Below are 991,743 nucleotides of genomic sequence, written 5' to 3' on the forward strand. Positions count from 1 at the left end.
TTTGCCAATGTGTTTAGTTTCCTTCTACAATCTGTAAGCAGTATACTGTGCCAGGAGTGTTTCCATATGACTTTGTTTAAATGCAACAGGCAAGGATTTCTTAGGATAATATCTTTTATTGTACCAACTGCAAAGCTGGGATATAGTTAGAAAACAGTTAGAAGAGCGGGGAGAGAAATTCCCAGGGGTAGCAGATAAACAATTAGCAGAAGAAAAGCTGATTACTAGGAGATCAAGGCCAAACAAAAGGGAGGACAGTCTTTCTCACCTTTCTTGTGTGGGAAGAATTCAGGAATTTGGTAGGTCAGAATATTCCATAAAATCAATATCAATCAATATACAAGATGCTTAACTGCACAGAAGCATAGTCTACACATGTGCACACTTACTGCACAGTAAAAAACTTAATTGCAAGTAAATTTGCTACCTGCAAATGCAAATGCAGGTAGCAAATATACTTGTGATTAGTTACTAAGCAGTTATGCATGTGTAAATGTGACCCAGGAGCAAGTTTATCTTGCCACTTGGGGGCTGGCATCAGGCTAGCCCCAGTGCTCCAGGCCAGGAGCCTCTCCTGCCCCAGGGCTGGGCTGCCTCTATGGCAGCCACTGCCTTGGGCTTTAAAAATCTGCAGGCATTTTGAGCCCTGGGGCACATCAGCAGGCAGCCTGAGGCCACTCCAGGCCCCTGTGTCCCCCTGGGCAGGCTGCAGGACAGCTACCCTAGCCTGCCTGCACCCTGGTGCTGCTGTCTGGCACCTTCGTACCGTGTGGCTGCCAGGCCCGTGCCATCCAGGCATGCAGGATGCTGTAAGCTCTGACCGGGCCTGCTAGACCCTAGGCTCAGCTGCAGGCAGCTTCTAGCTGCTAGGTCCAGCTCCACCTGCCCACAGCACACCCCCAGCAGCAAACCCTGAGATAGCAAGTGCAGCAGGGCATTGCCTCTGGCGTGTGACAGCCAGGCCCTTGCACTGGGTGCTGCAGGCAGCTGTCCAGCCCTTGCTGCGCAGAGGCAGCCACTTGGGAGCCCAGAGCATCATTCTCATCTGTGGCCAAAATATATCATATTTGGGGAAATATATGTGTAGCAACCATGGTTAGGGGGTTTATATTTTAAGGATTACTTTGATGTTATTAACATTACTTTTAAAAACTGGCTTCTTACCCATATCACCCCCAACTTCAAATTAATTTCAACAAAGACAGTTTTTAAAAAAAAAACCCCAAAAACAGATTAATGTTATTCCTGTGAAGTTATTCAAATATTTTATGGAATAAGTAAAGGTTCTGTGACACATCCTGTAGGAGTGGTGGGGGGTGGGGGGTGCTTTAGTTAGAGTGGCTCTCAGAGCCACTCAACTAAAGTGCCCAGAGCATTTTGTGTATCACAGCACTGTGATAGTTGCTGTGTACAGATATAGATAAGTGCCAATCCTCTTTCTCTGAAAGCTTATATTTTTTTTTCCTTTTTAGTATCCTAAATAATTTCTACCACTCCTCAGTATTGATACCTATCACATTTTGGAAGACTTATCATAGCCCTCATAGTCATTAATCAATTAGCCAAGCTACAATTTCCATACTTCATCTTCCTTCATGAGCCAGTCCTTTCAGCTTGCTCACATTTTTTATTTCTCTTTTCTGAACTCCCACCAATCAACATGGGAACAAGAGCTATAGTGCAACAATTTCCAAGATCCAGTTATTTATCTGGTACAGGCAGTACTGAATGACTTTTAAACAAGCAAACGTAATAAAAAATGTATTTGTGTGCACATAAGAACACCTTTATCAATTCTTACATATTGATGCGTTTAAAATAGGTAGGACTTTAAATAACTTTCACATGCACTCTAAAAAATTAAACTAAACAACTTTAGGTATTCAGTTCCACTTGACAAAACATATTGTAAATTAACTGGTAGGTAGCACCACAGATGTAGCCAAGAATATGGTCATTTAAGTTATTAATATCTGTGTTTGCTCATAGATTATCTGTACAGATTTCCAAGTACGTTTAGAGATCTTGACTTGCACAGGAGAAAGTATTTGTGAGGAAGGGGCTCTCTTCTCATAAGTTCTGTACAAGAATGTGTACTTTTCAGATTGTCCAGGAAATAAAGCTAAAGTTAAAATTTGCAAGGCAGTGAAAAGGATTTAGGCAGATAATTTCAATGGAAGATATGTAGCTAGATTTTGAAAATCACTGCTTTGCTTTGTCCAGTTTTGCTAAGAGGTGATCATGGGATACCAGATGAAAGACTTTTTTAAAGTCAAGATATATGACATCAATCTCTTTTCCCTTGTCCAGGTGATAGGTCACCTGGTAATAAAAGGAAATAAGATTGGTCAAGCAAGACCTACCTGCAGCAACCTATGCTGGCTATCCCTCAGGATGTTGCCATTGGCCAGTCTGTCAAGAATGGTCTGTTTGATAATCTTTTCTAATACCTTCCCCAGGATAGAGATCAGGCTGATGGGCCTGTAGTTTGCTAGATCCAAGTTCTTCTTTTTCTTGAAGACAGGCACCACATTGGCCTTCTTCCAATCTTTGGGCACTTCACCAGAGCACCAGGAATTCTCAAAGATCTGTGCCAGGGGCTGGGCTATGATGCTTGCCAGCTCCTTGAGTACCCTGGGGAGTAAACTGTCAGGGCTGGCTGACTTGAAGGTATCCAGCCTCTCAAGGTGTTCCTTCACAAGGTCAGTGTTGGTAGAAGGTAAGGAATCTCCCCTCACCTGGGCATTCCCATCCCATAATGGGCAGAGACAGCTCTTGGGACTAGTGAAAAACTGATGCAAAGTACCCATTTAGCAAGTTGGCTTTTTCCTGGGTGTTGGTTGTCACTTGTCCCATCTGGTTTAGCAGGGGTCCAATGTTGCCCTTGCTTTTCCTCCAGCTCCCCACATAACTAAAAAAGGAATTTTTATTTTCCTTGATATTTGTAGCTAGTTGGAGTTCAGTTGCAGCCTTGGCTTTCCTGGTTTGCTCCTTGCAGGTCTGGACCAGTGCAGAATATTCCTCTTTGGAGGTAGATCCACTCCTCCATCCCTTATAGACAATTCTTTTTAGGCACATGAGGTCTCCTAGTTCCCTGCATAGCCCAGGGGGCTGCTGTGCCCTTTTTCTGCCTTTCCCTGAGACAGAATAGAATTAGCTTGTGCATCCAGAATCGCTCCCTTGAAGAGCAACCATTCTTCCTGAACTCCTCTCCCCTTTGTGTTGCAGTTCCTTAGCGCCTCACTGACAAGCCTCCTGAGCTTGTCAGTTCAGCTTTCCTGAAGTCGAGGACTTGCCGGCTTTACAGCCGAAGGTGAAGATGATCAGCTCATAGTGACTGTCACCCAGCTTCCCTTCGATTGTTAGGTCACTGATTAGGTCATTCCTAGTTGCCAGTATCAGACTGAGCAGCGCTTTACCTCTCGTCAGCCTGTAGACTTCTTGCATCAGACAGAACTCATCCATGTATGTTAGGAAGCTTTGTGACCATTTGATTTGGTTGAGTGCTCTTCCCATGAGACGTCTGGGTAACTGAAGTCTCCCATGACAACCATGCACCAGGAGCATGCAGCTTCAGCCAATTCCCTGTCGAACTCCTGGTCAAGCTCTTGATTCTGGGTGAGAGGTCTGTAGTAGACTCCCACCATTGTGTCCCCTGTGCCATGTTCCTCATGGATTTTAACCCAGGGGGTCTCCAGTTGTCCACCCTGGGCATCAGTGTTGCCTTGCAGGGACTTCCTTGACATAGAGAGCTACACCCCCACCCCTTTTATCCACTCCATCTCTTCTGTGCAGGATATAGCCATGAATACCTGTGGTCCATTCATGGGTGGAGTCCCACAAGGTCTCCATTATCCCTATGACATCATAATTATTTGTGTTAAGCAGGAGGACAAGTTCCTCCTGTTTATTCCCCAAGCTCCTGGCATTTTTGTACAGGTATGCAGGTGTCCCCTTGGGGACCCTTGCCTTGCCTACAGATCATTCCAGGGCTGGGGAAGGGGTGGGCTCCCTTAAATGCCTTGGCCTGCTGGCTTTGTAAAGGTTGCTCAGCAGGCCAACAGTGGCAGTAGTCCCCCTTTCCCCCAGCAGGCTTAGCTTAAAGCCCAGTGGAGCAGGTCAGCCAGTCTGGCTGAGAAAAGCCTCCTCCCCAGTGGAAAGAGGTGGAGGCCATCCCTTCCCAGCAGCTTGCTGCCTCTCTCGCCAAAGAGCAGACTATGGTCATGGAAGCTGAAGCCTTCACGATGACACCAGCACCACAGTCTTTGGTTCACTACCTCGATCCTCCTCTTCCTCCTCAGCCCATAGCCCAAAACCAGGAGGATCAAGTAAAACACCACCTGCACCACCATCTGTGCCCCACTCCCAAATCTCTGTAGTACTTCATGACCCGACTGGGATTGCTCCAAGCCATGTCATTTGTGCCCACATGAATAAGGAGCATAGGGTAGTGGTCAGTGGGCTGGAGGAGCTCAGGGATCCTCTCCATGATGTCTCAGATATGGGCTCCCAGGAAGCAGCAGACTTCCTGGGCTAAAGGGTCAGGGTGGCAGATTGCCCCCTCAGTGCCCCTCAGGATGGAGTCTCCCATGACAAACACTTTGTGTTTTGTCCTCGGGAGACTGGGGGCAGTATCTACAGTTGAGCCTGTGTTGCCTATGGGATCAGGCAGCTTAGCAGGCTCTGCCGGGGCTGCAAGAGGTTCATACCTATTGCAAAGCTCCAGCAGGGTGCGGACCTTGACCACCTTGCTCCATCCCCTTGGCTGGACAGAATGGGAGGTCCCTGAGTCCTCCCTTGTCCTGTTAGGAGACCTTGGTCTACCCTCCACCTCCAGGGGGTGAAGGGCCTGGCAGTAGGAATCTGTCTCCTGCTTACCATCCCTGATAGCACGCTCCTCCAGGTGGCATGCCAGAGACCACAAAAGGGAGCAAACCTCACAAGGGGCACTGAGGGGGCAATCTGCCACCCTGACCCTTTAGCCCAGGAAGTCTGCTGCTTCCTGGGAGCCCATATCTGAGACATCATGGAGAGGGTCCCTGAGCTTGGGTGGCCATGCTTCCAGACCCCAGAGCCTGAAAAAGTTTCAGGCAGCCCCTGTAGCCAAGAGCCAGAAGCTCCATCTGCATGGAGCCCAGGACCATGGTCTCCATCTCGGTGGAGGCCTCTGAGGTGCCAGAGGGGGAAGCTGCAGACCTCGAGGGGACCTGAGGGGTGCAGCGCATGCCCATCTGCATGGTGCCACTGGGAGGCCAGCTGTGACCATGCAGGAGGACTGCCTTCCCTAGGGCACACTGGCAGGGCCTCAGGCCCTCCCGCTGGCCATCCTGCACAAACTTCCGTGCTAACTCATGCGCCGGGCAGACAAGTGCACCTGTTTGCATGGCCTGTTCATGAGGCTCTGGTCATGTGGCTCCCTGGGGGCCTGGGCAATGTAGGAGCTGGGGTGGGGTAGGGTGAGACCCTCCTTGGCTCCACTCAGCCGCCTCCCCTCTGTTGTCTGGGGTTAACCCCCTCCCAGCACAGGCCCCACTTACCTCTGGCTGTTCTGGGAGTTGGCAGGGTGCTCCTCAGCTGCTGGGGGTTGCAGGGGGGGGCAGGGTTTGGGGAGCAGGGGTGCAGCAGGCTTGTACCCATGCATCTCTCACCGCTCCTGGAGCCTGACTGGTTTTTTTTGCTTTGGTGGGCCCTTTTAAATTGCGCGCATGCACAGTCAGCCTGATGCCAGAATTACACTGCTCCTGGGCTAGGGGAGACCCTACCAGGGATTTAGGGGACCTTGCCCCACCAGAGAGGGACTGGTACCCTCTCCCCCTCATCTACTTTCTCCCTGGGGGGCTGGGTGAAGTAGGAGCCAGAGTGGGGTGAGACCCTCCTCAGCTCCAGTCAGCTACCTCCTCTCCACTGCTTGCAGTTAACCTCCTCCCACTATGGGCCCCGCTTACCTCCAGCTGTGCTGGAGGTTGGTGGGGTGCTCTGCAGCTGCTGGGGGTCACTGAGAGGGCTTCCAGAAGTGGGGGGTGCAACAGGCTTGCACCCACACATCTCTCTCTGCTCCCAGAGCCAGACTTCTGACAAGCAGCAACTTCATCCCTTTAAACATGCAGGTATGTGCAGTTGGAAGTACTTCTGGAAGTCATCAAGCTTCAGTAATTAGAAGACATAACTACAAAGTGGGGATTGATTCCATGACTTATTTCCCAAGTCTAATGATATATACAGTGCTTACCTAATTTTGATTTAAATTCATTTTGCGATCACCAGTAAAATGTTTGGCAGGGCTTCTTTGAAATGACCTCTCATCCCAACAAGCATAGAGCCACTGAAGTGCCATTAATAAGAACAGAAGTCAAGAGGAAACACTGCAATTTTATTTTGCTCAGATACAACTCCTAAATGTGGTTTTTTTCCTTACAATGTAGGGAATCCATCAATTTTTAATTTAAGAGCTCATTATACATTTGTGCCTCAATACTTTCATAGGAGTACACACTGCATTGATGAGATGGAGTTTGATTCTCAGGTCAGAAATGGCACTTGCAGTTTTATAGTCACAGTGGAGATTTTCACTTAAGGCTGGATTCTTACATCTTTACTTATGGGTGTTATTTATTTCTAAGCTTTTTTATGGCACCTATCAGCACACAACCATCAAACCACACTAACATTAATGAACTGTGCTTCAGCAAGGGGTATGGAAGTGTTGCCGGCACAAGGTGCCCGAGGGAGGCAACAATTGGGTTCGTTGCCCGGTGTGCGTCGCACCAAATAAACAGACTGGGGGGAGAAGCAGACAGAGTTTATTTGAGCTCAAGTAAAAGGCACAGGGAGACTGTATGGTCTCAATTCCTGCGGGCTTAACACTGCAACAGTGAAATTTTATACCCTGGTCAGTTTCCCAGTGATTTTCCACCAGCTGGCCCCCCTCTTCCTCCCTTTTCCCTCCTCCCTTCTCTCTCCGAGTGGTGCCCTTGCATTCCACAGATAACAGTTTTAGCTCGCCTGTTTTCCAGAAGGACAGGAGATTACAGGTGCCATAGAAAGGGTTACAAAGTTTGGGCAAGGGGGGGTCCTGGCTCGTCTGAGCCCAGAGCAGGACTTCCTTGACGCTCGTGGTCTTCCATCCCTCTGAGTTACCTGGGGTTATGCCCAGTGACACCAACAACTCCCCGCTTTGAGAATACTCAACAAAGTTTTGGCTGAGTTTTCTCATATTCTGAAGATAAAATGTGATTGAGTGGTTGAGGATTGGGATCTTCAATGCAGGGGTATAGTGAAGCGCTCGGGGAGGGGGATGCACAGACTTTGTGCAGGAGGGCATTACAGCACGCAAATAAGAGGAGGGTAATTAAACACAACACAACACCGGTGACCAGGAGGTGAAATATGCCCATTCCTAGGCCTCTGGGGTTGGGCAACCAGCTTCAGAGAGAATCAAAAACAGTGGGTTCACGTTCCTGACTTTTCCACTGCTCAAAAGCCTGTTCAGCCGAGAAAATGTGTTTGTTAATATCTTGGGAATTTTCTGGGATATAAGTACAACATTCGTTCCCAATTAGAGCACATACCCCCCCCAGATGCTAAAACATAATCTAGAGCCTGACGGTTCTGAAGAGATAATAAACGAAGTTGATAAATCTCGGAGTTAAGGCTCTTTTCAATAGTTAAAGTGTCATTGGCAAATTTTGAAAGAAATGCAGAAAGTTGACGATACAGCTTGGCTAACTGGCCCACTCCATACGCCGGGAGAAAGATCATGCCAAGTCTGTCTCGTGATGAATCCAGTTCTTGTGTCCATCGACCTTTGCCACTGTGTGGGAAACTAGTAGGACAGTGTGAGGTCCTCTCCACTTCTCTTGGAGGGGCTCATCCTTCCAGGTACGAATGAGCACGGAATTCCCCGGCTGTAACGAGTGGACTGGAGCATCCAGCGGAAGAGGCTGCAAGTCTTTAGTGTACCTATGGAGAGAAGAAAGAACAGCAGACAGAGAGCACATATACCATGACAAAATATTACATCCTATTTCCCACTCCCCTGCTAGAACCGGCATCCCGTTCATAGGCCATGCCCTTCCAAACATAATTTTAAAGGGGCTAAGCCCTAATCTTCCCTTGGGGAGGGCACGGATACGAAGCAGAACAAGGGGCAAAGCACTGGGCCATCGCAGAGAGGCCTCCTGGCAGATCTTTGATAGATGACGCTTGAGGGTCTGATTTGTACGAGTACTGGGGATCCGGGAGCTCCCCCACTGATGGAATGAGGGCATGCATGTGGATGTCAGCAGGTTTCGGTGTCCTCAGGGTGGCAGCATTTTTAGCTTCTCTGTCTGCCCGGGCGTTACCCCTGGCTACGTCTTGATCCTCTTTCTGATGCGCCTTACAGTGCATTACTGCCACTGCTGAGGGAAGTTGAACAGCTTCCAGGAGTCGGAGAATTTGGGGTCCATACTTCACTGGGGAGCCTTGGGCTGCAGCAGTCCCCTTTGTTTCCATAGGCCAGCATGGGCATGCAGTACTCCAAAAGTATACCTAGAATCGGTATAGATGTTGACCCATTTCCCTTTTGACAGTTCTAGTGCCCGGGTCAGGGCTACCAGTTCAGCAAGTTGAGCAGATGTTCCGGCGGGCAAACCCTTGGCCTCAACAACATCATAGAGCGTCACAACAGCATAACCTGCCCTTCTTTGCCCTTCTACAACAATGCTACTGCCATCAGTGTACCACTCACAATCAGCATTCAGAAGTGGCTGATCCTGTAGGTCTGCACAGCTGGAGTACTGTGCATCTGTGATGTCTAAACAATCACGCTCTTGTTCTTCCATTTCAGGTAAGACAGTAGCCGGGTTAAGGGAGGGGCAGGGCTGCAGAGTCACTTCAGGTTCTCCAGAAGCTTAGCTTGGTACCGAGCCACCCAAGCCTGGGTGAGCCAGAGACCCCCCTTCGCGTCTAGCAGAGCCTGGACCATATGAGGGGTATACACCTGCACAACTCCTCCCAGCATTAACTTTTCAGCTTCCTCAAGTACTAGGGCAGTTGCCGCAACTGCTCGTAAACATGCTGGCCATCCCTTGGCAACTGGATCAAGCTGTTTGGAGAAATAAGCAATGGGACGTTTCCACGCCCCCAACAATTGAGTAAGCACTCCCAGAGCCATCCCTTTTCGTTCATGCACATACAATTGGAAAGGTTTAGAAAGGTCCGGTAAACCTAGGGCGGGGGCTTCCATTAGTTTCCTTTTCAGTATTTTAAATGCCTTGTCAGCTTCTGAAGTCCAATAAAAGGGGTCATGGTCCGCCCCTTTTACACAGTCATGTAGTGGTTTTGCCCATAGTCCAAATTCAGGGATCCATATTCTGCAAAAACCTGCCATGCCAAGAAACGCCCTGAGCTGCTTATGGTTGCTTGGGGTGGGAACCTGGCATATAGCCTCCTTTCGCTTGCTTGAAAGCTGGCGCTCCCCCTGTCTTATGTGAAATCCCAGGTATCATACTTTGGGGAGAGCAATTTGAACTTTATTTCGAGCCACCCGATATTCTCAAAGTCCAATAAAGTTCAGGAGGCTTACAGTGGCGTTAAGGCAAGAGATTAAATCTATGGCAGCAATTAATAAATCATCCACATATTGTAACAAGAGAACTTCATGCTCATTATTCCACTCCTCCAAGTCTTTAGCTAAGAACTGGCCGAAAAGGGTAGGAGAGTTCTTAAATCCCTGGGCTAATACTGTCCAACAAAGTTGTTTCTTAACCCTTTTTTTGTCCTCCCATTCAAAAGAGAATATCTCCTGGGGGGCGGGGGTCAACTGGAATCGTAAAGAAAGCGTCTTTCAAATCAAGAACTGAGAGATGAGTATACTGCCCCCCTATGGAGGCCAGCAAGGTATACAGGTTTGGGACGAGGGGATGAATAGTTTTAACCAGTTCGTTAACCACCCTTAGGTCCTGCACCAGTCGATATGTGCCATCAGACTTTAGTACAGGCAAGATAGGAGTGTTCCAGGCTGACTGATACTCTCGCAGTATGCCGTACTTTGAGGCTAGCATTTCACCTTGTCCGGATCCCTCCTGGGGTCGACGACTTGCGGCAACAACTGACGCCCAGCGCGCACCGGTGGTTTCATTGGGGGCCTTGGTAGAGACAAGGTTTGATCGACCCTGGAGGGCACAACGGTGCAACGCACTCTAATAGTGGAGAAGCGATTGTGGGCGACGGTGTGAAACCGGTCCCTCGGACAAGGTAGGATAAGCTCAGCAGTCTGAGCATTGCCTGTTAAGACCTGGGGACGCCCAGTGTCTCCCTGTAGGACCTGGGGACGCCCAATGTCTCCCTGGAGTATCCCAGGGGGCAATGCGAGGGTTATTTCATCCTGGGTAAAATGCAGTGATGCACCTAATTGACAAAGCAGGTCTCGTCCTAGCAGGGGTGTTGGGCAATCTGGAAGGTAGACCAATTTGTGAGAAAGAGCCCAGTCTCTCAGAGCACATTCTGCAGGAGCATACACTGGGCACTGAGTCCTTTTTTCCCGTGGCACTCACCACGGTGAGAGAGCCCACTACGGGAAGTTGAAGAGGTTGATTTACAGCGGTCCATGCTGCCCCGGAGTCTACCAAAAAATCAATTTCTGAATTCCCCACCCGCATTTTTACTTGGGGTTCCGGGGGTGGGGTGGTCCATTTCCCCTGACACCCCTACTCCTCTCCTTCCACTGCCATTACAGGAGTACAGTCTCTCCCTTTCTCTGGGCATTCATTCTTCCAGTGTCCCTCTTGCTGGCATAAGGCACACTGGTTCCGTCCCAGGCGTCTTTCTTGTGGGCCAGGGCGCCCACAACCCCTTATACCTCTGCCTCTCCCACCTTCTTGTGGCCTTTCTCTGACTCCAGCCTGTACTGCTGCTACTAGCATTCTAACTTGTCTCTTGTCCTTTTCTCCTTCTCTGAGAGTATACGCCCTGTTTGCAGTCTCCAGGATTTGTGCTACAGACATATCCATTAAGTCTTCCTTTTTTTTGTAAGAGGTAAGACGGGTATGATCCACAGGGTTGTTAGGGTCCCATCTAGGGTCTGCTAGGGGAACCACATCTGCCGGACCACGAACATTGACGGGATCCCTTTCATGCCTCTGCTGTGCTTCCTCCCTTGCTTTGGAAATAACTTGATTCCACTCTACTTCAGATAATAAGGTTCGCATAAGGATATTACAGTTGTCCCAATCAGGCTTATGACTAGCTAAACATCCCTCAAAGACAGAGATAAGCTTACTCAGGCTAGTTGAAAATTCTCCAGCCTGTGCCTTAAAAGCCGCCAGGTCCACCGGGTTAAAAGGTACATGGGTGTATACTTGCATGGTATGGGCTGCACGCCCATCTGCCCCAGGCCAGGCTATTACAGTTTCAGTAAGTAAAGGGTAAAATCGCACTGAGGGAGAAATCTCTGGAACCGGGGGCATCTGATCTTTATATGGTGGAGATGTTAAAGCCGAAGGGGACACCGACTCTAGCATTACAGTGGTTGGGGGGGGAATGCTGAGACTCAACACTGACAACTACTGATCCTGTCGGAGTCAAATTACACTTCTGCAAAATATCTGTCTTATTTCATAAAGCCATAAACAATTGTGCATACAAATGTTCATTCCACTTACCCATCCGCTGACAAAACAGGAGTAATTGGAGGATTGTATTGTAGTTAATTGACCCTTCTGGAGGCCACCTTTCCTGATCCTCCAGTTGATATTGAGGCCATTTCACTGTACAGAACCTTTTAAGATTATTTTTAGTCATTAAATCTGACTTAAACAGTTTCCAATTAGTTAGAATGCATTCTAAGGGTGTACACCGTGCCCTGCCAACCATACTCTGTCCCTGCCCATACTCCAGGGAGACATTGGGCGTCCACAGGTCCTACAGGGAGACACTGGGCGTCCCCAGGTCTTAACAGGCAATGCTCAGACTGCTGAGCTTATCCTACCTTGTCCGAGGGACCGGTTTCACACCGTCGCCCACAATCGCTTCTCCACTATTAGAGTGCGTTGCACCGTTGTGCCCTCCAGGGTCGATCAAACCTTGTCTCTACCAAGGCCCCCAATGAAACCACCGGTGCGCGCTGGGCGTCAGTTGTTGCCGCAAGTCGTCGACCCCAGGAGGGATCCGGACAAGGTGAAATGCTAGCCTCAAGCCCCACGTTGGGTGCCAAAAACTGTTGCCGGCACAAAGTGCCCAAGGGAGGCAACAATTGGGTTCGTTGCGCGGTGTGTGTCTCGCCAAATAAACACACTGGGGGGAGAAGCAGACAGAGCTTATTTGAGCTCAAGTAAAAGGCACAGGGAGACTGTATGGTCTCAATTCCTGCGGGCTTAACACTGCAACAGTGGAATTTTATACCCTGGTCAGTTTCCCAATGATTTTCCACCAGCTGGCCCCCCTCTTCCTTCCCTTTCCCTCCTCCCTTCTCTCTCCGAGCGGTGCCCTTGCCTTCCACAGATAACAGTTTTAGCTCGCCTGTTTTCCAGAAGGACAGGAGATTACAGGCGCCATAGAAAGGGTTACAAAGTTTGGGCAAGGGGGGGTCCTGGCTCGTCTGAGCCCAGAGCAGCAGGACTTCCTCAACGCTCATGGTCTTCCATCCCTCTGAGTTACCTGGGGTTATGCCCAGTGACACCAACAGAAGCATTGGAGCTCCCATTTTACACTAGAGAAACTGTGGCCAAGAGTAGTTAAATAATTTGCCCAAACAAACATTGGATATCACTGAGAGATCCTGGATTAGAACTCAGTATAAATTTCTGTAAAGTACCTTAATTACAAAATTAGCTTTACTACCTATGGCAAGGTTGCAATGAGAGACAGATAGTCAGTGTGCATTGAATCATTAAGGCAAAGATTCAGGAATTACAGCAAGGTAAATCAGAGAGGAGATTTACCACCAGCTGCTCCATGGTAAGTATCCATGTGCATGTTTTTACTCGATGGTTAGTAAAAATTAACTCATGGCAACATATCCCATAAAATGCAACTAAGGTACTGTGAGGCCCCTGCTACGCATTACATATCTTATCCAATTAACTGGTTAATTATGCAGTAAATGTAGACCAGCCACAAATGCAAACTAAGGCCAGCTACAAGTGCAAAGTAATTATCACACAATTAATTAATCACACAAAAAAATTTAGACCAGCCATATGGGAAAAGTAATTATTACATGATTAAAATGACTATCCAACTATAAAAAGAGCCAACCAGCTATCAAGTTAGTGCTTGAGAATGTGTAACTACTCTGTAGCTGGTTTATATCCAGCTTTAATTATAAACATGTATCAGGGACCAAGTTAGCTTCCATTTACCAGAGGGGAGGACTGTATCCACAGACAGTTTCCTCCAACCAGAAGACAGTGCTGTAAAGTCCTTATTCTTTTTTACCTTGAAGTAACTTCTTCATTCACCCCTGCCCTTAGTTATAAATATATTACACTAGTGCTGTGTTAGCAAAGATTATCTCCATACCATCAAAATAAATATTTGGTTGTATCTACTATGTTTACACTGTGAATTGGATGTATTATATCACTTAGCTTGGTTAATGGTGGAGGGATCTGGGGGCTTACTCAGACTGATGAAGTCTATGTCACTTCATCTTTACTGTACTGTTACCCTAACTAGTTAGATTAATGCTAGTTTAGGTGCATCTAACCACACTTTCTACCTACAGGTAAACCTCTATAACTTTATGTTATTGACCAGCTTTGAAGTTTCTACTAAGATAACTGCAATACAGGAAGCTTTTGCCTGAGGAAGGATTGGAACTGATAGACAGATGCTAAATTTAATCAAATGAATGCTAACAAAGGAGGGCATCACTCTTTTTACCATACAGAGAAAAAAGATTGGTACTTCTAAATTTGAATGGACCAGAATTCTCAGGTGGAGATATTTGTACTGACCTAACTCTACTGACCTAACTCTACAGATATTTGTACTGACCTAACATTACAGGTGTGCTGTATTTTTTATGTGGTGCCTCTTAGCTCATATAAAGTAACCCTATGTGAATAGTACTGTGGCTGTTACCTTCCTATAAATCTGGAGACTGAGGTAATGCTGAGAGGATGGATGTTATGTAGAAAAAATGAAAAATAAAAGCATATTAACTTGGTTTTCCTCTGCAAAACAGATATTTTGTACAAATAGTTCTGTTCCTGTACAAATCTCATGCAAAGTATGATTTCAAGAAACAGAGTTGATAAAGGTTGCAAAACAATGCAACAAAAGAATGTAGTAAAACAAGTAATAAGTCATAAATTAAATCTTAAAGAGGGAATGAAATATTTTACTTTCCCATTCAGGATAAGTACAGACATTTGGAGAGATTAAATTGGGTTCAAAATGACAGCCTGTCTTAAAATTAGCTTGTCCAGGTGCTGACCTTACACTTACAGACCCAGTCTCAGTGACCAGCAATCAGTCTAAACCTGTAACTGTACAGAAGTTCCATGCACACAAACTCATCTAAAATTACAGAATGTGATTTAAGACAAATTTGGATCTATGTAGCATCAGACTTATTCAATTTAGGACAAACCGGTACATGGAACTTCTGCCCACTTCCCCTGCACAGACCCAGGGCTGGGAAAACAGCCAACAGTCCCAGCCTTGAGGCTACTCTTTTTCACTCCTTCTTCCCCCTCTCCCCTGCACTTGTCATTTTTGCTTCCCTGGCCCCTTGCTCTCCCCCACCCCAGCCAGCCCTCTCAACTCCCATCCCACAAGCTACTCTGGGTGCAACCACTTTCATAAGTGTTTGCAGCTGCTGTAGCCAAGCAAGCAAGTCCCAATGATGGGAGGTGTAGGAGTGATGGGGATGTAGATTCACTGGGTGTGGGATACCCCACCCCATTCCATCTCACCATATCCCACCCCACCCCACCCATGGGTTGCACCTCTCCCCCACCTCACCTGAAGGTTGCACCTTCTCCCCACCCCACCCACAGGTCCTGTCTGCCCCTCCACCCCATCCATAGGGTTGTGCCTCCCCCCTCACCCCACCAGTGGGTTGTGTCTCCCCCACCTACCTAAATTGGAGGGTACTGGGCTGGACCAGTCTACAGTGAAGTGGGTGGACAACTGGCTGCCAGAAAGTTGTAACTGATGGAATGGCCTCATCCTGGAGGGCCATTTTCAGTGGTGTCCTCTGGGGACCTGTGCCTGGACTGGTGCTCTTTAACATATTTATTAATGACTTGGATGAGGGGGTGGAAAGCTCAGTGATTAAGTTTGTGGATGATATAAGCAGTGGGGAAATGCGGACACATAAGACTATGGGGTCCAGATCCAGGATGACCTTGAGATGCTGGTTTTATGGGTGGAATGGAATCAGATGAGGTTTAACAGGGAGAAGTGCAGGGTTCTTTATCCGGGCAGGGAGAACCGTCACCATAACTACATGATGGGTGATGGTACACTGGCTGGCACAACATCTGAACGGGGCCTAGGGGTCAAAATCAACTGGGAGATGAACATAAGTTAACAGTACGATGAGGATGCCAGCAGGGCAAGCAGAACTCTGGTGTGCATTAGCCGATGTGTTGCCAATAGATCCAGGGAGGTGCTTCTCCCTCTCCATTTGTCATTGGTGAGGCCACAGCCAGAGTACTATGTCCAGTTCTGGGAACCGTACTTCAGGAAGGATGTGGATAAGCTCGAGAGGGTACAAAGGAGAGCCACCCATATGATTAGGGGCCTGAGGAGAGACTCTGGGAACTGGGTCAGTTAAGTTTGAGTAAGAGAAGACTGAGAGATGACTTGATAGCCACCTATAAGTATATCAGGGGTGAGCATTAAGATCTAGGGAAGCAACTCTTCAGGAAGGCACCTCAAGGGAGGATGAGGACCAATGGACACAAGCTAATAGAGAGAAAGTTTAGGCTGGACGTAAGAAAAAACATTTTTTTAATAAGGGTTACTAGAATTTGGAACACACTCCCAGCAGAGGTGGTGCAGTTGCCATCCTTGGAAGTTTTCAAGATGAGGCTGGATAAGCACCTTGTTGAGCATATTTGAGCCTAATAACTTCCTGCCCATGGTAGGGGACCAGACTTGATGATCTTGCAGGTCCCTTCTGGTCCTTTGATTCCATAATTCTGTGATACCCATTGTGGGTTGTGCCTCCCTCCTACCCCACCCACAGGCAAAGACTGACCCCCGTACCCCACCCATAGGTCATGCCTCCTTCCTACCCCAACTGCAGGTTGTCCCTGCCCCCCCACCCCATGCTTGTCCCTCCCTACCCCACCCATAGGTTCTGCCTGTACCCCATCCCCCCGGTGGATCCCTGATCCCCTCCACCTTTTGGACCCCAAACACCCCCAATTAGCACCCCCCGTCCTAACTTATCTAATATCAGACAGCCATTTTGAGTTGACTTAACCTCTCCCTAATGCCCCCAAATGTCTGTATTAGCCTAAGTCACCTCAAATATTCCAAAGTTAAAGCACTAGCTATAAGGATAAATCCAGGGACACCAACAATGTTGTGATAAGTCATCCATTATTTTAATTGAATTTAGGCTATACTGGACATTTTCTGCAAAAAAAACAGATGTGCTAGCTGGTTCCAAATTATGAAACTGTAGCTTCAAAATGCCTTCCTCCCTACACTAAGCAGGTTTAAAAGTAATATTAATGTTTCTATGCTGCATGTAACTCAGCTACTTTTTCCCTGAAAACTACAAAGATCATGTGAAAAATATTCTTCAAGACTTTCAGCCCAGAAACTGGTCTTGGAAAATATAATATATTATCTGCACAGTGAGCTGTGAATAACTATTTAGAAATTAAGGTAGGTCCTGCATTAGTACACAGGCTGGCATGGCAGCTGTCAAAGAGCACAAAAAATGTACTGTGCTAAAGGAAAAAGAGCTCTTCACCTTTTTTTGGTGGCTTGATTTCTAAGCACTAACAAGGCACAGCTACATGAGTTGTTTACTGTGGAGGTACTTAATTAGCTCTGCAGTAAAATCTTAGCATCTACACATGCAGCTCTTTTAGGTCACAGTAAATTAATAAACACTGCCATAAGTTAGTACTTGTAAACACAAGTACTATCCTGCTTCAGCGTTATTTAGTGCTCAGAACAGTCGTTAGCTAAAATACAGATGAATATAGAAAAGTAGTAGAAATGAATAAACATAGTGACTCTTGAAGAAAAGATATTTAAAGACAGTAGATATTTACAGTACCTCTGACATTAGTCAAACCAAGCTAATAATTCTCCTAGGTTCCTATTACTCTGTTATATTATTACTAAACCCCTTTTCTTTCTTGGCTTTCTCTCATTCCATTTATTTCAACTGATTTTTCTTCTCTGCTACAAATAAATGTTACCCAGCAGTTCAAAAATAATGTTTCTAGGGTCTCCTATTTAATAAACACCTATAAATTCACACTGTTTAGTCAGATACTTTTCTGATATGACAATATAGCCTTTTAGGATGGCATTAGACTGTTGCCTATGGAATGCAAATACAGAAGATCTAAACATGTTTTCTAGACATGTAGAGATGAAATACAATCATCCCCCTTCCCTTCAGGCAACCAGCATCTGGCCACCACAGACCCAGGTGCATGAGCAGAGCCTATGGGTGCCTGGGCCATGCCCCCTACAATGAGGGAATTAATCCCCCGCCTTCCACCCAGGCTACCAGTGTCTGGCCGAGCCCCTGCTCCTGCCACTGGAGCAGCGAGGGGGGTAGGGAGCTGGGGATGCTTGGCAAGGGCTGCCGGCCCCCTGCCAGGCAGACCCAGCTGCACTCCAGAGGAGGGTTTCACACCCCCACCCTGTTCTCAGTCAGCCTAAGCAGTGATAGCACTCTGACAAGGGAGGAGAGGGGCAGGGCCAACCCCGCTCATCTGGAACAGGCAGCCCAGCCCAGAGCTGCAAAGCATGCTGCGATGCTGAGGGACCGTAAATTAACTTAAACCAGGAAGGGGTCTGGGACAGAAGTTCCATAAACCAGTTTGACATAAATCAATTAAGAAATAATTTTTAAATCTTGAACAGAGTTTAACCTTTCATAATTGTCTTTTTTTCTGCTGGATGTGTCCATGTGTATGCACCACTTAGTGTCTGAGTGGGAGTAAAGCACCCTGCAGGGAGCATTCTCTCATTCCTTCATAGCCCTCTCTCTCCACCAGCCATGTGCTGGAGCTGTTGCATCTCATTGCCTGCCTATAGTACTGCTGGGTTGCAGGTAGTCATACAGTAGTACTTATTTGGGGGTCTGGGGGAAGAAAGGCTGGGCCAGTGAAGATAAGCCTAGGGAGGAGTGAGGAGCTTGATTCAGGGTGTGGTGATGGGCATCAGGGCGAAGGGTGAGTAGGGAACCCCTGCTGTGGAGGAAGCATGATGTAAAACCATTGCTGTAGTCAACCAAGGTTGCCAACCCAAGACATTATTTTTTTATTGATAATCTTCAAAATTTTTACTGGCAATCAAACTTCTTTACTATGGTTGGTGTTAAACCCCTAATATTGAATTTAGCCCTTGCCCAAGGCCTGGCAGAAGGGTTACATTTACATTATGTAAAACATATATCAGTAAAGAAGTTTGGTTGTCAGTAAAAATAATTGCCTTATGTTGGCAACCCCTAGTTAGTCTGCTAGGTTATGGGATCTAATCAATAATTTAATTTTCTCACTCAAGCCCAATATACACTCAAATTTCTTTATGCTCCAAAAGGTATGTTCAATGTTTAAGCATGGTACTGAAAACCCTGGAGGTACTCTCTGACCTGCCAGTGATTTGCTGTTTTGTTTTTGGCATATCACAGCACTTCTCTTGTTTGGATACTTACAAAAAAAATGATAATATAAATTTTTATGAAGCAATCTGAACTCCATAGCTGAAAAGTCTTAGATAGATAGTAAGTTTCATTATCCATAATTTGTCCAAGAAGGAAAATTTGACTAGAATTAAGATGACAACAGCTCATGCCACTATTAGCTCTCTAGGCCTTGGTATCTAAAAAAAAAAAACTTTTTGCAATGACCTACAGGTAGAAGATTAAAGCAAAAAGAAGTAATAATTTAAGCAGCTCCACTTAAGAAATTAAATTTTCATTCAGCTGAACAGTATATATAAAGTGCAAATGTTGTAAGTCTATTTATCAGACTGGTCAGAATTATTCCATACAGGGTGCTCTATGCTGAGATGATTGCATGTGATCCTCATGTGGAAAATATTCTGAATAAGTTCTGTACTTTACTTCCATACTCTGTAGAGAGAATGCAAGTAAGTTTAAATCTTCAAAGCATATTTTGCTGATTAGCAAAGGATTAGCAAAAAGCAAGAAAAGGATAATGCAATGAGTCTGCACTACTGCTTTGTTAAAAGAGATTAGAGAGGGCCTTTAATCAGACTTCCGTGGCCACATAGCCCTGAACTTCAGCAATGTCTTCACTCTGAATCTGGATTTAGATGGTTTCACCCCCAGCAGCTCAGGAAGGACAAAAATCCCCCATGCACATTACCAAAGACCATTGAAACCTATAGGAATTCAACCCTCAAATGAGGGTTCATACTATCGCTCCCCCTTGGTAACAATAGCTTAGTAGAGTAGCACTTGTAGCTGCCCTATCCCCGCAACATTTTAATTTGAAACCATCTTGAACTCCTGCTTGCTTATGTGCTTTTTCTGCAAGTTGAATGCTTTATGAGATCCTTGCTTCTAGAAATTATTAGTTTACAGAAAATATGATTTGGTGGATGAACTCACTATTCCTTTTATTTTTATAGAGCACCAAACAAGCAGAAGATTGTATAAATAAAGGCACTTAAAATCCCAGCAGTTTCTCAAATCTCAAAAAATAATCTTTCATATGAATGTTATAATGTAGAAGAAATTAAATTTTCATTCAACTGAACAGTATATAGAAAGCGTATGTGTTGTAAGTCTATTTATCCGACTAGTCAGAACATGACTAGTAATAAACTCAGAGAATAGATTTTCATTATTAAAGTCTGATGAAAAAGTACCTCTTAACCTGTTGTGTGCTATTTTCCTATGAATAGCAATGGTATATTTTCATTTTGTTATTGCTCACCATATTCCCCATCTTTAAAGAAAAGAAGGGATTGGTATTGAAGAGGCATTGTTGAAAATCAGAGTGGATGGAAAAGGGAAAAAAAAAGATTTATGTTTTTTAAAAAGCCTACAAACAATGACAATTTCATGCAATTCTTTATTAGTAACGCAGACTGGCATATGAACATCTCAACCATGTTCTTCAATTAGTCCCATCTTTACATATTCCCATGTAGATGAGGTTCACAAGAGGGGATTTACATCTTTTGTTAGGGGACATTCTACTACCTCCTTTCAGTATCCAAACTGTAAAGGTTCCCAAATGGATTATTGCAGCCTTGTTACTACTTTCTTGGAGCAAAGGTATTCAGAATTAGATCTCTGCAGTCATGTCCAGATGAGACAACATGTGCCTCTTGCCATTTCTCAAAGCCAGGGAGGGAAAGGCACTAAGCCATGCCACAGAAGTATAGGAGTGGAAATGGGGCTTTTGACCCACCTCCCCCAGACTCAGGAGGCACCAGTCAGCCCTGATGGCAAGAGTTATACTGGGAACAAAAAAATGTTCCCCAAGCTGCATATTTGCAGCACTGTTTCAAAATGTGATACCTGGATATCCAAGTATCAAATTTTGACTATTTTGTTCTAATTCTGGAAGAACATGGATTTTGTGGTATTTTAAAGAGTGAATGTGGGAATTTTTTTTAATCAGAGATTTTGCAGTTTTTCAACTGCAACACCAGGGAACACCAGGATTCCTGCTAGTCTGGCAGGTGGCAGGAGCCAGCCAGAGGAGCCTGCTCAGGGCTGGCATCCAGGACCCAGCTGGAGGTAGTTAATGTCCTGGCCATTTGGGGCCAGGAGGAAATGCTTTGGCACTTCAAAGCAAGCCACCACACTGAGAACATCTGGGCAATAGCTGCCCAGATGGCAGGGCAGTGGCACACATGGCAATAGTGCCACACAAAAGCCAACTGTGCAGCCACAGCACACTAGCAGCTGGCTCAGAGGTGCATCTGCTATGGCCATGTGATCCCTGTCCAGGTCTGGCAGGTATGCAGGCTTGGGGCCACATGCTGTCACAGGTGGCAGCAGCTCATAGCCAGGCAGCAGCCCCAACTGCCAGATTTCTGCAGTGGCACAAGAAGTAGTGTCCCCAGTTACCAATTGGCTGGGCCCCAGAAGCTCCTGTCTATTTGAGTCATTTAATTAACATGGGCCCTAAGGCCCACCCAACTAACTAGCAGCCCCTACTGTATAGGGCCAATGGGTGAATGACAACAAAATTCTGGGGACAAAAAAGGCAAAAAACAGGACAGAAGTGACGTGAGGGTCAAAGGGTCAAAATGTGAAAATGAGTGCTCCTGAGGGGAACACCAAGCAGAGCGCCCCCGAGTCATGTCCACTGGTCTACAAAGACATCTAAGGAGCTGGTGGATGCTGCCCAGTGGTGCTCCACCCAGAAACATGTGGACCAGTGAGAGGAATGTGGCCCCACTGTCCTTAGGCACTTTCCTGGCCAGAGCCTCTTTCTTGGTCATGTACAGGGCCCACTTGGCCAGGGTCAGGAGGAGGTTGACCAAGAGGTCCTGGGACTTGGTGGGGCTGTGGATGGGGTGTCTAAAAATAAAAAGGTGGGGGATAAAGTTCATCCAGAACCTCAGGAGGAGGCTCCAGAGCTGGAGGTGGAGGGGCTGCAGCCTAGTACACCCCAGAAGCTCCTGTTTATTTGTATCATCCAGTTTACCATCAGGCCTAAGGCCCGCTCACTGTATGAGGCCAATGGCTGAATGACACAACTACATTCTTGCAACAACAAAGGCAAAAAACAAGACAGAAATGACATGAGGGTTAAAGGGTCAAAACATGAAAATGAGTGCTCTTCAGGAGGACACCGAGCAGCGCCCTCTGGGCTGCACCCAGCAGTCTTCAAAGGCATTCAAAGAGTCAGTAGATTGCCACCCAGTGGTGCTCCACTCAGAGGCCTGTGTGGACCAGTAAAAGGAAAGTGGCCCTGCAGTCTCCAAGAACCTTCCCAGACAGAGTCTTCTTCCTGGTCATATACAGGGCCCACTTGGTCAGAACCAGGATGACGTTGACCAGGAGGTCCCAGAATTTGGTGGGGCCACAGATGGGGTGTCCAAAAATTAAAAGGTGGGGGGTAAAGTTCATCCAGAACCTCAGGAGGAGGTGGGACACAAGGGCGGCATGATGGACAGTGTGGTACATGACCATGTAGAGGTGGTAGCGATGGACAGTGGAAAAGCGTTTTGGTCTGATATCCTCCAGCCAGCTCAGGCAATGGAGTGGTGAGTGCCATGAAGCCAGGTGAGGCACTGGCCCACGACAAACTCTGGTGGGTTGGAGGACACTGGGAGACAGGGACCACCACTGTGCAGGACCTAGTCAAAGGCAAGGGTGTCAAGAGTTAGAGCAGATTTCACCTCCTGGACCAGATGGTATGTTGCATGTGTCGTGGGTAGACCCATGCACCAGGCCAACACAGTGGCTTCCACCCACTCCTGCCTATCATAGTCCAGGAGGTATCCAACATGGGTGACATGAACCACAAGCAACTGGGGCGCCTCTGCCATTGGCACCTCCAGCTGGGAGTTCCAGAGGAGGGGCTTGATAAGCAGGTTGGCACCCTGGGTGACTGTTGTAGGGGACCTGGAGGCAGAGACCAGGCTCCAGGCCCAGAGGAGGTCCTGGTAGATATCTGTCAGCCCTTGTAGGTCCTGCAGGGAGAAGCCCCACAGGCTGAGGAGCTGCCAGTCATATTGGAGTCCCCAGAAGTAGCGGAGGAAAGCATGGCCCAGGTGGCCCCATGCTGCATGGCCACCAACACCATATAGCAGTTGCTGCAGGGCCTGATGGCGGAATGCCAGGACCTGGCTGTGCAGGCAAACCAGACCCTGGTTGCCCTTCAGCAAGGGGAGGCTCAGGACCTCTGCAGTGACCCAGTGCAATCATGGCCAGAAAAACTCCTGTGCCCATCTCTGGAGTCCTGCCAGGACCTCAGGGGACACAGGCAGGGTGTGTAAGCAGTTCCAGAGCATGGACAGGGCCAGCACTAGCACCAGCACACTCCCACACAGGGAGAGACATTTCAGGAGCTCTCCCCATGCCTGGAGCCACTCCAGCACACTTGTCTCCAATGGGTGCCAGTTCTCCGGCAAGGAGGGATCTGTGGGGGACAGGTAGACCCCCAAGTAGAGCAGCGAGCCCGCACTCCAGTGGATCCTGCAGAGCACAGGTGGGAGAGAGCCCACCTGCCACCCATCACCCACCAGCAGGCCAAAGCTCTTGACCCAGTTGACCTGGGCAGAGGAAGCTGCCGAGTACAATGCCTGGCAGGCCTCCATCTGCGCCAGGTAGCCTGAGTCCTGGACCATTAGGAGTACATTGTCAGGATACACTGACAGGACCAGCCTCATCAGCAGCTCCCGGAGCATCAACCCGGTCACTCACCTCCGCAGGAGAATGAGGAAGGGTTCCAGGGCCAGAGCATACAGCTGGCCTGACGGTGGGCATCCTTGACACACCCCTCTCCTGGATGGGATGGGCTCTGTCAGGGTCCAGCTGAGCTTGACCAAACACTCTGCAGAGGTGTACAGCATCTGCAGAGCCTGCACAAAGTGGGGCCCAAAGCGTGCCTGTGAGGTACCCATGATCCACTCTGTCAAACGCCTTCTCCTGGTCCAGGGATTGGAGGGCAAAAGACAGGCCCTCCTGGCATGCTAGCTCCAGGAGGTCCCGCACCAAGTACAGGTTGTCAAAGATGGAACGTCTGAGCACTGTATACATCTGGTCAGGATGAATCAAGTCCATCAGCACAGACCACAGGCTCAGTGAGATGGCTTTTGCTGCCACCTTGTAGTCTGTGCAGAGGAGGGACATGGTACACCAGTTCCTCAGGTTGTGGGGATCCCCCTTCTTTGGCAGGAGGTTCAGCATGGCCCTCCAACATGACAGGGGGAGTTCCCCACTTCCCTCAGATTCAGCCCAAACTGCGGCAACGTCCAAGCCTAGGACATCCCAGAAAGCCTGGTAGAACTCCGTGGTCAGCCTGTTGATGCCCGGCACCTTGTTGCCAGGCATCAGGCACAGAGCAGCCAAAAACTAAGTTAGAGTGAGAAGAGCTTCCAGCCAGTCCCAGTTGCCCACGCTGACCTCCCACAGGGTCTGACAGGCTTTGGCATTAGTCAGATCCAGGGAGAAGAGCTCTTCATAGAAGGCCCGCACACACTGGCGCATCTCTCCTGAATCCATGAGGGGGGTGCCGTCACCTACCAGAAAGCAGGTGATATATGTTTTGCACCCCCACCTCCTCTCCAGGGCATAGAAGAAGTGGGAGCTGCAGTCCATCTGCTGAAGGAGCTGGATGCATGAGCAGACAAATGTACCACAGGCACAAAGCTCTTCCCTCTGCTCCTGACACTCCACAGAGGGACAGGTTGGTTGGGTTGGTGGCCAGACACCTCTCCAGCTCTAGCACTTCCCGCTCGATCTGCTCCTGGACCACCTCCCTCTGTGAAGCATGCCCCAAGTGCAGCTGTGCAAAAAAGCCAGATGCACACTTTCCCCACATCCCATCATCTCTGAGCCAAGGGGAAACCTGCCCGTTGCTCCCTCCAGGCCAGCCAGAACTCCCAGAAGGCCTCCCGGAAGCTCACATTCTCCAGAAGACTGTCATTGACATGCCAGTAGGCTGACCTTGGATGCCCAAGCCCTAATGTGGCCTGGGCCTAGACAAGGTGGTGATAACTGAAAGGGGCTGGCTGGAAGCCAGAGGAGTGGGCTGAGGCAAAGTGCAGCAAAGAGATATAAACCCACTCCAACCAGGAGTGGCATGCCTGCTTCTCCCCCACCCTCACATTGGTGAAGGCAAAGGGGTCAGTCGGATGACAGGCATGCCAGATGTCCACCAGGGAGTAGTCTGTCAGGATCTCCCTGAGGACACCCATGACGGTCTGGTTCCACTCCCTGTCTAACCAGTCTCATGCGTCTAGGGTGACGTTGAAGTACAGCCACTCACGAGGGCTGAGGGTGCTATGTGTGGCTGCCTGGTGGAAAAAAATATGCCAACTCTGGGTCCCTCACAGGGGTGTACACATTCAAAATGTTCAGGACCAGCCCCCTGCACCTGGACCCAGAGGTGCAGCAGGTGGCCTGGCACCACCTCCGTGTCCTGGAGAACCTCTGGCTGTAGGCCTGGGGAGAACAGGGTGCAAGAGGAGGTGCAGGGTGCAGAAGAACCTCTGCAAGAGGTGGCCAAGAGGTGACTATAAAAGACCCCACACCCCACTCCAGTCATCAATTAGCTTACTGGCTGGAGTCATCAGGGTCTCCTGCAAGAATACCACAGGGTACCCCCACTCCTGAAGGAAGGAGAGCACCCGGCACCTCCGGAGACCTTTCCTGCAGCCATGGATGTTTAGGGTCATGATCTTAAATGATCTCATAGCGTGGGGGTGGAGTAGATGATTCAGCAGGGGCCTCATGCATCTGAACACCCGGTGTGGGGCCTGCTGGTTCACATTGCACCCTCCCATATGTATAGAGGGCATCTATGAAGCTGTGGGCCCACTTACAGATCTAGGCATTGCAGATTTTGAGCTCCTTGCCTTTCCCCACCTGTGCCCTTGCAGTGGCAAGGACTCTGTCAAAATCTCCCCAGTGGTCCAAGGCTAGCTGTACCTTGCTGATGGATGGGGGGGTGTAGTCATGGTCAAGAAATGCAAGTAGCTCATCCCTGGGGACTGCTGGGACTGAGAGGTCTGCAGGCTCTATGGAGCCTGCAGGTTTTTGGGCATCCACCTCCTGGTCCTGGGGCTCAGTGGGCTCCTTAGGCACCATCTGAACCCACAGTCCACTAAGACCCCAGACTCTGGTTGGGATTGGGAGAGCTCTGCAACACCTTGGGACAGGGGTAGGGGTAAAGCTTTTTCACAAGATGATGGGGTAAATCTGGATCCCTGGGGGGGTCTGTTCAAAGTCCCCAACAAGATTGACCTGTTGATTAGGGGACCGCACTGTGACCCCCTCTGGTGCAGGATTATGGGGCAGGCTGGAAGTAAGGTTTTTCTGGAAGGGGGGAGGGAAGAGACCCACCAGGCACCAGGATGGCTTCAGCATCTACCTTGGGGTGCTAGGAAAGGGGGCCTCCTCCCTCAGGACTTACTGGGGTGAATGCCAGGGCCTCTGTATCACCCAGTTCATCAGAGGGAGAAGGCTCCACTGTTGGGCCTTCCTTTGGGTAGGCTTCAGCCTCAGCACTCACCGTTTCAGCGGCTAGGCCCTGGTCAGCAGAATGAGGGGCTTCCTCCATGGGCTCCTGTTCAGGACTATCTAGCAGCCCCAAAACCTTCTCCATGGGGATCACCCATTTGATCTTTCCCATGGGCAGGGTGTCAGGTGCAGCTGGGGAGGCCCCTGGAGGCTGGGCCGCTCCTTCCCCCCATGTGGTAGTCCTCTTGGGAGGAGAGGAGTCCTCCATGTCAGACGGCTCCAGCTGCACCTGGACCTTCCTCTTGCCTTTATGCCCAGAGGGGACCTGCACCCACTCAGCCATGGGGTAGTCCTCAGGTGGACCGGCTCCAATAGGAGAAGGTTGGGTTGGGGGCAGTAAGGCAGCCATGATGGGGGCATAACAAGAGGCAGGTGGGCCATGCTCCCTTTCCCCCCCAGTTGCTGCTGCCCTCCCCAGGACTCCAAACTTGGTTGGGGGCAGGGTCCCTTGAGCTCATGGCGGGGTTTTGTAGTTGTGGCTGGGGTGCCAGGGGGAGGGGTGCCAGTGGTAAGTGCACCCCTTTTGCCAGTAGGACCCACAGATGTCCTCCCCACCTGGCCCATGGGGCACTCATGATGCAAGTGCCCCAAGGCATGGCATGGCACTGGAAGCAACACAGGTCCCCCAGCGTATAAAAAATCCTCAGCAGAAGCCCCTCATAAGGAATTGCCAGGCACCCCTCAGCCTCCAGCCATGCTCCTGCCACCAGCTGGATAATAACCTGGTGATGGAAATAGTGCATGTGGCGGAGGCCAGGGTCTTCATAGTTTCATAGTTGGTAGGGTCGGAAGGGACCTCAGCAGATCATCAAGTCTGATCCCCTGCCATGGCACGAAAGAGTACTGGGGTCAAACGACCCCAGCAAGGTGATTATCAAGCCTTGTCTTAAAGACCCCCAAGGTAGGAGCCAGCACCACTTCTCTTTGAAGTTGGTTCCAGATCCTAGCTGCCCTGACAGTGAAGTAGCGCCTCCTGATGTCTAATCTGAATTTACCCACTGCCAGCTTGTGACCTTTATTTCTAGTCACTCCTGGTAGTGCTTGGGGGAACAGGGACTCCCACAATGCCTGCTGGTCCCCTCTGACTAGTTTGTAAAAGGCTACTAGATCCCCCCTCAGCCTTCTCTTCTGGAGGCTGAACAGGTTCAGGTCCCATAGCCTCTCCTTGTAGGGCCTGCCCTGCTGCCTCTGATTATGCTACATCCCAGTAAGAGGGCTACCACCAGGGAGATAACTCTCCCCAGGGTTTGAAGCTAGGAGGAGCATGGCCCAATTGGGGATATAGGGAGAGACAGAACTGAGGACTACCCTGGTCCCCAGCTCTTCTAAAGGCTTGAGTTGGATGTATTTGCCCTCCACCACAGGCCCCCTCTCCACCACCTTTTGTGCAGTGGGCTCCACAGCAAGGAAAAAGACCCCTATGCCATGAAAGCGGGAGGCCACCACAATCTTGGGGGCCCCCACTAACTGAGCCAGGGCCTGCACCCAGTTCTCAAAGTGCAGGTTCTCCCACTTGGGCAGTTGGCATTTCACCATGTGCCTATGGGTGAGTGCTGGGAAGCGGGCCCCACTGCCCAAGCGGAAAGGGCTGGTCGTGGAGGGTCCAGGCCCCTTGGCTTCAGGTCTCCCCACAGCTTCCTGTGCATAGCAGAGGTAATGCCTTGCTCAACTTGGTGCTGGCCAGAGGGGATGACCTGGTGGGGGACCAGCAGATTCAACGTGATCACCAAATGATAAAATTCACTATCCAGAGAAGGGTGGACACTATACCTAGCAGGACACAGGTGCTAAACTTTAAAAAGGCTGACTTTAATAGGCTCAGGGGATTGGGTAGCAGGGTACTAGAAGCCAAGAGCCTACATGCTTTGGGGGGTCATTCCTCAAGGATACCATTCTTTGGGCTCAGAGTGAGACAATCCCATGGCAGAGAAAAGGAGGCAAAGGGGCCAGGAAGCCCCTTTGGCTAACAAAGGTCATCCAGGATATCTTAAGAGCAAAAAAAGTAGCATACAGGAAGTGAAAGCAGGGGGTAGCTAGCAAGGAGGAGTAACACTTCCTTGGCCCACACCTGCAGGGAGTCAGTCAGGAAGGCCAAGGCAGCTCTAGAACTCAAGCTAGCGGCAGGGATTAAGAACAATAAAAAGTATTTCTTTAGGTACATTGGGAGCAAAAAGAGGGTGCAGGGTAGCATAGGATCGCTACAGGACAGGTGGGGACTTGGACAAGGAATAGCAGGGACAAGGAAGAGCTCTTCAATGAGTTTTTTGTCCCTGTCTTCTTAAACGGGAACCTAGATGAACCCTCAATATGCATGACAGACACCAACAAGGGGAACATCAGCTGACCAACAGTCAGTGCTGACATGGTAAAAGGACACTTGGAGGGACTGAATGTGTTCAACTCACTGGGACTGGAGGGCCTCCACCCACAGGTAATGAAGGAATCAGCAAGTGTCATAGCTGAACCACTGGCAAAGATATATGAGCACTCGTGGTTCTCGGGTCAGGTCCCTGAGGATTGGAAGAGGGCCAATTTCATCCCAATCTTTAAGAAGCGGAGGAAGGAGGATCTGGGGAACTATAGACTGGTCAGCCTTACCTCTATCCCAGGGAAAATCCTTGAAAAAATTATCAAGGAACACATCTGTGGGAGCTCACTGGCTAATGTGATATGGAGGGGTAACCAACAAGGGTTTATAGCAGGCAGGTCCTGCCTGACTAACCTAGTTTCTTTTTACAACAAGGCCACCAAATGTTTAGATTCAGGAGTCAAGGTGGATGTTATCTATCTGGACTTCAAGAAGGCCTTTGACATGGTATCCCATACCATCCTGATTAATAAACTGAGGAGATTTGCCTTGGATGATTATATGGTAGAATAGGTAGCAAACTGGCTCAGGGGTCACACTCAGAGGGTGGTGGTGGATGGATCAGTGTCACCTTGGAAAGATGTGTGCAGTGGAGTCCCTCAGGGGTCAGTTCTGGGGCCAGTGCTGTTCAACATCTTCATCGGTGATCTGGATGAGAGGGTGAGAAGTACCCCATCCAAATTCGTGGATGACATAAAAGTATGGGGTGAAGCTAACACCCTGGAGAGGAGGAACCAGATACAGACTGACATCGACAGGTTGGGGAAGTGGGCAGAGACCAACAGGATGCAATTCAATAAGGACAAGTGCAAGGTGCTGCATCTAGGGAGAAAAAACTGCCATCATACCTATAGGCTGGGGGGTGACCTTCTCAGCACCACTGAGGTAGAAAGAGATCTTGGAGTCACTGTAGACTCCAGGATGAATATGAGCCATCAATGTGATTAAGTAGTTGGCAGAGCCAATAGCACCTTGTCATGTATCCATAGGTGCTTCACAAACAGGTCCAGGGAGGTGATTCTCCCTCTCTAGGTGGCACTGGTAAGGCTGCAGCTGAGGTACTGTGTCCATTTCTGGACACCACAGTTCAAGTGAGATGCAGACAACCTGGAGAGGATCCAAAGAAGAGCCACTCCTTTGATTGGAAGCCTGCAGGGAAGGCCCTACGAGGAAAGGCTAAGGGACCTTAAGCTCTCCAGCCTCTCCAAGAGAAGGCTGAGAGGGAACCTTGTGGCAGCATACAAATTCATAAGGGGAGAGCAAAACAAAATAGGTGATGATCTATTTACCAGGGCGGCCCCTGGAACAACAAGGAACAATGGCCATAAGCTATTAGAGAGTAGATTTAGATTAGACATTAGAAAAATGTTCTTCATGGTCAGGGTTGGCAGGATCTGGAATGGGCTTCCAAGGAAGGTGGTGCTTGCCCCATCCTTGGGGGGTCTTCAAGAGGAGACTGGATAGGCACCTGGCTGGGAACACATGACCCCAGGTTTGGTGACCCTTTTCTTGCTGCCAGGGGCAGGGGTTTGGACTAGATGGCCCACTGAGGTCCTTTCTGATCCTAGCTGTGGTTTCCCCCCCACCCTTGGCGGGGCCATTTTGATGGGGCCGGGGCCGGGGCCAGGGTCAGGGCCAGGCTGAGTGGATGTGCTGACTGGTGTGGTGCACCTGGTCCTCTCAGGCACAGATGGTATAGGCTTGGGAGCAGGGCCTTTGCCCTTCCCATCCTTAGCTGTGGAGGAGGCTGAAGAAGAGCCCTTCCCACTGCCCTTGCCCTTGGTCCCTGATGATGGGAGACGCAACTTGGGAACCTGTCCGAGTGGGGGCAGGGGAGATCCCTGACCCTCTTGGCTCCCTACCAGAGTCCCACCTGCCCCTGAAGCAGAGGTTTCAGGCTTCTTTACCCCTGGAGGAGGTTGGCCAGACTCTGCCACTGGGGTGGAGGCTGCAGGGCATGCATCCCCTTGGGGGCTTGGCTGGGATCTGCCCCTATAGTGGGGGCTGAAGGAAGCTCTGTGGAGGCATCTGCCCCCACCCCCACCAGAAGGTTCCTGCACTGCCATTGTTTCACATGAGGGCAGGGAAGACAATAAAGAAAAACAAAATATCCTGTGGGGCTGGTGAATCTAGTAGGGGCAGGCTGGGGTTGTGGGGGAGAAGCAGAGTAGGGAGGAAGGGGGATAAATCTCACTGAGCTACAGCCCCACAGGAAAAAAACAGGATGCTTTGAGAATGTGGGGGAGGGGGAACACACACACACACACACACACACACACACACACACACACACCGGGCTGGGAAAACTCGAGCTGGCTTGCTCAGCCACAAAACAAACACCAGGACAGGGGGAGTGGACCACAGGACTTACCACACAAGGGCAAGAACACACAGGGAAAGCTGCTGAGGCAGATGTAAAAGATGGCAGGAACAGTGGAGGGGCTTTGTTTGTTGAAGATCTGTCCAGAAGCCCATGAGGCCTCCAGCCAGGCACTCAGCAGCAGAGCAGTAGGCAGGAAGACAAAGCAGGATCAGATGTAGTGAGGTAGCTGTGGGGGAGGGCAGAAGCAGTCAGCCAATTAGGGAGTAATCCAGTGCAGGTGTGGTATCGGGTGGTGCAGCAGGGAATCTCTCTCTCTCCTGAGACGGTGCAGCAGCAGAACAACAGCATCAGCAACAGCAGCAGTGATGGTAGGAGCTGTCCAGTTCAGCCACTCAGGGTGTGCTTTTGGTGAAAGTGGAGGTGAAGGTGTGGCCTGGCCTGCCAAGGCAGCTGGAGCAGGCAAGGTACCTTTAAGCTCCGGCACCGATGGTGGGGGAGGGGTCACAGGCAGTGCTGACTCCCTCCCCAGGCTGTCCCCTGAACACGGCTGGGCAGCGGGCTGGGCAACAGGCTGGAACTGGGGTGCAGAAGCTGGGGTGTGGTACAATGCAGTGGGCCCTTCCCTGAGGGGGGGGGCAGCAGAGGACTCCCCGTGATGTGGGACAGCAACAGCAGCAGCAGCCCAAGGCAGGAAGGTGTGTGGCCAACTTACTCCAAGAGTACTGAGAACAAGCCAGCAGCTAGAGGCAGGAAAAGACCTGGCCATCTTCTCCCCAGAAACTCCTGAGACCAAGCTTGCAGCAACCAGCAACAGCAGAAGTAGCCTGGGACAGGAAGGGGTATGGCCAACTTCCTCCAGAGGCTCCTCCCCCAGGAGCTCCTCTCTATTTGTCCATCTGATTACCATGGGCAAGGCCCACCTGGCAAACTAGTAGCCTCTTTTAACTGGGGCTAATGGATGAATGAAACAACTATATTCTTGCAACAACTAATAAAAAAAACAGGATAAGAGTGTTGTGTGGGTTAAAGGGTCAAAACATGAAAATAAGTGCACTTGAGGGGGACACCAAGCAGAGCCCCCTAGGTTGCACTCACCAGTCATCAAAGGCATCCAAGGAGCTGGTGGACACCACCCACTGGTGCCCTCTCCAGAAACGTGCACGGACAAGGGACCCCAGAAGCTCCTGAGAGCAAGTAGCCCTGAGCTACTTGCCAGAGCAGATTTGTATACTGATGGGGCCAGCACAGGGCAAGTTTTTATACTGCTGGGGTGAGCGCAAGTGCTGGCCCCGGGCTCTAGCTCCCCCTGGCTGAAAATCTGGGAAGAGCTGGGCAGGATTATTTGGCCCCAAGTGGCACAACTTGCCCCACACAAAAGTGTATGCACATGAACTGAGGCAAAAATCCCTGGCTCAAATTTGTGCCACTCCTATTTGAGCTGCTGCAAGCATATGTGCCTGCATGTGTGGATGCACCCTGTAGGTGCATCTACATGAGACAATAATTTGGCAATAGCCTAATAATACTGCACAGTAGTATGCAGGAGAAAAACTGTGCTAATAGATTACTGTGCAGTAATATTAAGCTACTGCACAGTTAGCATCACTAAAAAGTTGGTTATCCAAGTACTAAACTTAATGTGCAGTAACTACGGTATATTAATGAATGTGTAGACACACCCTGTGTTGACTGGCCAGTATACTAACTCTGTGATCAGAAGACTTTGGGGGCTCATAATTCTGAAAATTATGAGATGATACAAAATGATTTATAAATCTGCATACTCCACTATCCTAGAAGCCTCCAGTGTTTTTCCAAATTTTGTTTACAGTTAAGGATTACATTTTTTAAAAGCCAGTTTATAAGAAATTCAGAGTTCTGAGGTTAAGTACACTGGAATGAAGTAATCACTAGGTATCAGATGCAGAAAAAAGGAAAGTCACAGATTCCATAAATTCCCTTGCATTCACTTTTTTTTCTTCCATACTGGAACATGGACCAGTAAATTCTATTTTACCTCAGCACACTGGTGAGAGGGTGATGAAACCTCTTCCACTGATGGCTAAGCTGCCATAGGTTAGCTTCCACTTATTGTGGGGCAAGTGTATGAACAAAGACAGTAGCCACGAAGCAGCTATAAACTTCAGCAACAAACAGTAAACCAAGGGGCAAACCTAGGCTCATCATTAGCAGAATGCAATATACACTAGAATGAGTGTTGTTTCATTATGTAAGATGGCCTGAATCTGGAAGAGCCAAACAGGAGATGGAAGAGCAGAGGGACAAACCAAGGGCTTCTTGGGATAAAGTACCTTCCGCAACCGCCCTGTACTTATCTACATATCCCACTCCAGCCAAATAGAATTGACAAGATTTGGATTTTACACCTACCAAAAGATCTACAAGAGGTAGAAAGAAAAGCTTCCATCCCATTGCCATTTCTTATTGAATACAAACATGTCCTTCTTTCTCCTTCACTGTTGTCTGAAAGACCAAAGATTAGTGATTTTTTTTTTCAGTGACCTCCTCCCCTCATCTTCAGGTACCTTCAGGTAAGAGAATGTTCAAAGGAAGTAACATATTTTACTATTACAGCTGGTCCGAGGCTGAAACCAAGTATTTTATTCCACGTAGTGGCATTACTATAATACAGCAGCAGAAAAGAAGTCTGACAGTTCAGCCCTAGGGTATATTTTCCCAAAGAAAAGAGACTTTAGTAGAAAAGTCCCCCAAGCCATAATGTCATATTTCTTTTATTCTTCTTCTTGATTATATATTCTGTACTGTGTATGATATGGCATTCCTATTTGGCGTATCCCTACTTAAGAGAATTATACTGAGAATTTAATGCACCTTGGAGAATTCACCTGGGCAGAGAAACACATCAAATAGTTTTAGCGAATGCACAGCATACTTTTGATGTGATGTTTTTCTATGCAGAACATGGATGACTGTTTTCCTTCTTTATTAAATTAGTTTATAGTTAAGATATTTACTGAACTGATTTTTGTCTAGCATTGTGTCCATCTCCTAAATTATTTTAATTAGCTGATGTGGCAGCAAATATGAAATGGTGCCATAAATACAGATTCCATAGCCACAAGCCATTGGCAAAATGACAAATAATAAATACTACTTGCTAACCTAAATCATTTGACGTAAAAACAACTTCTACCTTAAAATATATCATGTGTTTCCAAAATGACAATCATAATTAGGATTGCCTAACCCTTTCAATTTTTAATTGCTTAGAACTTTCCCAGCTTCAATGGATTAGCCAAAAAATTTCCATGCTAAATACTGTCTGCTTGAGGCTTTGGGAGTTGGGGGTTAAGTCAATAAAATCAATCTAGCTATTTCTGAGAACAAATATTAGGTAAGCTATAAGGTGGAATGGAGGCAAGCATCTTCCAACCCATCACCATGATCATATATCTATAGCCCAAATTTTTTACATTAACTGAAGTTATTGAAACTTATCCAGCCCTCTGACCAATACCCCTATTCATCCACCCTGATGATATTGATAGCAAGATCCCAAGCAGATAAGAAACAATAGCAAGGCCCTAGGAATGAGGAAAAATATGACAAAAGGGACAAGCAGCATTCTTGTCAGTTATTTTCAGTTAAGGGTAAGGGCCTAGAGTGAAGGTAACATGCATCCTGCAGATGGACAGCATTGCTGAATAGAGAGCAAAATAAGGGTGTAGGCTTCCTCAAATCTAAGACAGAATTATCCAAAAGAAGACTGCAAGGTAGAGATGGAGTTCATCTGATGAAAGGAAAGAACATCATAGGACAGAGTCTTGCCAACTGGATGAGAGGGCTTTAAAATTAAGTTTGGTCCAATGGCAAAAGCCCAGAGGTGAGTAAAATGGAACTATGACCAGGGCTTTGAATTCCAGGCAGAGATGAGAAGTGAATCTGTTGCAAATCTTTTGATAAAGATAAAAAAGATGGAAATACAAGGGGAGAAAAAACAGGAGGAACATCATGGTAGGAATCTATTATAAACAACCAAAAAAGGAGTGGAAGGTGGATGGGGTAATTTTTTTCCCCACAGTTAACAGAAGCATCTAAACAATGGCATCTAATAAGAATTGTGAGAATTGTGAAAGAGCACTTTAACTACTCATACATCTGTTGGACAGGCAATATAGCAGGATGCCTGTGTGTTGGGGAAAAAAATTCTGTTTCAGAAGGTGGAGGAAGTAAGTACGGGTACAGCTATTTTGAATTTCACTCTGACTAATAAAAAGAAACTGATTAAGATTTGGGAGGCAGAAAGTGATTTGAGTTAAAAAGTAGGGGTGCACCAATAGAGATTTTTGGGGCCGATACCGATAGTCAATATTTAAGTAGGCATATCAGCCAACACTGATCCAATATCCAATACAGCTGCCTCCAGATGGTAATTCCGGTGGGATGGAAGGGGAAGGGGTATGTGTGGGGAGCAGATCAATACCTCCCATGGTGAGGGAAGGGATAGGGGCAGGCGCTGCTCAACTGGGAGGGAGGGCACAGGACAGAGGTGCAACTCGTGGGGTGGGGCCAGCTCCCACTCTGCTTGCACCTTGGGGGGGGCAGTACCCCCAGATCTGCACAGTTTAGGGTAAGCTGCAGCTGTGGAGTGGAGCCAGAGCCAGTGCAGCTCAGGGCTTGTCTTGCTGGGGGTTGGGCTTGGAACCAACTCCAGTGCCGCTGGGAGGAGGCTACAGCCACCCCAAAGCAGACCTGGCTTTTCCTGGTCCGTGGATGGAGGCAAGGCATTCAGCCAGGGCTGCACCGGGTGGTTGCATGGGGCTGGGAGTGGAGCTGCGATGAAATATGGGGTGGCTGTAGCCTCCTCCCAGTGCTGTTGGAGCCCACTCCAAGCCCAGCCCCCAGCAATGATAGCCCTGCATAGTGCCCACTCTACCTCCATCCTGCAGCTGCAGCCCATGCCACACCACACAGATCTAGGGACACATGCCCCCCCCTCCCAGCATGCAAGTAGAGGCAGGAGCTACCCCCACTCTACAAGCTGCACCTTTGTCCCCAGCCCCCTCACCCTGGCTGGGCAGCACCTGCCCCTGTCCCCTCCCTCACTGCAGGGGGTATTGATCTACCCTCCCATGACCCTTCCCTCCCTCCTACCTTTCTGACTTCCCAGCTGGAGGCAGCTCTGCCAAATTAATTGGACCCATTGGGCCAATATCCAATATAGACAATTTTCTTTATATCGGTACTGATCCAATATCAGATTATTGTATTCATAGATTTCATAGACATTAGGGCTGGAAGGGACCTCGGGAGATCATCGAGTCCAGCCCCTTGCCCAAAGGGCAGGAAGTCAGCTGGGGTCATAGGATCCCAGCAAGATAAGCATCCAATTTACTTTTGAAGTTGTTCGATGTAGGTGCTTGAACCACCTCCACTGGCAGACTGTTCCAGACCTTGGGGGCTCGGACAGTAAAGAAATTCTTCCTTATGTCCAGCCTGAAACGGTCTTGCAGGAGTTTGTGACCGTTCAACCTCGTCATCCCTTGGGGCGCTCTGGTGAACAGACGTTCCCCCAGATCCTGGTGGTCACCCCTGATAAACTTATAGGTGGCCATCAGATCACCCCTGAGCCTGCGCTTTTCCAGGCTAAGGAGTCCCATGTCTCTCAGCCTGTCATCGTAAGATCTGTTTTCCTGACCTCTGATCATGCGCGTGGCTCTCCTCTGGACTCTCTCAAGTTTCTCCACATCCTTTTTGAATTGTGGAGCCCAAAACTGGACGCAGTACTCCAGCTGCGGCCTCACCAAGGCCGAGTACAAGGGGAGAATGACGTCCCGGGATTTGGCCGAGAAGCATCTATGGATGCAAGCCAGCGTTTTGGTCGCTTTACTAGCTACAGCATCATATTGGTGCACCTCTATTGAAAAGTTATTTCATAATGATAGAATGCATTATTCTAATGACAGGGAAGAGAAAGTGCAGTAAAATGATGATAAAGGACAACAAAAAAGCAGACCAACAAATTCAGTAAATTAGCAATTAAAGTCCCATTACAAAGGGTTGTAAGGGGGAGAGGGGAGAAGAGTTGAAGAAAAATGGCAGTTTCTAAAAGATACAGTATTAAGGGCAAAACAGCAATTATTTTGGTGCAAACCAAGATATGAAGTGACAACTATGGCATTATCATGAACTCTTTAATGACCTGAAAATAAAAAGGAGTATAGAAAACTGGTAAGATGCACTCTGCTTATAAAAAGTATAAAAGAATAGCTTAAACAATAAGGTCAATATTAGAAAGGCAAAAATACCAAATGAGTTGTTAGAAGGGATATAAAAGCCAATTTGCAAAAGTTCTATAAAGATATTAGAAACAGGAGAGACAAAGAGGAAGAAAAGTACCAGTCCGTTACTTAATGAGGAAGATAAGCAAACAACACATGATACAGAGATAGCTGAAATATTAAATGACTTTTTTGTGCTTCAGTCTTTAGAAAAGATCAGTTATAACTACAGACACAACACAATTGATACTAACAATAAGAAAACAGGTTAAAGAATATTTAGATAAGGCAGTAGGGCCTACGATATTTTAAGTACTAATGAAAACCACCTCTGAGCCACTAGCAATTTATTTTAGAGAATTCCTGGAGGAAAAGTGAGGTCCCAGAGGAATGGAAAAGGGTAAACATAGTATTCCTGTTTAAAAAGGAGAAAAAGGAGAATGTCAAAAATTACAGATCCATCAGCCTAAATCTGATACTCCAGGGTAAAGAAAAGAGAAAAAGAAAGAAAGAAAAGAAAAAAAACAGTTTGCAAGCACGGGTTAAATAAGGTGATCAGAAATAGCTAACATGAATTTGTCAAAAATGAGGCATGTCATGACTAATTACTTGTTGTATTAAGTAGAAGGCTGTATTAAGTGAATTGTCAAAGAGATTTGTCCTGGGTTCAAAAGTATTCAATATTTTGACTGACTTGAATGAATGAAATAAAGAAAATGCTTGTAAAATCTGTAAGTAAGGATGATGCAAGCACTTTGGAGTGCAGAATTAAAATTCAAAATTATTTTGACAAATTGATTAGATCAACAAGATGTAATTCAATAAAGGGAAATGCAAACCAGTACTCTTAGGAAGGAAAGTTCAAATGCACAAATACAAAATGAGAGGTAACTTGCTAAGCCAAAAGGAATCTGGGCAGTAGGGGTGAGCACTAGGGCTGTGCGAAGCTTGGGGTGGTGATTCAATTCGGAGGAGATTCAGCCCAATTCGGTGGCTGTATCTCCAAATATGAACTGAATCAGGGGACCAATTAAAAGGTCCAAATCAATTCAAAGCTCTCTGAAACTTCGGAAATGATTTGGAGACCTCTGATGATTCGGACAGGTCCTGGTGGCTGCAGCAGGGTGCTGCAGCTAGACTGAGAGCTGGTAAGTAGGGGTGGGGGAGGGGGTCATGGGGGAGGGGGAAGAGGACCATGGGGGGACTCCTTCCAGGCCCCATCCCTGCCTGATCCCCCAGCTCCCCCCCCCACCTGCTCCGGCTCCTGGTGCTTTAAAAAAAGCCCCACTCAGCGGGTGCTGCCGGGTGTGGGGTGATCCCTGCTGCCTCCTGCTGCCCCATACTGCATTGGGGGCTCTGCATGAGTCCCCCAGCCCCCCTTGCTCCCCCAGCCTCCCTCATGGGTGCCCTGCTTGGGCCAGCTCCGGTGCTTTAAGAAAAAAAACTGAGAAAAGTCCCAGGACTCACCACTCCTGCAGCAGCCTTGGGGCTTCAGGAGGCTTGTGCAGAGCCCCCCCCCCCCCCACACACATGTAGTGGGGGCAGTGGGAGTCATCCCCCTGCCAACAGGAACAGTGAGTCTAGGGGGGTTTCAGGCAGGCAGGGCAGCTATTGCTAGGCTGGGAGAGCAGGCGGGGGATGGGCCTGGGCAGGAGCCAAATCTCCAAATCAGATTCAGCCAAGTTGATTCAGGACAGTGATCTGAATCACCAAATGGAATCACTGTGCCCCGAATTGGCTGAATCCAAATCCAGAGTGAATACTAGCCGCTTTGCACAGGCCTAATAGGCACCAGCCTGAGAGCTGATTTAAGTGATGTTAAAGTGGAACCCCCCAAGGAGCCCACACCATCAGCATGTGGCAGTAGAAGCCTGCACCACAGCAGCCCCCATCTAAATAGGTATGCGCTTGGCGCTCCCTACTCCAACATCAAAATGCCAAAATTCAGAGTTATGTCTCTGGATTACAAAATTTGTATGCATTTAAGTTATGTCACTGCAAAAAGGCAAGTCTCATTCAATAATCATCTCCCTGATAATCCAAAAGTCATAATTATTTTGTCTGCTCAGCACAAGGATCACTAGTAAAATGTTTGCTTTTTTTCCCCTTCTACCCACCTGTTTCCAGAAGGAATAAAGCATTACTAGCAAGTTACTTAGGTAGCTGGAGTAAATGAACTTTGCAGTTGCAGGTCTGAAGGTCCCAACTCTGATTATGACCCAAGTGTAGGGCAGGGAAAACAGAGGGTTAATATTGTGCCACCTGATGAAATTTGTTTTTAAATTAGATTTTTAAATCAAGGGAAAGTACATTCTTTTGAAAAGTAATGTTAGAAAAATATTAGATTTGCAAAAGCCAGAACTCAAATGTCAGGAAATTCTAAAATTAAGGATGTTTGCACATGGTCATTAGATACAGCCTTCAGTTGCACAACATACTATATTTTTATCCCTACACAGTCCTCTTGCTTCTTAATGCAGATTTTTCTTCTTTTTTTAATTATTTGCCATATTTAATTGTATTTGCCTCCACTACCTGGGAAATGTTGGCCCTGGATTTATGACTGAGATACCTTGTTCTGGGGGGACCCAAACCTTCAGACCGAGCATGGCATCTTCCTTTTGATAATAGGCAAATTTTATTGATACACAGTGAAAGCAGATAAGAATAATGGAGGCAAGACAAACAAAATAATCCCTCCCTCCTAATTCTATATCTACCAGTCCTAGGGTTGTCACAGAGGGATGGTACAGCTGGCCAGTATGTGAGTTTCACCCTGTGGTTCTTTATTGAATGTCAGATATCAGCAGCCTGGAGGTCAAGGGCCAGACAGGTTAGTACTGTGCCTTCTGTCCATGGTGGCCTCAGGTTCCCCACTTGGGAACCCTTTTCTGCTCTGAAAACCCTCCTTTTGTATTCTTTTTCCTCCTGGTGACTCTTCGTTCCTAGGCATCATTGATTGATTTCCCTGTGGTCATCATACTTTCCACATTCTCTTCTGTCAGCCCATTCCTTTGTTTCCCCAAACCATCACATGCATACATTTTAATTTAGTCATTTACCAGCATCTTAATTTAGGCATGCCACGGCCTCCTAACTTGGTCCATCCACCAAAAGCGGAAATCCCAGGGATTCTGCAGCTGGTCACTGTGACCTGGCTCCAATGCAGCAAACCTGTATCATGTTATGGTTACCTTGTTCATGTTTTTAATTTCCCAGCCTGTTTGTCTGCTGGCTTCAGGCAGTGGGCCTTCCAGGAAACTTTAGCACATACAGGCTTTTAGAAACCAGTTAATCCTTGTTCTTCCTCTAGACCATTGTTCTAATGTAATAGTTACTTTACCTACAAGCCAATTCCCGAAAGCAAATCTCTAAATATCATTTTCTAGCCATCAGGGAAAGGGATAGACCCTTCCTCTGTTTTCACGTAGGACCTAGCTTAATGGAGCTCAATCCTGGTTCCAATTTCTTGCCCCCTACTGCAAATACAGTAAACACAGAACAAACACACTAACTGGGACTCGCTCCTCCCATCCCACCTCCTCCCCTACCCCATGAAGTTATGAAAACCTGAGGTTAATTTGTAACTAACACGAATGGAACTATTGTTATGGCTTCATAGTCGTGTAGCCATTCAAAGATAGCAAAACCATTGCAAATATGACCCCACTTCATTCAGGGCTAAATTCACAGAGACTTAGCTCATATGGACAGCTAGAGAAACTTACAGATTTAACCAGAGGCATAATAGGACAGTTCTGTGCTGTGATCACCTTGGCAACAGCAGCATACAGGCTATACCAGATGTCAGCAGCATTGGTGCAACCAGCCACCAGCTGTAGTAGGGGCTATTTTTGCCCTCACACTTCCTGCAAAGGTAGCTTTCAGAGCTGCTGTTCTGGCCACCCATAACTCAAAGGGTTATGCCACTGGACTTAACAGTTACAGCAGAACAGCTGATGCTAATTTCTAAGCAGGAACTCCTCTTCCCTTTTGAAGAGTTTAATAGTTACTTCTGTGCATTGTCAGAGATTGCATATTGAGGTGCTTTATAAATAAAGGGATGTAGAGAGGTATCTATTCAAGATCTCACTTTGATCAAAAAGGTGCAAAAGCTCTTTGAAAAACTTTAAGAGAAGAAAAACAACCACCTCTACAGAAACAATATGTGGCAATAGGCAAACGGATAAGAATGTGGTTGTTCAGCATTCTATTGTAATATATCTGCTATTGAGCTGCATGTGCTCTGTATTGTAAATGGCTGTAATCCAGTATGTAATTATTAGAAAAAGCAATAGATAAATGGACAGGGTAGCCTGATAATATGGGAAACCATTTTCTCATAATGGCTCGTATTTCCTTTCTCCTTCACATGCCCAATAACACTGACAGGAGTAAAGGAAATAAAGTTTATTCATTTTTATCTAACTTTTCATTGGAGTTTTTCAGTAATAAGGGGAGAAACATTATACTGTACCTATCATTGGTAGTTATCCTGCTATTCTTTATAGCCATGTTACATCTTGTTCCAAATTGTAATGTATTATGAAATACATGAAAATGTATCACCATATATTTTACAAATAACTTATCTTAGGCGATGGTGTTGCTACAGTGACATAGCATCAGGGGGCATGAACCATGATGCCGCTGCTACTGTACAGCTTGTTGCTACTGAACAGTTGGGGTGGAAATGACCCATGCAGCTCCACGACTGTGCAGTATCAGCAGTTACTGTGCAGTCATTTAGTACTTGTTAAAGCAAGTACTGTATAACTGTGCAACTGTGCAGTAACAACTACACAGTCAGGCACACATGTAAATGCGCCCAGTGTATATAACTTCTCATTTGGAACATCTCTTACTGGTAGTGTGGATGTCATCCGTATACATATCATCTCTCTCACTTAAAATACAGAGGTATAGTCTTGATAGTTTTGAAGTGATGTGTTTGTGATGGTCCAGGAAATATGCAAAAAAACAGAATTTTTGTGGTTGGTATTTTTTGGACCAACTACATCTTTCCCAATCAGCTTGTCTAATAAAAATATATCACCCACAAAACTCCTCGTCTCTCAGAGATATAGTTTGCTATTTAGATAAGTGCAGGCACCAAATTAACATGATGGGGAATAAGAAGTTAGGAGAAAATAGTGTCAGATTGTTGGAAAATAAGAGGAGCTTGGCTAACAAGTCTCTTTACAGAGTTAGCTACCTTTTTTAAAACTCTGCCTACAGTCCTTTGCTTAATTGTTCTGTCATGTATCCTTTCTTTTTATACAGGGGCTTCAAGAGGACTAGGAATTGTTATGTGCTCTTATTATTATCTCTTTTTCAAGTCTAAGGCTGCTCCTTGCCTCAGTAGATGTTAACATTTCTTTCTGTATGTTTCTTCACTAATACAGTAGACTGTGTCTTGTATAAGGAGCAAAGTTTAACAGGTTTTGAAAACTAATATATCATTACCAAGTGTGGCAATGTTAAAACATTGATCAGCTCAAGAAGGATTTTGCTAGAAGACTTTGGATGGCTCTTTGGAATAATTTCCTGAGAAAGGAGACAAGTTAGCTTTTGTAAGATCACAACTCACTGGTGCATCTATATTTAGGCGAACACTTAAGCAACTGCATAACTTAAGCATATGACTAACATTCCATTGATTGCACTGGGACCAGATCACTTGCTCAGTTGATTTAGTGAATATTTTTAAATGCTTTGCTGAACTGGACATTCACTGCATCTCCATAATCCTCCAAAACTCAGAGTTTTCTTAACAAAATTGGAAAAGTCCACTTTCCTATTTTCTAAAAAAAATACAGAAAATATTTTAGGGTTTGGGGGTTTTTTAATTTCTAGTTTTTCTGGACTTTACAGGTAAACAAGGAGCAAAAAGAAAACCCATTCATTTTTTTTTTGTTTGAGAAGACTCTTCCCCTGCAACACTACAGAAAAATACAAGATCTGATTTTCTTTTCATCTACCTGATGGCAATAGTCCTTATTACCAAGGAGAATGGCTGCAAAGCCAATCTGACAGAAATGTGGGAATTTACAGCAATCTCATTGTAAGATTCAATCCCTAAAAGGAACCTTGGTTGATAGTTTTAAAGAGTAAAATGTCAATACAGTGAAGCAGAAAGCATTAGCACACTGAACTTTCTTTAATCCTTTTACTAAAGGAAGGGTTAAAAAATGATCTTAAATTAAATAGCCAAACCTTAATTTTAGTTACTGTAATCAAAAGGAAAATCTGTAGATGTCTTCAGATAAGAGCATTTGTTAAGTCTATAATTTGTATCAACTATTCATCCTGAAACAAATTCCTACTGTTATGAACAAAGAAGATAGTAAGATATTGAAGAAAGTAGGATAATACAGACAGCCAAAGACAGGAGGAATTCTTGACCACTTTAAGTGGAATTATTAATTACAACTTTAACCATGTCTTATTTATTTCTGTATTGAGAGTAATGTTTATCTGTACTAGATAACATATTTAGTAAGGGAAATTCTAATAAATTCCTGGTCTTTCAGGACTACTAAAGATACACATGTAGTGCTTAGTAACATGCCAAGAGGATTCGCTGGTGATGTTTGAATTGGAATGAAGGAAACCAGAAGAGGAATGGACCACTTGGGCACAGTGAAAAGACTGGAAGATCTATACTTAAATTACATGTTAATTTAATTTGTATTCTTATATATTGAAGCATTCAAAAGACTGACTGTCAAAAGAATTATTTGTGTAAAACTTCAATAAATATAATAGGCAAATAAATTATTATAGTTATGTTCCTTAGATTGATATGATATTTGTCTTTCTAAGTTTTCGGCTTCTTTAAGGCTCTCTGGGGACCTCCAGATGAGTGTGCAGATGTAGTTTGTGGCACTGCAGGCCTGTCTGCGGCACTGCAAACTGCATGCAATGCATATGCAGATGTTTGCCATGCTGCTAATTTGCGGTGTGGCAGGCTTTTTGGTACTGGGAGATCCCAGTGTCAAAAAACCTGAGCCAAATAAAAGCGGGGTGGTGTACATGGCAGCATGTGCCACCAGAAGCCAGAACCTGGCTGGCCAGAGCCAAGCTCCAGCTGCCAGTCAGGCTCCATGTGCCTGGATCACCACCGCTACAGCTCCAGGAGGCCCCCAGGTAAGGCTGTGGGGGCCAGCCCAGATGCTGGCCCCAGCCTCTCCTACCCAACCTAGGGCAACTTGCTGGGCACCAGAGTACGCATACATGCGTGTTCCCTGGGGACCAGTAGCAGTGGCTCAACTATGGGTCGCTGCTATTTGTCCCCAGAGAAATACACATGCACGTTCATCTGGATGTGCCTTCTGGATTCTGAATCCTTTTCATGTATTAGAACTATTAAAAAGAATAATAAATTGCTATTTCTAAAAAGATCTTTCTCAGTAAAATCTGCTTTAAATTTGTCTGACTTGTGTTATAAGGAAATAGTAAAGGGTACATGAACAGAACAGATATTATTTTTGGATTATTATACTGCTGTATATATTATCGAATTACCTTAAAAAATATTGAAACATTAAGCTGAAGTGCTGAGGGTTTCATAGTTTTAAACACTATTAAATGACACTTGGTACTCTTTTGACACTAATGCGGGCTCCTTCCAAGTAGCTCCAAATATATATATCAGTGGGTGCATCTACACAAGATGCATTAATGGACATTAGCTTAATTTAATGCACATTACAGGCATGCATCTACACATGTGCGTCCTTACTATGAATTAAAAATGGCTGATTGCACTTAATTTTGATACCTGCAAATGCAGGGCCAGCACCTGCTCCTCGCTGCTTCTCACCCCCAGCAGTGTCTCCTTGCAGGTGCTGTGGTGAAGTGCCTCTGTAGTGCAGCTCCCAGACCCTGGCCACACCCCTGTCCTGAGTGCTACTGACAGCCGTTCAGGGCCAGCTACACAGGGGCAGCTGCATGGGGACCCAGAGAGCTGGCTCATCCTCCTCCCTGTTGAGCCTGCATATGCCCAACCCAACTGCCCAGGCCTCCAACTGGACATGGGAGAAGGTACACAACCTTGTGGCTCTCTGGGGCTATGTCAGCATGCACAGGCAGTTTGCATGAGGTGGGCACTCGAACGCCCACATTTATGAGGCCCTGTCCTGTGGGATACAGGAGCAAGGTTACTTCTGGTTGGCACAGCAGTGCTAGTAAAGGTCAAGGCCTTGCAGGCACAATAGATGGCCATGACCAACTTCAGTCATCAGTCTGGTCATGCCCAAAAGTCTATGGCCTTTATGTGGGAGCTGACCTGCATTTTGGTACCCTGGGAGCCAGGCTGCACCCCTGTGAATGGCACCAGCAGGGGCAGCCTGCCCGAGCCCCCACCCTGCCCTGATGCTTCTAGTGACATGTCACCAAGAGGAGGGGACCTCAGGCCTTCAGCTCCATGCCACACCCTCCTCCCCAGCTGCTGCACCCACTGGCAGCTTGGGGAGCTCTGTCCAGCAGCTGCCTCACCCTTGGCACACCACCAAACCCTGCCACAAGGAGGGGCCAGCAATCAGACTACCAGCTTCTACCTATGGTGGACCCTGGCTGGGAGCTGGCCTGCCACATACTGTAGGCCACAGACACCAGGTGCAGCCGGTCACTCTCATCAACAGGGAGGCCCATGCTCAGCCACCAGCCCCACCAGTCTTGGACACATGGTAAATCCTGCACTGGGGGAGGGCCCCCCCCAGTCCTGGGCCCCGCCCCTGCCCGCACTCCCCATGCTCCGTGTTCTCACCCACCGCAGCATGCAGATAGTTAGAACACAGTTCAACTCTTTATTCAGAAGCCTGTGTGCCCACAGCTGAGCAGACACAGGCCCCCCACACACCAAGGAAGGAGTTTATGTTGGCAACAATATCCTCTTCAACAGCAGGGGGGGAAGATGTGTAACACTGCCACAGGCAGCCTTCAAGGTGATAGTGGAGGTTGCAGGGCAGCTCAAGCTTGCCCCCCATGCCATCATAGCTCAGGGTCCTGAAGCAGGGGATCAGGTGCGTCCGGGGCACCAGGAGAATCAACAGCAGGAGAGTGTAATGGTTTAGGCACCCCCCCTGCTTCAACAAACAGTTCATGTGCCACCTGGGGCACATGCAGCAGGGGCATACTCTGGGCAAAGCAGCAGTGTGGGTGGGTGCTGGCCCCATGGCATGTCCCCAGAAAGTCCCCCTACAGGGAGGGCTAGGGCATGGCCAGCCCCTAGACCCAGTTGTCCAGGAGCCTGAGTATTATGGGCTGGGTGGCAGCAAGGCAGAGAGGCTGGCCTGCAGGGAGTGGTAGGGGAGTGGGGTCTGGAGCCATAGCAACAGGTACTGCCAGGAGCCTGGCCTGGCCTGCCCGCAGAAGGGAGGCAGCCAGCACTCAGCAGCCTACCAACCCCAGGGGAGCACACAGAAATGGGGGGGCTCAGGTGGCAGATGCCTGGGCCCAGGCCTGCCTAGCCTTCTTACCATGGTCCCTGGGCACCTGTGCACAGCCGACCCCTAAGCTGAGACTGGGCAGTGCATGACCCCGGTGCAGGGCATCTCATCTCTAAAATGTTACAAACCCTCATAAAATGCTATCTCTTGCCTCTGTAGGGCCAACATCTGGATGTGTAGGTGAGGCCACCAATCCCAGCAGGGATGCAGGCTCTGGATTGCTGCCACCCACTGCTGGAGCTGCTTGGATGCACCAGCTGCACACTAGGGACTGGACCCTTCTGCTCTAGTGGCTGGTTGTGGTGGCAGTGGAGGAGAGGGAGGCATCGGAGCAGGTGTAGGAAGTACAGGAGTAGGCCTTCTGTGTGGAGAACATCACCCAGGCAGAGATGCAGGAGCAGGGGCAGCATGACCATTGGGCCTGAATGGAGGCCCTGGAGCAGGACTGTCAGGAGCAGCTCTGGCAGCAAGAGGACACCGACCACCAAGCTATGGACATCCTCCTGGCTCTGGTGGCCACGTATGTCCCCTACTGTCCCACAGGGCCCCTGGATCCTGCCTGCCACCCTGAAGTAGGCCTCTACCTGGGCCAGCACCGTGGCCAGCAAAAATTGGGGCACTGGTCATCGCTGGCTGGGGCCAGGCTGGAGCAGCAGAGTGATTGGCATTGCTAGCAGGGGCAGGGGCAGCCCGGGCATGGGGAGGCAGGGTAAGCAAGGAGGGAGCTGGCGCGTGCTGTCCCTGCACTGGGCACATGGCTCCTGGGGATGGAAGGGGCTGGCCAGGAATCAGTTTCCAAGATGGCTGCCAAGTGCTGGCAGCTGGGTCTGGCTTCAGCATGGCTGCCACATTTCGGCAGCCCCCAGTGGCCACAGGGGCACATGTTCTAAGACCCTGTGCATGTAGACACCTGCCAAAAATCACTTAATCTGCATTAGCTTAATGTGCATTAAATTTAGTCATGCTTTTTTGCATATGTAGATATGCTCGGTAACACATTTTGGCTAGGTAGAGCTGTTATACATAATCCATAGTAAGTAATCATAATTTTTACCAAACTTGTAACCATACAGAAGTTCAGGGCACATAGTCCAGACTAAAAATAGTGGAGCCCAGAATCTAAGTTCTGGATCAATGTGGTATCAGACTTATTTTAATAAAGTTAGTCTGGAGCCTCAAACTTCTGTACCAGATGCCCTATCAAATCAAGTTAGTTTGCTGTCCTTGGCATCTCAGGCTCCTTTGCTGGTCCCCACTGACCCCTCCCTCCCAAGGAGGCATGCTGGAACTTGGCTTGTGCTCAGCTGCTCTGGCTGAAAGCCCAACTAGCCCTGACCCTAGGCTCTCACAGAGCAGACTCAGCACAGTGCCTGACAATTATGGGAGGGGGAGAGGGGGGAAGAAGTTCTTGCCCATCCCCTGCAGCCAGTGCTCCCTGGGTCTGCACCTGCTCATTGGGGACCATGGGAGTCCCTGGGCTCCCCTTGTCCCTCATGAGTGAGTGCAGACCTAGAGAGCATAACTGGGTTGCTGCATCCACTGCTTGTCTGCAGCTGACATGCCTGTGCCTGTCTGAGGACTGGCAGAGGGAGAGGGGCATGTGCCTGGCAGCCAATCAGAGGTAGCCTGGCCAATGGACTGTGCTCAACAATGCAGAAGCACCTCCCCCGCCACAATGGGCTGGCCTTGGCCAATGCAGATAGCCTGTGTTCTGTTTATTATTAAACCAAAGTAGTCTGCTTAAAGAAACCCACATAAGTTAGCTCCTTGGGCTTTTTGAACGTCTGAACTTCAGTATATACTATGATTAACCCACTTTACTCAGAAATATACAGCATGCAAATTAATGCAATCCAGGAATCTTAACCCAAATGCTAATACTTGATTCCTACAGAACAACTCCTAGATCAATGGAGTGAATTTTTTCAAAAAGGAAAAGTTCCTCGCACAGGAAGTTAAGATCACAGAACTACAAGCATAACAATTAACAATATATCATGAGTTCTTTGCACTCCTAAAGCATCACAGATAACAACCTGGCTTGTGCTACAATAATTACATATCACATCCATGGTTGTTGCCCCTAGTAATAGTACAAACCCCTCTAACTCACTCCAAACCATTTCCCAATGTTTGTTCTTCATGGTTACACAGATTGGCTGGTAAAAAGTAAATATCAGCCATTTACAATATAACCAGAGGCACATTTTGTATAAATATTGTGACTGAATTGGGCATGTATTTACTAAGCCAAATTTCCTGTTACTACAGGATGGAGATGTAAAAACAAAGATAAAATAAAAATCAATGCAAACTTTATGGTGCACGCATAAACCTATTGAGAACATAAAAATATTGATGCTTGCTTGCACTTTTCTATTGCTTAAATGGTTCTGTGTTTAAATCTCAACCTGCAAGCACTGAAAAGGCAAGTCCTTTTTCAGAACCAAGCTATCTGAAGCAGTGTTACTTCATACCTCTTACTGCCATCTTGAAATTTCACTAATAATGGAACAAGGAGCTCAGCCTCTCAATAAGAGCCCTGTGATAATTTATCCTCAAGGTATTGTCTCTGCCATGCAAGAACCGTGTTCCTAAAGTCAGAGTTCTCATAAAATTTGGAGTGTGAAAGGTAGGCTTCCAACTTCTTCCTTGAATGTTGTCAGTTTCCACTTAAAAATGTTTTAATATAAGAGTTCAAAAATATTTTATAGATGAACTGCAATTACTAAAAAAAAATATCAGCATCAAGAAGCATGGAGAGCATTCAGCAATGTCTTATATACCACCTGTAATGGTGGAAATTAGGATTTGTAGCACATCATTGTCTCAGTCATAGCACATCAGTGCCTGTGGCAGTACTGTGTACTGGAAGTGATAAAACATACTTGTGAAACAGCATTCCAAGCATGGCTGAATACAACAGTAGCCAGATGTGGCACATCATTTATATTTTATATCATCATCCAAAGGTATGCCTAGCCCTCTACTAATCATTGAGTCCCAAATGATCCAATAAGTAATGTCAATGGCTATTTCAAGGATTTGTCTCTAAAACTGTCTTATCAGGTAATAGCAATAATTTGTTGTTTGTCAAAATCCATTGTTTAGCTCCACTGAAGTCTGTACAGCCATGAAGATTCCATGCCCATCAAGGATCTGGTCCATTGTTTTTATATTCTCTGCCAGTGAAAGATTTGCTTTTCTACATAATGGCTAATGTTAATCTCCTCTGAGCTTGAGTGCACTGCTACTTCTACTGACATATGGGTAAACTTTGCATCTGAAATCCATCTTTGATTTAATATAGAGCTTCTATTTCCCTTATTCATTTAAATATGTTTTTGTGCTTAGCTTGGCTTGAAGATTTAAGGAATCATGGTTTAGCAGCCAAATGCAAACACAGAACAGATATGCTTTCCCATACATAGATTCATAAATTGTAAGGCTGGAAGAAACCTGGGAAGATCATCGGGTACAGCCCCCTGCAGCAAGCAGAAAAGACAGCTGGGGTCAGGTAAACCCAGCAAGGTGGCTGTCTAGTCCCCTCTTGAAGATTTCCAGGGTAGGTGATTGTACCACCTCTGCAGGGAGCTTATTCCACAGTCTGGACACCCTGACTGTGAAGAAGTTTTTCCTAAAGTTGAGTCTGAATTGGTCTTCCAGGAGTTTGTAGCCATTACTTCTAGTTTTCCCCTTGGGTGCCCTTGTAAACAGTTGCTCACTGAGCCCTTGATGTACTCGCTAGTGCAGTGGTAAGCTGCTACCAAGTCCCCTCTCAGCCTTCTTTTCTTCAGGCTGAAGAGTCCCAGATCACTCAGCCTTTCCTCATATGGCTTGCTGTGTAAGATTCTGATTATACAGGTAGCTCTTCTTTGAACTCTCTGACGCTTATCCATATCCTTGTTAGTGTGGTGCCCAGAACTGGATGTAGTACTCCAGCTTCAGTCTCACCAGTGCTGATTAGAATGGCAGAATCACCTCCTTGGTTTTTCTGGAGATGCATTTATTGATGTATGCCAGAGTATTATTTGCCATACTGGCTACAGCATTGCACTACTGGCTCATATTCACACTGTGGTCTATTACCCCCAGGTCCCTTTTGTTCATGGTGCTAGTCAGTTTGGTGCCACCAAGCCTGTAGGTGTGTTGGGGGTTGTTCATCCTGAGGTGGAACACTTTACATTTCTCGATTTTGAACTTCATCAGATTCCAATCTGCTCAACTTGCTAGTTTGTCTAGGTCTGCCTGTATCTGTAGCCTATCTTCAAGCATGACCACACTTCCCCATAACTTGGTGTCATCCGCAAACTTGGCCAGTGAGCTCTTCACCCCTATATCCAAATCATTATTAAAGATGTTGAAAAGTACAGGACCAAGCACTGACTCCTGCAGAACAGCATGGCCCACTTCTCGCCAGGATGACACAAATCCATTCACTAAAACTCTCTGGGTCTTATTCTGCAGCCAGTTTCTCACCCACCAGAGTTAAGCCCACAATCCTTCAATTTTTTTGTGAGGACATTGAGGGATACTGGATCAAAGGCCTTTTGGAAGTCTAGGTATACAATGTCAACCTGCTTTCTCATGTCCAGGTAACAAGTTACCTGGTCCTAGAAGGAAATAAAGTTGGTATGGTAGGACCTGCCCACAACAAAGCCATACTGGCAGTCATTCAGAATCTTACCTTCTGCAAGCTTATTGCAGATAGACTCCTTGATGGACTTCTCTAGGATTTTCCATAGGATGGAAGTTGATTGGCCTATAGTTACCCAGGTCCTCCCTCCTGCCCTTCTTGTAGATGGGCAAAACACTGACCCTCTCCTAGTCCTCAGGGACTTCTCCAGAGTGCCACGAGTTGTGGAAGAGTTTCAGCAACTGAATAAGATTGCATTCATCCGAATAAGTAAAAGTGATATTTTTTTACATTAAGAGGGGTAACATTAAGAGGGGTGTAACAGGGAACACTAGCCCTGTCACCAGAAGATAGGTGCTCCCCTTTAAGGCCAGAACTTTCTGGGCACGGAATGCTGGTAAGGAGGGGGCTAAATACTGAGCCTGGCCAGCTAGTCAGCTGACTGGAAGGGGCAGGACAGGACTATAAAAACTCTAGGGAGAGTGGCAGTAAGAGCCAGCAGCTTAAGGGGAAGGAGTGCATCCCAGAGATCCATGGAGAGGCCTGGTGAGTGGTCCAAAGGCTGAATGAGGGGACTACAGAAGCCCTGAGAGACAGCAGGCACCCCAGAAGCCAATGGTGGGGAGCCAAAGCACAAATCTGGCATAAACATAAGCTGGCATGCGGCTTTCTTTGATCACATTTTTTTTCTTGGGGGCAGTAATTTGCCCACGGATGGGACTGTCCATATTTCTTTTGGTTATTGAATAATACTGGTGGTTTGGGTGAAGTTATTAGGGGAAAAAGGAGTCCTCATTTGGGGGCCCGCTACAGAATGAGGACCCTGGTGCCAGCAAGGGTGTGGCTTTTTGGAGGCACATAGGCCCCAGCACCAGTGGGGGCACAGGATTTTTGGTACTCATTCAGGTTCCTCATTCTGTAGCATGGATCTGAGGGCACAACAACAGATATGGGAACTACTGTGCCCAGTAATCCAAGGTCTGCAGGAGCAAACAGAGAGGCAACAGACATTGTTAGAAAGAAAGGTGAGAGACATACAGATAAAATGAGCTACCCATGAGGGAGTTTGTGGATATGGCACCAGGGTTCACTTCGGGCCAGGAGGGGAACAGCCTGCATTAATGATGGATGTGAGGCTTGAAGGACAAAAGATACATGCTATGCTGGATTTGGCCTCCTTGCACACAATGGTGCAGAGAGATGCTTTATCCAGAAACGAGAGGGGAGCTGCAGATCAGACAACCATGCAGTGCTTGTGTGGGGAAGCCCAAAGGCAAGACAGAGTGTGGGTTACTCTACAAGTGGGTGAGAAAACACGCCATATGTTGATGCTGGGATGTGACTGGCCGGAGCTTCTGACAGTCATAGCCCAGGTATATAGCTCAAGAAGGGTGAGAAAAACCAGAAGCGGCCCGAAAACATTACCCCATTAGGACTAGGGGGAAAGACTTGGAAAAGAAGTCAGAGGCAGGAGAAGACTCCAGTGGGAGACCCCTAGAAGCAGGGAAAAGAAGATGTAAGATACAGCAGTCCAAAGGAGTACTTGAGGATGATCTTATGGTGGAGGCATTCACCAGTGAGACTGACCAACCTCCATCAGATGAAGAAATAGAACAGGAGATGGATGTTGCGCATTTGTGGGAGGATGAGCATTTCCAATTGGAGCAGAGCTGAAAGGAAGAGCTTCAGTAGGCATTCCAGGAACACCTAGCTCAGCAAAATGGGGAGGTACTATGTCCAGAGCTGATGAAGATCACGTCATGATTCCAGGTAAGGAACGATCTCCTATATCGGGTCAAACGTGAAAGAAATGGGAGGCACAAGAACGGCAAACAACCCATTATAATCGAGAGGCTCGGGAAAGGAAGTTTGAATTGGGAGACTGCATATTGGTTCTCTTTACAGGAAAGTAAATTACTGGCGCAATGGCAGGGCCCTTATGAAATAGTACACCAAGTAGGGCCTGTGGATTATGAAGTACATCAGCCAGACAGGCAAAAGAAAAAACAAGTGTACCATGTTAACATGCTGAAGCCATGGCAAGAATGAGAAGGCCTTTATTTGGCCCTGCAACTGGATGAACTGGAGCTGGGACCCTCCCTGAGGAAGGGGGGTGGGAAAAGTGAAGTGGAGGTGGCCCCATGACTCTCAGAAGAGCAAAGGCAGCAGGCAATAGAACTTGAGAGAGCATGGAGATGTCTTCCAGGAGGTTCCTGGAGAAGCTTGGGGCATGATGCACCAAGTAAGAACTCCTCCAGGCCAGATGATCTGCAAAAACTGGAGGCAAATCCCACAACATCTTCAAGGGCAGATAAAAGAGGAGCTCAAGATGATGTTAGAGAAAGGTATAATACAAGAGTCCCAAAGTGATTGGCGCAGTCCCCTTGTGGCAGTGCTGAAGCCAGATGGGAAAATTAGACTCTGTATTGATTTCAGAAAAGTAAATGGGGTGGCTTAGTTTGATGCATACCCAATGCCAAGGGTGGACGAAATGGTGGAGAACACTGAACAAGCCAACTATATCTCCACACTGGACCTCACAAAAGGCTACTGGCAGGTCCCCTTAGCACCAGAAGACTGGGAAAAGACAGCCTTTGCCACATCATGGGGCCTATTCCAGTTTCACTGTATGCCCTTCGGATTACACGGAGCTGCTGCAACGTTTCAGTGGCTAATGGGCAAAGTTTTAGCCCCTCACAGGGTTTATGCCACAGTGTATATAGATGACATTATTGTGTATAAGGCAGACTGGTTGGGGCATTTAACAGCACTGCAAGCAGTATTGCAGGACTTAAGGGAGGCAGCGTTAACTGCCATCCCGAAGAAATGCACCATTGGGAAAGAAGAAACACAGTACTATAACTGTTTTATATTTTTTTTCTCTTTTCTGTATAACTGCCGCACGGCACTCTCACATTTATGTAACCTTGAAGCCTTCACTGTTAACCAAAACAAGTGCCTGGTACTATTCTCTGCTGGCAGTAGGCCACACACCTGTACTCTGTAAATTTTACTTCTTATCTAAAAAATGTCAGTTTTGCAGAAACAAAACTTATGTAGAGAATCTGCCTAGTAACTATTATGTAAAAGAAATTATCCTATCCCTGTATGCTTAGCTTATATCATAGTTAGTGTCATAGAGGCAGTCCAACCAACATCTATAAAGAGGCAAAGAAGCAGGAAACAGCAGAGACGACAACTGGAAAACTCTGTAGGCCTGATCACCCCGCAGACCGGTTCTCAGCCTCCCCGCCTGGGCGTATCCCAGCGAAGACAAAGGCCTCGAAAACCCAACAATTGACAACGACTCACCGTGTTACAGTTTTGTACTCTACATCCCATTTATGAGCTGTTGACCAGTTCTGGGACTTAAGGAGCCGGCAGCCGCACCTAGCATTAGACTAGCTCCAGTGTTACAACGCAAGGGCTGGCTCTGGAACCCATGAACCAATAGACCCCCTTTTGTATCCAGCATACTGTAACCGAAGAAACATCGAAGACTCCACTTCTCAACTGCCTCTCATCGTAGCTTAGACAGCATACCTCTACGCTCTCTGTACTTGTATTTACTGCAACTTCGTTCCAGCCGGCCTCCCCTCTTATTCGTAAGAGGGTGAGGCCAGGTGAGTGAATAAAACCTTTTTGTTTTACCTTATATCTACTCTGTAATAACTTCTACTACTAACATCCCATCTCAATGACCCGTTGACCAGTTCTGGGACTTAAGGAGTCGGCAGCCGCACCTAGCATTGGACTGGTTCCAGTGTTAGAATGCAAGGGCTGGCTCTGGAACCTCGTGAACCAACGGATATCCTATAGACTTATTACAAAGAAAACTAACAACTTACTCTAAGTCGTCTACTTGTGTCAACTCAGCGAACCTCGAGGGCGGCTATAAACCTACCTCCTATCCCGCCCCACAAGCCGCGTGCTCACACAGCTTCGTAAAGCCCACGGCTCCCCTAAGCGGTGCCAGAACCACTAGCCTGGCATTCCGCAACAAGTACCTGGGATTTCAGGTGGGAAGTGGTAAAGTACAACCTCTGCTGGATAAAGAAGAGGCACTAAGGAAGTATCAAATACTGTGAACAAAGAAACAAGTGAGGCCCTTCTTGGGACTGGCAAATTATTATAGAAAATTCATTCCTCACTTTGCAGATCTAGTGGTGTCTTTGACTGAGATGGTAAGGGCTGCAGCTCCAGCCAAAGTGAGATGGACACCGGAGGCAGAAACAGCATTCCAAAAGGTGAAGGATGCACTTTGTATACAGCCACTGCTATATACACCAGATTTAAATAAACCCTTTTCAGTATTGACAGACACATCAAACTGGGCCATTGGTGCGGTGGTAGTCCACATGGTGGAAGGAGAAGAACATCTGATAACCTACGTAAGTAGAAAGTTGCACTCACCTGAAAGGAATTATGCTAGGATCAAGAAAGAATGTTTGGTGATCAAATGGGCCATATAAATGCTCTGTTATTATGTTAGGTCGGAAGTTTACGTTAATCACGGACCATACCCTATTGACATAACTACAGAGCATGAAGACAGATAACGCTAGGCTGATGAGATGGGCTCTCAGTCTTCAGCCATACTACTTTGTGGTGGAGCATCGGCCAGGGGCCAAGAATGTAAGCGCAGACTTCCTATCTTGACAATACGCAGAAGAAGAGGGTGCAGAGGGGAAGGAAAGACCCCAGACAAAAGCAAAGAGAAGAGGATGTGTAACAGGGAATATGCAAACATATTCTTTTAACTCAGCCTTGAGTGATAAAGGTGACTCTATGGTGGGGTTCCAGTTATTTTATTTTCATTTTCCAAGGCATTTTGCAAGAATAATCATTTCAGGTAGCATTTCAGTATGAGATTCTGGAAGGGGGAAGAACAGATAATAGAGATTATTTTAAATGCATTAACCAAAGCTCACAATGGAATCAGGAGGGAAAGGGCAAAAGAAAAGAGCAAAAAGATTATATTGATTTATAGCAATTTCAGTCATAGCATTATAATTCTTGCTGTAACAGCACTTTCCTTTTACATGACTATCAAAGTTTCATAACTCAGCTGTCACATATCTTCTACAATGAACCTTTTAATACAGAAGCTAGATCTTTGCTATTTGAAGGAATTAGTGAAGGAAAAATGTATGTAATAATATTTCTTTAGTAAGATCATCATGTCAGTCTAACTTAAGTCATTTTCTTAAAACAGGATTGAAGAATGGATATAATTGAAAAAAATGTTTTAGAAATTTAAACAAAACTTCTCTACCCCTCCTTTTAGCCACTCAAAAAAGTTAGACAAGCCCAGTTATTTCACGTCACTTCAAGGGAAGTTTTACTTTTCTAGTAGCCTTTAAATCTGACCTCTAACGGATAAAGAGAGGCTGTGATATCCATCTGGTTCCTTTCTGAAGCACCTTACTCTATCTGGAAAAAAATGTTACAGGCTGGAAAAGTTAACTATGTTGGATCAGTCATGGGTTGGCAATTGCTAATGGTAAATACTACAATCAATAGCCTTACTTGACCCACTGATATTGTATCCCCACCCTTGCAGTAGGTAGTTACCGACAGTCTGAGGTCATCAGTGTCTAGATTATAGCCTACTTGTAACATCATCAGAAACATTTAATTCTGTTCAATATAGCCACCAGCAACCTTTTCATAAATTAATACAACAGATTTCTGGTGCTCTTTCTTACTTTTGAGATAATTTTACATACCTAGATTGTGTTTCTCTGAAATTATTTTCTTGCAAGTCATAGAAGATAATTGTCAAACAAGAAATATTTATAACTGCATAATTGAAAATTATATTTGAACTTATTAAGATTTGAACATTCTAATTAAACATTAACCTGGATATTAGTCGATATGTTTGTGCTTTAGCTCAAATGAATAGCCATCTTAAACTTATTAAAAGCCAGTTATTGTCGGATTTCATTAATACAGATGCCCTTCGAATCAGTGGCCCATATCTGTATCTTATTTTTAGAGCTTTATAGTGAGTGGGCTATTTTTGTTATACAGCAGCTGTTTATAGCAAAATAGTTGTGTTTTGTACCTTAGAGAATACAGCCATGGGGCTAACAGAAGGGCAAGTTTGACAAAGCCTAGAGGACATATAAATTGGTATAACTCATACTTTCTTCCGGTATCAATAATATAAGATTTCCTGCAGCACGTTTTTTTCAACTGAGAGGGTATGTCTACACTACAAAAGGATCGCACTAGAGAGTGCCATGGTGAACTATGCCAACTGGTGAGTGTAGACTCTCCCTCAAAACAGCGGTAATGTGATCACTCCAGTGCACTGGGAGTGCACCAATAAGCTCTCCTAAGAAAGTAGCTTATGTGGCATGTGGCAGGTGACACACTAAGATAACTGTGCTACATCTAACATGCTAGCATGCTTCATGAGTGTGACTGATTCTGAGCACATGTACACCACTTGCTATATAGTTTTTCATGGTGTAGCTATGCCCAGGATAACAGTCAGACTCAGAAATCATATAAAAGTTTTGCTTTGATTCTTGAAGTCATCTACTATTCTACTGACATTGAAGGGGCACTAAGCTGATATAACTTACAAATCAGCAAATCTGAGGCAGGTATGAAGAAGATGCATGTTAAAATGGCCCTCACCCTATTCAACACCCTCTTCTGGGTAGATTGGGCCTAGGTATCCCTAAAGAAGCTTGTGCAAGAAGGAAAGATAAAATAATGCTAGAGGGGTCTAATATCTACTTCATAGCAGGAGAAAAACATAGGCAACTTTCTTTGAAGGATATTCCTTATTAACAAGGTTCATTTTCTTTGCACTGTTTTCTCTTCTATACTCTGCATTCATGCCACTGGGCCACAGACAGTTTTGTATTGCAGGATTCTGTCATATTCATAATTTCAAAATCATAAAAACTTTCTGTACCCTCATAAAGAACTTTAAACCTAAAACTAACAGGCTAACAGCAAATCAAACCTGCTGAAATGTTTCTAACCTGGCAGCACAATCTATATTACACAAGTTATGCACAGCAGCTCTCATGGCACATGCTCCACATCAAGTTCTCTACAAGCAGACATCAGGATAACAGTGCGATTCTAAATTCAAGACCAGAAGTGAGAAATGTCTAACCTTTATGTGACTTCCCCATTGACAAAGTGCAAACAAAATTCCACTACTCCTCCTGTTAAAGGAAATGTGCTCACTGAAATAGAGCTGTAAGAGCACAGGCAAGATATTTAAGCATAAATATATTAGTGCTAAAAATAACTTTATCAAGAGGAGCTTTATAAGATGCTTCCTAGAAGAAATCGGGATAAAGGATATTCAGGGTAAGTTTACTAAATGAGCACGGAAATATATATATGATTTCCTTAAATAGTTTTAGCCAAATTTAGAGAAAATTAGGATGAAGTGGAGGGAAGGGTATAATAGAGTAGTTCTCAACCAGGGTGTCATAGGTATCACTCTGGGGTGCCTTGAAATCCTTTTAAGGCAGCTGTGGGGTGGCACACAATGTTAGCACTGTTAAGTGTGCAAACATCATTCACAAAATAACCCAGATATTTCCAAAAGGAAACCATATTGCCAAAAACATGCTGACCTCATCTTTGGATTCTTTGCAACAGAAGAATTGCTCTATAATTTTTCTGTAATGAAAAAATGAGTGAAAATTAAGAACTGGCATCGTCTAAGGGTGCTTTGAGTCATGCGGGAGATGCCTTGAAGCTAACAAGAGACGCTTGAGTCTAGAAAAGGTTGGGAACTACGTGTGTAGGATATGTCTCTGGGTGCAAAATTGGCAACCAGTAAGGCTGTGTGAAATGGCACCATTCCATTTAGACTTCCATTTTGATGGAACAGTGTTTCATTTCAAGTTTCATTTAGTTTCAAAACCACTGTTCCATTTTATTTCATTGAAACTGTTTTGCTGTTTCAATACGGTTTCTACGCTTTGCCCATAGGCTATAATGGGGAAGCACAAAACTGCCTTTAACTTTGTCACCCCTTGCTTGATTCAGATGAAACTTGAAGTATGGTAGCCTCTGCTGAGGCCACAAAGCCTGCCAAGTTTCAAGGAGATAAGTACAGGGGGTTCTAGGAAACTGCAGCTCAGGCTGCTGACAAACAAAGCTTGTGTCATGGGTGACACTGTATGTGTGTTATGATGCAACCTCACTGGAGCTAGGGCCTCTACAAGACATGACAGTGTGCACCAATGAAGTCTCCTCCTCCCCTACAGCCTCAGCTTAGTCCCCCACTTTAAATGACAACAGGTAATAATTTAGTAAGCAGCACAGTAGCACTAGCAGCATCTCAGGCAGCCAAACTGCCACAGTGTCTTTCTTTCCTTTCCTGCAGGAGATTCTTCTCCAGCAGCTGCCAGAGAACTCTCCCTGCCAGCCCCAGGCCTGGGGCTTAGATGTGCCCAGGGCCCTGCATCCTTCTGGCCAGGTGCTATGGGTGTTCATCTAAGGACATGGCACTGGCAGACAAGGTCCTTTGAGTCAACCTAGTATCTTTTAGTAGAACAACTGAACAGTTAGAGAAAGCCGGGACAGTAAATGGTTGTGTTTTGATTTTATGGAAAGGGATTTTCCTTGATTGTCTGATGGGGCTAAGCAGCTTATGATTAATGAAGATAGGAGTTTTATAAAAGAACTGAATGGTAGAAATAGAGGTGTTGTTTTGGATATATAAATGATGTGTTATTTGTGGTGTTTGATGGTTCGTGTTGTGTTTTTTATGTTTATATGTTTATCATTTTTTTTAAAAAAATAGAATAATTAGAGGAATATATCTTAGCAAGCTTTTGGGTTGAAAATCCTTTCATCAGGCTGAGGAAGCACCTGCAGTTGGTCTGTGTGTGTTGTGCCTGAATGGAAGGATTAGTAAAGAAACCAGAGGCTGATATGCAATGCAGGTAAGAAAGCCAGTCAGTGAAAATGGAAATGGAGGCATCGGGCGGGGAGGGACAGGCTGGGGAGGGTGCGGGAAAGAGGATGTAGCAGCACAGGTAAAAGTTCAGAGGCACCTAGGGAGTCAGATGTCCGGCAGGTTGTAGTGTGTCAGAATTCCAATGTCTATATTGAGGCCATGAGTTTCTGTACCTACTACCTAGGAGGCTGAAGTGAAGTTCATAGGCCAAGCTCTGAAAAGTGGTTTGTAAATTCAAACAAGCACCAAACCTTACTAACCTAACCTCATCACCAGAACTGAAGGAAACTTGCAACAGCTCAAAACATAAAACCTGCCGACAATCTCCAGTACCCCCACAAACTGCACGCCAGAATCTATTAAAAACAAGAATAACCAACTACGTGTAGGGGCACATTCCTCATAAAAAACCCACTCTGTCTCCAGTATCTCAGGTCTGATCAAGAAAGGGAATTTACAAACCACCTTGAGCAGCTGGGCCTATGAACTTCACTTCATCAGCCTCCTAGGTACAGAAGCTCATGGACTCAATATAGACAGTGGAATTCTGACACACTACAAACTGCTGGACATCTGACTCCGCAGGAGATAAGCAGGGACATGTTCTTCCCCTGCTGGCTGGTGATGCAGTGAGTGCCCCCTCCAGCTATGAGAGTGGGGCATTAAATGGTTTTGTGGCACTTGGTCCATCTGCACCTGGGGCTTGGGGAAACCCAGCAGTGGAAGGTTCACTTTGGGGACCAGCTGCTCCACCAAACCAGGACTCAAGGAGGTGTGGTGGGGTGTCAGCAGTGCTGAACACCCTCTCACTTGGAACACTGGTTGGTGGACAGGATGGGTGTTCCCGGGCAACTGTAGCCAGATCCAGCCACATCTGGCTGCTGCTTGCCCAGTAGGCCAAGGGGTCACAGCCCAGCGGTTCCACATCCTCGATGAGATAGCCAGCCACCAAGGCCTGAGAGCTACCTGCCTGATGGTGGGGACTGCTGCCCCACCATAGAAGCCCTGCCCTTGGCCCACACTGGCAGCACCTGTGGTGGAAGAGGAGATGGGCTGGTGGATGGCATGCTGGCATGGGACACTGGAGCCCTTTTCCACATCCCCCCACCTTAAACGTTCTGCCTCCCCAACTCCCTTCACTAGTATCTCTGTCAACTGATCCAGGCTTTGGCTGCCACACATGCTCCCCTTCACCCTCGGGTCTCACATGGCAGCAACCATATGGACCATATTAGACCACAAGGGATAAAGCCATTTCCTGATGCCCTCCTTCAGCCACCTGACCAGTGCCTGCATGCCTGGTGACAATGGCTTGCCCCACCCAGGAACACTGATCCCCTGGAAGCTCTCCATTTGGCTCTGAAATTCCCTCACTACAGGCATTATCTGGCTAAGGAGGGCATCACCAGTACTGAGGGTCTCAGTGGCCTCAAGGAAGGGCTTGAGGACCACCAAGATCTGGGAGATGGTATCCCACTTAACTCTGTTCAGGGGGATACTGATCCCAATCTCCACAAGCAAGGCCATGTCATAGATGGCCATCTGTTGCTCTACCAGCCTCTCAAGCATCAGGTATGTGGAGTTCTAGTGAATCTCCACAACCTGCATGATTTTGTGCTGTGGGTTGTTCAGCTCTGTTTGTTTGTCATGCAGCATCTTGCCCCACTTGGTGCTCTGGTGGAAGTAGCCTGCTACCTTCCTGTATTTGGAAATGAGCTTACTGGTGGTGCTGGTGCCATCACTGGCAGCCCTGTCCTCCTCCAAAGCATCCCTGACAAGGAGGTAGAACTTGTGTGCCACACAGAGGATGCCAATGAAGTTGGCATCACGCACCACCTTGACCATATTGGCCCCATTGTTGGAGACCATGAACCCAGGATGGAGCTCACCCTGCACCAAGTGGCCCCCAGAATCTCTGTTGCCATGTGGGAGTCATCTATCACCTTGGCTTGAAAGAGAGCCCACTGACGCTCTGACTGGTTGCACCAGTGCCCTGTGAGGGAGAGGTAGATGTAATCTCCACCCTGGCTACTCCAGATGTCCAAGGTGAAATGTAAAGCCACCTGCAGACCTATTTCGCACAGCTCTTCCCTCAAGTACTCCCTGCATGCCTCATATAGGGAGGGCAACACTGTCCTGCTGAAAGTGGTAAGTGTTGGCACTTGGTAGGGTGAGGCCACAAGCACCATGAGCCGCCTAAACCCTGGCCACTTAACTAAGGAGAAGGGCTAGCCATTGACAGCAAGTGTCTCCCCAGTTCTCTGGGTGATCTTGCTCACCCTTGCAATGTGCTCCCCTTTCTGCCCACCTTTCCCCTAGTGTTGCAGGGTGGGCTGCCTCTGCTTTGTGGGGATTGGAGCTTTAAAGCAAGACGGGGACTTCCCTTTGGGCATGCCCCTGCTGGTGCCAGGCTGAGGAGCAAGAGCAAGGGGCGATGGCTGCAGAGATGCATCAGCATTCTGTGAGGGAGAGAAAGAGACAGCAGGCCTCGGGGCTCCCAGCTGGGGCAGAGGGCCGCTGGTCACAGGCCCGCAGGCCGAAGGCGATAGGCAGAAGTCCACCTTTCTCAGGTGTGTGGAGAAGGGAGCGGACGGTACTCCCGTGGCCGGCATAAAGGAGAGGCCGGGGCCGATAAGCGGGGGCACCGCTGCAAAACCGGAAGAGGACTACGGAGGCGATGGAGCCGGCCGGAGTACACTGCCGAGGATGCGAGCAGCGCTAAGTTGCGGTAGGAACCTCTGGAAAAGGGGTAAGCTCCAGCAGGGTTTTTGAGCCCCACTGGCTGGCCCTGGCAAGGCATCGGACTGTTTTGTTTACTGGCCGGGAGCAGATAGGACCCAGCTGAAGCCGAGTACCGTACAGACCCTGATAGAAAGGCACTTGTAGGAGCTACGGTGTCCCCAGTCACCAACAGGGGCGCAGCAGCCACAGTAGGTGCCAACTGTGAAAAGGGGGATTGATCAAGCCCTCAAGAGGGACCCCTTGAGAGCTGAAGAGGGGATTCGACCCCACTGAAGGCAAGGTGATATTGGAGGATGACTGTAGGAGGCTGAAGCAGCGGTTCCAGTCAAAGGAGGCCCTTGGCCAGAATATTTGTGTTGATCTCTATACTTTCTTTTGTGGACAGTCTGTGTGACCTACAGATACGTGGCTAGACCTGATAGGCAGCCACCACCCGGTGGAACAGACAAGGGTGTAGGGGTGGAGGAGCCCTCAGGAACGCAGGACCCGTGGGACATCGAGGAGTCTCATAATTGGACGGCACGCACCGGACATATGAACTATCTCCATTAACATCAAAGTCATGGCACGCGAGGCAGGCGCGTGTGACACCCCCAACCAATGGTGAGCAGGCCCTCGGCAACCAGTAGGTGGCCCTGGTGCGGGGAGATGGTACTGACTACCCCGACACATTCCCATAGTTCTCATGTGTTTTGTTCCCTTGCCCTGGTTTGTTTTGGCTCAGCACAGCAGGCAGATGGTGTATGTGGGATCATCTGCCAGCTCAAAATGATCCCAGACCACACTACCTGCTCACTTCTGGGGTGCAAGTACATGTGTGGATGCTCCTGCACTTTCCCCCTCCTCAGCAGTTACTGACACAACACTGGGAGGAGTGGACTCAGCTGAGCCACTTGCTTCCACCTCTATGTCAACCTTTTCCAAAGTGCCTTCTGGGGAAGGAGACCTGGCTCCAAGGGAAACTTGAGGGTTGTATGGCACAGACTCAAATGATTCTCCCCTCCTTCACAAGAATTTCTCTTGCTAGGGCACTGAGATCCAGATCCAAATCCAGCTCCAGCTCTTCCTCTGGCACTGGAAGGCTCAGCATGGGAAGTGAAATGGGGATGGAGTACACTGTCATGCTGCTGCTTGTTGTTGTCATGGTGGTGGGGTGGGGGGCATTATGGCTGGTGCTCATGGAGAGGATGTAGTCTCAGGCACAGGCAGTGGCACTGCTCCCCTCTCCTTCCTGCTTGTGGAAGCCTCATCCCTTGTACCTGGAGGAAAGAGGCTGCATCTCAGTTTGGGGGTGGGGGGGAACTTACACCTCTCCCTCTACCCCCTCTTCCACTCCTCCCAGAAGGCTTGCCACCACCTGCCTTTCCACTATGCTTCATGGTGTACTCATAATGTCTTGCTTTTATAATAATATATCAATTTATTCATGTTCCTATATAAGCTTGATAATGTGTGTGTGGTGCAAAGTAGAAATCTCTAAAAAGAAATATGAATAAATTAATATGTCTTTCCCCCAAATAAATTCAGTAATGTGTGTGTGATGCAAACTGCAAAGTATAAGCGTATATAAAAAATATAAATATATCTCTTCCTATATAAATTCTATAATGTATGTATGCTGCAAGCTTTAAATGTATAGAAGTAAAATAAAAATGTATTTCCTTTCCTATATAAATTAAATTCTATAATAGTATCCTATCCAATATAATTATAAAATTGAAAAGAATAAATCCATTAATATAATAATAAAATAAAAGTAAAATCAAAGAAAGGTATTCTGGAATTCCTCTTGCCAGTCTAGGCTAGGCTAGCAAATAGGAAATCCTTCAGAACAGTGGTACTAGCCTTCATTGTCTAATGCTTCTGAACTGCTGGGAGATAGCTCAGTAACTGTCAGACCTCAAGGCAGAAAGCAGGGCAGTTCAAACAATGCTGCCTTTTATGTTGTTTTTCCATCCCTCCCCCAGAGCACTGGGATTCAAAGGGACCTCAGGGAAGGATAACAGTCACTGGCCAGCTACACAGTCAATATGACAGGAGTCCTTCCCCTACCTTCGCCCCTGCTCCCCCTCCATCTCCTTACTTTGTTTCCCTGCAGGCAGGCCCAGCTTCAGCTTTGAAACTCAAAAAAATTTAAAACTTTCTAAACATTTCAACTGTCCTCGTTTCATTGCGAGGCTGTTTCAAAGCCCTTTGTTTCATTTTGATTTTGCCGTTTCAAGTTTGAAACAAGTTGAAACAGCATTCAAACAAAGTAGCTTGTGAAATTTTGCAGAGCCCTAGCAACCAGATGTAGAAAAGTGGAAGAGTACAGTTCACAGCATCTATACTTGGCACCAGTAAAGCACATCTAAACTGGCAGTGGCAGGATACATTGTCAATAGGAACTTGGTGTTTGCTATGAAGAAGTGACAAAAATATGCCAGTAAACCAGCCAGCAAACAGCCTGCATATACTCTTGAATTCCCTTATCCGTATCACTCCCCATACTATTATTCCCATGCCCAAGTTAGTAGTCCATCCATTCTCCTTGTCATAAGTGACTGTAGAAGAGTAAGGGCAGGGGGAGGAGGAAAATCTATGCTTGCTCCCTTCCCCTTAGTATCTGGAAGTCAAGCAATCCCAACAGTAAAAGGGCAGGCAGGCCACAGGAGTGGTTGAAACAGGGCAACTGCAGAGCCTGCTCAGAGGCAGCAAACAGAAGCAGCCCCCTAAACAGGTCTGTGAGCATAGGAAGAAGTAAACCCTTACCTGTAGTACGCTCTCAAGTGGAGGGGAGAAGTATTCTGGTGGGGAAAGTCTACGTTGGAGAGGGCCCCAGGAGGACACAGAGATGGTCCAGCCCCCTTTAGGTTCCCACCAGGGAACACAACCCCTGGGAAGGGAAAGCCCTATCTGGAAACACTAAGATGGGGCTGGAACATCCCAGGCTGTTTATAACCTCGGGGGAGTAGTCACTTGATGTTAACTCAGACCAGGTGTCTCTCCTCAATACAGGACAGATGAGCTATAGCTGGGGACTAGAAACCAGCACTGATAGGTTGTGAGTACAGGGTGGAGAGCCCAGAAGGACACAACCAGTAATGAGAGGGGAAACTCTGCACTGGAGAGCAATGAAAGCCAGGGGTGAGGAATACTCCTGCCATTTTTTTGTTCCTAATGGACTGAAGAGGCTTCCTGGGAGTCATACATGAAGGTACTGAGACCTGTTCCTAGCTGTGACATCTTTAAACAGCAGGAGCCTGTACTTAAGCTTGAAGGAGTGTGGTAGGGGTACTGGGGTTGGAGGAGCCCCCTGTAAGACCTGTAAGGCTCTGTTACAGGCTATAACTGATTATTTAGGATTATTGGACACAGCCTTGAAGGCAGAACCAATTTTTCCTTCTTGGGGAGAAAATTCTCCAATTATTACCATTATGTCATGGCAGGCGAGTGCCTTGAGGAGGTAGCACACCCCTTAGGGGTGTGCAGTGCTGATCGAGCTATATACAAAGGAACCCATCCACAGTGATCTATTATAAGCACTTCATAAAACTAAAGACATCAAATAGCAGGAGACCTGGGGTACATACAATATTTGTGTTTAGAAGTCAACGGAAGCATCTGGGACTTGTGAAAGTCAGGCTGCTTGTGTAGATGCCTAGTTGTGCATGAAGACTATGACTTTAGGCCCTCATTTAATAATAACAAAATTAGCTTCCTTACTAAGCTCTCTTAGGAAAAAAAAAACATGTCAGAAAAGAAATCGTGGAAGAAAATGTTAAATATCTACGCCTCAGTCAACCTACATACTTGACAACAACTACAAAATAAAAATTAACTTATTACATTTTCTTACTTTCAACATATATTTCACACTGCCATTTCATCAATGTTCTTCAATCAGCATATGAACCATTGGCAAGACTAAGGATTATTTTATAAAATGGATTCCTTCCTGCTCTTCCCACAAAGTTCTGCCAGCCATGAGGGTTAATAGTTTGCTTTCTTTCTCTCCTCCCTACTCACAATAACTTAACTACATCTTTGAGAGAAAATAAAACCCAAAAGCCAACAATATTGCATCAAAATGACTTAAGGAGAGGTTCTGAATTTTGTAGTTTGTTATTCCCAACTGAATGAAGTCCATGACAAGGAAATTAAATAGTATAAAATATTTGCTTGGTGTGCAAGTCTAACAGAGAAAACAAATTACATAGATCCCTTCATATGATTTAGTACTTCCTGTCCATACTGAATCTATATTCGGTTCACTGTTATTCTGTGGTATCTTTAGGGCTAAGTACAGACAATCAAAAAGCCTGAAGCTGAACTGATTCAATCTTTACAGGTTAGTCTAACTTGTATAGATTGAACTGATAAGCAAATGAACAGACACTCACTTTTGATTCAGAAAATACAGCCACATGCCTGCAGTGGCTCAGGCCAGAAGCTGGGGGGAGGGGGGGGTGCTAGAACATGTCTCCCTTCTCAGCTGTAACAGACAGATTAGGCCACAGGTAGCTCACCCACCCTGTGAAGGGGATTTGTGGGGAGGAGCAAAGCATCCTGGGATGCTGTGGGACTGTGAGAACTTGAATCTGGAGGGGATCTGGGACAGAAGTTCAATAAACCAATTTAACTTAAATCATTTGAATCTGATACTACATCCAGATTTATCTTAAACTGGCTTGAACCATTTTGAAAGCAGTTTATGTATACTGAACTTCTGTTGCATTACAGACTTGAACTAGTTTCTAATGACTTATATTGGTTTATGAATAATTTCTGTCCCTAGCCCAGGAGATGATTAAAAACAATACCTATTGTTTCATTGCTGAGGAAGAAATTACTCGGTGGATCTTATAAAATAAGAGACCTAGCTTAACAAATACATTACAGGAAACCTTCACTATTCACGGGTTCAGCATTCACAGTTTCAAAAATTCACGAATGCCAATCCTGCATTTTAAATACAATTTATGCACTTACAGAGCTTCTCAGGAGCTCTGCACTTGCTGCTGCCAGGCTCCCCCCACCACCACCACCACTGGGCTCCTGCCATTGCCACTGGGCTCCCACCTTCACCACCAGAGCTGTGCCCTGCCCCCCCCCCAGCCACCAGGGCACTGTGTTCATGAACCCAGTACTTTATTTGCAGATTTTGCCATTCGCAGGGGATACACGAATGTATCCCCTGTGAATGGCAAGGGTCACCTGTATATGTGTATTTTTGAAAAGAAAACACTTCTGTAAATCAAACTCTTCCCACTCCCTGCCCCCTACACAAGAAAATGAAGAAACAAAAGAGTGGGGGAGCAAAATTCTATTTATGTAAGTTTCATTAATATACATATTAAAATGCACTGAAAACAAAGGAGTGTTGCTTGCTAATCCATGTAATGCTGCTGCAGTATCTCATGCAGCAAGGAAGCATTTTAAATTCATTATACCTCAAAGCACAGACAAAATAGTCAAAAGTGGTTGAAAACTGGATTGGGTAGTACTCATTTAGAAGAGCCCAGTCAAGTCCTCCTCCAGTCAATGAGCTAATTATAAGCCTCATTTTGGTTTGGTTGGTTGGATATACTGATGGAGAAAGGTAACTTCTACCAGTTTAGGAAACTGAAATTTCTGTTTGTTGCCACCAAATGTGCCTACTAATGAGACCTTAAGATGCTGATCCAATTGTTTTGAATGGCATGGAACTTCTACCTGAGGAGCCATCTTGCACATCAATAGTTCAGTGACTTGGTTCTGGAGGCTTTGTTAGTTTTCAGCAGTCCAGCCATAAATATACTGGTATTTTCCATTTACAAAGACAAAAAAATAAAGGATGAATCTGGTGATCTAATAGCCTTTCTCACAAACTGTCAGGAACAAGAGCCAAGATGTAAGAAGAGAAGCAACAATTTCAACTGATGCTGTATCAGCAGTGGGGGGGGGAAGAGGGGGACAAGTAATGGCAACGTTGACCCCTCCCAGTGCCTCTTGCCCTACTGCTACCGTCACCATTGGTGCTGCTGTCTCCACTGCATGCCCTGTTACCATGTCTGGCCTACAAGGAGCCCTACACTCTAGATCTAGCCTAGGGGTGAAGTATGTTTGACAACCCTGCCCTAATGCATTCTTAAATTACTAAATAGTTCCCCCAAAAGCATTTTGATTATAGTACCCAAATGAGATCTTCACCCCACAAAATTAAAGTATCTCTAGTGTTATGGATTTACAAACAAATACAAAGTACAATTCTCTTCCCCAATAAGTTTTCAGCTTAAGTTATGAGTCTAATATGAATTACTAATAAAACTGTTCCACTAGTTCATTATTGTGAGAGACCCAGAACATATAATAAATGTAAAGTTCATAATTAAATGAATCCATGGGGCTGGAGGTCTCAGCCAGATGGTTTTATGAGTGTGTAGGTGGCACTACAACCCTCTCCTGGTTTGCTGGTTTGTGTTCCCAGCTCCTCCAGCCCTCTTAAACTGTTTTAACCCATCAAACCCAGATACATAAAATGATTTTCTTACTCCTAAAAATGAGTGGTTAAGAATGTAGCTGACTCAGCTCAGGTCTCAGTAGCATCAAATTAAAAGCCTTTTAGAGAACAAGGAGATTTTAAATCAGGAAAGAATATGTCTTATGAGAAACCATTTCCTCCCTGACTTATAAATCGCTACAGTCTCCTACACCTATTACTTAAAGCTTAATGAGCAACAGTTAAAAAAAAAGTTTAAAAGTGGAATGCATTGAAAATTGGAAATGTGTTTATATATCCAAAATGCAGGTACTTGCTTTCTGTTCTTGTCATATTTTCAATTTAACCTGAACACCCACATTTTGAAGGACGTGAAGTTAAAAGTTCCTGTCAGACATATTCCAAAAGCAGAGCCAAGTAACACAATTTAGATCCAAATCTGTATCAGAATAAAGTTCTCCATAAGCTTGCAGGTAGTCACAGTAAAGTGAACTTTTCTTTACAGTCAACATATCCTCTTACATATTTCACACAAAACAAGTTTGTTTATAATATATGATTGTGTGTGGTTATTAATAAATGCAATATTTGTTAAATAACAGAGACTGTACATGATTATAAGTTACAAGTGCAATTGCTAATTTTCAAATCTAGGTGGAAGGAAAAGTGAATGTTACAAATGAAATTCAAATGAGCAGGCAAGTCCTTTGCTTTCCTTCAAACACTTGAAGCCATTGCTTTAGGGACCAGAAATGATAGAAGAAAACATAATACAGCACATATTTTCATACCATTTATGGAAGGCAGCCTTCATTTTTTCTGGCCCCAAGTTTTGCCCACTTGCTGGAAGAATTCTTTTCTTAAAACTGAAAAATAAATGCTCACAGCAAAAAAATATATAATTTTTTTTGCAGGGGAGAAACTATTGTTGGCAGCATCATTGTTTTGCTGGGGTTGAAAAAACAAAATAAAAGCAAACAAAATCTTTTCATCTACCTTGAGCCAATGTAAGAATTTATGAAGTGCTCTGAATAAAGGTTAATGCGTTCACCGGGTTCTACAGTGAAAGGGAGGTATTGGTTTATTTTTATTTATCAGTCTGACAGAAATAATGTTTTTGAAATACAGCATTCTGTAGCTACACTGTTTTTTTTACTTTTGAAAACTACAAACAGAAGATTGAAAATGAAATAATAAGACATTACACTTCATAAAAGTGAAAAAGGAAAGAAAGTGTTTGCAAGTCAGATACTTCCTCAAAGATATCTTATTTTTTTCTTTTAAGTATGAATTCCCAACATTAACCATTTTGGGTTTCAAACTGAGGCTTAGCTGAGTGGTGGTGAACCCAAGTGGATCGCATCCAGACAAGCACGCATGTGCCTCTTGCCCCGCCTCAAAACCCTTTCAGGCGGGGCAAGAAGCAAATGTGGGAATGAAAAAATGTTCCTCGCACTACAAATTTGCAGCACAGGGAGAAAATTAGACCCCTGGATATCCAGGGGTAAGAAAAAAAAAAAAATGAAGTTTAAGAAAGCAGAGCAGACAACCAGAGGCTGGGTACTCCACAGAGACGCTCTGCCTGCCACAGCATCTCTGTGGTTGGTGCCTCAACCTGGTGCTGAAACACGCGGCCAGTCAGGCCATGCGTTCAGCACCAGGGCTCCAGTGCCAGTGAGTAAGGGGTCGGGGGGGCTGGAGGAGGGGGGAGGGGACCAAGGGGGGGACCATCACCAGCCCTGCCCACTCCCCCAGCCCCCGACGCTTATCCTGTTCTAGCAGCGCAGGGTCCTAGGGGTGGCCGTGATCTCTCCTAGCACCCCCTACCGTGCCAAGTCAGTGTTAAAGCACCCTCACCATCTCACCCGCCATGCCTTTGATGTTAACAATGTTTAAGGGAGGCTGCCCTTAGTCCTCTCTGCCACGGTGCCCTGATGTAGCTCAGTCTTAGTTCTATCTTGGATGACTCGGTGCACCCCAGGCTTATAGGCTATGCGTGGCTCCAACCACACCTGTACCATGCCCCAAGCCTCGCAGATGTACCGGTCGCTTTCCCTTTCCATGCCCCAGTGGTGCTCGCTGGCTTGTCTCGCAACTGCCCGCTCTGGGGCTTCTCGCACTTAGGGCTCAGGTGGTCTCAGCCTTACCTGGCCCCTGCCAATCCTCTGCTCCCCTTCTCATGGCTGGGGCCAGTGCACCCCTGAATGTTGTGCCCTCTCTGGCACCAGGGTCCCCATGCTACCATGGAGCCCCTGAGGCCTTCTCCAACCCCCAATAGCCTGACCTGGTCCTCTGGTGTAACAACAATAACAAACAATAACACAAGCCCCTGGGCTATAACCCAAAGTTAAACCTCCTGGCTAAACATTCTCCAGACCACACTACATCTCTCCCCCATGTAACCAGCGGCATATACATCCAGGCCTTTTTTCTCTTTCCTACATTCAGGGCCAAGCTCTTTCCTCAGTCAAGCAGTACTCCTTTTTTCTGGCTGCCAGTTGAGAGACAGAGAGAAGGAGAGCTCACAGCTTCCAGTCTGTCTTATAGTAGTCCGCCCTCCCCTTCCGGTCAGCCAACTCTCCAGGTGTGGACCCTCAGCTCATTCTGGTTGCCCCTAGCAACCAGCACCTAGGCTACTACTCTGGCTTTCCAAGTAGCAGGCACCTTAGTGCCCTGCTACACACCTCCCCCCCTTAAGTTTCAAACTCACCAAGCTGAGTCTTCAGTCTTATCCACGGTACCTTCCATTGCAGATCTTTCAGGCCCGGGTTCTCGTTCTTTGATCGTCTCAACTTGTAGTGGCGGAGGTTTTAAAGCACCTCCTACCTGCCTTTTACGCAAGGTGCACCATGTGGGATTTTCTGGGATTTGCCAGATCTTAACATGAGCTACTCCAACTTTCTCCTCAACGATGCTTCTCAGCCTCCACCATGTGACCTGCCTAGGGATGTTGTTTACGTAGACGAGGTCTTTTCTCAGGCTGGGATCCCCTTCCGGCTGGTCATACCCTCCTCTTTATCTCATGTCCCCAGGTTCAATTTATTTTGCTGAGCTCAATTGATTCCCCTTTTTCCAGACCTACTTTGGGCTCTGATTACCCTCGGCATCAGGCTATTTACACCTCATCCTGGCTAATTAAGCAGTAGGTCTCACTTTCTGAGGAAACTTGTTCCTCCTTCCTTGTCGCCTCTACATCTCCCAAGTCTACCCCCAATAGTTGCCCCTGACTGGACCCTGTGCTTCCTCCCTTAACTTGCAGTAGAGACAATTCCCTTAGCTGTTGCCTTAGCTGGCTCATCTCGTTCATGTAACGACTCTGCCACTGGTTCCATTTCTGGTCCCAGTATTCTAGGAGAGCAGCAGGGTCTCTTTTTGTAAGATCCCCGGTTTCTCCTCTATGGGACTACCCTCCCTGATACTTCTCCCCAGTTGCCCTGCCCAACTTCCTCTTTAGGACCTTCTGGACTCCTGACACTGGGAAACTCCTCTGGCCATTCTTTCACTGCTCTTAGTGCTATTTCTTTAGCCAGGCTGTCTTCCTGGCAGGTTTCAAGGGACTGGACTTGTCCCACCAGCTGTTCTTTTCCTCTCTCTGCCCTCTGTAGCTGGTTATGCAACTCATTGTTTTCTCACGAATCCTCTGAGCCTTGGTCTCTGGGGAACTTTGCTGGCTCTGGATGGTGCAGCAGCCTAGCCTAGGTAACTTCTAGGAGAATCTCTACTCCCTTCAAAGCCTCCCTCTAGCTCTTCTACTTTTAACTCTTGGTATTGCCCCTGGTGTTCTGATTTGGCGGCCACCACATATTCCGTTAGTTGATTCCCCAGTACCTCTAACCTTCCCTGCATTGTATTCACAGTGGTTATGGTTTGAGGTCTCTGTTCTGCTTCTACATGGTTCATTACCTTCTCTTCTGGCCTCTCAACCCTCCCCACATCTCGTATCTTTGTAGCCATCTGGCTATTTGCCTCTTGTAGTATCTTATTTTCAGCTTCCAACCCCTGGATCTCTCTCCGTCTCGTCCATACTTGAATCTGTAATTGTTCTTTTCTTGTGTTCATCTCTACTTCCTTAGCCTGGCTATCTTCCAGGAGGATTTTAAGGGATTGTACTTGCTCCTCAAGTTGTTTTTTTTTTCTCCTCCACATCCTGTAACTGGGTTCACAGCTGAGTATTCTCACTCTCCCTGGCTCTTAGATTCTTTTCCAGGGACAGCCTCTGGTCCCCCCATGTCTTATACTTGGCTATATAGGCTTTCATCTTTTCCAACTCCTGTCGAAACCTTTTATCTGTTTCTATTGCCGGAGTATGGCTCTCCCTTATCCTATCTTTCATTTCCTACACTCAGTCCTCTGTCTGTACTTTCATAGCTGTTGCTACTTCCAGCTCCCATTCTAACTGGACTATCTCTTCTTCCAGTTCCTCTCTCTTTCTTTGTTCGGCAAAGTTGCTGGGTCTCTGACCTCCCCTGTTTCTTGCTTGCATGGCCCTTATCTTGGTCCAACCCCTCCCAGGTCGGCCTCAGTCTTGCTCCCGAGATTCCTGGCCTTGACCATATTGGCTCCATTATTGGTGACCCAGAACCCACAGGTGAACTTGCCCTGCCCAGTGAGCCACCCATGCACCATGTGGTTCCTGGCCACCATGATCTGTGTTGCTATGTGGGACTCATCCTTCATCTCAGCTTGAAGGAGAGCCCACCGATGCCCTGACTGATTGCACCAGTGCCCTGTGAGGATGAGGTAGGTATGATCTCCACCCTGGCTACTCCAGTTGTCCAAAGTGAAGTGTAGGGCCACCTGTGGACATGTCTTGTGCAGCTCCTCCCACAAGTACTCCCTGCATGCGTCATACAGGGATGGCACCACTGTCCTGCTGAAGGTGGTACATGCGGGCACTTGGTATGATGAGACAATGAGCAGCATGAGCTGTCTGAACCCTGGTTGCTCAACTAAGGAGAAGGGCTTGCCATTGACAGCAAGCATCTCTACAATGGTCTGGTGATCTCGCTCAGCTTTGCAATGTGTCCCTCTTTCTGTCCACCTTTTCCCCACGTGGCCTGCCTCTGTTTTGTGGGGGATGGAGGCTTTGAAGCAAGAGGGGGACTTCTTTTTGGGCATGCTGCCACTGGTGCCAGGCTGAGGAGGAGCAAGGGCAAGGGTTTGGTGCCTACAGAGATGCATCAGCATCCCTGTGGTGCTCCTGTGTTTTCTTGCCTTGCCCCAGCTGGTTTTGGCTTGGTAATGCAGGCAGATAGCATATGTGGGATCATCTGCCAGCTCAGAATGATCCCAGACCACACTACCCACTCACTTCTGGGGTGCAGGTACATGTGCAGATACTGCCATTTCTCCCTCCTGAGCAGGCAAAGGCACAGCAACAGGAGGAGCAGACTCAGGTGAACCACTTGACTCCACACCCTCTACCTCAACCTCCTCCAAAGTGCCTTCTGGGTAAGGAGACCTGGCTCTAAGGGAAACTTGAGGGGTGTGGAGCACAAACTCAGATAATTCCCTTCTATCCCCAGAATTTCCCTTGCTAGGGCACTGAGATCCAAATCCAGATCCAGCTCCAGCTCTTCCTCTGGCACTGTAAGGCTCAGCAAGGCAAGTGAAATGGGGGTGGAGGAAAATGTCATGCTTGTGCTGCTGCTTGTTGTCATGGTGGTGGGGGGGGCATTATGGCTGCTGGTCCTAGGGGGGAAGCAGACTAAGGCACAGACAATGGCACTGCTCCCCTCTCCTTGCTGCCTGTATAACTGGAAGCCTCATGCCTGCTTGTTATAGGAAAGAGGCTACATCTCAGTTTGTGGGGGAGGAGGGAGGAACTTACATCTCTCCCTTTACCCCCTTTCCAGCCCTCCCTGAAGGCTTGCCAGCTGCCTTTCCAGCATGCTTCATGGTGTCTTTCATAGTGTCCTGCCTTGGTGTGCCGGACAATCTGTATGTTCTTCTGTAATGTAATCTGATTTATGCAATATATGTATATAATTGTGTATGTATGTGTATTTATATTGCGTATGTATGTATATGTATTATAAATAAAATATATAAATGTATGTATGTGTCCCTGTATAAATTCTATATTATAATATGCAACCTAATTATGCTGTGCTTCACTGCACAGTGAATAGGATGCACACTGTGAGAGAAAGCATGTATTTATTTTCTGGGGGGAAAGAATCAAAATAGACTAACAAAAAGAAAAAGAGGATTTTGGGGGAGGAATAAATTGAAAGAAATGAATGAATTTAATAATAAAATAGAAGAGTATAGAAAGCAAAAGGTATTGATGAATCCCCACTCGCTAGGCTAGCAAAAAGGAAGTGAATGATAGCCTTTGCTGTCAGACGCTGCTGAGCTGTTAGAAGACACGGATCAGTAACTGACCCCAAGGCAGACAGTATCTCAGTTCAAACAATGCTGCTTTTTATGCTGTTTTTCCCTTCCTCCCCCAGAGCACTGGGATTGGAAAGGACCTCAGGGAAGGATCACAGTTACTGGCCAGCTACATAATCAGTATCATAGCAGTCCTTCCACCTTCTTCCCCCTCCCTCCCCTTATTTTCTGTTTCCCTGAAAACAAGCTCAGCTTCAGCTTTGAAACTCAAAATGTTTCAAATTTTTTAAAATGTTTCAACTACCCTTGTTTCATTTCGAGGCTGTTTCGAAGCCTTTTTTTTTGTTTCTTTTTGTTTTGGCGAAATTCTGCACAGCCCTAGTAAATATAGTTCCTTCCTGCAAACATCTGTGTTGCTATTTGAAGTTAGAGGAAAAAAAAAACATTAATAATAAACAAATGTTCTCTAAACCACCTGAAAAACAAGTCACTGACCTCTGCCATGTAAAACTTCACAGGTCACTCCAAATTACAAGTATCATTTGCCAGACAAAGGACCTATGAAATGTTTACAAAGAGAAAGGCATCAAATGGAATCAATGACAGTTTCTCAGCCCCAAAATGCAGTTGTTACTACATTCACAACTGCAACTTACACCTTTTATTCATCACGTCCCATTTTGGCCCATTAGCCTTCACCAAGTAAAACTGATATAAATGCCAAAGAACTAAGAGAAATGCAAAAGCTGAAAAAACAATGAACAGAGAAAAAGTAAGTAGACATGTGTTGAAGCAAGCTATTGCCCTACACTTACTTAACTTTCTTAAACCATCAGACTATTTGAGCTTCCTATCATCCATTCTTTCAACTTCATATCATGTAAACATAGCTTCATGATGCAAGTGCAGCTAATGCTCTTGCCTTTTTTTGTCCCAGATACATCTCTTAAGTAGATGGAGTAGCTTTGCTCTCTTTGCATGAATTAGATTCTGGATTTTTCTATTGGCCCCAGGGACTTGTATTCAAAATAACTCCTTACTGTGTCCTATACACAAAGATATTCTCTCTTGAGAAATCAATCCTTCACCACACAGGAAAGTAGTAGAAAGCCCTGTGTATTGGGAGTGATTACTGCATATTCTTATATACATCATACGCTTTCTCACCACCCCCTCCCAAAGAAAAAATCAGGCCTCCAAAATCAGGGTGCATGTATTAAGCAGGGAAGTTGATTTCTATGTCCAGAATAGAAGCCCCATGCTGTAATTACTGGTCCAAAACCAACTGCCCAGCAGCAACAATGGCACTTCTTTTCAATTGAGGGAGTAGATTGACTTAATGGTTCATTGTTTTCACTCTACAAGTGTGAACTAATTTTCTCTCCTTTTTAATATTTTTGATGTTTTACTAATCAAGAAAACCTTTCTTCTGGCAATGTTTCTTTCTGCTAGCTACTCCTTGTCTCTCCTCTCCTATTTCACAGACTTGCAAACATTTTAGTTCTGTGCCTGCTCTGTGCAGCCATAACTCCAAAAAAAATCCCCCCCCCAACTTCATTATGCCTTCCCAAAACAATGTGCCTATTTTATTCTGTGATGCACTATGTCAGGATATATTATATTAAAACAAATCCCAGCAAAGCACTAGCATACTACAAATCAATATAGAAGAGGGACTAACAAAAACATGTACGGCTGATATCTTTTCTTGGATGTATTGTACATTTGATAGGAACACAGACATGCTTTTAAGTGTCTCTGTATCCTTCCTGAGACATAGGGAAGGGTACAGTGGTACCTCAAACTTTGTCTATGTCTTTACCAACTATATAATTGGTCCAATAAAAGGCATCCCCCACAAAAATCCTTACCCCTCACATTTTTCCTAACTACAACATCACCCCAAAACAGAAGAGAGAGAACATTATAGGGAACAGGAAAATAACACAAGGAGAAATGGTTTAAAGCTGACTAATAATAAAATTGATTCTCCATCTCCTTGTATTCTCAAACTCATCCAAACCGCATTTCCCTTTCAGATGTTGTTACCTGTCAGCTCCATGTTCTTGGGGAACCCTGACACAGGACACAGACTGTCTGACTCACAAAGAATCGCCCCCACCCCCCACCTAAACAGAAACTGATTAAGATGCAGTGAGAGACTCACCTAAAACCCTCCAGATAAGGGTGACAAAAGTGACACAACTGCCATAGGTCTCATTTGCATCGGAGATGGGAACAGATGACCATTCATTTACATGAGAGATGGAGAACAGAAAGCCTGAGGCAGAGACTGCAGTGAATTCTGGGATCAGCGAAGCAGGGGAGCACTGCATGATGGGGAAGCTGTGCTCCAAATGCTAATCAAGCCCCACACCCAGCTCAGCATTTATCAGACCAGTTCTAATCTGGATTTACAAAGGACTTTTCCTTCCCCCCCACCCACACACCTCTAAGCAAAAGTAAGTTTACTAGGCATCTCGGGCCGTACATTCCCCAGTCCCACTATGGGAAGCCTATGTAAACTTAATTGGCTAAAACTCGGTTGCCCGGTTAGGGAATGCTGAGGCAATAGACTGAGTCTGAGGGGGTATGGGCAACATTTGAACAATGGTACTGGGTTCATCACAGAGTCCAGCCCGTTGGAGCCCTGTTCACAAGTGTTGTCACACTTTTCCGGAGACGACTGGTGGAAGTCCTCTCCGCAACAGGTTATGAACACTCCAATAATTGCCTTAAGTCTGTTAAAAGACTATAGTAAGATCTGGAAAAGTCATGCTATGCTGAGGCTTGTTCACAGCAAGTAAAAATCCAAAACCCTGATGCTGCAATCTATTGTTTCTGAAGACACCAGGAGATAGCCCATCAAGTTTATGTGCTATCCATAGGAATGTCAAGCTGGCTCCCAAGTAAGTGTTACCTGAGTATCAATCAAGCTCCTGAGAAGTTCCACCCAGATAACCCCTTGTCAATAGAAAAGACAATTTGATTTACACTATTGAGAATGCTTGAAAGAAGCTGAACTGGGGGTATAAAAATTTGTAAAAGCAGAAGCAGCAGTGTGTGTGCTGACACCACCCGCTTTCTTCTGGAGAGGCTGCAGGAGGAAGATCATCTCCCTTCAAGGATCGTACTGAGAACTTTGACCTGTCAGCTTTGCAACCCAAGTGCCTTGGACTGGTGAGATCCCAGCTCTCTCTCTCCTTTTTTTCTTCTCTCTCTCTAAGCATAGATTTCTGAACTTGAACTGTATTAGTTAAGCTTGAGCTAAGTTTCCCCAAATACTTAGTGAAACCAGGGTATACTGTGACTGTTTGTGTTTGTTTTTCCTTTGCATGTCTATTACTACTAGTGTCAATATATATTTCATCTACTTAGCAATAAATAACTTTTATAGTCAAACTGGTGGTAATTGGGTATATTTTTCCTTCTTTACTTCTCTTTCCCCACTTGCTCTGCAGCAACGCCCCTTTTACCTAAGCTAAAGATCCCTGTGAAGCCCAGAAATACTGTGGGGTCTGCTCATCAAGAGGCTAAAAGATTGGGACGTGCTGAGTTTGAAACACATAAGGGGATCAGCTTGTACAGACTGATTGACCCAGTTTGGCTCAGATGTGCCCTAATGAACTGAATGCTGGCCCATGAGGGTGTCATCTGGACACCCAGCCAGATTCAGAGGTATTCTGTTTACCTGTGTGCTTGTGTCTGACTGTAGTTTATTGTTGCTCTGATGAACTGATTCTTGGCATATGAGGGTGTCAGCCTGTCCATGCTGATCAACCCGGCCAGGTCAGGCGTGTCACGTTAATCTGTGTGTGTTTGTGTGTATGACTGATTTGGGGACTGGAGGAACCCAGCCCCACTGAACTGAGTCCTGCAAGATAGCTCCATTGGGGGTGAGGGCTTGCAGAAGGGAGAGATACAGCTCTGTATAGTAACACCAGTAACACAAGCAGCACATTGATAGAATTACCAAGACCCTAGCCCTAATAAATGAGCACACCCCAAAGTAGCGGGCAAATCTGGTAACAATGGTGTGGTGAAGTTTTTGTGTCTTGAGATGGAGTATTGCAGCCCTGTAGCACTATCCAACTTAAGTCACCTTGCTTTGTCTTCACCCCTGGAATAACCTACCCCTTACCTTACATGCTTAACTAGCAGGGTGGGACTGTGCAACTCTGGATAGTCATGAGTTCACTAAATTGCTTATTGATCACCCAGTAAAGCAGTCTTCTTAATTGGCCCCCCTCTGGGTTTCAAGTTTATTCTGTACCCCTTTTCTGACTTTGACTATGCTGGAAATGGGGCCCAAGGTCTCTTGTAATAATCTTATTTTGGGTCTTTTGACAAGCCTGTAGGTCAATTGTATTTCACTGGCTCACAAGCAACAATTCCAAGCAAGTAACATCTGGCAGGAATTTCTCTCCTTGATAACATGGGTCATAGCAGCAGAGTTCTGCATTTAATTTTTCAAAATTTTCTGTGGCCATGAGAAACATCAAGAAACTCATTAGCAACATGTTCCCTACTAGCTGTGGGTTGGAAATCCCTGCCTCAGTGATTCAAACCAGAAACTTAAGTAGATTCTCTTTTATTCAGTGTCAAGAATTCAAAAGTGTGGCATAATCAGCAAGAAAGCATGCCTACCTTTCAAAATGAAAATACTAGAACTTGAAAGTTACACCATCTTAGCAGCAATAGTGAATTTTATTTCTTTCCTACAGTATCAAAATTGTTCAGCAGGGTATAGCATTTTTATTCATTTAAATTCGTATTTGCAATGACACCCAATATTGTGGTGTTCAACTTTCAAGGTCAAGTTATACCAATGGTCAGAAAAATAGAATTTAAGAAACGAACTACAGGCAATTTATACCAAGGCAACTCAAATCAAAAAATGACAACATGGTATAAACAGTACTTTGCAAGCAGCTTATATTTGAATAGGTTAAGGGCTTTTCAACCCATCACAAAAATAACCCACATCAGTCTTTATGTTAAAAGAATATAGAAACAAGTTCTACACCAGGCTTCTTGGCATAATTCCTTATTGATAAAGGTTATTTAACTTCCCAGTTCAGACCCTTAACTTAATGGGATAAAAAAGATTACAGCCCCCATTTCTATTTGTCTGTTCTATACCACTACATACATCTACCATTTCTAAGTCAGTGGATTTTTGCAACACTACATAAATATTGACCTTAAAGAATACAAGTTCTGTTGTTATTTTACAGCAGACAAGGTATTATCTTTTTGTGAAGGTGAAGTTGGGGCTGGATTTAGTTCTGACATCTCATATTGGTCATGGGGTAATTTTACCCCCATTTGAGCTTTGGACTTTTTCTCCCATCTTAACTTTACACCCTCCATGTTTTGGCTCTGGTTCTGATCTTAGTTGTGCAAAAGCAAATCAACAATTTACAATATTGCAATGGTGCAAAACTGCCAGGAGATCAGAATTAGTTCTTGTGTCCTATTACCTGAATTACAGGTAAATGGGCAGGTTGGCTACTGAAAAAAGGTACAAGAGACAAGACTTACAATCCAACCTTTTATTGTTTACAACCTAAAACAAAAAAAGCAAACAGTTATCTCAAAGTTTATCTGGCTACTCATGACAGCATAAAGTAGATTCTTACCTGTATTGGCTGGAGAGACTCAAAAGGAAGGAGGCAGGTGGAACAGACTGCAGCAAGCCTTCTTGAATTTGCTGAATTCTCCAAATTTCCCTTCAGCCTATACCCTTTATTTATAGGTAGCTTATTCTAATAATCTAATAAATGTTCTCTGACTGGTTTTAATTTTTTTTCACTGAACCTTCTGCAACTGGACTGAACTAGATCTCTTGTGACTTTACAAGGTGTTAATTAGCTGGGATTTATGTTCCTGTGAAAGATACATTTCTGGGGGGAAGGATACATTCTCTTTCCCTTTGCCATTGTGGAATGCTGTTCAACACTGTCCTGTTTCTTCTTCACCTTAGTTTGCAGTCTTCACTGATCAGGCTGCTTAGTTTTTTACAACTGATTTTGGGGAGCTGGTGGTGCATGGCCTCAGCCCTTACAGACCTGATGTCTTAACAGAAGATGACTTCAGGATGGGGAATTGACGCTATCACAGCTGCTCTCCTGTGTCATCTTTGCTCACCTGACATTAGGGCTATGCAAAACAGCACCATTTCATTTTGAATTCATTTTGCCATTTTGAAGGGACAGTGGTTTTTTTCCCCCTTTGTTTCAAAGCACTGTTCCATTTTGTTTTGTCAAAACTGTTTTACTGTTCAATGCTGTTTCAACATTTCATCCACAGGCTATAATTGGCAATCATGAAAATGCCTATAATCTTGTCATTTATTTCCTGATTTAAATGAAAGCAGTGGGGGTGGTAGCCCGTGCTGAGGCCACAAAGCTTGTCAAGTTTCAAGGTGATAGGTGCAGGGGTTTCTGGGAAATTGGACCTCATACTGCTGACAAGCAACACTCATAACCTGTGTGACTTCGTGTGTGTGTTAAGGTGGTGTGGGGTGAAACAGAAGGCATGGTAGCCCCTGATGAGGTCCTGAGGCATGCCAAGTTTCAAAGGGATAGCTACAGGGGTTTCTGGGAAACTGCACCTCAAGGTGCTGACACACAAAACTCATGATGTGTGACTTTTTATGCTGTTTTTCTGTCCCTCCCCCAGAGCACTGAGATCTGAAGGGACCTCAGGGAAGGATCACAGTCACCGGCAAGCTACACATGTCAATATCAGAAGATTATATATCTATGAAGCAGACCATCTAGAACTTTGTAAAGGGGATATAGGAGTAGTGTCTGGTGCTACAGGGGTAGCTGCACACCTGCTCTGCCCCCGCCCCCCCACCCGGGATCTGCATGGGAGATCATGTCATGGGAGAACCATCCAGGGACTTTTTTTATGTTCCTGAATCACATAAGTATCCCTGCCCTCTGTTCCCCTCCATGCTCAGTGGCACATCTCCTCTCCTCCCCTCCCCCCATTCCCCCACCCATGACTGCTTCTGCTCCAGCTGCTCTGGAGGTGGGGGAGATGAGAGTTGCTCCCAGTGGGTAGCTTGGGGATCTAGGCTCAGCCACGGGCAGCATCAATGGCAGTGGCAGCAGCAGTGGAAGGGGTTCCCCACCTTCTGCCTGCTCCTGGGCTAGCAGGAAACACCCAGGGAGACTGGGCAGGAAACTGTCCACTGCTGCCACTTTCCAGGGCCAGATCCAGCATTTTTTAAAGGGTGGACAGGGTACAGGAGCATTGACCAGCACTGCAGGGATATTCTAACACCCAGCTCCCAGCCTCCTTGCTCCCATTGGTAGGAAGACTATGCTTCAGGAGCAGCAGCCAGGATCTTTTTTCAAGTCCCCCAATCAGGTAATAATTTCTCCTCCCCCTCCATGCATATCTCCTCCCCTTCTATTCCCCCCTTGCCATCTGGTTGCTGCTGCTGCCCTTCAGGTGGGGGGCTGGACTCGATGATCTTCCAAGGTCCCTTCCAGCCCTAATGTCTATGAAATCTATGAAATCAGAGAAGTCTTTCCCCCTTCTTCCCCCTCCCTTTCCTTAATTTCTGCTTAGCTGCAAGCAAACCTGGCTTTGAAATTCGAAACGTTTCAAGTGCCCTTGTTTAGTTTTGAAGCTGTGTCAAAGCCTTTCATCTCATTTTGATTTCACAGTTTGAGCTTGAAACATGTCAAAACAGCTTCAGAACAAAACACCTGTTGACATTTCACACAGCCCTACCTGCCATATCTTTGATCTTTTAAATTGGGAACTGGTTATGGTGGGTGATAGGTCCAGGGCTATCAGAGCAATTTCTTCATGGGGCTCCACGTCCCCCACACTCCACCCTTACCACATCCTAGGTGTTATGTACTTTTTTCTTTTGAGGAAATGCCCCCTCCCCCACCTCCTTTTGACACTTATAGCAGCCCTTCTTGCGATGCTGAGGTCCTGGTCAGGCCCTTCTAATTGATCCATTAGAAGCCAATCAGTGGGGTAACCTATTGTTGGTCTGTCATCTGTTAAGGGTTCATGCCCCCCATCCCTTTAGACTAACATCCTTCTATAGTAGGGCAGGTTAAATTCATTCAATCACTTCACTAGTCATTTCTGAGGTGCATCAACTTAAGTCCCTTCCCACACGGAGGGTTGACACCCTGTATCAGAAAAATCAACTTAAGTCCTCATCTTCCTTCTGGGTTGATTCCCACCCTATCAATTTACTTTAACAGTCCCAAAGTGTAAAAAAAAAAATCAATGTAATAAAGATGGAAAGATCATGGAAAAAATCATCAAGGGAACCATTAACAACAGGCTAACACTTGAGAGACAGCCAACATGGCTTTGTTGTGGGTAGGTCTTGTCTGACTGTTCTAGCGGCCAGCAGAGGGTTCAGGATTGAGAGTATGGTCGGGAGTAAAAAGGTAAGAAAGGTTTATTGACTTAACAAAACACACAACTACATATAATATAATAAGGAAGCAATGACAGACAATAATAATTCACATTGGCAACTTACTGGCAGTCCCCTCTGATGCCTGATATATGACAAGTTCCTCTTCTACAAAGCTCAGCAAAGTCAGCGTCCCCGATCAGCGCTGTCCGAGGGGTACCAGGAAGAACCCTGGTATTCAGTCTTTAGGCTCCTCAAGATTCACTGGCTTACCAAATCTAGGTCAGCAGCTAATTTTAAATCAGTAGCTACTCTCGCTGCTGGATCTTCCTTTTAATAATTTCCAGATGTGCTAGCTAATTTATAACTCCTGAGTTATGCTGATAACTTCCAGCCATTCAGATTCTTTCACTACAGCTCTTCTTAGGCCAATAGCAGTACAAGGCTTTGCATTCTTCTGATAAGGTTAATTTTAACTATGCCACAAGACCTACTACTACTTTTACAAGGCCTTGTTAAATTTATTAGGCCTCCCTACATACAAGACTTCATTACAAGAAACACTTGGATGCCTAACTTGCTGGGATCATTGGATCCCAGCTGACTTCCTGCCCCTTGGGCAGGGGGCTGGACCAGATGATCTTGCAACATCCCTTCCAGCCCTAATGTCTATGAAATCTAAGAACAAATACAACTTCTGCCAGCAGGCTTGATTGTCCCACTCATGGCAGGTTTGTGATCCTGAGCTGCATACCACCTATCTCCTTGGGAACCTACTACAATCCACGGCTTCAATCTTCTCCCGGTGTGCTGCCCCCAGCATTTTGTCAGTAGTCAGTAGTCCTGGATCAAGTTGGTGGGACTACATGTGCCTGTTGCCATTTGCCCTTTTGCCACAATTGGCTGCAGGCTGGCACAGGCAGAAGAGTCCTCTGGCAACTCTTCTGCTGGGACGTAGCAGTCTCTCCCCAGCTACCCTTCTCTGGAGCTGGAAAGAATGCTCCAGACTTCCTCTCCACCAATCTGGATGGGGCACTCACTGAGAAAATGCAGCGGAGTGCTCCAAACTCCAGCTGTGCTCCTCTCCCCTTCTGAAGTAAGTGAGGGGCAATTAACTGATTATCATCCCCAGGACCTTCTCCATTCCCAGAGGCTTTCCTTTCACACTTATCTAAACATCTCAGAGATATCTATTATAAAATTATGTCTAATACATATAGTTACATCACTACATCTAATAATTTTAAGTTATGGTATAATATTTAGGATTATTTAATTTAAGGTCTTCCTTTATAATGTCTCCGTTCAGGCCTTGAGCTACATTTAATTGGATCTCCTTACTGGTTTAACTTGGGCATGATGATTTTTTTCCTTTACTTTGCTGACCAAGGTTGTCATGTCTGTACAGGTTCATTCAACAGGTTCATTCAGAAATAGGTTTTGGGGGCTTCTGTTTAGCCAGACTTATGCAGCTTGACCTAGGCCCCTTGAAAATGGCCATGCCTGGCAATTGTTCTACTATGATCTTCAGTGAACTCAGACACATAATAAAATGTCCAGAAAAGTTATCAAGTTGCATGCTTTAACATCAATAATTTTTCAAGATATGGCAGGGTGGCATCTTAGAGACTAATTTGTTCAGAGAGACATGCAATTTTGTAGGCAACAACCTACTTTGTCAGACTGCATGTTTCTCAAAGAATTCTGAATTTTCATGATACCCCTAAAGCTCATAATAGATATCCTTTTGAAATTCCTTTAATAAGGCAGTTATTTAAATTTCAAGTGTGGCTTCAGAACAATTTTTAGCCCAAGTTTAAAATGTTTTATTCAGATGATTTTTTTTGATAAAATGGGGCTTACAGAAAGAGAGGTTAATCATGCTTTGAAAATACATGCAATGCTTTCTTGCTACTTTTTGTCCAAATAAATGGCTTGCCATTGAAACTTCATATAAGAAATTTTTGAGAAATCTGGTTGAGAACTGCACATTAATGATTATGGGATAAGAAAACTGATTTATTGGAAATTTACTCACTGGTGAAATAGGATCATCAGAATGACCTGTAAGACACCAGTAGTCTTCTTTGAGGAGGCATCAGATGTGACCTAAGTATTACTTCATTTTTTCTCTAATTTTTAAGAAGCAATTTTTTTCTGGACCATTCCATTATGGAAAGAGCCTGCAAGGCATAAATTCTTCTCCAGATATGTTTGTCACAGTGATTTTTCTGATGGGAAAAAATTGGAAAAATACAAAGCCCAACTACCAACCCTACCAGTTATGTCCTTGCCTAATATATATTTTAATTACTACTACTATTCACAGTGGTATCTAGGCTGCAACATAACAAGCGGTGGGCAGGCAGGACACCAGCTCTGGGACAAATTTAGTGGGGTACCAAAGTTCTAGTCCCCTGGGATTCCATTCTGTACTAAGAGCAACAGCAATCAGGTGCAGGGACATCATGTGTCAGCTGTGGCAACAGAATCTGGAGCAGGCAGACCCTGCTGCAGTAGCAGAAACGAGGGACTCTAAGTCCCATGGGCAGGTAAGGCTCTTGCCCTCCCCCTCCTTCCAGCACTCAGGACACTCCTCTTCCCCTCACTCCTGCCTGCTCTCTGGCATGATTTTGCACAGGATACAAACTTCAGTTATAAGGGGATGGGCATAAGTTACTACTACTACTGGTAGCTGTAATCTGTTGCATCTGCCATACAAAATTAGGGATGAAAATGCCAAAAGAGAAATTGAAGAGAATTATTCTCTGCTTCTTTAGCATCAGGATTTTTGTTATTATTAGCCACTGATACATGAAATAGACTGCCCTCAGGCAGCGTGGGCTATTAAAACAGAACGCATCCCTGCTTTCAGCATTGATATCCACTTTTCCAAATTGTTGATCAGTTGATATCAATTTACCAGCTAATCAGTTCATTTTCTTTTCTGCATTCTAAGATTGATTTTCTAGTTTAACTTCCAGAGTCTGTACTAGGAGCCAAACACTATCAAGTTTACCATCCGTATTTATTTCAGTTAGGTGCTTTCAGCTCAGTGAAAGATAATATGGTACATCTTGAAAAGCTCCTCACTCAACATGTTTACCCAAACTCTGTCCAGGTCATTTGAACCTCTACTGCATAAAAACATTTCCTGGACTCATTAGATCATCCCTCTCCACATTGTGTTTCAGGGGAGGAAAAGTCCTGTTTGAGAGGCCATGTGGTCTTGGGCAGAATGCTGGAGGGAGACTCAGGAGGCCTAAGGTATATCTAGATTTTGCTATGGGCCCAATGTATGATGCTGGAAAATTCTTGTCATCTCTCAGCCTCTGTTTCCTTTTCTACTCTTTGTTTATAGTCACTTTCTATAAATGTTTACAGTCCCCAGCACAATAAAGACAGGTCTCAGCAGGGAACCCTGGCTCTTACAGTATTAAGGGAAATAAGAGTAAATATGGCAGTTTATTAAAAAAAAATCAAAAGAAATTAAATATATCAAAGTACTTAAGTACTAAGCACTTAAAAAAGAAAAAATCAGGAATGAAGAAAATGTCAGCCTATCCAGGCCCCAAAATGAAAAACTATAATCTACTTCCAGCAATGCACGGGTAACCGTGCCATTTCTCATTCAAACTCCACAAGGCCCAGAGCATTGTTAAAATCCTTATTCTCTTCTTTTGCACAAATGCCCTTTATCACCTCTAGTTAAAGTCTCCCATGGGAATATGTATTGTAAGGTAAGCAGGGCATAGAAAAAACATTTCTGGGTGAAATTTGGCTCCCATTTCAGAAAGAGTAACTTCCTGCCGATTACAATGTAACCAGAGTTTCACACTATGTACCTCCAAACACATAGTCTAGGGACAAACATTCAAAAAGCTGGAGCCTGAATTGATTCAATCTTTGCAAGTTCATCTAACCTGCAGAGATTCAACTGATATGCCAGTGGACAGACATCCACTTTTGACTCTAGAAATACAGGCACATGCCCATGGTGGCTCATTCCAGAAGCCACTAGAGCAAGTCTTTGTAGGTGCTAGAGCAAGTCATCATCTGTAGAGAAACTAAGTCGAGGGAAGGGGCATGACCAGGCCCCAGCAGGCCTCACTGTGGTTGGAGAAGGGCTTAAACGCTCACACTGGCCTGCAGGGACCCCAGCCAAGTATACCTGAGAGAGAGGGAGGAAGCAACCCCTGTCAGGGGTCCCCAGCTTCCCCCCGCCCCGGCTCACTCACTGGCTGGTAGCAGGAGCAGGGGCAAAGATAGACCCTGGTAGCCTGAGGGGAAGTGGGGGTTTAATCCCCCTATTGCAGGGGGGCAGTCTAGGCACCAACAGGCTCTGCTCATGCACCCAGGGCCATGAACTCAGGGCTGCGGGAACCAGATGCCAGTAGCCTGAGGGGGAAGAGGGGGCTTTAATCCCCACAGTACAGACAGCAACAGCATAGGCACCAACATGCACCCTGGTTCAAGTCCCTCTGAGGAGCAGCCAGTTGGCTGTGGGGAGGAGGGATGTGACCTGGCTGTGGGGAATGGGGGAGTCCAACTCACCACTGCCTCTCACTGTGGGAGTGTGGCCTGGTCTGGGGTGGCCCTAGTGGGTACTGTCCCCACCTCCTGTCTCCCACTTCCAGTCCTGCATGCTACAGTTTGCAGGGTGGTTGGATCACAGCTTACCATCCTTTGCCTCTCTCAGCAGCAGCAGCAGTAGAGTAAACCATCATGGTAGGCACTGGTGAGGCACCTGCTGTCTGCTCACAGCAGTCCCAGGTGCTCAGGCCAGGCTGGACCAGCCTGCAGGGGTCTTTTTCCTTCCCCACCACTGGCCACATCCACAGCTCACAGCAGCTTGCCCAAATAACCCAGTGTTGTCATGAGCAGGTGACGGGGGAAAGGTGCCTGACCTTTGCTCAACTCCTGGCTTTAGGCCCCAGCCAGGATGTGCCCAGCACAGGGGTGGGAAGCCTACAGCAGGGCACAACCCTCTCACCGCCGACTCCCTCCTTAACTGGCCCACTGGCTAAGCAAGGGGAACACCTGGGAGATAGGCCCAGCTCCCAGCTGAAGCAAAGAAATAAAGTCCCCACTGCAGGTTTTCCCTACGACTGGGAGCCATGCTTAGCCATGCCCCCTGCCCCCTGCTCAGACAGCAGGCCAGCTGAGGAGGGAGTTGTCAGGGTGGGGAGGAAGTGGCCCCCAGTGTGGGTTTGTAACCCCTTGTGCTAGGCACAGCCTGGCTGGAGTAGAAAGCTGGGCAGGGGGCCTGTTTTTCCCTGTACTCTCTCCTCAGCTGGCCTGCCAGCCAAGAAGGGCATGTGGCCAGGTGATGGGCAGAGCTCCTGGCTGCAGAGAGGCCTGCAGTGTGGGTTTTACTCCCCTGCCTGAGCTAGGAGCTCAGCAGATCACCTGGCCACACCCCCTGCTCAGCCAGCAGGCCAGCTGAGGAGAGAGTGGGGGGGGGGTGGAGAAATGCCCTTGCCCTTTGCTTTGGACCCTAGTCAGCCTGTGTCCAGGATAGGGAGTGGGAAGCCCACAATGGGGGCCACTTTCTCCCCCACAATCTCTTCTCAGCTAGCTTCCAGCTGAGCAGGGGGCATGGATGGGTGATTGGCCTGGCTCCCAGCTCAAGCAGGTGATTAAATGACAGACTGTGCTCAAGCAGGTTGGGCACAGTCTGGCTGAAGTCCAAAGCAAGGCAGAGGGCCATTTTCCCCTCCACCCTCTCCTCAGCTGGCCTGCTGGCTATGCAGAGAGCATGGCTGAGTGATTAGCCTGGCTCCTAGCAGTCTGGAAGCCTGCAATGAGTGCTTTACTCCCCTACCTGAGCCAGGCCAATCAACTGACCATGCTCCCTGCTCAGCCTGTAGGCCAACTGAGGAGGTAGTGGTGGGGAGGGCCACACCCAGCTTGGCTTTGGACCCCAGCCAGTCTGTGCTCAGCACAGTGCATGGGAAGCCCACAGTAGGGGCCACTTCCCCCCCACACTCCCTCAGCTGGCCTGTCAGCTGGAAAGGGGGCATGGCCAGGTGATAACCCCGGCTCCCAGCTCAGGTGAGGACTGTGGGCTTCCCAGCAGCCAGTAGTCAGGAAGATCACCCTGTCATATGCTCTCCCTGGCCAGCAGGCTGGCAGAGAAAGGAGTGCAGAGGAAAAATGGCAGCCTCCTCCCCCTCCCTCTCCCACCGCCAATACAGACCCTTACTGCATCCCAGGACTGGCAGAGTGAGCATGGCCTCTGGTGCCACCATTTTGCTGGATCTGGCCTTGGAGGGGGATGCGGGTCACAGAATCAGGACTGCCTGGAACCTCCTGGGCAGACCTGTAGCTTGGCACCTCATCCCTGCCCCTGCTGGGGATCCGGGCCTGCCCTGAGCTCCCTGCAGGTGCTGGGTGAGTCCTCCCACCCCTGCATGGCCAGTACCAGCCTCCAATGCCCATCAGCACTGCCTGACACAGCCTATGCAGCTCCTGGCCCACTGCCCAGCAGGCTTTGGCAGGGCTACAGCACAGCTGACACTGGAGGAGAGAGGGGACTCACATCCCAGGCTGCAGCTCACCTGCCCCAGACTGTACTGCAGTGTGGGGCTCCCCAGGGAGTGCAGCCCACACCCCAGCAGGTCCTGTGGGAAAGCTCAGGAGGGAGTTTGTGTGTGGGGGAGGAAATGCCCACCCTGTGCCCAGTGGGGATGGGAGGAAGCCAGCATTGGGGGCTTTACTCTCCACCCCAACTGGAAGCTGGGTCAATTCCATGGCAGAGGAGGAGGTGAGGCAGGGAGATCCACCCCACTGCTGGGGATGGAAAAGTCCCTGCTGGCAGCTGGGGGTGGGGCCAGCCCTGCTCTGTTGGAGCAGAGAGTACATCTCAGGGCTGAAAAGCATGCTGGAATGCTGGGGGACTCTGATTTAACTTCAACCAGGAAAGGGTCTGGAACAGAAGTTCCATCAACCAGTTTGAGCCAGATCAGTTAAGTCTGATAGTACATTCAACCAGGTTCATCTTAAATCAGTTTTGGCCATTTTGAAACTGGTTTATGTGCACTGTACTTAAGTTCTGTTACAGGTTTAAACTAATTCCTGACCACTTAAACCAATTTGTGTGTAACTTCTGTCCCTAGCCATAAGATAAGTAACTTTTAGCATACCAAGGATCAGAACCCAAATGATTACCGATGAAGGCCCTTGACTCATACCATACACTTCAGTCAATCTAATCCGTGCAGAAATCCAAGAAAAATGAAATGCATGACTTTTACTGACATACATGGCAAGCACATGCAAAGTGCATAATGAATCAATACATTGCACAGACATTATTATATTCACATATTTGGAAAAAACTTACTGACAACAGCAAAATAAGCAAAGGAAAGTGAATCTGATATAAACATTTATTCATTTTTATAAAAAGAATTTATTTCCACAAAACAGCAGTCCTTCATTTCCAGTCTAAAATAATTTATGCAAAAATAGTGTCTTGGTTCAGCTGAATGGCATCTGGGAATATAAACTTCTAAAATTAATCTTAAACCTACGTTGGATTTTATTTTTATTTTTAATAAAACATTGTTTCATGGCCTTCTGAGAGATTTTATGCTTTATAACCCTTAATTTAAAAGAGATCATGCTTCTATTTGAACAATAATTGCCAATGTTTCAGTTCATCACTTCACCTTCATTTAACTGTCTTAATAACTAATAATGTTAATTCAACTGGGGTTTTTTTAAACTAATTTCTCCTCCATTAAGCTTTTTGTTTTCAGCAGAGAGTTAGGTAGGATTGTTATTCCCATTTAAGCAAGGTTTCAAACTCACCTAAGTAGCACATATTGTCATTACCTTCTCCACCAAGTGTGAAAGAAAATGTTTATTTTGATTTCTCTTTACAAAAGAGCTCTTTAGTTTGGGGCTTTAAATGACATATTTTCTTATGATTTTTCCAGTAATGAAGCACATCTTCATTTTTCCGTTTTCATTTCCCCAGGCTACTCCTTTATAATCTCTGGTAGCCTAATTTAATGTATTAATATTTTAATAGGCTTGGAAGTATAGAGTTAACTACAAAAAATACATTAAACTCTAGGTAGTTTGAATGGAATGTTCATTCCCAAACTGGGATTGCTCAGTATGCCATATTTTAATCTCAATATCATGCATATCAGTTCTGGCATAAAGGTTATCAAAATCTGACCAACCTCATAGTATTGGTTAAAACAGAAGGAAAGGCTGCATTTGATGGAATCAAGTGAGTAATGGTACAAATACTTGGAGTTTATTGCATATTATTTGACTATTCTACGACATTACTACATTTTATATTTTCAACTACAGGTGATGCAGTAAGTCAAAAAAAGGCAACTCATGCTGGAGGGCACATATTTACATGAGCAGTACTATGAAGTCAGAGGTACTACTCATGAGAATGTGTTTCAGAGAAAGAAGAGTCCATAGGGGTTTCCCAAATTAGCCCCAAAGAAGAAATGCGATACAGATAGCATATAACCTGATTACTCCATCTTCCTGAAAGTTGTCAGGGATCAATTTGTAATCATGTACAAGTCCTCAACATGTCCAAGGACACTCTCATGCCCTGCCCACATATATTCTCCAAGAGAACACCCTCTAAACAGCCTCATCACTGCATTTCTGAGTTTGGTGGGTGTTAGTGGGAGAAGGGTTCTCAGGAGCATCCTTCCAGGACATGTTAGAATCACAGTGCAGATTTACCCTTGCAGACACATGGGATTATGAGGGAGTTATCTGGAAACATTGAATTTTAGGTCACAACTTCTTTCCCACCAATAAACAATTCTTCAAATAAATGGCAAAACAGCTATCAAAGTACAACTGACTTGGTAAGTAAGTGCACTTTTTTACAAGCCATAGCTAGTAGTGTACAGGTTAATACAGAACAAGTTTAAGTGTAGAGCTCATTGCCACTGGATGTTGTGGAAGCTGACAATTTAGCCACAATCAAAAGAGGATTGGACAAATTCTTGGAGAAAATGTGCATGAGTAGCTATTGAGCATGGGTGTTAGGGATACAGCCTCTGAATCAGAACTTCATAGATATTAAATGTTGAGGGCTGCAAGTGGAAAAGGAGCAGTGGAAAAAAACCCTGGTCATACCCAATTCAACATCAGGGGTGTGTGAAGCGGGCCCTATTAGATTCAGATTCAGCTTCGGCCCAAATCAGAGACAGTGATTCGATTAATTGATTTGGATCACTGTCCCTGATTCAATTCGGTCAAATCTGAAGATTTGATGCTGATTCAGAGAATCAGCAATTTGGACACAGACACAGCTTTCTACACACCTTGAGGTACCAGGTGCAGCTTGTGAACGCTGTGATGGTGGGGTGGATGGAGTGTCCCACAGTGTCCCTCCATGTGCTTGGCTGGGGAGCATGCTGGGAGGCCCTCCTGAACCCTCCCAGCTCAGCATTCAGTCACGGGAGGACCCCAGGTGGCCCTCCAGACGCAGGAGACACCAGTCACTGATCCAAGGAGGTGCAGGGGATCCCCTGCATGCTCTCCAGCAGACCTGGAAGTAGACCAGAAGTGCTTCTGGTCCACGTCCGGGTTTGCTCCCAAGCACACTGGGGAGCTCCCCACACTCCTGTGGCACCCTCCATGTGCCTTATCATCACAGCATTCATGAGCCACCTGCTACCTAAAGGCATGTAGAAAAAACATTTAAAGCTGTATCTATGTCCAAATTGCCGAATCTCTCCAAATTGACTCAGAGGGTTCTGATTCGATTCAGAGAGATTAAAGGGTCCTTTGATTCAATTCAGAGATTCGGCCACTGAATTGGGCCAAATCTCTGCCAAATTGAATTAGGGACTGAAGCCCTATTCAGCATATTCTTTAGGCATCCACTCTCTTCCACTGTGTGACACAGGATTCTGGGCAAGACGGATGTAGGTCTGACTCAGTAAATGTCAGTTCTTAAGTTCTTATATAATGACCTTTTCGCCAGATGCCAATGGCAGCAACAAGAGCTTACTCTAAAACAAACACACCTCTAGCTTTTTATACACAGCCTTTTAGAAACTAGAAATAAAAAATTCCTTTGTTACTTTTTGGCTTTTCCTTTACTTAGAGTCCCTTTGAACATAGAACCATTGTAACAAAAAACCCAGTTTTTCTTTTTATTTATTTTAAAATGCATTCCCTCCCCTTCCCCAACCATTTCTGACTTTTTCTCTCCCTCTCTATTCCCTATAGATAAGTATAAGTAAGCTAAGATGTAGGATAAGCTTTAACATTTTATTTTAGGTAGTAAGTTTTATTTTGTTTGTTATGTTTGTATTGATTTTTTTTTTACTGCTTTTATATTATGTGATTACTGTTTTAGGCCTATATATGTAAGTTAGCCTAAGTCATGTCAAGTTTCCATCTTGTAATGTCAAGCCTTCATCTTATCCCCATGCCCGGTTGTGTAACCTATGACTTACACCTACCCCTCCTATATAATGTGGTTCCTGAGTGAATGGGAATGAATGAAGGTGCTTGAGAGACAATGGCACTAAGTCTAAAAATAGCTCCCTCTGAATGACCAAACCATCAACACTAATACCTGGACCAATGACCCAGCCCTTAAAACCACCCTCAGCATTCAAGAAACAAAAGATGAGGCAACCCCCCATTGTGCCAAGCTGCACATGCTCAGTAAGAACACCTGGAACCCTCTGGAACAGGACTGACATTGCCTGGACAGGCCCTCCCCATAGGGGAGATCAGAGGTAGTCTGCCCCATAAAAAGGGGTAGTGAAGACTGACTCTTTGGGATACCCTATCCATCTGGACCAGCACCATGCCACACCATCTAGCTACTCAGAGGCCCTGCTGGTGACCCCCCCTGTGGACACCTACTGGACAAAGACCCCTTTCCAGCCTGGATAGGTAGCTATCACCCCACCACCCCTTCTTCAACCAAGGACTTGGACTGTGCTTCTCTTCCCTACCTGGACTCCAACCCTGCCACTGAATGCTTGTGCTGCCATTGTGAGTGCTTGTGTGTGCTGAGGGGAGAACCAATAACTTCATGGGGCTGTGTAGTGTGTTGTCTGTGTAATAAAACTGTTATTTGGACCTCTAAGTTGGGTTTTGCTTTACTATGGTTTGGCCCTGCTCCAGTCTCTGCTCCTCGCCCCTCTAACTTCTCTCTCATTTCTCCCTCTCCTGTTTCTGGCTCACTGCCACCTCCAACACCTGTCCTGAGCTCCTCTCTGCCTCCAAACCCCCTGTTTCTTTGCCAGTATCTTATCCCCACTGCCTTTTCCTTTTCCTCTGAGCAACCAGGTTTCTGCCCCAGTTTCTTTCCTGGCTGTCTCCTCCTTGCTACCACTTATATGGCCCTCCCCCCAATATCTCAGGTGTCTGCCTTAGTTTTCAGCTCCAAGCTCCCAGGTTTCTGTCTCTCTCTCTTTCCTTGCTGTCTCCTCCTTGCCATCAGGCTTTTTTTTTTTTCTTTCCCATGCACCAGTGACCTTGAGTAACCCTGGGGCCACTTGATCTTAGGTAAACCCAAGCCTCAGTTTCTCAGCCAGCTTCTCTCTAGCCCACCAGTTCTAATCCTGATTCTGGCAACTTTCACTCCCTACACTTTAACTCTCTCTCTCACCTTAACCTTCCCCCAAGTATCCCAAGCACACACATATACATTATACCATCCAAGTTAGGAATTTACCTGTTTGTATGTGTAGATAGGTTTTTTGCGTGTGAACTGGTGAGTGTGTGTATATATATTGTATATATGTGTATTGTGTGCATGATATACAAATTAGTAATCTGTGTATGTGTACTGAATGTGCGGGAATGAACAACTGATTTTTGTCTAACTTTTGGGGTGTATAGTGTATGTGCTTGAATTGATGATAGGTATGCATGTGCCTAGGCTGGATTGGATGTGTATGTGCCTGAGCTGGTAATATATGTGTGTGTGTGTGTGTGTGTGTGTGTATAAGTGCAATTGTCACACCCTCCTGTCTAACAGTGCAATATTGAGATCCTGAGTTGGCCTGACTCCACAGGGCAACACCATAAATATCCATTTATCTGGAGAAAAGTGATACATATATAGGTTTTAAATAGCTATTTTGATATCAGAACATGAACATCAGGATCAATTGGCCAACTTCTTGAGGCCCAGAACTCTTAACCCTACCATAAAGCCTCCCAATTTATAACCCCGCTTAGCGATGCAGGTATACTCAGCAATGGGTAGTGTAAACCAGAGGGGTTAGTGGGAGTGAGGCTCAGTTATCCTTTGTAGTTGTTTACAGAATTTGGATAAGGCTAAGGGTTTGCAGGAATTAATATTCCTTTAAAAGGGACTGGAAAAAATAGTGAGAGGGGAGACCTCAGCTCAAGTGGGAGAAAAATATGCCCCTGATGTAAAACTTGAGAAGAGGTGGCAAGCCCAAGGAGGTAGTCCTGCAAGTTCCTATTCTGCAACAAGAACAAGAACACTGGAGATCTAGAAAGGGCTATAAATTCAAACGTAAGGATGGGAAGAAAATATTATAGTTGACTTGTATTTGTTTTTATGGAGTGGTATTAAGCATGCTGGACTGAAAAGGAGCTTCTGAGTCAAATCCAGTTTTCTGCAACAGCAGGCTTCATGTTAGATAATCCCTTTCATAAACTTATCAAAGTCCATTTTAAAAATTTTTGTTTTAAAAGATTTTGCTACCACTGCTCCTATTGAAGTTTTGTTCCAGATGCTCACTCCTCTGATGATTTAGAAACCTTCTAACTTTCAACCCACAATTAGTCATAAAGTGTTACTATTTATTATTCTTTTATCAACATTTAATTTTGAGATTATATAAATTCTCTCTTTGCCTGGTATTTATCAAATGAAATCATAACCTTTTGTTCATTTAAAATTTGGTAAAGAAATCTGTCAGTAATTGCAGAAGTATTTGGGATCTATCATTATTAACAGCATTTCTTTTCTAATTTGAGAAGTTAAAATCTGCCACTGTGAAATCATTATTGAAGAAATTCGCTTTTTAATGACCTTACTGAAATCTCTATCCTTATCCAGACTCCCAATATCACCTCAGTAGAAATTCCTTTACCAAATTTCTCCAAAGTGAGTTGGATTGACCCAGATTCTGCTTTTATCCATAGTATCCATACTACCCATGGGATTGAATGCATGCTTCACAAAGTTGTGGATGACACCAAGTTGGGTGGAGTTGCAGACACACAAGAGGGTTGGTGGCAGAATGACCGAATGACCTGGCAGAATGACATGGTTACACTGGAGAAATGGTCCACAATCAGATAAAATCCAACAAGAACAAGTGCAAAGTGCAAAACTTTGCTTTGTCAAATACATTTCCAGATATTCTACTCCTGGATATAAGATGGGAAACCAAAAGGAGAACCTAACATCTCTGTTCCTTGAGACAGAGCTCCTGATCTCTAAAACAGAGCCTCTTCCCTTTTCTCTGACCTGGAGTAATTCCACCATCCAAAACCTCTCATTTGTAGTATCAGGATAATTTACTCAGAACTGGGTATAACTATGACAAAGCTTATGCCTTTCATAAATTCAGTAATCTATTATCACTCATGCAACTAAAACAAATACCAGCTAAAGCAACATAAACTCATGGAATTATGGATAAGCAACATTATAATTTATGCAAATATCCCAAGCTGACTTTTCTTTTTTACCTCTACAGAGGGAACACAACATCCTTTTCCTGTAAGTCTTTTGGCCCTAGATCTCACATTTGTAACAATTAACACACAGAACACATCCAGACGAGCCCACACATGCCCCTTGTGGTGCCTCAAAGGTGCAAGAGGCACACTGGGAACAAAAAAAACACCATTCCCTGTGCTACATATTTGCAGTACCAACTCTAAATTTGATACCTGGAAATCCAGGCATCAAAAAATAACCCTGCTTTTTTCCTATGGGTAAGGCACAGTCCAACTGGACTGTGCCCTGAGCCAAACCAGGGATGGATCCTCCAGGAACATTTGGTATCTGACCAGAGCATCTCTATAGTGTTTCTGTTGCCCCAGCACACAACCTTTGTGTGCAGGGCAAGCAGAAGCAGGGCAAAGCAGTGGCAGAACCCAGCCCTGGGAGCTGTCCCCAGTAAGCAGGGATGGGGGCACTGCGTGGTTTCTGGTGGGGATTGTGGGTGTGCATGGGTTTGTGGGGAGTGGTAGAGGAGGAGGGGGAGAGTGATCCATGCCCTGCTACCTACTAGCTAACATGTGCTCTGCAGGCTGTTTTCACAGTTTCACTCTTGGGGGTAGGAAGGTAACACCCTTGGGGTGGGAGAAAGAATTGGCTTTGTGCCAGAACCACCCCCTGGGCAGGAGAGTTCAGGGGGTGAAAAGTTTGTCCACACAGAATAGGAGGGTGGGAGAGAGGACACTGCATCCTGGGATGCTGGAGGATTGCAACTAAGGCAGCTCATCTGTGCGGAATGGCCACACCCTAATGGAACAAGAGCTGGGTAACACAGATTAGAAATAAACCGGCCCTGGAGTGCTGTAACTTGTAAATGTATTCATTTATTATCCAGCTACTGTCTATCCAAATGCAGGGCAACAAGTATTCCTTTTTTTTGTGTCTGTCCAGGGTTTACAAGATAACACATGGAGTTCTCACACATGGGGTTAATGTGCATATGTTATAAAGCTAGCTATTTAGTTATCTGGTAATGAATACATTGTAATATAACCATGAAATTGCACTAATTATCGAAGAATGTTTGCCATAGAAACTCACTATTTATAATCAAACCTATTTCAAGGACGGTTCCACTTTTGTGGATGTTGAAATATTTATAAATGGTGCTTTCTTGCTATCACAAGTTGGGAATTAGCTTTGGCTAATAACAAAGTTCTCAGCTGGAGGTTGTATGGACTGGTGCCAAATCATTTGTATCAACTTGAGAATTAGTTCAGGGTTGGGCAATAACAGCTTGAGATGGAAATGAAGATGGAATGGCAGAGCAGTCTAAATGCCTTCATCTGTCTAACTTGCCATCAAGTTGACTGAATTCTAGAAACTGGTTAATAGTATCATGTTGTGCATATAAATGTCAGCAGGGAGGGTTGGTCAAAATCACATGTGAACTGTTAGTAGAGGACAGAGTGTTCTGATCACTGTCTGATTCTCCCGATAACAACAGAAGAAACATTCTCCACAATTTATTTCTGCTATCGTGAGACCACTGTTATTGCACCATATGCTTTTTAAGCAAAGTTTCTTGATAGGAGGCTGTTCCTATTGAAGGTTTACTGCTGACACTTTCTTCAGCACTGGTTCTGTTACCATAGCTTTAACTATTCAGCATTACAAAAAGTCCAGGCTCTGGCTTTTGAAGAAAAGAGCTGGTTGGGTACTCAGCCCCTTGGATTTAAGGCTCTTTATTTGACTTATCTTACTAGAATGTTTGTATTACCGCAGCATATTGTGAACAATAAAACATACATGGAAAAACAATTTTCATCAGAAGCAACCCTAGAATTGGTTGCCTAGCTACAGTATTTGCTAAGGAAAAGTCCCTGGCATAAATGAGAGCTATCCCATTTTATTCCTTATTGTGATCCACTAAAAGAAAGATCACTAGATTGCTTGAAATAAATGCACAGAAAAATTATATTAAAAGACCCTATGTTGTTGTAAGTGTTTGAATGACTATGCATCTTTAAGAAAAGAACTGTTATGCATCAAAAGAAGTTTCCATGAAAAGTACATTCTTATTAAAGCTACTGGGAATTATTATCAATATATTTTTTACACTATAATCATCTCTAATGTTTCTGCATGCTTTGCAGCTGAGTACAAATGAGAATTAGACTTCCAAATGTGCTCTAAAATTGTAAATGAAATAAAACCTGTGGCCCTGATTCTAAGATCCTTCTTTCTTATTCTAGAGCATAGAGGTTGAAACAGTTTAAAATAAATGTTGCACTTCTTAATTCCACATTGTTGGGCACCATAATAGACAGTCAAGTAAATTAAATCAAGGTGATTTGGTCTTTCGTCCAAATATCTCAGGTTCCATCAGGAACTAAAAAAGGCCCATTTCCATGAGTATCAGCATCTTCTTTACAGCCTAGCCATACTCCTTGTGACTGCTCATGAATGCCCCCTTTTCAGGTCTCTCTCTGAGCCACTCAGCTTGCATAAGAACATAAGAAATATAGTTTACCCGCTGTGATAATAGTTCCATCTTGTGCAGTCTTTGGACATACAGGGGCAGAAAGTAGATGCTGAGGGGATGGTTGAAGAAGACATACCCAGCATTTTCCATACTCTGCTCCTCTCCCATTGCAGCTTCCAGCATCAAGAAATTTAGGAAGTTCTGATTCAGAGGCTGTACCTATAACTACCACATTCAATATCTACTGATGAAAATTTTCTTCAAGAATTGGTCCAACCCACTTTCAAAACGAATTAAGCTGCCACACTCCACAAGATCTTCTGGCAATGAGTTCCACAGCTTAACTCCAAGCTGTGGAAAGGAACTGTCTTTTGTTCATTTTTAGGGTAGAACCTAAGGGCTTTTATACACAGAATCCGCAAAATCCACAAAATATGCAAAATTGCAATTTTGGTAGGTCCCGAGTCACCAGAAGGCTCCATTTAGTTCTGGTTTTTTGTCTGGAATTCCTCTGCCTGATGGGCCATTACTCTCAGATCCGTTCCTATTGTGGAACTGTAGGAAAGTTCTCAACTGTAGGCAGACAATGCCCCCAGGTGCCCATCTCACCAGTGGCCTCTTTTTCTGCTTCTGAATAGCAATTGCGCTGACCCTAGAACTCAATGGCAAGTGACAATTAGCAGCTCCACCCTCATTCCCTGGATAAACCATATCCACCATAAAGATCTACATACATAATTCATACATTGATAAAAATAGCATAAATGGATATGGTATAACATAGGCTTTCCAATAGATATGGAATAGGTTCCAATATGGTATAACAATAGGCTTTCCACAGGTCTTTCCATAGGCTTTCCATGAGACCACACATGCCATATCAGTAAAATAAAACACAAGAAAACAATTATGGTATGCCCAGGACCCCAAAACATAACAGGGTCCATGACATACCCAGTATTAGATTCTAAAGTCAACTTTCTGTATATTAGGTTTGGAATATTAGGATCATTCACTGTTCTAGTCTCTCCACATAGAGCCAGTAAACAATGAGGAAGACAATTCTTTAAAAACACTTTTTATGAGTTTCTATATTCCTTTACATTTCCCCTCTTACTACATATTTTAATTATATAGTAACCTGACTTGGATAATTATCTGTTTGGCTAAATTTATTCTTCAAAGAGGGAGGGAAGAATGATTTATAGTTAAAAATGAGTGCAGTACCTGTAGAAAGAAAGAAATATTAAGCCATTAGCAACAGCCCACAGTAAATATGTCAAGCATACAAATTATTGGCTGAACTGGTCTAAAATTTCAATGAGTAGTTAATTTTTGCTCACTTCCTTCCTTATTTTGTCAGCACAATTTAAAAACATCTTGTTGCCCTGCTTCGAACACCAGCCACCCTAAATCATATACTCTCATTATCTTGTTTAAATTTTCCTTGAACTTCCCTAGAAAAATGCAGACTGATATAGCATTTCCTTTTCAACACTTAGTGTTGTTCAGCAAGGCAGAAGAGACAGAAGTACAGGTGGGTGCAGCATCTATTAACAATAAAATAATTGGAATGCTGAAACTCATGAATTAGCACTTTTCAAATTCAGCTCCAATTGGATGATTATGATTTTTCTTACATAATACAAACCCTAAACACTGCAATTCATTACATGTACATGAAGAAACTCCTTTTTTCTTCTGCTAGTTCTTTTTTTGCCATTGAGTCCTAAATTTTAAAAAATATGCCTTAATAGGTTAGTGAAAAAGGGTGTAATTGCTATTTACAAAATCAGATAATTTGACCAACAAAAATGGGAATGAAGGCAGTGGGAGCTATGGCTGCTAAAAGAATTACATTCCTCACACACTTGCTTAAGTTATGACTGAGATTCATCCTGGCAAGGAATCAGCAAAAAACACATGCACCTCTTGAAGTTCCATTTCCATATTTAAACTGTGTAGAGGACTAGTTTTCTCAATGGGGGTGAATTTCACTAAAACACTATTACATATTCATAATATCTATTGTTCCTTATCACCCCTACTGAAAGTCTTTTTTTGCTTTTATTGTTTTCAGAATATCTCCATTCAACTAAGTATCTATCTTTCTGATTATTTTTCTTCTGCAAGAGACTGCATTGATCCAATCTAAATCTCATGGGTTGGAGGGTTTTTTCTGGCTCAGATTTCCAGCCTTCCTGAATCTCTTTATTTCATCAGTATTTTCACTTCCCTCCTAACATAAGGCCAGGTTGAGGCTTACTTCTGTACATATGAGCAGTACAGAGGGAAGGAGTAAGGATACAAGAGAAAATGTTCACGTAGTGTCAGCCACAACTGAAGTCACTGCACTTCCTGATAAGAAAAGTACAACTGAGGGGCACTGACATACATGCAGCTACCCAGTCTAACTCATGGTACTTCACAGAAAGTTAGACCAACCCTTCAGACCCAACAGATGTTGGCCGTTTTGTTGGAAGGGTGAGGGAACTTTGGAACCAATCCAGCCAAGAAGCTGCATGTCTGTGAAGTTCATAGGCTTGTCTGTGAAAATTGTTTTGTAAATTCAAACAAGCACCAAACTTTGCTAGCATCAGCACCAGAAGCAAACTTCCTAAAACCCAAAACACACTGAATGCCATACCATGACAAGAAATACAAAACCTGCCAACGTATCTCCAGTATGCCCACAACACAACCATCACCATTCCTGGATCTTAAAGCTGCACCACGTAAGTAACCAGCAGCACACCTATAAGATGGGAAACTCCCTTCTTGAGAGCATGGAGGCAGAAAGGGATCTTGGAGTCATTATTGACTCCAAGATGAACATGGGCCGACAATGCGAGGTCATGGTTGGCAGGGCTAACCGGACCTTGTTGTGCATCCACAGGCGCATCTCTAGCAGTGCCAAGGAGGTGATCCTCCCCCTTTATGCAACACTGGTCAGGCCACAGCTGGAGTACTGTGTCTAGTTCTGTGCGCCCCACTTCAGGAAGGATGTGGACAACATTGAGAGGGTCCAGAGGAAGGCAACCCACATGATCTGGGGACTACAGGGCAGACCCTACAATGAGAGACTGCGGGACCTGAACCTGTTCAGCCTTCACAAGAGAAGGCTGAGGGGGGACCTGGTGACAGTCTATAAACTCACTAGGGGGGACCAGAAGGGTTTGGGAGAGACCTTGTTTCCCTTAGCACTCCCTGGCATAACAAGGAATAATGGCCACAAGTTGTTGGAGAGTAGATTTAGATTAGACATCCGTAAGAACTACTTCCCAGTTAGGGTGGCTAGGATCTGGAACCAACTTCCAAGGGAAGTGGTGCTGGCTCCTACCCTGGGGGTCTTTACAAGGAGGCTTGATGCCTACCTAGCTGGGATCATTTGAGCCCAGTTTTTTCTCCTGCCCTGGCAGGGCGTCAGACTTGAAGATCTATAAGGTCCCTTCCAACCCAACTTCTATGATTCTATGATCTCCAGAAATGTTATATATCTCATCCAGTGCCCCAAATGTGTAGGAAAATATGTAGGAGAGACCAAACAACAACTGTGCATCAGAATGAATGCACACCAGAAATCTATTAAAGACAAGAACATCCAATTGCCAGTGGGGGCACATTTCTCACAAGAAAACCACTCTCTCTCCAATCTCTCAGTCCTGATTCTCAGAGGGAATTTACAAAACACTTTTCAGATGAGCCTATAACCTTCACTTCATAAACCCCCTAGATACAAAAACTCATGGACTCAATATAGACATTGCATTTATGACACACTATACCCTGCCTTACAGGTGACTCCCCAGGTACCTCTCCATTTTTACCTACTACTTCCCCTTTCTCCACCCCCTCCCCCAGCCTGTCTCTCACCCCCTGATGCCTCAATTTACATTTTCACTGACTGGTTTTCTTGCACACATACCAGCCTCTGGCTTCTTTACTATTCATTCCATCCAGAAAGAGCACACACCCACTGCAAATACTTCCTCATCCTGACAAAAAGTTTTTAAACCCAAAAGCTTGCAAAGATATATTTCTCCAACTATTTAGTTAGTCTAATAAAAGATGTCAGATTGACCCAAAAAAACCTTGTCTGCCTTGTGTGTGTTAACGCAGAGTGGGATGAATGCAGCAGGGATGGTAGTCTGCAACAGAGAGCCTTCCCAGTGCCGGTTAGATCTTGGCCCACCCACCTGTTTCTGGGCTAACCACCCACGCCCCTCTTTCCTGCCACGCCTGGATGGAAAAGTAATTCAGATGTTACCTAGGTGGGAGGCTGCCCTTCTAGGCCCTGATTTCTAGGGGTGGCATCGATTCCACAGTTCTGTACCTCCCCTACACTGCAGCCGATGCCTCGCAGATTGCATCTTTCACCCCCTCCAGCTGTGGTCCCCTCTCTGAGACCTTTGGCTCCCCCTTAGGTCCTGGCCTCACCTTCAGACCAGTCAGAATCCTGAGCCTCTTGCTCTGGGCATGCCTCATAGTGGGTGGGATCTTGGCCCCAGCACCAAACAGTCAAGATTACCTCAGGTCAGATCCAAGGTACCTGCTTGTTCTCCCCTCACAACTTCACTGCAACCAGTAAGCCTCAGGCCTCTTAAAGATATTACAGGTCTGAGCTTTCCCCAGCCAGGACTGTACATGCATGTGGTGACTGGAGGTTATCAGTACTGCCACCTGCCTTTCACCAGGGAGGTTCACAGTCCTGGGATTTCCTGGGGCTTCTGCAGCACCAGCAGTCCCACCAGGCCTCCTTACCCTGGCAGGGTGCAATTTTAGGTCATGCTCAGTACCTGGGGCCTCCTCCTTCCCCATAGCCTCAGTCCATACCTCCAAGTTCTTCCTGGCACAGTAGCTCAGCAGGGCAACATTCTTCCCCTGCTGGCTGGTGGTAAACTAAACTGCTCCAGCTCTGAGAGTGGGACATTAAATGATTCTGAAAGTAAATTTAAAAAGCAAATAGGTGTGGAGTGAGAAGGGTGGCACTCACTGTGTCTGCATATGGAGCCTGGGGAACCCCAGCAGTAGGAGGTTCACCATCAGGAACATCTGCTGCTCCATCAAACCAGGATCCAAGGAGGTGAGGTATGATGTCACTACATCCCCAGCAATGCTGAACACAGTCTTGCTCAGAACGCTGGTCAGTGGACAAGACAGGTGTTCCTGGGCAACCGTGGCCAGATCCTGCCACACTTAGCTGCAGGTTGTTCAATAGGTCAAGGGGTCATAGTGCAGTGGCTCCACATCCTTGGTGATACAGGTAGCCACTGAGGCCTCCATACTACTTGCTGTATGGTAGGATCTGCTGCCCTGGTCCCTGACTCTGTTTACTAGCACCTCTGTCCACTAGCAACTCTGATCGAAGGCTTACTAGCAACTCTGATCAAAGGTTTTGCTGCTGCAGATGTTCCCTTTCACCCTCAGGTCACATATGCCCACCAGCACGTGGACCATATTGGACCATAATGGATCCATCCATTTTTGTTGCCCTCCTTCAGCTGCTTCACCAATGCCTGCACCTCTGGTGAAAACGGCTTGCCCCAGACAGGAACATTGATCCCCTGGAACTTTTCCATTTGGGTCTCAAGCTCCTTCACTACAGGGATCACCTGACTAAAAAGGGCATCACCAGCACTGAGCCTCTTGATGGCCTTGAGGAACAGCTTGAGGATGACCAAGATCTGGGAGATTCAATCCCATTCCATTTCGTTAAGGGGGCCACTGATCCCAGTGTACCCAACCAAGGCCATCTCACGGATGGCCTTCTGTTGCTCAACCAGCCTTTTGAGCATGAGGTATGTGGGGTTCTACCGAGTCTCCACATCCTGCATGATTTTGTGCTGAGGGATGCTCCTCTGTGCCTGTTTGTTCAGCAGCAGCTTGCCCCCCTTGATGCTCCAGTGGAAGTAGCCCAACACCTTCCTGCATTTTGAAATGAGCTGACTGGTAGTGGTAGTGACAGTGCCATCACCAGAAGCTTTGTCTCACTCCAAGGAGTCCCTGACTATGAGGTGGATCTTGTGTGCCAGACAGTGGATGCCAACAAATTTGGCATCAAGCATCACATTCACCATATTAGTCCCATTGTCAGTGACCACAAACTCATGGGTTGGCTCACCCAGTCCAACAAGTCACCCCTGCATCATGCAGCTCTTGGCCACCATGATCTGCCTTGCTGTGTGGGACTCATCCATCACCTCTGCTTGATGCCCACCAATGCCCTGACCGATCACACCAGTGCCCTGTGAGGGAGAGATAGGCATGATCTCCACCCCAGCTGCTCCACATTGCTGAGGTGAAGTGCAAAGCTACTTGTAGACCTGCCTTGCATGATTCCTCCCTCAGGTACTCCCTGTATGCATCATAGAGGAAGGCACCGCCTTCCTGCTAAAGGTGGTGTGCACGGGCACTCAATACGATGGGGCCATGAGAGCCATGAGCCACCTGAACCCTAGCTACTCAACTAAGAAGAAGGGCCAGCCATCCAAGGCAAGCATCTCCCCACTACTCTGGGTGACCTTGCTCGCCTATGGAACACGCCCCCCGATTTTGTCTTCACCTTTCCCCCACTGGTCCAGGGTGGCCTGCCTCTGCTTTTTGGGGAAGGGGCCTTTGGAGTGAGAGGCAGACTTCTTTTTGCCCACGTTCCAACTGGTGCCAGGCTGAGGAGGAACAAGGGCAAGGGGGTTGTGCCTCCTGAGATGCAGCAGCATTGTCATGGTAGTGAAGTGTTTCACTTTCTTGCCCCAACTGATCTACTTTCAGCAGTATTGGCAAGTAGCATACCTGAGATCATCTGCCACCTCAGAATGATCCCACACTACACTACCCCACTGCTTCTGGGTTGAGCATGGGAATCCTGCTTTATCTCCCTCCTCACCAGGCACAGGCACAACAACAGGAGGAGCTGAGCCACCTGCCTCCATATCTTCCTCTGAAGTGCCTTCCAGAAGAGACCTGCCTCTAGGGGAACGCTGAGGGGTATGGAGCACAACCTCAGATTTCCCCTCCTTCACCAGAATTTCCTTAGCTATGGCACTCAGCTCCTCTGCTTCCAGATCTAGCTCCTCCTCTAGCACTGGAAGGCTGATGCTGGGAATTGAAATTCAGGTGGAGACTATCGCACTGGTGCTAGTGGTTATTACTGGTGTTAGTGGAGGTGGTGCAGGTGCTCCCAACTCCTTGCTCCCACTAGCAGGAGAAGACTTTCCAGCATACATCATAATGTTTGGTGTGCTGCCAAATGTGCGTGTGTTTGTAATATGTGTTGTGTTTTCCTGCACAGTGATGACAATCAGGGAAAACATAGAAGAGACTAGATACCAAGAAACTAGATAGCAACTCAGAGCCTTTAAAATTCTGTTGGTCCAAGAGGTACAGCTCACAAAAGGCACAGATAACTTCACACACAGCCTTATATGTTGTTTCTATGTCCCTCCCCCAGAGCACTGTGACTGGAAGAGAACTCAGGGAAAGATCACAGTCACTGGCCAGCTACAGATGTCAATATAAGAGCAGTCTTTCCCCTCCTCTTTCCCCTCCCTCTTCTCAGTTTCTGTTTCCTGCAAGCCTGCCTTCTGAATCTCTATTTTTTTCCAAAACTTTTCTGAATCAATTCAGATGCTTCTGATTCAATTTGGACCTTTTAATGGGTCTCCTGATTCAATTCAGATTCAGACATTCAGTCACTGAATCAGGCTAAATCTCCCCCAAATCGAATAGACTACCAAAGCTTTGCACAGCCCCACTGTCTGTACAATTGGATGAGAGAGAGCTCGCACTGGGGTTTGCCCAGTCTGTGCTGTAGTGGGGGTGGGTGGATTGGAGTCCCTCCAAAGTTGTGGGCTCCAATCCATCTCCCCACCCCCCAGCACAGGTTGGGAAAATGTCACCCTGACCTCCCTCCCCTCCTTTCTCCTCCCCCCACCCTGCCTCCCATCATGCAGACAGCCCTGGGAGCAGGGCTGGGATAGGCTGCATCAGCCCAGTCATCCAAGTAGACAGAGGTTAATGAAGCCACTCTGCTTTGGAGATTCTTTATTTGAACCCTCATATAATGAAGGTTAATTTGTTGTGTAAATGGGAACTCTTAAAGTGCTCTGCAGCCATACACTTCTGTTAGGGCATGACTGTAAAGTGATTTCAAGGGGCCTACTGCACAACAAATGTAATTTATCTCTGTGTCCTGAGGGTAAATGTCTACAACCTGACTTCCAAGCTATCTCCCAGGCTGAAAGCTTCAGCCTTGCAGCCCCCCCATAAGCCAGCTAACTCAGAAGTGTTATGGTGATTACATTCCACACTGTCTCTGGGAGCCATTATGCTTCCTAGAGTAGCCTTTAACACATTGCCCTCTTCTTTTATGAACCCTTCTTACAACTTGTTAATGGAAGGCTGAAGCTAACAGTGGTCCCCAGTGTGCCCCTGTGGGCACCCTTCCCAATTCAGTACACTGCCTTTATGCTTTTGCTTTGAGTTTGTCTCCATCCTATTGGGAATTAATTTTTTAAGTAGAGTTAAAAATTTATGTAGCCTTGTAATACTGATTATTGCTCCTTCCTGTCAAAATTGAAAACTCTGTTGTGTAAAATGTGAACACCAGAGACTAAGAAATATGAATTTTGTAGGAGGGAAGATAGTGGAACCTTCCATAGCTCCTTCCTCTCCACTCCAGCCCATAAAATCTGCACCCCCTCCTCAATGTACATTCTGTTCCATCAAGCCTCTGAATCCTAACCCTCTCACTCATTAATGCAACATTATTCATCTTCCCTCCTTCTTACAGAACCTACAATACAGTGTCATCATACAATATTCCTCATCATACAACATACCATGGCTTCTTTATCACCACACTTAGAAACTGCAAGAATTTGCGGGCAGAGCACTTTCTTCATCTTAGTGCACCACAGATGTTAGAACAATATCAGAACTAAACAAATACTATACCTGCTCCTCTGAAGCTTCTTGTCTCCCCTGGCTTCATCTCCTTCCCATGCTGCTTCTGTCCCTCCTCTCCCACTTACCTTTGTTCCAGCACCAACAGGCTCAGTCTTCACTGCGCAATGGAGCACAGCCCCAACCCAGCCCTGTAGCAGTGGTGCCAGCTCTGTGCCACTGCTAAAGGGGCAGGCTGGGGCTGTTCTCTGTTCCCCAGGCTGTATGGGGGGAGGGGGAGCAGGGAGGAAAACAGTTTTCTAGTGCTAGAGCAAAGGTAAGGAGGGAGGGACAGGCAGGGGGTAAAAGCTGTGTGGTGAGGGGAGATAGGGAAAAGAGATGTGGGGACTTAAGGCTGCAGGGAGTAGGCAGCAGGGCATAAGCTGTCTTTCCTACTGTCTGCCCCCCTACTGCCTGTCCCCCACTCCTGCCTCCATAATGCTTCTCCCTCTTCTGTTCCTCCATTGCCTGTCCCCCCTGCACTGTCTGCCCCGTTACTGCCCCTCTCATTCCCAGTCCCCCCGGTAACTGCCAGCAGCGGGAAGGGGAATTTAAGACAAACCTCTAATATTTTGATTCTAAACATGGAAAATTAAAACAAATTTATACATTCTCCATGTATATAATCTAATTATTTGGGGGATAAATTAAGCTTGTCATGGATTTGGGTAAATACAGTGATAAACCACAGTAAATCATCCTATTCTTGTGGTCCCACTTTATAACAGGTCAGATTTTGAGCACCATCAGCTAGAGCCTTCATTATCTATTATTCTACAGAACATAGTTCAGGCTGGGTAAAGATTCCTGTGGACGGAAAAAGAATCATTTACAGAACTCCACCATCCTACCCCTGTACCGCCTACATCCTGAAACAGAAGACACAGTAGACTGTATTATTGATGTACTGCTAGGAAAAGAGGCCTTCAAAGATCTTCAAAATTCCTTCAAAGCATGTTCTCTCAAGTTACAGATTTTATAAGACTCATATTTAGTGGCTCCAGATAAGGTTACTGTGTACCTGGCACAAACCCAGCTGTCCAGCCCTTTAATAAAAGCAGTGGACAATTATTTTCCTAATTGCTGCTTCTGTATATCATTGATTCTTCTGGATAACAGGGATGAAAATATGCCAGTATGGAAAAGACTTGGTGTAGTGACAACAATAATGTGGTAATGTGACAACAATAAAGCACATATTTTATTGTTCCAGTGCAGAAGGCTTGCAGATTTTTCTATGTAAGCTACTACTTTAGCTATACATACAACATAAAGAAAAACAGCTGCATGCCAAGTGAGCCTGTTGTACTGGAAAATAAAAGGAGTTGCCTGTATAGAAGGGTATTGCATTAATTTTTTCAGGTCTATCTATACTTATTCTGTCATGGGATGGTGTCCCCAGGGATGGCCGTGATGCCCCTAGGGCTCTGTGACCATGCCAGTCTTGCCCAATGAGCACCCTTTTCCTCATCTGCCACGTCTTGCTGGTAATTATAATATAGGGAGGTTGTCATCGAGTTTGTGTTTGGACACAGTCCGGATGGACCCCACCAAACCCTGTGGGTTCTCGGACCTCTTTTTGGGTCCCGCTCAAAATGGATGCCTCATGGGACACCCTCAGCCTTATGGGCTAGATGCATGGCTCCAAAACCACCCCTTTAACATGCCTGATGCCTCACAGATGGTATTTAAACATTGCCTCTTTGGGGCCTTGCTATAGCTTGGCCTTCTGTCATCACCGGGCTCTCTGCAGCCCTGTCTCAGCACCCACACTAGCACTAGACTCTTTGCAGCCCCTTTGTCACCATGACCCTGGCACTGGGGTCTGCTAACCCCCTTTGTCACTGCGCCCCCTGGCGCTGGGGTCCCCACACTGTAGTGGGCCCCCCCAATGGGGCCTCTTCCTCCCCCAATAGCCTCAGCCCAATCCACCAGTTTATAAACAGCAACCAAAAATATGGGCTACAACATAATCCAAGCAGTTCAGGGTACATTCTGACCCTTTAAAAGAGTCAAACTTCCCCCCAGCACTAAGTGCCTTGTAGGCCAGGGTACCTGGTGAGGTCCTGGAGCCCCTTAATCCTACCAGAAGCAGAACAGGCAGTCAAGCATCTCCAGTTAGCTTCCTCTATGACAGCTCCTTCCCCCTGGGCTGCTGACAGAGATCTAAGCTACTAGTCCCAGCCCTGGGGTTTATGTGCACCCAGGGCCCTGCCTCTTCTGGCTGGAGGTGCAGGCTAATTTCCTCATTAGCCTGCTGCCACAGTAACCTGCACCTGTGGGGTTCCTGCCTGACTGCTAGGACCCTCTCCCTAGGCAGATTCTGCCCTTAAAGGAGCAGGCACCTTAGTACCCTGCAACATATTCCTTTAAGATCTTTATGTTTGCAAACATCAGGCATCTTGCTGTGTTATAAAACTGATCTATTACAGCTGTTGGTTAATTTACTTAAATACCAAGTTTCATGCATTTTAAATTGAACAACTAGTGAGGGAACCAAAAGAAAAACACTCAACATATTTATGTGCAGAGCAGGATTTTAACTTTGTTAAAGGCCCACTAGTCTAGAGAATAAGTAATCTTAGTAAATTCTACAAATGGATATTGCCTGATCATTATCTTTGCAGAATGTCCAGCAAGAGAAAGCAAAGTATCCCTGGGGATAAGAGAGCTTTACATAAATATTGGATAATACCCTTCCTCAGAAAGAACTGTAATACTGCACTGTCAAAAGATTTTTGCTTACTAAACAGCAAAAGAGTTTATCAGACTTGTTTCTTTCCATATTTTAGAACTGCAGAAGTTCAAACAGTTTAATTTTAGTTTAATTTTCAAAAAATCAAAGAGAAACTAAGGTCTACATGTAAAGATTTCTGAATAAACAGTAGATGCGGCTACGTGTTTATTAATGCACAGTGGTTATTATACATTTAATTTAGTACTTGTATAATCATGTGCTAAATAAATATGCAGTAACTGTTGTTACTTTTAGGTGATGCTACTAAGCAGTTGCCTAATAATACTGTGCAGTTGTGTAATAGCACAGTTTGTACTGTGAAAAGCTAGTGCACAATATTATTAGGCTACTGAGCTGTTAACGTCTCATGTAGATACACTCATTGTCATTTTAATTTGTGACTTTCTTAATCTCACTGTGATAGGGGGCTGTCTTAAGGCTAGTCCATATGTTGGCCCACCCACCTGTCTAAAGCAGTCCACCCACCTGACTCAGCTGCCACGATTTTGTTAGACCTGAAGAGTTGTTTCTAGGTGGGAGGCCAAGGGCATAACACACAGCTCCCACCTCCCCTTTACCATGTCCCACCCCTCACAGATGGCATCACTATATGGCTATGGCCCAACGCCGGGCCCCACTATATTGCCATCCGATGTTTGGACCCCAAACTGGATCCCTCTTATTCAGGTGGCCTAACCTTCACTATCATCCTGGACTGCAAAACTCTCTAGGTCCCTTTCCCCTCTTGATAGTGCCCTCCCCTGGGACCTTTGGCCTCACAGCCCCTAGTCTTACCTCTAGGCCAGTTGGGACTCCAGGCCTCCAGCTTCTGGCTGTCCCTCATGGTGGGCATCCTTGCCCTTTGAACATCATGGTTCTGGCCCCAGTGTGGGCCAGTCAAAGTTCTCTGGATAGGCTCTCGAGCAGCTAGCCCTCTCTCCCATATGGGTCTGCCTTCTCAGGCCCCTCCAAACATTGCCTCTGCTCTTTGAGCTTGTTGGCCACATTAGTTACTCTCTGAACCCCTCCTGGGCCCACTGTTCTGCCCTACTTAGCCTCTACTCTACCCTTCACCAGGATCACTATTCCGCCACTTCACTGGAGCTCCTGGACCTGATGCCCCTTGGGCCTCAGGTCTCTGATGACATGCCTGGACCCCTAGCCTCTCCCCTCTCTGGGATTACCCACTAGGTCATGGGGGCTGAGGCTATACAGCACTCCATCCTCACCTTTCTCTAGGGAGCCACAGATGTGGCATTTCCTGGAGACTGCCTTACCAAAGGCAGCCCCACAACACCATTGAACCCCAGCAGGGTGTAGTTTCAGGTCATGCCCCAGTACCAGGAACCTCCTCCATCCCCACAGTTCTTACCCTGGCCTCCAGGTGTTCTGGGAACAGCAAGTCTCCAGCTGGGTAACATTCATCCTTCAGCTCCCTGCAGCAACTGCCAGCTCTGGTCCTCAGGCCCTGGACTTATACCCAGGGTGCCCTTTTGCAGCCATGTGACCACCTAATTAGTCCTACCCACACCTGCCAGATCCTCCACAGCTTTCTCAAACCTCTTAAAGTGGTAAGCACAACCTGTGCTCTGCCACACACACAAAATATTGTGTTTTCAAGGAAATCAAAGTCACTGGGAAAGAAATAGAGACCATTTCCCCAAGTTTATGGCTTATAAACAAAACCATCTAAAAATCTGTTCTTCAGAAAATTTACATAAGCAAAAGAAAATTACCAATCTCTGTGGGAGTTGTCAATTAGAGAAAATGCAAACATAGACTTCATGTCATCTTGGCCTGTGGAACTTCATCAGCATTCATACATCAGGATCAGGCCATATAGGACTGGCAAGTCCTATTTTCACACTTGCAATCTGATTTTAATCTCAGGTTTTAATGAATTTAAATAATATGCAACATTGTCTACCCATCCTAAAGTTGGAAAATCATTTGAGTCAGTTTGCCTATCTACTGCCAGTGAAAGCCTGCCTCAGTCATTTTGAGTCATACAAGCAAAAAACATTAGTGAATATTTGAGATGAAAATGGGACTGACATCTTTCCCTCACAAAACCAAAACTCGCTTTTTCCTTTGGGAAAATTTGCAAAATTGAATTTCAAATTCAATATTAATTAGCTCAGATTTTATTCTGTTATTCTTTATTAAGATACTGAGAGCCCTGAGCTCCCACTAAAAGCATCAGAGTATGTTCTTGAAGAGGAGGAATATCAAGTGAACCAATGAGCTGTATGTATCATCCCTCCTCTATACCAGCACAGTTATGAAGATTATTACAGAGAAGAATAGCAGATAAGTAAACTAAATACAATAAAATTTTAAAAGTACTGTGGGCCAGATTTCAATGCCTGATCAAACTGATTAGTGGTGTACTTGAAGGGCATGTCTACACATGTGCCTTAATGTGCAGTAGCCTATTTTACTGTTCATTACAGTGTCACATAAAAAAATGCAATTATGCTAATGCTCACTAAAATAGGCTATTGTGCATAAGCATCACTTAAAAACTGTGAGCATTCATTACTGAACATGAAGGCAGCCTAATGCACATTTCTTTAGCACCTCATATTGAAGGGCACTTTATGTGTTGGGGGGTGGCACTTTAATTAAAGGAGCACTGAGAGCTGCTCTAATTAAAGCGCCACAGAGTCACATGAATCAGTGTCTCAACATTTAAAAATGGTGGTGGGGACATTTGTTCAATGAGCTTTAGTTCAAGCACCCCCACGACCATTTTTAAGCATGGGGATGCTGATACACAAGATGTAGAAGGATGCCGGAGTGTGGTAATTACCATGATTTAGCAGACTCAATTAATTAAGTCTGCTTTGTAACACTGGAATTATAGCATGTTGGAACAGCCTTCCTGCTCATGTACAGGCATCCAGAGGTACTAAATGTAATTCCCATTAGAAAAAGCACCTTAATGCACATGTAGATGAGCCTGAAAAGTAGTTCGGTTGACTTCATTTGGACTACATAATGTCATAGATTTCATAGATATTAGGGCTAGAAGGGACCTTGGAAGATCATCAAGTCCAGACATTAGGGGCAGGAAGTCAGCTGAGGTCATAGGATCCCAGCAACATAAGCATCCAAATTTCTCTTGAATGTGTTCAATGTAGGTGCTTGAACAACCTCCGATGGCAGGCTGTTTCAGACCTTGGAGGCTCGGACAGTACAGAAATTCTTCCTTATGTCCAGCCTGGAATGGTCTTGCAGGAGTTTATAACTGTTTGAACTCATCATCTCTTGGGGCACTCTGGTGAACAAACGTTCCCCCAGATCCTGGTGGTCACCCCTGATAAACTTATAGGTGGCCATCAGATCACCCCTGAACCTGTGCTTTTCCAGGCTAAAGAGCCCCATGGCTCTCAGCCTGTCATCGTAAGGTTTGTTTTCCTGACTTCTGATCATGCCTGTGATTCTTTTCTGGACTCTCTCAAGCTTTTCCACATCCTTTCTGAATTGTTGAGCCCAAAACTGGATGCATTACTCCAGCTGCGGCCTCACCAAGGCCGAGTACAAGGGGAGAATGACATCCTGGCATTTGCTTGAGAAGCATCCATGGTTGTAAGGCAGTATTTTGCTCACTTTACTAGGTGCAGCATTGCATTGCAGGCTCATGTTCATCTTGTGGTCAATCATGACCCCCAAGTCTCTTTCTTCTGTAGTGCTAGCCAGCGTAGCACTGCCAAGCCTATAAGGATGCTGCAGGATTTTCCTCCCAAGGTGGAGAACCTTGCATTTTTCAGTGTTAAACAACATGAGGTTCTCATCAGCCCATTTTCTGAGCCTGTCCAGGTCAGCCTGGATCACCCTCCTGTCTTCAGGTGTGGATGTTTTGCCTCAGAGTTTGGTATCATTGGTTGAACTTGGCCAGTCTGCTTCTGACTCCAATGCCCACATCATTAATGAAGATGTTGAACAATGTGGATCCAAGGACAAAGCTCTGGGGGGACCCCACTGGTCACAGGGCACCACGATGAGTGACTGCCATCAATTACCACCCTCTGGGTCCGACCACGGAGCCAATTTTCCAGCCAGCGGATCGTGGTGGACCCAAGGTCACAGTTGGCCCGTTTTGCGAAGAGGTGATTATGGGATACCAAATCTAAGGCTTTTTTGAAGTCAAAATATATAACATCAATCTCTTCTCCCTTGTCCAGGTGATAGGTCACCTGGTCATAAAAGGAAATGAGATTGGTCAAACAAGACCTACCCGCAACAAACCCATGCTAACTGTCCCTCAGGATGTTGGTGTCAGCCAGTCCATTAAGGATGGCCTCTTTAATAAACCTTTCTAAGACCTTCCCTGGGATAGAGGTCAGGCTGATATGGAAGGTAACACTACATTGCAATGAGATGTAAGAGGAATTTTTTTGCCAAAAGTATTTTTATGATGGTTTTTGTGTGCTAAGTTTCACACTTCCCATCCAAAAATGAAAAAAAAAACATGATTGGTTAGTAAGAACAAGTGTTATATACTAATTATTAATTCACAATCTAATATCACAGGGCTGGAATATATTTGATTGCACAACTTTGGGGGGGGTTGAGATTTTTTTTCTCCTTTGGGGTTCATTAATTTTAAGAAAGAAGGTGTTCAGCAATATAGATCAGTTCCTGGAGCCTCTATAACAGCTACTCAAGCAAAACTTGTTTTTCCTAAGTGGTGTGTTGCTCACTCAAGGAATATCTGAGTAAGACCTGAAAGATCTGACCTCTGTTTTTTTATTATTAGTTGGAGATTAGAGACATTTTATATTTAAAAAATGTTGGTTCATTCAAGACAACATGCACAGCTTCTGTTTCATAAAAATATGCTGAGGATTGGACACTAGACTTTTTGTTTGAACATCATAGAAAAATCAGAGTTGAAGCTTAAATGAAATTTATGTTGTGAACTTCACATCAGCAAAAATTAAGAGGCAGTTTAATTTAAAAGACCACAGCTGAAATGAAGGTAAATTTCTCATGCACACCAGCAGTCCCATTTTTCCTCACATTCCTTATGATTCATGCAGACATAAAATCATTCAGTTCAGTATGGCAACCTCAATTAATTTGCCTGCAAAAAAGCTGGTTGGATTTATTTATACATTTATGGCGCTGTTCTCAAAACAATTACATGCCATTCAAGTATTTTCATACAGAATGTTCTCAACTACAGAAAATAAAAATTGGAAATTGTTGACCTTCTTACAAAATATACAAGGAATACTTAATAATCTATTATGTTATGAATCAATGTGATCCACAGAGGGCTCTTTACACAATATTTTGCCATTTAGCAACATGTAGTCAGACTATGGAGACAGGAGGGCTGCCACTTTATGGTCAAGTCTGATGGTATAGTTGGGTTCTCAGGTTCTTCTTCATCAATTCAGCCTTAGGTGTTTTGACTGTTTGTACTTAGCCTAAAAGTTTGGAGAGTCAGGTCAGATTAGAAAAGATTATAAAAGCACCCAAAAGATTGGTTGTTTATCTCAGGTTTAAATGACTCATCTAAGGTCTTTGATAACTCCACTTCCTATAATTCCTCTGCCTTTAAAACAATACTTGCTGCTTCAGCTTAGCTCACAAAGTAGCCTGGAGTAAAGAAGTCCTCAGCTTCCTGTAGGAGTCCTAAGACTGAGAAAATTCCAGTGCTTCTTGTTTCATTCTTCAGCAAGAATCTTAAAGGAAAACCTGATGATATCCATTAAAAAACAACAGTACACTTATGACTAGCCCCATAGCTTGAAACAGGGTGAGGCTTCCCAGGTAGGCACTCTGCAAAATGTGCAGCATGACTGGTTCTGTTATTTTCAAAATATTCTGTGAACCCAGCTTTTTTGGCTTGGAAAAAACCAAAAGGAATCTGCAATAGGCTAAGGTCTCAACATGAAACATCGACAACTAAATGTTGCCAAAATAAAACTTGTTACAAAATCTTATTTTTTTCCTTTGACACTGTACCTAATTTTTTTCTGAAAAAAGGAGAGTTCGACAGTATTCAAGTTCTCTGTTACAGAAGTCCTGATTTCTGTAGGAGGCTTTTATCCACTGCACCAAGAACACTTATAGAAACAATTTTCCAGGAAAATCTGAGAAAACTTGTTTTTTCAATTCACACACAGTAAGCAATAAGAATCTATCATAGAGGGAAAATTACATTATGTTTTACACAGCTGTAAAACTAGAAAAAAATCCAGGTGTGACAATGGCATAGTTGTATTGTTTGGTTGTTATGTATTGAAAGGGTTTCTTTGAATGGGTTTTGTTCTGGCAGGGAAAGAGCTTTTTGTATCCCTGAATATACCTTACAGAGAGTTTCTATCCTCATGGCCTGGGCCAACTTGAAGTGCTGTAACACCAGGGAATATGAAACATTCAAACAAGAAATACCATACAAAATAGAATTTTAACACATTTGATTAAATCCAGACAGTGGCACTGCATAGGAGGTGCATAGGGGTGCATGTGGGAGAGCCAGTGCCCCCCCTGCAAGTGCCAGCCAGAACAAAGCAGTGGATGAAGTATCTGCGGTGCTCCCAGAAGTAGCTGTGGCCACTTCCGGGAGCTCTACGGCCGCTTTCAGGTGAATGTGATCGGCTGCAGGGGATCCTGCCCTCCCAGTCGGTGAGACTGGCCATGGGGGGATGCCCCCTAGTCTCTGACTGGTTACTGGGGGGGGCATGTGACCCCCTAACTCAGATGATACCAGTCGCCCATGAATCCAGATGAACTAATATGGACCCACAGATTAAAAGAATATCTTATAAATGATCAACCAAGATCAATATTTTTTCCTAGGTAAGCATTACTACTGCACTTCTATCAAAAAATATCTTTAGCTATGATTTTGCAACCTTCATTATCACGATCAAGCAACTCAAAGACTCTATTCTGGTCCTGAAAACTATGATTCTATTGTGATCCTGCACCCATGCACACCTATGCTTAATGTTACACACATAAATAGCCCCATTAACCTAAATGAGATAGCTTGTGTGAAAGTTAAACCCCCACATACCTGTTTGAAGAATTAGCAACCAGCCATGTAATAAGAGCAAGAAACAGCTCATAGCACTGTTGTTTATAGCAAACTTTTTTTGAAACGTGTATTTGTCCCTCACTTTCTCTCGATGCATAAATTACATTTCTTAGTGATATAAATTCCCAAACCATACCAGACGTATTGCATTATATAAAGCTTTGCTATGACAGAACAGCAAAGGAAAAGCGTAAATTATAGTCAAGGCTAGGTACAGACAGTAAAATACTACATACTATATTTGGCATAATACAGATTTTATTGATAAACCAAGAATTGTACTACTCATAGACTGCTCCAGAATTTGCTAAAAGGAAAGCTAATTCCGTTTCAACTTAGAAGAAATTATTTTTTCATTAGTGGAAAAGCAGTGATGGAGGGACTAATTATCACACAAGTGGTCCATCCAGCAAGCTGAACATGAATTTGAAATTTTACCTTCTATCTCTAACAAAATAACTCATTGCCTGAGCCAGATTACCTATTAAGAAATGTTTCTATGGTGGGAATTGTATTTCTTTTATTACCTGAGCTATCTTCCTTGCAATGTGAATGAAATTTCAGTTCCAGCACAGAGTACCCAACTGGATATGTATAAAGCAGTGGCACTTCTAATGTTTTCCTAAATAGCTAAAGTTTAAACGTGCTGTGCAAACTGGCATTCCCAGATCAGGGAATCCTTTTGGCATCTTCGGGTCCTGGTAAGAACACTGCCTCTCTCTTTTCATTTTAGAACAGTGAGCCTGGTTCAATTCTTTGAACAAAAATGTTTTAAGATCTGACTTCAAGAAAGAGCACAAGGTTGTGGATCCCAAGTGAATAGAAAACCTTAGGCCTTAGAAAGTGGTGGCATATCAGGCACAACCCTGTGTCAAATGTTCCCTATTGGCCGGAAGTTCTGTGGTAACTTTAGTCAGCTCCCTGATCAATATGCTCCTTGTTGAAACTCCTAACTATGCTCTGTATAGGAAACATAGGCACCTAAAAGTGATGCTGGTTTCCCAAACCTTGAGGTAAGAAGGTTGACATTGCCTTTGTAGATCTAACCTTTAGTTGTTTCAGAACATGTAGATTTTAAAAAATATATAAATAGAAGGTCTTCATTGTATTTGATCCAGCCATTTAATTTATGTTTTAATACAAATAATTTAAGTAGGTAAATTGATGAAAGAACAAATTTTGCTATTCATTTTCATACTGAAAAACAACCACCACAGATTTTTCAAAAGGAAACAAGGCTTCCATTTGTTTCCCTTTAGTCCCAAAGCTCATTTTCATATTGAGTTTTTGTCATTAGTTCATGGTAAATTAAAAACATGCCAGATGCCTTACTGTGGGAAATTTATGCAGTATAACAACTGAGGCAATATTTTTTGCAATGTTGTTTATATGAATGCAATTAAGATATAAATACAACATTTAAGAAATGAACTGAAATATGATGTGGAATAGAGGTCAAAGTTTGTTTTGCAGTATAGATGGTTGCTGAAATGTTACAAAACAGCAGTCTTTTGTAACAGATAAGGAAAACACAATCTTGCCATATAATACTAAAAGAAAAGTTATGTGTGTCACATGGTTCATTCTATTAAGATGGGCTATCGTTTATAAGATGGACTGCAGCATAAAGATTAAATTAAACTGGTTTTTTCCCTTATTTTTCATTTGCATTTCTCATTTACAAATCCTTCACTTCTTCAGTCTCAGCATTGCTGCAGTAAAAGAAGCCAGCACTGCTGTTTATTTCTGCCTGCTTTAATTTTCTTCTGATAGATTTTCAATGCAGCTCCATTTTTCTGCAAGTGAAAACAAATTACCCCACACATTCCTCATCCTTTCTTCTTGCCATAGCATTGATCATAGTGAAGGCAACACATTTTCTTAATGTTATTTTTGTGAAACCCATTGAGCAACAATGACACCAATTTGTTCACAGTGATGCGGTGAGAACGGCAACACTAATGGTTTGCACTGTGGACACTATTAAATAGGCACCAAATATCAAAACAGAAGGGAGACTTCTGTAATTGTTTTACAAGATTTGGATTCCATTATCCTTCCATTGAAGTCAAAGGTAAAAATCCTACTGTATTTGAATGGTGGAGGATCTAGCCTTTATAAAACCTGTTGAGCTGGGGATAAGCCACTCTTAAGACCCACCCTGTTTCCCCTTCAGTCCAGCAGGCAGGCTACGAGGAATTAGATTTCCATGCTTACAAGCTGCATGGGATAAGTTGACAACCTGAGACTGCATATATGAAACTGATATGAATCATGTCAACTTCTGGCAAAAACTTTGCAATGGTCCATCAGAAATACCATGTTTTGTCTTTTCCATGATGGAATGTTGCAGGATTTAAGCTTTGTAAAAATGTTTGAGTGGTTTGACAAAGAAAAAGATTTTTTGAATATTCAAATATTTTCAAATACTAGTTTTTTTGGTTTGGTTTTGGAAAGTGTCAGAAGGAGTTTCAGAATAGAAAGAGCATCAAAATATAAGTCACTTATGGTGAAACGCTTTCTTGAAGTGCTGCCTATAGCTACTAATTTTTAGGATTCACCTGATCTTTATTGTTTCATAGTTGGCTCCCCTTGACAAAGAATATTTTTTCACCGGCTCTCACGTTCTTCATTCTGGGTACTGAAATATGCTATGTCCTACAGGAATTAAGCTGTTTCAGTGACTCAGGAAAGCCCATAATAATTTTCCACTACTTTTTAATGCTATTTTTCATTTCCTTATGTTTCAAACAATGACAGGGAAATGGTCAGAGAAAGTTTAGGGAGGGGAACATGTCATTTTCCTGTCCCAAGGGTTTTGTGGTTCTGAAAAGCTTTCTAATATATCATTTCAGTGGCTTATGCACAGAAATCTATGTCAATAAAACCAAAATCATGATCAGTTTACACAGCATTATGAAAGAAGAAAAAACTATTGATTTTCAGTGGTATAATTCAAAACATAAATACATTCCTTCTCTCATCTAAACATGTTTAAATAAATACAGACAAAGTATTTAAACAAAAACAACTTTATTTCTTTTTAGCTCAGATGATAGACAAACACAACAGGCCTGATTTTCCACTGGCTTGTATACTCAGTCCTTTACTCCCTGGAACAATAATTGAAGTCTGTGTTAAAACCTACTATCAGAAGGACAGATTTTACACCAGCTTTCTTCTCACTTTGTCAAATGATGGAAATAACTGTATAATATCAAGGGTGTCCAGAATCAAACTCAAGGTCTGTTACAGTGGAAAAAACTGCTAGCCTGATAATTCTTTAGACTACATCAGTTTCACATTAAGAGAAAGCCTTTTACTTTAAATACAATTACATCCAAAAACTACATTAAAATAGTCGCTATTAAGGTCGAATGGCCATGCAGTCACAAAAATGAACTACCAGAATTAAAATTACCTCCATAAACCTATTTCAGCTCTCTTCTGTGTTTCCATTATGATGCAGCCTTTACCGCTATGATGAAGTACCAGACGTATTTTCTCTACAGGACCTGCCTTATTCACTACACAGGGTGGATGATGATGAAGTAATGACTTGCTACTAAACATTTTGTTCTGGGGCCTTCAAATAGTTTCATAGTTTCATAGTTTCTAGGGTCGGAAGGGACCTGAGCAGATCATCTAGTCCAACCCCCTGCCATGGCAGGAAAGAATACTGGGGTCAAATGACCCCAGCAAAATGTTCATCTAACCTCCTCTTAAAGACCCCCAGGGTAGGAGCCTGCACCACTTCTCTTGCAAGTTGGTTCCAGACCCTAGCCGCCCTGACCGTGAAGTAGCGCCTCCTGATATCTAACCTAAACCTACCCTCTGCCAGCTTGTGACTGTTATTCCTGGTCACTCCTGGTAGTGCTTGGGGGAACAGTGACTCCCCCAATGCCTGCTGATCCCCCCGACTAGTTTATAACAGGCCACAAGATCCCCCCTCAGCTTTCTCTTCTGACGGCTGAACAGGTTCAGGTCCCATAGCCTCTCCTCATAGGGCCTGCCCTGTTGTCCCCTGATCATACGAGTGGCCCTCCTCTGGACCCTCTCCATGCTGTCGACATCCCTCTTGAAGTGTGGCACCCAGAACTGGACGCAATACTCCAGCTGTGGCCTGACCAGTGCCGCATAGAGGGGGAGGATCACCTCCTTGGACCTGCTCAAGATGCATCTGTAGATGCATGCCAAGGTGCTGTTGACCTTCCTTACTGCCTCTCCACACTGCCGGCCCATGTTCATCTTGGAGTCAATGATGACCCCAAGATCCCTTTCCGCCTCCATGCTGATAAGAGGGGAGTTCCCCAACCTGTAGGTATGGTGCTGGTTGTTCCTCCCGAGGTGCATCATCTTGGACTTGTCTGTGTTGAAACCCATCCTATTCTCATCCGCCCACCCTTGTAACCTGTCTAGGTCTGATTGTAGCCTGTGGCAGCCTTCCAATGTACCCACGTCCCCCCACACCTTAGTGTCATCAGCAAATTTGAACAGGGTGCTTTTTACCCCCTCATCCAAATCGCTGATGAAGATGTTGAACAGTGCTGGCCCGAGGACCGAGCCCTGCGGAAACCCACTGACAACGTCCTTCCAGGTTGAGAAGGACCCATCTACTACCATCCTCTGGGTGCGGCCCACCAGCCAGTTGGCGACCCATTTGACTGTGTGGGTATCTACACCACAGCCTCCCAGTTTCTTAATGAGAACGGGGTGAGAGACAGTGTCAAAAGCCTTCCGGAAGTCCAGGAAGACTATATCTGCTGCTACCCCTGCGTCTAATGATCTGGTGATCTGATCGTAAAAGGCCACCAGGTTGGTCTGACAGGACCTGCCACTGATGAACCCATGTTGGTTGCCCCTAAGCATGCAGTCTCCTGCTGGCCCCTCCTGGATGTGTGCCAGCATAATTTTCTCGAACAGCTTGCCTAGGATCGAGGTGAGACTAACCGGCCTATAGTTTCCCGGGTCCTCCTTCCTGCCTTTTTTGAAGATGGGGACCACGTTGCAAATACTGCTCTGAAGAAGAAAAATACTGAATTTTTCCTGCATGTTTCTATGATGCATAGCATCTGCCTTTCAGATGAACTCTGAGAAAAGTCAAACATCCATCCAAACCTAAAGGCCCATCTAGTTTGTGTGTTTAAGGCATATCAGATTCTGTAGTCAACAGCATACAACAGACAGATGTGTCTGGCTACCTTTGAATTCCCAACCAAAATGGCAAGGTAACCATTTCAAATGGAGCTGATTGGGGATTGGCTTCAGCATGAGTCTGGAGCAAAGCTCAGACTCGCATCTCTGGACCAATAGCAAGACCTATTAACAGCTCTGCCAACAGAGCTTTTGTTCAAATAGTCCCACATCTGAGTTCCTGCAGCTCCTCATTTCTTCTCCTTTCAAGCCAACTTTATTTCAAGTTGGGGAGGTGAGGCATCAAATCTGAGGCAAACATCTGACATGGAAAATTTCAGCCCTAATGTTTAATGTTATAAACAACTGTAAATAGGCTAATTGAATTGGACAGCTTTAAAAATAGGTAGTGCTACAATTATAGACATTCAGGCTGGAAGGGACCCTGGAGGATCATCGAGTCCAGGCACCTGCCCAGGAACAGGAATTCAGCAGGGATCACAGGATCCCAGCAAGATTAACATCCAAAAGTGTCTTGAAGGCGTTCAAAGTGGGTGCTTGAACCGTCTTCGGCGGCAGTCTATTCCAAACCTTGGGGGCTCCGACAGAAAAGAAGTTCTTCCTTATGTCCAGCCAATTCTCAAATATGCTCCTAGGCTAAATACAAATGTTCAAAAAACCTGAGGTAGATTTGCACTAACTCTTGTGGCTTTTTCTAAGCACCCTAGATTAGTTTGGGAGCAAACAGAACTCTTGTTTGCCCTTGCGGGGGGAAAGAAATGGAGGTGGCCAAAGCCAGCAGACAGAGGGTACTTGAGCAAGCTTTCAGAAAATGCTGAGCCCAGCTGAGCCATAGAGCAGCTCACCCCCCACCAGCTTCTGGCTGTCAGCAGTGGCTGGGAGAGGTGGAGGAATGGAGCACTCCATCTATGTTAGCCATGGCCATGTGGCTGTCCACTGGGTGGAAAACTGGGAGTGGGGGAGAGGAGTGGAGCTCCCCACTACCCCCAGCCCCAGCTTACTGTCTCAGGTCTGGAGAGGGTCCAGGATGGGTCTATGTGACAGGAACTCTGCTCCCCACCCCCCTGGCCCTGGTTCCAAGTGCAATGGAAAGTTGTGTGGGTCTAAGCCACAGCTTCTGTCGGCAGCTGTCAGCAGCAGCTGGGCAGGGGAAAGGGAGAGATATGGAGTCCTCTAGGACACAACTCCCCTCTTTCACAGATTTCATAGACATTAGGGCTGGAAGGGACCTTGGAAGATCATTGAATCCAGACCCCTGTCCAAGGGACAGAAAGTCAGCTGGGGTCATAGGATCCCAGCAAGATAAGCATCCAAATTTCTCTTGAAGGTGGATGGAAGCCAGCATTTTTCTTGCTTTACTAGCTGCAGCATCACATTGCAGGCTCATGTTCATCTTGTGGTCAATCATGGCGCCCAAGTCCTTTTCATCCATTGTGCTAGCCAGCGTAGCACTGCCAAGCCTATAAGGATGCTGCAGGTTTTTCCTTCCAAGGTGGAAAACCCTGCATTTTTCAGTGTTAAACACCATCAGGTTCTCATCCACCCATTTTCTGAGCCTGTCAAGGTCAGTCTGGATCACCCTCCTGTCCTCAGGTATGGATGCTTTACCCCAGAGTTTGGTATCACCGGCTAATTTGGCCAGTCTGCTTCTGACTCCAATGTCCACATCATTAATGAAGAGGCTGAACAATATAGATCCAAGGACAGAGCCTTGGGGGATGCAACTGGTCACAGGGCACCATGATGATTGACTTCCATCAACTACCACCCTCTGGGTCTGACCACAGAGCCAGTTCCCCAGCCAGAGGATCATGGTGGACCCAAGGCCACAGTTGGTCTGTTCTGTGAAGAGGTGATTATGGGATACCAGACTGAAGGCTTTTTTGAAGTCAAGATATATACATCAATCTCCTCTCCGTTGTCCAGGTGATAGGTCACCTAGTCATAAAAGGAAATGAGATTGGTCAAGCAAGACCTATCCACAACAAACCCATGCTGGGTATCCCTCAGGATATTGCTGTCAGCTAGTCTGTTAAGGATGGGCTCTCTGATAATCTTTTCCAAGACCTTGCCCAAGATAGAGGTTAGGCTGATGGGCCTGTAGTTTGCCAGATCCACTTTCCTCCCTTTTTTGAAGATAGGCACCACATTGGCCTTCTTCTAATCTTTGGGCTCTTCACCAGAGCACCAGGAGTTCTCAAAGCTCTGTGCCAAGGGCTGGGCTATGATGCTTGCCAGCTCCTTGAGTACCCTGGGGTGTAGATTGTCAGGGCCAGCTGACTTGAAGGTATCCAGCCTCTCAAGGTGTTTCTTCACGAGGTCAGCATTGATGGAGGGCAGGGAATCTCCCTCACCTGGGCCTCCCTGTCCTGTAATGGGCATGGGTGTCCTGTGGGACTGATGAAAGACCGACGCAAAATACCCATTTAATAGGTTGGCTTTTTTCTGGGTGTCAGTTGTCACTTGTTCCATCTGGTTTAGCAGGGGTCCAATGTTGCCCTTGCTTTTCCTCTGGCTCCCCACATATCTGAAAAAGGACTTTTTATTGTCCTTGATACTTGTAGCTAGTTGGAGTTCTGTCACAGCCTTGGCTTTCCTTGTTCGCTCCCTGCAGGACTGGATCAGTGTGGAATATTCCTCCTTGAAGGTGGATCCTGTTCTCCATCCTTTGTAGGCCTTTATTTTTAGCTGCAGGAGGTCTGCTAGTTTCCTGGAGAGCCAAGGGGGTACTGTGCCTTTTTGCTGCCTTTCCTCCAAGACGGAATAGCCTGAGCTTGTGCATCAAGGATTGCTTGCCTGAGGAGCAACCACTCTTCCTGAACTCCCTCCTCTTAGGGTCATGGTCCCTTAGGGCCTCACTGACAAGCCTCCTGAGCTTGTCAAAGTTGGCTTTCCTGAAGCCAAGGACTTTCATGTTGCTGACTGACTTGCCAGCTTTACGGCGAATGGTGAAGGTGATCAGCTCATAGTCACTCTCACCCAGCTTCCCATTGATCACTAGGTCACCAATTAGGTCATCCCCAGGTGCCAGTACCAGGTTGAGCAGCACTTTACCTCTCGTTGGCCCGTAGACTTCCTGAGTCAGATAGAGGTCATCCATGCACAAGAGGAAGCTTTGTGACTGCTCAGATTTAGCCAAGTGCTCTTCCCACAAGATGTCTGGGTAGTTGAAGTCTTCCATGACAACCATGGACCGGGAGCATGCGGCTTTAGCCAATTCCCTGGAGAACTCCTGGTCAAGCTCTTGACTTTGGGTGGGAGGTCTGTAGTCGACTCCCACCATTGTGTCCCCTGTGCTGTCTTCCCCATGGATTTTAAACCAGAGGGTCTCCAGTTGTCCACCCTGGTCACCAATATCAGCTTTCAGAGATGCTTCTGACTCATATTTGGGGAAGGGCCATGCCAGGGCTGCTCAGCAGGGGCTCCACTGCTCCTTCTGGCCCACCCAGCCACTGCTGACAGCTGCAGACAGGAGTCATGTTTCAGATCCTCATGGCTCTCCACTGCACTAGGAACTGGGAGGACAGAGGTGTGGAACTGGAACCAAGCCAGCAAGTTTAGGGGGAGCCCATGTAGTGCTTGGGGGGGCTCCATTTCCCCCACCTAAGTTCCTGGCCAACTGGACAGCTGCATGGATCCAAGCTACAGCTCCTGGAGAGGGAAATGGAGCCCCTTCTGTGTGCCTTCCTCCCATTCTCTTGGCTCAGGGCTGGGATGGCATGGTGGTGGGCTGCTTGACCTCCTGCCTGCTGGAAGGGGAGGGAAGGGCTGTGAACAGAAGCCACATTTGGCCAGGCAGTAAAGAAGTGGGGAAGTCCCTGCCACACACACCCCCAGCTATGCTGGCTGGGGGGGGCAGGATGGGGGAAGGGACCTCCACTCCTACCCCCTTACTGGCCTGACTAAAAGATACAGACAGGACATAGGACTGGGGAGCATAGGCTTTGCTACCTCAGCTCTGTGATGATGCCTCAGCTCTGTGACAGCTCGTGACCAAGGCTGTCCCTCTGCTCAGCTGAAGCAGAGAAGCATGGGCTGAGACTAGTCCAACTGTCTTGCAAGGGAGGGGTTAGTGGGGGAGCTGGTAAGGTTCCTGGTGTGCTGGGTGATTGAGACTTTACTTGAATCAGGACAGGACCTGGGACAGAAATTTGATAAACAGGTGTAACCTAAACTGATTAAATCTGATACTACATCCATCCAGGTCTATCTTAGACTGGGTTCTGCCATTTTTAATCTGCTCTATGGGCACTGAACTTCTGGACTGCTATGGGTTTAGATTGGTTTTTCAGTCACTTATACCAGTTTGTATGTAATTTTTGTACGTAGCCCTAATTTATTACAGTGTATGTAGAATCAGAAATAGGAACTTTGGAGAAATCTGTCAAAGGCATCTTAAGCACCTAAGGAATTTGTACACATGATTGGGGGGTGGGAAGGGAGGGGGCACTTTGATTAGAGTGGCTCTCAGAGCCAGTTTAATTAAAGTGCCCACAGCACCACATGTAGTTGGTTCACCACTTTTCTTGGGCAGAGCCCTTTAAGACCAGAATTTTCTGGGCACAGCCTACTGGCAAGGTAGAGGTTAAAATTTGATCCTAGCTGGCTATTCAGGTGACCAGAAGGGGGCAGACCAGAACTATAAAAACCCTGGGCTTGGCAGCAATTAGAGGCAGTGGCTGAAAGGGAAGGGGGTTGTGTGTGAGAACTCCACAGAAAGGCTTAGCTGGCAGTCTGGCTGCTGTGAGACGGCAACTCTTGATGACTCTCAGAGAAGCAGCAACAGCGCCACAGGGAGAAGCATCACAGATGGCGGGGAAGCAGAAGCACCAAGCCACAAAGAAATGTAAGATTGCATGCTGCTTCTTTAAGGAGTTTTTTTTTGGTGGTTATAACTCATGGACTTACTGTTTATATATATTTGTTTATTGAGACAGGTGGTTTGTGGTCAAGGCTATAGGGGAGGAGGAGGCCTCATTAGTGCCTTGGGCGCAGTCATAAAAGGCCAAGTGGATCTAGTGCACCAGTGGGTGCAGGTGTGTGCTTTTGGGCTGTGCCAATGGGATTGCCTTGAACTTGCAGCCCACTGGCTGCGAGGCTGGTGGACAGGCCTCTAGGTTGGAGAGCCTGGGCTCCATATGGGAAGTAAAAGGAGGGTCACAAGCCCCCAGGATTAAGGAGCTAGAGCCTCAGAGTCAAACCCTATCTGGTGGGTTTAGACTGGTTGCCTAGCTAGAGAAAGACAGGGAGAAAGGCCCATGGTGGCTGAGAACCCCAACATGGGGAAGACAATAGGCAGTCTCCTGCTTGTAAGAACATCTGTATAATATTTACATCAAGACTGGCAGGCGAGTAAAAGTGGAATACAAGAAGCATTAAGGGACTTCAAGAGTGCCCCTCATAGGCCGCAGATAGCAAACACAAAAAACAAAAAAAAATGCCGCTGGGGAGGGCAACATGTTACACTCCCTATATGGGGTAAGCAGAGTGAATCCTAAATATGCCTGCTTAGTCATGATTGCAGCTGGTGAGATGCACAGCTGTCTCTTTTCCAAGTACAAAATGACCATCATACAATAACCAGCTCCTTTTAGATACATGACAAAGGGCCTCCACTAGTCACTGGTACAGCCTCCCATCACCACTCATGCATCACTGTAGGATTTACTATTGAAGAAAAATGGCTGCACAGACTTTGTTTTAATGCTGATGCACAATGACATCCCCACAATCACATAATTCTTCATGGGAAGAAAACCTTAATCTGGTGGCAAGGAAAGCCTAAAGGACTGGAAGTTTCTAGTCCACTGAAGCCATCTTGCAGTCATGGGGTGGATGTAGATGAAACGGGGGCCCTAAATTGAAATGGTGGGTTTTAAAAAACAATGCTTCAATTTAGGGCCAATTAAACTCCCATGCTGTGCACACACTGATTTACTGGTGGGGATGGGATGGCAAGCTGCCAGCAGGCAAAGCGGTCCCTGGGCTGTCTGGATGGAGGGCTGGTGCTTCCCTCCATGGCAGCAGTGGGCCCCCCACGTGGCACTTGTCCACAGGCATCCAGCTTGGGTGGTCCCAGGGGGCACCATAGGCACAGAGCAAAGCACTGGGCCTCTTTGCAGCTTAGGCAGGCTCCGGGGGTGGGGGGTGGGGGGGTGTATGCAGAGATCAGGTTCACCACTTTTCCTGGGCAGAGCCTAATTTCCCAGGCTGCTGCCAGGCTGCCTGCAATGTTTTCTGCAGAGCCCCTGAGCTGCACAGAACCCAGTGCTTCACTCTGTGACTGTAGGGGCAGCAAACGAAAACTCCTCGAAGGCTTTTTAGTTTGCTGCGCCCCAAATCATTTAAGGTGCATTATGCCACCAAATTTCCTACAGCAGCTGGAATTTGTGCACAATATACCACTGAGGCATGCAAACACTGACACAATTAAAGCAGTGCAAAAGCATTTAGCCTGCTTTAACGTGTCATGCACATACGCCTCTCGTTTCATCTACAAATGGCCATAGTGAAGTATTCCTTCTGCATCCTCCTGCTCTGCCAGTGAAGACTTTTATTTTTAGCTTTAGATTGTTAATAGTATGGAAATCTTGCTCTTAACCTTACCACCATGGATGACCCTACTAGGAGTACAAAACTCCAGACGGCATCACTCTCAAGGTCATTGGTAAGGCTCTATCCAAATCGAAGCACTAGATGTGCAATTTTGCTGGCCACCATTTGCGTGGGCTTATTGAGGCAACCCTTCCCCCAACACTGATTGGCCAAGGGGTCCCAGAGGCCCTGCCTCTCACCACTGATTGGTAGAGAGGGATGCTCTTTCATGTGGCCTCACCCCTCACTACTGATTGGCGGAGGGGGGCAGGGCTGTACGAAAGGGAGCCTTCTCAGCCAATCAGCAGCAGCTCAAGCTCAGATGGCTAACCACATCATCTATGAATGTCCTTATGGCCCTCCTTTGGGCACCCAAGTTTTATTGACATTGACCATTCTGCCTGCTGCTGGCTTTCTGACCCTCATGGTTCCAACATATGCATGTGGTGACACTTGCTTCAGCAGCAGCAGCAGCAACAGAAGAGGGAGCAGCCACAATCTTTGCTGTTTCCCTTCATGCTGATGAATCCCCCAGAGATTCCATGCAAAACCGTAGAAACTGCCATTTTTTGCAGTTTCCATGAAAATTGCAAAATTGCTATTTGAGTAGGTCCCTAGCCTTTGGTAGCTCACAAGCCTCCCTACCATGTCAAACCTGCAATACTTGAGAAATAAAGATAATGTAAAAGTTATCAAGAATACATTTTGATTTTCAGAAATCAAAGCTGAGTATGCAACAGTGGCAGTTTAAAAAGGATCTCTTTTCACTCATGAATTGTAATAACTTGATATAGGTTTCATGATGCAATTCTGCCCTCCCCAATACAAGCTTTCAAATGTTATTGTTTAAAATGTAAGAGAGATGATCAATACAGAAGGATTTCTAAATGATCTGTGAACAATTAATGCCTTGTCTTTTTAAAGTGAAGGAATGTGAATAAAAACTTTAAGGAATGTGTGGACTGAGATTATTACAGATGATATGAATGAATGAGTTATTAAGAGTATAGCTTCCCATTAATCCACGCATACATAAATGTTATCAATGTTAATAAATCTCCATACACAAAAACATTAAAAGGAGAATCTGCTGTTATATTGTCAGAAGGAGTGATTAAAAGAAAAGCATTTACAGTATTAGAAATATAAATTCTAAGGACTATAATGCTTTTTTTCTCAACAGTTATACTGCCTAGGAAATGCTTATTCAAATTCAAAAAACATTTGAATAAAACACTGAGTAGTTTAAAATATGTTTGCTAGTCCCCTGGGAAACTGCAGACATACAACACTTGAAATCCATGCTGTTCAGATGTATAGAATCTGGAGAACATTCACAACATACCTTCTCTAAATACACTGAGTGCTATCAACAAAGGAATAGCTCCAAAAGGTATTCTTTCTCTGTTACAGCTGGACATACTAGAGAATTGTTCCCCACATCGTACTGCTAAATACCTATGAAACTGATGTTTAATGTTGTATATTGACAAGAATTTACTATTTACCAGAAAAAGGTGGGGGGGTTTCTCCTGCTGAAGAACTCTCCAGAAGTGTGTTACAGATCATGTTCCTCTTAATGAGAGAGAGATTCTCTTAGCTGCGTGCCTTTGTTTCCCCTTTCCATTATCCTACAAGTCTTTTGTTGATAAAACTGTTCAAATACACTCTTTTAGAGATGGTATTCTCTGAGGAAATGATACGATGTGTTAGCAAGATATCCCCAAGTTATGTTTCAGCCTGACACAAGTTTTGAGCATTATAGTAAAGTATCTGGGTGAAATTCCATGGCATGTGATCACATGAGATGATCTAATGTCCCCTCCTGGCCTTAAACTCTGAATGCTCATAGACAGCATTACTTAATTAGCTAAATGTGTTGTTTTGAAAGAGCATATTTGCTTATAGTGTTGGGTCTTTGGGGTGGTTATGGTTTGCTGTGCTACAAACCTACTAGCTATCTGCAGGGGAAAGATGTTCGAGTGAACTAACAGTCTAATTCAGAATAATGAATTCAATGCCCAAAGTAGACAATGTTCAGGAGGTATCAACTCTGAAGGAAGAATACTGCAAAAATGTTCCAGGAATCCAATTTAATAGAAAACCACTGTTGTAAGGATAAGTGGACAATGTTAAACATACCTTTCAGAGGTATTTACTAGTATTATGAGAGAACTAGGAATATCCTACAACATTATGTCAGAATATAACAGCCTATATCTAGATATAGGCTGACTTAACTTGGCTATCTGTATCTTCTAAATACTCTTCAGAGCTCTAGTGTATATGCTGAGTCCAAAGGATTGCTGCAGAAAATCAGATGAAAAATAGGACCCTGGTATCAGGTAGAGTAGTCTCAAGCATCAGTTCCCAAATTTTTGTTTCATAGGTTGTTATTGAAGCCAATGAGGATTGACTGACTTGAGAAGTTATGTTTTATATAGGAAACTAGCTGGTACCTCAAGTGTTTGTCAATTTAACCAGTCTCTTGACTGCCTATTGCCTATTGCTAATGCATGGATTAAGAAAAGCATCAAAATTCATGGTCAATGGGAATCATCCAATTGACTTTGACATGGATTACACCAGGCCAGTAATGCAAAATCATCAATGTATATTCTTGAATGGCTTACTCTGCAATTAATTTTACATTTCATTTTCTTTAATAGGTTCTTTTAACTGTAGGTGCTTAGGGATTTTGGAGAAGGGTGGAGCCTTCTATCCGGACATAACCTCTGTATAAAACTTCCCTCAGAATCCATTTAATGCAAAGCCCTTTTTGTAAATTGATTGGGTTTTTTATTGTCAGTGGTTTCCTTGATATCTTTGACTGACTATACTGGACCTTCACATGTAATATACACTCTTAAGACCCCTTACAACCTCCTACTCAGCCCCCATATAGAGGGACTATAGAGTGGTAAGATACAGTAGAAATCAGAGACTATGTAGGGTAGCACATCCCCTGCAGAGATACAAGTTTGCAAAGTACATAGAGGCTCAGCAAACAGCTGTGTTGACCCCTGAGGCATTTCAGCTGGTCCTGACAGCTTTTATTTCAAAGACAGCCACTTCTCTGATTACACAGGACCACTGATGAGCTCCAGCTGATTGGGAAAGTAGTGCCCTTTGAAGTATAGCCACAGCAAGGAGATGAATGACTCATTCTTATTTTGGGTACTGCTAGGAAGTAAGTGGGTTCTGAACCACCTGCAAGTGAATGATCCAGGGTCTCCTGTATTTCTTAGGGTGATCGACTCTGGTATCAAAATGGCAGAAATCTCCAAAAAATAGGAAAAAAAATCTTTAAGGAAGGAGCAGATAAATGGTATGAATTTTTATTATAAGGAATTCATCCCAAGGAAGGTGCTTTCTCAGACCTATGCCTTATTATTTGCAATGAGGTCTTTGACAACGGGCCTTTTCCTCTTCCAACATTACATACAAGTTCAATGAAGAATCTCTGTGATAGAAATGGTTTCCCAAGGAAATAGATCAGCGGTTCCCAACCCCAGGTCGTGACCCAAATGAGGGTTGTAGGGGCAATGCCATCAGCACCACACAGAAAAGACAAGTCATGCCACATGCTCCCCTGCCCCTGGGCCCCCACCACTGCACTCCACTCCCAGGAGCGGGACCCGGGAAAAAAAGGCTTGGAACCACTGAAACAGATCAAGACATATCAACATTTTCTTTTTTTATTTTAACTTAGAACAGAAAACTGAAAGAGGAAGTGCACGTATGAAAGGCAAAAGCATATGAAAATAACTTTTTATAGATACAAAAGCACTTTGCCTCTCATGAGATGAGATAAGAAATGGCTGGATTAACTATCAAGCACAGATTTATAGGTCAATTATTTATTTTATAGGTCATTTATTTAATCACAAAATGTGATTCTGAGACAACAAAGTTCAATATTAAAAGGTTAGATGACATTTCCCTATGTTCAATGGGTTTTTCTGATTTTCCTGTCATGTTGCAAAGCTGAGAGCAACTCACATTCTATATTTCTGGCTCTATTTTCCTCTATTTCTTATCAACAGATAGAAGCCAGGTCTATCCATCAAACATTATTTGAATCTTACATTCTCCTTCCACACTACTTTTCAACTGCCTTTTTTTTCTGCCCTCAGGCAAATTCATGACTTCTGTTATAAAAAAAGATAGATGAGCATATCAAAGAATCACAGACAAACCCTTGATTCCTGAAATACCATTTCCCAGGGTAATAAAACACTTTTTAATTATAGGCAAACTTGGTCAAACTAGGATAAAAAGAGCAAGAAGCTTATAACAGTTAAAAAAAGATGCACATAGAAGTCCAGCAAGAAGGTGGGAGTTACCCAGTTTATTGTAGCAAGGGTATATAGTATATATGTGTATACCTGGTGCCAGGAGACAAGAGATACATTTTCTCAAGGGTAGGTTAGTGGAACTGAAACAGCTAAGTGGGGCAGAGTGGCTCATGGATGAGACTTTCAAGGACATTGGGCACATCTACATGTGCAATTCATCATGATTAAATTTGTTGAACATTAGCTTAATGTGCAGTAACTGATTTTCGGCAGGTCTCTACACGTGCAGGGAACTGACACTGCTGTCAGTGCCATTTCCCTCCAGTCCTGCCATGTTCCCCTATGACCACTGAGGGGAGGGCCAGCCTCTGGCCCCAGCTGCCAGCATTTGGCAGCCATGTTGAAGTCAGAGCCAGCTGCCAGCAATTGGCAGCCATCTTTAAACAGAGCCCTGCACTGTGCAGTCTGGGCAGATACTTCCTCTGCAAGAGAAGCAGTGTGGCATGGGCAGAGGCAACATGCAGCCACTCTGCTCCTGCCCCTGCTGCACTCTTGGCCATGGCTGTCCAAGCCCCTGGTCCTGGCACCCAGGAACTGGGTCCCCAGATCCTACTGACTGCCGCAGTTGTCCTGCTGGCCCGTCACCATCACCAGTGCCTGGCTCAGAGCCACCTCACTCTGCCCAGCTCCCCCACCTGCAGTAACCACCTGCACGATGACTGCTACATGCCCTCCCAGGGTCCCCACCACTGCGCAGGTGTTGCTGCTAGCCATGATGACCAGAGACTCCAGGACACCACCACCAGGGCCACTGTCACCCTCCTGTCCTTCCAGTCCCACTGCCTCTGGGCCTGCCACACCAGCTGGGAATGGTGGCAGCACATTGTACAACATGACCATGATGACAAGCCACGGGTTGACACCTTCAGGATGACCCAGGTCACCTTTGATGATCTGCTGCACTATCTATGGCCCTACCTGAGATGCCAAGACACTGAGATGCACCAGGACCTCCCCACCAACACCCACTTGGCCCTGATGCTGGTCAAGTTGGCCACTCCCACACCTGCAATATGTAGAACACCTGTTTGGAATGGACAAGGCCACCACTAAGGAGACCATCCTAGAGGTGTGTGGCACCCTCCAGGACATACTGTGGACACGGTCCTCCACATCTGCAACCCCCAGGCAGTGGCCTCAGGGTTCCAAGCACTGAGGTTTCCTCAGTGTATAGGAGCCCTGGATGGGACACCTGCCAGCCCCACTCATGCTGGCCCTCCTATAGCTGCAGGGGGTTCCACTCAATGGTTCTCCAGGTGGTTGTCGACCATCAGGGCACTTTCACTCATGTCAGTGATGGCTGGGTGGGCTGCACACATGATGTGTGTCTTCCAGAACTTGGGACTGGGTGCACACATGGAGAGTGGGCACTTTGCAATGGGAGTGGAGGATGTGCAGCTGGCACTGTCATCATCCCACCCCTCCTCATTGGGAACTCAGCCTACCTGCTACTGTCATGGCCGATGAGGCCCTATACCAGGCACCTTGACCTCCATCAGGCCCATTTTAACGGGCGCCTCCGGCAAACCCACACTTTCGTCAAGTACACCTTCAACTGCCTCAAAGGCTGCTGGTGGTCCCGCATAGCTCACCTCGAGGTGGCCAAGAGAAACCTCCCCTGGGTCACTGTCACAGCATGCATGCTGCACAATGTTTGCAAGGCCAGGGAACAGGTGTTCAGGGAGGCCTAGGCAGAGGAGGTGCATTGGGCAGAGGTGCCCTGGCAATGGGAGCTGCAGTGAGAGCACCAGTGACAGGTCCCTTCTGGTGAGGTCCCAGGCAAGCCACGCACCCACCAGCACATGCCAAGGCACCAAGTGCAGGAAGCCCTAGTGCAACACCTCTTAGGGCACTCCCTCCTCTAACCCACCTGCCCCACTGCCCACAAACAGCCCACCCCCTGCCAACCCTTAACTCCACTCTCAGGACATGCACATGGCTGAAAGAAAAAGTTTTATTCCCCTCACAACCCCCCACCCCCATTGCTCCACCCCCAACACCCAGAACTCTTTAAGAGAAGGCTTTAAGGGGGCCTTTAAGAGGAGGCTTGGGGGTCTTTAAGAGGAGGCTATATGTACACCTTGCTTAGGTTGTTTGACCCCAGTACTCTTTCCTGCCATGGCAGGGGGTTGGACTCGATGATCTGCTCAGGTCCCTTTTGACCCTAGAAATTATGAAACTATGAAACTCCTTCTCCCTTCCTCCTCAAGAAACAGAGCCCCTCCACCACCCTCCAATAATAAAAACCCCACTTCCCAATGTGCAAGCTATATACAAGAGTCTCAGACTTTTATTGCCCAGAAGTAGAGGACTGTGGGGTGAGGGTGCCTAGGGGGCAGAGCCTGGGGGCAGGCGGCCAGCACCCCAGCTTTGGCACATTCCCCCATTGGTCTGGGGACTGTGGTGACCACAGTAGATGGAAGGCTTATCCTCAGGCGATGGCGATCGGTGGTGCTCCAGGGTGGGCATCTCCCCATCTGGCTGCCCAAGGGCAGGGTCAGTGTCCCTTTGTGGTGCTATGCCTGGCATCTCTGGGGCCTCAGGCATGTGGCCTTGGGGCAAGTGGTAGAGCTAGACTCAAGCGGGTGGGCAGGGGACCTGGGGTGGTGGCTAGCTGCCAGGAGGCCTGCAGGGAATGGGGGCTGGGCAGTGGGTGACATACACATGACTACCAGGCCCAAGAAGGTGTCCAGGACTCAATGGTTGTTGTCTATGGCCTCCACTGCCCAGCACTCAATTATAATCTGCTCATGCAGAAGCTGCAGACATTCCTGCTCCAGGGCCAGGAACTTGGCCCAGAACGCCTCCTCCCAGGCAACATTCTCCACCTGCCAGGCCTGTGCCCATGTCTTCCACTTCTTGGCCATCTCCACCAGCTGCTGGAGCAGGAGGGTCCAATTTTGCATGCACCACTGGTGCAGTCAGTGCATGTGGCAGGCTCCAGTGCTGGGTGGAGGTGACCTGGAACCTGCATCCCCACTGGGGCTGGTGGGCTTTCCCCCAGGTCCAGATGTTGGCTCTGCAGAGGCAAGAGACAGAAGCCTTTTGTGAGAATTTTCAACATTTCAGAGTAAAGATGCACCAGTGGCTGTGTGCCACCCAGGCTCAGACTAGGGGTTGGCCTTGCATGGGTATGCAGGGACCATTGTAAGTCAGACTGGGCAGGCCTGGGCCCAGGTGACCACCAGCCTAGTCCCCCATCCCTGTTTCATCTCCTGGGACTGGTGGGCTGCTGGCTACAGACAGCCTGCCTCCCACACCATGTCCTGTTCCCAAGGTGGGACAGGTCAGGCTCCTGGAAACACCTGCTACCATGGCTGTAGACCCCACTCCCTGCCCCATCCCCCTTGCAGGTCAACTGCTCTACTGCACTGCCATCCAGCCCATGATGTCCAGGCTTGGGGCACACGGGGCTCCCAGACAACTAGGACAAAGGTCTTGCTGCACCCTTGCTCTCCCCACTGGGAGGTGTCCTGTGGCTGGCTTCCCCTTGTGCTGCCACTAAACCCTGAGAATTTCCCTGCTTCATTTGCCCTGGGTAGTGCATGATGAGCTGTCTGTGCAGGATGATGGGTGCCTGAGGCATTACGCCCTGCTGCTGCTGATCCCCCTGGTGCCCCAAACACACCTGCACTCCTGGCTTGAGACCCTAAGCAATAGTGGCAGGGGGGCAATCCTAGGCCACCCCAAAACCTCCACCACCACCTGGAATGTTACATATGGCAGCGCTACACATCCCTGGCCCCTGCTGCTAAGAAGAACATCACCGCCGGCATTGACACCCAGTGGAGGCGACATGGGCTGCTCAATAAAGTTTTGAACTGTGTCCCACCTGTCTGCACAACGTGGGAGGAACCTAGGGCCAGGGGACTGTGGGCAGTGACTGGGGCTGGGAGGGACCTACCCCCAGTGCAGGACATGGCCAGGGCTGGTGAGACTGCTGATGCCTGGCAGTGACATGACCAGCTGCTCCTTGTGATGGGGTCTGTGGCTGTGAAACTGTTGAGGCAGCCACTGTACAGGGCTCTCCAAGCTGCTAGTGGATGCAGCAGCCAAGGAGGTGGCCGGGGTGGGGCCCTGAACACCTGAGAACTCCTCCTCCAGTCACCAGTATGGCCAGGTTGGGGTGGGGGCTCAGGCAGTCTGCCCCTGTTGGTGAGCACTGCAGGAGTCAGGCTTAGGTCCCAGGGCACCAAAATCCCGGTCAGCTCCCATATAAAAGGCATGGTCTTGGGAGCATGATCAGACCAACTATTATGTTCAGTGACAACCACCCATTGTGCCCATAAGGTTGGCACTGCCACAGCATCCTGGAGTTCCCTTGCTCCCGTATGCCATATGACAGGGCCTCATAAATGTGGTTTTTTGAGTGTGCACCCCACATGAGCTGACTCTGGACCTCCACATCACCTCAGAGCCCCATGAGGTCATCAGTTTCCTCCTGGGTTCAGTTGGGGGCCCAGATAGAAGACCCAGTCATACAGGTGGGAAGGACCAGGCCTCAACAGGAAGGATGATAATCACATCATGTTCTGTGCTCAGTGTCTGGGCCCTTGTGCAGCTTTCCCAGTGTGGCCAGCTCTGGATAGAGTCCAGCAGCAATCAGGACAGGGGCACAGCCAGAGACTGGGAGCTGTGAAGCAGAGGCAATGCACCACAGCACCTGCCAACACAGAAAAGACTGCTGAGGGTGAGCAGCAGGGATCAGGTGCTGGCCCTGCTGCCAGGGTCAGCCAGGTAGCAGCCCTGGAGAGATCTCAGGACTCGGCAGGGGTTGCAGCGGGCTTCAGCCTTTTGCAACACTCACTTGTGGCAAAGCAGCAGTTCTGGCTAGGGATCAGGACTAACAGAGGGAAACACAGGCTTGCCGTGTTCCTGGTCAGAAAACAAGCTCTCTCAGGCTGCCTGTGCAGTGTGCCCCAGGACACAAAATGACTACAGGATTTTATAGCCTGCAGCTAAGGGCTGTCAGAGTGGCAGCCCAGCCCCATAGGAAGGAGAAGCTCCCAACCAGGAGCGAGTTAGTGCTGGGCTGTGTCTACATGTATGTTACTGTGCATTAACTAATCATGACTAAATTTGATACTTGCATTTGCAGATATCAACGTTAATTGCAATTAACCTAGTTTACTGCACAGTAAGGATGCACAAATGTAGACACACACCTGTACTGTCCTGACCTTTCCATCTGATAATAGGCAAATTCGTTGACACACAGTGATAACAAAAAAGAAACAATAGAAGCAATCAAACAGTTCTATATATCTACCAATTCTAGGGCTGTCATCAGAGTCAAGAAACATCTGGCCAGGATGCAGCCTTCACTCTCTTTCAGATGTCAGATGTCAGCAGCCTGGAGGTGGGATGCTGAGGCTCACAGCCCCCACTCTGGAGGGGTTGGATGAGATGGGCTGGTGGTGTGCCCTTTGTCCATGGTGGCCTCAGGGACCCCTCTCAGGCAGGAGGACAGGGAACCCAGGTAAGATCCTTTGTTACTCTCAAGTCTCTGATTTTGTATAATACAATGCAGTTATCTACAGTTATACGTCCAACTCCCCTACTATTCTCTTCAAGACAATGTAGAATCTAAATCATGTTCCACTTTAGGATTGCATCATCCTGACCTATGGGCTCTTCCACAACTCTCAACTTTTCCCCACTCTAAGCCAGAGACAGAAATTACATGTGTTGTACAATCAGGCCCCTGGAAGTGCTCTACAGCCATGTCCAAACGGAAGTGCATGGCTTTAGAATTCTTTGATTCCATGACAAATTAACCCTCATTAGATGAGGTTTCAGGTTTTAGACAGGTTACATGGGTGGGCGGATAAGAATAGGATGGGTTTCAACACAGACAAGTGCCAGGTGATGCACCTCAGGAGGAACAACTGGCACCATACCTACAGGTTAGGGAACTCCCCTCTTGTCAGCACAGAGGTGGAAAGGGATCTTGGGGTCATCGTTGACTCCAAGATGAACATGGGCTGGCAGTGTGGGGAGGCAGTTAGGAAGGCCAACCGCACCTTGTCATGCATCCACACAGGTGATCCTCCCCTTCTATGCGGCACCAGTCAGGCTGCAGTTGGAGTACTGCGTCCAGTTCTGGGTGCCACACTTCAAGAGGGATGTCGACAGCATGGAGAGGGTCCAGAGAAGGGCCACTCATATGATCATGGGACAACAGGGCAGGCCCTATGAGGACAGGCTACGGGACCTGAACCTATTCAGCCGTCAAAAGAGAAGGCCAAGGGGGGATCTTGTGGCCTGTTATAAACTAGCCAGGGGGGATCATCAGGCATTGGGGGAGTCACTGTTCCCCCGAGCACCACCAGGAGTGACCAGGAATAACGGTCACAAGCTGGCAGAGGGTAGGTTTAGGTTAGATATCAGGAGGCGCTACTTCACAGTCAGGGTGGCTAGGGTCTGGAACCAACTTGCAAGAGAAGTGGTGCAGGCTCCTACCCTGGGGGTGTTTAAGAGGAGGTTAGATGAACATCTTGCTGGGGTTGTTTGACCCCAGTATTCTTTCCTGCCATGGCAGGGGGTCAGACTAGATGATGTGCTCAGGTCCCTTCCGACCCTAGAAACTATGAAACTAACTATGAAACTATGAAGGCGCTCCAAAGCAGAGTGCCTTCATTACCATCCATCTGCTCTGTTGGATTTAGGACCCAGGTGCCTTGTTCCAGGGGGATGAAGGGGAAGTAACAGGCAGCTAAGAGAGGACAAACTTTATAAGTGCTTCTATACAAATCTCAAAAACCTAAAAAGGAAGAAAGGTGAACTAGAACACCTTGTATGAAATGGCGATTTCAACATAACAGGCATCTCAGAAACTCAGTGGAAGTGTAACCCTCTCGAGGTCTTGTCTAAAAAGAGGAGACAAAGTCCCTCTTTGTTTGCCTACCATGATTTGATGATATACAAAATAAAGTTATACTAAGAAGGAGGCTTCCAATAATGGGAAGTACTAGTTATCCTAAATGTAAGTTTCTCCCCTTTGATGTGTTGTCTGAAGCTCCACATCCCCTACACCTCTTCCACATGCCAACCGGATCATAATTCAAGTGGTATTTTGGCTGAACAATATCTAATAATGTGGCTTGCCACCCTCTGTATTAGGGCAAACCCAGGTACCTCAATCTGACCAATGCATAGTCAATGTCAATTCAGTTAAATAAAATTAAATCATCACTATGTATGCACACTTTGCCTTGGCATAGGGCTTTTAGTACACCCAAAAAGGAAGAAACAAGTTACACCAGGGCAAATAAATTTGTCATCACACACCATCAGCTAGCTGGCACTTCGTGAGATTCTGACTCACATGTCCCTTCTTGATGATCCTCCAGTCATCCTCCATTTGCTGGATCTGTAAGATTCCAGACTCTTCTTAGTGTCCCTGCCTAGCTCAACAACCTACCTGTGGTTGGGCAAAAGCCTGTACACAAAAGTTCTCAGAGCAGCCTCCACACTGCTCCCCTTGCTCAGCAGCTGCCTGCCAATTTAAATCTGCCGCTCCATGACCTAAAGGTAAGTCCTCTCTCTCAGTAGCCCTTTCCAGGCTAATTCGTCCCACAGCAGGGGCCATGTTAAAATGCATGCTGTCTTGTACGGTGGGGGCACAATGTACGAGTCACCTTAACTGGCGACAGGAGGGATGATAATCAGTGGAATATTATTTTAACAGGTTACAAACTATTAGTGGTGTGCAAAGCAGTTCTATTTGATTCAGTTTCAGTTCAGCCCAAATCAGGGACAGCTATTCAATTCATTAATTTGGATCACTGTCCCTGATTCTATTTGGCTGAATCCAAATCTGAAGATTTGATGCTGATTCAGAGAATCAGCGATTTGGACACAGACACATCTTTAAAAGTTTTTTCTACGTACCTTGAGGTAGCGGGCATGGCTCATGATCACTGCAATGCTGGGATGTGTGGACTGTCCCACAGGAGTGTACTTCTGGTCCACTTCTGGGTCTGCTGCTGAGCATTTTGGGGAGCCCCCTATGCTTCTATGGAACACTCCATGCACCCCAGCATCACAGTACTCATGAGCCCTTGCTATCTAGAGACATGTAGAAAAAACATTTAAAGCTGTGTCTTATGCCTGAATCTTTCCAAATCTCTTTGAACCGATTTGGAGGGTTTTGATTTGATTCGGAGAGATTAAAGGGTCCACTGATTTGATTCAGATTTGGAGATTCAGCCACTGAATTGGGCCAAATCTCTACCAAATTCAGTCAGGGACCAAAGCTTTACACAGCCCTACAAACTATATAGGAATGACAGAGTAAGATGTGCAAGTCAGAGAGTAGCACTGAATGTTAAGGATAGTATAGAGAGTAATATTAAGAAAACAAACAAACAAAAAACCCCACTTATTTGAAAAGAAAACCACAGAATCTTTGTGGATAGATTTCTGTACTTGAATAAAAAGATGTAGTCTAGGATTGTACCACTGACCAATGATCAAGAAGGTGAAGATGATTATGAAATGTTCAGGGACATTAGAGAAATTGCTAAAATGAGGCAAACAATAATGCTGGGAGACTTCAACTACCCTCACATGGAATGGATAAACAACTCATCAGGGCAAGATGTGGAAATAAAATTTCTGGATGTGATAAATGACTGCTTTCTAGAACAGCTCATCTTGAAACCCGCAAAAGGAAAAACAATTCTAGATCTAATTCTGAATAAAACACAGGACCTGATTCAAGAAGTATATATTGGTAAACCATTCTGTAATAGTAACCATAACACAAATCACATTCAATACTCTAGTGGGAGAAAGAAAGCCCAAAAAAAAAAAAAGTCCACTACACCAATATATAACTTTAGGAAGGAAATTACACAAAAATGAGTAAGTTAGCTAGAAGTTTAAAAATGTAAAAAAGTCTATAGGCAGCTTAGAAGGTGTTTAAAAATACCATATTAGAGGCTCAGGAAAAATACATACCACAAATCAAAAAAGGTTACCAACCAGATCAATGGTTTAATAGCAGAGTTAAGAAAGCCATTCAAGGAAAAAAGGGCATTTTTCAAAAAAATGGAAATGAGGAAAACAGAGAAACCCACAAATTGGCAGGTTGTAACACATCAGTGTCCCAGAGGTGGCCAAGATGCCCCCTAGTGGCTCTGTGACTGCGCCCCACTGTAAGGCACCTTCATGTCTCACCTGCCACACTTTGATGAAAATATAAATGAGTAGGGAGGCTGCCCACAGGCATTTGCGTGGCCTCAGTCCAAATGGACCCTGATGGTCTCTGTCTGCACCCAGGCCTCTCGCTGGACTTCACTAGTCCTTAGGCCCCTTGCTGGACGTCACTCTGTAACTGCGCCACTGAAGGGCAACTCAAGCCTTAAGAGCTAATTGCATGGCTCCAAATTCTCCCCTTTATTATGCCCCCATGCCTCACGCATGTTACTGCAACACCTGTGTGGGGCTTTGGCCTCCCCAGCCTCTGCCCCTTTAATATAGCCAGGCCTTCTAGCCTGGGCCCACTGAATTGGACCTGGCTTTTAGGCTCTAGCTCTGTTTGTCCCTTCTGTCACCAGGCCCCAAGCCCCTGTCTGGCTGTGTCCCTCTCAGGTGCCAAGCCCCTGGCCATCTGCTCCTTGCACTCTCTTCTCACTATGGGCTCAATAAGGGCTCAAGGTGATTGTGTGCTCCTTGGGCAATAATGGGACCTCCTGCCACCCCTAGAGTCCCAATCCTAAACCGCCAGTACATATGATAAATAAATGCATAAGCCCCCAGGCTATAACAGAACAGCAACAGAAAAAGCAACCCTCTGTTCCTTTAAGATGGCAAACCTATTTTCCCTTGGGCTGGCATACCTCCCAGCCTGGCTCCTTGTGAGCTCCCTAAGGCTTGTTGTTTCCACAGGCAGCAAAGCAATCAGACCAGCGTCTCTGCTAGGCAGAAGCTCCTAACCCTGCAGTGAGCAGGGCTAGACTGGCTTGCCAGCCAAAACCCCAGGCTTATGTACTCCCAGAGCTCTGCCTACTTCTGGTCAGATGACTGCCTGGGGTGGCTGCTAATTGCCTTGTTAGCCCCGTTGTTCCCTACCTAGCCTGTAGAGCTTCCTGAATGGACTACTTTCAACTTGAAGTAACAGAAAGCCCCAGGCTGTCTGTTACACAGGTCAAGTGTAAAACTGAAAATTTTAGATGTGTCTAAGAAAAAGATGTTAAATATAATAATAAAAACTAAAATACATTAGAAGCAGGAAGCCAGCCAGAGAAGTGGAGAGACAATTACATGACCAAAGTGTAAAGGTACATGAAAAAATTACAAGGCCATAGCAGAGAAGCAAAACAAATTTTTTGCACTGGTTTTTACTGCAGAAGACACTAGGGAAATTCCCATAACAGCTCAATCCTTTCTATTAAATTAATCTCAAGCACATGATCACATTCAAGGGACAACAGATGAAGTTTTAGAAGAGATCAATAAAACAAAGCAACCCTGGAGACTAATAAGCCTGTGTGGTACTGGGGGACACCACCACCATAGACGGAAGGACCAAGGCCCCCCACAGCTCAGGGGCTGCTCAGACCGCCAGCAGTTAACCCATTGGCTGTGGACAGGCTCCACTAGAAAAAAAAAATCATGCAACCCTCGCTTATTCTGTCTTCAGCAAGCACCTACTCAAGGGAGAAGTGATGAGGAACCCAATTCTTTTTCAGTGGAGCCTGCCCACCTCTCCTGCAGCCAGGGGGTGAGCTGCAGGTGATCAGAATGGCCTCTGAGATACAGAGAGCCCTAGTCCTTCCCTCCACATTGGCAACACCCCCCAAGTCCACCCAGGCATGCTTCTAGAGAGCCAGGTGCTGCCCCAGCTCAGAGGCAGCACCTGGACCAATCCAACTCTTCCCTTACCCCAAGCTGGGGCAGCACCTGGTCTACTAGCAGCTCACCTGAGCAGCCCTGGAGGACACTGCTACCATGGAGGGAAGGACCAGGGCCCTGCACAGCCCAGTAGGGCTGTGCAAAGCTTCGACTTAATAGTCGATTTGACAAATATTCGACATATTCAACCTTGAAAAGTGAAAGTCAAGTTGAATAGCAGCTGGTCAAATAGCTGTCAAATCGAATACTGGAAGTCGAATATTAACAGCGCAAGTCAAATATTAACAGCACGGGTCGAATATTCAACAAGGGTTGAATATTCAACTTGCCTATACTGGATTCCCTGTGCGGGGGACGGAAAAAGGAAAGTAAGGGCAGGGAGGGGGAGAGGGGGAAGGAGAGTGCACTCATCGGGCTTCCATCATCCGGTCACATGCCGCGCAGCTTTGGATGTATAGGGTTGTCCGTCGATCCGTCCCTGTGGTCCTGTTAAGGAGATGTCCCTCCCCTGGGTAGTCTCTGCCCCAATCTCGCCTGCCATGACTTTGTATCTTACTCCAGTGGTGGGGTCCGACTACTGGGGTTCTTGAGTGTCTGGGACCTTTGAGCAGTGATCTTCCATGAGGCTCCACCTCCCCTATACCTCGCCCTGATACCCAGCCTCGACAAGTTGCTGATGTCTTGCTGCCAGACCTCCAACTGTTGGTGTCCTATGGGCCCCCTGGACCCACTCTGTACTCTACCCACAGGGTCTCACGACCATCTAGCTTCCCTTGGGACTACACCCCCTTTTGATTGAGCCAACACTGGGACTCTCTATACTATACCTCACAACCCCTCCAAAAGTGGGAAACAGAAAGACAACAAAAAAAACCCAATATCAATACCAGAGTGGCTCATGGGCTATATAGGATGAGGTCAACTGGCCTCTTACTCCCTGACCTCCAGGTCCACTCTACACCAATAGGCCCCGGCCCCTAAAGCTCCTGACTGGCCCTGCCCTGGGTATGCACTAGCCTGCCTGCTACCACATTCTCCCCTCCATTCTTCGCCCAGTCTGTGGGTTTGCCGGACCCTCGGTGGTCCCTCTAGTCACGTCTTCCCCACGTCCCCCGTTGGGCTGAAGCCGGTCTTCTGCAGCCCCACTGCTTAGGATCTTGTCTCTCCTTGAGCCTCCCTGAGCCCACACTGGTCCAACCTGGCAAGACATCTCTAGCTCTGCTGATGTCCCCGGCTCTTTGGGCTACCTCTTGTCATCTCTCTCCTCCTGCTCCCTTTGATCTCCCCACCCAAATTCTCTGTCCGTGTGTGGTGCGTCCTCCTCTCCTCTCTCTGTGCCATTGCCAGCGTCTTCCCCCACAATGGACTCTTAAGCACTCTTCAGCCCAGTGAGAGGCAGTCCTGTCTCCTCTTACCCCCAGTAGGCATTCCGGGGATGCATTCCCCGCTGGCGACCTTCTGGGTCTCTCCCCCACTCTCTTTCTCATGGCTCTGTTTATATTCCCCCTCCGGCTCCTGCTGCTCCTATCCTCAGCTGGCCACAGCTTTAAAAAAACATGGCTAACAAGCCACGTTGTTCCCACTGCCATTTCCGGCTTCACCACAGCTCCAGCTACAAGTAAGGGATTTTCTGTTTTCTTGTCTCTTCTCTCGCCTTCCCTGGCACGTTCCAGACCCCAGGGTTCCCCCTGGCCCCTTGGGGTCTGTCTCTTGATTCCTCCCTGTGACAGAGTGCTTTCATGACTGACATGTGTGGCTGGCCAGTGACCTGTCAGCATTCTCTGAGGTCACTTCCAATCCCAGTGCTCTGGGGAAGGGCCAGAGAAAATGCATAAAAGGCAGCAGTTTTTCAGCTGCCCTGCTTTCTGCTTTGGGGTCAGTTTTTGAGCTGCTAGTGTTCTTCAGCACCTCTGCATCAGACCACAATGGCAGGTCACCCAGACCATTCGGGAGATGCTTGCTCTGAATGGCCAGCCCTTCACCTTTGTTGAGCGGCCAGGGTTCAGGCGGCTCCTGGCACTGCTGGCTCCATCATACCAGGTGCCTGCATGCACCACATTCAGCAGGACAGTGGTGCCTTCCCTATACAAAGCATGCAGGGAGCACTTGAGGGAGGAGCTGCACCAGGCAGGTCCACAGGTGACCGTACACTTCACCTTGGACATCTGGAGCAGCCAGGGTGGAGATCATGCATACCTATCCCTTACAGGGCATTGGTGAGGCCAGTCAGACCATCAGTGGGCTCTCCTTCACGCCAAGGTGATGAATGAGTCCCACACAGCAGCAGAGATAAGGGGGGCCATGAACCGCATGGTGCAGGGGTGGCTGGGTGTTGGGCAGGCTGAGCTCACCAGCGGCTTCATGGTCACCGACAATGGGGCCAATATGGTCAAGGCAATCCTTGATGCCAACTTTGCTGGTATTCACTGTGTGGCACACAATTTACATCTGATTGTGAGGGATGCCTTGGAGGGGGACAGGGCTGCTGGTGATGGCACCAGCAACACCAGCAGGCTCATTTCCAGATGCAGAAAGGTGGCAGGCTACTTCCACTGGAGCATCAAGGCGGGGGGCAAGACGCTGCAGGACAAACAAGCAGAGCTAAATGTCCCACAGCACAGAATCATCCAGGATGTGGAGACTTGGTGGAGCTCCACATACCTGATGATCGAAAGGCTGGTGGAGCAACAGAAGGCCATCCATGAGCTGGTCTTGCTTGGGGAGATTGGGATCAGCGGCCCCCTGACCAAAGCTCAGTGGGATGTCATCTCCCATATCTTGCTTATCCTCAAGCCCTTCCTCGAGGCCACTGAGACTCTCAGTGCTGCTGATGCCTTCCTCAGCCAGGTGGTCCCCATAGTGAAGGAGCTCTGCAGCCAAATGGAGAGCTTCCTGGGGGCTGATGTTCCTGGCTGGGGCAGGCCACTTTCACCAGATGTACAGGCTCTGGTAAGGTGGCTGAAGGAGGGCCTTAGGAAAAGTCTTGAACCCTTGGGGTCCAACACAGTGCATATGCTGGCCACCATCTGTGACAGCGAGACACTGAGTCACTGCAGGGAGGTACTTATTAAGAAAGTGATGGAGGCGGAATGGCGGAGGTGGGGGGAAGTGGAACAGGGGGAACTGTCACTGCCTGAACCCAGCCCGCCATCCACAAGCCAGTCTTCCCCTCCACCACAGGTGCTGCCAATATGGGTTAAGTCCGTGACAAACATTAGGGGGTCCAGACCCCCCAGACCCCAGGATCAGGCAGACAGCCCTCACACTGTGGTGTCTGCCTATCTTGCCGAGCCTGTGGAGCCCCTGGACTGTGACCCCTTGGCCTACTGGGCAACCTGCAGCCCAATGTGGCTGGATCTGGCCACAGTTACCCAGGAATACCTGTCTTGTCCACCGACCAGTACGTCAAGCTAGAGGGTGTTCAGCATGGCTGCAGATATTGTCACACCCCACCGCACCTGCTTGGATCCTGGTTTGGTGGAGCAGCTGGTGTTCCTCAAGGTGAACCTCCCACTGCTGGGCTTCCCCAAGCACCATGTGCAGACAGAGTGAATGCCACCTCCTCACTCCATCTGTATCACGAGTTTTGTCTGTCAGCAGCCTGAGGTGCAGTTTCCCCCAAACCCCTGCACCTATCATTGTGAAAGTTGGCAAGCTTTGTGGGCTCCTCAGGGGCTAGCAAGCCTGCAGTATTGAGCTCCCTGTGGCCTTCCACACAGAAGTTCTAGGAGGTTTTCTCTCAAGAATTTGGAGTGCTGTTTCTCTGAACTCCCTGAATCTATCTTTTTTAAACTTGGCATGCTTTGTGGGATCCTCTGCAGCTATCATTTCTGCAAGTTTCATTGAGATCAGACAAGAAATGCCGAAGTTATAGCCTGCTTCAACCTTCCCCATTATAGCCTATGGGGAAGTCAAAGCAGCTTGAATATTCGACTGAGCTTCGACCTCCAGTCAAAGTGGACCCATTTTGACTTGAAGTAGGTGGCAAATTGAAGCGGGACCTGGCCCACCGGCAGCTCACCCCCCACCCCTCAGCCATTGGAGAGGGAGGCAGACTCTGTGGAAAAAAGAAAAGGATCAGGCCCCTCACTGCTTCTGCCTTCAGCAGGCACCTGCTGAAGGAAGAAGCGGCAAGGGGCCCAATCCTTTTTTTCTGTACAGCCCCCCTGCCCCCATAGACCCACTCCCAATGCCACCGCCACTGCCTGGCCCAAGCACAGCCCAGCTTAACACCCCTACCATGAAGAGACCAGTGCTGCCCTGGCCCCAGCCCACATCTCCAGCCCTCTCTGCCCTGCAGGCAGTTCCAGGGACATATGCCCCCCATGCCGTCCTGGGGTGCATGCCTCCCTGTCCCCATGCTCCCTGGATGAGCCACTTGTGGCTTTGTGCCATGCCCCACCCTGGCTGTGCAAAGCCTATCTCTGCCCCAACCCAACTCCTTCCCTCATTGCTGCTGCAGCCACCTGTGCTGCCTCATGTTTGGGGGGGCACATGTCCCCCCGATTTGTACATGGGACAGTGGCAGCTGTTGTTGTGGGCTGTGCTTTGCACCCCAATCCTCACTGCAGCTGGCCCGGGAGCGGCCCAACACCACATGCATCCCTCCACTGGGCTGAGCCACATCTGCAAATGGCCAGCTGCAGTGAGGCTTGAGGCACAGTGGGCAGCAGCAGTCACCTCAGCCACCCCTGCCCTGCACAGAGATGGGGGGAGCACGTGCACCCCAGGCCTCTGCTTATCCCACAATTTGGTTCAGCTGGGGCCTCACAACCCCCCAGTCCCTGCTCGTGCCTATGCCCCTCTCCCTCCTTCACTGCTGGGGCCTCAATCTTCCCCACCCCCCCATCCCTTTCCTGTCCCCACTCCCCTTCCCCCACAGACTTACCTGCTGGCGGGGTGCTCCCAAATAATTTTTCTCCCTCCACCTCTATCTGCCCCCGCACTTCCCTCCCCACAGACTCACCTGCTGGACAGGCGGGTGTGAGGGGGATGACATAGGGTAGTTCCTGGGTTGCTTTTTAATTCAAAAGGTGATATCCTGCTTTAAAAGGTTGGAGACCACTGCTCTATAGTATCTAATCCACTGTCAGAGGAAATAGTGGGCTCTGCCACAGTCAGAGATGGACCATTGATCTGACCAAGTACGGCACTTCTTATGTTTTAACTAAACATTTTGTTTTCTCTAATATATATTTCTAATTTGAAATGGTAAATAACTATCTATCGGTGTCTCCAAATAAAAGGAAACATAAATCTGTCAGTTGTAGGCTACAGTTAGAAGTTTTATTCGTACTATTATTTATTGCTTAAATGAGATTTTTTTTCCAAGGAAAAGTCTATGGTAAGATTCCTGTTACAGAATTTGTTTTTAAGTACAAGCAGCAATTAAGTAACATATAATTTGCTATCTCCTTTAAGCTATCAAGCAAAAAGAAAATATTCAAAATGTGAGTCATTTCAACTGCACTTGCAGACTACCTACTTGAACTTTTTACCAAGTTATATTTTCATGTCAGGTTAGGTTTGGATTTTTAGCCCAATCTGCTTTATAATCTAGTTACAAAACCTGCTAACATCTCCTAGCAGTTGTATTCTATATTCTTGAGGCCAAGTCTTCCTTAAGAAAATCATTAGGAGAGTTTGTTTTCCTACAGATTCCAGAACACATTCTCCTTCCATCAGTATGAACAGAGAACAAAGACTGTACTATAAAACATAGCAACCACCCAAATTTCAACCATATTCTTGGCCTAGCCCCAGACTTTAACTTTTTAAAGAAAAGAACCACTCTACCAAGAGACAGGGGATGAAAGAAAACTGAATTCTTTGTAGTGCAGCAGTGCAGTTAATAGGAAGTAAAGCATTATATTTTTCTAGCACAAATGACAGCTTTGGCATGTTTACTTACAACACTCATTATAATAAAAATGCATTCAGTTATAATGGAATCTTGGATCTTCAGTGCACAAGAAGCAGTTCCAAATATGCACATGCAAAAAGTTTCTTTTCTGCAAGCATCACTAGAGCTCATTTTTAAGTATATGTACATGTGTAAGCCCATACCAATGAAGCTTTCAAAGTCTACTGTCATCTGCAAATTGGGAACAACCATCGAGCTAGGAAAGAATGAAAGGCCATATCAAATCATTTAGGAAAAGACACATAATTCCTGTGGCAACATGCCCCTTTCCTCTGGTTAGATGCCTCTCCATTGAGCTTCTAGGGGTTCTTGGAGGCCTGGCCTGGGGATGTGCATCTATGCATCAAACTCACAGGTAAACTAGATAAAAACTTTCATCCTACCCTTATGCAATAGGATCTTCATTCTCCTGATCAACCTTGTGGCCCCTTTCTGCACAGCTTCCAGTTTCATTTCATCATTCCTAAATACTGGCAATTTTACTTGTACATATAATTCTAGATAATACCATATAAATGTCCTGTTCAATGGCATTAATATTTCCATCTCTACTTGAAATTCTCTATCTCATCAGCAGGGATCCTGGTTTTCTCTGTTTAAAAAAAGTACAGATTCTCTTATAAACCCCCCCAAATCCACAAATGAAATACCACTGTATATATAGGTATCAACTGAACACAGTGTTTTATTGATATACAAAATGTTTAAGCAGTTTGGAAGCATGCCAGTGCCTCAATCACTATAATAAAATAAATTATAAATACCTATAAATGTTGGTATTTGATTTTGGGTGTTTTATCATAGAAAATCAGAGCTTCTGCTGCCCCCTTCACTCACCAGGATACAGGTCCAGGCTCCTCACTCCCAAACCACACCCCCACAGCCCTGTGGATGCCCCTCATTCCCCTGTACCTACTGGTGTCCCTCACTCCCAAACCACAGCCCCCCAGCCCTGCTGGTGCCCCCTTACTCCCCACCCAGAGGCCTCCGGCCCTGCTGGTGACCCACATCCCCCATCCACAGCCCCTTGCCCCGGCTCCCACTCAGAGGAGGCAGCCCGAGCAGGGAACAGAGTGTGGAGCCCAGCTCCCTCTCTCCTGTAGGCAACACAGCTGAAGCAGAGCCCATGTGGGGGATGGGCTCAGGCCCCCCACCCTGCTGCCATCCTCTAGGGCCTCCATGGCTCAGCGGGAGGGACCCGGTGCAGCTGGGCAGAGTGAGGCTGAGCAGGGAAGTTCCTTGCCACTGCGAGCCCTGTGTTGCCCTGGTGAGGTACCCCTTCCCCACCTGGCACCAATGAGGGGCACAACTCTGCACCATTGCCCTCACTGCTGCCAGGTGAGCAGGGGAAACCTCAGCCAGCCCTGCTGTGCTGGGTGGGGAGCCTGAGACTGCAGCAGGCAGCTTGCACCCACCCCATGCACAAATCTGGGAGGTATATGCCCCTTCTTGCCCCTCCCAGGAGTGCAGGTAGCAGTGGAGTGCCAGTCCCTCTCCCCCACCCCAGATGAGGTATCTGCGGTCCTGTCCTTCTCCCCACTGGGGCCTGGTGGCTACACGTGGCCCTGGGCCCGAAGCCCCATGCACTGCCTGGCTGGGCAACAGCTGCAGCCCCAGCCCTGCCCAACTCCCTCCCTCCCTCTCCCACTTTGGGGGCCTCAATCCTTTGCCAGTGTGCAGAGAGCTCTTTGCAGAAGTGGAAAATCCCTGTGTTTCTCCAATAAAATGAGAAATCCATGTTTTTCTTGATTAAAAGGGAAAATCCATGTTTTTTTCTGTTTTTCTGTGGGAAACAGAAAACCCAGATCCCTATTCATCAGATACATCCAGGAATCTGCTTGCTTTTTCAATGACTACATTGCACTGGCAGTTTATAATCATCTTACAATAAACTAATAAACCTAGGTCTATCCTCCCAGTTACTCCTAACTGATGAATTCCTAGTTTATTCCTAGAAATGCTTAGTATCAGTTATTAAGGACTAAATTCAAATGAGAAATAAGGCTCAAATGTTGAATAATGGTATAATTAATCACTGGAACAAACTACTGACTTTTAATGTCTTCAGATCAAGGCTTAGATGCCTTTCTGGGATATATTGTTTAGTCAAATGCAAGTAACTGAGATCAGTAGAGAGGTACGTATGTGAAATTCCATCATTGACTCTACAGAGGAAGTCAGACTAGCTGATCTAATAGTTCCTTCTGAACTCAGAATTTATGAAGTTATAGGGAAGATAACTACCAGTCTTGCTATACTGTGTGAGGATATGGTTTCTATGAAAAGTGGGTAGCTAAATGGGTATTGGCTAGTATGGAAAACATCTAAGAGGCTAAAATGAGGGAAGATAATGCTGCGTTGTCAAAGATCTTCAATCATGGAATCAGCACTTGGTGAAACTGGGAGATGAGCAAGAATTAGTTTGTGGACCTACAGGGCTTTTTTTTCATGATCTCTTATTTGGACCAACTGTTTAGTTAGGGAAGATGTTAAACAATTTTTTAGGTACAAAGTGCCCTTTTCAGATCTGACCTTAACTTTGTGCATATATCCCCTGAACATATATGTCCTTACTCCATCCCTATTTAAATCCAGTGGACTGGAGATGATGTGGTGGTGTATGATGATGAATGTGCCATTTGAGTGCCCAGTTACCCCTGAATTAAAGATTCCTTCATAATCAGGATGTATCTTCTTCATGCTGAATTAGATGTTGCTGCACTCTTGGTTCTCTGCAGTATTTGTTGCTGTAGTAATTCAACTTTACTTACTCTGTCAAATCGTTAGCTCAGTTGTGTAGTCTGCATGGATGTTCCTCTAAAACATGCATTGGTATCCCCTGTGTTCTTTCCTGCCATGGCAGGGGGTCGGATTTGATGATCTACTCAGGTCCCTTCCGACCCTAGAAACTATGAAACTATAAAAAATCCTAAAAGGTTTTTAAGTGCCTGGCTTTTATTTAGTATAAGAGTAATGCCGTTGCCGCAATGGTCCAGAAATTATAAGACACAAGGATGTTTGTCGAATAAAATATATTACCCTAAGAAATCCTTGCCCTCTGACATAACTCCTATCATAACTCCTACTTAGACACCCAAAAACTTTTTTGATCTTGCTATTTCAGTGTACTTTGTAGTATTACATTTTATCCCATATCTAACACTTATGGTCTGCCAGTTTTTCTTATATAATAGTCCAGGTCTCCTCTCCAGACATTGCTTCTCCTCTGCAATCCACGGCATTAGCACACACATATTTCTTTGAGACAAAGTCATTAATGAAAATATTAAAAGTCTTGGTTCCCTGTCTGATTCTTTAAGAACTCCATGCTCCAACCATCCCCTTATCTCCCCTTCAGCCTGCTCCTTACATATCCTATATTTTTAACTGATCCCCACCTTCTCCAGTTAAGAATATGATTTCCCATGCAGCATTGTATTACATGCTTAATTCAAGCCCAAATAGATTAGATCTACAAAGGAAATGTTTTTCCTTAGTTTAAAAAGTATAATTGGTAATCAATCTAAAGTAGCAATGGTCACTCATAGTCAAAGATGAGAACTTTAAATTAAATTAAACTAAATTAAATATTTAGGACATAAAATGAAAAGAGGTCATGTTTTGCTGCATCTCTTTGGGCATCAAGGCCAGGTACAGATTAACACTTACTGTGCAATAAGCATGCAGAAAATCCTCCACAGTCTACAGCCATTACCAAACAGATAGTAAGGGCACATTGAGTGCTGTAACAATGGCAGATCCCACACTAAGATAACCTGGGTAGATATTATATAATTTCAGCACTGCAGACTAGAGCGGTGTAATAAACATCTGTACCACATCCCATCGCAACTCACACTGCGTTCTGGTGGCAGCACATGGGGCTTTGCAACACCCCAGTCACCCCCTCCCAGGGCGGTACTCTAGCTTCAGCCACAGCTTGATTCATCTGCCCAAGTACTGGGCTGGCCCTGCCTCCAGGCTGTCACTGAAGAGTCACCAAAGTCTCTGGCCACAAGCCTGCCCACATCCTCCCTCCAGTTAACATAGATTGATCCACACAAAGAAAACTGCTTGTTGCTGAATTACTCTTGTTGCTGAATTTCATGTTGTCAAAGGGGAGGTTGAGCAAGTGCTAAATGTGGTTCAGCTGCTATTGTAGACTTGGATACTTTTACACATGCTTTGGGAGCAGGGAGGTACTTTAATTAGAGTGTCTCTTCAGAGACTCATGTTTTAGCATTCCTGCACTTCAAAATGGTAGTGTATGTGCTTGAATTAAAGCCTGTTCAGTGAGCTTTAGTTAAAGAGCCCCCCACCACCATTTTGAAGTGTGGAGATGATAATACATAAGACACAGAAGCTGGCTGGAGTGAAGTAATTATTCCAGATTAATTGAGTCTGCTCCAACACACTGTAATTACAGTGCCTCAGAGCAGTCCCACAGCACATGTACAGGCACCCAAAGAAACAAGGGCTGCTTCTGCTCACAGTTAACCTGTCTTAAGAATTGATTCATCTGCACTGATTTTTGGCAATGGGCATTTTCCCTAATGGATATGAGACTTTTACAATAAAATCATGTTCATTTCTTGGTTATTTAACATGGTTCAGAATGGTAACAAGATAAGTCTGGTACTGAAAATACCCTTTAACCCCAGCCTCTACCAAGGTACTTAATAGTTTTGTAACATGCCCAAATGTACATTAGCATACCTATACATACTAAGATATAGCATCACTGTTTTCCAGCTTGTCTGGGGAAACCAAATCTATGTGTAAAATGTAGATTGTGAGAAGCACTGACACTGCCTGTGCTCAATACATGATGCAGATCAGAAATTCATGAGTCCAGCTCACAGACCCAAAGTCCTAGAAACCTTGGATACAGTCAGTAGCCCATAAAGAAGCAGCGATTGTTTCTCTGTTGTAATGTCTTAAAGCCAATTTGTAATAGTTCTTGTCACTCTAGCAGTGGTTTGGAACCATGTAATGGTTTAAGGCAGGGGCAGGCAATTATTTCAGGTGGAGGGCCCCTTACCCAGTTTTGGTCAGCTGTGGAGGGCCACATGGTAGCCCCGCCCCTTAACAAGTGCCAGTTCATTGACGGGTGCCCCGCCCCCGAACACCATCTTGGGATCAATGTCCCAGGGCCAGCACTGGTGGGGCCCAGAGTGGGGCGCAGGCTGGCAGGGGTCTGTGGAGGCAGGCTGGGCTGCACCAGCAGGGAGAGGGGGCAGCTGGCCCGGCTCCATAGAGCTCCTTCTGGCTGGGACCCTGTACTCCTGCTGCCCTGCTGTGGGCCCTGCTGGCACTGGCCCTGGGACACCAGTGCAGGCCACACGCTCCCACTTACTTTTTAGCAAGTAGAAGTGCAGCCTAGTAGTTGCCAACAAGGACATAACTTTTCTTTCTCTGTGCTTCTGTCTTAAAAGCAGTCAAAGTGAATAACATTGTACATGCCCACTACACTCATAATGTTCTGTGAACAAGTGTCTTCCATTCTACAAAAGGTTGTAGCCCTCATTTTGCATGCAGAAACTGGATACCTAATGTGGCTGTTAATCATCCAGTGACCTGTAGCAATGATCTTTATACTGGCCTCCGTGTGAAATATCTATCCAGATAAAATAGTAAGAGAAGTCCGAGGCTACTTTTCCATGTTTATAACAGTATCCAATCTCAAAAATCCTAAGTACAGGTTTCTTTGAGACAAACAGAATGAAATTCTTGTAGAAATAAAACCAATGACTTGAGCTGTTCTTCCTATCTATTCCATAAAGCTCTTATTAGCCACACAGCCACAACTGAGTATCCAAGTACATCTGTAGCAGAAATATCCCAGTGTTAGAAGCATCAAAGGACAATGAAAATGTGAAAGGGTCTGAAAAAAATGGTACTTACATCACAGATCTTTGGAGCCTTCACAATGCAGCATTGTTTGGAACAGGATTTGTAAAACAAGGAGTCCTTGATAGGCTATAATACCTATTCAGAAGCTCAGCTTTGTACACTTGCTCTTAAAACTTCCTTAGGTCAACCTAAATTTACCTTTATTGCATAAAGTTCTATTTAGATCAAAGATTTATAGATTGTGTGGGGCTGGAAGGGACTTCACAAGATCACTGGGTCCAGCCCATTGCACTTACCAGGAAAGACAACTGGGGTCAGGTAACCCCAGTGAGGTGACCGCCCAATCTCCTCTTGAATATTTCCAGGGTAGGTGAGATTGCACCACCACTAGAGGGAGTTTATTCCACAGCCTGGACACTGACTGTGAAGAAATTTTTCCTAGTGTTAAGTCTGAAACGGTCTTCCAGGAGTTTGTGGCCATTACTCTTGGTTTTCTCCAAGGCTGCTCACCAAGCCCTGCATGTACACCCCTGATATACTGGTAAGCTGCTACCAAATCCCCTCTCAGCCTTCTCCTTTTTAGGCCGAAGAGACACATGTCCCTCAGCCTTTCCTCATAAGGCTTGACTTGCAAGTCTCTGGACTCTTTCAAGCTTGTCTATGTCCTTGTTAAAGTGCAGCATCCAGGACTGGACACAGTACTCCAGCTGAGGTTTTACCGGTGCTGAGTAAAGTGTAAGAATCACTTCCTGGGTTTTGCTTGAGGTGCATCCGTTGATACATGCCAGAGTAGTTTTTGCCCTGCTGGCTACAGCATTGCACTGACATCTCATGTTCATACTATGGTCTATTATTAGGTCCCTTTCATTTCTGGTGCTAGTCCAGAGCATACCATTCTATGAGGATTTGTCCCACTTCCTGTCCCAACCACTGGTATACCAAAGGCTTCACCAGCAGGGACCTCACTGGAGAAGAAGAAGACACAGGGAGACCCCAGGATATCGTTCCCCACACAGGGGCTGCAGCTGTTCTGAAGCAAGTGCTCTCACACATTGCTGAGCCCCTCCCAAGGCCTGGGGCATGTACCAGTCCCCTCAACTACCAATGGAGCAGCTGCTGCACCAGCATGACCTGCAGAACCCAGAGCCAGCCCTCCCCATACCTTTCCTGACAGGATGCCATTCAGCCCAGGATGGTAAGGCTTGGCCTAGTTCCACACAACTGGGATGGGGACCCAGGCCCCTGAGAAAATGCAGAGCCCCTGGGGGGAGGGGGGAAGGGGGAAGGAATGGGGAGAAGGAGAAACCACAGCCACAACAGGCCATCCCATATGTCACAACCCTCTCTCAGGCCTTTGTGGTCAAAAGACCCACAAAGGGATTGGGGTGTGGGAGCAAGGTGAGAATGGCTGGCCATGGGGAAAGGGTGAATTGTCCCACCCTGACCCACACACAGAGTGTGACCACTGGCCAGTAAGTGGTGGAAATGTTTTTCTCCTAGTGACCCATCCCCCCCTGCTTTTCCCCAACTCTGCCCTCCTGTGCTGAAGCCTTGGGCCTAGATAAGATGCCAAGATTCTTTTGCCTCCCCCCTCCAGTTTCACATGCTTAAAAAACCATGTCCCATTCAGTGAGAACATGAATCTGCCTAATTGACAACTTTTTGCCATATTTCTCAGGGCCATGTTGCACTCCATGGGGCAATTAACTCTTAGCAAAGCTACCCTGAGCACTTGTGCATAAACAGCTCCCCCTCTGTGCAGGGTACTCATGGAAAGGCAATGATAGCACTGATTGAGATCAGCAGGCAAAGGGTAAAAAACAGTTTTGGCAGAAAGCACCCCAAGCTCAGGGAAAGGAGATAGCATGCAGCTATGTATGACAACCACAGAAGTCATAGGAACAAGAAGGAACAAGAAAAAAAAAAACCCTTGTAAAAAACTCCCCTAGCCCTCCATCTCTCCCAGTCCAGGACACATGTGATGAAAGGAGTCCCATGTGGGAGCTGTTATATCAGCCACTCAGCTCTCGCTGCCAGGGTGACTCCTGAGTTCTGCATCTGAACAGGCTAGCAAGTGTCCAACAGCACTTTTCCCCTTCCCCTCTAATCTGATCTGTGGATGAAGTCCAATTGGCACCAACTAATTCCAGTTTTCATGGGGCAGACACTGAATGTACTGACCCCTCAGTAAAACCCCCAACCCCCTTCCCACAACTGTGGCCTCATCCTGCCCCCAGACAAGGCACCCCCTACCCCAACCCCTGAAAGCAAAGTAAGCTCTCTCCCTGCCACTTCAAAAATTGTTTTTGGGGTGTCCACTCATCATGACAGAGCCACAGGTATAACTCAAGGTGGACTCTGAGGTTGGGTTCTCCAGTGCACCATCAAAGCAGACAGGCCCCTTCCACTTGTCAAGATGCTCCAGAGTTTGTAACATGTCTTTACTTCACCAGCACCTCAGAGGCACATGTCTCATTCACTCTGCAGGTGTTTGGCCACCCATCCTGGATGCCACAAGCTTGCCTTCCATGTACAAATATAGAGCTTGCAAACAAGAGAGACACAGGAGCCTTTTTGCAAGATTGCAACTTTTGGTGATAAAAATGAAGTATAAAGAGAAGCATTTCAGACCCTCTCCTCACTCACCTGAGCAAACACTCAGACTCACCTGACCACACTCACCTCGGCACACACACAGACGCACCAAAGGAGCTATGGTGAGTCCCATGTCTGGATCCTTCACCCACCTGGGGCTGTGAGCCAAGCAGCTACTCTCCACTTAGCACAGCAGAGACCATGGGCCCCAGCCGTGCTGCAGGTGGGCACTTAATGCAGCAGGGCAGAGAAGGGTTGCTGGGGAATAGGGTTTATCTGCAGGCATTTTGATGGGCTATTGCTCTGCTCCCTGAGATTGGGCCAGCTGCCTGGCATGAGTCCCAGGCATAGGCAAGGACTTGAAGGCAGAGACATGGCCCTGGAGGTAGGGGCCAATATCCCAGGGCTTCTGTGTAGGACAGCACCCACTGTGGCAGTATCTTCTGCCCTGCAGCCTCTCCCCACTCCAGCTCAGCAACCATCTCCCACCATGTAGCTCTCTCAGACATACAGTGGTCCAGGATCTCATATCTGTCCAGCTCCTTCACAGATAAGTCTCTGGTCTTTACACAAGTCCCCTGAAAATACTGCCCAAAAGGCACTAAAAGGCAAAAGCCTGGCCAGCGTGCCAGGTCAAAAGTCCCCCACTCCAAAGTTTCATGTTTGTTGAGTTCAGCCCCTATGACAATGCCACTAAACTCCTAACTGCTCCTTCCAGGTTCTTTTGCCACTTTCTCAACACCCCCCACCCCCACCCTGCACCCCAGGTGCTAGTTTGTGTTAATTGTGAAGAGGGACTGAGTTCTGCAATGGACAATGTTCAACAGGTTTTCTCTACTAAGCACATGAAAAGTTTAGCAGCTGGAATATTTTACTAAACCAAGCCAAGTCTCTTCCTTGTGCCACATTCCCCTGCACCCTGGCATGTGCCCCTCAGAGGGGTTACAGAAGGAGAGGGGGAGGGGGTGGTGCCTGGGCATCCTGGCTTTTGGGTAGTGCTGCCCAGGACTCAGATGCAGAGGATCCTGGGACTGGAAACCCATGGCCCAGTGCCAGGGAGGGGGCACTCAAAGACCTTCAGCCCTACTCATGCAGGGAGGGCTCCTGGTTGACAAGAGTGAGGAGGTAGTTGGCCAGGGTGTCATGGATCTGGACAGTCTGCTGCTGTGTGGGGTCAGGTCACCAATATTGGCAGTCTTCTCCCACATCCCACTGTGTGTGCCCACAGTGCCAGGACCAATCCATGAGCCATGTCTCCTCAGCTCACGCTTCATGAAAGACTTCCTCCCGGTCTCACAGATGTTGTGGAAGACAAGTGCTGATAATCAGTCACGTCTAGTTCTCCTTGGCCACCTAATGGTGCATGCTAAGAGCCCACCAGTGCATAGAGCTCTTAGTATAGGGCTTCATCAGCCAGATCCCTGATGAGGACTGGGGAGACAATGACATCACCAAAGACAAAATTGTCATAGCACCCATTCTCCATTGGCCAGGGCAGTGAAGTGTTGCACAAAACAGGGGCCTTATTCTAATTGGCCACATGAAAGTTGGTGGCCCAGTCCAGAACGCTTGGCAAGTGCAAGGTGCACTGGGTGGACATGAACGGGAGAGCTGGCTGGTGGCTTGTGGCCATGAGTAGAACATGCCATGATGAGCCGCTGCCGCATCAGGTCTAGGTGGGCTGCTGTGATGTCATACAGCCTCCAGGGAGACTCACAGGGTACGTCAGCACATGCACTTGTAGCAGCTCAAATAGCACATGCTCAGACATGCACTTTGGTGTGGAGCAAATTGTGCCACTTGGGGCAAAATAACCCGCCTGGCTTCTCCCGGATCTGCAGCCAGGGGGAGCTAGACCCCACAGCCAGCACCTGTGCTGTCCCCAGCAGTATAAAAAGCTGCCCAGTCCTGGCCCCATCCATACAAAACCTGCCCTGGCAAGCAGATCAGGGCTACTCACTCTCTGGAGTTTCTAGGGCCCAGCCAATTAATACCTGGGGAAACTACCTCTTGTGCCAGCTGGACTGCTGCAGCAGCATCCCAAATCCATTTTTTAAAATACCCCCAAATCCATGTTCTTCCACATTTAAAACAAAAGACCACCTTACACACATATATACACACACATATATCGAGAGAGAGAAAGAGAGACATTGATAAGTTGGGTAATGCTTTATTGGTATATTTACAATGTTAAAGCAATTTGGAAGCCTACCAGTGTCTCTATCACGCTGCAAAAATAAATTCTAAATGCCTATGTGTTGATCTGTGCTTTTGGTTTTCTTCACATATGATGAGTGTGTGATGGGGGGATGTGGTGCTTGCAGGAAGGTGGTGGCAAGGGGTGTGGGAGAAGGTGGTGGGTGGATGTGGACTGGCCTGTGGGTAGGAGTGGGGCAATTACTAGGGGCACTGTGGGTGCAGAGGACCTTGTGTGGGGGCTACTCAGGAGGGGTGGGTCCCTTGGCCCCCATGGGGTGCAGCCCCCCCCCACAGCCCATGGAATGCCTCCCCCCCACCCAGGGTCCCAGCTCCACCCTGGAGGGCCATAGCCCCTATCCTCCACAGGGCCCCAGCTGCCCTGCCCAGGGTCCCAGGCACCCTGGAGGCCCCCCCACCCAGAACAGAGCAGTTTTTTTAGACTCCTGGATATCCAGGGGTCTAATTTTCTCCCCGCACTGCAAACTTGTGGCACAGTGAAAATTTTTTCGTTCCCACATATGCCTGTTGCCCCACTTCAAAGTGGTTTGAGGCAGGGCAACAGGTACGTGCGTGCTCGTCTGGATGCGCCCACACAGGGCAACCAGCAGGACCTTCCACAGCTCCTTGCTCTCTCTGCTTGGGCTTGGGTGGCAGGACAGGCTGGAATATGGAGGCACGTGCAAGTCACAATGGCAGGGGCATGGTGGGCCATGTCCATCAGCCAATCAGGAGTGGCAGCATTCAGGAGTCTTTGGTACCCAGGGAGCCTATGGGGCATACCGGGAGGTATTTGAGAGCCCTCCCTACCTGCTAGCTTCAGCCAGTGCAGGTAGGCTCCAAGCCCCCTCCCATGGAAGGACTAATGTCTGTTGTATTCAGTCCTGACCTAACCTTGGGCACTTAAAGTAAAGCTCAAAACTTAAGAGCGCTTCTTCCTCAGGCTTCTTGAAGGCCTGTACTTATCCCAAAAGACAGTTGGGTTGCTTGAGCCCTGAACCAAGTGTCTTTATAATAGGATGCTACTTTATAGGAACATATTACTCAAAGAGGCCTCATGAACAGGGATCCTGCTTTTCTCTGAATAACCTTCCCCCCAAATTTTTCCGTGATTAAAATGAAACACCACTCATATATATCTTATTAGTGGTGTTTCACTTGAAATCAAAGAAAAATGTGGATTTTTAATTACTCTCTTTAATCCAAAAATTGGGGAATTTTTTTTTTTTTTAAATCAGAAAAAAAAAACTCAGGGTCCCTGCTCATGAACCATCAGGTCCTTTCCCTGGTGTTCACAGACAACCATTTACCAAAAGATTCCTAGAAATCAACACTGCAAACCCTCATCCAACATCACAAGACAAAAACAAAATGATCCAGGAACACCCTAAACTGTTGTACAGAGTTTACTGCCACAAGAGATCAGATTCCAAGGACACCTACAAAGGGTGTCATAATTTCATAATCAAAGCATTTGTATAATTATGCTACCAGCAGTCAAATTCCTGAATGCCAAAGGTAGTCAGATTTCACATTACCATGGTTTAAGTTGGAAGTCTAAGAATCAGGGAGGATATTTTCTCTCTTGAATTTGTACATCATGTACATCTCTTTTGATTCACACATATTGGGTACTGCTTGAGGAAAATCACTGAAATAGGGCAAAAGATTGAATTTTTGAAGAAAATGAATGATTTTTTGTGATTTCTAGTGTAATTTGTGATTATACACATTTGATCATTTTCAAAATTATGAACAGTACCTACACATGATCCAATTCTGCACTGTGTTTGCCTAAGTAATGACCTCTGAACCTCTTTAATTTCATAAATTTCAACATAGAGCAAAAGGAAGAACTTTGAAAGTTCAAAGGGCATTCAAAGCCATGGTGAAGTGTTTGACTTTCAAGGACCCAGGATGTCAGAGGCAAATGATCAATCCTTGTGGAGCTGTGCAGTCACATTACGACGGCAATCCTGACAAAATTATTTCTACCCTCAGGGTATTTATGTTGAGCATCTTATCACCATTTAGCCTATTAAGTCATTTAACAGAAACCATTTACTCCTAATAGTAATACCTCATCACTGGTATTATTATTTGCTTCAGGAACACCCTATGTTTTGTACTGGGTCCAATTGATCAATGTGCCTTGAAAGAAAATGTCTCCTCATTTTTAATTTGATTGAATTGTTCTTCATCTTTTAGAAGGCACTTGAAGATGAAATACATTATGCCTGTCAGTAGCTGTTTTACCATTATCACATACTTAATGTTATCTACTTGGGGTTTTTTTCCTCTTTTAGATGGAAGTTTTAATTCTGAGAGAGTGGATCTGAGCAATAGTAGCTTTATAAATCAACAAGAAAAGGACTCTTTCATACAGGCTATAAATGTTTCCGGACTAGAAAGGAAGAAAACACAATATGTTCCCTACAGATGGCCTTTAGAAACAATAATACAGTAGGCATAATATCCACCCAGAGGTGCCACTGCTTGAAAATATAGTGTATGAAAATTGATATTAAGGGTCGTACTGTGCTCTTAGAGGAACATCTTGGGCTCCCACTGATTTCAGTCTGAGCCATATGTCCAAGTATCAAGGCAGAATTTGACCCTAAGCAATAGGCCAGATTCTGCCCCCAGATACACATGAACAAACCCCATCAGTGTGAGGATTGCAGTTCTTCTGTCTAATGTAAAATGCATAAGCAGTTCTGAAGCAGGGCCCAGAACTGAGATACCCTCCCTTGCTAAAGGAGTCCCACCACACAGGGCTACAAGTTGTGCTCCCACTTGCTTAGTCCCAGGACTGTTTATTTTTGCCATTTGTTGGGTAGAATACAGAAATGGCTATGGGGATGTGGGCTTGAATCCTTTGGGTCTGAGGCACGTTAAGAACCCAGGTATCCTACTTCCTTGATAGAGGCTTTAACCGCTACGTTTTTGAGCAGAAGTCAGGCTAGCAGCAACCGCATTTTGTAATGAACTGCACATATGATGTCAGCACCAAATCACCAAAAGAAGGTGGGTGCCTAAGCGCTTTTGCAGCTGCTGGATTGGGATTGATTTGGGTTACTTTTTGTAATTTAGCTCCCAAATTCTGTCTAACTCCCATTCACATGCCCAGAAGATAAGTGGAGATCTGGCTTTGGCATATATTTATATATTTAGAGCATTGGCCTGTCAGTCCCCATTCACTTGGTCTTGGCACTGCTACAGTAATGAGCAGGGATCCTGGTTTTCTATGATAAAAAAAAACAAACAAATGAACTTTTGGATTAAAAGAGTAACCCAAAATATACAGTTTTCCATGATTAAAATGAAACACCACTATACATAGATATATAGAGATGTATTTTATACATATATATCTATATATAGTGGTGTTTCATTTTAAAAATCACAGAAAAATATGGATTTTGGGTTACTTTTTTAAATCTGACAGTTGGAATTTTTTTTTTTTTTTTTAAATCAGAGACAGGCAGGATCTCTGAACATGAGCCATACACTTAATCCACATTGCACAGGACTAATCATATCCGCCTGCTGTTTATTGCTATGGCCAGTCACATCCTCACAAAAACAAAGTCTAGATAGCATTTTAAGTGTGCATAGCAAATTAACACAAGAATGAATCAAGGTTGTAGGGAGGCATGATTTATGTGGGTGACAAAATCCCTTTCAAAATGGAACCAAGGGGAGGAGTGGGAGAAGGATTGATGAAAGTAAGGGGAACCCCCCAGTAGAAAGGAAACAGCCCATAGAGTAACACAATATCCTTGAGAGGCATGTCAGTGTTTCCAGGGAAGCTGCATTAATGTGTTGGATCACCACAGTCACAATGTTGGCAAGTAAGACTGCAGGGGTACCTTGATAATGTCAATTGATTACATTAAATTTAACAACGTGTATCTGTAATATTCTGTCTGAGAGAAATTAAGAAAAGATTTGTAAAGATAGCCATAAAAAAGTCATGCCACACCTGTGATAGGTACAGTTATAACCACTGCAGGATTTCTGAAAACAAAATAATTTCAAACAACCAGCAGAGAGAGCAGGTGTTAGGCAATTAGTCCCCTCCAGGTGCATTGACCGATTTATTGAGAGTCTCAAATGAACTAATATATTTATTAGTCTTCCAAATATGCAGCATCCACATCAAGTTGTACATTAATGTTATGGCATTTAAGCTGCAGCTTTTCCCATTTATCCTAGTTTCTATTGACTATGCACATGTGTATATTTGTGCATCATCACATAACAAAACTATGGTTAGAAACTGCACATTATTTAACACATTAAGTATGCAGGTGGTGTGAGATTCAAAGTATCAAATAAGAGATGTGGGAGCTAAATGTGAAGGATTGTGTCATGATTAATTATTTGATGGCAATCTAATGACACAGCTTTCTGAATATGGTTATATTCAAAGTAGTTAGTTCAATAAAGAAGACATGGTTAATGAAAAGCTATCTGCATAATTACTTGTTTTACTGCAAACCTTTCTTTATATCTAGAACAGAAGTTACCTACTCCAAAGCTGCCTAATGCTTTCATTTCCTGCTTCCCTAATCTCCCATAGAAATAAATTAAAACAAGTCCCGTCATTTTACCAGTTTAGCTAATTAAAGATTTCTAGATATCTAAATCTGATTTTTAAGGATACTAAACATGTGGCAGAATGTTATGATTTTAACCTTCAAAAGTATAGGAAATGTTCCTGACATGCTATACTTTACATAAATTTGGTCTACCTAGGCAGAAAGTAATGAGTCAAAAAATAATAATTTGTCAATGTCAAAGGAGATACATTTGACCAAACAAGGTGATTTACAATTGAGCCTTGTTAAAGACAGACTGTCAGCGTATGTATTTAAGATGCTGTACATGCAAAAAAACCCAAAACCATATTTACAAAGTCAATATTATTTGAATTCTTATTTCCCCTTTAATTCTTTTTCAGACCCAAACTGCCTTACTTTTCTTGTACAGCAAAAACATCAAATAATATTGCTTTGCCAGCCAGCGTTTTATAAAATCTTCATCTGTAAATATTAAAATTGATCTCGACTCTGCAGCTCATACAGGAGAGAATCACGTTTTGGCTAACCAAGCTGTTCAGAGCAGAACTACATAACAGTTATTGCTAAGTTACTCTAATATTCACGGTGATATTAGTGGCCCTGTGAAGATATTCAGTGCATTTATATGAAGTTCTTCTTTATGTGTCTGCTTTCGTATAACAACTGTAATATTTTTGTCACGTGGCTTATTCCTGCAACTACTCATTTAGCCAAATGTTTTTTTCTGTATGTCTCCTAATTCCAAGCTAGTTATGACATGACCTCTTAGAAAGGAGGCAAGGCAGAGGTGTACCTTATAGACTAACTGAATCAGATGCATAAATTTTCATGAGCAACAGTTTATTTCATTAGATATCCTTTCATAGCATCTGGCAAAGTGAGTTGTTGCTCATGAAAACGTATGCATCTCTGATTTGGTTAGCACACCTCTACCCTCTTTTCTGCCTAACTTCAGACTAACACAGCTGAAGCACCTTTCTTGACTCTTAGAAAAAAATGTAGTCTAATTGAAGGAGCCAAGACTTCCTGAATTCAGAATCCAAGGTTTAAACAAACTTTCTATCTGACCTTGAGCAAGTTGCTTAGAGCTGTATTGAGCTTTTGGGAGCCAGCCCAAGCATAAGGGGCGGTGCATGAAACAGTACCTGTGACTGTTTCACTTTTCCTTGCTTCCACTTTGCTTTTGGGCTGGAGGTAACATACTAGAGCTCTTTATTACATGTACCTTACTTGTCTGCTGAATCAGCTTAGCTGTGCTGATGGTTGGCAGATAGAAGGTGCTTGACAAGGAGTATCAGACACGAAGTTCCTACTCTCCATTTTATCTGGGGAAACACAAAAGACTGGGATCTTGTGAGGTCACATAGGGCTTCATGTGATTCACATACAGCAGAGATCTTACCATACCTACCTGAATCCAAGACAAAGCTTTTCTCTCCAAACAATGAGGAAGGGAAGTCTTGTCTTAGATTTAAGTACTGGTCCATGGCAGGTGGTGGCTCAGCTCTGGCTCCAGCTTTGGGTTCAGAGCCAAGGCTGGAGCTGAGCCAGTGCCTGCCCTGAACTGGCTCATGCAGTGAAGGAAGGGACACACAGCTAAGGAAGCGTTGGGGAGATTGTCTGGTGGGGAGGGAGGGGGAGCATGAGGGAGACCCACCTGTATGGTTTGTGGGGAGACTGCACAGTATGCCCCCCAGCCGGTCCCCCCTCACCCTCCACTCCTGCTCACCTTCTGCTCCAGCTCTGACCCCTCCAGCCCTGACCAGGCCTAGGCCAGAGTTCCTGCTGCTCCCTCCTGCCTGGCCAGGTAGGACCTGGGCCAGGGCCACTCCTGCCAAAAAGCTGGAACTGGGCACAGCAGCAGAAGGTAAGTGCCCTGGTGGTGTGGGGGAGAGGTACAGGGAGTGGCAGGGGACAGACATAGGGAGACAGGAAGCAAGGGAGAGGAGGCGTTGGGGGACAAGAAGTGGAGTGCTAGCACAGGTATGGAGGGGCAAAGGAGCAAAGAGTGCAAGGAGCTTGGGTGGGAGAAGACAGCGCGAGGGGAGGCAGAGGGAGAAGAGGCAGGCAGAAGTGGGACAATGTGGCAGATAGAATCTGACAAGGGGAACAGGCACAGGCAGAGGAGCAGGCATGGGGGAAAGTGGTAGGGGGCAAGCACAGGCACAGAGGGGAGCAAAGGACAAGGGGGAAAAAACAGGGAGCAGGGAAAGTATATTTCTTTGGTGAGCTGTCACAACTATGCTACAGGCATACCCATTGCCTTCTGCCACATCTATTCTCCTTTTCCATTGATTTTGTAGCCTTCTTTCTTTCTCTTCTTGGCCTCTTTTCTACATCCCTCCATCTAGCCTTCTTCTAAGGAGGAAGACATCTTCCTCCTCTGTCTCTTAAAAGTATAGCACAAACACCTAGGATTCACAAGATAAATCTAGAGATTTCAAACAAATAGCCACAGTGTCAAAAACCTCTGACCTGGTACTGTCTTTCTGAGTTTTTTGCAACAAAAAGAGTGCTCTATTTAGTTTTTCTATAACCAAAAAAATGAGTGAAGTCTAAGAGCACCCTTCCAAACCAGCTTGCTTCTCTGAATGTCTGGAATGAACTAGGGCCACAATGCCTGCAGGGGGCAGTAGGCTGGTGCTCACCCCTCCTGCTGACCCACAGTTGAACCTGTGCCCAGTCCCGTGCTCTACTGAAGCACATCTTCTGCCTGATGCCTATGCCCTCAGGACCTGGGCACACAGCCCAGTTGGGCCAGGAGGCTAAAGCAGGGCAGAGCTCAGAGGCTGGGGCTACACAGAGCAAATGGGGAGGCTGTGCCACTCACAGCCACCTACGAAGCCCAGCCAGGCTGGGAAATCCTGTACAACCCCTCCCCACTACAGCATGCTCCCACAGCACAAGGAGCTAGGGGCAGGACCAGCTTGCTACTCCTGCTGGACAAAGCCAGCACTGCAGCCCTGTAGCTCACTCTGCTTGGGTGGTGCTTGGCTAGCCAGCAGCCTAGATGGGGGTGATGTGGTAGGGGCTCCAGAGAAAAAAAAAGGATAAGGCACCTCAGAGTTCAAGTAATAAGCTAGTCCATGTGGCAGAAGGAGGCACTGTGACCATTGGTTGATGCTGGGCTTTGGCAATTGGTCTACCAAACAGGAGCAGCAAGCCAGTCTTGCCCCTAGTTCCCAATCCTGCCCCTGCTCACCAAGCCTCTAGTGGCAAGTCACAGCTGTGCAGGTGAAGGACAGTCAGCAATGTTTTTTCCTACCTTAAAGTATTACTGCTTCACTAAGTCAAAAACACTAAGTTGATTAACATTTGTTCGGTTTACAGCATAAGGTGTAACAAGACCCTAGCTAACCTGGCTTCCCTGTTTCTCTCTGACATAGTTGTAGACATAGGGAAAGACTCAGGTCTTACTCACAACACAGGGTTAGGGGAATTCCATTACAGACCATCTCCACTTACCCATAGATGCTAGGAGGTCTTCTCTACATAATGGGCATGTCTACACAAGGTGCTATGGCACAGTAGCAGTGAGCTATGGTGCAGTAGCAATGAGTTATGGCATTGTAACTCATTGCTATGGTGCCATATCATTACTGGGCATGAACTATGATGGTGACACAGTAGTAGTGATGATTGAACAGTAGTAATGATCTTCTGCACAGTAGCTCATTGCCACTGCGCAGTAGCATCTAAAAATAACCATGTAGTGAAGGGCTGTGCAGTAACATGGCACAGGACTTGCTTAAGCAAGTATTAAATGACTGTGCAGTAACTACCACATAGTTGGCCACTCATGTAGATGTAGCCAGTAAGAATAAGAATTAATATTTACACAATTAGTATGTTTGGAAGACCACCACAGATGTTTTCACTCTCCACTCCACTCTTTCTGTGGACTTGGTCTATACCCACTGGATCTATATTATTATACTTGTTATAAATCAGCCCTTGCCTGAATGATACATAAGTCATCTGACATCTCTATAATTTCGTCAGCAGAAAAGAGATGACTGTTCTCAGAGGCTTCTTTTGGGCTTCCCTGACCTTCTGCTTCTTTTCTCCTGTGGGCTGTAGTACTCTTCACTCACTTCCCACAACAATTTTGCTTTCCTATTATGTGTATTTCAACTAATAAAGGGTCTCTTCCCCTTTCCTTAACTCTAATTTTTGTTTCTTTTTGCAGGCTTCTGGCCACTTTGTGACCTTCTCAACACTTTGCCTAAATCTTATAGACTCTCTCTTACTGGGTAACATTTAAGAGAGACCCCTCGACCCATTCAGCTCTGTTGGGGCCCGCTGGGTCCAGGCACATGTCTGGTTCTGGAGATTGTCAACCATGTCTCCTTCCGCTCATAAACTGGCATAAATCAACCTACAGGAATATTTCCTATCTCACAGCAATGGCACCCCATTTGCAGGGGTTCAAGCATATCAATATGTTTTGACTACCTTCCATCTGTATAGCCTTGTTAGCCATAGGCTTTCTTCACCCTGAATCTTCCTCACTACAGGCCTTCTGTCATCTATGGGTCTCTGCCAAGGGCAGCTCCAAATTTAGCAGGTATCACCACTCTGCCATTCTCCAGACTCCTATGTTTGGGAAGTTTAATCTGTCTGACAACTTCTTCACTATTTGGAATAAATCAACTTTAATTAGAGAGAGTTAATTATAACAAAATCTATGCAGATTTACTGTGATTAATCCTAACATAGAGTTAATGCTACATTCTAGAATTTACATGTGAACATCTACAGTTCCCTGGCAGGTCTGGAAATGTTACTCCATGCATAATGCTGGTTTGATTCCAAGGACTATATTTTTTTAAATGATGCATAGGGAACCCATTAACTATTAAGAGCATTATAAAGTGCATTTGGCTTCTAGTCTTAAAACCCTTGTATAAATACCAAGTGGCAAGGCATTTTTTTAAAAGAAAAAAGAAAAATTAATGTGTCAACCTGTAGGTTTCATTTGTGTTAGCTTCTTAACTCTCTGCTAAATATAATGGTTTGCCTACCCTTGGCACTTAGGTACTTCACAATTTTGAACTCAACTTGGCTACTTTAGATTACATTGAAGACAGTTAAAATTGACTAGCACAGTATAGGCACATATTAATTCCTACTGTTTCTTAATAAGAGATCATTCCAAGTAGTGATGAATGCATCATTTTAACAGAATACAAACAAAATTAGGTGCTTTTCTTGTTAAACATTTGTGGCCTAAACATTTAAATATATCACTATTCACAGAGGGAAGTTAAATTTTAAAAGGTAATTTACAATAAGCACAGATGAGAACAACTCAACAGACCTGGAACGTAAGGCATATTCATCATAATTGACCAACTGGCAAGAAGTCAAGAGACACTTGATCTATTTTATTTGTGGAGATAATGATGAAGGGAGACCATTTGCATTAAAGCAAACATTGTTCTTTAGATGAAGCATAAATTATAACAATGGGAAAGAACCATTCATAGAAGGGTGACATAGCCGTCAAACTTCAGTGATCGAAATGCTGACTCACAAAGCTGTTATAAAACAAGCTCATAAATCTTTCTGGTAGGGAGGACAGAACCTTAAAGGATTCCACTTTCCAAAGCTCTCAAACTTTTACGAAAGGTGCAATGTGTAAATTGAGAGGAAACAATTCTAAAAGAATAAACTAAATTTTAAATGAGTCTAGAGTTGCTAAAATGTAAACTTTATTCTAATTAAATAAGTTTTTTTAATCTGGTGATATCAAAGTAAATCACTAAATGAAACATTGCTTGGATTGGGCAGATCTCGCTAACTCAGATCATACAAGTCATTTTACTCAGGCACCATCTTCTGCTTTATATGTCAACCACCTCTACACAATAAAAATTGGCTTTTTGGTCAATTTCTTTTCTATATTATGTGATCTGGATTCTGCATAAGGTACTTACCAACAGAGGAAAAGTGTCCAAAGAATGCCCTGGACGCACTCTTCATTCACCCTTCCCCCAACTCCTTTGAACTTTCTCATAGGATAGAGCATAGGACGAATGACTGGGTAGCGTGCGTCAGAGTTCAAAGTATTCTAGGAATTGTAGTTCTGTAGAGCAGCAGTGGAGTTAGAATTATAGAATCATAGAAAATTAGGGTTGGAAGGGACCTCAGGAGGTCATCTAGTCCAACCCCCTGCTCAAAGCAAGACCATCCCCAACTAGATCATCCCAGCCAAAGCTTTGTCAACCAGGTTTTGAAAACCTCCAGGGATAGAAATTCCACCACCTCTCTGGGTAACCCATTCCAGTGTTTTACTACCCTCCCAGTGACAAAGTTTTTCCTAATATCTAACCTAAACTTCCCTTTCTGCAACTTGAGACTGTTGTTCCTTGTTCTGTCATCTACCACCACCACCAAGAGTCTAGCTCCATCCTCTTTTGAATGCCCCCTTCAGGTAGTTGAAGGCTGCTATTAAGTCCTCTCTCAATCTCCTTTTCTGTAGAATAAAAAAGCCGAGTTTCATAGATTCATAGATGCTAGGGTCGGAAGGGACCTCAACAGATCATTGAGTCCAACCCCCTTCCTGGGCAGAAAAGAGTGGTGGGGTCAGATGACCCCAGCCAGATGCCTATCCAGCCTTCTCTTAAAGACCCCCAAGGTAGGGGAGAGCACCACCTCCCTTGGAAGCCCATTCCAAATTTTGCCCACCCTTACTGTGAAGAAGATTTTCCTGATATCTAGTCTAAATCTGCTCTCTGTCAGTTTGTGACCATGTTCCTTGTTACCCCAAGAGCTGCCCTGGTGAACAGAGCATCTCCAATTCCTTGCTGCACCCCCCTAATGAATTTGTAGGCAGCCACAAGATTACCTCTCAGCCTTCTCTTGTGGAGGCTGAAGAGGTCCAGGTCCCTTAGTCTTTTCTCATAGGGCTTGGTCTGTGTGAGGGAGTGGGGCCTAGGAGCGGCCGTGAACTCCCTAGCACCCCCTACCGTCACTCAAGGCTGTACTCAGCACCCTCGGTTTCTCGCCCGCCACGACTTTGATCTTAAATGGTTAAATGGAAGGCTGCCTTTATTCCCCTAGTGAACGGTATGTGTGTTCTTGCCCCTACTCCAAATGGGGTGCCTCTGTGCGCCCCTCCCTTAAGGGGTATGCATGCCTCCAAACCTCCCCTTTAGCACGCCCCAAGCCTCGCAGCTGTTCCGTGGGACATTGTGCGGTCCCTCGCCCCTCTGGTGCTCCCTCTCTCAGGCACCCTGGGCTCATCACCCGCCTGGTGCCCCTGGACCGGGGTCCTACCCACTGGCCCGCTACCAGCGCCCCCGGGCCTGTCTCGCCAGTGTCCAGCTACTACCGGCGCCCCCCGGGCCTGGCTCGAAGCCGCCGCCCTGTTACCGGCGCCCCCCGGGCCTGGCTCGAAGCCGCCGCCCTGTTACCGGCGCCCCCCGGGCCTGGCTCGAAGCCGCCGCCCTGTTCTGGGCCTTGCCCCCTCTGGGGCCGATACCGTGCTCCTCACGCTCTCTCTCCGCCCCGCTCTGGGGCCTTGCCCTCTCCAGGGCCGCTACCACGCTCCCTCTCCACCCCGCTCTGGGGCCTTGCCCTCTCCAGGGCCGCTACTACGCTCCACACGCTAGGGGCACAGGCGACCACTGCCATGCCTGTCCCCTTGACCCTTCTCTGGGTCGGTTGCCCCACTGGGCAAAACACTGCCCTTATGGGCTGGGGTCTGCAACCCTGCACACCGCGCCTCCCCGGCGCAATACTGTGCCTCTCTGGCACAGACAATAGTGCCCTGCTGGCACTGTGCCCCTACTGGGCACCAGGAACCCCCAAGCTGTTGGGGAACCCCACTGAGGCCTCCTCACTCCCCTACAGCCTCACCCAGTCCTCCGGTGTAAACTGTAACCAAAATTCAAGCCACCTGGCTACAACATAAACAACAGAGCCTCCTGCTCATAACACCAAGCCCTCACCAGGGCTCTCAACCCTACCTCCCTTTAGGGTGTTCTCGTTCCCGGCATCATCGCAGCCGGTCCACATGGTAAAACTGCAACCACCAACCCAGGCTGCTCAGCTCTGCCACAGAGCTCCTGCTCCTGCAGCAGTCAGAAGAGAACTGCTCCTGGGCCCAGGCCTGAGTTGTTATAAAGGGCCTGGCCCTTCCCCCTTCCGGTCACCTGACTGGCTGATTGCCCTAGCAACCCACAGCTGTGCTGCCCTGCTGATTGGCAGCTCTGTCAAACCGCACCTGAGCTGCCCTGGTGACTGACAGCTCACCTTCTGTCCTCTCTCAGGCACGGAGCACCCCAGTGCCTCCATGACAGCCTGTAAACCTTTAACCATATGAGTGGCCTTCCTCTAGACCCTCTCAAGGTTATCTACATCCTTCTTAAAGTACAGCACCCAAAACTGGAAACAGTACTCCAACTGCAGTCTGACTAATGTCACACAGAGGGGAAGTATCACCATGTGGTTTTATCTGTCATGCATCTACTGATGCATGATAAAGTGTGGTTAGCTTTGCTCATGATTTCGTCACACTGATGACTCATGTTCATCTTGGAGTCCACTATGACTCTGAGATCCCTCTCTGCTTCTGTGCTGCTGAGAGGGTAATTTCCCAGCCAGTAGGTGTTCTGGATATTTTTACACCCTAGGTGCAGCACCATGCATTTGTCCTTGTTGTACTGCATCCTGTTGTGTTCTGCCCACTTTTCCAACCTGTCCAGGTCTGCCTGCTATCATTCCCCACCCTCTGGAGTGTTCACTTCACCCCACAATTTAGTATCATCTGCAAACTTGGACAGAGTACACTTCACACCCCCATCCAAGTCACTGATGAAGACATTGAAGAGTACAGGTCCAAGGACTGAGGAGTCCTGCAGGACACCACTACCCATATTCTTCCAGGTCAATACCAACCCATCTATTACCACTCTTCCTCTCCTTCTTGAAAATAGGGACCACATTGGCCCTTTTTCAGTCCTCCAAAACCTGACCCAAGCACTACAAGCACTGAAACAGCCATGCCAGTGGTTCTGCTAAGGCACTGGCCAATTCCTTCAGTTCTCTCAGATGAATCTTATCCAGGCCTGCTGACTTAAACACATCCAGTTCATCCAAGTGACTCTGCACCAAGTCATCATTGACAGTTGGTAGGCTGGTGTCCCTCTGATGCCCATCTAACAACCCACTAGGAGACCTATCTTGACCCTTGGTCAAGAACACTATGGCAAAAAACTCACTGAAGAGCTCAGCCTTGTCCCCCCATCTGTCACTAATTGCTCCTGCTTGTTCAGTAGGGGTCCTATGCTGCTCTGAGCCTTCCTTTTACTCCCAACATACCTAAAAATAAACTTGTTGTTGTCTTTAATTTGTGTTGTCAGCCTCAGCGTTGTAGTTGCTTTGGCCTCAGTCTTTCCTCATAAGGCATGTCCCCAGTACCCTCATTATTTTTGTTGTCTTCTGCTGGACTGTCTCCAATTTGTCCACATCCTTTCTGTAGTGGGAGGCCCAAAACTTAACACAGTACTCCAGATGTGGCCTCACCAGTGCTGAATAGAGGGGAATAATCACTTCCCTTGACCTACTGGCAACACACCTAATGCAGCCCAGTATGCCATTGACCTTCATGGCAACAAGGGCCCACTGTTGGCTCATATTCAGCTCATTGTCCCCAGGGTCCTTTTTTGCAGAGCTGCTGCCCAGTCCATGAGCCCCCAGCCTGTGCTGGTGCATGGGACCGTTCCATTCTATGTGCAGGACTTTGTTGAGCCTCATGAGATTTATTTCCGCCCAATCCTGCAATTTGTCTAGTTCACTCTGAATCCTAGCCCTACCCTTCAGCATATCTACTACTTCCCCCAGTCTAGTGTCATCTGCACTCACTGAGGGTGTACTCTATGCCATCTTCCAGGTCACTGATGAAGACATTGAACAAAACTGGCCCCAGAAATGACCTCTGGGGCACTCCACTTGATACTGGCTGCCAACTAGACATTGAGCCATTGATTACTTCTCTCTGAGTTTGATGCTCCAGCCAGTTTTCTATCCACCTTACAGTCCATTCATCCAGCCCATACTTCCTTAGCTTGCCTGGGAGAATGTTGTGGGAGACCAAAAGCCTTGCTAAAATCAAAGTATACTACATCCACAGGTTTCTTCACATCCACAGAACCAGTCATCTCATCATAGAAAGCAATCAGGTTTGCCAGGCATGACTTGCCCCTGGTGAATCCATGCTCACTGTTCTTCATCACCTATCTCTCTTCCAAGTGCTTAGAAGTGGATTTCTTGAGGATATGTTCAATGATTTTTACAGGGACTGAGGTGATGCTGATTGGTCTGTAGTTCCTTGTGTGGTGGGTCAGTAGGAGCTGCTCCTGCACTGAGCCACGCACCTCACTGCACCCAACCACCTTCCATTAACTGGGCAAGGTCTGGATTGGATAGGGCAATGACTGCCTGTGTCTATAGAGTGTACTGCCAGGTTCATTTCACCTGGTTTGTTGGAAAACACTATCTCAAAGTCCTTGAATGCTGTGAGTAGCTTGTCCTTATCCTGGAAGGGCAGATGATCTAGCAGGCGGAGTTCTTCTATTCCTGCCTCTCCATCCCAGTCACCATACATGATTGCTCCTCTGAATCCTCAGGTGATCCTTCTACTGGGGAAATCCAGAATACCACATCACTTCTACTAAAGTATGGTTTAAGCATGTTCTTTAAGCATATCTTAGGCTTTTTCCCCACTCCTGGTCACTACGTAGGTCACACTGTCCAGCCTGTCCAGGATGACATGGGGGCCTTTCCAAGCTGCTTGCAGCTTGTCTGTCTTTAGTGACAAGAAAACCATGACCTTATCACCTCATTCAAAGGTATGTAAGCAAGTCTTTTCATCATACCAGGCCTTTGCTTCTCCTGTGCCTGGGCCAGGAAGTCTTGTGCCACCTTCATCAGGTCAGTTAGCTTCTGACAAAAGCGGAGCATGTATTCTACCATGGAGGTCTTAGTGGAAGAGATTTTCCCTTCCCACTCTTCTCTCACCAAATCAAGAAGACCCTTAACTCACCTTCTGAACATCAACTAGAATGGCAAGAACCCAGTGGACTTATGGGGTACCTCCTGGTAGACAAAGAGCAAATTCAGAAGTTTCTCATCCCACCCATTGGGGTTAGAGTCCACATAGGCCTTTAGCATACCTTTCAAGGTCCCACTGAACATTTCTACCCATTTATCTGAGGGTGGTAGGTTGTGGTCTTGAGGTGTTTCACCCCACAGCACTCCCACAGGCACTTCATCACCTCTGCAGGAAGTTCCCACCCCTGTCAGCCAGGATCTCAGAAGCAAAACCCAGCTGAAAGAAGATCTTGGTCAGGGCTTCAGCAACTACAGCTGCCTTGGTGGCGGTCAAGGCAATTGCCTCTGGATAAGGAGTAGAGAAATTCACTAGTGAGGATGTATTTCTTCCCTCTATGAATCTTATGCCTCAGTGGGCCCACAATGTCTATACCCACTTATTGGAAGGGTTGATCAATGATACGGAAGGGCTGTAGGGGAGCCTGTCCTCACTTTTGCCTGTCTGCTGGCACATCTTGCAAGATCTGCAGTAGTTTCATAGATTTCATAGACATCAGGGCTGGAAGGGACCTCGGGAGATCATCAAGTCCAGCCCCCTGCCCAAAGGGCAGGAAGTCAGCTGGGATCATAGGATCCCAGCAAGATAAGCATCCAATTTACTCTTGAAGGTGTTCAATGTAGGTGCTTGAACCACCTCCAATGGCAGGCTGTTCCAGACCTTGGGGGCTTGGACAGTAAAGAAATTCTTCCTTATGTCCAGCCTGATAAGGTCTTGCAGGAGTTTATGACCATTCAACCTGGTCATCCCTTGGGGTGCTCTGGTGAACAAACATTCCCTCAGATCCTGGTGGTCACCCCTGATAAACTTATAGGTGGCCATCAGATCACCTCTGAGCCTGCGCTTTTCCAGGCTAAAGAGTCCCATGTCTCTCAGCCTGTCATCGTAAGATCTGTTTTCCTGACCTCTGATCATGTGCGTGGCTCTCCTCTGGACTCTCTCAAGCTTCTCCACATCCTTTTTGAACTGTGGAGCCCAAAACTGGATGCAGTACTCCAGCTGCGGCCTCACCAAGGCCAAGTACAAGGGGAGAATGATGTCCTGGGATTTGGTCGAGAAGCATCTATGGATGCAAGCCAGCGTTTTGGTCACTTTACTAGCTGCAGCATCGCATTGGAGGCTCATGTTCATCTTGTGGTCAATGATGACCCCCAAGTCTCTTTCTTCTGTAGTGCTATCCAACGTAGCACTGCCGAGCCTATAAGGATGCTGCAGCTTTTCCTCCCAAGGTGGAGAACCTTGCATTTTTCAGTGTTAAACAACATCAGGTTCTCATCTGGCCATCTGCTGAGCCTGTCCAGGCCAGCCTGGATCACCCGCCTATCTTCTGGCGTGGATGCTTTGCCCCAAAGTTTGGTGTCATAGGCGAACTTGGCCAGTCCACTCCTGACTCCAATGTCCACATCATTAATGAAGATGTTGAACAGGATGGGTCCAAGGACAGAGCCTTGAGGGACCCCACTGGTCACAGGGCACCACGATGAGTGACTGCCATCACATTCTGGGCAATCCTGGGCCAATAAAAGTTCACTTGCAGCTGCTGGCATGTCCATTCCTGCTCATGAGACCAGGTAAATCATGAGCTATGGAAAGCAATTGTTCTCTGAACTTATGAGGTACTATGAGCTGGCGACAGGGTTCCCATGTCTCGGCATGGTCCTTCGGTACTCACAGCTGATATAGGAGTCCCTTATCCCAGACCATTTATTCCCTCTTATCTGGGGTGAACTCTGTCTCTTGCTCCTGAGCCATCTGCTGGAGTTCTTCCAAGCTGGGGTCCCCTAGAACCTCCTACTTGAACTTCTCGTGCCTGGCTAATCAATCATCGGGAGTTCTGAAGCTCCTGTAAAGAGTGCACCTTCACTCTCGGCGTTGTCATCTAACTTCTCTCCAAGAGTCTCAGTTTCCTCTACCAGTGACTGACCAGACTCCTCCCTGGGACTGTCACTTAACCCAACCTCGAAGTTGTTAGTTTCCTCAATGGCTGGTGGCTGGTTGCAGTCAGAGAGAGTCTGAGTCTCTCCCTTCTTCCCCTCTGCCTCTGTAGCCAACTGGGTGACCAGGCCCTGGGAAGTCTCCACTCCTCCCACCTTAACCTTTCTGCTGTGTTGATGAGTCACCACGTTAACACAGTAGGGCTCTCAGAGGTGGGCCTCCTCTCTTTGTAGGTGTTCTAGCTCCAAAACATCACGTCCCACCAGGAAGGGAACAGGACCCCTTCCAGCACTCCCAGTTCTATGCACATCCCACAGCCACTCCACTCGATGGGGAGATGGGTTACCGGTACCTCAAATGGCTGGGGCCCCACCCCTAGAATGGTAAGGGTCCTCCCCAGGACTATATCTGCAGGTGAAACAAGGTTGGCATTGATTAATGACACACTGGCCCCTGTGTCCAGTTCCCTGACAAGGGTTCTCCTGTCTAACATTATGTTAGTCTGGTGGGTGGCTGTCACCTCCTTTCCCTTTGTAATCCTGTAGCAACAGGTATGCCTCTCAGAGTGGCTCGGGTCCCCCTCCTCACTGCTTACAGCTGTTGCATGTCTGATTGGCTTGGGTTTGTTGCTTAGGTTTGGGCAGTTTGGCTTGATGTGGCCCAGCTCCCTGCAGTTATAGCAACCCCTTTTCTGAATTGGGTGGTTTTTCTGAATCTGGGGCCACCTTGCGCTCAGCAGGAGATGGCCCTCTTTCTGTTTTTGGGCCTGGCCTTCCCTTTCCCCCTTTTTGGAACACTTTCTGTTCCTTCCCAAAGTAGAAAGGCTTCTTGTCCAGCCCCTCATGATTTAGCAACAGCTGGTCTGCAATTTCAGCAGCTTCTTGGATGGTTTTGGGGGCCCTGTCTTTAACTAGGGTTTTAATCTCCTTCAGACAGTGGTGATAAAATTGGTCCAGTGCTATGAGGTTTAGCACCTTCTCTCTATTGTCAGCCTTGGCTCCATCTGCCCATTTAAGGAGTGAGTCCCACACCTGGGGCTGCAATGACCATAGACTTCCCTGGTTGTGGGATGGTGTGACAGGAGTATCTCTGCTGGAGCCTTTCTGTTGGTGGCTCTGCCTTCCTGTCTTGGGCTAACCACCTGCTTACTCTCCTGCCATGCCTTGATCTTAATTGATTGAGTGATGTAATTAGTGGAAGGCTGCCCACTTTATATGCCCGGTGTCAGGGAGCACTATCTGCGGCTCCTTTTCCTCCCCTACACCGCAGCCCAAGCCTTGCAGATGGTATTTGACATGGTTTGCCCTATGCCTTGGCCCTCTCCTTTACTTCCGGGGCTCCTCACCATCCCCACTCGCTCCAGGACTGGGGTCAATGCACCCCCAAAATGCTGCGCCCTCTCTGGCACCAGGGCCCCACATTACCATGGAGCTCCTATGAGGCCTCCTCCAACCCCTAATAGCCTCACCCGGTCCTCTGGTTAAAACAGTAAACACAAAAAAACCATAAAGCCCCTAGGCTATAACATAAAACTAAACTGTCCAGTCAAAACAATGTTCTATCCCTATCGGGAAAATACTCCAACTCATAGCCACAACCAGGGGATGCTCATGCAGTCTATCTTCTCCTTTCTCTCTGCACTGGCCGAGCTCCCCCTTCCTTGGCCACCAGAGGGGAACTGCTCTCCTGGCCTCATGCTTGGGCTTAAGAAGGGGCCAAGCCCTGCCCCTTCCTGTCAGCTGATTCCCTTGGTTCCCCTAGGAACTAGCACCTGTGCTGCCCTGGTGACTGGCAGTTGAGCCTCCCTCTTCTCACGACTAGGGGTCTCTCCTGAGCCATTTCTGCTTTTAGGTGCAGGGCACCTGAGTGCTCTGCGACAGATGGCATTCTGGAATTTTTTCCCAAAATAATCTGGTCCTAACCTGAACCTTGAATACACAGCATTTTTAAAGGCATCATAATTATCCACTGATTCCAAGGGCAGGTTGTTCAGGACAACAGACATGTCACCCTCAACCAGAACAGCCATGTGTTTCATGAACTCTTCCTTTGGCAACTTCCATCGGCACGCTTGGTTTTCAAAGTTGCTTAGGAACACTTCTGGATCATCCCCGTCTTTATAATGAGAGAAGACTGGGGTGTTCATTCTAGGGGATGCAGTTTGTTCCAGCTGGGTGCCTGTAGTTCTAGCAGTTGACTGCATCCAGAGTGCTGCAAGATGGTGTTCACGCTTGAGCCTTGTCTCTTCGGCCTTTGCCTCATGTTGGTGCTGGACTTCTCATGCTCATGCTGTACCTCCTCACGCTGGTCCTAACCCTCCAACTCCATTCTTTTCAACTCTAGCTCATGCTTGAACCTGTGTTATCACTCCGTAGCTTCTAGCTGCAGCTGGTATTTCTAGAAGTCCCATGCAGAGGATGGCCCCTCAGCACCCCCAGTGGGTTCTGTATGGATGCGCAGAGGTGATCTTGTAGCCTGGTGATTATCGCACAAGATCTTAATTAGGTGTTCTCTCTTTTGCTCCTTCCTCACTGGAAGGCCTCTCTCTTTCATCATCTCTCTCAAGTCAGCCACCATCATGTGGTCATACTCGTCCACCATCCTAGCTATCTACACTGTCCAGCTGACCCGATGCCAAATTAGAGATTGTTTACTCAAGGGTTTTCAGTGATTCTATTCCCTTCCCCAAGTTATCCCTTCAATACAGAAGGTTCTTCAGATCCCACTTTTACCATTATGAAGATCAGGCCCTGGGTATTCTGGAAGTAGTGTCACCAGAGGGGCTGGATCTTGTCCTGACCACCCATGTCCCACACAGTGAAGCTGATGTTCTTGTACTTGACTGTCTCCACATTGAACCCAATGGTGGGGATGGTGGTGACAATCTCACCTGGCTTCAGCTTGTAGAGGATGGTAGTCTTGCCGGCAGCATCCTGCCCCAACATCAGGATGCATATCTCCTTCTTGCTGATCAGACTCTTCAGAAGGTTGCCAGAGATGTTGCCCATGGTCCTGTTGGCACAGCACAGACACCCCTCTTGGCTCATCCATCCGACCATCCCCCTGGTTGACTTTGCACTGAGCCAGGATCAAGCCCATCCCTGGGTGGTGGCAGCAATACCCCCAGGCTAACAGGTGTGCTCCAGAAAGGTGGTTGGTGAGACATGAGGCACCCCCCGGGAGGCGCTCAGCACCTAGAAGGTTGCCAGGCACAGAAAGGTGTGTGGCTCAACACAGGAGCACCCGCTACTGGCCCACCACACCCTGGGTCCTCCTTTTTCCCTTTCTTAAATATGGGTACTATGATTTCCCTTTTCCAATCATCCAGGACCTTTCCTGATCACCCAGACCCCCTCATCCTTGCACCCAGAGCCCTGTAGTCACTTTTGATACACTCAGGATCTCCCCTGGCAGTATCATTGGTGCTCACATGGATGAGCAGCATGGGGCAATAGTCAGAGGGCCAGATGAGTCTATGTAGTCTGGTAATTCACTGCCACTGAAGGGAAACTTTCACCCCATTTTTTGCCACTGAAGCCATGTCAAAAAAGCAAAACAAAGGCTTATATTGGTGGCAAAAATGGGGGTCCATTCTCCCCACAGGAGCAGCAAACTCCACTGCTGCTCTACAAAAATCATAATTGCCATAATGCCTTGCACTCCATGATGCATACTGCCTGTACTGGATGCTTGCTAAAGCCCTCTGTGCAGACAGTGCATGGGGTGGGAGGGTGAGGCACTTCCTCCATGGCCTTCTGGCATTCTTCCTCTTAGGCAGTGACTGTGGCACATGCCCTGCTCACTCAACCCACATTACAGAACTGCTTGCTAATTGTACTGAGAATATAGCTGCACACTGACAACTTCAGGTACCATGGAAAATAGGTTGAGTAATAGATCCCAGGAGCAGAGTGTACGAGGCAGGAACAATCACTGCACCAGGTATAAGAACTCCAGATTAAGCCACGTTGAAGCACCCTTTCATGGGATTTTACAATGACTTCCTTGTTGTATGAGGCCATTTCCACTGCTGTGTAATGAGGGTGAAGCACTGGTGAGGGCTGGACAAACCAATGATGAAGAAAAAAGGACAGATAGCAGCATGTGCTACAGGAAGCTAGCAAATGTAAACAAATTGAACTAGGTGGTGCCACAGGGGGAGAATGAAGGGTCCAGATAAAATGGGGAGGATTGCACATGGTGCTTCAGCCTAGTCCTCACACTCTGCAGAGACACTACTTCTAGTTCACAAGGCCAGAGAGCTCTATAGTGAACCCAAGAGCACCACAGTGTGCTTAATATGTCTACATGGTCTATGTTTCCTATACTCTAAATCAGACATTCCCAAATTTTTTCTTATTGTGTACCCCTTTTCAGATTTACCAGCTGCCTGTGTACCCCTACCAGCATACATTTGATATTTTAACCCCATTCAATACCAATTATTATAATGAAAATTAAATTCACCATTACAATTTCTCTCACATACCCCTCAGAGATGGCTTGCAACCCCCCAGGGGTACACATACCACAGTTTGGGAACCCCTGCTCTAAATCAAGAGAGGCTGGTATACGACTCAGCAGACTGAGCAGAAGAACACCTAAGCCAGCCAATAGATAATATGTAAGAGATCACTTTAAGGCAACGCCTGCAGCCCTTAGATAAGTGCCCATGTGAGATTGCAGTAAAGATGCAAGAGACACAGGGCTACAGGAGAGTAAGCAATATGGATCCTACTGCCATAGCCTACTAGACTTTATAAGGCTTTACAGGGTATGTTTTCTGTCCGGGTACATGATGAACTGAATCTTGAAATCACAATAGAACAATTTTAAGAAAAACTAAAAAGCTATTTTGTTACAATTCCACTCCATTACTACCCCAAGAAACACTTTCTACTATGTCAACTGGCTTCACTGGTAGAAGAGAGCAAAACATAACATCAATAAAAAGTGTAAAATACTCTAATGCAGTTTTCATAGTTTCATAGTAGTTTCATAGTAGCTAGGGTCAGGAGGGACCTGAACAGATCATCTAGCCTGACCCTCTGTCACAGGCAGGAATGAATGCTGGGTTCACAAGACCCCAGACAGGTGATCATCCAACCTCCTCTTGAATTTGCCCAAGGTAGAGGCAAGGACCACTTCCCTGGGAAGGTGGTTCCAGATTTTGGCCACCCTAACTGTAAAATATTGCCTTCTGATCTATAACCTAAACCTATTCTCCATCAGCTTATTACCATTGTTCCTTGTCACCCCAGGTGGTGCTGGAGAGAAAAGGGCTCACTTATTTGCTGTTGATCTCCCCTGATGAGTTGTAGGCAGCCACCAGGTCCCCCCTCAGCCTTCTCTTGCTGATGCTGAACAGGTTCAGGTCCCTCAGTCTCTCCTCATAGGGCCTGTCCTGCTTCCCTCTCACCAAGTGGGTGGCCCTCCTCTGAACCCTCTCCAGGTTGGCCACATCGCTTTTGAAGTACGGCGCCCAGTGCTGGATGCAGTACTCCAATTACGGCCTGACCAAAGTCGCATAGTGGGGAGTATCACCTCTCCGGACCGGCTTGAGATGCATCTTTGGATGCTTGACAAGGTATGGCTGGCCTTGCTGGCTGCGGTCTGGCATTGGAGGCTCATGTTCATCTTGGAGTCAATAATGACTCCAAGATCCCATTCCGCCTCTGTGCTTTCAAGAGGGGAACTCCCCAGCCTATATGTATGCTATGGTTTCCTTCTCCCAAGGTGCAGCACCCTGCATTTGTCTATGTTGAACCACATCCTATTCTCATCTGCCCACTTTTGTAGTCTGTCTAAGTCTATTTGCAGCCTCTCTCTCACTTCAAGTGAGTCCACCTCGCCCCACATCTTCATGTCATCAGGAAACTTGGACAGCGTGCTTTCCACCCCCTTGTCCAAGTCACTGATGAAGATGTTAAACAATACAGGCCTGAGGACTGAGCCCTGGGGTACCCCACTGCTCACATCTCGCCAGATTGAGTACAACCCATCCACCAGTACTCTCTGGGTGCACCTCATCAGCCAGTTTTTTACCCATCCAACTGTGTAGGAATCAATGCCACAGTCGCTTAATTTATTGATGAGGATGGGGTGAGAGAGAGTGTCAAAGGCCTTCTTAAAGTCTAGAAAGACTACGTTCACAGTGACACCATCAACCAAGGATTTAGTTACCTGGTCATAAAAGGCAATCAGGTTAGTCAGGCAGGACCTGCCTTTGATGAACCCATGCTGATTGTCCCTAAGCATGATCTCCCCTGCTGGCCCCCCACAGATGTGCTCCTTGATGATTCTCTCCAAGATTTTCCCAAGCACCAAAGTGAAGCTTACAGGCCTATAGTTACTTGGGTCCTCCTTCCTCCCTTTCTTGAAAATTGGGAGCACATTAGCCAGCTTCCAATCCCCTGGCACCTGCCCAGATGACCGCAAATGCTCATACAGCTGGGCCAAGGGCTCTGCAATGACCCCTGCCAGCTCCCTCAACACCCTTGGGTGGAGGGCATCTGGACCTGCAGATTTAAAAATGTCTAGCCCTTCCAGAAGATCCTTAATTACATCTGCACTGACTAAAAGATTGTTGGTTCTATAAGGATGGGTTGGATTTTTTTCCTTATGCAGAGTCTTGCTACCAAAATATATCTTCTTTTAAATTTTTAACATCGAAAAATTTAAGTTTTTGGAAAAAAAATCTCTTCATGATATTCTGTCTGACTTCCAACTTTTACTAGGTGGTAAACAGTGACAAAGGCTACAAACAGACATTGCGTTAGTGCCAAGAGAAATCATTTTCTCCTAGGACAAAGTACAATGGTTCAGACACTGATTTAAGTGACCAAAAACTGGTTTAAACCTGTAACAGAACAAAATTTCAGTTTACATAAACCAGTTTCAAAATGACCAAAATTGGTTTAAGATAAACTTGGTTAAATGCTGTATCAGACTTAACTAGTTTAATCTTTTAAAACCAGTTCATGAGACTTCTGTCCCAGACCCATTCCTGATTTAAGTTAAATCAGAGTCCCCCAGCATCCCAGCATGATTTGCAGCCCTGTGCTAGACTATGCTCTCTGCTCCAGAGAGCAAGACTGGCTGGCCCTGCCCCTCTGCTCCCTAGCTGGAGCAGTGAGGGCTGGTTCACAGGCCTCACTACCCCCCCCCCCAGTGCAAAACCTGGCAGGGGTCTGGGGCCAGGGAGGAGGGTTAAACTTCCCTTCCCCTGAGTAGAGAGCTGCCCTGCCCTGCTTATTTAGTGTGGGCTATGACAGTGGACTACAAATCCCAGAGGCACCTGGAAGCAGGAAGAGGAAGTGATGAACAACCCTGCAGAGTCCTGCTGCTGTGATTGTGGACTGCAAATCCCAGAGACCTTGGGGAGGAACAGGAAGAGGAAGCAAACACACAGCCCATGCTGGCTATGTACCAGACAGCCATACTCGAGCACCCCCCAGCTTCTGCCTTGAAGCACTGCAGGCATGTGGCTGCATTTTCTGAATCACAAGTGAATGTTCATTTGCTTATTGGCTCAATTTTTGCACCATAGACTAACCTGCAAAGACTGAATTAATTCAGCCTCAGACATTTTGACTGCCTGTACTTAGCCCCCAGGACCAAACCTAAATAGGTTCATAGGATAAGAAGCATTAACTGTTTGCCCCAGGACATCATGAAATGTGTCTAGATAATTGTCCCAGTACTCCATTACTGAATAAATAGCAGAAAAGCAGCAGTGCATTCAGCATCTCACTAAATGCTGATTGGAAGAGTGATGTGTGTAAATGCCAATCCCATGACTGTCATGTTCCAGGACAAAGAGAGGCACAATTTGTCCCAGGACAAAGGCAACATCTGTTTCTAGTCCAGGTATGAAAAGCAAGCCCCACCACCAAACTTTCTCACATTTTCTGGTTATTTTAAAAGTAGGAAAAAACAGCAAAGTATAGTTTAATGAAAAAGAATTCTTTTTTAAATGTAGATCAGTGTTATTTTAAAACACGAAAGTTCTTTTTTTTCCATTTCCCTTGTCTCTTTTTCTAAAAAAGTGGCAATTTCTCCATTTCAAAACATTTAAAAAATAAATGCTAAAAGTTTTCCTTGTTTTGTTTTTGTTATTGTTTAGTTATTGATTAGGGGTTTTTTAACTTGTGTTTGTTAAAAATAGATTTTTGTAAGAAAGAAAGAAAACATGAGAGGGGTATTACAAGCAGAAACCCATTTTCAATTAAAATACCATTTTTATGAAAAAATGTTGACCTTAGAAATATTATAAACACAACCCTACATGAATATTACATAGTACTACCATCATTTTGAATACTAAATTGATTTATACAGTCTCCCTTTGACAACTTACATCCCAATTACTAATATATTTTCAAACTCGGAGTCAGATAGGCTTTATGAACGAATCTCATTTCTGTTGGAAAGTCAAGGAGAATATGTGATGGCTGTATGTGTTGTAGGGCTTGCTACCACTGTCCTGAGCTCATCTGCCTACAGGCGGCGACAGGGTGGACCTCGGCTTTGGATCACCTGATCTGCCAGGAAGTTGGTTTTATGTTTTCTTTCCTGCCATGACTTTGATTAAATATATTCCCAGGAGGCACTGCCCGTGGTGATCCTGCCTGGTCTCAATCTCTGTTTCTTCTGTGTGGCTCCAAACCTCCCCTTTAGCCCAGCCTAGCCTCTCCAGATGGTACTCACAAATCCTTCTGCAGCCAGGTTGCAGTGCTGCCTGTTGTGCTATTGTTTGGCCATCTACACCAGGGTGCCTTTGGTCTCGATTAGGTACACACCTTCCAGGGCTGGTCTTGGCCTGTGCTCAAACATCAAAAGAAAAGGCAAAAAGACCCCAAGGAAAGCCCCGGCTCCTCGCAGCCTCCTTGTTGAGCTCAGTCTATGACACCTTTCACCCGGGATCAGTTCTCAAATCCCAAGTGCAACGATCAAGAAATCACTTAGTCCAGTCTTTATTATGCACAGGCCTGCCCTCTTTGGGGTCTCCCCTATGTGCAGGAAGGCTCTACCTGTAACCGCAGTTTTCCTCAGGCCCCTGCTCTGAATCCTCTGTTGACACTCCACTCCAGAACTTATCAAAGGCCTTGTGGGTTCCCTCTCTCCGGATCCTCAGCTGAGGCTTCTCCTCTGGAGATTATCACCAGCTGGGTGTGTGCCGGCCTCCGCCTGCCTCCTGCTCAGGGTCACTCCTGCAGTGTTCCTCTGGCAAGTTCCTCAGCCCTTGCCTGCTGGGACGCTCAGCCGCTCCTCTCTCCCTGCAGCCTTCAGGGAACTGACGCCTCTCTGCCCCTCTCCGGGGCCAGAAATACCTTTGGGCAGCCTCCCTCCTCCAATCCTGAGCAAGATGCTGCTCCAGAAATGTGGTGGGTATTTTCCTTCCCTTCCAGTCTCCAGCTGCAGCCCTGCCGGCCCTCCGTGCTGCAAGTTTTACTTGTTTTTACTTTCTCCATCTGTTGCTGCAGACTGCTTTCCTTCTCCTGACCGCCCCTGCCCAGCATGTAAACCACCTTGGGATGTCTGTTCTCTCCCTCTCACTCCTTCATAGGATATAATTTACATTAAAAACAAGAATGAAATAGCTAGGGACTCAAATTATTTCCTCACACACACTCAGAGCTTACTTTCTTACATGCACTCAGGGAGAGAATCCGGCCCTTATTAATAATTATAACAATCCAAAATAAAACACACTATATAATCCAGTTAGGCTGAGCATTTTGGACTCCTAACTGCTATTTGCATTGCATAGATGGAAATGTTCTGGAAATGTAATAATCCCCACTTTCATTTAGATGAGAAAAATACATGATTTTAAGTAGAGAATATACAATTTATGGATCAAGTTCAGGAATTCAATCCCAGTTATTACTAAAAGATGGTGATTGTATTGATGGTATACACTCTAAAACGTACCTAGCTGATTACTTTGAAATAATACACTTAAAAATCTGACCTTACATGTTTGTTCTTGGTGGTACTTTGACCCAGGGGGAGGGAGAGAAGAGGATAGCAGGGGGAGGAGAAGTTGTGTTTCAAGGCATAAAGGCCTGGTACAAACATTATACTTTTACTGTTATAAGTGATTGGAAACCAAGCTATACTTGCAACAGAACAGAAGTTTGGCACACAAAACTGGTTTAAAAATGGCACAACCCAGTCTAAGATTTCTGCGCCTCCCCACCCCCACCCCCCCAAAAGGGTGAATATGTATTTTGTTCACTACCAATCTAAACTATGCCATTTACAGAAAACTGCGTGACTTAGATTCCACCTCAGGCTTTTTGAATGTGTGTACCTAGCCAGAGAGAACCAGGGAATGCAGACAGTGACAGTTTTTCAGCTGGAGATAGACAAAATAGTCTGAGTAAGCCCTGATCTGAAACTTGAAAGCCGTTTTTCTTTTCTTTTCTAGCTTTTCAAAAATAAGAGTCAGTTCACGTTTTCAAAAATCTTGAATACAACTGTGCTTTCTGGCACCAATTGGCATAGGAAGCAAAATACCAGAGTACAAAATGAAAAGAAAAGAAAAAAACACTATAAAGCTCCAGACAGAACTCATGCCAGAGATCAAATAGTATATACTTAGAAACATCTGGTACAAAACTGTCACTAGTTTCAGTATCACTGAGTTGATTCCCCCCTACTGTATAATGACAAACATATCTGAAAGAAACAGATTATGATAGTGTTACAGCCTTATGTCTTCTATTTATGTAGGTTTCTGGCCTCTGGGTAAACACTAGAAATACTAGTAGGTAAAAAATGTAATAAGAGACAGTAAGAAAAAAAAATATATGGGACAATCATCCATTTGAAATTTCAGCTCATTTTAGCTCCAGTTCATTCTAGCTATGCTATCACAAATTATGGAGCCATTAAGCTCTGGTATGATGTTGACATTTTATAACATTGGATTCGGTGCTAGAATTAGCCCTGTGGAATTCATTATAAATACAGTAGGTATTATTTTCTTATTGAAGTATTAAAACATCACCCACACATTTCTCAAGTTTCCAAGTAAAATGATTTGCTAGATTTTTTTGTAAACTGAGTACCATGATCTGGTGCTATTATCTTGAGACATACCATTTGCAAGAGCAAATTCACATGCAATTCTAGTTCAATTTCACACTTCATGACACAGGCTTGAACCCTCCACTAGAACAAAGTGAATCTTTAAGCATGCAATGATATATACAACGGATATGATAAATACACTGGGTAATATTACTCCCTGACATGACTTCACTTAATTTACCTCCCACTGATCAAATTAACCTATTGTATTCCAAGGAGGTAGCAATGAACAGAAACATACAAAATGTGCCTTTCATATACAGCTGGAAGTAGGATGCTGTGAATGGGTCATTGCAGCTACATAACACTTTGATAGGATTTACTCTTTACCTCTCTCCTTCTGTGGTTGTTAGCCTGTGAAAAGGGTTTGATGAGAAAAGTAGTGGTAATTTATGCACTTAGGAGAATACAAGCATTATGATTGTGTAACTAGAATAGTGCAAAGTTGTGGAGAGCTTTTTCATACTATCCATTTATCAAATTCACCACAAATAGCTTGGGATCATCACTGTCCAAAATTTCCCAACCAGAATTGTAAATCCAGAAGTTTAAGGATAGCTCTAATGTGTTTTGAATATTCATCCAAGCTCTTAGATGATTATGAGATCCATACCTCAGCCAGAACCATGAATATTAGGGGTCTGATTTCCAAAACAACCAATGATTTGTGTGCCTTACACTTTGCCTGTGCAGTCTAACACACCGTAAAACATTCCTGATACTGGACTTACAGTGAGTGAATGATCAGTGTATCTATAAAATCAATTTCCTTCAAAGTTATTTTCAGCTGGGTATGCAAAAGCATACCCAACAACTACTACTCACTTTTAAAAAAATGCATCGAACCCACTTACCTCCTTCAGCCATCATCCTCTTCACTAGTGTCTGAACCTCTACCTAAACTACACATGTCCAGGAAAGGTCATAGAATCATTGAAAATGAGGGTTGTAAGTGACCTCAAGAGGTCATTTAGTCCAACCCCCTACTCAAAGCTGGACACCCAACTGTATCACCCCAACCCAAGCTTTGTCTTAACTGGGTCTTCAAAACCTCCAAGAATAGAGTTTTCACAACCTTTCTGAGTAACCTGTTCCAGTGCTTCACTGCCCTCCTTGGGCGCATCCACACATGCTAGCACGTGCGCTTGCCGCAGCTCAAATAGAACCAGTGAAAATTTGAACCGGGGCTCTTTGCCTCAGCACATGTGTTTGGGCATGCACTTTGTTGTAGAGCAAATTGTGTCACTTGGGGAAACATAACCCCACTTGGCTCCTCCAGGATCTGCAGCCAGGGGCAGCCAGAACCTGGAGCCAGCACCTGTGCTGTCCCCAACACTATAAAAAGCTGCCCTGTCCTGGCCCCAGCAGTACAAAAAGCGTTTTTGACAGGAATCAAGGGCAGAGAAATATTAATTTTCTACATTTTTTAGGGGCTCCACAGGCTGGATAGAATGGCCTCATGGGTCAAATCTGACCCATGGGCCATATTTTTCCCACCCCTGCCCTAAACTATGCAGAGAGTTTTGTGAGATCCATATGGGGGGGATAGTGATGCCAAGGAGACCTCATTCCCACATTAAAAATGAAAGATCTTTGAATGGATAAAAATCCACACCCCACTCACTGAGAAAAAAAAAACACTGTGTACTTCCCAATAATTAATCCAGTAAGTTTCACCACTTCTCATAGAAATATAATTTCACATCTCGGATTTCTTTTTAATCATTCATCTTTTTCTAGACCTTAAGTTTGGCCCATTATTCCTTGCCAGACCAGATTATGCTACTGCAAATTGCTTATTTCCTTCCTTATTTCTGCACGTCAACCATTTTGGGGTCCATCTTTCTCTGTCATAAACAGGCTTAGCGGAATTTGATCTTTTTTTAAATATAATTTTGACAGACAATATGGGTTTCATTTATACCATTTATTTAGTTTTATTGATTTAAATCTTCAAGATTCTGTGAAATTAGAGGTGTGGGGGGAAGACAATTTATTAATGACAAACATAACTGCTGTAGCACTGATGCCAGCTGAGTTATGGAAGAGCCCAGGTGTGGACCGCTATCAATTAAGAGAGTCAGATGTTTGTAGATTGACCTAGGAATCATGGCTGGCCCAAGCTGAGAGGCTGAAGGGCAAGTATGCCCACCACGAGGGGCTCCAGAACCATGAGCCTGGGGTCCCAACTGACTGGAAAGAGGGGCCGGGCTCAAGTGAGTGAAGAACTCTCAGGAAAGAGAGTAAGGAGGTCAGTCAGCAAGCAGTCTGGAATAACAGAGGCTGAAGCACAGTGACCTGATGGGAGGTATTCTGTAAGGGGTCCAAGAGGGAGTTGTGGTCAGTGACTGAGGGTTATGTTAATATGGTGGAGGCTGGAAAAGAATGCCCAGGAATGAGCAGCCCAGGAAGAACATCAAGGAGCCCAGAGAGGGAGGAGAAAGACCAATGTAGGTAGGCCTGCAGTGGGTCTTGGGTAAGACGTGAAACTGCATCCTGCTGGGGTTGGATGGTTTGGGGCTGCCTGTGGTGGGGCAGTCTCCAGGAAATGCCATATCTTGTCCTCCTCAGTGAAAGGCATGTATGGAGTGCCAGAAAGCTTCAGCCCCCACTGCTTTGTGGGTAACCCATGGAGGGGAAGGCTAAGGGAGAACACCCTGACATAGGCCAAGTAAAGGGTTCAGGTACATTTACAGACACTTGAGGCCTGAGTTGGCAGTAGGCTGAGTTTGAGATACCTGAAACCAGAGAGGGCCAGGGTCCAGAATCAGCACAATGTGTAGGACCATAGGCCTGATATCCCATAATAGAGTGGGCCTGAATTGGGTGGTCTGAAGGTCTGTGAGGAGTTATAGTTTCATACTTGGTAGTTGGTTTGGGTCGGAAGGGACCTGAGCAGATCATCAAATCCAAACCCCTGCCATGGCAGGAAAGAGTACTGGGGTCAAATGACCCCGGTGAAGTGTTCATCCAGCCTCCTCCTAAAGATCCCCAAGGTAGGAGCCAGCACCACTTCTCTTGAAAGTTGGTTCCAGATCCTAGCCACCCTGACAGTGAAGTAGCACCTCCTGATGTCTAGTCTGAATCTACCCTCTGCCAGCTTGTGACCATTATTTCCTGTCACTCCTGGTAGTACTCGGGGGAACAGGGACTCCCCCAGTGTCTGCTGGTCCCCCCTAACTAGTTTGTAAACAGCCACTAGATCTCCCCTCAGCCTTCTCTTGTGGAGGCTGAACAGGTTCAGGTCCCTTAAGCTCTCCTTGTACGGCCTGCCCTGCTGACTCCTGATCATGCAGGTGACCCTCCTCTGGACTCTCTCCATGTTGTCCACATCCCTCTTGAAGTGCGGCACCCAGAACTGGATGCAGTACTGCAACTGTGGCCTGACCAATGTCATTTTGGCATCAATAGTAACTCCAAGATCCTTTTCTGCCTCTGCACTGACAAGGAAGTAGTTCCTCAGCCTGTAGGTATGCTGCTGGTTGTTCCTCTCCAGGTGCAGTACCTTACAGTTTCAGTGTTGAAATCCATCCTCTTCTCATCCGCCCACCCTTGTAACCTGTCTAGGTCAGATTGCAGCCTATTCCTCCTTTCTAGTGTGCCCACTTCTCCCCACATCTTAGTGTCATCTGTGAATTTGAACAGGATGCTTTTTACCCCCTTGTCCAAGTCACTGATGAAGATGTTGAACAATGTGAGCCCGAGGACTGAGCCCTGTATAACCACACTGCCCACATCCCTCCAGGTTAAAAATGACCCATCCACCACCGCTGTCTGGGTGCAGCCCTTCAGCCAACTACTGACCCATTTGACTGTGTAGGTGTCGACAACAGTTGCCTATTTTTTTAATGAGAATGGGATGAGAGACAGTGTCAAAGGCTTTCCTAAAGTCCAGAAAGACTATGTTCACTGCTAGCCCTGCACCTAAGGATTTTGTGACCTGGTCATTGAAGGCCACCAGGTTGGTCTGACAGGACCTGCCTCTAATGAACCCGTGTTGGTTACCCCTAAGCATAATCTCCCCTACTGGCCCCTCACGGACATGAGCCAGGATAACTCTCTCAAAAAGCTTACCCAGGACCGAGGTAAGACTGACTGGCCTATAGTTTCCTGGGTCCTCCTTCCTCCCTTTTTTGAAAATGGGAACTACATTGGCCCTTTTCCAGTCTCATGCCAGAGCACCATGAGTACTCATAAATCCATGCCAGGGGTCCCTCCATGACCTCTGCTAATTCCCTCAGCACTCTAAGGTGGAGATGATCAGGACTTACTGATTTAAATACATCCAGTCCCTCCAGAAGTTCCCTGACTAGGTCCTCACTGACCCTAGGCCTGGGTGCACCTCCCCTGGGACCTATGGGGGTCCCAGTGGTGGTGGTACCCTGGTCCCTGCTGAGAAAAATGGAGGCAAAGAAATTGTTAAATAGGTTAGCTTTGCTGTCTGATGCGATGACCAGATTTTCTAGCATGTCCTGCAGAGGCCTTATGTTACCCAGTACCTTCTTTTTACCCGCTATGTATTTAAAAAAGGACTTCTTTTTGTCCTTTATCCAGGTAGCTAGTCCCAGTTCCATCTCCACCTTGGTCTGCCTGACGGCGCCCCTACTGCCCCAAGCAACTGAGGTATAGTCCTCCCTGGTGATGGCCTCTCCCTTCCATGGGTGTACACCTCCTTTTTGGCTAGGAGACATTCCTGTATGTTTTTGGTGAGCCACGGGGGCTTTTATGCCTTCTTTTCCCCTTTGATTTGTGTTGGGATTACCTCTCTTTGGGCTTGGAGGATTGTCTCCTTAAGGAACAACCACTCTTCCTGGACACCCAACTCCCCTCCCCTCTGGGACCTCAGTGCCTCCGCAACTAGTCTCCTACCTCATTGAAATCTACCCTCCTGAAGTCCAGGGCTGCTGCCTTGCTGCAGGCCTTTGCCACCTTGTGCTGGATGGTGGATTCCAGAAGGCGATGATCGCTGTCACTCAGGTGGTCAAGCACCCGCAGACCCCTCATCAGGTCGTCTCCCATGGCCAGGACCAGATCCAACAAGGCAGCTCCCTTGGTGGGCCTGTACACCTCCTGGGTTAGATGGAGGTCCTGTATCTCAGCTGGGAACCTACATTAGCAGTCAGACCTGGCTGACTGCTCTTCCCATCAGCTGTCTAGAAAGTTCAGGTCACCCATGATGAAGGTGACTTGATGCTTAGGGCCAAGCATGAGAGAGAGGAGCCTGAAGGGCTGTATGGAGTAGGGCCGAGGGGGCCTGAAAGGCTATACAGAATAGGGGAGAGTGCATGTGGCCCATGGCGGGGCAAAAATAAGTGTGACCCATTTAAAGGAGCAGTGTGAGTGAGACCTAGTTATGGGGGTGCATGTAGGAGGCCCAGCATAGGGACAGAGTCTGACTCTGGAGAGGGCTGAGAGTCAACTGTTTGGAGGCCATCTGCGAGGCATGGGAAGGTCAAAGCATGTATTTTGCCCTTGGCATCAGGGTTTAGAATAGGCGACCTCCATCTTAGATTAACATCAAATTTTATGAAACTGCAGTGGTGTGGCAGGCGAGGCAGGGTGGACTGCCCTAGACAGGTGCGGAGTGGGGAGGGGTCCAATGTTGAGCTCAGTGAAAAACGGCCCCCTGTCACAGTCTGAGAGTATGTGGTGAAATCGACTTTTATCAATATTTACCAATAAAAATTGAATCCTGCCAAGCCTAGTCATAAGTAGCCCATACATACTTAATTGAAAATGCAAAATGCCAGTTATTTTCCTTTGCCTTAAAATAAATGGCTTACCTTGATTTAGATCAAAATACTATAGTGCCTTAAAATGCTTTTTTAGATACTCCTGCTTTGTGTGTGGTAGACTGGAATGCAGATTTATCATAATTATTGAACATAATTTGTGTTCTCTGTGGCATAATTTTAGAGCAAAATACATAAAAGCAAAATTTAATGAAACAAATGAACCATAATCATTAATAACACAGATCAGTCTGGGAGATAAAAGATACTGAATAAATGTAATATGCTGTTAATAATTATGACAAAAGATCTTTTTTATTCCACCTCACTTATCTGGCTGATGCAATGTCTTTTCATCTGTTGATTAGTTTTCATGAAGAAGAATTCATATCATTCTCCAAAGAAAAACAAAGGGAACAGATTTAAGGGTACTAATGTGAAATACTGGTTTCTTTTTTCTCTTCTTTTTACTTTTTTTTTATTTTCTTTTTTACTTTGGAGGAGGGCTTGCTTTGTTTTTTAGAGTTAATAAATGGGTGAAATGTCATACGCTCAGCACTTTTCAAAACTGAGATGATGTTAATATCACTGGTTTCTTTTGTGATTAGCTCTAAATAAAAAATGAAAACTCAGCTATATCACAGCATGGAATGATTTTATGAATTTAGCAAACTTCTGGGCATAATGAGTAATACTGTAAATAGAATGACTAATTGATTAAATCACTAATGTTAAAGATGTCCCATACTCTTCTCCCTGTAACTGTTCTCCCTCACAAAATGGGAACATTCAGTATAGGTGTGCAGTAAATAGAAAACAAATATGATGGTATATACTGGCTACACATAATTGCACATAATCACACTTAATTTAAATTTAGTTTGGAAGCTGGATTGTATTTTCTGTGCCCAAAGACTCATGTCCAGAATAGCATGTTGTATTTGCTTTAATTCAAACCTTCAAATCTAAAGATTAATCTTTTTGCATTTTCTCTGATATCATCACGGTATCTTCAGGCTAAAAGGTACTTATCTTTTATTCCAATACGTGTGGTAAACATTTGCAACTGAAATGCCTTTTTTGTCTCTGAACTTTTATTTTTTTACAACTGGTCATTGTGGCTGCTTACAGATGTTTTAAAAAAGGGCACTTTACTTGAAACTTTGCATGCCCCCACACCAAGTGCAGTGCATGCCCAGAAGAGACATCGCCTTAGTTTGACCCTGCTCACCTAATGTCTGTATAGATCAGTTGCTTCAGTGGGGGCGGGGGGTTGGTGCTTTTATCTAATGGATGATTGAAGCAGCTTTAGGCCATACTGATCCATTCTTCCAGAAATAAGTCCCATTTCCTACCAGATATGGATATTTTAAAAAGTGCATTAGTATTTAACAAAAAGCAAGGTCCTTCTAATATACAAAGATATCTGTTCAGTTGTAAAGGTAGAGTCCACAGGTCCTTGGTAGTCACATAGCTAGTCCAGTTCTAATATTTGTAGGTCGTAGTAGTAATTTTCTCTCAATGATTTCTGCTGTTGTTATGTTCAAGGGCCCTTATGCTACAGCTTTTACATGAAAGCCTGCTGAAGATGCACATCAAGATGAAATCCCAAAATAATGGAACTGTTGACACAGTCTGGTGTTCTAATTATTTGTAGGGTGCACCTTCTCCACTTGTGAAGAAGAAAAGGAAGCAAACAATAACTATAAAATGTATCAATACCAGAAAGGCAGTTGTTCCAGTGGGGCGGTCACCAGGGAGCAGGAAACCCTCCCTGCGATGGAACTTGGGACAGGGGTAACCTGCCCCCACAGGAAAACCCCCAAAATCAAGGGTCACTTACCTATTTCAGGCCACCGGGCACAGGACAAGCCCCACTGGGAAGAAACACCCGCGCGGTTCATAAGTCATGCTTATTTCCTGCTGGAGCTGACATGGGTAGATGACATCATTGATGAATGCCACCTGGCTGGGATAAAAGCTGGCACCAGTGCAGAGAAGATGAGAGTGGTGGAGATGGCCAAAGCTGACAGAGCTCTCCATGCCGGCCTCAGGCAGCACCGGCGTGCAGCGGCAGATCCAGCTCCAGGAGGAGCGGAGGAGGACTTTGACGAAGGCAGAGACCTGGAGCAGCATCAAGGGACAAACTAACCTGCAGGCACTGGGATTTTGAGGGTGGAAGGGCTAGTTAGCCTCCCCCTCCTCCCCCCTTTCCAGCCTTCTTTTCTTTTGTGTCCATTTTTTTTCTTTTTAAAGAAAAGTGTACCCTTCTGTCATTTTTTCTTTGGATCGCCATATTTTTTCTTTCTATTCAGATGGGGAACAGGTAATGCTCCAAGGACAGGAGCTGCCCTAGGACCCAGCAAACAGCTGGCAGGCTGCCAATGTGACATCCAGGAGAGCTGGGCACCCAATCGCCCCTGGAGCCCAGCGATGAAATCAATCGAAATCCAGGAGGCGTGAAGAGCAGGGATCAATGAGACTGGAGAGCAAGCTCTACTAAGATCAAGTAGTTTGTCTCAGAGGCTGGCATATGGAAAGGATGTAGGGGAGGTGGAGCCCCATGAATATCCATCAGGAAGCATGACCAATCCTGAGGAGTCACCAACAAGAGATCCCACAATTGAGGATCCAATCAAAGTCATGGCAGGAGGGTTTGGGGGTTTTTCCCAAGGTGATCAAGGACCCCTACAGAGGTCACTTGAACCCACACAGTGCCCGACACCAGACGCATGCACTAAAGTGGTGCGTGAAAGGATATTTGAAACCAGATGGTCACAGCAGTAAATCTCAAGTGGGGTTCCACAGGGCTGTGTTCAAGGTCCAGAGCTATTTAACATTTTTATGAATGACTTGAATGCAGAAATAAGAAGGAGCTGAAACCATTTTGGAGGACAGGTATTAGAGTTCAAAAAGGTCCTGATAAATTAAACAACTGGACTACAAAAAACCAAATGCTATTCAACAAAAATAAATGTAAGGTGCCACACCTTTGGGAAGTTAAACCAAATATACAGTACAGAATGAGCAATCACTGATAACAAGGACCTGAAGACTATATTGTATTGTAAACTCAACCACAGCAGCAGTGTGAATCTGTTGCAAAAAAAATTCAATGTAATTTTGAACTCTATTAACAGAATTATTGTATGCAAGACATGAGAAGTGATATATCCTGCTATGAGCACGGACAGATGTTCAGGACCCCACTCTAACTCATGGCACTTTACATAAAGTGTCATGAGTTAGAGCACCCTCCCACCCCCAGCTGAACAGATGTTTGTCTGTTGGGTCAGGGGGAATTAATCCCACTTGCACCAGCCCTCGTGGCTGGAGGTGAGGGTGCTGGCCAGAACCAGCCCTCCCCCTAGCCTTGCTTCCCTGCCCTCCTTCCCACCTCCAGCTCAGGCTGGGCTTGCCCAGGAGCTGCTGCTGCTCTCAAGAGGCCTAGTCAGAGCTGGGGTGGGGTAGAATAAAGCCCCCTTGCCTCAGGGGCCTGGGGTAGCTGATGTGAAGTTAACCCTCATGGGAACATAAGTTCCCTAAGATGCTGTCAAGCAGAGCATATTAATCTATTACCTGAATGGATGAGTGTTAATCTTTTGCATGATCAGCCATTTTAGAAGTGCTCTGCAGCCATGTACATGTGTTAGATCACAGCTGTACACCACTCTCAAGGGCCATGTGATACTACTGCTCCTCTAAGCAGTGTAACTCTTGAGTGCCCTAAGAGAGAAACTCCTCTGACTCACCTGCCATGCCTTTGGTGTTAACAAAAGAAAACAGGAGGGTCCAGTGGTAATTACAGATTCCCCTTTTGGGCTACACATGGTACTGCAAGCTGATGATTTGGGGTTCTCCCTCCCCTACACCATCCACACATCAACAGTTGTGTCACCAAGAATGTATCAGCCACCAGGTTCAAGCTTCTGGACACTTTTGAGGATACCAACATCAAAACCGTGTCATCGATGTCTTGTTCCTTGCCTCCTGGGAAGCGGTGGGTGGTCTTAGAACTGCTATACAGATCCCCATCCCTGGGATCTCCAAAAGCAGTGGAGCTGAACAACGGAATTAAGAAATACCATTATTTTCAAAGATGCCCTTTGGATCCCTTACTTCTGGGATCTTGTCCAGGTAAGTCCCTGGAACAGTTATGGGTACCCCAAACTTAAACCCTTTGAAGGGCCAAAAAAAAAAAATGCCCTCATCCTTTATGTCTTCTGGGCTGACCGGGTCAATAGTCAAAAAGCAACTAATCTGCCCATGGCCTCCATGCACTCACCCAGGTTCACCCTACAATCAAACATAACCAAACCCTCCAGGGTATCCACTAAGTGGGAACTAAAAGTAAAAGAAAACATATAAGTAGTCCTGATATGCCAGGGCTTCCCCTCTTAACATTGAGGATAGCCCTAAAGCAGGGTAGGAAATCCACGTTCCCTCCTGCATAATAGTCCTCCTTGGGGTTCTTTGGGATGCTCTCAAGCCCTAATTGGGCTCTGCCTTCCAGCTCTTGCCTCCACAATGTATGGCCACATATCCCTGTATACTGACCAGACATTGCAGCACACTGACATCATCCAACATGTGCCCCTGAACCCAAAAGGAGTATGATCTTATAAAGTGGCATTGCAGCACTGCATGTTGCTGCGCCATCAGCTGATCAATGAACATGCCAGCCCGGCATCTCATTCATATCTCCCCAGGCCCCATCACTTAGAAAATGTCAATTCTGTCTATGCCTTACTTCCCACTAGGGTGAAGCTTCAATGAGACTAGTGTGTCTCTGGGCACCCTTTTTTAAAAAGAGGTAGAGAAACTAGAGAAGTTCCAAAAACAAGTGACATTAATGATAAAGGGGTTGGAATGCAATCCATACAAGGACATGCTGAGAAGCAAGGTATGTTTAGTCTGGAAAAAAGTAGATTAAGAAAGGACATGATAGCAGCTTTCAAATATTTGAAAAGCTTCCATAAAGTAGAAAGAAAACATCTGTTATCCCTTGCCACAGAGGGCAAGAAATATGGCAATGGGCTTAAAGTACAGCAAATCAGCTTTAGGATAAATCTCAGTAAAAACTTCCTAATTGTAAGAACAGTAGGAAAAGCTATCTAGAGAATTTGTAGGATCATCTTAAGAGGAGATTAGGTATGCATATCTGGCATGGCTTAGCAATACTTTATACTGCAGCTGTGCAGGGGGTTGGGCTAGAGGATCCTTGAGACCCTGTGATTCTATGGTGTGGCCTTTTTATATACTGAAATTTACAAGAAACACCTTTACACATTTTGGACAGTTTCTTTGTGGACTCAAACATTACAACTTATGCCTAGATGATTTTCATTGTATCAACAGAAATCACAGTTCCATATCCCACAAATAAACAATCTCTCCAGGTTTTTCATGGAAATCAAAATAAATATATATATATTTTTAGACTGGCTAGAAAGTAAGATTTTTTTTTTCCTTAGACAAATCTTTGTTCCCCCTGGAAAGCTACTTAATCTTTTCTGCTAATTTCTGATGTTGTAAATCACCAAGGGAAAGTATAAGTCATATAGTATTGTAAATGTCAATTTTCCTAGCAAGATTCAGAAAAATATTTTCCATTGCCATTTTCTCCTGCAGCATATATATAAAATATTCCTGAAATTGCCAAATTTTATTCTTCCCCGTCTCATTAAACTGGAAAGATTCCACATCATAATGGACTGTCCACTTTCTTATTGTTTTTAACAACTTCTTCACCACTTCTTTACTTTCCTGAGCCATTTGTTATTTTACATCCTTCTTCCCCAATTCCTTAACATTCTTCTTCACATCATATCTTCACAAAATGTGATTTCTCATGGTAATCTTATTTTGTTTGGTGTTAAGGAGAAAAAAAAAAACTATTTGGAGCTACCTTCACCTACTTGTACCCTCATGGGAGCATCCAGATGAGCCCACACATGCATCTTGCAGCATCTCAAACCAGTTTAAGACACCACAAGAGGCATGATGGGAATAAAAAAAAGTTCCCCAAATCAAAATTTGATACCTGGAAATCCAGGTATAACCACCCTCCCCCAGTAAAAAAGCAACACAACTGGGAAGCTGGTCCTTGAGAGAGATGCTTTGGTTTCTGGCCAGAACATCTTTACTCTGCTTCTGCTGCCTCAGCATGCAGGGCACACTCCCTTAGTGTGCTGGGGTAAGCGGAATTGGGGCAAAGCTGTGGTGTGACCAAGACCCAGGCACTGTCCCAGGTAAGTTGGGGGGGGGGGTTATGGGTGTGTGTGGGATAAGGAGTGTTGGGAGCATATGGAGGGAGTGTGAGGAGTGGCAGGAAGTGCAGGGGGATGTAGGGTTCATGGGTCAGTGTGTCAAGAGGCCACCAAGCACTGCCCCCTACCCATCCCCTGCATCACTAGTGGCAGCAGCCAGCTGGCCCATGGCCAGGCTGCAGACACAGCCCACAGCAATGCTCATCCCAATGGAGAGGGCTCATCAAGGGGCATGGGTCCCCCATACAGCCCACTCCCCACTCCACCCACAACCACCACTGCAGGACCTGCAGGTTACCCCCACAGAGCAGAAAGGATTTCCAGGTATCAAGTTTTGAGTGCACACTGCAAATACACTGTGCGGGGAACTTTTTTTGGTCCCAGCATGCTTCCTGTGGCATCTCAAAATGGTATGAGGGCCTGTGAGAGGCACATGTGCACTCATTTGGACATACCCACGATGTCAAAACTCCTTGATTCTGCCATCTCCAAAGACCCATCTATTAGACTTGATGGGAGATGTGCTGGCTGTAGGTATGATATGGTTTGAGACCCCAACCCAGGGATCTCCACCCTACCAGTGGCAACCGGGTGGAGCCTGGACTGGCTCACTCAGTCTGCCTACATGATGTTATATTTCTCACCTGCCATGACTTTGATGTAAGTTACAGGAGGCAGTTCCCCATATGCAACCTTCCAGGTTCCTCCCCTGTTCTCTTCATAGGGCTCCAAAACTTCACCTTTACCCCTCCGTAACCACATCCTGATTCAAATGGAGATGGAAATTGGAGTCTCTGATGACTCTAATGGCCTGTGTTCTCTATAGCCACCATGGTAGCAGCCATCTTCTCAGCTACTCTTGGTCCAATTATGGCCTGGTTCCTGTTGAGTCTCAGCTATTGCCATTTAGCTGTCCTTTGTAATTAGTTCTTCACAGCCCCTACTGCTTACCTGGAATGCTTTCTCCATCACACCTGTCTTATAGATAGTTGTTCCCACACACATTCAATGATCCTCTTCCACTGTTACCTAGGTGACTCCTCTGAAGTCTGTTGATGAAGGAGGATGCTGTCAGTCATTCCAACCTGCAGCCTTCCTATCTTTGCAGTGGTTGCAGGGCTACCTATCTACCCCAGCTAAGGAGGCTGTCAATCTCCATGTTAATACCTTAGCAGCTGGGATAGCACAAGGCATATCCCATAAAAAGCAAAGAAAACCTGATTCACTCTGCTACATGGCACATCTTAGAAAAAAAACCAAAAGATGGTGATCACCTCATAGCAACAGACATTGACAGGCTTTGAACTTATAGGTGAAATGTATAGAATAACATCCTCTCTTTCCAGTATAGTAGCCATATAATTAATAACATTTCCCACTGAATTTTTTATTAATACACACACACACAAACAAAAACCTTCTGATCCCTTTTTGTCACCCTTCCGTATGTGTACACACTTTCAGCCAATCCACATGCCACATATACACACACTTCCTCCCCAGCCATTATGATTCATATTCTGAACTGTTTGTATCTGTGCTTCACTCACTGCACTGAACTTTCGACAGAAAAATGAGAGTTCTGTCATTAACCAGGCACCAAGTCTGTGGATTCCATTTTTCTCTATTGTACTTGATCAAGCTTCCATTCCTCATACGGCCAAGTGATGCACCAGAAACACAGAACAAAAATAGAAGGAAAGACAAAAGCTGTACTATAGGTGACTAGCATCAGTAACCTGTATGCATATGGATGTTCCTTATATGAAGCTGAGATAGCTGTGCAATGTCTTAGGCCTGCCCATAAAGCATATCAGAAATACAGCCATAGTCCTGATAATATCTTGTTCTTGATCAAGGAACAAAACAGAGGACATACCAGAGAATCTGATTAGCTGAAATATCATGTAATATGATAAAAATCCATATTATGTTGACCTATTTGATTGTACTCCAACAATGAGTATTCTGGAGCCATACCGATAAAGATAATGATAAATGTGAGGGACCATTAGTATTTTTTATTCTGTTCAAAGTAATACTGAGAAGGTTATTCAACAAGTCTCCCTCTTCATTTAGCTACTTTTTCTTAACTGCTAAAGATTTGATTGCTAGTCCTTCCTTTAACAGTTGGTGTTAGTAAACATCTAATCAAGGAGTTTCATGGTAAAGCTTTCTAATAATGTTTTTTTAAATACATTATGCCACCGTATAGCAAGAGTTTTTGCATAGTAATCTTTAGCAAGGCTTTGTTCTAGGCAATTCTGCAATTTCCTTTAATTTTGAAGTAGGCAATTTTTTTATTCTTCCTGCAGTACTTTAACAAAAAGTGCATTATATGACAGCATAATTTTGAAACAGCTGTCACAAACTTTTGAAGGAAAGAGCTGTTTCTAGCCATAAAAAGCCGAAGGAGGCAAGAAGGCCAGGAGGAAGAAGCATCGCGTGATCGTCATTGGTGACTCCATCCTGAGAGGTACGGAGGGCCCTATCTGTCGCCGGGACCCCTCAGCAAGCGAGGTATACTGCCTACCTGGAGCAAGGATTCAGGACGTGAAAGGGATGCTCCAGACCGTAATCCAGTCCACCGATTATTACCCTATGGTCCTAGTCCATGTGGGTACTAACGATGTGGCCAGGAGAAGCCCTGATCACCTGATGGAGGACTACCATGCTCTGGGGTGCGTGCTGAAGGAGATGGGCGCACAGGTGGTTTTCTCTTCTATCCTGCCAGTGAGTGGATGAGGCAGACGGCATGAAACGTGCATCGCAGAAACCAACTGGAGGCTACAGGAATGGTGCTTCGAGGAGGGCTTTGGCTTCCTCAGCCACGACCGGCACATCACGACGAGAGACATGCTGGGGTGGGACGGGATCCACCTTTCCCCTAAAGGTAAGTATGTGTTCTCTTCTAGGTTGGCGGACCTCCTCCGGCGGGCTTTAAACTAGGCTCGTCGGGGGAAGGGGAAGATGAGGGTAGAGGAAATATCAGACTGCCAGACCAAACAGCACCCACAACTACAGCCCAGCCCAGACCGACGAGCGAAGCAATCAAACAGGTAAGAGAGAGGGGCCAGGGTAACATTGGGACTAGGGGGTCAGTACACACACCCACAGGAGGCCTCAAATGCCTCTACACAAACACTCGTAGTATGGGCAACAAGCAGGAGGAACTCACCCTCCTGCTGGCTGACACCAGCCCGGACATAGTGCGGATTACGGAAACGTGGTGGGATGAAACGCATGATTCGGCAGTGAATGTCAAGGGCTATAGGCTGTACAGGAGGGACAGGATAGGAAAGAGGGGTGGGGGCGTGGCGCTCTATATTAAGGAGGAATACACATCCTCGTTAATTAGCAAGGAGTCAGGGGAGGGGCACTCTGAAGTGCTTTGGGTTAGAGTACAAGGCAGTCGAGGGGAAAGGGACTTAACAGTGGGAGTCTACTACAGACCTCCCAACCAGGGTGAAGAGCTTGACCAGGAATTCTTGGGTCAGCTCACAGAGGTAGTGAAGGCTAAGGATGTGGTAGTCATGGGGGACCTGAATTTCCCAGACATCTGCTGGGAAGAGCAGTCAGCCAGGTCTGAACACTCCCGCAGGTTCTTAGCCGGAGTGCAGGACCTCCATCTAACCCAGGAGGTGCACAGCCCCACCAGGGGGGACGCCTTGTTGGACCTAGTGCTGGCCACGGGTGATGACCTGGTGAGGGGGCTACGAGTGCTCGACCATCTGGGTGACAGCGATCATTGCCTGCTGGAATTCACTATCCAGCGCAAGGTGGCAAAGGCATGCAGTAAGGCAGAGGCCCTAGATTTTAGGAGGGCAGACTTCAATGAGCTAAGGAGGATAGTTGGAGAAGCGCTGAGGTCCTGGGGGGGAGGGGAGCCAGGTGTCCAAGGAGAGTGGTCGCTCCTTAAGGAGACGATCCTCCAAGCCCAAAGGAAGGTAATCCCAATGAGGATCAAAGGGAGCAGGAGAGCACACAAGCCTCTGTGGCTCACCAAAAGCATCCGGGAATGTCTCCTTGCTAAAAAGGAGGCTTATACCCAATGGAAAGAAGGGGTCATCACCAGGGAGGACTATTCTGTAGTTGCTCGGGGATGTAGGGGGGCAGTTAGGAAGGCCAAGGCAGAGATGGAACTCGGACTAGCTTCCCAGATTAAGGACAATAAGAAGTCTTTTTTTAAATACGTAGGGGGTAAAAAGAAGGTCCCGGGTAATGTGGGGCCCTTGTAGGACGACATGGGTAACTTGGTCATCACACCAGACGGCAAAGCTAACATGTTTAATGATTTCTTTGCCTCCGTCTTCCTAAGTAGGGACCAGAACAGCCACCTCCCTGCTGGGCCCCCCTTGGGCCCTGGGAGAGGCACACCTAGGCCAAGGGTTAGCGAGGATTTAGTTAGGGAGCTTCTGGAGGGGTTGGACATATTCAAGTCAGCCGGCCCAGATGATCTCCACCCTAGAGTTCTAAAGGAACTGGCCGGGGTCATTGCAAGTCCCCTGGCACAACTTTATGAGCACTCATGGTGCTCTGGTGAGGTACCGGAGGACTGGAAGAGGGCCAACATGGTCCCCATCTTCAAAAAAGGCAGGAAGGAGGACCCGGGAAACTATAGGCCGGTTAGTCTTACCTCGATCCTAGGCAAGCTGTTCGAGAAAATTATGCTGGCACACATCCAGGAGGGGCCAGCAGTAGACTGCATGCTTAGGGGCAACCAACATGGGTTCATCAGTGGCAGGTCCTGTCAGACCAACCTGGTGGCCTTTTATGATCAGATCACCAGATCATTAGACGCAGGGGTAGCAGTGGATATAATCTTCCTGGACTTCCGGAAGGCTTTTGACACTGTCTCTCACCCCATTCTCATTAAGAAACTGGGGGGCTGTGGTGTAGACACCCACACAGTCAAATGGGTCGCCAACTGGCTGGAGGGCTGCACCCAGAGGGTGGTGGTGGATGGGTCCTTCTCAACCTGGAAGGACGTGGGCAGTGGGGTTCCGCAGGGCTCGGTCCTTGGGCCAGCACTGTTCAACATCTTCATCAGTGATTTGGATGAGGGGGTAAAAAGCACCCTGTTCAAATTTGCTGATGACACTAAGATGTGGGGGGACGTGGGCACACTGGAAGGATGCAACAGGCTACAATCAGACCTCGACATGTTACAAGGGTGGGCGGATGAGAATAGGATGGGATTCAACACAGACAAGTGCAAGGTGATGCACCTCGGAAGGAACAACCGGCACCATACCTACAGGTTGGGGAATTCCCCTCTTGTCAGCACGGAGGCGGAAAGGGATCTGGGGGTCATCATTGACTCCAAGATGAACATGGGCCGGCAGTGTGGGGATGCAGTCAGGAAGCCCAACTGCACCTTGTCATGCATCCACAGATGCATCTCGAGCAGGTCCAAGGAGGTGATCCTCCCCCTCTATGAGGCACTGGTCAGGCCACAGCTGGAGTACTGCGTCCAGTTCTGGGCACCACACTTCAAGAGGGATGTCGACAGCATGGAGAGGGTCCAGAGGAGGGCCACTTGTATGATCAGGGGGCAGCAGGGCAGACCCTATGAGGACAGGCTGCAGGACCTGAACCTGTTTAGCCTCCAAATGAGAAGGCTGAGGGGGGACCTTATGGCCTGTTATAAACTAGTCAGGGGGGGATCAGCAGGCATTGGGGAAGTCACTGTTTCCCCGAGCACCGCCAGGAGTGACCAGGAATAACGGTCACAAGCTGGCAGAGGGTAGATTTAGGCTAGATATCAGGAGGCGCTACTTCACAGTCAGGGCGGCTAGGATCTGGAACCAACTTCCAAGAGAAGTGGTGCTGGCTCCTACCCTGGGGGTGTTTAAGAGGAGGTTAGATGAACATCTTGCCGGGGTCATTTGACCCCAGTATTCTTTCCTGCCATGGCAGGGGGTCAGACTAGATGATCTGCTCAGGTCTCTTCCGACCCTAGAAACTATGAAACTATAATATTTAATTTATTTAGAAAGAAGAATAAGCGGTCACAGGAATACTAATCATGAGATACAACAACATAGCAGCCTTTCTCCTCAGTTTTCTGGAGTCAGTTTAATAAAAGGTTATGGGGAGAAAAACTATTTACATCACTGTAGTAAAGTAGTGTAAGGTGATGGGTGTATCTACACATACCACTAACTGTGCAGTTGTTATTGTGCAGTTATTTAGTACTTGCTGAAGCATGTGTAAATGACTGTAAAGTATTTATTATTGTGTGCAGTATTTATTGCCATTCTGACACACTCATATGGCAACAAAGGACTAGAAAACTCTATATTGAATTGTTGCAAATTTCTAAAACACAAGAGAAAGAAGCACAGTATATTATTTATTAGTAGGGGTCTACCCACCTCAAGAGGGCAGCCAAATGATTTTGCAGGCAGATTGCAGGGCCAGCTGCCATTTTTGAGGCTTATCATATCCAAGATTGGCTAAGGGGCCCCAGTGGCCCTGCCCCTCACTGCTGATTGGCTACAAAGACTGTCTGTTGTACGGCCCCACCTCTCATCACTGATTGATGGAGAGGGATGGGTCCACAACAGCCAGCCCTCTCAGCCAATCAGCAGCAAGGGGTGGGGGCAGCAGCCATCTTGGGCTCTCCTGTGTGTAGGCAACCCCTTCTCCCTCCTTGCCCCCCAGCCAGCTGTGCAGCCAAGCTGCAGCACCCTGAGGGCTGCTGGCTCCCTCTGGGGAGCCAGCATTTTATTTGCTGTAAGTTTTCTCTTTTTTTCACAGATTTTGTAGGCAGTGTTGGATTCCACATTTTTCACAAAATCTGTGAAATTGCAATTTTAATAAGTCCCTATTTATTAGCCATGCACAGGCCTCATAATAGTATAGTTAAGGTTTTGTCAGCACTTCCATTGCAAGAACTATTTTTCACTAACTCATAATTCAGCCAAAAGCTGGTGAACACAGTTTTTCACTGACAGCAAGTGGATTAACATTTTTCAAAACATTCTTTATGGCAATTTTTAAGTGAAAGTGCACAGTTGAATTTGTTTGGTTTTTTGATCTTCTAATTATTGCACTTTTCCTTTTAAAGCTTGTTGTCTGAGATAGCAAATTGTGGGTCTTGATTAATATTTGACATCAGTAAGCCTATTCAACTACTTAAAGTTGAGGATGAAGTAAAAAAAATTACATCTCCTTAAGGAATTCATACTCTCATTTTTTTCTGTTGAGGGGATCCTCACTCTTGTTCATGCAGACAGTCTTCAATAAACAGATGGGAAATCAGCCCTTTACATTTCCTTATATTCTAAGATCAGCAGGGCTCTTAAGAATGCCCAATATAGGCAGCTTTCCTATCTCCACGATAACCAAGCTCACTTAGGGATCACTCTTTCATCACTGTTGAGACGTGTTCACTCACTGAAAGGGCTAGGATAATAGTCAAAAGAGTCAATGTTCCCTTGCTGAAAAATCCATGCTAGTTTTTTGGGAACCATGATTTGTAGAGTTGGTACTACCCTAACTTCACCTCTCCACAGGCCTGGCCACCTTGATCCAAGTGTAATTCACACTGATGCACAAATTCAAATACAAAATATATTGGTACATACATTCATTTGTCATTCTTTCCTTTTCCATTGAAGGAAACGACTATGTATCTCATGGATTGTACAGCATCTGCAGTATGCATATTGGTTATGTCACTATGCAACATTAGATTTGAGGCCTGACCAAGAAAACTTTGCTGAGAGATTTGGAGATGCAGAAATCATAACCCATGCAGAAAATGTGACTGCCATCTACTGTTAAAATTTGTACAGATAGATAATTCTTGCCATAGAAATGCAGAAATGTAAACACCAGTTATGAAAAGTGCAGACCTTGAATATCTCCTATTTACAACCCTATTCCTATTTACATCAGTTGGACAGTGACCACTGACTTCCACAAAAGTAGGATTTGGGCTTGTGAGGTTAAAGGGAAAAATTAACTAACAAGCATTGTCTTGCAGTTACTTTTCTTTCAAACAAAAAGTCAAGACTGCTGGGGTGATCTCCAAGGATTCTGGTTTTCTCCATTAAAAAATTTCCCCAATTTTTGGATTTAAAAAGTAACCCAGAATCCACATTTAGATAGATAGATAGATAGATAGATAGATAGATAGATAGATAGATATTACTGGTGTTTCATTTCAATCATGGAAAATGTAGATTTTGGGTTTCTTTTTTCTATCTGAAAATTGGGATTTTTTTAAATCAGAGAAAACCAGGATCCCAGCTGATCTCTGTTCATCATGGTAGATTGCTGCAAAAGCACAATCTGAGAATAGAACTTGCTGGATTAACTTTCCCCAAAGATAAATGACAGCTTGATATCTGCAACAGAGGTGGAAGACTTGAAGAAACCAGGAAAGCCAAAAGTGCAGTAAGCCTGGTTATCATGACAAATAATTTCAAAATAAATGACTGCACAAAAGGATTCACAATAAAATACAATTAATGAATGTAGTCATTTTGTAAGTTAAAGTCTCTAAACATACGGACACTACCAATACTGTACTAAACAAGATAATTAGAAATAAGCTCTCATTAGGCCAGAGCAAGCAATTCAATTGGAAAACCTAGGAAATCTAACCCTTAGATTTCCTATTCCAGGACATCTTTTGATCACAGAAAAACAAATAACAAACATCAAAATGTAACACACAACTATTATCCAGTTCACGGTTTCTTACCCAACCAAACAGCCATAGGTAAGGAAATGGCAGGAAAACCTTCCACATTGTCTTTCCGTTCCTATGGCTTGGTCTGGTGCTTGTGCAGGTTCCTTACTGAAGTACCTGTGAAATCTGAGCTGCTGTTACCTCTGTTTTGCTGAGCACAATAGCGAAGAGTCCTTCTACAATGCCACAGCCACATTAGTGAATAAAATTTATGCAGCCAGAAGATTTAGTAAAGATTTACAAAAAAATCTTATTCTGATTAGGAAATAATCATAACCAAAATGGTGTGTTAATGCAAGGACTCCCAAGAGTTACCAAAAAAAAAAATGACTGTGAATACAAGATGACCCTGAGTGTAAGCCGAACCCCAGTAATAACATTCTATACATGGAATATTTATAAATTTATTATAAATTTCATGTACGGAATCTAACTATTGAAGGATCATTTTAAATTTGCCACTCCACCCCCACCCCCCATTCCTGAAGTGGGGGGGGAGAAGTGATGAGGGGGCAGTAATGGTGCAGGTGGTGGAAGAGAAGCAGTGGAGGGTATATATAGTAGGACAGGTGGGGGGCAGTAATGGGGCAGGCAGTAAGAGGCAGGCAGCTTGCCCCCTGTTGCCTGTCCTAACCAACTTGCCCCACACTGTTTCTGCCCTCCTGCAGCCTCAGGCTACCTTCCACTGTTCCCCCTTCTCCCCTCTCCATACTATCTCTACTACCTGCTGCATCAGATCCCTCCCCCACTTCCTTCCATCTGTCCTCTCCTGAATTATCTAACCCCCCCACCTGCCCCTCTACCCTCCCTTTACTTTTACTCTGTGCCTGCAGACTCCATCCCTGTTGCAGCCCAGGGCACACTTACAGCCTGGCTCTGCAGCACTGCTACGGGGCCAGGCTGGAACTGTCCTCCATGCCCTGGGCTACAGAAGCGGAAGAACCTGCCAGTGTGGAGCAAAGGTAAACAAGGGGAGCAGAGGGCAAGAGGGAGGGAGAAGGAGAAGCAGAGTGGCGTGAGACAGGGTCCTTCATAGAAGGAGTGGCAGGACATGCAGAGGCAGTGTTGGGGGTGGGTGGCTAGCAGCAGCTGCAGCAACAGCTCCAGCCACAACCACAGGTTGGGGCCAGAGCCACAGCAGCTGCCTGCCCTGCCCAACTGCCTTGTGTTCAATTGTAAGGCAAGGAGCGTTTTCCCGCATGTTAAATTGGGAGAAAATCCTTGACTTCTAATAGAGTAAATATGGTATATCTGAAAGCTGATTAAAACACTGTTAAAGCACCATTAAAAGGAGTTTACCCCCTTTTCCTCCACCACAATTATAAACAAAAAGCAGTGGTGATGCATAGGGGGTGCACAGGGGTGCACATGAGCCCCCAGAGAGCACCAGTGCACTCCCTGACAGCTGCATTCACTGCTTAGGAGATGGGCAGGCAGGGCAAACAGGAATGCTGGTGCCCCCCCCCCGCAAATGTCAGCAGATCACTGTGCTCACTGCAGCCACTTTCAGGAGTGGCTGCGGCCATTTCTGGGACTGGCTGCAGTGATTAGCCGGCGCTTGCTCCCAGAAGTGACTGCAGCAAGCGCAGCAATCGGCTGCAGTGATCGGCCATCATGGAACCCTCCCCCCCGAACCATAGGATCACGCTCGGGGGGACTCCCCTGGGACCACAGGATCAGTCGGCAGGACTGGTCACAGGCAGGGCATGTACCTCCCCAAATAAAGTGGTACCAGTCACCCATGACAAGGAGTATGCACAAAACTTGTTTGAATTTTATTAAGCCTTCCTTTTTTTCAGCAGCAGACTCATGGCAAAACAAGGGAGAAACAAAACACTGATGAAGTAAAGCCTGCAAGATAAGGGATGTTCCCCAAATTAATAGGCAAACTACACTAATATGAAACAAAATTTTTATTTTAAGGATCCCAGTACATAAATGAACCCTACCCAGGAAAAGGTGAGCTTGTACATTGACTAGAGTAAGCAGATTTTCATCCTATAATAGATATGCATGGAGATAGTCTTCCTTGAAGCACCTTCCTCCAACATATACAGATGTCACATCTGAAGTAGAGTTTACCTTAGGGGAGAGAAAATAGATAGGAAAAAGCACTTCAAAATATTTTAATACCTTAAATAACCTCTATTTTAAACTTATTGTATTGAAGTTAAAATCTGTACATACCCAGTGTTATATCAACCCCCCTGTTTTTCTTTTTTATTTATTTTAAAATGAATTCCCTCCCCTTCTCCAACCTTTTCTGACTTTTCTCTCCTTCTCTATTCCTTATAGATAAGTATATGTAAGCTAAGGTGTAGGATACGCTTTAAAAAATTTTTTTAGGTAGTAAGTTTTATTTTTCTCTCCCTCTTTGCAAATAAGTGCCCTGCTATTTTGATATAATTATGATGTTTGTATTTATTTTTTACTGCTTTTATATTGTGTGATTTCTGTTTTAGGCCTATACATGTAAGTTAGCATAAGGCATGTCAAGTTTCCATCTTGTAATGTCAAGCCTCCATCTTATCCCCATGCCTGGTTGTGTAACCTATGACTCATAGTACCCCTCCTATGTAACTTGGTTCCTGAATGAATGGGGATGAATGAGGGAGCTTGAGAGACAATGGCAGTAAGTCTAAAAATAGCTCCCTCTCAATGACCGAACCATCAACACCGGGGGCGAGCAATTATTTTGGGTGGAGGGCTGCTCACTGAGTTTTGGCAAGCCATCAAGGGCCACATGACAGGCAGCCCAGGGCAAATTCATATAAATCTTCTGAAATTTTTAGGAGGCCTGCAGGCCGGATAAAATGGCTCAGTGGGCTGCATTTTGCCCATCTCGATCAACACCAATACCTGGACCAATAACCCAGCCCTTGGAACCACCCTCAGCATTCAAGAAACAAAAGATGAAGCAACCCACCATTGTGATAAGCTGCATATGCTCAATAAGAACACCCGGAGCCCTCTGGAACAGGACTGACATTGCCTGGACAGGCCCTCCCCATAGGAGATCAGAAATAGTCTGCCCCATAAAAAGGGGTAGTGAAGACTGACTCCTTGTGACTCCATCTTCATCTGGACCAGCATCATGCCACACCACCTACCGACCCAGAGCCCCTGCCGGTGACCCCCCTCTGGACAACATATACTGAACAAGGACCTTTTCTGGCCTGGATAGGTAGCTATCACCCCCCACCCCCTCTTCAACCAAGGACTTGGACTCTGCTTCTCTTCCCTACACGGACTCCAACCCTTCCACTGAGTCTCTTTATCCTGCTGCCTGTGTGTGTGAACCAATAAGTTCATGGGGCTGTGTAGTGTGTTGTCTGATTAATAAAACTGTTATTTTGAAACCCCAAGTTGGATTTTTGTCTGTTTCCTGGCTGTCTTCTCCTTGCCACCACTTATCTTCCCCTCACAATATCTCAGCTGTCTGCCTCAGTTTCCAGCCCCAATCTACCTTAAGTAACCCAAGCCTCAGTTCCTCAGCCAGCTTCTCTATAGTCCACTGGTTCTAATCCTTGTTTTGGCAACTTTCACTCCCTACACTTTAACTCTCTCTCTCACCTGAACCTTCCCCCAAGTATCCCAAGCACACACATGCACACTGTACCATCCAAGTTAGGAACTTACCTGTGTGTATGTGTAGGTGGGTTGTATGTGTGTGAATTGGTGAGTGTGTGTGTATATATATGTCATTGTGTGCATGATATACAAATTAGTGATCTTTGTATGTGTACTGAGTGTGCAGGTATAGACAATTGATTTTTGTCTAACTTTTGGGGTGTACAGTATATGTGCTTAAATTGGTAATAGGTATGCATGTGCCTAGGCTAGTTTGGATGTGTATGTGCCTGAGTTGGTAGTGTGTGTGTGTATGCACTTAATTGATTTGTATGTTTGTATATGTGCACTTGTGTCGCACCCTCCTGTCTAACACTGCAATATTGAGATCCTGAGAGTTGGCCTGACCCCACAGGGCAACATTTTCTGTATTTATTATTTAGTTTTGTCATGTTTACTCAATTATTTATTGTCATACATATCCAAGTTACTTAATTTGTAATCTACTCTTTATATTAGCATTTTATACTAGTAATACAATAATCTTGGAGTGCACACAACGCCTTTGATATAGAGGGAATGAAACGTACACAGAATCCTCAGTGAGAGAAGGCTGTGTCATGCTCAAGGAGTGGAAAGGGAGAAACGAGGGATATATCAAGGGCTACAGATTGCTTACAATAGGGAGAGGACAGGAGATCTCCTCCCCTATCGTTGCTGCCAACTCCACTTCTCATATGGTACCTGACTTTATTTGCAATGACCAAAGAAAAAGCATTAAATCCTTCAGCCTTCTCCAGGTCATCCATAACAGATTATGTTTTGCATTCCATAAGGAACCTAGACTTTCCTTGCTACCTACACCTACATACCCATCTTGCTGGCGTCATCTGATCCCAGCAGTCTTTCCTGCTCAAGTGCAGGGGGGTGGACCCGACAATCCGTAAGGTCCCTTCCAGCTGCTAGCACGTATGAAACTATGACAAAAGTATGACAAGAGCAGAAGACTGGGGACACACCAGGACCCTGGCTTAGATAGATGGAGGTACCCACAGAACCCATAGAATGAAGGTGCAAAATGGGGAGGCTCACAGAACTGTTAGGGGAAGGAAGGGGCTCTGGAATTCCATAGGAGTCTATAAAGGAAATGGGTATTGGAGGGTGACATCCAGGAAGTTTAGGAAAGAAAAGCAGGGATACAAGGAGTCCCTTGGGTGTGTAATGAGTTTAGCTTACAAAAACAACACAGAGTTCAACCCTCCAGTTATGAAGAAAAGTGGAAATAGTTCTATAGTACTATAGTATAGTATAGTCTACATGTTAGACAAAGGAAGAATCTTGTATACAGATACCAGCTATATTAAACTTACCATCCCTGACAGCACTTCTCCAGGCAGGCTACCTCAAAGCAGAAAGCAGCATGGTCATGCTTGCATAAAACTTCATGTGGGCGAATAGGCGTGAGTTTGGGCTAATTAGTACTGGCTGCTACAACCTAATTAGCCTAATTCACATTATGCAAATGCAGTTACAATTCCTCCAGTTTAAGGGAGCTTCTATGGAGCCATTCAGAGTATTTAAGACACTGATTTGCAACCAGGATGCTATGGCACTATTGGGTGCCATGAGATCCTTATGAGGGTGCCATAGGGAGCTGTACAATATTAGCAATATTAGATAGACAAACACCTACACATGACTCACAGGATAAACCTAGAAGCTTCAAATAGGAATCCATAAGGTCATTTTTTTTCCTGGTGATATTTCTGAGCTCTTTACAGAGAAGTATTGCTCTATTATTTTTCCATAGTCAAAAAACAAGTGAAAACCAAGAACTGCCATATATGAGGTAAATGTGGATTAAGTACACACAGGGTGCATCTACATATGCAATTAATTCATTTATGCTGCTGGGCTCTGCATGTTAATGTGTACCCAGGACCGCAGCACCTTGAGCCACGTCAGAGCTGCCCTGGATGGCAGGGGGCCTGGAAGGTCAGCTTGCTGGCCTAGAGTTGCTCTGACCCAGCTCAATGTGCTGTGGAGGGGCTGGCTGGGACATGAGAGTACTCCAGTGCAGGGCTAGCTAGCAGTCAGCCCCACATTAAGCACCCTTGTGCCCCAGCCAGCCTCATCAGCATCTACATGCGCATATTTACAAGTACTAACCTGCAGCAGAGTTTACTATGGCTTAATGAGACTACACAGGTAGATGCTGAGACATATACTGCAGAGCTAATTAAGCAGCTTCACAGTAAACTTTTCATGTAGACACTCCCACAGTCAAGCAAATGATTCAGGATTTAAGAAAAGATGATGACTGACTAATATCAAGCATGTACATAAATATTTTGCATGGAGCTAAAAAAACAAGAAGTGCCTTGAGCCTAAAAGGCTGAGAATCACTGGTTAATGGCACTACTGTTGGGCAAAGGTGCACACATCAAAACATTTGCTGGACAGAGTATTCCCACTACAGAAACTTTTTCCCCTCTGGATTCCCTTTTGGTTTTCCTTTAATAATGAAGAAAGAAGGTACTACTAATATGACATTTGAATCAATAGGGATCATCATTGTCTCTACCTATAGACACTTGAGCATAGTACAGAAATGGGCAATTTGCACTAAAATGAAGAAATAGACAAAGAAAATCTAAAGGGGGGTCATCATGTTGACTTAACCATTCTTCTATTTTCCACAGTATCAGTCCCATAGTTTTCCCATTTAGCTCACTCACAAGCAAAACTTTCATTAGATTCTGAGTTTTGTTGAACACGGGTTCATCAGTGGCAGGTCCTGTCAGACCAACCTGGTGGCCTTTTACGATCAGATCACCAGATCATTAGATGCAGAGGTAGCAGTGGACATAGTCTTCCTGGACTTCCGGAAGGCTTTTGACACTGTCTCTCACCCCATTCTCATTAAGAAACTGGGAGGCTGTGGTGTAGACACCCACACAGTCAAATGGGTCGCCAACTGGCTGGAGGGCTGCACCCAGAGGGTGGTAGTGGATGGGTCCTTCTCAACCTGGAAGGACGTGGGCAGTGGGGTTCCGCAGGGCTCAGTCCTCGGGCCCGCAATGTTCAACATCTTCATCAGAGATTTGGATGAGGGGGTAAAAAGCACCCTGTTCAAATTTGCTGATGACACTAAGATGTGGGGGGACGTGGGCACATTGGAAGGATGCAACAGGCTACAATCAGACCTCGACATGTCACAAGGGTGGGTGGACGAGAATAGGATGGATTTCAACACAGACAAGTGCAAGGTGATGCACCTTGGGAGGAACAACCAGCACCACACCTACAGGTTGGGGAACTCCCCTCTTGTCAGCACGGAGGCGGAAAAGGATCTTGGGGTCATCATTGACTCCAAGATGACCATGGGCTGGCAGTGTGGGGAGGCAGTTAGGAAGGCCGACTGCACCTTGTCATGCATCCACAGATGCATCTCGAGCAGGTCCAAAGAAGTGATCCTCCCCCTCTATGAGGCACTGGTCAGGCCGCAGTTGGAGTACTGCGTCCAGTTCTGAGTGCCACACTTCAAGAGGGATGTTGACAGCATGGAGAGGGTCCAGAGGAGGGCCACTCGTATGATCAGGGGACAGCAGGGCAGGCCCTATGAGGAGAGGCTACGGGACCTGAACCTGTTCAGCCTCCAAAAGAGAAGGCTGAGGGGGATCTTGTGGCCTGTTATAAACTAGTCAGGGGGGGATCAGCAGGCATTGGGGGAGTCCCTGTTCCCCCAAGCACAGCCAGGAGTGACCAGGAATAACGGTCACAAGCTGGCAGAGGGTAGATTTAGGCTAGACATCAGGAGGTGCTACTTCACGGTCAGGGCGGCTAGGGTCTGGAACCAACTTCCAAGAGAAGTGGTGCAGGCTCCTACCCTGGGGGTGTTTAAGAGGTTAGATGAACATCTTGCCGGGGTCGTTTGACCCCAGTATTCTTTCCTGCCATGGCAGGGGGTCGGACTAGATGATCTGCTCAGGTCCCTTCTGACCCTAGAAACTATGAAACTATGAATTGTGGAAAGCCTAGATAAACACCCTGGAGATTTTCAAGAAGAGTATCTCTCTAGGATGGCCTAGGATCAGCACATCTTGTATTTGACCAGACAGCTGTATTAGATGACCCTTGAAGCCCCGTCCAGCCTTATGACTTTCACAAAATGTATTTGTGTAAAAAAAATATTAGTTTTGTTAAAAAAGAGCAGGTTTTAAATTTGTGCTTGGATGTATGTATGTATAAATGTACATGTGTTTTTGTATGTGTGTAAATGATCAGAGGGTCCATTTTGACCTTAAAAAGTCTTCTTACTGCAAACTTTATCAAAACCAAATACTTCTGAAAATAACTGTTGGTTTTGACATAAACAATATTTTGATGAAAAACCCTTTGATTGAAAATGCTTCAGTCAGCTCTATAAAAAGAAAAAGAAATAAGGGAATGAGCAATAGAGCAGCAGCAATCAACCTTTAAACTAAAGAAGAGTCACTTGTCATTAATCAGAACTACAGTGCACCACAAAAGAATTCAGAATATTTAAATACAAAACCCGTTTAAAAAATAACAAGTTTATTATAAAGGTTTATAAAGAAATCACCAGGGCTAGGGACAGAAGTTACACACAAAGCACTCTAAGTTATCAGAAACCAGTGCAAATCTGTTGCACAACAGAGCAATATTTAGGAAGTTAAACTGGGTTCAAAATGACTGCCAATTTAAACTTAGCTTGTCCCAGTGCTGACTTTACACTTAAAAACCCAGTCTCAGTGACTGGCAATCAGTCTAAACCTGTAACTGAACACAAGTTCCATGCACAGAAACTAATCTAAAATTGATCTAAAATACATAGATAAAACTGGATCTATGTAGCGGTGAGTGTCAAGGGCTATAGGCTATACAGGAGGGACAGGATAGGAAGGAAAGGTGGAGGAGTAGCACTCTACATCAAGGAGGAATATACTTCCTCGTCAATTAGCAAGGGGATAGAGGGGGGGCACTCTGAGGTGCTCTGGGTTAGAGTAAAAGGCAGTCCAGTGGATAGAGACTTAACGGTGGGAGTCTACTATAGACCTCCCAACCAGGGAGAAAAGCTCGACCAGGAATTCTTAGGTCAGCTCACAGAGGCAGTGAGGGCTAAGGATGTGGTCATCATGGGGGACCTGAACTTCCCAGACATCTGCTGGGAAGAGCAGTGAGCCAAGTCTGACCGCTCACGTCGGTTCTTAGCCAGAGTGCAGGACCTCCATCTAACCCAGGAGGTGCACAGCCCCACCAGGGGAGACGCCTTGTTGGACCTGGTGCTGGCCACGGGTGACGACCTGGTGAGGGGGCTACGGGTGATGGGCCACCTGGGAGACAGTGATCATCGCTTGCTGGAATTCACCATCCAGCGTAAGGTGGCAAAGGGCTGCAGCAAGGCAACAGCCCTAGACTTTAGGAGGGCTGACTTCAACAAGCTAAGGAGGATCGTTGGGGAAGTGCTGAGGACCCAGAGGGGAAGGGAGCCAGATGTCCAAGGTGAGTGGTTGCTCCTTAAGGAGACGATCCTCCATGCCCAAAGGGAGGTAATCCCAACAAGGGTCAAAGGGAGCAGGAGGGCACATAAACCCCCATGGCTCACTAGGAGCATCCGGGAATGTCTCCTTGCTAAAAGGGAGGCATACACCCAATGGAGGGATGGGGTCATCACCAAGAAGGACTATGTTACAGTCACCCGAGGATGTAGGGGGGCAGTCAGGAAGGCCAAGGCAGAGATGGAGATAGGACTAGCTTCCCGGATTAAGGACAATAAGAAGTCCTTCTTCAAATACATAGGGGGTAAAAAGAGGGTCCCGGGTAATGTGGGGCCCCTGCAGGACACGATGGGCAACTTAGTCGTCATGCCAGATGACAAAGCTAACATATTTAACGATTTCTTTGCCTCTGTCTTCCTAAGTAGGGACCAGTTCATCCACCTCCCTGCTGGGCCCCCCTCGGGCCCCGGGAGAGACACGCCTGGGCCAGGGGTTAGCGAGGAGTTAGTTAGGGTACTTCTGGAGAGGCTGGACGTGTTCAAGTCCGCTGGTCCAGACGATCTTCACCCTAGGGTCCTACAGGAACTGGCCGAGGTCATTGCGGGACCCCTGGTGCAGCTCTATGAGCACTCGTGGTGCTCTGGTGAGGTGCCGGAGGACTGGAAGAGGGCCAATGTGGTCCCTATCTTCAAAAAGGGAAAAAAAGAGGACCCGGGAAATTACAGGCCAGTTAGTCTTACCTCAATCCCGGGTAAGCTCTTTGAAAAAATTATCCTGGCACACATCCAGGAGGGCCTTGCGGGAGAATGCATGCTCAGGGGCAACCAACATGGGTTCATCAGTGGCAGATCTTGTCAGACCAACCTGGTGGCCTTTTACGATCACGTCACCAAATCATTAGACGCAGGGGTTGCTGTGGATGTAGTCTTTCTGGACTTCCGGAAGGCTTTCGACACTATCTCTCACCCTGTCCTCATCAAAAAGCTGGGAGACTGTGGTGTCGATGCCCACACAGTCAAATGGGTAGCCAACTGGTTGGAGGGCCGCACCCAGAGGGTGGTAGTGGATGGGTTCTTCTCAACCTGGAAGGACGTGGGCAGTGGGGTTCCGCAGGGCTCGGTCCTCGGGCCCGCACTGTTCAACATCTTCATCAGTGACTTGGATGAGGGGGTAGAAAGCACCCTGTTCAAGTTTGCTGATGACACTAAGATGTGTGGGGATGTGGGTGCACTAGAAGGGTGCAATAGGCTACAAGCTGACCTTGACAGGTTGCAACGGTGGGCGGATGAGAATAGGATGGGGTTTAACACTGAGAAGTGCAAGGTGTTGCACATGGGGAGGAAGAACCGGCACCACACTTACAGGTTGGGGAACTCCCCTCTTGCCAGCACGGAGACGGAAAAGGATCTTGGAGTCGTCATTGACTCCACGATGAACATGGGCCAGCAGTGTGGGGAGGCAGTCAAGAAGGCCAATCGTACCCTGTCATGCATCCACAGATGCATCTCGAGCAGGTCCAGGGAGGTGATCCTCCCTCTCTATGCGGCACTGGTCAGGCCACAGCTGGAGTACTGCGTCCAGTTCTGAGCGCCACACTTCAAGAGGGACGTGGACGATATGGAAAGAGTCCAGAGGAGGGCCACTCGTATGATCAGGGGTCAGCAGAGCAGGCCTTATGAGGAGAGGCTACGGGACCTGAACCTGTTTAGCCTCCACAAGAGAAGGTTAAGGAGGGACCTTGTGGCCTGCTACAAACTGGTCAGGGGGGATCAGCAGGTATTGGGGGAGTCCCTGTTCCCCCGTGTGCTGCCAGGAGTGACCAGGAATAACGGTCACAAGCTGGCGGAGGGTAGGTTTAGATTAGATATTAGGAGGCGCTACTTCACAGTCAGGGCGGCTAGGGCCTGGAACCAGCTTCCAGGGGAAGTGGTGCAGGCTCCTAGCCTGGGGATTTTTAAAAGGAAGTTAGATGAGCACCTTGCCGGGGTCATCTGACCCCGGTGCTCTTTCCTGCCAAGGCAGGGGGTCGGACTAGATGATCTACCTAGGTCCCTTTCGACTCTAGCTACTATGAAACTATGAAACTATAGTATCAGACTCATTTGATTTAAGTCAAACTGGTGCATGTAATTTTCTGTTCACTTCCTCTGCACAACCCCAGTGCAGGAAAAACCCAGCCACTGGCCCCAGCCCCAGGGATTCTCTCTTCACTCTGCCCTTCCCCTTCACTGGTCTATTTTTTATCCCCCAGGCCCTTGCTCCTCCACCCCAGCCAGCACTCTCAACCTCCATCCCACAAGCTGCTCCACGTATGGCTGCTTTTATCAGCATTTGCTGCTGCCAAAACAAAGCAAATAAGTCCCAGTGGAGGGAGGAGTGGGAGTGATGGCAGTGTAGGCTCACAGATGCCTCCCCCCCATCACTCCACCTGTGGGTCATTCTTGACCACCCATTCCACCCAAGGGTTGTGCCTGCCCCTCCACCTTGTGGGTCACACCTAGTCCCTCCACCAACCCATGGGTTATGCCTGCTCCTCCTAACCTTCATGAGCCACATTTGCCCTCCCACCCCATCTATGGATCATGCTTGCTCCCTGTACCCCTTGTGGGTTGTGTCTGCCCCCCCACCCATGGGTTGTGCTTGCTCCCACTACCCATTGTGAGTCATGTCTTCCCCCCATGGTTCATGCCTGCTCCTTCTACCCCTCATGGGTTGCACCTGCCCCCCACCCACTGCTCATGCCTAGCCTCCTACCCCAGCTCCAGGTTGCATATGTCCCCATCCCCCAGCAGACTTATGATTCCCCCCAGCTTGCTGGATCCTCAACCCCCTGGCTAGCCCCCCCATCCTGACTTACCTGATATTGGGCATCCATTTGTATCCGTTTAAATTGATTTAACCTCTCCCTACTGCCCCCAAATGTCTGTACTTAGCCCAGAAGTTCTATAGCATACCTGTGCTAAGGTAACAACTGCTCTCAGCCCTCAGTGAGAAGTAAAATGAAGAACAAATGAATGAATATGCTGCTTTTAAAATAGCCAAAACCAGTTTAGGATAAACTGGGATGGATGTAGTATCAGACTTAACTGTTTAGGTTAAACTGGTTCATTGAACTTCTGTCCCAGATCCCCTCCAGATTCAAGTTAATTTATAGTCCCCAGCATCCCAGGATGATTTGCAATTCCCCCACAAACCTCTCCTTGCAGGTTGGGTGGCTAGTCTTGGCCCAAGCTGTCTTCTACAGCTAAGCAGGGAGGCATGATCTAGCACCCCCAGCTTCTGGCCTGGGCCACTGCAGATATGTGGCTGCATTTCTGGAATCAAAAGTGAATGTCTGTTCACTTGCTTATTGGTTCAATCTTTGCAGTTTAGAGTAATCTGCAAAGAATGAATTGATTCAGCCTTGGGCTTTTTGACTGTCTGTTCTTAGCACAGAAGAGGTCATTAGAGACACTGGATAACTCCAGTTATCAGAAATCTATTACCTGGCCTGAAACCTTCAGGTAGCTAATTTATATTCAGTCCTTATCAGTAATTATTGTTTAACAGCTATTTGGTAATTTGCCTGAAATGTTTTCAGTCAGATCCTATGGGCTAGGCATCCTCATTGCAAAAGTAACCTTATCAGTCCCAACAAAGAATATTAGACTTTGCATCTGATCCAAAGCCCATTCAAGCCAATGGGAGGATGCCATTGAACTTCAATGAGTTTGAATCAGTCCCTCAATAGGCAGGAAGAATGAACTAGTAGTCTCTGTCTCATTATGGAGAGCCTTTCCAAATAGATGTAAGATACACTTGGAAATAATTTCCAAGTTATCAATTAGCACTAAATTAATAGATTATTTTTAAACTCTTCTGAATTCAGATAATAACAGAAGCATACATTTTCATTCATCATAAGTGGATACTAAAACACAGGGATATATACATTTGTTTAGGTGTTTTTATTTTTAAATCTTGATTTTCTTAGATACAACTGATATAAGGACATGTTTGCTTTACCTTTTTCATATTGAAGAAAAGGGCTGTGATGACCTACAAAAAGTTCAGAAGCAATCAGTAAAGCATCTCTCTTTTTGAAGTTTATTTACCAATATTCAAATAGCATGCTTACATTCAATGTCCATGCAAATACGCTTACTTAATCACTTCAGTTTTGCAAAACACTTTAAATGCAAAGGATATTGAAGTGCTAAATGGTATCATCATCTCCTAAGGTCAGAGCATTGGTCTACCACTTGGCAACTGCAGTTATGAGAATGTAGACAACATTCAACAAATACTTATTAGTATCGACCTTAGTAGAGGTTCAACCTTAGTAATATCAACATTAGAGGATATAACTGCTGCTGGCCACTACTGTATTTGCATCTCATTCACATTAACAAAGTAAATCGCATCTTTTAATGAAATTTCTTTTAGCATTTGCTATTTTTATTTGATTCAGTTGCAATATTCTTTACAGAGAGAAGCAGCGATATACTGGTCCCTGGGCTTTCTTTATGCTGTTGAAGTTCTAATGCCTGGACCAAATAGTTTCATAGTTTCATAGTAGCTAGAGTCGGAAGGGACCTAGGTAGATCATCTAGTCCGACCCCCTGCCTTGGCAGGAAAGAGCACCGGGGTCAGATGACCCCGGCAAGGTGCTCATCTAACTTCATCCATCTAACAAATAGATGGATCAAATCACTGGAATAAAGAGTGTATATTGAACAATAATTCAGCTAGCTCCTGCTGTAGTGTGTGAATTATTAGCTACTGTTGGAGTTGGTCCTAGGTCACATGGGTTGTATATGAACATAAGCATGGGAATTCCTGCCACAGAATTGTGAAAATATTCAAATAATTTAAATTAGGGACAGATCCAGAGGGGGTGCAGCTATGCAGTCAAATCCCTCTTCTGCTGGTGGGGGACACCTGGTGTTGGGACCCAGAGGCCCTTCAGGCCTGTGTTTAACTTTTGTGCTTAGCTCAAGCTACACGTTTAGCTTGAATTGTGGTTGAGACATGCATGCAGTGAAAGGAGCAGATGGAAAAATACTGTCCTTGACTTAAAACAAATCAGGAAGTTAGCTAACTAAAATGAATAAATATAACCTGGGCAAAAGAGAAACAGTCTGAGCAAAACGTATGCCCACCTAAGGATGAAAAGATTATCTCAGAATAAAAAAAAAAAAATCCAGTTAAAGGTAACTATATTGCCAAAGAGAAGCAAGATTACTTTAGGAGTGAGGTTTAAGCTAATTTGTTGTATTAAGAAACGCAAGATATTTGTCGTAATATGGGGTGGTGAGTATCTGCTTTGACTAGCTACAAACCTAAAATTTATAACTGCTAATACTGCTTCAATTCTAATTAGAGTTGTATCTGTTAGGGTTTAATAAACTTGCTTTTAGTTTAGGACAACCATGACTTGGTATTAGGACAACTCCATTATAGAATCAGGGGATGCAACACTAAAGGGGGATAGGATCATCAGGGAGCAGGTCCTGGAAGGAGGAACATACATGCTATTAGCTGTCCTCAGATAAGCATGGTGCCCTGGTCAGCTGCTCCCCACAGCCACCAACTGGAGCAGGGCAAGAGCAGCTCTAAGGCTTCCCCCATGCCTGGGTCAGCTGGGAATAGTGGCAATGGGGGTGAGGTCTCCACTTTCCTGTGCCTGATCCTGACCCAGCAACCTGGTGTCCCCCACCAGCCCAGGACCTTCAGCCATACCTTGTCTCCATATCCTCAAATTGTCTGAGGGGCATTGTGCTGCACCCCACCTTTAGGAAATTCTAGATTCATACATGCTTTCAATCCAGCTTCTATTGCTGGTCCATGCAATTGGATTGCACACAGGTGTCTATTATAAGCCTATTATAAAGTATCAATATTTCCATCACAAAGAGTCCCCTCCATTCTAATTGCTTTAATCCAAAAAATGGGAAGTCTCTGTTCTTTCTCCTTGACTTAACTTTTGTAAGGATATTTTCCTTCTCTTAACAGACACTCTAATTTTAAGCCTTCTTATACCTTGAAATCTCACATGAAGCACAAACAAAGATCTGCAGGTGCAGACAGAAGTGACAATTTTTGCCCAATCTGGCTACAGAAAGCAGTTTATAGCTGTGAACAAACACAAATGCACAGCTGCAAACAGCTTCAAAAATAGCCAGTTGGGTGAAAATCTGACCTCTCATTGCATGTGGTATCAAATAAAGACTCTGGAGTTGGTGTCATTACGCCGGATTTGGCTTTCTGGACCATAACCCAGACTTCAAATCAGAGGGCGTCCTGGGGCATGATGGTCTCCATCTCTACCCCAAAGGTAAGAGTTTGTTTTCTTACAGGCTAATTGACCTCCTCCAGCAGGCTTTAAACTAAGTTCATCAGGGGATGGGGATCCACAGGAACAAGAGAAAACTCAACCAGGTGTAGGACCTGCCCAGGTAATCACTCAGATACATACCAAGGGACCAGCTGTCTCTCAGGTAGAGGGGGTGCCCAGGGCTCCCTCGGGAGGATTAAGGTGTCTCTTCACTAATGCAAGAAGCATGGGGAACAAGCAGGAGGAGCTTGCTCTCCTGCTTGCAAGTAGTAAAATCGACCTGGTTGGCCTAGTGGAGACATGGTGGAATGAAACATTTGACTGGGCATTAGACATAGAGGGCTATAGGTTGTTTAAAAGAGATAAGAAGGGGAAAAAAGGTGGGGGGGTTGCGCTCTATGTTAGGGGACAGTATACCAGTTCTACCTTCCAAATGGGACAGAGGAAGGCTTAACTGAGACCCTGTGGGTCAAACTTCAAGGAGGGCAGGGGGAGAGAGATCTGGTGGTCGGGGTTTACTATAGGCCACCACATCAGGAAGAGCTGGATCTAGAATTTTCCAGGCAGCTGGGGAAGGCCATGCGTGAAAAGGATGTTGTTGTCATGGGTGATATGAATTACTCTGACATCAACTGGGAGGAGCAGTTGGTCAGGTCTAGCCACTCACAAAGGTTCCTGACATGCGTACAGGACCTACACCTCGTGCAGGAGGTACACATCCCCACTAGAGAAAACTCCATACTGGATCTGGTGTTAGCCTCTGGGGACGACCTGGTGGGGGATGTGCTAGTACAAGGGAGGCTAGGGGACAGCGATCATGAAATGATCCAGTTTGCTATTCAGAGAAGGATGGGGAGGGTAACTAGCACAGTGCAAATTCTTGATTTTAGGAAACTTTGATGTGCTCAGGGCAGTAGTCAGGAAGGCACTAGGAGCTCAGGGTGTACCTAGTATGGGGGTCCAGGAAAGGTGGTCCTTCCTCAAGGAGGCTATCCTTGGGGCGCAGCAGGACACGATTCCACTGTGCAGGAAGGTGGGAAAAGGGTCCAAGAAACCTTCATGGCTGAGCAAGGATATCCAGGCTGGCCTGAGGGCAAAGAAAAAAGAGTACTGGCGGTAGAAGCAGGGGCAGGGACAAAAGAGGAGTATACCTCCCTGACCTGAGCTTGTAGGGAATTTGGTAAGGGAGACTAAAGCAGCACTGGAGCTTAAATTACCTTCTGGGATTAAGGATAACAAAAAGTCCTTCTTCAAGTATATAGGCAGCAAGAAGAAGTCTCGGGGTAACATTGGACCTCTATGAGGCAGGGCAGGGCAGCTGGTGACGGACGCATGAGAGAAGGCAGAACTCTTTAACAAGTTCTTTGCCTCTGTGTTCCTGTCTGCTAACAATGGGGTGCTCTTGGGTGATAGCGTAGAGAGGCCCAGGAAGGATGTGAGTCCCCGACTGTTAGTTCAGACTTAGTTAAGGATTATCTGGAGGGCTTAGGTGTATCCAAGTCAGCAGGCCTGGATGACCTTCATCTGCAGGTGCTAAGGGAACTGGCTGGTGTCATTGTGGAGCCATTGGCACAGCTGTTTGAGGACTTCTGGTGCTCAGGCCAAGTCTCTGAGGACTGGAGAAGGGCCAATGTGGTCCCTATTTTCAAGAGGGGGAGGAAGGAAGAGCCTGGCAACTACAAGCCAGTCAGCCTCACTTCTGTCCTGGGGAAGGTCTTTGAAAAAATTATCAAGGGCCACATTTGTGAGAGCCCTGCAGGGGAAGTGATGTTGAGGGGGTAACTAACACGGGTTCATGCCAGGCCGATCCTGCCTGACTAACCTGGTCTCTTTCTATGACCAGGTAACAAAGAGCTTAGATGTGAAGGAGGAAGTCAATGTCATCTTCTTGGACTTCCAGAAGGCCTTCGACACAGTGTCCCACCCAATTCTGGTGGGCAAGCTGAAGGACTACGGCACTGACGATGCACAGTCACATGGGTGGCAAGCTGGCTCCAGGGGTGCACCCAGAGGATGGCGGTGGATGGGTCGATGTCGACCTGGGAGGGTGTGGGCAGCGGAGTCCCCCAGGGCTCGATCCTTGGGCCGGTGCTATTCAACATCTTCATTAGTGACCTGGATGAGGGTGTGGAGAGCACCCTGTTCAAATTCGCTGATGACACCAAGCTGTGGGGTAAAGTGAATACACTGGCAGGCAGGGACTGCATCCAGGCAGACCTGGATAGGTTAGAGAAGTGGGTGGATCTGAACAGGATGCGGTTCAACAAGGACAAGTGCAGGGTGCTGCACCTGGGGAGAGGGAACCAGCATTATGTTTATAGGTTAGGGGCTGACCCTCTCAGCAGCACAGAGGCAGAGAGGGATCTTGGAGTCAGGATTGACTCCAGGATGAATATGAGTCGCTAATGCGATGAAGCAATAGGCAGAGCCAACCGCACCCTGTCATGCATCAACAGGGGCATCACTAACAGGTCCAGAGAGGTCTTGCTCCCTCTCTATGCGGCGCTGGTCAGGCCGCAGCTGGAGTACTGGGTCCAGTTCTGGGCGCCGCACTTCAAGAAGGACGTGGAGAACCTGGAGAGGGTCCAGAGGAGGCCACTCATATGGCTGAGGGTCTCCGTGGCCAGCCCTATGAGGAGAGGCTGAGGGACCTGAATCTCTTCAGTCTCCACAAGAGGAGACTGAGGGGGGATCTTGTGGCTGCCTACAACCTTATCAGGGGCCAGCAGCAAGGACTCGAGGAAAGTCTGTTCACCAGGCCCTCCCTTGGAGTCACCAGGAGCAATGGCCACAAGCTGAGGGAGGATAGGTTTAGGTTAGATATTAGGAAGAACTACTTCACTGTAAGGGCAGCCAGAGCCCGGAATAGGCTTCCCAGAGTGGTGGTGCTCTCATCTTCCCTGGAAATCTTCAAGAGGAGACTGGATAGGCACCTGGTTGGGGTCTTATGACCCCTGCCACCCCCAGTGCTCATGGCAGGGGGACGGACTCGATGATCTGTATAGGTCTCTTCCAACTCATTGATTCTATGATTCTATGAAAGACGTAACCATCTTTTGTAACTTATGTAGGTGGAGCTCCCAGTCTATTGCTGTTTTCAGAATGGGAGGTGGGAAAGGGAGTAGAGGGAGTTCAGTCTATGGGGTATTTTAGCCCTCCCTTGGAAGGTGGGGCAGGTGTATTGGAGCACTCCTGAGGTAGGGGGGCTCCAATTCACCCACCCCAGTCTTCAGCACTGGCTGGGGGCCCTAAGAACAAGCTCTCTCTGCTGCTTGTCCATCATCCTGTTCTGAAAAAAGAGAGCCTTGGCCATTGCTATGGGAACCTGGCTGCGGGATCTCAGCCCACAACTAGATTCCCCTCTGTCCTGGAACCAACAGTGAACTTCTGCTTGGTCTGGGGTAGCATAACTCAAAATGCTTTGCAAAAATCATTCTGAGTTACAACTGAGAGCTGCACTTCAGTTGCATCCTGCATGGCTGCTCATTCTAGCTTGCTCTTTGCATGTCCTCTATATTTTTAAATCACATACGGTTGTTTTTTTCTCTAAATCACTTCAACATAGAGATTCTCTGGGTTGGCCCCATTTACACTTCCTGGAGTTGCCTAATAGCATACCTGCTGCGGCAAAAGACCTGGCATATATATATATACATATATATCACATATTTCCATCTTGTCTTCTATATCAGTTTGGAGATAAGGAGTTATTAAATTCTATGATGAATTTCAGCATTTGATTTAAATTCATTCCATTTACTAATTAGACTTTTGCTGAGACATTTGCTTTCAAAGACATTTAAATGTCTAGCTGTACTTTTGGTGTAATTCCAGTTTTTATATGCATGTTTAGAAGAGGAAATAACATTTGAGTTGAAAATTTATAGTTTGGTCCTTAAATTGCAGGGTTTGATGACCAAATCTTGTTTAAACTGATGAATGCACCTAACACTGTGCCAATTTATGACATTATTTCCTTTTGAATATCCACAGTTGCTTGCATGTTACCATTAAGGACTGAATTGACTCACTTCTGGTATTTCTGTGTATTCTAAAATAATGCTTTAGTTGAGAGTTAAAGAGACAAAAAGTTTTTATTAAAATCTGAAATAGTTCTCAAAATCATACAGGAGCTACCCCCTTGAAAATAAAATTATATTTGGAGGGTGCTGATGTGTTACTTGTACAGGTCTGTGCAGCTTATGGAAGAACCAGTAAAGACTATGCATTCTTATATTAAGCAATCTTTTTTCTAAAAATGGATTTGTTAGTGTCAGTCCTATCCTAATCAATTTAGGAGAAATGCCCCAGTTTTATGCCCCATCAGACTGATTTTCTTCATAAGAGAGAGATGGAAGCTGATTATAGTCAGGACAGTAGAAGTACCTCACACTAGGACATCACACAGTACAGTATCTCACACTACACTATCTTTCTTAGTATACTCTAGTCTAGTGTGTCATTTTGTAAAAAAAATAAAAAGTGTCTTCAAATAAAAAATTAATTCCCTCTCTTTCTACACCAAGGGGCATATCTACACATTCATTAATGCATCTTAGATACTGCACATTTTGTTTAATACTTGCTTAATAAAGTACAAACTAAATGTGCAGTACCTAGAGTTACTGCACAGTAGTGCCAGCACATAGTTATTGAGTGACACTTATTGTGCATTAACTTAATAATTGTGCAGTGAGCTATTAGCACGGTTTGTGCTGTAATGCACTACTGCAATGTTTTCACACTAATGCTCAGTAAGTATCTTGTGTAGGCACACCCAAGCTCTTCTAAAGCAAATATGAACCTACCCATAGTTCCTATTGTTACATGTTAAAATAAAAATGTTAACACAGGACCTATGAACTATATCTGGATGGAAAAAAATGGATCTACTGCTTTCTAAAGCTATTTCCTAAGGACAACAGTTCAAAGGAGGGCATTTCCACAGAAGAAATTCCTTCGCTACCAGGCAGAAAGCAGGGCAAGGTGGAATCTTCCTCTTCAATCACATAAATGACAGAGAAATGGGTTTACCACTATACCCATCCATCCCTGCCCCCCACCATCATCTTGTATCCTTTTGCATAGTGACAATAGGGGCTTAGGGTGTGCAATTTAAATGCAAGATCAGAACTGTTACTCTAATGCTAGAACAGATTCTCCTCTGGAAGACTAGAAATTTAACCCTCACTGACATCTAAGAGACCCAGAAAAGTCTTCCTTTCTCATCTGTGAAATGTAACAAAGAAATGTAGAAGGGAAATAATTCCCTCCTGTTTTTGCTCCCTCTCCTTCCCCTTTCCCAAGATTATTTCCTCTACCTGTGACAAAACATGAAGTTAGTGAAGACTGGCTTCTCCAACAGATATCTGAGCTGGAGAAACCGCAGTGCAGCAAACAAGACTCCAGCTCCAGCACTATCACCAGCTTGTCACCTAGGAAAGTAACCATAGTACAAAGACTTGTCCCCTCTTTCTTCACATGTCAAAAAAGCATTCCCATTGCAACATTGATTTTGTTATTTTAGAGCAGTAGGAACTTGAGATGCCCCATACAGCATTTCTACCAGCCTTGAAAATGAGATGAACACACCAGAAAAAAAAAATCGTAAAGGACAAAAATAAAACAGTAAGAATAAAAATATTGCATCCGAACATGGTTCTACCTAGCATCACCTATGAAGCCAAAATATTTTTTCTACAGCTCACCACTTTATTCAAATACATGTTCTGGGTGAATAGGAGAATCTATTCACATGGGTGGTCAGTCTTTTAATATAAATAGCTAAAAATCTAGCGACTACTGGTAAAAATAACTGTTACCAAGAGATGCTACAACAACCCAGCAACTGAGATATACCGGTGCTTTCCTGCACTGTGGTAACTGTTAGTAGAAGTTGACTTTTCAGTGAGCAGAACTGTAGAAAGTACTTTTCATCCCAAAGTACTTTACAGATTCCATGTATAGTGATGGTTTTTTCAGCAGTGAAATGAAGCCACCTTTGGGCCAACATGCCACACAAACTATCTTTTGGATGCAGGTTTGAATAAGGTATACAACTACCTCAAATTCAATTGTAAATGTAGATATTATAAGCCAAAAAAATAACCATTTCAGTTAAACAAACTTACAGGCATAAATTACTTTTAGAAGTCCAAGAGCAGGAGTTATCAGATTTTACTAATATCAGTTCAAGGCATTATTAGTGGCTTGTTTTTTGCTGTGGTTTACCAAGGAAAAAATCAAAAGAGATATATCAGTGTAACATGTAAGGCTTCCTTATTTCTAACTCACAAAATTAATAAATGTAGTCATTTATTACTATGCTTTCAAAGTACTGTGCATATTAGTCAATATATTTTTTTTAGATCTGCTTACTAAAACCAGACTTTAATGCATTGGTGATGACAAATGACAGCTATAATTAAAAATGCTACTACTTTCACAGTGCATCAGTGCATATATATAGAGTACACTGTCATATAAGCAATTTCTTTTGAATAATTGCTCTCATTGGTATACCATGTAAGTACACAAGACAGAATCTTGTCTCCCCAGTGACTTGTCACATAGCAAAAGCGGTTGATGGAAATGATTTTGTACTGCTAGAATGCCTAACTTGAGGATAAGAAAGAAAATTTTGTCTTAGCCCTTCAGTCTATGAAGGAATTGATCAGTGACATAAATGGTAATATAGGTTGGCCAACAATTATGCAGCAAAGTAACTTTCCTTGTTATGATATGGGTGCACTACAGCAATGTAGCATCTGAAGGCAAAAACTGTAATGCTGTCACTATGTCGCCATAACATTGCACTCTGTCAGTATAGTGCATTGCTAAAGCAGCATAGCAGCTAAAAATAACCATATGCTGCCAGCACAGCGCAGTATGGGCTGTTACTGCACCATCATTTAGTCCTTCCTTTTGGAAGTTCTAAATGACAGCGCAGCGCAGTAACAACGGCACCATAGGGGAATATGTAGAAAATGAGACCCGTCAGTGTGAAAAAATTAGTACAGTTTGCATACCTGCTAAAAAAGTATGGGCAAAATCCTTACTGCCAACCAAAATTTAGACTTACAAGAGGTCAACAGCCCTGTACTATCCAGAAAGGTACACAGTATCTTCCAGTATCATGACTATATGATATATCTATAATGCCATGCAGTACTGTATAAAGATACCCAGGCTAGTTCTGAATACGTTAGTTTTGAATCCACCTGATTAATGAAAATGTGGACTGACAAATTTATCCACTCCAGAAACTTAAGTGAAAATTGCTGCATCTTACACGAAGTTTGAATTTGACCCTTCCTTACAGTGCTCTCAGTAGGGAAAATTCTTCCCTCATGTTAATTTACTGATGCCAGTAAAGTTCTACCAGAGTCACCTTGGAGAACTGATTTTGTGAAGCTAATGTTTCTTTATATTCAAAGACATAAACCAGATATAAAAACTTGTATTGCCTATTAATTTCCAGACTGCCAACCAAAACTCAGACTTATGAGCGGTCAATAGCCCTGTAATATCCAGAAAGGTACATAGTATCTTCCAGTATCGTGACTATATGATATATCTATAATGCCATGCAGTACTGTGTGAAGATACTCAGGCTAGTTCTGAATACGCTAGTTTTGGTGCCAAACGAAATGTTCTTTTCTTAGTGCAGCACTCAGCCTGGTATCATTTAAAGCTAGTTTATCTCTACCAGGCACAGCATTATGCCATGTGGATTACCCCAGACACCTACGTAACTGATACATTCTCAATCTCCAAAGGGTTAAATATATCTCTTGTGTTTCTGCACCCAGGAAAAGAGACCCTAAAAGTGTATACATATATTTTCCAAACAACTGTTATGCAGTTAATGAAAGAGCATGAGCAATTGGAGTCTGATATAAATTAGTAAATACAATACTCCAATACAATACCAAAAGTAAGAAACATTAAAACACATGAAGCAACTGAAGGTTCTACTTTGACAGTGAGATAATTTTCTGCATCCAAAAATTCACTTAACATTTAAAAAGGACTAAAAGAGTTTCTCCAGAACAAGGCACTGTGCTTTTCCTCCAGGAAAAATGAATTATTTACAATTATTTGTTTCATTATGTTTTGTCAGTTTGTGCTCTTATCTATCTCTGAAGTCTGTCTGTATGTCTTTATTCTTATTCACTATATCTGGAGACAGTCAGACTGTTTGTTTCCCAGAGTTTGGAATATGTGTGGCCTTGCTGATTTACACTGCAGCTCAGAGTTTGCAGAGCTTATCTGTGCGAGCTTGCTGTACTGCCTTTGGACATCATTAGTTTTAGCAGCTTCATTTTGCCTTTGGTTTTGCTGATATTTTCTTAACACTGGGAGCATGCATTTATTCAGCTGGCCTGTTTCATGCCAGCATGCTTTCATATTCATTGTTCTTTGCCTGCCAGTATCTGCCTGTCTGTCCTGCTGTTTGGTCATATCTAAAATGTGACTAAAACAACCTAAATTAACTGGGTATGGAGCACACATATCTGTTTATGCTCTAATGAGGATGATGGTAATTCAAGATGCAGTGTGGCTACTAATCAAACCATGAGTAATGCAACTTGGAGAACATAAAGTAAAATACTGAGTCAGAGAAGATATTTACAGATGGGATTATCTGGCCATTACATGTTAGTTGTATGGCCACAATGCAAAACTACTTGACAGTGAAAAAATGGCAAGGGGTTCTTTACAGAGGGATGACCTAGTTGCCAAACCATAGGAATGCATTTCCCTGTATTAACATTAAACTATGTAAAAGCCCTTGCCTCTTTCTCTAGCTCACAGGGTTTTAGTAATGATTTTATACTGGGTTGTATCACCTATATACTTTTATGGTTAACAATAATAATTGTGTTAACATATTAATAATATCTGTTGAACATTACCATAGATGTGTAATGGCACTGTACATTGTAAGATTGAACTATTTCCACTGTGCCTTTAATTTTAGTAAGTTACCTGAAACAGCAAATGTTGCAGTACTAGGGGAAGCTCTGACTGTATGCAAGAAACTGCATTAGTGCCTGAACAAAAATAATAGGCAAGAATTCCCCCTAATTGATTACTATGCATTTTTAAGGAAATTTGCAAAATCTACATTTTTGTAGGGACCTCAAAAGGAGAATTTATTTATGTTAAGAAAGAACAGTCTCAAAGGGCAAATTATAAACAGTGCAGATTAAAATGGAGTGATTCAAAGACCCGAACGACAGCATGATGCCTAACTCGTATTAAAAATCAGTAGGAACTGGGCACCAAATTCCCATTTATGCTTTGAAAAGTCCACCCTAAGAAGATACTTTAATGGTCTCATTAACATCAGAAGTTCTGGAAAACAGCAGCCACCCTACATAACTGGGGAAAGACTGGTAGCCTGTCAAGGTTCAGAACTGTTTAGATACAAAAATCAAATATATATGAAATGTCTTTTACCTTGACCCCACCAGCCATCCTCCCCTCATGTACAAACATTTCATTTTGAGGCAGCAGCCCTCTTTTCTTGTGCAGACAATTTTTCATAAGCAATACACTTCTCCCTCTCCCCATCCAGCTGTTTCTTTTCCATGATCACTGCCTTTGAGAAGAAAAATGTTGTTTCCAGTCCTCCAGTCTCTTCTTACTACTATATATTTGCCTTGGGCCTATTTCTTACTAACAAACTCTCCATAAACCTATGTGGGTTTTTCTACTTCCTTCTCTTTGTCTGTTTTCACTCACAGCCAGGACTGTTTTTAATAAGAGCACCATCGCCTTCCCCAAGGGCCTGCTCTCCTCTTTGTGAGCTAGCTAAGCAAACTCCTCTCATCATTCACAAAGCTTTCCCAGCAGCCCCTCCATATGGCCACATTTTTCGTCACAAAGGTTTGCTCAATTACAGCTTGTACATTTCAGCATTGCTGCTGTTTATGACTCTAGACATAGTTCAAAAACAAATGATAGGAGATGGAGACAATTTTATTGGCTACTATATGTCCTCATTTTACATCATTTAAAGGAAAATATGCAACTGCCTCTATAACGTTCTGGGCTAGTGCCAAAAAGTGGAAACAGCACAGGACATAACCATCTGTGTCACACTGAAGGGGAAAAACAGATATATGCCTGTAACCCAGATGCTTGCATTGCAAAAATTGATTTTCTTTCATCTAATGACGGAAGAGAAGCAGCAAGGCTGAGACTTAGAATACTGTTGAAATCTCTAATCTCTGTGTCTCTGTATGTGTGCAGGGAGCATGGCAGGGCACTGAATTACAGACATCAAGAAGAGGGGGTAAACTGTAATTACTGGCTGTGCTAAGCTGTCTCTGACACTGTTCAGAGGAATTCCATTAAAAGCAAGGGGTTCCATTGTCTCAGGGCTGAGCCAAACAGAACTCGGTGGCAAAAAAAAAAAGTATAGATCAGGGCTTCCCAGATTCAAAGGCTAGGGACAGACATTAAAAAAGCCTGAATTGATTCAATCTTTGCAGGTCAGTCTAACCTGGCTAGGCTAAAACAGTCTGTAAGCATGCAGACATCTCCTCTGGACTGAAAAAATGCAGGTACTTGTCTGCAGCGACTCAGGCTAGAAGCTGAGGGGTGCTAGAGTAGCCCTCCCTTCCATTACACAGTGCTGAGCTGAGGGGGGGGCATGGCCAGAACCCCCAACAGGACGGTCTAATAAGGGAGCACCCCCCACCCAGCAGGTAGCTGATAACACAGGGTTTGTCACCTGTAACTCAGTTTATCAGCTCATTAAGAAAACAACAGCCTCTCTCCATTAGTTCAAGTTCTTCTTAAACAGCTTTTCCAAGGAAGGAATGGAAGGATATTACCAACTACCTGTTGACTGGCTCCAAAAAGACCTAAGCTAATTCAATCCTGTCTGCCTTTGTCCTGTCTGCCATAGCATGTACCATAGCCAGCATGTAGTATGCTAGCTAATACTGAGAGATGTCTGTGTAAGGCAGAGTGGAGGAGGGTGATCCCTGCTTCATCAGGGAATTGTGAGGGGGAGGAGGGGAGCAGGAGAAAGCCAGGAAGACCCCACTGTACCTGCAGTCTATGCTGAAGCTACAGTCAGGGAACAGAGGGGAGGGGCCAGCCCAGCTCTCTGGAGCAGAGGTCCCCACCCAGAGAGCACGCCAGGATGCTGGGGGACTCTAATTTAACTTAAACCAGAAAGGGGTCTGGGACAGACATTGTATAAATCAGTTTGGCCCAAATCAGTTAAGTCTAATACTACATTCAATCAGATTGATCTCAATCCAGTTTCAGCCATTTTCAAGCTGGCTTATGTGCACTGAACTTCTATTTTGTTAGAGGTTTAAACCAGTTTCTGATTGCTTAAACCAGTTTGTGTGTAATGTCTGTCCCTAGCCAAAATGGTTGGGGGTTACATGCCCCATTGGCCACACCAATAGAGGGCCACACACCATAGGGACAGCACTAGAGAGGGCCATAGCTTTGCCTTCCCCTCAATGCACAACTTGTGAGCATGTGTGTATGTTAGTAGGTTCTCCCCCATCTCTTGCACCACACACAGGTGGACACTCAATCACACAGCACAGCGCCCTTCAGCTCCCTGTGGCATCATGCTCCACAGGGACTCTGGGCTGCTAGCTCTACCAGCATGGCCACTGAGGAAAGGGCAAGCAGCAGAAATCCAGGGTGGGAAGAGGATGCCTAAGACCCCAGCTGCTGCCACAGTCAAAGCAATAGAGGCAGCAGTGGCACACATGCTTATCTTTCTACTTGTCACCTGCTGGACAGCCCTGGCATAAATAATGGGAGCTGCAGAAGTCCAATGGACTCAAGAGCTGATCAGTTTGTGACTAAGGGCATATCTGAACTGTTGGACAAATTAATGGAAATGCCACTGTGAAATTACACTTCACTCACTCCTGAACCACAGGTGCTAAGTGCTGAAAAACTGGCATGCACCCAGGGTGCACCCAGTACGGCTGTGTGAAGCTTTGGTAGCCAATTTGATTTTGAGGAGATTTGGCATGATTCGGCAGCTGAATCTCTGAATCTGAATCAAATTGAGAGACCCATTATGAGGTCTGAATTGAATCAGAAGCTTCCAAATTGATTCAGAGAGATTCAGAAGGCTTGCAGCAAACAGAAAATGAGAAGAGGGAGGGGGCTGGGGTGATCATCCATATATGGAAAAGGCTGAAAGATGGGGAAAGACTGCTCTGATATTGATATCTGTCGCTGGCCAGTGACTGTGATCTTTCTCTGAGTTCCCTTCCAGTCACAGTGCGCTGGGGAAGGGAAGTAAAAACAGCATATAAGCAGTGTCTGAAATGATCTGTGACTCTTGTCAGCCATGTCTCTCTTTGAAGCAACAGTGTCTGAAAGGCTCTGGCTTGCTAGCTAGTCTCTTGCTAGCTAGTCTCTCTTCTTGTAAGTTGTATGCAATCCTTTCCTACTTACCCTTTCTTACAATCCCTATTGTTATTTGCTATCCATTCCTTTCATTTTATTCTTCCCCCCAAATCTCTTATTTTGTCTTGTTAGTCTGTCTTGATTCTTTCCCCCCACAAAAAGAAAACTGTGTTTTCCCTAACAGTGTGTCATCACTGTGGAGAAAAATGCAACATATATTTTATACACACACACACATTTTGCAATACACCAAATGTTATGAAGCATGCTGGAAAGGCGGGTGCCAGGTCTTCTGGTAGGAGGAGAGGGGGCAGATGGAGAGCTCCAAGTTCCCCCTGCCCCAAACATAGACACACCCTCTTTCCTGGCAGCAATGAGTCTTCTGCTGCTAATGGGAGCAAGGAGGTGGTAGTAGTGCCTACACCTGCACTACCACCACTAACACCACTAACCAGCAGCAGCATGACATTCTCCACTCAAATTTCAGTTCCCAGCATGAGCCTTCCAGTCCCAGAGGAGGAGCTGGATCTGGAAGCAGAGGAGCTGAGGGCCATAGCAAAGGAAATTCTGGGGAAGGAGGGAGAATCTGAGTTTGTGCTCCACGCCTCTCAAAGTTCCCCTAGAGGCAGGTCTTCTTCTCTGGAAATGCACTTGGAAGGAGGTTATGGGGGAAGATGGCTCAGCTTCTACTGTTCTTGTGCCTATGCCTGGTGAGGAGGGGGATAAAGCAGGATCCCCACCCTCAACCCAGAAGTGTACTGGGGGATCATTTTGAGGTGACAGATGATCCCACGTATGCTACCTGCTAGCACTCCAAAGGTAGATCAGCCAAGGCAAGGAGGTTAAACACTTCATCACCATGGCGATACTATTTCATTTCAGGAGGCAGCACCCCCCTTGGCCTGCTCCTCCTCATCCTGGCACCAGTGGGAGCATGGCCAAAAAGAAGTCCCCCTTTCGCTTCAAAGTCCCCAACGCCCAGAAGCAGAAGCAAGCCTCCCTAGAACAGTGGAGGAAAGGTAGAGACAAGGGGGGAGGAGGCGCATTCCAAAGGCAAGCAAGGTTACAGAGCACTGGGGAGATGCTTGCTCTGAATGGCCAACCCTTCTCCTTTGTTGAGCATCCAGGGTTCAGGCAGCTCACGGTGCTCATGGCCTCATTGTACCATGTGCCCACACACACCACCTTTAGCAGGATGGTGGTGCCCTCTCTGTATGAAGCATGCAGGGAGTACTTGAGGGAGGAGCTGCAGAAGGCAGGTCCACAGGTAGCCTTACACTTCACCTTGGACATCTGAAGCAGCCAGGGTGGAGATCATACCTACCTCTCCATTACAGAGTGTAGCAGGCAGGGCACCCTAGGGTCGCCATGCTCTCCCCTAGCGCCCCTTACCGTGTCCAGGTTGTCTACAAAGTACCCTTCATTCTCGCCCACCAGGTCTTTGCTCTTATATATATATTATAGAGAGGCTGCCTCTTTGTCTCCCTGGACACGGTTTACCTCCTGCTACATTAGTCCTGCTCCGTTAATGGGAGTTCCCGGGCACCCAAGCTTTATGGGCTATGCGTGGCTCCAGCCACCCCTATACCATGCCCGAAGCCTCACTGATGTCCTGGATGTTGTTCACTCTTAGCCACAGCCCTCATCTCACAACCATGCCTCTCTGGGTGCTCAGGCTCATCTCACTCCTAATGTGGCCTCCTTTGGCAGTCACCAACATCCAGTGCTCTGAGGGAGGCTTAAAAATACCCGGACACATGTAGCAGAAAAGGGGGGCAGGGGCAGAGGCAAGCAGAAAAGCCCATAAGCATGGGAAATACCCAGAGTAAAACCTAGCTAGACCTAGATTAGTGAACTTATATTACATTTTTTGGCTGTGGGTGCAGGCAGAATAGGCATGAGTGGATTTGGTGAGTTTTCACACCAGCATTCCCTGGCATGGTTTGATGCAGTTTTAATATATCCCAGGATGTATCTAATGTAAGAGTATAGCCCACTGCCTGTGCTATATTGTATCTAGATTTCTATATAGATTTCCCTTTCTTATTAGAACCTGAGGAAACATCCAACTTTTTTACATCAGAAAACACAAGCCTTTGGTGCTATAGAACAGGGACAAAGAATTCATCATAAACAAATAGAGACATCTGCTAAGATATTCCTTGCACTGAGAAAAGGTGATACAACAGCTGAAAAGTTGGGAAACTGACATAAGAAAATGCCAGTAGCATTACTTCAGAAGAGATGGTTAAGAAAGTGCTGCACAAGTATCCCAGTTGCAGAATTTTATAAATATATTAAAGATCATTCCTTGAGAAATTATATGGCACTCTCCTAGTGGTCTAACTCTGTTCTGTGGCTGCTAAAGCATTTTTCTTCTTTCCTGGGTTTCTCTCTGCTTCTCTTCCAATCATATTTTTCTCTCACAAACCATATTTATCATTCCACTAGTCTCCTCCATTATTCACTGAAATGATCTTCCTGACAAACACAGTATATATACTATGTTTGTCAGGCAGAAAAATTCAGCATTTTTCCCAATAAATATATTATTTTATTATTGTTGTTGTTGTTTCTGTTGTTGATTATATATAGCCCTTCAGAAGCAGAGCTTCAAGCTAATAAAATGGAAACTCTGTTACAGATAGGGATGTATGAATTTGTAGCCCTGTGGGGTCAGGCCAACTCTCAGGATCTCAATATTGCACTGTTAGACAGGAGGGTGTGAGACAACTGCACATATACAAACACACAAATCAATTAGGTGCATACACACACACACAGACACACACACTGCCAGCTCAGGCACATACACATCCAAACCAGCCGAGGCATACTTACCACCAATTCAAACACATACACTATACACCCCGAAAGTTAGACACAGATCACTAATTCATATATCATGCACACAATGACACACACACACACACACATACACACACACACTCACTAGTTCACATACATACAACCCACCTACACAAACACAGGTAAGTTCCTAACTTGGATGGTACAGTGTGTATGTGTGTGCTTGGGGTACCTGGGATACTTGGGGGAAGGTTCAGGTGAGAAAAAGAGCAAGTTAAAATATAGGGAGTAAAAGTTGCTAGAACCGGGATTAGAACCAGTGGACTACAGAGAATCTGGCTGAAGAACTGAGGCTTGGGCTTACTTAAGGTAGACTGGGGCTGGAAACTGAGGCAGACACCTGAGATATTGCGGGGGGGCAGATAAGTGGTGGCAATGAAGAGACAGCCAGGAAAAAAAACTGAGGCAGAAACCTGGTTGCTCAGAGGAAAAGGAAAGGGCAATGGGGATAAGACACTGGCAAAGAAATAGGGGGCTTGGAGGCAGAGAGGAGCTCAGGACAGGTGTTGGAGGTGGCAGTGAGCCAGAAGCAGGAGAGGGAGAAATGAGAGAGAAGTTAGAGGGGCAAGGAGCAGAGACTGGAGCAGAGCCAAACCACAGGAAAGCAAAACCCAACTTAGGGGTCCAAATAACAGTTTTATTACACAGACAACACACTACACAGCCCCATGAAGTTATTGGTTCACACACACACACACGCAAGCACTCACAACGGCAGCAGGAGAAAGAGACTCAGTAGAAGGGCTGGAGTCCAGGGTAGCGAAGAGAAGCAGAGTCGAAGTCCTTGGTTGAAGAGGGGGTAGGGAGTGATAGCTAGCTATCCAGGCTGGAAAGGGGTTTTTGTCCAGTAGGTGTTGTTCAGAGCGAGGTCTCCAGCAGGGCCTCTGGCTGGATAGATGGTGTGGCATGGTGCTGGTCCAGATGGAGAGGGTGTCCCACTGGGTCTGTCTTCACTGCCCCTTTTTATAGGGGCAGACCTTGTGTGACCCTAGTGACAGGAGGCATGCCCAAGCAAGGGTCAGCCCCTGGCATACTGAGCATGTGTGCTCCTATGCAGGGATGTGCAGTTTCTTGTGTCTGTAATGGAGGGGTACAATGGTAGAGTTGCTGGTTCTGCAGGGTCTTTTGTCTTTCAAATGCTGGGTTCTTGTCTCTGTTCCTGGGTGAGGTCCATGGTTCCTGGATGAATCAATGTGAGGTGATGGCCCAGTCATTACAGGCCATTCAGAAGAGGCCTGCTACTATTGTATTTCAATCATTCCCAATCCATCTTATTCATCCAGGAACCAATTTACATGGGAGGGGCACGTGACTCATACAGTTGCAACATGGGATGGCCGGGCAGAGAACAAAAGATGGAGACTTGACATACAAAATGGAAACTTGACATGACTTTGGTTCACTTACAAACACAGGCCTAAACCATACAATATCCATTTGAAACAATAAAAATCAATATGAAAATTATAATAATACAATATACAACAGTAAGTATCAATACAAACCTGATAATGATACAATATAAAACAGTGGATATCCAAAACCAAAAACTTGCTACCAAAATAAAAATGTTAAAGCTTATCCTAAGTCTGACCTCGCTTATGCTTGTCTAGGGAATAGAGGGGGAGAGAAAGAAAAGCCAGAAATAATTGGGGAAGGAAAGGGAATGCATATCTCATTCTCCCTCTCTCTCTCTCTCTCTCTCTCTCTCTCTCTCTCTCTCTCATATCTATCTAATATATATATAAAATATATCTATCTATATATATATATAAAAAAAGAAAAACTGGGGGTTTTGCTACATATTTATTTTCTGTGATTTTTAACATCAGAACAATATCCGTGGTTATAGTTCTTAAAATTGAAGGAAAATAATATATACCACATTTACTGAAATTCAAGATGAAGTTCCACCCCACCCTCCCACCCAAGTCAGTATGGGGAAAAACTCCTTGTCTTGGATTCAAGTACCTACCTGGGGTAGGTGGCATCTCAGCTTCAGCTTTGGCCCCAGTTTTCAATCTGAAGCCAGAGCTGAGCTGTCACCTGCCCCAGACCAGAATGGCTCATTTGGGGGAGAAGGGGTACATGGCTAGGGGTAGTGTGGAGGAAACTGCAGACATAGGGTTGCCACCTCACCAATCTTAAAAAGGCTTTCACCCAGCAAGGACGGTCCTCCAGAGAGATTAATCACACATTTGAAAGAACCGCCCAGATACCAGATGACGAACTGCTGCAGTATGGAAGAAATCCCCCCACAAATTGCACATCGCTGGTTAGGACATATCACCCCTCCCTCAAACCCGTATGGAAAGTCCTCAAACAATTGCAACCCATACTAGAAAGAGACCCTATTCTTAAAGAGATCTTCCCAGAGCCACCCATCCTAGCTTTCGAACAAGCACCAAACCTCTCTAACCTCATCACCAGAAGCAAACTTCCTCAGACCCAGAACACGCCAAATGGATCCAGACCATGCCATGACAAGAAATACAAAACCTGCCAACACATCTTCACCACCCCCACAATTACTACACCCCACAACAGAGTCATCAGCATTCCTGGATCTTACAGCGGCACCTCCAGAAATGTAATATCTCTCATCCAGTGCACCAAATGCCCCAATGGAAAATACATAGGAGAAACCATACAACAACTGCACACCAGAATGAATACACACCGGAAATCTATCAAAGACAGGAATACCCAGTGACCTGTGAGGGCACATTTCTCACAAGAAAACCACTCTCTCTCCAATCTCTCAGTCCTGATCCTCAAAGCAAACTTGCAAAACATTTCCCAGAGATGAGCCTATGTACTCCACTTCATCAACCTCCTGGATACTAAAAATCATGAACTAAATATAGATATTGGGTTTATGACACATTATAACCTGCCTGACATCTGATTCCCCAGGTACTTCTCCACTATTCAACTCAACCCCTCTTCTCTCCCCTCAACCCAGCCTGCCTCTCACCCATTGACTCCTCAATCTACATCTTCACTGACGGCCTGTCTTGTACGCACACCAGCCCAGCCTCTGGCTTCTTTACTTTTCATTCCATCCAGGAAGAGCAAACACCAACTGCTGAAACATCCTTTGCCTGACGAAGTGTTTTTGAACCCAAAAGCTTGATTAAAAATTGTTTTCCAACTATTTAAGTTGGTCTAATGAAAGATATCAGATTCACCCAAAGAATCTTGTCTGCCTACGTCCTTCAACCAACACGGCTACAACCTACACCCTTGAATGTGGAGAAGTGTTTTACTTTTTCTCCCCTTCATCAATAGGGAAAAACATTGGGGAAGTGAAAGAAAAGAGGATAATTTTTTCTACATTTTCAAGGAAAAAGAGAATGATTTTACTTTACTTTATCTTACATTTTCTTTTTAATTTCTATTTTTCTTTTTTCCTAAATAAAGCATGACACTTTTCACTACTCATTTTCTTCACCTTTTTTACCTTCTCTTTTCTTTTAACCGGGGGAGGGGCCGGGGGGGGGGAAATGGGTATGTTAAACAAACAGAACATGAAATTTTTTTAACCATTTCAAAGAATGAAATCTTATCAAAAAGAAAAAAAGATGTTCACCAAAAAATATTACTTTTCTCTAAAACCACATTTGCTATTGAGGTGCTGTGAGTACCTAAGAGTAGATGCTGGAAATGGCTATACATGATGCTTCAGTGCATGTTAGACTAATTTAAAGCACAGTAAAGCATCATTGTCTATGTGACGAGGGTCATCCCACCTGTCTCATCTGCCATGCCTTTGTTGTAATAGACTAGGTAGTTAGTTGTAAGGTGGGAGGCTGCCCATTTTAATGCCCTGATGCAAAGGGCACAGCTCCCACCTTCCCTTTACCATGTCCCATGCCTCTCAGATAGCATCCAAAGTATTCCTAACTCCCCCGGCTCCATTACTGGGCTGCACTTGGCCTTGGACCCAAACTCAGCCTCAGGCATGTGGAGACTTACCTTGACCACATGCCCCCTCACTGGGGCCTCAACTCACACTCTGGGCTCTATGCCTCTCAACAGGCTTCTAGCCCCTCACACTCCACCCCTCTCTGTGGTTACTAGTCTGCCCCTCACTGTCTTATGCCCCTTAAGCCTCAGGCTCTGTTGACCTGCCTGCACCTCACTCTCAGCCTATGGCCCACTCTGGCCTCAGGCAGCTATAGACATACCTGGATTTGCCTCAGGCCTCAGTCAGCCTTTGTCAGGACCTAAGGCCCTGTGCTTTTCTGTTGGGGTATGCTCCCCTAGCTTTTCCCCCCCACAGGGTCAGCCACAAGGCAGTGGAAGCTGAGGCTTGTTGATACCCCATACTCACCCTTCACTAGGGCGGCACAGGTGTGGCATTTCCTGGAAACTCCCCTGCCACAAGCTGCCCCACCACACCATCCAACCCCATCAGGGTGTAGTTTTAAGTCATCCCCAGGACCAACGAAGGCCTATCGGCCCTGGTCTTTTCTCACTGGGCTTCTGGATTTTCTTCCTTGCGCTATTCACTCTGAGCACCCTACTGCAGCCTCAATCTCATGGCCTACTCTCAGCTGCTGGCCCTAACTCTCTCAGAACCCTGTTTAGGACTCCTCCCTTCATGAGATGAGGCTTCAGCATTCATCATCTCAGCCTGCCTAGCAACTGACCCCCTTTGCTCTCTCACCAGTGGTCTCCCTTGAGAACCCTTTGCTCACTTTAAGCCTGGCCTGGCTTTCCACCACCCTGGCCTACTTCTCATGGTGGGCCTGGTTGCCTTTTGGGCACTCTGGGCCCTGGCCCCAGTTTGGGTCAGTCAAGAGCCCTGGGACAATCCACCAGCAGCTGACCCTTTCCACTCAACAGGGTTCCCCCCCTGGGTCCCATCCATAAAAATTCATCTCTTACTGGGCTTGTCTAGAGCCCCAGAGAACTCATATGAGGCAGCCCTTCACTCAACGGGGCTCACCTGAGCTCCTGGCCTCACCCCTGCAAGTCCTAATCAGGGGCTTGCCTAACCCCTGTGTAGGCCCACGAGCTATAAGCCCCTTCCTAGGCTGGACCTTGCTCTTCTCTAGGCCCAAAGCCCTGTCTCCAGGTCTCGGGACCCCACCGAGTCCCTAAGAACTTCTTCCATCCTCATAGTTCCTACCCTAGACCTCCAGATGTACCTAGGAGCAACAGATCTCAGGTTGGTGATGTTACCTTGGCAGCATCCCTGCAGCAACTACCATCTCTACTGCTCAGGGCCTGCCTTTATCCTGCTGTTTTATAGCCCTGCTCCAATCAGGCGGCCTCCTGATTGGCACCGCAGCCACCTACAGGCTGCACTGCTGCCTGCTCAATCCTTTAAAGTGGCAGGCACCAAAGGTGCCCTGCCACAGTCTGCATGTGTGTAGGACTTACTGCACATTAAATCCCCATGTGGCTAGAAAGATAGCTGCCTCTGCAGCTGGCATAGCTCTCCCTGACTAACAGAGATTAAAATTGGCCCCTGTGCCCCCTGTCAGCCCTGGGACTCACACTGGGGGGAGTCTGGAGCTCCCCCTAGCTGCTGCATAGGGGTTGACCTGAGCAGGAGCAGCCCTGGACCAAGCTGCTCTTGTCAGGTACAATTTGTTTCGGATGGTGTGCATGTGTAGACATGTACCCAGGAGCACTTTAATAAGCCTGAATTTTCTGTGCAGAAAATTCAGGCACATTATTTGTATGTGTAGATGTGCCCACAATGCCCCACAAAACGAAACCTAAAAATTATATCAGGGTGATTGGGATAAGAGTATCGTGGGCTGAAAACCAGTCCAAAGTCTTTAACCTAAGAGTGTAAACAATGATCCATATCTAGATGGAGGAACTGTGTCTAGTAAAATTCTGAAGTGACTGCTGATTTACATCATCACTGAAGATCTAGGAAAGTGAGCAATCAGCATACAAAGGAAATCTACAGGTGAGAACTAGTTGAGAGGTGTTGCAAAATTTGGTCATAGAAGAGAAATACCATAATACAGAAGGAACATGGTAATGATAGAAACATAGGCATAAAAATAAATGAGGGAACAATCATCCAGTTTATTGATTAAAATGGGAGGGAGAAGCCTAGGAAGAGATAATGTAAGAGGTGCAAGGATACAGTGGACACCAAATGTGATGTGTTTGTAACTATATATACACACAATACATACGAAAGTTTGGACTGCCAAAGCAAAGGCAGTAAAAGGATATAGAGTTATCAATGCAGCAGGTCCTTAGCCAATATAAATTATTATGAATTCACTGACATCAGTGCTGCTACAGCAATTAATATCAGCTGAGTGTTTGCCAGAACACCTGCTCTGGTGCAGCACCACCTGGAATTTTCACCGAATCCTGAGTGCTGAATTACTACAACGATTTGACTGAAATAGAAAAAAATTATAAGGGCAACGGCCGGACTGAATTATGAAAAAATTGTATGAGTAGAATATGTGTAGCCTAGCTAAGCATAGAATTAAGTGGCAGAGATATAGTAATATGACAACATTCTACAAATATTTTAAGGATTGCAAAGATGGTAAGGAATTATTTAGTATGATCCATGGAAATATACTTAGAATTAAAAAGATGAATTCAAGAAAGTTGGAACCCCAGTTGGGGTGAGGGCAAGGACAAAAGAAAGAATGAGAAGAGATTATAAACTCTGAATTTATAGCCTATAAAGTTATGGTTCCGATGAAATTTAATTTAGGTATATAAGATCTTAAGTTGTGTAGTTAATGCCAAATGTGCTTACAGTTTTTTTTCCAGGAGACAGATAAAATGACATGGGATATAATTGCAAAGCAAAAAAAAAAACAAATTTGAAACAAATGTCATGTATTTCATTTATCTACACATAGAATCATGAGTATATGTAGAATAGTTTACCAGGCAAAGATGCTGAAGTTTAAACACTGAAAGATCATTCAAGAAACAATTACAGCAAATAGCATCCAGAGGGGGTTAGAGTATTAAAAGAAAATGAACCTTAATAGGCTGAATAGACTTCACTTATTCCATGAATTTATCATGCTTATAAACCCTGAAACAAATACAGTAGCAGAAAGATAAGCTATAAGTAGTCAATTTGCTAATGTTTCCATATATATATATATTCATACACACACACACACACACACACACACACATACGTATATACTAGCCAATTGCCCATCAAGAATGATGGTGGGGGAGTAGGCAGGGATGGAGCCCCATGCCCCACCATCCGGGCCCACTCCCCCCTTCCCTCCTGCTGCTTGGGGTCTGGGCCCATTCCCCGCCTCCCCACCGCAGCAGTGGGAAAAGGGGAGGAGTGGGCCCAGGCCCAATGTAGGGTAGGACTGGGCCCGAGAATGAAGAGAAGCTGGGCTGCTAAACCAGGGGGTGGGGGGAACATTGGGCCTGGGCCAACCTGGCAGTGGTAGGGGGATGAGAAAAGTGAGCTTGGGGCTGATGGGTGGAGGAGGAAGGAGAGGAGCAGGCCCAGCCCCGATGTGGGGAGAGGCTCGTTCCTCTCCTCGCCCAGCTGCTGCTGCATCAGGCCATGTTGGGCTGGGCCCGCTGCTCCCCCTCCACCACTGCTCCCCTCCCCCCCTGCAGGTGGCAATGATAGAAGGGGGGAGTGGTGGGCCAAAGCTAGTGCTGGTGGCTCCACCCCCCCATGGCATTCCAACCCTGCTCCCCCCCCACACCACTGCCACCATCACCTCCAAGGGGCAAGGGTGGAGGTGAGGCCAGCTCCAGTGGCCTCGCCCCCCCCCCATTGTCACCACCTGCATGGAGCAGGGCAGGGGGGGTGAGGCCATCACCATTGCCACTGCCTCCAAGGAGCAGGGCCTCCTCCCCCGCTTGGGCTCTGCCCCCTGTGTCCCCGCCATCATAGCAGCGTGTCCAAAGACTTATTTGCACTCTGATTGGCTGTTTGTCAGGCAATCAGAGAGTGAATAAAGCATTATGGACAGACAGACAGACAGACTAGGCTTTTATAATATTACAATGCACACACACATATTATAAATATATATATATTTTTATATATATTTATATTTAGAGGTGCACCAATTCATCAGTCTAATATTGGATCAGGACTGATATAAAAAAAATTGAGCACATCAGAAATCAGCCTGATGGGGCCGATAATTTGGCTGATAAATGCCCATGCATGTGTACAGCTGCAGCACAGCACATAGGTGGCCAAGAGCACAGCCTAGCAGCGTGGAGAACTGTGTACAGCTGATAAGTCTGTTGTGGTGGAAGTGGAGGAAGGATAGCAGAGGGGAAGATCAATGCCCCCAGCAGTGAGGGAGGGAGTGGGACAGGGACTGGGGCAGGGGCTGGTGCAAGCACTGCCCAGCCAGGGTGGGGCAGGCATGGGATGGAGCTATGGGTCATCCAGTCAGCACAGGGTAGGGACGGGCAAGGGAACTGAAGAGTTCCCATTGCTGCATGCACCCCAGGAGGGTGGGGGACATGTGCCTCTGCACAGGGCACGGGCAGAGTAGACTGCAGCCGAAGGGTGGGGCTGGGACTGCATTGGGCTCTTCCCATTGCAGGGAGGGAAGATGGAGGGTGGTGGGCTGGGGTTGCACTTGGCACTGGTGGTAACAGTACAGAGAGGGGAGTATGGGAGGCGCTATAGCAAATTTGGGGGGGGCTACACACTCCCCTTAACCCGCCTCCCAGCACCACTGCTGCCTGCCCCAAACACAGCCCAGTGCACCCCTGGCCCCAGCCTGCCCCACCCTGCCCCATACAGGTCTGAGGCACATGCCCCCCCCCCCATACCCTCTCAGCACTGGGAGCCACCACGGCTCTGTCCTGTGCCCAACCCACCCCGGCTGGGCAGTGCTTGCCCCTGCCCCAGCCCTACTCCTTCCTCACCACAGGGGCCTTAATCTGCACCCCCACCCCCACCCCTTCCACCATAACAGACTTACCAACTGCATCAGCTGTATCACAAATTGGATCGGTATCAGCCCCCCCCAAAATCTCTATCAGTGCACATGCACCCCTAATATGTGTGTGTATGTATACACACACACACACACACACACACACACACACACACATATGCATATACGTACATTAGAGAGAGAGAGAGAGAGAATCATAATATTTCATACTGAAAAATTGCGGCATTTACTTTTGCTGAGGTGTAATACCTCAAATATTAAATGCACATAAATACATTAGGGACATGTCATCCATTCAGAATCTGCTTCAGGCAAAATTAACTAGAACAATTTCTCTAAAGTTGGTACATCTGTTACTAATAAAAGAGCTAGATTCACAGCCTTCAATGTCTGGGGATTGTTAAGTAAAAATAAAATTAAGATGCGATGCAGGTTTGCAGTTTGGGTGGAATTCTGGAGGAAACCTGAGTGTGGCCAGAGTACCAGGTTTTATGCAAGCATCCTATAGTTTGAAAGCCAACTTTTTCCCCCACCCACTTTGTTGCAGGTCCTGGGGCTCAAGCATCTCCTCTGTAGTTGTTACCACAAAAACTGAATTAGAATATTAACCAGTCCTAGTTCCATTCCAGGTCCTACCTTATGTATCTGTCTATGCACAAAACCAACAAGCCTATTCCTTTGTCTCCACTGCTGTTCTGTGTTCAAAACCCAGTATACAATAGGTTCAGAGACATACCAGTGCAGCTACTATGCTCATGTCTTCACTCCCACCCAAGTTTCCTCCTAGCAAAGGAAGGCAAAGGTTTTATGCAAAGAAGGGAAAATCCTTGCATAAATAGATGTTAATGTACTTACACCACAAAATCAATACCCTCTTGGTAACTAACTGCTTTTGAACACGACTCCATGTATGCTGTGCATACTACCCTTCAGTTCTGTGGCAAGTGCTCCTTATGTGTTTGCTGCACACAAGTGCTGAGATGACTGCTGCAACAGATTGCATTTTTTAATTCAATAGAAAGTGCCTTTGCATATAAGTCTGAGTGTTTCATGCTGTTGTGGAATTTGTATCTTGCAGTAATTTGCAAAACTGGTGAGCAGTAGAAACCTGGGCACACTTTAAAAGGAAGGAAGAGTGAGTATAATACTCCACTTTCCTGGATGCTGGAAGAAACTGGAAAGCATTTTTTACTGCCTTCAGCTGTTACAGGGAAAGAAAGAAAAGAAACAAAACAACAAGCCTTGATCTTGGCTATCTAGTCCAGTATCCTGTCCCTGGGAGTAGCCAGCACCATGTTCTTCAGAGAAGAAGCAAAATCTTTACAATGGAAAATATATGAAACTTGACCTTAGAGGACATGTCTTCCTAACTCCTGACAAATAGTGACTGTTCCATCCCTTCCTCTTGGCTGCCAGAAGAGAATAATGGAATAGATCCTTTGCTTTGCAGTGCATTGGCCAGATAGTGCTTACAGGAATTAAACGTTTTTCAATTTATAAGGAGGTTACAAAAAAATACATTGTTATTAGATGGTTATTTTTATGCATTTTATTTACAGTTGATCCTGATATTCCTCAAAATTATGGTTCCTACAAAAGTCAATAAAAATAAGTGAACTCAATATTTAAAGAACTTCACAACCTAATAGTCTGATCATAGTTTCATATACAATATGATTCAATATAACTTTGGCTACAATTTTGGGGAAGCTAGAGTTCAATGAGGAAATGGTTCCATATAACATCTCAGGGTAGCCATGGGGGCAAACCTGTTCCGGTTTACAGATAGTCCTGCCAGTCTCAAAATGCCTCTTTCAAGCAACAGACTACATAACTCTTATTTTCACCTAAGCACTGGACCTTGCTTTGGACCTAGATTCCAGTTATATCCCATCATCAATATAAAGCATATCATCACTGGACTAAATAACAGAGTATAACATCCAGGGTTCATTCACTTGCTCGTCTACCAATGTCATGTATGCCACCACCTGCTTACAGTGCCCCTCTGCTGTCTACATCGGACAGACCCTACATCTTTCCCCAGTGAAAGAATGAATGAACACAGATCTGACACCAATTCCAGAAAGACACCCGAGCCTGTGGCAGAATACCTAGAGATGGAGATGATGTCCAACATGATAGCTAACCAAGAAGACCCACTCAGAGTGACCTGGAAAACAGCCACCTCACACTCCAGAAAATGCTGGGGCAGGGCGGCTCCTCCCCTGGCCCTGTACTACAGGAACACTCCACCCCCCACACCTGAGGAGGCTCCGATGGTGACACTGGGAGAGGAAGAAGGTAAGCAGCTTGCTGGCACCCCCAGGAGGAGGAGCAAGGTGGTGGTGGGGGGACTCCCTCCTGCAGGGCACTGAGGGACCCATCTGCCATCCAGACCCTTTGGCCCATGAGGTCTGCTGTCTCCCAGGGGCTCGCATCTGAGATGTAACAGAAATGATCCCCAAGCTGATCCGGCCCTCTGACTACTCCCCCATCTCCCTCATCCATGTGGGAACTAATGACATAGTCAGATGTAATCCAAACTGGGTCATGAGTGACTACAGGGGTCTGGGAGCTGGGCTCTAGGGATTGAGGGCCAAGGTAGTCTTTTCTTCTGTGCTCCCTGTTTTAGGCCACGGTCCCAGAAGTGAAGGATGCATTGAGGAAGTGAGCCAGAGACTCCAACGCTGGTGTCACTGAGAAGATTTCGGATTCCTTGACCACAGCACACACTTCAGGTAGAGAGGATTCCTGGGAAGGGACAGCATGCACCTCATGAGGAAAGGTAAGTCCCTGTTCATGGCCAGGATAGCTGATCTTCTGGACAGGGCTTTAAACAAAGATTGCTGGGAGACGGAATACACAAATTCAAACATGTCCAGGGACCAACAAACAAGTAAGCTCTGTAGATAGGGACACTGGGAGAGCCACTTTTGCAGGAGCTGAGGCAATAGTTTTCCATCAGTGGGACAGGAAGACGAGAGCCTCAATAGGAGGACTCAGCTGCCTATATACTAACTCCAGGAGCATGGGGAACAAGCAGCCCTTCTACTAGCCCCCCTACTCTCCAGTGTGCAGTGAGCTAGCCTCCTACTCTCCAGTGTGCATTATGATCTAGTAAGGATTACAGAGTCCCAGTGGGACTCCTCACATGACTGGAGCATAGCTATAGAGGGCTACATCCTGCATAAAAGGGACTGGGTGAGGAAGAAAGGTAGAGGTGTTGCTCTCTATGTGAAAGAGCAGTACACCTCATTGGAGGCTGATATCGGCTCCAAAAATGGACAGCTTGAAACCCACTAGGTCAAGTTGCAGGGGGTGGGGGGAGTGAGGCAAGAGAGACCTAACCATAGGTGTATACTACAGACCACCAAACCAGGGGGAGGAACACAATCTGGAGTCACCCAAGAATTGACTGAGACCACACATGCATGTGATATGGTCATCATGGGTGATTTAATTTATCCAGACATCTTCTGGAAAGAACACTCGGCCAAGTTGGATTGGTCGCAGTCCTTCCTGACCTGTGTTGAAGATATCTTCCTGACTCAGGAGGTGCATGGGCCAACCAGAGGTGATGCCCTGCTAGATTTGGTCCTGGCCAAAGGTGACTGACCTAAATATGGTGACTGACCTAAATATGGAAGTCTGGGCAACAGCAACCATGAAACCATCATGTTCACTGTCAGATGTAAGGCAACAAATCAGATAGAAAGATTGAAGTCTTGGACTTCAAAAAGGCAAATTTCAACAAGCTTAGGTCAGTAGTGGGCAAGTGCTGTGGGACCAGGAAGTGAAGGCAAAAAGTGTGCACAAAGAGTGGTTGTTCCTTAAGGACATGATCCTTGAAGCACAAAGGAAGTCCATTCCCATGCAAAGAAAAGGTAACAGAAGGGCTGGGAAGCCCTCTTGGCTAAACAGGGAAATCACGGTCCTCTTAAAAAAAGAAGAAAGAGGCTTATAAACAATGGAAGCAGAGCAGGCTGCAAGGAAGACTATTCCACAAGGGCCTGCATATGCAGGGAACAGATAAGACAAGCTAAAGCAGAGACTGAACTTAGATTAGCAACGGGAATCAAGGACAACAAGAAGTCCTTCTTTAGGTACATCAGGAACAAAAGGAAAACAAATGGGGGTGTGGGGTCATTGCTCAACTCAGGAAAGCTTGTTACCAGTACCCGGGGAAAGCTGAACACCTGAATGACTACTTCTCCTCAGTCTTTCACTGGACCAAGGGGAAAACCACACCAGGTAGAGCACAGGATGAGCATGGTAGGAATAATCACCTTTGTACTATTGCCATAGAATTGGTGTATGACCAATTAATAAAATTAGATGTATACAAGTCAGTGGAACCAGATGATCTTCATCCGAGAGTGCTGAAGGAGCTGGCTGAAATCATTGCAGAACCCCTGGTGAAATTCTTCCACAACTCGTGGCACTCTGGAGAAGTCCCTGCGGACTGGAAGACGGTCAATGTTGTGCCCATCCACAAGAAGGGCAGGAGGGAGGACACAGGTAACTATAGGCAACTCAGCCTAACTTCCATCCTTGGGAAAATACTACAAAAGTTCATCAAGGAGTCTATCTGCAATAAGTTTGCAGAAGGTAAGATTTTGAATGACAGCCAGCATGGCGTCATCATGGGCAGGTATTGCCTTACCAACCTCATCTCCTTCTATGACCAGGTAACTCACCACCTGGTCACAAGAGAGCAGGTTGACATTGTATACCTTGACTTCCAAAAGGCCTTTGATTTAGTATCCCATGATGTCCTCACAGGAAAATTGGAGGATTGTGGGCTTAACTCCAAAACAGCCAGGTGGGTGAGAAACTGTCTGCAGGACAGAACCCAGGGAGTCGTAGTGAATGGATCTGTCTCATCCTGGCGAGAAGTGGGCAGTGGAGTCCTGCAGGGGTCGGTGCTCGGTCCAGTATGAATCTATAGTCCACCTGAGGGTGGCTGTTCTCAAACAGCAAACTTTTAAAAAGAAATTTGTACAGAAAATTGCAGAACAAGAAATTATATAATCCAGAACAACACTGGATTGTGTTAAATATTGCTTAAACAGAGACTATGGATTCTTATCCCATTATCATCCTAGATAACTCCTATGTTCCTCAATGGTTAACTGGTTTGTTTTCTGTCTTCACTCCTTGCCTCTCCCAATAGTACTCTCTGATTTTACCTCCCCCCTTCCGACACTTTCTATTCTAATGACTGCCTTCTGTTTAGAAGCTCTGCTTCCTGGCATCTGATGAAGTAAGTTTTTGCTTACAGAAGTTTATTTAATTAACCTACAAGGTGTCCTGTTTTAATTAGCCTATAAGGTGCAAACATACCCTGCCTTCCACACTGATTCTCTTCTTTCTTCACTGCTTTCCTAGCAGTCCTCCAGAGTCCTTTGTATTTACCTCGGGAGCATCATAGCAGCATCTGAACCAAAGTTTAAAACAAGAAATTAATATCATACAATAGAAGTTTGAGTGTTTTATTTGTTACATAATTTTATCAGTATATCTGTGTGCATGTGTGTGGGCACCCACAAACATGCTTATTACATGCCTGATACTAGATGGGAAATCTTTTTTCTATAAAATTGACATTTAGTACAATAAGAGACATTCATAAAGTAGCAATTTGGTAAGATAAATACAAGTCAAGAAAAGGCTACATTCTTTTTTCAACAAAAATCATTGTGCAAAATTAAATAGTATTTGAAAACAATGAATTAAGAGCCAGATTCAAACACAGTCTCACATATTCAGTAACACCTTGCTCCATGCAGTCAATGCACTCTGGAGCATGAAGAACTGTGACCCAAGGAATGGCACCTCAGTTTGGTCCTATATCATAACAACCTTTACACATCATTTAACTATGTTGAGAGTTCACCTTGACTCCTCTGTATGTGTTCTCTTTTCCTTCCATTCTTTCCCATTCCTATCAGCAAAATGTAAGCACAAATATATCAGCTTGGATCAACTGATTTACGGGGTTATGCCAATCCATGCCACCTCAGGATCTGCCTCCTATTGTCAAGTCTTTCCTTCCACATTCCATATATACTTCTCTATCTTTTTCTTCCAACTTTTCAGTGTTTTGTGTCCTTCAGTTTCTTCCTCTCATTATTTTTATATACACTTACACATATATATACACATACACACACACACACACACACACACATATACATATATACACACATATATATACATACATACACACACACACACACATATATACATACACATACACAATACTAATATATATTAATATTAATTGAATTATTCTTTTTTCTTTGGGCCAGTGATTTCAAACCTCTCTGAACAGGGTCAGGATCTACGCCCCTTGCCCTTTTTCACTATTCCAAGTTTAAGAACATGTTCTATAGACCAGTAATTTTAGAGAATTCCTGCAAAGGAGTCTGAAATACCCAATACTAACTATACACAGGAATCCCACATTTTCAATCTGATCCACTGTATTCTACTCCGAGAAAAATCTTCGGCATCACTTTACAACAGAACCTACAGATTGAACACTTCATAGTAAACTAAAGATATTTTACATGCAGCATAAATTTTTGTTGTATGGTTGAAAATTAAAATGCCAGTGTTATTTTATATACATCCTTTCTACAATGCAGAATGGACCTAACTATCAACAGCTAGTCTACACAGTGTTTCTGATGTTAAATAAAAGTTATTAACATCACAGTTAAACTGTGCATTTTTCATATCCTTGTATCATTAATCATTTCAGACTTGCTCGCCTTGTAACTGCAGTGTGACAGGCAGTACAGACCCTTCCCCTCTCGTTTTAATCTCTAACAAATTACATTTATGTGGCATCCTTTGGAACTGCGCTATTTTGGATGTGTCAGCATTCCCTTTTACATATTTCCATTTTCATCCCTAAAATTACATGCTGCAGTGACCTGACACTCTGCATACAAGATCTCAGTTCAGGCACTTGTTTCCCAAATTGTATTTTTTTGGCAAAAATAAGAGATAGGTCCTGCTTCTCTTCTTACAACAACACAACGCCACAGTCCTATACTGGCTCTCTATTTCAGACTCCTGCACCTGCAAAGTCTCCCTGACATGAAACAATATAGGGATTCACTAGAACAGACCTCTAACACAAGGATCAAATGTAAAATCTGAAGTAATGTTGTTGAAATCACTGTCATAATGTCAACGTTATAAGGAGAATTGGCTCCCTATAAGTCAGCAACTGAATGCAGTGGTTCTCATATTTACTAAACTGGAAGATACTTCCCAATTTATACTAACATTTTCAGATTTTCATAGTAAGACACTACTGTCAAATGTTTATTTCTTTCAGTGAAACAAATTGAATCATATGCAGTCCATCTCTCTAACTTCTTTTCAGTTTTGCTCTTGCTACAGTGATATTCTTAGGTGGGCTTTTTTTTTTCTCTGGGGTCTGGACAGCCAGATATGTTGAGTCTGTGAAAGCCTTGCACAAGGAAAACATGCTGCAAATGGCATCATGCTATAGATGAGGCTTAACAACATTCAATTACAATGACATTTGTTAGCTGAAGATTCACCTCATCTATGTATAATATTCAAACATGTGTAAATATTTAAGCTATTATATTTGATTGCAGCAAACTGTGTACTTTTCACATAAATGATCTGAGGACTCTATTGGCTTAGCATACACAGAGTAGTGGGTAGAAGTTGCAAAACAAGCTGTGTATTATCACTTGGGGGATAGTTTAAACGTATGCAATTAACGGCTTTATTGCAATGCATATGCTCTCCTAAGTGAGGCTAGCACTGCTTTCAGCACTCGCATCCTCAAGCAGAAGTTTTAACATGCAGAAGGGGGTAAATTCTGCATCCTTGAGATATTACAGCTACCTTATTTGCCTCTGTGATTTCTGAAGTTCCTGGATGTATCATGTCTCTCTGTCCCACAAAGCCTTCTTGAGATCCTGCTGGAACAAGGCTATCACCACTCTAGGGCTCTGCATCAGGCCCAGGGAAGCTAAAATATGAAGGAGCTGAGCATCTTTCATTCCCCACCAAGTCAAGTAATCAAAGCCATTCATCACCTTGGAGAATCAGGCCCCATAGCCATAGTAGAGGCAGCACATGCTATTGTGCACTACAGAGAGGCAATAACACTACCTCGCAGGGAAGATATCTGAAAAAACAATAAATTTACAATTCACCATGTAATAGAATTGATGGCACTTTTTTACAAATGGTCTAACTACAACTGCCAAGAACAATTAAGATCCCATTCAGCCAGTGACAAAGATGAATAAATAAATACAGTAGTGAGCAAAGATTATGAGAGCCAAATTCCAGATAAAATGAAAAACATGATTTTCTTCTTTTCCCCATTCCAGATTACTCGTTCTGACTCTGCAAAGTTTATCAGCCTGTTTGAGCTGTTGAAAATCTTTCTTTAATTTATTTTGATTTTTAAGTATAAAACCTAATATGAGCAAGGATAAAGCAGCATGATTGTGGATTAATATATTTCAGCTCACAAGCTAAAGTTAACCTTCAATTCTCCAAGTTTATGTTGGGGGAGGCTGAGAAAAGTAAGCTCTAATGTATTGTTTATATTGGTGTATAAATCACATCCTGACCTTGGATTCAGTCAGATAGACCTTTGAGATACACTACTGAAGTGCTCCCACACCTTCAGGGGTGTCCTTCAGCCTCAAATCCCTCTCTGCCATCTACTGCTTCACTACTGACTGAGATGCTCCAGTGGTTACTTCCCTGACCAATGGCATCTCTGCTTTACCCACTTTACTGAGTTCTTAGCAGAGCTGATTCTGCCACTTGGAAGAATCACACCCTTGACCAGTCAAGCACTCAGAAATGATAGGTCTCTCCTTCCTTAGAAGAGGCCTGCCAGTGTAGCAAACCCCCCAGCTTTTTTTTTTTATTTATTTTAAAATGCATTCCCTCCCCTTCCCCAACCATTTCTGACTTTCTATCCCTCTCTATTCCCTAGATAAGTATAAGTAAGCTAAGATGTAGGATAAGTTTTAACATTTTTATTTTGGTAGCAAGTTTTTGGTTTTGGATCTCCACTGTTTTATATTGAATCATTATTAGGTTTGTATTGATTTTTACTGTTGTATATTGTATTATTATCATTTTTGTATTCATTCTATTGTTTCAAATGGATCTTGTATGGTTTAGGCCTGTGTTTGTAAGTAAACCAAACTCACGTCAAGTTTCCATTTTATATGTCAAGCCTCCATCTTCTGTCCTTTGCCTGGTCATCCCATGTTGCAACTGTATGAGTCACGTCCCCCATCCATGTAAATTGGTTCCCACATGAATGACAGTGACTGGGAATGATTGAAATACAGTGGTAGCAGGCCTCTACTGAATGGCCTGTAACAACTGGGCCAGCACCTCGCATTGATTCATCTAGAAATCACGGACATCACCCAGGAAAAGAGACAAAAACCCAGTATTTGAAAGACAAAAGACCTGGCAGAACCAGCAACTCTCACCATTACAGACACCCAAAACTGCACATCCCTGCATGGAGCACACATGCTTAGTACACCAGGGGCTGACCCTTGCCTGGGCAGGCCTCCTGTCACTAGGGTAACACAAGGTCTGCCCCTATAAAAAGGGGCAGTGAAGACAGACCCAGTGGGACACCCTCTCCATCTGGACCAGCACCATGCCACACCACCTATCCACCCAGAGGCTCTGCCGGCAACCCCCCTCTGGACAACACCTACTGGACAAGGACCCCTTTCCAGCCTGGGATAGCTAGTTATTACCTGCACACCTCCTCCTACAATTTGGATTCTCTCTCTCTCCTCCTGGACTTTAGTGGACTTCAGCCCCTGCACTAAGCTCCTTTAACCCTTGCGGCCAGTGTGTGTGTGTGTGTGTGTGTGTGTGGGGGTGTGTGTGTGTGTGTGGGTGTGTGTGTGTGTGTGGGTGTGGGTGCGGGTGCAAGGGAACCAATAAGATATCGTGTCACCATCTCCCCTGTTCAATAAAACCACTGTCATTTGCAACCTCAAGCTGGGTCATGTTTTACTGGATCCCAGTCCCTTTCCCTATCTTAAATTCCAGCCTCATTCTCTCTCTCTCAGCTCCAGCCCGCCGCCCCCACTAGTTTCCCGATCTCCTCCCAATTCCATCTCCCCTTTTCTGCCACCTTGCAGCCTCTCCTTGTTTTCATGCTGTCCCTGCTGCCTTTCAGCCTCCCGTGCCATCTTCTGCCTTTTCCCTGTGATTTTCTGCTGCCTTTCTCCGCTTTCCCACGGCCCTGCCACCTTTCAGTCTCTTCTGCTGCTATTCCTGTGATTTTTTGCTGTCTGTCTCTCTGTTTTCAGGCTTCCCCTGCACCTTCTGTAGTCATCCCCTGCCCCACAGCTTCCCAGTTCCTCGTGGCTGTCCTGCAGTTTTCTCCAGCAGCTGGAGCCTTTCTCCAGCTCGCAGCACCTAATGCCACTCCCTGCAGCTTCTCTAGCTGCCCCAGAGCCATCCTCTGGCTCCCCACACCCAGAGCCCCTCTTTAACACCCACACTTTCCCTTAGTCCCAAATTCCCTCTCCCCACCTACCTTTTCAGCTCCCCCATAGCTCTGGCTCCAGTCCCAGCTTCTGTGCCAACATCGCTCCCCTGTTCTGTAGGCTTTGGGCATTGTCTTTTAATCAATTAAGATCAATTAACCTAAAGTTATCTCCGAGCATCAGTTCTTCAGCCCAGGCCCCTCTAGTCTACTGAATCTAATCCCAGTCCTGGTAACTTTCACTCCCAGCAACTTTCATTCCCTACACTTCTATTTTCTTACCTTAACCTTTCCCCAGGTATCCCAAGTACACCAAACACATACATACATACATACACACACATCACAACACCCAACTTAGGAACTCACCTGTGTGTATGCATAGGTGGGTGGTATGTGTGTGAATTAGTGAATACACATAGATAGATATCATTGTGTGTGTGTGGTATATGAATTAGTAATCCATGTAGGTATATTGGATGCGCAGGTGTTGGTAACTGATTCTGTCTAAATTTGGTGTGTGTAGCGTGTATGGGCTTAAACTGGTGATAGGTGTGCATGAACCTAGACTGGTTATTTTGGATGTGTGTGTATCTGAGTTGCTAGTTTGCGTGTGTATTATATATGGCATTGTGTGCATGATATACGAATTAGTGATCTAACTTTTGGGGTGTATAGTCTATGTGCTTGAATTAGTGATAAGTATGCCTAGGCTGGTTTGGATGTGTATGTGCCTCAGCTGGTAGTATGTGTGTATGCACCTAATTGATTTGTATGTTTGTATATGTGCAATTGTACACTACACCCTCCTGTCTAACAGTGCAATATTGAGATCCTGAGTGTTGGCCTGACCCCTCAGGGCAACACCAGTATGGTCTAATGCTCCAGTATGCTCTGAAGTCACACATATCCTTAAGTTACTAAAAATAACAAAAAGATATATATTATGAACAAGAGCAATCAAGGAATCAGTAACTGTATGTTGAGATACCAACAGAGATGAACAAACAAAAATAGAGTCATAATGTTACCTTATCTCTCCATCTTAGCTCTGAGCATTAAAAATAAAGCGCTCCTTTAGTTCAACAAGTTAGAAAGCAACTGCTTTGTCTGGTCTTCCTGTCAGGGCGGCCTGCAACTTCTCTTGGCAGTCTGTTGCACGCATATAACTTCCTGCCCCCAAAAGATGCATCTGCTTGCCAGACCAAATTTTCTGATCTATTTATGACCAACTGAATATTTACATCCTTTCAGACCAAGAATTACTAATCTAACATCTTAAAAATAATACCTTTCATTGAATTTCTCCACTGTGAAAAATGCCCTTCTCTGAATAACCAGATGTCGTTCGTGCAGTCTCCTCTTAAATGTAAATTTGTCATCAGCTGGAAGGGCACAACAGGTCATGTGCCTCAGACCATGTCCACAAGGATCTATTTGACTATCCATTAAACATGTCCATGTTAGATGCTAATTCTAAGTCATTCTAATTCTTGAGGAACACTTAAGTTAATGATTGCCCTACTAGCAGCCTTGGTCAAAAAAAAAAATTATATTCATACCAAATACCACAATTCACACAGACATAATAATGATAATGCTAAACACAGGTTTAGGCTACCTGTACGTAGATACCACACATGGCATTTCAATAAAATAAATTCAAGAAAATATGCATGGCATTCCACAAACACCTTAAAATATTGTTCATTCATGATAGAAGCCATTAATTTTACTGGAATAGCTTCTTTTACATAGAAGGCAAACATACGATGACTGGTGAAACAAAGATTATAAATTAGATAATAGACATTTCCAATTTTGACAACCCCATTAATGAAAGAATCCGTTAGTCATGTATACGGGTAACAGGAATGTTCAAGCAGAAGGCAGGGCAGGGTGCATCTTTGAGACAACTTGTCTCAGACAAGTATAATCTTTCGTAGGCAACAGCCTACAGAGTTATGTCCATTTATGCTAAAAAAATAAGGAATATAAGATTTCATATGATAGGTCTTAATCTAGTCGCTACATATTAGCAGTTAGGAGTGTTTATTATTCAATACATTGCTATTGCAAGGTTTCTTGCACTGAACCATTTAGAATGGAAGCGTCTTTCTTTGAAACATATAGTGTTAGATAGTGTCAGAGACGTTAGGCTGGAATAGAGAAGCTAGGGGCTTAATTCAGAATGGAAGTTCAGTAATTGATCCTACTACCAGTATACATCACTAAAGCCTGAAACTGAACTTGGAATGAAGAAAAAAAAATGTCATCTCTAACTCCCTTTCCCTTTAACGGATATGTTTTATGTGCTTTACCTTCCTTCACACTTAATCTCCAACTGCTAACTAGCCAAGTGAAATTTTCACTCCACACGGAAGAAATTCCAATGGCCACTCAAAAAGGGAAATAATGTTATTTATTTCAAATATCAGGCTCTCATTCAGGGAAAGGAGAACCAGCTTGTAAGTAGAGCTGACTAGAAAATGGAATTTCAGTCCACTGAAGCATTTTGAGATTTTGAAATTTTGCTTGTGACAGAGGAGATGAAAAGTTGAAATCTCAAATATTTTGTTCAATGAAATAAAAAAGTGTTTTCTTGTGTTCATGTAAAAAAAACCCAGCTTTTTATGATGCAGAGGAGGGTCCATTTTCACATTTTTATTTCCATTTTCAGTCAATAAGAGGAAGGTTCCAACAAGGGTGATATATATATATCATCTTATTCATTTATTTCTCTTTTTTTCATATTGACCCTCATCACCTATCCAACCCTTATTGGAACCTATGAAATGACAGAGATAAAGGGGATGAGGAAGTGATGGCAGCAAGGGCCCCTTACTAAGCTACAACATCTGAAAGCATTTCTCAAGGAAGGATAAGCGGCCAAATGCAGCAGACAGATGCAGCCAGTCAAGAGCAGTGGAAGCAAAAAGCACTTCCAGGCCTGATAACAAAAAGATGCTTTTGCCTCACATATGGGGAGAAGGTGAAAGAAACTTAAATAAGTATAACCCTTCACTTTACCTCCTTAAATTTGCTTGATGTATTTTCTAAAAGTTGTTAAAAGTTAATGGCAATTTTGATATCCATGCTGCCAATTTAGGCCCTGTGATATGTGATAACCTGGGCCCATAAAAATCACCGCTTTACTTTACTAGTACCCTGTGTTGTTTGCCAGCCACACCTCATACTTATGTGAGGGTTATATTACTGACACCTACCATACAACTATGGTTTATCATCTCTTTCTCTTCCTGCTTTGATCATGATCATCACTACCTTATAGGACGGTCTAAAAAAACATTCTGAAATTAATTTCTCATTTTAAATTCTCTTTATTTCAGACACCATTCTCTAAAACAGCACTTGAGAAATTTTATCCAAAAGTTCTATTATTGATTTATAGGCAGGCTACCATTACTGTATGAGAGAACCAAAATCTGCCCACTTCTCCTTTAGAAACACACAAACACCTCATGAATTAATTCAACACAGTGACTTCCATGCAGGTCTCTATGCAGTCAGTGCCAGACACTGACCCCATCTGGGCTCCTCAACAGTGGAGCTGCCTGTCATGGACAATATGGATTCTGCTGTCACCTGCTTATCCCAAGAAACTGATTTCTTCCCTTCACCTCCAGGGATCTGGTGTACAATATTCCCAAAACACCTTCTCCTTCAGCCTCCAGATCAGCTGGTCTCTTGTTACTTTCCCCATACTTTTATTCTGTAGAGGTACACTCCATGGGCATGTCCACATGAGCGCAGTAAATCCGTTTGCAGCACAATATACTGCACAGTCTCATGTTCTCTGCACCACAAGGACACACTGGCTGAGTGTGTGCTGCTCTGGGGATTTTTTTCTGCAGGGTTTTTGACCCCTGGATAGCTGAAAAGTGGAGCCAGCCCACCCAGAGCCATACTCCACTGCCAGCCGGGCTCCACATGGAAAATATCACCATTGCTGCAGCCCCAGGTGCCCCCCAGGGTCCCAAGTACGGCTACTGGGGTACCCATGGCAAGTTGCCATGCACCAAAGCACACGTGGCACAGGCTTTCCCCAGAGACAAGAAGCAGCAGCACAAGGTGCATAGCTGCTACTTGCCCCTGGGGAACCAAAAGTCCATGCACATCGGAACATGCCCCATCAGAGCAGTTTTGCCCTGAGAGCTGCCATTTCCACCAATATAGGTCTCAGATGCAGGCTCTGTTCAGGCTGGGACAACATGGTATAGGTGAGCTGTGTTAGAAGTAAAGAGATATATTTTCCTTTGTCTGTCTGGGATCACAGAACTCTGGCCCGAATTCCTACTGCTTCTTTTCATCTAATGAATGAGGAAGAAGGGGCATCCTCATAAGGTGAAAACAGTAAATACCTCCTGCTTTCCAGCAACAGCCAATAGCTGTGTTGGTGTGTTGCTAGGACCCTGCTGCCTTCTGCCAAAAGCAAAGGTCCCACAGTGATGCAGCTCCCATCCCAAAGACTGAGCCCAGCCAGTGACAGAGAGGTCCTGCTGGCACTGTGACTTCAGGTAGGTGAACTGAGCCACTTTGAACCAAAGGACACTTCCCCTTGAAGGAACACACAGGGCAATTTGTCACAGACCTATCTTTTGACAAAACTGACATACAAAATAGATTTTTTTCCACATCAAAATCAGAGCAAAACAATAAAGCTGGAACAAAATGAAATACCCTATTTCAATTTGGAATCTTTCCAAAAGCTTTTTCCTCAAGTGTTTAGCTGAAATGGACACATTTCAGAAAATATTTTGATGCTGAGAAAACTACTTGTTTTTTGACCATTCAACCAGCTGTACTTTTCAGTAACAGTCCATCATTAGTACTTCTCTAGGACAACTCAGATCATTCAGAAACAGATATATTACTTTACATACTAATTCTAGCTGTACTAAACTATTTTCTGTCTAGGTGCTATCACTTGGCAATCCCCCACAGTCAAGGATGTGCCTTCCTATTTGGGCTTCTCTTAAAATGTTTTTTCAAAGTCACTTATTTTATCTCTGCTCTCTACAACATTCTGAAAAATAGGGCTTGCATGTTCCTGTATTGGCTTCTTTCCTCTCAAGTGCAGCCATACCCCACATGCTATTTTTTTTGTTCCAAACCTGCACATAAGATTGGACAGGAATTTTGTAATAACTAATTGTATATATTAGGCTTATTATTTCCATGCAGCAAAGCCCTAGACTACCAAAAATAATGTAAACCCTATATTCATTTTTTAGCCCACTGTGACATGGAGACAAGAAATTACTCTTCCTTTATGGTAAAAGTCTACAGAACTTTATAAGTAATGATAATCTCCGTAGGCTTTTTTGAACTAATCTGTATTAGTCACATTATGTTCATCATTATATTCAAACTCTGTAGTTAAATATTCATATTATATTCCTAATACCAAAATTTATGAGATTGGTGAACAACCTACCCAAAGGGATATCCTTCTCTATTAAATTTTATGTGTTTTTCAAGTAATTTCTGTAGATCTCTATTGAATTACTTCAAATCTGTATTGGATTAAGCCCTATTAAATTCTGTAGGAATTTGCTATAGGCACTCTTAGAGAAGTGAGTTATTTGCTTCTTTTCCACGTAATATGTTAAGAAGTAGGAAATGAATACGAAGGAGATTCATGACCTAAATTAGTCTTTGTATATTCCCATTTATTCTTGTTCTTAAATTTTGTTCTTTACCATCTTGTGGTTGTTGTCTCTAGCACAACCTGTTGGGGGTACCAAACATAAGGCTTGATCTCAAACATAAGGCACTAGCTTACGTAACCATTATGTAACCGTACACCATTACGTAACTCTGATGGCACATACTAGGGTCTGGATTTAGTTCTCAGGGGGTGCGTTTCCATGAAACGCTTAACTTCACATTAGCATAGCGAAGTTAGCATAGCATAACCTCCCTAATCCTGAGTAAATTTGTTACCTGCAAATACAAGTAGCAAATTTACATGAGATTAGTAACAGCGCTATAGTGATCAAGCAAAATCTGCTCTTGCTCAGCCATCCACCAGGGGGTGGGAGACTGCTCCCTACCCCAGGAGCTGACAGCTGCCAAGGTGGGGTCCAACACTGGGGCCTGAGTGGGGATAATGTCCCCCTGCCCTCCCCCCCGACTCCACTATCATGATCAGGAAGATGGGGCCTGGGAGTCTCTTATCTCCCAGTGCTGGCTCTGTTACCACAGGGCCGATGCTGGGAGATTCTTATCTCCCAGCCCAAGCTCCTAGGTCACAGGGCTCAGGCTGGGGGGAGATGCTTATCTCCCAGCCTGAGCTCTGCAGTCATGGGGCTTGGGCTGGGAGACCGTTATCTTCCAGCCTCAGCTTTGCAGTTGTGAGTCTCAGCTTGGGAGATAAGGCTCTCCCAGCACTGGCCCCATAGTCATGGAACCAGCAGTGGGAGCTCCCCTCTGGCAGAGACAGGGGAAACTGTTCCTTGTCTAGCTCTGCAAGCACATAGCTGGGGGGGAACAGGCTGGGGAGCGTGTTCCCTGCTCAGTTCCACACTCACAGAGATGAGTGGGGAACAAGTCCCCCAGCCTTTCCCCACCTCCCTCTCCCCAGCTCTAGGATCACAGAGCTGGATGGAGGCACAAGCTTCCCAGCCTCCACCTGGCATGCAGGGCAGGGACTGGGAAGTGTCCTAGTCCGGGACAGGTCCCAGCCCCATCGCCCAATCAGGTGACTGAGGCACAGTGCTTTTAAAGAGCTGCAGGAATGGGGTAGATCCCAGCCCCCTTCCCCAAGCTGCTGGTGGGGCAACTAGTAGTGAGCTAACTGCTACCTGCCCCACTGGCAAATGAGGGCAGAGGGCTGGGGCCTGCCCCTCATCTGCAGCTCTTTCCAAATCCCCTTCCCCCATTTGGGGAGCCAAAGCTAGGAGCTCCCTGCTGCTGGGATGGGGGGACCTTGTCCCCTCCCCAGGAGCAGGCAGCCCTCTGGAGCCAGAATACTGTCTCCTGGCCTGGTGCTCCTTGCCAGCCCCTGGGTGTAAACTAATTGGGAGTAAGCACCCATGGGCAGCCTAGAGCTCCCTCTGGTGACAGTGGAGGCCTGCTGCAGGAAACTGGGTGCAAATCTGCTCCCTAATCCTCCATGTGTAGATAGATGCCTGCCCAAAAATGCTCACTCCAGATTAGTTTACACCAAAGTAAATCTAGGCCAGAGTAAATGCATGTATACACACACCCAGGAAGGAAGAAGCTAGATATATGTATGTTGGGTAACTTAGTCTGATAAATTTATTTTGCATTCAAAGCACAATTGTATCTACCCACTTATATTTTGTTTGCGGTTACTTCAGTCTCTGCAGAATTTCACACTGAGTGCATCTCATTTTCAGGCTAGATAGGGAATGAAGTAACAGTATCTCTTACTGCACTTCAGTGTAAACTACAGTTCAAATAATTTTTTAATATGCATCCTGTCTCTTTTCTCCCTTTCCCTAGTACTTATTCGGGCATCCAAATTTGGGAAAGTGAGCACAGTAAGCACATATTCTTACTCTATGACTGCATACATACATTCCAATAATCTGGGAGCACTGTCCCAGGTTTGCTTTCATGGTAGAGATACTTGCCCAGACCCTCATGTACAGACATTCACATGCTGAGATGCTGAAGAGTAGAAAGCTTATAGTTCTGACACTGTGTAACCCGGTGGGAGGGGAGGGGGCAACCTTTGCACACATCTCAGAGTGCTGTATAGATGCCCTTAATCTGCCTGGTGACAGAGAGCAGCAGTGCATAAGGCAGCTTTGATTGGTTAACCCAGACTGCTCATGGTCAATCTGCGTCTCCCTGTAGCATAATGTAGGGATTGTGAAGAGGGCATGTTCTGCTCTTTGCTGAAGCAGCAGAGTCCAGCAAGTGACACTGTCTCCCAGAAGGGGGAGGGGAGGACTGCTAGAGGTGTTTGTTCTCTTTTGAGGGAAGCCACAGCATGTACAGACATTTGCTTTCCCAGCAGAAATTCTCCTGGGAGTGATTTAACCCTGGTTGTTGCCAGATTATTTTTCTCCTGGAGTAGCCATTTTTACTCAGGGAGAAAAAGCCTGAAAAACTGTACATTCACAGTTTCTTCTGGAGAGCAATAACTCTTACTGGGAGAAACTGAATGTCTGTACAAGGCCTATATAAAGGATATCCTGTCTACTCACCAACTCTATAGCAATGTTGGTGAGTGAATGAATTGTTCCAGAGTTCCAAATGCAGATATACAGTTTGTGATGCTGCAGACCCATCTGTGGCACTACACACTGCAGGTATTCCCCTTGCTGCTACATTGCAGCAAGGGTGGGGGGATTTTTTACCCTGGGAGATTCCAGAGTCAAAAATACCCATGCCAATAAAAACCGGTGCAATGAACATGGTGACAACATGCACTGCCCAAAACCAGAGCCTGGCCATCCAGAGCCACACTCTGGCTGCCAGCCAGGCTTCCTGTCGCAGCTGCAGCCATAGGAAAGCCCCCAGGATCCTGGGTCCAGCACAGCACTGGTCCCAGCCTCCCATAACCCACCCAGGGTAACCTGCCACATACCAGAACATGTGTAGCACGGGTGTTACCTGGGGACAAGGAGCAGCAGCACCAGGTGTACCACTGCTACTTGTCCCCAGGGAAACAAATATCCAGACTCATCTATACACACCCATTCTGTGCAACTCACACTGCTTGCCAGTCCTGGAAACACATGCTTATTTGTTGCTCTATGTCTGTAAAGCAAGATAATGCTTATTAATTCATTAAAATGTTATGGGCCTCAATAATGTTTTTAAGAGAATTTTTTCATTTATATTTTATTATCCCAAAAGTAATACAAGGTTAATTATTCTGCTATGAGGTATTAAAACACACTTCAGCTACAATTAAATATTGTAGTGTAGCCCAGGACAGCAGCTACAAAAGTCATTGCTAAACAAATGCCAGAAAATAGTGCTTATGCTTTAACACTACAGTTCACTATGTGCCTAAAATCCCTCTCTACATAGGTTCTACTTGCTGTATATTGTTCAAAAAGCTTCACCAAACTTTATATGATGACCATAAAGAACAAACTTTTACACAGTCCTTTGCCACAAATGTTTTCCTGACTGAATTAATAATTTCAGGGTTTAAATCCTGAGCCTCCAACCTGAACAGCTTTAGTAAAAATGCTATTAATGTGAAGAATTAACAGCAGCGAAGATTAAGAAATAGTAAATGTTGCTATGTGGGACCTTTTCATTCAGGCCAGAGAAATTCTCTCTGTTTATGCACCATATCTTGAAACACTGATTTGTGGATCTTTTGCACAATATCTGCTTTATATTCAGTCCATATTCAGTGGGGATCTCCTTCTTCTTGTGTTTCTACACCACATTTAACCATTTTGTTATGTCTGCTTGTGCTCATTTATTGTACTCTCTGAGATCTTTCATTGTATATGTGCCTTCAAGTAGTAGGTGTTGCAGCAGGTGTTGCATAGTCTGATGTTCTATGCCACAGGTGCTTGAACCAATGGTATAGTCCCAATTCTTCATTAGTCCCTTGGAGTGTCCAATTCTGGTACACAGGCAGTTGGGACATTGCCACCTTTGCCATGGTTCATCAGCACCTGGTGGCAAGGACTTCAGTAATTTGTGTGCTGATGGGTGGTCGTACAGTGGGTGTCTCATATCTTCAGTTTGTTTTGATCATTCTATCCTGGTGGGATTTTCAGTGTGGATAAACATATATAAAAACTGAAAGGATCTGAAATTGGGCTTGGACAGGCACATAAAAAATGTGTTTGTTTCTTCAAATTATTATTGATCTTAACAATCAAGCTGGACACCAACTGTACTCTTGAGCAAGTAAATTTGGGCCAGAAATCTTACAGGAACATATTCTTGTATTGTATGCTTTCAGTTGGCTGGCAATATCACAAGAGTAGATGTGTGGAAAAAATGAAATACAATAATGCAAAAAAGTCAATGGAATGCTTTCAAGCCACAGGAAAAAATTAAGTTAATTTTGTAGGAAAAGTTCTTAAGTTGGATGATGTTTTCAGTTATACTGAGGTGTTGTAGAACACAACATGTGTAGGTGCTTCATCACAATGCCCTCAAAGCACTACTGCATAGGTCTCTTATGAATCTTTGAACTGAGCCAATGAACCTTGGAATTCCCAATATCTACATGAAGTCAATTGGAATTTTGGGTGCAATATTTTGCATGGATCCTGTACTGTAGATTACCTTTTTAATAATCCCAATAAAATTTTAATTATAAATTGAACCATGGGAGTGTAAAAATGCTTCTGGAACAATTAAATGCTAATTATGTCTTGGCACTTTTTTGACTTCACAATAAATATATGAATGTTTTTTATTAAAATTCATCCCGCACTTCTGCCCTTTGGGGTTCCCAGACTAAATCATGTTTGCTAAGTTTCAGCCTACACCGATTTTATGGCCAAGTTATAAACTCCAGAAAATAAATGTTGATACAATTTTAAAAAAATACCAAACATCACAAAAGGGAGTAAAACATTTAATGACACTACTTATTCACGATGAATTACAGTAGTAACTAATCATGTTTTAATACATTAAATGCTATTGTAAAAATATCAGCAGACCTAAGTTAAAAAAATAACAAAAATAATTATAATCTCTTGTGGTACATCCCAAATAAAGAATGGATCCTGCCACTATGCAACAAAAACATGCCACATTATGAACCCTCTCTTCTTAACCAAATATAGATATAACCAATCTTTGATTAGCAGACTGGTCAGTTATCTGATTTCTTCTGAAATAAGCTAGCATGGGAATGAGGACCTTACTTATAGGGCAACTTCCATCCAGGAGATTCCCAAAGCTCATTGATGTTATAAGAATCATTTCACCACCATTAAGCTGACACCACAGAAGAAAAAGTTAGCTGTTTCTGGGTTAATTAATTATTCTGAAAAGAAGAAAGAAATGGCTTACATTGAAAGAGAAACAGCACACATAAAAATACTGAAATACAAATGAGCCTCTTAATTACATTACACTGAGAAGCCAAAAAGGAATATGAACTTTAATTATGACCTTTTCTGAACGAGCATATTATCTTAAATTACAAGGGCTTGGGAGCTGAACTCCTTTCTTAGTGTTTACTCAAACCCATGCTCACAAATTTCTAGGATTAGATTAGTTTCAGATCTAAGAAAAAACCTTGCAATTTGAACCCAAGATGAAAATCAAATGGATGACATCCTGAATCTGGTATAGATTGGTGGAACTTTACTGTTTGTATTGAGCTGTATTGTTTTGCATGAACTGATGCTCTTACCAATATGTATGTATGTAGTGAACCATCAACTTGCATTGCTTGCTTGTTTGAATATTTTCAGTTTAATTCTTGAGGACTTTCCTCAGGTAAAACATTCACTGAATTCAAGGAAGAACTGAGCAAGGATTATTAATGAGACTTTAGGCCATTACCCACAAAAGGACATGGCACCATTATTGTCAGCACCCCTGGGGCTCAAACCTAGATCTTCCAGTTTCATGGGCAGAGGCCTGGGCTGCAGCTGGCTGGGTGCTAAACCCAGCACAGCCTGGGCCCTCCCACGAGGTTCCCAATGGAGGACCATGTGACCCAGGGAAACCCTGGAACAACTCGGCACCTATCAAAAGTAAGGTATTTCTGGGCATGAAATCATAGAAATGTACATCTGGAAGGGAACTTTAAGAGGTCATCTACTACAAAGGGGTCATCTAGATACTGCCTGAGACAGGACCAGCCTTATCCAAACCATTGTATACAAATCTGTTGTATAAGATAGGGGTGTCAAACTCATCCAGCCTCACAGGCCAGTGAGTGGTGCAAAGGCAGTCTGCAGGCTGGACTGGACCCACAGACCAACTCTGTATTCCAGTGCACGTCCTGGGGTGGCCAGAGTGGGTGCTGTGTGCAGTCCAGTCCTGCTCTGGCCACTCCAAGAGTTTGCTGCACAGCCTCAGAGCCACTGCCACCATTAGACTGCACTGTGTGGCCCCAAAGGTACTGTCACAGGGCTATGCTATGCAATTTGACAGCAACTGCTGCATGCAGCGTGGCCCCAGAGCATCATGAGACTGCTCCAGGACTGTTGCACATGCCAGGTACTCCACCACTACTGTGGGCCTGATCATTGACTGCCCTAGTCTAACCTATTAATAAAACTATACAGTCAACCCTGACACAACCATATGGCATAACACCCTAACTTTCCACAGGTAAGGTAGGGGGACAATGGTAGCCACTGTCTTCCTGCTGCAAGGGTTGTTAAAATATACAAGAGATCCAAAGAGGGCCACACTTCCCAGTACAGCAGGAGTTGGCAAAATACGGCCCACGGGCTGGATCCAACCCACCAGTCCATTTTATTCCACCTGCAGGGGCCCTAAAAAACTTAGAAAATATTTTTTCTGCTCCTGGCTACTTTTCAAAGTGGAACAGTGGGAGCATGGGCCCGTGCTGGTACCACAGTGTGTGTGTGGGGGGGGGAGGAAGGACTCTGTGTGTGTGTGTGTGTGTTCATAGGGTGAGTTCCACAAGCACACCACACCATACACATGCACCCACTCACCCCCTCGCACTGCCCTACATGTAGACCCCCACACCACTACCCCCTCATACACCTGAGCCACCCTCCCCTTCACACAACCCCACACAAATCCCATACACATGTATACACCACATATCCACACCCATACCCACATGCTCCCTCACCATACACCCACATACCCCCTCACCTTTCCCCCCACACCCCACATACCCACACACCCACAGCCCCCCACAATCTTATGCCCACCCCCACCACAATATTCAAAAGTAAGACTTCATTTTAAGCTATTATATACAATCATCTCTATGTACACTACACAAACATATGCAAACCAGGACAAAAATATTTTTTTAAATCAAAATTAATTAATGTTTTAATTGTTCACTTTTTAGACTATAATTTGGTATTTTTCTGGTTCCAAGATGGCAAAACCTCTTGCTGAAAGGGGTACTTCCAGGACTAAGAGGAGGGACTTCTGGTGGCAGAAGTCAGGGGGTCAGGGGGTGGGACTTCCAGTCACACGGTGGCAATCAGGGGGCGGGGTACCTGTCAAGGTGTGGGGCTACCCTTGACAGCTTGCCAAAACTTGGTAAGTGGTTTCAGTCAAAATAATTGCCTGCCCCTGCACAACAGAAGAAGGCAAACTCCCTGACACTCTGTACCAATCTGGTTATGGTGTAAAATCCCTTCCTGCTCTTTCCTTCCTGGTGATCAGTCTGACCCTGAGCAGAGGAGCAAGACACTCTACTCTGTATCAGGCATCTATACACATGCTCCAGGGTGGTGGGGAAGGTGCTTTAATTACAACAGGTCTCAGGGTGCATGCAGTGTCAACACTCAAAGCTGCTCTAATTAAAACACCCACAGCATTATGCCTATTCAGCAGCTCACGCTTTAAAATGGCAGCAGGGGTTCTTTAACTAAAGGTGATTCAAGAAGCTTTAGTTAAACAGCCCCTGCCACCATTTTGAAACTCTGGGATGTTGAATACATGTGACAGGGAGGCTGCTGGAGCATGCCAATAAGCACACTCCAACAGACTCTAAGCAGATTCAATTAGCACGCATCAGAGCAGTGGTCCATTACATGTATAGACAGATGCCCTATAGGTTTATGTTGCAACAGAAGCACTGGCACACCCCACTCACAATCCCCAGCCTTGGCTGCAGCCAACATCCAATTTATCTGAGGAAGGTGGAAAAAAACCCTAACAGAGCAATGGGATTGGACTATTCAGTCACATAAGACACTGCAAACCATCCATGCCATAGGCTGCCATATCCATTATCTCTCACAAATGAAAGGGTGCCAATGAAAACCAGCAACAGGAAGGGAAAAAAAATTATTCCCCACCCCACATGGCAACTAGCAAAGCCCACAAGCATGGGAAGTAAAGTATAGGTACAGCTATACCTAGATTGTCCCTGCCCGGTCCTTGCCCAACCTCGTCTTGAACACTTCCAATGATGGAGACTCATCATTGTGGTGCACTTGGAACTTTAATACCAAAATTGAAGATACCTATCGGCTTTTAGCATCTCTAGGATTATGCAGCAGCTAAGCAGAGGCTAGGAGGATCTCAGCTTCAGATTTACACACTTTAATCCAGTTGATTAAATACGTATGTGAATGTGGACTTTAGAGCCATATCTGAATGAGAGAATAAAATGTTAACTTTCATTGAAAAACAATTTCCAACCAAAAAAATTTCAAAGGGGCTGTAGTCTGATCAAGTATATGAAATCTTTTTTTAATGATGTAACAATTTGCCAGGGTCATAAACTAGCCACCCCAGCAGCTACCTTAGTTCAAACTTTGACAATGAAACAAACTAGAATCTATACATGACACCTGATGACAAAGATAGCACATCTTGAGAACTACATGTACTGATACAACTTCAGACAGACTCTGTTTAGAACAGCCAGCATTAAGTGCCTCACACTGGTAAACATTCACAGATTATATTTTAAAAAGATGCAGATGATCCCCTAATTTATAACAGAAAGACTGAGAATTCCCACAGAACCAGAGAAAACAATTTAGTAACTGTAGCTCAGCTGTTCTTCATCAGCAAATGAAAAAGCATAGAGGGGAAATGAAGGCATGCCATCCAAGCTTGTGTCTTGTTTGACAGGACAGTTTAAAGAGAGATGGAACGAGGTGGAGCTAGAAAAAAGCAACACAGGACAGGCATCCAATGGCACAGAACTTCAATGAACAGCATGCAGGGACCATAAGGTGGCAAAGATTTATGACTTCACACATCCAGAAATATTAGAAGAGAACATACCAAAATGATGGCTGGGGGATCAGTATATACAAATATTGCAGTGTGACACTTCTGTACTGCAGTCCTTGCTCTAGTGATCATTAGCCAGGCCCCATCTTTTGTGGAAAAAAGGAATGAGGACATAAGCAACATTTTCATCACATTTTTATAGAAACTTCATAACCAAAGTTTCAATGAAATAATGTAGAGGCTGGGGCATATAACTCAGAGGAAGAAAAGAAGATCCCTGAATAATTGTATGTTTTTGAAAACATACACTAGTCAATGCATCCTGCTGCACTGAATAGAAAGAAAAATCAAGTATTCACCAGAAGTATCTCTATAAACTCTCAAAGAGATACTCAGTAGTATCTAAAGATGCTGTGAACTTTGTTAAAAACAGGAAAATCCCTCTGGAAAATGTACTTATGTTGGAGCACTTAATGACTACTCTCCTTTCTAAGAAAATATGTCTGGTATTTATATCTATTACCTTACAGACTTAAAGCAATGATGGACTTGAACGTCAAGTGCAAAAGATATAAAATGCATTATATGTAAATGTGGGATTGAATAATATACTGAAATATGTAGAGAAGGTGCCTGGGGGATCCATAGCTCAGCATATCACTCAGTCCCTGACACCTTGTAATAAAAGTTAATAACCCAAGTTATCTAATTAGACTTCAGTCTAATACTTGGTACTTTTATCCTCTTGGTTTTTTATTTCAACACTGAAACAAACTTATTCATTAACATTTCAAATGGGACTTTGAAATAAAATGTTTAAAAGTACTGAAAACACCCACCTGCATTCCAGAGAAAAGCAGCGTCACAATCCATCTGCATAGCACCATATGTTTGATGGTTGCTTCAGGCTAAGCTAGGCAAGGATTTGAGACAGACTGACTATCCACAGCATGTTGTAAAAGTTATGCTTCCTTCTTTATGTGATCTCCTTCATCCTATGTCTGCAAAGGTTAAAGCTGATGAGTTAAAGCATCATCCAATCCTGCCCTGGTATATTTCAGCTATTGTCTTCAAATAGCAAACATGCACCCAATATTTTAAGGTACTTAATTGGCTATTACAAATGTGTGGCAAGTCATTAAATCAAATTATTTGCTACTCTCCTATATCTAAACAGATAAAAGAATTGCACAGAAGTGTTATGATTAAATCAAGTGTCGCTCACTTCAGGCTCTAACCCTGCAAAGTTTATCACATACATAAATTCACACATGGGAATGTGATGTAGTCTTTATAGGACTGAGGCCTTGCAATCATTTTCAGAAACAAACCCAAACATTAGGTGAGATTCACGCAAAAGTTGGCAAACAATATGTTCAAATTAACCTAGGCTGCAAGTGAACATGAAACAGAGTTTTAGAAAACCCAAAGAAGATTTTAAAAAACTTGATGGTTTCAAATTCAGTTTAGTTCATAAACACATTGGACAAGTACAGACATTACATTTTTACCTGCAAGTGATAAGTAACCTGGAAACCAACCTATACCTGTAACAGAAGTTTGGCATACAAAACCAGTCTATACCCCTAACAGAAGTTCAGCACACACAGACTGATTTAAAAATGGCAGAACCTGGCCTAAGATTTGCACCCCCACCCCTCTCCCTTCCCCTCCCCTCCCCACCAAAGGGTGCATGTGCATTCTGTTCCCTACCAAGCTAAATGACACACTTACAGAAAACTGCATAACTTGGATTAATTCCATCTTGGGTTTTTTGAATGTCTGTACCTAGCCATTGTGAAAGGCAGGTGTGAACAAAGCTAACATGAACAAAGCTAATAGTTTTCCTGTGAGTTTTAGGCTCTTTCTTTTGTACTGACTGTCAGTTGGGGATTTTTTTTAAGTTCCAATAGCCACAGTTGTGCCTTGAACCTATAAACAATGTGCAAGTGTTATGGCTAAAATGACTATATTTCTCACTCTGTTTCCAAGCCCGTAGCATGTTGTGCATATGTTCAGAAAAAGGGACACCAAAATTGTCCCCCACCTCCATGAAGTTCATGCCCCAGCAGCAAGAACAGCTCTATGGCATTGCTCTTGCAGCAGCCAGTACATGGATACCCAGGTACTGCTGTGTTAAGAGAAAAACCCAGGGCAGGTAGAGCATGAAGTGCTGGTGGTACTAGTGCTGGTGGCGGCAGCAACAACAGCAGTGCAGCTTGGACTGTTTGAGAGTTCCTGGTATGGGTAAGACCCCTGCAGACCCTTCTCTTCTGCAGGGTTTTCCCAGGCTGCAAATCCTCCTTGTTTTGCTTCTTTAATACTAACAATCCACCTACAGTACAATTAAAACCTTGTTCCTACTGGATCTATTAATAGTTTTACAAACTCATGCTGCATAGATATAATATAAAAAACTGAAAATAGTGTTAATTCTTGTTTAGCATCCTAACAACAACCCTAAACAATTAAATTTAATACAATAGGACAGACAAGACAAAATAAATAGTGTTTACTAACCATGTCCTTTCAAGATGTTGCTAACAAGCTACAGCTGTGACTGTTGGAGAAGAAATAGCTTAAACATTTAAATGTATATATATTTGGTGCACAACAGAGACTAAAACCATGTGCTCATGGTTATCTAGATATATGTCATTTTGCAAAAAGTTTATAATATAAAATCTTTCTTGTGAAGGATTTTATGCTGAATAAATATCAACCAAGTACATACTGTTCTGAGGTGAGTTAGCATGAAGTTTAAAATAGGATATAGAATTTTTGATTTGAAGGTAAATCCAGTTTAGTCATCACTCTGATTCTGAGCTTTATATTACTTATAAGAGTTGGCAATACTGTACTACTTCAGTTATTTTCCTGGAATTTCTGTCCTAAACAGAAGGAAATTTCATAATATCAACTGATCTTCAAAGATCTCCATTACCTGCAAGACAGGCAGGTTTGCTAGGTTTTGGTTGGATTTGAATCAAAAAAGGACAGGTTTAGATCTGGATACTTGATTTCATAGATTTCATAGACATTAGGGCTGGAAGGGACCTCAGAAGATCATCGAGTCCAGCCCCCCGCCCGAAGCCCCCCGCCCAGTCAGCTGGGATCACAGAATCCCAGCAAGATAAGCATCCAATTTACTCTTGAAGGTGTTCAATGTAGGTGCTTGAACCACCTCCCATGGCAGACTGTTCCAGACCTTGGGGGCTCGGACAGTAAAGAAATTCTTCCTTATGTCCAGCCTGAATCGGTCTTGTAGTAGTTTATAACCGTTCAACCTCATCATCCCTTGGGGCACTCTGGTGGTCACCCCTGATAAACTTATAGGTGGCCATCAGATCACCCCTGAGCCTGCGCTTTTCCAGGCTAAAGAGCCCCATGGCTCTCAGCTTGTCATTGTAAGGTCTGTTTTCCTGACCTCTGATCATGCGCGTGGCTCTTCTCTGGACTGTCTCAAGCTTCTCCACATCCTTTTTGAATTGTGGGGCCCAAAGCTGGATGCAGTACTCCAGCTGCGGCCTCACCAAGGCTGAGTACAAGGGGAGAATGACGTCCTGGGATTTGCTTGAGAAGCATCTATGTATGTATGGCGGGCCAGTAGGGGGCACTCCTCCGTTAAGCCACCCACCTCACTGCACCCAACCACTTTCCAGGCTCCAAGTGCCTCCCTGGGGCACCTCATGCCTGGCCAACCCCCTTCCTGGAGCACACCCACTAGCCCGGGGGTTCCACTGCCACCATCCAGGGCTGGGCTTGATTCTGGCTCTGTGCACCCTGGGAAACACAGGTCTAGTAGCCCTCGAGAGTACTTGATTCACTTCAAGAACTTGGGATGCTTCCCTCAGTCAGAAGCATAAGTAGTGGTCTCCCTTAGTCAGACGAACCAAGGGGACCCCAAGGTATAATCTAGACCCACTCCCAATAAGTCTCCCACGCTAGGTACAAAGGAGAACTTTATTGGTTACAAGGGATAGGGTTGGAATAGGGTACAGGGTAGAGCAATATCAGAGAAATCTTATAGACCAAACTGGCATGGCTGGGTAGCCTTTGATCATGCATCCGAGTTACTGCAAGCTATGTATCTAGTTGGATCTCAGGTAGCTTACTTACAAGTATCATGCAGAGGCAGGTGGAGATTCCCTCTGGAGGCAGGCAGGTCCTTGATCATGAGTCTTGAGAGAGAGAGCAAGTTTCAGATAGTTCAGCTTTTCTCTGTGTCTGAGTCTTCCTCATGGCTGCTGCTCCCTCCTCCTGGGCAGTCCTTAACTTATATAGCCCTTGTGACCTTATTTACCTGGTCCAATGGAAGCCAGCAACTGTTGGCTGTCATTCAACCAATTTGAAGTGCATCACTTGTTGCTGGGCAGACTGACAGTTCCTAGCTCCCCAGGTAGCCCAAGCCCCTCACCCAGGTATGTGATGCCAGTCACGCAGGCAGATTTCCCTCGTCCCTCAGAAATGTATCCAGCTCAGGTTACCTAAAGAGATAGGGTAAGGTGTGTATCCTCTGATCATTCTAACCAAATTGTCACAGAGCAGAGTTTTTGGGGAGAAATAGCGGTGGCTCTCTGCCACAGGATGCAAGCCAGTGTTTTGGTTGCTTTACTAGCTGCAGCATCACATTGAAGGCTTATGTTCATCTTGTGGTCAATGATGACCCCCAAGTCTCTTTCTTCCGTAGTGCTATCCAGCATAGCACTGCCAAGCCTATAAGGATGCTGCAGGTTTTTCCTCCCAAGGTGGAGAACCTTGCATTTTTCAGTGTTAAACACCATCAGGTTCTTGTTCACCCATTCCCTGAGCCTGTCCAGGTCAGCCTGGATTACCTTCCTGTCTTCTGGTGTGGATGCTTTGCCCCAAAGTTTGGTGTCATCAGCAAACTTGGCCAGTCTGCTTCTGACTCCAATGTCCACATCATGAATGAAGATGTTGAACAATATGGGTCCAAGGACAGAGCCTTGGGGGACCCCACTGGTCACAGGGCACCATGATGATTGACTTCCATCAATTACTACCCTCTGGGTCTGACCACAGAGCTAATTTCCCAGCCAGTGGATTATGGTGGACCCAAGACCACAATTGGCCAGCTTCGCCAAGAGGTGATTATGGGATACCAGATCAAAGGCTTTTTGAAGTCAAGATATATGACATCAATCTCTTCTCCCTTGTCCAGGTGATAGGTTACCTGGTCATAAAAGGAAATGAGATTGGTCAAGCAAGACCTACCTGCAACAAACTCATGCAGGTTATCCCTCGGGATGTTGGTGTCAGCCAGTCCATTAAGGATGGCCTCTTTAATAAATTTTTCTAAGACCTTCCCCGGGATAGAGGTCAGGCTGATGGGCCTAAAGTTTGCCGGATCCACTTTCCTCCCTTTCCTGAAGATAGACACCACATGGGCGCTACACCAGAGCGCCAGGAGTTCTCAAAGACCCATGCCAGAGGCTGGGCTATGATGCTTGCCAGCTCCTTGAGTACCCTGACGTGTAGATTGTCAGGGCCAGCTGACTTGAAGGTATCCAGCCTCTCAAGGTGTTCCTTCATGAGGTCAGCATTGATGGAGGGCAGGGAATCTCCCTCACCCAGACCTCCCTGTCCCATAGTGGGCATGGGTGTTGTGGCGGGCCAATAGGGGGCACTCCTGCATTGAGCCACCCACCTCCCTGCGCCCAACCACCTTCCAGGCTCCGAGTGCTTCCCTAGGGGTGCCTCACGTCTGGCTGAACCCCTTCCTGGAGCACACTCACTAGCCTGGGGGTAACGTAGCTGCCACCACCCCAAGAAGGGACTGCGGCCTTGTGTCCTCAGGGAAACACAGGCCTAATAGTCCTACAGGTACTCGACCCAGTACAGGCACTTGGGGCACTTCCCCAAATTGGGGGCCAAAAAGGAACGTCTCCCTTAGTCCACAGACCTAAGAGGCCTCTTAGGCATAATTTAGACCCACCCCTCAATAAGTCTCCTACACCAGTCTCAAAAGAGAACTTTATTGATTACAGGGGTAGGGTGAAAATAGGGTACAAGATTGAGCAATATCATAGAAATCCCATAGAGCAAAACAGTTTGGCTGAGGTAGCCTTTTGATCACGCATCTGAGTTACTGCCAGCTAGATATCTAATCAGATCTCGAGTAGCTTACTTACAAGCATCGTCCAGAGGCTGTTGGAGATTCCCTCTGGAGGCAGGCTGTTCCTAGCTCGTATGTTATGGGGGAGAGAGCCAGTTTCAGATGGTAAAACTCCCCAGTGTAGCAAAATGTCCAGTTTTTCTTCTTTTTTCTTTTAAAATACATTCCCTCCCCTTCCCTAAACATTTCCGACTTTTTCTTTCCCTCTCTATTACCTATAGTTAAGTATAAGTAAGCTAAGATGTAGGATAAGCTTTAACATTTTATTTTAGGTAGTAAGTTTTATTTTTCTCCCCTCTGCAAATAAGTGCTCTGATATTTTGATATAGATATCCACTGTTTTATAAGTGATACGTATTATGTTTTTATTGATTTTTTTTTACTGTTTTTATATTGTGTGATTACTGTTTTAGGCCTCTATATGCAAGTTAGCATAAGTCATGTCAAGTTTCCATCCTGTAATGCCTGGGGGTCCTCCATCTTATCCCCATGCCCAGTTGTATAACCTATGACTCATGCTACTCCTCCTATGTAACTTGGTTCCTGAATGAATGGGGATGAATGAGGGAGCTTGACAGACAATGGCAGTAGGTCTAAAAATAGCTCCCTCTGAATAACTGAAGTATCAACACCAATACCTGGACCAATGACCTGGCCACTGGAACCACCCTCAGTATTCAAGAAACAAAAGATGAGGCAACCCACCATTGTGCCAAGCTGCACATGCTCAGTAAGAACACTTGGAACCCTCTGGAACAGAACTAACCTTGCCAAGACAGGCCCTCCAGATAGGAGATCAGAGGTAGTCTGCCCCATAAAAGGGGTAGTGAAGACTGACTCCTTGGGATGCCCTCTCCATCTAGACCATCAACATGCCAGACCCCCCCTCTGGACAACACCTACTGGATATAGACCCATTTCCAGCCTGGATAGGTAGCTTTCACCCCCAACACACACCCTCTTCAACCAAGGGCTTGGACTCTGCTTCTCTTCCCTACCTGGATTCCAACCCTTCTACTGAGTGTCTTTCTCCTGCTGTCAGAGTGAGTGAGTGAGTGAGTGAGAGTGTGTGTGTGTGTGTGTGTGTGTGTGTGTGTGTGTGTGTGTGAACCAATAACTTCATGGGGCAGTGTATTGTGTTGTCTGTTTAATAAACCTGTTATTTTGAAACCCCAAGTTGGGTTTTCATCTGTTTCCTCCTTGCCACCACTTATCTGCCCCCACCCCAATCTCTAAGCTGCCAAGCCTCGGTTTCCAGCCCCAACCTCCCAGGTTTCTGCTTCTCTCTCTTTCCTGGCTGCCTCCTCCTTGTTACCACTTATCTATCTGCCCCCTGCCCCAATATCGCAGCTGTCTGCCTCAGTTTCCAACCCCAATCTACTTTAAGTAACCCCAAGCCTCAGTTCCTCAGTCAGCTTCTCTCTACTCCACCGTTTCTAATCCTGGTTCTGGCAACTTTCGCTCCCTACACTTTAACTCTCTCTCTCATCTTAACCTTCCCCCAAGTATCCCAGGTACCCCAGGCATACACATACATACCATACCATCCAAGTTAAGAACTTACTTGTGTGTATGTGTAAGTGGGTTGTATATGTGTGAACTGGGGTGTGTGTGTATATATATATATAAAATGTCATTGTGTGCATGATATATGAGGTAGTCTAACTTTTGGGGTGTATAGTGTATGTGCTTGAGCTGGTGATAGGTATGCATGTGCCTAGGCTAGTTTGGATGTGTATGTGCTCAAGCTGGTAGTGTGTGGGTGTATGCACCTAATTGATTTGTATGTTTGTATATGTGCAATTGTGTCACACCCTCTTGTCTAACAGCACAATATTGAGATCCTGAGAGCTGGTCTGACCCCACAGGGCAACACCAGCACAGCAACCACTGCAGAAGCACAATCTTCAGAACCCACAACCAGCTCTCCTTTCACTTCTGCTGATGAGGCATGCACCCAATGAGGATGCCATGCAGCTCAGGAAGGCATGGTTCATCCCCACTCCATGCAAGAGTGACAGGAACCGAGGCCCTGGGGGAAATGTGGAGCCCTGGGGAAAAGGTGGGGGGGAAGAAAGGGGAATCAGGGAACCCACAGCTACTGTAGGCCATCCCCACAATCACAGCCTTCTGTCAGGATGTTGTGGCTGAGAAGCCCATAAAAGGATTGGCATGGGGGATGGTACAGGGATAGCACCCCCTACCCAGGACACTCACAATGCAGGCCCTGAAGTTGCTGTGTGCTCAGGAGCAATCTGGCCTTCAGCACTGGGTAGAACATCCCCTTTACACCCATCCCTCACACCCCAACCCTTCCTCCAATTATGGAGTGCAGCTAAGGCACCAGGTCCCACACCCCACAATTGCCCTCTGGCCTTGGGTGGTGACCAGCCCTTCTCCCATTCTGTGGGAACATTAATCTGCCTCATTCACACCTCTTTCCTCTATTTTTTAAGGGCTATGCTCAGCTTCTGGGACAAGTGGAGCCTCCTCCCAGCTGCCCAGAACATTGGTGCTGAAACAGCACTCTCCTCCTCTTTGCACTCAGGGAAAGGCCGTAACACAGTTTTTGAGTCTTGCAGGCAAAGTGTAAAAAATAGGACAGTCTCTGCCTTCTCCAAGGATGTCTGAGTTCCTGCAGAACTCAGGGTCCCCAGACCCCCTCTGGGAATGGAACAAGTGTCCATCACAGTGCCTGCAGAGGGACCTATCTCCTCCATCCCAGGCAACCTGTCCCAGCACCACCACAGGGCCCATCTGCCGCACAACCAGAAGAGTAGTCACTGCTCTTTTTGTCCCTAAGTCACCCCCTCCTAGCTTGGGTCCTGCTGCAGGAGAGTAGCAGAGCCTTAGTGGGCTTAGGCACCCCCCCAGGCTTGGTTGTGCTGGGTGACATGAGCCTGACATGGCTGTGGGTCACAGGTCTGGGGCCCTGAAGGGGAAGATTGGGTCCCAGGGGCAGAAGCTGAGGGGCTGGAGGTCCCACGAGAGACAGCCAGGAGTCCACGGCCCCAAGAGCACCAAAATGCACCCAATCCTACAGTTTTCCTCCATCCTCTCCCCCTACCCCCAGGCCCAGCAGCTATTTCCCACCCCTACCCCTGTCCTGCATCCCTCTCAGGCAGACAGTTGGTCTGGGATCACCCATCTATCCAGCTCCTACATGAAAACATCCATGGACTTCATTCCCTAGTCCACAAATTAGTATGCCAGGTTTACCTAGCCCCCTACTCCTTGCCTCCTCCTCCAAGGTTTTTATATTGCTGAATTCAGGCCCTGCAGAATTCACTCTAACCCCAACCTCCTCCACCTTCATTGAACTAACTTCTTTCACCAAGAGCAAGAAGTACCAAGTTCTGCCATGGGCAATGTTCAACAGATTTATTTTATTAAACACATGAAAAGTTTGGCATCTGCAACATTTTAACATGAGCCATGTCACTTCCTCATACACATTTTCCCAAACCCCAGTGTGTGCCCCTAGGAGGAATGGGAGGGAAGGGGAATGGGAATGGGGTCCAGGCAGCTTGGAGTATGGGCAGTGTCACCTGGGATGCAGGGCCAGAGGAGGCCAGGGCAGAAGAGCTGTGGCTCAGTACCAGAGCAAGTGGTCTCAAAGTTCTCCAGTCCTCCTCATCCTTGGAGGACTCATGATCTTCAATGGTGGGGAGGTAATCAGCCAGAGCTTCACAGATTTGTACTGCCTGCTATTACTGGGGGCTAGCACCCCCAACATCAGCGGGAGACTCGCCCTCTCCCCTATCCTTATGCTTGAGGTGCCATGCCTGGTATGCACACTGTGCCTCCTCAACCCAGGCTTTATAGAGGACCTCCCTCCTGGTCTTGCAGATATTGTGGAGGGCACATGCAGTGACTGTGAGTCACACCAGGTTCTCTTCAACCACTTTAAAAATGTATGCTGAGAGCTACCAGTGTGCCTTGAAGCGACCAAAGGCACACTCCACCATCATGCAGCATTTGCTCAGGCAGTAGCTGAAGTGCTCCTTCTGGAATTCCAGCTGCCCCCTGTAGGGCTTCATAAGCCAAGGCATGAGAGCACAGGCTGGGTCCCTGACGATAAGAGAGGGGGTGATATTGTTGCCAGTGATGAAATTGGTGACCCTGGGAACGTAGTGCCCACTCTCCATCAGCCCAGGCAGCAAAGAGCTGCAGAAGATGCAGCCAGCAAGGATGTGAGTAAAGCAGCCCTGACAGTTGATGACACCCTGTAGGATGATGGAGAAGTAGCCCTTGTAGTTGATGAATGCCTGGGTATCCTGGGCTGGGCTGGGCTGGGCTGGGCTGGGCAGAGAATGGGGATGTGGGTACCATCCAGAGCCCCCAGTGCAGTTAGAGAAACCCACATGGCAGAAGCCAGCAATCACCTACTGCAGGTTGACAAAGCAAATGAAGTGGCTGGCTGGGGTGTTCTGTATGACCAGACACACCACCCAGATGGCCTTTCTGGTTGTGGTCTTGCTGGTTGGTGATGTATTGGTAACTGCTGGTGACTCACTTTTCCAGAGTGAGGGATGACTGCATGCAGATGTGGGAGGGTCAACTGAGCAATGATGTCCAGAAAGATGGCCCAGTGCATGTGGAAGAACTTGACCTATTTTTCATCATGCCAAGTGCTCAAAATGATCTGCTCCCACCAGTTGGTGCTGGTGGCATGGGCCCAGAACTGGCTCTCAACAGTATGGAGGTGGTGCCAGAGCACCTTAGCATCCATGGTGGCCTGGGTGGCCTCATCCTCATCAGATACATGAAAGTCAGCAGCCCAGTCCAGGAGGCTTGGCAGGCAAAGGGTGAGATAGATGGTCCCATACAGGATAGCCAGCTGCTGGGCTGGGGACATGAAGGCTCATGCCATGGTGACCAGCTGCCACATTGTGTCCAGGTGGGTGTGCATGATGTCCTACAGCCTTTTTCAAGAGTTTCACAGGGTAACATGAATAGATAGGGGAGCTGATGCAGGAGACTGGTCTAACCTGAACCAATTGAGTCTGATACTACACGCATCCAGGTCTATCTCAGACTGGATTCCACCATTTTAATCCAGTCTACATGCAGGGCCAGATTAACTCATAGGCAAACTATGCACATGCCTAGGGCCCTGAGTTGTGGGGGACCTGGTCCTTCTCTCTGTGGTGGTGGTGCAAATGAACTGGTCCATCTCATTTCCCTTCCCTTCCCACCACAGAGGCTGTTTCCTAGTGGCAACTCCAAGCCCTACTCCCCAAGGGTGGCGGTGCTGGGGGTGGGGGGGAGGTCTCGACCAGCCCAGGACCCACAAGTTCGTTTGCCTAGAGTCCACTAGAGGGTTAATCCAGTTCTATCTACATGCAGTGAACTTCTGTTCTGTTACAGGTTTAGACTGGGTTTTGGTCACTAACAACATTTTATCTGTAATTCCTATACATGACCTTCATTATACTTGTCACAGTATGCCACTATTGTTCTGAGAGCAGAGAGAAGTAGTTAGCCATGTTAGCATGACATTGAGCAGAAGGCAGGGTAGATTTGCACTTTATGTTGCTGACAGACATTCATTTAAAAGCTCAGTGTGATCTGACCCCTGATTCCCAACATTTGCACCTCCTGAATGCCATACCTGCATGGAAGAATGGGCAACTGTGGGATCGGGGATCACATCCCAGTTATGCTCTACTGCCCATGCAGAGGGAACCTGGGATCATGACTATGATCCTGGGTTCTCCCAGCACTGGCAAGAAGTAAACCAGGTTTCCAGTACACCTGTGGCTGGGAACACCAGTCAGATGGTCAGCACTCCCAAAATCAGGAGCTCACTGAAGACTTAAGGGGCTCTAGTAAACCCCCAAGTCTTGAAGTGCACTTGCCTCACATTCAATTTAAGGTGCAATTAGAACCAGCCACAAAATTATTGCTAATATTTTGTGTAGAAATTTTATGGCTTACAGCCTGTTTTACTGCATGAATGTGTGGCTGGATTATTACTTAAGGCAGGGGCGGGCAATTATTTTGGGCAGAGGGCCACGTACTGAGTTTCGGCAAGCCATTGAGAGCCGCATGACAGGCAGTCCAGGGCAGATTAATATTCATTTTCTAAATTTTTTAGGGGCCCCGTGGGCCAGATAGAATGGCCTGGCAGGCCACATCTGGCCCAAGGCTACATTTTGCCCACCCCTGACTTAAGGCATAAGCAACAGCTTAATTCAGTTAAACTATTGAAGTGCAGCATCTGCCAAGGCCCTTATAAAATAAATCCAAGAGGCATAGGCTTTCATAAGTAGCAACTTGCTTCATTAGCATCTGCTTTCAGCCTTTTGATGTCATACCCTTCCATCAAGGAAATATTTTTATAACACCATATGGCATGGTATGGCATAATAATATATAAGAGACTAAGCAATGCTTGAAACACGGCAGAGATAGTAAAGTATATTCATCGTATCACCACCATTTCTAAAATATCTAATTTCCCTATTTTATGCAGTTTTTTTCCCATGAACCTACAAGAACACAAGATTCCATTTTTCATCACTATTTTCTGAGGCTGAGAGATACTGCCTCAGATTGTGTGAACAAATATTAGGTATCAATGCTTGAAGAGTTCGCACGTTCAGATTTAGAGTTAGCAAGTTGACAAGCAACTGTTGGCGGTGATTGCTATGGATATGAATAGTTTTGAAGCGCTGCTGTTACACGAGGCAAGGATTAATGGTTGGTTGCCATTAGAAAGCTGAGATTCTTCTTTCACTTCTACTGGGGCTTTGGCTGAGTTTGTCATAAGTAAAATCCTGAGAAGTTAGATTCTTAAATCCATATGTATGCATTTAAATATGAGGCCTGATTTCAGAACTGCTGAGCATCCATCAATTTCTGTTCACATCAGCATTTTTAAATCTCAAGCTGCTTATTTAGGTGCTTATATATGGATTTAGGAATCTATCTTTTTATGATCCTACTTTTTTAAAATCATGCCTGAATTCTTGGTTTATAACATTGAGCCATGAAGCAATTCAGCAACATCATTAAACACCATAGTAATATTGTCATGTTGTGAATAAAATTACCCAGCACTGAACAAAAATGGTGTATGTGCAATTATTATTCTTTTGGCCTGGGAACAAAAGATATCACTCAATATCTGAGCATTATTAGTAATTCCCTAGACAATTCCAGACTCCAGAGCCAGATCTAGCAAAGAACGTGGTAGAACTTAACCTAAAGTGGAACATAGGCATTCTAAAGCCAAAATCTGAAATCTTGAAAACTCCCGGTTACCTGCTGCCTCATGTAGGAAGTGCCTAAACTCCACAGGAACCTTATTTTCACAGTAAATTTTCAGTTGCACCTCTGTGCCCAGAACTGCTCCAGTTTTGTCAGAGCCAAGAAGATCAACGACCAGATCTAAGCCTGATCAGAATCCAAAATCTAGACATTCCTCAGCTGAAGTCTCCTGAAGGGCTCATTCTGGTTTCTAGAACAAGCCTAACATACATTGACAGGACCAGGGTCCATATCCAATGCAATTGCAACCATCACTTCTTTTGAAACCCAGCCAGAGGAACTGGCCACCCACCGCACCTGTGAGGGGGTTGTTCAATGTTATACTTAGCACATGATAACTGAACTTAAAATATGAGCATCTGAGCACTTAAGCAGTAAAAACATGCTAAGTGCCATTGTAGTATAGCAAAGTTAGGACTTTTCTGTCAGGGAGGATCTCCAGATCCTATTACCAACTGTCTGTTCACCTAATGTCCAACTGCTCCACAAAGGTAAAAAGATCAGAGACTAATGGAGGGCTGGGACTGACAATCTGTTCATCATTCAAAGGCCCTGTGCCACAGGGCAGGAGGGAGAAGTGGGGCTGTGACTCCTCTGCCTTCTGCCTCTGTACTGGGACCTGCAGCTCTCTCTACCCCTGTACTGGGTCCTGGGACCACTCAGGAGGAGTCTCCAGGCTGAAACTGAAAATCACCTGATTTTTGGTCTCAGCCTTTGGATGGTACTGAAGCCAGTGTACTCTTTAGATATAAGCGAATATCTAGATTGTAGTAAGCTTTAACCTACGACTGCTCAGAAAACTTTTGAGTCATTTTAAAGTCATATTATTTACTACAGTGTGCATATAACACCTGCTAAGCATCCTGTGTAACAAGGCCTTTACATAATAACCTAGTGGTTAAAATAGGAAGTGGAAGATCCAACTCCCAGCTCTCCCAGGAAGTGCCCTCATCACCAGGCATTTCCATGTTCTACAGCTCCCATCAAAGCTGCTGTGCTAGTAAGGAAAGAATTCAAAATTAATTTGGCCACAAAGCGAGCACAAGGGGAAGCAGAGCTCTCCAGCCAAACAGTTAGGGCATTAACCTGTGTGTGAGGAGGCCTGATTTTTGCCCCATGCACTCCTGTGGTAGGGATGCCACATCTGATGCAATCTCTCAGCTGCAGGGTGCTCTATGTGTCCTCTACGTATTAAATGCCCCTGCAGATGGAAGCCTTCATCAACTTGAGTCAGCCCTGTGGCTGGGAGCCCTGTCAGCTAACGGGAGCCAACAGCAGCTGAAAGCTCCCAGGCTTGGGAGAGCACATGCCCCCTGCCCTCCCAGCTATGAGTTCTGATCCACTGAGAGGGCTTCCAGCCACAGGGGTCCCTGACCATATGTCCAATTAATGGTGTGATAGGAAGTAGGTACAAAGTTATTCCACATATTTTATGGACTAATTTTGTAGCTTATCCTCATTTTACCATGTCATTAATTGATTGAACATGTGGCTAAGTGACCATTTCAGAAGTGATTAACTACTTAAGCATGCCCTAAGTGTCATGTGTAGATGCAGCCTTAATATTGAAGTCATTAGGCCTCCCCCTAATAAATTTAGATCTTTTGTATATAAAGCTGATATGAAAATGTCACTAGAACTCTCGGGTAATTCTTTTTAAATTTGTATGCCAGTGATGGGGTTACTGTCTCATAAGAAATCTTCAGATTCAGATTCATCCGAATTGAATCAGGGACAGTGATCCGAATCAACTAATTGAATCACTGTCCCTGATTTGGGCTGAATCCAAATCAAATAGGGCCCCACTTCACACACCCCTAGAAGACATTTCAAAACAGAGCATCTTTTGTAACTTCTGTCTGTGCTGCCTGCCAGCCTGTTGCTGTTTTCAGAATGAGAGGAAGGAAAGGAAGTGGGATGAGGCCGGGCGGGAGCTCCAGGAGCCCGTGCAGGATGCCGGGCTCGGCCCGGTGACCCGTGCGGAGGCGCAGCCGGCCGCTTTGCTGGCTGAAGGGCCGCGGAGTTCAGTCTGGGGATTTTTCAGCTCCTGCTGCAGGGTGGGGGAAGTGTATGCTCCCCTGAGGTGGGGGAGGGGGCGGGGCTCCAGTTCACTCACTCCACCCTCCAGTGTTGGTTGGGAAACCCTTAAAATGAGCTCTTTCTGCTCCCTTTCCCTCCTCTCATTCTGAAAACTTTGCAGCCTCACAGGGAGGAGGAACCATTGCTAGGGGAACCCAGCTGCAGGCTGCATCCAGAAGGTAGATTCCCCTCCCCTCTGGAACGCACAATGAACTTCTCTTTGGTTTGGGGGAACACTGTAACTCAGAATGCTTCCTGGAAAGCATTCACAGTCACAGTGGAGGGCTGCACTTCTGTCTGTACCCAAAGAGATTTTAAGATACTAACACTATCTGGTCATCCTATCTGAGTAGAGAAATCACCTACCCAGAAACTTCTTTGTACCATATAAGAAGTTATCCTTTCTGAAGAAGACGGCAATGTCCTAGCTCATTTTCTAATGCATCTTCCTTCTCTTTCAGCTTGAAACATTTATTCCTTACCCAAGAACTCATAGGTATCTTAGAAAAGGCAGTGGTTGTGTCAGTGCTGCATGAGCTATGAATGTTGACTACATATTATGCGCAGCTAGGCACAAGGCATCTCACTAACTCTCCCAGTGGCCTCATGAAAGTGAATAAGTGGCACAGTATGGATTCATGCAGAATCCCAAGGGAAAGAACTTTCAGAGAAAATGAATTACAACCATAATCCATAACTCTCTGATCTGCTGGACAGGAATGAATGCAGCCTCTAAAGTGCTGGGCCATCCATTTCTATTATGGAAAGATAAGAACAATTTCATAGAAGTCCAGCAGTAGGAATATGAAGATCCTGCTTGTGTCCTTTGTCCCAAAGAAGTTATTTTTACTGTATTGGGGGCACATCTACACATGCCCTTGACGGCACATTTGGTACTGCACAGTCCCAGCACCACATGGTTATTTTTAGATGTTACATTGCTGTAGCAACAAGCTACATCACAAGCTCATCGGTACAGTGACATAGAGTCTCATGTAGCTGTGCCCAGGTATCCACAAGCTTGGACAAACATTTTAACAATACCATGAAAATATTACATTTAAACTCATTTTTCTCCTCACTGGATGCATCTGCAAGTGTGAGTAATGTGCATGAATACGTTCTGGAGCATATTACTCTGGAGTTTATTTGTGCACAGCATATGGAGCCTGATTGGAGTAGCCTGGGCTGACAGGAGACCTGGTGGGATGTCAGCCTGCCAGCCTATGGCTGCTCTGACTGGGCTCCAAATGCTGCAGGGGCTGACTGAGGCATGACGATGCTTCAGCATGGGGGATGCCTGCCAGCTAGCCCCACACTGAAGCACCCTGTGCCCCAGCCAGCTGGGGCAGCATCTACACATGCGCTGCTGTGCACGAAAAAACTCAGCAGCAGGGTAGTACTTGTATTTTACAAATACTACCCTGCTGTGGAGCTTATTAGTTTTATGTGCCCTAATAGGGGTGCATGCATAGATGCCAAGATGCTTACTGTGCAGTTAAATACTGTGCACTATTTTACTGTGCAGTTAGTCAACTGTGCAGAAAATGTCTTGTGTAGCTACAACCAAGTAGCTGCATCTACATGTACAATTAATTTCAAGCAATAAACTCCAGAATAATTTGAGCCAGAGTAAACTACCCCTGGAAGCAGTATCTACATATGTGTCAATGGCAGCAGCAATTTGAGCCAGAGTGGGTCAGTTTATTCCAGGGCCGCTCCTACCCTGCTTGGCTCAGGATGGCAGGAGATGTGTGCAATCAGCTCTGGGCTCCAGGTGGTGGCACCAGGCAGCAACACAGCACACTGAGGCATGAAGGTGCTGAAAATGCAGAGCTGTGTAGCTAGGTGGCAGGCAGGAGTCTGACCCCCTGCTGGCTGGGCTGACTGGGTGCAATTTACATCCATGGTCAACATCTACAAGTACATTTAATTACAGTAAATTACCCTGCTGTAAGACAGTACTATCTTACAGCAGTGTTAATTATTTTACTGTGGCCTAATAGCATTGCATGTGTAGACAGTGATGCTTTACTTTACAGCTAATTAGTGTACTTTACAGTTAAGGGCCTGAGCTAACCAGGTTGTCATCTTCAGCTCTCTCTCTCTGCTCCACTTACAGCTTCAGATCTCTTTTGAATATATATAGGGTCATGGGAGAAAAAAGGGCTGTATTTGGTTCTACCTATCAGATGTATAAGTGGACATAGACATCTATATGTAATTCTATTTCATGCTGTTCAAACCTTGCAATTCCTAAGACTTCTACTTTTGTAACACACTGGGTGTATCTACATGAGTAGATTTGACTAATTACCTCCACAGAAAAGCATCATCGTCTACACATGTGGCACTATTACGCCATAGTAAACTAATTAACTCCACTGTAGGATAGTACTGCCCAACACAAGTACCATCCTATGGTGGAGTTATTTACCCCACTGCAGTGCATATGTAGATGGTGACTATAGCTAGCTGGGATATGAGGATGCTACAATGCAGAGTTATCCCCACACTGTAGCATCCTCATTTACTAGCCAGCCCCTCTGCAGCTTGTTGAGCTGGTGTAGAGAAGCTCTAGGCTAGCAGGCTGACCCCCTGGGTCCCCTTCAGCCAGGGCTGCACCACCCTGGCTCAGTGTGCTGCTGTCCCAGGCACGTGTAAATGCTGCACCCAGGAGCAATAATCTCTGGCACAATTCCAGAGTTTATTATGTCACACTCTGTGTGTGTGTGTGTGTGTGTGTGTGTGTGTGTGTGTGTAAGGGTGCACCAACAGACATTTTTTGGGCCAATACCAATAGCTGATCTTTAACGGCCATATTTACAGATCCAATTGCTGATATACAGGCTGACAACATGGACAGCAGCATCTGGCTAGTCAATCTGTTGGAGGGGAAGCAGCATATGGGGGCAGACTGAGACCATCATGGAGAGGGAGGGAGTGGAGCTGGTGCTGGGGCAGGGGCAGGCACTGGCCAGCCAGGGTGAGGCACGGGATGGAGCTGCACCTCGTCTGGGAGTTTCAGGGGTGGGAGGTGGCTGCCAGCACTGCACACATCCCAGAAGGGCATGGGCGGGGGTGCCCTCTGGATCTGTGTGCGGGGCAAGGGTGGGCTGCCACTCTGGGCTGGGGCCAGGGGCAGCACTGAGCTCTTCCCGGCAAGAGGGTGGGGTGGTTGGACTGGGGCTGTGCTCAGGGCAGGCAGTGGTAGGGCCATTGGTAAGAGCAGTTCACTGTGGCTCCTGCCAGCAGGTCAGCAGTACTCCTTTGGGATGGCTGAGAATGGGTGGAGGCAGAGAAGCTGCTCATTGAAAACAGAATGGTGAGAGCTAGACACAGGGGCTGAGTACAGTAGGTGACTGGGCCTTTCAGCACAGCAGGGAGTCTTCCCCTTTATCGAGTAAATGGTCAGAGAGACCTAGTCCAAAGGGAATGTAGGGCAAACTGAAGACTGTACAGAAAGAAGAGTCCAACCCAAGTTAAAAAGATCCACAGGGAGAAATAACTGACAGTTTTTCTTACAGCAACATATTTCTGTTCTAGTTCCACAGAAAGTAAGATTTTGTGTCTCTTTATTCTTCCCAAACCTCTCTTCATTTCAAAGAGCAACAAATGCAAAACAGCCAATTCAGGAAGGGTTCTTATCTTTGTCTAGATTAGGGAATAAAATTTAGCAACCTTCTTTTTTTGCCATCAATCCAACACTAATATTACCTAACATAACTCATACAGTTCACTCTCAGGTCATTCACAATCATACTGCTACCAGCAACATCCAGAGACTACTTAAAAAGCTGGGACAAATTCACTGGTATATTCTGCTTTATACCACACCAGTGATGTGAAACAGATGTAAACATGGTTTAACAGGCCAGTTAAACTTGGTTTATTGCTGCTTTGCATTGCCGGAACAGTGGGGATCAGTCAGAGCATTCCTATGAATCTGGATTTGTGTGTGGGGGTGAGGGGAAAATACAGGATTAGCACTTTCCTTCTATTTTGTTGCAAAATATATGTATATAGTGTGTGTGTGTACATTATATATAAAGTTGCAATGGAATAAAGGGAAAGCACTAATCATCAATTTAGACTCTGTGAAAGCATTTGATAGAGTCCAGTGGGAAGACCTCTTTCATACACTGGCTGCTTTAAATTGTAGTTTGCTATTTATTTCCTGGATACAGTTATTCTATCAATATCTCTAAACCTCAGGGACAGCCTTTACTGTCTAAGATACTAAGCAGAGATAGCTGGTGTTGTGCAAGAGCCAATGAGCCTTTGGCAGTAACATTATAAACAGTTTCCAACAGTTTAGGAATTGAAGTCAGCCTTTCTCAATATAGTATTTCTTAATTTGATGACACAAAATGATGCTGCATATATTTTCCATAACACAGGATCTAGTCAATCCTTTTGCATTCAAAGGGCAAAACAGCTTTCTCTTCTCTTTTCATGTCTAACCTATTTATTTCTCAACCTGAACTAAAACTGCTTGATAAAACTATAGAGTCATTTCTATGGAAAAACTAATACCCTCCCTGTTAAATGTGCTATTATTATAGGAAAAAGATGGTTTAGACTTTCTGAACTGGGAATTATATAATTATGTAGTGTCATTTTGAACTATCATGGCCACATTGTTCTATCTAACCTGGAAATCCACTGAAAAATATTTATCTTTTTAGTTATCCAAATTGTCTTCCTGTGTCACATTTAAACAAGGGTGCACAATTATTTTGGGTGGAGGGCTGCTTAACAAGTTTTGAATGGTTGCCAAGGGCCACATGGGTAGCTCCACCTCTTGACAGTTGTCCCACCCCCGGTCACCATCTTGAGACCAGAAGTCCAATCCCTAACCCCTGACCTTTGCTACCAGAAGACCCTCCCCTTGTCCCCTGAACATACTCTTTTTGGTGGGGAGGGGGTTGCCATCTTAGAACCAGAAAAAAAAATCATACACTAAAAGTCAAATACCTACTATAACACATTTAAATTTTATTACAAAAAAATACTTTTGTCATGATTTGTGCTTGTGGACTGTATATAAAGGTGATTGTATAATGACACAAAAATAATTCCTTAGTCTTGTATATTGTGGGGGGATATATGGTGGGGCATGGGTGTGTGTGGGTGTGTGTGCATGGTGGAGTGTAGGTGTGTGTCTTTGGTGGGGCATGGGCATGTGTGTGTCTGTGCATCTGCATGGTGGGGCATGTGTGTGTGTGTGTGTGTGCATGCATGGTGGGGTGCGTGTGTATATGGTGAATTGTGGGGGATGTATGTGTGTGTGTATGGTGGGGTGTGAAGGTGTGGGGGTGTGTATAGTGGGGGTGGGGGAGTTGTAAGGGGGTGTGGTTGTGTGTGGAGGGCATAGTGTATGCTGGGAGTTGTATATATGTGGGGAGTTGTGGGGTAGGTTGTTGGGACCCCCCAATATACAATCCTCCCATGGTGCAGCAGCAGGTTGGGGCACTCAGGGCACTGAGGTACGGCAGAGTGCAACTCCAGCCAGTGCACGTTGTGGCAAGAAGCGCAGTCCCTTGCCAGGCAGACTGTATCGCTGGTGCTCTCCACACTCGCACAGCACAGGAGGGAAGCCACAGGCACTGGAGCTAGCTACCTTCCCCGCCCTCCAGGGGAAGGTGCCTGGGGCTTTCCTCCCATGCTGTGCTGCCCTGGTGGGGAAGGCAGCCAGCTCTAGTGCCTAGGGCTTCCATCCTGTGCTGCATGAGTGCAGGGGCTGTGCATGTGTGATAGGGAGTCCCAGCAATAAAGATGGACTGGCAGAGGCTGCACCCATCAGTGCAATGTGCAGTGCTGGCCGGAGCCACACCCTGAGCACCCCCACCTGTTGCTGCTGCCACCACTGCCATCTCCTGCTGGGGCTATGCACCATGAGGGAAGTGTGTGGGGGGGAGGGTCCCCACACCCTTTCCACCCTCCCTCGCATCCACATGCTGACCACCTGAGGTCTGCTCTGCTGCCGCTGCCATGGGCACAGGCTGTACACTGCCACCAGCCCCATGGTCTGTGCTCCCACCCAGCTGTAGCCCCACCCCAGCTCCAACCCACTCCTGTGGCTTTTCTACCTGCTGCCTGGACCCAGCAGGAGACTGGGGAAGCAGAGGCTGCAGCAGCAGCAGTAGCATCTCTACTCAGAAGCTGTGTGCTGGCTGGGCCAGGCCCTACTGCCCACAAGGGTAGGAGTGAGACACAATAGGGTATTTTGGGGGGGAGTGTACACGTACTAAATTGCACAGTAACAACTGCATATTTGAGGGCACCTGTAGATATAACCAGTAAAGAAGATATAAAAAACTTCAAACAATTAATGTCTATAACATTCCAAATTACCCTTAATGAGAAATAAAGTACAAGCTTATTGGCCTATCATAACAACTTTGGGCACCTAAAGTCATTTAAAGTGCATAAAATTATTTATTTGTGGCAAATATAAGGAAATGCAAATGATAGTGTACCTTGAGGATATGTTTAATACCATCAATTTAATATCAAATACGTCTGCCCACTCTGGTGCCAAAATCAAGAAATCTATTATGCTATGTACCACAGCAATCTAGACTCTCTGTGATGTTGGGAACTTACTGAACTTGATAGAGACTGGAACTAATTCACACCTTTTCCATAACTGATAAAAAGATGATACCCACTTCACACTGAAACCTAGATAAATATTTGGTTAATTAGCCTCAGTTAGGCCCTTTGATTAGACATGTAAGCATCTCATCCTTCTTCAGGGGCAAAGTAAAGCAGCCCAAGAAATAATGCTGGGAGGGAAGATCCTTACTTCCTACAGCCCTGCATCAAATGCAGTACACTCCTACCCTTATACAGGATCAGTTGGTACACAGAGAGGAACCAGAGACAAAGTTTACCTCCTGGGGGGCAAAAGTAGCAGGCCAGCAAACTATTCTTTTTCATGTGCACTAAGTGACAAATAAGGCTTTAACGCTGTTGGGCTCTAATATCCTTTTTCACTGATAGCTAAACTACCACAGTGTAATTTTCCTCTACTGTGAGATGAGAGCATTGTAGCAAGACCCTGACAGACCAGCCCTGCCTGGGTGTGGTCCAGGTGCTGCTTACTCCATGGGTGTTCACTTTCCCTTGTTGCTATCACTTGTCCACCACAACTTGTTGCTGCTGAAGGAAATTAACAGGAGGTGGTACCTGCTGCCTTTGGGGTTTGTGGAGATGGTGTGGGTCCTGATGGGTGTGTGGGGCTGTGCCTCCCCTATACCTCATCCCTTCCCTCTTGGGTTTTGTCAGTGATTGGGCTGGGCACCTGGCCCTGTAACGTATCCAGCATCGCTTATAAAGTACCCACGGTTACAACAGAGAAAATAACTATGCAACTATAACTTAGATGATGTCAGCTCACCAGTGCACTCTTGTTTCTGTTTGTGGGGCAACAAGGGGTCAGAGGCATATCTACTTCCTACCAACTGCTTGTCCTGCCCTAGGAACAGCCCAGAGAAGGGGTGCACGAGCATCCCTCAGGCTCACTGTTTCCAGCTGCCAGCATGCCACCCACAGAGCAATTCAGCTGTCCTTGCCCTGGTAGGCTCAGCCGGATCCCTGGTACAGACTCCCCGTCCCCCACTTTAAGTTGGTGAGCATATTTACCACCATTTGACCTGTGTTTCCATGGTGGAATCTGTGTTTCCTCTTATCCTTGCACGGTAGGAAGCCAGCAACAATGTTTTTCTTCCTGGAGTGATGCTGCACAGTAAAACAGAAAGGCTGTAGCACCTGTGCCCACCTAGTGAATGTGGGTGTTATCTGTTTTTGCAGACTAAAGCCATCAGAGTGGCACATGGTCCGTGACCAAAACAAATGGTCTCCCCAACATGTAGTAGCAGCAAAGTCCTATTACCCATTTAATTGCTAAGGATTCAAACTCTATGGTAAAGTACTTTCATTCATATGCTAACAACTTATGACTGGTCTATGTGATCACGAGCAACTGCTCAGTCCCCTCCTTTTCCTGCATTAATACAGTCCCTAGAGCCATCCCAATGTGTCTGTCTGCAAAATAAAGGTTTGGTTAAAGTGCAGCGTGTATAAGATTGTTTTTTGGCAGAGAGCTTGCTTTATTTGTTTGAAGGTGTGTTGAGTTGCCAAGTCCCATTTGATCTTGCATGGCACATTGGACTTGTTTAAGCCTGTCAGAGGGGCTACTATTTCTAAGAATCAAGGTATGAACCTCCGCTAAGAGTTTGCAAGCCCCACAATGGATCTGAGCTGTTTCTTGGTCATCAGCTGTTTGTAGTCTTTTAAAGCCTGTATTTTGTTTGCCAGTGGCTCTATTTTTCCTTGCTCTACTTGAAAGACTAAATACTGTTTCTTTTTGCACAAGCTCACACTTGATGGGGTTAACTGTCACTCCAGCTTTCTGCAGTTCCCGGAAGACCCTTCAAAGAGCCTCCACATGTTGGTCCCAGTGCTCCAAAAATATAATGACGTTGTCTATCTATGCCGTGGCATATGCCTGATGTGAAGCCAGTAGATAATCCATTAGGTGCCAGAAAGTAGTGGCCATGCCATGCAGCCCAAATGGCACAAGGCAAAATTCAAACAGTCTCCACAGGGTGCTGAAGGCTGTTTTTTCCCAATCCTCAGCAGCCTTTGGGATCTGCCAGTGTCTTTAATCATAGCCAAGGTGGATATAAATGTAGCTTGTCCAATTGTCTGTATCATGTCTTCTACACAGGGCATTGGGAATGCGTGAAATTTAGCCCCTGTGTTAACTTTTCTGAATCTATACACAAATGGAGGGACCTGTCCTTTTTGGGGACAATGATGAAAGGATTTCACCACTGGCTCCTGGATTCTCTAATGATTCCCCTGTCTAGCACATTTTGTAGCTCCTGCTTCACAGGCCCATGTAGATGTGGAGGAATCTACTACCAAGTTTCTCTAAACATGCAGCCTGGGAGAGTAATGATTTAACGTACCACCCCCTTCACATGCAGGTTCCACTTGGAACACAACCCAAGATCCTTGTGTTAGATATCATAATTGGTGATGTTGAGTAGCATTGAGGTGCTTACCCATCATGGGTCCTCCTGTCTGGTCAGACTTCTCTAATAGGGGTCCTAGTTCCAAGCTGTCTGAGAAAGGGATTATTAAAAGGCCCTCCGGCTTTTGCCATTTCTTCAGTAGGTTTATATGGAACTCCTGCCAGCGCAGCCTGTGCCCTGGCCAGGTGACTTCATAGTCCACCACCCCTACTTGTCATGAAACTGTAAATGAGCCTAGCCACCTAGATCAGGTAGTAACACCAGGACCTTATCCCTGGCTTTACATATGTGCCCCTGCACCCTACAGTCATAATAAGCCTTTTGCCTAACCCAGGCTTTTTGTAGGCTTTCCTCCACTATCTGTTGGGCATTATTCAGCCTCTGTAGGATGTCCATGAGTTGTCTAGGAAGTGGACCCCACCCACGTGGGCTGTTGTTCCCATCCATCTTTCAGGATGTCCAACAAGCCTCTGGGCCGATACCCGTATACTGATTCAAAAGGTGCCATCTTGAATGGCAAACATTAAGGGTGTTAACATCTTGTCCCATTGTTTCAGGTCCCTCTGTATACACTTTCACAACATGGCCTTCATAGTCCTGTTAAACCATCTGACTAAGCCATCGGTTTGGGGATATCTAGAAGCGTGAAAATGTTTTATCTGAAAGGTGTTGCAGACTTTGTGCATCACCCCCAGCCATAAAACTGGTCTCCAGATCAGTAATAATCTCCTGGTGATGCCCACCCAGGTTACTCCCCTTTAGCAGCTCATCGGCTATCTTAGGAGCTGTTGCAGACCTCAGCAGAACAGCTTCAGGGAACCATGTTACTTAGTCCATAATTACTAACACATATTGATACCCATCCTGCTCTTGGTTAGGAGTCCAGTGACATCTAGGGCAATTCTCTCAAAGGGCTTCCCAATCGCAGGCATCATTACCAAGGGGGCCACTGGGGGTTTCTCTACTGAAGTTTTCTGGCAAATATGACAGGTCTCACAATACTGCTCAACCTCCTTATACAGACCTGGCCAATAGAATCTCTGCATCAAGTGTGTCTCTGTCTTATCATGCCTGAGGTGCCCACTCAGGGGCCCATCATGGGTTAACTGGATGAGCTATTTATTATACCTCTAGGGCACCAGCAGCTGAGTGATCTCCCTCTGATCTTCTCTCCCCTTATCTATCCTGTAATGCAGGTCATTCCATATCTTAAACTGAGGAATTTGGTCTGCTTTCTCCAGCTGCAACACCTCTTCATTGCACCAAACCAGGCCTCTACCATACACATGGCAAAATGCTGATTCCTTTATTTGGTCCTCCTGAAATGAGCCAGACCCTGTCAACTCTCCAATAGCTATCTGCCATGCTTCAGGGGTTTCTTCATTTTCTGAGGTTGTTTCCCCTGCTAGGCCTTCCACCTGATGGTTTGTCTCTACGGTTTCCCAATCTGCTGCTGCTTGTTTTAAGACACGCTGTGAGACCTCTTGAAAATGCAGCCAATTCCACCCTAATATTATGGGGCATGGGAGTTCCTTGGAGATGTCGATAAGCATCTCACACACCTTGCCTGCTACTGTTACCCAGAGTCTCTCTCATCTGTATGTTGTTGGTATCCCGTGCATACAGAATACTGTAGTCTTGCCAGTGGGGGTGCTGAGCCACAGTGGTAGAGCACTAGCATATATTAAGTACTGGGAATATTCACTGTCTACCATGGCAGTACTTATACACCCTCCCACGTTCATGTCTACAGTAGGTTGTGGGTGTGATCGCCCAGAACATGCATGTCTGAAGCTGCAATCCATCTGTTCTGGTGTGGTCTCAGCAAGTTTGACCTCAGATGGCCTGAGACAGGTCATGCCCTACACCACAGCTGGTGAGACTCTCCATGTGCTTCCACATTGGGTGTCCTGACTGCCAACGCTGAATGCACTTCTCTTCACACAATGTCCCCCTGCGTTTATTGACCTTGAAGTCCTTCCATTGCAGGTGTGCTTGGCTGGGCCTCTGCTCTGCCTCTTCATTCTCTGGGGGCCCCTTCCTGTGCCTCTGTGAATGCATCTGCTAGCTTAACTGCATCTTTGAGGGTACCCAACTGATGCTGCTTTACCTACTTTTAGATGTGTTCCTCAAGATCCCAGATGAACTTTTCTAACACAATCATATCAAACATCCAAAGGAATTGAGACTCCTCCAGCTTAAGCCATTTTGCTGCAGTGTCCCTAAGCAGTGTCTGTGCCAGCAGTCTCGGGTTTCTCTTGCCTTTTTCCTTTTTCACCCAGACCTCTAGACAATAGAGTTCAGGGGTCACCTCAAGGTGATACATAGAATCATAGAAGTAGCATTGGAAGGGACCTTGTAGATCTTCAAGTCCGACCCCCAGCCTGGGCAGGAGAAAAACTGGGCTCAAATGATTCCAGCCAGGTAGGCATCAAGCCTCTTCTCAAAGACCTCCAGGGTAAGAGCCAGCACCACTTCCTTTGGAAGTTGGTTCCAGATCCTAGCCGCCCTGACAGTGAAGTAGTTATACAATACGGCCTCTTTCACTTTCTAATAGTTCAGTGCATCAGTACATCTTACCCTTCCCCCCGGTATGCAGTCTGAGCATGGCCAGTCAGCAGGGGCCCCAGATGTATCGCCCATTGGCTGGAATCCCACCTGGCTGCTGAGGTGGTGCAATCAAAAGATTCTAGTAAGGCCCCAGGGTCATCCTACTTCATCATCTTAATCACTTTAGGTTCCCCATGGCCTTGAGTACTTTGAGTCTGCAGCCTGGCTAATCTTTCTGCCAAGTCTTGTTGGTGTGAAAAAAGGTGCCATAGACATCCATGTCACTCACCCAGGCCCAGACCAGTTTCTGTAATAGCTGTAATATAGTCTCCTGTGGCTGTGCCAACAGGGTGGCCTTCCATACTTTCTCCCCCTGGCCCATTGATCCGGTCTAGTATTCTACCAGCCCCTGCCAAGGGGGGTTCCCTGCCAATGCACCATTGGTAGTAGAACCCTGTCTGATCAGCCCTGCCTGGGTGTAGCCCAAGTGCTCCTTACTCTGTGGATTTTTACTTTCCCGTTTCTATAACTCATCTGCCATGACTTGATGTTGCTGAAGGAAATTAACAGGAGGTGGTACCTGCTGCCTTTAGGGCTTGCAGAGATGGTATGGGTTCTGATAGGTGTGCATCTTCCGTGGGGCTCTGCCTCCCCTACATGCCACCCCTTTCCTTTCAGGTGTTGTCAGTGACTGGGCCAGGTACCTGGTCCTGTCACACATCCAGTGTCACTTATGCAGTACCCATGTTTACAATGGAGAAAATAACTAAAGAACTATAACTTGGGTAATATCAGCTTGCCATTGTACTCTAGTTTTGTTCCTGGGGTAAGAGGGCTCATCAGGACTTACTCTTCTCCTCTGTATGAGTCTAGTCTGTTTGGGCTGGCCCATCCTGGGCTGGACCCTTTGAATACTCGGGGGCCACTGGCATAATGAACAGCTGTGTGGTCCCTATGTGTACCTTATTTCCATTGGGTTGATGACTGTCAGTGTTCCTCCTGTGGAGATGATGGGTCGTCAGTCTCAGCTTGGGGTCTGGCATTCTGGTAGGGAGATGAGTCTTCACCCAGTGCCAGCACCAACATCCCCTCTTCCTATGGGGCTGGATCCTTTTATCCTAGAAGTTTCAGGCTGGCTTGAGCCATCCCAGATCCCTGCCTGCCCCCAGGTACCTTGCCCCCACTGCTGGGAGTTACAAGCCACAGCTGTACTTGATATCTCCTGCACCTGCCCTGTTCAGGGAGTCTAGAGAACAGGGCGTCTAGATGGCTTTGTGCCCCTGTGTTGCTAGCTGGGGTCTGGAGTCATATGGGACCCAGGCTCCAGCTCTCATTCCACCCAGGCAAAGGGCCAGCAGTGTGTCTACTCCTTGCTGGATGCTTGTACCACCCCAGGAACAAACCAGTGCTGGGGCGCACTGGCATCCCTCAGGCTTACTGTTTTTCTACCTGCCTGCCTCCCACAGAGCACTCTAGCCATCCTCACCATGCTAGGTCTTAGGCTCAGCCAGGTCCCTGCTACAAGCATGTACAAAAGCAGTTCCTGCAGAGTAGGCTGTGTGATAAAGCCCCAACACATTTACCTCATAGTGCATAGTTTATCTGCACATGTGTCATCATGCTCTTGTAAAGCAGTGATAGTACCAGCTATTATGTGGCCTTGGGAAAGCACACCAAACAGATTTTTACAAACTAAGGTTCTTATTCAAGAGCTGAGAAAATTGATAAATAAGCTGTACATGTCATTATACCACATCCACTAGGAATTCACCCTTCCTTTTTTGTTACCAAAAAAGACCTTCTCACACTTAAAACTCTTCACTATGTACATAAATGCTGGATGTTATGTCACTACTGTCAGTAATGTTGTGTTGTTGCCAGGCTTGCTCATTTTCAGAAGGCTTAAACCAAGCTGCAGAAGTGTGGCTAAACAAAGACCCCAAAGTGTGGCTAAGTAAAAGACCCCAAAGCCTGTTTCTGACTGACCATAGTGTAAACTTTTGCAGATGTGACAGACAGTTTGATCTGCAAAGTAAAGAAAGCCTTTCACATGTCTAATTAAACACAATTAAGTGAAGCACAGGGCCTGAAAGAAGCCAAATACATTGTATCATAGCTTTATCTTAAAATATTAGTAGTAGTGATTGATGTCTCACTCTTATGCACAGTTACAATTTGGAGTAACACTACGGAGTACTGTAATGCTATATAAAAGTTAAGTTGCATAATATATTGTAATAATATATTTACTATTATGATTCTTAAGTCCACATGGCACTGGTTATCACTGTTAACCTAGCCTAAAGAAAAATGGACTTATTTGAACAGATATGATAAATTTATTTTGTTTGCCAAAAAATGCTTTAATAAACAGGTATGTAAATACTTCCATTAAACAAAAGGAAAAATAGCATCTATCCTTCTGAGGCAACTATGGCTCAACATCTCTCATTAAATAAGCTCTACTTTTGCTTCATTTATGTTAAAAAATGAAAAAAGAAAAATCAAGCTGTGAAGTAAAGTACCTCTCTCTCTGCTGCTCTCAGGCAGAACATGCCAGTATACTGCTAGTATCTACAAAGATTCCAGTCATCTTTGATGCTGTTTTCTTCCATAAAGCCCCATTCTCTTCCCTGGTCTTTTTTCCCCAACATTAAGTGCGATGCAAATCTGTCAGCACAAGGGTACCCTACAGCACATTAGGCAAGAACTAAAGGAGAGCTGGAAGATTCAAAGGCTGGAAAACCTGAATTTTTCTTCTCAGATAGTAGCTGTACTTTGTAATTCTGGGCTCATCCTGTGAAACATTACTGACAGAAAAACACTACTGTGCATCTTTCACTTACCAGTACAACAAATTAATTACATTCACCGACTCCAAAATAATATCCAGTTATACTACGTAGAAGGGAATTAAAATGCTGAAATCAACATTGTCAATATTTTAATAACAAACATAGTTCTGAAAATGATTGCTTCTTAAAACATAGCTTTAAAGATCATTTTAAATGCAACAATGTCTCTTCTCCTATGGCCATTAATATAGTTGGCTTCTAATCAATATTAACAGCAGGTGGGAAAAAAATCAGGTAGAAAGTAACAAAATTATAGATTGGAAATTGCCAAATTTCTTGACTTCCTCCAATTTTTGAAAGCTCCTGTCGCTCTTCAGGTTGCCTGTGGATGTGTGAGGATGCTGTTCTGATGCGCTGTCATTACAGTGTGTTGGAGCAGACTCGATTAATGGCTAATTAGCGCACTCCAGCAGCCTTTGTTGTCTCATGTATTTAGCATTTCCATGCTTCAAAATGGTGGCAGTGGCATTTCAACTAAAGCTCATCAAATTAACTTTAGTTACAGTGCCCCTGCCACCATTTTGAAGCACTAACACTGAATACACAAGACACTGTGGGCACTTTAATTAGAGAGGTTCTCAGAGCCTCTCTAATTAAAACACCTCCCTCCTGCCTTCAGAGCACATGTAAAGACTCCCTTAGTGACCAAAAAAAATGGAGACCCTACAGGAAGAGAATTCAGTGCAGCACATTTCTACGTCATGTAGTGGGGTGAGGAGGAGCGGAGGGGGTGGAAGCAGAGGGTTGCATTCTAGCTGAAGACAAAATTCTTAATTATCAACATGCCCCTGGGGTTCTGCTAATCTGTATGCCAGAGTGATAGATCTTCTAACTTTAAATGTCATTTGTTCCCCACTCTGTGCCTTGTCACCTACACAGATTCTTGTGGAAGGAGGGAGAGCTCAGGGCACCGTTCCCAACTAAGCTGAGAAATTTCTGGTAGAACTTGTTGTCTACAGACCTACTGAATGACAATAGTTCTATCCTAATCATTGGGAAATCCCCAATCATGCTAATTTCTGTTAGGGTCTATGTGTTTAACACACAAGTCATGATTAATCCCCACCCTCTTTGGTTGTGAAAATTTATGGCCCCTGACAGGTGTTCAGCTAAAGGCATAATGGGATCTGATGCATTATCCCAACAATTGCACCTCCTGTCATGTCACACATGGTGGCAGGTACAATTGTGGGATCACACATCAGATATCCATCATGCCATATTGCCAGTGCATGGGGAGCCTGGGATCATGTCAGCTGATCCCTGCTTCCAGCCTTGGGGACATATTGGAGTCAAGGACTCCAAAGCTCCCCAGAGGCTGGGAATGCACATCTGCTGAACATTACTCCCAGCCTCAGGTGCCCACTAGAGACTGACTCTGATGTGGGCCTGGGGCTGGAAATGCAGATCACCTGATCTGCACTCCCAGTCTCCTGAGTGCATATGGAGTCAAGGGCTCCACTGTGCCTCCATTCCTGGGAGCACAGATGAGCAGATTGGGGCTCCCAACCTCTAGGCATAGTGGAGTCAAGAGCTCTGATGTGCCCCCATGGTTGTGGCCCCTGATCAGCCCGCATATGAACACGCATGCAATGGAAGCCATCCAGAAAGTTATTACATATAATTAAATGTGTGTAAATATTGTGTAGCTTGTTCCTTGTTTGATCATATTATTAAATGCATTAACATGTGGCTGGGTTACTACTTAAGGCATGGTTAAGTAGTTAATCACATCTTAAAAGCTTGGTGGCCATTGCTCCCTATTGTTGCTGGTATTCCCATTTTAGTTTCACATAGTTGGTTAATTTTTTTGTATGATTGGAGTGTGCACACTCCTAAAGCACTTGAATGTCTGCACTGATCCTTGTGGAATAATATTGTTGAGATGTTCCTAAACTGAAATGGACCATGACTAAAATGGTCAATTGTGTGCTCTGAGTGAAAAAAAAATGTTTTAAATAATCACACTAATGACTTAAGCCAGAGAAAGTAAGGCTATGTTTACATCACAGCTTGCAATGTAATTTAAAAATACACAAGCTATGTTCATATGAAAGCATTCTAGCAATTGAATTATGGAATATCGCACGGGATAATTTATCCTGTTAAGTCATGCATTTAATAAATACAATAATGAACCACTTACTTTCCGTTTAATTTGTTTGTTCAGTCTATTGTATTGTTTTAGTGAAAGCTGTAAGTAAACGACTACTCTACATCTCACTGTCTTGTTATTAACAAAACAATGTGTCTGTCTATTTTACCTCATAATTAGGATGTTACTCCATTTATAAGAACTAATCTTGTTTTGCTTGTAAAGCATTCAAGTTTTTTATAGTTTTCTAAAATAAACTCATTTAAAATAATTTGCATAAAGTATAATTTCACTAATGTTCTTTATTTTTTTTAAAAACTGGCAGCCTTTTGGGTCAATGCAAGAAATTTCATTTCAACCAATTTGTTTCTCTGTAACATTCCCTGCAGCTTATTGGTTGTTAATGCAGAACAAATACTACAGCTAAGAGAGACTCACACATAGGAAACAAGGTACTTTTAGCCCTAATATTAATTTGGCAACTCCATGTTTGGCCTTAGGCAAGTTATTCACCTTTTTTCTCACTTTGTAAAGCAGGATAAGGCACTTTACCCACAAACTTCACTGAGATGTTGTAAAGACTAATGGATATACAGAAACATAGAAAATGTTATATATTGCTACTAGAATGGCCAGCTTTACATAAAACAGCCAAGGTCTATCATGCTCATGCTTAAGATACTTGACCAAATTTATTGATTTAACACTCACATTACAGGTTTTAAATATAAAACTATGATCAGACCTCAGCGTTTGCAGCACAACTGTAGCAGTTAACCTGTTACATTCCTTACACCATAATTCCACATGATTTGCTACAATAAACTACTGTATTATTAGGACTACATGTTAATCTGGCCATACCAGAGAAAGAAAGGATTGTATTAGTAATATTTTTACCCTGTGTTATAATATACACTCAAGTGTTTCTGTAGTATTTTTTTTCCTTTAAGAAAGGAAAGCTTTAGTTCACCAGTGCCTGACAGATCATAGTGACAGCATAAAACAGCTTTTTTTATTAGTACAAACTGATCAAGCAGAACATCAGAGTCACAGGCAGCAACAGTGAGATGACATCTTCTGAGTGATTTTATTTCCCAGAAGTGATCTCGACTGTTGAAACTTTCATTATTTCATTCTGAACCACTCTTGTTTTACAGCATATACTACTGTGTGTAAAGCTAATACTTTCTGGACCTCATATGAAACTGCTTAAGATATATAATAATCTGAAAATAAAGCCATGATAATTAGTGTATCATGTCACAGCTTGTGTGGCAATCATGATTTCAAAATCATTTCCATTTTTAGAGAAGACAGAAACTATGGTAACAACAGGCTATGAAAGACCTCCTTCCCTCTACCAAGATTAACACTCTAGCCATAAGTCATCAATCAGCACCAATTAGCAAGTTAGAGGAAGAGATAAGAGTTACAGATTTTGGCAATCGTCCATTTCTTTGTACTTTTTACAGTACTGGGGGCCTGATCCTGAAAATTCCTAAACTTCAGTAGGAATCTGCTTGTGTAGACCTAAATTCAGGATCTGGTTTTTTACTAAATTTTCTATTAACAGTGTACTGTAAACTATCAGCTGTTCCTGCTACTTAGACCCATAGTTTCAGTACCTAAAGAAAATAGGCGATCTGTTCTGCAGGCATTGAAGATTACTTGTTTTCATCTATATACCCTCCAGTATGCTGGAGACAAAGATCTCCAAAGTCAACATAAGTAGGGACCTACCAAAATTGCAATTTCACAGATTTTGCAGAAAATGTGAAAACAGTAATGTCTGTGAAGTTGGTGAAAAAATAAGAAACAAAATGCTGGCTCCCCAGGGGGAGATAGCAGTTCTCAGTCACTGTGGCCCAGGTGCACAGCCTGCTGGGGGCGAAGTGGGGAGGGGGAGGCCTGCCGGCACAAAGGGGAGGCCAAGATGGCTGCCACTTCTCTCTCTCACCTCTGATTGGCTGACAGGGCTGCCTGTCATGCAACTCTGCCCCCTGCACCAATCAGTGGAGTGGGGCAGGGCCACATGATGCACAGCCATCAAAACCAATCATCAGCATATGACTGGCATATGACTGGCATCCCTCACAGGCAATCAGTGGCAAGGGTGGAGGGAGGCACTGGGGCCCCTCAGCCAATCAGAGATGTGGGGGAGGCCCCCAATGCATTCAGTACATGAAAATGGTGACCAGCCCCGCAATCTCCCTGCAAAATCAGCCAGCTGCTTCCTTGAGTTGGGTACAGCACTAGTCATAAGGGTTACTCCTGGACTGGCCATACCACTGCATTGCCAAGCTTGACCCATACAAGTAGAACCAAATGGCTCAATGGGACCAAATGGCCAACGGTGTGCTTGGGCGCATCCATTCTCAGTTGTACCAGCACCATGGCAAAGATGTACATATAGCTACCCTAATCTTTGGAATATCCTTTGGAAACTTGCTTTCTGATCCAGAATTGTTTTTTCTGTGCTGTGTTATGATCCATATACTGTACATCTATCCTTGTCACAATTGTGAGGCTGTCACCAAGGATAGATGTACAGTATATGGATCATATACCATTGGGCCATATACCATTTGGTCCCATTGGGCCATTTGGTTCCACTTGTATGGGTCAAGCTTGGCAATGCAGTGGTAGAGCCAGTCCAGGAGTAACCCTTATGACTAGTGCTGTATCCAACTCAAGGAAGCAGCTGGCTGATTTTGCAGGGAGACAGAGCTTAAGACTGAACTTCATGGTGGTTTTTAAAAAATTGTTTGTTCTCTCTGATATTTGTTAGATCTGTCAACTTGTGTCTGAATGCCAAGATCAGTAAACTAATCTTTGTCTTGCACAATAGGAAGAGATGCTTCAAATACAAGTAGATTCAAACCTAGATCATCAGCAGAACGGTGCCATGTGTATGGTGTAAAGAGGAACATTAATATGGGTCCAAATCCCCCAAACTAGCAAGATGAATATCAAAACGACAAATTTAAGATGCGTAACAATGACTCCTGATGCCTATTTGAAGCTGTGTGGTGTGTAGAATTAAGACTTTTAAGGATATTCACTTCCCTGTCCCGTGTGCCTTTTGCTAAAAATAAGTGATGTTGTAACTTTGAATTTAAATGGGCATAGATAGCACCACCATTAAATGACATGTTGGCAAATAAGTTCTTACTATTTACTCAGCTCTAATAAGGACATGTGTGTAGAGGAGCAGAGGGAGTTAGAGGAAGAAAGTTCCTGCTCACTCCCTTTCCCTCAGCATCTGTAAGGCAAGCTGTCTCACCTGTGAGGGGACAAGCCACAGGAGCAGCTGAAACAGGGCAGCTGGAGAGCTTGTCCCAATGCAGCAACCCCAGAAAGCCCCAGGTCTGGGGGCATGAGGGGAACAAAACCCTTACCTTCAGATCTTAAGCTGAGGTGTGAGTTGTCACAGCAGGGAAAGCACAGGCTGCAGGGGTGCTCCAGGGAGCATGGCTCTGGTCTGGCCCATTTGAAGTTCCCTCTGGGAAACAAAGTCCCCAGGAACACTAAGGTTGAGCTAGAATAGCCTGGGCAGTTTACACCCTCAGGGGAGGCATCACCTGATTTCTGTTCATCCCAGGTGCTTCACATTAATACAGGATAGATGAGCTGCAGCCAGAGACCAGAAGCCAGTGATGATAAGCTGGAAGTACACGGTAGAGAGCCCAAAAGGATGCAGAAAGTAGTGAAAGAGAAGATCCAACAATGGAGAGCAGCAGAGGCAAGGGATGAGGGAAACCCTTGTCCATATTTCTTTATTTTTGTTTCTAATGGACTGCAGAGGATTCCTGGAAGTCAACCAGGAAGGTGCTAAGAGCAGTTCCTGTCTGTGACACATTAACAGCAAAAGCCCTTATTTATACTGGAGGACTAGTGGGGGGTGGGTACTGGGTTTGGAGAAGCCCCCTGTTACGGGCCTATGAGGCTCTTCTACAGGCCATAGCTAATTATTTTGAACTATTAAAGTCAGCCCTGACAGCACACCCAGTTTTCCATCTCTGGGAGAGAATTCTTCAGTTTATACCATAAAGTCATGGCAAGCCAGCATGGCAAGATAGCATACTCCTTAACAGGGCACCTAGTGCTAGTCAAGCTGTAGATAAAGGGACCTGACCACAACGTGAATATGGGAGCCTTTCCATGTCTGACACAAAATGTATTAAGGAATCTTAGAACTTTCATTAAACTGCAGTCTCTCTCATACCTCACTCTCAAGGGACTGTATACATGCCATGTTAATTTTGTATTTTTTTTCAAATATATTTAAATATATGCATCTTCCACACTCTTGTGAATGGTTAACCAGAAAAAGGTAATGAATAATTCACAAGCACATTTCATGATCAGGGAACCCCAGTGCACTTGAAGTTGTTCACTTTCTTTTGTCTCTTAATTCTACATTTAATTGATTTCTGATGCAGAAGGTCCAACACACACAGGCAAATACTGACAGGTAAATTACAGTGTCAGATTGGACATGACAAGTTTAAAAATAAACTATAGAGACCCAACATCAACACTAAAAGCATTTTACTCATGTAGTGGTTTGCCCTACAAGGAGAACTGTCTGGACTTTTGCCCTTGGATTGAGTGAAAGCAAAATAGAAGTGGTTAATGAATGCATTCAGAATGTATTCATAGATGGAGCAGTACTCAGTGAGTATATTGGTATATTATAGCTGCATTAAGTTACAAAATGTTTCTACTACCTGCAGGTTTGAATAAAAACCAGCTTCCCAACACATGAGAGATTTAAGTACATATTTGGACTGAGAGTGGATATAGAGAATTAAGAAGCCTTTTTCAATATATACAAGCAGAAATTATAATTTAATTTGAAATCTTAGTCACTTAATCAATGGGCTAGAAAATCAATAATGAAAAAAATTCCAAATAGTTGTTTGGTTTTTAATGGGGATAAAGATTTTGAATCCCAAATGAAATTTCTGATTCCAAAAGAACTATATCCATGCTTCATGGTAAGGACAATGCTCCTTTCTTACTAACTGGATGTGTTTTCAGGTCTGAGTACACATGTGGGTTCCTGTCTTTCATCAATCTTCATCTGTAGTCTTTTCTTTCATGATTATGTGCCCAGTTTCCTACCAAGAATACATATAGATCATTTATAGATGTGCTCTGGGAGGTGCAGGGAAAGGGGGGGATTTAATTAGCGAAGCTCTGAGAGCCACACTAATTAAAGCGCCCAGAGTGTCACATGCATCAGCATCCCTGCACTGAAAAATGGTGGCAGGGCACTTTGAACTAAAGCTCATTGAACATGATCCTGGCGTCTGCTGGAGCATGGTAATTATCACGCTCCAGGAAACTCAATTAATTGAGTCTGCTCTAATGCACTGTATTTACAGCATGTCAGAGCAGCCTCCTTGCATGTGCATAGGAGTCCATAGATTCATCACAAAATTAATGTTAATGATAGTTGGAATGATATATGGAAATTGGAAGGCGAAAGTATTGTGACAGTAGATGTAATAGATGCATACATGCCTGTTACACAATGGAGATGACTCCCTAAATAACAGTAATTTGAATGGTCCAGAGAATAAATTAGGGCACATTTGATCCAAGAGGCATAATTTGATTGTGTTTATGTCTCAGTTGGCCCAGGAAACATGAGTCTACCACAAATGTAGGTGCTAACGCTGGCCGGGGCATGAGGATCCTTCAGTGGCTAGCCCCACACTGGCGCACCCTTGTACCCCACTCAGCCCCTCTGCAGAATGCTGAGCTGGGTCAGAGCATGGCTCAACATGCTGTGGACCTGGGTGCACATTCCAACAGTGTGCCCAGGACTAATAAGCTCTGGCACATAAGCACCATGGTCTATTGCTTCATATTTAAATCTACATATAGACATGCCCAGTAAGATTAGAAGTTAGGCTTGCTAAAAAGTAATTATCCTGGATCATTTATTTCCATGGTTTGGACAACAATATTACAAGTGTTTTACTCCACTTTTATGGAGCTTCCCCCGTTTGAAAATCTGTGGAGTACCTAACTGCCAATGGTTCATGAATCCATTGGTTAATGGATTTAGGCCAAATGTCATACAAAGCAGATTTTCAATTTCTCGTCTTTCCTGCATGTAATAATACACACTATTTCAGTCTTATAAGCAAGAGGTTACAAAAATGTTTTAAGAGTGTTTTAAATTTTCTTAAACTTCCAGCTGCCTAGGTCAGTGATTGTGACCCTAGGGGTACTTAAAAAGGTTGTAGGGGGTACACAGAACTAATGTGGCTGTTAAATGCTGTGCGCATGTACAAAGCCACAGTATAATATGCAGGCAGCCAGGAGAACAGCCAGATCTGGCTGGTAAGCGTGTTGTGAGGGAAGGGGATGGAAGGGGTGGGCAGATCAAGGCCTTAGTGGTGTGGGAGGGAGTGGGGCTGGAGCAAGGACAGGGGCTTCCCAGTAGAACTGTGCAAAATCTCACTGGCTGTTTCTTTTCAACGCTGTTTCGACTCACTTCAAGCTTGAAACAGTGAAATTGAAATGAAACGTAGGGCTTCAAAACATTTTGCATTTCAAAGTTTAAGTGGGGCTTGCTTGCAGGGAAACAGAAAGTAAGGAGAGGGATAGGGAAGGAGGGGGAGAGGGGGAAAGGACTGCTCTCATAATGACTGTATAGCTGGCCAGTGGCTGTGATCCTTCCCTGAGGTCCCTTCCAATCCCAGTGCTCTGGGGGAGGGATGGAAAAACAGCATGAAAGACAGCATTGCTTGAACTGACCTGCTTTCTGCCTTGGGGTCTGACAGTTACTGAGGTATCTTTCAGCAGCCCAGGAGCATTAGACAACAAAGGCTACTACTACCATTGATTTGAATGATTTCCTACTTTTAGCCTAGCAAGTGGGATTCCACAAAACATTTTGCTTTCTTCTAGACCCTTTTATTTTATTATTATATTCATTTATCTATTCTTTTCAATTTTATAAATATATTGGATATTACTTTATAGAATTTATATAGGAATAGAGATACATTTATATTTTATTTCTATACATTTATACCTTGTGATATATACATACCTTATAGAATTTATATAGGAACACAGATACATTTATATATTTTTATAAAAACAAGACACTATGAAACACATCATGAAGCATGGTGGAAAAGCAGCTGGCAAGCCTTCAGAAAGGGGCAGAAGAGGGGGTAGAGGGAGAGGAGTAATTCCCCCGCCCCCAAACTGAGACACAGCCTCTTTCCTACAACTAGCAGGGATGAGGCTTCCAGAAGCAGTGAGGAGAGGGGCACAGTGCCAGTGCAACTGCCTGTGCCTGAGACTGCATCCCCTCCAAGAGCACCAGTCATAACACCCACCATCACCACCATGATAACAAGCAGCAGCAGCAGCAGAACAGTCTCCTCCAACCCCATTTCACTTCCCATGCTGAGCCTTCCAGTGCCAGAGGAAGAACTGGAGCTGGATCTGAGTGCCCTAGCAAGGGAAATTCTGGGGAAGGAGGTGCAATCAGCTGAGTTTGTGCTCCACACCCCTCAAGTTTCCCCTAGAACCAGGTCTCCTTCCCCAGACAGAACTTCAGAGGAGGCTGAGGTAGAGGTTGAGGAGGCAAGCCACTCAGCTGAGTCCACTCTTCCTGTTGCAGTGCCTCTGCCTGCTGAGGAGGAGGAAATTGCAGCATCCACACATGCACTCACACCCCAGAAGTGAGCAGGTAGTGTGGTCTGGGATCATTTAGAGCTGAGATGATCCCACATGCACTATCTGCCTGGACTGTTGAGCCAAAACCAGCCAAGGCAAGGAAACAAAGCACATGAGCACCACAGTGATGCTGATGCATCTCAGGAGGTACCACCCCCTTGACCCTGTTCCTCCTCAGCCTGGCACCAGCGGGAGCATGCTCAAAGGGAAGTCCCCCTCTCACTCCAAAGCCCCCATTCCCCCCAAAGCAAAGGCAGGCTGCGCTGGAACAGGGGGGGAAAGGTGGACAGAAAGAGGGGCGCGTTGCAAGAGCAAGCCAGATCACTCAGAGCACTGGGGAGATGCTTGCTGTCAATGGCCAGCCCTTCTCCTTAGTTGAGCAGCCAGGGTTCAAGTGGCTCATGGCGCTCATGGCCCCATCCTACCAAGTGTCTGCACACACCACCTTCATCGGGATGGTGGTGCCCTCCCTGTATGAGGCATGCAGCGAGTACTTGAGGGAGGAGCTGCACAAGGCAGGTCCACGGGGGGCCTTAGACTTCACCTCAGACATCTGGAGCAGCCAGAAAAGAGATCACACCTACCTCTCCCTCACAGGGCACTGATGCAACCAGTCAGGCCATCAGTGGGCTCTCCCTCAAGCTGAGGTGACGGATGAGTCCCACAGGGCAACAGAAATCATGGGGGCCACGCTTGGTGCAGGGGTAGCTTATTGGGTAGGGCAATCTCACCCACGGGTTCTTGTTCACAGACAATGGGGTAAATACGGTCTAGGCAGTCCGTGATGTCAACTTTGTAATTATGAAATTGGAAGGACTTGAGGACCACCAAGATCTAGGAGATGGTATCCCACTCAGCAGTGTTAAGGAGGCTGCTGATCCCAATCTCCCCGAGCAAGGCTATCTCATGGATGGCCTTCTGCTGGTCCACTAGCCTCTCGAGCATTAGGCATGTGGAGTTCCACTGAATCGCCACATCCTGCATGATTTTGTCCTGCAGGATGTTCAGCTCTTCTTGTTTGTCCCACAGTATCTTGCCCTCCTTGATGCTCCAGTGGAAGTAGCCTGCCACCTTCCTGCATTTGGAAATGATGTGCTGGTGCCATCATGGGCAGCCCTGTCCCCCTCCAAGGCATCCCTGACAATGAGGTGGAACTTGTGTGCATGGGGGGCATGTGCCCCTGGATCTACACATGGGGCAAGGCTGGCTGCTGCTGTGGGCTGGGGCCAGGGCTGGGCCAGGCTGTGCTTGGAATGGGCAGTGGCTGTGCTGGGGGGGGGACTAAAATTCACCATAGCCCCCCAAACCTTCCTCCCAGTGTCACCCCTGCCTGCCCCAAGTTCAGCCCGGCCCAGCCCCTTCCCAGCACTGGCCCCAGTCTGCAGCAGCAGCCCAACTTGCCCTGTGTGCAAATCTAGGGGCACATTCCCCCCATGCCTTCCTGGGAATGTGCATAGTGGTGGGAGCCACTCACCGCATGGCTCAGTCCTGCACCTCAACCTGGCTCAGCAGCCCCATTCCCTCCCCCATCACTGGGCCAGTCTGACCTGCTGTGCACACAGATCTGAGGGTACACTCCCCCCCATGCCTTTCCAGGGTGGATGCAGTGGCAGGAGCTATCTCCCCTCCCTGTGCCCCCCAGACGAAACACTCACAGATCTGTCCCATGCTATGTCCTGGCTGTGCAGCCCCAGCCCCACTCCCTCCCTCATCACAGCAGCCTCAATCTGCACCCCCAACTTAAAAACAAGAAAAAATATAAAGGGGTACATGAGCTGAAACTTTGACAGAAGGGGTACACTTGTTAAAAAAGGCTCAAAACCCCTGGCCTAGGCAATAAGTAGCAGTGAAAATGATGGATTTCACCAGTGTATTTTGCAAGGATGAGGGTAAAAATCAAAGTAAAAGGTACAAGACTGAGCCTAATCCCAAATCTTTCCTTTTGCTCATAGGTAAATCACTGCTAAGATTTTTTAAAAGCACGTTGATTTTGGAGGGGAAAAAAGACAACACCAGAAAGACTGGCATGATACTGAAACCTCACTATTTATCTCACCAAAACCTTCTTTTGAACGCTGGTCACCTGCTGCATAAACTTAGGTTACAAGTGTTTTGTGAAATGTACTCCAGTCCTGTAGGGAATGTGCTAAGATCTTAAAAACCTTTTCATTTTATATTACTTACACTGTATGATCAAAAACCTTTTCAATTATTTTGACTAAGGCTGAATTTATAATCTGGGAAGCATATGCTTCTGTCTTTGAAACAATTCTTCTGTTTCATCTTTCATTCCTAGTATGTCGCCTACCTCTAACCTGCAAGTCATTTGCATTTACTATTCTAGTTTTGGCAAGGAATTGGAGCATCTAAGAGGAGGTTATTTTTGCCAGTCCCTTCATTTTCTTTCTATTATTTCCCTTTGTCAGATCAGGCAGCCGGGTTCTGATCTCAAATCTTTTAAGTATGAAAGACTGGCCTCATTCAGGATTTTAACAGAAGATCTGCAGTGAAAATAATTCTATTTACAGGGCAATTATTAGGCCAAATTATGTTTAGCTAATGATTTTATAGTGCTTAAGTTTAGCACTTTTCACAGCTGGACATCAACTAATGAGGACAAGCTGTGTGTCTGCTTCAGAGAGAGCATATTTCCTTCCTGAAATCTTGTGCAATTTCTTTAAACCATTACAGTGATGCCATTTATCACTTCCAGATCATCCAAATCAGAGAGATTTTCCTAAAATGACTTCTATAGCAGTGATGATAATTTAATAGGTGGTAGTCTTGTTCCAATAGCACCAAAGTTGGAACCAACACTCCAACATGGTAATAAGAGGCAAGGTGCCCATAACACTTTTAACAAAGTTAGGTATTAATCTCAAGGTCTAGGCCAAACTACAGTTTTCTATCCCTAGTCATAGTTCCCATGAAATTTCATATGGAAGAGGCTTCCCTCTGAAAAAATGGTTCTGGAGGCCATACTGGTGGTATTTATTTAACAGGTGCTACACAAATGTATGCTAGTAACACTACTTCCATTCTAACTGCCTGTTTCTGGTACAGAGATGGGATGCATACATAGGTTTAGGACTCCATAGGGGACAGCCAGACAGAGTTATACTGGACACTGCAACAAATCAGGGTCCTAAGGGTGACTGTGAGGCCCCCTGGTGGTTCCGTGACTATGCCCCACTCTGCCTCTAGGGCACCTTCCCATCTCTCCTGCCATGCCTTGACAGAATTATGATAAATAGGGAGGCTGCTGGACCTACGCATAGCTGCGGTTCCACTGAACCTCTGCTGGAGTCCCCAGCACCCTACTGGTCCTCATGGGTCCCCAGACCCCTGGCTGAGCCTCTACAATCCTAGGCCCTTGGCTGGGCCACTAGAGTCAGTTGTGCCCAGACAGGCACCCAAAGCTTTCAGGGCTCATTGTGTGGCTCCAGATCCTCCTCTTTACCATGCCCCATGCTTGTTCCCTCTGTTGGGGCTTCAGCCTCCTCGGCCTCTGCCCCTTTAATCTAGCTAGGCCTTCTAGCCTGGGCCCACTAAATAGGGCCTGGCTCTAAGGCACTAGCTCTCATTTGTCCCTTCCATCACAAGGCCCCTGGCCCCTGTCTGTCAGGCCCCAGGCCCTGATGTGGCTGTGCCTTGCGCTATCTTCCCACCATGGGCTCAATATTCACCGGAGCTTTGAGCTTGCCCCTGGCAGGGTTTAAGGCAGTTATGTGCCTCTGGGGCACTAATGAGGCCTCCAAACCTTCCCTGACAGCCTCATCCCAAACCTCCAATACAAACAGCAACATAAACATAAGTCCCTGGGCTACAACATAATAAGAATCATGGAAACAGCCCTCTGCTCCTTTTAGAGAGTAAGCCTTCACTCATTATTACAGTGTCCTGGGCTTTACTGTTCCTGTGGGCAGCGGAGCAGGAAGTTAGGGTGGCTCTCCTGAGCAAAAGCTCCTTCCCCTGCAGCTGTCAGAGAAAGAATCTCCCAAGCCAGCCTCAAGCTTGGGCTTATGAGCTCCCAGTGCCCTGCCTAAATCTGGGCAGCAGACTTCAGGCAGGTGCCTGCTAATTGCCCCATTAGCCTCTTGTCCCAGTGACCTACAGCTGCAGTGCCCTGCCCAGCCTCCAGTGCTCTCTGGCTAGGCTGCTTCTTCGCTTAAAGAAACAGAGAGCCCCAGACTCTGTTACAGACACAGTACACCAGCTGTACTACCAGGAATAGTATCAATAGTACCAGAAATAGTACCAGGAATCTACCTTGGTGTGTACTAATTGGTTCTGTCTCCCCAGCTCCACAAATTAAGCTAGTACATGCATGTTGTAAATGCTGAGAAAGCAGCAGCTTATTTTCTAAGAATATGTTGCTTTTAAAGGCCACATTTTATGTTGCAACCTACTCTCCCATTCTGCAGCAAATGAAAAGTAGGACTGGTTGGAAAAATTAGACATTTTTCAACAAAAAGACAGGGGATAAATTTATCATGAAAACTTTGATACACAATGTCCCATTTTTCAAGTTGTGTTAGTGATAAGTGGACTATTCTGTAGGTTCCAGAGTCCCAGTCTCTAGGTTTGAGCATTTGGAAACTCTGCTCCTGGTTTGCCGATTATATTCAACCAGTCTCTGCTTTTCACTCTATGAAAGAAGTGACAGGCTGGAAAAGGGAGCGGTAGTGTCTGTGATGTGTTTGCCAGTCTTCAAACATCATCTGTCAAAGCATTCACAAAAAAGAGGAAGATTCATGCTATATCCTGGTTAACTCTATACAGGAGACCTTCACTGAGGATGTGACAAGCATTCTGAAGCTGGACCATAAAAATAAGTTTGCAATTCACATTTTGAATCCTTGTTGGAAAATATTAGAACTGCCAAATAAGCAGCATAAATAGTAAACAATTTCTACCTGCTGTGAGATTAATTATGGTAATTTCATGATGCTCAGAATCCTTTGCCTTTTCGTTTTCCCCTTATTTTTGAGTTTCAAAAATTCAGCACTTTTGCCCCAGTGTAAATCTGTAGTCAAACATGAACCCAGGCTTATTACTCACAGAATTGGAAGGTGAAAGGAACCCCCAGGGTCATCTAGTTCAGCCCTTTTACAGGTGCAGAATTCACAAGTAATACAGCTCACTAGACAGGCCTGGGAACATAAATTCATAACTTTACTGGACAGCATAAACCACAGGCTTAATACAGACAATGATTTTATGACTCATTATTAACTTACATAGTCTCTCTGCTAATTTCTCTTTGCTTCACAGATGATAACAGCTCTCCCCTCTTTTGAATAGTCATATGCATTTTCATAATCAGGCTTAATTATGGCAGCTTTACTTGGTCTGTTGTCTTTGATAACTTCTCTTTGCTTCACAGACTTCCTGCCCACTTCTCTTTTTAAGTGATCAGTTTTATTAACATAACAGAGTTAACCAAAGTAATTATTTTAATTTGCACTTAGCTCTGACTGCATCTTTTCTCCCAGACTTGAGATGAGCATTTATGCCCAAAAAACAGTCTGACATCTTTCCATACTGTAAAGTTGGTCCAATAAAGGATATTACAACATCCCAAATCTCACTTTTCATCTATTCATCTTAGCTACAACCACAACCCTATAACTATTATATCCCTTTGGTTAAATGCCAATGACTTTCAGGTACCAGTGCTAATGAATCCTTCACTTACTATACTACATAAATGCACTTACCTTCAGCATGTAACTAACTCAATTCAATTCTTCTGAAAGAGACATCAGAAAGTTGGAGGGGAGTGACAGCATACTAAGGTGTGTTGATACCAAGTAACTTTTCTTGATAGCAAGTAGCCTAGATGAAAAAGAGTTATTCACTAACATCCAATAGTCATTGTTTAAAATCATTACGTGGGTATTTACAGGTGCTACACAAATATGTGCTACTACCATAGCATATATTTGCGTAGCACGCATAATACTCACTTAATGATTTAAAGACTGGCTGTGAAAAGTAAGTTACATGAGGAATTTTTGCCCTATATATTGTCTTTTCCTGTTGCTGAGTATTTGAAAATGGTTGTACTAGTTCATAGAACTGTCCCATTTTATGCTTGTCAGCTTTGAGTCTGACCTGATCACTTTTAAACAACCACCACTATAAACTATTTGGTGCTTTTCTGGTGACAACCTGTCCTGGACCATCCCACCCTGACTCAATTTCTTATTTCAATAGATTATTATTATATGTATATTTATCAGCTCCAGCCTTACAGCAGTCCTACCTGGTGTCAAAAAAGGGTTTTTTTGCCTTTAGGGCAACAATTAGTAAAATAGCACATCATCTAAGCTAAAAAACAAACACAAAACCCCCACAGAAAACAACAAAAGCACATCTTTCTTCTCTGGTTACTTCTTTTATTCATCTATACCAGCTACCAGATTTTGCATTACCAAAGGCCTTGTTTTTTGATATAAAATGTAACTATTCATGCTAATTAAATATACTATAAAATTTTATGTAAAATATAATTGACATAACCCTACCACCTTCTGACTGCTATTTTTACCTGTATGTATTCAATTTCAAATGAATGTATTCAATTTTTTGTGATGGTACGCATCTGCCCCCTTGTGTCATTTTGGTGTAATTACTTCTTTATTTGTACAGGAAAGTGTCCAACCATGGCACAATTAAAGATTGCAAGATTGTTTTAAAAGCTCGCACACAACTTTTTAATTATTTAAATGTAGCCTGTCAGGAAGTTTACTATTTAAAAGAAACAGAAATACTACCATGCAATTCCCTTGATGCATTTTTTTTGTTTTTTCCCTAAAAACAGAGTCTTTTAGGAAAAGTCAGCTAGCTAGCAGTGATATGCAAGCCTGAAGGTTTTCAACAGACATGTCAGTAGTCTATAATAGTTGCGATATTTCGATTGCAGTCAACAACCATGATGTTTACACTGGAAAGAGATCTGCCTTTTACATCATTATGGTATGAAAAAAAGCACACAAAGAAATGAAATGGAACTTGTTCTGCACTTCAAACGAATGGGGGCAAAAAAAGAAAACGGAAGGCTTTTCAGGTACACTGCAAAACAATTTTCAAAAGGTATTCCAAAATCAGCATTTTGTGTTATCAAAGGCTTTGTGATTGGATGTAAAATATTGTCTATGACAATATCATCGATATTACTTTTTTCTGTAGATCATAGAATCACAGAATCAAAGAAAATTAGGGTTGCAAGAGACCTCAGGAGGTCATCTAGGCCAACCCCCTGCTCAAAGCAGGACCATCCCCAACTACAGAATCCCAGCCAAGGCTTTGTCTGCCTGGATCTTAAAAACCTCCAAGGATAGCAATTCTACAAACACTCTGGGTAACCTGTTCCAGGGCTTTAATACCCTTTTAGTAAGAATGCTTTTCCTCATATCTAAACTAAACCTCCCTTGCTGCAACTCCAGACTATTGCTCCTTAGTCTGTTATCTACCACTACTGAGAACAGTCTAGTTCCATCCTCTTTGGAACCACCCTTCCGGTAGTTAAAGGCTGCTATTAAATCCTCCACCCCCAGCCCCCACCCCCAGTTTTCTCTTCAGACTAAATAAACCCAGTTCCTTCAGCCTCTCCTCATAAGTCATGTTCCCTAGCCTTTTAACCATTTTCATTGCCCTCCACCAGACTCCAGTTTGTCAACATCTTTTCTGTAGTAGGGGGACCAAAACTGGACACAGTATTGCAGATCTGACCTCACCAGTGCCAAATAGAGGGAATCACTTCCCTTGATCTGCTGGCAGCACTTCTACTAATGCAGCCCAGTATGCCATTAGCCTTTTTAGCAACAAGGGCACACTGTTGACTCATATCCATCTTATTTTTTTACTATAACTTCCAGATCCTTCACTGCAGAGCTGCTGCTTAGCCAGTCAGTCCCCAGCCTGTACTAGTGCATCAGATTCATCTATGCTAAGTGCAGGACTTTGCACTTCTCCTTATTGAACCTCATGAGATTTCTTTTGATCTCATCCTTCAATTTGTCTAGGGCACTCTGAAGGTAAGCCCTACCCTTCAGTTTATCAAATACTCCTCACAGGTTGGTGTCATCCGCAAAGTTGTTGAACATGCACTGCATCCTATTTTCCAGATCATTGATTAAGATATTAACAAAACTGGCCCCAAGACCAACTCCTGGGGCACTCTGCTTGATATTTGTTGCCAACTAGAAAATGAGCCATTGATTACTATCCTTTGAGACTGACAATACAGTCAGCTTTCTATTGGTCCATTCATCCAACCTGGACTTCCTTAGCTTACTTGTGAGAATATTGTGGGATACCATATCAAAAGTCAAGGTATATCACATACACAGATCTCCCCACATCCACAAAACCAGTCTTCTTATCAGAGAAGGCAAACAGGTTAGTCAGGCATGACTTGTCCTTGGTGAATCCATCATTCCGAGATCAACATATATAGCAGGCATCAGTGCTAACAAATGCAGTAAATTGTCTTCCTTAGGTCCCTTATTTTCCTCCCATCCCTGGTCTTCATAAATGGCAAGACAGGGTGTAGTGATTCCATTCCAGAATTACTAACTGCTTAGAGTAAATTCTCCCTATTACAGTGCCATCCTACTTATCCCAAGTTTTTCTCCAGTCCTCAGCACTCAGATTCAGAATCTTTCCCAGTCCAGCACCCAAGCCCTCTCTCACCACCTTTTCTTTGCTGCTCTCCTACCTCAGTCCAGTGCTTTCCCAAGACCCCTCATTTTAGAAGGCCTGGGAAGGTCAAATGTTTCTCGGAAACACCAGGCTTTGGAAAAGGCTGAGTGCTGGGGCTGAAAAAGCAACCAAGAAATTGACTCAGACAAAGCCAAAGCAGCTTGAAGAGGTCCATTGACAGTCATGGAGGCCTGATGCTTCATCTTGGATGAAAAATGTCAGAATTTACAAAAGAACAATTTACATTTAGAAAAAAAAAAAAACTTCCAAGCCACAGACAAAAATGCAGCTCCCTGGTATAACTGACAGTGCTTCACAGAAAGCGCCATGACTTAAACGGATCCTCTCAAGCCAATAGACACTAGCTGTTGAGTTGGGAGTGTGGCAGATTTACTCTAAGTTGGAGCTGCATCTCTGCAGCATTGTTCCCCTAGTTCCACCCCCAATCCCAGCTCCAGTGCTGTGTCTGGATGGGTGGAGAGAGAAGGTAGGAGAGGGAGCTCATTCTAGGAGTTCCCCAGCTGTGCTAGAGTGGGGGGGACAGGTGGATTAGAGCACCCCACACTCTACCCACCCTACCTTCCAGCACCAGCTGGGCAACCCCCAGAATGAGCTCCCTCCACTCTCTTTCCCCACTCCCAATCCGAAAACAGCACTAGAAGCACAGCAGCTCAGTCCTGCTCCTGGTGCACAAAGACATAACTTACTATGGGTGCTCTGCTTTGGAACACCTTCATCTGAACCTTCATGTAATGCAGGTTTAGATTTTTGTGGGATTAGGCCCTTTTAAAGTGCTCTGCAGACATTCAGCTGTGTTTTGTCATGACTGCAGAACAGAGCAATGTGAAACAGCTATGTTTCATTTCAGATTCAGCCATTTCAGAGCCCAGTGATTCGTTTTGGCATTTCAGATCACTGTTCCATTTAGATTCAGCCAAATCTGTTTTGCAGTGTTGATGCTTTTTCAGAGATTTGGATTGGCTGGGAAGAGGCAGGCACAGCTGGGTGACTGCAGGTTCTCCTGCAGCTCCTCCAGCTGTGCCTGCCTCTGCCCTGGCAGGGGAAGCCCCAGGAGAAGCCCCCATGGCTGCCTTGCCCAGCCCCAGCCTCCTAGCACTTAAAAAAAAAAAAATCCCACACTCACCAGCTGCAGCAGTGGTGATCAGGGCCCCTGCAAGCTCATGGCAAAGCCCCCCCAGGCAGCAGCTGCACACTGTCTGGGAGCTGGGGCCTCGGGGGCTGAGAGAGTGCCCTGAAAAAGGGAAAGTCTCCTGGGAAGGTGGGGAATCTGTCCAGTTCTCATTAAAAGTGTAGGGGCTGAGAGCCTGTAATAACGGGGCTCTCTTGATCTGTATCAGTGTAACTTGCAACTTTGTTTACAGCTCTCAGACTGAGGGCAGTCTGTTCTGTTCTCTCTCTCTCACTGTTTTCTTACCTGCTGTTGTAAATAATCTTGTAATTATTGTAAATATTGTCATTGTCTGTTATTATTAATACAGTCCTATGGTTTCCAGTTTAATTAGAGTATGCTTATTTGTTTTTTGTGGTGGGGTAGCTCTGGGCTGCAAGTGAACACCCTGCTGAGAGTTACCCACTGGGGCTGTGCAAATATTTGGGTGTTGATTCAATTTGAAGGAGATTTGGCCCAATTCGGTGGCCAAATTTCCAAATCCAAATTGAATCAGGGGACGAATAGAAAGGTCTGGATTGATTTAAAGCTCTCTGAATCTTCAGAAAAGATTCAGAGAGCTTCAGTGATTTGGGTATTCCCTGCCTACAGCAGGGAGCTGGAGCCAGACATAGAGCTGGTAAGTAGGGGGTGAGATGGGGGGGGCTGGAGGAAGGGGAAAGGAACCATGGGGGGCCCCCTGACAAGCTCCATTCCCTGGATGCTCCCCCAGCCCCCTGACTCCCACCCACTCCCCCAGCCCCCACCATGGCTGCCCTGCCCACCCAAGATCCCACTGCTTTAAAAAAAATCCCCAACTCACTGGGCACTGCCCAGTGGGGGGCAATCCCCACTGCCCCACGCAGCAGGGGGGGACTCTGTCATAAGCCCCCCACCCCCCACTCCTCCATGGCTGCCCCACCTGCCCCAACTCCAGCCCTTTAAGAAAAAAAATGAAAAATGAAAAATCCCCCAGTACTCACCAGCTCCTGCAGCAGCCTCGGGGCTTTGTGAGGCTCATGGAAGAGCCCCCCCCCACATGGTGTGGGGTAGCGGGGGGGGAGTGAGGGATTGCCCCCTGCTGGACACCACCCAGTGAGTCCAGGTTTTTGGGGACTTTATTTTTCCTTAAAGAGCCGGAGCTGGGGCACGCAGGGCAGCCATAGTGGGGGCTGGGACAGTGAGGGAGGTGGGGGGCTTGTGGCAGAGCTCTCCATACAGCATGGGGCAGGCAGCAGGGATTGCCTCCCTGCCCAGAAGCACCTGGTAAGCAAGGGCTTTTTTTCCCTAAGTCTTGGGAGCTCAGGTTAGTGGGGCAGCCACTGCCAGGGCTGGTAGAGTGGGCAGGGAATGGGCCTGGGTGATTTAGAGATTCAGCAGCAGCTGAATCTTCCCAATCAGATTTGGCTCAATTGATTCAGGACAGTGATTCAAATCACTTAATCAAATCACTGTCCCCTGAATCGGCTGAATCCGAATCCAAAGCAAATACTAGTCACTTTGCACAGGCCTATCGCCCACCTTAAAAATTCTTTTCCCTGGGCTGGGTTCTGAGAGGAGTAATGCCCTTAAGTAAGAGTCAGCATTTAACAGGGTAAGCTGTTAGATGTGGTTTTCCCAGGTGAAAATAAGATAAACTAGCAACCATCCCAAAAACATATCTTCAAAGTACAGGTTTTATTTCCTTTCTTTGTAGATTTTTCCACTAGGAATATCAGGTACTCATTTCTTTCTTTTCATAGGAGAAGCTTAGCAAGGGTAGGTGGTACTTCAATAGTAAATTGTTCCAAATCTGAGATTTAACTCTCTTGAATGTAGCTGTGAAGGAGAAGCAGCTGCGGGCTACCTGCATAGATTTTAAGGTCAGCGGGACCCTTCGAACTCTTAGCCTGCCATTTTGTAGGTCACAGACCATAGCATTACCCTGGTATAGAACCCAGTAGCTTTGGTTAGCTAAACTATTTTTTCTAGAAAAGCAAACAGTCTTGATGTGGAGAAACCAACAGATTGTGAATCTGTGGCAAAAACTCCCAGTTTTTCTTTTTTTTTTTCCTTTAAAAATACATTCCCTCCTCTTCCCCTAACTATTTCTGACTTTCTCTCTCCCTCTCTATTCCCTATAGATAAGTATAAGTGAGCTAAGACATAGAATAAGCTTCAGTATTTTATTTTGGTAGTAAGTTGTATTTGTTTTGGGGGGGGGGTTCTCCTTCTCATTTTCAAATAAGTGCCCTGTTATGGATATCCACTGTTTATATTGTATAATTATTATGTTCATATCGATTTTTACAATTCTATATTACTGTTCTACTGATACTATATGATTTAGGCCTACATATGTAAGTTAGCATAAGTCATGTCAAATTTCCATTGTGTTTGTCAGGTCTCCATCTTGTGTCCCCTCCCAGGGCATACCCTATTGTAACTCTGTTGCTAACTGTGTGGTTTATACCTAACCCTGCTATGTAACTTGGTTCCTGAATGAATGGGGATGAATGAGGGTGCTCTGAGAGTACCCTCAATGGCAGTATGTTCTAAAAAATAGCTCCTTCTGAATGACTGAACCATCAACTCATGACATGACCCAACCATCCACTCTGCATTGACCTTCCCTCGCTCAAGATGTGAAAGACAAAGACTGCTGCAAAAGCCACCCAACCCTCCATTACGGACACCTGAAACTGCATGTCCTGACCTGGAATGCACATGCTCAGTGCGCCAGGGGCTGGCCCTTGGGCAGGCCCCCTGCCACTGGGGTCATAAGAGGTCTGCACCTATAAAAGGGGGCAGTGAAAACAGACCCAGTGGGAACACCATTTTCTACCCGGACCAGACCAGCTCCACATCACAACGCCTATCCACCCCAGAGGCCCTCCCAGCATGACCCCTCTGGACAACACTGAGCTGAAGGAGACCCCAACTGGCCATCAAGGATCAACTTTCAGCCTGGGATAGGTAGATATTACCCACACACTTCCTCCTACAATTTGGACCCTTCCTCTCTCTCTCTCTCTCTCTCCTCCTGGACTTCAGCCCCTACACCAAGCCTCTTTAACTCCTACTGCCATTGTGTCTGCATGTGTGTGTGGGTGCAAAGGAACCAATAAGATATCATGTCACCATCTGTTCTAAATAAACCCATTTTTAATTTAGAATCTGAGTTGGATTTTAATGTTTAATGATCTCCCAGCCCTACTCCAGTTTCTGTTCTCTGCTCCTGATTTTCTCCCTGTGTCTCTGACCTTGCCTTCTCCCCAATACCAGTCTCTTCCTGCCTTCTCTCCCGATCTTTCCTCTCTTTTCTGTTCCCCTACTTCCTCTCTGCTCTGCTGCCTCTGCTCTCTCTCTCCATTCCTAGCTTTCCATCTCTGCCCCACCTCCTTCAGCTTACTGATCTGGCCGGAGCACTTCTCTGACTCCTGGCACTTGCTGTGAGCCCCTGCAGCCTCTCTAATTGCCCCCGAGAGCCCCTGTAGTCCCTGCCAGCAGCCAGAGCCCTTCTCTGGCCCCCAGCACCCGGAGCCCCTCCTCCCAGCTTACTGATCTGCCCAGAGTTGCCTCTCCAGGACCTGCAGTCTTCTCAGCACAGGCCACCCCCTCACAGCCTTCCAGGGCCCCCACAGCCCTCTAGCCTACCCCTGACTTCCCCACAGCCCTCCAGCCCAGCTCTGGGTCTCTCAATCCAGCCCTGGCCCTCCCAGTGCTGCTCTGCAGTTTCCTTGGCAACTGGAGCACTTTCTCCAGCTCCTGGCACCGGCAGCCCCCCCCCTGTAGCTTCCTGATCTCCCCAGCAGTCCCTCTCCAGCACCCAGTTCCCCCTTTGCCCCTCCAGTTCCCCCCAGTCCCAGTTTCCCTCTCCCCACCTACCTTTTGGCTCCCCCATAGCTCCATCTTCAGTCCCAGCCTCTGTGCTGTCTTTACCCCAGCATCACTCCCCTGTTCTGCAGGCTTTGGGCATTGTCCTTTAATCAATTAAGGTAAGTCAACCTAAAGTAACCCCAAGCCACAGTTCCTCAGCCAGCTTCTCTCTAGTCTATCGATTCTAATCCTGGTTCCGGCAACTTTCACTCCCTACAATTTAACTCTCTCTCTCTCACCTTAACCTTTCCCCCAGGTATTCCAGGTCCCATACCACCCACACACACATACCCACAGCATACCATCCAAATTAGGAACTCACCTGTGTCATTATGTAGGTGGGTGGTATGTGTGTGAACTGGTGAATAAGTATGATATGTAGTGTGTCACATATGAATTAGTGATCTGTGTAGGTGTAGTGTGTGGGTATTGACAACTGATTATTGTCTAATTTTTGGTGTGTATAATATGTATATGAGCTTGAATTGATGAGAGGTGTACATGTGCCTAGGCTGGCAATTTGGGATTTCATAGATTTCATAGACATCTGGGCTGGAAGGGACCTCGGGAGATCATCGAGTCCAGCCCCCTGCCCAAAGGGCAGGAAGTCAGCTAGGGTCACAGGATCCCAGCAAGATAAGCATCCAATCTACTCTTGAAGGTGTTCAATGTAGGTGCTTGAACCACCTCCCATGGCAGGCTCTTCCAGACCTTGGGGGCTCAGACAGTAAAGAAATTCTTCCTTATGTCCAGCCTGATAAAGGTCTTGTACTAGTTTATGAACATTTAACCTCGTCATCCCTTGGGGCGCTCTGGTGAACAAACATTCCCCCAGATACTGGTGGTCACCTTTGATAAGCTTATAGATGGCCACCAGATCCCCCCTGTCCCTGCGCTTTTCCAGGCTAAAGAGTCCCATGGCTCTCAGCCTGTCATCGTAAGGTCTGTTTTTCTGCTCTCTGATCATGCGCGTGGCTCTCCTCTGGACTCTCTCAAGCTTCTCCACATCCTTTTTGAACTGTGGAGCCCAAAACTGGACGCAGTACTCCAGCTGCGGCCTCACCAAGGCCGAGTACAAGGGGAGAATGACGTCCCGGGATTTGCTCGAGAAGCATCTATGGATGCAAACCAGCGTTTTGGTCGCTTTACTAGCCGCAGCATCGCATTGCAGGCTCATGTTCATCTTGTGGCCAGTGATGATCCCCAAGTCTCTTTCTTCTGTAGTGCTAACCAACGTAGCACTGCCGAGCCTATAAGGATGCTGCAGGTTTTTCCTCCCAAGGTGGAGAACCTTGCATTTTTCGGTGTTAAACACCATCAGGTTCTCATCTGCCCATTTGCTGAGCCTGTCCAGGTCAGCCTGGATCACCCGCCTATCTTCTGGCGTGGATGCTTTGCCCCAAAGTTTGGTGTCATCGGCGAACTTGGCCAGTCCACTCCTGACTCCAATGTCCACATCATTAATGAAGATGTTGAACAGTATGGGTCCCAGGACAGAGCCTTGAGGGACCCCACTGGTCACAGGGCACCACGATGAGTGACTGCCATCAATCACAACCCTCTGGGTCCAACCACAGAGCCAATTTCCCAGCTAGCGGATCGTGGTGGAGCCAAGGCCGCAACTGGCCAGTTTGGCCAAGAGGTGATCATGGGATACCAGATCAAAAGCTTTTTTGAAGTCAAGATATATGACATCAATCTCTTCTCCCTTGTCCAGGTGATAGGTCACCTGGTCATAGAAGGAAATGAGATTGGTCAAACAAGACCTACCCGCAACAAACCCGTGCTGGCTGTCCCTTAGAATGTTAGCCTGGGCCAGTCCCTCAAGGATGGCCTCCTTAATAAACTTTTCTAAGATCTTCCCCAGGATAGAAGTCAGGCTAATGGGCCTGTAGTTAGCCGGATCCACTCTCCTCCCTTTCTTGAAGATCGGCACCACATTGGCCTTCTTCCAGTCTTCGGGCACTACACCAGAGCGCCAGGAGTTTTCAAAGATCCGTGCCAGGGGCTGGGCTATGACGCTCGCCAGCTCCTTGAGTACCCTGGGGTGCAGATTATCAGGGCCGGCTGACTTGAAGGTATCCAGCTTCTCAAGGTGTTCCTTCACGAGGTCAGCATTGATGGAGGGTAGGGGATCCCCATCACCCGGATCTCCCTGTCCCATAGCAGGCATGGGTGTCCCGTGGGACTGATGAAAGACTGATGCAAAGTACCTATTTAATAGGTTGGCTTTTTCCTGGGCGTCAGTTGTCAGTTGCCCCATCTGGTTTAGCAGGGGTCCAACGTTGCCCTTGCTTTTCCTCCGGCTCCCTACATATCTGAAAAAGGACTTTTTGTTGTCCTCGATGCTTGAAGCTAGTTGGAGTTCAGTTGCAGCCTTGGCTTTCCTGGTTTGCTCCCTGCAGGACCAGACCAGTGCAGAATAATGCTCCTTGGAGGTGAATCCCGTCCTCCATCCTTTGTAGGCTTTCTTTTTTAGCCGCAGGAGGTCCGCTATGTCTCTGGAGAGCCAGGGGGGCTGCTGTACCTTCTTGCTGCCTTTCCTCCGTGTTGGAATAGATTTAGCTTGTGCACTGAGGATCATTTCCTTGAGAAGCAACCACTCTTCTTGAACTCCCCTCTCCCTGGGGTCATGGTCCCTTACGGCCTGACCGACAAGCCTCTTGAGCTTGTCAAAGTTGGCTTTTCTGAAGTCAAGGACTTCTGTGTTGCTGACTGACTTGCCAGCTTTACGGCAGATGGTGAAGGTGATCAGCTCGTGGTCGCTTTCACCCAGCTTCCCATCGATCACTAGGTCGCCGATTAGGTCGTCCCCCGTAGCCAGTACCAGGTTGAGCAGCGCTTTGCCTCTCGTTGGCCCATAGACTTCTTGAGTCAGGTAGAGGTCATCCATGCACGAGAGAAAGCTTTGCGACCGCTCGGATTTTGCTGAGTGATCTTCCCACGAGATGTCCGGGTAATTGAAGTCACCCATGATAACCAAGGTCCTGGAGCAAGCGGCCTCAGTCAGTTCCCGGGCGAACTCTGGGATATGTATGTGACTGAGTTGGTAGTGTCTGTATGTGTCTAATATGGGTATATGCACCTAGAGTGTGTGTGCAGCTAATTGATTTTTGTGTGTGTGCATGTGCAGTTGTACACTACACCCTCCTGTCTAACAACACAATATTGAGATCCTGAGCACTGGCCTGACCCCACAGGGCAACAAATCCACTTCCTTGGTAGTTTTTTCCCTTTGGTTAACAATGTTCACTGTTACCATTTTTCGCTTCATTTCTAATTTAAATTTGTCTGCCTTTAATTTCCACCTACTGGTTCTTGCCCTGCCTTTTTATTTATATGTGAAGGGCAATTAAACAATGAAAATAAAGCACAGTGCAAATAAATACAATATTAAGTACAATTTAGTTCCACATTTACATTTTTGGATGGAAATAAAAACAACTTGGTCATTTTGGTTGTTGCTGATTATTTCCATTAATATGTAAAGTTTAGTTAGGGCTTGTCTACATATCATTTAGAATTAAATTAATTTGAAACCATCTAGTTGAGTCAGTTATAACTTAGCATTGCAACTTGTATTAAATGCATAAGTATTTAGGACCAAATTTTGTTTCTACTCAAGTCAAAAGGTAAAATTCAAATTGATAGAAATGAGAATAGGAGTGGGCCATAAGGAACATATTCTTTTTTTCTTATCATAAATGTTACTAAGGGTCTTTTTACATGGTTCTCTTGGGCCCCTGGTGCTCTTAACCTCTGGTCCACACATTAATATCTGAAACTAATCTTCAGCATTCATTAAGCTGCTCAAAGTCCTGCAACTTCATGACAGGATTATCTCTGACCTGTGGCTACCCAGCTCATGTTGCACTGATGTGCAGCCACTCTAGATTATATTAGTGTAAACACCTCACCTCTGCCTCCCTACCCTGCTGGCCCAGATCAGGCTCACTGCCCACCCAACCCTTCAAGCATCCCAGTTCACTGTTCACCACCTCCTACTCCCTGCTTGCTTGTACCTGCCTTATGCTATCTGTCCCAGAGGAGCAAACAGGCCATTGCCACTGCTGCTGCTGCTGCTGCTCTGTGGGCCAGAAGAGCAGCAGTCCAGCCACTAGCAGACAGATTAACCCTTCCTTTCCTGTACACCTGGAACAGACAGCACAGGCAGCCACAAGTAATTCCCTAGGCAGAGGTGATCTGAAAAAGCTGCCACCACCATTGGCAGCAGTGGCGGTGGGGGCAGGGGAGTAGTGAGCAGCTGGATATGGAGCCACCACTCCACCCATCTCCATGCCACTGCTGCTCCACCTGGCTCTGTGGGGCCCCCTAAGGCAGTGGGCCTGGAGCAGTCACCCTGATTTGCCCCCCTCCCCCCAGGGACAGCCCTGGCCCTGTGGGTGGGAGGGGAGGTAGGTGGGGGGAGACCCTGAAATGAGAAGTGGAGGGATTTTTACCTTTCAGCTGTCCATGCCTGTCCTGGCCTGAAGTATGGCTGCTTCACACTCAAGCTAGCACTAACACTCATCAACATTTGTGCTTCTCACAACATAAGGTGTAACAAGGCCCTAAGAGAGACTTAAATACTGCTATTCTGAATATTGTATCACTTTGCTCTTAAGTACTTGGCCACAACAGAAGAATTCACAGCCCTACATAGCCTATGTAAGGTACAGAAAAAAACTAAGGTCCTGAAAGAGGGATCCAGAAACCAGCACACTGAGGCTACAGCTGGCAATTTAATATAGAGATACCTGAGGTAGCTGTAAACAAACTAGGCTGTGCCTGAAATCCCAACTTGCCCTGAAGCTTGGGAGTCTTACCCTGTGCTGCAAGGGGCATCTCTCTCCAATCATAATGCACAGCCATAAGCCCTTTGATGATGTTCTGTATCTGAGATCTTCCTTTCAAAAATAATTAATGGTTAAGTCCTCGCCCTAAAACACAGCCAAGAAAGTAGTTCACTATCCTTTTGCTCTGTGGCTATAGCACTGCAGATATGTAAGATCTTGCTTCAATTCCTGTTTCCATCTGAGGGGACTATACCACATCTGCCATCTTCTAGGAAGGAGTCCTAAACACCTTCTGTACAAATATCCAACCCCTCTTCCTTACACCATACCTGAGCCACTCATCCCAAATGATTCTAGGGATGCTATTTGGAAACCAGAGAACCAACAGATAATTGAACCCCTAACATGTCCAGAGCAAGGAAAGAACGAGGATTAATTACTAAAAGAAAAAATGGGGGAGAGGAACACCCTGACTAGAAGAAGGCCATTCTATGAGAAAGTGTTCTTGTGGTATAGCCCTTCACAAAAATGAAGAGCACTTACAGGAAGAACAAAGAACAATGTGAAAAGAGAAGAAACAATAAGTCAGAACAATTGGGTATTGTCTAACAACTAATGTACTGAATATCAACAAATAGAAAGATGGTCTTCAGAACCTGATACCAAATGAGGTATCTACAGCAGCTGGATAATCTATTTTGTGACATCTAGCAAATGAATTGAGAGAAACCAAGTAGCAGTTGTACAAATATCATAATGGGCTCATCTATTCTTGGCCACAACACTGCTAGTGAATCTAATAAAATGAGCATAGCTTCTAAAGGATAAGAGCTTTTCAAACTCTGACAGGTGCTTTGACTGACATACCAAGCATAGCTTTAATATTGTTTTTCACCATTTTTGCTAAAACCAACCCCCACCCCCCAGCACCCTGTTCTATGCTCACTGCCCCTATCCCCTGGGACTACAATTGGGTTGTCTTGTCCAGCAGTATTTGTGCACTCTGACTAAATCCAGAGAATGCAGAATGATTTTCTTTGCTATGTCCTTATTCTGACTTCAACCATCAATCACCTTAAGGGATACAGAACGAAGAATACATTGTATATGCCAGTGACTTTCAAGCAGTCTGCACTGGGTGTGCAAACATGATTCACAAGAGAAACTCAGAGTTTCCAATAGAAATGTATAGTGTTAAAAACACTCTGACATACTGTGGACTTGTGGAGTTCCTTGCAACTGAAGAATTGTTTCTGTTATTGTTTCACAGTCAAAAAAGAGTGAAAATGAAGAGCTGCCATTTTCCAAGGGGTGTCTCAAGTCTGAAGGGTACTTTGAATCTCTTGAGGTGCCAACTCTAAAAAGTTTGAGAACCATTGGTATACGATAAGATGGTTGACAGCATGGAAGACCAAACTAAAACCCCATTTAGGCAGTCTGAGATATTTGACTTTGGTTTGAAGAAATAAGGTTGAATTGTGAAGGTATCTCTATAATCAGTGTTCCAAGGATTAATCTCAGCAGCTTATCAACATCTCATTTCACTCGAGAAAACATGGTCATAAGATTTCATAGACATTAGGGCTGGAAGGGACCTCGGAAGATCAGCGAGTCCAGCCCCCTGCCCCAGAGGCAGGAAGTCAGCTGGGGTCAAAGGATCTCAGCAAGATAAACATCCAAATGTCTCTTAAAGAAGTCCATAGTAGGTGCTTGCACCACCTCTGGCAGCAGTCTGTTTCAGGCCTTGTGGGCTTGGATGGTAAAGAAGTTCTTCCTTATGTATAGCCTGAAACAATCTTGGAGGAGTTTGTGACAGTTTGACCTTGTCATTCCTTGGGGCGCTCTGGTGAATAGGTTTTCACCCAGATCCTGATGTACACCCCTTACTTATAGAATGCCACCAGGTCCTCCTGAGCCTGCACTTTTCCAGGCTGAAGAGTCCCGTAGCTCTCAGCCTCTCATCATAAGGCCTGTTTTCCTGCCCTCTGATCATGTGCATGGCTCTACTCTGGACTCTCTCAAGGTTCTCCAGATCCTTTTTAAATTGTGGAGCCCAGATTTGGATGCTGTACTTCGGCTGTGGCCTCACCAAGGCCAAGTACAATGGGAGGATGACATCCTGGGATTTGCTTGAGAAGAATCTATGGATACAAGCCAGAGTTTTGTTTGCTTTACCAGCTGCAACAGCACACTCATATTTATCTTGTGGTCAATCATGACCCTCAAGTCCCTTTTGGCCGCGGTGCCAGCAAGCATAGCACTGCCGAGCCTATGAGCATGCTGTGGGGTTTTTTCCCCCCAAGGTGGAGTACCTTGCACTTTTCGGTATTGAACGCCATCAGGTTTTTGTCCGCCCATTTTCTGAGCCTGCCAAGGTTGGCCTGGATCACTATCTTGTCCTCGGGTGTGGATGCTTTACCCCAAACTTTGGTTTAATCAGCAAACTTGGCCAGTCCACTTCCAATGTCCACATTATTAATGAAGATGTTAAAGAGTATAGGCCCAAGGACAGAGACTTGGGGGACCCCACTGGACACGATGAACCAAAATGATTGACTTCCATCAACTACCACTCTCTGGGTCTGACCTTGGAGCCAATTCCCCAGCCAGTGGACTGTGATGTAGCCGAGGCCACAGTTGGCCAGTTTTTGTATGAGATGATCATGGGATACCAGATCAAAGGCTTTTTTAAAATCAAGATATATGATGTCAAGCTTTTCTCCCTTGTCCAGGTGATATGTCACCTCATTGTAGGAGGAGATGAGATTGGTCAGGTAAGGTACAAACCCATGCTGGCTATCCCTCAGAATGTTGCCATCAGCCAGTTTGTCAAGAATGGTCTCTTTGATAATTTTTTCCAAGATCTTCCCTGGGATAGAGGTCAGGCTAATGGACCGATAGTTCCCCAGATCTACTTTCCTCCCCTCCTGGAAGATAGGCACCACATTGGCCTTCTTCCCATTCTCGTGCACTTTGCCTGAGCACCAGGAGTTCTCAAAGATCCATGCCAGTGGCTGAGCTATGATGCTTGCCAGCTCCTTAAGTACCCTCAGGTGTAAACTGTCTGGGCCAGCTGACTTGAAGGAGTCCAGCCTCTCAAGGTGTTCCTTCACATGGTCTATATTAATGAAGGGTAACAATTCTCCCTCACCCTGGCTGTCCCGTACCATATTGAGCAAGGCCATCCCTTGGGGCTGGTGAAAAACTGATGCAAAATACCCTTTCAGCAGGTAAACCATCCTCTGAACATGTGAAAATGATGTTGAGGGCTGAGACTTGAAGCTGAATAAAGGAAAAGGAGACACTATAAATTAGCATTCTTTAGCATACAGGAGTATCCTGTTGACCTTTGTGAGAAGATGATCTAAGGTCTGAACTAGCTAAATGAAAATCTGTCTACTACAGACAGGAACTACATCCTGACCTGGGGGACAACTTGAGGAAGGTTCCGGCCTGAGAATACAGAACCAATAACCGCAGGATTTCCCTAATGAAGGATTCTTTCGATGGACCAGTCTGCCTGTACATTCATCTGCATCTGGATGCATGTAGCCAAGATGGTCTAACTGACTTCTTGAATTCTGAAAATAAAGTGTAAATCCCCGATGTTGAGGAAAAAAACACTTTTTGTTACCCAGGTAGTTAATTAAAGCAGTTGTCAAACCAGTTGTAGCATTTGTCTTGTATTTCTGGCATGGAAATGAAAATGAAAAGCCGTGGATGAAGTAGGTTAGTTCTGGGGCTGATGTTTGAGTTTGATCTCCACTTGCACCAGAGGCTAACAAGGACCTGGTATTCATATACACTAGTGGGGTTCAAAGTATAGCCTGCAGGCCAGGTCTCGAAATCTGGCAGCAGGGGAGCAGTGGCAGTGCTACTGAGGCTTGTCAAATGCTGCTGCAATGAACTAGTATTTCAAAAACCTCAGCCATGAGTACTGATGAATGCTCATATTTTTCCAAGACCTTAACATCTTGGAAAGCTTCTCCCTGAGAGACAACCAAAGGCACTGATCAAAACAAAAGCTATGGGATATGAATATAGCAGAGAGGAGAGAACAGGGGGAAAAAAGAATATAGAAAACTTTTGGGACATTAGAAAACTTCCTAGAAGCATAGAATAACTACACAAGCTGCCAGCTTGCTGCAGGAACGAGGAAGACAGGATGTTTAGGTGCCAGGATTTTAAAAACTTGTTGCTGCTTCCTGCCAAGAAAAGTGCATAGATTCCCAATGATACATATAAGAGGACAAAATTAGTCAGCTGTTATCTCTATGAGAGAACACCATACTATAAAACATTTAGATTTTATAAGCATCAGACAAAGTAAAAGAAAAAGAAGGAAGAATCTCATGTTATAATTTGTAGTCAAGAATTTGGAACTGCTTAGAGCAGGATTACTTAATCCCTGCCCCACAAGCCAGATCCAGCCCACAGAACCATGCCATCCAGCCCACAGGACTCCTCAAAAGTCCAGAAAATTGGTAGTGGGGGAAGTGTTAAATGTCACTCCCCTACTGCCAAATTCATGGGGAGCCCTGCAAGCCAGGTAACATGCCCCAATGTGCAGTACAATGCTGAAGTCAGGAGCACAGGGTAGGGCCAGCATACAGCTGGATCCAGGCATACAGGATTGCACCCACAGAGCAAACCCATGCACCAGTCATATGCAGAATCTGGCTTACAGACTAACCAAGCCGTTTATCCAGCCTTCCAGGGCCCGAAGGTTGGGGGCCACTGGCATTATTTTTAATATAAACACTTTGTTTCCAGACTCTACTCCAATGATATGCAAACCATGGCTTCCAGAGCCACAAATTACTCTACAGTTTATCATCCCTGCCTCTTCACAGAAAATGGTATCAAACTTGAGTTTTTTTCTGAATGCATGATATTGTATAAAGTACATTCATAAGGTTACATACAAGTACCACTATGTTGTAAATTTACTAAAACCTACTGTATTTATTCAAATCTAAGCTGACTCCAAATTTAAGATGACCACCCAATAATTAGAATCTATATACAGAAAATTTATAAACTTGTTATAGATTTTCAGGTATAGAATCTAGTTATTGGAGGTTTATCTTGAATTGGTCTCCCTTCCACTGCTACAGCAGGGAAAAATAGTGGCTAGGGGTTCAGGTGGCCCCTTTGCCATCTGCTATCCCAACTTCTTTCTCCTATAACCTTTTCCCCACCCTCTCTTACTGTCAGACCCTGCTCAGGCTCTGTTCCCTCCCAGAACACATGAAAGTACGAGGCAAACTTGAAACATACAGGGCCAAAAAACACTGACTTTGAAATAAACAAACCTGTAGTACTTTTCATATAGGCAAATTACTACAGATGCCCATAGGTTTAGTTCATCCAGAATTGATACATCTTACCTTTTTTCACAAACTGATGCCGGTTTCAGCATAAGTACTCCACAAACACACTTTTGAACACAACATTTGTACCTGCTTATACAAAGTACAAACAATGCATGATACTAGTCCAAAGCCAAAAGGCTAATGATTTATCATGTAGTTCATTGGGCTGGGACTCAGCAGAGTCAGCACCATTTCAAGCCATGGTGACCCCGCAGGCCCACACTGCTCAGTATGTGTGTGTACTCCAGATTACCCCCACCACACACACACACACACACACCATGTGCTAATTAGCCTCCCATTTGTAACTGGAACAGGTGTTCTTCTCACAAGTCTTCAGATCCTCCAGAAATTATATGCAGATGAGGTGTGGGGCTGCCTGTTCTAGCTCTGTCATGGAAGGTAGGGCCATACCAATCACGTGATGGAGAGAGAAGGGAGGACAGAGCCTCCCATCTACATAGATGTTTAATGATGTAGATTTATGAAGTAAAGTTCAAGGGTTTATCTACAAAAGGTAAATTCCCTTTAAGGATTAGTACTGAAAGACTGGCGAGATAGCAGTTGTCTTGTGAGAAGTGTGCACCCAGAGGTAATTGGATATTTTTGTCTTTGATAGATTTTTGGTGCTTGTTCATTGTGGTACACAGTTGTTGTTTGGCTTCTCGTAGATATTTTCCATCAGGGCATTTGGTGCACTGGAGGAGATATATTACATTTCAGGAGGTGCAGGTGTAAGATCCAGGAATAGCAATGCTTCTGTTGTAGGGTGTGGTTATAGTAGAAGTGTTGGAGATGCATTGGCAGGTTTTATATTTCTTGTCCCAGCTTTGTCTGGATCCATTTGGTGTGGTTTGGGTCATAGGAAGTTTGCTTCTGGTGATGAGGTTGGTGCACACTTCTCACAAGACAACCACTGTCTTTCCAATCTCTCAGTTCTAACAGCTTCCATAGAGAGGTCTACAAATTTCACTTCATAAATTTACTGGATACAAAAAATCATGGACTAAATATAAACATTGGATTTATGGCACATTATAACCCACGTAACATCTGGTAACTCCAGGTAACCTGTCTGTACTTTACCAGCTACTTTCTATCACCAGTTCAACGTTCCCCTCTTCCTCCAACCCCCATGTACCTGTCTTACCCCTATTGTCTCCCATTCCCTCTCATCTTCACTGCTACGAACTTGCAATTTCACAGATCTGCATTTTGCATCATGACTTCTATTTCACCCAGAACAGCACACAAAACACCATCCAGCTCTCCCTGTGCCTGAAGAAGGGTGTTTGTGCCTGAAAGCTTGCAAAGAACAATGTTTCCAAATATTGTGTTGGTCTAATAAAAGGCATCACATTTACCCAAAGAACGCTGCGTGCTGATGTTTGCTATACATTTAGGTCTGATGAATACACAGGAACAATTGGAAACAGAAAATAAAAGGTGATGCTCAGCTGTGACAGTGAAGAGGAAGTCAAAATGCATTCAGTGTAGTGGTCCACCAGGAGATGAAAAAGAATTGTTGCTGATGGGGACAAAAAACAATGGCCCCACTATATCTTAACCAGATAGACTGCACTAACCTAGCTTTGTATTAGGTTCCCACTGGTATCTTTGCCTAATTGAGCCATGTGTTTCACAGGCATGCTCAGTGTGGTTTCTATTCAATCAACATCATAGTTGGTTTCCATTACTGAGCACATGCTGCTTTTGGCAGCAGCTTAATGACAGGCAATATATTTAATGAAGTTTTACTGCAAATGAATATAGGATGAGGGTCTTTTATTTTGCTGATTGGAAGGGAAAAGCTTGTCTTGTATTCGAGTAAATAGAGTACTTTAATGTCTCTTTCAAATGGGACTTTTTCCACCATGGAGTGTGTATTTTGTTGGTTATCAGTGAGTGATCATGTGATCTTTGACCTAATCAAAACTAAGGCAACATATAGACATTCAGTTTACCCTGGGAGATTTCCTGTTTTCCAAGGAGAAACCACAATTGTACAGATGTTCAGGCTCCCAGAGTAAATATGGCCACCCCAGGAGAAAAATAACCAGAGAAACAGGGTTAAAGAACTCCTGGGAAAACAAATGTCTGTACATGCAGTGGCTTCTCTCTCAAGAGAACATAGTCCTTCACCAATCCCCTCTTCTGCACCCACTCAACATGCCCCTCCCCCCAGGGAGAGAGTGTCACTCACTAGACTTTGCTGCTCCAGCAGGGAGCAGAACATGCTTCCTTCACAATCCCCACATTGTGCTGCAAGGAAACACAGGCTGACCATGGACAGTCTGGGTCAGCTGATCAGAGCTGCCCTATTTACTGCTTCCATCTGTCACCAGGCAGACTAAGGGAGCCTGCAAAGCACATTGAGACGTGGGCACAGAGGCCCCCACTGGCTGCATAGTGTCAGCCCTGCAAGCTTTTCACTCTTGAGGGCCTCAGCATTTGAATGTCTGTACATGAGGCTCTGGGTAAGCTTTCCTACCGAGAACAAACCCAGGAGAATTCTTCCAAATTATCTGAATGTGCACACACAGCCTAAGTGCCACTGGCCTAAACCAATACCTACAAGCAACACTCCAGAGTGACAGAATGAATAAACTGATTATACAAATACATAAATAATAAACTGAAATTTATGTTTTAGGCCAGTATTTTAGTTTGCTTGTATACAAATGTTTCTAAATGGGGGAAAATCCATTCATTTTGATTAGTTACTGTACAATAATTTTATAACATGATATTAATCCTTGATCATATGGTCAGTTGTTATTTGACTTTTAGTTTCTATACCCTCATTAGTGTTCAGTTCCCTTTGGGAAAACATAGCAGTGCATGTAATACCAGCATTGTCAATTTTTTAATGCATCCCCTGCATTGAGAAGCTAAACTAAATTGAAATCAGTAGGGATTTTCCTGCAGCATACATTGTAATTCCCTGTATAATTAATTTTGAATTCTCTGCTATTAAAAGGTATGAGAAAGATTGGCAGGCAAGGTTCTTTGGGTAGATGAGATATCTTTTATTAGTTCAACTGAGTTATCTGCAAGCCTTTGAGTGCAATCACCCTTCTTCAGGAATAGGAGGTCTTTGCTGATTGCACCTGAAATGGCAGGGAACTGAGGGCACCAGCATGTCTAACTGTGACCTGAGCATCATGCACAACCTGGGAGAGCAGCTGAAGCTGGAACCAGTTGTGGCACAGATTAACTTGTGGGGGCCATGATGTGCTTGGAACTAGGAAGATTGCAGCCACCACTGCAGCACTGGTTGCCCTTTGAGGCACCCCCCTCCTTTTCATAATCCCATTTTCTCTATACTTTCCACAGATAGAGAATTTAAAAAAAACCAGCTTCTAACGTATTGGGAGACTGAGTACCCCTGGAGTCACAAAATTACCTTTCAGCTTTTTTGGAGGGTAATTTAGCCTCTGTTGAGCTTCATATTGATGCAGCCAGACTGTTCACTGTGACAGCTGCACAGAAACACCAAGAACTAAATTTTGGGCAAGGCCCCAAACAATAAAAAATGAATTAAAAATTTGCTAAGAGTCATTTCTCCTGTACCCCTAAGTCTTGGCTTAAGCTTATTCCTATTTAGCCAACCATTAGGCATGTGCTAAAGCCCCATTGCTATCAGCACACACTGAAATGTTTTTTTCTGAATCAGATCCTATATTTTTAATACTTTAAATATTAAGAATGGTTTTACAAGTATTTGTGCTAATACAAAATGGAAGAAGAAAGAAAGAAGCTGGTTCTATAAAAGACAGGAACCAAGGAAAAATTAAAACATACCCTCACACTCTATAGTTCAAGGGATTTGTACCAATGCCTTCTAACTGCCAACTACTGCTCTAGAAAGTCCTCTGGTAATATGGGTGGCTTTAATAATGGGTGTCCAAGGAAACAATGAAGACAGGAAGAACTGAAATTTCTTCATTCCAATTATTTATTACAACCGATATTGCTGTTAAAAAAGGCATGATTTTTTGAGATGCTGAGCATCTCTGATGAATTCCACTGACTTAACATCAGCATGTCTCAGGATGAGAACCTTTGCCTGATGGATATATATAGGACAGAGACAGAAAATCTGGTGTTCCAGCTGCTTTAACAGAAGGATTTGCAAGTAAAATGCACTTTGACTAGAAGTTTATTTTGGCAGCTCATATTAAAAACTGATGTTTGCTACAATATAAAAGGCTGTAGCAGGGACATGCCTAATATATAAAAAAACATTATAGAGTGAGCAATCAATGTATTATATATAATGAAACTTCACAGAAAACTGTAACATATGTTCCTATCAAGAAATGCTATAGAGTGGGAAATGTATTACTTAGCTGGACTTCACCAACTACTCTCTATTTGTATGTTTCATTTGTATTCATCCATAGCTAATAGAATTTTATATTCTTCCCCTTCTTCAGAATAATAGTTGCTAAAAATTAAAAGGTTCTCTTGCAGAGGATGGGGCTGCACATTTATTACAGAAATAAGTAATACACAATTAGTCAAAGGTAATCTATTACTGTATGTTATTAGCAGTTCCAAATATAGCATATATTGTGATTTATTTTAATAAAAAGTATTTTTGGATTTTTTTAAAGAAATTTACTAGTATAAGTAAATTAAACTGAGCAAAGACACTTGGTTTGATTTAATGGAAATTACCATAAACAAGCCAGGAACTCAATTTATTTTGGTTAGTGATATGCTGTAATAAAAACATGCCTAACCAACTGATAAGTCAAAGACCAGTAAACCAATATGAGTAAAATCAGAGGACTCCATTTACTTAATACCTATATTTATTTAAGCAAACCAAGGGAGATGAAATGTAAAATGAATGTGCTGTTGATGGGTTACAAATACAGTCTGAAGAAAGCATATTCATCGCCTAAAAAGAGTGCATTTCTGAAATAAAGTGCTATTTTAGGAAAACACGTCTGGTAACCAGATTTCAGCCATATTTATGGCCTATTTTCCATTTATGTCTGAAAAATGTAAAGCATCCTCGGTTAAAGAAATAAATAATTAACTCTTATAAACTATATTAATGGGTATGGTAGCTTTGAAGCATGTTGTTTATTAATATAGTACATACATAGTGCTGGGTTTACTATTTTATTTGAATGCCATATCATGTTATGCAAAATAAATTTTTATGTTACATCCACTGTGACAACTAAAATGTGAACTAGCTTGCATAGGTTAGTAGCTTGGGCAGCATGATGTTGCTCTAGTCCACCAAGGCTTAAAGATTCACAGTGTAGAGGGGAAAAAACAGGAATTAAAGCATTTCTACTAAAATATATTTTAATAGCTGGTGTTAACTTTTTGCATAACAAAAGCCAAATTATAGCAATACATCAAAGAATCCGGTAATAACTCTCATCCTTTGGAAAAAAACCAAACATTTCCTTCATAACAGCATATTCCCAAATAAAGTACATTTTTGCAAAATAACTAGAACTTTACACACTTTAAAGCAAATATATGCCAAACTGCACAGCGGTTCATTTTTGCTTTTTATATCACATTGCAAAAACCAACAGCTGAGAGTGTTTCCACATCATGCTAATCAATATTAATACAGTCAGTGCTGCTTTCTGTTGGCCTAGCGACTTGTAATATGTAATACTAAGTACACATGATTGTAATGCTACAGTATAACTTACTTTTCCCCCTAAAAATTAAAAAAAAAGAGTTTCAACAGCAACCGGATTACAACTTAAGTACAATATGTAAATTCTATGTATCAGACACAAAAAAGCATATGAATTCCTTTCAGTATACGGTTGTAGTGCGGGAAAGTAAGGAAGGAAAATAGCTACAAGTTTTCTTCCAGAGAGGGATTTGGAGCTGGGGGTTCCTACAGCATAAGCATTGCAGAATGCTTTATTCTTTTAACTCACACCAGCAATTTTGCCTCTGCCAGCACAAAACACTCAGATGTATGCAGTAGTCTGGAGATCTACCATTAGATAGCATCTGTTGCCCTTTTTACGACACAATTTAAATATTTAGTCACTAAAGCTTGCTCCATATTTAATGTAGAATGCTATTCAAAACACTTAAAGTCTAACAGATTTTATTTCTCATTCCACATTCTGCCACTTTGTGTTTTTGACTATTTTATAACATAACGTGATGTGTAGTCATTGTACAATAAAAACTAAAATCAATGGCATCCTCAGTGCTTGAGGCCTTCTATATCCCCAAGGATATCTTAGGAGAGATGTATTTATCAAGGATATAATGTATTGATGATTTCCTGTCAAAACCTGATCAGTTTAAATGGTGTGTGGTATATCAAATGTAATCACGAGAATCCCATTTCATCAATATTAAATACTAATCTTCTGTACTGGATTATTACAGCTGAAGTATCTGTAGCTTTCTTTAGGGAAAAAAAAAGATGGGCAAGTAAATGGGCAACTAAGATAATGAGCTACAAGGCACCACTTGTTTTTTGTATGTTTATGTGTATTTTTATCTTATTTACTATGTTACCTTTATATGTGTCCATAAAGGAATATAGCATATTATAGTGCCTTTCTTTTTGTAACCCTTAGGGCACGTCTACATATGCAATGTGCTATGTTGCTGTACAGCATGCTACGGCAATGTAGTGATCATGTGTGTAGCGCCAGGTGTAGCATGCCATTACAGTGACACAGCGGCAAAATTTACCTGTGTGCCACATGCATGGTGCAGTAAGCACCCGTACTGCGCTGTGCGTTAGTACTTCCAACAGGCGACATGTAGACATGTCCTTAGAGATGAATGAACTCTCAAGTATAGAAGGTTCCTCTTTAGACAGGTCCTTTCCTTCTCCAGTGAGATGTGCCTATGTAAGCAACAGACAAAAAGTAATGTTGAAACACTGTTAAACTAGAACTAGATTTTCACTATCCCTGCTTGTTGGCTATTTTAAGGATGAAAAAGCAGTATTTTGCACTGAATTATCCTGACATTCCACTGCATACCAGTACGGCTTAAGAAACTCCTTGTAAGAAACAGCTTGCAAATTTTGGGTGTTCAGGTGAGATTTTGTAGAGAAAATATTTTGGTCTCAAAAGATTTTGCTAACTGGGCACACTCATTCTGAGTAATGAGAAACCCTGCTAATAACAGTGCTCTGTAATGAGAATTTAGTTTGTTCTTTATTAAAATAAAAGCTAAATGAACATGAATTAGTAAAAGATTTCACTACAAGAAATGCTAAACATTCATTATTTTAAACAGAAATCAGTAATTATGATGATATACCATTCTCAAGAGAAATATGATTCACATACTGTTTTGTTTTCTTGACCTTTTTTATTTTGGAAATTGCTTTAAATACTTTGCCAGGCTATAGAATATTCAAAATTCAAAAAGATAATTTTATTTCCACTGCTTAGCATAACATAAGTCTTCTAATTTCATAAAATATTTATTTCTGAATTTCCTTTTTAACATACATACAGAGTTCAATACTAAATATTTATCTTCCAAGCTAATGTGAAGAATGCTAGTGTGATTATGGGCTTTTTTTTAAGACACTAAAAACAGCAACTTGATACTATATATATCTGTACCTTATGCATCTTTTTATTTATCTCTGCTTAGCACACTGACAACTTATTTTTACCGTTGTCAGCACTACAAAGCTAATATAGCAGCACAACAGCAAGTGATATCCAGTTCTACCTCAGACATCATCAGAAAAATTTGCCAACCATCATAAAGTGTGATTTTCGTATCTGTTGTTGAAGACTTGTGATTATAGCTGATGCAAAACCAGACTGCTTTTCAGAAAGCTTTTAGGCTTGGCTTAAAGTATCAGCAGCTTGAAAGAAGTTGTTTGACTTGAAAAGCTAGCAAATTTGTTATGGAAGTCAACAATAAAGGATAAGGGCCTGTGGCTGCAGCTGCTCCCTAAGCAAAACTCACACTGTCTTCCACAGAATATTAAAAGCACAGTGTAGTTGCAGACACAGGCCTATCTATGGAACAAAAGAAGTCCCATCCTTACCAAGTTATTTTTCCTGGTTTTAACCACCTCAGGACATGCTCCTGAACCCTAAAAGCATCATCCTTAAAATGAGTTCTCTGACAAGAAAATATAGGCACCCCACTTACTTTTCAATATTTATGGACTTAACTACTATATTTTTTAAACATAATGACTGAAAGTTATTGTTCTCTGTCTGCCAGCTTTGGATAGGCCCCCTAGTCAACTACCCAGTGGAATTGCAGGAACTTGTTATTTTTAAATATTACGCAAAGCAGAGCTGGCAGCTGTCTAGCACTAACAGGGTTTCGGCGTGAGGGGGTGAGAGGTGGCTGTTGTTTGTTTTTGGGGGGTTTTCTCCCATCATGAATACTTACTGCTTTCCTTCATTTCTGTTAAATGAAATAGTGCCAGCTTGGTGACTTTGTGAAACCAGAAATATAAAACTCTCTAAAAATATAGTATAACTTAGTCTCTATTTTGTAAATCTAATGTATACAAGATCACTGGCACACTTGCCAAATTTCAAATGGCAGCTCTCTGGCTAGTATTTTTAACTCACGTCTGAATACATGAGTATTTATGAACCATCAGAACAAAAAAAACAACCATATGTGTTCCTTAAACACACATATACATATTCCCCATGAAGTTTTACAGGATTTTGTGCTCCCTCTGACTTAGACAAATCCAGTAAGGAAAACAACATGGCAGGAACAAAGCATCCAAGAGGAGTCCAGTTAAAGTCAATGGGGCTTTGTGATGGAGTGTCTGACACTATGTTTCTCTTTTCAGGACTGGAACTTCAGTGATAAAGCATCTCACCTGTTGCATCTGACTAATGAGATGCCAAAGAATACTTCAACCCTGACCCCAAGCTGAAGGAGCACTGGAAAAAATAGCTTACAGTTTATCAGGAACAAAATCAGAATGGCTGCAATATGGCTGCATTCTAGATAGTGTCCTGATAATGCCTTAGAAAATTGAAGCCAGAAAGATTGCAGCTGGTACTGTTTTTCTCCTTTAGCTTGGTCTGAATGTAGTGTAAAGTAGAAGAGAAGTAATGAAGTTGCATAAAATTTGGGACAATAATATTTATGGTTTAGTACCAAAATCTGAAGACTTTTTATGCAGGAATGAAGGGTTCTGTTAGATTTAAGGATAAAAAATACCTGAAAAAAAACCCAGCTGATAGCTTTCCTTTTTTATCCTTAGGTAAAGAAGGAAGTTGAACAGAACTGGTAGAACAGTTGTATGCTTAGCATTCCTGTGGTGCTAGCAGGAGCATCAGCAGAGGTCAATTACATTTGTCTTTCATTAATCATTTTGTATGGGTATAGCCCATTTTGGGATAACCAAATGGCTTCACATATACAGAGACAAAGCTTTGGAAGAAACTGAAGGTGTATGCCACTGGACTGAAATTCAGTACAAAATAAGAGTTCCTCTCAACTTGCTTATGGAGATGCAGCAGAGGTGGGTATATCAGCTTGTCAGCAAAGTTGCCATTAAGTTAGTCGCTTGTTAGAACAAGGAATGTAGCTGTGTGTTTCATGTTGCCACATGTCATGTGGGCCCCAGACTGGCTATTTACAGCAGTAATACAGAGAAGGATAAAGGAAGTGAAGTGAACTATTGCATGTACAATGCTTTAATGGAAGCTGCTATCTAAATGCTAAGTATTATTAAAGGGAAATAGAAGAGGTGGCAATTAGGTTTTCCACTCTGGATAGTGCCTATGGGAAATGTTCTGTGTAGAAGATACCAATATGCCATGAGTCAAGGAACAGTCACAACTGATGAATTAGGTAGCAAGCCAAACTGACAGAAGGGAAGGTCACAGTCATGAATGAGAGCAAATGGAAGATCCAGCAATGAATGAAATTGTGTGGGCAAGTGGGAGTTGAGAATTTTTCACTGCCAAAGCAGACTTTCAAGTTATGTATAAGGCTGCTGGGCAGTAGGGCTTCTACCAGTATGTTACCCGCCATTATTTAAAATTATTGATTTATCATTTTAATTCGCATATTAACTGCTCAAATGTTAAAGAGCTTTCACATTATTAGAAAGTGTTATTAAACTAAGAGTATTAAGTTTCTTGTGACTGCAAAGTGATATAAGAAAAGAATCTATTTAATGGTTATGTTTAAATGAGAAAGAACCTCTTTATATCTATGGGAAAGACATTTCTCCTTTACAATTAATTGACAGAAACCTTTACATGATTAGCAACACCAGTCTTCCACATGATGTTTTTAGAGAGCGTTATTATTATTATTATTAAGCAATGCTGTTTTCAAGCTCAAAGCTTCTTGTTGATTTTTTTTTTCAGTAAAGGACCAGTATGTTGGTTTATGTTTGTGAATGTGGACTGTTATAACAGTGACAAAGTAATGAGTGTGTGGTCATAAAAGTTTTCTCTGATTTTTTTCAAAAGGTTAAGTTTTGAGTAAAGCTTAAAGGACTAGAGACAAAAACTAGTTAACAAACTCAATATAATTTGCTGGAAGCATTCCTGTTTTTCCAGTTCTCTGAACAGTACCATACATCCAGCCATCATCAATTGGTTGCACATTGACGATATAGTCACCATCCCTGAAGGAAACTTCATCTTCATCTTGAGCACTGTAGTCATACATAGCTCTGTATGTTCTCTGTTAAAGGAAAAGAAGCCAAACCATGAAGTACCCACCACAGAATGACATATCACCTCCCTCTTGCAAACATACAAAAGAGAGAGAGGGAGGGAGAAAAAGAGGAAGGAAGGGAATCTTTAATAATTTGCATCATTATAGTGTTCAAATGCATATACAGAAAGAGAACATAATGCTTAATATCCAAGAGGTATCTCCCAGAAAGGAATTGGGTGAACGCTTCATGCCAAATAGTTTATTCAACAAATTCTGGATAAAAAGAGATAGTGATTTTGATGAATACACTCACAACTCTTCCAGCAAACATATTCAGGCTAACACATTTCTCTTAAAATATTCCCCATAATTGTTGCTTCAGTTATTTGTTAATCTAGATTCATTTTTTTATGTATAGCTGGCCATCTGAGCCACATAGTACTGTTTCTGCTCCCTGTCTGGATAACTCCCAAGCAGGCTTAACTCAAGGTTTTTAACCTGTTACATTGTTTCATAACTATAAACTCTCTCTTCCTTGCTAGGATTTTACCTCAAGTTATCTAACATATGCTCTTCCCTTAGGAAAAAAAGAATGGATGAGACTTAAGATGCCTATGTATATATCTGTATGAATATATATTTTACTATCATTCATGTATACATCAAATTTTAAGGTGTATTCAGGCACAATGTTGTGATTTTTTATTGTTTTTGTAAGCATGTCTATGAGCAAAATTTTGTTTACATGCAACTTTTTAGGCTGAGAGCTGGTAGTTTATTATTCTTCACTGTCTTTGAGGAAACTCTATGATTACTTTTGTTCCTAGCAGGGGTACCCTTCAGGTTATGCTTAAGGCTGAAATTATATTTTTTTAATGAATGGCAGACATCTACATCCATGGATTGTCTCATTTTAATGTAAATCCAAATGGAGTATAAACTACCATCATTAACTGCCTCAGTCTTTTCTATTCCTCTGTCAGTTGCAAGCACAGTGTTTCTTCCTTCCAAAATGAAAAAAAAAAAGTTTCATACTTATATAATATTGGGTTGTCTACTGAATTGCACACTCTGGCTTCACACTCATTTAGAATAGATTCTCCCCAGATTCTTCTAGAACATGTTTTAGTTTTATACTCTATCTGGAGAATGAGCCTTCCCCAAATTTTCTTTGGCTGGAGGCCACAGGAGCCACTCATTAAAAGCTCATGGGAGTTCTCACTATTCTTTCCTACCACTCTCTCAGGTAGAGAAGCCAGGTAACTCAAGAGTCACAGGTCACTGATGTAACAGCTCTTTTTCAAGGACAAAGCGGACAGAAATCTACCTGGGATGGTTTAGAAAAAACAAATCCTGCACTGGTGTAAAAAGTTAAATTAGATATCACTTAGGCCACTTACAGTTCTAAGATTCTATGACTGATGTCTATCATAACCAGCAACATAAGATGGATGTTTTAGCTAAAATGATCAACAAAACAAACAGTTAATGTTAGCAAAAAAAACCCCCAAAACAAATCAGTAGGATCAACTCTATAATTTAAGAGTTAAACTAAAGAGCCTGCCTCCAATCTGGGAAGATAACACGAGGCTGCTTCATGTTCAGGTTTAATTATATTTTTAAAAATGAAAATGTAAACTGTGCCTTGTATCAATGTGTGAGGTTTTGAAGTGGTGATTTTAGGAATCTTTGAGTAAATGGATGCCAGCACACACAGGAAACTGGTCGTGATATTCCAGGCCAGGCAAATACATTTATCACAGTTGGACATTTCACAATCCAGAGCCCTGGCTGACCTATCATGTGATTAAAATGTTGTGTGATAAATCGTAACATGCCACATATTCAGCCAATTTATGGTGCAGAAAAATGGCAAATCAACCACAAAGTTCAGAGGAGGGTTCAGAGGAGGGCCACTTGTATGGTTAGGAGCCTGCAGGCAAAGCCCTGCAAGGAAAGATTGAGGGACCAGGATCTCTTCAGTCTCCACAAGAGAAGAATGAAAGGTGACCTTGTGGCCACCTACAAATTCATCAGCAAGGAATAGGAGATGCTCTGTTTACCAGGGCATCCCTTGGAGTAACTAGGAACAATGGCCACAAACTGATGGAGAACAGATTTAGGTTGGACATCAGGAATAACTTCTTCATGGTAAGGGCTGCCAGAATCTGGAATGGGCTTCCAAGGCAGGTGGTGCTATCCCCTACCTTGGAGATCTTCAAGAGGAGGCTGGACATGCACCTGGATGGGGTCATCTAACCCCAGTGCTCTTTCCTGCCCAAAGCAGGCGATCAGACTGGACAATCTGCTAAGGTCCCTTCTAACCCAAACTTCTATGAATCTAAGTTGTTCTAAATTAAATGTGAAACATTTTTGCAGCTGGTTTGTATTGTGCCATAAGCTGAACAAGTAGCATATGTCCTGAACTTGAGACCATCCCCTGCTTGAGCCCAACACTCAGTTGATTATCAGGATTGGGCGGGAGGAAGGATCAGAGCCTGGGACACAGATGCCCTCTGCTCATTGAAAGACTCACCTTTCAACTTGACAGTGCCCTGGGAACCAGCATCAGAGACTGGAGTCCCGCTGCCAGGCTCTCTTTACACTGGCAACCTGAAAGTGCCATGAACCTTTAAAAAGCATGTGCAACTGAGAAACTGGGGAGTTCCCTGATCCCCAGCTGTACACCCTGGCAGTCATACAATTCAAATCTAAGGAATTTTATGTCCCATCCCAGAAATGGTGTATCCTGCCTGGCATGTTCATGATTTTAAGGATTGGGCATAAAAAATTCCTTATATCCCAATCATGTGATTATATTAATGTCTGCCGGTGACCTCAGAAACATCTATATGGACCATTTGAATCCTGCAGGTCACCTACCACAGCTTTGTAGTAAGGGGGCTCTTGTTAGCACTATCATACTGGGTACAGAATCAGTTGTTTTGTATCATCTTTCCCTTCTGAGTGAACGATAGGTACAAAACAGCTTTAAATGATAGGAAAATTAACTTGTGGTTAAATACCAGGTGCTATAGAATTGGCTATGTGGAAAATCTGTTATAAACAGTACTTCATTCTTGCTGTGTATACTATCTATCTTTTTACTGCACCTTTACTGTGAAGCTCATTTGATTATGAAAAGCTCAGTAGCCATGAATTCATCTCCTTCTTTCCTTCCACAAGGAAAACATTTAATAAGCATGTCCCTTGACAAGAAGCACAGCCCCCTGGAACCATGACTTTTTTTTGGGGGAGGGGGGTTGTTTTTTAACCTGTGTGACTCATTGAAGCCTCCTTGACTGCATCACAGTAGGGCAAAGTTATAAAGTCTACCTGACACCTTATGACTTTAAAAAATTTTCATAGGGCCCTAATGCTGCTGTGAAACCCAAAGTTACAACCTTAGCACCTAATTAGGTGTTAAATGGCTGTCAGGAGAAATCTCCATAATAATCCTATAAACACTTGGTGCCTAATTACCACTTTAGAATGTAGTCTGGGCTATATAACAGAGAATTATTCAAGCCTAAATGACTTGAATAAGGTATTTTAAAAATACATTAAAGTAACTTATGGAAGAGGCAAAGATTTTTGTTATGGTATCTGAGGGCCTCACTGTAGATCTCAGCTTTTTGGTATGCTCGAGACGATTCGTAGTTTTGTGGACAGGTATGTTAGTCTATGGGTTGTTTGCATATGGTTGTTTGTAGGAAGCCATCCTGGATATGGACTGTGGCATCTAGAAAGTTGATATTAGTGTTCAAGTATTCCAGGGAAAGTTTTGATCAAGGGGTGATAGTTGTTAAATCTGTGATGGAAATGAATAAGTGACTGATCAGATGTTCAGTCCTGATGATGAACATATTATCTATATAATGCAGGTATAGTCCAGGTTTAATGGTGCAGTTTTCTAGAAATTCTTTCTCCAGGTAGCTCAAGAAAAGGTTGGCATAGAGGAGCCACATTTGTGCCCATCCCTGTGCTCACAGTTTGGAGGAAGTGATGACTGTTGAAAGTGAAATTGTGGATTAGGATGAAGAGGATGATTGGTGAAACGTTGCAAATCTGAGTGTACTCTCTGTTCTCACACATATTTCAGGCAGGCAGCTGTGCCTTCATCATGTGGGATATTAATGCACAAAATGGTGACAAGTCTGGCCTTCTTATCAGGGAGGCAGCTGATGTTCTGGATTTTGTTGAGGAAGCATGTTGTATCCTGTTGAAAACTTGCACTTTGGGTGAGAAGTGGTTTCAGGATAGTTTATATGAATCCCAATACCTCTACAGTGAGGGTGCCACAATTGGATATGACGAGTCTCCCAGGGTTACCTTGTCTGTGACTCTTTGGGAGCTATAGAAAGTTCCCGGGGTAAGAGAGTTGTAAATTAGTGGAAGTAGTTTTCATAAAACTGGTTTGGAAAGGATATGATAATATTTTCCAGTTCTAGAGTGAATACTGCTGCAGGGTCCTCTTCAAATTCTTTATAGTAGTTGGTGTCAGGGACTTGTCTGTTGGCCTTATTAATGTGGTCTTGACAGCTGAGGATGACTATAGCTCCACCTTTGTCTGCTGGTTTTATTACAATTTCATTGTTGGATTTGGGGACTGGATGCTATAAAAGGGAGAGCATTGAACCAGATATATCTAGTGTGATCTATTCTCTATTCATTACCCACCCTAGAATCTACCATTGTTGGTTTAGAGATGAAAAAGGAAACATCTCCAACCCTTTTGATCTTTCATCCATGAATTTATCTAGTTTCTTTTTGAACCTGGCTATGCTATCTGCCTCAACCAACTCCTGTGTCAATGAACTGCACAAGTTAACTATGTACACTATAAAAAAGACCTTTATCTTGTTAGCTTTAAACCTGTCTCCTACTCATTTTAGTTGGTGCCTCCTAGTTCTAGTATTCTGGTATTCCAATTACTTTGTAATTAACAGTTCATGTTCACTTTTTCCATACTCTTCATGATTTTATAGATCTCTACCATATCCTCCCTCAGCCTTCTTTCCAAACTGAAGAGTCCAAGCCTTTTTAATCTTTCCTGGTATGGAAACTGCTCCATACCCCTGATCATTCTGGTGTTCCTTCTCTTTATCTTTTCCAGTTCTACTCCATCTATTTGGAAATGCAGAGACCAGAACTGCATACAAGATCCTTTTGGAGATACAGAGACCAGAACAGGTATCCTGTTTAAGTTGATGCCTTTTGGTATAGATCAGTGTCACAGGAGCACTGAGGTGTCCTGTGCCTTAGATAAGTAAGTAACAGAGCTGTCAATCAACAGGGCAGTGCAGCTGCGGGTTGCTATGGCAACCAGCCGGTCAGGTGACCGGAAGGGGGCAGGGCCGGGCCCTTTATAACAGCTCAGGCCTGGGCCCAAGAGCAGTTCCCCTTTGGCAGCCACAGGAGCAGGAGCTCTGTGGATGAGCTGAGCAGCCTGGGTCAGTGGCCACAGCCTGACCACTTTGAACGGCTGCAGTGATGCAGGGGAGAGAGAACGCTAGAAGAGGCCACAACTAACAAGCTTCGGGGTTATAAGCCGGTAGGCTTCTGGTTATGTTGCAGCCACTCGGCTTATAGTTTGTGTTATGGTTAGACCAGAAGACCAGGTGAGGCTGTAGGGGTGTGAGGAGGCCTCATGGGGGCTCCCCAGTAGCTTGAGGGTTCCCAGTGCCCAGTGGGGGCACAGTGAGTAGTGGCACAGCGAGACGAGTGCCGGAGAAGCGCTCTGTGTATGGGGGTTGTAGCCCCAGCCGTGGGGAGGCGCGGCATAGGCCCCAGAAGGGGGCAGCGGGCATGGAGAGTGCAGCATAGGCCCCAGAAAGGGGCAGCGGGCTGAGTGGTAGCCCAAGGGCGGCTACGTGCCAGGTCCAAGGGCGCCAGTAACAGGGCAGCGGCTACGTGCCAGGCCCAGGGGCACCGGTAACAATAGAAGTTCTAGAGAGGGGCGCCGGGGCGGGACAGCCTCAGGGTGCCAAGAGTTTGGTAAGCCCAGGGGTGCCAGAGAGGGACACCAGGGTGTGATAGGCCCAAAGGGGTGCCAGAGAGGGCGCCAGAGGGCAAGGGACCAAACAACGTCCAGAGAACAGCTGCGAGGCTTGGGGCGTGCTGAAGGGGAGGTAGGAGGCACGCATTGCCCTTAAGGCAGGGGTGCACTGAGGCACCCCATACGGAGTAGGGGTGGTAACACTCACACTGTTCACTAGGGGATAAAGGCAGGCTCCCTTCTGAACTAATTGTCATCAAAGATGTGGCGGGCGAGAACCAGAGGGTGCTGAATCACCTTGAGTGATGGTAGGGGGCACTAGGGAGTACAAGGCTGCTCCTAGGCCCCACTCCCTCACAATCAGATAATCATTTCTCAGCTTTTCTACAGTCCTCCTGCATAGCTGTGTTGCATATATGGAGTTGTGTGCATTGCTAGAAGGTTGCAGATGAGTCTCCCTAGGGTGATGTTATGTTTGTTGCCAAAGCTTAGAAAGATGTCACTGTGTAGGCTGGCTTCTTTTTTCTTTACATTGTGGATTTTCCATTTTAAGCAGCTGATTTAGATATCTTCCATGTTTTGGTACCGTTGGAGTGATGCTGTAGCTGCGATGGTCCACAAATAATGTGGCAGGCAATGATTTTTGTGGGTGATATCTTTTATTGGACTAACTACATGCTTGCAACAAAATTAGGCAAACTTTTGAATGCAAGGACAATGAGGTCAAAAAGGGAACGGTTACTTCATAAAACTCTACTATTACTAGTCTTTCTTTGTCTTTGTCCTCTCAGAGTTCATTCTGGTGCATCGTTTCTGTCAAGTTTAATCCACGTAGTTGGTGTAGATCAAATAATGAAGATGGTCATGAGGCACTCTGGTGCACTGGATAAGATGTTTCACCTTCTGGAAAAGGCATGTATTAGATTCGTGGATTTGGATGGGTTCATCATGAGAGGTGTTGAGTGTTGTAGCAGTGGAGATGAGTTGACAGGTTTTGCTTTTCACAAGGCTATGTCCCATTTGATACCTGTTGAACAGTGGGGAATTTGCTTCTGATGATGAGTTGGGCAAGATTAGGTGAAGAGGCTTCTGTGCTACAAATGACCTCAAGAGTGATGCTGTCTGGAGTTTTCTACTCCCAGTAACCACCCATAACAACAAGGTTGAGAGTGAGGTTTCCAGACTTTATTATTTTCAAAAATGAAAATAAAAATCCTCACCAGCAAAGCAGGTGGATGAAACAAGAATACTTCACAATGGCTGCAAAGGTACATGAGGGCTGAAGCAAAATCAAAAACATAGTATAGGTTTTCTTCTCACAAAGTATTGTGCAGTTTCTGATATGGAATTGCATCCCCATGTTAAAAGAGCACACATGCAGGCATCCTCCTTCCTAATAGCAAGTCCTATGGCAACAGGGACAGGTGCTAGTATCCGTATATTCCATCATGTCCATTTGTATCTACCCAATGTTATGTGCACAAAAGAAGCAACCATGGAAGTGGTTCAATATCAAGTGCTTGAAAGATTGCTAAAAGCAATCGTCTCCAGCACTGCTTTAGTGAAAAATTCCTTGACCACCCTGATAATCTTGACATCACTGATCATCAGCATCTGGGAGAGTCTCAAGAAAGGCATCAATGAGGCATGCAAAAATATCTAGGCTTCTCCACAAAGAAACACCAGGACTGCTTTGATGGAAAAAAAATGGAGAAAGCCTTTAAAGTCTGGGAGAATGATGTCAGCTTCAAACATTAGCAAGATATTTATTGCCACACTAAGGCCAAGACCCAGAGGAATTTGAAAGCAAAAAAGTAAGTGATGATAGGACAAAGCAAAAGATTGAAAGTTTGCTGACTTTTGTGACATACATAGTTTCTTCAGTGCAGTCAAAGCTACCTATGGACCAGACACATAAGGAGCTGTGCACCTGAGGTCTAAGGATGGAACAACACTCTTTTAAAGACAACTCTACCATAAACACATAGTGGAAGTAACAATTTCAAGAGTTTCTGACCTAATATTCTAATGTTGAACACAGTACCATCAAAGCCATTTCACAACCCCCATTAAGGACTACCTTGCAGAGCCACCAATTTATCAAGAAGCCTTGAAAGCCATTAAGCAGATGAAGAACAATAAAGGATGTGGTCCTAATGGAATGGAATACTAGCTGAAATTTATAAACATGGTGGAAAAAATCTGTGTCACCAACTTTATGACATCATTCTGAAAATCTGAAAACATGAAAAGATCCCCACTGAGTTGAGAGATGCCAGAATTGTAATCATATTCAAGAAAAGAGATGCATCAGATTGCAGCAATTGCTGTGGTATTGCACTCCTGTCCATAGCTGGGAAGATTCTCACCCACATTCTCCTCAATAAACATTCTCCTCTCCCTCTTCATGAAGGAGATACTACCTGCATCCCTGTATGGTTTCAGACCACTCAGAGATACAATAGATGTAATCTTCATAGTTAGACAGCTGCAAGAGAAGTGCTGAGAGTAACACCAAAATCTTTTATGTGGCCTTCAATGACATGACTAACCCCTTTGATTCAATCAGCAGAGAGGCCTTGTGGAAGATCCTGATGAGATTTGGACACCACCAAAATTTATTACTATTATCAGACTTCTTCATGGTGATGTGACAAGAATCATCCTAAAGAATGGCTTGGAAACTAGAACTGGAATCAAACAAAGATGCTTGTTACACCAGTATGCTTTCCCATCTATATCACAGCTAACCAACATCTCATTGCTGATGGACTTTCATGTCGAGTCAGCATCCAGTACTGAATGAACAGGAATTTCTTTACCATCAACCTGTTACATTCCAAATCCAAGATAACTAAGACCTTCTGATCTTGATGCTGAAGAACTCCAGGCTACTCGGTTACTTCTGTCAAGTGTATGAAATTCTTAGATTTACTGTCAGCTTCACAAAAAACAAGATATTTTACCAGTACACCCCCCCAACCAACAAGCTGCTCCTCCACACACTACAATTAGAGATTGTTGAACATTTTCCCTATTTCAAAAAGTAAACATAGTGATATTTAACACCAGATGAAATCTGTCAGTGCAGTTGTTAGATGTCTCCACAATTGTGTCTTCAATGATCATGACATTAGGCCTCAAACCAAACTTCTAATCATCCAGATTGTTATCATCCCTACCCTGTTGTATGCATATGAAACTTGGATGACATATCAGAAACACCTCAGAGTCTTGGAATGTTACCATGAGTAATATGTTCAAAAATCCTCTGTATCAATTGGAAAGACAAATGAATGAACAACAGCCTTCTGACACAAGCAAACATCACCAGCATCTAAACCAGTGTTATATGGCACTAGCTCCATTGGACAAGACATGTCATATAGATGCCTGACAACCGGCTCCCAAAATCAGTTCTATACTCCCAACTTGACCACTCTAGAGGAGGTCAAAAGAAGTGATTGAAGGAGACCTTCAGTCCAATCTGAAGAAATGTGATAACATCAGTACCTGGGAGACTGAGCACTGAATTGCACCCAATGGTTTCATGATATATGATTATGCATCTGTTATTTCAAGCAAACTCACCTCACTATGGAGGCAAAATAGAGAAAGAAAAAGAGCTGTGATCCAATATCACCAGGATCTACTCCTTCCTCCCAGAGCTATTTGCCATGTCTGCAGCTCAAGGATCTTGGATCAGTTTCTTTAGTCATCTCTAGATTTACCAATGACTTCCTTATTCACTTCTATGTCTAATTACAGAATCAGAGCTAACAATTATACAGCCTCAGAACTATCCTACAAGTCTCTGGGCAAAGCATGAGGACACAACGGCTGACCCTCTTGGTATTTCTAAGGTAAAAAACAAGTACCGTATTTTTCGGACCATAAGACGCACTTTTTCCCCCCCAAAAGTGGGGGGGAAAACGAGGGTGCGTCTTATGGTCCGAAGGTGTGGTACCCCAGAACATTTGTTTGCGGTCCCATGTGCCTGCTTACTGTCCGCTGTCCGCTGCCGTTCCCATGCTGTGGATTGCTGTGTGTGTGAGGGAAGTCCCGCCTCCTGGAGTCTCAATGTCAGTCAGTCAGTCAGGTCACATGATCGGCACAGCGCACGCCTCCCCTGCGTGTGTGTGTGTGACACTGACAGACTGACAGGATTAGAACGTTGAGACAGGAGGCAGCTAGGTACGGTACCAGGTAACGTGCTTGAGCCTCTAAGTCTTTCCTCATTTGTTAATGGAAGTGATGATGGTTCTTAACACCACTGTTGAGTTTACGCTGTTAAATATTACCGTATTGTGCTTTATTTTAATAAATATTTTAGTATACCGGTACTATTTGGTTCAGAATATTTTTTTTCTTGTTTTCCTGCTCTAAAAACTGGGTGCGTCTTATGGTCAGGTGCGTCTTATGGTCCGAAAAATACGGTAGTTCTGTTCAGCCCATAAGCACTATCACTGTATCTGTTCAGCCCATAAGCACTATCACTGTAGGAAGTGTTAAACAACAGTGGAAGAATGTTAAAAACATAAAGTCCAAAAAAGAAAATGCACAAAACCCAAATTTTATTTTTGTCAGACTTAAGTATCAAATGCTGTGTCTAGCTATACCTCCTAAGAGGGAAGATTTAAATGCCAAGAACTTAAAAGAAAACTTGAAGGAACTACAGATTCTCTTAAAGTGCCTTGGGTCTATTGGCCAAATGGGTTGAAAAAACAAACAAGAAATGAAAACCTCATTGGAAAAAAATGCTAGATCAATATTTTCTCTTTTTTTAAGTCTATGAATGATAACGCTATTTTATTTGCTTTTTGGAGCACACACCTAAAATTCCCCTCATTCAGTGTTTGAGATAAAATCTGTTGCTAAAACTAATCCTTTTTGTATGTTACTCACATTTAGAAGTCTCTAAAAACACCAAGTGAAGTATTTATTGATTTCAAAACAAGAACAACCTGAAGGGATCCAATAGAATGATTATTTCTAAAGATTCCCAACTCTGGACCTCAAGGGTAGCAATACATTTACTTTTACAGGACTCTGACACTGGCTCAGGTAATGATTAATTTATAGTAGTACTCACCAGGCCTGCTGAATGTGGCTGGGAATGCAATGACCTCATCGATGACATACTGGTCTGGTGCATGTATCCATACCCTTGTGACTGACTTTGCTGATATGCCCCAGGAAGCACAGGGGCTGTGTATTAAAGAAATAAGGAAACATTACCACAACAGTTAAAATTATTCCATTATTCCCATGTCAAGCCTTTGATGCAACTTCTCTTAGTAGTTGCTGGTAGCTGTAGATTGGTCTCCTGACTAGGAATCTGCAATGCAAATGGGGATACATATTCCAAAAGACAGGTGATTAAAATCAGTATAGAATTTTTTTAAACAACATACACATCAAAAACAAGCTTTGTGTAAGTGAAGTGAAAATCAAACTGCAGCAGAACATTGGTTAGCACAGTGATCCTCAACCAGAGTGCTATAGCACCCTGCGGTGCTAGGAAAATCCTTTGAAGGGTGCTACAAGGTGTGAAGAGATAAGTCAGGTATGAAGAGACACGCAGGTAAGCATAGGCTAGGCTTGTTCCTGCCTGGCCCCACTGCAAGGAGATAAATACTGTAATAAATATATTCGTTTTTTCAAACAGTGCATCTCTCAATTCATAGAAGTCATGGAGGGGTGTCTTGAGTCTAAAAAGGTCGAGAACCCCTGGGTTAGCATCATGCAACTGAAAAGAAGATGGCAAGCAAAAAGGCTTAAAAGACCTCAAGGAACTTGACCACTTTGGATGCAACAACATTAAAATATTCTGAATTATTTAGTTCTTTGGGGACTTTGAAACTATCCTAAGATGAGGCTGTAGGGAAGAATATCCTGACACAGAGTTCCTTTGATTTTTTAATTTAAAAAATAATCATTATAAAACTGAACACTAAAATACATTTGAAATATTTTAGTAAAACTGTTTAAATGATACATTCTTAATAATAGTATTAAGCACCTTCATTTATAGCCAAAGCAGCAGCTTTCAAACTGTGTTCTGTAGAACCCTGGGGTTCCATGATATGCCATCAGGGATACAACAAAGAGACTGGGAGTAATGATGAAGTAGGATGGGAAGCAGTACACTGCCACTGCAAGGCAGAGCTGCCTGGCTTTATGTCAGTCTTTAAGATAGGGGTATGGGTTCAGCAGTAACAGTCATATGAAAGTCTTTAATTACCAAAGGAGGCTTATTGCATAGGGACTGATGAAAATGTTTAGCAGTTATGAATGAAATTTGATCAATTAGTTTATGCTGATCCTATCAATATCCACGAGAGATTAATCAAAATTAACTAATTGGAAATCTTTATTTCTGCCCCTTTCCTTGTCCTCAGCTTTCCTTTACCCTCTTCTCACCATCTCCCTTCTCTCCCACACCCTTTTTTGTTCTTGTTGGTATTGTCATTAGTTGAGACTTTGCCAATCCTGTAGATCTTGCAGGCGAGTCAACAATATAATATAGTTTATTGTATCAAAATCTGATGAAAGACAGGGTGGATAAAAATCAATTATTATTTTTTAAACTAAAAATTGGATTTTTATTTAAATCAGATTTTGTTTATTTAATCATATTTTTTATTTTTAACATGCTGTTTTAAAAAAATAAACCTATATAAAGATAGCTTTAATTTGTGTTAAAGCTCAAAGATATAATCATGAAATAGGGATTATAACTTTTAATTATATAGCATTTGAGACAATATATTCATGTAACCATTTTAGAAATTTTAGAAATAGGTCACGAAAGGCCATGGACTATATTAGGGACCCAGTCTTATGGGGTTCCCAGAAGCTCATCTATAAATTACTAAAAATTAAAGAAAACCACTCTACCCAATGGGATTCAGTGCTCAGTCTAGAACAAGGGGTTTCAACCTTTTTGCATCATTGTACCCCCCCAGTGGCCAGATGTGGAGCAGTGTACCCTTGGTCACCAATCTGGGAGGGGACGGTGGGTGGCCGGATGCAGAGCAGCGGCAGCTGCCGTATGTGAGCTTCCTCCGCTGCCGTATGTGAGCTTCCTCTGCATGTGCCCGGGTGGGTGGCGCTTGCACAGAATGCTACGTGGTAGTGCTCTGTCCCCACCTGCCCTTGCATACCCCCTAAGGCCTTCTCAAGTACTCCTGGTGGTATGCATACCCCTAGTTCACAACCCCTGGTCTAGAAGAGCCCGTCAATCATCTCTGTGATGTTTAGTTTCAGTTCTCAAACTGTGGATTTATGTTCCAGAGGCAACATCCTCATTAACAGCAATATATGGAGATGAAAGATAACAGACCTGATTACCTACCCATCAGCCCTATTGTTTCTCTGCAAGTTTGGGTACAAAGACTCAAGCCCTTACCTCTCTCTAAATGTACAAAGGTCCAAGAAGTTAAATGAATAGAGGATTGTTGGGGTTGGAGTAGATCTGGGCAAGAGAAGGAGCCTGGAGATAAATGCAAGGAAGAAGAGGCAGTAGAAACAAAAGAGAATCATTTTGAGCAGAATATTTCAGAAGTCTTGAAGGATAAGTTTCAGAGTATCGCCTCTCCACTGATTTGAGATCTAGTGAGGGAATGGTATGGAAGAAGGAAAAACCTATCATGGCAGCAGACTTGTCAGGCCTTGAGACCCTATTTGGGAATATTTTAATGAAGTTCTTCTACCTGCGAGTAAGACAGGCATGTGTGCAAAATGCAAATAGTGCAACAAAGAAATGCAAGGCCTGGTTGCCCAAATGAAACATCATGAGAACTGCTTCTTCTCAGGAGGAAGCTGATTTAAAGACTTTGAAGATGATAAATGGAACATGTCTGAACATGCAGGATCTCCAGGTTAATAAACTTGCTTATTTCATACTTCTTTCTTAAGGACTCCCTGTCTTCCCTGTCTGTATCTTTTGGGTGGACTTCAGGACTACTTGAATTTTCATTAAAATGTTTGAGCAAAAATGTATTTGTTACTGTATGGAACTATCATATTTTAATGCAGTTGTGATATAAAATAATGGCTGAAATAGGCCTTTTTTTTTCTTTTTTCTTTTTTTACAGTTTCACTTCTAAAGCAGTACTGAGGCAATGAGTAATACTAAATAAGCAGTACTGTAGTGACTGCATTGACTTCTTTTGTTCAAGAGGATCCACCCTTAATCCTTAATGTACAGGATTCTGACTATCCATCTTCAACATCATCATCACTGTCTACAGTTTCAGAGTTATCTGCTAATGATACCAGTGTTCCAGTCAAATGTGTGTCTCACAGTATTCACCTGTAGCAAAAAGAAAAAAAATCTCCATCCAGAAACAACCATACACAAGTCTGTAATAAGAACCTGCAGATTACAGGAATACATCAAAATTTCATACATCAACAATTTTTCTCATTGATGAAAAAATTGCTTGGTTTGTTTTCATTTATGCAACAAACTGTCCTTTCCATATGGTTGAGAATACACACTTTATTGACATGGTTCAGTTATTACAACCAGGATATAGTCCACCCAACAGAGCAGATACAGCAGGCAGATTGCTAGATAAAATGTAAGAGAAACAAATTGAACAGTGTGCAAAAAGTCTAGAGGGGAAAATTGTTAACTTGGGTCTTGATGGGAGAGGCAATGTCCACAATGCTCCAGTAATATGTAATCGTGTGACAACAGAAGAAGAGACTGTCTACCTCGCAAAAACAACTGATACATCACGAAATGCACACACAGCAGAATACTTGCAAGAAGTAGCAGCAAAAGCTATTATAACAAACTTGGGAAAAAATCACACTTCTAAGCATGCAGCTTTGTCACAATGCTGCAAATGTATCAAAGACGAGAAGAAATCAGGAAGTGAAGAAATGCCCAAGCTAATAACATATAGATGCAACACTCATTCGACCCACCACTTAGCCGAAGACTTCAGGGCTCCAGAAAAAAGGCTAATATTGAAATTGCAAAACAGTTCCATGACAAGCCTTTGCAGCAGCTGCTCTGAAGAAAGCAGAAGGAACCAAACTAGCTCTCCCATAAGACATGTGATGGAACTCAGTAATTGACTGTTTTGACCAATATATTGAGAACTGGCCTAATCCGATGATAATTTGTGAACAAAATTGTGAACAAAATAGATGGAACTGTCATAGCCAAAGTTCTCAACATTGGGCTAAAGAGAAATGTAGAATGTATGGTGACTACCCTGAAGCCTTTTACTGTAGCCTTGAAAAAAGTGCAGTGAAATTGCAGTTTTATTGCTGATGCTGTTGAAATTTGGAAGGAACCAAGACCTCAAAAAGAGAAATACGCAATGACAGAGTTAAATTACAGGTATTAAAAAAAAATAATGGATCAAGCAATATCTCCAGTTCATCATCTTGTCAATATTCTCAATATTTGGCATCAGGGTCAGTCCTGAACTCCTGAAGCAGAGAAGCTGGTTATGACATGGGCACCAGCAGTCACCCCTCCATAATTTCAACTATAATAAATTTCAGGACTAAGGGTTAACCATTCAAGAAATATATGTTTTCTGATGAGGTTTAAAAGAAAGTCACACCAGTGAATTGATAGAAGTCACTTAAGCACCTGGATCCATTAGAGACTATTGAAGTGATAATTCAGCTTTTAAAAGCTGTAACTTCTTCTGCAGATATAGAAAGAATATTTTCTTCCATTCATTCTAAATTGAGAAACTGCTTGGGAACCAAAAAAGCAGGAACAGATTTGGGGGCATGTGCCCCACTACCCTCCACCCCCAGGAATGTGTGCAGAGATGGGGAGCCACCCTTGCCCCCACACTCATCCCCACAGGGATCCTCCATGCCCAGCATGAAAACCCCAGGCCAGGGGATCATGGGAACCTGCTCCTTGCAGATGCAGGTGGAACCCAGGATCAGGCTCCCCACTACACTGGCACTAAGTCATAATTGGGTCTAATGCGTAATCTCACAATCACACCTTCTACCATGCACGTGGCATGGCAGGAGGTGTGATTGTGTGGATCATGCATTAGATCCAATTGTGTCTTTACCTACACACGTAAAGAGGGCCTGAAAGGGATTCTTTCAAAACCAAGTATAACATGAATGACTTTTTGTAGCTTTCTAGAGTCATCTTTTTAAGGGAAGGTAAAGAGTCATGACCACAATTGCCAAGGTTGTTAATATTCAAAGAATGAGAGCCTATTCATCTCTCATTTAAACATGGTTTGTAAGAGAGTCGAGCCTTGACGAGGCTTGTTTTTGTCCACCTATGCAGGATTCACTGGAATTGGTTAACTGGAAATATTCAAGCACAAACTGAATTTCATTAAGATAAACTCAGAAAAATAACCAAAAAATAGTCCATTTCATTTGACACTTGCTTCCATAGGCATGATCACCCTTAATTCAGTCAATCTTATCCAAGGGGATAAACTGGGAGCCTCGATCAGCTGACAGGGCTCCCCTAGTCACATTTCAATTGATGGCCCGATAGGAACCAGCCATAAAGTTATTACAATTTTTTTTGTGGAATAACTTTTTGGCTTATCCCTTGTTTTATCATGCCAGTAATTGCTTTAACATGTGGCTGGATTACAGATGAAGTCAAGAAAGCTGCACAAAGAAATGTGCATGGTGTTGAAATCTACTGCAATGGAAATTTTCAGCTCCCAGAAAACTTTATGAAGTTTATGAGTTTCTTTGGCAACAAAAGTGGGAATATGGTAACAAGATACTATAGGCAAACAAAGATATTTTTCCCGCTTAGATCTAACAGCTAGTTCAGTTACCTTTCATCCTTTTGATTATAGCAGAGGTAGGCAATTATTTTGGGTAGAGGGCTGCTTACCAACTTCTGGCAAGCTGTTGAGGGCTGCATTGGTCTCCCTACCCCTTGGTCGCCATCTTGTGACTAGAAGTCCTGCCTCCTAACCCCTGACCTTTGCCACCAGAAGTCCCGCCCCTTGCCCCCAAAAATACTCCTTTCCGCAAGAGGTTTTTCCATCTCAGAACCAGAAAAATACCAAATTATATTCTAAAAATTTAACATCTACAAGATTAATTTGATATCAAAAATATTTTTGTCCTGGTGTACATGTGTTCATGTAGTGTACATAGATGATTGCACAATGGCTTAAAATGAAGTCTTACTCTTGTATATTGTGAGGGGTGGCAGGCACCAGTATAGGTTTGTTGGAGGCTTTTAGTGTGTGGGTAGGTATAGGGTTTTTGGGGGGCTGTGTGAGGGTGGCTGGGATGTGTGAGGGGTTGTGGGTCTGGGGGTCTGCATGTATGGCAGTGCAAGGGGGGGTGCATGTGTATGGTGGGTTGTGCACATGAGACTCATCCTATTAACACACACATACAGTCTCTCCCTCATTACACACACACACACACACACACACACACACACACCCCTTCTACTCCTGGCACTTAGTTACCAGCATGGGCACCGTACTCCCCAATCCAGCCATGCAGCCAGGGGCCATGTGGTGCCAGACTGGCCGGCAGGAGTGCAGGAAAGCAATGAAAGCTGAGGCAAGCAGAGACTTCCGGCTGGGAGTGGGAGGCGGTGGGCACAGGAAGGGGTTTGGGACGGGGTGGGGCGGGGCCAGGCTGGCCTTGCTGGTGAGTCCTGCCAGCATCCCCTTTCCCTTGGGCCCTACTGGCCCTGGCTCCTGTCATCTTTGACAGGTAGCCAGGAGTAGAAAAATATACATTTTTTAGGGGCTCCGTGGGCCAGATAGAATGGCCTGGCAAGCTGGATGTGGCCATGGGCCATATTTTGCCTACCCATGGTTTATGGGATCATTAAGGAAGTTAGTTAATTACACATTTCTAAGTTGCATAGTACATTTGGTACCTTTATTCCAAAAGAATAAACCCAAATTGTATTTTATTGGAAAAACAGTTCAATAATATTGCAGCATATTCATTATAGCTTTAGGAAAGTTGGAATCAACCATGGTTCTACAATGATTAGGCAGTTATTTTTTTGGAAGATAACAGACCAAATTCTGCCTTGACATAAGTGAATTCAATTCTACTGAGAGAAACATCTGTGATATGTTCATGGTGGGCAAGATTTTGGTCCAATGTGAACAAAAGTGAGACAGATAAAATGTGACCTTGCTTCACTGTGACCAACTGCAGCACACATACAATAAAAGTTCACTGCAGTTGTTGGCTCAAGACTTAGTGTAAACTTATATAGCATCACTTACTGCAGCAGGACAAAAACAGTGGTTTCAGTTAACCTAAGGGAACAATAAAACACAGAGGTATAACATGAAAATTCATTTAGCTGAAGCCAGATTTATTGACAAGGGATCTGGGGGCTGACCACTGCTCCCAGGAACATGGATAGGCACTTTTCCTTGTTCTGTTAAGATTTTACTAGATGAATTCTGAACTTTCTTTCTTGATTAACTTCATTGATTTTTTTTTATATTTGCTAGTGGGAGCAATTACTCGTATTTCACTTTCCCTTTTATATTAATGGTTTACAATATTATCATCTTATTGGGTTTGGCTCAGGTGAAACTTTTATTTTTCAGACTTTAAAAGGTGTAAAGAAGCAATGCTAAAAGAAAAATGCAAAACCAAAACCCAAAATTCCTCCCATAAAATCCTTTGTACCTTTTTACTTGTAACTTGTGACAGCTTGTGATAACTTGGGGTGTGAATGTAGGGTGTGAACAAGCATTTGCAAAACCCAGCTCAGGTTTAGGCAGCTAAACCTGAGTCAAGATCACCAAGTGCAAGCATTCACAGCTTGCCAAGAAAGGTGCAAGCAGTCAGAAACAAGTCAGGAGGGGTGGGTGGAAGGCTGGTGGGTCCACCGGGGACTGGTGGTTTCATGGGAGTTTTGGTGGGTCCAGAGGGGAGGCTGCCCAGTCTGGGGATTGGGGGAGAGGGGGGAGGGGTTGTGTGGAAAAACAACATAGACTCAGAGCTGTGGCATCTGGAGTTCAACCACTCTCAAAGCCAGCAAATTTCAAAATATAATGGATAAAATTATGTAATTCTGTATTTTGATAACACTGCCCTCAAAAACATGCAAACAATAATGCAGTCCAAATAACATTTTCAGTTATTTGCATAAAGTTGAACTGAATTACTGTGCCAAGTTCATAATCCTGCAATTCCTTCTCAAGCAAGTCCAATTGAAAGTGATGAGAATTATAGTAAACTTAGAGAAAAAAACATATGCTTACTTTGAAACATGTAGGGGAAAAATAATGCATTACCAAAGGAGGAACAAAATACCCCAACTTGAATATTTATGTTACACATGTTTCTAATATAGATACTTATGCTGTATTTATTTTGTAACTTCTATTGTCATTTTCAGGGACCATCTTAGATTTCTGTAGAGGGAAAAATTAAGTCGATAAAACTATCTTAGCAAAGAAATACAGTATAAGGGCAGAGGCAAGAGAGCAAATCATTTTCCCTGAAGTCCTATCACTTTCTATTGAAAACTACGGTCTAGAATTTTATTCCAAAACATGAATGGATTTACAAAATAGCTATTTAACTGTTTCAGAACTTTTGTTTAAAAAAATGTAGCCAATAACATAATGTAGATCATAGGAATCAGTGCTGTGCTGATGCAAATAACTAAAGTATTCTACAATAAGCCCCTTAGCAATTGGAATGAGAATTTAAGACAAGGCACAGGAGAACAATTTGGTTCTTGAAAAGGCTCTGTATTCCAAAAGTGCACATGTATCATAAAATAACTGGACAGGCACAGACTGTTCATGCATTTCCCCATTTCTATGTAAAAAGGTGACTTTACATACAGGATGCTATTTCCATAACCCCATTCTTGAACTCCATGGAGGTCTCTCTGTGAAGTTTGAACACTGAGAGCTGGATGGCATAAGAGTCAGCAGATGCTGTGACGATCCTTTATTGGTCTGCAGGGAGCAGATCATTATATAATTTGGCCCAGTCCCTTCAAAATAGCAAAGTCCTAATGATCTTTTCAGGAAAAATGCACACCCTCCCAACCCCAAAATTCAGTTTAATGCTAACTTTCTAGTCTGCTGTTTTTGGAGTGCAGATAGCTATGTTCAACATTCCAACATAACCTTAGAAAATGCCCTAATCCTCTGACAGCAAGTTAGAAAACAAAGCTTTTTATTTAAACGTAAGGTGTAGGGTATGGCTAATAGTGTATTGGCCATAAAACAAGCAACACCTTAAGAAATTCAAGAAGTTAGAATGTTTTAAAAGTCACCAGCCTGTAAAACTGTAAACAGAGGTTATCATGTGATGTTCATACACACTGAAACTAAATGAAAAAGTTTTACTGTCATTTTAAGTGAAAAAGTGAAAATCCATATGGAAAACAAATTAGAATTAGATATAGATAATCAAGTCTGTATTATCTGCATCACAATTCTATAGCCAGTTGTTACAAATGCAAGTTAAAAATTGTATCAGGTCATATGAGAGATATAAAATTTCACAGACAGTTATAACAACCTAACCCTACCCTCCAGCATATCTACTATAACCCCCCAGCTTGCTGTCATCTAGATTGTTAATGAAGATACTGAACAAAACTGGCCCTAGGACTGACCCCGGGGCATTCCACTCGATACAGGCTGCCAATTAGACATCGAACCACTGATCACTACCTGTTGAGTCCAACAATTCAGTCAGCTTTCTATCAACCTTACAGTCAGTTATCCACCCCATACTTCCTTAGCTTGCTTGCAAGAATGCTGTAGGAGACCATATCAAAAGCCTTGCTGAAGTCAAGGTATATATCATCCACAGTTTTCCTTGCATCCTTAGAACCAGTTATGTCATCATAGAAGGCAGTCAGGTTGGTCAGGCATGACTTGCCCTTGGCGAATTCATGCTGACCGTTCCTGATCACTTCTTCTCCTCCAAGTACTGTGAAATGGATACCTTGAGGACCTGCTCCATGATTTTTCCAGCAACTGAGGTGATGCTGACCAGTCTGTAGTTCCTTGGATCCTCCTTCTTCCATTTCTTAAATATGGGCACCATATTTCCCTTTTTCCAATTATCTGGGACCTCCCGCAATCACCCAAAGTTTTCAAGGATAATGACCAGCGGCTCTGCAATCACATCAATCAACTCCCTCAGCACCCTTAGATGTATTGCATCTGCCCCCATGGACTTGTACATATCCAGCTTTTCTAAACAGTCCCTAACCAGTTCTTGCACCACTGAGGGCTGCTCATCTTCTCTCCAAACTGTGCTACCCAGTGCAGTAGTCTGGGAGCTGACCTTGCCTGTGAAGACGGAGGTAAAAAAAGGCACTGAGTACTTCAGTCTTTTCCTTCTTGTCTCTCACTAGGTTGCCTCTACCATTCAGTAAGAGACTTACACTCTCCCTGCTCTTCCCCTTTTTGCTAACATACTTGTAGAAACTCTTGTTGTTACCTTTCACGTCCCTTGCTAGCTGCAGCTCCAGTTGTGCTGTGGACACATATTACTTCTGTAGCTTTACAGTAGAGCTACAAACAGCAAGTATCCATGTATTCAGGTTGTAGTGCCATAAAAATGGTGGATCCACCACAAAAAAGTTCCTGTTTCAAACAGGAATATTTAGTAGTGCTACCTTTTATAGCCCAACATTTGACTTGTGGACAGTTGCAAATAACACTTCAGACTCCCAGCATTCCAGAGTGCTCTCCTCTCCCACCCCCACTCCAATGGGGAAAGAGGGTGAGCAGCTGACAGTAGACCTATAGCAGCAACTGCCACAGAGCCATTCTGCTCCACTGTTGCTGTGGCAGCAGCACACTGGACAGCTTTGAGACAACCCAATCAGTTGCTGACACCTTCACAAAAAGGGTTGCTCCTTGGCAGGAGGTGAATTTGTAGTGCTCACAGCTAGGGGCTATGCAGGTGTGCAACCCTCACAGTACTTTATTACAGGAGACCCTCACCATTTGTGGGGGATATGGGAATGTATCCCCCATGAATGGCAAAATCCACGAATAAGGCACTGCATTTATGAACACCACCTGCATTCATGAATACGGTGCCCCCAGTGGCTGGAGGTGGGGACTGCGGGAGTGCGGCAGTGGTGGTGGGAGCCTGGCCACAGCAAGTATGGACCTTCTGAGGAGCTCCTTTAAGTGCATTTAAAATACAAGTTCAGCATTTGCGAATATTTGAAACCACAAATGCCGAAGCCATGAATAGCAAGGGTTTCCTGTATTTTTCTGGAGCTACAAAGTGCCATAGCATTTTGTGGCATATTGAAGGTCTGAGAACAGTTGCCAAACCAAGAAAATGGTTTTACTGACAATCTGGAAGTTTTTACTGATATCTGCAAATTGCTTGCCAGTAAAAAGCTTGGAATAAAAAAAAAAATGTTCTTGGGCTGGCAACCCCCCTTGACTGCAGAGACTGCTTTAAACTGTCATGCCCAGACCCACTCCATCCCAACCAGGGGACCCTACTGGTGGAATCAATAACAAGGGTATTACTGCCCTAACCTACAAAGTCCATGCGGCCCAAGAAGTGTAGAAAGAAACAGACTGAGATGAGCCAGTGGGTCTGTAAATCCTGCCACTAGAATAAAGTGCTCCCATCTCTACTACTCTACCTCAGCATAACAGTGAACTACTAAGCTTAACAGAATCTTTCTCCTATCCCACCTCCCTTGTGCAGAACAGCACAGCAGTTTGAGGGTACCTCTGCTGTGCAGGATAAGCTTGTGATCCCGACATAACGTGAGAGGCTTAAAGGAGTAGCCAAGAGACCAAGGAGATGAATGCTGAACAGTATTACTCCAGATGAAGAAGGGGAGATCTAGGGTCTTTGAAGACTGAAGTACTCTTACATATCCCCTCATTCTCTTCATGGTAGGCAGGTGAGATGTTTCAAAGATTGGGTGAACCCTGGGAGTTAAGACTGGAAGGGTTAAGCCTTAATACTCTTTATGCTGTACCCATGCAATTGTGTTAGCATTCCCATTAAAATTAAGACAAATGGTATACTGGAAAATTCTGCTTTAAGAGCTATCTCAGTATCTTTGTTTATTCTCCTGTATGTCCTGATCAAAGCTTCATTGAGCCAGCTCCTATGAAGTCTACTGTCTGGACAGAGGCATCAGGGAAGATTTTAAGATAAGAGAATGCCAAATTTGTGTGCATTGGGGGGGGCGGGGAGAAAAGAAAACAACTTACCTAACATTTCCCCCAACCCTGCAATGATGTTAGGCTTGACCGTCACAGTGGCAATGAAGTTTTCATACCTACTCTCATTTTTTTCTGTATGCACAAATTAAATACAAGTGTAAAATAATAAAGACAATTGTGAGCTTTGGCTCTTAAAATGGGATGGGGGCAAGAGAAATGTATGTGCTACGTATATAAGCAGGAGTGTTGCAATGAAAACCTAAAAAGGACACTAGAAATTAAGGTAGAAAGGAAATAGAAAGACACATGAAAGAAAGGGAAAAGTACTGCCAGGAAAAATTCAGCAAAAAAAAATTGTAAATAACAATAAAACAAGCTTAAATGAGTAATACCAGATGACAACTAAGTTCACTCTAAAAAACCTTCTGAATTAAAACAAACACGGGTAGCATTTAAATAAAATCCTGCTGATTTAAATATAAGGAAACTAGGAGACAGCTGAAAGGAATGCCCCATAGAGATGCAATAAACTGAAATAATTAAAAATAAAAGCTAAACGAAGCAAAATAATATTAAGAAGTGAAATTAAAACATTCTGAGATCAAAACAACATGAAAGGAAAGTAGTATAAAAGACTTTGATAACTACAACAAAAGCAAGAACTTTGAAGAATGAGGCTCTGAGCATTAATGAAAACAAAATGTGGATGTCCAAACTGCTGCATGAAAAGGAATTGAAAGAAAGATAATAGCAATGACTCATGATAGTATAACCTCTTCTAGTGTTGAGGACTGGATTTTCTAATTTGAAACACAAGAGCAGCAAAAGAAGCAGCTTCAGGATCAGTGACACAAGGGATGACAGAAAATAGAAGTGACTGAAATAATGGCAGTGCCCTGATAACAATGCCAAGGCAACTAACAAAGTATATACCTTGTATCAGATCGCCATGATGCTAATAATCTACTAACCCATGAGTTTGTATAGTTACTTCCTGCCCCATCATGGAAGAGCCTAATTTTTTTTAATAATTATTGTAATGCACAATTCGTTCCAGGTGGCAGGAAGGGAACTCCGATAAGTGGAAACAGCTATAGTTTAGCTTCCTTGGCTGTGAATTGCCATACACTCAAAAATGTAGGTGATTTGAATGTTATTCCTAACTTAGAATTTCCTGTGTTTGTAATGTGCTGCTTTCTTTTTATAACTAAAGTTTCAGAAAAGAAATATATACTCAAATCTCTGATGACTCCCTGAGCTCCTTGCTTTCCCTTACTATCTTTTGTTTGAGATTAATAAATAAAACAAAAGGTGCAGTCACACAGAACAATGGGAGCGTTCCAAAATGGGAACCATTTCACAATTGCTCCCAGGCGGTGCAGATGCACATGACACTGAAATGGTTCCCAGTGAACTGGTTAAAAATACTGCTTCATTTTTTAACCATTCCAGGAAGATTTAAACTGGTTTAAAAGGCTTGTATGTCAGCTTTAGGCTTAAACTTCTAAGTGTTATGTGTGTCCCTACCTAAAAATTAATTTAACAGAGGCAGGAGTGACATAAGAGTGAACTCTGTGTTGTGCCATTTTTAAGGCAGCTTTGTGTTGCCTGTATTCTGGGCTACTGCAGTTGCTGAAATGCAAAATACCCAAGGCTACCGGTGGGCTATAGCCATATAATGTAAGCACCAGGGGCTACTTGCTTTCTTGGTCTGGGCCAACCTTCTCCCTTCCCTATCAAGTCCCTTTTACTACAACCAACAAATTTAGACAGAGTAGAAAAAAATATTCTCCCTTGGACATAGTAGCAAGAATGGAAGTGGCCCTTGACACTTTTCAATTTAATCACAGCAATTCTTGCATCAAATGGTGGATGTGAGCACAATTTAGGCCACTACAGCAAAGGGACTTAATCTAAGTCATGCCTTCATAGTCGCAGGGTACATTTTTCAAAAGTGCACAGGAAACAGAGGAGAGTATAGAATCATAGGAAAGTAGGGCTGGAAGGGATGTCAAAAGATCATTTAGTCCAGCACCCTGCTCAAGGCAGGATTGTCTCTGACTAAACCATCCTAACGAAAAGCTTTTCCAACCTGCTCTTGAAAATTTCCAAGGATGGAGATTCTACAATTTCTCTAGGTAGCCTGTTCCAATGCTTGACTACTCTGCTAGTCAGAAAGTTCCTCATAATCTCCAATCTCAATGTTCTCTACTGCAGCTTGAAGCCACTGCTCTTAGTCCTGTCCCCAGTAGTCACAGAAAAAAAGCCCACCTCCATCCTCCTTATAATAACCCTCTAGGTTTTTAAAAACTGTTATCAAATCCCCCCTCAGTCTTTTCTTTTCCAAACTAAATAACACCAATTCTTTCAGCCTTCCCTCATAAGTCTTGATTCCCAGGCCACTAATCATATTCATTTTGTAAGGTGACTTACGCATGGGGTAACTTAAGTTATGTCTTACTGACTTTCAGTGATACTACATCAGTTTCCAAAATAGAACGTAAGCTTCTATATATCATTTATATGCTTCTGAAAATACTACCTGCAGCATGATTACTAGCCAACTGTTGTAGGTAAACAAAGCAGTCTCTGATGATAAGCCAACATGCTCTCCCTTTTAAAGAGACCTAGAACAGGGGTTGTCAACCAGGGGTACGCATGGTCAGGCAGGTGGGCAGGAATGAAGTGTGCCCTGGGGCACGGCAGCAGCATCTCCCCCAGAGCATTCCTGTAGATTGCTTCTTAATCAGGGGAGGTGGAGGGGCACACCAGGCACCGCTGGCCCCACACAACACACTGCAACAATGCCTCCCCACCCCCCACCCAGCTCACTCTGTGCCCACTCCCAGAAGCAGGACCCAGGGTGAGGGGGAATGAGGGCAGTGGCGCCCCTCTGCAGGCCATGCGTGCATACACTGCCCAGCCAAATGAACAGGGGGGCTCACACATGGTGGCTGCCATGCCCCATGCTGGCCCACACTGCCACCACTGCTATACGCTGTTTTCATAGTTTCATAGTTGGTGGGGTCGGAAGGGACCTGAGCAGATCATCGAGTCCGAACCCCTGCCATGGGCAGGAAAGAAAGCAAGCTGGGGTCAAACAACCCCAGCCAAGTGATTATTGAGCCTCCTTTTGAAGACCCGCAGGGTAGGAGCGAGCACCACTCCCCTCGGAAGTTGATTCCAGATCCTAGCTATCCTGACAGTGAAGTAGTGCCTTCTGATATCTAGCCTGAATCTACTCTCAGTCAACTTATGGCCGTTGTTCCTTGTAACTCCCAGTAGTGCTCGGGGGGAACAGGGACTCTCTCATAGCCTGCTGGTCCCCCTTGGCCAGCTTGTAGATGGCCACCAGATCCCCCCTCAGCCTTCTCTTGTGGAGGCTGAACAGGTTCAGGTCTCGTAGCGTCCACTCATAGGGCCTGCCTTGCTACCCCCTGATCATGCGAGTGACCCTCCTCTGGACCCTCTCAATGCTGTCCACATCCCTCCTGAAGTAGGGCACCCAGAACTGGATGCAGTACTCCAACTGCAGCCTGACCAATGTCACATAGAGGGGGAGGATCACCTCCTTGGACCTGCTCATGATGCATCTGTGGGTGCATGACAAGGTGCGGTTAGCCTTCCTGACCGCCTCCCCACATTGGCGGCCCATGTTTATTTTGGAATCAATAATGACTCCAAGATCCTTTTCTGCTTCTGCACTGACGAGAAGGGAGTTCCCCAGCCTGGAGGTATGCTGCTGGTTCTTCCTCCCTAGGAGCAGTACCTTGACTTGTCAGTATTGAATCCCATCCAGTTCTCATCCGCCCACCCCTTTAACCTGTCTAGATCTAGTTGCAGCCTGTCCCTCTCCTTCAGTGTGCCCATTTCTCCCCACATCTTAGTGTCATCTATGAATTTGAACAGGGTGCTTTTCACCCCCTCCTCCAAGTCACTGATGAAGATGTTGAACAGTGAGGGCAAGAGGACCGAGCCCTGTGGGACCCCACTGCCCACATCCCTTCAAACTGAAAATGACCCATTCACCACCACTCTCTGGGTGTGACCCTCCAGCCAATTTGCAACCCATCTGACTGTGTAGGCATCAATGCCACAGTCACCTAATTTCTTAAAAAGAATGGGGTGAGAGACAGTGTCGAAGGCCTTCCTAAAGTCCAGAAAGACTACGTTCACTGCAACACCTACGTCCAACGATTTTGTGACCTGGTTTTCCTATAGCCAGTCACACATGTGGCTCCGCAGGTTGCTGATGGGCAATGCCATGCGCGAGGCTCACCAGCAGCCTGCAGAGCTGGGTGTGGAAAATCAAGATAAGATAAATGGACCTTTTTCCAAATGCAGCAGCCTTAAAACCCAACCAATATGTACAAAAAGCTACAAATGACATCCACACCAAGGGCAACAGCTGGAAAAGGCAAAGGTAAATCGCTTTGCAACTCTGTTCAGGCTGCAGCATCGCAACACCAAGGGAACTGAGCCAACAGCAGCAAGAGAAGCTTGCAAGGCTCCTCATGTGCCAAGCAGAGTCCAACAGATATTTGGATTGCGTTTGGCAAGGAGAAAAGTGGAGCTCTAGGTGCCCTCTAAGGTTTCCTGAATATGGATGCACTGGGCATTCACCATATGAAGGAGGTGGTATGAAGGAAAAGGCTGGCTAGACAAGATTCCTTCACTAAGAGCAAACAATAATTCTCCTAATAATATTTTAGTTGTACTCTGTATTTTTATTGTCATACGAACTCAGCATATTGTAATGCCAGTGACTGAGTTAAACCTGGCTGAAACTGGTAAGTATAATAGTCACCCTTCATATAGGGTCTAAAATGTATTTGTTCATTAAGGAACATCGGTGAACAATTCTTGATCCAAAATTATTCACCATTTTTATAACAAACTTTGTTGATAATACGATATCTTTATTGGAAAAGTTTGCAGATGACATCATGATTGATGGGTAGTTAATAATGAGAAGGATAGGCTTCTGTTACAGAGTAATCTGAATCACCTGGTTAAATGGTTCTAACCCAACAAAATATATTTTAATACAGACAAAAACCTCTGGCACCAAAGAATACAGGAGAAGAGGCTCTTGGAAATGAGCAACTCAAAGAAAGACATAGGAGTCATTAAGGGTGCTGACAGAAGTGATATTTTATTTTTCTCATGCTTGGCCTTCTGAAAGGGCTCTACAACCATGCCCTGGCAGAAGAGCACGGCTGCAGAGTGTTTTAAAAGTGCCTGATTACACACCAAATTAATCCTCATTTAATGAGAGTTCCGATGAAGGCACTCCAAAGCAGACACGCAGCCTTTCTTGGATTGGCTCCAAAGTGGAGCTTGATCCTCCAGCCCCCAGACTCAACAGTGAACATCTCTTGGGTTAGGCGGCAGGGGGGAGATCACTGTAACTCATGACACTTTCTGTGAAGCACCATGAGTTACAGTGGGGAGCTACCCATCTGTCAGCACCCTAAGATTACCACCTCATTGTAAGCTGTCAATGCTAGGCTCTGACTGAATGTCATTGTATACAACGTTTGCAAGACAACACTAGAATACCATGCCCACTTTGGTGCTTTACGAAGGGTGCAGAAACACTGGAAAGAATACCAAAAAGGGCCAACAAAAAGATCTGGGGGGCCTGGAAATAAGTCTTACACTGTGGGCACATCTACACAGGACATTTACTGCATACCTGCCTAATTAGCTCCAGTAAAATCTGTGTCTATACATGTAGCCCTATTAGGTCACAGTACACTAATAATAAACTCTGCCAATATTGTCAATTTTCCTTATATTGGTGCCAATCTGATATAGATTCATACATGCTCGGGTCAGAAGGCACCTCAATAGATGATCAAGTCTGACCTCCTGCCCTGGGCAGGAAAGAGTGCTGGGGTCACATGACCCCAGCCAGATGCCCTTCCAGCCTTCTCTTCAAGACCCCAAGGTAGGGGAGAGCACCACCTCCTTTGGAAGCCCATTCCAAATTCTGGCCACCCTTCCTGTGAAAAAGTTCTTCCTGATATTCAGCCTAAATCAGTTTGTGACCATTGTTCCTTGTTACCCCAAGAGGCACCCTGGTGAACAGAGCATCTCCGGTTCCTTGCTGTGCCCTGCTAATTAATCTGTAGGCAGCCACAAGATCACCTCTCAGCCTTCTCTTGCGGAGGCTGAAGAGTTCCAGGTCTCTCAATCTCTCCTCATAAGGTTTGGCCTGCAAGCCCTTCACCATAGGAGTGGCCTTCCTCTAGACCCTCTCGAGGTTATCCACATCCTTCTTAAAGTATGGTGCCCAAAACTGGATGCAGTACTCTAACTGCGGTCTGACCAATCCCGTATAGAGGGGAAGTGTTACCTCCTTGGATCTATTCATCATGCATCTCCTAATGTATGATAAAGTGCGGTTAGCTTTGTTGATGATTTCCTCACACTGACAACTCATGTTCATCTTGGAGTCCAGTATGACTCCAAGATCCCTTTCCGCTTCTGTGCTGCTGAGAGGGTCATTCCCCAGCCAGTAAGTGTGCTGGATATTTTTACGTCCTAGGTGTAACACTCTGCACTTGTCCTTGTTGAACTGCATCCTATTGTGTTCTGCCCACTTTTCCAGCATGTCCAGGTCTGGCCCCTTTGCCCCCTTTCCCTCACAACGGGATCATCTCCCTCTGGGCCTGAAGGATCACCTGGAATGACCACCCTTCCTGGACTCCTATACGGGATTGCTGTATTGGTGCACCTCTAGTTCTTACGACTGCTTCTGTCTTGACCTAACCATAGTTGGACAAAACATTAATAATACAGTTTGTGAGCAGTAGCGAGAGAAGAACGCAGAAGACATGAGAAAGCAGTGGTACTCTAGCACCCCTGACAGAAGCTGAATATAGGGAACATTTACACCACTGTTTGTATAGAAAGACTATTATTTGTCCACAGCACAGTTCATGCTGTTATCATATACTCTTAATAAGATACTCATTTGAGTTTGTACGCTTTAAGATAAGGCCTCAATAAGGCTTTGTTATCTAACTAATCAAATTCCCTTGATGCTTTGTTTGTTCTATCAAGTATCCAGCTAAGCTCTGTAATACCCTTAGCATTGTCAACTACTAAGAATCATAAAGTAAGGGTGTCTTTTTCCCCCTTTCTGTACTGAATTAAATGAATTGTGTGTCCTGCACTCTATTTTCTCTTTCAAGAATACCAGACAAATATCAATAAGAATGATTTATGTACCAGGTAATGTGCTATTTTTGGTACTTTACTTCTTTTCAAATAACCTTGTGAGCTAATTCTACAGGTTATATGTCTTAAACAAAGTAGCTATAAAAAGGAATACATGAAGTCATATGTTGAACTTGCTGCATCTAATTTACTGCAGCATTATAATAGACCAAGAATTGCTAGTGTATACTATTGTTACTAATAGTACTGGTCTTTTAGGACCAGAACCAAGAAGGGGCTTGAGATATGGTGATGTTGAATGTTTACACACCTAGAAGTAAGGCAAACCATTCTGGAAACCTCAAAGCTAAGTTAAAACAAAAACTAAAGCCCTCAACATAAGATTTTATGGGGAACCTTTTAAAAGAAGAGACCTGGTATAATTCTACAATACTACATGAAACAAGAATAGGTAAACCTTGAGAATAAATGAAGGGATGCTATGGATCCCCATATGGGATGTTATCCCAGTCTTTAACCTAAAATGATCTGTAAGGTCCATCTGAGGAGATGTAAAGGAGGCAAGATTTCAATGTGGCTAGCACTGGAGAACATAGCTGTAAAAACAAAAACTGGACAAGTTGTGACAGAAACAAGATTACCACTGGAGCAAAATGGCTTGGATCTTTCCTAGACAATATATTCCACAGTAAAAATATGGACTTATCAGTGGCTAACTAAAGAATACCCTTCATAAGTTGTTGGCAACCTGGCAGGAAGAGAAATCCCAAAGATTTGGATGGATGTAAAATCAGTTTGGTTTGGTGATCTGTAAAAATCCTGACAGAAAAATACTTACTAAACTATTAGACCTGCATTATTTGTAATCTGATTTTTTTGTCTGTATTAGTGATGTTAAAATAGCTCTGCTAGACCTCAAAAGAAAGAACAGAAATGTCAGGACATTATGAAAAGATTGCCAACTGCCAGGGGTATACAAATAATGATGCCATAACAGCCAAGTATGTATATTTGTGTTTTCATTCTAATCCAACATTAAAATACTTTGTTGACTAATAAATCTGTCTCATTTAGAAATGGCTGTCCTGCATCACTACCAACTTCTGTCAGCTGCATCCCAAAGGATGAGGTCTCTAAAAGTTCAGATCTTTATAATTCATTAAAGCAGTGGTCCAGAAGCCAGTCACAAAATAATGAAGTCTCAGCAAAAACTTGAGATACAAGACCTAGTACTAAATTGGTTTCTCCCCTATAATGGGAACAATCTACAGGACCCCAAATATTGGCTAACCACTTATGTCAACATAGGTAACAAATGTCTGGCTAAAATATTCTTATTTTGACACGTGCCTATTAAAAACAGAACAATGAATTTAAAAGGAGACAAAGAAATAAAAAATGTTAATGCCAAAAAAAACCCAATAAGATGCAAACCCACTTTCTATTCTCAGACAGCTAGAGTAATAAAATATATGGATTCACAATAAAATAAAACTGAGAAATCAAAGTTATAATGCCTTGGAACATGGCCAAAAATAACAAGGAAAGCCCACAACAGATATTTATTCAATGGGCTAAGATTCCCACTTTAGAATGCATCAAAGCAAAGAAAGGTATAACCATTAGTGCATTGTGCATATTTAGTGCCATTTATTGAAAGATATAGAAAACTAACTATCATGTCAAACACCAAAAAGGAAGTGGTCTTGTGGAGTGAGTCCCAAGAGGTAGTAAGGGTTCATTTCCTTAGTGAATTACTTTCTCCCATTTTTAGTCTAGCTATTCAAGAAATAGACTCTCTTACTATGTACATGTAAAGTGGCAGCATAAAGGGGCTATGGTTCTGGCTGAGCCTTCTGGGCACAGATAACAATATTAGTAATGTAGTAATATATGTCAATAAACCTTTAACCTTTTGCTGCTTACAGTTAAATAGTCACAAACTCTTCTAACACTATAGTATACCAAAGAATACTAACATTATTACATGATGGAATGACTTCTATACTTTTTCAAAGTTTTATATATTTAGCATGATCTTTTTAAGCATATATACTTCCAGCACTAGCAAGTGGGTTCTCCTATTACTCTGCTTTTTTATTCTTTAGAATGAATTATGTCCTTCCAAAATCCACACACAAATGCAATTCAGCTGGCCCTGATCTACAAAGTTTGGATCAGGATCTGAACATCCTCAAATACCAAAAAACAATATTTTGCTGTCAAATTACTTTTACTTTAAAAAACAGTAAAAAAAAAAAAAAAAAGGACTGTCATTTCACACATATGTGATAACAATTACATGTAAATAATGCCTTCTCTGCACAAAGCTATATGTCTATTTTTTCAATAGAAGGGGAAAAAAGGCAAAAGTATGTTAAGCCAACATACTGATAAGTAAAATAAACAAGATAGTATATTGTAATATGAGAACAGAACAGAACATCACTCTAGTACAGAAAAGGCTAACTTTTAAAAGAACTAACAGGTCACTAACTAATATCTTCTATTCATTTTCCATACCAATATATTTAACATGCTAATATGCAAAATGGCCTTTCAGTCACTGTCATTCAGTTTACTTGTTCACTGAAAATTGCAAAGTAAAATTAAGCTTTCCAGTTAAATTATACATCGTTTGATTTATTCTATGTCTTTGGATAGAAAGACAAGTAAATTCTAATCTAGTCATGTAATCACTATAAACAGCAGTCACTAAAGTATTCAGACTAATTCAGTTCAACTCTAAGTTTGAAATATTTAAAATAAACCTCCTCAGGGGCTCTCAAATCAGTGCAGGTTATGTATGTCTAAAGCACACTCAGATCTAACATTTTATGTACAGATAAGGGGCACTGAATTAATACATCAGTGAAGTTTGAATGCAACATGACAGTGACAGTGTTGTTAGTGAAAAATGGTGGGAAACTATAGGTGGGTACCTCCTTCATCAGATGGCCTTGTTACCTCACTGCTGTAAGAAAAGCTAGAGTTCATCTCAGAACCATCTAATTTGTCATCCCCCAGATTCATGCCAGTAGCACTGGTAGAATGGAAATGCTGTTTATTGTAACGGCTTGCTTTTTCTACAAAAGGGAAAAGAATGGCTCAGTAAATAAATTATAACAGAATAAAATAGACAGCAAATGATTAATGTACCAATAGCCCAAAATTATGGAAAGGTGAACTTCAACCAATTTCACAATCAGAAAGTTGACTAGGACTCTAAAAGCTGAAATGGAAGCAGAGAAAGGAAAGAAAAATTCTAATGAAGGTGTTATTCTATCTCTGTAGCATACTTAATTCTCTCAACTAGAAAGCTGGTCTATATGTTTTTAAATTGGATCACTAGTCATAGAAATGGCAAGTTGTGTAAGTCGCACAGAAGGTAGGGTAAGGGCAGACATTCAGGGGGGCTAGGGAGAAATTAGATCATGTTAAAAATGGCTACCCAATCTAAGGTAAATTGAGATGGGGAGGATTGGGGAGATGGGGGCAAGCAGACTTGGGGGGATTTGGGGATCTGTGGGAGGACATGGGGACAAACACAATCCACAGGAGTGATATGGGGTCAGACATGATCAGCGAGGTGATGGGGGGGCAAGTGGCATCTGCGAGAGGGAATTGAGGAACTGAGGGAGCAGGCAGCATCTGCGGGAGTAATCAGGGGGCAGACAGGGTCTGTGGGGAGTTGCTGGGGTCTGGGAGGGTTTGGTAGGATCAGGGCAGCTCACAGGAACCCTGGGGGACCTCGAGGCTATTTTTAGCCCCCTCTCCTTTTCCCCCCCAAAACCTCCTCCCCTCACACCAATGATACCTATCTTTTCTTCTCCCAGTGGCACCATGAGCAACTTGTGGGATGAAGTATTTGTGGGGTGTGGTGAGGGGCTGTGGGGAGATAAAAATTGCCCAGTTCTAGAGGGAAGGGTAGAAAAAGTGCAGCCCCAAGGCTGCACAGATAACCGTGCAGAAGTTTGATGCACCTGTCTAACCTAAATAGATTAAGTTTGAGTGTACATTGATCCAAGTCTATCTTAGACCAGGATCCACCAATTTTAAACTGGTCATTTGTGGAACTTCTGTACACTTATAAGTTTATATTGATTTCCATTCACTGAGACTGGGTATAAGTGCAAGGTCTGCACTGGGGGGCAAACTAAGTTAGATCAGGTGGCCATTTTTTATCCAGTCTAACCTCCCCCTATTCCCACAAATCTCTGCACTTAGCCTTATAGATTAACCGGTTCAGAGAAGTGTAAGCTTTCATATGTAACAACCTATTTTGTCAGATGCTATGCAGATGGGAAAGTAAGTTGTTGCCTGCAAAAGCTCATGCCTCTGAATTAGTTGGTCTCAAAGGTGCTTACCCTGCCCTACCCTATGTTGGATCACCATCCATGTAAGCCTTTCAATTCAACCTTATTTGCATAAAAATCCCCCAAAATATCATACAGTATGAATTACGAGTGATCTATCTGAAACTGAGCATGTGTTTACATGACAATATAGTGCCATGCCCAAATGTTCAAGATAACACCACATGTACACACATAACTATACTAGTCCTGATACCTGAGCTGCTTTGGGTGTACAAATTCCATGTACAAGCAATTCTAGATCTTTTACACCTTTTTTAGGCCTGATTTATTAACCTTGGCTGGAAAGAAAAAACATGTGATGTATTGTTTAGAAATGGCTATTTTTAATCCAAAATGTAGACAATTTTGATAGAATACTGAATGTAAAAGAACTGGAAAATATGTGAGATAAATATTTCTTAGCTATAATGCCATTATTATTTTTACTGTGGTAGTCAGTGCAGCAGAAGCTGGCTGAATTCACCTATATTTAATATAATTCAGCTGTGATCCCATTTTTCCTGTAGGCAATTTATTCCTCCATATGACTTCTGAAACCTCACTCACATGATGATTATTTCCATGATAATTAAGCTTCTAAAATGTGTTCATTAGAAAATAATTTTCTAGAACTTACAACTAAGATGAAAAGGACTTGCTCTAGCCTGAATATCTTAATTTAATAACAAACTTTCTTAAGTAATTTTCAAATATTATCAATTCAGGAAAAGAAGTGATCACTAAAATGAGCACATTTTTCTTTTCACAGCAAGATATATGTCACTGAGCACACTGCAAAAGTTAGGAGTTAAGAATCTTCCTGCAACATTGTAGCATTTCTCATTACCTTAGCAGTCACTGTATTTTCAGTGTGTATGAGAGAGGAGAGATAGAGAGAGAAAGAATATTTAAAGCCTTTAAAATACTGTTACTATGGCTGGAAAGTGTCTAAACAAAGCTTATGGAAAGTTTTAGGATGCTTATGTAAACGAAGCATTTATATACTAATGATAGTTTTATGGTCAAGTGTACTGTTAAAATGGGGTGTATCCCAAAAGAAAAATTTGGCCACTTATTAGTACCTAATCAAGGAATCAAGGGTGATGCAGGCACCTACCCTGGAGATCTTCAAAAGGAGATTGGACACACACTTTGCTGGGGTCATTGGACCCCAGCAGTCTTGCCTGCCCAGAGGAGGGGGGCTGGACCTGATGATCTTGCAAGATCCTGTCTAGCCCTAAAATTCTGTGGATCTGTGACTAACTGCAGTCAGCTGGAATCCCTCCATTGACTTCACTGAGCTTTAGCCTCTACCATGGGTATTTAAGATTTCCATAAATACCATAGATACTTACAATTGATTTACTCAAATCCAAGATAAGGTTTTTCCCCCCAATTTAACAGTCTAGGAGGGCAGGCACCTCCTGCAGCTCTAACTCCAGCCCAGACCTGGGCTCAGGCTCAGAGCCACAGGTACTACCCTCCCTCTGCACCCCTTGCCTGTTCCCCTGCCACCACCACTTACCCTCCAGCACCAGCCCAGGGCACAAAGCACATGCTGCCTCAGGCGCTGGCCCCGGCCTGGTCACGTAGCTGCAGTGGTAGAGGCAGCAGCAGCAGCTCTGGCCCTAACTTTGGGGTTCGGACTGCCACTGTCACAACTGCTGCTGCATGGCTGAACAGGGACCAGAGTGCCCATGTGCTCTATTCCTGGGTTGGAGCAGGGTCAGTGGGTAAGTGGTGGGGGCAGAGGCTGTGGTGGGGAGGGGTGCAGAAGCAGTGGGGGAGGGACGGGCAGAAGCACCAGGGAGGGTAAGGATGGGTGACAAGCACTAGAAGGTGGCCAGGCAAAAGCAGGGAAGTTGTGAGGGGGGGACAGATGCCAGGGTGTGCAGGCCATGGCAGAATCAGGGGCCAAGAGATGCAGGGACTCACCCAGTGCAGGCATGAGGAGGCAGATAGGAGGGGGGACAGGTGCCAGGGCACAGGGCAGGCACCACGGGGACAAGTGTTGAGTGAGGACAGGAGGCAGAGGGCAAGGGGCAGGGAACAGGCTACTTGACTACCCCACTGCCTGTCCCCCACCAGATGCTTGTTCCACTGTAACAGTGGGTGAGACAAACTGAAGATGACTGTCCAATAATTAGATTCTGTATATGGAAAATTATAACAAATTTATACATTGTCCATATATTCAGTGTAATTATTTAGGGGGTTCTCTTCAATTCAAAGTTCTCTTGGATTTAAGTAAATACAATAAGTATTTTGGAAAAATATATATAGCCATGAGAGATTATTCAGAAATTATGAGATCATGGTCCCATTAAAATCAATGGCAATACTCCCATTGACTTCTATGAGCCCAGAATTTCACTTCATAACTCACTCCAGTGGTTTCCAGTATGTACCCACCACTAAAAGTGAGCTATTGTTAAAAAATGAATCTATAAATATGTTCTAAAACCTTGTTTAAATAGAAACACAACACTCAGTCAACTTCCTCTACTTCTTTTTTCAACATTAATGGAAATGTTTTTAACCAAATTCTATTTAAAACATTAGGTAAGGATCTTTGTGGGTGCTATTAGACCAGTTTTGTGTTGGGAGGGATACAGACAATCTTTCAAGCACCAAGTATCTTTCCTCAGATCTCCTGCCCTGAGACCTGAGAAAGAACACTTGGTACCCATAAACTTGTCTATATCCCCCCCAGCTATATAGCTGGTCCAATAAATGATATCATTTACAAAAATCCTTGCCTCTTGCATTTTTCCTGGACCACCAGAGCTATAGAATCATCCCAACGCTATTTAAAACATTGAAGATGGTAAAGAAGTAAGTGTGGGAATGTAATATCAGAAAGAAGTAATTTGAAATCAAGCTGAAGTATGCATTTCCTATTGTTTTATCCTTCTCTTTCTTTCTACCTGTCAGTGGGGGCATCTACATGAGATACCCACTGCACAGTCATTTAGTACTTACATAACCAAGGACTAAATGAAAGTGCAGTAACTGGCACTACTACACAGTAGCATCCCAGCACAGTAGCCTAAATGACACTGTGTAGTACCTCATTACTACTGTGCAGTAGCATCGCATCATGGTTCATGCTCGGCCACACTACTGCACAGTAGTAATGAGCTACTGCACAGTAAGCATCTCATGTTTACACACCCAGACAGTCTTTACACTGTGCACTTCTCAGAATGGGAAATGTCCCTTCTTGAATATTTGGAACTATCTTCACATGGTGAATGCTACTGTATCAGATGCAAACAGGTACCAGGATGCAAACAAATCAGATATATAACTTGTAGTTCACTGTGACTTATAAACAAGTTTCACAAGTTCCTTGAAATCCATTATATGGATGTGTCTAAAGTATTAGTGAATTCCATTTATTTGAAAATCCCCTTTGCAAACAGTACAAGTGTTTTCAGCACACATGGAATTAATTTGGTTTACTCCAACTGGAAGTAATAATTCCAGTTCATGACAGAAATGTTTTTGCAGTTTTTTGTTTATGCATACAATTAGAGTCAACTGCTTCAAGGTGCTAATTTTTAAAACACAACAGTTTTAAAATGAAAGGAAAAAAATAACAGATGGTTAGCCTATCAACCTGAAAGTCTACTATGATAGCTTTACATACAAAAATGTAAATAGACGATATGGGCAAAACTCAAAATACAAGCAATACCAGAAAGCATATGCAGACTCCTAGACTGAATATTGTCTTCCAGAGGATCAATGTCGAAGACGGACCCAGGATCTGTGCGCCAAACTTTGAGGTCTTCTCACAAAGAAAGAAGACAGACAGTAGTGATATAAATAAAAGCATGAGATCAAGGAGTTTAAAGAACAGTGATTGTGTTATTCCTTGTTATAGTTATTAACAGAAAGATCTAGACATCCATGGACTAAAGGCATTTGTTTCCTATTAAAAGTAACTTGTTCCATTCATTTTAAGTGTTATACATCATTCCAGAATGGATTAGATATAACTGATCTGACCTTAGAGTAGCGGGTGAACATAGATTGCCTCTCAAAATCCCTGTCCTGACCTATTTTCTATAATTTTTAGAGGACAGTTTTTTAATTTACTTCTAATTTTGCCAAGCATGACAGTAACATTACATATGACTATACTAATGAAATATTTTTTAAAGTATCATATTAAATAGCCATTTATATTATAATACTTGGGAGGTTGCTTTGCTTTTTTTTTTTTTTTAAACAAAACTCACACACTGTCCACAACAGTCACTTCCTTCTTCTGTGACTTAATTGTTATTTGTTTGCCTACATAGAAGTTAAGTTCCTTGGGGCACCATCCCCTATCTTAGCTAAAACTACTCTTGGAATTCATCTTATGAATAGACTAAGTGGAATGAAAATGACTTCTTTCCTCATAACTTGTACATAGATCTAACTGCAAATTTTGAAATTCACAAGCCCAAACTGGCTAGTTTAGGAGAGAGATTTGCACATTAAAAGGTTACAATTTATAGCTAGATCCCAAGTATTAATAATTTGCTAAAGATTAATAAATGATTAAGAAATCTCTTAATATATTTTAATGAATATAACTAGTTAAAACTTTTATACCTATTTGTAATAAATATAAACTATAACCACAGACCTAAAGTTCAATAATAACAATATTTATAACCAGTCAACACCTCTGATGAACAGCTCACAACAATCTGTGACATACCAGTAAAATAATTTATAAACTTTTACAACCTATTTTAAAATAGACCTTATTATAAAGCGTGGCCAATTAAAAGATGAATCCATCAGATCATACACTTACGCTAGTGCAAGGTCAGGCAAAGTCCGGCCCATGGGCTGGATCTGGCCAGCAGTGAACTCCATTTCCCAGCAGTCCCTGCCCACCTGGCTGGGGCCGGTTTCCATGGAGACCCCAGCAACAGCCATGCTGTGACAGCATGGGGCCAGTGTTTCCATGGAGACCAGCCCCAGCAGTGCTGGCAGGCCTCTTTCTGGTAGTGGTGGCAAGGGGGGACTGTGCTGCAGGTAGGACCATGGCGGGCTCAGCTGCCACTGCCTGTGCAGGGTGAGCAATGGTAGAAGTGGTGGGAGCAGTACCACTGAGAAGGGTGGCTATGGGGGGCCACAGGGAATTTAGGAGTGGCTATAGGCCCCCCACCCCCCCAATACTGCCTTTGGTGGCAGGGCAAGGAGCAGCTCCAGAGCCCAGCTGGATCTTGTGGCAGTGACAGCATGATCCAGAGCCAGGCCAGAGCCACAATCTGCAACCCAAATGCTCCAGGCAGGGATGTGCAGTTGGGACACTGTGGCTCTGCCCTGGCTCTGGACCATGCTGTTGTTAGAAATATTATTAAAATAGAAATAGTATTAAAAATGTATAGTGAATAGAGTGTTGTTAAAACTGCACAGTTTGTATCTCGTACCTGATAAGAAGCAACACCACCAAGGACATCTCGCTAATTTACTATCTCTTTGTAACACTAAATCACACATACCTTCAAACTCCTCTGCCTCTACTCTTGTAAACTACAAAGGCTGTGATTTAATTGACTGTGTCCTTGGGAAAGGTGGGGGTTTGAACTTTTGGTAACCTGGAGAGCTTTTCTAAGCATGCGTAATTAGCTAATGCATATAAGCCTATCCGCCCCGCATACTTAAGTAGTTAATTATAATGCACATGCAACGGATGACGTGACGTCATTTCATATATGTTTGTATGAACCGGAAATGAGTTGTAAGAGTTCCTGCTTCTGCACACGTGCCCAGGAGGGAAGGGATAAAACCCAGCTGAGAGTTTTCCTCGGGGGCAGAGTGTGGTCTTTTGTCTTCACTCTGACCCTATTTGCAAATATACCTTTTGTATTGCTAATAGTGTGTGTCCCGAGAGTTCTTCGCCTCCCGAGAAATGAACCGCAACATTTTTGCAACACTGTCACCACTGCAATATTCCAACCCAGCTCTGGAGCAGCCCCACGCCCTGCTATTTGCCCTGCCAGTGCTGCTGGGGCCAGTCTCTACAGAAACCCCAGATTCGTGCTATGACAGTGAGGCTGCTGCTGGGATCTCCATGGAAACACCCCAGCCACGCAGGCAGGGCTGCTAGGAAATGGAGTCTGGTTGCTGGCTGGATCTGCCATTTTGCCCACACCTGCTTGGTGTCTGCTTGCTAGGTGAGGCCAATATGTTAGAGGTGAGAAGTCTTTCCAACGTGGTCCCACTACTGGGGGAAAGTGATATCAAGCTACCTTATATGCTGGTAGGCAAAGTAGAACTATGGGGACCCCTGGTATGTGCCACCTAAAGGTGACACAAGTAGCTATAACCAACAAACCAATTTCCACAGCCTCAGATCAAGATTCCATGTTATCTACTGTACTGTAGCCTTACTGTGGAATACAATACAGTTCCCCACTGAATTAATTAATTAAATTTCAATATTTCAATAAGTATGTGTTGGCTCTAGTAGTGACAGATTAGTCATCTCTGAAAAGCATTGATAGGCATGAAGGGGAGGAGGAATTGGTTAGTTCCCTGTATCTCACACTTTATAGGGTAGTTTTATTTTTTTTAACTTAAAAATTTAGTTGTACAGGGCATTTGTATCCTATCGTAAACTTTATATTACTTTTACTCATAATCTCCATCAAAACATATAAAACAATAATCTTGGCAATTTATGTCACCAAACAGCTCGCATCAATTTCTTTGCTACTTCTATCTGAATGAAAATACCCTCTTTGGGTGTATGGCAAACCTGGACTTCTTTTACTTTACTTTACAGACAGATGAGAATTAATTTATTTTGAAGTCTTTGTAATGTCCTGTTAGGATTAAGAAACATGTTCATTTTCCAGAGCACAGTCATTACATTTAAGCAACGTTATTAGGACTTTACTTATTATATGTTGGAAGCCCACTAGAAGGGTTCTAATACAAAAGTATTTTTCCTAAGTGGCTGAACATGAATCAGCCAGGGAAAAGCTTAAAGAGAGTTATAGATGTTTTCTGAGTCTGTGATCTCTGCTAACTGCCAAGAACATTCTTTGAACAATGAGGCCATTGCTCTGTTTAAACAAGTAGCATTTACTGAAATATCAGTGGAAGTAAATCTTTCAAGTTGTCATAGGCTATTTCTTTTAAATAACTGCAATGTTTTTATTCAAAGAATGGTATCTGTTTTGAGGTGTGTTAAAGGATTTACATTTGACAAATGATATTCAACTCTGCTTCAATAGTGTTATATATAGGTGGGGAGCTGCAGTGGGAGATGAGCTCAGGCATGATTAACATGAGGGTATAACACTGAAAACATTTCCTGTTATATCCATGAATACATTGGTGAATTACATGTATGCCAAGCTACAAAAAGACTGGAACATGTCAATCGCTAAGGGGTTTAGAATGTGTTAAGGTGTTGTGGACCCATTGGCTCTTCAACAAGCATCTGCTGTGGAAATTAGAGGTTTGCTCTGGCTTTAAAGTCTTCCTGGCAGGCAAGCAATTCCCCTGATTATGTTGTGTTACCTTAGATGCCAGAATGTGCAACTTTCCAAGGCTTGCATTAGCTTGAGAGTTTCAGATACCTTTCATTAGACACAGCTTTCCCGGATAATAAAAGCCACTTGTAACTATGTAATCTTGATATTTAAACTACAGTCAACCCTAATTTAAATTATCTTTATTATTAGGTAAAGCCATCTCTAGAAAGAACATGTTGGGGATTCTTGTCACCTATAATCCTGTCAGGAATGATAAAGAGAAGACAACCACAAAGAGAACAATGAGTAACACCAAGTATTCACTTCCTTTTCCATTACATTTATGATAACTTTTAGAATTATTTTGTTCTGATTTTAAACAAATATTCCTCATAAAAACATAAGGGGGAGAATTTAACTTAAATATTTTGTTTTAAGACCTTAAAGTGATGGTCCAGGCATCTGTTGTGTCTACTTCTTTCCTTCTAACCCCTCATGACCTTAACCTAGACACTTTTTTTACAGAGGCTATTCTCAAACTGTTGCCTGTGACCTACATAATGTCTGATCAGCTTGTCATGATCCACAAATTGAAATATTTTGAGAACTGTGAAAAATACTGGGATGATGGGTACCACAAATATGTGGAGCTCCAAGACAGACAGTAGGCATTCCACGAAAGGATGATTTCACTTGTGAGCTGCTCAGCAGTTTACATCTTAGCGAACCACCATTTCAGAGAGAGACAAGATTACTTGAAATGAAGAATATTGTAGCACTAGACCTCTCCTAAATAGTGAAAGGCTGTTGCATACATATTCAAGTGAAAGAAAAACTGCAGAAATTAATAAAACCATCTCTCTCGAACTTTCAGACACTCCAGTTAACATTTCATAACTTCAGAATACAAATTATCTCATTAAAAACTGCCTTTTTCCTGACAGAGAACAAGTTTCACACCACACAATTCAGACTAAAAATGAAAGTGTTTGATCACTAAATAAATACATAAGAGAAGTCATTCCAGTTTTACACAACAAAATAAAGAAAGTTACACTTCACACAATTCTGCCTCCCTAAGCATTCAAAGGATGAACCTCAATTCTCTCAGAACTGATCTATACCAGGTTGGCAAAGTCAACTTCCTTTGTGGTTATTTATCCTTCTTATTAACTACTATAAAGTCACTTAAATATAATAATAATGTATGCCTTATGGGTAGATGTAGCAGATGTAACACTTCTTATATTACAGTGCAATTTTCCTTTTCTTATTGTTTGGGAAAGTCAATTAATATCTAGTAAAATTCTGTCATTTTATTATTTGATTGCTTAATGTCCTCATTAATTTGAAACTGATGAAATGTCTATAGTCAGCTATTTTGCCAGACAATCACTTTCTGAAACACCAATTCTGACTGATGGTTTCAATCTTTAAAAAAAAAAATCTTCATACAAAATAATGACTTGAAATAATAGATGTTGCCTTGAAAAGTTAGTAAAAGAGATTTAACTCCAATATCACAATCAGAGGCAAGAAAAATGAAAAATAGAGATATGTTTTCTTGATTATAAGGAGAATATTGAGCAATACTTTTTATTTTCAGCAACAATCCTTGGATGGGAAAGCTGTTTTTCAACTTACCAACAATTATTCCAGGTCTCCTATCCATTTCGACTATATGTGGATGGACTCCTTTGTATGCAGCATCACTCATAACCTGAGTGTTTTTCCTCACCCTCTCTGTCACAGGATCATCCACCACTGGAGTGAAACCCCTGCCCTTTGTCTTCTCAAAATCTTCATGATATTTCACCTGGAAAATATAAGGAGTGATATTTTTTCCCCTAGCCATGACTGATCTTAACTGATCTAAAGGTTATGGGCATATAAACAATTAATGTGAGCTAACAAAAGGTAGGGAAATTTACTGCATCAGAGGCTACATGAAAGCTATTCATGTATACACCCAATCCTGCAGTAAGTAAAAGGTAACCCACAGCAACTTAGTTTTTAATGAAAGAGAGCTAAATTTCTATATTTAGCTTTTACCTACCATGGGTTCAGAGCATGCATATAGAGTTACCACAGAACACTTGACACATGGTAAAACTCTAGCTCCTTTTATCCTGCAGTAAACTGCTCATATGTCTACATCCTAAATTATGCTAAAAACTGCTGCATAATAAGTATTTTTATTCCTTGGATTTTATGCCATAAACAAGATGTAAAAGACTTGGCAAGCTGTCCAATCCATTTCCTTGACCATTTTTGCAATGTATCCTGTAAAAAAGGATGTTGCATAAAAACCCAAAACAAAATTTAACATTGCTATTGAATTAGTAATTAACTCAAGCTGCTAAGAATCATTGTACAGGCATAAAAACACATGGCTAAAGAGGTACCTCCAGAGGTCATCCAGACGAGTGGGGGCAAATCTTTTTGTGGTGTGCCACAAATTAGCCACATACCCTCCTGGATTACCACTTCCACCCCTTCCCCTGCCTAACTGACTGCTCTGCTTTCTGGTCCCTTTCCTGTGTCCCTTCCCAATATGCTGTTCTTTTTCCTGCTCCCTACCCTATCTGTGACTATGCTGCTTGTCCCCTCCCCCATCTGCTGTGTGCCACATACAGGCTGCCCATGCTGCTTGTGGCATATGCTACAGGTCAAGCATGCCTGATCCAGGATAAGTATATAAATACCAGCATCTCTAAAGATGTGCATGCCCCGGTAGCAATCTGACAGGATTTTTAAGAACTCTTAAAAAGTCATTTAATTCATTAGAATTTCTGCTGACATGCAGAGTTTTATAGAAAAGAATCATTCCCCCTTAACATTCCTTGTTAGGTACCAGCTAGCTGGATCCAAATGAAAAATATAGGCAATTAAAAGCTTCTTCTATGTAGCCTGCTTTTCAAAAATGGACAGGAAGGTTGAAAAGTTGTTACATTACAAACTTGGAAGAAAACTGAATTAGTAACAGCTATAAAGGCATTATCCCTGACTATACATTCTTTTTTTTTTAAATACATAATCAGTTATATTTATATAGATGTACACACACACACACACACACACACACACACACAAGCAAACACACTCAGCACAATTAATTTAAGTCCTAAGTCACACGCAAACCAAAAACATGCACAGGCACAAAGTGGTTGTGTGTCACCAGTCCAGTCAAACTGAGATGTTCAAAATGGAGGAGCAGCCTGAAGTGTTTTTAAAAAGCCAAACAGTCAGTTGTTAGAAAACCATTTATTAGTATTTTGAAAATGTTCATTACAGTCATGTGCAGTTGGCAAACATCTTGTCTTCAGCAGGACTAAGAGAAAAAGCATTGTTTCCAAACTTTAGTACAGTGTTTAATTAGTTACCTAGATTAATGAAGGGCAAAATCCAGTGTACAGTCAAGTGTCATTCCTTAGTATAATCTAGCAGCACTCTAACAAGAGTGTACCCTACCATTGAGATGTTGTTCTGTGTTTCTCTGACATGCCTTAGCTCAGGTGTGTCTAGAATCACACTAGGTCTACCTTTCATCTGCCTCTGATCACTGCTGTACTTAACCTGGAAAACAGGAACAACATGTGAAGCCTTCATTTAGATTACTGTTAATTTAAAGCTGTATTATAATATAGATTTCAAAATTATTATTACAATCAGGCTTCGATTTACATAGTATTTTTTGCACGGTTTCAGTTATGCAGAGTTAATTAACTGCCACCCTTTATTTTTGTACATGGTATGGATTACTTTTATATGGTGCAGCGTGGTCACCAAGATGCACAGATGCATCACTTCCCACCTCCCCTCCACCACACTGCTCTCAGTGGAGCTGGTAAGTGTCTTGTGCTGTGATGGAAGGAGAGGAGGGAGGGAAGAGGTGTTGGGGTGCAGATCAACACCCCCCACGGTGAGGGAGGGAGTGGGGAAGAGGCTGGGGCAGGCACTGCCCAGCTGGGATGGGGGGGTGGCTCCTCCTGCTGCATGCACCCTGGAAGAGTGCAGAGAGGGGGAGGGGCAGGCTGCAGCTGTGGGCTGAAGCCAGGGCTGCACAGGGCTCTTCTCAGTGGGGTCTGAGCCAGGCTGGGCTCTGGGTGGGTGGTGGTGACACTGGAAGGGAGCTACAGGGGGGCTACAGTGAAATGTGGGGTGGCTGCAGCCCCCCCCACAGCACCCTCACAGCACTGCCACCACCTGTCCTGAGCCCAGCCCCACCGCTGAGAAAAGCCCAGCACAGCCTCACCTCCAGCCCACAGCTGCAGCCTGCCTCCCCACTCCATGCAGATCTGGGGGCACATGACTCCTCCGTGCCTTCCCAGTGTACATACAGCGCCCACCCCATGCCCCCCAGATGAGCCGCAGCTTCGTCCCATGCCTGTCCAAGCAACGTCTGCCTCTGCCCCACTCTGCCCCGTCTCACCATGGGGGGCATTGCTCTGCCCCCTCACACCCCTTCCCTTCTCCCTCCCCTTCTACCACACCAGACTTACCACCTGCACACAGCTATCCAAGCTGCTGGGCTCTGCTCCTTGCTGCAACCACAGAGCACCATGCACACAAAGGCATTTATCGGCCAAATTACTGGCTGCATCTGGAACCTAAATGCATAGACCTTGGTATCTTTTTACACAATTTCTATTTGCATGGTGTTTTTTTCAAGAATGTAACCACAGTGTAAATCAAGTCCTGACTGTACACATTTTCTGCTTCCTTGTCAACGATCTCTACCAGCATTGGCTGCTGCTGTGGCAGTTATTGAATACAGTTCTCCTCATCCCCTGCTACCCTAACAGGTGCAGGCAGGAGGGGGGAGCAGGAACAAGAGAAGCAAAATGTTGGTGAATTTTCATTGCTGTTTTCAGTGACTAAGCTAAAATGAAAACACATTACACAAGCAAACAGGTTAAAGCATTTTCCAGAATTCAAAATCCCAGAGTAAGACCATGCTTATATGCCTAGCTGTCTCATACAGTTTCCCCCCACAGACTCTTGAGAAGACTGCTGTGCCCATTTACTACTGTTTCTTGCATGTCAAATCCAGAAAAGAGGCAGTGAAGTCACTTGGAGGGTGACTCCCTGCCATTGGTGTTGGTTTTCCTGTCTCCATTTTACTTGAAAGTAGCAGGGACAAGCTCAGAATTTCACTGCCTTTTTCCAGATTTGAAGTGGAAGCAAGTGAGCAAAGATGTACTTCATGGTGGGATTCTCAAGACGACTGCAAAGGCTGTATAGACAAACCTTTAGCTGTCTAATAGAAATGGGTTTTGGGCCTGCATGTCCAAATAGCTGATGCAAACAACTGTCACCTGGTTAAATGAAATCCCACCTGAAAAGTGTACCCGTTACACTTGAGAGCAAGGATTTTTTATATATTTTATTAAACCAGCTGTGAGGTTGGGACACACTTAAATGAACTTTCGGGTATCAAATATCCTTCCTCAAGTTTCTCCTGTTATACTCATAAAGTAACCAAAAGTTTCAGAGAACAGAAAGATTCAGAGAACTTGCCACGCTGATATTGTCTTGATTCTTCTTGACTCTTTCCATCTCAGGAGTGACACTCACAGCAGTAGCTTTGCCAGGCTGCTTTCTATAGTGAATCTATTATTCAACAGAATAAAAATGTATGTGATCTATTAAAACATGATCAGACTGCATTACATTTAAATACAAAATATAACAGGTCATGTGGGAAACAAAGACTAAACTGCATTTTCAGTTTGTTAAGTTTTATAAAACACTGAATCTTGAAGTATAACCTTGAATTCTTACTATGGATCTGTCTGATGTGTATAAACATGACGATATACACCTATAATATCTTGACATTTCCCACACTAGTATTTTCCAGTGTTTATGATAGCCCCTATGCTAGTAATTCTTAATCAGGGTGCTGTGGTTTGGACATGGTGTCATTTTTTTGAGTTGTCTGAAACAAAAAAACTGCTCTATTATTTTTCTATATTCAGAATAAAAGAGTGAAAACTAAGGCTGCCTACACACATGCTATGGGGTGGGAGGGTCAGGATCATTTTAATTAAAGTGGTTCCCAGAGAGCCACTGTAATTAAAACACTGCAGCATCACATTTATTAAGCCCTCACACATTTAAAAATGGAGGAAGGACCCTTTAACTCATTTGATAAGCTTTAGTTAAAGCACCCCCATGGCCATTTTGAAACATAGGGGTGCGGGGGAAAGACCTTAATACACGTGATACTGTGGTGATGCTAGAGCGTTCCAATTAGAATATGGAACAGACTAGATTAATCGAGTCTGCTCCAATGCATCAGAGTATGTCTCTAGGCAGCCTAAGACCTGACACTTTCTGAGGGGTGCCTCGACTCTATCAAGGGATACCTTGAATGTATTGAAGGGTGTTTCAAACCAAAAAAGGTAGGAGTTACAGCCCTAAGCTTAGAATGGGTTATAACATAATTGTTTCTGTAAATTCAGTTACAGCAAGGGAAGTCTCAAAATTTTAATAGCACTCACCATAAATATGTACATATACAAATGCAACAACCACATAAAGGATACATCCATGGTTCCAGCTTTTACACGCTATTTTCCGAGGTGACTGCTCATGAAAGACAAGCTGGAGTATAATGCAAGATGACTGTGTATAGTATATAGGCATACAGAGAGAATTAAAATCAACTGTCAAAAATCTCACTTAAGGTTACTGAAATGTATTTTGCAGAATGGGAATCTGTCTCCACTTTTTTTTTAAGGATGTTCATTTCCAAAGATAATTCAGTAAAGAAATTCATGGTCAACATCATGCCAATATTTCAACACTGTAAACTACATGACTTAAGAACTACAGGAAAAACCCTTGGAAGGCTAAACTGGCAGGGATTCAGCGAAGAATTAAAAGAAGGTAGGAGAATCCATGTGAATCAACATGATTTAATGTAAAGCAGGTCTTCTTAAACAAACAACTAATTTTTTATGATATCTCAAGCTTGGTCGATAAAGGTAACCATGCTTGCAAACTTCTTGCACTGCAGCCTAGATGAACTCTGTAAGGCTCAGTCAGGCTCCTGCCCTGCAGCCCTTGTTAAGTATGCGGATCCAGTTACCACTAATCAAGGCAAGCTGATCCCCAGCCCCTTCCCTCTGATTGGTTCTAGAGTTACATTTAAGGAACTCCTCCAGCACCTAAGCCTTGCTGCAGTCTCTGAGCAGCTCCTGTCCCGGCAATATCTCTGGATTCCCTAGATCCTGACCCTGCCTTTGGCTTGCTCCTGGATTTTGGCTTATAGATTCTCCTTGCAGACCTGTTTCCTGACTCATGACCCCAGCTTGGCTTACTCTTGGACTTTGCCCTGTGGATTACTCTTCAGATTTGGTAGCCAGGTTTCTGATTCCCAGCTCCTGACCCTGGATTGGCACTCTGGCTCCTAACTTGTGGCTTCTGACCCTTATGCTTGTAACCCCTCCCATCCCAGCTCCATGACCAGCTCTACCCACTAGGCCAGCCAGCCTGGTGGACCATGACAGCACTGGCATATTCTGACATGCATGACAGTATGTAAAAATAATATAATTAAAAACCAGTGCAGACTACATATTAAGTGCACTAAAAACTGGGTACCTGGTAGATTACAACAGTAATTGTAAACATACTCAACATACTCAAATTAAAACTGGATAGAAACCAGCTACAGAGTTGTCACACATTTTCAAATACCAACTCTATAGCTGGTTCGGTCTTTTTATAGCTGAATAGACATTTTTATGGTGTGATAACTATTTGGCACGTGGCCAATCTAAATTGATTATGTGATTAACCAGTTAATTGTGTAACATGTGGTAGGGGCCCAAATAATTTGAAAGAAAGATATAAAATCATTGCTTATAAAATTAACAAATAATACAAAAACTGGAATGATAAACAATGATATGGATGGATCAGCTACATAAATTTACTTGCATCACTCAGTAAGGGGAGCACATTTAAACAAGAAGTATAAAATACAATATTAAAATACCCATAAAAGACTGCACATCTAGGAACAAAGCATGAAGATCACAGATAAAGTGGCAGTTGGACTGTTTTCTGGAAAGCAGTAACTCTGAATGGAGCAATGACTCATGATGAATAACTAAATGAACATCAGCTGTCATTGACTTGTTGTAGCTGCTAGCAGTCCCATTAACTTATGTCTCTTGGAAGTCCTTCTATGGATAGTGGTTGGCCCTTAGAAGACAGAACAGGAAGTACAAACATGATCCTTCAACTACACAAGGGTGCAAAAATGTGTTTAATAAATGTCCTGCTTTTTTCTACATCTTCTTCCCCCGAAGGAATAAGACATTATGATCATCATTTTTAATATCTAACACCAATCATCAGTAAGTTATTTTTTTGGTGGGGAGGAGGGGGTAGGAAGGTGAAAGGAACAATTGTCACTGATTAACTAATGCTTTCACCAGTAGAAAATGTAGTGGACTGTATCAGGCAGATTTATTACTGGAACAGGAAGAATGGGTTTGGTTGAAATACTACGTTGTTTAAATTAAAATATAAATAAATAAAATTAGTCATGGTCATTTGTTTGGTCAGGAACAATATTTCACCTAATTAATTTCCTGAACTATGCACTGACCTGGTTAATAGAGCTTTTAAAAATTGTTACTCTTGCTGATCTATTACAGGAAATACTTAAATATATTTATATTTAAGTGTCTTTCATTATTAAACACATGCTTAACTAAGGAAAACAGAAAGCATGGTGGGGACTGACTTGTAAGAAACTGCTAATGCTTGAGACACAATAAGAAAAAATTAAAGCAACTTCCCATGCTAACATTTTCTTGATTCTTCTTGACTCTCTCAATCTCAGGGGTGACACTCACAGATGTAGCTTTGCAGAGCTGGTCCTTGTACTGGACCTGAGAAACAGGGTATGAAATATTATAGATGGAGTTCAAAGCAACAAAATATATGTACAAAATGTTCACTGCACACAGTCTATGATCATGCAGCTTGCTTTAAGTCATGTGATTGGAAACAGGAAACATTGGTGGCAGAAGGCTGGGGCTAATGGGGTTTAGCCCCCACAAACTAATTTTGCAGTGGATGGTGACAGCGCCACTGCCACACCCAGCCACCACAGTGCCCCACCCAGCAACCCTGCCACGCACTCTGCACACACTGCATATACAACACCAGCGCACACTGTTCCCCCACAATGTCCCTGAAGGAAGGAGGGGTGGGGGTCAGGCGGGTATGCCCCACACCAGCACCCCCAAATAATCTTTTCTCCCACTGCTTATGACAAAGAGTAACATGTGCAGGCATTCACCAGTACCAGAAGCCGCACTGGAAAACCACTGGGTGTAGAGGGGGAGAGATGGGCAGGATCAGGAGAGCTAAAGGATCTGTGGAGGTGTTGTCCTATCTGGAAATGGGTGGAGTTGGAGGGAAGGGGGTTAAAAATTGCCAGATAAGGGGAAGGGAGGGGAGGGGAGGGCAGGAAGAGCACAGGGCTAGGGCTTGAGCAAGCAGTTGGGCTTTCCCGGCCTTGGACTTCACTCTAGACGTGTGCAGATGTTCTCTGGACTGGGTTACCGTGTTCATGATCTAACTTAATTCACCTACTCAGGTGAACTAATTTAGATTGAGTACACCATTTGGGGCCTGATTTAAACCTCCCCAAACATCTGAACAGATTATCATTTAGATCAACCTAACCCTAGCTATATCTATCTAAATGTAACATCTGAAGGTACCCAAAAACAGTCCTCTAATGCCGCAAAAACACTGAACACCACACATGCATTTTGCTAGAAATGTCATTCATCCATGGACACTCACTTTGAACCAGATGGCACTTATTATCATTCCTTCTACAAATGCTCACACTCATCACATAATGTCATTTTTGTGCAAGTAGAAAGTTCCCATTGCTGTTAATACAAGCTCAAGCACTGAGTTAAAGGGTTGTCTTCCTAAGTGAATAAATTGGTCTTTCTGATAAAGCAGAATTAATTCAAACACATTCATTCATCTAGGCATCAAGGCATTTAAAGCAGACAAGATCAAGTAATAAGTAATAAATAAGGGTCGCACATCACTTATATTCTTCTGGTTTTCCTTGACTCTTTTTAATTCCAGGGGGTCAGAAATAGCTGTGGCTTGTTTAATCTCTTCTTTATACTTTACCTGTGTAAAACATGGTAAACTATTACCCATTTAAAAGAGAAATAGAAGGGCATAAAAACACAGCAAATGTTTAGTAATCCTCTCCTACCTAATGCACTATTAGACCTTACAAGCCACTACTACAGGCTGAAATGTTACAATCATCAGAACCTTCATATGTTATTTTTCTAAACAATAATCATTTAGATTTCTAGGCTCTCCAAGGGGGAATACATCTTAGAGGGTGCAACAGAGCATGTCTGTGGCATGTATGGGCTCTTAAGTAATATGTACTGGAGAAGATCCACCACATGGGAATGATTCGTTTGTCAACTCATATTTGGAAGTGGTGAAATTAGTAACATACAGTACCAATTATCAGCATATTTCTCCATAAAAATGTCACCCTGCCAACATTTAAGGAAACCATTCCCAGTCCGATAGCCGATGAAGGTAATTTCCAGCATAGTGCTGTCGCTTAAGCCCTTGACAGACATTGAATTTATGGTATTAACAACTTGGTAGTTGTACAATAAATTATAACATGCTACATGTTCAGCCAATTTATGGTGGCACAAAATGGCCAATATACCACTAAGCTGTTGCACATATAATGTAGAACATATTTGTGGCCAGTTTCTATGGCACCCTAAATTGAACATATGGCCCGTATTATGCTCCAGACAGAGGCTGCCTCAACCCATTCCAACAATCAGTCGCTTGTTAGCACTGGCCCCAGACAATCCTGTATTTCCAACTGGACCTGGGGCTGTCTGGAGCCAGACCTGATAATCAATTGATTGTCAATACTGGCCTGGACCAGTACTGACCTGGACCTGGGTCTCAAACTGGGTTTCCAATAAGACCTAGGACTGTCTGGAATGGTGCTGACAATCAAGTGATCATTGGCATTGGCCCAGGATAGCCCCATTCTTGAACTGGACAGCTGATTGTTGGCACCGTCCCCAGACAAGCACAGGTCCCCAAACTACCACCAGCCTGATTCTCAAGATTGGGCCAAAGGCCTAAGAGGACAAACCTGGCTCTTCTATGTAAATTTGGAGAGTGTCAAGTAGGATTAAAATGCTAGAAGACTTCTGTGCATGGCACTGGTGACATCATAACACTTCTTCCATTTTGGTTTCCACTTTTCGAAAGGGATGTTAAAATATTAGAAAAGACTTAAGAAAAGTACTTGAAGAATTTCTTGAAGTTTGGATAGCATGTTCTAGTAAAAAACTAAACCATAAACTATTACTCTGACTAAACCATAAATTGTTACTGATCTACTGAGAGAAAAGTATAAGTATGTGTTTTTCATTATCGAGAACAAGCTTAATTCAAACAACACACAGCATGGGGGAGATTGCTTTGCAAGAACGCACTAAATCGTGTGAGTACAATAAGAAAATAAAGTAACTTCCCATGCTGACATTTTCTTGATTCTTCTTGACTCTCTCGATCTCAGGGGTGACAATCACAGATGTAGCTTTACAGTGCTGCTCTTTGTACTGGACCTGGGAAACAGGACATTAGATATAGATGGAGTTCCAAACAACAGAAACACTGCACTATGTTAGGACACAGTACATAACACACATGCATTTCACTAGAAATGTTATTCATTCACAGATGCTCACTTTAATCCAGACGGCACTTTTAAACAGGCCTTCTGCAAATGTTCAAATTCACACACCTAGAAAGTAATGTTATTTTGGTGTTAGTAGGTCATTCCCATTACTGTTAATATAAGCTCAAACACTAGGAAAAAGCTATCCACTTAAGTAGTTTAATTAGTCCTACAGACAAAGCAGAATTAATACAAACATAGATTTAGTCATGTAGACATCAAGGCATTTAACGCAATAAAAAAGATCCCACAAGTAATAAATGCGTCTCACATTGCTAATATTCTTCTGGTTTTCCTTGACTCTCTTTAATTCTGGGGGATCAGAAATAGCTGTGGCTTGTTTAAGCTCTTCTCTGTACTTTACCTGTGTAACATACAATAAAATGCTATCAATTTAAAGGAGACATAGAAGGGTACAAAAACACAACTAGCATTGTAATCCTTCTCTTCTACTAAGTGCAGTTAGACCTTACAAACACACCACTGTACCTTGGATGGTGTTGAATACCTCCCTTTAGGTCATATAAACCAGTTATTGAAGTATGGAATAGGTCATGATTTTATACTAGAATACTGATTGGGATCAAATTCATATTGGATGTTACATCAAACATATAGGGGGTTATATTTTCATGGTGTATAATGGACTAGGTTTAAAGATTATGCTGAGGATGTTATCTTTATCTGTTTATCATCTGGAGGCATTTATATAGTTTTATATTTATATCACAGAGAACTACATTAAAATAGCATTAAGGTTGTAAATTCAAGTGTTCAGCGGTAACCAGAACTCCTGGCCATTATCTTTGAAAACTCATGGTGACTGGGGGAGGTCCCAGAAGATTGGAAAAGGCCAAATACAATGCCCATCTTTAAGAAAGGGAAGAAACAGAATCCAGAGAACTGCAGACCAGTTGGTCTCACCTCAGTCCCCAGAAAAATCATGCAGCAGGTCCTCAAGGAATCCATTTCTAAGCACTTAAAGGAGAAGAAAGTGTTCAGGAACAGTCAGCATTGATTCCCCAAGGGCAAGTTATGCCTGACCAACCTGACTGCCTTCTATGATGAGATGACTGACTCTGTGGATGAGGGGAAAGCTGTGGACATGATATACCTTGACTTTAGTAAGGCTTTTGATACTGTCTCCCTACAGCATTCTTGCAAAAAAGCAAAGGATGTCTGGGTTCAGTGAATGGACTATAAGATGGATAGAAAACTGGCTGGATCACAGCACTCAAGAGGTAGTGGTAATCAATGGCTTGGTGGCAGCCAGTATTGGGTGGAGTGCCCCATGGGCCAGTCCTGGGGTTGGTTTTGTTCAATATATTCATCTATGATCTAGAAGATAGGAGGAAGTGCACCCTGTCGCGGGGCACTCCCGCGCCCCGCTCCTAAGGAGATGCCCCAGGAAGGAGAAAGGTGTACAGGGCGCCAGGGTGCCTGCTACTAGCAGGAGGAATAGGGCTGCTGAAGCACCCTGGAGCAACACAGATGGGGGTTGCTAGGGCAACCAGGCAGGTCATGTGGCCAGGAGGGGGCAGGGCCAGGCCCTTATAAACAGCTAGGCCAAAGCCTAGCTAGCAGTACCCTTCTGGATGCCACAGGAGCAGGAGCGCTGTGGCTGAGCTGAACGGCCAGAGTCGGGGGTTGCAGCCTTATCCTACTGACCGGCTGCGATGACGCTAGGGACGAGGACACCCTGATAAGAGGTAGGGCTGGGAGCCCGAGAGGGGCTGAGAGTTTGCATTATGAGCGGGTAGGCTCTTTGTTGGTTTTGTTACAGCCGTTCGGGCTTGGCTTGAGTTATGGTTAACCGGAGGACCGGGTGAGGCTGTAGGGGAGCGAGGAGGCCTCAGCGGGGCTCCCCAGCAGTTTGGGGGCTCCGGGTGCCCAGTAGGGGCACAGTGCCAGGGGGGCACAACTGTTTGTGCCGGAGTGGCACGGAGCACGGGGTTGGACCCCGGCCCGTAAGAACGGCACTTTGTCCAGTGGGGCAAAAGACCCAGGAAAGGGTTAAGGGGGCCAGGCACGGCTACGACCACCTGAGCCCCAAGCGCGGGAGGCGCGCAGAGCGGAGAGCGCGGTACAGGCCCCAGAGAGGGCGAGGCCCCAAGAGAGGGCGCGGTGCTGAGAGAGCGCGATATACAGGCCCCAGAGAGGGCGAGGCCCCAAGAGAGGGCGCAGCGCGGTGAGCGCGGTACAGGCCCCAGAGAGGGCGAGGCCCCAAGAGAGGGCGCGGCGCTGAGAGAGCGCGATATACAGGCCCCAGAGAGGGCGAGGCCCGGAGAGGGCGGTATAGGCCCAGAGAGGGCGAGGCCCGGAGAGGGCGCAGAGCAGAAACGACCCAGGAAAGGGTCAAGGGGGCCAGGCACGGCTACGGCCACCTGAGCCCCAAACACGGGAAATCCGCAAGCGCGGAGGACGCGGCAGAGACCCCGAGGGGGGCCGCAACCGCGGAGGACGCGGCAGAGACCCCGAGGGGGGCCGCAAGCGCAGAGGGCGCGGTGGAGACCCCGAGAGGGGTGAGAGGAGTTAGGGAGACCCAAAGGCGTCAGTAATAGGCCGGTGGGTGAGAGCCCGGCCCAGGGGCGCCAGGTGGGTGATGAGCCCAGGGTGCCAGAGGGAGAGCACCCGAGGGGCAGGGGACCAGACAACATCCCCCGGGACAGCTGCGAGGCTTGGGGCGTGCTAAAGGGGAGGTTTTGGAGGCACGCATTTGCCCATAAGGCTGGGGCGAGAGTACCCCCCACTTTGGAGCAGAGGTGATACCATCAAGGTGCTGTTAGGTGCGAGTAGGCAGCCTCCCATTCTGAACCTCAACAGCAAAGACGTGGCGGGCGAGTAGAGGGTGTCAGACCACCCTAATTGGCACGGCAAAGGGGCGCTCGCGAGCTCACGGCCGCTCGCGGGGCCATCCGTGACACACCCTCAGCAAGTTTGCAAATGACACCAAGCTGGGGGGTGTAGTAGATATGCTGAAGGGTAGAGCTAGGATTCAGAGAGACCTCAAGAAATGACAGAGGTGGTAAAACTTCACAAAGAAATGGTTGCTAGAATTTTATAACGTGGGCAAGACCACTTTCTCTCTACCCTCCTTCTTAACAATTATGATTTTGCTTAACTGTCTGTCCCCAAATTTTAATAAATAACTTAAGAGAGATGGCAGAAATGAAAATTTGGGGCCCTGGTGATTAAAGAATAGTGAAGTTATAAACAAGTGAAAACAAATGCCTCCAGCCATCAACCACCTCTCTCTCCACAAATATTCACTATTCAGGCCCTCTTTAAAACATCCCAGTGGCCTGCTGTATCAATTGCAAGCACTGGTGACAGTAATCATTGGGTCTCTAGTCTTGTAAGTTACCTTAACTAAACTCCCCATTAGATCCTCTTACTGACATAACTTAAAATTTCTTTGTGTATCACCTCTGGAGTTAGCAGGGTAGGTTTCAATAATTATGGTAAAGTGCCTAAGGGTGTTTAAAGAAACTAAGCTGCGTCTACATGTGCACTTTAATGCACATTAGCTTATTTTAATGTGCATTAAAGTGTCACAAAAAAGTGATGGGCACTTACTGCTTCAGGGGTGGGTGGGTGGTGCTTTAATTAGAGGAGAACTGTGAGCTGCTCTAATTAAGGCACAGCTGTGTCTCATGTATCAGCATCCCCATGCTTAAAAATGGCAGCAGGGGCACTTGAACTAAAACTCATTTGACAAGTGTTACTGCAAGCGCCCCACTGCCACTTTTCAGTGTGGGGATGCCGATACATCAGATGCAGGAGGCTGCTCAAGAGCAGCAATTGCCACACTCCAGCAGACTCAATACATTTCAATACATGGGAGCAACCTCTGCACTCATGTGTAGGCACCCAGAGGTCTTTAGTTAATGCAGATTAAAGTAGGCTAATGCACATTTTTCTAGTACCTCACAATGGAGGTACTAGATTTAATGCACATTATCTAAAGCACTTTAATGATAAAGCACTCGTGGTGCTCTGGTGTGGTGCCAGAGGACTGGAAGAGGGCCAACGTGGTTCCCATCTTCAAAAAGGGGAAGAAGGAAGACCCAGGAAACTATAGGCCAGTTAGTCTTACCTCGATCCTGGGCAAGCTTTTTGCGAAAATGATTCTGGCGCATATCCACGAGGGGCCAGCAGGGGAAATCATGCTTAGGGGCAACCAACACGGGTTCATTAGTGACAGGTCCCGTCAGACCAACCTGGTGGCCTTCTATGATCAGATCACCAAATCAATAGATGCAGGGGTAGCAGTGGACATAGTCTTCCTGGACTTTCAGAAGGCATTCGACTCTGTCTGTCACCCTGTTCTCATTAAGAAACTGCGGGACTGTGGTGTTGACACCCACACAGTCAATTGGGTCGCCAACTGGCTGGAGGGCCGCACCCAGAGAGTGGTGGTGTATGGGTCATTTTTGACCTGGAGGGATGTGGGCAGTAGGGTTCCGCAGGGCTCGGTCCTCGGGCCCGCACTGTTCAACATCTTCATCAGTGACTTGGACGAGGGGGTAAAAAGCACCCTGTTCAAATTTGCTGATGACACTAAGATGTGGGGGGATGTGGGCATGCTAGAAGGGAGGAATAGGCTGCAATCGGACCTAGACAGATTACAGGGGTGGGCGGATGAGAATAGGATGGGATTCAACACTGACAAGTGCAAAGTGATGCACCTGGGGAAGAACAACCAGCACCATACCTACAGGTTGGGGAACTCCATTCTTGTCAGTACAGAGGTGGAAAAGGATCTTGGAGTCATCACTGACTACAAGATGAACATGGGCCAGCAGTGTGGGGACACAGTCAGGAAGGCTAACCATACCTTGTCATGCATCCACAGATGCATCTCAAGCAGGTTCAAGGAGGTGCTACTCCCCCTCTATGCGGCACTGGTCAGGCCACAGCTGGAGTACTGCGTCCAGTTCTGGGCGCCGCACTTCAAGAGGGATGTGGACAACACGGAGAGGGTCCAGAGGAGGGCCACTCGCATGATCAGGGGGCAGCAGGGCAGGCCCTACGAGGAGAGGCTATGGGACCTGAACCTGTTCAGCCTCCAAAAAAGAAGGCTGAGGGGGGATCTAGTGGCCTGTTACAAACTAGTCAGAGGGGACCAGCAGGCATTGGGGGAGTCCCTGTTCCCCCGAGCACTGCCAGGAGTGACCAGGAATAACGGTCACAAGCTGGCAGAGGGTAGATTTAGGTTAGATATCAGGAGGCGCTACTTCACGGTCAGGGCGGCTCTAGGATCTGGAACCAACTTCCAAGAGAAGTGGTGCTGGCTCCTACCCTGGGGGTCTTTAAGAGGAGGTTAGATGTACATCTTGCTGGGGTTGGTTGACCCCAGTACTCTTTCCTGCCATGGCAGGGGGTCGGACTAGATGATCTACTCAGGTCCCTTCCGATCCTAGAAACTATGAAACTATGAATGTGTAGATGTGCCCTGAATGAGACAAAACAAACTAATGCATTTCTCTATGTTGTGACACAGCTAGTTTTATTATGCTTGCAAGATGGGTGTCAAGTCATACATACTTCCATTCTTTAATTAGACAATCGCATTAGAAGACATTAATGTCTTTGGCATTTTTTTTCTTTAATGTATGCTAGACATACAAAGACTACAATACCATTGAAACGATGCTTTGTGTTCTTCTGACATCCCTCACTTCAGGTGTATATAGAATTTCACTCAATCTACCCCTTATCACCTCCTAGTCAGGCTGTTTATGAATTTTGCAGCAAGAATACGGCACATTAAATTTTCATTAAGATATGAAAGATATTGAAAGAATAAACAGCATTATATTGATGTTACTTGTAGTAGACTTTTATTGCTTTTTTCTTGTGATTTTTATATCCCAACTGCTGCTGGGAAATAATATACTATAGAATGAAGCAAGTTTAAGTGACTTGCAATGGATGCGGATGCTTTTGCTTATCACCAGTTCAAATCTGGTCCTGGGAGATAGAATCACCTTTCTATTATAGGAAGGAAGGACTTTTGACTTTTAACTACTTTATTCAGGGGTTCAAGGATACAAAAAGGGTGGCCACTTACAAAGCAAAAAAACAAACAAATTACTATCAAACCAAGAACACCATGTCATTGCATTCAATACATCACACCGTAACAGACACCCTCGCTACATGCCAGGTCATGTCTTACATGCTAGTTACGTAGTCAGAGTGCCGGCCATACAGTCATAATTATAAACAATTCCTACCCTGCTCCATCCAATCATACATGTAACAAAACCTTCAACCTCCCACACAAAAGGAAAGCGAAAAAGGAGCCTGATGAGGGCCCAGGACGAGCTGATGAGGGCGGCACGAGCTGAAAGTCGTAGTCCGACACCGAGCCAGCCCGGTCACAACATCAGAGCACATATTTGAGATGCTCGTCCTTCACATGGCACAGTGCTCCCTCAAGGGCCAGCATGTCTCAAAGGCAGGCATCACCCGCCAGAGCACAGCATGCTCAAACTCCAGTGAGAGGCACGCCTGCACAAGGAGGTGGAAAAGCCGCAGGGCATCATCTGAGCCGGTCCTGCCAAGTCGGTTTCAGCAGCTCTTGAGAACGGCCAACTTGGCCTGACCCAGTAAGAAGTTGGCCAGGCAGATGGGGCCCTTCTCAGCCACCCGGTATGGGTAGGAGCACACGTAGGTGGTCTCCAAAAAGCTCCTTCCCAGCGCCTGGAGCAGCAGCCCAAGAATGACAAAGAGCGGTTGCAGGTGAGGACAGTCAAGGAAGGCATGAAAGATGGTCTCCTCAACACCCCCTGGGCAGAAGGGACAGGCTGTCGAGGTGGCTGGGTCAAAGTGGGATGCAAACATGCCAGTGGCTAGGATGCCGTACAGCAACCGCCGCTGCAGGTCATCAGTCTTCTTTGTGGTTGGAGGCTTATACAATGTGTGCCACGCCAGGTGGGCTGGTGGGGAATCTGGCGGCCCCAGGCACCGTCACCACGGTGTATCGGGGCGGCCCACCAGCACTTGGGCATGGCGGACATGAACCACCCAGGCATATAGACTTCTACGTGACAAAAAAGCAAAGGGGCAACCGGTGTCACTGTCAGAAGGCATAGGGACCGTCAGCAAGGTGCCAGGGCCAGCTTGCCGGCCACGGCCGGGGTGACTGGTAAAGGAGGAAAAGCCTCACTCGGGGCATCCTCAGTGCAGGAGAACTGGCCCGCTCGGAGATGGTCGTCCAGGGTGGCTGCTGTCTCCAATGGGAGGGAAGCCCGGATGTCACACAGAAGACTGCCCACGCTGCGGACAGAGTGCATGCCCAGCCGGGTGGTCACGGCCTCGGGTGAGAGCCAGGCCTGACTGACTGGGGTCAAGGAGATGGCTCAGGTGAAGAACACATGCCTGAATGAGAACGGCCGTGAGACTGGCAGAGGCCAGGCTCGGCATGGGGCCCTCACGGCACCAGTTGAGGCCCCCCGGCAAATCTGGAGGGGTCATGGTGATCTACACACCAAGCAACAGGGTATCACTCTTGGCCCAGTTGATACAGGCCAAAGAGGCACGTTCGTAGGCTCGCTGGCAGGGCCTCCACGTCTTCCTGGGTGTTAAGGAAGATGGTCACTTCATCTGCATATGCTGATAGCCGAAGTGGAGGGGCAAAGGATAGGCCCATGGCTGATGGCAAGGCCACACCGCTCAGGTGGCATCGCAGTGCAGGCAGCAGTGGCTCAATGGCCAGGACACAGAGTATGCCCGACGGGGGGCAGCCCTGACAGATGCCTCTGTGTGCAGGGACCGGGGCACAGAGCACCCCATTCACCTTGAGCAGGCTGGAAGTGTCTCGATACAAGACCCGGAGGGCCCCAGTGAAAAGGGACCCAAAGCCAAAGGCCTCCAGAGTCTGAAAGAGGTAGGCATGGTTCACTCGGTCAAAGGCTTTCTCCTGATCCAAAGAGATAAGGCCAATATCTAGGCCAAAGAGTTCACTGGCTGCAAGTAGGTTGTACAGCAGAAACAGGCTGTCCTGGATGGTTCTGCCCAGCACACAGTAGCTCTGCTCAGGCCCAGTGACAGTGCAGAGGCAGGTGGCTAGCGCTTTGGCCAGAATCTTGTAGTCCACGCAGAGCTGCGAGACTGGCCACCAGTTCTTAATGCACCCAAGGTCTCCTTTCTTGGGAAGCAGTGTGAGCACTGCATGGTGGCAACTGACTGGCAAGACTTTGTCAGCAAGACTCTCCTGGAAAATATGCAGGAGACAGGGGCAAGAAGAAGCCAGAAAGTCTTGTCGAACTCAGCAGGTAACCCATCAAGGCCTGGGGCTTTGCTGGAGGTGAGGCCAGCTGCGGCAGCTGCCAGCTCTGCCAAAGACGATTCCTGCTCAAACTTACTGGCCTCCAGGGCACAAAGGCATGGCAGGCCCACACGGAGTTCCTGCATGGACTCAGGGGAAGACAGCTCAACCGCAAACAGGTCGCTATAGAAGGCGATGGCGTGCTCACGTACTTCACCTTGGTCAGTGATTACCTGGCCCTCTGGGGTCTTGAGGTGATCTAAGATTTTGCTCACTGCCCACCGTCACTCTAGGTCGAAGAAACAGTGGGTTGTAGCATCTGTTTCGGCCAGCTCTTGGCAGAGGTCGCAGATCCTCGCTCCACAGGCTGCACTCTCCGCCAAGTCATGCAGGCACTTCCTACAGAACTGGAGGTTCTCACGCAGCACTGCATCATTGCCGGCAGCCAGCAGGGCAGCCTCGAGCTCTACCACATCTTCCTCCAGCTCTGCTATGGAAGTGCAGTTCATTTGTGGCCAGCTGAGTATACCGCAGGTGAGGGCAGGTGAGGCTCGGGCCCCGTACGGTCGAGTGGGTTGTCAGTGGTACAATTAAAGTCCCCACCTACAAGAAGCAGGTCATTGTTCTCACTAACATCACGCAAAAGGGCGGCCAAGGTCTTGAAAAAAGTGATCCACTCCTGGCCATCAATAGGTGCATAAACATTGACGAGTAGCAGGTGGTGTTGTGGTAGGGTGATGTGGACAGTCAACAGGGAGCCAGGGACAATCTCCCATGCCACTGCTTTGTCAAGCTTTAGTTGTGATGATAGGAGAGTCGCAACCCCAGCGCTAAGGTTGGTGCCATGACTCGAGAACAACTGGCCTTGCCAGGCAGCATGTCAAGCCAACTGGTTGAGCCTGTCAGAATGCGTCTCCTGGAGGAAGGTGACAGCCAGCCGCTTTTGGTGCATGAGCTCCAGGACAGCCTCCCGTTTTACCAGATCTCGACAGCCATTGATGTTAAAAGTATCAATGATTCTGGCTGCCATGGGTGTGGGTATGTGAGAGGAAGAGTGAGGTAGGGTGTAGATAGAAGAGTGAGCTCCTGAGAGCAGAGCAAAAAGAAGAGACAGGTCGAAAAAGGCCTATCATGCCCTACTCTACTCCAGGGACCCTGACAGGCCCCACTTGTCTCTCACCCACTGTGCGAGCTTCTCCAGACAATAAGCCATCTGCCAAGTGCCTAGATCTTGTTGTATAAGTATGGCCACAGCTCTGGCAGCCTTGGTAAAAACTTTAGGATCTGCGCACCATTGGATTATGCACCCCGCTATGTTCTTCTGTCCCTTAGCCTGTTTCAAAAAGGTCAGGAGCCCCCCATAGTCGGGACCGACCCGGGGGGGTCTGCCAACATGGGCAGCACATTTTCAACAGATGCATGGCGAGGCTGCACCCTATTTGGGAGTTCAGCATCTATACCCTCAATATCTAAACTCATCAACCTCCTCTGATCGTCCAGGTCAAGGTCTGGCTCTTGAAGAGCAATCCCCACCTTCTTGTGGGGAGAGAGGCCATCCTGCTCTCAAGGTTGCGTGCGACACTCAGAAAGCTGGATCTCCATCTCACTAGCCTCCTCATCTAATTCAGTAGCTTGGGGTGTAACCAAGAGGTCAGCAGATTCCTCTGCTGCCCCCTGGGTCAGATCTCCAGAAGAGAGACATTTTGCATAGGTCTTATTGCCACCTGCCTCCAGAAGCTGGGAGACAGGTGAGGGGTTAGTGACCCCTGCCTTCACGCCTCCCCCCCCTCCATCATTTCCAGTCAACAGGGGCTTTGACATGACAGCCAGAGTGGGGCCAGGCTCTCAAGCAGGGCCCCCCCCAGCACCAGCTGAGGAAGGTCTCAGTGGGGATGGGGAGTCCTGAGTGGTCCCTTTCACTTTCTTCTCTTTGTTCTTCTTCTTCTTTGTGGCAGGTGGCCCACCCTTCATAGAAGATGGGCCAGAGTGCTTCTGGCCTACCTCCCCAGGGCCATCCACCTCAGACAACTGCCAGTGGAGGGCAACTGGGAGGAGACCTGAGCTCCATCATCTGACAGGGCTTTCATGCCACAATCGCTGACCACTCCAGCCACCTCAATCAGGGTGGTCAGGGCAGGCAGGGGGGAAGTGGAAGCAACAGCCTCTCCACCTGGTGGCATCTCTGTACTCGTAGGGATGGGCACTGTAGGTGGAATGAGTACGGGGGAGGGCCTAGTCCCAGCCCCTCTGCTGGACAGCACTCTCACGCCAGAGACTCCAGCCCCCCTCAGATGGAACAGGGATAGAAGGAGGTTGGGAAAAGCTCCCGGTCTCGCTGGGTGGGGCCTGCATCCCAGAAGTGGATGTGCCATCCATTGGTGCCACTGTAGTCACCAATGTTCTGGCTGATCTCCCCCGCGGGTGCTGGACTGCTAGGTGGGAAGAGCTACCACACTGAAAACACGTGGTCTCCCCAAAGGAAAAACAGATCATAAACCTCAGCCCGTTGAACATGAGGCTCAAGGACCAAGGCAGAGACCATGGGCCCTCCCTGAGAAGCATGAAAACCTGCCTTTGAAAAGACAGGACATGCCTCAGTTTTGGGTTCTTACTCCCTATTGTCAGTTGGTGAAAGGGACTCATAAGAACCCCATAGGCCCTCAAGTTCCTTGGGCAGCTCCCGATCAGTCACATGTGGGGGCACATTAGAAATCACCACCCTCACTGCTGGAGTGTCTAGGGGTGTGACAAAATAGTACATGCCTGCAACGTCCAGGCCCTCTGTGCACACCCTGTTAACTAGGGTGGAATCACTCAGGTAAATCCTTGGAACCGTGTAGACACAACCTGCAATAACGTATGTTATGCTGTCCCAGGAGACTAGCAAGGGCATCTACGCAGACCTCAACCCCGATGTAGGAAGGGGTGTGAACCCTCAAACCATGGGTAATGGGGAGGTTCTGAGAGGCAGAATGGGTGTAGGAGCAGCCATTCCTGCTAGAACAGGGTTAATTTCAAACCATAACTAAGCAAAAGAAAACAAAAAAATGCTTATACTAACTAAAAAGATAAGTGTCTAGGAATGCAGCCACAAAACTCTAGGGGGAAAGGGGTAGAGAGAAAAAAAAAACCATGGGGGGGAAGGGGTTGAAACAGCAAAAAAAAAAAAAACAAAGGGGGGGAGAAGGGGTAATTAAGAGCACCCCTCGGAAGGCAAGCTATTGGAAAAGGTAACTCCCCGCAACAAGCAAACAGAAAAGAAAGAAAAGGAAAAGAGACAGTAAGAAAGAAGGCTGTACAGAAGCAACTCACAAAGAAACCCGAAGTACAGGGGGGAGGGGAGAAAGAGGAGAGAAAACAGAATAAAAATGCAAGAAAAGAAATCAGAAAGTGAGATAAATATAAGCTAGACACCTTTAGACAGGTGGGAGTCAGAAAAGAAAAGAGATAGGAAGCCGGGGAGTCTTACGCTCAGGATCGCCCCACGCAGCTCTAAGTGAGCCTGGTCCAGTGCGCCCAAAGCAGAAGGATTGGATTTTAAATACTTTATTCAGGGGTTCAGGGGTACAACAATGGTGGCCGCTTGCAAGCGAAAGCACCAACAACTTACTACCAACCCAAAAACGAGATCGGACAAGTCTCTTTGTCCTCGGATCCAGAACCCAAATCGGGCAAGGGAGTTAATGCCCACCCAAGTATTACAAAGAGATCCGAGCCACAGCCCATCCGCAAAAGGTGTGTCCCACGCACCCCAAATCCCAGGCCAAAAGACAAAACCCCGGGCCAACCAAACCACCCACACATCACACCGTGACAGACACCTTCGCTGCATTTCACATCGTGTCTCACATGCTATGCGGTCGGCGTGCCGGCCACACAGTCCTAACCGATTCAGACCCTGCTCCATCCCCTCATCCACATCACAAAGCCTTCAACTTCCACCCAAAAGAGAGCAAAAAAGCAGCCTGGCGAGGGCCCAGGACGCGGCAGCGCTGGAAGTCGCAGTTCGACCCCGAGCCAGCCCGGTCGCCCAGACCGGTCATGACATCAGAGCGCGTATTTGAGACGGCCATCCTCCACCCGGCACAGCGCGCCCTCCAGGGCCCAGCGCGCCTCAAAGGCGGGCACTGCCCGCCGGAGCACAGCGTGCTCGAACTCCAGCGAGAGGCGCGCCCGCACCAGGAGGCGGAAGAGCCGCAGGGCGTCATCTGAGCCGGTCCCGGCCAGCCGGTTCCGGCGGCTCTTGAGGACGGCCAACTTGGCCTGCCCCAGCACGAAGTTGGCCAGGCAGACGGGGCCCCTCTCGGCCGCCCGGTACGGGCAGGAGCACACGTAGGTGGTCTCCGAAAAGCTCCTGCCCAGAGCCCGCAGCAGCAGGCTGAGGGTGACAAAGAGCGGCTGCAGGCGGGGGCAGTCCAGGAAAGCGTGAAAAAGGGTCTCCTCGACATCCCCCGGGCAGAAAGGGCAGGCTGTCGAGGCGGCTGGGTCCAAGTGGGACGCAAACGTGCCGGTGGCTAGGATGCCGTGCAGCAACCGCCACTGCAGGTCGCCAGTCTTCTTGGCGCTTGGCGGCTTATACAATGTGCGCCACGCCGGGTGGGCCGGTGGGGAACCTGGCGGCCCCAGGCGCTGTCGCCACGGTGTGTCGGGGCGGCCCGCCAGCACTTGGGCGTGGCGGACGTGAATCACCCAGGCGTATAAACCTCTACGCGACAGAGAAGCAAAAGAACAACCCGTGTCACTGTCAGGAGGCACAGGGAGCGTCAGCAGGGTGCCAGGGCCGCCGGCCAGATCGTCGGCCACGGCTGGGGTGACTGGTAACGCAGGGAACGCCTCGCTCGGGGCGTCTTCAGTGCAGGGGGCCTGGCCCGCCCGGAGATGGGCCTCCAGGGCGGCTGCCGCCTCCAAAGGGAGGGCGGCCCGGATGTCGCACAGGAAACGGCCCACGCTGCGAACGGAGCGCCTGCCCAGCCGGCTGCTCAAGGCCTCGGGCGAGAGCCAGGCCGACCGAGCAGGGTCCAGGAGGTGGTCCAGGCGGAGAACACACGCCTGAATGAGAGCGGCCGTGAGACTGGCAGAGGCCAGGCTCGGCACGGGGCGCCTCAGCGCCGGGTTGTGCACCAGGGGTTCCCCCAGCACCCGCGGGAACTGAAGGCGACGGGCCTGGGACTGGAGGTGGAACGTGGCTTGCCAGGCTCGCACCACGCTACGGTAAAAGGCTGGCAGCACGGCCCAGTTCAAGAGCGTGAGGTCCAGCAGGAAGAGCTCCCGGTCAAAGCCGAGGGCCCCCACCCTCTGCAGAAACCGGCATGCCAGGTGTTGCCAAGCTGGGCGCTCCTCGCTGTACAGGAGTCGCTGGAGGGCCTGGAGGCGGAAGGAGACCACCCTGCTCGCCAGGTCCACCAAACTCTGGCCCCCCTCAGTCACAGGGAGGTAAAGGACAGGTCGTGGGAGCCAGTGGCGCCCGTCCCAGAAGAAGTCAACCAGGAGGCGCTGGAGTCTCTCGAGCAGGTCCTCCGGCAGGTCGAGTACGGCGCACCGATGCCACAGGCTCGCCGCCACTAGGTTGTTCACAATGAGGACGCGTCCACGGTAGGAGAGGCTGGGCAGGCGCCAGTGCCACCTTTGCAGGCGGGCCTTCACTCCTTCCTCGAGGCCGTCCCAGTTGCGCGCCATGAAGGCCGGTGGCCCCAGGAACACGCCCAGGATCTTGAGGCCCTCGCGGCGCCAGCTGAGGCCCCCAGGCAAGGCCGGGGGGGTCGTGGCGATCCACTCTCCAAGCAGCAGGGTATCGCTCTTGGCCCAGTTGATACGGGCCGAAGAGGCGCGCTCATAGGCTCGCTGGCAGGCTGTCAGGGCCTCCACGTCCTCCTGGGTGTTAAGGAAGACGGTCACGTCGTCTGCATATGCCGAGAGCCGCAGCGGAGGGGCAAGGGACGGGCCCACGGCTGGTGGCAGGGCCACACCGCTCAGGCGGCGCCGCAGCGCATGCAACAGCGGCTCAATGGCCAGGGCATAGAGCATGCCCGACAGGGGGCAGCCCTGACGGATGCCTCTGCGCGTGGGGAACGGGGCACAGAGCGTGCCGTTCACCTTGAGCAGGCTGGAAGTGTCTCGATACAAGACCCGGAGGGCGCCGACGAACAGGGGCCCAAAGCCAAAGGCCTCCAGGGTCCGAAAGAGGTAGGTGTGGTCCACCCGGTCAAAGGCTTTCTCCTGGTCCAGGGAGAGAAGGCCAACATCCAGGCCAAAGAGGTCGCTGGCTGTGAGTAGGTCGCGCAGCAGAAACAAGTTGTCTTGGATGGTTCTGCCCGGCACGCAGTAGCTCTGCTCAGGCCCAGTGACGGGGGCCATGACAGTGCGGAGGCGGGTGGCCAGCGCCTTGGCCAGGATCTTGTAATCCGCACACAGCAGGGAGACCGGCCGCCAGTTCTTAATGCAGCCAAGGTCTCCCTTCTTGGGCAGCAGCGTGAGCACTGCACGGCGGCAACTGATCGGCAAGACCTTGTCGGCAAGACTCTCCTGGAAAACCCGCAGGAGGCCGGGGCCGAGAAGAGGCCAGAAAGCCTTGTAGAACTCCGCAGGCAGCCCGTCGAGGCCCGGGGCCCTGCCGGAGGCGAGGCCAGCGGCGGCCGCCGCCAGCTCCGCCAGAGACAACTCCCGCTCAAGCTCGCCAGCCTCCGAGGCACCAAGGCGCGGCAGGCCCGCGTGGAGTTCCTGCGCGGCGTCGGGGCAGGACGGCTCAGCCGCAAACAGGTCGCGATAGAAAGCCACAGCATGCTCGCGTACTTCGCCTGGGTCAGTGATGACCTGGCCCTCAGAGGTCTTGAGGTGATCTAAGACTTTGCTCGCTGCCCGCCGTCGCTCCAGGTGGAAAAAGAAGCGGGTCGGGGCATCCGTTTCGGCCAGCTCCTGGCAGCGGGCGCGGATCCGCGCTCCACGGGCCGCGCTCTCCGCCAAGTCACGCAGGCACTTCTTCCGGAACCGGAGGCTCTCGCGCAGCACCGCATCGCTGCCGGCTGCCAACAGGGCAGCCTCGAGCTTCACCACGTCCTCCTCCAGCTCTCTGACACGGCGGCGCAGTTCATTGGTGGCCAGCTGCGTGTACTGCTGGCAAAAGGCCCGGATCTGTACCTTGCCCACATCCCACCACAGCTTCCAGGAGGAATACTTCAGCCTTGTGGCCTCCCAGCCCCGCCAAAAGTTGGCAAAGCAGTCCCGGAAGTATGAGTCTTGAAGCAGGCTGACGTTGAAGCACCAATAAGGCGCTCGTGCACAGGTTCTCCCTGGCAGGCTCAGTTCACAAAAAGCTAGGCAGTGGTCTGACAGGCCCGAGGGAACGATGCGGCCGCTGCGTAGGAGTGGCAGGTGGTGCCTGGTGACATAGATGCGGTCGAGGCGAGCCATAGTGAGACCCCCGGCACTCATCCTGGCCCAGGTGTACTGGCGCGCGTCGGGGTGCAGGACTCGCCAGACGTCGACGAGGCCTGCGGTCTCCAAGACGGACTGCAGCCTGCGGGCGGAGGGCAGGTGAGGCTCGGGCCCCATACGGTCGAGCAGGGTATCGGTGGTACAATTAAAGTCCCTGCCTACAAGAAGCAGGTCATCGTCCTCACCGACCTGGCGCAAGAGACCGGCCAAGGTCTCAAAGAAAGTGACCCTCTCCTGGCCATCGGAAGGTGCATAGATGTTGACGAGCAGCAGATGGTGTTGCGCTAGGGTGACGCGAACCGTCAGCAGGCGGCCGGGGACCACCTCTCGTGCCACCGCCGTGTCAGGCTGCAGCTGTGATGATAGGAGAGTCGCGACCCCGGCACTAAGGTTGGTGCCGTGACTCAAGAACACCTGGCCTTGCCAGGCGGCACGCCAGGCCAACTGGTTGTGCCTGTCGGAGTGCGTCTCCTGGAGGAAGGCGACAGCCAGCCACTTCTGGCGCAGGAGCTCCAGCACGGCCTCTCGCTTCACCGGGTCTCGTTGATGTTTCTCGACAGCCGTTGATGTTAAAAGTGCCGATGGTTGTGGCTGCCATGGGTGTGAGGTTGGGAGAAGAAGAGCGAGGCAAGGCGTAGATAAAGAGCCCCCAAGAGCCGAGCAAAGGCAGAGACAGGTCGAAGAGAAAAGGCCTATCGTGCCCTACTCTAGTCCAGGGACCCCACCAGGCCCCATTCATCTCTCACCCGCTGGGCGAGCTTCTCCAGACGATAGGCCATCTGCCTAGTGCCCAGATCCCGCTGCATGAGCTTGGCCGCCGCCCTGGCAGCCTTGATGAACACTTTAGGGTCCTCGCACCACTGGGTGATGCGCGCCGCTACGTTCTTTTGCCCTTTCGTCTGCTTGAGAAAGGTCAGGAGCCCCCCATAGTCAGGAGCGACCCGGGGGGGGCTGCCAACATGGGCTGCACATTTCCCACAGAGGAGCGGCGAGGGCGCACACTGGCTGGGAGCGCTACATCCACACCCTCGATATCCAAGCCCATCAACCTCCTCTGATCGTCCAGGTCGAGGTCTGGCTCTTGAAGAGCAAGCCCCAACTTCTTGGGGGGGGAGAGGTCATCTCGCTCTCGAGGTCGCTTGCGACACTCAGAAAGCTGGATCTCCATCTCACAAGCTTCCTCACCCGATTCAGTGGCCTGGGACGTGACCAAGAGGTCAGCAGACTCTTCTGCTGCTCCCTGGGTCAGACCCCCAGAGGCGACGCATTGTGCATACGTCTTCTTGCCCCCCATCTCCAAGAGCTGGGAGACGGGCGAGGCGTTAATGACCCCTGTCTCCCCTACCTCCAAACCGCCCTCCCCCCCAGTCAGCGGAGCTGCTGATGTGACAGCCGGAGCAGGGCCAGGCTCCCCATCGGGGGCCTCCCCAGCACCAGCTGCGGAAGGCCTCAGTGGGGACGGGGCGTCCTGAGGGGTCCCTTTCGCTTTCCTCTCCTTGTTGCCCTTCTTCTTCTTCTGCTTTGTGGCAGATGACCCTTCCTTCACAGAGGGTGGGCCAGACTGTGCCTGGCCTGTCTCCTCAGAGCCAGCCACCTCAGCCAAAGCCGTGGTAGAGAGCAGCTTGCAGGGGGTCTGAGCCCCATCGTCCGATGGGGCCTCGGTGCCACAGTCACTGACCGCCCCGGCCTCGATCGGGGGGGTCAGAGCAGGCGGGGCGGAAGTGGAAGCATCCGCCTCTCCCCCCGGTGCCGTCTCTGCGCTGGTGGGAGTGGGCACCGTAGGTGGAATGGGGGCGGGGGGCTGGGGCCTAGCCCCAGCCCCTCCGCCGGACGATGCTCCCACGCCAGAGACTTGAGCCCCCTCAGATGGAACAGGGGCAGGAGGAGGTCGGGAAAGACTCCCGGCCTCACTGGGTGGGGCCTGCGTCCCGGAAGTGGATGGGCCGTCCGTCGGCGTCGCTGTAGTTGCCGACGCTTTGGCCGATCCCCCCCGTGGGCACTGGGCCGCTAGGTGGGACGAGCTCCCACACTGAAAGCACGTGGTCTCCCCACAAGAAAAATAAATCACATACCTCCGCCCGTTGGACAAGAGGCTCAAGGACTGAGGCAGAGACCGTGAGCCCTCCCTAAAGAGCATGAACACCTGCCTTCGAAAAGACAGGACATGCCTCAGTTTGGGGTTTTTGCTCCCTATGGTCAACCGGCGAAAGGGACTCGTAAGCACCCCATAGGGCTCGAGTACCCCGGCCAGGTCTCGGTCGGTCACGTGCGGGGGCACATTGGAGATCACCACCCTCACCGCTAGGGTATCTAGGGGGGTGACAAAGTAATGCGCGCCCGCAATGTCCAGGCCCTCTATGCACACCCTATGGACTAGGGTGGGGTCGCTCAGGTAGACCATCGGGACCGTGTTGACACGACCTGCGTAACGGATGGTCTGCTGTCCCAAGAGACTAGCCAGAGCGTCCACGCAGACCTCAACCCCAACAAAGGGAGGGGTGTGCACCCTCAACCCACAGGTAATGGGAAGGTTCTGGGAGGCATCCTCGTGCCAGCTGCTGGCTGTAGGAGCAGCCATTCCTGACAGGACAGGGTTAATCCCCAACTCTAACTAAGCAAGGCAACAACAAAAAAAGTTTATAGTAACTAAAAAAGATAAGTGTCCGGGAAAGCGGCCACAAAAACTCCAGATGGGAGGGGGGAAGGGGGTGGAGAAAAAAAAGCGGCTGGGGTTTGAAAAAGCGAGAAAAAAAAAAAGGGCAAAAACAAAAGGGAGGGGGGAAAAGGGGTAATTTAGAGCACCCCGCGGAAGGCAAGCTAATGGAAAGTAACTCCCCGCTACAAGCAAGCAGAAAAGAAAGAGAGAGAGAAAGAGCGAGAAAGAGACAATAAGAAGGAAGGCTGCGAAGACAAAGAGACCGGAAGTACGGGGGGATGGGACAAAGAGGGGAGAAAAGGGGGAAAAAAAGCTGCAAAAAAGCAAGAAAAGAGAGAGAAAGCGAGATAAACAGAGGCTAGAGACCTTTAGGCAGGTGGGAGTGGGAAAAGAAAAGAGATAGGAAGCCGGGGAGTCTTACGCTCAGGATCGCCCCACGCAGCTCCAAGCGAGCCTGGTCCGGTGCGTCCAAAGCAGAAGGAAGGAAGGAAGGAAGATGTCTAAGTGAAAACAATGGTGTTGCACACAGAAACAGTAAGCTGAATTTACTGTATTTTATAACTTGTACCAAGTGACAATGAGATAAGAAAGTGATGAGACAGATTTGAGGAAATAGTCACAGAAAGTTGTTTTTCAAAAATAAATAAAAATTGCCTATTTATTGTAATTTTCTGAGGAAGATGGTACCCATTGTCATATTCTATATGGGTAAGGAATACAATTCAAGTGAGAAAATGAAAAAAAAACAAGCCTTTTACTTATTCAAAGAACTTGCATGGTCCTACTATGACTGTGCTGATAAAAGTGTGACATTATTACCAATATCATGTTACTGACCATATTTTTAAGTGTAATCCCAGCAGTTAATGTGCAAAAATGCACACACAATTGTACAATGCAGTTGCAGTTTTGTTTTCTCCTCCCTGGGGATGGCTGACCTCAAATCTCTCTCCAAATTAAGACACTCATAGTGGTTATCAAAAAAGCACATTCAGCTTTTATGAAGCTTTTATTTTGGTATCTCATTCCCAACTAGTGGTTAGTAGGGGTGTGCGAAACAAGGCCTAGTCAATTCGGATTTGGCTCAAAATCGGGGACAGTGATTCGATTAATTGATTAGGAGCACTGTCCCTAATTCGATTCGGCTGAATCCAGATCTGAAGATTCGATGCTGATTCTACACACAGCTCTGCCAGGGAGTGCACTCAGGCCCCACCCCCCGTTCCCCTGGCTTGGTGATTGGCCACAGGGGGACGCCGGGTGACCCCAGATCCAGGAGGCACCAGTCGCTGAGCCAGGGGGGCACAGGGGCCCCCCAGCACACTCTCCAGTGGCCCTGGAAGTGGACCAGAAGTGCTTCTGGTCCACTTCCAGGTCTGGTACCATGTGTACTGGGAAACGCCCTGCACTTCTGTGGATTCTCCATATACCCTGCCATCACAGCATTCACAAATCACCTGCTACCTAGAGGTATGTAGAAAAAACATTTAAAGCTGGATCTATGTCTGAATCGCCAGATCTTTCCGAATCAATTCGGAGGCTCCGATTCGATCCGGAGACATTAAAGGGTCCTCTGATTCAATTCAGATTCAGAGATTCAGCCACCGAATTGGACCAAATCTCCACCAAATTGAATCAGGGACCGAAGCTTCACACAGCCCTAGTGGTCACGATGTTTACAATTTTCTCAGGCAACCATAGCTAAACAACATAATGTAAGGCACAAATCTCATTAGCTCCACAGTTCAATTTGTCACAAACCCTCAGGTTATTCCATTATATTTTTCTAAGGTACAGATTGTAGCTGCAATTCATTACGACTCAACATTATAAAGTCTGATTAAGATTCTTTTTTGACAATTGAAATTCCACCAATATATATTTTATAGTAAATAAAGATTTATTTTCCTTTTATAACATGAAAATAAAACATCTGTTGTGGAATCAGAGGAGTCCTATTGCAGATAAAAATAATTTAACCTTGGGACTTCGATGGAGCACTGTTTAAATAGGGTGAGGGATGTGAAAAGTAGTATTTCTAAAAAACAAACAAACAGAAGAAAAAAAATATTGTACCACTGTTTACGGGAGAATAATAAACGTTGCTAACACTTACTGAACTAATATTCTGCTGATTTTTCTTTACTCGTTCAATCTCTGGAGTCTCTTTTACTGCAGTTCCAGCACCTACTTCCTCCTTATAAAACACCTTCACCATACAAAAAGAAATAATAATTATGATTCTGTTAGGAATGCAAGCACCAAGTCTCACAAAGACAGTCACACAATTCTCCGACTTCTAAACTGGTCTGACTGCAAGTTTGATTAGCAAAGTTAATATTTTAAATTTTTCATAAATCAGCTCAATCATAAATAATAGAAGTTCACCTACTTTCTAAATACCTTTACGCATCCACGCTATCCCAGGTAGTCTGTCATCAACCTCTAGATTGATATAAACTTCTTGCAGGTTTATTTAACAACAGCAGCAGCAGCAACAACAATGATGATAACAATTATAAACATAAGAATAATAATAATGTTTCTGACCAGAACTTACAAATGTTTATATATGTAACTTTAGGCTCAGGCAACTTCCTTGACTTCAGTGTGATTACTCATTTGTATAAACATATGCAAGATCAAAGGCCTATACTGCTTTTTCATTCCTAGATCCCTAAGCACACTGGAAAAGACGAACAAATACTACTATTTTCCAATTAGGAAATATTTATTATTTAATAACTGATACAATATTTATTAAATGATTGGCAATTAGAATTCAAATTACTTGAACCCCAGTCCCACATTCTGACCACAGAATTCAATGATAAAAAATAAGGATAACAGGGACCTTGACAAACCATCCAGCCAATCCTTCTGAAGGGAAAACGGGATACTTAAACCCTTCCTGATCAATATTTATCTAACCTGCTCTGAAAACCATCCAATCATGGACATCCTACGTTACAAATAAAGGCCTAGCTCTCTTCTGCACAGTTGCATGTGTTATTTCTGTGCATGTGTAATATCTTTCTATGTTTCACGAACTTCAATAAGGACAAAACATAAGTTGCATCAATACACCTGTAACTCAAAGTTACTGAAGTATTAGTCAACACAATTATTCAACAAAGTTCCAAAGCTGAAATAATATGAATATTCGTGAGACAGGACCACCGATTGCATATTTTGAGGAAGTTTTATTTGAAAGAAAAAATGTCCAGAATTTTAATGTTCTATGCCAATAATGTTGCCATTCCATCTAGTGTTTTAGGTATATAATTAAATACCAAGTCTCACCCATAATTTCACAGAATGAAGTTTGAAGTTACATTTTGAATTAAAATGTAGTAACTCTGGTTTTGGTTAATAAACATCATAGACACAGATTTATTTTTGCTGGGGGATGGGGAAGCCTAAGATGATGGACAGCTCTCTTCTAGGGTGACCATCTTTTCAAAATGGAATGGCAAGACACATGCCCAGCTTCCCCCAACCTACCCTCCTTGGCAGCATGGCTTGAACTTGAACGGCGCTAAGTGGATGCAGGCTGCTGCACTGCCACAGCAAGGCACACCCTGCCCACCCAGCAGCAAACTCTAGGCCGGAGCTACCGCCACACCCACTGCTGCTGGAGGGCAGGAGGTTTCACACCATGGCAACATGGCTAGCTTGGGGCTTCTGGGGGGGGACAGCAGGGTGGGGAGTCCCAAGGCCACAGCAGGCATGCCACATACACCCCCCACCCTGCACCCAAATGTGGGAGGCACATGCCCCTCCATGTCCTCCTCCACAGGAGCAAACGCAGCAGCAGGGAGCCAGCCCCCACTACCCCCTAGATGAGTTGCCCATGGCATTGTATTACTTCCCACTCTGGCCCCAGGCCCCACATACCAACTTGGATGGGCAGCACCCCCAAGCCCAGTCCCTGCCCCACTCCCTCCCTCACCATGGGGGCTTCAATCTGTCACCCCACCATTAGACTTACTTGCAGACAGCTAGGGGACCTGCTTTCCTCCATTACCTGGGGCTGTATTCCTTGCCACCTGCATGTGTGTGTGCATACATATACATGATGCCCCCTGCATCCCACTTCCCACAGCCCTTTACAGGCTGGAACTCTGTTATCCTACAAGAGGAACTCTGTCATTTCTTGCATTTTTCCATGATGAACGGAAAACCCAGATCCCTTCACGATACTGGAAATCCAGGAAAAATGCTGTTCCAGAGTCATGCAGCTCAGGACCATGACCGGATGTTCCCATTTTGGGACTATCCTGCCCAATTAGGGACAGATAGTCACCCTACCCTCTTCCCAAAGAGGGGCAAAACTCTCGGGCTCCCACATACTCAGTGCCTATAATAAACATAAACAATGAAATACACATTTGAAACTGATAGGCAACCTGTTACACTTTTCAAGAAAAAAAAAATACAACCGAGGCCCTTGATCTGTCAGTACCCTGTTTCTGACAGTGACCAATACCAGATGTTTCAGACGAAGGTGTAGGTCACACCATCACAGGTAAACATAAGATAAGCTACTGTATCTTCCCACATTGAAGATCAAAATCTAACTCCTAAAAATAAGGGCGTGGCATCAAGTTTTTACATGCTTTCCAAAACTGTTATTTTAGAATTACTTAGAACAACTATGGATTTCTTGTTATCCTTGTTGCTAAACCCTGGGCTTCAAAACATCATGTGGAAATAAATTCCTCAGCCTCTACATGCATGTTGTGCAAAGTTTTTCTTTCCATTCGTTTTGAATTTGCCATCAGTTTCAGGGACTGACCCCTTGCTCTTGATTTTTGAAAGAGAGAGAGCTCAGGGGCTCCTGGCTTACTTTTGTCATACTCCCAGTTAGTCAGCTGTTCTCCAAGGCAAAAATCTCACCCTCAATATAAGAGTTTTTACTTGCCCATAATCACTCTTAGTGTTCATTTCTGAACTCCAATGGGACATCTACACTGTGACAGCCATGTGCCCTAGCATACGCTCTGAAGTACTTCACTTGTGTGGCCCAAACTTGCAAATGCCCTGCTGAAGCTTCAATGAGGTTATTCCAAATGGTGCCTCAAGCACATTTGAGACTCAATAGCAGGTACAGAGGAACTGCCAAAAGTGTTTTCCCTGGTACATTTCTGGGTTTAGAACATGATACTGACTGCAGATGGAGGGGCAGGCTCAGAAATATTTGGGATACACCACTGTCACAACGCAGACATTGTGTTCCTTCTTGCGATAGGGTGGCCAATACTACATAATCCTGATGTGGGCAAATCATTTAAATATACAGATTGTTTTTAATGTAACAGTATCTTTAAATATATGGCATTTTGAATCTTAAGTGTTTTGTACACATTTGTTAAAATGAGTTATATCCTATAAAATGTTACATCCTGACCTGAACTAAAACATATTTCCTTTCTTCGTCAAGGAGTGCAAAACATGTTGGATTAGGGAGTTTTCTACAGGAGAGATCACTGTGCAGTTATGAGCCTACTACCAAATGCTCAACACGAGGCTTAAAGCCAGTTGCACTACAACATCATTCCCAGCTGGCAAGCTAAAAATAGCACTGATTTTATCTGAAGAGTTAGCTGCTTGTTTGTCCCCTTAACCTAGAGAAGGAACCTCATATTTTCAACCCTAACAATGTCTAAGTATCAGAACAAAAAGAGGAATATATAAAAGGAGTCAAACAGTCTCTCAATTTATCTCTGTTGTGACTGCGGCCAGTAACTCTTCCAGCTATTAAGCACTAGACTGCTTAATAATTATCTTTATTAACCCAATTTACATATAGTATTAAAAGGTCGGAGTGTAGAGGAAATGAACTAGTAGCATAATCATCATTACTCTCAACTATGGACTGATTTCATACAATTAGAGGAAAAGGATGGAGGCTAGAGCTCTTGCCTCAAAATAAAATGTTTTGGTTTTTTTTTGTGGATATATTACATAAATATATAAGGCCATTTTTTAAAGCTATGGTACAGAAAGCTTAAACTGGCCCTGATAACTGGGGAATTCTTCACGGGTTTCAGACCCTGAAGAAGTGGCAAAGATCATACAAGCTTTGGTGGATTGCAGCTGATTCCTTACTGTCAGGGAAATTGAACTCTAACAACATTCTATACCACAAATCTATCTGTGGTATCCTCAGCTGCTAGAGCAAAGTTAGATTAGGACATAGAACAAATCTAGCCCACATTGCTATTTATTACTTCCTGTGTTTGCAAGTTGCAGTGGTTTGAAATGCCTCCTTAACGTACAACATAGCAGCATTCAAAAAAGAGGCAGCAAGTGGCAGGAGGGAGCAAACATAGCACTCCATGAACTGAATATAGTGTATAGGGTAGCAAAAGATACCAGCTTTACCAGCTCCTTTATCTCAAAAATTATTAGCTTTTCCTGGGCTAATTTCTAGGAAATTCTTCATTAAAGGCTTTATTAATCTTTGCTGTGTAATCTACTGGTACACACAACTAGGTTTTCACTAATCATCTTTTCTTCTAGAAAAACCTCATTAAAGGTACACAAAGTGCTACATTCAGAAAAATTAAATCAACATGAAAAAGTGAAAAGGATTAAATACAAAGATAACAAAATGGAGGATTAAATACAAAGATAACAAAATGGAGCATTTGTATATGGTTTTTATTCAGTGACATACTGAAACTTAAATCTAGCATAAAAGGTGAAAAAGCATTCAATGCCCAATGTAGCATAAAACCATTGGCCTGATATACTTTAAGACAAAGTATACTACAAATAGTTTCATTTTAATTCTATGCTACAGTCATATGATAAACCATGTATTTACCATAGTACAATCCTCAGTGTCTGCTCCCTTTTATACAGAGCAAGTCCATCTACACATGCAATTAACACAACACAACCTCTGGAGTCATCTGAGCTGGAGGAAACTGCTCTTGGGTAAAACATCAACACATGCACCCAGGAAAGCAGCAATTTGAGCCAGGGCAGAGCAGCAGGGGACACAAAGCATTAGCCTTGGGCTCCAGGTGGCAGCATCGGGTGGCAGAGGGGCTGGATGGGGCACAAGGGTGCTGAGAGTGCTGAACCATGTGGCTAGGCAGCAGGCAGCCCCCACACTTTAACACCCTTGTGCCCCAGCCGGGCCTTGTCACCATCTACACATACATTTCATCACAGTTACTTACTCCATCGTAAGATAGCACTTTCCCTGATAGTACTATCCTACAGTGGAGTTAATTGGTTTATTGTGCCCTAATAGCAGTGAATGTGTGGACAGTGACACTTTACTGCAGAGCTCAGAAGATCATGAACAGTCTGTGATATTCTGTTTGCTGATGTTTTTCATGATCTTCCATTTGCTGATGACTGTTCCCTGAATGCCATATCTGAGTCTGACATGCAGCAAGTATGGGCCATTTCTCTAGAGCTTGTGTGAACTTTATTCTCACAAACAACACTAAGACAACAGAAGGAATGCACCAACCTGAACCAGGAAAGCCTTACGTAGAGCCTACAACCACAAAGAATAGCCAAACACTCCAGGTAGTGGACATGTTCACCTATGTCAACAGTACAGTCATGTGCAGTTCACATTGATGGTGGAACCAATGCCAGAATGGTCTAAAGCAAGCATAGCCTTTGGCAAATTATGTGCAAATGTGTGGGAGTGCAGAGGTATCAGTCAACAAACAAAACTGAAGGTCAACAAAGCCACTGTGTTGCCAATCCTGATGTATGCATGCAAAACCTGGATGGTATACAGACACCATGCTATGAAACTGAACCACTTTCACATGAGGAAACTATGAGGATAAGATGGCAAGACAAAGTTCCAGACACTGAGGTTCTCACAAAGGCAGGCATTCCAAGCGTCCACACTCTGTTGATGAAATCACAGGTGAGATGGTCACCCAGATGTCAGATGAGTGACTGGCAAAGAAGATCTATGATCTTCTAAAGCTAAAGGAGGGAAAGTGTTCTCAGGAAGGCCAGAAGCAATGTTTCAAGGACTCCCTCAAGTCATCCTTGAAATGTTTCAACATTTACCCAGAGCCTTGGGAAGATCTCACTCATGATTTTTCCACCTGGTGAAGCCTCATCCATACTAGAGCAACTGTCTATAAGTGGAGAAGAACTGCTGAAGAGGAGCAGAAGTGCAAACACAATAAATCTTGCAACAGCAGTATGTCCACTGTTATTCAAGCAACCCAAAGTGGCATCTCTTGCTAAGTGTGCCACAGACAGTTCAAAACACAAATTGGCCTGATCAGCCACTCATGTGCTCACAGAGACCAAACCAACCAGTGATGTCATAGTCATCTTTGAATTTGAAGAACAAACACCACCACCACTGTGGAGCTAATTAGTCAAGCAGTAAAGCATGTGTACATGTATCCAGCATATAATGAAGTGCTCTGGGGAGACAGATTTTAAAAAAAAAATTCAGTTAAAAATGACTGGGGCTTGGCAAGGCTAAACTAAGTGGCTTAACAATTTAAAGCAGCAGTATCAAGCCTAGCAAAGATGGGCCTTTTTTCTGAAAAAATTAGTGCTATCGTACAGTCTTTTCCATGAAAATTATGCAAATGGTTAATTGACAATTACTCAAATATCCACACTCCATGCCAGGATACCAGAGAAACCATTTCATACTTGGAAATGTCTGAAAAGTCAAATCTAAAAGCAGAACTGCTGCTACTCACCGAACTAATGTTTTTCTGAGTACTCTTAATCCTCTCAATTTCTGGAGTATCTGGTACAGCAGAGTAATTACAGAGCATCTTCCCTGCTTCATCTTTGTACATTTTCTGAAAAACATAATTTTAAAAATGTGCATTCCATGCTTTCTCTTGGCTGATATTGTTTAAAATATGACCACTCTGGACATGTAAAAAGGTGCTAAATGGATGTAAACAAAATTTACACACAATTAAAGGCCATTTTCCACTGACACCATGGTAAAAGAGTCCTTAATTTAAATGAGAATCAAATGCTTAAAACATTAGTTCCACAAGTAGCTTCCATATGTTAATTTATTTACTATTAGTATACAGATCTCTAATTAACACAAGGCAAAGCAATGCATTATGAATAATATGTTCCCAGAACACATCATTAGGAGATATTAAAACATTTAACCTTCATTCTGTGCCCACCTGGCTTATTATTTCAGAAGCTCTTTTGACCCTCTGTATCTCAGGGGTATCTGTGCCAACTTGTATCCCCTTCCCTTTAATTTCAGTCTCCAAGTCTTTCTTGTATTCTTTCTGCAAAATAAGACATTATAATCTGCAGCTGTATTGTACACTTAAGCCTGTGGTAATTGGTGTGTGCCATCTTCAAAGCCATCCTTGTAAGACTGGACTCCAACAGCAGCTGAGACAGGGCAATCTGCTTTTATCACAAGTTGTTCTTATTACCATCAACCTTCTAGAAGAATATTTCCATATATTTTTAAAAGGCTCATTGTGTTTTTTCCTGAAATGTAGTCTGTAAACATTATTCTGTACATACCTGGCTTGCAATTTCAGAAGCATTTTTAGCTCGCTGTATTTCAGGGGTATCCATGCCCACTTGCATTCCCTTCCCTTTAATTTCTGTCTCTAGATCTTTCTTGTATTCTTTCTGTGAAGAATAGCATGGGCAACATTTAAATGAACAACAGCTAAAGCAATATATAGATCCCACTTTAATCCAATTGCCTTCACTGAATAGCATCCCAATAAAACCAAATGGCTTTTATATTGGTAGAATAGCTTTGTGGGATTTACCAACAGTTCATTTACACTATGAAGGGCTTCAAACACCCTTTTAAAAAACAAGTTACTTTACATTCATCTCAGTAGCCTTTCCCATTTTCACAGTTCTGATTGGAGGCCATCATTGATGTGAATCTCTTCCTCCAGGCCTTGCAAAAATAAAACCTGGAAGGCCTTCAGGATTTTCCCTCACTGTGAACATGCTTATCATCTATTACTCTTCAAACAAGGAACATTTTATTCTAGGACCCCAAAACAAGTTAGAGTAGCACCTACATCATGATTCAGAAAATGTAAGTAATGCTACTTACCTATGAAAACTGAGGGAAGGATAGCACTGGGAAGTCTTACTTTTTCCCTAGAATTGGAATAGGTCAAATCTGACTCCAAACAGCTGCAAACCACGTATTTTGTGACACCAGGGCTAGGTACAGACAATCAAAAAGCCAGAACCTGAACTGATTAAATCTTTGCAGGTTAGTCTAACCTGCCTAAACTGAAGATGTGGGGGGATGTGGGCACACTGGAAGGAAGCAACAGGCTACAATCGGACCTAGACAGGTTACAAGGGTGGGCGGATGAGAATAGGATGGGATTCAACACCAACAAGTGCAAAGTGATGCACCTGGGGAGGAACAACCGGCACCATACCTACAGGTTGGGGAACTCCCCTCTTGTCAGCACAGAGGCGGAAAAGGAGCCTGCAGTCATCATTGACTCCAAGATGAACATGGGCCGGCAGTGTGGGGAGGCAGTCAGGAAGGCCAACCGCACCTTGGCATGCATCCACAGATGCATCTCGAGCAGGTCCAAGGAGGCGATCCTCCCCCTCTATGCGGCACTGGTCAGGCCACAGCTGGAGTATTGCATCCAGTTCTGGGCGCCGCACTTCAAGAGGGATGTGGACAACATGGAGAGGGTCCAGAGGAGGGCCACTCGCATGATCAGGGGACAGCAGGGCAGGCCCTATGAGTGGAGGTTATGGGACCTGAACCTGTTCAGCCTCCAGAAGAGAAGGCTGAAGGGGGATCTAGTGGCCTGTTACAAACTAGTCAGGGGGAATCAGCAGGCACTGGGGGAGTCCCTGTTCCCCCGAGCACTGCCAGGAGTGACCAGGAATAACGGTCACAAGCTGGCGGAGAGTAGATTTAAGCTAGATATCAGGAGGCGCTACTTCACGGTCAGGGTGGCTAGGATCTGGAACCAACTTCCAAGAGAAGTGGTGCTGGCTCCTACCCTGGGGGTTTTTAAGAGGAAGTTAGATGAACACCTTGCTGGGGTCGTTTGACCCCAGTACTCTTTCCTGCCATGGCAGGGGGTCGGACTAGATGACCTACTCAGGTCCCTTCCGACCCTAGAAACTATGAAACTATGAACCAATTTGCAAGTGAATAGACATATCTGCAGTGGCTCAGGCCAAAAGCCGGGGGTGCTAGAGGTGCCTTCGGCTGCAAGGAAGCTGTGCTGGTGGGGCATGGCCAGGCCCCAGCAGTAGCCTCAAGCAAACTAGCTAGAGAGGGGGTTTTATTCCCTCCTCACTGTCCCACAGGAACAGACCCACGGCAGGGTCCACTTGGCACTCCCCGCTCACTGCTGCAGCAGCAGGGGCGGCGCACAACCAGGCGCCAGCTGACATGGCCCCTGAGGCAGAGGGAGCAGGGATGGGGTTTATTCCCCCTCCACTTCCTCTGCCCCTGGGGGACTGCAGCTGGGGTCTGCCAGCCCTGACTGCCAACAGCGATTGCTCCCTGACCAAGACGAGCAGTAGGATAAGCTCCCTCCCTGCCCCCTCTGACAGATGCTGGAGGGAGGGGGAAAATAACCCCCCTCCCTGCCCCACTGCCTAAGGGAGCCATGATGGCTAGCCTCTGGCTACACTCCTGCCCCTGCCATTGGAGCAACAAGGGGGGAGCAACCTGTGATGGGGGCAGCAGCCCCTCTTATGGTTTCCCAGGGAGTGCAAGCCTCTTCCTAGAATGGGAGCTATGCTGCCGGTGGGAGCAGGGTGGACAAAGCAGACTGTGCTGAGGAAGTGGCAGTGGTGCACTGGGGAGCATTGCAGGGCTATGGCCACCCCTCTGAGTCTCAGTACCGCTGCTCACCTTGCACAGTTTGCGGCAGCTCTTATCATCCTGCTCCTGCCCACAGTGCAGCCCCCACCCCCAGTTGAGGAGAGAGTCGGGGTGGCGGGGAAATGGCCCCCACTGAGGGCTTCCTACCCCTGTGCTGGGCAGAGTCTGGCTGGGGGGCACTTTCCCCCATGCCCTCCTCAGCTGGCCTGCCAGTGGAGCAGGGGGCGTGGCCAGTAATTGGCCCAGCTCAGGCAGGGGAGTAAAGCCCCCACCATAGGTTTCCCTAGAGCCAGGAGCCAGGCTGATCACCCGGTCATGCCCCCTGCTTAGCATGAGGGAAAACGCCCCCCACCCCACCCAGCTTTGGATTCCAGCCAGGCTGTGCCCGGCACAGGGAGGAGGAGCCCTCAGCAGGGGCCATTTCCCCGTTTCCTCCCCCGACTCCTCCTCAGCCAGCTGCCAGCCAAGCAGGGGGCATAGCCAAGTGATTGGCCTGGCTCCTGGCTGCAAGGAAGCCTGTGGTGGGAGTTTTACTCTCCTGCCTGAGCTGGCAGCTGAGTCAGTCACCCAGCCATGCCCCCTGTTTGGCCAGTGGGCCAGCTGAGAAGGGAGTGGAGGGGGGAACAGCACCCCCCCCACCATCTTGGCTGAGTCGCAGGCTGTGCCTGGTACAGGGAGTGGGAAGCCCTCAATGAGAGCCATTTCTCCCCTCCCCTCCCTTCTCAGCTGACCTGCCAGCCGGGGAGGGGGCATGGCCAAGTGATCACCCCCAGCTCCTGGCTCAGGCAGGGGGGTAAAGCCTCCACTACAGGCTTCCCTGTAGCCGGGAACCAGGCTCATCACCCAGCTGCATGTCCTGCTCGGCTGGCAGCCAGCTTAGGAGCGAGTTGGGGGGGAAATGGCCCCCACTAAGGGCTTCCCACCCCCTGTGCCAGGCGCAACCTGGCTGGCATCCAAAGCTGGGTGGAGGGGCTGTTTCCCCCATCCACACTACCTTCTCAGCTGTCCTTCCAGCTGATCAGGGAGCCTGGCCAGGTGATTGACCCAGCTGCCAGCTCCAGAGAAGCCTGCACTGGGGGCTTTACCTGAGCCAAGCCAATCACCCAGCCATGCAACCTGCTTGGCAAGGAGGCCAGCTGAGGAGAAAGTGGGAGGGAAATGCCCTCCCCTCCACGGTCTGGCTTTGGACCACAGCCAGGCTGTGCCCAGCACAGGCAGGGGGAAGCCCTCAGCAGGGTCATTCCCTCCCTCCCCCACACACTCCTTCCTCAGCTGGCCTACCAGCCAGGGAGGGGGCATGGCCAGGTGATCACCCTGGCTCCCAGTTCAGGTGGGGACTGCGGGCTTCCCTGCAGCTGGGAGCCAGGATAATCACCCTGTGTCATGTTCTCCCTGGCCACTAGGCCAGCTGAGAAGGGACTGGGGAGGAAAAACAGAAGCCTCCTCCCACTCCCTCTTCCACACCTACTGCAGACCACTGCTGCATCCCAGGACCGGTGGAACAAGCATGGCCCCTAGTGCCGCCACTTTGCTGGAGTCACCCTTAGGAGGTCAGATCATCGGGGCTGCCCAGTACCTTCTGGACAGAGTTGCAGTCCAGCACCTTATCCCTGCCCCTTCTGGGGAGCCGGGACTGCCCTGAGCTCCCTGTGGTTGTCAGACAAGTCCTCCTCCCAGCATGGCCAGAGCCAGCCCCCACTGCCCATCAGGCCAGCCTAGGGCTGGGCTGCCCCACTCACCAAGCTGTGGTAGGGATGCAACAGGGCTGACACTGGAGGAGGGAGGAGGCTCACATCCCGGGCTGCAGTTCCCCTGACCCAGACCATCTAGCAGTGTGGTGCTCCCTGGTGAGTGCGGTCCACAGCCCAGCAGGTAGGGGGCAGCTAAGGAGGGAGTGGAGGGAGGGGGAGAAACATGCACTCATGCTGACAGAGGGGGGAAACCAGCAGTGGGGGCTTTACTTGCCTGCCGCAGAAGAGGGGGTGAGGCAGGGGAATCTGCCCCATTTCTGACTGCTGGGGATGAGAAAGTCCCTGCTGGCAGCTGGGTGTGTGGCCAGCCCTGCTCTGTTAAAGCAGAGAAGCATGTCAAGATGCTGGGGGACTCTGATTTAACTTAAACCAGGAAAGGGTCTGGAACAGAAGTTGCATAAACCGGTTTGACCCAAATCAGTTAAGTCTGATACTATATTCAACTAGGTTTATCTTAAAACAGTTTTGGCCATTTTGAAGCTGGTTTATATCCACTTAATTTATGTTATGTTACAGGTTTAAACCAGTTTCTGATCATTTAAACCAGTTTATGCTTAACCTCTGTCCCTAGTCTAATACATTTTGTGTGTTACTTTATGGTTTTGATAATAAGTCCTCAGTTCACTTAAAAGCTGGCACTAATTAAAAACAACGGTACTAACCTGGCTTGCAATTTCAGAAGCTTTCTTGACACGTTGTATTTCAGGAGTATCTGTGCCCACTTGCATGCCCTTGCCTTTAATTTCAGTCTCTAGGTCTTTTTTGTATTCTTTCTGTGAAGTTAGTATTTCAAATAATTTCAGTTAATAGTTTTTGCCCACATTTTTAAACCAGCTTTCAAGTTTTTCAGATACAAGCGATTGTTTGCAGTGAACTACTAAGAACATGAATGTATAAACTGAGGTCCAAAAGAAACTCAGTCTTAAAGGTAGCTGTCTCCATCTTCTACATTTTTTGTTCAACTCTGGACAAACTCTGGAATACACTGTAAGAAGTTCTGCTTAGTAACCAGCAGGGTTTGCCCAGTTTAAACACCATTTACTTTTAAGAAAAAATATAATAAAAAAAATCTTTAAAAGCACAGAGTTGTTTCCAATGAACTCTTGGAGTAAGAAATTTAAATTATTTAATTTAAATGATCTTTCCTGAACCAAAGCCAAACTAAAGCCTGATGAATGACCAGGCTGCACTGTTTCAGCTCCTGAGGCATTTTCTAGTGGTACAGAAGTAGAACACAATAGGGACATGCACATGTGCATAGCCCCCTGAATGTAATACAACAAAGTCACCTCAAAGTCAGGTTTTCCTGCCCAGGAACATTTTTTATCTACTGATCTCATGAACAATTTCACATGTTTGCTGAATAGCTGGAATAAGTATAATTCTTTTCCCCTTTATTTTCCAAATCTTTTCTGTATTCTTTCTGCAAAATCCAGGTGGGCATCAGCATCAAAAGACAATACTTCATTTTCAATTATGAGATAAATTAGAATATTTTTCAATAGGGTGCACTGTAAAACATGTACTTTCTATGCCACCAATAACCTTCACTACCATAACATACCTCATTTAGGATCCGGGCTGCATTTTTCACTCTAATCAAATCTGGCGTATCTTCAAACACAGTCAGTCCTTTTCCTTTAATCCCTTCTTCGAAATCTTTTCTATACTCTTTCTAAGGATAAAAAAAAATCCCCCACTTTAAATTGTGTGCAACATGCCTCTTACTATTTGATCATTTTTTCTGAACATTGCTATGAAATATGAATTAGCTGAAGAATTCATATTCATCCCCATTTTACTAATGGCTTCACAGATAGAATGGCTATGCCCTAAACATGCCCCATATATTACAGTAAGAGCTAGTAAAATGATTAGTTAAATTACGATACAGCAACAACACTCCTACCATCTCCTTCCATTCTTTTAACATGCTATCATAGAATAATACTATCAGTATTTTGTCTCCATGGTATTCAGGTGTTCTATGAAAAATTAAAATCACAGTAGAGGCTGCCTGTGGACGGGTCACCATTCTTTTCCACATTCTTGGAGAGGTGATCAAAACTCACAAAGGTAAAACAAGAAACAGTTTAATCGAATTTAATTTTTAATTATTCGTTATCTTTCATAGAATTATAGAAAATTAGGTTGGGAGGGACCTCAGGAGGTCATCTAGTCTAACACCCTGCTCAAAGCAGGACCATCCCCAACTATATTATCCCAGAGAAGGCTTTGTCTAGCCAAGACTTTAAAATCTCCAAGGATGGAGATTCCACATACCTGTCCCAGTGCATACCCTCCTCGTGAGAGTTTTTCCTAATGTCTAACCTAAATTTCCCTTGCAGTACCTTGAAACCATTGCTCCTTCTTCTGTCATCTGCTACCACTGAGAACAATCTAGCTCCATCCTCTTTGGAACCACCCTTCTGGTAGTGGAAGGCTGCTGTTAAATCCCCCCTCAGTCTTCTCTTCTGCAGATTCAGTAAGTCCAGTTCCCTCAGCCTCTCTTCAGCAGTCATGTTCCCCAGCCCCTTAACCCTTTTCATTGCCCTTTGCTGAAGTTTCTCCAACTTGTCCACATCTTTTCTGTACTGGGGGGGCGGGAACCAAAACAGGACACTCCAGGTGTGGCCTCACCAGTGTCAAATAGAGGGGAAGAAACTCCTCCTTTGATCTGCTGGCAACACTCCTACTAATGCAGCCCAGTATGCCATTAGCCTTCTTGGCAACAAGGACATTCTATTGGTTCATATTCAGTTTACTGTCCACTGTAACCCCCAGGTGGCTTTCTAAAGATCTCTGCTTAGCCAGTTATTCTTCCATCCTAAGTGCAGGACTTTGTATTTCTCCTTACTGAACCTCATGAGATGTTTTTTGGTCCAATCCTCCAATTTGTTGAGCTCTCTGAGACCTAGCCCTATCCTCCAGCATATCTACTACTCCCCCCAGCTTGGTGTCACCTGGAAACTTGCTGAGGGTGCAATCCATCCTATCTTCTAAATCATAGATGAAGATATTGAACAAAACCAGCCCCAGGACTGACCCCTGAGGCACTCCACTTGAGACCAGCCGCTAACTACTCAGGCTCTGCGAAATGTTGCCGTCTGTTTTGTTTCAACACTGTTACGACTCATTTTGAGCTGGAAACAGAGAAATTGAAACAAAATGAAGAGCTTTGAAACATACTCGAAACAAAATGAGGGCAGTTGAAACATTTCGAAGGGAACTGAGCCCAATCCTAGCACTGGTGAGGGGAACTCAGCTGGGCTAGCTTCACTTTCCCAGCCCAATCCTAGCAGTGGGGAGCAGAACTCACTTTCCCCAGCCCAATCCTAGAGCTGGATATTGGCTGAATTTCCTTCCCCAGCCCGATCCAAACATTGAAACAGAGAAAGCATTTCAATGATTCAGAATGGAACAATGTTTTTGAATCAAAACAAAACTCGAAACGAAAGACTGCTCCATCAAAACGGATGTCAAAGCGGAACGCTGCTGTTTTGCACAGCCCTACTAACTAGATACCAAGCCATTGATTACTACCCTTTGAGCCCAATGATCTAGCCAGTTTTCTATCCACCTTACAGTCCATTCATCTAACCCAGACTTCCTTAGCTTACTTGCAAGGATGCTGTGGGAGACCATATCAAAAGCCTTACTAAAGTCCACCACTCTCCCCACATCCACAAAGCCAGTCATCTCATCATAGAAGGCAATCAGGCTTTTCAGGCATGACTTGCCCTGGGTGAATCTATGCTGACAGTTCCTAATCACATTCTTTTCCTCTAAGTGATTGGAAATGGATTCTTTGAGGACCTGTTCCATGATTTTTCCAAGGGCTGAGATGAAGCTTATCCATCGGTAATTCCCTGGATCCTCCTTTTTCCCTTTCTTAAAGATGGGCTCTAGATTTTCCCTCTTCCAATCATCCGAGACCTTTCCCAATCACCACAAGTTTTCAAAGATAATGGCCAGCAGCAATGCAATCAATTCCCTCACCACATTTTTCAAAGCACATTGAAGACCTAATGACAAGCTTAGATTTTAAGCAAATATATTTTTAAAGAATTCTCGAGTAAATGAATTAAAGCTTTATTTTACTGAATTGCACTGTATTTACCAAGGTCCTTTGTCCTTTTGTAAGCTCTTCAATATAAACAAATGGGAATTCAGTCATTTCTTTAACACGTCCTTTACGATCAATAAACTACAAAGATTAGCTGTCATAATTAGGGAGATTCTTCTGTTCATTTGGGAAACAATTGAACTCTCACTCTCCTGAGAAAGTTTTGCAGGATCCTAAAGCAAGTGGATCTCACAATTACAAAAGGTGTAATCTCTTCTGAATCCTCCCCATATTCTCCACAACAGGAGACTAACTGAACCAACAGATTGGGCACCTTTACATGTACTCCATGGTGGGGGTGAGGGAGGATTGCATTAATTAGAGTGGCTCTTGGGAGCCGCTCTAATTTAAGTGCCTGCAGTATCTCATGTATTCAGCACCCTGCTTTTCAAAATGGTCCTTTAATTAAAGCTCCTTCAACAAGCCTTAGTTAAAGTATCAACACAGCCATTTTGAAAAGCAGAAATGCTGAATACTCATGGCACTGAGGCTGCTGTAGCATGCTAATTAGTTGGGCACGTGTATAGGTGCATTTTTTAATAAGGAAAGAGAAAGTGTTTATGTTTAACAACTTAAAGCTTTTTCATCATGTCTCCTTAAAGCATGGTTAGCTTCATGCAACAAATTTTGAGTTGCATACCTGAATTAACTTCCTGAGAAACAATTAATAATGTTTTTTAAAATATATATGATTTTTAGCAATTTGGAGATAAAATTATTTGAAAATCATGCAACCCCATTTCCACAATACTATCCGATTTTAACTATTTCTTGGTTCAGGTTTGGTGGACATTATACTTTCTATATGTTCATTAAAGACTCCATAGGTAATGCTGATTCTGTTAAGAACACTATTTGGCAATGAAGTGACATTCCTTTCTCAATCATGGAGTCCAACATCACAATGAAAGATGGTTACTTGAATTACAACAGAAAGATGACCAAAGGAAGCAGCATCTCAGAACAGGAGCCCCTAATGCCATGTACACCTATGACCACCGTGGCAGGACCTGTATGTCTAGTATCTGTCCCTACAGCCACAAAAGAAAATGCACCACCAGTCAGCAGAATAGCTGCAATATCCACAATCACTTCCTGATGAACAGATGCCAGTAACTATTTGGTATACACCAATATTTCCTAGTGTAACTTTCAATGAACAGATACCTGTGTATTCAGCTAACCATTAAATATTTTTTTATGAATTAAAGCTTAATTTTACTGAATTGGACAGGATTTACTAAGTTATTTTGTTTATGAATCAAAAATGCATGGGTAGGCTGCTTATTTCCCTTTTACAGTATAACAAAGAGAAACAAAAAAAAAGGAAGTGATCTACCTCTTTGAGGAGATTGGTGACATGTTTTATGTGCAAAAATTCTGGAGTCCTGTCTAAATCCATCGTTGCTTTTCCCTTGAGCATTTCTTCAAAATCTTTGCAATAAGCTTTCTATTGAAACGAAACAATATTACTAGTCCACGCTTACATGTATGTGCATTTACACGTATTGCAGAAAGTACACTCTAAAAAGATACAAATGGCAAATCAATACAGGTGAGATATGGTGCAGTCATCATTACATCAATTGAACAGTTTTAGGTCCTAATTTTTATAACCTAGATAATTGGGGGTTTATGGCCCAGCAAGTAAGCAAAAAATTACTTTTCTTGTCAGCACTGAAAGGCTTTACCGATGTAACGTATCTGGAGAAAGAACTGAGCTATGAAAGGGAATTTAATGGGAGGACAAGGCGAGAAAGATCAAACTTCCGGGGCCTCAATAGCAGAAGGTATCAGAGGTGTAACAAGGTTCTGCACCCACAGCAACAGGAGCAGCAGAAGAAGCAGCAGCATCTGGGCCAGCACCAGCAGTTCTGGCAACTGGGCTGGCTCCTGTGGCAGCTTTTTCTTGTGCCCCCTGTAAATCAGCCCCTAGGAACACCAGAGCTAAGCACACAGTCAAAAAACCTGAGCCTGAATCAATTCAATCTTCACAGTTTAGTTTAACCCGCAGAGCAGATAAGCAAGTGAACAGACAATTTGCTTTTCTGGAAAAGCAGCCAGATGCCTGCAGTGGCTCAGGTCAGAAGCCGAGGGGCACTAGAACATGCTTCCCTGCTAAGCTAGAGCAGACAGGTTGGGGCAAGACTAGCCCACGCACCCCATGAGAGGGGTTTGTGGGGAAGGTGCAAAGCATCCTGGGATGCTGCAGGACTGTGAGTTAACTTGAATCTGGAGAGGGATCTAGGACACAACTTCAATAAACCGATTTACCCTAAATCTGTTAAGTCTGGTGCTACATCCATCCAAGTTTATCTTAAACTGGTTTTGGGTATCTTGAAGCAGTTTATGTGCACTGGACTTCTGTTGCGTTACAAATTTGAAGCAGTTTCCAAACACACATACCGGTTTGTGTGTTATTTTGGTCCCTAGCCCAGAGGAGGAGAAACAAATGAAATCAAGAACATAACCAGGCAGGGTTTACATTTGTTCCACAACAGGAAGACAAGCCAATGCTGATGAGAAAGCAAGAGAACGTGAAGGGTTCTAACTAGCTACATGGCCAGAACAATGAGAAAAAGATACTTTATTTCCAGTTGCATTTTGGATAAATTGCAGAGAAGGTTTGGAATCACAGTCAGGACAGAAAGGATCTGACACATTCAAACAAAAAAAAAAAAAATTGTTAAGAAACAATTAAGACTGCAAACATTTTTCTTTAAAACAGCTTTAATAGAAGAGTTCAAAAAACTCTAAGGGCGCATCCAAATAAGTGTGCACGTGTGTCTTGCAGTGTCTCAAACTCCTTTGAGATGCTGCAAGAGGCACATGCAGAAACAAGAAAATGCTCTCCCCACTGCAAATTTGCAGCACGGGGGCAAAATTAGACCCCTAGATATCCAGGGGTCAAAAAGAACAGCAGAGAAAGAAAGCAGGGCAAGGCACAGTACCAGACTGTGCCCAGAGGCAACCAGAGGCTGCATCCTCCACAAAGATGCTCTGGTAGCAGCCTGAGCATCTCTATGGTTGGCCCTTGCCCTGGTGCTGAAGTACACTGCCTGCCCGTGCAGGGCAGGCAGCATGCCAGCCACAGGGAGCTGGACCTGATCTCCAGTGCCGGTATGTAAGGGGTGGGTGGAGCTGGAGAAGAGGACCATGGGGCGGACTCCCAGCAGCCCCACCTGTTCCCCCAGCCCCCCAGATCCCTGCCCCACCTCCTGCCTGCCTCCCAAGCCTGCCCAATCCTTGCCCAACCTGGCCCCACTCCCTGCCTCCTGAGCCCCCCTGCCTGCCTCTTGAGCCCCAGCGATCCCTGCCCTGCCCAGCCCCAGCCCCATCCCCTGCCTGCCCCCCAAGTCCCCAATCTCTGCCCTTCCTAGCCCCATCCCCCGCCTGCCCCTGAGCACACCCATCACTGCCCTACCTGGCCCCAGCCCCACCCCAGCATCCTGGCAAGTAAAAAAAAACAAACAAAAAAACCCCACACTCATCACCAGAAGCAGCTGCCATTGGGGTCGCGAGGCTGGATGACAGCCTCAAGGGCCCCAGCCCGGGCCCCACTGCCCCCCACTGCCTCATGCTGCATGGGAGGGCTCTGCCAGGAGGCCCTGGAGCCCCCACACTCCCTCTACTGCAGTGAGTAGAGGCGTTTTTTTTTCTTTTTTTAAAGTGCTGGAGGCTGAGAGGGTGGGCAGCCCTCGGGGAGCCAAGGGTGCAAGCAGGGGATGGAGCTGGGTGGGGCAGCCATTGCAGGTTCTGGGGGAGTCGGTGAGGGGTGCGGCAGCCATTGGGGGAGGCTTCAGGAGCTGGCGGGGGTGGGGCCAGGCGGGGCAGCCATTGGGGGGTCTGGAGGAGCAGGAGGGACTGGGGGGGCAGTCACTGGGGGGGGCTGCAGGAGCCAGCAGGTGATGGGGAAAGGTGGGTCAGCAATCCAGGGGGCTGGGGGGTGCAAGTGGGGGGGGATTTGGCCCCTGTTAGGGGGCTGTAACCCCTGTGGGGGGGCAGCAGAACATATAGGTATTTAGAATTCACCTTATTATGATGATAGAGACATTGGTAGGCTTCCAAATTGCTTTAACACTGTAGATATATAAATAAAACATTTCCCAACTGATCACTGTCTCTGTCTCTCTCGCGCGTGCGCGTGTGCGTGCACAGTCTTTTGTTTCAATTGTGGAGGAACATGGATTTTGGGGTACTTTATAGAGTGACTTTGGGATTTTTTTTTTAATCAGGGATTTTTCAGTTCTGAAACAGGGAACACCAGAATTCCTGCTAAGGAGGCCAGTGGCAGGACCCTGCCTGATCAGACCTGGCACCTTGGACCCAGCTGAAGGTGGCTGATCTCCTGGCCAACTGGGGCCAGGATGACATGCTTTTGACAGTTCAAAGCAGGCCACCACACCCGGAACATCTTCCAGGCAATAGCTGCCCAGATGGCCAAGCAGAGGACACACATGGCCTTAGTGCCACACAAAGGCCAACTCTGCAGCCATAGCTCACTGGCAGCTGGCCCAGAGGGGCAGATGCGTCTACTGGCTGTGCAGTCCCCATCCGGATCTGGCAGGTGTGCAGCAGGTCACAGCCAGGCAGCAGCCCCCACTGCCAGACTGCTGCAGTGGGTAGAGGGTGTAGGGGACTCTCAGGGCTGCTTCAGCAATCTAGCTGGCACAAGGGGTACTGGGCCCCAGAAGCTCCTAAGAGAGAGTAGCCCTGAGCGACTTGCCAGGGCAGCTTTTTGTATTGATGGGACCAGGACAGGGCAGCTTTTTATACTGCTGGAGACAGCATAGGTACTGGCACCAGGCTCTAGCTCCCCCTGGCTGCAGGGTTATTTTGCCCCAAGTGGCACAATTTGCCCAACACTGAAGTGCATGTCCCGGCACATGAGCTGAGGCAAAAAGGCCCAGCTCACATTTGCACCAGTTGTATTTGAGCTGCTGCAAGCACATGTGCTTGCATGTGTGGACGCACCCTAAGGGTGCAGACAGAAGTGCAACTCTCCACTGTAACTCAGAATGTTTTGCAGGAAGCGTTCTGAGTTACAACAGTCCTCCAAAGCCAAACCAAAGTTCACTGTTGGTTCCAGAGGGGAAGGGAATCTAGCTGCTGTCTGTGAGCCTGCAACTGTTTTTTCCTAGAAATGGTCCCTTCTCCCTCCCAGCCTGTTGCTATTATCAGAATGGGAGGGGTGAAAGGAAGCAGAGGGAGCTCATTCTTGGGGATCCCCAGTCAATGCTGGAGGGTGGGTTGGGTGAATTGAAACTCTCCCCCCACCTTGGGGGTTGGGGGTCTCCAATACACCTGCCCTACCCTTGAGCAGGAGCCAAAAAAACCCCAGACCGAACACATTCATCTGACCCCTCATGCAATCTGAACTCTTCTACAGTCATTCACTTGCATTTGGTCATGGGTAAAGGTTGTTTTGTGGCCAGATAGAGCAAAAATTGTCACTTCTGTCTGCACCCTTGTAACACATTGGGATCCCAGGTACGGCTATGATGCCCCCAGGTGACTCTGCAACCATGCCCTGCTCCACCCCTAGGGCACCTTCCCTTCTTGACCACCCCGCCTTGATGGAAAAATAATAATCATAATCATTATAATGAGGAGGAGGAAGCTGTCCACAGGCCTTCATGTGGCCCCAGGCTAACTGGACCCCTCTAGGGTTCCTTGGCACTCTGCTATGCCCAGGCCCTTTGCTATGCCCAGCTCTGGTCCCAGGCTCCTCACTGGGCCTCACTATGCCTGTGCCACTGCAAGGCACCTAAAGCTTTAGGGGCTAAATGTGTGGCTCCAATCATACCCCATATCATATCATGTGGGTAAGGCTACACCATACCCCAAGCCTTGCAGGTGTTACTATAATGATATTTGGCTCTTGTGGGCATTGGGCCCTTGGCCCTTATATGCCAGACCCCCAAGTTCCTGTCTGGCCATGCCCCTCACAGACATTGGGCCCCTGGCTCATCTGGTTGAGCCCTTCACAGGCACCAGGCTCCTGGCCCCTGCTTGTCTGCACCCCTCCTTGGGTGCCAGTAGTCACTCAGGCCTTGTGTTTACCCCTGGTATGGCTCAAGGTGATTGCATGCCCCTCAGGCACTACTGGGATCTCCATATACCACATCTCCCAGGGCTCTGCCCCCTTCCGGGCAGCAGGCTGCCTGCAGGTGCCTGCTAATTGCCTCATTTGTCCTGTTGCCCTGCCACCCAGAAGCTGCTGCACCCTGCCTAGTTTGCAGTGTTCCCTGGCTGGGCTGCTTTTAAAGTAAAGGAACAGGGAGCCCCAGACTCTCTGTTATAGCCCTAAATGCTAGAAAGCCAGGAAATTTTCTTTCCTCATTTACTTTTCATGAACTATATTCAGACTAACTCTTCATGAAGAAAAAAAAGGATACACTGGAAAAGTGTAGAAAGGAAAATTTAAGAGACTGAGGTTTCTACCTCAGACGCAAGAGAGAGAGACAGAAATTGCCCTAGTTCCTACAGACGTTACATGGACTCTGTACTGTGTTTCTCTATTTCCTTGTTTACCATAAAGTAAATATTTTTATGCTAGCTAACAATGCCAATACCAATGGTTATAAAAAAAAGTTTAGGTAGGGAGGTGCATATCCAAATGTGCATCGTGATTAGGCTCTGATTTTTAAGAGCTCTTGAAGTCTACATTTCAAGGTTCAAGGACATCAAACTCCTGTTGCAATGAAATTCTGACTCAATCCAGACTGTAACTATGTAACAGGTCTCTTCCAATTTTCGATATAATCTGAAGCCTAAATTGTAGATAGGTGTTTACATTTGGGGATTAAAATCTGAATCGCCACCAATTTAAAGGGGTCAAGATGCTTCAAGTTTTGAGCCATCTCTAGATGTTATAACACATGATGCTAATTCAAACACATTTCACCAACCTCACTTTGAATCTTTTGAACCTCCTTTGAAACCTGATAAATTGGTGTATCCACAAACTCCAGCATTGATTTGCCTTTTGATTTTTCATAATCCTCTTTGTATTTCACCTAAGAAAAGAAAAATAATTTAATATTACAACAGATGAGAAAATGTGATGATTGTAAACTTGGTATGGCCAAACTCTGGCCTTGACAAGTCCCTTCTCAGAAGCCTTGACTTAGATAATTTCTGTTGGAAAAGCAGGACAAACAGATCAAGGACGGTTTTCTGCTACAGCATACGCTTTTACTTCAATTATCTAGACCAGAACCAGTGGAATTTTCAAGACATCAGCTGCATCTTGTATTGAGTTACTCAGCAGAAATAACACAGTTTATGAGCAGTAGCAAGCCTTTATTTAAAGCCACATATTAAAACAAACTATCATGAGGATAATTAAATAAGACACACTTAAACAACTATCCAAAACCTTGGGTTCAAGCAGAGCTTCAGACCCTGACACATGAAGACCTGACTTACCTTGGATAGTGTTCTTTAGCTCCCCAGCAACCATTCTTAAATACTTCTTTCAAGCATTGCTCAAGTTAACCCCTTGCTGAAAAGGGAGATGGCATTACTCTTATAATCTCCATCTCCTCCTTTAGTTATCTCTAAATTTGACCCTGAAAACTGTAACAAAAACTATATTTATGGACATAACTCTGGGGATACACACACACACCTTATAAATAGTATGACTTGGAGTAGCAGACTTCTTTTGACCTGGCACCCTAAAACACAGATGAGCCTTGTAACTTCATTCTCTCATATTCATACAAGTTTTATTCAAATTTATTGACAAAGTTCATGTATAACTTAACCATTCTAATCAGAGAGGGGGGGGGAAGAGAGAAAGAGACATTATAAAACTAAATATGGGAAGTTTCATTTACTGTAAAACCAAGAGAGTTAAGGGTGAAATCAGTCCTTCATTCTTTTCAGATTAGTGATATCATTTTAATGTGGTATATATACATAATGAAATGAAAAATGTCTGCAGATACTGAATTAATATTTTAAAGTCATTGCTCAAGTAATAAAACTAAACAAAATTAAAAAATAATTTGGAAAAGCAATATTTGCATAATTCTTATTACACTAAATTCCAGGCACAGAACTGATATAATTTTAATGTGATACACACACCATGCATACATGCATATATGTATGTATATATACACATTAATGAATGAATGGATGAATCAACCAATTAATCAATCAATCAATTTATCAATGCATTCATTCATTCAAGTACCACATTAAAATTATATCACCAAATCTACAAAGAATGATTTCATCCATAACTCTCTTGGTATCACACACTTTCTTATATATTTATTGGCATCTGAATTTAAGAACAGTTTAAAGAGACCCCTTTCCTGTAAGAGACCTCAATGCACTTAGCCCTGATACTTTAATATAAGCACTTCGCTATACCCATGAGGGGCCATACTAAATTTATATGCATTTCATATCATTGTAATTTATTGTGGGACTCTGCACATGACTTAGTCACTACATGAAAGCTGAATTTGTGTCTCTGTAAGATTTATTTACAGTATGTATATACCTGACTTTGAAGCACAGCATTTTCTTTGTGGTGCATCTGTTCAGCTGTGTCCAAGGCAAAATGATAAAGTCCCTTACTTCTCTCAAATAGTTTCTTGTATTCATACTGAAACAAAAAGTATCCAAGCATATTTTTATATATGAAATCCAGACTGTTTGAAACTTAAATAGCATTTTAAATAGAAGACAACCAACATAAGGTAAAGTAATTTTTATCCCCATCTCTCAGAAGCTCTAATGCTGATTCTAAAAAAATTTTAAGGATCTCAATTATAACATGCGGTAGAATGAAAAAAATGATAACATCTACAGAGTCCAGAAGAGTTTTAAAAAATGTCTTAGATACATAAATGTTAATGGTTTATCCTTGTAAGAATATTTATTATTATTTAGTCTGAAGGGGCAAGAAAGAATATTTGATAGTCTCCATTTGCCTCCTAGTGGAAAGGATATAAATGTCACATAACATCTGTTTAGCTTCTCTAATGGAAACAAATGAAAAATGTATTCAGACACTGAAGTAATATTTTAAAGTCACTGCTCAAGTAATAAAATTAAACAAAATTAAAACATAATTTGGAAAAACAATAGAGGGAAGTTTCATAATTCTTACTACACTAAGTTCCGGGCACAGAATTGATTCCCCTAAATCCTGTACCTGTCTAAACTAACCAGTTCAAATAACCACATGCATCTGGAATTAATTTACATTGTAAAGAATAGGAAATATTAGATCTATTATCTTTTGCAATTTATTTTTTGATCGATTCTTAGAGTATGCAAGTACAGAGAAAATAAATCAATGTGCGAGTGTAAAGCTACAGTACTTTTAGTTTCTTGTAAATCTTCTTCCTTAGAAATATATCTCACTCAGGGGTATGCGAAGTGGGCAGTATTCGATTTGGATTCAGATTCGTCCTGATTTGGGGGACAGTGATTCAATTTGCTAATTCAGATCACTGTGCTGATTAGATTCAGCCAAATCTGAATCGAAAGATTCAATTGTGATTTGGAGAATCAGTGATTTGGTCATAGGCACAGCTTTATAGTTTTTTCTAGGTACCTTGAGATACCAGGCACAGCTCATGAGCACTGTAATAGGATCCCCCATGCACTCTGTGGCAGACCTGGAAGTGCTGCTGAGCACGTGGACCCGATCCACTGCCAAGCACACAGGGGACCACCCCCCAACACCCTCCAGCTCAGCAATAGGCCACAAGGGAACCCCAGGTGTCCCCTCCCAGACCCAGGAAGCACCAGTCACTGAGCAGGGGGACATAAAGGGGGAGGTTCCCTGCATGGTCCGCGGCAGACCTGGATGTGGACTGGAAGTACTTCTGGTCTACTTCCGGGTCCGCTGCCGAGTGCGAAGGGGACCCCCACAATGCTCCCGTGGGACACTCCATCCACCTCACCATCACAGTATTCACAAGCCACACCTGGTACCTGAAGGTACATAGAAAAAACATATAAAGCTGTGTCTATGGCTGAATCATTGAATCTCTCCGAATCAGAAGGCTCCGAGTTGATTCGATTCAGAAAGATTAATGGGTCTCCTAATTCGATTTGGATTCAGAGATTCAGCTGTCAAATTGGGCTGAATCCCCACTGAATTGAATCAGTAACCGAAGCTTCACACAGTCCTAATATCATTCCCTTTATGTCTTCGAATTTAGCAGGACAGACAGGTGAAAAAATGACAGACACATGGGAAGGATTTTAAGAGGTAAGGCATAATTTTATTAATTTAAACACTGACGAGGGATACAGTGTGCCCAACTCATGGTCTTTATTGCTATTTGTTTCCAGTGAGGATTAAAGTAGCTCATGCTATATTAGCAATCGCTTGATACCTACTCCTGTCGTCATACAATGCATGTGCAATGGGAGGAGGAGTCTGGAGGTAGCAAAAGCCAAAGTCAAGTGACCTCAGTCTGTAGAGATTTTCAGGTTTCCCCTTGTCTATATCCACAAGATCTAGCAGCTGAATTCCAAGTTTCATTTACCTTTGGAAAATGTCTTTGTTAGCCTTTCACCTGCACTGGTTCTTGGCCAGTGGCCACTAGACACAGCTGTAACAATCTTAACTTTTTAAACTTCCTAATGTTAACTCTTCCAAGTCATACTGGGATGACCCATCTGAAGTTTTGAGGACTAAGGAAAAATGTTGTGGCCCAAACAGATCACTCAGATCCATGGTTTCCTAAAGACACACTTACTACATCTAAAGAGGGGGAGGACAGGGTAGTCAAACAAGAGCAAGCTTGAACACCAGTGTAACTGTTGGGGGGTGGGGGGGAGCAAGAGTGGCACCAGGTGTGGGCTCTGACTTAGAGGGGGCACTGGAATGGTACCTCCCCCACCACTCCAGAGACAGGAGACAGGTGCAGAGACAAAGCAGAAGCAGCGGGAGTCCTTGAATTCTCAGGGGCAGGCGAGACCCTCCTTTCCCCTTCCCCTCTGCTTACTTTCAGGCACTCAGCAACATTTCCACAAGGAAGGTTTACGCCAGACTTGCCTAATCCTTCCTGCTATGTAATGGGAAGGTGAAGGAACTCAGAAGGGAACACAGTTAAACTCCATGTTATGCTCCACACATTCTTTCACACCTCTCAAGGGTCTGTCATTCTTATTTTCTTCACTCAAAGTTCCCCACTGCTGAATCAACAGAAGAAGTATTTGTATCTTTTAGGAAGTCCTTCAAAATACAGAGGAAATATCCCAGAATGAAGCTCTCTCAGCTGAAATAAGGCACATAGTAACATGTATCTGCTAACACGTATAACTGAGTTCATAAGAGTTTTTAAGCAAACTTGCAAGACGTTCTTTGTCAGGTCTGTTATTTGAAAACTTGTCTAACTCTATCCCAACTACACAGTTGGTCCAAAAATATATTACCCAAAGAAATCCTTGCCTTTCTTTGTAAGCAAATGCATATTTCTTGATCTCCTTCTAAATGGGGTAATTTATTCCCATAAAACACTGGTCTGAACAGCATCTTTCCAATAAAATATAGCTAAAATATTTTGTAGTCAGCCATACAATAATCATTTGTAGCAAATCACAGTCAAGAGGCAGGATAATAAAACATATAGCTTACAATGTATTGCACAGGTGGCAGGTGTGACTGTATTAAGATAAAGACAAAGCGCATAAATTTCATGGGAGAAAAGTAAACCACAGGGAAATTGTAAGGTTCAGTAATTGCTCTAAATAGATTTTTGTTTCAGACTGTAGGTCAAGGTAAGAGAAACAGATCTTGAGATGAGTGTTTGGAAATCGGTTAGGGGCAGAAAGTCAGAAAAGCTGTTCCAGGTGGTGGGAATAGACTAGACGAAGGATTGCCTTGTTTGCTATGGAGAGAGAGAACACAAAGCAAAATGATATTTGAGAAGCATGGGGAAAGACAGGCTTAAATCAAGAGATGGGGTGGGTAGGTCAACTCTATGAAGGAGTTTGAAGACTAATATCTTTTTTATTAGAAAAATAGCTCAGAGGATGGGAATGACATGTTCCTGTTTCTCACCACAGCCAAGATTAGAAATTCCAGAAAGTCAATATTTAGGCATGGGTATGGAAATAAAGATGATGTAGTGAGAGCAACCATCACCTGGGTAAAAGAAAGATGGAAATCATGGCAGATGAAGACAAGGTTTTAAAGGTGAAAATTTAGGCAGTTTTCCATACAGGAAAATATCAGGGTTCTTATGACATCTGAGATAAGGAAGTGACAACGGTCATTCTTAAAGTGCTCACTTAACCTGCTAGTGAAATATCAATTTAAATATATTTAGCTGAAGGAAGTTAAACCTAGGCCTAACAACGCTGAGTATTAGTTAGGCAAACAGTAGAGAATAGGCTAAACCCTGGTGATTTGTAGACTTGAGATGTGTACAAAAGTACACAAATGTGCACACAATCTGCACATTTTACAGTGCTGTAACTTAGAGAACTTTTTTATAGCACTATCAAGATACAGCACTCTTAAACATGACATAAGTGCAATGTTGGGTTGGGGGGGGGAGGGGAGGGGCAGATTTCTCAGCCTCCCTGCACTTTCCAAGCTAGGAGGCAAGGGGTGCTCCACAGCCTCCTGGGACTTCTCCACTGGTCAGAAATTTCACCAACATACATAAGTTATTTAAAACACTGCAGGTTGCTAAAGCACTATAAAATACAGCACTTCTAATGTAATACCTTATTTAACAAGGATTAATTTAAAGTGCTCTACTTATGTTTAAAGTCCTGTAAAGCCGTATACTTCTGTTAAGTCACGGCAATAGAGCACTTGAAATGCTAAAAAAAGCAACTTTTGTACACACCCTTAGATATCACCACCAGAAAAGGAGATGACTAAGAGGAAAAGAGAGAGAGAACCCCCGCCCCACAAAAACACATTGTCCCTTTTCTAGAAACCAAGAATTAGAAGGGTATCCATGCAGGACCTCCAAGTCAGGGGATCAAGGATGACTGGCTGGGCCAACAACTTGAGTTATCACACCTGCCCCAATCCTTGGATAATGTGACTGCCCCAGTTCTCTGAAATTGGATTAGCTACTGAAGGCACCACTCAACTCTTCTAAGCATACCTGCAGTCTCAGGCTGCAGGCATGCCTTCACACAGCCTCTAGCTGTTCTGGCAAGACTTATGTTCACTGCTTTCTCTGGTTCTCCTGACTTGGCTTTGGATTTTTCTGACCCTGACCTCAGATCTTCCCTGGAATTCAGCACCAGCTCTCTGACTCTTGGTTTCTAATCCTGGCTTGCTTCTCAGACTACATATTTTGGATCTCCCCTCTCAGTGCTCCTGGAACTTAGTCTCCACATTCTCTGTGCCTTGAGCTCAGACCCTGACCCAACACTTGGGTAATCTGTACTCCCACCTTGCTGACCTCGTAGTCGCTCTTAGTGGCTTACTGCAGCCGTGGCAACCTACATCCCAGCTAAACCCTCACAATCTGTAAAATTAGGTTAATGGCACTGACATACTTCATAAAGTGCTTTAAGATACCATTTAAAGTTTTGAGAAATATGGAACATTGTTGTGGCCCAAACAGATCATTCAGATCCATAGTTTCATAAAGACACACTTACTATTAAGCTACCTTGGTATTATTGTTACAGGGATATAGGTTGTAGCCATGTCCGTCTAAGGACATAGGCAGACAAGGTTCTTCGGATAAATCTGATATCTTTTATTAGACTAACTCAAATAATTGGAAAAATTCTTCTCAGGCTTAGGAAGCATCTGCAGTTGCTGCATGCTCTTCCATCAGACAGATGAAAGGTATTTATACCTGAATGACTGCAAAGAACAATTTTTCCAACTATTTGAGTTGGTCTAATAAAAGATATCAGATTTACCAAAAGAACCTTATCTGCTTTGGTATATTATTGTGCATGACTGAGATATCATCAATATAATTATCATCAAAATGCATTGATGAACAGGAAAATAATACCACAGAAACGATGCATATTTCATTTAATTAAATAAATAGCTATAATTTCATTTTTAACTAAAACGTCAAATGTCATTAGTTAAAAAAGCCAACTTACATTACTATGCGTTTTGCTGATATTTAAAGCATGCTCTAAATACAGCAAGTTTGGTAAGTCTGAAACTGGATCATGCAAGCTTTCCATATCTTTTTTGTATTTCACCTGCAAATAGAAATCAGAAGACAGAATATTTTACTAACCTTTGCTTTTCATCAAAATTATTTGCATTGCTTACAACCAAGAATGTCTACCTATTACAGAGCTTTGAGAGAGATAGTTATCCATGTTAGACTGAAGTCAGGCAAAATGCAGGGCAGGGTGGCATCTTGGGAACTAATTTGTTCAGGTAGGCATAAGCTTTTGTAGGCAACAGCCTGCTTCATCAGATGCTTTAGCTGTCACTTAAGAAAACTTATGCCCGTTTGAACAAATTAATCTCTAAGGCAGTAATTCTCAGTACGGGTGCTACAAGATCCTTTTTAGGCTGTGAGGAAATAAGCACTCTCTCTTCCCCAGGAGACTTCTTTGCAAAGAGGTTAGTACAGGCTCATCTCTGCCTGGCTCCAGAGCAAGAAGGAAAGTTCATGCTTGTCCTTGCGGGCCTCTGTGAGAAGCAAAGTGCTTATTGTTCTTCCCTCCCCCTGCATGAGAAGCTAAGGGTGCTGACAGACATGCAGCTCCCGAATGTAACTTATGGCGCTTCACAGGAAGCACTGAGAGGTACAGTGTTACCCTCAACTCAACAGACATTCACTGTTGGGTCCAGAGGTTTGGGAGCAGCTAAGTTTGCTCCAGTTCGAAGCAGCTACATATATGCTATCCCTAACCCTGCCCCCCACCTCAGCTTCAGTGTTGACTTCGAAATGGGAGAGGAGGGGTCTCTAATCCAATGCTGAGGTGGGGGGGGCTCCAATCCACCTGCCTCACCCTCCAGCACAAGCTAGATAAACCCCATACCAAACTCCTCCCTTACCTTCTCCCCCTCCCATTCTGAAGACAGCACCAGGGGAGCAGCTGGGCTGTATCAGATGTTAATGAAGGTGCTCCACTTTGGAGTGCCTTCCTCTGAACCCTCATATAATGAGGGTTCAGACCATCAAGAAATCAGGCACTTTTAAAGCACTCTGCAGCCATGCACTACTGTAAGTACATGGCTGTAGAGTGCTTTCCACGAGATGCTTGCATGACAAATGTAACTTCTGTCTGTGTCCTAAGTGTCTTAGGTGCCTCTGTGTTGCCTCCAGAGCAAAGAGATCATCTCATGACTGTCACTGCCTTGCTGTTCTACAAGTAGATGAGTGCTCACTCAGTCTCCCCATCTACCCCCCACCTCCATGCCAAGGGTTAAGCGTTGCAATACATAGTTACTGAAGTGGGGTGCCAATCAATTCACAGAAGTTATGGAAGAGTAATAGGAACCACTGATTTAAGGTGCCATCCTGCCCTGTCTTATGCCTATTATAGTGCTTGCAATGTATATATGCCACTAGATGGTGCTCATTTACTACTATTTGATAAAGATCAACATATAATAAAGGGCTTCATTTCTAGTCCTGAACAAATATGTTGGTAACAACTCACCTTCCAAAAAGGTAAGGGAGTAAAGTTAACCAAATCTAATTTTTATAAGATTTTTTTAAAGCAGAATACAGAAGGCATGTGCATCAACTGTTATTGTTTATGGACTTTTATTTGGATCTTCAATTTTTCTATGGCTGTAGAACATTTCTTAGTAAGCATACCTTATTCTAATTACACTGAGGCTACTTATTTTAAACAATGCTGATTTCTTTCTTTTCTTCTCCCACTTCAGATATTTTACATTAACTATACAAAATAGTTATCCTCTGCAGAACAACTAACCGTCAATCAATCAATATTTTGTATATTCTATTTACATACATTTTATTTAATAGTGGTTTTTCATCAACTAGAATAAACAGTCTCCTCCAGAGAGAATGTAATAACTTGACGGAATGGCAGAGAGTAGCCTGTAAAGGATTTCCCAAACTTTTTAGAAAAAAGAAATGAATTACCCCTGAAATCCTGCCGATGTTAAAGGCCTAAACTTCCCATATTATAAATCTGTCTCACACCTCCCCAGAGCTGACTGGTCCTTTGGACATTTTCCTGCCCCATTCATCCTTGTTCCCTATGAACAGTGCCATGATGGTATACACTTTCTTAAGATGAAACCTCCTCTCTGGCCCTAGTCTAAATTTGGCCAACAATATTATACATGCAAAATATAGAGTGTGTGATTATTAAACATAACTGTTTCAGTAAAATCCCTACAGTAGATGCATTTATAATAGCATAAGACCAGATATACCCAGATATACTTTATTTTACTTCAGTAAACTTATACAAGCTATGTCTTCTACAACAACATCTACGCTGGAGGAACAGGTTGTTCCTTTAACTAGGCCAGATAAACATCTAAATTGTACACAAAGCCTGCTTGTTCTAACAAGCAGTGAAACAGTTAAAAATAATCCTTTAAACATAGTCACTGGTCACGTCTACACATGTGCTTATCTGCAGAGTAGACTAAGTAGATGTGGAGTAAAGCATTACTGTCTACACATATGTGACACTATTATGCTGTAGTAAACTAATTATCCCACCATAAGATAGTATTGTCAGGAAAAGTACTCTCTAATAGCAGGGTAACTAACTACAACTAAATGCACATGCAGATGATGACTGCAGGTGTAAATTGGACCTTGTCAGCCCAGTCAGCAGGGAGCAAAACTCCTGCCTGTAATCTAGCCTCATGGCTCCATACTTTCAGTATGCCCCCATGCCCTAACCACCACCAAATGTCACCACCTGGTGCCTGGGACTGACTCCCCATGTCCCCTGCCAGCCCAAGCCAAGCAGGGCTGGAGAGGCCCTGGTGTAAACTGCTCCACCCCACATCAAATTGCTGGTGTCCTAGGCACACATGTAGATGCTGTGCCTAGGAGTAGTTTACTCAGTCCCACACTGCTCTGGAGTTTATTTGAATTACTTGTGCATGTAGATACACCCATTTGCTTCTAAGCTATTACCTTACTGAGATAAAGTCAACATATTTGTGCCAGTAAAATCCTTGGTATAGATGTAAATATACTTTGTCAGGCTCTCTGCAAATTCAGGCAGACATTAGTGCTTCAATTCTACCCGGTTTGTCTAAAACATTTTTTGCAATTATAGTAGCTAAGGACTAGTTTTAAAATACTTTTTTTAATGAAAGCTGAGTGGGAAATGCTGAGTTCTCATGCTTCCCAGAGGTCAATCCCATACTTTGGAAAACACTGTTTTAAAGGATGAATAAAATATTTAAATATCCACTACTTATAAAAGTGAGCTATAGATAGTAATTGATTCAGCCATGTAATAAGATTTTCCAAAAATGTATGACAGTTGTTCCCAAATTTTTTAAGAACACGTTAGGCAGATATTTGCCTATGATGATCTGGACACAGATTATCCTGCCTTGAGCAAGAAGTTGGACATCTTAGATTAGTGGTTGACCGCATTTTTCTGGTAGCCTTTTACACTCCAGCTGAAATGATGAGGTACATGCTTACAGTAGATCAACTGGAGAGACTGCCATTAGCCTTAGTCTGAAGTGGGACTCAAAATCATGTAATTGTGAGAGAGCCAAACTGCTGTACTCCTGCTATATTGATAGGATTATGCTACTGATAAATGTTAAGAAAATAATACTGGCATTATCTGATAATGACATATATTAAATCCTCTCACTGCTCTCATTGCATGAAATGTTGAACTTCAGCTTTATCTCCCAATTTACCACTCCATTTGATTACCCAGAAATTCAGCACAAATAGTATAGCCTCTAAAATAAGTGGGTTGGGTCACAACTAGAGGAAGGTCAGGACAGAAAATGGCCATGGAAGGATACACTATAGCAACTTGGAGGAGACAGGTCTCATGACAAGGGAAAAATAAGCTAAATATGTCCCTGTATATTGTACTCTGCCATGGGCTCCAAAAGCTGAATTCTACTTTCAAACTGATTTCCATGTTTAATGCCATATTCAACCCTCAGTTACTTTATATACACACAACATAATACAAATTGTGTTCTTAGAAAAATCAAAGATGCACAATGCAGCTTCAGCTTACAAGCAAGTTATAAGGCCTACAGATACCATATTTTCTTTGGGCTAGGACACAGCATAGAATAATGAACTTACATCACTTGCCAAAGTAGCTGCAATCTGTGCTTGTTTGAAAGCAGCACTGTCAAGAGGATTATACTGGTGACTCTTCATTTCTTTATTGAACTGCTCTTTGTATTTAACCTGTTGTCAAAGCAAACAGATCTTACATTAAAATGTAACAGTGAAGGGAGGCATGACAAATTCAGAGATTACTAAGGAGCTTATTAAAGACAAATTCTTCATCCATGAATCCCACTATAACAACAGTGAAAAAGATGACAAGAGAGAAAAGTTCCCCATGAGCACATTTTATGTAAGAATATTTCTACTTTAACATATATTAATCACCTGTTTTAAACAAACAAAGCCCCCAACAGTTGTATGTAAATAAAGGTAATAAAAAGAAGCAAATATATTTGTGATATCACTAGCACCACTATCATTGACAATGTATTATTGTGGATTAGGTATATGACAGACCGCACTGGGTGCATATACTTACTAAAAAATAAGACTATGATTATTCAACTGAATATTTAAAAGACCTCATTTCAGCCAGAGCTCAGTCTATACTATGTTAGTTTTTTACAACCTCTCACGTAATTGAGTCTTACTAACATAAAAAAAAATTTTTAGATTTACACATGCATGTATTTATACTCAAGTGCTTGAGTAAAAAAATAAAAGCCCTATATGATCTACATGACCAACCAATATTAATAAAGTTGGATTAGCGAATACTCATTAAGACTGGCTTAACCCTGAGAGTGTACAGATGTACACTTAGATGTACAGATGTAACACTTAGAAGTTTGGGAAGTTGAATTTAGGTTAAAAATGGTTGCCCAATCTAACTCAGTGATTAGACAGGTGACAGGAGCCAGATTTAAGGTAATTCTCAGTAGGGGAAATAGCGGGCAGGTGGGATTGGTGGGGGGGAGGGGTTGGTGGTCTCAGGGTACTACTGGAGTCCTCAGAGGGGCCTGGGGATATCAGAGGTCTAGTGGGATCTGTGGGGGGTTGGTGGGGTCCTTGGAGAAAAGGTTTGGGGGAATTAAGAGGATAGTGGGGTCTGTGGGGGGTTGGAGCCTAGCAGGATCTGTGGGGGGTTGGCAGTATTAGAGAGCTCCTGGTGCCAGTTTTACTAGCGTTTGCCAGTGCCAGAACCCCAACTGAAATAAATCACGGCAGGAGAAGGAGCAGGCAAATCAGGCAGGCTAGCAGCTCCATGTGGGGGTAGGACTGGGGGATTAGAAGGTCCATGGGGAGTTATTGGGGTCTGAGGGGGGACTCCCCACCCCAAAATAGGGGTGACAACCCCCCAATCCCACCACCTCCAGATGAACCCCACCCCCAAGACCAACACCCCCTCTGATCCTGCCCACCCTTCCCTTCACCCTGACATATTTCAAATCAGGTTCCTGCACCAGTGGTGGTTTGTAGGCTCAGGGGTACCTGGTCCTTGGGAGGAGGTTGTCCATCGGGGCGGGGGGAGGAATGGCTAGAAATAGCCTAGAAAGGAAGCTGCTGTGAGCACCTGGGTTTTCCCCACCCCAGGGCTCCATTCTGAACATGTACAAATATTCAGCTAGATTAATCTAACCATAACCAATATAACTTAGGGTGCCTCTTAGGTGAACTAAAGTTAGAGTGAGCCATCCATTTTTTAACCAATCCAACCTTCAGAGAACATCTGTACCGTTCAAAATTTAGATGGACCAAACTAGGGTTTTAAGTGTAAGGTCCACATATGGGTGAACTAAGATAGGTTCAGTGGCCCTTTTTTACGCTCTGTAACCTTCAAATATCTGTAAACACCCAATGACTACTGAATACTCATTGAGAATGGCTTAATTCACACAATTTTGAATAACATATCAATGAAAAGATGCTAAAAATATTCTAGAAGCCAAAAGAAGTTACATTTCTTAAACCAATTATTTGTAAATTATCCCATCAGTACTATAGTCAAGGATAAAATTCTCACCCAAATCATAGCCATTATTTGTAAAGATGGGCAAAAAGATCTCTGAGTTCTCCATAGATTTCCTGCAAGACCTTAGGATACACACAATTTGCCTCAATGCCTTCATCTATAAAAAAGGAATTGTGCCTACCTTGCTGCTGTGACATGTAGATTGAATAAATATCTATCTTTAATCTTTGGAATTTTTTAAGAGGAAAAAAAAGAAAAGGGGGAAAGGGGTGCAAATAATTATAGTTAAGACCACAACACCAGGTAGAACATACTCCCAAACATAAACATCTGCAAACATACAGAAATTAAGAAAATGGTAAAATTGTATGCTTAAACTCAACCCATTGTGCATGACTGTTAGTTGTGTCATCAAACTTCATGCTCACTGTCCTGCTGCTTTCCAACAGTTGGGAATAATGGGGCAGAATAAAGTTCAAATTTCATTTTGAACTGTGTTGTTTTTGTGAATATAAGCCAAGATCCCTCATGCCTGAGTCTACATTACATCCAATACAATGTACCATGCTATCCATTAAATAAATATGCAAGTTTTTTTTCTTCTCCCTGCACAAGTGTCTGATAAAGTGGTTACACTACAAGTGCCCCTTTCAGAAATTATTTTTTTCAGGGTTTTATCATTGAAACAATTTTCATCAGCATTTTAGATTTACTATAATGCAGAAGACTCATCCTGTTTTAGTTTACATAAGTATCACTGCATTAACTTAGCAAATCTCTTATCTCAGGAACATTAGAAAGAAAAAAAATCAGTCACTTCACTATCTACGTTCCAGATCTATGAAATGATCAAACAAATCAAACTTATTTCTCCAAAGCAGTAAATCTGAATAATGTAACTTCTAAAAAAGACCTTTCTGTGAGAACCCAATAAGCTTTATAAATTTTAAGGCAGATTCTGAGAAGAAACATCTATTGATTTCTGGTGGGTTCTTCTAATTCACATTGCAAGACATTTGCATTGGCTTTGGTTCAGTTAGAAATGTGCATATCTGGATGCAAGGACAATTACTTTGTCAAGGCAATTACATATTCACTATAAGTAGTAGCATAGGGATAACTTTGAGGCTTTTTCTTTATTAAAAAAGTTTGTCTCCAGCTTGCTTCCTAATATAAATTCAACAAAATTAGATTTGCTAGGAAGTGTGAATCAATGAGCCATCTAACATGGGGATCAAATAAGCATGGCAAATGCAACCCTGTTTCTACTCCTTGGGAAGCAAAGTACATTCTAAAGTCATTGTCCATATAACCATTATATTACTCAATGCCATATCATCCCCTTTGTCAACAAATGACATCAAGCTGCACATGTGGACTGAGTCTACAATATGTCCCTAATATTCAAGCAAATGGGCACTCTCCCCAACTAATTTATCATGCCACAACTGAAGTAATCTGACAGCCATAGATTTTAAAAAATAATAATGGTACATTTCAGTACAGATATTTCAGTAATGAATTCTTGTTAGTGTTCTGTAATACTGTTTCTCATCACATTAATGGGACAGACTAGTGTTGAAGAAAAAAACATGACCACAAGGGGCTGTAGTACATTGCCTAAAAGAATGAGGGTTCTAAACTTAGGGGGACCATATATGCAATCTGATTTTAAAAGTCTATAATCTAGGAAGTGACCTCTGACTACCTCCATATCTAACTGTCTTGTCTTGCTGTACTACTTCATTGTCTCTGCTCTCTACTCCAAAGCCACATCACTTTGGGGCAAGGCAGAGGCAGAACAGTAATTTTAATGGACCTCAACAGGATCTCTTTGCACTCCCAGCAATTTATAACTGATATGCCATGGGTAAGCATTTTACTGAACACTGCACATATGTTCATTTTTTCTTTTTATCTATTTTTCTTTTCGTATTATTTCTCCCTTTTTAACGCAAGCCCAGAAACAATGAAGGAAGATTAGGATAGAGAGAGAGGGAACAACAAACAAAGTAATCAGTCAGAGTAAGTACTTGTATGCTATGTTTACTTTCTCTTGGAAGGGAAGAAGGAAGAAATATGGCTTAAAGAAATTAAATAGGCCTGAAAGAAAAGGTATTAATTAAAAGCAAACAAGAAAAATATTTCAATGAGACAAGGGTGGTGATGGATGTTAAGCAAAAATGTGGGAGTCAAAATTAAATTCATTGGTGGAAATTTATCTAAGAATTTGATCTTTAAAAAAAATCTCAATAATGACATGGGTTTAAAATAATACATCTTAATTAAGGCCTTTTGTTTGTTTGTTTTGTAGAGTGGAGGATTAATTTAAAGGAAATGTGTGGGATCTGCATTCTATTGTTGCTCAAGAATGAGCAGGCTTTAACACAACAACCTCCCTGAAAAAACTTCTGGCATCAAATAAAGTTTGGATAAACAATTTTCTCATTTGCCTTACACAAAACCTATAAAAGTCACAATTGCAGCTACATAGAACAGTTTCTTTTGAAGCTTAGCAGCAACATTCCTGAATCAAATCTGTAGTTCAGAGCTGTTCACACAGGGAGTGTTCAGTTTCATAAATGGATGACATCACCATCCAAGTTTGTTCAGATTTACAAAAAAAAGAAAAATACAAAAACCGAATCATTCAGCCACTGGGATCCCAGAATGTACTACTGTAATAAAACACGCTTACAGCAGAAACGCTTCCTCATGGCCAAAAACAGATTAAGAAGTGGAAAACCTGCAGGAATACCTAGTTACTGAAGGATATGTAATGTAAACATGGAGTTAAATTAAATGTGGGTGCCTGAAAGTGCTAGCTGAGTTTAAGCTAAGAAAAAAAGACACAAATTGAGTGCTTAAATTCATTATTTAATCCCTCAATGTTATCTCCATTGGTACTCTAATGTGAAGTACATTTTACACAAAAATCTTACCTCTATTAACCCTTTCCTGTAAAGCAGGTATCACATTGGTGTAATATAAAATGTAAATTAAAATTCAAAAGAATTTATAACAAGACTATAAAGTTAGTATATATCATATATGTATTTGTACATTATAGACATACATACACACACACTGTATTTTTCTACATACAACATGTGCCTTTTTCCCCAAAATCAGCCCCCAAATTGGGTTATATGTATTAAGAGGGGATGCTGATTTTCTGCAGGAGATACAAGCAACCTGCTCTGATTCCTGCTTCACAGTGCAGCAGCCATTGCATTACTCTTCAGGCAGCTGAGGGAGTCAATTGACTTAATGGCTCTTTGTTCTTTACTCCAAAAGTTCACTATCATTTCTCTTTTTGATAATCTTGGTGTTCCACTAATCAAGCTAAAATTCCTCAGGGCAATTTTGCTTTCTGTTAACTGTTTCTGGTCTCCTCTTCCTAGTTCATAGCCTTCAAGCCTCTTCAGCTCTTTTCAAAATCATAGATCTACCCATGACAACTAGTCTTTAGCAACAGATAGGGTTTCAGCTTTAGTTAAACAAGAAAGGGAGGGTGACTCAGCTGAAGATTAGATTCTACCCTTCCTCCATGCAAACATAACTATGGGGAAAAAAGTTTTCTTCATTCTGCCTTTCAAAAACAACGTATTATATTCCTGGACATGCTGTAGGCAAGAAAATACAGTATACATAATAATGTTTTTGCATTGTATATGTGTATATATAATGATAGGAATGCTTAACGTAAGTGGTTACTGATTTTTAAAAAGAGTTAATTTTAAAAATTGAACAAAAGAGATAAACACAGTCTCATCACTATCAGGACAGAGAATATAATTATAAAATAAGGTATATTCTAAACAATATTAATTCCCTTCTAATGATAAGAAACTAGACATGTAAAAGCTTCATTTTTCCAAGGTTCTAATTAAGTTCCTACTTTTCATGCTGATTCAAATAAATAACAGTGGCACAGATTGTGATGTGCAAAAATGCACTAGTCCAATAAAGCTGCCACTTCGCTGCTTTTGGGTGTCAATTTTCTTCTTCTTTTACAAAGACACAAAGCTGGCAGAGGCTTGAGGGTCAATCACATCCCAAAGTTGTCACCCTCACTTTGACTCAGATCCTGGATTGCCTTCATTTTGGTACACTCACATCACCTTTTCTTGTTCTTACCATCTCTACCCCTATAGTATCTGCACATATACAGTCCATTAAAATACTTCCTTTTCAGCCCACTATAAACACCATCTTACCCAATTTGTCATTTTACTATAACAATGTGTGACTTTTTCTTGAATGCCCCCAATCCTGGATTCACAGTTATATAAGTCTTAGTTTTCATATAAAAACAAACAAATAAAAAACACCCTTTCCCCACCCCTGAAAAAAGCCTCTCCTACTGGCTGCAGGTTTGTCTACACAGCATAACGCAGTGTAACACACACATCTGAGCTAGCTTAGTTACTTCTAGACAGGGTAGCACGGACTCTGCATGGCTGATTTACCCAGCTTCTCAAAAAACTTTGCACTGAGTGTGTACAGATCCTAGTGTAATAGGATCTTAGAACCACAACTGGGGTTCCTAGACACTGCAGTTATACAAATACACAATGGGTGCATCTACATATGCACTTAACAGTGTAATAAAATAGTTTGCTGTGGTGTAAGTGTCACAGTTTACATATGTGATGCTATTAGACCGCAGCAAGCGCATTTTTGCCACTGTAAGATAGTACTGTAAGGGACAGTACTATCCCAAGTGGCAAAAATAACTGTGCTTAAATGCACGTGTAGATGGTAACTAGAGCTGCTTGGGGCACAAGGGTGCTACAGTGCAAGGGCTGCCCATTGCCTACGCTTGCACTGTAGTACCTTTATACCCTACCCAGCCCCTCTGCTGCTGCTACCTGGATTCCCGGAGCTGAGTCCCTCAGGTCCCTGCTAGCCCGGGGCTGCTCCCCCCCAGCTCAAACTGCTGCAGTCCAATGCATGTGCAGATGCTGCACCCAGGAAGTTAACTCCGGTGCAAACTGCACCAGAGTTTATTGAGTCATACTAATTACATGTGTAGATGCACCCAATGTGATTTACTAATAAGTGTGAATGTGCGGCACTTTGCCAGCCATGCCTCTCCAGTGGCCACACCCTCAGCTATATGAACCCTAGGTATAAGCTAAAGAAGAATAAGAAAGGAGAAATAAAAGTACATAGCTAGAGCTGAATGATGGAACTGGTATAGCAACAGTCTGCACTAAGCAATAAATTGTATTTTATTATTATGATTGTTAGCATGGGCAATGCATAGGGGGTGCACGTGCACCCCCTGAGATTGGCTGTGCTGACACTGCTGGCGGTCACCACTTGCCACCCCTTTTCCCCACTGCCGACACCACCACAGGCTGCCTGCAGAAGCTCCCCACTCACCACTGCCACACCCCCACCACAACACCGCCGCCGCCACCTGAGGTCAGTCACCATGCCCCCTGCCAGCCTCGGGAAGCACGAGATGTTCATGATTGTTAGTAACAACTGAAGCAAGCTGAGCCAGAAACAAAAGCAAAGGGCAGCTGGAGTGTGCTGTTGGGAGGCGCTTCTTGATTTTGTAAGTATGCGAAAAATGGAGATGGACTAGGGAAAGGAGCAAGCTCTCTTATTTATGAAGTGGGTTGCAGGGGAATGGAGTCAGAAATGTAATAGAGTACATTTTAAGTGAACAAAAAGTGCATGTTTTGTTTATATTTTTATAAATCAGTAACTGTGACTCTTAAAGAATAAACATTTTATCCCCTTCCCATCATTAATATACAGATCTAAAAAGCTAATCCCTAGCTTGTCACACAGAGCATGCACTACTTCTTGAGTAAATACCAGGAGTATGAGAAATGTATTAAGTGCTTGTCAGTCTGCTTGGGAATTACCATTTAATGTGTTACAAAAAAGGAACAACATCATCTAATTAGAACACAAAACCAGTTTTTAATTGATAAAGTGAGCAGAAGTTGTTTTTGTTTTTTTTTTAATTCTATGGCTTTTAAATGCACAGTGTTCTTATAAAAAGGGTGCAGTTTCTCTGGAAAATTCTTTATACATAGCTGACCTCTGGACCCAATACCTGATCCTATCAAAAGGAGCTAAAGACCGCTAAAACAGGCCTAATGCTTTTTGCTAATTGTTGTATTCTATACTGTTCTAAACAGTTTTCTTCATGGGGTTTTTCTTAGCTCTAATGAAAATTGATGCCACCAAGTCAAATGAAAGAATTACACAACACTGCACCGCAGCTTCTTCTATGGTATGTTTATTCATGTGTTTTCAGTTCCAGGGAAGATTGATACTACCTAGCAAATCAAAGAGAGTTATATACATCTACATGAGGAGAGAATTTGGTTCTTGATTTGATTTTAATGTATAAGAGTAGCTACATTTTTGTCCACTTAGAATTGAATCCTGATCCCTTTTCTTACAATGGTGAGTGGTTATATAAGAAGTCCCTGTTACCTCAATCACAAAATTAGTAAAATTGGCTGAATCTGACTCTAGATGACAGAGTTAATATTTCAGAAATCCTAGAAAATACTACAACACATTAGTCTGACAGCCTACACGTAACTGAGTCTAACAGTGCATTGTGCTTCTGTTTAAAATTGTATCTACTGTTTTCTAAGCATCTTAAATTTACCAATTACTGCAATTTTATCTGAAATGGGTTTGGAAACATTAGCTTCACATTTTCATGCAATTGGAGATAATAATCTTAACAAATACAAAATATTTTATTGTGTTATTAGGAAGGAGATATCTGAATGAAGTCATTGTAAAAATGACAGACATGATCTTACTTGGCTTAAAAGTTTAGAAACTTCTTTAGCATGCTCGAAATCTGATCTTCCAAGTACAGCAGACTCCTTATTCATTTCTCCTCTTCCTTTCTTATACTCAGTCTTTAAAAGAAGAAAAAATAATAAATTAATACTAATCACTATTAAACTCTTTGCTTCTGTTTTAGCAAGGGAAATATAAGCATTAGAGTTAATAGAAAAGAAAGCATCATTTAATGACCTGCAGTGACACTACTCTCACAAATGTTCTAATCAGATCTTTAAAAAGGCCTTCCCAGCTTTCATTAACAACATAATATTTACTTTATCTGAAATACAATGCATTGCATTCACAAAACAACTCTATCCAACTGCAGAGTCCAACTTAAGGGGTGCCAGTCTCCCACAGTTCTCAGTCAAGTCAGAATGCGTTATAGCAGCTCAGCAATTCTGACAGTTTGGTCCACCGTTTCCGTAACATTATTTTCAGTATCTAACAATAGTTTTCAAACAAACCTAGAATGAGGGAGTGGCAGTCATTTTAAGGAGCTAACAATAGTTTTCAAACAAAACCAGGAGGAGGGAGTGGCAGTCCTTTGAAAATAAAAGGTCTAGTGCAATCCTGTAGTAGGAAACTGAAGTCAGTAAGGCTGCACTGATACAATGGAGTAAAATTTGTCTCAAAGCTCAAAATCCATGATCTTTCCTAGTAAAACAAATCCTCTAGCAAGTACACTGCACATTTTTTCTAAAATGGTCAGAAAAATGGAACTTGTATAAATGAACTCTCAAAAAATTATTGGTGATAGCTCAAACTACATATTTTAAAAAATGATTTCTCAGGCTTCAAAATGAAAATGACCCTGTTTTGAAATGATCTGGGCAAGTCCCCACTCTCACACTACTTTTATCTAGGTGAATAAATATAAGTGCAGGTAAATAGTCTGTGGTAGCAAGTTTGAACACCTCAGCAAGCATCCCATACAGTCTGACTAAAGGTGACATGAAGAAAATAATATATTTCAAACCTGACAGAAACAGTAAGTGAAGAGCATACATTGCTTATTATCTTTGTTATCCCTGTTGCCATCTTTATGTCTGGCCTGTTCAGCACCTCAGTGTATCTATGCATATCTTCTACATCTTTTTTATACGACACCTGACAAACAAAAGACAGCTTTGTTTAAGAAATAGAAGCTTATACATCATTTCTCAATGATTTATCAGCTCAACCACCAAAATCAATAAACCTCCAGCTAATATAATTTATTCCAGCCCCACCCTACTTGGCAGGGATTATTAAGTAAAACCCAAACACAGGTTAACTGGATAAGGAAAACAAAAACCCTCAAAAACATAAAACACTGTTAATATAGCAAACGGTCCCATTAAAAGGGATGGCCTAAAATGCTAACAGTGCATTTCTGTTCGGTTTTTTGAGCACTTCATAAAAATTCTGAGATACAAGGAGCTACACGAGACGCTGACTGCGCAGTAGCCAAAAAATATTGCACAGTAGTGCATCACAGCACAAACAGTACTAATACTCTACTGCACAATATTATTAGGCTGCTGTGCAGTAGCATCACCTAAAAGACATTTGCCAGTGCTACTGTGCAGTAAGTCCAGTTAGTGCACATTTATTTAGTACTTGCTAAGACAAGTACTAAATAAATGCGCAGTAACAACTCTGCAGTAGCATCTCATGTAGATGCACTCAGTATGTCATTAAATGTTCCTTCCTCTACAAGTCAAGTCATCTATTGCCATGCCTGAAAACATGGAGGGTTGGCAAGCAATAAAGTTGCGAGGACAATGTTTCCAGCATGAGATATTCAAGGTAGAATTTTCCAGACTGTGTAAAAGTCAATAATATAATGAACTGGCACAATGGGTCTTTGATCAAAAAGCAAGCAATATGTGGCACAGGCCCCAAGATCTCCCTTGACCAAGTCAGTCATAGAAAGGGCACAAACTTTGGGGCCACAGCCCCTCAAACATAAGCGAGAGTGTTTTCTTTCTGATTCGGGATATGTGGATGTTTTCACTCCCATGCAGTAGTAGCACATGTTCCAACACAAGCACATTTTCTTGAGTTGCTTTTCAATCAGTCTGAATGATCACGAAAATTGCCGCTAGTATTTCCCATCTTTAAACCAATCAAAAACATGCATAAAAGTCTGAGAGCAGAAACCAAAATTTACTGGTACTACAAAGCTTAAACGCATCCATATCATTTCTGTATTTTTGTATTTTTTTAATTTCTTCAGTTGCTTAACACATTAAAACACATTTTGATATTGTTCTTATCATCATGCACTCCTCTAAGATTTTCTCAGTTTAACATTTTGCTTATTATAAACCACTAGGATAATTCATGTTTTGAAATGGAACATTTTAATCCATGCATAATTTTAAAACTTCAGCTGGTCAACATTCAAAACCAGGGTTCTCAACAACAAATGCAGTCTGTAGAAAAAAAGAACATATAAAATATGTCTATCCATTGTTGACAAATATTTTTAAAATACCTGCAAGTTAACATGAAAGTAATTTGCATCCATATGGCTTAAGCTAAGTAGACAAGTAAAGTGGGCTCTGATATTTTGGCCACCTGCCCACAAATACGATCTTGTCATTTTTAACCCACAATGGCAGATGAAATACTAACCAAATTACTACCAAAATATTAACATGGACATTTCTTATTTTTTACAGTTTGTGAAAGCCACTGAAAAACATTTAACAGAAAACTAAAAGTACAAACAAGAATTTGCAATTCAGAGCTTTACATGGATTTAGCTAATTATATGCTGTTCATCCTAATGACCACATGAGGTGAGGCAAAAAACACAAAGGCAGCTGTAACAGGTTTCTGAATAGGGCCCTATCATCCATGTAAATTGCAAATTAAAGGCCAGCATATGTCCTCAAAATAGAAATTAGTGCTGGAATGAATGGTAAATTCAAACAAGAGAAAATCAAGGAACCAGGGTGATGACATATGTGGAAACTTGGTCACTTATTGCTCCCTCATGGCAGTAATATAGTGCATAAAATAACATATCATGGTTAGTTTGAAGGGGCAGAAGGGAAAAAAGTCAGATAGTAACAGTCCTTTATATTTCAACATTTCCAATTATATTAGATGCAAGGCCTATTGCAATAGCTTTCTTTGGTTGAATTATTATTCTTCCTGCACCCAAACCAGAATGAATACCTATTACTTATGTCTAGAAGTAAGTCATCTAACATTTTACAAATGTCTGCAATATATATTTGTTCCATTCTGCAGCTTGTCATACTCCGGTGAGAATATAAATGTTATGCAGTAGAACAGTAGTTTGTCACAGGTAGGTCAAAGAAAGAAAAAATATGTTTCCCATTTCCTGAATAACCTCAATCCCTGGATGTTGACCCTTTCCCATTGGGACAGCATGCTGGCCTCTATTACACAGCTGCTATTCTGCTCCATCTAGTAAGATGTTTTTTTACAGTGCTGTATTGTAACAGTAAACTGAAAGTTACTCTGATAGAGAAGGAGAACAGATGTAGTAAGAACTAATCAGCTCAGTGTGCACAACCATAGTTTCAGGTTAAAAGCACAGAAAGCAAAAAGTAGAGAATCACAAGTGGAAAAGTAATAAAGCCCACCCAGGAAAAGAAAAGGAAAAAAACAGAAAGAGGAAAGAAAAAAAGGTGAAAATACTGTCAGAGAAGGAAGAAAATCATGTTTAGATCCTTGGAGTAGGGACTATTCTTTACTCTGCGTTTTGTCAGCTTCATACAATGAGTACTGACTAGGGCCTTGAGGTGCTACCATAATATACATATTAAATAATCATGCCAATAGCTTACTTAATCACTTTTGAATGGAACAAGATCACAGTTAGTTCCAAGAAACTACTCTCTTTTATTGACTTTTGTATAACAATCTATAGCTAGGGCTGTAGCTTTTAGCAGCAGTGAAAGTGTTAAATAAAGAGTACCAGAAGCCTGATGATAAGTTGAGGAAGTAAAAGACAAGCAGGAAGAAGAAACCATCTTTATCAATTTCAACTTTGAAGTTATCCTGGGCATTTTCAAATACCGTATTTACCTGAATCCCAGACAACTTTGAATTTAAGACAACTTCCCCATAATTAGATTCTATACTCTAAATTCTGTAAAATTTGTTATAATTCTCCATGTATACAGTTTTTGGAGGGTCATCTTAAATTCAGTTTCCCCCCACTGCTGCAGCAGAGAAAGCAGTGGTGAGGGGAAAGTGGTGAGAAAAGCAGCAGTGGGGAAAACAATTGTCACTGCACAGGCAGCTTGCCTCCCCAGGCTAGGGACAGACATTACACATAAACCAGTTTAAGTGATCAGAAACTGGTTTAAACCCATAACAGAACAGATATGCACTGCACATAAACCAGTTTGAAAAAGGCTGAAACCAGTTTGAGATAAACCTGGTTGAATGTAGTATCAGACTTAACTGATTTGGCTCAAACCAGTTTATGCAATGTCTGTCCCACACCCCTTGCTGGTTTAAATTAAATCAGACTCCACCAGCATCCCAGCATGCTCTCTGGGCTGGGCAGGGCTCTCTGCTCCACAGCAGGGCTGGCCCCTCCCCCTCTCTCCCTGGCTGCAGCTCCGGCAGTCTCTACAGGTATCTGCCTGGCTTCTGCTTCCCCCCGTCCCCTTCCCAGTCTCTGCTAAGCAGGCATTCCCCCTTCCCTCACAGATACCTCTCAGCATTAGCTAGCAGACCACATACTGACTACCTCGGAGCTATAGCAGGCAGGACAAAGGCAGAATCAACAGGTAGCTGGTAATGTTCCTCTGTTGTTTTCTTAATGGGATGATAAACACTAAGTTAGAGGTGATAAACATTCCCTGCTGGGCTGCTCAGGAGGGATGGGGTGGAACATCAGACCATCTTGCCAGGGCCAGGCCATGCACCCCCACCCCCTTAGCTCAACTCTGTGAAAGGGAAGGGAGGGCGCCCCCCTCACCAGCTTCTAGTCTGCTCTAGTGTGCCCTGGCTTCTAGCCTGAACCACTGCAGGCATGTGCCTGCATTTTTGGAATGTCTGTCTGGTTACAAACTGATTTAGCCTAGCCAGGTTAGGCTAACCTGCAAAGACTGAATCAATTCAGGCTCAGGATTTTTTAATGTCTGTCTTAGCCCCAGTGACTGTGACCCCCCCCCCAGCGCCCGCTCCCCTGCAACCTGTCCCCTCTGTCACTTGCCTCCCCCTGCTGCCTGCTCCCCCACCATTTGTTCCAAGTGCTTTCACACCCCTAGCCACTTGCCCCTTCTGCTTCCTGCCGTAGCCCACTATGGCTCTGGTTCCAGCCTGGGACACAGAGCATATGGTAGCTCTTGCCCCAGCCAAGCACCAGCAGCGGCAGCAGCTCCAGCCCTGGCCCCAACCCTAGTTCTGGGTCAGGCCTGGAGCCAGAGCCACAGCAACTCCCTTGCTGCTGTGCAATCTCCCCCATGCTCCCTGCACCATGCAATCTCCTGTCTTTCCTCCACCCCACACAACACAGTCTCCCCCATGTCCCCATACTCTGCACCACATGACTTTTCCCTCATTTCCCTCACCCCTGCAACAACACAATCTTCCCCGTGCTCCCCCCACCCATGCACCACACAATCTATCCCCCAGCCATGCAAAATCTCCCCCCACACTCACCCCACCCCATACCACACTTGCCACCCCCCGACACACACATGCACAGAAACTACTTGGTCTTCCTCCAGTTGAGGCCAGAGCCAGAGTAGCCCCCCACCCTGGCCATATTTAAATCTAAGACAAGGTTTCTTTTTCCCCATGCTGAATGAGGAATCCAACTCATCTTAGATTTCAGTAAATATAGTTTTTTCTCACATTTGCAAACACTCTTGCTCAAATGCCTGCCAACAATCAAGACATGAGTAGTTTCTTCAGTGCAACCAAATCTATATGTGGGTCAAGCACACCAAGAATCATCCCTCTGAGGTCCAACGATAGAGCAACGCTCCTTAAATATAACTCCACCATCAACCCATGGTGAAAAGAGCACTTTTAAAAGCTCCTGAACTGAGATTCTAATGACAAAGACAATACCACCAAAGCCACTCCACAGGAATCTGTTAAGGACCATTCTGCAGATCCATCAACTTATCAAGAGGCCTTGAAAGCCATTAAGCTGATGAATAACAACAAAGTACATGGTCATGATGAAACTTATAAGCAAGGTGGAAGCTCTCTCACCAGCTACACAACATTATGAAAATTTGAAAAAACAACTTGAGAAATGCCAAAATCATTACTATAATCAAGAAAGGAGATAGATTGGATTGCAACAATTATCATAGTATTGCACTCCTGCCCATAGCTGGGAAGATCCTCACCAGCCTTCTTCTCAATAGACTCACTTTCCTCAGTGAGGAGATTCTACCTAAGTCCCAGTGTGTTTCAGATCGCTTGAGAGATATGACAAACACTATATTCATTGCTAGACAGCTGCAGGAGAAGTACTGCAAGAAACAACAAGATCTTTACATGGCCCTCACTGACATAAATAAGGACTTTGATTCAATCAAAAGGCAGGCCCTATGGAAGATCCTAATGAGATCTAGATGCCTGCTAAAGTATGTTACCATTATCAGACTGCTTAACGACAACAATTATCATAAGCAATTGCTTGAAAATGGATCCATTCACTACTAGAACTAGAGTCAAGCAAGGATGTGTGATTGTACCAACACTCTTTCCCATCTATATTGTAGCTACTCCACATCTTAGTGAAAGATTTCCATGCCAAGTCAGCATCCAGTATTGCATGGATAGGAGCTTCTTGAACATCACCTGGGTACAACAAGCCCCAGATCTACCACCTCTTCTGCAGTGCACTGAGATGGATACAGGTGGTCATAACCCTTCAGCTGGGTCTAGCCACACACCTGAAGTGACCAGCAAGGGTCTGTGGACCCTGGGCCTCTTCCAGTATAAAACACTGACCAGAAAGGGGAAATGTCCAGGTAACAAGATTCAACATAATTCAGGCTGCTGCATCCTTGGCTTGTGCCGCTACTGACTTCCTGACAGACTCTCTGTCAGGAAAGGCAAGGTGGCTGAGTGGTAAAGGCAAGAATGGGTTTAAATCCCTTCTTTCATGGGTGGTGGTGGTTGGAGACTTTAGAGGCACCACCTGCCAGCTTCACCTGTTATCTCAGAAGGTCTGCTGCTTGCCGGCAGTGCAGATATAGGGTGTCATGGAAGGACTACCAAGACTCACCGGGCCCTCTGACTACTACCCTATGCTGCTCATCCTTGTGGCCACCCATGGTATTTCCTGGGGGGGACCCTGAGCAGGTCAAAAGTGACTACAGGGTTATGGGTACTACAGAGTGAAGGGGATAGAGGATAAAGTGGTGTTCTCCTCCATCTTTCCAGTAAAGGAGAAGGGCCTGGGCAAGAGCAGATGCATCCTTCAGATCAATGCATGGCTGTGCAGATGGTGTTTCCAGCAGGGCTTTTGTCTTCTTCAACCATGGGATGTTGCTCCAAAAAGAAGAATGGCTACAAAGAGATGGGATCTACCTTACAAAGAGAGGGAAGAGCACCTTTGCACACAGGCTCACTAACCTACTGAGGAAGGCTTTAAATTAGGTTTGCCAGGGATGGAGATGAAAGTCCTGAGGTAAGTGGGGAAGCAGGTGACCTGGAGGGAGTAACATGGGAGACCTTCTCATTCTTCTTAAGAAACTAGGGTAATCAGCTAGTTACCGCACATGTCTGCATGAATGTATGGAGCCTGGGAAACAAGCAAGAAGAAATGGAAGTCCTTGCTGACCACAGAACTATGATGCGAGTGGAATAGCTTGCATGACTAGAGCACTGCCATGGACTGGCATAAATTGTTCAGGAATAACAGACAAAAGAGGCGGAAGACTTGAGCTTTATGGTAGAGAGCTGTATAACTGTTCAGAGCTCCAGTATGAAACTGGAGACAGACTTGTCACAGGCTCTGGTTCTTATGAGGAATTTAAATCACCCTGACATATGCTGAGAAGGCAACATAGCAGTACACAGGCAATCCAGAAAGTTTTTGGAGACTGTTAAGGACAACTTCCTGGTGCAAGTGTTGGAGGCCAACTAGAGGCCATGCTCTTCTTGACCTTCTGTTCACAAACAAGGAAGAATTGGTGGGGAATGTAGAAGTGGTAACTTGGACAACAGTGAGTACAAGATAATTGAGTTCAGGATCTTGAGGAACCAAAGGAAGGAGAGCAGCAGAGTAAGGACCCTGGACTTCAGAAAAGCAGACCTGGGCAGGATCCCCTGGGAGGTCAGTCTAAGGGGGAATGGAGTCCAGGAGATCTGGCTGTATTTTAAAGAAACCTTACTGAGGATGCAGGAATGAACCATCCCAACGCACAGAAAGACTAGCAAATATGGCAAAAGACCTGCTTGGCTTAGCAGGAAATTCTTCTGTAAGCTAAAACACTAAAAGGAAGCTTACAAGAAGTGGAAACTTGGACAGACTATTAGGCTGGGGACCGACTGGATAAGAAGCAGCTCTGCAGAAAAAGATCTGAGGATGACAGTAGACAATAATTTGAATATAAGCTAACAGTGTTCCCTTGTTGCAAAGACGGCTAATGCCATACTGGGCTGTATTAGAAGAAGTACTGCAGGCAGATCAAGGGAAGTGCTTCTTCCCTTCTTTTGGCACTGGTTAGGTCACATGTAGAGTACTAGAGTTTTGGGCCCCCAGTATAGGAAGGATGTGGACAAACTGGAGAGAGTCCAGTGGAGAGCAACAAAAATGGTTAGAGGACGGGGAACATAACTTCTAAGGGGAAACTGAGGGAGCTGGGCTTATTTAGTCTGGAGATGAGAAGATTGAGAGGGGATTTAATAGCAGCCTTCAACTACATGAAGGGTGGCTCCAAAGAGGATGAAGCTATACTGTTCTCAGTGGTGGCAGATGACAGAACAAGGAGCAATGGTCTCAAGTTGCAGTAAGGGAAGTTTAGGTTAGATATTAGGAAAAACTCTCACAAGGAGGATAGTAAAGCACTGGAACAGGCTACCTAGAGGGGTTGTGGAATTTCCTTCCATGGAAGTTTTTAAGATCCAGCTAGGTAAAGCCTTCGCTGGGATGATCTAGTTCAGAGTGGTGCTGCTTTGAATAGTGGGTAGGATTAAATGACCTCTTAAGGTCCCTTCCAACCTATTAGATCGAATTCAACCTCTGCTGCAGGCAGGAAAGAGTGCTGGGGTCAGATGACACCAGCCAGGTGTCTATCCAATCTCCTTGCAAATACCTCTAAAGAAAGGGACAGCAGCACCTCCTTTAGAAGCATATTCCATATTTTGGCAACCCTCACTGTAAAGAATTTTTTCCTGGTGTCCAGTCTAAATTTGCTCTCTTTCAGTTTTGGCCATTATTTCTAGTTACCTTGATGGGCACCCTGGTAAACATCATATTCCCTATTTCTTGATGAAGGCTGCCACTAGATCACCTCTCAGCCTCTTCTTGCAGAGGCTGAAGAGGTTCAGGTCTCCCAATCAGTCCACGTAGGGCTTTTTCTGTAGGCCTTTTACCAGACAAGTGACCCTCCTGTGAACCCTTGCCAGGCCATCCACATCCCTCCTGAAGTGTGGTGCCCAAAACTGGACGCAGTATTCTAGTGCCTGCCTGAACAATGCTGCATAGAAGGGAAGTATCACCTCCCTAGACCTATTTGTGATACACCTGCTTAAGCAAGAAAGGGTGCAGTTAGCTTTACTTATTACCTCATCACACTGGTGACTCATGTTCATTTTGGAGTCAACTATGACTCCAAGATCCCTTTCCACAGTTGTGCTACTTAGAATGGTAACTCCCAGGCTATAGGAGTGTTGATGATTCTTCCTCCCCAGGTACAACACATGACACTTATCCTTGTTAAACTGCATCCTATCCTGTTCCGCCCATTTCCCCAGTCTGTCAAAATCAACCTGAATTCACTCCCTTCCCTCTAGTTTCTTTATCTCCCCCCATAGTTTGGTGTCATCAGCAAACTTGGACAGGGTGCTTTCTACTCCCTTGACCAAGTCACTAATGAAGATATTGAATAGTACCGGTCTGTGGCAGAAGGCCACCTCTGTTTCTCCCCAAAAACTCTGCTCTGTGACAATCTGGTTAAGATGGGCCCTACAGAGATTACATACCTTACCCTATCTCTTTAGGTAACCTGAGCTGGATGCATTCCTGAGGGAGGGGGGAAACCTGCTCCCTCTGCCTACGTGACTGGCAACACATACCTGGGTGAAGGGCTTGGGCTACCTGAGGAACTAGGAACTGTCAGTCTGCTCAGCAACTAGTGATGCATTTCAAATTAGTTGGCTGACAGCCAACAGGCGCTGGCTTTCATTGGACCAGGTAAATGAGGTCATAAGGGCTATATAAGTTAAGGACTGCCTGCCCAGGAGAAGGGAGCAGCAGCCATGAGGAAGACTCAGACACAGAGAAGAGCTGAACTATCTGAAACTTGCTCTCTCTCTCAAGACTCATGATCAAGGAACTGCCTGCCTCCAGAGGGAATCTCCACCTGCCTCTGCATGATACTTGTGAGTAAGCTACCTGAGATCCAACTAGATACATAGCTTGCAGTAACTCGGATGCATGATCAAAGGCTACCCAGCCATGCCAGTTTGCTCTATGAGATTTCTCTGATATTGCTCTACCCTGTACCCTATTCCAACCCTATCCCTTGTAACCAATAAAGTTCTCCTTTGTACCTAGCATGGGAGACTTATTGGGAGTGGGTCTAGATTATGCCTTGGGGTCCCCTTGGTTCATCTGACTAAGGGAGACCACTACTTGTGCTTCCAGCTGAGGGAACCATCCCAAGTTCTTGAAGTAAATCAAGTACTCTTGAGAGCTACTAGGCCTGTGTTTCCCAGGGTGCACAGAGCCAGAATCAAGCCCATCCCTGGGTGGTGGCAATGTTACTCCCAGGCTAGCAGATGTGCTCCAGGAAGGGGGTTGGCCAGGCATGAGGTGCCCCCAAGGAGGCACTCAGAGCCTGGAAGGTGGTCGGGCGCAGTGAGATAGGTGGCTCAATGCAGGAGCACCCCCTACTAGCCCGCCACAGATCTCAGGACAGAGCCTTGGGGGATTCCGCTGTCTAAATTTCTCCCAGTAGAAACCGACCCACCCACCAGCACCCTCTGGGTGCATCTCATAAGCCAATTTTCTATCCACCGAACTATGTAATAATATATATTGCAACTGTTTAGTTTACTTATAAGAATTGGGTGCGACACTATTGTCAGGGAAAATTTTTGTGTGTGCTGACAACACAGAAGTGCCAGAACTGACATGCGCATCTGACCCTGTGAATGGAAAATTCCAAAGCTCACCCAGTGCGTGCCCCCTGGGTGACCTGTGGGCTTGTCAGTCATTACTGACCTACTTTCCCTACAGGCGCATGCTCATACTGTGTCAGCTTCTGACTAAGCGCATGCTCAGAAGGAACCTGACATGAGGTAATCGGACTAGAAATTTCTCTGTGGAGAGCGTTTTGATTGGCCACTAAATTTGTATAAGAGACTAGTGAGCCCCTCCCTGAGGGAGAGACCAGAAGCAGCGTGTTGCAGAGACTGCTCTTAGCAGAGACTGTCTCACGCTGTGGGGGGAAACCCTCTCGAGCTGAAAGCAGAGACTGTTGCTACAGGGACTGCTCCTCAGCTAGGCCTCCTGGACTATTGGTCTCCTCCCTCGCTTGGCGTTTCACACCGTTCTCGTTATTGTTATTACCATACCGATCTTCTGGCTTCTGAATACTGGCACCGATCAACGACCACCGATCCGGATCATCCCTATAACTTCGACTTCGGCTTCTTCGTTTACTGACTCACCTGGCTTCCGACCTCAGCTTTCTTCACTGCCATTCGATTGTCTTTGGACTGGCGTCACGACTATTTCGTTCTTCTCAACGAGTTACAGTTCTGTTTCTTGTTCGTTTTATTCGTTCAACCCTATATGAGCTGTTGACCAGCCCTGAGACTATCCAACAGGCAGCCGCACCTATCCCAGTCGGGTAGAAAGCAAGGGCTTGTTGGGGAACCTCGTGGGCCAACAGACCCCTTCTGTTGTTTGTCTTTGTTCCTGTTTAACTGTAACTGAAGAAAGAATTGTGCCTCCGCTTCAAAGTGTGAGTAAATAAATCCATTCTTTGTTTGAAACCATACGCATCGGTGCCTCTCAGACTCTGCCACCACTAATCCCACCTGTTTGTGTTCCAATCCGCCACCACCCGGCCACCCAACCATGACACCGTGAGCTTGATTTATCAACTCCGGGACAAATATGTTAGGTTAGTCAGGCAGGATCTGTCTGCTATGAACCCATGCTGATAGCCCCTTAGCATTATTTTACCAAAAGGTCCCCCACAAATGTGATCCTTAACAATTTTCTCAAATGTCTTGCCAAGGATAGAAGTGAGGCTAACCAGCCTATAGTTACCTGGTCCCTCCTTCCTCTCCCTCTTGGCCCTTTTCATTCTAAGGTACTTAGGGAACTAACTAGAGTCATAGTGGAGTCGCTGGCACAACTGTTTGAGCGCTCATGGCACTCGGGACAGGTCCCAGAGGATTGGAAAAGGGCCTAACATCTACGAAACTATGAAACCTTAGTTGTCTATGATTCTGAATACCTCAGCCAGCTTGCCCACAGATGCTGCATTTAGGCTGACCCTTTCGACACCTGACCCAACTCTAGTTTGATTTCCTAGATAATTGATTCTGCCTCCTGAACCCATGCTCTGCCTGACCCTCTGGACCTCTGACTCAGTTCCCAGATGGATCTTCTGGCTTCCCTACACTCCAACTTAGCACACTCCCCTTTGAGCTTGGCAACTTCTCCTGACCCTGTGGTAACTGACAGACCTAGCTACCCATGACCCCACATGACAGACATGGAAAAAGGAAGAGTTTCACAGTAGCCTAGAAAGCCAAAATGAAAAAATGAAATATTAGCATTGATATCAGGGAGGCTCTAGCACTGGATCATCCCCACAAATCAGTCTCACAATCAAGGCACACAAACAAAAGACACAAAGGGAAAGATAAACTGTGATGTAACAACCAGAATCTACTCCTTCCTCCCAGAACTATTTACCACATCTACACATGAACATCCAGATCTAGGATCAGTTTCTTCAGTCCTCTAGAGACTCACCCATGACTTCTGTTTACTGGAAAACTAAGGGCCTTGTAACAGCAGCAGCAAACACTTTCTTTGGAAGGTTATTACATTCAAAGTAATCTATCATTTTACAAGAAATTGCAATTTAAAAGTGGCTTCATGTACTCAATAGTTTTAAAGAAACATGTTGAAAGGAGTGCTCACCTGCACAAAAATTCTCTCACTCCCCAAATTTATTAAGTTTGAATTTCCACTGTTACTTGCAAAACTTAAAAAATATTCAGGCCTAATTGATAATTAGTTGACACATATTTAGGACCCAATTTTTTACTTCTGTAAACAGGCAGAGTTCCTTGAAACAACTGAGGATCTAGCTCATGCTCCTTAAAGTCTATATCTTTGTGATCATTTAGCTTTGATTTTGTATTCAAAGTGTACATAACATTTCCTCTTTTGTGAGATGCACCGAAGTGTAATTAAACAAGGAGTTAGTCATATAGGGTACAAAGCACCTCTGGCTGTCAGTCTGCTGATTTAATATGATAAACATGTCCAGTTTTAAAGAATTCAGCTGCCTTTATGTCTTTTTATCATCTCCCTACAGTTAACACCTGATCAAAAAAGACATTTTGTTTTTCAAAAAGGAGTTATTGGCAAATTCTGCCCTCAGATATACTCTAAAAAAATCAATGGGAAGACGGAAATTGACCAATAGTCTTAAAGTGAACTAATCAACTTTTGGTAAGCTGAAATGGCTCGTGACACTACATTTTTATAACCCTATTAGCTTCCCCTCTGAGCTAAAGTATTATCACTGTGGCATCCAACCTACACTGGAAAAATGGCCAATTGCTGACAGTGTCAGCTACAGCTTTCCCTGATCTCACATCAAATGATGTAGAAAAATATCTCCCTGCTTGTACACACAAGAAAACACATCCCCATTCTTCCTGGTAATGGTGCTGAAAACTATTTGGTGCCATTAACACCAGCAATAAACCCATTTTTTACAACACCATTTGGGAGAGATCCAGGAGACCTACCATTGATGACCAATGTCACCGCAAAATTAGTCAATGATGACTGATTTTTCCCAATATAAATGCAGCATAGAACCCCAGCTTTAATGTGGCTTTTGTCAAAGGCTCAACAAGAGGCATCCCCATCAGCCATTTCCACAGTGGTGGCATATATATATGCTCTTAATTTTAAAATTAATAATAACAGCATATTAGAGGAATTGTAATTTTCATTTGGTATATTATTTTTGTGGCCTGCACCCTATGACTTGATATGCTTTTCTATAAATAGTGATCATTAGTAAGCTAACAGAGGTATTAGAAGTCACCACCACTAGTGTTCATTGGACTGCATAAAGTGTATATGCATTCTGGAAGCCTGCCCAAATAGTGGTTATTACTTTAAGGACAGCATGCCTAGCAGAATAATCATGGGACATCTTTTGGTTGACAAGAGACCGGGGTTTAGTCCCAGATTTGACATCTCTCTGAGTGTTGATGGATACATCTGTCTTCATTTTTTATAGGAAAGACAATATTTAACTATTCCTTTTAATGGGGTGATGATCTCCCGAGGTCCCTTCCAGCCCTAATGTCTATGAAATCTATGAAAAAATGGAACGAATTACATAAACATAATCACTGATACAGATGTGAGACACCCACTGTATGACCATCTCACAGCAGACAAACATCTGAAGTCATGCAGGAGCTTCCTCATCAGCACTCAACCTCTCAATGCCACATCCAATGAGACACAGCTACAGATGTGGATGAGAGGCTGAAGAAAATACAGTGAAAAAATGGACATTACAGCAGCTGAGACCTTACCAGCAGGGGCTGACGAACCATGGCAAAGATGGTAATGTCTCAACTGCCTACATACCAGAGTTGGGCACTCCAAGAAATCAATGAAGAACTGGGGCTATACCATTGATTCAAACACCTGTAACCGTGGCACAATGCCTAATACTATGCAACACCGGCTGCAATGCCTGCTACTTGAAGGCTCATGTGCAATGAAAGATCTCGCAAAGTTCAATAAAGAAACATGAGCAAGCATAACAAAATGGTCAAATGTGGTGGGGACACATGAGAAGAAGCAGATCACAGATTTTAGGAAACTGAATATGTAAACTTCTACATAAGCACCAAGGATTATTTTCGTCCTCAAACTGTACGGTGCATTTGGTGATCATCTTTACTAGTACATTATGTAAGTTGGGTAAAATATTTCAGTCTGCAACCGTTTCTAGTACCAAGTATATTTCAGTTTTCATGTTCATCTCTCCTTCCATTTCTATGTCCAGAGGTCCCTTTCCTTACCATTTGCAATTTATTACAACCCTTTGATATCTATCATTACATACTTGAAAAAGGCAGAAGTTATGGCAGGGTCGCATATTATAGCAGAGGCATTAGAAGGAGGGTTCTGTGCCCACGGTGGCAAGCAGCTGCAGCTGTTCCTAGGCTGCCAGCAGTGCAGGGAGGTTTCTTTCAGTGCCCCTCACCCCACCACCAAGTCAATTACAGGGGGTGATGCTTTATGGTATTAACTGATTCAGAGAAGTATGTTCATAGGGAACAACCTACAAACTTACTTTGCTATGACAAAGTATCTGATAAAGTAGATCGCTGCCTAGGAAACCTCATGACTCTCTGAATCAGTTAGTCTCTAAAGTTTGACCCTGCCCTACCTTCTGCCTGACTTCAGATTAAGGATGTTATTAGACATTACTTTTCTCATGTACTAAATGCTCTTAAGATGAGAGTACCCATAAGTTAAGGCAAAAGTTGATTAGCTAAGTGCCCTCTGTGCTTCTCAAAGTTGCACCCCTTCCAACAAAATGGTGTTAGGCAGCTCATGTTGCAACTCAGATCAGAGCCAGGCACATTATAGAGGGTATTCATCCTTGCCATGTGACTGCTTACAGCAAGTGCTAACTTTAATACCACCTAATTGTCTGGAGGCAAGAAACAGACATTGTTGAACAAAGAGGATTAACTGTGATGGGATGCTTCATGGCACGGCTGATTCACTTCATTAGTAGAAACACATTGGCCCTTGATCTGCCCTTAATAACAGGCAGGTGTTCTAGGGGCTTGCCCTGGGTGGCTGGTGAGTACAACCAGCTCAGGCTGCCTGTACTCTTTTGTCACAGAATAGACATCTGCTGCAATAAAGTGGCAGAGTCTATTACCAGCTTTGTCATGTCACTGATTTTCCTTGTTACCACTCTTGTCATGCCACTAATGTGCTGCGACAAAGGGTAACAATGTCTATTTGCTAAGGATTTGTGCACCCATAAAAAATTTTATGGCATCACAAATGAAACACCAAGTGACATCTGTTTCCACCTTTAGAGTTCGCACATGCAAGCTATAACATGTAACAACACTCTGCCATAGCTAACCACCTCTCTCCTTGGCCAACCAATACTTTGAAAGTGTTTATATATTTCCAGGCATCCTTAACTGAACAAGGGTCTTTTTCCTTTTTGAAAAACTTAATCACCTTGCCCGTTTTTTCATCTCCTCTATCTCCCCGCTTCTGATCTGGCACTCTCAGCTAGAAACAAGGAGAACTGGTTCCTTGTTACCAGACAACTCTCCACAGACTATTAGCTATTACTGTGTAGTCATTCATGGTTTGAAAATCTTTGGATTACATAAAAGTATAGTAACGAATATGGACACCAGGGAGGACTGGAAACTTCTTCTCCAACTATCAGTGTTTTGGGTAATGAAGTCAGGCTTTTAATATTGGTTTACATCTATTAATTTAATATTCATATAATCCATTTTTTACTTAATAGATACACAAACATTTATGTATAAAATTAGAGTGTTAATCATGTTTTCATTCTAGCACTGAATAGAGTGTAAAGTAATTTTGTAAGTAAATTTCTTCCAGTTAACTCCAGTCACTGTTATTGAGAACAATTTTCTTTGGTAAAAGTACTAAAAAAGGTGAAGATCTCTCTTTTACAAATGATCAGGTTGTTAGTAGATTTTGCAATATATCCCTATTATGCAGCTCTAACTCACACTTAAGCAGGGTAATATTATTCAAAATGGAGTAAAGACCTGCAGCACATGACAGCTTAAACTGTCAGCACAAATGTATTTTAAGTGGAATACAGTCTTAATTTTTAAAGGAAATTGCACGTTTCACACAGTTAGGTATAAATGTCAGCCTTATTTTAAGGCTGAGTAAATAGTCTTAAACACATCCTAATCCTATTAGATGCAAACCCTGAATGTAAAGGTTGAATTGAGTTGGCAGACTATTGTAGGTAAACATGCATTTGGCTCCCATAGGTATACTATGCCGCGTGGTGGATAAAAGAGCTTTGTCCTCCTATTCCCTCAGTAGTTTCTCTCTTTAACACCGTACTTCTCAAAACCACAAATAGCCCAAGTTCCATATGACAGATGCTTCATATTTGGAATCCTTAGTGCTCCATATTCAGAGTTAAATGTGAAACCTCATGTGGTTCTTAATTAAACCTTTACTTACAAAATGAGAAATCCCCAAGCAAATATTCAGCATGGTGCTCAAGTAATTACACACAGTAGGTGTGTAACTCCCATTATCAATAATTAGAGTTACATGAGAGTTCCTTGTGTGCAATAAAAATATATTCCCACTACATCTTAGTTCCATATACGCAATAGAAAAAAGACTATCTTGAAATAGATTAAAGGAGCTGGTTTTTTCCTTAGTTTGTTCATGCTGAAGATTTTTTCTTCATGTTTTCCATCATCTGTAAGATTCTGTTAAAATGATCACATCAAGATATCATTTCCTTCTCTGTAGCCTCATCTTTGTTTGTGAGGGTTTTTTAAAACAAATTTTCTATTTGGTCACAGGCATAAGGAGATACCATGATTACTTTTCTATTTACTTGGTCATCTGCAAACTGCCCTCATTATTGATAGTAACGGGGATATGTGCAGCCATGGAACAATGGGGAGCTGTTCTGGACTGGATTTACAAATTTAACCTCAGAGGACATCCAGCCCCACATTAGAATAATTTTGACCCAAAAGCAGCTCTCCAGTTTCTCCTCTTCTTGCTCCTCCATGTATTAAGGATTCCATCTCTTCCCATTTTTGTTTCTTATCCTTTTGCAAACACAACCTTCTCACCTCACTGACAGTCCAGAAAACCAGAAAAAAATACTACTATATCATGGGCAAAGAGCTCCATGGTGCAAGTTCTCTCCTTATAACTGATCCCTCCCCACCCAAGTCGCCTCTATCTCAGCTCTTATTCTCTCTAAACCTGATGCTGGTTTAATAACTTTCAGTAGTGGGCGGAGGCCAAGTTGGACAGGCTGTGAGAAGATTCCAGGTAGGGAAGAAGCAGGGTTGGGAATTGATCCTGGGTTTCTAGTTGAAGCATGTATCATACAAGTAGAAATCATTCCATTTCCAAGCACAAGGCCCCATGAAGACCCATAATATCCTGACCAGCCCTCAAAGTTTTAAACATCCGAGATACGATGCAAGGTTACGTTAATTTCTTTCCACACACAGCTTGACGGTGTCCATTGAACTGTTCTTAAAGAGCTGGCACAAATTTCAAGGCATTTAAACATAAACCTTAACTTCAAACAAATGACAGCTTTGTTTAAAAAATAGAAGAAAAATAATCTTATTAGCTGACTTCACATGTAGCACTTATGTAAGATAGACAGCAGACCTTAACTTTAAATGTCCTTAACATTTTTGGTTGATCTTATGTACAGTTTCTGAATTCCCTTTAAAGGGGCCTAATTATTTTGGCCAAATTTTGCTTAAAATTCAGTATTTACATAACTAAGCCTTTGCAAGACCTGAACAACAGACTATGTTTTCTCTGAAGTTGTTTGTATATTAATTTTTTTTAACCTCTGTATAGCAGACATAACCTCAATAATGAAGCACTGAGTGGCACATGAGAATCTGAACTTTAAAATGACTTGATCAAAAACATAAATAAGGTTATCATGTTATGGTATTGTCCAAGCTGAGAGAAAAACAAAAGACTAACAAATCAGTAATTTAAACAAGTGGTTCTTAAACAAATTCTCTCAGTTTTAAGAAAGAAATGCATTTATGAAAAGTAATGCAAATTATTTTTATTAAAGAACTAGGAGAACCTTCTGTTATTAGGGACACCAAAGCAAACCCCAGCCAGGCAAACTGAGGCCCCAATTCCAAATCTTGAAACCTCTCACTCTTCACCTCTCTAAAAGCAACATTCACATAAGTATATGAAATTTATCATTGAAAGAAATTGTAGCCATTCTATGCTTCATGTCAATACTGAGTTATATATTGTTTTAAAGTACAAAATAAATATGTATTCAGAGAGCTCTGCTTGTAAATAAAATGTAAAATAATTAGCGAAGGCAACAGAGCTTTTCCTATAAGATTTATAATGAAATACTCAAAAATCGTTTAGAGTATAACCCATGTAAATATTCACATACATACAACAGTCTAAAAGATTTTTTAAATGACTGTATTATCTCACATAGAACACACACCCTTTTTCCAAAAATCATCTTCTGGAAACTGGGATACAAGTTATAAGCAAGGAAAATGGTAATAGCTGTTTCTGCAGCATAAGCCTCTGATGAGGAAAAGTGAATGTAACACTACATGTGCCCCACAGGTGAGAACCCTGGGCTCCCTACCTGAAGTTACTCGGTTACTTACCGTTGCATACCAGTATTGTGTGAAAACAGAAAGATCTTTTTTCTTCATTTTACCTTTCAAAAACAAGCTGAGTATCATATTTGGGGGGTATTATGTTGTATGCAAAAATATGGTAAATGTGTATGCAAAGTTTTTTAAAAAGAAATTCCAATGGATTTCAAAATATTGTGAACATTTTATTTTATATGAAACAAATAGACTCGACTCTTTAAAATCAAGGTTAAAAAAGAGTACATACATTACTCTGATGTTTACTGACTTCCATGGCATGCATAATATCTGGAGGCTCCTTCATGTGAGCATAACTGGATGCCCCTTTTTCAGCATCATGCTTCTGTCTGTAGAGTACCTAAAACAACAAAATATATAGTATGAGACATTACAGTAAAATCCAATACAATATAGCTGCTTTGTGACCTCATTGTATCAGGTCTTGTTTTAAAAAGATAAGTGTTATGACTTGAGTTAAACTTCACTGGAACTACTGGATGTAACAGTCACCCTTCATTGAGGAAAAAAATGGAGGGGACAACTTAATTCCTCCCGGAACCAGAGAGAAACCTTAACTCAAACCAATAATACATGTAAAAGCACAAAATAAAGACACACCAAGGACATGTGGGCAACGCAGTTTTACTAAGAATCATATTTATACAAATCCAAGATAACGATGAAGTTAAGACAATCCCCAATAATTAGATTCTATACATGGAAAAATGCATAAATTTGTTATATTTTTCCAGATATAGAATCTAATTATTGTAAGATCATCTTAAATTCTACCTGCGCACTGCTGCAGTGGGGAAAGCAGTGGCAGGAGTCATATGGTGGGAGAAGCAGTAAGGGGAACAGGCAATGGAGGAGTTGGTGAGGTGGAAGGTGGTGGGGGAAAACAAACAGTTTGACCGCTGCCACTGGCCCTCCTACACCTTGCCCCTTGTCACCTGTTCCCCTTCATTACTTTCTCCCCCTGCTGCTTGCCCTACAGGTGTCTGCTCACCCACAGCCTCTGTGAGGATGAGGAACCTTTTTCCCCTATGTTAAACGGAAATAAAAACCCTGCCTTGGAATCAAGTAAATAATGGCATATTATTTTAATAGAGGTCTCTGAGTGTGAGAAAAGCAGTAAAAAATGCCCAGAAATAGATTGTAATGAAACAGAAGGCAAAGGCACAAAATGTGAATAAACACCATAAGGATGGCCCCGAGAACACCTATTGCGATAGATGGTTGGATTTAGCATTGGCTTTAAGTGGGTTGGCCTTGTGGCAGAATGCCATCTCTGCCTGTCCCCAAACTCTGCTATCAGACAATTTGGTTGCCATGGTCACTACAAAAGGCAGGCACCTCTGTCCCATCAGCTTCAGGTAACACTGAGTTGTAACCTGAGCTGGATACATTCCAGAGGGAGGAGGAAACCCACTCCCTCTACCTACATGACTGACCTCACACATACCTGGCAGGGGGGGCTTAAGCTCCCTATTATTCTAAGCAATGCCAACTTTGTAGCAAACAACATGACTGGGAGGGGTTAAAGACCCTGCCAGTCTACCCAACAACCAATGATGTATTTCAAATTGGTTGGCTGGCAGCCAACAGTTGCTGGTCTTCACTAGATCAGGTAAATGAGGTCATAGGGGCTAAATAAGTGAAGGACTGCCCAGTTGGGGGCAGTAGCCATGATGAAAACTCAGAGAGAAGCTGGACCATCTGAAACTCTCTCTCTTGAAACTCATGATCAATGAACTGTTTGCCTCCAGAGGGAATTTCCACCTGCCTCTGGACAGTACTTATGAGTAAACTACCTGAGATGTAACTAGATATATAACTCGCAGTAACTCAGATGCATGATCAAAGGCTACCATGCCACTGTTTGCTCTAAGGTATTTCTCTGATACTGCTCTACCTTGTACCCTATTCCAAACCTACTCCTTGTAACCAATAAAGTTTCCTTTGTATCTAGCATGGGAGACTTATTGGGAGAGGGTCTAGATTATGCCTTGGGGTCCCCCTGGTTCGGCCGACTAAAGGAGACCACTCCTTGTGCTTCAGACTGAGGAAAGCACCTCAAATTCTTGCAGTGGGTCAAGTACCCTCAAGGACTACTAGACCTGTGTTTCCCAGAGGGCACAGGTCCAAGATCAGTCCGGACTCTGGGTGGTGGCAGCACTACCCCCAGGCTTGCAGGTGTGTTCCAGGAAGGGGGTCAGCTGGACATGAGGTGCCCCCAGGGAGGCACTCGGAGCCTAGAACATGGTTGGGCACAGTGAGGTGGGTGGCCCAACGCAGGAGCACCTCCTAGTGGCCCACCACAGGCCTAACAGTAGAGAAACTACAGCCTATTTGATTCCTCTAGTGTTTGCAGAAACAGGATTTGTGCCTTCTTTGTATATCAAATATGACTGCTGAAAGGTACCTGCCTCCATCAGTCCACTGCCCTAACAGTAACAACCTGCAGAACCCAAAGTTTTACAGAACTTGTACACAATAGACAATACACATGCAAATAATATGGGTAATACATGTGCAAATAATGCGGGACCAGTTTACTCTAGAGTAAATTACTCCAGAGTCAAGTGGCCTGGGCATGCATCTACACATGCAGGGACTTGGGAGTAGATTTCCTGCTCAAGGCAGCAATCTGCTCCCAACCCATCCGCCCTGCACCAGCCCCCTACAGTATCCAGGGGGAGCTCTAGGCTCCCCCTGGGTGCTAGCCCAGGGGCTGGCAAGGAGCACAGGGACATTGCTCGCTGCTCCAGGACCTGCCTGTTCCCAGGATAGGCTCTGCCACTGAAGCCTGGGAGGGAACAATGTCCCCCTGCCTGGCACCAGGGAGCTCCCAGCCTCTACTCCACAATCATGATCATGGGGCTTGGAATGGGATATTCTTACCTCCCAGCCCTACCTCCAGTCATGAGGCCCAGGCTGGGAGATTCTCACCTCCTAGTATGAGCTCTGCAGTCATGGGGCCTGAGCTGGAAGCCTCTTCATTCTCAGCCCTAGCCCCATGGTTGCAGGGCCTGGGCTGGGAGATGCTTATGTCCCAGTTCCACACTCACGGGGCCCAGGATGGGAGATTCTTCTCCCCCAGCACCAGCTTTGTGGTTGTGGGGCAGTGATGGAAGATCCTTCTCTCTCAGCACTGGCCCCAAAATCATGGGGTGAGTGCTGGGAAATAAGGATCTCCCAGTGCCAGCCCCGGCCCATGGAGCAAGTGCTGGGAAAGAAGAATCTCTCAGCACCAGCCCTGCCACAATGGAGCTGGCACTGGGAGAGAAAAATCTCCTAGCCTAAGTCCCACGACCATTGGACTAGGCCTGAGAGACAAGAATCTACCAGCCCAGGCTCTGTGACACAGGGCTAGGGCTAGGAGAGGAGAATCTCCCAGCACCAGCCCTACAACCATAGAGCCGGCACTAGGAAAGACGAATCTCTCTCAGCGCTGGCCCCATAACCATGGGGCTAGGGCTGGGAAATAAGAATATCCCAGCTCCCAATCCCCAATCACAATTGTAAAGCGAAGGCTGGGAGATGAGAATTTCCCAGTCCCTGCTCCCTGACTGCAATTGCAAGGTGGAAGCTCCCTGTTGCTGAAGCAGGGGGACATGGCCCAGGCATGGGCTCTGGTGGCGGAGCCCTGCCCAGCAGCAGGCAGCTCTTGGGGGCAGGGACATAAGCTTTCATGCTTACTTAAGAACATTCAACTGGTTATTGATACTTGAAGAAAAAGCAAGCATCAAAATATTTTCAAAGAGATCTCCATAACAGGCCTTAAAAACAATCCATGAACAAAGCAAATTCTAAATAACATTATAAGATGATCACAGTAATGATTTGCAACTACAACCTTCAATACAAAGAAGACAACAAAACTAAAAGTTTTGAAATTGGAACTCCTGAGAAAACTGACCTAGACTACTAAATATAACACCAGAACTGTATGGAAATGTCCTCTCTCTAGAACTCCATAGGAGAGCCACAGATCAACTGCCCTAAAGGGATACACACCAACAATATTATATATACCTAGATAGATAGATAACCATAAATATGCATATATAGTGTGTGCATTTAGGGGTATAGAAAATGACAATCAATATGTAGATGAGAAAACCATGTAACAGTATATGCTTGCATATAAAATAATCAGAGCTAATAAAGTGGGAGGGGGCATTAATATCTGCTGTTATTCCACCAGAGCAAAAATACATTACTGTAACAAAAACATTAAGACTTATATGTTAGAGTTTAACAATGTGTAATATGACTGAAGCTCAATATTTAAATGGAAGGCTTATGTTTACAAATAGGGTGTTAGGTTTGGATTAAATTATTTCTTTTACAGAGATATAATAATGTACATGAAATGACTTAGAACACACATTAAAATACATTTCAACATTTTCTGTTTATTAAAAGTAGATTACACGGATGTTCCAAAAACTCTCTCCAGTAAGTTGAATCCAGTACTTAAGATTCACCCGATTCATGATCTTCAAACATAAACAGAAAATATTGTTAAAGATCCATGTATAATAACTGCCCAGGTTACTGCAACTGCAAAAGAGAAGAAAATTAAATTGCCTGTTGACATGCTCTAAACTTCAATTTGCTTTCATTACTTATTTCCAGATAAGGAGTTGCTGGGCAATCTTTTGTCATGGCAGAAACAAATTGATGGAATGCATACAATTCTTATGATGTTCCTTGCAACATTTCTGCTCAGCCATTTGAAATGCCATAATGCCTTTCTAAAAACATGCTGTGAAGAGGGAAGAACTTGGTGCATTGCTTTTCAGACTGGAAAAAGATAAAACATGAAACTGTAGCTGAGCAAGAATTTTCCATCAGAAAAATTTTCCACAGGAAAAAGCAATTTTGCTGGAAAATTACAATTTCCTGCCAGGAAATCAAGATGAAGGGTCCCCACCTGGAAGGCACTTGTCAAGTTTGTTTTCTTGCTGCATAAAGAATGCATAATTGACAAATTCCTTCCTAGTAGGCAAAACAAGAGGCTTCCCTCCAGCTGGAGGCAGAGAAGCTGAACATCTCTAGTATCCCTGAGGATAAACTCGCTGGGGTGGGAGGAAAGCCTAGGTGTTCAACCTCCAACAGCCTACCAGCTAAGCCACTGTCAACTTTACTTTTCAACCACCATGGAATGGACTGCACAGAACAAAATTTCTATTTTTCAACCAGCTCTACAGAAAAGAGTCAAAGGGGGTTTTGTAAAAGATAGTATATATGTTCAGATATTTGCTGTCTCCCACCTCCCCTTCCAAACAAAGCGCAGGAGTCCACCCTATATCAGGCCAAACATTGACTGCATAGGGAGCAGAAGAAAGAACTGAAATCATTTTCTACCTCCTTTCCAACACCATAGAACCCTCTCCATGTGAACAATACATGGGTGAAATGCTCCAGGATGAAATCCTGGCCCTGATGAAGCCAAAGGAGTTTTAGAATTGGTTTTAAGGGAGCCAAGATTCCTTGTGTCCCCTACCAGAGTTTATGGATGTACAGTTGTTACAGGCCAGCCTAAAGTAACTCAACTGAGTTTCCTCTTCACATTTTAGAAAAGGGTAATTGTAGGTCAGGAATGCCACTCTGGGTGCCACTGTTCTGTCACAAACCAGGGGATTTTCTGTACAGTTTCCCCCCATGGCCTCTGTCACATTTAACTGAACACTTACGCCAAAATATTCAGCATCAGCATACAGACGGTATAAAGTTTGTAGTCAACTCAATATCATAGCAGAACCTTCACCTCCTTCAAAAAAAGGACTCTGGCTTTTCCACCTATTACAGAACAACTTTTCTGTAAAGAAGGTAATGGCATCATAACCAGCAAGTACTTTCCCTCATATCTCCCATTTTGGGTTTTGTCTGGTAGAAAATGACAATCTATTGAACTATAACTTCATTGAAACAGCAACAAACATCCTTCCTACCATCCATTTCCTACCATGGCACAGTTAAAATTTGAAATCATTTCACTTGCTACATAATACAATAATAATAGACACAATGTGGATCAGATTTAGATACCGTAAAGACTTTCCAGCAAAAAATCCCCCAGGATGTCTCCCAAAGCTGCATTAAATTCAGGATTGTTGTAAAGTAACCACAACTTGGAAAAATGTGTCAGCACATCTTAAGTTTTATGGTATGTTATGATTTATAGTGCATTTACTCTTACAGGGGATGATACATATTTTTGAGTTATAGCTTGGCTCCTACTACACTGCATATTTATTTAAGAATATTGGATGTTAAGCAACATGTTCAACAAATGTCAAATGAAAATGGCAGTACCTATTCACTTTTGTGATTGTTTTGCTGACTCGAATGATTTTTATTTTTAGTGTCAGACCATTTCCCAGAATCACTCATGTGGGAGGGGGGATTATTATTTAATTTTTATTAAACTAGTGTTGGAACTGATCCAGGAATAAATCACATGGCAAACCATTTAACTGAAGTTTATAAATCAAGACTAATGCTTTAAAAAGTTATACAATTTTAATCTGAAATTTATTTTAGCTACAACTTTTCTAATCACTCATTTTACAATGGTGTGCCACATTAATGTCACTGTAGTTACTGCTCTGATTTAACTTAGTGCAGAGGCTTTTTCAAGCTTTGGGCCAAGAACAACCCAGCCCCAGTCCAGCATGGGCTGAGTGGCTTCAGTGATGTGTCAGAGGCAAATGGCGGGATGCTTTCCCTGCACCCACACTGGAGCAATGCAGCTGGGACCTGTGCTCATGCTACCGCTGCTTCTCCCAGTTCCATGCTCCCCAGCTGCAATGTGAGCACAGCTTCCACTCTGGAAGCTGTACCCCCATTCCCCTACCCAGCCTGGCCCTGGCGCAGCTTCACTCCAACTGAAAGCTGCTCTTGCATTGCAGCCAGGGAGAAGGGGAATGAGGAGGTAGAGGCAGGGAGAAGCAGCAGCAGTGAGGAACCAGTTTCCAGTTGCTAGGCCCCAGCGCAGCTCCCCACCAGCAGGAAGCTGTTCTTGCAACCCAGCCTTGTGGAGAGCGGGAAGAGGAGATGAGTGGGGAGAAGAGGCAATAGTGCCGGCATATCTTCCACTTCCCTAGCCCTGGCACAGCTCCTCTGACTGGAAGCTGCATCTATGTTGCAGCTTTAGAGAAGGGAAGCAGGGGGCAAGGAGAAGTGGCAGTAGTGTGGACACAGCTCCTGGCAGCTGAGTCCCATATAGGAAGAGGAACAGTAGACTAGAAGGAGCCCTCCTGGGCCACAGAGCTCAGTTCCCTGCATTTACAAACCACCGCATATCAGAGTCCCAATGCAACCCATCTCATACACCATAGACAAACCACATTACAAAGGCAAAGTTAAAAACATCCTACAGTATGCAACGGATAAAAAAGCAAGGGAGACAAGCATGCCAGCAATGCCCTGCTATTTTAACAGAAGAGAAGTTGAGGTATTAGGTTAATATACAATGAGCTGATCCTGGGAGATGGATGGGAAGAAGTGGTAGTGGCACCAGCACAGGTCTCAGCTCCCCAGCCCTGGCATAGAACACTGCCTCACGCTGCAGAGAAAAGCAAAACCCCTACAGTCCTCTCCAGACTGTCTTCAGAATCTGGTATTTCCTTTGGTTATGAACTTTTAATTCCAATTGAAGCATTCTTTAAAGTAGTTCAAAAGAAAATCAAGGTACTGAACAACAGTTGAGATATTACCACTAGTATAAAATTAGCACTGTTTTGTTTTTTGGACCTGACGTTTCAATCTACAAATATTTCATTTGTCTAAAATGTTGGGGGGGAGGGACATAAAATTAAGCAATGTTTAGGGAGTAGCAATATTATTTCTAGCTGTACATTTCATACCCAAGTTCAAAACCAACTTCTTGCTACTTAGTCTTAGGTGGGGTTTTAAACTCTTCCCATTCTCGGTACTGACTGGACATGGCCAGAATGGAGAAGGAACTAAAATTCTACTGTAGAGAAAACAAACAATCTGGGCAAACAAGACAGACTATATAAAGGAGTCAATCCTTCAATCTTTCTCTGCTATGGTTGTAATGAATAATACTGAAAATATCTTACTCCATTTCTAAGAAGTGCTGAACACTCAGGCCTCTAGCTCATGTTACACTTAAGATGAGATTAACTGAATACAGAAAACATGTAATAATTTTGTGCCTGGTTCCTATTTCATCATTAATTGAACACATGGCCAGACTATGGCTCCCATCCACAGGGCGTGCCCCTTGTCACAGTACAGCAGTGCAATGTTGTAGTCAGTAGGGCAAATAATACTCTGGCATGCATTAACCAATGGATCTGCAGCAAAACCAAGGAGGTGATTCTTCCACTCTACTTGGCACTGGTGAGACTGCAGCTGGAGTACTGTGTCCATTTCTGGGCACCACACTTTAACAAGGACATGGACAAGCTTGAGAGAGTCCAAAGAAGAGCACCCCATATGATCAGAGTCTTACACAGCAAGCCATACAAGAAAAGGCTGAGGGATCTGGGACTCTTCAGCCTGAGGGGACCTGGTAGCACCTTCCCACTACACAAGGGGAGTACACCAAGGGCTCAGTGAGCTTCTAATCACTAGAGCACCCGAGGGGAAAACTAAGAGTAACAGCTACAAACTCCTGGAAGACTGATTCAGGCTTAACCTTAGGAAAAACTTCTTTACAGTCAGGGTGTCCGGACTGTGGAATAAGCTCCCTCCAGGAGTGCTGCAATCACCTATCCTGGAAATCTTCAAGAAGAGACTAGACAGCCACCTTGCTGGAATTACCTGACCTCGTTATTTTTCCTGCTTGGTGCAGGGGGCTGGACCCGATGATGTACCAAGGTCCCTTCCAGCCTTACAATCTAAGAACCTGTAAAACGGAGATCCCCATTAGCTGACAGGGCTTCCAGCCACAGGAGCTTGCTATTTGCCAGTGCAGAGGGAGCCTAGGAAAATAAACTCAGGCTCCCCCCGGCACCAGCAGGAAGATGTGATGGAATCTTATACTCTATCCCACAGTCATGCCTCCTGCCATGCATGTGTGGCATAGAAGGAACCACAATTGTAGAGATCATACATCATAGCTCATGAATTCTTTACTTGCATGTCTGCCAGGGGCCTCTGAATTCCAACTTAAGTCAATAGGAACTGAGGGCTTTCAGAACCTAAAATTGGTTCTTTTTTTTTTTTTTTAGTTGTGCATATTGAACAGAGATTAATTATTTCTCTGATTGCTACATAATATTCCATGAACAGAAATCCATATCTGTAAATCTCTAAAAGATTTTTGACAGGTATTATTTTGAATATTTTAATATGCTTAAGTTGTTTATTATGAATAAAGAATGTCAAGAAAGTCACCGATTTTAAAATATTTTATGCTTCTTCTTCTTCTTCACCTTGTTCAAATCAGTGAGAGGAATTTATGAAATATCTGACAAAGGAAATACAATACCTGGAACCAGTGTGTGCAATGTAAGTCACAAAATAACTAACTGATTTAAAGATTTTACTTCCTTTACACACCTTGTGCACTAACATCACATGAAATAATGAATGCATGCCTGGCTCTCCTGTTCAAAAAAGTTTAGATTAGTACTTTTTCATTACAGAGTTAGTCTGGAAGGTTATTTTTATTTATTTCTAAACTGCACCTTGCTCTGAAGCTGTGTAACTTCTTTTGCAAAAACACTATCAATTGTGGCTGGCATTTGCTTGTAGATAGAATTGGAGAGGTCTTTCTTAGCAGATCCTTTGTACTTTGCCTAGAGAGGAAAAAAGGAAACAAATAATACAGCAATAGCTTCAAGCAGAATCACATAATAACTTTAAAAAAAACTTTGTTTCAATGCGAAAGAAAATGATACAACAGAACTGTCATATGGGAAAAGACATAAAAGCGTGTCACAGAGGAACTTACAGATTTATGCAGATCATCAAAAAATTCTTTAAAGAATTTTAGATGAATGAAGCTAATCCATAAAACAATGTAAGGTACATCTCCCCTACCTCTTTTTTCACCTCAGAAAATGGTACCAAAATATTTGAAATACCCATGTAAATACCTGTATTCTTATATGTACCATCCTTAAAAGGATCTCATAGCACCCCCGAGTGCTATGGCCCACTGGTCAGGAATCACTGATTTAGACTGTAATTTCAAGGCAGGCACAATTCCTGTTCATATGTAGCACAGCAAGTGCCTAGGCACTAGTATAATAAAAACAATAACTCTTCCATAGCTCTCTTTCCATATCTGTAAATTGAGTGTAGTTTCGGCTGTAATAGAACCATATACATTTAATGCCTGTAAAGTGCTTGGAGGCCCTAAAAGAAAAGTATTATATAATTCCATGTTATGATTATACACAGACTGCATACAGTAGTGATAGTGCTTTAACTCACTTAAACTTTTAGATCATATTGTTACTTGATATAAATATACTCTTCTCTTAAGAATACTGTTATTCAAGTAAACGGACTTTTTCTTGGTGAATCAGTACTAAAGAACATGCTGCAATCTTTTATATCTTACCTCAGAAATAAAAGCACTGATATTTTTCACATGATTTAACTGAGGGGTGTCAGGAACAAATATGCACTTCCCTTTAGATTTTTCATACTCTTCTTTATAGTGTATCTGCAAAGAGAAAAATGACTTTAAATCAACTCTAAAAATAGAAACATACAATAGTTTTCTTTTTAGATTTATCCCACTCCTTTGGACTGGACACTAGAATTCTCAGTTCTATGCTGTATCACAGGCTGTATCAAAGTAATCCAGAGAGAAAATATACAACTTATAAACTGAATACATAGGTAATGCAAAAATCATAGAAATCTTTTATATGAAAAAATGAAAAGGAAGGATTGTTTTTCATACAATAGTTTTCTTCTACTCTACTGTTTGCAATTCATGAAATGTACTTTTTTTTTTTAAATGGAAGATGTAGTTTTCTTTCTGGGCTAGGTAAAGAAATAACACATAAACCAGTGTAAGTGATCAGAAACTGGTCTAATCCTGTAACAGAAGAGAAGTTCAGTGCACATAAACTGGTTTCAAAATGGCAGACCCAGTTTAAGATAGACCTGAATGGATGTAGTACTGTATCAGATTTAATCGGTTTAGGTTAGACCCATCTATCAAATTTCTGTTCCAAATCCCCTCCCAACTCAAGTTAGGCTGCAGTCCGTTGGTATCCTAGGACGCATTGCAGCTACCTGCTACCCACTCCCCACCCCCTGGAGGGAACCTGGGCTAGCCTCCACCAGTGCTCCTCTGCTCTGGCTGAGCTGGTCCAGCCCCACGCCTGGGTTGTCACAGAGATGAGGCAGCAAAGCCTTGGCGTCTCAGCTTGCATCCTGCCTGTACCCATCAGCCTAGCAGAGCAGCAGGGGGGAGACAGGGGAACAGAGCCCCCTTGCCCTGGCTCTGGCCTACCCAAGCTGGGGTTTGCCCAGCCTGGGGGGGGGCCCTACACTGCAAGGGCTTTCCACCCACCCTGATCCTGGAGCCCCTAAGCTAGGGTCTCCGTGGGGGGGGGGAGAAGGGGTACACACCACAGGGGTTTTCCCCTGCCCCAGTCCCAGTCTCTGGAGCTGGGGTCTGCCAGCTGTGGCAAGGCCTGTACCATGGGGATTATCCCCTGCCCTAGGCAACCCTTCCATGGGCAAAGGTAGTGACTCACAGTGGACAGAACTGAGCAGCCTGACCTAGCCAAGCCAAAGGGAACGCCCCACAGTGCAGAGCTCCCCCAGCTGGGAAGACCACAGCTGGGGAGGGGCCAGGACCCCACCACCATCTGCCATCCCAGGGCAGGGAGAGACTCCATGCTAGCTCTCTCCCTTTCTCCCCCACAGCTCACAGTAAGGGATTGGGGGCGTGTGCTGGGCAGCCAATCTGGGATGGGCCCTACTAGACTGGGCTTTGCTGCCCTCAGCAATGGCCAGCAGACTGGGAGGTGCGTGGGGGTGCCCATTGCCTTCTGGCCTCAGCCAGTGCAGGTGTCTGCCTGCCTTCACCAACCAGAGTGAATGTGAGTTCTGTTCACTAATAGTCCAGTTTATGCCACTTCGAGAAACTTGTGAAGATTGAATTGTTCCTCCTTGGGCTTTTTCACTGTCTGTATTTAGCCTTCATTTCAAGGTCAAAATTGTTAAAATCATCCTCTACATTCCCACATTCAACCTTTACAATGCACATCTGTATTTTACAGTAGCATAAAAATGCCATTTTATGCATCTAACATCTAAAGTACATCAGTTTGCAGTCTCTGATAAAAAGACCATTTCCAAAGACAAATAAAAAATCTTAAGTTAATTAATATATTTTAAAGTCTGTTCTATGTACAACACAGAATCCTTTTTGTACCTTTCAGTATAGAAACAAAAATAAAAATGCCTTTCAACCTTCCTTGCCAAAAATATTTGGTTATGTTCAAATGCCAACACAAATTAATTCCCAACCTTAAACGTATCATAAACTTTACAGCATACATGCATCTAAAACACTTATATTACTCTTACTGAAGTCAGAATTACAGCTTTGCATCAGAGGGATTATAAAAAACCTCATACTATTTATTCAATTCAAAGTGAATTATTTAGGATTGTTTTCTCATCATTATCTGCTATCATCTCTGTAACCTCATTTTTACATTTTGCACTGCAAACTTGCTGAAAAACACTGACAGAAGCAATATGACCTGCATCTGAACATTAGGGAAAAATGTAGTCTTCAATTTCCTCACTCCTTGAATCTTTGATGAATATCACAAGCTCTAGCCAATGTTCCTCAAAGATGAATTGGAAAACTCTTCTCTAGGATGGTAACTTGGTCTCCCTTCAGAGTCAATTTTTGGCCTTTCTAGTGACAAAGGGAATTTGTTAACCATATTTATTAATCTGAAGTCAGGCAGAAGGTAAGGTGGATATGCACCTTTTAGACTAACTAAGAGATACATAGCATGAGCTTTCATGATCCCAGCCTCATTTCATCAGATGCTGTGAAAGGACATGCACAGAGAAGTGTATTAAATGAAGAGAATGATTTCAATACAAAAGACAGGGAGGGAGGGAGGGAAGGGAGAGGGAAAGGCAAACAAGCCCATAAGGTGAAAGGGATCCAAATGGCCGATCCAGGTAATGTCTTTCACAGTCACACTAGTAGGGACTGTACCAGGAAGGGGCCATGGTTCCCAGGGGACCATTTGCGCCCCCCCCCCTCCATGTCCCCCACTGATGTACCCAGAGCCTAGGTGACCCCATTCCTCCACTGCATACAGGGCACCTCCACACTGCACTATGTGCCTGGTGCCTGCTGCATACTATGCCCCCCCTCACTGAACTCCGCCTACTCCTGCTCCCCACGCCTCCCCACTGCACTGCATAGCCCTACCACACTGTGCTGGGCACATCCCCACTGCTGCTCCCACATACCTCCCTGCTGCAGCACATGCTCCCCCACTGCTAATCCCTGTGCCTACCTGCTACACTGCACACCCCACTTACTGCTGTTCCCTGCAACTCCCTGCTGCACCACACACCCAGACATGCTGATTTACCCTTAGCTTCCCAGCCATGAGCTCTCTGATGGCAGGCTATGCTGCACTATAGCCCCCTACCCCTTGAGGAAGTGGCAGGAATAGGAAGCCGGGGGGGGAGGGGCTGGAGTTCCTACTTGCTACTGCAGCAACAAGGGGAATGGCAGCTGGGTGGGAACCCAAGGGCTGCAACTGAACTCCTTGGGGATGACATGTAGCCCACAGGCTGCTAGTCGGACAGCCATGACTTAACTGGCCCTGTAGTTCTGTGCATGCTATTATACGCATAAGCACAATCAAGGAGCATTATGTTAAATTAAAAATGTTTTGGAAGGGTTAGTAGATGCTGATTTTCACCGTGTGTGCATGCATGAATGCATGTGTTTTCAAAATGTAATTAGCATATACTTAGCAATATGCCAGACTGAATAAGGATACATGAATCCTATAATTATATGTACATAGGAAAGTCAAACATGAAGGATTCCTAAAATGTGTCTAAATTGAGGGAGTGAAAAACAACAAAATCACTGGCCTAATGTTATTGGCCTCCTTCCCTCAAATAATTAAATAGCATCAGTGTCACCCCAGCAGTATTTTCATTTTCATCATCTATAATTTTCCTGTGGTAACTCCTAAAAGGCCCAGTGTGGCAGGGCACTTGGGGTGTCTGCCACTTCAAGAGCTCAGGTATCCTGCGAAGCTGGCAGCAGGTGTGGGCCAGGACTAATAGAGAGTCACTGACCCAGGGAGCTGGCAGGTGAGGCTAGGCTGGGTAAGGGGAGTCTCCTGACTCAGGAGAAGGGCTAGGCTTCGCATAGGTGTAGTCCCAGGCCCTGACAGAAGTGGGCAGTAACATCTTGGGGCCTGCTGCAAGAACACTGGAGCACCACCACTTAAGAGACACATGAAGCAGTCTGTAGGTTGGGGAGGTACTAAGGGGAGGAGGAGAGTCCTAGGGATGCAGGGAGGGGTCCGGAGCCTCATGAGAGGCAGGGAATGTGGGACTGGTGGGTCTAGAACCTAATGAGGGGCTGAGAGTGTGAGACTAACGATGGTCCAGGAACCCCAGAAGGGAGTTAAAGTAAAGGAAAACATCCAAGAAGGATACCATCTGAGAGGCATGGGGCATGGTATAAGGGAGGAATGAAGCCATGCAATTAGCCCACAAGGCAGTGGACCATATGCACCTGGTGGTCAGTTTTGAAAGCAATTTGGGAAACCCAGAGGCAGCCTCTCTCATAAACGTTATTAAAATCAAGGTGTGGCAGGTGAACGAAGGGGTAACTGCCCACACATTGAGGGCTGCAGGGACTCCAGGGGCTTCACAGCCATACTGGAGAGGCACCCTGCCACACCCAGCAAAAATGTCCTAATTATGCATAAAAGTTTTGACTGGATAATTATGACAGGGCATAAAACAAAATCTTTATGTCATGCTTTAATCCTAGATATTCCACTCGGCTATACACTTTTTTTTATCACTTGGCATCAAGAAACTGGAAGATGGAAAAGTAGGAATGGAATAGTTGTGCCATTTTTTAACTCTAAATACTTATTCATCATATGAAGCATGCAAGAGGTTTTCTGAAACAGGAAGACTATTTGAGGTGAACAATATACAGTGACTGAAAGAAATGGCCAAAAAAGCTTATGTTCATATTTCAAACTTGAGGTTTAAAATTTGGATATGAAAAATATTATTATATGGAATTTAATACCTACCTGTCATCTCCCTTTCACCACAAAATATTATGCTAAGAAAATATGTTCTTTGTGGGCCTAGAGCCACCATTGCTTTCTCAATATTCAGCCCCTTTATAGCTGACTAAATCTAAAACAAAAGGCGCAATTTAAAAAAATGTAAAGGTTTTCCATCATAATCATTCCTCAGGTTATGATCCTAACTCTGTCCTTACTCTTCATTTGGATCTTGATCTAAAATACCGCCAACACTGGCCAACAAGGCTGGTAATAAAGAATTGACTACATTTCCTATACTGCTACCAGAAAGGCAGGTTTCAACTCTCAACCATTTCATTTGAAAATAACTGGAGATGTGATAGCAAAAATCAAATACTTTAAAACAGATGTAAGAACTAAGGGTGCAATGATAAAAAGATTTTCTTGGCCTAACCCAACAGCCAATGATCAACCAACCATATTGACTGATGCCAGTCCGATAACCAATATTTAGTAATAGTGCAAGGCATTTTAAATTACTGACATAAATAAGCCATTCTTGTTTGTTTTGAATTTATAAACACACATACACTTCCTGCCTGCTCTGGCCCTCAATGAGGAGGGCAGTAACCGCCTTATTCCTATGCACATTGCTCCCTCACCCATGACTCCTACCCACAGTCCTGCTCCCCTGCACAGCCTGAGCTGCCTTCCTGCGCTGGCAGGGTGGACCCTCATGCGGACCATGGCGCCATATGCATTTGGAGTCCCAGAGCATGCTACTGCTTCAGTGCTGGCAGGCCCTGAGAGGCCAAGCTCCTGTAGCTGCAGGGGGAAGCCACTTCTGCAAATGCACCTGGTGCCCAGCAGCACAGAGTATCCCTTGCACAGTTCCTTACGACAACCCATGCACAGCCCAATAGCTTCACAGCAGCCCCGGTGCTCAGGCCCCTGCTGTGTGTGCTGTGTTGCTGTGGCAGTGGCAGCAGCAACAGATGCTGGTAACGGTCCCTTTGTTCGTGAATGCAGCACCCTGTAACTGCCCCCTGGTGTCCCCTCCCACTGCTCACCAGGAAAGGGGTGAGAAAGGTCAACTCTAATGGCATCTTCCTCTTGAACAAACATCTACAACACCCTGTTCTGCCAGAAAAACAAGCACAAGACATCATGGGAACACCCACAATTTAAGCATTGGCACTTGATTAACAACACTGTTCATGCCCAGGATCACAAAGATGTCCATATCACCTGACCTCTGCTAGAAGCTGACAGTTGCTGGAACAATCACCAACCTATCCGCTCAGTTATGTCACTCAAACTGGCTCCCAAACAATGGCTGCATCAGAAGCAATGCCAACAAAAGATCAACACTGAAGGACTCAAGAACCCAATCAAGTAAGACCTCTTTCACCAATGCCTCAATGAAAAACTGGTGAATTCCAGTCAACAACAATGGGAGAATGTCAGCAGCACTTGGGGTGGCTTCAAGTCCACCATCAGCAGCACCTGGGAAGAGACACTTGGATTCTCTACCAGGAAACATCAAGACTGGTTTGATACAAATGACCGGGAGATCCCAGAGTTGATCAGCCACAAGACAAAAGCCTTTTGTGCTTGGCAGAATGACACCAACTGCAAGAAAAAGAAATTGAATCTCCAACAAGCCAAGGCAGAGGTCCAAAGAAAGACCTGTGATATGAAGAACAGATGGATGGAAAACAAGGCAAAGAAAAATCAATATCTCGTGTATATCCATCATATGCGTGCCACCAAAGCCATCCATGGTCTGAACACTCACAGCGTCTATACACATGCTGTGGAGCGGAAGGGGGAAGAGACACTGTAATTAGAGCAGCTCCAAGAGCCACTCTAAATAAAGTGGCTGCAGCATCATGTGTATTCAGCATCCCATGCTTCAAAATGGCAGCGGGGACACTTGAACTAAAGCTCATTTGATGAGCTTTAGTTCAAGTGCCCCCACCACCATTTTGAAGGATGGGGACACTGAATAGATGTGACATGGAGGCTGCTGGAACAGATTAATTAGTACGGTCCAGCAGACTCTATTAGTCAAGTCTACTCCAACATGCTAATCTCCATCAGAGAAGATGTCTGGCACATATATGGATGCCCTCAAGGACCAACCCCCTTGAGATCTAAGGATGGAAGAGACCTGATCAAAGAAAGGGGAGACATCAACACACACCCATTAGAGGAGCATTTTGAAAACCTTCTCAATCAAGACTCTTGTTGCTGACAAGAACGCTCTCAATTTCATCCCACAACAGCCAGCCAGAGATGATCTCGGAATCTGTCCAAGTCTTGACAAGGTGAGGAATGTTACCAACCAAATGAAGAATGACAAGGCATCTTGATCTGACAGAATCTCCACTGAAATCTTTAAGGGGCAGTGGGGGGAGGGAGAACAGCTGACATTACAGCTCTATGCCTTCATCTTAAGGATCTGGAATGATGAGGAAATCCCCAATGACCTTAGGGATGCTATGATTGTGACATTTTTCAAGAAGGGAGACAAGTCCGACTGTGGAAATTATGGATAGATCATCTTCCTGTCCACCACAGGAAAAACCATTGTGAGAACCCTCCTGAACTGTCTCCTTCCACTTGCTGAATAACTCCTACCCAACTTTTACTAAATACATTAAACTGCTGCCAAAAGCAGCATGTGCTCATTGACAGAAATGAACTATAAGTCTGATTAAATGCAGCCAAAACTGAGCATGACTGAAAAAAACCATGGCCCATATTGAGTACATATACTGAGTATAAACATTGACTATAAAATACATGGCCCATATTGTACACGAATGCACAGAGCCTCGGAAACAAGCAGGAAGAATTAGAAGTCTTTGCACAGTCAAGGAACTATGATGTGATTGGAATAACAGACTTGGTGGAACAGCTCGCATGACTGAAGCAGTCATGGATGGATATAAATTGTTCAGGAAGGACAGGAAGAGGAGAAGAGGAGGAGGAGTTGCACTGTATGTAAACTCCATGATTGCTCAGAGCTCCAGAATGAAACTGGAGATAGGCCAGTTGAAAGTTGCTGGGTTAAGGTTAGAGGGGAGAACAAGAATGGTGATATTGTGGTGGGTGTCTTCTATAGACCATCAGGCCAGAGGATGAGGTAGAAGAGGCTTTCATCAGATAATTCGCAGAAGTTTCCAGATCAAGGCCCTGGTTTCCAAATCAAGGCCCTGGTTTTCCCTGGGATTTCAGATCACTCTGGCATCAGCTGGGAGGGCAATACAGAAGTGCATAAGTAATCCAGGAAGTTTTTGGAGAGTATTGGAGACAACTTTTTGGTGCAAGTGTTGTAGAGACCAACTAGGGGCCATGCTGTTCTTGGTCTACTGCTCACAAACAGGGAAGAATTGGCAGGGGATGCAGAAGTAGGGGGCAAGGTGGGCAGCAGTGACCATGTGACAACTGAGTTCAGGATCCTGACAAAAGGAAGAAAGCAGAGCAGCAGGGTATTGACTCTGGACTTCAGAAAAGCACACTTGGACTCACTAAGGGATCTGATGAGCAGGATCCCTGGGTGGCCAGTCTGAGGGGCATGAACGGTATATGCCCCCCAGTGGCTGGGGAGACATAGCTGCGCTGGTGGTGGCAGGAGCACACAGCCACAGCCCAGCAGTAGTAAGCTGGGAGCTCCTGAAGATGCCTCTGGCACTGGCCGGGGGTGGGGAGTAGCGAGCACAGGCACCGCTGGCAGCAGCCAGCAGCGATCGTGGACTGCCTGCAGATGCTACCAGCAGTAGAGTGGCGAGTGGTGACCATCCGTAGGCACCTTTTTGCAGGGGGTGCACCGCCACACTCAGGGGGTGCATGTGCACCCCCTACGCATCACCCCTACTGAGGGGGAAAAGAGTCCAGGATTGCTGGTTGTACTTTGAAGAAACCTTACTGAGGAACAAACCATCCCAATGAGCAGGGAGAATAGCAAATATGGCAAGTGACTACCTTGGTTTAGCAGAGAACTCTTTGGTGAGCTTAAATACAAAAAGGAAGCTTACAAAAGTGGAAGCTTGGACAAACAACTTGGGAGGAGTATAAGAATATTACTCAGGCAGGGATGAAGTCAAAAAGCCAAAGTGCAATTGGAGTTGCAGCTAGCAAGGGACATGAAGGGTAATGAAGGGTTTCTACAAATATATCAGCAACAAGAGGAAGAGCAGGGAGAGTGTGGGTCTCTTACTGAATGGGGGAGGCAACCTACTGAGAGATGATGAGGAAAAGGCTGAAGTACTCAGTGCCTTTTTTACCTTGGTCTTCACAGGCAAGGTCAGCTCCCAGACTACTGCACCAGGCAGCACAGTTTGGGGAGAAGGTGACCAGCCCTCAGTGGTGAAAGAACAGGTTATGGACTACAGTATTTAGAAAAGCTGGACATGTACAAGTCCACGGGGCCAAATGCAGTGCATATGAGGGTGCTGAGGGAGTTGGCTGATGTGATTGCAGAGCTGCTGGCCATTATCTTTAAAAGGTCCTCGGTGATTGGAAATGGACAACTACAGTATTCATCTTTAAGAAATGGAAGAAGGAGGATCCAGGGAACTACAGAACAGTCATCCTCACCTCAATCCCTGGAAAAATCATGGACCATATCCTCAGAGAATACATTTCTAAGCACTTAAAAGACAAGAAAGTGTTCAGAAACAGTCATCATGGATTCACAAAGGGCAAGTTATGCCTGACCAACTTAACTGCCTTCTATAATGACAAAACTGGCTCTGTGGATATGGGGAAAGTTGTGGACATGATATACCTTGACTTTAACAAGGCTTTTGATACGGTCTCCCACAGCATTCTTGCAAGCAAGCTAAAGAACGGATTGGATGAATGGACTGTAAGGTTATCAGAAAGTTGGCTGGATTGTCAGGCTCAACGGCTAGTAATCAATGGTTCAATGTCTAGCTGGCAGCTGGTATCAAGAAAAGTGCCTCAGGGGTTAGTCCTGGGGCCGTTTTTGTTCAATGTCTTCATTAACTTTCTGAAAGATGGGGTGGATTACACCCTCATCAAATCTGCGGATGACACAAAGCCAGGGGTTGTAGTGGATACACTGGAGGATACAGCTAGGGATTCAGAGTGACCTTAGACAAATTGGACGATTGGGCCAAAAGAAATCTTAGGAGGTTCAACAAGGACAAGTGCAAAATCCTGTATGTAGGATGGAAGAATGCCATGCACCAGTCTAGCTTTAAAAGGCTGGGGACAGACTGGCTAAGCAGCAGCTCTGCAAAAAAGGACCTGGGGGTTATAATGGACAATAAGCTGGATACAAGTCAGCAGTGTGCTTTTGTCGCCAAGAAGGCTAACAGAATACTGGGCTGCATCAGCAGGATCATTGCCAGCAGATCAAGGAAAGTAATTATTCTGCTCTATTCTGTACTGGTAAGGCCACATCTGGAGTATGGTGTCCATTTCTGGGCCCCCCACTGTAGAAAGGATGTGGACAAGTTAGACAGAGTACAGCGAAAAGCAACAGAAATGGATCAGGGCCTGGAGCATGTGACTTATGAGGAGAAGCTGAGTGAACTGAGTTTATTTCATTTGGAGAGAAGACTGGGGGGGAGGGGCGGGGGGGGGTGTTGATACCAGCCTTTAACTCTCTAAAGGGTGGTTCCAAAGAGGATAGAGCTAGATTGTTCTCAGTGGTGGCAGATGACAGAACAAGGAGCAATGGTCTCAAGGTGCAGCAAGGGAGGTTTAGGTTGAATATCAGGAAAAACTCTCACTAGAAGGGTGGTGAAGCACTGGAACAAGTCACCTAGAAAGGTGGTTGAATCTCTATTCTTGAACGTTTTTAAGGCCTAGCTTGACAAAGCCCTGGCTGGAATGATCTAGTTGGGGCTGGTCCTGCTTTGAGCAGGGGGTTGGACTAGATTTCCTCCTGAGGTCACTTCCAACCCTAATTTTCTATGATTCTATAAGTAAGCATACTGATATATATAACACCTATACTTTTTCTGACCTATCTCATGACCAGAACAGTTCATCTGACAGTCCATAACACAGATCTTTAGTTAAGCATCATCATCCCCATTGCAATAACTGCAAGTGTGCACCTGCATGCCCACATGCCTAGGTGCTAGTCTCCACCTCCTGTACCAGTTACAATCATGCAAACCACCTCTATGCCCCATCCTTTCCCCTCCCCTCCCCTTTCTACCCTCTATCCCCTTACAACCTCTCTGTTTCTTTCCCCAGTCCTTTCATGGCTCCACCACTCCTGAGTCTTCATCATTTTCATTGTCCCCTTCCTCCTTTCTGTTGGTCTCATTCTTTTCCTTTTCCATGCATCTTCCACCAACTTCTCTTCATCATCTCTTTCTGGCTTCTTATAGTACAGCTGCAGCTTACTCACCCCCATTCTGATGCAGTCTTCAACTGTAAGGTTTGTGCACCTGTACGTGAGCAGGTTCCTGGTCTTCCACAAGGCATTCCTGAAGCAGGAAATGAACTGGCTGAAGTGGGCTGGCAGGGTCCCTTGCTGCTTGGCCAGGTATCTGAATAGCACTGCATCTCTGGTCAAAGTCTTGACCACTATCACCATCTGGAGGAGTTCTTTTACTCTCCCAGACATCTGCCTGGCATATGACCAGAGGAGGTGGTCTACTGTTTTCTCTTCCCACCAGCAGATTTGCCTGGGGCAACCCACTGGGTCTCTCCTCCCACAACCCCCCACTGTGTCTCAGTACCCTCACGGGAAGTGCCCAGTGGGCTACCTGCCAGTTCAAAGCTCTGTGTTCCTTCTGCAGGGTCTTGTGGAAAATCCACTCTTACATAGCTTGGCAGCTGTTGCCAGGGAGTACTCCCACAGGTGACAGTGTTTCTCTTGCTTTTACCATGTTCTGCATCTTATGGTAGTTTGTCAGTGTTGCTGGGGCCTCGTTGTGTAATTTGTACCTGTTCCAGAAACACTCCAGGACCTTGTAGAATCACAGTGGTTCCCAGACCTCTGGATGCATTGGGCAGTATGTACCACCAGAGTTGCAGAAGGTTCCCTGTAAAATATTTCATGAAGCAGGCTGCTTTGGTGTCTTCCGCAGCAGCCAGTTTGCAAATCTGGCTCATGTACTTGAGCCAAAGGAACAGCAGGATAGCCAGCATTTCTGGGAACCGACCACAAAAATAGGTTAGTGCAGCCCACCTGAACAAGATAGGGTGTATTGACCATTGCACTCAGTTCCCCTCAGCACTAACCCTTTTTAGTCATGGTGAGCCATTACACTCAATATATTTCCTCTTTACTCCCACAGCTGTCCTTCTTTCCCATTTCCAATTATTCCTGATGGGATTTTGTGTGTGTGTGTGTGTGTGTGTGTGTGTGTGTGTGTGTGTGTGTGTGTGTGTGTGTGTGTGCACCTTTAAAATACAGGCAGGTATTCCCTCTGCAGGGAACTGGCACTGGGTCTGGAGGTACTGCAATATCTGTCCAGCAGTGGGAGGGATAGAGCCAGCTGCTATATTTGATCTTAGCCAAAAAGGTTGAAAGGCTGATAGGAACCTACTATAGGGATATGTTACTGCAGCTTATCCAAATAAATATATGGCATTGCCCACTGTGCTCAGTCCCCCTTAGTGCTGTTTCCAAGTCGTGGTGAGCCACCACACTGAATACATTTCAACTTCCTGTTCACTCCCACACCTGAGCTGCACCTTTCTTTCCCATTTCCAGTGAGTTCCATTTTTAAGCAGCCTTAAATGTTTGGCAAACAACACCAAATGGGGCCCCAAACAATTCAACCAGAACCCCCCACTTTTGTTGCATATGATTAGTGTGGCCCTGCCCTCCACAAAGTGGAGCCAGACAAGGTTGCCCTGTGCTTCATCTGCATAGAAATTTTTGGAAGATCCCATGGCTTGTCAAAAACTCCTGGTTCCAATCATGAATGGGGGGGCTAAATACCACATGGATCCTTTGTGGGGACCATCTGGAGTACCCACACATACTGAGTAGTGCTACAATATAGGGACTCCATGACTTCAAATGCCATTGACTTGGTTGGGGGCCAGCCCAATAAACTATATGTTAAATCATGAGCCTTTTGACTTTGGACTAACATAATGAATAGTGTGTACTGTATATGAGTAATATAAGTAGGTACAAAAGTGCTGCTTAAAAGTGTGTTTATATCTGCACTAAAAAGGGTTAAACATTTCAAAAAAGGTAAAATGTATCAATTCTGGATGAAATAAGTCTATGGGGACCCACAGTAATTTGCCTATATGCAAATTACCACAGGCACATTTATTTCAAAGCCAATGTTTTCAAAATTGCTCCTCACTTCCATGCATTCAGGGAGAGTGCAATCTGACATTAAAATGGGGGGGAAGGGCTGCAAGGGGAAGAAGATGGGGGGCTCAAAAGGCCAAGAGACTACTTGACTCCCCACCACACTCAGATCTTTTTTTCATTGCTGTAAGAGGAAAAAATTGAAGGCAAACCTCCAATAGTTAGATTATATGCCTGGAAAATTATAACAAATGTATACATTTTCCATATATCTAATAATCACCGGGGTGGGAAGTGGGGAAGTCAACTTATATTCAGGGTCATTTTGTATTTGAGTAAATATGGCAACACTCAAAGCCATTTTATAAAAATGTATACTTTTCTGTATCATTATGGATTTTACCATAGGTTCTTTGTAGCAAAAAGCAATTTCAATTTAACAATTTTTTTGCACCTCTTCACACAAACTCACACATTTTCAGACTCAACCTCAGATACAACCATAGATGTGTACATTAGAAAAGTTTCAAAAGGATCTGAACAAAGCAAACCATTGTGCTCCAACCCAAACCATCAATAAAGTACAAGATAGCCTCATTTATTTCATGAATTTTGGTTCGAATGTCCTGCTAAAGTGTGCATAGCCTTTTATAATTAGGTCACATATTCAACCATGGTTTAGGTAATTGTACAAGTGCACATTTTCCTTTGCAAACTCAGGGACCTGTTTTTTCTGTAGTTTGTAGCATTGAATTCCCTTTCTTAATAAATCAGCTTCTTGTAAAAAAAAAAAAAAACAACTGAATCTTATAACTCAAAACTTGAATAGGTTTCTGCTGAAGTTGATGCAAGTCTTTAACTTCAACAGAATTGATTTCAAAGGGAGTTGGATTGGGCCCTTAAGAAATTATTATTGTTGTAATTGTTTCCCTTTTAAAAATACAGTTTCAATGTGCATGTAAATAGGAAAACTTTTAATTTTATGAATAAATTTCTGTGTACTTAGAGGATAGCCACCTTTGCATAATATTTGTGCCATTTATTTAAATGCAAGCAAATGCATGTCTGCAAACTTAAATCTAACTTTAAAAGTCTGTCCTTAAATCTAGAAATTAATTATTTACTTTCTAGAATTATGTAAAGCTGGGTTGTCAGCAGCAAGGATTACACCCAGTACCTCTGGATTAAAACCCATGAGACTGACATAAAAGAGCTATAGCAGGTTCATCAACATTATTATTTGCACTGGTATAGCTACTAGTGCCCCTGAACAATAGTGCCCCTAGTACAATAAAATTACTGTGATCCCAGCTGCAGTTATATTATCATCTTTCAGGGGCCTAGAAGCCCAGACATGGGCCAGGATCCCATTCTGCTATGTTTTAAACAAAATTAAAAGACAATTCCTGCCCCAAACTGCTTACAAAATAGGACAAGAGGTAAGTGACTGATTCTGGAAGACAGGGGAACTAAAAAGCTAGGGACAGACGTTATACATATATGAACAGATGTTCAGTGCACATAAACCAGTTTGAAAATGGCTGAAACTGGTTTGAGATAAACATGGTTGAATATAGTATCAGACTTAACTGATTTGGCTCAAATCAGTTTATGCAGTGTTTGTCCCAGACCCCTTGCTGGTTTAAGATAAATCAGACTCCTCCAGCATCTCGGCATACTCTCTGGGCTGGGCAGGGCTCTCTGCTCACGGCAGAGCTGGCCCCACCCCTTTGCTCCCTTGCTGCATCTCCCCTCCTCCCCCTCCCCATGCCCTCCTAAGCAGGAATTCCCCCCTCCCCTCTGCCTTGCTGAGGAGGTGTCTGTGTATTATCTAGCAGACCACATGATGGCTACAGTCTGTGCTGAATCAACAGGTATCTAGCACACCCTGGCTTCTAGCCTGAGCCACTGCAGGCACGTGCCTGCATTTCTGGGATGTCTGTCTGGTTACAAAACTGATTTAGCCTAGCCAGCCTGCAAAGATTGAATCAATTCAGGCTCAGACTTTTTGAATGTCTGTCCCTAGCCCAAGAAACAATGATACAATACCAGTCAGCATGACAGGCAAGGGTCTCAGCCAACCATCATAAAATTTTGTTTTAGGTATCACAAAAGAATTTCCTAATGCTGCCCTAGAATACATTTTAAGAGTTAGGGTCTTTAAAGTGCCATCCTAAGTAATGTGGATTACTTCCTTCGCTGGGGATAGTGCATAAGTGTGCTACACATTCAACCAAAAATGAACGGATCAATTTTTTTTAACCTTGTCAAGATCTAATCTTAACATTCAGTTGATGGCAAAGAGATGCTGAATCAGACAGAACTACAATTTAGACTAAAGGATGAATAAAGTTAGAATAAATAGCACTATTTTCAAAGTGAATTTGCTGCAAGTTGCAAAGAAACACTGGTAACATAAACATATGAACTTCATTATCATGATTCAAGAGATAAGGTAATTCACCACTTTTACAAAAAGGGGTGTGATGCTTTCCTTAATGATATTTTTAGTTGTGTAACAGCTTCTTTCACTCTTTACAACAGCATGAAGGACATTTGTATAGCAGAATGAAAACAGAAGAGGAGATAATAAAATACAAATAAAAACAAATGAAATGGGTCCAACTTAAATGTGGAAAACAAAGGGACTGGAAAAGAAGGTGATGCTTATGCCAATCAAAGTAATAATTTTGAAAACACGTTTTAAAAGATGTAATTTAGTAGGGAAAGATTAAATGAGATGATCAGTTTGGAGTGAAAGGTGAAAACACAGGCACCATGAGCAAGCACCTGCCAATTTCAGATATAATAGTGGGAACCCTTTAACAGCACATGACACATGAACATAGGTACATCATAATAGAAAATTCAGAAAGGACTGCAATAGGCTTTAAAAATCATAACACCAGGTTAGAGTCAGAATGCAAAGAATGCATACTGAGCACAGAATAGTCATACCATCCCAAGCCATGAGTAACCCAGATGCTGAACTCTGATGGAGTAGCTGCACTGGCAGCGCTGCAAAGAGAGGGACAATAAACTAGCTCCCTGTGCACAAGGACACATGCACTGTTACAAGGTCATCCAAGGGAAAACTAAGTCATATAAAGCCATTATATACATATGTATAACACACACACAAGCACGGCACTTTTTTCAGTCACAAATTTACTCATTGTCAGATGAATACAGTCGTTCATTAGTATATTTACATGATTAAATGCTCCTCCATAAACAAGTCGTGCAAACAAAACATAGTCTATGCAAAAGTTTACAGAGAAGTAGATACAGAGGGCTACAAATATGGTGGAATAACTAGCAAAGTGGAACATGAAAGCCATATTCCATACTACATACCCATTCCTGCTATGCATTGAGCATTATTTCCAAACTTAACACTGCCTGAATGAAATAATATCAATCTAACCCTCACGGTGACATGCATCCACTGTAACTGAAGGAAGCCTAAAGAGGTTCTGCCACCATTCCTGAAAAGTGTGACGGTAGGGTAGATTTTAACTCTTGGGTACACTAATCATGCTGAAATTTCAAATGTAGATTTCTTGGAAGAAATTGTACCATTCTTGACCTGATCAAATGTCCATTAATCTGGTGGAAATGCATTCACCGATTTCAGAAAGAATTGGATCAGTCCAGAAAGTGGGTTCCTTTTTGGTATGTTAACAAAGTGAATTCTATTTGAAATTATATTTGTTCTGGACCATTACTCATTACTATCACTTCAAAAGCATAAGTGGCACAGTTACTTAAGCTTCACAAATCTCAGGGAAAATCTGGCATGTGCTTCTAGACTGAATGCATCACTCTTCCAGCAAAAGCCAGGTCTGTGAATCATTACAAGGTTGAGAGACCCCAACTGCACTCAGTTATTCACCTTAACTTCTAACTCCTTACAGAGCAAGAGAGAACAGCACAGCTACAGTATTTATCAATTATCAGCAGCAACCAGCACCAAAACCTAGAGATATATATTCTTTTTTCATTAAAACAAATAATTTACTAGCACTTTTCAGAGGGTTTTGTTTTAGCATGAGAAAAGGGAAAACTGTAGAAAAAAGTGGGATAGCAAAATTAAATGTTTTTCAGGTCAGCTTAATGCTTCATCTTTACTTTCTTTTCAGCTTTTATATGACTTGACAGGCATTTATGACATATGCTGTTCATTTCCAAAATCAACACATAGATAGCCATCAATATCATTGATAAAAATATTAATAACCTGTATTCCCTCTCAAAATACCTTAAGGTTATTCAGTAATGATTTTACCAGCTTCTGATAAGACTATATTCAATATTCACCAAACCCCCATACAAAGATTTAAGTATTACCAGACAGCCCACAGACTAGAAAAGTTTTAATCTTGTCAAGTTATAATCCCTACCCAGCATGGTAGTGTCTAAGCATTCCACATACACTACCATTCAATCAGATAGCTGTTATTTCTTGATAAACTTCCCACAGTAATGAATTTCCTGCATCCACTAAAGTCCTCTTTTTGCATATTTTAATATCGGAAAGATAATACACTTAATAGCTTTGACTAATAAAGCCCCAAGACTGATCTAGCCCTCACTTTACAGTCTACAAATGAACTTCCAAATGTCTTAGTCCAGGAGTAGCTGGAAAAAGCATTTTTTCATGCAAGTCTCCAACTCACCAGCAACAGGTTGCCAGCTGCCAGTCTCCATCTTAAACAGACCATGAAGGAGACAAGTCACTCTAACTGTTGCTAATTAAAAACAACTCCCCAGTTAGTGTACAGTGGCAAAGCTCTTTCTGGGGTGCGCATTTCAACAAAAGACAAAAAGCAAATAAAACTTAAACCTTAGCCAAAGAAAAGTTGATGTTTCTTCATTAATATGAGATAGCTCTATTTGTTTCACCAGCTAAGAAACTACTCCAAGCTGTTTATGCCCTGGGAACATATATAGTAGATTTCTATACTTGTTTTAAGTTAAGAATTTTTAATTAAACAGTCTTAAAAGATACGCTAACATTTTAATAGAATTTGCCCATATATAAAGGTCAAGAATAATATGCCAAACAGTTCGGCAGTTTTATCACATAACAAAGGTATTTAATGTTACCTATTGAGATTTAGTCCAATACATACCATGCAGAATGGCTCCCGGTTCATTTTTGAGTAGGTAATATAATGTGTTTGTTTTAACTTATAATATATTAAAGGGTTCAGGGTAGGATTACCCTACACATAACATTGTCTTTCTCCCATACCACAGTAGAGATCAGCAGACATTCTCACTGCAGATCATTTTCAGACAGGGAATTGCTGCCAGAATGTCCTCTATAACACAGCCTGAGTTTTGCAACACCCTCCATGTTGGCATTAAGCTCCTGCGTTTTTTTATGATTTTTCATGCTTGATGTGAAGCTCAGGCTTTTTTCTCAGGCTATTGAGGAAAAAATGTGGTGAAGGTGCAAGGGAATGGGAGAAGGGCTGTATATAAGCCACCTTTTTGTATTATTATGCTGTGTTTTTATACATAAGACAGATATTCAGAGGACTGGACCGACATCAGCAGCTACGCTGTAAACATTTGAACAAAAATAATAATACTGGATAATACTGAATAATACCAAAATTATGGATTTTGAACAAAAAATAAATATTACACCTTCAAAAGAAAGGAATGAAAATAAAACTTACATCACTTATCAGTTCAGTGCATCTTTTAGCCAATTCCATGTTTCTGTCCTCAATAACAGGCTTACAGAATACCTAAAAAGAAACCAAATACTGAACTGAAATAGTAGAGAGAAAAATAAAAACTTTCATATAAGTGATTGACTACCACTAACCTTTTCTTCTTCCTCATCTTCCTCTTCCTCACTCTCACCCACCCTGAAATGCTGAATGACAGGCACTCTCATTTTTATGCACTAGAAGAAACACAATAAAACAACATTTAAAAAAAAGTCAAGAGCTGTAACAATCAGTTTCCATTCTTCGGTGTGCCTGGGACCTATGCTCTTCTTGCGTCCTGCGCTGAGCTTAACCTTCGCAGAGCTTCTTCCTTATTTAGGCAACACTTGATGGTCTTTATCTGAACAATTCAGTATGAGTGAACTGAAAGACATTACAAATGGCCTTGCTAGCTATCACTCTCAGCAGAGCTAATGCTTTCCTACAGATAAAGTGTAATTAAATGATCTTGTCAAGTCAACTATTTTTAAATGTCAAAGAATATATTTAAATAAAATACTACCATTCAGTAACTTCATAACAGAGGTGATTTAATTAAATTAACTGGCCTAAAAGGACGATGTGAATCCTAGGATTATGGGAAAACTGCCCATTTGTAATATTTTAGATAACATGGACTCCAAAGCCATGATCACATTACTTCTCTACTCCATCCAAATAAGGCATACAAAGGAAAGACTTGCTCTACTGGAAAACCAGAACAGTTTATTTCTGGACAATTCACATTTAATTTTAAGACTGCAAATATAGCATACAACAAATGTAAACTTTGGTACACCTTCCAGAAAAAAATTGTTTCATATTAATCATGCACAAATTCATTAAATACTCAATACAGTACAATAAAGTAAAACACATACATACATAAATACGTGTGCAAATACACATAACCACTCCAGAAGAAAATATAATATACTTTTCTTATGGACATATATAGATAGATAGATAGATAGATAGATAGATATAATCACATACTGAAATGATTTGTAGCCTCAGAATCAACACTTTCTGTGTCAAGCCACTGAAACTGATGATGCATATGCCACTGGAAAATGGGAAAATATCCTATTTAAAATAAACCAGGATATATTATAAGGCTAATTGGATTGCTTTTTTTTTAAATAGAACTTTCCCTCTGTAATTCTAACATATGCATTTTCCTCTTATTACAGATAAAATGAGGTCATGACTTTGGAGTGTTCCCAGACAATTCTAAGAACACTCCCATCCATGAAAAATCTCTAGGTTCCGCATTCATATTCTGAATAAAGCCCACAGCTATATAGAAAACATAAGAGATGTAGGTATATAATAAACAGAAAAGAAAAGAAAACATTTAAAGGACAAGGGGCTTTAATAACATTTATGAATCAGTAAAAATATTCATTATAGCCATGTGAAGTATTTATCAAAGGGGCAAATAACAATGGCTCTTATCCTACTGGAATCCTGAAAGAGAATTCCCCTGTGTATTTATAATATTCAAGGTTTTAAGAGCTTTCTTTCTGCTGTTTAATAGATAAGTTCCAAATTGTCAAGAGCAAACAAACATTGTTGGTTCCCAAACTGAGACATAGAAGGTCCAATCTGCACAGGTATTTCATAGTTTAGTAAGGCTGCAAAGGTTCTCAAGAGATCATCTATTCCAACCAAGGAACAAACCTGCAAATTTGGTGTTAGCACCACACTCTACCCAACCAACTAAACTATGCCATTTACAGAAACTGCATAACTTAGATCGATTCTGCCTTGAACTTTTTGAATGTTTGTACCTACCCTTAAGATCCAAGAAATTCTGATTCAGAGGCTGTATCCCTAACTCCTGTGCTCAATAGGTACTTATGGCCTATTCCACCAAGAATTTGTCGAATCCCTTTTTGAATCTGGCTAAACTATCAGCTTCCACAACATCTGGTGGCAAGAGTTCCACAATTTAAGGACACGCTATGTGAAAAAGAACTTCCTTTTGTTAGTTTTAAATTTACTACCTATTAGTTTCATTTTATGACCCCTAATTCTTGTATTGTGATAGATAATAAATAATAAACCTCTATTTACTTTCTCTTCACCATTTAGTCTTTTGTAAACTCTTATCAGGCCCCGCTTCAAGTGCCTAGTATGTAAACATTACGTTATTTAACATTCTTACATACCAGTCAGTGGTCAATGTTTTTTCCCAGTGGTCAGATGCAACAGTAATTACATCTTCATTGTGGTTTTCCATATCATAACATATCCTTTTTATCCTTTTTAGTATAATCACTAATTGATTTACTTGCATTCATTCATTCTAATTTTTGCAAGGCTATACTGTGCTCCCAAACAAACTTCTGTACACCACATATCAAGGGATCATGGAAGGGTTCCCAGAGCTCATTATATAAAGGAAATAGATGCCAAAGTTACATTTTCTAAGGGAGTAGTAGAGAAAATCAGTTTCCTTCAGGGTCATGGTCAATTACAAGTTTAACTTATTTCTAATAAGATATGAACAGCAAGTGGGAAAATGGTAGATATAAAAGAAAAATATCTATATGAATATCTCAGTAGCAAACAACAAACCAGAGATGTTAAATCTAATGGGAATGAAGCTGTAATTAAACCCTGCCACTGTTTACTCTATCACTAAACAGATCATAACAAATGTTTTAGTACAGCATATTTTAACCACAAAAAACCTGCACTCACCAAAACCTTCAGATGTGTGCCTATGCTAAAAAATAGAAAGGAAACACTGCACCATAAACAGTAGGTTCTAATAGACAGCCAGACTTCCTGGCAGAAAGTCATCAAAGCTTTAGTATAACTCAACAGCAATAGGACTTAAAAAAAAACAAAAACCACCGTTTACCCTTGTACATCATTAATCTATATATACAAAATATTTTTTATATATTTGTAATCCTTCTGCCAGGCACCAGTTGACAGCAACAAGAGCTGGGTTCAATTTTGGGGTAATAAAAATATGTTACCTTGGCTTGAGCCCCACCCAGACCACCTGGAAAACACTAAATAAATTACTAGGGTGTCGCACATAAACAAAAAAAACCCTCCTCACAAGCAGTATAAACACAAACATCCATATTTATTACCAAAATAAAACCAAAGAAAACATGAAATATAATTTTAAAACACTATTAAATATAAAGCAAAGCCTATAGGTAGCACCCTCTTGGGGGAGGCTTCACCCATACCCAGGCAGTCTGGGACTTGGGGCTCTCCAATGGGCAGTTCCTGGGGCCTGCACCCCTGTACTTGCCCTTCAGCAATGGGCAGGAGAGGGGGACACACACCAGAGAGTCCTACGAGCTGCTCTTTGGGCTCACTGCACCATGGGGAGCTACTTGAGAGTGTGGGTCTGTCTGCATTGCAAGGGGCTCCACTGCTCCTGGAGATGTGGCAGAGCACCAACCTCCACTTCTGCATGGCGACTTTGAGGGGCAGTTTTCATCAGCATACCACACCCCAAAATCCCTAGTCCTAAACCCTGTTTTGCTGGGCAGAAAACTGCAAAAGAACTTAAGTAAATGTCAGGCCTATCTTGGCTTGGGCCTGAACTACAACTAGCATCCAACCACACTGCTTGATTGGGACATAAACTACAAAAGGGACAAAAGGAGGCCCAGGCCTATCTCACTGGGCCTGGGCTGGACAACAAAAAGTCGGCCAGGCCTATACTTCACTGAGGCCTGGATCAACAACGAGAAGTGCCAGGTCTCACCCTGGCTCAAACAATGCCAGGCTTTACCCTGGCCCAAATCTGACACCAAACATACAGCTGGGGTTCAGCCATACAGCTAGGCTGAAACGCAAGAGCTGTGAAACAGCAAAATGGGCCAGGCCTATGGCTATAGCCTGGACATCCAGTCTCAGCTATACCACTATGCTGAGATACTACAATTCCCAAACACAGGGGCCAATAACTGCCAAGACTCATTCCTGGGCAGTTTGCTCCAGGGATTAATACCCCCATGGCATTAACCCATTTAAGAAAAAAGGGGGGGAAGGAAGAGGAAACAAGAATCTCAGACTCTGAGACAGATTTTCTCTCCCTGTACCTGAGGCTTTCCTATCCTGCACCTTTTGCTTGCCTCTGTAGTGAAAATGTGGGGGAGACCCACATAGGGAGCAGATTGTCTGACTCCCAGTTCAGCTGTGCAGCTCTCAGCAGGCCCAGGAGAAAGAGCTAGAAACCTTAGTTGAGTTGCTCTTAAATACCTGGTGTGACATCCTCCCAACCTTTTCCAATTAGGGAGTGCCACGGTCCAGTCCCTTTCTTACTCATATGCCTGCAGGATCTTCTGATTCCTCTGGCCAACGAGGCCAGAGGGTTTTACATATTTTGCCCAGATACAGGACCATCTTGCCCGCATAAAACACCACAATAAAAGGTAAGAAATGGAAGTATGGGTGCAAGTTACTTGAACGGACAGTGTCACGATGAATATGTAACACCCCCCCACACACAATATACAACTCAGTGTGTGGGGGGATGTTACATATTCATCACAACACTGTTCTGTTCAAGTGACTCGTACCCATGCTTCCATTTCTTACCTTTATTGGTTATAAACAACCAACACCTTTACTGATTGTAAAAAAAAAAAGCTATTTTTATTTTAGCAAGCTAATTATATGCCATGCTATTAAAAGTTATTTGCAAACATCCAAAAACTAAGAACCATTATTTGCCTACTTGTCCATTCAATATTTCTTGCCAAAGATTTTGGTTTAACTGTCTGGCATCAGCATTCTCTCTAACCTGTATGGCACGTGCGACTGAGCAGCCACGCACACCACACAGCTTAGAGCGAATGCTGTCTGGCACCTTACCAAAACACTGCTGCTCTACCAGATATAGCCTTTTAAAAAACATAGACAGGGATTATGTAGCAAAGAAAGTAAAATCATGAGTTCTGTGCATCAGAAGAGCTGGGCTCAAATTAGTTTGCAAATAAAAATTAGTTTGGTGGTCTCATTTTTGCTCCTAATACACAGAGCAGTTTATCACATTTAGTCTCTCAGCTCCGTAACAGAGCCAAAGATAGCACCAATTTGACACACTTGTTCATTAGATTCCCTAAGCTATCTCTAGCAATGTCCCCAAATATCTCTGGGCTGAAGGCACTGCAACACACGACACCGCTTCACAGAACAGTAACATTTAAGCTTGCCCGAGAAAGGGCATCTGAAATGACATAACTCTCAGTTCAGTATCTCACACAGGAGAGACCCCAGGACTTAAGTGGCAGGGGTGTTGCTGGTTAAAGATGAAAGTACTTCTTTTGAATTGCCTACAGAAATTTTCACAACACAGTAGCAATACTATGAGCAGATCACAAGTACTGTAGGAGTTTTCAATTCTTAGCTGAAAAACTCAGTAAGAAAAGAGAGAGTTTTACTTCAGCAACTCTTGATTTCATTGGGTATCTAATTCAAAATCAACCGACTGATTTATCTGAAATGACTGTGCCATTTTAACGTTTATTCTCATGGGCTAAGGTACACAGCACTGAAATAAGGAAAATTAATTCAGGACCACAGCTTGGGATTTGAGGGGATTTTTTTTTTCAAAGAGTGTACAAGTACATGGTAAGCACTGAGATAGAATGGTTTTTCTATAAGTAAAAAGCAATTCAATCACACTGGCAGTTACCAACAACACTGCAAAAAATTTCATGGCTATGCTATCAGCACAATAATCAAAAATGGAAGGGAAGCCCTTTGAATTGCATTCCTAGGACTTTTAGTTCCTTTAACATATCAAGAATACAACACAAAAATTAATATTAACGAAATAAATATTATCCTATTCAGATAAAGTATAACTATACCCTTGTATCTGTGAGATGATTAAATTGCAAGTTTTCAATAAGAGCATAGGAAACATAAAACTGTCTTGTGCTTTTGAGCTAACACTGTTTATAATTTTTATAAATTTCTCTGAAAGTTTTTAATAAATATCTCATTAAATCAATGGGTATTGGGATTCTATTTCTAGAGATACATTCCTAAGATTTTTAAAAATGTCTGGTTTCTGAATCATGGAAAATCCATTTAATACACTTCCAGGAGATTAAATATCACTCTCCAGTTCCAAAAGCAGATTGGCTATACATATATTCACAGTACCAGTGACTAGCTCAATGGAACCCCAGTGTCACTTAGGGTGTATTTAAGTACTGTCATAATAAAAATGATAAAGAAGAATTAAATAAGGCAGACAGAGCAATCAAAAATACCAATTTTTAGCACCAGTGTGGCATAACATTAATTTGCCCCTTCCACACTGATCTACATTTCTAAAGACTGAAGTGTCTAGCAGCATTTTACTGCTGGTGGGTGGAGAGGGGGCTGTTTTTTAACAGCATCTGAAGCTACTTTAGAAATACATCACGGAAGATAAAACTGTTCAGGCAGTTTCAGGTTCATGTATTAATACTGAATTTGAAGAAAAGATTCACACATTTCTTTTAATTTTGAAAAAGTTGAAATATTTAGCTTCAACATATTTTAAATGAAATATTTTGATTTTTCATTCAGAAAGAACATCTCAAAAATTACCTACAAAATAATAATATAAATTATAATTATAAATATACATCATATTAAAGCTTTAAAAAGATTCAAATACAACACATTTTGGTCATCCCAAAGCAATTTTTTTTCAATTTTCTTTTCACCAAGTATCCCCCCCTCCCAGTTTTTAGGCAAAAAAATGAAAAGTCAGTTACTGACAGAGCTCTCATTACTATTTAATCTCCCAATGCAATCCTTATAACCATCTACTCCACTGTACCTAGGATATTTGCAATGTTTCCTTTACTTGCCTGCCATAGTAAAGACCCATTTCACTTCAAATGACTGAATGGGTGCTGAAGCTCACAGAGCCTAAACAGCCTTTACCAAATCCCTGTATTCCTGGTAAGCTACCAACACCTTAGAGGTTTGGAGAGTCATAGCACTAAGCAACTAAAACATACCGATAAAGGCCCGCACACATGGCATGTGGTGCTACAGACCTGTCTGTGGGGCTGCAAACCACATGCACCACATATACAGGAGCTTGCTGCTCTGCTAATTTGCAACGTGGCAGGTTTTATTGACACTGGAAGGTACTGCTGTCAAAAAAACCCACACCTAAAAAAAGCAGGGTGGCACACATGGCATCAGCATGCACCACTTGAAACCGGAGCCTGGCCAGCCAAAGCCACGCTCTGGCTCCTGGCCAGGCTCCGCACGCCAGATTGCCAGCACTGGAGACCCAGGAAGCCCCAGTGAAATCAGGTGAGGTTGCTGGGGCCAGTCCAGACACTGGCTCCAGACTCCTCTACCCCACCCAGGGCAACATGCTGTATCCCAGAGCATGTATGCACAAGCATTCCCTGGGGACAAGTAGCAGCAATGTGGCACTGCTATCTGTCTCTGGTGAAACGCATGTGAGCACTCATCTGGACGTGGCCACAGGGTCTCTCTTATGGCTTTTACCATGTCTCTCTGGCTAGGTACAGATGTCTAAAAAGCCCAAGGTAGAAGTGTTTTAAGTACTGCACTTTAGTCAACGTGCCCATGGTTAATTTGGGAGCAAACAGAACAGAAGCTCACCCTTCAGTGTGGGTGGGGTCTTGGAGCCTAACTCTGGTGGCTGAGGCCAGCAGGCTGGTGACACTCAGGAGGCTACCAGAGTACGCTGAGCCCAGCTCAGCAGCCAGCCACCCTTGATTAACCAACACAGCCACTCTCCCCAGCTCCACCCCCCTGCTAGCTGGGGGAAGGAGCACTCTGCCATGTGCCCTTCAACACCCCTCTCCAGCTATGCTAGCTTGGGTTTTGTGAGGGGCTGTGTTTAGGTCATATCCAGATGGCAGAGTTCTTCTACCCCCAGCCCCCATTTCTTGGTGCTGCAAAGAGCCAAGTGTGGCTCTGAGCTGCAGCTCTCAGAAGGTTGGGACAGGGGAGGGAACAGAGTCCTCCTGCCATGTGAGTCCAGCCCAGTGTGCCCCCCCGCCCCCAACCCTCAGCCATCAAGCTGGGGGCCTGCATAGTAGGGTGGCTCCATTTCCCAGCCCCCACCCAGCTGCACCAGGAGAAGACAGAGCATTTTCTGCCTCTTCTCTGTGACAGCCTAGGAGCTGGGGCTGGCCCGGGGCAGATGAGCACCAGCCAAAGCTAGCATGCCACCTAGGAAGGGACCCCTAGGATGCTGGTGTAATGTGACCTAACTTATGTCACAAAGGGATCTGGCACAAAAGTTCAATAGAGTGCTCTAACCTAACATGCATTAGACTGATAATACATCTATCCATATCTGTCTTAGACCAGGATCTGACATTTTTAAGTGGCCTATGTGTGGTGAATATCTCTTCAGTTACAAGTATAGAGCACATTGTTTATCACATGGTAAGTATAATGTACGTATCTGGCCTCAGTTACAACAGCATCATGTCCTCTCTTCCTAGAAAATGAAATTTTACCATTCCCTGCATGGCCCCTTATTAATTCAGAACGCTGGTGTAAAGTGTATATTCCTAGCCCACTACTCTCTCTTTCATCCGTTTAGTGCTCCTCCCTTCACTATCATCCCAAACACAGGCTACTTATCTTCACTTCCAACATATTTTTCAGCCTCTCACTTTTACCTATCATTTCTCATTCACTATTAAGCTTGATTTTGACCCCCAACTGATTCCAGTCTCCACTGTCCACTTATTCAATTTTTAAATGAGCACTTTCACATTTTTACCTAGGTGTCCCCCCATACATATGCTTGAAAGAAATTCCTCAAAAAAAAAAAAAATCAACAAAACCATTTCATTGTTCTCCTTCAAATCTCTTCTTAAAACTTACTTGTTGGTGATGGTCAAAAAACAAAACAAATAAAAAATCTGATAATATTTAGCTGCTGGTGTGCTGAGAATAGTATGAGCTAACGTAATCTGCTTTAGATTCTCTGTACTTTAGGAAAGAAAGAATTCACTGCCATTGAGAATCCCTGCTTTACGTGGTTTTTCTAAATTTACAGACTGGGCATTGTAGCAGGCTGTGCCCAGCTGCTGATGGAGAAAGCTAATTGCAGGCCTACCCAGAGGACTGGGCCAGCTAATGTGAATAACTGGCTGGCCCAAAGGAAGTTAAAAAGCTCACAGGCAAAGGAGCTAGGGCTGGAGACAAAGTAAGACAGAGCAAGAGAGGTACCAGGCTACCAGGGTACTCTTTTAGGTTAGGGACAGACCTTCAAAAGGCCTAAGCCCGAATTGATTCAATCTTTGCAGGCTAGTCTAATCTGGCTTGGCTGAATTGGTTTGCAACCAGACAGACATTCTCTCTAGACCGAGGAAATTCAGGCACATGCCTGCAGTGGCTCGGGCTATAAGCTGGGGGTGGGGGCTGGAAGGGCGCTAGAGCAGCCCTTCCTTCCCTTCTGCAGGGAGCTAAGCTGAGGGGGACATGGCCAGGCCTTAGCAGGACTCTTTCATTAGGGAGGTCTGCCTGCATGGTCCCAGGTTTTCCCCTCTGGCTGTTCAAAGGGCGGGAGTCTTGCCAGCTCCCAGCTCCAGTCTAGCACTCTGAGGCAAGGGGGGGGGAATGCAGTGCATGCATCTGTTGATGATACACACTTTTCAATCTCCCTCCCTGCTTCATCATACTGTCTGCAGCAAACTGATAGATAAGCAGGCCAGACAGGGACTGATAACCAACTTTATCACACAGTTAGCAAAACAATGGCCTCTTTCCACATTACTTCAAACTTCTTAAACAGCTTATTGGCTAACATATGGATTAGCTCCATCACGAAAAGAGACATGCTCGTATGGGATGGGCTCCACCTTTCCCCTAAAGGTAAGCATGTGTTTTTTTCTACGATGGCAGACCTCCTCTGGCGGGCTTTAAACTAGGCTCACTGGGGGAAGGGGAAGACGAGGGTGGAGGAATCATCGGACTGCCAGACCAAGCAACACCCACAAGTACAGCCCAGCCTAGACTGACGAGTGAAACATATACACAGGTAAGCAGCAGGGGCCAGAGTAATGCTGAAAGTAGGGGGCCAGTACACACATCCACAGGAGGCCTCAAATGCCTCTACACAAACGCTCATAGTATGGGAAACAAGCAGGAGGAACTCACCCTCCTGCTAGCTGACACCAACCCAGATGTAGTGAGGATCACTGAAACATGATGGGACTCAGCATATGACTGGGCAGTGAATATCAAGGGCTATAGGCTGTACAGGAGGGACAGGATAGGAAGGAAATGTGGGGGCGTGGTACTCTATATTAAGGAGGAAAACCTATCCTCGTCAATTAACGAAGAATCAGAGGAGGGGCACTCTGAAGTGCTTTGGGTTAGAATACATGGCAGTTGAGGGGAAAGAAATTTAACGGTGGGGGTCTACTACAGACCTCCCAACCAAGGGGAAGAGCTCAACCAGGAATTCTTAAGTCAGCTCACGGAGGTAGCGAAGTCAAAGAATGTGGTAGTCATGGGGGACTAGTCATAGTCCACTTGCTGGACATCTGCTGGGAAGAGCAGTCAGCCAGATCTGACCGCTCACGTAGGTTCTTAGCCAGAATGCAGGACCTCCATTTAACTCAGGACGTACACAGCCCCACCAGGGGAGACTCCTTGTTGGACCTGGTGCTGGCCACAGGAGACGACCTGGTGAGGGGGCTGCGGGTGCTCGACCACCTGGGCGACAGGGATCATCGCCTGCTAGAATTCACCATCCAGTGCAAGGTGGCAAAGGCCTGCAGCAAGGCAGCAGCCCTAGATTTCAGGAGGGCGGACTTCAATAAGCTAAGGAGAATGTTCACGGAAGCATTGAGGTCCCAGAGGGGAGGGGAGCCAGGTGTCCAAGGAGAGTGGTCACTCCTTAAGGAGACGATCCTCCAAGCCCAAAGGGAGGTAATCCCAACATAGATCAAAGGGAGCAGGAGGGCACACAAGCCTCCATGGCTCACCAAAAGCATCCGGGAATGTCTCCTAGTAAAAAAGGAGGCGTACACCCAATGGAAGGGAGGGGCCATCACCAGGGATGACTATACTGCAGGGACCGGAACAGTCACCCCCCCACTGGGTCCCTCTCAGGCCCCAAGGGAGGCACACCTAGGCCAAGGGTTAGTGAGGAACTAGTTAGGCAACTTCTGGAGGGACTGGATGTATTCAAGTCAGCTGGTCCAGACGATCTCCACCCTAGAGTACTGAGGGAATTGGCTGAGGTCATTGCAGGACCCCTGGCACAGCTTTACGAGCACTCATGGTGCTCTGGTGTGGTGCCAGAGGACTAGAAGAGGGCCAACATGGTTCCCATCTTCAAATAGGGGAAGAAGGAAGACCCAGGAAACTATAGGCCAGTTAGTCTTACCTCGATCCTGGGCAAGCTTTTTGAGAAAATGATTCTGGCACATATCCACGAGGGGCCAGCAGGGGAGAACATGCTTAGGGGCAACCAACACGGGTTCATTAGCAGCAGGTCCTGTCAGACCAACCTGGTGGCCTTCTATGATCTGATCACCAAATCATTAGATGCAGGAGTAGCAGTGGACATAGTCTTCCTAGACTTTCAGAAGGCCTTTGACACTGCCTCTCTCCCTGCTCTCATTAAGAAACTGGGGGACTGTGGTGTTGACACCCACACAATCAATTGGGCCGCCAACTAGCTGGAGGGCTGCACCCAGTGAGTGGTAGTGGATGGGTCATTTTCGACCTGGAGGGATGTGGGCAGCGGGGTTCCGCAGGGCTCGGTCCTCGGGCCCGCACTGTTCAACATCTTCATCAGTGACTTGGACGAGGGGGTAAAAAGCACCCTGTTCAAATTTGCTGATGACACTAAGATGTGGGGGGGATGTGGGCACGCTAGAAGAGAGGAATAGGCTGCAATCGGACCTAGACAGGTTACAGGGGTGGGCGAATGAGAATAGGATGGGATTCAACACCGACAAGTGCAAAGTGACGCATCTGGGGAGGAACAACCAGCAGCATACCTACAGGTTGGGGAACTCCCCTCTTGTCAGTACAGAGGCGGAAAAGGATCTGGGGGTCATCACTGACTCCAAGATGAACATGGGCCGGCAGTGTGGGGAGGCAGTCAGGAAGGCCAACCATACCTTGTCATGCCTCCACCGATGCATCTTGAGCAGGTCAAAGGAAGTGATACTCCCCCTCTATGCGGCACTGGTCAGGCTGCAGCTGGAGTACTGTGTCCAGTTCTGGGCGCTGTACTTCAAGAGGGATGTGGACAACATGGAGAGGGTCCAGAGGAGGGCCACTTGCATGATCAGGGGGCAGCAGGGCAGGCCTTATAAGGAGAGGCTACGGGACCTGAACCTGTTCAGCCTCCACAAGAGAAGGCTGAGGGGGGATCTAGTGGCCTGTTACAAACTAGTCAGGGGGGACCAGCAGGCACTGGGGGAGTCCCTGTTCCCCCGAGCACTGCCAGGAGTGACCAGGAATAACGGTCACAAGCTGGCAGGGGGTATATTTAAGCTAGAAATCAGGAGGCGCTACTTCATGGTCAGGGCGGCTAGGATCTGGAACCAACTTCCAAGAGAAGTGGTGCTGGCTCCTACCCTGGAGGTCTTTAAGAGGAGGCTAGATGTACACCTTGCTGGGGTCGTTTGACCCCAGTACTCTTTCCTGCCATGGCAGGGGGCCAGACTAGATGATCTACTCAGGTCCCTTCCGACCCTAGAAACTATGAAAAGCCCTAAGTGGTCACTGTTCTCTTGCCTATCCCAGTGAAACTGGAAAGACACATACACACAGACACTCTTGGCATTTGCTAGCATACCACATGCTGGCTACAGTCCATGCTATGGCAGACAAGAGGATCTCTGCTTAAGCAGTTGGCAGGGTGGGGAGGCAGAGAAGATAGGAGCACGGGGAAGCCAGCAGCCCCTGCTGTGGCTGCGAGTGTATGCCAAGCTCCAGCCAGGGAGCAGCAGGGGGGAGAGGGGGGCAGCCCTGCTGTGGAGCAGAGAGCCCTGCCCAGCCCAGAGATCATGCCAGGATGCTGGGGAACTCTGATTTAACTTAAACCAGCAAGGGGTCTGGGACAGACATTGCAAAAACCAGTTGATCCAAATCAGTTAAGTCTGATAATACATTCAACCAGGTTTATCTCAAACTGGTTTCAGCCATTTTCAAACTGGTTTGTGTACACTGAACATATGTTCTGTTACACGTTAAAACTAGTTTCTGATCACTTAAACCCATTTATGTGTAATGTCTGTCCCTTGCCTTAGGATCTGGGAAAGAGCCCTAGTGAACCAAGGAACTCATGCCAGACAGAGAGGGGAAAGACTGTGACGCTGAGGAAGTAGCATAAACCCAGAGTCACCCTCCTCTTGGGGTATGGGAAAAGGCCCCAGGCTGGGAGTTAACCTCTTGTGGACTATGTTCATGCTTGTTTATTAGTTACTGATTTATGTTACTGGTGTTTCTTGTTAGGCAAGCATACCTAGGAAACAAAGACTGTGCTGAGCTTTTAAAGACTGTGCACTGAGCAATCAGCAACCCACTACAGGCACATACTCCTTTCATGAGTTTTTCTTGTGGCACTGCTATTTAAAATCCAATTGCCTGAACTGATGCAAGCTAATGGAGCGGAAAAGGAAAATTAGCCCTTCCTTGTAAATTTGGTTTCAGTTATAATTAGATCACCAGACTGTAACCTTTATTCATTTCACAACTTTTTTTTTTCTCCACAAGCCAAAGCCATACATAGTTTCTTCCACTTGAACTTTCTTGGGGATGCTTTTCTTGATTGTATTTTGAGCATTGTAATATTTTATTTAAATCGTATATGAACTAGAGCAAAACAATAAAATTCACCGACACAAAAAGGAGACTGTAAGCCAAGTGCCTGAGCGCCTACCCAAGTTCATTTCCAGACGGAATTAACAGAAACTACCTACAGGTAGGTTTTCATTTCACTTTTGGAGTTTCTGTGTAATTCACTAAGATCTTGGAATTTTCTTTCTTGTCAGATTCCTTTGGGGTCATTTCCTGTAATAACTTTATTCAAATAAATTAACCTATATGATGAGATAATATATACAGTTATTTCCACCCCAAAAAGGAACCATCATTACTAAGAGTAATTTACATTCAGTGCTATCCTCTTAGTAAACAGACAATAATATCATGCTGATTAGTCTCCAGATCATTTCCTAAAATAGAAAAGGTAAAATCAAAGACAGTGTTAATGGAAACTTCATAAGGATCCTTAGTCTGGTAGAAGTATAATTTGAGACTTCTGTCTGATGATGAAAAGATATATTAGGCTTATGATTCGTTGATGAAGAAAAGTGCGAATAAGCACAGGCAAATCATTACTTATGAATGTTAAAGGAATCACAGTAAATGTAGGATTCTAAATACCTTTCACCTTACGGGAAACTGAGACTAAACTGCATTAGTCTGAAAACAGACTAATCATTTTTAAATATCCTTAAAACTCGATACGCCTCACCTATAAATAAACCTTTCATTTGAAAAAAAAAGCTTTTTCTAATCAATAAATTGTGCCAGTTACAAGATTTTAAAACTCAAAATTGCAGATAAACATTCTGTGTTCAGAAAAAAGCTTTCTCTGCTAAGAAGGGATTAAAGGCCACATAGAGTATGTACAGATGTTCAGCGAGTCATAGTCATGGAGTCATCCAGAAGTAAGGCTGGAAAGGACCTCCAGCAATCATCTAGACCAAATCCCTGCCTGAGGCAGAATCATCCCTATCAAAACCATCCCATACAACCTTAATCTAAACTACGTAAAACTACTCCCAACCCTGACACTACACTGACCTAACACCCTAACCTGCCACAGGTAAAGTAGGGGAACCACAGCAGCCAATGTCCTGCTTCTATAAAATGTTGTCTGTATAAGCAAAGAGGCCCCCCCACTACAGAGGAAGACAAACCTCCACAGTCTGTACTAATATGACCGCAGGGTAAAATTAATTCCCTTAAGATCAATTAATGGATCATACCCTCTTTTTACTTCAAAGAACTTACCCTATACCTCTGTTAAAGTATCAAGCACCATCGATTATATGTTGATGGAGTCCTTTAAGTGGGGGGATAGAATTGATTTTGAGATACCATTTCATTTAAAAAGCAATCACCTCCCCTCAGTCCTCAACCTTAAAAAAGAGCCTGATACCCTTCCAGTCCTTAATAGCAATAGAAGTGCACCTATATCTGTAACAAAACATTGAAATGGGACACCCACCTACCTGAAAAGCTGACTGATAAACTCCATGCAGATGATTTCAGTGCCTTAAGAAGTTCAGTAATAGTCACTCAAATACCAGAGGAGATTTTAAAGCACTGCCAGCAAATTAAAGATCTTCACCATCCACTCCCCTCAGTACCTCCAACCTCCCATCCTTTATAGACATTTAAAGAATGAGGCACTTCCTGGTTTGATAAACAATGTGTAAAACAGAAAAGACCATTAAATAGGAAAGCCTGGGAATTAAGGAAAAGTGGGAACACTGGAACAACTTTTTGGAGTGAGAGTCAAACGTTATGGAAAACATATAAACTGCTTCTCCAGAATAAGAAAAAAGAATATCATAACTAGCAATGGGATAAACTGAGGTCCAGCAATCATTGCTAAAGATAGTAAAACCTTCTGGCTACTTGTATCAGAGAGAACAGCTACTTTTAATTATAATGTTGAAAATAATATAACCGCAGATAGTTGGGTAAAATATTTTTTCCGATCAGTTTACTTCTTCTATGGAACAAATAAATAGTAATCTAGGGGGTAATAACCTTCCCCACCACCACTGAAACAATTAAGTATTGGGTAACAAAGGATCAAATAGCATATCTCCTCAAAGCACAACAGAAGAGTAAAGCTCCATGCCCAGACAGAATACCGGTGGATAACATCAAATGGTGGACTCCAATCGTGGAAAAATGGTATAAGTCTATAACTGAGTTGGGCCAAATTCCAGATTGCTGGAAAGGGAGTTTTATTGTACCGATTTGCAAGAAAGTTTTGAAAGATAAGCCAGAATCTTATTGCCCTATAAGTTTGATAGATGGGCCCAAGTTAGGCGGGGCTTGAAGGGTGAACTTACACAAAAAATTCACATACAAAAAGGGGTTAGACAAGGATGTATTTTGGCCCCTTTTTATTTAATCTTTACATGAATAATATTGGAAATATGCAGGATGATCATTTTTATCCCCCAAAATTATTAGCAACCCTGATTCCTATTTTAATGTATGCAGATGACACTGCTATACTGTCAAGAATTCTTATGGGATTACAGAGAGTAATTACAACTTTTGAGCATCTTTGTGGACAAAATAACTTAAAGATAAATTATGATAAATCCAAAATAATGTATTGGGAAAGCCGGGTGATGAAATAGCCATGAAATATGGAGGGAACCAAACTAAGTTGCCAAAACCTATAGCTATTTGGGTGTCTTATTCACAGCTTCTCCATCATGGAAACATCATATTCAGTTAGTTAAAATTAAGGCAGCCCAATTGGCTGTGGCTATAAAGTAATTTTATGAAATCACAACAGGGCAGTCAGTCCAAGTTCCTATATCAGCATACAAAGCCAAAGTTACCTCTTAGATCTTATATGGCGCTGAAGTATGGGGTTATGCTGCTAGTAATGATGCAGACATACGTCAGAACAAGTTTCTTAGGGCTCTTCTGCCTCTTCCTCCCTCAACTCCTGCAACTTCTCTGAGATTAGAGACAGAAATGGATTCTATTTTAACTAATATTATTATTAGAATAGAAGGATTATGGTTTAAAATCCTGCCCCTTTTACCAGCTCATCTGCTTAAATTATGCTATATAGAAGATATTAATAATCCCCCTTCTCTCCAATCACACTGGTTATCTTTTCTTTCCCGCACTTTTGCACTTTCTGGGATGGGATACTATCTCAAAGATAATGAAAGATCTTTCTCCCCCATAGAAAAGTTGTGGGTTTTCCAGAGGATAGAAGATATTGCCAGGCAGAATGATTTTGCAGTGGTTCAGGCTACTTGCATTTCCCCTTTATATACTCTTTGGACATTAGATTTGGGGGGAGAAAGGTATCTACAGGTGGATCTCAATAATAAATGGTGATCCTCTTTGACTAGACTCAGGACCAAACAGATGCCCACAGCTGTTCTGGCTGGATGTCAGTTTTCCATCCCAAGAGCTAAAAGATGTTGCCCAGTCTGTCTGGGAGTTGTAGAAAATACTATCCACTATGTATTAGAATGTTCTTTATATAACAACATATGTAGAACCTATTTATTTCTGTACTTGCAGAAATTGATACACTTCTCCAACAGACAGAAATTAATCTGGCTTTTACAGCAAAAAAATCCAAATGTAATAAATTGTCTTGGAGGGGCTAGACCCCCTAGCCAGAAACCTCCAGCTTTGCTTCTAGCCAAAAAAATCAACACAGTCCAGTTAAAGTGCCCAGTCATAGCTGTAACCAACACCCAATGCTCCCTGGGAGGCTTAAAACACCATGACACATACAGTAGAAAAAAAAGGAGTGGGGAGGGGGGGCAACCAGTAAAGCCCAGAAGCATGGGAAATACCCATGGTGCACCTAGATCCCCAACCAGTGGCTGTCCAACCTCTTCTTGAACACCTCCAGTTCAAGAGAGTCTACAGCTTTTCTAGGCCATCTATTCCACTGCCTCAGAACTCTAACAGTGAAGAATATTTGGTTTTTTCCAGATATCCAATCTAAATGTACTTTGCTGCAACTTTAAGCCATTTGTCCACATCGTCCTCTCTGCAGAAAAAAGAAAAGGTGCCTTTATTCTTCTTTATGGCAGCCCTTCAAGTATCTGAAGACTGCTATTGTGTCCCCTCTTAAGTACCTCTTCCACAAGCTGAACATGCCTATCTCCTTCAGCCTCTCCTCATATGACATGCTTTCCAAAGGATATATTCCTTTGTTCATCTTTGCTTACACATTTTTTTTTCAAATATGTAGCCCAGAACTACACACAGTACTCCAGATGAGGCCTAACTAGTGCTGAGTAGAGGCACTACCACCTCCTGTGTCTTTCACCTAATGCTTTTATTGATGCAGTTCAAAACCACATTTGCTTTTCATGTGGCTGCATTACACAGCAGACTCATTTTGAGTCTGTGGTCTACCAAGACTCCTAAGTCCTTTTCCATAGAGCTGCCATCCAGCCAGGTGTCCCCCATTTTGTATTTGTATAGCATTTGCCTGAATTGAACTTCATCCTGGTAGCTCCAGCCCAAATTTACAATCCATCAAGATCCTTCTGAATTGCGCTCACATCCTCACACATGTCCACAATCATTCCCAGTTTTGGTTCATCTGCAAACATGCTCAAGAAGCTTCTTATGCCAACATCTAAATCATTAATAAACATTTTGAACATCACTGGGTTGAGGACAGATCTTTGTGGGACTCCAGTCAAAACCTCCCGCCATTCTGACATGGACCTGTTAATTATTACCCCTTGCTTGTAACTATTGAGCCAGTTAGGGGGAGGTCAGATCAAGTTAAAAATGATCTAAGACAAGTTAGGAAGGGGGTGGGGAACCAATGAGGTGGAGATTGGGAGGATCGGGAGGCCGCAAAGTCCATAGGAGGAATTGAAGGAAGCAAGCAGGATCTGAGAGGGATCGGGAGGAAGTGGAACCTGGAAGGGAGTTAGAAGGACTGGGGAAGGGTTGAGGGGCGGGGGGCAAGTGGGGAGATTTATTCATGGAGACCAGGAGGGTTTCACAGGATCAGGGGGTAAGCAGAGTTTGTGGGGAGGGGGCTTAGAAAGACTGGGAGGCCAAGCAGGGTCCATGGGGAAGGGATGGTTGGTGGGGTCCAGGAGGATTTGGTGGGGACAGGGGAGCTGGCAGGGCCTAGTGGGGGGAAGGGAGGCCTCTTCTCTCCCCACTGGGACCAGGGGCTATTTTTAGATCCTGACTCCCCCCATTCTCAGAAAAACACCCCCTCCAGAAAACCTACCCCTCAAATCCTATCAGCCTCTGTCCCCACCCTCATTGCTTCAATTGGCTTCCCGCACTAAGAGCAGCTGGCAGGATGGGAGTCAGGGAGGGAACTGGTGATCTCTAGGGGGGTTGGCTGGTCCACAGGAGCAGGGGGGTTATCCCCCTAGCAGTGGGACAAGGAGTCAGGAGACTAAAAATAGCCCAGTGCTGGGATTGGGGTGGGTAGGAAAAGTGCAACCCCAAAGCCAGGGCCAGTGGCTGGGTTTTCCCAGCCCTGGGGCAGCACTTGGAACTGCACAGAAGTTCAGTTAGATTAGTCTTGCCTAACCCAGCTTTGGAGATACAGTTAACGTCAATCAAGTTGGCCATTTTTAGACCAATCTAAACTTTCTGAACTTCTGTAATGTTTGCATTTAGATCCCAAGTCAGGTGAATCCAAGTGTAATGTCTGCATATGGGTAAACCAAATTAGATTGGGTGGCCATTTTTAAGGCAATCTAACCTCCCCAAACGTCTGTACTTAGCCATAGAGGTTAACAGTCAGACTGCCCACTTAGATTCTTGCTCTATGGATAACAAGTTAAGACAATCATAGCCTAATAATGTTGTATTATTTAGTAATGCTGCTGAAGACCAGTTACATAAGCTATTTAATGTGCATTCAGAAATAATTTATAATATCTAAAAGATAAGGGTTTTCTGAATCAGATTAAGTACAACACCACTCTTTCAAGTCAAGTCGTAAGAAAACTTCATTTTATTTTAATCACTGTTTACTATTCAATTGAACTTTTTAACATAAATACTTTACTATAGATATATCTTCTGCATACTTCAAACAAATAGGTCAAGGGACTCATACTAAAGAATGCTGCAGTGAAGCATGGCACAACCCACAATCAAAACAGTGTAATTTAATGTAGTAAATGTTTAAAAGGAACTATCTATAACAGGCTCCAGTACAGTTAGAAATAAAACTGTAATAACCGTATATTGAAAATGTCCTTAATATAACAAAGCTTCATACCAAGGCCTCTCTGGACCACATAAGGCTATAATTTAGCTTGTGGTTTTAATTCTGAAGAACAACTTATGAATCCTTTAGTGCTGATCTATAACACTGAAGAAAATGCACCAAAATATAATAGTAATAATTAGGTAAAGGAAGGCTAGATTCTTCCGTCCACTCTACTTAACAGTTACCATGACTATTATGACATGGGGATAAACATCTTTCCTCATATCTGTCAAAACATGGGCAGCCAACCTGCAGCACATGTCCCTATAATATATCCCTATATGCTGAAAAAAATCACTTTATATTTTAAAGGATTTAATGGGATATTTGATTTAAAAAAAATGCTTGTGAACTAGCAATTCTTGAAGTATTCCTTTTGTTTCCTAAACGATTTCTTTTGCACATAGCTTTTTAAATCAAGTCGTAAGAAAACTTAATTTTATTTTAATCACTGTTTACTATTCAATTGAACTTTTTAACATAAATGCTTTACTATAGATATATCTTCTGCATACTTCAAACAAATAGGTCTAGGGACTCATACTAGAGAATGCTGCAGTGAAGCATGGCACAACCCACCCACAGATGCTAAATCCCAAAAGGATACAATTTGGCTTGCGTTGAAGGCAGTCAATAAGCATGCCCAGAGTTTTCAGTGTTTGACCAGAGATGCACTAAGGGCAGCTACATTACATCCTCTGGGGGATTAGCACACACAGAATGGATTTTCTGTACTTTAGTAAGGCACTTCCTAGGGCAACCCTGTAACACAGCAGGCATGCTCTTAGCATTGTCTAAAGAAATATAAATTGAAACCAAAGATCTACATGCCTACCAACTGAAAATAGCAGAAAACAGATTAAACATGGTAATGCATTTGGAAGTTAGTTTAGTTTAACTATATTCTAAAATAATGTACAGTGATAAAATTATAAAAAAGAATTATTTAGTTTGAAATTGGTTTAATTTTGCTGTATTACTTAAAAGATAAAAGTATTATACCAAACTACTCTACTGGATCAACTACATAATTTTTTCAATTAGTGCACCCCAAATAATACTGTTTAGTCTTTTAATTATTTCATTTGCAAAACAACACTGGATCTCAACCTGCTAATTCATCAATTCTTACTGGTTTACAAATATTCCTGGGACTGATTACCTTATCCTCTTGTAGTATACAAGTAATTCCCACGGAATTCAATGATATTGGTACGTGTCATTAACTGGACTACCAGGACTAAAGGGAGCACTTATTCCTCAAAACACCACTGTAGCATTCAGATTTAAAAGGCCTTCTTGCATTGTACTCAAAGAAAGAAAACTGTAGTAATTTTCATAAAGCATAGGTTCCTAATGCTCCAAAAAATAAAAAAACAAAACAAAACACATTCCACTCACCTAAAATTAATGCCAAAGTACAGCTCGCCACACCATGGGATACTAGCATTTATACCAGGTTCAATTAACTGTCAAGAACTTGCTGAGGAAAGAATAAAGCAATAGATGAAGTGCTCTGCATCATACATCACCCAAAAACATCTCTCATTGTAATAATGTTAAATAAAAATAACAACAGTTTACACTCATATAGTTCCTGTTGTAGTACAATGTGAAAGAACATTACAAATACTGGGCCACATATTCAGTTACAGGGAAACATAGGTAGATGTAGCCACTCTGGTTATACCTATGAAGCATCACCACTCCTTTTGTGGAGAGATGCTCTTGAGCCCAGCCTGCTTGTGTGCTTCTGCTTACATATGGCAAACAGAAATGCAGCAAACTGCAGCTGCTCTCAAGCACACTAAAGACAGAAATCTCAGGAACATTTGCTACTGTTGCTCCCCAGAGCAGCTACACCACTGTGTTTCTGGGCTTGGCATGTGCAAGCAACCATGGGTGGCAGGAAAGGCTTAAGAGCATTTCTTTCCTTTCCGCCTCTCCCCCAACATGCCAGGTATGCCATGTATATACGTACTATTATAGTGATTCTCACCCAGGGTGCTCCAACACCCCGGGGTACCACAAGATCCTTTTAATGGTGCCACAGGGCACCATTATTATATTACCATTATTATATTACCATTGCAATATTAATACCGTTAGATGTGCAAACACATGATTCACAAGATAAACCCAGAAATATCAAACAGGAATTCATAATGTCAAAAACACTGAGTTCTTGTAGCCTTTCTGAGTTCTCTGAAACAGAATAATTGCTCTTTTTGTGTACCTAAAAATAAATCAGAGCTAAGAGCTGGCATTTCTGGAAGGGTGTCTTGAGTCTAAAAAGGTTGAGAACCACTGCCTACTACTTCGCTCCCAATCCTGGGGCAGCTGTGGACTAGACTGTCTTCAAAAATAAAACAGAGCAGCTATAACGTTGCTCTGATTTCTATGGGCTAAAACAGAGACTTCTGAATCAGCTCTATAGTCTATAGGCCTTTGTACACACAACAAAATTGCCCTTTAAAGTGGCTTAAATCCCCTTTTGCACCACTTTAATGGCATTGCTGTTTGCACATTTGGAAGTGTGTTCCACTTAAATGCTGTTGCTTTTTGCATGCTCAGTGGTGTATTCCACTTTAAATGAGTTTGGTATGTAGCAAGATAAAACACCTCTGAGGTGTTCTAGTGTGCTACCTAACAAAGTGCAACAGTGGATGGAGCACTGAAAGCTGATGTGCTCGGGGCTTGGCAGACCCCACACAGCTCAGGACCTGTGGGACCCAATGGCAGCCCATGTAGGCAGGCTCCAATGAAGCGGGGGGGAAAAGGCGGTGAGCCTGATCTTTTATTTTTTCCTCCCCACTGCCTGTCGGTCTGAGCTGTGCAGGGGCCCCGTACTTCCCTCTGCAGCTGTGCAGGTGGGGGGCAGTGCTTCCCTCTGTGGCTCCCCCCTGGACAGCCCACGCCGGGTGCCAGCAGGAAGGTGCTGCCTGGGGGGCCCCCGCACAGCTCAGGGACCGCTTGGCCCACCAGCAGCTCGCTCCCCACCCCCCCCACACACCCCGAGGAGGCAGGTAAGGATCAGGCCCCCATCCTTGTGTACAGGCCAGGGAGGTTTAGCTCAGTTTAATTCTCCCGAAATTGAAGCAGTGTTTTTAAAAACCCACCGTATCAATTTAGCGAGAACTAAACCAAATTAAAACCCCATGGCATGTACAAGCAGCCTATAGGATCAACCTGACAGAATGCTATGGTTAGAGATTTGGGAAGCACCGGGTTTCACACTGAAAGTAAACAGCTTTACATCTACTTTAAGCACTTGAAATAATGTAAAGGAGACTTAAACAAGATTAGATATAAAGAGCATTTGATTTTCCCTCACTATCTCTTGAAGTACATACGCATCATTAATCCAGTTTTAATGACAGGAAAATTGAGAGGCAGAGTAGTGAAGAGGTTTGTCTAAATCAGAATGCCAGTCCTTCACTCAGAACCCTATACTAAGCACAAGCAATACAGCACTGAGAGACTGGTATGGTATGCAGGAGAGCCAATGGCAACATTGTTAGCATTAGTTACAAAATGATGACATCCAAAGTGCAGAAGGTGCTGTGTATCTACTAAATGGCCTGGAACTATGCAAACAATCTTTCTCAAGCCTGGGGCACAAAGACAGAGAGAGAAAATGACAATTCTTTCCTTGTTTTTAATAAAATTAAATCACATTTTAAAGTTAATTTATGTTGTTATACTGAACTAAATGAATAAGTGATGTTAAAACTATACATCAGAAATATTTGGGAAGGTTTCCATTCAAATAATTTTTTTAATATTTTTCTTTTCACATATAAAAACTGTCATCAGTGAATAACTTTTTTTTATTAGTGCCCAAGGCCTAGCTTCGATATTTTTATCTTTCTGATGATTTCATGGAAGCCTAAGTCTACCTTTCAGTAACAATTTTTTCTAAAGCCTCGGGCTGCCTCTGTAGAAATATTTGCCTTCAAGTCTGTGGTAAATGTATTTTGGCATCTTTATTTTAAAGCTTTAGGGTCTCGGTCTCATAAAAAAAAAGTGTAGATAATAATAACAGGTGTAATACAAAACTGCACACTGAGGGGGATGCAAAATCCCCACACACACACACACACACATATATACATACAAACACACACACACACACACACACAATAATAGAAAATTAGGGTTGGAAAGGACCTCAGAAGGTCATCTAGTCCAAGCCCCTGCTCAAAGTAGGACCAGCCCCAACTAGACCATCCCAGCCAAAGCTTTGTCTAGCCAGGTCTTAAAAACCTTCAAGGATGGAGATTCCACAACCTCTTTGGATAACCTGTTCCAGTGTTTTACTACCCTCCTAGTGAGAAAATTCTTCCTGATATCTAACCTACACTTCCCTTACTGCAACTTGAGAACATTTCCCCACGTTCTGTCATCTGCCATCACTGAAAACAGTCTAGCTCCGTCCTCTTTTGATCCCACCCTCAGGTAGTTGAAGGCTGCTATTAAATCCCCACCCTCAGTCTTCTCCTCTCTAGACTAAATAAGCCAAGTTACCTCAGCCTCTCCTCATAAGCCGTGTGTGTGTGTGTGTGTGTGTGTGTGTGTGTGTGTGTGTGTGTCTCTATACACACATATATACATACACACACCATCCTATAGCTCCAGGAGTGACTCTGCATCCTCCACATTTGATTTGCTGTAACATTTAAAAAAGCAAAACTCTTTATATGAACTATTTCACATGTGTAATATTCACTATATTGTATATTTAAATCACTTTAGTCTAACTTCCCCAAACTCATATCTGCATATTGTTCCAACAACCAGCATTGTATAGTTCTCCATTCATGATACCAGCAGGGATGGTTTTAAACATCCTGGGACTTCCTACAACTGGAAAGCAATAAAAACGAATAAGTAAAAACTAGCCAGCACTTAGAAGCAAATAACTTGTTAAATTTTCATTTGTAACGGGAGGAAGAATGAAGTCCAATTTCAATGCTTTTATGGTTTGAGTAACACCCATTGTAATTTTAGAATAATTTTAATTTAGAAATAACCCTTATTCCTTCTGGCTACTGACTGTGTATGCAGTTTATTCAATGACATTTTAAAATACAATATATTAATAGTCCTCAGGGAAGGAACCAGAACTCAAATCTTCCCCTGCCCCCCTCTCCAGCAGGTGCCCCAATCACTGAGCTAGAGACTCTTACTTTCTCTAGCTCCCTCTCCTTAGCCAAACAAATATCAGTTAGGGCACTCTCTTGGGAAGTGAGATGTACAGGTTTCAATCCACAGGAACAAATCCAGTTTTCCCACATCCCAATCAGCACTCTCATCACTAAACTGCTGGACGAAGGGGGCATTATACATCAAGCCAGCTCCTGTTCCCCAGACATGTTTTTTAAAAGAAAGGGGCAGTTGCCTTTGTGTAGAACTCGCCTACTGCTGACATGTATTAGATATGTTCCACCCAGACCGAACCCTTGGTTCCGGCCTCCACCCAGACGGAGCCCCTGGCTGTGGGGGCTGCCTGGCACGGCTGTCAGCAACAGGGAATTGGAGCAACATCACCTGTGGTGTATGCTCCTCAGTGATGTCCCTGGAGTCCCAGAAGATAGAGGAGAAGGTGGCCAACAAGAAGGCTGCCCGAAAACACCCACCCAGAGCTACCTGGAAGACAGTCATCTCAGGTTCCAGGACATGCAAAGCTAAGGCTGCTCCTCCCCTAGCACTGCACAACAGGTATAGTTCCCCTTACCATGCACGAGGAGGAGGCTCTGATGGAGACACTGGAGGAGGAGGTGGGTAGTCAGCGAACTGCCACCCCCAAGAGGAGATTCAGGGTGGGAAATCTCTCCTGCAGGGCACCGAGGGACCCATCTCCCATCTGGACCCCTTAGCCCATGCAGTCTGCTCCCTAGGACTTGCATCCGGGATATTGCAGAGAGGATTCTTAGGCTTAGGATTCTTAAGTTGGCGACACTAGGAGAGCCACTCTTGCAAGAACTGATGGAATGGTTCTCTCCCAGCATGACAGAAAATCGAGGATCTCAAATGGCGGACTCAGGTGCTTGTATACTAATTCCAGGAGCATGGGGAACAAGCAGGAGGAGCTAGCCCTCCTACTCTCCAGTGGGCATTATGATCTAGTAGGGATTATGGAGACCTGGTGGGACTCCTCACATGATTGGAACATAGCCATAGAGAGCTACACCCTACACAGAAGAGACTGAGCAGGGAAGAAAGGTGGAGGTGTAGCTCTCTATGTGAGGGAGCAGTACACCTCCTTGAAGCCTGACATCACCTCCAAAGAAGAGCGGCTCAAAACCCTCTGAGTCAAAATACGGAGGGGGGGGCGGGGCATGGTGAGAGAGACCTAACTGTAGTTGTATACTACAGACCACCAAACCAGGGAGAGGAGCTCAATCTGGAGTTCTCTTGAGAACTGGCAGAAGCCACGTGTACACAAGACATGGTCATCACGGGTGACTTCAGTTACCCAGATATCTCTTGGGAGGAAAATTCATCTAAGTCCAATTGGTTGCATTGCTTCAAGACCTGTATCGAAGAACTCTACCTGACTCAGAAAGAACTCTACCCAACTCAGGAAGGGCCAGCCAGAGGTAATGCTCTCCTAGACTTGGTCCTGGCCAAGGGAGATGATCTGGTGAACAACCTGAATATACAGGGTAGCCTGGGTGACAGCAACCATGAAACCATCATGTTCACTGTCCATCACAAGGCAGGCAAATCAGCTAGCAGGGTTGAAGTTTTGGACTTCAAAAAGCAAATTTCAACAGGCTCAGGGCAACAGTAGGGGAAGTGCTGCAGGACCAGGGACCAAAGTTGAAATGAGTGCATGAAGAGTGGTCGTTCCTCAACGACACAATTCTCAAAGCACAAAAGAAGTCCATTCCCATACAGAGAAAAGGCAGCAGAAGGGCTGGTAAGCCCTCTTGGCTTAACAGGGATATCATGGTTCTCTTGAAAAAGAAGAAAGAGGCATAAAAACAATGGAAGCTTGGGACCATCCCCAAGGAAGACTATACAACAATGGCCCACACTTGTAGGGAGTAGATTAGAAAGGCTAAGGCAGCAACTGAATTTAAACTAGCAACAGAAATCAAGGACAAAAAGAAGTCCTTCTTTAGATATGTAGGAAACAGGAGAAAAACAAATGGAAGCATGGGGCCGTTGCTTTACAACTCAGGACAACTGGTTACTGACTCTCAGGAGAAAACTGAACTCCAGAATTACTACTTTGCTTTGGTATTTTACTGGACCAAGGCAAAAATCATACTAGAAAAGGTTCAGAATGGGCATGGTGGGAATGACTGCCTTCCTACTGTTGATGTTGAGCTGGTGCATGATCAGTTAGAAAAGTTAGACACTTATAAATCAGTAAGACTAGATTAACTTCACCCAAGAAGCTAGCTGAAATCATTGTGGGAACTCTAGTGAAACTCATCTAAAACTCATGGTGCTTGGGGGAGGTCCCCGAAGACTGGGAGAAGGCCATTGTTGTGCCCATCTTCAAGAAGGAGAGGAGAGAGGACCCGGGCAACTATAAGCCAATTAGCCTAACTTCTATCCAAGGGAAAATCCTGGAAAAAATCATCAAGGAGTCTATGTGCAATACGCTTACAGAAGGTAAGACTCTGAACAACGGCCAGCATGGCTTCATCACAAGCATGTCTTGTTTTACCAATCTTATCTCCTTCTATGACTATGTTACTCACCACCTGGATGAGAGAGGAGGTCAACATTGTATACCTAGACTTCCAAAAGGCCTTGATCTGGTATCCCATGATGTTCTCAAGGAGAAATTTGAGGATTGCAGGCTTAACTGCTTGACAGTTAGGCCGGCAGGAAGCTTACTGTGGGATAGGACCCAGAGAGTTCTAATGAATGGATCTGTGTTGTCCTGGCAAGAAGTGGCCAGTGGTATCCCTCAGGGGTTTGTGCTTGGTCCAGTGCTTTTCAACATCTTTAGCAATTATTTGGATGTGGGGCTGAAGAGCTCACTGGCCAAGTTTGTGGAAATCACCAAGTTATGAGGAAGCATGATCATGTTTGAAAACAGGCTGCAGATACAGGAGGACCTAGACAGGCTGGCAAGCTGGGCAGATCGGAACTAGATGAAGTTTAACATTGAGAAATGTAAAGTGCTCTATCTTGTGGCAAACAATCCCCAACATACTTACAGGCTTGGTGGTACCAAATTGACTAGTACTATGACTGAAAGGGAGCTAGGGGTAATAATAGACTATAGTATGACCATGAGCTATCAGTGCAATGCTGAAGCCAAGCAGGGCAAACAATACTCTGGCATGCATCAATCAATGCAAACCAAGGAAGTGATTCTCCTGCTTTACTCAGCACTGGTGAGACCGCAGCTGGAGTACTGCATCCAGTTCTGAGCACCACACTTCAACAAGGATGTGGAAAAGCTTGAGAGAGTCCAGAGAAGAACCACCCATATGATCAGAGACTTGCAAGGCAAGCCATACAAGGAAAGACTGAGGGACTTGGGTCTCTTCAGCCTAAAAAAGAGAAGGCTGAGAGGGGCCTTGGTAGCAGCTTACCACTATATCAGGGGAGAACATCAAGGTCTTAGCAAACAACTGTGCACCAGGGCACCCTTAGGGAAAACAGGAGTAATGGTACAAACTCCTAGAAGAGTGTTTCAGGCTTAGCACTAGGAAAAACTTCTTCACAGTTAGGGCATCCAGACTATGGAATAAACTCCCTCCAGAGGTGATGTAATCGCCTACCCTAGAACTCTTCAAGAGGAGACTAGACGGCACCTTGCTGGGGTCACCTGACCCTAATCGTCTTTCCTGCCTTGTGCAGGGGGACTGGACCCAACAATTTTCTGAGGTCCCTTCCAGCCTCTTGCAATCTGAGAATCTATGCTCAGGGCATGCCTACTGGACTGGAATCATCAGGGGGCTCAAAGCATGGAATTAATATTTTCAAGCTCCCAACTACATTTAAATATGAGATAGGCACTGAGCAGCTCAGTGCCTGAGATGGAAGCAGTTCTGGTCAGACCCAGTAACAGAATTTTAATTTCTTAGGGAACTGTACAGGCAAAACCTTTAGACAGTTGTAAAGCTTAGGTGCCTATGGTGTGAAAAAGAGATTTTGAGGACCTAAGGCTTAGACTTAGATGCCTAAGGGTGATTCCAATTAGGTGTAACAGTTTCCTGGATCAATTAGAAGCATTCTACTTATCAATAAGGATCTACATAAAGCATGGGAGAAGTGTGCTACACAGCAGCTCCTTTAATGCTGCTCTTTTCTGTGTGTGCCTCCCCCACACTGTTGATTGATGGAGGAGCCCCAGCAGCCCTGATGCTCACTCCTGATTGGCTGGAAGGCAAAAGATGTGGTTTTAAACATGCTGGGTATTATGATAAATAATTAAATAAAACTACTGCAAAGACCAACATGTGCACACTCCCTTGGCTGGAGCACTGCAAACTCATATCAAAGGCACACTCTACCAACAGGAAGCAATAGAGGGCTGCTCCTTTGCTCCCCCACCCAAATTCCAGGGAGTCAGTAAACTGACCACTGACAGCCTCCCTCTCCAATCTCAGAGAAGGGGGCACGGTATCAGTGATCAACTGGCAGCAACCACCAGAGGCAACAACTGTCAAGGGAAGGCCCTCTACTCCTCACTGCCCACCAGGGAAGTGGGGCAGATAAAGAGAGTTGCTACTCTCTGTTCACTCCCTTGTGCTGCACATTCTCTGGCTACTCTGTCAAAGAGCTGTGCAGATACCCACTATGCCACACAGCTAGTTAGCTGCTAATTGTCTGTTCAGCGAAGCACAGAAGCCCCACAGCCACTGCTGCAGCTGGCCACAGGCTGTCAGGGAGCCAGACACTCTCTGCACCCATCCTTGGAAGGAGAGGAGGGAGAGCAGGGCACTCTGGAATGCTGGAGGCTTATAAGGCTGCATATTTTTGTAGTGCTTCAGAGAAGGTCCTGTTTGAAACAGGGTTTTTTGTGGTGGCTCTGCCACCTTTATAGCACTATGGTGTTTTAAATAGCTATAAACTATTAAGCACCACAAAAGTGTTGTACATTGAAGATCTCATTCTTTGGGGCTACCTATATTAAGTATCATTATATTACAATTGAGCACCATTGAACATGAAGAGAGAAAGCAGGTCATGTCAGTCAAACAACAGTAACCTTTCCAGCAGATTCAGAGCCCTGTTCTGCCACTCTCTTACTCATACTGAATAGTAGCTTACTAATAAAGGACTGCCTGAAATGAGCTCTCTGTCGGTAGCTATCTTAGCACACCATTATTTTGAGTCTTCAACAGATTAAATATATGAAACCAGTAGAAGGCAGAAAAAATGAAGAAAGCCCATACTTATATTTCTCTAAATTAACTGTACACTAAAGGGATTAAACAGCTAAACAAATCATTGTAGATATTATCTTCTTTGCTTAAAACAGAACAAAAGAGGCAGAGTCAGGTATGAAACAGTGGAATCAAACTGAATATTTTGATTTAGATGAAATTTGGCAAACTGTATGGTCAGATAACCATTTGCAAACTCCACAGCTTGTATCAGTGCATCAACGAGTGCATAAAATTCAGATATACTTGAAATTACAGAATCTCAAATGAAAGCACCTGGGAAAATAAAGGCTGGCCCAAGTTTACAAAATGCTGAAATCTGACCACCTTGCCTGACTCCAGAATATCTGTCTTTCTATAAATCTTTTCCCAAGCCTGTTCGTCAGAAAGCTGGGTAATTAAGTAATATGTCTGGAGAATTCTGATTTGTATTCTTACTATGTTGTTCTAAAAGACAACTGGCTTCACTATATGGCACTATCACTTGACCTTCTTGTGCCTCAATCAAGTAATCTATAAAACTAGGCTAACTATAAGGAAAAACTTCCTCACAGTTTGTGTGACCAGATTCTGGAATAGACACCCAGTGGGGTTGGTGCAGGCACCTACCCTGGAGATCTTCAGAAGGAGACTTGGATGCACACCTTGATGGGGTTTTTTAATTCCAGCAGTCTTTCCTGTCCAGAGCAGGGGGGCTGAACCAGATGATCTCATGAGGTCCCTTCCAGCCCTAAACTTCTGTGAATCTGTGTAAACTATAGGAACCTCCTGAGAAAAGATGCACAAAGTGAGTAAAAATAATATGCAAATAAATTACCCAACAACATTTATTTTAATGGAAAATTCTTATTTCTATAGCTGTCTTATATTATACACAATTTACATTAGAGCGATATAAACACTCAGGACCTTTAAGAATTAAAATAATTAAACTGGCTCAGAAAAGAAATTGTAATAGGGAGAGGATATATAAATGTTTTTAAAGGACTTAATTCTTTGCCATAATCATTTTATTCATTGTACTGAACTAGGTATTAACTTTTTTAACATTATTTTTTACACTACATCTGCTTTCTTCTTTCCTTGTACACAAGCTACCCAGCATTATCAAAAAACCTGTTACACTCTTAATTATACTCTTAAATGTGTTCTACTAAAGCCAGTGAATACACTAACTGGTCTAAAAAGTCTACTCTGATGTTTCTCACTCCTAGAATAAAATCATTCAGAACTGAACATTGTGTTCATTCAGTTGTAAGCTGAAAGGTTACATTATTTGTAGTGACTGAAATCCAAACGGAAAGCTTTTTTTGGTCATTGCACATCATGAAATTATGCTACTTATGAATCTAGAAAGTAGATCAGAAATTAGGTAAGCTAAATAGCTCAGGGAACTTATAATAAGATAAAGAAATCCTTTTCATTAGACCATTGCATCTAGAGGCTGATGCTCTGGTGATCTTTAATTAATTAATTAATTAATGATCCAATTTATATGCTGCCCTTCCCAACAAAGACCCAGGGCAACTTACAATAAGGGGACAGAATCTCTATATATACAGGGCTTAGTCCATTTATCTTTGTGTTTGTCTGCCTATAACACTTGTGGGGCATGGCTCCTGGCAGGGCGTGCCTCCAACCAGTGCTGTATCAAGAATGCCTGTTCAGACTAACAGCCCAGGCACGGCTCCAGTGGAGCAGGCCAGGCAGATGGAGAACAGGGTAGGGAGGAGGGGTGGCGTGGGGCTGCAAGTGGAGCAGCGGCAGTGAGTGGGGTAGGGGGGCCAGATGCAGAGTGGGAAGGGTGTGGCACATGAATTGATGCAGAGCAGCAGTGGCGCAGGGTGTGGGCAGCAGTGCTCTGTCCCCGTCCTCCCCCATCATTCTTGATGGGCAACTTGCTAATAACTTATAAAACAGCAGACCAAAACATCCTACAAGGGAAGTACAATATCACCATAAAACAAAAAAAATCCTCAACAATATCTGTGTGGGTGTTTGCTAAACACTTGCCCAAATAAGGTCTTACAGTGGTCCCAAAAGACGTACACACTCAGGCTCTGGTGGGCCTCGGAGCAACTGCTTAGAACAACCTCCCATGTGTATTTGCCAAGCAGACTTGACGTATTGATGATACCTGCAGGAGGTTCCCATCTGACCTTACAGATCACAGTGGAGTGTATGGAAGAAGATGGTCCCTTAGGTATGTAGGGCCCAGACCATTAGGGCCTTATAAGTCAAAACCAGCAATTTGAATCATGCTCAGAAAGATGTTGGGAGCTAGTGTACAATCAGAATATCATTCCTAGTCCTTTGAATACCATTTAAATTGGCAATGCAGAGTGGACAGGCCAATGTCTAAATTGGCAATACTGCCCTTTGTCCCTTAAAGAGGTCACCATAGTACTAAGCTGTCCCAGATGACCAGATGTCCCAGCTTAACTTGACATTCGTGTTTTCCATATGATGTCCCAGTTTCCCTCAGACTTATTTCAGGACATCTAAATGCCCCAGTCTTTAATTTAGTAAATCCAAAATATCTTTTTGCCTTTTATTTAAATAAACAACTACAGAATGCTTGTTCAAGGCATACTGCTACCCTAAGTAAGAATATGCTCTCTGTTTATCCCGAGAAGTCTAGTGGAATGAATGTTCCCAATGATGAACAGTGTTTGTAATGAAGAGAGCTGCGTAAGAGTAGACATTATTAAAGTTCTTTTGTTCTGAGTGAATGATAATGACTCCTGCTCAGTTTCTCATGACAAACCAATTCAGAATACTAAGTTACTGGAAAAATTCTCTACTTGGAGAAATATACATGTGTCACTGCTGAATCAGTAGTTGGCAGTGGCAAACACAGCACACATATAACTTGTACTTTTGTCTTTTGAATGATTCTTTCACATGGTCAAATTGAAAAACTGTCGCCACAAAGTCCCAGTTTTGAATTTGAAAACATAGTTACTTTACTCCAGAAGAAAGTTAAAGCACAGCCATAGAACAAAAAAGAAAATGAAGATTTATCTTAGAGGAAAAAAACAAGGAGAGAGGAGTTCCACGGTTAATAAATAATCATGAAAACAAATATTTCAGGACTTAAAAAGCAGCATCTACAAAACCTAAAGATGACAGTTATCAGCAAACTGAAATAACTCTGCAACCCATACATATATTTAATTTTACTTTCCTATGAGTTTATAGATTTATGTAATGTCTAGATGCAAATATCTGTATTTTTTTACCGTTATACTAATTCTTTTTATATTTTCATTTAAACCTGTGTTGTTTTTTTCTCTCAGGTGCTCCAAGTGGATTGCTTACTTCTAAATGTGGTTGTCACCTGTAAATTTTATGTTTGAAACAGCTTTCCAAAATATTTATGTTTTGTACATATGGATATATTTGATATTTTTTCCCTCAAATGTTACTCTCCCAGATATAAATCCTCCTTTCTTTTTTTTGGTTAAATACCTCTATTGCATGTGGATACCACTATAGTGATAGTTTTCCCTTCCTCAGTATTGGCTTTTCCCATTTTTCCTAATTTATATTTTATTCCTCCACCTCCATGTACTCATAAGTACATATAAAAAAGCAGCTGGTTAGCCACATCTCCCTAGATAGCACTCAACAACGTACCAAAAAAGATCAAAAGTTCACACAGGTCTAGGGGCCCACTGAACTAATGTGGTTAACGCACTCCAGTCGCAGAAAGATTTTTGGCTGCACTCAGACATGTTCTTCTGGCATGTTTTAAGCTCTGTTTTATTAAAATCCAAGTATTATCTTTTTCCCCAATGTCAACAAACAGTGGTGCAGCATATTCAGTTTTCCACAGAATTCAGAAAAAAACTACTGCCTCCAACTGTCACATCTCCTTATCAGCCTGAGGCCATACATGAGAGTCATGTTTCTACCAAGAGGATTGCTGCTCTCCTGATGGAAACTGGCAACATGTGGGAGTTCACTTAGTTTCTCACGGAGAAAAATGCACCACCCACAAGAAAGGTCTCCCACTTTGACATCTGAACGTTTTTGCCTGCAGGAGAGTTTCTCCTGCTAGAATGAACACCTGTACATTTGGCAACTACATAACAGGGGGAAAGTCTAGCAGCAGCCTCCCTTGTGCCTTCTCCAGGCCAGAAGGACTCCAGAAGGTGGAAGGGGGCAATCTTCCCCTGCAGATTGATTCCTTCTGATCATTGCAGATCCAGCTGCTCTCCTGCCCAGATTGGGGTAACCTTGGTCTGGGGAAAGCAGGAGGGTGGGGCTGGAATGCCTGCTCTCTGCTCAGGAAGATTTCTACTGCTGCATATTTCCCAGAAAGAGAGAAGCTGAATGTGTTACAGTTCTTCCCATACAGGCCTCTCCCCTTTTCTTGAAGACAAGCCTCTGTATTTCTCTGAACCAGCATACTATTCCATTTCCACCCACTCACAGCCACAACTCAGAGTTTTCCTTCTGTCCCACTTCTCTTTGATGCTTCTCCTTAGATAAAAAAGATGAATCTAAGCCTCACAGCTCACTGACTTAGTGTGATTAAGGCATAGCAGTGGCACACAGGCGGAGTAACATAGCCAGTAGCAAGCATCATGTCCAGCATTCTTTGACCATACTGCTCGACTCACCAGGTACCCACTCACAGCTGGGCCAGCACTGAGTCCAGAGTATAGCTGTTCTGAAATGGTACATCCCAAACCACTGCAGTCTAGACCCATGCTTCAGCAGCCTATTGTGTAAGGGGATTTTCAAAAGCATTCTGTGTAATTTGGGAAATTCAGTAACAACCTTTTAAGGCACATTATATGCTGACATATTTGCTCTATGCTTTACAATTAAAGGCTAAGCATGCTAAAAATAAGATAATAAGGTACAAAGGAAATGGAGTGCAGGAAATGCTGCTGGTAGCTAAGGTTACCCAACACTTCCATTATAATAACCACATTTTCAGTTGCATAGGATGCTGCCAAGCTTGAACTGATAAAGTTGAGTGTTTCCATCCTGGGTATCTGCCTCAGGCTGGGTTTCTTTGTTTTTGTTTGGGGGGGAGTTGTTGGGGTTTTTTTGAGGGGGTGGGGCAAGGCTTAGTTTTAGCTAAAACATTTTGACTGTTTCCAAGAATGTGGACAGGGAAATATAGTATTTTTGATAACATTTAAAAAAATATTACAACGGTTTTATTAAGAAGCAGTAGCTCCTCTGTGATTTGGTCTAGGGAACTTGAAGTTTGGCCTAGGATGTTGTAATCTTTGTGTCCTTTCCTAGCACTATGAAAATCTCCTCAGTTTGGGTCTAACTGTAAGTGTATGAAAATCAGAGTCTGAACATGCTCAGTAGAGGCTTGTTACAATACCAGTTACTTTCTCTGAAGATGCTGGCTGACTGAGGGCAATCCCAGCCCCTCCATGATGATAACCTGAGAAAGCACATGTTTGGTTGCTTTGTAGGGATGGTGCTATCTTGAGGTTGTAGGGACACAACAAGACTTGTTCTGGAAGTGTTCTTCCCAGCAGCTGTGGGCCGCTGTAGCACGGACCAGCAGAACTAAAAGCAAAAAAACTGTTTCACATATGCAGCTCCTAGAACCCAGCCATTCTGAGAAGCATGAAGGAACCTGACTGGAGCACAGAGGACTGAACAGCAGTGGAGGGAGGAGAGAGAGAGAGAGAGAGAATGAACTTCAAGAAAAAGGTCCAGCAAGAACTGACAAGTTGGTGGACAGAAAAAAAAAGAGTAATATTACACAGTCAAATACAGAAGTTGGGTAGCATGGGAAACTGGATAAGAGCAGCTGGAGAAGGGTCTTGTGAAAACGAGAACTGAGGAAGCAGAGGCATGGACAGGTGGGGAGGAAGAGACAAAAACAAGGGGACAGGGCTAGGCAAAACCTACATCACTAGAATTCATAAGCCTGGAATCAAACCCAGGATTCCTGAGTCTCAAGATGTCTCTGCTGTCTAGCAGAACTATAGGCAAAGCATGCATCTCATCCCTCTAGGGTGACTGGTCCATAGAGCGGACAACAGCCCACTGCTGAACATTGTCAGTTGTTAGAATGTCAGACCACAGGTCCATGTAGCTCAGAGGTGGGCAATTATTTCAGCTGGAGGGCCGCTTAATGAGCTTTGGTGAGCTGTCAAGGGCCGCAAGGGTAGCCCTGCCCCTGTTCGCCATCTTGGGACCAGAAATCCTGCCCTAACTCCTGATTTTTGCAATGAAAATACTTGCCCTTGGAAGTATTCCTTTTGGGAGGGGAAGGTTACCATCTTAGAACCAGAAAAAAAAAAATCATATAGTAAAAGTCAAACACCTATTATAACATATTTTAATTTTGGGCACTTGTACACATGATAAGGGCTTAGTCCCCTAAATCGAAATGCTGTATTTTTAATTGTGATTATTAAAAACCCACTGTTTCAATTTAGGGGCTTTCCTCGCTGTTACTGCGAGGGGCTGTGTGGCTCCTGAGCTGCAGGGGGCCTGGTGCTTCCCTCCACAGCACCAGCACCCTCAGGGCCACCCACACAGGCTGCTCATGAGCCAGAAGCTGCCCAAGCTCAGGCTTGGGGAACAGTTAGATTGGGCTTGGTGCTGCCTCTGAGCAGGAGAGCCCTCCACCCACTAGCAGCCCACTCAGGCAGCCCTAGGAGGCACCACCACTGTAGATGGAAGCACCAGGACCCTCTGCAGCTCAGGGTCAGCTGCCAGCTCTCCTTCTGGCCACAGGAAGGCTCCAGCAAAAAAAGTATCAGGGCCCTCCTTGCTTTTTTTTTTTCCCCAGGTGGAGCATGCTCATGTGAACTACCAGTGGGCTGGGGCTCCAGTCCTTCCCTCCACAGCAGCGGTGCCCCCTAGAGCCACCTGGGTGGGCTGCTAATGGGCCTTAGCTCGGATGCAGCACCCACCAGATCCAACTCTTGCCCAACCCCACCAGGGCTTCCAGCGCACTGTGTACTCTCCCCATTGCCTTCCCGCTCCCTAGGACTGTCTGGGAATTGGCTAGCTTGCCCCTGGGGCAGTTTGGAGAAGCAGCAGGAGGGTGGCTGGGTGTGCTGGTGGCCAGAGAAAGCAATGAGGACAGTGCATGGCATGCTGGAAGCCCACCAAGCACAAGCTTCCCCAAGCCCACCTGGGCTTCCAGCGCACCATGCACCATCCCCTCCTGCCTTCCCTAGGCACTGGCACACCCAGCCACCCACCTGCTGCTTCCCCGTGCTGCCCCAGGGGCAACCCAGCCCATTTCCAGGCAGTCCCAGGTGGTGGGAAGGTGGTGCGGATGGTTTGGGACGCACTAGAAGCCCCAGCAGCTTTGAACTACTTGGATCCAGCAGGGGCTGCCTCCAAGCTGTGGCAGCCCCCAGCAGCCTGCCTGGGTGCCCCCAGGGGGTGCCGCCACTGTGGGGGGAAGGACTGGAGCCCCCCACAGCTCAAGGGATGCTCAGTGCACCGGCAGCTTGCCACCCAGCCCCTCCATTCTTCTCCCTTTAACCGGCCCTCCCACAGCCGGGGGGGGGGAGGAGGGGGGAGGTTGGCACAAGCTGTCAGATTAAAGGCTGCAATGTTACAAGAAGCTACATTGCAAAATAAACTACATGGGGATGTGGTTAAGTTTGCAACAAACTCATTTAATTCACAAAAAATCCCATATGTGTAAAGTGTGATGGAATTAAACCACAAAAACAGGCAATTTTTGTCATGTGTACAAGTGCCTATTACAAAAAATATTTTTGTCATGATTTTTGTTTGTGTAGTGTATATAGAGATGATTTAATAACTCAAAAATAAAGTATTACTCTTGTACATTGTGTGTGGATAATGTGTAGAGTGTGGTTGGGGGTAGGTGTGTGCGTGTATGGTGGGGTAAATGTGTGTGGGCAGGTTGTAAGGGGTTGTGGCCATTTGTGTGCAAGGCCATAGGCTATGTTAGGTAGGTGCATATGTGGGGTTGTGGTATTTGTGGGGTTTGAGGGAGGATGAGGGATGTGGGGACCCCATGGTTCACAGCACACAGCAGCAGCAGTAGGCATTGGGCGCTTGGGGCATTTGTGGCCCATGCAGGCACTGCCACCCAGCAGCATGTAGCTCCAACCAGCACTGCACATGGTGGCAAGGAGCTCAGCCAGGTAAAGTTCCAGGTAGCAAATTAGATCAGCGTACCATAAAAAGATGCATGACCAACAATAAAAGAAAGAAAAATCAAGCTGCCAGGCATGAAGTCAAAGGAGCCATTAAAGGGCAAGAGTGGGAAGTTAATGACAGATGAGCTTGATCCTGCCAAGAACTGGTATGCTCTTTTAGGTCTTGTATTAATGAGGAAAACTGAAGGTCATCCTTGGAAATATGTTCTCAGGGTGGACCATAAAATGCTTTATGATCGGACTGAAGGAAATCCAGTTGTTAGGATCTAAGAAGTATTAACAATATTACATAAATATTGTTTTCTAACAAAAGATTTTTGAAATGCATATACAAGGAGCCAAGTAAGCTTGTAACAACATATCTGTTTAAAGCCAGTCTTCAAAAATGTTCTCATATGCACATAGACAATCAGTTTGATAACTGGCATGGTGGTCTTGGGGCAGTAAACATTTAGGGCATTGTTTAAATGGTTCTCAAGATGCAGCATCTTCACAAGGAAAAGTTTTTTAAATTTTCACTTATCTGTACAAGAAAAATGTAATGCAAGACAACAAAGACAAAACTTAATTCTGGCATTTCCTAACTTTTAACATCTTGACTCAGCAACCATTGTAATTTATCTAGACATAGCTTTCTTCTGCATTATTTCTTAGTTAAAAAGAAAAAAACAATAGAAAAGCAAATTTTATAGCCCACATGGTTTCTTGAGATCTACTGCCTGCCACTAGAGCTAATAGGGCAAGTAATGACTGTAATAGGCTGTCATTCTTTGCCTAGATCAGCTTTAGAGGGAGAAGGGAGGTAAACTGGGGTATTTTAACCAGTGGGTGTCAGAGATGTTTGCCAGAAGCAAACAAATATGAGACTCAGGAACCTTGGTTCAATTCCAAGCTCCAGAGACTATTCTACTGGAGACAGTCTCTTCTGCCCATTTCCCCTAAATATAATACTTCTGACCCATGTCCTCCAACCTGCCACTGTCCCAGTACTGACTTCTTCCTTACTATAACTCCCCTCCTCATCCTGTCCCATTCTCCTCAGCTAACCAGTCCTACTCTACATTCAAACTTTTAAACCCAACTCCAGTCTCCTTGGTCTCCTATAGACATGCAATGAGGCTGCTCTGATGTGCTGTAAATCCAGCATGTCAGAGCAGACGCGATTAATCTATTAATCGATTCATCTTGATTAATCTCAATTAATCTATTAATCAAGTCTGCTGGAGCATGAAAATTAACACACTCCAGGAGCCTCCAGTGTCATATGTATCAGTGACCCCACATGGAAAAATGGCGGCAGGGCACTTTAAATACAAGCTCATTTTATTAGCTTTAGTTTAAAGTAGCCCAGCTGCCATTTTTTGGCACAGGGACACTGATACACATGATGCCTGGGCATTTTTAATTAGTTCGGCTCACTAATTAAAATGCCCCCTGCCCCTCAGAGCACATCTATATACAACTCTTCCTTGTAAAAGCACCTTCCAAAATCCCCATTCAACTTTCTTTGCCCAACTAATCCCCTCTATACTTCCTGTCTCCTAGTTTTTAGTCTTGCTTAGCCAGTCCCAATTTCCACTTTCCAGGCTTTCATCCAATATGTTGCTCTCTACCTCAACTACATTTCCAGTTCCCGCTTGTAATCTCTTTCCTGAGTCTGGGAACCATAGCATGATACACGACTGGGGAATCTCACACTGGGGGATTCCCAGGGCATGCCTCTGCAAACGGGAAACATGGCAGGTGCTCCCAGGGTCCAATCCTGCATGTCCCAAAAATTGAAATTCCCGAGGCATGCAGGAATGGGCCCTGAAGTCTGGCCAGGGCAGCTGGAGAGCATGAGCAGCAAACAGATATCTTCTGCAAAATAGTGACACAAATTCATACCACAACGTTTGTCATGGCCACAAACTTTTGGACATTTATGGTGTGACAAGTGGCATGGACAAAGGCTTGCTTGGCCTTTGTGCCACCAGAAAAAATACGTTATGGAGGCACAAGGGTGACATCTGCTTTCAGAATTTGTTGCCAGTCCTAGTCTCCAGCTTTAAAACTTTTTTCTACATACTTTAAAGGCAGCAGGCGCAGCTTTTGATAGCTGTGATGCTGGAGCACATGAAGCATCCCCACAAGAGTGCAGAGAGCCCTCCAAGTGCTCGGCAGCGAACCTGGAAGCGGATTAGAAGTACTTGCGGGTCTGCCAGGGAGTGCACTGCCTCCCCCCACCACCACCCCATGCCTCCCTAGCTTGGCAATTAGCCACAGGGGGACCCCAGGTGCCCCCCACAGAACCAGGATGCACCAGTCACTGAGTTGGGAGGGTACGTGGGGGCCCCCCTGTGTGCTCCCCAGCAGACCCAGAAGTGGACTGGAAGTGCCAGGTCTGCTGCTGAGCATGCTTGGGAGCCCCCCATGCTTCTGTGGGGGTACTCCATGCACCCAAGCTTGGGAGCCCCCCATGCTTCTGTGGGGTACTCCATGTACCCAAGCATCACAGCACTCATGAGCCCCTGCTACCTAGAGGTCCAAATCTCTAGGCCCTCATGAGGCCCGGCCTCTGTCCAAATCTCCAAAATCGATTCTAAGGGTTCTGATTCGATTCGGAGAGATTAAAGAGTCCTCTGATTCAATTTGGATTTGGAGATTGGGCCACCACAATGGGCTCAATTGAATCAGGGACCAAAGCTTTGCAGTCCTACACATTAATCACACATGATTCAGGGATGACAAGATCGAATAGCTATAAATTCCTGCAAGACCATTTCAGGCTGAATATAAGGAAGAATTTCTTTATTGTCTGAGTCCCCAAGGTCCGGAATAGCCTGCCATCAGAGGTGGCTCGAGCACCTACTTTGAACACCTTCAAAAGAAGTTTGGATGTTTATCTTGCTGGGATCCTATGACCCCAGCTGACTTCCTGTCCCTTGGGCAGGGGGCTAGACTCATTTATCTTCCGAGGTCCCTTCCAGCCCTAATGTCTATGAAATCTATGAAATACATTGCTTTTCTTGCAAGCCATCATTTCCAATGAAAATGAAATCTTTAAGTAGTGTGACTTTATTCAAGGTCTCTTAGTAAATCACATGAAATCTTGCAAGGGGCTAAAATAAAACCTTGTCATCACAGAGCATGCTATAGTATAATAATCTGGGCATGACTCTATGATTCAGGTATATATTTATTTACCATACTGTAATTTAAAAACACACAAATGCCCCATCTGTTAACAGAACTTCCCATTACTATTTAAACAAAAATGAAAATGAAAACATGTATTTCTTGATTTTCTTTGGAGGTCTCAGGCAGATCCAATATTACTGAACCAAAGCAACATACAGGAAAAAAAGAGAAGATAATGGGCACTTCACCCAATTCCACTCCCTACCATTTTTCTTTCCCTTCACTCTCCCCCATCAGTACTCCAGTTCTCTCTTCCTTGCCAGTCCCCCTTCACCAAAGACTTCTCGTCTTAAATTCAGTCCACCTACAAAGAGCTGGGCAGTTCTGCATGCTAGGCCTCACTAGTGCTACCAGCAGCAGTGGCTGCTATTTTTGCAGTCCCCTCTCAAATCAGCACCTGGGGATGGTGTTCTGCTCACTCTCTCCTCTTCTTTATTACACTATTGTCTACAAATGTCTAAATGCCATTTAAACATAGAATCATAGAAAAGTAGGGGTGGAAGGGACCTCCAGAGATCATCTAGTCCAAACCCTGCCCTATCCAAGAAAATCCTTGCATCCTAAGCAAAGCCTTGTCTAACCTATTACTAGAACCATATAGGCAACTACCCTAACCTGCCACAGTGATGGTCAATGCCCTGCTATTGCTATTAAAATATGCTCAAGAGATCCAGTGAAGAGGGCCACACCCCGCCACTAGAGGAAAGCCCAAATCCCCACAGACGATACCAATCTGACCATAGGGTAAAATCTCTTCCCGACCCTAAATGCAACAATCAACCTAACCCTGAGTGGAGGAGAAAGACTCTCTATCCAGGAATCTCTACAATTTAGTCCCAGCAAGAGTATTGGCACACACTAGTAAAAATCCCCAGTGTGAAAGGAGAAAATGGGGAGAAGGAGAAAAACCTGGAAGGGACAGGGAGCCAGTGGGGAACGGGGCTCCAAGCGGTTGTTCTGGAGCCACTGCTTCCTCCAGATTGGAGGTGGGTAGGCCAACCTCTTCCCACGTGGCATACCTTCTAATTTCTTTATCATTTTCTAATTTCTCCATGTCCTTTTTAAAATGCAGACCCCAGAACGGCACACAATACTCTAGATGAGGCTTAACAAGTGCCAACCAAAAAGGCACTATCGCCCAATGCTCCTTTTGATACAGGCCAGAACCGCATTCATTTTTTGTGTGGCTACATCACACTGCAGACTCATATTGCCTGTGACCACCAAAACTCAAACATCCTTTTCTATAGTGTTGTAGTGTTTCAGAACAAACTAAACATTGTGGAAGAATTATTTTTCTGGAAAATGGAATATAGCAAAGAAAAGAAAATACTGGTAAGCTGCCAGTAAATTAACCTATCAATTTGAATGTAAAGATATTAGTCATGCCTTAGAAATGTCAGCCAAAAGACAGCACTCCTAAAGTCTCTGCCAAGGGATCATTCTTTGTAGATGTATTTCACATTCTAAACATTGCTCTGCCTAACATTCAATAATGAAATAATCAAATTGATTGAATAATTGACTGACTGAATAATCAATATCACTGATAGTAGCCTTTGAGATGGAATGAATAGGACAGACAGATATGGAAAAAAAAGTCCTTTACTAGAAGAGGCACCAGATTAGTTCAACCTGGCTCTGTAGCACCTGTATAGATCAGACACATCAGCAGGGCTTTTTGGTGCTTTTATCTAAAACTGATTCAGTCTACTACTAGATAAAAGCACCAAGAAAAGCCACACTGAAGTGCCTGATTTTGAGCTCGGTCAAACTACTGCAATGCCTCTTCTGAGCATGTGCTGGGCTTGACACTGGAGGCACTGAGTTTAAAATAAAGCACTGGCAGGGGAGAGGGTTTGGGATGGGGGAGGGGTTACATCTGTAAGCACACAAAGTGTTGGAGTATAATATACAGGGATTGGGGTTAGAAACATGCATACATCCTAAAGAACAATATCTTATTTTTTTCTTAGCTCACTGTGTCTGGAATTTTCAGTTTTCCACCTAGTAGCAAAGATCTTGCCCGCCAAAACAACAAATCAGCACTTGGAAGACTGAACGACAGCACCAGGGTAGAGGTCATATGGGAAAAAATGAAATCCAGAGTGACAGGCTGTGTCTGCACTGCATCCATGCAGAGCCCAAGAGCACTGAAGAAGCATGCCCCCATCCACTTTCTCTTCCTCTACACATGCGGTATCCTAGAAATTAGGCAAACTCTTAGGCTTACTTCACAGTGACACTCCTGACCTCAGTAGAAAATATTATAGGCAACCTCACAAAGTCCCCAAGCTAATGTCCACATTTATGAACCTGAATAAAAGTTCACCATATTTTTGTGAGCTTCTGGTTTTAACAATGAATGCTTTCAGAACTATAGATGTTTTGCTCCTCTGAAAAACCTGGCCACTTATTCAGGTGCCTAAAAATGCCTCTTATTGTATAACTGTATAAACTGCACAAGTCTGAATACTAAAGCAACTAAAACTGGATGGTCTTTTCATCCTATCATTGTAAGCCAAATTCAAAATGCTCTAGTTTAAGCCAGAACCGGACTGGTACTGTAACACTAAAGATATTAGATATTGATGTGGTTTCTGAACTTATGGGGCCAGAAAGCAAGAGACTCAAAGTTTTTGCTGAGCTCAAAATACCAATTACCTTAAAGCCACTCACTACCTCCAGTTTTCTGCCAAGTATAATAACATTTCTCATATTTTAATAACATTTTATCTACTACTTTTCCTTGTCCCATCTAAATGCCAATAATAAATATTATGAAAAAGTAATAACTTGAAAGAACAAGTTTGGGAGCTATCTGTGTAACACCCTTCGCATTGTCAGAGAGAGCTTTTCAAAATGTAGCCTGAGCATGCACACTGAGGTGATGGGCAGATACTGCATCCATCTTAGGAAGGTCAGAAAGACCCTCCAGAACAAGCTCAGTGGGGAAATGGTGATAGCTGACAGCCATGAAAAGTGTACCATATGTACCCAGTAGAGAAAATAGGACCCTAGCAACCAGCTTCTATAAGTACAGGGGACTCCATGATATGCTCACTTCTGCTGAAAGCCTCTGTGAAGCAGGGAGCAGCTTTTTGCTAGGGAGTAAATACAGCAGGAAGCTTATCTGCTTACTCTCTGTGTTCACAGGTGACTTTAACCTTTGCTATACAAATAGTCACCATACATCCAGGTTTTTCCAGACATGTCCTCTTCTTTGACCCCCTGTCCTTGTGTCCAGGAGGGTTTTTAAAATGCAAGCAAGTGTCTGGGTTTTTCCTCTGCCCCTGCTTTCCCAGGGACTAGCAGCTTGGCTGCTTAAAGCTGGAAACAGCAGGAAAGGTGATTGGCTGTTGGGGATCATGTGGTCTATATGCAGGCCCTGGCAAGCTGCTCCTAGGTAAAAGACAGAGGGAGTGTGCGAGTGTGCATAAGTGCATGTGTGTGCAGAAGCTGCGTGGGCAGCCGGGCTGCAGGGGGGGCAGGGAGGGGAGCAGGGCTGCAGATCAAGAGTGAAAGGCACCAGTAAGGCTAACATGAAACACTTGCCAGTGACAAAAACCACCATGTCACTGGAGATCAAAATTCCCTCCCTTATGGCCCTCATGAAGTTACACATGCAAGAACAGCTATCCATCCTCCACCTTGCAGTGGCCCAGCATGACTGCAACCAGCTTCTTGTTAGAAATGGAATATTGTTAGAAATGGAGTATTGTTAGAAATGCACAGCTTGCATCTTGCACCCGATAAGAAAGAAACACTGCCAAGGACTTTGTTCCTTTCCTAGCCTTGCCACAGCTTTTCTTATACTAAATCGCAGACTCTCCCCCAGCTTCTCCCTAGCCTTTCTCATACAGATTACAGAAGCTGGAATTCAACTGACTGTGTCCTTGAAAGCGGGGGGGGGGGGGGGAGATTGAACTCTTGGTGACCTGTAGTAGTCTCTGAGCATGCTTAATTAGCTGATGCATATTTACCTCTCCGCCCTGCATACTTAAGTAGTTAATTATACTATACATGCGATGTATGTAGTGATGTAACCACATGTATGCTTGTATGAAACGGAAGTGAGCTGTAAGAGTTCCTGTTTCTGCACACGTGCCCAGGAGGAAAAAGATAAATACAGCCTGCAAAATTCCTTGGTGGGTTCGGAGTAATCTGAGTTTTTGACTCTGCTCTGACCCTATTTGCAAATACACCTTTTGTGCCATCTAATGAGTGTGTGTCTGTGATTTTGGTGGCCTCCAAAGAAACAAACCGCTTTATGCATCAATCTGGCACCGGCAGATGGGACGTCTCTGGATCACCTCGGGGCTCAGTGACAAGATCGTCTCTGCCACCACGGGGAGTGCACACCGAGCCACCTTTTTGGGCTCGCCCAAGGGGTTTGAGACGTGAGTCGGGGTACCCGAGAGATTAAAGGCTCCTGTGCAAAATTTTTGGTTTCTGAGGATGCCAGACACACATTCCGGCATTCTGATCGAGATCTCTGGGGTATCTGAGTGAGTATATGAATTCCCTTGCCCAATTTGGTCTGGATCCGGGAACAAAGACGCGTTCAATTTGGTTTAATACTGGGAAATTTTCGGCCTGGTACATGTGAACTGTCTGTAACTAGGATCTTTTGGTATTTGGTGTGCGTTGGGCACACTTTTGTGGGCATATGGGTGCGGGTCGCTCCCGTGTAGAAAACTCAGATACGCCTTTAAGTTATATATTACAAAACTTCAGTAAATTTGCAAAGCAGGCAGATTGTGGCGTGAAGATGAAAAAGGATGATTTAATTAAGTTTTGTCAATTCGAGTGGCCAACATTTGGGGTCCACTGGACCCCGAAAGGATCCTTTGTAGTAAAAGAAGTGATAGCTATCCATGAAATAGTTATGCAGAACGGATATTAGAATCAATTTCCTTATATCGATTGTTGGTTGTGGGTGGTTCAAAATCAGCCACCTTGGATTAAGAAATGCTTAGTAAAGTCTCACGTGATGGTTGTTAAAGGAAAGACTCGAGGAGGACCGCCTGTACTCCCTGAGTCTAATGAGGGGGGGAATTCTGAATTGGCTGAGTATCGGACCCGCTCTCTGGTCACCCTGTCAGGTAGCGAGGATGAATCAGACACCTCCTCGGGATCCAGTCCCTCTGCACCACCGCTCCCTCCCTCAGGGAAACCACCCGGCGTATCAAAGCATACCTAATGATTCAGAGCGTGAGCCTCAGCCAAGTGCCCCATCTGAATCAGGGAATAAGGGCTATTATTTGCACAAGACTGGAGAATCACAGCCGGTGCTCAATTGCCCGATGCGAGAGGTTATCGGAGAGGGCGGCAATGCAACTTTTGTCTACACCCCATTTAGCACTTCAGATTTATTTAACTGGAAGAATCAGAGCCCCTCTTTTCGTGAAGACCCTGAAAAGATGAGGGACCTGTTTCGATCTATTGGGCAAACCCATCAACCCACTTGGGCTGATGTCCAGATAATGCTCCAAACCCTCCTGACCCCGGAGGAGAGGAGATTAGTGTTGGGGACGGCAGAGTGCATTGCAGCAGCCAGGGTAGAAGCGGAGGGAGCTGCTGGTCGTACCTTGCGTGATACCTGCCCTGTTGAGGAACCGAGATGGGATAATCATACTGCAGAAGGAAGAGAGCTGAGTGCACGGTATCTGGGGATTATAGTGGAAGCAATGGGGAAGGCAGTGCCTCGGGTTACTAATCTGTCTAAATTGTATGAAGTGAGACAGGGAAGAGAAGAGGATCCCTCAACTTTCCTCGGGAGGCTGTATGAGGCGTTCCTCAGGTTTTCGGACCTAGATCCGGAAGCCCCAGATAATCAACGCATGGTAAATCTTATGTTTATTGGTCAATCCGCTGCTGATATTCGTAAGAAGTTACAGAAAACTGAGGGAGGTGCTGGGAAACCGATTTCAGAGCTGATGGAAATTGCATATAAGGTATATGGGAATCGTGAGCATATGCAGGAGCGCAAGGAGGATAAAAAGGCTCAGCAACAGATGGCAGTGCTGGCAGCTGCTATAACTGGAGGTAATCCTGGAAAGGCTGGGATGCAGAAAGGGAAAGGAGAAAGAGTGGGAGCAGACATTTGCGCTTACTCCAGGGAGAAAGGACACTGGAAGAGGGAATGCCCAAAGTTAAAGGAGAAGAGAGAGGGTGAACCAAGAGGTCACCTCATGCGGGCAGAGGAAAAGGGTGAGGACACAGAATGAAGGGGACGGGGATCTAAGACCACTACCCTTTGGGTTGAGCCCGAGAAGATCCCATGGTAACCATTAGGGTTGGTAGCAAAAACTTTGAAGCCTTGGTGGATACTGGGGCTACATTTTCAATGATTCCAGAAAACACCCCCTGTGCAGGAACTAGTGAACAGCATGTACTTGTGGAAGGGATTGAGGGAACGCAATCCCGACTCCCCGTTTGTAAGCCACTTCTCACCAAAGTGGGGGACCATTTGCTTGAGCACTCCTTTGTATATTCTCCAAGTTGCCCGGTTGCACTACTTGGGCGGGACCTACTCACAAAACTGCAAGCTGAGATCTTTTTCAGAGACAACCAGATGGTGGTCCAGCTACCTGTCAAGCAGAGCTCGAACTATTAGATGGCTCTCCTGGAGGACCGACGCCCTGTAGTAAGTTCTGAAGATCACATGACTGGAGTAGACCCTTCGGTATGGGCTGATGGAACCCCTGCGCGAGCTCAGTCGGTCTCCCCGGTAAGGATCATACTCAAGGATGGGGAGGGGCCCGTTCTCGTAAAGCAGTATCCACTCAGCCGAGCGGCCAGAGCTGGACTCAAGCCGTTAATAGAGAAAGAGGTTTAAGATGGCTAGTGGAAGAGTCCTCACCATATAATACCCCATTCTTAGAGTGCCGAAGGCAGATGGGGTCTCATACAGACTGGTCCAAGACCTGCAAGCAGTAAATAAGAAGGTCCTTTCAGACCATCCTGTAGTCCCGAACCCACATACGATTTTGACACAAGTACCGGGGGAAGCCGAAATATTTTCAGTGCTAGATTTGAAAGATGCTTTGTTCTCCATTCCCCTTCACCGAGAGAGTCAAAAATTGTTTGCTTTTGAATGGGAGGATCCAGATACTTTCCATAAAGCCCAACTCATGTGGACAGTTCTTCCACAAGGATTCATAGCAGCCCCCCATATTTTCGGACTTGCCCTTCAGAAGGACTTGGAGGAGTGGAAGGGATCACACCCCGCAGTGACTCTCCTCCAGTATGTGGATGACCTGCTAGTTGCAAGCCCAAACTTGCAACTCTGCGAGGAAGCCACCAGGTCACTGCTAAACACCCTAGGGGAAAAAGGATATAAAGTCTTTAGAGAGAAAGCCCAAATATGTCAGCCTCAAGTTACATTTTTGGGATATAAGCTCTCAACAGGAGTCAGAGCCCTGAGTGTAGATCCCATACAGGCAATCCAAGGTCTAACCTCACCTAAGTCACCCAAGGAGCTGCGGGCATTCCTAGGGCTAACTGGGTTCTGTCGACTATGGATACCAGATTATGGTGGGAAAGCTAGACCACTGTATGACTCACTGACTAAGGAGAGTCTCACTAAATGGAAATGGAATAAAGAAATGCAGCATGCCTTTGATCTGCTTAAGGCAGCATTAACCCAGCCCCCTGCCCTGGCCATCCCAAATAGTAAAAAGCCATATCGACTGTATGTTCATGAGAATCGAGGGGTCGCATCAGGGGTGCTGACACAGCCATCAGGCCCACCCTGGAGACCCGTGGGATATTACTCAAAGGTTCTAAATCCAGTTGCACTCGGGTGGCCAGCCTGTCTTCGGGCTATGGCAGCCACAGCAGTGGTTGTAGAAGAAGCCCAGAAGATAGTCATGGGTGCGGACATGGAAATACACACCCCACATGGAGTTCCCCAGATTCTAGGGACTGAGGGAGGAAAGTTTCTCAACCCCTCCAGACAATCACGGTATGAGATATTTTTGCTCTCTAATCCAGGACTTACTTTCAAACATACTAAAGCCTTGAACCCTGCAACCTTGCTGCCGGAGCCAGGAAAACTGATGCATGACTGCCTTGAGGTCCTGAATCAAACCACACAGGTGCGGCCTGATCTTGCTGAGGACCCAATTGAAGACCCAGATGCTGAATACTTCGTAGACGGCTCCAGCTCTGTCATCGATGGAAAAAGACAAACAGGATGTGCAGTGGTAACCTTGGATAAGGTAGTACGGAGGGAGTCATTGCCGAGCTCATGGTCGGCACAGGCCGCGGAACTCACTGCGCTCACCCGAGCATTACAGCTGGGGACAGGCCAGCGGGTTAATGTATACACTGATTCTCGCTATGCTTTTTCTACAGTCCATGCGCACGGACTATTGTGGAAAGAAAGGGGTTTCATTACGGCTTCTGGGAATAAAATTGCTAATGGCCCTCAGATTATCAAGCTACTAGAGGCACTCCACCAGCCTAAAGAGGTAGCAGTCATTCATGTGCGGGCCCATGGGAAGGCTGCTGAGGAAAAGCATAAGCTTGGAAACGCAAAGGCTGATGCGGCAGCAAAGGAAGCCGCATTTATTGGTGGAGAAGCGGAGGAAGTATCCAGGCAGGCCATGTCCCATGCCATATGGCCATATGTCCGGGATTTAGTCCCGCAGTATTCCCCTGAAGAAGATAAATTTGCACAGAAAGCTGGTGCAAAAAAGAACTCCCGGGGTGGTGGATAGTACCGGGAGGAAAGGTCATGATACCCAGGCCATTGCTTCGGGAAGTGCTGCATCAGCTTCATGCAAGAACCCATATGGGAGGCTTGGCTATGGATGATCTAGTGATCCGCCAAGCAGTAGCCCCAGGGCTATATGTAGAAGCTCAGCATATTGCTACCAGGTGCATCACATGCCAGAAAGTAAACCCTCGAAGGAAACCCCCTGTGCCAATGGGAGGTAGACCCTGGGCAGCGTGCCCTGGACAAGCATGACAGATTGATTTTGCCGAGCTCCCACGGTCCGGACATCATGGGTTTTTACTTGTCATGGTAGACCAGCTCTCTGGTTGGGTCGAGGCATGGCCCACCAGGACTGCCACTGCGGCTACAGTAGTGAAGTATTTGTTGCAGGAGATCATTCCCCGGTATTCTCTGCCTGAATCCATCGAGTCGGATCAAGGACAACACTTTGTGGGAAAGGTAGTTCAAGAAGTCGCACAAGCTCTCAAGATCACTTGGAAACTACACACACCATGGAGACCACAGAGTTCAGGACAAGTGGAATGCATGAATAGGACCTTAAAGACTCTACTCACCAAAATCTGTATTGAAGCACGCCTTAAGTGGCCTCAAGCATTGCCGCTAGCTCTTACTTGCATTCGAAACACTCCACGACAGGGCATTAAATTAACCCCATATGAAATTATGTTTGGCAAGCCCCCTTGAGTCTTACCCCCCGGGATGCGAGAAAATGTAACTTTTGAATTAGGTAATAGCGAGCTTCATATGTACGTTATTGCTTTGCAGTCTGTCTCGTCTTCTCTTCACAGGTATGCAGCCTCCTTTCAGCGTCTGCCTTTAGACGTACCGGTACATGACTTCTGCCCGGGAGACTGGGTCTTGGTGCAGCGGTGGAAAAAGGAACCTTTGCCTGAGAGGTGGAGTGGCCCTTTCCAGGTACTTCTAACAACCCACACTCTGTAAAGATTGCTGGCCATGACCGTTGGATACACCATACCCGTGTGAAACGACATCCACGAGCGTCAGAGGACACCAACTCCCAGGACGAACTCACTCCGGAAGCTGAGTCGTCCTCAGAATAAGAAGCCAGCAAGTGGAGCTGTGAACCTACTGGTGATCTCCAAGTGCACCTGAGATAGCTTAATCAAAGTTCAGAAAATTAGACAAGAAAGTAAAAAGAAAACGTTTAGGCTGTATTTGATCTCAAGAAAGGGAGAATATGGTGGGAATCTTAATATGCTTTGTTGTTATCTATGTAGTAAGAGAAGCAGGATTGAGCAGCCCTAGCCGCCAGCCTATATCCCCGCTTCCCCCAATTGCTCCCCCAGGGACAAATTTGTATGTTGACATGATGGAAAGAATTGCAGGTACCTTCAATCTCACCAACTGCTGGGCCTGTGGGGGACTCCGAGAGGCCGGAGAACAGTGGCCTTGGAGGGCTTTTCCTTTGGCCCCAAAATGGTTGGTAAGTGATAAGGCGGATGTTAAGAGTACTGGTCAAGAATGGGATGAGAACCGCAGCTGGGATCTTTCCCAAGTGGCATTAGGAGAGTACTGTCTCACTAGATTGATAACCACCGCAGTTGAAGGGATGCAAGTTGCAGCAGTCCCCCTCAAAGCGCAGACTGTAGCAAAAGTCATGGTACTCAGAAAAATTCCTCGTAATTATCTTGATCTGCCTAAATGAAAATGGGGAGCAGAAAGCATCTTGAGGGGGGAGTATTGTTAGAAATGGAGTATTGTTAGAAATGCACAGCTTGCATCTTGCACCCGATAAGAAAGAAACACTGCCAAGGACTTTGTTCCTTTCCTAGCCTTGCCACAGCTTTTCTTATACTAAATCGCAGACTCTCCCCCAGCTTCTCCCTAGCCTTTCTCATACAGATTACAGAAGCTGGAATTCAACTGACTGTGTCCTTGAAAGCGGGGGGGGTTGAACTCTTGGTGACCTATAGCATGCCAAAGAAGGTGCCGAGAACAGCAGAGTGGCTGCAGTCAGGGGTGTCCGGCATGACATGAGTCTCCTCTACCTCCTCCTTGCAGAAAGGACAGACAAAGGTGCTTGTGGCCAAGGCCCCATGCAGCAGTCCCCTAGGCAGGCTTGCACTAGTATTGTTGTCACTAGGTGCTGCCTTCAAGCCATATCGGCATGGGTAGTGAAGACAGAGGCATGACACACTTTGACTGTTCGTGTGTACTGTGCTTTCCCACACAGGATCTCAAGGTAGATCCCACCACTGTTGTGGTTGGGCACAGGGAAGAAAAGCAGACTGCCAGGACAGTCACTCTCAGTGCTGCTGTTTATAGGTTGGTAATGAAAGCTATAGCAGAGTATTATATTTGGGTAATATTTATATTGATTGCTGTAGGTACTATTGTGAAGAAATCCCCCTCTTTGTCTGCCTCCTTGCTCTGAGTCTGCCCAGCCCTCTGTTCCAAACTCTGGCCGCTGGATCCACCTGGTCACCTCGGTGGTACCATTGGTTGGGAGGAGGGAATTCACTCTCCTTTGTTCCCGCTTCCCGCCCAAATACCTGGGAGGCACTGGTCATTCTACCTAAGGCTTCTGACATTTTTCAAACTGCGTCAGCCATGGTCAGGGGATACTGGTTTATGATTGGAACCTAGTGATGAGGTCACAAAAGCTTTAAAAGGGGGTCACTCTATTTTGGAGGGGTCAGACATTTTGGGACACTGAAAAAAACAATCAGCCTCCAGAGCTCCATCAGTCTCTGGATGAACACGCAAGTAACTTACCTGAAATTTAGCCAGTAACTTAAGATTCAATGAACTAGATGCATATCAAAAGCCTATTCTGATTTGCTCAAGTGGGTTTTCTAACAATTTTTGCTGTTTTGTATTCCTTCCTCACTCTCTCCCTCTCTGATCAATAAAGCTGTGTGTTACAGCACACCTCACTGTATGTGAACTTGAAAGGGGTGAGGCAAGCCTTTTTAGTTCCCTTTTGCTTGGCTGGCTAAGGTGAGCATGGCTTTTTATTGTTCTCCCATACATAAAGCTACTTGTGAATGCTTCAGCCCAAAAGGAAGCACCCCAAAGTACCATGGTAGGTTAAGCACCCCCAAGGTCTGCAGGGTCTGTGTACCCCAGGCTGCACAGAGCCCTAACAAAGATGCAGGCCTGGGTGGTGGTGGCAGTTACCCCAGGTTTGTGGGTTTGCTCCAGGAAGGGGGTTGGCTGGATGTAGGCACCCCAGGGGAGACACCCGAAGTGTGATTTTTGGTTGGGCGCAGTAAGGTCCAGTGGCTCAGCACAGGAGCACCCCCAACTGGCCCACCACACTTACTGTTTATAATAAGCGTACTGACTGCTGTAGGTGGGTTTCCAGAGATCCACCATTAAGAAAATAATAAGCTGTAACTGCTGGTTTTATTGTCCAAGTTGTGAATAAGCACTGTGGCAGTTTGGGCCATAGATCTGAGTTCTGCTGGAAGCTTCTGTGAAGAGGAGAGCAGCTTTCTGGCAGGGAGCAACCACTACAGAAAGCTTATCTCTTTACTCTTTGCGCTTTATAGAGCAATAAGCTCTGAAACCATGGTGGAGGTTTCCAGGATCATCTTCTTTTCCTGTTTCACTTCCATGGACTAGGAATATTAGGATCTCTCCAGGACTGCACGTCACTGGCTTATGGTGTGTCCTCTTCAGAGGAACAATATAATATAATATTGTTACATGGATACCAAATGGATAATAAGTAATACCTGAAAATGGTACAAAAATATTGAGAAACACTATAATATATATACACACACATACACACACACTATACATGTTTCTATAGTGTATATACACTACAGATATCATGTATATATATGCAGGATGTGTGTGTGTGTGTAGTGATTCTCAATATTTTTGTACCATTTTCATTTATTACCTACTACTCATTTGTTATTATAGTAAAAGGAGTTGATACTTTTAAATGCTTTCTTGTTTCATTATAAGTCACTGAGGAAACTTTAATGACAAGTGCCCCATAATAGGTGCTGGTGATCTATATAGTGAACCCAAAGGGTTCTGTACTTTACTCTGCAAAACCCTTATATCTGCCCTTTCAGCATTTCTTTGCTGTTGTCATGGCAAGACTGCAAAAAAAGGACATTATCAACTTACTAAAGGGAAAAAAAAAACTCATCCTCTCTGCTGACTAGGGGTAAAAAGAAGCATGTTCCCATAGAAGAAATGGTATGTGAATCCAGTTCTTGTCTATGTAATTCTGCATAACAATACAAAATTATCTTTAAGTGTATATAAAAATCCAAATCCCATTCCACTGGAGAATTGTCACAAACAAATTTAACTCAAACTCAGGAAACAGGAGACATGCTTGAATACTTTTCCCAAGGACTGCCAACTTTTAGAAATTGTCACATCAGCTTTTCTTGAATGTACAAATACAAGACAGTTTTATTAATATTCTCCTGCACTGGTTACAGATCAGTCTTCTTACACTTCACCCTTCTTCCCCCAGAAGAACACTCCTTTTCCTTAGTATTCAAAACTGTATAAAACTTCCACCAACAAAAAAACACACTTTTGGAAATATACAATATTCACTGCTGAACATAGAGCTCTATATTGATCACTGCAGTTTCTTTAAGTTATTATTCACATTTATTTTTTCCCCTCCAGGCATTTCTCCAAGTGAAGAAAACCTATTGGTAATGACATTTTAATATTTTCTATGGAAATGCCAATTGATGCCAAAATGACAGTGAATAAATGACCATAAATTGCGGAGCTCAACTTAAAGGTCATTAGAGCCACTAAATTGCCCAGAAGATGGGCTCCATTTCATCTGCAATTCAACAGATTGAAAAAACACATCTAATACCGGAACTGCTGAAAATGCAAACATAAATCACATTTCCACTTGCAAGTATTTTTAAGTTTGTTTTAGATGCATTTGAAATCATCCAAAGTAACTTGCTTTCCTTCCACTGGAAAGAAAAAGTTTAAAGCAATAATCAAAGGAAAAAAAAACCCTGGTCCAAGTAATGAACATTACTCAAATATAAGACACCCTGATTATAAGACAACCCCCACAATAATTATATTCTATATATGGAAAAACTATAAAATTGTTATAATTTTCCAGGTATAGACTAATGGAGGTTTGCCTTGAATTGGTTCCCCTCCCACTGCTACAGCAAGGAAAATAAATCTGGAGGGTCTACTTATTTTGAGCTCTACTTATTCTGAGCTCTACTTATTTTGACAGAGTAGAGCTCAGTTGTTCAAGTCTGTGTGGCGCTACCACCCACAAGTATCCTACCTCCCAGACCCTTTAGCGCAGAGCTTCAGATACTCCCATATCCAAGGCAGTCACATGGAAGCCCCAAACCGAAAGGTCTTTGGGTTCAAATGTCCTCAAATCTCTCTTGCCCTTAGCCAAAAGAAGCAAGCTAAGGAGAAATCCCCATCTCCATAAAATAAAGTGTGAAACTGAGATCTTCCCACTGGTAGGCTATAGTGAGGAGAGTTACACAGAGTATATTAGACAAATCTCCACTCTCAACTACACAGTGACATTCAAGGTGATCTTAGCCCACAAGAGACCGAGAAGTGGCCAGAGCCAAAGCCAAAAAGCTCATGATTGTTTGTGCATGTATGCCAGATACCACCCCCCCACAAAGGACCCATGTGTTAATTAACCCGCACTAATAATTGAAACTTGGGGTTCTTGTTATGAGTGCTGAGATCCTCCAAAATGTATATGCAGATGAGGTGCAGGGCAACCTGGTCAAGTGAATGACAGCAGTCACACGACACGTTAGAGGTATGGTTAGTTAGAGAGAGAGAGAGAGAGATGCAAAAACAATAAATAAATCAGTATCTCAAACCTTTTTTGGTTAAGATGAAATGTAGAATTTATGGCACCAAGGGGAAGGTGTCAGGGCTGGCTCTGGCCCTCCCAGTGCTACCCTGGTATTGCAGTACCTCCAGGCCCAGTGCCAGTTCCCTACAGAGGGAACACCTGCTTGTATTTTAAAGACCATACAAAAAGGTTCCCTTCAGCACTGTTGGCACTAGGGGAGGGTGTCAGAGCTTGCTCTGGCCTCTCTCAGTGCCAGCCTGACACCGAAGTACCTCCAACTCCAATTCATTCTGTCCTGGGTGAGCAACTTCCTGTTATTTTGAAGGCTATGCACAAAAAAAGAAAAATCCTTTCAGTATGTTTGCCTTATATGGGCCATGCGTTTTATAGTCATGCTCAGTTTGGCTGCCTTTAATCAGCTTCACAGCTGATAGACAATGGGTGCTCGTACACATGACAAAATTGGCCTATAAGGCAGCTTAATTGTCCTTTTGCACCACTTTAATGGTGTAATTCTTTACACATGCAGTGGCATATTTTCCTTTAATTTAATCACGCTGTACACATGAGGTGGTGTATTTCACTTTAAATTACCTTGTTATATAACAAGGTAAAACATCTGATGTATTTTAGCTTGCTATGTAACAAACTGCAACAATGCATGGGGTGCTGGAAGTCCAGAGATGCTCAGGGAAGCTTTGGCTTAGTGGGCTTCCAGTACCCTATGCAACATCCCTGCCACCTTCTCTTGTTGCTAGCACACCCACCTGCCCTCTTGCCATGTTGCCGCACTGCCCCAGGGCAAGCAAGCCCATTCCTAGGCAGTCCCAGGCAGCAGGAAGGTGGTGGGGATGGTGCATGGGGTGCTGGAGCCTAACTGCCTGTCCCATGGCCAGGGGGCAAACTGTCAGCGGGCCAAGCAGCCACTGAGCTGTAGGGGGCCCCACATTTCATAGACATTAGGGCTGGAAGGGACCTCGAGAGATCGAGTCCAGCCCCCTGCCCAAAGGGCAGGAAGTCAGCTGGGGTCATAGGATCCCAGCAAGATAAGCATCCAATTTACTCTTGAAGGTGTTCAATATAGGTGCTTGAACCACCTCCGCTGGCAGACTGTTCCAGACCTTGAGGGCTCGGACAGTAAAGAAATTCTTCCTTATGTCCAGCCTGAAACGGTCTTGCAGGAGTTTGTGACCGTTCGACCTCGTCATCCCTTGGGGCGCTCTGGTGAACAAACGTTCCCCCAGATCCTGGTGGTCACCCCTGATAAACTTATAGGTGGCCATCAGATCACCCCTGAGCCTGCGCTTTTCCAGGCTAAAGAGTCCCATGGCTCTCAGCCTGTCATTGTAAGATCTGTTTTCCTGACTTCTGATCATGCACGTGGCTCTCCTTTGGACTCTCTCAAGCTTCTCCACATCCTTTTTGAATTGTGGAGCCCAATCTTCCCTCCATGGTGGTGGCACACCCCCAGGTGGCACCTGTCCACTATCACCCCACATGAGCAGTCCCGGTGGGCACCACCACCACAGAGGGAAGCACCAGGCCCTGTGCAGCTCAGGGGCTGTGCAACCCAGCAGCAACCCATGTAGGCAAGCTCCACTGAGGGAAAAAAAAAAATGGTGAGGGGCCTGATCATTTGTTTTTTTTCTCCCAGAGCCTGCCCACCTCTCCCACTGCTGAAAGACAAGCTGCAGGGGGGCCCGGTGCTTCCCCCTGTGGGGGCAGCCCACCTGGGTGGTCCCAGGGGGATGGCACCATTACAAAGGGAAGCGCTGCCCTCCCACCCCCACTTCAGGGCCTGCTGGCAGCTCACCCCCTGGCTGCAGGAGAGGCAGGCAGGGTCTGGGGAAAAAATGGATTGGGCCCTTTACTGCTTTCTTTTTCTGGTAGAGCCTGCCCTTGGCGGGGGGGGGCAGGATGAGGCAGGTGAGCTGACGGTTGGCCATTGCTGTGACATGACAGAAAGCCATAAATTGAAATGGTGGGGTTTTAATCACCACAATTAAAAACCCACCATTCCAGTTTAGGGAGAACTAAGCCCCTGTCAAGTGTAGAAGCAACCAATATATTTAGTGACGTTTCCTTGTAAGCAAATGTAAGATGAAGGGTTTTTTCTCATGTTGATTGGGTAGGGAACCTCATCTTGCATTTATCTAAATATGGTAGCCCAGCAAACAGTATGACAAGTATGATATTTAAAATATAGCATGCACAAAGCTAAACTGCACAAAGCTAAACTACAAATAAATAAGCAGGGAAAATTTACAGGATAAACCTAATATTTCCCAGAGCAAAAAGCCACATTAAACTAGAGTTAAGGATGATCATTTATATCAGTAACATAAGGGTAAAAAATAAAAAAGAGCAAAATAAGACCATTATAAATTATCCTCAAAAGTATTACAAGGTTAAGCTTAAAAGAAATCCAACAGAAAATCATGGAACTTAAGACAATGAAGGACCATTTTAACCAGTTTACTGTATTTGCTACCTAAAATTACCTGTAATATTTAATTCATTAAACCTTGCATCAACCTAAGTAATGTTAAGTGTATAAATACAGCACATGGACACAGAAATGTTAATTCCACCCCAAAGGGAAAGGAAGATGAAAGAATAAACTTTCTTTAAAAATTAATTTCATGCCATTAGGATCACAAACATTAAAATGCATTCAATAAACTTTAATGTTTATTACATTTTCAGTTAGGAAGTGTATGTCTGCTCCATGATGGAGGCCTTATAAATGCCCAGAAAAGTTACCCTCACACCAATCATTTTAGTTATGTCAGGTTTTTGTTTGAAGGGAAGAATAAGAGCAAATTACATCTCAGGAGAAGTTTCTAATATTTTCCAGTGGTCTGAGCCATTTCTGTAACTCAGATCTTTTGTGTGGTTCTCCCCAACACCAATATTCACATGACAGTGAGCTAGTGACATTAACCCTGCAAAGGGATCTGTAATGGGTGTTTTCTTATATCCCTGTATAGTTCACTTGTGTCAACAGGACTCAAAACAAGTGTAAGAGTCTACTTGCAAGATCAGGACCTGTCTTTATTACATCTGTCCAACTCAGATAGATAGATAGATAGATAGATATTAGGTCTGTGAATCGCCATTAACAGGCACAACTAATGCAAAAACAAATTAACACATCAATAATCACTGCTGCTGGGCCATGTGGTGGGGGAAAACAGTCCCTTCCCCCTTGATTCTGCCGGGCCATGCACACACAGACACACGCACACACACTTGTGGCCAGCAAGCAGCCAGGCAGTGCAGGGTGAGGCACCTACCCCTCCAGCAAGGGAATGGGGGGGCAGGGGGGCTCACTGAGGGTGGCAGGGAGGTCCACGACCAGGCTGATGGCACAGGGGCTGGGCAGTCCCAAGAGATCCTGCTGGGGGTAGCTGGGGGGAGAACAGGGAGCTGCGGGTCAGGAGTACAGGACACTGACAGCGCCAGGGGCTGTGGATTGGGAGTCGGGTGTATCCCTGACAGGTGTCCTTTTTTGGAATTGGTAATATGGTAACACTAGTTTTGACTTTTCACTTACTGTACTTAAGCGCTAGGTAGAAATTAGCATAGTTCTATTCTGTTCTTATGGCATTGTGTTGCAATTAAAATCAATTTATTTGAAAATATTAAAAAATTCAAAAATATTTCTAATAAATTGGAAGTCTATTATTGTTTAGCTACACAATTAAAATTGTGATTAATCATGACTATTTTTAATCTCACAATTAATTGCAATTTTTTAAATCATTCAACAGCCCTAGTATATCTCGGTATCTATATAGATATATCTCAGAGTTGGATGGAGGTCTACATCATTTGGTGAACTAGCCATCTAGATTTTTATTCTGTGATTTTATCTTTATAAAGTGAAAAAGCATCACTTTTTATAAGTGTGTATCCTAATGTATGCTGCCAGATTTTTTTAAAACAACCTCTATCACCACATTCTTGCAATGAATGCCACACAAGTGAATGCGTACTCCAATACGGAGTTCTACTGACGCTAATGGAACTAATACTGCAGACAGTGCAGTGTGAGACCGCAAAGCCCATTGCAGAAACAGTGCTAAATATTGCCTTTTCCTGTGTGCTAGATATAGGCTAAGATATCTAAATGATAAAAGTTACTATCATAATCAACTGCCCCTGTAATTTTGTACCCACAGATTACTTCAAGCTTCAATTAAAAGTTGGCTTATGTCTTTAAAAATATGACAATATAATAAAAAAAGGTCTACTGATTTATACTGCTAATATATTACACATGGTTTGCACAAAAAGATGACTTGCGTTCTGTAGATGTAACAGCATGAAGTGGCTTTCTTGGCACTGGCCAGATTGTAGATGGCTCTGCTCTCTGTACTATTTGGGAATATGCCATATCTCTGATTCCACTTCAGGAAAAATGCATGATCAACTAAAGTAATCTTTAAAACTGGATCTACTACTGGTAAAAAATAAATCTTTACATTCCTAGTGAAAAGATGCATTGAGCTTTGTCACCAATTTTATTAAAACCAGTACTTTGTTTATTAAGGAAAAAATTATGTAAACCAGTACAAGCAATAAAACTTCTACCAGATTCAATACAAGAATCTGTTGTCATTACCAGAATTACAAGCACTACAAGCATTTCATCATACCCTTTCTTAAATTATTTCCCCTCTTTTTGTACAAAAAATTTTAATTGCGCAAATTCAATACCTCTGTGCACATTTATTCTGCGTGTTAATCTTTTGAAAATCAGAGCTCACACTACCAAGAACACATTAGATGAAAAGATAATTTAAATGAAAATACCAAAAGGCATACATAAAGTGGTAATTCTTACAGCAAAATAAAACTATGAAGTCTCTGCAAAATGAATTTAATCTATTATCTACATAAAACCAGCTTATAATAGGGCAATTTTTCTCAATATTGCAACACACTGAACTTGCAGCACAACGGCTTTCATTTAGTGAGTGAGCCTAATACAGTGTCTATATTATCTCACAAGACTTTTCCTGAACTGATCAATTTAACAATAAAATTCTTTACATTTTTATTCTTTACTATAGCTCATATGTAAACAAAGTTGACCATTGATTTTTCTAAATAAGTGAATGCAATCTTTGATGAACATTTTATCCTCAAAAATCACAGCAAGTATGTATGCACTCTTTGTTCTAATTCTCTTGACTTCTGCTTCCCCAGTCAACATTCAAAAAAAAAGAGCTAATAACACTGCAAATGAAACTATACTAACCTTTCAATACTCTCAGAACAGCATTTTTAAAGACAGAGAATTTTTTTTAAGTTGCCTGAATATAAAGCTAATGCCTCAATTATGAAAGAAAAGCTGAATATATGAACAAATGAAAGAAAATGTACTGTCCAGGTTTGAGTCATAGATTCTATTCCTAGTTTTAACAAAGGCTTTCTCATTGACCTTGCACAAGCTCTTAACCTCTCTGATCCTCTTTTTCCCAATATGTAAATACTTACTCCAAGTTTGTTGTGAAATTTAACTTGTCTGTAAAAGCAAACTGATTTCCTTATCACTTTATTAAGGAGCATACCATAAACTACCCCCACTCTCACATGTTCTACAAGGCTTCATATCTATATGGATGTCTATACACGTACTCCAGGGTAGAGGTGGGGAGCACTTTAATTATAGTGGCTCTGAGACCAGGGGCACCATTTTGAAACGAGGGGATGCTGAATACATGTGATGCAGACACTGCTAAAGCATGCTAATGAGCACACTCCAGCAGACACAATTAATCAAGTCTACTCTCTGTTGTGTTCTAATTAGCAGAGGTCTATCATGTGTATAGGTGGCCCTATGATGCCACTGTGGAGAAAAGAAGGAATCTGTAGTTAATTTTTAGAGGCCATCTCCAGACAGTGGTGTCCTCAAGCTAATGTCACAACTCCAGGAAGGCTACTTCCTAAATGAAAAAAATAAAGCTGTGTTTGCATGGTGCTGAGTGACAGTGCCAATCAGGCTGCTCCCAGGCTAACTGCCTGTGCCACACAGAAACATTCTGGTTTAGGAAACAGCTTGCCTAGACCAGCACAGTGTATTTGAGGTCATCACCCTGGAGCCTAGTTAAGTCCAGCATGCACATGCAGCTTCATATTTGAGACTGGGTTCAAACCACCTGTGTGCTATGGTAATCCCTGGACCCCAGCATGCAGTGCAGTTTTTGTGATTGATCAAGTCAAGAAAATGTCACCGATCTGCTAATCACTCCCACAATAGAGAATGGTAACTGGAATGAAAAGTACCCTGAGGTTTCCATAGCAATGATAATCACTGCTCTGATACCTCTAAAGTAGTGGTTTCCAAGAGCAAACCCCTCTCTGATACCTCGAAATGTTATCAGTATACATGCAGTTGCCTAAGCTCAGTTCTGGGGCCTGAACTTTTTTTCACATGATGGGGAAGAATGGCAGGAGAAAAGCCAATACATTTCCAACCATATCACCAAGCCATCATGGACTATGCATACAGATACAGAATGTTTGCTGTTATGAAGCCAGTCATGTGTTTTTCCAAATAATATCTAAGGATCAAGCAGGGTTGGCATCTCCCTAAATTTACAGACACTTCACAAAAAACTCCCTAAAAGCAGTTGTCCATAAAAATCATAAATAATTTGGCCCTCCATAAAAACAAAGAGCTACTTCAGCTTTAAGCTCTGTCTCAGGAAAAAAGCTGGAGCAGTGTTGAAAGACAGATGGAACACAGCAATACCACCTGTTCTCTGAGAAGGAGTGCAGCATCCTGCATGCATGAAGCTCATCAGGGTTCTGCAATTACCAGAGCCTATAGATACCTCCCCTTTGCTACCTGTCAGCTCTGCGTTCTTGGGGAACCCTGGCACCATACGCAGCCTGTCCGACTCACAAAGGACTCGCCCTCGCCCCCCCACCTCACCACCACCTGAACAAGAACTGATTAGAGGAAGGACTTACAAAAGACAATGAAGATGCAGTGGGAGACATCTAAATCCCTCCAAACAACGGTGATAGGAGTGAAGCAACTCCCCTCATCTCATTTACATTGGAGATGGAACCAGATAACAACTCATTTACATGGGAGATGGGGCAGGAAAGCACCTTCATTAGCTTTCAGGATGGAGAACAGAGATTCCAAGGCAAGGACCACACTGCACCCTGGGACCAGAGAAGCAGGGGAGCACTGCATGATAGGGGATCTCTGCTCCAATTGCTAATCATCCCACATCTACATACACCCAGCTCAGCATTTATCAGACCAGTTCTAGTAATGACTCCTTTTTATTGGTATTCAAAACACTGCATCTGCCTGTCTGTATTGTGAGCTTCCTCAGAGTAGTGTCACCCATAGCCAGGAGTGATCACTTCCTATTATCCAGCATATGAGCCATCACTTACCCATAAAGAAACCTAGTGTTCTCCCTTGAGCCATTGTTAGTCCTCTACAAAAACCCCTACCCAAGCTCAAGTTTCTGTCATGGTGCTTGGATCCAAAAGCAGCACCAGTTCCACTCCCTTTCTGCCTGGAAACCCTTCATTGATCCTGCTGAGAGCTCTGCCTGTCTGCAAGCTCCAGCAAACACCTGGGAACCTCAACCGGTGGGGTAGTGGACTATAGTCAAATAAGAAGTGACAGCACAGACAAAGCAGAGCAAACAGGGGACAAAATCTCTTTGGGGAAGATTTTAAAATATTCTACTACACTAGTAAAACTTCAATCAGATTTGGATATGGACAAAGGCCCATTTAATACTAAAGAATTGTGCCATAATGGCAGACTAGTTTCTGCGATATATTTGATAATACGTCACAAAAAATGGTAGGTCCCAGTGATTCCAGAATATGAAAACCAATAGATTTCTTCATCAAACTGTCAATGAACCAACACAAGGTGATGCTATTTTAGACTTTTTAAAAACAAAGTGAGAAAAATATTACTAAAGTGACAGTCACTGAAAATTTCCTTGGAGAAGGAAGTTACAAACTAATTTGATTTAAATTAAATGAAAGAGTGAACAAAACCAGGTTAATAACTAAATTGTTTTTTATATTAAAAGGACAAACTTAGAGAAATAAGAGAGCCAAATAACAAAAACTGGACTAAAATGGAAGGTTAAGGATTTTCATGCAGTGGAGGTGGAAACAGAGTCTGGAACAAATGGAAACAAGGGCTTAATCAGCAAACAAAGCTACGTTTTAGTGGTCAGAACGTGTAAGTATAAAATTAAAATTAGACCTTGCTGAGTTAATACCTTGTAAAGTTTTTTAAAATAATGATTAGATCTTAAGCCACAAAAATAACCTTAAAGAAAAAAATGCAGTTAAGAGAATGGTGTTGACATTTACGATAATCTCGGTATTATCACCCCTCCCCCCCAAAAATAGCTAATTTACTTCCATTTGCATTAAGTATGTTCCCATGTTCTTTATAGTCAAAGACAGGATGACACATGGCGTGAGCATATACAAACAGAAACTACCATATCTGAGTTAGACTGTAAAGTGCCACCCTGCCCTACCTTCACCCTCACTTCATACTAGCATACCTAACCACCTCTCTACATATCTGAGTTAAAAGCAAACTTGAAGACCTAAATTGAAGGAAAACCAAATTATCTCCATCCCAGAATATTGAACGATGACACACACAAATTGCAAATCTGGTACCAACGACTTTTAATAAATCTATTAAGTCAGAAATTGTACTACTAGAAGATAGAAAATATAACTTCTATATTTAAGAAAGGGAGGAGAAAAAAAAACTGCACAACTGTCCCACCAGTCTCGTCACAAAACTTCAAGGTTTTGGAATGAATTTTGAACGAAGGAATAATCAAAACATGGAATTAAATGGAAATCAAGTAAAAATCAACATCTGATTATTAGACAGGGGAAGTGAGGTTGATCTAATCTATCTAGATTTGTGAAAAACTTTTCCCATGTGATGCCACATGGGAAATTACTGCTTGCTGGGAAAGATCGGGGCTGGTCCAAGAAGTGAAAGATTGCTAAGGAACTGGTCCCCTGGGAGACAACAATTTGTGCTGAAAAGAAAACTATCAACTGGAAGAAAGTTACTATAAGCACCAGTGTAGTTACAAGTGGTCAAGCAAAGAATGCCCTCCAGGTGTTGATTAAGTAAGGGTGCCAGAACAGACGTAGTGGAGCTTAAGGCTCTAGTCAAAGGAAACAGGGGCAGGAATCACCTCAGCCTCACATTTTGCGTCCCCACGTGGGAAATGCTGCTGCCTGATGCACAGCCATCAGCCAGACGGTTAACACCACTGCACACAGAGACCCTCTCATGTAGCTGCAGCCACTTTTCTCACCACCAAATTCAGAATTTCACATCACTACTCAGGACAGTAGTGTTGGCAATAGTGGCGGCTGCAGAAGGGGGGTGAAAAAGGGTTGTACTGACGTCTCCCCCTGCAGTATCTCCCCCACAGCAGCAGTTATCCTTGTTGGCCCAGGGTACAAACCCTACCAGTTATATCTCTAGTTACTAGTCTCTCTAGTTACCAGTTTCTAAGGATCCTGAGAACAAATCTTAATTAATATGATTATTAATGACCTTTGCACAAAAATTAGGAGTATACTAATGAAATTCACTGACAACAAAATTGTAAGGCAGGGACAATGCAAAAAAGGACCAGAATATCATACAGGAAAAGCTGGAGAACCTTGAGGACAGGAATAATGGAAATGGCATGAAATGTAATGGTAAGCTAACTAGTTTCAAAATGCAGCTTGATCATTTTATTTTACGCTTGACAGACATAATGACCCAGAAAGTCACTTTCAGTGTTATACTTATATGATTCCCATTAAAAATTATTTTTCCAAATTTACCTTTTGAGGTTCCTATGCTCCAGTGTGCATTTACATCCTGTTGCCTGTTCCAGAGCTGCATAGTTAAGTATCTCACTCCACTCCAGAGCAGGGGTAAGCAACCTTTTGCCTCCACAGGCCACTATATGCAATCCAGCCTCCACTGCACACCACACTTCTTGCACCTCTCCAGCAATTAGCAGATACTTTGAAGAAAACAGACAGAAAAAGGCAGATGCTATGACCAGGATGCCTCCTTTGCTGCAGCAGAGAGAATAAACTGAAGATGACAGGCAATAAGACCCTGAGGATGCCACCTCTGCTGCCCTGACTGCAGTGTGTTGCTCATTCCCTGATCTGCTGTGGGCTGCTCTTCAAAGCCTGCAAGCAGTAAGTTGCCGACCACAGCTCTAGCGTCTCCCTGCTCTAGGAACTAGGACAATTTTAATTCATTTAAGTTTTGCAGAGTCAGGTCAGACCAGGCCAAGTCTACTAAAATTATGACAGTAGATGGTACCTGCAGCTGTAAATGCCAAGAGCTAGGCAGCAGGAAATAGCCTAGCAATCTCTATCGTGCCAACAGCTTTGGGCAGAGAAGCAACATAAGAGGGGGATACTAGTCCTTATCCCTGATAAAGTAAATGCCACCAAAAGGCAGATGCTATGGCAGGGTGGACTGGGCTCTCCAGCCTTGGTTAGCAACCAGTCTAGAAGTAGAACCCCAAAAGGAAGACGAATTGAAGATCTTCATACCAGCAGCTCCTGCAACCAAGCTGGCTTCAAATGTGCTGGCTTCTGCCTTTCCTTTGGGATCCACCAGCTAGGCTGAGAGAGGGTCGTTGATATCTGGGCAACTCAAGCATCTCCATATCAACTTCCCAGGCCACTGCAGCTGAAACTGAATGGAGAGAACTCCATCTTTGCTATTTATATGAGCATAACACAGAAGGGGGCAGTCACAGGTTATAAATTCAACTTAACCAACATAGAATAGAGCATCATGGATCACCTTCATTGGTGGCAGGAATCAATTGTGTTTCACTGGTCAGCAACTGCCCTCCTTGAGCAGGGCAGCCCCCAGCCAGTAAGGCGCTGACTCGCCTTGGTCTGCCTGCCTCATTTGGGGCTAGACCAAAAGTCAAAAAACAAAAAGACAGCAAAATCAAGTACCAGGCAATAAGAAATGAAACTTTAAAACCTTCCGGCTGGGAAGCTGGAATGTCAGGACCATATGTCCTGGCATGAATGACAAATTACAGATGATGGACAATATCCAGAAGACTACACTGATCAATTGAGAGCTGTAAAAACTTACCATCAACATTGCAGCCTTGCAAGGAGACAAGATTGGCCAACTCAGGCTCAAGTTGTGAGGCCAACTACATTTTTTCCTGGGAAGGCACGGGTGCAGAAGATACTCACCTACACAAAGGCAGTTTCAAAGTCTGCAACAGGTTAGTCAAAACCATCGAGACCCCCACTGGAACATCAGATCACATCATCTCACTCTGACTACAGCCAACTGACAGTTTGAGTAATATCATTAGCACCTATGCACCAACTTTACAGGCAAGATCAGATGATAAAGGTAACTTCTATGATGCTTTGCACCAAGTCATTGAACACCTACCCAACAAGAGGCTTCTCCTCCCAGAGGACTTCAGTGCTCAAGTACGCCCAGATCATGACTCCTGGGCCAGCCTGCCTGGGACATCATGGCATTGGGAAAAGAATGAAAATGGCCAGTGTCTTCTTAAATTCTGCACCTTACAGCACCTAAGTTTCACTAACACCTACGTTGTGTGGGCAAAGAGCATCAAAAAGTATCATGGAGATGCACTCAATCTGGCTGCCATAATCAATTAGACCTCGAGATCACCAGGAGAAAAGACCTGCCCAGTGTGCTATACAACTACGCTTATCACAGTGCAGACTGTGACACAGACCACGCTCTTACTGTCAGCAAAGTGAAAGTGATACCAAAGAAGCTGCATAGAATGAAGCACAAGAGTCAGCCAAGAGTTAATGTACAATCTTTTATGTTAATAAGAGCTCTTTTACATAAATCACTAAATTCCAAAGAATAGCTTTTGGGAGTGCATTGCTAAAGCCACAGTGTTTGAAAGTAATAATAGATGTCCTGGGCACTACAGGTAGCCCCCACTTAATGTTATTTCACTAAGTGCTATTTCGCCATAACACTCATTTTAAACCGATACCTAATTTCAATTAGCACTCAGCAAGTTTTGCTATAATACTCACAGTTACCAACTTGGGTCATTAAAAAACACTTGCAGTCACCATCTTGGGTCATTAAAAAAAAATTGCAGTCACCATCTTGGGTTGTCAAGTACTTTCAGTTTCGATTAACGCTCATTTTGCTTAATGCTCGGTTGTCCAGGAACCAACTAAGAGCACTAAGTGGGGGTTTCCTGTATCCAAATGAAATACATGCTAAACTACCTTACCTCAAGTTACTGTGGGTAGTGCTGTGCTCGTAAAATCTGCACCCACTAGCTCCCAAAACAGAAGAAGCATAAGTAGCACTAGCATAGCACTGTGTGCCCACTATAAAAGCTGACTTACAGCTAAGCAGAGCTTCCTGCTGCACATAAGTCACTGTGCTAACATGGTTACACATCTGGCACTGTACATGCATTCCATGTGTATTGAAACAACAAGAGTTACACATGCCCTGTACAAGCCACAATGAACTGAAATAGTTAAACCTCTTAAAAATAAAATATGTAAGTTAATATATCCTAATCTGTGTACATTATTTATTATGCCTAATATACACTCTGTTTATTAACCAATTACAAGTCTAGTCTACAACAAATGACACAATAGAATCCCAGTATTGTAGCAGCTGTGGTGTTCAGGTGTCAAGATCACTCAAAGGATCTACAAATATAGAAGTAAATAAATCCAAAATGCATAGCAGCAAAAGGACTACAATAAGAGTGAACTGCAAACCAAAATGGAAGCTGAATTAAGCACAAAAAGCAACAAGAGGTGATGGCCAATCTATTGATGAGGCTGTGAAAGGCATTCATTATGCATTGTATTTGATTTAACTTTTGCTGTTAGCCTCTGTGACTCTGCTGGGTCTTCCAGGTTGACTGGAGATGCCCCAGAATCCATAATTCTGGGGCATCACAGACAATGTAAGTCTCCACGAAAGAAACACATTTTACATTATCTTCCATTAACTCGTAAGAGTCAGCAGAAATTTAGAAAGGACGGTCAATTATTTATGTGCTGGCAGCTCCTTCCTGACTTAGGTAGGAGAGACAATATAGCATATATTTCTGAGCTCAACTCCAATTCTCCTTTAGCTTTTAAAAACAATAGAAGAGCCAACAAATTCATAACTAAACTAGATGCCTGTTGGGAATCATTTAAGAATTACACTGTTTCTTCATATTACCATACAGTTTAAGCCAGAAAAGAACATTAGAAGGGAGTGAACATCTCATCTAGACTTCAATATATAAAACTGGCAATTGACTTTCACTTAAATGTTCTAGGCTAAACACAGAAGGTGCTTGTACATGTGACGTCATTACCATGTACACGTGACAAAAACGTCACTGTGTGGGTTAATGGCATCACATTGTACACATGCAAGAGTTTGGGGGATTTTAAATGAGGTTGCATCATTGCAAACTAAACTACATCCCAAGTAATTTAGTTTGCAACGATGCATTGCGGCTATTAGTCAGCTCACCCCTCGGCCAAGGGAGAGGCAGGCAGGCTCTCCAGAGAAAACGGACTGGACCCCTCACCACTTCTGCCTTCAGCAGGTATCTGCTGAAGACAGAAGCAGCAAGGAGCTCGATCCTTTTATTTTCTGGCGGGGCCTGCCGACCTCTCCCATGGCCAGGGGCAAGCTACTGGCAGGCAGAGTGGCCCCTGAGCTGTGGGGAGCCCCAGGCCTTCCCTCTGTGGTGGCACTGTCCTCCAGGGCTGCCTGGGAGGGCTGCTAATGGGCCAGGTGCTGCCCGAGCTCAGGGTCAGAGAAGAGGTGGATCAGGCCAGGTGCCGTCTCTGAGCTGGCAGCACCCGGCCTGCTAGCAGCCTGCCTGGGTGGCCCTGGGAGGTGCCACCACCACGGAGGGAAGAACTGGGACCCCTGCAGCACAGGGACTGCTCCACCCACTGGCAGCTTGCTCCCTAGCCACAGGAGAAGCAAGCAAGCTCTGCTAGGGAAAAAAAAAGGGGAAGGTGGGAGGGTTGGGCCTCTCACCATAACAGTGATTGAAAAATAAATTCCCTAAATTGAAACTCTGGGTTCCAACTAAAAACCCATAATTACAAATTTAGGGACACAGAGTGCAACCCTAAGAACTAAACTCCCGTCACTTGTACAAGCACCCAGCTTCAGCTACACATGAGCATTTCAGTTTTCAGACTAGTTAGCTGTGTACAACAAGCAAAATGCCACCAGTATCTGGTCCCACAATGCTAGGGAAATGATAAAATATATGTCTAAATGATCCCAGAGGGAAACCATACCCAAGCTGCAGAAGAAAGTGAAAAGAATGTAAAGAAAGTTTTAGTAATTCCCAGTTTTTGTTAGCATTTCCAATGTTAGATTTATATTCCTAATCAGTTATGCCAACAATTGCTTTAAGCTTTGGACAACTGTCTCTTTTAAAGTTCCAAATACGCATGTTACTGGTTGGTGGCACAATCTGTTTGTACGAAGTAAATGTAACCAGACTATAATTAACAGTACCTACACAACCGGTATTATTTAGATCAGATTAACTCCTCTTTGTCAGAATGAAGTTCGATATTGAGTTACCCTATGGCAGTGGTTCGCAACTGGAGTGCTGTGACAAGTGTTGCCACTGTAGCAGCAGCCAGGTAAAACTGTCCTGCGAGCAGGTCTGCAGCACGTGCACACTTCTTCTGCATCACAAAGCAGGAAAGGAGAGCTGGCTCAGGCTCTAGCCCTTCCCGATCTCATCGCCCATGCTCCCCCTGGAAAGAGAGGCACATGGGGCAGTTCCACCTGTGCACCTGTTTCTGGGAGAAGCACAAAGTGGCCAGACTGGGCTGTGCTAAACCCTGAGCCAGATCTTCTTTCCTGCTTTAGGGTTGTCAGAGAACCCTATAGCAGGAAGGTGCACATGTTTGAGCCACAGCCCTTCCAGTTTTACCTGGAGGCAACAGCACCCTGGTAAGAAGCACTGAAGTAAGTTGAGGCAGCACCAAGAGTGGTTCTCAACAGGGGATGCCTCCATATTCTAAAAAGTGGTGGAAGGATGCCCTCAGTCTGAAAAGGTTGAGAACCACTGCCTTATGGGGACTTCAGGCCTTTGTGTGTTAAGTGACTGTCTGTTATTCCTTGGACATTCCCTTGGTGCAGGAAGATGAACAAGGTGGCTACTAGAAATTTCTTCAAGGTTCTGACCTAAATTAAACTGTGTTTTTTTACTAATAGTTTCAAAGTGGATGATAAGGGGAAAAATATCCTGGTGAAAGTCTCAATCCTTCAGACACTTTTGCACTTAAGGAAATTTCCTGACAAGAGCAGTCCCATTGAGCTTATGCAAGTACTCATGGCCATGTAAATATTTGTGCAATCAGGGCCTATGTTATAAAAGAGGCACTTCTGGCTTTGGAAGACAAAGGAGAAACAACATACAATGAAAAAGGAAGTCTGGCTTATTTGAAGTTAAATAGAATCAGAAATGCATTCTTGTTTCACTGCAAATAAACACAAAAATGATAGTATTTAAGCTTTCATTCATAAGTTACAGATCTGGTACCATATTGCATATCAACTATTGATGTGCTTTCTTTTTTTCCCCTCCAACACCACACTGAAAATAAGATTAAGGTTAAAAATCCCCCCCTCACCTCTGCAACACAGAGTTCAGCCATAGTATTTTGATCTTCCAAGATAAATGCATCTTTAAAAGTAAGAAACAGCATACAAGTATTCAAAGATCATTTATGCTTTTATTGGTTTTATCAAAGTATGTGTGTCACCACTTCAGCTACCTGTGGTTTTGTCATAAATTTAATTTTTAATGAGATCATTTTTATAGCTCTCTTTAACAGATCACCACACAGTTATGCTGTGTGGGGGAGAACCCTATCATTATCTAACAAAACATTTTCTTAAAATAGTTTTTGGATAACTGAATGAATAGTGCTCACCAGAAACACAATGAAACAAGAAAAAGTAAAGGCATTTGTCTCCCTCTGTGCTGACTTTAGAGAATTTACTAAATAATCTGCCAAATCTATATGTATGTGAGAGGACAGTGTTTGAAGGCTTCTATGTACAGACATCAACAGAACCCTTTACAACAAGGCATTATTGATACCAAAAGCAAATTAAAAAAAAAAACAAAAAGACATTCCTTTTAAATGTCATTTCAATAAAAAATGAATGTCTGAACCTACTTCTTAGAAGGGAAATGAGCACAAGAGAGAAGGAAGAAATCCACCTCTCTCTCTCTGTTTTAAGAATCTCATCATTGCTAGCCATACATTGTGTGGCAGCAAATGTCCTTTAAACAACTATCATTACAGCATAAAATAAAATGAAATGGCACAAAAATGAACATATCTACAGGGAATAATATTCAAGCAAATATATTTTAAATGTTTATTGTGGCACCAGGGTAGCTGTGGCCAACAGAATAAATGTGTTTGAGGACAGCGCTATTGACAAGAATCAAAAACATCCAAAAAGCACATTTGCAGCATCCATTTACACAAAGCAAAGCACCACTTTATCCACCTACAGATCTCAGGCTTCAAAACTTGAATTCAAAAAGCTTTTATCTACAGTGGATTCATGTGATGCCAGGGTCATCTGAAGTAGTGAATGTAATATAAATAAACATTGCTTTTAGCAATTAGATGTCTTCTCTCTGACAAGTGAACTTTCCCTGATAATACAGATTTGATTTTAAAAACTACAGAAACCTAACCTGCCATCATCAAGCCTGATGACTTAGCATCATGGAATTGAAACAGCTTTTTTTCATTACAGCAAGAACACTTTTGTAAGCCTAAAACTACGAGCAAATATTCTGCAGTTTGTTAGAAACATTATCCTAAAACATGTGTAAAGGATTAAGCAAAGAAATTCAGAAATCACACAACCTTGAATTCACTGAAGCAGTGAAACAACCTGCATCAAAAGGAAACGAAAGCAATGCTTAGCAAAGCATGTCAACAAAGTAAATGTCAAGCATGGCAGATGAAATAATTTGTTCCTCCAAGCAGCAGTTAAAGTTTAGAAAATACAGTGCTAATGTGTGGGGAAGTCACAATACTGTAACAAGGATAGGAGGTTAAAAAAAATAGCAGACTGGCCCTTTGCTCTTTTTACAATGCCAGAACAAGTCAGATATTAGCATTGCATCTAGGGTAAATAATCAGCCCAGCAGGATCAATCAGCCTTACGGTCTCTGTGCAAGAGGTCTTTGCCTTACATCTTCTAGTGGCAAAAGAAGTTGTGGGGGGTGCGGGGAGCCTGTACTACATATAAGTCAGTAGACAGAGGTAAGGATGCAACACTACCTCTACATTTGCTGACAGGTATGTAATTAAAATAGCCCTAAGGAGCAATAGACTCAGGAGGACAATTATAATGTTGATTTATCATTGGAGAAATCCCATTTTTGCAAGCTATATTTCACCCCAGCAGTAAATTAACAGGAATCAGTTGGGTCACTGTGAATAACTAAGTATTCAATACAGCTGGCTGACCTCCTCCTCCTCAAAAAAGTGTTTAATTTATGGCATTCCCTCAAATTTGAGCAAGTTAATGACATTCAATTTTTTTCAAGGAAAATTTTCAGAAAACTAGGGGAACTAGTTCCATAGTTTTCATAGATTTCATTTCATAGACATTAGGGCTGAAAGGGACCTTGGAAGATCGTCGAGTCCAGCCCCCTGCCCAAAGGGCAGGAAGTCAGCTGGGGTCATAGGATCCCAGCAAGATAAGCATCGAATTTGCTCTTGAAGGTGTTCAATGTAGGTGCTTGAACAACCTCCCATGGCAGGCTCTTCCAGACCTTGGGGGCCTGGACAGTAAAGAAATTCTTCCTCATGTCCAGCCTGAATTGGTCTTGCAGGAGTTTGTGACCGTTCGACCTCGTCATCCCTTGGGGCGCTCTGGTGAACAAATGTTCCCCCAGATACTGGCGATCACCCCTAATAAACTTATAGGTGGCCATCAGATCAACCCTGAGCCTGCGCTTTTCCAGGCTAAAGAGTCCCATAGCTCTCAGCCTGTCATCGCAAGGTCTGTTTTCCTGACCTCTGATCACGTGCGTGGCTCTTCTCTGGACTCTCTCAAGTTTCTCCAGATCCTTTTTGAATTGTGGAGCCCAAAACTGGATGCAGTACGCCAGCTGTGGCCTCACCAAGGCTGAGTACAAGGGGAGACTAACGTCCTGGGATTTGCTCGAGAAGCATCTATGGATGCAAGCCAGCATTTTACTTGCTTTACTAGCTGCAGCATCACATTGCAGGCTCATGTTCATCTTGTGGTCAATGATGACCTCCAAGTCTCTTTCTTCCGTAGTGCTAGCCAGCACAGCACTGCTGAGCCTATAAGGATGCTGCAGGTTTTTCCTCCCAAGGTGGAGAACCTTGCATTTTTCAGTGTTAAACACCAACAGGTTCTCATCTGCCCATTTGCTGAGCCTGTCCAGGTCAACCTGGATCATGCGCCTGTCTTCTGGCGTGGATGCTTTTTGCCAGTGACACCAAACCTTGGGGCACTTAGCCAGTCCGCTTCTAACTCCAATGTCCACATCATTAATGAAGAGGCTGAACAATATGGGTCCAAGGACAGAGCCTTGGGGGACCCCACTGGTCACAGGGCACCATGACGATTGACTTTCATCAATTACTACCCTCTGGGTCTGACCATGGAGCCAGATTTCCCAGCCAGCAGATCGTGGTGGACCCAAGGCCACAATTGGCCAGTTTTGCCAAGAGGTGATCATGGGATACCAGATCAAAGGCTTTTTTGAAGTCAAGATATATGACATCAATCTCTTCTCCCTTGTCCAGGTGATCAGTCACCTGGTCATAAAAGGAAATGAGATTGGTCAAGCAAGACCTACCCGCAACAAACCCGTGCTGGCTCTCTCTCAGGATGTTGGCACTGGCCAGTCCACTAAGGATGGCCTCTTTAATAAACTTTTCTCAGATCTTCCCCAGGATAGGCTGATGGGCCTGTAGTTTGCTTTCCTCCCTTTCTTGAAGATAGGCACCACATTGGCCTTCTTCCAGTCTTCAGGCACTACACCAGAGTGCCAGAGACTGGGCTATGATGCTTGCCAGCTCCTTGAGTACCCTGGGGTGTAGACTGTCAGGGCCAGCTGACTTGAAGATATCCAGCCTCTCAAGGTGTTCCTTCACAAGGTCAGCATTGATGGAGGGCAGGGGACTGCCTGTCCTGTACTGGGCATGGGCGTGCCATGGGACTGATGAAAGACCAATGCAAAGTACCCATTTAATAAGTTGGCTATTTCCTGGGCATCAGTTGTCCCATCTGGTTTAGCAGGAGTCCAATGTTGCCCTTGCTTTCCCTCTGGCTCCCTACATATCTGAAAAAGGACTTTTTATTGTCCTTGATTCTCAAAGCTAGTTGGAGTTCAGTTGCAGCCTTGGCTTTCCTGGTTTGCTCCCTGCAGGGAGAATATTCCTCACAAATTCTCAGGAAAAGCTGTAAAACACTGTCTTGGGCTGTAAATAGAGCTGCTCAGAATTTTTTTACCCAAATTTCACTTTGATTGAAAATGCAGTGGAGGGAAAGAAATCAGGGAAATCATTAATAAAAATGCAAGAGCACCAGCAGACCCATAACAGAATTTGCCCTGTTGAATGATATTTGAGCCCGCCTGTCATTCATGCAGTTACAAGCAGTCATTACTTCTAACCCATATTTAGAATCATAGAATCACAGAAAATTAGAGTTGGAAGGACCTCAGAAGGTCACCTAGTCCAACCCCATACTCCAAGTAGGACCCGCCCCAACTAGATTATCCCAGCTAAGGCTTTGTCTAGCTGGGTCTTAGAAACCTCCAAGGATCTCCATTCCACAGCCTCTCTCAGCACCCTGTACCAGTGCTTTACTACTCTCCTAGTGAGAAAGTTTTTCCTATCTAACCTAAACATCTCTTCCTCCAACTTGAGACCATTGCTCCTTGTTCCGTTATCTGTCATCACAGAGAACAGTCTAGCTCCATCCTCTTTGGAACCACCCTTTAGAAAGTTAAAGGCTGCTGTTAAATCCCCCATCTCCTCTTCTGCAAACTAAATAAGCCCAGTTCCCTCAGCCTTTCCTCAGACGACATATGTGCCTAACCATTTTTGTTACCCTTCACTGGACTCTCTCCAATTTGTCTATATTCTTGCTGTAGTGGGGGGGCCCAAAACTGGATACAGAACCCCAAATGTGGTCTCACCAGTGTCAAATAGAGGGGAAGAAACACTTCCCTTGATCTGCTGACAAAAACTCCTCCTAATGCAACTCAGTATGCTGTTAGCCTTCTTTACAACAAAGGCACATTGTTGGCTCCTAGTCAGCTTATTGTCCACTCTAACCTCCAGGTCCTTTTCTGCACCAGTCTATACTGGTGCATGGGATTTTTCCATCCTAAGTGCAGGACTTTGTACTTCTCCGTTCTGAAACTCATGAGAAGTCTTTTGGTCCATTCCTCCAATTTGTCAAGGACTCTCTAAATCCTAGCCCTACCTTCTAGTGTATCTAGTACCCTCCCCAGGTTGGTGTCATCTGCAAACTTACTGAGGGTGAACTCCATTCCATCTTCTGGGTTGTGGATGAAGATATTGAACAGAACCAGCCCAAGAACTGACCCCTATGGTATTCCACTTGATACCAGCTGCCAACTACACTGGAAGTTATTGATTACAACCCTTTGAGTCTGATGATCCAGCCAAGTTTCTATCTACCTCACTGTCCATTCATCCAACCCATACTTCCTTAGCTTGCTTGCAAAAATGTTGTGGGAGATGGTATCATAAGCCTTGCTAAAGTCCAGGTATATCACATCCACTGCTCTTCCTGCATCCATAGAGCCAGTCCTCTCATCATAGAAGGCAATCAGGTTTGTCAGGCACAACTTGCCCTTGGTGAATCCACACTGACTGTCCCTATTCAAGACTGTCTCTTCCAAGTGCTTAGGAATGGATTCCTTGAACACCTGCTCCATGACCTTCTGGGGGCTGAGGTGAGGCTGACCGATCAGTATTTCTCTTTCTTCCCTTTCTTAAAGATGGGCAGTATATTTCCCCTTTTCCAATCATCAGGAACCTCTTCCGACCATTTCAAGTTTTCAGCAGCTCTGAAAACACATCAGCCAACTCCCTCAGCATCCTTGGGTGCATTGCATCTGGCCACAGGGACTTGTATACATCCAGGTTTTCTAAGTAGTTTCTAACCTGTTCTTTCATCACTGTTGGCTGCTCACCTCCTCCCCAAATTGTGCTGCCAAGTACAGTAGGCTGGGAACTGAACTTGCCTATGAAGAGGTAAAAGGGCATTTGGTACTTTGACCTTTTATGCAGCATCTGTCATTAGGCTGCCTCCCCCTACACTTTTCCTAATCTTCTTCTCACTGACATACATGTAGAAACCCTTCTTGTTACCCTTTACATCCCCTGTTAGCTGCAACTTCAACTGCACTCTGGCCTCCCTGATTTCATCCCTGCATGCCTGAGCAATACTCTTATACTTCTCCGTAGTTGTTTGTCCAAATTTCCACTTCTTGTAAGCTTCTGTTTTTTTGTTTTAGCTCACTGAAAAGTTCCCTACTAAGCAAAACTGGTCTTCTGCCATACTTGCTAGTCTTCCTGAGCATCAGGATGGTATGCTTCTCAAACATCAGTAAGCCTTCTTCAAAATACAGTGAATCCTGCCCAAGAGGTCCCTCAGTGAGTCAAAGTCTGCTTTTCAGAAGTCCAGGGTCCTTACTCTGCTGCTCTCCTTCCTTGCTTTCCTCACGATCCTAGACTCAATCATCTTGTGGCCACTTCTGCCTAAGTTATCAGTTCTATATTCTCCACCAATTCTTTCGTATTTGTGATCAGCAGGTCAAGAAGAGCACAGCTTCTCCAACAACTACACCAGGAAGATGTCCCCAACACTCTCCCAAAACTTCCTGGGTTGCCTGTGCACTGCTGTATTGCCCTCCCAGCAGATGTCAGGGTGATTGAAGTCCCCATGAGAACCAGGGCCTGTGATCACGAAATTTCCACTAGCTGTTTGAAGAAAGTCTCATCCACCTCATCCTCCTAGTCTGGCGATCTACATTAGACAACAAACACAGCATCACTCTTGTTGATCTCCTCTCTGGCCCTAATCCAGAGGCTTTCACCAGGCCTAACTCCAATTTCATGCTGAAGCTCTAAGCAATCATACAGCATTTTACACAACACACAACTCCTCTTCCTCTTCTCCCCTGCCTGTCCTTCCTGAACAATTTATAGCCATCCCTAACAGTGCTCCAGGCACGTGAGCTATCCCACCAAGTTTTTGTTATTCCAATAGTCACAGAACTGTGCAAAGCCCTCCAATTCTTCCTGCTTGTTTCCCTGGCTCTGTGTATTTGTGTAAAGACATGTGAGGTAACTAGATGATCACCCTACTTTCTCAGGAGGAATCAGAAGACCTCCCCTGTTGTCCCTGCCTGCTTATGCTTCCTCCAAGCCACCTATTTCCCTACTTACCTCAGGGCTTTGGTCTCCACCCCTGGCAAATCTAGTTTGAAGACTCCTCTTCTCTCAATTCATCAGGTAGATCCCATCTCTTCCTAGCAATCTGTCTTCTTGGAACAACATCCCACAATCAAAGAAGCGAAACCCTACTGGCAACACCACCTGTGCAGCCATGCATTTATCTGCAGGATGCATCCACTCCTGCCCGGACCAATTTCTCCAGTTTGCTTACGTCAAGCCACAGCTTTGAGCCTGTGCCTCAGCCTGGCAAACACAGCCACTCATCCAGGCCTGCCATGCCATGGTTGACCACCCAGACAGGGCAAGGCTGGCCAAATGTTTCCAGCAGGGCTTAACCTTCCACTGACTCCCTGTCATCAGAATGGCCAGCCAGGGTCAACTGACCCTCTACTTCCTTCATATAAACCTCTGCACAAACTTCCTTCACCCTCCCACTAAAGAAAACCTCCAGCAGAGCTGCCCCTGAGACCTTCAGTTGCAGTTGTACATCCACCTCCAGGACCTGGGTCAAATCTGCCTGCTTCCAGCAGTCCAAGCTAGAGACCATCAAGATTATAGGTTGCTTGTCCTTACAGCTGGCCTTATGGATTAGGAGACTGCTACCCTGGATGTAGCAAGCATCCACAAGCACCATGAGACACTGTCCTTTGGTGAAATCCATTCTCTGCAGATGGGATCTTCCTGATTATTTGAGAAAAAGAACATGGAGGTCCTTTCCCCACACTGGGATTTTGAGTGTTCCATTGATCTACAACTTGTGGCAAAGATCCCGGTAGGGCACATCTATACCACACCTGAGTCAGAACTTGACTGCCCTCTAAGAATACATGCAGGAAAACTTGACCTGGGGGTTTGTAATATAGTCCACCTTACCTGCTGGGACCGCTGCCCAATTCGTAATAGAGAAGGATAGGAGCTTCCAGCATTCTGCAAATTATTGGGCCCTGAACCAGATCACTACCTGCAATAAGTACATCTTACCTCTTATCCCAGAGCTTAAAACCGACTCAAAACCATCATCCAAATTTGACCTCAAAGGAGCACAGAAGTGCGTGAATCAGTGCTCTTGATAAATAGAAAACTACCTTCTCAACTTGATACGTCTATTTAGTTATGCTCTTTGGGGCAACACCTCGGCCACATTCCAGCACTTCATTAAAGACATGCTGCAGGATCTCTTAGACCAATTCATTATTGCTTACCTGGACAACACTGTGTTCTTCTCAGATGACCTTAGCCAGTACCCATCACATGTCTGGGTTGTTGGTACAGACTTTCCAGCACATGGCCTTTTTGCCAAGTTGGAGAAATACACATTTGACCAAGCTTCCACTGAATTTCATGGTTTTATTTTGTCCTTCCAAGGCCTTAAGTATGGACCCCTGGAAAGTTCAGACCATCCAAGAGTAGAAGGCACCCCAAAACATGAAGGAACTCCAAAGATTCCTGGGCTTTGCCAACTCCTATTGGTGGTTCATCATCTTTGCCCTCTCACCCAACTGCTACATAAAACTGTCAAGTTTTACTGGTCTAGGGAAGCCCAACAAGCCTTTGAGTACTTGAAGCAAGCCCTCACTGCTAGATTTGAAATAGAGACAGGGGAAGTTACACTATTTAATAGACTGAAAAGGATACAAGCCCAAAGATCACACATGGGAATCAGCAGAAAACATCTATGCTCCCAAATGCTGGAAAAATGCCATACAGAATACACTGAGAAACCTGAACCAGAGTCCCCTAGGGAGCACTGTTGGGGGAAGGGTGATGTCAAGCCACAAGCTTGAACCTGGGGCCTCAGCTTAGCTAATACAGCCACTCATTCAGACCTGCCACCCCACAGCTGACCACTAAGACAGAGCAAAGCTAGGTTGAAGCCACCAGCAGAACCTAACCCCTCCACTCATTCCCTATTACCAGAATGGCTGGCCAGGATCAGTTGACCCTCCACTTCCCTCATATAAACCCTTGTGTAGGAATAACAAGTATACATGCAACAGAGTTCAACCTGACCCAAGATTGCTTTACTGTTCCCTCCAGCTTGCTTTCCAACTCCGCTCTCTGCTGGATCTCCAAGCTTCTCAACCTGGCTTGCTTTCTGACTCTGTTCCCTAGCTTGACATCCTGGACTCAGCTCATTCCTAGATCCTGTTCACAAACTGACCCCCTGGGTTCTTGACCCAGCTTGTCCCTGAACTCTGCTTGCCCCTTCTGACCCTGTTCAGCACCTCAATCACCAAGTAGCACCAGACCTGGCCGCCTGTGTCCCAAAATGACAACTCATGAGGATGTCACACGGGACTCTCGCAAGTAAAAATATTCAGGTATACTTTGTCTACTGCATTCTTCTCATCCACCAACCTAGTTATACCATCAAAGAAGAACATGTAACTTGATTCTCTACCCAATATTTCTGAGCATAGGTTAACAAGTTTCCTTTGGCCAATTTTAAGTTACAGCCATTTAAAAATGAGTTTAAGGAGAGTAACTCTGAATTGTAACTAAAAATTTGTTACACTAAGAAATGAGAAATGTGCTGTGAAGCATTAATTACATCAATTTAAAGGCAAGCCACAAAGTTTGCCTGAGAGCACAGAACCTCCAAAACTATTTTACCCACAGTGATGACTTCATAAACTAGCAGATAATGAACTGAGGGGGAATTAGCTGTGCTAGTCTGAAGTAAGTCAGAAGACAGGATAGATATACACCTTTATAAACTATAGTCTATGCATCTATAAAAGGTGTATATTTACCCTTGCTTCAGATAATGAATCATCAGTGGTATTCAGTCCACTACTATCTTCGTCCATATCAATAATAATTTCGTATACAGAGGAAGGGAACAGAACACCTTACAACAATGTTTCTCTTTCAGTGTTTTCCAGTATTCATAAAAAGTTGCTTGCTGTTCAAGGAAATCACCACTGTTCTAATTACTAGTAATGAAAAGTGATTATTTTAAAAGTTGTAGACTCCATATTTTTAACTTTAAAACAAATGGCTAGTCTTTCATTACATTTCTGTTTAATCAAAATACATAAAAAAAACCCTCCAATTTCAGTACTTTATCCAGGAGAGTTTTAGTATTTTCATTCTCTTTCACCATGAGTCTTTGATGATATCATGATTTTTCATTTGACTTACCAAGTGCCTACATTCTCTTCATAAGGAACTTTTGATTTTTTTATGAAACCTGAACAAACAAAATGTTACAGCAGTTCACTTAATTTTTATGTACATTTCAGTTATACAAATATAGCATAAAAGGAAACATACAGAAGTGTGACATGCTTGTGACAGTTTGATTCCTGGAACACTTGATTTTTTTTTTTTATCTGTGAGACTCTTCTTTGAACAGAAAAAAATGAAAATGTCTTTTATTGGATAAAAAGGACCTTTGATCATTTTATATGTTGTGCAATGAAACAAAGATGTATTTTAGTTGCAAACAGCTCATCATACAGAATTTCCTTTAAAAAGAATGCTAAAGCCACATTTGTGGTTGACTTTCCTTTTTCTTATGTGTAACTTAATGAAAGACAAATAGTCAAAAATCACTTTCTAAAAGTTATTGTGATTCAGTTCATGCTAAGAAAGAAAAAGGTTTCTAATCAAGAATGTGTAATGTGGCAGTGAACACAGAAGTATCATGACATTTATGAAATTCCTGGTTTACTGAAAGTTAGGAATAATTCAGGAAACAAATGCTTATATATACTAGAAATTCCTACAATGTGGTTTAACTTACAAATTAGAACTTAATATTTTGAAAAAAAGCAGGTCAATGGGACTCATGTATGCACACTGAAAGGTAGAATTTAATATAACAGAGGTCATACTGCTGCTTGCCTTTCAAACCACTTCATTTTAGAGAAAATATTTTGGAACTTGCAAAAAAACTTCCCCTATCTTGTGATATTTGCTATATCAGAAAGTAAAAACATTTTATCACTAATTTTCTGTAGCTTGCTATAGACATTATACAGAAATTTCAGTGTAGTTAATTTGGGGCTATTTAGACTACATAAAAATAGTTGAATCAAACCCAAGAAGTAAAATGGATGAATCATGATCATTCATTATCTCCATAACTGTACAGTTATCACATACCGAATAAGGCCTAAATTTGCATGGTCTAAATAATAAATGTATTAAATAATAAGAATATTTTTAAACAGTTTCCAAAAAACATGCTTGTCTTTTTTCTCCATTAATATTACAATGTTGTGAAATGCAGTGAGCAACAGCTTGTGTGTATTGAATATAACTTTCCAAATCGCTTCTGCACATCTTCCAGTTTTGAACAATACTTTTGCAATCTGCTGAGGTAGCTTAATACCAGGGTCACTGGTCCATTGCAGTGTCCTCTCTCTCCATTAGAAAACATGCTGACACTTTAAATAAATGATCACATGCCAGAGCTACTGAGTAGTAGATTATGTTGACAGGTGCCTAGGCCAGATTTCTCAGTTTCACATTAGCAATGCTGGGCTCTGAATCTCAAAGTGAAAGAGGGGAGGAGGCAGGAAGACAGGTCAACTGAACCACAGGCACTAGAGCATAAAAATCTACAAGACTGCCATGAAAAATTTAAAATGCTTTGAAGAAGGACAAAAAGAGCACCGGTTCATGGTTGTGCCCAATGATGGAGCTAACTGAAACCTTAAAGCGGGCTAATTGGGGTCAGACTGACGGACAAATGGTGATAGAATTCCCTAACAGACTAGGTATTTAAATACATGACTCCATCTTAACCCTGGGAATGACTAGGAATGCAGAGAAGGCAGCATTTTTAGCCTCTACTCTTCATATATTTCTCTCCAAAAACACATGCGTCTCACGTGCCATGTCTACATGAAACACTGCTGGCCCGATACTACTGAGCAGTGGCGCCACATGGAAAACATCGTGACACAATGCTACTGCACAGTAGTATTAGGCTATTGTGCAGTAGCAGCACAAAAAAAGGCATTCACCGGCACTACTACACAGTAACTCACAGCATAAACAAGTACTAAATAAATGTGTGGTAACCACTGTGTAGTAGCGTCTCATGTTGGCCACAAAGTACCATTAATTCCCTGAACCAGTCAATGCATGTGAGTCTCCTCCACAGTAGGATGCTTTCCAACAGTAAGTTTCAGGGGGAAACATTAAACATCATGTTCTTTGACCCATTAAGTAATTGGCTGCAAATTTTAACTATTAATATTTAACAGCAGTAAATTTAACTATTCAAATCAGGAACTGAATGGGAGTCAGAAAGGGAAAAGGTGCATTATAGAATCCAATTCAACAATAATTAAAATCAACAAAAAGTATTGTAGTGACAGAAAAAGTTGGTTCCTCAAGCTGTTTCTCCAGTTTCTTTAATGGAAACACATGCAAATCATGAGTCCCCTTCACCCTGTTCATTCATTCCACAACTAACTGCTAGCTTACTGAGACAGATGATGCCACACAAACATACTGCACTACTACACACATGCTATCTCACAAACCAGAAGCAGTGTATCCGTGTTCATGCAGCACTGCACCCATCACAGCTAATTAGAACACCCAGAGTGCCACAGTGAAACAGCTCTGCTACTTCCAGTCTGGAGATGAACATGGAACAGCCCAGACTGTTTGAGCACCACACTGCCTAGAATCATAAGTTAGTGGTACAGACATATCCACTGGAGTTTATGGCCAGAAAGGACCATTAGACCATGTAATCCAACCTCTTGTATGTCAAAGGCAATAGAATTTCACTCACCATACTGAGTCCAATACCTTTTGGGTGGGGCTAAGGAATAACTTGCAGAAAGACATCCGGTCTTGGTTTAAAAACATGAAGAAATGGAGTATCTACCACTTCCCCTAGAAATTTATTCCAGGAGTTAATATCTTTACTATTAAAATATGTGCCTAATCTTCCTATTTTGATTTGTTTGACTTCAGCTTGAATTTCAGCATTATTTAACTTTGTAAGTTATCTGTCATTTGCCTTGGCTGGTGTGTAAATGTGACCATTGTATTATGTCAATAAAACAAAAAACTTCATTGGAAAAGTTAAAAAATGACCCAATATCTCTACAGAAATCCAGTACAGCAACTTCTGAAGAAATCTATGAAACAATGAGAGGCATATTCTTCTCTAATAGGTTCACAGCAGGCTCTAACTGCACATGGTGAAATTTACCTCCCTTCTCCAATAGAGGCCTTACTAGTACTTTACAGTAAATTCTGTAAGAATGAATACCCTAAGAATATCTGAGCAAAGATTCATACATGCTGTTTAGCTCTGCTGCACAGTCTGTTATCCTAAAAAGAGTTTGGAATGATGTAAAAAAAAACAAAATCCAAACCCTACATCAATCCATCCTTCAGAATGGAGAGAGACAAAATATTATTGATTTTGCTAGTTTGTTTTGTTTTCTACATATAAACAACTCCAATTCTAGACTTCAGGCAGCTTAATGAATCATTACAAAGCACAAATCAAGCCCAGACAAAAATAGCAGAATCAAAACAACAGTCAGCAATAATTGAACTTCCTGGTCTTGGCTCCTGCAACACACCACCTCTCCCTCTAAACCACACACACACACACACACACACACACACACACACACACACACACACACACACACACACACACACACACAGCCTTCATGGTAGTGCTGGAATGATAGAATCATAAAAAATTAGATCAAAGCAGGACCATCCCCAACTACATCATCCCAGCCAAGGCTTTATCTAAACATGTCTTGAAAACCTCCCAGGATGGAGATTCTACCCTGAGTAGCCTGTTCCAGTGCTTTACTATCCTAGCAAGACAACTTTTCCTAATATCTAACCTAAACTTCCCTTGCTACAACTCAAGATCATTGTTCCTTGTTCTATCATCTGCCACCATTGAGCACAGTCTAGCTTCATCCTCTTTGGAACTACTCTTCAGGTAGTTGAAGGCTGCTATTAAATCCTCTCTCAGTCTTCTCATCTCCAGACTAAATAAGCCTAGTTCCCTCAGCTTCTTCTTAAAAAGTCATGTTCCTCAGCCCCTAACCATTTTTGTTGCCCTCCACTGGACTCTCTCCACATCCTTCCTGTACTGGGGGGCCCAAAACTGGATCCATCACTTCAGATGTGCCCTTACCAGTGTCAAATAGAGGGGAAGAATCACTTCCCTCAATCTGCTAGCAATACCCCTACCAATGCAGTCCAGTATACCATTAGCCTTCTTTGCACAACTGCATACTGCTGGCTCATATTCAAATTATAATCCACTGTAATCCCCTTGTATTTTTCTACAGAGCTGCTTCTTACCCAGTTGGTCGGTCCGCAGACTGTACCGGTGCATGGGATTGTTCCATCCTAAGTACAGAACTTTGCACTTGTCCTTATTGAATCTCATGAGATTTCTTTTGGTCCAATCCTCCAATTTGTCTAGGCCTCTCTGAATTCTAGCCCTACCCTCCAGCATATCAACTACTTCCCCAGAACTTGGTGTCATCTGCAAACTTGTTGCGGATGTACTCCCCCTCGTCTTGCAGGTCGCTTACAAAGATGTTGAACAAAACCAGCCCCAGACCCAACCCCTTGGGTGCTCCACTTAATACCAGGTCCCTACTAGACAATGAGCCATTGATTGCTACCCTCTGATCCCAATAATCCAGCCAGTTTTCTATCCACTTTACAGCCCATTCATCCAACCCATACTTCCTTAGCTTGCTTGCAAGACTGCTGTGGGAGACCATATCAAAAGCCTTGCTGAAGTCAAGATATAATTACCTCCAATGTTGTCCCTACATCCAGAAAGGCAGTCATAGAAGGCAATCAGGTTGCACAGGCATGACTTGCACTTAGTGATTCCATGCTGACTGTTCCTAATCACCACCGTCTCTTCCATGTGCTTAGAAATGGATTCCTTGAGGACCTGCTCCATGATTTTGCCAGCAACTGAGATGAAGCTGGTTGGTCTGTAGTTCCCTGGATCCTTCTTCTTTCCTTTATTAAAGATAGACGCTATATTTTCCCCTTTCCAATCATCCAGGACCTCTCTCAATCTCTACAAGTTTTCAAAGATAATGGCCAGCGGCCACTATATCATAGCATATAACAAGTGATTTTGTGGAAAGACAAAGAAACCATTATGATTTTAAAAAAGTTCCTGAAACCTTATCTTCTGCTGAGAAAACCAACCAGTAGTTTTTTGAATTACTAATCTCCATACCTAAAAAAGCTTGTTTTAAAACTCAGTATGACTTTATTTATGAGATTTCAGGAATTGCTCTATTATTTTTTTTTTACCTGTTTTCTTTGTGCCTCTGAACCACATGACTTCATTAAATTATAATGAAAAAAAAGAGCACTCACCTGCCTGAACAAATGGATTGAGTGATTTAGCTACAGCCATGCTGTGACACATGTGCATGGCTGCAGACCACTTTTAAAGTGTCCAATCATATGAAAAAATAGCCATCCTCAAATGAGGTATCAGATGAAGGCACTCTACTTTAGAGCATCTTAGGGAACTTGTCTTCCCCAGGGTTAACCTGTCATGTGAGGACAGGGAAGCCAGCAGCAGTGAGTTGTCAGCTGGGGTTTGCCCAGCCTGAGTTGGACGCGGAGCAGGTGAATTGGAGCCCCACCACCTCATGGCCTCCCCAACCCTGCCTCTCCAGCTCAGGCTGGGAAAATCCCAGCTGGCAGCTTGCTGCTGCTGGCTTCCTTCTCCCCCCTCCCTTTCTGCTGACTGTCCTGGAGCTAGGAGTGGGAGAGGGGCCATTCCTCAGCTGGCTGCAAGCAGACTCGATCCCTCCTCCCTCTACCCCACCCCCTACCCAACAAGCAAATGACCATTGGGTTAACAGGGGTGCTCTAACTCATGGCACTTTAAGTAAAGCACCATAAGTTAGAGCAGGGGCCTGCATGTCTGTCAACATTCTAAGTAAACCATTCTCAACTGAATTAGAGGCTCTCTCATGCAAAGCATCCCACCAGCTGAAATAGTCATTAAGTGATGTATAATGTATTTGTAATACAGTGACAGAAACGAGCACAATACTGTAAAGCTCCAAGCTTGTCCTTGAATGCCACTGCTCTAATCTATCCTAAAGAAATATGTTAATAACTCCCCTGTGCTGCTCAGATCTTTTTCAGGGGAAAACGATTTATGGTTTCTGTCAAAATATTTAGGTTAGCATTTGATTTAATTGCACCTAAATTCTACATTTTTGCAACCAATTTACAATTAACATTTATTTCCCATGCATGAATTAAACCAATTATATAATACAGTAAATCCATGCCTTTGGGGATTTCTCATGACTGCTTGTTTCGTGTCCACCACACAATTCAATTTTATATTGTCAGTAGAGGGAACAAGGTTACAGTCCTCCTGTCAAAGTTATTTATTTAAGTTAGAATCAGACTACTCAAATCCCCATGCATCTCTGCTCAAAACCTGCCATTTCTTTGATATGTATTTTAATACAGAAAAAACTCTTTTGTTTGTGTAATCAGGCGAGTTAATGTGTTGTTTATTTTATTCTGGATCATTGCTATTGCACTTTCACATACAATTAGCAGACTCTTTTAGAAACTTTGAAGTTTCTAAAATTCTGAAATTCAAGGTGAACCTTGTAATGTAGGCATTATTATCTACATTAAGCTTGATAAAAAGTGAGAAAATAGCTTTTTTAAACCAAGCCTGAAGGATGACTTCTGTTATTCTATACTTCTATGCGAGAGGCCAGCCTATAATTTAAATCACCTTTTCATAACACACCTTTTCTTGAATGAGATATCCTAATTGAATGCTTCTGATTCTGGAGATTCCCTTAACTTAAAATACTTTCACTTACCTCACACTTCCAATTGGTCCTGTCTTTATAAGAATTATATGATTCTTTTGAGTCCGCTTATGACTGTTCATTGTGTAAGCTGTTAAAAGGGAAATTTTCAACAACAATAAATTGTTCCAAGGTCTGTTGTCAAATTTCATAAGCTCTATTCAAGTCATAATACACTTCTGTCTGACAAAAAGGAACTTTCATTTCAGACAATTTGCTGATGTGGAGGTTCTCATGTATTTACAGTTCGCCATGACTATGACTATCTGTCAAATTTCTATAGATGTTTTTCTCACCTGACAGCTTGTCTAAATTTGCATGTTTCATGTTATTACAGACAGCATACAAAGTAATGCCTATGGTTAAGCTTGCTAGACACGTTCTGTTTGAAAATGTTCAATATGTTATAATTCTGTCAATCTTAAACTATTCACAATTAAGTTTTCTAACCACATGTGTCTCAAGCGGAGGTTGTCCCCTCAATGTTTTAGCTACAATGGATCAATTATTTATAAGATTATGGAATCTTGTTTTGCCTACATTTAAAAAAAAATCGTCAACGGGTATGATGCATCTCGTTCCTCTTTACACAAGTCACTGCCCACTTCCTTATACTCACCTGCCACACCTTGATGGAAACATAATAAAGGGAAGCTGAATGATGAAACAAAAAGGAAACAGTATTCTCTCAGCAAAAGGGATATCTCTTCTTCACAGGACTCCACCTCCCATACACTCTGCCCTTACCACACCTGCCAGGTGGACCTACAATCTTTTCACTATATCCAAGTCACTTGACTAGTGTCTTGGCCAGTTGGTCAACTCTGCCTTGGGATTTTCCCTGCACAATCTTAGGGCACAATCTTAACACATCCTGCTGTCAGCGATGTTAGCCTTCAATCAACTCCCAAACAGGGGCTTCGCATTTAGGGCTACTCATCAACAATTACTTCTTCCCTATTTCTCCTCAATTTAGGGATTCCTTCTCAATCAATTCAGTCCTCTTTGTTAGACTTATCCATTTGTCTATATTGCCCTTGGTTGTAGCACGTCCATGACTTCCCGGGAAGTATCTTTCTGGTTGGCAGACCTCATCACCACCCTATCAGTTCAATACCCAGGTCTCTCAGAGTGATCCTCATAGGCACTCCCCACAAACAGAGGTTTACCCCATGTCTCAAGCTCAACACTGATGGATCACATGGGTGGTTCTCTTTTGCCAGCTACTCTTCACCAGTGTATTCCAATCAGGAGATTTCTCCCAGCCACAGACCAGGTTCACATTGCTCCTGGTCTCCTCTGTGCCTCTGCACAGAGAGATATTGTTCGCTTCCTTGGAGACAGTGCTTTCCCCTCTCCAGGGGTTTGGGTCTGTGGCACTCACATATTTGAGTCTGCCAAGCCTCTAGAGCAGGGGCAGGCAATTATTTCAGGCAGAGGGCCACTTACTGAGTTTTAGCAAGCCAGCAAGGACTATATGACAGGCAGCCAGGGGCAGATAAATATTAATTTTCTAAATGTTTTAGAGGCCCCACGGGCTGGATAGAATGGCCTGGTGGGTTGTATCCAGCCTGTGGGCCACATTTTGCCCACCCCACTCTAGAGGGTAACTGCAACCAGCTCCCTGGCCCTATGAGAGAATGCAGCTGGGGATCATCAGAAGCCAGGACTCACACTTCTGGGTTTACTACCAAGTGCTGGCTGACAGTGGTAGGGACCCAGCCTGACCCCGGTAGGGATCAGGCTATGCTTGGGGAGCCTACTCATCCCTGGTAAAGGGGCTGCCCCCCAGCAATGTCAAGAGAAGTTTGCTGGTGATGGTATGGTTCCAGCACAACTCCCAGGTGAGTAAAAGTGGCAGCCCATTCCCCCTGGGGTCCCACTCATAATGGGAGCCAAGAGGAGATTCCCTGTTACAACCATAAAAACTACTTCAAAATTTGGCAGATGAGGTATTGCCATAATGTGTGGAGTGTGTCATTTTACATCCATGTGAAAATGTGCCCAAATCTGACTAATTTATACACCAAAAACTAGTTTTCACTCACTCTGTAGAGGTTTATAACAGTTTGGGAACTAGATTCTCTAATGATACGTGTACTGAGCATGCTCCATCCCCTCATAGGTTCTGTGTACCAACCAGAATGTGATAATCACACAACATCACTGAGCATATTCTAGCCCAAGACTGCAGGGACTGATCAGGACTCTTCCTGTAATAACCCAAACAGATGCTAAGAGCTACTGAGGCATCCATCACAGGACCCAAGAGCAAGAGGACTCTCTCCTTGCATTCTTGTGTACTCCTTCTGGCATCCACATGGTATGGAAGGTAAGAAGAAAATTATCATACTTGAATGGAGAAGAATGAGAAACGTGGGTGAGACTCAGAGACAGGAGTCTAAGCTGAGACGGGAAGTGAGAGTAGGAGCTTCTAGGGGAGAGCAAAGAGGAGTGAAGAAAAGCGAAACACTAGAAGACAGACTAGGAACAAAAAAGGGGGAGGAAAAAAGAGCACAGAGGGAGAATTTTGTTTAGAAATAGAACTGGGGGCTTACAAGCAGCAGCACAGTCATGCACAGAAAGGGAGCAACAGGAATCAGGAGAAAGAACAGCACAACAGGGAAATGGGCAGAAACAAGAGGGTAATAACTGAAGAAGAGTAAAAGCTGGTGCTTGGTAGTGGGAGGCAGGGGAAGAAAAGAAGAAAAAGAGAGGCTGCGAGCAGAAAGGTGGAAGTTTGTATAATCAAAATCACCAGGTAATGATTTGCATTCCCAGTAACCAAGTTTCTTTTCTTCTGCTAATTGTCTGTCTGCTACCACTGGGAATTTCTCTCCTGTCCAATTTCATACCTCTACCCACTGTTTTTAATCACTGTTGTGCCTGCTTCTTTCCTCAGAACAGATGAAGAATGCCTTTTATTCAAAAGCTTATCTAACTTTATCCCAGCCATGCCACTGGTCCAATAAAAGATACCACCTACAAATATCCTTGCCTCTCACATAATTGCGGATCATCCCAGCTACAACATCGTTCTAACACTATCTATAATCACTAGGAAAAATCTTCTTACAGAACTTGGAACTAAACATATTATTCCTGATTCTCAGCAATCTTTTGTTTTTTTAGCAGATGAAACTTGCTGGCAAAGTGTGTGCTCCGTCTCCCTGTAGCAGCATGTCCACACAAAAGATAACCTATTACTGCTAATGTTTAGCCAGCTCAAGCAAAAGATGGCAGTGATTTTCTTGTGCATCAGTTCTTCATATGCAAAATGGGGATTATAATACTACTTCCCTTCTTGGGGTATTGTGCAAAAATATCCTATGAAAAACTACTGACACACTACTGTATAGAAAACCCTATAAGGAAATTAATAACTCTTCAATGCAAAACATGTATGGTATACAATAAATAAGGAATACAGTCATACAACGAACAATGAAGATAAAGTACTAGATAGCCTCTCATTCAGTGAGCACTGTTTCTCCTGTACACTGAATGAGGCAGCAATCCTGTGGAAAATGCAGTAGCATACAATCATGTAATTAAAGACTGTATCATGTGATTATGTAATTAAACATCAGGCAACCTTAATTCTAGATTTCTGTTTGATTTTGCAACCTTAATGATGTTCTTTTAATATAACCATTTTGATTTTGAGCTGTTTTGGTGGAATACTCAAAGTTTAAAATGATTTCATGGTCCATTATAATCTACTTGATGCTCACTAATCTCTGCATTTCACAAGCGACAACAACCCCCTGACCAATCCTATTCTTCCACTCAATGTTTTTACTACATCTCTCTCGTCTGTTGGCCACCTGGTAATTTCTTTTACAGCTTGTTTTTATTTACATAGAGTTTTACACAAACCCTTGTTCTATCTGCTAGTTAGCTCTGCTGTGCCTGTTTCTCTTCTAGAGACCCAAGGAAAGGTACTGTGCTTGTCTAAGTCTATCCAAACCATGCAGTTAGTCCAATAAAAGATATCAGCTGCAAAAATTATTGACTTCTGCATAATTTTGCCTCTGGACCATCATAGCTACAATATCCCTTCAGCACTACCAAAGTTTAAAATACATTCTTGAAGTTTTTCAGCTACTTATTTAACAAGTTCTATATAAAGTGTATTATTTAAATTTTCCCTAAATCTCCAATCCCTAATTGTGTGCTTAGCCATTTTCTAGATTTTTTTAAGCTGTTCCACATATTTTTAGAATAGCTTGTACTAAATATTCATAGTTACTGATAGAGATAACAAGGTTCTTCTGCTGACTCACTCTCATATCGGGTGCCAGGACTTTGCATGTAGAGGCAAAATTATTTCTGCTTACTCACTATAACAAATCAGGTGAATCCTTTTACCACCAGCACAAATTATAAGAAGATTAGTGTATCACGGGGCTCTTAAAGGGAAAAAATACATTAGCCTCAGGAGACAGCAAAAATTAAGGCCTATTTATAAGCAGTAAGTTAATACAAAACCCCAGATACGAGGAAAAGTTTGAAATAATCCTGCATATATGCATCTATTTTGTAGGAGCAGAATAGGAATTTGTCCTTCTAACACAGAGGATACAAATGTATTTACAGGAAAAGAGGCCCTTTCAGCCTCTTAGTCTCTAACCAAAACCAAGGTTATTGACGTAACACTTAATTTCAGTTCTGTGTGCTCTAAACTTAATCCAGCAAGATAATGAGCTGTTCCTGGAGTGCTAGTGAACACTTAATTGCCAGTGGAATCAAGAGGACTTGAAGGCAATCAGTACCTTGCAGAATTGAGCCTTCTAAACCCAATACTTACATACAGCTGTTCATAAACTGATGGTTGTACATGGAATATTTTGTGGCAGCAGCTACATTTTTCATCAGGCTGCATTATAATTATGCACACAAATATAATTGGATTTAAACAGTGACTGAATTTAATGTATGCCTTGCAGATGATGTACAAAAATCATCTTATTTGGAAGGAGGAGAAGACTAGGCAGATAAAAATATCAACTACTTAATAAGCAACGTTAAACCCAATTTTACTTTCAAATAATGCTCACTGTTTTTGTATGTGATTCCATATTATTATCTCTTTGCTGATGTGCTATAATTTAATTCTTATTTTTATGATGTTTAGACATTCAGGTTGTAGTCAATTCTTCTCCTTCAGATGAATTAAATGGGGAAGGGAAACGCTAGTTTCCAAGGTATTTTTCAAGCACTAAGCTCTGTAGCCTACAAAGGGTGCTTTGGGGCTTATTGTTAATACCGTCTCCTGCCAATTTTTCCTGCAATCTGTTTTGGCAATTTGAAAGTGTAGTTTATGTTTGAACAAGTAAACAAGATTAGCAAATGTGCCAATAGATTCCACATAAGGAATTGTTACTCAAATGTATGATAACAGCCAGGTTCTAATCTCAGATGCACACCAAACAAGCACAATAACATCATGATTTCTTTTTCCCTTTCAACATGGAGAGAGGACATGCACATGTCAAACCTGAGATGGAACACTGTCTCCTATTCTAGGCATCTTGGGGGTGGGGGGAGGGGAAGAGAAGAGAAGAGAGGGAAAAATCAGATGATTCATTTTAGGGGCAAATTCTGCCCTGTAGAGAGTTTCATAAATGCAACTGAGGAGAGAATGCAACCAAGAGCACATCAAAATGTACAACAATTTGCATAAGAGATGAAACACAGATGATCTTGCATGAACAGATTTTGATTTAAATGGAAACAATTTACTATAACTCAAAATTTATTTCTAAGAAAACTGCATATTCACATCAAAATTTAATCATCAACCAATGCTTAAATGTTATTTTTGTAAAAACGGGACAAGAGTGTCTGTTAATTTAATTCCTGGTATGTTAGGCTGACACAAAATGGGAGTTTGGGATTATAATTTTTTTTTCCTGTTTTTGCAGAATAAACTGAAACCAGCTCTTTACTATTTTTACAGCAGACATGGGCAAGGACATCACAACTTGGTTTTCTAGCTCCTGAAAGACCATTTCAGGGTCAATATTAGGAAAAACTTCTTCAAAGCTAGGGTGTCCAGACTGTGGAATAGGCTCATCTAGAGGTGGTGCAATCGCCTACCCTGAAATCTTCAAGATGAGAATTGGATGGTTACCTCGCTGAGGTCACCTGACTCCCAGTTGTCTTTCCTGCCCGGTGCAGGGGGGCCTTGACCCAATGATCCCCCGAGGTCCCTTCCAGCCTCGCAATCTATGAATCTATTAAACCACTTATTTTTATTTGACTGCCATCTCCTTCCCAGTTCCAACCCTTTGTGTGATGTGTAGAAAGACAACTAGGTAACTACTTTTCTAGCTTTCAGAGAGGAAAGCTATGGATATAAACTTGTTTCTGTTTATGCGTATGTGCACGTTTATGTATATGTTTCTGTGACGGGCTAGCTGGCAGTGACCTAGCCCAGGGGTTTTGAAAGGGCAAAAGATGATTGGAGGACTTGGGATTCCCTTTCCTCACCAATCAGGCCCCAGGGACTCACCCTCCCATGTCCTTGGGTCACCTGGAGGGGGATAAAAGGGGCAGCATGGGCTGACTCAGGAGAGAGACCAGCAAGAGACAACAAGGAAGGAGCTTCACAGAGCTGGCAAGAGCTGAGCCTGCAGGGCAGGAGCAGTGCCCTGGAAGAGCCTGAAAGAGCAGGACCTGCAGGCAGCAGTGGGACTCTCAGCAACGTGGCATGCAGCTGGCAGGAGAGGCTCCCCACTGGGCTCCAGGATCCCCTATGAGAGGCTGCAGCCAGCAGCCGAGGCTCTCCTCAGTCCAGGAAGGATCTGAGCAGTGACCTGAGAGGTTCTCAGCTCTGCTTCCAGCTCCTCCGATCAGAGGCCAGGCAACTTGACATGAGGCAGGGGCTCCAGGAAGGTCAGGACCCCTAGCAGACTGCAGCTGTATGGCAGTGTTCTTGCCTACCATGTGGGAGATCTGGGTTCAAGTCCCAGCTAGACTGACTTGGGGTGAGTGCAGTAACAAGAAGCAAATCTTGCAGTGGAAAGGGACCATTGTGCTTTTTCCCCCTCCAGGTACCAAGGCCCTATATTTCCTTGACATTCTGCATTTTGTGCCTTTTTATATTTCACCAACCCGTATAGTTTGTTCTGCTGTTTGTGTTTTATATTTTGTTAACCCTGTTTTTTGTCAACCTTTGTTGAATCCTTCCCCCTTGGGGCACTGTAGTGTCCACTATATCCTCTGATTTATGCCTGTTATGTTCCCAGTATTAAAAGGTATATGGTTAAGTCCCCATTGGTGGTCTGGCTCTGCTCTATAGAGGGAGGAGAGTCCCTAGACCTGCCACAGCGCTTGTGCACCTGCTTTGATCCCTTCAATTGGAGAGGGGATACCTCTTGAAGTACCGCCCGGGTTACATTTCTATTTATGTTAATTAAATTCACTGTCTTGAAAGTGACAGAATACTTACACTGGGCAGACGTTAGAACTAAATAGATGTAATGCAGGCACATACTATGAAAGTTTCTATATGCTATCCTGTTTATCCAGCCGTGCCAGCAATACCCCTTTACCTAGGCTAGCACTTCTAAAATTTTTAAAGACAGCAGGCTAAAGGCATCCGTGAAAAAAAATGCCAGCTCTTCCACTTCATTCATTTTTTGACTATGGAAATATAATAGAGTAAGTCTTCTGTTGCAAAGAACTCAGATTGTGTCAGAATGTTTTTGACACTATGGACTCCTATTTGAAATTTCTGGGTTTATCTTATGAATCATGCATAGGAATTTACACACCTAACAGTTGCTAATATTGCATAACCTCTTAAAAAGACCTTACAGCACTGTGGTTGAGAATCACTGATCTAGATTCTGGGGTTCTCCTTCATAAATACAGTCCCTTCCATCAAACTGGACACATTTGACTTTTGTTTTCTGTTTGACAAGCATTTATCAGAAACAAAACTGACAACAACTTACCATATTTACCTGAATCCAAGACAAAGTGTTTTACCCCCATTCAACATAAAGAAACTCCTCATCTTAGATTCAAGTACAAAGGGAGACAAAATATGCTGCTCTGACTGCTGCCCCCCACAATCAACTGCCCCCTGCAGCCTCTGCTCCTCTTCCCACTGCCCGCTCCTTCCTGCAGCTCAAGTATCCATCTGGGGCCCCACTCTAGCCCAGGTCAGGGAACAAGGAGCATATCTGCTGCCTCCAGCCCCAGCCCAGCCCCAAAGCAGCAGCAGCTCTGTCCCAAACTCCAGAGCTGAAGATGCTAAGACTGCAACAGCTGCTGCATGGCTGGACTGGGGCCAGAGCAATCAGAAGCTCTGTGTTCTCCATCCTGGGACAGAGTGGGGCCCATCCAGAGCTGGAACTGGAAGGGGAAGTTAAGTGGCTGCAACGGGGGGTGGAGGGGAGGGTAAGAGCAGAGCCTGCAGGGAGGAAACACTGGACACTAAGAACTAAGGACACTAAGAACCAAGGACTTAATATGCTTTTACGAATACTATAATCTACCTGACTCCTGAATTCTTTCCACACATGAAAGGTGAGAATGGTCTTCCTTCCTTTGATAGACCTTGATCTCCCAGTCACTGGTTTCGTTTCTTCTACTAATTGTATGTCTGGTACCCCTGGCAGTTTCTCTCACCCCTTTCTACAACTGTTTTTTTACTATGTGGTGCTTGGCTTGTTCTGGTCAGGCCTGATGAAGAATTTCTTGCATTTGAAAGCTTGTCTACCTGTATCCTAACCATACATTTGGTCCATTAAAAAGATACTACCCTAAGAAATCCTTGTCTCAATTTCTGCACCAGCATGGCTACAACATCACTCTTAAACTACCACTCAGTTTCTAAGAAACTTCACCCTAATTTTTGTTCTGTCATGGACCTGTACTTATTCTATTTGTATTAGTCTTGTCTAAGCACTTCAGTGCCTGGTTTACTGCTATGGAAATAGTGCTCAAGACTCAGATTTAACATCCCCTTTCCTTCATTTGTCCACATCATATTAGCTTTTCCTTTTACATTATACTTTCATTACAACCAAGTAGTATCTTTATCTAGTGTCTGTATGTCTGTAGCATGTAGGAGTCAGATCACTATGAGAATGTTCATGAGTGCTGCAGACAAAAGAAAATATTTTTTAAAGATCTCCTTCTAGTGAAGACAGCTATGCACACAGCATGCTCACTTACCCACTCATTGAAGTTGTTGCACTTTTGTTTCAAAGAGAACCTTTTGGGAAGTGTCTGGTACTTGGCAGGGAAAAGTCAAAGAACAACTAAAAATCAAAACATAATATTTAGTACTTTTTTCTTTCACTATATTAACAACCACATAATTTTAGTAAGCAGAAAGAACTTACCTTTCAACCATCTTAATCTTAATTAGATCCTTAATCTAAACTGTTAAACACAAAGTACTCTGTGGAGAAAAAAAATCTGTAAAATAGTTATTCCCTAATTAGTTAAAACTGAATGCAATGCACAATTAACTTTCTACAAAGTAGTGCAGTTTATCTAAAGATGTTTAGAATAAGTATAATCGATGCAACTTAACATTTACCATACACGCATTTAATTCCATTTTACCCTTTAAAATGAACGGCTACTAATAAAGTCCTTTGATTTCAAGTCTACCTGTCATCTATACGTAAAGAAAAAAAAATTGTCACAACACTTTTTAGCAATGAAGAAGTGAGAGGTCAAAATCCAGGCATTAACTGTACTCCCCTGCAAAGACAAAGGAAGCTAGAAAATAAAATAATCACAGCCTAAACCAACCCAAACTTTTCTTTAAATGAAAAGAAATGCTAATGTACTGCGTTCAACAGGCAGTCAATATGGTAAGTTAAGCACCAAGGTCCTGGAGGCCAACAGATAAACCCATTCTCCCTCTCAAAAAGTAGAACAGGACAGGTTCTTGAAATTTAAAAAACATACATGTTCCACATCAGAACAAACCTTTCACTTTTTTGAGAGAGAGAGAAAAACCCCAAATCAAACCAGTCAATGTCCTGGTAATGGCAGATACCTGGTATGTTGCAGACCTACCTTTTTAACTTCCCAAATGAGTGCCCTATCCATTAACAGCAAGGTATATAAGTTGGTCAGTTGATCTTTCCTCTCTGTCCACTTCATGCAAATCAATAAAAAATTATTGGAGTAGGGTGTCATACTTCCTACATGAGTACTACGCCCACTGTGCTACAGAAGCAGTCAGTTTCTGTCACTCTCTTCCCCTCTTTCTGGTCTATTTTTTTTTCTTTAAGTAAAACAGCTCCATCAGGAGACACTGAGAGAGACCCTCGACCACGCAAGCCAATATAGCCAGGTAGTTAGAACACCCACATAGGATGTGGGAGACTCAGGTTCAAGTACCTGGGCTGAATCAAAAACAGACTAGTTTAGACTAGGGACTTAAACTTGTGACTCCTACCGCCAAGATTAATGTCTGACCCACTAAGTTATCTTCAGGGATGGTCTCTCTCTCAGATAATAAATTCCATCCTAGGCAACAAAATCCTATCCTAATGAAAGTTGCAACAAAATTAGCTGTTTCTAATGAAAAAATCATTTTGTCTAAAATTTCCCAGCCAATGCTACTCAAAAATATATTTTCTTACAAGTAAAACAACTTTTATGAAAACATATTGCTGTGCAACCAACTTGTTTCATGAGTAAAATAAATTAAAAATACATTTTTTTAAAGTTGCATACAGACAAAAGCTCTGGCAGGCAGAATTACCTAAAAGAACACATATTCTAACGAATATCTGGTGGCTTGTAAATTTATATACGGTAACAATTCTCCAGCTTGTAAAGCCAGCTAAGTATCCTACATCAAAACATAAATAAACAAACTGGAAATGTCCAAAAGACTTGGGAGGTTAGGGGCCATTTTTGGTGTTGAAGGTACTATTTTGCATTAATGACAATAAGAGAAGATGCATGATAATATTTTGCATCACGAGAATTTCTTGTTCGTAATTCATCTTGCAAGGCATTTTCCTGGATACTTTTTTCAAAGCTAAATATTAGCATTTTCTTGTATGCTAGAACTCCATTTTGTAACCTATGCATATTTTGAGAATTCTTGTTAAAAAAGCTGTCAAACAATAGATACAAAAATGTTAACAAATACGTAATTTTGCAAACAGGAATATTAAATAAAAAAGTACAATGCATATAACCTTTGTACCATAAGCATGTATTATGAAAACCTTTGATGAAAACTGGAGAGGTGAACACACATTGCCTATGTGCTGTGTACTGTACACCTTTAAGAATGTAACACACATAAGTCAGTCAGCAAATTGAATTTCTTCACCCTCACAAACATCATCCGAAACACCACCAACCTACAGTCATGCCTTTTCTTACACATACTATTTATCTGATCTGCCATTACTGCAGGATATAGTTACATACATTACTGATTTGTTCCTGAGTCCTTTTCAGCCTTTGTAATTCAGGTGTATCAGTCACAATGCTGAATCCTCTTCCTTTGCTTTCTTCAAAGTCTCTTTTGTATTTGACCTAAAAAACAGAAAACAGATAAACAGGTTGGATTTGCTCTTTTTTTTTTTCCCAATTTAATTCTAGGAATGATTGTTTTTTAAGTGAATAAAACACTCAGGGGCCACGTCTACACGTGCACTTTATTAAGTAGTAGATTAATTATCTGTGAAGTAAAGTCTCACTGCCACGTGCAACAGTATTAGGCCACAGTAAACTAACATAGGCCTGCGTAAGATAGTATTGTTGGGGACAGTACTATTTTACACTGGCATAATTTACTGCAATTAAGCACATGTGTAGAAGCTGACTGTGTTAAACTGCACCTGGTCAGCGCAGCCAGACAAATGCCAGACTTCTGCCTGACACCTAGTCACCAAGCTCTGCACTTTCAGCACCCTCATGCCCCAGTTAGCCCCTCCACTGTCCGACACTGCCACCCAGAGCCCAGAGCTGACCTCCTGTACCCCCTGCCAACCTGGGTCTGCTCCACCATGGCTCTAATTGCTGCTGTCCTGGGCTCATATTGAATGCTGGGGTCTTGAAGACTGGAGAGCTTGCAGTGCTGACACTGTGCAGCTGGGGATAGACCCTGTACACACATCTCAGCATGCTCTGTGGGCTCCCTAAGACTGCCTAGTGATAGATGACAGCAGTGCACAGGGCAGCCCTGACTGGGTGACCCAGACTGCCCATGGTCAACCCATTTTTCCCTGCAGAACAATGTGAGGATCAGGGAGGGTGAGTGTTGTGCTCTCTGCTGCAGCAGCAGAGTCCAGCAAGCAACACATTGGCTTCATACTGACCTTCAATTTATCTTGCGAGAGTCATTGCTCTCTCAGGAAAAACCATAAGTGTGCAGAAGTTTATGCTTTTTCTCTCACAGTAAAATGGCTGCTCCAAAAGAAAAAGAACTTGGGAACAAAAATGTTTAAATTCCTCCTAGGAGAGTTTCTTTTGGGAGAGTGAATGTCTGTACATGCTATGGTTTCTCTCAGAAGAGAACATAGTCCTTTAGTATCCCATCCCCCCTCTCATTCTCTCCCTTCCAGAGAGACAGTGTCCCCCTTTGTTGGACTCTGCTGTTGCAAAAGAAAGCAAAAGTTTTTCTATGAGGAGAATAAATCTGGGAAACTTCTTCTGGATTATTTAAATGTGTGTACACAACCACTGTCTCCATGGGAAAAGGGGGAGGGAGGAGCGGGTGGACGCACGAGGACTACATTCTCTTCTGAGAGAAGCCACAGCATGTACAAACATTCATTCTCCCAGGAGAGTTTCTTCTGGGAGTGATTGCAGCCTGGTTGTTCCTGAGTTATTTTTCTTCTAGAGGGGCCATTTTTAATCTGGGGGAGAAAAGTCTGAACATCTGCACTCATGATTTCTCCTTGAAGTGCAGTAAGAATTTACATTTTCCAAGGGATGTCTTGAGACTAACAAGGGGTGCCTTGAGTCTAACAAGGTTGAAAACCACTGCATTAGCATCTCAAGTTTGACATCCAGAAAGTGAGGAACACAAATAATGATTGCCTGTCAAAATCTGCATTAAGTGATTTATTGAGCTTTACATTGGAACTCTGACAAAGGCAGAAATAGAATCCTCTTCTCCAGGGGTGAATTCAACTATCTCAACCCTGAGACCCCCTTATCTCTTCATGCAATCCCCTGCTTCTCTCACTCAACATCTTCTAACTTTTGCAACAAAAAAAGCAGGAATGTTACAAATTATGCTAACCTTCAAGTTTCATAAACACAGATTTTTGCCAATCCAGGTACATCTTCTACACTGAACCTTCAGCACACATAGTGAAACTGGTTTGTGTTGAATGTTCAAAAGAACCCCAGTCCCAATTCTGCTCCAGGGTTGTTGTCAGAGTTTCTCTTCCCAACTTAGAATCTCCCCTCCTCCCTATACTCAGTCCCAGTTACCTCTTTTAGCTCCTAATTCACTCACACTCACCTGTCACCAAACCTTACTCCCAGTCCAACTCCCCTACTGTAGGTTCTTCATCCCATCAATCTATCCAGCCTTGCCCTAACTTCTTTCTTACATCAGTTTTCTCATACCACCTAGTTTATCATGTTTCTCTCCTTTCTACCTCCATTTCCCTATTCCCACACCCCGCCAACCCACAAACACTGATGCCAGTTCTGGTCCTCTTGATCCAACCACCGTAAGCCTCCCACTATTCCTCATCCACCCTCAACATTTCTCTCTCCAACAAACTGGTACTCTGCTCCCGCCATCCTGTTTCTCTCACCAGCCTGCTCTCTGTCCCTCAGCCTAGAACTCTTCATGTCTAGCTTGTTCCACTCTGCTTTCCTCCAGGCATGTAGTACTAAATACAATACTAAAATAATGTTTCTTCATAGCTTTAAAGGTGATTTAAAATATCCTCTTAACAATGGGTATGAAAAATTAGAAAACCCAAATATACGAATAACAAGATAATAAACACACTATACAGGAATTTTGCAATCAATTTTCAAAACATAATGCTAAGTCACACAAAAAAAAAAAAAAATCAAGAAGGTTTTTTTTCTTTTAGTGCCATACCTGTCTGAAATGCAATTCCCAAGCACTGACGACTACTCAGTGACTCTACAATTTACATTTAATGTTAAAAGATCCATTTTCAACTAAATCTTAAAAAGCATCTAATTCAAAAGTTGTTTTTCAATGCCTCCCATTAAAAACCATCTTATTTAAACCAGTTTTCAATTTCAAAAGATCCTATTGCTCATGTTGTTCTAAGCTGAATAAGAAAAAAACACTGAGGAATAATCTGACACTACATGGGGGGAGGATGACATGATAAATAAATAAATCATATTTCTAAGATTCAAGCCACTGGCCACATGTGTGTCTTCAACAGGCCCAACTAGAGGACTTTGTTAAACCTTGCTAGAGTTTCAACTTGAGGTTAGTAGGAAGAATCCGGACTAACAGCCTTCACTGTCTTTCTCCGTATAAGAAACCTAATCCAGGAACAAAACAGTAAAGTGTTCTGAATTTGAACCAGACCTGATTCTGGAAGTTTTGCAAGTAAGTTTTGGCATTGTGACAAAACCATTGATTAGCACAGGACTGACATATTTCACTTCTAAAAATTGTCTATCTGACCCGCCACTGCCACCTATATGTGAGAAGAATACACTTCATTTGAAATCCTAAAAAAACCTCAGCTTTTACCACTTGTATACATTTTTGCACTCATCTTTAACCTTAGCATCATTTCCAGTAGTGGACAAACAGTTCCTAAATAATTAAAAAAGCATACGAAAGCAGGAAGGCAGTCCTAAAACACAGAAAGCAAAACAAGAATACTGTAGGTAGATCATAATACTCTCTATCCATCAATAAAGATGTGAATAAAGTATTTAGACTCCAAAAATAATCCTTCATTCCAACCCATCTCAGGTATTATAAAACTTCTACAAAATGCATGCATAGCACCAACAAGCTGAATCCACTTCTCAACCACCCCGTTTCATACTAACTTGACTGGGCAGCAATAGTACTGATCCACATTCTGATTTCCAGCAACATAAGTAACAGAAAAAAATGAAATAGAAATCCAGAGTAATAGGAAGTAAAATTGCAGGAAACAACAAAACTAACATCTAAAAAGGTCATTTCTAGTGCTCTAGGTTGCATTTGTGAACATGTCTTCCATATATATTATTTTGTTAGCAGTAAGCAAGAAAAAGATTACAAGAAATTTGGAACTACAATGAATTTAACCCCAATTTTTTTCCCCCCACAGCCAGATATGTGGGGTGGAAAATTTCGTGGAAAATTTTCCAATGCTTTATTTTTCCATGGAAAAACTTCTATTTCTAAAAATTCATTGTTTCATAAAATTAATTAGTAACAATGAATGGATGTCAATGCAATATTAGGCAAGTTTGACAGTTTCAAAGTTGTAATTAATGTTTTTCAGGTGATTATCCCAACGAAAGATGTGAAAGCACACATATATGTTTTACTGATTTATAAACAGGAGGGTAAACACACCCACATAATAATCCAAACCAAAAATCTAATTATGAATTCACCTAATTGGCTGTGCAGGTGAAATCAAAACCAAAGCTAAAATTCTTGTTTCATCTCAGACTGCAAGTGAAAGCAAAACCAAAACTAGAATTGTGATTAATTTGTGTTTCACTTTCAGTTCACCCAGAGCAGTGTCTCATTTCTTTTCCTGAGTTGGGAAAGTTGGAAGTGTTTGCATGAGGTCTGTTATTTTTTTAGTGCTTCTGGTTTGAAGTAGTCATCATAATGCCTAATCAGAAAAAAAAAAGTGCATGGCATCATTATAGTGAAGTTCAAGCAATTGAAGGAAGGAAGGAAGGAAGAAAGTTGGTAGATGTAAATATTGTTGGCAGAAGTATGCCAACAATCAACAAAAATGAAGAAACATATAATAATGTGTAGAAACTGTCCTGAAAGAATACAAGCCATATACAGAAAGCTGACACAACAAAGTAGTGGAACATCATCTGAGAAAAGTCTACATCAGGCATCCCATGCAAGTAACCAAATTAATATGTTAAACAACACATAGTATAGACTAGCATCTATATTGTTTTAAAACATCATAATTTTAAAAGTTATTAATGCACCCCTGGACTATTATTTATTTAAAATATTTTCTGCTTGCACTAAGCACCCAAAATAGTTTAGACTTAATATGTTTTTTTTAATTACACAATCGATAATAAGCCCTTGTAACTGATAATGTGAGTAGCGTGAAAGCTGCATGGCAAATATTAAAGGCAAAGAATCCCCATTTAATAGTATTTGGCTGTCTTGCTCATGGGTTGAATCTTCTGGCAAAGGACACAGTAAGTGTGAATACAATGAAGACAATATTGGCAAATGGCAAAGCGATTGTGAAGGTATTGAATAATGATCATGCTGCTAGTCAGACTTTGAAGAAATTACAGAAAAAGAAACACAGAAAGGAAAGTGCACTTTTATTGCCAGGAGAAACTAGATGGGGCTTGGATACAAAGTGTTTACACAGTCTGCTGCGCACAAAGAGCTGCTTGCAGTGTGCTTCAATAGATAACACAGTATCCCAGATTATTCCCATGAACATTCGGAAGCAGATTCTCGACAACGATGTGTTCTGGGTTTGAGTTCAAGGAGCATTCAATTTGCTACTACCAGTTTCAGTGGCTATCAAGAAACTTGAAGGTAATGCACCAAGCCTTTCAAATATTCCAGAGATATTCAGATAACTGAATGAAAATCTAATTGAGCTTTTGCCTTCTTCATCTCTATCCAAAAAAGAAGAGGAAGAAGTAAAACAAATGTTTATTAAGAGATCTGAGTTTTGCTTTCATCTAGTTTATCTGGCAGAAAACTTTTTGAATCCTCAACACAGAGGGCAACATTTAATCGGAAGATGAACTATCTTCTGTTCTCGATAAAAGTATGGAAGTAGCTAAGAACGTCCCCAATATCGATGAAATAGCCATGATGACAGACACTGCCGAGTACCATGCAAAAGAAAAACTGTGGAGCAAAGACATCATTTGGCAGGAAGCAGAGAATGTGTCTCCTTTCACAAGGTGGAAGGGATACTATAGCACTGGACTGTTGTCCAGGATTGCTCTAACAATCCTAAGCAGTCCACCAACAACAGCTTCTTGTGAATGGAAATGGAAGGCTTTCAGCTCAATCAAGAAAAAAAAAAAGAGGAAAATACTAACAAATGAACGTACCACTAAGCTTGTTTCTGTTTCTCAAAAATCTCTTGCTTCTGAAGAATCAGTCAAAAGCACAATTAGTGAAGAGGATGCAGTGTGATGATAAGTTGCCCTTGCCCATACACTCATTGGTAAAACCATCCTCTAGCAAAAGAGAATGTGGTTCAAGTAGTTCTGAATCAGATTTGCCTCAATCTAATTCTGAACTGGAACTAATAAGCAGTGCAAGTGATTCTACAGATAGTGACTGTGAAACTGGAGGTGTTGCAGTGACCTCAGTGGAAGAAAGTTAAACTCTGTTGAAGCAGATGAGTGGACAACCATGGCGTATCATGCACAGTTCTTTGGGTGTGCTAAAATTAGTGTCAACAGTTGTCAGTGCCTTCTCTTTTTTTTCTTAAATTTAAACAAACAATGTAAGGGAAGTACATGCTATAATGTATTTTTTACATTTTTACCAGTACTCTAATAAAAATAATTTCTTTCCACATAAAGCTTTGAATATAACATTAAAACCACATTAAGTTGACTGCATCTATTTTTTTTCCCTAATCAAATATTTCAGTTCAAATACTTGTAACTATTGGGACATAAAATTAACATAGGTGTACTTTGAGTTTTGTTTACTAAATACAAATCAAATAAACATGCTAAATCATATCTCACTCTATTTAGGGCATTGGAAATTTTTCCGGAAAATTTTCCAATTCAAAATTTTGCAGAAAACCCATATCTTTGTTCACAGCACTTTCATATTCACAAGGAAAATAAATACACAAGCTCCAATATGTATCATTGAAACATCTTAAAATTTTGGGATTATTTTCAAAACTTTGTAAATTGTGAAAAGCCATATAAAAAGGTTTTGGGTTTTTTCCCCCCTTAAGTGGAACAAAAAATATATATTTCCACATCCTGAAGTTCTCATAAAAAACGTAGGACAGTTCCTCTCATATATTTAGATTTTCTAGAAGAGAAAACAATTCTCCCCAATCAAAAAATGCTTTTAACCTTCAGTGCCAAACAATCTGACCACTACAGAAACCCTCAGACTTGGCATAGGGTAAATACATAAAGATGGTTCTAGTGCTACCAACTGTCCTAACGCTGGGAGATTCTGTCCTTGCTCAGCATCATCCAGTAAACTGGGCAAGTAGCCTCATGTTACAGAATACAGTATGCCTGAGTAGATTTATAACCATCTGCAAATCTCTTTTCTATATTTCTATGAAGAGCTTCATAGTTTTGCCACAAGGCCACTTCTAAAGCCCTGTCCTGGCCCCAGCAGTATAAAAAGCTGCCCTGGAAAGTAGCTCAAGGCTACTAGCTCTCAGGAGCTTCTGGGGCCCAGCCAATTGGTACCTGGGGACACTACCCCTTGTGCCAGCTAGATTGCTGAAGCAGCTGTGAGAGTTCCCTGCACCCTCTACCCACTGCAGCAGCCTGGCAGTGGGGGCTGCTGCCTGGCTGTGACCTGCTGTGCACCTGCCAGACTTGGATAGGGACTGCAGAGCCAGTGGAGATGTCTGCCCCTTTGGGCCAGCTGCCAGTGGACTGCGGTTGCAGGGTTGGCCTTTGTGCGGCACTACTGCCATTTGTGCCCCCTGCCCAGCCATCTGGGCAGCTATCACCCGGAAGATGTTCCAGGTGTGGTGGCTTGCTTTGGACTGTCAAAGCATGTCCTCCTGGCCCCATTTGTCCAGGAGGTCAGCCACAGACAGCTGGGTCCAAGGTGCCTGCTCTGAGCAAGCAGGGTCCTGCCAATGGCCTCCCTAGCAGGAATTCTGGCGTCCCCTATTGGAAAGCTGAAAAATTCCTAATAAAAAAATCCCCAAATCACTCTCTAAAATACCCTCAAATTCATGTTCCTCCACAAGTAAAACAAAAGACCACTATAAAGACAGAGAGCAAGACAGAAACAGTGATCAGTTGGACAATGCTTTATTGATATATCTTACAGTGTTAAAGTAAGTCTCTTATAATAATAAAGTGAACTCTAAATACATGTTTCATGAATTCATGAATACATGTTTTGCTGCTCTCCAACAGGGCGATGGCCCCCACATAAGGGGTTTGGCCACCCCAATGGGGGATTCGGCCCTCTCACAAGGGTTACTGCCCCCCAACAGGGGGTTCAACCCCACAGAATGGGTGCAGGCCCCCAACAGGCGGAATCAGCCCCCACACAAGGGGTATGCCCCCCCAACAGGGGCTTCAGCCCCCACACAAGGGGTATGGGCCCCCTTTTAAGGCCCACATGCCCCACCCCAGCCCCCAATTGCTGCCCCCACCTGGCCCCATCCCCCAACAGTTGCTCCAGCCCCCCAATGGCTGCCCCACCCAGCTTCACCCCCCTAACTTGCACCCCCAGGCTCCCATGGCTATCCCCACAACCCCAGGCACCATCACTTAAAAAAAAAAAAAAAAAAAAAACCCAGAAAAAAAAAACAGGAAAAAAATGGGGAAAAAAGCCTCTGCTTACCTTAGAAGCGGGGGGGGCTCCAGGGCCTCCAGGCAGAGCTCCCTGGGCAGCACAGGGCAGCTGGGGGGCAGCAGGGGGTGGAGCCGCTGGGGCTGCTGCCTTACTCCACACTCTGTGGGTGGGGCCCCAGTCACCCAGACATAGCCAGACTGCAGGTAAGTACAAGGGTGGTATTTGGGGGTGAGGGGGAGGGCTTGGGTGGGGCTTAGGGGGATGGGGCCAGCCAGGGCAGGGGTTGGGGGGAGGGACCAACCCCAGCAGGGGCTGGGGGCCTCAGCAGGGGCTGGCTGGGGGAGGGGCTGGCAGAGTGGGTGGGGCTGTCAGGGTCCCCCCCATCATCCCCTCCACCCTCCTCCAGCACCTCCGACCCCTTACTCACGGGCACTGGGGCCCTGGTGCTGAAACATGCAGTCTGCCAACCATAGAAATGCTCTGGCAGCCAGAGTGTCTCCATGGAGGACCCAACCTCTGGTTGCCTCTGTGCCCTGCCACCCTTTTTTAAACATGGAGTTTTTTCAACCCCTAGATACCCAGAGGTCTAATTTTCTCCCCATGCTGCAAGTCTGCAGTGTGGGGAATATTTTTTTGTTCCCGCACATCCCTGTTGCCTGTCTCAAAGGGGTTTGAGGCAGGGCAAGAGGCACGTGTGTGCTCATGTGGACATGCTCCACTCCCTTTGGGGCCAGTTCTGTTACCCTACCATACCTTGCTTTGTGGATTCTGGAATCCTTAAGGATTATCAGCATTGTGGAAAGATTATTTTGCCATTCAACACTGAAGACATAGCCCTACCTATTTAAGCCCCATACAAGCTACCAGTTGGAGGTATGCTGTAGAGGAGACTATTTAAAATACAAATAGAAAGCTAAATAGAAAAACAAAAGTTTATGAAGTCAATAAATGGGGGCTAAGGGGTAAAGCTGTTCATCCTAATACAAGTTTTGGTTTAGTCAAAACTAGTACCCCACAAACTGAACTACTTATTAGGCTTTGCCTATTATTTGCGGGGGGGGGGGGAGGAGAGAATGGAACATATCCTGTGTCAGTTTAAAAATAGTAGTTTTAGACTACTGATATGCAAGAAAGTCAGTCCAACAGATTTGTTCATTATTCTGTATGCTTAAATTCAGATTTACTTTTCAGTTAACAACATCTGGTTTGTTTAAGGATTTCCTAAAAGTACATGGGGAAAGTATAGCAAATATAACTTTTATTTTGAATGAAATTCCCAAATAATGAAAAACACACATGATTATACTGAGAATTACATCACTATAAAGAATAATCCCTCACTCACTGGAACAGTTTTCAGTTGTAGCTGGTATGACCTTAGTAAAATAATTTTGTAGCAATATTTAACACTTAAGCATTCTCTTACAAATATTACCTACTCCTCAGCGCAGTCAGTCTCTGACCCAAAGCCCATGTAAAGAACATTACCTACTAACATCAGTGGACAACTGGCTCCCAAACTGTAACTGACCACAGTGTCTCAATATTCAATCAAATTGGGTAACTACTGTACCTCTTCTATCAGACTATGTGTTGATATCCTGTACTGAAGAAAACGTGATAAAATTGCCAGACTTGTGCCTCATCCTCCAAATCTGAGGGGTCTGCAGCTAACACCTACATGTTATGAACCAGTTTTCAGATACAGAAATGACCAATTCAGCATGAAATATATTTCTATATTAGACCGACTTTCAGGAAGAACAATTTTCCAACTATTTAGTTGGTCTAATAAAAGATCACATTTCCCAAAGAACCTGGTCTGCCTATGCCCTTAGACCAACGCGGCTACAACCAAACCCCCTAGCACTTATCAGAACCTTCCAATTTTTCATTCAAAGGCATTTTAGATGTTACTGAATGCCAAGTAGATTTCCAATATGTACAATAAACATTTATTTACGATGTGTAAGGGATTGATAAGGGCAAGATGCCCTTTAAATATACCCATTATTCATTCCTAGTGAATACACTTGACTTCTGCTTGAAACAGCGAGGGAAATGTTGAGATATGCCTTCTAATAAAAAGAAGGAAGGACTGTTAGTACCAGAAGGTACCCTGCAGGCTGAAAATGACAGTTGGGTAAGGAAGAAACACAGTTGAGAGAGTGGAGGGTAGCAGCAGGGCTCACTCACACCCGCAGAAAAAACAGGGAGAAATAGGAAGGAGTGTACAAGTGAGAAATGAATCCAGAATCAAAGTGGGTATTAAAAAAAGAATATAGAAAAGAAAGATCAGACTTCTCAAAAGAACAGACAGACTGTGTATTAAAATTGTTATCAGAGATGTTAGCTAACAACAACAGGCAGATGGATTTGGGGGGGGGAATGTTATAAATCATCATAGACCTAAAAATGTTTTTCTTTGTTAAAGGGTAGTTGGGGGAAGCAAAAGTAGCTAGGGGAACCCAAAGAAGACTGTTTACCACTTAATCTGTTCTGAGTTGCTTTATTAAAACTCCTTTACCATGCATATTAATAGCAGTTAATTTTCTTAGGTACCAGTATTTAAGGCAGCAGTCCAACTTTCTTTAAGTGACCAGAGGACTGGAAAGGACATAGTTACCTATAAAGGAAAAAGAGGAAAATTCCTGCTTCTGTATATATCCTGCTTTTAAGTTTGGAAGATGTAGATGAATTACATTATCACTATTTCACTAGAAGATACACTTAAAAAGTGCATTTGTGAAAGTAAAATTGTTGTATACAGTCAGTTTGTGTACAACAAGACACAATGACATATGTGGTTTTATTTTTCAATTAGAAGAAAACTGTTTGCAGAAAGAGGCTAGTATTGTTTCACTGTGCTTCACCTCTACTTTCCAAGATAACTTAGACTTGTGTAAAGAAAATGAAAATCCAGGCTGATTTTTAATGACTGAATGACAGAAACAGCTACTCTCTGTGTATAAACTGACAGGCACTTCTCCTCAAACAGCAAAATCAAGTGAACTAGAAAAAAAATTCTTAACAAATAAATTAGCATAGGTCAAGACAGAGTTAATGGATGCAACAGAAGTCCACAAATCCTGTTATAGCCCAAAGTCTGACTACTAAATTAAGATTAAGAAAAAAAAAGTAAGATATTTTCCATGCTGCTTCTATACTTCCATTAAAACACTGGGTGAATGTTACCCTACCAATCCAAGAGCAATGCACAAAAATAAATACATAAATAAATCACGTTTCTCTCATATGTTGACATGGTAAGAGCAGACAGTACAAATGGTAACAGTGTGGCATGTTTCCCAAATATTTGTCTGAATGACACAGGCCAGAGATGCATTTAATTTGTTGGACTCACAGATGAAAAACTTGCCCTTTTCATCTATAATCCTTCACATTTCCTGCTGTTGGGGGGACAAAAAACACTTCACTTTAAGGTAGAGTCAATGACCTCTTGTCAATTACACAAAGCTAATATTTACTCTTGAAATATAGTAAACATTGCAACTTTAGTAAAAATTAACACTGAACCAAATGTAAAGCATCACCACAGTGAAATGGACAATGGAAAACTGGTAGTTTCATAAAGCTCTATCCCTATGCTTCCTCTAAATCTAGAGGAAAGTTGCCACGTAGTGATTTTCAAAGATGTGTGACATTGCGCTATTCCCCAAAATACTGGTTTATGATCGTTTTTAATCCAATCATAATACAGTATATGTGTATTAGGAAGTTTTCCCTGCTACAAAGACTTACCATTATCCTTTACTTGATATACAGGGATCATCTTAAACAGCTGAATCATCCAAAGTGCGGAAAAGTTTTCAAATGTATTATTGCTGTCTTTCGCTTTGAAGAACCCCAGAAAGCTACATGAACTATTTTGTGTGTGTACTGTAATAGGTGTTTGCTTGATCTTGCACCATGCAGTAATGACATGTATTGACACAAAAAGGCTAATTAATAGCCTTTGAAACAAAACATTCTAGACAGATCTTAGCAGTCAGCTGGCATGACTACATCAGAATGAGATTATAAGAAAAAGGATCATTAAGAGTGAGAAAGGAAAGTTGTCCGAGAGGAAATTCCAGCTGTTCCAGCACATCTTCTGGATAACCCCCTCCTTCTCACCTCCCTCTTTCCTCCCCTTCAGTCTGGTAGAGGGTAACAAACTACAAACAGACTAGGTACAGACAGAAATGACAATTTTTGCCCAATCTGGCCTCTGAAAGCATCCCTACAGCCCGGATCAAACAAATGCATGGTTACACAGTGCTTTAAAATGGCCCGGTCCCATGACAATACAGGCTTAAATTTTCACTTTCCACAGAGTAAGAGTGGGCAAACAGATAGGCATTGCTGAGCAGTTTTTCCCCAATAAGTTCCCACCGCATCAGCTCACTGAACTTTGGAAAGCAAAGTTATTCTTTGTTACCATTTTATTTGATGTCTGGACCACATCTACCTCAATGGGGTCTCAGTCTATGGTTTGAACTTGTTGGCACTACAGCCATACAAATAGTCAGTACAATGCAATCACAGTACCAGCCTTTACTATTGCTGGAATTTAGCTTGGACAGTCAATGACCCACAACAGCAAAAGAAGTAATTCTTAGGTCCCACTGACAACAATACACAAATACTGAGGCAGGCATTGTATATGATAGACTTTCAAAATGTACTATCTAACACATACTAACTCTAGGCCAGCTCCCAGTACTCAGAAGTACTTTGCCACTACAGGTACCCTACTATTCTATGCTGATTGGCAGAATGTACCCCATATGAATATAGCTTATAGTCTTCTATTAATAGGTTAATCCTACCCCATCTCATCTTCACCAAACCTACCTAAATTGGCAAAAGCATAATTATACACGTATAATTGCATAAGTATCTCTGTGTCTAGGGACTTTTACTGACACAGCTGTGCCAGTCACAAATCATACTTTATCAAATCCCAAAAGGACAGAGCTAAGCTGGCAGAAGTTTATAATACAGATCTGGGCTTGGTCTAGACAAGGCCCCAGAGGGAAGACTGCAATCTGCTCTATCAAAAATGCTATTTCCTTCTGCTTTAGTGCCTTGCATTAGTAACAGTATTGGTAGCAGTGAGAAAGCTCCCTCATGGTCCAAGATGCTAGCTTGCCTTGTTGGAATGATCGTTCATATCAGTGCTGTTCTTCCATCTCCCATCCAACCTACTGGACTTTCAGAGCAGCAAAGCAAGGAGCAATTAGAATTACTGCTTCAACAGCAGGCCCACTGGCATGAGCAGCAGTGCAAGATAGCAATACTGCCTTGGGGCTCTTAGCACCAAAGTGGTTTTTGCAAAGAGACTGAAAGATCGACAGAAGAAGAACATGGGAGGAAAACAGTGAGATCAATTCAATGAATAAGGAATGATGGAAGAGAATGTAAACAGAGAATAAAATTAAACAGCATAATTTAGAAGTTCAGGATATTCTACTGACTCAGCACATACACATTCTCTTAGACTCTCTCAGCTAGTTTTTCTGTTCCTAAAACAGTAAAGTTATATTTCCCTTCCGTTCTCTTTCTATCTTTGGCATTACTAGAATACCAGGTGGTTTCACTGTTTGGCAACCATCTGGTCTCAGTCTTCTCTTTGCTAAAATCACCAGTACCAAATAAGACAGAAATAGGAAATGATAAATCTTAAAATACACATGATTAAATAAACTGCAGCTACTATAAATAATAGGTACAGCTAAGAAATACACTGTAGTGTTAAACATGTTTTAACTTTCCTGCAAAAAGTCTCAGTTGTAAAAAGTGACATTGCATGTGTGTGAAAGATAAAAGTTCACTGGTGAAATTAATGGGTATGACTTTACAAATCAATTATGAGATTTTTGCCCTCACTGCTTTAACACTGCCAAAACACAAACATACAACACCCATCCTATACTCAGAGTTTTTGAAGCAGTTGGGAATAGATGCTTCAAATAAAGGTGAATAAAGAAAATCAGATGGGGAAGTATTGAAAAATATGGTAGGAAAGGAAAGAACAGCAAGATCAGATCTGCAGGTGATATTCAGGGTTTATGTATATGCATCTTAGAAAGTGTAGCAGGGCACTAAGGTGCCTGCTACTTGTGGAGTGTAATGAACAAGCCCAGGTGCAGGTTGCTAGGGCAACCTGAGGGAACCAGTGACCCACCCCTGTGAGCGGTCAGCTGACCAGAAGGGGCAGGGTCTGGTTCCCATACAACTCCCAAGCTGTGACTAGGCAGACAGTTCCCTGCTGGCAGCCAAAGGGGAAGGAACTCTGCCTGAGTGGGACAGAAAAGAGGCCAAAATGTACGAGCAGTTGGTACAGATGAGGGATGGAGCACCCTTGGGGGTGGCTCGAGTGATGTTGTAGCCGAGTGGTAGAAATGTATGTTATAGCCTAGGGGCTTGAGTTTTGTGTTTGCTGTTTACAACTGGAGGTTTGGGTAAGGCTATTAGGGGTTGGAGGAGGCCTCATAGGGGGCCTAGGGGGCCTGCAGTACACGAGAAACCCCAGCCTCAGAGAAGGGAGCAGCGAGAAGCCCCTGAGAAAGGAGCAGCATTTGGGAGTCTGCCGACCCTGAGCGCCAAAAGGGCGCAGTATCGGAAATGTGCCAACTCTGAGTGCCAGGATAAGCGTAGTATGGGGACAGCACCAACCCCGAGTGCCTAGTAAGGCAGGGAGTGACAAGGTTGCAGGGAGCTCGAGTGCCTAGTGAGGCGCAGAGAGAGAGACAGGGCTGCGGAGAGCCTGACCGCCCAGTGAAGTGTCGAGTAAGACTGAAGAACGTTCAGTAAGGCTTAGGGCATGGTACAGGGGTGGTTGGAGCCTTGCATAGCATGGAACACCCATTATAGAAACAGGATAAGTGATAGCAGGAAAATTGTAGCCAAGAGGACAAAAGGCAGCCTCCCTTACATATATAAGACCAAGACGTGGCAGGTGAGATTTGAGGGTGCTTGTAGGCAGCTTGGCATGGTACATGGGGCAACTAGAGGAGAGCACAGCAACCCTAGGACACCCCTCCTGTTACAGAAAGCAAGGGAAGAAAAGACAAAATTTGAGTTACTTATTGATAATACACTTCCAGATATAGATGACTACATAAATCACTGAAGAAAGTGTCCCTTTTTTTGTGATCATTACAGTCCCAGCAGAGAAATATAACTCCATGCCTTGTTGCTCTATTATTGATTCTAAATGTGGAAAGTTTATAACTTCAATTTTCAACAGCCTATTAAAAATGGACCTGCAGTATCTGCAAGCTCGTTCATTTGTGTGAAAAAGAAATCTCGTTTCCATAAACATAATTAGGTGACATACCACTTTTGTACATTAGTAAGCAAGCCCACAACAGATGTCTCAAATTTGCAAGCATCTTTTTAAAAAATCTGGCTCAAAACACATACTTTTTGTTTTCATCATTTTAGTAATGAAGAGAAAAACAAAGTAGGAGCAGAAAAGTAGCACTCTCAGCAAGGCCAGGCAAAATTTAATAGGAAACTTCAAGGAGAAGATGCATTTTGATGTATAGTGTGGGTCCTATTGACCTACTGGCATTTGTCCTTGTGGGTCTTATTTCAGCTTCCAGAAAAACCAGTAGATGAAGAGAAGGTGAACTGACAGTTGTACTTCACTAGGATGTTCAATGTTCCACAAATGTCAGCCTGGAGGGTAAAAAGGCTATTTACCACAGCATGTATACTAGAATTCTTGGCATAATATTCATTCAAGTGCACTAAGTACATTAAGAAGATTAAGTATAGACCTATTCTAAGATAAATTTTTGCCTAGACACTTGATTTATTCTGTCACCAGATCAACCTTCTTCCCATTTCCTCTATCAAAGTAGTATTTAGAAAACCTTTGCTTCGCTTGTATCTGGTATCTAAATATCTACGAGATATAGACCGTTCAGATTTCTAATAACTTGGCTCCTAAGGCTGGTAGTAATTCATGCTAACAGCAGTAATGATACGTAACAGAGGAAAGAGGGAAGATGCATTATATCAGATGCATACCCATCAAAAGAACTTCAGTGGGAGATTACAGGATACAAACCCACAAAGTACAGCAATGCTGTTATAATGCAGAATCCATACAATGCTCCAACTACACTGTATTGGCAAAGTGAAATCCTAGATTATTTAGAGAAGTCAAGCATAGGACAATGAAACAGGCAGACTGTTCCCCTAGGGAGAACCTAACTATTTAAAAACTGACTAATAAGTAACCATGTGTGGAGCCTGCTATCACAAGTAATTGTCCATATGCAGTCAAGAATTTGAAAGGCCAGAAATTCCAAAATACACCTCTCAACTATGTAAGACTCCTAAGGTATCAAGTCCAGCCCCCAGGTATGACAGGCAACCATGTTATCCAATCCCTATCAGAAACTGACCAAGCTGTATCTTGGTTTCTCTGTTATTATTGGAAGGCTGTTCCAAACTCTCACTCTGACTGTTATAAATCATCTGATTTACAGTCCAAATATATCCCTGCTACTTACACCTATTTGTTAGTGTGCCAGCATTGCCTTTTCCTTAAACAGCTCTTCTCTGCAGTTGAGGTGCTTCTCATCACCTCTCTCTCTCCTACCCCCACACCAGATAAGATAAAAGACTCCCTATGCCTGACAAAGGGAGACTGCACCTGAAAGCTTGCTAAAACCTTTTTTTCCAGCTACTCAGTTTGTCTAATAAAAGATATCACCTCTACCCAAAGAACCTTGCCTGCCTATGTCCTTAGAGCAACATGGCTACAACCAAAAACCCAGAAAAACATATTTTGATTCCTCTCATACAACCGACTCTTAATTCACCTGGACAAACTCTGCATCTGCTCCAATCTCGGTCCATCTTTCTTAACCATGGATGTTCGGATTTGTACAAACTGTTCCAGATGAAATCTGACCTTGTTCAGAGCCTTTAATATTTCCCTCCTCAAAATACATTGATGTGTCCTAGGATCTCACTTGCCTTTTCACAACATCACATAAGAGACTCGTAGACATCTTCAGATCAATTTACACAGCTAGGACTTCTCTTCTCTGTTGTCTCTACATGGTTTTGCTCCCATATTGTGAAGTACTACATATTGTTATCAGATACTCCTGTATGTGGAGCTACAGTTCATGACAAATAAGTATAACCTTGTTGTATTTCAACAAAATAAAGAGTCACTTTGGTGAAATGGAGTTAATCAATACATATCAAATAAATGTCTTACTAAAATTCTCCATGAAGCTCATTTAAAGAGTCCTCAGAATGGCTTGGTTCCTGGTCTCTTTGATGTGGTAATTATTAAAGGGATATGTGTAAACAATTCAAGTCCTTGAACAGTGATTTCATACCAACTCCAAGGCTCTCTCTAGGGGTTGTTCACGTCTCCCGTTATTTGAAAGTTGAGAATCATTTACAAAAACTCCAGGCATACTGATTATTGCTTCTGTCAGCAGAATATACTTGCATTGTTGTAAAGTTTGTTAAGAAGATGCAAAGTTTCACTATTCAATTATAGTAAGAAAAACCTACCAACCAGACTGAAATTCTCACTTTCTAATGTTCTAAGATTTCCAGCATTATTTAAAGTAATAATCCACAACACTGCACTGCTCTTTAATGGCATGGTCTGTAAACTTAAATCTACTTGAACTGACATTTAAACATAACACAAAGTTTGTTTTTTTCCTCACTCAGAAGAGAAAAAGAAAAGATCAGCGGGTAACCATTCAGCATTGTTGCCAATATATTTCTTATAATACCAATCCACATAAATAATTACAGATGTCACAATCTAGATCGAGTCAGCCTGGTGGCAGAACAACTTTCTATAACCTTTTCCACATTTAAACCTTGGTTTTTAGATGCAAGCAGATTCAAGAAAATGGCCCAAGCTGGTAGAAAGTCAAAATAGAAGCAGCTCTGCTTACTTTTTTGTATCAGAAGGGTATGTGCTGTTTCTACTATTCCCAATTAAATTCTGCCTGATCAGTGACACATTTCAGTCTGACCTCCATCACCTGTGCTACAATAAGATCGCACAGAAAGAAAGTAAAAAAATCCTAACCTACTTTTGGCTAAAGTGGTCTGTGATTTCTGTACCACAATTGCTAAGTTAAAAGTCAAATGAGTACCCAAAAACTCAGAGTAACATCTTTCCCATTCTATATTGTCTTCAAGTTTACATTGAAACAGAACTGTACCTCCAATGCCAATGATTAAACATCTGACACCACAGTGAGCCACAAAGGTGAAATAACAACAGAAAATTAGTTCTTGATTCCACCAGTGAAGATGCAGAAGCAAACCAAGGGAAATGTATGCAAACTAACTTAAATGTTCAAAGTGATGCATACGATTTGTACCACAAAACTGCAACTGATTTGATTATGTGCTCTGCTAATAAACTTTATTAAATGTCAAAGTTTGGACTAACCTGTCCTTGGCTAGGGACAGAAATTACACATAAATCAGTATAAGTGATCAGGAACTGGTTTAAACCTGTAACAGAAAAGAAGTTCAGTGCACATAAACCAGTTTCAAAATGGCTGAAACTGATTTAAGATAAACCTGGTTGAATGTAGTATCAGACATAACTGATTTGGGTCAAACTGGTTTATGAAACCTCTGTCCCAGGCCCCTTCCTGGTTCAAGTTAAGTCACAGTCCCCCATCATCCCACCATGCTTTCCAGCCCTGGGCTGGGCTGTGCTGAGCTGCCTGCTCCAGAGAGCAGGGCTGGCCCCATCCTTCTGCTCCCTAGCTGGGGCAGTGAGGGCTGGCTCACTGGCCAGCTCACAGCACCCACAGCACCCAAGAAAATCCCAGCTGGGGTCTGGGGCCAGGGAAGGGAATTAAACTCACCTTCCCCAGAGTATGGTGCTGCCCTGCTGGCTTGCATAACACTGGCTGCAACTGTGGACTACAAATCTCAGAAGCACCTGGAAGCTGGAAGAGGAAGTGACAGGAAACCCCTCCCCCAGCCAGAGCAGGGGCTGGGGGCCTGGCCATGCCCCCTCCACTCCAGCAGGGAGTGGAAAAAAAGCCTTGGAGTGACTGGTAGGTATGCTCTAGCACCCCCAGGCTTCTGGCTTGAGCCACTGTAGGCAGGTGGCTGCATTTCCTGAATCAAAAGTGAATGTGTATTCATTTTCTTACTGGTTCAAGCTCTGCACCTTAAACTAATCTGCGAAGACTGAATCAATTCAGCCCCAGGCTCTATCTGTACTTAGCCCTCATCACACCCCTGTGGAAGAGAAATAGGAAGCAAGGACACTGGAGAAGAAGTGTGATTCTAGCTGAGTTAGCTAGAATTCCTGCCAGGATTTCAACAGGCAGCCCACTTCCACAAATGTTTGCTCACATTTTGAAGAGGTGTACTGTAGTCCTCATAATCTAGACAGTTTGACCATTTAGTGCAGCGAAGAGCATACGACAGTCCCAGCCTCAGATTCCCTATTTGGTTGCACACTATCAAATGTGCTATTTCAATTGGGACTAGCTCTCATAGATAGAATCACTAACAGGAATAAGGCCCCCTCCTGGCCACCTTACACACACTATTTTCCAGTCAATAAACAAGGACAAAACCATAACAGAATGCAGAATCTTGAGCTTGCCAATGGGCTTTGATTAGCAGATGTTGAAGCATGACCTATTTGCACTTTTACAGCCTATAGAATTTTCAAGTATATATTCATCAAATGTAACAGAAGCTCTGTGGGAGGTAAGGAATGCCCTGCAGGAAAGCATACAGTTCATGTAAGATCACACTCAACAATCAGCAGCATTCATTATCTCAAGATTTCTAATAGGAATAATTAATAAGATTTATATAACCTTATACCGATAAGCACCCACTTATCACACAGACTCTTCCAGTTTGCTCTAGAGAATATAATTTATGTCAGCAACTAATTAAAAATGTAAACCTTAATCACCCCCAAATGGCAGTGCAGAAATCTGGTACATGTTTTGCACCTCTCCCCAAAAAAACAAAATTCCTCTAAACATTATTGATGAAGGCTAACATGCTGAAGTCAATGGGAAGGAGTGATTTAAGTAAACACAATTCCTGCACGGGCTAGCCATTTTTAAGTCACCAGTCATTTTGGCACCTACATACTGTGGGGTAATTAAACACAACATTGCACATGACCTAAAAGGAAGCTGTCATATCAGTCTTTGTTGGTGTATCTTTAATTTATTTAAAGATTTAAGCTTTCCCTTTCTCATCCTCTGCTCTGTTCTTCTGCCAGGATTTTTTTTTCTTCTTTCCTTCTAATATCCCCTCCCCCACAAAACCTCTAATATAGATGTCCAATCTTTTGTGTTGGGATACTCACTATATTTTGACATAAAAATCAATTACCTTCCACAACTAAGAATTTCTATACACAACAAAAACACAACTTCAACATGCAAATTTTGTTTACCTAAAATTAACAAAAATAACTGTAAGCCCCTATTTCTAAAATCTAAGAACAGATTAAATCTTTTCCCCCTATCACTGAAAGCATTTAATGACTGTGGGTTTGAAAGTTTACTAGACTCAAATGATATATTCTGATTATAGTCTGTTTACAAGAGAATGGGAAAAGTAGAAAAGGATCACAGGAAAAACAAACTAGGGAAAAAATATGAAAGATTCAGATTGAAAGATTGAACAAACAAATGCAGGGGAAATGAAAGATCGAGGAGAGAGAAAAGAAGAACAAACTAATGGAAACTGAGTAGCAGATGTATTGTATTCAGGATTCCAACTGGTAAGTATTCTTCCATTCTTAATTCATCTTGATTTTTTTTCCACAGAGAATAAGTTAAAGAATAGGTGGAAGTTAAATTATACCCCAAAACTGGTTCATCCTACTATTCCAAACCTTGCAAAAAATAAAAAATTAGAAGCTCCAAAACATTAGAATTCCATCAGGTTTACCTATTCGTATTAAAATAAAAACATTTATACTGATTTTCCTGGTAATAACTATGCTATATATATATGCAAATATTATTCAATCCCACCCTCTGCCCCCAAAAAGTAGTCTAGAGTCACAGTCCAATAAAACACAACAAAAATATCTGGTAATTCTGCACTGGAATATAGCATTGTTGGCTTCTCTTTCTATCCAGCACTTATATAAGTGCCAGCAATATGTTATTTTATTTCAGGATTCCAAGACATTTCCCCCACATTTATTTTGTTACATTTTATAACACAGGAGGTCAGCACTGCACTACCCTAAGAGTTCTTTTTGACAGCAAGTGCCATAGCACCTTAAAGTTTTTCTCGCTTTAAAATACATGGATTGATATACTTCCTAAGAAGAAAGTCAGAAATAATTTTTTTAACTCTCTTCCTTGTTCGCTGGTTATAACTTTATAACTAAAAACAGTATTTTAAAATTAATTTTAATTCAGATTTTTCCCCCAGAGATCCCATATCTGTGAGCCTAAAAATTTATCTTTGTCCTAGTATAGATCATATACAGAATATAGATAACAAGCCAAATATTCCAAACATGTTTTATTTTAGGTGCTCCAATCATATGACCATGGTCTCATACTGCCATAAAATGGTTTTCCCTTTTAGACCTTTGCCAGTTAGCCCATGAACAGCTAGAATTTTTTTAATTGTTTACTGTGTGTGCTAAGTGGGATTGCTGAACAAATCAGAAAATGATTTTTTTTTTTTAACAGAATCAAGCTTTTTCAGCCAGCTCCAATGAAACACCTTCTTGCAATTCTGAATATGCCTGATATGTTCTTTTGTTATGTTCAGCCACAATTTGGGCACATTAAGCAGTATTATCAGAAGCTGGAATCCAAAAATCAATATCCATCTGTCAATATCAGGAACATGTTTTCATTCACTGATTGCAATGTTCTCAACAGGGAAAAAAACTTAATTTTTGAGAAAGACATGAGCAATGGTCTTTTCAAATCAAAAATTAAATTGATGGAAATTTTTCATGAAAGCTAACAGAGCAAATATACACATAGAACAACATGACACACAGGAAAGTTTTCACAGTATACCTTGAGAAGCAGGTAATTTAACAAGATAAAAAGGTAACAGCAATATTACATTGTCATTTAATCACAAACTTTAACCCCAACATTTTGCTGTCTCTAAAATATTTCTTCTAAAACAGAAGTTGGCAACCTTTTACTAAGAGCAAGTTACAAACTACAACCCAGCTGCCCCAGGCCGAACTTCTACTGCTGCCACAGCCTTCCCTACACTATGCAGAGGGGATTGTTCTCTTGCCCCCTACTGCAGCCTCCACCAAAAAACATGCTGTCAAAAAGTATGGAGCAACAATTTGGACTGGCTAATTCCACAGTGATGGGAGGGCTGGAGGGGGGGAAGAGCATTCTTCCACATAAAGCAGGGGATCAGTAAGCCATTAATAAGATGTGGGCAAGATCAAACCTTGGCAGACCAGATCCAATCTCTTTGTAGGATGGATCTGTAGGTTTCCAGCCCCTGTTCTAGATCATAGCATCTAACAAAGCAGGTTGTTACCTACAAAAGCTCATCTCTCTTTCAACCAATTAGTCACTAACCTACCACCCTGCTCTATCTTGTACCTTCTAAATCTAAAAAATGTATACTTGTTGTGGCTAATTATACAAACACCACCATCATTGCTTGGTTCTTGTATAGTGCTCATCATACATGGTGCTTGATAAAGGAGAAAATCATTATTCTCATTTAAAGATGAGGAAATTAAATTCCCAAATTTGCTTGACAAGTTAATGCAGACTGGAATAGACTGCGAGTTTAGTTCCCTAACTCAGAGGACTTGAACTTGAGTGCCCTTTGTTTTTTGGGGGAATCCCTCCCAAGTCTATCTAATGCAATTTTGTCCACTCATAAACACCTCTGTTGGTTTAACAAAGATGCAAAAGAAAAAATAATCCTCATTTTTCACATCTGCTTATGAAGAAATTATAAGTTAAACCATGCAGTACATGAGGAGGAAAATTTTACCACCTCATTACAAATTAAATATTACTTGTCAAGATTCTCTTATTAAGTATAAAAAAAAAATCACATAATAATTATGCTTAGCATGTATATAAGCAATACTTGTTCCATGTTATATATTGCCATCATAGGCCAAATTGTTACATGAGCTATGCAGTGTGATCTCCTGGCACATAGATCAGCCTAGATTGTACACTGAACATACATCTAAAATGAATAAGGTACAATATTTTTAATCCCTTAAATGCCCTAATTTGTTAGCATTGCAACCTTCATTGGGACAGATTATAGAAAATGTTTTCTAGAGGAGAATGAGCTAATACAAAAGACAATTCTGTATGTATGTAAAGCTGCTATAAGCCCTAGGACTAATTAAGCAGAATGGCAAACTTTAATGGCTAGTACTAGCATAGGGAAAAGTTTGTTTCTTCTGCAGCCTGTGGGTAAACTTGAGGTCTGCAATGGGTGAACCACAGTGACTAGATGACTAGTAGGTTAGCCAGAAGTTCTAATCTTGCTCTGTGTTAACCTGAGGTAAGAGAGACGGTAAACCACAAGTTTACCAATTTGGAAATAGACAGCTGGTCAATTAAACCAACATCAGCGTTTTATTCTTGCAAAAAAATGCTTTACTATTCTGGTCTGGATCATTTAAAAATCCGTAAAGAAATATTTGAGAGGACTCTTATGAGGTTAGAAAATTAATTTTAATACAAGGTGATGGCTCTTATCTGAGACATAAATTTTGGATTTTAAGAAAGTGAGTTCAGGTTCTGTGGACTTTAGTTCGGGTTACATGGATATTTTTAGTAGTAAAGAGTTGGACTTCTACTTAACTAAATCCCATTACAGAACCAGTTATTATGAAAATCCTGAATTGGGCATATGCAGATAATTATCATATTGAAACTACTCCAGATTATTACATGTTACTTTGAGTCCAGAATACCCTAAGAATCAGGTAAAATCTTTAAAGACACACAGTAACTTAGGTGCCTACATCTTGTTTTCAGAAGTAAGTTAGGCATAAAGAACACCTATATAAGTGCAGTGAAGCCGCTCTAGCGCACTGTAGTTATAGTGCATCGGAGTACACTTGATTAATCAAGTTTGCTGAAGCCTGGTAATTACTGAGCCCCAGCAGACTCCAGCATCACATGTATCAATGTCCCTACACTGAAAAATGGTGGCAGGGATGCTTTAACTAAATTTCATTCCACCAGCATTAGTTAAAGTGCCCCCACCACCATTTTTCAGCGCAGGGACATTGATTACAGAGGCTCTCAGAGATGTACGAATTAAAGCTCTCCCTCCCTACCAGCACCACCTCCTAGAGCATGTCTATAAATTACCTATTGTGCTTCAACAAAAGAGCATAGGATGGCTTAGGCTGAAAAATGAGGCATTTTAATAGGCTGCCAAAATCCTTCCATTAGGTAATAAAATGGATAACTGGATGCCTACATCTAAAGTTTCACACTCATATCTGTGAGTTGGAGTTATAGGAGGTTGCAAACATACACTTCCCACTCAACTATGCTACTGTGGTGGCAAAGTCTCCAGTAGCAGGAGATACAGCTATTGCCTCAGGCTACCTGCGGAGACAACCTAGGGCAAATGGGCTGGTTACTGGATAAGATCACTAGACAATAACAGCCACCAGAGAGATTAAAATTGAAATGGTAATGAGAAAGATTCTGGATTATCTTCCATTTAAAGGGAGGTACAGTCATAGAGCTAGTGATTACGTAGCTCCTTTTGCCAGTGTTAGGAAAGGAAGATGGTGCTGTGCCTGGGGGAACAGAGAGTTTAAGGGGTATTTTGAAATTAACAGGCAGAAATCTGATAGTGCTCACTCGCCTGGGCTCTGCCTAAACTGTCCCCCTTCAAGGACCCCAGTCAGTGACATGACAGTAAAATGAAATGTTTTGGCTAAATATAAAAAAGTCACCAAAACTGAGATTCTTTCACCTCTCCCAGAATATAAGGACAATGATCCCCATGAGGCATTATATTACAGTGGACCTCAACAGGAAAAATATCTATCTCTAGAAGCTAATATTTATATAGTAGACATGGGAGGAACTTTTGGCATGAAAAACAGTTCATTCTGACCGTGTAGTTATCTTAGCCTCCTTTACAATTGCTGTTGTTAATCAGTAGCATAATAATGTGACATTATTACTAAAAGTATAAAGTTCATTTTGTGGCTTAATATACATGGTTTGTAAAATATATTTATTTCCATAAATTCACAAAATTCAGTAATAAAATTATATACCAATGGCCAAAAGGTTGTTCCCATTGGTAATGGAATTTAGAAAGATTTCATTTATTTTTTTCAATTTCTGCACTGGAAGAGATGACCATGTATATGTAGAAGTAATTAGTTAAGTAGTATTATTCACTTTTTATGTATCAGAATCTCCTGTCATTCAACTAGACTGTGGCACTGACATTTTCTTTTGAGACAGAGGGTTCCCAATGAATCCCCTTAGCTCCCCAAAGCTTCAAGGAAACAGCTGAAAATCACTGTAGGAAACACAAAGAAAAATGGACTTGAAAAGGAGCAGCTATTCCCATCTGAATCAGGCTGCCTCATACTAATTGAGAACAAGATCACTGAGCTGACAAGGCCTGTAGTTGCGACATGATAAAAATGATGTTTATGGTCTCTAGGGATGGAGCATAGGAAGCCTGCCTGCATGCATAGGAAACATATTAGCGATTGCATCAGTTGTGAAAACAGCTGCTTGTCCACACCATCCAGGAAAAAAGCACTGGACAGTAGCTATCGTTTCAGAAAGAATAAGAGCAGCCACATAGTTAAGGGGAAAATATTCAAAAGCGCTTTGATGAAGATATATCTCTTTATTCTCGTGATTCTGCATACTGAGGAATGGAAATGCTATGGTAACAGAAACAAGAAATTCAATTGAGAAAGAGAAGCGATTTCGTTGGGAAAAAAAGAAATATTCACAAAAATAATTTTATCCAATTACTACAAATTAGTTTGTATACATTTTAAACAGTGTTAAGATCTACTGAACTTCTATAATTTATTCCCAATCCGTTTTCCATGCTAATATTTGTAGATGGGTTTAAGATATGCCAATTATAAACAATTTTTCCATGAGCTGCGTTTTTAAATGTACTATGAAGAAAGAATATTTTCCTAGTATTTTTCTTTTATTTTCTTGGAGATGCATCTATTTTTCTCTCACACTGCATCTCCACAATAAAGAGGACCTAAAAGAGAATTGTTGTAGATCATTGTTTTGGTAACATCAGCAGACAGCTACTGAACCACTTGCATACACAACAGGAATCAAGTTGGCAGGTGCTAGAAATCTCAGACATTTGCCGAGTATAGAAACAAAATTTGCAGATGTATAATTTACTATGGCCATTGCAAAAATGGATAAATTAATTTAAACAAAATGATCTATTTACTTGTACAGTAATGTTACTGATAAATGTCCAAGTTAACCTTGGAATTACATTTACTAGCCTTTTCTATCAGAACATAATGATTCCAAAAAATATTGTACACAAAGGGGGTTTTACACCCTTCTTTTTAAAAAACTGGTATTTATTTACCAAGAAAACCAAATATAAAGAGTTTATTGTGCCAACTGGCTATAAAATGGTAACGTATCACAATAGGAGTTTTAAGCCAGTAGGCTGTTTTAAAAGATTGTAATATCTATAGGAGACGTTATAACTATGCTCTGTGAAATAATAAGGAAGGCCTACCTTTGGCCTCATTTAATCACACCTTCAATAAAGACTCTCACAGGCATAATATATATGGGCCAACAGGCTTGACTGATGCCCAAGGGTACAGCTGTACAGGATAAAGTAGTGTCTGGTAGAAATACCCAAGTGCAGGCTTTACCAAACAAATACATCCAGACTGATTCTGTACTCAAGCTAGGCTGATTAGAGATAGCTTGAGTATCTGTGCACAGTCGTGTACCGTGCAGTGGAATTTTCTGTTGTGACTTTTCATAGTCAGCAACTTGCAGCGAAGGAGGACGGCTTCCGACGACCCCTTCCGTTCCAGCAACAGTCCGGTTGTGATTGCAAACACTAAGCATCACCCACAGGTTTAGATCTGAGCAAACTGAATGAAGAATTAACAACATATTTTGTCTTTAAATAAAATATTGGCTTCCCTCTGCATTTTCCTTTTGCTAGAAACAAATCTGTCCATCAATGCTAGCATTCTACTACACAGACATTTCAACCAGGATTTCTCTTTTCTACCATGTGGTTATGCAGAACATTTACTTACGATATCAAAAAGTGCATTACAAGTAGGAAAAACTCCCCGAACAATGTTTTTTTAGTCTGAAATAGTGGACAGAGTTATGCGACTGGCTTCTGGACACGATCATCATCCAATGGGACACTGTTTTCTTTAATTATGTTACAAATTAGTGAAAGGTGGAAAAGGTAGGCATGGCTTTCATTTTGTCTACTGGATTAGGTGAGGTAGAGCTTGCTTGCCAGCTTTCAATCATGCTTCTTATATTCCAACTGTTCTGTCTTCAAAATTAATTTACAACTGTAAAGCGAATGTATAAAATTTAAAAATAAAATAACTTGCTTAAAATATTGTTTACTTCAGCAGCTGTATGACACATTTTTCAGAAGTACTAAGCACACAGCAGCTGCTGACCACCGTAAAGGCTGGTCTTCTTCACTGTCCATTAGCAAAATGGAATATTAACTAATTTGGAAATCAAAGTGAATGAAGCCAAAGATCCGAACAAAAAAGACTAAAAGTCTGCAAAACATGACTTGGAAGCAAAAGCTGAAAGACCTGGAATTATTTTGAAAAGCTTACACTTCAAATCAACTTGAAGTCAAAAACTTCATTTTTTTATTTCCTTTTTAAAAAAATAATTTTGGGATGGCAGCAAACTAGAAGTCAGTTTCTTGTAAAGCTCCACCTTCCTGAGTCTCTCTTCAATCATTGGCCAGAACACCCACATTAGAGCTTTTTCTCTAATTCCTGATACTACTTTGGCATACAAGTTTCTAAAGATATAGCAGTAATATTTAAGAATATTACAGTTATTTTCTTTGGCAATATTTGTGTTCTCCAACATGTACTGTTATTTCACATTCACCTCCCTGAAATGGCATGTAATTGATGCTACTAGGAGGTAGATATGTAGCATTTCTGTTGGTCCTCTGGATTACAATAGCAAATAGAAACCCCTTCAGACTCATGATGAAAAATGAAACAAACACGTTTCTCAAAAGAAAATGTTTGAACAAGGAGAACCATATTCTTGCTGGCAAGAAGGGAATCATATTCCAGAACCACCAGTACTTTGCCTGTCAGCTGGGAGATATAAAATCCAGGTAGCTCTAAAAAAGCTTAGATCATAAAAAAGAATCAATGAGGAAACCCCTCAATATTCATTTATTTAAAGTGGACAGGGGGAAAAAAAGCATTTAATAATATGAATCAGAAGGCAAGGTCTGTGTCAGCTTACCACTAAACAAAGCCTGAAAGAAGAAATTTTGAAATCTCATTAAAAACACTTGAAAACATCTGCTCACCTGTTTATCAGAAGTGAGAACTTTTTTCTAGAAACAACGGAGAGCTTAAGCCATCTTTTAGTACATGTATTAAGCTTCCATTTAAAAAATATTTTTAGTCCATAGGTTGCAAAGAAGTTTCCTGAAGAAAGCAACTGAAGCAGGACACTAGTTAGGAAGCAAGAAGATGGGGGTGTCTCCCCATGTCCTTTTTATCATCCTGGAAATGTTATAGAACTGTGGTTCCCATTTTTTTTTTAAAACCAAAAAGGTCACTGAAAACTCACAACATTTCTTATAACCAAGGATTCTGGTTTTCTCTGATGAAAAAAATCCCCAATTTTTGGATTTAAACAAGTAACCTAAAATCCTCATTTTTTCATGATTAAAATGAAACACCACTATATATAAAATTGGGGATTTTTTTTTTTTTAATCAGACAAAAACCAGGATCCCTGCTCAGAATTCACAATGCTTGCAATGTTTTCAAACACAGATTGAAAAACATTGCAAAAGAAAGGGTGGTGCTAGCTAGCAGGGCCCTCCCTTTAAGCAAAGGGTCTGATGCAACCCACAAATCAGCTGCAGATTGTTTACCATAGCCTCTCAGACCACCAGTGGCCCATGGATCATAATTTGGTAACCACTGCTATGCACTGATATAAAAAAATGGAAACACTTGCAAAGAAGACCCAACACTTCTCTCCATTCTACCAACTCGGAATGGGCATTCGCACCAGAAAATCGTCGCTAGGCTCAACACTGGCCCACTACCTCCCACGCCCTTCATTTTTCACATTGGACTCTAGTTAGTAAAATAAGTTCTCTCTGATTAATTGGTGTCAAAATGTTTAAATCCTTCTTGTTCACATAACATTAAGGATCCAGATTAAGAGACGACGAGGGAAACTGAATAAAAGTTTCCACCTACACACATAACTCATTCTTTGTGCCTTTATCATTGCATCTCCTATAAAATGGATAGCTGAATGCAACCCAAAGAACCAGGTGCTAAGGTAACTGAATCTCCCATTTCATTATGACTCTCCTAATTTTAAAGATCTTTCTCAGTGTCCAATTCCATTTGAACATTGATTTTGTTTCAGTTTAGACTCCCTACTATTTGTTCAACCTATCCAGTCCATTGTCCACAATCTTTCCAGCTCCACTTGCAGCAGTTCCCCTAACCATTTTAGATGTCTTGTGGCTTCAGCTATGTTGCTAACCCAAGTACTACTCCATACTAACATGATACTCTCAACTTCGAAATTCATTCAACTTAGAACATCTCAAGATTTTGAATAACCCATAATACATCATTCTAGCCAGTGCACCTATAGCTGTATATGTATTTGGCAGTAAGAAGGGACAAGGTAAGACTGAAGACTAGAAGAGACAGATGTATCCTAAGAATCTTAATGCAAGAGTGAGATCCCAGAAAAGGACAGTATCATGATTAAGGAAGGCAGTGAAATCAGAAAGAAAAGGAAAAAAAGAGTGTTATCTTTCCCAAACACCCTCAACAAGCTTGTCTAATAACAGCTACTAAAATTCTGTTTGTATGTACACATAATCACTCACTCCTACCCCCTGACAGCTGCCCCAGTTTTCAGCTTTAAAAACCTAGTCCTTCAAATAATGATGAAAGTTTGTAGGCTAAGACATGCAATGCAGTTAAAATGAGATTAACTGTCAAATCTCCTATGAAATCAATATCAGGTGGGTATTAAGAACACGCATGATATATGGAATCCAGCACTTATATAAACAAAACAAAAAAATAGAAGTCATTGATCACATGAAATCAGATTTGGCAACTACATTTAATGTTACCATTAAAACATTTTTAAAAACTAAGCTATTTTAAAGTGTATATATCATCATTTTTAAAAAAATAAGCATGTAAAAAAAATGCAGATTTATCAATGTATTTAGATGTCAAAAAGTGCAGATAGGTGACCCAGAGGTGGGGCTACAAAAGTTTCATTCTTCCTAGCTTCCTCTACTCTATCGCTCTACAATAATTAGGTAAAAAGTGTTCTTCTTCCAGACCAGAACTACAGAGAACAAAAGTACATTAATATTATTACCAAAAATGACCTATTACAACATGATACCTGAGTTTAAAAAATCACATATTAGAAGAGAAAGCAAAAGCCTCCAGTACATAAATAGGTTACATTGCTTTTTCAGTCTTTTGGTCTAAAGCCTCATAGTCATTACGCAAAATCTTTCTAAAAATGATTCACTTTTGTAGTAACATTTTGTATGCTTCATTTCAGGCAGGGGTTTTTTTTCTCACCTTTCAAGTGAAATCTATTCAGCTATTTTGCCTTGAAGAGAAGTTAAAAATACATACCTTCCAAATATGATATATCACAAAAATAAGCCAGATTACTTTACATGATTTAAATATGATGTTTTTATTAATATTGGTACTGCCTGCATTCTAACCCTGGATATAAGAAAAATTATTTATATTCATTTTATCTGTATTATGGTTTCTCCGCCATAATTCAGAGCTGAAACAATCGAAGAAGCATATGGCACAAATGCCTCTTCTAAAACATTTTACTATACAAAACAAAGCCCCTCAAAACTGACATTTCAGTACCTCATAGAAAAACCTAAGATTCAAAGTGATTCTGCAGAACCAAGACATTTTTTTGCAAAAAAAACCTTATCTATTCTCTAGCAAGTAGAGCAATGCAAATATTGAAGTTTCTTCAAGTCACTTGGTTTTACTAATTCTAGTCTCCTGGCTTTGTTATTTCCTGTCAAGACCCTTTAACTTGAAAGGCAATCAACATACCATATTTCTTCAAATAAGACATGTTTCATAGACATTAGGGCTGGAAGGGACCTCACAAGATCATCGGGTCCAACCCCCTGGCCAAGGGCAGGAAGTCAGCTGGGGTCAAATGATCCCAGCAAGATAAGCATCCAAGTGTTTCTTAAAAGTGTCCAGAGTAGGTGCATGTACCATCTCTGGGAGGAGTCCATTCCAGGCCCAGGGGACCCGGACAATAAAGAAGTTTTTCCTTATGTCCAGCCTAAAATGGTCTTCCAAGACTTTATGACTGTTGGACCTTGTCTTCCCTTGGAGTGCCCTGATGAACAGACATTCTCCCAGTTCCTGATGCACACCCCTTATGTACTTACAGGCTGCCACTAAGTCACCCCTGAGCCTATAGCCCCACTCTCTCTCCGGGATCCACCTTCCAGACCCTACAAGGGGTAACTCATCTGATTGTGGGAATGGGGTTAAGATGCCCTGACCCACCTTTCACCAGGGTGGTAACTGGCCCGGCATTTCCTGGGGGTTCCCACACCACTGAGACCTCAACCAGGCCACCCACTCCCAGCAGGGTGCAGTTTTAGATCATGCCCAGGACCAGGAGCCTCCTAGCTATCCCCTACAGCTCCTGCCCTTACCTCCACGTGTTGCACATAGCCTTGCAGTCAGGCAGTGTTAATGCCTGTCCTGCCAGCAGCAAAATGCTCTGTTTACATAGGTGGCCAGAGATCTAAAATGGCCACCGCAATCAAGCGCCTGCTGGCTGCTTGGCTGAGTTCTTAAAGTGGCAGGCACCAACAGTGCCCTGCCACATGGCTCAAGCCACTGCAGGTATGTTCCTACATTTCCGGAATGGAAAGGAAATGTCTATCCACTTGGAAATGGATTTACTCTTTGCAGGTTAAAATAACTCACAAAGATTAAATCAATTCGGGGTTGGGCTTTTTGAATGTCTGTCCTTAGCCTAAATTATCAGAAATTGGTTTAAACCTGTAACAGAACAGAAGCTAAGTGCACATAAACCAGTTTCAAAATAGCCAAAATTGGTTTAAGATTAACCTGGTTGAATATAGTATCAGACTTAACTGATTTGGGTCAAACCAGTTTATGCAATTTCTGTCCCAGACTCTTTCCTGGTTTAAGTTAAATCAGAGTCCCACAGCAACCTGACATGCTTTTCAGCCCTGGGCTCTGCTCTCTGCTCCAGTGGAGCAGGGCTGGCCCTAGCCCCAGCTGCCAGCAGGGACCTTTCCATTCCCAGCAGCCAGGAATGGGGCAGATTCCCCTGCCTCAACCCCTTCTCTGTTGGGGAATTGACCCAGCTCCCAGCTGGAGCAGGGAAGTAAAGCCTCCACTGCTGGCTTTCCACCCCCAAAGGGTACAGAGTAGGAATCCCATTCCCCCACCCCTTCCCTGCCTCCTCAGCTACCCCACAGGACCTGCCAGGCTGTGAACTGCACTCACCAGGGAGTCCGACACTATGAAACAGTCTGAAACAGGGGAGCTGGCTCCTGGAATGCATGCCCCCTCCCTCCTCCAATGTCAGCCCCTCTGCAGGCCTGCCACAGCCTGGCAGAGCAGGCCAGGAGCTGCAGAGGCTGTGCCAGGCAGGGCTGATGGGCAGCAGGGGCTGGCTCCGGCCACGTGAGGGAGAGGACTTGCCCAACACCCACAGGGAGCTCAAGGCGGCCCTGGATCCCCAGCAAGGACAGTGACAAGACGCCGGGCTACAGCTCTGCCCAAGATATGCTAGACAGCCCCGAAGCTCTGACCCCTGCAGGCCAGCTCCAGTGAAGCCACAGCTCTAGGGGCTGTGCTCACTCCACTGGTCCTGGGATACAGCAGGGTTCTGCGGAGAGGGTGAAAGAGGAAGGGGGAGGAAGCTGCTCTTTTTCCTCTCCACTCCCTTCTCAGCCACTCTGCCAGCCAGGAAAAACATATCACAGGGTGATCTACCTGGCTCTCAGCTGCAGGGAAACCTGCAGTCCACACCTGAACGAGGAGCCGGGCTGATCACCTGACTGCACTGCCTCACTGGCTGGCAGGCCAGCTGAGGAGGGAGTCGTGGGAAAACTGCCCCCACTGAGGGCTTCCCACTTCCTGTGCTGGGCACAGCCTGGCTGGCAAGCAAAACTGGGTGGGGGGCCATTTCCACCCCACTCCCCCACTCCCCCCTCAGCTGGACCACTGGCCAAACATGGGTGACTGGCCCAACTTAGGCAGGAGGGTACAGGCCCCAACTGCAAGCTGTCCTGCAGCTGGCAGCCAGGCCAGTCACCTGGCTATGCTCCCTGCTTAGGCAGCTGGCCAGCTAAGGAGGGAGCAGGGGAAAAATGGTCCCCCACTCAGCTTTGGACCCCAGCCAAGCGGTGTCCAGCAGGAGCTGTGTCCAGCAGGAGCTGTTTTCCACCACCCCCATGCCCTCCTCAGCTGGCTGCCACCTGAGCAGAGGGCACGGCCAGGTGATCCAAGGCAAAGCATACAGTGGGGGTTGTACCTTCCTGCCTGAGCCAGGAGCCAGGCCAATCACCTGGCCATGCCCCCTCCTGGCTGGCAGGTCAGCTGAGGAGGGAGTTAGGAGGGGAAAAACAGCCCCCCCACCCAGTGTTGGACCCCAGCTAGGCTGTGCCCAGCAGAGGGGGTGGGAAGCCCTCAGCTGGGATTCCATAGGAAACAGGTAACCACAAGATCCTAACCAAACGTATGGCTGGATGGGAAAAATACTGTTCTTGTAAAGGCTCTGTAATGTATTACATTGATGTAAGATATGGACGCTGGAGCTTTATCGCCTTTTTATTACATCTTCTGGCAGGCTCATGATAACAGCACCGTCAATGGTGTGCCTTGCCTGTTAGGTTTTGCCACGCCAGGGTCTATTCACCTACCACAACTTGTTGTCGTATAGAGTTTTACTTGGAGGTGCTGTTTGGTGGTCTCTCTCAGAGCCCAAACAACTCTATCAACACTTCTGTGGGGCTCCTTCTCCCCTACACTCCACCCTTTTCCACTTGAGTGGCATGGATTGGCCTAGATGGTGTCCTGGTATGATGAAGGTGCCGCTTGCTCCCACATTGATGCCCAGTCTCGCAGCTGCCTGCCCAAGTATGGCTGTGGCCTCTTAGACTAACAAAATGGTAACAGAACAAATACTTTCACTAAAACAGCTTGAGTGATGCAGTGGTTCATCTGGTTCCCACATGGTCCTACGTCATGGGTGCCCCCAGGCTGAACCTGAGCCATGGCCTAGCTATCACCTGGCCACATACTTTAGTGCCCTGCAGAGTGTTTCTTCACACCTACGTAACTCTCATGGCTCTACCAACTCCCCGGTGGGAGGCTTTGTATCTACAGCCATACAGTTGGGGTGAGCAAGACTGAGGCACTCCCGAGTCTTCCCCTCTGTGGGTCCCAGCAATGCCCACCAAGCTTCCCTCTCCCAATCCCAGCTGACCTGTGCATTCCTGCAGGCACCACTGCAAGTGTGTGCAAGTGGGGTTGGTCCTGATCCCCTCGGCGTATCAACTGACACTCCCACGCTGCTACCTGGGGTGTTTCCCTTGGGTGTCCAGCCAATCCCGGTGTCCTAAGGCTTGCCAAGGTATTGTGCCTCAGGGAGAGTTTCTGGCTCTCTGCCTGCGGTTGGCTGCACACTCAGGCCTTCCCCAGGGGTTCCAGTGGTGGGACATGCATGCACCGCCTCACCAGGAGCGATCCTTTTGCAGAGACACACCGCTCTGTTCCATCCACCTCCTCATAGCCAAACCCTCACCCACCCAACAGATGCTGAGGCCCCCTAGGCACCACTGTGCAGGGCCAGAGCCCCCAACATCAGTGGGAGTCTTGATCTCCAAAATTTCTGATCCACAAGCTATGCCTCCTGCTCAGGCTTTGTGGAAGACCTGCCTCATAGTCTCACAGATGTTGTAAAGGATGCATGCAGCATTGATGAGTTGTGGCAAGTCCTTCTCCTCCACCTCAAGGCATGTGCTGAGAGCCTGCCAGCATGCAGTGAGGCAGCCAAAGGTGCACTCCATAGTCATATATCACCTGCTCAGGCAGCAGTTGAATGCTGTTTTTGGTGGTCTGTCTGCCCTATGTAGAGCTTCATAAGCCAGAACATGAGAGGGTAAGCTAGGTCCTCAATGATGAGAAGAGGGAAGAAAATGGCACCAATGATGAAACCAGGGACTCCAAGAGCATAGCACTCACTCTCAATCATCTGGGAGAGGGAGGAATTGCCTAAGACATAGGCATTGTAGGCACTGCCCACCCAACCGGTGAAGATGTAGGTGAAATGGCCGTGGTGACTGACTCTGTCCTGCAGGATATAGGAGAAGTAGCCCATGTGGTTGATGAATGTCCAGACACTTTGGGCCAGGCAGAGGGTAGATATGTGGGTGTCATCCACGGCCCCCACAGAGTTGGGGAAGCCCATGCAGTGGAAGCCAATGACCACCTCTTGTAAGATGATGAGATAGATGAGACCATTGGCCAAGACATTCTGCATGGCCAGACATACCTCCCAGATGGCCCTTCCAGCCATGGACTTGCCCACACCAAACTAATAGTGGAGACTACAGAGGGTGACCAGCTTCACAATGACAATGGCCACCCATTTCTCCAAAGTGAAGGTAGATGCATGCTGACATCCTAGCGTACAATGCGGGGAGCCACCCAAGCAATGATGCCCATGAAGGTGGCCTAGCACATATCAAAGGTCTGGACCTACTGTTCCATTGCTGTTGGTGGCATGGGCCTCGAACTGTCATTTGATGCTCTGGAGATGGTCCCAGAGCACCCCAGTATCCATGGTGTCCTGGGTGGCCTCATCTTCATCAGCCATTTCAAAGCCATTAGCCCAGTCCAGGACACTTGGCAGGCACAGGGTGGCCCCAAGCAAGCCAGCTGGCTGCTGGATCAGAGGCAGGAAGTCCCTGAGCCAGCAGGTGGTGAGGAGCCATGGCAGAATGTGAACAGGCTGGGACATGGACGCCAAAATGGAGGCACATGCAATTCATGAGGATGGGAACTTGCTTTGGGCCTCTTCCTGAAGCCTCAGCCAGAGCATGAAAAAGGGTCCACAGTGATATTGCAGGGGTTTGGGATATGATTCCCTGTGCCTGGCAGCCAGTCAGTGGTGGCCTGGGCACTCAGCTGCACTCAACAGTCTCTAGCAGCCTGGAGAGTCTCAGCCTGTTTGCTTCCAATCTAAACTAGGCCACTTAGAGAAACTCATGTTATTTAAATCAATTCCTTCCCCAGTTTTTTGAACATCTGTACATTGCTGTAGGAGACAACAAGCTTCCCTAACACCACACTGAAAACAAAATAACTTGCACTGCTCTCACTAATCAACTACCATTTTAAATTAGCTGAAAATGACCACACAATCAATGAAAATAGAAAACTATTTTTCTCAGCCAATTCAGCACCCTCTATCACCAACAAAAAGCATCTCATCAGCTCCACCTAAGAAATCAAAATTCCCTTTGAAACATTCCAAATCTAATCAGCAACACAAACTTTAATAGGTAATGTGCACAAAGGAACTGGCCTTTTGTCTCCCTATGTTTAGCAGATACTACAAAACACATCTTCTGTTTTACTCTTTTATTCTGTATCGGCTGTATATCAGCACTTGGTTATTACCACATGCTGGTTTGGCCTCCAGGAGAAGAAGCAGCACTACCAGCCAGGCTGCAGGCCGGCACTTACTACTACCTCAATTACGACAGCAGCAGTAGGAGCCAGTGAAGGAAAGGAAGGGCAAAACATCATGCCAGGATAGCAGATCCGTCTTTTCACTAGCAGGGCCACCCTTCCATCTGGCCAGTGTGCAAACCTTACTGAGCCATGTGGAAAGGGACAGGGTGATAATGACCTTAAAGTAAAGGACCCCTTTCCTAGAAGGCTGAATAATGCTCCAGCAGCTGCACTCCCACCTTGAACACTGAATTTTTTGTTGATATGTTTCAATTCTTCAGGCCAGGATAACTGATACTCCCAACTTAAAAGAAGATACAATAGGTCCTTTGGCATCTCTTCAGAAGAACTAATTCAATAACTCCATATATTAGAACACAGAAATTTGTCCCATTTTGTAGGTAAGCTTTTTGAGACACTAATATATCGGAGTGCAAAGAGGGAGCAAGTGAAAAATTTTAGCAGGCTGTTTGATTAATTCTAGTGGACTGATGCTATCAACTAATCTCCAGCATTCATTAGTTTGAAGATACCTGTCTGGAGAATTTTTGGCCTTAGGTCTTGTTCCAGGGTCCCTCAGAGTAACTCTGAAAATTACTGGGGGAAGCCATCAATGGCTTGACCTGCTTTTAGTTATTTTCCTGTATCTCCCTAAGATGCTTACTTGAAGGAAACTATTTTTGCCCTTGTATTTAGTGTCAAGGACTATATTTGTCCATTACTTCTCTAAAATGCTTGCCCTGGAGTACTTCAATTAATCTATTAAGTGGCTGCTTTTGTCATCCATCCTCCACTCTGGTCTACAAGTGTCTCTAGCCACAGTAGTTCATTCCACTGATTTCACTTTAGAGCAAGGGAGAGAGAATAAAATCTAACAAAAAAAATCTGTCTCAAAAGATGATGTGAACATTTCTTTCTGAAGGGTTGGCTTTATATTTGGACGTAGTGGGCAAATTTTAAAACTTATTGACTAGCTTTCAATAAAGCCTTTTTCCCCATAAACGAAAATGCTGCTTCATTAAAACCTAAGTGTTCTCTACAGTGATATGTAGTTTAGCTAATACTTCAGCCAGAAACGTTCTCAGGTCAAATTTCTGAGAGTCTCTAGAACAGCAAGCAAACTAGTGATCTGAGCACTCACCTGGAAAATGAAAGACCCAGGTTCCAGGCCCTGCTCTGAAGCAGGCAGAGCAGAGATTTGAGCCTGGGTGCCCTACATCCCATTTAAGTGCTAAGCTTCTAACTGCTGGCTACCCTCCTCCATTCCCCTCCCAAAATCCCAAAAAACTGTTTTAAATGGTCTTGGATTTGTTCCACATTGGAAGAATTGTGAAAACACTGAGATTTCAAAAAAAACCCATAATTCTAGTTTTCTGGCCATCCCTAGAAAGTTTTCCTAAAGGTACCAATCCAGCCAGGCTAAACAACAGGCAAAAGATACTGATGCCCTCCAGGTAGAAGAATCTGCCTTCCAAATTGTTTTAAAAGTGGTTATAGTTTATGGGTTCCTTAGGCAAACACAGCTTTCTGAGAGATCACAGATTCATAGCCCAGGGAGTATCAGTCACATAAACCTAAGGCTTTCTTGCAGAAGGGCACCTGGACCACTCTCTCCCTCTCTTGCATACATCAAACTGGGAAATGTAGCAGTGAAGCTTTTCCTGGGGCATCTCCACACTTTGTCTCTGATACGCTTGAAAAAAGCTGCAGGAGGACAAGTGCCAAAATGGTTTCACTACAGCAATTCCATGCTTCACACGTGACAGTGAGAATGTGTGGGCAAGGCATGCTCAGAAGCATCTCTCTGAGTGAGCAAAGTGCAAGAGCAATGTAGATGTCTCCTTAATCCTAGATGCAGAGGAACACTGATAACTGGACATGTACAAGTCCACGGGGCCAGATGCAATGCATCCCAGGGTGCTGAGGGAGTTGGTTGATGTGACTGCAGAGCCACTGGCCATTATCTTTGAAAACTTGTGGCAATTGGGAGAGGTTCTGGACAACTGGAAAAGGGCAAATATAAGTGACCATCTTTAAGAAAGGGAAGAAGGAAGATCTAGGGAACTACAGACCAGTCAATCTCACCTCAGTCCCTGGAGAAATCATGGAGCAAATCCTCAAGAAATCCTTTTCTAGGCACTTAAATGAGAAGGAAGTGATCAGGAACAGTCAGCATGGATTCACCAAGGGCAAGTCATGTCTGACCAAACATATAAAATCTTCAAATTTTCCCAAGCAGGAAGCAACTGTGACCACCTGAAACCCGAGATCCTGTTCCTGCATTTGTTTCAAGATAATCTGCATCATCACAGATCCTCACAGGAGGCAAGAGGCTTCATACCAGCTATGAACTAACTGCCCAGATGCGTTTTCCATCTATTGACTCCTCTGTGAAATCCTATGAAATATGAACTTTCATTTCTACCCAGGAGAACTTTTACAATCTTCTCTCCAATGCCTGAAGATGAAGGGGGTTTGTGCCAGAAAGCTTGCAATTAAAGAATTCTTGTGCACCAGGCAGCAGCAGCAAACGCTGCCCGGTGCAGGAAGCGGGGAGGCCGCAGCTGCTGCTGCCGTGGCACAGCCCCAGTGGGTGAGCCTGGAGCCGGCGCAGGGCCCAGGCTGGCAGTGAGGCAGGTTACAAGCTGGTGCTGAGCACGGGGGTGGGGAAATGGCCCCTACCCTGCCCCATGGCTGGCACCCCATGCTGCAGCAACCTGCAGCCCACACGAGGCTGCCTATGCCTGTTCAAGACAGCCCCACGTGGGCTGTGAGAGGCTGCAGCAGGGAGCACGGCCATGGGGCAGGTGAAGGGCCGCTTTTCTCCATGCTCTACACCAGCTCATCCCCTGCCCTTCCTCCCCTCCCTTACCTGAGCTTCCCATACCGGTGCAGGCCACATGGTCCCAGGCCAGAAGCCCCTCCTGGGGCTTCCGGCTGGAGGGGGGCAGGATGGGGCAGGGTCTGCTGTTGAAGGAGCCCTCCAGGGCTTCCCCTGGGTCCATCTTTGACATGAACCAAAGACAGATAAATTTTAATCTTCTAAATTTTTTTAGGGGCCCTGTGGGCCGGATAGAATGGCCTCGTGGGCCATATTTTGCTCATCCCTGGGTTAAACTGTTCTCAGTGGTGACAGATGACAGGACATGGAGCAATGGCCTCAAGTCACAACAAGGGAGGTTTAGGTTGGATATTAGGAAAACCTTTCACACTAGGAGGGTGATGAAGCACTGGGTTACTTAGAGAGCTGGTGGAATCTCCATCCTTGGAGATTTTTAAGGCCCAGCTCAAGAAAGCCCTGGCTGGAATGATCTAGTTGGGAGTGGTCCTGCTTTGAAAAGCGGGTTGAACTAAATAATCTCTTGAGAGCCCTTCCAACCGTAATTTTCTATGAGTCTATGAACTAACAGAGACCTTCCACCTATAGACAGAACAGCAGCAGAGACTGGGGCAAGAAGAATGGTATCTGTTCTTGGCCTTGCTCTACATCCACCAAGTATATGGAACAGCAGACTTTCTGGTATACCTCATGTAGGAGTCTGAATCCAGTCACTTGAGACACTGAGTTTAACTGATAGGCACTGATACAACTCCTTTAGTCCCTGTGAATGCTTCTGAGCAGTTTGGGCAAGGGAAAGCTGAAGTAGGACTGCTGCTCATGACACTGACACATGCAGAAACAGAAGGTCATGGAGCAACTTATACAAGTTCTGGTGAGGCAAATCAGCAGCTGAGGCTGGAAGCCAGAACAGGTAAGTCAAAGTAGTTGCTAAGCCTAGCCATGTGGAGGGAAAAACACTGTAGACAGTGTTTGTTATAAGGGGGATTTCAGTTCAGGGAAGAGATTTGAGGCAAATAAGGATGCTGCATGTGTTACTATAAATTTTCCATGAAGCCAGAATATTTGCTAACTCCTGGCAAGTTAGAGAGAGGACTATTCTTCTGCAAAGGTAAAAAGAATAAACAGCTCCAGAGACAAAGTGCCCGTTCAGTAGATTATTTAGTCTACACACTATACTTTGGGAAGCAGGAGGTCTGGAAACCACCTGTTGCTTCAACCAGAAGGCAGATGGAAATGAGGAACCTGAACTTTGCTAACACCTGTATACTTCCAATACCTATGGAGCTGAGGAAATCCAGCAATGGTGAATAGCAATGGATATGGGAGATAAAAATAAATGCCTTCAAATTGTTGTTTGGAAACAAACTGCTCTGTGAAAACCTTTTAAATGGTGCTGTTTGACTCTTTAATAACATAATTTTTAAAGTGTTATAAAGAGCAATCCATTTCCTATAGACTCTGAGAACCACCATTTTTGTAGCTTGTTTCGCCCTTGTCACATCACATCAGTTTGACAGATTGGCACCTAAGATTGGTCCTAATGGACTCTTGATAGAGGAGCTGATGCTTAGATTCAGAATGCCACCAATAATTTATAATGCTTTAGATGAAAAACAAAACCAGGAAATTAACGAAAGTGCCTTTTATGTCACGTAACAGAGGATGCTGCTTTTCCTTGCAGTACTGCCTGCGTTCTTCTGTAAAGCAAATACATTCTAGAGCCCTACAGAGCTACAAATCCTGCTGCTAAAAAGGATGCTGCCAGTTCAGAATTGCAAACATTTGAAATGCCTACAGCAACACCAGTGTTGCAACATTTCTTAAATATATACATTTCTTCCTTTCCTGCACTCTCCCCTCTGCCTTAGGACTCTACATGTAGCTGAGATGAAGGGTCCTTTGAGCCTGAGGTAGGGCAACATGGGGCCTAGGTGCTAGGGATTGCTAGTGTCATTGATAACTCTCCCTGTGCCAAGGGTGCACAAGAAGGGCACTCTTGGTGGAGATACACTGGTGCCCAACATTGGAAGCAGCAGGATCTTATACAAGATCTCCTGGAAAAAGACCATGAAGCACCCCTCTATCTCCAACTCATGCGTGTACTGCCAGCTGGATGGTGACCTGGAAGCAGAAGCACTGCACGTGGCAGAAGCTGGGGTCTCAGAGCCCCACCAGGAAAGTAGTACCTAGAGAAAGAACCTTCCCCAGGCTGAGTAAGGGAAGCATGAGGGCCACACTAGGGAGGAAGGGAGGCATTTGATGTCAGCACCACCCTAGTTTTCTCACAGTTTGAGGGGGACATAAATGCTCCCCCCAGGGATCCCCTTATCTCCTAACTCTTGGGCAGCAGTCTCTGTGGCAAAGAAAATCATCACTTCTCCATACATTTCAGAGTCCACCATAATCTTTGAGGCCCCTAGAACTAAAGCCACACACAGGCTTCCACATGGGGAGTGGCAGGGACTAGATGGCAGTATACTGATAACATTGAGGAAGGGTCCTTGACTGCCCAAGGGGGTGTGGACAGAAACAGTAGAGGGGTCATGTGGAGTGGCTACAGGTTTCCCTGCAGTAGCCTTGGGATGCTCTAGTGAACAGTGGAGCCTACAGAGATGGGGAAAAGCAGGATGCGTGGGGTGGCAGCTGACAAGGCATATCTGGTTGGGGTTTAGTGTTTGTCACAGGCCTTCTGCCCTTCCTACCCACTGTATAGGAGGCAGCAGCAGAGAAGCCCTTACCTTCACCCTGCTTTGGGATGTGCTGTGGCATACTGAGGGGTGGTGGAAGACTGGACAAAGGTATCCCACTTCGCTCTATTTTGCTATCTCCTGCTCCATTTTCTAGTGGTGGTAATGGATTGCAATACCTTAACTATCACTAAGCACTGCTTTGTTTGCTAATTTCCTACACATTTTATTTGGTGTTGGTATACCTTGGTGGATGTCGCCCAAATTAAAGAAAGAAGGAAATTGAATCTTGCTTTGGGAAACAGAACGAGAAATTGTACTTCTGAAGTCATTCCTGTCTATGCCAGCCCCAGGAAGCATACAGGAGACTGAGATATGCCTCAGCGAATTCTTTGTTAACAATATTTTGTTCCTGTTTAGTTACTGAGTAAAAAAAGGGCAAACCTTTACGTTTAGAAAAAATGGCATAATCTGTCAACTGGAAGAAATCTGTGTCAACACTCACTTCCCAAAGCACTCTGTGGCTTCTCTGGAGACTGGATACAGACAGAAGTAATGATAGCCAATCAGGAATTTTTCAGCAAAATCTTTGTGTTCATAAAGAAGGTTTAAAAAAAATTCAAAAAAAAAAATGACGAGAGTTTCAAAAAACTGTTCAAATATCATATGCTGACATTTTAAATGAAAAATTCTATTTTACAATTCAAAATTCCTTTATATTTTGAAATGTAGGTTCATTTATTGAAAGACAAAAAAGGTTTAGCTGAAAGGAACTGTTCCAAAATTAATTAGAAGCCAAATTTCAGCTGGCCTATTCTGAATTTTTTTCACCTTCAAACTCATGAAAATTGACAAGATTTTGACTATTGCCCTCATTTTGGCAGAAAAAAAATTAGTAATCTCAGAAATCATCTCAAAGTGGAAAAGCCAAGCCTTGCCTATGTCAGGCTTTGGAGGAGAAGGCACACAGGCTCTATTCACCACTTACTTTCTGAGGTCCCTTATTTCTAATAGGAAGCACATTTCTCAAATTACAAACATGCCAACCTGGGACACCTGAAAATGTGATGGTCAGTATCTTGGCCAACCCCGAGAACTGAACTGATGACAGACAGCCAGAAGGATTCTTTCCATTTTTATTTTTAATTAATCGGATCTTAAAAATTACAATATTTTAAGAACAAAATCTTATCTAAAGAAGGCTGTTCGAATCATATGCAGATATGCCACATGCACACACAGATCAGCAGTATGGTTTAAATCCTTTGACCTTTAAATCTTTAGTTTAGACCAGCGTTTCCCAACCAGCGTGCCACAGCACACTGGTGTGCCATCAGGCATGTACAGGTGTGCCACAGTATTTTTGGCTGGAGCCACACCCCCTGCCTGCTGCTGCTGTGGACACAGACAGATGGGGAGTGTGGCTCCAGCCCAAAATGCCGTCCAGAGACTTGGGCTTCATGATTGACCACAAGATGAATATGAGCCCCCAGTGCGATAACACAGTCAGCAAAGTGAATAAAACTCTGGCTTGCATCTACCTATGCATCTCAAGCAAGACACAGGAAGTCATCCCCCCATTGTATTTGGCCTTGGTGAGGCCACACCTAGAGTACTGCATCCAATTCTGGGCTCCACAATTCAGAAAGGATGTGGAGAAGCTTGAGAGAGTCCAGAGGAGAGCCACGCACATGATCAGAGGGCAAGAGAGCAGGCCTTATGAAGTGAGGCTGAAAGCCATGGGAATCTTTAGCCTATCACAGAATCACAGAAGTCAGGTCGGAAGGGACCTTGTAGATCTTCAAGTCCGACCCCCCGCCTGGGTGGGAGAAAAAGTCTGGATTCAAATGAGTCCAGCTAGGTAGTCATTAAGCCTCTTCTTAAAGATCCCCAGGGTAGGAGCCAGCACCACTTCCCGAGGAAGTTGGTTCCAGCTCCTAGCCGCTCTAACTGTGGCCGCTCCTAGCCGCCCTAACTGTGAAGTAGTTCTTGTGGATGTCTAATCTAAATCTACTCTCTAATATCTTGTGTCCATTGTTCCTTGTCATGCCAGGGGGCGCTAGGGGAAACAGCGTCTCCCCTAAACCCTTCTGGTCCCCCCTAGTGAGTTTATAGACAGTCACCAGGTCCCCCCTCAGCCTTCTCTTGTGAAGGACGAACAGGTTTAGGTCCCACGGTCTTTCAATGTAGGGTCTGCCCTGTAGTCCCTGGATCATGTGGGTGGCCCTCCACTGGACCGTCTCAATGTCCACATCCCTCCTGAAATGGGGCACACAGAACTGGACACAGTACCCCAGCTGTGGCCTGACCAGTGTCACATAGAGGGGGAGGATCACCTCTCTGGCTGTACTTGAGATGCACCTGTGGATGCACGACAAGGTGCGGTTAGCCCTGCCAACCGTGACCTCGCATTGTCGGCCCATGTTCATCTTGGAGTCAATAATGACCCCAAGATCCCTTTCTGCCTCCATGCTCTCAAGAAGGGAGTTTCCCATTCTGCACGTGTGCTGCTGGTTTCTACTGCCTAAGTGCAGCACCCTGCACAGCCTGGAGAAGCGTAGGTTCTGGGGTGACTTGGTAGCAGCCTATAAGTACATAAGAGGTGTGCAACAGGATTTGGGGGAATGCTTGTTCACCAGGGCAACCCCAAGAGAAGACAAAGAACAAAGGTCACAAACTTCTGCAAGACCATTTTAGGTTGGACGTAAGGAAAAACTTCTTCACTGTCCAAGTCTCCAAGGCCTGGAATAGACTCCCCCCAGAGGTGGTGCAAGCACCTACTCTGGACAATTTCAAGAAACATTTGGGTGCATATATTGCTGGGATCCTTTGACCCTAACTGATTTCCTGTCTTTAGGCAGGGGGTTGGACCCAATGATGCTATGAGGTCCCTTCCAGCCCTAATGTCTATGAAATCTATGAGAGAGCAATAAGGGTGATGTCATGGTGGGGGTCTGCTATAAACCACCAGACCAGGAGGAAGTAAGAGGTAGATGAGGCTTTTTCCAAGTAGGTAGGAACAGTTTCCTGATCACAGGCCTGATTCTCATGGGGGACTTCAATCACCCTGACATCTGCTGAGAGGGCAATACAGCAGTATGCAGGCAATCCAGGAAGATTTTAGAGACTATTGGGAACAACCTCCTCGTGCAAGTGCTGGAGCAGCCAGCTAGAAGCCATGCTCTTCTTGACCTGCTGCTCACAAACAGGATGAATTGGTGGGGAATGTAGTATGGGTGGCAATTTGGGCAGCGGTGACCACGAGATGATAGAGTTAAAGATCCTGAGGAAAGGAAGGATGAAGACCAGCGGAATAAGGACCCTAGAATTCAGATAAGCAGACTTCAACTTGTTCAAAAAATTCATGGCCAGGATCCCTTGGGAAGTCAGTCGGAGAGGGAGAGGAGTCCAGGAGCACTGGTTGTACTTAAAGAAGCCTTACTGAGACTGCAGGAACAAACCATCCCAATTAGCAGGAAGACTAGCAAGTATGGTATAATACCAGCTTGGTTTAGCAGGGAACTTCAGTAAACTAAAATCACAAAAAGGAAGCTTATAAGAAGTTGAAACTTGGACAAATAACTAGGGAAGAATATAATAGCATTGCTCGGGCATGCAGGGATAAAATCAAGAAGGCCAAAGCACAACTGGAGTTGAAGCTAGCAAAAGATGTGAAGGGTAACAAGAAGGGTTTCTACAAGTATGGCAGTAGCAAGAGGAGGATCAGGAAAAGTGTGGGTCCCTCACTGAATGGGGGAGGCAACCTTGTGACAGAGGATGCAGAAAAGGCTGATGGTGCTCAATGCCTTTTTTACCTCAGTCTTCACAGGCAGTTGTGCCAGGCAGCACAGTCTGAGGAGGAGGTGAGCAACCCTCAGTGGTGAAAGAACTGGTTAGGGACTATTTAGAAAAGATGGATGTGTACAAGTCCATGGGGCTGGATGGGATGCACCTGAGGGTGCTGAAGGAGTTCATGCGCCTGCAGAGCCACTGGCCATCATCTTTAAAAACTCATGACGATCAGGAGAGGTCCCAGATGATTGGAAAAGGGCAAACATAGTGCCCATATTTAAGAAAGGGAAAAAGGAGGATCCAGAGAACAACAGACCAGTCAACCTCACCTCAGTCCCTGGAAAAAGCATGGAGAAGATCCTCAAGGAATCCATTTCTAAGCACTTGGAGGAGAAAAAGATAATTAGAAACAGTCACCATGGATTCACTAGGGGCAAGTCATGCCCGACTAACCTGACTGCATTCTATGATGATTGAGAACATGTTAGGTAATATCCTCTTGTTCTTCCTGTACTTGTCTGCCACGACTTGGATTTAATAAGAAAAGGAAGGAGATCAGTAAGTTGTTAAAGAGTGTGATCAAGGAATAGCACCCAGATGTTACACACTCATAGATTTTTTTTTTTAAGTAGAAGATATAATAACAGTAGCCTTGCCAATTACTTCATTGGCAAAGGCAGTTGATTTGAAAGTGAGAAAAACCCTGAACTGAAACTTTTAAAGATACTTTGTTTAAACTAATCTGAACCGCTAATTGCCTCATTAGCATAACGTGATCCCCGCATCTTCCACTCTTTGTCCACAGTTCATGCAGGGAGCAGTTCCTTGCAGCTCCCACACAGCTCTTCTGGTTATTTTCTCAACTGCTGTCGTCCCAGCAGGGTCAGGGACTTATCTGAAACACTGTTTCCCAGTGCATTGTTCCAAAGGCTCTGTCTTTTAATCAGCTCTCTGCCGAGCTTGTTCCCACCGCCTCAGTGATCCTCTGGACTCACCACAGCAACACGATCCATTGTAGCAGCGTTTGTCGGGATTTGACCTGTGGAGTCTTCTGGTGTTCCGGAGCTCCCAACGTCCTTCCCAGCCACAGGTTAGGCTTCTTCCCATTTATCTCTACTTAGGGTCTTGATTACCCCTTTGTTCCTCTTCTGGTGCACAAAGCCAATCTGTAAATGTCCCACTGCCAATTTTATCCCCAGTTTTATCCCTGGTTTTCACGGCCTAATCATCCAATCTCTTTTCAGGTGTGAAATCCTCTCCACTTGATAGGGTGCATTCGGAGGTCACTCCTCTCAGGGTTATCCCAAGTAACAAGCTTGAATACCTGTTACACTGATATAACTGGTTCTTGTGGATGCGGGGAGGCTGGTAGATGTGGCGTATCTTGAGTTTAGCAAGGTTTTTGATATGGTCTCCCACAACATGCTTGCAGGCAAGCTAAGGAAGTATGAGCTAGATGAATGGACTGTAAGGTGGACAGAAAATTGGCTGGAGCATCAGGCTCAGAGAGTAGTAATCAATGGCTCGATGTCTAGTTGGCAGCCGATATCAAGTGGAGTGCCCCAGAGGTTGGTCTTGGGGCCAGTTTTGTTCAATATCTACATTAACGACCTGGAAGATGGCATAGAGTGCACCCTCAGCAAGTTTGCAGATGACATCAAGCTGGGGGGAGTAGTACATCATATGCTGGAGGGTAGGGCTGTTGCCAGTAAGTCAAAGGAAGTGATTATTCCCTCTATTCAGCACTAGTGAGGCCACATCTGGACTACTGTATTCAGTTTTAAACCACCCACTACAGAAATGATATGGCCAAATTGGCAAGAGACCAGTAAAGGGCAACAAAAATGATTCAGGGGCTGAGGCACATGACTTCTGAGGACAGGCTGAGGGAACTGGGCTCATTTAATCTAGAGAAGACTGAGAGGGGTTTAATAACAGCCTTCAACTACCTGAAAGGACAGTTCAAAAGACAATGGAGCTAGACTGTTCTCAGTCATAGCAGATGACAGAACAAGGAGCAATGGTCTCAAGTTGCAGTAAGGGAAGTTTTGATTGGATATTAGGAAGAAAGTAAAACACTGGACCAGGATATCCAGAAAGATGGTGGAATCTCCATCCTTGGAAGTTTTCAAGACTCAGCTAGACAAAGCTTTGGCTGGGATGATCTAGTTGGGGACAGTCCTGCTTTGAGCAGTGAGTTGGACTAAATGACCTCCTGAGGTCCCTTCAGACTCTAATTTTCTATAATTCTGATTCTAACATAGTGGTAATGGCACTCTTCTGGTAAATGGATGTGGGTACAAAACTCATCAGGCACAGAGGAAATTGAACCATTATTTTCTACATCCTCAGCAAGTGTCCAAAACACCAGACAATTAGTTAAAGAGGGAACTAACACCATGACCATTTCGACTATGAATCTTGCCCTTCATTCCCTCTATTTTTCTTCCAAGCAAACAAAAGCTGAACGATTTTGTTATTGTCCAAACTTATTGGGGGGGGAGGAGAGGGAACGTTTCCAATATCTTGTGGGTCCACCAACCCCCTAAATCAGAGGCAGGCAAAATATGGCCTATAGGCCATTCTATCCAGCCCGTGGGGCACCTACAAAGTTTACAAGATAAATATTAATCTGTTCCAGGCTCCCCATCAAAGCTGACAGGAGCCAGGGGCAGTAGTACCCAGGGAAAGCCACCAGGAGTCAGGAGAAAGGCCAGCACAGCCCCGCCCTCCCCACACCTACCCAGAAGTCTCTGCCTGCCAGAGCTCTCCCTGTACAAGGTTGCTCCAGCCCCATGTGGCCCCAGCTGCATTGCTGGACTGCAGAAGCAGGGGTGTGTTGGTACCCTGGGGCCTAGAGAGGAAGGGGGCATTGTGTGTGTGTCCATGCAATGAGGGATGGGAAGAGAGAGACAGAGAGAGCAATGAGGGAAGGAAGGGTGGGGGGGGAGAGAGAGAGAGAGAGAGAGAGTAGTAAGCAAAGCATACCATGTGTGTATGCATGTGTGTGTAGTGAGCAACGCACAGTGTGTGTGTGTGTGTGTGTGTGTGTGTGTGTGTGTGTGTGTGTGAGTGAGCGCGTGCGTGCAGGTGCACACAATGGAGGGAGAGAGAGTGTGCATGCACTCATAGGGTGAGTCCCACAAGCATCTCCCACTAACCCCCATACCTCCCCACACCCCACATATCCACACAAACCCACATGCTACCTCCCCCATACCCACACTCCATACACCTATGCACCCCCACAAACCCCCCCACACAACCTCCTCCACATACCCTACTCATATACCCACAGCCCCCCACAAACCCATACCCACCCCTTCATGCCACCCACACCCCCGCAGTATACAAAAGTAAGACTTCATTTTAAGCTATTGTGCCATCACCTCTATGTACATCACACAAGCACATGTAAATCAGGACAACACTGTTTTTTAAATCAAATTAATGAATGTTGTAGATGTTTGATTTTTAGAATATAATTTGGTGCTTTTCTGGTTCTTAGATGGCAAAACCCCTTGCTTCTAGTGGCAAAGGTCGGGGGTTAGAGGGAGGGACTTCTGGTCCCAAGATGGCAACCAGGGGGCATGGCACCTGTCAAGGGGCAGGACTACCTATGCAGTGCTTGACAGCTTGGCAAAATTTGGTAAGTGGCCCTCCGTCCAAAATAATTGCCCGCCCTGGCTTATAGTGACCCTGCATAAGTTCTCTGCCAATATATTCAAAATTGGGGGGTTAGGGAGAGTATTCTGAAGCTCCTTAAAGTAGAGGTTAGATGTGAATTCCTGGCTGCTGTTCTTGAACTTCATGGAACTCTCTCCTACACTACACAGAGGTCTAAACAAAGGAAGAAGTCAGTTTTTCTCTTCTTCTTCCTCCCATAAGTGAACAATAGCATTCATACCACAGCAGATCTGTAATCAAATAAGGCCATTTCCACTTGAAGCATATAATTTCCTTATGACCAAAAAGTTATTAAATCAATATAAATAAAGACTGATAGATACAACTAACATGCTATAGAGCAGCACATGAAGACCATCAATATAAATATTTTTTTACAACTCTCAGACTGTTTGAAATTTCTAGTAAAAGGGGTGCAAGGGAAAGTGAGATTGTCAGTGACTCTTGTTAGGCATGGTGATTTGAGACTTATTTTCCAGGAAAAAATCATTTTTCATCAAACCATGCACTTCAAATAAGGCTCAAAGTTTACAGTCTGTGTTGTGTTTTGCCATTTCAGTAACATTTCTACAATATAAAAAGGTCTGAAGTTTCAGTAAAGCTGAATGCTGTGACACAATCTTAACTATCCTGAACCTACCATTTCACCAGAATAAAATGAAACAAATTGCAACCCATGTAGCTATTTAAATCAAAAAGAAATTAACTTCTACAGATCTCTTGTTTAAAGACGAATGCATCCATAAGTCACAACAGAGAACTTCAATTAACTCCATTTGGGTCCATCAGTCATACTTCAAACACAACAGATAAAAGGCCAATATCCTTCCATTATAAAATATCATTACAAATACTGACAGCAATATTTTTCTTCGTTATTCCTGTTCGGCCACTTCATCTACAAAGAGCTGGTTTTTGGTCACAATTCTGCAATTATTCATACCAAGAATTTTACAAGTAAATCCAGTAGTGAGACTATTTTCCTACACGAGCAGCTACAACAAAGATAAACAGAAATGAAATATATAGTCAATTGCTTTATATAACAGAACAATTTCCATATTATGCATGAAATCAAATAGGAAATCAAACTTTTTAGAAAACAAATATATCAAGATGTTAAACATTTAATGGCAATATAAACAATGGGCTGTACATCACTGAACAGCATCAGCAAGTAAACATGCATATTTTATCTGGAGTCAAAGAATTATGTATCCATTACCACCATTTTCATTGTTAAGGTCTAGGCTGATAATAAGGAAATCAAGGACATTCATCTGGGAGATCTGTGATACTGCCTTTCTCCCCTCCCTCCCCCCACGCTCTCATAAGTTGGCAGGGGTGGTGCAGTGTGTCAGACAGGCAACAGTAACAGCCTGTCCACCGGCAGGGTGCTCCATGCTACTCTGACTCCTGGCCAGACTGTGCCCTGTGCCCATGCATTTCCACCATTGTTACACATTACCCTTAGATGATACAACGGGCAGAAAGCCAAGGGGCATTGGTGGAGCTAGAGGTATGTCAGTGGAGACAGGGAGTGGGAAGCTGGGGCAAGCAGGGGCAAAGCAGACCTAATCTGGACAGGTTGGGGCAGCACAGATCTAGTCCAGGCAGGCAGAGGCAGCCCAGACCTAATCCTGGAACAAAAGAGCATATACAGGAAAGCTAGGCTGGAAAAGCAGACTTGGTGACTCCTAGCCATACCCCTGCTTGCCAGCTCTTTAGCAGGAGGTCAAAGCTGTGCACTTTTAGAGAAGGTATTAACCCTTAACATGCAACTGCTTACAGCACATGCTAACTTCAATATTTCCTAACCTTCCTTAAGAGTTAACATGTACTAACTGTCACGTAACTACACCACTTAAGTGGTTACTCTAGGGTACGAGAACCCCTTGGGCTGAATTCACATTTTATATATACACTTGTGAAAAAAACCCTGAAAGTAAGATCAGGATTGCGTCTTTGAGTCAGCCTTGGTATTCTGCCATACCACTCATTTTGTTTACGAACTTTGATTGCTATTAAATGCTACTATCACAGAACGCTGGCATTACAATGAAAAGTTGTTAGAAAAGTAGGCCTAATTATCTAATACTATGAGACAGAAGAATTAAATTGATTACCTGACTTTGCAATTCACTCTGTTGCTTGAGGCGAAGATTTTCAGGTGTATCAGCCACTGTAGTGAAGGATTGCTTTGGATAGTGTCTAGAAAAAAAATCACAAAGTCAAACAGACTATATGCAGCTATACTAAAGAAATTAAACAAATCCATATGTTCTTTGCTACTCTAGTTCAATTTACAACTCCGTTTAAAAATAAAAGAAGTTACTGCAAAAAGTTACAGTAAAATACTTGGTAGTGCTACATTGCACAAAAGATACAAATAGATTTGCATAATTAATCTGGAGTTCATTTATATCCAGCATGGCCTCCCTTTGCATAGAATGATTTGCATAAGGTTTATTTTGCATACTATAAAATAAAACAGGCTGTTTTTAATTTTGTTTACCCTTACTTGCTTTAGATATTGTTAAACTGAATTAGAACCAAGATAAGATGCCTTAAAATAGAAATACTGTACAAATTAACAAATGTTAAATAAGTCATTATGTTGAGAATTCATACGTGTTTTGAATACAAAACATACTAGTGCTGAAATCTAGATGATTTACTGTGGTTACAATGACATTCCAGGTACAGAAAGGTCAGACCTTTTAACGTTACTCATGTCAACACACTGCTGTGTGCAAAAGGAAATTATATCTAGACCAAAGGCTGCATTGGGGAAAAAAACTCCACATTGAAGGATACTTTGTATCTGTCCTTCAACTGAAATTTCACACCTCTTCAAAGTACATTTGTTATTTTTTATGTACTTTCAAAGACACCTTCAATACTCAAGACATTTTATTTTTTCTGGTTTTATCCTAAGTCTCTCTGTTATCAGTTACAATATAATTTATAATACATAAAAGACTGGAAACAAAACTATCTGCAGGTTAGCACAATATTTGCTTATGACGAATCTGTACAGGGGGAAAAAATTATTCTAAGAAACTTCTAGCCCAGGGGTGGGCAAAATATGGCCCACGGGCCAGATCCAGCCTGCCAGGCCATACTATCCAGTCTGCAGAGCCCCTACAAAATATAGAAAATGTATATTTATCTGCTCCCAGCTGCCTATCAAAGATTTCATAGACATTAGGTCTGGAAGGGACCTTGGAACATCATTGAGTCCTGCTCCAGGGTCAGGAAGTCAGCAGGGGTCATAGGATTCCAGCAAGATAAACGTCCAAATTTCTCTTGAAGGCATTCAAAGTAGGTGCTTGAACCACAGTCTATTCCAAACCTTGGGGCTCGGACACTAAAGAAGTTCTTCCTTATGTCCAGCCTGAAACAGTCACGAATGAGGTTGTGACCATTTGACCTTGTAATCCCTTGGGGCGCTCTGGTGAGCAGACATTGCCCCAGATGCTGGTGAGCACCCCGATAAACTTATAGGTGGCCACCAGATCACCCCTGAGCCTGTGCTTTTCCAGGCTGAAGAGTCCCATAGCTCTCAGCCTGTCATCATAAGGTCTGTTTTCCTGACCTCTGATCATGTGCATGGCTCTTCTCTGGACTCTCTCAAGCTTCTCCACATCCTTTTTGAATTGTGGAGCCCAAAACTGGACGCAGTACTCCAGCTGCGGCCTCACCAAGCCAGAGTACAAGGGAGAACGACATCCCGGGATTTGCCTGAGAAGCACCTATGGATGCAAGCCAACATTTTGCTTTCTTTACTAGCTGCAGCATCATCCTGATGGCTCATGTTCATCTTGTGGTTAATCATGATCCCCAAGTCCCTTTAGTCCGTAGTGCTAGCCAGCATAGCACTGCTGAGCCTATAAGCATGCTGCGGGTTTTTCTTCCCAAGGTGGAGAACCTTGCATTTTTTGGTATTAAACACCATCAGGTTCTCACCCACCCATTTCCTGATCCTGTCAAGGTAAGCCTGGATCACCCTCTTATATTCAGGTATGGACACTTTACCCCAAAGTTTGGTGTCGTCAATGAACTTGGCCAGTCCGCTTCTGACGCCAATGTCCACATCACTAATGAAGATGTTGAATAGTATAGGCCCAAGGACAGAGCCTTGAGGGACCCCACTGGTCACAGCGCACTTAAATGATTGACTTCCATCAACCACCACCCTCTGGGTCCGGCCACAGAGCCAATTCCCCAGCCAGCAGATCGTGGTGAGGCCGAGGCTGCAGTTAGTTACCCAGTTTTGCTAAGAAGTGATCATAGGATACCAGATTGAAGGCTTTTTTAAAGTCAAGATATACGACATCAATCTCTTCTCCCTTGTCCAGGTGATAGGTCACCTAGTCATAAAAGGAAGTAAGATTGGTCAAGAAAAACCTACCCACAACAAACCCGTGCTGGCTATCCCTCAGGACATTGCCATCAGCCAGTCTATTAAAAATAGCCTCCTTAATAATCTTTTCTAAGACCTTCCCCAGGACAGGGGCCAAGCTGATGGGCCTGTAGTTTGCTGGATCCACTTTCCTCCCTTTCTTGAAGATAGGCACCACATTGTTTCATAGTTTCATAGTAGCTAGGGTCAGGAGGGCCTTCTTCCATTCTTCGGGCACTTCACCGGAGCACCAGGAGATCTTGAAGATCTATGCCAGGGACTGGGCTATGATGCTGGCTGAGCTATGATGCTTGCCAGCTTCCTTCACAAGGTCAGCATTGATGGAGGGTAAGGAATCTCCCTCACCCAGGCCTTCCTGTCCCATAATGGGCAGAAGCATCCCTTGGGACTGGTGAAAGACCAACGCAAATTGCCCATTTAGCAAGTTGGCTTTTTCATGGGCGTCAGTTGTCCCATCTAGTTTAGCAGGGGTCCAATGTTGCCCTTGCTTTTCCTCCAGCTCCCCACATATCTGAAAAAGGACTTTTTATTGTCCTTGATGCTTGAAGCTAGTTGGAGTTCAGTCGCAGCTTTGTCTTTCCTGGTTTGCTCTCTGCAGGTCTGCACCAGTGCACAATGTTCCTTCTTGAAGGTGGGTCCCATCCTCCATCCTTTGTAGGTCTTTCTTTTTAGATGCAGGAGGTCTGCTAGTTTTCTGCAGAGCCAAGGGGGCTGCTGTGCCCTTTTTCTGCCTTTCCTCCACAATGGGATAAGCTTAGCTTGTGCATCCAGGATTGCTCCCTTGAGGAGCAACAACTCATCCTGAACTCCCCTCCCCTTTGGGTCATGGTCCCTTAGGGCCTCATTGACAAGCTTCCTGAGCTTGTCAAAGTCATCTTTCCTGAAGTTGAGGACTTCTGTATTGCTGACCTGCCAGCTTTACAGTGGATGGTGAAGGTAATCAGCTTGTGGTCACTGTCATGTAGCTTCCCTTCAATCATCAGGTCACTGCTTAGGTCGTCCCCCGTTACCAGTACCAGGTCAAGCAATGCTTTACCTCTCATCAGCCCGTAGACTTCCTGCATCAGGTAGGGCTCATCCATGCACATGAGAAAGCTTTGTGACCATTCAGATTTGGCAAAGTGCTCTTCCCATGAGATGTCAGGTTAGTTGAAGTCTCCCATGACAACCATGCACCGGGAGCATGCAGCCTCAGCCAATTCCCTGGCGAACTCCTTGTCAAGCTCTTGATTCTGGGTGAGAGGTCTATAGTAGACTCCCACCATTGTGCTCCCTGTGCCATGTTCCCCACGGATTTTAACCCAGAGGTCATCCACCCTGGGCACCAATGTTGGCCTGCAGGGACATGTAGCTTTCCTTGACATAGAAAGCCCCAGCCCTTTTGTCCACTCCATCTTTCCTGTACAGGATATAGTTGTCTATACCTGTGGCCCAGTCATGGGTGGAATCCCACCAGGTCTCTGTTATCCCTATGACATCATAATTATTTGTGTTAAGTAGGAAGACAAGTTCCTCCTGTTCATTCCTTGAGCTCCTGGCATTTGTGTACAGGCATGCAAGTGTCCTTTTGGGTTCCCTTGCCTTGCCTACAGATCTTTGAAAACTCCTGGCGCTCTGGTGTAGTGCCCGAAGACTGGAAGAAGGCCAATGTGGTTCCGATCTTCAAGAAAGGGAGGAGAGTGGATCCGGCTAACTACAGGCCCATTAGCCTGACTTCTATCCTGGGGAAGATCCTAGAAAAGTTTATTAAGGAGGTCATCCTTGAGGGACTGGCCCAGGCTAACATTCTAAGGGACAGCCAGCACGGGTTTGTTGCAGGTAGGTCTTGTTTGACCAATCTCATTTCCTTCTATGACCAGGTGACCTATCACCTGGACAAGGGAGAAGAGATTGATGTCATATATCTTGACTTCAAAAAAGCTTTTGATCTGGTATCCCATGATCACCTCTTGGCCAGACTGCCCAGTTGTGGCCTTGGCTCCACCACGATCCGCTGGCTGGGAAACTGGCTCCCTGGTCGGACCCAGAGGGTTGTAATTAATGGCAGTCACTCATCGTGGTGCCCTGTGACCAGTGGGGTCCCTCAAGGCTCTGTCTTTGGACCCATCCTGTTCAACATCTTCATTAATGATGTGGACATTGGAGTCAGGAGTGGACTGGCCAAGTTCGCCAATGACACCAAACTTTGGGGCAAAGCAACCATGCCAGAAGATAGGCGGGTGATCCAGGCTGACCTGGACAAGCTCAGCAAATAGGCAGATGAGAACCTCATGGTGTTTAACACCAAAAAATGCAAGGTTCTCCACCTTGGGAGGAAAAACCTGCAGCATCCTTATAGGCTTGGCAGTGCTACGTTGGATAGCACTACAAAAGAAAGAGACTTGGGGGTCATCATTGACCACAAGATGAACATGAGCCTGCAATGCGATGCTGCGGCTAGTAAAGCGACCAAAATGCTGGCTTGCATCCATAGATGCTTCTCGAGCAAATCCCGGGACGTCATTCTCCCCTTGTACTCGGCCTTGGTGAGGCCGCAGCTGGAGTACTGCGTCCAGTTTTGGGCTCCACAATTCAAAAAGGATCTGGAGAAGCTTGAGAGAGTCCAGAGGAGAGCCACGCACATGATCAGAGGTCAGGAAAACAGATCTTATGATGACAGGCTGAGAGACATGGGACTCTTCAGCCTGGAAAAGCGTAGGCTCAGGAGTGATCTGATGGCCACCTATAAGTTTATCAAGGGTGACCACCAGGATCTGGGGGAACGTTTGTTCACCAGAGCGCCCCAAGGGATGATGAGGTCGAACGGTCACAAACTCCTGCAAGACCGTTTCAGGCTGGACATAAGGAAGAATTTCTTTACTGTCCGAGCCCCCAAGGTCTGGAACAGTCTGCCAGCGGAGGTGGTTCAAGCACCTACATTGAACACCTTCAAGAGTAAACTGGATGCTTATCTTGCTGGGATCCTATGACCCCAGCTGACTTCCTGCCCTTCGGGCAGTGGGCTGGACTCGATGATCTCCTGAGGTCCCTTCCAGCCCTAATGTCTATGAAATCTATGAAATCGTTCCAGAGCTGGGGCAGGGGTGGGCTCCCTTAAGTGCCTTAGCCTGCTGGCTTTGCAAGGGATGCTAAGCGGGCCAGCAGTCATGGTAATCCCCCCATCCCCCTGCGGGCTTAGTTTAAAACCCAGTGGAGCAGGTCAGCCAGTCTGGCTGAGAAGAGCCTCCTCCCCAGTGGAGAGAGGTGAAGACCATCCCTTCCCAGCAGTTCACTGCCAATCTCACCAAAGCGTGGACTGTGGTCATGGAAGCCAAAGCCTTCCTGATGACACCAGCACCACAGTCTTTGGTTTTACTACCTCGATCCTCCTCTCCTTCCTCAGCCAATAGCCCAAAACTGGGAGTATCAAGGAAAACACCACCTGAGCCACCAACCCCTTAAGCCCCGCTCCCAAATCCATGTAGAGCTTCATGACCTGGCTGGGATTTGTCATTTGTGCCCACATGGATAAGGAGCATAGGGTAGTGGTCAGCGGGCCAGAGGAGCTTAGGTTCTTCTATGCAATGTCTCGGATACGGGCTCCCAGGAAGCAGCAGACTTCCCAGGCTAAGGGGCCGGGACGGCAGATTGCCCCCTCAGTCCCCCTCAGGATGGAGTCTCCCACAACAAACACTTTGTGTTTTGTCTTAGGGAGAGTGGGGGCAGTAGCTACAGTCAAGCCTGTGTTGCCTCATGGTTCATATCTGTTGCAAAGCTCCAGTGGGGTGGGGACCTTCGTGAGGCAGGCCTTTGGGCCCCTGGCCACATTGGTCCAACCCCCTGGCTGGACAGAAGGGGAGGTCCCCAAGTCCTCCCTTGCTCTGGAAGATAACCGTGGTCTACCCTCCACCTCCAGGGGGAGATGATGACAGGAGCCAGGGGCAGTGGGACACAGGGGGAGCCAGCAACAAGGCAGTCTTGCCCTGCCCCACTCCCCACCAAAAGTCTCTGCCTGCTGCAGCTTTGGGCCTGCTCCAGCATCATGTGGCTGCATCGCTGGACCGCAGGAGCACGGGGCCCATGCCAGTACTCCAGAGCCAGGAGAGGAATGGGGGGCAGTATATGCGTGTCTGTGTATATGTGTGTGTGTGTGAGAGAGAGAGACAGAGAGAGAGAGAGAGACTGTGTGCATGTGCACATGTACATGCGTGTGCAGTGAGGGCAGGGAAGAGAGAGAGAGTATGTGTGTGCATTCATATGGTAGGTCCCACATGCACTCCCCACCACACACATGTACCCATACCCCCGCTCACAATGCCATACATGCAGACCTCACACCCACTCATACACCCCAGCCACCCTTCTCCCACAAAGTTCCCCACAAACCCCATACCCACACACATACCCACATGTTCCCTCACCCCACGGTCACACCACCACACCCCACACACTAACAGCCCCCCACCTCCTCCACAATATACAAGAGTAAGACTTCATTTTCAGCTATTGTGCAGTCACCTCTGCATGCACTACACAAATGCATGCAAATCAGGACTAAAATATTTTTTAAATCAAATTAATTAATGCTGTAGATGTTTGATTTTTAGAATATAATTTGGTATTTTTCTGCTTCTGAGATGGCAAAACCCCTTGCTGAAAGGAGAATTTCCAGGGGCAATAGGTGGGACTTCTAGTGGCAAAGGTTGGGATTAGGGGGCGGGACTTCCAGTCCCAAGATGGTGATCAGGGGGCAGGGCACCTGTCAAGGGGCAGGCCTACCAATGCAGCCCTTGATAGCTTGCCAAAACTCAGTAAGCAGCCCTTCACCCAAAATAACTGCCCGCCCCTGTTCTAGCCAGAAGGTTAAATCCTAACTTAGAGAAGAGGTGGCATGAGACACCTAGCTACACTTTTCATAAGCGACAGTAACATTTCCAAATAGAATTCTCTGGTTTTCAACCAGAGAATTTTTTTGGTTTTGACTTTTCACTAAAAAGCTGAAATATTATAAGAACATACTGGGTCTGACTAAAGGTCCATCTAGCCTAGTATCCTGTCTCTGACATTGGAAGAGGCAGATACTTTAGAAGGAGAGTACTGAACGTGGCACATCTAGAGTTAGCAATCCCTTGTTCATTGCCTTCTCAGGCATCCACTATTAATGATTTAGAGATGCCAGAGGATACATCCGTGACTGCTGTGTTTAACAGCTATTAAGATATCAATCATTCATGAATTTGTCTAGTCTCCCTTTAAACCTGACTATACTTATCTGCCGCTACAAACCTCCTTTGGTGATAAGCTCCACAAGTTAACTACATGCTGAATAAAAAAGTACTTTCTCTTGTTAGTTTTAAACTGGTGTCCTGCTAATTTCATTGCATGCCCCCTGGTTATAGTAGTCTAGGGCTTGGTGAGTAAGAGGTCCCTATTCACTTTGCCCACAGCCTCCATGGTTTTATAGACCTCTTTCATATCCCGCACCCAGCCTTCTCTTTTCCATACTGAAGAGTCCTAGCCTTTTTTAGTCTTAACCTGGAAAGCAGCTGCTCCATACCCCTGATTATCTTAATTGCTTTTCTGCACCATTTTCCGTCAGGGGGACCTATTTTCTGACTTCTTTTAGTATTCTCTATTATAATTCATAACAATGGAAACATTTTATTCATTTTTTAAAAATATATATGCACTCATATTCCATGCTTCTTGTATTCCTGTGGGGGGGAGGGAATTGCTTGCATCTCTGAAGAGGAAAGCATCTTTAAAATTGCAGAAGCTTAAGGTGGATGAAGCCAGCTAATTTCAAAATTTACTATTTTCCACTGAATTTTGGAACAGATAAATGATCGGGCAGCAGCTTGTGGAAAAGATTATATTCACAACTCAGCACAAAGAAGGTCAAGCTACTCTAGAACATCATAAATATATCATCCAATTCATTCTGGCTATAAAATCGAATAAGCACACAGTTCTAGAGTAGCCAACCTTTGCCTTATCCCTTCTCTTTTCTCAGCTGATCTGTTAATAGAAAAAGGAGATGTGTACAAGGGCCCTTCTTTGATATGTACCAAGGTACGTGGTTTTTCTTCTGCAGAGCCAACAGTTAAGTAATAACTTAAGTAATAACTCTAAATAGAAGAGCTCATTCTGACAAAGAACTCTCCTCCATCTCAGTAGCTTACACAGACTTTTGCAATCCACATGAGTAGAAAAAGCAGTGAAGCCCACAGACAGCTGCTCTGCATCAGGAAGCCACTAGAAATACATCATTCCCAGATCTTAATGCAGGAACTGCTTACCATGTGTACACCTTCAGCAAATGTAGTGATAGTCTGGTCACAGTAGGCCTAGGCTCTTAATTGTTCTCTCACCTTGCACAAGGAGAGGGAAAAGACAGAAAAAGTGTGATGCATCTCCTTTTAAGGTATGTTTTCTAAACTGAATTGTCCCCATAGTTTAAGTAACAGTAAAATGTATTGTATTGAAGCAACTTATACCAGTTTTTCAATGCGAATTGTTTACAGGTACAATTGTTTGTCCCATAATTTGGTATCCAAAATCCATACAATTTCAATAGCCACACACAGTAACCAAAACATTCATTACTAGACTATTTCACCCCATGCTGTAAATTTTTACAGATATATATATCCTAGAATAGACATTGTATAAATGCTTATACAAAAAATGTACTAATGCTATAAATAAAGAAACTGGATGAAGTAACAAAGAATCTGCTGCTCATAACAGCAGTGACCAAACTGTTTAAGTTAAAATTGTCATTTAACTGAGAACTTCTCAGTATATTACTTTTTTCTTTACTTAATCTTTTTTCAACATATAAAAAAAGGGATCACTGAGCAAAATTAAATTACCAGAAGTGTTCTAGTGGATATTATCATTATCATAATATGATCATATTATCATATCCACTGAAGCTGATCTGTGAAACCACCCACATAACATATCAAACCAAAGAGATATGGTTTTAGTTACAGACCCTTAGCTTATGGAAATTCTTGCCTGACAACATTATACATGGCTGATAAATACTAACTTAAGCATCTTTTTGTGTCTTGTTTTTAATTGACTTTGATTTTATGAAATAGCTCTAGTTTTATTAAAAATATCGTTAGGTAAAATGATGAATTGCCCCATTAATCCTCCAAGACTTGCTCTATCACTGTATAATTTAATATAGCTTCTATTGCATCTATTGTCTGAAGACCTGTTAAACAGAAGGAAGAGTTAAACTGGTCGCACTTTGTTTTCTAAATATCTGCTTAAGAACATACTGTATTTCACCAAAACATTCTTAATAAGGATGTGTGGATGGATGAAAACTGCTTTTTAATTCAAGAGCTTACAGTGGCATCATAGTGTTTGATAACTCCATTCCTGTGCTCCCTTTTATCTTCACTTACTGTGGCTATGAGGAAAAAGTAGAGAATTTATTAAAGGGATTGACATTATGCCAGCTATTTAATGATAATGACCAAAGGATTATTTTTGTTGTTGTTGTTGTAGGTCTTTGATAGTACTGAATCTTAGCAATATGTATGATCAAGCTAATGCTATTAGTGATGATAATCCTGTATAAAGATCTACACAAGAATCTCCAGAACAATCAATATGCACGGCATGGCATTTCTGTACTATGTGGTATTGCACTACTCATTTCAGCTGCACAGCTTGATTAATTAATAAAGGCTCAAGTGGATTTCCTTGTATTTCTGGAGAAATTCCTTCCTTTTTGTGAATTTAAAACAATAACAATTAAGCCTCAAAAGACATAGGAGAGTACCTACAATTTTGCATGCGATTCCAAGTTTAGTTATAGACAATTTCCCAAGTATGTGTTACTCATGACTAACCCTGTGCTTCCATTTCTGGCAGCATCAAAAGCAATGAAAAAAACCCTTCTTTCACGAATTTCTGCACTGCCCAGAGGAAACAGAATCAAGAGACAAACTTTTCTAAGCCTCGTAAAAAAAAGACAAGACTGAAGAGCTCAGAAAGACTTGAATGGGAAGAAGGCCTGGAATACCTTTACGACAAAAGGTAAAAAAACAAAAACAAAAACAACTGGAACTTCCTTCTCCAGGAAGGGTAAAAAACTTAGATGGAAGAGCTCCACACTTTACCAAATGAATAACAATCTCGAAACAATATATAGCAGGGCTATTCAACTGGCAGATCAGGGGCCACATACAGCCCACCTATGACAGGTTAAATTGCTGCCTGTGGGGCCGTGGCAGTGGGGCTGTAGCTTTCAGTGCACCTGCAGAACCCAGGGGGTGAATCTCACTGCTCCTTGCCCCTGCACACACACTACCCACCATCTGCTGCTAAATTCAGGGTCTTCAATCACTGCTGGTGACTCAAATCGGTAGCTGGGAAATAAGTGGTTCACCTCCTAGGTTCCCCAGCTGTGGCAACAGTGAGGCAGCTGCACCAAGAAACCACCACCCCACTGCCAGAAGTGGGTCCTCCAGCCTGCAAGAACTTCTGTGGTCCAGATCCAGCCCATAGGGCCAAATAAGCTGGACAGCCCTGATACAAGATATAAGAAGAAAGCCTTACAGCAATGAAAGAAGCTTATATATTGCAGTCCAGGAAGTATCAGGATGAAGTGAGAAATTTTTTTAAAACTCAAGCTTAACTAGACATGACAAATAAAAGGTTTGAAAATAGAAAACAAGAAAAGAGGTACAGTCAATATGCAATGAGAATGACGTTGAGAGGTAGGTAATTTAGATATAGTGAACATGAGGCGAAGACAAGATAGCTAAGGGAATTGGAGGTATGGGCAAAGGAAATTACGTGAGAGGGAAGCAAATCTCAGAGAGCTTAATGTGTTAAGCAGACCAGATAATCTCCATCTCAGAATTCTGAAAGAACTGGCACAAAATCACAGTATCAAAGATCTTTAATAAACTTTTCAAATAAAAATTGTGAAATATGTATGGAAAAAAGCAAATGTCGTACCTATACTTAAAAGGCTGTTAAAAAGTGATCCTAGCCACTACAGGGCTATTAGGCTAAGCAAAGTATTGTCATTTTAGAACAAAAATTGATAGAAAGACTAATAAAAGATATGGAGGTAAATGGAAAACAGGATGAAACACAGCATGAGTTTACTAAAGAAACACATCAGACCGATTTTCTAGACAGGTAATGAAGATCTCTTTTCTATGGACTTTAATAAAGCATTTGCTATAGCACCATTTGGGACATTCTTAGATAAACTGAAAAGTTAAAACTTAATACAACTATAAAATGGGAAAGGAACTGGCCATAGGGAAGATGATAACTGTGTTAAAAAGGAAACTATCTGAATGGAGGGAGATAACTACTAGAGGTTCCTCAAGGATTAGAACCATTTATATTTTCAGGATATCACACAAGAAAAACTCAATAGACTGAGGACTGGGATTGAATGTGATACTATAACATGCTAGATCATGCACTTAGAGATTAACAACAAAAATTTAAGATGCAAACCAAAATGCCAGCAGTTGAAAATGAGGGTATTAGTTGATCGCAGGGTGACTGTCAGCTGCCCATGAAAAAAGCAATGAGATTCTACAGTGAGTCAGATGAGGCATTTCCAGTAGAGAAAGACAAATGTTATTGCCACTCTACAAGATGCTAGTAAGGCTACATCTAGAAGAGTTTGTACAGTTCTGATCATACATGTTCAAGAAAGATTAATTCAAACTGCAAGTGGTGCAGAAAAGAGCTAATAGAATGACAGAAACCAGACTCACTTTTGAGAGGAGATTAAAAGAGCTTGTCCTGTCTGAGTTCCGGAAACAAAGCCTGGAGGGGATATTACTCTCTATAATTACACTGGGCATGGAAAAACACTGATGAGGAAGAAGAGCTCCTTTAGCTAAAGGACTGTATTGGTCTAGAAATACACAGGGATAGCCGTGAAAAAAATGAAGCTAGAAATGAGAAGATTTCTCACCAAAGAGTGAAGCTCTGCAACAGTGCGCAAACCAGGGGAAAATCCTGAGATTTTAAAGTGGAGTTTAATACATTTAGGACCAGCATTACATGACATGCTTGTTCAAAATATCAAGGCACTGGACTCTGACCCAGGAAGTCCTTCATTTCTACCCTAGTTCCTGTCTACCACCTGGAAGCCAGAGACTGAAAACTGTTACCAAGAACCCTGATCTAGCGCCCTTGCTGAAGAACCCAAGGGGAATTCCTGAATATAAAACACAGCTGTGACATTTCCAGTAAAATAGTTTTAAAAAAGTCAGACATGACTCCTCCTTTGCAAGAACACATACATATTATAATCCACACAAAATGGTAATTTCTCCCACCTCTCAGGCCAGAGTTAAGTGCTGGAAGTTAGATATTTCACTGCCACTGAACGTCAGTGACATCTGGAATGCTCAACACCCTCAAGTTCCTAGGGAAATCACAGGCAAAGAGCAGGTGCTCTAGTGAGGTCTCGGTACTAAAACATCATTATTTTACAACATGCAATACATGACTTGTGAGCAGATACTATTATTACTGTATTATTTTGAACCAAACTACAACTGGAAAAATTTAATGAAAACATATCCATTTTTCATCTCTTACTCATGCTTTTTGGTTGGTTTGGTTCTATTTATGTCCTAATTTCTAAAATTCATAAATTTTCAGCAGGTCATGAGGATGTCAGTATGAGTGAGCAGGATTCAACTACATTTCACCCTAATTACCTACCTGATGCAGGATACTACAGTCTTGTCTGCTTAGATATCAGGTACCAAAAGTGAAAGAAGGAAAGGAGTTTTAATTTTGCTGTCAGTCAAATGTGAATCTTGCCCATGGCAGGCTGCTTGCTTTGAAGCTCTTGCTCAACTGGGCTTTTGCTGAGAGGCTGTCACTGGTATTCGTTTTGCTCTTTGAAGTTTTTTTATGAGTATACACTTGACTGCAAAAGCATATGAAGGGTTCTTGTCAAACAGAGAAGCTTGCAAGGGAGGTTTATGACTCGCTGTTGGAAAACTGGGACAATGAGGTGTGGATGGATGATATTAAATTTGAAAGTTAGGATTCTGACTGTCTACAGGTTTGGTAAATTGTCATTCTGATATCTGGTAAATCCCTTTGCAGAAATTGGTTTACCTTTGAAATCTGAACTGATTTTTCTCCTTCCTCTGTTATTGCCTTGGCAATTAACTTTTGAAGGCATTTAATTCGTGCTTCATATTCAAAAAAGAACAGATGGCTGCTCCAGTATGCAACCTAAATATTGGAAAAGTACCAACACAACCCTAAGGAGATAAAAGAATCCTCTCCAATTCCTTTACGTTCTTAAAATATGCTGCCCAAAACTGAACATCTCACCTGGCTCAACATTTTAAATATTTTTTATTCTACTTGTTTGAAGAATGTTTGAGTACATTTCCTCTCCATGGTGTGGTGACCCACCAGAGCACCATCCTTGTCCTTTTTCCTCTCATCCAAATACACTCAAAACACCGGCCACTCACTTCCGCTTGGACTCCAGAGCAAAGGAATACATTTTGGACATACTGGGTACCTACAGATGTGCAGCGAGGCTGCTTGGACGCATTGTAATTATAGCGCATCAGAGCAGACTCAATCAATCAAGTCTTCTGGAGTGTGGTAATTACAGCACTCCAGGAGACTCCAGCATCATGTGCATCAGCATCCCTGTCCTGAAAATAGCAGTGGGGGGGCTCTTTACTTAAGAGCCATTTTTCAGCGCAGGGGCACTGATGCATGTGACGTTCCAGGCATTTTAATCAGAGCGACTCTCTGAGCTGCTCTGAATAAAAGTGCTTCCCCCCACTCCCAGAATACATCTATAAACGCATGAAGTGCAATGTCTCCTCTCCCCAACCATACCTCACCCCCTCCCCAACCATAACTATAATTCTGTTGCAAACTATACCCCTCAATTCTGAAATGCCAGTTGTAGGAGTTACTTCCACCAAGTCTGCAATACTCATTAAGTCTTTTTTTTTTTTAATTTACCTTCCTTGCTTCCTGCTCAAGCAAACTCCCAGGCAAATTCCCTGTGCTTGCTTCCACTTGAATACAAATAGCCACCTATATTTTCAGACATCTGTCAGTGGAAAACAGAAGCAGGTTGTTCTGAATTTGGAATTATCTCATATTGGATCATCAGGTGCTTGTTCTAGCCTGATAACCTGAATGTTACTGTGAGAGGGATCTGTGAAGATGAATGAACAGGTGTCATGGAACACTTCCATCTGCATTCAGTTACTAAGGAAACTCCAGCTGCATAATCAGCTCTTCAAGAGAATGAGTAACCTAGAAGTATTCAAGGTCCCAGATTTATGTGGGAGGTGGGCTGAACAGCTAAGTAACTGGCCTAATTCAATTATCTTACAAAATAAAAGGTGATCATGGGCCCCTATACACATGCAGAGAAAGGCACAGTGGGATCCAATGCATGATCCACACAATCACACCTCCTGCTGTGCCAAACATGCATGGCACAGGGCACAACTGTGGGATTGCGCATTAGATCCCATCACACCTTATTGCCAGTGCAGGGGAAGCCTGATCCTGGGCTCCCTGTGCACCATAGCTGGGAGCCCACTCAGCTGAACTGCTCCCAGAGGCACCCCCACAGGTGAGAGAGAAACAGTTGCCGCAATCTACCAGCACCAGGAATATATGAAACCCCTGAGGTCAAAAGACAGCAGCTGCCACAAGCTCCCAGCCTCAGGGATGTATGAAACTCTCCCATGGCTGGGAGATCATGGCAGCTGTGATTTCCCAGCCCCAGGGGTTTCACACACCCCCAAGGCTGTGAGCTAAAGGCACACCCTATAGCCCCTGGGACCCAGCTGGGTCCCTGTGCTGAGTTGCACACTGCCGGGAACCAGCAACTGCAGCTGTGGGACTCTGGGTCTCAGCAACTCCAGGGTGCCACTGGGACCCAGAGTCAGCAGCTGCTGGGTCTGAAATTCCCCTCAGTTGTGTGATGTCCAGCCCTGGCTTGGTATGGTGCACCCATCAGCTGTCGGGGCTCCCAGCCACAGGGAAGACCTTGCTACGTGTGTAAATTAAAACTTGATAGCAAGCAGCTATAAAGTTGGTACACATTTTCAAGGTCTAACTTTATAGCTGGTTGGAGCTTTGTATGGCATGATAGCTACTTTGCACCTGTAGTTGGTCTCAAGGTAACTGCCCAATTAACCAGTTAATTGTGAAATACCTGTAATGTGTAGAGTGGACCTATGTTACAAAGCTTAAGGATTAATATCTTAAACACTACAGAACAAAAGTTTCCTCAGGTATATTCAAGAGTCAGGATCACAGGCAATTTTTCATCTCATAGGAAATATTAAACCCATATTTTTATTTCATTTATCCATTTTTGTACCTTTGAAGTTCATCTAATAATAGAACAAGGTTAGAAATGTTTTGGGGAAGATTTTAAAAGGCACAAATTTCCATCAATGATGCCAGATGCCAATTTGTGCCTTCCAAAGATCTTCAAGCTATCTTTTTGGTGTAGGAAATATATTTTAAAAATGCTAGCTTTTTACCGCTTGAATAATTCAGGTTAAAAACATTTCAATCTGAAGGATTTCAAATACTCAAAAGAGGGACAGAGAACACGAAAATGTAGATTATTTTATCCATTAATACAGTAAAAGCTTCATTATCCAGCATGAGTGGGGTGACAATTATCTAAAAATTCTGGTTATCTGAGAGTTATAGCTTGCACAGCCGAGATCACAGCTAGCCCAGGAGGCAGGTAAGTTTCTTTTGATCTACTTTCTTTTAGCTGTTCATGGGGCAAGGGCAGGCTCCAGCTGCAGGCTAGGTTCTGCTCCCTGCCTCTGCCCCTCGCTGCCACTGCTTCAAAAGCGACATGGTGCCATGTGCCCCCCACCGTTGGGCAGGCCGGACAGCAAAGTGGGCCAGCCCCAGCGTCACCGCCCCCCGCCCCGAGCACAGCCACCCCCACCAGGTATAGTTCGGCGCTGCCATGGCTCCCACAGTGGCAGCCCACCCTGCACTGCACAAATCTATTAAATTCCAGTCAATAAAGTATTCTGGTTAGTAAAATGCCAGTTAACACAGTTTTTACTGTAATTCTTTGTACAGTGTCAGGGCTGTTCACAAAATTAAACATATGGAGTGAAATCCTAGCCCCACTGAAGACAAGAGCAGAATTCCCATTGACTACACTGAGGTCAGGATTCCAGTCCCACACTGAGAATTAGCTACATCATGTCAAAGACTTGGGGGAAAGGATGCGAGCTGACACTGTTTCAAAATGAAAAAGGAAATAATAGCCACCAGCTGTACAGAAGACCTATGCCACCAACAGCACCAGACTGGAGGCTGAATTGACACAGATTATGGAAACAGAGACCACTACTACAGTGGAATACAGAAAAATACTACTCTACCTTGCAGTAATAACAACATAGGGCATGGCAAACACACCCAAGTGTTTTTACAAGGAAAAATAGCTTTTTAGAATGTTGTTACTACTCACCAATGGCATAATTGTAATGCTGATATTTCTCTAGTGTCTGCGGTTTGTTTTTTCAACGCTTAAAATACTTCGGGGGGAGAGGGGAAAAAATGTTCTCTCAATGAATCCAGAAGATTTAAGCCTATAGAAAGAAATGCATTAAAACTACAAAGATTAACATTAACTTCAGCTCTTGATGATTTACAGTAAAAGAGCTGACATAGTAAGCTGAGACATAATATGCACACCTATGTCAGATCCAGCTGATATATAGTTTGTCTCCCTGCCTAACATACAGGGTTCTATTACTACTAATGCAGCCCTTTCTGTAGATGGCCAATAAATACACAGTGGGAGGAGGCAGAAAGAAAAAATGGTAAGTTTGTCCGAGGTGGAAGAGGTTTAAATTTTGGGGCTGCCAACCCTGACACTGTCCCACTTAGGTCCTAGGTTCCTCGCTAGAAGGGAGGAATAGGCTGTAATCTGACCTAGACAGGTTACAGGGGTAGGCGGATGAGAATAGGATGGGATTCAACACAGACAAGTGCAAAGTGATGCACCTGGGGAGGAACAACCGGCACCATACCTACAGGTTGGGGAACTCCTTTCTTGTCAGTACAGAGGCGGAAAAGGATCTTGGAGCCATCATTGACTCCAAGATGAACATGGGCCGGCAGTGTGGGGAGGCAGTCAGGAAGGCCAACCATACCTTGTCATGCCTCCACCGATGCATCTTGAGCAGGTCAAAGGAAGTGATACTCCCCCTCTATGCGGCACTGGTCAGGCTGCAGCTGGAGTACTGTGTCCAGTTCTGGGCGCTGTACTTCAAGAGGGATGTGGACAACATGGAGAGGGTCCAGAGGAGGGCCACTTGCATGATCAGGGGGCAGCAGGGCAGGCCTTATAAGGAGAGGCTACGGGACCTGAACCTGTTCAGCCTCCACAAGAGAAGGCTGAGGGGGGATCTAGTGGCCTGTTACAAACTAGTCAGAGGGGACCAGCAGGCATTGGGGGAGTCACTGTTTCCCCAAGCACCGCCAGGAGTGACCAGGAATAACGGTCACAAGCTGGCAGAGGGTAGATTTAGGCTAGATATCAGGAGGCGCTACTTCATGGTCAGGGCGGGTAGGATCTGGAACCAAGTTCCAAGAGAAGTGGTGCAGGCTCCTACCCTGGGGTCTTTAAGAGGAGGTTGGATGTATACCTTGCTGGGGTCGTTTGACCCCAGTACTCTTTCCTGCCATGGCAGTGGGTCGGACTAGATGATCTACTCAGGTCTCTTCTGACCCTAGAAACTATGAAACTATGAGAGGCTGGACACCCACAAATCAGCTGGTTCGAACAGACTGCACCCAACAGTGCTAAAGGAACTGGCTGACATCATAGTGTGGCCACTGGCAAGGAGAGTCAAGAACTCATGGTGCTTGGGCGAGGTACCTGAAGATTGGAAGAGGGCCAATGTGGTGCCTGTCTTCAAGAAAGGGAGGAAGAAAGATCCAGGAAACTACAGGCCAGTCAGGTTGACCTCAAGCCCTGGAAAGATCTTGGGGGGGAGGAAAAAATCATCAAAGAAACGACAGGCTAACAGAAGGCAACATTCTGAGGAATAGCCAGCATGGCTTTGTTGTGGGTAGGTCTTGCATGACCAATCTCATTTTCTTCTATGACCAGGTGATGCATCACGTGGAAAAAGAAGAAGCGGTTGATATCATATATTTGAAATTTTAAAAAGCCTTTGACCTGGTGTTCTATGTCCTCAGGGCTGAAATTAGGGAACTGCAGCCTCAACAACCCTACGGTCCCAATGGCTAGAGGACTGGCTCTAAGGCTGGATCCAGAGAGTGGCAGTTGATGGAACCACATCAACACGACACCGTGTCCCCCAAGGTTCCAGTCTTGGACCTCTACTTTTTAATGTATTTATAAATGATCTGGACTCTGGTGTCAGAAGAGAACTGGCTAAATTTGCTGATGATACCAAACTATGGGGAAGAATGTCCACGCGTGAGGAAAAGCTGGTGATCCAGGTCAACCTCGACAGACTCGCAAAGTGGGCAGATGAAAAATTGATGGCATTCAATAAGGAGAAAAGCAGGGCACTCCACCTTGGGAGAAAAAAACTCACGTCACACTTATAGGCTTGGCAGTGCTACATTAACTAGCACCACAACTGAAAGAGACTTAGGGGTCATAAACATGATCCACCAATGTGATACTGCAGCCAGCAAAGCAAACAAAACTCTAGCTTTCATCTATTCATGCATCTCAAGCAAAACCCAGAAAGTCATCCTCCTGCTGAACTCAGCCTTGGTGAGGCCACAGCTGGAGTACTGCATCCAATTCTGGGATCTGCAATACAGAAAGGATGGGCAGAAGCTTAAAAAATTCCAGAGGAGAGCCACATACATGATCAGAGGGCAAGAGAGCAGGCCTTATAAAAAGAGGCAGCAATCCATGGGACTCTTCAGTCTGGAGAAGCATAGGCTGAGATGACTTGGTGGCGGCCTATAAGTACATAAAGGGTGTTCATCAGGAACTGGGAGAACATCTGTTCACCAAGGCACCCCAAGGGAAGACAAGGTCCAACAGTCACAAATTCCGTTTTAGGCTGGCCAGACTTCTTTACTGTCCAAGTCCCCAAAGCCTAGAATAGACTCCCCTCAGAGGTGGTGCAAGCACCTACTCTGAACACTTTCAAGAAACATTTGGATGCTTATGTTTCTGGGGTCCTTTGACTCTAGCTGACCTCCTGCCCCTTGGGCAGGGGGCTGGACCGGATGATCTTGTGAGGGCCCTTCTACTCCTAATATCTATGAAATCTATTAATGTCTGTCCCTAGCCCAGGAGGCTTCATCTTATAACAATGTGCCTAACAAATCTCACCATGTCAACATTACAATGTTTTATGAACCTTTTTTTCCTTAACACTGTAATTTGATTTTGTCTTATTTTATACCACAGTTCATAGACATTATATTAGGGCAGGAAGGAACCTCGGAAGATCGAGTCCAGCCCCCCGCCCGAAGGGCAGGAAGTCAGCTGGGGTCATGGGATCCCAGCAAGATAAGCATCCAATTTGCTCTTGAAGGTGTTCAATGTAGGTGCTTGAACCACCAACGCTGGCAGACTGTTCCAGACCTTGGGGGCTCAGACAGTAAAGAAATTATTCCTTATGTCCAGCCTGATAAAGGTCTTGTACTAGTTTATGAACGTTTAACCTCATCATCCCTTGGAGCGCTCTGGTGAACAAACGTTCCCCCAGATACTGATGGTCACCGCAATAAACTTATAGGTGGCCATCAGATCACTGATGCCTGTGCTTTTCCAGGCTAAAGAGTCCCATGGCTCTCAGCCTGTCATTGTAAGGTCTGCTTTCCTAACCTCTAATCATGTGCGTGGCTCTTCTCTGGACTCTCTCAAGCTTCTCCACATCCTTTTTGAATTGTGGAGCCCAAAACTGGATGCAATACTCCAGATACGGCCTCACCAAGGCCGAGTACAAGGGGAAAAGGACATCCTGGGATCTGCTTAAGAAGCATCTATGGATGCAAGCCAGCATTTTGGTTCCTTTACTAGCCACAGCATTGCATTGCAGGCTTACGTTCATCTTGTGGTCAATGACGACCCCCAAGTCTCTTTCTTCCATAGTGCTAGCCAGCATAGCACTGCCGAGCCTATAAGGATGCTGCAGGGTTTTCTTCTCAAGGTGGAGAACCTTGCATTTTTTGGTGTTAAACACCATCAGGTTGTCGTCCACCCATCTGCTGAGCCTGTCCAGGTCAGCCTGGATCACCCGCCTGTCTTCTGGTGTGGATGCTTTCCCCAAAGTTTAGTGTCATCGGCGAACTTGGCCAGTCCACTCCTGACTCCAATGTCCACATCATTAATGAAGATATTGAGCAACATGGGTCCCAGGACAGAGCCTTGAGGGACCCCACTGCTCACAGAACACCATGATGAGTGACTGACATCAATTACTACCCTCTGGGTCTGACCACGGAGCCAATTTCCCAGCCAGTGCATTGTGCTCGACTCAAGGCCACAACCAGCCAGTTTCACCAAGAGGTGATCATGGGATACCAGATCGAAGGCTTTTTTGAAGTCAAGATATATGTTATCAATCTCTTCTCCCCTGTTCAGGTGATAGGTCACCTGGTCATAGAAGGAAACGAGATTGGTCAAGCAAGACCTACCCGCAACAAACCCATGCTGACTATCCCTGAGGATGTTGGCCTCGGCCAGTCCATTAAGGATGGCCTCTTTAATAAACTTTTCTAAGATGGTGGGAAGGTGTTAACTCCTCACTCCCTGGGAGGAGGCCGCTGCGTGGAGCCAGGCTGGGTCAAGCCCCCGCCCAGGGCCCTACTTGGCCCAGCCCCCCAGGGAGCCACGCAACTGGAGCCATGCAAACAGGCTGCGTAAACAGGCGCTCAAGTTAGCATGGAGTTCACGCAGGAGAGGACGTGGGAGGGCACAAGACCCTCCCTGCAAACCCCCCAGAGTAGTCAGTCCCAGCTGTAGCCAGCCTATCAGAGGCATGACACGGATGGGCACGTGCCGTACCCCAAGGGTCCCCTCGGGCTCTGCGGCCCCCGCATCGGGCACCTCAGAGACGGCCACCCAGACAGAGCCCATGGTTCTGGGCTCCGTGCAGACAGAGCCCCTGGCTCTTGGCTGCGGGGGCTGCCTGTCCTTTCTTCAGGCTCTGGGGCCTGGGAGCATGGACACCTCCCCTTGCGGGGTCTGCTCCCTACTGGGGTCTCTGGCGCACCAACTGGAGGAGCTCCAGGCCACAGTCCAGAGACTGCGTGCCATCAGGGACTGCGAGCAGGAGATAGACTCCTACTGCCAGGCCCTTCTCCCCTGGGAGCCGCAGGGTAGAGCACCATCTCCCTCCAGGACTAAGGAGGACTCTGGGACCTCCCGCTCTGCCCAGTCAGGGGCATGGACCAAGGTGGTCAAGGGCCCTGAGGCCCGTCGCACCAAGGCCCCTCCCTCGCCGGAGCTTAGCAACAGCTTCGCACCTCTTGCAGCTCCCACAAGAGCCTGCTCAGTTGCCGGCTCCCGCAGGCAACCCAGGCTCAACCACAGCTACTGGCCCCACTCTCCCCAAGACAAAACGAAAGGTGTTTGTTGTGGGAGACTCCATCCTGCGGTGGACTGAGGGGGCAATCTGCCGCCCCGACCCCTTAGCCCGGGAAGTCTGCTGCTTCCCGGGGACCCACATCCGAGACATTGCGGAGAGGATCCCGCAGCTCCTCCAGCCCACAGACCACTATCCCATGCTCCTTATTCAAGTGGGCACCAATGACACGGCTCAGAGCACCCCCAGCCAGGTCATGAGGTGCTACAGTGATTTGGGAGCTGGGAGTAGGGGTCTGGGAGCTCAGGTGGTGTTTTCGTCGATCCTCCCAGTTTCGGGCTATGGGCTGAGGAGGGAGAGGAGGATCCACGCAGTGAACCAAAGACTGCGGAGCTGGTGTCATCGGGAAGGCTTTGGCTTCCATGACCACAGCCCGCTCTTTGGCAAGAGAGGCAGTGAGCTGCTGGGAAGAGATGACCTCCACCTCTCCCCCCTGGGGAGGAGGCTCTTCTCAGCCAGGCTGGCTGACCTGCTCCACCGGGCTTTAAACTAAGCCCGCTGGAGGATGGGGGGACTACTTCAAAATATCTTCACTTCAAAAAAGCTTTTGATCTGGTATCCCATGATCATCCCTTGGCCAAACTGGCCAGTTGTGGCCTTGGCTCCACCACGATCCGCTGGCTGGTCGGACCCAGAGGGTTGTGATTGATGGCAGTCACTCATCGCGGTACCCTTGACCAGTGGGGTCCCTCAAGGCTCTGTCCTGGGACCCATCCTGTTCAACATCTTCATTAATGATGTGGACATTGGAGTCAGGAGTGGACTGGCCAAGTTCGCCGATGACACCAAACTTTGGGGCAAAGCATCCATGCCAGAAGATAGGCGGGTGATCCAGGCTGACCTGGACAGGCTCAGCAGATGGGTGGACGACAACCTGATGGTGTTTAACACCAAAAAATGCAAGGTTCTCCACCTTGAGAAGAAAACCCTGCAGCATCCTTATAGGCTCGGCAGTGCTATGCTGGCTAGCACTATAGAAGAAAGAGACTTGGGGGTCATCATTGACCACAAGATGAACATGAGCCTGCAATGCGATGCTACGGCTAGTAAAGCGACCAAAACGCTGGCTTGCATCCATAGATGCTTCTCGAGCAAATCCCGGGACGTCATTCTCCCCTTGTACTCAACCTTGGTGAGGCCACAGCTGGAGTACTGCATCCAGTTTTGGGCTCCACAGTTCCAAAAAGGATGTGGAGAAGCTTGAGAGAGTCCAGAGGAGAGCCACGCGCATGATCAGAGGTCAGGAAAACAGATCATACGATGATACGCTGAGAAACATGGGACTCTTTAGCCTGGAAAAGCGTAGGCTCAGGGGTGATCTGATGGCCACCTATAAGTTTATCAGGGGTGACCACCAGGATCTGGGGGAACGTTTGTTCACCAGAGCGCCCCAAGGGATGACGAGGTCGAACGGTCACAAACTCCTGCAAGACCGTTTCAGGCTGGACATAAGAAAGAATTTCTTTACTGTCCGAGCCCCCCAAGGTCTGGAACAGTCTGCCAGCGTTGGTGGTTCAAGCACCTACATTGAACACCTTCAAGAGTAAATTGGATGCTTATCTTGCTGGGATCCTATGACCCCAGCTGACTTCCTGCCCTTTGGGCAGGGGGCTGGACTTGATCTCCCGAGGTCCCTTCCAGCCCTGTTGTCTATGAAATCTATGAAAGATCTTCCTCGGGCTGATGGGCCTATAGTTAGCCAGATCCACTTTCCTCCCTTTCTTGAAGATAGGCAGCACATTGGCCTTCTTCCACTCTTCGGGCACTAGACCAGAGCACCAGGAGTTTTCAAAGATCCATGCCAGAGGCTGGGCTATGATGCTCGTCAGGTCCTTGAGTACCCTGGGGTGTAGATTGTCAGGATGGGCTGACTTGAAGGTATCCGCCTTCTCAAGGTGTTCCTTCATGAGGTCAGCATTAATGGATTAATGGATTTCTTCCTTACCCGGACCTCCCTGTCCCGTAGCGGGCATGGGCATCCCATAGGATTGATGAAAGACTGATGCAAAGTACCCATTTAATAGGTTGCCTTTTTCCTGGGCGTCAGTTGTCAGTTGCCCCATCTGGTTCAGCAGGGGTCCAATATTGCCCTTGCTTTTCCTCCAGCTCCCCACATCTGAAAAAGGACTTTTTGTTGTCCTTGATGCTTGAAGCTAGTTGGAGTTCAGCTGCAGCCTTGGCTTTCCTGGTTTGCTCCCTGCAGGACCGGACCAGTGCAGAATAATCCTCCTTGGAGGTGAATCCCGACCTCCATCCTTTGTAAGCTTTCCTTTTTAGCCTCAGGATGTCTACTAGGACCCTGGAGGAGGGCTGCTGTGCCCTCTTGCTGCCTTTCCTCCGAGATGGAACAGACTTAGCTTTTACACTGAGGATCGCTCCCTTGAGGAGCAACCACTCTTCTTGAACTCCCCTCTCCCTGGGGTCATGGTCCCTTAGGGCCTGAGTGACAAGCCTCCTGAGCTTGTCAAAGTCGGCTTTCCTGAAGTCAAGGACTTCCGTGTCGCTGACTGACTTGCCAGTTTTACGGCAGATGGTGAAGATGATCAGCTCATGGTAGCTGTCACCCAGCTTCCCATCGATCACTAGGTTGATGATTAGGTCATCCCTGGTAGCCAGTACCAGGTCGAGCAGCGCTTTGCCTCTCGTTGGCCCATAGACTTCTTGAGTCAGGTAGAGGTCATCCATGCATAAGAGGAAGCTTTGCGACTGCTCGGATTTTGCTGACTGATCCTCCCACAAGATGTCTGGGTAATTGAAATCACCCATGACAATCATGGTCCTGGAGCATGCGGCCTCAGCCAGTTCCCGGGCGAACTCCTGGTCAAGCTCAGGACTTTGGGTGGGAGGTCTGTATTAGACTCCCACTATTGTTTCCTCTGTGCCGTGTTCACCATGGATTTTAACCCAGAGGGTCTCCAGTCATCCACCCTGGTCGCCAATATCAGCCTGCAGGGATATGTAGTTTTCCTTAACATAAAGAGCTACACTCCTGTCCCTTTTATCTACACGATCCCTCCTGTACAGGGTATAGCCATCTATACCCGAGGTCCAGTCACGGATGGAGTCCCACCAGGTCTCCGTTATCCATATGACATCATAATTATTTGCACTGAGCAGGAGGACGAGCTCCTCCTGCTTATTCCCCAAGCTCCTGGCATTTGTGTTATTTGCACTGTTTTTAAACCATTTACTTAATTCTTCCCTCAAAGAAAAAAATGCACTTTTTGTGTCCCATGAATGTATCAAAAGACTGGCAAATGATTTGTTGAATCATTTTTCTACCGAAGAACAGTGAGCTACATTTCTAAAACCGCATCTTTACCAGTAATAAAGTTTCAAAAGGCTTTCTGCTAAATGCTGTAATATCATTCATGTCTGTTTTACCTGTTTTTAAGACGCAGCAAGATACTCTCAGTGTAAAATCATCACTATGCCACAATAATACTAAAACCCAGCTTGCTATACTGTAGGAATGATTATTATAAATTTTAATGTTCCAATTCAAACTTTCACTTATTAGTCCTAGCTAATGAAGACCAAACATATTCAACCCAGAGTTATAAAATTTAGTAGTAGTACAAGTTCAAGAACTGCTCTAAGTCATCAGGGGCCAATCTTTTTGGCAGGCATATCACAAATAAGGTCTGCACCCTTCCTGGGTGCCACGCTGATCTTTTTCTCAAACCTAATCTGCTTTCTGCTTCCTGCCCTGTGCTCCCTGCCTCATCTGATGCTCTGCCTTCTACCCTGTCCTATCTGCTGCTTCCTACCTGTCCCCTCTCCAGTCTGCATGTGCCACACAGAGGCTACCCATGCTACTTGTGGCACCATGCCACAGGTTGGCCAACAGGCTGCAGTACAGACAAAGCCCCACTTCTGTCCAGTGAAGCCTCCAGCACCCAACTGAGGTGCATCACAGTGCCAGCTTCTCCAGCTATGGCTCAGGTAGAGCCCTCCCTGCCACCAAATGTCACAGCTACAGCTGTGGATCCAAGCCTCCACAGGCCAGAGGTTGCCAACCCCTTCTCTAAATGACCTCCTATAACAATAGCACAAAGTGAATTTGAAAGCATTTATCTAAACCAGAGCGCCAAACTCATCTATCCCCGTGGGATGGATGAGTGGCCTGGAGCTGCTCCATGCTGCCTCTGGCCCACAAACCCCTCCCACTCTTGCATGCCAGATCCAGTGCATACGACGCCCGGTCCTGCCAGTGCAGGACCTGTGTTGCATGCAAGTGCAGGCCCAGAACAGTTGGGGCAGGCACCAAGTGCAGCACAGTTCCAGACTGGGCAAAGTGGGAGTCACACGGGAGACTAGAGGAGAGGGAAAGAGACCAGGTTATAAACCCAAAACAAAATACAAACTAGTTTTCTCTTATAATTCTGCCTATATGCTTTCAAGTCCTCCTCACTCTGTATGTATGAAGTTTGATTTTATTTTCTCTGTTTGCTTCTGTTTTGCAAAACTATAAAAACTAAGTTATAACAAACAACTCATCCATGCTGCTAGAAGCCAGAATTACCATGCAAAGTGATGGTAAATTAGACGATAGTAACACTAAACCTGGCAAGAACAGAAACAAGATTGATTAAAAGTGACACTGAGCACAAAATAAATGAACGGATTATTAAAATTCCTTGATTATACTCTAGTATAATCAATCTTTTGCAAAAAAAAATTGTTTAGGCTTTTACCAAAACAGTGGGACACCTAAGCCTACTAAAAATGCAAAGGGTAGATGACAAGCCACTAAACACTATACCAGCTCAAACAATATATATCTTATCTCTTTGTGAGCTATTAGCACAACCCCAAAGCACTTAATCATGGGCATAATGGTTTTACAATTATAATTGACTGCCAAATTGCCCACCATTAAAGATGGCATGTAGGGATGGAGCACTGCCACCTAGCCCCCTGCTGTGCTGCTGCTGTGCCTCCAGCCCCATGCCCCCTTCACCCCATGTCCGGCCCTGTGCACCCCCCTGCCCTGCATACCCCTCCACCCCCTCCCCCATGTCTGGCCCCATGCACCCCCCACATCACCCCAACCCCCTCCATCCATCCCCATGGCCCCCCCACCCCTGCATCTAGCCCCCTGGCCCCCACACTGGTCCTGGTGCAGCCCCATGCACCACCCCCACCCCTTGCTACTTCACCCCTAACCACCACTGGCTCCCAGGAACAGGGGGAGGAGTTGCACACAGCAGTGGCCGCCAACACCTGGCAGCACACAGAATGTCCCCCCCACCTCTTCCTCTCCCCTCTCTGCTGGCTGTTATCAGGGCCAGGCAGCAGTGGCAGCAGGAGGAGGGGCTCAGCAGCAAGGGCTACTGCCACCAGAAAACCCCCCTCCCCTTCCTGCTGCCCTCCCTCCCTTCCTCCCCCCTCCCTGCCAGCTGTTGTTGGGGAGGAGGGAGCATCATGGTGGCTCCCTCACTCCCTCTGTCCATAACACTCTGGGCCCTTGCAGAAAATCAATGTGTGTCCTCTTGGCAACGCATGCACAGTTGGCCTGGAGCGTTACGGATAGGCAGACAGACAGACAAAGGCTTTTAATATATTAGAATGATAATATATAAGTTAATCTATCTATCTATCTATCTATCTATATAAATATATAAAGGGATTAGTCTGTCTGTCTGTCTGTCCATAACACTCTTCGGGGGCGTGGCTCCCAGCAGGTATGGCTCCAGCCAGTGGTGCATCAAGAATGCCCATCAAGAATGATGGGTGGGGTGTGGCTCCTGCAGAGTGACCCCCCCATGGAGTGGGGAGGGGTACGAGGCCAGACCCAGGGTGGGGCAGGGGAAGGCAGGGCCAGACATGGAGCATCGGGGGGGGGACTGGGCCAGATGTGGAACAGAGGCAGCACAGGGCAGTGGGTGGCAGTAGCGGCTGCTGCATGCAAGCTTCCTCCCCCCCACCCTTGGGAGGTGGCGACAGCATGGGGTGATGGGTGGCAGCACTCTATCCGCATCTGCCCCCCACTGTCACTCTTGACAGGCAAATTGCTATGTAAAAGATAAAGGGGAAGGATGGAAAGGATTATGATTAAGAAAATATTAATGTCTCAAAATATTATAGGTCTTAAATTCTTATGTTCTGCATTGAAAATAGGCTACCAAGCATTCTTAATTCTAATGCCTCTGTTTAAATTGATGATACTGAACAAGTAATTTAAATGGAGTGGAGCTGACTTGTAAAAAACAAGGAAATAACTAACATGTCGCCAGGTGGAAAATGACAAAATTAGTAGGGGAGAAAACCATTCAGTTCTCATTCTTTTCAGAGGGCATTAAAACACTAAAGTATGTGGACACACAGCTATTAAAAAGGACTCAGATTTTATAAGTACTGCTTTAAGTACATTGCTTTAAGATTTTAGTACTAATAACATGCCTTTCATGTATTATCATTGGCTGCTATAAAAGCATCTTTATATTATATTGACCAGTTGTTTCTTCTCTTGCTAATATTCTCAGTTTCCATTATTACTTTACAAAATTCTAAATTGTTTAAGGTAAAAGCAAGGTCAGCTGCCTTGATGAGTTCCATAGGCAATGAGTGGGGGGGGCACATCCCCCCCCCCCGATTGGTTGATGCTGATGCCGGCTTCTGTGGGTGGTTGCCACTTGCCACACACCCCTCTCCGCCACTGGCTTCTGCAGGCGCTCACCACTCGCCACCCTATCGCTACTCACAAACTGTGCCTCTCCCCCACCTTTAGGAGGCACCAGTCACCCATGATGAGTTGCAATCTCCATTTGTCTTCCTTGAAAAGAAGTTAGTTCCACATTAAAATATAGGTTCCTTCTCATCTTCTTTGAAAACTGCATTTAACACCTTGTTTCATCATGTACTATAACTTTTTTAATTCGATAAACCCTGTTCTGTTTCCTGAATGTATCCAAACGTATAAAATGAGCATTAATAGGGAGTCAAAAGAAAAACACAATTTACATGAGGGATTTTATTCTAAAAGAGATGTTATCCTATTTCTGCATATAGGAGCACATGTGCTGAAATACAATAAATGTACCAAATAACAATGACTGCATAATAAAGATAAAACTGGTTCCTGAAAGAATTCATTCTGCTGAAAATAAGGCAGAGACTTAGTGAAATATTGCAGTATTTTTGCCATATATAAGAATTTTAGCCTAAAGGTAAAGTCAAGCTAATTATTTTACTTGTATAGTATGGTGATTTAATACAGTCATTATGTAATACTTTGTAGGCTCTTCACATAGCCTGACTGACATTTGTGGAACAGGATGGTATATTGCTCAGTACAGGCATGTTCAAACTCTGACCTGTGGCCCAAATGTGGCCTGCAAAGCTCCCCAGGGGGTGGAAAATTTGGCAGCAGGGGGACAGTGGCCATTAATATGGTCACTCTACCACCACCAAATTTCCAAACCCCAAGTTCTGCACTGCCGATTTCAGCTACACTATGCCCCCTCTCCAGCATCTGGATCAGAATTAGGCCACATCTGCTTCCCCCCCACAGATTTGGGTTTAGGGCCAAGCCACTCCCCCTTTTCCCCATGGGGGTAAGCCACACTTCCTTGCCCCTGCAGGGTCAGGTTGCATCTGGGCTGCCTCACACCTCCTTCTGTGTAGCCAAAAGGTACCCACTGCACCAGCCCTATGGCCAGATTGGGACCACCGGGAAGATCCAGACTGCAGACAGATGGGACATGGCCCATGTAGCCCACTGGGGAAAAGAGTTGAGCACCCTGGCTCAGTACATGCTAGGGATACTAGGAATACAAGGTTCTAGGACCTACATGGACATTTAAATTCAACTCTAGGAATTTTCAGTGTTCTTTTTACTATTCACTGTTCTTAAACCAATACCATCCATTCCTTACTTCTCACAGATTCATAGATGTTAGGGTCGGAAGGGACCTCAATAGATCATCAAGTCCAACCCCCTGCATAGACAGGAAATTGGGGGTGCTAGAGCAGCCATCTCTTCCTTCCACAGCATGGAGCTGAAGGGGGTATGGCCAGGATCTGGCAGGAGGTCTGATTAGGCCAGCAGGGAATTGATAATGTTTATCACCCAATTAAGAAAACAACAGAGGGATACTACCAGCTACTTGTTGATTCTACCTGTTGATTCAGCACAGACACATCTAGCATGTGGTCTGCTAGCTAATACACAGATACCTCCTCAGCAAGTCAGAGGGGAAGGGGGAATTCCTGCTTAGCAGGGAGTGGTGAGGGGAGAGGAGAAGCAGCCCATAGTCTCTGGAGCTCCAGCCAGGGAGCAAAGGGGAGCCCTTTGTGGAGCAGAGAGCTCCACCCAGCCCAGAGAGCATGCCGGGATACTGGGGGTGTCTGGTTTATCTTAAACCAGCAAGGGGTTTAGTACAGACATTGCATTAACTGGTTTGAGCCAAACCAGTTATGTCTGATACTACAGTCAACCAGGTTTTTCTCAAACCTGCAATATGAAAGAATATATGAAATATAATTAGACAAATACGGAAAATAGTATTTGTATCAGAAAGTCTTTAAGAAAATGTGAGGGTATTTCTCATCACCAAAGCAGAGAATAAAACACATCTTCTGAGCCTTCTTCCAGACACTTATACCCTTCAAACATGAATTAGTCATTTCATAGGTTAGTCAGAGATTATTACTCAACCACCTTGATACCTGTTACGCCATCTTTGAAAATATTCTGCAAAACAAAAGCAGGAACACTGCAAATGCTTTTGGATTAATTTGATTAAAGTTTAGTGCACACACATGACTGCAGGAGACAAATACCAAGGAAAAAAGCAATTAGAGTATATAAAGCCAATGGCCTTTTCTACAGCAGACAAGGAAAACATACTCTTTGTAGCCATTTTGCCTTTAAGCTCACAATGGCTTGAAAAGGAGGAAATATTTTGGCAGCTGATATAGATTCATAAACACCTTTTAAGTCTCCTGGATGAATGATTTATTATCAGTACTTTAAATTGATGATCAGTTCCAGTACAACCTGTTTCCCTGCTCACCCCAAAAACAACTAATTCTTTATATAATACATCTTAAAAAGTGAATAAGGGAGACCAGAATCTAAGGAAACTCCTTTAACCTAAGGAATACATTTTGTTATCTTGGCTGATGGTACCTTATTCTTTTATCAATACACTTCTCCTGCTTATATTACTGGTGTGTTAAAATAACACAGAAATACATCCCAAACAAGAAATGTGTTTGATAATCAATTAGCAACTCAGGCAACAAATTCATTAAAATAAAAAGATGGGGTTTCATACTTATTTTGCTGCAAATTAATACATAGTTTGTTACCAAAGAAGCTACTGGTGGAAGCCAAAAGAAAACATTCATTTTAGGAGGCTAAGCTGTGATTAAAGGGAAAATCAAGTCAGGTAAACTCACTAGCTTCCATAGAACCTAATCCAATTCCCATGAAGTTACTGCACGTCTCTTTCTATTAACTTCACCATCCATTGGACTGAGTCTAGAAATATTATCATCACCAGTATTTGCACTATGATGGCTCCCAGAAGCCTCAAGCAGGCCAGGTTCCCATAGTGCCAGGTGTTATACAAACTGATGGGATGACACAGTTCCCGACCCAAACAGTTTATCATCCAAAAGAAAACATACAACATAGAACAAGGTTTCAACACTAAAGTGAGTTTCCATTTAACTAAAGCATCTCTAATCAGTATGGTTTATTGTGAAAGTCTCCTGAAGATGTCAATGGCTTCTTGCCCAGCTGCTGTGTCTGACCCCCACCAACCAAGTTCAGTCTGGTGGGTAATGGAAACACTTTTGCCCTTTATGGGTTGTAGGTCCTTTTTCTTGCCCTGCTTAGGCTCCTAAATACCAAAACCACCAAGAGCTCAGCTGAGCTAAAGTTTTATAAATAGGCTGCTGCAGTAGCCCCTTAAGTCAAGTCACAGGCTAAAAGAGATGAATGAAAAGCCCCTGTAGACCACAGCCCAGATCTAACAGAGGAAGTACTTCATTTTGCCTAAGTTTCTGTTTAACCAATAAAGCTGCACTCTGAGGCAAAGGCCTGAAACCCACTGTGCTATGACCCTGACATTCCTTGGGCTGATCAGCTGTGTGCAACTAACCATTAACCAAACTCTGAATAAGACTGAGGCAGGCTATAATTTGGAATTAATCTTCTCAGGTTATGAAAAGCCTGTAATTTGCAATATCCAGAGTCTAGACATTTTTCAACATATAATTGTTGTAAACAGCATGTAAGATAATTCACTTTTTTCTATTCTCAGAATATCTAATTTTGGAGGTGAGTGTCCCTTGGCTGTTAAAATATCCAACCTGTTTTTCAGCACAATATGAATAGCTGTTAAAAAGTCAAAGTGCAAACTTTTTCCTTTAACAACAGTGGGGAAGAAAGAGAAAGGCAAGGCAACATACCATCAAATTGATTAGAGAACAATTTAAAGTTTGCTAAGAAAAGAAAAAAAGCATACAGACATCTGGGATGAGAGGGATCAATTTTACTCTTTCTTGTATATACAATGCTCCAGTGAAAGTCAGACTCCAGGATGTGTTCCAGGACAAATAAAAACTAAAATCTCTTATGGTCACTTGAATTTTGCATGTCATTTCCTGTTTCTTTATGGCAGGGCAGAGTAGGACTGGACTATCCAACTTCAGCATGGCCACTATGCAGCCCACAGGGCTGCACACTATACAGCCATATGCTTTAGGGTGGGCCCCCTGAAACCCCAGCTCTGTGGCAAAGTCTGAAAGCCCAGAGAGGTTCCACACAAGACATTTCCAGGGCTTCCAGGTTTCCTGGAGCTGAGAGCCTAGGTCCTCAGAGCCCAGGCTGAAGTGGGATCTTCCAGAGTGGGATGTCCTGGCTCTGAGTTGTGAACTTAGAAGCCCTAGTACTCATGTCACAATCCAAAGTCCAAAATTTAGATGCCACTGAGATCCCCAAAACACTTGCTCAGCTGCCACCAAAGCAAGCCCACAGGTATCTAAAATCCTGTGGGCTGTGGGGTACATACATTTTTTCTAGTTAACCCATCCAAAACCACCCAAGCCCTGATATTGCTAAGCTGTTCAGAACCCTTGCTCATTATAAAGCACCAGTGAGATTTTAGAAATAGGCACCAGTCTGCTTATCTTGACTGCAGGACCAGTTTGGTAAATGTTCTCAGTTCAAACTTGCCAGATCAGGTCTTGCACGGAAGACGAGCATAAATGAGACTTTTTGAAGAGGCTGTAGGTACATGCCCCAAACCAAGCAAAGGAAATTGGAAACTGGTCTCTTGCCTTTGAGGTGAGTGCTCTAATTACTGGACTAGAGAGTATAAAGAAATGAGTCTCCCTTTCAGTATCTTTTGTTGAAGCTATTTCCTCTGTATGAATAATTAAACATTCAGTGGAACAAGGTCTGAAACCTGACACTTCCACATGTCAGGTGAATGCCTAACAACCAAGCTGGAGAATAACTCTATCAAAATAATGTGTCTGTCTTGGGGCACAGGGGGGTAGGGGGGTGGGAAACTACTGCAGGCTTGGCTGCTAGGCCCTGCTGCAGCCACAAAGCCTGCCAGCTGGTAAGGAGATAGGTGTAGAGGGATTCTGGGGCTCTGCACCTCTGGCTGCTGACAGGCAAAACTCATGACATGGGTGCTTGGGACAGAAGCAGTTCCTGGCTCTGTATTGATTCTTTCCTCTCCTTATTCTTTGGTTTTGTAAGTGTTAATCCTTGCTCATTAACTCATAATCCTCACTAGCTACTGTATATTGAGCTGGTCCCCAAGTGAATCATGACTGATTGTGTAACACAGTAGCTAGCTAGCACAAGCACCCATGTCACAAGTTTTGCCTGTCAGCAGCTAGGGGTGCAGGGCCCCAGAACCCCACTGCACTGATCTCCTTAACAGCTGGCAGGCTTTGTGGCTGCAACAGGGCCTAGCAGCCAGGCCTGCAGTAGTCCTCCCCCCGCCCCAAGACAGACACAGTTGCACAAGCACCCATGACATGAGTTTTACCTGTCAGCAGCTAGAGGTGCAGGGCCCCAGAACCCAGAAGTCCCTGCACCTATCTCCTTGAAAGCTGACAGACTTCATGGCCTCCGCAGGGGCTAGCAATGCCTGCAGTTTTCACCCTGCTGCACCTTAACACACACAGTGTCACCTCTGTCATGAGTTTTGCTTGTCCACATCTTGAGGTACAGTTTCCCTCAAACCCCTGCACCTATCTCCTTGAAACTTGGCAGGCTCAGAAGGGGCTACCATTCCTGCGTGTTTCATCCAAATTAGGCCAGAAATAACAAAGTTATAGGTTGTTTTGTCCTTCCCCATTAGATCCTATGGGTGAAACGTCAAAAGAGTTTCACCGTTTCAACCCTTTCTGACAGAGCAAAACGGAGGAGCTGTTTCAAATTGAAACAAAATTCAAAATGAAGCGCTGTTCCGTCGAAATGTCAAAACACTGATCAAAATGGAACACTGCCATTTCGCACAGCCCTAATATAAAGGTGAACTGCTAGCATAAGAGACAATCTTCTTGCATAGATCCATTTTCTGTCTCCTGCATACCCCACTCCAAACATTAAAAAAAAAAAGCTGCAGTACTACATGATTTCTATCCCTACCACATCTCCTTTGTTGCCCACCAATGATCTGAGCCTGAGTTAGCCTTAACTAAAAGCAAGGCACACTTGCTAAGCCTCAACTCTGCCCCTAGTTGACTGCCTCTAAGGCTAAGTACAGACTTCCAAAAAAAGCCCGAATCAGCTTTCCACTAATTTTCATGGCTTTTTCTAAGTGCCCTAGATTACTTTGGGAGTAAACAAAACTCACTTTCACCCAGGGGTAAGGGGGGAAGTAGGGAGCACAGAGGCAGCCTGCAAATGCCAAGCCCAGCCAAGCAGCCAGCCACTCAAATTGGCCAGCATGACCCCAACCCTGCCCCCCTCACCAGCTCTCAGCAGCCACTCAGGGAGAGAAGGTAGAACAAAGCCCCACCACCACCACCACCTGGGCTCCCCCAGGTATGTTCGCTCAAGTTTGGGTGGGCCAGGGCCAGGTTGCACAGCTGTCCGCTGGCCAGGGAACAGAGAATTGGGGGTGAAGAGAAGCTGAGCATCCTCATTCTCTGGGTCCTCCCCAGTTTACTGGCTTGTGTCTGGGGAGGGGAGGAGCGGGAAGGCGCTGGGCTGAGGCAGGCCAGGTGTGCAAATTTTTTTCTTAAATCATTTCTCATTCCCTCCCCACCCATGGTTCCCAGCAGAGAATCACATGGGTCCAAGCCACAGTTCCTGTCTTCAGCTGTCAGCAGCAGCCAGATAGGAGGTCAAGAGGCAGAGGAGAGAAGAGCGCCCTCCCCCCCACCAGGCAGCCCTGGCCCCTCCCTAGACCCAAGCGAGCATGAATGACGCATGCCCCTGGCAGCTGGGAGGGCATGGCGGTGGTGGGAGCGGCAGGAGTGATGGGAGCACGGCAGTGGTAAGTGGAGGAGCTCCCTCAGACACCGCCAGCACTTTCAGTGGGAGCAAAGGGGAGGGGAGGGGAGGGGTGGCAAGCACCAACCAGAGGTTGGCAACCACCTGCAGATGCTGCTGGCAGTGGTGGTGGTGGCCAGCAGGGACCATGGGCCACACGCAGATACCGCCGGTGCTGTTGGTGGTGGGGTGGTGAGTGGTGACCGTGCCTTTTTATAGAGGGTACACCACCATGCTTGGGGTACATGTGCATCCACGTGCACCCCCTATGCATCACCCCTGCAAGCAAGCAAGCTGGGGGAGGGGCCCATGTGGCAGGAGGCTCTGTGTCCCTCACCACCATAGCTGGGGGGCTTGCATTGTAGGAGGCTCTGTTCCCCCACCCTCTGCCCCCAGTTTCCAGTGAGATGGAGAGCCACTTGGGTCTAAGCCACAGCTCCTGTCTGCAGCTGTCAGGTGGTCAGGTGAGGGATGTGGCAGAACAGAGTCCCACACCATGCAGGCCCCCTGTTTTGCTGGCTTGAGGCCAGGACCACATGTTGTAGGGTTACACTCCCTCTTCCCCCGCCCCTCCACCCGGCTGCTGCTGAGAGTTGCAGACAGGAGCCACAACTCTCCATCATGCTGGGAACAAGAGGCAGCAGAGAAGAGCCCCCTACCACATGGACCCACCCCAGACCCTCCTCAGCAAGCTGGAGGCCTGAACAGTGAGGGGCTCCACTCCCTGCTCCCCCCCCCCGCAATTCCTGAGCTAGCAGATGCCACATAGGTCCAGGCCATGGCTCCTGCCTGCAGCTGCCAGGCAAGTAGACGGGGGGAGGGGGGCAAAGAAGGAAGCATAGCCCCCCCACCATGCAGACCAGGCCCACTGTGCTGGCTCAGGGCTGAGGTTGCTTGGTGGGGGGCTCCTCTCCCTGCCTTCCCCCACACCTAATTGCCTGAAAACTAGTTGTAGGGAGCAGGGCTGTGGAAAGAAGCTACGCTGCACCAGATAGTTAGGGAGTGGGGAAGCCCATGCCACATGGCCCCCCACCCCCAGCTATGTTGCCCAGGGTGGGGGGCTCCCACCCTCACCCAGCCCAGCTAGCAGGCAGGATGAGGGCTGAGGAGCAGAGACTTTGCTGCCTCTGCTCTGACAGCCCAGGGGCAAGACCAGCCCAGCCAGGCACTCAACCAGAGCAGATGAGCACAGGCCAAGGCTAGCCTGTCCACCCTGCAAGGAGGGGTTAGCAGAGCAGCCACATAGGCTCCTGGGATGCAAGGGGACTATGACCTAACTTGGGGGGGGGTACAGTGGGGGGAATGAATCTGGTCAAACCTAAACTTATAAAATCTGGTACTACATCTATCTCAATCTATCTTATACCAGGTTCCACCATTTTTAACTGGTCTTTTTCCACTGAACTTCTGTTCTGTTACAGGTTTAAACTAGTTTCCTATCACTTATATCAATTTATGTTTCATTTCTGTATCTAGCTTAGTACTGTATGTCTTATGGGAAAGCACTGTGAGCATCTTTAAAATGTGCTCCAGGTGAGAGGAAGCAGTTTTTTAATTAGAGTGACTTTGATAGTCACTCTAATTAACGTCCCCACAATGTTAAATATATTCAGCATCCCACACTTCAAAATGGCATCAGGGCATGGTAACTAAAGCTCATTCATGTTAAAGAACCCCCACCACCATTTTGAAGCATGGGGACACTGAATGCACATGATGTGGAGGCTGCTGGAGTATGCTAATTAGCACATTCCAACAGACTTAATCAAACGTGCACATATATAGGTGCCTTGCAAGACCACACTGTCTTAAAGTACATTTTGAGTTCATAGTACATCTTGAATCTTGCACAACACTTCACAAACTAAAATTACCTTTGTTTCCTGAGGCCCTTAACAGAAGTGGAAGGATACTGAAAACAGTAGATAAATCAAATCTTAAAATGGTCCTTGTGCAAAGCAGCTGCTTTGTTCATGTACCCTGCTTAGAACTGAATCATATATTTATTATGAAGACTGTATATTGTATCAGCATCAATAAAAGGAAAACTGACATTATTGGCAATCGGCTTTTTTTGGCTGATGTGGCCGATACTGTCACCAGTAAATGCCACATACATGTGAACAACCACAGCGCAGCACACAGGCAACCAGGAGCACAGCCTGGCAGCTCGGACAGCAGCATCTGGCTGGTAAGTCTGCTGGGGGGTAGGGCAGACCGAGGCCCCCACAGTGAAGGAGGGACTGGAACTGGCACTGGGGCAGCGGCAGGGGCAGGCACTGCACTACTGGGGCAGGGCAGGCCATGGAAGCCATGAGCTGCTTGTCTGGGAGCACACAGGGTGGCTTCTGCCACTGCACACACCCCAGGAGGTGCAGAAGGGCATGTGGTCCCTGGATATGTACACAGAGCAATGACAGGTTCCCTCTGTAGGCTGGGGCCAGGCTCTTCCTGGCAGGGGGGCTGGGCCGGGGTTGTGCTTGGGCAGGCAATGGAAGCACTGGGAAGGGGGCTACGGTGAATTTTGAGGTGTCTGTAGCCCCCCTATAGTTCCCCTCCCAGTGCTGCCACCAGCAGTCCTAAACAGCCCTAGACCAGTCTCCACACCAGGAAGAGCCTGGCGCTGTCCCCAGCCCCTGCCCGCCCTCACCCCATGCACAAATCTGGGGGGAACACCCCCCCCAGGCCCTCCCAGAGTGCATGTAGTTGTGGGAGCTGCCCCTGCCCCCCCGGATGAACCACTCACAGCTCCATCCCATGCCCTGCCCTGCCTCAGCTGTGCAGTGACTGCCCATTAGACACTAGAAATTTTAACAAGGTTTTATCAAAAAAATTCCTAGTAGAGCTGAGTGTTGTTCTGTTGGTAAGAGCAGCTTTAAGAGGTGTACTTTGCCAAACATTCGCCTTAACCACAAATCTCTAGTTAGGGACATCCGCATTTTCTATTTTCCCTCATTTGACCAAATCAGTCTAGTCTAAACTGGGATTTGCCTTTTTAAAAATCTAGATTTGATATCAATTCAGTCCACCATAATCAATGGAAATAAGCTGGGAAAGGGGGAAATTAGAAAATACAAACCGGTGATATAATTTATAATTACACTGTGATCACTATTCATTGCTCAGGAAAAAGGTAGATGAAAGATTTAAGAAAAAATGAAGTGTATTATCATTTGAGGGGTAAATAATTAGGATTTTTTTCTAGCCTGAACACTGGTGACTGTTGCAATCACAAAAGCAGAAGAACAGCAATATAGATAGAACAGCAATGCAAAAGAATTTGACCACATGTATTACTATCTTCTGCCCAAAAGACAGCTAGCAGTTCAGAAGCATGTGTCACAGCAAGTAGTTCATGTCAGCCAATCAATGTTTATAAGCAACATTTTTGATTTCTTACATGTGCTCTGCCCTGAAAGAGTTAAAATGTACAAAAAATACAGCATCTCTCTGCGACTGAGAACAAATTACATTTACAGAATAAAACAATCCATTCATTGGTCTCTGAATCTCATAATCCTCCAAGGAGCATCACAAATCTACATGGTTTCTAAGCACTGGATTTGGATGTAGCTGCAAAATTTGGGACTTTGTGTGGTTGGTTTGTTTGTTGGTTTCTTTGTTTTGTTCTGTCTTCTTAAAAATCTTCCCTGTAGTCACAGCGCTCTCCTTTGGCTTGTCCTCAGGAAAGGCTCAAATGTTTATGCTCTCTAGCCCTTTGCAACTTAAATAAATTAAAGTAGTCCCAGTTATCTTACCATCTAGATAACAGCAGAAAAATAAGACCCATTTTACTTAAAACTCCTCATTTATGGTGACAGCACTCTATCTTTTGAAGATTTACTATCAGAAAAGCATGTGGAATTGCGAGTCTGTGCTGTCTGGAAAGTTGAGAGAGAGAGAGAGAGAGAGAGAGAGAGAGAGAGAGAGAGAGAGAGATGACAAATCATGACTTAAGGGGTTGCTCATTACTTCACATGGTCTTCTTCTCTTCTGTTTTTCTAACAGCCACAATGCACAGGTCTGAGCAAAGAAGCCTACTTGTAAATGTGGACAGCAGGAGGTGTTCTGCCAGAATTACTAGCAGGGAAATGGAACGTCGTCCAGGGGGTGCTGACAGAAAGAAGTCAATCTGTTGAGGCTGGGACAAAATTAAAAAAAGGAGGCAAGAGCAGTCTGGGCTTTACACTGGTTTAGGTGAAATGACTTTGCATCCTGTTGAGCTAACAAATGGAGCCTGCTAAACTGAAAACTCTCTGGAGATATTGATTAAATTGAAAAATCACAACTACAAATGTTACATGAGAGAAAATTACTCCCCTCACTACTGCAATCAGTAAGGTTGCAGAGAGGAAATGTGAAGGAGGGCACTATCATTATCTTTAACAGGTAGCACTGCTGAAGCTGTAGCTGTAAGAAAGTTCAGCCTTGTTAGTACATGACATGATATGGTTGGCTCTGCAAAAAAAAGTTAAAAAAAGAAGAGGCAGAAAACTATAACAAAGAAAACTGTAAACAGGTGGTCTTCACATAATCAGATAATGGGAAACAGAACATGGAAGAGATGTCATTCATAAGACTACACAGTTATTGACTAAGTATGTACCGTGTATTATTATGTATACATAAATACAATTCTTGTACACAGAGATTTTTTTTCTTTTAGTATATTACATTGTGATTGCCAATTGTTTGGCAACCGTTGATCCTTCTGAATCATGGCACATGCATGAGAGGTCACCCAGACCTACAATACATATCCCTATGCAGGAGTTTTGGAGTGGAGGCTGCCTAGACCTTCAATCCCCCATTCAGGCAACTGAGACGGAATCTAATGGCCAGACTGAGTCCAGACACATGGTGCCTCCATGGCTGTACTTGTTTAAGCATCCAGGAATTGAACCCAAGTCTCCTTTGCAGCACACAAGGATTCTACCACTAAACCACAGGGGACCCCATGATCACCAATTATTCTTTGAGAAATTTTATGAAAGAACAAAACTGCAAAAAAAAACCTGTGTTCTACCTTTGGAATAGAAAATAATGACAACCTTTTACTGAACAGACAGGATGTATGCTCATTCTATAAAGAAAATGTCAAATTAATTTAATTTATTCCTAGACGCCCTTATAAAGGAGATAAATTGTTCGTATTTAACCTCAACGAAAGGAAATTACAGTTTACATAGATATACCATATACCCATCATGACACAAAGTAACACTTTGCCAAAAGTTCCTATGTAGGCATGTACAACAATTCAGATTTCATTATTCTTATTATGAGTACATCATGAACCTTTTGTATATTAATTGTAAGTGCATGTATATAACAGGGAGCTTTGTGCTACTGTTACTTTAAGACAAGAAATGCTGAAGACAGGGCTCAGGTCAAGGGAAGGTACCTGACCAGAAGGAGGCTGAGCTTAGAGTATATAAACCCAGAGCCTGAGTTGGGGCATGCAGTCTAGCCCTAGAGGCGATGGAAGGAAGAGCTGCTGACTCAGACCAGGGATACACCTGAGCCTGGGAGCAGGGCAGGCAAGTAGAATATTGTGGACTAGCCTGGAGAATACCAGTGGTTTGGGACTGGGACTAGCAGGGGAGGTTGGAGGTCCCAACAGGCCTTAGAGCAGGGCCAGAGCCTGGGAACAGGGCAGAGGAGCGTAGGAAAATGGACTAGAGAGCCCAGCACCCAGAGAGGGGCAGAGACCGGCTGGAGGGAGAACCCAGAGAGGGGCAAAACCAGGGCTAGAGGGACCACTGAATTGACTGAGCCCAGAAGCAGGGCAGAGCCCAGGAGTGAGGTGTGTTAATGGATTGATCGGTAACATCTACAAGGTTTGGGTGTGGCTGAAAGGGGAGATGAGGAGGCCATGAAACTGGCACTTAAGGAGATTAATTAGACCATAGCATAGCTTGCAAGTGGATGAGAGCTTGCTCAGGGATCCCCAGGGCAGCCTCCCTTTTCTGAATACATGTTTACATCAAGGTGTAGCTGGCCAAATGAAAGTTGCCACCAGGGGGCATCACGGCCACCCATGGAGCAGGCCTCTGTTACAGTGTCATACTTTTAAAGAATAACTTCAATTTACATGTGACCATTTGAGAAACCACCTCTCTTTGTGCTCTTTCTCTCTCTCTCCTAACAATTAAATGGGCTTCTGACAGATTCACTCAGGTCTAGATTCTGGCTGCAAGCATTTCTCAATCATTTTAAAATGTGATTATTTGTATTCCTGGAGCAGCTTGAAGCCATAATTACTAATCAAGGCCACATAATGCTATACTCTGAACAAACACTTAACATGAGTTTCTGGATCTCCTTTACCCGTATCCAATATGCTTCATGCAATAATTTCCAGCTGCTGAGTATATTAACATTTGTAAACAATTTTCCTTTGTTAAATCAGATTTTCATCACTAAATTAAGCTTTGTTTACTGTGCATGCTCGCTAAATAAAAACAAGAAATCTGTCAAAGTTGGATAATGCAATGGTAGTAGGTCATTTTGGGCTTGGTCTCTCTCCCTCTTAGTAGATTGTCTCTCAGGAATATGCCCTCTGTCCAGAATGCAATAACTATTTTACCTTGAGCACTGCTAGCAGTGTAATTCAACTGTCTCCACTGATTAAGAATGGAAGTAGAAGTATATAATGGAAAGTTATAAAGTAACATATGAAATTCTCCAGACTATAAAGTAGTTTAAAAACAAAGACCAGTATCCCAAACTGATACAGTAAATGGATAGGGAGCCATTGGAAATAATTTGTTTTATTAGAGGTTCCAGGCAAGATAATGGTTATGGACAGAAGTTACACATAAGATGGTTTTAAGTGATCAGAAACTGGTTTATACCTGTAACAGAACAGAAGTTCAGGGCACATAAACCAGTTTCATAATGGCTGAAATTGGCGTAAGATAAACCTGGTTGAATGTAGTATCAGACTTAACTGATTTAGGTCATAGTTTCATAGTTGGTAGGGTCAGAAGGGACCTCAGCAGATCATCAAGTCCGACCCCCTGCCATGGCAGGAAAAAAGTCAGGTCAAACCAGTTTTATGAAACCCAGACCCCTTCCTGGTTCAAGTTAAATCACAGTCCCACAGCATCCTAGCATTTCGCAGCCATGGGCTGGACTGTCTGCTCCAAAGAGCAGGACTGGCTCTGCCCCTTTGCTGCCTAGCTAGAGTAGTGAGGGCTGGCTCACTGCTCCCCACAAGCAAACCCCTGCTGGGGTCTGGGGCTAGGGAGGGATCTTAAACTTCCCTTCTCCTGAGTACCGAGCTGCCCTACCCTGCTTACTTAGTGCTGGTTTCAACTGTGGACTACAAATCCCACGGGCATCTGGAAGCAAGAAGAGGAAGTGATGAGCAACTCTGCAGAGTTCTGTTGCTGTGAGTCTAGACTGACAATTCCAGAGACGTTGTGGGCAGCAGGACAAGGAAGCAAACACACAGTCCATTTGGCTACGTCCCAGACAGCCATGCCCCTTGGCTTCTGACCTGAGCCACTGCAGGCATGTGGCTGCATTTCCTTACTCACAAGTTCATTTGTTTATTGGTTCAACCTTTGCAGCTTAAACTAACCAGCAGACTGAATCAATGCAGCTTTGGGCTTTTTGACTGTCTGTACTTAGCCAATATATTCAGCATGCATTGGAGTTTCTCTATTATTTCCAATTTCACCTTTAGGTACAAGAAAAGTCCAATCTTGACACAACCTTCTCTGGGAAAATTAGGCACAGTGTTCCAGGAAAATGGATTTGGAAAAATGAGATTCTTGCTACTCACTGTTGTTTCGTGGGATTCATAATGAAAAGGGTGCAATCCGTGTTCCTCAGAATTCTGACAAAGGAGCAGCAAAATTCAGTTTTAATTAGATTTCTTCCTATGTCCCTTTCTCCATGTTCTCCTCTGGGGTTTTAAGCTCCTAAAGGGATACTCCTTTATTACCTAAACACCCATAGCTAGGTTCCTGCACTAGGGTTGCCTCCCCTCTTAAAGGGCCAGGCTGTCCTGTTACATTCTTATTGGCACTGAATGCATCTCCACTTGCTGGCTGCACCCTGATTGTGAAGGAGTTGAAAATGTTGGCGTATATCACATGTCCCTAGGTTTTTCTAGTTTTGTTGACGGATACTAGTGAGATTATATACAAATAGCTACCCTCACTGAAAGAGGCTGCTAAATTCCATCCCAGGTGGACTTTGCAGTTCACAAGTGTGAGCAAAGCATTCTTTATTAGTTCCCGTGCCTCCACTAGAATCAGCCAAAGTGAACCAAGACAGGCAACTGCTACTGCTGTCAGCCTAGTTTAGAATTTTCTGTCCTAACAACCTAATAATGTTTGGATTCCTCATCTGGGTCTGTTGTTTGCTTGGTACTTTTTTGCTTTTAAGTCTTAAGTTATTTTTTTTAGGATCTAATGAACATGATTCTACCTATCCTCCAAATGCCTAGGTAGTACCATAGATAAAAAGAAGCAAATACATTTTTTGTAGCAGAACCTAGCTGTAGAATATTTGAAATACTAATGCTTTAACTTCAAATATTGGATAACTTTTAAAAATAAAACAATTCAAAAGGCTAGACTGTCCAACAGAATAGCAGTTATATTCACAACAGTGGATCAGATGCAGATGTTCAGCTTTGCTGTCATGTTTTATGAAATCAGTAGAAGTCACTAAATGATTTACACTGAGGTCATCTATTATCCTGTATTTCAGCATTTCTCTTGAATTAGCGGATACCCAGAGTATCCCAGTCAAGTCTTCTTCAATTAAAAGATTTCAGATGTTTAAATTCTTTGTCAAAACAAAGGATAGATTAGTTTAACATAAGCATTTTATTTTTAATGAAGCAGAACGTTAGATCTTAAAACCTTTTCCAGGTCTTAGTATACAAAAAAGCGTAAAATCAAGCATACAGCCTTACCAGCTACTAGAGATACAAACAGCCTTTTATTCTATATAGCCTAACACACCAAGCTCTTCAGTGTTTAATGAATAATAATAATACTAATTGTAGAGAAGCCTGAAGGTGACTCTCCTTACTGATTCTACGGTTTGGGAAAAAGAAGAGCAGGAGAATGGCAAGCCAGATATAAGCTGTAACAAACAATTACTGACCTTCACCAACGGCACTGGAGAGGCATTCAAGTCAATAGCAATATAGCACCAGTGGCCTTAGAAAGCACCTCAGTTATTGAACATGAATGAGACGCTAAACCATCCTGACATTCCTTCCTCAGGGACGATCACTGGATCTTATCATCCGACAACACTTTCTGCCAAGGAACGTTGCTGTACATTATTATTTTGGTCCCAGAATACAACTTCAGACTACAGCATAATACAACACTAGAAGCCTATTTTAAATAATGTTTTATTACTTCTTGAATCAAGCAAAATTATAATTTGCAGCTAATAATCAGAAAGATCAATATTACATGGATACTGTGCATATGATAAACATTCCAACTGTTCTCATTTCCTTTCATATAGCCGAGATTATAAGTCAAATAAAAACAAAATCTTTATTTATACTTTTAAAAAAATTTGTTGTTTTTTTCTGATTGGTTCTATAGTCTCTTATTTTTGTACCTTAATAGAAAATGTTACACTATTTATAAAAAAAATGGTCTGGACAGATGATGGAAGATATGATATTGATCAGTCTCAAAATAAAAAAATCTAAATTTATCAAGAAATGTGGCCCAAAATGGTCATCATATTCAAAATGGAAATTTTTACAAAGGAATTACAGATATTGCATTATACGTAATATATAATATGAATTTATGAAGCATAATTTAACAGCTACTACTTGGGGGGCAATGAGGGGGGGTTGAACTGGTGTGAATATACTGTCTTCCTCTTGTCCTCAACAAATCTGGCAAATCAAAAAACTTAGATCTACCAGTTTAATAAGCCAGTCTTCCTACATTACTAATGACAGGTGACAAAAAAGATTATTTGTTTTTGTTCAAAAATAGTAAGTAGGAATACTCTATATCTTCTATTACATGAAAGACTAGAATAGCTCGATATGTAAAAGTAATAACATACAGGACTTGAAACATGCAAACCTATAGATGCAAATTAAAATCAAATGAAATTAACCTTTCAGATTCACAGAACTGCCATTACTGTTCAACACTGCATGCTAAGGTTTTCACAACTACAATAATGTGTACACGCCATTATGAATTTCTGAAGGAAACAATTTAACGAAGACAAATGAGGCGCTACACAAAATCCCAAAGCATAATGTGCAGTTGATGTTATGTACTTGGATTTTAAAAATGCCTTCAATATAGTCTCCCATTATGCATTTAAAAAAAAAAAAAAGAGGGATTTTGGGCTGGTCAAATCTAGGGAGTGCTAGTGGATAAGCCTGTATCTTCTTGGCAGAAGGTAGCCACACTGGTGTCCCGCAAGGTTCGGTTCTTGGCCCCATGCTGTTCAACATCTTTATCAATGATTTAGATGAGGCTGTGGAAAGCACACTGGTCAAGTTTGTGGACAATACTAAGTTATGGGGAACAGTAGTCATGCTGGGGAATAAGATGCAGATCCAAGTAGACCTGGACAAGCTAGAAAGGTGGGTGGAACAAAACCAGATGCAGTTCGATAAGGATAAATACAGAGTGCTTTACCTGGGGAGAAGTAACCAGCGACATCAATATAGGTTAGGAGGAGATGTCCTAGCCAGCACAATGGCTGAAAGGGACCTTGGGGTTATGGTTGATCACAGGATGAACATGAGCTGCCAATATGATGCTGTAGTCAACAGAGCCTTCCACATCCTCTTCTAAATGATGATACAGACCCATCCACTACCACTTTCTGTGTTCAACCCCTTAGCCAGTTCCCAGCCTACCTAACCATGGACTCTGCCTTCTTAAAATGTGACATCAACCACATCTCCCACATCTAAGTGGTTTGTTACTTGATCATAGAAGATCCAGCTCAGTTTTAAGACCAGCCTGCATTAGAAGCTGGCTGCTGCCACAGCTACCACCTCTTCTCCCCACTGCCCAGCAGGACAACATGGACAAAGAAAGTTTTCTGCAGTTAAATGCTATGGGAGCCCCATGACTCCTCAAGCCAAATTCAGCCTACAGGCCATAGGTTAATGATTCTCAAATTAGACCATCTGACACTTAACCCAGTTGTTCCCTCTTGATTGTTCTGCCTCCAACCTTAAATGTGTCTACAGTGTTTAATTCAAAGACTTATTTTCTTCCTCTCTCCAGACTTCTTTGGTGGTTTAACATTGCACCATCCTTTGCCCCTTTCTCTACCCATTTTTTCTACTCCTTTAATTTAATAATCTATTGGTACCTCCATCCCTTCTAATTAAAATGTTTAAAACTATGTTTCCATTTGCTCACATTTCATTTTTCATGAGATACCTTGCTAAATTATTTTTAAAATATTTCAAAAGTCAGATTAGACTCTTATACTGGCAAAGGTGCGCACAAAAAGTAAGGGGCAACACAAATCTTGACTGTTAACATATCTTGTACAACAAAAATTTCACCATCACATCACTCCTTTTGTGCTGACCTATTTAACTACACAGGCAACAACAGATCTCCAGTAACAGCAGTTTGAAGTGTGTGGGGGGGGCGGTGAGGGTGTGGATATCCACATACACTCATACACAATATTAAAATCAAAATAGCAATAGTATAAAAGACTCCACAGGTCAGAAATCAAGGTATTTTTATGATAGAAAAATGCATTTATTTGTATTTGATAAGAGACTTGATGTCAGTAGTGATAAGAACTTAAAATTTTAACTGCGGTCACTGACATTTCTGGGTACTAAGAAATGTGTTTATTTTGCAAGCTATGTAAAGCAAAATACACAACGTGTACACATTGCCCTAGAAGAAAGTACACTGTTCTTTTTAAAATGCTTATTTGGGGTGAAAAATAAATGAGCCAGGAAGTCAAATTACCATTTCCCCCTTGAAGAAACACCCTTTAGAACAGGATCAGCATTCCATCAACTTTCCCACAATCAATCACTAAACATCAACTAGTTGGAAAGCCAAGGGGCACCTGATGATTTGGGGAGGGGGAAGGGGGTTCAATAAAAACATTTTAAAAAATCATGTAAATTATTGAGAATAATTCACATTTAATCCTGGAAGTTCCTGAGTAATTTATGTAAATTGAGAGTACCCTAACACCCAATGAAGCTCATGGCTAAGAAGTTACGCACCTCCAGGAGCCGCTTAGTCCCTAGCACAATTAAGACTACAGTTGACCCAGGTCTTCCCTCCTGTTACATGGTAGTGGTGTTTTTTCTGACAAATTAATTACAAAACTATACAGGACATATGTCTTTATCTAAGGTATACATAACATGTAAAGCTACACCTAGGGAAAAAAACCCAAAATGAACAAATACTGAATAAGAGATGACTGGCCAGGCAACAGCACTGCTGAAAAGGATCTGGGGACTGAGATGGATAATAAACTCAGTGTGAATGAGCAACACTATACAGTCATAAAGACAAATCTAGTTTTGGGAAGTACTGTATTTTCTCACATATAACACACCCCTGAATATAACATGCACCATATTTTGGGAAGGCCCTGAGAAGGAAAAAAAGATCTTACCTCAGTAAGTACCTGAAGTCTGGTGTCACTGGGGCTTGGAGCCACACATGGGTGCTAGAGGCTTGGGAGGCAGAAGCTTGGTAGCTGGAGGCTACATGCCAGGGTTGGAGGCTTGGAAGCTGTGGACCAGGGCAGGGGGCTTAGGGACCATGCAGCAGGGCTAGAAGGTTGGAAGCTGGGAACTGCATGCTGGCACTGGGGGCTACGCACCAGCCCCAACCTTGTGGGCCAGCCCAATACAGCTGCACCAATGCTGGGGCCACGCAGCAGGTCCTGATCCAGTTTTGGCAGAACTGGGGACTACAGTGGGGCCTGATTCAGCTCTGGCAGGGCCAGGGACCTGATCCAGCCACAGTGGGGCTGGGGACTCTGCAGTGGGTCCAACCCTGTGCGCTGGCTCCAGCACTGTGCGCCAGGTCCGAATCAGCATGCTGTCCCAGACTCGGCATTCTGGCTTGAACCTCAAACATGGCTTAAGAGCTAGCATGCAGTGTCCACCACAGGTCAACCCTGCATTCCAGCCCAAACAGCACATTGTTGAAAAGACAACTCCCAACGGATCTGGACATCTGGCAGCAGGGGAAGGAAAAGCAGTGGCTCTGGGAGCCACGGAAAGTAATGCTGCCACTGCTCTGCCCCTGCTGCCAAAGGCCTGGACCAATGGGGATTCCTTTTCCTCACATCGAATGTGTGCCCCAATTTTGCCATCTGGGTTTGGAGAAAAGGGGTATGTTACATGTTAGAAAATATTGTAGTATCTGAAACACGTGGGAGAACTGGTTAGGCTGGAGTATTATGCCCACTTCTGGGTTCCTTAGTTGAAGGATATGGAGAAAGTGGAGAAGATCACATGGCAAGTAATCAAGATGATAAAAGTTGAGATAAGAGAAAAGAAGTATTAGGTGGGACGTGGTACCAGTTTTCAAATATTTGAAAGGTAGCCATAAAGAGAAGGTAGGGGAAATTTTTCTTACTTGGCACAGGAGGCACGACACAAACCAATACATTTAAACCACAGTTAGATCCATTTCAGGGAAAAACTAACTTGCTGTCAGAACACTTGAACAATGGAGTAAGCTGCCCAGGGAAATTTTTAAATCTCCTTCATTGGAGATTTTAAGAAGATGCTGTATAAATATTTGTCTGGGCTGCTTTAGGAATCCATTCAAAAGTTTCTCCTGCTCTTGATGTTCCTTCCGATCCTATGATTCTCTGGTTTTGCATAGCACATAGCAAAATAAGGACCCAATCTCGATTAGGGATTGACAGTGCTACAGCAGGGCAAATGACAAATACTAACAAAAGTGCTCATTTAACACTTCATTGGCAAGAGTGTATCTGGTCAGCAGATAAAAAGGACTCCGTCTCCAGTGAGACAACTAAAGCCCCTCCACAAATATTATCTTCAATTCCAAAGTAGAATAAAAGAATTTTGAAAATGTCAAAACAGTCAAAGAACCTAACAATCTTACCTGTTTACAAATTATCCATTGTACCAGTCTTACTAGGTGACTTTGTGATTAACATTCTCTGCTGGCACATTAATAATGCTTATTACAGTGAAGTTTCAGCTAGAAATAAACCACTAAGTTGTACAGTTAATATTTCATCCAACAAACCACCTAGTCTACCATTCAAGTAAAAGTGCCCAAAAGTTACAATTCACCCACCCAAGCATTTCCACATCACTTATACTTCTTCTCCCTTGGCATGTTCCCTCCAGCCTTAAAACATAAGCATATACAGGATTTTTGTTTGCTTTTGATTTGGGGGAGAGGAAGGAAAAGGAATTGGCCAAAAAGTTATATTATTGAACTACAATAACTCTTCATAATACACATTAAACAAAAAGAACATACACAAGCACAAAACCAAGAACACAAAGAAATCACTACTCACTTAAAACTGCTATCTTTGAAATACACAAAAGAATGTTGGAATGAAGATAGTGCCATGTTTGTCTTGCAATATATACTGCTTTCAAACACATACTTAAGCTACCAATTTATTTTATAAAAATTTCATGTATCCATGCATCAATATTTGTAATGCACTTATTGCTTATCTATTTAGGTACATATTGTCCATTATCTAGCATTTACAGTCTTAATAGCCACATATGCTGCCATTAATGCACAAAGAATTCCTACTGGCAGCAAAAGCAGCTATAAGACTGACAGTGAAGTGCTAGTATCTAACTTCAGATTATAACTCAAAAACTCATTCATCAATTCTTTATAATCTCTGTACTACATTATTTGCCACCCATTAAAATAAAAAAAAACTTCCATAGAATTAAGCAATTATAAAAACTTCTGATTCTTTCAATTTCTTCAGCATTCTTTCTTTTGAATTTTCTTGCCAAGTCTTTCCTTACATCAGAACTTAAAAAGCAAATGCAATCAAATATCATGCAGGAAAGTGCAACCCTATCATAGATATGCTTACAATGTATTTCAGGCTCCAGGGCCCAATCCCAGCAAGAGAGAACAGGAGGGGGCAGTATCAGGCCCCGGAGCCCAAGCCCAGCACTCAGAGATGGGAGCTGAGTCTGGCCCTGCACCACTCATCTGGCCCATAGGGCCAAAAGCTTGAGCATCACTGGTGTACTGCAATAGGTTTGGGGGTTTTCTTAATATCAAAAGCAGCTGCTATCCAACTGAGTAATATTCATTTAGCACTTCATCAAACAAGGTCAACAATACTACAGTCCATTAATTTTCCACTTTGGTTAAGAGCCAATACTAGTTGAAATATATCACCATCTTTCATCCTGCAAGTAATCATGCTAACATGACTCTCCCTTCCCCCTACCTCATACTCCCCCAGCTGTAGTTACATTCAAAGCTCTTTGAAATGGTGTTCAGTATCATTTGTGGCTCAGCAAAATCAAACAATGAAATAAATGAACCAAGAACTCTTGAAACCTCAGAAGCAAGGTCAGAATGCAAAGCCACAATGTCTTCCTTTGTATCCTGGACATTACCAAGTTCATTGTCAGTGATTAAATAGAAGGAGAGACATTTGTGTGGAAGAATAGCAGTACAACTCTGGCACAACTTCTGCAGAGCAAAAGGCACTAAAGGAAAAATTAACAATAATGGAAATGAATATAGAAGAAACAATACACTGAGAAAGACTGCACTTTTAAAAAATGAATAAAGTTGTGACATGAAAAAAAAAAGGAAACACTTTGGCACAATAGTCATAACAATACTTTAAAAGTCCAGTTATACATCAGGATAAACCTAGCATAGATTCAAATCATAGTGTTTTCTTAAATTAATTTACTTATAAATATATCAAGTTACCACAACCTAAACACTATAGGCTATAGCCCTTCCAATCATATATTTAAGCTTTACTTTACAGTCATAATGTCATGAACTTGTTTTTTAAAAAAGGACATTCAGATGTAATCCCCTGAATTCAGGAACTGCCACTTGAAGCACAATATATTACAAAACTCACAATAAAATCATAGGAGCTGGTGTTACAAGAAAGGCACAGGCCTTTCAGCATCTAATGTTGGCCTCTGTGCATATTCAATAAACATCTCTTTCCTACAACTTGTGTCCCCTGCCACATCCTTTCTTTCTAAAGACAGACTCAGTAAGGTGCTTGATACTATACCATTTCTTTTTCAATTGAATATTTATGACAGACAAGTTCTTCTATCTGGGGCTGGTTACTGAAAATTGTAATTGATAATTTGACTCCAAAAAACAACTAGTTTAATTAATGTAATCAAAATGACAACATTCTAAAGCACTATTACTTATTAAACTACATAGCAAAAGATACTTAGAAAATTATTTTATATAAATAACTCAGCTAAAATTAGGAGCTAACATATAATAAATCCTAGCATTGCGAAATTCCACCCCTTCTCAGACCCATCCTCTTCAAATGCCTAAATAAAGAGAGAGGCTTTGCAAGATGCATAGCTCAGTAACATAAAGGGGGAATGAGAAAGGGAGGCCAAAAAATAGAAGCAGCTGTTCTCCTGGACCACCTGCTGCCATGCCACCAGCAACACAGACAGTGACAGTGCCCTTTGCCTCACCGCAACCCAGGGTGCTCAGGAGCCACGTTATACCTCTGGCCCAGCTGGTCAATAATACAGCTGTTTTGGAATGAGGACTCTGAGTAGGACACAAAGTTGTAGGCCCCTTCTTTGTTGTCAGCCCCTTCAAAGGGGGCTCTGAGGTCATTTGCTGATCACACATGTAGCTGTATGGCACTGGGAAAATACTGCTCTTAAGAACTGTAACAGGGGCCAGCAACCCCCAGCACACGTGCCAGAGCACGGCATGTGAGGCCATTTTGCTTGACACGCCACTGCTAGCCCAGGCTCTGGGCAGCTGCTACCAGCCACAGAGCCTGGGCTGTTCCCTGCAGGTGGCTGGGAGGCTGCGAGCCCTGCTGCAAGCATCCTGGGCTCCATGGCTAGCAGCAGCTACCCAGAGCCTGGGCCAGCTGTAGCCAGGAGAGCACAAACAGCTGCACCAGGGTCCAGAGCCCCGGCATCAGCTCCATACTACCAGCAGGTGCATGCACACCTCAGAGCGGATGGTGGGGGAGGGGCCAGGGTTGTGCTGCCTGAGGCGCATGTACAGAGCTGATACTGGGGCTCTTCCCTGTGGAGAGGCTGGGCCAGGGCTTGGCTTGACCAGGCGTGGAGGCTCCACCCCTCCCAGCACCAGCACCAGCACTGCCCACCCCACACAGCTGAGCCCACCCTGCTTCCACCCACCCTGAGCCCAGGCCCACAACTGGGAAGAGGCTGGCGCTGCTGCTGCCAGAAGCACTGCATCTTTGCGGACCCAGCTATACAGGGCAGGCAGGCAGGCGTAGAGATGTGAAGCGCCCAAAAAAAAATTGGAGGGGAGGGGGAAACCTTTTTCTGAGAACTTTTTTTATTTTTTTCTGAAAAATTGACAAATTTTGGAAAAATTAAAAAACCTCTTATACAATATTTTCTTTTAGCATGATGAATAAAATGTTTAAGACAAGGTGTTCATATATTGCTACCCTTTACTCCCCCGAAATGTTTTCTAATAACTATGTAATAGGAAGGCTTTTATGTTAGACTATCTACAATATCAGATCATTAAGTTCCTGTACACCGAGGACAGGCAGTACAGTACAACTCTCAAATGCAAATGCAAGATGCATTTCTGCCCCCAGGAGAAAGTGCCATTTTCACAAGAGAAGGAAGGATTCAGTGCCTTCCTTGCTTGTGAACTTCCTCTGTTATTGACTTTTGATATAGAGGTTGGTGGATCTGCTCCTGTCCTCCAGAGTAGGCCTCAAAGGACTGGGAGTGGACACTACAGGAAAGAATGGATGCTGCTGCCAGATATTAGAAACAAGGAGCTTATTGCCCTGCTTGCTCAAAAGCCTCAGGAGAGGAGGCAGAGCAAGTTTAAAGGTTTTGTAGTTGGAAGGAACCTGCCTTCTCCCGGCCCTGTGACCTTGAGATCCACAGAAATACAGAAGCAACACAAAGGAGCTGAAAAAAGCATACTTCTTTTATCGAAAAGTAAGAGTTTAGATTTATCTGAATTCAGTATATTAAATTATATTTTAGCTGCATTGGTATATTTTCATAACCTATGTAATTCATAATTGAATTCCTAATAATCTGATGTTTTGTGATAAATCACTCAACCTTAGCAGTGAGGCGAGGCCTGCAGGGCAGGGAAGTTGCTCACAGTTAACTCTGAGGAGGCCTCTCCTCCATCCATTACTTAATTTGTACATGCTGTAGCTTGGTGTTTATATATGCAAGCTAGCCACTAAATTACATTTTTTCTATTTTCTCTCTCAGAAAAATTGTGTGACCAACTTCTAACATATGGAAAGAAGCATTTCCACACTACAACTTATTCTGCGGGGGAAAATGTGATTTGCAAATACTGCTAGAATGACCAAACACATCCTTCTACATAAGAAGTGTCCTGCAGACATTAAAAAATCTTTCATGGGTATAAGTGAGGAGGAGATAGATCATGATGCTGGAAGTGCAAGTAGTTCTTTCCAATGTTCTCAACTCAGAAGTCATAGATTTCATAGACATTAGGGCTGGAAGGGACCTTGGAAGATCATCGAGTCCAGCTCCCCGCCCAAAGGGCAGGAAGTCAGCTGGGGATATAGGATCCCAGCAAGATAACCATCCAATTTACTCTTGAAGGTGTTCAGTGTAGGTGCTTGAACCACCTCCCATGGCAGGCTCTTCCAGACCTTGGGAGCTCAGACAGTAAAGAAATTCTTCCTTATGTTCAGCCTGAAACGGTCTTGCAGGAGTTTATGACTGTTCGACCTCGTCATCCCTTGGGGCGCTCTGGTGAACAAATGTTCCCCCAGATACTGGTGGTCACCTTTGATAAGCTTATAGGTGGCCACCAGATCCCCCCGACCCTGCGCTTTTCCAGGCTAAAGAGCTCCATGGCTCTCAGCCTGTCATCGTAAGGTCTGCTTTTCTGCCCTCTGATCATGCGCGTGGCTCTTCTCTGGATTCTCTCAAGCTTCTCCAGATCCTTTTTGAATTGTGGAGCCCAAAACTGGACGCAGTACTCCAGCTGCGGCCTCACCAAGGCCGAGTACAAGGGGAGAATGACGTCCAGGGATTTGCTTGAGAAGCACCCATGGATGCAAGCCAGCATTTTGGTCGCTTTACTAACCATAGCATCGCATTGCAGGCTCATGTTCATCTTGTGGTCAATGATGACCCCCAAGTATCTTTATTCCATAGTGCTAGCCAGCGTAGCACTGCTGAACCTATAAGGATTCTGCAAGTTTTTCTTCCCAAGGTGGAGAACCTTGCATTTTTTGGTGTTAAACCCCATCAGGTTCTCGTCCACCCATTTGCTGAGCCTGTCCAGGTCAGCCTGGAACACCCGCCTGTCTTCTGGTGTGGATGCTTTCCCCAAAGTTTGGTGTCATAGGCTAACTTGGCCAGTCCGCTCCTGACTCCAATGTCCACATCATTAATGAAGATATTGAGCAATATGGGTCCCAGGACAGAGCCTTGGGGGACCCCACTGGTCACAGGGCACCATGATGAGTGACTTCCATCAATTACTACCCTCTGGGTCTGACCATGGAGCCAATTTCCCAGCCAGTGGATCGTGGTCAACCCAAGGCCACAATTGGTCAGTTTCGCCAAGAGGTGATCATGCGATACCCAATCGAAGGCTTTTTTGAAGTCAAGATACATGACATCAATCTCTTTTCCCTTGTTCAGGTAATAGGTCACCTGGTCATAGAAGGAAATGAGATTGGTCAAGCAAGACCTCCCACAACAAACCCATGCTGGCTATCCCTCACGATGCTGGTGTCGGCCAGTCCATTAAGGATGGCCTCTTTGATAAACTTTTCTAAGATTTTCCTCAGGATAGAAATCAGTCTGATGGACCTATAGTAAGCTGGATCCACTTTCCTCCCTTTCTGGAAGATAGGCAGCACATAGGCCTTCTTCCAGTCTTTGGGCACTACACCAGAGCGCCAGGAGTTTTCAAAGATCCATGCCAGAGGCTGAGCTATGATGCTCATCAGCTCCTTGAGTACCCTGGGGTGTAGATTGTCAGGATGGGCTGACTTGAAGGTATCCGCCTTCTCAAGGTGTTCCTTCACAAGGTCAGTATTAATGGAGGACAGGGGATCTCCCTTTCCCGGACTTCCCTGTCCTGTAGCGGGCATGGGCATCCCATGGGACTGATGAAAGACTAATGCAAAGTACCCATTTAATAGGTTGGCTTTTTCCTGGGCATCAGTTATCAGTTGCCCCATCTGGTTCAGCAGGGGTCCAATGTTGACCTTGCTTTTCCTCCGGCTCCCCACATATCTGAAAAAGGACTTTTTATTGTCCTTGATGCTTGAAGCTGAAGGAGTTCAGTTGCAGCCTTGGCTTTCCTGGTTTCCTTCCTACAGGACCGGACCAGTGCAGAATAATCCTCCTTGGAGGTGAATCCCATCCTCCGTCCTTTGTAGGCCTTTCTTTTTAGCCTCAGGAGGTCCGCTAGGTCCCTGGAGAGCCGGGGGGCTGCTATGCCCTCTTGCTGTCTTTCCTCCAAGATGGAACAGACTTAGCTTTTGCACTGAGGATCGCTCCCTTGAGGAACAACCACTCTTCTTGAACTCCCCTCTCCCTGGGGTCATGGTCCCTTACGGCCTGACTGACAAGCCTCCTGAGCTTGTCAAAGTCGGCTTTCCTGAAGTCAAAGACTTCCATGTTGCTGACTGACTTCCCAGCTTTACGGCAGATGGTGAAGGTGATCAGCTCATGGTCGCTGTCACCCAGCTTCCCATTGATCACTAGGTCGATGATTAGGTCATCCCCAGTAGCCAGTACCAGGTTGAGTAGCGCTTTGCCTCTCGTTGGCCCACAGACTTCTTGAGTCAGGTAGAGGTCATCCACGCACAAGAGGAAGCTTTGTGATCACTCAGATTTTGCTGAGTGATCCTCCCACGAGATGTCCGGGTAATTGAAGTCACCCATGACAACTATGGTCCTGGAGCATGGGACCTCAGCCAGTTCCTGGGCAGACTCCTGGTCAAGCTCAGGACTTTGGGTGGGAGGTCTGTAGTAGACTCCCACCATTGTGTCCCCTGTGCCATATTCCCCATGGATTTTAACCCAGAGGGTCTCCAGTCATCCACCCTGGTCGCCAATATCAGCTTGCAGGGATGCTTGGCTTTCCTTAACTTAGAGAGCTACACGCCCCTCCCCTTTTATCTACACGATCCCTCCTGTACAGGGTGTCTATACCCATGGTCCAGTCATGGGTGGAGTCCCACCAGGTCTCCGTTATCCCTATGACATCATAATTATTTGCACTGAACAGGAGGACGAGCTCCTCCTGCTTATTCCCAAAGCTCCTGGCATTTGTGTACAGGCAGGCAAGTGTCCCCTTGGCAGTTCTTGCCTTGCCCACAAATTGTACCAGGGCTGGGGCAGGGGTGGGCTCCCTTAAGTGCTTTGCCCTGCTGACTTTGCAAGGGTTGCTCAGTGGGCCAGCAGTGGCAGTCCCCCCGCCCCCCAACAGGCTTAGTTTAAAGCCCGGTGGAGCAGGTCAGCCAGTCTGGCTGAGAAGAGCCTCCTCCCCAGGGGAGAGAGGTGGAAACCATCTCTTCCAACAGCTTGCTGCCTCTCTCACCAAAGAGTGGGCCTTCCTGATGACACCAGCACTGCAGTCTTTGATTGATTATGTGGATTCTCCTCTCCCTCCTCAGCCCATACCCCAAGACCGGGAGGATCGACGAGACCACCACCTGTGCCCCAGACCCTTTAGCCTCGCGCCCAAATCCCTGTAGCACCTCATGACCCAGCTGGGAGCACTCTGAGCCATGTGATTGGTGCCCAGATGAATAAGGAGCATAGGATAGTGGTCTGTGGGCTGGAGGAGCTTAGGGATCCTCTCTGCAATGTCCCGGATGTGGGCCCCCGGGAAGCAGCAGAGTTCCCGGGCTAAGGGGTCAGCGCTGCAGGTTGCCCCCTTAGTCCCCCTCAGGATGGAGTCTCCCACAACAAACACCTTAAGTTCCGTCTTGGGGAGAGCAGGGGCGGTAGCTGCAGTTGAGCCTGTGTTGCCTGCAGGAGCTGGCAACTCAGCAGGCTCTGGTGGAGCAGTAAGAGGTGTGTACCTGTTGCTAAGCTCCAGTGGGGCATGGGCCTTAGGGCCCTTGACCACCTTGGTCCATGCCCCTGACTGGACAGAGTGGGAGGTCCCAGAGTCCTCCTTTGTCCTGGAGGGAAACTGGGTCTACCCTCTGGGGCAGAAGGGCCTGGCAGTAGGAGTCAATCTCCTGCTCACAGTCCCTGATGGCACACAGTCTCTGGACTGTGGCCTGGAGCTCCTCCAGTTGGCATGCCAGAGACCCCAAAAGGAAGCAGACCCCACAAGGGGAGGTGGCCATGCTTCCAGGCCCCAGAGCCTGAAAAAGGGACAGGCAGTCCCCGCAGCCAAGAGCCAGGGGCCCAGAACCATGGGCTCCTTCTGGGTGGCCATCTCTGAGGTGCTGGGGAGGGCCGCAGAGCCCAAGGGGACCCTCGGGGTGTGGTGCGTGCCCATCCATGTCATGCCTCTGGTAGGCTGGCTACAGCTGGGACTATCTATCCTGGGGGGGTCACAGGCAGGGTCTCAGGCCCTCCTGTGCACCCTCCTGCGCAAACTCCACGCTAACTCATGCGCCAGCAGACAAGCACTCCTGTTTGTGCAGCCTGGTTGCATGGCTCCCTGCGGGGCTGGGAGAAGTAGGGGCCTGGGCAGGATGACCTGGCCCGGCTCCACTCAACCACCTCCTCCCACTCACTAAGCCTTTAACCCCCTCCCACCATGGGCCCCACTTGCCTCCAGCTGTGCTGGAGGTCGGCAGGGGACTCTGCAGCTGCTGAGGGGTCTCCGGGGGGCTTCGGGGGAGTGGGGGCACAGCGGGCTTTCACCCACGCATCTCTCACCACTCCAGCGCCTAACTGGGGCTTTTTGGCTGTTGGCGGGCCCTTTTAAACTGCGCCCATGTGCAGTGAGCCTGCAGTCGGGAAGCTGCTCTCAGGCAAGTCCTCCTACTGTTGATTTTATAACATCAGCATCACAAAGGGTTACCCAATCAATATTCTCAAGTAACCAACTATTGCAACCACCTGTATACAAAAGATTCTTGATAGTTGCATTTGTAGACAAGATGACACCTGAAGAGGCTGAAAAAACTGACCAAGCTCTTGCAAGAGCAATATATTTTTCTGGGAGGCCACTGTCAAGAAATGAAAATGCATACTGGCAGGAAGCTTTTAAATTACTAAGATCATCATACTGTTTGTCCAACAGACATTCTTTAAACTAGCCTCTTTTAAAGGCAGAATATGAACGTGTAATGCAATCTGTGCAAGGAAAAATCAATGAAGCACTGTGTTTTGCAGTACTTACAGATGGATGGACAAATGTGCAGGGAGAAGGAATCATAAACTTTGTGATAACAACACCTCAACCAGTTTTTTTGTTTTGTTTTTTGTTTTTTTACAGAAACATTGAAACAAGAGAGAACAGGCATACTGCAGAATATATCAGTAGCATGAGCCACTGGTGCCACCTTACTGAGGGTGCCACTTTACACCCCCCCCAGTGACCAGTCAGTGACCAGGGGGAAGTCCCCCCCACAGCTGATCTCACCAACTGGAGTGGGGTCCCCCTGCAGCCCTCCCTGCCCATGCCCTAAGCAGGGAGTGTGGCCTGTCAGGGAGCACACCAGCACTCTCAGGGGGTACATGTGCACCCTCATGTACCCGCTACGCATCACCACTGATCAGTAGTAAAATATGTGAAGTACTATAGGAAGATTGGGAGTGGTAAAGTATTTGCATTGTCAGTCAGCAAAGCAAGTAACATGCAAGCAGCATGGGAGATCTTAATGCATAAGTGTCCATATATTGCTACAACAGGATGTTCATCCCATAGGCTAAACTTGCTTCTCAATGGCATCATGAAGTTGGACGCTCCAAAAAAATCTATAAAGAGCAAAAGAAGTTATAAAGCATGTAAAAGTTATTCATATTATAGCTGCAGTCTTTAAGAAGAACAAGGAAGAAAAGAATGCAAAGAATAAAATAATGACACTCAAACTGTAGTAAAACTAGATGGGGTGGAGCGGTGATCTCATTTGAAAGTTTACTAAAAAAAACAAGAAGTTCTACAAAAATCAGTAATAAATAAGGATCTTAAAGTATCCAGAAGTATAAGGAACACTGTACTTGATGAGGATGTCTTCTGGGTTCAGCTGCAGAACTCCCTGAGAATACTAAAGCCAATTTATTCAGCAATCACTGCATTTGAATCGGACAGTGCACTTTTGTCAGACATTCCTTACCAAATGGCCCAGATAAAATCAATTGTTTTTGAGAATCGAAGTGCATCTCTGCTTACAAGTACAGAAGAAAGAAAAGTGAAAGACTTTATTAAACAGACAGGAAGAAGTTTGTTGCCAATCAATTCATGCTGCTACAAATCTCTTGGATCCAAGATTCAAAGGCAGAAGTGTTAGTGATGATAGCATTGCTACTGCATTTGACTGGATTACAAAACAAGCAACACACTTGGAACTTGATGTTGGAAAGTTACTTTCAAATGCTGCAGAATACAGAACACCTTCAGGTATTTGGGTCCAGGAATAAGAGCTGTGCAAAGTTTCAGTGCCTGATTCGATTCGGCCTGATTCAGTGGCCAAATCTCTGAATCCAAATTGAATCAGAAGACCCTTTAATCTCTCCAAATCAAATCAGAACCCTCCGAATTGATCTGGAGAGATTCGGAAAGATTCAGAGATTTGGACATAGTCACAGCTTTAAATGTCTTTTCTACATACCTATAGGTAGCAGGCGGCTTGTGATCGCTGCAATGCTGGGGCACATGGAGTGTCCCACAGAAGTGCAGGGGACTCCCCAGCACACTCAGCAGCAGACCAGAAGCACTTCTGGTCCACTTCTGGGTCCAACAGGGAGTGCGCTGCCCCCACCCCCAGGTCAGTGACTGCTGTCTCCTGGGTCTGGGGGGGGCACCTGGTGTCGCCCTGCAGCTGATCACCAAGCCAGGGAAGCACAAGATGGCCCCCAGCATGCTCCCCGGTGGACCCGGAAGTACCACCAAGCCCATGGAGGGTTCCCTCATACTCCTGTAGCAAGAAATCCTTTTTTTGACCACCCCCCTCAAATGCAAAGCTCCTCCATATGGCAAAAGCTCCTCTTTTAGTATTTGCCCCCTTTTGGGGATGCTTTCTCTTTTCTACCTTTTCTTCCTTCCTCTCTCTTTTTCTTTTCATTATTGTTTTTATATAAGCTGTATTTGTAGTGAAAATTGAGCTTGTAGATGCTTTTACACATGTACTTTAAGTTTAAAAGCAAGCTGTACCATGTAACAATGTTAGCAAGAGCAGGAATCTCTGTACGGAGCAGGTCCCTGAATGAATCATGGTTGATTATGTAACACAGCAGCTAGTCTGGATAAGCATGTTAATGAGCGGCAATTAACACCTACAAAATCAGAGACCAAGGAGAAGAAAGAATCAATAAAGAGCCAGGAATTCCCTGAAACTTCATTGTTAAAAGTACAGAAGCCCTTATTTGAACTAATCAATGCTGGAAATAGACCCTTGGGGCTGAAATACCCCCTGATCAACCACTTCCAGAGTTCTATTCATCATGACAGTGAATCAATCAAAATTCATCAATGAACTCCTGAGACTGCACATACATGTGAACGTGACCCCTGGGGCTGCCAGCTGCCATCCAGCAGCTACCAAGAGGGACAGCCCTCCAAGTCAATGACCCATGGAATGGGTAAGCCCAAGAATTGGGGAATCACCAAAGTCTGCCAGAGAGGGATAAAAGGTAACAAAGAATGACCCCCAAGGGCACCCTCTTTGACCTAACCAGCACCCTGCCTGTCCAGCCAGAAGGACCAGCTGGCAACCCCCTTCTGAAGCAACATTGCACTGAAAGAAGCCTCGATTGGCCATCAATGGCAAACTCCAGTACTTGGGGATAGGTATATCTTGACACCAGTGCTTAGTGTTCAGAACTAGCTACTGTGAGTGTGTGTGTTTATGTGCATGAATGCATGTGTGTTTGTGGGGATCAGCACCAAAGTTTATGGTCTGACTTTTGCATCCATCCAATAAACTAGAATTTTATGAAGATCCTGAGAGTTGGTCCTTTGTAGCCAACACCTTGAGGTATGTAGAAAAAAACATTTAAACCTGTGTCTACGGCCGAATCACTGATTCTCTGAATCAGCACTGAATCTTCAGATGTGCATTTGGCCTAATAGAATCAGGGACAGTGATCCGAATCAAGGAGTCAAATTACTGTCCCCGATTCGGGCCAAATCCGAACCTAATAGGGCCTGCTTCGCACACCTCTACCAGGAATGCAATCTGGGACTCTGCCAAACATATCCCTCCTGCAACATGGTGGCAAGGCCTTTGCACGACACACCCTCTGGATCCTCTTGCTTCTTGACTGCTTCAGAGTCTTCCATCTTGAAAGTGTAACAGGGAGGCAGAGACCCTGTTATGGGGATGCCCAAGAAAAGAGCCCATTCATTTACAGCCTGCGGTTCGGCAAAGGAGCCGAGATATAGACTTGTTAATTGCCAATTAAGGACTCCCGCTTCACGGCAGCAAGCCGCCGGGAGCTGCTAATTACTTGTTAGAGACACTGTATGAATGAGTGTCAGGCTGAGTGAAGACTTCCCCCAGAAGGGGAACCAGAACTGAGGCATCAGGCTTCAGAGCAATGAACAGTTTTCCTTGTGCAAAGGTGCAGGCTAGAAGGGAGAGTGAGAAAAGAAGTCTTTCCCTAGGACGGTGAATGGCAATGCTGCAGGAATACTGGGAGCGAAGGAGTGTAGCAGTGGATTGAAGTTGGAGCTGGCTGGCCAAGTAAGAGACTTTTCCTTGGATGGAAAAGGGATGGGTTGCAGACATAACACCAAAGCAATTACCTCACACCAGATAATTTAACCCAGCCCAGGAGGAGAGAGCTCAGGATGGCAACAGCCAATGGCTGCAAGTGGCAATTAACCAGCAGCCAGCTGTGTTTTGCCCACATGGGTGGAGGCGGAGCCCAAAGTTGCAGGGTAGAGGGACCAGGGCTCATCCAATAAGACTCAGGTTTGACAAATGGATTGGTGTTTCTCCTACAGGAACCTCAGCCTGCAACAGCCAACGTTGGCTATAGGTGAGTGTGTCACAGTATGTAACAGTCCTCATTAAAATCGGTAAGCCTCTCCCAATTTGGTGTCACTTATTTAACTCCCATCAAGTCGTGGCAGGCAAGATAGACATCGGGACGAGGGGGGGCAGGTTTTAACAATTCCATTTTGTGCTCGAATCAGGAGCCCGCTCACAGAAAGAAACTGGTCTAGGTTTGGAAATACTCACACCAAATCAAGAAATAAACTAACATGTAAAAGAGTAGAGAAGCTTGTGTTGATCTGGGCAAAACTTGAGTTTTCAGAAGTCCGTGAAGATAACAAAAATGAAGGATCAGAAGCAGCAAAAACTGTTGATAGCAATAGCTCAGAAAGAGACTGTTTAGAGAGAAAAAAGTTTCATGTAGCAAAACTTGTATTCAGTGAGTCTTGGGGGTTTTTTCCCTTTTTTCTCAGCTCTTTTTCTAAAAATGACAGCTCTTTTTCTAAAAATCTGCTTGACACTGTGGAGGAGACTAAGTTCAGAATACATAACAACTTTCTTTCTTTTACTATAAATATTGATGGCTTCTTCCATTTTCAACTTTAATTTTTGCCTGCTTCTCATAAACTGGCAAAAACTAAGAGATGCTAGGTTCCTTACAGTTCAGTAGCTTGTAGCTCCATTTGTAACAAAAAAATAAAACCTTTAAAAGTAGATTCAATTAGTAAATTTGTAATTATTGTTTGAATAAACTATACTTTTATATTTAATAAATATACCAAACATGATAATTTTATGAGCAAACCAAGGTATACATGATACATTTAATGTTCTTAGAGTAGCAAAGTGAATTTATATCTGTAAAGGGTGCTATGAAAATAAATACTGCATATCTCATTTTTTCCCAAAATTTCCATTTTTTTCTGTGGGAAAAAATTTGTTTTTTCCATGGCTCAAAATTTCCAGAAATGTTACATCTCTAGGCAGACGGTGATTCTGGGAGGGGTGGCTGAGGCAAATTTTGGGGAGGCTATAGCCCCACCAAGACTCCTCCTAGCACCACTCCTGGGCAGGAAGCAGCAGCAGCACCACCCCAGCTCCTTGCCACTGCTATGGCTATACTGGAGCTGCTTGACTGAAAAGAGCCTGAGGTGAGAGCAGCAGGGCCAAAATTGTGCAGCCCCCACTCCCCTCACCTCCCACCCTGTTGTACTGCCTCCTTCCTGCTGCAACATGACCGCAACCCTAGGGCAGGGGACCCTGCCCAGCCCTGCATGGCCAACTTGCCCCCAACTCTGATGAAAAGGCAATTGGCTGATGGGTGGGCTCTAGGCCAGGACCTTGGTGGGCTACACTGTAGCCCAGGGGCCAGCTCCCCAGAGAATCACAGGGGCTGCAGTGGGCCTGAGGCATCGTCAACTTGGTCTTTCTCTGGTGGCCCAGCAGCCTGGCCACATGTGAGCATGCATGTTGGTCTGTTTGTATACATCTGCATCTGGGTGTGTCTGTGACTGTGTGCATCTGTCTGTGACTGTGCATTTGTGTCTGGTTCTGCATGTTTCTGTCTGCATGTGTGTGCATGCGTCTGTTCAGTCTGTGTGCGCATGTACGTGTCTGGTTCTCTGTGTTTGCATGCATGTATGATTCTCTCTCCTCTCCTTTTTTGTCTCTTTTTTCTTTCTCTTTTCTTTTTCTCTCTCTCTCTCTCATCATAACTTAACACAAAATAATACACAAGAACCAAGGTAGTATATGAAGTTTTATTTTTTATTACTAGGTTTGGAATTTTTAGAAAGCCTGGTGTTTATTGTTAAAAAAAAAAAAAAAAAAAGCAACATTTATTATTATTATTAACTATATTAATATGCAGTATGTGCTGCCAGGTACCCCTACCCCAGCATTGTTTTTCTGGCCTCCTGGCACTCTAGCAGCTGACAAGGTAGACATTGCCACCTTTTTGGCACTCCAGCCAAAAAACTTTGCCTACCCCTGGACTATAAGCAATTAGGTAGAAATCGACACCTTATAAATTGTTCTTTTTTTATATACAAAGTGCCTAATTTGGGAGCTATGTAAATGAATGGATACATCAAACAAAAACATCAGTATACATTCCAAGTATGCAACAATATATGTATTTTTAATTGAAAGCACTTTTCCTGTCCTTTCTGTTGGTGAGATCAACTAACTTGTGGAATAGATTCAAAGTAAAGTGTTAAAAATCCTGTCAACTGAGTTGTGTAAACATGAATTTAGCAGAACACTGTAGTTTCCTCAGAGTTTCATTTTAACAATTTTTCTTCACAACTTAAATTTTTTCTAAACATTCTACATGTTTTCAAAAGAAGAAACATTAATTTTACAATCCATATTTCCTAGAAATCGTTTTGGAGGGAAGATAGGTGACATTGCCAGTTCCCTGACAAGACAGTTGCTAGTTGTGTCATGCTGAGTCCAAACATGAACTTTGAAATGTCATATCCTCCCTTACTTAGCTTTGCTGATGTACCACATGTAAAGTTGCACCAGTAGGATAACATGTATGCTTTGAACCAACTGCTGTATTTTTAATTTCCTATGCTGTCAAGTATACAGCTATAATCAATGTTTCACTTTCATTTCAGCTAAAACATGTCCAACTGTGCTTGATTAATAAGTGCTTAGTTGCATCTTGCAAAGTTACAGGGCCATGCCAATATTCAAAGACATTCTGTATATCCTTCTAGACTACAGAAGCCTTATCCATACAGACTTTACTACTGAAAATAAAAAATCTCAAGCCTAAAGCGACCCTTGCAAAGCCAGCAGACCAAGGCATTCAAGGGAGCCCACCCCTGCCCCAGCCCTGGCACAATCTGTGCGCAAGGCAAGAGCCCCTAAGGGCACACTTGCCTGCCTGTACACTAATGCCAGGAGCCTGGGTAACAAGCAGGAGGAGCTTGTCCTCCTGCTCAGTGCAAAGAATTATGACATCATTGGGATAACGGAGACCTGGTGGGACTCCACCCATGACTGGGCAACGGGTATAACGGGTATAAAGGGCTATACCCTGTACAGGAGGGATCATGTAGACAAAAAGGGCGGGGGTGTAGCTGTCTATGTGAAGGAAAGCTACATGTCCCTGCAAGCTGATGTTGGCAACCGGCATGGACAGCTAGAGACCCTCTGGGTAAAAATTCGTGGGAAAAATGGCACAGGGGACACAATAGTGGGAGTCTACTACAGACCTCCCACTCAAAGTCCTGAGCTTGACCAGGAGTTCGCCTGGGAACTGACTGAGGCCGCTTGCTCCAGGACCTTGGTTGTCATGGGTGACTTCAATTACCCGGACATCTCCTGGGAAGATCACTCAGCAAAATCTGAGCGGTCACAAAGCTTTCTCTCATGCATGGATGACCTCTACCTGACTCAAGAAGTCTATGGGCCAATGAGAGGCAAAGCGCTGCTTGACCTGGTACTGGCTACGGGGGACGACCTAATCGGTGACCTAGTGATCGATGGGAAGCTGGGTGACAGCGACCACGAGCTGATCACCTTCACCATCTGCCGCAAACCTGGCAAGTCAGTCAGCAACACAGAAGTCCTTGACTTCAGAAAAGCCAACTTTGACAAGCTCAAGAGGCTTGTCGGTCAGGCCCTCAGGGACCGTGACCCCAGGGAGATGGGAGTTCAAGAAGAGTGGTTGCTTCTCAAGGAAGCGATCCTCAAGGCACAAGCTCAATCTAGTCCAACATGGAGGAAAGGCAGCAAGAAGGCACAGCAGCCCTCCTGGCTCTCCAGGGACCTACCAGACCTGCGGCTAAAAAGGAAAGCCTACAAAGCATGGAGGACAGGATTCACCTCCAAGGAGGATTATTCTGCACTGGTCCGGTCCTGCAGGGAGCAAACCAGGAAAGCCAAGGCTGCAACTGAACTCCAACTAGCTTCAAGCATCAAAGACAACAAAATGTCCTTTTTTCAGATATGTGGGGAGCCGGAGGAAAAGCAAGGGCAACGTTGGACCCCTGCTAAACCAGATGGGGCAACTGACAACTGACGCCCAGGAAAAAGCCAACCTATTAAATAGGTACTTTGCGTCAGTCTTTCATCAGTCCCATGGGACACCCATGCCTGCTATGGGAGAGGGAGATCTGGGTGATGGGGATTCCCCTACCCTCCATCAATGCTGACCTCGTGAAGGAACACCTTGAGAAGCTGGATACCTTCAAGTCAGCCGGCCCTGACAATCTGCACCCCAGGGTACTCAAGGAGCTGGCGAGCGTCATAGCCCAGCCCCTGGCACGGATCTTTGAAAACTCCTGGCGCTCTGGTGTAGTGCCCGAAGACTGGAAGAAGGCCAATGTGGTACCGATCTTCAAGAAAGGGAGGAGAGTGGATCCGGCTAACTACAGGCCCATTAGCCTGACTTCTATCCTGGGGAAGATCTTAGAAAAGTTTATTAAGGAGGTCATCCTTGAGGGACTGGCCCAGGCTAACATCCTAAGGGATAGCCAGCACGGGTTTGTTGCAGGTAGGTCTTGTTTGACCAATCTCATTTCCTTCTATGACCAGGTGACCTATCACCTGGACAAGGGAGAAGAGATTGATGTCATATATCTTGACTTCAAAAAAGACTTTGATCTGGTATCCCATGATCACCTCTTGGCCAAACTGGCCAGTCGTGGCCTTGGCTCCATCACGATCTGCTGGCTGGGAAACTGGCTCCCTGGTCGGACCCAGAGGGTTGTAATTGATGGCAGTCACTCATCGTGGTGCCCTGTGACCAGTGGGGTCCCTCAAGGCTCTGTCCTGGGACCCATCCTGTTCAACATCTTCATTAATGATGTGGACATTGGAGTCAGGAGTGGACTGGCCAAGTTCGCCGATGACACCAAACTTTGGGGCAAAGCATCCACGCCAGAAGATAGGTAGGTGATCCAGGCTGACCTGGACAAGCTCAGCAAATGGGCGGACAAGAACCTGATGGTGTTTAACACCGAAAAATGCAAGGTTCTCCACCTTGGGAGGAAAAACCTGCAGCATCCTTATAGGCTCGGCAGTGCTACGTTGGATAGCACTCCAGAAGAAAGAGACTTGGGGGTCATCATTGACCACAAGATGAACATGAGCCTGCAATGCGATGCTATGGTTAGTAAAGTGACCAAAATGCTGGCTTGCATCCATGGGTGCTTCTCAAGCTTCTCAAGCAAATCCCTGGACGTCATTCTCCCCTTGTACTCGGCCTTGGTGAGGCCGCAGCTGGAGTACTGCGTCCAGTTTTGGGCCCCACAATTCAAAAAGGATGTGGAGAAGCTTGAGAGAGTCCAGAGGAAAGCCACGCGCATGATCAGAGGTCAGGAAAACAGATCTTACGATGACAGGCTGAGAGACATGGGACTCTTTAGCCTGGAAAAGCGTAGGCTCAGGGGTGATCTGATGGCCACCTATAAGTTTATCAGGGGTGACCACCAGGATCTGGGGGAACGTTTGTTCACCAGAGCGCCCCAAGGGATGACGAGGTCGAACGGTCACAAACTCCTGCAAGACCGTTTCAGGCTGGACATAAGGAAGAATTTCTTTACTGTCCGAGCCCCCAAGGTCTGGAACAGTCTGCCAGCAGAGGTGGTTCAAGCACCTACATTGAACACCTTCAAGAGCAAATTGGATGCTTATATTGCTGGGATCCTATGACCCCAGCTGACTTCCTGCCCTTTGGGCAGGGGGCTGGACTCGATGATCTCCCGAGGTCCCTTCCAGCCCTAATGTCTATGAAATCTTTGAAATTACTTTAATTGTAACATATTAATAAGCTCAACTGCATCTGAAAAACTCCATTTTAAATACATAAACTGCAATAAAATCTGAGGGGAAAATTATTAAAAGGTTTGCTTTCTTCAACTTCTGTTCTTTGTCTTAAAAACAGTGGTGGAGGGAAAGGAACCCCTGACAGGCACTTCAGGGAGTCAACAGTCAATCCCAAAGGTAGCGGGTTCTCACTGAGTACCGGTGGAGAGCACCATTCTATTTATCCCACACACCTCCCTGCCCCCTATTGTTTGGTGCACCCCTGTCCTGCCCAGCTCCTGTGGTTAGGCAGGGGCAGCACAGGGATTTCCCCACTGCAAGGGCTCCCAGGGGAAAGAGAAGCACCATCTTGCTCACTCACTCTTGTCGGGGAAAACCGAACTGAATGGATCGGGCCCCAAGGTCACGGTGGGCCGGGGTGGCAATCAGATATGGACAGGTGGGATTAATGGCATAGAGTCAGGAGATACGGACCCGGAGCGGATTGAAAAGCAAGAGGATTTATTTGACTTACGCTTCAGGCATAGGCAACGATGTCTTCAGTTACAGTTAAGAACGTACAAACAACAAAGGGGTCTGTTGGCCCACGAGGTTCAGTCCGAAGACCTAGTCCCAGGGCTGGTCAACAGCTCATTAATGGGGAATACACACAATAAAACGAAAACTGTAACGCATAAATGATGAACCGCGTGACGCCAGTCCAAGGTGATGGACAATCGAGTGGTCGAAGGAGAAAGCCGAGGTTGGAAGCCAGGAGGTGATGCAGCGGAGACGTCAGGTCAGTGGAGTGAGCCTAGTCGTAATCAGTGAAGGAAGCCAAGGTCGATGATCCGGAACCGGTTACAACAGAGTCCAAAAGGGTGATCCAAAATCGTAGCCGTTAGTCAGTACCAAGGTGAATCAGAAACCAGGCGAGCGTAGTCAAAACCGTGAGCAACACAAAATATCAAGTGGAGGAGGCGAAGGAGGAGATCTATAGGCCCTAAAGCCTGACTGAGAGACAGTCCCTGCAGCAGCAGCCTCTGTCCTCAGCTAATGCGATCTCCCCCCGAGGGAGGGGTTCACTGAACTTTTATATGAATTTGGTAGCCAATCAGAACACTCTCCGCAGAGAAATTTCTATTCAGATTACCTCATGTCAGGTTCTGACTGGGCATGCTCTCAGTCAGAAGCTGACACAATCTGAGCATGCGTCTGTGGGGAAAGTAGGTCAACAATGATTGACAGGTCCGCAGGTCACCCAGGGGGCAGGGGCTGGGTGAGCCTTTGGAACTTTCCACTCACAGAGTCAAACCGTGCATGTCAGTCCAGCTCTTCTGTGTTGGCAGCATATACTCAAAATTTTGCTCTGACAACTCTACTTGTGCATCCTACCCCTACTTCCTCCTCTACCCTCTCCGCCACAAGATGCACTAGGCAGGGGCAATGCAGGGCTTGCCCTCCTGTGGCAAAGACTCTCGGGTGGGGAAACATCCTCAGTGTCTGCGTTCAGGGTACATGCCCCGCCCCCACCCTACACTAGTTATGCTACTGGTCAACACAGACTACTAGACAGAAACAGAGGCCTTGGAGCCAGGAATTCTGTTGCTATTTACTTGCTATGTGACCTCTGTCACATTCTCTGTGCACTGATCTCCCCACCTTTCAAAACTGTTTTTGGTGCTTCAGAAAACTAAAAGGGGAAAGACTAATGCAGCACTATCAGTGACAAGAGTAGTGGGATCATTACCTGTAAACAGAAGCTATATATTTGTATAGAAATACCAGTGTAGAGGTCAGAAAACAAATCACTGCAGAAATGTGTGTCAATCTTTCTATCAGCCAAGTCCTTGACAATGACTTGTGACTTTAGAAAGCTAAAAGTTCACTTATTATTCCTATTTTACTTTCAATAATTTGCAGTTAAGTCTACCTTCTGCATCTTAATTCCTATTTTGTTACAGTACTAGGAATCTTTTCAAAGAGCACTGAAGGCTTGTAACAAGTATTTTTAGATCCATCATTCTGGAAGCAAAAGGGAAGCGTGATTTATTTCACTCTTATTGTAAATAAACGAAGCGATGTTTCCTCTCTGAACTCTCCATTTTTTTAAAATTTATTTCAGCTTCTATGGGGAGGCTGTTAGTGCAAAGTCAAGATAAGCAGCTGTGACTTTCTCTCAAGGGAAGGGTGTTTCCGACCAACAAAACAATTCAGGTTCTGTGTCACAATAACAGCATCGACACAATGTAGAAGTTATTTATTTTTAAACACCTACTAGTTTTGATTAATTTTACATTATTCCAAGTCTTTTGAAATTTTTTCAAGAACTGATTTTTGTGAGCACTGTCCTTGTTTTTTACCATGAAAGCCAATTCGAAATGTTTTAGACTTCTAACTCTGGCTTTAACCGTTTCATGTAGAAACATTTCAGTAGCATGTTGAGAATTGTAGGAGATGAAAACATTTTCATCAACGCTCCTAGGGTTTGTCTATACAAAGGTATTGGACCAGGCCTGTGTATGACAGTTTAGCATGCCCCACCTATCCCCTGCCTACCACAGGCTGCTGACCTTTTACAGACCCAGCAATTCACTAGTGAGGCAGCTCTGGGACTGCCCAAGTGGCTTGTTGGGACAAGCAGGCTATGCCATTAGCTATGCCTATGCCCTACTATGGGGATTTCTCATGAGTTTGGGCTTTGCTGATTGCCAGAAAAGACTGGGAAGAAATTTTTTTCCCCTCCTGTTGCTATACAAACTGTGGAAGGGGGGCAGGGGTGCAATCCAGCTTCCTCAAAAGGATTGGGTATTGGCTGTGACCAAGGCTGAGGATTTTTACTAGTGTGTGCAAATGTTCCTACTAAGGCTTAAACCCAGAGGTTCCTGGCTAGAAGGCCTTGCCTCTCCGCTCAGGGGCTAGGGACAGACATTACACATAAACTGGTTTAAGTGACCAGAAACTGGTTTAAATCTGTAACAGAACAGATGCTCGGTGCATATAAACCAGTTTGAAAATGTCTGAAATCAGTTTGAGATAAACATGGTTGAATGTAGTACCAGACTTAATTGATTTGGGTCAAACTGGTTTATGCAATGTCTATCCCAGACCCTTTGCTAGTTTAAGTTAAATCAGACTCCCACAGCATCCCAGCATGCTCTCTGGGATGGGCAGGACTTTCTGCTCCACAGCAGAACTGGCCCCTCATCCCTGCTCCCTGGCTGCAGTTCCAGCAGAGACTGCAGGTGTCTGCCTGGTTTCTGCTCCCCTGCTTCTAAGCAGGGATTCTGCCATCCCCTCTGCCTTAACACAGACACACAGCACTAGGTAGCAGACCACATGCTGACTATGTTCCGTGCTGTGGCAGAGGGAACAAAGGCATAATCAACAGGTAAGTATTAATGTCCCTGCACCCACCTGGCCTCATATAGGCGCTCTCTTGCTGCTCTGGAGTGTGCACCCAGTGCCAGCCACAGGGTGTGTTCCTGTGGCCTAGATGTTAGGTCACGTTCACCCCCAAGGAGGCCCTGATACTCACCTGCCATGACTTGATCTTTCTCTTCAGTGGTGGGGCTCCTTCTCATAGCTCCTTGCAGATTGGGCACTACACTTAGCAGGCGTTCTTGGGGCTCCACCTCCCCTACACCCTAGCCATGCACCAGCCCTCAGGACAGCCAGATGATGGATCGCCCTCTGATATCTTCACCTGTCCTCTCTTTCCCCTGCTCATCTCCCAGCCTCCTTCTACACGGGATGACCACGATATGTCAGACCATCCCTGACAAAGCACTGGGCCTTCCTTCACTGTGTAGCTGTCTGCTGCACTATCCCAGCTCCCCCTGACCTATGGACATTGCTCGTAACCCCTCTCCTTGGTTCAGGGCCTTGGGATAACTCAAAACAAATTAAAGACACAAAAGGAAAAGTTGGGGCATGAGGCCTCAGCCTGCCCCTCTCACAGGTCCGGTGTCTGTGGCTCCAAGGTCCCTCAACGCCATCCTCCCTGGTCCGGTCATCCTGCTAAGCTGGTGTGGTACCTCCTTCAATTGGTCCTGGACCCCTCCATCAGGTCATTGTCTGGGTCCTCTCTGGACTGCCGACACAGCCTGTGTGTAGCACCGGGAGCAGCCTTGCCATCTGGCTCTGGTGGTGCTCCCCTGGCCATTTCCCTGGTCCCAGCTTTTAAACCAGCTGGGCAGCATTTTCTGATGACATCTGCCTGCACCATCCCCAGCCAGCAATAAAAGCAGCTGATAAACCACATAGGCGGTCCATCCCAGCTTGGCTCGTCCGGCTCCACTTCTCCTAAAAACGGTATGTATGCTCTGCCCTCAGGAATTTTCTCTTTCTTCTCAGGGAGGGTCAGCCCTGCCTCAGGTCCTGCTGTAGGAGGGGGCTTCGGGCCCTCTGCTTGCATCCCCCTGGGACTATCCCTCTGTTGTTTTCTTAATGGTGATAAACACCGAGTTATCAATTGCTTTCTGGTCAGAAGTGGGAGGGGGGACCCTTCCCTAACCAAAGCATCTTGCCAGGGCCTACCCAAGCCCCACTCAGTTCAGCATTGTGGAAGGGATGGGGGGCTGTTCTACTGCCCCCTGGCTTCTCTCCTGAGCCACTCCCTGCATTTTTCAGTACAGAGAGGATGCCACTGCCTGCATTTTTCTGTACAGTTACAAACTAATTTAGCCTAGCCAGGTCTGACAGCCCTGAAAACATTGAATCAGTTCAGGCTCAGGCTTTTTTGAATGTCTGCCCTAGCCAGGATCAGAAAGATTGCCATATTTGGGGTCAGGAAGAAATATTACTACGTGGTCAGATTGGTACAGATCATGAGAATTTTTGCCTTCCTCTATAGCAGGGCCCTTCCAGGCCTACTTTTTATGATTTTGTGATTCCTCTACCTCTGCCTCTCCCTGCCTCATAATCCCTGTCACTTCAAACATCAAAAATGTTGCAGAAGTTTTGGCTATAAAATTATGCTGCTGCTAAACCTATGGAAAAAAATCCATTCTACCACCCCAATTCAGACAAATATCTAAGCACATGCAGATTCCCATTACTTTTTAAAAATAATTTAACATTTTGTTGTTGTCATTTCCCATGTTTTAGCAACAAAGCTACCTGCATCTATAGAATTGTCAATTACATCCAGACATCTGTTACCTTGTTGAATTCTGGCAACCAGAATTAAGGATAACAAAAAGCCCTTTTTCAAATATATAGAGAATAAGAAGGAGGCACCAGGTAATGTGGGGCCCCCTACTGGACAGGCTTGGCAATCTGGTGATTGCAGCAAAGGAAAAAGCTGATCTCTTCAATCAGTTCTTTGCCTCCATATTTCTGAGCAGGGACCTCAACAACTCCCCCACTAGAATTACAGACAGGCTCAGGGGACACAACGCCATGCCTAGGGTTAGGGATGATCTAGTTAGGGAACTCTTGGAGGGGCTGGACATGTATAAATCAGTAGGTCAAGATGTTCTTCATCAAAGGGTACTGAGGGAATTGGCAAAGGTCATAGCAGGGCCCCTGGCACAGCTGTATGAATGCTCGTGGTGCTCTGGCCAGGTCCCAGAGGACTGGAAAAAGAGCCAACGTGGTCCCCATTTACAAGAAGGGGAGAAAGGAGGACCTGGGTAACTATAGGCCAGTTAGTCTCACCTTGGTCCTTGGGAAGAACTTTGAGAAAATTATCAAGGAACACATCTGCAGGGACCCATCATGGGAGGTAATGCTCAGGGGCAACCAACATGGGCTCAGTGCAGGCAGATCCTGCCTGACTAACCTTGTTTCCTTTTATGACCAGGTCAACAAGTCCTTGGATGCGGGCATTGAGGTGGATGTCATCTACCTGGACTTCAAGAAGGCCTTTGACACTGTTGCTCACCCCATTTTGATAAAAAAATACTAAGCAACTGCAGCATCAACACCTACACAGTCAGATGGGTGGCAAATTGGCTTGATGGTCACCCCCAGAGAGTGGTGGTGGACAGGTCATTTTTGACCTGGAGGGTTGTGAGCAGTGAAGTTCCCCAGGGCTCACTCCTCAGGCCTGTGCTATTCAACATCTTTATCAGCAACTTGAAGGCAGGCATGGAAAGCATGCTATCCAAATTCACTGATGACACAAAGATGTGGGGAGAAGTGGACACATTGGAGGGGAGGGACAGAATCCAACTAAATCTAGACAGGTTACAGAGGTGGGTGGATGAGTCAGCAACCCACAGCCTCCAGCCACCCAAGCAATTCTGTCCATACCACAAAGCTGTGATGGCAGTAGTAATTCAGCATCATGGGCCCCAGTCAGTGGCACAAAAATCAGCAACAGTCTGGCAGAAGGGGGAAGTGGTCAGAAGTTCCGTTAATTTGGTCCGGCACTCCTAAAGAGCTGCTAGCCTGTACATCACTCAAATCAGCTTGATTACCAGCATTAGGCTGTTTGCAAAGAGCCAGCCATTTATGTAGCTTCAGTCCTCCAAAGTTATTTGGAAAATACTTAAATTAATACACCAACTACTGCTTGTTTATTTTCCTCACCCCTCTTCGGAGTAAAACAAGGTAGGTGTTTACAAGAATACTGAAGCAGCAATTTGGAGCGGGGCAGGGAGGGCAAAACAATATCCAGTTGAACCTGTGTGGAGAATTTAAGTACACAGAATGCCATTGACCAAAGCTACACTTTGAGCAAGGTACGAGAACAAACATCACTACTCTTGGCAGGAGAGCTGTAACATCTTTAGTGACCAGAAATGGTCAGGATTTAAGTTTTGAATCTTATCTGAAAGATGTATTTTTTGCTTTACTTTTCAGCCTAGGAAAGATGAAAGGTTAAGATTCTGATTTCTTGCATGAAGAACTTCATCCCAACCCTATTACTCTGCTTATGCTGGCCATTTCCAATTTTTAAGACTTTTTCCTCAAAACTTTTTTTTTTTTTTTTTTGGCAAGAAAAAATAAAATATGGTGACCCCTTTTAGTCGAAAGCATATAACAGTAAAGAGTTTGTGATTGTATTTATTTTGCCTGTGGGATGTAAGCTCCCTTCTGAGGGATAGTCGGCAAGGAGTCAATGTAAGGAAGTCCAAAGAAAAAATAAACCTAATTGAAAGTGAGGGAATCCTGGAAACAGGAAAAACGGCAGGTTGGTAGCATATCTATTAACAGCTCACAAAGATACCCCCAACATCAAATGATCAGACAGAACCTAGTCCACAAAGATAAGCATCTATACCACATGCTCCCTTTGAGGCTATCCATATTGAAGGAAGAACAAACAGAAACAAAATGCTTCAGTAAGATTTGCTAGCAGAAAGGAAACCCATGGAAACAAAGTAGAAGAGTTGGCTCTCCATAAATCTTCAGGGTCTGCATGATACAAAATGAGATCCCTGCCCCATATGCAACACTGAAATCTTTAATCCATAAAACAGAAACTGGAAAGAAATTTTAATTAGAGTTCACATTGTTTTGAACATAGCACTGATAGCTTTGCCAAATATGTGTATTCTTGGGTACATCCCTAAGGATTTCAAACTGAATCCTTCCCAGAATGCATTCTTACAGCAGGCTTTATTAGTGACATGCAGTAATACAACTCAGCATTGGAAGAGTGTGACGTCTCCAAAGGTTGAATTCTGGTACAATGAGATAATCAGTGATCCGTTTTTTTCCATTCACCATAAAAAAAAAGAGAAAAAACAGATCCCTGGAAAATCACGGATTTTGTACTTTACAGGAGAAAAACCCAGGAAACCACATGTCCCGCTGTGGGTGCAGAAATCTGGGGGAGCATATGCGCCCCACCCCTCACCCTCACAACACATTGCCTATGCCCACAACCTTCCTTCCCCATACACCCACCCCCTTCCTTACATACTTCAGGGCGGGGTCCTGGGAGCGGGGGGGCAGCAGGTCAGGAGTGAGGTGCACTGGCAGGACCAGGAAGCTGTAGGTCAGGAATGAGGGGCACCAGCGGAGCTGTGGGGGCTGTGGGTTAGGAGTCAGGGACAATGGCATGGGCAGGGACAGGGCACTGGCATATCAGGCAGTTCAGCACCACAAAGCAGAGAGGGGGACAACTGCAACTGGACCTGCATCCTGGTGAGCAAAGGGAGCAAGACAAATTCTGATTTTCCATGATAAAAAAAATGCCAAAATATATTGGTATTTAGAATTTATTATAACGATTGAGGCACTGGTAGGCTTCCAGATTGCTTTAAAATTATAAATATATCAATAAAACACTGTGTTGAACTGATACCTATATATATATTATATATACAGTGGTGTTTCATTTTAGTCACTGAAAAATGCAGATTTGGGGGAGTTTAATCAGAGAATTTGGGATTTTTAAACAGAGAATACCAGGATCCCTATACGTGAAACATCTAGGACCTGTGGAGAGAGTCATGTTTAGCAGGCTTACCCGTTTTGAAAAGTTTAGTGTAATTTGGAAGTAATTCTTATACTATTTTGGTAATTAAAATATTAGTCCTTGCACACTTCCCTTTTCTTCTTCTATCCCTCCCCCTCTTCCCTCCTTCCTTTCTTTCTTACTGTGACAGACATGTCCATAGTTCATGTACAGTTGATATATTTTTTATTTTTGTATTGCATTTTAAAAAAAATAAATTAGACAACCAATTAAAATACATTCAATAATCTACTTTTATTTAGAACTAAACAAAAAGAAAGGAACAGAGAATGGAAAGGAAGCCATGAATATAAATCAAGCATAGGGATTTTAATATATCTCTCAAGCCAGAAGTCGAATGGAATTTGTTTTCATTTTCATTTTTAGGTCAGAAGACAAACTTAAACAGATATAAAGAAAGAGCAAGTCCCCCACGTTATGGCTTCACTAACTAAGAGAAATAACTAAGCTAGACTACCAAGCTAAGAAGGATGTATGAACAAAGATAGTAGGAGGTGCTGAACGTATTAGTTATTCTGATTTTAAGTAACCTTCCCCCGCCCCAAAACAAGAATAATAAAAAAAAATCATAGTTAACTTATATGTGATGCTGATCTATAACCAGAGAACTGTTAATATACAAGCCAGATGACCCCATGTGGCATCCTTAAGGTTCAGCCAGTGTGATGTCATCTGCTGCACTGCTCTTAAGCGTAGCGTACAGGGGCATCTGCTCCAGCAACACCATGATGGAGGGGATGACTCCACACTGCACCCCTTTCTGTCGTGTAAGACTGTATTTTCGGGGGGGGTTGTTTGTTTGTGAGGGGGGGCGTTAAATAGGACTGTGCATTCATTTATCTAGTGTAGTGATTGTAAACATTTCTAGCACTAAGCTTTGAAAAAAAGTCTGAGGTCAAGTTTAAAAATCTATATTTATTAGCATACTATACTCACTTTTTTTCCCAAAATGTAGCTTCTCTGAAATTGGAGTGTATGTCTTAAGCATACAAAACTGATTTCCACAGTAGAACCAGGCCAAAACTCAAACTAGCTTAACAGACAGAAACTCCTGCCAATTTGGCAGGAGCTGTAAGAGGGTTAAACTTCTATCTGTGGAGCTGTAGCAAGAGGGTAAGTGATGCTGATGAGTGGATTTTACTCTTCCTCCATGAATCCAGGAGCATTCAGCCATGGTGAACCCATGCTACGACCAGTAAGACTCTGCAGTGAGGGGGTAGAGGGTGAGGAAGGGTGGCTTCATTCTGCCTTCCCAAAACAAGGTGCATGTCTTATTAACGGACATGTTTATGTGAGGTAATAATGGTATTTAAAAGGCAAACACCTGTTTCATTTTTCCAGAACACAAGATAGTTAAATACACTTTGCTCATAATTTTAGAAGTCAGATCTGAACAAATAAATTTACCTGATAAAAGTGGTTATAAACACACAGTCAGTCACTTTCCTTTTCAAAACATCCCTCAAAAAATTAGGAAAGTTTCAATTTTTTTAACCCCTAGAGCCAGGGCTGTTTTGGATCCATGGTTATGGCTCTGTTTTCATGTAACATTTGAATTCAGAACTTCAATCTGAATGTCCAAATCTAGCCTTTTAATAAAGGCCTGCCTTTGTTTAAACTTGTATACGCTATAGTTTCAATTTAATTAAAAATATTTGTCTTGATCCGTACTGGCCTGGAACTTTCAAATGACGAGTATGGCAAGCCTTGGGCAAAATTACCTTTGGGACAAGAGGGGTTTTTTTTAGTTTAGTATTTTTAGTATATTTAACCCTTTGGGCCTTCTCCTTGATTATTTGATTCTCTTGCAAGACTTTGTAAAGGTAACAGCAGTTCAAAGATTTTACCTGTAGTTACTAACTTAAATTCAGGAGAAAAGGCTGTCCTTCTCAAAATTGAACCAGACAACGTAATATCAGTTTATATTATAATCAGAACAGTATGGCAGTCAGGACAAACATGCATTACCTCTGTTTAATTACATTTATCTTTATGACAAATGAGAAGAGGTATAATCTTGAACACTCACATAGCTAAACATCATAAACTTGAATTTTAGACACTGTTTCAATGGAGAATTTGTTTTTATAAATCATTTAAATAGATATAATAGAAATTTTCTCAAGTTATTCCTCAGGAATTTTCTCACTTTCCAGCACAGAGGGAAACGCACTTACCCATGTGCTTTGGCACACTGTGTTCCTTTCTTGAATGAACACAGAAGTACTCTTCATTCTGACAGCAAAAAGCCTATAAATATTTTAAAGCAGTGAGCAAATCCAAGTTGGAAAATATTTGTTTTTCTTATCTGGTATGAGCTGAATTAAAATTCTTACAAAACACATACACACTTCAGGAGAGGTAAATTTGCATAGTACCATTGACTTCAATGGAGCTATGCCAATATGTACCACGTGAGGATCTGGCTAGCAGATTCCAGGATAGACTAATGAAGAAATAACTGCATTTCTGTTTTCTTTGACAGTTTTTAGCCAACAAAATCAGCAATTAAATGCAGCTCCCACCTCTATATCCAACTATAATTTGCACCTGTGATCATCTCTTTTCTAAATAATATAATTTCTTTTCTGCTGTACATATAGTGAATGTTTCTGAAGTTTGGGCATCTATAAAGAACTTTTAAAGGAACAAATACCAGTACTTTAATAATCAGGATATTGTCAAAGTACAACATCAGAAAGCTCTCCCTGCCTACTATAAAAACATGACATTTGCAAATGCAGAGAACAAAAGTTCTATGACAAATGGAAAGAGTACACATTTGCAATGTAGATTTGAAAAACTGGGACATAACACCAACACCAGTAAACTGTCCCCCCCGTCCCCCCCAGCACCCATAAATGCAACTAATCTGCTGCTAACTAGAAATATAGCAGTCATGGAGCAACCATGCCACTTCCTGGCACATTATTTGTGTGGTGAAGACTTCCATGTAAACAGAGTAGAAGTGCAAGAAATGCTGGGGACAAATTACCATAATTTGTTTTTCTAAAAAGAAAAAACCAAAAAAAAAACCCAACCTTTTTTAAAAGGCATGCTGGGTCTTATTTCAGAGAAGGCCCAAGCATAGACGAAAGACAGAACATAGGACTGAAAAACACAGCTCATCATCATCTGAATTAAGAGAAGAGACTTTTATGATTTATAAATTACAAAAGAAAACTAACAAAACAAGAAAAGCAACAGACATCATGAGAAACAGAAAGACCAAAGTCCCAATGCTAGTAAAATCAAATCCCAAAAGCCTATATGCTCAGGAAGAGGAACATCATAAAATGAATGGGTATTGTTGTTATTGTTAGTGGGAAAGAGAGGTTATTTCAGTCCACAAAAGGTAGTCTCCATATTGGGAAAGTCACTGTAGGAAAAGCTAGGACTTGAGTTCCCATATAAACCTGTTAAAGGGCTTTGCTGAATCAATAGACACTTAGCAGACAGCAACTTCAGCAGTAGAGTTGGTCAAAAATAGAAAGCCTCATTGAAAACTTCATTATAGATCTTGTCCATTGAAAATTTCTGATCGGCTCTAATTACCTAACAGGGAGTCAGAGATTCTCCTACTCCTGTGCATCACTAACAATCCAACATGGATTGTCATGGGATGACAGGAATCAAACCACAAAAGACACAGTAGAGAGCCAGAGAAATTCCTGTTCCTCTTAGTACAAAACAGTTCAATGACCTTCACAAAAATAGAATTCAGTACTGCAGGATCCAAAGATAGCTGTCCCTTCAATATTGCTAAATGCTTCTATGCAGCTATTATGGGCATTTGTTCTCCTCTGCCTCTTGCACCTATTTCCTATTATCACTAAACTTGCTAATTTTTATCCCTGGGTAATAGTGTCATGTCATCATCTTGTCTCTGTAAGCAAGTCACCCACCCAGCTTCCTAATCAAGCCAGTCCACTCTGTTCAGGGTGTCCAGCCAGTTTATTTTGTGAGTGGCAACCTTGTCCCCACAGCAAACAAGCAACAATACCAGAAACCAGGCAAACAACAAACAAGACCAAAACCATCTTTCTTCAAACCTTGAGAGGGGTACCCCAGGCTCTGGTCTTCCCCCTCAGCATCACAGTTTCCTCTCTCCCCTTGCACCCTGCTCCAGGGGGTTTTAACCCTCCTTGTAGCTCTACCTTCATTTAACTAGTCCTCAACAGCACCTGGCTCCCAGCCTTCCAACCACAAAGACTATTCACTACTAACAACCTGCTTGTGAGTTTAAACCCCTGAGGCTTATATATACATATCCTCTGTCCCAAATTGGGGTCGGGGACACACACTGCCAGTTTACCACCCCCTCCCAAGAGAGAAGATACACATTTTCATGTGCTGCGCCAGCATGGAGGAAGATAAAAAGCACACTGTTGCATGGCTGAGTACCATCTCATCAACCTGGGGCTGGCCTACTGTCACAGGGCACTGAGGTGTCCTGTGCCTTAGAGGAGAAGGAGAGCTGTCAATCAGCAGGGCAGCGCAGCTGCGGGTTGCTGTGGTAACCAGCCAGTCAGGTGACCGGAAGGGGGCAGGGCCGGGCCCTTTATAAACAGCCCAGGCTGGAGCCTAGGAGCAGTTCCCCTCTGGCAGCCGCAGGAGCCACAGCTCTGCAGGAGAGCTGAGCAGCAGGGTCAATAATGGTGGTTTGGCTGGCTGCAATGATGCGAGGAGAGAGAGAGAGTATGGACAGTCGTATGACTGAGAGTCAGCACTGTGTGGAGTTTGGATTATAAGCCAGTAGGCGCTTATGTTATGTTGTAGCCGGCTGGCTGACTCTTTGGTTTACTTATGGTTACACCGGAGGACCGGGTAAGGCTGTAGGGGCATGAGGAGGTCTCACAGGAGCACCCCAGTGGCTTGGGCGCTCCTGGTGCCCAGCGGGGGGCACAGAGCATGTGCCGCAGTCAGCACAGCGGACGAGTGCCGGAGACGTGCTCAGTGAGTAGGGGTTGTAGCCTCAGCGCAGGAAGAACGGCTTAGGCTCTGGAAGTGGGTAACGGGCGCGAGAGGCGCGGGACAGGCCCTAGAGAGGGCAACAAGCACACGTGAGGCGCGGCATAGGCCCCAAATGGGGGCAGCGGGCGCGAAGAGCGCGGCATAGGCCCCAAATGGGGGCAGCGGGCGCGAAGAGCGCGGCATAGGCCCCAGAGTGGGGCAGTGGGCTGAGTGGCAGCCCAAGGGCGCAACAGGTCCAGGGGTGCCAGTAACAGGGCGGCGGCTACGTGCCAGGTCCAGGGGCACCGGTAACAGGGCGGCGGCTAAGTACCAGGCTCAGGGGCACCAGTTACAGGGCGGCGGCTACGTGCCAGGCCCAGGGGCGCCGGTAACAACAGAAGTTCTAGAGAGGGGCGCTGGGACGGGACAGCCTCAGGGCGCCAAATGTGTGGTAAGCCCAGGGGAGCCAGAGAGTGACACCAGGGCGTGATAGGCCCAGGGGCCCCAAAGAGGGCGCCAGGGGGCAAGGGACCAAACAACGTCCAGAGAACAGCTGCAAGGCTTGGGGCGTGCTAAAGGGGAGGTAGGAGGCACGCACAGCCCTTAAGGCAGGGGTGCGCAGAGGCACCCCATTTGGAGTAGGAGTAGGAACACACGTACCGTTCACCAGGGGATAAAGGCAGCCTCCCATATAAACTTACTATCATCAAAGACGTGGCGGGCGAGAAACCGAGGGTGCTGAGTCCACCTGAAGTGACGGTAGGGGGGCGCTAGGGAGTTCACGGCCACCCCTAGGCCCCACACCCTCACACCTACCCCATAGCATGAAGCCACATTAATGCAACGTGGCTGGTAAAAAGCACAAAGGGAGCCCCTAGGAGGTAGCATCAAATGGCTTCAATGGCCCACTTAAGTTGTGAGACAGTATTTCTCAATCACCATATATTTCTGTTCTCAGGGAAGCAACATCCTATCTAAACAGCGGATTGGGTGTTCCCCATCCTCTAACTCTTGGGAGAGAATTGCCCCCAAGAATCACTCTGAGGCATCGGTTTGCAATACAAATGCTGTGAAGTCCAGCCTATGGAGTACCAGGGCGCTGCATAGGAGCTGCTTTATAATCTCAAAAGCTTCCACACATTCTACAGACCATCACACCTTCTAAGAGGTCTGTCACTGGCTCTAATGGTAGATAAATGTGGGATTAAGCTCCAGTAACAGCCTACCAGTCCTAAATGACTTCCCTTGCCACTTCATTGCAGGCACTGGAAATATGACCAAAAGCCTTTACCTCCCAGGGGCTTAACCCTTCCATTTCTCAGGGTTTACTACAGGTATTTAGTCTCAGTACACCTGACAGTCTAGCCCCATCCCCTTTGGAACCACTTTGCAGGTAGTTAAAGGCTGCTATTAAATCCCCCCTCAGTCTCCACTTCTCCAGACTAAACAAGCGCAGGTCCCTCAGACTCTCCTCATAAGTCATGTGCCCCAGCCCCCTAAATATTTTCACTGCACTCCACTGGACTCTATCCAATTTGTCCACACCTTTTCTGTAGTGGGGAGCCAAAACAGGACACAGTACTCCAGATGTGGCCTCACTGTGCTGAACAGAGGGAAATAATCATTTCCCTCAACCTGCTGGCAACGTTCCTACTAATGCAGCCCAGCATGCTGTTAGCCTTCTTTGCAACAGGGGCACATTGTTGGCTCATATCCAGCTTACTGTCCAGTCTTCCCACTGAATTCAAAGGATTTTCCACAGGCAGCGTTGATGGTACTTCTCCAGAAGCTTGTACGTCTCTACATGTACCGCTGTACATGCCCCTCTTTAACCTCATGACAGCCTTCAACTCTGTCAATCAAGAAGCATTATGGAGGCTACTTTTGAAGTCTGGATACCTACTGAAATTCATCACCATTCTCTGCCTGTTCTATAATGGTTTGCAAGCAGCGGTTATCAATAATAGATCCATAACAGACCCCTTTGAGGTTAAGACAGGAGTTAAGCAAGGCTACATCAATGTTCCAACACCCTTCTCGATATTCCTTACTGTGATGCTACATCTGACCACCAACATGCTTCCAGTTGGAGTGCATCTAAACTACTGAATGGATGATAAGCTGTTTAATATCAGCCAACTGAGTCAAAACCAAGACCACCCTGACCTCAATCATCAAGCTCGAGTAAGCTAATGTAATGTGCACTCACTCAGAAGCAGACTTTCAGGTAAATTGTCAACATTTTTACTGAAGCATACAAGAAAATGGGGCTGATGCTTAAACATTCAGAAGACTAAGGTCCTCCATCAGCAAGGTCTTAATGAGCCATCCCCAGCTCAGGTCATTCAAATTCATGGTGAGACTTTAGAGAACACTATAGATCAAAACATGAGATCTGAAACCAAGCTCTAGGTTTATCAAGCTGTCATGATCCCCACCTTACTGTATGGAGCTGAGACATGGATAATGTAAAGAAACATTATTATACTGTTGCTCTTGGGCCTGTTCAGCATGCAAAGGTTCTCCTTGTTGAGGGTTACCACCAAATATAGCATTTCCTGAAACTTAAGGAAATATATCACCACATTCTGTGCCTTTGTACCTTGGGCCTGCAAGAAATGAAATATTTTCTCGGGTTATATAGCACCTTATATAACAAAGTTATCCATGGGACCGCCCCCAAATAACAAATAAGGAAACAGTCTGTCCCTATATGGGGGTTTCCTGGCTACAAACTTTTGTAACATCCCTATTAATATTTGGCTAGGTTTCAGCCCCCAAACACTAAGCACCTCCTTTCAGGCATCTATTGCTTATTTCAGAATACGATAAAGAATGTCACAGAGTTAATTAGTATACCTAGAAATAAGTAAGATTTTTGCCATAAAAAGCAAAAGTCAATTCAAATCCCAGACACTACCTCCAAGTCACTGTTAAGCTATTTGATCTACTTAAACAAAATTGTGTAAATTCAATCTGTAATAATGTTGTTCTATCCCAATTATAAATAAATGCTGACAGTCATTTCATCTAAGTAAATATTAAAGAGGCTATAAATGCACAGTAAACAGAAAACTAATATCAAGACTTCTTAGCATTGTTTAGGAAACATTTATTTAGGAAGCATTTATCTGAGAACAAAAATTAAAGTGGTCATCAATATCATATAACTGGAGCCTTCTCCTTTTCTCTTTTTAATTGCTTGTTCTTTGGGCCACAACATTACACAAAACTTTGTTTCCAGAAAGAGAAATGATCTGCATTCTAATGATGGCAGGCAGCTGTTAGCAGTAAAAATGAACTGTACCCTAGTAATGAACAGCCATTCATTTCTTATTGAGAACGGAAAAGACAGAATACCACCATCAACAGAGTCATCAGTATTTCACCATCAGCTGTATCAAGGTCTGTAAAGAAATCTTAAGAGAATGAAGATGTATGTCTGCTTTCTATCCACTGACAGGAGGAGATCACCCATCAGTTGATCTCAAGTTGGTATCAAATGCCACTGCAAGAAGCCAGGTTAACCCCTCTCTGGCCCTGCAGGTACCACCAAATTCAGGACTGCAGATCCTTGCTCACTGTAGCTGTGTGGGGGTGAATAACGAAATCTCCCTCCCTGGGGATTGTCTGCCATGCCTTGATGTGATGGAAGAATAAGAAGTTAATTCCCCAATGAGAGAGGGTGTAGTAAATCACCCCAAAAGCAGGATAAAAGTAAATTGGTTTATTTAGTGAATTCCCAGCAGGTTATGGATAACCCCATCTGTTCTCACAGCGTGCAGTCTTGCTTTGCCCTCTACTGCCATACAACACACTCCCCTGAGCTTACCTCCAGTCTCACTCTCTTTCCTTCCCTCGCAGGTATCAGAGGATTCTTGCTCCATGGAACCTACCTTCTGCCTAAGGTTCAACCTGGTAAGCATCTCCCCTCTCTCTCTCACCTCTTTGCTTCGCCAGTCACCATGGTTACCTTCACCCAGTCTCATCAGCGATCTGCTCCACACTGGATTTGTCACTCCTGGCTTTTCCTGCTGACTGTCCTCATGCCGTGCCCCAGGGAGTGAAGAATAGCCCTCTGCCATGGACTTTAACAGCCACTGGCTCTTAATCAGGTAACATTCACACGTGGGGCAATCCCTCACTTCAGCTGTGCCTATTAAGTAATTATCCTTGCCCTGTCCCTGACCCAACTCTCCCCTGCACTTGCAACTTTGTAGCAATAAAGGAACAGGGCTGTTCTTTGCCCTGTTATACTCATCATATAAAATTGTTGCATTTGCAGAGCTAGGGAAGGATTAACTTAGCTCTTGGCAGTGTCAACTCTTCCACACTGGTAGCCTGCCCCTGCTCTGCTCCATGTAGCCAGAAGTTTGAACATCCTTTGCCTCCATTCCAAGGGCATAAATGTTATCAGGTATGCCCCTAGGAACAGGGATCAGAGCAGCACGCTACTATACACACACACACACACACACACACACACACACACACACACTATTCAAAACTAAGAATTTATTTTTGAGTTATTATACAATCACCTCTATATACAGTACACAAACACAACTCATAACAAAACAAATTTGTAATCAAATTAAAATGTTATATAGCGTGTCTGACTTTTAGTATATGATTTGGTTTTTTCCTTATTCTAAGATGGCAACCCCCTCTCAGAATGGGTATTTCTGGGGGCACAAGGGGAGGGTCTTCTGCTGCTAAAGGTCAGAGGTTAGGGATGGGACTTCCAGTCCCAAGATGGGACCAAGAGGCAGGGCAACTGTCAAGGGATAGGGCTACCCATGTGGCCCTCTAAAGCTCACCAAAGCTCGTTAAGTGGCCTTACACTTAATTACCAAATTAAGCAGGTTGCCTCTTTCAGGACATACTCTGATATTCAAGGTTTGCAGAAACACTCCAAACCAGAATTGGGTCACACCTATGGAAACATAGGAACCCAAGCAGGCACTGCTAGGGCTTCAGGGACTCAATCCTACATGCCCCAGGAAATCCCCTAAAGGCCTGGGAGAGCCTGCCTAGAATGGCTGGTGAGTACATGCAGCTCCAAGCTGCCCCAACCCTCCTGCCTTAAAGCAAACAGATGTCCACAGCAAAATAGCAGCACAAATTAATATTACCTTTTATCACAGCCACAAATTTGGACATTTGTGGGCAAGAAAAGGCATGAATGTCTATCTGCTTCCACTTTGTGCTGACATAAAAATCTGCAGCTTAAGATATTAGCTTTGGCTAGATGAGGTTGAAGACTGGCCATTGATTGTTGATGATAATGGACTAGAAGCTGCTGTGTATAAAGAAAGAACAAAAAGTTCCTTTCAAGCTTTTCAGGAATCTCTTACCAAATCAGGACAGAGGTCAGATTCACTAATCTTCAATCAAGTCTTCTTCAGGGTGTTCATTACTTCCTACAGTGTAAATTAGGGATGCCCTGATAAAGATTGTTTGGGCCAGTACCAATAGCCAATTATTAACAAGCCAATACTGATCTGATTGCCAATATGCAGCCAAGCAGCTTGGAGACAAGCATCCAGCTGGTAAGTCTTTTTTGGGGGGGAAGGGCATGGGGGGGCAGGCTGAGCCCCCTTTAGTGAGGGAGGGAGTGGGGCTGGGGAAGGGACAGGAGTTAGCCAGCCAGCACAGGGGAGGTTGCTGGACAGATGGCTTATCCAGGGGGAATGGTGGGGGGCAGGTCCCACCCCTGTGCACACTTCCGGGTGTGCATGGGGGGCATGTGCCCCCCAGAACTGTGCGTCAGGCAAGACAGACTGCCACTGCAGGCTAGGGCCAGGGGCAGCACCAGGCTCTTCCTGGCGCAGGGGGCTAGGCTGGGCTAGGGCTGCACTTGAAGCAAGCGGTGGCAGTGCCAAGATGGGTGGCCTGGGGGGGCTATGGCAAATTTTGGGGTGGCTGCAGCCCACCCCATAGCCCCCCCTCCCAGGCCCACCACCACATGGCCCAAGTGTAGCCCCGACCCAGACCCCACCCCACACTGGGAAAAGTCTAGTACTGCCCCACAGCAGTAGCCTGCCCTCACCCCACACACAGATCCAGGGGGAACACACCCCCATGCCTCCCCCACAGAGGGGAAAAAAGCAGCAAAAACCACCCCCCCTGCCAAGGCCCCTGGACAAACTGCTCATGGCTCCATCCAGTGCCCCACCCCACCCCAGCCAGCCAGCTCCTGTCCCTGCCGCACTCCCTCACCTCACCACAGGAGCCTTGACCTTCCCCGCAACAACCCACCATCCCTCTTCCCACTCCTTTCCCCACAACAGACTTACCAGATGGACACTGCTGTCCAAGCTGCCAGGCTGGCCGTGTGCATGCTACAGCAACAGCAACATTAACAGCCACATCAGCCAAAAAAGTCAAGTGCCAATAATGTCATTTTTCCTTGTATTGGTACCGATACAAAATGGACTGATGTGTATTGGTGCACCTCTAGTGTAAATGCTTTGAATTTATTAAATAAAGGCAAGCTGTTTCTTGGCTTACAAACCGGAATTTGATCTGTGCAATCTGGTCAACTTCACAGAGCTGCTCTCTAAATCCTGGCTGTTTTAACAGTTCAGGTTGTTTTAGTTTAAAAATTCAGAGACCAAACTTTTTCAGCTTACCTAAAACGTGCAATAATCAGAAAGGATAATGACAATGACCTTAAGCCAGTTAGCCTGACATGAATCCCAAATAAAAGAACATTAAAGTTAGTACAGGCTTTAGTTACAGAGAATTAATCCCATCAACTTGGTTTTATGGCAAATACATTTATTTGGTCAAACAAATAGTCAGGGTGTCCAGACTGTAATAAGCTCCCTCTAGAGGCGGTACAATCACCTACCCTGGAAATCTTCAAGAGAAGACTAGACAATCACCCTGCTGGGGTCACCTGACCCCCAATTATCTTTCCTGCTTGGTGCAGGGGGCTGGACCCGATGATCTTCTAAGATCACTTCCAGCCTTACAATCTATGAATCTATTAATCTTTTTTGAGAACATTGTTATCCTTATTAACCAAACCTATCAATTTAATATCCTGACACTTAGGAAATATTTAACTTAGATACCACATAATATTTTGATTAATAAATTAACATTAAAACACACCAGTAATACACACACCTTAAATAGAATGTGAGCTAGCTAAGTGACAAATATCAAAAAGTAACAGTCAATGGGAGAATCAGACCACAGCCAGGGATCCAAACTAAGCCAATATCATTTAGTGTTTTCAGCAAAGGTTTGAATGCAAATGGCACAAAGTTTTGACCAAATAACGAACAGTGATGAAGAGAGGGTAGTCACACAAAGAGAACTGAATCATTTGTAAGAGCTAAGTACAGGCAGTCAAAAAGCCCAAGGCAGAATTGATTCAATCTAGGCAGCTTCCTCTAAGCTGAATATGTTGAACCGATAACCAACTGAACGGACATTCATTTTTTAATTGGGAAAGGCAGGAGAAGGCCTGCACTGACCCAGGCCAGCAGGCAGGGGGCACTACAGCACATCTCCCAGCCTGCTGGCCATTGCCAGCCCAACCAAGTGTCACCAACTGGCTCCCCAGTACCTGGTCCTAACCCCTTACTGTCCCCCAACAGAGGGTTCAGGAGCCCCCTGTCTGGGTACTGGCCCACACTGGGGTGGGCCTCCCCCTCAGGAGGTTTCCCTCAGCCTGGGGTCCCCAAACCAGGCAACCCTGGGGACCTGAGGGGAGTTCCCTCTCTCTCCCTTTCCAGATGCTGATTGCTTCAGCTGCTGCCACAGGAGGGAGGGAATAGTAGTCCTCCCAGCCAAGTGCCTGTTCATGTAGCTCCGAATGGGGGCACCAGGGAGTCCCCACCTTGGGGGGCTTGCCCCCACCCCAGCCCAGACTCCTCCAGCCCCAGGCAGCCTCAGGAAGCTGAGGGGAACTCTTCCCCTCCTGAACCCCAGAGCTGCTTGCCTTAGCTGCTGAGTCCCAGCGATAGCCCAGGGAAACCTCAGGGAGCAGAGGAAAATTCTTCTACTCTCCTGCAACTAGTTTTGCCTCAGACTACTGGCAGCTGAGGCAAAATCAGCTATGGAGAAGCAGGAGAATTTCCCTCTGTTCCCTGAAACTGCCTGAGACTCGCAGGGGCTAAGGCAAAAAGCTCCGGGGTACAAGAGGGGAAGAATTCCTCTCAATTTCCTGGGGCTGTCACAGGCTGGTGCTTCCTGGTGCCCCCATTCTGGGCTGCATGGGCAGGCATCCAGCAGGGAGGACTTATCACTCCCTCCTGTGGCAGCAGCTGAATCAATCAGCAGCTGGGAAGGCAGAGAGCTGCCAGAAGTTGAAAAGCCCTCACCAAAGGGGTTTTCCCTCCCCCTTGTACTGTGTAGACCCTGACTGGAGGGGACAGGGTCTGGAGAGCTATTCCCCTGCCCCTCCCCCCATGGTCCCTGTGAGTTGATGAACACAGGCAGGAAGCAGGTTAAGGAACAGAGGGGCAAAGCAGTCCCTACTACACTGAAGCAGACAGCATAACCAGGGCTGTAAAACATCCAGAGATGCAGGGGGACTGTGAGTTAACTTGAACCAGGAAGTGATCTGGGACAGAAGTTCCATAAACCAGTTTGACCTGAATCAGTTAAGCCTGATGTTACATCCAACAAGGTCTATCTTAAACCAGTTTAGGCCATTTTGAAAGCAGTTTATGTGCACTGAACTTCTGTTCTGTTACAGGTGTAAACCAGTTTCTGATCCCTTACACTGGCTTGTGCGCACCCTCTGTCCCTAGCCATGGTGAGCCCAAGCAAATGCAAAATTATACATTTAGGTACAAGAAATACAGACAATACCTGCAGAATTAGGATAGCCTCCTGAACTGCAGTGATTTTGAAAAGGATGCAGGGGTCAAAGCAGACAAAGAGCTTCCCATGAGCTCCTAATGCAATAGGTGACAAAAAGACTCGTAAATATAGATGAATACAGAAAATATGCCATCTGTCTTTTACAAAGGATGTTGAAAAAAATAGGGTACAACAAGCCCTACGGCATCGCTACACTATCACAAGACCCCACTAAGAAGTGTAAGGGTGAAGCACAGCACACCTGCTCTGCATGTACCGCCTCCAAAGACAGATGGAATGAATGTCTCATTGTCATTACAGCATCACCATTCTCCTGAATGTGGTTAACCCCTTTTGCTTTCCACTCTGGTTCTTTCACTTACCCTTACAATGGTTACATTCTTGTTAATTGATTTTATAGCACATGTTTGCATTTCATCTAATCCTTTCAAAGTAGGCATAGGCAATGCCTTAAGTGATTTCAGTGGGGAGGCACCACTCTGCAACACCACCACTGCAGCCACCCCAACTGCTGCCAGGCATTGGGTCCAGCCAGGCTGCAGCAACATATTCTGCTGTTAGCACAGAGATTGCATCACTACTGCCACCCCCACTGCTGCCAGGCCCTGGCTTGTCCAGTCTACAGCCCCATGCCCTGCTATCAGCACAAATCTGGGGGGGAGGGGGAGGCACATCCACACCATGCCCCCCTGACACACTGCCAAGAGGCCTAGACTACTAACTAGAGCATTTTGCCTCCAACAGGCATCCTATAAAGAAACAGTACCTTGTCTCTCTCTTGCATGGAACTTAAGTGTACACCAGTCAATTCCAAGTCTCTGCCACACCAATAGCACCTACCTATTTTTATGATTTCACACTGCTTCCAGAATTTTCCAGAAGTTTAAGGAAAAACATCTTTACTGTTCCAGTCCCCAAGGCCTGGAATAGACTCCCCACAAAGATGGTGCAAGTACCTGCTCTGGACTCTTTTAAGAAACATTTGGATGTTTATCTTGCTGGGATCCTTGGACCCTTGCTGACTTCCTACCCCTTGGGTACGGGGCTGGACCCAATGATCTTGCAAAGTGTCTTTCAGCTCTAATATCTATGAAATCTATTAATCCTCATAACAGAGTCGCATGCAGGATTTTCACTCTTCTTTGGGCCTTCACCCCAGTAAACGGACACATGGAAGTCACACTCAGTCCATATCACCTTTTTTCCATTTTGCAACTTTTAGTCCTTTGTCAATTTCTGTTACACCAGACATGCTCATTGCATGCCTGTGTAATGAATCAGTTAACCTTTCACACATTGTACAGCTTCTTATTTCTGCTCAGAGAAGTTACTGTAAACACATTTTGTTAAGATTTAATTCTTTTTCCTATACATGTTCATCAGACTGTCAACAACTTACATTTAAGTTATGTTTCTCATTGTAACCATTTCCTTAAGAGACAGACAAAAAATATGCATATTTTTTGTTTCTCTTTGCTTCCTAGAAAGCTATTAACACTGCATACTTTCTAGTGTGGTTGTATATCACAGCAGCTGATAGTGCCACAATAGCTTACTGCTGCCAACTTTGATGATTTGACTCAAGTGTTGTGATACTTGCTGGTTCTCTTAATGTCCGCATTCCTAGAGTCCTGTGTTTAGGTGAGAATTTCAGTTTCCATATTTCAAAAAATAAGGTTTGCAACCTCCTGATGGCAAACAGAAGCTTCAAAATGTGGAATTTAAGGACTTAAAAACAGAAGGTAAATAAGGGTCAGTTAGGATCAGGGAGCGGTGCGAGACACACGGGTGAAAGCCCATCGTGGCCCTGCACCCTGAAGCCCCCCAGCAACCCCCAACTGTCATGGAGCACCCCTACCAACCCCCAGCAGCAGCCAGAGGTAAGCAGGGCCCTGTAGTGGGAGGGACTAGCCCAGGCCAGCTGCAGGGAGGCGGCTAGGCCAGAGCCAAGGAGGGTCTCACCCCATCCCGGGCCCTATTTGGCCCAGCCCCCCCAGGGAGAGAGTAGGAGAGGGGGTACTTACCGATCCCTCTCCAGTGAGGCAGGGTCCCCCAAATCCCAAGCAGGGTCCCCCCTTGCCCAGGAATAATTTGGTGTCAGCAGCAGGCCCACTGCGCATGCGAGTAGTTTAAAAGGGCCCGCCAACTGCAAAAAAAAACCCAGTTAGGCTCAGGGAGTGGCATGAGACACACGGGTGAAAGCCCGCCATGCCCCACACCCCAAAGCATCCCAATGACCCCCAACAGCTGTGAAGCACCCCCCACTTCCCCCAGCATCAGCCAGAGGTAAGCTGGGCCCCGTAGTGTCAGCTAGGCTGGAGCCGAGGAGGGTCTCACCCCTCCCCAGCCCCTACTTGGCCCAGCCCTCCACGGAGGCAAGCAACCAGAGCTGCACAAACAGGCCATGCAAACAGGTGCACTTGTCTGCCTGGCACATGAGTTAGCACAGAGTTTGAGCAGGAGGGCCCAAGGCCCTGCCAGTATACCCCCCTAGGGAAGACAGTCCCAGCCACAGCCAGCCCACCAGTGGCAGGACACGGATGGGCACACACCACAACCCGAGGGTCCCCTCGGAGCCTGCAGCCTCCCCCTCTGGCACCTCAGAGGCCTCCACCCAGATGAAGCCCATGGTTCTGGGCTCCATGCAGACGGAGCCTCTGGCTCCCGGCTGTGGGGACTGCCTGTCACTTTTTCAGGCTTTGGGGTCCAGGAGCATGGCCACCTCCTTGTGTGAGGTCTGCTCCCTTTTGGAGTCTCTGGCATGCCAGCTGGAGGAGCTCCAAGCCACAGTTCAGAGACTGCATGCCATCAGGGACTGTGAGCAGATCAACTCCTACCACCAGGCCCTTCACCCCCTGGAGGCAGAGGGTCAACCAAGGTCACCTGCCAGGACAAGGGAGGACTCAGGGACCTCCCCTTCTGTCCAACCACAGGGTTGGACCAAGGTGGTCAAGGGCCCCAAGGCCCACCACACCAGGGTCCCCACTCCACTGCAGCTTTGCAACAGGTATGAACTTTCTGAAGCCCCAGCAGAGGCTGCCAAGCTGCCAGCTCCTGCAGGCAACACAGGCTCAACTGCACCTACTGCCCTGTTCTCCCCAAGACAAAAAACACAAAGTCCTTATCATGGGAGACTCCATCCTGAGGGGGACTGTGGAGGGGCAATCTGCCGCCCTGACCACTTAGCCCGGGAAGTCTGCTGCTTCCGAGAAGCCCATATCTGAGACATTACAGAGAAGAACCCTGGGCTCCTCCAGCCCGCTGACCACTACCCTATGCTTCTTATCCATGTGGGCACCAATGACACAGCTCAGAGCAAAGCCAGCTAGGTCATGAAGTGCTACAGGGATTTGGGAGTGGGGCTGAAAAGATTGGGGGTACAGGTGATCTCTTTGATCCTCCCAGTCTCAGGCTACGGCCTGTGGAGGGAGAGGAGGATCGAGGTAGTAAATCAAAGACTGAAGCACTGGTGTCATCAGGAGGCTTCGGCTTCCATGACCACTCTTTGGCAAAAGAGACAGTGAGCTGCTGGGAAGGGACAGCCTCCACCTCTCTTCACTGGGGAGGAGGCTCTTCTCAGCCAGACTGGCTGACCTGCTCCACTGGGCTTTAAACGAAGCCGGCCGGGGGATGGGGGCACTACTGCCACTGCTGGCCCGCTAAGCAATGCTTGCAAAGCCAGCAGGCAAAGGCACTCTAGGGAGCCCACCCCTGCCCCAGCCCTGGAACACTCTGTGGGCAAGGCAGGGGCCCCCAAAAGGTACACTTGTCTACCTGTATATGAATGCCAGGAGCTTGGAGAATAAACAGGAGGAACTTGTCCTCCTGCTTAACACAAATACGATGCCATAGGGATAACAGAGACCTGGTGGGACTCCACCTATGATTGGGCCACAGGTATAGACGGCTATACCTTGTACAGGAGAGATTGTGTGGACAAAAGGGGCAGGGGCATAGCTCTCCCCATCAAGGAAAGCTACATGGCCCTGCAAGCAAACACTGGCACCTAAGGTGGACAACAGGAGACCCTCTGGGTGAAAATCCATGGGGAACACAGCACTGGGGACACAATGGTGGGAGTCTATTACAGACCTCCTACTCAGGTTCAAGAGCTTGACCAGGAGTTCGCCAGGGAATTGGTGAAGGCCACACGCTCCTAGTCCATGGTTGTCATGGGAGACTTCAACTACCCGGATATCTCGTGGGAAGAGTGCTCGGCCAAATCCAAACAGGCACAAAGCTTCCTCACATGCATGGATAACCTCTATCTGATGCAAGAAGTCTACGGGCTGACAAGAGGTAAAGCACTGCTTGACCTGGTACTGGCAATAGGGGACAACCTTATCAACGAGCTAACAATAGAAGGGAAGCTGGGTGACAGTGGTTATGAGCTAATCACCTTCACCATCCACCATAAAGCTGGCAAGTCAGTCAGCAATACAGAAGTATTCAGGAAAGCTAACTTTGACACAAACAGGAGGCTTGTCAATGAGGCCCTAAGGGACTACGACCCAAAGGGGAGGGGAGTTCAGGATGAGTGGTTGCTCCTCAAGGGAGTGATCCTGGTTACACAAGCAAAGTCTATCCCATCTCAGAGGAAAGGCAGCAAAAGGGCACAGCAGCCCCCGTGGCTCTGCAGGGAACTAGTGGACCTCCTGTGTCTAAAAACAAAGGCCTACAAAGGATGGAGGACTGGATCCACCTCGAAGGAGGAATATCCTGCACTGGTCCAGACCTGCAGAGACCAAACCAGGAAAGCCAAGGCTGCAACTGAACTCCAACTGGCTACAAGTATCAAGGACAATAAAACTCCTTTTTTTAGATATGTGGGGAGCCAGAGGAAAAGCAAGGGCAACATTGGACCCCTGCTAAACAAGATGGAACAACTGACACCCATGAAAAAGCCATTTTGCTAAATGGGTACTTTGCGTCAGTCTTTCACCAGTCCAAAGGGATGCCCCTGCCCATTAAGGAACAGAAAAGCCTGGGTGAGGGAGATTCCTTACCCTCCATCAATGCTGAACTTGTGAAGGAACACCTTGAGAGGCTGGATACCTTCAAGTCAGCTGGCCCTGACAGTTTTTACCCCAGGGTACTCAGGGAGCTGGCAAGTATCATAGCCCAGCCCCTGGCAAGGATCTTTGAGAACTCCTGGTGCTCCAGTGAAGTGCCTGAAGATTAGAAGAAGGCCAATGTGGTGCCTTCAAGAAGAGGAGAGAAGTGGATCCAGCAAACTACAAGCCCATCAGCCTGACCTCTACCCTGGGGAAGATCCTAGAAAAGATGATCAAAGAGACCATTCCCAACAGACTGGCTGATGACAAAATCCTGAGAGATAGCCAGCACAGGTTTTTCACCGGTGAGTGTTGCTTGACCAGTCTTATTTCCTTTTACAACCAGGTGACCTATCACCTGGACAAGGGAGAAGAGATTGATGTCATATATCTTGACTTCAGAAAAGCCTTTGATCTGGTATCCCATGATCACCTCTTGGCAAAACTGGCCAACTGCGGCCTCAGCTTCACCACGATCCACTGGCTGGGGAATTGGCTATGTGGTCAGACCCAGAGAGTGGTGGTTGATGGAAGTCAATCATTGTGGTGCCCTGTGACCAGTAGGGTCCCTCAAGGCTCTGTCCTTGGGCCTATACTATTCAACATCTTCATTAATGATGTGGACATTGGTGTCAGAAGTGGACTGGCCAAGTTCACCGACGACACCAAACTCTGGGTTAAAGCATCCACGCCTGAGGACAGGAGGGTGATCCAGGTTGACCTCAACAGGCTCAAGAAATGGGCAAACAAGAACCGGATGGCATTTAACACCAAAAAATGCAAGGTTCTCCACCTTGGGAGGAAGAACCCGCAGCACACATATAGGCTTGGCAGTGCTATGCTGGCTAGCACTACGGAAGAAAGGGACTTGGGGGTCATGATTGACCACAAGATGAACATGAGCCTTCAGTGTGATGCTGCAGCTAGTAAAGCAAGCAAAATGCTGGCTTGCATCCACAGATGCTTCTCAAGCAAATCCCAGGACATCATTCTCCCATTGTACTCGGGCTTGGTGAGGCTGCAGCTAGAGTACTGCATCCAGTTTTGGGCTTCACAATTTAAAAAGGACGTGGAGAAGCTTGAGAAGGTCCAGAGGAGAGCCACACACATGATCAGAGGTCAGGAAAACAGACCTTATGATGAGAGGCTGAGAGCCATGGGACTCTTCAGCCCAGAAAAGCACAGGCTCAGGGTGATCTGGTGGCCACTTATAAGTTTATCAAGGGTGCTCAGGATCTGGGGAAATGTCTGTTGACCAGAGCACCCCAAGGGATAACAATATCAAATGGTCACAAACTCCTTTGTGACCGTTTCAGGCTGGATAGAAGGAAGAACTTCTTTACTATCCAAGCCCCCAAGGTTTTGAATAGACTGCCGCCAGAGGTGTTTCAAGCACCTACTTTGAACACCTTCAAGAGACATTTGGATGTCTATTTTGCTGGGATCCTATGACCCCTGCTGACTTCCTGCCCTTTGGGCAGGGGACTGGACTCGATGATCTTTCTAGGTCCTTTCCAGCCCTAATGTCTATGAAATCTATGAAATAAGCCAAACTTTCTTCTGAATCTTTTAATTTATAAGACTCACTCATACTTTTCAAATATTTGGAATTGGGAGTACTCCATTCAATAAAGGTAATGAGTCATGATCTACCTTTAATGTTGCAATCTGTCAGTCTTCAAGTGCAACTGTACTCTGAAAAATGACAAGCTCTGTTCCTTCTGTACACCAATATAATGTCTTGTGCTTTAGTTACAAAGCATCATTATTTTTAGTTCTGCCAGCCTATAAAGAAATGGCACATTTGAAAATACATGAACTAGATTTTAATCTACCTCAGGCACCCTCAGCTTTGTTGACTATTAAAACCTGTGGAGTCAGTGGCCTTTTGCAGGTTTCAGAGCAAATCTAATGTATCCTGATATACCTTTATGACTACAAAGATGGAGAGCAAACAAGCCCAGCTCAAGCCTGAGCCTAAACAAGTTTGCAGAGAGGACATTAAGGAAAAACACTCATACTTGTGAGAACAAGTTAGCTTTTATCACTTATTTGGGAAGTAAGTGTAATATCAGGGGCAGACAAAATACAGCCCACAGGCTGGATCTGGCCCACCAGGGCATTCTATCCAGCCCACAGGGCACCTAATAAGTTTAAAAGATAAATATTAGTCTGCTCCTCACCTCCTGTCAAAGATGAGAGGAGACAGAGGCAGTAGGACCCAGGGAAGCCAGGAGGACTCCCCAGCAAAGCCAGCCCACTCCTACCCTAACCCCCTCCCACCCTCACCCCCCACAACCAGAAATCTCTACCTGCTGCAGCTTTCCCTGCACACAGCTGCTCCAGCACCACATGGCCCCCAGCTGCATCACCCAACTGCGGTCTGTGCTAGTAACCTGGGGCCAGGAGTGGTAGGGAGGGTGGGGATGCGTGTGTATAGTGAGAGAAGCACACAGTGTGTGTGTGTCCATCTGTCCATGCAATAAGGGAGGGAGAGACTGTGTGTGTGTGTCTGTGTTTGTGTCTGTGCAATGAGGAAGGAGGAGAGAGAGAGAGTGTAGTGTGGGACAAAGGGAAAGGGAGAGAGTGTGTACTTGTGCATGTGTCTGTGTTCACAGGACAAGTCCCACAAGAATACTCCACCATACACATGCACCCATACCCCCTTGCACTGCCATACATGCAGACCTGCATACACATGCCCCAGCCACCCTCCCACAAACCTTATACCCACCCACACCCTACATATCCACACTCATCTATATGCTCCCACACGCCCCCAAACCTATCCACCCTCCCCCACCCACCCACACGAGCAGAGCCCCCCACTGTCCCAGCCGCCTGCAGAGGGTTTATGATTGAGAGTGTGGTTGGGGGTAGAAAGTAAGAAAGTTTTATTGACTTAACAAAAAACACAGCTATGCATAGTAACAAGACAAACGATGACAGACAAAAGCAATTTGCGTCGGCAACTTATCAGCAGTCCCTCTGATGCTTGATATACAGCAAGCTCCTCTTTCAACAAAGTTAAGCAAAGTCAGGCGTCCCCGAACAGCACTGTCCGAGGGGTACCGGGAAGAACCCCGGAATGTAGTTCTTGAGCTCCTTGAGGTCCACAGGCCCACTGATCCAGGATTAGCTAACTAATCCTTTTCACAGAGCTGCATCTTCCTTCTGAATGGTTTCGAAATATTTCAGCTAATTTATACCTTCTGAAGGACACTGATAACATATGACCACTCAGATTTCTTTTACTTCAACTGTCCTTAGATTGACTAATAGCAGTACAAGTCTTGCATTCCTTTGATAAGGTAATTTTAACTGCGCCACAGAGCCTTACTACTTTTAGGCTTTGTTAAATTTACTAGGCCTTACTTTATACAAGGCCTTGCTACATCTTAAAATTTAATTAGGCTTTTAGCAACAACACATAGCTTAATATCTAAACAAATATAGAAAAACACTTGGTCTAATCTTCATAGATCCTTCAGCAAGCACCTTTATTACACAGGCATACTTTTCAGCTGTCACACCCCACAAATCTATACCCACCCCCATGTTCTCACCCCCCACATTAAGATTTCATTTTAAGCTGTTGTGCAATCACCTCTGTGTACACTACACCAATACATGTAAATCAGGACAAACATATTTTTTTAAATCAAATTAATGAATGTTGTAGATGTTCATTTTTTAGAATGAAATTTGGTATTTTTCTGGTTCCAAGATAGCAAAACCCCTTGCTTAAAGGAGTATTTCTGGGGGCAAGGGGAGGGACCTCTGGTGGCAAAGGGTAGGGGTTAGGGGGCAGGACTTCCTGTCCCAAGATGGCAACCAGCAGGTGGGGCCACCCATGCAGCCCTCAACATTTTGCCAAAACTCAGCAAGCGGCCCTCCGCCCGAAATAATTGCCTGCCCCTGTGTTATATACTGAATGATGTGCTTACTTCTTACCAACTGGAAGGTTTTTTTACTACCATTTTTGATAAACAAATATTTTTGCTTTGCTACTACAAAATCTCAAAGCTTTTGTAATTAAGAATAACAGGTCTCCTGTCAAGGACTTTGTTATTTTTATGGTTCACTAACAGTACAATGAGAAAAAATGGTTAGAAAGTGAATCCATTTCTAAATATTTCATTTAAATATATACTGAATTCTCTTTAGGCTAAATAATGTCACATAATGTTTTTGAAGTTAAAGCGAGGGTTATATTTGTTACATGCTAGCATGCTCGGTTATGTACACAGGGGAATCCAGAATTCTGAAAAAGGAATACTGAAGCAGCAATGGGTGTTACAACAATGGCTACACCTCACTTCCAGCCTTCCCACATCCACTAGGTTATAAGGCCACACTGCAGAAGCAACCAGGGACATGTTTTAAGTCCTTGAAGCAGGTATGAATCCTGCCTCCCTCTCAGCCCTGCTCCAGATTACCCCTTCCATATCCTTCAAGCTCTGTAGCACCTCCTCTCCCCTCCCTCACCCTCTCTACTTACACCTCCAGGCACAGGTACAGGAAACCTTCCCACTGCCACTGCTGTCCTGGCCACTCCAGCCTCACTCCAAAAAGGGCTACAGAAAGTGGCCACCCAGGGAGCTGTGCTCAGCCAAGGGCAATAGCTGGCTGGTTACCCCTCCCTGTGCCTCCCTAAGCTAGCAAGGAACAACTGGGAGAACCAAACTGGGAGGAGGAACCTGCCCACTGCCACCATTAATGCTGACCCCAGCTGAGCCTGGCTCCCTGCAGAGCCACTCCCCATAGCCTGCCTGGAGCAGGGCTGGGGCTCCTTGTGCCCCTGGGGACAGTGGCAGCAATGGGGGGGTCTCCTCTTCCTATGCCCAGAAGTGTAAGTAGAGAGGTGGAGTGGGGAATGCAAGGGAAAGAAAAGTGCTGCTAAGCACAGAGGGAAAGGAATGGAGGGCACCAAGAGAAGTAGGGGTGGAGGGGAATTCTTCCTTGCTTTGGTGACTTAAAGGTCCTGGCTGCTTCTCCTGAAACATGGTCTGGACCCTGCAGGAGACCCAGGCATCCAGGGCTGCAGGGAGCCAGAGCCTCTTCCACTTCATGCCACCACACTCCCTCTGGATCTGCTCCTGGGTTTGTACAAGACATGGATACCAAACTGTATCTTGTAGGCAAGACAAGGTGGAAGATATCCATTGAAAGAGCCAATTCACAAAGATCCAGCAACTGCCTTTATCTTGACTTCTTTTTTGTTTTGTTTTGTCTTGTTTCATTTTATTTTGTTCAAAACCCTGACAATCAGGCTGGATTGGCCTGGCCCAATCAGTCAGGATTATTCCCAGAATATGCACGGTCACCTCATTATAGTGCCCCATGGCTGCCTACATTGGACAGACAGCGTGATCACTATGTGAAAGAATGAACAGACACTGATTTGACATTAGTTCCACAGACACAAAAGCCCGTGGCAGAATGCTAACTCTCCTGCACAGTCAATCACCGATTTCAAAGTAGCTGTTCTTAAACTAAAAAAAAAAAAAAAAAATGACAAACCAACTTGAAATTGCAGAAAAATAAATCAACCAGAGACTGGCTTGTGTTAAGTATGGCCTCAACAGAGGCTCTTCTCATCCCATTAACTGGACTACCTTTTATAACCCCTATGTCCCCCAGTGGGACACTGATTTGTTTCTCTCTCCAACTCATCTTCACATCTCTCAGCAGTGCTCCTCTCTTCCCTCACCCCCTTCCCTATCCTTTGTATTCTTATTCCTTTCTATTTAGTACCCTTGCTTTCTACAAATCCATTCATAGCATCTGACAAAGTAGGCTGTCATTTGTGAAAGCTTATTTTTTCTGAGCAAGTTAGTTTCTAAGGGTGCTCTGACACGCTGTAATTACACTGCATCAGAGCAGACTTGATTAATCAATTAATTGAGTGTGATAATTATCACACTCCAACAGACTTCTGCATCACATGCATCAGAATCCCCACACTGAAAAATGGCAGCAGGGGCACTTTAACTAAAGTTTGTTTGACAAGCTTTAGTTAAAGCACCCCTGCTGCCATTTTTCAGTGTGGGGATTCTGATACATGTGACACCACAAGCACTTTAATTAGAGTAGCTCTCAGAGCCACTCTAACTAAAGTGCTTCCCCTCACCCCCCACCTCCCAAAGCACGTGTATAAACACCCTAAGGTGCTTCCCTGCCCTGTCTTCTGCCTGACTTCAAACGAACATAGCTATCTACTTCTCCCAGAAAAAAGGTGTTTCTTCCATTCTACATAGCACTGCAGAGAACTACAATCTCCAGAATCTTAAACTAACTCTTAGCATTCCCTGGAAGAAAAAAGGCTTATGAAATGTGACACTGGAGCTTTATTAAAAGGTACTTATCACTCAATCAAATTCTTGGAAAGAAAGCTAGCTCTGTGGCAAATATTAAAGTTTTGGAGGAAACCTGAGACCTAGAGCAGTCTGAGCTGCTTGATGAGAACCAGATAATTCTTACTATAAAAACAAAAGAAAAACAAACACCCAAAAATGTATTTACAAATACCTATATGGATATTAAGGATCATCCCCATAATTCCCACATTAAATACAGTAATTAATCAAATTCATTAAAAGAATTCACAGACAATAAATAATGTGGCTTAAAGAAAATATTGGAAATTTATCAAAATGATGAAAACTGAAGGAAGAGCTCCAATCATTCTATAAAAGCTACAACACATTTTTCTGTTCAATATCAGGTCCTAAGAGAACTATCCAATACTGAAGTTTAATCAAAAAGAAAAAAAATGTGCGTGGGCCTGCATTAATGCTTTTGTTCATTATGTACAGTGCTATTAATTTACAATTAGTTCTTAGGTCTGAAATTTAAAATTTTGGTTCATAAATGCAAGAGGGAATTGTAAGAAGCTGCAAATGGAATTAATCACACTTGGAGGAGGAGAAGGCAGAACAGTGCCTAGTTTGACAGTTTAATACAATGGCATCAGCTTAGTAGTTTCCATTAACTCTGCAATATAAACAAGCACTATAAACAATTTGCGCTGTTTCTAACAACCAGGCTATTTAAGATTGAGAATTCTGTTTCCCTGTATTTTTTAAATCTATGCGCACACAGCAACTTTAAAAGCTTTAGCGCTTGCACTGAAATAGGGCTTATGAAAAATAATATCTGCTATTTTTAAATAATTAACAGATACAGTTCCAGGTGGGGAGAAATATTGTGCACAGATGATGCTGTACTGTGGTATTTGATATCATCAAAAGCTGAAGATGTCTCTTTTTTCCTATTACATGAGAAAATAGTTTTTCATAGTTTCTAGGGTCGGAAGGGACCTGAGCAGATCATCTAGTCCGACCCCCTGCCATGGCAGGAAAGAATACTGTGGTCAAATGACCCCAGCAAGATGTTCATCTAACCTCTTAAACACCCCCAGGGTAGGAGCCAGCACCACTTCTCTTGGAAGCTGGTTCCAGATCCTAGCCGCCCTGACTGTGAAGTAGCGCCTCCTGATATCTAAATATTTTAATCAGATTATTAAGAGATTTACTTTTTATTTCCATCAGTGTCAATCAGAAGCAAGTCGACCAAGATTAGCAGTTACACTGGTTTAAGCTGATATAAGAATGAGGAAAATCAGACCCAAATGACATTTTAACTTGTCTTGTGCTAATTAAGAAGTCCTAATTCTGCTATTTTCTCCAACTTTTCATTGATTTAGCTTTTCAATGACAGCTTCAAATAAGAATGAAAAATGGTTACCCATGACCAAGAGAAAGCAATTAAATAGAATATAACAATTTCAAAAAGTACAACTGCTTAAATTATCAGGTGACTATGACAAACTTCATGCATTTTAGCCTCATGTAGAGCTCTTCAAAAACTGTCATGTTAATTCTTAGAACACGTATTAATTGCAACATAAGAAAAAATTACATCACTTACCATACTTAACCAAGATATTGTCCAATTTTCATCTTCAAGATCCACTTCAGTGGCCTGATTGAGATCTTACCTGCTGAGCTGAGTGCACCCCAATAAGCGCGCATGTGCAGTCTGTGCCACCTCAAACCTGCCTAAGGCAACACAAACTGTACACGGCACACGTATACCCATTCACTGTACTAATTTGCAGCATGGCAGGGGGGTTTTTAATACCAGGAGATCCCCTTGTTAAAAAAAGACCAGAAACCATAGCTTGACGGAACAGAACTATGCTCCGGCTGCCAGCCAGGCTCCAAACAGCCAGATCAGCACTGCAGTTGGCTTGGGAAGTTCCCAGGTCCCCAAGTAAGGCTGCCGGGGCCAGCACAGATGTTGGCCTCAGCCTCCCCTCCTCCCCTCCCAAATCACTATGCTGTGCACTGGAGCATGGGCGCAGGATGTGCCAGGGACAAATAGCAGCGGCACAAACATGTGCCACTGCTATTTGTCCCACAGGAAATGCATGCCCCTGCATGTGCATACTCACTGGGAAGCACACAGTGAAATTACTCTTGAAAGAAAACAAATAAGAAACAGACTTTCGTTGCTGACTTTCAAACAGATGAATTAGCACAACTTGTTAGCCTTAATTGCATGGCACAAAATGTAAACCTATTTAAATTCTCTGTTTTGATCTCCAACCAGTAAAAAGTATCATTTAAAATTAATGCTTCAAAAATAATTGATAACTCATTCACCTAAATTAGTTTCTTTTTAAATTTTGTTTGGTCCATTCTAATCTTTATTTTTCTAAAAGAAAAAATGTTATTTGACACCAAATGTTCTATTTGACACAAAATGGAAAAAAAAGAATCCCAAAAAACAAGAGAGGAAAACTAGATAGACCTGGTAAAGGCTGGTAGGGGTGGGGATGTTATTATCCACTTTTTATCCAATCACCCAAGGGTTAGGGCATTCATGCAGGATGTGGGAGACCTGGGTTCAAATTACTTCTTCTGAATGTGGAGATTTGAACCCATATTAACTCCTTGCAAACAAAAACGATATTGTCGGGTATTTTATGATGAGTCTCCCTCAGTTCATCCTGTTGGAGATATTAAGAATCTCACTCAGAGGAGAGACACCTGAGGTCCAGTCAAATACCTAGTTAGTCAAAATGTTAATAGCATCAATAAAAGAGACCACAATAACCTTGCCTATAAGCACAGAGGTTGGGATATTTTTCTGAAAATAGGGAACATGGGTTTCAATACTCTTATGTCAAGGCAAGGGATTCTGGGCATTCTACCATCTAGGTCAATGGACTAATCATTGAACAACAGAATAAAAGGAATACCACCACCACCTTTTTCCAGTTAAATTTGCAAATACATTTGAGAAAACTGGAATTGTATTTTTCCCAGCCAATTTACTACTTACTGAAAAAATTCACCCAGTTCTCCCAGCTACAGATCAGAATATTTCATCACTGTGTTAACATGGCATTCTACAGGCATGTCTATACAGCAAAACCAAAGAAAATCAGGCTATATTAACCAAATGTGAATTTAAAATGCATTAGTTAAGTCTCATTAAAACCCCAGAGTGGACATTTTCATTTAGAAGCAAGTGGCCTAATTTAATGCGTTTTAATTAATTTAGTATTAATTCACACTCTTAGTTAATTAGGCTTCACTATTTCAGAGCATCTCTTTTGTATACCTGACTAAAAGTTATGCTGCAGTCACTGAACTGCTTGTAAATCAGTATTTTTTACCCAAAGAAACAATGTGCTCCAAAAAAAAAGATTGATGTGACAAAGTGCTAGTTTCTATTTCTGAAAGTAAGAGGAAGAAAACTTATGTTTCTTGAATGTTAAAAAATGTAGCATTTTACCTTTTTTAACCAGTGCCTATGTTTTCTTACAGGAATCAGACTTACTATTACCTTCCATGAAGCAGAGCACTCATTAAACAGAATAGTTTTGTTTTGCATTTTGTCTCTTATTTTCTCTTCTTAAACTGCACATAGGTTTGTAAAACCAAGTTATTACATTTACTGACTTTAGCTAGAAATGGTAAGATCATTTCAAAAACACATCTGATAATGAAGTTTAGTGGTTCTAACTTGCCACAGCTCAGGTCTTGTCCTGAGCCTCTGCAATTCTCATTGTCATCCACATTAAATTGCATAGCAATGTTATGGAGTGTACAAAAAGGGGAATAAGGTAAAACACAAAAATAAATAAATAACCAAACTGCAAGCTGCCAAATTTTCACTTGTCCGTTTTGCCAAGGCTTTATGTAGTGTATTTTGTCTAGTATCTTGTCTATCGAAGCTTCAAATTTAACACAGTAGCAAAAAGTAATGAATGCCTAGACTAGAAATCTTTTTCTTGCCATATGAAACAGGTCCCATTTTCCTCACCATGCTTCTCTCAATTGCTACTGGATTGCATCCAACCCTTCTCTGCAGTGATAATATTTTGTCACTTTGTGATAACTGTCCAGTGGCCTATGTAAAAAAAAAGTGGTAGTTGTAGTTCCTCATGGACTTATTTCCAAATTGTGAAGCTAACATCACACTTGTCATTAATGGACACCCTTAGAGAAACTAAAGAATGAATAAGCATTTCTCACTGCTAGACAAGATGCATCAGAGCCCTGTAACCTGGCTGAAGTACACTGCCTGAAGTTCATAAAAAAGGCTACACTGCTACCCATGCCATATCCATTTAGAAGATAAATGGAGGACTTGTTCATATCTGTCACTTTGGCACCTTCCATAGCAATAAATTAACACTTAAAAGAAAAAGCTACAGGAAAATTAATCCTTCCTGCTTGTGATTAAAAAAAACAAATTTTATACAAACATAACAAAGAACAATCACTTTACAAAACAGTCACAGAAAAAAATAATGCATTATTCATTCAATGTGAATCATGCAACACTTCTCTAATCTTCCTTTGCACAAAGATTTCTTAGATGTTCTAAATCATTTTATAACTTTTATGTATTATTCTCTTTCAAACTCATCAAAAACAATGTTAACAAGTGACTTTATGTTGTACTTTAATCACCATAAAATCACTGTGAAGCAGGTAGAAGTCAACATTTATGGTACAGTATCTTCCAAAGCCTACTCAAGAAAACTCCTACTGATTGTCTGATAATCCCATAAACTCAGTATGATATTCCTTTCAAATACTGTACTATTTAATTATATTAAACTTGTTCAATTAACAATTTAACCATTTTTACCTATTTAAAGAAAAAACAGCATTTGATAGCAGGTTCTCATCTATGGTGAGGTCCTGGCCAATAATCTTAGATTACTATTCAGTAATAACAAATGACAAATAACAAACCCTGTTCAGGGTCACAAATTGGCTGGAGGGCCACACCCAGAGAGTGGCGGTGGATGGGTCATTTTCGACCTGGAAGGATGTGGGTAGTGGGGTCCCCCAGGGCTTGGTCCTGGGACCTGCATTGTTCAATATCTTCATCAACGATTTGGACGAGCGGGTGAAAAGCATCTAGTGGGGAGAAGCGAGCATGCTAGAAGAGAAGGACAGGCTACAACTAGATCTAGACAGGTTACAGAGGTGGGCAGATGAGAATAGGGTGTGTTTCAATATGGACAAGTGCAAGGTGATGCACCTGGGGAGGAAGAACCAGCAGCATACCTACAAGCTGGGGAACTCCATTCTTGTTAGTACAGAGGCAGAAAAGGATCTTGGAGTCACTATTGATTCCAAGATGAACATGGGCCGCCAATGTGGGGACACGGTCAGGAAGGCCAACCATACTTTGTCATGCATCCACAGATGCATCACGAGCAGGTCCAAGGAGGTGATTCTCCCCCTCTACATTGGTCAGGCTGCAGCTGGAGTACTGCGTCCATTTCCGGGCGCCGCGCTTCAGGAGGGATGTGGACAGCATGGAGAGGGTCCAGAGGAGGGCCATTTGCATGATCAGAGGCCAGGCCCTATGAGGAGAGGTTAATGGGACCTGAACCTGTTCAGCCTCCACAAAAGAAGGCTGAGAGGGGATCTGGTGGCCACCTATAAACTTGCCAAGGAGGACCAGCAGGCAATGGGAGAGTCCCTGTTCCCCCAACACTACTGGGGGTAACAAGGAACAACAGCCATAAGTTGACTGAGAGTAGATTCAGCCTCGATATCAGGAGCCACTACTTCACTGTCAGGGCGACTAGGATCTGGAACCAACTTCCAAGGGAAGTGGTGCTCGCCCCTACCCTGGGGGTCTTCAAAAGGAGGCTAGACAGCCACCTAGCCAGGGTCATTTGACCCCAGCATCCTTTCCTGCCCATGGCAAGGGGTCAGACTTGATGATCTGCTTAGGTCCTTTCCGACCCTACCTACTATGAAACTATGAAACAACAGTTAAAAATAATAATAAACCCACATAAAACATACAGAGCCTACTCTTATATTTAATTTGCAACCATTAAATTGTTAATGTAACTGTAGACTATGGGTAATCATGAGTACTTTGTCCCCATCAATGCATACTGAGTAGTCACACTGATCACAGTTTGCCCCAAAATAAGCATATTCAGTTCCCATTAATTCTGTACAAGTAATCCTACTAAAACAAAGAACATGAAAACAGAATTTGCAGCTGTTGTCTATGCCATGTGAATAAGCCAATCTAGCCCTGCTGAATGTATAACCACAATAATATTCCATTATTATCATAAGCCTATGCAAGTCTGTACTTGCTTTGATATCAGCTGGAAATGATGGCACTAAGGCCTTTGTAGAATCCTATATAGTGTTTACAGTTTCTTTTCAATGTGCCACCTAGTGTCAAGCTGCAAATCAAGATACTTGCCACCAATCCAAAGCAATGTGAGTTTAACAACACTATAGCCTGATTAGAAGTTATAGGTAGAATTAAAAGGTAACTGGTTTTAAAGTTGTTTAATGTAAGTTCTGAGTCAGAACAATACAAGCAGAAAAAGCGTTATGATGCAAATACCAGAAGAATTATTTTATAAAATTAAATTAAGATGTATCTTCATCAGTTTTTCTAAGTAAAGCAAAAACTAACAAAAAGAGATTAAGAAACTTAGTAAAACCAAGCTTATTAAAATTAGTCATTATATACGCATACTGATCTACTGAGTCCAATTCTCACAACTGCTAAGCCTTTGAAAATCCAAACTGAATGCACTAGTTGTAGTGATGTTTCATCACTTCTAAAAAATAAAAAAATAAAAAAAAATAAAAAAATCAGGCCATGACAGACAGGCAGAGTTTCTTTCTGTAATATTACTATTCAAGGAAGCCCATGGATTGGCAAAGCTACTTTGGATAGGTTCCACTGCATATAAATGGCATCTAATAGTACATTGAAAATAAACATCTTGATAAAACAATGTGTTACTCCACAACGAAAAATCTAGTTAATCATTTACTAGCATGCTTTACAGTTCTTGGCATCCCAAACTGACCCACATGTAACTTTAGAACTCCATCTGTGATAGCTGAAAAAGAAAAAAATATTGTTCCGATTTTAGGAGAGACAACATTAAAATGATCTCTTATATTGTTAGTCTACTCTGCCTTCTGCCAACACTAAAACCAGACATACAAGTCCCCAAGACATACAGTGCAAACAGACAGACCTGTGCTGATTACCAATGAACACAGCTGGTGTGGAAATAGCTATTAACTTTCACTATTATTAAGATGCTGTTATTACCCTAAAGCATGAAAAGGCATAAGTCAAAACATCTAATGCCTGTTTATGTTTTGTAGTTCCAAGTCACTGATGTACAGAGAAAAATTCTAGTTACCCAATGGCAATTCCCCTCTAGATCTAGAATTTCTTCTACTCGGGTAGGCTCAAAAATAAAACTGGGTTAAGCCATGCATTTTAATGCAGGGATACAGTTAGAATGAAAATAAAGAATCAAATGCCTTCGCCATCAATCACGGGGTGAAACAGGGGTGCGTCTTAGCCCCCGTTCTCTTTAACGTCTACTTTTCACTGCTGCTTCTTCATGCATTCGAAGACTGCAATGATGGCATTTATCTTTGAAACAGACTAGATGGAAGCTTGTTCAACACTGCAAGGTCTAGAGAGAAAACTAAAGTGAAAGAGCTGGTTCTGTGAAATTTTCTGTTTCCGGATGATGCGGCCTAAGCTGCCCATAGTGAATCTTCCCTGCAAAATCTCTTGGGCATACTTTCTGCATCAGGCAAGAGCTTCAGGTTGACAATTAGTCTCAAGAAGACTGTGATCATGTACCAAGGGGTGGAAGAACCAATGCCTGACATCACTGTGTAGGTTCAATCTCTTTATGTCATTGTGAGGGAGTGGGGCCTAGGAGCGGCCGTGTACTCCCTAGCGCCCCCTACCGTCACATAAGGTGGACTCAGCACCCACAGATTCTCGCCCGCCATGACTTTGATTTAAAATGAGTTTTGATGGGAGGCTGCTTTATCCCCCTGGTGAATGGTGCGTATGGTCCTGTCCCTACTCCAAAATGGGGTACCTCTATGCACCCCCGCCTTAAGGGGCTATGCATGCCTCCAAACCTCCCCTTTAGCATGCCCCAAGCCTCCCAGCTGTTCCATGGGATGTTGTACGGTCCCCTGACCCGTCTGGTGCTCTCCCTCTGGCACCCTGGGCTCATCACCCGCCTGGCGCCCCTGGGCCGGGCTCCTACCCACCGGCCTGTTACCGGCACCCCTGGGCCTGGCTCATCGCCGCCACCCTGTTACCGGCGCCCCTGGGCCTGGCTCGACCCCGCCACCCTGTTACCGGCGCCCCTGGGCCTGGCTCGACCCCGCCGCCCTGTTACCGGCGCCCCTGGGCCTGGCTCGACCCCGCCGCCCTGTTACCGGCGCCCCTGGGCCTGGCTCGACCCCGCCGCCCTGTTACCGGCGCCCCTGGGCCTGGCTCGACCCCGCCGCCCTGTTACCGGCGCCCCTGGGCCTGGCTCGACCCCGCCGCCCTGTTACCGGCGCCCCTGGGCCTGGCTCGACCCCGCCGCCCTGTTACCGGCGCCCCTGGGCCTGGCTCGACCCCGCCGCCCTGTTACCGGCGCCCCTGGGCCTGGCTCGACCCCGCCGCCCTGTTACCGGCACCCTCCTGGGCCTGGCTCGACCCCGCCGCCCTGTTACCGGCACCCCCCTGGGCCTGGCTCGACCCCGCCGCCCTGTTACTGGCACCCCCCTGGGCCTGGCTCGTAACTGTGCCACACCTCAGCCCGTTGCCCCACTCTGGGGCCTATCGCCCACCTCTGGGCTTCCCCGCCCCTCTCCGGGCCTCTGCTGCACCTCTAGCGCCTCTCGGGTTTCTGCCACACTCTCCGCGGCCGTTGCCCTCCTTCTGGGCCTATACCGCGCTCCTCGCGCTTGGGGCTCCGGTAGCCCCTTGCCCCTTCTCTGGGTCCTTTGCCCCACTGGGCAAAAACACCGCCCTTATGGGCTGGGGTCTGAAACCCCGCACACCGCCTCGCCGGCGCAAACACCGTGCCTCGCCGGTGCAAACAATAGTGCCCCACTGGCACCGTGCCCCTACTGGGTACCGGGAACCCCCAAGCTGCTGGGGAGCCCCCGTGAGGCCTCCTCACTCCCCTACAGCCTCACCCGGTCCTCCAGTGTAAACTGTAACCGAAACTCAAGCCACCTGGCTACAACATAAACACAGAGCCTCCTTGCTCAAGGCAAACACCAAGCCCCTCTAGGGCTTGCAATCCTACCTCTCTTTAGGGTGTTCTCATCCCTGGCATCATCGCAGCTGGTCAGCGAGGTAAGGCTGCAACCACCCACTCAGGCCGCTCAGCTCAGCCGCAGAGCTCCCGCTCCTGCGGCTGCCAGAAGGGAACTGCTACTGGGCCCAGGCCTGAGCTGTTATAAAGGGCCTGGCCCTGCATTCTTCCGGTCACCTGACTGGCTGGTTGCCCTAGCAACCCGCAGCTGCACTGCCCTGTTGATTGGCAGCTCTGTCAAACAACACTTGAGCTGCCTTGGTGACTGACAGCTCACCTGCTCTCCTTCTCAGGCATGGAGCACCCCAGTGCCTCCGTGACAGTCATCAACAGCGTTTGCTATTTGGGTTCTACAATCAGCAGAAATTTTGATCATCAGACTGAAATCCATGGGCTTCCTTGAACAGAAGAGCCACGCGAATGATCAGAGGTCAGGAAAACAGACCTTACGACGAGAGGCTGAGAGCCACGGGACTCTTCAGCCTGGAAAAGCAGAGGCTCAGGGGTGATCTGGTGGCCACCTATAAGTTTATCAGGGATGTTCACCAGGATCTGGGGGAACATTTGTTCACCAGAGCGCCCCAAGGGATGGCGCGGTTGAATGGTTATAGACTCCTGCAAGACCATTTCAGGCTGGACGTAAGGAAGAACTTCTTTACTGTCCGAGCCCCCAAGGTCTGGAATAGCCTGCTGCCAGAAGTGGTTCAAGTACCTATTTTGAACGCCTTCAAGGGAAATCTGGATGTTTTTCTTGCTGGGATCTTATGACCCCAGCTGACTTCCAGTCCCTGGGGCAGGGAGCTGGACTTGATCTTCCGAGGTCCCTTCCAGCCCTAATGTCTATGTAATCTATTAAATGAATTGACAAACAGAATCAGAAAAACAGCTAAGAATGTCTGGCTAATACAGAAACGTGCACGGAATAACAACAAACTATCAACTAAGATGAAGATACAAATCTATAAGACTTGCATGCTGGCATCCCTGCTTTATGATTTAAAAACGTGGACTACACATGCTAGGCACATCAGGAGACTGAACAGCTTCCACATGAAATGTCTGCGCAAGATCCTGAAAATAAAGTGGGAAGACAAAATGCCAAACACAGAGGTGGTTCTGGAGCATGGAGAACTGACACACTTAGGAACTACTATCAAGAAGAGGAGTTTGCGATGGCTCAGCAATATCAGAAAAATTGGAGGAGACTATATCCCCAAAAACATTTTGTACAGCGAAATTCAAGAGAACTCTAGACAGTGGCATCTCCTTCTGTGGTGATACCATGATGTGTGCCAAAATTATATAAAGTCATTCAACATCAATGTAGAAAGCTGGGACAAGTACTCAGAATAGCATCTGATCTGAAGGGAACATCTGGCACTGGGTGTAGCTCAACATGAACCAGCTTTGATCCAGAAGATGGAAGCAAAGCGAGAAAAAAGAAAGCAGCTTGATATAAACTTGGACTCCAAATCAGACAACACATGGATCTGTGAAACTTGTAACTAGCTGCATCATTCTCAAATTCTGGGTTGTCAGTCACAAGTGGATTCATCAGACAACAGACTAGGCCTCTTATGTGCACACCATGATCCAGATTATCAAAGGTTGCCTACATGTAAGGCGACAATATGGGGCAATGTGAAATCCAGAATAATATGAAATCTGGGACACTGCTCCCCCTCTCTGTCCATTCCCCCCAGCAGGCATGACCCATTGTTCTTCAGGTCACTACGTCACAGCGTTAACAATCCCACTTTTTAATGGTCATTCCACTAATCAAGCTAACCTATTTTAGAGAAATTTTCCTGTCTGCTAGAGCTTCCTATTTCACAGCTTGTGAAGCTCTGCCTTCCCACCAGACTGCACCCCAAGTTACCTGTCAGCACTGTGTTCTTGAGGGAACCCTGGCACCCAGCTTGCTGGACTTGCAAAGGACATTTTTCTTTCCCCCCCACACACCACCTCACCTAACCAGAACTAAGCAGAAGATTAATGGCATCTTGGACCATACATTCCCTAGTCCCAGTATGGGAGGCCTATTTAAACTTGATTGACTAAAACTCGGCTGCCGGGTTAGGGAATGCTGAGGCATGAGACTGAGTCAGAGGGGGTATGGGTGACATCTGAACAATGATTAAGTGTTCATCACAACATACAGCCGATTGGAGCCCTGACCATGAATGCTGTCATACTTTTCTCGGAATGACTGGTGGAAGTCCTGCCCACAAAGTTTATGAACACTTCAAGTAATCTCCTAAAGTATGTTAAAAGACTACAGTAAGATCTGAAAGTCATGCTAAGCTGAGGCTTATTCACAACAGGTAAAATACAAAACACTGATGCTGACTCCATGGTGCAAGCATAGCTAGGCCATCTGAGAAGAAATAATGCATTATCCCTTCCAGTGTATCTTCTATATTCATAATAATTTCAAGCCAGCTCCTAGGTGTCTGGTTACTCCTTAAAACTTTGTTTTTCCTGGTTATTAATCAGTTTCTTGAGATGTTCCAAACCAGATAACCCCTTGCCACTGGAAAAAGGTAATTCATTTAAATTGAAACTGTTTCTATAACAGGATTTTCCCTGTCAATTACAGCTTGGGACCCTCTTGATTTACACAATTAAAAGAATGTTTTGAAGAGGCTGGACTAAGGGTAAAAGAAAGCTGTAAAGCAGCAAACAGTGTGCTTCAAGAGGGAGAAATCTCTCTGATACCAACTGCTGTTGCTCTCAAGAAGCTGAGATAAACAGATTGTCTCTTCTGGTCGCCTGTTTAACCTTCAACCGTCATGCTAGGAACTTTTCCTGTCAACAAAACCCCTGAGTGCCTTGGAATGGTGAGATCCCAGCGCTCGCTCGCTCTCTAGGCATAACTTTCAGAACCTGAATTGTATTAGTTAAGCTTGAGCTAGGTTTCCCAAAATACTCAACTGAACCCAGGTAATATTGTAATGGTTTTTGTTTGTTTTTCTTTGCATGGCTATTATTACTAGTACCATCATAAATTTCACATACTTAGCAATAAATAACTTTTATAGTCAAACTGGTGGTAACCGGTTGTAGTTTTCCTTCTCTACTTCCCCTTCCTCACTTGCTCTGCAGCAATGCTTCTTTTACCTAACCCAAAGATCCCTGTAAAGCCCAAAATACTGTAAGGCCCACTCATCAAGAAGCTATCGCTACTAGGACGGTTAAGGCAAAAGATTGGGACGCGCTGAGTTTGAGACACATAAGGGGATCAGTTTGTACAGGCTGATTGACCCAGTTTGGCTCAGACATGCCCTAATGAACTGAATGCTGGCCCAAGAGCGTGTCAGCTGGACGCCCAGCCTGATTCACAGGTATTCTGTTCATCTGTGTGCTTGTGTCTAACTGCATTTTATTGCTGCCCTGATGAACTGATTCCTGGCATACAAGGGTGTCAGCCTGTACATGCTAATCAACCTGGCTGGGTCAGGCATGTCACGTTAGTGTGTCTGTGTGTGTCGGAACCCAGCCACACTGAAACCGAGTTCTGCAAGATGGCTCCATTGGGGGTGAGCACTTGCAGAACAGAGAGATACAGCTCCATACAGAAACGCAAGTAACACAAGCAGCAAATTAACAGAATTACAGACATCCCAGTGACATACCCCTAATAAATGAGCACACCCTAAAGTGATGGGCAAAGCTGGTAATACCCATGTCTGGGATACTCACTTTAATTTTCACCTGCCAGCCAGGACCAGCTTCCAAAATACAGGACTGTCCTGTCCAAAACAGGATGTTTGATGCATGTCTATATATAGATACAAACAGCTAGAATGCAATTTTACAGAATTTTATATGCTACACTATTTGTTTTCAACAATTCCAGCAATAATGTTTGGGTACTGACAGGGGGTTAATGTTAAACCTATTCTTCAAAGACACAGAGAACAAGACTCATAAGGATGATATAAATGTGTATGCACTTGTAAAGGAGGTTTAAAGCTGCACCTCAGCTTCTGCCTGAGTGTATGACAAGATGAAGAAACAATCAGGCATACCCTGCGTAGGACTGTGAACATACTACTACAGTACGTGGGAGGCAAAATAGTTCATTGCAAGGAAAATTTGACAGTGGAAATTTCCATTTGCTTCATAGTTTAAATATGAACTTAGATATCGTATCCAAAGAATATCTAAAAGCAGAAATACCTTGTATACTTTTACCACAAATTCAAGATCAGTTAACACAGTAAATAAATATGAAGCTTAAATAAAAAATAAACCAGTAATGGTGTAATTTAGCCTTAAATTTAGCCTTAGCATGACCCTTAATATTTCAACTAACTTCATTTGTTCACTATGTTTATACAACGGTTAGGGACCCAGTAAAATATGGGCCATTTAGTTGACTTTACTGAAACTCTGGACACAACAGTTCTGACACACCGCTGCTCATCTCCAAGACTGCTAAAATCTTTATTTATGCCATAATTTCCTTTCATTCCAACTTCTCAGACTAACTTCTTTGTATGTCTGCCCACCCTTGTAACCTGTCTAGGTCTGATTGTAGCCTGTTGCTTCCTTCTAGTGTGCCCATGTCCCCCCACATCTTAGTGTCATCAGCAAATTTGAACAGGGTGCTTTTTACCCCCTCGTCCAAATCGCTAATGAAGATGTTGAACAGTGCGGGCCTGGGGACCGAGCCCTGCAGAACCCCACTGCCCACGTCCTTCCAGGTTGAGAAGGACCCATCCACTACCACCCTCTGGGTGCAGCCCTCCAGCCAGTTGGCGACCCATTTGACTGTGTGGGTGTCTACACCACAGCCCCCCAGTTTCTTAATGAGAACGGGGTGAGAGACAGTGTCAAAAGCCTTCCGGAAGTCCAGGAAGACTATGTCCACTGCTACCCCTGCATCTAATGATCTGGTGATCGGATCGTAAAAGGCCACCAGGTTGGTCTGACAGGACCTGCCACTGATGAACCCATGTTGGTTGCCCCTAAGCATGCAGTCCCCTGCTGCCCCTTGTGGATTGTGCCAGCATAATTTTCTCGAACAGCTTGCCTAGGATCGAGGTGAGACTAACGGGGTGCCTATAGTTTCCCGGGTCCTCCTTCCTGCCTTTTTTGAACCCAGCAGACCACCGGGAGCCAGAGGCTGGAAGACGCTGGACGACAGGGACCCTGGACCTGAACAAGGACCCAGGAACAGACCAGAGGCCCTGCAAGATCCCAGGTGGGGGAGTCAAAGGGACCAGAGTGAGCAGGAACCCACGCCAGAGGGAAGGACCCCGAAAGAAGTCCCGGGGTGGTCGCAATAGGGGCAGGTATCGCCACTGTTTCCAGTTGGGTCAGCGGCAGAATGTGAAGAACTCCCAGGGCCAATGGAGGGTAAAGAGGGCTCTCTGAGTTACAACAGAAGGAAAGATAAGGGTAGGAGATGGACACAGTTACGCCAAGGGGCAGACTTGAATTTAGGGCTCCTTAGATGATCGGGGAGGTTCTGTTTCCCCATGTGAAGGGGTTGAGGGGATGGCCTTGTGAGCTACCCCAAGTATCGGGGCTGAGGGGAGAGCCTCAGAGGTTTTCTTTTGTTGTTTCCCTGGGAGAAGGGGCTAGAGGGAAGGAGGAAAGTGGGGGAGGGACAGAACCGAGAGGACTGACCCCACCTTAGTGAGCAGGCCGTCAGAAGGGTGCAACTCCACTGAAGGGGCCAAGGCCAGTGAAGAACATCACACACAAGGCAGAGTGAGGCCGGGGTGTAGGGATGGCGGAGCCCTGTGAAATGACTGTTGGGAGAACCACGGGTCACCAAGTAAACCAGACAGCCATCCCCGACCACTGAGGAACCAACAAGTTGTGGCAGGCAAGATCAGGGAGGGCAAGTCATGGAGGAAACACCTGCTCGGCCAAAAGCATGAGACCAGGGAATGCCTAACATCCATCACCCAAGCAAGGGCCACTCAAGAGCGATACTCGAAGCCTGACAGCCACAGTGAGAAATGGTCAGGAGACATAAGCTATATTTCACTACTGTTCTGCATATCTCCTAGCTCCCAGGAGCTGCCTCCCTCTGCAGGAATTAGTGCTTTGCTTCCCTCAGCTGAGCGAAGGGGAATGGCCACTTGAGGCTCAAAGGTTGGGGCAGATGGCCTTAGGAATGGCCACCTATATATGTACTTGTTGGCATTTTAATTAGAATGCATCAGAGTAAATTTGATTGAGTCTGCTACACATTCTAATTAGAATGCTCCAGCATCACTGGCACCATCATGTGTATTAAGCCCCCATGCATTTTAAAATGGCCATGGGGCACTTTTTTAAACCTTGTTGAATGAGATTTAGATAAAGTCCCCATAGCCATTTTAAAATGCACAGGGGCTTAATACATGTGACAGCAAGGCATTTTAATTAGAGCAGCTGCCTGGGAATTGCTCTAATTTGAAAGACCCCCCAAACTCCAAGCACATGTACAGACAGTCATGTTCACCTACTACTCTATCATATCAAAACACAGTTCCAGACAATGACAGCAGCACCTCCCGTTCACCTTGCCCTCCTGCCCAAATATCTCAATTCATCCGTAACACTAATCTTGAACGTGACTATCGTTTTGACTACACTGCCTTTATAGAAAGGCAGAAGGCTCTTTTACTGCCATACCCTGACTTTGTGATTGCCTTAAATAAAGGGGAAACAAAGCTTAAAGCTAGCTCTTCTCTGAAGGCAAAAGGCAGGGGTGGGCAATTATTTCAACTGGAGGGCCACTTAATGAGTTTTGATGAGCAATCGAGAGCCGCAAGGGTATCCCTGCCCCCTGGTCGTAATCTTGGGACCAGACGTCCCACACCCCTCATCCCTTCCGCCGCATGACCTTTGCCACCAGAAGTCCCTCCCCTTGCCCTAGAAGTACTCCATTTGGGAAGAAGGGTTGCCATCTTGGAATTGGAACAAAAATAAATTATTCCCACCAACAGCAAGCAGCCCCTGTCCTGTTCCACATCTACTCCAGACTGACCCCGGCAGGAGCAGATCAGCTGGAACCAGGCATAGCCCTGACCCAGCACACCCCACACCTGATCCGCACTACCTGCCCGTGGTGCGTCCTGCCGCCCGCAGCAGGGCTGGGGCAGCTCTGCAACTGGACTGCCTTTCTAAGCAGACCATGCAACGGCAGCTTCTTGCATCTGCTGCTGCCACTGGCCCCAGCCCAACAGTACCGATGGGGACCTGCACCACAGCATCAATCTGGTGCACCCCGCACCTGCTCCGCGGCTCACCTGCTCACACTAAACAGCAGCACAAGCCAGGCGGAAACGGCTGCTAAGTGTGGGGAGAAAGTGGCCCCTCCTACTTGCCACTGCCCACACCTCCACCTCCCTGGTACATCTGTCCAGAGCCCATGCTGGGCTGCCCTACAGCTCCTTTATGCTGCCACCACTGCCCCACGGGGAAGCCCAGAGGTGGTGGTGACAGTGGCAGAGCCGCAGGGCAGCCCAGCGCAGGCTCTGGGCAGCTGTAGCAGGGAGTGCTGGCCAGCAGCAATGGGGAGGAGCCACTTTTCCCCAATGCTGAACAACAGTTTCTGCTTAGCTGCTGCTGGCGCTACTGGTGTTTAGCATGAGCAGGTGCATCTGGAGCAGACGCCAGGCACACCAGGTCAAGTCTGTGGTACAGATCCCCACTGGTATCCTGGGGCTGGGGCCACGGTAAATGCAAGAAGCTGTCACTGCCTGGTCTGCCTAGAAAGGCAGTCCAGCTGTAGAGCTGCCCCAGCCCCACTGCATGCTCAAGGGGTGGCACAACGTGCCACTGGCTGACAGTGGCAGAGCCAGGTGGGACCAAGGGACCTGCCACGGGCTGGACAAAGCTCATACATGGACCAGATCCAGCCTATGGACTGTATTTTGCCCACCCCTGGCATAAGGGCATTGTAACGGGGGCCCACTCAGGGCCAATCTCACCGTGTCCCACCCACGTATTCCTGAGCTAACCACCTGCCTACTCACCCACCACACCTTGTTGTTAATTATTTAGTTCATAGATGTTAATAAGCAGGAGGCTACGCATTTTCTGCCCCGACGCCAGGGGGCGCTATCTGCAGCTCCATTCCTCCCCTACACCACAGCCCAAACCTTGCAGATGGCATCTAGGTGTTCTCATCATCACCAGCTCCACAGTGGGCCCCAGAATCCTTCTATCAGGACCCCTCCAAGATCCCTCCATTTGGGCAGCCTACCCCACCTTCATTCAGGCTATCTAGCTCCCCGAAACTATTTTCCCCTCTCAGGTGTGGTCCCCCTGGGACCTTTGGCTACCAGCCCTGGCCCACCTCCAGGCCAGTTGGAACCCCAGGCCCTCAGCTCTGGGGCATCCCTCGCAGTGAGCCCCTGGCCCTTTTGACCGTCCTGGTCCTGGCCCCAGCATGGGCTAGTCCAGGGTACTCTCTTGATCAGGTCCAAGTCTCTAGCCCCTCTCTCTCTCGGGGTCTGCTCTCTGGGCCCTACAAACAAAGGGGTTACCCATCCAGTTGTGGGGGCTAGGGGTTAAGGTGCCCTGACCTGCCTTTCACCAGGGCGGAAACTGGCCTGGCATTTTCTGGAGGCTCCCACGCCACTGGGAACCCCACCAGGCCACCCACTCCTGACAGGGTGCAATTTTAGGTCGTGCCCTGGACCAGAAGCTTCCTATCCTTCCCCTACAGCTCCTCCCTTACCGCTACATGACATCAGCAGCCTTCTGGCCAGGCGATATTGTTGCCTGGCCCCCAGCAGCAGAACTGCCTTGTTTATATGGGCAGCCCTGAATCTAAAATGGCTGCCCACATTAGGCACGTGGCAGCTGTCAGCTCCAGGCCCTTAAAGTGGCAGGCACAAACAGCGCCCTGCCACAGGCATGTAAACAAATGTGGAAGAAATTAAGGTCAGACGTACCCTCATATATACCTGATAATTTCTCCTGACTCCTTTTTAACTCGAGACTACTGTGCAATTTAAAACAATTTTAACTATTTCAGTTTCTGAGATGTTTCTACTAAACACCTCATAAATAAGTGATATCCAAATCCATTTTGTACAGATTTATTCTACGATCAATATTTTAAGGCAATTTCAGGGCCCATCTCAAAACCACTGTGTTAAAAGTGTATCAATCAAGGACTTGTCCAAAGTAGGATTTAAAAGGTCCAGATGTTTACATCAAGCACAGCTTTTCACATTTACTGATTTATTTGAGGGTCTTTTATGTATTTCTCCTCTATAATTTCCTCATTTTTTCCCATTTCTGCTTCTTTTTTTTGCTGCTATTCATAGAGAACCTTTCTACCATTTCCCTACTTCCTTACTCCTCATTCTTCCTCCTCTCATTTTTCCGCTTTCATTCCGCTTGTATCTCTTGTTTAGCTCTCCACACCACTGGAAGAAAATTTTAAATTGAAGATCTCACTTTCTAACTCTTTTCCCCTGTCAGTTTCAATGGGCTGCAGCACTTGTTTAAGCTAGTAGAATCATGTTGCTTAGCAACAGTTTAGCACCCTGCAATAGAGAAAAGGAACATGCTCTTGTCTCTGATGATGTGGTGGCCTGATTGCAGAGATCAAGGCACATGTATACTTCAGCTGCTACAACAGTACAGCTCCATTAAGGTAATATTCTGAAAGGTGGGAGGGAGCTGGAGATGGTGGAGAGCTGGATGGTTTTATTAAGTGAAAAGTTCCCAAAAATGCTTTCCTTTTTGCCCCTATAAATTCTATACATCATCTGCATCCTCAATAGTAAAATTTATATTTAGCAGTTAAATAACATTCATCCAAATTATTTCATAAATGTAGGTAAACATTATCAACTTCAGTTTACCAGTGGAGAAATTGAGAAAAAAGGTAAAGTTCCAAAATCATACAGAAATAACAACACAGTCAAAAAAAATGAACTCACATCTCTCAACAGTCTACTTCACAGTCAGGGCGGCTAGGGCCTGGAACCAGCTTCCAGGGGAAGTGGTGCAGGCTCCTAGCCTGGGGATTTTTAAAAGGAAGTTAGATGAGCACCTTGCCAGGGTCATCTGACCCCGGTGCTCTTTCCTGCTAAGGCAGGGGGTCGGACTAGATGATCTACCTAGGTCCCTTCCGACTCTAGCTACTATGAAACTATGAAACTATGAAACAGTTAAACCAGTAAGAATTTACAGCATGCTGGACCATGCAGCTTCCCTAAGACTTCAGAGTATGATTCTTTATGGCCCTAATATTCCAATATATTTGTGACAGGCCTTGAAATCCATATCCTCCACAGTTGCCTTCTTGTCCCCAGATTTATCAAAGTGCATTGATGACATGTGCACATAGGAAAGAATCTCTAGCAAAAGTTCACCAAGACTTTAACAACTTTCACCCCTTCCCCCACCAATCCCAGTCAAACTAACTGTGGACTACTTCACCCAGAAGATTCATTTCCTGGATATCACAGCGAAGGTTTTCAGTGGCCACCAGACTACTACATTGTATGGAAACCAGCAACTGCCACAGCTACCTTCATGACACTTGCTTTCATCTTTAGCACACCACAGTATCATTGTCTAGTCAAGCTCTAAGTTACAATCATATGTGCTCTAAGCCCACTAACTGGAGCAGGGATTCCTACAATTACAATACAATCTCAAACTGTAGCCATCAAATCAATAAAGCCAGACTCAGATCTCACTCCAACCTGCTACAAGGACAACAGTGTCACCTACATCCCCTGGAAAAGGATAATCATCTCAACGTAGCCATGGGGGACAAACCTGTCCTGTCTTAAAGACAAGCAACCTATCTCCTATTCTCACCAAACCACCAGGCCTTGCAACAGACCCAGATGACAGCTGTGCCCCCTCATCATCACTGGGCTAAATAATACAGATTATAAGCATCCATGGTTCATTCACCTGCAAATCTACCAATGTCCTATACAATATCACCTGCTTACAGTGCTCCTCTGCTATCCACACTGAACAGTTCCCTGGCCACATCCAGATAAGCACAGACATTTGGTTCCCCAGAGACAAGAAGCAGCGGCATACCTTGTACCGCTGCTACTTGTCTCTAGGGAATACCCATGCCATGCGCCCTCTGGCACATGGCAGGTTACCCTGGGTGGAGTAGGGGAGGCTGGGGCCAGCAGCAGTCCTGCAACTTGGAGCCTGGCCAGCAGCCAGAGTGTGGGACCATGCTTCAGTTTTGGGCAGCGCACACTGCAGCCACGCACGTCACCCTTCCTTTTTACTGCATGGGTTTTTTAAGCCCAAGATCTCCCAGAGTCAACCCCCCACCACCACCACCACCACCTCCACTGCAAAGTAGCATCACAGGAAATACCTGAATGTGCAGTGTGTAGCACTGAAGATGGGTCTGCTGTGCCACATACTGCTCAGCCACACTCGCCTGGACACAGCTCCTAAGTGTAAGAATGAATTCCAATCTGACATAAGTTCCAGAAAGACACGCAAGCCTGTGGCAGAAGAGTTTAACCTCCCTGGGAATTCTACTGCTGACCTGAGGGTAAGAACGAACTTGAACAGGAAATCACAGAAGAAACAGTCGTCCACAGGCTGAATTGTGTTAACAATGGTCTAAACAGGGACTACAGATTCTTATCTCATTGCCTGGATTAATTAGTTACCTGTGACCCCCTTATCCCTATGGTTTTATTGTTTGTTTGCTTCTCTCAACACTGTCCCCCTCCTTTCCTCTTCCCTCCATGCCTTTTATATTCAAATTACTCCCCGTTTTATACATTGCTCTATACACGTCCTTTCACAGCATCTGATGATGTAAGTTCAGGCTCACAAAAGCTTATGCTATACAGCTCTGATTTAGCTAGCCTTTGAGGCGCACATCTATCCTGCTTTCTTCTAGACCCTATCTGACTATACATCAGTATAATAATGTTACTATACAAAGTAAAATTAAAATATAAAACAAGCCCTTGTTTCTTTAGTGCACACCCTTCAAAGGGGCAGTAATTTAAGGAAAACCATAGCTGTCTAGTGAACATGTAAACCAATAATGGTGTCCAAGACAGAGTACATAGATTTCTTACGATGGCATGAAACACTGCCAGGAATACATTTTACCAAAACACAGGTGGAAAGAGATCATGGAAAAGATGTATGGTATATTAATGGAAGGAAAGGGGAAAGACTTAACAAGAGCAACAACTGCCTTTCAAAGGAAGTTTCAATATCAATATTATTCTAATCAGTAAAAGCACAACCTGTTTTAATATAAAACAACACACAGCAATAAATAATCTGACAGATCACAACATATTCCTGTGACTCTTCAGTGAATATGTAACTGAGAGCAACAACAAAATAATTTGCCTCAAACATATTTGTCAAAAGATACCTCAGTTTTTCCTACTGATATACTTAGACATGGAAAATGGATCTGTTTTGTTATGGGCAGAGAGTATTTTTTTACCCTGTTTTTACAGCACCTATCACAATGGGCCCTGATTCTGCTCAGTGACTCCAAGAATTCCTGTAATAGTAGTAATGCAGATTTATAAAACATAAAAACAATTCTCAGACCTCTACTATGCACAATAGCATGAACATGATGAATGGAACTTAGAAGCATGTCCTGGGGGATATATCCTGATCGATATAACCATTTTGCATGCATTTGAATAAAATGAACACCAAGAAGAGGAGGAATTTTTAGTGTAAGAAATACAGTTTAAAGTTTTAGCACAAAGACTTCAATACAGGTACGTCTGTTTGACAGGGAGAGAGATGCAAACCCTCTGATGAAAACACTGGGAAATAGACTCAAACAAGCACTATGAAATGTACTAAGGGTATAAGCAAACATGCTGTAAAGCACTTAAAATTCTGCCTCTGCCTGAAGAAGGGTGTTTGAACACAAAATCTTGCAGAGAACAATATTTCTAACTATTTAGTTGGTCTAATAAAAGATACCACATTTACCCAAAGAACCTTGTCTGCCTCTACCTGAAGCACTCCAACTATGGACCACATGCATCTCCCTTCTAGCTAAAACCAGAGCCAATGCTGTTGTTATGTTACTCCACAGCTGGAGGCTGATAGGTACAGATCCAAACATCCATCAGCCACAATTCCCCAGAGACTTCTGAGGATAACCAAGTGGAAAACACAGAGCATTATGAGAACGTGAGCCCTAGGCTTGCACTCTTGGCTTCACCTCAAGAGGGATGACCAGTTTAAAGTATATTGCATTTCCAATGAGCAGAGAATGGATATCTACCCCATCTTCACCCTAGTCTCTGACAATGCAACTCTGCAAGAGACAGGCTGTGCTCTGCACCTCACAGTGGAGTCTTCACAAACCTAGGCGTGCTTTCTGCCCTGTCCAAGCACTTTTGTCAACTTGTGTGCCACAGTATGGCAGCTCAAGGTTCAATAACACTGTGTAGCTAGGATTAGGTACTCCCCAAGCTGCTCCTTGTCTAAACCTTGACCTAGAGTCCCTTCCTGGTGTACGTCGCTGATGTCATTGAGTAATTTAACATATACCTCAAAGTGCAACTCAGACACACACCACGGGATCCTTGACAATGCCTCATAGTAAGCACATCACTTGCCAGTCACCCAAAACTCAACTGGCATCACAACCCATCTTATGCTGCACTTCACTTTGGTCTAGCACAGATGTCAATCCCAGTTGCATATGCAGGCTGTCATCATTGGTGCAAATGGCCTGTTTTCAATATCTCTTTCATAAGGACCACTAGGTGCTGCACCTCGCACCATGCTAGGCTGCAGCACAGCTGCTTCACTGCTGCCTCTGTGCTGTCCTGTGGCTTTTACCCTTGGCACTGCTGCGGCACTGAGTAGCACAAAGGCAGCGGTGAAGCAACCATGCCACAACCTAGCACAGTGCAAGCTCCGGGCAGACAGCCACAACAAACACTGTGTGGTGGTGAGCAAGGGAGACACTTTCCTCCATGGTGAGCAGCAGTTTGTGCCCAGCTCTGCTACCGCAACTCAGCCCTGATGGGCAAGGCTGGAGCTGGTACAGGTCCCAGGCTAGCAGCAATGGCAAGGAACAAAGTGGTGCTCAGTACAGGGGAAAAAATAGACACTTCCCCTCCCCATGGCAGGAGCCCCATGCTGCAGCCACTCAGAGCCCACGTGGGGCTGCCTGTGCCTGCTCTCCATAGCCACCACTGCCCCACGGGGTGGCGGTGACATGGCAGACAGCAGGACAGCCCTATGCAGACTGCAAGCAGCTGCAGCAGGAAGCGCCAGTGGTGGGGAAGGAGCGGGAGGGACCACTTTTCCCCCATGCGGAGCACCATCCCTGCTACTGCTGCTCAGTCCACATTGGCGAGTGCAGGGCACATGGGATTAGGGCTGCACACCCATCCTCACCTGTATCACGGAGCTGGGGCAAGGGCACTGGGAGTGAGCAGGCACACAGGAGCCAGAAGCAGCTGGGCGGGAGTGGGGGGTCCACACCAATGCCCTGGGACAAGTGCCGGTGGGGCAGCTGGGCAGAGTGGGGTGGCAGGAGTGTGGGGTCCCAGCCTGCAGGGGCTTTATGGAGCCGGGTCAGCTCCCCCTTCTCCCTGCTGGTGCAGCCCAGCCCAGCTCTACAGACCCCTACCAGCCCACACCTCGTGCTTCTACAACCCTGATCTGGACCCCCACTGGCACTGGCCCCAGGACACCGGCACAGGCCCTGCACTCCCGCATGCTGCTGATTTCCATTCCCTGACTCCCCACCCCCGCCACCACTTACCTGCCTGCCAGATGGCTGGCTGCCAGCCACATGGTCAGACCATGGACCTCAGCAGGAGCCAGCTGGGCCCCAAGGACTGGGACAATTGCCCATGGTCCTCCCCTGCCCCTCCACTTCCTACTCCTACCTGAATTTCCCATGCCCATGCAGCCATGAACAGCCACAAACAGCCCCACCATCCCAGGCCAGAAGTCCCTGCTAAGCGGGGGCTTCTTACTGGGGGAACTGGGCTGCGTGGGCCCTGCTGTTGCAGGAGCCTGTCGTGGCTTCCCCTGCGTCCTACTACTACTACTACATTTCTGACAGGAGCCAGGAGCAGATATATATTAATTTTCTAAATTTTTAGGAGCCCCGCGGGCCAGCTAGAATGTCCTGGCGGGCTGGATTCAGCCCGCAGGCTTTATTTTGCCCACCCCTGGACTAGAAGTTATCTTGAGGTCTGGTCTATTCCAGCCTCACATTTCTATGAATCTACAAACTGCAAATATCAAGAGTAAGTTACATTATAGGTACATTCTTTGCAAAAAAAAATAATAAAAATAGGAAGGAAAAATAATGTTCTTGTATTTTTAAAGGACAGTAGAAAGACAACTGACATTCAGCAGGAGACACCTTAAAACCCATCCTTAAAAATCTTGATCTTTCAATGCCCCAGAAATCCCCTTCATCTCAGCCATTCCTTAATAAATGTCTTACTCTATTTGCATTTTTATATTGCCTTCATTAACATAATATTTGGGTGCCTTCCAGAAGAACATTAAGCAAGATAGCGAACTTCTATCACATGTGGTTGGGGTTTTTTTTAATCATTAACTGCAGAGGGAAAATGGTTTGTGCAGTGTGGTGTTTCAAAATAAATAAATAGATAAATAATTACCAAGACTAAAGTAACTCTCAGTACACAACACCTAAATTAACACTACCTGCCTACTCAAATTGACTTTGCACATTAACTGTCTGACCAGATTCCAGAAATATATTGTTTACATTAAAAATCAAGAAATCTCACTTGAGCTAACTTAGTTTCATTACCTGTTACTACTAGCAAAAAAAAAGTAATAAATACTAAACCTTCAAATTAAGTAAATGGGGAAGCTTAAAGAATAACAACAATTAAAGAATATCAAAAGTTGTATATCTAGCTTAAGATAATAGCAACATAAAACAAAAGCAATGCCTTCTCACCTTTTATCTTTTTACACAGCAAAAACAAAACTCCAACTAATATATTTACAAGACTTAAATCACATTTTTTTAAAAAGCAATCAATTTAAAAATTACTTTGGTAAGTCACAGCTTACTACTGTATGAGGGGAAAAAAAGAACAGGAGCCTTTAAAAGACAAACACCTGTCAAACAGTAAAAGATTTTCCCATTCATGTTAACATTGCTGAACACAACTGTTGTTTCAGGGGATAAACTTACTAAGAAGAGGTTTTCAAAAAAGCCCTATGCCCCCCTGTTAAAGAAAGAAAATATTCTCTGTTTAATAGCGCTTAAATTCTCCCTTTCTACCAGAAATCGTAGAGGGTTCTCTCTAATAGAGCTTCAGAGGGTTTTTTGGTTTAGTTCTTATCTCCCAATAAGCCATTGGCAAAAAGGAAAACGGAGGAGTATTAGCTGAACTAGTACTGGCAGGCATAACTGGACCAACCGTTTTAAATGCGATGGGTTGAATATTGAGTTTTGTAGGTCATTTACAGAATACTGACCTAAAAAATGAAAACAAAAGCAACATAGTTATTTTTTCCCTTGGTAAATGATTCACTGATATTATTGCACATTTTAGGACGAATCCACACGGAGTCTACATGTTTTTAAACTATGTCAAGAACCCCATTTTCCAAAACATGAAATAAGTGCATTAGAGGAACCCCCCCTCAGACGTCAAATGTCCAACCTGTTGTATTCATTATTTTCTGTTCATCACCCAGGGCAATAATACCTAATAGACAATGGCTACTTGTTTCTTGCTTTCCCAAAAGTGTAAGTGCCAACTTCCCAGGGCAGAATCAGGTTAATGCTTCAAAGCAGCATCAGTGAGCAGTCTGTTTCAGCATTCAGTGAAGCAACCACTTCAAGGCAGAATGAAAGTGGGCACTGGCTTTAGAGAAATTTGATTCATGATGGAATAGTTTCATGTTGTGAAAACAGTAAGCTGCTTTGTTAGTAATGAAAGCTTTTCCTTTCTGATCAGGTAAAAGTGAGACTCCCAACCATTCCCTAGGGAGGTGTCAGAAACATAGTGTTTCTTTTTAAAGTAAACCTGACAATGGCCAGAACTGGATCTGGAACTCTGGACAAATCAGAAAGGTGATTAAACAAAACTCGAGCTCCAGTTCTAACAGAACAATGACCAGGAGCCATGTCAGCATCTCCAGAGATTGTGGTAGGAAAAGTCTTGTGGCATTTCAACACAGTTAGGAGCATTCTACAAGTGTTCCTTGTCTGCACCTGTGTAAGAACTAGACCAGGATATCTTTCTTTTAGAAAGATTTAGGGTGTTTCTAGAGTGCTCTTTATAAAACAGATTTTCTTTTCCACAGACTACTTCTTAACATTTTCCATCAATATTCCTGGGAACTACTTCAGCAGTTTGTTACTTCATTTAGAAACAAAAGTAACTAAATATATAGAGAGATAAAGAATTCAGCAGTTCTTAGAAAACACTCAAATTGCATGCCAAGATAAAATACCAATAATGCATTAAATATGTATATTAAGCTATGGCTAATGTGACAAGTGTATGGTAGTTGACTGATAATGATAATTCAGTGGTTTTAAACTGAACATCTCTAAATTTTTATGGACCCCCATAAGAAAAGGTATGAACTGAAATAATCTGAAATATGACTGTACATAATTGTATAAACTTATTCTCATGGAATATGGCAAATATTTAAAAATGTTACCCAAAAAGCATCAGGGAATATGAAATATATGAACTAAATTAATCCTCCCAGGTTTAGCTATGAAAGGTTTCATAAAACTTTTCACAAACATAGTTTGCATGGACTCTGAAATGCAAGAAGGCTCATATGTGAATTAATCATCTGCCCAGAGTTAATTTTCACTGTGAACCAAGAAGTAAAACTTGAGTTTGACTAACTTATACCAGCTTACTGGGCTGTCAACAGAGATAAAAATAAAAGTACTACAAGAGTCAAATTATTAACAACAGTTTTTCTTTTTCAATTATTAAGTTTATTATTGATATATTTCTCTGTAAAAAGGTAAAGTACAAGATCACTATTACCCAAAGTTAGACAGAAAAAGGAGTGACAAATTAGAGTGTATTTAAATAATAGGTTAACTCCTGATATTATCACTATTAGACATGCATTTGATCAGCAGTATGCAAAATACCTAGGGCAGAAAATTGGGCTGCTGAAAGTTCTACCTCCAGAAAAAATAAAATATTTAGTCCTGTGAACCATTCAGAAGTAATTACTATAGGTTAGCTCTGACACAAAGACTGCCTCTGATGTAATAAGATAACAACAGAGCAAGCAATGGCCTGTGAGTTTTTGAAAATATTAAATGAGATATTACACATATGCAGAACCAGGGATAAGGTGTTTTTTAAGTAGTCATTGTCTCCTTTATGTAGCTTATAATGATTTAGTTCAGCTGCAAATGGGGAAAATACCTTTGAAGAAAACAGTTCAAGTATTGCTATGAATGCAAGTCTTCCTACTCTTGATTCAGATAGAAAGAAGAAAAACTTTATTTCACAAGAAACTGATCAAGATAAATTATACAGAAGATCAGGGCAATTATTATTACTGGTAAAAGCACCAATTGTATGTTTGATGCTGCATAAGAGAAGGTTCCTGCTCTGAAGATTAGTTTAATAAGAATGAAAGAATGTCATTTTTTGTGTTTTAAAATGTGTGTAGGAAATTTAATTGAATTCAGACTTCATTATAGAGGAAGTTTAGCTTTGATATACGTATAAATATGTTTATTTTATTTGCATTTTTGTCTGTGATTGATTCTGTGTTCATAGTATGTACTACAATTTTAACAACATTCCATCAGTCTGAGAAGTGCCAGCTAAGTTTCTGCATTCATAAAATCCTTACATAAAGAATTTCCCCTAGCTCTCAAAATAGGTCATCTTCCAAATCTTATGCTCCCTAATCTCAAACATGCTACACTCTTCTGGGAATGAAGTAATACTGTAAAAAGTGAACCTGAAGCTTTCCCAACCACCATTCAGTTTGCCCTTGTCATAGGTATCAATTTTACAAAATGACTGCTTACAGTGGCATTCAAATTCCTACCCTGCATACAAGTAAAGTACTGTAATCCAGAACTACTGTAACACCCCAAAATTGTGCTACTCCAACAGGGCAATTTAATATGATTTACAGCTAGAAAAATAATATACAACAGAAGTCATGTGATAGATGCATTTTTGCAACAAAATTCTATTTTGGGACCTGGAAACACCTTGTGAAGGCAGAAGTTATCAGAATATGTCAGGAAAAAAGAATGTTCTGTATCATGTTCTTGCTTATCTTGCAATATATTTAATTCTGAGAGCTCTGTATGATATGTTATGATAAATCAACAAATCTGTGTCTAAAATATGTGTTACCAAGCAACTGTAACCAAGACCTTCTGTAATTAAGATTAAAATTCCAAAGTAACAATATTCAAAACATCTTCATCTTTAATAGCCAAAAAGTACTGGATATATTCCTATTAAAAATAAAGATTTATTATTCCAGTTTGAGACTTATACTTCTTGAATTAATTGGAGAATTAAAAGGATACTATATCCAATAATTGTGCATAATAACTGTTCTTTGCCTGCAAAGATCTAGCAGAATCTCATATAGCTTTCAGATAAATAAGCAAATTGCATTTGCAAGAGAATTTCATCATTTGACACACATCTTCATTTCCTCTGATGCTATTAGAATAGTCATGGTTTCATATTTTACGTTAAAGTTTTAATAATATATATATATCCAAGAATTGTATGTTCATACATTGCTGGTATTAGAGAAGGAAGCTGAACCACAGACCAAGAAAGATACTGAAAAAATATTGTGGTATTTTTGTGCTGCAAAGTAGTTGCCTAAACAAAGTCTCTTCTCACAAATACCAAATATCAGAACAAATTCCTAACAATTGACTATACCCACTACTACAACAGGAAAACTATCAAAATTCTCCATTTAAAATGTAAAATTCATAACATTAAGAAAAAAGGGCCAGAATAAACAGTAGTGTCTACTTTCCAAGTGTATGCAACAAAACATAATCCCCAGGAGACTTGCTGTTTGCAACCCTCTGGCTAACACACACAGGACTCTAAATACACTACAAAACTAGGTAGAAGGACATCAGAAAAAACTCAAGAGGCCATCTCCTTCACCTAACCTGCCCCAAAAAGGAGCAACTTAAAAAAAAAATTCCACTAAACCCAAATAAATAAGTCAGAGACACACTTAATTGCTGTACAGCAGACCAAAAGCCGCTGCCAAAGAAGCCTGGTGACAGCCATCCAACACAAGTGGAACCAACTATTACAACCAACACCACCTCACAAATATCAATACAAAAATGATCCAAGACAGTATCAACACTATACCAACTTTGTCAGGTTATCAAAACAACCCAACTCAAACCTATCTATCTATCTGTACTACCCTAAGGACTGAATTTCTGCCCCAACAAGCAACTTTACAAGATATTAATATATGAAAAAATGGAAGAATTCTTCAATTAGATTTGCCTTAAAGAATTATACCACAATCAGAACACCATCTTTTCACCACAGTTTATAACAAAAACCATAAAAAAAAGTCTGACAGGATAACTGCAAGTGCACAGAACCACACCTTGGACCAGTACATCAGCTGTTTTAATATGATAGCTAACAGTGAAAGCATCAGCACAAACTACCACCCACCAGAGATGTGGGACAGAAAATTTTCTGGAAAAATTTCCAATGCTTTATTTTTCCATGGGAAATTTTCCATTTCTAAAAATTCATTGTTTCATAAAATTCATTAGTAACACTGAATGGATTCCAATACAATATTAGGCAAACTTAGCAGTTTCAAAAGGTGTAATTAATGTTTTTTTAGGTCATTATCCCTAGGAAGTGTGAGAGAGAGTACATATATGTTTTATTGATCGGTGAACAGAATGGTAAATATACTCACATAATAATCCAAACCAAAAATCAAGTTATGAATTCACCTAATTGGCTGTGCAGGTCAAATCAAAACCAAAGCACAGCATGTCATGCGCAGTTCTTTGGGTGTGTTAAAGCATGTCAACCGTTTTCAGTGCCTCCATTTTTTTTCTTAAATTTAAACAATGTAAGGGAAGTACATGCTATTGTGTACTGTCTTTACATTTTTACAAGTATCCCAATAAAAATAAATTCAAAGCTTTATGTGGAAAGAAACTGTTTGAATATAACATTTAAACCACATTGTGTGCTGTATTTACTTTTTTTCCTAATCAAACATTTCAGTTCAAATACTTGTGGCTATTGGGACATAAAATTAACATGAGGATATATTTAGTAAACAAAGCTAAAAAATTAAGTCAAATAAACACGCGAAATCAGACAACGGTCTATTTCAGACATTGCAAAACCCACACCTCTGACTACCACAACTTCCTTCATTCAAAGCCATATAGCCCCCAAGATCCATAGGTATTATTTTCATTATCCAACACCAGATTCACTTACTGATTTCTACTGAAACTTCGACAACTATCATCTTTCCATCAAATTCTCTCTGGAATACTCTTAAAGTCAACTTTCTAAATGCCACAATACACATCCAGAATACTTCCAACAAACAACTCAATACAAAAATCCCTGGACCAGCATGCTTATCTCCAGAAAACTCGCAATGATCTTAAACACACTGGCTAAGTACAGTCAAAAAGCCTGAGGCTGAATCAATTCAATCTTTGCAGGTTAGTCTAAACTGAAGATATTGAACTGATAAGCAGGTGAAGAGACCTCCACTTTTAAATTCCAGAAATGCAGATACATGCCTGCAGTGGCTTAGGCCGGAAGTCAGGGGGCCCTACAGCACACCTCCCTGTTCAGCTGGGGCAGACAGTTTGGGCCAAGGCTAGCCCACCCACCCTCCGAGGGATATTTGTGGGGGAGTTGCTAAGCATCCTGGAATGCTGGGGGAATGTGAAGAACCAACATGAATCTGGAGGGGCGGTGGGATAAAAGTTCAATAAACCAATTTAACTTAAATCAGTTAAGTCTGATAACTACATCCATCCCGGTTTATCTTAAACCAGTTTCAGCCATCTGAAACCAGTTTATGTGCATTGAACTTCTGTTGTGTTACAAATCTGAACCAGATTCCGATCACTTATACCAGTTTATGGGTAATTTCTGCCCCAGCCACTAAGAAAGGTGTAAGCAGGGCCAGGCCCTCGGATACCACTGCATTTGCTCTGAACAGAATATTTGTGAAACTCAGCTTACAAACCTAAAAACTACCCTTGCTCACCAAACACACTCCAGCAGAGAAGTGCACTGCATTTTTTGAAGAATCCACCCAAAATATCTTGCACAAACCTACTACAATACAAAAAGAAAACCCTTTCCCACCATCAAACAATTCCAACCTAAGAACTTGATTCAAATCATCATCAAAAGCAGACTTCCTACTAATCAACAAACACCAGGCAGAACAAAACCCTGTCTAAACAACAAATGCAAACCCATCCAACATACCTTGACCATCACCAAAATCAACATACCCCACAAAACTAAGAATTCCCGAGTCCTACACATCTGTCACAGAACACGATATATCTCATGCAATGACTAAGTGCCCTCACAGAAATTCTGTACGTGAAAACAACCACTACACTCCAGAATTAACTTTCAAAGAAAAATGGTAAGACAGAAACACCCAATCACTAATGAGATAAGACTTTTCACAGAACAGCCACTCCATATCTGACCTCATACTCCTTGTTCTCAAGAAAAACACATCCTTAAGTACACCTTCAGAAGACATGCCAGGAAACAGAAGTTCATAGTTTTACTGCATACTGTGAAACCATGGATTAAACACATAAAACAATTCTACAGCTCATTACAATAGATCTGCTCCCTTTGCTAACCTCTCTGTGCAAGTAATAAGAACCTTCTTCCCTTCTGAATAGTGTTATTCTTTTACATAATTAGGTTTGTTTATTTCAACTGTGCTTTACTGTAGCTATGTCTGATTATGTCTTTCTGCTCTATATGTTTACTCTCCTTTCCCACTATGTTCATTTACATAATAAAGGTAAACTAAAATAATTGTTCTACCTGGTATTTAGCTTAGGCTTCTTTCCTAAACCGAAGGAAGGGAAAGGTTCATTTAACAAGTTTCCCAAATATACAGTTGGTCCAATAAAACTATTAATCAAACATATCCTGCTTTTCACATAGCCCCTGGATCATCTTAGTTAAAACACAACTGCATTAGTTACTGGTCCCATACCATTGCATCTCAGACATTTACCAAGTAGCAGGAGAATGGCAAAGTTCCCTCAAACTTAGAAAACTGCAACCAGTAAAAAACAGTGTAGCATGTTTCCTAAGTAACATAGGCTATCAAGAGATAGACTGCTCCTCTATTCTGAAGCTTTTAATGAATTTTAAATCAAGCTAAAGGTCACTGTGGCTGCATCTACATGAGATGCTGACTGAGCAGTTGTTCCATGCTGTCATTTAGTACTTGTATAAATAGTACTTATATAATGTTTATACCAGAACTAAATGATTGTCTAGTACCTGAGATACAGCACAGTAGCACCAATGAAATGTCTTTTTTTGTGACGCTACCACGCAGTAGCCTAATAGTACTGTGGAGTAGCATCACAACACAGTTGTTGCCATGCAGTGCTACTGCGCAGTAGTATCAGAATACTGTGCAGTCAGCATCTCATGTAGATGTGGCCTGTGCTTATCTTCGTTCCAGTTTCAGATTAGTTCCCAAGAACTCAGGTCTATCACATACCTCCCCACGCACAACTCCAAGTGCATGGGGGGGTGTAGCATATTTATAGATATATATATAGCAACACATATAAATAAATCACTGTTTAATGCACTACTGGAAAGCTCTCAAATACTGTGGGAATGAGCATGGTAGAGGAACCCATGGAAAACAGAAAAGGAAAACACACAACTACAACTGTTGTAGTTGCACAACAGTATCGTCAATTTCTCTGCACCCTCTCCTTAACCAAATCTACGTTATGTATACTGCCCTGTTAACACTGATGTCTCAATAAACATGCACTTTTTCAGTTCTTTGAAATTTAATTTTCCACAATATTTTTTTCTCCACCATTTAAAATATTACCCATCTGCCAGGCATGAGTGCTGGCCTTACTGTTTTACAGCACTTAAAACCATATAACCACAGTCTCCCCTGTAAAAAGAGGGTACATCTCCCACTGAAGTCAACAAGTCCACTGAAGTCTGCTTAGAGCAAGTGTGAATTTGAACTGGGAAGTGCCATGTAAGGATTTCTTTCTGAATTCCTTCCATAACCTAACATGCAATATAGAGGAGACACTAATCTAGCTGGACTATTTTTCAAAAGCACTATAGGCACAGACCCACCTTTGTAAGATGGGAAACTCTTGGGCTAGGGACAGACATTACACATAAACCGGTTTAAGTGATCAGAAACTGGTTTAAACCTATACCAGATCAGATGTTCAGTGCAATAAACCAGTTTGAGAATGGCTGAAACCAGTTTGAGATAAACCTGGTTGAATGTAGTATCAGACTTAACCTATCTGGCTCAAACCAGTTTATGTAATGTCTGCCCCAGACCCCTTGCTGGTTTAAATTAAAACAGACTTCCCCAGCATCCCAGCATGCTCTCTGGGCTGGGCTGGGCTGGGCTCTGTGCGCCACAGCAGAGCTGGCCCCTCCCCTCCGCTTGGCAGTCTCTGCAGGCATCTGCCTGGCTTCTGCTCCCCTGCCCCAAACTCTCTGCTAAGCAGGCATTCCCCCATCCCTCACAGACACGTCTCAGCATTAGCTAGCAGACCACATGCTGGCTACCTCCAAGCTGTGGCAGACAGGACAAAGGCAGAATCAAGAGGTAGGTGGTAATATACTTTTGTTGTTTTCTTAATGGGTGACAAACGCTGAGTTAAGGGTGATAAACATTCCCCACTGGGCTGTTCAGGAGGGGAGCCAACCCTCCCTAATCACAGGGGCCTGGTCATGCCTCCCTCAGCTCATCTCTATTAAAGGGAAGGGAGAGCTGCTCTAGCACCCCCCAGCTTCTAGCCTGAGTCACTGCAGACATGTGCCTGCATTTCTGGGATGTCTGTCTGGTTGCAAAACTGATTTAGCCTAGCCAGGTTAGACCAACCTGAAAAGACTGAATCAATTCAGGCTCAGGCTTTTTGAATGTCTATCCCCAGCCTTGGAGATATCAGATACATCTGCAACAGCTGACTACCAGCAAACATATATAGGAAACAACTTTAAGGATCCTCTCTTCAAAGTTCTTTCATTGCAATGTACAATGAAACTAAAAGACAGATATTTCATAATATTTCAACCCTATTCTAGTGTAAATAAGCACCTTCAAACTCAGGCAGCAAATGGTAAGGCTCTCACAGCTGCAATTCTTCACAGTGATGATTCACCCCTTTTAAGTCCTCCAGAGCATGCAGAGCTCCAGACAACCAAGCAAAGGACATTTTTCTGGCCTAAGAGTTTAATGTAAATGATGACCACTAACTGTGTAAACAAGTATGCATCTGTAGAAATGAGAAGCACTACAGAAATCAACAAAAACAACTTGACAGCTTGTGTGCTGTTAAAATGTTCAACACTGAAAAGTGACTATGTGAAAATGGAATTCAGTGACTTTGGAAGTTCTGCTCTATATGTATAGTCATGATTTGCCTACTGATTTTAGTGGTTAAAGCAGGTTATCTCCTGCTTTTTCCCTCCCATTTGTACTGAACAGATAACACAGTCAACTGAATGAAACAGATTCTCTTCTGCCACTTTCATCAACAAAACTGCTTACTAAAATGAAGCCTATACAGACAACCAGAAGTACTTGGCATAAAGGAAGTTCAGTTGTTTCCCTCTTCATCAACAAGTGTTATACAGTACATAAGCCAGTGGTCTCCAAACTTTTTATGGTGAGGATCACTTTTTGTAAGTAAAGGGCACCCCCCACCACCTGCCCCGCCACCGGCCCCCACCCCACCCCCACTCCTGTCCCCCCCAGGCCCCAGAGGAAGCCCTCAGCTGCCAGGGCTACGGGGCCAGGGACCTGGTTCCACAGCCCCGTCCCCAACAACAGCACCTGAAACCCAAGCTGCTGCCCTCCCTCAAGCCCCATACACTGCCCCAGCCCCAGCACCACCCCTGCCCAACTCCCTCCCACTCTCACTATGGGGGCCTCAATTCCCACCCCCTACCACCAGACTTACCTGCAGGGAACTGTTCTTCACTTGTCTGGTGGTCACGTGCATGTGTACATGCATATATGCATATGGTGTCCCTGCTGATTGCCCTTTTCCCGCTCCCCCCAGCCCCTTCAAAGCTGGAACTCTGCCAGCCTGCAAAGGGATACCCACCATTTCCCATGTTTTTTTCCTTAAAAGGAGAAAATCCAGGTTTTACCACATTTTTCTGTGGTGAACAGAAAACTTGGATCACTTAGAATTAAAACAAATGAAAAACTCTGTTAGCAACGTATGTAGTGATAAGATAATAGACAACCGAGTCTCAACCAGGGTGGAACATGTATATTAGTCACAAAATAAACCCAGAAATTTCAATTAGGAATCCACAGTGTCAAACATATCTGAGCTGTTGTGGTGTTTCTGAGTTCCTTGCAAGAGAAGAATTGTTATTTTTCTGTAGTCAAGAAACAAGTGAAACCTAAGAGCTAGAATTTTCTGAGGGGTGCCTGGAGACTAATAAAGAATGCCTTAAGTCTAAAAAGGTTGAGAGCCACCAATACAGACATTTCTCTTTGGCAGTTTATTATTTGAATTCTTAATTATATATTTTACAGGGTCAACAGAATCTTGTACCACAACAAAAGAGAGATGGGGAAAAATACTATTTTTGGTTTCCTATTTAGAAATTCTTTCATCTGGTCTGCATCAGAGTGTACAAATGATTATGTCACTGCAGATGGGTAAATCCAAATCCCCCCCTCCCACTGTCAACACTTATGCATCATCTATGCCTGAGGGCAGAGGGAAGGGGTCCCAGAGCTGCTCTTGCCCTGCTCCAGCTGCTACCCATGACTAAGCCAGGTTGTTCCTGCAACATAGAGCAGGAGCAGCTCTAGGTTTCCCCCTGCACCTACAACAGAGACAGCAGCGGCAGTGCCGAGGTTCCTCCTTCCAACACCTACTCCCAGCCAGGGAGAGAGCCTGTGGGGTGGTAGATAGGGAGCAGATGTCAGAAGAAGGAACCCATGCACTGCTGCTGCTGTACCCTGCCAATGCTGTCACACCACGCAGCTGCAGCCTGTGCCTGGAATGGGGCAAGAGCAGCTCTGAGGCTCCCCTCACACCTCAATCAGCTGGGGACAGCAGCTGAAGGGGGCCACAACCACACTAGAGCACCCTTTGGGTCTGCCCATGAATTTATATCACTATGAGGAACAGACGCATTCTCCTGGACTTCTTCCCCGGAAAGGCAATCATAGGCAGACAGGTGAGATGAGTGCTGGAGGAAGAAATCAGACTTCAGGATGTTTGTCCAAACCTTCTGAAGCATTACATTCAGATATTTCTATTAAACAATAATTCTTAAAGTTGCCTGGACTTATACCTTATAGGCTAAGTACAGACACTCAAAAAGGCTGCAGCTGAATCGTTCAATCTCCACAGGTTAGTTGAAACTACTTAGATTGAACCAACAAGCAAGTGAACAGACATTTTTTTTTTTGTTCTGGAAATGCAGCCATATGCCTGCAGTGGCCCAGGCCAGAAGCTGGGGGTGCTGGAGCATGCCTCCCTGCCCAGCAGGAGCAGAAAACTTGGGTCAAAGCTAGCCTGCCCATACTATGAGTGGGGAGGAGGAGTTGTGAGGCAGGTGCAAAGCATCCTGGGATGCTGGGAAACTGAGTTAACTTGAATCTGGAGGGGATCTGGGACAGAAGTTCAGTAAAGCTATTTTAACCTAAATCAGTTAAATCTGATACTATATCTATCCAGGTTTATCTTACACCAGTTTCAGTCATTTTGAAAAAGGTTTATTTGCACTGAACTTCTACTGTATTACAGATTTGAACTGGTTTCTGATCACTTATACCAGTTTATGTGTAACTTCTGTCCCTAGCCATACGGGTGAAGCACTCACAAAGCTCAGGTTATTTGCAGCTTTTAAAAAAACTTTTCAGAGCCATTTCAAAAGTGTGTATTAACTGTTCATAATTAGAGTCAAAAATTTAAATCTAGTAACCCAATTCATGATGGCCCACAATAATAATTTTGAGCATCTCATTGTACTAAGTTTGTACTATACTTTGCACAAACAATTGAAAATATGTTTAACCATATAATAGTGCCCAGTTTCATTGTACTGTCTCCATTTTTCTTTTTCCTTCCCCAAAGGTTTTATCCTTCCCTAGAGACATTTTTTGACAACCAAGAAATTGAAATACTTTGCATATACTGAACTTAAACTGAGAAATAACACTCCATTTAGTACTCCTGAAACTTTAACGAGCTATGTAACTTTACAATAATCAACTACCTTACTACTCTCTAAATTCCTCACAACGTATCTCCTACATCTCAGTAAAGCAAGTATACTGTCTGTGCTTAAAGTAATAATTCTGTGCCTGGCTTTCTGTTAAACACCACTTGTTACTGTTGTTAAGAAAAAAGATTCCATGGCCATAAAGTTAACAGGATTTTGGCAGTCTGTCTGTCAACACATAAGAACTGTAGTCCACTTTGGATGACAAAGGTTACAGAATGAAGGAAACTGACAGCCACCAGAAGGAAAGCTTCTTTTGAGAACTCCTTTTTTCTCCTTTTGTTTTTTCAGCTTTTCTCTGCCTTGTTAAGCTTGGTTTCCCAAATTAATTGCTACAACTGTCATAAGAGATGCAGAGAAAAAATAACTCAAAGTAGTGAACTATTTACTTGGGAATGTAGCTGGTTTGCAATTTCCTTTAGAATTAAGGTCTTAATATCAAAATAAAGTACGACCACAGCCAACTAAAAGCCACTAAATTTAAATATTAACTATTATTACAATATCCCACTTGCAATCAAAGGCTCAAAAAACATGTGCACATCTAAAAAAAAGAAGTCTGTTATTTATACAATCATATTCCAAAGGCAGAAAAAAATTCTAGAAAATAAAAAATTATACAACCTTTTCTCTCTTTTTCCTTTCATCTTTTCTCCAAGTGTGTTCATGGGCACACACTTTTTATGTAACTGGATGAATCTTTGCTTTTGGTTTCCTTCAATAGCTATTCTTCTATACTGTTATTTACTGAGTTTTTATATATTTTAGGAGATTGATATTTTCTCTAATTTAGCCTAGTTATATCTTCTCTACTGTCATTCCCATTTCCTCTAAATTATTATTATCTTTGCCTCTCTCTTTTGGTCACCTGAAAAAATTATCCCACTTACCCAAAGTGAAGAAGCCACATACGAATGTGGGAAACTATATTTTTTACAGTCTATCAAGGATATATTTCAAATGTATCTCAAGAAGAAGATATAGGCATTGGGACAAACCATTTTTTTCCACAAGAAAAACTCCTTTGAGCAGGCAATTATCTTATTTTTATTCAACCCTTCATCCTCAAAACTCCCTTCACATCCAGCCCCAAACATTAAAAATCAATAAAAACTGCTACTGCCATTACATTCAGGCACAAACAAAAACAGCTCCCAGGCACAACTGTGCCAAACCTGCAGTCCCAGAAACTGGCACAAGCAGCAAGGGAAATATTCCACTTTTATACAGAAAAATCATAGGGGTTAGGGTCACAAACCAAAGGGAAGGAACAGGTAAAAGGTAAACAAACATCACCACTGTAATAACACACTCAGAACCTGAATTTCCTCCCATACACACACCTCCCAAACCAGCCTTTATTCCCTGCAGCTGTGGTTTTCAACCAGGGGTTCTTGTACCCCTAGGTGTACTTTAAGAAGTTGTAGGGGATGTGGGGGGGCTTCTGCTGCTGCATGCACCCCAGCAGAGGCCCGGGTGACACATGCCCCCCCAATCTGTGTGCAGGGTGGAGGTTGCTGCCACAGCATGCTGGGCTTTGTGTGCCACTGCAGCTGCCGCAAGAGCAGTGTGACACCACATGCCTGCTGTCACTGGGCTGCGCCATGCCCCCTGCCCATCCAGTGGTGTGACACACATGGCATCGCACCACTCTGGGGCAGCTGCAGCAGCGCACAAAGCTCAGCTCACAGCAGCAGCTGCCTCCAACCCACACACAGATCGGAGGAGGGGGAACATGCCCCCCCGAGCCTCTGCCGGGGTGCACACAGTGGCAGGAGCCCCTCCCTCCCCCCTCACACACCCCTGGATCAGCCACCCAGGCTCCAACTGTCCCATGACCTGTGCCGGCCAGGGCCCCCATTCACCCCAGCCCCTGCCTCTGTGCCCACCTCCCTCCATCACTGTGTGGGCCTTGATCTACTCCCACCCCCACAGCCCTTTCCCTTCCCCCACAGACTTACCTGCTGGAGAGGGACACATGCATACATATATGCATGCACATGCTCAGCCCCCCCCTATAATTTTAAAATAAAGGGGTACATGAGCTGAAACTTTGAGACAGAAGGGGTACATTTGGTTGAAAACCCCTGCCCTACAGCACTCAAACAGCAGCCTGTAGATACCCCAAGTCTGAGTCCAGCTACTTCAACCCACTGTCCTGGTTGACTGAGCCACCGAGATCTCCAGCCCCACTGTGCACTGCTCCGTGTAGGGCTGACCAAGTTCTATGTGCACACTGCTATCTTTGCTCTTCACTCCAGCCTCAAGCTTCCTGTTCTTTTTCCTTGTTCCCCAGCTCCTAGGGGAGTTTTGAGAGTTGTAGTCCAAATTAATAGACATCACAGCTCTATACACTACCCCCTCACTCCACCAGCTGTTACACACGTTACCTTCACATTACACAGCCTTCCAAGTCCCCTATTGCATTGCGACTCATCTATGCAAGTTTCTCAAGGTAGGAACTGCATCTTGCAGGCCTTAACAATCCAAGCATATTGCCACTGCTTACAGTAATGACGTCACTAGCTGTGTGTTAAATATCACTTTTTACTGAGCAATTTTTGTTAGTAGCAGTCCCCTATTATTTTTGTATGTCCTGACAGACCAAGAATTCCAGTACCCTGAAATTCATATTTATATAATCATCGTTGCACAATGTGCAACTGTGTTTACTGTGTTGAATACTTGCCAACATTCACTGTTTAGAAGGGACTGTCCCTAATTTAAGATTTATTTAAATAAAGCAAAAAAATCCTCGTTACCACTTTATACTTCTGCATAGCCTACCTGAGTATATTTAAAAGCAATATCCCTGGTTTTTTTATTTTCCTTATTTCTAGTTTCCAAATGTTACCAGGCATGGTGCCGTGAGCATCCAGTTCTTAGTTTTCTTCTGAGTAAAACTAGAACAAGACCAAAAGGCTGTTATCATTTAGACTTCTAGTTCCCCAAAACAGAAATAACTGAACTATAAAATAATTTACGCTAAATTAAAATAGAGTACAAAATATATTTCATTGGAAACTGACATCAGGCCAACACATCTATGTGGAAAATGTTATATCAGTGATAGCTTTAGAACATAAAAGACAACATCCAAACATTTGCTCCACCAAGGAAACAAAACCAACAGGCACTCTTTGGAAGTTATGAAATACAATCTTAAAGGACAAAATGGGCAAAAAATAATATGCAAGTCTGCTTCTTTAACTTAAATGCTCTTAAGATGAAAATAACCATTTGCCAAGTAAGCCTTTGTCACAGTCTGAATAATGATTGAACAAGTCTCAATATTTTTAATTGAAATAGAATTCTATGATGTTCCTCACTAATAGTCATGTGTGTTCCCACAACTGAAATTATATGGTGCTAGTGCTCTTCAAACAGCGTATCATATGTCTATACTACAACTGTGAACAGAGGTTGGAGGAAAGCGGGGGAGGGGGCACTTAAGTATCTTCATTGGTTTCACACAATATATCCACATGTATCATACAGACCAATTCCAGATGTAACAAATTCATATCCTTTAGCCTGCATCTCTATTCACCATGGCTAGGAACAGAAGTTGCACATAAACCGGTTTAAGTCCTGAGAAACTGGTTTAAACCTGTAACAGAACAGAAGCTCAATGCACATAAACCAATTTCAAAATGGCTGAAACTAATTTAAGATAAACCTGTTGAATCTAGTATCAAACTTAACAGACTTAGGTCGAACCGGCTTATGAAACTTCTGTCCCAGACCACTTCCTGGTTCAGGTTAAACTAGAGTCCCCCAGCATCCTAGCCTGCTTTGCAGCCCTGGGCTGGGCTGTTTTGTCCAGAGAACAGAGCTGGCCTGCCCCTCTGCTCCCTAGCTGGAGCAGTGAGGGCTGGCTGACGTGAGGAGGGGGAAGCAAGCCCAGCTGGGGATGCAGCCCAGCATACAAGAGGGGTACTATCCACCACCCCAAGAAAACCCTGGCTAGGGGCTGGGGCCGGCGGGGAGGAGGGTTAAACACCCCTTCCTCCTCTCAAACTTACTTCTGGCTGCAAGTGTGGACTAGAAATCCCAGAGACACCTGGAAGCAGGAAGAGGAAGTGATGAAGAAACCTGAAAAGTCCTGCTTCTGTAATTCTAGACTGCAAATCCCAGAGACCTTGGGAGCAGCAAGAAGTAGTGAACACCAGAGAACTGCACCCTAGCACCCCCCCATCCCAGCTTCTGGCCTGAGCTACTGCAGGCATGTGGCTGCATATCCTGAATCAAAGGTAAATGTCTGTTCACTTCTGTTTCAGTTTCCTCTGTGCAGTTCAGACTGTCCTGCAAAGACTGAATCGATTCAGCCTTGGGCTTTTTGACTGTCTGTGCTTAGCCCATGAGTAGGGAGAGGTAGTAGCTGTGTTAGTCTTAAGTCAGGTAGAAGGTAAGACAGGGTGGCACCTTAAAAACGAGCTCCTTCCAAAGATATAACAGCCTACTTCATCAGATGTTATGATGAGGTACAACATCTGACAAGGTATGCTGTCACCTACAAAAGTTCAAACCTTTCTTAATTAGTCTTTAAGTCAATATCCTGTCCTGCCTTCTATTCACCAAAGAAACCATTTAGTTCTCGAGATCAAAGGCGGCAAAGAGGCATAGATGAGAAGATATCTAGTTTAAAACTAAAGGATGAAGTGTCGTTGGACTTGCGCTTCTAGGCTTTAATTGTGCCAGTATAATGAGCAAATACTCTCTCTGGAGCTCAGGAACTCAAAGTATCCAACTGCATGGCATGACCATTATGTAAGTTCACTGTCTAAACTTTATAATCACTACATCTAGTGAGATCCCAATAAGAGATCACAACAATTACAAGTTACAAAAATCAAAAGTATTTATTGTTAAGAGCAAAACTGGGTCTGGATTATCATGCCAAGAAAGCTTCCAAACATATAACAAGTAAATGGTTAAATGTTTTATCATCACTGAGCTAATGCTGCCACCATTTTCCCTAAACTTCATCCATCTTGAAAACTCAGGGAGGAAACAGGTTTTGAAACAAGTAGATATCCCCCTTCATGCTCATGGAAAACAGAGTTTATCATCTTATTCAAAATTTTTTTTTTTAAATTCTCAGGAGACAAAGAATTGGTACTGGACCATATAGTGATATTACTGATTTGCTTGTGGCTATCAGCTGTATTAATATGGCAATGGTTTTTTCAAACTTAGCAAAGCAAGGATACACTTTTAGAAATCTTGTGAAACAAAACAAGATATAATATGACCTACAGCAGGGATCTGAAACATACTGCCCCTGACCCAGATCTGGCCTATTGAACCTTTCCATCTGGCCCAGCAGTAATCCAGTGGGCCACTGGAAGCTGGGGAACATAGCCTGCCACAGAATTCAGGGTTCCTAGACCCCAATGGATGTTGCTATCAGCAGCAGGCCCCTGGACTCATACTGCCACCCAAACACAGCCCACAACAGCACCTGCCCCCAGAACTGTGCTGCCACCCCACTGCAACTCTGTGCTGCCACTCAGTCACAATGCTGCCACTCAAACTGCTTTCAAAACATGGACCCAACACGCTTGCTGCTGGTTCCGTGGATCTAGCCCAGGAAACGTCCCTCTAGGCTGAATCTATACCAGGTCCAGGGTGAGTTTCACACTCCTGGCCTAGAGTTTAATGCCTAAAAGAGTAAAGTGTTTTCCCCATATTTATGCTCGTTAATAAACATTAAATTCCCACTGAGTATCAGCAACGGAAGAGATACTGGCAAGCAAAGCAGACCATACCATTACTGAAGCTCTGGCTCAAAGTGACCTTATTAATATTCTTCTTCAGTAGCCTGATATTGTTAGTATTCACTCTTCTTCCAAGTACATCCACTAAGGAACATTCTTTTTTCACCAACTCTCTTAGGCTATAAATAGGCAACAGCCTTGGAGAAGGATTAGCTGTGCTAGGATATATCTCCACACAGCTGATCCCTTTCACTGGGCAACATGGAGGTCACCTGTTGTCCTACAGAGTTAGGTCCCTGCCACTCCCAGGACTTCAAGGGTCCAATCCTGCAGGACAACTGCAAATGGGGTAATCCCAGGTTCCCCTGTTTGCAAACACATGCTCCAAGTCAAGGCATGGCAATGTAATACACATCTCTAGGAAATCTCCTACCTGGGAATTCCTGGGGCACCCCTCTGCAAATGGGGGGACTCAGGCACTCCTGGGGCTTTAGGAGCCCAATAATTCTGCATGCCTTAGAAATTCTCCCTTCAGGGAGAATTCCCACGGCATGAAGGATTTGGCCCCTGAAGCCCTAGGAATCTCTGCCTGGGTCAGGTGAAGAGCATGGGCAGCTGTGGGCTGCTTGCGCTCTCTCACCATGAAGAAAACAGGTATCTGCCTCAAAAAGTTGCCTAAATATTACCAAATATTTTCTCAGCCACAATCTGGGGCATTTGTGATACAGCAAGGGTCATGGGCATCTGTTTGCATGGGCTTTCTGGCACCATAATTTTTTTTATAGCAGCACAAAGACAATCTGTTTGCAGTCTTACTGGTCAAAAAAGCTTTTTACAGCCTATAGAGTAACACTGAAAGGTTGATAACTTCCTTATCAAATGTATGCCCTTGTCTTTTGGATGACTATTTTTTAGTATAAATCAGAGATAATTTTTGTCAGTGTGGGGTAATTAAAAGAGATTACTGAATAAAACTAATAATCAAAAGCAATTAGAAGGTCTAGGACAGGGAATTAATTGAAAAAGACCTGTCTTTTAATTACAGTGGCACAAGTGTCTTACTTTCAGGATCAAATCTATTTCTCCTGTTCACATCATTAAATAAAGTTTTATTCAAAGAGACTGAAGAATTAAATATCCAAAACCAACTGATGTATTGACTTGAATACAAGATGGCCCCGAATATAAGTAACTCCCCCAATAATCAGATTCTATAAATGGAAAATAAATAAATTTGTTATAATTTTCCAGGTGTAGAATCTAATTACAGGTTGTCTTCCTTTTTTAAAATAAAATTTCATTTCCAGGGTAAAGTCAGTTCTGAATTAAGTTCTGAATTCATCCCTCTCCCATTGCTACAGCTACAAAAAGTGGTGGGGGGTGGGGTCAGGTGGCTCCCTTGCCTTCTGCATCTGTCCCCTCCCCCCTACCCGCCCTTACAGTCAGAGCCTGTGCAGGCTCTGTTCCATCCCCAAGAACAATGTGGATGACAATAAGGAGGAGAAAGGGACAGAGGGGATGGCAGAAGTTTCAGAGGGCAAGCAGGAGACTGTTGCAGGTCTTACTCTTGCCCCAACTCACTCAGGGCCAGTAAAAATGACAGCAGTTGCCTGCCACCCCACACCCCCACCTTCCCCCTGTTAATTTGAAATGCAAGAGATCAAAAAACACCAACAATGAAAAAAAACCACCAGTGTAATTTGCATTGTAATCACATGGGTACCTATAGACATCGTTCATCCAGAATTGATGCATTTTAATTTCCTGCATGCTGCTGAAAGTTTCAGCACAGGTATTCCATAAACACACTTTTGAGCACCACTTTTGTACCTACTTGTACATAGTACAAACTGTGAGTGACGTCAGTCCAGAGCCAAGTCACATGACTTATCATATCCTTCAGCAGGCTGGGTCACAGCAGAGTCAACGAAGTTTCAAGCCATGGTGACCTCAGAGCCCAGCACTACTCAATATGCGTGCATACTCCAGATACCACCCCGCCCCCAAAAGGATCCACATGCTAATTAGCCCCTCCACACACACACACACACACACACACGGAACTGGGTATTCTTTTTTGTCACAAGTCCTGGGACCCTCCAAAAATGTATATGCAGATGAGGCTAAGGTGTCTCTACCCCATAGAGGGTGGGGCCACACTCATCCCATGCAACATGCTGAGAGGGGGCAACAGAGCTTCTCAGCTACATAAAAGTTTGGTGAAGTTCACCAGATATTTATGGCCGATGAAGAAAGATGAATAATTGGAAATGTGAGTGGAAGGCACTAATCAGTTGGAGAGGGAAGAGGAAGTTGAAATGTATTTGATGTAGTGGTTCACCATGACATGAAAAAGAGTTGGTGCTGAGGGGGACTGAGTACAATGGGTACTATAACTTATTTAGATGGGCTTTACTAATTTATTCTTGTGGCTTTATTAATCTATTCCCATCAGCATTGGAAATCTGATCTATGTCTTAAAGGCAGAAAAAGGGGTCAACAGACCATTGGGATGTAAGAAGCAAAGAAGGGAGACCTGAAGATCAAAACAATGGCAGTGGTGGCAAGTATGCATGAGGTGGAAAAAAGAGCTGAAGAGAAATGAACATCTGGAGACAAACTGAGAGTGGACAGAGGTAGAGAAGAAAGGAAGTGACAGCAGGAGCAACAGCAGAGGCAGCAACGATGAGAGTGACAACACCAAAAGGAAAACAGGAGCAGAGGAAGTCAGGAGCAGAGGAGAGTGGGAGACAGAGCAGGAAACAGAGTGGGAGCAGAAAAAAAAGTTACATCAGGCAAGAAACAGAGGACAGTGGCAGCACGACAGCAGGCTGGCCTACCAGGAGTGGCCTGCAGGAAAATACGGAAGAGGCACCAAGAGCAGCTAGGTAAGAGTGGAGACTGCAGATAAAAGCAACTTTAACTGGCAACGGGAGGCAGACAGGATTGACAACAAACAGACATGATTTCCTGGAAAAGGTAGTGTCTGATATTCTGTAGGTGCAGATGGAGCATCTCACCAGCCTGACTGCTATCTGGAACTGAAAGACTTGGGAACTGACTTACTGGGATGGAGAAGTGTATGAGAGCTTTTGGAAGAAATATGCAGGGGAACATGGGAGAGAGGAAGTAAAGTTAATAGCAGGGTGAAGTTAAGAGAAAAAGTGTACACAGCTTTACTAGAGGCAGAAGACATAGAAAGATGGATGGAAAAGTACATCCAATGGGTAATGTTGGCAGAGAAAGTCAGGGACAAATATCTGGATAGGGTCTTAGAGTGCACAAGTAGTGTTACAAACAAACGAGTGGAGCCCAGGTGGGATGCTGCCCCTCCCATGAGTGATCCAGACCAGGGCACACCAGGGTTTTACAATGTACCACAGGTAACCAAAATAGTGCAAGAAATACAGAAAGGCAGCCCACTGTCCCCTCATGGTGTGCTACAGATGTGAAGGGATGGGACAAAGAGCAGCAGCGTGTCAGGAGTCCCTAAAATGCACTATTTGTAAGGGGCATATCGTAGGTGCCCCAAAGCCTTTGCAAGTATAGTCGGACCTCCTGAGGAACAGTAAAACCCAGAGGAGGAGAGGAGGGTTGGACACTGAGGTAGAAATAGTAGAAGAAACCCTGCAGGAGGGTGCGAGAGGAGGGGAACGAAATTTCTGTGATTGAGGCAACGTGGGAGGACATAGGAGATAGAATGGAAGGGAAGGCAGGAAAAGTAAACAGCTCAGACATGATGGTAGGGGTGGGGAAGAAACAGAAATGGAGATGGAGCAAGAGTAAGAACCAAAAGATACAGGCCAAGTAGTAAAAGAAAGAAAAAGCAGGGGCTGAAGACCAGAGAAAAGAAACCTGATAACGAGGGAGGCAAGTCGGAGGAAGAGATGGAGAACAGTTTCCTGCTGCTAACGCCTCTGGGCTCCAGCCCTGAGTGAAGACCAGAAGGCAGGAAGTGGCAGGGAGTCAGGAACATGCAAGCCTTCCTAAACGTGAAAGCAATCTGGCGGCTTGCAAAATGAATGCAAGTGAAGGATGGGAAGGAGTCAGCCACCCTGGGAAGTGGCACAGATGAACCTTAAAGAGATAGGCATACTCAGCTCAAAGAAAGCACGGGCAAACCTTAAAGGGACAGGCACACTCCTTTTAAAACAAGCATAAATGGTATTGACAATAGTTTCACTTAACACCAGAAGTATCTTAACAAGGAAAAGATGGGAACAGATTGAACCTATGTTGAACCAAGGAAGGGAAGACCTAATCTGCCTATGAGAATGTGATATACCATGGGAGGGAGATTATAAATGCTTTGAGAAGAGGTGGAGATGGGGGCCCATCTTAGTGGTCATGGACAAATCAGAACAAAACAGAAAGGGTAGCAATATTATTCAAGAACCCACACCTGAGAGCAAGCAGGTAGAAGTCATCAATGGCAGATTGCAATGAATGATGCTAAGAGTCAGGCAGAAAGAATTAGAAATGTTTAATGTATATGCATCCCTGGAGAGAGACAAGAAATGCACTGCTTCAAAAGCTAGCAGTTTACATGGTTGGAAGGAGATTGTGCATGATAGTGGAAGATTTCAATTGTATAATCAAACTGGGCAACAAAACAGGGGAAGGAGGAAACAGCTTTAGACAGTTCACAGAGGCTGTTAACAAATATAATAAAAGAAGAGTCACTAAGAGATGTAAGGGCAGGGGAGAAAGTTTTCACTAGAACAGACCCCACTGGAAAGAAACAATCAAGAACTAACTTTGTGTTTGTATCAAAAGAAAGCGAGATAAGGAAGAAAGAAACTGTACATGTAGCTTTTAGTGATCACCAGGTGCTGAAGGTGGAAATGAGTCTTGGTAAGAGCCCCATGAGAGGCAAGGGACTGTCGAAGTTAAATGTGCGGCTATTACAAGATGAAGAGGTATGTCAAGCTTACACAAGACCGCCTGACGGGTGGTGAACACTGAAGAAATGTTTTGGGAATACTAGAATGGTGGATGATGGTGAAAAAGAGGATGGCAGAATTCTTCAGGAAGGAAGGCCAAAGATGTTGAGGGGGAATGAAAAAGTTAAAAGAGCTGCAAAGAAAGATGCAGGAGCTGTTAAAGGAAGCTGCAGAAGGAAGACAGGTAAAAAGAAAGAGCTAAAAGAAACAAGACAAGAGTTAGCAACCTGGTTTAAGAGAGAGAGAGAAAGAGAAAATGTTCTTAGCACAAGTTATAAGCACAAGCTGGGGGGAAATGAAGTGGTTCCAATATTTTTCAGCCAGAGTGAAAGCACCAAAGGAAGAACTTAAAACAGCGCGGGACGGGGGTGATGCCCAGGTGGAAAAGCATGAGGTGTTGGAGGTGACAAGAAGTTTTTATGAAATGCTATACCAGAAGAAGGAAACAGAGAGGAAGAAAGGAAGGATTGCTTGGAAGAGACTTAAGAGAAAGTAGAAAGAAGAAAGTAGAAAGAAACAGAAAGTAGTAGGAAGAGGAAACAAAGAAGATAGAAGAAAAGAGAAGCTTAAAGGAAGTGGATGAGTGTTTAAAAACCTAAAAGAGGGAAATCACCAGGAGCTGATGGACTGCCTATGGAAATTTATGAGAAGTTTTGGGTGTGGATAAGAAGAAATATAGTGGAAGTTTGAGGATGTAGTGAGAAAAGGAGAGGCAGGGAAAGATTTTACAACAGGCACTGTGATCTTACTCTTCAAGAAATGGGACAAGGAACTCCTAAAAAATTGGAGACTGATTACACTCCTTAATAAGGACTATAAGTTAATGTACAAGATGCTGGCTTTGCAGATGATGAAAAACCTCCAGAAGATAATATGTGAAGACTAAGTATGCACAGTGCCAGGTAAAAGGATCTCTGAAGCAATCAAAGTGATCAGAGACACACTGTCTCACATCCAAGAGAAGAAAACAAACACTTATCGCAAACCTAGATTTAGAAAAAGCATCTGCCAGGGTGGAAAATGAGAACACATGCAAGGTGCTAGGGAAAATGGGGTTCCCAGGGAAATGTATATGTTGGATAAGGTTATTGTATAAAGAAGTGGAGAGTCAAATCCAAATTAACGGGCACCTAAGTGGGGACTTTAAAATCCATACAGGGGTGAGACGAGGGTGCCCCCTATTGCCTCTATTTGTGTATGGCACAAAACAATTAGCGCAAAGAATAAAAAAAAGACAAGGTCATAAGCAGAGTAAAGATACCAGGAGGGGGAGAAGCAAAATGCATATTATACACAAATGATATAAAATGTAGTAGTTAGAACAGGAGCAGGCAATTATTTCGGGCAGAGGGCCGCTTACCGAGTTTTGGCAAGTTATCAAAGGTCGCATGGGTAGCCCCACACCTTGACAGATGCCCCGCCCCCAGTTGCCATCTTGGGACCATTAGTCCTGTCCCTAGCCTCTGACCTTAGCCACTGGAAGTTCCTCCCCTTGCCCCTGGAAGTACTCCTTTGGGGAAGAGAGTTTGCCATCTTAGAGCGGGGGGGAAACAAATTACATACTAAAAATCAAACACCCATAATAATATATATTAATTTAATTTTAAAAAATTTTTTTTCCTGATTTGTGTGCATTTGTGCTGTACATGCAGAAAGCGATTGTATATGGGAATTTGTGGGTATGTCTGGATATGGGAGCCATGTAGTGCAAAGCAGCTGGCCAGCTGGCAGGCAGGCGGGAATGTGGGGAAAATAAGGGGTGGGGGAGAGAGAGGGAGAGCGGAGGCAAACGGGAGCACGAGGCCAGCACCAGTGGGCCCCAGAGTGGAGCGGTAGGAGCACAGCATATGGGCTGGTAGGGGTTTGTAGAGCTGGGCTGGGCTACACCAGCTGGGAAAGGGGGGAACTGACCAGGCTCCATAGAGCCGCTGCCAACTGGGACCCCACGCTCCTGCCACCCGCTCTGGTGCAGGGCCCAGGCTAGCAGCAGTGGAGAACAAACTGGTGCTCAATACAGGGCAGTGCTTCTACTGCATTGTGCTGGGTCCCGCCGATGCTGGCCCCAGGACACCTGCACAGAGGCAGGACAGTCCTGCACAGGCTGCGAGTGGCTGCAGCAGAAAGCACCAGGAGTGGGGAGGAAGCAGGGGGACTGCTTTTCCCCCCATGCGGGTGCTTAGTCCAGACGGGCAAGCACAGGGTGCGCAGAGTCGCAGCTGTGTGCCTGGCCCCACCTGTACCGCTGGGCTGGGCTGGGCCTGGGGCAGGGGCACTGGGAGTGAGTGGACGCGTCAGAGGCAGCAGCAACTGGGCAGGAGTATTGGGCCTATGGCAGTGTTCCAGGACTAGCACCAACAGGGCCCAGAGCACAGTGGCAGGAGCACAGGATCCCAGCCAGCATGGGCTCCATAGAGCTGGGTCAGCTCCCTCCTCTCCCTGCTGGTGCAGCCCAGCCTGTCTCCACAGACCCCTACCAGCCCAAACCCTGCACTCCTACTGCCTTGCTCTGGGCCCCATCTCTACTCCCCCTTCCCTGCCCCCACCACTGTTTTCCTGCCTGCCTGCCAGCCAGCTGGCCACTCTACACCACATGGCTCCCTAATCCATGGCCTCACCTTGGGGCTCAGCAGGAGCTGGCTGGGCCCTGAGGACTGGGGCGATTGCCCAAGGTCCTCCCCTGCTCTTCTGTCCCCCACTCTTACCTGAATTTCCTGCGCCGCTGCAGCCATGAACAGCCCCACCATCCCAGGCCAGAAGCCCCTGCTAGACAGGGGCTTCTGACTGGAGTGGGGGCAGTACTGGGGAGCAGGAACCTACCGTGGCTTCCCCTGGGTCCTACTGCCGCAGCCTCCTGTCATCTTTGACAGGAGCCGGGGCAAATAAATATTAATTTTCTAAATTTTTTAGGGGTCCCGCATGCCAGATAGAATGGCCTGGTGAGCTACATCCAGCCTGCGGGCTGTATTTTGCCCACCCCGAGTTAGAGAGAGATTTTCAATGCAAAGGGTGCTAAAGCATACATTATGGCAGCAGTTGGGGGGGTGGGGAAAGGCAGGGACTGCCCCTCCCCTCCCCCCAGAGGCAAACCCCTGCTGGGGTCAGAGGCCAGTGAGTGGGGTTAAATCCCCCTTCCCCAGTTAAACCCCCCTTCCACTGAGTACAGAACTGCCCTGCCCTTCTAAACGTACTAAAAGGTACCGCTGGCTGCAACTATGGACTAGAAATCCCAGAGGCACCTGAAAGCAGAAAGAGGAAGTGATGAGCAACCTTGCAGAGTCCTGCTTCTGTGATGCTGGACTGCAAATCCCAGAGTCCTCAGAGCAGCAGGAAGAGGAAGTGAACACACAGCTCACGCCGGCTTCTGGCCTCAGCCAATGCAAGCATGTGGCTGCATTTCCTGAATCAAAAGTGAATGTGTCCAGTTGTTTCTCAGTTTAGTCTCTACATTTTAGACAAACCTGCAAAGACTTCATTGATTCAGCTCAGGCATTTTGCCTGTCTGTACTTAGCCTAAGGGTTTAATATATGTAAATTGTATGGTTTTTATATGTAGTTATTTCTGTAATATGAAGTCTTGATAAAACAAGGACGCTCAATATGCATAGATTTGTAAGTGTAAGGTGATAATGATGTTTTATAATAAAATTTGTAAAAAAAACAAACCCAAAAAGGGGTCTCATCAGTATTGCAGCCTTTTGGCAGAGATCAAGCATTTTTCGCACCAATGGGAGAGTGTCAGGGCTGGCTCAGGCAATCCCAATGCTGACCTGCAGTACCTCCAAGCCCAGTGCCAGTTCCCTGGTGAAGGAACACCAGGCCCCCACTTTTTTTTTCTTAGGGGAAAAAAAAAAATCTTCCCATAAACACTTTTGGCAACAGAGGAAGGTGTCAGAGCTTGCTCCAACCTCTCCAAGTGCCAACCTGGTATTGCAGTATCCACGCCCAGTGCTTGTTCCCTCCTAGGGGAGCTACGGCCCAGTTTGTTTTTATAAAGGGACCGTATTAAAAAAGGTTCTCATCACTATGTTTGCCCAATATGGGCCAGGTGTTTTATGGACATACTCAACATGGGCTGTATTCAATTAATTTCATAGTCCACCAGAAGTTTAATGATAAATAATTTATTTAATGGGAGAGGTTTGCTGGTGTGGAAATGTAAGATGAGGGTTCCCCCCTGCTGGTTGGGTGGGGTAAAACCTCACCTTACATTCAAGTAAATACAGTATCTGTATTTACTTAAATCTAAGGAGGTAAATATTTATCTTGCTGCTTTAAAAATCTCTTAATGGTAGATTAATTTTATTTTAGAAAAATTATCTACTGCTGCTGTCTGTTCAGTTTATTGCTTCTTACCACTTATATATTCTTACCACTTACACAAGAGTGATATTTGACCACTGTTAGTTGCTAATTAGTCACTGCAGTGTGAAGCAGTACTTTTCAGATTTGTTACAATTAGGAGAAGCAGCCACCTAATTAATTCACTAGTGAAGAAAGCGAACAGTGTCTTACAAAGCTGGCCTGCTGTATCATATAACCCTAAATATCATCCAGAAGATTCCCAAAAATATGAAACCAAGTCCCTTAATATTTAACAACTCCAACAAAATCCAATGATGGTACATTCCATCCATTACTTTCATTTTCTAATTACTCCATCCACTTCTCATCCCAGCTATAATGATCTGTGTATAACTGTTTCCAGCAAACATAAAAACAACCTTGATTATTCTCATCTTTTTTTACATTTTTAGAATTAAATTTCAGTTGCATTCACACACTGAAATGTAGCATAATTATTTTAGTACCATAAAATGTCATTTCTGTGTTCATGTAAATACAGCAGTATATGTTTAAAAAAAAATTAAACCTATAAAAATCCAAGATGTCAATTTTTTAAAGAAGGGAAGGAAGAAAAAAAAATTCTGTAATAACAGTGGCTTTAGATTCCAAAGAAAGTTATGGTAGTTGTCATAATTAAAAACATTAAGGAAGTTGCACTGTATTACACTGATAAAGCAGGTTTTGAGATGGTGACCCTTTTGGAAGGATTTATCTTGAAATTAAAGTTATAGCCAAAGGTAAATAACAAGCCTGCATTCATTTCAGCTCTTCATTTTTCTAGAAACTAATCACCAGAGATCCAGGTTTTCTGTTTCCCATAGAAAAAAACATGGATTTTCCCTTTTACCTGTGAAAAATGCAGATTTTTTATTTTAACAGAGAAACACACAGATCTTGCTCTCTTGCAGAGAGCTCTCTGCAGGCTGGCAGAGTTCCAGCCTCCAAGGGGGGTGGGGGCAGTCAGGTAGGGGGCACACATGGCTGCCACGCAGCCTGGAGAGCAGCTCGCAAAGCAGGTAAGTCTAGCAGGGGGGAGAGGGATTGAGGCCCCCATAAGGAGGGAAAAAGAAATGAAGGGAGTTGGGCAGGGCTGGGACAGGGGCTGGGTGGGACAGTTGCTTATCACTGTGAGCTCCTTACCACTGCAAGCCCCACACTGCCCTGTCTACCCTACAGCAGCAAGAGGCACAACCCCACACCACCACCCCAGCTGCTGCAGGGTGGCAGGGGACACATTGCCAAGGCAGTGTGGAGCTCACAGTGGCAAGAAGCTCGCAGCAGCTTGCAGCTCACAGTGGCAAGGAGCTTCCCTGCCTGGTCCTGCTCTACCCTGCCGATCCTGCCTGCTGGGCCATGGAGGCCCTGGGTGGAAGGCAGCAGGGTGGGCAGCCTGCAGTGGGAAGCCCACACCCACCCCCACCCCCACTCTACATACAGATCTGGGGGGCACGTGGTCCACCTAGTCCCCTGGAAGTGCAGGCAGTGGTGGAGAGCCACTCCCCAACCAGAGCCTGCAGCAGGCAGCCCACACCCACCCCCCTGCCACAGGCTCCACTCCAGCCATGCTGCCTGTGGGGGAGGGGTAGCCGAACTCTGCACTCAGGCTGCAACAGCCTCCTGCAGGCAGCAGCTGGGGCTTGTGCACTGCTGTGGGGAGCAGGGAGCTGTGGGCCCCAGGGGTCCTTGGCAGCTGTGGACCCAGCTGCCCTGGCAGCTGGACACCGCTTCTAACAGGGCTGGAGGGGCAGGAGGCTATGGGTGGCAAGTGAGGGGCACCAGCAAGGTCGGGGGGATATGGCTTGGGAATGAGGGGCCTGGACCTGTGTCCTGGTGAGCTAAAGGGGCAGGTGGAGCTCTCATTTTCCATGATAAAGAAAAGAAAATCAAATAACAAATACTTAGAATTTAATTTACTGTAGTGATTGAGGCACTGGTAGGCTTCCAAATTGCTTAAATGCGTGTTTGAAAGAGAAGCGTTTCATTTTAATAGAGGATTTTGTAATTTTTTTTATTAGTAAATTTGCAATTTTTATCAGGGAAAACCAGGATCCCTGCTAATCACCATGTCTTTATGTTGAACAAGTTTCCCAGGCAGGAAGTCAGTTTTCATCAGCAGGTCTGGCTACTATGGTAAAAACATTCTAAATCTGCCCATTTAAATTTTTACAAGTAAAGAAAAATGTTTTATGCAAAAAGTAACCTCATGTTCTGGCTTTGGGAAATTTATCTGGAATTAATTTCTAAATAATAATGGAAGCCTAGGATACATGATAAACTATACTGAGGGGAGGACATAAAAGCAAGGGTTTGTTTTAATGTTTTATAAGTTATTTATAAGAAAAGTCTCCAAAAAATGATCACAAACAACTCAGTGATTTAAAAACCTTACGAACTAGCACATAACTAGCTGCTGCCAACATGTAATTTACTTCTTAACATCACCTACTAGGGTTGTGGGGTTTGTTTGTTTTTGGGTTGGGGGGGTTGTTTTGGGTTTTTTTACAATTACATGGCATCAGCAACCATTTTGTACAGAAAAAGAAAAACTTACAAAAAGTTTTACGTGAAAAAGTATAATTTCCACATATAAAATAAATATAGATTCATTTTCATCTGTAATTCTTACAACGAGCAAACGAGCAACAACTATCACTGACAACATTTTACAGATAAGACACAGATTGGTTAAATGACTTGTCTTAGATCACATAGCCTGTCAAAAATAAAGCTAAAATTGTAATCCACATCTGATAGTGGAATGCCCCAGCATTGGACACTGAAAATATTTATGAGGGTTTCTAGAAACAATTTTTTACTGGGGCTTCTAGAAAAGTGAGAGAAGGTGAACTGAAAACTTAAATGGTAATAATAATTATGCATTCACAGGAATGTTCAATACCCCTTTGTTTCAGGCATTGTATAAATATGTAGCAAGACATTGCTGTGACCCAAACAACTTTCAAATTATATAAATAAGATAAAGGGTGAAAGAAAGGAAGTGGTAAAACTGCCTTTCTGCAGAAGGGAAAAACCAAGATTTTTTGATGCAAGATGGGAGCACTGACTTTGTACATTGCCTAGAATCACATAGGAGTTCTGTGGCAGAATTGGCAACTGAACCCAGATTTTGTACATTGTCTCAGGGACAGAAGTAACGGAGGATACTTACCAGCAGCACGATACGCAGCGCAGAAGGGGCGGAATGAAGAGCCCGCGCGGCTCGTCAGCTGCCTCTTTATTCAATTATGGCCGGCTAATGACGTCACCTTCAGACGCCAGCAAGCAAAAATAAAAATTGCGGCCGATGGTGCGGAGGAGGCAGGCAGCACGGGAGAGGAGCTGCAGCCACCACAGGGAGTGAAAGGGATCCTCCCCGCAGGACCCTGGCAAGCAGGGGCAGATGCTGGCAGGGCAAGACGGAACACCCCGACTGGAGCCCACACGGGACGGTGAGGGAGTGACAAGCACACCGGCCAGAGGCAGAGCTGACCCCAGGTGGAAGTGCCAGGATGATGGGGGCAAGGAGGAAGCCATGCCATGGGGAGAAGACCCTGGGAGAGCCCTGAGGGGTTTACAATCAGGGCAGGTATCGCCGCTGGTCCCAGCAGGTTGACAGGCAGACGGGAGTAAATACTGGAGGCGACGGGTCAGGAGTAAAGCAACCCCCCGCTAGAGTCCGGGGAAGGATAGTAAGGGGGCAGGGGGCCACCACGTCAGGAAGTGGCTTATTATTTTGTGTTTTGTTACTACATTTATTTAGTTACCCCATAAGAAGGGACATGGAGGAGAGTGCGGGTATCCCCAAGGGATGGGGCTGAGGAGAAGCCTCAGAAAGTTTACCTTTTTTTTTGTGTTTCCCCAAACGAAGGGGCAGAGGCAAGGAGGGCCGAGGGGTAGGCCCACACAGGCAAACATGGCTATAGGCCAGGGACACCTAGATGCCAAGTCAGGAGACATTATCCCAACGGAGGGGATAAGGCCAACAGTCAGACAATGCACCAAAGGAGGCGTGAGGCCAGGGTGTAGGGGTGGTGGAGCCCCATGAATGACCGCCAGGTGAACCACGGGCCACCGAGTACACTCAACAACCAATCCCGCCTACTGAGAAACAAGAAGTCATGGCAGGTGAGAACAGGGGAGGCGACATCTACTCGGTCTGCGACACGGGTCCATAAGGTGCTTGGCATCTAGCACCAGAGCGAAGACCACCTGAGAGCAGCTGTTCGAGGCCCAGCGGCCACATACGTTATTCACAAAATATTTCTTCCTTTCATACCAAAAGTACACAAGCATAGGGCAAGCCACTAGTTCCCAATTGTTTTTGCTTGTGATCTCACAACTCACTTCTAGTTACAAGCCCCCTTTTGGAAGCAAATTTCTGTTGATCTCACAACCCCATTCATTAGTGGTACAATCTCATTTAGTGTCACAACCAGGGTCTGCACTCAGGGTGGCAGGGGCCGGAAAAGCTCCCACTGCCATCTTTGCCCCATCCTCAAGTGGGTGCCCAGGGCTACTGCCCCAGTCATCTACCCTTATGACACCACTGTTACCACCCCAATTTGGAAACCACTGGAATGAAGTTCCACCAAAAGCTCTGCTGCAAAATCTTCAAAAATACCATTACCTTAATAAGAAACATATAAAAATTAATATCAGGTCACAATGACAAGGGAACCGAGTTTTGATCTGTAACATCTCTACTAATTTTAGCATAACAGAAATAATCAGCTGGAAACTAGACAAATCCCTAAAACAGATGTCTTGCCTATGTAGAAAATGAATCCTGTTTGTTCTTAAGCATTCTGAATAAAAATGTTTCATAACTTAATCCTTCTTGGGCCATTCATTTTCTTTGGTCTATTAGTTCTCTCTCAGGACCTCCTCTCCACCATTAAAAAAAGCAGTTTGCAGTCAGCACGTTCTCAGATCAGTATCTACTACAATTTACTTCTAAAGGGACTTAGTTTAAAAATAATCAAAATAAACTTCCATTTCATGCAAAAAAGAACAAGGAAACAGATAACATAACAGAAAACAGATTATTTATCTGACAATAAAGCTGAAAAACAAGTTAAAATACACTGTGTCAATGTGTTAGGTTACCACAAAAAGAATCATAGACATTAGAGGTTTTACGTACTCCGAGTTGTTTAAATGAAAATGTAACTGTGGCTTTCAATGATATTAAACGATTTTATGATGTACATAATTCTGTACTTTTGTCTACAAATTATACTTTTATTGATGGATTGCTTTAATTACCCATCTAATTGTAACTGCTGTTTGTCAAGCACTTCCAACAGCCTATGCGAGTAAATTTTACATTTTTCGTCTTTTTGCAGATTTTCTGACTTGAGTTCTTCGGTGTTTATCAATAGATGGATAAAGTAAGTTAAATTTCATTTTAAATATTTTAATAGTGTACTGCCAACTAAATAAGTAACATTTGACTTGAATATGTAAAAGGATAAAATCAAAAGATAATTTATGAGTTACATTTTAGAAACATTGTTTTGCTTGAAACCAAACTTATAACTTCATATTACTCCAAATGCTGTTCGACATTGTTCACACCATCCATTATATGCATTACTCCACTCTAGTGTTTCAGTAATATATATAGTACTTTGAGTATTTGTTTTAAAAAGTCACTCAAATCCAGTGCATAAGGTATGACAAAATTTAAGATCAGTTTAGAGTTTTTTGGTGAAGTAGTCACCTTTTCTAATTCAGACATTATTTTACTGAGTTAGCTCTCATTTTGTGAGGAAGTCTGATCTTCTCATTTATATAAACAATCAGTATTTTGAACCTTTTTCTAATTGGGAAAGTTTTTTAAAGTAGAGAATGAATTGTCAAAAAAACGAAAATTAATTAAAACAACTGAAAGGAAGAACTGTATGTTAAAAGTGTATAATACTCCTCACTCCTACGTCGAAAGATCCCTGCAGGCAATACAGACTGCATAAAAAAGAAACACTTCTCCAGCTGAAAGGTAGGGATTACTTTATAAAACACTGCACCCACTATGCACCTGCAGCTGAAGGCGATTTTGTTGAAACATGGGTTACAATAAATAGAAACCACTGAAACAACTTTAGAACTTTCAAGGAAACAGAGTACCAGCACTGCAGGTTAGCTGTGGCAGGAGACATAAAAACATATACCATCAAAATATACCAAACTATCATAGAATTCATCATGATTATAAATTATATTATGGGCATCTATGTTACACTCTGTTCCAAACACAACAGTTCCAAAGACAAAGAGTACCCTCCAAAGCCAGGCGAGGCCTCTGGTTTAGTGTCAGCTCGGAGGGCAATGTACCACCTACTGAACCACCAGCCTTACTTCCTATAGCATGTTTTTGTTTGAATTTAAGTCTAGTACCAGTGAGGCCTGACCATGCCTAATGTAAAATATGATCTCATGTCATCATATAGCAAAGCGAAACACTGCAGGAAAAACTAGAAACTTACAGACAGAAAAAGAAATTCCTGGAGTATTACACTCAGTCAGAGGAGTCTTCAAGATCTGGCAGCACAGTAACAGTTACAGTAATGATAATTTTACAGTACACATGTATTTTTAATTAATTTTACAATTATTTTGTGATTTTATTCTGGAAAAGGATAAGCTTAAAGTTAATTACAAACTATTGGACTGCTTCATGGTGGCATTTACTGTGCTGAGAATTAAAGCTTTTAAGAGAATTATGGAAAACTATTCCAGAAGAAGATTATAATAGATTTATATCATAAGAAGTAAATCAACTATTATTTAGGTGTGGATGGAAGTAATCACAATATATTCAAAACCACAATGATATTAAGGTCAAATCCGATCCAAAATATATAAAAATACCTTTTTATAAAAGAACAAGACAAGGGTTTATAAAATTAAAAAGATACTCAAATGCATCTGGCAAACCTTATGGCATAATATAAGCAGCAAGCACAGGAAATATATATAATGTTTCTAATAGCATTTGCAACTCAAAACACAGAAGCACCTTACAAGTCCATTGGAACATAAGCTGAAATTGCCTGGAACTTGACTATGTATAAAAAAAAAAGAAGTGCAACTTTTTGGTTGCACAATGAAATATAAAAAATAAAACTGCCTGGACAATGAGAAGTAACCTGACTTCTAAAATGCCTATTTGAAATAATCTAAAGTGTTTGACACAACTGTCTTAGGAAAACTGAACACTTTTGTATATACAATACTGATTGTGTCCTTAATCTGGCACTGACAGCAATGGATAGGCAAACCTCTGAATTGCCCAGGATCCCAAGGAAATTAATGGGAGTCAGCTCTGAAGTCTGACCCTGATCATTGGGTATGGCACTTAAGCTGAAATCTGATATTCAAACAGTGGTATACAATATAACAGTCAATAAACACTATGACCTTCCTTAAATCAATATAAAGAGAGAATCAGAACTGCACTGCCACACCTATAAACCAACTTTTCAAAGCGATGCAACTCACAATCTTCAAAGTCAGCTGGCTTTTTTCAAGTGCATTTCTGCAAGTCTTCATAATACTTACGCATTGCAATAAGGTTTCTTTTCATATCCTTTGTAGTTGTTCATGTTTAGAGCCATTTTGCAAACCTCACAATGGAAACATCCTTTATGCCAGTACTGTAAGGAAATGTAATTGAGTTACTTATAGTATTGTGTAATCGGTACTATCACATGCAGATACCTGTGCAAGCTAAGGACTTTTAATATATGCTTGTGTAAATGGGAGTTACTTTCTTACATATCTGCAAGTACTAGGGAAACAATTTTAAAGCCATAAATTACCTATTAACATGAAAAAATCAAGATTTCAGCGCCAGTGTGACCATATCGGCATCATTAACAGATACCCAAGGCAGGAGGTTGACATTTTGATTGGTACAAAAAGAAAAATCAATAAAAATATTTTCTCCAAACCATCCATAACCTATGGTCACCTAAAGATGAGCTACATTTAGCAGGCACAGAATGGGATTCTCACCTAATCAGGCTACACTCTGAAGGGGAGAGTGGGGAGGCAAGGGTCAGTCTGTAGCAATTTGTCACAGCCTTAATGCTTGCACTCTTATTTATTAAATGATCCTGCTGGGTGAGAACCCACATCACAGAGGAATCATTTCAGGAGGGAAAGGGCATATGTCGGATCTGTATCGGTAAGGTCAGGGTAGAATGGCTGTTGTGTCATGAATGATGCTGGTGAAGCCTCCAAGGCAAGCCAACCTGAGGCAGAATCAGCCCCAGCTCAGGGGGATGTCACCGATGACCTGAGGGAGGCATTCACCAGAGGCGGGGCAGGGGTGCACCCGGAGCGCACAGCTCGCTCCGGTCAGTTTCTAAGGTGCGTCTGTACCCTGCCTTCTTCCTCCCGACATCTCGGATCGGAGCACACCGTCCCGGCCCCACGGCGGGCCCCCCCTCGGGGCAAGGAGCGATGCGTCAGCGCTGTGACACGTTCATTACGATCTGCCGCTTCCCTTGCGGTGCTCGCAGGAGGAGGAGGAGGGGCAGACTGCCGCGCCGCGCCGCGGGGGCTCTGCCTCCTCCTGCAGGGACCTGCGCCCCCGCCTGCCGGCGGCACCGACCGCTGCCCCGCCCGCCCCAGGCCGCCGGGTGGGTGCACCTGCGGCAGCCCCGGCCCATGCACCGCCCTCGGCCCCCGCACCTTGTCCAGGCAGTTGACTTTCTCGGTGGGATAGACCACTTTGCCACAGCGGGCGCACTGGGGGTTCATGGTCGGGCTCTTCTGCAAGCGGCGCCGGCGCGAGCGGGTCCCGGGAGCCGATGGGGCATCCCCCTCCGCGGGGGCGAGGCGAGGCGGGGCCGGGCGTCTTCAGCAGGGGCGGCGACGGCGGCCGGGCGAGAAGGTCATCGGCGGAGGCCGCGCGGGTAGCGCCGCGGCGGCTGCTGCTGCTGCTCCTCCAGCTGACTGCAGCCCGGCAGCATGTGTGAGCGGAAGGCGGGAGCCTGTGCTTGCGTCCCCCGCCCGCGCCCGCCTCCGCCTCCGCCTCCGCTCCCCCGCGTGCCTGCGCGCTCAGCTCTCGGCCCGCGGGCGGCTGCGCTGCGCCGCGCCGCGCCGCGCCGGGTGACTCACGCCGCTCCCGCAACGCGCCGCCGCCGCCGCCGGGCCCGAGCCACCCCGCGCGCCGCCCCGCTGTCCCGCTCAGGCCCCTGCTGCAGGCCGGGGCCGACCGCAGTCGGCTTGGCTCTTCTCGGCAGGGGCAAAGGGGGGAAATACGCACAGGCACCCTCAAAAATGCCTTATCTCTCACCTATGGCCTGAACTGTCACAGCTCCAGCATCCCTCTTACACTACCCGGGCATTTTTGACACAGGCAGTCATTTTAAAAAGTATCAAAGTACCCCCCACCCCCAAAAAAAATGTCATCACAGACCCTTTGGTATTGTCCAGAGAGCAACCCCCAGCTGAGTTCTAGCTGCTGCTGCCCCTGCAACAGTGCGAAGGTTATAACAGGCTGCCACCTTGGGAAGGAAGAGATCTCCATCACTTTTTCCAAGCAGCAATAGATTTGACCAGCATCTCTACCAGGCAGATGCCTCAGCTGCTGCTTCCTTTGGGTCAAGAATTTCCCTTCGTTTCATTATCCTAATATTCTGCTTCTTAGGGCTGACTGTGACACCTTACTCAGGCTGAATAGTACTCATGGTCAGCCCAGTAGTCCCAGATATTTAAGCACAACTTAACCTGAGTAAAGTTGGCAGATGTAGCTCCTTGGAGCAGGCTTCAGTAATTTATTTTTAATCCTCTCATTATTGGTGTTTTGGGAATGTTACAGTAAAATATCTCCATTTTGCCCTGAATGCACTCAAGTTGAATAAACTGAACTGCAAATCATACCAAGGGGAGCACTTGGTCCAATGAAGTGTAGCCATTTCTGGGGTGAGGTAATGCAGCTTTTTAAGGGAGAGAAGCAACACTGCACCACCCTGTGATAAGAAGTGAAGACAAATTCTATATATAGTTGCATTTGAGAGACTGAATGTAATCAACTAAATTGGAACCCTTGGCCATAAACCTTGCTTAGCAAGCCAACCCTTAAGCATCCACCCCACCATTGTTTTTGAGGTATAGAGAAGGACTGCCAAACTATTTAATTAAAATACAATTTAAACTGTATAAAAGCATATTTAATGATCAGGTCCCAACTATCACAGGTCACCACTGGTAATAATATTGGGTAGCCTCTAGATCAAAGCATTTTAAACCCAGAAAAAATGATAATGCACAGAAGATAGTTTACTGTGGGCCAACTAGGCCCCAATCCTCCAATGAGATCTGCATAGGAAACAGGACTGCCAGATCTAAAAATTAAAGAACATTAATTATTATCCAGACAATCAGCATGTTTGTTTTAATGTTGAATTATTTCTGATCTGTCTTCAAGAACTTGACATCTCCCTGCTCATCTTAAAATGTATGCCACAATTCCAGTGTGAACAGTTTTCACAAGTTTGTGAACACTGTTTTGACCCCTGTTGCAGGGGCTCTCACTAGAAAAGCTAATCAAGATAAGTCCCCTCTTGAGTTAGCCCAATACAAAACATGCCATAAGAGACAGTCACTACCATCAAGATCTTACCTACTAACATAAAACACAGAGTAAGCTTGTGACAAGAACTGAAAACCAGACCCAACCAACTGATATCACGGGTCTCCAAAGACCCATTTCATGTGAAAAACTTAATCCCTGCTGAGCTGAACTAGGCTCAACAGGGTGACAGGTGACCTACAGGTAAAGGGCTCTGTAATTCATTAGAAATACTTGGAGAGTACAACACTTCAGAAATAGTAATTGCTGTATCTTTAACAATACGGCTCAATTCCTTGAAACTTATATTTAATTACATGTAGGCTCTTCAGCTCTCAGAGTACAGACAAAATCATCTGTACTATTTTCCGAGGCACTCTGCAATGTTACATTCCACCCTTTTCTTAAAAGGTAAAGAAAACTACAAACTCTAAAAACAAACATTAGCATCCAAATTCATGTCTAAATGCAGCATTTTCACCACATAAAATATTGCCATATTTAAAATTATTGCAACGTACTTTCATTAACATTCATACATTTCCCCCCTCAGACTGTAGAGGGAAATGGTCAACCACAGCTTTCAAATCCTCAGCACAGTCTTCTTTCCCTGCCCACCACCAGTTATTTCCAACATTCCTGTAATGGAAGTATGCTCTTATGCTCTATATGGGCTCATGGAGGGAAACACCACACATCTGGCCAGTTGGTTCTAACAATGTGTGAGAAAGCAGTGAAATTTGGGGCATCAGTAGTTCCATTTATTATTTCTGGCTCTCTATAACCAGTATGGTCTACTGGTTACACAGAGATTTTCCAAGTTGTGTGGATCTGTACAAATTGAACCTAGACCTTCTGCATATAGGAATGCAAGCTTCTACGGTACAAGCTAAAAGAACCCGCTCTTTTACTACAGAGGAAAAGGCAGATTACAAACCTAAGTAAAATGCTACATATATACAGCTATTCTGTCATCCATAACCCAACCCTGCTTTTCCAGAGCTAGCTCAGGTATCTATTCATGGTACTGCACTGTATAAGCATGTAAGCATGTAATTAGGCACACTCCTCATGAAAGACCGTGGTAAAGTAGTTAAGACATGATTCTATTATAATAGAAACTTGGGTTTTTAGCACCAGCACCTCTGAAAGCACCCATGAACCCCGTGTCAGCTCTCTTATCTATAAAAGAATAAATCACCTCCTCTAAATTTTGGGTGTAATGCCTGCACAGATGCCAGCAGCAATCAGTAGAACAGTTAACGCTGGAAAGCATGCTCTCTTGTCTTTCAGTTCAGAGCATGTTCTCCTAGGCTACCCAGCACTAAGTAGAAGAAAGATCTCTTTCTTGAAGGTAGGAGCGTTACACAAAAGTTTCTACAGCAGAGGCCAAACTGATTCAATATATTTTCAAAAGCTGGCAACAGTATTGACACTTAGGCCTGCCAGAAACCTACTAGACAAAATGCACATTGGGCATACAAACTTGGCCTTACAGATTATACTGTAGATCAGGGTTTAGTTTGGGCATCTGGAACTTTCCTGCATTTCAATTGGGATGGCAGTTGTCTGAAATTAAGGCTAAGCTACATTACACTATTAAGTATTTTTGAAGAAAATGGAAAAGATGGTGAATTCACGCATATTTTAATCATGGTCTCTAAAACAGATGAATGGAGTTTGTGCTGTCTGGTAAGGTTCATTGGTTAGATGTGAGATCTTTTATTAGACCAACTGAGACATTGGAAAAAAGTTCTTTTTTCAGTTGGTCTAATAAAAGATCTCACATCTAACCAAAGAACCTTGCCTGCCTTTGTCATTAGACCAACACGGCTACAACCAAAAACTCAGCGTTCATCCTGACTTATATCTGTAATTAAACATTGTTGAGCACTGGGTGTGTCTACACATTACCATACAGTGACATTAGTAGTGCACCGTGTTTTAGTACTCGTATGGGGGAAGTACTAACTCACAATATACTAGCCACCAGTACTGCAGCGTACGGTGGCGCACAGTTAGATTCACCGGCTACATCACTGTAGTGGCATGCTATAGCTGGGCAGCACACCACTATGGTGACTTAGCCAGCAATCACAAGTAGACCTACATGATCACCACATTGCCATAGCACACCATACAGTGACACAGAGCATTGCTGCATCACCGTAAGGCAATGTGTAGACAGATGTTCCCATTCCCATCACCTATTGTCAGCACTGGAGACTTCTGCAAATGTAAACAAGCTGGTAGACAGTAGAAATAAATTAGACCTTTTCCACATTGATTCTATCCCATTCCAACTGTGAAAGATTACTCTATGTACAGGATGTGCTGTCTTTCACTGATGATCATTTCAGATGTGCTCCTTACACAAATAAACAGTGAGACTACTCACTCTGAGTATGATACCATATTCAACATAAAGAGGACATGTATTCAGTGGATGGATGATCTTGTGATGACAACATGAGACAGGGACTCAGAGATGGGGTTTCTATGCACTACTGTAATACAAATAAATAATAAGGAAGAGATATTGTGAGAAAATGTGGCTATGAAATATGTAGGAAAGAAAAAGAATTAAACTTACATTCCTGGGCTCAGGAATTGCCGGTCAGTTTTCCACCCTCACTGTCTGAGCTTACATCTGACCATTTACAAGAAGAAACCCTGCGTGGTTACATTTCTAATAGGAACAATGGAACTTTTATATGACTCTGCATATAGCTATCTGGGGTGCTGTTCCAGAAATATGCATAGGTCATCCATTGTGAAAGCATCAAGGCTGAATTTGCATCCCTCGTATACAAAGGTCAAAGGAAGTATGTTTCCAACTTTGATCTTAGACAAACTTAGCCCAGGGGTGAATGCTTTTATATCTAAACCAAAACAAAAACAGCAAAGTTTATTATTTAACTATTATTTTCTCATTTGATTCCAATGACACTATTTCTCCATAGAAAAATTCTGATAGACATTTGCAGAAATAAACAACAATGGTATCTGTTTAATTCTTGAGATAGTAAGTAGAGAGGTTAGACAATGATTGATGTTTATTTGATCCTGCTTCTGTCCCTAGAATAATATACAAATTGACCCCATAGGTCCAGAAATTTGGCAGTAGAAAGCAGTAGCAGTGTTAATTGCTCCCAGTTAATGTTGCCACCGCTCCCCAACCTCCAGATTTACAGATCCATGGGAAGCCCCATGGCTCAGATGACATGGCAAACCCTCCCTCACAGGGTGAGTGGGCTAGCCTTGGCCCAAGCTGTCTGTTCCAGCCAATTAGGGAGGTATGCTTTAGTGCCCCCAGCTTCTGGCCTGAGCCACTGCAGGCAAGTGGCTGCATTTCCAGAATCAAAAGTGAATGTCTGCTCACTTGCTTATCAGTTCAATCTACTCAGCTTAGACTAACCTGCAAAGATTGAATTAATTCAGCCTCGGGCTTTTTGACTGTCTGTACTTAGCCATGGACTGACATTGTGCACTGACCTCACACTGGATCAGGCCCACAGACCAACCCTGTTTGTAGGGTCTGAACCACAGACTGACCACATATCAGAAAGGGAAAGCACCACAGATTGATAGAGCATAGTATATCTGAAACTACCACATGCTACAATAGTCACAGTAGTTTAATTTAACAGCTGGTTCTGCACAGTAGATGGCTTTGAGGAACTACATCACACAAAGCACAACAACCATGGTAGCATGCAGGAATGAAGAAGTTCTCCACACACCATCATCTACTGTTTCTACCACTTGCAGTTCTGATGACCAGGCCTATAACAAACAGAATTACCATATTTAGGTGAATATTTATTTATTCAAAACAAACTAAACACTTTTCATAAATAAATGTAACAGCTGCAAAGGCTTGCTTGGCTGCAAGCTGAGTGGGTGAGCTATGCTAAGAACTTTGCAAGAAAGGTGGCAAAAAGTTTTCAGATGGTGAAATAGCTTTTCCAAATAAAGGTTAGGCTGTGTACAATGCATGCTTTTTACTGGAGCATTTGGACTGTGACCAGAGCCCCCATTGCAAACTCCGGGTTCTGATTGGCTACTATGGAGTCATAAAAAGCTGAGGGTGGAAAAAGCAGCTGTGGAGGAGAGCAACACCAGCCTGGATAGAGGGGTGAAGGATCAGCCCCTCTTCCCCTGCCCCTAGGCAGAGGGAATGGAGATGAAGCTTGCTGGGGAGCTTCAGGACAAAGGAGAGCCTGGGTTATCTCATAAGAAGCTGATTCCCCACCAGGTCAGAGCTGTGCAATCAGGGACACAGGTACCCAGAGAAAGAGTAGGGAGGGGTTGGCAAGCTAGCTGGGAGAAGCTGCCTGGTCAGGGACCTACAGAGGGAAGTCCTCTGTTTGGAATGGAAAGGTTTGCACTACAGGAACAGAGACCTGTAGAGGGAATCCCCTGCTTGTGTGTGGAGGTGCTGGAGGAGAGAGACAGCCCAGAGAGGGAGTGGGCTATGAGAATCCCAAATCTGCATGGGTGTGTGAGGGGACTCTTAACCCCTAGTGTTTGCAGGAGGTGTATTTTTCAGAGGAAAACTACAGAGAAGAAGCCTATTACCTGCACTGGCTGATCATAGACTTGTTTTTGCTGAGTTACCAAGAAAGAGCAGAGTCCACCTTACCCTGAGCAGCAAAAGCCTCTCCTCTGCCACCTAGTGGTGGATCATACTGTATTGCCATTTATTCTTATGGGAAGGGGAGCTATCAGAGGGAAATTAAACTGGGTTATGAGGGGGAAAACTGTTTTAAAGTGTTATAATCAGGTGAATGTAATCATTGAGGTTGTTTGATGCAAGTGGGACCACCCCGTCTGGTGGAATTATTCATCTATTGTTGCAGTTGTAAATTCTATTCAAATTGTTGGTTTTATTATTAACTTCTCTCTCTTCCCTTTATTAATAACTTCTTTTCTGTATATAGTTGTGTATAAAAAAGAAACCCATTTGTTTATTGGACTTAAAGTAACTTCTTGGGTAGTGAAGGTGAGGGACACACCTCTCCATGGGACACCTCAGTCAGCAGACCTACCTGAGGGGGTTCCCAGGGCTGCTGGCATCCTGAGAATCCAGAATCTGGCATATTGCCCAGAGGAGCATGCTGGCCAGGGTTACATAAAAAAATAAAAAAACCTTTTACTTAGCTGTGAATAAAAGGACAACTTAGCTGTGAATAAAACGACAATAGCATTATTCATACCCTGTCAGTTGATCTGTACATGTATTTTACCATAATTTTCAGAAGCCATACAGATAGAATTCCATCCATAAATTTTAAAAAATGCTTCCTTTTTTAACCTGAATTCCACAGTCAAACACAGGAAGTGTTTTGCTCTGATCAGACTGTATTCATGAATGTACTGTTTAAAACATGGAGGAGGCAAGGATTTCATAGGATGATATCTTGTACTGAAACAACTGCATAGTCGGGATAGAGTTAGACAAGGTTTTGAATACAGGACATTCTTCTGCTGCAAGACACTGTTTAAAATACTGACAGGTACTTTGGCCAGTCAAGGGTAGTTAAGCTATGCTTATTGCTCAGGTTACTTCTAAATGTTCATACACAAGTGAAGAGAACATAGTTTCATAGTTTCTAGGGTCGGAAGGGACCTGAGCAGATCATCTAGTCCGACCCCCTGCCATGGCAGGAAAGAGTACTGGGGTCAAACGACCCCAGCAAGATGTTCATCTAACCTCCTCTTAAAGACCCCCAGGGTAGGGGCCAGCACCACTTCTCTTGGAAGTTGGTTCCAGACCCTAGCCGCCCTGACTGTGAAGTAGCACCTCCTGATATCTAACCTAAACCTACCTTCTGCCAGCTTGTGACATTTATTCCTGGTCACTCCTGGCAGTGCTCGGGGAAACAGTGACTTCCCCAGTGTCTGCTGATCCCCCCCCGACTAGTTTATAACAGGCCACAAGATCTCCCCTCAGCCTTCTCCTTTGGAGGCTGAACAGGTTCAGGTCCCGCAGCCTCTCCTCATAGGGCCTACTAGAACATACTCTAGTTCTGGGCAAAGAAATAGCTCATTGTACTAAAAAACAAAACAAAACAAAAAAAACCCGTCAGCCTCACTGCCATGCACAGGTCTGAGACTCAAAGGAAGCCATATTTTCAACCCTGCCAGCAAGAGGATGGAATTTCATCCATTCACAAATGGGGTGGGATTATAGACACAAAAGCTGCAGCAGCTATTTAAAAAAAAACAAGAAGTCATTTGTATCTTCAACTCAAGAGAGGTTACTGGAGGGGAAAAATGCACAAAAAGAGAGCTCTGGAGAAACATGTCTCAACCTGCCTACCAGACCATCAGACAGTAGGAGTAAAATCAGCAGCTGTCAGGTGAAAGGAGACCCCAGCAGTCTGATTTACAGAAAAAATAAATCAATCTGTAGCTATATATTATGTTTTAATAAAATATAATAAAAGTGATAGTCATGACTCAACGCCAAGATATGAAAAATGATACTGTTATTGTCTCTCTAAATACATCACAGAGAATCTGACTATAAGGAACACTAAGCTTTCATTTCTCAAGGTGAAATTTACCACAGTGCTCTGAACTCACAGAGACATCTCAGTGCCACTTAACAGCCATGTAAGCCTTCTGTTCTCAGAGAGAGAGAGGGCCAAACATCTTGTACAGCAAGTTAAATCTCTTTGTGCTTAAATATTATATACATGTCTATGCTCACATGAACTAGGAACACACTCATGAACTTTGTGCCACTTATATTAAGACATCATGTCTGTAGAACTTTGTCTTCAAAGGTATGTTGCAAAAGCTGAATTCTCACAATAGTGCTGTGAGGTAGGTAGATAAATTATCTACAAACTGAAATAATAGTAACTGATACATAAACAATAAATGGCTTAAACTTTCAGTAGCATACCCTAATTTGGGGATGCCTTTCTTCTGAATTCACAAACTAGAACCTGCTATTCCAAAACTGCAGATCATTTCCAAAGTCCATTCACATTTCACACCATGGAGTCAAAAATGTAGGCATCCAAAATTCTGTTACATTTTTGGAACAAAATTCGGTTACATGTGCCTGCAGTGGCTCAGGATAGAAACTAGGAGGTACTAGAGCTGCCCTCCTTTCCCCTGTACAGTGCTGTCCTAAATGACTTGCACAGAATAACACTGTGGCCAACTTCAATTTCATCACTAGTACTGTAATATTTAGCATTTTTCTCAAAGAGCCAGTGAGACAGGGTAAGGGAAAAGGAGCAGGGAACCAGCTTGTTGCACCCTCCCCCTTACCGGAGTAAGTTTCAAAGCCTGCCAACAAGGCAGATCCACCATCCAAGCTGACAAGGGGCAAGCCCTTTCCCCTTTTGCTGTGAGGGACTAAGGCCATAGCCGGCACTTGCAGCCCTGCCAGGGCACAGCCTGAGCTGACTCTTAATGTAGAGCATCCCCTTCCAGGGCAAAGGGCTAACTGGTCCGTCCCTATAACCGGACCCACTGCAGAGTCAGGGAGGGGCAGCAGTGACAGCCCAGGAAAGCCCTGTGCAGGATCGGAGAAGCCCAGCAGTTCTGGCTCCAGTGAAGACACTCCACAGCTAGCAGGTTTCCCCTTACCTGCAGCAGCAGGGAACATGGCAGCCCTGGAAGTACCCAACCCTGGCCAGCTGGAGTACCACAGCGGCAGCTACAAAAGCAGGGTGAGCAGCCCTGGAGGAGAAACTGAGGAGGGAGCACTGAGGACTAGTGAGGTGTAGCAATTCTGCCCACATTTGTGTTTATTCATTTTTAATGAACTCTTAGGCCTTCTGGGTGGGAAGACTGGGGTTGGTTGTATATAGAAGCACTCAGACTCCAACACAGAGATTGAGTGCCATGTATAGTTTCACAGATGTTAGGAGCTGGAAGGGACCTTACAGATCATAAGGGTCCAGGCCCCCTGCACTTGGACAGAAAAGACTGCTGGGGTCAGATGCCTCCAGCAAGGTGGGCATCAAGATGCCAAGACTTGAAGCACTCCCAGCCCAATCAGGCCTCCAGGACTGACTGAAAAACACGGCGGCTTATGGAAGGAGTGTAGGGGTGGAGGAGCTCCCAATACACCCTGAGGCCCTTATCCTGGACAGTGTTTTGGGGTCTGAGTCCTCCCTTGTGGGTTGTTGCATCCAAAGGGAAAAGATACATCATCATCTGATGAGACATCATAGAGACGGCAACATCATGTTTGTACGGCAGTGGGGCTCCAGATATTGAAGTGAACCAAGTGGACCAGAACTACCACCCCAGAAGAATAAGGAGGCACAAGAATTCTCCATTCTAACAACAAGTCATAGCAGGTGAGTCTGGAGTTGGGGCTTGAATGTCCGGGACTAACAGGGATTGCCCCTCAAAACTGGGCCAGCAACAGCAGCTCCAGCACCACCAGTGTTGCAGTCCTACTCCCAGTGCCCCCATCGCATGCTCCTCTGCTGCTGCACACACAGCACCAGCACACGCTCACTCTGGAACAGCCCTGTGGGACAGAGAGGTGGGATCAGGTGGGTGTGCTCTGCACCACTCAGCCCCCTCCCCCCAGTAATATTTTCTAGCACTGTTTATGGAAATGAGCAAGACATGGCATCATTCCCCATAGTCAGATGCTAATAATCTAATTTTCATTAACAGGGGCAACCAGGTCTACAGACTGGATAGTAGTTATTTGAGAGGTGAATGTTTGGGTAGGGCCAAGGGAAATACCTCTCCCCCTTAGCACCTAGATATAAAAGTGCAAAAAGGAAATAAAACCAGTGTCTTCAGTATATTTAGTGGAGCCCACTCTCCACTAGGAAACCACATTTAATTTCAACAGTCTAAGGATGTGCTTGCAAGAGCTACCAACTGGGGAAGTCATTGGCAGCACAGCTCCAACAGAACCATCTGCTGCTACAGGGAGAAAGACACACACACAAAACACACACACACACACACACACACACACACACAGCTTGGAAACCAAAGAGTACATATGGTCATACGGTTCAAGCAGATCCATGGTGCTGTGAGCTCTCACACCATGGTTCATCTATATCTGTAAGGTTTGAAGGCTATACATGATGCTTTTTTCTTATGAAGGGAAAGGAGATACCTGTTCCTCCCTCCATACCATCCTTCTCCCTACACACACAAGAATGTGAAGGAAATTCTACTTTCACAAACTCACCCCAAAAGTAGGAGTATTTTAGGGTGCTCATGGAATATTATGCATAGATATTTTCCTGAATTAAATTTACAAATATAATGTGTGGTCTCTATTTGTACCTAATTTTAAACTGTGTTTAGATGCATCATTTTTATGCACCATGATATTGGATGTGAATGTATTTTGCATTTATGAAGAGAGTCATATTACTCAGTCAAGTGACTGCTGATTAGGTATCAGGGGGCATAGCTACATGAGACATGTACTGCAGACTTGCATAATTAGCTCTGCAGTAAAATGTCAGTGTCTATATGTACAGTGCTATTAAGACAGAGTAAACTAATTAACTCCACTGTAGGCAAGTACTTACAGACACTAGTCCTATCCTACAGTAGACTTATTTACTCCACTGCAGTGCATATGTAGATGCTGATGGGGCTGGCTGGGACACAAGAATGCTTCAGTGCAGGGGCTGCCTGCCAGCTAGCCCTGCCCTAAAGCACTCTTGTGCACCAGCCAGTCCCTCTACAGCACACTGAGCCAGGTAGGAGCAGCCCTGGACTGGGAGGCTAACCCCCAGGACCTCCTCCCAGGTGATCCTGCTCTGCTCCAGCTCAACATGCTGTGGTCCCAGGCGCTGTGGTCACAGCACTCCCAGAAGCAATAAACTCCAGTATAAAGTGCATCGGAGTTTATTCGGGCACGCTAATTGCATGTATATATGTGCCCAGGATGGACAAATGCTATTCATACTGCGACAGGCTCACGACCACCATGCCCAAGGATGACCTGCATCATACCTGGGTCTATTCTTTTGCTGTGTCTTGCTGTTTATACTGTGTTGTACCTCTGGAGGTAGTGATCAGTGGTCCCCGCATGGCCCAGGGTGACTCTATTGGCACATCTTCTGTGGGGCTCCTCCTCCACTACACTCCACCCCTATCCACTTGGGTGTTTATGATCAACCAGGATGACACGAGCCTTTTCCTTTCTGTGCTGGGGCCCAGTGAAGATGATGGCTGCAGGGGATCTTGCTGGTATCCTGTCTGCTCTGAAAAGTACAACATAACTGAACATCTGACTTAAATAGCCTGGACAGTGTGGTGAGCAGGACAATGATGCCCCCATGCAGAGCACTTTCCTTATGCACATGGGTGTCTTGATGGATGAGTGGGACACACCATCCACTCACCCACATTTAGGCTTGCAATGCCTCCTAGTGAGCCAGCTTTCTAGTCTGGGTTCTGCCATTTTGCTGCCCAGCTAGGTATGGTAATGCTGTGAAGCACACCCTGCCGTTCCTACCCAAAGATCACAGTACAGTCAACCCCCCCACTGGTGCACTCTGGGTCTGTGACACTCTACCAGAATGTGCGGCACCAGGGGGGCTCCATACCGAGTTTTCCCCTTGGTGGATATCTGCTGTGCCTACTGGGCCTCTCTCTCCCAGCCCCGCCTGACCTGCATATTCTGGTGTGGGTGCCCACAGGTGTCAGAAAGTGGTGCTGGGTGTCCTAGCAGCCCACCAGCTACATCAACTTAATACTTCCTGATTTTCCCAGGGAACTTAGCCCCAGGGAAAGCAACTAGCTTCCAGCCAGTAGCAATGTATGTGTTCAGGTCCTCCTTGGTCACTTCAGCAGTCGGATATGCACTCACCACTTGTCCAGGCATGCTGGCCTTGGAGGAACGTGCCAGGTCTTCTCCAGCCACAGGGAGATCACCCAGCTCTGATGCTGGTGCTCCTATGTGCTTTTCCCCAGCTTCCGTCTCCAGGCTTCCTTTAACCCCAGGGCCTCCAGGCTCCAGACCAACCTGTGGAGCTCCTTCCAGCCATGTGGTGCTGGCTGGCTTGCTTGCAGACCAGCCACGTGGACACTGGCACTGTGGTGAGTAGGGTGGGAGCCTCTCATAGACACTAAAAAGGAACAATGCTTAGCTGACTTAGGAGAAGTAGAAGGTAGGGTAGGTTTGCATCTTTATAGACTAATTAAATCAGTGATATATAACATAATCTTTCATAAGGAGAGGGCTTACTTCATCAGATGCTTAGGAAAAGTAATCACCAAGAATTCACATTTATGATGGCTATGCATTTTGGCCAGCCAAACTGTCTGGTATGTGAGTGAGTCCAGACCCATCTTCAAACAATGGTGGTTTACATTTAATTAGAGGAAGGAGTGAGAGAGTCTCTCTCTCTCTCAGAGCTAGTTACTAAGGATATTGGATTAGTAATCTTTGTCTGAAAGGATGAAAATATTTTCTAATTATAATTGGATCAGGGTAGAATACCTGATCTGATAAACAGATACACATCTGGAGAAGGAAGTTACCTCAATAGACGTATGCAGGTGAGCATGTAAGGATGAGTACTTAAAAGTTGCTTTGGAAATACATTTTGGTCACTCTGACCATTGGGTGACTTAGTCCTCCAAAGTAAAGCTGGGTACGGTAGTGCAAGCTGTCAGGATTGCTTGCAAAAACTCTGACTTAGACCCAATAACCATACTGTAGTCAGTAGAACAAGTCAGGGTCAGATCAGATAAGAAACTGTAAGAACTCTTTGTTTTTTTTATCTCTTCCTGCTGTATACTCTTGCTGTTCTTATGATTTATCTTGTTTATGTAATAAATCTCTGACATTTCCTATACCTTACATGTTGTCTGTGGTATATGCGATTCATAGAGTCATAGACTGTAAGGCCAGAAGGGACCTCAGAAGATCATTGGGTCCAGTCCCCTGCACCAAGTAGGAAAGATAACAGGGGGTCAGGTGACCCCAGCAAGGTGACTGTCTAGTCTCCTCTTGAAATTTTCAGAGCATTTTGGTAAACCCAAGTTTGTTGGTCCTAAAGGGGTGAACTGACCCTGCCCCCAGTGCTTGCTACAGCATAGAGCTTTTATGAAGCTTTGTGAAGTGCTCAGCACTGCCACAGACATTGGGGGCAGGGTCAGCATAACATAGGCAGCATCCCTGCCTGTGCTCTCCTCATGCCACCTCGAATGCCTGCTGTGGTGCTGAGACCAGCGGGCTAGATATCAGGAGGCGCTACTTCACGGTCAGGGCGGCTAGGATCTGGAACCAACTTCCAAGAGAAGTGGTGCTGGCCCCTACCCTGGGGGTCTTTAAGAGAAGGTTGGATGAACATCTTGCTGGGGTCTTTTGACCCCAGTACTCTTTCCTGCCATGGCAGGGGGTCGGACTAGATGATCTGCTCAGGTCCCTTCCGACCCTAGAAACTATGAAACTGTGCTCCAGAGAACCCGGAACAGCAACTTTGAAAGTTTTGGGGGTTTTTTGTTAACATTTTCCTCAGCATACCTCCTGGCATGCTGAGGAAAATATATGTCTCCATGCGCCACTAATTGGTACGTATGCTGGGGGCTGCCTATCCCTGAGATAGCTATTTTTCAGTAGCATAACATGTGGTAGCAAACATGGGCTGCAGCAATGTCCTGTTTTTGGACAACACTGCAACAAATGTAAAAGGCTGAATCGTTTTGCTAGAGTTTGCAGAGAAGACTGCAGGCACAGAAAGGAACCGTGTGTGAGAGCATTGCACAGTGAGGTGAACTGCAACATTGGAAGTGGCAACGAAGAGCAATGAAGTATGTCATAATCAGCAATCCTTTAAATTTAAAGATTATCGCTACTACAGCTCAATAATGAGTCTTGAGGTGACCTGGAGTCCAATACTTGAGCCACAGATCTATCTCCACAAGCTGTAGGTTTTTCTGTAGGGGAGAATAACGTGTAGATTGGGAATCCTCTCCCTTTCCTTCCTCCACCCTCTCTTCTCTGCTTCGAGGGCAAGACACTTTACCACAAAATAGGATGCCACTTGGTTGAGATTATGGTGCCATTGCAGTTGGTTGGCAAGAGCTCCTCCCAGCTCTCGATGACACTGTCCAGTTTCTTGAGGTATGCCTCCGCTGTGTCCTATGTGTAGGGATAGTACAAAGATACAGTCTGAAACTTATCTTCAATTTTACTGCACCCCTCTGCAGTATATATTTTCTGATTAAGACTCACTGCCTGACAGGTCTTTAGCCCTAATAGAAGTACAACATTGACTTGTGTACCAGTGTCCAGTTTAAAAAAAAGTCACAGGAGTTTCATTTGTTTCCAGCATGATATTCTGTTCTTCTGATGATATTGTATTTGAGGGGCTTAGGAAGTTGAACAAAGAATATACAGTTGAGCTGTTTAAACCCCATATTCCTACAATACATGCTTCCAGGAAAACTCCTTTAGCTTTAAGACAAAGCCTGAAAGCAGAACTAGAGACTCTGGTTGCTCAGGATGTTATTGAGAAAGTAGAGGAACCGACAGAGTGGATTCATTAGTAATAGTGCAAAAAAAAAAAAAAAAAGATGGAACCTGTAACAGGGGGCCTTCTCAGGGCCAATTTACCTTTGGCCCACCCACCTGTTTCTGGGCCAACTTCCTGCCTTCCCGCCTGCTATGCCTTGTTGTTAATTAATTAGTTATCTTAATTAGGCAGGAGGCTGCCCATTTTCTTGCCCTGATGCCAGGGGGTGCCATCTGCGCCTCCATACCTCCCCTATACTGAAGCCTATGCTTTGCAGATGGCATCCAGCTGTTCATCTCACTGGCCCCACACTGGGCCCCAGAATTCTCCAATTCAGACCCCTCTAAAATCCCTCCATTCAGGGCTGCCTAGCTCCCTGAACCATTTCCCCTCTCGGGCATGGTCCCCCCAGGACCTCTGGCCACACAGGCCCTGGCCTCACCTCCAAGGCCAGTCAGGACCCCAGCCCCTCACCTCTGGGCATCCCTCATGGTGGGCCCCTGGCCCTTTTGACCAGTCTGGTCCTGGCCCCAGCACTGACTAGTCAAGGGTACTCTACATCAGGCCTCTGAGCCTCTAGCCCCACTCTCTCTCTGGGGTCTGCCCTCTGGACCCTACTAGCAGGTCCTGGTTGTGGGAGCTGGGGTTAAGGCCCTGACCTGCCTTTCACCGGTTTAGTAACTGGCCTGGCATTTCCTGCAGGCTCCCATGCCACTGAGAGCCCCACCAGGCCACTCACTCCCAGCAGGGTGCAGTTTTAGGTCATACCCAGGAGCAGGAGCCTCCTAGCCATCCCCTACAGCTCTTCCTTACCTCCAGGTTGTTCCAAGCCTTGCAGCCAGGTGATGTTACTGCCTGGGCTGCCAGCAGGCAATTGATCTGTTTATATACGCAGCCAGTGATCTAGAACTGGCTGCTGCAGTCAAGTACCTGCTGGTTGCTTGGCTCAGGTCTTAAAGTGGCAGGCACAAACAGGCCTTGCCACAGAACCTTCACCTTTGCCTAGGTCAAAAAGAACTTAATAAATATGTAAAAAGGTAACATTTTTCCATTCCCACCAGGGAAGAAAATCTTTGGATAGATGGTACAAGCAACATATTCCTCCACATTAGATGCATCAGCTAGGTTTTGGCAGGCTCCATTAAAAAAATAAAAATAGCAGATTTTTGTGCATATTCAACACTCCATACAGAAGATTCTTCTTTCGCATATTGCCTTTTGGGTTATGTTCAGCATAAGAAGTGATTCATAAATATATAAAACAAATATTTGATGGTGCTTAAGGTACCAAATTATATATAGATGATTTTAACAGGAGGTCCCTCTCAGGGCCAGGTCTCATGACAATCCGCCCACCTGTCTAGGGGCACTCTGCACATGTTTCCTGTCATGACTTGCTATTATGATATCAGTTGTAATGATGCAGGAGGCTGCCCATTAAGTGCCCAATGCCAAGGGCATTATACACACTCCAAATTGGCCCTATAGCATGTCCCATGCCTTGCAGATGGCTGTTGCAGGGCACCTAGGGGTGCCTACACCTTTAAGAGCAGAAACAGCTTAGCAAAGAAGCCTGGCAAGATACAAGAGCCCCACAGCTCCAGGTTGCCCGAGTAACAGGCTAACACAGAAATTAGCCAGCATCTGTAGGCGGCCAGCTGACTGGAAAGAGTCAAGAGCCCAGGGCTCCAGTTCAGGGCTGAGGCTGGCCTGGGGTCACTCTCTCTTTAGCAACTTCCAGGAGAAGGAGCTTCTGGCACAAGAGAGTGGCCCAATGCATCTGACTGCCTGCTTTGTTACTTCCAAGCACAGTAAGACTCCAGGGGCTCACAAGGTCTCCAGAGATAAGAGGGGCTGGTATTTTAAAGGTGGGAGTAGGCCCTCTTAAAGAGGCAGAGCACTGCCTTTATTATTAATGTTACGTTGTAGTCCAGGGGCTTAGGTTTGTGTTATTGTTTGAACTGGTGGTCTGGGAAGAGTCTAATAGGAGAGAAGGAGACCTCATTGGGGCCATACAGTTGTGTAGAGCCCCAGCACCAGAGGGTTACAGTCTCAGGGGCTGCAGAGAGCCCAGCGCGAGAGGGGCACGAGCTGCAAGGTGCCAGAGAGCCCAGCTCCAGAGGGGGTGTGAGCTGCAAGGGCCAGGGGCCCAGTATGAGAGGAGTTTGTAGGCTAGTGTCTCAAAGCTGGGCCCAGCACAGTGGGTCTAGGCTAGAAACCTTCACCAAGGAGGGTTCACTGGGCCATGTGCATACAACCCCCCTCTCACTCGGGCCTCTTTCACTCTGCCCACTCTCACTTGGCCACACTCAAACCACCCTGAGCAACACCTTTCAGGCCATCAGGCCTGCCTACTCACTCTCAAGCTGGCCAATCCCCATGCAGCCCTTTGGATCACTCGAGCTTCCCTACTCTATGTGGCTCCACCCTTATGCCTCACACTGGGCTGGTTCTGCCCCTAGCCCCTCGCCAGGTGACTTCACACATTCACATACTTATTAGGGTTGCTGCCATGTGCTGTCCTTCAGGTCACCTCTACAGCCCTACTCAACACATCCCCTGGTGCAGCCCTTCAACTCACCCTTGAAACCCTATTCTATACTTGCTTACACAGTCCTTCAGGCTGCAACAGTGCACCTACTCTATGAGGGCCACCACACATACTTCTATCCCCTCACTGAGGCTACTCTGTTCGTCTGCCCCCCTCACTGGGGTGCTCTGGAGTCTTTCACTCCATGGGAATCAGATGTCCAGAGACATGCCAGTCCCCCATGCTTGTCCCTACATCAGGGTATCCCACCAGGATGTGGGGGCCTGGGTTATAATGGCACCCCTACCCACCTTTCACTGGGGAAGCAACTGGCCTGGCATTTCGGGGAACTACCCTGCCACAGGTAGTCCCACAAGGCCATTCTTCCCAAGCAGGGTGTAGTTTTCAGACATACCCAGGATCAGAAACCTCCTGCCATCCCCATAGCTCCTGCCCTTACCTCCAAGATGTTCCTGAGCAGCAGCTCAACTGGGTGGTGTCATTCCAGCTGCCAGCAGCAGACTGCTACCTCAGTCCTGGGAGCCTGGATCTAAAATGGAGGCTGCTGGCCCTCTCCTCCTATCCCAGGGCTCTCTGGTACTCATGTGACTACCTCATTAGGGCTAGCCCTCACCTGCAAGCTGCCCTGCTGCCTGCTGTCAAGCCTTAAAATGGCAGGCACCAAAAGTGCTCTGCCACAATCATTTTTTTAATATGTGGATTTACACTGGAGGAACATGATCAGAGGCTTCAGAGAGTTCTGGAAAGGGCTCAGTAAACAGAGTTAGAACTTAACAAACAAAAGTGTAGATTTAGAGTCAGAGAAATAACATATTTGAATGAAAAATTAACAGATCAAGGTATACAGATGGATCCCAGCAGGGTAAAATTGATTACTAATATGCTACCTCCCACAGATAAGGAAAGAGTGCAGAAGTTTCTGGGCATGGTAAATTTTGCAGGGAAATGTAGTGGTGCCATGCCCCAGGGGTGGCTGCAAGGTCTGCTCATGGCTACACAACTTCTGCCTTGACTTTGGCTTATCAGGGTACCCTCCTTTTTCCCCACCTGCCATGCCTCAATGGAAATATATTGGTGTTCAGGGAGACTGCCCCAGGGTTCCAGAGTGAGCCCTTCCTCTTGTACCCAGCTGGCCCCAATCTTGCCCCTCCAGGCTCTATCAAGGCCTTAGGGCACCGGTTGGCTTAGAGGCTATATTTGTGGCTTCCATTCTCCCCTGTAGCCATGCCCATGGCTCAGAAATGTTACTCCATGTCCTTTTGCAGAGGGCAAACAAAGCTGCCCCCAACACAGCTTTTGGCCCTCAGGCCCCAAACCTTTTTCCAGTCCCCAACTTTGGACCTTTTATTCTGGCTGCACCCCTTAACCCATTGCCCTGGGCCTTGACTCCTGGGCCTCAGCCCCATCTCACACTCATGTACTTTGGGCATCTGGCCCTCAGGGCACATAGGCTGCTCTTACTGTATCAGCCTCAGTCTTCTGGAGCCCTGGCCCCAGGATAGGCTGACTGTCACATAGTGCCCCCACCAGGCACACCTCCATGGCCTCCACACCTCCACCATAGCCACAATCCATTCATCTGGTATCAAGCTCAAAACATAATATAAACACAAGGAAACTGCTTCACAAACTAAGAGTCTTCCCCACTAGTGAAGCTATATGTTGCCTGTAATGGGGAACATATGCTGGCGTTATATTGCCCATAAGCCATACCTCACTGGGAACCATCATCTCAGCTCCTTTGGGTGGTTTGGGTGCCTGCCTGCCTGCCAGTCTCCAGCAGCCTTCTCTCTTAGAAGCTTCTTTCCCTGAAGCATACAGGGCCAGACTATCCCTTGGGCCTCAGACACTGGGTCTGAGTGCATCTGCAAGGGCCCAGCAGGGGTGATAATGCTCAGGGGCAACCAACATGGGTTCACTGAGGGCAGGTCCTGCCTGACTAACCTGGTGTCTTTTCATGATGAGGTCACAAAGTCCCTGAATGGGGGTGTCAGCTTGGATGTTGTCTTCCTGGACTTTAAGAAGGCCTTTGACAGTTTCCCACCACATTCTCTTTAAAAAACTAGGGGACTGTGGCATTGCTGCCTACACAGTCAGATGGGTGGCAAATTGGCTAGATGGTTACACCCAGAGAGTGGTGGTGGACGGGTCATTTTCGACCTGGAGGGATGTGGGCAGTGGAGTCCCTCAGAGCTCGGTCCTGGGGCCTGTATTGTTCAACATCTTTATCAGCCGTTTGGATGTGGTTGTGGAATGCACACTGTCCAAATTTGCTGAAAACACCAAATTGTGGGGTGAGGTGGGCACGCTGGAGGGGAGGGACAGAAACCAGCTAGATCTAGACAAATTTCTTTGACTCCATTTTCCTAAGCAGGGACCGGAACAGTCACCCCGCCTCTGGGCCCCCCTTAGATCCCAGAGGAGGCACACCTAGGCCAAGGGTTAGTGAGGAACTAGTTAGGGAACTTCTGGAAGGACTGGATGTATTCAAATCATCTGTTCTGGATGATCTCCACCCTAGAGTACTGAGGGAATTGGCTGAGGTCATTGCATGACCCCTGGCACAGCTGTACGAGCACCTGTGGTGCTCTGATGTGGTGCTAGAGGACTGGAAAAGGGCCAGTGTGGTTCCCATCTTCAAAAAGGGGAGGAAGGAGGACCCAGGAAACTATAGGCCAATTAGTCTTACCTCAATCCTGGGCAAGCTTTTTGAAAGAATTATTCTGGCGCATATCCATGAGGGGCAAGCAAGAGAGATTATGCTTAGGGGCAATCAACACGGGTTCATTAGCAGCAGGTCCTGTCAGGCCAACCTGGTGGCCTTCTACGACCAGATCACCAAATCCTTAGATGCAGGCGTAGCAGTGGACATAGTCTTCCTAGACTTTCAGAAGGCTTTCGACACTGTCTCTCACCCCGTTCTCATTAAGAAACTGAGGACTGTGGCACCAACACCCACACAGTCAAATGGGTCGCCAACTAGCTGGAGGGCTCACCCAGAGAGTGGTGGTGGATGGGTCATTTTCGACTTGGAGGGATGTGGGCAATGGGGTTCCACAGGGCTCGGTCCTCGGGCCCGCACTGTTCAATATCTTCATCAGTGACTTGGAAGAGAGGGTAAAAAGCACCGTGTTCAAATTTGCTGATGACACTAAGATGTGGGGGGATGTGGGCACGCTAGAAGGGAGGAATAGGCTGCAATTGGACCTAGACAGGTTACAAGGGTGGGCGAATGAGAATAGGATGGGATTCAACACCAACAAGTGCAAAGTGATACACCTGGGGAGGAACAACCAGCACCATACCTACAGGCTGAGGAACTCCCTTCTCATCAGTGCAGAGGCAGAAAAGGATCTTGGAGTCATTATTGATTCCAAGATGAACATGGGCCGGCAGTGTGGGGATGCAGTCAGGAAGGCCAACCATACCTTGTCATGCATCCACAGATGTATCTCAAGCAGGTCCAAGGAGGTGATACCCCCCTCTATGCGGCACTGGTCAGGTCGCAGTTGGAGTACTGCGTCCAGTTCTGGGCGCCGCACTTCAAGAGGGATGTGGACAACATGGAGAGGGTCCAGAGGAGGGCCACTTGTATGATCGGGGGGCAGCAGGGCAGGCCTTATGGTGAGAGGCTACAGGACCTGAATCTGTTCAGTCTCCACAAGAGAAGGCTGAGGGGGGATCTAGTGGCCTGTTACAAACTAGTCAGGGGGGACCAGTAGGCATTGGGGAAGTCCCTGTTCCCCCATGCACTACCAGGAGTGACCAGGAATAACGGTCACAAGCTGGCAGAGGGTAGATTTAGGCTAGATATCAGGAGGCGCTACTTCACGGTCAGGGTGACTAGGATCTGGAACCAACTTCCAAGAGAAGTGGTGCTGGCTCCTACCCTGGGGATCTTTAAGAGGAGGCTAGATGTACACCTTGCTGGGGTCGTTTGACCCCAGTACTCTTTCCTGCCATGGCAGGGGGTCAGACTTGATGATCTGCTCAGGTCCCTTCCGACCCTAGAAACTATGAAATTACAGAGGTGGGCAGATGAAAATAGGATGGAATTCAACGCAGACAAGTGCAAGGTGCTGCATCTAGGGAGAAGGAACCAGCAACACACCTATAGGCTGGGGAACACCCTTCTTGTCAACATGATGGCAGAAAGGGATCTTGGAGTCATTGCTGACTCCCAGATGAACATGAGGCACCAATGCAAGGAAACAGTCAGTAAGGCTAACCGTACCTTGCATCACAAGCAGGTCCAGGAAGCTGATCCTTCCCCTGTACGCGGCACTGGTCAAGCCACAGTTGGAGTACTGCATCCAGTTCTGGGCACCACAATTCAAGAGGGATGTGGCTATCATTGAGAGGGTCCAGAGAAGGGCAACTCATATGGTCAAGGAGCAGTGGGGCAGGTCCTATGAAGAGAGGCTAAAGGTCCTGAACCTATTCAGCCTCCACAAGAGAAGGCTGAGAGGGGATCTGGTAGCCATTTACAAACTCATCGGGGGGACCAGAGGGAATTGGGGGAGGCTCTGTTTCTAGGAATAATGGCCACAAATTGTTAGAGAGAAGGTTCAGGCTGGACATCAGGAGACATTACTTTACAGTTAAGGCTGCCAGGCTCTGGAATGGGCTCCCAAGTGAGGTGGGACTCTCTCCTACCTTAGAGGTCTTCAAGAGGAGACTGGACAGATATTTGGCTGGGGTGATATGACCCTGGCACCCGTTCCTGCCGGGGCAGGGGGTCAGACCTGATGATCTGTTTAGGTCCCTTCTGACCCTAAGTACTATGATACTCTGATTTATGTTATTGTTTTATCTGGTGGACTGGGCTAAGGGTATTGGGGGGAGGAGGAGGCCTCACTGGGGTACACTAATGTACAGACCCCCAGCGCCAGGGAGCGCAGTGACAGGGGGTGCGCAGACCCTTGTGCCAGCGGGCGCAGCGCCAGGAGGCTCAGAGATAGGGGGGCAGACCAGACCCAGCACCACAGGTCAACATCTATATACCATCTGCGAGGTATGGGCCACCATGTAGGGGAGGTTTGGAGTGGTGGGTAGCAACCCCTAGTGTCAGGGTAGTTAATGGGCAACCTCCCATCTGAGTAACAGCAAAATTATTGTTCCATCAAGGGATGGCAGATGAGAAAGATGGGTGGGTAGCCCAGAGGTAGAGGGTTGGTCTACGTTAGACAGGCCCAAGGATGGACCCTGTCACAGACAAATTCTAACGAATTTGTACCACTATTCCATGCCATAATGCCCATGTGCTTTGCAGAACACATTGTTCTGCTGCTCCATGTGCTACCGGGAGACAGGCTAGAGCACAGGGTGCCTCAGCATGGGGGCTAGCCAGAAGACAGCCCCCACGCTGAGGCACCCTGTGCCCCAGTCAGCCAGGGATCTACTTGAATTAAAAACACCATGGGCCTAGCCCACTAAAAATCGGGGGCTAGCCAGCCAGGGAATAGCACATAGACGTGGGGAAGCAGGCAGCCCAGGACTGTCTGCTCCGCCTCTCTGCACACTGTAGATCCCCCACACTGAAGCACTCTGCGCTCCAGGCAGCCACTCCCCAGCTGGCTAGGACACAGGGTGCCTCAGCACAGGGATTCTGCCGTGTGTGTAGAGGGGAATCAGGCAGCCTTGGGCTCCCTGCTCCACCATCTCCATATTTGTCCCTGTGCATGCCACTTTGGTGTACTTTGCAATGCTTTTTCTTAAGGGTTTTTTTGCTACCAGGAAATCCTGGTAACAAATTTTGCCCTGGGGCTGTGAATTAGCAGCACCACACAGTTTAACGTGCAAAGAGTGTAGTTTGCAATGCCGCAAAGAGTGTAGTTTGCGATGCCACAAAGAGGTTTCGGGTGCCAGTAACCACACGTGCCTGCACATCCGGATCCAGCCAATTACACTATGATAAGAACTGAACTGGAGCATTTGTAAGTAGCCTGCAATTAAGCCTACTGTATATAAACTCTGAGAAGAGGATGTTAACATTTTCCACCCAACTCTCAAAGATACCATACAGTTTCTTAGTAAAACAAACAACTAATCCACCTAAAAAACATTTTAAGATTGTAATATTATGGGCAATGTTGGAAAAAAAGCTATTGGATGATATTAAGCTAACATTTCTCATATAGCCATCTCCGCTTTGTTCTTGTTTATATACAAGCAGTTAAAAGATTTCCACAAGCCATGTACACGTCTGAACTTTAGTGCACATATATAAGCACACTCCCCTATGATCTTCATTCAGAAAGTGTACTTCAACCTTTCTCAGATGACTACAATATGTAGCGCATGTTTAGAACATGAGTAGAAAGGCAGCATCCTGGAATCCTAACAGCAAACAATCTGACATCTTCACAGTTAGCAACATATTCTAGCCAGGAGTGTAGTAACTGGATGATCTTCTGAGTCTGTAACCTTAATTTAAATTGGTTACCATGTGAAAGATCCACTCTCCAGACCACAGTGAGGTATTCTTTAGAATTTCAGACTATCCAGTCAGCTAAATCAGGAAAGGAAGCATAAACCCTCAGCTCTGCTTCCATTCTCTCTTTTAACAGAGACAAAAATGCAGTTTAAAGCAGATAATTAACATTTACTCTAAATTCCAAACATAATTACTCTGCTCTTGCATCTGCTCTAGACCAGAGGTTTCCAAACTTTGTCTTATTCTTAGTCTTAATTCTTCCAGATTTACCAGCTGCCCACATACCTCTACCAGCATACATTTTATATTTTAATCCCTTAAGTGCCAATTATTATTAGAATGAAAATGAAAATTGCCATTACACAATTTCTCCTGTATCCCCCCCAAGAGATGGCTTGCTTATCCCCAGGGGTACATGTACCACAGTTTGGGAACCCCTGCTTTAGACCCATAAAATGCATTACCATGAACCAAACATAAAAGGATGAAGGACCTTCCTACCCAGGAAAGTTGGAATAGTACTCACCTATATTTACCTTGGTACTAATATCAAAATCCAGCAGACACGCATCACCACTTCATCAGCAACTGCTGAGTCTTCAGTGTAATTGGGTGTGACCTGCCATGTGCATAACCCACAATGGCACATTTACAGAGGGCTTCAGAAGCAGCTATTGAGCATGTTCATCACCTCCCAGCTTGCCTCAGGGTGAGTTCCTAGGGGAGTTACCCAGATCTACGCTTGTGTTGATGTACAGCTGAAATGCTTGTCTTTTCCTCAATTCTTCTCTCCCCTTTTGGGGCCAAGCAAAGCAAAATACTGCCATATACAACACCTAGAAGGTACCAATATTCTTTGACCACTTTTAGAGCATGTCTGTAGCATGGCCAGGTTTTCTGGGCTGTTTCACAAGTTAAACCTGCTGTTGCTGTAAGTGACCCAAGAGGTGAAACTAACGGTAAACAAATATGAAACAAGGATAGAGGATATGAATATATCCTCTATTTTATTGTCACAGCTATTAAAACAGGGAAAAGTGGATTTCCTTTTTTAAAAGTAATTGTATTTGTTTACCCACCTTGTGAGAGAGTGCTTATGCTAAGCAAGGCCTAGCATTAAAAAAAATGCACTAAAACTCCCAGAATGCTTCAAGGAGGTTGAGGAGTCAGCGATTGACATTCTGGTAATCACTTTCTGACCCTTAGATGAAAATACTGAACTTCTGACCTTTGAACAATGATAAAAATAGCAGACGTGCCGCTTACATTGTTAAGAATAGGAAACTGCATGGCTAAACCGCAATGACGAAAAAACAACCGCATATTATGTCAGTTTTGACATTTTAACCCTGCAAAAACCAGCAAAACATATAGATGAATAATGTATTTAGGTTATAGAAAATTAGCATAAGAAATATAAAGGTCATTAAGAATTAACATAAGAAGCGTAATGATTATAATACAAAGCGTATCACCTGATACTATAATATAGATAAGTTAACTAAATAACCAATAGAAGTAAGAATTAGAAAATGCATATGTATAAGTGTTATCATATATAACTAGTAGTAAAGTTATGTTAGATGCCTCACTTCCACCATGGGGACAGTTTTGTATCTTTTGCCTAAAAAAAAGATAAGGGACTCCTTTTAAATGAGCTGTTGACCAGTTCTAAGACTACTGAATCAGGCAGCCGCACCTAGCCTCTGGGTTAGAGAGCAAGGGCTTGATTTGGGAACCTCGTGAACCAACAGACCTCCTTTAGTTTATGACTTTGTGAAACAATAAAAGTTTTAAATTGAACAGGTCTGAGCCTGTGCTTAATTCAGTCCTATATAATTAGGCATCAAGCTCCCACACACCTAATTTGGAATAGTCTTTTATACAATATATTAGTGTAATTTCTTCCTAGTTTTTATTCTGAATAAGAATATATTCTGATGGATGACCTGTGTTATATCCCAAGTACCTTTCCTGCATATTCTAACAGGTATAGTTTGTGAGCATTATTAGTTTTCTAAAGTTTACCTATTGGAAGTCTATTATTTTCTACTACTCACTTTGAAAAGTATTGTTCTTATTCCACAAGAAATTATTAATCCACATTTGGAGGATAAAATAGAGCATAGTAGTAGTGATCACAAAAACCAGAAAGCAGTTTAGTAGAGAAACCACCCATAGAGTCTTGCCATGTTTAATTTTTATAAGTTCTTGTCAAATATATTTCTTTGTTTAGACTTTATTTTCCTAAAATCCTCCAAAGGAAGGAAAAGGAGCACATATGGTTATGAAACAGCATAAGAAAGAGGAACTCTTATGTATGTCACACATGAATGACAGCCACAACATTAATTCTAATAAGGATAAACCAAAAATCTAAGAAATCCTCAAATTGTCAAGCTTCCAAACTGATACCACAGCATGTCCAAATACAGATATGTACTGTATTAGATTCAGAGTCCAATATCTGTTCTTTACCTGCTTTTCAATTTTAAGTAATAATTGTCATTCTGATTCCCAGATAAAAACACTAAGATGAAGTTTAACTGGCAAATGCACATCAGTAAATGAAAAGTAAAATATCTTACATGTATAGTAGTAAATTTCAAGACAAGAATTATATGTAGAGCAAATTCAAGGTTACATTTAAAAAGTCCAAATATAGAGTAGGGAAATACAAAAAAATGTTAACTGTGTGGGTAGCAATACTGTCAGTAAGCATGCGATTATAATTAAGGCATGATACAGTTTATGGGATTGGACTGTTTCCTTGAATTAAAAGAAAACTGTTGCTAAAGATCAAGTCTCATTTTTTTTCTCATGGGCCACTACTGGGGCAGACTTACAGTTTTTTGTATGCCATAACTTCATGGTTCCTTGCCCCTTTTTGACTGGTACTGTTAGTGATATGTTCTTACAACATTAATTGCATCTTACCATGTCTCTTTGTTTAGTAACGCTCTTGGGGTTTTCTAATTACTAAGAATCTAAAATATGCATAAAAGAAGAAACCCAAAGAAAATGTAACCATATAATATCCCTAATGCAATCAGGATATAAATAATCTTTTTTAATTTAAACTTTTAGAATAAATTCTTCACTGCTCTGAAGCAATACAAAGGTAGCTGTATTATAGCTGCCAGATAAGTGGGATTTTGTCTGCACTGCATCACAAAACCACTACTGAGAATGTTTTGGTGAGTCAGGCCTTTAATTTCCATGATGATATGGAAATTCAGTGTTACAGCTGTAAGTATAAAAGTCTTAACTATATGTAAAAATTTTGTTAAAATTTTGATGATCAAAGACCATGCATCTTCATTCACTGTACTCCAGCCCTTCTCCCTCTGAGATCATACCACTAGCCTATTCTCTGGATTCTCTCAGGGTCCTGGCACATGTTACACTTAAGACATGATTAACCAATTAATTTCATCTTAAAGTTGTTACTCTGCCACACATGCAAGTAATGGCATGATAAAACAAGGAGTAAGCCATAAAAAATGTGTAATAACTTTGTGGCTGGTTTCTATCATGCCATTAATTGGACGTGTGGCCAGGCTGTCACTCTACGCTCTTGCCTGAGCGGCATTATGGAGATCTAGTGGTAAGGGGACAGCAATAATGGGTGCACTGGGCAGGGAAGCCAACCAGGTATGAGATGAGGCATAGAAGCTTGTCAGAGACATGCAGATCTTCCCAAAACATTGCGCTGTGCAGTACGTGCTGTATTAGATAGACCTCTAGACCTCCAACTCTTTTCTGCTGCCCCCACCCTCTAAGGATTAAAGACAACTGTGAAAGACAGGTGTTACCCAAAACCCCAATCTGTTTTTATGGCCTGAAGATTTTTGGTAGAAGAAAAGGAGAAATGAGAGGGTTGGCCTGTGTGAGGGGAGAAAATTGGGGTGAGAAGCCAGCCCTGTAAGACTCACAGCAAGAGGCACGGCCAGAGTGGGGAATACATCACCATGCTTCTGCAGCGTGTGCTCCCTGCAGATAGGTGGGCAGAAGATCCAGGAGGGTACTTCCAGCCCTGGAGAGGGGTAGCCAGAAGGGAACCACATCCGGCAGACTGAGGCAACCCTAGAGGCCAGCAGTTGGGGAGGGTAGCGGACCCACTGGTTCAAGTGGTCAGAGTACCACTGAGGTTCATCAGTTGGCAGAGAACCTCCCAAGGATGGCCGGGCAAAGATTGAAGCAGCAGAGTCAATGGGAGGTGGTCTGTGGGTTTAGGGGCCCTGTCCCATTGCTTTCTTTACATTTCTTTTTTTTTTTCAGACCATGCTTCTCTCTCACAGTGCCAGGGAAAATGGTCAGGAGAGCTCCCCTCTCAGAAAGTGTTCAGCAGGCCTGACAAGCCTGGCCAGGGTAGGATCCCAGAGGAAGGGTTATTCATGTGGTTTTGATGAGTTGATGTGTCTTTTGTAAAGGGACAGGCTTGAATTGGTTGACTCTGGAAACAGGGGTGTGAATTTCATTTATTTTGATTTACTATCTGTTTGGTTTCTGGATCCTTAAGAAACTGAAAGAAGCCAATTAACCCAGAAAAGGGGAATGCATTAAATTTATTTTCTTCTTTTCTCCCTTCACTTAAATATTTAATTGGGTCCTTAAAGGGTTGATCCACAAATGTATTTTGGTACCTCTTTCCTATGTAGGCACATACTTCTTACTGAAATCAGTAGAAACTTAAGCACCTAAGTCAGAGCTGAAGATCTGAGGTTTGGTCTTGTAGTCTACAGTCAATAAATAGATCAACTTACATGAAGCAATTAGGTCAGAATAGAGTTGTTATCTGTGAGATTCAAGTCAGTTTTAGCTAAGTTTGAAGGCTTCGTTTTTAATCTTATTCAGGATAAAACAAGGACTGACGATGAGTGTCATTCTAAATTAATATTGCACACAGTGAATAGCTATTTAATAATTTTTCTCCTTGCTCAATATGTGGCCCTAGGCCTTAATTACTGTACAAAATTCAAGGACAGAGTTATCAGTTACTACATGGACTTTTCTACAGAGCTTGTCATTATATTATCTGCATGCTTTACAAACACATTTATTTTCACAATCCAACTCCCTAGAATACATTTCAGCTATCCTACCTAGGAGGCCTGCCTTTCTCCCCCTGCAATCCTTTGCTTCGTTCATGACAAACCGTAGTTTCCGATTTCCACAACTAAAGGGAAGTCATCGGCAAGCCCCTGCTTCTTCACTACACACCCAGATTCCATTGCGGGGGGTGCCCAGGGCTCTCTCGGGGGAATTAAGGTGTCTCTTCACTAATGCAAGAAGCATGGGGAACAAGGAGGAGGAGCTTGCTCTCCTGCTTGCAAGTAGTAAAATCGACCTGGTTGGCCTAGTGGAGACATGGTGGGATGAAACTTTCAACTGGGCAGTAGACATGGAGGGCTATAGGTTGCTTAGAAGAGATAGGAAGGGGAAAAAAGGTGGGTGGGTTGCGCTCTACGTTAGGGAACAATACACCAGTTCTACCTTCCAAATAGGACCAGAGGAAGGCTTAACTGAGACCCTGTGGGTCAAACTTCAAGGAGGGCAGGGGGAGAGGGATCTGGTAGTAGGGGTTTACTACAGGCCACCACATCAGGAGCTGGATCTGGAATTTTCCAGGCAGCTTGGGGAGGCCGTGCGTGCAAAGGATGTTGTGGTCATGGGTGATATGAATTACCCTGACATCAAGTGGGAGGACCAGTTAGCCAGTCTAGCCACTCACACAGGTTCCTGATGTGCATACAGGACCTACACCTTGTGCAGGGGGTACACGTCCCCACTAGAGAAAACTCCATACTGGATCTGGTGTTAGCCTCTGGGGATGACTTGGTGGGGGAGGTGCTAATACAAGGGAGGCTAGGGTACAGTAATCATGAAATGATCCAGTTTGCTATTCAGAGAAAGGTGGGGAAGGCAACTAGCACAGCGCAAATGCTTGACTTTAGGAAAGCCAACTTTGATGTGCTCAGGGCAGTAGTCAAGGAGGCACTCGGAGCCCAGGGTGTAGCTAGTATGGGGGTCCAGGAAAGGTGGTCCTTCCTCAAGGAGGCTATCCTTGGGGCGCAGCAGGACACAATTCCTCTGCATAGGAAGGTGGGAAAAGGGTCCAAGAAACCTTCATGGCTGAGCATGGATATCCAGGCTGGCCTGAGGACAAAGAAAAAAGCGTACTGGCGGTGGAAGCAGGGGCAGGGACAGAGGAGGAGTACACCTCCCTGACCCGAGCTTGTAGGGATTTGGTAAGGAAAGCTAAAGCAGCACTAGAGCTTAGATTAGCTTCTGGGATTAAGGATAACAAAAATTCCTTTTTCAAGTATATAGGAAGCAAGAAGAAGTCTTGGGGTAACATTGGACCCCTACGGGGCAGGGCAGGGCAGGGCAGTTGGTGACGGACGCGTGAGAGAAGGCAGAACTCTTCAACAAGTTCTTTGCCTCCGTGTTCCTATCTGCTGACAATGGGGTGCTCATGGGTGACAGCATAGAGAGGCCCAGGAAGGATGCAAGTCCCCCACCCAGGCCCCTACTTGGCCCAGCCCCCCAGGGAGCCACATGACCGGAGCTGCGCGAACAGGCTGCGTAAACAGGCGCTCGAGTTAGCGCGGAGTTTGCATAGGGGAGGGTGTGGGAGGGCATGAGACCCTGCCTGCGACCCCCCCAGAGTAGTCAGCCCCAGCCGTAGCCAGCCTACCAGAGGCATGACACGGATGGGCATGTGCCGCACCCCGAGGGTCCCCTCAGGCTCTGCGGCCCCCCCATCGGGCACCTCAGAGACAGCCACCCAGACAGAGCCCATGGTTCAGGGCTCCACGCAGACAGAGCCCCTGGCTCTTGGCTGCAGGGGCTGCCTGTCCCTTTTTCAGGCTCTGGGGCCTGGGAGCATGGACACCTCCCTTTGCAGGGTCTGCTCCCTACTGGGGTCTCTGGCGCGCCAGCTGGAGGAGCTCCAGGCCACAGTCCAGAGACTGCGTGCCATCAGGGACTGCGAGCAGGAGATAGACTCCTACTGCCAGGCCCTTCTCCCCCGGGAGCCGCAGGGTAGAGCATCGTCTCCCTCCAGGACTAAGGAGGACTCTGGGACCTCCCGCTCTGCCCAGTCAGGGGCATGGACCAAGGTGGTCAAGGGCCCTAAGGCCCGCCGCACCAAGGCCCCCCGCCTCGCCGGAGCTTAGCAACAGGTTCGCACCTCTTGCAGCCCCAGCAGAGCCTGCTCAGTTGCCAGCTCCCGCAGGCAACCCAGGCTCAACCACATCTACTGGCCCCGCTCTCCCCAAGACAAAGCGAAAGGTGTTTGTTGTGGGAGACTCCATCCTGTGGGGGACTGAGGGGGCAATCTGCCGCCCCAACCCCTTAGCCCGGGAAGTCTGCTGCTTCCCGGGGGCCCGCATCTGACACATTGCGGAGAGGATCCCACAGCTCCTCCAGTCCACAGACCACTACCCCATGCTCCTTATTCACGTGGGCACCAATGACACGGCTTGGAGCACCCCCAGCCAGGTCATGAGGCGCTACAGGGATTTGGGAGCAGGGCTTAGGGGTCTGGGAGCACAGGTGGTGTTTTCATCGATCCTCCCAGTCTCCAGCTATGGGCTGAGGAGGGAGAGGAGGATCCACGCAGTGAATCAAAGACTGTGGAGCTGGTGTGATCAGGAAGGCTTTGGCTTCCATGACCACAGCCCGCTCTTTGGCAAGAGAGGCAGCAAGCTGCTGGGAAGAGATGGCCTCCACCTCTCCCCCCTGGGGAGGAGGCTCTTCTCAGCTAGGCTGGCTGACCTGCTCCACCGGGCTTTAAACTAAGCCCGCTGGGGGGTGAGGGGAAAATTGCCACTGTTGGCCCGCTGAGCAACCCTTGCAAAGCCAGCAGACCAAGGCACTCAAGGGAGCCCACCCCTGCCCCAGCCCTGGCACAATCTGTGGGCAAGGCAAGAGCCCCCAAGGGCACACTTGCCTGCCTGTACACTAATGCCAGGAACCTGAGCAACAAGCAGGAGGAGCTCATCCTCCTGCTCAGTGCAAAGAATTATGACGTCACTGGGATAACGGAGACCTGGTGGAACTCCACCCATGACTGGACCACAGGTATAGAGGGCTATACCCTGTACAGGAGGGATCGTGTTGACAAAAGGGGCGGGGGTGTAGCTCTCTATGTGAAGGAAAGCTACATGTCCCTGCAAGCTGATGATGGCGACCGGCATGGACAGCTAGAGACCCTCTGGGTAAAAATTCGTGGGGAATACGGCACAGGGGACACAACGGTGGGAGTCTACTACAGACCTCCCACTCAAAGTCCTGAGCTTGACCAGGAGTTCACCTGGGAACTGACTGAGGCCGCTTGCTCCAGGACCTTCGTTGTCATGGGTGACTTCAATTACCCAGACATCTCGTGGGAAGATCACTCAGCAAAATCCGAGCAGTCGCAAAGCTTTCTCTCGTCTATGGGCCAACAAGAGGCAAAGCGCTGCTCGACCTGGTACTGGCTACGGGGGACGACCTAATCGGCGACCTAGCGATCGATGGGAAGCTGGGTGACAGCGACCACGAGCTGATCACCTTCACCATCCGCCGTAAAGCTGGCAAGTCAGTCAGCAACACAGAAGTCCTTGACTTCAGAAAAGCCAACTTTGACAAGCTCAAGAGGCTTGTCGGTCAGGCCCTCAGGGACCATGACCCCAGGGAGATGGGAGTTCAAGAAGAGTGGTTGCTTCTCAAGGAAGCGATCCTCAATGCACAAGCTAAATCTATTCCAACACGGAGGAAAGGCAGCAAGAAGGCACAGCAGCCCCCCTGGCTCTCCAGAGACCTAGCAGACCTCCTGCAGCTAAAAAGGAAAGCCTACAAAGGATGGAGGACAGGATTCACCTCCAAGGAGGATTATTCTACACTGGTCCGGTCCTGCAGGGAGCAAACCAGGAAACCCAAGGCTGCAACTGAACTCCAACTAGCTTCAAGCATCAAGGACAACAAAAAGTCCTTTTTCAGATATGTAGGGAGCTGGAGGAAAAGCAAGGGCAACCTTGGACCCCTGCTAAACCAGATGGGGCAACTGACAACTGATGCCCAGGAAAAAGCCAACCTATTAAATAGGTACTTTGCGTCAGTCTTTCATCAGTCCCATGGGACGCCCATGCCTGCTATGGGAGAGGGAGATCCGGGTGATGGGGATCCCCTACCCTCCATAAATGCTGACCTTGTGAAGGAACATCTTGAGAAGCTGGATACCTTCAAGTCAGCCGGCCCTGACAATTTGCACCCCAGGGTACTCAAGGAGCTGGCGAGCATCATAGCCCAGCCCCTGGCGCGGATCTTTGAAAACTCCTGGCGCTCTGGTGTAGTGCCCGAAGACTGGAAGAAGGCCAATGCGGTGCCAATCTTCAAGAAAGGGAGGAGAGTGGATCCGGCAAACTACAGGCCCATTAGCCTGACTTCTATCCTGGGGAAGATCTTAGAAAAGTTTATTAAGGAGGCCATGCTTGAGGGACTGGCCCAGGCTAACATCCTAAGGGATAGCCAGCACGGGTTTGTTGCAGGTAGGTCTTGTTTGACCAATCTCATTTCCTTCTATGACCAGGTGACCTATCACCTGGACGAGGGACAAGAGATTGATGTCATATATCTTGACTTCAAAAAAGCTTTTGATCTGGTATCCCATGATCAAACTGGCCAGTTGTGGCTTTGGCTCCACCATGATCCACTGGCTGGGAAATTGGCTCCGTGGTCGGACCCAGAGGGTTGTAATTGATGGCAGTCACTCATTGTGGTGCCCTGTGACCAGTGGGGTCCCTCAAGGCTCTGTCCTTGGACCCATCCTGTTCAACATCTTCATTAATGATGTGGACATTGGAGTCAGGAGTGGACTGGCCAAGTTCGCCGATGACACCAAACTTTGGGGCAAAGCATCCATGCCAGAATATAGGCGGGTGATCCAGGCTGACCTGGACAAGCTCAGCAAATGGGCAGACGAGAACCTCATGGTGTTTAACACCGATAAATGCAAGGTTCTCCACCTTGGGAGGAAAAACCTGCAGCATCCTTATAGGCTCGGCAGTGCTACGTTGGATAGCACTACAGAAGAAAGAGACTTGGGGGTCATCATTGACCACAAGATGAACATGAGCCTGCAATGCGATGCTGCGGCTAGTAAAGAGACCAAAATGCTGGCTTGCATCCATAGATGCTTCTTGAGCAAATCCCAGGACGTCATTCTCCCCTTGTACTCAACCTTGGTGAGGCCGCAGCTGGAGTACTGTGTCCAGTTTTGGGCTCCACAATTCAAAAAGGATGTGGAGAAGCTTGAGAGAGTCCAGAGGAGAGCCACGCGCATGATCAGAGGTCAGGAAAACAGATCTTACGATGACAGGCTGAGAGCCACGGGACTCTTTAGCCTGGAAAAGCGCAGGCTCAGGGGTGATCTGATGGCCACCTATAAGTTTATCAGGGGTGACCACCAGGATCTGGGGGAACGTTTGTTCACCAGAGCGCCCCAAGGGATGACGAGGTCGAACGGTCACAAACTCCTGCAAGACCGTTTCAGGCTGGACATAAGGAAGAATTTCTTTACTGTCCGAGCCCCCAAGGTCTGGAACAGTCTGCCAGCGGAGGTGGTTCAAGCACCTACATTGAACACCTTCAAGAGTAAATTGGATGCTTATCTTGCTGGGATCCTATGACCCCAGCTTACTTCCTGCCCTTTGGGCAGGGGGCTGGACTCGATGATCTCCCGAGGTCCCTTCCAGCCCTGATGTCTATGAAATCTATGAAACTGTTAGTTCAGACCTAGTTAAGGATTACCTGGAGGGCTTAGATGTGTCCAAGTCGGCGGGCCCGGATGACCTTCATCCGCGGGTGCTGAGGGAATTGGCTGGTGTCATCGCGGAGCCATTGGCATGGCTGTTAAAGAACTCCTGGTACTCGGGCCAAGTCCCTGAGGACTGGAAAAGGGCCAATGTGGTCCCTATTTTCAAGAAAAGGAGGAAAAGCCTGGCAACGACAGGCCAGTCAGCCTCACTTCTGTCCTGGGGAAGGTCTTTGAAAAAATTATCAAGGGACACATTTGTGAGAGCCCTGCAGGGGAAATGATGTTGAGGGGTAACCAGCATGGGTTCGTGCAATGCCGATCCTGCCTGACTAACCTGGTCTCTTTCTATGACCAGGTAACAAAGAGCTTAGATGGCAAGGAGGAAGTCGATGTCATCTTCTTGGACTTCCAGAAGGCCTTCGACACAATGTCCCACCCAATTGTGGTGGGCAAGCTGAAGGACTGCGGCACTGACGAATGCACAGTCACATGGGTGGCAAACTGGCTCCAGGGGCGCACCCAGAGGGTGGTGGTGGATGGGTCGATGTCGACCTGGGAGGGTGTGGGCAGTGGAGTCCCCCAGGGCTCGGTCCTTGGGCCGATGCTGTTCAACATCTTCATTAGTGACCTGGACGAGGGTGTGGAGCGCACCCTGTTCAAGTTCGCTGATGACACCAAGCTGTGGGGTAAAGTGAATACACTGGCAGGCAGGGACTGCATCCAGGCAGACCTGGATAGGTTAGAGAAGTGGGCGGAGCTGAACAGGATGCGGTTCAACAAGGACAAGTGCAGGGTGCTGCACCTGGGGAGAGGGAACCAGCATTATGGTTATAGGTTAGGGGCTGACCCTCTCAGCAGCACAGAGGCAGAGAGGGATCTTGGAGTCATGATTGACTCCGAGATGAATATGAGTCGCCAATGCGAAGAAGCAATAGGCAGAGCCAACTGCACCCTGTCATGCATCAACAGGGGCATCACTAACAGGTCCAGAGAGGTCTTGCTCCCTCTCTATGAGGCGCTGGTCAGGCCGCAGCTGGAGTACTGGGTCCAGTTCTGAGCGCCGCACTTCAAGAAGGACGTGGAGAACCTGGAGAGGGTCCAGAGGAGGCCACTCGTGTGGTTGGGGGCCTCCGTGGCCAGCCCTATGAGGAGAGGCTGAGGGACCTGAATTTCTTCAGTCTCCGCAAGAGGAGACTGAGGGGGGATCTTGTGGCTGCCTACAACCTTATCAGGGGCCAGCAGCAGGGACTCGGGGAAAGTCTGTTCACCAGGGACCCCCTTGGAGTCACCAGGAGCAATGGCCACAAGCTGAGGGAGGATAGGTTTAGGTTGGATATTAGGAAGAACTACTTCACTGTAAGGGTGTCCAGAGCCTGGAATAGGCTCCCAAGAGAGGTGGTGCTCTTACCTTCCCTGGAAATCTTCAAGAGGAGACTGGATAGGCACCTGGCTGGGGTCTTATGACCCCTCCCAGCCCCAGTTCTCCTTCCTGCCCATGGCAGGGGGTCGGACTAGATGATCTGTCTAGGTCCCTCCCAACTCATTGATTCTATGATTCTTTGATTACGAGGTTGGTTCCTCCTATGCCCTAAATAAGGCAAGTTGTCCTGTGGAAAAATAATATGTTACCATGTCTCTGAAAACTAAATCGTAATTCACGAAGGAGGGCCATATCAAGGTTACACAGGCATCTTTGTATGATTTCCTAATTTCTAGGTCTTCATTTTGCAAACTTGGTAATGTTCTTTCCGGCTTGGTACAGAGGTTCAAAAAGCCCAAGGAAGAAGCACTCTGTGTTACACTTCACTCTAAGTGCCCTACATTAGGTCAGGAGGGAACAGAATAGACATTCCCCTTTCCTGGGGTGGGGGAAAGGGGGAAAGCAGGGTGCCTGCACTGGCTGAGGCCAGCAGACTGTGGATGCTCAAGCACACCTCCCAGCACCTAGACCACCTCTGACTGGCCAGGCCAGCTCTCTCCCCAGTCCCACTTCATCCCGTTCCCCATGCCCCCTCCTCCCCACCACACAGCCAGCTCTCACCTGCAGCCAGGCATGCCCCACACCCCAACCAGTGCTGGCTAGCTTGTGTGGGTGTTGGGGCCAGGCCCATGTGGCAGGCATATATGCTCCCCCACCAGTGTACCATGCCCAGTCAAAACTACACCCATGATCCCTAGGGTACAGGAATGTGTGAAACCCCCTGGACCTGGGGGACCACAGCTGCCATGACTTCTAGGGCTGAGTGGGGCATGAAACCCCACCAAACCTGTGGATTTCAGCTACTATGATCTCTAGGATTTGTGGGTGCATGAAAACCCTGGACCCTAGGGATCACAGCTACTATAATACCCAGGAGCTCAGGGATGCATGAAACCCCCAGGCCCTGGGGATTGCAAGTACTGTGATCCCTAGGGCTCTGGAGTGTGTGAAATCCCTGGAGATTACAGACCCTGGGGATTGCAGCTGCTGCAATCCCAAAGGCTCAGGGGTGCTTTACTGGGCATGGTGCACTGGTGGGGCACCATTCCCCCCTTCACCCATACTCCATGTCACCACTGGCTGGTCTGGGGAGCAGAAGCTTTACCACCTCAGCTCTGTGACAGCCAAGGTGCAGGGCCAGCCCAGTTCAGCCAGAGCAGAAGAGCAGGGGCAGAATGTAGCCTGTTCTCCCTGTGAGGGGAGGCTAGCGGGGACTTTGCTGGGGGACTACAACCTAACATGATTTGGGAGGGGATCTGGTACTGAAATTTAACAGACCAGTTTAACCTAAATCAGTTACGTCTGATACTACGTCAATCCAAATCTGTTTTAGACTGGGTTCCAGCATTTTGAAACCAGTCCATATGCACTGAACTTACGTTCTATTACAGGTTTAAACCTGTTTCCAATCACTTATACCATTTTATGTGTAATTTCTGTGCCTAGCCTTAAAGTTTATTTTTAAAGAGCAAGCCAACAAAATAATTCCGTCTTCTGACATCATATTGGCAACCACATGGTACACGGTAGTGTTGGAAACTTTGGATCTACTACATACACACACCTGTCACTTGAGCCAACAGAAATACTGGTAGCAAGAGCAGGTTGTGATAGTAGGTTGTCATCCTTTGTGTGGACCAGTAGCAGTGAATGAAACAGTTTACACTGGGATTCCAGGTATTTGGTAACAGCAGAGGAATGTTAAGACTTAGGATATTAGAAATGACATAATAGATCAGACCAAAGGTCCATCTATCCCAATACCCTGTCTCCAACAGTGGCAGAAGTGGATGCTTTAGAGAGAGCTTTTGAACAGGGCATACCTAGAATGGTCTATCCTCTCCCATAGCCTCCCTGACATCCTTCATCATTCGTTTAGAGATACATCCCTGACTGTTCTGTTTAATAGTTATTAATGGATCTATCATCCATGCATTTGTCTAGTCCCTTTTTGAACTTGGCATGTTCAGTCCCCTTTTCAATTTTTCTGTGTCTACAGCCTCCTATGGTAATGAGTTCCACAAGTTGACTATTCACTGCATTAAAAAAGTATTTTATCTTATTAGTTTTAAACATGTCTCCTGCTAATTTAACTGGCTGCTTTCTAGTTCTAATGTTCTGGGACTTGGTGATTAACAGTTCCCTATTCACTTTGCCCATACTCTTCATGATCTTATAGACTTCTGTTATATCCCCACTCAGCACTCTTATTTCCAGACTGAAGAGTCCTTCATACCCTCGATCATCTTGGTTGCCCTTCTCTTTACTTTTTCTACTTTTACTACATCCTTTTCAAGATGCAGAGACCAGAACTGCACACAGTACTCAAGCTGTGGGCATACCATGGATTTATAATGTGGCATGATGATATTTTCCACTTTGTTGGCAATTCCCTTCTTCATGATACTTGTTGGCACTGGATTTATGACCCAGAAACCTTGTTCTGGGTAGACCCAAACCCTCAGACTGACCACAACCTCTCCATTCAATAATAGGTAAATGTTACTGATACACAGTGATAGCAGATAAGAATAATGAAAACAATTCTATATCTACCAGTCCTAGAGCAGCACAGAGTCAGGGTACGTCAGGCCAGTCTGCAAGCTTCACCCTGATGTTCACACTTGAATGCCAGATGTCAGCAGCCTGGAAGTTGGAGGCCGAGACCTGACCCCTTCCCCTCCCCCATACCCGCCACAGTGGGATGAATGAGATGGGCTGGTGGGGAGATCAAGGTGAGACCAAGATGATCAAGGGTATAAAGAACTCTTCAATATGGAAATGGGAGTGCTGAGTGGGGATGTAACAGAAGTCTATAAGATCATGATGAGTACAGACAAAGTGAAAGTACCCTCTGTCCATGGTGGTCTCGGCTTCCCCTCTCGGGGACCCTTGCTGCTCTGAAATCCCTCCTTTTGTATTCTGTTTTCCTTCTGATGACTCAATCTGTGGGCTTCATTCATTGGCCTGTCTGTGGTCATCATACTGTACATATTCTGTCCTGTCAATATATTCCTTTGTTTCACAAACCCAACACATGTACACATCCTAATTTGGGCTTTTTCCAGTCGTCTCCTAATTTGGTCTGTTCCCCAAAACCAGAAAACCCAACGGCTCTGTAATTGGGCGTTGTGACTTGATGCCACCTCATTTTATGGAACAGTGTAGTACATGACTTCAATTTCCCAGTCTGTATGTCTGTTTGCTACTTGCCTATGTCAGACACTTTGCCACAAACCAGGCTTTTTAGAAATCAATTAACCTTTGCCCTGGACCATTGTTCTAATTGCTCACCCTTGCACTTTGAGCTGATGTTTTTGAGAACTCTATAGGCGTAGGAATCTTGGTCTGCATTCTTGGCCACAAAGGGTAGTGTGTTCTAATGGGTATCAACTGAATTAAAGGATTAAGTGAATTGAAGATAGTGTGTTCCAGTGGGCATAGACTCTTAAGATCCTTTCTGCACTCCCAAAAATGACCCACTTCTTCCCACATTTTCTTCAACTGTCCCTCTGTTGTTTCTTCCCTCCCCTGGGTCTTTGACCCAGTCTCATTCCTTTCACTTAATCAGTCGCACGCTCCACCCTTCAGGCTTCTGATCCTATACCCAGTTTCCATGATCAGCCCATCATAGTTTCTGTCTGCATCACACTAGTCTCTCCCCTCACCTTCTCCATATTTCAATGTGCTTGTCCAGTTTCTCCTTGCCCACTGGCAGTCCCAGCCTCCCCACTTTTGGCTCTACATCTAAGCTATTGCTCTTACCCCTCCTTCTAAACTCAAGTCATTCCCTATTTTGTTCCAGAGCTTAAAACTTGTTGTTCCTCTTCTTAGATGCCAATAGTCAAATTTGAGATACCATATTTTCTCTGCAAGCACAGATATCTCCCCCTACTCCCACCATGAGGAGTCATGAAGGGTAGGAAGATTCAACTAGGAATTTTTTCTGGAAAAGTATTTTTAAAACAATTATTTTAAAGGCCTAGTAGAAAAAGAATAGGAAATGAAGAATTTTTTAGATTTATTCAAAAATTGAATGAACTTCAATGATAATAAATAATGCATCTAGGAGGGGGAAAAAAGACAGATGCCTAGGGATTTTTTTCTTTCATCTGTATTCACTCTAATTTAGTCTGCCTGCACAAAATAGCTATAAGTAGGTACAGTCTTCTTGAAGCATGCAAATCAATGTATTGTAGTACACTTTAAAAATGCAAAAGACTATATACTGCTTTGGAATGTAAAGCAGGTGTCTTTATAGGGAAACAGAATATGATAACAGAAATGAAATATACTAATCTCAGAGCACACTTCACTCCTGGGATCATTTCTCCCTCCCATCCTAAATGAGAATTAAGACACCTATATATCTGGGGAGTGGCCAGTACTGTAATTAGACCAGTATTCCCCATTGTGTGTGGAACAAAACCTTCTTCATCCATAGCTCACACAAATCACTCATCGTCTTTAGAGAGAGCTGCCATCCAGCAGTGCCTAGGTTGCTCCACAGTCAATCTGTACTTCTGAGCTGTTTCAGTATGTTGTGGGCCTTTCACTGCCAACTGGCTTTCACTCAGAGAAAAAACATGAAACAAAAAAGACAGCAGCAGAAGGAAATACTTTGTAAGAAAAATAATTGCCTATATGTTGTTGATAGTTGAGAACATGGGTGGATCTAGAACAGGGGCAGCAATGTTTTTGGCCAGAGTACCAAAAATGCTCCAACCTGTCCCCACACCTTGACTTGGCAGGCCAGGGCAGACCAGGCCAGGGATTCAGAAGAGGCCCAATCTTCATTGCTGGTGGTGGCTGTACACGCACCTCTGGGAAGATGGCAGGGGAAGAGCCAGGGTTGAGCAGCCCTGCCCCCTTCACCACCCTGTGTCTGAGGTGTGTGTGCAGATGCCACCAGCAAGAGCTGGTGCTGGGGCTCTGGAGATCAGTGCAGCTTTTTTCAGCTTGCCTGCTACAGCTGCCCAGAGCCCAGGCCGGCTGTGGCAAGCAGCCAGGAGGCCACAAACAGGTGCACTGGGCTCTGGAGCCCCATCCAGGCTCTTTGGCAGCAGCAGGTACATGGGTGCCTCCAGGCAGATGGCAGAGGAAGGGTCTGGGGCAGCAGAACTCTGGGCCCTTCTTCACCATCCACCCAGAGGCACACATGCAGCTGCCACTGCACAGAACACAACCAAGAGCTCTGGAGCCCCAGTGCAGCTGTTTGCAACTTCCTGGCTGCCTGCCACAGCAAATCCAGACAGCTGCAGCAGGCAGCAGGCAGGCTGCAAACAATTGCATCAAGCTCTGGAGCACCAGCTCCATGGTGGCAGCAACTGTATATATGTGTTCCTTCTGGCAAACAGCAGGGGAGGGGTTGGGGTTGTGCTGCCCAAGCCCCCTCTCACACAGTCCATCCAGCGGCATGTGTGCTGCCGCTACTGCTACAGAGTCTGGTGCAGTTGTCTGCAGCCTCCAAACTATAGCCAACTCAGACTCTGGGCAGCTGCAGCCAGCCATAGAGCCCAGGCTGCTTGCAGTAGGGCTTGCAGCCTCGCAGCCACCTGCAAAAACAATATTTACTCAATTCCAAGACAAGGGTTTTTTCCCCTAATTGGCACTGGGGGGGGGAAGCCTCTCGTCTTATAATTGCATACAAAGAAATATCAATAAATATACTATCTATCATTAAAGGCAGCATGTGCCAAAAATAGCATGTACTCAGCAATAGAAACCAACTATGAAGTTAGTGAAATGCAGTCAACATTGAGCATGACTGTAGAACACATGGCCCACACTGGGCAAACATGCTGGTGGGAACCTATTTTTAATCACACAACAACTAAAAGAAACTACATTAACACAAAACTTGACAACCTCCCTGTCAGCAGTTGGTCTTGTTCCACACCTCCAGGTCTGAGTTGCAGTCTACTTCCTTAGATTCACCCACCACGCTGGTACGAAAAAGGAAAGGAAGCTGATTGCTGGAAACCAAAATAACAATGACTGCAGCCTCCTCTTGTTAGAAATGGAGTATTGTTAGAAATGCACAGCTTGCATCTTGCACCTGATAAGAAAGAAACACTGCCAAGGACTTTTCTCCTTGCCCAGCCTTGCCACAGCTCTTCTCATACTAAATCGCAGACTCTCCCCCAGCTTCTCCCTAGCCTTTCTCATGCAGATTACAGAAGCTGGAATTCAACTGACTGTGTACTTGAAAGGGGGGGGGGTTTAAACTCTTGGTGACCTATAGTACTTTCTGAGCATGCTCAATTAGCTGATGCATATTTACCTCTCCGCCCTGCATACTTAAGTAGTTAATTATAATATACATGCGATGGATGTAGTGATGTAACCACATGTATGTTTGTATGAAACGGAAATGAGCTGTAAGAGTTCCTGTTTCTGCACACGTGCCCAGGAGGAACAAGATAAATACAGCCTGCAAAAATTCCTTGGTGGGTTCGGAGTAATCTGAGTTTTTGACTCTGCTCTGACCCTATTTGCAAATACACCTTTTGTGCTGCTAAATGACTGTGTGTCTGAGATTCTTTGCGAGCCTCCAAGAAACAAACCGCAATCTTTTGCATCACTCCTATCGATAGGTCCTCTTTACAGGGCCCTGCCACCCTGTCCTCTCCATCCTGTATGGTGAATTGAAGATCTTCCGTGATACCCAGCCTCAGAATAGACAGCTTGTGAGCAGGTCCTGGCCACAGCCCATACTTTATCGGGCTTCGCCCCCTTTCTCTCAGTTACTCTTCCCAGTAATCACTTGAATATAATTCTCCAAGTCATCACCAGTCTTTGTCATAGTCAACCCTGGAAAAGTCCTTAATAGGGATATCCAGGGACAGATCTCATAGACAGTCTTTACCATGAGTAAGAACTCGGCCCTAATGGTCAGTGTTCCACAAGCCGGCTTTCCTTCCCCAGCTGGCCAGAACCCAGTCTCTGGAGTACATTCAGCCCAATACCCTTTTTTAGCAGGCTTCAATCCTCAAGCCACACAGCCTAGCAGGCTTCACTCATCCCACTGCCAGGCCTATCTCTGTGCCTCCTCACAGATCTGCACCACTCCCAACTAGGAGACAGTACCCTCAGTCCCCTCTGCAGGGGCAGAGTGGCCCTTGCTCACTTACTTTAAGCAAACCAGCTTCTGTAAAGTCCAATCATCTTTGGCTCCCTTCACCAAATGACCCCCTGGTAGCTGGGAGATTGACAGACCAGAACTTCAGGCATTTCCAGGTTCACTTCTGGTTGCCTGTCATGGTGGCTGGGCACAGCCTCAGACCCTTTCAAATCTGAGGCAGGTCTGGCTGATCCCGGAGGCCCAACCTTGTTCCTTGGAGAGGGGCCAGCTCCCTACAGCTTCCCAGTAAGTCTCTCAGCATGGGGGGTGGAACCTCGGCACGGGTCCCTGGCCCAAGAGGTGGCAGGTCCAATTGTTGTCAGGATCCCACACATAACAGGGTCTGGGCTCGGCACTCTGTTACTCTCCTCTACAACACTATTCTTATTCTTATTATACCCCTTTCCACAATTAACACACTTACCTCCCACAAACCTCTCCCAACCCAGGAGGAACAACAACTTTCACTCTGTCCTTTTGTATTTTTGGAAGAAACACCGCCATTGTTCTTTCCTCCATCTCTTCTCTGCCTTCTCCTTTCCCATCTCATCCATAACTTGATCCACATAGTATTTCAACTCATATATGGCCAACTCCAAACAGTCTCTTCTGGTAAAAACCAGTCCCTTAACCACTGGGATTCCCAAGTAGGTGTCTCACTTTCCATATCACTACCATCTCACAGACTAGTATGGGTCTCAGTCTCTGTGTCTCCGGTTCTAATATACATGCGATTCAGATTCTTCAGCCCCACATCCCTCTCTTGGGCATGTTCCTGATCTTACCAAGCCCATTTATGCTGAATGCCCCTAACAGGAAAAATATTCCATATTATCATCCATACGATGATATTCATATGTTCTCCTTTTAATCTATTATCTGTCACTTCTTTCCACACATTTGCTATCTGTCCTTCAATCAGCTCCCCAACTATTGTTTTTCTTTCTTATCATGTTAATCAGCTTCTTATGCTCTTTTAAGCACTCTAATCCCACTCCCTCTAGTTTATTTACCCTTAACAAACTCTCCATCTTCACACAGTAGGCTGGTGGCCGCCATGCCCACAGTTTTTTCCAATTTCCCCCATACATGCCCCATGACCTGATGATCTCATGAGGTCCCTTCCAGGCCCTAATGTCTATGAAATCTTTTTAACATCCTTTCTGCTAGGTAATGGCAGAAACATGCAGTTTTCCCCACCTGCTCCATTGCATCTTTACAGAACATGCTTATAAAATAAGTATACACAAAGCTTTCCAAATCTGGCATTCCCCAACCTCCTCATTCTCTGGCTTCATGTAGCTCCATTCTGGCTACCCTTTCTCTTTAACTTCCCCCAGAAAAACCACATTTCCACCTCTGTACCCTCCTTGTCTTCTGCTGTGATGGTGGATGTATCATTCCTGTGTAAAGGATGATCAGCCAGAGTACCTTTTTCACCACAACCATGTTACCCTTGAAAGACAATGTTCTACCACTCCACAATCCCAAGATCTGCCTCACTCTGAACTCTAACTTCTCCCATGCCTTTGATCCTTCCCCTTCGGTGTTCACTGGGATTACCAAGATCTCGATTACACCCTCTACCACCCACAGCCTGCACTTCTGTAAATTTTTCCAGTTCCCCACTCCCATCAATGTACTTTTCATATTATTTAATTTCACCCCAGCACTTCACCGTAGCCCTCAGTATGCTTCAATACCCTCTCAATTAATATGTTGTCCTGAGCCACTATGTTCACATCATCCATATATAATGTGCATATAACTTCTCTTCCCCCTGATAAGTGGGACATCACTTACATCAGCTTATCTTCACAAATTCTCTGCGCCAATGGCTTCATCATGCACACAAAAAGATAGGGAGACAGTGGGCATCCCTGTCTTCCCCCTGTTTGTATGGGGAATGCTTTGCTCAAGTCACCAATACTCAAATTCCCACTTTATTGTATAACAGTCTGACCCATCTAATCATCTTCAGAGGAAACCCCATCCACTCCAATACTTCAGACATAAAATCATGTTCAGCGCTATCATAAGCTTTTTCCAGATCTAAATTCATTATTACCATATTTCTTTTCCTCACTTGTATATCTGATATGACATCTTTCAGTAATCATATGGTCTGGGATATCCTCCTCTCAGAAACAGTACATGTTTCTTCTTCTTGTACCACATCTGCTAAAAAGTCCTCTAGGCTCTGGATTTAGGGTCCAGATACCTTGTTTGGGGCAGAGGGCCCACCCTCAAACTGACCATAGTCCATTCAATAATAGGCAAATTTATTGATATACAGTGATAACAGAAGAAAAAAACAATACAAATGATCAAATAATTCTATATATCTACCAAATTCTAGGGCTGTTATCAGAGTCAAAGTACATCTAGCCAGGATGCAGTCTCCACTCTGAGTCTCCTTCTCTTAGATGTTACATGTCAGCAGTCTGGGGGTGGGATGCCAAGGCCCCTACGCTCCCCACTTCAATGGGGTGTATGAGACTGGCTGCTAATATGCCCTCTGTCCATAGCAGCCTCAGGGACCCTTCCTGGGGGACAGGGTGGGGACCCTCTCAGGGAGGAGAAGGAGGAATGGGAGGGATGGGACAAAAGGAGGGACAGAAAGGAAGAGAAGGAGGGACAAGGTGGGACCCTTTTGTTACTCTAAGTCTCTACTTTTGTATACTTCTTTCCTCTTGATGACTTCATCCACGGCTATCTCTGGTTGGTTGTCTCTCTGTGGTCACACATCCACATAGCCTTCCAGGCCTTCTCCTAATTTGGTCTATTGCCCCAAAACTGGAACTCAGCCCCACCTGCTCTGAGGCTTTGTAGCTGGTGCCACTTATCTCATGTTATGGGCAGTATAGTACATACTCCCTTGGATCCCAGGCTTTGTGTCTTTGTTGACCTTGTTGTGTCAGACAGTAGGGTATATGCCCTCTCAATTGTCAGGCTGTGTCCATCCACTGGCCTTGTTGTGTTAGACAACTTGTCTGCTTCCAAGGCTGGCTGAAACTCTGAGTATAAGACCCAAGCTCTTAAAAATAAATTAACCCCTGCTGTCCATCTTGAACCATTCTAATCCATATACATATACCTATAAGCCAATTCCCCAAAAACAAAAACTTTAAATGCCATTTCTAAGCCAATAAATCCCACATCCTTTTGGATAGTACTTTCACCATCAATTTGTAGTCTATCTTTAAAAGGGTTATTGGCCTCCAGTTGCCTAACACATCTTCCTCCTGCTTCTTGAGTATCAAAATTACCACACCTTCTGAAAAATCCTCCCCATCTCCCCACCCTCCATGATTTCTTTGTATATCTCACATTTCCAATGCATAGGGGGTGCATGCATGTGTGCGTACACCCCCTTAGCTTGGTGGTGCACCCCCTGTGAAAAGGCACCACCGACACCGGTGCCTGCAGGCAGTCACCACCTGCCACCCCCCACCCTCCCTGCCAACACTGCCAGCGGTGTCTGCAGGTGGTCCCCGATCACTGCTGGCCACTGCCAATGCTGCCAGTGACATCTGCGGGTGGTCACTGACTGCCAGTCGCCACCCCCCCACACACTACCACCAACAGCGTTGCAGCCTCCTGTGGGAGCTCACCACTTGCTGCCGCCACTTGTTGCCGCCATGCTCCCACCACCGACAGCACCACTGCTGCCTGCAGGAGCTTGCCATCCCCCCCCACCCCCCACCCCCAGTCTCCGGGGGCATGCAGCATTCATGATGTCTCGTTATTTCTGTCTGCAGCCAGTGCCAAAATTTTTCATAGAATTCCATCTCTTCCCAGCACCTTCCCTCTCCTACAAGCTTTTAAGCAGTCCTTCACCTCCCTCATACTTTACTTACTCCAGTTTTTGTTTCTTTCCACCCTCTATTCCTTCCTTTATCTCCACAAGGAACACCTTCATTTTTCTTCTGTCCACTCCTCTTTTGTGAAACTCTTTATAAAACTCTGCCATTGCATCCAACACCTTTGCCCTCTCTTCTGCTCGAATTCCTTCTTCAGTTCTCATTGCTTTCATTTCCTTCCTTCTTTTGCTCAATTTCACCAACAAATATTGACACCATCCTTCCCCCTTCTCCACCCAAGATGCTCTAGTCACAAAGATTTTCTCAACTGTTTTCCTTATGAACCATTCTTCAGTCCATCACTTTATGTCTTCCAGTTCTTCTTTCACTCATACTGCCCGTACCATCTCCTTTAATAAATCCTCCTTCCTTGCCTGTAGTTCTTTTATCTCTTCTCCTCGTTTCTTTGCTTTTCTCCAATTAATATTTCTGAAAAATTCTTTTTCTTCTCTTGATTATTGTCTACCACTCCCAGAAGCTTTTGTAATATCTCTTCATCATCCTCCATCCTTTATACAGTTCCACATATTCTTGACATGTCTTCTCATCTTGTAATAATTGAACATTTAACTTCCATATCCCTTTCCCCCTACCTTCATGCTTATCTAAACTCACTTCCATCAGTGATAGCTGAAGGTTACATCTACAATCTCCTTCTTTCCAATCCTTAACCCATTTGACATTAATGCAACATCAGTCCTTGACACCTGCCTCGCATTCAGTTACATCCTTATAATCACCTTCTCACCTGCCCATACATCTCTTAAGCCTACTTTTCTTATATTAACCAGTATTTTTGACAAGCTGTCTAGCTCGCCCTCCCCCCTCCCCCTTCTATACTCCTCCTCAACAATGCGATTGAAATACCCCACCAGAATTTGCCTACCTCCACCTACATACACCTCTAATTTCCTAAACAAAGTGATACTTCCTTCTCTTTCAGCCAGTGCATGTATATTAAAAATCTCTAACACTTTATTTACAAATTCCACTACTATCCATTGCAGTCTCCCTTCTACAATTACTTGCACTTGCCACACTTCCACATCCTCACTCTTGAGCAAAATTGCAACCCAGCTGCTTTGTTTACATCTGACCTAACCCACCATAGGTTCATAGATTGTAAGGCTGGAAGGGACCTCAGAAGACCATCAAGTCCAGCCCCCCTGCACCAAGCAGGAAAAACAACTCAAGTCAGCTGACCCCAGCAAAGTGACCATCCAATCTCCTCTTAAGGATTTCCAGGGTAGGTGATTGCACCACCTCTAGAGGGAGCTTATTCCACAATCTGGACACCCTAGCTGTGAAGAAGTTTTCCTAATATTAAGGCTGAAACAGTCTTCTAGGAGTTTGTGACCATTACTCCTGGTTTTCCCCAAGGGTGCCCTGGTGAACAGTTACTCACCAAGCCCATGATGTATGCCCTGATGGAGCAGTAAGGTGCTACCAAGTCCCCTTCCAGCCTTCTTTTTTTCAGGCTGAAGAGTCCCAGGTCCCTCACCCTTTCCTCATATGGCTTACCATGTGAGTCTCTAATCATATGGGTGGCCCTTCCATGGGATTCCATACTCCTGTAAACATAATGAGCATGTCCCCACAAGCAAGAATGTTTTTCCCTGGGGACAAATAGCAGCCGACTGCCCCGGGTGGGGTAGGGGAAGCTGTAGCCAGCACCTGGGCTGGGGTTTTGGGGGCTTCCTGGAGCTGCAGCAGTGGCAATCCAGTGCACAGAATCTGGCCAGCAGCTGAAGCATGGCTCTGGCCAGCCAGGCCCTGGTTTGAGGAAGCATGTACTGCAGCCACAGGTGCCACACCTTTTTTTTTTTTTGGTCTGGTTTTTTTTGAGTCCAGTGTTTTTTTTACGTTGATCTCCCAATGTCAAAAAAACCCACTGCTCTGAAAATTAGCACCATGGCAAACACGTAGACATGTGGCACATGTGGTTTGCAGCACCGCACATGCGTTTGCAGTATTGCAAACTGCACATGCGCAGTAGTAGGGATGCACCCATTATGTCCACTTTGACCCCACTTAATATCAGCATAATCTTCTCTCACCTCTTCCTTGATAACACACTTCTGACATTTATAGACGCACATACATGTAGTGCTGAGCTATGGGGTCACTATGGAGGGCAGGACCACTCTAATCATATATGCCAGGCTGAAAGAGGGTATGACACAAAGATTCTGGATATGCAATGTCGTGGCTCACCAAGACTTGAAATGCTGTTGACTCTGGTGGGGCCCATCCGAGTGAACTATATGTTAAATCATGAGCTTTTTTGCTTTGGACTGATACCATACACAGTTGTATTTGTATTCCCTTTGTGAGGCCTCAGGTGGGGTCCCTTTTTAAATTAAAAAAAAAAATTTACCTGTCTCAAGTTTTTGGCTTAGATTAAGCAAGACTGGAGGCATCTGAACCCCAAGGTCTCTGGGGCTGGAGCTTCCATGTCCGATGCCTGTTTGCATTTGAGGAATATCTGAAGTCCCAGACTGATAGGTCTTAAGGGGAGGATGCTTGCCTGGTGGTAGAACCACACAGCTTTTTATTAAGCTCTGCTCTGTCACTTTTTAAATTTGACTCTAGGGTTTTGCCCAGTTGAATCTGGAACTATTCTGGCCCTTGAAATAACATATATATGTTGTTTTAAGGGCCAGAATAGTTCCAGATTCAATTGGGCAAAGCCCTAGAGTCAAATTTAAAAAGTGACAGAGCAGAGCTTAATAAAAAGCTGTGTGGTTCTACCACCAGGCAAGCATCCTCCCCATATATATATAGAAGTTTATACTAGACTGTCAATGTGATGCTCAAAATTGTGTTTATGAAACACTTGTGTCAAAAACTGGAGCAGTTTTAAAATAAAGTTACCATGCATCAATTCTGGATGAACTAAGCCTATGGTTTATGTATGCAAATTGCTACAGCCATATTAATTTCAAGGTTATTGTTTTCAAATTTGCTCCTCACTTCCATGTGCTTAGGGAGAGCAGGGTCTGACAGTAAGGGGAGGGGAAGCTGCTGCCGGGGAAAAAGCTGGGGAGAGAATGAAGGGCTATCTGATCCTCCACATTTATTTTCTGTGCTATACCAGTGGAAGGAGGACAAATTCAAGACAAACTTCCAATAATTAGATTTTATACCTGGAAAATTGTAACTGATTTATAAATTTTCCATATATAGAATCTAATTATTGGGAGGTCTTCTTATAATTAGGGTCATCTTCTATTTAAGTAAATATGGTAACTTCATTGAAATGAGATAGAAGCTATCTGCGGGGCTGTGAAGTAGAAGCTTCATTACCAGGACCAGCTAATAGATGGCAGAATTGCAAAAGAAAGGCTAGCTTGATTGGTAAAACATCAAGACCATGAAAAAGAAGAAAGGGTTGTTAATACCTGTGGGATGAAGAGTTTTTAGAGGCAATCAGGTAGATTATAATGAGCTGTGAAGTCAGTCGACACCCTCAGCACTACCTTACTAAAAATGCCACTGCCACTGCCGGGCAGTTTGTTTTAAACTTTTGATGGGGGCAGGAATCAAAGGGGAGTGCAAGAGTATCCCCCTTGGATCTGCCCCTCGCTGAGAAACCACCTGTAAAACAACTGAAGTGAAAAAAAGCCAGTTTTACTTGTGATGGAACATCCTGTAGTCTGTTTTGCCAATTCTTGCAGTTCTTCCAGGAAATTCATGTTTTCAGATGCTCTGGAAGTGAGAAACAGCATCAAAATCTGTTTTTGTTACAAATAAAAAAAATGAGTTTCCAACCCTTGCACTGGAAAATGTGATCCAAATGTAAATAAAAACAACCCAATATTGTTGGGGTTTCTTTACTTTGATGATTTTTAAGTCTGTATCATGGCCTGATTAACAATTTTGAGTGCTAGGAATGGACAACCCTGAGTAACATCTAAATATACAAATATGATACCATTGGACTAATTTGTATATAACAGTGCTTCCTACTCTGAATTCATTCAAAATAAACTTTAATTCTAAGATTTGATGATGCACCGGATGGTTGATGATTCCACAGGATGGCTTAATTGAAATTATTTAAATCACAACATGTACTATATAAATTATTCTTTGAAAGTTTTGTCATTTATCATTTAAAATCAAGGCAATAAGAATGTTAGGCTACCATTATCTGAGTTTATTATAATCTGCAAGTACAACTTCACAAATCACCACAGTTTGCCTTCAATATTAAATTCTACACCTCCAGGGCTTTAAAAATAACAAGATTATCTCAGATTTAATCCTTTATCCCTTTCCCACAATTCATCTGAAATCTGGGATCATTAACAACTTTATTCATTGCATGACCTGATTGTTTAGTAGGCCCTAGTTTGCTATCATGCAGATAGTGCTTTTTAATTGTTTCCTACCAAAAAAACTCCAAAACCATACTTTCCTGGAGATGTTTGAACTGATGCCTTTAGTCTGTTGGTTGCTCCTGCCCGTACTAAGTTAAAAATTGGGGTTTTAAAAATAATGATAGAAAATTATTTTAGAACTCTATGTGTAGATTGGAATTCTTTCTCCAGGTTCACTCACTTCATGGATTGTAGTATATGTTAAAAAAAAAACACACCATTTTTTTTTTATCACAAGATGAATGTAAGAGCTCACTGGCGGGGGGTTTTCCCCTTTGTCTCTATATATATTTCCATTGTGTACAGCTTCATGAGTCCTCAGTAAAACAATATAACAACCTAAATATAAACATATCCAATACAATCAGGATGGACTTTAACAATTACATTTGAATTTTGTTTCTTTTTTTTTTTCTTCTTTGATTCTGATCCATCAGTTCAGTAGCACTGGGGCGGGACTAAGCAATGTCTTTCTACTAGTTCAACTTCCACAGTTTAATATTGGTCAAATATTTAATCACATCTCACTGGATTGTGCACTTAGGATTCCCAAATGATCCCTCATCAAATACTAGCTAGTAGGGGTGGGCGAAACAGGCCCTATTCAATTTGGATTCAGATTCTGCCCAAACTGAGGACAGTGATTCAATTCATTGATTTGGATCACTGTCCCTGATTCAGTTCAAATGAATCCAAATCTGAAGATTCGATGCTGATTCAGAGAATCAGCAATTAGGCTAGAGACACAGCTTTACACGATTTTTCTACATACCTTGAGGTACCAGGCACAGCTCATAAACACTGCATGGAGTATCCCCCAGGAGCACAGGGGAGCCCCCCTGTGTGCTCGGCAGTGAACCCAGAAGTACTTCCAGTCCACTTCCGGGTCCTCCAGGGAGCACGCTGAGGGCCCTCCACCCCTGCTCAGCAATCGGATCGGCCACGGGGGGACCCCCGGGTGCCACCCAGACCCAGGAGGCACCAGTCACCAAGCCGGGGAGGTGCAGGGGGGGCCCCAGAGCACTCTCTGGTGGACCTGGAAGTGGACCAGAAATGCTTCTGGTCACTTCTGGGTCTGATGCCAAGCACGCTGGGGAACCCCTCACCCCACCACACACTTCTGTGGGATAGTCCATGCACCCCAGCATCACAGCATTCATGAGCCATGTACTTCCTAGAAGTATGCAGAAAAAACATGTAAAGCTGTGTCTATGTCCGAATCGCCGAATCCTTCTGAATCTCTCCGAATTGATTCAGAGGGCTCCAATTCTATTTAGAGAGATTAAAGGGTCCTCTGAATAGATTCAGATTCGGAGATTCAGCCACCGAATTGGGCCGAATCTCCACCAAATCAGATCAAGGACCGAAGCTTTGCACAGCCCTACTAGCCAGGCTGAAGACTGCTTAGCTTACAGGTCTAATGAGACCAAGTGCATTCAGCTTTCCATAGTATCTACTTTTAAAAAAAGAAATTAATTCTGACAAAAATCACTATAACCACAGAGAATTAGCATACTCACTTTATTCTTTATTGCATATTGTTTCTAAATAGTTATATACATGCTATTCACATCTTTCTTCATCTTAAATCTCTCAGGAGTGGACTGGGTTGATGCTAAGTGTTAAAGAAGCTTGAGTGAGAAGGTCTTGAAACGGCCTAAGCACTGAGAAATGGAAGAAAACACTCTAGAGATAGGCTTTATAAATATTTTAATACAATATGATACTTTATACGTATAATAAAAGTTATGAGATTTTCTTTAAAAAATAATGTATTCTATCTTAAGATAAAAGGTATTTAAATCCTGTGCAGCTTTATAATAAGACTTAACAAGTGTTCTAAGTTTCTGTGCTTCCTGTTAGTGCTGTTTCTCACAATGCTTTCACAAAGTTTTCAGGTTTTATCCTGTAACTCTAGTTATTTTTGTAGAACTGGTTTATTGTGTTAGACAAAAATAGGCCAAAAATATTGAATAGGCTTTGGCCATCGTGTAAAATATTTGCAGTTTTTAAATACTTGAGACAAAATCCTAATCCATATTTGTGGATTCTACAGTTGGAAGTAAAGCTTATTTTTATGAGGAAAAAAATGCTTAAAATATTGTTGCTGTGATATATGCCATATGATCTGGAAATTTATAGTATGTTCTATACAAGAGAAAATGTCTTTAAACCAAGCCAGAAGTCCTAACACGAAATCAAATGAGTCAAACTTGGGTTGCATATATTTGGTTTGGGGCTTTTTGTGCAGAGAAATGGAGGTGGCTGTTACAATAGTGCCATATTCAGTGCATTATATTTGTTTCTTAGGTCACCAACTAACAGTGTCATGTTCTAGAATTGAAATGCACAATAAACCAAGGGTTAATATAGCTCCATAGCAGCAAAATGCCTGGGAAGATGCAATCATATGGGTAGTTGTCTACATCTGAATTTGACTTAGAAACAATAGTTGGACCCTGGATTTTTAGATTCTTTGGAGGGAAAAGAATATTTGGATTTGATTTGGACTGATAAAGAGTAGGTTGCAGGGAGAAGGTATCGTATCTGGGGGCCTAGGGAAGACTGACATCTCTGGAAGGGTACTTTATTGGGAACCACTTGACAGTACAATCTATAGGGCCCAATAGCTGGTGTACTTCTCAGCACTTGCTTCTGAGTACCTATGCACCTGGTATTCTGCCAAGTCCACAATGTTCTGGCTATTTCTTTGTGACAGCAATGATTACTATCTATTTATTATACAAGAAAGAGGTACTTTGTTATACTAATAATTGATTTTAAAGTAATTTATTTTTAAGTGAGATGAACAATAAAAATCACAGGATGTCTTTATTCATGACTAACATACAGAAAACACCTTGTTCATCCTGCAAGAGAGGAATAATTTGTTTAATCTATTAAAGACTTGATAGGATTAAGTATAACTGAAAAGATACAATTTGTCATTCTAAAACCTTTAAGAAATTGCTAGCTGTATTATGTAGTATGTGATAAACTTATCTGGGGGTCCACTATGATTTTCAGATGCTGGCTGGCGTTTTGGTAACCAATCTTTTCATTCTACACCCACAAAACAGAAGTCGGTATCAATTTTTGTAGATGATAACTACTATCAAGAAAAAATGTGACTCCTGGAATGTTAACTTCTTATCTTAATAATGTTGCAACAAATACTAAATAATTACTTAATTTATAAATAGGGAATATCTGCAAGGATACCCAATAGCCAGATGTGTGTGATACTCGTTTCTAAATTATTTCTTACAGAAGGCAAGTTGTGAATATATGAGGTTTGACACATTGCCATTCCATCAAACAGACAGTATGAAACTGAATTCTTTGTGTTTGTGGCACTTTCTGGTAGTGAAATGGTTGAAAGGAAATGTTTGTGTAGTCATCAGTACAAAGTGAAAACTATCAAAATTCCCCATGAGTTGGTGTTTGTCTTCGGATGTCTAATCATTTTTTTCTCAAATAACATTAATAAACTGACACATAGAGCACCAAGGAGCTGTATGACCAGTAGGGTATCTGCTGATTTTGAAGGAGATATTTCTGCCAGAAATATTGAAGCTATGGTTTCTTCAGTAACCACAGGGAACTCAGTACCACACTGTGTTTCGCCATCTCAATCCCCTTTCTATGCTGCACAGATAGTTAGTACCTTTTCTTCTAAAACAATATTGAACCCTATCCAAAGTCCATTAAAGTCACGAGACGACTTACTTCCCTCTGATTTTAGTGCACGTTAGATTAGGCTTAAAAAGAGCTATTTTCATATGGTTGCAAAAATAGGCTTTTGTTTTTTAAATGTTTGTATAAGCTGAGTAGCTACTAACTCCAAGACTGAAAGTTGGGGTAGAAAGTAGAAGACTGAAAGACAGGTGGGCTCTAGGATGTGGGCTCCATGAGTGGAGGGGATGTGGACCAGGTATTGGGATTTAACTGTCATGGAGGTATGCAATTGGGTCTTAAAAGAGTGTCTCTGGAGATGTTAAGAAAAGCCAGCATTTAGGTTATATGGTTATATCTGTTAATGACCTATTATATTATCTATTATGATTATATCTTTTAATTATTTATTATATGATTATACATATTCTTTTCATTCAGTGCACAGAACGAAAGGTGCACACAGTCCAGTACTTTCATCCTTATCATTCAGTGAGTCCCTTATTTACTCCGTTGCATTTAAAGACAGCAACGAACACAGAATTATTTATTCCTCAGAGTCTTTTTCAGGGTACTCATGTTTCTGAGGAGTCTACAGCTGAACTAATCTGAAACTGCACAGTGTCTCCACGCCAGTCAGGAGTATAAGTAACAACCTTCTGACTCAAAATTGTGCTTAAGACCATACAGCTTTAGTCCCAAAGGTGCTAAGCAAACCCAACTTCCATTGACATCTGTTGTAGTTGTTAGTGCTCAAGACTTATGCATATTTGAGCCACTATTGCTTCTCCCTTCATATGAGAGGAGAGCTGCTGCTAGAACCTGGCCTTGCTCTCTCCTCACTGCCAGAAAGGCAGTGTGTTCCTGTGGTTCCCAGTGGAACATAAAAGGGACTAGGCTTTCTCTGTGGCAAGTTTCAATGACTGGCTGAAGATAATGATGTAGTAGTGAGTGCTTCTCAAGAAAAGACCACCAGACTTCAGCAAGTAGAAGGTGGTAGACAGCCTAAATATAAATATTGCTATCAGCTCCCTGATAACAATAGCAACTGCACATGAGATTTGGTTTTCAAGGAAGATCCTCCACTGCAGCCATCTTTTATCCAACTGAGGCAAAACTGGAAAGACTCAGTGGGCACATGGGCAACGGTGCCTTCAGAGTCTGGGTGGGCATTAGTGGCTAATCGCTGACCGGGGGGGCGGGGAAGGGGGCTGTATGTGGCACTGGTCAGGCCACAGCTAGAGTACTGCATCCAATTCTGAGCGCTCCAGTTCAAGAAGTATGTGGACAACCTTGAGAGGAGCCAGAGGAGGATCACTCATATGGTTAGAGGCCTGCAGGGAAGGCCTTATGAGGAAAGGCTGAGGGACTTGGATCTTTTCAGCCTCCACAAGAGAAAACCAGGTCTAGCTCATCCTCCTGGTGTGGCAATCTATAGTAGACCCCCACTACCAAGTCCCTTTCCCCTCAACCCCCTTGTATACTAACCCACAGTACCTCAGTTTGGCCCTCCTCTGATCCCATCTTGATTATAGAAGATGTATATTGCTCCTTAACATAGAAAACAACACCCCCAATCTTTTCCCCCACTCTGTTCCATCTGTGCAATCTATAACCTTCAATGCCTACTGCGCAATCGTGAATAGGGTCCCACCAGGTTTCAGCTAGCCCAACCAGGTCGAAGTTGTTGATTACATGCAGGAGTGCAAGTTCCGCCTGCTTGTTCCCCATGCTCCTAGCATTAGTGTAGAGACATTTAATCCCCCGCATTGGGTGCCTTTGGGTGCATTCAGAAGGGAGAAGTCAGGGAGACTCAGTACTCATTTTGCTACTTTGTGCACAGAGACAGCCGGATTCAAAGTGATCCATTATTTTTCAGTAAAACTGGAAACTTGCATCAGCTATGAGAATGGTGAAGTCCTTTCTCTTTAAGCTATTTTTGAAAGCCTGAACAATTCCTGGGCATTTATACACATACATTTGAGATCAAGCACATTGGAGCAGGCTTGATTAATTGAATCTGCTCCACACGCAAGCTGATGCACCTGGTGCTGCATCACATGCATTTGTATAATGCAGCATGGCAGCAAAATGCATGTCAGCACTGAGAAAATGGTGGCAGGGCACTTTTGAATGAAAACACCTTTGCAACTATGTGTGCAAATACCTCTTATGTCTTTAAAACACATCCCTACTCCAAACTATATTATCTTAAAATCTCATGGATTGTGTTTTCCTAAGATGTTTGCTATGTTTCATGGTTACTTACTCTACAGCTTAATCTGATTGGCAATCAGGTTTTTTTTAAATAGTGATTTCTTGGAGAATCTTGGACACTAGAATAAGTGTATCAGGCTGCTCTGCTGTGCTCTGGGTGAGCCAAGAGCACATGTGCGCCAGAGCACACATGGCTGCTTTGACATCCAGGCCCGACTGGCATGGTTTGAAATCCCATGCCAATTAACAGCTGCTCAGGCCGTTCTGCACTGCTGGCAGCCCCTCCTCCTGAGGAAACCCTGCTCTGGAGTGCCCCTCACCAAGGATCTCCCAGTAAATTACCTCTCCTCTCCCCCTGGGGTCAGTGCCCCCCTTGCCCACTCCCGTTCAAACTCCAGCACACCCCTGAAGAGTGTGCTTGTTTGCCCCTACTTGGCTCAGCTGTCTTCATAGGGCTGTCCTCATAGCCTGTCCTCATAGGGCCTGCCCTGTTGTCCCCTGATCATACGAGCTATATGGGGACGGGAGGGTGGAACAAAAACCTTTCCCAATTTTTTTTATTATTATTATTATTATTATTTCTCCCCCCACGCATTGCCTATGAGTGGGTACATCTACATGTGCCCTTGACTGTACAGTACCCGCTAGTACTGTGTAGTCCCAGTGGCACACGATTATTTTTTGATGCTACATCACTCTAGCGACAAGCTATGGCAACATGGCTTATTGCTACAGTGACACAGCTTTGGCATCACAGTTTGTACCTACTCATGATACATCACTGTAATGATGAGCTACATCACTGTAGCTCATTGCCACGGTAATGAGGAGTCTCATGTAGACACACCCAGTGTAGATCAGATTAATGTAGCTGTTCAGTTGAGCAGTAGGGATGGCTTCTGAGGTATGTAAGGTATTTCCTTTCCCCCCTTTTTTATAGGATCCCTCACGGCTGAACACTCTGCAGGGAATTCACACTTTGATGTCACCCTTCTGATGCTTGTCTGTGCATCTTCTTTTTTAAAATCCTAATCCTTCTTTAATAAGAAATATTATTATTTCATGAGTGCAATTTCTTTTCTGTCTCTACTTAATACTGAACATTCAAATGTTTAGGTATTCTGAACATGGGACAGGAAAGAAATAGCAACATTTTTTCTTTTTTAAAATAAAAAAAACTTTAACTTGCCCCTTTTTTATTAAATATTTTTTAATGAAAATGGGTTTCCCATGAGCACTTGTATCTTTTTTTTTTTTCACACAGACAATGGTTGTTAAACTTCCATGTGATTTTACTGTTCCACCAGTTGTCTTTATAGCTTTTGCTGTATGGAGGCTTTAGGCCCTTTTGAGCAGTTTTTTTTCCCTTTCTGTTCCTTTCAGTTACAGGCTGCTAGGGAAGAGAGGAGGCTTTCCATTCACCCTTATAAAGGTCAAGAGTGCCACTCCTGCTACATGCTCAATTTCCTCTAGTTTCCCCATAGCAATAGTCTTAAGATTGCTTGTGAACAAAGGGCCTAATTCTGGTCCATTTGCACTATATTTACACCATATAATTCTGTTGCTTCAGTGATTTATAACTTATTTTTACCAATAGGAGTGCAATCAGAATCAAACCCAGATCCCATGTGATTTCTGCTCTTCCTTTTGCCTCTGGCCATCTGCTAATTAGACCTCCAACAATTGCTTGTTTGGTTTATTTTTATATGGACATGAATTTGGGGTGTCTCAAACCATGATTCAGTTTTATCTGCAAAGAAATGTGGTAAAGAACATAAATTGCTTCAGAGGCTCTGCAAGGAATTTAATAAAACAAATGTGAACTAAAAAACCCTCTAATCCAGCCCCTCTCTTGTCCTCACCCTTCAAAAAAACCACGTAAATGCCATTTTTCAAACATCCATAAAAATCCACGGGAAGACACAATATTTCATGGTATTAGGTTTCTGTCTTTTAAGTCATTTTTTCCCTACAGCTCTTTAGTACATTAGTGTAAATGAGTTGTACCTGTCACAAGTAACGGTGTTGTTTTAAGTAAATGTTTGTTTTTGTTAGTGAATAAGCACTGATTGCAGATTGTTGCATTCTCTCTCTCTTTCACACACACGAACACGTGCACCCCCACCCCTGCAGTTAAAATATTATTGTGCTCTCAGATTTGCAGAGTAGTCGCAGTGTATTCAAAAGAAAAATAATTCCTGTTTCTTACTTTTAGTAAAAAAAAAAAAAAAGCAAAAGGAACTGTGTAGCACTTGGTTGAATTGCTTTCATGTAATTAATCTGTATTTAAAATAAAGCAATATGATCTGTACATTTCCTTAAATGTGTTCTAATATCTCTGCTTTAAAGGAAGACGTCCCTAGATGTTATGTAACAGCTTGCACAGCTAAGCAGCTACCTTCGTGACTGCAACTGAAATTCAGTCAGACTTAATTCAGTCAGAAATATCATCCAGAATGAGGTAAGGGTTTCCTCAATCTTGAGCATGAGACCAGGGTTTTGTTCTGGATTTTTTTGGTTTGGGGTTTTTTTGGGTGGGGATGGTTAGGGTTTTTTGCGAGGGCATCCCGAATGAAGGGAAAAACAAGCCACTAAAAGGAAATGAAATAAGACTGACTTTGTCTTCCTAACCTGGCATACATGCCTAGTGATCAGTGACTGGCATTTGCAGAAACCTGCTATGAGGAACTCTAAACTCTGCAAATGAGTATCACTATGGAAACTAATCAAATGAACAAGAGTATAAAAGAAAAGACCCAGGGAAAATGTCTAAGAGGGATGGATATTGTTGTAAACAAATTCTTTAGTTTAAAGTGCCTGGTGAAAAGGTTAAACAAGCTGGCCAGGTGTCATAGGCTTCTGGAGCAAGTTCATAACTCTCTCATGGGTCACTGGAATCTGGAAGTATTGTATATATTACTAGGGGAGGGCACAGACCACCTCATTCTTATGCACCCCAGAGCAGTTGGCCCAGAGAGCAGCATTGCTTGTAACCTCCAAGATGATGGTTTCTTGGCAGAGATCTGTGTCTCTGACAGCCCAGGGGGAAATGGCAACTCAAACACATATTAGAATTAAAGTTTTAAAGAAGTGTGTTGAACCAGTAAGCCAAATAACTATTTTATTTTAACTAAACACAAACATTAAAATATTTTTGCATTACAGAAAGTCTTTGCAGCAATTACCAGAGACAAATATCTGTTTCATTATGCTATATTTACTTGCATATAACCTGCACCTTCCTCCAAAAATCAGCTGGTAGAAATTGGGGTGCACAATATATTCAGGAAATAGAAATCCCTGTGAGGTGGACCTGCATGCCAGCAGCCCAGCACATGGAGTCAGACCCAATGCATGGCCTGAGACCTGACCCACATGGTCCAACTCAAATGTTGGGTCAGACCCAGCACATGGCACCAGACCCAGCATACAGGGTTGATCTGCAGGACTGGCAGAAGGTTTGGCTCCCTAGTTTCTGTTACTCCCTAGTTTCTGTTACTCAGTTATTACAAAGAACATTTTTGTTTTCATTCTGCCTTTCAAAAACAAGGTGCATATCATATATGCAGTGTGCTGTATGAGAGAAAATATGGTATTTTCTGTGCAATTAGTATAATGTATTTTTGCACAGATATCATACTATTACTGACTTGCAAAATACCATGTAAGAAATGTTAGTTATTGATGAGCAAATACCAAAGTTCATGGCAACTGTTGACCCAGAACACAATTCCTTGTATTTAAATATATATATACATACTGCATCATGTCTCATTACAGCATTGTAATGTCAAAAATAGGTAGACTGTTGGGGGAAAAAAAAAAGAATGAAAGTAGACATAGACTTCGTATGGAAGACTGTAAATATCTTCCTTCTGCAGTATCCTGCTCTTGGTGGTGATCTGTGCATGTGGACATTTCCCCCTCTGAGGCCTCATTAAATTTAACATGGCCTTTGACAGCAGTGGGTGGAGAGCCTAAGCAAGGCGCTTTGCAGTGCAGCTAAGGATATGATGTAGGGTGTGCAAGCTATGCACTTTTGCTGTATGAAAGTCTCCTTTTCCCTCCTGATATTTGCAGTGGTACAGAGGAAGATGTGTAGCATACATTGCTCTATGCTGGCTTTATGCCAACCCCTACTCATCTTCTTTAAAATGGGTTGGTCTTCCCTGTCCTGATTAAACTGGAATTATGCCAAATTATGCTGACAGTGGGTGCATGTCTACATATGTATGCCCATACTGTGCAGTAAATATGGCAATTTAAGCTGACTTGAGCGTAAATTTGATACCTGCATCATGCAGGTATCAAATTTATGCCTGATTAGTTACTGTGCAGTAACACACGTGTAGATGCATTACTGCACAGTAACCCAAGGGGCCTCCCTGCTGGGTCTCCTAGCCACTAGAGGGCCAGCCAGAGCCCAGCCTCAGGGCTCCTGGCTGGTCCCCTCTCCTACTACTGGCATGGGCTGCTCTCTGGCAGCCCCAGCTGGAGGGTACAAAACCCAGGAGCTATTTTGTGCCTTGGAACACATACTACAGGGAGCCAGCAGGAGCTGCTCTTTGTCCAGGAGCCCAGCGGGCCCCCTAGACAGCCCACAGACTGGGTATGCCTAGGCTGTCCCCCTCCCAAGCTGCTTTCTGGCCACACGTGACTGTAGCAAAGGGCTGCAGCTGGCTGCGTCCCTTGCCCAGCCCTGCTGGCGTTGACGCTGCTGAGCCTGCTCATGATGCCAAGCTGCCTCCACCTGGTATGCCATGTCTTCCCAACCATCCCAGAACACCTTCTCCTGGGCCTTGCACACATTGTACAGGACACACACTGCCATGATGACCTGGGTGAGGTTCCTCTCTGCTACCTAGAGGCAGGCCAGGAGGGAGCACCAGTGCCCTTTCACCCAGCCAAAGATACACTTGATCAGGGCATGGGTGTGGCCAAGGCACCTGCTAAAGTGGCCTGGCAGAGAGCCAGCTGCCCAGTGTAGGGCCACATAAGCCAGGGTAGGAGTGGGTATGTGGGGTCCCCAATGAGTCCTCAACCCCCAGCATAAAGTGGCTTCTCTCCACCACTGCACCCAGTCCAGAGTTTCTGAACATACAGGCATCATGCATACTGCCTGCCTAGCCAGTGCTTACATGCATAAATGTCTCCTGGTGGTTCATCACCACCTGCAGGACAAGAATGGAACCTGCGCCTACAGTCGTAGGGCCTGTCTGCACAGGACACACAGATAATGGGGATGCGAGTCCCATCCAGGGACCTGATGCACTGCAGGAAGCTCAATACCTGGAACCCTGTGGCCACCAGCTGGGAGTCACTGATGTGGAGGACCATGTCCACCAGCACATCCTGGAGGGTGTCACACACCTCCAGGATGGCGTCCCCAGCAGTGGGCTTGCAAACCCCAAACAAGTGCTGCACGCACTGCAGGCTGGCGGCTGTGACCAGCTTCACTATGCTCAGGGTCAGGTGGGTGTTGTTGGGGATGGCCAGGCACATGGCCAAGTCCTGCTGCTCCAGATGGGGCCAGAGCTGATGCATCAGGTCCTCAAATGTTACCTGTGTCATGTGGAACATGTCCAGTCACTGGTCATCATCCCACTCATGCAGCATGACATGCTACCACCAGGCCTGTATTAGGAAGACAAAGTCAGTCTTATTTCATTCCTTTTAGTGGTAGGGGTCCTGAGACAGCAGGGCAATAGAAAGGCCAGCGGGGGTGACCTGGAAGCCATGGCTGGTGCGACTGGTAACTCCAGCTGTATGGCAGCAGAAATGGTGGACAGCCATATACCTCTCATCTAGTGGGTGTTCAGCGTGGGTGGAGGAGTTGAATAGTGCCAGGTTGCCATGAGCCAGGCTTTGGAACTGGTGGTGGATGAGGAGAACAGCCATGGCAGCCCTGAGGAGTAGGGGAGCCTGTCCCTGGGCACCAGGGCTGGGACCAGGGTCAACCATAGTTGGAAGATGCAGCTGAGGCAGGAGGAGAGCTAGCACATGCAGGCTGTGCCTCTGCCACACTGCTTCTCTGACACAGAGAGTGTCTGCTCAGAGATCACTGTACAGAGGATAAGCTGTCACCAAGTGCTGGAAACTGCCTCTGGCCTCAGCATGGCTGCCAAGGGCTGGCAGCCATCTGGCTGAACGCTGGAGCTCCCAGTGGCCACAGAGGCACATGGCAGGCTGCCTACTGTGCAGTAACTTTAAGCTGGCGTAAATGCACGTGTACACATGCCCAATGTTATGCAAAGTAGCCACACGGAAATGGAGGATCTGGCTGTGTAGGTACTGTATGGCATGTGCTTCCAAATGAATAAAATTATATATATATTTTTAGCAGAGGCTAATCTACCAAGGTATGCAAGGGTGGCAGCAAACTTAAGGCTGGCACCCTTGTCACCCACCCATTGTTATGCTACTCTTTTTTAGTAACCTGAAGAGAGAGCAAGTTCAGATCTTTCTGATTTCAGCAAATCAACACTTTCTCTTTACTAAAAGACCACTAACATGATCTCATTGATGTTGAATATGACTGAATTGAAGTGTCCATAGAACACATTTCTTTAACCTGAATCTGTTCTTCAGAAAGATGTTCTTGGTGGTGGAGGAGAAAATATTTGCATATGCAGCAACATGCATATTTAAAGAGTAAGAATTTTAAAATGGTACTTAATGTTGGTGGGAGGTAGAATAATTTACCTGCTGCATGGTGGAGAGAGCACTTCAGAATCAGGCTTCCATGAGTTTTCTTCCAGAAATTGAACATAAACCAGTGTAAGTCCTTGGAAACCAGTTCAAACTGATAGCACAACAGAAGTTCAGTGTACATAAACCACTTTCAAAATGACCAGACCTGGATGGATGTATCATCAGACTTAACAGATTTAGGTTAAATTGGTTTATTGAACTTCTGTCCTAGATCCCCAACATATTCAAGTTAATTCACAGTCTCCCAGGATGCTTTGTACCTCCCTGCAAACCCCCCTCCCCACCTCACAGGGTAGGTGGGCTAGCCTTGGCCCAAGCTGTCTGCTCTAGCACCACCAGCTTCTGGCCCAGGCCACTGCAGGCATGCAGCTTCATTTCTGAAATCAAATGTGGATGTCTGTTCACTTGCTTACCAGTTCAATCTTCACAGCTTAGACTAACCTGCAAAGACTGAATCAGTTCAACCCTGGGTTTTTTGACTCTGTACTTAACCATTGTGATTTTTTTTTAAGGCCTCACATTCACCTAGCTTCCCTGCAGCAGGAAAGAAAAGTAACAATTAATTTAGTCAGAGGTGTCAAACTCACATGTGCTCTGGACTGAATTCAGACCATGGACCTCCTCAGTGGCTAGATCCAGACTGCAAGGAACCTCACGGACCGGATCTAGACTCAGCAGCAGGAGTGGGGTGAGTAACAGTAACTTCTCCTCACTGCTCTCCCACCACCTATCATCTGCCTGCCACTGACACAGGCCCGGCTTCACAGCTGTGAATTTGGTGGCAGACTACTCAACCTGCCTCTGAATTCCCAGCCCCTTTGGGAGTCCTGTGGGCTCTGCAGTCTGGATACAGCCCAAGGGACATATTTTTGACACCCCTGATATAGGTAATTCAAATGAAGAGCAAATCAAATAAATGATTTTGCTAGAATGTCCTGTATAGTAGGCATGTTACAGCCTAGAAGGAGCATTTGATACGTTTAAAGCTGTCTAAAAATGTTGTTTATTCTAACTTTGAGAAATGTATTTGTGTGTATAGACTCAAAGTATTTATCTGTAAAATATTTATCCTGAAAGCAGACCCCTGAAGTTCTGCTGAATAGTGGCACCATCTGGTGGATATGACAAGTACTCCTTGGTAAAGGAAATAAACCTTCACTTCCTTAACATCTAGAGTCCAGATTATGGGAACAATAAATTGAAGCTGCTATACTAGGTGCTAGCAAAGCAGACTAAAGATTGAGGAGGAGAGGTAAATATGGTTATTCTAGAGTAGATTGCCATTGTTCACCTACATTATTTTTTTCCAACAAAAGTATGCAACTACATGGAGCAGGAAAGATTCATAAATACATTTTAAAAAAACTGGGAGCGTAATTCCTGATTGCAATGGGACCTGCACTGCAAGTTGCTCCATATTGTTTTTAGTCAGTTCTTAAAGACTTGCTGGTGAATATATACACAAAATTGCATTAGTTGCTGTTCAATCATACTTTATGCCCCATCATGCCCTTATACTTGACCATATGAATATGCATAATAAACAAGAAAAATCTCATACATCATGAACTAATTGCCTTTTTATTAAAAATGAGAACTCTAATATGGCTGATAGAGCTATTAGAGACAGGAAACAGAGTATACCTCCCCCCAGAAGTGAAAAGTTTTTATTAATTCAAAACAACAAAAGCTATACAATTACCTATCAGATTAAAAAAATGTTTCATAGTTTAAAAGTTGCAAGTGGAAATATGTGCATTGTTTAATTAGCTAATCCTGGGCTTTGTTTTTCTAACTTCAGCTTGCACAATAAATCAAAATGTGCTAAAAGCTGATATGCAAATAGCCAGGCAATATTTAATTGAATAGCTATCAAATGTTTTTGTAGCATGTAATGCAATGCAAATAACCAATATGTGATGAGCAGAATCTATTACTTTAACTATATGTTTAACTATATAATTAATATTAAGTTTATTAGCTATGTTTACCATAAATAAATAAAATCCAAGTTTTAATTTTAAAAAGCTTCTAGTTACAAAACCAGCATTCACCACAAAAATGACTACGCTATTAATCAGTACCATCAAAATCACTGTGAATTCTCCATTATTCATGGAAAGTTGTATCTGAAACCTAATGCTGAACAAAATATTTGGTAATCCTAATAAACTTGCACTGTTTTAAATTTTTGGAAAAATGCTGTTCTGTATCACTAAAAGCTATACTTTTTAATAAAGTTTATAGTCCCTCTTGCACAAATAGAATTCCAAATCTTTGAGAGAAGAACTTTGTCACATTTATGTTTAGCAAACATTGTGCAACCAGAAAAAAATGTGTAATAACCATCTCTTTCATATAGCATTTCAGAACTCTGTTTTACCAATCTTAGCTTGAACCATATAAATCTTAATATCATATCATATAGTATTTTAACACTAACTTAAGTAAAGATCACTGCCTATAGTGTTTCTCATCGATTTATGTTCTACAGAACTGTTGACAGGTTTTTGAAAGTTATCCATAAACTTCCCTAATCATGGGTTTTGATCTATTGTTGAGTCTTCTGTCCTTATTCATTTAAGAACAACTTCTGCTTTTTAGTAATATGAGCAATTCATAGATTCCTAAATTATAGAGTTGGAAGGGACCCTGAAGGATCATCATATCTGACCCTCTGCCCCAAGCAGGAAAGAGGACTGAGGTCAGATGACCCCAACCAGGTGCCTATCTGGTCTCTTCTTGAAGAGGTCAAGTTAGATGATAGTACCACCTCTCTTGGCAGCCTGTTCCAGATTCTGGCCACACTTACTGTGAAATTTCTTCCTAATGTCTAACCTGAATCTACTCTCCACTAGTCTGTGCCCATTACTCCCAGTTACTCCTAGGGGTGCCCTGGTAAATAGCACATCTCCAATTCTCTCTTATTCTCCCTTGATAAACTTATAGGCTGCTACAAGTCTCCCCTCAGATGTCTCTTGTGAAGGCTGAAGAGATCCAGATCCCTCAACCTCCCCACAGAGGGTCTTGCACAGAGGCCACTAATCATATGAGTGGCCCTCCTCTGGACCCTCTCCAGATTCTCCACATCCCTCTTGAAGTGCTGTGCCCAAAACTGGACACAGTACTCCAACTGCAGCCTGACCAATGCCACATAGAGTGGGAGCAAGACCTTCCTTGCTCTGTTGTTCTGCTGATGCACAATAAGGTGCGATTGGTTTTGCCTATGGCTTCGTTACACTGCCGGCTCATATTCATCTTGGAGTCAACTATGACTCCAAGATCCATTTCAGCCACTGAGCTGCTGAGGTCATCCCCCAACCTATAGGTGTGCTGGGGATTCCTCCTCCCTAGGTGGAGTACCTTGCATTCCTCTTCGTTGAACTGCATCCTATTTCATTCTGCCCATTGATCCAACCTGTCCAGATCAGCCTGTATCCACTCCCTACCCTCCAGTGCGTTAACTTTGCCCCATCACTTGGTGTCATCTGTGAACTTGGACAGGGTGCTCTCCCCACCCTCGTCCAAATTACTGATGAAGATATTAAATAACACTGGTCCAAGGACCAAACCCCTACAAACCAACCACCCCCATTTTACCCACCCCTCCCCCATCACAATTTACTTGCCAGTGCCAGGAGCTGAGCAAATGCTTGTAAAACTGGCAGCAGGAATGGCTTGCAGAATGAAGGGTTTGGCAGACTGAAGGGAGAGACTGGGGGGCTAAAAATATCCCAGTGCAGGGAGGGGGTAGAAAAAGTGAAGCCCCAGGGCTAAGACCAGAAGCTGGGCTTTCCCAGTCCTGGGGCTGTGCTGGGAACTGTACAGAAGTTCAGAACAGATAGATTGGTCTAAAAATGGCCAGTTCAACCTAAGTTAGATTACTTTGGAGGTAAAGTTAACTTAGATCAGGTTGGCCGTTTTTAGACCAATTTAACTGTCCTGAACTTCTGTACAGGTCACACTTAGATCCACCTAACTAGTGTAAGGTCCACACCTGGGTGAACAAAATTAGATCAGATGGCCATTTTTAACCTAATCCAACTTCCCCCTAACCTCCCTGAATGTCTGTATATATCCATAGAAGGGAAGGAGTGGTAGTATTTTATGTCAGACTGCCTCAGAGGTAGAGTTAACTTAGATCGGGTTGGCGATTTTTAAACCAATCTAACTGTCCTGAATTTCTATACAGGTCCTGGGGAGTGGGGAAGAGACCCCCACATTCTCCCCCCTCAGATCCCATGAGCCCCCCGATCCTGCCAAACCCTCCTGGACCTCTCCCTGATCCCCTTCTCCTATGGACCCCACCTGCACCCCTGATTCCCCCAATCCCATGGACCTTGCCTACCACCCTGATTCCCCTGCATGGTGGCTGTCTGCCCCCTGATCCACCTCTGTGGGCCCTGCCTGCCCCCCCAATTCCCATGATTCATCCCACAGACTCTGCTTGCCCCCTGATCTCCCTTGTAGATGCCCCCTGCTCTGGGCCCCACCAGCACTGGCCCCGGGACACTGGTACAGGCCCCGTGTTCCCACTGGCTCCTGCACCCACTCATACCCAGTGCCCCCCAGCCCTGCAGTACAGACAGAGGGCAGCGCACAGCCCCAACCCCCTGCTCACCAGCAGGGAAGAAGCTGGTGCTAGGCATGGAGAAAAGTGACCCCTCACCCACCCCGTGGCCAGCGCTCCCTGCTGCAAGCACTTGCAGCCCACACAGTGCTGTCCAGAGCAGGCACAGGCAGCCCCATGCAGGCTGCAAGTAGCTGCAGTGTGGGGTGCCAACCACGGGATGAGCGAGCAGCCACTTTCCTCCTGCCCACACTCAGCTTTTCCCCAAGCCACTTTTCCCTGGGCTCCTTCCCTGCCCGGGATCCTTCCCCCCCACCCTTCCCCCTTACCTGAGGTTCCAGCACTGCCAGGGCAGCCACATGCTCCCAAGCCAGAAGCCCCTGCTGGGGCTTCCAGCTGGAGGGGTGGGGTCAGGCGGGTCCTGCTGCTGTGGACGCCTGCCAGGCTTCCCCTGGGTCCTACTGCCCTTGGTTCCTGGGTTGTTGGGTTTTTTTTTTGGGGGGGGGGGGTTAAAAACAGGAAGCAAGGGCAGATAAATATTAATTTTCTAAATTTTTTAGGGGCCTTGCAGGCTAGATAGAATGGCCTCATGGACCGGATCTGGCCCATGGGCTGTATTTTGTCCACCCCTGCCCCAACCTCTCCGAATGTCTGTATGTATTCATAGAAAGGAAGGAGTGGTAGTATTTTATTTATGTTGTCCATAGACCTAAGCAGGCCTGCATAATCCTTACCATCCTGCAATATTGACATATAATTCATTCTTAAGTATTTCACAGGAGAATGAAACCACAGACTGAGACGGGTTCAAGATGCTGCTGTGTGTCTTCTTGCCAATCACACTCAACATCCCAATGTCACAGGAAACCCCTGAGATGTAGAACATCTTTCTGATGTGAGTTCTCTGTGGTTCCCGTCTCTTTCCACATTGTCATTTACCACACCTCCTGCCTTCTGTTCCCCCTTCCTCATACTTTCCCTCTTCTCTGTTCTCTATTTAAAAATTCAGAATCAGTTACTGTGGGATACTGTAATGCCACTCAAACTGCTGGTCCACCTAGTCCAGCAGCCTGCCTAGACAATGGCCTGCTTCAGTAAAAGAGCTGGAGCTTGGGAAAAAAGGGTAGTGTTACAATAGCTATATGTTAAGGAAGTTTCCTCCTGACTCATCAATATCAATTAATTTTTGGCTCATGCACTGAAGGATAAGGGTTTATATTCCTTATTTTAAAAAGTTATTTATTCCAATGCGACTGGATGTGTACTTGCCTTTTTTTCAATTTACTAAGCTCTTGGCCTCAGTGATTTCTTATGAGTTTCCCCAGACTAATAATATTTTTTTCCTAATAAAATGGTGTTTGCTTTGATTGGTTTTAAGTTGGTTTCTTTCCAGTCTGGCTGGATGCTTATCTTGCTCATGTGTTAAAAAAAACCAGGGTAGGTAGGTTTGGATTTTTTTTATTTCACTATCACTTTTTTTTTTCTTCCTACTGTCCCCCTTATCCACATCCTCTCAGTTAAGTAGTCTCAGTTTGTATATGGAATTTTTCCCTTCTTCCTCTGTTCATTTGCTATCTGTCAAAGGAATCCATAAATCAATGGATTTATAGCTGATATATTTTTTAGAGATAGGTTAACCAAAACTGAATACTGTATTCCAGATGAGAAGATGCCAGATTCATTAATGACATCATTGCATTTACAGTACTATTAATTCCACCTCTCAACCATCTACATTTGTGTATGTTTGGGGTGGCAGGCAGGAGAGCTTTCATTAAGCTGTCCATAGTGACAGCCTTTTCTGTTTACAGTTAGTTCGGAGCCCAGCAATAAGCATGCATAGTAAGTCATGCCTTTCAGTAGGCACTACTTCGCATTTGTCATGATCAAATTTTATCTCCCATTGTGCAGCTAGCTACTGTTCAAACTGTATTTGAATAGACTTAAATATCACTGTTGAAACCAATAGTCGGAGCCAAATAATGTCAATCTGTATGCAGCAATTTTATATCCTATTTCTGTATTGAATTAAAAAGCACCAAACAGACTCACATTCTCATCTGTTGTAAATTATGGCCAAGACTTACACACACAAACAAGGTTTCTAAAATTCCTAATATTGCACTTAAGAAGCCACTTATTTTTCAAAAACACTGAGCAGCAAGTATCTCTCACCAAAATTGCTCAGAGTTGGTAGAAGGGAGAGTAGAGATGAACCTTTTAGGCCAGCGGTTCCCAGACTTTTTAGACCTGAGGCACCCCTCTGGAAATGCCAGCTCTTAGTTTTCTTGACTACAGCAAAATAAAGCTGTTCTTCCCTTGCAAACAACTTGGAAAGATCACACATCAGAATATTTTTGACATTATGAATTCCTCTTTGAAATATCTGGATTTATCTTGGTAATCACGTTTGCTAACCTAACAGCACTAACATTGCATGGTACTCCATAGCACCATTGAAAGCATCTCAAGAAACCGCAGACTGTCATGGCACTGTAACAGTTTAGGCACCTGAGAACCACTCTGGCAATCCCTACAGGCCATCTCATCCCTGCTAGGCTTTTTCTCTCAGTCCTGTCTCTTAAAATCTCACCTTGTTTTCCCGCTGACCACATCTGTTAGAAATTTAATGAAAGGGAGGCTACCTTCAGAGACTGACAGGGCTTGCTTTCCTGACCTGGCTTGCCTTAAGGGCTTAAATCATGACCTCCAACCTCCCCCATAGTCATGCCCATGCCACATCACATCCCGGGGGACACTGGTCCCCAAAGCCACGAGACCAGTTCAGGCCTTTATTCTCTTGTTGGGGCCTCAGCCTTCCTGGCTTTTGCCCCTCTATTCTGGCCGGGGCCTTTTGGCTTAGACCCACCACACCAAGTCTGGTCCTCAGGTTCCAGCCCTTGTCTTGCCCTCTTGGGCTTCCATCTTTTCCCTGCCCAGGCTGTGGGCTTGCTGTCCCCAAGTCTCCACCTTTTTCTGGGCTATGGCTTCTCTAGCCCCCGTCTCTGCCCCTCTTGGGCTCATGAGCCACCCCTCTGGCCCCAGGCAGTGGCCTTCTCTGGGCTTGCTACCCTCTCGAGCTCTGGACCCTCTGACCCCAGGCTGTCCTCTGCCCTTTCCCAGGGTCTGGGCCCTAACAGGACTGAAGGCAATCATGTGCTCATAGGGCACTAATGGGATTTCCAAAGCTGCCCTACACAGACCCACCCAAACCACCAGTTAGCAAACTGGCTATAACACAAGTCCTATTCCTTCAGGCTGTGTTAAGTAACTTTAGTCTTCATTGCAGTCCTATCACTCAGCTGTGCTCCTTTAAGTACTAGGCTCCATCCCTGTTAGCTTACAGCCTTCCAAACCAAAAGTTGTCATTACGACACAGCTTCTTCCCCAGCAGCCTGCAGACAGACTGCTCCCCACCCTCCAGCTCTGGGCTCTTATACTTCCTAAGCCCTGTCCTGCAGGTCAGGTGATGCCCTGGTCAGCTAATTTGCCCACAAGGCCCTTCCTTACCCCTGCTTTGCAGGTTGCTACAAAAACCTGTCTCATAAAAGGGCCGTGCCACTTTCCAGTAACAGGGCAAGTGTTCTCTTTAACAGGTACCCTAACTGAGAATCACTGTTACAGACTAAGTGAATCATAGGTACAGATGTTTTTGTGAGCAGACTAACAAAACTAACTACTTCTCTCTGTTCGCTGGAATTGCTAGAGATACAGCATTTCTAAAAAAAACCAGGCCCTTTATTTAGGAACCTAACTGTAGACATGTAGGTTTAGAACCAGAAAAAGTATTAAGCATTTCTCTTCTATTTAGGCAGCTAATTCCTTTTTTTTTCAAAAGGAATTAGATGCCTAAATCCATTTTTGGATATGGGATTTTATTTTTAACATTGGATAGATCTTAAATTAACAAATGGGAATATGTGGTGTCATGGCCTGGTGCTGGATTGCAGGGGAATAGACACAATGAACCGAGATGCCCCTTTCCATCTTATTATGTATATTCCTTCTAGGCCAATATTCATATTTTTATTAGAAATGTTTAACATATCCCTGGTTCTGTTCCTTTCCTTCCCTACTCCGTTACATCCCCCATGACGCCAGGAGTGGGGCAGTACTGTTTACACTTCACCCACACTCTCCTATCTGTCCCTGTGTTTGTGCTACCTAAGCACACTAGGGAGCACTGAAGAGAGGGGACCAATTCCAGGGTGCTGAAGCAGAATGAGACAGCTCCTGTTGAAGTACAAGAAGTGCAAGAAGTAGAGGAATGAGATTCTGGAACGGTCTGAAAGCAGGCAGAGTAAACAGGATATTTATTTTTAAAATGCAGATTGATAAATTGCAGAATTTCTGTGCCAGTACTGTGTTCATGATATCCAAATAAATGTCCAATTCTGTTTTAATTTTCTTAAGTTCTTTCCTTCAACAACTTGCTATGGCAGTGAGTTCTCCAACTTAAATATATATTATGTAAAAAAGCATTTTTCTTTATTTGTTTTGAATTTCCCATGTTTTAATTTAATTGCGTGTCCCTTTGTTCTCTCTTCTTCCTTCTCCATTCTATTTTTTACTTATATACTTTTTCATATTACTTCTTATTCATCTCCCTTCAAATAATCATAGTCTTTCCAGCCTCTCTACACAAGAATTTTTCCATCCCCATAATCATTCAAGCACCTTTCTTTGAATTGCTTTTAACTCTGCAATGTCCTTTTTGAGAGGGAATGATCAGTTCTGAACACTATTCCAGAAGAGGCCTCGCCACTGATTTACGTAAAGGTATTATAATGTTCCATATATTGTTCACCATTCCATTCTTAATGAAGGATATCATTTTCTTAATTTTTTTTTATATCACAGCTGTACATCAAGAGATCTTCATTAGGTTGACTAGAGTGAAATTCACATCTCTTTCTTAAGTTGATTCAGTTAATTTAGAACCTTGTCAGATATACAAGTAAACTATTTTTCCCTCTAATGCGCATTATTTCTCATTCATTGGCGTTGAATTTCATTTGGCATCTTGTTCATTCACCTATCTTCCTTAGGTCTCTGTGAAATTCTTCAATTTTTTTGGTGCCGATTAGCCTAAACAGTTTATCATGACAAATCTAGTTACCTCACTATTCCCATCCCCTTTCCAAATCAGTAATGAATATATTAAACAACACAGGGCTTTGACTGGAACCTGGAGGCATCCCTCTGTTAATCCTTACCATAATGAAAGTTAACCATTTAATCCTGCTTTTTGCCGTCTGTCACCCAGCCAATATTAAAAGTTGGATGTACCACCAAATACTTTGACTCAAGAGTATTAAAGTCTAAATTAAATCTAATCAACATAGGATTGATTATGAATATAAAATGCTTGGTTTTGCTGTCACTGCTGGACTCATTGAGACACATTCTGCCCTTATTTATATATGCCTACTTGACTGAAATAAATAGACGTTACAGGTGTAGATGAGGAGAGGTTTTGGCCCATTTTGCTTCAATATTATTTTCCTGCTCCTGTATTATACCTGGTGCAATTACTTTCTAATGCATCTCCCACCCCAGCTCAGCTCTGCCTGTTGGAACATGGTGGGTGGAACTTTGCCCCATTCTCAGATCCTCTACTCCAGCCGTTGGCTACTCTTCCAGGTTGCGGCCAGTTACCTAGCCAATTCCCCTGCTGCTGCTTCTTCTCTCCATGATAGCACAGGGAGACTACCCATGGCTGGTACTTCTCCCACTGGTGACACATTAAAGTGACTGCAACTGAAGCCTCCACTGCCAGATACCACTGAAGTCCCATGTCTGAACGCCAGGTTGAGTGGCCCGATATCATTTGGAGTTTGTTTTTTTGTCTCATTAGCGACTAAGAGTTTTGGCAATACCCTCACTAGACCAGATACCAAATAACTGGATGGCTATCTAAATACCTGCAAGTGATCATAGAAACTTACAGATTGGCTTTTATCCTATCGTACTTATGTATCAGACTTTTATTAAAATCATCATGTCATTTTAAATGAGGAGAAGATATTTTACTTAAAGCAGTGAATCATTTGCTTATGGATAAAACACTAAGGCCAAGTACAGCTGTTCAAAAAACCCCTGGGAGAAGCACTCTAACTATTGTATTTTACTTGAAGCCCGATAAGCTAGAGTTCAAGCAAACTGAACAGATGTTCACTGTTCAGTGGGGGTTCAAAGCCTGCCCACACTGGTATCCCAGGAGATTGCCCAAGTGCCCCTTCTCCCCAGCCCCACCAACTGGTGACTGTCAGCAGTGGCTGGGAAAGGAGGGACCCCTACAGTCCTCCTGGCAAAAAGGAGGCTGGCCAGGACTGCTGCGAGGGAAGAAGACCCCTCTCCCCAAAGCCCCTCTTCCCAGGCTGCACTAAAGCAGGACCAGCAGGGGCAGCTGTGAGAAGAGGGACCCCTGAGCCCTTCCCCCACCCCCCCACGCAGCAGTGTACCACTGCCTGGCTTGGGCTGCTGGGGGGGAAGACCCCAGAGCCCTCTCCCCACACACCCCCCTGCCCAGGCTATGCCACAGCATGGCCCAGCAGGGGCAGCTGGAGGGAGAGAGACCCCAGAGCCTACCCCTACCATGCCAAGCAGCGGCACACCACTTCCTGGCCTGGGCTGCTATGGGGGAAAGAGACCTGGAGCCCTTCCCCTACAGCCCCCTCCCTGGTCAGGCTGTGGCACACCACGGGGCTGAGGTGGCTGTGGGGACAGAAACCCCTCTTCCCCCACCACTGACTACCCCCTGCCCACCGGCAAAGCTGTGCACAGGGCTGGAATCAGACGCTGACTAGTGTCAATGACAGCTGAGGGGACAGACCCAGCTAGGCTTGGGCAGAGCAAATGAGCTCTGCCTAAGACTAGAGCCCAGCCCAGCATTGCACCTCCTGGTATTGTGGTGATCATGCTCTAAATTAGTCCTCCATGGGATCTGGCACAGATGTTCAATAAAGCACTCTAGCTGAAAGCACTTTAGGTTAGTACACATCCACTGAGGGTTAAATTAGAGCTCTAAGAACCATGAATGTCTGTTTAGATACAGGTTTAGAGTGCTTTCTGCCTAAATGACTGAATTCATCAATTGAGGGTTTGGTATGCAGTATTCCAAGCTCTGGCTGAAGTTAGTGAATTTTGGAAATGACAAGAGTTCTGGTCACTATCTTAACATTGTCAAGTTGTAATGATGGATGAGTCTTTAAACAGACCAAGATAACTGAATTTAAAGTTAATACTATATCATGTTAAAGGAGATGTTTTAAATTCTTTGCCTCTCCCTGGAGTGTACATTACTCAGAAGTTCAATTTGACATAATAAGTACAGCAAAAGTAGTTTGCTCTACACTTTGATTTCCTTGAAATTGTTTTCACAGCTAGTCTCATAGAAAAGGATGTAGTATTATGATCCTTTCCCACAACTGTACAGTTGTGCATTTTATTTGAATGCCTGGGTTACTTTAGAACATGGATTCCTTTAAATTATATTTAGGGGGGAAAAAATCCTGACTTTTTTTTTTAATTTAACTTTAAGAGTTTAGAATTTTTGTAGAGATGCATTTAAGAGCTTGATTTTTTTTTGAAATTGTAAAGAAATACACAGTTTTGCCGAACACGCTTACATTGTTAAATGTTTTTAATCACAAGGAGTATCAGAAAAAAAAAAGAGAGAGAGAGAAATTCTGCCCCTAATACCTACAAATCTATGAAACTTTGGTACTACTGGGAAATGCTGAATAGGGCAGAGGTGGCCAGTTCATAAAGCAGGTGCCATTTGAGGCAATTTAACAGTGAAACTAGTAATAATACATGTAGATTTACATCAAAGTGATTTACCTCTTAAATTTCTTTAAACATTATATAATGAAAAATTAAATTATATAAAGATAAAAATCATAAGATTATGACAGACATATACTTTCAACTCAGTCTACAAATAATTAATTGGAGAAAATTCTGATTGTTAATGAGCTTCCCTTCCCCCCCCCTACAGATTGCAGAAATTAGCTTTTTGTGTAAATATAGAAGTTACTAGATGGGAAAATCTTTGTAAAGTTACCAGACTTACAGCTACAATATTACTATAGACAATTGCCATATTCCATCCTGATTTAAAGCCACTGAAATGAAAGTCTGTAAGTCAGAGAAGTATTTGCTCCAATAACTTTTAATTGCTCCAGGCTGACATGTTAGCAATAATGAGTGTGCTGTTCCTGTTTTGTTCATCATTCTGTAAGCTGTTTTGTGGGTTTAGAAGCCAAGCTGATATTGCAAAAGAGCTGAAAACTCTTATTAAAAACTGATTGAAGTATTTGGAATGAGGAGTTTATTTTGACTGGTGAGATATAATTGGGTATATTCCAGTGGTTTGCATTCGGATGCAAGAGGAAGAGGAGATTAAGTGGATTAGCCTCAATCATCGGGGAGATGACATTTCTTGCTGTCTTTGAAGTATTTTGTGAAGTGAAGGATGGCACTGATTTGAAGTTTATATTAATCTAATCTGTTTGATTTTGTTTGATGCAGCAGCTGCAGTGACACACCCTAGTTCTTTGAAAGATTTGAGCTGCAAAGGCCTCCGTTTAGAGAAGACCAGATATACCACAGAAGTGTTGTGTTCAGCCTGCAGGGGGAAGAAAAGCACTTGTATAATTCTCCTTGTTAACATCCTTAATTTTTTGCTGGGATAGGAAACAAAAGTAAAGGTTTGAGTTTGATATAAGGCTCTAAATCAAAGGGAATTTTTTATAGTGAAACAAATTTGAAAAATTAAGATAAATTATCAAAGGTAATTTGCTGGGCAAATTATTTTCCATTCTCTTAGCAGTTATTGTAGGAACCATCTCTCTTACAGTCAGGTTCCTCCTGTAGTGAATGAACAGTCATGTACCTTTGACAGTTAGTTGGCAAGAAAGAGGCTGCAATGACAGATTCATTCTGCTGGCTTTGGTTCATGATCATATAGAAAGCAATAACGTACTGAAAAGCTGCATCCTGAAATCTCTTACATTTGTGCTTAACACTATGCATACAAGCAGTCTGTAACAGGAGGCCTTCTCTGGGCCGATTTCTCTGTGGCCTACCCACCTGTTTCTAGGCTAAGCGCCCGCCTTCTCGCTCACCACACTTTGTTGTTAATTTATAAAATTGTTAATTAAGCAGGAGGCTGCCCATCTCTTGCCCCGATGCTAGGGGGGCGCTATTGGAGGTTCTGTACCTCCCCTACACAGCAGCCCATCCTCTGTTGTCAACATCACCAGCCCCACTTTGGGCCCCAGAATCCTACTATTTGTACCCCACTTGGATCCCCCCATTCAGGTGACCTACTCTTCCTTGATTCCAGGCTACATAGCTCCCTGAGCTGCTCCCCTTACAGGTATGGTCCCTCCAGGACTTTTGGCTCACTGGCCCTGGCCCACCTCCAAGCCAGTCAGAACCCCAGGCCCTCAGCTCTGGGTGTCCCTCACAGTGGGCCCCTGGCCCTTCAACCCTTCTGGTCCTGGCCCCAGCACTGACCAGTCGGGGGATGTCAAGACAGGTTTCTGAGTTTATGGCCCCATACTCTCACTGGGGTCCAGCTTCCAGACCCCACAAGGGGGTAACCCACCCAGTTGTGGGAGCTGGGGTTAAGGCACCCCAACCCACCTTTCACCAGTGTGGTAACTGGCCTGGCATTTCCTAGGGGCTCCCACACCACTGAGAGCTCCACCAGGCTCCTGGCAGGGTGCAGTTTTAAGTCATACCCAGGACCAGGAGCCTCCTAACCATCCCCTACAGCTCCTCCCTTACCGCCAGGGGGTTCCATGAAGCCTCACAGCCCAATGATGTTGCTGTATCTCCAGCCAGCAGCAAAATACCCTGTTTATATGGGCAGCCAGAACTCTAAAATCGGTGTTGCAATTAAGCACCTGCTGGCTGCTTGGCCCCAGGTCTTAAAGTGGCAGGCGCAAACAGTGCCCTGCCACAGTCCCACAGAATTCAAAGTAAGTGTTTGAAGAATCAGAGCATCCAGACAAGTGTGGACATATGGGCTAGGAATGGACATTACACATAAACTAGTTTAAATGATCAGAAACTGGTTCAAACCTGTACCAGAACAGATGTCCAGTGCACATAAACCAGTTTGAAAATGGCTAAACCATTTTGAGATAAACCAGGATGAATGTAGTATCAGATTTAACTGATTTGAGTTAAACCGGTTTATGTAATATCTGTCCCAGACCCCTTGCTGGTTTAAGATAAACCAAACTCCCCCAGCATCCTGGCATGCTCTCTGGGCTGGGTGGGGCTCTCTTCTATATAGCAGAGCTGTCCCCTCCCCTCTGCTCTGTGACTGGAGCTCGGCAGACTGAAGACAGCAGGATCTGCCTGGCTTCCCCCTGCCTTACCCCACCATCAATGCTTGCTGGACAAGTAGGGATCTCCCCACCCCTCTGTCCTTCCCTCCCAACTCCCACAGCACAAACCCCAGACCCATGGACCCTTGGCATGTGGTATGCTAGCTAATGCTGAGAGGTGTCTGTGACTGTGTCCCTCTGATTTCACTGGGACAGGCAGACAAAACAGTGATTGCTTAGGGCTTTTTGGAGCTAATCAACAGGTCAGCTGGTCAGCTTCTTAAGAAGAGTTTGAACGAATGGAGAGAAGATACTGTTTTGCTGATGAGGTGATAAACACTGTTATCAGTCCCCTGCTGGCTTGCTCACCTTTCAGTTTGCTGCAGAGAGTATAAAGAAGCAAGAAGAGGGAGACTAAAAAGTTATGTATCATCAACAGATGCATGTACTGCACCCCCCACCCCCCTTGTGTCAGTGCTAGCAGGGGCTGGGGGCTGGCAACACTCCTGCCACTTGATCAGCCATCAAGGAAAAGCCCGAGATGGTGCAGGCAGACCTCTCTAATCAGAACATCCTGTGGGACCTAGCCATGCCCCTCTCCCCCCCCCCCCCCCCCCCCCCCCCGTGCAGCTCACTGCTGTGGAGGGATAGGGAGAGCTGCTCTAGTACCCCCTAGCTTTGAACCTGAGCCACTGCAGGCATGTGCCTGAATTTCTGCAGTCCAGAGAGCAAGTCTGTCCACTTACAAACCAGTTCAGCCTAGCCAGGTTAAACTAACCTGCAAAGATTGAATAAGTTCAGGTTCAGCCCTTTTGAATGTATGTCCATAGCCTAGGTTCCCCTGGGGCAACTAGCAGTGGCACACCTTGTTGTCCCTGGGGAATGTCCATGCCACATGCCCTCAGGCACACAGCAGGTTACCCTGGATGAGGTAGGGGAGGCTGGGGCCCTACCCTGGTTACCCTGGATGAGGTAAGGGAGCAACTGTGCTGGCTCTAGCAGCCTTACCTGGAGTTTTGCAGGCCAGGGAAGCTGCAAGCATGTTGCTCCTACAATTTGAAGCCTGGCCGGCAGCCATAGCATGATCCAGCAAGCCAGGCACATGATCCAGCAAGCTCCAGTTTTGGGTGGCACATGCTGCAGTTATGTACACTACCCCACTTTTTTTCCCCATGGTTTTTTTTGACCTATGGATTTCCTGGGGTTAACCTCCCCCCTCCCCATGCTGCAAGGTAGCAGTGCAGGAAACGCCTGAATGCAAATGAGTCTGAGGTGCCACATACTGCACAGCTGCACTCATCTGGATGCAGCCAAAGAAAGCAAACTTTTATTTGAATATCACCAGCTTTGTCAATTATCAAAAGGAAAAATTCTGAAAATATTTCAGAGGTAGATGGCTTTGTGCTCAATCTTCTATGTAGATATTCTTGTGGTAAGTGAATCCTTTTTTAAGGGACTTATATTGCTCCTACTAACTTCAGTGGGAACTGGTTCTAAATTTACTCCTGGTGGGCCAAATCTGATCCTATAACGTAAATTTTAGCTAAAGAGGTTTTTCTTGCAGAAACTACAGGAAACAGTAAGTGGGTCCCAACCCCACCCCAGAAATGGGATCTGCTGTATATGATAAACAGCATCTAATGTTGCCTGTTGCTCTCTCCTAGTGTTACTTGGGACCCACAATCTGTGTGAGGTCATGTCCCCGATAAAGTCACCTTCCTGCTCTTCTACAGTGAGAAACAGAGTAACTGAGGGGGTTTTCATGATCACAAGTGATGAAGAGCCCTTGTATGGAATCTCTACTGCTTTTTCCATCTGTGAAGCAGATACATAACTTAAGCTTATTTCTCATTTCTGTGAGTATACAAATTATTTTGATGACTTGGCCCTAAACATTTAATTTGGATTTATTTCATAGAATCATAGAATTGTAGAAGTTGAGTCAGAAGGGACCTTGTAGATCTTCAAGTCCAACCCCCTGCCTGGGCAGGAGAAAAACTGGGCTCAAATGACTCTAGCCAGGTAGGCATCAAGTCTCTTCTTAAAGGCCCCCAGGGAAGGAGCCAGCACCACTTCCCTTGGAAGTTGGTTCCAGATCCTAGCCACCCTGACAGTGAAGTAGTTCTTACAGATGTCTAATATAAACCTACTCTCTAACAACTTATGGCCGTTATTCCTTGTTATGCCAGGGGGCGCTCGGGGAAACAAGGTCTCTCCCAAACCCTTCTGGTCCCCCATAGTGAGTTTATAGACAGTCACCAGGTCCCCCCTCAGCCTTCTCTTGTGAAGGATGAACAGGTTCAGGTCCCGCAGTCTCTCATTGTAGGATCTGCCCCGTTGTCCCCAGATCATGCGGGTGGCCCTCCTCTGGACCTTCTCAATGTTGTCCACATCCCTCCTGAAGTGGCGCGCACAGAACTGGACACAGCACCCCAGCTGTGGCCTGACCAGTGTCATGTAGAGGGGGAGGATCACCTCCTTGGCCCTACTTGAGATGCACCTGTGGATGCATGACAAGGTCCAGTTAGCCCTGCCAACCGTGACCTCGCATTGTCGGCCCATGTTCATCTTGGAGTCAATAATGACTCCAAGATCCCTTTCTGCCTCTGTGCTCTCAAGAAGGGAGTTTCCCATCTTATAAGTGCACTGCTGGTTACTACTGCCCAAGTGCAGTACCCTGCACTTGTCAGTATTGAAGCACATCCTGTTTTTGTTAGCCTACCCCTGTAACCTATCCAGGTCTTGCTGCAGTCTTTCCCTCCCTACTAGCGTGCTCACCTCACCCCAAATTTTGGTATCATCAGTGAATTTAAACAGGTTGCTTTTCACCCCATCATCCAAATGGCTGATAAATAAATTGAACCGCGCAGGCCGAAGGACCGAGCCCTGGGGGAATCCACTCCCCACTTCTCCCCAGGTCAAATATGACCTGTCCAACACCACCCTCTGAGTACGACCCTTCAGCCAATCTGCAATCCATCTGAATGTGTAGGCATCAATGCCACAGTCGCCTAGTTTTTTAATGAGGATGGGGTGGGAGACAGTGTCAAAGGCCTTGCTGAAGTCCAGAAAGACTACATCCACGGTGATACCTCCATCCAATGCTTTTGTGACCTGATCATAAAAGGCAGTGAGGTTGGTCTTACAAGACCTGCCCCTAATGAAACCGTGCTGGTTGCCATTGAGCATCATCCCTGAAGCCAGTCCATCGCAGATGTGCTACTTGATGATCTTCTCAAAGAGTTTCCCTAGGATTGATGTAAGACTGATGGGCCTATATTTGCTCAGGTCCTCCCTCCTCCCTTTTTTAAAGATGAGGACCACGTTGGCTATCTTCCAGTCATCTGGCACCTGGCCCGAGCACCATGAGCGCTCATAAAGCCGTGCCAAAGGCCCTTAAACTATATCAGGCTACACTGTTTGTCTGAAAACCCTCCCCTAAAAGGTGGTGATCTCACTCTGTCAGCTAGCACATTTTCCACCCGTATAAAGAAAAGAAGGAGTGGCTCTCTACAGAGAGAACTGTTGTATTAATTGCTGCTTATTCCTAAAGGACCAAGGGTACCAGTTGAGCAGTCCTTGGAAAGCAGCCAAGCCTGGGGAGAAGGTTTGTGTTTTATTTTGAGCTCCTTTCATGAATAAAAAACAAACCCCAGAAAGAGATAAGTTTTGACCTGTTACAATGTATATTGATAGTGATTGTAGTGGGGTTAGATGCTGAATCTGCTCATGGGCAGTTATCATGTATTAATAAAAGAATTGCAAAAGGGCAGATAATGAACCATTTAACAATGATAAGATGATACTCAGTAAGACTATTTATGTGAGCAACTACTATAAAATGGGAGTAGGGGTTTCACATTCTTGAGTAGTGAAATGACAGTTACTAAGGCAGAACCACTGTTTATTAAACGTGCACAAAATATAGAGAGAAAACATTTAAAAAGATAATAGAGAACAATAGTAATATTTCTACAGTATTTTAAATAATTAACTGAGTAAAAGGCAATACAAGGAAAACAAAGCCTCAATATATAAATTACTTTCTATTTCAACCAACTTCCTGTGAAACTGTTGTAGTCTTTCCTAACCTATAAGCTAAGATACTACCGAACAGCAAAAAGCAACTCCAAAGTAAACTTCTGCAGTGTGCCTGCAACACACTGATTTGGGATTTAGCTGTTGATCTACCTTTTAGTTATATTTTTTAATATTGATTTTAAAATAGGCCCACTTTCATAATCAGTTCTGACCACACTTAAAAAAAAGATTTGTGCATATTATGATATAATTTATGATTTAACTGGACCTTTTAAAATCAATATCAAAAAATTGTAACTAAAGAAAGACCAACAGCTAAATTCCAAATCATAATGACCCAGGCATGGAAGAAGTTTACTTTGGAGTTGGATTTTTTTGCTTGGTCCCAACTCTCCTAATGGGTTAAGGTGACTGCAACATTTTCACAGGAAGTTTGTTGAAACATAAATTAAGTCATATATTGAAGCTTTTTTTTCCTTGTATTACTTTTTATCCAGTCAATTATTTAAAATACTGTAGTAAACTTACTGTTGTGCACTATTATAATTTTAAATGTTTCCTCTCTATATTTTGTAAGCAACCCCCTGACCATAGTCCCAAGGGATTAAATATATATTTTCATAACATGGAAATGAGCTATATAAGTTTTATTTATAAAATGCTTAACCCTTTCATAACAAGAATAAAAAATGCAGACCATGGTGCAGAAACTATCTAAACAATGGAAAAATCCCTTTATAATATTTTCTGAGCTATTGCTACTCTGCAGAAAAAAAGCACTTCATAGTATCCGGGACAGTATTCATCCATTTTGAATGTTCTAAATGACAAGAAAGAGCTGAATAAATAATTATAGATAGAATTGATAACTCTTCCTTATGTTTTCCTGATTTTTTTATGAGTTTACACAACATTACCAGTTGAGGCCGACATTTTCTGTGAAGTGTCTGCCTTGGGTTGAATAATTTAAAAAGTTTCAGCAAAACATAGCAAAAAACGTGGCAAAAATCCCAAGAACAAGATGGTGTGGGGGGAGGATAAATTGTGCATATTAAACAGTTCTGAGATGTATTCAAGAGGCTTTTAGACCTTGGGGCATAAATTTGAAATGTGGCAAGGTGATTGCTTTTGTGTAAGGGAAGGTGATTACCTGGCTTCTTACTATTTCCATACACACAATAAACCCAAAATATAATTGTTGCTCAGCAGAAGCTTTTAGCATTTAGCTGTTAAATACCACAAATATTCCATCTACACTGAACGTGCTATATCTTAGGACTGAAGCCTGAGCAGGACTTTCCTGTAACTGCTCTTTGAGACAGCTAGGGGCCACTGTAAGGCTGAGCATAGGAAACAAGAGGAGAGAGATAGTCTTCCCTTGCTGTCACTATAGCCTCTGCTACAGTGTCTCCATAGTTCTTTGTTATCAGATCTCTATGAAACCCACCAGAAAAGGGGATATCATCCCTTTTTGGTGGCTGGTTTGGATACTACTGCTGCACTCAATCATTCTGTTAGTCCAAGTAAGAGAGGTTTGTACAGTAGATCTAGATGTCCCAACCAAGCTGATGACTTCAGGAAGAGCATGTGGCTAAGGCAGTTGAACACTGCCTTTGGTTTCTGTTTACTGCAGCATTCTTCTGTGATGCTAACATGGTTTTTTTCATAGAAGGCCACTAATGGTACATTTCTCATTGACATACTGTGTTCTGATTTGTAGAAGTTTTGAACACTTGTAGCTGTATATAACATCAGTGGGAACTATGCTTTGAACATGCAGAAGTGCTATCGTGCTAAGTACTGTAAAAATAAGACCTCAGGCATTTCAGCTGGAATTTTCCAATGTTAAAATAAGAATGTGGGAAAACCCACTATTTCGAAGCAAAAACATTTGAAAATTTCAATTTGTCCAAAAGGCCTATTCCACAAACTATAGTGTTGGAAAGCAAAAAGAAAAAAATGCTGTAAATATGATTTTTCCTTTCAAAAATGTTTCCAAAAATATGTTTTCCAATTAATTAATTGTCATTAGAAAAAAATTAGCTCTAGTAATAAAAATAAACTAATTAGAAATTAATAATTCTATATTCAGAGCAAGGTTTGACTAGTGAGCAGCACATAAGGACACACACAGACAATAAGAAAAAAAATCAGATAGGGGTTTATTCAGTGACCATGAGCCATTCTCGCTACAGAATGAAGCAGGAGTCTTGTGGAAAAAATGCTGTGTGATTGTAAGAGGATCTCAGGAACTGAGGCACAGTGTTGCCAACTCTCATGATTTTTGGTGTTCTTAAAGTTTATCTTTTGGGAATGTGAAAAACTTAGCTCTTTCTTTTATATATAAAACGCAATACTGGAGGCAATATCACACACAATTCTACAATACCTCTCTTCTTTGTACACATCTTCACCTTTTACTGAAGCACAGGCCAGAGTTCTGCCTTTTCAAGAAGTACTACACAAAATTGAACTTCAGAGATATTGCATGTAAGATGGATATACAGGCATTAATAAAGGCATTTCCAAAGAGAGAGAGAATCACAGTTTCTTCGTTAAAAATACACACACATAAAACTTTGCAAATAATATAAAATATAGTTACAAGTGTTTCAATATTATTTACAGTTTTTAAATGAAACACATTAAACAGTAAATCTAATGATGGTCTTAGTATAAAATTTCCCCCTCTGTGCCATTATATATTTTATAAGTTATATAAGTTGAAATACAAGGTTTCATCATGACATTTATATTTCTATACTTTGCTACAGACTATCAATAGAATATCATTCCTATTTGATATTCGTTCAGAAAATGTTCTTCCTTGCTTTCTCAATCACTGTAGTAGACTGTAATATTTACTGTACAACAACTGGAGCCTTAAGAGTTTGAGAAGAATAGCAGCCTCTTTTTTCCCTAATCACCACAGTTAACAGCTTTAGAGCCTCTGGTTTTATAGTTGGCTAGTATTCGTTCGGTGGTGACAAAAACAGTAGTCTATTGCCTATGTTTGAAGTACTATAGGGGTTGGGGCCAGCCATCACAGCCGTGACTCTGAACTGAGATGTCTATCAACTACTGATTCTGCAAGGCTGTCTTTAATTCTGTTATATTTTCCCTAATGCTCCAGTTGGCTTTGCTCTCAGAATGGAGCTGTATATGACAGGCAGTTTATTCAAAATGGGTGCATCCCCACAAGCAGGAGCATCCCAGGAACAAATAACAGCAGCACATATTTGTGCCACTGCTAGTTGTCCCAAAGCATGCCCCTGCATGCACGCTGTAGCGCATGGCAGATTGCCCCAGGTGAGGTAGGGAGGATGGGGCCAGCACCTGGGTTGGCCCCAGCAGCCTCACCTGGTGTCCTGGGCGTTCCCCAGCTGGTGCTGCAGGCGTCCTAGAGCTGCAGCAGAGGAGATCCGGGCTCATGGATTCTGGCCAGCACCCAGAGCATGGGTCTGGCCAGCCATGCTCTGGTTTTGGGCAGCATATACTGCAGCCGCATGTGCTGCCCCGCTTTTTTCTGCTGTGGTTTTTTTGTTTTGTTTTGTTTTTTCCAGTGGGATCTCCCAGTGTCAAAAAAATCCACCATGCTGCTAATTAGCATTGTGGCAAACACACGCATGTGCGGTGCATGCAGTTTGTAGTGCTGCAGATTGGTTTGCAGTGTCGCAAATCACATGTGCAGATTTGTGGGGACCCACCTAATGAAAGCTTTTTTACCTGGCTTCATACCCAGCTACTTAGCATATGGCACTCTATTTCTGGATGTTTCTAGACTTGTTGAATGTGTGCAACTCCGTACATGTGCAGACTACAAGTATTCTAATGAAAGTGCATGTCTATTACCCATTGTTTCTCTACTCTGAGAAAGTGAAAAGATTCAGAATAAAGTTTGAGTGACATGATGATGTAATTAAAGATAGTGTTGCAATGAATACAAACAAGGAGGCCAAATTAAAATCATACGGGGAGGCTAAATTCCAGCATTTTGTTATTCAATAATGCTTGACTTTGCAACTTGAATAAAGATTTTTTAATACAAGATTTATTTGGATGTGAAGTGCATTTGACATTTTGAATATCAACTTGGTTTGATGTTCAGCTGCTTGACTAGAGTGATTTGTGCATGGAACACAGGGTCAATTTCTGACTGCAAGAAAATCCAGATTTACCACTTTACTAACACTAACAAATGGTAAATCCTTGAGTAGTCCCATTGATTTAATTTAGGGTACATTTTTACTGCATATTAAGAGGTGGATAAACTTTCCTAAACTAGATACCTGTAGTAGGCAGGCCATAACACCTGGCCACTAGGTGGTAGGGGAATTGTTTTGAAGTAAGCGAAGGGCTACCCAGTAGGGCTGTGCAAAACGGCAGTGTTCCATTTCAACCAATGTTTTGATGTTTCAACAAAACAGTGTTTCATTTTGAATTTTGTTTCAATTCGAAATAGCTGTTCTGTTTTGTTCCATTGAAACAGGGTTGAAACGGCAAAACTGTTTTGACGTTTCTCCCATAGGATATAATGGGGAAGGACAAAACAGCCTATAACTTTCTCATTTCTGGCCTGATTTAAATGAAACTTGCAGGAAAGATAGCCCCTTCTGAGGGCAGGAAGTCTTCCGTGCTTCAAGGAGATAGATGCAGGGGTTTCGGGGAAAATACACCCCAAAATTTTGAAAGCAAAACTTGTGTCATGTGTATGTGTTAAGCCACAGTGGAGTCAAAACTCCAGGCATGCTAGCCCCTGCTGAGGCCACAAAGCCTGCCAAGTTTCAAGGAGATAGGTGCAGGGGTTTGGGGGAAACTGTACCTCAAGCTGCAGACAAGCAAAACCTGTGACATAGGTGATACTGTGTGTTAAGGCGCAGCAGGGTGAAAGCTGCAGGCCAGCTAGGCCCTGCTGAGGCCACAAAGCCTGCCAGCTTTCAAAGAGATAGGTGCAGTGGCTTCTGGGTTCTGGGGCCCTGCACCTCTAGCTGCTGACAGGCAAAACTCATGTCATGGGTGCTTGTACAACTGTGTCTGTCTTGGGGCACAGGGGAGGGAAAACCACTGCAGGCCTGGCTGCTAGGCCCTGCTGTGGCCACAATGCCTGCAAGCTGTTAAGAAGATAAGTGCAAGGGGGTTCTGGGGCCCTGCACCCCTAGCTGCTGACAGGCAAAACTCATGACATGGGTGCTTGTGCTAGCTAGCTACTGTGTTACCCAATCAATCATGATTTAGTCAGGGACCAGCTCAATACACAGTAGCTAGTGAGGCTAACAAGTTAATGAGCAAGGCTTAACATCTACAAAACCACAGACTAAGGAGAGGAAAGAATCAATACAGAGCCAGGAACTGCTTCTGCCCCAAGACAGAGACAGTCAGTTGCACAAGCACCCATGTCATGAGTTTTGCCTGCAGGCTACCATCCCTGCAGTTTTGACCCCTCTGTGGCTTAACACGTGACACAAATATTGCTTTCAAAACTTTGGGGTGGCTATTTCCCTGAACCCCCTGCACCTATCTCCTTGAAACATGGCAGGTTCCATGCCCTCAGAAGGGGCTATCTTTCCTGCAAGTTTCATCCAAATCAGGCCATAAATGAGAAAGTTATAGACTATTTTGTCCTTCCCCATTATAGCCTATGGGCAAAAAGTCAAAACAGAGTCAAAACAGCAAAATGTTTTGCCTCGTTTTGTTTTGAGGCTGTTTTGACTATATCTGTTCCATTTTGATGTTGCTGCTTCAACCTTGAAACAGGTTGAAACAGTGTCAAAACAAAACTGGCGATGAAATTTCTCACAGCCCTACTACCCAGGGATGAAATGAGATAGGGCAGTGGTGTGCAACACATCCAGTCTGGGGCTGGATGAGTGCCACAAAGATACTCCATGACCTGGGTCTAGAGCATGGGGCTTATTCATCTGGCCTGTGGGGCTAGAATTTAGTGGCAGCAACATTAATTGCTGTGGCTTCCAGAGTTATGGCAACCACTGCTCCTCCCTAGGGCTATGTGAAGCTTCGATCCCTGATTCAATTCAGAGGACATTTGGCCTGATTTGGTGGCCTAATTTCCAAATACAAATTGAATCAGAGGATCTTTTAGTGTCTCTAAATCAAATCAGAACCCTCCAAATTGATTCAGAGAGATTTGGAAAGATTCAGAGATTCGGACATAGAGACAGCTTTAAATGTTTTTTCTACATACCTCTAGGTAGCAGAGGCTCATGAACACTGCAATGCTGGGATGCATGGAGAGTCCCACAGGAGCACAGGGTGCTCCCCAGCATGCTCAGCAGCAGACTCTGAAGAAGCACTTCCAGTCCACTTGCTGGTCTGCCAGAAAGCACGCTGGCACTGCTGAGCCTATATGCATGGTGCAGGTTTTTCCTCCCAAGATGGAGAACCTTGCATTTTTCGGTGTTGAGCACCATCAGGTTCTCATCCACCCATTTCATGAGTCTGTCTGGCGAACTTGGCCAGTCCGCTTCTGACACCAGTGTCCACATCACTGATGTAGAAGTTAAACAGTATAGGCCCTAGGACAGAGCCTTGTGGGACCCCACTGGTCACAGCACACCAAGACGATTGGCTCCCGTCGACCACCACCCTCTGGGTCCTACCACAGAGCCAGTTCCCCAGCCAGCGGATCGTGGTGATGTCAAGGTCGCAGTTAGCCAGTTTAACCAAGAGGTGATCGTGGGATACCAGGTTGAAGGCTTTTTTAAAGTTGAGGTATACAACATCGATTTCTTCCCCCTTGTCCAGGTGATAAGTCACCTGGTCATAAAAGGAAATGAGACTGGTCAAGCAAGACCTACCTGCGACAAACTCATGCTGGGTATCCCTCAGGATATTGCCTTCAGCTATATATTTGGGCCGAATCCAAATAAAATAGGGCTCGCTTTGAACACTCCTACTCCTCCCACTACCAAATTTCCAGCCCTGTGGGCCACATTCCAGGAGCTGCAACAATGAAAGCTGCCACTGCTCATTATGCTGCTAAATTTCCAGACCCATGGGAACCCTCTGGGCTAGATGACACGGCTCCACAGGCCCAATCCAGTGCGTGGGTTGTATCTTGCTCACCACTGGCGTATGGTACATATGACATGTTCTACATAAAGACTTTCCTACATAGTCAAGTTACTCTGCATTTTCCCTGTGTTCAAGTGATTTACTGCATAGTTGCGTTATATGTCAAGTGCTGGTTCCACACTACAGCAAAGCAAAGTTAACTGATGACCTTGTGTGGCTGCACTTTTGGATTAATCAAGGAGAAAGGTATAATTCAACCTACCATAGGTAAGAGGCATGTCTTCCAAATGTTGTATGAATTTGAGCAAGTCACTTAACCTCTATGGCTGATCTGTGACACAAGGATAATAATACTTCCCTGCATCTCAAAAGTACGTTAAGTCTTAGTTAATATCAATAAAGAACTTTAAGAGACCTGATCCTGTGTCATGCTTTCCATGCCATATACAACATGCTCTACTGCCACTGAATTCAAACTAACACTCTAGGTGCAAACAGAAATGACATTTTTTTGCCTGATCTGGCCCCTGAAAGCACTCTATAGCCATGACCAAACAGAAGTGCATGGCTGCAGAACACTTTAAAAGGGCCCAGTCCCACAAAAATCTGAACTCTCATATAAGAGTTTAGATGAAGATGTTTCAAAATGGAACATCCTCAGTAACTTGTGTCTGCACCACCTCCCAGTCCCAGCACTATTTTTAGAATGGGAGGGGGAAAAGGGAACAGAGGGAGTTCAGTCTAGGCGGGGTTCAGCTAGTGCTTGTGGGTGAGGCAGGTGGATTGGAGCCTACCCTTCAGCACCAGCTGGGAAACCCCCAGAATGAGCTCCCTCTGCTCCCTTTCCCTCCTCCCATTCTGAAAACAGCACTAGGGCTGGGAGCAGGGAGGAGTATTACTATGGGGAGAGTGGCTGCAGGCTCACAGCTGCTCTAAATAGCAGCTGGATTCCCCAATCCTCAGGACCCACCTGAACATCTGTCGAGTCCAGGGGATCATTGTAACTCATGGGACTTCCTGCAAAGCACCATGAGTTACAACGGGGAGCTGCTTTTCTGTCTGCACCTTGTGGGTGAGAAGAGGCAATCACTCCTAGTGCTGCAAATTTCCCAGTTGCAAAAACTTAGACACATAATTAAGTATATAGGCAGTAAAATATTCATTATATTAAAAGTACTGTATTTATCCTGTATTGTGCTGTTACTCCAAAGTCCTTGTTCAGTTACATTCTGGCAAAACTTACATTAACTTCCATTAGACTTTTACCTAACTAGAGCTTGGCCTGTTTGGTCTTTCATTTTAACAACAAACACTCTATCTGGAAGTCTTAAAACGGATGCAGGGGCAAATGAAGTGATTCAGTAGCGCTGATAACATTTTTTTTTTTTGGTTCTCTTACAATACAGCAATTGATTATATACCCCAGAGTATTGCAAACAAGACTTGGATACTAAAAATGTAGGAAACAAGGTGCTGCATTTTTAATATTACCGTAATTGCTCTTTGAGGCTACATTATTGCAACAGGCTTCTTCAGCATGTGGGGGTGGCTATAGATCAGCCATTCAACAGTAGGGACGTTGAAAAACATCTCAAGTGCAAAATGTTAGCGCTCTGTGCATTTTTTGCTGTTTTCTGCAGAATTATAGCTTGTGATTTTTTAATTAAGTTTCAAGTACTTTCTATTGTGCCATAGCTTTTGTATTACTCCAGCCTTGCAGAAAACATCTTTCAATATAGCAGAAAACATGTGAACTATTCCATCGGCCATCGGCCATTCATCCAAGTGTTAACTTCAAAGCTTGATTGGGGTGATTTAAAATGCTTATATTACTAAGCACAATAATATGAGAAACAAACACTCAGCTAGATGTAAGGCACTTGTTTTATGGAAAGAGTCCCTTTTCCCTCCCCCATCATCTTTTCCAGAATGGACCCTGGGCATCCATTCTCTCAAAACATTCTCCTTTTTGTCACACAGCTGTATAATTTAGACCCAGTGATGGAGTAAATAGGTTATTGGTAGTGGTAACTAAGGTAGCTGTTTTGCAATTTACTGTAATAGAGAGCACCAAAAAGGGAACCATAGTTCCCATAGCATGTATCTCAAAGAAATACTTTCATACAGACATCATCATGGACATCATCCATCCTTTTTTTCTGCAGACACATTCAGAGTACAGTACCCCTGAGGAGACTGTTCCTAAAACTATGGCAAATATAGCTAACATGCTTCTGTTTGATTTTGGCTAAATAGGGTGTGTGACAGATGCACTATTTATATTGGGAGGAACCTAAGGGCATACAGGAAAAATGAATTTGCATATGAGCTGATTGGCTCCTGAACATCCTAGAAGCCACTGTAGAATACTTGCTCAGCATGGGAGAAGACTACAAATGGCTGAAACGCTGGGCTTTGTCCCCTTTCAAAATTTTTCCAGTGAGAAATTTTGAATATGTCAGAAATTCTTTTTCCCCTCAAACTTCCTTATCATTTTGCAGTGTCTGCAATTTGGAAAATAGGAAGAAAATATTGTAAGTCTTTTTATTATCAAAAAGAAAAACAACACAGTCAGGTTGAAAAACAACACTCAAAAATTGTTTTCTCTTTGGATGCCAATACTTCTAACCCTTTGTTACTGTTTTCCAATTTTAAAATAAGAATGTTGAGGAAAACCCACCATTTCAAAGCAAAAACATTTGAAAACTTCAGATTGTCCCAAAGGCTTATTAAAAAAAAATAGTTTTGGAAAACAGAGAAAAATGCTGTAAATATTGTTTTTTAAATGTTTCTAAAATATGTTTTCCAATTAATTGTCATTAGAAAAAAATTTAGCTCTAATAATAATTTCTCTACCACTTATACAGTCAGCCTATTTAAAAAACTGGTTTTCTTAGGACATCTTCATTACCTTACATACTAGACAAATTTGCCTTTGACTAATGGACAAACTCTTCTACTATACCAAAAAGGGCTTGGCAAAATCAGAGCAAGAGTGAACCAATATTGAGCTAGTGAGATATGAAATAAATTATCTGAGAGTACTGGCTTTGATCAGAGACCCTAGATCTCAGATTTGCTGACTGAGACCCTACTACAGGCTCTCAAAAGAAGATGTCATATAACATGCTTCACTTTTACATGAGCCTGGACTAACGGTCAACATTAAAACTAGTCAAACGAAGAAAAAAACAGTTCTTTTTGAATAATTTAATAATAGTTGAAGAAAACTTTGAATTATATCGTTGAAAAATATGTCCCCCTCCCTGTACCGCTACTTGTCCCCAGGGAACACTCATGCAGGTGCATTCTGGCACATGATAAGTTTCCCCAGATGGGGTAGGGGAGGCTGCAGCCAGCACTGGGGCTCACCCCAGCAGCCTTACTTGGGGTCCTGGGGGCTTCCCGGGGCTCCAGTGGCAGCAATCTGGCATACAGAGCCTGACCGGCAGCTGGAGTGTGGCTCCAGCAAGCTAGGCTCAGGTTTCAGGCAGCACATGATGCCAGCACATGTACTGCCCAGCTTTTTTCAGGTGTGGGTTTTTTGACACAAGGATCTCCCAGTGTCAAAAAAACCTGCTGTACTGCAAATTAGCAGTGTGGTGAATGCCTACATGTACGGCGCATGCTGTTTGCAGCACTGCAGATGGGTCCGCAGCATCGCATACCACATGTGCACGTTCATCTGGATGCGCCCTGAGAAGCTAGGTAACCATTTTTTAATACAAAAAGAAAAATCTAAATTTGAAGGAAAATTTGAATTAGCAGTAACATAAGCTTATTCTGAAGTTCATTTTTGTTTCAGTGCAAGTCATAGCACAGAAATGCAAGTTGGCCTTGGAAGATAGAGGCAATACACACTTTAATTGTAAACAGAAAGTTTTGTTGGAATGCCTTTACATCTGCAATGCCTTCACATCTAGAATGCTTTTAAATCTGTTCTTAAAATACTTTCTGATCATTTAGACCCTGATTCTGCAAATGCCTCTATTCCAGAACCCTAGACTTCTCAAGTACCCATTAACTTGAATCCCTTGAGGCTTTTTGGATACAGGGCTACAGTCCTGTAAAAATTACTTTATGGTCTTCACCTTAACCAAATGTCTGTTTAAGAGTAGATTGTATTATTAGCATGCTGTCCCATCACAGTTTGACAGTGAACCATACCTTATAGCAAGACACCACAAAGAAGAGTTAACTTGATTCAGAATATTAAAAATAAATGAAGTAACCAAGTCTCCTTTTCAAAAATGACTTAGTACGGAGCCAAAGTTACTTTAAACCACCAAAGTGCTTTAAAACGTATTGTTGAATAATTTTTCTCACATATTCCTGTGAATTATAGATTTTTTTTAATTTATAGAAAAGCAATCTTTTTTCTTAGTGAGATTTTTTCCTAAAATTATTGTTTATAGTAAAGTTTCCTTTTATGCCTTTATTTTTTCCATAGCTGAAATTTTTAAACTTACTGTAGTTTACAGGTGCCTTTGCCTTGTTTTCCTACATGTATCTGCATACAAATGTTCCATGACGGAAATGTAAACCGCTTCTGCAGTTCAGAAGAACTTGAACTTTTGACATGAAAGACTCTTAACCTTCACTTGATGCTGTTTTATAAGGCATGGTTGTTAAACATGGTTGAAAAATCATGTGCCGTTATTCCCAGGTCCCCTCCCTCAAAAATCACTTGCTTCTAAAATCAAAGGTAATCTCTTTTTAAAGTAGCCAGACAGATTGCTGAACACCGATGATTTTTTGGTGTTGCCTGTATTGTAAAATAACAATGTTATGATTTTTTGTGTATGCTCTGTGGATAGCAAAAACAGAAGCTTCATTAACAGTTGGGAGCAAAAAAATTCCTCCCTTCATCCAGATTTAATTCATTACTGGGCCAGCTCTCCATCCAAATCCTAACTGTCATTACTGTGTGACTATTCTTGGTAATAATGCCAATTAATATTTCATTTTACTAAATTATAATCATCAACACCAAAACAAAACTGAGATTGTGCATGGGTTTTGTCTGTTACTTGCATCGTCCTGCAAAAGCTTGAGGTGAACTGTAGTTAGAGATCCAACTTTGTTGTGATCTGATATTAATTCAGAGTTTCCCCTCTAAAAAAAGGAAACAGGTCAAAGGATATACCCTCTAGGGTATGCATGGGGATTACACACCTGTGATTAATCTAACAAACTGCTGGAGATGTGATTGTTTCTTCATAGAACTGCAGCTGAAACAACAGTTCTTTGGCAGTAAAATAAATGTAACCCCTTGTGGTGCCCCTAGACATACAAGATAATTACAACAAAGTACATTCATAGGAGGTTAGGACAATCCTGCTGCATCATTAAAATAAACGGACCTGTGATAACTGATGTAGCCATGGGAGTGCCAGAGAGAGGCATGGCACTCAAAAGATGAAAGAGGTCTGCTCTCCTCTTCACCATGCATGTGACTTCCATTAAATTTTGTGGAAACTGAGATATGTATTCTAAACTAAGAAAGAATAAGAGACAGGTTTTAGCCCACTGAAGACAGTTGGAGTTACCTTTGATGTCAGTGGAACAAGGACTTGGCCGGAGACTTCTAAGATTTTATTCTAAATATAACTGAAAAACAAAATAAAATAATTAAAACTGAAAATGGAAAAGACCTACAAATGATCTTTGTCCAGCTACCAGTCCAAATTTGATACTCAGAGTATATATTCACTCCAGTTACATAGATTCTTCCACAATATTTTCTTCTTCAACTTAAGTAATAATTTTCTTAGTCTATAATAACACTTCAAATTCCTCTGTTTCCTTGGTCTATACAACTTCAGTTACTGTTTGATAAAAGTTCCTTTTGAAAGGAACTATCCCTATCTATCTTCCTGTAATTATTCCCCTAAATATTCATTTCTTAGTTAGGATATCCTTTTGAACAATATGTCTATGATCTTCCATCTATATCCAAACATTTGTGATGTCATAAATGGTATTATTACACTGAATTGCATTTTATCCATGTCAAAAGAATATTGTATTATAACTAGCAGGCTTGTCATGACAGAATATGTAGTCAGGATTCTAATAGGACTAACTGTTAATGTCTATCATCACTTTGAAAACTGAAAGAGACTTTGCTTCACTTATCTATCTTCCAAGCCAGCAAGTCTAGTAGCATCTGCTTATTTCTGTCTTATGCCTCTTCCTGAATGGGACAATGAAAAATTTAAAAAAAAAGTCAGAGACAGGACAGGAATGTAGCCTTCCACTATTTATACAAATGAATAGTTGACATCTCTAGTACCCCACCTCTACCATATACAACAACAGTATGTAAATTTATTACCAGAATGTTTCTTAGGAAATGATATGCAGTGGGATGGTTAACAATGCCGCCCATAAAATTGTATTACACTTAAAGGTTAATGCTCCATTCAGATGAATACAACAGTCCACACTTTTCATAGTTGTTATGTCAAGTGGATCTTACAGATGTTCTGCTTCCTTTTTATTCTGGTGTGAAGCTAAATACAAATATTATTTCTAATACTAGGAAATGCCATTTTTGCAGAATCAGAAGGTGGCATTGCACAGATTTATATCTGGAAAGTTATGTTTACATCCAAAAGAACTAAAAATTAAAAAGAAAAAAAGCCTTAAATGGATACCTGCAAAGAATATTTTTGAGCAAGTTTACTGTGGTCACATACAGACATTACATTTCTACCAGGAGAGTCACCATTCTCCCAGTAGAAGCTGGAAACTTACAAGCTTTCATTCAAAGGAAACATGCCCCCTCCAAGAGAAAGATCTTCCAGGTCAACATCTGAAAGGTCTCCCCTGTGAGAGAGTTTCTCTTGCAAGAACAAATGCTTATATGCATATGTTAGACTCCTCCACAACTCCTCCATGGACTCTCATTTCAAGAAGGTGTGAGGGAGCAAATCTTCGTAGCTCAATTTCTCCCCTTCCCCTCCGCAAGGAACAAGCTGCCACTGCCCCCAAGCTTTCCCCAGACCAGGGACACCCAGAGAGCAGAGATACCCTGGTCTGGAGAAGGTGCAAGAGGCATTGCCCTGCTATTCCCTGCCCACATCCCAGAGTGGGTTGTCTTCAGACTTGAGAATGGGAAGAGGGAAATTGTCCTGATGTTCCGCTCCCCTCCTCAGTCTGATACAGAGCTGCAGGTGCTGGCTTTGACCATGCCGCACAGGTACCATAATATGGGGAATGGGAGGGACATTGCCCTGCTGTTCCACTCCCTTCCCAGTCTGGTCTATGAAAGGAAAGTGGAATGACTCCCTGGCTTTTCCCCAGAGAAGGGTAACCCAGTTCAAGCCCTGCCTCACCCCTAGGAATAGGACAGGTGAAGCAGCCACTGGTCCCCACACCTTCCCCAGACCAGGTTCACCATGGTCTGAAGAAGGCACAGGGAGCAGAGAAGAGGAGGTGGCTACAGGTTGAATGTCTGCAGTGCTCCCTGACCTGGAAAGATTTCTAGCAGTAGAAATGTCTAAGAGATTTCCACCATGAGAAATGAATGCCTATTCATACCCTTAGGGTAGAAAAAGATATTGCCTGATGTTATCTTTGTGCCACCATAACATTTTTTATGGCAGCACAAATGGAGAGCAAATAGATGTCCCTACCATTTGTCTACAAAGGTAGTGTTAAATATTGCCACTTTATTGTAATGGACATCTATTTGCTCTGTGGCAGGAGAGTGCAGGCAGCCAGCCACCCCAGGAAGGTGCTCCAGGGGCTCGAGAGGCCTCATCCTCTGTACTTCAGGAATTTCCATACAGGATTGGGTGCCTCAGGCCCCCTAGCTTTCCCCACTTATGTCCTAGAGAATCTAAGGGCAACTCTCCATAAGCGAGGAAAGTCAGGATCCCCCACTAATAAGAGACCCACTCCAGGATCTCCAGGGGCACATCTCCATAAGTGGGGAAAGCCTATGCAGGTTCCAGCATTCAGTCATAGGGCCCAGGGAATCCCTGGTGCCCCATGCCTCCAAACCAGGACTGCATAGCACTGTGCCTCTATGCTGGGACCCACACCAAGTCCCATGCCAGCCCTTGCTTCATGCAGAGGCATTAGGTAGCATGGGACCTATGGAATTTCTTCATCTGTCAGTAGAGGAATCTCAAAAATTAAAGCATGGTTGCATGCAGTTAGCAAGCTCTAGTGTATAACACAAAGTCTAGTGTATAACACAAAGTCATGTGGAGTTTCTCTTTTATTGCATAAAAATTATGTCCCCATTTAATTGACACAGCTGATGATCTAGAGAGGGTAGATTAGTCCTTGCAAATGTTAAAAGTCTGGATTCCGTTTTTACTTTGGAAGGTGTCTGTGGCCCAATGAAGACAATCCAACATTTTATCATTCTATTTTTGTAAAGCTCTTGCAATTCGGGAAATAACCTTATATTTTGAGGAGAGACTGGAATGGATGTTTTCATCCTGTCACTGATAGGTCTCATGTCCTTCTTTCCATGAAATCTGCTTCTAGGGAAGTTATTAAAAGTTATGTCAGACCTGGGTTAAGTAGATGTTTGGGAAATAGTGAAACCAATGTTGAGGGATTATTACTTTTTTTCAACATCTTATTCAGTATATTCCAGACGTGACTACATTTTAATTTCTTAAGCATAATTGACTCTGTGTTCAGTGCCTCTGTTGAGACTATAGCTGTCTTTGACATGTTGAGGTGGAGCTTCAGCTCTTCCTCACAGATAGACCAGCTGTAAATAATTACTGGTGACTCAACACCTCCCTGCTGAATGATTACAAATGTGAAGTATTCATTCTAGAGGAGTCCAAAAATGTTATGAACTTACTTTTTGCTGTGCTTCAATATTATGGGAAACAACTAAAGTCTTCTTAGGAGAGTATATAATATACGTTTCTGAAAAAAAGAAAAAAGGTGATACAGAAAAAGATACCTTAATAAGAAAAATTAAGTCTTTAGATGAGGACTATGTCACGAATCCTTGGCCTGATAAAATATACCTTCTTACCAACATGAGATATGAACTGAATAATTTAGTCCTAGAGAGTGGAGTATAATTTATTTAGAATATGCCAAGATTATTGGAAAGTGGGGGAAGGTTACTAGCATATAGACTAGGGGCAGGCAATTATTTCGGGTGGAGGGCCGCTTACTGAGTTTTGGCAAGCCATTGAGGGCCACATGACAGGCAGCCAAGGGCAGATAAATATTAATGTTCTCAATTTTTTAAGGGCCCTGCGGGCTGGATAGAATTGCCTGACAGGCCGCATTTTGCCCACCCCTGATATAAACTAAAGAGCAAACGCAACCATAATAAAATATCAGCTATAAGAGACTCTCTGAGGAATATGCATATGAGAGAGACAAGCCAACCAACAGTTCAGTCAGTTCTATTCTAATTTGTACACCGACAATCTGAATGTTACTAGTGAAAAAACAGATATGCTCCTGGACCTTGTACCCACAACAAACTTCAGAGATGGAGAAGGAAATTTTAGAGCTCCTTTGTCACTAGATTAAATAACTTTGGCTTTAACAGACATGAACAATAAAAAATCTCAGGGCAGTAATAGATTTCTTGTAGCGTTTTATAAAAAAGAGAAGATATATTCTTACCTCAATTATTGAATGTATATAATAATATTAAAAACCAAGGTAAGGATTCTATGAATTGTTCTAACTATAGACCAATTTTTTTAATGAATGTAGACACCAAAATTCTACCAAAACTTTACCACAAGTCCTTCCTAAATTAATTCACAAAAATCACGTAAAACTTATCAAAAAAGGGTATGGTTCAGATAATGTTATTGACACAGTAGCAGCAATATAATATTCCAAAGCTCCTATGGCTCTTTTAGCACTTGCTGGCTTTGATTGCATTTCTTGGAGGCACCTTTTGTCTATTACACAAGATGCACTTTGGCAAAGAATTCATAAGGTGAATACAATTGTTATATACAAATCCTGCTTCAAGATTTATGACCAGTAATGTGTTATCTGATACATTTTCCTTGCAAGGAGGGACTTTAAAAGTTTTCCCATTATCCCCGCTTCTATTTGATTTAGTATTGGAACCACTAAGAATTTATACGCATGCTCTAGGAGGTGGGGGAGGGTGGTGCTTTAATTAGAGCGGCTCTAAGAACCGCTCTAATTAAAGCACCCAGAGCGTCTTGTGTATCAGCACTGCATGCTTAAAAATGTCAGCCAGCACAATTTCAACCTTGTTTGACAACCTTTAGGTAAAGCACCCCTCCATTTTTAAGCGCGGGGATGCTGATACACAAGATGCTGGAGTCTGCTGAAGCGCAGTAATTACAATGCTCCAGCAGACTTGATTAATCAAGCCTGCTCTGACTCACTGTAATTACCACACATCAGAGCAGCCTCATTGCTCATGTATATGCACCCATTGGCTACAGGTACAATAATAAGGGTGATATAAAAGGGATTAAGGTAGGAGATAGTGAACACAAGTTCCTGTTGTATGCAGATGATGTACTAATACTTCTGTCACAGCCTGGATCAGTTCCTGCTCTCTTATCATTAATCAACAAGATTAGCAACCTACCTGGTCATAAAATCAATTGGACAAAATCTGAGTTTTTGAACTAAATAATTATGCCACGAAGGATATGTTTAGCAAATGTTAATTTCAGTGGCAGTCGAAATACATAACTTGCTTGGATATTAAAATATCCAAGAATATTAATGTCATTGTCTACCAAAACTGTAAGAAGATTTTCAGTCCTGTATTACAAGATCTTAACCAATTGAATTGGTTTGGGATTATCCTTGTGAGAGCATGTTAATATTTTAAAATGAAAGTCTTATTTCATGTCATTTATGTACTACATAACCTACCAGTTGTAATCTCTCAATCCTATTTTGTTAAAATCAACTTAATGTTTACCAGGCCTGTGTGGGGAGAGAATAAAAGGGCTCAGCTTTCATTAAAAGAGATGCAACTACCAATTGAAACTGGTGGCTTTCATCTTCCAAACCTATGTACCTTCCAAACCTATGTACTAGATGACTGATATAGGGGTGGAAATAAACAGGAACATATGTTTCCCCTCCCATTATCAACCTTCACAAGTTCAGCATCAGCATCTTTCTAATTCCTGCAGTTTTTTCAGCCCAAGCTAGGAAAAATGTAACAAATTTACTGAAGTTTACTTCCCTGTTGCACTGTAAAGACTCTATTTGAGACCGTCTCTTTTTGAAGCATGGATCCCACAAACTGATGTGGAGCAAGTGGATGGATAAATGTACTGTGCATAGAGAACAGCTTCTAGTAGGAAACTGTATAAATCCTTTTTTTTTAATTTTTGATGAATTTGACCTGCCAAAAACAACTGAATGGCAATATATGGAGTTGCATTAAATATTAGAAAATCACTTTGGACCTGAGGATTTAGGCTTAACGAGTGCTCTATATACACTATTTTTTGCCTTGCAATCTGCTTCTCTTCCCCATTTTGTGCCATCACTCTATTATTATATAATGCCACACAATAGACCTGATACAGACTATTTAAAACTAAAGTGGAATGAGGACATGCCACCTCTGCCCAGTCCTGCTTCCTGCGGTAAGAGCCCCAGGAACCCTGCACTGCACCCACCCAGCCCCCATGCTACCTCTGCTGGGCTCCATTTGCTGGAATCTGGGCTCTTGAAGTCCTCACCATGTGGGCCTGCTTGCAGAGATCATGCTCCAGAACCACATGCCACTTCCACCTGGCCCTACATGTGTGGATCAGGCTCCAGGGCCCCACACCACCTCTGCTGGGCACACAAGAGTCAGGACTCCAAGGCTCTAAGCCACCTCTATCCAGCTCTGGGTGCCAGGATCAGACCTAGCACCACCCTCCACACGAGATCAAGCACACCAGGCCATGGTCTATGGAGCTCCTCACAGAACTATGGGGAGCCTCATGGGCTGGACGACAATATACCAAGAGCCAGATGACAGGGCTCCGATTTGGTTGAGCAGGACAAAGCCATTTTACTGAGCAAGGTCATACCTCCTTAAAGATCAGGACTGTAGTATGATTATGATATAGTTTGGTACAAATTCAAATGACATTATAGCTCAGCTTCACAAGTAAGGTTTGTTGTGTACATTTTCCCTGTGAAATAGTGTCCATATCACAAAAGCTGCCATAATTGATATTAATCACTAAGTTTTATTGGTTGTGTAAAGCAAGGGTGTTCAACTTCTGGCCCATAGGCCAAATGCAGCCTGCGGGGCCTTGGAATCCAAGCCATGGGGCTCCATGGGTAGGGAATTTTGGCACTGGGGGGAGCAGTGGTATTTAATACTGCTAGCCCTTCCCCCTGTCAAAATCCCAAGCCCCTCATGGTAGGTCAGAGCCAGACCATGACCCTCTCTCACACAGCCTGATAGGGCCAGGCCATACTCCCTTCCCCCTCTGAGGCTGGGCCACACCACCTCCCTCTACACAGCTGGTTCAAGGCTGAAGCATGCCCCTTTCTTCCCCACAGAGGCCAGGCCACATCCTCTCTCCCATGGGGCTGGATTGTGACTGGGTCATGCCCCCTCTCTGCTAGTACCTGGGTTGGGGCTGAGTCAAGCCCCCTTTCCCCACAGGACTGGGCTGCTCTCACTCCCTCTATATGGCCAAATGGGGCCCCACCACACAAGCTCCACCCATCAGATTGGGTCCCCTGGCTGGATCCAGCCCATGTTGGGACAGGGCACTGCCCATCTGGGCCCACAAACAAAAAGGTGGAGCACCACTGCTGTAAAGGAACATAGAGAAGAACTGACCTCTCAATTGTAGAGATAGTTATTCCAGATTAGGACTGAGGCACTTTCAGATGAGGAAAGCTTGTATTGTCAGTACTGTACTTACAGTGAATAGAAAGACAGTCACCAGCACTTTTACTGAATATCAATACCTTCAACATTTTAAAATAATTACAATACAGTTATAATAATGGACCAGATTCTACCTTCTTTTAAACTCTTGTAGCCACATTGTCTTTAGAAAAGTCATACAAAGTAAAGAAAGACAAAAGAAAGTCAGTTCTGAAAACAAAACAAAAAACAAATATATGAGCAAGTTAGAACACAAGCCTATACTTGACATTTCTGGAAGGTTAATACCAGGCCCTGAATTGTACTTTATAACATTTTGTTTATTTTATAGCACAAGTACTTAATTTAATACAGTATGTGTATCTGACCATGTGGGTCCTTGGCCAGGCATTTACCCAATTCATAGTTTCATAGTTTCATAGTTTCATAGTAGCTAGAGTCGGAAGGGACCTAGGTAGATCATCTAGTCCGACCCCCTGCCTTGGCAGGAAAGAGCACCAGGGTCAGATGACCCTGGCAAGGTGCTCATCTAACTTCCTTTTAAAAATCCCCAGACTAGGAGCCTGCACCACTTCCCCTGGAAGCCGGTTCCAGGCCCTAGCCGCCCTGACTGTGAAGTAGCGCCTCCTAATATCTAATCTAAACTTACCCTCTGCCAGCTTGTGACCGTTATTCCTGGTCACTCCTGGCAGCGCACGGGGGAACAGGGACTCCCCCAATACCTGCTGATCCCCCCTGACCAGTTTGTAGCAGGCCACAAGGTCCCCCCTTAATCTTCTCTTGTGGAGGCTAAACAGGTTCAGGTCCTGTAGCCTCTCCTCATAAGGCCTGCCCTGCTGACCCCTGATCATACGAGTGGCCCTCCTCTGAACTCTTTCCATATCGTCCACGTCCCTCTTGAAGTGTGGCACCCAGAACTGGACGCAGTACTCCAGCTGCGGCCTGACCAGTGCCGCATAGAGGGGGAGGATCACCTCCCTGGACCTGCTCGAGATGCATCTGTGGATGCATGACAGGGTACGGTTGGCCTTCTTGACTGCCTCCCCACACTGCCGGCCCATGTTCATCGTGGAGTCAATGACGACTCCAAGATCTTTTTCCGTCTCCGTGCTGGCAAGAGGGGAGTTCCCCAACCTGTAAGTGTGGTGCCGGTTCTTCCTCCCCATGTGCAACACCTTGCACTTATCAGTGTTAAACCCCATCCTATTCTCATCCGCCCACCGTTGCAACCTGTCAAGGTCAGCTTGTAGCCTATTGCACCCTTCTAGTGCACCCACATCCCCCCACATCTTAGTGTCATCAGCAAACTTGAACAGGGTGCTTTCTACCCCCTCATCCAAGTCACTGATGAAGATGTTGAACAGTGCGGGCCCGAGGACCGAGCCCTGCGGAACCCCACTGCCCACGTCCTTCCAGGTCGAGAAGAACCCATCCACTACCACCCTCTGGGTGCGGCCCTCCAACCAGTTGGCGACCCATTTGACTGTGTGGGCATCGACACCACAGTCTCCCAGCTTTTTGATGAGGACAGGGTGAGAGACAGTGTCAAAAGCCTTCCGGAAGTCCAGAAAGACTACATCCACAGCAACCCCTGCGTCTAATGATTTGGTGACCTGATCGTAAAAGGCCACTAGGTTGGTCTGACAAGACCTGCCACTGATGAACCCATGTTGGTTGCCCTTGAGCATGCATTCCCCCGCAAGGCCCTCCTGGATGTGTGCCAGGATAATTTTTTCAAAGAGCGTACCCGGGATTGAGGTAAGACTAACTGGCCTGTAATTTCCCGGGTCCTCTTTTTTTCCCTTTTTGAAGATAGGGACCACATTGGCCCTCTTCCAGTCCTCCGGCACCTCACCAGAGCACCACGAGTGCTCATAGAGCCGCGCCAGCGGTCCCGCAATGACCTCGGCCAGTTCCTGTAGAACCCTAGGGTGAAGATCATCCGGACCAGCGGACTTGAACATGTCCAGCCTCTCCAGAAGTACCCTAACTAACTCCTCGCTAACCCCTGGCCCAGGCGTGTCTCTCCCGGGGCCCGAGGGGGGCCCAGCAGGGAGGTGGCTGAACTGGTCCCTACTTAGGAAGACAGAGGCAAAGAAATCGTTATGCTGGTCTTCTGCTTCTATACCTTTCCAGATAGACAGTTTGGCCAATTAATTTGACTCCTAAGGACACTGAAGGCTCTTTCCTGCCATGACTTGATGTTTATTGAGGGAGGAAGATTTTCTATCTCCTAGCTTCACCCCTTAGCCAGACCTGGTGCTGTCTCTTGGGACTCCACCTCCCCTACACCCTGCCAACACCAATCCAATGTCAAAATTCAGATCAGGTAAATAGAGGCAGAGAGTCTCTTTACAAAGCCCCTCTTTACAAGTGTTCCAAAATAAACCTCTGTGTCTTTAAGAAAGAGAAAAGCAAATAGGCTTTTGCCCAAAGCTGGGCAGGTCCAGGAACCCTGGGGTTTTACCTTCAGGACCTCTCAAACAAAAGTATGAACTAAAAGCAACAGTGCTTATTACCCTTCTCACGCATGCTTCTGATGCTCCTCCCATTCTCCTTTTCTAGGATAGTCATCACCCTGGATCCAGTCATCTGCTCGCCAAACAGGATCACCAGGTAAGTCTTTAGGCTCCTCCAAGCCTACCTCCATGGGCTGCTGCTGCTGTTCAGGCTCTGGTACCCACCACTCACCCCTGCTGGGGCATGTTGTGTGGTGGGCCAGTAGGGGGTGCTCCTGCTTTAAGCCACCCACCTCACTATGCCTGACCACCTTTCAGGCTCCAAGTGCCTTCCTGGGGGCACTTTGTGTCCGGCTGACCGCCTTCCTGGAGCACACCTGCAAGCCTGGGGTAATGCTGCCACCACTCAGGATCTTGGCCCTGTGACTCCTGGGAAACACAGGCTTAGTAATCCTTGAGAGGTACTTGACCCACTGCAAGAACTTGGGGTGCTTCCCTCAGTCTGAAGCACCAATAGTGACGTCCCTTAGTCAGCCAAACCAAGGGGATCCCCAAGGCATACTCTAGACCCTCTCCCAGTAAGTCTCCCATGCTAAGTACAGAGGATAACATTATTGGTTACAAGGAGTAGGTTTGGAATAGGGTACAGGGTAGAACAGTATCAGAGAAATACCTTAGAGCAAACAGTGGCATGGTAGCCTTTGATCACACATCTTAGTTACTGCAAGCTATATATCTAGTTAGAGCTCAAGTAGCTTACTCACAACTATCATCCAGAGGCAGGTGGAGATTCCCTTTGGAGGCAAACAGATCATTGAACATGAGTTTCAGTTCTACTGTCCAGAATTACAGCAGCAGGACTCTGCAAAGTTGATCATCACTTCCTACTCCTGCCTCCAGATGTCTCTGGAATTTGTATTCCACAGTAGCAGCCAGCACTAACTTTCAGTAAGTTTAGCAGAGCAGGAGAGCTCTGTACTCAGGAGAAGTGGGGCTTAACCCCCTGGCCCTAGAACCCAGCCAATGTTTTCCTGGTGGGGGGTGCGGGCAGTCCCTGCCTCTCTTCCTCCTCCCCGCCCCAGCCCTGCTGTGCTAGAGCAGACAGCACACCCCAGCCCAGAGCTGGAAAGCATGCTGGATGCTGGGTGACTATGGTTTAACTTGAACCAGGAAGGGGTCTGGGACAAGTTTCATAAACCAGTTTGACCCAAATCAGTTAAGTCTGATACTACATTCAACCAGGTTTATCTAAAACCAGTTTCAGCTATTTTGAAACTGGTTTATGTTCAGTAAACTTCTGTTCTGTTACAGGTTTAAACTGGTTTCTGATCACTTAAACCACTTTATGTGTAACTTCTGTCCCTAGCAATGAGGTCCATTCCAGCTTTACTTTCATATGATTCTATAAGAGCTTTTTAAAGTAGAGTATTTCAGTGAATTCTGCTGGCTTCAGTACATTGTTTCTATTCATTTAAACATTTTACTTAAAACTGTACAAAAATTACTCATCACAATGGATTGTATTGATCATTTTGTTTGTATGTATGTGATCTTCAATGACCAAATCTTTCTCCACCCAAGTTTTTTTAAATTGTTCTCAGGATTATAGATGATCTGATGATTTTTAACCTAGAAGGTCATTTGACTGCAAGTTAGCTTTGCTACATAGCCTAGCCAGTCTCTTACGTTCTACCCCATGGGTGTACTATTGTTAAACACTTTAGTGATGGACTGGATGTTTTTAGACTTATCTCCTTTCTCTTCCTGGGTAGTTTGATTTTTTCATAGACATTTGATACATCTGTACTGTGTCTGTATTTAGCTCACACTAACTAAACCTTTGCTTTGTTATTTGTTGTTGTTTGTTTGTTTGTTTGTTTTTAACTTCCCTAGACTAATAATGCTTTGTCTGGTTCAGATCTTTCTGCTACTCTTCAAGTTCCTAATAGCCTTTTCTTCTAATTTATTATGCACCCTTTTCTAAAACTACTGTTCTGCAGTAATAACTGGTTTATCATCATAATTTACATAATGCAAACATAATTTCCTTTGATGAGCAGCCATTTGCCCAGACTCAGATTAAAAAGTCAGAAAAAATGAGTGCCAGAAGGCATTCTGACCTTCTTATAACAGGCCGTCTTACATCCTCAGGTTAATTCCTGTTTAAACTAGAACATATCTTTTAGGAAAAAGATCTGAGTTGTTGCATTCCTTTCTGCACACCAGTGCTTTAGTGTTTGATTCCACCTTTCTATAATTTCACAGTGACAATGCTAAACCGTCCCTCTTATACAATAAAAGTATTATTTTAGTGTGTTTTCATAAAGTGTTCTAAAAAGTTTAAAAACCAAACACAAAAATAAACAATAGCATCAGAAGAGGGCAATTAAGAAATATAAGTATAGAACAGTGATGTTTCAGCTAAACACAGAAATTACATTTTATAATCTGAGGTGGAAACATACACACACACACACACACACACACACACAGAGGCTGTGCTAAATGGAAATACCTGTTGTGAAACTCATCTTTTTATTATTTGACTTACCTATAATTCTGACCAGAATTTTCATATTTGTACTTGGCTAAATAATTATTTAGACAGTTGAAACTGAATCAATAGGACAGTGTAATGTGTCCTAGCCTTTCATGTGCAGCATGACCCTCTTGGATGTTTCTTCTCCATTCAGAGAGATCTAAAGTTAAAAGGAAGATAGAAAGAATACAATTACACTTGGGAAAATCATTCATAAAACCAGTTGTGAAGTTGGCTCTTTAAACTGGAATCAATAACAAATGATAGAAGATGATACACATTCCAGACTGGATTGGAATCAGAAAGCTACATGCCCATGGGGTTCACTGTGGTTTGACCAGTGTAAAAGTATTAGCACCAAAAATTCTGCAATGGTAAAAGGTAATAAAGAAATTCTACTATCCCTTTACCTTTCTTGAAATGAGTTAACAAGGATTCTTCTCTGTAAATTATTGTTTCCAGAACTACCAGGATGAATGGGGTTGTGTTTGGGGGGGGAGAGGGGGTGGTTAAGGAAACAAAAAATTTCGAAGTTTGAGCTATAAAAGATAGACAATGACTACTGGTAAGAGATGAGATCTGACAGCTACTGGTTTCAAAGGACATCTAGAGGCTCTCCAATTACAAGACTGATTGAAGACAACAGTGCAGGAATGCCAGCAATAGGAGTTTGAAAAGAATCACAAGAAATCAAATCATTTAAATTAAATTGGGAAGAAAATCTTTTGAACTTTTAATATAAGTAAAGAAAACTAAACATGATTCTTAGTTTGAAGTCCAGCAAGTCAATATTGCAGTATAAAAACCATTAGTGAATTTATTGGTTCATATCAATATTTCCATTAAAACCTAATGATCCAGAGGGTCAAGTCTGCAAAAAGGATGGAACATCAAAGCACTGTTCGTGCAAAGAGAACTACAAAGCCACCTCCATGTGCCCTCATGAAGCTATTCTGAGTTCAGTTCTGGAATTTGGATTCTATTGCCAAAAATTTGGTTCCACTTATAGTACATCACCCCCGAAGTCAGTAAACACACACAAACAAAAAGGAGAAAACAATGAAAATATGTTTAAACACAGATTTTCTAACAGTCTCCCCCTCACTGCCCCCAACTCTCCCCAATATCAATTTCTGAAACAGAAAACTTTTGTTCGGCCAGCCCTCAGATGGTATCAAATATCCTTATTGTGAAAAAATTTTAGGTGGCAGATCTTAGCTCTCAAGTTACATTGTTAAAGTCTAGTCCTGTTTCATCTCAAGATTAAACATGATAAATACTCACAAAGGAGGACAGAGAAAAAGCGTAGAAGATATGAAAGTGCAGCTCTCGCTCCAGTGCTCAAATTATAGTTGCTAGAAAGCCACAAGCATTGTGTAAATGTGTTAACCATTCCATGATCTAGAAAACTTTTAGTAGATTTAGACTGTTCAGGCATTATTTTAGCTTGCTACATCAGGCACAGGCAAGTGTTGCAAAGGCAGGTGTATGCCCTAGCTGGCTAAATCATATTCTTATTAAACAGGACACACACTGTTAATAATAAGTTAGAGATAAATAAGGTAGAGATAAACATACTTGGCAGAAGGAAGATAACAGGAGCCTTAGGTTCACATCTCAGGAGTTGTTTCAAAGTACCCCTCAAGATAGTTATGAGTGAGATCCACTTCCTGCTCATTGTCTCATCTGAATGAAGTTGAGGGAAAAGACCAGCTACCAACATAATGATACAGCTTTGGATCAAAATATGCTGGGCTGTGGTGGCTGCAACCAGGATGCTCATGCTAGTTAGTATGGTATGTACTCCCATTTCCCTACCATGGTTAACGTTCCCTGCCAAGTGCCTTTCCAAAAGAATTGCCCAAAGTTGACAACTTCACTATGTTGTCCATTCAAAAGAAAAGGCTCATTTTCATGTGCTGATGACCTTGCCTCTTAAGGGGATTCTGATCTGTTTCTATGATGAATCTGTGACAACACCACAACCTTGAAAATCCATTTTCAAGAGTTCTTATTTAAGACAAAGTTGATTTGTATCCATTTCCTTGACTCCAAGTTTTGACCAAAGAACCATTTTTATACAGCATGTTCAATGGTGATAAAGAGATCCCTTTAAGTAACAGCCCATTTTGAATAAAGTAGATTTTAAAAGAGAGTAACATTCAATACAAATTACTATAATACTAATTATTATGACAGAAATATATTAAAAGAACATTATTGACATTAAAAGGCAGGGAGTTAGGAAATGTCAAATGTACATTTACCTTTGCTATGGTAATTTAGGCCTTTATGCCTATATAATATGAAACATTTTAATCATCTGCCCAAATACTATATTTGCCTAGGACACTAATCTTATTCAGTGCTCAGGATAGATGGTATTCAACAAATGAGCACTTTCCTCATGGGCCTTTCTATGACGCCTACCACTGTAGTACCTGAGGGTTTCACAGACAATAAATTACATTCCCAACACCCAATGCAACAGAGAACAAAACTGCAGCTCCAAAGAAAGCAAATGTTAGGATCAAATATTTCCACTAATTTTTAGAACCTAGTTTGAGACACCTGGTACTTGGGGTTTTTTTCAGAATATGGTGTCTGTTGGTTTTTAGAATCTTGCTTAATAAAATCAGTCACCAAATGCCAAAAGTATTGTACTGTGTGTATTTTTGCCACTTATTAGCATCTTGCTTTATAGAATCAGCTGTTAATTAGAATCAAAAGATGTACAGGGTTTATTTTTTCTGCTGGTTAGTAGAATTAATGAGTAAAAATGCAAGAGAAGCAAGGATTTCTTAGGGTATTGTCTATTTATTGGACCAACTGTGTCGCTAGGATAAAGTTAGACGAATGCAAGGCATTCTTCCTCAGGTCTCTGATCACAGGAAGCCAGGCACAGCATAGTGAAACAGAAGAGAGGAGGGGCTGAGAGAAATTCTCAGGGGTAGCAGACACACAATTAACAGAACAAAAGAAGCTGATTTCTGGGAGATCAAGGCCTATCAAAACGGAAGAGGGTCATTCTCACCTTCCTTCTGTAGAAAGAACCTTGTCTTGCATAATTTCTAGACCATCACAGCTACAGCATCATTCTGACATTGCCTTAAAAATACAAGGAAGTACCAAAACCATCCAGAGAGTTTTGACAGGACTCTGCACAGGCTTTTCACTTTGCTAATTTTATTTTGCTGACACATATTAGAATCACTGATTCATAGAATTAAAAGTGCTCTGCCCAACATGATTCCAATCACGCTACAGCAAACGCTGTATTGAATACTATACAATACTTAATATGTTCAAAGCACAGCTCCCTTTGACTGTAGCTGCAGCTGCAGCTGCAAGTCCTAGCATAGTTTTAATACAGACACCTAGAAAACGAGTAATGCACAATTAATGATCATATGCGAAAAGTTTAGTTTAAGTGACTTGCCCAGTATCCCATAGGAACTCTAGGGTAAAAAACAGGATGGAATCCAATTCCCCAGGGCACTGTTCAACTGCCTTGAGCATAAGACTCTTCTTTCTCAGCCTGCATTCCCAATCCATATTAGTTACATGCCTCCCAATGTATTCAACAAAGGAAGCAGCAGTCGTACAGACAATATACTCTGATTTGTCCCCATTGCAGATTCATTTCATTTAAAAAATGTATATGATTATGTAATTAAAGTCTATATCAGAATACATATGCAGAAGCAACCTTAATTGCAACATTCCCTAACTGTAGATTAACTAACTTAGTATGTTCTTTCCAAGTAAATTTTTATGTGTAGCTTCCTAGCTTTTTAAAAAAACCCAGAAATTCCTTAGATATACTGGCACCTGTGTGAGTAGTAAATCTTTTTAAAAAGATCGACAGAATTTTTTTGCATGGAAAAATGTTTTCCTCTATGTTTTTGGAAATAGCTGAATCATTCTGACTGATTTTTTTTCAAAATAATTCAGCCTGAGAGACGCTCAGAATGGCAAATTTCAGTCTAAACAGATAAAGTTTGGCAACTGAAACAAGGTCTTTTAATGGAAAGCGTCAGGCAACTGAATAAGATCTTTTACCAAAATGCATCAAACAATCTTAATTACAGGCAATGCTACCAGGTCTGCCTAGAATACTTAGCCTTTCTATAGCACATTGTAATTTCATATCAACATACATCCTTTAACCACTTTTTACCTATACATTTTTCTAATCTTTACATAACATTGAGACACTTCATAACATACCTTCATATTTCAAATCTATATGAACCTTCAAAAATAGCAACATAACGTCATTCTTTATTTATTATAAAATTAAGAAGAATAAAATTATTTTTATGAAAGAGTTAGCAAAGGATGCAAATCTATCAAGTTACTTAAGAATTTACTGCAATGTACACCACAAAAAGTCCTCAACATTAAAATATTTGAGCAGTATTTAATAAGCAAAAACATGGTAACAATTCTAATTTTAGATCAATGCAAACAGGGCTTGTGGACAGAGGTGATATCTTTTATAAGACCAACAAGATTTTTGCAAAGAAAATTCTTTAAACAATTTTTTGGCAAAAATCTTGTTGGTCTAATAAAAGATATCACTCTGTCCACAAGCCTTGATTGCTTTTTCCTTTAGACCAATAGGGCTACAACCTGGATACCTGAGATCAATACAAATGCATTTCTAGGAGGAATAGCAGCCACTCACAGTGGGGAGAATACTGAAAAACCCACACTTGATAAAACTAAAAGTAATCACAGCAGCAAAGTGAAAAAAGGCAAAGTAAGATAAAGCATTGAAATGAAACAAATTTTATTTAAAAAACAATCTTATCAATTAACATTGTCAAATTGTTTTAATTAACACTGTCGAATTGTGGTCCTCTGCCCAACAAGCAAAATATTTGCAAGTAATTTAAGTTACAAATACTTCCAAGATACTTAAAAACATACATACTTTTAATTTAGCCTCATAATGAAAAATACCTGTGGGATCTTGCCTACTATAACGTTTTACAGTTTGCAATTCAATAAAGACTCTTTTGCTAAAATCTGGATCAGATACACAGTTACTGTTCCTACCACTTAATCATTTACAATACATAGTGTAACAGCATATGCTTTGTAAGAGGCTAAACATAGGAGTTATTCATCTCTCCATGAACAGGCATAATTGCTACTAAATTGAATGGGAGTTACATACACACACAGAATGGAGAATATATTATATAATGTGAAGGAGTCTTATGTATCTATAAATTATACATTACTGTAGCTTGGTCTATAGTCCTGCCAGGCTGAATGTGCGGTCTCTCATTGGATCTGGAAAACTAAGCAGGCATGGGTGGGCCTGCCTAGTATTTGGACAGGAAGTCATTTGGGAATCCTAGGTGATGCAGGCACAAGTTAGTGGCCATGGAACAGTGATTCTCACCTGGGCTTCTGCACCGCCAGACCGGGAAGGGCTGAGGCACGCCCTTGCTCTCCTGCCTCCTTCGTGTTCTCTGGTAATCCTAAGGCAGACAGGAGAGCCAGCTTGTGTGGCAGCCCTACCTGGTCTGCCACCCTGCTCCCCTCCCCACACACACCTCCCAGAAACAGGGGGATGCAGCACAGTTCACCTGTTTCCAGGAAATGCTGTGCAGGGTTGGACCAGGAAGGGTTGCAGTATGACCCGACTCTGCCTTATGCTTTCAGGCAACCCTAAAGAGGCAGGAAAATGCATGTATGTTGTAGCCCTGCAAAAAGGTCTGTCCCAAAAGGTACACACAGCAGTTTTTCCTGGCCATAGTGACAACAAAACCCGGCTGAGAACCACTGAGGTAAGCTGAGGCAGCACAAAAGTGGTTCTCAACTGGAGTTCCACCAAATTCAGAAAAGTTGAGGAGCAATGCCCTGAATCTAGAAAGGTTGACAACTGCCATGGAAACTGAACAAATAAAAGACTCCTCCCCCACTTGCTGGTATCAAGCTGTTGAACAGATTTTTTTTAAAGTTCATGTTAACTGTAATGAGCAGAAGGCAACAGCCCCCCAGTGTGAAAGGCAGCATGCTAGCAGGTGACAGTGGTTTAAAAAATATTTTTGTTTTGGACAAAGGTAGACATTGTTTGAAGGAGATGCCAAGAATGCAATTTGTATCTGCACTTTCAAAGTCGAATAACTGCTAACCTGGAAGCACCGTTTACAGAACCCCTGCAAGTTTTGTTTTTGATAAGCCTCTTGCCCTGGCATGATTCCTAAGACCCACTATAACAAAAGGAAAGCATGTTTAGTGACAATGTTGTACATCACAAGTTATAAGAAGTAGTAATGCCTTCACAAAGTCAGTGACTCTGACTAGCAAGGTATCTAATACACTGTTATACTTTTAAGTGTATTTAATCCATACCTGAACCACTTTAAAACTGAAAAAGTATATAGAGGTATTGTGCAGGAAATGGGAGGAGGGGAGTAAAGCATTTCATGGACTGCCACAGGCTTAGTCACATGACGTTGGGCACCGCAGCAGTGAAGACAAGAGTCAGGCTTAAAACTTGAAGGAAACAAATGTCAGTTTGCAAGGAATGTGATCACCTGCCTGGAACATGGAGTCTGTGAGGGTGGTCTGTGAGCCTCAGCCCCCCAAACTAAACATAATAAAGGATTGGAAGGATCCTACAAACCTGGAGGAGGCACAATGGCTTGTAAGTGTTCTCAACACCTCATTTCTGGTGTTGACTTGTATGAGGCAGGAGGTGGGAGTGTAGGGGAGGGAGGGTGTTATTTCCTTTGTGGTGTGACTGACTGCTCTGTCACTGCAGTGCAGATATACCCCAAGGCTTAAGAACTGAAGAAGTGTCTTACTCTTGTTAAAGCTCTCAAGACCTGTCACCCACACTTACTGGATATGGAATTCACAATGAACACAGACCACAGTACCCTGAAATGACACCTTATGAAGTGAGACCTAGGAAGATACCTGTAAAAGTGGATTCATGAACTATCTAAATCAGCAGCTAGCAACCTTTACAAGTTGTGGGTTGGAACGATTTGGCTCCAGTCCCGTGTGGGCTGGGTGGCTTAAAATAGGTCCACTTTTGCTCTGAGACTTCCTATTATATTTATTGCTATGGAAAAACACCTGGCAAAAGAAAGTTCTTTATTTCTATTAAAATGTCTGTAAAAACAGACTATGATGATTTTATTAAAGACTCCATCATAACACATATGCAAAGGCTGCATTAGTATTCCCAATTTTAATTCTGTAGTTTCTAACTCCTGGGTGCTTGATTTTGCAACCTGACCTTTCTTTTAACATATCTTTTGATATGATTTCCAAAGATATTTTAAAAATATATAAATCCTATAGTGGGAGAGCATATTGATCCCCAGCATCAGTCCTCAGCATGTTTGAGACCCTAATATAGTACCTGGAGTATGAGTCTCTACGGTTTAAGGGAAAGGAATGACCAGTAGCAGGCTGAGAATGTCAATCAACCGGTAGAGAGAGATGAGATGCACCTTTTATCAATGGCTATCAGCTGACAGTAAAGGAATGTAGAAACTCAGAAACACCTGGATCTAGTTACACTTTGATGGATAATGACCACTGATGGATAGCTACTTTTTACCCTGATTCCACATCCTTTACAAGCCTGTTCCTTTCCCATCTTACCCACTCTTCTCTTGTCCCATGCACCTTTCCCCTCTGCTTCTCTCCACAACTAAGCCTCTCTCTTCCCATGTCTCACCAGTGATCCCCATCTGACTGCATCTCTGCTTCCTCCAGCTGCCTGAATGCCCCTTCTAACTGCCTGGGAGATCACAGAGAGCCTGTCTCACTGCTTGTGCCAGACAGCATAATGATCTCTGATGGCTAGGAGGAGCAATTTCAGGAAAGGTACAGGAACATACAACTTAAATCTGTGGAGAAGGTATACACAAACTTTGATTTTTTTTTTTTAAGTAAGGTCATAACTTGGCTAAGGGAATAGCCAAGGGTGCATCTCTGCCATCAGGGTCATCCCATTCCCAAATTTCAAATCCCTGTACCAAAAAATAACAGTGGTACAGCTTCCCCAAAAAACACATCATAAGAATTGTTTAACGCTTTTGACATGAGCCAAAGAAAACACTGTTCCATTATCTTATTCTCAGAAACAGCTGAACCTTTCCAGATAAAACTTTTAAAGCTAATTCAGCCAGAGGCAAAACTCACCAGGGAAAGTTCCAGTCTGAATAAAGTTTTACTACATTATAATTAGCTCTAAAACAGGGTTGTGTAATGGAAAGCAGCAGACATATCTAAGGATAGGCAGTACTACTGACTCATCCTATAATACACATGCATAGAATCTAACTAACTTAACTGAATTTACAAATATACAATGGCTAAATTCTGTAAACACTTGCTCAGGTGAGTAGTTTTATCCCTCTAGTATTGTTCACACGTTTGCAGAGCCATTGTTGAACTATGTCAATAATGTAGTAGTTAAAAAGCAAAACTAAAGCATCAAAAAAGGATTTAGTTCATTTTTGGGTGAGTGTAGTTAAGAATTGCAGATTGTACCAAGAAGCTGTTTTATATTTTGAGATTTAGCAAGGTGTTTAGAATTCTGTCATTAAACTTTGGTACCTGTTGTGTTTTGGAGTGAATGGATGAGCAAAGCGTGCAATGACATGTTCCACTATCAGAGCTGGTTCAGACACGGCTGACAAAACAGCCGCCGCGGTGCGCTTCCAACTTCTGGGGGCTCCATCCCACCAGAACAGATTGAAACACTGTCTCGACATTCAATGCTCCTATACTGTTGCTTCAGTAAGCTCTGTAGTAATAACTTGAACCTCCTGGGAACCAAGATTTCTCCCCCTTTTTCCATGATCCTTCTGACTGTGACATTTAGGGTTCCCCCCGCTTTGTTCATCTAACAGAAAACCTCTGTTCATTCTCACTAGTTCCCTTCACGAATGTAGCAAATCTGGGCATATAGGGTGCTTGCACACTTGACACCATTACCACGTACATGTGATGAAAATGTCACTTTGTGTGCCTTAATGGCATTACACTGTACATGTGCTAGAGTTTTGGGGGTTTTAAATGAGTTTGCATCATTGCAAACTAAACTACATGCCAGTGTAGTTTAGTTTGTAATGTTACAGATTGCAACAATGCAGCTGTCTGCTCACCCCCCACCTACAAGAGAGGTGGGCAGGCTCTGCAAAAAAAAAATATTGTGCCCCTCACTACTCTGCCTTCAGCAGGCTCCTGCAGCTGGCAGGACAACGGGGCTGCCTGGGAATGGGCTGGCATGCCCTTAGGGCAGTGCAGGAAGGTGGCAGGAGGGTGACTGAGTTTGCTGGTGGCCAGAGAAGGTGGTGGAGATGGTTCACGGGGCGCTGGAGGCCTGGGTGGGCTGCTAGGTGGCTGGGTGCTGCCCCAGCTTGGAGGCACCTGATCCAACACTTCCCCCAGCCCACCTGGATTTCTAGTGCCCCATGCATCGTCCCCACCGCCTTCTCTGTCCTCTGGCAAACCCAGCTGTCCTTCTGGCACCTTCCCACACTGCCCCCAAAGACAAAAGCGAGCCTGTTCCTAGGCAGCCCCAGCCATCCTGCCAGCTGTAGGAGACTGCTGAAAGCAGAAGTGACACAATCCTTTTTTTTTTTTTGGCAGAGCCTGACTGCCTCTCCTATAGCCAGGGGATGAGCTGGCAGTGGGCGGAAAGGCCCCTGAGCTGTAGGGCACTGGTCCTTTCCTCCATGGCGGCAGTGCCCCCTGGGGCTGCCTGGGCAGCCTGCTAGCTGGGCAGGTGATGCCTCAGCTGTGAGGCAGCACCCAGTCCAATCCAACTGTTCCCTGAGCCCGCCTGCTGGAAGTCCACTAGGTGCTGCTCCTCGGGCAGGCTTGGGGAAGAGTTGGATCAGACCTGGGGGGCACTACCACTCTGGAGGGAAGAACTGGGGCCCCACACAGCTAAGGGGCTGTTCAGCCTACCACCAGCTTGCCCCCTGGCCACAGGCTTCGACTCTAGTGAAAAAGAAAAGGATTGGGCCCCTCACCATAGTGTGACAGACAAATCGAAATAGTGGATTCCAGTTAAAAACCCACCTTTTCAATTTAGGGGAAATAGAATAAAACCCTGAAGATTAAGCCCCTGTCACATGTACAAGCACTTGTACACTGCTTACCTTCTTCATTAGAGCTGCCTGCAACTCCCTCAGGGCCACATATGTGAATTTGAGCCAGGTAGAGTGCCAAAAGTAGTGCAAAGAATTGAGTCTTGTAACCCAGGGATCCCAATCAAACTAGGTCTTTGCAGAGGGCGCTACATGTACTTAAACCAGCCTTATCTACAATACTTAGATTGGCACAGGCCCACTGTGAAATAACACTATTTCAGTTTTATCTGCTTATCATTCTTGTAGTTCTCAAATTGACCTAGACAGGTAAACGTTATGACTCAACTTGCTGATGGGTTTTCATGCAGATCCCACTGTGATCAAGTACAGTCATAGTTTGATTCTCAACATCCCTGTCAGATCAAAACTTACGGTCTGTCTTGAAACAAAGATGAATGGGTTGATCTTTGAAGTAGCTTTCCCTGTGGGAGAGAAGCAGATAAAAGGTGTTTGTATGCCATCTTTGGCTGTTAAAATAATGCATGAGGGGTAAGAATAAGCATTTCAGTTTACAGAAACCAGCAGTGGTCTCCAGAAGTCTGACAGGGACAAGTAGGCAAGAGCATCTTACACATGGAATGTAGGGAAATCCTCTCAAGCATATTTCTATTCAATAAAACTGTGCAATCTACTAGCAAATTGTCAAATATAGGATCAGACAACAGTAATAAAATTGGCAAGTAGTTGTGAAAGCAGTGGGTTTTTTTAATTACATATAACCAGTCTCCCATAAAATGAGACTTTTAAATAGTTCATAGAAACAGGGAATCCTAAGAGTTGCTGATGATGAAGATCAGAACAAGTCCATCTACCTGTAAATATAGGCCTTTCCCCAGTCTTGTACTACATGTTTTAAAGCAGGGATAGGCAACCCCTGGCACGCGTGCCAGTTAGTGGCACATGGAGACATTTTCCTCGGCTCGCCAAGAGGTATGCCAAGGAAAATGCTTTTAAAAAATGCTTTTTAACTTGCCGCTCTCTGGAGCAGCCACAACTCCCAGCACCGCAGCAGGCACCAGGAGCAGGGTGTGGCGAGCACAGGCAGGGATGCAGGGACGCTGCCTGTGTGCTGTTGCCCCACCCTTGATGTCTGTGGCAGTGCTGAGCATTTCACAAAGCTTCATAAAAGCTCCCAGCACCACAGCAGGCACCGGAGATGGGGTAAGGACAGTGGTGGACCAACGGGTGGGGGCAGGAGGGGGCCATGACCCCGGGCACTGGCCAGTCCCTTCAGAGTTCTTATCACGCAATGTGACTAAGTATCGCTACAAGAAGGACGGGGTGGGGGGTGCAAATGCAAGCATGGGCCCCTGGGTGCCAGAGACCCACAGTACATCACTGGGTAAGGAGAGCACAGGCAGGGATTCAGGGACGCTGCCTGTGTTCTGCTGCCCCCACCCCCTTGTCTGTGGTGGTGCTGAGAGTTTCACAAAGCTTCACAAACTCAGCCAGAGGCACCAAGGACAGTCAAGAGAGTGCAGATTGTGTCCCTATTGTGCTCTCCTCACCCCTCCCCCAGTGCCTGCCATGGCGCTAGGAACTTTTATGAAGATTTGGGAAGCGCTCAGCACTGCTACAGACATCAGGGACAGGGTCAGCAGAAGATAAGCAGTGTCCCTGCATCCCTGCCTGTGCTCTCCTTGCCCCACCCTGGTGCCTGCAGGCACTAGGAGAATGAGGAGTGGGGTCAGGAGGGGTCAGAAGATGGGGGGTGGGTGTGATGCTGCCTGCAGGAGGACACAGTGGGGGGGCAGTGGGGAGGGGGTGGTGCCAGGGGGATGCAGGCACCAGCCCCCGCCATCTGTGCCCCTTCCCCCTCTGCATACATGACAGAAGCACGTGGCTCTGGGCAGTAGAGAGCTCAGTAGCCTGTTGGTACTGGTGTTGATTTCTGTGATTTGCAAACTGAGAGTTTAACATTGCATATTATTCTGTTTATTTTGCTCTTTTAAATTATTTCACAGTCAGTTTTTGCTCTCTCTCAGGCCAGTTTCTACTGTTCAGTTTATTTTGCTCTGTTAAATCGATTCATATTCAGTCTTTGCTCTCAAAACAGTTCATATTAATCAGTTTATTTTCCTCTGTTAGATCATTTCATACTCAGTTTTTGCTTTCTCTCAGACCAGCAAGACTGTCCCCTGGGGGGGGGACAAATCGGGGCGACAGCCCCAGGCCCTGCATTTTGGGGGGCTCTGCGGAGCCCCCCAGAGCAGCTGCGGCAACTCCACACTGCTGCCAGCTTCACGTCTGGCCACTCAGCACCTCCACCCCACTGCCAAATCTGCCACCAAATCCAGCATGTCCAGCCACTCAGTACCCCTCTCCCTGCACTGCCGAATCCTCCACTGGGCTCCTCGTGTCTGGGGGCAGGGTGCCACACAGGCTGATTTGCCCTGGGACCTGCACCCTGCTTGGGTCATCTCTGCAGACCAGTTCATATTATTGAGTTTATTTTGCTCTGTTAAGTCATTTCTTATTCAGTTTTTTACTCTCTCTTAAACCAATTCATATTTTTCAGGTTTTTATTTTTTTATTTTTTCTTTCTTTCTATCTTCCTCTCTCTTTTCTATCTCTCTCCTCTCCTTCTTTCTCTCTCTTCTTTCTCTCTTTTTTCTCTCTCATCACAACATGCTTAACAAAAAATGGAATATACAGCAACAAAGGTAATATATGAAGTTTTATTTATTGTTGCCAGGTATAACATCTTTAGAAAACTTGGTATTTATTGTAAAAAAAAAAAAAAAGCAATATTTGTGATTAGTAACTATATTAATAAGCAGTGTGTCCTGCCACGTACCCCCTGACCCCATTTTGTTTTTCTAGCATGCCGGCACTCTGGCACCTTACAGGGTAGACATTGCAGGGGGGTTTCGGCACTCTGACCAAAAATGTTGCCTACCCCCATTCTAAAGGTCTAGAGGTCTCACCTCTATCCTTGGGAAAACCTTTGGAAAAATTATTAAACATTACATTTGTGGGAGTCCAGCAGTAAAAACAATGCTAAAGGGCAACCAGCACAGGCTCATAGCAGGTAGATCCTGCCTGACTAATCTTGTTTCTTTATACAATTAGGTCACAAAATGTTTAGATGCAGGAGTCAAGGTTGATGTCATTGACTTGGATTTTAAAAAGGCCTTTGATGTGGTATCTCACCCCATTCTCAAAAATAAACTAAGTGACTGTGATGTAGATGATTACACAGTCAGGTGGGTGGCAAATTGGCTTAAGAGAGTGGTGGCAATTGGGTCTGTATTGACCTGGAAAGATGTGGGCAGTGGGATCCCCCAGGGTTCAGTCCTTGGACCAGTGCTGTTCAATATCTTCATCAGTGACTTGGATGAGGGCATGAAGAGTACTCTGTCCAAATTCGTGGACAACACCAAGTTATGGGGCAAAGTGAACACACTAGTAGGCAGAGAATGAATTCAAGCAGATTTGGACAGGTTGGAAAAGTGGGCAAAGCAGAATCGGATGCAGTTCAACGAAGATAAGTGCAAGGCACTGCACCTTGGGAGAAGAAATCTCCAACACACTTACAGATTGGGAGATGACTTCCTAAGCAGCACAGCAGCAGAAAGGGATCTCAGAGTCAAAGTCAACTCCAAGATGAACATGAGTCGTCAATGCAATGAAGTGCTCAGTAAAGCTAACCACACTCTATCAGGCATTAGCAGGCATTGGTGATGCATAGGGCATGCACACAGGTGCACACGCACCCCCTGAGCGTGGCGGTACACCCTCTGAAAAAAGGTGCCACCAACACTGTCAGTGGTGCCTACAGGTGGTTGCTGCTTGCCACCCCCTCCTCCTCACCACCGACACTGCCAGCGGTGTCTGTGGACAGTCTGCGATTGCCACTGGCCACCACCGAAGCTGCTGGCAGTGTCTGTGGGTGGTCACCAACCATGGGTCGGTGCTTGCCACCCCCTCCCTGCTGCTGACAGCTCCACCACCACCTGCAGGAGCTTGCCATGCCACACCCCCCGGCCCTCCCCACCTTCTGGGGGCACATGGCGTTCATGTTAGCAGATGCATCATGAACAGGTCTAGGAAGATGATACTTCCCCTCTGTGCAGCATTGGTAAGGTCACAGCTTGAGTACAGTTTTCAGTTTTGGGCGCCACACTTCAAGAGGGATGTGGAAAACCTTGAGAGGGTCCAGTAGAGGGCCATTCGGATGGTTAGGGCCTGCAGGTAAGGTCCTACAAGGAGAGATTGGGGGACCTGGATCTCTTCAGCCTCCGCAAGAGAAGGCTGAGGGGATCTAGTGGACGTATACAAATTTGTCAGGGGGGGACAGCAAGAAATAGGAGATGCTCTGTTTACCAGGGCATGCCTTGGAGTTACTAGAAACAATGGCTACAAAATAACAGATGCAGATTTAAATTAGACATCAGAAAAAACTTCTTTACAGTAAGGGTTACCAGAATCTGGAATGGGCTTCCAAGGGAGGTGGTGCTCTCCCCCACCTTGGAGGTCTTTAAGAGGAGACTGAACAAGCACCTAGCTGGGGTCATCTGACCCCAATGCTCTTTCGTGCCCAGGGCAGGGGATCGGACTCAGTGATGTACTAAGGTCCCTTCCAACCCTAAACATCTGTGAAATAAAGTTCTAAATAGTCTAGTTTTAAAGGTTCAAACGTATGGGGCTGCTATTACTTTGCTTAGAGACTATTAGCTTTTGCAGGGGAAAGTTTTACTAGTTTTCTGGTAAAACTCCATTATGATCCTGATTAATCCAGAATGAGAGGCTTTTGCTTTGCTTTCCTTTAACCCTTCCACAAGTGACATAAACTAAACCAAAAAAGGCCCTCCTAAACTGGAATGAAGCATCATCATGGTGAGGTTATACCAGTAGAATTATCTGAGTCCAAATTCACATCCTAAATTATTTTGAAAGACCTCCCTCCAGTAAATAAAGCCTTAAAAGCTGATTATATCTTACTACTACTATTCTTTTGCAGATAGCCTACCTAAGGGCTTTGGCACAGGTTACCTGTATAACATCACAAATCTCTGGTCATTGGTCTGACATTATGTCATTTTTAGAGCTGTTTCAGGTGAAGGCTTCTTGTCACTTCAGACCTGCATGACTGTGCCTTGCCACTAAGAGGTGGGTGAGCAAGGGTGTGGAGAGAAGCCAAGACACTATTCCTCCCCTGTGGTAGAAGAGGAGGAGAATGTAGCTCAGAGGAGGAGAAACAAGCAAGGGGTCTGTGGATTCCCTCCCTCCACAGCCAGCAGGAGCTCAGCCAGAGCAGACAGTGGGAAGGGAGAAATCTTGAAAAACTGTTTGCAGTGAGGTGGGAGGGGGTAAAGACTGAAATATATATTGTAAACAAGTAATAATAAAGGACTCACTAAACTTGGCATTTGTCTCAATGAACTGGGATTGGGTTGAAGGGGGTGAGCTGGGTTAGGAACAGCAGGGGTCATGCTGCCTGCAGTGGGAGAGTTATCTTGACCCCAGAAACTAGGACAGGGGAGGAATAGCCAGGGCAGAAGGCTGAGAACCAACTTGTTCCCTGCATGGCAGTAGCAGTGGGGGGTGGGGATTGGCTGGCTCTGCAAATAAATGCTGAGGGCTTCTCTCATCATGAAAGGGTGGAGGTGGGGGTGATACAGAAAGACCACTACAGATTTGAAGGGCAGGAAAGGGTAGAGTGACTGGGACCTATGTATCCTGGCATGCTAGAGAAATGAGAGTGAGGAGCTTTATTTCCCAAGAGCATCCATACAACGCCCTGGATCAACCTGGTCAAGATGAATCAAAGATAAGCCTTATCTGTAGTGGCATATCTTTGAAACATTTACAGGGTATTTATGGCAGTTAAACATCCCTTAAGAAATTACTGCTCTCCTTTTAAATGCCTCTATGATGTTTTTAAGGTAACTTGTGCCAAGGCCCTAATTGTCCCAGTCACCTTTAGGCTGCCATTAATTTTTTTATGGCAACACAAAGCAAAAGCAAATAGATGTCTACATGCTTTGTTGCACCACAGTGTAGTTGCAACAAAAGGTAGTAATAGTATATGCCACTTGATAGCAATGGACATCTGTTTGCTTTATGGTGGGAGAGTATAGGCAACCCAGAGCTGCCCTCACCCTCCTACCTCCCTGGGCAGATGTTCTGGGGTCTAAAGGGGCCTGATCATGAACCACCTGAGAATTTCCAGGAAGGATGGAGCCCCTCAAGTCCTGAAAATGCCTGCACAGCTTTCCCTCTTACTGAGATGCTCCCCCAGGATCTCCAGGGCATACTTTCCTAAATAAGGAAAGTTAGGTTTCCCTGCTTCCTGAGATGCACCCTAAAGATCCTGGGGCTGTCTCTCAGAAAACAGGGAAACTCCAGTGTTCCCCTCTTACTGAGGCATGACCCTAAGATATGTCTCAATAAGCGGGGAAAGCCAGGCAGGTGCTTCCATGGTTTAAGGCAAGGGCTATGAATTCTCTGGGGGCACAGAACCAGGGACCCTTAAGCCCAGGGAGGACACATTGCCTATGTCCTGCATCATCAGTGGTCAAGACAATGGACAGTGTGTGTTTTGCCCAATAAAGCAAATCAGCTGTGCTGGGACACATCCTGGTACAGCTGATTCCCTTCATTTGGCAACATGAAGGGAATCAGCCCTTCTACCCTTAGTTTCTTCTTTTATAGTGCATTGACTTTTAGGGAAAGGGAACCTGATAGTTATCCCTATATCAGTGTTGCCAACTCTCATGATTTTTGGTGTTGTTCTTAAAGTCTACACTTTGGGAATGTAAAAAACTTAGCTCTTTCTTTTATATATATTTGTATTTCTATATATAGATAAAAGAAAGAGCTACATTTTTCACATTCCCAAAGTGTAGACTTTAAGAACAACACCAAAAATCATGAGAGTTGGCAATACTGCTATATTAAATTTGCCAAATTAATTTTAACTTTCCAACAATATAATACAAGATTTCTTTAACAATTTTAAAGGAACTCTAATATCTTATTGTTTTCAGCAGTGTTTTGAAATTCATTAAGGAGAGAGCCTGGAACCAAAAAGTGCCTTTTCCTTGTCCCATGACATTCTGTTCAGATTTGCCTAAGATACTCACTTTGAAAATCATAATTTCTCTTCAGTCACTTACATTTTCAGCCAAATTGTGGCAGTATGCCAAAATAACCATTGACTGTGAATATTTTAACACAAAGCTGGGTCCAAACCACTGCTATAGAGCATGCATTGCTCTAGGACCTCTGAGAACAGACAGCTTCTCTTGAAGGGAAAAAGAGAGTCAAGCCCAGCTCTCTGACCACTCCTGATTTAGTATGACTACAGCAACCAATTATTCCCATCTCGGATAAAAGGGTACTCCTAGAGCTAACTAACATATTTAAATTTATTTCAAACAGTGCTGCTTTAACTAGGAGTAGAGAATAGCATGTTTCAGTTTATTAAAATTGGTAATGTGATAGCAACTGTGGGCTCTTCGTAAGATCTCCAGGCTTTAAAGATAACTATTTTCAGGATGGAAGGAGGTAATGTAACCTGCCTAGGTCCTTCTACTTGCAGAGTAATGACACTCAAAGTCCATGAGCTCATGAAGTGACTGTAGTGTTATTTTCCATTTCCAGTACAAAGTTTATCAATCAATATCTCAGGTCACATTAAGAGATTAGTATTGCAAAAGCTGATGGAACATTATTAAGGTTTTCATAAAGGCTAATTTAAATGTATATTGATTAATAGTTTCTGAAAAAGCTTTTTTGTTTACACTTTTGCTTTGACCTGGCTGAATATGAGTTAAAATTGAAAATAGGCTCACTATCAACAGAAAGCCATAGACGCATTCAGTTATCCCAGCACAGGCTACAACAGCATTCCCTATTAAGGTGGGTATCAAGATTTAATAACTCGCAACCAAGGCAAATATTCAAGCCAAATCAAAAGAAATTCAAAATATTTTCCAATAATATTTTTCCTTGTATTTATCCCAAAGCATCTTTGAAGTAAATGTCTTCCTCTTACTGAAGGCAATAGGAATGTGGCAGTTGGCTTCAATGAAATCAAGATCTATCTATGCCTAGGCCATCCATCTTGGCAGAGGTTTAGGGCTGTTAACTTAATATTCCACAAAATGCTGCAGTTTGAGGTTGAATTTTGGCTGATTTTCCTTTTTCTGCTTTGCCAGATTTTTGGATACATTTCATAGAATCAAAGCACTAGAAGTTGGAAATAGAAAAGAATGTGTAGATCATTGTAGCTGTATGAATGCATTCACTTAGTTAAGGCCAGAAAGATCATTAGGTCTTATAGCCTGCCATCTTAAAACTTGTCACAAACCATTACATTTTGCCCAATGAAACCTCTACTGGGCCAAATAAATTGTGTTAAACTGAAAAGCATAGTTTTCAGATTGTCATCCAGTTTTTGATTGAAAAAGAAAAATCCAGTACTTCTTCTTGCAGGTTTTTTTTTTTGGGGGGGGGGTTGTTGTTGTTTGTGAAGTGTCTTATTTTTAATTTGGATTTGTCTGGCTCAAGCTGCCATCCATTTATTTTTGTTATGCCTTTCTCCTCTCATTTAAAAAACCCTTCAGTACCTAGCATTTCATCCTGTAGAAGTATTTATATGCTGTAATCAGGTCACCTTTTTATCTGTTTTGATGAGTTAAACAGTTTAAGCTCTTTAAGTCTGTCACTGTGTGGCATTTTCTCAAGCCCCATAACCACTTCAATGGCTCTCTTCTGTACAGTCTTTTTCCACATCTTTTTAGAAGCATTTACACCAGAACTATATGCACTAATCTAGTACTGATCTCACCAATGCCATCCCTAGAAGTAAAATTCCTTCTGTTTCCTGCTCACTACTCCTCTGTGTGTGTGTCCAAGAACCATGTTAATCCTTTCAGCCACCACAATACATTGGGAGTTCATGGTGTTATGTTCACTATACAGGAAACCCTCACTATTCGTGAGTTCGACATTCATGGTTTCAAATATTTGCAAATGCCGAACCCACATCTCAAATACACTTCCAGGAGCTCCTTGGGAGCTCCGTGCATGCTGCTGCTGGGTTTCTGCTGCCACCGCCAGGTTCCTGCTGCTGCCAGGTTCCCACTATTGCCAGCGCAGCTGTGGCTCCCCCACCTTCCCCCCCACCCCAGCCGCCAGGGGCACTGCATTCATGACATTCATGAACACAGTGCCACATTCACGGATTTCGCCATTCACAGGGATCTCCAGAACAGATCCCCCACAAATGGCAAGGGTTGTCTATACCTAGTCCTTTTCAGAGTCTGTTCCAAGGTATCCTCTCACGTTATGCAGGTATAACTTTCTTTCCTTATTCCCAGATGTGCAACTTTGCACTTGATTGTATTAAAATGTATCTTGTTTGAATGTGCCCAGCTTACTGAGTAATCCAAATTGTGCAACTGGTCAACCATTTTATTATCCATGTGTTTTAAAAATATGATTTTATTTACTTCCAGATATTGATGAACATGTCGACCCCTGCAGAGCTGTGCTACAAACATCTCCATTCAATGCTAATTCCCTATTGACAGCTACTCTGAGATCTTTCAGTTTGCCTAGTCATAATCCCCTTCAGAAGTACTTTGATATTGTATACAGCCAATTCCCTAAGTTCTAAGAATTTTATGGAAAATTGTAAGGAGGTTTCTCCCACACCCTCTGAGGGACTGTCTAAGGTTCCCCAGTGACTATTTAGATGCAGTCTACAGGTTCTCCAGCCTATCTTCACCATTCCTTATTCTGTATATTGTAATCTTCCCAAAGGTCTCATAATATAACACAGTTACTCATATACCACATGCACCGTTTTCCAAAAGTTACCCCTTCACCACTGGGGGTGCAGATCTTAAATGGAGGATAAACATGGAAGCTGATTTCTGCACCAGAAGGAAAGCATGAAGATGTTGGAATGGATGCCAAGAGCTGTGCTTCTCTCCCAGCCAGCACGCAGCCAGAATTTCAGCATGTAGTTGTGTCATGCAATTTGGCGGCAGCTATGACATGGTTAAAACTCTAGCCTTTGGCTAAGCAGACAGGGGAAAGAGAGAGTGGCACTGAAGAGCAGACTCTCCCCCCACTCCATGTAGTCAGAATTCAGCCATGACTCTTTTTCTTCATTCTTCTGTCCCAAAACAAGGTGCACGTTGGGGGGGTACGGTATGCAAGAAAATACAGAAGGCCTTAGACAGTCCTGATTGCTTCATGAGAAAAGGAATTATCCTTTCTGCTATTTCCCATTTGTCTTAGCCCACTCCTTGAGGTATTCCAAGGTAGATTTCCAACCAGTATTCTATTTCTACTTCCTACCAGGTTCAGTTTCCTAACCATAGGCAGTATTTCCTACTTCTTAAACAATCCTACAGTGACAAGTTTGGTTTGTACATCCAGTCAAAAATGGACCAAGACTCAGGAATTTTTTCTTTTGTCACCTGAGTAGGCTAGCAATATTATCCCTTCCCCCAGCATTTTTGTCCAACTTTCAGCATGTCACCTACTAGTGTTTGATTACATCAGGAGTCTTAGGCTTTAAACAGACATCTCATTTGAACCAGTCCTTACTGAAATGAGCCAAAACCAAAGACAAAAGAGGAGCAGCACAGGTCTTTATAGACAATGCCCTAACCTGCATTGCTGCTCCTCTGCCCATAGGGGGACGGAGGAGAGCACACAGCTTGAGGGTGCAAGCAGACTACATCTTCTTGGTTTAGTCTCATTGCTACCATCTGGGTTCCAACCCTCAACTGGTCTAGCCCTCGCCGTGCCTCTTACTGAACTGCATTATAGCCTGCATCTCACTTTGGCATTGAGCTTGGAGCAACTGGAGGATAAAGGTTTGCTGTTGCTACTTCTCACTGCTCCAAGGCCATGATTTACTGTTGAATTAGTAGTCACAGAACCACTTTCATGTGAGTGCTGCCACCCAAGCATCTAGCACCACAAGCAGGTCTGTACCATTATCAATAGTCTAGTTCTGGTACCACCCATAAGGCAGTGGAAGGGATGGAAATCACTACCTTGTCCTCTAAAGAACCATTTTAAGACTTCAGTCTCCTGGTCATCAAGCCCCTGCTGGCTACTCTTTAATCCTTAGTTTACATTCTTGTCAAAGACTTGACAATGTAGACCTTAAGAAGTCTGGTCTTCCTCCACCTTTTAAAGTACAGAGTTGTTTCTTATATGGCCTACCCCACTGTTTGTGGGGTTTCTGAGTCTGTTGTCTAGGTGGTATCTTAGCAGATAGCAACAGCCTCTCTAATAGTTAGATCACCTATGCAGATGGAAGTAACAATTTTCACCCCATCTGGCCACAGAAAGCAGCATATAGCTGTGACCAAACACAAGTGCACAGCTGCAGGCAGCTTCAAAAATGGCCAACTGGGTGAAAATCTGACTGCTCATTGCATGAGGTATGAGATAAAGACATTAAGAAATGTAGCATCTTTTGTAACTTATGTCTGTGGAGCTCCCAGCCTGTTGCTGGTTTCAGAATGGGAGGTGGGAAAGGGAGTGGAGGGAATTCAGTCTGAGGGCTTTTCAGCCTCCCATGGAGGGTGGGGTGGGTGTATTAGAGCCCCCACCCCTCCCCAAGATGGAGGGCTCCAATTCAGCCACCCTACACTTCAGCACCAACTGGGGAGCACCAAGAACAAGCTCCCTCTGCTGCCTTCCCCCCTCCCATTCTGAAAACAGGGTGCACTGGCAAAAAGCCCTGGCCATTGCTATGGGAACCCAGCCACAAGGTTCTCCTCCCCCCTGGGACCAGCAGAGACCTTCTGTTGGGTCTGGGGTAATGTTGTAACTCAGCATGCTTTGCACAAATCATTCTGAGTTACAACTGAGAGCTGCACTTCTGTCTGCACCCTTTATCTAACCTGCAGCCTTTTATTCCAGTTCTTCCTAGGTATTTCTTAGCTGCAGCAGGGAAAGTAACTGTTCTGCCCATTAACAATTTTGTAGCTGTTACAGCACAGTGTATACCCCCTTGCCCCCACCCCCATTGTAAGATGAAATATCCTACAAAAATCTACTTATGTTATAGCAATTACTTTCTTCAACCTAACTTAAAATCTTACTGAAGATTGATAAGACCTTTAACACCATGCTGACTGTTAATGATATGCCTATCTTTTAATTCTTCACCAGTTGTATACCATATCTGCTTTTCAGTTATTTTACCCAATAGTGATGTCAGCCTAATCAAATCATAGTTACCCAATCTTCTGGAATTTCCCCAACATTTCAAGATTTATCCAAAAAGACCATCATCAGGCTAGATAGTCCCTCCGCTGACTGTGTTAAAATTCTGGTGAGTTATCTAGCTATACTCATTTTAAAATAATTATCTTTAGGAGATGTCATTTAACATCCTGTCTGGTGATACTTACGGACTGGAAAATCATGAGAGTTGGTGAGCATCCAGAAACACCCCTGTAATTGGGAACCCTGCTCAAAGGACTGACTTAAGGTTGACACTGGCTAATACAGTGCCAGGGCACTGCTGTCAGTCAAACAGTAACTTTTGTTTGTCATGAAAAATGAACACACAGAACAGACAGCAACCTTCTACAACAGTCATCCAGTTGACACCGACAAGTTCCCCCCTATCATTTGCCTCCCTCAAAGTAATGTAGATCCTTAGGGGAAAGAATCTAAAGGAAAGGTCAAACTCAACTGTTTTAGCCACATGGGCTTCTGAAGACATTCATAGTCTTAGCAAATGGCAAATGATATTCCTTACCACAAAAAAGTATAAAAATGAAGCGATGAGCAAGCTACAGTAAACATTATTGAATAATACTCTAAGCTGTTCCGGATAATAATAGTTATATCTGGAAAAGCATGCAGCATTTTTTTTTTACTTAGCCTGTTACCTGTTTTCATCCTGGAAGGAAAAAGTTAAATTCTGCTGACACATGGATGAGAGTGGGTTGTTACCCAGTTTAGGTATACAAAGTTGGGAGTGGGGATCAGAAAAAGGATCAGGCTTTAGGAAGTAAGACTACTCAAAAGACTATAGATAGCCTTTATTATTTTACTGTTAATAGTTTAGTTAATAAACACGAATGGGAAGGAGTCTGGGGGAGCTTTTACTCTAGGTAGTACAAGGATTTTTGTTTTAAGGTGATGATGTTCACAGCCTAGACTATGGCTATTTCATGACATGTATATAGCCATAGCAGTGATCTTTCTTATGCCTTATCACACTGCAAATTCACATGTTACTGCTGGCCGCTGCTCAGTTTAATAAGTTAATAAATATTGCTGAGATACTTTTCTTTTACCACTCATAGTGATCCTGGGTATTAACATTCATTGGTAAGTGGAATAAAAATCGAAGAGAAAACAATCCATACACCCCAAATGATCTGGTCTAGACCATAACCTGCTTCAGTAAAACATGAGAGAGGTTCTTTAAGAGCCTGCAGGCTCTTGCATGTCATTCCATGAGGGGGGAAGAAGAAAATCTTTCCCATTCACATAGGATCTGCCCTCAACCTCCCTGCATGCGGTGGCATGAGAAAAAGCCCAGGATACACAGAAACCACATGCCTCCACCCTGACTTGGTCCTCAGTGGTGATGGCCCCCCTCAGACAAGGGATGCCTTGAGAACCCCTGTTCTAGGAAAGGCTTCATGGAATAAGAAATTACTATTAGAAGATAAATCTGAGTCTCCTTTCTGCTTGCTATCCAGATTCTGGGATCTTCTGGAGGGGTTACTGCTGGGAAACTATTGGTCTTCAACACAACATACAAACTCGTTCGTTCTTGTGCCACTTGTTTTGGCTCAGGACAAAGGAAGTGGTTAATAAAGTGGGGACAAAAATCTTTATTTTATACAGGCAATTAGCTACACGCGGCTGGTTGCCAGAGCGACACAGCATCAATCACAGGCAGAGGTCAGTCCCTTTAAAAGTTAAATTCCCTCCTGTTGACACGGGCAGGGTACTTCATTCACGTGAGCCACACCTACTTCAGAGTCAAATACGTTGCATTTTGATAATGCAAAAAACAAAGAAACATTTTGAACCTCAGCCCTTTTGCCAGAAAACCGATTCATCTGATGATTTAGATGAACTGGAGAGCGACTGCCTAGCTAGCTGCGGCTGTTTTCATCCCTGATTACCTAGCGTGGCTGATGTTGTGACAGTGCCCACTCGAGTCTGTCGGGGTGCTGCCCTGTCATGGCACAGTTTGTCGGTTCAGGGTGAAATACTGGTTGACGCAGAAACGCGGTGCGGGTCGGCGCTTAGGGACACGCTGCGTTAAAGCGGTATCAGCGGGCTGGTGCCTGTTACACCGGAGCACTCAGCCCGGAAGCCTGTGGTCCCGGCGGAGGCGAGCGGGGTGCGGATCCCTTCCCACTCGGCGGGGCCATCGTTGGGTGCGGCTCTCTCAGCGCCCGGCTGTGCCCGGCTGTGCCCGGCGCTCCAGACAGATCACCGCTAAAGAGCAACGCGTGGGGCAGCTGCAGCTCAGCTCGGGAGGCGCCGCGCCTCGCTCCCGCCGTCTGTCTCCTCCCCGCAGCTTCCGAGCAAACGACCTGGGGCAACGAAAGGTGCCGTTCGTCGGCCCCGGAGCCTGTCCCCTCGCTCACCTCTGCAAGCAGCCATCGCCTCCCGTTGAGACCCGCCTGCGGTGCGAGCAGGGCGGTGCCACCAGGAAGCTCAGAGCCCCTCGGCGGGCTGCGCGGCACCGTCTGCGCCGCCCGCTGGCAGCCTCCGCCCCGCAGCTCCCCCGCCCGGCGCACGGGCGCTGTGACTCGGGGCTAATGAGACCAATTTGCCTCCAGGCAGAGCCACGCCAGCCTCTCCCGCCGCCTCCGGCTCCTGGGGTTTTCTCGGCGGGCGGACGCGAGACCCCCGAGGGGGACGCAGCCTGAGCCTCGTCCCCTCGCCGAGCCGCTGGGGCTGCAGGGATATTCTCGGGATGGAAACCGGGCGCGGGCCGGGACCCGGAGGCCCCGCTCCCTTCCCCAGCGCTCCCCGGAGCCGCGCCGTGCGGAGGTGACCGTGCAGCGCCAGCCCGGAGCATCGGGCAGCCCGGCCCGGAGCCGCTCGGCACATGCGTCCCGGGCGCGGGCTCCGGCCTGGGGCTCAGCGGGAGCAGTTTGGTTGCGGACATCCCCTGCACGTGGCGTGACCCCCGGGCAGGCTCCGGGCCCCCTCTGAGCTGTCCGTCGTCTCTGCTCTGGTGTCCGCTGTGCCCGGTGCTTGCTGGAAAGCGCCGGGTCTGTCCGGGGAAGCCCGTGCGCGCTGCCGGGCCCCGCGCCCCGCTCGGGACGTCGGCGTATGCGGGGAAAGGCCCCGACGACGCGGGGGGGCGCCGCCTCCGGAGCCCGGGTTGGGGCTGGCGGCCTCGCTGCAGATGGCCTGTCCCTGCAACGACTGGCAGCAGCGGGCCGGGCCCCTGGGCAGCCCCCCGCCCCGCCCTCTCCTTACTGTCCAGCACCCACGGGGGGGCCGCTGTAATGACAGGCGTGGCCCGAACCCCGGAGCAGCCGTCCCCGCCCGTGGAGCCGGCTGCCCCCGTGGCGTCGCGTGGCGTGGCTCGGCGAGTGGCGGCTCCGCGACCCCTGCCCCGCTCCGCTCGTCCCGGGGACTGAAGCCGCAGCGCCCGCTGCGCACCAGCGCCGGCGCAGGCAGCCCGGCCCGCGCCGCCAGGGGGAGGCGGCAGCGGCAGCGGCAGCGGCCTCGGTGGCGGAGCGGACTCGGCCGCCGGTTGCCCCCAGCCCGGCGGCGGCCCCGGAGACAGCGGCCGGGCCTGGGGGCATGACGGGCAGGACAGGCCTGGGGAAGCCCGTGGGACGCGAGGGCCCGTATCCAGCCCCTGGACCGGGGGGCCAGGCCGGTTCCTCCCGCCCGGCCGCAGCTGCCCCGGTGTCTTTCGGGGTGGGGAAGCGGCGCCTCCTGCACGCGAGGGGCTCGTGGCCCCGGGGCAACCCGCGCCGCTCGGAGGGCGCCGCCCTCTGCCCGCGCACCTGAAAACACCGCGCAAGCGGGGAGCGCAGCCGGCCCTGAGACCCGGGCGCCCGCTCCTCCGATTCGCGGGGCACCCGCTGGGGCCGGCGCCGCCTCGAGGCCGGTGGCACCTCCAGCCTGGCCCGTGGGGGAGCGCAGCGCGCGGGGGAGATGGCGGCGCTGCAGACGGGGCGCCCTCAGCACGGGCTGCCACCCCCGCCGCGACAGAGCGGCCCCGGGGCTGTGCCTGGCCCAGGGCCTGCCGGAGGCGGAGCGCTGAGCCCGCACGCAGAGGCGGAGCCGGGGCCGCTGGTGCCGGGCGCGGGCCAGGGCGGCTGCGGCTGCCCGGCCCCCCGCGGCGGGTGCCAGCGATGCGGCCCTCGGCGGGGCGCGAGCTCCACCTTAAGCGCCTGCCCCTTTAAGAGCCACTGGAGCCCGGCTGGCGGCAGGGGGCGCTGCAGGTCCGTGTTTCCTGCTGCCGCCGGGCGCGCTCCCCGGGCCGGGCCGAGCCGGGCCGAGCCGGGGGAAGGGGGCTCGGAGCCGGCGCAGCCGGCGGCCTGCTCGGCCCTGCACCGCCCCGGCCCAGGCGGGTGCTTCCGCCTTTGTTCTGTCCAGCGGGCCCGGGCGCGCCCACGCGTGTCGGCGCAGGGCGGGACCCTTGCCCGTGGCGCGGAGCGGGCCGCCCGCGTGGCCCAGGGGTGCAGGTGGGGCTGGGCTGGGGCCGCTGTCCCTCGGTGCCCGTGGACAGGCCGCCGCGGGGCTCCCTCCCCGCACTTGATCTGGGGATCGGCTGGCCCGGGGCAGGGGGGCCCGATCCCGCCGCCCCGGCTCGGGGGTTGAGGGTGGGGCTCGGCCCTGCTAGCTCCGGGAATAGCTCCGCCGCCCCGTGGAAGGCGACCCCGGGCGCGGGGAGACACGCGGGCAAGATCTGTTGCCCCACGGCGCTGCCCGGGCCTGTGACTGCCCGCCCGTGGGACTGTCCCCTGCAGAGGGAGCGACGCCGGCGCCAGCCCCGCAAGGGCCCGGGAGGGGGCCGGGGAGCCCCGCGGGGCCGGGCTGGACTCAGCTGGTTCCACTCGTGTCCTCGGGGCTCCAGCCCCCATCTCGCTTCGCTTTCAAAGCAGCAGTTGAAACGTGGGAAGGGGGGAGGGGCACCCTGGCGTCCTAGAAATCCCGAGTCGACACCGCTGAGGCTGCGCTCCCGGCTCCCCGGCCCCTGTCGTGCCTCCAGCCGGCACGCCGCACAGCACGTTTGGGGAAGCCCCGTTGCTCCTACCCCCGCGCAGGAGTCGCTGCTGCGCGCCGCGAGCTGCCCTGCCTTTGTTCCATCTCTCCTAACGAGTTAAATTGCTTTTCCCGGTTAATTCAAGGTATAATTAGACTGATTTTTTTGTTTAAGAGCCCAGATAAATTAAAATAATCTTAATTTTAATGCGACGTGACCCCTATTTTTCCTTGTGAATAATGAGAATAATGCAGTCGTTAATTAAAACCAAGATGTCTCCACGTGAAGATGAGATCTGGATGTGGCGAGGCGCTGAAGGGCCGGTCGCGTTCCTAATTGTTACAGGATAATGGAACATTTAGATCGGCATCTGGTTTTTAACCTGTGCGCACCGAGTCTATGCGGTCTGATGCCTGAGCCCAGAAGGATTCTTATTCCCGGCTGCTGAATAAAATAATCGCCGTGTGTCTGCGGTGCGAGAACACCGACTGCAAGCAGTGTCCGGGTTTGGTAACTGAAAGAGGAACCGTTAGCAGTGGTAACCGCTGTCTCTGGAGCCTCGGTGCAGCACATCCTCCTGTCGTGTGTGCGTGCGTGTGCCTCTGGACAGACAAATGCAGGAGAGTGCTGCTCAGACATGGTTAGGAGACGGTGCTCTTACGCTGTGTTAAAGGTTTCAGGACTTGGACACAGCGGTAGAATCGCGCAGTTGCAAGCCTGAGAGCTAGTCACAGTGTATTTGCTCTCTACACACAACGTATTTTATCTCCTTCCCCTCACCCTTGATAACAAAAAATAGACTTTTGCTCAGAAACATTGCCTCTTCCAACAAGGATTCAATAGCAGCATTCTCGATTTCCACTCTCTTAACACATAGGTTAGCACTTTTTTTTTCTCGCACAGAAGTAATTAAACCCCTGATTTTCCCTATATGTTAGAGAAGTAAACTTTCCGAATGGAAATTGCATTAGTATCTCATTTTTTCCCCTATCATTCTATTTAATAACCCTCCATTTTTTAAATCTTCGCGATGCTTCTGTTCCTAACAAAATGCTAAACAAAATCTGCAGATCTCAGCCGGAAAACGTTTGCATGTTGCGTTCCTCATTTTAAGGCATGAAATAGTGCATGGTGTTAGTCTGTTAAGTCAATTTTTAGTCTGTTAAGTTAATTCTCCCCTACAAAATGTTACCCCAAATCCTCGTCCTGTTTCATCTCCTAGTTTGGGGTTTTTTATGCAATTAACCCAGCCTGTTATTATACGAGGGAGTAATTCTTTCTCTTTTCTCTTAGAGTTGGTATTTTCCCACTATAATTTAGAGTGAAATGGGATTTTAAAAGGATCCAGAGTTCTAATCTTGGTTGATGTTTTGGTGTATTCACGGTAATGAGTCCTATTCCCTGGGGTCATGAAGCCCCCAAGTGTCAATCAAACAAACTGATTCAGAAATGCCATTGTTCGACTCCCACGTCACTCGCCTTCCTCTCATTTTACTTAACAATACCGGAGTTCTCTGATCACTCATTCGGAATATGGGCATTATCTTTGGAAAATGCACAAAGTGTCTTGATCTTTCACCGGCAGATACTGTTAAGGGGTTTCCGCAAAGCAGACAGTGCATGTTTATACTTCTGTCTCTGGACGTTATTACAGCTCGGAAGAGCCAATGAATATCTTGAAAGCAAACCATGCCATAAATCCGTCAAAAATTAATTTGTCTAGAGAGATGTTACATTTCTATTTCCGTGATGAAAGCAGTTTCCAGAAAGCCTGCTTTCTGATTTGTCACCAGAGGGCTAACAGGACTGTGCCTCTGCTGAACTGCCGGGCTACCCCTCTCAGCAGAGGGATGCAACCTGGGATTTGTACCCAAATTGTGGTTAGTCGGTTCAACAAAGGATGCTGCCAGCACAGAATTTGGAAGAGGGCTGTGCAGAACAGCCTAAGCAATTTCAGGCGAGGCAAGCTTCAGTTCTCTCTTCTCTGGCGCTGTATGGACCCTGGACAAACCTAAAAATGACCACTTCGAACTGTACTGGGGAGCCTTACCTTGGCACAAGGCAAGAAGCTCATCATGTAAGCAGGGAGCTTTGTATCTGCACAACATTCACAATTCAGCAAGCAGTTACGGGATCAATAGACAGGATGCTCAGCCTCGTATAAGAAAACAGTTTGGGAGTGACAGAAAAATGACAGCTGAGTTTCAGAGGTCTCTTTTACCTAATAGGTTATGCATAAGCAGAAATTCAACTTCACATGTTTTTCCCCCGCAAAAGAATTAGAAGAATCTACCAAGGGGTTGTTTAAGTATCCATCACGTTCAGACAGAATTTGGGCGGGCTGCGGCTGTTAGATCAGACTAAGTGATGGCGTTTCTTTCTTGAATTTAAAGTTGCAGGGGATTTGGGGTGGGAGGTGTTTCTTTGCGGGTTTTTTGTTTGTTGTTTGGGTTGGTTAGGTTTTGCTTTTTTGTTTTGTTCTTGGAATAAATGTCCGTCCTTCAGAGACAAAGCATTCAAAAGTGACAACACCCAGAGGTAAGGGACAAGGAGTCAGGGCAGCTTAGACGGAAGAGCAGCTCTTCTCTTGAAACAGTCCCATTATACCGTCTTTAAGTTCACAGGGGCTCGGGGCTGGGAACAGAGGCTGCCCTTCCACAGAAGCTCTCGGGCAGGCTTTACACCGGTTGCGAGCCTGAGTTCCAGATTGCAGGCTTAGACCTTCTAGCCTCCAACCCTTGCGTTTAAAATGCCTTTTGTCTCCTCATTTCACTTAAGCAAGGTTTCTGTTGCCGGTTGCCAAGTTCTATTAATGCAGAATTTAATCGCCAAATGCTTTTCCCTTTTCCAAGCAAGGAGTGAACACCAGCCTCGGAGGCCTCGGAGAGAATAGAATAGATCCCTCAGCAATTATTGCTAACACCCTACAATTTCATGTTTTCGTTAGTGAAAACCATTCACATGGGAGCAACTTTTGGCTTTGATAAGAGAAATGAGGTTTGTTGTTTTTGGGGGGGGGACGGGGGGAGGTTAACACACCCAGATCATACCCGTGGCTGGAATATGAAACCGAAAAGGTTTTCTCTAACGAGAGAAGGGCCTTAATTACTAGATCCCATGTACAGCTAATCCGGAGGCATACTTAAAAGGAAATTTAATAGCGCCAGTTTCTGTTTCACTCCGACTCTTATATATCGTCGGGCTTGAAACTTGTAACCTGTCTTTTCAAAAGCTTGTCGCAAGGCGCAGTCGGGGCGATTCCCCTTGCGTTTTGTCCAGAATATGTTTGCTCTGCCCCAGGTCCTTTTTCCCTGCAGTGGGAGTCTCCTCTGGGATTAAACCCTTAGACTTTTCACTTTGCTAAAGCAGTAAAGAGCGAGAGGGGGGAAGAGAGGAAATGAAATTGTTATGGAGATTACAGTGTATGTCACTGCTTTCTGTGGCCGGCCCTTGGTTTTTGTCGCTGAACGTTAAGTGCAAACTTGTATTTCCCTTCACAAGAATGGACAATTTTTCTCGCTTATTTGCAGTTTTCCAAAGTTTTACACACAAATCAGTGAACCTTAAGCGCCCTTTTCACTCTTGCATTGTGAATATTTGTCAGTGGTCTGAGGCGGTGATCGCAGTGACAGGTGAATCCAGCGGCCCAGGGGTGCCATGGCAGCTCCAGAGGTTTGGGGATGCGAGTAGCGGCTGCCTGCCACCTCATCCGCATCTGCCGCCCTGCACCCGCCGAGGCTCCCGGGGTTTGACAGCCCGGGCTCCCCTCAGCTGCCTGCGCGCTCCGCGTCCCCTTCCCCGCGGGATGGGAGGGGAAATGGCCCCGAGCCATGACAGGAAAGAAGCCGGGAGGGGTGGGGGCAACACGCCCGTGCCAGGCTCGCGGGGGCGGAGACCTGGATCGATGGGCCCGCGCTGCCCAGCTCTTTTCAATTAGTAATCGCCGCGCGGCCGGGGCTGCCCGGGGCCGCCAGCAACACGGGGCCATGCGGGGCAGGGCAGCCCGGCTCCAGGCTCCTCTCCCGCCCCGGCCCGAGGCAGCCCGTGGGAGGCCGCTGCGGGCGGGCGCACCGCTGGAGCCGGGAGCTCCCCCAGGCCGGCCTGCTTGAGGGCGCCCTTTGTGCTGCGGCGGGAGCGGGAGCGGGAGCGGGGCGGGGCGGGGCGGGGCGGGCCGCGCGGGGGCGGGGAAGGCGAGCGGAGCGCCGGCGGGGGCAGGGGTCGCCCGGGGGAGCCCGGCCGGGGCGTGGGGAGCGGGCCCCCCCGGGAACGGGCTCTGGGCTGCCCGGGGCAGCCGCGCTGCGGCCCTCGGCCGGGGATGAGCGGAGAGGAGCCGGCCCGGAGCCCCGGCTCGGTCCGGGCTAGGGGGACAAAGACGGCGGCACGGGCCGCAGGAGCCTCTGCAGCCCCTTCGCAGGGGAGCTCCGAGCGCGATCAACCTGTCAGGGCCCCGGGGATTTCTGCCCGCCTCGGGCAGGGGCCCGTCTTCCGCCCACTGCGATGAGACTAACCTTTAGGGTGAAATCCCAAAGCGGGAGCCTAGCGCTTGAAAGCGGATTGCCCGGCCCTCCGCTAACCCGAACAAACAGGATCTGCCGAAAATCGCATTTCGTTCCTCCCCAACAAAGCATTCCTAATCCCTTCGTCTGGGCGGGGGGACTGGGGGTTTTATTCCCGTGTCCGCTCAAGGTATTGAAATCGATCGCTCCAATATTTAATATGTGACTGTCTTCGAGTCGTCTCTTTGTACGGCCGGGTTTCCTCGCTGCCTGCCTGTCTCTCTGGCGAGCTCTGAACGTGCATATTTCACTTCGATTTTTATGCTAGTCCTCATTAAATTAAAGATCGTTAAAAGTTGTGGTCAGCTTTCCCATAAAGCAAAATATAAAACACTGAGTACATGAGGTATATTAACAGAAGATAGTCCCATTAAATAAAAAGCCATGTTATTAACACGTGAAATGAATACTTGTGGATCTAGAGCCAACATTAGGACTAACTATATTTTTAATTATGTGAGGTTTATATAATGTACCCTTGCTTTTTGTTTAACTTTCCTTCAGTGACCTGTCCCATAACCTCGTAATCCACTGTGGGATATTTCTTTCGGGTCTCTTTTCCTTTTGTCATAACCCCATAGGTTTCTAGCCTAGATGCTTTCTTTTTTTTTTTTTTTTTTTTTTGATAAACGTATGCTCAGAAATATTTCACCTCTTGACGTGGAGACATGTATCTCCATACACCTAGCTCGGGCCACGGCTGGAGCTTTCTGATGAGTATATTCACCGCCTTGAAGCAACCACACCTGAAACTTTAAACAAGAAACTGCTGCAGGAAGTTGGTGCTTCGGTAACGTTAGCAGTTTTGTGGTTTAAAAAGTTTGAAAAGTTGCTACTGCCCTTGTGCTCCGTTTGATGCTATTGTGATAGCTGGGGTGGCAGATCCTCGGCTGGGGGTAATCGTCCACCTCGGGAAGCCTAGATCTTGTGCTGTGGCAGAGCAGGCGGTGCCTGGGACCCCCGCAACGCCTTTGTAGAGAGGGGGAGAGCCCTGCTCTCAGTAGCTCCGATTTCCTCTGCTTTAGCTCGCTTAAGGCTGTGTTTGTTTTACAATATAAATACCGAGTATTGGAGAACATGATTCAGAAAGAGCAAGGAAAAGTCTGCGGTTTTCACCATAGTCGAGCTTTTCTTGGAGCGAAGTTTCAGAATGAGCGCGGCCAGTTGCATGTGCTCGTTTTGATCCTTGACGGTGTCTGTGGGAAAAAAAATAAAGATTTTAAAATAGAAATAAAAGCAAGGCTAAAGCGCCAGTATTTCTTTATACTCTGCAGTGGAGGGAAACTCTCCTGCTGAACTCAGCAGTGTCCACTAGGAATCCTTAAGCGCCTATGGAGCCAGTTAATCTTCTTCAATTTAAAGAGGAATGTTTTTTCTTTCTCCACATACGCTTTTGTCTTCAATAATTTGAGATCGGCGGAGATGAAGAAATTGTAATCTCTACCAGGTCTATACAAAGCCATTAACATTATTGATTGTTAATGGGGAAAATCAAAACTTTCTCTGCGAAGACAAATTTACCACATGTTGATATGTAAACACTTGGAGTAAAATTAAAAACAGCTCTTTGCAATTATCACTGTGCTTGATTCTAATACGAAGTATCAGATGTTTATGTAGTTTGTCTTTTTTTTTTTAGATAATCAGATGCAATCAGCATTTCATAACCAAATACAGGCCGTAAACTCGGTCTGAAAGGCATCTTGGATTTGCAGGTCGTGTGAAGTCACAGCAGCCAGCAGTCACAAGAGAATTACGTTGCAGCTCGTGAGCGGGTTCAGCTGGAAGTTGCAGGGGGTCGCAAATACCGCTAAGCGCTTGCTTAAACTGAGCGTTCACCAGCACGATTAAATCCAGGACCGCAAGTCGTGGCAGAAACACAGCTCCGCGGGTGGACGGCCGCGCGTGTGCGCGCGCCTCTGGACAGGCAGACGCTGGCCTTCGGAAAGACGGGGGCCTCTTTGAACCCTGTTGGCCAACACTTTCGCTTTTTTATTATTTTCAAATGCTCTTAGCGCCTTATCAAGAGAACCCACCAAGCTTCCCCCGTTTAAGAGGTGTCATAAACCCATACCCACCTCCAGCAAACATTGCCAGCACAGAAGAACTACTTGATTATGTCCTCTGCGAGGATTTCGGGATGTCAGATGCCTCACATTACTGAGATAGTATTTAAATTCATCTACATCTGCAGAGGTATATAGAGAAATGTGTGTTTAACGATATGGCCTGTTTAGAATTAAATATCTGTGATGTGGTCCTTTATGAAATAGGGACCCCGGAATCAGAAACTAATTAAAGATATTGTGCTACTATCAACTGCAAACCCCAGACCCTCACTAATAAACAGCCCTTAAAATACACAAGAGCCGATGAGATCATAGCCTGGAAGATCAGACACGATTTTATAGTGTGTGTTAAATACCGCTCTGTTTTTTCTTCCACATCAGTTACCATGAACATCATATTTCCTCAAGTGAACCTAGCAGATTTTGATGAGGACAAATATATTACAGTTGGAAACAATCTGAAAATCCTTCTCCTGGTTATAATATCCCACTTCAAACGCCCACAGTATATTCAGACACGATCCCCCTCCCCTCCCCCCCAGTGATCCGGAAAACTGCATGTTGACTGACACGTTATCACCGCTTGTCCTTGCCCTGCCGTGTACGTGGAAATGGAAATGGAAATGGGCATTTCGCAAGCGGGGCAACCCCTTTCGGCAGAGTTTACTAGATAACGTTTTTGGTTTGGCCATTGTCTCGGACAGTTTCCTACTAAATCTTCGCAAAGCAAAGGCAGCGTCGGTAAATACGAAACACATGCTCGCGCAGGTTATGGGCTGCTCTCAGCCTTGAAGCTCATCCGCAATCTCCCCCAGAGCCCGGGGCCCCAGCGAACACACTGAGGGACGCACTGGGATCTGCTTTCCCGAAGCCAGGTTTCTTCCGACTGGGGGGAGGAAGTCAGCTCGCCACGGTGCCCTGGCTCCAGTCGTTAAACTGCATCTTGGCAAAAGCCCCCAGTAGGTTCCAGTTTACCAGAAGCTGGCAGCGAGAAACTCGGAGCAGCACGAGCGGAGTGGGCCGAGCGCGGCGAGCCCCGTGGGACGCGGAGGGGGAGTCGGTCCCGCTGCTGAGGGCGGGGAGGGAGGGAGGGCATCACAGCCAGGTACACGCACGTGTACACGCCCCAGGCACATAAAGGAAGGGGCTGGCGGGCCAAAGCACGCTGCGGTGACCCGAGGGGCAACTACTGACGCGGCTTGATCTCCACGTGCTTCCCAACTCCACTGCGCGGAGATCTTTGGGGAAAAGCGGCCGCAGCTTGGATGAAAACATCCTGTTTTGAGGGAAAGGACGGGCAGCCCGGCGGGGCTCTCCCCCCGGCCCGGGCCGCTCGGCCTAGCGAAGCCTTGGGCTGGGCCCGGGCTCCGCACCCCCGGCGGGTCGAAGAGGAGCAGAGCCCGGCGCAGCGACTCGACAGATGTGGGCTGAACAGAAATCGCGACACGAGTGCTACAGGCCCGGGGGGGCTCTCCTCGGAGCGGGGCTCTCGGGAACCGGCTGGCCCCAGACACTCGCGGGAGTGGACTTTACATTTCAGCACGACGCTGATTGTACCCCGGCCCGGCACGTGCAGGGCGGCTGGCCTCTCGCTCGCGATCACTTTCAGTTTGTCCGGAAAGCCGCGAGCCCCTGCTCTCCCCGGCCCGGCCCGGCCCGACCCTGCCCTGCCCTGCCCTGCCCTGCCCCGCGCGGGAAGCGGCGGGCTGGGGCGGGAGCCGCCGCGTGCTCGCTGCCCCCGCGGAGACCCCGAGAAGCAACAATGGAGGAGCAGCAGCGGGGGAAGGAGCCCGGCGGGCTGAGGCCGCGCCGCGGCCGAGCCCACGCGGAGCCGGGCCGCCAGTGGAGGGGGCCCGCGTGCCGTGGGCTTCGCTAACAAAGGCGAGAAGCGCCCGGCACACGTGCGCGCCGCCGGCCCCAGCCCAGCGCTGCGCTGCGAGGCGGGAGCCTGCTTTTCCCCTTTTGAGGCAGCCGCTGCCTCGGCTTTGTCCGCGCGGCGCTGCAGCCGGCGGCGGCCCGGCCCGGCCCGGCCCGCTCCCGGCTCTGGCGCGGTCCCTCGCCCGCTCTGGCGGCGCCTTCCCGGCCCCGGCCCGGCGCCAGCGCCTCTGCGAGGCCCCCGTAGCCGCGGCCCCGGGCAGGGCTGCAGCTCGGCGGGGCCCGAGCCCGGCTCCCCGGTACAGGCCACATTAGCGGAGCGGCCATTTACTGCCCCTTGATTGCACCAGTGACCAGGTTAGCTCGTAAAGCCATTCACACTCCACAATGGGCATTCTCTCCACAATTAACAAGAACCAACATAATAAAGCCATTGACAAAGCCCCGGCCATTTACTAGAAATTAGGCGCTCTTTAAGAGACCAGTGCGTAATTTCACACACTTTACAACTGCGAGGGCGCTTGGAAACACAAGAGGAAACAACCTTGGTGCGCTCTCCCCGTTGACCTGGCCCCAGCTCCCGGCCAGGCCCTTCGCTCTCGGGTTACCGCTTTGTTCGCCCCGCGGAGCCCCGGTGCCCTTCGCTCCCGCCCCCGCGCCCGCGCCCGCGCCCGCGCCTGCCTGCGCCGGGTGGGGGCGGCGCGGCCGGCTCGCGGCCTTGAACCTGGGGGCGCGATTGGGGCTTGCTTTTCGCCCCGGGGCTCGCGCCCGGGCCGCTCCTTTCACGAGTGATTGCTTTGAAATCCGGGCCTTGCACGGGTGCATTTTGGAGACATTTCCCTAATGCGGCGTCCACATCAAAGGGGGGGAGGTTGTGAGCTGAACGGCGGAGCTGCTGGGAGAAGCAGGAGAGGGAGAGCAACGTGAAAATGGATGCTCAAGCAGAGAACGACCAAAATGGGGGAAAAATCCGCGAGCCGGGCTCGGTTTCCGCGGCCCCTCATCCCCCAGCCCCTCGGCAAGGCCGCTTTGATGTCAGCCTCTGCGAGGGCTCCTCGGAGCGCGGGGCTGCTGTTCCGCCCCAACTAATGAGTTGGTAACGCAGTCAGGGGAGAGCAGGGGAGCTCGGAGCGAAACATCACCACGAATTTGTTGTCAGTCAAGCAAGATGGCGGCATTTTAAGTGATTTCCCCAAGTGTCTGCTCGGGGTTGAGGGGACGACCCGGCCCCCCTCTGCTCCAGCTCGGGGGAGAACTTGGGCTCCCATGGCCCTACCCCAGGCAGCTGGTGATGTGCAAGGCGGTAGCACACAACTGCACTGCCTCTAAGGCTAACTTCCTTCTTCTTTCTTGTCAGGAAACAGAGGCACTGGTCAGTCAGGCTCATCGCTTTCGGTTAGGAAGTCTAAACCCAGGAGTTGCTGGTTCCCTCCAAACTCCCCCCTGTTTACAAACACAGCTGTTGCAGGATATTTGCAATGCTAAGGATAAAGCCACCAGCCGCGAAGAGCAAACGAGAGATGGTGCAGGAAAGGGCTTCTCGGCATCTGGAAAGGACAGGACGCCTTGTTTTTGAAACTGTCAGTTCTCTCAACCCCTATTGTGAGAGCTTCATGCAAAACATCCAGGGCCTTTTAAAGCTGGGGCTTGTGAGGCCGCCTCAGATTGAAAAGGAGAGAGGGAGAGAGAGGGGCCTAGGGCATGGCAAATAATTATATCAGAAGAGTAAAAAAATGCAACACCCAAGGCCTTAAAATCAGTTAACTGCATATCCATGTGTCCTTTCCCCACATGGATGGAGAGGGCCCTCCTTTTAGCAGACAACTCTTTGACTACCACGGCTAAGGAAGCCCACATTCAAGCATGGGACTGTTCAGTTGTACTTGCCTTAAGCATGATTGTAGGGGTAAATGCCAGGGGGAAACCTTGTGAATGGATAGTGGCAGTAAGTATGATTTAGCAAGGTGGATTCCAGCGGCTTTGTTCTTACTTCAGACTGGATTCTTTCATTTTGACGTGACTGTACCTTTTTTACCTTGAAGTTGCTTCCAAATAGATTTTAAAGCTGAAGCACTAAATGTTACTTTCAGTAATATTCATTTTGCTGCATAAACCCCAGCTAACAATCTCTCCTACATTTCATATTTTCTAGGGGATTGCATATATTAAAATATTTTCTACAGGTCAAACACTGATGCAGTCCCACGTACAAAGGACAAATGCCACTTTTTATCTCTTTCTCTCTATTTTCACCACTCACACCACTGAAAGGTAACAGACAAAAACAAGATAGCTTTGTTCTTATTTCTGCAGAAACTTTAATTTATTGGCAACTAGATCTGTTATAGGAAAAGGATCAGAGACCATTTAAAAATCACCAAGTGAATGACTGAACAGCAAATTTCATACACCAGTCACCACTATTTTGCATTATTGCTACATAGTGGTGTTTTAAATAAACAACCAGTAAAGAGATTATCCCACTGTAGTCAAGTAAGTGTATACTAAAGAACAATCACTTTTAAAAGTAAATTGTTGTAAACTGAAAGTCACATCTTTTAAGGCAATACACCTGGTTGCTGAAGGCATTACAGTGCTGGCTTTTCTCAGTGCTCTAGAGAATTAGACAATGTCCAAAACTTCCTTTTGTCTTCAGTAGGGTAGCAGAAATCTTCCCAATAAATGTATCAATGAACACTACTTGTGGCAGAAAATCTCTGGACCGTGTTCCAAAGGAGTCATAGGGTTATTGGTTGTTGCTGTGTTTTTTTTGGGCGGGGGGTAAAATTAATTTAATTGTTGTCTATACCAAATAAATGGAAAATGATGAAGCTTTTCATACACTTTAGTTCTATTTCTGAAAACATGACAGCAAAATTACAATCCCTCCCTCTCTGTCTAGTAACCTTTGTCTTCCTCAGTATCAGGACTTGCCGTTATTAGGGGGGAATGGCTATTTATTAGCAGCTGAGTTTTATGATTTTTTATTATTAAGCCTGAAATGATAATAAGCTTTTTTCGCAATCATTGCTACCATACAAGGAGAAACGGCTTCCACAGTGCCAGAACTGGAGAGAACACCCTTTTCAGCAAGTTATTGAACCTAGCTAATTTCTCTGACAGTGGTAAAAACTGGAATGATCTCCTTAGTGGCTTGCACTAAACTGTGGTGTACACGTGTGAAAATTATTTGGCTATTGAACTTCGTGCCTTTTGATGGTGCCTTTCTTCAGAAAACCTCAGCAGAAAAGTCTGCAGGAATGATACACTATGGAATGTATTTGGCTCGGTGCTGTTCATTCCCCAGCTCCTATAAACTGAAACTATTGATTCGCTCAGGGCTGCAGAGCTTATGTCAGAGCTGGGCGCCATATTTTACCTCTTAAACTCCACGGAGTCTATTTGTTATGAATTTGTGCTTATTTCTTCCCTAAATATTATTTAGAGAGCTTACACAAGCCCCCTCTGTCATTTACAATTTGGGGTCAAATCAACACAGCTCTAATTGTGAATACTCAGGGTCAGGGGAGGAAGTGACTTTGAAATTCATATATTACGTACTACACAAGGCGAAATTTCAAGTTTCGAGCTTGCATATTGCACCTTTGTAGCTTTTTTTTTTTTTTTTTTTGGCCAAGGGAAGACCTTTTTAGAGCAAACTGGTTTCTAAAAGAGCGGGGGAAGGGGGGTCCCTGAGCAGTCCGGTTCTTACGTATTTACAGTTTTCTGGAAGCAAGGCTGTAATCTGTGCAGCTCCCAACATACGTATGTAAACATTCATTTCAGAACAACTTCCCCAGCCAGCAGATCTGTCACGACCATCACCATGTCAGTAGAGCGGTTAAGTATGCAATGCACCTTTTGCAATTGGCAGTTTAGGGTGTGGGGGGGAGGGTAACTCCACTGAAAGGCAATTGTTTACTCTTTCTAAATAAATTTGGCTGCAGGTATTCTTAGAAAAGGTCTTTTACAATGAAAGGAAAACCACGGTGTGTAGATTTGTAAACAGAGCCGAAATAAGCTAGTGCCTGCTTAGAATATGGAGGGACACCAGGGGCTGGGAGAGGGCATCACAAAGGGCAGGAATTAAAATATTGAAAACCAGGCCTCAGATTTCCATGAGAAATGTTGACTGAAGGTCAGACCGTAAACATTTAATTGCCGTTTGGTTTTCTTTATTTTTTATTTAAGCTAAATAATTCTCTCGGGATTCATCGATAGAATTTAATTTTTGAATGATCTGGTATAAAGAAAGCCTTCATCAAGGAGACTACACCAGCAGTTTTGAATTCCCAGCTCTGCTGATTCAGCAACCCAGTAATAAGGGCTTTTCCAGCCCTAAACTTTCCAGATTGTTTTATTATAACTTTGTACCATTTCCCTTTTTTTTTCTTTTTGTCCCCCCTCTACTGCATTCAGTTCTGCCTCACCTTGGTTCAGAACAGTTTGGGGGAGGATGGGAAGGTGGGGGGAGGGATAGTTCACTTCAGAAAGCCTTTCCTCCAAAGAGAAACACTGAACTTACAAGTGAAGAGGAAAACAGGGATAACTCTACAATAAGTCAAAGTGTGTGGAATCAGAATTTTTAAACAGTGTTTTTAATTGAAAAATAAAGCTAAAGCATGCTTTTCAACAGTGCAAATGTCCATAATTTTGATTTACTGCTTCCATCATCACAACATATTATACCAACATGTCTTACTGAGGCCAAGACTCTAGAAGTCTGCCTCTTCAACTATTTCGATATTAAGTGCAAATATAGATCATTGCCTCTGATTGTCACGTGCAGTAGAAATGCTCCTGCTACATAGATAGGATGATATGAGGAAAACTCAAGTTTCCAACGATGCAGATAAGTGGACTATGTTTCAAATGCCTGAGTTTTGGTGCCAAAAAGCTATGAATACCGTGGCATTCTCGTTTTGTGTATTTCTTCCAGCTCACGGCCTCTCGTTTCACTTTCTGTGCTGTATTTACTGCTTTGCTATTTCCTCCGTCGAGTGTGAAGGGCTGGACCATAAATTGTACTGCTATGCAGGCAAATCTTTGAGTTGCTTTGCAAGTTTCTAAGGGCATGTTCAGACTACAACTTAAATATGACATTAGTGGGTAACAGTAACCTTATTTAAGACCTTTGGGTGAAACAAAAAGGCTTTCCAATTGCAAAGAGTGGCTGTTCAAGCAAAAGACACCCTTTACCAAAATATAATTCCATATTTATTGACTAGTTTTAGATGAGGCAGCTTTTTCCAGTGCTCGAGTGGTATTCGAACCCGAACCTCTCCAAACCAGAGAAAATTTAGTAAGTGCAACTGCTCTTATCAAAGACACCCCTACACCCGAAAACAAAGCTCCCGAAAAGTAGAGACTCCTGCCACATTGAATTATAGTGAACCCTTACTGTGCAACCATGTAACTTAACAAACTTTAACTGAATTAACAGTTAGACTTCCATTTTCGAAATCTAGTGCATAAATTTAATGGCTCTTTCTGATATTTATTATTCAACCTTTTGACATTTATTTGTAGCAGTTGAATTGAGGTACTGGTGCATTATCAGCATTTAAACAGTAAAGTGTTCCAGCTCTACCATAATAACTGAGTTTAACTTGAGTCTTTTGCCTGAAGTACTCTGTGGAATGTAACCGCCCCCCCCTCCAAAAAACACGAAAGAAAAAAAAAGCCTGTCGTAATGGCAACAAAAATAGTAATCCGATTTCTGTCGTCACAATGTGATAAAACAGGACTCCAAACGTGTGTAAAGCATTAATGGGCTTGTACAAACCATCCTGCAGAGTTTAAAACATAAGAAAGGTAAAGGTGGTTCAAGAAAATATTTTTCAAACCATTTTATTAATTAAATTTCCTGAATTTGTGGCTGGGTGGAAGAGGTATTGCAGAACCGCCCAACTGCCATTTCCATACAGGATGGGCCTTGTGAGGTGGTTGGGAATCCTTAGTGGTGTTTAAGGAATAAGCTGGCAACAAATCCCCATCAGTGCCAATAATTAGTGACGGTGGACAGGGAAAATTTGCCATGAAATTAAACGGCCTTTTCACTGCTGATGCTACATTGCTGGCTACCCTTTTGCGTCTATTGGTAACTGTAAAATCATCCAGTGTTCCTTCATGTGTCTCAATTTTACCTGTAGGACGTGGGCTTCTAGCGGATTTCAGATTTGGTTTGACTGGAGGAGTCTGCAGCACAGGTCGCTTTCCCAAAACCAAAGTCCTGTAATTCTTTCTCACCCTGGCTCCAAATTTATACTCCCCGTCCTCAGGTTTCGGAGTCCCTAAAGTGCATGAGAGGGCCTGACTCTGAGTCAGCAGCGGGCTTAAGGAAGTGGTTTCCTTCTCAGTGCATGCAGGCTCGTCCTTGGCTGGCAATAAAGCGTCCTGGTTATTACTCTCAGTCACCCCGTAAAACTCATCCTTGGGATCATTGCACTCACACTTTAGCTTATGCTCTGTAAGGTCAGGTTCGTACTCTTCGCTGGCACTGCTGTCCTCGGTCTTGATGCGGATGTTGTGCAGCAGCGGCAGTGCCTTATTGCCCGGCTCAGGGCACTCGAGCTCCCCGGCTGCTGCTGCCGCCGCTGCCCCCGCGGCAGCAGCAGCCGCAGCCGCAGCGGCCCCGGGCTCAGTGTGCGGAGGGGGCAAAGCTGGGGCCGAGGCGAGGCAAGGCGGGACGTGCGGCTCCGCGCCGGCGTGTGCTGCGGGGGGCGAAGCCTCGGGAGTGCCGAGCCGCGCGGCCAGGCCATTGTTGTCTGCGCAGTGCGGGGCAGCGGCGGGCAGGCACCTCCGCGCCTCTCGGAGGGCTCTTTGTTGTGGAAATGCATTGTTTGTCTTTGGGCTAGGTGAGGGGGCCCCCCTCGTGCTGCAGCCGCAGCCGCAGCCGCAGCAGCCGTCGGGCTCCGGGCCGCGGGCCGCGCTGGCCGGGAAGGCGATGGCGGAGGCCCGGGCATCCCGGAGCTCCGCGAAGCGAGGCCCCAGGCCGCCGGCGCAGCACGGGGGAGCGGCCGACGGCGCCCAGCTCTGCTGGCCCCAGTCCTCCGGCGCCTCGGACTTGACCCCGCATGGGGCAGCGCCGAGGCCGGGCAGGCGGGCGGGCTCGTCGCAGGCGGGCGGGCGCGGGGCGGCGGCGGCGGCGGCCAGGTGGTACAAGAAGCTGGCCGGGGCCAGGCCGGGGGGGCTGCAGAAGGCGGTGCGCCTGAAGCGGATGCTCTGCACCGAGACCTGGCTGGAGCCCGAGCTGGAGTCGGAGTCGGAGCTGGTGTCCTCCTCCTCCTCCTCCTCCTCCTCGGAGCTGAGCTCGCTGGAGTCCGAGGCGCCGCTGCCCTCGTCCTCCTCGTCGTCCTCGTCCTCCTCCTCCGAGGACACGGAGTTGCTGGTGCTGGAGAGGCTGGAGCCGAAGTCCGAGTCGTTGGCCGCGTGCTCCGAGTACGAGCTGGACTCGGAGTCGCTGCTGCAGCTCTCGGGAAAGCCGCCCGGCGGCGGCGGCGGCGGGGGCTGGGGCTGGGGCTGGGGCGGCGGCGCGGGGCCGAAGCCGGCGAAGAGGGGGAGCCTGTGGGCGCCGCGGGGCCGCGCGGGCCGGGGCAGCAGCAGGAGCCGGCGGGCGCTGCCGGCGGCGCCAAACACGCAGTCCTTCCGCGCCGCCTCGCCCGCCCGCTTCCTCTTGCATCTGTACGCGAAGGCCACGGGGCTGCCGGTGACCGCCAGCCGGGGCTGAGCAATGGCGGCCGCGGGCTGGTAGTAGGCGGCGGCCGGGTGCTTGCCGCACAGCGCGCTCCGAAAGCAGGGCGGCTCGGCGCGGAAGGGCCCGTAGCTGCCCCCGAGCGGCGCCGGCTCATAGTTCCGAGGGGCTTTGGCGGGCGCCGCCGCGAAGCTGCGGCCAGTGTATTTACTAAAAAGGTGAGGTAGATCGGAGGCCGGCGGCAAGCCCGGGTCCCCGGCCCGCAGCGCTCTCGTCCTGATTGGCAGCGGCCGAGCCGGGTCCTTCAAGCCCAGCCAAAGTTTGTTGTCCTCCCAGAGGCTGCAGTAGGGGCCGGCGGCCGGGCGCTCCGCGCGGAGCTCGCCGCCTGCCAGGGCCCGGCTGATTTTCCTCCGTTTTGTCTTGAGGACCCGCTCGGTCTTGCAGGAAGTGTACAAGGCTTCGACGTCCTCCCTGGAAATCAGCGTGCATTTGGCAGCGTGGAAAGCGATGGAGTTGATGGCTTTGAGTTTCCTCAACTCCTCCAGGTCGCAGTGATGCTTTTTGACTTTTAAATGATCCATTCGCTTGTGCACGGTGGTTCTCGGGATGTTTTTGAGCAGGTCTGTGAAGACCTGAGAGAGTGCAAACATTTGCTTTCCTTTAATGATGAGGTAGCCGAGCCTCACGCCATCCACCTCTTCAAAACCCGACTTCAAGTCTCCCATTTCGCGAATTAAATTATTCCCGGCATTTGCAGAGAGAGAGAGAGAGAGGGAGGGAGGAAAAAAAAAACCCACACACACACAATCCTCAGCCAGATGCTGTATTTGTCTCAAGGCATCCTGCTAATAAAATAACAAAGACTGTTATTCCTGGTCAATGGCGTACCAAACTTTAGACTAAATAAAAAAAAAATCAAAGCAAATCAAACAAAAAACCCATGTGAAACTACAATCGATAGTTCTGATTTTTTTTAATCGGGTTTGCCAAAGTGTTTCTCTAAGTTGCTGCTGAAGATCAGTACCTGTTCCCTTTCATTCCCTGCTTTTCCATTGGAAACTATGATAATGGAATGTGAAGGGAGGAAGAGAAAAGAAATGCAGCTGCTATTCCCGCCGCTGCTTTAGCTACAAATAAAATGACAGAGTGAAGTGAGCTCGTCCGGAGACACCTTCATCAATTAATTCCCCTAAAGCCAACGCTGATTGGACACTCCTGACAGGTGATGCAATAAAAATTGATATTCCACCCCTTCCCCCAAAAAAATCTCCCACTAATTAGCATACCCTTATACTGCCACCTCCCCTCCCAAAGTAAATAATACAGTTAGTATATAAATCTTTCTATTAAACAATCTGAGCTCAAATCCACTCAGACCTCTCAGGCTTCTTCATCGCTAGCTCCATGTGAAGGATTTGTATGCTTTTTTATATCATTTTGTCTATATTTAGAATATTTTGGACAAATGTGGCTCTTTGGTGCATGGCATGGATTTAAGAGACAGCAGCATGATCGTAGCGATGGAAAATTCTTTGGTAACGTGACCATTCGAAACTGGAATTTTATTCCGCATTACGTGGAAAATGAAGCTTAGCGAAAATGTGCAGAATAGCCTGGTATTTCCCTTTCCGAGGCTCCAAACTTAAAGGCTCGATTGTTAACAACCAGAGGGAATACTTACGTTTTTCGAGTTTCTCTCGATTTTCCTCTTCTGCTTAATTGTCTTTTTACAGCCAATGGCTAATTTTTTTTGTATTTATTTTGGTGCTGCCTGCATATGGAGGGTTCCAGCCCCGTCATACTGTAACACTTTTAACTGAAAATCTGCCTGTAATACTGGGGGAGGGGGAGGAGGACGTGGGCTCACGTCAGACCTATAACAAAGCATAGATAAGCCAGAAATGGATACACTTTTCACAATTAACCGTGCTGGAGCACAAACTGGAATGTCCTATGGTCCCGGAGTCCACGTCAGGATTCCTGTGTACTGATTACTTCCAGCAGAGAAAGGAGAATGTAAAATGTCCAAGGTGCTTCCAGAGGCTTTACGTAATAACAAAAAAGTGCTGCCATACCACGCACAATATGCAATGGGCTAGGATGCGCCTGCTCCGCAGTGTGCACGGTCGGTGTGGAGCAGCCCCTCTGCAGCCTTTTGATGTTCCATTTATACCAAGCCTTTTAAAAATCAATTTGAAGAAGCAGCATGAAGGTTTAACCTCTTCTTAGTGACGTTCAATTATTTTAGTGTCAGGCGCAATGATTTCGAAAATGTTGCAACAGCAGCAAACCTCTTCCTTGTTAAATTAAAATGATGTTTGCGGTTTGCATGTCAAACGTTGCAAATAGAACTAACTATCCGCCGTTAATCAGTTTTCAACTGAAAACTAGATATAGCACAAGCACTTTTGTGTCTAGCAGGAATTCCTCGCTTGTCCAAAATTAGACACATCCGTGTGATTAAGAAAACAGCTCATATTTCTAGGTCTAAAAAAATATGTATTTTCTTCGAAGTCCAAAGTGCGATTTCCCACTCTCTCTACTGGCAACGTGGTGAATGGAGTTCCTGTTACGCCATCAGGTAGAGCTCAAATAAATAAAAACAGCATCCCCCTTTTTTCAAATATTTTCAGCAGTTTGGCATGAGCAGGCGAGATGCCCCAGCCCCTAGGTCCGCAGGAATTCGGGAGAGAACCGGGAATCTCAAGAAGTGCAGCCGGAAATTAAGGAAGTCTATTTAGGAGAGCCTCTAACTCGGAAGGTTGAGATTTGAAAAGTCAGCCCTAGACTACTGTTGCTCTCAGCACAGATGTAATCGCCGCTCTTCAACTTAATCCATGTGTGTACAAACCACGATGTCTAGTTCTTCCCTTTGAAATCTAAGGATAGTATTCCCATCCAAGAAATCAGAGCTACAGCAAATTACATTTTGTCCCTTGAATTAGAAAAGGATCATTGAATGGATCTCGTGATATTTCAGCCTTTAAACGTAACCGAGAGGCAGCAGTGAACAATGCCTCGTCACAGCTAATACCATCCACAGAGTTAGCCTTCTTTTGCTCTGCATCTGGATCTATCAGCGTACATTTTTCTTTCTCGCTCGCACAAGAGACATCATGTTATATTCTATAGCTGAAAGCAAAGTTTCGAGGGAAAACAGCTGCTGGTGTTAAAAAGAAATCATCGTAGTCCTCCTAGAGCTAGAGACAATAAGGTCGTTTAAAAATTCCTCCTGATGCACTTATATGCTGCTGGCACCCCCACCCCCTCCCCGCGGCTCTCCTCCCCCTGCTTTAAGGTTAAGGCTATGGAGCCAAACAGTAAAGAAACCGTAAACTCCGAGAAAGCTTTTAAGAAGACATTACAGAAAAAAAGGTGGGCTCACAAGTCATTGCTTTGCCAGGTAGTTTGGTTGTCCTCGACTCCTGTTTAAATCCAAACACCCTCTCTTTTACTCCAGATGACAGTCTGGCAATGGGATCCAGGAACTATTTAAAAAATGCATGCTTTTTGTTTGTTTAATACAGGCGCTATCAAATGCTTTAAACTTAGTAGCGGCTTTTTGCCAAGCCTATCTTTTCAGAAAGGTACAGCCATGAGCTTCTGGGGTCAGCCAGAGCCAAATGTTGATAGAGGAAAAAAGCTAGAAGTCTTTAGGAAATGTTATACATATATACACACATGTACACAATATCGTTACACACACACACAAAATGTACACAATATACTCACACACTCACACACACACACAGTTTCAGTTGCAAGGCTTTCTCCACATCACACACAGAGGCTTTTGTTTCTTTAACTTCTCCATCATTTTGTTGTGCAAAATGAACCAGGCAGCTTTCATGGGGCCATCAGCACACGTTGTATATCCGGGGTCTTCTTCAGGCACATTGGGGGTAGATCCTGCTAGCGAGATGTGACGGAGGCCCCTGGCACACGCACGCACGCACACACCCATTAAAGGCAGGGGATTCTAAAATGGATTTCCACGCACACAGGGGATTGCGATCAATAGCTACCAACATTTATGGCTTAGATTATTAATGTGAAAGCTGGGCAAAAGAATGAAAATGAAAAATTAAAGGTGTCTGTTATCAGTTACAGTAAAAGTTATGCAATAATTTACTTACTTGGTGTGTGTGTGTGCACGCGTGTGTGTGTGTGTAGATCCAGCTGTATATATTGCTATCTCTCAAAAGCAAGGTAGTGTCTGGCAATTTTGTTGACCGTGTCAGCCTCACTTAAAATCAACGATGAACACGATTAAAAAGATGGATGTTTGTCTCACATTTCTTCAGTACAGAACGTCTGTAGTGCCCGTTTTGCCAAACACATATACACACGCAACTATATATAGTTGTGTGTGTATACACACGCACACACACGGAGGCTATCAATCAGATGTGCTCCTTTTCACGATGAGTAGCGTGCAATCTGCAATCTACACCCTCTCGTAGGTAGTATTTCAGTTTGCAAGCTGGCTGGCGGAAGAGTAAACCTCTGTAGAAAATAATATGAATAATATGCTGCTGTGGACCTATTCCTGCTTACCACAGATTCCATACTTTGATGTTTGTAAACTCGTGTTAAAAGATCCAGGTTTGCAGTAAATGTGTAACTATATCGCTTCAGGAAAAGACGACGTATATAACGTTTAAAATCCTTTTTGATGTGTTCTGATTTATTTTCATTTTTGGTGATGTTTAAATACCACTGCGATTCAGTCTGACCTCTTCCTTCTGGAGCTAAGTAATGCACACACCATTTACAGTCTTTTAAACGTTTAGTTGGGAAATGCAACAGCAATATCCAGCAGCAGTTGGACTAATGGAAAGACTTCTTTTGAAAACCTTCAGGAAAACCTACGGGGTCATGTGCATTTTCACACTAGGATTGCCACATTATTAGAGTATTATTATTTATTATTATTTGTTAAGTGCCAGACTGTATCTTCAGGTATTGACAAGCATTAAATAAACCTTTTCCTTTCATGAGCCCTGATGTAGAAATATATAATTTAAATGAGAAGTATATTTTCTAACCTTAGCACTGTTTTAGATATCACTATGCATATTTTCTTCAAAGAAGCTACAGACAGAAAACAGTGCGAGGCTATCACAAAGAGTCCAGTAACGTAAATATAATAGGGTCAAAGAACACTATAATAGGGTCCTTCTGCTATTTTAAAGTCGGCCCAGTGTGACTGTAGTGCTTAAAACTGGTTGTAAATTCTAAGCTGGCAAAAATAAGAAGCCATAACTAAATTAGTCAAATATGTGGGAGATAAATCCCAGCTGACAGTAAAAAAATCATAGCATAATTTATCTAGCATCATCACGCCTGTGAGTTTTTTCTTTGTAAACAAAGCAAGGAGGTATTGTTGCACGTTTTTAAGTTTTATTTCTACATGGCTGTGCTACTTACGCACCAGAATGTTGTACGGTGCATAAAAAGCACAGAGCAGCAGCCTTACTTGATGTTGATAGTCTTGGTTGTTTTAAAATACAGGTTTTTTAACAGGAGTTTTTGGACACATACTGCATGCCATGTTGTCTACTGACCCATAATCAAAATGCAGTGACCTTCTACCCTTTTTTTGCCCCTTGACCCATCCTGAATTCAATGCAGCCTTTATAAATTTGCAAATCCTTGGACGTAAAGGGGATTTGGTGAGGCTTTGTTCTGGAAGGATCCTAAAAGTTTGCATTTTTTAATTAGACAAAGGTAAGGCAACAAACAGTGGGGAATAAGATTATTTCTTACACGCAGGTGCTCCGTATTCATTTCTATATTCAAGGACTGTATCCTGGAAAAACAGATTCTGCAAGCTGAAAAGCAATTGCAAACATAGGAGATCAGAAGGTTATGGATCGCACCAAATTAGCAATGTGGTACAAATCACTTTCATGACGTAAGGGATGGCCAGGCCACAATCTTCCGGCGTTCCTCATCTCCAAGGACTGTGTGGATCCTGGTGACCCGGGGAGAGGAGAG

At 44.7% G+C, this 991,743-nt stretch overlaps 2 protein-coding genes, 2 long non-coding RNA genes and 2 pseudogenes across 16 annotated transcripts; 2 read left to right on the top strand and 4 right to left on the bottom strand.

The window, feature by feature from the left end:
• Window positions 1-6,361: 6,361 nt before the first annotated feature.
• On the bottom strand, window positions 6,362-278,110 carry LOC149864968 (uncharacterized). The gene is made up of 4 exons (XR_016442332.1): window positions 277,988-278,110; window positions 277,200-277,294; window positions 257,102-257,195; window positions 6,362-7,959 (listed from the first exon to the last, which is right to left on the bottom strand). It is a non-coding gene; the product is annotated as an uncharacterized LOC149864968 (long non-coding RNA).
• On the bottom strand, window positions 137,987-183,564 carry LOC149864969 (ADP-ribosylation factor 3 pseudogene; annotated as a pseudogene).
• LOC149864970 (uncharacterized) lies at window positions 188,089-215,520 on the top strand. 3 transcript variants are annotated; one of them, XR_016442331.1, is made up of 5 exons: window positions 188,089-189,743; window positions 198,738-201,326; window positions 205,774-205,934; window positions 206,193-206,517; window positions 214,955-215,520. It is a non-coding gene; the product is annotated as an uncharacterized LOC149864970 (long non-coding RNA). The 3 variants fall into 3 exon arrangements; XR_016442329.1 differs by having other exon boundaries at window positions 205,774-206,517; XR_016442330.1 differs by having other exon boundaries at window positions 205,774-206,351.
• On the top strand, window positions 241,344-246,305 carry LOC149864971 (uncharacterized; annotated as a pseudogene).
• A 67,496-nt stretch (window positions 278,111-345,606) lies between the features above and the next one.
• On the bottom strand, window positions 345,607-834,152 carry NEBL (nebulette). Of its 10 annotated transcripts, XM_090047275.1 has the most exons (31): window positions 615,626-615,649; window positions 615,456-615,541; window positions 517,682-517,762; window positions 517,530-517,601; window positions 498,881-498,985; window positions 498,000-498,110; window positions 488,573-488,683; window positions 469,483-469,584; window positions 468,447-468,548; window positions 459,738-459,845; window positions 455,587-455,691; window positions 450,029-450,133; window positions 448,419-448,526; window positions 442,847-442,957; window positions 438,946-439,056; window positions 438,044-438,154; window positions 433,314-433,424; window positions 432,956-433,066; window positions 432,503-432,607; window positions 425,908-426,000; window positions 405,701-405,793; window positions 405,223-405,316; window positions 403,728-403,819; window positions 402,455-402,547; window positions 399,156-399,248; window positions 397,107-397,211; window positions 395,280-395,451; window positions 389,843-389,935; window positions 384,727-384,870; window positions 362,536-362,651; window positions 345,607-351,469 (listed from the first exon to the last, which is right to left on the bottom strand). In XM_090047275.1, exons 3-31 carry the CDS (start codon window positions 517,751-517,753, stop codon window positions 351,293-351,295), a joined length of 3,126 nt encoding a protein of 1,041 aa, XP_089903401.1. In that variant the 5' UTR covers window positions 517,754-517,762; window positions 615,456-615,541; window positions 615,626-615,649; the 3' UTR covers window positions 345,607-351,292. The 10 variants fall into 10 exon arrangements, with proteins under 10 accessions (XP_089903401.1, XP_089903404.1, XP_089903402.1 ...); XM_090047278.1 differs by lacking the exons at window positions 615,456-615,541; window positions 615,626-615,649 and having other exon boundaries at window positions 345,607-347,666; window positions 351,358-351,469; window positions 517,682-517,846; XM_090047281.1 differs by lacking the exons at window positions 615,456-615,541; window positions 615,626-615,649 and adding an exon at window positions 352,846-352,905 and having other exon boundaries at window positions 351,348-351,469; window positions 517,682-517,846.
• Window positions 834,153-983,688: 149,536 nt separating this feature from the next.
• On the bottom strand, window positions 983,689-988,945 carry SKIDA1 (SKI/DACH domain containing 1). Of its 2 annotated transcripts, none has more exons than XM_090047306.1 (2): window positions 987,425-988,945; window positions 983,689-986,375 (listed from the first exon to the last, which is right to left on the bottom strand). In XM_090047306.1, the coding sequence occupies exon 2, from the start codon at window positions 986,322-986,324 to the stop codon at window positions 983,904-983,906; it is 2,421 nt and encodes an 806-aa protein (XP_089903432.1). In that variant the 5' UTR covers window positions 986,325-986,375; window positions 987,425-988,945; the 3' UTR covers window positions 983,689-983,903. The 2 variants fall into 2 exon arrangements, with proteins under 2 accessions (XP_089903432.1, XP_089903431.1); XM_090047305.1 differs by having other exon boundaries at window positions 983,689-986,588.
• Window positions 988,946-991,743: the final 2,798 nt, after the last annotated feature.

The sequence above is a fragment of the Crocodylus siamensis genome, chromosome 5 (genome assembly GCF_052110815.1).
Source record: "Crocodylus siamensis isolate JL-2025a chromosome 5, ASM5211081v1, whole genome shotgun sequence".
Classification (NCBI taxonomy): Eukaryota; Metazoa; Chordata; order Crocodylia; family Crocodylidae; genus Crocodylus; species Crocodylus siamensis.

Coding starts and splice junctions, on each gene's coding strand:
- NEBL (XM_090047275.1), bottom strand. CDS start 517,753: ATGAGAGTGCCTGTCATTCAGCATTTCAGGGTGGGTGAGAGTGAGGAA. Junction 468,549..469,482: donor TAACAAAGATAATAAGCAAT/GTATGCTCTTCA, acceptor CTTCTTTTAAAG/ACTGAGTATAAGAAAGGAAG. Junction 403,820..405,222: donor TCAAGAAAATGTCAGCATGG/GAAGTTACTTTA, acceptor GTTTTACACAGG/TAAAGTATAAAGAAGAGATT.
- SKIDA1 (XM_090047305.1), bottom strand. CDS start 986,468: ATGGGAGACTTGAAGTCGGGTTTTGAAGAGGTGGATGGCGTGAGGCTC.